We start from the raw sequence: 1,085,639 nt of genomic DNA, 5'->3' as shown, positions 1-1,085,639 counted from the left end.
CAACACGTTCTACTTAATTAAATATACTTTTTAATGTTTTCTCCTACAACATCATAGTGCAGCGCCACATTAAATACGCACTACAATGACAATAGTTTAAAGCGATTTGAAGCATGTTTTTTTTGGGGGGGGGCAGAGCTTTGTGACGTCATATTTGAGGGGGGGGGCGGGTCTGACTTTTTGTGACGCCGTGTGACGAGGGGGGGGCGGTAAAAAAGTCGTCCAAAATCGCGTGACGTCATTTATGGACGGCCCCTAAGTGGCAAGCACCACGCCCGGCCGCAATTGTTTCCCGAGTGGCGATGTTTTTACACACCTTACCAGATGCTCATTTGAGGCTGAGTCGACCTAGGGGAGGCTCAGGACCGGTTCAGATAATCGTCACCGGTGTTGGTGGCCGTGAGCGGGAATCGAACTCGGGTAGCCGGGTGCATTGCGCAGCGCGCTCGCCACGACCGCTCCACACACCATCGATCACTTTTCTGTTGTGAAGCGTTGATGGTTCTATTGTACCGTGTACAGGGTGGCCCAAAATTCAGGACCCAAAGGGGTTATTTAATTTATTTTAACACTGGCATTAAAATAGTTGAATAGTTGATTATACAAGTTCATATTTTATCTGTTATCTTTATTATTTTACTATATTTTTATTCTCCTTCCTGTGGGGTCAACTCATATCCATCATTTATAAAACTCGACCAAGAACCCTGATCAAATTTACACAAAACGTAATTGATTAATGTTCGAAGGTTACACAGCTGTAACACTCTCTTTTTTAATGTCCTGAATTAATTGCAAAAGATCATCCATGCACGCGTTAATGTTAACGGAAGCCAGTTTGAACATTTGTTAAAATAAATAAAAATTACCCTTTGAATTTCGATTTAAAGCTTTCGTGACTGCAGGGATTCATCTTCTTGGTTCTTTCGGTAAAGTCACCAAGTAGAAGGGAAATACGTGACTTTACCGAAAAAACCAAGAAGAAAAATTACCCTTTGTGATGAGTTAAAATAAATACAATAGCCCATTGTGTCCTGACGTTTGGACCACCCTGTATTCAACGAAGTTCTCAGTTTTGACTTAAAGCTTTTGTGCCTGCAGGAATTTATATTCTTTGCGTCTTTCGGTAAAGTCACGTAGAACAAAAAAAATATTTTGTTCTTCGTGACTTTACCGAAATACCCAAAGAATATAAAAGCTCTCAGTTCGCCTCTCTTCTATAAAGACTGCAAATCGTCAACATATATACAGCAGGTGGCGACACACAGTTAACAGTTCCATCATTATCATTGGCGTAGCGGTGTGAGAATATAATACTATATTGGGAGTATAAGCAGACGACATTTTTGAATTCACGCAATGTTCGTGAGTTATTTTGAGTTGAGTATCGCGAAATAATTTGACGTCGAACAGGGACCCCCATACAACTCAAGTGTCGGCTGTTCGCCAGCATTGATGCAAGGAAGCCTGGCACTGCTGATGAGACACTGCGTGTCGAAACCACTAGGTCCAGAGTTTTCCCTGTCCTTAAACGATTGCTGCTGAAATTATACACTGTCAGAAGGCCATGCGACTGATGGGTTGTGGAGGAAAGGGTTTTTATTTCTTTCTATGTGGAGAGACGGGTATGTGGAGGCTTATTGTCGCATTGTTTTGTTAACAAGAAAATGCTTGTCGTTTTCCAGTGCCAAGCCAATAGCAGTTGCACGCATTGATATGACTTGTACCCACAGACGTTTCTATCCCAATTCTAGATCAGGGGTTCGTCCAATCATAGACCTTCCTTGGATTTCCATTGATAAAACGTCAAGCGAAGCCACTCTTTTTCAGCGTTTGTGTCGAGTTAAAGTGTTACGGGTTATGATTTAGAATTAGGGGGTAGGGAGCGCGGTGCTTTACTGATATGGTTTGTGATTTCAGGTGAGGGTTCAGGGATCGAGTTAGCGCCTAGCACACGTGTCTGCATGTTCAACACAAGTACTGTGTGTGCTTCATGCGAACTTGATCCTTTGCAAAATGTTTATATTTGGTGTTTGGACATCTTGACACCTCATGATTTATTGCCAGAAAGTCTTAACAACCCATTCTTGTTTTTTCATACTTTGATACTAGCAAAAAAAAGTTCCCATTTCGTACCTCGCACACTCTTCATCACGATGTCCCAAATACCCACACTGCTTTGCGCCGCTGTGACGTCCCTTCACACTGGAAGGGGCCAGATATCGCAACGAATGCTCCACAAACTTTCAGCAGCGAGCTGTGACTCTGTTGCAATAAATTCAGGACAAAAAGTGCACTTTAATCTTGAGCCACTTACTTGGTTTATTTAAACTGCTCATTACGAAGACGTCCACACAAACGCTCACGCCTTTTGGCGTCCTCTGGTCTAACACCGTTTGAGACGAGGCTCAAAAGAAAGCTGTCTCTGGTGTGGCGCAATCAGTTTCAAAGACAATGCATATATTATCAGTGTACTTTTGTTTAGATTCTGACCACAAGTATTGTGGTTAATGCAGATATTAATCCTTGTAAAATGTGTTTTTGGTTTCCAGAAAAAAGAGGAACAAGCATATCCTTATAAGCTATTATTTTACCAGTTAAGACCCACTGAGCTAAGAAGCTATTTTCAGAAGCAACCTGGCCACAAATCAAATCTCAACGAAATGGCTTATCACGTGGTAATTATCAGAGTGTGTTTTTTCTTTGCATTTTGACCACAAGTATTGTGGTTAATGCAGATATTAATCCTTGTAAAAGGTGTTTTTTTGTTGCTGGAAAAAAGGGGAACAAACATATTCTTATAAGCTATTATTTTACCAGTTAATACCCACTGAGCTATACAGCTATTTTCAGAAGCAACCTGGCCACAAATCAAATCTCAACGAAATGGCTTATTACGTGGTAATGTATAGCAATAGCCAAATACTTTAAACGCGTGTTTCTGAATGTGGAGGGAAAATATCCGGAGGATCCGGAGAAAAATCACACGAGCAAGGGGAGAGAGACGCGCAAACTACAAATATACAGCAGCAGCAGGCGTCACGGTGTGGATCGAACCCGCGACCTCCTGCATACCAGGCGAGGTAGTTGACATCTTGCCACCAAAGCACCTATATCTGTGGGGGGGGGGGGGGAAGTTGAACAAAAGCTTACAAGAGCACAATGAAGCGTGGAGAGACACACGATGTATGTCTCTCAGTGCAAGGTCTTACATTGAGAGACAGAAATAAAGAAAACTTGGATGAGAGAACACACGCGGGTTAATGACATCAAACTGTTACGAAAAGTAAGTGGGCTTGGACAGGACACATCATGGCCATAAAAGGAACGATGACCGATTGGCAACAATAATTCACTGAGTGGTAGCCCAAGGAATGGAACACTTCCAAGGGGGTTTTTCCTCCGTCGGGGAGAAGGAGCGGCGAAATCCACGGAGCGGTGACACGCCGAGTTGAGCAAGATCGTGGGAGGTCGTGGCGGCGTGGGGAGGCATTCATCAGGCAGGTGGCTTAATCCTTGCTGCTGCTGATGATCTGCAAGTTAATTATTCCGTAGCGGTGGAGAGGCGTCCGTAATAACTCGGTAAATACGCCAACGTTGGCCAAATATTGACCCAATGCTCCATGTATGGGAAGATGTACAGGAGGGCCCAGGTGGGATTTTCGTATTAAGCCGTGGGAGTGTCACTGTAAGATTTAAATAACCGCAAAGTTGGCCAAATACCGGAGGATCAGAAGACAGTCCGGTTTGGCCAGGCTCGTGGGCTGTCAGAATGACGATGGCATGAAGCAGAAGCAACATTAATGCTCTTTGTGTGAATACGAGCAATGGCAGGGACTTGTATGGGCCTCGTATATTGCAGTTGAATGGGTTTGTATTCTCGCAGCTGTTATTAAAGTCATCTTATTTCTCACCACACATAGCCACAGTGCCGCAATATACTCGGAGCAAAAGTAGCATATGCCCCCGCCCCCCTTCGACGCAGCGAAGGGGTGGGGAGGGGAGTCGGTGAGCAGTAACCCTCCCCAGGACACGGAAGAGGGGAGCAGTGGATCTCACGTGAGCGAGGGGACGGGGGTCAGCCTCCCCGACAAGGGCATCTCGCACCGCCAGGGGGTGAGCGCACACCCCAGGTTAAGAGGAAGAATAACCAGGGGCATGATTTAAAGGGCTGGCGCCTAGCCACCAAAATTCGACGCGGCTACCTGCCCGGCGCCGCGCACCAATCGCACGCGCGGGAGCCGGGGTCGGGGGTCAGAGGGCAGGGGGCGTCACTCGTACGCGCGCAGCCGATTGGAGGAGGTGCCCCGGAGCAGGTTTAAAGGGCTGTGTGAACAACCTCGCGTGCACGCCGCCCGTGCACCTCTGGCACACGCTAACCACGAGCTACTACGAGTAAATCTCGCGTACACGCTAACCACGAGCTACACAGTTAATCTCGCGTACACGTTAACCACGAGCTACTACGAGTTAATCTCGCGTACACGCTAACCACGAGCTACACAGTTAATCTCGCGTACACGTTAACTACGAGCTACACAGCTAATCTCGCGTGCACGTTAACCACGAGCTACACAGTTAATCTCGCGTACACGTTAACCACGAGCTACTACACAGTTAATCTCGCGTGCACGCCGCCCGTCTATCTCGCGCACACGTTAAGCAGAGGCGGCACGGGTGACCTCGCGTGCACGATGCCCGTCTACCTCGTGCGCATGTTAACTACGAGCTACTACGAGTTAATCTCACGTGCACGCCGCCCGTCTATCTCGCGCACACGTTAACTACGAGCTACACGCAGCGGCGAGCGCACACACGCGGGTACAATACACGCTCGTGCGCGAACACAGGATACCACGACGAGAAGGCTCACAGCACCATGCACACTCTTCCCCGTACTCGCAGGGACGACACGACACGGTTGATTGACTACTAGCGATTTATTCTCCGCGAATAACGTAGCTAAACTAACCCGTGTCAGTGTGGGCCAGCAGGGCAGGTCTAACCTATCTCCCGGTGGTCCAGGACTAAATCTGTCCCGGCTCTCCCTAATCATGCTCCCCAAGGATATCCCCCTTAATCTCACCTCTCTCCTGCGTGCTCACGGTTCGACTCCGAGGTGTAGGAGGCCGTGGAAAGGCGAGGCTGCACGTAGTCCTGGCTGTGCTGCGACTCGTCTCAAGGACGATCCAGTGGCAGGCACGATGACTTCTCCGATCCTTGACCCCAGCAGAACACGACTGACTTGCCCCTACCTTCCCTGCCCTTTTTATGGTCCCTACATCAAAGATAACGTGCCGCTAATCCGCTGGCCTCTCGTCCAATCAGGAGCCTCGGATTTACCGCTGCTCGCTACTTGTGTTGTGGCCGAAACGTCGTGAGAATTTTATTTTGTTATGTTTTATTTTTATCATTTTATTTCCATTCTACGTGACTTTACCGAAAGCACCAAGAAGATGAATCCCTGCAGTCACGAAAGCTTTAAATCGAAAAATACAACTACACTTTTTGTCATCTCACGAGGTAAGGCCCACTGAGCTACGAGCTTCTTTCTCAGAATTGACCTGGCCACAAATGAAAGTTCAACGAAGCGGCTCATCCTGTGGACATTTATCGCAGCAACATACTCTAAATCATACTCTAAGTCATATAGGCGGAGGGTGGGGAGGTTAATGGCCAGTTTGCAGAGGTGAGTTTTCAAGACAGACTCAAATACATCGAACGATGCCAATTGTCTAATTAGCACAGGCAGAGCGTTGTTCCAAAGCTCAAGAGCTCCACTGGCAAAAGCCCCATCACCCCAGGAAAAGGCAAGTGCGCAGCCCTGTAATCGCCTGCTCGTGACACCGCTGGCGGAAGGGTCTCTTTGCTAGTGGGAACTCTGGACAGCCTTCCTTGAGGGTGCTTTGGTCGACTCTTCCACGCTTGGTATGTGGGAGGAAACCAGGGAGGCCTATAGAGTCTCAAGACCATTTTATTTTATAGGAGGGTGCTGCTACATTGGAATGTTTGGGCAATAATGTCTTACTGAGAGTCTGGCTTCGTACGAGAGGAAACCAGAGAGCCCGGAGAAACCCCAGCAGGCATATGAGATGAAAATAATCACTGGAGGTCCACACATGGGTTTACGAAGCCACTCGCTGTGCTCCTGACCAACTCCCATGCCCCCACGCGGTTCAGAGGTTCACCCATCTGTGCGTGATCCACCAACCCTGGAGCACGTGCAGGCAAATCACCACCACACCCAGCTATGTTCTATTCTAGTTCTGCACCACACCCTGCCGCGCCTCGCAATCATTTTTAAATGTTCAATATTTCAAGATGCGGTTTTTGTCTGTCACCCACACAGCTGCACTGTGGTTCCAGAAGACACGAAACTGGTCGCGGTTAGAGTTGCAGGGAATTTATATAATTAAAGATGGGAAACAAATACGTAGGAAAGTTTGAGCAAATTTCTTTTTTCAAATATTTCCACGTGGTATTTACTACGCGCGGTGCCGTATGTCACAGAACGGTGCCTATAGAAGGTGTGCTTATATCCGAAGTAGTTTGCCTGCATCAGAAGTTATCCTTTCCTTCCCATCCACCAGGGAAATGTACCACCACCGTGGGAATCGAATCCGAGCCACCAGGTTCATCGCGCAGCGCGCTAACCGCTACACTACCGCTCCCCACATACACACACACACGTACACACTTGGTGTAGTACAATCACACACACACATGCGCGCACACACCCTCGCTGATGTGAACACATGTACGACACATGTAAGACATGTACAGTGAGGGAAAAAAAGTATTTGATCCCCTGCTGATTTTGTACGTTTGCCCACTGACAAAGAAATGATCAGTCTATAATTTTAATGGTAGGTTTATTTGAACAGTGAGAGACAGAATAACAACAACAAATCCAGAAAAAACGCATGTAAAAAATGTTATACATTGATTTGCATTTTAATGAGAGAAATAAGTATTTGACCCCCTCTCCATCAGAAAGATTTCTGGCTCCCAGGTGTATTTTATACAGGTTATGGTCGACCAAAGCAAATCAACTTATAACATTTTTGACGTGCGTTTTTCTGGATTTTTTTGTTGTTATTCTGTCTCTCACTGTTCAAATAAACCTACCATTAAAATTATAGACTGATCATTTCTTTGTCAGTGGGCAAACGTACAAAATCAGCAGGGGATCAAATACTTTTTTTCCCTCACTGTAAGACACAAGTGCCAACATGCACACACGTGTACATACAAGGCACAAAGACAAAGATCCTTGCTCCGAATAGCCGTTAACAAGACTGTTAGGGCAAGAGCTGTTCGCGAGCACCTTTCAGGACCGCGTGAGTTTTTAACAACCACGCCCGGCCGCCTTTGTCTCATCAGGGGCGATGTTCACTGCACACTGCACCAGGTACTCATGTGAGGCTTGAGTCGACCTCAACAGACACGCGCATTCGCCAACAAGTGGCGGTGCCGTCACCACGGCGCTCGTGCCAGGCCCGGTGCACTTTGAGGCCACGTGAAGTTGTTCAAGGCTCGCTTGGCAGGAGGAGGTCACGGGACAGACGCAGCAGGTGCCTTGGGTCGGACTGGCAGATGCATCATACGCACCGCTCTCACACACAGAGACAACCTCCATTCATTCCATGCTCACCCACGAGAGTGGGGAAACACCCACATCACCTGACATCAGAACTGGGACTCGTTCCAAAAAACACTCAACTCCCCTCCGATGAATTAGCACCGCTGGCTACGTACGGTGCGAAAGAAGTTCAACATGCAGTACGTACATTCGTCAGTAACACTGCCTGGTCGGGAAAGAAAACACATGGCGTGCAATGAAAGTAGGGGCCGTGTCCCGAAACGTCGGCCCGTGTATACTTTTCCCCCCTTTTAAGGCCTCGGTGTTATTGGCGAGTGTGTCGAATTTTCGTTCGTCATGGGCTGTGCATGCAGCACTCCCCAACGCAGCAGCAGCGGCAGCAATCACCAACTAACGAGGTGTACTTATATTAGGTGTGCTTGTATGCGGCTCGCTTCTGTGCCAATGCAACCAACGCTGGCCGGACGTGGGCAGCAGGAACCTGAAATCCATACCGGGCCTTCTGTCCCCTGCTGGGAAAGAGCGCGATCATTCCTCGTCTCCTTTGAATTTCCTCGTCGAATAATGCAAGGCCGTAGCCATGGAGTGAACATTGGGGGGAGCAAATTTTCCAGGGGGTCTGGGGGTCCCCCCCCCCCAGAAAAAAATCTCAATATGAAAATGAATTTCCTGCCATTTCCTGCCTAAATGGTTTTTAAAAAATTCACTAACACATAGGATGGACTTTTTATTTATGTTTTACAATAATGTCTAATAGTGTATTGTATTACATTACTCTGTTTTTTATGTTTTACCTTTCCTTGTTTCATTGTATGTAATGGCAGAGATTAGGGATTAATAAAGTACAACCATAACCACAATCATATAAACAGAAATCTATTTTATAGCAATATATTGGTGGGGGGTGGGACATTATGAGCAATATATATTATAATTACGGCCTTGGAATAATGTAACAAAAGGCGACAGTGACAGTGGTCGACACACAGAGGGCCCCTTCTGTGTTCGAGTTCGCGCACGCACGCGCGTGTCTGTTGAAGTCGACTCAAGCCTCACGTGAGTACCTGGTGCAGTGTGGGTAAACATCGTCACTGGGGAGACAAAGGCGGCCGGGCGTGGTGCTGTCCCACCCCCACCGCCTTTGTGTGCCGTGCCGGTCTTTGAAGGGTTTGCTCCTCGCTAACAGCGCTTACCCCAAAAGCCTGTTAAGGCTACACGGGGAAACATTTGTTAAACATTTGTTATGTTACCATCACTGTGTGGAGCTGCGTGTGCGCGCGCGCGAGCACGTGTCTGTGTGTGTACTACACAAAGTGTGTACGTGTGTGTACTTCACAAAGTGTGTACGTGTGTGTGTGTACTACACAAAGTGTGTGTGTACCACACAAAGTGTGTACGTGTGTGTCTGTGTGTGTACTACACAAAGTGTGCACGTGTGTGTGTGTGTACTACACAAAGTGTGTACGTGTGTGTACTACACAAAGTGTGTGTGTGTACTACACAAAGTGTGTACGTGTGTGTACTACACAAAGTGTGTGTGTACTACACAAAGTGTGTACGTGTGTGTGTACTACACAAAGTGTGTACGTGTGTGTACTACACAAAGTGTGTGTGTGTACTACACAAAGTGTGTACGTGTGTGTGTGTGTACTACACAAAGTGTGTGTGTGTACTACACAAAGTGTGCACGTGTGTGTGTGTACTACACAAAGTGTGTGTGTGTGTGTACTACACAAAGTGTGTGTGTGTGTGTACTACACAAAGTGTGTGTGTGTACTACACAAAGTGTGTACGTGTGTGTACTACACAAAGTGTGTACGTGTGTGTACTACACAAAGTGTGCACGTGTGTGTGTGTACTACACAAAGTGTGTGTGTGTGTGTACTACACAAAGTGTGTGTGTGTACTACACAAAGTGTGTACGTGTGTGTGTGTACTACACAAAGTGTGTGTGTGTGTGTGTACTACACAAAGTGTGTGTGTGTACTACACAAAGTGTGTACGTGTGTGTACTACACAAAGTGTGCACGTGTGTGTGTGTACTACACAAAGTGTGTGTGTGTGTGTACTACACAAAGTGTGTGTGTGTACTACACAAAGTGTGTACGTGTGTGTGTGTACTACACAAAGTGTGTGTGTGTGTGTGTACTACACAAAGTGTGTGTGTGTACTACACAAAGTGTGTACGTGTGTGTACTACACAAAGTGTGTACGTGTGTGTGTACTACACAAAGTGTGTACGTGTGTGTACTACACAAAGTGTGTGTGTGTGTACTACACAAAGTGTGTACGTGTGTGTGTGTGTACTACACAAAGTGTGTACGTGTGTGTGTGTGTTGACCCTCGGGTTTCGTTTTTTTTCTCTCCATGTTTTTCGTGGAGGTTGGGGGCTGGTTGGGGGTAGAAGCTGACCGAGTGGGATGAGGAAGAAGGCGGTGGGAGGGGAGATGGAGGAGAGGGGTCGTGGTGGGGTTTTTTTTTGGGGGGGGGGCGGTCTATCTTTAGCCGAGGAACGGCAGACGAGAAGTGGGAGGGGAGGGGGGCACAGCGTTTGCAACACGGCGCATTACCTCACCCCCTTCCCGAAGCTGCCCAGACGGCACTAAATGCTTACAGATGTTGGGGGCTGGCTCGGCTGGCCTGGGGGGAGGGGAGGAGGGGGGGTTGGAAAAAAAAGTTCCACTTTTCTTACGGAGCATGGGACAGGGAGGGTGCTGATTGTGACGGGTGGGTTTAGGTAGAGGGGGCCACCCGCCTCTCTACCTGGGGTGCTTACACAAAAGACAAAGATCCCCCGTATAGCTCTCATAGACTGTTGGGGCAAGTGCTGTCAGCGAACACCTATCAAGGCCCGCACGGCACACGAGGGGGTGGGTGAGTGGGTGGCCAACACCACGCCCGGCCGCCTTTATCACCCCACTGCTGATGTTCATGTGGCACATTAGGAATGGACCACTCTTTTAATTATTTCCTCGTGCAGCAAGGGAGTAAAGTGTGGTTTCGTGAAAGTCCTTACGTGCTGTGCAGTACATCAATGCACGTGTGTGTACACCAGCATGCGATAACGGAGTTGGGCCTGTGGGTGGCTGGCAGGGTTATTGATTAACCGGACTTGTACACCAGGCACGTGGTTAATGGCGACTCGGTTGAGGATTGCTGCGTGTGACACCACGTGCTGTTGCATTTTACAGATTGACCACAATCAATGTGTTTGCCCTCGATTTGGAGCACCTTCCCACGTCCTTCATTTCGAGTGTGCAACATTTACACGCGGCACCAGATACTCGTTTGAGGCCGAGTCGAACAGGGAAGGCAGTCAACGGGACCGGGAATCGAACGCCGGGGAGGGAGGGGGGGAGGTATGGCGAGTACCGTTGAGCTACTATCGAGACCCCGGCAACGGTCCGATCGGGTGACGCTCAACTCTTGAGAGTGCGTCTTTGGATTTGTACCGCGTGTTGCATGCAGGCCCATCGCCCCTGGTATGTTGTGGGTCCTCCATTCCGTGTTGGAGGATAGTGCAGGCATCGGCAATTGCTCATTTGGCTTAGAATAACGCTGTGGCAGCGTTCACGACCTTGCCACAATTATGCTTTAAGAAATTAGTGTAATGTAGCGATTTATATTTGACCATTCTACCTTGACTCGAATACATTTCTACATTTGTAAATATTGAAATATGCCTGATGACTTCGTATTTTTTGCAATATGTAATGATATTGTAACGTTGACCTTTACCCCTGCATCGATAGTTCTACTTTATTGTGTGTGTTATCTTATTCTAGATTTGAAGCTTTCGTGACTGCAAGGATCCATACTCTTTGGTTCTATTCGGTAAAGTCACGTAGGTAAAAAATAAAACAACAAAAATCACGACGTTTCGGCCACAACACAAGTGGCCTTCATCAGGTGAAGGGACCGTGCTGTCACGAAGACAGCGTAGGAATTAAGAAAGTCAAGCCAGGTTGCGTCCTTTAAGCTGTGTGGGAGGAAACCAAACGCTTTGACAAAGGAATTAGCATAAAGTGCTGATAGAGCACCTAACACGGGGGGGAGGGGGAGGGGAGTTTACAAACGTTGTTTTGAAGGGAAATAAGCTGCTGTGAAAGTTTGATATATCACTACTTGGATAAATATACTGTACCATTGAAAATTACTTTAATGTTTGGTATGATTTAGAACATCTTTCCAATGATTGCTTAATTTGAAACCATCTTCTCAGTTGAAATTGTGTCTGTTTGTAAATCTGAATTGCCTCGTGGACAAATCTTTGATGATAACCTATAGGTTTGCAAAGGACCTTGGTATCAGAGAACACTATATCGTGATCACCCACAGCGTTGTAACAGTGGTCAGCCACAGCAGAATAATTCGTTCTGCCGTGTTTCAAATCTGATTTGTGCTCGCGAATTCGGTCAATTGTGGTGATTGCTATATCGGGGAGACGAAGCGACATGTCTCTGACCGAATTCGCGAGCATAAATCAGATTTGAAACACGGCAGAACGAATTCTTCTGACCACTGTTACAACGCTGTGGGTGATCACGATATAGTGTTCTCCGATACCAAGGTTCTTTACAAACCTATAGGTTATCATCAGAGATTTGTCCACGAGGCAATTCAGATTTACAAACACAGACACAATTTCAACCGAGGAGATGGTTTCAAATTAAGCAATCATTGGAAAGATGTTCTAAATCATACCAAACATTAAACTAATTTTCAATGGTACAGTATATTTATCCAAGTAGCGATATACCAAACTTTCACAGCAGCTTATTTCCCTTCAAAACAACGTTTGTAAACTCCCCTCCCCCCCCGTGTTAGGTGCTCTATCAGCACTTTATGCTAATTCCTTTGTCAAAGCGTTTGGTTTCCTCCCACACAGCTTAAAGGACGCAACCTGGCTTGACTTTCTTAATTCCTACGCTGTCTTCGTGACAGCACGGTCCCTTCACATGATGAAGGCCACTTGTGTTGTGGCCGAAACGTCGTGATTTTTGTTGTTTTATTTTTTTACCTAAGTGACTTTACCGAATAGAGCCAAAGAGTACGTGTCATCTTAGTGTGGTTTGGGACTGTTATTTGCTCTTGTTTTGCTGCCTTGCCCAAGATAACAAATCGATGTACTTGTGCAATTTGAACGTACATACTTTATTGTTATGTAAAGTGATCTGCATAACTTACCTCTACTTTGCAATACGTACTATAATTTTTTGTGTACTGTCGTTGTAACTTTCTCACCTGCCCCCTAACTGGACATCCGTGATGAAGAAAAAAAACAAGTTTCACGGCTCATTGTATTTCTACAGCAGAAATTAAGATTCTGAAAATCGTGCACGCTTCGGCCCTTTCCTCCCGTCAGCCTCAGGCCTCCATCATAAACCTTCATCCGGGGCCCCAGATTGAACGCTTCCGTTGCACGCAAGACACTCGCAGAGTCTCCGCGCAAAACCCATCCGACGAAGTAGTCCCGGCGCGTGTAAGACGAAACGTCGGGCCTCAATGCCGCACGAACGCACGCGGCGCAGCCCGAGCACAACGCCCGAGAGATGATCGATACTTTACGGTGACATCATCAACCCACAGATGAACGTAAAATGAACGCAGCAATGCACCTGCGCCGTCTGCTTAAAGCCACCGACACTGACCAGAACTCTGGATCGCCTAAGCCACGGTGGGATATCAACCGCATGGTCTTTAAGCTTAGACACCCACTTTTACAGATTATATAAAGTTTTCCGGCTGCTGCTGATAACCGAGGGAGAACGTGCGGCTAGTTCCGCTGAAATCCCCGCAAAAGGTCCCGGAACGTGTGGCGCGAAACATCGGACACCATGGCCAACAACGGCGAGCTGTGAAGGCGCGCCCAAAAAACACCCCACCATGCTTTGCTGAATTGGTTCCCAGCAGTGTGGGAAGAAGAGGGCTGCTCTCTACAAGTTCATGGCTATACAGTACTGATGATTCCTAATAAAGTTGAAGCCGGCATATATTTGCCACGGTGGCGAGATTTTAACTGGTATACAGGAGGTCGTGGGTTCGATCCCGACCCTGATGCCCGCTGTTTATTTGGAGTTTGCGTGTCTCTCTCTCCCCGTGGTCGCGTGGATTATTCTCCCAGTCCTCCGGTTTTCCCCCTCCACGTTTACAATCAACATCGTACATTTAGAGTATTTGGCTGATATACATTTCTACGCGATAACACACTTTGCTGAGCTATTATTTGTGGTCAAGTCGCTTCTGATAAAGAACTATATAGCTCAGTGGGCCTTACCTGGTAAAAAAAAAGTAAAGTTTTAGTTTAGCCCTGTTTGCTGCTTACATTGTTTTTAAAGCCACGATAAATCGGCTATTTTAAGCCGTTGGCCATCACAAAGCTGCATGCAGAATGTGCAGAGGAATGGTGATCTCATCTCGACATGCACAGCATGTTGTGATTCCTGCAAAGGGTTGCTGATTAAGACACTTTTAAAATATATACGCATCATTATTTGTGCGTGGGCTGCGCAGATTTTTTTTTCCATGGCTGGTGAATCTCCATCTGGAACCGGATAAAGCGCTTCAATTTGTTTATTTGTTCGGATGTAAAAGCCCCCCCCCCCCGCACCGCCCCCGCGCGCCTGTATTCCAGCGGTGTATTGACAAATGGACCGCACCGTATAAGCGCACCATATTTGAACGGTTTCGATAATTGTACAACGCACCCGTTTCAACATTTTCAACAACTCGTAACACCCCGGCAGCGGCACACAGCGGCACACAGCGCCACTTCGCTCGCCCTCCTTGAGAGAGGCGCCAGGAGGCGCAGCCGACAGGCCAGCGGGGAAGGCGGCAGCACCAGCAGCAGCCAAACGGCGGGCCCGTGGCCGTGCTCTGTGGGTTCTCTAAACATTACTAAGATGTAAAGATCATGTAGATAGAAATATAATAATAATAAAAATGAAGTGAATACAAAATTATATTATTTTTTGTTCACTTTCTTTTCATTATTTTTTTTAATCTACGCAACTTTACCGAAATAACCAAATAATATGAATTCCTGCAGTCATGAAAGTTTTAAGTAAAAAAAATAACTAAGATGCTTTCAGGCAATCGACGAGTGTTTCACGTGGTGGGATTGGGGGGGAGGGGAACCGGGTCACCTGTAGAATAACCACACGTGTGAGGTTACCAACGTTGTGCCTTCGGTTTGTCGTCCTTCCCCCGCACCTCCTCCGATCACCACGGTTGGCTACGCACGGTGCGAAAGAAGTTCGACGGACGTACGTATCCCACGCAGGTGGAACAAGTGGCGTCGACATTGTTTTGCTGTACCGCATTCTCGTGGCGAGTCATGGGTACGTCCCCTCCTCGACGCCCACGGGATGGGAGTTTGGCACCAACACGTGTGTGTCTGTGCGTGTGTGTCTGCGTGTGTGTGTGTCCGGCAAAACAACCCCCTACCTCCTAGTTGGTGCCAGACGGCAACGCTTTGGTGGGCAGTGCCGTGGGGGGAGGACCAATTTAGATTGGCCATTCCCCTCGTGGCGTTTGTAACCACCACAGCGGCTAAATGGGGGTTCTGGACGGGTGCGAGGGGCTGGTAACCACTCCACCTTCAATTGATTACCATTAAACCATTCATAAGCTTGTGCCGGAGGCCACGGGGAGACAGGCGTCTATGACGTCTCCTGGCCAAACCCCATTTGGTGGAGCCAGGAAACTGAATCCTTATCCTCAGGGCTTCTCTAGAAACAACAACAAAAAACACTACGGGTGGCCACGTGGAATGTTCGAACGCTCACTGCAGAGGAGAGGTTGCCACTCCTCTGTGGGAAGCTGGACCGGTACCAACCGGATCTATGTGGTTTTCAGGAGGTCCGGTGGACTGGTTCTGGCTCCTGCCACCATGAGGGGTGGACAGTCCTCTACTCGGGGCAGGAGACTGCCAAACAACAGGGAGTGGCTCTTCTTCTGAACAAAATAATGAAGGGGGCGTGGGAGCATGGCGGTGAGGTGTGGGAAGCTGTAAGTCCCGGGCTACTTTGGGTTCGCCTTCCTAACAACCGGAGGCGAGGATTGGTGGTCGTGGTTACTTATGCCCCCACCGAAGACGAACATCCATGAAGGGATGCAGGAAAGACCGATGAGTCAGATGCCTTCTATGACCTCCTGTCACAGGTGCTAGCTAAAGTGGCCCCTCGGGATAGAGTCATCTTGTTGGGTGACTTCAATGCCTGAGTTGGCCATGATGCTGGCACCTGGTCTGGAGTGATTGGAAGGCATGGGCCAGATCAGCTCAATAACAATGGCAGGAGGCTGCTAGATTTTTGTGCAGCCCATGGCTTGTAATCACCAACATGCTGTTCCAGCATCGGCACATCCACACAACATCATGGATGCATGCCGGGTACATCTGCTGGACTACATAGTGATGGAACAGTGGATGTGGGCCGATGTCCTTGACACCAGGACCTACCGTGGAGCTGATCTGCCCACTGACCATCGACTTGTCATCTGTAAGATGCGCCTGCCATTCTTCCACTCCGGTGGTGGGTGTACACCCAGAACCCGATTCAAATCCATAGTGGCATGGTCTCAGCTCGCTGATGAAAGTTGCAAGCGAAAATTTCATCATCGCTTGCGGCTGGGGTTGGTATCATCCCTCACTCCTCCTGATGTCGAGGGGAAATGGGCGAGGTTTTGGACTGTGGCTAATGAAGCTGCAATGGCTGCTTTGGGTACACGGTTCAAACCTCCCCAGAGACCCTGGCTGACAGAGGAGGTGTTCAGGCTGGCTGAGAAAAAGCGACAGACCCACTCTCATCGGCTACAGCATACCACATCGGATAATGAGGATGCTTACCACAGCCTTCACTCGGAGGTTCGGAGAGCCGTGAGGTGCTGCAAGGATGGGTGGTTGTCACGGTTTGCTGAGGAGATGGAGTCTGCCTCAATGGCCCGTGATAACAAATCGCTCTTTAACTCCATCAAAAAAGTAACCTGCAGCACCACACATATTACCATCATTAGGGGAAAGAACGGTGATCCAATCTCCATCTCCCAGAAACAGGTTTACAGATTTCTGAGCATTTCTGTGAGGTCCTGGGGGAGGCGAAATCCCTCAGACCGGAAAACAACGTGGGACAAAGTGGGGATGACCCTGCTGAGGCTGCGGTGCCTCAAATATTGGAAGAAGAAGTCACCCCCTGTGAGTGACTGGCTGAGGTGCCATCTGTTGAGGAAGTACTTAAGGCGATCTGGAGTCTGAGACCAGGAAAGGCACCGGGCAGAGATGATCTCCCAAGTGAAATGCTGAGGGAGGGTGGCGTGTGTGCACAGACTGCCCTACATGACATCATAACAACAATATGGACTACTTGACGGGTTCTGCATGATTGGAAGGATGCCCTGGTGGTCCCCCTCTTTAAGAAGGGGGACCACACAGACTGTAACAACTACAGGGGCATCTCACTCCTCAGTGTGCCGGGAAAGGTCCTGGCAAGGATTATTCAACATTGCCTTGCTAGGCACGCTGAGGAGAGGCTTGCGGAGCTCACGATCATTAAGGACCTCCATGATGGTGAGCAGGCCCAGGTAAAACTACGTGGCCGGGAGTCGGAGCCATTCCCTGTTCACCTTGGGGTGTGACAGGAATGTCCTCTGACTCCCACATTATTTAACATCTATTTCGCCCACGTAGTTTGAGAAGCCTTCAATAGCTGTATCGGAGGAATTTCCATCTGGTACTGATACAATGGTCAAGGGATGGCTCCCTATTGCTCAACCATATTATGTATGCCGATGATCTGGTAATTGCTGCTCACTCAGAGGAGGAGTTGGAGGCGCTGCTGCTGAACCTGGAGCTTGTCACTAAGAGGTGGGGCCTTACCATCAGCCCCACCAAAACTAAGCACCTGCCTGGGTATTTTGTACCATCGGACACTACACCCCCACAACTCTCAATTGGTGATAAGGCAGTTGTGGAGAGAGTGGAGAGTTTCCCATACCTGGGCAGTGTGCCCATGACCGGCTCTGGTTTAACAGCAGAGGTCTCACTCCGAATCAGTCGAGTGGCATTTTCTTTTCATCGATTGTGTAATGCTGTGTGGAAGCTACCTAGTCTGTCGCTCCGCACGAAGCTTCAGCCATGGCCATTTCCTCCCTTCTTTACGCTTGCGAAACGTGGACCCCCCTAATGGAACATCTTCGCCGGTTAAAAGCATTTAGGCTAGCCTGCCTACGATCAATCATGGGTTTAACCAGGCTGGATTGTGTGAGGAGCTCACAAACCCTTGAAAGATCTAGACAAAGTCCCATCGGTGAGCTCCTCCGGCAGGCAAGGCTGCGTTGGCTGGGTCACGTAGCCCGCATGCCCAGCCACCGCATGCCGAAACAGCTTTTGTTTGGCCGGACCGAGTGGGATAAAAGGCGCGGCACGGGTTAGAGAAGGGATGGAGTGATGTGGTACAGGAGAATTTGGAGCTGAGTGGACTTGCCGATGACTGGTGCCAGCGGTGTCACGATCAGCCTCTGTGGAGGAGGCTCGTGAAGGACGCTACTGGGCAGTTTAAGGCAGTCGCCCTCCAACAACAATGGTGGGTGGAGGAGCGACGCTCACAATGAAGATAGCGCTGAGTGGCTAAAGCACAGCAAGTTGGCACAGTAGGGGGCACAGGTGGTGCATCAGCCAGTCATCTCAGTTAGTCGGCCCGTGACACCTGGGTCTCCCCCGTGACCTCCTGCCAGCGGGCGTTCGACACTTCACGTGGCCTCAGGGTGCACATAGCCTGGCAAAAGCGTCGTGGTGACGTCACCGCCACTTAGTGACGAATGGCAGTTGTTGCTGTGTGTGTGTGAGTGTGTGTATGTGTGAGTGTGTTGTTGTTGTTGTGTGCGGTGATCCACCAACCCCCGCTGCTGCCTCCACACTGCTGGGTTACAGGCAGCCACGTGCCGCATTCACAAACACGAGCACATTACGATTCTAATATCTAATATAATAATAGTGCGATTCTAATATCTAATATAATCACAGCGTGATTCTAATTATCTCATATAATCACTAATTATAATTATCTAATATAATCGCAGTGTGATTCCAATTAGCTAAAATAACCACAGTGTTATTCTAATTATCTAATATAATCACAGTATGTCTAATTATCTAATATAATCACAGTGTTATTCTAATTATCTAATATGATCACAGTTTGGGTCTAATTATCTAATATAATCACAGTGTTATTCTAATTATCTAATATAACCATAGTATGAGTCGAATTATCTAAAATAATCACAGTGTTTTTCTAATTATCTAATATAATCACAGTATGAGTCTAATTATCTAATATAATCACAGTGTTATTCTAATCCCGCATCTCCGATTGGCGCGGTCGGCTACGTACGGTGCGAAAGAAGTTCAACATCCGTACGAAGGCACCTTGATGGATCGCTATCATCTCATTAGTTGCGTTTGCCTGAGTGTGTGCCATGCATGTATGCATACAGTACAAATCATAAAACTAAGTTTTATCAGTCGTAAATACTCGGCGACATATAAATGTGCAGCTCATCCTGCCTTGCTCGTTACAACATCACCGCATCCAACCTGCACCCCTCCCCCTCTCCCCCTCCAAAGAGAGTAACATCTAAACAAAGCGGGCGTAGTTGCATCACTGTGTTGGATCAGCACGGTTGGCTACGTATGGTGCGAATGAAGTTCAACGTACAAAGTTTGTACGTGATGCACTCCTCTGCCCATGCAGCCGAATGAACACAATATTTGTATTATGAGACCTCCTTTGCCAGTAACAAGATATAGGAATAGGTTTTACCCTTTTAACTGGCACCAAAACTGACACCTTTATTCAAGGCATCATGTTTGCAATCACCACAACACAAGCAGTCACTACTTGTGTTGTGGTTATTGCAAACATGATGCCTTGAAACAAGGTGTCAGTTTTTGTGCCAGTTAAAAGGGTAAAGCCTATTCCTACAATATTTGTATTCAAGTGAGCGAGCGCACGCAATCCGTTGCTCTTCCCACGATCATTATGTACTCCAAAGGTGATTGGCTGTTTTATGTAATGGTACAATGCCAATATAGTTTGTATCGTGAGGCTTTTTTAACATTATCTAGGATTTAAACACGATTCTGGAGAAATAGTGACGTGAATAGCAGCACAAAAGGTAAAGTTGGAACTATTTTGAATGGATCGCAGTCCATTTTGATGCCACGGTAGCTCGGGGATGTTAACTGTGTCGCCTGGTATACAGGAGGTCGTGGGTTCGATCCCGACCCTGACGATGCCTGTAGCCACTGTAGCTCGTGAGATGTTGACTACCTCGCCGGGTATGCAGGAGGTTCGTGGGTTCGATCCCGACCCTGACGCCCGCATATTTGGAGTTTGCGCGTCTCTCTCTCTCCCAGTGGTCGCGTTGGATTTTTCCCATCTGCATTTAGAAACACGCGTTCAGAGTATTTGGCTGCTATAAATTTCCACGCGACAAAGCCACTTGGTTGAGCTTTCATTTGCGGCCAGATCGCTGCTGAAAAAGAGCTACATAGCTCAGTGGGCCTTAACTGGTAAAAGACAAAGTTTCGTTTTATAGTTTCACTCTTCTGTAGTCGTCGCTTCCACGTCTTCGATGTCGCTGTCTATTAAATGCCTTCCGAACTTCGTCCTGTACCTTCTTCTTCTTCTTCTTCCTTGTTCCACGAGAAAAGTCCGCGAGCAGCCAGTTACCCAGCTAGTTTCGGTGGCAACGGCTCCACAGCCACTAACAGTAGAAGTCACTGTTGGGGTGCAGAGTAGCCCAGTCAGCAGCCAGCCAGGAAACTCGAGCCATCGATTATTATAACTGGTAGTGTGATAGAATATGGGGAAGAAAACTACATCTGCTTCTAAGAATCTGCTGTCCCAGTATTGAGAATCATCGTCCCAGTATTGAGAATCATCGTCCCAGTATTGAGAATCATTGTCCCAGTGTTGAGAATCATCGTCCCAGTATTGAGAATCATCGTCCCAGTGTTGATAATCGTTCCAGTATTGATAATCATTGTCCCAGTGTTTAGAATCATTGTCCCAGTGTTGAGAATCATTGTCCCAGTATTGATAATCATCGTTCCAGTATTGAGAATCATTGTACCAGTGTTGAGAATCATTGTCCCAGTATTGAGAATCATTGTCCCAGTGTTGAGAATCATTGTCCCAGTATTGAGAATCATTGTCCCAGTTTTGAGAATCATTGTCCCAGTGTTGAGAATCATCGCCCCAGTGTTGAGAATCATTGTTCCAGTGTTGAGAATCATCGTTCCAGTATTGAGATTAATTGTCCCAGTGTTGAGAATCATTGTCCCAGTATTTCACGGATTCGACTGCCCTCTGATTTTCGGTCTCCATTTGCTTCGATTCTGTGCCCTTTTCGCGAGTCAGAATCAGAATGTTTATTGAGACTGCACGAGGAATCCGATGAGCTATGAAGCTCTTTTTCCACAGATGTCCTTTAGGGGCACGGGGTCAGCGTGACACACCCGCACTCTCCTCGAATAGACAAATAAAGAGCTTGCATACAGATCCGTACACTTGAATGGGCTCGCAAGATCCATCGAAAAAGAGCCGTAGGTTTATAAAAAGAGAAATGATTTAGTGACTACTGCTGCTGTTGCTGTCCTGCGCCAGCGCAATTACCAATCTCAAGGCGACATATGAATTGAAAGAGGACAAGGTAAGATCTCCGTCGACGTTACAAATAAAATAAACTCAGATTTAACAACAACAACGAGAAAAAAGAAAGGAAATTGTGAGCACTTAATAGGCAACATCTGGCAGAGGCCCTCCTCCTGCTCCTGCTCCCTACCCCCACTGGGATCCCCTCGCCGTGAAAGCGGCCTCGGCGGTGGGGAGGAGGGGGGTTAGGGGTGTTGGGGGGGGTTAGGGGAGTTGTGGGGGGGTTAGGGGAGTTGTAGGGGGTTAGGGGGAGTTGTGGGGGGGTTAGGAGCGTTGTGGGGGAGGGGGGGTTAGGGGGAGTTGTGGGGGGGTTAGGAGTGTTGTGGGGGGGGGGTTAGGGGAGTTGTGGGGGGGTTAGGGGAGTTGTGGGGGGGGAGTTAGGGGGAGTTGTGGGGGGGTTAGGGGAGTTATGTGGGGGGGTGAGGGGAGTTGTGGGGGGGTTAGGGGAGTTGTGGGGGGGTTAGGGGAGTTGTGGGGGGGGAGTTAGGGGGAGTTGTGGGGGGGTTAGGGGAGTTGTGGGGGGGTTAGGGGAGTTGTGGGGGGGTTAGGAGCGTTGTGGGGGAGGGGGGGTTATGGGGAGTTGTGGGGGGGTTAGGGGTGTTGTGGGGGGTTAGGGGAGTTGTGGGGGGGGGAGTTAGGGGGAGTTGTGGGGGGGTTAGGGGGAGTTGTGGGGGGGGGGGTTAGGGGAGTTGTGGGGGGGGGTGGTTAGGGGAGTTGTGGGGGGGTTAGGGGAGTTGTGGGGGGGTTAGGAGCGTTGTGGGGGAGGGGGGGTTAGGGGGAGTTGTGGGGGGGTTAGGGGTGTTGTGGGGGGTTAGGGGAGTTGTGGGGGGGGGAGTTAGGGGGAGTTGTGGGGGGGTAAGGGGAAGTTGTGGGGGGGGGTTAGGGGAGTTGTGGGGGGGTTAGGAGAGTTGTGGCGGGATTAGGGGAGTTGTGGGGGGGGGAGTTAGGGGAAGTTGTGGGGGGGTTAGGGGGAGTTGTGGGGGGGGTTAGGGGGAGTTGTGGGGGGGGTTAGGGGAGTTGTGGGGGGGTTAGGGGGAGTTGTGGGGGGGGGGGTTAGGGGAGTTGTGGGGGGGGTTAGGGGAGTTGTGGTGGGGGGGTTAGGGGGAGTTGTGGGGGGGCGGGGTTAGGGGGAGTTGTGAGGGGGGGTTAGGGGGAGTTGTGGGGGGGTTAGGAGCGTTGTGGGGGAGGGGGGGTTAGGGGGAGTTGTGGGGGGGTTAGGGGGAGTTGTGGGGGGGTTAGGGGGAGTTGTGGGGGGGTTAGGGGGAGTTGTGGGGGGGTTAGGGTGAGTTTGTGGGGGGGGTGAGGCGAGTTGTGGGGGGGGGGGGGTGAGGGGAGTTGTGGGGGGGGTGAGGGGAGTTGTGGGGGGAGGGTGAGAGGAGTTGTGGGGGGGTTAGAGGGAGTTGTGTGGAGGTTAGGGGAGTTGTGGGGGGCTTTGGTGGGAGTTGTGGGGGGGGTTGAGGGGAGTTGCGGGGGGGTGCAGGGCGCGTGGGGTAGTCGTGGTGGGGAGGGTGGCGGGGTGGGGGCAGATAGAGGGAGAGAGAGGGGGGGGGGTCGTTTATAAGGGCTGCGTCGAGGTCACTGAGACTCAGTGCAGGCGAGCTGCGTGCGTGCTGAACTTCTTCTGCACCGTACGTAGCTCAACCGCGTGCCGAACTTCTTTCGCACCCGCACGCGGCCAGCGTCGTGCGGGGGCGCTGGATCATCGCGAGTCTTGAGTCGGATCACGCCGAGCGCCTCCCGTGATCTCGACGATTCCTCCTCGGGGAGTTTTGGGCCGCTCAATTTCGCTTCGATGGACCTCCGGATCGGCTGAACGGGCGCGTGGCCCTGTCACAAGCTCACCGCTGTTTGGTGACCACGGGAACAACCTTTGTATCGTCATCACCATCATCAGCAGCAGCAGCAGCATCGTCGTGGTCATCGCTTTCGTTCGACTTCCCCGGCTGTTTCATTTCTGTCTCTCTGTTGTGTTTTTTTTTACTTCTGCGGCCAAAGTGCAAAGAAGACGGCGAAAGAAACACAGAAACGCCGGAGCGTGGATCCGCCCCGTGGGATTGGAACGAGTGGACGGGGATCCACGGCGCCTCGAGGCAGCCGCGCGTTGAAAGCAGCAGCAGAAGCAGAAGCAGCGGCGGCGTCGGTGGTCGTTCTATAGGAAAATACATTTTTTGGTGGCTTTCATTTTTTATGAATGAACCAAGCAAAAAGGATGCCCGCCAATTGCGTTTGAAGTTATTCTCCTCCTGCTCTCTCTCTGTCGCTGCTCAGCTCTGGGGCGATGGTAAGTCTCGATTTCTCCGTTGTCGTTGTTGTTGTTGTTGGTGGAGCTAAGTCGTATCTGCGTCGTTGCGATTAATGATCAAAATTCGGAATCTTTATTTATCCTGGGCGGAATCCGATGAGCTACGGAGCTATTTGTTTCGAGTAGGGGGACGGGCGGGGGTGGGTCAGCGAGCTAAGACGACAAACACGACAACAAATAACGATCGGGATGCAAAGGCAGAGAGAGAAAGCAAAGGGAGGCAAGTCGTTAGACATAAATGAAGGATATCAGTACACATCGCATCCGTACGGTACATTCTTGATTGGTGCCAGATAGACGCGGCGCTACTGAGCACATTGACCGAGGAGCGGCGAGCGCAGTGGACGCCTACTGGGCTGTCTGCCCATGGGTCGTGGCGACGACGATGATATTTTATATTTGTTGCCGATGTCTCAACTAATCGCCGGTCAAGGCTGCGAGAAGCGTTTGTTGTGCGTGCGGGTCTCGCTCGCCACGCCGAGGAGAGGACGTATCTTCGGGACGGTCGTCGCTCGCAGCACGTCCCTGTGGAACAGCCAAGCGGGACGATCCTGCTAGCGCCACCACCCAAAGTTCAGCTTTAAGCGCGAATTTTGTTGATGATCTCCCGGCAGCGGCAGTTGAAACAACGACGAAAATTTATTCGATCAACAAGAAACCCCTTCTCACACCTCCCTCTGTCCCTTCACCGTCTCTGTCCACCCCCCAGCAGTTGCTCGTGGATTTGCCACGGTTGACGGATCAGCGTGTCGCGCGTGTGATGGCGTGAATACGAATAATAATAATTATTATTATAAGTGTGTCTCGGTATTCCCGTTGTGTTTTTCCCCTCTCAAATACGTCTTTGGCCAGCTTTGGAAGAGTTAGGCGAATACACCCTCCGGAGAGATTCGAATAATTCTAATAATTTGCACTTATTTTGTAGAGTTCAATCGAGTGGCAAGAGGCCCTTCGGCCCAGCGGCGTCGTGGACGCGGTGTTGTACGGACCCTGGTGGCCTTTAGTGTCGTCCCTGGCTTGCGGCCCCCCTACAATTCACAAATGTTGAGAACACCCCCCCCCCCATCATCATCGTGCTGCTGTAAACGCCCCCCCCCAATGGTTTCAAATAGTGTGGGGGCCCTCTCACCTGATGATGTCTTATCGGCCAAAGTGCCCCCGCCGCCTCTGAAAATGAGTGAAGAACGCTGGGGTAGAGCAAAGCAGATTCAGGGCTGCACCGCAATCTTTTTTTGTTTACATTTCACGTAGCAAATGCCAACGCGGAGCGCCCCGCGCTAGCTGTGTGATTGTGTCGGGCGGACGGGCGCGATTGATGAGAGCCGGAGCCGTGAACTCGGCTGGAGGCGAGGAGCGGGAGAAATCGTCGCGACTCTTCGGCCGCTCTCCAATGTTCTATAATGATTGTTGCCCCGCCAATGTGTGCGGTGGCTAGGAGATGTTAACTCCCTCGCCCGGTACGCAGGAGGTCGTGGTGGGTTCGATCTAGACTCTGACGCGTGCTGCTGAATATTTGGAGTTTGCGTGTCTCTCTCTCATCATCATCATCATCACGGTGGCGAGGATATATTAACTACCTCGCCTGGTATGAAGGAGATCGTGGTGGGTTCGATCTAGACTCTGACGCCTGCTGCTGCTGTATATTTGGAGTTTGCGGTGTCTCTCTCCCCGTGGTCGAGTAGATCTTTCTCCGGGCTCTCCGGATTTTGCCTCCACGTTTAGACTCAACATCACTCGTCCAGAGCATTCGGTTACTGCTATGAATGTCCACATGATGATAAGCTACTTCGTTAAGCTATAATTTGTAGCCAGGTCGCTTGTGAAAAAGAGCTATGTAGCTCAGTGGGCCTTACCTGGTAAAATACAAAATAGTTAATAGTTTAGTTGAGTCCATAATAGAGCTTTTTGGGTTAGATCGCGTAAATATAAATGTGTCGTTAAACCTGCTACCACCCGACACAGCCAATTAGTAAGATTTGTCACGTAAACAAAACATGGCAATTCGTTACTGTACTAGTAGAGCACACCGGTTGTGTGTTGGAGAGTAAACCCACGACAACATTTACAATGATAGTGTCGTGTACAGTGTAGTGTATAGTGTAGTATACAAGTTCATCACTCACCGGTTGTGTGTTGGAGAGTAAACCCACGACAACATTTACAATGATAGTGTCGTGTATAGTGTAGTGTATAGTGTAGTATACAAGTTCATCACTCACCGGTTGTGTGTTGGAGAGTAAACCCACGACAACATTTACAATGATAGTGTCGTGTATAGTGTAGTGTATAGTGTAGTATACAAGTTCATCACTCACCGGTTGTGTGTTGGAGAGTAAACCCACGACAACATTTACAATGATAGTGTCGTGTATAGTGTAGTGTATAGTGTAGTTCACAAGTTCATCACTCACCGGTTGTGTGTTGGAGAGTAAACCCACTACAACATTTACAATTTGAGTACCGTGATGTTTCGCCAGTAATTACAAATAGCATCAACAGGCGGAGAGCCACAGTTGTGAATAAATGCTCCTCTTTCAGTCTTAAATAGAGTTCAGTATTTGTGCATCTTGTGTTCTCGTTTCAAAGAGAGCTGGGGGTATTTTCTCTCTCTCTCTCTTTCTTTCTCTCTTGGGCCCAGATATTTTTTGTTGTTTTGTTTCAAACAAAAAAAAAAGGTCTCTGTGGCTGCCAGGAAATGTGCCAGCCAGGGTGTCCTGACCTTTGCCCTTCCTGCACGTGTTTGTGGACGGCTGGCGGCGGAGGCGAAGGGGATCCGGCTCGGTGCTTTGTGACCGTGCAGTTGCAATTTGCAATGCGTTGGACTTTCGCGATGGGCTCGTTAGCCACTTCGTGCGACGCCGCCAGAAGGTCGCGATGCGTCAAGTGGGGTGTTGCATCGTATCCTCGTTACGCTCGTTAATGTCACTGTTGCAGGACAAAGCGGGGCTCGAAGGAACAAAGTGCCAGGTGGCCCATAACACCGAGCGCGGTCAGAGTTGCGATAGAGTGGATGTTCGCGTGTTTCTTGAATTTAGCAAGGTTATTGTTGTTCGACGATCCTGGGAAAATAAACGATGGTAGGAGGGAATTCCGAAGCGGAGCAGTGCATGGGAATAAGCAGAGAGAGAGAGAGAGTGTTGTTTTGACCTGCAGTGTGGAGAGTGAGTGGGTGGGGAGTGGGTGGGTGGGTTTGTTGTGACCTGCAGTGTGATGGTTGCACGCAGCGTGGTGGATGAGACGAAACAGCCTGGTAGGCCGAGACCCCAACGTGGGTGGACGAATCAACGAGTGAAGTTTCACGGGGAGAGTGACCACGCTCGTAGCATTAGCCAGAGACGAGTGATAGTGGAGGTGACGGACTTTCCCTTGTGCGAGTGACGGGAGGTGCATCGGTGAGTGCTGGAATCATCAATCTCAGTCTGACTGAGGTCGGCACTAGGTGGCTCTACTTAAGGTGCTCCACCTCAGCACAACTTAACGTGTGACCCAGAGGTCGCCGGTTCGATTTTGATCTTCCAGCGCGGCAGTGGAAACAATGGGGCGAGTTTTGAAACCGCTACACTGTGTCCGTCCTCCCAGCAGCGTTAATGGGGGAACTGCAGTTAGCCAATTGGCAGGTCACGTGTGGTGGGATAAAGTGTGGGTACTTCCACTTCTTCCAAGACGTCTGGCCAGTTTGTAAGGAAGGGCGCCAAAGTGGCCAGGAGATGTTAACTCCCTCGCCTGGTATACAGGAGGTCGTGGGTTCAATCCCGACCCTGACGCCTGCTGCTGTATATTTGGATATTCTCTCTCTCTCAGTGGTTGCGTGGATTTTTCTCGGGGTACTCCGTTTTTCCCTCCACATTTAGAATCAATATGAGTTTAGAGTATTTGGCTGCTATACATTTGCACATGACAAGCCACTTTGTTGAGCTGTCATCTGTGGCCACGTCGCTTCTGAAAAGGGGCTATATACCTCAGTGGGCCTTACCTGGGTTAAAATTAAAAATATAAGAAGAGTAGGCCAAAAACACCTTCGAGCCAAGGGCTCTCTAGAGCTCCCTCTAGCGGAGGCCCTTTGACCAGCAATGGCGTGAGCAAGCAATTGCAGGGCTGCGCCTTTAACCTTTCCACTTTGTTTCCAGGTATTAGGGAGTGTAACTAGGGGTATACAGCAGGTGATGTGGAGGCGAGGGGTGGGTGGATCACCGCAGAGGCTTTGCGAAGTTCCGTTCCCCGTGGGCATCGAGGAGGCGCCTTCTCTTGGGGGCGGCAGTGATGGAAATGGACCTATCGCCTCAAAAATTGGTTGAAAATATATTGAAATAAAAATCCAGTTGCAGAGCCCTCCTGTCAAAGTTCTGAGATTCAGCGTGACTTTCCTGGATGCATGCGTAAATTATTATCATCATCACCATACGGCATACGGAGAGGCCAGATTAGCACGGTTGGCTACTTATGGTGCGAAAGAAGCTCAGCATACATACCGAGGCTGGCTGGCCTTCGTCAATCAATCAATTGATGGATATACATGAAGCTTCACACACATGCATGGAATCACGTGCGTAACGATCCATTAACGATCCATTCGGGCGTGTGTTGTGTGTAACGGGTTCCCGTGACCCAGGCGGCCATGAGCGGCCACCGCATTCACACCAATGACGTACAAATAGTACAGCTTCAATTGTTGGCCACGAATCATTGGAAATTCATCAAATCGCCAGGGCACTTGTGACCCTTCCACACCCGCTTACTCGGCGTGTCACCGACTTGCCACGCCAGCGACTCAATATATTCTCGTGAGTCAGATTAATAATTAAAATCAATTATTCTTTTTGTGGACTGTGTGTCCCTGTCGGTGCATTGTCTACGCATCGCCAGGATTCGATTGCGTTGTGAGTACATTGCAACTTTTTAAATGTAATTAACAAACCTGCCTTTTCTCGATTTTCTCAGTTGCGTGGGGTTTAATTTTCTTGTTTGTAACTTCTTTTCCTCACGAGCGTCAATGAAACACCATTTGCATATTAATGTAATAAAATCAATCAGCTTTAACACGCATCACTTGATCCATTTATCATGAGCGTACAAATCAAAGTTCATTAATGCATCGTTACGTACCTAGGCAATACTGTACTTGTGAAACAATGTCGTATATTTACACTGAGCCGTCTCCATTATATATATACCCAGGAAATCCTCACCGAGTCCCCAAAACTATTCTCGGGATGTTTGGACACGTCCACGAATGAGTGTTTGCCTTCATACGGGAGGAAACGAGAGAAGCACGGAGAAAACACAAGCAGGCATTAAGGAAACCAAGTGAGAAGAACACGAATAGGTCCGCACAGACTAGTGTAAAATCAATCTTGTGTATTATATTCTTGGGTCTTTCGGTAAAGTCACGTAGATAGGTTCAAAGGAAATAACAAAAATAACAATATTCTGATTTGTGTGTGCGTGTGTGTGAGAAGTCATTGATAGTGACCGCTCTGAGACTATCTACTCGCTGCGTTTGAGAGCCCTGATGTAACCACGGGGGAATCTGCCGGGTTCGCACCCTGGTTTTCAGCAGTGTCGGTTCACCTCTGCGACCTCTGAGCCAACCGGCCTCCTGCAGCTACATTCTTCAGGTCGTCTTTTCCTGTAGACAGGGGCCGTCTATGGAGGGGGGGGGGGGACACATCCCAAGACGTGGGCCCCCCAAAAAACTAAACCAGCTTCATAAACATTAAGCAATTTTAAGTTTAAGCTAAAAAATTACTTTTTTAAACTTGCTTTTACTTAAGATGCTTTTATAGTGTTTTTTTTTATATGCCTTCGCTAGCAATTTATTATAATGCAATTTTGTCGCTTATGGAAATTGCTTTTTATTGTTCTTGCGAATTAGTCTTTAAACAATGTTTTTTTCACCTGTACAGCACTTTGAATTGCATCTTTTGCACGTAATAGTGCTATAGAAATAAATACTTGATTGATTGATCATCTGACACCGTGATGTCGAAGTTTGGGGGGAGGGGGCAGCCCCCCAAACCACAGGACCCGGGGCAGTTGCCCCGAATCGCCGTATCTGTACCTCTAGGGACGGCATTGCCTGTAGATGGCACAACAACAACAACAACAAAAAGTGCTGCTGTTGATTTTTAATCGCCCTGCGGGGTTCAGTTGCGTGCAGAATCGCTGAAGCCGGCAAACAAAAACAAATGCGATGTTTCTGCCTCATTCATATTTTTTTGCGTGCGTCGTCAGGTAAAGCATCTGCACGCGTAAACAGAGAATTACGGAGCGCGTACCGTGCCGTGGCGAGCGCGATGACCCTCCAAACTCGAGGGCACCCCGGTTCAATTCCATCTCCCGGTGTGCGAGGTGGGAAAGAATGGGGGGAAAGTTACTTAAATCCACCCCGTCTCTGGCCCGTCGGGATTTTTTTACGTCGAGTGCACCACGAGTTCGCTGTCGTGATTTGTGTGCAGGTCGCGTGTGGTGGGGTAAAGTGTGGGTGCTGTGTGCGCTCTAGATTTGAAGTTTTCGTGACTGCAGGGATCCATACTCTTTGGTTCTTTTTCGGTAAAGTCACGTAGGTAGAAAATTGAATAAATCACGACGTTTCGGGCGCAATACTAGCGTCCGTCATCAGGTGGGACAACCACAGCAAGAAACAATTCAGCAATTCAGCAATTGCTTCTTGCTGTGATTGTCCCACCTGATGACTGACACTTGTGTTGCGCCCGAAACGTCGTGATTTAATTTATTTTATTTCATACCTACGTGAACCAAAGAGTATGCTGTGTGCACGTTGGACTTCTTTTGCACCGTACAGAGCCAATCGTGCTCATCGGAGGTGGGGGGGGGGACAACAAACTAAAACACAAAAGCAGTTTTATAGACATAAGTTTTCAGTCTAGATTTAAAAGTACTCCCACTCCTTCAATTAGTTCCAAAGACAATGCGTATACTGTCAGAAGCGTGTTTGTTTGCATGTACGTGTGGTTAATGCAGACTTGATTCCCTGCAAGAGGTATCTATTTTGTGTTTGAACATCTTAACGCCTTTGATTTAAAGCTTTCGTGACTGCAGGGATTCATATTCTTGGTTCTTTCGGTAAAGTCATGTAGAAGGGAAACAATAAAATAATAAAAATAATATTCTTTTATTGTTTCCCTTCTACGTGACTTTACTAAAAGAACAAATACTATCTTAACACCTATTTTATTGCCAGAAATGAAAAATAAGAATAGGTTTTACCCTTCTTATTCCAAGACGTCTGACTGATGTGGAAGAGCAGACCAACATGGCACATGTAGGTGCCCTCCCAAGCTCCCTCTTGCAGGGTAGTGGTGTGTGAGCAAATAATTTGAGTTTAAATTTCGTTTGAAAGCTTTCGTGACTGCAGGGATTCATATTCTTGGTTCTTTCGGTAAAGTCACGTAGAAAAGGAAATCATAAAATCATAAAATTTAAACAATAAAATTCTCACGACGTTTCGATTGCAACACAAGCAATCATCATCAGGTGTGAAAACCACAGCAAGAAATTTTTCTTTTATTGTTTTATTTTTATTATTTTATTACCTCCCTTCTACGTGACTTTACCGAAAGAACCAAGAATAATATTTGAGTTTAGTTTACGAGTGAAAAGTGAGAATGGTTTTTACCCTTTTTTGGCAATAAAACACGAGGTTTTAAGATTTTCAAACACCCAGTAGATTCCTCTTGCAAGGAACCAAGTACTGCATTAACCACACGCAAAACATGCAAACAAGCACGTGGCTCTGATAATGAATGGCATTGTCTTTGAAACTGATTGGCCTACACTAGAGAGATCCCTCTCCATGGCATCGTCTCACCACGAGTGTCAGACCAGAGAACGACGCCACAAGGCGGACAGCACAAAGACAATGCCACACGTGCCAGAGCACTTATAGCTCGGGGTGAGCAGCTACGTCATGGGGCCTTTTGTTTGCCACGATCAAAGTATGAAAAATAACAATGAGTTGTGACCCTTTCTGGTGTTAAAACAGGTGTCAAAACAGGTGTCAAAACAGGTGTTAAAACAGGTGTCAAAACAGGTGTTAAAACAGGTGTTAAAACAGGTGTCAAAACAGGTGTCAAAACAGGTGTTAAAACAGATGTCGAGTTGGCGCTTGAACATCTTAACACCTGCTTTATTGCCTGAGAGGGTAAAACCTATTCTTCTTTTTCATACTTTGATACTGGCAAAAGACGTCTCCATGATATAGTTAACGAAGTTTGTTTGAGCCACCGGTGCCCCCGGATTGGGCAAAAACTTCGCAACTTTTCACCTCGGCGACTGGAGAGTTGCACAGACGAAATGCATCGCTGCACCTTTGCAGTTTCCCTTCATGTGCAACGCAACTATTTAAAACCACTGCCGTGTGTGTGCCCACGCACGTGGTGTGGTCACAACAATGCCCTGAAATGTCTTGTTCATCTCGGCATCGACTTCAGAGTTTTTGTGCCACGCGCACGCGTGACGCGATCGGCATGGAATTGATCCGTCAGCAGGTTGCCGATTAAAAAATTAATTGAGAAGAAATCATGCAGTGATAGCCGTTCCTAATCAGAACCACCCGATAAGCTTTCTGAGATTCCTAATGACAAATATTGGATAATTTTACATCGACCATCAGCTGAATGAAGCCCTGTACAGTGTGTTCCCCTATGACGTCGCGTGTTTTCCTGACGCGAATTGGATATAACGTGATAAATGTATTATGAGCGTATACTTTTTTTTCTTTATAACCCCGATGCGGATTGGATATAACGCGATCAAGCGAACGGAACAACGTCGCGCGAGTAGGAATAGGCCGTTGGTGTAACGCCGCACAAGGCGGCTGGGATGCTGCTGGATGCTTCTAGACGCTACCCACGTGCCTCGGTCTTTGTTTAGCCTGCGTACGCATCTCACCGTTTTTATCGCGGACTGCAAATTGCCCCGCTATGTTATTTATTATAACGCGATTTTTGCATAACGAACGCGACGGACACCATATAGGAGAGCTGACATATTTCAGGCGTTCAAAAACAATCTCCAATTAGCATGGTTGGCTACGTCCGGTGCGAAAGAAGTTCAGCACGCATGCATGCGTACGACAAAACCAAGCGAGGCTGCCTCTGATCCTGGATATTTCTACGAGATGCTTCTGGCACGCGCACACACACACACACAAACAGTGGGTGGTCCAGCGATATAGAACTTGCGTTGTTCCAGCAGAGACATCTTGTGTCAATTGACTCTCACAAGATGTATGTAAAAGAAGCTTGACCGTCTGTCCCTTTCACTTTGTTTTCATTCGACACGAAACGGGTGAGCGTCACGCTGCGGTGGAATAAGACGTGCGTCTGTAACAGACAGACAGATCAGCCTCCTCGGCCGTATCATCTTCAAAAACTAATTAAAACTGGGATTCCGGTAAAGTCACGTAGGTATAAAATAAGATAAATTAAATCACGACGTTTCGGTTACAACACAAGCAATCGTCATCAGGTGGGAAACCCACAGCAAAACATTTTCTTGCTGGTATAAAATTAAACATTTTCTTGCCGTGGTTTCCCCACCTGATGATGAATGCTTGTGTTGCAATCGAAACGTCGTGATTTAATTTCTTTTATTTTCTACCTACGTGACTTTACCGAAAGAACCAAAGAGTATGGATCCCTGCAGTCACGAAAACTTCAAATCTAGATCGGTCAGTGTGTGTTTGTGTTACAGTAAGCGGTCTCTGCATCTCTATTTTTTCACTTTTTTTGTCGTGCGCAATCGGCAACACACACGTCACCATTACTCACGGTAAGAATTCTAAAAACCTTACGTTTAGGGGACCCAAACAAAAAAGGCAAGAGACTGGAAATAAAAATTGCGGTCACATTCCAGCCGTGGTGTTTAGCCTCATCGCGGGGAAACGGCGCCCTCGTTAGCAAAGCGAACAAACGGACGGATGGACGATCTTATGAATTGATGGACTGAAAAACGAACCAGCTGATGAACGGACTGACTAATGAATGGATGAACTGATGAACGGTCCAGCTGATGAACTGATGAGCGGACAGACTGACGAATTGATGAACTGATGAACGGACGGACTGATGAACGGTCCAGCTGATCACCGGACGAACTGATGAACGGACAGACTGATCAATGGACGGACTGAGTGAAGGGCGGACTGAGTGAAGGGCGGACTGAATCACGAACGATAGTCGGACTGCCAGGCGAGACGGGCGTACAAACCCGTCATGACGAGAGACGACATCGCGCCTCGAGGCGCACACGTGCACGAGGCGAGAGACGACGGGACGAGGAGGAGGAGGTGGGACATTCCGAGGTCGAGCCGTGCGAGGGAAGGAGCAGAGAGAGGGAAGCTGGCAGTATTTGGTGGTAGTCGAACGCGGTGCGTGTGACGCCGAGGAGCCATTCTGGTGAAGCGAGTCCTCAACACGGGTGAAGGACTGTGCGAGTGAAGTTCACGCGAACGGTTGCCGCGGTAGTAGCAGCAGCAGTAGCAGCAGCAGTAGTAGCAGCAGTAGTAGTAGCAGCAGCAGCAGTAGTAGCAGCAGCAGCAGTAGTAGCAGCAGTAGCAGCAGTAGTAGCAGCAGTAGCAGCAGCAACAGCAGTAGTAGCGGCAGTAGCAGCAGTAGCAGCAGCAGTAGTAGCAGCAGTAGCAGCAGTAGTAGCAGCAGTAGCAGCAGCAACAGCAGTAGGAGCGGCAGTAGCAGCAGTAGCAGCAGCAGTAGTAGCAGCAGTAGCAGCAGCAACAGCAGTAGTAGCGGCAGTAGTAGTAGCAGCAGCAGTAGTAGCAACAGCAACAGCAGTAGTAGCAGCAGCAGTAGTAGCAGCAGTAGCAGCAGTAGTAGCAGCAGGAGCAGCAGCAACAGCAGTAGTAGCGGCAGTAGTAGTAGCAGCAGCAGTAGTAGCAACAGCAACAGCAGTAGTAGCAGCAGCAGTAGTAGCAGCAGTAGCAGCAGTAGTAGCAGCAGTAGCAGCAGTAGCAGCAGCAACAGCAGTAGTAGCGGCAGTAGCAGCAGCAACAGCAGTAGTAGCGGCAGTAGTAGTAGCAGCAGCAGTAGTAGCAACAGCAACAGCAGTAGTAGCAGCAGCAGTAGTAGCAGCAGTAGCAGCAGTAGTAGCAGCAGTAGCAGCAGCAACAGCAGTAGTAGCGGCAGTAGTAGCAGTAGCAGCAGCAGTAGTAGCAGTAGCAGCAGTAGTAGTAGCAGCAGCAACAGCAGTAGTAGCGGCAGTAGTATCAGTAGCAGCAGTAGCAGCAGCGATGTAAGAATGACGGAGAGGCGACTGACCGCCGGTGAGTGAGCGAGCGACCGGAGCGAATCCGCGAGTGCCCCCGGGTCATCGATCATCATCCTGACTGCGGCTCTGTTCTTGAGTTCGATCGAGTCCAGTGAGGCGCACGATGCAATGTGGCCTCCCCGCCGCACCACAAACCCAGCGAGCCGAGTTCGATTCCCGCTCACGGTCAGCCAACAGCAGTGTGACGATGATCTGAACCGGTCCTGGGTCTCCCCTAGGATCGACTCAGCCTCAAACGAGTACCGGGTGCGGTGCGTGGTGAACATCGCCGCTGGGGAGAACAAAGTCGGCCGGGCGTGGTGGTGCTGACCACCCACTCCCTCGTGGAGCTGTGCCGGCGTTCGAGGATTCTGCTGCTCGCGAACAGCACATGGCCCACACAGGGCCCGATTTAGGTCGTGGGGGCTTTAGGGGCTGCAGCGCAATGGCCCTCCGTCAGCTGAAGGGCCTCCAGAGATTAGAGTGAAAAGTTATTTCATTTGTGAATTGCTGAATTTTATTTGTTGTTAGCATTGTAAAAAAAAAATACATTGGATTTTCCTTGAACTTTGTTTTGCTTTTGATTTAAAGCTTTCGTGACTGCAGTAATTCATATTCTTAGCTCTTTCGGTAAAGTCACGTTGAAGGGAAACAAAGAGCTAAGAATATTTGTTTTCCTTTTGAAAACATTACTGGGGGGTGGGCTCACAGTACCTGTAGCCCATCGTCTGCGAAAGCTATAATACGGGGGGGAGGGAGCGGGTGGCGGGGGGCTCTTCGTCGGATCACATCTGTAACGTAACCAATGATCGCCGGGGAACACTCCCCACAGAGTGGGTTAGAGAACACCACCCTCACCAACTTTCATCGCCCCCCCCCACCCGCCGTGTGCTTGTGGGGGGGGGGGGGCGAAGAGGAGGAGTTGGGTTGGGTTGATCCCAGGGCCTCTCCCCCCCTCTCTCTCTCGCTGTCTGTGACGCAAGCAAGCCGCTCTCTCTCTCTCCTCTCTCTCCCCCCTACGGCGGTTGTCATTGAAGGCAAACGCCTTCGATCTGACAGCTCCCCTCTCGCTCAAGTGGCAACAGCGCGAACCGCGACGCGAGTGAAGGTGGAGTACGTACTTCTATACACGTACTTCTGTACTTATAAGTAAGTACTTCTGTACTTACAGAAGTACGTGCGTATCCCTCTATGTAAGACCGAGACAGGAGGGGTTTCTCGCCAACTCTGGCTGTCCGCCCGGCGATGATGATGATGATGGTTGTTGTAATTACTGGCGGAATGTCACGGTAGTCAAACTATAAATGTTGTAGTGGGTTTACTCTGCAACACACGACCGGTGAGTGATGAACTAGTATACTACACTATACACTACACTATACACTACACTATCATTGTCAATGTTGTAGTGGGTTTACTCTCCAACACACACCCGGTGAGTAATGAACTAGTACACTACTCTATATACTACACTACACACTACACTATACACTACACTATCATTGTAAATGTTGTAGTGGGTTTACTCTGCAACACGCAACCAGTGAGTGCTGTAGGAGTAACGAATTGGGCACGTTTTGTTGAGGTGACAACCCTCACTGATTGGCTGTGTCGGGGTGGCGGGCTGCTGTGGTGGTGGCGGGTTGCTGACTAACCACCCCCTCGTGTGCCGTGCCGGCCTTCACAGGTGCTCGCTAACCGCACTTGCCCCAACAGCCCGTGTAGGCTATACGGGGGATCTTTGCCTTTGCTTGCAATTGGCGTGGTTGCTGACCATCCAAACCCCCCTTTTCTCGTGCCGTGCCGGCCTTCATAGGCGCTTACTACTCGCGAACATCACTTTCCCCCCAGCAGTCAGTTAAGGGCTATACGGGGGACCTTTGTCTTTAGCAAGGCGTGTTTGTTTGTTTTGCCGGGTGAAAGAAAGAGCGAAGCGGCGACTTTGATCGCAGGCGATGCCAGATGCCCGGTGTTTTGCGAGGTGTGATGCTCTCGCTGAATTTGCTGCTCTTCTCAACGTCGTCAGCTTTCACGCGAGCGGCGTTCACACGGTGCCACGCGGTTTCAGCGGCACGGCAATCCACGGAAACGTTTGCGGTCTAGGGAGATTTGCTGCATTTCACTACGGACGATTTTTTTTTTTGGGGGGGGGGGCACGCGGCGCTTTGGCTACCGGTGTTGATGGAGATTGGCAAACGACGTTTCGGGCGGCGCATCGCTCTGTGGGTGAAATTCGGGGTCGTTACACCCTCCTCCTGGAATAATAACAACGTGGCACGGTTGTTCACGTGGCTTTTATCAATTGGGTGTTCCGTGTAGCGGAGGGCTTTAACGACACACATTGTACTTACGCGATCATACCGAAAACAATCTATTGTGGACCACTGTATTATCCGTGTTATATATTGTGGGGAGCGGCAGCGTAGCGGTTAGCGCTCACGGCCAACACCGGTGACGGCTATGTGAACAGGTCCTGGGCCTCCCCCTAGGTCGATTCAGCCTCAAATCGAGTGCCTGGTGCGATGCGTTAAACATCGCGACTCGGGAGACAAAGGCGGCCAGTCGTGGTGTTGGCCACCCACCCATTCGTGTGTGCCGTGCCAGCCTTCATCGGTGCACTCGCAAACAGCACTTGTCCCAAAAGTCTGTCTCTGTCTATATTCTCACAACGGGGGGGGGGGGGGGGGGGGAGCGGTGGTGCATTGGTTAGCGCACTCCGCTGTAAGTTCCAGAAACCTGAATTCAAACATCCAAACCACGGCTAACTTGGGTTGGATATCTGAACCGGCCCTGGGCCTCCGCCTTCACCAACCAGCACTGACCATCGTGGTGAAGTATGGCCAAAACAACCCCTGTGACTGGCACGGCCCTGGGCAAGCCCTCATCCAGCAGTGGATTGAGAAATGGCTGTAGGTGCGTATTAAACATTTGGCAGTACTGTATCTTCTCACAATGGCTCGCCCTGCAGTAACATGCTTCAGCATGCCTGTATAGGACTGTGTAGTGGGCGAGCAGTATGCTGCAATCAACAACAAAACACTTCACAGCCATTGTTCAGTCCGCCGCTGAATGAAGGCTACTGTATCCATGAACGAGCAAATGCAGAGCTGCGCCTTTGTCGTTTTACCTTTGGTTATTGGCGCCCATGCAATGTGGGACTACAGCACTGAACTATCTTTTAGATCTCAAATGTCTATTGTGTGTTAGGGTCCGAACTGCTCAATAGTTAACCACATTGTCGCCCTTGCAAAAGAGTCTTGAAAGTCGAAGTGGGTGGCTAGGAGATGTTAATGACCTCGCCTGGTATGCAGGAGGTCGTGGGTTCGATGCTCGACTCTGACTCCTGTTGTATATTTGTAGTTTGCGTGTCTCTGCCGTGGGTCGCGTGGATTTTTCTCCGGATCCTCTGGGTTTTACCTTTCACATTTAGAAACATGCGTTTATAGTGATTTGGCTGCTATAATATTCCACGTGATAAGCCACTTCGTTGAGCTATCGTTTGTGGTCAAGTCGCTTCTGAATAAGAGCTACATAGCTCAGTGGGCCCTTACCTGGTAAAATTAAACAACAAGTTTAAATAGTTTAGAAATCGAGTCGATCAAATCAATCTCATCAAGCGTCACTTTTCCCAATTCGAAAATGCATCGCTCTACACTACGGAGACTATTTCAGTGTATGCTTTCGAGACAATGGCAAGCAGCAGCAGCAGCTCTTTGTGGAGATATGCTTGCCTCGACGAGAGAGGGCTTCAGAGGAGAGAGTTGTGTGTGTGTCTAGTTGTTGCTCCTCCTCCGTTGAAGGAGCCATGTTTACTCTGATACAGTCACATTCGCGTTGCATAGCCACAAATCGCACTCCGACTGCGGCTCGTGTGGTTGATGTTTACATTCGTGAAGGAGGTGCGATCTGTTGATGTTCTGATACGGTTGATGGTTCCACCCACAAGTGACTTCGAGGATGAACGTCAGAGCTGAGAGGTGCGACTTATAGGTATGTATGTTGAACTTCTTTCGCACCGTACGTAGCCAACCGTGCTAATCAGAGGTGCGGGGGGGGGGGGTTGGAGGTGTTTATACCGTACGTACGTGATTGTGTTCCACTTTGTTCGTTAGAGTTTTGCTGGATGGAGAGACTGACCTCTGTCATAGGAATGTGGAATTTCCCCACCGGCCAGCGGATAGTAGCTCCGGCCAATGCCATTTAATCGTTGGGGCCCTGACTCGTAGATTTGAGGGTACGGCTTGGAGCAAGCGCCACGCAGCATGCTGCGGGGCAAGATCGACTCACAAAGTGTCGCGCACCGGACACATGAACCGAATGCGTAATGCACATTCTGCACATTCGTACGTTTGTGCAGTATTGGGAGTAACAAGAAATTCGGAGAGATGAAGGAAGAGAGACGGAAACAACAGACGGAGCCGCACTGACATGGGGGAACAACAAACTCAACATGTTAGAAGAAAACAAACAGGCACGTCAACATAACGAAGTGTTTCAGTCGACAGGCTCTAACAACCATCGTACTGTAAGGTTATATGGACAGACAAACACAGATTTTTAGATTATTTTACAACCCATAATGCTCCATTTTGGGTAAACACATTCCTGCGGAGGGAGCTGGTAGGAACGTTGGGTTGCTCGGTCAGTGGCCAGGGTCAACGGCGGCACCACGTGGTGTATTCCGCAAATATGCCCGACTGTGAGGGCGGGCACAAGCCGGCGTGAGTAGGTTAAACGTTGAGTTTTATAAGGGCACCACGGGGTGACCAGCCCCTCCCCACCCAGCCCCACCCCTCCCACCCCCCACCCAGCCCCACCATCCCCACCCAGCCCCACCATCCCCACCATCCCCACCCAGCCCTTCCCCACCCTCCCCTCTCCACCCAGCCCCACCCCTCCCATTTTTGGATGGACGACGAACGGACACAATAATCCCCTGTGGGCTGGTGTAATCAGGAGGTTCCTATCAGTTTAAGTGTAAAGTTGTCAAGGTAGGTAGCGCACCCCGCTACAAACCCTTCGACCCGAGTTAGAATCCCGACCACGGCTAACACCAGTGGCGAGTAACACCCGAATTGGTCTTAGATAATCCGCCTCCACCACCACTCTGCACTGACCAGCACGGTGCACGGTGCTTTTTCAGGAATATTTAGCTGTTTTTTCCTGGATTTTCTGTTTGCACAGTCACATAGTCACTTTAAGATGTTTTCTTGTTCATGTTTTTGTTTTTTTTGTTTGTTGCGGTTGCACCCGATTCAAGAGCCGAATGGCTCACAGGGCTATACCAAATAAATGCAACTGAAAAACTGAAACTGAAAACGGTGAAGTATGGCTAAACAACCTCCCAAAACAGACATAGCTTGGCGGAGGCTTGCGTACAGTAACGGATATACAGACGGCCGTAAGTGATCACAGTTGTTAATGATGCTCCGTAGCAACGCATTGGGAAGCTACTGACCTTTAAAGCTTCCTTTCTTACGCCAGCGAAATCAACGCGGTCGGCTGAAAGTTTTGAAACTCGTCAGATCATCTCTGCATAGCTCCGCGTAGCACGAAGCACCCTCGGTCAACAAAAAAAGCTGCGATCCCGTGGGATGGGGCGCCACGGTGGCCAGGAGATGTTAACTACCTCGCGTGGTACACAGGAGGTCGTGGGTTCGATCCCGACCCTGACGCCTGCTGCTGTATATTTGGAGCTTGCGTGTCTCTCTCTCATCATCATCATCATCAAAGTGGCTAGGAGATGTTAACTACCTCGCCTGGTATGCAGGAGGTCGTGGGTTCGATCCCGACCCTGACGCCTGCTGCTGTATATTTGGAGCTTGCGTGTCTCTCTCTCATCATCATCATCATCATAGTGGCTAGGAGATGTTAACTACCTCGCCTGGTATGCAGGAGGTCGTGGGTTCGATCCCGACCCTGACGCCTGCTGCTGTATATTTGGAGCTTGCGTGTCTCTCTCTCATCATCATCATCAAAGTGGCTAGGAGATGTTAACTACCTCGCCTGGTATGCAGGAGGTCGTGGGTTCGATCCCGACCCTGACGCCTGCTGCTGTATATTTGGAGCTTGCGTGTCTCTCTCTCATCATCATCATCATCAAAGTGGCTATGAGATGTTAACTACCTCGCCTGGTGTGCAGGAGGTCGTGGGTTCGATCCCGACCCTGACGCCTGCTGCTGTATATTTGGAGCTTGCGTGTCTCTCTCTCATCATCATCATCACAGTGACTAGTAGATGTTAACTACCTCGCCTGGTATACAGGGGGTAGTGGGTTCGATCCCGACCCTGACGCCTGCTGCTGTATATTTGGAACTTGCGTGTCTCTCTCTCATCATCATCATCACAGTGGCTAGGAGATGTTAACTACCTCGCCTGGTATGCAGGAGGTCGTGGGTTCGATCCCGACCCTGACGCCTGCTGCTGGATATTTGGAGCTTGCGTGTCTCTCTCTCATCATCATCATCATCAAAGTGGCTATGAGATGTTAACTACCTCGCCTGGTGTGCAGGAGGTCGTGGGTTCGATCCCGACCCTGACGCCTGCTGCTGTATATTTGGAGCTTGCGTGTCTCTCTCTCTCATCATCACGGTGGCTATGAGATGTTAACTACCTCGCCTGGTATACAGGAGGCCGTGGGTTCGATCCCGACCCTGACGCCTGCTGCTGTATATTTGGAGCTTGCGTGTCTCTCTCTCATCATCATCACGGTGGCTAGGAGATGTTAACTACCTCGCCTGGTATGCAGGAGATCGTGGGTTCGATCCCGACCCTGATGCCTGCTGCTGCTGTATATTTGGAGCTTGCGTGTCTCTCTCTCATCATCATCACGGTGGCTAGGAGTTGTTAACTACCTCGCCTGGTATGCAGGAGATCGTGGGTTCGATCCCGACCCTGATGTCTGCTGCTGCTGTATATTTGGAGCTTGCGTGTCTCTCTCTCGCTCTCACCGCGGTCGCGTGGATTTTTCTCTTGGTCCTCCGGTTTTTCCCCCTCCACATTGTAGAATCAGCATCACGCGTCTAGAATATTTGGCTGCTTTACATTTCCACGTGATGAAGATAAGCCACTGCGTTGGGCTACAATTTGTGATAGCCAGGTCGCTTCCGAAAAGGAGCTGTATAAGCTCAGTGGGCCTTATCTGTTAAATGAACACAATGGAAAAAGTTTAAGTACTATAGCTAAGTTTTCACTGCCGCTTCCCACCACCTCATCAGCAGCAGCAGCAGCAGCGAGGAAGAGGCCCCGCCCCCGCCCCCCCGCCCCCCTTGCCCCCCCTGCCCCCCTTGCCCCCCCCTGCCCCCCTCTTTCCTTGACGCCGGTGGGGCGACACAGGAAGAAGGGGGGGGGGGGGGCGATGCAGTGCGCGTACAGTGCGCGCGTTCAACGCAAAAGGTCAAAGAGCGAAGGTCACGCGCGCGATTTCTGGGTGGGCAAGGAAAGGGGGGGGGGCAAGGGGGGGTTGTGGGGGGGGGGCAGCGGCCCCCCGTGGAGTTTTGGGGGGGAGGAAGTGGTGGTTAGATGTGCACGTAGATAATGGGAGTTGTGTGTCCGTGTGTGTATGTGTGTGTGTGTTATCTGGATCTGGAAACGGATTAAACGCGCACGAGGACGCCGTTTCCTTCCGATGTTAGGAAGCCACTGTGAGCCGTGCACTTTTAAAATCGAGATTTGAAAACTCGTTGCTTGAGAGTCGCGCGGTTGGCAACGTACGGCGCGAAAGAAGCTCGGCGTACATGCATAGAACGCAGTTTGCAAGAGGTGGTGCCGTAGTGCTTGCTGTCAAAGCGATGGTCACATGTACGAGTAGATACAGGATTTTGTATTTTTTTTGTATGGATCTGGAAACGGATTAAAGGCGCTTGGCCACCTTTAAAGCGAAGTAATTAACTCACCATGTCCGAAAGAAGACATTGTGATAGTGCGACGGGGTGTCATGGCCAAACAGGGATGCCCTGGGCATGTGCTGACCCATATAATGAGTGGTGGAGCAAGAGCTGAGGCTAACGAGAGTGATCCTGTGCACAGAAGCGATTCCAGTGGAACCTGAGGTCGAACCCATGACCCCGAGATGGAGCGATGGAATCAGCTGGTGGGCAGGAACTCGACGGATAATCATTGCATCCTGAGACAGTGAGAGGCGGCGTCGGCCCGGTGGGAGGGTTTTCATCATCCAGCAGTGGATAGGTCAAGGTCGCTACTGCTGACGATGATCTCGCACTGTTGTCTAATGATTTAATTCTAAAAATGTGGACGATAGCTTTATGGACATTAATAATAATAATCATGCAATTTCTAACGCGCGCAATGTTGCGGACCAAGGACGCAATTCAGAGGCACAGAGTTGCCCCAGTGAGACTTGGTCAAATGTCGAGCTGAAAAGAAGCACCTTTAGTAAGGCGTCAGCGGAGAACTTGGGTACGGTGTGGTGGCCGGATTGAGGACGCGGTAGCAGGCGCAAGCGGCGATCTTGTAGGTAATTCTGGTAATTTTTGCTGTTTTTTTTCCTGGATTTTCTGCTTGCACGGTCACATAGTCACTTTAAGATGTTTTCTTGGTCGTGTTTTTGTTTTTTTGTTTGTTGCGGTTGCACCCGATTCAAGAGTCGAATGGCTCACAGGGGCTACACCAAATAAATGAAACTGAAACTGGTCGAAATGTGCAGCCAATGAAAGGGCACGAAAGATGGACAGGGAGTCAGGGTGAGGGTTGCAGGGGCAGCAGACATCTCGAACGGGTTTTGTTGTTGTTGTAATTTCCTTATTTGGGCCAGGAGCTGCGGCTGAAACGCAATGTAAATAATTTTACAATCTCGGAGGAGTCGCTGGCCAGTGTAGTGCACTCTGCCGTCGGTGTCACGTGTCTCGTGGGACGGGGCTGAGATTCGCGATCGTCTCCGAACAGAGTACGGTACACGAGGGAGTGAGAGATATATAGAGAACCTGGTTTAGAATCAGAATTTGCATTTATACTGCAGGAGGAATCCGATGAGCTATAAAGATCTTTTTCACACATGTCCAGTCGGGGCAGGTCAGAACGTTACAACAACAAACTACACACGATAGGAGTGCAAAGTTTAGGAAAGGAAAACAAATCACTTAACAACTTACAGTGAGGGAAAAAAGTATTTGATCCCCTGATGATTTTGTACGTATGCCCACTGACAAAGAAATGATCAGTCTATAATTTAAATGGTAGGTTTATTTGAACAGTGAGAGACAGAATAACAACAAAAAAATCCAGAAAAACGCATGTCAAAAATGTTATAAATTGATTTGCATTTTAATGAGGGAAATAAGTATTTGACCCCCTCTCAATCTGAAAGATTTCTGGCTCCCAGGTGTCTTTCATACAGGTAACGAGTTGAGATTAGGAGCACACTCTTAAAGGGAGTGCTCCTAATCCCAGCTTGTTACCTGTATAAAAGACACCTGTCCACAGAAGCAATCAATCAATCAGATTCCAAACTCTTCACCATGGCCAAGACCAAAGAGCTCTCCAAGGATGTCAGTGACAAGATTGTAGACCTGCCTTTGGAGTTTAACTTGCATGTCCTACCCGTGATCGCGTGGATTTTTCCACGGGTCCTCTGGGTTTTCCCTCCGCATTTAGAATCAACGTCGCACGTTTAGAGTGTTTGGCTGCTATACATTTCCACGTGATGATTAGCCACTTCGTTGAGCTATCATTTGTGGCCAGGTAGCTTTTGAAAAATAGATATATAGCTTAGTGAGCCTTACCCTGGTAAAATAGAGAATACTTTATTTTTGTATATATAAACATTGGGCAGTTCACCAGAGTGACTGCAAGCAAGCCGGCTGTCGATACCGCTCCAGAGTTATCCCACTTTATTTAGCCATTTCTGCTGATAATAATGTGCCCTCTCTCTCTCTCTCTCCGTGTTTCTCTCCGCAGAGAGGCCGTGCAGCCGATGGGCTGCGTAACAACAACTTTTTTGTCCGTTTGATGTGGAGCGGACTAATATGGGAAGGAGGCGTAATTTTACTTTCGGGGTTTTTGCTTCGCGAGCTTCTTTGGGAACGCTTTCAGGTCATAGCCCTCCGTCGCAGACTGCGAGCGCGGCTAAGTTTTGTTTTTCATGGAATCTGCGATGGTTTCCTAAGCAGGAGAAACTTTTTTTTCGGCGACATATTTGTCTCTTTCACTCCCCGAGTGCGGGTTGCTTGTCTGCGTCCAATGAGCGATCCGACTCGTTCGGCGCGATGTCCCAGACGTTTCGCTCCACAGCTCTCTGACAACGTCATCCCGAACGACCTCGCAGCAACAACAACAGCAACAAACACCGGGAAGAGATGTGGTCTTGTTGTTGTTGTTGCTGCTGCTGCAGCTGCAGCTAATGAGCTCCCTTGCAATGAAAATGCCTCTGCCGGGCTGTGTGCACTGTCGTAAAAGGTGGCGATGCAACGTGATGGATTTTTAGGTTGTTTTTGAAATCCAAACTTCTTAGAGGCCCGCGTGGATTTGTGACTCTAGTTCTGTTGTCGCAACTTCAAAGGTGCCACCCCCCCCCCCTCCCCAAACGGCTGTCGTCCCATCTGCTCGCCTGCTCCTCGTTTTTTGTTATCGCCTGCCCGGGCCAAGTCGTGCAACTCGAGGACCAAAAATAGTGCGAGCGTGAGAAGTACTAAAACGAAAAAAAAAATCCCACGTTTTCTTTTTACCTTCAAATGTTGTCTCAATTGGAGACGCGTGTCAACTCGGTTGTCTATTTACACATTCCTCAGTGTGCTGTCTGTTGCTTTGTCGCTCAGAGTTTTGGGCCCTGTGCGTAACAACCTTCATTGTTGTTCAAATTATTAGTCTATCGGGCCACCATCATCCCTTCTGTAGCCATGGCGAGTCCCGTCCAAGCCATTGCGCATGGCACCTTTGCGTTGCATATATTTAAAAAAAAACTAGGAACAATTTTTATTTTAGCAGGGACGGCCCACTGAGAGATATATATCTGTTTTTCAGAAGCGACCTGGCTATCACAAATGATAACTCAACGAAGTGACTTATATTTTGATTTAAAGCTTTCGTGACTGCAGTAATTCATATTCTTAGTTTTTTCGGTAAAGTCACGTTGAAGAGAAACAACAAAATAATAAAATATATATATAACAATAAAAAATTCTCACGACGTTTCGACCATAACTCAAACGGTCACACACCTGAAGATGACCGTTTGAGTTATGGTCGAAACGTCGTGTCGTGAGAATTTTTTTGTTTTATATATATTTTATTATTTTGTTGTTTCTCTTCAACGTGACTTTACCGAAAAAACTAAGAATATGAAGTGACTTATATTCATGTGGACATTTAAAGCAGCCAAATACTCTAAACGCACGTTTCTAAATGTGGAAGGAAATACCTGAGGACCCGGATAAAAATATACACAACCACGGGGAGATTGAACACGCAAACTCCAAATATACAGCAGCCGTCAGGGCTGGGATCGAACCCACGACCACCTGTATACCAGGCGAGGTAGTTAATATCTCATAGAAGTTAACATCTCCTGGGAGTTAACATCTCATAGGAGTTAACATCTCATAGGAGTTAACATGTCATAGGAGTTAACATCTCATAGAATTTAACATCTCCTGGGAGTTAACATGTCATAGGAGTTAACATCTCATAGGAGTAACATCTCCTAGCAGTTAACATCTCCTAGGAGTTAACATCTCATAGGAGTTTACATCTCATAGGCGTTAACATCTCATAGGAGTTAACATCTCATAGGAGTTAACATCTCATAGGAGTTAACATCTCATAGGAGTTAACATCTCAAAGGAGTTAACATCTCATAGGAATTAACATCTCATAGGAGTTAACATCTCATAGGAGTTAACATCTCATAGGAGTTAACATGTCATAGGAGTTAACATCTCATAGGAGTTAACATCTCATAGGAGTGAACATTTCATAGGAGTTAACATCTCATAGGAGTTAACATCTCATAGGAGTTAACATCTCATAGGAGTTAACATCTCATAGGAGTTAACATCTCATAGGAGTTAACATCTCATAGGAGTTAACATGTCATAGGAGTTAACATCTCATAGGAGTTAACATCTCATAGGAGTTAACATGTCATAGGAGTTAACATGTCATAGGAGTTAACATGTCATAGGAGTTAACATCTCATAGGAGTTAACATCTCATAGGAGTTAACATCTCATAGGAGTTAACATCTCATAGGAGTTAACATCTCATAGGAGTTGACATGTCATAGGAGTTAACATGTCATAGGAGTTAACATCTCATCGGAGTTAACATCTCATAGGAGTTAACATCTCATAGGAGTTAACATGTCATAGGAGTTAACATCTCATAGGAGTTAACATCTCATAGGAGCTAACATCTCATAGGAGTTAACATCTCATAGGAGTTAACATCTCATAGGAATTAACATCTAATAGGAGTTAACATCTCATAGGAGTTAACATCTCATAGGAGTTGACATGTCATAGGAGTTAACATGTCATAGGAGTTAACATCTCATAGGAGTTAACATCTCATAGGAGTTAACATGTCATAGGAGTTAACATCTCATAGGAGTTAACATGTCATAGGAGTTAACATGTCATAGGAGTTAACATCTCATAGGAGTTAACATCTCATAGGCGTTAACATCTCATAGGAGTTAACATGTCATAGGAGTTAACATCTCATAGGAGTTAACATGTCATAGGAGTTAACATCTCATAGGAGTTAACATGTCATAGGAGTTAACATGTCATAGGAGTTAACATCTCATAGGAGTTAACATCTCATAGGAGTTAACATCTCATAGGAGTTAACATCTCATAGGAGTTAACATCTCATAGGAGTTAACATCTCATAGGAGTTAACATGTCATAGGAGTTAACATGTCATAGGAGTTAACATCTCCTAGGAGTTAACATCTCATAGGAGTTAACATCTCATAGGAGTTAACATGTCATAGGAGTTAACATCTCATAGGAGTTAACATCTCATATGAGTTAACATCTCATAGGAGTTAACATCTCATAGGAGTTAACATCTCATAGGAGTTAACATCTCATATGAGTTAACATGTCATAGGAGTTAACATCTCATAGGAGTTAACATCTCATAGGAGTTAACATCTCATATGAGTTAACATGTCATAGGAGTTAACATCTCATAGCCACCGTGGCGCCCACGTGCCGATGCCCTCGTCCCAAAGCTCTCCGCGCGTTCCTTTCGGGGAATCTTCCACGCGGCTGTCGGTGACGACGACGATGAGGGGTGGGTGGGTGCGTGGGTGGGTGGGTGGGGGGTGGGTGCGTGGGTGGGTGGGTGGGGGGTGGGTGCGTGGGTGGGTGGGTGGGCGGTTACAGGTCGCACATGCGCGCACCAGCTGCCCTCTCCTTTTGGCTTGTTTGCTCAGCGCCGCCCGTCCGTCCACCCGCCGGGCAAGTCCTGAGCAGCACCCACGCCTCTTGTGTGCGCAGTTGGCCCGCGCGTTCCCTTCCCGCTGAGTTCCCCACCGCGCGCTGGCCCAGGGAACGCGGCACACGCTGAGCGGCGTTCTCACTCAGGAGCTAGGGTGGTGTTTGCGTAAATAACGCGCGCAATTGGGACGACGACGCACCAAAGGACAACAGTGCAGAGGAGGTATTTGCCGCCGTAGCCGCACGTCGTTTGGGGTCACGAGAAGGAATTGTTAGACTTGAACAACTTTTCTGTTTGTCTTTTCACATTTTCCTCCGCGGCCAACGCCGGATTATCCGAGTAGCAAAAGTAGCTCCATGTGTAGTGGGCTACGGGCCCCGCACTTTCAAGGGCCCCGCGCTAAATGCTTTCAAGCTATCAATTCCGGTTCAGTGAATCTGCACTTGCTCTATTACCATAGTACTATACCGCCTTAAATTTTGTATGAACGACTGCGTGTTTAAGGTTAGCGATTTGTCGTATTTTCTGGCTGTATAGCAAAATGAAAACATACAATTACTTTACGATGCAAGTAAAAAAATGGTGTTTTCATATTTACGGTTTTTAAAAAAATTTAGGACCCCTTTATAACATATGCTAGTGGCCCCGCACTAGCTTAATCCGCCACTGTTCCCGGCGCCACGTGAAAGCCGAATCGCTCGCCCGTTCGTTCGCTCATTTGTTCATCAGCGCCGCGAGGATGTTTGACCGCTCGTTTTGTTGATTGTTCCAATGCGCCCCCCCCCGTTTTCGTGACGTTAAAGTTGACCCACACCCCCAGCTGGGAGCCAGGCTGAGGGTGCTCTGTTACTCCGGCCGGTGCAAAAATGCTTAAGGGCACAGCCGTGCATTTTGTTTTGCTCACGTCACTGCTTCTTAGCGCACTATTCAGTCTTCGTTCGACATTTGAACCACGGATTGACAGCGGGCGGCACTCCGCACCGATTTAGCGTCTTCTCCGTGAGGCCCGATTGCTGCGGTACAGCGAAGGGTCGTGCGTTTGTCTCCCTGTCTGCACGCTCATTTAGCCCCGTCGATTCAAGACCGAAAACAAGGAGGGGGATTTCTCCACAATTCTGGCTGTCGCCTGATGAGGCCGCTTGTAATTACCGGCGAAACGTCGTACTCTAAAACACACCGGTGTGCTGAAGTAGTAACTAATTGGCATGTTTTGTTTTTCGTGACAAACCTTACTCATATTGGCTGCGTCACGTGGTGGTCGGGTTTGACGAACACATTTTTTTACGCGAGCTAACCCAAATACCTCTGCTGTGGATAATATTGGTCTCGATAGGCGTGCGTGTTAAACTGACGCTTGTTTTCATTAATTTTTATATTTTTTTACGCTTTCCTGCCGCTCACAATGCAATTGCAACAAACACTGCCGCCGCTTTTTGTGCAGGCGTCACAATGGTTTGGCGTTGGGCAGAGTTGGCATTAAAACGATTTCAGCAAATGTTGCTAGACAAAGACAAGGACAAAGATCCCCCGTATAGCCTTAACAGACTGTAGGGGCAAGTGCTGTACCGATGAAGGCCGGCACGGAACACGAGGGAGTGGCTGGCCAACACCACGCCCGGCCGCCTTTGACTCCCCCAGTTGCGATGTTTACACATCGCACCGGGTACTCATTTGAGGCTGAGTCGACCTAGGGGAGGCCCACGACCGGTTCAGATAATCGTCACTGGGTGTTAACCGTGAGCGGAATTCGAACCCGGGTTGCTTGGTTCCTGCTAGAGCATCCCCTCCCACCCTCCCCCACCCTCACCCACCCCCCACCCACCCTCCCCACCACTTGTCCGCCCCAGCAGTTGTGTGGATTTTTAAAAATATCTTTGCAGCCGAACTCGATCGTGAGAAACCCAGCATTCCATGTCACGCGGCGCGGATTGCCAACCGGGTTGCACGGGATCAGAAGCGTGGACACTGAAACTGAGCTGGCGCTGAAACTCAGAACATGCAACAAAAGTTTAAAAGCGTGCAAGGAAGCCTGCATCGGTTGTTTCCTAGAGTTACGCTGTGAGAGCCAGCAAGAGGCACACACGGATTGGAACAGGATACCAATCAGACGCGTGTGAGTTGTACTCTTAATGTAAGCCAGCGAGATCGGGTAGGGCAAATCGTGACTGGCAGATGATGACGGTGGCAGATGGAAGAGGAATGGCAGCCAAAGGAGGGAATGCACCCAGGAAGTGGTCGACCATCGTGGTGGAGATGGAACAGCGAGGATCGGTTCGAGTGCGGGAAGGAGCGAGGTGGATCATAGCATCGCGGAATGGGGATGGAATGGCAAGAGCGTGACGAGGCCTTCATCCAGCAGTGGATAGACAATGGCCGATGATGGCTATAATGAAGAACTATCGGAACATTATAAACCACATTTTGCTAAAGGTCCGGCCAGCGTCGAAGCTTAGGTAGTCCAGTGTGGGTGTGTAGGTGGCCCAGCGTAGGTGGCCCAGTGTGGGTGTGTAGGTGGCCCAGCGTAGGTGGCCCAGTGTGGGTGTGTAGGTGGCCCAGCGTAGGTGGTCCAGTGTGGGTGTGTAGGTGGCCTAGCGTAGGTGGCCCAGTGTGGGCGTGTAGGTGGCCCAGCGTAGGTGGCCCAGTGTGGGTGTGTAGGTGGCCTAGCGTAGGTGGCCCAGTGTGGGTGTGTAGGTGGCCTAGCGTGAGTGTTCCAGTGTGGTTGTGTAGGTGGCCCAGCGTAGGTGGCCCAGTGTGGGTGTGTAGGTGGCCTAGCGTGGGTGTTCCAGTGTGGGTGTGTAGGTGGCCTAGCGTAGATAGCACAGCGTGGGTGCGTCGGTGGCACAGCGTGGGTGGCCCAGTGTGGGTGCGTAGGTGGCCCAGCGTGGGTGCGTCGGTGGCCCAGCGTGGATGTGCAGGTAGCCCAGCGTAGGTGGCCCAGTGTAGGTGCGTAGGTGGCACAGCGTGGGTGTGTAGGTGGCCCAGCGTGGGTACGTAGGTGGCCTAGCGTGGATGCGTAGGTGGCACAGTGAGCGTGCGTATGAGGAGTTGTTCAGGATGGTTGAGAAAAAGCGACAGGCCCACTGTCATCGGCTACAGAATCCCACGTCAGAGAATGAGGAGGCTTACCGCTGCCTTCGCTCGGAGGTTCGGAGAGCCGTGAGGCGCTGCAAGGATGGGTGGTGGTCGCGGGTTGCTGAGGAGATGGAGTCTGCCTCAGTGGCCCGTGATCACAAATCTCTATTTAACTCCATCAAAAAAGTAACCTGCAGCGCCACACCTATTACCATCATTAGGGGAAAAAACGGTGATCCAATTTCCGACCCCCAGGAACAGGTTCGCAGATTTGCTGAGCATTTCTGTGAGGTCCTGGGGGAGGGAAAATCCCTCAGCCAGGAAAACATCGTGGCACAAAGTGAGGATGACCCTGCTGAGGCTGCGGTGCCTCAAATATTGGATGAAGTCACCCCCTGTGAGTGGCTGGCTGAGGTGCCAGCTGCTGATGAAGTATTGAAGGCGATCCGGAGTCTGAGACCAGGAAAGGCAGCGGGCAGAGATGATCTCCCAAGCGAAATGCTGAGGGAGGGTGGCGTTTGTGCACAGACTGCCCTATATGACATCATAACAACAGTCTGGACCACTGGACGGGTTCCGCAGGATTGGAAGGATGCCCTGGTGGTCCCCCTTTTTAAGAAGGGGGACCGCACAGACTGTAACAACTACAGGGGCATCTCACTCCTCAGTGTGCCGGGAAAGGTCCTGGCAAGGATTATTCAGCATCGCCTTGCCAGGCACGCTGAGGAGAGGCTTGCGGAGCCCCAATGCGGTTTCAGGAAAGGGCGGTCCTGCACAGATGCCATATTTTCTGTCCGTCTGCTACAGCAGAGGTGTAGGGAATTCCAACAAGACCTACATCTCTGCTTTATTGACCTGGTCAAGGCCTATGATACCATCAGTAGGCCTGGGCTCTGGGTCGTTCTTCGTGCTTTTGGAGTACCTGACCCTCTGCTCACGATCATTAAGGACCTTCATGATGGTGAGCGGGCCCGGGTAAAACTACGTGGCCGGGAGTCAGAGCCATTCCCTGTACACCTTGGGGTGCGACAGGGATGTCCTCTGGCTCCCACATTATTTAACATCTATTTTGACCACGTAGTTCGTGATGCCTTCAATAGCTGTACCGGGGGAATCTCCATATGGTACAGATATAATGGGAGGCTAATCGACGCCCGGGTGCGGTCAAGGGATGGCTCCCTATTGCTCAACCACGTTATGTATGCTGATGACTTGGTAATAGCTGCTCAGTCAGAGGAGGAGTTGGAGACGCTGCTGCTGAGACTGGAGCGTGCCACTAAGAGGTGGGGCCTTACCATCAGCCCCACCAAAACTAAGCACCTGCCTGGGTATTTTGTACCATCGGACACTCCACCCCCACAACTCCCAATCGGTGATGGGGCAGTTGTGGAGAGAGTGGAGAGTTTTCCATACCTGGGCAGTGTGCTTATGACTGGCTCCAGTTTAACAGCAGAGGTCTCACTCCGAATCAGTCGAGCGGCAATATCTTTTCATCGGTTGCGTAACGCTGTGTGGAAGCTACCTGGTCTGTCGCTCCGCACTAAGCTTCAGGTCTTCTCGGCCACGGTCATTCCCTCCCTTCTCTACGCTTGCGAAACGTGGACCCCCCTAATGGAACATCTTCGCCGGTTAGAAACATTTAGGCTGGCCTGCCTACGATCCATCCTGGGTTTAACCAGACTGGATTGTGTGAGGAGCTCACAAATCCTTGAAAGATCTGGGCAGGGTCCCATCGGTGAGCTCCTCCGGCAGGCAAGGCTGCGATGGCTGGGTCATGTAGCCCGCATGCCCAGCCACCGCATGCCGAAACAGCTTTTGTTTGGCCGGATTGAGGGGGCTAAGCGGGCGCGGCACGGGCTAGAGAAGAGATGGAGTGATGTGGTACAGGAGGACGTGGAGCTGAGTGGACTTGCCGATGACTGGTACCAGCGGTGTCAAGATCGGCCTCTGTGGAGGAGGCTCGTGAAGGATGCTACTGGGCAGTTGGAGGCAGTCGCCCTCCAACAACAACGGAGGGCGGAGGAGCGACGCTCACAACAGCGAGCGGAGCGCCGGGTGGCTAAAGCACAGCAGGTTGGCACAGTAGGGGGCACAGGTGGTGCATCAGCCAGTCATCTCAGTCAGTCGACCAGTGGCACCTGGGTCTGCCCCGTGACCTCCTGCCAGCGGGCGTTCGACACTTCACGTGGCCTCAGGGTGCACATAGCCTGGCACAAGCGTCGTGGTGACGTCACCGCCACTTAGTGGCGAATGGCGGTTGTTGTTGTTGTTGTTGTGCGTATGTGGGCCAGCGTGCGTGTGTAGGTGGCTGAGCGTGCGTGTGTAGGTGGCTGAGCGTGCGTGCTTGCGTGCGCTATGGTGTAACAGGAGCTTAGGGGTCGATTCCAAGTTGCCGAAACACCACAATTGCGCGCTGTAACACGAGAGCGCTCTTGTTATGAATTTCTATTCAGGGCTTAGTAATTGCGTCCGGGGTAAAAAAAAAAGTAAAAAAACGGATGGCACGTTTAATTTGGGTGCGGGTAATTGACAGTGACAGACGTCATTAAAGTGGCCGCAGATATAATTATACGTAAATGATTAATGGGGCTTGCGTTTTCTTGGCAGAGTTGCCGGAGTTGCGGTGCAGGGAAATGTTCCGAGTTACACGGACGAACGAAGGTGGTCAGGAGTCGGCAAGTACACTAAATGTATCCTTGAATCCATCCGCGTGAAGCTCTGAACGTTCACCCCCTCACGCTGGCGCGTTTTGTCCAGGTACAGGTTTCCCTCGCTCTGTGCTGCTTCGCTTTGTGCGGTTTCGCGCTGTATGTGCGGCTGACCGGTTTCTGTGTGTACCGCGTGTGTGTATTTCATGTCCTTATTTGATATTATAATCAGCTATGATCGATCCACTGCTCGATAAAGGCCTCCCCCAGCCGTTGCCATCATCTCTCACGGTCTCGCAATGAATCAGTCGATCTAACTGCCGCACACGAGCTGACCCACGGTGCCTCGCTGATCTCGTCAAGGAGCATAAACCATCATCACGCAAACTCCAAACATCCTCGCAGCAGCAGCAGCTTTTGGCTCAGCCATCAAACAAAGACGGTCACCGCATCGCGCGCTTTCAGATGCGCTCCTGCGGCCGTCTGGAACGCTCTTCCTTCCAATATTAGGGTGCCGCTGGAGCTATGCACTTTTAAATCGTCATCTAGATTGATTCGCACGGTTGGCTGCATACGGTGCGAAAGAAGTTCAACGTAGAACACACATCCACACAAGAGCTGATTTCATTGATCCCCGTCCGCGGTGGATAACCTCTCTAGCCTTGCTGTCCAACTTCGCCTGCCGTGCCACGACAGTGCATCATTCCCGCCAGCTACGCACGCCGTCCAAGCGCCCTCTCGCCTTTCTTCACTGACAATGTGGCGTCTCAGTTAGACAATCCCTGGCGGACCACGGATTTCAGAAGAGTGTTAAATTTCGTGTTCAACTTCTGGATTGCACTTATCAGCATAGAGTGAACAAATACGAGGTACAAAGTCAGCAGAAATTCATATACAGGCCCACTAAGAGGCAAGGAGGGAGGGCAGTGTCTGTCTTTTCCTCCCTCCTTTGCCTCTTAGTGGGCCTGTATATGTATTTCTGCTGACTTTGTGCCTCGTATTTGTTCACTCTATGCTGGTATGTGCAATCCAGAAGTTGAACATGAAATTTAACACTCTTCTGAAATTCGTGGTCCGCCAGGAAGTGTCTAACTGTGTTGTTGGCTTGACTGGATGTGCTTCACATAATGTTTTTTCAGGTTTGTTGAATTCTCGTCTCTCATCTTTTTGTTGTATTTACCTCCATGATTTGTTCTTGACACCTGATGAAGATCGCTTGTGTTGTGATCGAAACGTCGTGATTGTTTCGTTTTGTTTCAACATAATTGTATTGTATTTCTACGTACGTGACCTTACCGAAAAAGCCAACGAGTAATTTTATGCAGTCACGAAAGCTTTAATTCTTTATTAATGTGGCGTCTGTTCGAGAGAGAGAGATGCCGTACAGCCCCTGGCCCAACGGCAGAGTCCCCGCGTAGACACCGCGAGGAGCGCGACCCCCGCTGCCTTGGGCAATGCCAAACAAGGACCGAGTCCACCAACGACGATGCCAGCCCGCTCGTGGTGACGGACTGACGCGCGAGTGAACGCCACGGCCGTGCTCGAGGCTGCCCTCGCGTGCGGTGGCAGCGACGCGGTGTCGGGAGCTCGATGGCAATGTCGAGGTCCGCCGCCGCTGCCACCGCCGCTGCTGCTGTGGCCACGTGCGAGAGAGGGCATCGGCACACAGAGAGAGAGAGAGGAGAGATGAGAGAGTTCGCGTCGTTTTGCTCTTGCTCCGGGCGGGAGACGATTGCCTTCTCGAGGTGTCTTCTTCGTGGCACGGCTAAACCCGAGCCATGAATGATTTGTGGGGGTTTTTTTTCCATATATATTTGCACTGCCCTCTGTTGCTGTGTCGCTGTTTGGCGGTGTTCTTTGGGTCCGACACCGGTGGTGGGACAAGGCCGTAAGGGAGGCTGTCTCTCGTGGAGGCCAATCCCTCTCAAAGACAATGCGTGCATTATTGTCAAAGCACGTGCGTTTCGCGTGTTCACCACAATGCCGTGTGTGGTTAATGCAGACTCGATGCCCTGCACTTGTATTGCCAGAAAGGGTGAAACCTATGCTTATTTTTTCACACAAAAGCACGTTTGTTTGCATGTTTTGCACACAAGCACGTGTGGTTAATGCAATCTTGATGCCTTGCAATAGACGTGTCTACTTGAACATCTTAACGTTTCCTGTGTTATTGTCGGAATGGGTAAAGCCACCTTAAACACGACGAATGTCGTCGTCGTCGTCGTCTACGGCGACACGGACGTCACTGAAGTGTTCCCTCGATATTCGCGGCGAGGGATACATTCCGGAGATGCTCACGAATGGCAAATTTCGCGGATAATGATATTGGCCGACACGTCGTACACGCAACGTGTGCAGAAGCTTCGAGAAGTTCTCACTCTCGTCACTTTATCTCTCATCACTTTATTTCTCTACTCTCTCTCGATGCAGTGGTCGTGTAGAGTTCCAGATGCCATTCGCAGATGGTCAAAATCGCGGATAGCAAGTTCGTGAACAACGAGGCGAGTGGTTGTAAGTCGAGTCAACGTGATGCTCGGTTAGGGATCAGCAACCGAAATAAGAATAAGAGTACGTAATTTTATCTTCCGAATTCTGTTTAAAAAAAAAACCCAACGCGATATTCCAAGAGCCGCAGTGGGTTGGTGGTGGTGGAGTTGGTGGTGGGTTGATGGTGTTGGTGGTGGTGGTGGTGGTGGTAGAGGTGTGGTGGTGAAGGTGATGGTGGGTTGGTGGTGGTGGTGGTGGAGGTGGTGGTAGGTTGGTGGTGGTGGAGGTGGTAGAGGTGGTGGTGGTAGAGGTGGTGGTGGGTTGGTGGTTGTGGTGGTGGTGGTGGTAGAGGTGGTGGTGGCAGAGGTGGTGGTGGGTTGGTGGTTGTGATGGTGGTGGAGGTGGTGATTGGGTTAGTGTTGGTGGTGGAGGTGGTGGTGGGTTGGTGGTGGTGGTGGTAGTGGTGGTGGGTTGGTGGTGGTGGAGGTCGTGGTGGGTTGGTGGTGGTGGAGGTGGTGGTCGGTTGGTGGTAGAGGTGGTGGTGGTAGCGGTGGTGGTCGGTTGGCGGTGGTGGTGGCAGAGGTGGTGGTGGGTTGGTGGTTGTGGTGATGGTGATCGGCAACTGAAATAACAATAAGAGTACGTAATTTTATATTCCCAATTTTGTTTTTAAAATACCCCAACGCGATATTCCAAGAGCCGCAGTGGGTTGGTGGTGGTGGAGTTGGTGGTGGGTTGATGGTGTTGGTGGTGGTAGAGGTGGTGGTGGTTTGGTGGTGGTGGGTTGGTGGTGGAGGTCGTGGTGGGTTGGTGGTGGTGGAGGTGGTGGTCGGTTGGTGGTGGTGGTGGTGGTGGAGGTGGTGGTTTAGGTGGTAGAGATGGTGGTGGTAGAGGTGGTGGTGGGTTGGTGGTGGTGGTGGAGGTGGTGGTGGGTTGGTGGTGGTGGTGGTGGTAGAGGTGGTGGTGGGTTGGTGGTGGTGGGTTGGTGGTTGTGGCGATGGTGGAGGTGGTAGAGGTGGTGGTGGGTTGGTGGTGGTGGTGGTGGAGGTGGTGGTGGGTTGGTGGTAGAGGTGGTGGTGGTAGCGGTGGTGGTCGGTTGGTGGTGGTGGCAGAGGTGGTGGTGGGTTGGTGGTTGTGGTGATGGTGATCGGCAACTGAAATAACAATAAGAGTACGTAATTTTATATTCCCAATTTTGTTTTTAAAATACCCCAACGCGATATTCCAAGAGCCGCAGTGGGTTGGTGGAGTTGGTGGTGGGTTGATGGTGTTGGTGGTGGTGGAGGTGGTAGAGGTGGTGGTGGTTTGGTGGTGGTGGGTTGGTGGTGGTGGAGGTCGTGGTGGGTTGGTGGTGGTGGAGGTGGTGGTCGGTTGGTGGTGGTGGTGGTGGAGGTGGTGGTGGAGGTGGTAGAGATGGTGGTGGTAGAGGTGGTGGTGGGTTGGTGGTGGTGGTGGAGGTGGTGGTGGGTTGGTGGTGGTGGTGGTGGTAGAGGTGGTGGTGGGTTGGTGGTGGTGGGTTGGTGGTTGTGGCGATGGTGGAGGTGGTAGAGGTGGTGGTGGGTTGGTGGTGGTGGTGCCGGGTAGGGGAATTCTGCCGCTCGTTTCCTGTCCACTCATTAAAAACAAAACACACAGCACACAAAAAAACGTCAAGGAAATTGCTGATGGGTCGGATTTTTGTTCCTATGCCTCCTCGGTCGTCGCGGCTAAAACAGAGCGAGCAGTTGACGCGCGTGACCTCCTGAACCCCACCATTAAGTGTGCGCGTTGGGGGTTGTGGGGGGAGCGGTGGCGCTGTGGTTAGCGGCCTGAGCTACGAATCCCAGGCCGTTTCTCCCGCTCACGGCCACCAACACCGGTGACGATTGTCTGAAGCGGTCCTGGGCCTCCCCTAGGTCGACTCAGCCTCAAATTAGTACCTACACCGGTGACGATTTTCTGAACCGGTCCTGGGCCTCCCCTAGGTCGACTCAGCCTCAAATTAGTACCTGATGCAGTACATAAACACTGCCACTGGGGATACAAAGGCGGCCGGGCGTGGTTCTGGCGACCCAACCCTCATCCAGTCCCGTGCTGGTCTTCATAGGCGCTCGCCAACAGCAGTTGCCCCTAGAGCCTGTTAGAGGCAATATGGGGGGGGATCTTTGTGCACCGATGGTTCGATTCATAGGGTGAACATCCACATGTCCAGCTCATGATGCATTTAACATGCATCAGACCACCACAGGCAACCCGCTGGAGGCATCTCGGAGGTAGCTCCGTGACATCCGCTTCTCGTCGTGCGCCGCTCTCCAACGCGGGGGGCGGCGGGGGGGGTTGTCGCGCTGCGCTGGCGAGAGATTCCGAACGGATGCTTCGTCTCGTCGACGCTGATGATAACCGCGTCCCAAGAACAAAACATATATTTTCAAAGCCCACCCATTGCCATTTTTGTATACTTATTAACTTTTTTTTTTGGGGGGGGGGGGGGGAGGACGACAAAAAAAGGGAGAGAGAAAAAAATGCAAAGGCAGTGAAGCGAGCGAGCCGAGCGAGCGCGAGGGCCCTGGCGTTTGTGGCTTCGGGGGATTGTGCGTGCACAGCTTGGGTGGGGATGGATTTCCTGTCTCTCTCTTCGCGTTCTCCCACCGCTCCCCCCCCCACCACCACCAACAACGAGCGTGCGCACCCTCGGCTCTCGCTTCGTGAGAACCGCGGGGTGAGTTCCCCGCGTCGCTGATGGGCTCGCCACGTTCCTGCGTTGGCGGGCTCCGGTGGAAGGTGACGATCGAAAGCAGTTCCAGGGGGGTGGTTTTTTTTGTGTGTGCTAAATTGCTCTTAATTGCGACGATTGCCACCGTAATGGCTTCCTGTTGGGGTTTCTGCCCTTGCCAACCAGCATGCAGGGGGCCTGCACTTTACACAAACAAGTTGACGTGAAAACACAAATCGTTCCGCTGTAGTTGTATGGGAAACAAACTGCATGTTTGTATATGGTGGATGTAAACTATAACAAAAAAAAACAACCTAGAAACTATTTTTATTTTACCAGGTAGGCCCCACTTAGCTACTACGTATCTCTTTTTCAGAAACAACCTGGCCGCAAATGATAGCTCAACCAAGTGGCAGCCAGACACTATGAACGCGTGATGTTGATTCTAAATGTGGAGGGGAAAACCCGGAGGACTCAGAGAAAAATCCACGTGACCACGGGGAGAGACACGCAAACTTTAAATATACTAGGCATCGTCAGGGTCGGGATCCAACCCATGACCCCTGCATACCAGTCGAGGTAGTTAACAGCTCACCACCGTGACTTCTCAAGCGTAATTACCAAAATCAATGTCATTGCTTCTTCTGTTAAATTTCCTCCTCCAAGCGTCAAGATGAACGTGCTTAACTGTTTCCCGTTCCGATGACGTACCGGAATAAAAAAATAAAAAAAACGTTATCAGTACCGAGGCTCCCACAAGGCTACGTGGAAGGGCGTGTGGCACAGTTTGGCGCCAGCTATTGTAGAGTGGCAGTCATGTCGCTACGGTTCTCTGCAGTGAGTACAGCGTCTTGAAAAACCAAGGTGCTGCTATGCCTCTCTAAATAAAATTAACGTTGATCTGCCCGCGTGTTCCGGGATTTAGCGCTGAACGGGACACCCACCCTGCAACTTGCAGACATCTTGGAATGGGAACGGGTTAATTTAATACGTAGGCTTCCACGACTAACATTACGAATTTATATTTGTATTCATTTTGGTGAGATCATCGTGCAGTTACGAGATAAACATAACATTTTACTGTAACCCTCAACCACCACCCAATAACGAGAGAGCCAATCAAATCCAGTTGTCGCGTCACTGGCAAATATGCCGATTGATTTGATATTTTCCAGCAATTATTAAATGTATCGCTCCACCTCGTGTTGTCGTTTCAGGATCGTCACTGCAAGATTCACCTGCCCGGCATATCGGGGCTCGTTCACACAAGGTGCGTCGTGTTTCTCGTATGCATGAGAGAATAATTGACGGTTTGAAAACGTAAAAACATTTCCTCGCTTAGCGCGCGGCGGCGCTCACACTACAACTCGTTTTGGCTGTCACGCAGTTCTCCCATTCGGGAACGCTTTTCGCACAACGCGGAACGCGCGCCCCCGTTATAACGCGGAACGCGCACCCCCGTTATAACGCGGTTTCTGAGTGGTCGATGACGAACCACTTTCTTGAGCTGCCCGGCTGAGCGGAGTGATGCGGTCCGCGGAATGATACGGTCACGTGGCGGCGTAACCTCGGTTTATTGTCCCGCCATCTCACTGCGTGTGCGTAGCAGTACATCGTGCCTCGACAAACTTTATTATTTATGGGGGAAAATCTTTTCACTTCACGCGTTTAGCGGTTACCGCAGCACTTTTCAGGATCGCCTCTACCGCGTTAAACAAGGGCTTGCTCTCCTTCAATTGCTATGAATAATAACGATGAAGAAACAATCACGAAGCACTGCTTGTGGTACGTTACAAATCATTTAATCCGATCATTCTTTTACATGAATCAAATAACAATGTATAATTTAATCCTTTCCCGTCCCGATGACGTAAATGTACGTACGTGTACATTATTAAAACAAACCAGAAGAATTACTAAAATAAAATAACTTCATTGGTACCGAGGCTCCCACAAGGCCATGTGGGAGGGCGTGCGGCAAAGTTTGGCGCCGGCTATCGTAGAGTGCGGTGGTGAGTGCAGCGTCTTTTGCAAACAACGGCGCTACTATGCCTCCTTAAACAAAATTAACGCTGAGCCGTTGGCGCGTCCCGAAATTCAGCGGCGAACGGGACACCCACAGCCTGAACCTTTTAGACGTTTCGGAACGGGAAAGGGGTTAAACGCGGTCACGTGCTGTATTGGCAGTGGTGCACGGACGCGGTTGAGGCGGCATTAACGGCGAAGCATGGTGGGCACAGGCCACCGGGGCAAAATGTTTTAGAGCAGGGCCCTTCCCGTGACCACCCGCAGGCCGCAACCGGGCCCACGAGGCCGCTCGGAGTGGCCCGCGTCGCGTCGCTCTGGCCCGCCGAGAGAGGGTGAAAGCGCTCACCGAGATGTGGAGAGATACGATCGGGGAGGTGACCGCGAGATTAGCTAAAGAGGGAGAGGTGAGAGAGAGAAAGAGAGAGAGAGAGCTGTAGGCAAGAGATAACAGATGGGTGAGATGATGGTATGGTGACCAAACAGTCCAACCCTGATAATATACCCAATTGGAATCGTACATAGCCACGTCGTCGCGAAAAACCTGGCAGGACCCTCCTGAAAAAGAGTCTTGAGACTCTGGGTAAACAAATGTAATGATGAGAGAGATAAAGATAAGCAGGAGGGAGAGATAAGAGGCCTGGAGAGAAGAGTAGTAGTGGTCACGTGTAAAGATGTTACACGTCCTTCCAGCACACACGAGGTTTCTTTGTATCCTCCCACGTGTAAACACTCCCTAAATGGTCGATAAAACTTTAATATACATCGAGGACCGCAGAGCTTGGGTGAAGGGGAATTTAGTGGCGGTTCACCGCCTGGACGCTGCTGCTGCTGCCGCCTTTCCCAGTCGTCTGCGGATCCTCCTCCTGGCGCCACTGAGCTATCCTCTCTGTCTCTCTCCCTCCGCGAGAGCGCCGGCGTCACGGTCCGAACGGTGAATTTCCACGACGCCATCAGACTCACCGGCGTGAGCGACTAACGCTCCCGCGACTCGCTCGCCCGCAGGCGTCACCCACGGCAGGAGGGATGTGCCGCCCGCTGCGCCGCGGTGCGCCGCGCACCCCTGCGCTGACGGCGAGCGTCCCTGCAGTCTCGTCGTCGTCGCCACGCGCCCCCACCCCGACCCCGAGCCATGGCGGAACCTCGTCGCGCTCGCTCCTCGTCGTACCTCTTCGTGCAGCTCGCGTCGCCGCTCCGGAGTCCCCGCAGCGGAACCGCCCGTAGCCCGAGCGCCCTCCCCGACGTCTCCGGAGCCGCGGGTGGGAGGATGGCGGAGGTCGGCGCATCTCCGCGGTCCGCCGGGGACGCCGGACTTCTCCTCCGCTATGGCCCGCCCATTGTCGGGCCGGGCGTCCGGTGGCGCGACTTTGGCGCGGCGGACGCGCGGGACTCCGGCGCGGCCGCCGACGCCGATCGGGGAGCTCTGCCGCCCTTCGCTCGCTCGTCCGTCGGCTCCGCGCCGTGCGCCGCGCCCACGGGCTCGCCGCCGGGACCCGCCGGAGCGACGAGGGCGGGGGTCGCCGAACGCGCCCCCGGGGAGCCGTCGGAAGCCCGCGGCGGGCTCGTGGCCTACGCCGTCGTGGGCTCATTCGTGAAGGCGCCGCGGCCTCCCGCGTCGCCCGGAGCGCCCGGGGCCGCCGACGCCGCTGAGCGGAGCGGACCGTCGCCCCGTCGCTCGCTCAGCTCCCGTTGCTTCTACGGGCCCGGCAACTCGCACGACCCCATCCCGTGCCGGAGCCCGCGGGGCCAACCGGCCCCCGGAGACGCCGATGTGCGGCAGACCCCGTGGACCTCGCCGGAGGCGGCCGCGAGTCGAGGGTCCTCCGCCGCACCCCTGACCGGCGCTCAACGTCCCCGGGCCTCCCGCGCCGCCGAGGCGGCGTCGGAGGGCGAGAGGCGCGACGTCGCTGCCGGGCCGTCGACGCCGAGCGCCGCGGCCTCCCGGGGCCCCCCCACGGTCCCCGTGCCGCCGTGTGAAGCCAGGAGCCCCGCGCCGGCATGGACGCCGCCGCCGGGCCCGCGTTGGAAGGTGGAGGTCAGCCGGCCCGGCTACTCGCCGCGCGCCTTCGCGACGCCGCGGCCGACGCCGCCGCCGCAGCTGCTGCCGCTGGATGAGCAGGTGGGCCGGCGTGCGCGATGGGAGCGCCGGGTGGCTAAGTTACAGCAAGTTGGTACAATAGGCGATACAGGTGTGCATCTGCCAGTCATCTCGGTCAACCCATGGCACCTGGGTTTGTCACGTGACTTCCTGCCAGCAGGCGTTCTACACTTCACGTGGCCTTAAAGTGCACATAGCCTGGCACAATCGACGTGGTAATGTCACCGGCACGTAGCGCCGAATATCGGCGCCGTAGTTAGCGCCCTGCACTCCGATCCCGGTGATCCGATTTGGATCGCCGCTCACGGCCAACATCGGCGACGAAATCTGAACCGATCCGTTGACTCAGCGTTCAATGAGTACCTGGTGCGACACGTAAACAGCAGCACTGGGGAGACAGAGACGGCCAGGCATGTGCTGGCCACACTATCCTCTTGTATAGGTGCTCATGAACTTGCCACAGTAACCTGTTAGGGCTGTATGGGGACGCTGTGAATAAAAAGACGAGTTAAAATATTGGCAGCCATACTGTACATTCAGGTTTAATGTGTAGGAGTTGTGTCAGTCATTGACAGTAGGTGGAATGGAGGCTCTGCAATCTGCACGTGTAACAAAGTGGCACCGTGATGTTCACCATCTTGGCGGTTTGAGTAGAACTTTTGGCGGGAAAGTGATGCAGATGCAATCTTTGAGAGGGGGGGGGGGGGAGCGGATTGTGATGGGTGGGACGCGCGTGTACAGGGAAGAGGAGGCAGGTGTTGGCATGGCCACCGAGGGGAAGAGAAGACCAAAAGCCAGATGGAGGTGGTGGTGGTAATGAGACTGTAAGATTGGTCAATGCAGACCAGGTGGACCGGGTTACAAGGTGGTGACCTCAAGTCAAGTTGGCCGATTTAAACAAGTTGAACGTCAACTTTTCCAGAACTCCTGGATCTAGCAGAAGGAAGTGATGAGTTGGTGGCATCCACGGCAATGACTACGATGGCTGATGGAATATTTACCATAACTTTCGGAGTGCTCTCGTGTCATTGTCGATGTGCGTGTGTTGAACTTCTTTTGCACCATACGTAGCCTAACCTAATCGGAGGTGCGGGGGAAGGACAACAAACTAAACACCAAAAGCAGTTCTAAAGGAACGAGTTTTCAATCGAGATGATCTAAAAGTGCATAGCTCCAGTGGCGTCCTAATATCGGAAGGAAGAGCGTTCCACACGGCCGCAGGAGCGCATCTGAACGCGCGCGATGCAGTGTCAGTCTTTGTTTGATGGCCAGCCTTAAGCCGCCGCTGCTAGGACAACGACCGGAGTTTGCGTGATGGACGAGTGAGCGCCGTGCCATCGCGAGTCGCCCCCCCCCCCGCCCTCTCTCTCGGCTGGTGCCAGGAACCCGGCGGAGGAGGAGGATTCGGCCGTGCGGCGGAAGCGACGCAGGCCACCGTGGTGACTCGGACGCCGCGAGTCAACTCCGTCAACGTCGAGGTCATCGGGGACCACATTACGCGCTCCCCCAGCCACCCCTACGACGCGGTCAAGGTCAAGAAGGTCAGCGAGAAAGTTCTGTGTCCTACCTACCTATCTCTCTCTCTCTCTGTGCGCGGTGGGAAAGGGCCATTGCCCCGGAACGTCAGCGTTTGTTGTTGCTTTGAGTTTATTTAAGTTCCGCGTCCGTGTTGCCGCGCGCGTAGCGGTGCCGTGCGTCGGTTTCATCGACCGAGGTCGTTTTTCCGCACTCGGGGAAGGCACCTCCGGTCGCGCGTGTGTGTGACCTGCAGGCCCAGGGCAGGAGGCTCGGGGCTGAATGCCATGTCGGGGCAAACTTTTATATTTTTTGTGAGGTCTCCGGGGCAAATGGCACCTCACCCCCCCCCAACCACCTCCTTCCCTTCCACCCCCCCCCCCCGCCCCCACCACCATCTGGGTGGCGCTTCGTGTGACGGGGGCAGAGTGGTGCAGCAGTGGTTAAAATCCTGGCCAGTTGCGGGAGTGAGCGATATTTTTTTCTCTCGCGTGGAGCAATACACTCACCCTGGGTATTCACCAACCAAGCCAACCCAGGAGTCTTCTGAACACTTCACAAGTCTGAGTGAGACCTTCCTAGACAAATAATTGACGTTGGTCGTCATTGTGTGGCCACGACAGGAACGTTCATGTGAAGGATACGATCTCGTGGTGTGTGCAGTCATGCTCCAATAATTTATTCTAAATCCATTGTACTCTAAGGTGCATACAGTCAAAATAAATCGGTAAACATTCGTCCGGGTTTTTTGTTTTCAGAAGCGCCCTGAATTTTAGTTACGGCGCCTCGCCAATACAGTATGTGTGTGTTTAAGTTGTGTTCTTTTGAGTGTAATAAAAAGGTAAATTCCACGAAGCGTGTATATTTAGATATAGACTGATGGACAGGCAGTACTGGATTATCCCAGTAGCAAAAATATCTAAATATGCTGCGGGCCCCACACTTTCAAGGGCCCCGCGCTAAATGCTTTCAAGCTATCAATTCCGGTTCAGTGATTCTGCACTTGCTCTATTACTATAGTTCTATACCGCCTTCAACTTTTATGAACGACTGGGTGTTTAAGGTTAGCGATTTGTCGTATTATCTAGCTGTATAGCAAATGAAAAAATACAATTACTTTACTGTGCAAGTAAAACATCTGTTTACATATTTACAGGCCCCACACTAACTTTATCCGGCACTGCGGACAGGCAGATGTTTTGAGTACTGTGTTGTACTGTGATCTCACGAACAACCATCACCCCATTCGTCACCATCAAATGCCTTAACAGTAGAAAACTCCCCATGCAGAGTTGGCTGCGGCACTGTTTCCGCATGCGGAGAAGAGATGGAGCGATGAAATCAGCTCCGTGATTAAAAAAAAACTCTTCCATGGCAGGATTGTGAAGTGGCGGAGACTTGGGGAGGCCATCATCTAGCATTTGACTGACCAAGGCTGATTGATGATGATAATTGATTACGATGAGGAGCCGATATGCTCAACCGGACCATGCAAAAGAAATGTGCCACGTTCATCGCCAGCGCCGCATTGTAAAAATGAAAACCAGAATTCGACGGACGTCTTTGTTCAATCAACGATGCATCGTTTCTGTTACCAGGCAAGCGTTCACCGTCCTGTTTTAAATATATTCTTGAGCACCACTGTGCGCAGTGTCTTGGCTTTCTTTAATTTCCATACGTTCAACCCTTGGCTGCTTAATCATTACTCATCGCATTAATCTAACAGTGCCCCGAAGCAACGGCACCTCTCATCACAGTTGTGCCGAGACGCGGCTGTTGCATCCAGCACGCGTGTGTACAGGGTACGTAAAGTGTTTGCACGTGTACACAAATGCTGTGTAATCTACGTCAACTCAGCCTTAAATGAGTACCTGCTACGGGTGTGTAAGCATCAGCGCTGGGGAGACAAAGGCGGCCAGGCGTGGAATTGGCCACCCACACCCTCGTGTGCCGTGCCAGCAGTCTGTTGAGGCTACACAGGGGACCCTTGTCTTCGTACGTTGGAAATGGGAGCGCAAGTGGTTTGAGTGCCGCATTACAAACTCGGTGGCCTCGGTTCGAATCCTGGCCGCGGCGAAACATCAGTGGCGGTTGCACCGTGCAGCGTTCAAGCGGCTTCCGTGTCGTACAACGCGTGTGTCACCGCACGATGTCCGACGTTTCACTCCACTATGCTGGGAGCTTCCACCAACATATTTTTTTTTATTGCAGCAAATAAAAAAAGACACATGGGACGAGGTTACTTACCAGTGGCGATACGAACAAGCGAGGGAACAAATACACTGGGCAGACAAACTCACCGAGCCGACGTGCCTTCATAGGTGCTCGCTAAGCCAGCACTTGCCCCAACAAAGTGTACCGTGGCGACCTGTCTTCGTAGGTGCTCGCTAAGCCAGCACTTGCCCCAGCAAAGTGTGTGCATGCCCTTCTGATTCAGCGGTCTCTTTTTTCAAAAATACATGGGTTTTTTTTGGGTTAGATCGCGTAAATATAAACGTGCCGTTAACCCCGCCGCCGCCCGACACAGCCCAATCGCTAACGCTTGTTTGTCACGTGAACAAAACGCGCCAATTCGTTGCTAGTTGAGCGCACGGGTTGTTTGTTGGAGAGTAAAACCCCACAACAACATTTACAATTCGAGTACAGTGAGGTTTCGCCGGTAACTGCAACAACCGGCATCATCAGGCGATAGCCAAAGTTGGTCGCGGAAGCCCTCGTCCGTGGTTAAACCCGTCTCTCTCTCTCTGTCTCCCTTCATTTGTATGGACGAGTGTCGCCCTCTGCTGACCGCACGTCACTACTCGCTGCGAGCCAAAGCACTCGACCGTGGGCCCCGCGTATCCGAAGCCGCATGTGCGGTGGCTCTTTTAAAAGGACTGCAATGTGCGGTTCTTGAAGTGCGTAAACAATGGCTGTTCTTACTTTATTTATTCTGGTTGACGACCCTTGACCATGGAAGCACAGTTCACCATGGAAATCCATTTTACCATGGAAGGCCACTTCACCATGGAAGGCCACTTCACCATGGTAGGCCAGTTCACCATGGAAGGCCAATTCACAATTGAAGGCCAGTTCACCATGCAAGGTCAGTTCACCATGGAAGGCCAGTTCACCATGGAAGGCCAGGTCACCATGGAAGGCCAGTTCACCGTGGAAGGCCAGTTTACCATAGGTCAGTTCACCATGGAAGGCCAGTTCACCATAGGTCAGTTCACCATGGAAGGTCAGTTCACCATGGAAGGCCAGTTAACCATGGAAGGCCAGTTCACCATGGGCAGAGGTCGGCAACCTGCGGCTCGGGAGAGGCAAGCGGCTCATTGAGGACTGTTTCGTGGCGTTCTTTATCAAGGACCGCCGTCTCGTAATCACCACCACGCAGTGCATTGCGGCTCTTGAAATATTGAGCTTTTTTGCCGAATTCGAAAAACAAATGGCTCCTCTTGTTAGTTTCATTGTTGACCCCTGCCCTGGTGCAGGAAATTAAATGGGGGGGAGGGGGGCTGGGGGGATGGGGGGGGGCCTCCCTGTCCAATTCCCCCCCCCCTCTTCCTCCTCTTCCTAGCCCTTGGGCACCTCCAGCTCGTGGGCCCCCTGTGCCGTGACACCGATGGGGGTTGCCACCTTGTCCCGCTTTTCCCTGGATCGTCCTCTCCTTAAGGCAGTTGTCGTTCCTGGGAATTTTGTGAGTCTTCCCAGGGACATTAAAAGTCTGGGTTATTGTCAGCTGCGTAATCGCAAGGGTGATTAATCACAATAATTCACCACTCACGGCGATGATGCATGCGCATGCAGTGATGCCCTCTTTGGAGTGGTGGCGCAGTGGTTAGCACCGCTGCGCTACGAACGATTCGCGATCCGAGTTCGAATCCCGCTCACGGCCACCAACACCGATTCTGGGCCTCTCCTAGGTGGACTCAGCCTGAAATAAGGAAAGTACCTGGTGCGGCGCGTAAACAGCGCCACTCTGGAGACAAAGGCGGCCGTGCGTGGTGCTCGCTATAACAGCACTTGCACCGAAAAGTATGTTAAGGCTATACGAGGGATCTTTGTCTTGTCTTTGGAACTCCATTTAGAAACGTGCGTCTATATTATTTACATTATTTTTGCCGCTATTAATTTACACGTGATAAGCCACTTCGTTGAGCTATCACTTGTGGTCAGGTCGCTTCTGAAAAAGAAGCTAATGTCTCAGTGAGCTTTACCTGGTAAGATAAAAAAAATAGTTTAGTTTTATTTGTGTACAGTATATTATTTACGTGACTTTGTTTACCTGCCTAATGCTTTGCACTCCTATCGTATTTTTGTATTGTTTGTTGATGTAACGTTCTGACCCCGTAGCCCCAGCTGGACATCTGTTGAACAGAGCTTTATAGCTCATCGGATTCCCTCCAGTAGTCATAAAGATTCTCTCCCCCGGTACGTCATGCCGCGCCGTCAGTATCTGTCTCGTATCGGTTACACGTGATTGGCGCACGCCGCCCGGCTTGATCCACCGCCCGGCTTGATCCACCGCCCGGCTTGATCCACCGCCCGGCTTGATCCACCGCCCGGCTTGATTCACCGCCCGGCTTGATCCACCGCCCGGCTTGATCCACCGCCCGGCTTGATCCACCGCCCCGCTTGATCCACCGCCCACATTACACCAGACACTGACGCTCCAACTGAGCCATCCCTCTCTCGATTCGTCTTGGGGCAATACAAACACTCTGACGCTCGCTCGCTCGCTCGCTGCGTGCCTCGATCCGTGGTGCCAATGTGAGCCGCAGACGTCAACAACAACAACAACCGCCGTACGACACGCTCAGTGTGTGGCGTCTAAGGTGTGGCGTTCACCTCCAAAGGGTCCTTAGATCGCCACCGAGCACGGAAGAGTTCAGGAAACTCAGCTGGGCCTCATCGCTTTCCTCTGAGCTTTTCCTCGAGCACGCCCTCTCTAATTTTTATTTTATTTTTCTAGTCGTGTCTTGATTTTATGGGTAGGGATACCGTCGTTTAATTCACGCTGTAAAGTGTTTAACAAAAAAACAAACTAATTGAATGAAGGTGTAATTCGAAGTCAAGTCGAAGTTGTGGAAGGCTCGAAGGTTCAGGAGGTGGCGGGCATGGGTAGGACAGTGACCCCGTGACCTCCTACCGAGACAGGCGACGGTGGTATGGGCTCACTGACGCACGCCCGCGTGTTAACATCTACACGGACACGGCCTTCGTGCATTCCGTCTCGATCCAGAAGCTCGCGAGAGGCGCGTGCGTTTAAACATAAACAAGATACCCCACCCCCCACTCCACCCCCCACTCTACCCCTACTGCACCCCCCCACTCCACCCCCCCACTCCACATCCCCCCCCACCCACGCCCCTTAAATAAACAGCGTGTAATAATCACAAATAATAATAATAATTGATGTGCCTGCCCGTTCTGCGGCGTTAATTGATGCGTTTTGATTGTATTCACACCCAGCGAGCTGTGAAGGGCATCCCGAGATCAATTCAATGCCGATTGATGACTTTGGTTTCTCAATTTTTTTTTTAATGTCCCATTATAATTCTCCCTCGCCCACCCCCCGCATTGAATTGGCCGTCGTTTCCCCAACAATTTGGCTGACTTAGACAATAAAAGTTATCCCTCTCCTTTGTTGTGGCGCTGGCGCTTTGTGGCACTAGACGCGTTGTGGTTGTGGCTCTGACGCGTTGTGGTTGTGGCACTAGACGCGTTGTGGTTGTGGCACTAGACGCGTTGTGGTTGTGGCTCTGACGCGTTGTGGTTGTTGTGCTGACGGGTTGTGGCGCTGGCGCGTTGTGACGCTGACGCTTTTCAACTACGGTTGAGAGTGCGAATGCAGTTCTTGCCCAATGTGTCCCAGAGTACTGGGCGCTCTTTTCAAAAAAAGTAATCATTCTCATTCTTAAATCATTAGTATAACCGTGTTTCCAAACTAACGTGTACTCTCTCTGTATTGACATGTCCTATGCACGAATATCAGTCTGTGTATCTCGATGTATTTCTATGAGTCTCTATATATATGAGTTTCTATGTATCAAGAAGTTTGCTATATGGGCCACCGTTTGGCTTGCATGGCCGCAATCACACCTCTGTGGCTCGTGGCTCTAATTTTCCATTCACGAAGCAGATCAATTCGAGGCTTGTATAGCCTCAATGGGCTCTCAGCTGGTTGATAATGAAACGTTCGGCCTCTTTACATATTTAGAAATCCGAATTGGATTTATTTTTTGTTTTTAACGGTTGAGCTTTTGCAAGATCCAGCGAGCGGAATCGGTAAATCGTAGTGCCTTCTTGTGTGCCGATTCTACTAAACCCAAGACATCTGGCTTTGGGTTTTTTTTTCTCTCTCTTCTGGCCAGTCTGTGCTGCTGGCAGTGCAAAATAAAACGAAAAGTATCACGATGCGTTGAGGAGGGCAAAGACAAAGATCCCCCGTCTAGCCTTGCCAGACTCTTGGGGCAAGTGCTGTTAGCGAGCAGCACCTATGAAGGCCGGCACGGCACACGAGGGGGTGGGTGGCCAGCACCACGCCCGGCCACCCTTGTCTCCCCAGTGGCGATGTTTACACATCGAAAGAGGTACTCATTTGAAACCGAGTCGACCTAGGGGAGGCCCGGGAGCAGTTCAGACAATTGTCACCGGTGATGGCAGTGAGTGGGAATCAAACCTGGGTCGCTGGATCCGTAGCGCAGCGCGCTAACCGCTACACCGCCGCTCCCCCACTCAGTTCCAAATAACACGCATACAGACGTGTACAATAATTGCTGTCGAGTTTCACTCTGAAAGACGCACGCTTAGGGAACACGAATCGCCGTAACGATGCGGTGAGCGTCACCGTTAGAATGCGTTGTAAATGCGTCACAACGCGGTTATGGCGGACCTCTGGAGTGGGTTTTTGGCCTACTCCTCCACGTTGACCAGGCGTTTTCTGGAAGAGATTTGGGCGTGCGTGCCCACCACAATCTACTCCACCACACGCGACCTGCCCCATCATAGACTAACCGTGGTCCACCCATTCCTACCGACGGGTGGACGTAGCCGGCAGGGGGAGGCAGTGGGGGAGGCAAGAGGGAAGGAATTGAATACCTGGCACCATTGATCCAACTGCCGTCGGTGACCTCTGGATTGCAAATCCGAGGGGGGGGGACGGGGACGGAAAGGAATTCAGGTTCAAAAGGTCAAGGTGCAGCCCTGAAATTGCTTGGTCATGCACTCTCCTACCTCTTCCCTCTCATCCCACTCTACTCCCTTCCACGCACTCTCCTACCTCTCCCCTCTCATCCCACTCTACTCCCCCTCCACGCACTCTCCTGCCTCTCCCCTCTCATCTCACTCTACTCCCCTCCACGCACTCCTCTCTCATCTCACTCTACTCCCCTCCACACACTCACCTACCTCTCCCCTCTCACCCCACTCTACTCCCCTCCACGCACTCTCCTACCTCTCCCCTCTCATCTCACTCTATTCCCCTCCACCCACTCTCCTACCTCTCTCCGTCTCACCATACCCCCTCCACGTGCTCTCCTACCTCTCCCCGTCTCACCCTAAACCCCTTCACGCCCCACGTACTCTCCGCCCTAGCAACGGAGGGATTCCAGTGGAAGTCCTCGGTCGACCCGCGCCCGGTGGGAGGTCCGCTCCTTCTCACGCTCCCGCCTCTGCCGCCTCCGAGATCCGGGATTCCTTTCTTCCAGCCACCCGTCTCCCTGCCTCCTGTCAACGTAGTCCTCCTCCACAGTAGAGGCGTTTTGGGGGGTTAGATCATGTAAATGTATAAATGTGTCGTCCAACCTGCCACCACCCGACGCAGCCAATTAGTAAGGTTTGTCACCTAAACAGAGCATGCCAATTCGTTACGAGTAGAGCACACCGGTGTGTTGGAGAGTAAACCCACAACATTTACCAATCTCTTCATATACTCTCCAACAACACAGTAACGAATTGGCCACGTTCTGTTTACGTGACAACCCTTACTAGCTGGCTGCGTCGGGTGGTGGTAGCTTTAACGACACATTTATATATTTACGCGATCTAACCCCAAAAAAATAAAAACCTCTTACGGATATTCGTTGCGAAAGCCTCCTACGTGTTGAACTGTAGCCCTCCTCCACCTCCTACGACTCGCTGTCTCCCACAGTCGTTGAACAGCGACTTCCTCGCCCCCCCCCCCCCCCGTGTAGTGCACGTGCCACCGGTCTCGCCCAGCATCTCGAGGTGGGGTGTCGCCCTATCGTGGTGTCTCTTCATTGCGAGGGCCCGCGGGCCACTGGCGGCCTCTGAGTGGCCTTCATGTGCGGGCCTCTGACGTGCACCCCACCACCCACTCCCCACCGACAATACACAAACGGTGAAAACTCCCCCCACCACCACCACCACCATCGTCATCACCGTGCTGCTGCTGTCAAACCCAACCATGGTTTTAAATGTGTGGCGGCCCTCGCACTGATGATGTCTTGTCGGCGAAAGTGCCCGTCCCCCCCCCCCCTCCTCTGATAATGAGCGAAGATCGCTGCTCTCGAATGCCCGCGTCACACTCTAAGGTGACGTGGGCAATGCAAGGTCACGCTGTAAGGTCACACTGTAAGGTCACGCTGTGAGGTCACGCGCGTGCCAAAACGTCGGTGTCTTCCGCGCGTTTTCTCAGTTCACTCGACACAAATGGCCCACGGAGAGGGCTGTCACATCGCGGCAGGCTGCTGCTGCTGCTGCTGGTGGTGCTGGTGTTGTTGTTTTTCGAGATACGAATGCGGTGCCACGGCATTCCATCGTGCGCCGACTGACCGCCACGACGCTTCCTGGTCTGGCTGGCTCGGCAGTCGGGCGGAGGTGACACAGTCGCCTCGCGTGCACCCCCGAGGGAACGGGGATTGTGAAAATGAAGTTGAAATAGCTCCTCTGACATTGTCATGAGAATAGTTGCACGAGCGTAACGGAGGACTGTACGCGCCTTTGTCAATCCGCTGCCCTATGAAGGTGCTCCTCTGCGGTGTAGGGGTTCGGGTGACCATACTTCACCACGCCGGGTTTGGCGCTGGTTTGGTGAAGCGGGGCGATGTCCAGAATCGGTGAAGGCAGGTGGCACGAGTTCTCGCCGTAGCGGGTTTCAGAGCGAAGTGCGCTAACCACGCCGCCGCCGCTCCCCCGCTGCTCTGAATGTGCTTCAGGAACCATAGCGTGGTGTGACGGGAGGTTCTTATTGGGACCACTGCGTGGTGTGACGGGAAGTTCCTTTTGGAACCAGAGCGTGGTGTGACGGGACATTCTGCGGAAGTTCATAAGTTATTTTTTTTGCGCGTGTCACCCTCTCAAGGGTGCGGAGACAGGGACTACTTTATCCCTGGATACAGGGACTACTTTATACCTGGAGACAGGGACTACTTTATCCCTGGAGACAAGGACTACTTTATCCCTGGAGACAGGGACAACTTTATCCCTGGAACCAGAGCGTGGTGTGACGGGACGTTCTGCGGAAGTTCATAAGTTATTTTTTTTGCGCTTGTCACCCTCTCAAGGGTGCGGAGACAGGGACTACTTTATCCCTGGAGACAGGGACTACTTTATACCTGGAGACAGGGACTACTTTATCCCTGGAGACAAGGACTACTTTATCCCTGGAGACAGGGACTACTTTATCCCTGGAGACAGGGACTACTTTATACCTGGAGACAGGGACTACTTTATCCCTGGAGACAGGGACTATTTTATCCCTGGAGACAGAGACTACTTCATACCTGGAGACAGGGACTACTTTATACCTGGAGACAGGGACTACTTTATACCTGGAGACAGGGACTACTTTATCCCTGGAGAGAGGAACTACTTTATGCCTGGAGACAGGGACTACTTTATCCCTGGACACAGGGACTACTTTATCCCTGGACACAGGGACTACTTTATCCCTGGACACAGGGACTACTTTATACCTGGAGACAGGGACTACTTTATCCCTGGAGACAAGGACTACATTATCCCTGGAGACAGGGACTACTTTATCCCTGGAACCAGAGCGTGGTGTGACGGGACGTTCTGCGGAAGTTCATAAGTTATTTTTTTTGCGCGTGTCACCCTCTCAAGGGTGCGGAGACAGGGACTACTTTATCCCTGGATACAGGGACTACTTTATACCTGGAGACAGGGACTACTTTATCCCTGGAGACAAGGACTACTTTATCCCTGGAGACAGGGACAACTTTATCCCTGGAACCAGAGCGTGGTGTGACGGGACGTTCTGCGGAAGTTCATAAGTTATTTTTTTTGCGCTTGTCACCCTCTCAAGGGTGCGGAGACAGGGACTACTTTATCCCTGGAGACAGGGACTACTTTATACCTGGAGACAGGGACTACTTTATCCCTGGAGACAAGGACTACTTTATCCCTGGAGACAGGGACTACTTTATCCCTGGAGACAGAGACTACTTTATACCTGGAGACAGGGACTACTTTATCCCTGGAGACAGGGACTATTTTATCCCTGGAGACAGAGACTACTTCATACCTGGAGACAGGGACTACTTTATACCTGGAGACAGGGACTACTTTATATCTGGAGACAGGGACTACTTTATCCCTGGAGAGAGGAACTACTTTATGCCTGGAGACAGGGACTACTTTATCCCTGGACACAGGGACTACTTTATCCCTGGACACAGGGACTACTTTATCCCTGGACACAGGGACTACTTTATACCTGGAGACAGGGACTACTTTATACCTGGAGACACGGACTACTTTATCCCTGGACACAGGGACTACTTTATCCCTGGAGACAGGAACTACTTCCGCTGGCGTGGCTTTGCAACCCAATACAAGCGGGTCCTTGGGTACCTCTTGAATAATTCAGTGAAATCAGTTGCTACCGTTTTCGCTGACTCTACTTTCGGTTTAATGAAGAGGCGGTAACTAAATAAATATTCATTTGCTTTAAATACCTTTGTTGTTTAACGGCCTTTTTTGTTCGTCGAAGGTATGCCGAGTCACGATGTTGGTGGAATCTCTCGAAGTTCATTCATTCGATTCATTCACAGTGTCCAGGCACGTGACTTTCTCAGTGGCAGAGCGAGCGGGTCGCGCGATCTGAAGCACGCGAGTTCACATCCTGGTCCTGGGGGGTCCGGGTGCGGGGTGGGTTGACTCAACCCATCATCCCTCCAGGGTTGGTAAAAAAAATGTACCTAATGTATGCTGAACTTCTTTCGTACCGTACGTAGCCAAGTACAGTGCCACTTTGCGGGGACGCCAACAGTGGTTGCCGTATGGATGGACTCGCTCCCGCCATGGGAATGTGGAATATTCCGGCACTGTTTCATGGCTGTAAACTGGAGATTTGGGCATAATTTCCTCAATGCTAATTTTGAGCAGGCCATCGACGTTGACCCGACTTTTTATTTACGAACCGATATTAAACATTTATTCAACAAACCTAATCCCCTGGCAAAAATCCCATCTCGGAAGAGCTTCAGACAACATCGAGAGAGAGGAGAGAGAGGAGAGAGAGGAGAGAGCGCATAATGGACGAGATACTTGAGAATTGTCTGTGGCCAAAGCCACGGGAAAAATATATTTTCTTACAGGCGTATCAATTTCACGGGCTTGATAAGGAAAACATCAGATAACGCAAACAACATGACTCCAGTGGGAGAGAAGAGGGGGAAAAAAAGGTGCCATCCATGATGCGCACCGCGACTGATGGATTCATCGGGTTGAGGGGTGCGTGAAGCGTTGAACGCATTGAATGATTTTTGTTGCTGTTGCGTTGAATGCAGAGACGCACGCATTCACACCGTGGGGGAAAGTGAGTTGGTGGGGCTTGGGTGGAAAGGAACGAACGATGCCCGATAGTCAAGAACAATACCGGAGCGGCAGCCAAGGAATGGAACGTGTCAACCCCCTGGGGGAGAGATGGAGCGATGAAATCAGTTCATGCGCAGGTGCCGGGTGGATTATTACATCGCAGGTGGCGCCGGTGGCAGCTTGGGAAGGCCTTCATCCAGCGGTGGATTGACCACGGCTGATGATGATGATGAGACACCAAAAGGTTGACTGACAAAGATTTGACCCGTGTAGCTTTAAACGACTTTTGGGGCAAGTGCTGTTAGCGAGTAGCACTGATGAGGGCTGGCTCGGTACACGAGGGGGTGGGTGGCCAGCACCACGCCCGACCGCCTTTGTATCCCCAGTGGCGATGTTTACACACCGTACCAGGTATTTATTTGAGGCCGAGTCGTCCTCGGGAAGACCCATGACCGGCTCAGATAATCGTCACCGGTTTTGTTGGTGGCCGTGAGCGGGAATCGAACTTGGGTCGCCGGGTTCGTAGCGCAGCGCGCTAACCACTACACTACAATGCGTTACGCTTCCACATGCGAGGGTCACGTGACAGATTTGATGTCACAGCTCACTTGCCGTGCATAAAATATATACATTATTGAGCTCCTCCCCCCCAAAAAAAACATACACAAGAAAAGTGTATTTGAATAATTTTTGCATGGTGTACAGTCTGGAAAGTACCCACATGGCAAATTTGAAGTTTGTTGCATGTCGGGAAGTACGCTAAACATTTTGAACAGACACACATTCACAACTTTTGCCTTATATATGTAGATATATACATTGTGTTTGAAACTGATTGGCCTACACCAGAGGCAGACAGCCTTCTTAATAGCTTTGTCCGAACATCATTCCACCAGTTTTATTGCCAGAAAGGTTCAAACACTTTTTGTTTGTCTTGACTTGAAGCTTTCGTGACTGCAGGAATCCAACACTCTCTGGTTCTTTCGGTAAAGTCACGTAGGTAGAAAAAAAAAATTAACAAAAGGAAACACGACGTTTCGGTCGAAACACAAGCGTCCGTCTTCAGGTTGCATGCCACGAGTGTGGTATCGTACCGTGCAGTACATTTCTGTACACCCGACGCAAAGATGCTTCGCGTAAAACGGGGTTGGGTGGAAGCGAAGGCTTGGAAGAAGCGACGGACGACGAGACGATGCCATCAGCGACGTGAGTGCGCGGGCGAGGCGACGCGAACCGGCTGACGGTGTTCCGCAAGGCGACGGCGACTTCGCGAGGAGACGCATCGGCGTTGCCACCCGCTTTAGATTTGACTCGCGCAGTCCGGGAATCTGTGAGCGGGTGGCAGGCATTGATAGGGCGCCGTGGTGGCGCCCTATCAATGCCTGTCACCCGCTCACAGATTACCTCGCCGGGTATTCGGGAGGTCGTGGGCTCGATCCCGACCCTGATGCCTGTTGTATATTAGGAGTTTGCTGTGTGTGTCTCTCTCTCATCATCACGGTGGCGAGGAGATGTTAACTACCTCGCCGGGTATTCAGGAGGTCGTGGGCTCGATCCCGACCCTGATGCCTGTTGTATATTAGGAGTTTGCTGTGTGTCTCTCTCTCTCATCATCACGGTGGCGAGGAGATGTTAACTACCTCGCCGGGTATTCAGGAGGTCGTGGGTTCCATCCAGACCCTGATGTCTGTTGTCTATTAGGAGTTTGCTGTGTCTCTCTCTCATCATCATCACGGTGGCGAGGAGATGTTAACTACCTCGCCGGGTATTCAGGAGGTCGTGGGTTCGATCTCGACCCTGATGCCTGTTGTCTATTAGGAGTTTGCTGTGTGTCTCTCTCTCATCATCACGGTGGCTAAGAGATGTGAACTACCTCGCCGGGTATTCAGGAGGTCGTGGGTTCGATCCCGACCCCTGAACCCCTGCTGTGGTATATTTGGAGTTTGCTGTGTCTCTCTCTACGTGGTCGCGTGGACTTTTCTGCGTGTCCTCCGGTTTTTCCCCCTCCACGTTAAGAATCAACATCACGCATTGTGGAGTATTTGACTGCCACTTCGAATGAGCTATCAGTTGCGGCATCGTCGCTTCTTAAAAAGAGTAATGTTGCTCAGTGGGCCTTGCCTGGTAACATTAAATAAAGTTTCGCTTAAATAGTTTATCGCCATTGCAGGGGTAACGATGAAGCACACGTGAACAAGTTATGTGCGTCGCATTCCTACCCAGCACGTGTCTACAAACCCAATGACTTTGTCAGGTAACGAGGCCGCTTAACGCACGCCAGACACAGGCGCCTCTATGGGGGTCCGCTCGTGAGCCGTGAGGCGTGAGTCGGGACTCACCCCTCCCACCCACTCGACTCGCCCCTCCCACCCACTCGAATCGCCCCTCCCACCCACTCGACTCGCTCCTCCCACCCACTCGACTCGCCCCTCCCACCCACTCGACTCGCCCCTCCCACCCACTCGACTCGCCCCTCCACCCACTCGACTCACCCCTCCACCCACTCGACTCACCCCTCCACCCACTCGACTCACCCCTCCACCCACTCGACTCACCCCTCCACCCACTCGACTCGCCCTTCCCACCCCACCCTTCCACCCACTCGACTCACCCCTCCACCCACTCGACTCGCCCCTCCACCCATTCGACTCACCCCTCCACCCCCACTCGACTCGCCTCTTCCACCCACTCGACTCACCCCTCCCACCCACTCGACTCACCCCTCCCACCCACTCGACTCGCCCCTCCCACCCACTCGACTCGCCCCTCCCACCCACTCGACTCGCCCCTCCCACCCACTCGACTCGCCCCTCCCACCCACTCGACTCGCCCCTCCCACCCACTCGACTCGCCCCTCCCACCCACTCGAATCGCCCCTCCCACCCACTCGACTCGCCCCTCCCACCCACTCGACTCGCCCCTCCCACCCACTCGACTCGCCCCTCCCACCCACTCGACTCGCCCCTCCACCCACTCGACTCACCCCTTCACCCACTCGACTCACCCCTCCACCCACTCGACTCACCCCTCCACCCACTCGACTCGCCCTTCCCACCCCACCCTTCCACCCACTCGACTCACCCCTCCACCCACTCGACTCGCCCCTCCACCCATTCGACTCACCCCTCCACCCCCACTCGACTCGCCTCTTCCACCCACTCGACTCACCCCTCCCACCCACTCGACTCACCCCTCCCACCCACTCGACTCGCCCCTCCCACCCACTCGACTCGCCCCTCCCACCCACTCGACTCGCCCCTCCCACCCACTCGACTCGCCCCTCCCACCCACTCGACTCGCCCCTCCCACCCGCTCGACTCGCCCCTCCCACCCACTCGACTCGCCCCTCCCACCCACTCGACTCGCCCCTCCCACCCCCACCCCTCCACCCACTCGACTCGCCCCTCCCACCCACTCAACTCGCCCCTCCCACCCACTCGACTCGCCCCTCCCACCCACTCGACTCGCCCCTCCCACCCACTCGACTCGCCCCTCCCACCCCCACCCCTCCACCCACTCGACTCGCCCCTCCCACCTCACCCCTCCACCCACTCGACTCACCCCTCCACCCACTCGACTCGCCCCTCCCACCCCACCCCTCCACCCACTCGACTCACCCCTCCACCCACTCGACTCGCCCCTCCACCCACTCGACTCACCCCTCCACCCACTCGACTCGCCCCTCCCACCCCACCCCTCCACCCACTCGACTCGCCCCTCCCACCCACTCGACTCACCCCTCCACCCACTCGACTCACCCCTGCCACCCACTCGACTCACCCCTCCACCCACTTGACGCCCCCCTCCCACCCCACCCCTCCACCCACTCGACTCACCCCTCCACCCACTCGACTCGCCCCACCCACTCGACTCGCCCCACCCACTCGACTCGCCCCGCCCACCCACTCGACTCGCCCCTCCCACCCACTCGACTCGCCCCTCCACCCACTCGACTCACCCCTCCACCCACTCGACTCACCCCTCCACCCACTCGACTCGCCCCTCCACCCACTCGACTCGCCCCTCCCACCCACTCGACTCGCCCCTCCCACCCACTCGACTCGCCCCTCCACCCACTCGACTCGCCCCTCCCACCCACTCGACTCACCCCTCCACCCACTCGACTCACCCCTCCCACCCACTCGACTCACCCCTCCCACCCACTCGACTCACCCCTACCACACGAACCGGGCATCAGCATGATTCATGCCGACTCCCTCCCGCGAGCACGTGCCGGGCCAAACCAAGTGGCCCCGCACTGGCAGGGGTGTTCACGTTGGATGCGGTGGTGGTGTCGTGGCCAGTTCGCCGGGCTACGAACCCGGCGGCCCGAGTTGGGGGCCGTCCATAAATGACGTCACGCACCTGGGGGGGGGGGGGACAGACATTTGTGACGATGTGTGACGAGGTGGGGGGGGGGGTTTGAGAAATGTGACGTCACATCAAAATGCGCAACTTTAAATAAATATAGACAACACGTTCTACTTCATTATATATACTTTTTAATAAATGTTTTCTCCTACAACATCAGAGTGCAGCGCCACATTAAATACGCACTACAATGACAATAGTTTAAAGCGAAAAGAAGCACGTTTTATTTTTTTAGGGGGGTGGGGGGCAGAGCTTTGTGACGTCATATTTGAGGGGGGGGGCTAACTTTTTGTGACGTCGTGTGACGACGGGGGGGGGGGGTCAAAAATCCTCCAAAATCGCGTGACGTCATTTATGGACGGCTCCTTGGATTCCCGCCCACCGGTCACTGGCGCCAATGACGATCATCCGAAACCGGTGCCTCTAAGGTCGACTAACAGGCTCGCGACACGAGCACCTGGTGCGGCGTGCGGTAAACATCGCCACCGGGGAGACAAAGGCGGCCGGGCGCGCGTGGTGCTGGCCACCCACCCCACCGGTCTGCCACAGTGCCGGGCCCTTCATCGGCGCGACTCGCTCGCACAGCACGTGCCCCCCCCCCCCAAACAGACTTGTCCAGGGGCTTCCATGCGCGGAGGGGATCCTCCCTTGGTGGTTGAGGGGGTGGCGGGGGTTGTGTGGGTGGCGGTGGTTGAGGGGGTGGCGGGGGTTTAGGGGGTGGTGGGGGTTGTGGGGTGGTGGGGGTGGTGGGGGTTGAGGGGGTTGTGGGGGTGCAGCAGCCGTGGCGGGGGTGGGAGGCGGCGCTGAGCCACGGCGGGTCACAGAGCGTGCGGCTTGCGCTGCAAGACGGAGAGACGGAGAGAGACACAGAGAGAGAGAGACACACAGAGAGACACAGAGATAGAGAGAGAGACACAGAGAGAGAGACACAGAGAGAGAGACACACAGAGAGAGACACAGAGAGAGAGACACAGAGATATAGACAGAGAGAGACACAGAGATAGAGACAGAGAGAGACACAGAGATAGAGAGACACAGAGATAGAGAGAGAGAGACACAGAGAGAGAGAGAGACACAGAGATAGAGACAGAGAGAGACAGAGAGAGACACACAGAGACAGAGAGATAGAGAGAGACAGAGAGACATACAGAGAGAGACACACAAAGAGAGACGCACAGAGATAGAGACAGAGAGAGACAGAGAGATAGAGAGAGACAGAGACACACAGAGAGACAGACAGAGACGGAGAGACCCAACCACACCGGGCGTTGTTGCAACCAGGAACGGCGGATCGTTCCCTCTTCCTCGTGGGCCAAGCGATTTATTTATTTATTTATTCCCTCGTCATTTCGCTCTCCTGCCGATATTTTTTGTTGTTGCTGCAGGAGGAGCAAACCGCCAATCGCACTCCTCAAATCCGCTCCTCCTCCTCCCCATTCCCATCCCACCCATCCACCTACTCTCCTCCCACCACCCCCCCACCACCACTACCCCCCCACCACCACCACCAACCCACCCCCACCACCAACCCACCCCCCACCATCCGCTCTCCCGGTCCGTTCGCTCGCTCGCCGCGATGAATTTCATTGCACGCTCAGCGCAGCGAAGCGCCGAGTGAGTGAGAGACTCGGGATCGGACGTGAAATCTCGGCCAAGTGGATTCCCTCCGCCCTGGCCGCGCGGGGCAGCCCCGAAATGAGCTATGTAGGTTGAGCGTCTTGAGCTGTCGCCCCCGCTGCTACTGCCACTGCTGCTGCTGCAGCCACTGCTGCTACTGCTGCTGCTACTGCTGCTACTGCTGCCACTGCTACTGCTGCCAGCTGTCTTTGCCTTCTCGGCAAAAGTGGCTCGACACTACTGACAGTGTTTGCTGCCGACGTCGCTGCTCCATCCAGCCTCTGCTGCCACTTTTTGGCAGAGGCGCAATTCTCTCGCCGAACGTCGTGAAGACGGCGGCGGCGGCGGCGGTGGCGTCGCCCGCTCGCCATGAACTGGATTCCGGGAGACGCGGCCGAATGGGCTTCATCTGCACCGCGTCAGGTACCGCGATGCGCGCTCTCTCTCTCTCTCTGTCTCGCGCGCGCGCGCACCACCACCACACGCTATCACCACCACCTTACGCCACCACCACCACACACCACCACACGCCACCACCACACACCACCACCACCACGACACGCCACCACCACCACACGCCACCACCACTCACCACCACCACGACTACCACCACCACCACACGCCACCACCACACGCTATCACCACTCACCACCACCACCACACGCCACCACCACTCACCACCACCACCACCACGACTACCACCACCACCACACGCCACCACCACACGCTATCACCACTCACCACCACCACCACACGCCACCACCACTCACCACCACCACCACGACTACCACCACCACACGCCACCACGGCACGGTGATTGTCGTTGCATCTTCTCGCTCTCGTCGCGTGCAAGACGAAAAGCCACAATTCCGTGCCGGCTGACGCTGAGTTTGATCGCAGTGCAGAACCAGTTGGTGCTGAGAGCCCTGATATGTTCGGGGGGGGGAACGAACAAACCAACAACAACAACCCCGGACTGCAGCGCGTGTCGATCCGTGAGTGTTTCGTTATCTAAAACGCACGTGCGCGTGGGACCATAGGAGTGCAGTGCAGCGAACGGATTCGGCTGCTCCGCTCCGGCTCTCTCAGCGGGCAAGCGTTCGCCTCGCGTGCCCGACGATCAGCCCGGCGTCCCAAAGCTGTGCGCTGGCTTAGCCCCGCTTAGCCCTCTGAGATCTGACGACAGAGGGCGGACTGCAACGATAAGACGACAACAGCAGCAGCAGCAGCACAACATTTCGAATGAGATTTACGCGGCATTCGTCCGTCGCGGCCGCCTTCGTCACGATCCACGGGGCGGGGGGGGGGTGGGAGATCGCCCGTTTAAAGGTGTCCGTCGCACGTTCGGTCATTTTGTTTTCCACGATCCTCTGCCTTGTGCCGGTGTGGCTCAAGTCGTTGGCCGCGTCTTGTCTGGCACCGATCTCTTCTCACGTCGTCGTCGTCGTCGTCAAGCGATTTCTCCGCGAGGTCTTCCTCTCTTTCCGGCTCCTTGCGGGAGGAATGAGGACACTAAGTGTTTGCGAACGACGACGAGCTTTTAATCTTCCTGTTTTGTGCCCATCATACATACACACGTGTCCAAAGAGTGCCAGTTTCTTTCTCGTCACCGCCTCCATCATCATCAGCTGGTTGTCATCTTCTTCTACGTAAAACCTTTTCCTTACTTATGCTTTGGTCACTCTTTGGGTCCAGCTTAGATGCAGCAGTATCCTTCCGTAGCGATGGATTCCGAGTGCCCATATCGTATCTCTTGGCAGTATTTGTTGATGTCTCAAAGCTCGCAGGCATACAAAGCTCTGCTGAACACGCATGTTCTTAAGAAGTGCAGTTTGGTCTTGTAGCTCTGGGTCACACGCGAACCGTTCGTGCACTCCTCTGCTTACGAACTTTCAGAGATACGAACAAACCTGTCCGTATGTCCAGTCTCCTGTTCGGACCGAGAGTCGTAAGTTCAACCACCGCACAACATATGAAGAACCAGTGGCATCTACATCTGCAGAACATGAAGAACCAGTGGCATCTACATCTGCAGAACATGAAGAACCAGTGGCACCTACATCTGCAGAACATGAAGAACCAGTGGCATCTACATCTGCAGAACATGAAGAACCAGTGGCACCTACATCTGCAGAAGGAGAAGAACCAGTGGCATCTACATCTGCAGAACGTGAAGAACCAGTGGCATCTACATCTGCAGAACATGAAGGACCAGTGGCATCTACATCTGCAGAACATGAAGGACCAGTGGCATTGACATCTGCAGAACATGAAGGACCAGTGGCATCTACATCTGCAGAACATGAAGGACCAGCGACCTCTCGATCTCCCGCACGACAAGTCAGAATCAGAATATTTATTTCTGCTGGAGGAATCCGATGAGCTATAATGCTCTTTTTCACAGATGTCCAGTTGTATGTATGTTGAACTTATTTCACACCGTACGTAACCAACCGCGCAAATCGGAGGTGCGTGGAAGGACAACAAACTAAACACAAAAAGCAGTTCTAAAAACAATGAGTTTTCAATCCTAGATTTAATGAATTATTTCCCCCCCCATGTATCAAATCCCCCCCCTCCCCCAGTTGAAACAAGGGGGGGGGGAGAGTTTGTAAATCCCCCAACTTTACCTCTCTCCATCCAGAAGTATAAATGGGTCCACCACAGTTAGTCGGTTTGCTCCACCCTCTTAGAGGGACTCTCCAGGTGATCTCAGATCGAGAGATCTGCCAGCAGCGGTGCGAGCCAAGAATTGCAGGGCTGCGCTTTTACCCTTCCCTCTAAGGTGGCCGGCCAGCACAATTGTTGGTCATCTGTGTCCCTGGAAGTTGCCAGCGCTGGGTGCAATCCCCAATGCGGCACGAAGCGTACGAGCGGAGGAATTTACGTTGCTGTGTGTGCAGTTGTTTGTTTTGGGAGTAACAGGTAACATTTATGTTTTTCATTGTCAGATGACGCGTGGTGGCTAGGCTTTTAAATGAGCGTTTTTACAAATGCATACAGGGACGTCATTGTTTTACTATGAAATGCGCATTTTGTTTGCCAAGTTATTTTTTTCAAACTTTTTTTTGTAAACGTTCTCAAATATCCCAGGTGTGCTCTAATCGAAAGGCATGAGGCGGAGATTCCATGCGGATCTCCCACGGAGAATGGCCTACGGAAGTGGGTCACACAGAGCTACCGCTGAGATCCCTTCCAGTACCCTCTGGTGCACACAACAGGAGAAGGGGGTGTGTGGTATTTTTCCACCTCCCTGTACCACTCAGAGTGCAGTCGAACCGATATTTAAATTCTCAGAGATGGACATTTTTTTTCCACGTGAAGTGGGGAACCGACATTTATGTGGTGGGCGTTTGTTGTTTTTGCTGAAGTATAGTCAGTGGTGATTTCTCCAGGATAAATAAAGATTCTGATGCTGAGACGACAAACTCGCTCCACTTGAGACGCTAATTTAATCACGGGTGACTCCACGAATTCGAACCCAGGATCTCAGCGGTGCACCGTTACCAAGTCAATGTGAGTAGGTACCGATTTAACAGATGTGTTTGAAAACAATTGCTGCACGGTTTGCTATTTCTAATATTCACTTAAATCCCTTTTATCCGCCACCCACACAGGCTCGTCGGAGTCTTGACATTCCGTGCGGATATCGCGATTCATTCTACCGCGCACGAGCCTTCAACGATTTCCTGGGAATGCCTGCTGCACCACCATCATCATTATTTTCGCTTTTCAAAGCCTCGTCACCGGGCTTCAAACGCGCGTCCGGGGGGGGTGGGGGGGGGTGGGGTGGGGGGGGTCCCCTGGTGCACACGTGGCAGGGACGATCCCCCCCCGGGGTAACCGGCTCGGCTCCACGCGCCCCAGGGCGCATTCATCGATTGGGGGGACGCGCTGGGGAGGGGGGGGGGTGGTTGGGACGGGGGGGGGGGATAGATGGGAAGGGGGGGGGGGCAGGAGACGTCCAGTGTCGTCCGCGAATGCCTCATCAGCCGCGGTACGCCGCGCGTTGCGGGGAAAATGTGTGCCGAGCGAACTGGCGGATTTTTTTTGTTTAAATCTTTTTTTCTCTCCCCCCCCCACCACCACCCACCACCACCCCCCCCCCCTACCAAATAACCACCCCCTCTCCGCGCAAAGTATTTATAGCCCCGGGTTTGGAGGAAACTGTGAGCGAGGTCGCTACGGCCGTGTATATTTTCTCACGTCGGCCGGGTGTAACGTACAGTGCGCCGTCGCGTCTGCCGTCGGTACAAAGGGGGGTGGGGGGGGGGTGCCTCTTGAGGCCTCTCTGGCCAGACGGCGATGGCACCTGGAATGGCACCGGGCTGGGTGAGCGTCTGGGGTTAACCCTTGATCTGCCGAGGCCTCGTTCACGCGCGCGGGGGAGCTCTCTGTGCTGACGTGCGAATCCCGTCGCGTGAGGTCTGCGATCGCGTCACGGCGTGTGTAGGATACGCGCTGAAAATGTTACGTTTTTATAGTTTTTCGTATTTTTCCCACAATTTCATCCGGATGTTGTTGGTGGTGGGGTTTGAGTGACAGGACAGTGGTTAGTGCGCTGCGCTATGAACCTGGTGACCTCTGTAGGATTCCCAGGGCACTGCTAACATCAGTGCCTAGTGCTATCAGACCTGGTTCTGTCTCCCCCCCTCCTGCCATCATCAACCCAGGCTGAGCAGCAAGGTGAAGGCCTTAATCCATACGTTGTTTGAGAATGGGTGGAATTTGTTTATTGAATGTGTTGCTATTGTGTCATGCCGTGAGACTGAGAATTCACAAGAACTTAACGCAGAGCAATGCAAGAAAAGGGCCAATGGAAGTGGATATCACAGAGCTTGTGGCTGAGATCCTTTTACCTGTTATTCTCTCTTCTATCTACCCGCTGTACCATGAAGGGTATGTTTTGTCCCATGGCAGACAAACCGATATTTTTCGTTTATTCTTGAGCTGCAATTTGTGAAAATGAAGTGCACGACCAAATTTAATGTTGACCGATTTTTGTGCAGTCGTGGTGAGACCATCATCTTGCTACGCTTGAGAACCCCGTTTAACCCATTCATGCATCATGCCCGCTATGGTGAACCGCTAAGATTTACATCACTGCTATAACATTACATGAAAGGTTTTCAAGATAATTGGGTGGGCTCCAGTGACTAACGTTGTTTTGCTTTAAATAATTCATGCATGAGAGACTTTTAACTATTTAAACACTTTTTTTTATTATACCAGGTAAGAGCCCACGGAGCTACATAGAGATTTTTCATAAGCGATCTGGCCACAAATGATAGCTCATATGAAGTGGCCTATCATGTGGCAACCAAATACCGGAGAACCCAGAGAAAAATGCACGCGACCATGGGGGAAACACACAAACTCCAAATATACATCAGGTGTCAGGATCGGGATTGAACCCACGACCTCCTGTAGACCAGGCGAGGCAGTTAACATCTCCTTAATCGCAGACGAGTGCCTGGATTTGAACCCAGGATCTCAGCGGTGCCAGCTCTGACCTCTGACCTCTTCGTCACCGATTCCACCTTCACAACACCAAGTCACTAAAACGACGAGATCCCTGGCATCGTCGTCTGTGGTGTGCCGTGCCCTGATCGTGGCGTAGCTGAGATTCTGGGTTCACATCGAAATCTTCCCATCCGAGAGAGCGCACAGCATTCTCAATTTGTACGCTAGCCAGGGAATCAGAATCTGTATTTATCCTGAAGGTGGAGGAGGCTGATGAGGCTCCCAAGCTCCTACGTCAGAGATGGTCAATTGGGACCGCAGGGTTAGCGAGTTACATGAACAAACAATACGATTAAAGGATGCAAGCGTAAGGTAGAGAAAAGTTGAGCAAGACGCTGATTAATAAATATAAGTAAAGTATAGAAGTACATATTGCACAAGTGCATACATTCCTGCAGATTTGTCCGCACAAACTGCAAGCTTTTGGAGCAAGGCAGCAGGAACAACAACAACAACAACCCAAGATCGTGCTCAGAACATTGCACAACAACAAAAATGAGGAAAACGTTATTTGCACGCGTGCGTGCGTGTGTGTATGTGCATGTGTGTGTATGTGCCTGTGTGTGTATGTATGTGCGTGCTTGCGCTTATTTCAGCGGAGTACAATTGTGAGAACTAACTCGTCACGTAGCTTCGCAGCGAACACGTCACGCCGTCACCCCGCTGAGAGACACAAATATCGGGTTTGTCAAGCGTGAGGTGAGCCGGACTGTGATTTTGGTCACAGCCCTGGTGGAAGCGTCAATTGTAGGTGTGAGCAGAAGGTTTCGTTGAACCCATGAACCTGTACTACAGCATACTTCATCAATCCACTGCTGGATGAAGGCCTCCCCCGACACCTTTTCGGTCACGGGGGCTTGCTTGGCTTTACTTCACCATGCTGGTCAATGCGGGTTTTTTGCATGGGATGCTCAGGAGCAGTTCAGTCTGTTCACGTGCATGGGATGCTCAGGAGCAGTTCAGTCTGCTCAGGCTACGCGGGGGATCTGTGTCGTTCTTTTTGTAGACAGCTTATGCGGGGAGCGGCTGTGGTGTGGTTAGCACACTGTGCTACTAACCCAGCGTCTAGAGCTCCATTCCCGCTCATGTTCAGATAATTATCTGAACCGGTCCTGGGCCTCCCCTAGGTCGAGTCAGTCTCAAATGAGTACCTGGTGCGGTGTGTCAACATCGCCACTCGGGAGACAAAGGTGGCCGGGCGTGGCGCTGGCCACCCACCCCCTCGTCTGCCGTACTTGCCTTCATAGGTGCTCGCTAACAGCACTTGCCCCAACAGCCTGTTAAGGCTATACGGGTGATCTTAGTCTTTGTGGGCATATATGTGCGTGTGTGCACGCGTGGTTCGCCCGTGCGTATGCGCATGCCCACACTTGCACCTGCGCGTGCAGCACAAACCAGCGTCTGTGCGTCACCCCCCTCTCTCGGGGGGGGGGGGGGGGGTCAAGGAAGTGCTTGGTTGGTGAAGGCGTAGCAGCATAGTAGAGTACAACAATGGGTATAGCTGCAGTGCCCTCTGCTGCCAGCAACAGAGTTCCTCAGCAGAAGCCTCTTCACGCCTCGTCTACGCATTGTCGTCACCTATCCGAGCAGCGTCCAGGGCTCAATCCAGCTCAGTTTGTCGGAGATCGATTGCTGCAACAGCGTACGAATCGAAAACGATCGATTGTTTCGGATCCACGAGCTATATCCATCCGTGCGTGTATCGTGCCACGCAAGAGCTGATTTGAATGGAAGAATCAATGCGTAGTCACGTGCCCCGCAGCGACAAGGAAGTCACGTGGAGTTTCCAACCTTTGTCACTCAGGACTTCCACTGGAGTTTCATCACCATCAGTGGGTCGACTGAGCACAGGGCCATTAAGCTATGTTGTGTTCGTCTACATTCACCAGCCCACACTGAGCGGCGTGGTGAAGGATCGTCAAACAGCCTAAGTGACGTACACAGCATAGGGAGAACTTCGTCCAGCGATGGATTGGCAAAGCGCTGTGAATGAAATATATATGTTTTTAAATGTTTTACGATTTATAAATGGGTTATTTAGCACATTTTCCCTGCATGAATGACCACTCGGATCATGAGCAGTGGCCATAATCTCTCGAGATGTAACAATTTTCGTCTCCCATTAATTATTGAAACCCAAGTGTCAGATATGTTTTTGCTTTACCCAGAAGCCCTTTGCTCTGACGCCCAGTCTGTGAGAGTTCCGGGCGGCACGCAGGCGGCTAGAGGCCGGGTTCCCCGGAGACTCTGCCGCCGGTGTCTGCGTCGAGGGCACTTCGCTTCGTGGCGAGTCCTATGGCAGCTGCTCATTTAGGGCCCACCGAGGCCAGGGTCGACCAGTGGGAGGCACTTTGTTGTAAAAAAAATATATATGTATATATAAAACAAAACTATTTAAAATGAGAAGTAGAAATATTGTTGAAAATCTTTGAAAAGAAGAAATAAACACGTGTTTTTTTAAACGTGTTAATTTATTTTTTTAATGTTTAAAAAATAGATGAAATATAAAAAAAATATGTGAAAAAAATATCCCAAAATTTGCCAACCAATGGGGGAAAAGAAAAACATGATATCTATATATACATTTTATGAACAGCACTCATCTGCACATTGCAAATTTAAGAAGCTGGACGTAACAATAATAATAATAATCGTCGGTAATATTTCAACTTGTAACAACAATGGTGGTGTCCAGAGTGGGGGTGGGGTGGGAGGGCATTTAACCCTTTCCCGATGTATGCGACGTGTATGTAATCGGAACGGAACCGGAATTAAATCTGAAATAAAATAACTTTATCGGTGCCGAGGCTCCCGCGAGGGCACGCAGGAGGATGTCTGGTACAGTTTGGCGCCAGCTATCGTGGAGTGCGGTCGTGTTTTTTTAAAAACAACGGCGCAGACTGCGCCTCTAAATAAAAATGTACGCTGAACACGTTTCGAGGTTCAGCGGTGAACCGGACACCCACCCTGCAACCTGCAGACGTCTCGGAACGGGAATGGGTGAAGGCACTTGCCCCATTGTTTCAGCTGCCGCACCGGGAGATTTCTCCCGCCGGCGACCTCTGGATTGCAAGTCCAGCATGCTGAGCATGACACAACGCCCCAGTAACAGAGAGTATCGTGGATTTAACCAATACGTCAGCCGACTCCTGTATTTGTTTTCTATTATAAGGCGGCGATAGCGACGAATGTTGCGTGTTTTGGTTGGTTTTTATCTAACACTATCAGTCATTTATCCCGTGTTAATTTTCATCATTAAAACAATAAGGAAAAATATATATATATAAAGATACAGTCCGGCGCGCTAATTATCGCACCGTTACATCCCGTCTGCGTAAAACGCCTCTCTTGCCAACAACTTCTTAATTTCGGTACCGCGCCACCCGCCGTCACGTGACGCACTCCGCTCCCCTTCATTAATGCAGTGCAAATTGGCGCGGAGCTCTGCCCCTTCGGAGCGGCACCTGCATCGCGCCGTACAATTATCCCCCCCCGCCGCCGCCCACATCCCGCTCGCTTGCTCGGTGCGATTTCCGAAAATACCCGCGGCTCGTTCTCCCCCAAAGTCTTTGACGGGTTCTCCAAATTTATCGACACGGGAGGGGATAAACATTTAAATTCAGCGATTCTCAGCAGAGCGTCCCGGCCTCTGTGCCAAAGGGGAATCGGTAAATAAATCTTGTTAATTATGGCGATAGCTTTCATTTCGGCGTGCCCGCTGACGGATCGCGCCTCCGCCGCAGTTGAGCCCGGCATTGGCGAAGACGTGCCAAGCGCGAGCGGCATGGAGATCGAGAGAGAGCGAGGGAGAAATACTCCGGCCTCTCGTTAACCCTTTCCCCGTCTGAGACGTCTGCAAGTTGCAGAGGGCGCGTGTCCCGTTCACCGCTGAATCTCGGAATGCGCGCAGGCGGTTCGGCATTACTTTTATTTAGGGAGGCGTAGTGGCGGCATTATTTTTAAAGACGTTGTGCTCGCCGCAGAGAACTGCAGCGACACGACCACCACTGTATGATTGCTGGTGCCAAACTGTGCCGCACGCCCTCCCGCATGGCCTTGTGGGAGCCTCGATACCAATCAGGTTATTTTATTTTTTTCTTCCGGTTCCTGCTCCAAAGACGTACACCTGTGTGTGTACGTCATCGGAATTCCGTTCCGAAGACGTACAGTACACACAGGTGTCATAATCCACAGTCAATACACGTACGTCATCGGAACAGGAAAGGGTTATAAGTCTTCGTAATCAGGATTGTCATCATCCACGGTAAAACCACTGCTGGATGATGGCCCTCTTCCCGATGTCATTGCTCCATCTCCACGGCAGACGTGCCCTTGGGTGTGTGCCCTCTGTTGGATAGATATATAGAAAATGAGATTTATTTATAACCAGATGGAGCGATGAAATCGGATTACGCGCGGGAGTGGGATGGGTTGTGGCATCACAGGACCATGACGGATGATGATGGTGTTGATGGTGAGGTGGGGGTGACTCCATCCAGCAGTAGATTGACAATGACTGATTATGATGGCGTTAATGGTGAGGTGGGGGTGACTTCATCCAGCAGTGGATTGACCATGACTGATGATGATTATGATGATGGATGTTTAATTTTGCTCATGCTCAAGCCAGCCATGGCTAATGCCGGTAATTAAATTGCAGAAATTGTGGCCGTGCAACCAAAACTGTGGACCATTTCGTAAACCCGTTGTGGTCTGCGCCCCTTCAACGGAGCAGGAGGAGAAGCAGCGAAGTGACACAAATTCCTCTCTCTCTCTCGCCATGGCCAGCAGCAACAGCGGCCGCAGCAGACCTTGACGTTGGCATCGAGCTCCAGAGCTACATTGAGATTCAAAAAGTATTTGATCCCCTGCTGATTTTGTACGTTTGCCCACTGACAAAGAAATGATCAGTTTATAATTTTAATGGTAGGTTTATTTGAACAGTGAGAGACAGAATAACAACAGCAAAATCCAGAAAAACGCATGTCAAAATTTTTATAAATTGATTTGCATTTTAACGAGGGAAATAAGTATTTGACCCCTCTGCAAAACATGACTTAGTACTTGGTAGCAAAACCCTTGTTGGCAATCACAGAAGTCAGACGTTTCTTGTAGTTGGCCACCAGGTTTGCACACATCTCAGGAGGGATTTTGTCCCCCTCCTCTTTGCAGATCTTCTCCAAGTAATTAAGGTTTCGAGGCTGATGTTTGGCAACTCGAACCTTCAGCTCCCTCCACAGATTTTCTTTGGGATTAAGGTCTGGAGACTTGCTAGGCCACTCCAGGACCTTAATGTGCTTCTTCTTGAGCCACTCCTTTGTTGCCTTGGCCGTGTGTTTTGGGTCATTGTCATGCTGGAATACCCATCCACGATCCATTTTCAATGCCCTGGCTGAGGGAAGGAGGTTCTCACCCAAGATTTGACGGTACATGGCCCCGTCCATCGTCCCTTTGATGCGGTGAAGTTGTCCTGTCCCCTTAGCAGAAAAACACCCCTAAAGCATAATGTTTCCACCTCAATGTTTGACGGTGGGGATGGTGTTCTTGGGGTCATAGGCAGCATTCCTCCTCCTCCAAACACGGCGAGTTGAGTTGATGCCAAAGAGCTCCATTTTGGTCTCATCTAACCACAACACTTTCACCCAGTTGTCCTCTGAATCATTCAGATGTTCATTGGCAAACTTCAGACAGGCATGTATATGTGCTTTCTTGAGCAGGGGGACCTTGCGGGCGCTGCAGGATTTCAGTCCTTCACGGCGTAGTGTGTTACCAATTGTTTTATTGGTGACTATGGTCCCAGCTGCCTTGAGATCATTGACAAGATCCTCCCGTGTAGTTCTGGGCTGATTCCTCACCGTTTTCATGATCATTGCAACTCCACGAGGTGAGATCTTGCATGGAGCCCCAGGCCAAGGGAGATTGACAGTTATTTTGTGTTTATTCTGTTTGCGAATAATCGCACCAACTGTTGTCACCTTCTCACCAAGCTGCTTGGCAATGGTCTTGTAGCCCATTCCAGCCTTGTGTAGATCTACAATCTTGTCCCTGACATCCTTGGAGAGCTCTTTGATCTTGGCCATGGTGGAGAGTTTGGAATCTGATTGATTGATTGCTTCTGTGGACAGGTGTCTTTTATACAGGTAACAAGCTGAGATTAGGAGCACTCCCTTTAAGAGTGTGCTCCTAATCTCAGCTCGTTACCTGTATAAAAGACACCTGGGAGCCAAAAATCTTTCTAATTGAGAGGGGGTCAAATACTTATTTCCCTCATTAAAATGCAAACCAATTTATAACATTTTTGACATGCGTTTTTCTGGATTTTGTTGTTATTATTCTGTCTCTCACTGTTCAAATAAACCTACCATTAAAATTATAGACTGATCATTTCTTTGTCAGTGGGCAAACGTACAAAACCAGCAGGGGATCAAATACTTTTTTCCCTCACTGTACATCGCAGCCACCGTACACATGGATAGACCAAATAACACACGGGAAGTCAGCACTGGTTGTCCGTGTCTTAGGGCTGTAACGGGAGGTGAGAGAACCATCTAATTCATCACCCATTCGAGCAAACAATCGATTTGGCTTGTGTCATTTAGCAGTGGTCTGACAGCGAGGCCGGCATAAAAAGGAGTTGGGGGGGGGGGGGGTTAAGATGCCTGATTGTGTAATTGGACGCCCCGTATTGGATATTGTTGTTAATTTGCAGGCCCCTGCGGTTGGAGAGCTAAGGGTCAGAAAAGCCCTTGAGAGGCGGGGAGCAATAGGTTTGGGCACAACCATGCACATGGCATCCGATCCCAGCTGTAACGCCACGGTCGGATTTTCATGCCTTTTTTTTCCCTTTTCACTCGGAAAACATAAATTTTCGTTAATCCTGTGTAATTCCAGGGAGTTAGTTTAGCAGTCATAAAAGATCTATAATTGAGGATGTTTTACAGTTATGCTTCATAATGTGAACAGGGTGGTTAGGCGAGTCAATTTGATCGTTTCACCCCTCCTCATCCCTCATCCCACTCCACCCGTTGGGGCATTCCATTACTGAAGGGGCGGGCAAGGGGAGTGATGCTCAGAGCTCATATCCTTGCAAAGGTCGCACTCATTACACACAAAGTGGTTGCCACAAATAAACCACAATACCTTGCCGATCTCGTCTCGGCAACATTAACCATCACGTAAACTCCGGTCATCCTCGCAGCGGCTTTCGGCTGACTATCGAACAAAGACGGTAGTCACCGTATGGCACGCTTTCAGATGCGCTTCTGTGGTCCGTCTGGAACGCTCTTCCTTCCGATGTTAGGAAGCCACTGGAGCTGTGCACTTTTAAATAATGTAGATTGAAAACTAATTTCTTTAGAACTGCTTTTTTTCTGTTTAGTTTGTTGTCCTTCCCCCGCGCCTCCGATTAGCACGTTTGGCTACCTACGTTGCGAAAGAAGTTCAGCATGCATAAACAATTTGATTTCACTCTTTCTGAAAGCAATTTTCACCGAATAATATAAAATAACTTTTGGAAGGGCAAAATGGGAAAAAGAACAGATGTCGAGGGCAGGTTTTGAAGGTATATTAGTATAAATGATGATGAAATATAGAAGCAATCATAAGCAGGATGGATTGCTTCTGTGGAATAATGTTTGAAGTTCACCGCAAATACAAAGCTACTGCAGAGACGAGGTCTGCCTTGGAGACACCAACTGAGCTGGCACCGCTGAGATCCTGGATTTGAGTTTCAGGCAGCCCTGATGATTTTAAGATACTGCTATTAACCTATAAGGCTTTGAAGGGGCTCACCCCACATTACTTGCAAGAAATAATGCATTTATATATTCCATCAAGATCCATATTCTTGGTTCTTTCGGTAAAGTCACGTAGAAGGGAAGTAATGAAATAATCAAAATAAAACATAATAAAATAAAATTCTCACGACGTTTCGGCCACAACGCAAGCAGCCGTCCTCAGGTGAAGAAACAGAGCTGTCGGAAAGGCAGCGTCCTAATGAACACTGCTAAGCTTGGCAGCGTATTTTAAGCTGGGTGGGAGGAGGAGAGCGCCTTGACAAATGCGTTTACATATCAACAGAGGAATTTAGCATATTGATGACAAATGCAGATATGAGATTAGTCACTCCTTGTGGAATGTGTTTTCTTTGAACCGATTTCAAAGTAAAATTTACTCCATCAAGAGCCTTCAGATCTTCTGATCCGCAACTGCTCAGCACTCCCAGGTCTATCGGTTGCACTGTTTTGGCGACCGGACTTTTGTGAGCGTGGCACCCACGCTACGGAACGCCTTGCCACTTGAAATCAGGGCAGTTGGAGTCGGTAGATAGATTCAAGTCTGCTGTGAAAACCCTATCTCTTTAAAGTGGCCTTGCCTCTGAAAGTTTGGTCGATTGTCCCCTGGTTCTGTTTTTGTTTCCTGCTTTTTGCATATTGGGATCCTAGGTTGGAATCCGCACTATACATTTTAATTATTATTCTTTGGGTCTTTCTGTAAAGTCACGTAGATAGTTTCAAAGAAAATAACAAAATATAAATTATTTTTTTGTTAACAATTTTTTTGGGTTAATTTCTTGTTATTTTCTTTGAACCTATCTAACATTAATTAACAATGTTTTGTTATAATCTTAGTTTTTTTGGTAAAGTCACGTTGAAGAGAAACAACAAAATAATAAAATATATATAAAACAATAAAAAATTCTCACGACGTTTCGACCATAACTCAAACGGTCATCTTCAGGTGTGTTGGTTTGCATAAATGTATTTTTAAACGGCGCATTTATTTATTTATAAAAAAACGTTAGCGCCACGCGCAGCGATTTCGCAGTTTACCCAGGACTAGTCCATCTATATTCTGAAAAGAGGAGGGGGGAGACGAAATGTTTTATAATGTATGCTGTCTGAAAGCCACTGTAAGCGTGAACAATCAATTAAGAACTGAAATGGTTTATCAAATCTTTCCAATGATTGCTAAGATAGAATCCATCTTCTCGGTTGAAATTGTCTCTGTGCTTGTATATGTGGATAGCCTCATGAACGAATCTCTCATGGAAGCCAGATGGCTTACAAAGAACCTCTGTCTTGGAAAAGTCAATGGCATGTGAGCCTACTGAATTAGAACAATGATCTGCTACGGCCGAGGTGTTGGTCCTACCGTGTTTAAGGTCTGCTTTGTGTTCACGAATGCGGTCCGAGACATGGCGTTTGGTTTCTCCAATGTAACTACTACCACAGAGGCAACTTAGTTTGTAGACACCAGGGTATTGTATGTCCGGAATCACATCTTTTACAGACGGAACCAGATCACGGATTTTATGTAATGTGTTGAAACGGACCTGGATCTTGTGTTTATTCAAGATTTTGGAGATCTTTTTTGTGATCCCAGTAATGGTTACTCCGACTATACAATCCGCAAAGCTATCACTCAAACCATGAAGAAGAACCCTCTTGAGGAGCCTTTCAAAACCATCACTTTACCCTACATTTTATATATATTTTATTATTTTGTTGTTTCTCTTCAACGTGACTTTACCGAAAAAACTAAGAATATGAATTACTGCAGTCACGAAAGCTTTAAATCAAAATTTAATGTTTTGTTATTTTCTACGTGACTTTTGTTAATTAACACATTTTTACGTTATTTAACAAAATAATAGTAAATAAAAAATATATTTTAACCTATCTACGTGACTTTACCGAAAGACCCAAATAATATGAATTCCTGCAGTGACGAAAGCTTTAAGTCAAGATTTACATTATTATGATGATGAAGAAGCCGACTCCTCAAGAGTACCCGGTTGGTTGATGGCCTTCTCACTCATAATTGAACACAGAAACAACAGCAGCAGCAGCAACACCACCACCACCATCGCCTATTGTTTTTATTTCTTCTCAACGTTTCAGAATGACACATTTGAGCTGTGATTGACAGTGGTACTGAAACAAGTAATCAACAAGGAGGCCTATTTAAGTATCTTCAGAACTAGCTCTGCCATGGCATCGCGCACGGGGCAGTTCTCTGGCACGTCTCAAGAGCGCACTCCTTGCTGCTCGGATTTCCGAATGGAAATTTCCGTCCCTAATGTCGGCATAATTTTATGACCGCACGGTGATAGCACAGTGATTGTAATATCCATTTGGAGAGGCGGTGGTGGTGGGGGCGGGGGGCAAATTTTGAAAAATATTAAATACAAAAGGACCGTCCGTCGGCAAATGAGGGTCTTGAGGATGAACCGATTGCAGTGATTTAATTGCCCACATAAATCAGAACACAAGAGCCATCCCTTGGCTAATTGCGTAAGCAAAGTGTGAACATCACGGCGGATATTGCCGATGCTAATGTTTTGCCGGCGTCTGCCGCGTTGCTCTACTGCTGCTGTTGCCTTTCGCTCGTAAAAACGCGCGTCCGCACGGTGACCGATTATTTTGTTTGACCGTGGGGAAGCTTCGCCGACCGGACTCCGGTTGAATATTGCGTGAACAAAAAAAATTCCGCGGGTTCATTTCCTGCACATTTTTTTTTTAAATCGGACAAACGAAGCTTCCAAAACCGTTCACACGGACCCGGCGATTCCCGTTCAGTTTTTTGCCAAAAATCTAAAAGGGCGAGGGTGGATTCTTTATTTATTTATCTACTTGAATACATTCACGAACAGATGGTGGGTTTTGAGTGTTGAGTACACGGCGGCATTAAAGCATCACGAAGTGCTGCTGCTGCTGCCTGTGTGTGTGCGCGAGCGTCTGGCTGTCTGGCTTGCGAGCTGACCCTGTTTTCTGATTGCTTCGCTTGACTGCTGCCCTTAGGCTGCATTAATTTTCTTATTTCCCAATCTCGGATGCAATCGCTCCCCCCCCCCACCACCACCACCCACCTCCCGTGCTCCCTCCCTCCCCCTTCGCCCTCCTCTCGCTCCCCCCTCTCCGATCGCGACGCTGTTTGTGCCCCAGTGAAAGCGCGCGACGCAAATTCTCAATGTCGGCCTGTCGCGCAATCTTTGCCGTGGATGAAGCTCACTGCATTCATTGAGTCTGACGCACGCGGCCAGCAGTGCCCCAGCTCCCCCCGTGAGTTCATATTCCAGGGCGAGACTGAGTAAAGTCTCTCTTTCCCCATATAAATTACGGGGGGGGGATGGGGGGGGTAAGGAGGGAAGGGGGCGCTTAATTTCTTGCGGGAATTATCTTGGCAACGAGCCACATCCATCTCGCCTTTCTTTGTCTCCTCCGGGGGGGGGGGGGGGGGGGGGTTCTGCGGCGGTGCCGCGGTGACGTTCCGAGAAGACGCGCGTGGACGGCGCTTTAGGGTGTTCCAGATGTCCTTAAGGAAAGTGACGAGGAACACGAGGAGCAACAATACGGAGAAGAGCAGGGGTGCAGGGGTCAGCAACCTGCAGCTCCGGAGCCACACGCGGCTCTTGCACAGGACTGCGTCGTGACCGTTAATGATGACTAAGGGCCACCGTCTGGTATTCGCGTGCAATTGCGGCTCTTGAAACGTTTTGTTGTTTTGCCGAATTCGAAAACAGAAATGGCTCTCCTCTGGTTATTTTGGTTACCGACCCCTGGTATGGACTTATTGTGGTGAGCCTTTGGCTCCAGTGGTAGGTGCCTTGCGCCGATAATCCCTTTACCCCCCAAGGCAGCCTTGGCAGCATTCCGGAAAATAAAATAAATGGAGGCCCGCTTGCGGGTCGAGTTCACGTCTCTTGCGGGCGCTCCGTCTGTCGTCGCTATTTTCGGCGAAACGTGGCGATGTCATCGCCGTTGTCGACATTGGGGCAAAGCTGCCGACGCCGTACGTTTCTGGTGATGCTTTGGTGTGAATGTGCACCGGCCCTGGATCTCAATGCGATTTCATATGAGGGGTGGCTAGGCCGACTGTGAAAAGTAAAACAAAAAAAGGGGACGGTGTTGGGGTATGGTGGTTAGGGCCACTACGGCCAATGTACTTTTGGCTATCCTCGCAGCGGCAGCGGCTTTTGGCTCAGCCATCGAACAAAGGCGGCCGCCGCATCGCGCGGCGCTTTCAGACGCGCTTCCGCGGCCGTCTGGAACGCTCTTCCTTCCGATATTAGGAAGCCACTGGAGGCATGCACTTTTAAATTGTCATCTAGATTGACAAACTAATTTCTTTAGAGCTGCTTTTTGTGTTTAGTTTGTCGTCCTTCCCGCCGCACATCTGATTATCGCGGTTGGCTACGTACGGTGCAAAAGAAGTTCAACATACATACAGTACATACCAGCCTGCTTGGGTTTATTTCCTGGTCATGGCTAACATCAGTGGCAAGTGATATTTGAACCAGTCCCGGGCCCCCTCCTCTCTCATTTATGAATCTCCTTTTTGGCATTCTTAAGCCGGTGATGGAAATTTCACATTTACACGGAAGGTGAAAGTCTTTTCAGAGAGCGAGTAAAAACGCACCAATTTTGACTTCCACGAAGCGGTGCTAATTTTATTGACCCTTGAGAAGGAGGGTGTGGGTGATGGGGCCAGGAAAATCGGATGAATGGAATTTAATTTCACGGGCCTTCTGTACCTGCGGGCGCTGTGACGGCGTATCAGCCGCTCTCCTGCGCATCGTCCGTCTGGGACCTCCGACACATCCGTAGTCTGTCGCGGTTTTTCGTTCGCGAAAATTTTTTTGGCGGAGGCCCGATCTTTTTTTTAATTGCCAGTCTCGTGGAGGGAATACTTTGCAAATGAAAGTGCATGGAAAAATATATTTTGTATGTTTTTTTTCTATTCTTTCTCGCAATGCAGGTATCCCTGGTGTGCCACCACGCATCGCCCACCCAGTATTATTGCTCATAACTAGTGAATGTGAGCCAAGAATATTTAATCACTTTACTACCCAGCCATTAGTCAAATACCGCGTTAGTCAATATATAATACAGTAAAACCTTGGATTGCGAGTAACTTGGTCTGCGAGTGTTTTGCAAGACGAGCAAATTTTTTTAATACATTTTAATTTGATAAACGAGCGAGGTCTTGCAATACGAGTAGCACGTATACGCTTTGTCTGCCGAGCGTCATGTGATCACAACTGATATACGGGTGCTTTGATATACGAGTGCTTTGGAGTACAAACACTTTTCCGGAACGAATTATGCTCGCAATCCAAGGTTTTACTGTATGTTATATAATATATCCATGATGACCTTTTATATGATATATATATCTAAATACCTCATTAGTCAATATATAATACCTTAAAATATCTAAATACCTCGTTATGGTGCAGAGTAGAGGATCTCCACTGCAGCGCAAAGACAAAGCTCCCCCCCTCCCTGTGTAGCCTTCACAGGCTGTTGAGGCAAGTGCTGTTAGCGAGCACCTATAAAGGCTGGAACAGCGCATGAGGGGGTCATTGGCCAGCACCACGCCCGGCCGCCTTTATCTCCCCAGTGGTGATGTTTAGGGGAGGCCTAGAACCAGTTCAAGGTCCTTAAGGTCTTCTGATCTCCAACTGCTCAGCACTCCCAGGTCTATAGGTTGCGCTTATTTTGGCGATGGGGCTTTTGTGAGCGTGGCACCCACGCTACGGAACGCCTTGCCACTTCAAATTAGGGCAATCGGAGTCGGTAGATAGAGTCAAGTCTACTTTGAAAACCCCATCTCTTTAAAGTGGCCTTGCCTCTTTAGTTCCGTCGGTTGGCCCTGGTTCTGTTTTTGTTTCCTGTTTTTCATGCATTGCGCATTGGGATCCTAGGATGGAATGCGCAATTATTCATTTGAACTATTGTCATTATTATTATTGATAATCGTCACCGGCGTTGGCCGTGAGCGGGAATAGAACTCGGGTCGCCGGGTTTGTAGCTCAGCGCGCTAACCGCTAAGCCACCGCTCCCCACTGTGCTGGGACGCACACACATGCACGCACGCACACGCATGCAAACAACAAAGATAAAGATCCCCCATTTAGCCTTAACAGACTGTAGGGGCAAGTGCTGTTAGCGAGCACCTATGAAGGCCGGCACGGCACGGCACATGAGGGGGTGGGTGGCCAGCACCACGCCCGGCAGCCTTTGTCTCCCTAGTGACGATGTTTACACATCGCACCAGGTACTCATGTGAGGCTGAGTCGACCTAGGGGAGGCCCGGGACCGGTTCAGATAATCCCTCACTGGTGTTGGCCGTGAGTGGGGATCGAACCCGGGTGGCCAGGTTCATAGCGCAGCGCGCTAACCGCTATACTGTCGCTCCCCCACTACGCCGCTCAGAAACGGATTCTTGCTCCTGTGACGGAGGTGCGGAAAACGTGCCAAAATAATGCCGGGATATGAGAACTGGCTTGTTTTTTTGTTTTTAAACAAGAGCTCAACGTATTTGTCCATAGCACCGCACTAAACAGGACGCGTTATATAACAGGCTACGCTTGTGGCCATAGCTTTACTTCAAAGATCTTCAAAGAACCCCCCCGTTACGGCCTTTCACAGACTGTTGGGGCAAGTGCTGTTAGCGAGCACCTATTAAGGCTATCACGACGCACCAGGGGTTGGTGTGGACAGCAGCACATGCCTGGCCGCCTTTCTCTCCCCCAGTGCCGTTGTTTAAAAGTCGTGCCAGGTACTCATTTAATGCTGAGTCGACGTAGAGGGAGGCCCAGGACAGGGTAAGATATTCGACCACTGATGTTTCCTGCGAGAGCGGGAATCGAACTCGGGTCGTCGGCTTTGTAGGGCATTGCACCACTGCCACCCCACAGAGCAGAGAGAACACACGAAGCTCCTGATTTGTCTTTGGGTCAAGCCACGTGGAGGCACGGTAGTTTTATGCCAAAAAAATCTCGTGGTAAACACAACCACCGCCCAACAAGATTGTCACTTCTACAAAGAGGCTATTTATTATGCGTGGCCGTTGCGATCGATCGCATTCCGACAAGTGAATCTCCCCGTCTGGTTGAGGCTTTCGCGCCCCGACGATGTTTCGCTAGCGCACAACGACGACGACGATGATGACGACGGCGACGCTTGGCTCAAACTTCTGCGAGCTTCCTCGCGTAGCGGCCTCGGACATCGGACGGCGCGCCCCGCACACACGACAGCGTCAGAGCATCGCAACACGGCTGCAAAAAACAAACAACTCGTTCAGAACATTAATTTGCGCGATAAGACCGGGTGATGTCATATTCTTAGTTCTTTCGGTAAAGTCACGTTGAAGGGAAACAACAAAGGAAGGAAAACAACAAAATAATATTTTGTTGTTTCCCTTCAACGTGACTTTACCGAAAGAACTAAGAATATGAATTACTGCAGTCACGAAAGCTTTAAATCAAAATTTAACCGGGTGATGTCGTTCGTGAACAAATTTATGTGTATTCTTGGTTCTTTCGGTAAAGTCACGTTGAAGGGAAACAATAAAATAATAATAAAATAATATATATAAAACAATATATTTTATTATTTTATTGTTTCCCTTCAACGTGACTTTACCGAAAGAACCAAGAATATGAATCACTGCAGTCACGAAAGCTTTAAATAAAAAAAAAATGTATGTGTGTTGAACTTCTTTCGCACCGTATGTAGCCAACTGCACTCATGGTGGCGAGATGTTAACTGCCTTGCCTGATGTACAGGAGGTCGTACTCCGGTTTTCTCCTTCAATATTTAGAATCAACATCACGCGTTGAGAGTATTTGGCTGGTATAAATTTCCACACAATGATAAGCCACTTATCATCGGCACGTGGGCGCCATGCTGGTGAGATGTTAACTATCTCGCCTGGCGTACAGGAGGTCGTGGGTTCGATCCTGACCCTGACGCCTGCTGCTGTATATTTTGATTATTTTGCTGCTCTAAATGTCCACGTGATTTGCCACTTCGTTAAGCTCTCATTTGTGGCCAGGTCACTTCTGAAAAAGAGCTACGTAGCTCAGTGCGCCTTACCTGGTAAAATAAAAAAAATAGATTTCACTTAGTTTCTAATCGAAGGTGCGGATAATCGGAGGTGAATACGTGCACGCTAGAGCGCCGGCCCTGGCAGCCGGGGGCCGCTTAGCGGATATCGAGACGGACTCCTCCGGGGTTGGCGACAACTCGAGCCGGCAAATCACAACGCCCCCAAGGAGTCCGAGCCGCTGCTGCTCGGACGCGATGCAGAGAGGAAGCGCGATGTAACGAGCACAGCGGCGGCCGCCGTCAACACCGTCAACACCGCCATCACCGCCGTCAACACCGCGATCACCGCCATCACCGCCATCACCGTCAACACCGCCATCACCGTCAATACCGCCATCACCGCCGTCAACACCGTCACCACCGTCAACACCGCCGTCACCGCCGTCAACACCGTCACCACCGTCAACACCGTCAACACCGCGATCACCGCCATCACCGCCGTCCACACCGCCATCACCGTCAACACCGCCGCCATCACCGTCAACACCGCCACCGCCGTCAACACCGCCGCCACCGCCGTCAACACCGCCACCGCCGCTGCTACCGCCGAGCGATTGGGCGCCGAGCCAGAGGAGCCGCCGTGGCGCGAGAACATCAAACGCGAGAAGAGGCTTGAAGGTCCCGACGCGTTTCTTTCACAAAGGACGTTGATCTCTCCCTCGGCACTGAAATGTCGACGCGTGAAAATTGGGGGGCCACCGCTTTGCCATTTTCCGCGCAGCGCCTGCAAGCTTCTCGGCGCTCGCGCCAATTAATTTAATTTATTTTCGCTCGGTTTCACTTGCTCGGTAATGAGGGTTCCTCGATTTTGTGCGCGTGTGCGTTGAACTTCTTTCGCACCGCACGTAGCCAACCGTGCTACTCGGAGGTGCGCTTTCACGCCTGCCCCTTTTAAGTCGTTTCGCAAATACGTCGTCGCTTTGTGAACACCGCCACCAGATTGGCGTCGCCTCGACCCCCACACTCACGTCGCCGACGGCATCGTCCACCACGTCTCGTTGTCCGTCGCCTCTCAGCCATCGTCTCCACCAGCCACCACGACTACTAACCCTATAAGTCGCCTCTCAGCCATCGTCTCCACCAGCCACCACGACTACTAACCCTGTAAGTCACCTCTTTGATCGACGTCGTTTCGACGTTCAGCGTCGCACCTCTCAGTAACGCATCCCCCGACGTAAAATGGGGGGGGGGGGGCATCAGTGTACTTGGTTTATCTTGCGTTACAATTTCTACGATTGATCTTTGCCTGTTTGTTTTTCGATGCTGTCCGGTTGAACAACGTTGAGGTCCCGTGATTCGTCGGTTTATTCCTGCAGAGAGGAGGAGGAGGAGGAGCAGTGCTGGTGCAGTGGTTAGCGGATAAGTGGTCACTTGAAGGAAACTCTCAGAAGTAGCTCTGTCATAGCTCCTTCCACGGCCCGTCGCAGCGTCTGTACATCCCTGCAGTCGTTTATACAGAGGGCTCGAGAGCCGCAGGAGAATGCACGATAGACAACGGCAGAACGCACCGTTACTCATTCTGTTTAACATTTGACATTTGTTTCAAGTTTGCTCGACACTGACTGTGTGGTGCCCCTCGAGTTTTTTTTGTAGGTCCCCCCCCACCCCACACACCCCCACCCTCCCCCACCCCCATGAAAGCGAGGTCAACGGTCCGGGCTGTCCCGGTGCCGAAGGCACGTTCGGAATAAGAATTTGGCATAAAAACGAAGTCAATCGTTTTGGCGCTTGTGAGCGTTGCAAAGCATTCGGAGTTACGTCTCTGTGCATCTGACGGCCATTTACGTCGGCACCCGCGAGCGGCCACGTTTGCCGCGCTTGCTGACGGCCGATTTGCGGATCTGCCGAGCCGCTCTCTGGCCTAACGGACGTTGTGAGTAAAGAGCCACCGGACGTGGTTTATCCAAGCAGCGCGTGGGGCGGTGTCACCTGACTGAAAAGTTGCGTTCGTCTCGTAGTGCGAGCGAACTTTTGATTCCCTCTCGTGCGTTCACCGTTGCAAAGATTTATCTGCGAGGGTTTTCTTTGTGTTTGTGCGTGCACCGATGATGGGTTTGAACACAGTTAGGTCCCATTTACTCGGTGGCTATTCTTGCAGAATCTCTTTTTTTGCATCCTCACGTTACTCTCACCGAAGGAAGTGTGGGCCCACCCTGTTTGTGGATTGTGCTCGACGCTCATTCCTCATTCCACACAACTCTCTCCACGCCGGCCAGATGACGTCCGGGAAGATGCAGGAACGACCCACACTTGACCCCACACTTGACCTCACACGTGACCTCACACTTGACCCCACACTTGACCTCACACTTGACCTCACACTTGACCCCACACTTGACCCACACCTGACCCCACACTTGACCCACACTTGACCCCACACTTGACCCACACTTGACCCCACACTTGACCTCACACTTGACCCCACACTTGACCCCACACTTGACCCACACTTGACTCCGCACTTGACCCACACTTGACCCCACACTTGACCTCACACTTGACCCCACACCTGACCTCACACTTGACCCACACTTGACCCCACATGTGACCCCACACGTGACCCCACACTTGACCCCATACCTGACCCCACATTTGACCCACACTTGACCCCAAATTTAACCCCACACCTGACCCAACACTTGACCCACACTTGACCACACACCTGACCCCACACTTGACCTTACACTTGACCTCACACGTTGCCCCACACTTGACCTCACATCTGACCCCACACTTCACCTCACACCTGACCCCACACTTGACCCCACACTTGACCCACACTTGACCCCGCACTTGACCCACACTTGACCCCACACTTGACCTCACACTTGACCCCACACCTGACCTCACACTTGACCCACACTTGACCCACACTTGACCCTACACGTGACCCCACACGTGACCCCACACTTGACCCCATACCTGACCCCACATTTGACCCACACTTGACCCAAAATTTAACCCCACACCTGACCCAACACTTGACCCACACTTGACCACACACCTGACCCCACACTTGACCTTACACTTGACCTCACACGTTGCCCCACACTTGACCTCACATCTGACCCCACACTTCACCTCACACCTGACCCCACACTTGGCCTCACACTTGACCCCACACTTGACCTCACATCTGACCCCACACTTCACCTCACACTTGACCTCACACTTGACCCCACACTTGACCCCACACTTGACCTCACACATGACCTCACACTTGACCCCACACTTGACCCCGTCACGCTGCGACCACTCCTCCGATCCACCGACTTTCGCCGATTTACTCCTGCTGGGTGGACAGAGGCGGCGAAGGGGGGGGGGGGGGGTTTAAAGAAAGTCGCCCGTTGTTTCGGCCGCCACTCCGGGGAGATGAAACCGCCGACGTCCAGCATGCTGACCACTACATCGCCGTGACAGCACCACGCATGATTATTTTTAGAAAATATTAAAAAAATAGGATTTCAATGAGAGCCCGATAACAGAGCGCAAACCGCGACGTTGTGAGGAGGGACGGCGGGGGGGGGGGGGAGTTGGGGGACCGTGAGCAGGAACAGAGAAGGGGTGAGTAGGGAGGAATAAGTTAAGAAAGGGGGGCGGCCGGTGGGGGGGGGGTATAGAGAACGAGGAGAAGGAGGGGAGGGAGGGCGTCCAACATTATTAACGTGGTGTCGACAAGACCAGAAAAGCAGAATGCTGGAAATGAGCGACAGTTGCTGGGGGACATTTGGGGAAAATGCATTGATCTGCCACCTCTGGGAAGCCCTACCACCACCACCAAAATAAGACAAAATAAGACATACAGTCGTCAGAGACTCTTGGGGCAAGTGCTGTTAGCGAGCACCTACGAAGGCCGGCACGGCACACGACGAGGTGGGTGACCAGCATCTTGCCCGGCCGCCTTTGTCTTCCTCGTGGCGATGTTTAGGCACCGCACCAGGTACTCATTTGAGGCTGGAGCCGACCTAGGCGGAGGCCCAGGGGCTGTTCAGATAATCGTCACCGGAGTTGGCCGTCAGCGGGAATTGAACTCGGGTCGCCGGGTTCGTAGAGCAGCGCGCTAACCGCCACCACCACCGCTCTCCACCGCCACCACCACCACTCTCCACCGCCACCACCACTCTCCACCGCCACCACCACTCTCCACCGCCACCGCTACGCGCTCAGGCAGCCTCCACTGCTCCACGTGGCCACGGTTTCCTGGCCCAGCCAATCCCACTGTGAGCCCTCCCACTCGCTGCTGCTGCTGCTGCACGCACCGCCCGTTCCACTTGGGCTTGCTCACAAATCTAAACCACATTGTTGGTGCCGCGCGTATTTCGATGAACCTGGGTGACTTAGTGCAAAGCTGGCGACGGTTTTAGTACGACGGATCGCCTCGGCCCCGTCGCAAGAATGTGGAATTTCCAAAGGAATGGATTTTGTTTTGGTTCCGGTGATCGTAGAGACCCCTAGAGTTGCAAGTGGAGGGTTGCGTGGACTAATTAACGTGCGGCACGTGTGAATGAAACAGCGTCGGTTGTTGTACGTACGTACGTGCGATTTGACAATGTGCCGTGAGCTTCAGAATGGTTATCGTTTGAATGCATCATCAATGGTTTAGTGCATCGTTACACCTCTAATGTCTGTACACAGGATACGACCACTGCCACCACCACCACCACATGCTCCTTTGATGAGGGAAAGCACTTTGATGTTGACTTTTGTAGCTGCCTGTCCTCGACAGGGCGAGCTGTTTGCTCGGGATCTGAATTATTTTTTGAGGTGGCCAGGTGACACAGAGGTCAGAGCGCTGAGCCTGCACCGCTGAGATGCTGGGTTTCAATTTCGGCAGCCACCTGTGATTAAACAGGGTCCTCACGTGTGTTCGTGTGTACATTGAACTTCTTCCACCACCGTACATAGCCAAACGTGCGGGTAAAGGACAACCAACGTGACTTCATGTGTCGTGAGGTCATGGTCTCAGCCCGGGCGAACGATGACTGCGGAAATAATCCGTGAGGTTACATTTGATTCGACGGCAAGTCCTCGTTTAGTAAGTGACGCGTTAAGTGAGAAACGCGGAAAGTGTAAAAAAACCGTTCGCCCGTAAAAAAAAGTGCAACGGTAAAGATTGGCGAGATAAGATGCACGCACGCCACGCAGTGAGTCTGCCGCTATAACACCGTATCATTGCGTGTACTGTATCACTCCGCTCAGCCGCGCAGCTCAAGAAAGTAGTTCGTCGTCGACCGTTCAGAAAGCGTGTTGTGACGGTGCGCATTGCGTGTTGTAACGGTGCGCCTTCTGCGTTATAATGGATCGAGAACTACGTTAACAACGTTGCGCGTTCCACGTTACAACGTTACGCACTGCACATTGCGTGAAACATTTTCCCGAATGGAAGAACCGTGTTATAGCGAAGATGTGTTGTTTGAACACGCGTTAAGCGAGGACTTAGCCTATTATTGATTTGCCTAAATATTCCAGCCCCGACAATTCAATGTACCGAATTGGACCGTTACGTGAAGAACATTTACTGTCTGTGGTGGAAAAGTGCTGCCTCCTACCATGTTCACCAGAGGTCACGTGAAGAGATATCAAATTTAACTCTGCAGTATCCGCTTCCACGGTTCGCTGTCTAACACGATGGGTTGTATTGCTCTGCGCGAGATTGTTTGTCTCAATGCATGATGCTGACGGCACAATCAGGATACTAATTTGGGATATAGACGAAACAATTTCATAAATGACAACAAAGAAACGTAATATTCCAGCTTAACAATGTCCACCGTTTGTAAAATTGTCCCCTGGCAGCATAGTAAGATAACGGCGTGGGTGCAACTGAAATCGGTGCCACGCTAAGCCTGCAATCTGTTTTTTATAACGTTAATAAATTGAGTTTCCAGGTGGAGACCCGATCCTATTTTAGTCTTTACACACAATGCGTTGTGTTGCCCTTTTTATAATCAAGCGACGCTTGATTTTTTTGCAACTCGCTCCCGATTTCGATTGAAAGCTTTCGTGACTGCAAGGATTCATCTTCTTTGGTTCTTTCGGTAAAGTCACGTAGAATGAGAATTTTATTGTCTTATTTTATTTTATTATTTTATTCTCATTCTACGTGACTTTACCGAAAGAGCCAAAGAAGATCGCTCCCGATTATTTGGCGAGTCGGAGAAGAGCAGCAAAGAGCGTGCGCCGGGAACGGAATTTATTTCATGTGGCATGGATTATTGAGCATTTACGGCGATTTGGGAACCTTTTTTTCTCCCTGTAGTTACGTTTTTTCGTTTGTTCAAATGTAGCCCAGAAGGATGAAATTGTAGCCAATGAAATTGACGTACAGTTGAAGATCTCTCCTCCAATTTTCGTTACCTCTTTTGTTCAACGCTCGTGAGGAAGTGTGAAGGTTTAGCCCGCTGGTCATGATGATGGTAAACAAATAATGGTTAGAGCCAGTATAACGCCTAGTAGTTGGCTTTCGCCACCAATATCATCCATAATAAGTTTTTTTGGGGGTTAGATCACGTAAATATAAATGTGTCGTTAGAACCCGCCACCACCCGACACAACCCAATTAGGAAGTTTTGTCACGTAAACAAAACGTGCAAATTAGTGGCTACTTCAGCACACCGGTGCGTTGGAGAGTAAACCCATAATTTTTGCTCATGGCCTGATGAAGCTGGTTGTTGTAATCGCCAGCGAAACGTCGTACTCGAATTGCAAATGTTGTGGGGTTACTCTGCATCGCACCGGTGTGCTGAAGTAGTAATATACACAAGAAAGCATCGAACACAGATGGTCACTGCATCGCGCTCTTTCAGATGCACTTCTGCGGCCGCCTGGAACGCTCTTGCTTGCGATATTCGGAAGCCACTGGAGCTACGCACTTTCAAATCATCTAGATTGAAAACTAATTTCTTTGGAACTGCTTTTTGCGTTTAGTTGGTTGTCCTTCGCACGCGCGCCTCCTATTAGCACGGTTGGCTACGTACGGTGCCGAAACAAATTCAACATACACACATTTGTAAGGTAAAGGTGCAACCCTGCAATTGCTCACTCATGCCGCTGCTGGCGGATGCACCTGCACTAGAGGTCGGCTCTAGAAAGCTCACAACAAATTTAACAATGTTGATTTAGCTTTTAAAAAAAAAATAATTTTAAAGATAGATGTGCGGCCGGCACTGAAATGTCTTGCTCAAGCCACTGCTCCTGAAAGGGACCCCACACTAGGAAGCTGGTGAGAGGCCTGTCGAGTAGGTACTTTGGTCTACTCTTCCACACTGGCCCAGACATCTCAGAAGAGGTGGTAGTACCCACACTTTACCCCCCACCACATGCAACCTGACCATCAACTTGCTGCACCTATTTGTGTTACTTGCGTTGACGGAGGCGGCCGTGGGGGGATTTTAGAATCTCGCTTCGTTGGGCCTGGAGATCGGATCGAACCGGCAACATCTGGGTAGCGAGTCCACTTGTGATAACCATTTCACCATGCTTACATCACTATAATCAGAATGGTTATTTATACTGGAGATGTCCGATGAGCTATAAAGCTCTTGTTCATAAATGCCCAGTTCGAGGCTGGTCAGAACGTTACAACAACAAACGGTACAAAGTGCAAAGTATAGAAAAGGTAAGTAAACCTGAAAACAATACGAGACAAAAATCGTGCATATTAAATGCACTCGAACAGCTTACGTAATGTATAATGCGTATCAATGTGCAGGGGGACATGCTGCGTGGTTGTTTCGTGTTCAATATTGAACGCCAATGCCATTCCGTACTGCGGGCCGTCTCTGCCGCACGTGGTGGTGGCGGCGGCTACAAGTGAGCAGCTCTGGGCGCATCGTCGCGCGGCCGCTGAAGCCCCCGAAGCCGCCCTGTGACCCCTGTGAACCCCGGAGCCGCCCTGTGACCCCTGTGACCCCCAAAGCCGCCCTGTGACCCCCAGAGCCGCCCTGTGACCCACAGAGCCGCCCTGTGACCCCCAGAGCCGCCCTGTGACCCCCGGAGCTGTCCTGTGACCCCCAGAGCCACCCTGTGACCCCCAGAGCCGCCCTGTGACCCCCGGAGCCGCCCTGTGACCCCCAGAGCCGCCCTGTGACCTCCAGAACTGCCCTGTGACCCCCGGAGCTGCCCTGTGACCCCCGGAGCCGCCCTGTGACCCCCCCCACCCCCACCGGACTTCAATGAATAAGCAAATAAATAAATAACACCACACACCCACGCGGTGGGCAGCCGACTCCTTATTGGGGGTCATGGTTCATTTGTTCATTTTTTTTTTCCGGGCAAACGTTTTACAAGGACACGAAGCTGCCCAGTGGCACGCGTCCCCCTCCCTCCCCTCCCCTCTCCCAGGCACGCGTCCCGGTTTCAAGTCCGTCCTTCGTAGGAAGTTCGCCGCCCTTTTAGCTCTCCCTCCTCTCTCTCTGTCTCTGTCTGCCCTCGTTACCCACCGCTCTCTCCCTCTCCCCCCCCGCTCTCCCCCCCCCCGCTCTCTCCCCCCCCCCCGCTCTGTCTCTCTCCTCCCCGCTGTTTCTCCACCCCCCGCTCTCCCTCCCGCTCTCTCTCTCCACCCGTCTCTCCTCCCCCCCCCCTCTGTCTCTCTCCTCCCCGCTGTCTCCTCCCCCGCTCTCTCCCTCCCCCCCCCCCAGCTCTCTCCCCCCCCGCTCTCTCCCCCCCGCTCTCTCTGTCTCTCTCCTCCCCGCTTCTCTCCCCCCCCCACGCTCTCTCCACCACCCCCCCCCGCTCTGTCTCTCTCCTCCCCGCTGTCTCTCCACCCCCCGCTCTCTCTCTTCCCCCGCTCTCTGTCTCTCCCCCCCCCCCCCCCCGCCTCTCCCCCCACTCTCTCTGTCTCTCTCCTCCCCGCTGTCTCCTCCCCCGTCTCTCCCTCCCCCCCCCAGCTCTCTCCCCCCCCCCGCTCTCTCCCCCCGCTCTCTCCCCCCCCCGCTCTCTCCTCCCCGCTCTCCCCCCCCTCCCGCTCTCTCCACCACCGCCCCCCCGCTCTGTCTCGCGCGCGCACCGCGGCGCTCGTTCCCGAACCGGGTCTCGCTCCACCTCTCCGTCCCTTTCCGCCGCGCGTTTCCGCAAGCGGCAGCTGCCAGGGTGATCACGTCGCGCGTTACCGGCGTGGCCTCAACCATCCGGGGGCGCTCCACTCTGCGCGGCTGCCGGGGAAGAGAGAGGAAACCGGCCTCAGCGTGAGCGTGAGCCACACACTCTTCGCGTTCTTGTTAATTTTCGTTTTTTTTTTAGTCGTACGGAATGTTTGTCGTTGTTGTTGTTGTAAAACCGCGTGTTTGGGCACTGTTCTAGCTCCCTGCGCGTCATTGCAGAGAGACTTGATTGCGCGTACGCGTGTCTCAAACGTCTTTCGCACCCTGCGTAGCTAAGCGCGCTATAGTTGGGGGGGGGGGGGGGGGTGGGGGGTCGCGGATAAAGTCTGCAGGGTATTCATTCTCGCGCTGGAGGAGCTGGCGACCTTAGAAATGATCCACGCGACCAGGGAACACGCGGGCAGAGGAATTGAAGCGTGCATCCCGGAACGTGTGTTTTAGTCTTCGCGGGTTGTGTTTGAATGCCAAAGGTTTCCCACAGAAATGTTCCGCGACTGTGATGAAAAACAGTTGGAGTGGATTAATATAGACCCTGCAACGCGTCTTGGATTGCACCTAGTCGCGTGTTGTTCGGCACGATGTCCGACGTTTCGCTACCACCGTTCGAAAGCTTCTGCGCGGACTGAACTTAAGTTCCTGGAGCGGCTCCCAGCACGCGTAGCGAAACGTCGAACATCGTGCCCCAACAACACACGCGCGGCACGACCTGAAAAACACACACAAACGTCTGAGCGACGTACGGCTACAACTTCAGGAGCCGAGACGGTGTGGTTGTATAATCACTGCCGTTTCCTCCAACGCGCAAATGGTGGCGGGTGTCCTCAAAGCTCCGCTCCGCCTCTGTCGCTCTCTCGACTTTCGCGGGGGGCGGCGGGGGGTGGGGGGGGGTCCTTGAGGGGGCCCCTCGTGTGCTCGCTCGTGCGGGACGCATTGGCCGGCGACTTGGACGCCGCGTGGCACAACGACGGACTTTTGTAAAAAAAAAATATTTCACCACCGCGCGCGGGGTTCAAACTCTGCGACACTGGACACGCTATCGTGCCGGAATCTCTCCATCGCGGACTGTGACCCAGCCCCCCGGGATTCACGCACACGCGCGCGGATGTGCGCGTGTGCGCGTGTGTGTGCGTGTACGTTCGTTCGTCCGGTAATTACTGTACCTGTCGCAGCGCTTTTGTCAGTCCGCTGCTGGATGGAGGTCACAGCACGCCGTACTTCGCCACGCAGGTCACTGCGGGATGGTCGCCGAAGAGGACGGTCGCGTGACCCGGGTTCAGATGTCACTCGCCGACCGATGTTAGCCATGGCCAGGAATTTAACTCGGGTTGCTCGGTTTGCAGCGAGGGTCACTAACCACTACGCCACCGCTCCTCCCCATGAACATCGCACGTACGTATCTTCATATCCTTCACTTGGATACAGCTCGGTTGACGGTTTTCCACGCTATCAGCCATAGTGCGTTTATTATTCCAGCTGTCCATAAAATGGTCATAAATCGTTGAGGTTGCAGTATACATCATTCTACGAGATGCCAACGGTTCTTGTCCTGCGGGTAGCCTGGTCCCTGCCACAGGAATACGGAATTTCCACGAGAGATGGGGACGACCCATCATCCTGCATTGACTCTACCCCGCCGAATTCTCTCCTGTCGTATCACTCCACTCCCCTTTCTCGCTTGCTCTCTGCACCCATGACCAAGATTTGCTCTGGGCAAAATCCTAAATCAAAATCTGCTCATAGGGCAGTCCACCTCCCACGGTGTGGAAGTAGCCCTCCCCCTTGGTCGTCCATGCGAACGACTTACTGACCCCCTGCTCCAATCTAGGTAACATCTGGACTCCATACTCTTTGGTTCTTCTGGACTGTTGACTGCCTCGCCCGGTATACGGGAGGTCGTGGGTTCAATCCCGACGAGTTTGCGGTGTCTCTCTCCCCGTGGTCGCGTGGATTTTTCTCCGGGTCCTGCGGGTTTTCCCCTCCACATTTAAAATCAACATCGCGCGCTTAGGTTACTTTAACGCGAGAAAATGTCCACGTGGCGAGCCACTTCGCCGAGCCATCACTTGCGGCCAGGCCGCCCCTGAAAGTGAAGCCACGTAGCCGAGTGGGTCCTTACCCTGGGTAACATTAAAAAAAAAACAGCCTCGAGATTTTCCTCTTCTCCGCTGACCGTCTCACGTTGAAGTGAATGTCTCCATCCTGCGCGTGCTATCTAATCCACGCCGCTCCTCTCTCTCCGTCTTTGAAATGTCAACGTGAAGCGCACGTTTTTGCGGCGCGTCCATTTATCAGCGTCGACACTTTGGCCCTCAACGTTGTTGGTGTACCTTTCCCTTTGTTAATCGTCTTGCTCACACCCCTGCTGGCAGCTCGGTCCCCACTAGGGGATCTCGAAGAGGGGTCGCTCCGAGCGTGCCGTTGGCCAGCTGCGTCAAGCGCGTTGAACGTAGCACAAGCACAAAAAAAACCCTCCCCCGCATTTGGCCTGTTCGTCTATGCTGGCCCAGACCGTTTGGAAGGGGATGGGAGTGCCCACACTTTACCCCGCCGGATCGAGTGACGTCTGGATACAATTGCCATTGTGCTGACCGTTACACCACGGCCGTATGTATAACAACAATAACAATAATAACAACAACAATAACAGCAATAATAACGCGTACGGTATATAACGTGGCGTACTGCACGTCCTTCTGATTGCGACCGCTGCGGCCACAAATCGTTATCCGCTCCCACAGAACGTTTACCGAGGCCCACAAGTCCCAGGGAGACCGCTTGCCGTATGGATCTAAGACCGTGGCTGTGTTGGCGAGTGGCGGCGGCGGCGGGGGCGGCGATGGCGATGGGGGAGAGCGCTCGATCGTGTGTCTGCCCTCAGTGCGCCACTCGCCATCCGCCCGGCATTCGCAGGGATGCGCACACGGCCGGCGCGGTAAAAACCGCCCGCTGGGCTACGCATCAAATCTGCGGGCTCACCGTCTGCCCTCGCGCGGTGCGATTTGGATTTAGATCGTGAATGTGACAACAATAATAATACAGAGTAACGTATGGATGTTGAGATTGTTTCGCACCGTACGTCGCCAACCGTGCTGATCGGAGGTGCCGGGGAGAAAGAACAACAAACTAAACGCAAGAAATCACTGTCGCGTTTGGGCCGGGGAGGACAGCGAGTGATTGTAAGGCAGAATAAATACCACCATCGCGACGACGACGACGACGACAAAAGGAGAGCATTGAAATCCGACCGAGTTTCGCGACGCTCCCACATTTATTATGGCAGGGAGTCCTGCAAGATATGCACGCGTGTATGTTGAACATCTTTCGCACCGTACGTAGCCAACCACGCGAATCGGAGGTGCCGGTGGAGGGATAACAAATGAAACACATGAAGCTGTTCTAAAAGAAATTAGTTTTCGATCTATATTTAAAAGTGCATAGCTCCAGTGGCTACCTAATATCAGAAGGATATTAGGGACGCTACCGTGGCCGGTTTGAGTCGATTCCACTCGATCTCCCGGCCCGCCAGCTGAAACTATTAACTATTTTTTTTATTTTACCAGGTAAGGCCGACTGAGCTATAGAGCTCTTTTTGAGAAGCGACCTGGCCACCAATGATAGCCCAACGAAGCGGCTTATCAAGTCGAAATTTATTGCAGCCAAATACTCTGCACGCATGCTGATTTTAAATGCGGAGGCAAAAAACGGACGACTTAGAGAAAAAAAAACATCCATGCGAACATGGGGAGACCATGTGAACTCCAAATGTACGACCGTCGGGGTCGAACCCACGACCTCCTGCATACCAGGCGAGGTAGTCAACATTTCGCCATCGCAGGGCCCCTTGAACGGGCACCGCTTGCTCACTGCGGGGTTGACTGAGCCAGGAAACCGTGGGGCAATGGGGCGGTGGAGGCTGTGTGAGCATGTCGTGGTGACGGTGGTGTTGGTGGGGAGCGGTGGCGGAGCGGTTAGCGCTGCTTCGCTATGAACCCGGTGACCCGAGTTCAATTTCCGCTCACGGCCAACACCAGTGACGATTATCTTATCAGGTCTTGGGTCGACTCGGTCTCAAATGAGTACCTGGTGTGGTGTGTGAACATCGCCTCTGGGGAGACAAAGGCGGCTGGGCGTGATGCTGGCCACCCACCCCCCAGTGTGCTATGCCGGCCTTCGTAGATGCTCGCTAATAGCACTTGCCCCAACAGTATCTTACGGCTATACGGGGGATCTTCGTCTTTGTCTTTTTTGGTGGTGGTGGTGGTGGTGGGAGGGCTTCCCAGAGGCGGCAGATCAATGGGTTTTTCGCAAATGTCCCCGAGCAATACAGTCTCTTACCTTGCTTTCATGGTCTTGTTGACACCACGTTCGTAATGCGGGAGGCTGCCGCGGTGGCGCCATGGTTAGCCTGCCGGACTTGTTGGATTCGGTTCCAATCGCACGGCGAAATCGTCGATCTGAGGTTGCGAGTTTTCCCAAACGCCCCCCCCCCACCGCCCAGCAGCCTCGATGGGCGCCCAGCGGTTCGTCGGTCGGCATGTCGCGTGCCGTGCTAATGAATTGTGGGTGCCACTACGGGGACCCCCCTTTCAAGACGTCAAGACGGCGTGAAAGAGTAAGGCAAAGAGGGGCTCTGGAGGGTGTTTTTACCAAGGGAATATTCCATTCCGCCAGCAGTGGCGTGAGCGAGCAATTGCAGGGCCTGCACCTTTAGCTCTTGAAATAAATAACACATCACCGCTTGGCATTCCCAGGACATGCGGTTCCTTCACACAGACACACACAAGAAGAACAACCTCACTTATAACTCACTTTGACGGAGGGTTTCATTCTTGGCGATTGAGCGCACCTTGGCATGCCGTATTCCGCACGATCTCGCGGTGACACTGCACGCAGTCTTGAGGACCCCCGTGGAGCTGCGGTCCTCTGTGCCGGCTTCGCGATCGCACCGCTCCGTTATATCGCCGCCGCTGTGCCGCGCGTAATGATGTCGCGCTGCGCCCGTCTGTGCCGCGGCACTGCTAGGGCCGTTGCTTTCAAGACCGATGTTACGATTCGTGGTTGATTTTGTTTTGTGATCGGATTGCTTTGGCGAAATGCGTTCCGTACTTTCCTCCTCTCCACCCGACGCAGCCGGAATTGGCGGACTTGGCAAGTGCCTGACGATGCTGGTTGTAACTACCAGCGAACCGCCGTACTCAACAGTTGAATGCTGCGGATCGCTCTCCTGCCACGCTGGCGGTGCTGCTGCAGCAGCAGCAGCAGCAATAAACTGGCCACGTTTTGTTCACCGCGTGACAACTTTTGTTCATCGGCCGCATCGGACGGAGGCGAGTGCACTCCACACATTTACGCGGCCCGACCCAACAATCAAATACTGTATGAGCCCTTGTAAATGTTGAGCCGTAACATTTCGGCCATTTCATTGACGCGGATAAAATGCGGTCGCACTTTTGATCGGGCACGAATGCCTTTCACTCGGGTGTGTTAACGACGTAACGGATCATTCCCCTGGCCTGCGGACACACCCGTCGAGTTGCGCGCATGACGTCGACTCTGTTTTGTTTCACGCAAATAGCACTATGTAAGACAATTTTTGTTCCTGGGTAGTGAGCGTTATTTCGTAATTGCTCATGCCTAAAAAGAATATAAAATTTGATTTAAAGCTTTCGTGACTGCAGGGATTCATATTCTTGGTTCTTTCGGTAAAGTCACGTAGAAGGGAAACAATAAACATAATAAAAATATAAAACAATAAAATTCTCACGACGTTTCGACTGCAACACAAGTAATCATCATCAGGTGTATGAGAGATTCGTTCATGAGGCTATCCACATATACAAACACAGAGACAATTTCAACCGAGAAGATGGATTCTGGCTAAGCAATCATTGGAAGGATTTGATAAACTATTTTGGGTCTTAATTGATTGATCACGCTTAAGGTGGCTTTCAGACCGCATCCAATCTTTTTCGTCTCCCCCCTCCTCTTTTCCGAACATAGATGGACTCGTCCATCTGAACAAACTCTCAAATCGCTCTCCGTGGTGCTAACGTTAAAACACCGCCACTTTTTTTCAAATTTTCTTGTTGCGGTTTTCACACCTGATGATGATTACTTGTGTTGCAGTCGAAACATCGTGATAATTTTATTGTTTTACATTTTTATTATTTTATTGTTTCCCTTCTACATGACTTTACCGAAAGAACCAAGAATAAGAATATAAAATGGCTATTATTCCCCACAAACTTTGCTTTTGTGACCAGGACAGTGATATTTTGAAATGTACCTATTTTCAATGAGAAAACGGGCGAATCTGTGTCTTTTCGTTCACATAAAGTCAGAAAAAAACAAACATGAATCAAAATTAACATGGAATTGCTACATCATCCGTTCTCGTCGCCGACAGCAGTTACGCTTTTGTCAGGCAACGGGGCCTCTGTCCGTGTGCTCGAATGCGCGAGACGTGACTTCGTAGAAACTACGAAACCCGTCGACGGCTCACCGGCCGAAGGGCTCACGCCCAATATGCGCGTGATAGTTTACGTAAAAATCCCGACACTTTAAACTTTAAAAAAAAAAAACTTCCACTTTTTTCATTTAAAATGTCACGTTACATTGCGTACCGGTGCGATCGGCACATGCGTGTTAGACACACACACACACGTAGGCGTCGGTGTTGGCACGTGCGCGTTAGAACGCGAGCACATCCGCGCGTTTGTCCGCTTGCGAGAAACAAATAAAAAATAGTGCGCCACGTCCAAGCGCACCGACGACAGGAAAGGGGCTTCCTTGACGGGCTGGCTTGCGAGCTTGCGAGCGTTTTTTTGCTTTTTTTCTTCTCCAAAAAATTCATCTCTTATATTTGTTTTAATGCTAAAGCGTGAGGAGGGGGGGGGGGAGCGGTGGGGGCCCCAGTTGATGGATGGGAAGCTGGGTAGGGGCACCGTGGATGCATTTCTTTTTGTCTTGGTTTCAGCGTAGTGTAGTGCAAGCCGTCTCCCCCGCCATCCCCCCGGTGGGAATATCACGAGGAGGCAACAACCGCCACAGCGCCGTAGCATTCGCCGCCATCTGCAGGGCACTTGGCCCTGAATCTGCGGCTCGAATGGCGCCGCCGCCGCCTCGGTAGCTCGGCAACGTCGGCGAGGAATTACCAAAGCGTGCCACCTGCCGCAAATTAGACTGTAAAGACAGCCGCCACCAGGGCCGTCCATAGCGGGGGGGGGGGGTGTGGGGGCCTGGGAAAATCCCACCGTATGTGGGTCCCTCGCCATCTCCTCTGACGTCTGCAAACGCGGAGGGGGGGGGTCCCCCAAAGCGCGGGGCCCGGGGCGTCCCCCCCCCCCGAATTGCCGGCACCCCAAGGGGACGGCTCTGCCCCCCACCATCGTAGGCCATGGCCAGGGAACCCAAATACCATACAATAAAATCCGGATGTATAAAGGTGCAGCCCTGCAAATTGCCACCTCACGCCACTGCTGGCGGAAGGCACCTCCGCTACAAGCAGCTGCTCAAAACCGCCCCCAAATTCTGGGGTGTCTGGCCTACTATTCCAAACCGTTATTTTACCAGGGAAGGCCCAATGAGCCATAAAGCTCTGTTTCAGAAGCAACCTGGCCACAAATGATCGCTCAATGAAGTTTCTTATCGCGTGGAAATGCATGGCAGCTAAATGCTCTAAATTCATGTTGATTCTAAATATGGGGGGAAAAACCGGAGGACCTGGAGACAAAAAAATCCACATCGATCACGGGCAGAGAAACACGCAAACTCCAAATTTACCGGCTTCAAGGGTCGGGATCAACCCCACAACCTCCCGTATACCCGGCAAGCTAGTTAACATCTCGCCACCACGCCGGGAGATGGAATCGAACCCGCGACCTCTGGATTGAAAACTAATTTCCTTTGTAATAGTTTTTTTCGTGTGTTTAGTTTGTTGTCCTCCCCTTATATAAGCACAGTTCGCATGTAAGCAACACATGCTTGCACTGGGGTGGGGGATAGGTTGGGGGTTCAAGATGGCAAAGGGTAACTTCTGTTATAAGCACACCAATATTTTGGATATAAGCACAGCTGGTCTTGTCCCCACGGGTGTGCTTATACATCACGCGTCTACTGTGCCACGTTTGAGGCGACCTACCGCTGCTACATTGAAAGAAGAAGAAAAATAATATATAGCCTGCTGCCTACGTAACCATAGTTACACAGGCCTCTACCGCAGAAGGGGGATAATGAATGTTGATGGGTAATCTCCCGCTTAATTAAGGCCCATCAGGCGGCTTCGGCCTCTGTTGGTGTAGAAGCGGGGCGAATGCTGACGACCCTGACGCAGAGCAACGGCTGTGGTCTTTGCACCGAGGTGGTTAACGAGCCACACGATGAACGTCGTCGTGGCAGCGATGACGCGTCGAGCCGTTGGGGGTCACCGCGGTTCGGCTCCCGGTGACCCTTGGCCTCTTCGCGCACGGAGAGGCTTAGGGCGCGAGTTTAAGAGGGCATCGGTCCCGCCCAAAGTGGCCATGCCACCTTTTTTTTTACACGCTTTCATTTAACTCACTGTCTGTTGTTGTCGTTGTTGTATCCTCAAATCTTGTAACTCAATTTTAACCCACTTTCCAATGTGGTATCGACTGCAAACTTGGTATACTTATGTCATACTGATGACAAAACTATATTCTATCATAAAAAATATATATTTTTAAATATTCTTTTTTATATGTTATGTTTCGGCTTGGGTCTAATTGTTCACGGTCAACTGACGTTGGCTGTAATTGCCCACAGTCCCTTACGTTGTGGCCAAGCTTCGGGGCCACTTCCTGGAGTCGTGGAGTTCTTCCATTACTAGTACGGTACATTTAATTAAAGCGTGTTTAAAAAAAAGTTTTTTTAAAATATTACTTATTTTTGCTGACCTGCCTGTCACGGATGATAGCCCAACGAAGTGGGCTCATCGTGTGGAAATTGTATGGCAGCCAAACACTACAAATGGATGCTTCCAAATGTAGAGGGGAAACACCGGAGGGCCAGGAGAAAAATCCACGCGACCACGGGGAGAACACGCAAACTCCATATCTACAGCAGGCGTCAGGGTCGGGATCGAATCCACGACCTCCTGTTTACCAGGCGAGGTGGTTGACATATCTTGGCCACCTTGCTCTTGACCGTGCCATCGAACAAGGACGGCGGTCACCGCCTCGTGCGCTCTCGGGTGCGCTTCCTCGGCCCGTCTGGAACGCTCTTCCTTCCGATGTTAGGAAGCCACTGGAGCTGCGCGCTTTTAAAACTCGATGGAAAATTAATTTCTTTAGAACTGCTTTTCGCGTCCAGTTTGCTGTCTTTCCACCCGGCGCCTCCGATTAGCGCGGTTGGCTGCGTACGGTGCGAAAGACGTTCAACACGCGCACCTTGCAGGACTCCCTGCCGTCACAACTGTGGCAGCGTCTCGCCCAATTCGGCGGCGCTTTTAACGCCCTCCGTTTGTTGCCGTTGCCGGGATGGCCGTATTTATTCTGCATTACAATCACTCGCTGTCCTCTCCGGGGCCAAACGCTACAACGCTCGCCTCTGTCTGCGGTCTGACTTGTCAGCTTTGTGCCAAACCTCGGTTTGCGTTTCAACAAAATGCAGCGTCTTCCTTTTTTCCATTTCTTGAGCCCTCCTCGTCCGCGAGAGAGAGGGGGGGGGGGGAACGATGCTATCAGCTCGTGTGATTTTTATCCCAGTACTGTACTTCGCCGGGCTGTGAGATTTCTACATTTGAAATTTGAATGTTTTATCTGTACAATTCCTTGAGATGGGAACGTCTCGTTTGAAAGGGTAACGTAACGACGTGGCAAAGGCTTGGGGAGGCCTTCATCCAGCAGTGGATTGATCATTGCTGATGATGATGGTTTGAGTCTTAGTGCAACAGCTGGTTCTGTCACACTGCATCATACGCAGACGCGTGTTCCCTTCTCGTTCCCTTCCCGTTCCCTTCCCGTTCCCTTCCCGTTCCCTTCCCACTCCGAGACAACTGCAAGTTGCAGGGCGGGTGTCCCGTTCACCGCTGAATCTCGGAACACGCGAGTGGCTCGGAGTTAATTTGATTTAGAGAGGCGTAGCAGCGCCGTTGATTTTAAAGCCGCCCTACTCGCCACAGAGAACCGTAACGACACGACCGCCACTCTACGATAGCCGGCGCCAAACCGTGCCGCACGCCCTCCCGCGTGGACTTTTACTTCCCGAATCCGTTCCGATGACGTGCAGTACGTGTACGGCACGAGGGTATTAACCCATTCCATGTTGTGCACGTCATCAGTTTTCCGATGACAAACTGATGACGTACGTCATCGGAGTGGGAAAGGGTTAATGCCCGTATGTATCGGCGGCAATCGTCGGGCACGGTGTGGTTTGTGCAGATTGCATTCGGGGTGCCGTGATGCACCGAGTCACCGATTCGCGTCGATTTCCCGTCGATTTCCCAAAGTCACGCGATACGTGCGCATCGAGTCGCGTGCGCGTGTGGATCGATCTCAATTTATGCAAAATAAATGTGTGTAGGCTACGATAGTAAAACAGACCTCACCAAAACAGGCGAGACAACAACATTAGCTGGTAAAAATGTGACAGAAAGGAATGGATTTTTTTCAAATTCAACCAAGGCCCTTTGAATTGCAAAAGTTAATTGAAGTGCCAAGTAGAAGGGGTGGGGGAAGGGGGTGAAAGTTTTGCCCATAACTTACATCGTGAAATGTTTCACATTATAATGAATGAAGAATCAACAGAGACCCTTTAGACTTACACAGGGACATGTCGACTTACATAGAGACCCATACACTTACACAGGGACACAAAGTCTTACACAGAGTTCCATAGACTTACACAGGGACATGTAGACTTACATCGAGACCCATAGACTGACACAGGGACACAAAGTCTTACACAGAGTTCCATAGACTTACACAGGGACATGTAGACTTACATAGAGACCCATAGACTGACACAGGGACACAACGTCTTAAACAGAGTTCCATAGACTTACACAGGGACATGTAGACTTACATAGAGACCCATAGACTTACACAGGGACATGTCGGCTTACATAGAGACCCATAGACTGACACAGGGACACAAAATCTTACACAGAGTTCCATAGACTTACACAGGGACATGTAGACTTACATAGAGACCCATAGACTTATACAGGGACATGTCGGCTTACATAGAGACCCATAGACTGACACAGGGACACAAAGTCTTACACAGAGTTCCATAGACTTACACAGGGACATGTAGACTTACATAGAGACCCATAGACTTACACAGGGACACAAAGTCTTACACAGAGTTCCATAGACTTACACGGACATGTATACTTACATAGAGACCCATAGACTTACACAGGGACATGTCGACTTACATAGAGACCCATAGACTGACACAGGGACACAAAGTCTTACACAGAGTCCCATAGACTGACACAGGGACATGTAGACTTACATAGAGTCCCATAGACTTACGAAGGGACATGTCGACTTACATAGAGACCCATAGACTTACACAGGGACATGTATACTACATAGTCCCAACAACACACATGTTAACATGAGCAACTAATAGACCTCAAATAAAAAAAAATCGTTAATCACGATTACCATTATTTTGTGCAAAGTTTGAGAGAGTCCTCAAACGCAATAATAGTATTAATAATAACATTTTACGTCGCGTAATTCATACAATTGCATCTTAAGTCGCCGACAATGATGACCACGTTTACATCAAAGAAAGGGCGACATGATCCCTATCAAAGGAAATCATGAACAAGTTTAAAAAGTGCAAAACATGAACAAAACGAAGAACTCGTGTGGTATGAATTTAAATGTGGTGTGACTTTGAAACACTTACATTTTGTCTATATTTGGGGGGGGGGGGGGGTGTTGTTTGTTGTTGTAACCTTCTGACCCCGTGCCCCTCCTGGACATCTGTGAAAAAGAGCTTCAAAGCTCATCGGATTTTTTCACGATGAATAAACATCCAGATTCCGTGTAAGCATTGAGTCGACCGAGGCAGTGGCTGGAAGGGAGTGGTGTTTCAAATCGTGAGATGTCGTATTTCTCCGTATGGATGATGGGGGTATAAAGAGACATTTCCGAAAGTGGTCTTTACTCACGGGGACATCGGCGTTGGAATTTGAGCCATGCCTTGAAGCGAAATGGCTTAAAATTGTAGATTTGAGCAATTGGTCGTTTTGCACGTTTGTCTACTCACCCTGAGCCATGCTCTATTAACTGCTGGATGAAGGCTTGTCTGTGCTGGCATAGTCACGCGTCTGGTGCCGTTCAGTCCTGAACACATCTCAATGAAATTATGCGGTAGACTGTTTACATTCACCGAGATGCCAAGTTCAGTGTTATGGAATTTGCAAGCGTGGCTTTACAGTGCATTCTTTGGTCCAGTTATATACGTATGTACGTGTGTTGAACTTCTTTCGCACCGTACATAGCCAACCATGCGTTAATGGCAGGTGCGAGGGGAAGGACGACTACCTAAATACAAAAAGCAGTTCTCAAGAAATCAGTTTGCAATATAGATGATGATTTCAAAGTGCACAGCTCCAGTGGCTTCCTAATATCGGAAGGAAGAGCGTTCCAGACGGCCTCAGAAGTGCATCGGAAAAGCGCGGCGATGCGGTGACCGTCTTTGTTCGACGGTTCAGCCAAAAGCTGCTGCTGTTGCTGCTGCTGCTGCTGCGAGGAATGACCGGATTTTGTGAAAGGGAAATTAAAATTAATATTACTCGACGCATTTTTTTCCAACAAAATACTGACTTGGAGGAAACGCAGCCTGGCTTGGGGCGTTAGCCAGCCACGCACGGCCCACGCACGTTCACTGCGGTGCGCTCGCAGCTTGTCGCAAGCGGTGCGATTCGCACCTCCGATTAGCACGGTCGGCTACGTACGGCGCGAAAGAAGTTCCGCATGCGTGCGATATGCAACGGTCGGCCCCTGTGCTGAACTGTTCAACGACCCTGTGACGCTATTCGAAAGAGAGTAGGCCAATGTGTGGCCAGAGTCACGGACGAAAATTTGATTTACAAAAATAATGCCTCGCAAATTACTGAAGTGGGTAAAGGCAAAGTCACGGAGAAAGAAAATCAAGTATAACTAGGTGACATGCTAACCTCTCACATTAACATAGCCACTTCCGTGCCCTTGTCGAGGAGGCCGCTCTTCTCCTATCTTACAGTAACATGATAATTTCTCACATTAACATCACTAGCCCCGGCCACTTTCTTATAACCCTTGAGCTACACCCATTTCAAACCTTTTTAAACAGTCTGCCTCAGCAGCAGACCATGCTTTCCCACCTGATGATGGACGCTTGTGTTGCGCCCGAAACGTGATTTATTTTATTTTATATCTACGTGACTTTACCGAAAGAACCACAGAGTATGGATTCCTGCAGTCACGAAAGCTTCAAATCAAGTTTGGGTAAAGGCAGACAGCACCCGGTGGACGAGCAGACTCCAGTTGCGTGCGGGGGGAAAAAAACCGGCGCCTTCGCGGGGTGGGGGGGGGAATAGCCTTGCGCTCTAACAACAGCACGAATGCCGAAATGTACTCCGTAATTGTTATTGAAAATGGAATGCAAGAGCGCAGAGGGCGTCGAGCGCTTGGGATTTAAAAAAACATCAAAAAAAATTCACCGCACGATGGCCGCCCCGGTTTCACGGTGGCTACTCCTCACTGTGGGTTCATGGTGGCCACTCCTGGCTTTGTGGCCACTCTTCGTTGTGGGTCGTTGTGGGTTCACGGTGGCCACTCCTGGCTTTGTGGCCAATCCTCGCTGTGGGTTCACGGTGGCTACTCCTGGCTGTGGGTTCATGGTGGCCACTCATCGCTGTGGGTTCACGGTGGCCACTCTTGGCTGTGGGTTCACGGTGGCTACTCCTGGCTTTGTGGCCACTCCTCGCTGTGGGTTCATGGTGACCACTCCACGCATTGGGCTCACGGTGGCTACTCCTGGCTGTGGGTTCACGGTGGCCACTCATCGCTGTGGGTTCACGGTGGCCACTCCTGGCTGTGGGCTCACGATGGCCACTCCTCGACTTGGGCTCACGGTGGCCACTCCTCGCTTTGTGGCCACTCCACGCTTTGGGTTCACGGTGGCCACTCCACGCTTTGTGGCCACTCCTGGCTGTGGGTTCACGGTGGCCACTCCTGGCTGTGGGTTCACGGTGGCCACTCCTGGCTGTGGGTTCACGGTGGGCACTCATCGCTGTGGGTTCACGGTGGCCACTCCACGCATTGGGCTCACGGTGGCCGCTCCTCGCTTTGGGTTCACGGTGGCCACTCCTCGCTTTGACGGACGCCCCTCCGTGCATTTCGCCATCACGCACTCCGCTGACCTTTCCTGTTCTCCGCCCTAAAAAAACCGGTCTCACCCCCCCCACGCGCCCCAATAAAAATACACGACACAAGCGGTCTACACACAGACACACAAAGACAAAGATCACCCGTATGGCCTGACCAGACTGTGGGGGCAAGTGCTGTTAGCGAGCACCTATAAAGGCCGGCGCGGAACACGAGGGGGTGGGTGGCCAACACCACGCACGGCACACACACAGACACACACAGAAAGACACACAGACACACAGACACACGCACGCAGAAAGACACACACACACAGACACACACAGAAAGACACACAGACACACACACACAGACACATATAGAAAGACAGACACAGAACGACACGTAAATACACATACACAGACACACACAGTCAGACACACACACAGACACGCAGAAAGACACACACACACAGACACACACAGAAAGACAGACACAGAACAACACACACAGAAATACACACACAGTCAGACACACACAGACAAGCACAGTCAGACACACAGACAGACACACACAGAAAGACACACACAGTCAGACACACACACAGACACACGCACAGACACACACACACAGAAAGACACACACAGTCAGGCACACACAGACACACACACAGAAAGACACACACAGAAAGATACACACAGTCAGACACACACGCACAGAAAGACACAGATACACACAAAGACAGACACACGCACAGACACACGCACACACACAGACACACACACACAGAAAGACACACACACAGGCAGACACACACGCACAGAAAGACACAGATACACACAAAGACAGACACACGCACAGACACACGCACACACACAGACACACACACACAGAAAGACACACACACAGTCAGACACACACGCACAGAAAGACAGATACACACAAAGACAGACACACGCACAGACACACACGCACAGACACAGACACACACACACACAGAAAGACACACACACAGTCAGACACACACGCACAGAAAGACACAGATACACACAAAGACAGACACACACACAGACACACGCACAGACACACACACACACAGAAAGACACACACAGTCAGGCACACACAGACACACACACAGAAAGACACACACAGTCAGGCACACACAGACACACACACAGACACACACACACACAGAAAGACACACACACAGGCAGACACACACGCACAGAAAGACACAGATACACACACAGACAGACACACACACAGACACACACCTACGCGAAGTGGGACACCCTTCCAGAAGCCACGCGAAGTGGTCACGCCATTACCATTACCCCCCCCCCTGCGCGCAAGTTACGCTCCCGTGTCCGGGTGCGTGTTGACACCCCTCCCGTTTCCTCGCCGTGATTTCGCGTGCGTCTCAGCGGGTCCGTTCACGTAACGCCGGATTCGAAATCGTTCGCCGAGCATTCGGTGAGTCCGTGGGTGAGCGCCCGCGACTCCTCGGCACTTTGCCGTCACCGCGGCGGTGAGAGTCGTCTTTGCACGAAACGAGCTCGGCCCTCGTTTCGGGCGCCGGACGACGGAATGGGGGGGGGGCATTCGTCCTCCGGAATGTGTCGTCGGGGAATTGACGCGTGGAGATTTAAAGGCACGTGCGAGCGGGTGGGTGGGTGTGTGCTCTCTATGTATCCGCATGTATGGGGGGGGGGAAAAAACTCGATTGAACGACTCTTGTGGTCTGACAAGGAAATATGTACTGTGTATAGAAGAGGCGACGTGTCGTCTTCATAGCAGCAGGTACATTCAGAGGAAGGGCCAGTGACCAAAATGTCACCGATTTTAGGTGTCTGTAGTTGTTGTTTTTTTCTTCTCCCCTTTAAAGCCATTGACGAATGTGTGGTTGTGGTTGTTAATTGTGCGTATGCACCACTGCCAATGTAACAGCACCAAACGATTTGTTGTTTTTTATGAGAGGAGCGGTTTGAAAAGTTTCGAGAAGCTGCTTAAAAATATAACAGAGTTGCACTAAATTAATAATCGGCTGAATTGAGTTTTCTTTACAATGTTGTCTTAATGTCTTTTATGAACGAATTAAGTTAAACATTTTGTTAACCGTGGTGGTAATAATGGTGGTGGTGGTGATGATAGCAATGATCATATTGAGAGTAATGATGACAATGGTAATGACAACAGTGTTGATGGTAATGACAATTGTACTAGTGTGCCTATAACGATGATCGTGACGATGTGATGGAAAATAATGATCACGATGACGACTATGCCGACGATGACGACGAAGCTGACATGACGATGACAACGACAATGCCGTGACGACATGGATGAAGGTTACGACGATGACGGTGATGATGTCCAAGACGATAACAATTACGGCTACTCGTGGTTATGGCGACGCTGTGCAGGTGGAGACCTTCCTGTGGGTGGGAGAGGCGACGTCCCCTCGGGCGCGCAAGATCGCCCAGGCCAAGTACCAGTTCCTCTTCGGCTCCTCCGAGCAGGAGGCCTCAGCGCACGAAGGTGCCGGTAAGTGGCACGTGGAATTACCTCCCCACCCACCCCACCCACCCCACCCCACCAACTCTTCGCTCCGCCACAGGGGGAGATGCGGATTTGGGTTCTCCAAAATCTCTGGTGCCTTTTTTTCTTCAAGCGCCAGTCACTGAACGAAGGGGGGGGGGGTGGTTTGTGAAGGGATCCTCCGGTGCCCTTGACGGTGCCTCGGCACCACGGCCTCGTGTGTGGCTGGAGGCGACCGCGTCCACTCTGGTGCTCGAGTTGGAAGCGGGAGGACGGACGGTGGACAAATATTCGAGGAAGATTGTCATTTAGCCACCCGTCAATGTGCGTCGCTAACCAGCAATCACTGCATGGCGATCACTCAACGAATCACCCCCATTCATTTGTTTTTGCCCGCTAGCCAGGTCAGGTCGTGTCCTCCCATCAAACAACCTTGCATTTTTGGAACACGGAATTATTTATTGCTGATGTTTTGTTGTTGTTGTTGTTGTTTTTTACCTGTTGCTTAGCCAACTCATTCAAAATGTTCTCTTACAGTTAAAAGCATAATTTGCACACCTATTTCGGCGAACGACGGTATCTACTCTGCGGTGATGTATTTATCTGGCTGAGATTGATTCCATGGCAACCAAGCTCACCGTTAGGGGATCTGCATGCAACGCAGACACTGCAGGCAAAACCCTTGTAGGCGAAGTACACGGTGCCTCAAGGAGAGTTCCTGAGAGTTTCTGGATGATACGTACCTGCAAGGAAATCGTCTTTGAAAGCTCCCCGAAGCGCCCTTGCTGACAATGGTCGAGGCTTCACAGTTCTGTGGGGGTTTTTAAAATTATTCTCGCCGTTTGATCATATTCATTTGGGTGTTCTTTTTCAAAGGGGGCGACCCGAGTGAGGGCTGTCAATCGGTCGCATTTTCGATCGAATCTTTCGTGATGGCGGTTTAACGGTTGGCGTACACGGACTGGCAATCCAGAGGTCGCCGGTCCGATCTCCCGGCATGGCAGCTGGAACAGCTTTCTGACGCGACCCCGGCCGGACGTATGTGAAAAAGAGCTTCAAGGCTCATTGGATCTCCCCAGGGTAAATACGGATTCTGATTCCGATGAGGTCTCCCCGCCGCCTCTGTCCACTTGGCAGCGTGGATGAGCGCGCCGCGGCGATTCGATCGGCAACTTGCAGATGTCTCGGAAGGGGAGAGGGTGAATATGTTCAATCGCCAAACAGACACCAAGTCTGCATTAACCAGACATACTTGTGGCACAAAACATGCAAACATAAAACACGCTTTGATGATATACGCATTGTTTTAAAAAAAAAACTGATTGGCCTACATCAGAGAACAGCCTTCTGTATACGACCTTGTCTCACCACCGGTGTTAGACCAGAGAATGCCAAAAGGTGAGCAGGGCAAACGCGATGCAAGTATCAAAGCGTTACTAGCTCGGCTTGAGCAGTTAAAGCCACGTCTACTCTTTTACCATCATGTGTTTGATATTGGCAAAAAAAAGGGTCCCATCGATATAACGTTCCCCCCCTGTGGAAGGATTAAATCTCGTGCTCCCGTTAAAGCCTCCCCGCTCGTCCACCGCGGGTTTGGACCCCCGTTCTCGGTCCAAATCGAGTTTTCCTGGAAGGTGGAAGAGAGCGGAATGTGATGTAGGGTTTCCTCCAGAAGCAATGCGCGCCCTCTTGGGGTGTGGAGGAGGAGGGAGGGGGGGAGGGGGATTGGGGTGGCGGGCCAGTGCCATAATGTTGTGATCTCATTATCTTGAGTCGGGAGGGGGGGGAGCAACGGGTTAGCGCTTCTTATTGAACGATCTTTTTTTTTGGTTTAACACGTAGGCTTCCGCGACCAATATTATTCATAATAAAGGTTTTTTTGGGTTAGATCGCGTTATTTATAAATGTGTCGAAACCCTCCGCGCGGCGTTTGCTCAAGATGCGCCGCCGGTCGCTGCAGCAGTCAACACTGGGGTTAAAATTCGTCAAATGCCCGAGACGTTTTGCGATGTTTCGATGTGAGCGTGCCGCGGTCCGAGATCCCACCGCAACGAGGCCAGCAGCGGCGGAGCGCACAAGCCCCCCCCCGCGTCGTGCACAATGGTGACCCCCCCCCCCGAGTGTAACGCGTAGTAGTCGTTGTCATCGGCTTTCGCGACCAATATTGTCCACAATAGAGGTTTTTTTTGGCTCAGATCTCGTAAATATATAAATGTGTCGTTAATCAGCGCCACAACCCGCATTAGTATGGTTTGTCACGTAGACAGCCTGATGAGGGTGGTTGTAATTGCCGGTGAAATGTTGTACACGAATTGTAAATATTGTGGGTTTACCCTCCAACACACCGGTGTGCTGAACTCGTAACTAATTGGCATGTTCTGTTTACGTGACAAACCTTACTAATTGTCAGTGTCGGGTGTTGGTGGGTCAACGACACATTTATATTTTCACGCGATCTCACCCAAAATACCTCTAACAAGCTGACCCTCTAGTTCAATTCCGGGCCACGGCTAGCATCAGCGGCACCTCCGATTAGCAAGGTTGGCTACGTACGGTGCGAAAGAAGTTCAACATACATACATCAGAACCGTGTCTGGGTACCCCTTCACCAATCTGCACCATTACCAATACCTGCCATTCGCCACTCAGTGACCGTGGCATCACCACGGTGCTTGTGCCAGGCCAGGTGCACTTTGAGGCCACGTGCAGTGCCGAAGGCTCATCGACAGGAGGCCAAGGGACAGTCCCCAAGGTGCCATCTGCAACTGCCCACAATCAGACATCGTCCCGTGACGGGCGCGGAGTGGGGGAGCCCTTCGTCCGGCAATGTGTGGACTGACAAAGAGGGCTGTAATTTATTTTTAAATGTCATCTTTAGTCACCCATCTGTCGGCAGCTTGTCGCTGGTCTCCGGACAACAACAACAACACAAACAACACTCCGCTGGCTGCTTGCCTGAAACGTCGCGTTGATGAATGTTGCTTTGCTTGATTACATTGCACCACCTGGAGTTTAGCTCTGTGGAATGGTTTTTAATTACATTTCTCTGTCATTGTTTGTACGGTATGTACAGTATATGGGGGGGGGGGGGGGGGTATGTACGTGTGTGTGAAATAGCGATGATGCAGTGCACAGACAGGATATTATTTTGGTGCCAAAGATGCAGTGGCAGGAGACTGAGACGACTTTTTTTATAATTCAGCATTCACCAAAAATTCACATTGCCTGGGAGTACGTCCACTGCTGAGATGGAATGATGAAATAAAGTTGCATGCAGGTCCTGGGTCCATTGTTGCATCGTGGGATTGTGAGGAATGGGGAGAATTGTGGGTTCCGGTTAGTAGTGGATTGATCGCAGATGACGATTATCACTAACATATATTTGACCTATGTTAAGCAACTGTGTTAACAGACCTGCCGATATGCACACAGACAACAACATCCGACATTCGCCATGAAGTGACGGCGTTGTCACCGCAGCGCTTGTGCCAGGCTATGTGCACGTTGAGGTCACGAGAAGTGTCGAGGTCTCTCTGGCAAGAGGTCATGACACAATGCGGTCGACCGACTGAGATGATTGGCCGATGCACAAACTGTGACCCCCACTGTCACCCCCATTGTGCCAACTTGCTGTGTTTTAGCCGCCCGGCGCTCCTCTCGTTTTTTGTGAGCATCGTTCCTCTGCCCTCCGTTGTTGCTGGAGGGCGACTGCCTCCAACTGCCCAGTAGCAGCGTCCTTCACGAGCCTCCTCCACAGAGGCCGATCTTGACACCGCTGGTGTCAGTCATTGGCAAGTCCACTCAGCTCCGTGTCCTCTTGTACGTCATCATTCAATCTCTTCTCGAGCCCGTGCCGTGTCAAAAACCACAACAACAACCGCCATTCGCCACTAAGTGGCGGTGACGTCACCACGACGCTTGTGCCAGGCCACGTGCACCTTGAGGGCACGCGAAGTGTCGAACGCCCGCTGGCTGGAGGTCACGGGGCAGACCCAGGTGCCACGGATCGACTGACTGAGATGACCGAGACGACTGGCTGATGCACCACCTGTGCCCCCTACTGTGCCCCCTACTGTGCCCCCTACTGTGCCCCCTACTGTGCCCCCTACTGTGCCCCCTACTGTGCCCCCTACTGTGCCCCCTACTGTGCCCCCTACTGTGCCCCCTACTGTGCCCCCTACTGTGCCCCCTACTGTGCCCCCTACTGTGCCCCCTACTGTGCCCCCTACTGTGCCCCCTACTGTGCCCCCTACTGTGCCCCCTACTGTGCCCCCTACTGTGCCCCCTACTGTGCCCCCTACTGTGCCCCCTACTGTGCCAACTTGCTGTGTTTTCGCCACCACAAAGACAAAGATCCCCCATATAACCTTAACAGACTGTAGGGGCAAGTGCTGTTAGCGAGCACCTATGAAGGCCAGAACGGTAGACGAGGGGGTGGGTGGCCAGCACCACGCCCGACCGCCTTATTCTCCCCAGTGACAATGTTTTTATCCAACGCACCAGGTACTCATTTGAGGCTGAGTCGACCTAGGGGAGGCCCAGGACCGGTTCAGATAATCGTCGGTGGTGTTGGCCGTGAGCGGGAATCGAACCCGGGTCGCCAGGTTCATAGCGCAGCACGCTAGCCGCTACACTACCGCTCCCCACGCACACATAAACACCCACACATGGACCAATGCACACACGGACATTAGTGGCAGAGTTGTGGCATCGCTTACAGGATAATCAATGTGAGCGTAGGCCCACGTGCTAAATCTGGAACAGCTCATGTGGGACTGAGACTGCGGTGAATTTGTATGTGTGTTTAGTAAAATGAGCCTCATTTAGGTTAATGAATAATAAATATTGAATTGACCTATTCTACGGCATTATATTAATTCGTTGACTGCTATCGCTACCATAAAAGCTTGTTGTGCAATTAACCAAAATCTATTTGAGGGGCATTGTTTACTCTGCGATGGAAACATCATCTGGAATGCACCCAATCCTGTCAAACCCTGGAAGCTAGGCAGGCTTAAGCCTGGATAGTGCTTGGATGGGCGACCACCAACACACAAAGTCGGGTGTTGTAGGCGCTGTTGGCAATAGAGGGCAGTACTGCCCTGCTTAACGAACCGACGATGAACAGCATGGTTAAGTTCGGCTAAAACAACCCTCACGAATGGTTTGGGGAGGCCCTCATCCAGCAGTGGATTGATGAAGGGCTGTAAGTTATTACGTCTGTTATGACAAACCGGCTGTACATGTGCTCTCCATGGTATCCGTCAAAGGGAATGGTTGAATATGTCCAGCAGTGTAAATACACGGTTGGCTCTGTACGGTTCAGAAAGAAGTTCAAAGCACACACGTACGTACATGCAAGAAAAGTAAATGTCAAATAAGCTTTGCTCTTCCACCTTTTTCATGCAAGCGCCACGATGGGATGTGAACGGGCACAGGTGCAGCCCTGCAATCAGCTTGCTCACGTCACTGCTGGCCAAAGGGCCTCCACTGGAAATGGCCCGGGAGAGAGTCTCCCACCATTGCTGGCCTTTTACTCTCTCACACTCACCAGACGTCTTGATAGAGCTCGGAGTCCCCACATTTTACCCCCCGCTTGCAAGCGACTGCTGCTGTGTGTGTGGACACAATGGGGTGGGGGGTTTAAGAAACTCATTGCTTTTAAAGTGCCACGTCAGGAAGCTGAATCTGCGACCTCTGGATTGCGAGTACGGTCGCGCTAACCATTACACCACAGCAGCCTCCAGTGTGCGGGCAAAACAAGCCAGCTCCTCGATGAATGGCATGGCTTATTATTTATCTTGATGGCAGTTTTATTGAAGCAGAATTATCATCCTGGGACATGAGTGTGCCAACAGCAGCTTTTGTCAGCCATTGGATCAGTGCTGGGTCTATCGCCGCACAGTCCTGATTAGGTGCCGATGGTTGCTCAATATTTTGAGAATTGCATCAGCAAGGTCACGGCAAATGTCACTGCCAGTTTATGCCTGCGATTCAATCAATATTACTTTTCTCGTGCTTCAGGTGTTAAGGCTTGAGCCTGGCTGGTGCTTTATTGGATGACTCTGTCGGAATACCGAGCATTGTAAGCTTGGGCTGCGACGGGGCGAGGGGATGCCGGTACAGCAGGGCATTTTTTCATCTATTTATGCGGAGGTTTCGAATGTTTCACATCATATGCGTAGGCTTTCTCTGTGTACTCTGGCTGCTTCCAATAATACAGCCACTCATTAATGGAGTCGGGAAAACGAACCTCATTTACTAAACCCAAGGCGCCACCGTGGCGAGATGTTAACTATCTCGCCTGGTATACAGCAGGTTGTGGATTCGATCCCAACCCTGATGCCTGTATAATTGGAGCTTGAATGTTTCTGTCCTCCGTTTTTTTCCCTACGCATTTAGAAACATGCATTTGAGAGTATTCTGCCGCTATAAATCTTCACGTTATAATGAGCTATCATTTGTGGCCAGGTCGCCTCTGAAAGAGAGCTATAAAGCTCAGTGGGCCATACCTGGTAAAATAAATAAAATAGTTTACAGTTTATATTCTTAGTTTTTTCGGTAAAGTCACGTTGAAGAGAAACAACAAAATAACAAAATATATATAAAACAATAAAAAATTCTCACGACGTTTCGACCATAACTCAAACGGTCATCATCAGGTGTGTCGATGACCGTTTGAGTTATGGTCGAAACGTCGTGAGAATTTTTTATTGTTTTATATATATTTTGTTATTTTGTTGTTTCTCTTCAACGTGACTTTACCGAAAAAACTAAGAATATGAATTACTGCAGTCACGAAAGCTTTAAATCAAAAGTTTACAGTTTAGTTTTATAGTTTAACTTTTTTTGAGTAATCACAGTTCACCACACATCGTGCCTGTTGTTATGAATCCCATTCGAGATGCCATCCGCCACACAGATGGAGCGATGAAAACAGGTCGTGTGAAGGTACGCGGCAGATTATTACATCGCAGGATCGCTAGGGATGGCGGCGTTTTGGCGGCGTTTTGGCGGCATGCTCTAATTCAGCAGTGGATTGACCGTTGTTGATGATGGTGATGTTGACGACAGTAGGAATTGGCCAAGCAGCCCAAGTAGCAACCATTTGAACAAAAAATAAAATGATTCACGAGTCTCGGTGATGCTTTCATGGGTAAGTAAATATTTTAATACCTTGAGGTAATTTGACTGACTGGTACTACTGATTGCAAATAAAACGCGCTGTGGCTACGGAGAATCGTGAACGCCGCTGACCCCAAAACAACCAAGGCTTTTTTTCGCATCGGCACAGACCGGTGCAGCTTTTTTATTCAAGTGTCAGGCGGGCATTAGCATCGGTGCCCGTGCATAATTTTAACTCAGAGCTCTCTGTGCTGTGGCAGGTCTGTAGAAGCAGCAGCAGCGGCCCTCGGCCAGAGTTAACGAAGCAAAGTAGCTCATTAGTGCCTGGACTCACGAAAACAATGGGAGATGAACAAAATGTGTGCTTGCATCCATAATCAAATTAACATGACGAGTTAATTCACATTAAATCGCTTATTATTCTTACGTATCTATCTTGTATCATATACCCCCATACTGTATATGTTCTGTGTTAATAGCTACCTTACGATATCTCCATATCATCTGTATCCACGGTGGCGAGATGTTAACTACCTCGCCTGGTATCCGGGATGTCGTGGTTCGATCCCGACCTTGACACCTGCTGCTGTATATTTGGAGTTTGCGGTGTCTCTCTCTCTCTCCCCGTGGTCACGTGGATTTTTCTCCGGGTCCTCCGGTCTTTCCCTCCACATTTAGAATCAACATCGCGCGTTTAGAGTATTTGGCCGCTAAACATTTCCACGTGATAAGCCGCCACTTCGTTGGGCTGTCATTTGTGGCCATGTCGCTTCTGAAAAAGAGATATGGTAGCTCAGTGGGCCTTCCCAGATAAAATAAAAATGTTTATAGTTTCAATAGTATTTCTCTTCTCTCATCTACCTCCAGGGCCGGCGTGAGGATGGTACAGGGGTGGTGCCTAGGCCACCAAATGTCACCGTTGCTTCATCTCTGCCTCTTGTCTACAGCTCGCTCTCTCTCTCTCTCTCATTTCATTCGAGCTCTGCCTCGTCTGTAACAAAAACAAAATGTGATGGCGAAACGGGGCTCGTTTGCTATTGAGACGCACCTGTAACGCAGCACTTGTGAGCAGGGCTGTAAATGGGAATAAATGACAGGGGGAACTCACAAATGATTCCCACTCTCCCGCTAGATCTGAGGTGGGGGAGGCGCTTCGCTCCGTGTGTGGCTCTCTATGCGTGTCTGTGAGTCTCTATGAGTCTCTGTGGGTCTCTATGCGTCTCTGTGGGTCTCAATGCGTGTCTATCGGTCTTTGTGCGTGTCTGTGGGTTTCTGCACTTGTCTGTGGGTCTCTATGGGTGTCTATGGGTCTATGTGTGTGTCTGTGGGTCTCTATGGGTATTTATGTGTCTGTGGGTTTCTGCGCTTGCCTGTGGGTCTCTTTGTGTGTCTGTGGGTCTCTATGGGTGTCTATGGGTCTATGTGTGTGTCTGTGGGTCTCTATGGGTATTTGTGTGTTTGTGGGTTTCTGAGCTTGTCTGTGGGTGTCTCTGTTAGTCGAGTTGGTCTATATGTACGTGAGTCAATTAAAAAAAAGATGAATTATTTATTCTATCCGGAACGCAGTCGGGTTCACATTTTCACTCCCACCACGGCGTGCCGGCCCATTCCCACCACTGCTTTTCGAGGCAACGGCTGGTGGATGGCACGTCGTCGTCGTCATCATCATCATTCGTGAGCCTGCCGACCCGTGGGCATCGAGGTTTTCCATTGCCCGGTTCGCCAGGGTATGGCAGTACAGCGGAGTGGATGAACGTCCATCTGGAGTTGGCCGAACATTCCAAGAAAGGTTTCTCCTTTGCTCTGTGCGGCGGCAGTCAGAGTAGTAGTGGATGCGTTCAAAGAACGGGGCGCGCAAAGCGAAATTGCACGAGGAGGCAGTTGCCTGCCTCGTAGCGCACAGAGTACCCACACACACATAGTACAAACACAGTACATAGACCGTACACACAGTACATATACAGCACACACACACATTACACACACACACTACACACAGAACAGTACACACAAACAGTACACAAACAGAACACACACACAGTACACACACAGTACATACACACACACAATGTGGCCGCACGTGGAGTGAATTCAAACGGCATACAGTAGTAGAGGACTTCGGGTAGAAATAAGTTAGCCACATGCATATGCGAAAGGGGCCGTCCATAAATTACGTCACGCGATTTTTGACCCCCCCCCCTAGTCACACGGCGTCACAAAAAGTCAGACCCCTCCCTCAAATATGACGTCACAAAGCTCTACCCCCCCCCCCCCAATATAAACATGCTTCAAATCGCTTTAAACTATTGTCATTGTAGTGCGTATTTAATGTGGCGCTGCACCCTGATGTTATAGGAGAAAACATTTATATAAAAAGTATATTTAATTAAGTAGAACGTGTTGTCTATATTTATTTACAGTTGCGCATTTTGATGTGACGTCACATTTCTCAAACCCCCCCCCCCCTCGTCACACATCGTCACAAATGTCTGACCCCCCCAGGTGCGTGACGTCATTTATGCACGGCCCCTTATTAGTGCCAGTCCGACTGATGGATATGAAGCATCGCTCGATGTATGTTATTCTCCTGGCCCCTGTTGCCCTCCCGAGAGGGATGTGGCCTCAACGGAATGCTGCCCGCACTCTTGCCGCCCGTACGAGCAATGGAATTTGCCCGGGAGCACGTGGCATTGATCCGAGTGGCGATATTGACCATTGACAACAGAATTCCCAATGCCACCCCTGTGTGACGCTTCGTAGCACTTTGCTCGTTGCAGCGGTAACCGGGGTGTGGGAGCGGTCGCGTAGCGGTCTAGCGCGCTGCCCTACGGACCACAGCGAGCCGAGTTCGATTCTCGCTCGTTGGCCCAACACCCAGTGAGGATTGTCTGAACCGGTCCTGGGCCTCCCCTAGGTCGACTCGGCCTCAAATGAGTACCTGGTGCGGTGGATGTAAATATCGACACTTGGGGAGACAAAGGCGGCCGGGCGTGGTGCTGGCCACCCACCCACCTCGTGTGCCGGGCCGGCCTTCATAGGTGCTCGCTAACAGCACTTGCCCCAACAGTCTGTGAAGGCTGCACGGTAGGGGGTCTTTGTTATAATTGATGTGGTTCATTCCGGAATATTCGGCCTTCCGCACATGCATTAGGGGCCGTCCATAAATGACGTCACGCGCCTGGGGGGGGGGGGGTGGTCAGACATTTGTGACGATGTGTGACGAGGGGGGAGGGGGTTTGAGAAATGTGACGTCACATCAAAATGCGCAACTTTAATTAAATATAGAATTGTTATAACAACACTAATTGTTTTAATAACACTCCTACAACATCAGAGTGCAGCGCCACATCAAATACGCACTACAATGTTAATAGTTTAAAGCGATTTGAAGCATGTTTTATTTTCAAAATGGAAATTTGGTTTTGGGGGGGGGGGAGGAGACCAGAACTTTGTGACGTCATATTTGAGGTGGGGGTCTGACTTTTTGTGACGCCTTGTGACGAGGGGGGTGGGGGGTAAAAAAAATCGTCCAAAATCGCGTGACGTCATTTATGGACGGCCCCTTAGCACCGTGCACTCACGGTGGAAATCACCGATCCACTCGTGACCGTCCGTGGGACCATTTTTGCAAGTATACAAAATTACTTGCTCATGTTTTGCCACAGGTGCTGTGTGTGTGCGGTCAATGCAGACTTGATGCTTCGCAAAAGGGTATATATTTGGTGTTTGAACATCTTAACACCTGTTTTATGAGGCTATCCACATATACAAGCACAGAGACAATTTCAACCGAGAAGATGGATTCTGGCTTAGCAATCATTGGGAGGATTTGATAAACCATTTCGGGTCTTAATTGATTGTTCACGCTTACGGTGGCTTTCAGACAGCATACATTATTTTTTCGTCTCCCCCCTCCTCTTTTCAGAACATAGATGGACTAGTCCTTCTAAATAAACTGCCAAATCGCTGCGCGTGGCGCTGACGTTTTTTAAATAAATAAATAAGAACACCGTAAAAAAATAAAATAATTTATGCGAACCGACACACCTGATGACGACCGTTTGTGTTATGGTCGAAACGTCGTGAGAATTTTTATTGTTTTATATATTTTATAATTTTATTGTTTCCCTTCAACGTGACTTTACCGAAAGAGCTAAGAATATCTTCTTTGGTTCTTTCGGTAAAGTCACGTAGAATGAGAACCAGACAGTCCCGCCCCTTCACCTGATGAAGGCCGCTTGTGTTGTGGCCGAAACGTCGTGAGAATATTATTGTGTTATTTTATTTTATCAATTTATTATTTTATTCTCATTCTACGTGACTTTACCGAAAGAGCCAAAGAAGATGAATCATTGCAGTCACGAAAGCTTTAAATCGAAAGCTAAGAATATACCTGTTTTATTGACAGAAATGGTGAAGCATATTCTTATATTTCACCACTCGTGACTGTTTCTCAATTTGAGGGTCGTTAAAGAACAACACGACACAATGTGACTATTATTGGCCAAACATCCCAAATGCTGAAAGATTTACCTGCAAATTAACCGATTTGTATTACAATTAACAACATCGCCGCCGACTGCAAAACCACTTGGTAGGACGTTCCTGACCTCCTGTATGCTAGGCGAGGTAGTCAACATCACGCCACCGTGATGGTGATAAGAGAGAGATGGAAACTCCAAATATACAGCAGCCAGGCAGCGTTAGGGTCGGGATCGAACCCGCGTCCTCTTGTGAGAGGGGCTGGGGGTGGAGGGGAGGGGCCGTGGTGGAGGGGAGGGGCCGTGGGTGGAGGGGAGGGGCCGTGGGTGGAGGGGAGGGGCCGTGGTGGAGGGGAGGGGCCGTGGGTGGAGGGGAGAGGGGCCGTGGTGGAGGGGAGGGGCCGTGGGTGGATGGGAGGGGCCGTGGTGGAGGGGCGTGGCCGTGGGTGGAGGAGAGGGGCTGTGGGTGGAGGGGAGTGGCTGGGGTTGGAGGGGAGGGGCCGTGGTGGAGGGGAGGGGCGGTGGTGGAGGGGAGGGGCTGTGGGTGGTGGTTGAGGGGCGGGGCTGTGGGTAGGAGTGTAGGGGTGGAGGGGCGGGGCTCCAGGTGGAGTCGTCTTCCAGGCGATGGTGCAGGAGTCTGTCCGTCTTGTTGGTACAGTAGGGGCTACAGCTGGGTACAGTAGGGGCTACAGCTGGGTGCATCACCGAGTGATCTCAGTCAGCCACCCCATGGCACCTGCTGGCTCTGTCCCGAGACCTCCTGCCGTCAGCGAGCAGCCTTCGACACCTCACGCGGCCTCAAAGTTTGGGCATGTTTGTTTTTGTTGCAGTACAGAGTTAGACTGATGGCCTTAATATAAGTTTTCTTGTGGTTGTTGTTGTTTGACTTGCATCCCACTGGAATTTTTTGCACACAGCGTTGGTGTACGATGCTTTTTTCAGGAATATTTTGCTGTGTTTTTTTCCCATGGATTTTCTGTTTGCACAGTCACACATAGTCACTTTAAGATGTTTTTCTTGTTCGTGTTCGTGTTTTTTTTTGTTTGTTGTGGTTGCACCCTATTCAAGGGCCGAATGGCTCACAGGGCTATACCAAAATAAGGAAACTGAAACGTGGCCTGGCACGGGCGGCCGTGGTGACGGCACCGTCAGTCACTTGGTGGCGAATGTCGGGTGTTGGTGTCCCTTGTGGTCGTCATCCGGGCGAGCCTTCCAACGCTCCCCGTGGCTTCAAAGTGCCACCTAGCCTGGCACCAATGCGCACTGGTGATGTAACCGCGGCGAAGGTCGGCTGGTGCCGCGCGTGTTTCAATGTTTCGTGTACAGTGGAGCGCACCTGTGTGGGTGTTTTGTTTTAAACTTGGTGTGTTTTGCGTAGACACGTTAGAGGGGTTTTTCAGTTGCAGGGGGAGTGGTGCTGCAACTGGTTTCACATCGATCAATCCCGGCAATCGGAGTTCGATTCCGGACCACGGCTATCCTCGGTGCCAAGGTGATATCAGAACGGGGGTTCTCGGCCTTCCCCCTGAGGTCGGCTCGGCCGTAAATGAGAACCCGGGGCGTTGTGTTAACTTCAGCACTGGGGGAGATAAAGGCGGCCGGGAGTGGTGCTGACCGCCCCCCTCGCGTGCCGTGCTGGCCTCCAACGTGAGCTCGCTAACAACGCTTGCCCCAGCAGCTTATTAAAGTCCGCATAACACCCCTCCCCCCCCGTGTGCAGAACGCCCGTGTATACAGTACGTACATTTACGTGTGTGGAATGTGTAATTGTGTTGTCGAGTCAACTTTTTTTAACAGACAAAACAATATCGCTTTGATTCAGATGGCAGAGCTGCGAGTAGTACTGCATGTCCCAGTATCCAACCGACTGGCTCTCAACCCATGTCACAGATTCATTGCCCATGAGCCTCGGCGCGGTGTTCTTCATTGCAAGGCCCCCCCCCATCATCCATATATACGTTTTTTTGGTGGGGTTAGAGCGCGTAAATGTATAATGTGTCGTTAAAACCCGACACCACCGACACGGCCAACTAGTATTGCCAATGCGACACTAGTACAGCACACTGGTGTGTTGGAGAGCCAAGCCACAACATTTACAATCTACGTGTTAAACTGACTCCCCCATCTTCTTGGTTCTTTCGGTAAAGTCACGTAGAAGGGAAACAATGAAATAATAAAAATATAAAACAATACAATTCTCACGACGTTTCGACTGCAACACAAGCAATCATCATCAGGTGTGATCATCAGGTGTGATTGCTTGTGTTGCAGTCGAAACGTCGTGAGAATGTTATTGTTCTATATTTTGATTGTTTCCCTTCTACGTGACTTTACCGAAAGAACCAAGAATATGAATCCCTGCAGTCACGAAAGCTTTAAATCAAAATTTGACCCCCCCCATCATTATCATCATCGTGCTGCTGTCAAACCCAACAATGGTTCGACATGTTGTGGCGGCCCTCGCACCGATGATGTCTTATCGGCGAAAGCGGCCCCTCTCTGAAAATAAGTGAAGGACGCTGGCCCTAGACCACTGGTATTTGACCTTGTCGGTAACCGCCTGATGGGGCATAAATGTAATTTTGCGGTTCCAATATCGTGATGTAGCCAATAACGGTGAATGATGTGACAACCAAATTGAATTAGTTGGTTATCGGCTAATTCATTCATTGGCCATATAAATACACCAGTGCAAGTAAGGATTTGCTACCTTCGGTGGACCCAGTTTCTACCATGGACTGTCTCAGGTTGCTGGTGTCATAGCGCATCTTTGTCCTGGGATATACCGCATCTGTATATTACTATTTTCACACCTGTTTACCGAGGGGACCATCACGGAGTCCCATGACTCCTTCGACAGGCGGACCCTGTTGCAGCCGCGGCAATGATTGCTATTATGCGCGCGTGCGTGTAAAATCCCAAATTCGTAATTTGTCGTGTCATTTAGAAAATTTGGGCCATGACATCGGCACACGATGGCACTCGTTTTTGTGACTGACGGCATAGGATCTTTGACCATAATACAGATTTTTTTTTGGGGTTAGATCGCATTAATATATAAATGTGTCGTTAAACCCGCCACCACCCAACACAGCCAATTAGTAAGGTTAGTCATGTAATCTAACCCCCCCCAAAAAAACCTGTATTATGGATGATATTGGTCACGAAAGTCTACGTGTTAAAGGGGCTTTGACGTCCACAGTGAAGCACATGGCTCGTATTTTTTTTTGTTAATTCGGTATGACCCAGGGCGGCAGCTCAATCTGAACAAGCGGTGAACGCGCTACCGCCAGGCCTTGTCCACCGCCCATATATATTTTTTTGTGAGACTCCTAAAAATAGGAAAAACAAATTAATCTAACTCACAGGAAGCTCGGCGTGGAATGAAATAATGGTTGTTAAAATGGTTTTTTTTAGGGTTACCGTTGTTAACTGCATGGACTCAAACCGGTAAAATAGGGTTACAGTCCTGATTTGCGACATAAAAGAGGTGTTTCAAAGGAAACGTCACGGTCTCTTTTTGACTGAGACACGAAAGGGAGCTGCCACACTGGTGTGGCAGCTCTCTTTCGTGTCGGTGGTTGAAACTGGCTTACGGTTCTTAAGCCAGTTCATTGCTAAGATTCCACTGGAAACGGGTTCCCGTCCTATTATTATTTAACAACCCAGAAAGCGATGCTCACGTTTGTTATTAGCTGTCTCCATGCTGCGCAGAAAATGTCACGGGCCAGGTAATCCCAGTTCTCGACTGTACTCCCGTACCTCCAGACGGAGACAGTTCGTGTCCAGTAACATTTTTACGCTTGTTAGATCTCTTTATACCGGCTTGAGCAGCAGAGGTTTAATTTCCCATGGAATATTGTCAAGGTCTCTGGTAGAGTGGAGCAGGCATGTGACTGCTAACCACGGCCATAGCGAGAGGTATTCTTGATGTCATGTGCCTCATGCGGAAATATTTTTCTTGGCTACTAACCCAGACAGATATGCCCAGAAATCAAGGATAAGGTCCCGCTTTTATAGGCCGCTTAATTTCCTCACAAACTCAAAGCAGCCATTATTCATCTCAACCATTTAAAAGCCCTGCTGCAGTCTATCTAAGGGGACCCCCTAGTGGCAGCTGTCCCTGTACGGCAACACGGGTGCATGACGCAGCACCGGGCCTGCAACTGAGGCTGCGATGATGCCCGGTACTTGTGTCACGTCCTTAGGAAGGAAGTGTAATTGTACCCCGGACTCGAGTGGATGTTCTTCCACGAACCGTCAGCGGGATGATTTCCTGTTTGAAGGTGACTTGTTTCACATGAAGGTGTCGGTCACGTCAATACGGGCGAGCATGCATAATGCATGAGCTTTCATCAGCACTGCACGGCGTTCCCATCAAGGTCTTGTAACAGTGGCTTAGAAAAAAACAGAACGAGAAAAAAAATAGGAAAGAATATCAACGTTACTTTTATACGTGAGTTGTGCCCTAATGGTGGCAAATTACTTTCATTCGTTGGATATGGTGAGAATACGGCAGTGATGCAATAAATGTGATGAGCGTGAAATTATAATAAATGTGGTTGATGTGACTAAATTACTGTGATTGTATAACTTTCATAGTGACGCTTCTGCTACTTGCTGCTTTTGATAATGATAAGACAATGCTACGTTTACATATTGGTGCTGCTACTGCGGCCGAGGATGAAGGTAATATTGCTGATATTGTTGCTGCTGATGATGAGGAATGCTGTACTGCTGCTGATATGCTACTGGTGCTGTTGATGGTGCCGATGACAGTGATGAAGGCAATGCTGCTTCCGGTGATTATTTTTACTCATTATTATTATTGCTATGACGCTGGCATGAACGTCGATTGATCACATGACATCGTCACATTGTCCGTGTCGAGCAGCAGGCCAGCGGGAGTCAAACCTCAATGCGGAATCTCAGGATGCGCACGTGAGCCAAAGGGACGGCGGCAGCGAGGACACGAACACAGACGGCGGGGCCGAAGCGGCAGCGGAGGGCATGGACACGGCCGGCGCCGTTCAGCCCGATGACAAATCCCTGATCACGGCCCAGGCCGACGGTGGCCCCACTCACTTGGCGCCAAGCGTCCGCAGACATGAAGACGGCGACTCGGAGCAATTGCAGGCGACCGACGGGGACCGTGGAAGGGCAACCGGAAGCGCTCCTTCGAAGGACAGGAAAGTATCGCACTCGGACGACTTCAACGGCTGCCTGGAACTAGACTCCCTCGTCATTTCAGAAGAAGACGATCCCCCGTGCGAGGGCAGCTCCGAGCAGCCAAGGGGGGACATCGATGGAGGACACGCTGAGGTCAGACGTGTTTCGGACACCCAGGGAGTTGGCGTGCAGTCTGTCTTAGGTGCGACGGGACCCCGGCCGACGGAGCTGACGGGACTGAGCATAGTGATGCCACTCGCCGCCAGAGAGGAGGCCGCAGGGGAAGAAGCGAGCGGACAGAGGAGGGTTGAGGACGAGTGCAGCGCTGCGGCAGAGGAGGATGGAGAGGTGCCCCTGGAGGACGAGGTGTTTGTGGAGCCTGGGCGTGTCTGCCCGGAGAGCCCCAACAAGGGTCCCACGGCAGAGGGGGGATTGGCCAGGTACGAGAGGCATCCGCGCCGGCGTATGGCATTTACTTATTTAGTTACGTACATATCCTTACTTCATCATTATCGCAGGACACGATCGATCGACTGCTGAATGAAGGCATCCCCCTGCCTTGTGGGTCGTCGGAGTTACTTGACGTTTGTTGTGTTGAACGTCTTTCGCACCGTACGTAGCCAACCGTGCTAATTGGAGGTGCGGGGAAGGACAGCAACACTGATCAGTGCGGCCGCCCGATACCAGTTCGAATATTACTGGTTGTCGAGGAATTAAACTCTGGTTGCCAGGCTCTTAGTGAAGTGCGCTAACCATTGTGCCACCACTCTGTTATGACCGCTATGCATATTGAAACGTTTGCCCGTTCTTGCAAATACATGTTATCACGTATTGTCACCTGGAGTGTTGGGGGAGGGGGGGGGTGGAATTTCAGAGAGCAATGTTTAAAAAAGATGACATCAGATAATAAATCCACCTCCCTGAGGTGGTAATCACAATCCACTGTGATGCGCTTTTCAGACGAGATAAGACAATGTAATTGTACTCTTTTGTTATTTCGGTAAAGTCACGTAGGTATATTTTATATTTTATACCTACGTGACTTTACCGAAAGAACCAAAGAGTATGGATTCCTGCAGTCACGAAAGCTTCAAATCAAAAATGTAATTGTACATCCGTTTGCCAGTCGCCTCCCCTCGCCGAGTAATTTGTGGGGTTGTTTGACCATACTTCACCACGCTGGTTAGTGTGGATTGATAAACGGAGGTGTCCAGGACTGGGAATCGCTAGCCACTGACTGATGATAGCCGTTGCCAGGAATGTAACTTGGGTCGTTGGGTTCGTCGAGCAGTGCGCGAACCACTGCACCACTGCTCCATCCCAGGGGGCCACGGTACAGGCAAGGAACAGATCTATACATCGATTCAATTGATTAAAATTGATACTTACGCTCGTGATACATTCATCTAATTGCATGCGTAACAATTAATTATTTACGGTTTATTTGTCGGTCGGTGGGTCTCATGTGGCAAGGTAAATGGAGGGTACTCTCACCTCTTCCAAGACATCTGACCAGCATGGAAGAGTACCACAAATTTTGTCGCTGAATTTGCAGCACTGCAATTGCAGATTAACTCGAAGCTAATGGATTGAACATAACTCTCCAAAAAAGAGAAGTTTACACTACAAATAAAACAAAAATTATCTCGAATAAAATCGCGACCCGGAAGTCACAGTTCATGGATCTCTAGGGACGTGGGCTTGATCATTGAATGCTAACTGTACACCACTTAACACCGCAACCTTCCCCTGCAGCCTCATGATGCGTGAGATCCGGCGCAGCGTGGAGTTGGTGCCAGGAGAGGGCGGCGGTGGCATTGGCGGCGGCGCCGGCATTGCCGGCGGCGGCAGCGGTGTCATTTGTGCCGAAGATCCCAGCACCGACACCTTCAGCCGCGACGCTGAGAGCATCCTAGAGGCTCACCACGAGCGCGGCATGTCCTACTCGAGCATGGACTCGCTCGACGTTCTCAGCTCGGCCGCCCCTCCATCCGGTGAGCTGGAAAGCGCCGCCGCCGCCGACGACGACGAGCCCTGCTTCGATTTCTCCGAGGCGACGCTCACGCCGGGGGTTCGCGAGTGGATGATGGACGCTTCGGACACTTCGCCAGTTCCTTCTCTGAACTTCGCCGGCAGCCCGAGCATCTCTTCTCCGTTGCGGGAGTTGTCCCCCCCGTCGGCGCCGCACGACGCGGGCCACTCGCCCCAGCCGCGGAGTCGGAGCGACGAGCGGACGTCGCCGCTGGGTCCGCCTCGCGACGCCCGGCGAAGGACGGAGGGCGATAGCTCTGCGGACTCGGCGGTCTGGGAGCAGAAGGCCGCAGAGAGCCCGCCCGACGCGAGGAGCGGCGACTCCGATGTGACGCAGGCCGAAGAGGGTCTGACGGTCCCTGCAGTTCGTGATGCAGATCGTGACTCGGGCCAAAGAGACGCGGAAGGACAACGCTCATTGACCGCCGCCGACGGGAATTCCTCTTGCGAGCAGAGACGATCGAAATCTTCGTCGCCGGCTTGCGTGAGCCTTGCGAGCGTTCCCGACCGTGCCTTTGCCGGGCAGAAAGGGGCCTTAGAAGGAGGCCTGACCAGTGTTTTGAGCGCCGAGGTTATCTCCCAGCATCAATCGGCGGTTTCAAACAGCCGCTCGGAAAACGTGCTGAGCAGTCGCGCGACAGCGGACTTGGAGCGGGGAGAGATTTCGCCAGGATTACCGTTATCCGTGAGGTGAGCTCATTCTCAATTAACATGATTGTTTGATTTTTCTGGACCTGTGAATTGTTGGTTTTGAATTCGTTAGATCTGATACAAGTTTTAATGATTAATTTTACTTTGGTTTTAATCTGAGTTAGCTGGTGATGTTAAGGCAAACTATGTATTAAATACATTTTAGAATGCCTTTTTACATAAATCAAGTCTTCATTGATTTGACCATTGAGGTCCCATGATTCACAAATGAAACATTAATGATTCATCTATAACCAGACAAGGCTCTATGAAGATGTAATATCACTTGCGAGGGTGTGAAAAAAGAGCCAATAATAGTCACAATGGCATTTTAAAATTAGCATTTGTAAAAAATTTCGACAATGGCCGGAACAATAACCATATTTCAAAGGTGGGTTCGTTTGAAGCTTATTGCTGGCGTGGGAGTGTGTGAATTGATGTGCAATTGAAAACGAACAATATATATATGTGGCATATTTGACATAGGCGTATGTTGGGCATACAACGTCCTGTTTTTTCTCATCTTATATTTTAACCTCATCATTGCCAGCTACCTTAACCCACAACGATCGTGCGGGTCTCACCGATGCCTTGGCTGTTAACTCTCTCCACTTTTTCCTGTCCTGAGTTGTCTTTGTCAGGTGTTGTATACCAGGCTTTCCGAGTCCATGAAATCACATTTTCTTAAGTTATGTTGCGTCCAAAAAAATATCTGCACAAAAAGGAAACCCGACGCTATTTAAATTACAGCGCAGCTTTTAGTCTGCCACCTTTCATCCTAGCCATGTCAACTTATTAAATGGACCATGTGTATGGCATTGTGAAGGTCAAACAAAACAGTGTGGCCCTCTGAAAGCTTAATCTATCTGGTGGATCGCGTGGCATGCCTCACCGGCCAGGGCGGCCAGGGCAGCCGCGGAGTGCGAGCAGCAAAAAGGGTGGGTGCGTGGCTGCGGGGGGAGGATTACAGCGTCTGGTGCAAACATGATGGGCCGGCTTAAGGGGGGCACAGCCGTTGAGGGGGGCACAGCCATTGTAGGTGTCGTGGGGTGTCCAAACAAACCACCCAACTTTTTTTAGATGTGTTTTTATTGTTCAGTCAGCATTTTTATCCCTTCAACAAGAGAAATGCTGATTCTGCCGATGGACCGGAACGTTTAAATTGACAGTAGCGCACGGACAGTTGGTTCAGTGCTGAGTCAGTGGCGAGTGGTTGCCTTGGGTTTAATGTGATTATGGTGCTGTAGAACGTCTCTTTTCTGTTTAACACGTAGACTTTCGCGACCAATATTCATAATAAAGATTTTTGGGTTAGATCACGTTATTTATAAATGTGTCGTAACCCTCCACCACCCGACACGGCCAAACAGTAAAAAATGTGTCACATTTACAAAGGCCAAATAGTTCACTACTTTAGCCCACCGGTGTGTTGAAGAGTGAATCAACATCACTTAAAGTTTGAGTACGTCGTTTCGCTGGTAATTACATCCAGCATCATCGGGCAATTCGCCAGAATGGTAAAGCCCTCACTTGCTCCCGGTCTTAAATAGAGCAGCAGGGTGACGTCATCATTTAACTCATTCAGGTGCAGTGATTTGAGGGGGGGGGTATTGTAATTATATAATCGATTGGTAATCAGTCAATGGTTATGATTAGTAATGAGTTGTAATTAGTAATTAGTTGTAATGTGTGTTATTGTGATTATATGCTACGTTAGTAATCCGTTAATCAGTATGTGTTTCCCCTATAAGGAATTGTATGTATTATTTAAAAATACGACACATTTATAAATAACGCGATCTAACCCAAAAACCTTTATTACGTCTCTTTTCTGTTGCCGAATGAGGTGACGAACTTTTTCAGATCTCGTGTGGAATCTGACCAATAAACAACGGGAACCGTTCACTGCTAGGAAACCCTCAACTTCCACAGTACACCTGGGAAGCAAGCAATGGGTGCCATGGGGCTTTGTGATAAACGCCTGCCCCCAATGAAGCGATCGCTGATTCGAGTATTTTGAAATAATATGAGCGTGCATATTGCGGAGGATTACTGTTGGTCTCCCTGATTAACACCGCGGGCGTAACAACCATGTTAATACCCGCCGTCTGCTTCACATTGGATGTTAAAAGATCCCCTGGCGTCATTCGCAAGAGTAAGCCGTCGTGTGCCGGCGTCGGGGTCCAAATTTGCCAAATTTGAAAATGACACCGCTAATGACAGGGACTTCTCTACCTATGAATATTCGACTTACGAACTTTCAGAGATAAGGAACAAACTCGTCCATATGTCTGGTTGCCTGTTTGGACCGAGAGTCGTAAGTTCAACCGCCGCGCAATCGATGGCGGTGGTGGCATCTGCATCTGCAGAACATGAAGAACCAGTGACATCTACATCTACGGGACATTATACAACTTTTAAACCATTCCCCGTGTTTAGTGTACATGCCGTAACAGCACGTTTGGAATCGACAGACGTAAAGTTGGACTTACGAACAAATCGATTTGCGAACAGACCTCTGGAATCTAACTCGTTCGCAAGTAGAGGAGTCCCTGTATTCAATTGGGGTTATACATAGCAATGATTGCCCCTCCACCCGCCTCCTGGCAGAGTCATTTCCTTGGCCACTCTTGCGAATGAGATTGTCCTTGGTCTCTTTAGTGTTCTTCACCTGCTTAAATAAAATACACTTGGTGGGTGTCGCCCGGTCCACACTTCGCTTCTGTTGAACCAATGTCGGTGAGCAAACATCCACTCACAGAAATGCCACGTGGCTGATGGGATGTGTAGAGATTTTTTCTAATATATAATTATATGTATAATTATATAGTATATATACATTTTAAAAATAAGCACTTTATATATTTTACAGGTATGGAAGGCGAATTGTGCCCGCTTATATATTTTTAGGACGTTAAATCGTCGTTCCACACGTGACCTTTGACGCTACTCGCTGCTGATCTCCGCTAGATGGCCCTGTACTCCCCTCTTGCTGCTTTCGCCAGCAGTGTGGTTTTCCGTCAAACAATTTTTTTTTAAACTACATACCCCGAATACAGAGCAGCGTGTGACCCATTTACAGAGCAGACTGCCTCTTAAAAATGTAAAGAATGAACCAGCCCAGCTGTTATAATTACCACATTAAATGTCCCCTAATGGTTCTTCGTGAGAAAATGTAAAGCCAGAATTAATTTGATGAATTACTCGAGCGATGTCGAGGTGAACATCATACCTCTCCACAAAGGCGATGTCTGCACACGCAGTTGAAGCAGCGGCCCCCCTTCCGTCCTTTTGATTTGCTCATAAATTTTACATGGGAGCAAAAACCTATTTTTAAACACGCCCAATCTCCATCGCTCTGCAGTATTTATGAACGTGCCCGATGCTTTGCTCGTCATAGAAAGTTTATAAGCTGCTTTCCGTTTGTTTAGATGCACGTTAAAGATTTATTATAAACACGTGCGCACACAGACGCCTTGTATTGCGTACTCTACTTTCTAGAATGTATCTCTTTTTGTCCCGTGCTTTAATGGCCCTTGTTTGTGCGTGTGCTACAAAGAAGGGGGCATTACCCGAAATGTCACCTATATTATATATATTTTGTCATTTTCAAGCTATGCATTGTTATTGATGAATGTGTTGAGTTTCTTTTGCTAATCGTGCTTGCGCATCAGTGGCGATGCATCACCACCAAATAACTTGTTTGGAAAAAATAATCTTTACCACCGAGAATTGTCTTGACCTTTCTCCTTGTTGCTATCAGCGATGACATTGCTAAATATATATTCAGGACAAGAGCTGGGCTTGCAGATCTTGGCACTGTAACTTAAAATGTTTTCTAAATCAGCATTTTAGTTTAAAAAAGGGGGCAAACGGTGTAATTAGTTCTGACAGCAGGTTGATAAAATGCAAAAGCGATTGGAGGTGCTATTTTTTTAAATTAAATGTAGGTATCCTCAATTACAACCAAGTGATAACCCTTGGGAGCCTCCGACCATATGTTTCAATTGCACAGCATGAAAAGTACACGTAGAATATTGTAATTAAGAGAGGGGGGGGGGAGGGAAGGATGGGTTGACAGGGGTTTGAATTGACGCATTGGTTAGCACATGCTGCGTTATGAACTCGGCGACCTCAATTCAATTCCCAGCCATGGCTTCTGACATCGGTGGCGAGTGATGATAATTGAACTGACCAGTGTGGTGAACCTCCCATCGAGCATCTCGGTCAAACAATCCCACTGACCAACAACGCCATCACTCAGCAGCAGAATTGACAAAAAGGGGGCAGTGATCATTTAGTCACCGTAATTGGGCACAAATTAAAGCCAACCAACCTTTTGACCACGGAGTTAACGTACTTCTACGTACGATAAACTGATTGTGTGATGTGGAACAGCGGTTTATAAGAAAACAATGTTTGCACGCAATAAATTATTGCAAGCAGAATTTGAACAACGGCAATAATATTGTTGTTTCTTTCAAGAAACAATACAATTGTTTTATATTTTTATTATTTTATTGTTTCCCTTCTACGTGACTTTACCGAAAAGAACCAAGAATATGAATTCCTGCAGTCACGAAAGCTTTAAATCAAAACAGCAATAATGTTACCGCCACGTGTCACACGCCGCAAAAATCTGCCAAAACTCAACCCCTACCCCCCTCTCTGTACGCACGCGAACTTCCTACACCCCCCCCCACCTACGTATGTACGCTTGACCCCCCCCTCCCTCACAGATATTTAGTCCACGCAGAAACGATCAAGAATGAATAATATTAACGTGTTTAAGCAAACAGATAGTCCACCGCCAGACTAACTCATTTGAAGGCCAATGTACTATCTAACTCATTTGAAGGCCAATGTAGACAAATTATTATCGAAGCTTCACCCCCCCCCCCCCCCCGTTTCCTATGCGTACATTGTCAGTATACCCCCCCCCCCATTCGCAAGCGAACGCACTTGGGTTAACCCCCCCCCCTCACCCCCTCCCTCCATGCGTACGTACTAAATGGATGGCCCCTAACCCCGCGGCGAGGAGACTTTGCACCCTCCGTAGTTTGTGGGAGGGAAGTGCACACGTGGCACGGGGGGGGGGGACATGTGAACGGCACCGGCGGCACGCAACTGCCGAAGAGACGCGACCGTGCGGCGTGCTCGCCGGGGCGGGGCGGGGGGGCTGCTGCTACTGCCGCCGCCGCCACCGCCGCTTCGTCCGGGGCATGACATCACCCCGTGCGCGCGACCGGCAAAGACACTTAACGCGCACGCCATTGGCCTGCCGCCCGGCGACGTCACTACGGGGGGGGGGCTTTTTTTTTGCTTTGACAAATCGCGGCTTGGGATTGGCCGTTGCCGTGGCGACGAGGGCCGCCCGCCCAGCCCTTGGCTCGTGGCGTCGGGAGGAGGTTTTGAGACCAGGAAATGATCGCTGGGACTCCTCCGTGTCGTCGGTCGGTGAGGGGACGCTGCTTCTGTGCCGCTTGGGCTCGTGTTGGGCATGTCGGGAGGGAGAGGTGGTTGTGGGGGGGGGGGGAGGGAAACAAAACAATAAAAAGACCTCATCACGCCTCGACTGAAGTCGTCGCTTGATTAAAGTGTTACACGACGACGAAAAAAAGGGGCCAAAGCGTGCGTTTATAAGCCTCCGCGTGAGATTACAACCGCCGTTGATTTTAAATGAACTGAAGGACCCGGCGTTCGTTCCGTGCCGTTCGAAAAAAAATAGCGGTTAATTACTGCGAGCTTTGCGCAAAGTTTACTTTTTTGAGTAGCGGCCTCGTGAGTTGGGTGGGGGGGGGGAATTTGGGTGGGTGGGTGGGGGGGTGAGAGAGGCGATTAGGTAAAAAAAAGGGGGGCTCATTAACGTGGCCGAAGCCGCTGCCGTTGCAGGGGGTGGTGGTTGGGGTAAGGGGGTGGAGGGGGGGGTTTGGTTATCGCTGGGCGACGATTTGATAAGTACAGAGAGAGAGAGAGAGACTTGCTTGGAGCGAGTCGAGTTGTTCTTTCAGTCCGGCGGCAAGCCGGGCCGGCTCTCCTCTCCGTCGAGCAGCATCGTCCCGCCGGTTTTCCACACTTTGCTGGCGTGAATGACGGGTGCTGGCGCGGGTGTGCTGCTGACAACGGCCCTACCCCGCCTCAGGTTCGTGATGGAAATGTGTTTTTGTTTTCCCACTATATGTGGGGTTGTTGTTGTTTTGGTCTTCTTCTTCACGTCAGCCAATGGGGGTGCTTCGTGGGACCCAGAGCGGCGTTTGTTAAAGAGAAAGGCGAGATGCGCAGGCATTTTACACGGGTGCGCATGTCGGTTGTGAAATGTTTTTTTATGGTTTTGAATTTTCCGTTTGCTCATTTGGTTTCGGTGGAGTTTTTATTTTTGATGAGCGTGGAACAATTTTGGCATGCGCAGTGGAGGGGTGCAAGCGACTCGCAAACAGTGCACGTTGCCGCAATATCTTGTTGATTTCGTAGCACGGTTAACAACAACAACAGCAACACAAAAACTGCCACGAAAGACGTTCCGGTGGCCTGAAATGTCACCTTATAACATTTCCTCTTTCAGAGAGCGTTGTTGGAAAAATGTGTCACGTTGTTTTTTGCGCGTGTATGAATCTTACAGCCAGCGAGTGAGTCCAGTTCGAGTTCTGCATTCGTAACCACATCCCTTTTGGTAAATCCCCAATATTGTTGCGAAGTGGCATGAATCCCATTTGGTTGGCTTCCTGTCTTGACAGAGCGCTCCATGTTGCTTCGGCCGAACCCAGCGGGCCCCCCCCCCCCACCACCACTACTACTTACGTGCACCTTTTGTAACGTGTTTAAACAGTAGCCGGTGCAGCACAAAGGTCGCATAGAATAGCCTCAGCTGGGGTGGATGCAGTGGTATTAAGCAACATTGTGTTTTTTTTTTAAGCACATGCGACAAGAAGGAAAAAGTTATTTTGAAACGGTACCGTTGCGCAAACTACAACACAACGCGTAGGTAATGAAGTAGCGCCTCTCTTACAAAAAAAAAACCCCACGGAAATTCTAAACTTTACATAACTTGCTGTACTCAATTGTAGTTGACAAGGCCGAATGATATTTTAATGTCGGTTGTTAAAAAAAGATTCTGGTTGAATGTGCACGGTTTAACACTGTTGGGACAGACTCTTTGATAAGCATCACGTAGACATTCTTTAGAAAGGCTGCTCGGTAGAAGGGACAGTGGCCATTCATATTGTTCTATTGTAACGGCAGCGTTCATGAATAATGTGGTGTTGCTTGTGTGGTACAGTCAACTTAGTTTGCCTGCTCTCTAGTTGTTTCTCCAGAGATGCTTAGGTCTAAATTAAATATAATTTTATTCATTCCAACGTCAAGGGCCAATTTTGTCGAGCGTTTTCATGTCCAGTGAGAAGCTTCGGTATTTCAAAGAGATGAACACCCCCGGCCACATCCTGCCATGTAATGTACGGCCCATGTAATGTACCTGACCACGCTGGTCAGTGTGGGTCGGTTGAAAGGGGAGGCCCAAGAACCTGTTCAGATATTGCTCATCGCAGATGACCGGGAATAAGATGTTTTCTTGTTCATGTTTTTGTTTTTTGTATGTTGCAGTTGCACCCGATTCAAGAGCCGAATAGCTCACAGGGCTATGCTAATAAATTAAACTGAAAACTGAAATTGAGTTCGTCGCCACCGTTCCACACCATCTCTTCTGTCGGGGAAAAACAAGTTGACGTAAATATTATGGTAATTACTCCCCGCACAGACGCCGTAAACGGTCTTTACTTTATTTACGCACCGTTTACAAAGTTAAGGTCACGTGTATTCAGGAAGGGTGGAGTGGTAACAAAGCGGCGAACAAACAGCGCTGTGAACCCAGTGGCCTGGGTTTGATTCTCAGCCATGGCTAACGTAGATGGCTCGCGATAGCCGAATCAGATTTGGGTTCCACCTTTACCAACCTGCACTGAGCAGCGTGGCGACGGATGGTCGGACAACCCTGCCATCCGACATGGTGTGGAGGAGGCCTTCATTCAGCAGTGTGATAAAGAGCTGAAAAGTAAAGGCTGCCGTAATTTACACATAACAGGTCTCGGCAGCGCGTATTGAGTTTGTGTACGGCATTGTTTTTTTACTTTGAACGGGTTCCCATGGTTTTTATGGAGTGCTTTTGTCAATGACACCTGGTAATCCAGCTGCATTTTGTTTTCCAAGCCAGACTGCTGACGAGATCCAGGAAGTTCAAATCCGGTCCATAGTTTTGCTCGCTTAAAACAAAATGCTTCTTGATAATATTGGTCCGGGAGAGGCAGTAGGCCGACGAAGTGAAACATTTTTATTCACTTTTATAGACAAAACACTGAGTTTCAACTACTTTATTTGCGCCCGGAGTACTTGAGGTGTACGGAACATTGAGCCCGGGGTGCATTCCTGTTTGGTCAGCTCTGGCAGGGCAGCTTTGTTATTAACTCGGCTCTCGTGACCGCAGTCACGACTCCATAACCACAGACTACTTCCCGACCGCGCATGGCTTTATAGAGTTTCTCTGAACTTTGTGAAATCACGTGGAGGCTAACTAGAGCCCGCTGTTTGAAAGGAAGTGCGGATGGTGTGGCCAGCTCCTATGTTACTATTCCTTATTCGTAGCAGCCGTCCTTACAAAAAGGAAAAGCACTACGCTAATTGAAAGTTGAGGGCTTTCTAATGACGTGCAGTTCTCAACTTACACTTTTTGTGGACATGTAATTATTATAAGCATATGAGTTGACTTAAGGGCAAGTTCAGTTAAGGCATTGCTACTATGGCTTGTGCTATACCCATGTGCACATCATACATTCTTCCACAGAAATGTTTAAGGCGCTGTATTTTCTGTTACATACTGGAACACATGAATTTGACAGAACTGCATTGTATATTATGATGTAAATTTTGAGATTCCATAGATAAGCAGACAAACAACATCTCCTTGATACAGTGAGGGAAAAAAGTATTTGATCCCTTGCTGATTTTGTACGTTTGCCCACTGACAAAGAAATGATCAGTCTATAATTTTAATGGTAGGTTTATTTGAACAGTGAAAGACAGAATAACAACAAAAAAATCCAGAAAAACGCATGTCAAAAATGTTTGAAATTGATTTGCATTTTAATGAGGGATATAAGTATTTGACCCCCTCTCAATCAGAAAGATTTCTGGCTCCCAGGTGTCTTTTATACAGGTAACGAGCTGAGATTAGGAGCACACTCTTAAAGGGAGTGCTCCTAATCTCAGCTTGTTACCTGTATAAAAGACACCTGTCCACAGAAGCAAATCAATCAATCAGATTCCAAACTCTCCACCATGGCCAAGACCAAAGAGCTCTCCAAGGATGTCAGGGACAAGATTGTAGACCTTTCCCCTAGGCTGGAATGGGCTACAAGACCATTGCCAAGCAGCTTGGTGAGACGGTGACAACAGTTGGTGCGATTATTCGCAAATGGAAGAAACACAAAAGAACTGTCAATCTCCCTCAGCCTGGGGCTCCGTGCAAGATCTCACCTCGTGGAGTTGCAATGATCATGAGAATGGTGAGGAATCAGCCCAGAACTACACGGGAGGACCTTGTCAATGATCTCAAGGCAGCTGGGACCATAGTCGCCAAGAAAACATTTGGTAACACACTACGCCGTGACGGACTGAAATCCTGCAGCGCCCGCAAGGTCCCCCTGCTTAAGAAAGCACATATACATGCCCGTCTGAAGTTTGCCAATGAACATCTGAATGATTCAGAGGACAACTGGGTGAAAGTGTTGTGGTCAGATGAGACCAAAATGGAGCTCTTTGGCATCAACTCAACTCGCCGTGTTTGGAGGAGGAATGCTGCCTATGACCCCAAGAACACCATCCCCACCGTCAAACATGGAGGTGGAAACATTATGCTTTGGGGGTGTTTTTCTGCTAAGGGGACAGGACAACTTCACTGCATCAAAGGGACGATGGACGGGGCCATGTACCGTCAAATCTTGGGTGAGAACCTCCTTCCCTCAGCCAGGGCATTGAAAATGGGTCGTGGATGGGTATTCCAGCATGACAATGACCCAAAACACACGGCCAAGGCAACAAAGGAGTGGCTCAAGAAGAAGCACGTTAAGGTCCTGGAGTGGCCTAACCAGTCTCCAGACCTTAATCCCATAGAAAATCTGTGGAGGGAGCTGAAGGTTCGAGTTGCTAAACGTCAGCCTCGAAACCTTAATGACTTGGAGAAGATCTATAAAGAGGAGTGGGACAAAATCCCTCCTGAGATGTGTGCAAACCTGGTGGCCAACTACAAGAAATGTCTGACCTCTGTGATTGCCAACAAGGGTTTTGCCACCAAGTACTAAGTCATGTTTTGCAGAGGGGTCAAATACTTATTTCCCTCATTAAAATGCAAATCAATTTCTAACATTTTTGACATGCGTTTTTCTGGATTTTGTTGTTATTCTGTCTCTCACTGTTCAAATAAACCTACCGTTATAATTATAGACTGATAATTTCTTTGTCAGTGGGCAAACGTACAAAATCAGCAGGGGATCAAATACTTTTTTCCCTCACTGTATATTTGTCTTGCAAAAAAAAAGGCGTGTTTTTTTACACAATCAGCTCCACGGGACTTCTGGGAGTGGATAATGTCAGCAGCATTGATTCAGCACAAGCAAACTGTGGACTGGTTTCGACACACAGTGCCTCATCAGCAGTCAGGCTTGTTTGAATCAATACTGGTGAACTGCCAGATGTGATAGGCAAGGACTCTCTTGAAGATGCGGTGTCTTATGAGTCTCATTCGGCATTTGTATAGAATGTAGGGCGGTGGAGGAAAATGTAATATTTTCTATGTTCAAAACGGTGATGGGACCGTTTTTTGTTACATTCTTCGCCATTAGAATAATTTACCACCCTCAGTAGCGGTTGCCAGTTCAATGTCCATCTTAAAATCATGCCCGGAGACATATTTGTCCCAAACAACGTATAATAGCAGTTAATGAGGCTGCAATGAGCTATGTTTAATTTAGCAGATTTTAATCTCTTAATTGTTGTTCTTTATGCTAACTGTAGATGACTGGGTTGGATTGTTAAGCGCTTTGTGAGGTCCCGATCCTGTTGTTGTCCGGCGTAGCCTTCTCGTATGCCAGTCCCTCGTGTCAAACCTTATTGGAATCATTTACAGAAGTCCTCTTTATCTGCAGTGAGTGTATGGACGAACGTCGCAGATCCTAATATCCGCTGAGTTATCCATGAGTTTACTCCACTTTCCTGTGGGAGAAGATTCTTGCAGAGGAATGCGGATAATAGGAAGAATAGGGTCATGGGTAACAGGAGCGTCCGTGGACCCTATAGCTCCTGCACATAATAGGAGTCGCAAGTTATCGACTTGCGGATAAGAGGAATTCTTCTGAACCTCGACGCATGAGCATTTTATATCCACAGGCTTGATATAGCCGCAGTAGGATGGCACAGTGGTAACAATTATGCGTCACGGCAACAAGGGCCCGAGTTAGATCCCCAACTCGAGTGCCTTCCTGTGTGGAGTTTCTATGTTCTACCCCAGTTCTGCATGGGTTTTCCTCTGGATCTGTCTGTTTCTTCCTCATAGCTAAAAGAAAAAAATCCATACCATGTAACAGGTGTTGGCCACAAGCATCCCAATGCTTAAAATGTACACGTGAAAATCTGTCAATTCGGGATTTACATGCAGCAACAGCACCCCCCTCCCCTGTCAAAACTTTTTGTTCGCATTGTCCCATTTCCACGGGGTCAGCCGCTCTGCTGCTCGTTCTACGCGTTGCCCTGCATCCTCCTTGCCTTAGGCCAGTGGCTGACCATGACCTTTTTGATCTCCTCTCTCTCCGTCCCATCTTTGGTCCGCGAATTTGATAACCAATGTTTGTCGGTGCGTTGATGCAGCATGACATCTCTATCGCGAGCCAATGCTGCTAACCGCACTGCCACACAATGTACGCCACAATTTCAATACCCGTGGGACCAGAGCTGTATCTTTGTGCCAAAACCTCGTACGCCCTTCCAAAGTACAGCAAATAAATCCCAATTATGGTAAAAGTAAACCATCCTTGCATGTTTACGTTCAAATATCGTAGTAAGCGTTTTAAAGAACAAATGTCCCTCTGTGGCGGTAGTAGTCTGGCATTCAGGAAACGTGATTGTGCATGTATAGCCATTTTTGTTAATCCCCTGCTGGATGAGGGCTTCCTCATGCCATGCCGTGATGATTATTTTTACAGAGTACGGCTTGATGTCTCTCCGTGTTTATCTACCTTCTGGATTTTCCTTTGATCTGGCACGGCTCACGGGCGATCACCATCTCTCTTGCTACCCACATTGTGGCCGTGTTTCTGTTGAAATATCCTCAGCGAAATTGGCCACCGCAGTGTGCCACCGAAAAATCGTGGCAGCAAGAAACATGCCACGCCGAGACGACCCAATGAATTCTTGTGCCCCGGCAATGTCTGCTTCTCTTGCACTTTCAAGCTTGTTAAACGCACGTGTTTTGCAGCCACGCCTAAAACATTTTTCGAACATTATGAAATGGCTGGCTCTTTCGTTACGTGCCGAAACTTGTTTCCGTCAAATACGCGTGCGTCTATACTAACTGATTTCCATTTGGTAGCAAATGACCTGTTGGAAAAGACACGGTGGTCTGGTGTATTTCGGAGCTTCCCACAACAGCAAGATTTGGAGCATGCCCTGTTTCCCTTTGTTATAGTTCATCTGATTTTCAATTACAATAATAGTTATCGAACAAATACTTGTACAGCCAATATGAACCCTTTCTTAAGTGCCCTTAATTCTCACTTTTACACTTTAAATGCCAAAATACACTTTGGGTATATGTAGCATCCAATGCATGAGGGTCTCTAAGACTGAATGGCAATCTGTGTTGAATTACAATTTAACTGCTTGCCCTTACGAGGGGTGGTGATAGGGAAAGTTAGCAGTTAGGAGTAATCGTGAAAATTGCACAGCTCAAAGTAGAAACGTGCATTTATATTATTTCTAATATTTTGCTGCTGGAAATTTCCACGTGATAAGCCAATTTGTTGAGCTATCATTTGTGGCCAGCTCGCTTCTGAAAAGGAAGCAAATAGCTCAGTGCGCTTTACCTGGTAAGATAAAAAAAATAGTTTAGTTTTGTATTTTGAGTGATTTCTTTACCTTTTTCATTACTTTGCACTTCTATTGTGTTTTTATATCGTTGGTTGTAACGTTCATCTGTGAAAAATAGCTTTATAGCTCATTGGATTTCTCCAGTATTAATAAATATTCTCATTATGATTTTAGCAGTTAGGAATAATCGTGGAAATTGCAGACGGCACAATAGGAGAGTGCATGAAGGCAAACGGGCACGATTATGACCAGAGGCTGGATCCTCCCATGTCACTTGTGCATAATGTCAGGTGTGCATAATGTCATCTGTGCATAATGTCACGTTTGCATAATCCATGCTATCTTGTTTTAGACTGGCAAGGTTCAATATTGTGGCTGTGTAAAGTTTAGGCAGCGATAGGACAATGCGACAACTGTTTGTCGATTTCATCCTTGTTAGGAGTCATCTGTACAATATAGCCACCATTGCCTGCTGCCACCTTCTGCCTTTATGTGGACAAGCCCTCGCTGTTCACTGCAGGGGCCAGTTTGGCCCTGCCTAAGGTGCAATAAACCAGTTCTTATATGCTTCAGGCCTGCTGGAACTTTCCTGTACAATACGTCTTTCATCACTTGCAGACAGTTTTGTAGTTTGTTCAAGGTATCTTTGCTGCTGCGTGGATTTTTCGTGGTTGCGCTTTATGTGGCTCTCCGATGCACTTTCGGGGTTGTGCCGCGTGTTGTTCGATACGCTGGCCGACATTTCGCTCTCTCCCACGTGCTTGGAGCTTCGGCAACTTTGTAAGGAACTGATTAGTCCCTGAAGAAGCTCCCGGCAACGCGGAGCGAAACACCAAACATGCCGAAAAACACATCGCCGAGCGATGAGGTTTATAGCTTTGTCCAGCTCCCGTGACCACAAAGGCATCAGGAACTGTGTGGCGTGGAGGCTTCATCTGATCGGTGGGATGTTCCCGTGCGCTCATCCATCTCTTACGCGGCAACATTCCTGCGTGCGAATGTGCTTTGTGCATCAGAAACCCCCTCCACACTTCGACCGCCGTCCCCCACCCCCACCCACCTTAGCAGCGCCCACCCTCACGTCGTTAGGTGGGAGACGATGTGTTGTATAGCCAGGTGCCGGGGTTAGCCAGTTCCTGTGAAGAAATTCCAACAATGCTTAAACAGGATTCTGAGCACAATATAAAAGGAATTAAAACAAAGAGCTTTGCGTATCCATGCGAATGCCCAGGATATTGCTTTTTTCACGCATATTTTTTTTTATTTAACCCTAACTTTGTCGTCGCATGGTGTGTGTGTGTGTCACGGCGTAGCGTCACCGTTGAGTACGGTGAAATTCCTTTTTTCCGCTGCCCTATCAACCGTGACGACCATTTACACGCAGACACAATTGATGCGCAAAAATATATATATGTGGACGCACATGTATGTACATGTACGATACAGTCCTTTTATCAATCCACTGCTGGATGATGGCCTCCCCACACCGTGTGGGTCATGGCGGCTCATTGACGATACCACACCATGCAGGTGTGGCTTGATGAAGCAAGCGTGGAGTACAGACATTGGAGTATGGTACAGTACAGCGATGGATTTTTCTTCCGTCTGCTCCTCACATTGTAGTCCCCACAGTACCGGACAATTATTTTGATGCGTTGCGGCCATCGAATTCCTGACTAGGTTCAGCCGTGCATTGCTTCTAAGGTGTTTATGAGATCGGGAACATTCTGGGTGGTTTATAGACTACTGCGCATATCTATCAATGTATCTCCATAATAAGCACGAATTAATGCAAGGTCCATAATAAACACTGGGCATGTTTTACATGTCAACAATGAGCGCAGCTTGTGGCCACGTTGCTCAAGAGGAAGGCCATCTGTCACAGGAACACGTGCCATATGGGACCCATAGCACATGGCCCATAACAGCCATCACATAATGGGCTATTCATCACAGAGCGCGCTATACCGTTGGCTTCATTGTCGTGGAAGTTTATAAAAAGCAGATTAACGTACTGCTGTACGAGCGGTTTTTTTTTGGCCCTTTGTCAATCCTTTGCTGGATTCAAGGCTTTCCCATGCCACGTCAGTCATGGGTTTGTTTGGCCATACTTTGCCACACTGCTCACTGCAGCTTGCTGAAGTGGTGGAGCCCATGGTCATTGAGGAATATTGGCCAGGTACAGGAATCAAACTCAGGTTGCAGTGTTCAGAGTGCAGTGTGCTAACCACTGCACCGCCGTTTCCCCCCCGAACTATGCTATATGGATTTACATGTGACGAATGTTTGGCTTAGCTGTGTGGAACAATTGGCTTATACCATTGTGACACTTAATGGGTATGTTTTCATGCCGAATTGACCTTGTTATTTCCTGTCAAGGAAATGACTTGCAAACTGTAATCTGAACACACAGAGATGGACATCGTATGATAATGCACATATACCTTTTTGTTTTCCAAAAGCATTTTTTTATTTTAGAACCGAGATGGCAAAGAGATATTTTCGATCGTGTAGAAAAAAAGTTCCGCAGCCCGAGACGGCACTGTTAACAAATTTAAAAATACGTACGTGCCAAACGTAATGCAGGCCACACATGCCATGCCACAGCCCGCTGTCGCTAGCTGGCATTCTTTGGCAGAGTGTTGCCAGCAGGGAAAATATTCTGGCTGAGTCATTCGTGTGCGTCCGGGTGAAAGGCTGCACTGCACGCAGCCTGGGTGGGGTCTACGAGAGTCGAGAGAGCTCGCGGTTGCTCAGCGGTTGTGTGGTGGAGGCTGTGGGGCAGTGGTAACGGGCGGCAGAGTTACTGGCAGTGAGCGTTGCTGGCCTCAGTCAGCTGCTCCGCCGGCTGGCCGGCCGGCTGTCTCGCTGACTGACCGACCGACGAGCAGCCGCGTGCGGATAAAAAAAACGCACGCTCGGTTGCTGGCATGTGCCCCGTTGCCCGGCCTTGCGTGCCCACACCTCCCAGAGGGAAGAAGACGGCGGGAGCTCAGCAGCAGTGGCAGCGGCGGACATGGTGGCCTACATGCTGTCGTGGTGCGGTGCTGGCCCCTGCCTAAATGAATGCGGGGCTCTGCCGATAGCGGAGCCCACGGAGCGCGGCCGCCTCTTTAGTCTGTAAGTGTGCTTTGCGCGCCGCTACTCAGGCCACTGACGGCGTCGGGCTTTTAACTTTCTGCTGGGCCTAGCGCTGCCTCTGCTCGTGGATTGATTTTTTATCCACCGGACCGGTGCGCTCGCGTCGCCGTCGCGCACCGTGTTGCCGTGATCAAAGGTTGTAAATTAACCGCCCTGTGTTAATTTGTTAATTTGTTTCGTGTTGCCGCTTGTTTGATTGTAATTTATTTTTGTTGGAGCACAAAGTAGGGGTAACGTGAACCGCGAATGAAATGTTTTGGGGTGCGCTCTGCACCACAGGACTGTGGGGGTGTTTGTAATGGTCAGCTGACTTGAGTTATGTGATGATATTGGGCGGCCGGGTGGCGCGACGTTTACAGTCGTGCCGCACAACGAGAGGGCCTTGGCTTCGATTCCTCCTCTGTCCCACTTCTCTGTGGGGTTCCTCCGGCGTCTCAGATTTCCTCCCATAGCTAAAAGTCAAATACAATGTTACTGGTATTGGCCAAACATGACAATGCAAATTAATTACCTGCACGTTACTCAATTGAGAACTTGGCGGGATCCTCCAGCAAACGACTCTCGACACCCATTGAGACTTTCCTGGGTAAACAAGCATAACGATAATGTATACGAATACATTTATTGTAATGAAGGGCTTGCGCCTAATTATTTTCACTCGGGGATAATAAGCTTGTATACAACTACTCGAGAGAATTGTGGGGTGGGTTTAGCGCATTCATTTTTGGGCTAGAGGTAAAATCGTTGGTGAAGTGATATTTGAACAAGTCCTGGGACCCCACCGCCCTCCGTTCGCAACCCGCACTGACAGTTGTGTTGAAGGTATGGTCAATAAACCCACAGTGACTAATGTGGCATTGGGGAAGCCTTCATCCAGCAGCACTTTCACAACGGGCTGCAAATCGTTATAAGTACTTGAGCCTAACGCACACTTGAGTACTATTGTGTTGACATTCCTAGCGTGCAGTGAATAGCAGAAATACAGTTCAGTAATAAATAATGAGTTTCTTTAAGCTGGCACTATTCTTTACAGGGGGCTTGCAAATCGATTAATTGTTTAAAGTGTATATTAAGAGACTAGTTTTTTTGTATGCAGGGGTTCACATTTTAAGGAGCGCACGTTGAGCGATTTGCTATTGTTGGCAATGCCTCGTGCACAACGGTTTAAAACGATGCATCGCAACGGATGATTTGTCGCTGCTGACGTTCGACTCGGGAATAGCATATGGGGCAATCCCTCGTATATTTTTTTACAAATGGCAGCACAAGACGCACCAATTTGGCGCTGTTTAAGAATCAACATTCAATGCATGATGTGATGAATAGTTACAGTAAAAAAATAAAGGTGCAGGTCTGAAATTGCTCATCTGTGCCACGGCTGGCGGAAGGACCTCCACCAGAGAGAGTGCGAGAGAACCTCTCTCGGATATGAGGCCGACTATTTTCCGCTGGCCAGACGTCTTGGTAGAGGTGGAAGTTGCCACAATCTACCACACCACACGTGTTTGTTGCCCCTTCCGTCTCACCTCAAATTAGCACGGTTGCTACGTACGGTGCGAAAGAAGCTCAACATATGTCCGTGATCTGTCGATCGACCGTTTGTACCACTGGGTGGGAAGAATCGGGAGCGATTTAAGAAACTTGCACCGTTGTTTCAGTTGCCACGATGGTAGGACAAAACTGGCATACTTTTGCAAATGAGGTCACTCTTGCCGGTGATTATTACCAATTGAGACTTTTCTGGTCCATAGAGTTCTCACCCGATAAAAAAAAAACTTCACTAACAGCATAAAACTTTATGATGGGTTACAATTAATGATCGGTTGAAGTCACTAGAGGGTGTCTTCTAGGACTAAACTTAAATTAGCGCCCAAATGTCACTGCTGGTAACGCTCACAAGCGGTGTTTTGGAGCTTGTGAGCGTTATTACCAAGGCGTTGTTTTGGGCCCTTTGTGCTACCTTCGCATAGCCGATGGAGAGCGAATTTGGACAGGTGGTTCTCGGTGCATCATCTCACAGCAAGCCTTTACCAGGGCCGTGCTGGGTCGGTTTCCCAGGGTCGGCGTGCTCGGTTTCGTAAGCGAGCTGAACACGTTCACACCGGCACACCGCTCTCGGGAAAAAAAATAAAGTTGTGGCGTCTTCGTCGGGTTAGCACGGGAGGAGAGATGGCGCTGATCAGTGGCGGTCCCACGCTTGAGTCAACTTCAGTGTCGCGTTCTATTTGTCCCGAATATTATTTGACAGTACGAATAGATATGAGCTTAGGGTGACCTAATGTAACCTCAGCTGCTTTAAGTGCCATTAGTTGATGGATTGATGTATTATTGCTATTTAATGTACAAGGTGGTCCAAATGTATTGTGACCACCCCCCCCCCCCCCCCCCCCAATTAATTAACCCCTAAAATAGTTTTCCTTTGCATATTCATTTATGTTTTAAAGAAACCATGCTAAAACAAATATAACGTTTTGGAGAATTAAATGCGGGTCACAAGACATCTGGACCACCCTTACATCTGGCTACGGAAGGTAGATGGGGGAGGGAGCGAACGAGGGAGACGTGGCAGCAGGCCCCATCCCATGGAACCCGCGTGCCTCGCGAAATTTTTGGGACAAAATCCAAGCAAGCCGTGCTGGAGTGGCCCAGGAGGACTATTCTTGAGCTGTCAAGCGCTCTCACCAGCAGTGGTAGGAACTTGGCATAAATTCCAGCAGAAGAGTGTGCCGAGGTCTTCTTGGCATGCCCTCTGAATGGCAGTTGATTACGGGGTACGAGGTGTACTCGGCTTCACCCCAGCTTTGATTATAGTGGCAGGGAATCTCTTTTTCATCACAAAGTCTTAAAAAAAAGACCCCTCCCCCAAACCACAGCAGGCAATTAGAAAGGCAATCCGCTGTGCACTGTAGCTCGGCCTCTTTCAGAGACCCCCGGCGTGCAGCGGGTTTAATCGCGGTGGGATTGAGAGATTGATTGCCCAAGTCAAAGTTACGGTGAAGTGGAGTGGTGGGGGCCGCTACAGTCGCTAATCGGCTTTTTTTTTTGGCCGCTGACAAATGAAACGAATAATGGGTTGTGAAAGTGCCAGATTAGCGGTGGTGGTGTATGTGTGTGGAATCTGGTGCACGGGAGTTCACGTGGAATTGCTGGTGCCGAGCACGCGCCAGTGTGGGAGGGGAGGGGTGGGCTTGTGGGCTTACATGGATGAGGAAGGTGCCAGATTGGCAGCTGTGGGTGAGGGGCGGGGCGGGGCAGGCAGCTTGCAGGAGCTGATTTTTCTATTGTTGAGCCACTTTTGTGTTCCTCCAAATAGCATTGTTTGACACCAGGTGTGGCGACGTTGCGATTTAATGGGCTCGAGGATGGGCGTCATTGCGCTCACGCAAGGCGTACTGAGAGAAGGCGTCACCTTACTCGAGAGAGCGTGGCCGCGACGCACGGGTGTGGACGATTTGTTCAATGAGCACATCCACATGCTTGTTGAACAGGTTTGGACACATGAGCGTTTGCATGCAACAGGTCGGACGTTTGAACTGCAGCAGGGAGAATTGCGCTCATCATCATCTTTGTAATCGGTCTTGCATTTCCCCACGCTTGCGATAGGGCATTGAAATTGAGCTGGGAACATACTTCCATTCAGTAAATGATGAGAGTACCCCCATCACAACAGAATAATAGTGCAGGCTCAAAAACCCCACGTTCAAAGCGAGACACAAAATTGTGTAGGAAGCATGCAGTCTTTACTCTTAGGTTCTTTTGGTAAATACTCTTTGTTTTTTTTTCCGGTAAAGTCACGCAGGTAAAATAAATTAAAAGAAAAAAACTAAATTAAATCACGACGTTTCGGAGGCAACACAAGCTTCCGTCTTCAGGTGGAACAGTCACAGCAGAATATCTGTGTCAATTGGACAGCTCTGGGATTATATACAGGTTAAGGGGGGGGGGGGGGCGGAGCCAAGAAGGGACGTGGGTGGAGGGGAGGGCTGAGTTAAGCCGCCTTTTGTTATGCTGCTGGGGTTTCGGGGGTAGTGGTGGTGCACTGCACGAAAACGGGTAAAACACCCTTTTGTTATGCTGCAGGGGGTTCGGGGAGGAGAGATGCATGAGTACACGCAACCCACTGAAAGCAATGGCAATGGCTGTACAATTATAAGGCAGACAAACTTTGACTTGGTTTATAACATCTTTTCACTGGTTGATGCTGTAGGGGGTTCGGGGGGAGAGATGCACGAGTACATAAAACCTACTGAGAGCAATGGCAATGGCTGTACAATTATAAGGCAGCTAACGTTTGACTTGATTTATAACATCTTTCCAATGGTTGCTCAATTTGAAACCATCCTCTCAGTTGAAGTTGTATCTGTGTTTGTATATCTTGATGGCTTCATGGACAAATCTATGGTAATAACCGGGAGGTTTGCAGAGAACTTTGGTATCAGAGAAGACAATGTCATGAGAATCCGCTGTGTTGAAACAATGATCAGCTACGGCCGAAGAATTCGTTCTGTCGTGTTTCAAATCTGATTTGTGCTCGCGGATTCGGTCAGAAATATGTCGTTTCGTCTCCCTGATATAGCAGTCGCCGCAGGTACAACTCAATTTGTAAACACCGGGGTACTGTAAGTCAGGAATGGCATTCTTTACGGATGGGATCAGATCACGGATTTTGTGTACTGTATTGAACCGGACCTGGATCTTGTGTTTGTTTAAAATTTTGGAAATCTTTTTAGTAACGCCTGCTATGTATGGTAACGTGATGATTTTGATCGGAGTATCAGGTGGTTGTTTCTGTATGGTGGGAGAAACAGCTTGGCGGATGGTACGGTCAGAGTATCCGTTCATCTTGAGGGCCAGATGTACATGTTTTAATTCACTGGCCAGGTGGTGTTGGCCAGAAATGCAATGAGCCCTATGGTATAATGTTTTGATGAGAGAGTTCTTTTGAGTCGGGTGGTGGTGGGAATCAGGCTTCAAGTAGGAGTCTATGTGGGTGGACTTCCTGTAAACAGAATGTCCCAAAGAGCCATCAGTCCTCTCAAACAGAACATCCAAGAATGGCAGCTTGCCGTCTTTCTCCACTTCCATGGTGAATTTGATGGATGGGTGTCTGGAATTAATGTGGTCTAGGAAATGGTTCAATGCTGGGAGGCCATGTGGCCAAATGACGAAAGTGTCATCCACATATCTCTTCCATAGGGAAGGGCAAAGGGTGGATGTCTGGATGGCATCTGATTCAAATTTCTCCATGAAAACATTGGCTATCACTGGTGACAAGGGGGAGCCCATCTTTTGGTAAAGTCACGTAGAAAAATAATAATAGATCACGACGTTTTTTTTTTCTACGTGACTTTACCAAAAGAACCAAAGAGTGGATTCCTGCAGTCACGAAAGCTTTAAATCAAAATCATGCAGTATTTGTGCATTATACAACAAAAAACCGTCAGCATTTCCTTATGAAGTTCACTGTGATCCCTCTTGTGTTACATTACCATCCAAATAAAAAAAAACTTTGAGCGAATGGGACCTCAAATGTGACCAATGCACTTCATCAGTCGATGCTAATGGTTTTAGTATTTTGCATATGCACAACAGCTGTATGCTTTTCACACTCTTTTTGTGTCTTGTTAAAAAAAAAAACGTTCCCACCTGCCAAGGCTGTGTGCCAAGCCAGCTCGGCACGGTTCAGAAGGCCCCAGGTTCGTTTTTTTTCCACTGCGGAAGCCGAGCCGTACCACTGACGTCACACGCATCGAACAATTCGAAACAGAGCATAGACGGTGTGTTTGGGCAAGGCTGGTGTAGCGCCGCTTAGTTTTGGCTCAGCATGGCAAATGGCCAGTGGAAAATCGGCCAGATTGTGAGGCCTCTGCTTTGGCTCTGCTGGAATGTTCCAGTGGAAAAGATGTGGAAATGTTTGCCCGTGTTCAACCTACTATGCCTCCCAATGATGCCTTTCATGAAGTGGAGTAAATTTCACATTCTAAATCGGAACTGCTTGCTGTACCCCAAACTTTCGACGTGTTAAACACAATTCTGCTTGACCTAAATTTGTTTTTACACGCATCAATTGCTGCATGTATTATACCAAACCCACATGTGAGTGGACATATGTGTGTGTGGCAACGATAGTCTAGTGGTTTAGTGCACTTGGCTACGAAACTTGTGACCTGGTTAAATCCCTGGCAATGGCTAATATATCATTGCTGAGTAAGATCTGAAATTATCCTGGGCTTCCCCCTAGGTCGACATAGCTTTAATTGAGGACCTTAGTGCAGTGTACAAACACAGCGCTGGGGAAACAAAGGTGGTCGGGTGTGGTGCGGAACCACACCCACCCCCTAGTGTGCCGTGCCAGTCTTCATAGGTGCTCACTAACGGTACTTTTACCCAACAGTCTATTTACGTTATACAGAGGGGGTTTTAGTCTGTGTGTGGGAAACATCCCCTTGTTAGTTGTCCTCCCTTTCACGTAACATTATCATCACTAATTGTAACTATTTGGTCTGTGACTCTGGCACACATTTGTAAGCGGCAGTAAACAGGTTTATTTTTTCTACATACCATGGGAGTATTCATGACGATGAATTAATGGATCGTTTGTGAAAATTCGTTGGCAACAATTATTCATAGCGTATCTGATCATACGTTTATCAAAGGCTGAAGGCCTGACGGTGAAAGCGCATGCATGGGGTAGGAGGAGGCACAATGCATTTGGCCTTGGGTTTTGGTGTATTGTGAATTGTGTTTTTTTCATATTTATTATTTTATGTTAGCTTCCTGACTGCTGGGACCCTTCCCTTAATTATTCTTGGTGTCACAGTGGTTTCCTTCCCATTACTTTCAATAAATGTATTCTCGTATAGCCACAAAAAGCACCATAACTCGTGCCAAGTAAAGTATCAAACGTCAAAAACTTGGGCTGTACGGTGTGCCGAGTGAAACTTCATATTATTCGGGCTGTAATGTATTCCGTTTGCTGTGCTTGGTAAAGCCTTACTTGAGCGCAGTGCGTTTCTAACGCACTGCTGGATGGGGGACCTCCTTCCCGCATCGTGTGGGTCGCAGGGTTTATTTGACCACAATTCACGCACACGCTGGCCAGTTTCTTCCCCGAGTATAAAGTCTTCATAAAAAAAGCGTAACCGTCTTTGCCATTTTCTTTTTGTAATTGGTTTTCAAATGTTTCAATGCACAGTCCCTTTCTTGCATTTGGCATTATGTTCAGGAGTTGAATGCCAATGTCGAGATCTGCTAGGCATGATGAGAGGGCTTTCAGGAGAGTGTTTTTTTCTCATCAATTGAAGGAGCACAGATTACAGTGGTCTCGGTGTGTCTCTGGGTTTACTACATGGTCCAAAGTTTCGGATGCATGGCCACAGCCACACAGTTGCTTGTTTTTAATGTTTCTCTGTGGGTCTCGATGTGTCTCTATGGGTTTATTACATGGTCCAAAGTTTGGGTTGCATGGCCACAGTCACAGTTATCCTTAATTTTCCATTTATGCAGGAGCTGTGCGCTGCGGCCTGTTGATGTTCACGCACACAGTAACGCATATATGCAGCCCCGTGATATGTTTTTTTTATTAAGTTGACTTCCTAGCAGTTACCATATTTTTACAGGTTGTAGGACGCTCCAGAAAATAAGACGCATCCCCTAAACTTGTGGCCCGCTGTCAAAAAAGGTTACGCAGATCTGTGTCACACAAAGACAGAGATCCCCTGTATAACCTTACCAGACTGTTTGGCAAGTGCTGTTAGCGATCACCTATGAAGGCCAGCACGGCACACGAGGGGGTGGGTGGGCCAACACCATGTCCGGCCGCCTTTGTCTCCCTATAATACAGGTTTTTTTGGGTTAGATCGCGTATATATATAGATGTGTCATTAAACCCGCCACCGCCCGACAGCCAATTAGTTTAGTAAAATATTTACACACTGCACCAGCTACTCAGAGGCTGAGTCGACCTAGAGGAGGCCCAGGACCAGTTCAGATAATCATCACCGGTGTTGGCCGTGAGCAGGAACCGAATTCGGGTCGCCTGGTTTATAGCGCGGAGCGCTAACCGCTACACCACCGCTCCCCACGCACGGCCGATTTTAAGAATGCCCCCCCCCCCCGGCCCGACCTTCGCTTTAAATACAGGAAACAAAAAGTGCGTCACGGTCCAGCAGCCGCGTTGTGGAATCCCCTTGTGTCCTCTCTCAAAGTCGGTGAATTCGCCGTCAGGAAAAGCTCTTGAATTCACGCTTGAAGTCAACTGCAGACACATTTTGCCACTGTGAGTTGCAACTGTGATATGACGGGGGGTTGGTAGGTAGGTAAGTAAACAGATGGTTTGCTCGGCAAACAGGCAAGTATGTTGGTAGTTGGTGAGCAAATAACGTTGGGTTAGTGGGTGGTTATGTAGTCAAGAAGGTAGGTAGGCAGGCAAATTCTGAAATTATCAGTGTGATATAGCCTTCCTTTGTATAGTTTTACATAATGATAACACAATTTTTGTTATACAGAGTGCTTAAAAAAATGTTAACACTTCGGATAATTTGCAACAATACCAGAAGAAATGTGCCTCCTGGCTCTGGAGACCACCTTAGAGAAGATTCCAGGTACATGATGACAATGATGGCGAACAAGTGGAGAATCTTTGACATTTAAAAGGGTTTTATTTAACCCTTATGTTTGTCGTGGTCATACCTTGTAATCAAAATTTTGTCTGCTTCCTGTTGTCCAATTAATTCCAAATTGTGCACACGTACTCAGATCCGGTGACAATGCATGCCTGTATCAAAATCGGCATCAATTAATTGGCTCTTTTAAAGCAATTCACATTTTGTATGGACGACTTATTTAATATTTAGTTGGGTAGGTCAAAAACGCCGCGGTCCCTAAACTCTGCAATCGCCTCGCCCAAGAAGCAGGTGCCACGTGTCTCAAGCGTTGCCTGCTCTGTGTTTTAACGAGTTACGGACACCCCCATTCCACACAAACAAAAGTTGTACATTGAAGATTAATTTATAAAATAACCAATCAATTCAAGTAAGCGTTGATGTGGGAGCAAGGCGCCGCATCATTGACGTACTTCTCGACGGTGAGTTAAAACGGAGTTGTGAAAAAAGTTATTCAACTTCATTCCTCTATGTCGTGGTCAAATCTTGTAATCAAGATGTCGTCCTCTTCCCGTTGTCCAATCGAGTTATTTACTTTTTGGTGCACTTTAAAATAAAAGCGGTTAAATTTTTTTAAAGGAGTTTATTTAAGCTATTAACATACATTGTCATCACATAAGTGTATTATCCGTTATGTTTCCATTAAAAACAATTGGCCCGTGTAAGTGTTAACATATTTTTGAAGCAACATGTATATTTTGTTTATTCTTTGGTTTAATTTATCCACATGCGTACCTTCCTCTCTTAATCTTCCACCAGTGCCTGTCTCCCAGCTTTGGTTGGGTTGGTGTGACTGGACACCTGTGAGAAGGAGCTTCACAGCTCAGAGGGAGGAGGGTGGGAGGTTCTTCCACTTAAAAATCAGATGTCTACGTTGATCCATCCACGTCTAGTAACAAGTTTACCACTTCTTCTTTGCCGCTCGTTCTGTTACTTGTGAGCAACTTGCCCGTCCGTTCACGCCGCTGCACTCCAGGTCATCAGACGCGGTCAATTGGAAAATTCTAGATTGTCCGGTGGTTCGAAATATCACGCGAAGAAAAATATATATATACACGCTGAATCGGGTTGCACTCAGTGAGCAAGCCCGGGCTTGTAACGCAAGACGGCAAGCAGAACAGGGGACATTCAGGGTTTTTTTTTCAGCCTTATCGTTAGTCGGCTTCTGGGTTCAAGTCCTGCAGAAAAATAAATTGGCTTAAGTTACTCGCGAGGTTTTGTGTTTTGTCGTCCGTCCACTTGATTATTTTCTCAAAGGGGTGGTGGTGGGGGGGGGGGGCAAAAGCCCCACTTGATGTGAATTTATTCTTAACAATTGTTTTCTTTCGCTGAATACGGCAAATGCCACGATTAAAGCGGCGCATATTTTCTCACAATGTTCTGTCTGTGCGTTTGTCAATGATTTGCTTAACTTTTTTTTAAACTTCATCATTTACCCTAGAGTACGAATAATAGCTTTCTTGGACTGCTCATTCTTGGCAGCGGGGATTAGAACTGTGAGCACAGGGGCGGGATTGTTCACTTGTTCACTCCAATGCTGGAAACGTTACCCTCTGCGGCCATGGAACGCACAGTGAGGGTCTCGCATTAACTACAAGATTCATGGGTACTCCTCGGCTGTGTGTCTGGTAATGGGAACAAACACGACAACATGTTTTGGCCAGTTATTTATTAAACGTGCGCAAAACATATGCGTGGTTGTTGTGTTCTTTTTGGTTGCATCGATCGCGTTGATCGGCCACGATAGTTTGGTGGTTTGCTGTACGTGCTGAGAGCTCTTTCAAGAACTCTAGGCGTGTGGAATGAATTGTAGGGCGGACATCGTGCCAAACAATCAGAATCAGAATCTTTCTTTATCCTGGAGAAATCCTATGAGCAATGAAGCTTTTTTTTACCTATACAGTAAAACCTTGGATTGCGAGTAACTTGGTCTGCGAGTGTTTTGCTAGACGAGCAAATTTTTTTATTATAAATATTAATTTGATAAACAAGCGAGGTCTTGCAATACGAGTAGTACATGTACGCTTTGTCTGCCGAGCGTCATGTGATCACAACTGATATACGAGTGCTTTGATATATGAGTGCTTTGGATTACAAACACGTTTCCGTAACGAATTATGCTCGCAATCCAAGGTTTTACTGTATCCAGTAAACAACATCGGAGAGCAAACATATATACTCCACATTCGTCATTCACACCGCATTCATTACCATTATCTACATCAGTTATTAATCAATACGCTGCTGGATAAGGGCTTCCTAAAGCACTTGCCAGTTATCGCGATTGTGTGACGTAACAATCCACATAGTGCCGGCACAGGAGCCGATTTCGTCGTTCCATCTCCACAGTGGGTGGCCTCTCGTGCACGTTCCCGTGACCTTTAGAATCGATATTAATAAACGATTAATCGATCCATCATTACATCTCTCCGTTAACCAAAACGTCAGCTTATTACTTGATGTAATATTCTGTTACGTAGAAGCGTTTATGATGAATGTGGTGAGTATATATTTTTTTATTGTGCTCGTACACCATGGCTAATGCAGTCACTCAGTTTTAACATTCTGTGCCCGCTTTAGGCTATTGCGACTGTGGAGATATTTCAAACTTGCTGCAGCTGAAACTTTAAATTAAAGGCTGTCCCAGCATCGTATTGTCATAAATGTCAAGATTTTGTAGTTCCTTAGCACGTTGAGACTCGGTGATAGATGTGTGTCTGTGAATAAAACTGAGGTTGCAAGCCATCGGTCTAGGAAAAGTTCCGTAGGCGGGTTCAACTGCCAATTGCTGATGGATAGAGAATTACCAGTGCATTGGCGATGAAGCATATAATTACATCTGTGAAGGTGTCCCTTGCTTACAATTATGAGCACAATCACTGCCCCCGAAAATCGCGCGCAGCACCATCTCTCTGTTTCTCTGTGTCCATTCCGCAACCTGCCGTTCGCTTTATTAACCCTTTCCCGTTCCGAGACATCTGCAAGTTGCAGGGTGGGTGTCCCGTCCACCTCTGAATCTCAGAATGTGCAAGCGGTTCTGCATTAATTTTATTTAGAGAGGTGTAGTAGCGCCATTATTTTTAAAGACATTGTACTCACCACAGAACTGAAGCGACACGACCGCACTCCATGATAGCTGGCGCCAAACTGTGCCCACGCGTCTTCCCGCATGGCGTTGTGGGAGCCTCGGTACTGATAACATTTAATGTCATTTTTGTTCTTACGGCTCCGTTCCGATGACACACGTGGCGCCCCCTTAATGAGTAGTGTCTCCATTTACTGGTGCACGTAAGCGGAATGGAATCGGAAGAAAAAATAACATTAAACAATGTTATCGGTACCGAAGGAAAGGGTAAATCTCAACAATTAGCCATTCCCGTTCGAGTCACAGAACGTGATGCAGGGAGGATTCTCGAGCGGGCACTGTGTGTGCTCCGTTTTCTTACCGTTTTCGTGTTCCCTCGCCGTGTCTTTGTCTGCCAATCTGCATGCCTCTTGTCAGTAACGAGGTGACTCTTACCCACCCTGTACTCTGCCCCCCCCCTTCTTTCATGCTGTCATGTTGTGCCCCCCAAAATTATTTCATTCCACCGCCTTTGTATCAAGACAACAAGGCACAGTGCCAGCGGTGCGGTCGAGATGCAAGACCGTATGTAGTTGTTCATGGGCATTGGTCACTTTGTGGCAATTTCATTTCCCAAATTCCACATTTAAAATTAACTTTCAATTTGCAAACATTTGAACGAAATGTTTTGGCGTATTAAATACGTGTGTTTTTTTCTCAGTAGTGGGTGACACGTTGTAAGAGAGGTACTATCATTTTTTGTGGTTTATTATCTGGCAGAGTAAATTCCGTTGATAAATTAACACATGAGGTGACTGCTGAAGAAATATAATGCAATAATAATATTTACAAAGACTCAACTCAATTTCAGCAGGGTCCTGCTTTGAGATATTTGGCAGTATCATTAATTATTATATATGTGCCGTGTGTTATGAAGCTTGATTTCCCAGAGATGACATCGCTATTGCATTTGATTTGTTTAATCTTAAGTAACGCTGTTGGTGGTAAAAGTTTTTTTCTCTCCCTGGGTTTCGTATCTTCTGTATTTCTAAGTTTTTTTTCACTGTCTCGCACACTATTTCATGCTTATTCCACTCGGAAACCACTCAAGTCTGTATCACAGACCCCAAACTCATGCCTATGGAAACACCAACGGTGTTATTACAAAATAGAATGGGTTCCAGAAATGTGGAAATGCAACATCAGCCTCATGCCTCCCGTTGGTGATGCCAATGATTCAGAACGTAACAGGTGAAACGGGACGTGTGGTCATTTGAATTTAAATTGAGGACCATGTCTTTTTTTTCATTGCTTTATTTTACAAATAAGCCATAAAATTACAAAATGATATACTTCATGCCTAGTAGGGTTTTTTTGGTTTAGATCGCGTAAATATGTGTAGTTTAACTCGCCACAACCCGACAAGGCTGATTAGTAAGGTTTGTCACGATAACAAAACATGCCACTTCATTAATAGTTACAGCACACCGGTGCATTGGAGAGTAAACTCACAACATTTGCAATTCGGTTATGACATTTAGCCAGTAATTACAACTATCATCATCAGGATAATATTGTTTGGCGAAATCCTACATGGTAAACTAATACACTTTAGCTTGTATTGGTTTAACCGTGCTCAACTTGTCACAAACACTGTTTAACATTCTACATCTGTAATGGACGGGACACTACAACTTGGAGTCTAAAACCAGAACTAAAAGCACTTATTTGCAAATATGCCAATTAATGTTGCCCTGACAACTCCTCTCCCGCTACCATACTGCTAAGTAAATGCTCCTGAACGTTTTTTGAAAAAAAGAGTTTCACGAGTCATGTGTTTACATGATATTTCCTAACATGTTTAATTCTCATCTGGCATGGATGGTTAGGGAGAGGGTGGAGAAAAGAGTGGAGCGGACAGAATGAGGGTGGCCGAGCTCTTGGAGCCTCATGGCTCTTGAGGGGCACCACGGTGGCTAGGGAAGATGTTAACTCCCTCACTTGGTATACAGGAGGTCGTGTGCTTGATCCCAACCCTGACGCCTGCTGTATATATGAAGTCTGCGTGGATTTTTCTCCGGACCCTCCGGTTCTTACCTCCACATTTAGAATCGACGTGCGTTGAGAGCATTTATCTCTTCGAAATGTCCACGTGACAAGCCACTTTGTTCAGCTATCATTTGTGGCCACGTCGTTTCTGAAAAAAGAGCTATATATCTCAGTGGGCTTTACATGGTGTAACAAAAAAATAGTTTCGTTTTTAGTTTAGGTGTGGGCACACTGATCGGCATCGTACCTTTTGATCCTAGAACGCCAGTGGGGCCCGTTCGTGGGCCGTTTCTGGGCCACCTAACCCAGTTGTCAACGGTCCTGAAACACGTGGCATTAGACATTGCCAAAGTTCCCCACGCAAATTGGCCCATTATTCTAAACACGCCTGTCCTATGTCAAATGCCAATGAAGCTCAAGCAGTGAGTTGCAGTTTCGCTTTCTCCGCGGCTCTCTTTACCAAGAAATGTTTGGCAGTAATTTCTTCCGCACCGCTGGTCAAGCCGGCGGCAATTGTGCAACTACGGCACTTGCGTGCACACGGTCCCAGTTCGTCGGGGTTTGTTTACAGCGAAGGGGTTGCGAGGGGTGGACAGGGAGTCTTGGGAGCTGACGCTGGAGGTGGGTAATCTAGACTGGATGGATTTGTGAAATGACGGGCGAAAGTGATTCGTTTTGAAATTATTAGTGCCATCGAAATAACATGCCTTGACACGACGCCCCGGCTATTGGACATTAATATTACACTGGACAAAGTTGGGCCCATTTGGCGAAGCTTACAGTTTATGCGCTAAAGGAGATGTTTTGCAAATAGCACAATTGAATTTCTGGTCCAAAACATGCGATTTCATTTTTCGCTCATATAGAGCAGTGCAAATTACTCGTACATTCAGCAATATGGAAACTTGATTTGCTGCCATACGATTGAATCATCATGAAAAAATACTTTATTTTTTTAAGACCGGCTGTTGCTGTGTTGAGCAGAAGAGGGGGAAGTACACAACGCAGTACGGGTTAATACGTTCAATTCGATGACAAAAATACCAACGTAGGAATTTTCCAAGGGGGGGGGGGTGGGGGGGGCACAGCTCCGTGTGTGTCAATGCGAATGCCTGTGAGAGAAAAAAAATCTAATTCTACCGTTGTTAATTAAATCAAGTGAATTAGTGTCGCACAATTGCTGCATTGTAACGCGTTCCCATGCCAACATTTCGAATGGGTGAGATTGATTAACACTGGAAGAAATATACGTTCGTAATTTAACACGTAATAAAAAATCGTTGTTTTGGTGATAGTTTATGATAAAAGATGTTTTGATGCCAAAGTGAAAATTAGTTATATTTTCCATATCATTTCGAGTTGGTCGTATATATTTTTGTTCCTTTGTGGCATATTGTTTTTTTCCTTTTGAATTCACAAGCAGAAATACAGTGTTGATTGTATGTGTATTCAGTACAAAGAGAAATAGAAATATTGTCCAGTCTTGCAAAGAATGGTGAAGTATGGTCAAGCAACACCTATGACTGACTTGGTTTGTGGAGACCTTTATCCATCAGTGGTTTGACAATAGATGAACTTTATTATATATTGCATAAGTGATGCATATATTATCTTTTAATGTCCCACAGACATTTCGTATATTAAAAAACAAACATTATTATGCTCTACTGCTGCAGAGCATTCTGGGAAATAACCAAACATGTAAAGTCAATTCACGTAAAACAATATTGTTGTGTTATGAATCTGTTTTACAGCTTTCAATTTGACTTAAAGGCCTGACTGCTGATGTATGTTTCTTTATAACGAAGACAGTACAACTATAGTAGAGTAGAAGCTGCAGGTAATGCTGTGGGTATAATAACGGTATTAATACGTTCCATCTGTTTCACAGTGGATATTAAAGGTCTCGTGACGTCGTTCCAAGGTGTAGAAAAGTGGAGCTTCTGATATGCCTTCTTATTCAAGGACACTTCAGATATAAACACACCTGACCTTGCTTCAAAAGGATGTGCTTATATTTACCATCTGCTACATATTTTTGTATTTCAAATGCATACAGCACCATAGTAGCAGTTTATCAATGCATGGCACTACATTCTCAGTGCTTGCATACATAAACGGCAGCATTCATCTGTGTAACAGCGCCAGAACCGGCAGTGAGCTATGCAGATCTTACCCAATGTTTGTGTTTATTTTTACCTGACATCAAGGCTGCCCCGGACTGTCATGCCTGCGGTGTTTGCAGTTTTATTCTTACCCAAGGAACTTTTGAGACGCGGTGTTTTTTTTTGTAATTATCAAGTCGGGTCGCCCTGCAGTGGTTGACGAACGATTGGAAATCACCGAGATGAATACGAGTACAGTAATGTTATAAACAATGCTCTTCATTTCCTCAAGAACTGCTCTCTAATGTCGAGAATGCTCTTTCACAAGGGTTCCTGTAGTCGCATGTTTGGCAATTCCATTCGTGAGTGCGTAGCCAATTCTATTTCACGTGCGTTTGGCTCATGGGAGGGAACCGGAGTGCCTGAAGACATCCCATGGGTACGAGGGGGTAACACGCATAATTCTGCACAGATGGATTCAATATTATAAGCAATTGTTATACTGTACTGCTGTCTCCTGCACACCGTGCCCCTAATTGCCAGGCAATCTTCCGTCATAGCACCGGTAAAATTGGATCCCTTTCGAGGGTCAATTGACCCTATGGTTCCGCCGCTCCTGATAAAGTGAGTATTACTTTGGGGGCAAATCAAGTGCCCATTCTCTTGAGAGGCTATCCCTCGCCGCAAGAATGTGGAATTTCCACCAATGTCAGCAAATGTGAGCGCCACCTGGCGCTCTCATTTGTGGCACTTCCACGCGCCGTGACAATCGTCTCTCGGGCAAGGGTTGGCAATATGCGGCTCTGAAGCCACATCCGGCTCTTCAAGGACCGCTTCGTGACGTTATTTATTACGAACCACCATCTCGTATTCACGTGCATTGAGGCTCTTGAAATATTGCCGACCCCTGCTGTAGGGGGTGTGAATCCTTCATGGCACGCCTGCGATAATTTGTGTCTGGCTCCTGGCTCCGTCTGTCAGGGGTGAGTGCCCCATGCCATTCCGCTTCCACAGACGTATCCTGTCATCAGCTGCGTCGCTATGGATACCCAGCATTTCCACGATATTAAGAATAACAAACACGTGAATACAGATAATAAAATAAAGTAAACCCGCTGTGATTATTTGTGCTTTTTCACTTATCTTCTTTTCACTTTGGTTTATTATTTTTGTTCTTCTCTTGCTTCCATTCATTCGAGTCACAGTTGGCCACCCCTGCTCTAAACATTGGTAACTCAAATATTATCCGTGTTCTTTTCTTCTTGTGTATGATGGCGCTGCATTCAGGTGCTAAATGCCAATATCGCGGTCTGCTAGTCACAATGAGAGGGCTTCAGGAGAGAGTTCGTGTAGATTTGCAATTTCTCCGTTGAAGAAGCGCAGACTCCAGTGGTTTTACGATATGGTCCATAGATTGGGTTAAATTGGGTTCACAAGGTGTAGTGATTTGACGGTCTCAGCCCGTCGACAGCAACTGTGCAAAAGAGCGCGATCGAAATTACCTTGCAATTGTTTTTGTTGTCCCGACGGCAAATCAGCAGTGATGCCAGGCTTCCCGAGGCATCGCGGGAAAACGCGTGGCAGGCGGACGGGCGCGTCCCCGGCCAGGGCAGCATGGAAATGCGGCAACCGCGGGGCGTCTTCTCCGAGCCGCCGCCTTTCATAACCAACGGAAGCCGAGCGGACGTGGACGCCGCGCACCGCCTGGCGCGACGCCTCTTCTACCTCGACGGCTTCCGACGCTCCGACGTGGCGCGCCACCTCGGCAAGAAGTACGTGCCGCCCGTCGCACCTTCCGCCGCCGGCTGCTCGAGCGTTAGCTCTGTACCTGCCCCATCCGCCTTGCGGTTGGAAAACGACGGACGAGCGGTGCCGGGGTCTTCTTCACGCTCGCCTGGACCGTCGTTTCTTAATTTGCTGTATCGTCACGCCCGCGCGACTTGCGAGCCGACCGCCCTGATTTCCACGTATTGCCCCGCGCATGGGCGCCAGGGTAACGAGATGTTCACTTCCTCGCCTGGTATGACAGGAGTTCGTGGGTTCGATACCGACCCTGATGCCTGTGTATTTGGACTTTGCATGTCTATCTCCCTGTGGTGGCGTGGATTTTTCTTCCGGCCCTCTGGTTTTTTCCCTCCACATTTTGAAATGGGCGTTTGGAGTATTTGGCTGCTATCAATTTCCACGTTATAAGCCACTTCATTGAGCTCTCATTTGTGGCCAGGTCGCTTCTGAAAAAGAGCCGTATAGCTCCGTGGACCATACCTAGTAAAATAAAGATAGTTTCAAATTGATAGTTTATTCAAACCAGATCCTACGTAGAAACGCAAACGTTGTGGTTTCCGTCTCCCGGCGGAGCCACTGGGCTAGTTTCTAATTTTAATTCTCCCGGCCCTCTGTCCACCCAGCAGACTAGAACGTCCCAAAGTCATTTCGCCCCTGCCACTTGTAAAATAGTGTTGCCATGGCAGGATGGACAGGTGGTGGTAAACCTTAGCTTGCACAGAGGTGGAGACATGACCAGAGGAATAACTAGGTGGCAGCAAGACTACGCAAACTTATTTAGAATTTACCATTGACAACACAGGTAAGTAATTAATACATCTGATAATGCCCTTAATTTGCTCAAGAAAGCATTACTGAGCCTCATGAAAGGAATCCCACGTACCCGTGGAAAACCACACGCACACAAAGCAGCGATAACACACAAAGCTCCTCACAGTTAAGATTCAATCATCCATTTCCATTCTGCGATCTGGCTGATTCACAGCCCAATTCTACAGCAACTGATATTTGCAGGACGTCTCCAATCAAAGTACTAACTAGGCTGAACTCTACTTAGCATGTGAGGTCTACACAATTTGGTGTATTAAGGTTGATTTGGCCAACGGTGATGATGTATTATTCGTATTCGTGGTATTAAAATGATTTGTCGTTCTCTCCCTGATGCCCTCCTTGTGCTGCCCGCACGAACCACAGCAATGAGTTCAGTCGGATGGTGGCCGAGGAATACCTACGCTTCTTCGACTTCTCCGGGAAGACGCTGGACCACGCACTCAGGTGAGGGCAGCCTGGTGGGTGGAGGTGGGGGGGATCCCCGGGGGGGGACCCCATGAGGGACCCCATGAGGGACCCCATGAGGGACCCCATGAGGTCCCCGGAGACGCCAGGCATTCTGCGATTGCGACGCATAGCTCTCTGACGTGTTCTTCGGGTCGTTGCTTTGTTGGCCGGCATGGTGTCCGACTTTTCGCTCCACGTGCCGGAAGCTTCTTGAAGGAACTGAGTTTGGAACCACGCGAGAGAGATGTACTTTGGACACGTTATGAGGACCTCTGGACTTGAGGAATGGGTTTTGCTTGGGAATGAAGAAGGTAGCAGGGGCAGAGGTCTACCTCTGAGGAGGTGGATGGACGACATCAAGAACAACGTTGGCCTTGCGCTAACCCAGCTACGAGGCAGTGAGAGACAGGTGTGGATGGCGGAGTCTGGTCTTGGATGTCACCAGAGGTCGTACTGACGGCACAAGGTGACAAGGTGAGAGGGATATATGGCACAACCCACGGAAATCCAGGCAAGTCGTAGAACGAGGCATGTCCGCGATCGAATGGCAGTGACTGAATAATTTACAGAATCAGAATCTTTATTTATCCTGAAGGAATCTGATGACCTATAAAGCTTTTTTTCATAGATATCCAGTAGGCATCTGTCCAGTAGACATTTACTACTTTGGTTGGTGGTTTATTGGACAATATGGATTTAACAAGCACTCCTTCTTAACATAGTAAACAATAATTATTAATAATTATTTACAACCTTTTGCCAATGAACTGTTGGATGAAGGCCTCCTCACATCTGTGTTGGTCATGGGGGTAGTTTCACCGTACTCGGCCACGCTGCTCATCGTAAGCTGGTAAAGGGTGGCCCAGGACTGGATTGGATATCGCTCACCACTGATGTTAGCCGTGGCAGGTAATGGAATGTGTACGAGCGGTGCAAATCATGCCTCGGTTCATGATTTTACATCAAAATTCTTGAGTCCATGTTGCGTGTGCATCGAATTGCATGTGTTAATAATTAATGTGTTTCTCCGACTAGAACGGTTGGCTACGTACGGTGCGAAAGAAGTTCAACGTACATACATATATGTTGTATATAATGGGTTTACGTCACCCGTGCAGCCACTAGTAACCGCTGCCATTCCCCATAATGTTCGAAATTAAACGATTATTGAATTGAATTGCGACCCTGGACCGTGGCAATTAATCCAATCGCCAAGGGGTATAATCATTAAACCACAGTGTGTGAGCTTTTGTCACACATTGTACTACATTGCTGTTATTACCCCAGCTCTCCCTTTACAATTCGACTTTTACTTTCAACTGGCCATTGCATTGTTTTTAAAAAGAGAGATTGATTGACGAATTGGTTACGCAACGCTGAGTTCACCAACAGCGAACAGCCGATGGCACAAAGGGCAGTCGACTTTCTTGTTCCCAGGATCTCGTGTCTGCGCAAGGGTCCCAGAAAGCTATTGAGCGGAGATGGCCTTCAGTCGATGCCACCAAGTGGCCAATTGGGTATGCATAACGATTGCACCGTTCGCACACCGGCTAATCGGTTGTAACTATTGCAATCCAGTCGCGGTTTTGTTTAGCAAGTCGGATTATTTTTCCCCACGCGCCATTGCACGTGGATGTTGACACGGGCACAGCGATGGCACGTCCGCCGCTCGTTGCAGAGGTTTGCGGTTTGAATTGAGCGACCGCCCTGGTTAATACTTCGGGTGTGTTAACTATAGCTTGGAGAGCTGAATGCAGCTTGGAGAGCTAAATGGAGTTGAGTAGAACTCACCAACAAACACCTTGTGAAATATCCAACGCAGAAGATCCCTGGATTTGATCTTCCACGAAGCCCATGGTCCACCCTAAACCGCATCCCCTTTTCACACCATGGCGGATGCGGATACCTGATGGACAAATGGAAAATAAATAAAGAAAACTCTCCAGTCGTGAGCGACTGTGGTCATCCAGAACAGACACCGTACAACGAATAACAACGCAAGGCCCGACCCACAAATACGAAGGAGACATCACGGAGATGATGATGCAACTACTCCACTGCTCCTGACGCGGTTATCTGCGCTTGACCACCTGAATGTGAAATTGTAGTCGTTGCTCTGCAACTACATCAGCAGCCGTACAACAAGAAGAATAATAAATTAAACCGTAGTTATACGCGTGGTCTGCTTCACAGCGGACATTGACAAACTCATGACGGAATTATTCTCGGCAAGCATCTCCCCTCCTGCGAAAACTTTGCAGGGGCCTCATGAATAAGTTAGGAGGCGTTATTGATGATTTTCTGGGTAAACAAGCATAATAAGGAAGTGAAAAATTTGATGAAAAGTTACTGCTATATATAATCACGAATAAACACTTGTACCTATTTGGACAAAATTTCAATCAGTACTAACAATGTGCTGGTGATTTGATGAACTGTAGTGCTCCAAGGTCACAATTTAATCAAACAAATTCTTGATTATAGATGTTAAATATTTGTACACTTGTCAAAATTTACATCCTTCATAATTAGATTTTATTTCACCTCACAGCATTTGTTAGGTGAAATATTTGAATTGCTCAAAATATATTTTATTTTTTCTGGTTGGTTCAGGAGTTATGTGAAGCTTTTACATGCAACAACAGACCTCATGAAAATCTTGACTTAAAGCTTTCGTGACTGCAGGAATTCATATTCTTTGCATCTTTCGGTAAAGTCACGTAGATAGAACATTTTTTTTATTGAAAAGAGACCAGATGGCTCAATGGGACACTGTCTACAGGAAAGCCACCCATATGGATGCCTACCTAAAACCTGACTCCCACCACCATCCATCCCAGAAGAATTCCCTCATCAAAACTCTACACCATAGAGCTCGTTGCATTTACGACCATCACCACCTAGCCAGTGAACTGGAACACGTACACCATCCCTCAAGATGAATGGATATTCAGACTACACAATCCGTAAAGCTATCACCCCAACCGTTGGGAAAGAACCATCTGAGGGCCCAATCAAAACCATCACCTTGCCATACATAGCAGGGGTCACCAAAAGGATTTCAAAAATCACGAGCAAACACAAGATCTAGGTTCGATTTAACACAGTACATAAAATGTGTGATCTGATCCCATCTGTGAAGGATGTGATCCCTGACATGCAATACCCCGGCGTCTACAAACTAAGCTGTGTCTGCGGCAGTAGTTACATTGGGGAAACTAAGCGAAATGTCTCGGACCGTGTTCGTGAACATAAGGCAGATCTGAAACACGGTAGGACCAATGCCTCAGCCGTGGCTGATAATTGCTTTAACGCGGTGGGCTCGCACGAAATTGATTTGTCCAAGACGAAGGTACTTTGCAAATCCACTGGCTATCAACGAAGATTTGTTGATGAAGCCGTCCAGATATATAGACACAGACACAATTTCAACCGAGAAGATGTGTACAAACTGAGCAATCATTGGAAGGACGTTATTAACCAGTTTAGGTCATAAGTGGCTGTGATGTTTCCATCCTACCTTCCAATGTTAGCAGTTATTTTCGACTCTCTGATTTTACATTAACAGGTTCACACTAACACAGCCGCCGTTTACATTGGCAATGCTAATCTATTACATTGACATGCTAATCTCTCTCACTTTAACATCACTAGCCCTGCCCACTTCGTTTATGACCCTTGGGCTACACCCTCCCGGCCTCAGCAGCTTTCCCCCTCTTTTTTCTCCTGATGACGATTGCTTCTATTGCGATCGAAACGTCGTGATATATATTTATTATTTATTCACTTTATTTAGATTTATACTTGATTTTTATTCTTTTATTGTTCTTTCTACATGACTTTACCAAAAGACCCAAAGAATATAGACCTCATGTACACTGGATTCTATGCATCTATCATGAGATTAATAATCCGATATGAGTCGATTCTACTCTTTGCGTATTGCAATACGTTCAGGACTGCTAGCCATGACGAGAGGATAGTATGCAAATATATATTTGTCCTCATTGTTTAGAATTTTTTAATATTCATTAGCGTGATGATGGTGCTTTGAGTGAGAGCTTTGTGCCATAATTGCGCCACGTATGTGTATGTGTAAACAAAAATAAAATTGACTTGGCCCCAGTGGTTTACAGGTATAGATGTCAGCCGACGAATCGACGCATTGCTGCAGCGCTGACGGTTGTTGTGACAAACAGTGCTAGCCAATGGAAAAACAAAAAGTTTATACCCCGCAATGTAAGCGCGCTCAACTGCGGGGAGGCTGTCAACTCGTTGATGAACTTTCATTCATTTTATCGTTCCCTCAGTGTGTGCGTGGGAACAAGGTGTGCAAATTGGCTCTATCTTATCAGTGGGAGCAATGGGTGGTTGGGGTTGGGGGTATAAGTTTCACCTGAGCTTAGTTCAGCTGCATTGACAGTGCAGCCTGTAATCTGCGTGAAATTTGCAAATCTATAATATTAATATATACACATATATTATGCATTTTAATATTTATAAAGAAATAGAAAATGTCGCTTATCGGATATTAATAGAAGAGTAAGACTTTTAAGTGGCGAACAGGAAAACCGCCTATTGTGATATGGGATGGCTGGGAAACTGATAGGAAACCGCATGAGTAATCTACAAAGGTGCCAGGTTTAGTGTAATATTTTATTTTAAAAGCTACATCAGAGAAATTCTCAATATGCTACTCGAACAGTCACAGTAATAGTCGGTGAGGGCACAGCCCTGCATCCAATAGAGGGAGCTTGAGAGAGGCCTTCTGTGGCAGACTTGGCCTATGCTTCCACGTTGACCAACCTGTTGAAAGAGATGGGAGTACCCACGCTTTACCTCGCCACACGCCATCTGCCAATCGACTAACTGTGGTGTAGCCGTTTACACCGTTGCGTGAACAGCGGCGGGGAAGTGGGGAGGAGGGATATTTAACAAACTTAGGCGATTGTTTAAACTGCCAAGCCGGGAGATGGCATCGCACCGACCTCAAGTTTGCAGGTCCATTGCGCTGAATAGTACAGCAACCCATAATAATCTACTGGACATGTGTGAAAAGAAGCTTCATGCCTCATCAGATTTCTCCGTTTATAAATATGTTCTTAAGTAGAGCATTGCCACGAATTTGAACGGAGCCATTTTATATTTTTGCGCGTCCTACAGCCTATAGTTACATTTTTTTAAAGCACTGATTCGGGAGGTGGTGGCGTGGATCGGAGATCAGAGTACTGAGCCAGGAACCATTGACATCCTGCGATCAAACATTAATCCCCGAGGCCACTTCAGATAGAAAGCAGTGGTGCACTGGAATATATTGTGCACCAGGTCTTAACGCTCCACTGTGCCCATCGTGTTTACATTTTGTTCCATTGCGCATGCCAAGGTCACGCACTCGCACCTACAGAGTTAGAGGTGAAAAAAATACCCCGACATTGAAAAGAATAATTTAACTAGAGGTGGCCCGTTGTGATCAAAGACACTGAGCCAGTACAGCTGAGATATCCTGGGTTCAAATCCACCCATGATGAAACTGGATCTCAAGTGTAGCAGTTGATGTTCTCCCCACCCAGTCGTCATTTATTGCACAAAAGCCATCATGGTAATTTATATATATTATTTTAATACTTATTTTGCCTTAATTCCATCTCTGAGAATGATAATGAAAATTGAGTTGCACAATGAGATGCATATTTCCGTGTAGCTGGGCTACGTGGGAAAGTGTACCTCCTGAGTTTGTGGCTAAGCATTTAGTGTGTGGATAAATAAGGTCATTCATGACAATCTTATCAGCATAAACGCGGTTGTCTGGGTTGGGCTGCATGCTGAAGATTTCTTCCCAAGCCTTCACCACGCGCTACTGTGGACTTCTTCAGAAGTTCAACATTATGAACTTGTACTTGGTCATAATATTACAAGCAGGTCAGTAATACATCCTACTGCGTGGCGTTTGTTTAACATGCGGTGCAAGAGCTCCGAATCGATGCTTCATCTCACGACACGCAGCCAATTGCACCATTGGAATAAAAATGTGGATTTTGTAATCGTTGTGTAAGACATGCCGATTCGCTGCTGATCGGGCGGACAACCGGCGAGCGTTGGCAGTGTTCGTGCCACATATTTAGATGTTGCATTCCACACAAAACCTTGCCGCTCATGCCGCTAGTGGGACTTTGACTTTGGTCCCAGGAGCCGAGAGCGTTCGGTCTTTTAACCTCCCACATGCTGGGTCAGAGGCACTGTGGCTGCCGGGAGCAATGTGTACCTGACCACGGTAAAACGCCGATCACTTTGGCTTTGAAGAGCGGCAAAGTGAACTTTTGACTGTTGGTCCTGACTTTGAACTTCAGCCAGCAGATGACACAGTGGGGTGTAAGGGCTCCTGCCAAGGACGCCACACTGTGACCTGGAAAGTTGTGTATAGGCTTGCCAAACTATTTGTCATTGGCTTTGGAATTATACAATTTTTGTGTGTATCGCGCCTCTCCCGTATGGTTAAAGTTTCATGTTATAAATGTAACTAATTAGGTTCGACAAAACTGTTAATTGAAAGAATTGCTAATTGATTGTTAAGGAAAGTAACTGGACTTGGTTTAGATGGGTCGTCAGTGAGAGGGACGATTGCTGGTGGACGAGACTTGTGATGGACTGTTGACCATCCTGGAGATAGATTGATGAGATTAGCTCATGTACAGGTGTAAGATGAATCATGGCATCACAGAGCTGTGAATGATGAAGGTGCGGGAAGCATTCATTCAGCAGTGGATAGATGATAGCGAATTTATTTTTGGCTACTTCGTTGACTAAAACATATTTGAGCCGCGTATTCTTCCTTATTGGCGTTTGTATAGCAATGTACGAGGAGTCATCTGGGGCCACCAGATTGGATTCCATTTGCACTTCCTGCACAAGCATGCGCAGGGCAGCAATCGGTGACGTGAGTGGTGGATTGCACTTCACACAGTCACAATTAGGCGACTATTGAAATCGTCACTTACGCGGGGGAGGTATCTGCTCGTTATCGCCTTGATGACTGGGTAGGTCAGTTAAGGATGTTCGTTTTTATTTCTTCTGCCACACCGTCGGGGGGGGGGGGGGGTGATCACTAGGAATGATGTGCCCACCACACCATATAATTTGCGTGAGTCTCAAGGAAATCGATTCTTTTCATCTTGTATTTATATTATCATCCACATATGAATTTAGATTTAAAGCTTTCGTGACTGCAGGGATTCATATTCTTGGTTCTTTCGCTAAAGTCACGTAGAAGGGAAACAATACAATAATAAAAATATAAAACAATAAAATTATCACGACGTTTCGACTGCAACACAAGCAATCATCATCAGGTGTGAAAACCACAGCAAGAAAATTTGAAAAAAAGTGGCGGGTTTTTTTAACGTTAGCACCACGGAGAGCGATTTGGCAATTCTTCAGATGGACGAGTCCATCTACGTTCGGAAAAGAGGAGGGGGGAGACGAAAATAATGGATGCGGTCTGAAAGCCACATCAATTCCATACACCCAGCCATTAGATTTACCATGGAAGTCGAAAAAGATGGCAAGCTACCTTTTTTGGATGTCCTAATAAAAAAGAGACCTGATGGTTCAATGAGCCACTCTGTCTACAGGAAAGCTACCCCATACGGATGCTTACCTGAAATCGGATTACCACCACCATCCATCCCAGAAGAATTCCCTCATCAAGACTCTGCACCATAGAGCCCAATGCATATCCGACCAGGAACACATAGCCAGTGAACTCAAGCACGTACACCAAGCACTTAAGGCTAATGGTTACTCCGACTACACAATCCGCAAAGCTATCACTCCAACCATGAAGAAGGACCCTCTTGAGGAGCCTTTCAAAACCATCACTTTACCCTACATTGCGGGGATCACAAAAAGATCTCCAAAATCTTGAATAAACACAAGATCCAGGTCCGATTCAACACCTTACATAGAATCCGTGATCTGGTTCTGTCTGTAAAAGATGTGATTCCGGACATACAGTACCCTGGCGTCTACAAACTAAGTTGCCTCTGTGGTAGTAGTTACATTGGAGAAACCAAACGACATGTCTCGGACCGCATTCCTGAACACAAAGCAGACCTAAAACACGGTAGGACCAACACCTCGGCCGTGGCAGATCACTTATAATTTAGTAGGCTCACATGACATTGACTTCTCCAAGACAGAGGTTCTTTGCAAGCCATCTGGCTACCATGAGAGATTCGTTCATGAGGCTATCCACATATACAAACAGACAATTTCAACCGAGAAGATGGATTCTGGCTTAGCAATCATTGGAAGGATTTGATAAACCATCTCGGGTCTTAATTGATTGTTCACGCTTAAGGTGGCTTTCAGACCACGGCCATTATTTTCGTCTCCCCCCTCCTCTTTTCCGAACATAGATGGACTCTTCCATCTGAACAAACTGTCAAATCGCTCTCCATGGTGCTAACGTTAAAAATAACCGCCACTTTTTTTCAAATTTTCTTGCTGTGGTTTTCACACCTGATGATGATTGCCTGTGTTGCAGTCGAAACGTCGTGATAATTGTATTGTTTTATATTTTTATTATTTTATTGTTTCCCTTCTACGTGACTTTACCGAAAGAACCAAGAATAACAACAATAAAGATGGAAAAGCACAGTGCCAGGGTACACGATACGAGGTGAATTGCCCAAGCAAGCACAGCGCTCGTAGTTCCCGAGTCGTGGTGTAGGGAACGACAGAAAAACGAGGTGAAGAAGAGAGTGCAGAACAGGAAGAGACAGATATACTTGGGTCTTTCTGTAAAGTCGCGTAGATAGGTTCAAAGAAAATAACAAAAAATTACAAAAAAAACGATGACGTTTCGATCGCAACACAAGCAATCGTCATCGGGAGAAAAAATTGCCGGAAAGCTGCTGAGGCAGGATGTTTTAAAGGATTGAAATGGGTGAAGCCCAAGGGTCATAAGCGAAGTGGGCGGGGCTAGTGATGTTATGGTGATAAATTTGCATGTCCAGTGGTACCCCAGAGATCGAACTTAATTCGTTCCAGAAGGCCATTTGAACACCGATTTGTTCGAACACCGAATTAATTTCCCCCATAATAATTAATGTAAGTTACATTATTTATTGGTTCCAGACACAAGAAATATCTCATTATAAAGCATTGTACACGAAGTTTACAGTAATTACATGCATACAATCATTAAAAAAACAAGAAACACAATAAATATTTGGAATAAATGAATAAATAAATGGAATAAATAAAATAAATGAACATTGAACGTCACTTTACCTGTAGTAAGGAGAGTTGATGGCTTGAGTGGAAGGTGGTGAGGAGGAGGAGGAGGTGGTAAAACCTTTGTCTGGGCAAGCGTCATGCACGCTGGCTCATACGCGTCTCAGCCGTGTACAGGTTCTTTCAAGTCGTGATTGCCCGTTCAACCTCCGAATTTCGTTCGGTTTCCGGGGCAAAAAATGTTCTTAAATATCGTTCGAACACCGATTTGTTCGAGTTCTGGTGCGTTCGATCTCCGAGGTTCTACTGTAAATGTAAGATCGTAGAGCTACCTCCACGACGACGAATCTGTGGAGGTGGCCATTGTGAGAGATTAGCATGTCAATGTAAGATCGCAGAGCCACCGCCACATCGAGGAAAACGAGCAACGGTGGCTGTGTTAGTGTGACATTTAACCTCACTAACACAGCCACCCGTTGCTCGTTTTCTCGATGTGGCAGTGGCTCTGCGATCTTACATTGACATGCTAATCTCTCACAATACCATGGCCACCTCTGCAGCTTTGTCATCTCCTGATGACGATTGCTTGTGTTGCGATCCAAACGTCATAGTTTTTTCTCATTTTTTGTTATTTTCTTTGAACCTATCTATGTGACTTTACCGAAAGACCCACGAATATTAATTCCTGCAGTCACGAAAGCTTTAATTCAGGAAGAGACAGAACATGGACGGGAAAATCCGAATCGTCATCTTTATTTAGCCTGGAGGAATTCGATGAACTGTGAAGTTCTTTTTCACAGTAATAGGGGTGGGTGGTCGGCAAGTTACAACAACAAATGAAACAAAAATACCTTAGTGTGCAAAATTGAGAAAAGGTAAGCAAGTCGCTAAAATTAAATGAAGTTGAAGAATACAACTACAAATTGCACGCAAGTACATACATTCCTGCCGATTTGGCAAGGCAAATAAATGTGAGCTTGGGGGCAAGCCAGTAAAACAACAGCAACAGCAGTCCCAGACCACAGTCCCTCAATTAAATTGCACATTAAAATGTAACTATCGATACACGGGTACGGTTCTGTGTGGCTGTGTCTGGCATCAATATTCTGCTTCCGGATATGTTTTTCAAGGAAGATTTACGGTGGCAAGGGAGTTAACAAGGGTGTTCCAAAACGTTGGTGCTGCAGCGGCAAAAGGAAGGAAGTGACTGGCAGAAAGTACTAAATAATTGATTCTTACACGCATGACATGATGCACGTGTCCTGAGCGTATGGATCGATTTCAGCATTGAATCAACGCGGCGTGAAATGCCGAGTGCTAACATTGCGTTCACCAGCTGGGGATTGCTTAGGTCGTAGATTTTTTTTCTTGCCGTGCAAATCGGGGGGCCGGGTGCAGTACTAATAGGGCCGAGGTTTGTGGTTTGTTCATATTTTCCATGCAAAGCGTGATTACGAAATCCCATTGGCTGAAATGGACTCGGGGGTGACTTGACCTGGCTTATGTGTGGTGGCTGACACGCACACGGGCTGCACAAGTAATTCGAACCAGGGCCGGATTTATGAGAGGGAGCCAAATGGCACATTTGATAATGGCCCAAAATTCCAGAAGGGCCCGTGCAACAACAAAACATTCTTAAGATACAAGTAGGACTGTTTATTAATGCTATCGCTTAAATGTGAACTAAATTAACAATACTACTACCTTTACCTCTTGTTGTTTTAGGAAGTTGATTTCAGTTAATCTTACAATCTTCCCCAAACTTAGAATTGGTTTCATTATTTCTGTTATTACAGAGTTGTTTTTTATTCATTTGCGTGCATTATACGTTGGTGTGTACCGGGCCATTGTGCAGCATCCCATTTTAACATTTTAACAAAAGTAGACTTTGTTGCCTGTAACACAAAGTGCTGAGTAACACAAACCACTCGGTTTGGGCTCTATGCCGTGCATAGCAGTCATCGCCTCTTACTACCGGCAAACTAATTCCCAAGGTCAGTGATTAATATACCTAAATCCGACACTGATCCCGCCACAGCGACAACAATGAGCTCTCTCAAAAGCCACCTTCTGATCACGTTGCAGTCCAGTTTTCACTCGCTGCAAATGCGATGCCATTGGGGTTGCCATTACCTGAGAGTGTGGTGTCCTCTGGTGGCCACATTGTGTTCGTGCACGTGACTGCATTGCTTTTATCACGACAGAAATCGCTCCCCTGCAATTACCCGCAGCTTTTTGCAGTTCTTGTGTGTGCTGAACGGTGCTCCCGATTCGTAAATTCATGCCTTTTAAAAAATATTCTTATGCTGCTGGCAGTCGTCAATTGCATACGTTATGGGCTTACGTGTCCCCTATAGCCATTTTAGTCGCTACATTCACCACTATGTTACACATTGATTACTGAAACAAATATCGTGCATAGTTATGAGGTATGATTAATTCATTAATAATTATGTTAATATGCTCACAATACATTCATTAAATATTGTGTGGAAGTAATTGATTTAAAAAATCCTATATGCTGTATTTAATGGGTTTATGTGGCCCCTGTAACATATAATAGGTGTATTTAACCAAATTGAGACATTGTATCACTTATGTTTGCCAAATTTCTGGCACACTTAATAGTGCTGATTATAATTCTGTACATTGTTTGAAGTTATTTATTAAGTTGGTTATTGTAACAGTGACATTTTCATTATTCAGCATCAATGTAAATGTTTTCGGCCGGTATAATTATGGCAGGGTGGCTCCATTGGCGCATTGTAAGATGTGTCTGTGTTCGATTCCTGACCCAGGTGCTTTTCTGCGTGGAGTTTCTATATTCTCCCCCAGTTCTGCATGGGTTTTAAACTATTATAAATTTGTATATTACTAGATAAGGCCCACTGACCTATATAGATCTTCATCAGAAGCGACGTGCCCACAAATGATAGCTTTACAAAGTGGCTTATCATGTGGATGGATTGCAGTCAAATACTAGAAACGTGTGTTTCCAAATTAGGAGGGAAAAACCTGAGGACCCGGATAAAAATCCATGCAACCAGGAGGAGAGAGAGACATGCAACCTCAAATATGCAGGCATCAGGGTCGGGATCGAACCCACGACCTCCTGTATACCAGGCGAGGTAGTTAACATCTCGGTGCCGTGGGTTTCCTCCTAAAGCTTCAGTTTATCAGTCTCCGGCACAGTCAATGGCCCCCACAGTGTAACTGGTATTGGCACAAAACAACCCAATTCGTAAACATTACCGTGCAACTTACTCAATTGGAACCACACACACGTAACCAGCAACATCACCCCCGACTGCAAACAAAAAAAACTTGGCAGGACCCTCTTGTCTTGAGACCGAGTGATGCTCTCCTGGGTAAAAAAAAAGAAAATAGCATAAATAAAAGTAAACAACGTGCCGCGGGAAGACACAACGTGAGCTGTGGTTGTGGCTGACGTTCTCTTGCCTTGTGTGTGTCGGTGCTTGCGCCCCCTCCGCAGGATGTTTCTGAAGGCGTTCGCCCTCATGGGGGAGACACAGGAGCGCGAGCGGGTGGTCGTGCACTTCTCCCGACGCTACCACACGTGCAACCCCGACGGTGTCTCCTCAGAGGGTGAGAACGCTGTTTCTCTACGCGTGTGCGCGCGTGTGTGCGCTTGACGCAGGTATTGGAGCGGCGGTGCAGCGGTTAGCGCGCTGCCCTTCGAACCCGGCGGTCAACACCAGTGACGATTGCTTGAAATGGTGCTCAGCCTCCCCTAGGTCCACTCGGCCTCAAATGAGTACTAAGTCCGGTTTGTAAACATTGCCCTTTCAAAGACAAAGGCGACTGGGCGTGGTGCTGGCCACCCACCCTCTCGTGTGCTATGCCGGCCTTCATAGGTGTTTGCAAACGGCACTTTCCCCAACAGTCTGTTCAGGTTATACGGGGGATCTTTCTCTTTGGTGTAATTATTTACGTGCCTTGTGCTACCATTCTCATGTACAATGTCCAAGGCTTATCCTAGACCCCCACAGTAGGTAAACTCAAATGAGTGATTTGTGTGGTGCATAAACATCAGCACTGTGGAGTCAAAGGCTGTTGGGCTGGTGCTGGCCTCACCACCCCTTGTGTTCTATAGTTCATGTATTAACAGTTGCTCAATAGCACTATTTAACCCTCTTTCTTGAGGCTGGAAGGGAGGGGGATGTTTGACTTAGTCTTTTTGTTTTGTTTGGTGAGGAGTGGTCACAATCCCTGTGATCCACAGTATATGATGACTGGCCATGCATGGTAGCAATTGGACTTTCCCTGTAGCTCCATCAATTCAACTAAGCCTGCTTTGAGCACCTGGTTTCTTTCTTGTATAAGAATATATAAAGATGGCTGGATATGTATGGTGCTACATCACTGACCACTTCAATATAATCAAATCCTATTGTCGTGCTTAGTTTCCCAAAATAATATGAATTCCTTTCATATACCCGGGAAAAGCCTGAGTCTCAATACTGTTTTTTAGAAGAGGCGTTTGACTTATATAATTTTAATGTGAATAATAAGCAGTTGCATTTGGAGGCCCAGCCCTCTTTTCTCTCCACCTGATGAAGATCGCTTGTGTTGCGATCGAAACGTCGTGGGTTTTTTGCTTTTTATTTTTAATTTTATTTTTAATTTATTTCATTTTTATTTTCTATCTACGTGACTTTACCGAAAGAACCAAGAATATGAATTCCTGCAGTCATGAAAGTTTTAAGTCAAAAATAAAACCACGTTTTTGATACTTTATATAATGGATTGGCCAGACCAATAAATCGAAATCGGTTTAAACCATGCTTTAATAAAATGAGTGAAACTTACTTAAACACTTCTGCAAATTATGCAGTATAGGATGGCAAATTTTTTAATTGCTATGCAGTCACGCATCTGAATTTTCAGTAAAAATCCAAGGCCCGTCCGATTGGCAGCTCAGATTTAAGAGCCCTGCGTAGGTTTAGGTAAATTCTCACCCTCCGTGCAACGCGGCACATTAAATTGCCACGCACGCAACAGACTCCCACGTCATTGTACAGTACGCGGTTGATGTTTTTTCATTGCCATGTATAGTACGTCGTGGTTTCGTTTATGTCCACATGCTGTGCGTGGTGTGTGTGGGGTGTGAGTGTGTGTTAGGTGTGTGTGTGTGGGGTGTGCATGGGTATGTGTGCATGCGTGTAGGGAGCGGTAGTGGAGCGGTTAGCGCCCTGCGCTACGAACCCGGCGGCCCGAGTTCGATTCCTGCTCATGGCCAACACCTGTGACGATTATGTGAACCGGTCCCGGCTCTCCCCTAGGTCGACTCAGCCTCAAATGAGTACCTGGTGCAGTGTGCAAACATCGCCATTAGGGAGACAAAGGCGGCCTGGGCGTGACGTTGGCCACCCACCCCCTCGTGTGCCGTGCCGGCCTTCATAGGTGCTCGCTAACAGCACTTGCCCCAACAGTCTGCTCAGGCTATACGGGGGATCTTTTTGTGTGTGTGCGCGTGAGCGGGTTTGATTTATTTCGTGGCTGTTGCTCGTAACACCCCCCCGCAAGAGCCCTGTTCAGAGGCCCTTTCGTTTTATTTTACTTCCGCCAGCGATTGTTTTGCCATACACCCTGCGGTAATGAGCTGGGAGCTGCAGTCCTTTGCGGAATGTACTTTTCTGTGAGCACTGCCACTCACAAACAAAATACTCTGATGTGTCATCCGCGGTGGTTGTTTTTTTTTGTTGTTCGCATTAGTTTAAAATCCCTGCCACATTTTTCACGTGCGGAAGCGGCCCGCGAATGTATTTCCGAGCGGCGGGAAGTCACATGCGCGTGACGGATAGTGGCAGGCTCGTAACATGAACCGCCTTCGTTTATTTAAAAAATACATACACCAAAGGTCACGTGTCAGTGGGGGGGGGGGGGGGGGGGGCGGTTTGCACCCTGGGGTTTACCGCTTGCCCGGGCGCCGTTTGCCGACGCCCGCGCCTGCGATCCGGCTCTCCGCTAAAGAGCAGCCGTTACTAAAGATTCGGTGAGCGTTGCTTGTGTCCTCATTTGTGGCAGTGGTTTGCACTTTTTTTGGCTACTACTGTAACATCCCCCCCCCCCAACCCCCCCCCTGCCTGACCCAACGTCGTTCTGAGAAATAAATGTACGAATAATGAACATCATTATTTTAACCAACTGTCCATTTAGTGAGGTACCCTAACTAGCTAAGTAACCTGCAAGCGAATAAGAAAAAATACAACGCACCCTCTGCACACGTCACGTAATTTGTTCGCGCTCGCTGGTTACTCTGGGAAACAACGTTGTTTACTATCGATTAATGTAGAAAGGTCTTTTATATTGTTCTAGCTTAACATGTGGATTAAAATGTTATCGTAGTTATTATTTTGGCAGATTCATCCATGATTATTCACCAATGATTCTCACCTATGATATAATTTTACACGTTTATAAACCGCCTCGCGGAACCCCCTGCGAAATTGCCACGTACCCCCAGGGGTCCGCGTACCCCCGATTGCGAACCACTGGGTTAGGGGCTCGGGCTGCGCCCCACCAGTGAGTCATGACTCTCTTTCGGGAGAACTCCCCCCAACACGTTCATAACAGAGGGGTTTTTTTTGTTAGATTGCGTAAATATAGATGTGTCGTTAAAACCGCCACCGTGGGACACGGCCGATTAGTAAGGTTTGTCACGTATTGAAAACATGACAATTAATTACCTGTACAACACCACCAGTGTGTGGTGGAGAGTAATCCCACAACATTTGCAATGAGAGTACGACGTTTCGCTGGTAATCACAACCAGCTTCAACAGGTGATAGCCAGAAAAACCCCTGTATTATGGAGAATATTGTTCGCGAAAGCCTACGTGTTAATCCAACACATTCATCGCTAGTGATTGGGTTTCTTCTTGATCATTGTTGTAATTTTCATCCGGTTTTATTTAGATTGTGCTATCGGTGTCATGTCACGTGATGAACAAAAATAAAATCTTCTTTGGTTCTTTCGGTAAAGTCACGTAGAATGAGAATAAAATAATAAATTGATAAAATAAAATAACACAATAAAATTCTCACGACGTTTCGGCCACAACACAAGCGGCCTTCATCAGGTGAAGGGACGAGACTGTCTGGAGGACAGCTCGCTCCAGCGCTGTGAGAATTTTATTGTGTTATTTTCTTTTATCAATTTATTAATTTATTCTCATTCTACGTGACTTTACCGAAAGAACCAAAGAAGAGTAATCCTTGCAGTCACGAAATCTGAGTGTTCGAGAATTTTTCCAATGAAGCAGACCTTGCCGAGCGGCCTCCGCGATGCAATCATTTGGTCCTCACTGTGGGGCTTAGCACCTCCTACACCACACCGCCACTGCTGTTGCGTGACAATCAAAGCAGTGTTCTTCTCAGAACCACAATGCAACCGAATTAGGCATTTAACAAACTTATTTACGTGAAAATATAAAACAAAAAATGTTCATCAGAAAACATCTTTAACATTTCAATTTTGCCAGGCCCCATGGTTTCAAGTGCAGTCTCCAACTCCTATCCACTCTTTTTCTCTGGCCTCTCTATTTACAGACCATTAAGAAGGTTCGTTGGCTGAAACGTCACCTATTGTATATATATATTTTCCTTTTAAGACCACAATAACGTTATTGATGAACGTGTCCAGTTTTTGTTGTTGATTGTGCACCACTGCCAATGCAGCAGCATCACCACATAATTAATAAAAACAATTTAGACCATCGACTATGTCCACTTGAGGAACCAGTTTCATCACGGGTGTCTACCTGGATCGGCACCCAGAATCTTAAGCCTCAGACGCCAGCTCATTACTTTGACCTCCGAACCACCCCGCCCGCCTCAACGCTGCGAATATTTTATTTAATCTCCGATGATTGTAAAATTGACACCTTTCGTAAGTGGCGCCAATTTTATACTCGCCCTGTCAGCCTCCGTGTCTTCACAGTCAAAAGGGCTATTCACCGAAAAATTGCCATGGCAAAGGCCGGTGCTTGCTTCTTCCTTCATTTGTCCTCTGGAGCCAAACTCAATTTACATTCAGATACATAATGCATAGCTTATTCTGTTTCTCGCTTGAGCTATGTGTTTGCTGTGTAAATTTACTGTGCTTTGTGTATTTGGCCGCCATAAGTGGCATGAGCTTCCAGTTTTGAATGAAAAAATGGATACATCAGTCGGGCTTAAATTTTCCAGCTTGTACGCTGTCTATTTTTTTTTTAAAGGGAATTCCGCCTGTGTCGTTTGTTCTCATCCCTGATTATTCCGTCTCTGTGAAATTATTCAACAGACGGAGTTCACACACTCACTTGTGCCCTGATGTTGCTGAATACGGATTTGCATGGACCCGTGAGTATATTTCACAATGGTATTAATATTACTTTTTCTTAAGCATAATGGATCAAATTACGTATACGGCTGCGTATTTCATTTTTAGCACTGTGTTGTGCTTCTGTTCATCGCCTGCATAAAGCCTTGATGTCTAACTTTAGATCAGCGATAACACGTGCGTTTGGCGAGTCTGCGAGCGGAATGTGTGCTTGGTGTTACGCCACTCACGTAGACTGGACGAGCAAAATGCAACCCATGGTTTAAATCAAGGAAAATGCTAGGGAAGTATTAACACTTGCCGTAGTTCTCTTTGACGTGTCCAAGTAAAGTACACTGCATGGTATTTAGTGATGCAAAGCAACGGGTTATACGTGCAGGGTTTCAGCAGTGCTGCCGAGTCCACTCACCACTGAGAGTCGCCCGACCAGCGATTGTCACCTATGAAATAAAAACTCTCCTGAATCGTCTGTCACGTGGGGGCTGCTCGGCTTCCAGATTGAATGGCGTCGTCGCGGGCTTGAGTGTTCCTGGTGCGCCGTCGAATTACGTCGGCTTAGTGCGACCGGCTCGCACGATGCCTTGTATGTACGTTGAACTTCTTTCGCGCCGTATATAGACAGCCGTGCTAATCGGTGCGGGGGAACGACAACAAACTGAACACAAAAAGCAGTTTAAAAAAAAAATGAGTTTTCAATTTTGATTATTTAAAAGGGCATAGCTCCAGTGGCTTCCTAATCTCGGAAGGAAGAGCGTCCCAGACGGCCGTAGGAGCGCATCCGAAAGCGTGCGATGCATTGACCGTCTTCGTTCAATGGCTGGCCAAACGCTGCTGCGAGGATGACTGGATTTTGCATGATGCTTTACGTCCCTTGTCGAGATCAGTTACGATGTGACATAGCTGTTAATGAAAGTACTGCGATCAGACCTCAAGTGATGTAGCCAGAGCATGCCTGAAAGTGACCGATGGCTGAGATTTTGCCATCACGTTCTTTATGGTTTTAAGATTAATTAGGCAAGATTCCACCTCGGAGAATTGTTTGCATTATTTGAACTGCCATGTAATGATACGTCTATGGATAAGGGGTCACTTGAAGGAATATCTGAAGTAGTTGTGTCATATCACCTTCTGTGAACCATCTTCTAACACAAGGTAATTAACTTCTTTCTAATAGTTTCACACGGACATTTCTCCATCTTACGACATGATGTTGATTGTGCATATGAAGTAATATTTGAAGAAAATTAGGAAAAGAAAATGTGAAATGGGTTGATGTTCATTAAGGAAGTCTCAACCTGTCGTCAGACATCCCAGAACACAGCCTGAGTATGCCGCAGCTGCACATTACGAGCGGCTCGTTCTCCGGGTTGCGCCTTGCCGATCGTTGGGTCCATTGCTTAGACCTCATCGCTGCTTTCCACACGAAAGTGGAGCCATTTCTTTGGCGTGACGTCTTCTCATCTCACAATTCGTCTCCACGCTCCTCTGATTCGCACTTCACCCGCTGCACTTGACACCCCCTCCCACGCACAACTAACAAGAATCCCCCCTAATTAGAACGCTCTTGATTTATTTCATGCTCATGCATCCAAATCGTAAGTGCAATGCTGAATTGTATCTCTCGCTTCAACCGTTGTTCTCTCCGTGCCTCTGCCCTCCTCCGTGGGGAGCGGGGAGGGGTAGCGGGTTAGTGTGCCGCGCTACGAACCCTGGCCACCCTCCCCTAGGTCCGACTCGGCCTCGGACGAGTGCATGGTGCGAGACTAATAATACGCACCATCTGGTTCGTTGTGGACGTTCAAAGTTCCCATGGCATCATTCGCAAGAGTGGGCCGTTGTGTGCCGGCGGCGCTGTCCAACCTTGCCACGTTTAAAAGATTACCCGCACGGTACTCAGATTGCGATTGCACTTGGCAACCGTCGTCCCCCGACCGCAAAATCTTGGCAGGGCCCTCCTGGTGCAAAGAGTCACGAGACTCGGTGAGGCTTTCCTGCTGGATAAACAAGAGTGATAATAATTAATTAGCGTGAATTTGTCACACAGCAGTTGTAAGACACGGATACTTCTCAATCGCTCCGTATCTCTGTGCTGCTGCCCTCCATCGCTGGATCTTTGCATCTTTCTTACACTTGTTACTTCTTCTTTCAGTCTATCCATCTTTTTCGACATACAGTATAACTGTTTATCGGCGTACGCCTATCTCTGCCACCACTCGCTGATGCGCTGTCTCTCCTCCCCTCCGAACCCAAAGAACATTGGCAAGAAGATGAACTGCCAGGAGTTTATCGACAACCTCGTTGGACTCAATGACGGCCGCGACTTCCCCCGCGATCTTCTCAAGGTACACCAGCACCGTACATTACTCGAGTGGCCTAGAGCTGTGCAGAGGTGCGGACGAGGAAGGTAGACCGGGTTCGGGGCCATTTAAGGTCAACCTCCGCAGGCAGCCCTGACCGGCAATGGTGTTGGCATTTGCCGCAACCTTTTCCATGGAAGAAAAAAAAAAGTGCTTTCCAAATTTCGGAACATCTCAAGAGCTACTAAGCTCGCCGATGGTTTTGTCGTGTTGCACGTTGTTCGGCGTGGTGTCCGACGTTTCACTCCACCTGCTGGGAGCTTTCAGGAACTAAATTGAGCAGCTCGCCTGCCCAATCAGAGTAGAGATTGGGGCAACAGCCGCAGGAGCCGGCGATCCTTTGCAACTGAGGAAGAACGCGATCTTGCTGAATTCAGTTTCTGAAGAAGCTCTCGGTGCGTGGACCGAAACGTTGAACATTGTGCCGGGCCATACGCGTACGGCCAGTAAACACGTCTGAGAGCTACACAGCGCAACCGCGAATACAAACGCAGCCCTCACGTCGTCGATCATAGAGGTCACATGATGACCCAAGGTTACGTGCTCTGTCGACCAATCATTGTTCATCAAACACACTTTTCAACAAGCTCATTTTTCATTGTCAAGACAGAATTCTATCACTCTACACCACAGCAATACCAAGTTACCACCGTTGCTCATCGTAAATGCATTGCCGGTAACATTTTCCCAAAAAATTGCCCTGTTGATCTTTAGAAAACAAATACACCCCCATATGTGAGTGGACCATGCCAGTCTATCCTCTCAACCTAGCACAGTTTCAATCCAAACACCCTACAATGGAATGGAATATTCCGGTCCACCATGTTGATGAAAACCCTCAACAGTCCTTGATAACAAGAACAACGACAACACCTCAAAAGGTTTCCTGCAGTAGTAATGGGGGACGCTTATCAGCGCTAACTCGGGAATGATTAATTCACCCCGCCGCGTGAAATCTCTCAACAGCAATCTGTGCCCGGTTACGAATGGGGTCGGGCTAACCTTGCAGTGGGGCTAACCTCCACCCATCTTCTTTGCCACATGCTCAATCACCAATGAGACACGGCGGGCCTACTGGTCAGCCCGGCCTCTTTGGAACATTCCTGCACACGGTCGCTGTGGACCGTGTGGCTCTTTGAATCGGTGTGGAATCAACGACTTCCTGCGTGGCCAGCAGAGGGCGTGCTTGTTTGCGTTCCAACCCCTCGGCTTTGTCGTTCCGCACGCCGGGTGAATTTTGCCGGCGATGAGCCGGCCCGTTATTGCGTTTGCGTCGTCGCCGCTCCGACCTCGCGAGTGGGAGAGCGAGTGCGCCTCGCGAGGCGAAATCCGTTTACGCTTAATCGCTCCTCCGGAAACGTTAGCGCGGTGGACGCAACCTGAGTCGTGTTCTTTGGGCTTTGCCCACTTTTAATATTTCAAGCACGCCCCGCGCACGCGTTCGGTAAAGTTAACCTCGGCGAGTCGAACGGCGATAGAACAGGTGGCGTGCCACTGGCCACGCGAGGGCCGAGCCGAGCCACGCGAGAGCCGAGCCGAGCCACGCGAGAGCCGAGCAGAGCCGAGCCATGCGAGAGCCGAGCCACACCACACCACGCCACGCGTGAGCCGAGCCGAGCTGAGCTACGCGTGAGCCGAGCCGAGCGTGAGCCGAGCGAGAGCCATGGACACAGCCTTCTGGAGCCACGTAGGTGGGGAGGGCAGCGGCGGTGGTGGCGGCGAAGTTGCTGCTGTGAAGACGAGCGACGAGGCACAAATCGTGCACGGACTCCGCAGGCTGGCGTCCGCAAGCGGCGCACAGCGGCACAGCCTGGCGCCGATCCGAACACGAGTTGCGCTCGCTCGCAAATCTCCCGCCAGTCACACTTTTTTCTGGCCGATGACGCGTTGTCGTATTCGCGTCCTTCCTCGTAAGGGTCGATGTGACCCTGGTATATAGTTCGAGGTACGCTGCCCTCTGTGGTGTACCGTATTTTCCCGCATATAACCCGCGGGGTATACCACTTTTTACAAACAAAACAAGACCCTGCGGGGTATGTGGAGGTGCGGGCTATCCCAAAAATATTTTACACGTGTGACATGTCATAACTCATATTCTTAGCTCTTTCGGTAAAGTCACGTTGAAGGGAAACAATAAAATATATATAAAACAATAAAATTCTCACGACGTTTCGACCATAACACAAACGGTCAGGTGTGAAAACCAATGGCAAGAAACATTTGAAAGAAGTGGTTTTCACACCTGATGATGACCGTTTGTGTTATGGTCGAAACGTCGTGAGAATTTTATTGTTTTATATATATTTTATTATTTTATTGTTTCCCTTCAACGTGACTTTACCGAAAGAACCAAGAATATGAATTACTGCAGTCACGAAAGCTTTAAATCAAAATGTCATAACTCGTTTAATTTTTTAGTGGTAGGACGATTCACTATGCAACACTTACTTTTGACTAAAGCACTGCTGAATAAACCACTCGCACTAAAATCGCACATGTTATCACGTTTTAAATTATTCGAATTGTTTGTACAATGAAACGAACAATATTTGAAGTGGGCGCACTTTGTTTACCATAATACTTTCAGTGGCTGTAGGGGGGGGGGGGGTGTGAAAGTTTCAGCTGAGGCTATGGATTGCACAATGGGAAGGGCCTTAACAAGCGTCTACCAGACGTGGAATCATAATTGCGGGGAGTCCCTTAGGCCGCTGCTATTGGCTGAGCACTATACAGTTGCGACCATGAGCTTTGTTTCAAACTTCCAATGGCTTTGTTGCCAGGAGGCAAACGGCGTTACCGTAGTGCCGCTATTGTCTGCGCAGTGCGCAGTCTGCCAGTGCTAAAACTGTACAGGGGTAACTACCGGTCCAGTAGCTGTAATATGATGTGGACGAGTGCTGGTAAGCCTAACAGTACGCTTACTTACTTATCTACCAGTTATGTGTCACTTAGTTATTGGATATTTACTTTTGTTACTTATTTACTGTTTTAAGTTCACGCGTTCCGGTTAGTTTGTTTTCTTTGTGCACGTTATGGTTTTAATGTTAACAATTGATGGTGTAATGTATTACAAATGTAAACTTTGTATTAATATGATGGAATTAAACTGCAGGAACGACGTTAAATATATGAATGCATGCGGGGCATATGGCGATACGGACTATCTGAAATTTGTTTTACACAAAACGCTATTTTTGCGGGGTATATGCGTCTGCGGGTTATATGCGTATGGGGGCTATATGCGTATGGGGGCTATATGCGGGAAAATACGGTAATGGTCGGCAGCACACTGAACATGCAATACCAGAGGTCACCGGTTCAATTCGATCTCCCGGCACGGCAGTTGAAACAATGGGGGCAGCTTTATTTAATCCACCTCTGTCCACCCAACCGTATAAATGGGAAATGGGCACACCGCAGTTAATTGGCAGGCCGTGTACGGTGGGGTAAAGTGTGGGTATTCCCACCAAGACATCTGGCCAGCCGAGAAGGGGGCCAAAATAACCACGGGGTCGCGGGTTATCTTGATCTCACTTTTGTGGAGGTCATTCCTTCGGTCGTGGCGTGAGCAAGCGTAATATGGGGAGATGGAAAAGTCCATCCTGTGTCCTGTCACACCGCGGACCTTTTATTACTGCCACAGGCACTGGCACGGCGTGTGAATGCAAGTGCTGTCGTTATTGTCAATTGTTCTATCTCGAACATCAATTGCCAGAGTGAGTGCACCTCTTGCTCATTAATTACACTCAGTCGTGGGTGATGGAATTTAAACAAATCAGGTTTGTAGACAAATTTACTGCAACGTCTCCTCTGCCACTGATAGGTATGGCTAAGGTGACATTTTAGTTTGAATGAATGGTGTCACGGGTTTATTTCATTTTTTATTAGCTTACAACCTCTGGCATGCTTTTGTGCTGCGTGTGAGATGGGTGCACAAAATCTCCCACTGGCTATGACCCAATAGAGAGCACGGACACATTGCCCTGGTCGTTAGAGGAGAGGTTGTGTTAATATCTTTGGTCCCCGCCTACATTTTATACAGCCATAGTTTAGTTACACATCCATGCTTTCGGAAATATCATAAAGGGCCTTTGGAGTTTGGGGGTGGGGGGTATGGCGGATAGCGTTGTGCTGCCCAGACCTCTCCAGCGAAGTGGAGAATTGGGAAGGAAAAAAATGTTGCAATCATCTTGGCCTGCCTGTAGATATACGACTCGCAGAGTCGCACGCACTTGTTAATGCTGGACGCATTAACAAGTGCGTGCGAATATTAAACCCTGACCTGATTAGAGCACGGCTCGCTGGCTTTAGAAGGGCTACGAGGCTTGCAGACGCAGTTTAATGGCACAGGGGGTGAAGCGAGTAGGCAGTGTGAGCGCACTGTACCCGTGTCCTCAATGGCAGGGTGGCCGCTAATGGAAATATTTACACATCACCTGCACCGGCGGACCTTTCAGAGTAACGATGTAATTTTCCCCGGGGAGTATAACCGTTCCCGGCGCGCGCGTGCGGGTGCGGCGTCTGATAAGGGTCAGCGTGCGGAGCCGGTGTCGATTGGGTCGGCGAAATTTCCTGGCTGAACCTGGCCGCACTAAGTGATGTGCGGCGAGGGAGCGAGCGAGCGGGACGAAGCGAACAGCACGTAGGGCCGGGGAAGGACTGAAAATTAGGTTCGTGGGATTTAAGTGCTTTGGCGTTCGTTTCCACTTTCAGCGATTCGTTTAGCTGTGGACAGCCGCCGTTGAATAATAAGACTGACATTCCACATTCGTGACGCATTATGAGGCCGAATTGAGCGAGGAAACGCGTTTGTGCGCGACGGATGATTTACGTGAATGTGTGCACGTTGGACCTAATCGGGTGAGGCCGTGCCACAGCGATTGACAAAACGTGCTGCGAACCTGGCGACTTCGGTTCGATTCCTTGCCATGGCGAAGGCGAGTGGCAAACGGTAACCGGTCCTGGTGCTCCCTTCACCAGCCAGCGTGTTGAAGTATGGTCAAACAACCCACGTTATCTACAGAGCCTTGGGAAGCCTTTATCTAGCAAGCACAATGGCCTGGCAACGACCGATGGTTATTATTGGTTGTAAAATTAAAGGCTTTAAGGGATCTTTGTTTGATACTATGCTTCTACTGTGCATATACCGTGCTGTGTTTGTCGAGGGGGTTGTAATCAATCTTGGAGGGACAAAATCATAGAGCAATCATTATTCAAGTCGGTTGAGGAAGAAAATGATAAAGTAAATGAGGCAAGCAAGCACAGGGCGGCGTACTTTTGGAAAATTGAACATTGGGAATGAAGAGCGACATATCAATGCACGTAGTGAATTATGTTTTCTCTTTCATTGCATTTGAGCTGCCGTGACTCGTAGACTCAAAAAACATAGAACAAAAGCTGAAAGTGCCCAAAAAATGCAATAGACTGTTACTAATGACATGGACAAGGCAACATCATCACCCTATCTCGCTTCTCTTATTTATTACTACGTCCCGTCGAGGCCCCAGTGTTCATAATCCCTGTGTTCAGCCACGTTTCCGCTCCTTTTCCCTCCTGGCTCCCCTCCATTGAAATAAACTCCCTCTCCACATCACGCAGGCAACTTCACTAAACCATTTTTCGTACCTCCCTTAAGACTCATCTTATTTCAACAGCTAATCGCTCTATTACTTCCTATCGCATCCTTAAAGCTTAACCATCCTCCCCCTCCCTTCTTCTGAACCTCGCCAGCCCCTCCTTTCCCTATCATCACCCTTCCTTGCCATCCCCAACACTCAAACGCTATCCCTTTTCCCCATCTGCCAATGACTAATGTACCATTTTTAATTATTGTGAAGCACTTTGACAAACGCCTTATTCTTTTTTCGTATGGCATTGTGAAAAGCAACAGGTTTTTTTTAAATGATCGTCATAAATTAATGCAAAGGTTTCTCATCCAGTCCAATTATGTGGTTGACGCAGTGTGGATTTCAGCGATACCGCCAGGATGTGCATAGATGCATGCCTTATTTAAAATCCTGGATAAGATAATATCACGCAGATCCTGCACCGTCTTTGGTAGGAATTTTTGTTAGTCCGTAAAATGAATTAAATTGAGGATCGTTCTGCCGTTCAGAATGTGAGCAACCACATGCACATTTGAGTTGTATAGTGTTTGAATTTAATTTTAAGTTATCGGTTGGCATCACACCCAGAGATGCAGGAATTTTCTTTCAGACTTCTGTGGAGCGGATTATCACCCCGAGTTAGAGAATGGCATGTGGAAGATGATATGACGGAACTTTTTTTTCCCCGAGATCTCTTTCAGTGATGTCTTACTCACAATTTGGAGCACTACACTTTCCCACATCCACCATTGTAGAGTGTTTTTTTTTTTTTTTAACACGGCAGTCAAACCAAATTCTTTTAAATCCCCAGAGCGGTAACATTTGGCCAAATTGCATGGTCGTCGGTAACCTTAACCGCCCGCGGAAAAACGATATCGCGGGTCTACCTCTGAGATCCATTTAACCCATTCTGATGATGTACGTGTACATCATCAAAACGAAACCAGAATAAAAACTGAAATCAACTAACATTATTGGTAACCAGGCTCCCACAAGGCTACGCGGCAGGGCGTGTGGCACAGTTTGGCGCCAGCTGTCATAGACTGCGGTAAGTACAGTGCCTTTAAAAACAACGGCACTCATCCTCTCAAAATGAAATTAACACTGAGACGCAACTTGCATGCATGTTGAATTTCTTTTGCACCGTACGTAGCCAACCGTGCTAATTTCGCAACGGAATAGGGTTAAATTATCGGATTGTCCTATTTGAACCAAGAAAGAGCCCGTTGAGAGCAGAAATATAATTTTCAAGGGAGACCTGTGACCTCGTATCCAAAATAGAGGAAGTGGCACAATTTCACACACACCCTGCTTATTGAGACGTCCGTCGCATGGTGATTCAACCAGCTTCATATCTTTCAATTCTCGGACCACTTTTAAGTGAAGAGCCAAATGTAATTTGTTTGTTTTTATTAACCGCCCGTTGGTGAGAAAGCCGAGACCATCGCCTTACTACAATGCATAACTCTTTAGTCACAGCCGACTGAAAGTCAGATTCGAGCCTAGGATCTCTGCAGTGATGGCGCAGCGCTCTGACTTATTGCACCTCACACACCCAATGTTTAATATTGGATCAGGGAGATGATCACCCACAATCTTAACATCATCTCACTGTTTTATATATATTTCATTATTTTATTGTTTCCCTTCAACGTGACTTTACCGAAAGAGCTAAGAATATCATCTCACTCGCTGGCTTTTTTGTTTTGTTTTTGCACCATCAATGTTATTCAGGCCAACTGGCACCTCTCACTGATCTCACGGTTTGTAGGTTTCTAATTTTCTGGTTCAGTGGCCGGTCTATTTTTTTCTCTCTCTCTCTCTCGCCATCCACGTTGTCAAAAACTCGTTTTTTTATTTTTACGATAACTCAAAACAAAAAAATAAGCGTAGAGAAGCGGAAACAGTCAATAAATATGTGCGTCCGTGTGTTATGTTGGCACGCTCGTGCAAATGCGTGTTTAACCCTCGTTGCGATTGCGAGTGCGGGCGGCGGTGTGTTGCGCACACCAGTCTGCGTTTACAGCACCGTTGCCGACGCAGCATCGTTGCTGAAATTCCAATTTTTTGTGAGGAATTAAATGTCTGCAATGCAACGTCACACATCTACCCTGGCTGATGCTCAGCGCGGTGTTTGTTGATGGTGGTGTGGCTGTCATTTTCTGTTCGTTGTCTACATCTGAACTTTTCACACGTCCGCCTATCCATCAGTCCCAAGTGAGTCGGATATGCGACATTGGACTCTGCCTTCACTTTTTTTCGTGTCTGCCCTCGAAGGCCTGTTTATCCTCTCTGCCACGTGCATTTTATTTTATTATCCAAAGTCGGTTAAACGCGTCGCCATTCATTGATTAAACACGTGAGAACCGATGGAGATAAGTTATCTGTTTTTTTCCAAAGGCACCTGGCTAACCAGAGTTATTTAATAAGATTATGAACGTTTAAAATAAAGTTGTCGGCAATGGGAACAATATGGGCGGAGCAGTCGTGCAGTGCAGTTTTGAGCACACCACATTGTGATGTCGGCGACCTGAGTTCCCCATCCCGGCACTGGCTAACATTGGATGGAATTTTGAACCAGACCTGGGGTGTACCCCCTTTACCCCAACCCCTACTGACCAACATTTGTTTCATGCGTGGTCAAACAACCCCTGTAAACAACACAGCGTCGGCTCGCCTTCATCCCGGCAAGTGGATTGACAGAGGGCTGAAAATATGGAAACAATCATTACACTTTGGATTCGGGATAATTTTACCGGCAGCTCATGCAAACGATGTAAGGGGACGGGGGTGGCAGGGGGGATCTAATGTCTACGTCACGAGGCACTTTGGTAATTCCCAGAAGAAATTTCTGGACGGTTGTGAAGATTGAGTCCTCATTTGCGTACTACAGGCTCGGTGTGGTGAGCGAGCCGACCGCCGGGCTGAGCCGGCCGTACAAAGGCTTTCTTGTTTAGCTCTGCAAATCAATGTTCTTCTACATGAACCCTGCTGTTTGGTACACAAAGGCGCTTTTGGAATCATGAGGTTGCGTGACGTGACCTCGTGAGCTGCCGGGTAACGACATCTCAGCTGGGCCTTGCCGCACGCCTTCTCCTTTCACGCCACGCTCGCACCGTCTTCTCCTTGGGGGCGCCGGCGGGCTCGGCACGGGCGTGCGATGCCGGCCTGGCAGGAAGGTAGACTTGTTGTGGAGAATAATCAGAGCTTTGGGGCGTCGAGGATTTAGATTCAAATTTTAAGGTGGGGGAATGCCAAGTGCGTTTGATGCCAACCGTGCTAAAATAGTTCTTGTCGCGTCTTGTGACATCCGTGCGACCGCGTGTGTGAAAGGTGAACTGAGTTTACCTGAAGCATTTTTGGATCTCGCAAATTTAAAATTCACCGGTACATTAGGAATGCGCGCGCCTTTCACTACCGAAAGAGCTTTGGAACGTTAATGAACGCCCAGAGGCAAGGCAACAAAGCCATAGCACTGGGCCTGGGACAATCCAGAGGAAGTGGCTTTGAACCTCTTCTCTCTCCTCCTTTCTCTCTCAGGCGTTTTTCTTTTACCCAGTATCTGTCCGAGGAAAACATTTGCAATATCGATTCCCAGCAGGGATGCTGTAATGGTTAGTAATGGATAGTGCACTTTACTTGCAATCCAGGGGGCACCGGGTTCGCTTTGACCTCCCGATCCAGCAGTTGAAACAGTAGGGCAAGTATCGTAAATCTCCCCCCCACCACCGCTGTCCGCCCAGCAGTGTTAACGGGTACGACCACAGTGAGTCGATCTGCAGCTCGTGCATGATGGGAAAAAGTTGTGGGCTCTCCAACTTCTTGAAAGACGTCTGGCCGGCATGGAAAAGTAGACCAAATACCCTTGAGGAAGGCCCTCTGGAGGCCCCCTCTTCTGCCAACAGTAACGTGGGCAAGGAATTTCAAGGCTGCACCTTTAGCTTTTACCCTCCGTATTCTATTGTATGTTGATGTAACTTTCTGACCAGCCCCCTACCGGACATCTCTGAAGAAGAGCTTCATAGCTCATCGGATTCCTCCAGGGTACATACAAATATTTTGATTCTGTTCGTATGTATGGACAATCCCGTACGAAGCCATGGAATGGCATGGGATGTTGCCTCAAGACATTTAGCAGCAGACGCAGGGCGTTGGGAGCACACAGGCGCATAACTGACCGGCTGTACCGCTGGCTACGGCTACGCACTTTGAAATCTAGATTGACAAACTCATTTCTTTAGAACTGCTTTTTGTGTTTATTTTTGTCGTCCTTCCCGCGCACCTCCGATTAGCATGGTTGGCTACGTAGAGTGCGAAAGAAGTTAAACGTAACATACCTACAAATGGCCACGGGTGCAGACCGCTGAAGATCGTGCCACAGCCGCGCTGGCACACGGGCGCGGAACGTCGCTGTCCATCGGCGCAATAGCGGCCGCTTGCTCTTGTGTCACCTCTCAACAGCCACTTGTGAGAATCGCCGAGCCCTCCACTGCATTTGTATTCACTCCCCGTTGTTCCACCTTGGATGTTTGTGAAGGATTTGCGTTTTGTTTCACTTGAGAAGTTTTTTTGTTTTGTTTTAAGTTGGTCGGAGTTCAAAGTCATCATTCTTTCTTTTTTAGTTTCCTCTCTCCACTTTTCTTCGGTGTCGCGTCACGAGATGAGGCAAGCCCTCTCGCAGAGCGAGGCGTCGCTCGTTCGTAGAGAAATGGCCCCGCAGAAAGTGACTTCACAGAACCACTTCTGAGATCCCTTAAACCGATTAAGTTGATTGACTTAATTTAAACCTGGGAGAAGATTCTGGTTTGGAGAGCAATGGGGCGTGAGGGGGGCATCGGGGTGAGGGGCACGTGACATCGGCGGCGTTGAGCCGGAACTCGGGTGCCAGCCAGCCAGGAATCAGGTGGGGAAGCCAGCCGGCAAAACTTTTCTCACATGTAGTATGATCGCATGTGAATGCCTTGCTTATATTTCCTTGTCTGACTACGCAGGTGCGACCGCTTGACCTTGGTGTGCGCAATAAAACCAAAAATGCACAAACGATTGACGGAGTGAAGTGTTAACGAGATATAGTGCACGATAAATTGCAGCGCTCGCCGTTTGCTTCACAGCCGGAGTGACATTAAGGGACTAAAACCTTCGTTCGTGCATCCGCTTTGACATTGGCTCTCCGTCTCGGAGCGAGGAAACGCCCCCGCAGCTTGACACATAATTTACAATGGCATCGCTTGGAGGAGTCCACTGACGCGACATCCCTGATGTATTATAGTCATTTACAGCGGTTTCACCAAAAACGGCCGCAGCCACAAGTATCGCCGGATTTCACAGATTCAAAACGAACACTGCGGGGGGGGGGGGGGGGGGGGGGTCCGGTGGACGTGTACCCTCAGATTTTCCAAATCGAACTTCTGCATTTGTGGGGAAATAAAAAATAAACACTCCACTTGTCTCGCTCTTTTTCGAAACGAAAAAAAATGACGCGCGGAAATTTTTCGCTCGTGGGGGTTTTTTTTTCTTCCGATTCCAAAGTGTTCGCTGCAGAGGCGAAGCGACCGCCTGGGTGGTGTGCAGGTTGTACGTACGCACATTAAACTTCCTTCGCACCGTACGTAGCCAACCGCGCTTATAGGAGGCGCGAGCAAAAAAGGCTCCCGATGCTTGCAGCGGCCGTGTGCTGCGTGACCGAGCGAGGCGCTTCGACTGCGGTCTTGCGGCGATGCGGCGATGCGGATGCCGCGGTCGTGCAGCGGTTGCCTCGCTCAGCGTGTAGTCCAGGTGCAGTCCAGACGTTCGCAGTTCGAGTCGATCACGTGGTGCGGCACTTAAAGAACGGTGCAAATTTTCTTCAATCCCCGCCCCCCCCCCCCCGCTCCCCACTTCTCCTCTGTCCACCCGGCAGTATAAATGAGCACACCACAGTTAGTTGAATATCAGGTCGCGTTTGGTGGGGTAGAGTGTGGGTGCTCCCTTCTCTTGCAAGACGTTTGTATAGCGTCAAAGTGTAGGCCAAAATACCCTCAATGGGAGCTCTCCTCTAGTGCAGTCCCTTCTATCGGCAGTGGCACGAGCAAGCAATTGCTTGGCTTCACCTTTACCCTTCTGGCCTCGGTAATAAAATAGATGAATGTTCATCTCTTTAAGATTGCTCTCTGCAAATTGTCATCGAATACAAAAGAGCACCTCTTAGAGACGACTGATCTGAGAACGCTGCTATGTCCTGCACTGACCCGGAGCTGGACCACGAGCACAATCTGGCTTGACAGAGCCGTGCAGGAATCCAAAAACTGCAATAATCCACACGTTGTTTCGTATATTCCAGCCTTGGTATTAATCCACGAGGAATGTGTGTCAGATTCCATTGTTCATTGATCTTGTTAGTTCAAGCATGAGCAGTTTTCATTAACCCAGGAGATACATATTTGCACCCAATTTGCCTTCGTCAAGAACAGTGAATCCCAGAGGAATTGCAAATTGAATATTTGAAATTGTACGCAAACAAAGGGCAGCAGGATAGTGCAGTTGTAACCCTTGTCCCTCGCAGCAAGAAGTACCTGTGTTCGATTCCCAACTGCGGGCACAATTTCTCTGTAGAGCGATGTTCTTACCCCTGCTCTGCCATGGGACTTCTCTGGATTCTCGGGTTTGCTCCCAGAGCTAAATAAAACCCATATAATGCAACCGGTATTTGGGCCAAGCGTCCCAATACTGAAACGTGTTCTACGCATGACTCAATTGGGATTACACAGAGCATCATCAGCTACTGCGAAAACATGGCAGCCCTCCACCCCCGCACAACCCTTCCCCCCCCCCCCCCCCCTCATGGAAGAAGATATTGAGACTCGGCGATGCTTTCCTCGGGAAACACGGCGTTCATTTTCAATAAATGTTGTCTCTGTAGAGCCTTGAACACATTTGTGTTGCTATGCCATGCACAATGGGTAACACGCAATGTAGGACAAACTTGCAGAGGCTGGCATCTACCACTTGTCACCTGCGTGGCGCAGATAGTACGAATCGCTGTATTTTATCGAAAGATCAATCTCGGTGGTTCCGGGGGGACTCGTGTCGAGATTACGATAATTAGAGCACGGTAATTAGCACACGGTAATTAGAAACGTTTATGGTGATTACCAGTGACCTATTGCAGAGGTAGATAATATGAAACGGGCATTTAATGATTCATTGGTTCATCGACTATGATCGGTTTTGCCATTCGCGACGCGCGTGCCAAATTGTGCCTGCCGAGCGATTGTGCATAATCCAGGTAAGTTATATGCGAGGAGATACAGTGAGGGGAAAAAAGTATTTGATCCCCTGCTGATTTTGTACGTTTGCCCAATGACAAAGAAATGATCAGTCTATAATTTTAATGGTAGGTTTATTTGAACAGTGAAAGACAGAATAACAACAACAAAATCCAGAAAAACGCATGTCAAAAATGTTATAAATTGATTTGTATTTTAATGAGGGAAATAAGTATTTGACCCCCTCTCAATCAGAAAGATTTCTGGCTCCCAGGTGTCTTTTATACAGGTAACGAGCTGAGATTAAGAGCACACTCTTAAAGGGAGTGCTCCTAATCTCAGCTTGTTACCTGTATAAAAGACACCTGTCCACAGAAGCAATCAATCAATCAGATTCCAAACTCTCCACCATGGCCAAGACCAAAGAGCTCTCCAAGGATGTCAGGGACAAGATTGTAGACCTACACAAGGCTGGAATGGGCTACAAGACCATTGCCAAGCAGCTTGGTGAGAAGGTGACAACAGTTGGTGCGATTATTCGCAAATGGAAGAAACACAAAATAACTGTCAATCTCCCTCGGCCTGGGGCTCCATGCAAGATCTCACCTCGTGGCGTTGCAATGATCATGAGAACGGTGAGGAATCAGCCCAGAACTACACGGGAGGATCTTGCAAATGATCTCAAGGCAGCTGGGACCATAGTCACCAAGAAAACAATTGGTAACACACTACGCTGTGAAGGACTGAAATCCTACAGCGCCCGCAAGGTCCCCCCTGCTCAAGAAAGCACATATACATGCCCGTCTGAAGTTTGCCAATGAACATCTGAATGATTCAGAGGACAACAATCTTGTCCCTGACATCCTTGGAGAGCTCTTTGGTCTTGGCCATGGTGGAGAGTTTGGAATCTGATTGATTGATTGCTTCTGTGGACAGGTGTCTTTTATACAGGTAACAAGCTGAGATTAGGAGCACTCCCTTTAAGAGTGCTCCTAATCTCAGCTCGTTACCTGTATAAAAGACACCTGGGAGCCAGAAATCTTTCTGATTGAGAGGGGGTCAAATACTTATTTCCCTCATTAAAATGCAAATCAATTTATAACATTTTTGACATGCGTTTTTCTGGATTTTGTTGTTATTCTGTCTCTCACTGTTCAAATAAACCTACCATTAAAGTTATAGACTGATCTTTTTTTTTTCAGTGGGCAAACGCACAAAATCAGCAGGGGATCAAATACTTTTTTTCCTCACTACTTGGGCGGAAGGAGTGGCTGGCATGGTACTTGCCACCCACTCCAGTGGAGGAACGAGACAGCGTATGGCAGAGACGGTACACATCAAATGGAGCAGAGGAGATAATACACCCACTTCTAAGTGAATCGTCACTTTCAATTGTGACAATTCACAGAAACCGTGTGGTGGGTGAATTGCTACTTGCGTAACGTGCTCTGTACATGCGCGCACGTCTTGCCATGCCGTACGTTTGCTGCATTTGGCAGGCCAATATATTGAAACGCATTAGCGAAATTTATCGCTGCAGATGGCACTTGAGAGGCACAGCTTAAACCGCTCAGCGATTGGTGTAATCACTGTGTGGATTTTATTTCAGGCTGTGCCGCCCCCCCACCCACTTCCCGCTTCCAATTAATGTCTTAGATGTGAAATGAAATAAAAAAATGTTTCTCATATGACTTTAGGCACCATTATGCAAAAAGCCACAGGCGAATATATTTCAAGCGTGACGGTGTCCTTGCGTGTCGTAGCTTCAATTGACATAGCTAGCTCATCCATGCGAGGATGAGTGGCGGTAAACTGGGTCGGCATGCGATGGGGAGCGACAGTTGCTGAACGACGTGTTCAGAGGTGGAGACGCTGAGCTGTGATAGCGGTTGGCGGAGAGTTGGCAGTGATATCGAGTTGTGACAGTGAATGCTTTGGCGGGGGGGGGCGGGGGTGGCTGGCAGAGATTCTACCTTTGCACTCAAATAGAATTCCCGGGCGCCGGCTTTTCGGCAATGGATTCCTGGATCTATCAGTGCGGCGCTTTCATGTGCATGGGTGGGATTTATTTTTACGTGCGTGGGTGGGATTTCTCCAGGTGCTTCGGTACCCATTATGCATGCCAAACGCCCGCTACGTTAATTAAACATCCCCGGTGCGGGACTCGTCTGGAAAAGAAGAGGTTTGTGCTCGGTGAGGCTTTGCTGGGTAAGTGTGGGGCATTATCGTTGTTATAATTAAACCAGCCATCGTTGGTTTTAGCATTTATTTAATTAAGTCCGAGGGATCACCCGGCTGTGTAAGCATGCCAGCAGGGCAGAGAGCTGGAAGCATACCCGCCTTGCGGTCTTTTGTGTTGTTGCACGAAGAACTGGTGCAACCTTTTGAGCACTTGTTTATCGGGTAATGCTGATGCAAGCGCGCTGCCTGAGCAAAGGTCGGCAGGTTTGGAAGGGGTGAGGAATGGAAGAGGGTGACGGTGGGATGTTGGCAGTTGGGGTGAGGAGGTTCCTTGGCTAAGGGTGGGGTAAACACGATACGTCAACAGAACGAATTGATCTGTCCCTTTGTATTTAAATCTTTGCCTGCAGTTCAATATAGACTCACCGCATCACATGTGTTATGCATGGAGAATGCTGTTTTGCTTATACGTCCTCTGTGATGCCGGGCCTTTGCGTCTGCAAGTTCACCCGCTTGAGCGTTCACCGTCGCCTCGAGGTTACGAACGCGGCACGGTTGCTCCTTCTCTTAAAATTATTTTTTTCCTTTCCTCCCCGATCCTGCACAAACGTCGACCCCTTTAAGTGTCTCACTCTTGTGTCCCCCTAGCAGATGGTTGCATACAACGGATGGCTGCGTTTGGAGCCCCTCGTTTACGATTACATTTGGGCCCCCCCCCCCACCATCGTGATACGTGTGACACTGCAGCTGCTGCTGGGAGTTCCGTAATCACTGCGACGTGATCTGTTGCCAGGCGGCTGGACGGCGCTCCGGCACATCTCCCCGGCGTGCGCGCGTGCACGCCCCAAAACCCTCCGGCCTGGTCGTGACATCGTCAACGCCCTTGCGAGTGTCACCCTACGGCCGAGACGAATTTGTAAAATGCAGTTGAGAGGACCCGAAAAATTGTCGGCTAAAGCGAGACTGATATGTTGGCAGGATAGTTTTTAAAATATATTTGTAATCGTTTAGCTGGCAATTTGCCAATATACACATGCATAACATTAATAGAGTGCTCCAGCAATATTAATTACGTACACTGGCATAAATGCCACAAAATTTACATTGACTGTCATATTGCATTGGTGTGCTAGTTAGTATAATGGTTTATTTATTTACACAGGAAAACCTCACTTAATCTCACCTTTGTTTTCTAGGGGGCGTCTTTCTTTGGATATTTAGCTGCTTTGATTTTAAATCTATTTCCTTAAGGGAGAACACTTGAATGGCTGTATCAAACATTAATTTACAAGGGAATAACGCTTTAAAAAAAATAATAGATGCAAGAGGTCCACAACCTACTTTGTGTACCGCCTACTACAGGCACAATTTCCCTGCAGGTGTGTATGTGTGTGTGTTATGCGGTAGTGTATAAGCGGTAGTATGTGGTGAGCGGTAGTGTAGCGATTAGCACGCCACGCAACAAACCCACAGACTGGAGTTCAGTTTCTGCTCACAGCCAGCACCAGTGACAATTATCTTAACCGGTCCTGGGCCTCCCTTAGGTCGACTCAGCCTCCAATGATTACCTGGTGCGGTGTGTAAACATCGCCACTGGAGAGACAAAGGCAGTCGGGCGTGGTGCTGGCCACCCACCCCCTTCGTGTGCCATTTCGGGCCTAACAGCACTTGCTCCAACAGTCCGTTACGGCTATATGGGGGATCTTTGTTATATGCACATGTTAGCTCCATGTTTGTGTGGTCCACCAACCCCCATATCTAAGTTGTTGCATTTTAGACAAATAGCACCACACCTTGCCTTGTATTATATTTAACGTGGGCAATGCCATATGGCAGAACATTTATGTCAGGAATAGAATTCAGCTCAGCATAGCCTAAGTTAACCCAAACCCGCATTCATCTTCATCTAAAAAAAAACCTCTGAAATCCTCCCACCTGTCCACTGGCAGTGTAACTGGGTACTAAATGGATACAGCATTTTTACATTTGATCGGCACGTTGCACGTGGAGGGGTAAAGTGTGGGCACTCCCACCTCTTCCAAGACTTCTGGCCAGCCTAGAAGAGGAGAAAAAACTACCCTCTTGGGGGGGCTTTCTCGGACCCATCTCTAGTGGGGTGCCATGGTGGCGAGATGTTAACAACCTCGCCTGGTATGCAGGAGGTTTTGACGCCTGTATATTTGGAGTTTGCGTGTGTCTCTCGCCGTGGTCTTGTGGATTTTTCTCCGTTTTTTCCTTTGACATTTAGAATCAATATGCATGGAGAGTATTTGGCTGCTATGCATTTCCCCGTGATAAGCCATTTAGTTGAGCTATCAGTTGTGCCCAAATGATAGCTCAACTAAATGAAAGAGAGCTAAATAGCTTCCTTGGTCAAATATAAAATTTTAGTTTAGGTCGTGGAAATATCGGGGCATAAAAATGCCCCGTCCCATTCTGGGCATCTGTGAAAAGAGCTTCATAGCTTATCGGATTCCTCCTGCAGTTTAAATTATGATTGTGATTCTTACTCATTCTACTATGAATGTCTGATGCCTCCTTGGCCGGCACTGGGCAAGGGAGAGTAAAAACTGCTGGTGCATGGAGCCAGATGCCCTTCGTGTAGTGGAAGTTGATCACTGCACCCAGTAAACCTTGACATTTTTATAGAATATCTCAAAGATCTGTATTCTGTGCATCAGGGAAGAAAATAAAACGGTACTTTGCACAGTCCCCTGTTAAAGCTTGGGGAATAATTTCCTGCTATTTGACGCGACGTCTGATATCTGGATATTCTTGGGGCATTATTAGTTTTATTTTTTGGTTAATCGTATTTGTTCATTGAACATTCCAGAAAGCTTCCCCTTGGTTGGATGCGGGAGCTTGAGTTTTAGACTTCCCTGTCGTATATTTCGCTTTTTGTAAAGTATAATTGGTGCGTGTAAGCGTGCAAATAACAACACCCCCGTCCGAAATGCCTCTCTTTCGCGTTTTCACCCACCTCTCAAAATTTAAACCACGCAGTTTATGTCGGCACGCCAAACGCGTAAGCAGATCCGTCCTGGGAACCCACCATCTTCCCTCCGGCTTTAATGCACCAACCGCACAGTAAAAGGCTAACGCCCAAAATATCCTTAATTCAAAATTCGCTTGCCGGTGCAGAGCCTGTGGTCGTTGGAGGCTCACGTGTGTGGCAGACTAATGATATTCAGCCCTCCTGTCGCGCAGACAGCTCCTCCTTCCCACCCCCGCTGCTCCGGCGCAGGGGTGGGGGGGGGGGGGGGGACTCGCTCTTTACCGTGCGGCCGCCGTCACCGCTTCTGCCGGCCACACTCCTCACGGCGTTTGGCGCGTGTAGCGGCAGCGGCAGCAGCAGCGGCAGCGCCCGGCCACCGGTGTCATCGCCCGCCATAATTCTGAAGCGCGGCACGTCCCCCGTACCGCCTTTCCGTTATCGACGGCCGCCGTGCGATCTTTAGCGTTTATCCCCCAGCCGCGTGCTGTCTCTCTCTCGCGTGCGCTTCTCGGTCCTCCTATCGCGCTCGCTCGTTCTACCTTACATCATAACGAAAAAATAGGTGTTCTCGACATTCCTCGTATCGTTTTTATTTTGGGTTCTTGCATTGCGCTCAACATATCTGGTATGTAAAGCTTTTCATTGTCTTTGGCGTGCAAGCCTCTTGCACAGGTGGTGGCATTCGCACGTTTCCGAAAAAATAATATCCAATTTTGTCCCGTGCTGCGCGTAGCCTTTCCCCGACGGTTGCTTTCGCCGTTGTGGTGTGGAATTAATGTGAAGAGGCATTTTATTGCACACGCCGCTGTGCGCGTATTTTGTTTAGGCGAACGTTTGGGAGGACATACACGCGGCTAGGCGAGCAGAATTTTGAGAAGCTGATCGTGGTGGTCGGTGTTGTGCATGTTTGCGTCGTCGAGAAAGCCTCCGTGTGTTTGGCTGCAGCCTATTTACAGCACGTTGATATAAATTCAGTGGCTTTCAGATTTAATTTGACCCCGAGGCTTAGAATTTTTGAATTACCTCTTCATTTATTAATTTACTTATTTCTGTTTACATTGGTTACCTGTTGCTGTAATCCTTGTTGTCATTCCCGCCTGGAGCATTTGCTCACGTTTTACAAAACTAGCCTTTGCTATATATTACATATTCATAGGTAGACCTATGAAATATTCATCCCTACAGTAGGTAGACGGTTGGAAATAAATACAATAATTGGCCAAATTTTAAGCGCGCGTACATCCTGATGCTAACGAAGGCAGGAGGGCGGTTGGAAAAATCGCATGCGGTGGCTTTTTCGACGTCTGCCTTTCATTGTCCAATGAGTCGTCAATAATAGCAACGTTTGTTGGGCCACGGAGAGGAGCCGCCAGGATAAGGGAAAGAGCAGAAAAAGCTGACGCAAGTGTGAAAGTGGAAGCGGCTAAGGGGGTGGGGGGCGGGCTGCATCTGCATCGCCACCTGTGCATTGAGCTGTGTTTGTCCTACGCAGCTGTAGCAGCAGTCTGAGCTCGTTCTGCTACAGGCGACGGTATCGGGCTGGTTGTCTTTTTTTTCTGCAGCATATTTTGCTCTTCCCAAGTTATTATAGCGAATATCGGTGACCACAACAGCTACAGTTTTCTGGAAGAAAATAATTGCCAGTTGGTCTTGATACGCGAAGGTGTGCTTTGCATGTAAGTTGGCTTAATCCTTTAATACACACAAATAGCACGTTTTTGCCAAACGTTATTTTAAAGGCGTAAGAGTTGAAACGAATTAATTGAAGGTGTCACGGATCGACGCAAGATCACCAAGCCGCGTCTCCAACAGCCTCTGAGAATCCCAAGATTCTGCGACTCATTACAGGGGCTCCTCCCAAACCAAAAAAAAAAAAAATCGACAGCGTTTAGCTCGGGCGCTCGGGGCCTGTTCTCACGACCGCCGGGGCGCATCTGAACTCGCGTCGACGCTTTTTAGACCGCCCGGGGGTTGCCCAGGCCCGGTCGGTTGGCCCGCTCGCTCGCTCGCCGCCACGATGATCGGGGTGAACAGCATGCAGAGCTCGGCACGGCCGCGCATGCGGTCGGTGGGCTCGGTGCACTACCCCCACGGCGGCGGGGACTCGGCCAAGCACCGGCAGTGGTCGTCCCAGCGCTCAAAGTCGCTGCGCTCCGGCCCGCCTCCCATCCCCGCGATCGCTTCGGCGACCGCTTCCGAAGCCGCCAAGTTGCCCTCTGTGGTCAACGGCAAGGCCAAGGTACCCGGGCACCGGGGGGTGGGGGAGGCGGCGGCGCGCCGTCTGCGACGGGAGATTGTCTCGCGGTGGCGTGCGCCGTTTTGGGGTGTTTGCGGTTTTGTTTGTTTTTGACGTTTTTCGTCGTTTTGTTTCTTTTGGTTTCCAAGCGTTGAATGCGGAGGTGTGGCAGTCGCGTGCGCGTGTGGGTTCTGACATCTGTCGCGCGCCAAGATATCCGAGCGAGGTGTTTTCAGTCATAATATAAGGAGGTGGATGCTTCAGTGGTGCCGTAGTGGATGGCACATTACTTTGCACGTCCAGAGGTCGCCGGTTCGATCTCCCAGCTCGGCATGTTTCTTGATTCTCTCCGCCCCTGTTCACCCAGCAGTATAAATGGGTCCACCGCAGTCGATCGGCAGGTCTCATGTGGTGGGGTAAAGTGTGCACTCCCACCTCTTCCAACATGTCTGGCGAGCGTGGAAGAGTCGACCGAATCCCGTACTGAGGGGCTCTTTAGGGCTCCCTTTAGTGGAGGCCTTTTTGGGATCAGTGACCTGAGCAGGAAATTTCAGGGCTGCACCTTTACCCGTACAACCATGCATCGATTTAAAAGTATGTTCTGCTCACGACATATGCGTTGAATTTTTTATTTGCGTTTTTTGAAAATCAAAACAAATCAATAGTGAAGCGAACAAGACTGAACCAATGAGCAACGTGACAATTGAGTTGGTGAAAATGGAGTTTCAGCAAATGTGAACGCCCACCTGTTCCATCTCTGTGGGTTTCCCCCGGGTGCTCCGCTTTCCTTCCACATGTAAGCGCTCAATAAGTGACCGGTGGCACCTTTATATTTAGAGGGCAGCAGAGCTTGGGCGACGTGGCTGCGGCTGCTGCCATTCTACTTGTCTGTGGTTCCTCCTCCTGGCGCCTCTTGAGGTCGTGCTCTCTTTTAGAGGGAGCGTGAATATTGTGCAGCAGTGTTGGCGCGTCACAATTTGACATCATTATTTTTCCTCATTAAGGCAGTGTTATTGTTGGCTTTGTGTGCGTATGTATTTTATTGAACTTATTTTGCACTGTATGTAGCCAACCGTGCTAATTGGAGGTGCAGAGGAAGAACAAGAAACTAAACACAAAAAAACAGTTCTAAAGAAATTAGTTTGCCAATCTAGATGATTTAAAAGTGCATAGCTCCAGTGGCTTCGTGATATCGGTAGGAAGAGCAATTCAGACGGCCGCAGAAGCGCATCAGAAAGTGCCGCACGATGCAGTGACCGTCTTTGTTCGATGGTTAGCCATCGATGAGAAGCCTCGTATTTGGATCTGTCGCCGGGAAGGCAGCGGCGCAATCCTCTTTCTCTGCCCACCTGCTGGACACGGGAATCTAACTCCACCTGGGTGCAGGTGTCCAAATGTTTGCGTTGCCAGTCCGAGGTGCCTCGCTTAAGCCGTCGCGTTTGACAAACGGTGTGCGAACGGTGCGTCCATTGGAACACGTACATATGCGGCGTTTTGAACGTGGCATTGTGTGTTTTGTTGTCTTGAGAAAGCTGTGGCCCTGGAAAGCCAGAATAGCCGAAATCTTCTAATGCACACGGTGTTAACGTTTGCTAACTGGCTTTGTTGGTGTCCTATTTTATTGAGGTATCATAAGCCTTTGTGTGGGTGTTTGGTGTGTGTATAACAGTGGCTATTGTTTTAACCGTTCCTGAGCCTCCCCTTGGTCGACTCAGCCATAAATAAGTGCCTGGTGCAGTGTGTAAATTAAGCACTGGGGACGCAAACAAAGACTGCCTGAGAATGATGCTGGCGACCCAACAAAAGAACATTAAACAATTGTGTGTTCATTATCATGATGAGCTATTATCGATCCTCTGCTGGATGAGAGGTCTCCCCAAGCCGTTGCCATCTCTCATAGTCCTGCGATGCAAGGATCCATCTCGCAACCTGCACACCAGCTGACGTCATCGCTCCGTCTCTGCGATGGGCGTCCTCTGCAGCACTTTTCCTGTTTTGGGTCCCGCTCAACGCTCTGACAGAGCGAGCTCCATCCTTCCTGAGGATATAAGATAATTGCCTATAATAGCTACGAGTTATAATTAGCTGTATATATATATACCCATGCTTGAACGTTGGCTTTTTTTGAAGAAATTTTAATTACCCATCATGCTCCACAACAGCACATAATGATTTATTACGCTTGTAATATATATTTTTAAATTACTTATCCAGTGGCATATTTGTTGATTTTTTTTGCGTATCTTTTGATTCACACTTGCATTTCTTAACTGCATGGTTTCTTAATTTCTGCTCAGAAAAGATCATCTTCATTCATATGGCTGGTGTAGATGTAGAGCAACAACTGCAATTTCATATTCAGGTGGTCAAGTCCAGACAAACCACGTCAGGAGCACCGGAGTAGTGTATCATCATCGCTGTCATGTCTCCTTCGTATTTGCAGATCGGGGGATTGCGTCGTTATACGTTATACGGTCTGTTTTGGCTGACCACAGTCGCCCACTGGAGAGTTTTGAATTTTCCATTTGTGCATCAGGTATCCGCATCTGCCATGGTTTGAGCAGTGGATGCGGTTTAGGGTGGACAATGAGCAGCTTCGCGGAAGATCAAAACCAGGGATCGTCTGCGTTCGGTCTCAGTGGGCTCACAGCTAATGATAAATACATCTTTTTCTATTATCTGTCTTTCTTGCAAATTATAAAATAATATATTGTGCTTTGGAGAAATTGACATTCACTACACAAAACTGCTACAAGGCATTCCTTATGGGTAATGATGATAATGAAGGTCATCACATTTGTCAGTATATCACGGACAACAACAACCGTCATTTTACACGAAGTGGCAGTGACGTCACCATGGCGCTTTGTGCCAGCCTTTGTGCACTTTGAGGCCACGTGAAGTGTCAAAGGTTAGCTGACAGGAGGTCACGGGACAGACCCAGGTGCTATTGCATGACTGGCAGATGTACCAACTGCTATCCCCACTGTGCCAGAGTATACACACACACACACACAGGGTGCTGCCATGGTGTCATGGCTCGCACTTTAGATTTGCTTATCCAGAGGTCGCCAGTTCAATTTGCCGGCACAGAGGTAGAAACAATGTTGCAAGTTTTTTTAAATCCCCCTGTCTCTGTCCACCCAGCAGGATTAATGGGTATACCGCAATTAGTCCATCGGCAGGTCCGCGTGCGGTGGGGTGTAGTGTGGGTAATTCCACCTTTTCCAAAACGTCTGGCCAGTGTAAGAAGAGTATATACCTGCTCGAGGGGTTCTTGAAAGCACCCCTCTAGTGGAGGCCCGCCCTACCACCAAGGCCAGCAGTAGTGTGAGCAAGCGGTTGCAGGGCTGCACCTTTACAAAAGCAAATATCCCCCCATATAGCCTTAACAGACTGTTGGGGGAGGTGCTGTTAGCGAGCACCTACAAAGGCCTGAACGGCACGTGACGGGGTGGGTGGCCAGCACCACGCCAGGCCACCTTTGTCTCCCGAGTGCCGATGTTTACACGTCGCACCAGATAGTCATTTGACACTGAGTCAACCTAGGAGAGGCCCAGGACCAGTTCAGATAATCGTCAGTGGTATTGGCCATGAGCAGGAATCGAACTCGGGTTGCCGGGTTCGCTAACCACTACACTACTACTTTACACACACACACACACAGCAAGAGACAATGCGGAAAGGTGAGAGGTTACGTGAGGATGACTCCCCTTGAGTGTGCCCACTTTACCGCCCGCAATTAAATTAATTTTTCCCCCGAGTAAGTTACGGCTCCCGCGGATTTCTGTTGCCGCGTGGTCTTAGCTGCGCTTGAACAGAACACATCTACGCACTTTTGTTCCATTGGTGGGGGGGGGGGGGGCTGGCAGCAGCGTCCAATTAACGTTCCTTTAGATTTATTATTTCTTTGCCTCGTAGTTGCTGGCATTTCTTTGAATTAATGGACTCTTGACTTTTTTTATCCATTCCACACCCCCCACCGCTCCCCCTATTTCATGGCATTGGATTAATGTTGATGTTTAAGGTCATGGTATTTCACGCGCTGCGTTAGAACCACGTAATAAATGGCCACAGTGGAGCTCGAAGACTCGCGCTGAACCTTAGCGCTCGGGCTTGGGAGATTAGCTCTTGGTTTTAATCCCATTTTAGGGCATGTGATGGTGATGATGATGATTTTGTTTTGTTTTGATTGCGTTTTTTCTTCTCCTCGTGTTGTTCACAGGCTCTTTACAATTCCATTAAGAATGAAAAACTGGAATGGGCGATGTAAGTACCGCGTGCTTCTTTTGCGAAATGCTTAAAAAAACACCCGAAAGCGTAAAATTGATTTCCATTTACTGACGATGGAAGGTCGAGTGGGGATGCATTCCTTCTCCCCAGAGCCTCTTATCAGCCAACAGCCTTTGACTGCCAACAGACACTTATGTATTCGCGTTCTAAACTGTTTAAACATTCATGTGACTTTGAAAGGACTCCTATTTTGAGAAGTATTATGGGTCACACTGTCAGCCCGAGAATTTCCACTTCTAAGTTTAAACAAAGCAAAAACACCCATGCAGTGAGCGTTTGATGTCGAGGTTAGCGATCCATTCAAACGGCTTCAGGCGAGGCAGAGTGAGCGGTCACGATGCCACCCAGTACGGATCTCTCGGGGGCCTGGAGTTCGGTGACACGTGGGGCGATCGTCTGACTTGCGTGGTGGCAAGTCAGACGATCGCGATTTGGGCTGCCCCTCACGTTCCACCTGTGGAGCAAGGTGGGCCGCATCTTGAGTGGTGTCGTATTATGCAACTGGCTGACAGAAATCAGGACTTAATTTCTCAGGAAGATTAACAGATTTCCCAGCTTCATATGATGAGGCAGTCCCGAGGAAAGCATGGCAGGTGTGTATGTTGACCTTTTAAGTTTCAGTTTCATTTATTTGGTATAGGGCTGTGAGCCCATTCGGCTCTTGAATTGGGTGCAACCGCAACAAACAAAAAACTAAAACATGAACAAGAAAACATCTTAAAGTGACTATGTGACGTTGCAAACATAAAATCCAAGAAAAGACAGAAAAATATTGCAGAAAAAGCACCGTACACCAACGCTGTGTGCAAAAATCCCAGTGGGATGCAAGTCAAACAACAACAACCACAAGAAAACTTAGATTAAGGCCATCAGTCTAACTCCGTACTACAACAAACAAACGTGGCCAAACCAAAAAAACTTTTCGAAATCCCCAAAATAAAGCTATAAAAGCAATGTAACAGTGATCATATGAACTTTGACCGAATTTTCACAATAAACGACATAAACAACATGTTCCACCAAACCCTGCAGCCATAGCTGGCTGCATGAGTCACTCCACAACAGCAGGAGCATCAGCCGGAGTATCTTCCGTACCATACATAGCCTAACCGTACTATTCGGATGTGCGAAATCCCGTCCCACACGCGTTTGACGCGTGCATTTGAATCCACAATGCACCCTTGGCGTGAGGACACCACCTGCCGTAAAGGTGTGTGCTCGCCGAGGTTACGTCCAGTGCTTGACGTCCGTGTGCGAAGATCCTACAAGCAGGGGCGCGTCGCCCAATGGTCAAACCTGCAGCCGCCCTTTGTCTTCGGGGGACCGTGGTTGCTTAAAGGATCCCGATACACTTCACTGTTAGTAGGCCTTGGGCATTTCAATGCGTGAAATCATTCAAGCAGCCGCAGTAGATTAAGTGTAGCGGATGGAACGATTAATATTTTACAGCAAATGTCCCAACGCCATCTTCTTTCCAAAACAAGATAAAACTACGATCCCGAAAAACAATCGCTTAAAAAAATGAACGTCAGTAATTTAAAAATGGCAGCGAATAAAAAATAGTTTTAAGATGAGGTTCAAAAATTCCAAGGGTGTCCTGAGTATCTGATGGCCTGGGACAAAGAATTCCACAGTCGTGGAGCGGAGGAACTAAATGCTTGATCACCCGTGGAGAGAAGTCTCGTGTCAGGGAATCGGCAAGGGTCCAGAGTCTTGACGACTTAGACGCCTCCATACACTTAAATGTTACATCCTTTCATAGACCTCAATGTTAGACGCTCCCATACACTTCAATGTTAAATGTTCCCATACACTTCAATATTAAATGTTCCCATACACTTCAATGTTAAACGCTCCCATAGTCTGAAATGTTAAATGTTCCCATACACTTCAATGTTAAACGCTCCCATAGTCTGAAATGTTAAATGTTCCCATACACTTCAATGTTAAATGTTCCCATACACTTCAATGTTAAACGCTGCTATACACTTCAGTGTTACACGCTCCAATAGACTTCAATGTTAAACGCTCCCATAGACTTCAATGTTAAACTCTCCCATACACTTCAATGTGAAACGCTCCTATACACTTCAATGTTACACGCTGCCATAGTCTTCAATGTTAAATGTTCCCATACACTTCAATGTTAAACGCTGCCATAGACTTCAATGTCAAATGTTCCCATACACTTCAATGTTAAACGCTCCAATAGACTTCAATGTTAAACGCTCCCATAGACTTCAATGTTAAACGCTCCCATAGACGTCAACGTTAAACGCTCCCATACACTTCAATGTTACACGCTCCCATAGACTTCAATGTTAAACGCTCCCATACACTTCAATGTTAAACGCTCCTATACTCTTCAATGTTGAACGGTGCTATACACTTCAATGTTAAACGCTGCCATAGACTTCAATGTCAAATGTTCCCATACACTTCAATGTTAAACGCTCCTATACACTTCAATGTTAAACGCGCCCATACACTTCAATGTTAAACGCTGCTATACACTTCAATGTTAAACGCTCCCATACACTTCAATGTTAAACGCTGCTATACACTTCAATGTTACACGCTCCAATAGACTTCAATGTTAAACGCTCCCATAGACTTCAATGTTAAACGCTCCCATAGACGCCAACGTTAAACGCTCCCATACACTTCAGTGTTACACGCTCCCATAGACTCCAGTGTTAAACGTTTCCATAGACTTCAACGTTAAACGCTGCCATAGACATTAATGTTTAGTGCGGGTGCAGAACAGAAAAGCCGATCCTTCGGCCAGACCATTCGTGTGGAATCGGGGCTACCTCCTACAGCTTTGAGATACCCCCACAACACACGGGGCAACATTGCGCAGCCTCGAGACGCACACACAACGTGAACAACATGAACGTTGATAGCCTTGCGTAGCAAAAGCTTTGAGATAGACACACATACGCACCACACACACACACAATCGGCACCTCGGGACACTCGTAACAAGATACGTGATCAAATTACACAACGAACTTTGAGACATACAAAACGTGAACCTTGGAATGCCAACACAACCACTGATAAACTTACATATGAAACCTTAAGAAATGCATCACTGATTTTCATGCTTGTATACAACATAAACCTCGAGAGACTACCACAAAAATCAACATTAAGACTTTCGCATAGCACGATGAGAGATGCTCACATACACACAACACAGACCTTGAGGTGCACAACATAAGCCTTCATCTATTCACATTACACAAACCTCGAGACCTTGACACAACAGTAACCCAACCCTGGGTCTCAAGCAACGAGACCAGCGCATGCAACACAACATTCCTCATCTCCAAAGAGTTCCAGAGCACATCACGGTGTCCAATAACCTCTGACCCTATCCTGTAACCGCGTATTCCCATTTGTGCTTTCCACGTCCTCTCTCTGGGTAAGCTGTGTTGAGGTGCACAACATAAGCCTTCATCTATTCACATTACACAAACCTCGAGACCCTGACACAACAGTAACCCAACCCTGGGTCTCAAGCAACGAGACCAGCGCATGCAACACAACATTCCTCATCTCCAAAGAGTTCCAGAGCACATCACGGTGTCCAATAACCTCTGACCCTATCCTGTAACCGCGTATTCCCATTTGTGCTTTCCACGTCCTCTCTCTGGGTAAGCTGTGTTGAGGTGCACAACATAAGCCTTCATCTATTCACATTACACAAACCTCGAGACCCTGACACAACAGTAACCCAACCCTGGGTCTCAAGCAACGAGACCAGCGCATGCAACACAACATTCCTCATCTCCAAAGAGTTCCAGAGCACATCACGGTGTCCAATAACCTCTGACCCTATTCTGTAACCGCGTATTCCCATTTGTGCTTTCCACGTCCTCTCTCTGGGTAAGCTGTGACGCTCCCGTGGTTTCTGTTAGGGGCAATTTTCCCGGTGAGGCATTGCCGATGGGGAGAGGTGGCAGGTGTCCTATGGCCTTTGATGTAGCCATCCCATTCACCGTGACCTTGGCCAAAGATTGCCTGCCATTACTCAGCACTCACATCCACCAAGCTGAACATTATTGGCAAGCTGCTTTCCCAACCTTACGTTATTCCCCCCCCCCCGCCGCCCTCTCCCCCGACTATTGCCGCCCGATTTATTTTTTATATATATACGTGCTCTGGTGCGGAATCAAAGAGAGGTTATATGGAAAGCAGCTTTTTTTGTGCGCCAAAGCAATTTTCTCACTCCGAAATTACTTCTTGTACCTGAGATTGAGGGGAGATGTTTGTGGAGGGGAGATTGTTGTTGTTATTCTGTTTATTTTCAACCAAAAACCCCGGTGCATCTGAACGTACGGACGGTTCTAAAAGCAGTTGTCTTTCGCTCTCGACTTTTCTGGGCCGCGGTGGAAAATGCTCGCAGTAGACTCGCGGTTCATTTATCGCGGCTTTGCAATAAATCTTTGTGGCAAGCAGAGCAGCGTCCTTGACATCTGCATCTTGGGACGGGGATCCGATCGAAGATCCGGCATTTTTCGTCGAACCGCGGCAATGTGTGTGGGGGGGGGGGGGGGCTCGTCGTTGTCCAAATTATTCTCTCTCATCCTCTCCAATATTGTACATTCATTGAAATGTAATTGTATACATCAGGACTGACACGTCGATTGCATCCATCAGCGTAGTTGTGCACAGAGCCCGTCACGTTTATTTCGGATGCTGATGTGCGTGACACGGCGCGAGACATTTTTTGCCCCGAGCGAGCTCTCGGCACCGTCAGGCTGGATCTGCCGCTTGCAATGAGAGGGCAGTCTGGAGACTACCTGTTGTGTGCTCTCATTCGATAGGGGCTTCACATTCCTTTGCGGTGTCCCCCGGGCTAATTTTTTTTTTAAGTGATGGCCTCTGTGCCGTAAGCCTATATCCTACCTTAAATTTATTAAGTTTTGATGACCCCATTTAACATGTGTGGATAATTGTGACTTGAGTGGTTGATGCAGATTACAATGATATTATTAAAGCTGAACATTTTTCAAAAAAGTGGACAATTCAAGTTTTCTTAACGACACAACTGGGAATAAAATTATTTGAATTCTGGCTGACGAAAAAAGATTGTGCGCAAAGGTTGGTCAGTATTCAGTCATGTGGCAGGCTCATCCTGAAGTCATAAATTCTCGTGCTAACCACTTAATGTACATTATCATCAGTGAAGCAATAAGGTTGCCTCCCATGTAGTGGTGATGCTCACGCAAATGGAAGCGTGGCAAGGCCTGCGACCGCTTACTCAAACATGTCAGCGGTTTCCATCTCAAACGATCATGGAGGCTGTGCTCATCTCCTGTTTGCAGCCCTGAGCAAGTGGTGAAAATTCGACATTCCAATGGCGGTGGTGAGTCTGTCCCAACGACAACCGCTGTTGATCTTCCCCCCACAAAGCGGTGCTCGCTTCGTCGATCCCGGAGCGACCATGGGCTGTTCAATTTACAATCAGGATTTGAACTCACGACCTACCAATTGCGAGCCGTTCGCTCTCTGCTCGCTGCTGAGTCACCTTGCCAGAATGTCCCAGGGGTACACAGCGGTCGAAGCAAATGTTTTCCTCGCAATAGCACGACGTTCTTCTGCGTAACATCCGTTTAATGTGAGCGAAAAAAATGTGAATGTGTGCGAGTTAACATTCGTTTTGAGTTGTCATCTTATTGAGTTCAAAGTGTTTGTTTGATATCCCTGTGCAATGGGACTAATATTAATCTGGTGAAAAATTCCATAGGCCAGCTCACGGTCCAAAGAGGCGTTGACGCGCCCCAGCGGCAGCGCTTTCACCTTGTTGCAGATTTTGTGTATTACACATAGCAGCATGACGGACTACTGTCAAACTACTACAGACTGTGTCTGTGAAACATAGCACCTTCGTGATAGCATTGAGCAAAAAAAAAAACGGCGTGAATTACAAATTTGTTACATTTCAGTGGCCCACCAAGCCACAGTAGCTATATTTTAAGCAATTGCCAACAAAAATTTGGTAACTGTACAGTATTTTAATGGTTTGTCCTGTCCATATCCTCTACCTTTCTTTATCAACCTACGACCACTCATGACATCTCCCATTGTCGCCACAACCGTCCACAACACCACACACCATCCCCCCCCCCCCATGTGATCTCAACTTTACCGTCACCCACCATAATCATCGCCATCATCATGACCTCAACTCTCACCACCACCACCATCACCACCACCGTCACTTCCCGCTGTCGCCTCTCAATGTCATCACAACCATCGCCGCCTGCACCATTATCACCACCACCATTATGACTGAAACGTCCATCTCCACCACCACCATCATCACCACCACCACCATCTCCCCTACCACACCACCGACCACCACGCCCCACAGAGACCAAGATGAGCTGCGGAAGTCTGTCCCGGAGCTTCCGGACAGCAAGAACCTTCCGAGCAAGGCGATCACGGGAAGCAACCCCTTCCTGCCGATCATCCACGACCCCAACGCGGCGACGTACAAGCAGGGCGTCCTCGTGCGCAAGATCCACGCTGACGCGGACGGCCGCAGGAGTGAGCGCCTCGCACGATAGCAATAAAAAAAAGACACGGATCCCCCGACGCGTAGCCCGTAAGAGATCGTCGGGGCGAGTGCCGTTCACGAGCGGCACCGATGAAAGCCGGCAGGGCGCACGTGGGGGTGGGCTGGCCATGTTTACACACTGCACCAGGCACTCGCTTAAGGCTGAGTCGACCTAGGGGAGGCCCAGGACCGGTTCAGATAATCGTCACTGGTGTTGACCGTGAGCGGGAATCGAACGCGGGTCGCCGGGTTCGTGGCACAAACCGCTAACCGCTACACTACCACCCCTCACCATTTACGATCATGTTTACATATGTAACACACACACACGCGCACACACATGCGCACACACGCGCACACAGATACACGCACGAGGATTGCCGCAGTAGCGTGATACCGCCAGTTAATATAAACGTGACCAACTGATTGCCTGCTCATATGGGCATCGCAGTGACGTATTCATCTCCTGTTTACAGCACTGAGGCAGTGGTGAAAACTCCGCATTCCTATGAACAATCATTCTTGTCTTCCTCACACATTGGTAATTATTTTATCGACCCCGGAGGAATGATGGGCTGAGTGAACCCACAACTTTGATTTAAACTTGCTACCTTCCAACAACGAGCCATGCCGATATGTGGTACCATGTCAAAACCACAATCATCGTACGGGCCATTTTGCAGTTGTGATTATCATCGCCAGTTACAATTCTTCAATATATTTAATTTGCAGATGTGACCGTGAAACACGCTTGGCGAGATTACCCATGAGCCGCTTCCGTGCCGCCCTGGAAGTTTGTCGCGAAGTGCGATGTTTTTCCGTCAACATTTTGTGCCAGTGCCACTTTTCCTCTCCCACGCTCCCCCCACCGAGTAAGCTGCGAAGAGCGAAGAGGTGATCGTAGCGGGAGCGATGGAGATCGTAGCGGGAGCGATGGCGATCGTAGCGGAGAGACGGCGATCGTAGCGGAGAGACGGCGATCGTAGCGGAGCGACGGCGATCGTAGCGGAGAGAACGGCGATCGTAGCGGAGCGACGGCGATCGTAGCGGAGAGACGGCGATCGTAGCGGAGCGACGGCGATCGTAGCGGAGAGACGGCGATTGTAGCGGAGAGACGGCAATCGTAGCGGAGCGACGGTGATCGTAGCGGAGAGATGTCGATCGTAGCGGAGAGATGGCGATCGTAGTGGAGAGATGTCGATCGTAGCGGAGAGACGGCGATCGTAGCGGAGCGACGGCGATCGTAGAGGAGAGATGTCGATCGTAGAGGAGAGATGTCGATCGTAGCGGGAGCGATGGCGATCGTAGTGGAGAGATGGCGATCGTAGCGGAGAGACGGCGATCGTAGCGGAGCGACGGCGATCGTAGCGGAGCGACGGCGATCGTGGGAGGAGATTGCTTCTAAATGTTACACCTCGAGAAGTTGGCGGCAATTGCTACAGAGGGGGGGAGGGAGGCTCGAGGGGAGTCCAAACAATACAAAGCCCCTAATGAGACAAAATGACGGGACCGTGCATGCGCACTGGGAGGTAGAGCCGTGAAAACAGAACCTCTGAAAGCTGCGAGTCACAAACACTTCTGCTTTCCGTTGCGCGGCAGCTCGGCGAGCAATCACGGCTGCCGTTCGCTCGCGTCCGCGTAGCTGCAGGGCGTGGGTTTTTTTCCAGTGTTTTTCTATATTTCGTAGCATTAAATCCCCACGAGATTTCAGAAGAGTACGCGGTTGAGATAATGATGCCGTGATACGAGAGAAATGTAAATAAAAACCTCGGCGAGACGAGAGGATAAGAGATGCAGGCCAGATGGAGATGAGTGAGATGATTTTGGCTTGTTAATTCACTTGTTGCGTTTTATTAAGATTGAGATTTGATCTGACATTTGACATGTCCCACAGTATTTTTTTCTCACGAATTTGGCAGGGTTTGGGGCCTTAAGCTGCTTGGTGCGCTTTTGCCTCTCGCTGCCTCCCACTGCTGGGGAGGGGAGGGGCAATGCTCCATTGGAAATATATCACCGGGAAGCAATGAGCGCACTTCACGATGCATCTCTTCTCCAATTTACAGTTACCCCCAACCACGTTAAGCCTCGGTGCCTGTGCTATTTAGCCAGGTGAAGCAGCAGCAGCAGCAGCGGGACTTGACGTAGTTTCAGCAGCCATTCTGTATCGCGGCAAAGCACTTTGAAGCAAATTGGATTGCTTCTGTTGTTAAGATTTTAACTACGAAAAGCTTTCAACAAATTATCATGCGTGCACACGACCGCTTGGAGAGTCTGTTTGTTTTTTCGATTTCCGTGCCTAATGACCCTCGGCAATGGCCCTGATTATGCGGTGGAGTTGATGCCCATGCCAATTTCACCGTCAGGAAATGGTAGCTATCATTTACATACGTATATTATACGTTTGTTGAGCTTCTTTCGCACCATACGCAGCCAACCGGATTTTTCCAGTTATTATTATTATTGGCTTTCAATGTTTATCAATCTCTTTTAAGCTCCATCAGCGGTTTTATTGAGCGTGGAGAGATGGAAAAATAATATATGCGTCTGGGAGCAGATGCGGCTGATTAATTATCGTAACTGTCTCTAAAGTTGAGGGTAATAGAGTACCCTATCTACAAATTAGCTAACGTTGATCAATATTAGCCAGAATTGCCCCATTTACACTCAGCTAGCCAGGATGAATTATGACCATACGCTCTCCCCACTGTTATTTATGACACACGCAACGTGGGCTGCCCCAAGTCAGGGTGGCTCTGCCATAGGCCATTCCATCTTGCTGCCAATGCTGTAACTGACCTTGTTTTCTGTAGTCTAGTTGCTTTTTACTGGCTTTGCGCAGCAATGGCATTTCCGCCGAACTTAAAATATTGTCGGCTCGAGCCCTTCCCCCCCCCCCCCCCGCTTCCCCCCTAGTTGTCAGCGTAATATGTACAGCTATTCCAATAATGTTTCCTTAGGCCGGTGTTCCTAAGTGACAAGAAACACCGTGAGCATTTTCGACAGTCGTATCGCTTACGGTTGAAATTTCCGAGTACAAGTGGACTCCATGTTGGTCGTCTCTGTATCGTCCTGCCATCGGCCGCACCGTCAGAGTATAACCCACTCTTGTAAGATCTCAGAAGTCAAAGCAGGTTGGAGCCTGGTTAGTACTTGGATGGGATACAGCCTAGGAATATTTCGGCTTTGCGTAGGCTTTGCCTCCTAAGTGTCTAAGCAGAAGGGAGTGCACTGATGGCTTTTTGAATCTATTCGTGTGGAGCCTTGAGTGCTACTTCAAATTCATGGGGTTTCTCCCGTTATTCCTCCCGCATGCGGAACATCGTGAATGTTATTCTTCTTTCAGTATATAATAGTCAAGTTATTTACCCCAGAGACTCAGATTATATTTCAAGAGGGCCCTTCTGAGGTTGGGTATATTTGCCCAAATTCTGTTCATTATTGGCTCAATGTGGGAGGAAATCGGATTGCCCGGAAAAAATCCCCATACATATGAGGGGATGTCGTTTAACTCCTCCATCTCCTTGCCTCCTTGTAGTCCCATGCCTTACAACGCCTGGCAAGCCCGGATGATCATTCATCTGCCGATCAGGTTCAAACTTGCTTCGCCTTCGAGTTCGGATGATAACGAGCACATTCAAAGGCAATTAGCCAAGCATCCCAAATGTAGGAACCTGCTCAAAAAGTCCTGTTACTCGCTGAGATTTTACTGGAGAAATGACGGACACTTTAATTATTGCTCTTTGGTTCTTCCGGTAAAGTCACGTAGGTATAAATCACGACGTTTCTATTGCAACAAGAAATCATCATCAGGTGGGAAATCCACAGCAAGAAAAAAATGTTTTGCTGATTATTATTGTTGTTGCTGCAGTACAATGTCGCATATCCGACTGAGATATAGGCAGACATGTGAAAAGGTTGGATGTGAATATATATATAACATATGGGTGTGTTACTGCACTGGATGTGGGTGGTTAATTCGTCAGGGCGGATAGTCGACGCTGTGTGTTGCCAGATTCTGCTGGGGCATCACCCAATGGAGGAGATACAGGGGAGAACGTTTTTCTTCGGGGCTTCTCTACCGGCGAAGGCCGTGCCTCTCTCCTGACGTTTGTGTTGCGTGTGTGTGCCGTTCCAGCGCCGCTTGGCAAGCGAGGGTGGAAATCTTTCCACGCAGTGCTCAAGGGGATGATCCTCTATTTGCAGAAGGTTCGTGACATCGCTCGCACAGTCACCACCATCGCCACCTAATTCCACACGTAGGCTTTTCGCGACCAGCATAACGATTCGCAGTTCATTTCTCTTGAGGTATATCACGTAGGTATTATGTCATTCGGAGCCATAATCCTCTCCCAGCACCCGCCAAAGCCCAACAGATCTTGTGGGAAACCGTGCCGATTGATTTTTGTTTTTCAGCAAACCGTTCACTTTGAAAAGCGAGCAACGTATTGTACGACGTTTTTTCTGGAAATGAAATCCATCATCATCAGGTATTGTTAGTAAAAGCTCACATCTCTTATGAAATGTGCTTCTCGACATAGATGCTTAACCCTTACCCAGTTGGAATAAAAACTAAAGTAAAATCACTTTGTCGGGACGTCTTCAGTTCAGAAGACTTACCGAGGCTCCCACAAGGCCATGCGGGAGGGCGTGTGGCACAGTTTGGCGCCAGCTATCATAGAGTGGCGGTCGTGTCGCTACGGTTCTCTGCAGTGAGTACAATGTCTTTTTAAAAACAGCTGCGCTACGCCTCTCTAAATAAAATGTACGCAAACCACTCACGCGTTCCGGGATTCAGCGGTGAACGGGACCCCCATTCTGCTACTTGGAGACGTCTCAGAAACGAGAAAGGGTTAATTAGGTGCTACAACATCATCGGAACAGCCATGCAGCCGATTACAAATCATAATCGCGACCGTGGCAGTCACTTCCTGCCACCACGTCCACCATCGTCGTCGCTAAGGCTCGGCTTCTATCGGGCGATGTGATTAATTATCACGATCGAGGGAATCAATTCTTATTTTCTAAACCACGGCGAACGTTGCGGCGTCTAGAGGCTGGACAGTTCACAGATGAGACAAATGTGGATTCTCACGCGCGCAATTCTCGATCCACGCATCTTGCACTTAAGAATCAATGTCAATCAATGCATCATCATTACGCTCCTGGTTATCACGATCATCATCAATACGAGGTGGCTAATAGCAGTGCAGGAAGTACGTTGCTGGCTCCTTTAATCCGTGGGTTCGTCTATCATTGTCTCTCTCACACACGCAAACATTCATCCGAAATTGAGCAAACTTCCCATAGTTCAACCCGCCTGAAAATAGTTGTGGTGCTCGACCCTGTGGATACCCTTCATGGGTAGCTCAAACACATAACTCCAGTTGTTAGGGGTGTGATGATATACCCTGCAATTCCATGAATCGTCAAGATTTAGGGTTTATGATTCTTTTTTTTTACATCGTGGTGGATGTAGCGGCCTCTAGTGGCTGGAGTGGTTACATGAACCTCGTCACGTAAATTGTACGCGAGTTAAAAACCATCGATTCGACGCATGCGTCGTGAGTTTAAGAATTGATGCATCGTTTCTCCGTTAAATTATCATCATCGCCACCATTGTGTTTTATTTTACAACATGAAGACGTCTGTCCATACTGTGACCAGCATCAACAGCAACTCTGCGTCATAAATAATGTATGACCAACTACGGTAATCCGCTTATCAACGTCATTGTTATTATGGCCACATCAGCCGTGACAGGTCACATGATTGGTGTGCTTGGCAGCATTCCAACAAGGCTCATGCCCGAAGCTATAATTTGGTTGATTGTCGCCTGAGTGTGTATTAACCCTGTGGTTGTGCTCATACAAACAAACAAAAACACAGCATGAATCCAAGTGCCGCTGCTAAACCATCGCCTTCAAACAAAAAGGGAAAAAATGGGGTCATACGTTTTCTGTAATTGCGCGAACAAAGCACGGTAATAACAAAGCACGGTCCTGCATTGGGATGTTTGGCTGGTTCTCGTTTTAAACGAGTGCCTTGCATGTGAGAGGAAACTGGAGAACACTCAACCATTCGAGGAGATAACACCGAACAGGTCAGCACAGATGGGTTCGTGAACTAAATTGCTGTCGAACAGCCTTCGTGTAGCACCATGGAGTTCCACAGATCTCTGCGTGACCCACCAACTCTTACCGCCAAAGTCCCGGGTCGCAGCTGCTACCTGGTGTTAGAGCGTGTAACGTGATACAGCGGAGAGTTCTCCCGTCGAGCACAGTGAACGCGTGACATCTACACAATGCGCTAAAATAAATAAACTGCTTTAAACCATCTATTTACTGATTCTAAACAACTACTTAAACAAGCTGTAATAATAAGGTAGGATAACGTTTCAGTGACTCACCAGTAAATGATGAGGCTGGTAAAAAAATATATTTAAAACTATTTTTAATATTGGCTGCCTTTGTTCGTTGCCTGTGTGCCAGTTAGTGCAACACAGATATTACAACGAACAAGCAGTCGGTCTGTCCCACTCAAATACCCCCAGCCGCATAGAAGTCCGTGGTACATTGTTACGGCTGTGGAAAATTATCTGGCGTGTCTCGCACAGATCCAGGTGTAGGCCATCCTCCCCACACTAAAAACCATCGGAGCGTATCACTCGAAAGATGAAGATGTTGAAGTGCCACAGTTGACAGCTATCCGTATATAGACAGTACCCATATATATAATGCCCTTTCTACCAGGCATGGTGGTACGTGCCTGTTAATATCAACCGCTTTGATGGTGGGTTGTTTGTTGGATGAAGCAAAGATGGAGTCACGGTATGCATAGGAATACCCGCTCGCTGGACAATCAATAACATGAGGACAAAAGTCCATCTCTTTGTATGTAAAAAAATCTTTTAGTCTCATCAGCCTGCATGCCTTCCGATGGAATTAAAAAAGTGTATGCAAAGAGATGGATCATGGGACCTTCCTTGCCACGTATCAGAATATAAGAATAGGTTTCACCCTTTCTGCCAATAAAATAGTTGTTTGGATGTTAAAACACCAAACAGAAACCTTTTTCAAGGAATCAGACGTAACATCGTAACACCTGTTTTTTTATTGCCAGAAATTGTAAAACGTATTCTCATATACAAAGCGAAGGCATGTGTTCTGTTTTATATGTTACCCATGATTCCCTGCAAGGACGTAATACGTATTTACATTTTTTTCTGTGCAGGAAGTAGGTTTCTTTATCAGGAACATCAGGACATTTTACTCACCAGTGGGGGGACCATTCCATCGATCTACTCATTTGGGGAGGAAACCACATAAATTGGCATCGACAATTTCCCTCAGTCTGTGGTCTGTCAGTAGGTGGAGGGGGCGTGTGTGTGGGCGGGGGGGGGGGGGATACTCGCAATGTATAATCCCATTTGAGTCATTTGTGACCATGACGTCAGCACGTAATGGCCTACTCATGGGAAAAAAGGTCACGTGACGCTTAACGTCCGCTGTGAAGCAGACGGCGCCCAGCGTTATCTCTTTCTTAAACCGTTTTTACACCGGCGGTCTTACCCGGGGTGGCCGCCGGATTTGAACCACGAACTTCTGCAACAAGCGGCGAGAGCGCTACCGCGTGGCCACGTCTTGGTGGCGAGCCGAGCGTCGCAGTTAAAGCGTTGTCCACCTCGACCCCTCGGATGTGTTCCTGATATCCCTCGTTCCTGCGACGCCAAACAACACACCGCCCGATTAACTATTTCAACTTTTTATTTCATTTACCAGATAAGGCTCAAAAAGGCAACTTGGAAATGGCATAAAATAACACCGTGTGAAGCTCTCCCAGCTGGGCAATATAGGTTTAGTAATGCATTGATTAATAATTTCATTTTGACTATTAAGCTCAGTTTGATGAAAAATAAGAATAGGTTTTGCCCTTTCTGGCAATAAAACAAGTGGTAAGATACTGATTTAAAGCTTTCGTGACTGCAGTGCTTCATATTCTTGGTTCTTTCGGTAAAGTCACATAAAAGAACCAAGAATATGGTAAGATACTCTTTGGTTATTTCTGTAAAGTCACGTAGGTATGTGACTTTACCGAAAGAACCATAGAGTATGGATCATTGCAGTCACGAAAACTTCAAATCTAGAAGTGGTAAGATGTTCAAACACTAAACATACACCTTTTTCAAGGCATCAAGTCTGCATTAACCACACGAACCTGTGGTGAACATGCAAACAAACACGTTCTGATCATCTTTTACGAGAGTTATCGTGGCCCCTTCTGTTGCGGGGAGACGGCACAGACGGACGTAGCTAACACATTAACGCTTGCAACTTTAATTGTAAAGTGCGAATTAAAATCATCACCTTCTACATCGTGACTCTGAATCGTGGTGGTGGTGGTGGTGTTTGGGGAATGGCAGTGTTCGAAGTTTCAAGTTGATTTTGCTTATCCAGGTGAGAGAACTCACGAGACCACGGTGAGTGACCAGGGGCATCAGTTGACCGGTGAAGGTGGTGGGTGGTGGCGCGTCGATGATTGCTGCGGATCGCTAACCCTCCTCCCCCCCAACTGAAATGCAATGGGCGATTTGTCGTTGGCCAAGGACGAGCACAAGGCGGACACGCCGGTGTCCGACGACGACGCGAAGCAGGCGGTGAGCGTGCACCACGCCCTGGCCACGCGCGCCACCGACTACACCAAGCGGCCGCACGTGCTCAAGCTGAAGACGGCCGACTGGCGCGTCTTCCTCCTGCAGGCCCCGTGAGTGATCCCTCGCACGTGGCGGCCTCGTCGCCGTGCCGAGGCGGCCGGGCCGCCAGGCCGCCGGTGTGCCCTTGCTGTCTTGAGATTCGAGGGCATGCCCGTGTGATGTATGCTGAGCTTCTTTCGCGCCGTACGTAACCAACCGTGCTAATCGGATGTGCGGGTTTTGCAGCTCGGGTTCCCTCCATCCTGTCCGATCTTACGGCTGCCCCCTTAATTTTTCACCATTGCACCCCTTCCGAGTCGTAAAGTCCGGTGCCTTTAGTTTTCAGCTTTTTCCCAGAATCCTTCCAGTATGCTTTGGCGAGCCATCCCCCGTGACGCTGTGCCCCATCCAGATTTTTTCCACCCCCGAATTTTTACAAGTCATTTGTTTCTCCACTTGCCGCTGGTGAGTTACCATTTATGTCCTTTCAAAGCTAACCCGTATCTCAAGCCTCTCCAGTCTTCTAATGTATTACTTTCTCAGCTTCTGTCTCTGCTCATCATAACACCACATTCCCAACTAGAGTCTTTACAAGGCTGCTATTCAATTCCCGGCTTAGCCAACATATCAACAGCACTGTTTTTGCTAACATACCACTTTCCCACAGCAATCCTAGCTCTCATCTCCTTCAGACATCTATTATTAAGGTTTAGCTCTGCTTAATAAAACTGAGTCATCGCAGCAAATGCTGTTGATACCACTACACCTTGCTTTCACTTCCATCTGCAATTCTGTTTGGTAGCACAGTGTGAGATTAAGTTTATTCTGCGAGGAAGAACCCTAGTGATATTTATAATAAGTATGTAGAACAGAGGCGCAGAATATGAAATTAAACAAAAATACAAATTATGCCAAGTAACAACAAAATCTAGCAATAAAATAACTGCAAGTAATAAATAATTATTGCTTTAGGATTAACACGATGTTTCAGTTCTGTATAATGGAGGTAATTAATCTCTGTGGATTAAATTAAGAACTATGGATAAAACAAAGTATAACCTACTCTCCCCTCCAGAAGCCAAGTAATCTATCACCGACAACATATTGGCATCTAAGGACAGTCTCGGACTGTTTGGTTGCTTGATCGTGGTGGTTCATGGGAGGTGGAAAACATGAATCAAGTCAAGTTTGATTGGTGTGCAGAGATTCAAGATACGTGTGGAGGGCTCATGGGAGATAGTGGCCAACAGTCTCCACTGCAAGAGACACAAACTGAGGTTCAGTAACCCGTACATCTCAGAGGCTCGTGCCATTGTGGTACATGCACAGTCCTTTTGTTCACCCACTGCCGAACGAGGGCCTCCCCACACCGTGCGGGTCGTGGGAGTCATTTGACCATATCTAAACCGGAGGACCAGGCGCGAAATCCACGCGACCACGGGGAGAGAGACACGCAAACTCCAAATATGCAGGGGTCAGAGTTGGGATCGAACCCAGGATTTCCTGTATACCAGGCGAGGTAGTTAACACCACCGTGAAGCAAGTGTGTCTACAGTGGTACCGGTGGCATGTGTGTAACCTACCATAAAAAAAACTGGGTGGAAAGCAAATACGAGTGGTACCGTGATGTTGCCGTTGTGTGCATGCGTGTGCCCATGCGATCCGTTTCCTTGCGCTCGCAGGAACACCCAAGAGATGGAGTCGTGGATCACGCGCATAAATCTGGTGGCCACCCTCTTCTCGGCTCCGCCATTCCCGGCGGCCATCGGATCCCAGAAGCGCTTCAGCCGACCGCTGCTGCCGGCGTCTGCCACCAAGCTGCCGCAGGTGAACTCACCCGGCCAATCGGCCTGGCCGCGCTTGAAACGCTTGCGCAGCGATGCTTGGGCTTGGTCCATCGGACTTTCTCCGTTACATTATTTTGTTAAGTCATTTGGTTGCAGAGCACGGACCCAAATGCCTTGCTGAGCTCGTCGAGAAGCATGAACCGTCACGCGAACTCCGGTGAGCCTTGCTGCTGCAGCGGCTTTTGGCTTAACCATCCAACGAAGACGGTGGTCACCGCATCGCGCGCTTTCAGATGCGCCTTCTGCGGCCGTCTGGAACGCTCTTCCGATAATTAGGAAGCCACCGGAGCTGTGCACTTTAAAATCTAGATTGAAATGTAATTTTTATACAACTGCTTGTTGTGGTTAGTTTGTTGTCCATTCCGCGTGTCTCTGATTAGCGCGGTTGGCTACGTACGGTGAGAAAGAAGTTCATCATGCATGCATGATGCAAGGCTGTGCGTGGCAACCATAATATTCCAATAATATTTAGACACTATATCAATTAAAATTATAATTCTTTCTCATTTAATTTTTTTATTGATTCTTGGGTTTTTGGCCTAACCGAAAAAAAATCTATAATTAATCATGATATTGGCTACGCAAATCCTACCGTGTTAAATGCGTTAAGCATGATTAAATCTAGATTGAAAACTAATTTATTTAGAACTGCTTTTTCTGTTTCGTTTGATCTTCCTCTCTCACCTCCGATTAGCACGATGCGCTACGTACGCTGTGAAATAAGTTCAACATACAGTGCATACAACCATTTGATCAGATTCATGGAGGGTCATCGAGCAGTACCGCAGGAACGCTTTTAAGCAACATTCCCTTGGCGTGCCCCCCTCCTCATTACGGTTTCCTGTCCCGGCAGGAGCCACCCAGCACGTTGACTAACCTCGTTAACGCACGTCACCTCCAGGTGCGACGTTACTTCCGTTAGGGACACTGAATATCGACCGGCTCCGGGAACTGCGGAGCTCCTGTCAGTGCAGTTAATTTCCCTTAACACATGCCACTGGTTGGCTTTGGTGGCTGCTGCTCGCTCTAATAATGGTTTATCCGATGCGGTGCCGCCTGCCACCGCCGCAAATCTGCCCGGTTGACATTGCGGTCCTTCTGCTACCTTAATCAAGTCCCCAAGCCACATCCACTCTGCGCGGTCCCCACATGTGGTCAATAGCTTAACCCGAGACCCGCCCCTTGGTGCGTCAGCCTCCCTTTATTCGCCACTGCCCACCAAACCGTCAAACGTCTGTTGAATACACACGAACACACACGCACACGCTCACTCTCAAGTCCTGTCTGCAACCTTGACCTCCTAGTCCTGCCTTCCTAACAGTGATGAATGTGCCTCTCTGGAAAAGCGTGCGCACTTGGGGTGAATCGGGGTGATGGGGAATGAAGGGGAAGGAAGCGGTTAATTGGGCGGTCCAACTAATCTTTTCTCACACATGTATGTCACGCGCGCTATTGCCAAAGCGTTCGACGGTGCGTTGTTTTATGGAGTGAGCCTTGGTGGAACTCTATGCGTGCGTGGCTCTTTAAATCTCACTCTCTTCCTCTCTCTCGGGCATGCATGCGCGCACACGGGATGCCAGGAGGAGCAGCTTCGCTCACATGAGGACAAGCTTAAGGGCGTGACCTCTGACCTGGACCAGCATCGCTCCTACCCACCTGACCCGCGTCGCGTGCGTGCCAAGGAGGCCGATGACTACCGTCTCAAGCAGCACTACCTCGAGTTCGAGGTGACTCAGCCGATCACATTTGCATTTCACAGTAGCGGCAGCTTATGGCTCATCCATCGAATGAAGATGGTCAGCGCATCGCGCTTTCAGATACTGTTTCACGGTCATCTGGAATGCTCTTCCTTCCAATATTAGGAAGCCACTGGAGTTGTGCACTTTTAAATCATCTAGATTGACAAACTAATTTCTTCAGAACTGCTTTTTGTGTTTAGCTTGTTGTCCTTTCCCCGCACCTCAGATTAGCACGGTTGGCTACGTACGGTGCGAAAGAAGTTCCACATACGTCTCCATTGCTCTTCCCTCTTCCTTTCCGCTCTCCCATCGCTACTTCCAATGCCACAGCATTGTTGCCTGTAGGAGTGGGGGATCTGTTTCCTTAATGAGGAAAGAATAGGACTCTCAAATACCTTTGGCTAGGGCCACTCATTAACATGAACCTTAGCCTTATACAAAATAATTAGGGGTCGCCTTTACTGAGCGTGCTAAAATTAGAGAACGGTGCTACAATAGTCATCATATTTCACTCCAGTACCCAATTAGTGCAGCTGAGGTGCTTGTTGCAGTGATGGATAAATATTGTATTGCAGGCTGTTTTTATGAAGTGGTCTGCATCGTGTAGCCGCAGGTCGTATGAAATAATGTAATGGGCCACATAGGGCCCAGAGCCCTGGCGTTTCCGACCCCTGATTTACCAGGATTCCAATTAACTCATTTTTGACGATTATAAGTGCCAATATTCAAAAGTTAGTCGGATGGAAGATTGATAGAATGGATAAAAACGTGTGTAGGCAGTTGTAATTGGGGGACAACTGTAAAAACAGTGCATCAATTAGAGTACACAAAGCCAGTCACCATCACCACTCTCTGCCATAGTTAATCCACTGCCGGATGAAGTCCTCCCCAAGCTGCCACAATCTCTGGCTGCCCCACAATGTACAACAAAGCCAGGAGTGGCCTCCGAAGGAGGACAATTCCATTGTGATCAAGCAGCAAGTTACTCAGCTCATTCAAATGCCGTTGAGTTATTTCTCCTCCTCCTCGATGGGAACCCAGTGATTGCACATTCCTGCACAATTTACAGGATTGACCCGGGCTGACTTTGCTGTTATCTTTATTCTGCCTCCCGCACGTTTCAGAACGACCAAAGGACATTGCAGAAGAGTAAACGCTTTGCTTGCATGTTTCCGCGAGACAAATGCTCTTGCTGTTGCACGCGCGCATTTCGCTCGGGGTGGATTGCAGGGGCTCAGAATTGAATCCTTCACAATCCGTAGCTGTGTCTGTCGCTCTGCGCGAGCGTTGATGGGGTTAGGCTGCGGGGCAATTGATTTTTTTTTTTGGAAGGCGGTGGCTTCCGTGTTGCAATCTTCGTTCAATCCATCCTCGGATTTATTTTTAACGTCGTGGGTTGGTTTTGCTGGCGATAGACAAAATAATTAATAAACTCTTTGGAGATTTAAATACATCTTGAGTGCACGGTAATTAAACACATACTAAATCGGCAATTGTATTATTTCTTGAGATTTATTCTCTCGCAAATGGCATTGGAATAGACGAGTACATTTACTTTCGGTAAATTACATTATTGTGCTAAATGTAAAATAGCGTTGGCTTTGACGTTTCACTGCCGAGTATATGTTTCTGCTGGACCAGTCATTTTTGGAGTAAATTAACCATCAGTTGATTTGCGCTGAAAAGGGGGACACGAGAAAACGTGACGTCGTTATCTAGAATTGGCTGTTGTGTTGGAAACGCCGTCGCTCACTATTCGTTATGAATTTAATTCAAATAAATTGCGGTGAAAGCACTCGCTACTATTCAGCTGTGTTCACACCAAGCTTTACAGTCGATGTTATTTTTATTAATCCCTTGACTGGTTAAACACTTCCATTGGTTCCAAACCAGAGCAGTCCTCTCTCACTACAGCCTGAACCTAGTGGTGGGAATCCACTATTTTGGCTAGTCGATGTTTAGGACAACCGCTGTTAACTTGACACAAACTGGTGCCTGTTATGTCAATCTCGAAGAGATGATGGGCTGAGTTGACCCCTGACCCGAGATTTAAACTCGCCAACTTCTAACTGTGAGACTCACACTCTGACCATATCGCCACCCAGCCAGATAAACCAGATAAACAAGAACAATTAATATTATTGGTTCTTTCGGTAAAGTCACGTAGAAGGGAAATAATAAAATAATACTACTAAAACAAAACAATTCTCATGACGTTTCGATTGCAACACAAGCAATCATCATCAGGTGTGAAAACCACAGCAAGAATTTTTTTTTAAAAGTGGCGGTTTAGAAAAAAAAGCCACTTTTTAGATAAAACCGCCACTTTTTAAAAATGTTCTTGCTGTGGTTTTTACACCTGATGATGATTGCTGGTGTTGCAATCGAAACGCCGTGAGAATTTAATTGTTTTATTTTTATTTTATTATTTCCCTTCTACGTGACTTTACCGAAAGAACCAAGAATATGAATCCCTGCAGTCACGAAAGCTTTAAATCGAAAAAGAACAATTAAACTTAATAGATGAACACGTTAAATGTTCAGTGAAAAAGCGGCAGTGAGTAAACTATACACACGCGTGCGTGGTGCCTCTGTCCACCCAGAAATATATTTTGGTAAATCACAGTTAGCCCATCGGCCGGTCGCGTGCGGTGGGGTAGAGTGTGGGTGCTCCCGCCTCTTCCTCGTACCTTTGACCTTCCTCGAGCGGAGTCCCCTTTAGCGAGCAGCGGCACGAGCAAGACATTTCAGGGCTGCACCTTTACCTCTAAATTTATTTCAAATAAGCACAGCATGAGATCGTTCAGTGAAAAATGGCAGCAGTGAGATAAATATGTTTTTGTATTTCGCATCGGGTATTTGTGCGTAAGAATCGGAATTGTATTTCCACAGTAAAGCCCGTAGAGCTAATAAGCTCTTTTTCGAAGGCCGACTCGGCCGGCAGACAACATCAAAGCATTGCGCAATTACAGATGAAAAAACAAGCAAACTTAATAATATAAATTGTGTTGTCAAATTACATTCACACTTAAACTTTGGTGATTTTAATAGGCGGATTAAACGAGGACAGAGATGACAGAATGGCAATTGGAAGAGACGACACTGAGTGTTTCCAATACTTTTGGGGCAGCAGCTACATTCAATGCTTTTGATGCAAATTGTGTGCGATATCCATAGCTGTCAGCCCATACGGTTTACCCGTATTCTTGTGCAGGGAAATTGAGTTTTCAGGTCCATACGGCATACAGCCGTTTCAATACGGGCAAAAAAAATAAGGTTGGTCTATTTGTTTGTGTTTCTCCCTTGTGATGGGATTTTGTAGGATGAACGTTGAGATTTATAAGGGCACGGGGTGACCAATAAGGTCTGAATTGGTCTGTAATAGGGTAGGCACTGATAAGGGGTTGACAGGTATGGACAGTTGGCCAACTGTTAATAGACAATCAGATGCACGTCGCAGATTGTTATGCAGTAATGCCCCACGGTTTATGTCGGGGATGCATTCCTGGGAGGTGCGACGACGAACATCGAACATCGAAACGACGTCAATCAAAGAAGCGACGCACAGGGTAGTGGTCGTGGGTGGTGGAGGCGAAGGCTGAGAGACGACGGATGATGAGAAAATGGCGGACGATGCTGTCAACGACGTCAGGATCAGAATTCTCTATTTATACTGCGGGAGGAATCCCAATGGGCTATGAAGCTCTTTTAATCACGGATGTCCAGTATGGGCAGGTGGTCAGCAAGTTACAACAGCAAACAACACAACGAAACGATAGAAGTGCAAAATAGTCAAGTGACGAAATGTAAACAAATGATTACATAAGTCCGGGTTATCGCCAGGGCAGTAACAAAGTGACGACGTGTTTGCGACAAACGCGTAAAAGGGGGAGACGTAAATATTACCGTGCGACACACAAACTCGTGACTGTACCCGCGACTGCTCCCTGCCGCAGAAAACGCGCTACGGCACCTACGTGACTCTGCTGCGCGCGAAGATGAAGCTGGGCTCGGACGACCTCTACTTGCTGGAGGCGGCCGTGGGGTCGCCCTCGTGCCCCGCTGTCGCCCCGGACGGCGAGGGCACTGCCATGCGGAAGGCGCGATCCAGCCCGACGCTGGCGCACGCCGCCGCGGGCGCCAGTGCCGAGCCGGAGCTGACGGGGGCTCGCGTCCGTCGCAACGTGTCCGACTTGCAGGAGCAGAATCGGCCGTAGGGCCCCCATCCCCCACACCCCCCCCCCCGCCCCACCGGGGTTGCACCTGCATCCCCTGCTGCAGGTGCAGGAGATGATGAGATGACGTGGCGGTGTGTTTTTGCGTCAAGTAGGGTGCCCATCTTGCTGACGGGCGCGAGTATCGCTCTCTCCCGGTGGTAGCCTTGCAGGCGGGAAGGTGTGATCGCGGTTCCACGTTTGGGTGGGCTCACCGCGGATCACTTAACGCAACGCTTAAGCCTCGCTTACGTGACGTGGCGGGGCACGTTAAGTTAACCCCGCTGCCGCGTACCTCCGAGGTTTAACTCGGGGACGTTAAGTGAACGTTACGCGAGCCGGCGGCCAGTCGGCGGAGCAAAGGGGGGGGGGGGGGGGCAGAGCCCCGAGTTGCTGCGACAATTTTTATTGTTCCAGTCGCGAACGCGCGACGTGCCGCACCGCGTCGCCCCAACGTTGGCGCGTGCCGGCACGTTGGGACCACGCGGCCCCGGCGTGAACCCCGCCGTTCCTGGTTTATTATCTTAGTCAGGGTTGCCCTGCACAAAAACCGGGGGCAGTCGGTCTCGCCGTGCCCTGACCAGGTTAATATCGGCGATCGAATCGATCGACGGCGTTGTTAGTGCCTGCAGTGTTTTAAAGGACCTCCAGTCAGCAAGATGGCATCTAAATTCGCACGCGGAAGCCACGCGTCGTCCCGTCTACTTCTGCAATGGTGGCCCCTACGTTTCTCCTTCCTCACGTCCACAGCATCCAGCACAGTCCATCCTTCCCTTTCGCCCTGCCCAAGCCCATCCACTCAAAAGCATCCGTGGCTGCCGTCACCATGTCGTTTGAGGTCTAGTCCGTAGCGCTCTATTACACGCGTATTAAGCCCCCGAGTAAAAAAGATTCGCGTGGGGCTCGTGTGCGCCGTGCTGTGCCGTAAACTGTGCCGTACGTTGGGTGACAGTGCCAATAACATCCTTAACATTGCAGCCTATAGGGTACATCGTGTAATGTGTTTGGCCGTAGGCTCGCACGAGTGTGCAGGTAAAACCCGCTGTGTTGGCTTCGCGTGTGTGTGTACGTGCGTACACGTGTGTGCGATTCGCATTTCTAATCGTGAAAGCGGTGGGTCGTAGGAGATGCCATCGCTCCCAATTGCTCACCCCGTGTTGGCTTTTCTGTTTAGAATACAAATAGGTTGTGGGATTCTGATGAGTATCGTGCACAGCCGTCACCACCATCCTCGTGCACGCGTGCACGCGTGCACACACACGCGTGTGTGTTCACGTGGGTGTACGCCGTGAGGGTGCGTAGGTTAGCGAGTGGGAAGGGCGGCGTAGTTTGTGCGGCGCTGTCGGGCGCGGTTGTGAAACGGGTATACTTTGTGTGTCTTTTCTCCACTGAAAACCATGTTTACTCAAAGTACATTTAGTGAATGCGCATCATTTAAAGAACAAAACTTTTAAGTTGCTATGAATCTGCACAAATGTCGCCAGTCTGAGCGGTGACCAATCGTAAGATGTTCCAAAGCGCTCCTGACAAATACGTCGTAACGTTGTGTCCTTGCGGATGTAGGCTACCCTCGATAGATGTAATGACATACGAATACGGGTTTGTGCTGTGCGTTTGCTTGCGTTGTGTTTACGCATGGGTTGGAACTAAGCACGTGCTCCATCTGTCAGTTGGGGAAATCTCAAACACCGACCTTTGCTTTCCGCGCTCTTCCAGGCCCCTCACCAAATCCACTGCACTCGTACGGTACGCGTACAAAGTGTGCATAGCACAGATTGAACAACGTGGGAAAGGAAGCAACACCACTGCGGTGTTCGTACATTCTGCGCTGAGAGATGCGCGGGTCACGCGGGGTTTTTCAACTCGGTTCCTCCTACGCCGGTTGAGTCCGATCCTCATGAAACACGCTCATCGCGCAGAACCGAGGCCACGCGAGGGAGCCACGACATGCCCGTGTGCGAGTTTGCGCGCGAATAGACGTGACCGGAGGACCCGGACGAGGTGAATTGGATTCACGCGGGCACACCACGCGAGTTCAGAAAACCGCCCTGCGTTGTTCTGTGGACCGGAGGCGCGGCGGCAGCAGCAGCAGCGGCAGCAGAGGCAGCAGAGGCAGCAGCAGCTACGCGTCGCGAATGAACGATGATCGGACGCGGAGCATTGCCGGATGGTAGAAAGCGTCTGCGGGCAAGTACGCGTGCGCATGCCGCGTGCTCTGTTACGGGCCGATGCCTATTGACTCAGACGCTACTAAGCCCCCCCCTCTCTGCTTCCTCTACCCTGCCACTAGCCCCCCCCCCAAGCCCAAAGATACCTACTATTTACAGGTTATCTTACCCCGGCATGATACGGTTCCATTCGATGAAACAAGGATGTGTTGGTAAACAGAAAGGAAGATGGCTATGGGGACCCTTTTTGGCAGTATATGCCGAATAGGCTTTTCCCCTTCTGGCAATAAAACAGGATGTGTTAAGATGTCCAGACACCAAAAAGGCACACCTATTGCAAGGCATCGTGTCTGCATTAACTACACGTACTTGTGGCAAAACATGCAAACAAAACATCCTTGGATTGCCTTTGAAACTGATTGGTCTACACCAGAGACAGCAAAGTGCTCTTTGACTGGAACTGCAGTCGTAAACCACAGAGCGGCAACATCGATCACTTGACTCAGACCACCACACACAAAGTGTACAAAGACCTTGTTTTCTACACTTAACAATTTGTCCCGTCGCACACTGCCACGTCGATTTCATGCCTTTCCCTTTCGTTTGCGTTCATGGTTCCACATACCATTTTTTGTTTCCGTTTCTTTATTAAATGCTCAAATTTTATATTTGTTATGGGTACCTCAGCCTTTGCTTATCTGAGCCAAAGCTACTGCCATACCTGACGTTTTTTTTTCTCACCATACATCACCCGGCTGGTCAGTTGCGGTTTAGCGAAGGTAGGAGAGAGGGTTTGCAATGTCGCTGCGTTGATGGTGCCGCTCTGCTTCCGCCTTCAACTTTAGCCTCGCCTCTTGTCACGGTGCACGTTGGTCGCCCATGCTGTAAGCACTGTCCGGGCCGAACTCCTGCTCTCTTAGATTCAGAGATCTGACATCGGGCGCGTTCCGCGTGATTTCGTTACGCAATCGAAACACACACACACACGAGCCCAAGTCGCTGAGCATTTCGGATCAGCACGGTTGGCTACGTACGGTGTGAAAGAAGTTCAACATACATCGGTTTAAGGCCTTGCTTAAAATCGCAAGGTCCGAAATTCGTTTAAGGAAGCCTACGGTATAATTAGAAGGCAGTGGTTTTAACGTTGAATGCTTCAGCTGTGGCGACGTTAGAACCGAATGTCTTGTACCTGTTGCAGTCAATCCGCCAACCTCGCACCCTATTTGAGATGACGTCGGAAATGACATTTCATCACAATCTTTGGGGTTTCCACTTGTCTCTGTACTGCTTGAGGAGTTGTTTATTTGAGCAGCGGTAAGTTTGGAAAAATCAATCATCATTGCCCCCCTTGAAGAATGCATCCCACTTTCGACCAGGATATATATACAGTAAAACCTTGGATTGCAAGTAACTTGGTCTGCGAGTGTTTTGCAAGACGAACAAACATTTCAAGTAAATTTTAATTTGATAAACGAGCGAGGTCTTGCAATACGAGTAGTACGTATACGCTTTGTCTGCCGAGCATCACGTGATCACAACTGATATATGAGTGCTTTGATATGCGAGTGCTTTAGATTACAAACACGTTTCCGGAACGAATTATGCTCGCAATCCAAGGTTTTACTGTACTGTACTTGCACTAGAGGTGAATTGACTCGCTCGCCGCGCCATGCAAAGAATTTAGAGCAGGTCTATCCGATCAATTAAGGAATCGGTTATGCTACCGATTGTCGAGGCGATCACTCGGCCAGTCAGAAAGCACGAAACACAATTGGCGATGTCTTCACGTCGCAATTGTGCTGGGTATGATTTGTCGTACATGACGGTTAATGAACTTCGACAAAAATTATTTGCCCACGGCGCTTAATAAATGCATCTATTTAATCATCCCAGCTACGGAAGACTTGTTGCAATTCAATTCACGAATCCATTTCATGTTGTGAATGGTATGACATGAACCCGTTATATACAGCACATATGAATGGAAAACCGATTTCTACGATTACGCATATATCTTTTGTTTAATAATTGTGATGAGTTGATGAACCACCACATCGTTCAACCCCTAATTTATACATCTTTTTTTGATACGTATGAATACACTTGGAACAGTCATGAGAAATAGATGATTTGGTTTCTCTATTTGAATAGAGTGGAGTCATTCCTCCTGCTGAACTGGAAACCCATTGCACGATTTCTACCATTCCACGTCCGAGATCATTAATCGGCCCGCTTGCATGCGGGGTCAACCCTCCTAACGGGGTCGAGGGTGGTGGGCACAGCAGTATTGGTGAAAGCTGCAACGCTTCGCTTGAACCCGACCACTGGGCGATGCGAACGCGACGTCGCAGGCACGCTGCGGGGACGTGCGACGGTTCGCATTGAAGGCGGTCGCTTTCGCTGCTGCTGCTGTGGTGCATTACTACCACCACCCCCCCCCCCCCCTCCGAGTCTGGCGCGCAATGTACACTTGTTCAGCCGCAGCTTCGAGCCGTGAAGCGCGCGAGCACGCATCTCACGATGCGGCTGTCGAGTCTCCTGCGAAATGCTCGCAAACAAACAAAAAACTGAGCGGCGGGGGCTCCGATGCCTCGTGCGGGACTCGTGAATTGTTGTTCTTGATTTGTTTTGTAATCATTGAACGTTTATTTATTGTTTACGTTTCCAGCCCCCCCCCCCCCCTCCCTCTTAATATCTATATCCCCTATCCTGTCAGGCAAATATATTCGTCATAGAATTCATAGGATTACCTGTCCACGTTGTGAGTTGTCAGTCCTGAGTTGTTAGCGCCGTTAAGTTATACTTTTGTTTTTTATTGAGTTTCAAATTAAAAAAAAAAAATCTGCTTTGGATTGACCCGTATCTTTTGGCTGTGACATTTTTAGTGGTGCATTGAATTCGTGCGTGAAAGCGGTAGATTATTTATGTGCGGTTCGCGGTTATAAATGCAACACAATCTTACAGGGGATGGATCTTATATTATTATTTCTTCTCCCCCCCCCCCCATTTTTTGTTGAGCACATGTCATGACTAACCAGTTAAACACATTTCTTACAGCTGTGGTATAAATTGACATGTCGACACCTCTCCAGGTCCCTATGTTGTGTTTTTGTTAATTAATCATGCTGCGGTACCACACCATTTGATGTTGATAACAAATATACTGGATGTTATTTGTAGGCCTTTGTGAACACCCGCACTATATATCAGCCGTCGCGCTATATTTTAGCAATTTTATCCGCGACTGCAGTTTAATTGCATTTGCTCATTTAACGCTGTGGTTCAGAATGCGTCGGCAAGAGTGTGAAATGCGATACGGCGCGTGTAAGATACAAAAACAAAGAAAACCGGAAGCTGTAGATCCAAAAGCAATAGTATATTTTAAAATACATACGCTAAATTGCTCGCGGTCGAACGATCGGAAAGGTCGCAAAACCTCAGTTCCCGGTTCAGTGAGTGTCTTCACTAGAGCCGTCCCTTGGGTAATGGCGAATCGGGGCGACTGCCCCGGGCCCCGCTCTTTGGGGGGGGGGGGTGGGGCGTGCTTCGACGTCATGGCGTCAGATGATGTAATACTTCCGATTTAGTTTGCAGGCGTCAGGGGGCCCACAGTGGGATTTGCCCTGGGTCCCCCCCCACCCCCTATGGACGGCCCTGGCCTTAATAATTAGCACATTTTGGAAAGCTGTATCTGCTTTTGGTGTATTATTTGCGTACGTACGGTGCATATACATGTGCTACTTATATATGTCCGACTATAAAATCCCATCGCGCACACCGTGAGATGTCTTTTACTGTGCCATTGCTTTCGACTGTTTCAGTGGCGTGCGTGCGTGCGTGCCCGTGTAATGTATTCCGTGGTGGTTGGTGTTTTAACTCCTGCCGCTTTGGTGGGGTGTGTGTGTGGGTGGCACGGCGGCGTGGGGTTGGTCATATTGTGTGTGTACAATCGCATCTCCCCAGAGCCGCGGTGGTCTTGGCAGTGCAGTCGATTCGCGTGGAGGTGTCGGTTGCGGATGAACGTTTGTATAGATGTGTGGTTGGCCACAGGGCACTGCATGTTAATGCCTAAAAGCTTAATATATATTACACTGTACTTGTACAAATCAATTGCGTCGCGTGTAAAATGTCACTGCTGCCATGCATCACAAGGGGAGTAATAAATTTGGCTCTTCCATCAATTAAGCGTGAGTGCGTGCGCGCGTGTGTGTGAGCGTATGGCTCGCGAACATCACCTATCCCCAACAGTCTGTTCAGGATATACGGGGAATCTTTGTATGGATGGGTCATGTAGCCCGCATGGCCAGCCATTGCATGCCCAGTCCAAGCAGCTTCTGTTTGACTGGATAGAGGGGGGGCTAAACGGGCACGACACGAGCTGGAGAAAAGATGGAGCTAATACGTTACGGGATGATGTAGAGCTGAGTGGACTTGCCGAAGGCCACTATCAGCGGTGTCAAGATGGCATCTGGAGGAGGCTTGCGAAGAATGCTGCTGGGCAGTTGTAGGCAATGGTCCTCCAACAACAATGGAGGGCGGAGGAGCGACGCTTACAACAACGAGCGCAGCGCCGGGCGGATAGAATATAGCAAGTTGGCGCAGTAGGGGGCACATCTGGTGCCTCTACCAGTCAGTCATCTCAGTCAACCCATGGCACCTGAGTCTGTCCCGTAACCTGTCAGCGAGCCTTCGATACTTCACGTGGTCTCGGAGTGCACTTGGCCTGGCACGGGCGCCGTGTGTGTCTTTGTGCACTTGCCCCAACAGTCGGTTAAGGCTACACGGGGGACCTTTGTGTTGGGGAGCCGTGCCGTAGTTGTTTGCGCACCGCACTACGAACCCAGTTATCTTTACTTTAATTCCCAACCTTGCCAAACATTACCTAGTGTTTTCTTCACAGGTCCTGAGTTGACCCAGCCGTCATTGAATAGCGTGGTGTGTAAATCATAACCGATGGTGGAACAAAGGTGGCTTGGGCGTGGGACAAGCTACATGCCCCGTGTCAGACTTAATCGGTGCTGGCTACAATAACAGCAATGTTGGGCTGTATGGGGAATCATGGTAGCTAGCAGTAATGCACCGGTTCACTGTGAGCCATGATAAACAAATCCAGATACCTGGATTTTATTCCCTGGCCATTGCTATAATTCAACTAATCAGATATTTGGGCTGGAGTAATCCGATGAGCTCCGGAGCTCTTTTAGTCCACAGATGCTCAGCAGTAAACAACCAGGCCAGGGCAAAGCGCGTGGTGCCACGTTACCTGGTTGCAACTCGCTCGGCCCCGTGAGAGAGTCTCCCGTGGGAATCCCGGTCCGTGAAGCTGGGCAAGAAGGCCTGACACCAGCTCCTCTCGCATGATGCGGTGGGGGGGGGAGGTCATTATCATAGCGATTCACCACCACCAAGTGGAGTACGTGCAGGGCCCACCGCATGTCGCACCCCGCTCGCAGGTCGTGTCACGGTGCACCTGCCGGATTTACCTGGCTGAGTCCGTCTCTGTGTGCCGTGGCACTGACACCCAGAACCCCCTATGCTGCATCACTCAAAGTCGTGTAGAAACAACATCCATTGTGTGTGCCGACGTATACAAAGCCCTCGAACGGTCGTTTTTTTTAATCACCCGCCCAGGTAAGACGATGCCCTGTAACCGGGGGGGCAACGGGAGCCGTCACCTGTGTAGTGTGCAGGCAACGCGGGTATTTGTTTTTCTTTTCCCCACATCTCTTTCAACACTGTGCGTAAGGTGTTGTGTAACAGCAGGAGGCCGGCGCGCCGCGTCTCCTTCATGGTGTGGAACATTCAAGACGAGCCACACGGCTCACGTGCAGAGCGCGACTGGCCATGCAACCCAAGCTGCACCATGTCGTAACCCCACTCCTTCAACGGTGTAATAGCAAAACCACACAAACTCTCTCCGGTGCGGAAGCCCTCTCCTCGTGGCGAGCATGCCTCGGACATTGACATTTAGCGCCTGCGATGGCGCGGAGGAGGCCGCGATGGCGGGGAGGAGGCCGCGATGACGGGGAGGAGGCCGCGATGGCGGGGAGGAGGCCACGATGGTCGGGAGGAGGCCGCGATGGCTGGGAGGAGGCCGCGATGGCGGGGAGGAGGCCGCGATGGCGTAGAGGAGGCCACGATGGTCGGGAGGAGGCCGCGATGGCGGGGAGGAGGCCGCGATGGCGGGGAGGAGGCCGCGATGGTCGGGAGGAGGCCACGATGGCGGGGAGGAGGCCGCGATGGCGGGGAGGAGGCCGCGATGGCGTAGAGGAGGCCACGATGGCTGGGAGGAGGCCGCGATGGCGGGGAGGAGGCCGCGATGGCGTGGAGGAGGCCGCGATGGCGTGGAGGAGGCCGTGATACACTCACTCATCATACGCTGACTCACTCACACATCATACACTGACTCACTCACACATCATACACTGACTCACTCATATCATACACTGACTCACTCATCATACGCTGACTCACACATCATACACTGACTCATCATATGCTGACTCACACATCATACACTCACACAACCACTGACCCATTCAATCATCATACAATGATTCACTCATCATACACTCATAATACGCTGACTCACTCGCACATCATACACTCACTCACACTACCACTGACTCACATCATACACTGACTCACTTATCATACGCTGACTCACACATCATACACTCACTACCATTGACTCACACATCATACACGGGGAGTGTCATGCTGACAGATATGGCTGCAAGTTTGTTCGTACATGTTATGTACATCGTTTATTGTTAAATTTGAATCACAGTTCCTATGATTACTGTTGTTACATTGTATTTTACAGCTTCATTTTGGTGATTTCTAAAACATGGTTAAGCCATGTTTCTTGCGGAAGTGCGGAGTTGGCCTGATAACTTGAATCTAAATTGTATTATGGTTGTTATTGTTTCTCTTGCATCACACTGGGATTTTTGCACACAGCGTTGTAATACGGTGTTTTTTTTTCTGGAAGATTTGCTTGCTTATCAAGGATGTTTCTGTTGCGCGTCGTCGCTTTAAGATGTTTCTCTGTTCATATTTTGTTTGTTGCGGTTGCACCCGACTCAAGAGCCACATGGCTCACAGGGCTATACCTAATAAATGAAAATTGAACTTGAAGCTCCTGAATATATTGATTGCTGCTGCTGCCGGCATTCGCGAGAATGGAATACAGGAGGTGTGCGCGTGTCGAGAAGTGTCCACTATCCTAGTTCAAAACCAGCACAGCCGGTTTGTTCATTCTTAATTGCTGACAGAATGTTTCCTCCCGGCAACAATTTTACAGGGACTCCTTTATTTACGAACATTCGACTTACGAACTTTCAGATATACGAACAAACCTGTCCCTATGTCCAGTTGCCTGTTCGGACCGCAAGTTCAACCGCCGAGCAATAGATAGATCTGCAGCACGTGAAGAACCAGTGGCATCTAAATCTGCAGCACATTAAATAACCAGTGGCATCTACATCTACGGGAGATTATACACCTTTTAAAGCCATCCCCCGTGTTTGCTGTACATGCCGTACATGTTTAGAATCAACAGGAATAAAGTTGGACTTACGAATGAATCGACTTACGAACATACCTCTGGAACCTAACTCGTTCGTAAGTAGAGGAGTCCCTGTATACCACAAGCCCTGTTTGGTAATGTAGTAGAGTATAATTCTTGCGGTGAAAATTACGGCGCAGTTGTGGCTAGGGCACTTAACTATGAACCCTACAACCCTTGAAAATGTGTTTTGGCCGCAGATGCCACCAGTGGCGAGTGGTATCTGAACCAAGTTGAGTGATATCAGAGCCAGGAGGCCATCCACTAATGACTTAACCCTTTTGCGTCGGTGATCTCAGCGACAAAGTGGCCACACTTTCAATTATTTTGAACTGGTGGTCTGGAAAAGGCTGATGGTCCCGGTGTCTTTTGACCACCATTTAATTATCTAAAACTTAATATTTTTAAAGTGAGGTTTATTTAAAACAAGTGAATATGCAAAGAAAACATACATATATTCGGGGTCAATTAATTGGGGGTCACGAGACATCTGGAGTGCCCGGTACATGCAGTGCACAACTTTGCACTGTACGCTGTTAACCATTTTCATGAGTTCGGCAGAACCACTTTTAGCGGAATTTCGGGCACACGGCAAGTCTTGAAAAGGCGTGAAATCGTGCTTGGCATGAATTGTTTACAAATGAGAGCTCCGAGGGACCTCTCCCGTGCCATTCGTGGTAGTAGTAAACTACTTCCTTGTCGTCGACCCCGCTCCATTCGTCTTCCTGGCTTCGAGGTGCCGCGCCAGTCAAGGGCCCTGCTGCTGCTGCTGCTCAACAGCTTCCGTGCCCGGCCAGGACCGTGAGTCGCCACCCTCCTCTCCCTCTACACCCGGGGGGCCAACGTGACCACCGCAGCCCGCTCTGTGGACGTGCTCATCGACACACCGCGTGCGTCATTGTTGAATTAATTTTATTTGACCAGGTAAGGCCCGCTGAGGTCGGCGAGCGGCCCCTCAACGGACTCGACGGTGGACTCAGCTGGACTCAGCTGGACTCAGGTGGACTCAGATGGACTCAGGTGGACTCAGATGGTCTCAGGTGGGCTCAGGTGGACTCAGGTGGACTCAGCTGGTCTCAGGTGGACTCAGGTGGACTTAGCTGGTCTCAGGTGGACTCAGGTGGACTCAGGTGGAGGTAGGTGAACTCTGATGATCCCAGATACCTCCCTTCCACGCTGCTGATGAAGCTCAGTGGGCCTTCCCCGGCTTGGAAAGACGAGCGCACGATGAGAGTCGACAGGAGTGGAGTGTGTGTCCTTGGGATTGTCGTTGCGTTCACGTTTTACTCGACGGTCATTTTTAGTGATGGCAATAAAAAATCGTCCATAATATAGGCGTTTTTGGGTTAGATCGCATGAATATAAATGTGTAATTAAACCCGCCACCACCCGACAGCCAATTAGTAAGGTTTGTCACGTAAACAGAATGTGCCAATTCGTTTCTAGTACAGTACACCGGTGTGTTGGAGAGCAAATCCACAACATTTATAATCTGAGTACGACGTTTCGCCAGCAATTACAACTAGCTTAATTGGGCGGACAGCCAGATTTGTGCCTACGTGTTAAACAAAAATCGTGATTACATTTCCATCAAAGCTTGAATTCCACCCTACCATTCACGTAACTGCAGAATGTAATTTTACTTTTGGTGGGACGGTTGGAATGTCTATCACGTGCAACACCGCGTTCAATGCCATGTTTCTGCCATTAATGAATGAGACGAGGTGTAAGCAAGGCTCACACACGGAGAACGTGTCCGCCCTCGCGAATGCGTTTGCCTTCGTGAGTATTCTATTGTGATAACGGACACGTTTGCCAGCACGTCCGTCGGTCAATGGTAAAGCCACGACGGATGGTATGCGGTGCACGGGGTAAGAATCACGAGGCAGTCAGCCTTCGACGGGGAAAAAGCTCGTGTCTTAAAGAATGCTACCACAATCCATTCATCCCAGCTCCCCCCCCGCCCCTCATTGCCCCAACTACAACCCCCACATCACCACCCAGGCAATAAGATTGTCACCGTTCTGAATCCAATAATTGCTTCAGGATTGAATAATTTTTTCGATAATTATCGTTTTGCCACGATGTCTGTTGCCCACGATGGAGAGGCAATCAAATGAAGTCTTTACAACAACAAAAACAACCCACTCCCATCGGTTCTCACTCGCCTCCAGTATTTTATGTCCTCAATTCAATCCCATTACACCCAAATGCAATAGCTTCACGAGACATGCATACTCTCTGATGTATGTATATGCGTTGAACTTCTTTCGTGCCGTACGTAGCTAACCGCGCTAATCGGAGGTGGGGGGGGGGGGGAAGGACAACAATCTAAACACAACATCCATAATAGAGGGGTTTTTTTTGGTGGTTAGATCGCGTAAATATATAAGTGTGTCGTTAAACTCGCCACCACCCGGCACAGACAACTTAGTAAAGGGGTTGTCACGTAAACAGAATTTGGCCAATTCGTCACTCGTGTGTTGGAGAGCCAAGCCACATCAAGCAATGAATTGCGAAAGGGGTTCTAAATGATTAACTCGTGTGTACTATAGCAGCCGACACGAGTGTACAACAGTTTGTCGAGAACACCCTTGAACCGTCTCAATCTCGTGCACAAACCCCCACACTTTGTGTTTTTAGTCTGGACAGGGCAAACACGACGAGGGAGAGTTAAACACTTTTAACGAGTGATGCACAAAGTCCATACAATCTTTAATTCACTTAGGAAAGTGGTTAATTTATAATGATGATGGTGGAGGTGTAATGTTATATAGAGGTGTAATGTTACCTACACACACACACCATGTAATACGCCTTTCTGGGGCGAGTGTCAGCGCAGCGGTTTGTGCACTTTGGCTTGAACCCCCTTCGCCTGAGTTCAAATCGTGGCCACGGCTCGGCTTACCACGAGGATTCTTTTCGAACCGTTTCACCGACCCCCCCCCCCCCAAGATGACCAACGCGGTGTTTCGTATGGGGGAGTGGTGGTGTTGGGTGGGCGATGTGGGGTTTAATACAGCAGTTGGAGTGAGAAAGGGCAGTGAGCGATCGCTCTTAAACATACGCCTAGACGTGTGGCATTGCAATGCCGCGTGCATGAATGTTAATTGTGGTGTGAAAATATCCACAGAGTAAATGATAGCGCGTGTCCTACCGTTGTCGTAGGAATGGCAAAGCACAAGGCCGAGATGAATGGTGAAATAAGTTTATAGGATGGTTATGGATTGGTCCATAAAACGAATACATTATTGCCTCGCCGATTGTAAATACAACATTTTGGAGGTGAACCCAAGTCCGCAAGGCCATTAGGCTTATGGACTGAAATATATATTTTTTATAGAAAATGACGGAAATGCAGAACAGCGGGCGATTTCATTTATTGTTAACAGAGCTTTATTCACCGGCTCACCGAAACACGAAGGGAATTGTACCCACATTTCACGCACGATCGCCGTTGAAGAGTCCATAAATCCTTTAACTTGGCTATCGTCACCATTCCCCAGATGGCATCCCCCCAATTCATTTCAAATTTGAATTTTTCAAGCGTGTCAGCCGAGTGCCTGCGGTGGTAAGATAATCAACGTCATCGATATTCCGGAATGAAGCCCTAACCACTGCCGACTGTCTCAACGTGAGGCCAGGGACGAGACATCCCACCGTAGGAAATGCCAGACTGTTGGTGCCACCTCAGTTGTACGTACGCATGCATGTTCAACTTCTTTCGCACCGTACTGCGGTTAGCGAGCACCTGTTAAAACGGCTGAGTGGCACGGCCATTGTCATCGTCCTTGTCTGCCGCGGTTACTGATGTGAACACAGTGGCACCTGCTCGCAAGACCACGTCGATTAACACAAGTGCCAGTGTAGTAGCAGGAGTAGGAGCCACTGATGTATTTTTTTGTCTTTTGGGAAAGGGGCCGTCCATAAATGACGTCACGCGATTTTGGACGATTTTTGACCCCCCACCCCCCTCGTCACACGGCGTCACAAAAAGTCAGACCCCCCTCAAATATGACGTCACAAACCTCTGCTCCCCCCCCCCCCCCAAAACCATATTTCCATATTAAGAATAAAACGTGCTTTAAATCGCTTTAAACTATTGTCATTGTAGTGCGTATTTAATGTGGCGCTGCACTCTGATGTTGTAGGAGAAAACATTTATTAAAAAGTCTCTTTAATTAAGTAGAACGTCTTATTTGGTTCTTTCGGTAAAGTCACGTAGAATGAAAATAAAATAATAAATTGATAAAATAAAATAACACAATCATATTTTCACGACGTTTCGGCCACAACACAAGCGGCCTTCATCAGGTGAAGGGACGAGACTGTCTGGTGGGACTCCACTCCAGCGCTCTCCCACCAGACAGTCTCGTCCCTTCACCTGATGAAGGCCGCTTGTGTTGTGGCCGCAACGTCGTGAGAATATTATTGTGTTATTTTATTTTATCAATTTATTATTTTATTCTCATTCTACGTGACTTTACCGAAAGAACCAAAGAAGATGAATCATTGCAGTCACGAAAGCTTTAAATCGAAATTTAAGTAGAACGTGTTGTCTATATTTATTTAAAGTTACGCATTTTGATGTGACGTCACATTTCTCAAACCCCCCCTCGTCACACATCGTCACAAATGTCTGACCCCCCCCCCCAGGTGCGTGACGTCATTTATGGACGGCCCCAAAGTAATTCATTTGTATGACGATGACGACAATGGTGAGTGGAGCAGTAGGTATTGCTGTGTTATCCGCACACAATGCATGTACGTACGTATGTTAAACTTCGTTCGCACCGTACGTAGCCAACCCTTTTGCCGATCCACCGCTTGTCATTTCATTTAGTTTTCTTCGTCAGCTGGCCCAAAAAAACACGCGAGACGCCCTTCTGGCTGGAGTACCAAGATCCGCCCTTAACATGAACTACATTTGATTTATTTGGGAGTTTGGCAAAACCGCCTCGGTACCATTGGTCGACAGAGTCACTCGCATATTTAACCTGGCCTTCTTGTAAACATGAACAATACAAAATCATGACGCTGTCACTGTGGACAATATCAGTAACAACATAACGAGGCAGACGTTTACACACCGCTCCCATGTTTGTTTGATTTTCTGCGTGAAGAATAAAAGTACGTTAACCTCCTAAACGGAAAGCTGTATAAAGCACTGCTTTAGATTATTTCGTGGAGATATATTTATTTGGCGTGGATAGTAACATCCACACTGGATCGTCATCGTCTGGCCTGACAGACGAAACGCTATTTGGAACTAAAGTATGTTTTAAAACTGCCTCGCTGCTCACAAATGGGAGCAGCAATGTGCAAACCCCACCCTCTACGTGATTCAGCATTTTTTTTATTTGGCAACTACGTACACCAAGGGGAATCTTTAAATACTTTTAAACATGCGTACAGGTCGAGCTAAAAATGCATACTCAACTATTGTAAACGCGGGATATTGAGTGTTAACTTAAGTCTGGTCGATCATTAGGCTGATGGACGCAATGTGCTTCCTGAATGTAATCACATAAGTATTGGCGCAATTTATATCTTAAAGAGCAATGAACCAGAATAATTTGCACACTGAGTGCATTGATTGATGTTTCACGATGATGATGCATTTCATGGACAGGCATCATGCACGGGATTTCAAACATCGTGTCACACTGCACGCATTCATATAATCCCGGTAAAAAATATATATAATTGACAAAATGCACATTAGCGTGGGTGGCTTATAATTCAAACTGATTTCCTCTGCCCCGGTATTGTAACATACACATGTAAAGGCCCTTGATTATAGGGCTGCCTGTGTGCGAGAAACCGCGAGCTCATGTCATTGAGCAAGAACCCAGCCTTCGCGTGACTCGGCAACTTTTCTTCTTCATGTCGTTGGCCTGAGAACGCCGAAAGAGCCAAGATTGATGAGAACAGCACAAAGAAGTGAACCTTTCTCCTGAAACGTGCACACACCCCAGGCCCAACCCTGACCACCGCAGCCACAGCACCGGATTACCCAATGCTGCACAATTACTGAGCACAATAACCATTGCGGCCATTACCACCTTGTGCAGGTGAGCCTATTTGTAGGGTGAGAGATGTAAGGTGGGGGAGTGTGTGGTGAGTGTGTGTTCGAATCTTCATTTCCTGCCCCATTTTTAAACAAAGTTCCGCCAGCAGACAATGAATACAGCCTGGGTCACAATTATTTTGAAATCCATCCATGTATATACACGGTGTCCGTAACACTATTTATTCATGAAAGCACGTGTTGTAATTCGACCGAAGTTTGAGCTAGAGTCGGTACAAAACAAAGACAAAGATCCCCCGTGTAGCCTGCAACAGACTGTTGGGGCAAGTGCCGTCAGCGTGCAGTATCTATGAAGGCCGGCACGGCACACGAGGGGGTGGGTGGCCAACACCGCGCCCGGTCGCCTTTGTCTCCCCAGTGGCGATGTTTACACATCGCACCAGGTACTCATTTGAGGCTGAGTCGACATAGGGGAGGCCCAGGACCGATTCAAGATAATCGTCACCGGCGTTGGCCGTGAGCAGCACGCTAACCGCTACACGACCGCTTCCCACGTTGTCTAGGTCGGCACGCACGCAAACGCGCATTTGTTCGAGTTACGATTTTATCTGACGAGTCTCACCCCCCCCCCCCCCCGAACTTGCGTGCTGTCGAACATCGCCTCGAAGCTTTTGGGTTTATACAAAACAAACACGTGTCAGTTCAATCCGTAATTTATATCCGTGTAATTTGTATCTGTCTCTGTACGTACAAAATAAAGCGGGTTTCGTACGCGATACATTGGCTCAACACCCTCCTGCGAGTGCATAACTTCAGCAGCATTGATTTATTGATTCGGCACAAGCGAACTCTGGACCGGCAGGGCTTCTTTGAATCAATGTTGGTGAACTGCCACAAATGTTATAAGCAAATCACCCTCTCGTCAAGATGCACATGGGGGTTAGTGCCGGATTATCCGAGTAGCAAAAGTAGCTACACATGTAGTAGCTACGGGCCCCGCACTTTCAAGGGCCCCGCGTTAAATGCTTTCAAGCTATCAATTCCGGTTCAGTGATTCTGCACTTGCTCTATTACTATAGTACTATACTGCCCTTCAACTTTTATGAACGACTGGGTGTTTAAGGTTAGCTATTTGTCGTATTATCTGGCTGTATAGCAAGTGAAAACATACAATTAATTTACTTTGCAAGTAAAGAAAGTGCGTGTTTTAATATTTGTTTTAGGGCCCCTTAATAATATATGCTACAGGCCCCGCACTAGCTTAATCCGGCACTGCATGGGGGGGGGGGGCTCCTAGTTTTTGCGCAAAATGAGGTGTCAAACTATAACGCCAGTGGGACGCGAAATTTAGAATGCGTGAAAAGATTACCTCCGGACCACATTTAGCGCAGTGCAATCTCAGGTCCAGAAGCATCCATGGATTGCAAAAAGTGGTCTTCGATTGCAGCCACAATGACTCGGCACATTACGAAGGTCTCCTGACATCGTCAGAGATATCTATCAACGTGAACATTACGCAACACAGAATGTGGGTCGGTTGACACGGGGTTGCGTGCCGTTTTACCCAAAGTGCAAAGTCCTGCGGCGTTTTGGATAAAGGCCACGAGACAGCAATCAAACCCATGCCATTAATTGTTTTTGCCACGACTACCTGTAAGTATTATTGTCACGGCACATGCACTTGGAGTTTAGTAACTCTGCCTAGCGGAGTAACAAAGCCCAGTCAATAACAACCCAAGTGCCAAAAAGGAAAGCGAGACGAGAGAAAACCCTAGGATCACGCTCTTTGGTGAAACTCCTACCAGGGGTGGGGAACCTTTATTTTCTGCCAAGGGCCATTTGGATATTTAAAACATCATTCGCGGGCCATACAAAATGATCAACTTAAAAATTAGCCTGTTATATTTGGTCAAACATTTAATTAACTCACCCCCTAATGCGATGGCTGGAACTGCTTCTCTTTGGTGAGGCGCGTGTGATGATGTTAGCTGGTATTGATGATGTTGCTGCTGCTACTCGCAACTGCTTTTCCAGGTTTGCTCCTAGATTTATTGAATTTCGAATCCCGCCTGCGGTTGCCTTGGCAGGGCCACACCAAATGATTTCGCGGGCCCCATACGGCCCGCGGGCCGGACGTTCCCCACCCCTGTGACCGAAACGAATCTGCTGGGCTTGCGAAGTGGCCGGTAGGTGGCAGTACAGCAAGGATCATTGCATCCATCCGCGTGGGGGTTTTGAGCGTTTATCGAAGTGTATCAGTTGCGTTTGTTGTTGTTGTACGGGGTGCTCATTGCCGACGGTGGCCAAACATCTCAATTGCAGGGCCCTCTTGAAAAGAGGTCTTGGTACTCAGTCGGGACTTTCATGGTCAAATAAATAAATAAATTGCAGTTTAACGATCGTCGAGTCAATGTTAATGGGGCAATTGACAGCAACTCTTGCAAAGTCAGGATTGCATACACGCGGTCACTAGAGGAATATAATGCACAGTAACATTGTACAACATTGGTGCAAATCCACTGCTGCATGACGCCATGCGGGGCGTGGAGGGTGTTTGGCCATACTTCACCACACCGGTTAGCGCGGGTTGGTGAAAGCGGAGAGCATAGACGTTGGAGCTTAGCACAGTACAATGAATGTTGCTGGACTGCCCCCTGCTAGCAAGGTACTTGCAATACAGTAAAAAAATGCAACAATCCCCCGTATAGCCTTAACATACTGTAGGGGCAAGTGCTGTTAGCAAGAAGCACCAATGAAGGCCGGCACTGTGGCACATGAGGGGGTGGGTGGCCAGCACCACCACGCCCGGCCACCTTTGTCTCCCCAGTGGCGATGTTTACTACACATCGCACCAGGTACTCATTGGAGGCTGAGTCAACCTAGCGGAGGCCCAGAGCCGGTTCAGAGAATCGTCACTGGTGTTGGCCGCGTGCGGGAATCGATCCCAGGTGGCGAGGTTCGTGGTGCTAACCACTACACTACCGCTCCCCACAGTACACAACGCAGGACACATGCAATTACTGCACTGCGCCATTATACACTACACATAATGATACTGCATTGCGTACATCTCACTCTACTGAATATTTCCATTTGCTGTGCACTTTGGGGAATAAAAAATAACCCCTGCACGTTGTGCACGTTTAAAGAAAATAATGTTTAAGAATGTTAAATGAAACATCTGCAAAAGTTTGCTTGCTGCTTGGTTAATCATTGCACAGAGCCAAGGGCCAAACGAGTGATTCTTTCTGTCTGAAGATAATGCAGTTGGCATGACAGAATTATCTCACACACGCACAGGAATTCGCTCTCCTATTGGTGTTAAGTGTAGAATGTTCGAGCAAAGCACCGAGTCTCAATCTCGTGTCAACAAAAAAATGTCCCCGGCAACGACTTCCACGCAAGAGGGTTACAAAATTCCGGATATTGAGGTGCGCAAATGTGGAGAGTGAGATGGCTGATTTTATGGTTGTGGGTAAATTGGAGAGAGAGGGAGGGAGGGAGAGGGCTTTCGAGAATGTGGAAAGTTTGGGGCGGAGAGGGTGGTGATAGCTGGGGAGGGGTTTGGTCTGGGGGTGGTGTGGAGGATATGGGGGGAGGGTGAACATGGAAAGTGGGCGAGGTTGTGCAATGTCAGACAGCCGAGTATAAATACCGCAGCCGCCTCCGCTTGGTAACACTCTCCACTCTCTCCCTGGGGCTCTGCAAGTTTCTGGTTAAGGCCATTTACACATCTCAGCCAAGACTCCCAAGGTAAGAACTTTCTCTTTTTTTCACAATTCCGATCGGTGCGCATTGTGAATGTTGCGCTACGTTGTGAGCTAAATCGCGCAATGACACTGCACCCGCAAGGACATGGCTATTTTTAGTTTATTTTTAGTTTATTTTTAGTTCATATTTAGTTGATTTTTAGTGCGTTGCATTCAACGTGGCCAGATCTTGCTGACTAAAAAGCACACACGAGATAAGACGTTGTAAGTTAGTTCTACCAGTTTAAATGGCCACTAATTGATCATTGAAAGGTAACGTTTTGGCACTAGTGCGATACAAAAGTCATTTACGTTTATCGCTCGTATATTAAGGGGTGGTTGAAAGGGGGAAAAAAAAACTTCCCAATTCCTCGATGGCAGCGACGATGAACGGCTTTGACTTCGATATCAGACTGCAGTCGTGATGCTCTTGCAATAAAATTCGAGCCACGTGCGTTTCGGGGTGTTTGTGAATTGTTGGCTTTCTAATTAATTACGACAGGACTGATGACGGGAATGTGTACACGCGGCACATTTTAATGAAGGGAAAAAAAATATTACAATATTTCGCTGTAAACCGGCTTTCTGCGAGGCGAGGTTTCCAATGCATTGTTGCAATCCGAGCTACCCAGCGCTAACGCCCAATTTCCAGATTTACCAGTTCTGTCTTGTTCATAATAGTTAATAATGTAAAGTCGTTGCACGCTACACGCACCTGATGATTGGCAGAGAAAGAATGCACCCACCCCCCATTGTGGCACTATAGTCCAAGGACAGAGTCTTTTTTTTTTACAGTGTCACTTTTTTTTTACCGAATTCCGCCACATTCAAGAGCGTCCCAGTAAAACGGCAAGCAACGTTTGACTAGCATTGGTCCAACATGTTTACTGGGTGAATGTGTGTGTGTACTGTGTTAAACTTCTTTCGCACCGTACGTAGCCAACCGTGCTAATGGGAAGACGACAACGCTACCACAGAGCGGTTCTAAAGAAAGTTTTCAATCGAGATTTTTTTTAAAAGTGAAACGTTCCTAGGGGCCTCCCGATATCGGACAGCACTTGCCCCAACTATCTGTTGTATTTGCGTGGAGCTGATTGATTTGGTAACCGTAGTAAGAAGGTAAAGCACCCGTGGTAGTGTGAGGTGCTACGAACTGGCGTCTAGAAAACTAAAAGTTTCGTGGTTTTTTTTGCGGCCTTTATCGGCTGCTTGTGTTCGATTGCAGCAGGGTGTGTGAGTTCAGCTCGTTCGTTCTAGGGGTTCGCTTATCGTCCGGGTGGCTGAGGACACAAAGCAGACGACGCACCCTGTAATGTCATCTCGCCACGGTGGTGAGATGTTAACGCCCTCGCCTGGTATACAGGAGGTCGTGGGTTCTATCTCGGCCCTGACGCCTGCTGTGCATTTGGAGTTTGCGGTGTCTCTCTCTCCCCGTGGTCGCGTGGATTTTTGTCCGGGTCGTCTGGTTTGTTCCCTCCACATTTAAAATCAACATCACGCGTTTCGAGTATTTGGCTTTAAAAAAAATGTCCACATGATAAGCCACTTGGTTGAGCGATCGTTTGTGTCCAGGTCACTTATGAAAAACAGCTACATAGCTCAGTGGGCCTTACATGGTAAAAAACAAAAAGTTAGTTTTAGCTTATACTAGTAGGAACCTCCTGGTTACACCAGCTCACAGGGAAGTTGTGTGTCCGTCCGTCGTGCTTCCAAAAATGGGGGTGGGTGGGGGTGGGGTGGGGAGGGTGGGGCTGGGTGGGGGAGGTTGGGGAGGATAGGGCGGGGTGGGGAGGGTGGAGAGGGTGGGGCTGGTGGGGGAGGTTGGGGCTGAGTGGGGGAGGTAGGGGCTGGGTGGGGGAGGTAGGGGCTGGGTGGGGGAGGTAGGGGCTGGGTGGGGGAGGTAGGGGCTGGGTGGGGGAGGTAGGGGCTGGGTGGGGGGAGGTTGGGGCTGAATGGGGGAGGTTGGGGCTGTATGGGGAGGTTGGGGCCGAGTGGGGTGGGTGGGGCTGGGTGAGGAGGGTGGGGTGGGGCTAGGTGGGGTGGGGAGGGGCTAGGTGGGGTGGGGAGGGGCTGGGTAGGGAGGGGCCCTTATAAAACTCAACGTTTAACCTACTCACGCCGGCTTGTGCCCGCCCTCACAGTCGGGCATATTTGCGGAATACACCACGTGGTGCCGCCGTTGACCCTGGCCATTGACCGAGCAACCCAACGTTCCTACCAGCTCCCTCCGCAGTAATGTGTTTTCTTTGCTAATTCTGTTGAAAAAAAGTCACTGTTTAAAGAAAAAAAAACACGTTCGCAGTCTCCTCTAGAATTCCGGAACCCTCTCCCAGGAGGCATCGTCAATGAATGCCACACGCAGCACGACAGTCCATGGCAGCTGTTGATTTCTTGTTTGTAGTTGGAGCGAGGGAGAGCGGAGGCGAAGTTAAATGGCCCAGTTGAGTTGTTGCTTCCAAGTTCTATATTTTTTTGTCATTGTGTGTGCAATGGCCATAGCAGGCCAACTAACAAAAGAGACAACTGATCCAACGCTGTACATTTGTATATAGATTTATTTTTTTAAAGACAAGCTAAAACGCAATAGAACCATCTACTACTTACCAACAGTTTTTAAAGACCAGTTTTTCAACTTCTGCACGTGCAAAACTAGCTTACGCATTCCTCGGTGTGTGTGTGTGAAAGGTCGGATTAGGCTGCGTCCGACACTGGTTGTGGAATAAGGGAGTATACATTTGCTGGGTTGTTTTTGATGTGTGTGGTTGTGATCCCAGCGTGGTAGTGATCCCAGTGGTGAGCGGTATCGTGCATTTAGAGCTAAGTCGACCTAGGGGAGGTCACAGGATAGACTTGCCACAGTATTCCATTGATACAATGCGTTGCCGACAATTGGTTACCATGAGTATTTGGTGCGGTATCCTTCATATGTGTAAGAAGAGCCCTTGTGTTGATCCACTGCTGGATGAAGGCCTCCCCCACACTGTGCGGATCTTGGGGGTTATTTGACTTTCGCAAAACGCGGGTGTGTAAACACTCGCAATGAGGGAGCTCCTTTGTTTCCTTGAGATACACGTGAATCCCTTTTTTTATTGTGTGTGTGTGTTTTACGAGTAGCAATACCCTCGCCGGCTTGAAACGTTCGAAGAACTGGATTGCTTGTGCGAGGTGCTCGCAGAGGTCCCTTTTTTGAGAGATCTGGACACGGGTTTCATCGGCGAGCTCCTCCTCCGGCAGGCGAGGCTGCGTTTTGGGCGCGAGGTCATATGGCCCGCATGAGCCCAGCCACCGCTTGCCTCGAAGCTCTCCTACTGCTTTTTCTTTAGGTCTTTCGGTAAAGTGACGTGGATAGGTTTTAAAAAATTATAACACGAAACTACGACGTTTCGATCGCAACACAAGCGTTCGTCATCCAGCGCTTGTGTTGCGATCGAAACGTCGTAGTTTTTTTTTAATTAAATTTTTTTGTTATTTTCTTTTGAACCTATCTACGTGGCTTTACCGAAAGGCCCAAGGAATATGAATTCCTGCAGTCACGAAAGCTTTAAGTCAAAATTTCTGCTGCTGCTTCTATTGACCGGACAGGCGAGAGCCCAAGCGGCCGCGAAGACTTCTGGAATTAATGTGTTTTTATTTATTTTAGGGGCCGTCCATAAATGACGTCACGCACCTGGGGGGGGGGGGTCAGACATTTGTGACGAGGGGGGGGAGGTGGTTTGAGAAATGTGACGTCACATCAACATGCGCAACTTTAAATAAATATAGACAACACGTTCCACTTAATTAAATAGACTTTTTTTTTATAAATGTTTTCTCCTACAACATCGGTGCAGCGCCACATTAACTACGCACTACAATGACAATAGTTTAACGCGATTTGAAGCATGTTTTTTTGGGGGGGGGGGGGGCAGAGCTTTGTGACGTCATATTTGAGGGGGGGGTCTGACTTTTTGTGACGCCGTGTGACTGGGGTGGGGGGGTAAAAAATCCTCCAAAATCGCGTGACGTCATTTATGGACGGCCCCGTACGCGGCGGATCTGGAAGCGAGGCTAACTTTGCCTTTTTGTCCATGTGGTGATTGCCCGCAGCTACCGGAGCCGACCCAAAAATGCCGACATACAAGCTGACGTACTTCAACTTGAAGGGACGTGCTGAGCTGTCCCGCTACATCTTCGCGTACGGGGACATCAAGTACGAGGACCAGCGCGTGGACCAAGCCGAGTGGGCCAAAATCAAGCCCAGTAAGCGTCCCCCCCCCCCCCCACCCCTCCCCAACATGCCCATTGACAGTCTAACACGTAGTTGTAGTGGTGGTGTAGTAGTAGTAATGGTTATAGTAATAATAGTAGTAGGTTTTCGCAACCAATATTATCCATGGCAAGGGTTTTTTTTTATTCTGAGCTTGATTCGCGTAAATAATAAACGTGTCATAATCTTGACCTTGAATCTTTCGTGACTGCAGGAATATCCATACTCTGTGGTCCTTTCGGTAAAGACGTGACTTTACCGAAAGAACCAAAGAGTATATAAACGTGCCATTATCTGGCTCTCTCCGCCTGATGTGGCCGTTGTTTGTCCAATCGCCGTGCTCGAATTGCAAATGGGTTCACTCTCCAACACGCAACCGGCGCGCTGAAGCAGTCGCCACGTGGCCCGTCTTGTGTACGCGACACCCACGCTTGCGCGTGTGTGCGTGCGCGCAAAAGCCCTTTAGCCCGCGAATGTGAAGTTTTCTCTGCAAAGACCGTTGGGGCAAGCGCGGTTAGCGAGGTAGCACCTATGAAGGCCGGCACGGCGCACGAGAGGGTGTGGGTGGACAGCACGACGCCCGACCGCCTTTGTCTCCCCAGTGGCGATGTTTTACACGCGGCAACCAGGTAGTCATTTGAGACCTGAGTTGACCCTTACGGGAGCCCCAGGACCACACACACACACACGGTATTATATTCTGGTGTGCATGCTATGGTAATATCCACCCAGCAGTTTTGAGTGTACACATCACGGCTGTAAACAATGGGCAGGTCACGTGTGGTGAGCTCAAGGGTGGGGTGCGCTCACACCTGCCTTGCATGGACAGAACAGATGACAAAGCCCAATAGAGGAGCAGCCCTCGACCTCCCTAGTGGAGTCTCCCTTCCCGGCAGTAGAGTGGCCACGATCAGGACGTTGCAGGGCTGCTCCTTTGTCACCTTTTCTGACGGCGAACTCCGGTCATCCTCGTAGCGGATTTTGGCTGACCATCGAACAAAGACGGTCACCGCATTGCGTGGCGCTTTCAGATGCGCCTCTGCTGCCATATTGGAACGCTCTTCCTGCTGATGTTAGGCAGCCACTGGAGGCTACGCACCTTTTTTAAAATCGTCATCTAGATTGAAATCTCATTTTCTTTACAACTGTTTTTTGTGTTTAGCTCGCTGTCCTTCCCTGCACCTCCTATTAGCGTGGTTGGCGATGTATGCTGCGAAAGGAGTTCATAATGCGTGCATACGCTGCCCTTTGTTAGTTAATCCACTGCTGGATCAAGCACCCTCCCACCCCTCTCGCTCCCACGCTGTGTTGGTCATTGAGGGATCGGGCTGGTTGTTTATCCATATTTTACTACACTGGTGATTGCCGGTGGCTGGCAGGTCTGGTTCGGGTATCGCTCACCACTTGGCCTTGCATCGACCCGAAGTGAAAAGTGTAAAAATTGCACCACCTCCTGGCGGACCCGGCTCCGTGTCGCCTCCTTTTGGCCTCCGTGTGGTTTCTGGCACTCGCACTAATTCTTGGAAATATAAATGATGCACTTAATTAATCAGAATTGAATGATTGTTCTTATTAGTCGTGGCTTTGCCACTGCTGGATGAAGACAATCCACACACCCCCCCCCAACCCGTGTCATCGCCATCCCTACTGGTCCTGCGATGCCACCACCCGTCACGCATTTGAGCTGACCGCACCACTCCGTCTCTCTCCGTAGTCGTTATGCTCTTGGGGGCGTTCTCTCCTCTAGCTGCCGTTTTGTCCATCGGCTTATCCTCTTCCCTTCTAACGGCAGTCTTATTTTTCACCTCCCCCCCCCCCCCCCCCAAGAACTAATACATTTCACAAATCCTTCACGGCTTCCTTATCCTGAACCAAACTCTCTGCCAATGAGCAGATCTGCCGTGCAGAAAAAAGCAAGAGACTTTTGTTCCAAACGGGGGCCCCCCTTTATTCTTGCTGTAGATAAGATTAGTTTTCATAGTATCGTGATTTAACATATGGTTACATTATGCAAGATGGCCTCCATCACTGCGCTTGTATTAACAAGCCGGAGACATCGCTCATTGCAAATAAAATTGCCCACTGTTTTTTTTTATATGCATGCACTGAGTAAAGTACCGATGTTTGCGTCAACGTAAGCAGCCACCCGTGGGATTAAACGGGCCTCTCAACTGCAATGGGTTCGTGACCTCTGCCCAGTCGCCGATCAATGACCGCACAGAATAAGAATTAAATAAACCCATCTTATGAAATATTTGGTTCTGCACTTAATTTGGCTAAATACCATCACTGATAGTGATTAACTCTCAGTTCGACCGGCAGTGCTGTCTTGGTAGCTGTTTGAGGTATGGAAGTGCTGCACCCTCGTGGTGGATGAGCGGCTGCGGGAGCGGTTCTGCAGCATCTCTCTTTAAACTCCGCGCCCTCCTCGTGCGCTTAGGGGTTGATGGACCGCTCCGTGAGGGGTCCGGATGGATTCTTTGTCTCGTCACGTGATGCCGACAGCACAACCAGGATAACAATTTGGGCACGAAGACGACGAGTTAAAACGAGACGGTTATCTATGGGGCCCTTTTTTGCCGCTATCGAGATGGTGAAAACAAGGACAGGCACTGACCCTTTCCGGCAGTACCACCTACGGGAGGTGTTAAAAGATGTTCAAACCACCAAATGGACACCTACTTGCAAGTCATCAAGTCTGCATTAACCACACGTGTTTGTGGCAAAACATTAAAACAAACATGCTATGATGATGATGCTGATGAGCAATGCATTGTCCTCGGAACCGATGGCCTTCACCAGAGATGGCCTCCGTTACGGACTTGTCTCGCCACCAGTGTTAGACCCAGAGACCAACGCCAAAAGGTGATGGGCAAAAATGGCAATGCAAATATCAAAGCATTCGTAGGTCGGGTCGAGCCATTGTAACTGTGCAGAACATGTGGGTGGGGGGGGGGGGCCTTTTGGCGCCCTCTGGTCTAGCACTGTTTTGAGACTAGGCATAAAAGAAAGCTGTCTCTGGTGTGCACCAATCAGTTTCTAAGACAATGCCACATATATTATCAGAGTGTTAAATGTTGCATTCTGACCACAAGTGTTGTGGTTAATGCAGACATGATTCCTTGTAAAAGGTTTCAGCTTGGTGTTTTAACATCTTAACACGGCTGTTTTGTTGCCAGAAAAAAATAGGAAAAATCTATTCCCATGGGTGCGGGTGGGGGGGGGGGGTCCGTGAATGAGCTTTTCTCTGTAAGTATGCGTGCAGAACGTTGCACTAAGAAGGCTCGGACAATCGTCCACATTCATGAGAAGAGCGGAACCCGATCCAGACCAATTCACTGATCCGAATGAACTCGGCGACCCATGGGTCATATGAGTGACATATGACCCATGACCTTTGACTTGAGTCGACTGACGCGCAACAACATGTGACCTTGCTAATCACGTGCAGGTTTGAAGCCAAGCAATGTCTTGAGAGTTCGTTGATGCAAACCAGTTTTACAGAACGGGCGGCACCCACGCCACCTGCTTGTACGTTTTTTTATAACCATGCATCGTTACGTTTTAATAACCGGTGCATCTCTCTGCTTCCCTCCACCTCCTTGCTATTCTCTCCACAGCCCTGCCCTTCAAGCAGGTGCCTGTGCTGGAGGTGGACGGCAAGATCATCAGCCAGAGTTTTGCCATCGCTCGTTTCCTGGCCCGGGAGGCAGGTGAGGTGTTGCAACTGGGCACGGGGGGGTGGGGGGGGGAGACACGGGCGTGTAGCGGCCACACGGGCGTTGCGGTGTGCACGCCGGGCAGCCGAGAGCTGGGCTTCCCCGGTCATACTTCAACATTCCACACTGTTGAGGGCTGTCCTCGCGAATTCGTCCATCAGCATTATCGTCATCGGTCGGTCGTGACCACTCCACCGTCGGATGAAGGCCTCCCAAAGCCGCCGCCACAATCCGCACGGCCGATTTTAGCGCGGTTTAACATACACACTCACATCTTTCGGTCCCGTAATTCAACAATCCACCCAGCGCATGTACACCAGATGATCTCCCCTGGTGGCCGACCTCTTGCACTTCTTTGCTCTCCAGCTGCCGCTCCAACTTATCCTCGCCTACCGGCCATCATCCCTGCCCAGGCCCAATTGTTTTAACAATCAAAACCGTGTGTACTGAATAGGCCCTTTGTTCTCTGATTGGCGCTCAAGTGCAGTAATGCCGTATGGTATTTGCAAGGCATGAAATATAAACGGATGATACATTTTGCTCTGACTGAGCAGAACATGCTCTGGCCACTAGGAGGCAGTCATGGAGTATTGTGGCGCTTGCTGAAACTGCAACCTTTTCCCGTGGTGGATTCTGAATAATGAAAACAACATTTGAGCAGACAAGGGTTCGATTTGTTTATTTAAGCAGGAGAAAACTCCAGATCGGTTTCGGCTTTCTGAGTCTCATCGGCAGGGTGTGTGGCCTTGTTTCACAAAATGCTAACGGGTTGTCTGCCAACAGAGGTGTTGCAGACAGAGCTGCCGCCCAGGACCTCGCGAACCCGCCGCGTGAGCGATTCTTTTGAGGAAATTCTGGATTTGGGTCTTCCCCTAGGTTTGCTCGGCCTAAACTTCGCGATGGAGGGGGGGTCCCTCCTTTCTGCCTCCCAGGCTGACCTGAGCGCGAATCTGTGAGGGGGCGTCTGAGATTCTACGAGCGCAGAGGACAGGATAGTTTTTTTTTTGTATCAAAGTTTCACCGATGTGTTTTTATAAAGATAGCCGGAGAGCTGGGCTATCCGATTAGTTAAATAATTACCCTGTCTGTTATCGATTGGATTACTAAACTAATCGGATAACGCTGAAAATGTTGTCAAGGTTTTAGCCTCTGTTATTGCTCGTGTGATGGGCGATGCTTGGTTAAGTCGTCAGCATTCTTGGTAAACTAAAATTTTTTTTAACATTTAGAAAATTACTTGATTACTAAAGCATAATAAGCTGTGTCACGCTTGAAGTCGGGGGGGGCGCGGGGGGGGGTGGTCCTGCCTTTTGGGAGGCCGGCAGTGCGGTGGCCACATCCTCGTGGTTCAATAAAGCAGAGTGCTGGTCTGTAAACTACAAATTATTACTCGATTTCAAGATCACGATGCCACCACCGTGGCCAAAGCCGTTGAAGCCGCCCACCGCGGCCCCCTCGCCCAACGCCGCTCGAACCCTCCTCCGCCAGGTCCCGCAGCTGCTGCTGCTGCGCCGTTGAGATGCGCAGCGACCTCTGTGGTCTCTCCCCCCCCCCCCCCCCCCCCCCCCCCCCCCCGGCAGTGTCTCCTCTTCCCATTCATCGCCGGACTCGTTTAACTCTTTTTTTTTTTTAAATCTTGATTTGAAGTTTCGTGACTGCAGGAATCCATACTCTTTGGTTCTTTTCGGTTAAAGTCACGTAGGTAGAAAATATAATGGATCACGACGTTTTGATCGCCGCACAAGCAGTCGTCCTCAGGTGGGATGGGGAAACAGGCTGCTGAAACGTGACCTTGCATATTTCCGTCCCTGTTTGTACAGCCAACGCACGCACATTGTGATAAGCTCGGGCCTGCTTCCTGGTCCTTAATAGCTCATCGCTAATGACGGAAGAGAGGAAAAAAAAAAACCCTTCAATCGACAACATTCATTCTGATTTAGAAATAAATGCTTTCTTTAATTAGACTGCGGAATAAAGGCACACACCGCCGATGTAGCGGGTCAATGCTGGGCTTTTTCGTTTTGAAAACTTTAATAACGAAAGTGGCTGTGGTTTTTTTCCTTTCTCCTCCTCCTCTGGTTTGCTTGGCAAAATAAACTTGTTGACATTGCACACCCGGGAAGTGCATTTCGGTATTGCTTGACGCTCGTTGGAATACAAATAATGACGGAGCAACGAATGGGAGCAATTACGTGGAATGCTGCTAGCCACAACGTTTTTCAACTTCTTTCATAAAACATCCACCAATCAAGAATAATTTCAATTCGTAGTCGCATCTAAATGCAACCAGCATCTTGACATCCAGGAACGGTGTCAGGTGGCAGTCATCATCCTTACTTTATTTATTTTTGCCAGGAGGATTTGGACACTACTCGGTGCACACTGTACCCAGTAAACGTGCAAGGTTGGCCAATCGTTGAACCCACGTTGACCCAATCTTCCACGTTTACTGGGATTTTTTGTACAGTCAATCTTACCCATTGAATGTTTCCCGACGTTGCTGCTGATGTTCATGTGGCAGCGGTGTTCATCGGCAAAAGCTGCACCCTAAAACGCAACAAAATATGGGCATGAGACATTATTTATTTCGATAGGTCATGGCTTGACATTCGCAGCCCGACCCCATAAAAAAAACACGCGCATTACGGAATTCACCTTCCCCGACCGCTGCGAGTACCGGCGGTGAATGCTCGGCGCGCATCGTTGGCGAACCTCTGCCTTGCGACGGATGGGTGCAGGGGTCGCCGGCAAGACGAGTCTGGAGCAGGCCCAGGCTGACATGTTGGTGGACACCATCTTCGAACCCGTCGTGCTCATCCCCTGGCGTGAACAGGACGAGGCTGTCAAGGTGATTGCCCCTGTGTGTGTGTGTGTGTGTTCACGTGTGTGTGTGGGGGGGGAGTGGTAGTGTTGCGGTTAGCACCGCTGCGCTACGAACCCGGCAACCCGAGTTCGATTCCCGCTCGCGGCCAACACCAGTGACGATTATCCGAACCGAATCCTGGGCTTCCCCTGGGTAGACTCCTGCCGGCGAGCCTTCGACACTTCACATGGCCTCAAAGTGCACCTAGCCTGGCACCAAGTGCGCCTAGCTCATGTTGACATCACCGCCACTTAGTGGTAAATTGTTGTTGTGGTTGTGTGTGTTTGTGTGGAATGTGGTTGTGTAGTGGTTAGCATGCTGCGCTACGCACCTGGTGATTCGGGTTCGATTCCCGCTCACGTCCACCAACACCACTGACAATTATCTGAACAAGTCCTCGGCCTCCTCTCGATCGAGCTGGGCATGGTGCTGGCCACCCACCCCCTCGTGTGCCGTGCCAGCCTTCATAAGTGTTTGAAAAGTCTGAGGCTATAGGGGGGGATCTTTACATATGTGTGCTGGACTACCGTGTGGTTTTGTAACGTTACCCTGGTGGTGGTGGTGTTGATGCCATTGTTGCTTTTACAAAAATGTAAGCGTCCCTCTCACCGATGGTTTCGTCCACTTTAGTAATAACAATTCCCCCTACTCGGCAACACAATTGCGGCAACGATTGTGAAAGTCTCCATTGAGTTTTAAGACTTTTTTTCAGGATGCTTGAGCAATTCCATTAATGGGGGTGTGTTTGGCTGTATGATGGATTAACCCACCAGGCATACGAGTGGAGGGGAGCAGTGAGTGATACTCTTCACTTCCATATCTGAAGTAAACGCTGCGTTTTTGCTTTTCCCCATCGTCATTGTCTGCAGAAGGAGAAAATTGCGAAACTGTTCAAAGACACCGTGCCTGGGTGGCTGGCCAACCTCGAAGCGTACCTGGGCGACAGCACCTGGTTTGTTGGAGATTCGGTGAGTCCCCGCCATCGTTGGCTTTTCTGAGACCACTTGTCATTCTAATCGGACTAAATTTTTAATATTCCCACCGAAGCTCGGTGGTGCTATAAAGCAACGTGTAAACAACTAGCAAGAATAATGTAATTTATTATTCGGGACATTCTTGATGAGTTTCAGGAGTGTCTTGCATCGCGGGGGTTTGGCCAATTCATTACCGAGTTTTTTTTTTTTGCGTCTGGGAAGACTCTAGAATACTGAGAGAAGCCACACTCATTACGAGGAGATGAGCACCAAAAGGTACGCACAGATGGGTTCACCAACCCACTTGCTGTCGAGCAATACCTTGGCCACCTTGCAGCGAAATATCAGGTTTTGGGGAGTTTTCACGTCGACTTTATCACGTCAGCTGCTCGCTTGAAAGGTCTGGATTGGAGGAATGTGCCAACTTGCGAGTCCGTGAATACCTTCCGGAAGCTGGAATACAAAGCAAGGCTTAATGGACGGTGGATTGATGCCACACGCTGTTACCCCTCTTCTGCTGGCATGTCCGAGGCAAGCCAGGGTGGTGGCCTTCTGGTACAGGTGGCTTACCGCTGGCTATTACCCAAAAGCAGAGTTGGAAACCGAACAGTGATGCGGTGGCCTCGCAAGACATTCAAATCTGGCTCTGATCCAATCTGGGCCTGGGGCACGGTTTGTCATTTTTCCATATTTTTTTAAGTTTTGGTTAGATTGGTGGGAAAACATGATGACATTAACCCCCCCCCCCCCCCCAACTGGTCTTGCACCTGATAGGCCCACAGGGATGACATCACCTTTACGCCCTCTATTTAAGACCGACACAGGAGGACTTCTGGCTATCGCCTGATGAGGCTGGTTGTAATCGGCAGTGAAACGCTGTACTCTGATTGTAAATGTTGTGCGTTTACTCTCCAACACGCCGGTGTGCTGAAGTAGTCACTAATTGGCACGTTTCGTTTACGTGACAAACCTTACTCATTGGTTGTGGTGTGTGGTGGCGGGTTCAACGACACATTTATATTGACGTGATCTCGCCCAAAAAAACCTTGATGGACAATATTGGCCGCAAAAGCCTACGTGTTTAACTTGGTAATTTATGTTGTGCTGACGTCAACAAGTCCATCGCGTGTTCCGACCAACAAACAAAACAACAACAATAACAACAAACAAAACAACAACAACCTGGCAACGTCTTGACCCACCCCAGGGCTGGCTCGACACGGTTCCCACGCGCGACGCAGTTGTACAGCGGGGGGGGGGGGGGGGAAATGTTGTTTCATGGGAAGGCGCCTGATATACGATTGAGCCATGCAAAGACAAACTGTCGTCTGAGGAAGGGGGTCCCAGAAATGCATGCTTGGGGCTACCAATGCTGCCACCCCGGGAGGAAAGCGCCGTGTTGACGCGTGCCAGAAGCGATGCGGAGACGACGATGATGAGGAGGAGGAGGAGTTATTGACGTGATCAATGGATGAATGTCGGGATGGGGTAGGGGTTTAGTTGGTGGCCCATTTCGTTGAGAGACCCCTGTTCACAGAAGCCCCGTCCGTCGTCAACGGGGGTTTATTTTTATTTTTAACGCGCACACAAAGCACACGGTGCTGGAGGGGGCGGGGGAAGAAGGGTGGTCGTGCGTGCTCGTTCTCTAAAAGCGACGTGTAACGATGACGCAGTGACGCGGTATTTCTACGGCGCTTTACAGCTTCCCAGTGGTAATGCGGAAGTAGAGTAAACGAATTTGGCCGACCCCGCTACCCCCTTTGTGGGTGTACGTTAACATAACGATGTGGATTCTTGTTCTCTATCTCTCTCGTGGACATCCAATTTGGTAGCTCTCGATTTTGGCTGTAAAACACGAGGCTCGCTCTGTTATTCGCTTGCACTTCACGTGCATGATTTTATTATGAGCTCTGCAGAACTCATTGTGTCCTCGGCGGTTAATTTCAACGGAGCGGTTTTGTGTCCCGTGCTGTTTGTTTGTATGCCAGGAGCGGCATTACGCGTGTGCTTATTAGCAGCTGCCGCTTTCTCTGCCGACTGATACGTGGCATTGACATTGATTTTATTCGTACTCATTTAATCCTCGTCATAGCCCAGGCAAAAATGTTATAACTTGCAGGTATCTCGTATAGCAAAAGTTACCGTGTCTTCATCATCATCATCATCTTTAGTCACGATCGATCCACTGCTGGATGAATGCCTGCCCAAGCCGTCGCCATCTCTCGCGATCCTTCGATGCAACAATCCACCTCGCAACGCTATTCATTTTTTTAATATTAAACATTTTCATTCCACATCCTCCCACACATCCTGACGTTCCGGACAGTGTTACCAGGGGCATCGACGGTGTCGGGCCCAACCGGTCTCATTGGAGCAGGCGGAGTTCGGGGGGACTTTATTTGGGGGAGGTTGACCAGGTCATTGCCGTTCGGGGCTCGGGTATTTAAGACTGGTCTAAGATTCAGGAATGGTGTAATTTTTGTTTCATTGTCGTACGCTGTTGCGATTTTTTTTTTTTACTTGACGGTGGCGTTTCTCGCGTTTCCGCCGTGCGCACAGGTGACCTGGGCCGACTTCCAGTGGCACATCGCCAGCGTGGTGCTGGACACGCTGATGCCCGGCTTCCTGAAGGGGTACAGCAAGCTCGAAGCCCTGCGAGACCGCGTGGGCGCCCTGCCCAAAATCGCGGCCTACCTGAAGGCTCGTCCCGTAACCCCCATGTGAGAGTGCTCCTTTTCAAAAACAAACAAACAAACAAGAATAAAAAAACGCCACTACAACAAAACTCTCGCGGATTTCCGTCGTAAAATTTACCTCATTTCGTCCTGACCCCTACTCAGTGCAGCAGGTCCACCTGATACGTTTTTTTTACGGATATATTTGTTCTCCTACTCTGCATCATGAGGCAGGCCACACGCGCACACAAATGAAAATTGTTGGATGCACCGTATTCCGATCTGTGTCTCCCCAGGAAGGGAAGGTGCGGCCCTCAATTTGTAGCCAGTGTCAATTTGCAAATCTGGTCACACCACAGACACATCACCTCCCAGATTACAATACGAAGCCTCAACTTTTTGCTTGTACAGGGAAGGGGGTGGGGGATGAAGTGAAAATCTGGTTTACTGGAAATAAAATGTGCATTACATAACAAAGCGAGATGCTCAATAGTTGGCCATAAAATGTTTTGAAAAACATGCTTTTACAAATTTGCAGGGTTACTTCGTATGTTTAGTGATCTTTTTTGAGCAATTCACATTTGCCACCACTTTGGACAAGCCAACTGAAATGCAGTGTCGGATTGTGCGCGCGTGGGGTTTGCAACCTGAAAGGCCGTGTGTTTAAGGGAGAAGGCTCTCAAAAAATTCATGCTATGGGTATGGTTTGTGATGGGTGTGGTTGTAAAATGACCAATTGGTGAAGCTGGTGTTTTGGCATCTGTTTAAACTTATGCTGTAATTTCTGTTTAGTGACTTTAATAAAATTATTTGAATACATTTGTAAGGATCTGGCATTGTTTTGTGCTTTTCATTATTTTAGCGTATGGCGGGAATGTTTTTCAGTTTCATTTATTTGGTAAAGCCCTGTGAGCCATTCGTTTCTTGAATCGGGTGCAACCGCAACAAACAAATGAGAGAACCTCTTAAAGTCACTTTGTACAAACATAAAATCCAAGAAGAGATGGCAAAACATTGCAGAAACAGCACCGTACACCGACGCTGTGTGCAAAAATCCCAGTGGGATGCAAGACGAGCAGCAGTGTTGAAACGTCTTAAAAAAAAAAACCGCTACGTTTATTTTTCCCAACCGATTCATGGGGGGGGGGGGGGGTGGTGGTGTGGGGGGGGCGGTAGACCGTGTCAATCCCAGAAACCACCGCTAGCATATTGTAGGGATGGCGCATTCGTCCATGATGCATTCCGATGGCTTGGCATTCACCACAATCGCAGTTCGCCGATTCTATTGACCGTCCATTTGTGGGATGTGCACGTGCGTCTCCCACGTTGGAGCGAGGTCTTGCGAGGGTCTACGGCGGTCACGAGAGAGAGGAAGCCCCATCGGGTCCTCGATGAGGAATGGGGTGTTGCCACGTTCGTAGCCGGCCCACGATTTTTTTGGGCCACCACGGCGCCCATGTATTTATTTTCGACTGCTAGAGACTCGAGCTAAAGTACGTACTTCTAAACGGCTCTTGTCAAGTTTAACTTGTATCAAACTGTCAAAATATTCTGGTCAACACAAGTTGCTATATCTGTGTGTAATTATCTTCTTTGCATGTGTTGAACTAATTTCACACCGTGCGTAGCCAAGCGTGCTGATCGGTGGTTTAGTACGGGCAGTAACCCATGAGCACATTTTCATGAATGTAAATGAAACAGCCCTTTTTAATCCACCGCTTGACGAGGGCGTCTTACTACAAACCGTGCAGGTGCCGGGGTTTTTGGATCGCACCTCATCGCGTTGGTCCCCGGTGGGTTGGTAATGGTGGGAAGCGGAGACACGTGGCGCGCGTGACTGGCAGTCGTCGTTACCCGGTTCGGCGTATGAGCATGGATTCGAGTCGACAGCATGGGTGGCTGGGGGGAGTTGGGAGAGTTCCATATTGCGTGGGGGGCAGCTCGGACGAGGAGCGGCCTCGCGCAGTCTCCACAGAGGGGAGGTGTTTGTGTTCACTCATTTTCAGAGGGCGGGGGGCACATAAGACATCGTCAGTGTGAGGGCGGCTACACCTGTCCTGTTCTTGCGTTTTTGTATAGCCACTTCCGTGCCCTCGTCTAGGAGGCCGCTGTCCTCCTATCTTACAGTAACATGCTGATTTATCACATTAACATCACTAGCCCCGGCCACTTCTTTATGACCCTTGAGCTACGACATTCATTTCAAACCTTTTTAAACAGTCTGCCTCAGCAGCAGACCATGCTTTCCCACCTGATGATGGACGCTTGTGTTGTGCCCGAAACGTCGTGATTTATTTTATACCTACGTGATGACTTTACCGAAAGAACCACAGAGTGTGGATTCCTGCAGTCACGAAAGCTTAAAATCAAAATGTGTATAAATGTTTATTTATTCAAGGAGATATATCCAGGGTTACATTTTTGTTTGTCATACCAAAAAAAAGACACGGTTACTTTTTTTTCTTGCGTAGTCCCTGGGGCAACAGTGGCTCGTGGTTGTTGCCGATCAGATCATCGGGCCCTGGATTGATGGTCACACCAGCGGTGTCTCCGTGGAGGAATGCCAAAGTCACGGGGAGTACGTTCTCTCCTGCGGATGGTGGGGTGCGTGGGGGGGGGGGTTATTCAGGACGTGTAACCAGGCGTCTTGTCAACCCCCGCCGCTTGTGCGGACTGTGAGGGCGCCTGTGGACGCATCGTGAGCGTGGTTCATGGAGAATTGGGTGAAGACGGGGCAATCGTGGACGTTGGGAGCATAACATTGCTGTATTGTACAACGTGGTCCAGATGTCCTGTGACCGTCAATTAATTGGGCCCCGAAACATTCTTTTCCTATTTGCATATTATTATTTTTTTTTATTTTAATAAAGGTTTAAAACTAAATAACGTTTTCGAGCATTAAGTGGTGGTGGGGGGTCACAAAACATCTGGACCACAATATACAATACCAGCAATGGATTTTGCTGCGTTGCAAACCGCCTGCTGTGACGGCAGTCAAACAACCATCGTGTAGAGTACAACTTAGGTTGTAAGAGCTCGACGCCAATGATGAGGTGACCGAGTGGGATGAGGGTCAGGTGCATGGCTCTAGTTACACAGAACGTGGGTCCGGATCCATCATTTTCTTGCAACAATATTTTTGTAACTTTTTTTTATTCGGGTAAAAATGATAATACACATAAAGCAGCAATAAAACAGTACGTACTTTATTTTATAATATAAATGTTCATGTTTGGCATCAGCTACTTAATACACTAGAAGACCAGTGCCCAACGTCAAAGTTACTTGGTGTAGTGGGAAAATTCGTTACTTTTTACTCAGGCGGAGCTGGGTTCAAACCCACCTCTTTTAATGTTTATTATTTTTTTTATTTGACAACTCACGTGATGACGTCATCACGCACAGTATCACAGAGCCACGTGCGTGCAGAGTGCATTCACTTACAGCACCCGAAGCCCTTCATTATACGTGGGAGCGGCAGTGGCTCAGGCTGCTGAGTCACGAGACTGGGAGACTGGCAACGTGGATCAACGTGGAAGTTGCCGGGTTCGAATCCCACCAACGGCTACACGTGGAACAACACAAGCCGACGCTCCAAAGCAGGTGCGTGAAATAATATAACCTACGTGGATATACTAACATACATGTGGTGTCTCTGTTACAGATAAATGAGTCTGCTGTGTCTGTGCAAATGGGCAGATAGGGGTGTCCAAGAGGAGACTGTGGCAGAGCAGGAGGTACCTGGAGGGAGGGGTGGATGGAGGAAGAAGAGGAGGAGATGGGACAAAGCAAAATTATTTTTTTTGCAATAAGCAAAACGTGTGGCCACTAGGGGACGCTCTTCTACCACTAGGGGGCGCTGTCTACCACCAGGGGGCGCTGTCTACCACCAGGGGGCGCTGTTTCAATGCGTTTTGCCCTTCAAAACGTTCATTTTTAAACAAACTTACAAATTTACACGGATTTAAGCCGTAAAGGCCACGGCTTTACGCAAAATCGTCGTGAAAACTGTAAATTGTGGCAATTTGAATAGTAAAATTGCATTAAATTTACTATTACTATACCAAAAAATATTTGTTGCAAATTATTAAAACATAATTCATTAAGAACAAAAAGTATCCGTGCTTATTTTCACAGCGATTTTGCACCCAATAATGTGCGTTAAAGGCTAATATTAGTTGATAAATAGATATTTTTGCTTCAAAATGCGCGTTTCGAAACTAACATGTAAGAAAACAGAGTAGCCCTCGAGTTATTATTTATTACGACCATAACATCTACGTCCTGAGAGCTTTAAAGCTAGAACAAAATGCAAATCTAAAATAAATAACAAAAATTACATTGCGATTTTAACACGATTTCTAAACAAGGCCCCATTTCCAGGAAGCCCACCGCAAATAAACGACTTGTGAAAGAAACACAGCTCTCACGAAACACTAACTGACGTGACGCACACATTGTGGCATCAAAGTGCTGTGGGATACAAAGGCGTCTCAAACTCAGCTTCATGTCGCTGGGTCCCTGGATTCCAGGCGCCGAGTCCACAGCGGCTACGAACTGCCGCTCTGACACATGGAGTTGAAGTCAATCGCTAACTCGATCCCCAACACCTCCCCCCTCCCTCCCCCACCCACCATATCCCCGTCCATAACCCAAGGCCACCTATCAACATTCTTGGTGGGGGTCGCTTCCTCTCGTTGCTGACCCCTTCGTTCGGAGTTGCCCCTCCCCTCGGCTGTTCGCACTGCGTAGACGTATCGCCGTTTAAGGATCAGCGTCCAACTCGCTCCTATCGACCCAATTGCCACCCATCCCCCCTCCTCCCCTCATCTCTGTGCGTGTGAAGTTTTCGTATTTCCCTCTAAGATGTCCACCTGACAATCTTCCCCGTCTAACACTGGAGTTACTGGACACAGACCCATGAATAACCAGCCCTTCCTCCTCGCTCCACCTTACTCCCAAGACGCAAAACGCACTTGTGTCGCCCTCTCGTGGCTCACGGGACGCAAAGCCCTCGATTGAATAGAGAGCGAAGGGAGAGTTTAACCACCACAGACACAGTGCCACTTACGCTCTTCACTCAAGTCGTGACTGGCCGGCCTGCCTGCCTTGCTTGCCCAGTGCTGTAATTGGCTCTCGCCTGGCCGCGCATTAGCAGAAGTCGAACTCCCGCGTGACTGTCACGGAGACGGTAAAAGACCCCACGGGGAGATCGGCATTGCAAAAAAAATCAACCAGACCACGATCCAAACGTAGGCAACAGCCGTGGTTTGATACAAAAAACCCCCCAACTGGAAGAACATCAATCACACAGATACACAGCTACCATTAAACTCCCACTCTCCACATCACGCAGGCAACTTCACTCGGCAATTTTTCGTTTCTCAAGACTCATATTTTTTTCAAGAGCAAATCCCTTTACAATTTCCTATCCGCATCTTTAAAACCTTAACCATCCTTCCCCTTCCGAACCTCGCCAGCAACCCCCCCCCCCTTTCCCTATCATCGCTTTAAGATGTTTTCTTGTTCATGTTTTGTTTTTTTGTTTGTTGCGGTTGCACCCGATTCAAGAGCCGAATGGCTCACAGGGCTATACCAACAAATTAAACTATTAAACTATCACTCTTCCTTGCCATCTCTTCCCCTCCCCAACACTCGAACTCCATCCCTTTTCCCCATCAGCCAATGACCAATAATCTACCATTCACCATTCTTATAAAGCGCTTTTATATATATTATATATATATATATTATATATATATAAAAGCGCTATATGATATTCAGGATAAGATTAGTCGTGACTGGGTCGTGGCAATCAATCGCAATTGGCTTTGAGCGTCACACGCATATGGTGAAAGTAAATCGTTCGCTTCGCTGAAGACCCGTGGGGTGTACTGGGCAAGCTCTTTCCCACGAGACTCGAGATTCCACATCGGACGAGCGCCTCTTTCGCTCACCTCGGGGCTCCTGGCTCCAGCCTCTCCCTCCGGGTCAAAGGGTCAGAGGTTGCAGGGTCTCCACCGCGCTCTGCCATCCATCCCTGCGGCCTCCAAACTCCACAGAGTCGCCTCTCCAGGGACCACGGAGCGGCCCACGTGGGCGACTGAGCTACTCGCTCGGGACGCTGACACCCGGGTTCGAACCGGGTGCGCGGATCCCCCTCTGTGGTCCGGGGAATGAACTCCCAGATCCCCGAGGAAAGCGCCACCGGGTGGGGGTGGGGGGGATGCTGGAGTCCTCAATGCGTTCACGTTGGCTCCGTCCGTGTGGCGATACTCACCTGTGTTGAGCGCCCTCACCTGGGTGCTCTGTGCAGGATCCCAATAGCCGTGTGTGTGGTGTAGGAGGATGTGTGTGTTGTGGGGATGTGTGTGGAGTGGGGATGTGTGTATGTGTGTGTGGTGTAGGGGGATGTGTGTGTGAAGTTAGGATGTGTGTGTGTGTGTGGTGGGGATGTGTGTGTGTGTGGTGGGGATGTGTGTATGTGTGTGTGGTGTAGGGGGATGTGTGTGTGTGTGTGAAGTTGGGATGTGTGTGTAAAGTGGGGTAGGGATGTGTGTGGGGAGCGGCATTGCAACGCTTAGCGCACTGCGCTTCGAAAACCGTGACCTGAGTTCGATTCCCGTTCACGGCCACCAAAAACCAGTGACGATTATCTGAACCCATCCTGGGAATACCCTAGGTAGACTTGGCCTCAAATTAGTACCTCATGCGGTGTGTAAACATCGCCACTGGGGAGACAAAGGCGGCCCATGTGTGGGGTTGCGGTCCTGTGCCACCCACCTCCCTCGTGTGCAGTGCCGGCCTTCACAGGTGCTCTCGCTAACAGCACTTGCCCCAACAATCTGTTACAGGCTATACGGGGGATCTTTGTCTTCTTCTTTGTCTCCTTCACATCGATGCTTTGGTTATGGTCCATCGATGTTGATGCCTCCGATAACGTCAGCATCTTCGTGTGTTCTGATGTGGTAGGAAACCAGATTACACAGATTTCATTTAAAGCTTTCGTACCTGCAGGGATTCATATTCTTGGTTCTTTCGGTAAAGTCACGTGCCTTCACCGAAAGAACCAAGACACCAGATGACTCAGGACAACTCACCGGAACCATGCAGGTAACCCCCCCCCCACCTCCACCCCATCTTGTCAGGACATTTGAACCTCATAAGCCCACCGGTTACCGCATAAATTGCGTTGCCACGTCATTTTAGGGGCCGTCCATAAACGACGTCACGCGATTTTGGACGATTTTTGACACCCCCTCAAATATGACGTCACAAAGCTCTGCCCCCCCCCCCCCCAAATAAATAAATAAAACATGCTTCAAATCGCTTTAAACTATTGTCACTGTAGTGCATATTTAATGTGGCGCTGCACTGTGATGTTGTAGGCGAAAACATTTATTAAAAAGTCTATTTAATTAAGTAGAACGTGTTGTCTATATCTATTTAAAGTTGCGCCTTTTGATGTGACGTCACATTTCTCAACCCTCCCCCCCCCTCTTCGTCACACATCGTCACAAATGTCTGACCCCCCCCCCCACCCCAGGTGCGTGACGTCATTTATGGACGGCCCCTTATGTCTGTCGAAGGCGAACGACACGGCCAATTTCTCTCGACGAGCTCTGCACGATTCGCTAATCAAAGTTTCAAAGTTTTGTTTCTTCGGCGCATTCGTCCTCGCCGCTACGCTTGGACACGACCTAACAGAACCATCCGCGCCAGGCGGGTTCGTGGCGTCTATGTGCGCGGTGGGACGGAGTCGCCAAAAAATTTAGTCATTAATTGCGATTTTGACATTCCGTTTATTCGGGACATCCGGGGTCCCGCCATACAGTTCATTTGCCTGCATTTAAAAATAAGCTGGGCCAACAGCGCAACGTACAGGATGGTCCGGATGTCTCGTGACATCCCCCCCCACCCCTCCATTTAATTCAATGTTTTAAGCAATGTTTATTTAAAACAGACATTAATACGCAAAGGGGGGTGGGTGGGGGAAAACATGTTAGCGGTCAACTAATTGGAGGTCACAAGGCACCTGTACCGCCCTGTACAACCTCGTTGCCCACACAAACGGTCCCCAGCGCTCCGTCAATAACCAGGAGCAGGCACCGTGGAGTCATATTCAGTGTTGGTTTTCCCATTAAGGTACATTTTTGGCGAAATCAACAAAAAAAACCCCATAAATTGTTTTAAAAGACTGTACTTGGGTTGAGTCAATTAAATACCGGATGCCATGGTAGCACATTTCGTGACATGAAAGATAAACTGTTGTTGTTGTTGTTTTGGAAAGTGCAAATAGTATAAAAATTATCCGACTAATTCCACTTACCGTTGGGGGAAAAAAAGGCCTAATTTATTAAGCGCACACATCTGGGACGGCTGGGGTGACTCGGAGGTCAGAGAGATGAGCTACTCAATGCTTATGTACACCGAGTTTGAGTTTGGCTTTTAAACTGCGTTCTCCTTTTTCAAAATCCTGGCCCAGCCGCAAATGCAACAGACACCTACCAACGTCCAAATGTGGGCTTTTCACTCAATTGGGCTACACTCCACCTCTTAAGAGTTGTTCTCACACTCATGGGGCTTCACGGTCTCATGTGACAATCACACAGCCTGTCCGGGAGACTTGAGTCACGTGTCTTCGGCGGTCATTCTCTGACCACCGGCCCCTGAACTGCTCGGAGAAGACGCCTGATGATGCAGCAGACAAAAACCAGAGGTTTAGTTTTCCGAGTCAAGCCCACTCAGCTAAGAAGTTCTTTCACAAGGGCGACTCGGGCCGTCCAAGCGTCTACGCCGACGTTTGGACAATTGTTGGAATAAACCACACAGTTACATGGTTTTTAAAAATGCTTTTTCCAAGTCTGTTTTTAATATATATATTTTCCCCCCTTTTAACATAAAAGTTCAAGGATCTTTTATTTCATGTGACGGGAGCTCCAAATGAGTTGAGAGAGCTTGTGTGTTTTTTTTTTAATGAAATGATTTCTGTACACGTCGTCTTGACAACATCGTATTGTTTTTTCCCCCTTCTCCATTAAACACATCTGATGGTAAACACAACTGGTCGTTCAAAATACAAGGAGACTCACACCGCACAAGGAAAATAGCTAGTTACACTAATCACGTCGGAATCTGAGCACGTCGTTTTTTTTATACATAAATTATTAACCGTTCTCATTTGCCGCAGACGCTGTGCTGTCCTTAGTAAACCTCGCGGTGAAGGATGCGTATGAAAGCCGTATGAAATTCAGTTGAAACACTGTCATCGTTTTATAATATGTACATACATTTTACGCTTGTGTGTTTTTTTTTTCTCTGTCTCTTTCTTTCTTACGCTTGCTTGGAGGATTGACTCCTGCGTCGGGTAGTCCCTCCATACATTCCAGCTTGGGAACAGCTTGCTTGGCGGTGGAGCTCGTCGCGGACAGAGTTATCGGTAAACGGAATAATTCATCCTTACGTTGCCGGCCATCGAAAGACGAGCGAGAATCCTCGTGGACGCATCCACATCCCACGCCCCCCCCCCTCACCGATCCACCCCTGGCCCCCTGCACCCACCCCCGCCGCTCCCACGGGGCTCAATCCACACGGGGCTCGTGGCGCGAGGCCTCGTCGACGACTCTTCATCTTCGGCACGGTGACAAATCGCAAAGCGGCCGGCGCTTCTCGCGAGGTCTGCCACGGGAGATCGAGTGGGTGGAAGGGGGGGGGGGATGTGGGGGCGGGTGGGTGGGTGTCGGTGGGTCCCTCGGTCACTACGAGAAGCAGGCACGCACGCACGCGCCGCTACCCGGGCCCGGCCGCGGCTCCGCGTCAAATCGAGGTGCCCCTCATCGTCTCGCACGACGGCTCGGGGATGTATCCGCTCGGAGCCTGGAAGGTGACGCGACCGGAGCCGAGCGACTTGAGCGGACTCTGCTGTTGCCTCTGCAGACCCCCGTTGGGCGCGCGGTGCTTCAGAACGAGCGGCGGCGGCTGCTGCTGCTGCTGCTGCTGCTGCACGTGGTGTTGGTGCTGGTGGTGCTGGTGGTGCTGGTGATGGGACGACTCGGGCCCGGCCATTGCCATGCCGGGCGGCATGCGCTGAGGCTCGGGCAGGAAGGAGTTGACGGGCATGGCGAGGGAGCGGTAGTCCCGCGGCGCGCCGACCTCGCACGCGAGCATCTCGATGGAGGGCAGCGAGAAGGGCTTGTGCATCCCGCCTCCACCAACCACGCCCTCGTCCAGCATGCCGCGCTCTCCAACGCCGCCGCCGCCCGACGTGGACGACGACGACATCTGGGGGTGAACCTGCTCCATCTCCAGCTCCTTGTCCTCCTTGCGTGGCGAGGACATAGCGCGAGAGAGGCAGCGGACACGTGCTGTCACCGCGAGCCCCCGTGCCAAGAGCAATCGCGGTTATTATCATCGCGCCTTCCGATTCGTGCGGTTGGCTACGAACGGGGACGAAAGGAGCTTGACATGCTTTTACCGTACATCAGGATCATCCTCTCACGATTAGAAAAAAAACCCCACTCCCCTAAGTCGTCACCAGCTCTCATGCGATGTAGCAATCCGCATAGCCCCCCTGCGTATCATAGCACCCACTCACGAGGATAGCGCAAACCATCTTGAGCCAAACATGAAAGTAAATACCAGGAATTGTGGATGTTGCAGCCTCTTAGGCTGCGTATACTCAAGCAGCCAGGGCACTATTCCAGATTGCTTTGTTACCTACTCTTCAGCGATTGAATTTCACCGCAAGAGAACACTTATCATTGTGATTGCACTTGTTTATTCAGGAAACCCTCACTGAGTCTCAACACTATTTTTCAGGAGTGTCCTGCCAAGTTTTCGCAGCAGTGGACAATGTTATTGTGCAATCCCAAGTGAGTAAATTTGCAGGAGATTTTCCAGCAGTAGTATATTTGGTCAATACCAGTTGCATAACATGGGATTTTGTTGTTGTTGTTGTTTTGGCAATGGGATGAAACCGGCGAATCTGGAGGCAACCCACGTCGACCACGGGGGGTGAGCATACAAACTCCGCACAGAAAGCCTTCCCAGTCTGGAATCGAACCCGGGATTTTCTTGCTACGAGGCACTGGTGCTACCAGCCTTTATAGGTGCTCACTAACAACACTTGGTCCAACAGTTTCTGTGCATCTGGCAGTCATCTCGATCAGCCAACCCATGGCACCTAGCTTTGACCATGTGACTCCTGCCAGCAGCGAGCCTTCGCCACTTCACGTGGCCTCAGAGTGCACCGAGCCTGGCGAGATGTTAACTACCTTGCCTGGTATACAGGAGGTCGTGTTTTGGATGCGGACCCTGACATCTGCTGCATATTTGGAGTTTGCATGTTTTTCACGTGGTCGCGTGGCTTTGTCTGAGTCCTCCGGTTTAACCCCTCCACGTTGGAAATCAACATTACGCGTTTAGAGAAATTGGCTACTACTCTAAATTTCCACGTGATAATCCACATCGTCGGTGATCATTTGTGGCCAGGTCGCTTCTGAAAAAAGAGTTACGTAGCTCAGTGGGGCCTTACCTGGGTACAAAATAAAAAAAGTTTTTTTTTACTTAGTGGCAAATGGTGGCTGCTGCTTCTGCTGCTGCTGGCGTTGTTGATGTTGTTGTTGTCGTCGTTCGACTCACGTTGGGCGGGCACAGGTTCCCGGAGCGCCGGTGCCAGCACGCCTCGCAGGCGCCCAGCAGGCACGCCAGCAGCAGGCCCGCGGCCAGCACGGCGAAGGCCCCGGCCAGGCTGCTCAGCTCCAGGCCCGGGGGCCGCTGCTGGGGGAGGCCCGGGCCGTAGGGGTCGCACTTCCCGCGCCGAGGCCACCACTTCTGGCGCAGCGCCTCCAGCTCGCCGCTCTCTTGCAGCTCCAGCAGCCTGGGAGGGGGGGGGGCAGAGGGGGAGGGCGGGGGGGGGGGCACCGTCCCTCGCGTCAAAACGGCCACGCGCACCTACAGCACCACTAACACAGCGTCACACTCACACCTACAGCACCACTAACACAGCGTCACACTCACACCTACAGCACCACTAACACAGCGTCACACCTACAGCACCACTAACACAGCGTCACACTCACACCTACAGCACCACTAACACAGCGTCACACCTACAGCACCACTAACACAGCGTCACACTCACACCTACAGCTCCACTAACACAGCGTCACACTCACACCTACAGCACCACTAACACAGCGTCACACTCACACCTACAGCACCACTAACACAGCGTCACACTCACACCTACAGCACCACTAACACAGCGTCACACTCATACCTACAGCACCACTAACGCAGCGTCACACTCACACCTACAGCACCACTAACACAGCGTCACACTCACACCTACAGCACCACAAACACAGCGTCACACTCACACCTACAGCACCACTAACACAGCGTCACACTCACACGAACACAGAGTCACACTCACACCTACAGCACCACTAACACAGCGTCACACTCACACCTACACCACCACTAACACAGCGTCACACTCACACCTACAGCACCACTAACACAGCGTCACACTCACACCTACAGCACCACTAACACAGCGTCACACCTACAGCACCACTAACACAGCGTCACACTCACACCTACAGCTCCACTAACACAGCGTCACACTCACACCTACAGCACCACTAACACAGCGTCACACTCACACCTACAGCACCACTAACACAGCGTCACACTCACACCTACAGCACCACTAACACAGCGTCACACTCATACCTACAGCACCACTAACGCAGCGTCACACTCACACCTACAGCACCACTAACACAGCGTCACACTCACACCTACAGCACCACTAACACAGCGTCACACTCACACCTACAGCACCACTAACACAGCGTCACACTCACACTAACACAGAGTCACACTCACACCTACAGCACCACTAACACAGCGTCACACTCACACCTACACCACCACTAACACAGCGTCACACTCACACCTACAGCACCACTAACACAGCGTCACACTCACACCTACAGCACCACTAACACAGCGTCACACCTACAGCACCACTAACACAGCGTCACACTCACACCTACAGCACCACTAACACAGCGTCACACCTACAGCACCACTAACACAGCGTCACACTCACACCTACAGCTCCACTAACACAGCGTCACACTCACACCTACAGCACCACTAACACAGCGTCACACTCACACCTACAGCACCACTAACACAGCGTCACACTCACACCTACAGCACCACTAACACAGCGTCACACTCATACCTACAGCACCACTAACGCAGCGTCACACTCACACCTACAGCACCACTAACACAGCGTCACACTCACACCTACAGCACCACAAACACAGCGTCACACTCACACCTACAGCACCACTAACACAGCGTCACACTCACACGAACACAGAGTCACACTCACACCTACAGCACCACTAACACAGCGTCACACTCACACCTACACCACCACTAACACAGCGTCACACTCACACCTACAGCACCACTAACACAGCGTCACACTCACACCTACAGCACCACTAACACAGCGTCACACCTACAGCACCACTAACACAGCGTCACACCTACAGCACCACTAACACAGCGTCACACTCACACCTACAGCTCCACTAACACAGCGTCACACACACACCTACAGCACCACTAACACAGCGTCACACTCACACCTACAGCACCACTACCACAGCGTCACACTCACACCTACAGCACCACTAACACAGCGTCACACTCATACCTACAGCACCACTAACGCAGCGTCACACTCACACCTACAGCACCACTAACACAGCGTCACACTCACACCTACAGCACCACTAACACAGCGTCACACTCACACCTACAGCACCACTAACACAGCGTCACACTCACACCTACACCACCACTAACACAGCGTCACACTCACACCTACAGCACCACTAACACAGCGTCACACTCACACCTACAGCACCACTAACACAGCGTCACACCTACAGCACCACTAACACAGCGTCACACTCACACCTACAGCTCCACTAACACAGCGTCACACTCACACCTACAGCACCACTAACACAGCGTCACACCCACACCTACAGCACCACTAACACAGCGTCACACTCACACCTACAGCACCACTAACACAGCGTCACACTCACACCTACAGCACCACTAACACAGCGTCACACTCACACCTACAGCACCACTAACACAGCGTCACACTCGCACCTACAGCACCACTAACACAGCGTCACACTCACACCTACAGCACCACTAACACAGCGTCACACTCACACCTACAGTACCACTAACACAGCGTCACACTCACACCTACAGCACCACTAACACAGCGTCACACTCACACCTACAGCACCACTAACACAGCATCACACTCACACCTACAGCACCACTAACACAGCGTCACACTCACACCTACAGCACCACTAACACAGCGTCACACTCACACCTACAGTACCACTAACACAGCGTCACACTCACACCTACAGCACCACTAACACAGCGTCACACTCACACCTACAGCACCACTAACACAGCGTCACACTCACACCTACAGCACCACTAACACAGCGTCACACTCACACCTACAGCACCACTAACACAGCGTCACACTCACACCTACAGCAACACTAACACAGCGTCACACCCACACCTACAGCACCACTAACACAGCGTCACACTCACACCTACAGCACCACTAACACAGCGCCACACCCACACCTACAGCACCACTAACACAGCGTCACACTCACACCTACAGCACCACTAACACAGCGTCACACTCACACCTACAGCACCACTAACACAGCGTCACACTCACACCTACAGCACCACTAACACAGCGTCACACTCACACCTACAGCACCACTAACACAGCGTCACACTCGCACCTACAGCACCACTAACACAGCGTCACACTCGCACCTACAGCACCACTAACACAGCGTCACACTCACACCTACAGCACCACTAACACAGCGTCACACTCACACCTACAGCACCACTAACACAGCGTCACACTCACACCTACAGCACCACTAACACAGCGTCACACTCACACTTACAGCACCACTAACACAGCGTCACACTCACACCTACAGCACCACTAACACAGTGTCACACTCACACCTACAGCACAACTAACACAGCGTCACACTCACACTAACACAGAGTCACACTCACACCTACAGCACCACTAACACAGCGTCACACTCACACCTACAGCACCACTAACACAGCGTCACACTCACACCTACAGCACCACTAACACAGCGTCACACTCACACCTACAGCACCACTAACACAGCGTCACACTCACACCTACAGCACCACTAACACAGCGTCACACCCACACCTACAGCACCACTAACACAGCGTCACACTCACACCTACAGCACCACTAACACAGCGTCACACTCACACCTACAGCACCACTAACACAGCGTCACACTCACACCTACAGCACCACTAACACAGCGTCACACTCACACCTACAGCACCACTAACACAGCGTCACACTCACACTTACAGCACCACTAACACAGCGTCACACTCACACCTACAGCACCACTAACACAGTGTCACACTCACACCTACAGCACCACTAACACAGCGTCACACTCACACTAACACAGAGTCACACTCACACCTACAGCACCACTAACACAGCGTCACACCCACACCTACAGCACCACTAACACAGCGCCACACCCACACCTACAGCACCACTAACACAGCGTCACACTCGCACCTACAGCACCACTAACAGCGCCACACTCACACCTACAGTACCACTAACACAGCGTCACACTCACACGAACACAGAGTCACACTCACACCTACAGCACCACTAACACAGCGTCACACCCACACCTACAGCACCACTAACACAGCGTCACACTCACACCTACAGCAACACTAACACAGCGTCACACCCACACCTACAGCACCACTAACACAGCGTCACACTCACACCTACAGCACCACTAACACAGCGCCACACCCACACCTACAGCACCACTAACACAGCGTCACACTCACACCTACAGCACCACTAACACAGCGTCACACTCACACCTACAGCACCACTAACACAGCGTCACACTCACACCTACAGCACCACTAACACAGCGTCACACTCACACCTACAGCACCACTAACACAGCGTCACACTCGCACCTACAGCACCACTAACACAGCGTCACACTCGCACCTACAGCACCACTAACACAGCGTCACACTCACACCTACAGCACCACTAACACAGCGTCACACTCACACCTACAGCACCACTAACACAGCGTCACACTCACACCTACAGCACCACTAACACAGCGTCACACTCACACTTACAGCACCACTAACACAGCGTCACACTCACACCTACAGCACCACTAACACAGTGTCACACTCACACCTACAGCACAACTAACACAGCGTCACACTCACACTAACACAGAGTCACACTCACACCTACAGCACCACTAACACAGCGTCACACTCACACCTACAGCACCACTAACACAGCGTCACACTCACACCTACAGCACCACTAACACAGCGTCACACTCACACCTACAGCACCACTAACACAGCGTCACACTCACACCTACAGCACCACTAACACAGCGTCACACCCACACCTACAGCACCACTAACACAGCGTCACACTCACACCTACAGCACCACTAACACAGCGTCACACTCACACCTACAGCACCACTAACACAGCGTCACACTCACACCTACAGCACCACTAACACAGCGTCACACTCACACCTACAGCACCACTAACACAGCGTCACACTCACACTTACAGCACCACTAACACAGCGTCACACTCACACCTACAGCACCACTAACACAGTGTCACACTCACACCTACAGCACCACTAACACAGCGTCACACTCACACTAACACAGAGTCACACTCACACCTACAGCACCACTAACACAGCGTCACACCCACACCTACAGCACCACTAACACAGCGCCACACCCACACCTACAGCACCACTAACACAGCGTCACACTCGCACCTACAGCACCACTAACAGCGCCACACTCACACCTACAGTACCACTAACACAGCGTCACACTCACACCTACAGCACCACTAACACAGCGTCACACTCACACCTACAGCACCACTAACACAGCGTCACACTCACACTAACACAGAGTCACACTCACACCTACAGCACCACTAACACAGCGTCACACTCACACCTACAGCACCACTAACACAGCATCACACTCACACCTACAGCACCACTAACACAGCGCCACACCCACACCTACAGCACCACCAACACAGCGCCACACTCACACCTACAGCACCACTAACACAGTGTCACACCCACACCACCACTAACACAGCGTCACACTCACACCTACAGCACCACTAACACAGCGTCACACTCACACCTACAGCACCACTAACACAGCGTCACACTCACACCTACAGCACCACTAATACAGCGTCACACTCACACCTACAGCACCACTAACACAGCGTCACACTCACACCTACAGCACCACTAACACAGCGTCACACTCATACCTACAGCACCACTAACGCAGCGTCACACTCACACCTACAGCACCACTAACACAGCGTCACACTCACACCTACAGCACCACAAACACAGCGTCACACTCACACCTACAGCACCACTAACACAGCGTCACACTCACACGAACACAGAGTCACACTCACACCTACAGCACCACTAACACAGCGTCACACTCACACCTACACCACCACTAACACAGCGTCACACTCACACCTACAGCACCACTAACACAGCGTCACACTCACACCTACAGCACCACTAACACAGCGTCACACCTACAGCACCACTAACACAGCGTCACACTCACACCTACAGCTCCACTAACACAGCGTCACACTCACACCTACAGCACCACTAACACAGCGTCACACTCACACCTACAGCACCACTAACACAGCGTCACACTCACACCTACAGCACCACTAACACAGCGTCACACTCATACCTACAGCACCACTAACGCAGCGTCACACTCACACCTACAGCACCACTAACACAGCGTCACACTCACACCTACAGCACCACTAACACAGCGTCACACTCACACCTACAGCACCACTAACACAGCGTCACACTCACACTAACACAGAGTCACACTCACACCTACAGCACCACTAACACAGCGTCACACTCACACCTACACCACCACTAACACAGCGTCACACTCACACCTACAGCACCACTAACACAGCGTCACACTCACACCTACAGCACCACTAACACAGCGTCACACCTACAGCACCACTAACACAGCGTCACACTCACACCTACAGCACCACTAACACAGCGTCACACCTACAGCACCACTAACACAGCGTCACACTCACACCTACAGCTCCACTAACACAGCGTCACACTCACACCTACAGCACCACTAACACAGCGTCACACTCACACCTACAGCACCACTAACACAGCGTCACACTCACACCTACAGCACCACTAACACAGCGTCACACTCATACCTACAGCACCACTAACGCAGCGTCACACTCACACCTACAGCACCACTAACACAGCGTCACACTCACACCTACAGCACCACAAACACAGCGTCACACTCACACCTACAGCACCACTAACACAGCGTCACACTCACACGAACACAGAGTCACACTCACACCTACAGCACCACTAACACAGCGTCACACTCACACCTACACCACCACTAACACAGCGTCACACTCACACCTACAGCACCACTAACACAGCGTCACACTCACACCTACAGCACCACTAACACAGCGTCACACCTACAGCACCACTAACACAGCGTCACACCTACAGCACCACTAACACAGCGTCACACTCACACCTACAGCTCCACTAACACAGCGTCACACACACACCTACAGCACCACTAACACAGCGTCACACTCACACCTACAGCACCACTACCACAGCGTCACACTCACACCTACAGCACCACTAACACAGCGTCACACTCATACCTACAGCACCACTAACGCAGCGTCACACTCACACCTACAGCACCACTAACACAGCGTCACACTCACACCTACAGCACCACTAACACAGCGTCACACTCACACCTACAGCACCACTAACACAGCGTCACACTCACACCTACACCACCACTAACACAGCGTCACACTCACACCTACAGCACCACTAACACAGCGTCACACTCACACCTACAGCACCACTAACACAGCGTCACACCTACAGCACCACTAACACAGCGTCACACTCACACCTACAGCTCCACTAACACAGCGTCACACTCACACCTACAGCACCACTAACACAGCGTCACACCCACACCTACAGCACCACTAACACAGCGTCACACTCACACCTACAGCACCACTAACACAGCGTCACACTCACACCTACAGCACCACTAACACAGCGTCACACTCACACCTACAGCACCACTAACACAGCGTCACACTCGCACCTACAGCACCACTAACACAGCGTCACACTCACACCTACAGCACCACTAACACAGCGTCACACTCACACCTACAGTACCACTAACACAGCGTCACACTCACACCTACAGCACCACTAACACAGCGTCACACTCACACCTACAGCACCACTAACACAGCATCACACTCACACCTACAGCACCACTAACACAGCGTCACACTCACACCTACAGCACCACTAACACAGCGTCACACTCACACCTACAGTACCACTAACACAGCGTCACACTCACACCTACAGCACCACTAACACAGCGTCACACTCACACCTACAGCACCACTAACACAGCGTCACACTCACACCTACAGCACCACTAACACAGCGTCACACTCACACCTACAGCACCACTAACACAGCGTCACACTCACACCTACAGCAACACTAACACAGCGTCACACCCACACCTACAGCACCACTAACACAGCGTCACACTCACACCTACAGCACCACTAACACAGCGCCACACCCACACCTACAGCACCACTAACACAGCGTCACACTCACACCTACAGCACCACTAACACAGCGTCACACTCACACCTACAGCACCACTAACACAGCGTCACACTCACACCTACAGCACCACTAACACAGCGTCACACTCACACCTACAGCACCACTAACACAGCGTCACACTCGCACCTACAGCACCACTAACACAGCGTCACACTCGCACCTACAGCACCACTAACACAGCGTCACACTCACACCTACAGCACCACTAACACAGCGTCACACTCACACCTACAGCACCACTAACACAGCGTCACACTCACACCTACAGCACCACTAACACAGCGTCACACTCACACTTACAGCACCACTAACACAGCGTCACACTCACACCTACAGCACCACTAACACAGTGTCACACTCACACCTACAGCACAACTAACACAGCGTCACACTCACACTAACACAGAGTCACACTCACACCTACAGCACCACTAACACAGCGTCACACTCACACCTACAGCACCACTAACACAGCGTCACACTCACACCTACAGCACCACTAACACAGCGTCACACTCACACCTACAGCACCACTAACACAGCGTCACACTCACACCTACAGCACCACTAACACAGCGTCACACCCACACCTACAGCACCACTAACACAGCGTCACACTCACACCTACAGCACCACTAACACAGCGTCACACTCACACCTACAGCACCACTAACACAGCGTCACACTCACACCTACAGCACCACTAACACAGCGTCACACTCACACCTACAGCACCACTAACACAGCGTCACACTCACACTTACAGCACCACTAACACAGCGTCACACTCACACCTACAGCACCACTAACACAGTGTCACACTCACACCTACAGCACCACTAACACAGCGTCACACTCACACTAACACAGAGTCACACTCACACCTACAGCACCACTAACACAGCGTCACACCCACACCTACAGCACCACTAACACAGCGCCACACCCACACCTACAGCACCACTAACACAGCGTCACACTCGCACCTACAGCACCACTAACAGCGCCACACTCACACCTACAGTACCACTAACACAGCGTCACACTCACACGAACACAGAGTCACACTCACACCTACAGCACCACTAACACAGCGTCACACCCACACCTACAGCACCACTAACACAGCGTCACACTCACACCTACAGCAACACTAACACAGCGTCACACCCACACCTACAGCACCACTAACACAGCGTCACACTCACACCTACAGCACCACTAACACAGCGCCACACCCACACCTACAGCACCACTAACACAGCGTCACACTCACACCTACAGCACCACTAACACAGCGTCACACTCACACCTACAGCACCACTAACACAGCGTCACACTCACACCTACAGCACCACTAACACAGCGTCACACTCACACCTACAGCACCACTAACACAGCGTCACACTCGCACCTACAGCACCACTAACACAGCGTCACACTCGCACCTACAGCACCACTAACACAGCGTCACACTCACACCTACAGCACCACTAACACAGCGTCACACTCACACCTACAGCACCACTAACACAGCGTCACACTCACACCTACAGCACCACTAACACAGCGTCACACTCACACTTACAGCACCACTAACACAGCGTCACACTCACACCTACAGCACCACTAACACAGTGTCACACTCACACCTACAGCACAACTAACACAGCGTCACACTCACACTAACACAGAGTCACACTCACACCTACAGCACCACTAACACAGCGTCACACTCACACCTACAGCACCACTAACACAGCGTCACACTCACACCTACAGCACCACTAACACAGCGTCACACTCACACCTACAGCACCACTAACACAGCGTCACACTCACACCTACAGCACCACTAACACAGCGTCACACCCACACCTACAGCACCACTAACACAGCGTCACACTCACACCTACAGCACCACTAACACAGCGTCACACTCACACCTACAGCACCACTAACACAGCGTCACACTCACACCTACAGCACCACTAACACAGCGTCACACTCACACCTACAGCACCACTAACACAGCGTCACACTCACACTTACAGCACCACTAACACAGCGTCACACTCACACCTACAGCACCACTAACACAGTGTCACACTCACACCTACAGCACCACTAACACAGCGTCACACTCACACTAACACAGAGTCACACTCACACCTACAGCACCACTAACACAGCGTCACACCCACACCTACAGCACCACTAACACAGCGCCACACCCACACCTACAGCACCACTAACACAGCGTCACACTCGCACCTACAGCACCACTAACAGCGCCACACTCACACCTACAGTACCACTAACACAGCGTCACACTCACACCTACAGCACCACTAACACAGCGTCACACTCACACCTACAGCACCACTAACACAGCGTCACACTCACACTAACACAGAGTCACACTCACACCTACAGCACCACTAACACAGCGTCACACTCACACCTACAGCACCACTAACACAGCATCACACTCACACCTACAGCACCACTAACACAGCGCCACACCCACACCTACAGCACCACCAACACAGCGCCACACTCACACCTACAGCACCACTAACACAGTGTCACACCCACACCACCACTAACACAGCGTCACACTCACACCTACAGCACCACTAACACAGCGTCACACTCACACCTACAGCACCACTAACACAGCGTCACACTCACACCTACAGCACCACTAATACAGCGTCACACTCACACCTACAGCACCACTAACACAGCGTCACACTCACACCTACAGCACCACTAACACAGCGTCACACTCACACCTACAGCACCACTAACACAGCGTCACACTCACACTTACAGCACCACTAACACAGCGTCACACTCACACCTACAGCACCACTAACACAGTGTCACACTCACACCTACAGCACCACTAACACAGCGTCACACTCACACTAACACAGAGTCACACTCACACCTACAGCACCACTAACACAGCGTCACACTCACACCTACAGCACCACTAACACAGCGTCACACCCACACCTACAGCACCACTAACACAGCGCCACACCCACACCTACAGCACCACTAACACAGCGTCACACTCGCACCTACAGCACCACTAACAGCGCCACACTCACACCTACAGTACCACTAACACAGCGTCACACTCACACCTACAGCACCACTAACACAGCGTCACACTCACACCTACAGCACCACTAACACAGCGTCACACTCACACTAACACAGAGTCACACTCACACCTACAGCACCACTAACACAGCGTCACACTCACACCTACAGCACCACTAACACAGTATCACACTCACACCTACAGCACCACTAACACAGCGCCACACCCACACCTACAGCACCACCAACACAGCGCCACACTCACACCTACAGCACCACTAACACAGTGTCACACCCACACCACCACTAACAAAGCGTCACACTCACACCTACAGCACCACTAACACAGCGTCACACTCACACCTACAGCACCACTAACACAGCGTCACACTCACACCTACAGCACCACTAATACAGCGTCACACTCACACCTACAGCACCACTAACACAGCGTCACACTCACACCTACAGCACCACTAACACAGCGTCACACTCACACCTACAGCCCAACAGTCACAACAACCACAACAACCATCAACAAAGTTCAACACTCACACAGCCACCATCTACACGTCACCAACACCCTCGCCCACACCGCCACACAGAATGCATCGCGTCACAGCCCATACCGTAACTTTTCACAAGGCAACGTGTCAGCACCTACATCCTAACACTCGCAGGGATGACGCCGCAACAACCACTGCTTGATTAGCGACCACTGCAACAAACCTCAGCATCCACAATCGAGGCTTTCGGGTTAGATCGTGTAAATACAAATGTGTCGTTAAACCCGCCAGCACCCGACACAGCAAATTAGTGGGGTGTGTCATGTAAACAAAGCGTGCCAAGTCGTTACTAGTACAGAACATCAGTGTGTTGGGGAGTAAACCCACAACATTTACCATTGGAGTACGACGTTTCGCCAATAATTACAACTGGCATCCTCAGGCGACAGCCAGATTTGTGCAGAAATCCTCCTGTTCGGTCTTATTGACGCGATCTAACCCCAAAGAACTCTAGTATGGATAATATTGGTCGCGAAAGCCTACGTGTTAAACACACCTCAAGATGTGACTCTGCCAAAGAACAATTATACCCATTGGCAATTTGTCCAGACACTTAGGCCAGCGTTTCTTAAAATCGCCCTGCCACTGTTCACTAAGCAGTGTTCATGGGGTACAGCACTGTAATACTGTAGTTGATTGGGTTAAAGTGTGGGTGCTCCCAACTATTCCCAGACGTCTGGCCAGTGTGGAGGCCAAAAAAGCCGCCAGCATTGGCGTGAACAGGTCATTGCGGGGCTGCACCTGTATCTTAACTTGGAACAGTATTGTTGAATGTCACGCTTCCTCCTAAAGAAAGTTTTAGTTTGCGGAGAATTTAGGATAAATATCACCATGGCTGCAGGGGAAAAATATAAACTAACTTTGAGCTTACCGTTAATGTTTTGTTCTTTATAAATTAAAATGAAATGTAATTAATATCAAGGTGCCATTGTGTTTTCATGCGCTGCCAGGCGTTTGTTCCATGCGAGGCAAATTTGTCAATTTAAAGGGAATAATTCTAGTAAAAATACCAAAAATGTTTTATTGATTGCTTCAGTGAGCCCATTAAACGAGTGTAAAGATGGTCGTAATTTTTTTTTATCAAAACTTGTTGTGCAGCTGGGACTGAACAATAAAGGAAAGTTTTTTTATGAGGTACAGGAACAGAACTAATGCAGGGAACTTATTTTAATCGAAATTTTAACGCGAACTGCCTACGCTCATTAAATATTGTCGCTATCACGGCGCACACAACAGCCAAAGTATGCGGCTCAATAATGGCTCACAAGCAATTTGTGTTACACACATGGCACATTCATACACACATGGCACATTAATACAACATATCTCTACCGTAATTAAAATATCTAATTTCTGTGCTACATTTAACCCCATTAAGCCCTCCCACCAACCCTTACCAAAAGAACCCCAAACCATGATACAATTAACTTTCTTCACACCCCCACCCCCCCCTTTTTGCCAAACGTGACTCAAATTTTTCTCAAACTCATTACTGGCCAAAAGACCTTTGGAATTAGGCAAATCATCCGTGTAATGTTGCAATGAAACCCACGAGTGGCAGACTATTAAGCAGTGGCAGCATTTCTCTCTTTTCCAGCACACGGGGCCAGTGGTGGTTGTTTTACTGTGCCGCGTAAGATGGTCCCTCTCCTGTCTCTGCTTTTGAACGCAGAGCCCTTCGGATTGAACGACTCCTAAAAACCCGTGTCACCGTGCGCGTGAAAAATCATGGCACAAGCGTGTGTAGGAGACACAAGAAAATGCACACACACAACCACCCCAAATGCCTTTTTACAAAATGGGCAATTGTGGCAATAGCCCGGTCAATTTAGTGCTTGCAGTAAAAGTAATTGTCCTTATTAGGCTATCGTATGCCAAACAAGCATTGTACGAGGTGGCGAGGAGGAGGGGGTGGTAATTAACCCTGAAAGGTGGCAGGGAGTGGGCACAATGCGGGAGCGGAGATAATCGCTCCCACGTGGCCCCCTGCGCAGCGGCGAATGGGAACCCGTGCTGTGAGAATTGGCAGAAGCCATGCCCTTTGCAAGTTTGCTGAACATTACAGCCACCAGCAGCATCACCACCAGCACTAAAATATTATTTTATTTCACCAGGTAAGGCCCACTTAACTATATGGCTTTTTTTCAGAAGCGACCTGGCCACAAGTGATAACTCAACGAAGTGGCTTATCACGTGGGAATTTATAGCAGCCAAATACTCTGGTACGCGTGTTTCTAAATGGCGAGGGAAAAACCGGAGGACCTGGATAAAAATCCACGTGACCACGGGGTGAACACTAAAACTCCAAATATACAACAGGCGTCAGAGTCAGGAACTCACGACCTCCTGTATACTAGGCGAGGCAGTTAACATCTCACCACTACCAACACCACCATCGTATTATATTTCCAAGTCACAACTAACTTTAACAATAATATCCTTTATTCTTCCAGAAAAGGCACGTGGAATTTCAAGATTTGTTCAGCAGGGTCCTGCGTTGGAACGCTTCCATCAATGTGTAGTTTCCATGTGGGAGGAAATAAAAACTACCAGGAAAGACCCAACCACACAGATGGGTGGGGAACAAGGTTCTGCACAAATAGATTCAATAACCAAATGCAGCACTGATATCTGGTCACCTCGTGACCATAGCCTATAATGCCTCGTGTCTGTTGCCAGTCTGCCATCCAAATACACACCATGGTTCATCATCTCTGCTTAGCTTCCAAAATTGGCTCTAGGTAATTAAGGCCCTTGCATGCAAATGCCACTGCCCAGTGTCCCATGGCAGATGTGGTTTTGATAGTGTGCACTACTGAGGTATGCATATGTTATGGCGTTTTGCGTGTGTGTGTGTATGTTATTGATTGGGGAGTGGTAGTGTAGCGGTTAGCACGCTGAACCTGGCGACACGAGTTCGATTCCTGCTCACGGCCAATACCAGTGACGATTATCTGAACCGGTCCTGGGCCTCCCCTAGGTCGACTCAGCCTCGAATGAGTACCTGGTGCGATGTGTAAACATTGCCAATAGGGAGACAAAGGCGGCCGGGCATGGTGTTGGCCACCCACCCCCTCGTTTGCTGTGCCGGCCTTTATAGGTGCTCACTGACAGCACTAGCCCCTACAGTCTGTTAAGACTTTACGGGGGATCTTTGTCTTTTTTTGTTGTCAAAGTGTGCGTGTGGCATGGTCGCAGGCTCTCACCGCCGGGAGAAGGCGTCCCGGCAGGGCCTGACATGTGAACGTGTGCGTGTGAACGTGTGTGCGCGCGTGTGTACGCGTGTGTACGCGTGCGTGCGTGCGTGGTGTGCGTGTCGTGTGCGTGTCAAAGTGTGCGTGTGTGGGAGAAGGCGTCCTGGCAGGGCCTGACATGTGAACATGCGTGTGAACGTGCGTGCGTGCGTGTGTATGCGTGCGTGTGGTGCGTGTGGTGGTCGCAGCGCCCACCGCTGTGAGAAGGCTTCCCGGTAGGGGCTGCCGTGTGAACGTGTGCGTGTGTCTATGTGAACGTTTGTGCGTGCGTGCGTGTGGTGCGTGTGTGGTGCGTCGTGGTGGTCGAGGCGCCCACCGCTGTGAGAAGGCGTCCCGGTAGGGGCTGCCGTGCTGCAGGGCGATGCCGTAGCCCTTGTCGTAGCCGACGTTCCGCACGCTCAGCGAGCAGTCGCCGTCCGACAGCGCGGCGAACTCCAGCACCGCCGTGTCCCACACGAACGCGTAGTTCCCACGCTTCACCTGCACGCACGCGGTTACCACGCGGTTACCACGCGGTTACTGGGAGCGTGGCAAACTCCAGCTCCGCCGTGTCCCATGCAAGCGCGTAGTTACCATGCAGTTACCCACGCGGCTAACCCGCTGTTCACCTGTGACACACGAGGTTTTTTTATTCCGAAGTACATACACAAGTGCTGCACACAAATGCGCATTTGTCTACTTTTAACGCAAGAAACCAAGGCCATGGTGGTGAGACAGCATCGGAGGCAATGCCAAGGTCACGTGAAACAATGACATCAGCCGTCTGTGAATAAACTATATTTTTTCAAGTGTAGCAGAGTTGATCGTCTGAACCCAGCCACCGCTGTAAAAATTCGATCTTTCACTTCATTTGGCAAAAGTGCAACTCTCAGACTTGAAATACAAGTAGCGGTTGGCCATTCGACAAACGCCAATGTCATAGCAAGAGTGTGTGGGCAAATTGCGCCCCCTAACTGTGCGACGGCAAAGCATCAAGAGATGAGCGTATGTTCACGAACAGAAAAAAAAGTTCCGTGGCAATCAACAAACACTCGCAAAGTACTCATTTTCGTACCCCAGGTCCCCCTTGCAAAATAAAGGCTTTCGTCCGAATGGCCTGTCACCCGTTCATAAAGCTTGTTGCGCGATATGCGTATAATATTTTACATTTTACCAGGTAAGGCCCCACTGAGCTACGTAGCTCTTATTCAGAAGCGACCTGGCTATCACAAATGATAGCTCAAACGAAGTGGCTTCTCACGTGGAAATTTATAGCAGAAAAAATACTCCCAACGCGTGATTCTAAATGTGGAGGGAAAAAATCCGGAGGACCCGGAGAAAAATCACGTGACCACAGGGAGACAGAAATGCAAAGTCCAAATATACAGGTGTTGTCAGGGTCGGGATCGAACCCATGACCTCCTGCATCCCAGGCAAGGGAGATAACATCTCGCCACCGCGGTGCCCCCAAAGCTAACCCTGGTCGCCCTTGCAAAATTAAAACGTAGAATGAAGAAATACTGCTTGGTACACGATGCGCCCTAACAGTCGAAAGATACAGGAACCGCAATGTGGCGGCAGATGCCACCCCCTCAAAATACCATTAACATCCCCAGCAAGCACCGCCGACTCCATTACTCTGCACAGGGACTCCTGCCAGCAGGCAAAATTAATCAAGATGAAGTAAAATAATAATATACAGTGAGGGAAAAAAAAGTATTTGATCCCCTGCTGATTTTGTACGTTTGCCCACTGACAAAGAAATTATCAGTCTATAATTTTAATGGTAGGTTTATTTGAACAGTGAGAGACAGAATAACAACAAAAAAATCCATAAAAACGCATGTCAAAATGTTATAAATTAATTTGCATTTTAATGAGGGAAATAAGTATTTGACCCCTCTGTAAAACATGACGTAGTACTTGGTGGCAAAACCCTTGTTGGCAATCACAGAGGTCAGACGTTTCTTGTAGTTGGCCACCAGGTTTTCAAACATCTCAGGAGGGATTTTGTCCCACTCCTCTTTGCAGATCTTCTCCAAGTCATTAAGGTTTCGAGGCTGATGTTTGGCAACTCGAACCTTCAGCTCCCTCCACAGATTTTCTATGGGATTAAGGTCTAGGCCACTCCAGGACCTTAATGTGCTTCTTCTTGAGCCACTCCTTTGTTGCCTTGGCCGTGTGATTTGGGTCATTGTCATGCTGGAATACCCATCCACGACCCATTTTCAATGCCCTGGCTGAGGGAAGGAGGTTCTCACCCAAGATTTGACGGTACATGGCCCCGTCCATCGTCCCTTTGATGCGGTGAAGTTGTCCTGTTCCTTTAACAGAAAACACCCCCAAAGCATAATGTTTCCACCTCCAGTTTGACGGTGGAGATGGTGTTCTTGGGGTCATAGGCAGCATTACTCCTACTCCAAACACGGCGAGTTGAGTTGATGCCAAAGAGCTCCATTTTGGTCTCATCTGACCACAACACTTTCACCCAGTTGTCTTCTGAATCATTCAGATGTTCATTGGCAAAATTCAGACGGGCATGTATATGTGCTTTCTTGAGCAGGGGGACCTTGCGGGCGCTGCAGGATTTCAGTCCTTCATGGCGTAGTGTGTTACCAATTGTCTTCTTGGTGACTATGGTCCCAGCTGCCTTGAGATCATTGACAAGATCCTCCCGTGTAGTTCTGGGCTGATTCCTCACCTTTCTCATGATCATTGCAACTCCACGAGGTGAGATCATGTATGGAGCCCCAGGTCGAGGGAGATTGACAGTTCTTTTGTGTTTCTTCCATTTGCGAATAATCGCACCAACTGTTGCCACCTTCTCACCAAGCTGCTTGGCAATGGTCTTGTAGCCCATTCCAGCCTTGTGTAGGTCTACAATCTTGTCCCTGACATCCTTGGAGAGCTCCTTGGTCTTGGCCATGGTGGAGAGTTTGGAATCTGATTGATTGATTGCTTCTGTGGACAGGTGTCTTTTATACAGGTAACAAGCTGAGATTAGGAGCACTTCCTTTAAGAATGTGCTCCTAACCTCAGCTCGTTACCTGTATAAAAGACACCTGGGAGCCAGAAATCTTTCTGATTGAGAGGGGGTCAAATACTTATTTCCCTCATTAAAATGCAAATCAATTTCTAACATTTTTGACATGCGTTTATCTGGATTTTTGTTGTTGTTATTCTGTCTCTCACTGTTCAAATAAACCTACCATTAAAATTATAGACTGATCATTTCTTTGTCAGTGGGCAAACGTACAAAATCAGCAGGGGATCAAATACTTTTTTCCCTCACTGTATAAGGACAAGATAAGGGGAGCTGTGTTTTGATGAGGCTTGCTGCTATATTATTTCTTTATTCAGGCAGTATATGAAGAACAAGCTAACCAGCTGACAAGCAGATTTGCTAAGTTGACTCTCGTCACCGGCTCCAAACAGTTGTTTGATGAGTTCCGCAAGATTCACCTCGATTTCATTGCCGCCCAAAATAGTAATGTGTCTCGCAGGGAGAGACGAGCAAAGAGAAATGCAATGAAGGAAGGTGCAATAAATCCTTGGCGCAGGAGCGCAATTAAACAACGCCGACTGTTAATTCCCCCATTCTTTTTTCTTCTTCAGATAACCCACCTTACCAAGTGGGCTTCAAGCTCACTAAACACATATGCGCTGACGTTAACACAAAGCTACCGCAAGGGTTTGCGTTTAGAGTGCGTGTTTATTTATCGGACAGGTGCAGAGCATTCGTACTTTCTTATCCCTAATGATCATACAATACCTTGCTTGCTCTACACTCCGTTAATTTGAAGGTGCGGGTGCCAGCGGCGGTGGCGGGGGGGATAAACAAGTCTGGAGTTTCCAAACGTAACGGTGGCCCGGTTGAGCACTGAACATTTAGAGGCTGGCTTTCAATATTTGAGCATTAAATATTGAACGAACGCTTCAGTGGGAGATTAAAGGAACGGGAGTAGGAACGTATCAACAGAGTGCACTCTTCGCGAGCGTGTGTCGCTGAATTCTTAAGCGGACGGGATGAGGCAGGTTCGGTGGCGGACACATGGCGGCGTGCGACGGAGACCTGGGAACATTAAATTGCCACTCGGCCACATCACCGAGACGAAAAGGTCAGCGGGAAAACGGTGCGACGCGAGAAATTGACCGTTAATAACATTTGCATTTGCCTCCCCAAGTCACCTTCGCACACGCACGGGGGTCCACCGTGGCGCCGCCGCACTTACCCGCATTCGCTCGCTCACGCCACTGTGGCCGTCTGGAACGCCCTTCCTTTAAATATGACGAAGCCACTGGAGCTATGCACTTTTAAATCTACATTGAAAGCTAATTTCTACGAAACTGATTTTTGTGTTTAGTTTGTTGTCCTTCCCCACGCACCTCCGATTAGCACGGTTGGCTAAGTACTGTGCAAAAGAAGTTCAACATACATACACTAGAGGGAGATCTACTTCAGGTTATTTTGGCCTACTCTTCCCTGCTGCAGAGACATCTTAAAAGATGTGAAAGTGCTGTACGCCACATTTATACCGCCGGGGTGGACAGAGGCGGGGAGGGCATTTAAGAAACTTGCACCGTTGTTTAGACTGCCGCGCCTGGAGGCTAAAGTGAATCGGCGACCCGTATGTATGCTGAACTTCTTTCGCACCGTACTTAGCCAACCGTGCTAATCGGTGGTGCGGGGAAAGGACAACAATCTAAACATAAAAAAGCGGTTCTAAATTTTTTTTTTCAATCTGGATGACTTAAAAGTGCATAGCTCCAGTTGCTTCCTGATATCGGAAGAGCGTTCCAGACGGCCGCAGGAGGGCATCTGAAAGCGTGCGATGCGGTGACCACCGTCTTTGTTCGATGGCTCTCGCCAAACGCCGCTGTGAGGGCGACCGGATTGCAAATCCGGTGTGCTGCTACCCACGACACCACAGCAGCATCATATGAATGCCAAATCAATATTCACATCCTACGTGCAATTAAAGCAACGAGCACGAACACAACACGGATTAAGCGAGTGGCACACTTATTCCAACTGCAGCATCCACGCCGCCACGGATGCGTACGGAGGGTTTTGCGGTAGGGGGCACTGCGCGATCGCGGCCACTGCCGAAGTCACGGCTCACGACGCTCGCAACAAGCGGCCGCAACTCACTCGAAAAAAAGCAATAAGGTGTCGTGTCATTTTTCATCCTGGATAAAACAACATTCATCTAAAAACAATTTCCCTCTCTTTTGCGCTCGCCCCCCCCCCCCTGCATCACCCACCCACCCACCCACCACCACCACCACCCCCGAACCGCACGCCTCCAACTCCACACCGCTCACCCCCGGCGCAGACTCAAAGCCCCCTGCCTCCGTTCACTGCCGGCGAGCAATTCCGTGGGGTCATCTGGCAACGGGAGATCTGGAAGTGGCAACGTAAATAATGCCCAGCGCGACTCCCCCCCCGACCACCACTACCACCGGCCCCACCACCGCCACCCTTCACGCCCGCCCCTGGCCGTGCCAAGCCGACTCTCATTGCTCACGTTAATAGGGCAGCAGCTCATCACGTCTGCTCGCTAACAGTGAAGGGCACACACACGCACGCACGGCAAGCTGCCCAACAGGGTCAGTCATTAGCGCAGTGGCTACTGTAAATACAGTAAAGTGACCCTCTCCAGAGGAAAATGTGGAGGACGTTGCCACTTTGTGGGTGGCAATGAGTGGCCAGTGTCCATACAAATTAGATGCAATAATGTGAAACGGTGAACATTTAGTTTGGAACTGTGTGCTTAAATATCCATCACCGTAATCGCTGCCCAATACTTTATTTAAAATCAGACAACAGTCCACCGCGACTATTTGCAAAGGCAGACCTGGGATTGATCAACATCCTTTGACCAATTAGACATACGTTATTTAAAAAGGGTTTACGCTGTTAACGATCTGGCGTTGGGTGAAGGTGGCACAATTGAGGGCAGACGCAAATCGACATCGCAAATTAGGGCACCGCTGGAATTCCTCATTTAGCTGCGCGACAGTGTTTGATAAAGTACAAACGTGAGTCGGCCTTGCTGTCCGATACATGGGTATTGACGGCACTCATACTGTGCTTGTCTCAGAGCAGATTTGGAGTTTGTGTGTCTCTCTCCCGTGGTCGCGTGGATTTTTCTCCGGCTTTTTCCTCCACATTTAGAATCAACATCACGCGTTTAGAGTTTTTGGCTGCTATACATTTCCACATGATAAGCCACTTCATTGAGCTATCATTTGTGGCCAGGTCGCTTCTGAAAAAAGAGTTATAGTTTAGTTTAGGATTTTACACCTACGCTGACTCGTGTAAAGAAATAAGGCCATCCGCATTTTACACCACCCCAAGCGAGCCAGTCGCAGAAGTGAAAATCAAAATGAGACGGTTAATTGCCAGGTTCCCAGCAGGCGTAACACAATTCCTCCGCTGGGTGATTGGACGAATTGTTGTGACAATTGCCCTCCGAGCTGTCGACATGGCTCCGTGTACCGCGTTCGCCGTTTTCTGCAGAGGCTTACGGTTGGAATCCAGCGGCCACCCTGGTTACTGTTGCGGCTGTATTAACCGAAAAAAAGATACGCGCCGTCTGCTTGAGAGTGGTCACTGAAGATTCCGTGACGTCAGAGTGGACACTAAAGATCCCGTGACGTCATTTGCAAGAGTAGGACATTGCGTGCCGGTTGTCAGGGTCCATACTCCCTCTGTATAATCCTAATTACTCAATTGCGATTATACAGAGCAATCATTTTAATGATTATTATTCTTAGTTGTGATTAGACTGAAGAATCGACCGTGGTTTTTTTATCATTAAGAGGAATTGTAGCACCTCTGCTGGCTGCAGTGGTGGCATGAACCCATTACGTACAACTTTTACAGCTCAAAAGTCAGCGATAGTGAATGTATCACCCCCACCCCTAATGCAGAGGCAATGTGAGACAAACACAAACAACAGCCATTCACAAGTCACCCCTTTGGCAATGCTATAGAGTTTTGATGATCGTGAGTCTGGCTCCACAATTCGAATCAAGAATCAGCTGTGTTCCAGTCTTTACACCACCATCGACCATTTACGCAAACCGTTTGCGTAATGGTTTTGCGTAAATGGTTTCCCACGAATCACAATTCGACAACATCACCGCGCAGAAACACGTAGTCGCATCGCCACCGCGCACTTGCGAGCGTGGCACCCAGACAGGCAGGAATCCTACTTTTTTTTTCGGTAAAGTTACGTAGGTAAAATCAAATAAAAATCACGACGTTTCGGAGGCAACACAAGCTTCCGTCTTCAGGTGGAACAGTCACAGCAGAATATCTGTGTCAAGCTTGTGTTGCCTCCGAAACGTCGTTTTTTTATTTTATTTTTTATTTTATTTTACCTACGTGACTTCACCGAAAAAAACAAAAAGTATGAATCCTTGCAGTCACGAAAGCTTCAAATCTAGAATAGGCAGGAATCCACCCAGGCTCTTTATTTTGCAAAGCGCTTTGGGATATTTGTTTTTGTGTGTGAGGCGATACACAAACAGTGATTATTATTATCATCTCGAGAATATTAGTCACTCCCTGACGAGACTCCAACCTATTTCCGTCTTCAATCCCATCGCCAGCCACCCGGTAGCACTCTGGGCACTAAATTAAGTTGTGAGGTGACCCCGGGAAGACCCCTCAAACTGCGTGAGGGAGGCTGGAATCCAACCCAGGTTAGGCAAGTTGAGGAGAGAGAGGTCAAATGTCCAGGGAGAGCAGTGACGCTCTGCAAGCAGCGCACTTTGTTAACCTTTAACAGCCGCAATGGTGGTAAGCGCAAGCAGTGTTTGAACAGAGCCATACCTAATGCCTCGTTAGCGCACTGCGCTAGCAACCCGGTGACCCGAGCCCAATTAGCGGCCACGGTGACGAATAACTGAACCCGGCCTGGGCCTCGCCTAGGTCGATTCGGTCTAAAATGGTGACCTGGTGTGGTGTATAAACATCAACACTGGGGTTACACCAAGCGGCGTGGTGCTGACTCACATCACCATAGACGCGCTTGTTGTCAGATGCACCGAATATTGCCCATCGCACTTCAATCAAAGCAAAAGTGATCAATCCCAATCAAACGTCTTTTTTGTAGTCATTTATATGTATGTATGATAATAGGGTTTTTCCCCTTTTATCTGGTAACAAAACTGAAACCTTTTTACAAGGATTCATGTCTGCATTGACCACAATACCTGCAGTCAAAATGCAAACAAAAAAATACTATGATAATATATGCCTTGTCCTTGAGACTGATTGGTCCACACCAAGGGATGGCTTTCTTTTGAGCCTCGACCCAATTGGTGCTCGACCAGAGGACGCCAAAAGGCATCTAATCTCAGCTTGTTACCTGTATAAAAGACACCTGTCCACAGAAGCAATCAATCAATCAATCAGATTCCAAACTCTCCACCATGGCCAAGACCAAAGGGTTCTCCAAGGATGTCAGGGACAAGATTGCAGAGCTACACAAGGCTGGAATGGGCTACAAGACCACTGCCAAGCAGCCTGGTGAGAAGGTGACAACAGTTGGTGCGATTATTCGCAAATGGAAGAAACACAAAAGAACTGTCAATCTCACTCGGCCTGGGGCTCCATGCAAGATCTCACCTCGTGGAGTTGCAATGATCATGAGAACGGTGAGGAATCAGCCCAGAACTACACGGGAGGATCTTGTCAATGATCTCAAGGCAGCTGGGACCATAGTCACCAAGAAAACAATTGGTAACACACTACGCCGTGAAGGACTGAAATCCTGCTGCGCCCGCAAGGTCCCCCTGCTCAAGAAAGCACATATACATACCCGTCTGAAGTTTGCCAATGAACATCTGAATGATTCAGAGGACAACTGGGTGAAAGTGTTCTGATCAGATGAGACCAAAATGGAGCTCTTTGGCATCAACTCAACTCGCCGTGTTTGGAGGAGGAGTAATGCTGCCTATGACCCCAAGAACACCATCCCCACCGTCAAAAATGGAGGTGGAAACATTATGCTTTGGGGGTGTTTTTCTGCTAAGGGGACAGGACAACTTCACCGCATGAAAGGGACGATGGACGGGGCCATGTACCGTCAAATCTTGGGTGAGAACCTCCTTCCCTCAGCCAGGGCATTGAAATGGGTCGTGGATGGGTATTCCAGCATGACAATGACCCAAAACACACAGCCAAGGCAACAAAGGAGTGGCTCAAGAAGAAGCACATTAAGGTCCTGGAGTGGCCTAGTCAGTCTCCAGACCTTAATCCCATAGAAAATCTGTGGAGGGAGCTGAAGGTTCGAGTTGCCAAACGTCAGCCTCGAAACCTTAATGACTTGGAGAAGATCTGCAAAGAGGAGTGGGACAAAATCCCTCCTGAAATGTGTGCAAACCTGGTGGCCAACTACAAGAAACGTCTGACCTCTGTGATTGCCAACAAGGGTTTTGCCACCAAGTACTAAGTCATGTTTTGCAGAGGGGTCAACTACTTATTTCCCTCATTAAAATGCAAATCAACTTATAACATTTTTGACATGCGTTTTTTCTGCATTTTTGTTGTTATTCTGTCTCTCACTGTTCAAATAAACCTACCATTAAAATTATAGACTGATCATTTCTTTGTCAGTGGGCAAATGTACAAAATCAGCAGGGGATCAGGTATATTTCCCCTCACTGTACGTGTTCGGTGTACGGTGTTCACGTATAACGGGCGGAAGGTGACGGAGGGGTGGATGCAATGTGCTCTGAACCCAGTTCGATTCCAGGCCATGGGCTAACATGGTTTGGCGAGCGATATCTGAACAGGTCCTGGCCCGCATCACTTTGATCAGGACCAGCATGGTGAAGTATGGTCAGACGAACCTCATGACATAGGCCATGCGAGTAGATGTCCTTCATCCAGCAGTGGATTGACAAGGGTCATGTATATATATTTTTTTTACTGCTGTAACGCAAGAATCAGAGCTGGCCATTTTCGCATGGAATAGCTAAAGAGACAGCGAGCACATATCAACCAAGCGTTAAAGGGCGAGCTTTAATGCTGCACTTGGATTTACAATAGGTTCATTATGCGGGCTTGCGTGTGATGTGATGTAAAAGTATTAGGGCACCCACGTGGCTTCCATACAAATTAGATGAAATGAGTTGCGCACATGCACACCGCCATCAATAGACAGACCCCCTGCATTCACTGTAATGTATACGCAACGCAATATTTTTCATTGACCAGCACTGCTTACACGTTTTGGCATTACAATGCACGTATGTGTATGCAGCCATTCGTCAAGAAGTGTTTTCTGAATGCATTTCTTTGAATGTTCGTTACCATTAACGTTGCTTTCCTTCCTCCCCACCCACCCCACCCACCCCCAAATTGTTACGGTTTAAAGTCATGGTTCAATTTAAGCATCGATCATTTTACTTTGCCTCATTTAAACCATCTCGATCGTATTGCTTGCTCAATTATTCCGTCCTGTTGGCACGGTTTTCTTTTGGTCCGCTATCCCAAACAATCGATTATAATCGATTATAATCGATTGTTAATAATTATTAATTATTAAACACGACAAAAAAAACCCCGAGAGCATGTACCTGTGTACGTCAAAAATGTATTACATTGGAACAATAATCTCATTTCGATTTAAAGCTTTCGTGACTGCAATGATTCATCTTCTTTGGTTCTTTCGGTAAAGTCACGTAGAATGAGAATAAAATAATAAATTGATTATTGTGTTATTTTATTTTATCAATTTATTATTTTATTCTCATTCTATGTGACTTTACCGAAAGAACCAAAGAAGATGAATAATCTCATTATATTCAGTGTGATCGCCGGTCGGTGAGGAGCTGCTACGGTGTGGTTATAACGTTCATGGCGTGACACGGCCACAACCTGCTGAGCTCGTGTGTGTGTGTTTTAATGTTTGCTCTCTTCTCACTTTGTTGCATTTCATTTGGCTCTAAGTTTGCCTTGACCACTTTATCCGGCGCTTGCTGTATCGCGCGTTCTATTTTTGATGTGTCACTGTATTTAGATGCTTTGTGAATTTTCATTATTCGTCCTCAATACTTTGTTTCATTTTTATTATTATTTTTTTCCAGCCGGGAAGGCTCCATTGAGCTAAGCAGCTGGGTGGGGCTGGGTGGGGAGGGTGGGGAGGGGCTGGGTGGGGAGTGTGGGGAGGGGCTGGGTGGGGAGGGGCTGGGTGGGGAGTGTGGGGAGGGGCTGGGTGGGGAGGGTGGGGAGGGGCTGGGTGGGGAGGGTGGGGCGGGTGGGGCTAAGTGGGGGGTGGGAGGGGTGGGGCTGGGTGGGGAGGGGCTGGTCACCCCGTGGTGCCCTTATAAAACTCAACGTTTAACCTACTCACGCCGACTTGTGCCCGCCCTCACAGTCGGGCATATTTGCGGAATACACCACGTGGTGCCGCCGTTGACCCTGGGAATTGACCGAGCAACCCAACGTTCCTACCAGCTCCCTCCGCAGGAGAATGTGTTACAGGGACCGCCACGGTCCAGAACCGTCAGCAGGGGTGGCAGTTTAAGTGGTGACATTCACAGGATGGGAATGTGCAAACTAAGAGCAAAACATATTAACACAAATTATATACACACGCAGATAAACCACATATACACGACGAACATAACGGTGCTTAGTTATCGCTGTTATTTCTAATAATTGTATTTTATCAAAGTGTAAATAGGAAGTATGCATGCACGTTGAACTTCTTTCGCACCGTACGTAGCCAACCGTGCTAATCGGAGGTGCGGACTTCACGTGGCTCTGTGTACCGCGTTCGCTGCTTTACGGTTGCAATCCAGCGGCCACCCTGGCGACTACTGCGGCTGCCTTAACCGCAAAAAAAACACGCCGTCTGCTTCAGAGTGGACACGAAATATCCCGTGACGTCATTCATAAGAGTAGGCCATTGTGTGACGTCATCAGGGTCAATACTTGCTCTGTATAATCCCAATTTTCTCAATTGCAATTATATAGTGCAATCATTTCCTCCTACTGCGGAAACTTGACAGCAACGATCATGAAAAAGTCATGTGACGCAGTGAGGCTCACCTGGGTGAACAAGAGTGAAAAATAAAATGCGTGACATAGTCACACGTTGTTCCAGGTGATACATTACTGAATATATTTGCACGGCGCTGGTTGGTTGGGGTATCCACGTGACTAAAAGTAGCCACAGCTACGAATGAGAGGTATAATGGATGCGGTGTGCCGGATGAGGAAATCTTTTCTGATTCGCTCACTTGGACAGACCCGGATGAACAGCACTTGGATGCATGGACGCACCGAATGTGTGTTGCAATGTACGTGACGGCACATGTGGTGTAAGCATGGGTAAAGACAGTTGCATAGTAGATACACATGGAGCCAACTTAATATATGAGGCTTATAAGCCATATAAAACGGTATATGTATGATGTCTATAGGGCTAGAGTCCATCGAAATATGTCTCTGAGTGCATTGCAGCTGTTGTTCAGCAGATATTGTGATTATTCTCGTGGTATATTACATTATCGTTTCAGATTAATAGTATATCCACTCACACATGTGTGGACCTGGATAGTCACTCAACAGGGCATGTGCTATAACCAACACCAATACGTGCCATTCGCCACCCAGTGACGGTGACGTCACCGTAGCGCCTGTGCCAGGCCAGGTGCGCTTTGTGGTGCTATATGTGTTCTATACAGACACATATAGGCACCAAATTGTGGAACAGTACACTTGAGTGCCAGACTAAGGCACCTTTAAAGTTCTAAATGTGTTCGGCTGAGGCTCACGGAGTCAGACTAAGACACTCTAGGTCTCTCAGGGGCTCAACATATTCTTGCCTAAGACTCACAGATTGAAAAGGGGGCTTTAGAATTATTCGAATTCAGTGGAATCGCCGAAGCTCGAGTCAGATTAAGGCAACTTTACAAGTCTCGGGGTCAAATGTTAATTCCCAAAAATTATAAAGCCAGTATCAAGGGGAGTATAAACTTTCACTCCCTTTATGCGGTTTATAGAGCGATGACATCAGCTAGTGCTTAGTGGGTCATGAAGTTGATCATAGGCTCATAAGTGATTGCGACACCTAATAAGTATATGGCACGTGACGTGTTAATTCACATTTCAAATAAATAAATTAGGTCTATAGAGGCAAAGTATATATATGTCGACAGAACCACTATTGCATGAATCCTATACAAGGCCCACTGCTTATATCTATAGAGATACACAGTATTAGCGTGTCTGTAATGCTACATGTAGAGTATATGACGTCTCTTAAACCACATTGTATATGGCACATATGGGAGCTACATAGAGCCACCGTATATGTATAATGGTAAATACATATATATGTATAATGATAAAGACATATATATGAAGTCCGTAGGGCCATGTTGTAATGGACTCCTCAGTTATATAGAGGAAGAGTATACGAGCTTACAGACAGTTCTGCAGAGCCACAGGATACACACGCACACAGCTCAAAGAGGCACAGGGTGCGGGCATCAATTGGCAGCTACAGAGTGGACAGCGCTGCTCCGTGTAACCCCGCGTGACCCCGGCATGGCCCCGGCGTGACCCCGCGTGACCCTGCGCGACCCCGTGTAACCCCGCGTGACCCTATTTAACCCCGCATATGACTCCGCGTGACCCCGCATGGCCCAGCCTGACCCCACGTGACCCTGTGTAACCCCATGTGTGACCCCAGCGTAACCCCGCGTGTGACCCCGCATGACACAGCGTGACCCCACGTGACCCCGCGTGACCGCGCGCGTGACCCCGCGCCGCAAGTGCGGTCGCTACCCGGTGGACGGCCTCGTCCAGGTCGTGCACGCAGTTGTCGGAGCCGTTGTTGCGGCTCACGGCCTCCCACAGCTTGGCGTAGGTGCCGTGCTCGGGCCCCACGGGATTGGCGGCGCGCGCTCGCAGCTGCTCGTAGAGGCTCGAGTGCAGCACCGTGCCGTACGACATCTCCGTCTGCCTCGCGAGCTCCTGCAGCGAACTGGGGGGCGCGGAGAGGGGGGGGGGTGCAGGTGAACACTCGGAAACACGAGGGGATCTCCGTCTGCCTGCAGTGAACAGGTGAAGAACGGGAAACACGACTGTGCACACAGGGTCAGTCAGCATCACAGAGAGTTGGCGGTGGCAAAGCTGGACGGAGGGTAGGCCGGCCGGAGCGCCCGGCTGGGGTGGCGCACCTGATGGGGCTGGTGAGGCGCGACAGGGTGAGGTAGGCGGCCAGGCTGGCCGTGTAGGACGAGACGACGATGAGCGTGAAGAACCACCAGACGGCCACCATGACCCGCGCCGACACCGACATCAGCACCAGCTCCCCTCCTAGGCGCAGCGCGGAGGGGGTGAGAGGCGGGGGGTAAGGGAGGGGGGGGGATTGCAGTGGGGGGGGGGGGGGCACACAATGACGGGAAAGTAATTGTGGGAGGGAAAGACACAGGCCCCCCAGGGGAGGGTTAAACTGGGATAGAGAAGGAACCCGTGGGTGATCAGGCGTGGAGCAACCGGGGGCAGCTCCACAGGGGGAGAAGGGGGCACAGAGAAAGCAGAATCTACCCGAGGTTGGTTAAACACATCAACGAGGCAACCTGTGACCACCCTTCTAAATTTGTCGAAACGCAAGCGCGGCGAAAGCGTGAGCAGGGTGAGTGGTGATATTTTTTTTCGCACCGTGCCGAATAAAACGCGGTACGGCCAAACAAAAAAAAACAAACCGAAGAACTTCAGGGCAACAGCCGCGAGAACCTACGCCGTAGAAATGCTCACCCTGCTGCATCAGCGAGCCGTACACGAGCCACAGCGAGCCAGGCCACGTCCTCCCTCTGGCGTCCGCTGCCATGGTGCTCCCGGCCGGTCGTCCCTGAATTCCGCCGCCGCCGACGGCGCCGGCGCCGACGCCGCCGCCCTCTCGCTGGCACGCGGGGCCGGCGCCCGGCACGCCGGCGACGGCCGTTCCCCCGGGGCCTCCCCGCCGCGCGCCGATCGAGTTGAGCCTGTGCACGACGAGGGCGACGATGGGAACGCAGGCGGCCAGGCCGGCCCACACGGTGGGCGCGAAGGGGGCGAGGCACGAGAAGAGGTCGGCGTGCCGCTGGTGGTGGTGTTGCTCGCGGAGCATGATGGCCACGCCGCGGTCCATGAAGCGCTTGGTGAAGTCCACTACGCTCTCGCGCTCCGGCGTGATGGTGACGGCGCCGATGCCCACGTCCGCGCGCTGCCGGGGCACAGAGCGGCGCACGCTCGGGATGACACTCAGGAAAGGGGACGGGCTTATCGCGCCCGTGCCCGGTGGGGGGGGGGGGGGGGGGGGAAGACGCGGTGAAAATCGGAAGGAAAGAATGTATGTGTGTTGAACTTCTTTCGCACCGTACGTAGCCAACCGTGCCGAGTTGGCTTGGGCCGGCACATGCGGTTCGATCGCGAGCCGCCGCTCATTGCTCGTCGCGGTTCAATGACCCATTGCCCACCTGACCTGGCCACCCGACGGCGGACGTGATCGGTAAATAAATCAAGATGCAATAAAATAAGAAAAGCATTGTTGTTGTCTTCGTCGCATTCTACATTTCTCGGCAATCCGTGATTGGAATTGCCGAAGTTGCTTATGTATTGCATTATCGACGTTTATTGTGAGCATTTAGGTTTTAGTGGTTAAATATTGGTCTGCAGAGCCAATATTCCAGATCAACGAAGACGTTTTTTTTTAAATGTTTGCGTAAAGACACAATTCCAACGAGACGGAAGAAGACCAGATCCAAAATGTATCTTCGGCTCGCATCGCGATTCCAAATCGTGGATATTCATGGGGTTACGTGAATTCACTGCCTCGCCTGGCACACAGGAAGTTGTGGGTTACATCCCGACTCCGACGCCTGTATATTTGGAGTTTGTGTGTCTCTCCTACCGTGGTCGCGTGGATTTTTCTCTTAGTCCTACGGTTTTTCACTCCACATTTAGAATCAACATCACGCGTTTAGAATGTTTGCCTGCTATCAATTTTCACGTTATAAGCCACTTCGTTAAGCTATTATTTGTGGCCAGGTCGCTTCTTAAAAAGAGCTGTATAGCTCAGCGGGCCTTACCTAGAAAATACAAAAAAGATAGCTTAGTTTATAGTTAAGCGCCTAATTCACACCAAAACATGTGTTCCGGTTTGTGCTTGGACACACCCCCGCGTATTAACAGAACTGTTGTGTGGGCCTGACTAATGAGCAGATTCTCACAATCACGAATTACATGACCATCAGACATGTTGTTTTTCACACGGGATTTGTTAAAGTGAAATTTGGTTTTGTTTCTCTTCTCTATCACTTAAACATTAACAGGCACTGCCAGCAGAGAGTGTGGGGTGTGTGTGTGTGGTGTGTGCATCAGATTTGTTGCATCCGGTTTATCGGTGGTGATCATTTTGATTCCCAGGATCCATGCTAGAGGCCCTCGCTTTGTAATCGCGGCGCTCATGACTGCCAAATGATTGCGCGTGGCTGCCCCTGATTCATTTCCTCTCCGCACCGCATCGAGAGCACTGAGCGAGATTAAAGTTGCAGTTCACGAGCGAGGGTTATAAGCGCTGTACAGGTCATTGCACGAGTGTGTGTGAGTGAGACTCTGCACGTCTGAATGAGCCGGTAAGCAAGCGTACGCGTGTGGCTGTGCACGTGACTGGGTGTCAGTAAGCGAGTGTAAGTGTGCGTGCATAAGTGTCAGAGTGGGGAGCCGTAGCGTAGCGGTTAGCGCGCTGCGCTATGACCCGAGTTCGATTCCTGCTCATGGCTAACACCGGTGACGATTATCTGAACCTCGACTCAGCCTCAAATAAATACCTGGTGCGGTGTGTAAACATCGCCACTGGGGAGACACAGGCAGTCAGGCGTGGTGCTGGCCACCCACCCACTCGTGTACCGTGCCGGGCTTCATAGGTGCTCACTAATAGCACTTTCCCCAACAGCCTGTTGAAGGCCAAACCGTGGGATCTTTGTGCGTGCGTGCGTGCCTTGTGCAGGATCTCCCCGAGCAGGCCGCTCCAGGAGCCGCCGGGCCCCGGGCGGCCGTAGCTGTTGTCGGGCGCCTGGTAGAGGTCGTAGGTGAATCCCAGGTGGCGCGACAGCTCCTCCAGCACGTCGACGGCGAAGCCCACGAAGCGCTTGGGCTGACCCAGGACGTTGTCCGACATCATCACGAACGGCGGGTCCTGCGGGCCGGATGTCAGAGGGGGTAACGGCACTCTGGTCTTTCTGTTGGCTCTCGGTACTTTTGGCCCTTGGTCTGTTACAGGGTTGGCCACCACTGATATAGAGAGAACGACAGTTTAATTCGTGCACAAATACTGTGCAGGGTGCAGTATTAGATGCATTATGAATATATATGAATAATGAGATAATATATTAACTGAAATAACTTAAAGAATCAACTATTAAAATGTTTTAATGCCGGCATAGAAACAAACTTTATGGGCCACATTCTTTGGTTCTTTTGGACAAAGTCACGTAGATAGCAAAATAAAAATAAAGTGAATAAAAAAATGAAATAAAAATAATAAAACACTAATGTAGACTGTAGCCTGGTTATTAAGTTTGATGAGTGTACTGGCAGTCTGTAATGTAGACTGTAGCCTGGTTATTAAGGTTGGTGAGTGTACTGGCAGTCTATAATGTAGACTGTAGCCTGGTTCTTAACCTCAGTGAGTGTACTGGCAGTCTGTAATGTAGACTTATTCTTTGGTTCTTTCGGTAATAAAATAAAAAAAATGTATAATCGGTGACAATTTTGAGAGATTTCACCGCTATGTGTTATTGACGAAGTGTTACGGTAATTGACGAAGTGTTATTGCCACGAGTGCAATTTGTACGTGCATGCTATATCTATATATCTATTTTATTATTTTATATTAACTTGATGAACTTATCTCTCTTACTCTTGCATCCTGTCTTGTATTTCTTGTTGATGTAACTTGCTGACACACAGCCCCTACTGGACCTCTGCAAAAAAAAACTTCATAGCTTATCAGATTCCATCTCGAGTATAACTAAAGATCCGGATTCTGAGATGTAATCTCCCTCGCCTGGTATGAAGGAGGTCGTGGGTTCGATCCCGACTCTGACGCCTGTATATTTCCACGTGATAAGCCACTTTGTTGAGCTATCATATGTGGCCAGGTCACTTCTGGAAATAGAGCTACATAGCTCAGTGCGGCCTAACCTGGTAAAAAAAAAAAAAATTCGTTTATGGTTTACGTTTAGTCTACCGCATGCATTTGTTCTCTTAGCTCACCAGTACTGTAACCACTCTGAGGGTGACTCCCTTGAGGTTGTTCTCCAGGAGCCGGTCTCTCAAGGTTCCGTTGAGTCCGTTCTTTGGGTCCCAAAGCGCGAGCTGTTCACGGCAGACGACCGGACACAACCGACGAAACGGCCGCTGTCACGTCGTGCTAGTGCAGGTCGCCCAGGATCCACAGCGTGATTTATGGCGTCGGCAGGGTGGGGATAAAAAAAATCGAGACGGTGATTTCACCGTAAGGTCTTACAGTTAAACAACACAAAAGTTTTGGCTTATCGTTGGCGGAATGTAATCGGGTTCGTTGTAAGGCACGTGGAGCTTTTTTTTATTTCATTTTATAATAAAAAAAATATATAGTTTTCTCGAAATAAGAAAAACGGGGACAATAAAAGCCATTTATGAAAAGAGCTGCCGTGCACATAAACTGGTTGGCTGAGCCGCGCTCGGACCCGCGACCACCATAATACGTTCTGTACGTGCTACAGGCCGGGAATAAGAATCTTATCTACGTGGGTATGTTGAACTTCTTTCGCACCGTACGTAGCCAAAGGTGGGGGAGAAGGACAACAAACTAAACAATCTAGACCTCAAATTGTAAATACGTATCAAATCGTAGGTACAGTGACTCATTACATCTAAATAAGGCGTTTTTTGTTAACAATTACGACAAAAAACCCTTTTTATTCAGCAGTGAAATTGACCCTTTTGTGCAAACCGAGGATAACATCACATGATCGACCGCCTTTCGATACAATGTGAATTCACGTAGCGTCTACATTCGGCCGTATTTCAACCACACCGCAGAAACGGTGTGTAGGAGGGAGTAAGCAGCGCCGTGGTTCGTGGCCTCAACTGTGCACCCGGTGACCTCCGAGTTAGAATTCCGGTCACGGCCAGCATCTGTGACGAGCGATAAATGAGCCGGTTCCTGGCTCTCTCCCATTTCTGCTTCACCAACCCACAATGACCAATGTGGTGAAGTATGGTCGAAACCCCCCATGGCTGACGGTGGCATTCAGATGCCTTCATCTAGCGATGGACTGAGGACTGTTAAGTTATGCCCGTACTCTAAATGTATTGTGTACACACGTGAAAGGCTATACATGATCAAAAATTAAGTGAGTTTTAAATTGAAAAAAAAAATCTAATTTCATAACAATCGCAATGCAATTGAATTATTTAATGCATGTTAGATTTGATGACTCACGGTGAGGGAGAAACAAGGGCGTTTTAGTGTGATGGTGCACAATAAACGTTGGACTGGCCTACATTTCATTAACATAAGAATAATAATAACAATGCCAATGATTTACCTAAGAAAGCCTCATGGAGTGGTGAGACTGTTCCTCAAGGGTCTTGCATTTGGATTGTTTGCAGATGATTGTGATTCAGCGAATGATGCAAGTTTTAAGGAAGTTCCTCCTATTCCCGCACCACCGATTAGCTCGGTTGGCCAAGTACGGTGCGAAAGAAGTTCAGCATACATACGGGTCGCCGATTCACTTCAGCTTCCAGGCCTGGCAGTCGAAACATCGGTGCAAGTTTCTTAAATGCCCTCCCCGCCTCTGTCCACTCCGGTGGTATAAATGTGGCGTACAGCACTTTCACATCCTTTAAGATGTCTCTGCAGCAGGGAAGAGTAGGCCAAAACAACCTCAAGTGGATCTCCCTCTAGTGTATGTGTGTTGAACTTCTTTCGCACCGTACATAGCCGACCATGCTAATCTAAGGTGCGGGGGGGGGGGGGGGGGAAGGGCAACAAACTAAACACAAAAATCAGTTTCGTAGAAATGAGCTTTCAATCTAGATTCAAAAGTGCATAGCTCCAGTGGCTTCCGAATATTAAAAGGAAGAGCGTTCCAGACGGCCGCAGTTGTGTGTAAGTGCGGCAGTACCACGGTGGACCCCCGTGCGTGTGCGATGGTAACTTGGGTAGGCAAATGCAAATGGCCACGTACGGTGGCGAAAGAAGTTCAACATACATACAGAAGAGTTATATGGCTGAAATGTGCCATATACACAGGCCTGCCTACGCTTACGACTAGATCGATCCAAAAGCAAAACTTTTATGGAAGTGGGCCAGTGGAAATTATTGCATGGAGCATGATTCGTTTTGCTCATGAGGCCCGCCTCAGCCCGAATTCTGAATTCTTTAAATGAGAATAACGAACAATCAACTTGTAACGCGCACGGCATCGATTGACTCGGAGGCACGAGAAAGCAAGGACAAAAGTGGGAAGACAGCCGGAGCGATGAGCCGGCGCCAACAATTGCCCAGGGTCTACAGACCCCTACAAAGATGCGTTTTCGGCCAATTAATGAGTGAAGAGGAGATCTGGAGAACACAGAGAAAACCCACGCATAATCCAGCACTGTGGAGGCAAGGGTTGGTGGATCACACATATGAACAACCCAACCGGCAATAGATACCCATTGTAATGAATATTCATTCATTAATCCCCCCCCCCCCCCCCCCCCACGTGAAGGGCTCACAAGCGACGTCATCACATCTATCCCTCTACGGAACGAAACAGGAGGATTTCTCCACAAATCTGGCTGTCGCCAGGTAATGTTGTGGCTTTGCCCTCCAACACACCGGTGTGCTGTACTAGTAACGAATTGGCCACGTTCTGTTTACGTGACAAACCTTACTAATTGGCTGTGTCGGGTCGTGGCGGGGTTGAACGACACATTTATATTTACGCGATCTAACCCAAAAAAACCTTTGTTATGGGTGATATTGGTCGCGAAAGCCTACTAGGTGTTAAAATCTCGTCAAACTCCCTCCCCGTCAGCGTCGAGCTGTCATAACCCTGGGCTTGTCACAAGGCGGCAGTGCGGCAAGATGCGGACTACACCTGTGCCATCTGCATGGGACAGACCGGTGGTGGGTCGGCCAAACCAAAATAACAAAGTTGGAGCCATTTTTTTTTAAGAATTCAGTGAAGAAAACCCCTCGATACAGGGTGCATCAGAAAAAAAAGTTTTCAACACTTCTGAGAATTTGCAACAACACCACGAGAAATGTGCCTCCGGGCTCTGGTTGCCGACCCTTGGGATAGAGCGTTGCTGCCTCACATGTGTGGGGTTTGCCTCCGGGTGCTCTGTTGTCCTCCCACATGTAAACACTCCTTCATTGGCCAATAACGCCTTAACATATGGACAGGACTCCAGAGCTTCGGGTGGGAGGGGGGAGGGGAGATTTGGCGGTGGCACACCGCGTGGCAAATCGTTTTTACCGCTTGCGACGGGTGAACGCCAGAACCGACGGGAAGTGGGTGAACTTGCCCGAATAGAACTTGCCCGAATAGAACCAAAGAGTAATGTCCAAGTAAGAGTACCCCTAGCACTCGCTTCGTTACGTCTGTCGCCCCCGCCCCCCACACACTCTGACCATGAGCGTGCGTGTTCATCGCGGCGATTGCGAGTGCTCATTACCCGGCGCACGGTTTTCTCCTGGCCGCCGTCGGCGTAGCTCGTGCCCAGGACCTCGAACTGCACGTTGGGGTTCACGCCGAGCTCATTAAACTGGAGCTCTCCCGTCAGCCCCCACACGCGCCCCTGCCAAACCCCCGCGGACACAAAGAAAAAGGATCCCCCGTGGAGCCTTAACAGACTGTCGGGGGCAAGTGTTGTTAGCGAGCACATATGCAGGGGACACACGCACGCACAGACACTGGTAGATGCGCGTGCAGCAAATGCACACGCAGGTGAATGCAGATACAGCCAAGGATACACAGATAAAGACATAGATCCTCCGTTGAGCCTCAACAGACTGTCGGGGGCAAGTGTTGTTAGCGAGCACCTGTGAAGAGGCACACTCATCCACGCACAGACGCACGCAGATACGAACGCAGGTGAATGCAAATAGAGCCAATGATGCACGTAGATACAAAGAGAAAGACAAAGATCCCCCGTGGAGCCTTAACAGACTGTCAGGGGCAAGTGCTGTTAGCAAGCACCTATGAAGGGACACACGCACGCAAAGACGCACGCAGATTAATGCAGATACAGCCAAGGATGCACGTAGATGCACAGAGAAAAACACAAATCCCCCCATATACCCTTAACATTCTGTTGGGTGAAGTGCTGTTAGCGAGCACCTATGAAGGCCGACACGGCACACGGAGAGGGGTGGGGTTGGCCTGTCTGTGCTTGTGCCATCACCTTACAGAGAATGATAGCGCAGTGGCTAGCGCATTGCGCTACGAACCCGGCGACCTGAGTTCAATTCCCGCTCAGTTGTGAATATCTGAACTGGGCCTGGGGCATCCCGAAGATCGACTCAGCCTTAAATCAGTCCCCGGCCGTGGTGCTGGCCACCCATCCCCTCGTGTGGCATACCGGCCTTCATAGGTGCTACTCGCTATAACAGCACTTGCCCCAACAGTCTGTTCAAGGCTATATGGGGGATCTTTGCCTCTGTTTTGCCATCACCTTGCACCCAGCCAACAGCAGCAGCTACATTGGCAGCTCTGCGGACGGCTCGCCGCCGCGGTCGGCTCGCCGCCGCGGTTGGCGTGACACCACAGTCAGCGTGCCACCGTAGTCAGCGTGCCACCGTAGTCAGCGTGCCACCGCGGTTGGCTTGCCACCACAGATGGCGTGCCACCGCGATTGACGTGCCACCGAAGTCAGTGTGCCACCGATGTCATCACGCCACCGATGTCAGCGTGCCACCGATGTCAGCGCGCCACCGCGAGCGCCCCACCTGGCGGATGACGTCCAGCATGGAGTGGCCGCCGTTCCAGGGCTTGGTCCAGCGCTTGAGGCAGCTCAGGCTCGCCATGCTGTGCCACTTGCGGTCCTCCAGCTTCTGGTGGAAGGCGGTGGTGAGCAGCACCACGCTGTCGTAGATGTACAGGCTGCTCACCTGCACGCACGTACGTACGCATCCGCGCACGCACACACATGCACGTACGGACAGACACTACCGTAAATACAAGGTGGAACAACATGCGAGGACAAAGAATCACGTACAATAACAAAGGCTACACATATCCCTATAGAACACACATAACCACGTGCTAACAGAAATAGAAACCTTACGACCACACAGAAATCACACGTAAACTTAGACAGACTGATATATATGCACAGACACATTCATGTATGCTCATCCAACTAAGTAGAACTCGTACATAAACAACACGTATACATATTGTCGTGTTCTTTGTGGTTGCATGCATTCCATACAATTGAGATATCTAATTGCAGAAGTGTTACGTGTGGCTGTATGCGGATCTATGTGCTTTGTGTAATATGAATTATCATCTCACCACCAGGTGGTGAGATGTTATCTGCCTCGTCTGGTATGCAGAGGAAGTCGTGGGTTCGATCCCGACCCTGACGCCTGCTGTATATTTGTAGTTTGCCTGCTTTCTCTCCACATTTACAATCAACATCATGCTTTTGGAGTATTTGGCTAATGCTATTAATCATCACGTGATGATGAGCCACTTCGTTGAGCTATTATTTGTGGTCGCCCGGTTGCTTCTGATAAAGAGCTACATAGCTCAGTGGGCCTTACCTGGTAAGGTAAAAATAAAAGAATAGTTAAGTAAAATTTTGATTTAAAGCTTTCGTGACTGCAGGGATTCATATTCTTGGTTCTTTCGGTAAAGTCACGTAGAAGGGAAACAATAAAATAATAAAAATACAAAACATTAATATTCTCACGACGGCAATTTTTCTTGCTGTGGTTTTCACACCTGATGATGATTGCTTGTGTTGCAGTCGAAACGTCGTGAGAATTTAAATGTTTTATATTTTTATTATTTTATTGTTTCCCTTCTATGTGACTTTGCCAAAAGAACCAAGAATATGAATCCCTGCAGTCACGAAAGCTTTAAATCAAAATTTAACCGCCTCTACAGGAAGGGTTTCCACATAACTTTGAGATCCTTCAACAAACTCCAGGATAAGAACGCTCAGCTGATCGAGTCTCTCACCTTTCTGAAGAGATGCCGCGACTCTGGGGTAATACCAATCGCATTTACACTGACCTCTGTTGCTGTAACTTCTTCTAATGCGAAACGAATTATTTCCTGAACTAGCTTAGCTCTTATCTCAGAGAAAATCAGACTTGTATATGCGCCGAACTAGATCAGTTAGACAAGACACTCTACAAATCACACTTATCATTGACGGCAACAATGTCCACATCGGATTGGGAACATGTAGACAATATGACTGCCTCTTCAGCTGCCACTGTCGACCAAATGTAAGGACAACTTGATTTCCAAATTTAACCTCCTCTCCAACAAAAGACCGGACCCACACACCAAAAAGCTAGACGTTAACAAAGTCGTAATTAATCGCAGTAACAGTTATATTTCCGATGGTCTGAAATCCGTTTTAGCTAAATGTCTAAACTTTGCAGTCACACCTAAACACATACCAGTTAATGATATCATTGCCCAAGTAGACGTGGCTCTCAAGGGCCTGAATCACATCGCTGCAGACGTAGCAAGATCTGAAATCGCTGCAACCCTCAAAAACGCTAAGATGCCAGCTAGCAACCTCAGCAAAGATGAGCGGTTTGAATTATATAAATTAAAAAAGAGGGATGACATTGTCATCCTCTCAGCCGATAAGGGCAATGCCACTGTGATCATGGATAAAATAGAATATAACAACAAAATCAAGAATTACTCAACGATGGCAGATATCCAAAAATAAAAAGATATCCCACCAACAGCCTCGTCATACAAACCAACAAAATCATTTCTGATTCAACCACATTAATTGATCAAACCAAACAGTTCTCGTTGAAATCTTCTGCTGCCAGGCCACCAAGATTATACGGCTTACCAAAAATACATAAAGTAGATACACCCCTTCGTCCCATCGTCTCTACTATCAACTCCCCCACCTACAAACTGGCTCATTTTCTGTCTGAAATCCTGCGGCTTTTCACTGGAAAAACCACCTCTGCGGTACAAAATTCTACTCTACTGGCATCGACAATCACAGGTATTTCCTGTCCCCAGACGACCCGCTTGTCAGTTTTGATGTAGTTTCCTTATTCACCAAAGTTCCTGTACCTGACACCATCGCAATCATTGAAGACTTGGGTCATCAAGGACTAAACACTGAGGTACCCCCTCCTGGTGAGACACTGCTTAACCAATACATACTTCACTTGGAATGGAACTTTCTACAAACAAACTGAGGGCACCCCAATGGGCTCCCCCCTATCTCCGGTTGTTACCAACATTTTCATGGAGAAATTTGAGACTGACACCATCCAGACTGCCACTCTGCGCCCAACTTTATGGAAGAGGTACGTGGATGACACTTTTGTCATCTGGCCACATGGCTGGCCTGCTCTAGACCAATTCCTCGACCACATCAATTCCATACACCCAGCCATCAGATTTACCATGGAAGTCGAAAAAGATGGCAAGCTACCTTTTTTGGATGTTCTAATAAAAAAGAGACCTGATGGTTCAATGAGCCACTCTGTCTACAGGAAAGCTACCCATAAGGATGCTTACCTGAAACCGGATTACCACCACCATCCATCCCAGAAGAATTCCCTCATCAAGACTCTGCACCATAGAGCCCAATGCATATCCGACCAGGAACACATAGCCAGTGAACTCAAGCACGTACACCAAGCTCTTAAGGCTAATGGTTACTCCGACTACACAATCCACAAAGCTATCACTCCAACCATGAAGAAGGACCCTCTTGAGGAGCCTTTCAAAACCATCACTTTACCCTACATTGAGGGGATCACAAAAAAGATCTCCACAATCTTGAATAAACACAAGATCCAGGTCTGCTTCAACACATTACATAAAATCCATGATCTGGTTCCGTCTGTAAAAGATGTGATTCCGGACATGCAGTACCCTGGCGTTTACAAACTAAGTTGTCTCTGTGGTCGTAGTTACATTGGAGAAACCAAACGACATGTCTCGGACCGCATCATTGAACAGAAAGCAGACCTAAAACACAGTAGGACCAACAGCTCGGCCGTGGCAGATCACTGTTATAATTCAGTAGGCTCACATGATATTGACTTCTCCAAGACAGATGTTCTCTGCAAGCCATCTGGCTACCATGAGAGATTCGTTCATGAGGATAGCCACATATACAAACACAGAGACAATTTCAACCGAGAAGATGGATTCTGGCTTAGCAATCATTGGAAGGATTTAATAAACCATTTCGGGTCTTAATTGATTGTTCACGCTTACGGTGGCTTTCAGACCGCATCCATTATTTTCGTCTCCCCCCTCCTCTTTTCCGAACATAGATGGACTCGTCCATCTGAATAACTGCCAAATCGCTCTCCGTGGTGCTAACGTAAAAAAAAAAACGCCACTTTTTTCAAATTTTCTTGCTGTGGTTTTTACACTTGATGATGGTTGCTTGTGTTGTGTTGCAGTCGAAACGTCGTGAGAATTTTATTGTTTTATATTTTTATTATTTTATTGTTTCCCTTCTACGTGACTTTACCGAAAGAACCAAGAATATAATAGTTAAGTAGTTTAAATAGTAGTTTAAATAATGCCCTTTAGCCAGGGGAAACTCGTTGAGTCTCAAAACTTTGTTTTCTCTCACGAGAGGCCTTTCACCGGCATGTTTGGTAAATTTAATCAACGAGTTTGTGGCATGTGGGAGGGAACTGGAGTACGTAGAAAAAAAGAAAGAAAAAAACACGCCAATTGATGAGAGGAAATCATGTTGTCCACACTTGAAATTCAAAAAGCTACCGCTGTCCCGCCATCGCCTAGTCACCTTGCAACCCGTGCCTACTCAAGCAGTCTGGCCATCCACTGCTTGTGAAATGACACGAACGACGAACTACTAGAAAACAGTTTTTATTAGCACACAGTAACAATACTAGTTCCGGGCTTCCTGCTTGATCTCGAAGCTCGTCCCTTCTCTCAAACGTCACCTCAACCTTGTGCTCTGCCCTTTTATATCATTCGACCCCCCCCTCACCTAATGTTTTTCCCCTGGCCAATCCCTGTCCTTCCCTTCTAACGGATCCCAAGCGTCGCCTCTGGATTCCACTTTGTTTCCCGCCTATTCTCGTTAAAAAAACCTTTTCCTCCAATCACAGCAAAAGACTGCCCTACGACTAATCACCGTGAAGGTCTCTTTACGCAAATCGGAGACCTTAGGCCTAATTTTGAATAACCGTTAGGCTGCACATTGGCTTGGGGTGAGTGTTTGTTAATTTCGGTAAAATCACTTGTACTCCACCACGTTTGCATGGAGCCAAGGAAACTCAAGCTCCACAGTCGCGTCGCTCTCCCTGGCACCGCGGACGTCTCCATGTATTTTAGTCAATTCAATTTGGATGCCTCTTTGGGCCGGAGCCCAGATTGCTTGGGCCAAATTTAACTTCTCTGAATTCCTAATGCAATAATTGCTGCAGGATTGAGGAAATAAATCATCGCACGTGTTGGATCTGAAAATACGGTCAGTTGGTGAGAAGACATTTAATTAAAAGATGTATTTATCGTACAACGATAAAGATTTAACGTTGTTTTTAATTTGTCAGCAATGTGGGTTTTCATCTTCTGCTCACGAGTAATTCTGGGACAGTCTTACTTGGAAGGAGTGTTTTTGGGAGAGTATTGCCCAAAACTCAAGTGACGACTTTAGTAACTTGAAAGATTAAGGAAATGCCACGATTTTTAAAATAAACTCCTATATTTTTTTTGTTTACCAAAGCCGCTCTTACAATTTGACACTTTGCTAGTATCTATAGTTCTCGCCTGGCTAAATAGACTCGAATTGACTTGAACCCCGTTTGTCTTTCAATTGGAATTATAGACAGGAACAGTGCCCTCCAGATCATTCGAGTTGATGTGGTGCAATTGAGACCAGCTTTTGAACTCCTCAATCCTGATGTGACAGGCCACATTCAGGGTGATTTTTAGTTGCCAGCATTAAACAAATACAAGGTGGGCCATAAGTAACGACCTGATTTGAAATAGCGGTATTTTGTGTTAAAATGTTTTGTTGACTTTTTTTGCAGAAATAAAGAAGCATGAAAGTTTACGATGAACCAGAAGACACCTCAGCAGCGTGCAAGAATAGTTTAAATTGATTTCAGAAACAATTGTTCAATTTTGATTTAAAGCTTTCGTGACTGCAGTGATTCATATTCTTAAAGTCACGTTGAAGGGAAACAATATATTTTATTGTTTCCCTTCAACGTGACTTTACCGAAAGAACCAAGAATATAACTGTTCAATTATTTTTACTTTTAAGACCCGAATTGCTCCAACTCCGCACCGTATTCGGGCGTTGATTTACCGACTTCAAGGAATCAGGAACAACGGGCGATGAAAAGCGTCGTGTTGGCAGACCTCGAACCGGTCGATCTCCAACTTCTATCGAGCAAGGGAGGGAGAGCGTCAATAAGAAAAAAACCCCGAAGCATCGACGAGGAGATGTTGCGCCGCTCAATTGGGGATCGCACGATGGTCGCTGCGGCGAATCTTGGCACAGGACTCAGCTGGTGCAAGAATTGCAGCCCAGAGATCATCAAAGCCGCCCAGAGTACTCGTCTGCTTTCATTGAACTTGCAGACCAAGACGATTGCTTTCATTGCTAATTTAATGACGTCAGATGAAGCACATTTTCACCTTAGCGGCTTTGTCAACAAATCAAATTGCAGGTTATGGGGTTCGTACGTAATTATACTGGATCTCCATGAATGAAATAATTTTCTATCATTTAGAGTTTGTGTTTTTATGTAATTTTTGTAAAAGTTTTTGGCAGAACAAATCAAGTGGTTACTTATGGCCCACCCTGTATGATCACACAGGTTACCTGTGTGATAAGCTACAACCACACATCACGAGCAGCACACACAACCATACACAAAGAAGGTAGGTGGCCAGGCCCATGCCCGGCCACCTTTGTCTTTCCAGTGCTAATGTTTACACATTGCACCAGGTACTCATTTGAGGTTGAGTCGATTTATGGGAGGCCCAGGATTGGCTCCAAATATTCATCAGTGGTGTTGGCCGTGAGCGGGCCAGGCCCATGTCCGGCCACCTTTGTCTTCCCAGTGCTAATGTTTACACATTGCACCAGGTACCCATTTGAGGTTGAGTCGATTTATGGGAGGCCCAGGATTGGCTCCAAATATTCATCAGTGGTGTTGGCCGTGAGCGGGAATTGAACTTGGGTGGCTGGGTTCGTAGCGCAGCGAGCTAACCGCCGCACTCCCACTCTCCACAACCATATATATAAAAAGATCCCCCGTGTAGCCTTAACAGACTGTATGTGCAAATGCTATGAGCGAGCACCTATAAAGACCGGCACGGCACACGAGGGGGTGGGTGGCAAACGCCACGCCCGGCCGCCTTTACCTCCTTAGTGGCGATGTTTACACATCGCACCAGGTACTCATTTGAGGCTGAGTCGACCTAGGGAAGCCCAGGACCGGTTCAGATAATTCTCACCGGTGTTGGCCGTGAGCGGGAATAGAACCCGGGTCGCCAGGATCGTAGCGCAGTGCGCTAGCCGCTACACTACCACTCCCCAATCACACAGACACACACAGACACACCGCAGACTCCATGACTTGACGACGCAGACACATACACAACCACATTCACAAATTCAAGTGGGATGTTGAGAGATGGGCAAAGCGCTATAAATTTTACTTCGCGTGGCACGGATTTGATGCAGTCCTTACAGTAAATAATATAAATAATTGGCATCACCCTATTTATATTTATATCGTGGAAGAGTGTTTCAATGAAAAATAACCTTTGGTTGGATTGAAATGGGGGGGAGGGGGGAAACACACTTTACATAATGGATTTCTAGAACATTTGCAAATGGGATTGTATTTGAAGATGCGGGGAAACTGACACAATGCGACAAAGAAAACACAAACTTGGGCTGTGCGTTTGCAAGGAGATGCAGACGAGGTTGCATACTGATGTACTTGGAAATTAGCCATCTCTGCACTTCCATAGCACAAAGAAAGATTTCACCTTCATGCGTGCGTGTGTGCGTGGGTGGGTGGGTGTGTACGTGTTGACAAAGATCCCCCGTATAGCCTCAACAGATTTTCTCGGGAAAGTGCCGTTCGACTTGACAATTCAAGTTCTAGACAAGCAGAGTGCACTCCAGATGATTGGAGTTGACCCATCCATTGACACCAGTTATTTAATGGATTGTGTTCAATCTGTGTGTGGGAGCGGCGGTGCAGTGGTTAGCACACTGCGCTACGAACCCGGCGACCCGAGGTTTAGCCAGTGTTCATATTAACTTGAATGTGTCTATGTTGTGTTGGTGGCAGACGCGTGCTTTACCTGGGAGGACATGTGGCTCAACTGGGGGGGAGGGGGTAATACGTGACTCGCCTGGGGGGGAGGGGGGGTAACTTGTGGCCTATCTAGGGGGTGGGTAGGTAACACGTGGCTCACCTGGAGGGGGGGTAACACGTGGCTCACCTGGGCGGGGGGGGTTAACACGTGGTTCACCTGGGGGGAGTAACACGTGGCTTACCTGGGGGGGGGGGGTGTAACACGTGGCTTACCTGGGGGGGGGTAACACGTGGCTTACCTGGGGGGAAGGGTAACACGTGGCTCAGCTGGGGGCGAGGGGTAACACGTGGCTTACCTGGGGGGGAGGGTAACACGTGGCTTACCTGGGAGGAGGTAACACGTGGCTCAGCTGGGGGGGAGGGGTAACACGTGGCCTACCTGGGGGGGGGGGGTAATACGTGGCTCACCTGGGGGGGTAACACGTGGCTCACCTGGGGGGGTAACACGTGGCTTCTCTGGGGGGGGGGTAACACGTGGCTCACCTGGGGGGGGTAACACGTGGCTTACTTGGGGGGGGGGGGGGGGTAACACGTGGCTCAGCTGGGGGGGATAACACGTGGCTGACCTGTGGGGGTAACTCATGGCTTACCTGGGGGGGTAACACGTGGCTCACCTGGAGGGGGGGGGTGGGTAACACGTGGCTCACCTGGGACAGGGCGGTAACACGTGGCTCACCTCGGGGGTCATGTAGGCGGGATCCTGGGGGTCGCAGAGCGCCGGCGAGACGTGGTGCCCATCGCGCTCGCACCTGTGCGCAGGGTCGCGCGGTGCGGGGAACACCTGGCGCAGCACGGTGAGGCGGCCGACGGAGACGCGCGCCAGCTCCTGCACCTCCACCAGGCTCACCTCCTGCGCGGAGCGTCAAGCGCACTCCGGTTACCCTCGTGGCAGCGGCGGCTCATGGCTGGCGGCCCAACAAAGACGGCGGTCGCCGCATCGCGCACTTTCGGATGCGCTTCCGCGGCCGTCTGGAACGCTCTTCCTTCTGATATTGGTAAGCCACTGGAGCTGCGCACTTTGAAATCGTCTAAATTGAAAACTTATTTCTTTACAACTGCTTTTTGTGTTGCGTTTGTCGTCCTTCCCTTGCACCGCAGATTTAGCAAGGTTGGCTACGTATGGTGCGAAAGAGGTTCAATGTATATACATGCATACAAATTCGGGGACATAACGCAGGTAAGATAAATGATACTGACTGTTAATAAAAGTAAGTGCGCCTCGGTGCGACGCATCATGGCTAGAAGGGACGATGGACATTGGTCAAGAACAGTGATGGAGTTGGAGCCTAGGGATGACACCTGATAGGGATGACACCTGATAGGATCTTCCACCTAGGAGATGGAGCAACGAAATCGACACGCCTACAGATGCTAAGCAGAACTATGAGATGGCTTCGGGAAGCCTGCATCCAGCAGTGGATTGATCATGGCCGATGTCGATGTCATAAATAGTAACATAGCCATAATTAATGCACCCAGACCAGGAATTAAATTAAAGGATATCGATATGGTGGATATCATTTCACAAGCAGAAAATAATTAAAACACAATGTGTACTTCTCGTTCAATAACCACAAATTAAAGATTTGGCCCTTCCAATTAAACAGCAACATTCCGCACAGCGGAAAGCTCGCAGAGCACAATTAAATTCCCCTCGGCAAAGTGTGGACGTTTATTGGACGCCTTCGTCGACTCAACATTTCTCCTCCCTTTGCCTCTTTTTCATCTCTGCACTCGCGCGCGTCAGGGCTCGCTCGCTCGTAAACGACAGGACGGCGGCGGCGGACATCGACGACGCGCCAGCAACACGTGGTCATCCGACCGAGCGAGCCGCGTCATAATGGACCCCCCCTCGATAATAATGATCGCAACTCCCGGCCGACAGTTGCGTAATTGTCACCGAGACGGTGTCCGGGCTGACGACACAGGCGGCGGCGGCGGCGGCGCCGGCCAGCGGTGACGCGGGCGGACAAGGGAACGGCAGTGCGGATTATCGACGGGTTTATTCGAGTGGCTCATCGACCCCCGCTGTTAGGAGCAATGATTTCTAGCCCCCCCCCCCTTCCTCCCTGGTCGTCAAAACCAGCGTGGGGGGGGCACAATGCACAAACGCGAGGGGCTCTCAGTCGCAAGATGTTTTTTGCCCGTCGTGACCCCCCCCCCTAACTCGCTCCCAAAGATCTTCGCAAACTCGCGCAACGCGGGCACGGGCGTTGAGGGATTTGCGCCGTGAAAAAGAATAATAATAATAAAATAATTACTGTTGGCCGAAAACACGCCAAAGGCAGAAATTAGTTTTTGATTGATTTCGAGTTGCTGGGCTTTCTGATTATTTTGCGCGCCATCTGGCCCATCGTGCGATACTGTGATTGAGGGGCCCTCCGAGTGCCGCTTGCTACTTGGCCTGGCCATGCCTGTGTGCCTGCGTGCGTGCCCGCACGTTTGCATGCACTTCCCGATGTACTTCTCTTTAATAACTCAAAGGCCAGCCGAGCGAGAATGGACGCGGATTTCAAGACGGAAAACTCCGTGTAGCCGACAACAGTTAGTTCTGCGAGCACTTTCAAATAACCTAGGGCTGGCATTGTGACGGGCCCCGGGGAACAATAAAAGCGGAGATCCATTTGTCTTCAAACCGAACACGCGGTGGGAATGGACACGGTGGCAACGGTGTTGGCACAGTCACGCTCGCGGATGGAGCGCTTCAGAGGGCAGCAATACAAGAGGATCCGAGTGATTTTCCTCCTGAAGGATGTATCTCTGCAAGACACGACTTGAAACAGGCCTTCCCCCCCCCCCACCCCCCTCCCCCCCCATGGTTTTCCTGTCCCGGTCAGAGGAAGCAACTGTCTGCTAAGTAACTAGCACAGGCCGATCCCTGCAAGAACAACAAACAATAAACAAGCGACTACCACCCTTTGCCCAGAGAGAGAGAGAGGGGGGTGGGAGGTCAAAAAGTTTTTGACGGGTAGGGTAAGACAAAAAAAAACGAAAAATGCACGTGGGCGTACACTCGCCGAGTTCCGGTACTGGTGCCAGTGAGTTCAAGAACGGGAGCCAGTAAGGTCAAACCGCTGTCGTGCTCTGCTATTTTAACAAATGTAGAAGGGATTAATAATCGTCTTCGTAATAGGCTCGGTTGTTATAATAAAAGAGAATGAGGTGGGGTTGGTGAAGCAGTCATTATCGCGCTGTGCTATGAACTCGGCCACCTGCGTTCGATTCTCGGCCCGGGCTAACATCAGTTGGTGCGTGATGCCAAGTATGAATAAAAAAAACACATTTCCATTGTCTCGCCTGCAAACAAGTGCATAAGCGTGCACGCACAGGTCGGTGAAATTGTTTGACAGATATGAAACACTCACAAGTGAGATCATAAAACACAACAATAGCAATCACTGAATATGTTGTGCACAGATGCTGCGTGAGATCTGCAATTAGGGGGCACCGTTGCGCTCACGGAATGGAACACTGTCTTCGAGATGGAGCAAAGAAAGCAGTTCGATTCAGGTGCCAGGTGAATCGTTCCAGCGCAGACTCGTGAGAGGTGTCGGCGGCTAGGGTGGGAGGTCTTCAGCCAGCAGTGGACTGACCATGGCTCATGACGATGCTAACGACGTGAATTGTCGGGAGTGTGATCGGAGAGAGACGCCTTCATCTGTTCACCGCACCTCGTTGTTTAGGGGCATCAATGCGGAGAGACGGATATGGACGCGGGGCTTGGACCTGTCCCACTGGAACCTCTTATCAGTGGACGAGGCGTTATCTTCCAAGCGCACATCGCTATCTGGGTGTCCGAGCGGAAATCGGCAGAAAAAAAAAACTGCAGACGAACACGCACGCGGGCGGCTTTAATCACCTTCTGCCGCTCGTATAATTAAAGCAACGTCACATGTAGAAAAAAAAGTTGTTTTTGTATTCGTCTATTTACTCTTAAACGTGTTTATTAACGCCCATCTGTATCCGCCGCCGAGCATCTCCGTGGTGCAATTAGTGTCTGGGAGTTTGACTCGTGGGTTCAAGCGTACAATAATGACAAAAAAAACATGGATAGTTTTTTTTTGTTTAACCAAATTCTTACAATATCTAATTCCCTTTTGGCTCCGGTGCAAACATTTGTTGTGTTGGCGTGTCAACATTACGTTAACAGATTCGTGGGAGGCACGGTGGGGGAAGAGCAAATAATGAAATAAAAGCATTGTAACCTGTCAGAAAAAAAGTCCCGGGAGGAGATGGCATTCGATGTTGTCACGTGAGATGTCGCGCTCCTCAACTCAAATAAGTCCCCCACCAAATCGTCCGCCGCCAAATAGTCCACCACCAAAGTCCGCTACAAAATCGTCCACCACCAAATAGTCCACCACCAAATATTCCACCACCAAATCGTCCACCACCAAAGAATCCACCACCAAATAGTGCGCCACCAAATAATCCACCACCAAATAGTGTGCTGCCAAATAATCCGCCACCAAATAATGCACCATCCAAATAATCCACCACAAAATAATCCACCACCAAATAATCCACCACAAAATAGTCTGCCACCAAATAATCCACCACCCAATAATCCACCACCAAATAATCTGTCGCCAAATAACCTGCCACCATTTTACACGGGAAAGAACCGGACACCAGCACGTCCTATGGAAGGGGTTAATCTTTTTTTAAATTAATATATACTTTAATTTGACCCTTCTGGTACCTCGGCTGTAACGGCTCATGTTAGGAATTCTGGATTTAACGACGCACCAATTCGTCGATTCATTAATTTCTGTTCCTAAGTATTCCGTGGTACGTGCCTTAAACGGCGCCTGTGTGCAAATCGATGTTTATCGATTGACCAAAAATGGTATGCAAACTCCAGGCTATTTTTCAAAATTTGCGGAAAAATGGAGCGAACACGACCGAACTCACAATATATTTAACAAACAAATAAAGACGAATAATACAAATGAGACGGTTAAAATTAGACAACCAAAAAAACGATTGTTGAATTAAAACGCGGCTCTGAAATCTCGACACACTGGCCACAGCGTCCCGTGCACAAAAATGAGGTGGACATTCCCACACTTGACCACACCACGAGACCCCAGCTGATGAACCAACCGCGGTGCACCCCTGTTGCTCCGCTGGTTGCACGGAGGTGGTGGCGGTAGAGAGGGATTGAAGAAACGAGCCGCATTGTTTCAACCGTCTGCGCCAGGAGATAAGAGTCGAACCGACGACCTCTGGGATTGCGGGTTCAGTGTCCTCAACCACTGCAGGATCCCAAGGAATAAATAAGATTTAAAATTTCATGCTGCACGTAATTTCAAAGCGGGACATTTGGAATGGCTTGAATGCGTACTCTGGAAAGAACCAAGGCAGTAAGGTCATTGCCACATGGTATTTATTTACTGGGCAAAAGTTATTTAATATTTTATTTGCCTTCCCAAATCATTTATCATTCTGACCTGGGGTCTAAAAATATAGTAGTTGGAGAAATAATAAGCTTCTTCTCCCCCCCCCCATAGCAAGGATACGGCATTGAATGCAAATTGATATGCCTGATATATATTAACTGATATATATTAACTGGCCTCTGAAGAGTGAATTACGAGCGCATGCTCCTACAAGAAGTGTGTGCATTTGCTGCAGAGATGTGCGCACTTTACGCGTACATTTGAATAATTTATTTAATATCACACCAGCGCCTAACACAAGATGCATGCTCACAGTCCCCTATTTACATCTGCACGCTCTCCAAAATAAGCCGCTCGTGAGCGGGTGCGTGAATTAATTGATTGACAGTGAAATTCCAACAATTATTAAAAAAAAAATAGGTGAGCAGACAATACGCCCGCTTTCCACATCTGTCCCTTCACACACACAAATAAAAGCACATTTTACACATCCCAAACTGGTTTCAGCGTGTGTTTGCGCTGAACAAACGCTGCTGATATGATGCACTCCCAGAAGCCTGCGTGGCTGTTGGATGTGTAATAGATTCTCTTGTAATTTGTTTGTGTGGAGGGACAGATATGGGAATGAGCATTGCCTGCTTATTTACTTTTCTCACTTAAATTATTCAATAACGACAACTCCGCCGAATGTTTTGGTACCAATTATTTCAGATTTGCTGGATGGATGCAAATAATATAATCAAGGCTCGGGTAACTTTTCCAAACTGTCCGGACAAAACTAATGGCCAGCAGCAAGTTTTCAGCGAAACACGGGAGAACACACGACAGCAAGGGACTGTTTGTGAAACAACACCGCACTCACTTATTTATGAGTTTGCTCATCCGTTGGTTTGTTGGCTTATCTTTTCGGGAAAAAGTTTCAGACTCTCAAAAGTGCAATGTGCGCCACCCGCCCACCCACCCCCCCAGCCCCCTCCCCACCCCCCAATTTCTTTAAAATAAAATTGGGAAGGCCGATAAGAATAAACCCTGACAATCTGTGACCCACGTTTCTGAGCCGGCAACACCTTACACACGGCGTTCTTCTTCTTCCCAGCGTAGTATTTGCTCAGCGATCACTCCCTTGCTCAGCACGTCTCCTGCTATCATCTCAAATACCCGTGGCGTTCTGGCGCGTCGAAATGTCCTGCACGGGAGGTGCGGTATAAATAATAAACGATGATGGTGATGAAGGGGGACAGGCAGAGACGAGGGGACATGGGAGGGGACACGAGGGGACATGGGAGAGGACACGAGGAGCCAGGAAGACACGGGAGGACATGGCAGACACAGGGAGGACGCGTCGAAAATATCCACCGAGATGGAGACACAGGGAAGGACACACGGAGACACACGGGGTGACAGGGACACGTGAAGGTGCGCGTGGTATTTGGTCTGCAATCACTTTCGTACCGAATGATTATCTTTTGACTTATTGGGTGCAATTGTGAACAACAGCAAGATCAGACATGAACACATCTGATTGGCAGAATTATTGGTTCACTGCAGCTCAGAAGACTCACTCCTACAATGCGTGCGGTGAAGTTAGGAGATGTTCTATGTGCTCGGAAATTTGAAGGCCTGGAGACCAGAATCGGTGATTTCACCGACAATGTGTTCATCAGGCGAGGCAGTTCCATATCCGGACTGCAGAGTTAAGTGGAACTTCTGTCCAGGGAGCAATGTTCTGGCAACTGGTGGGGGGCAAGGGGGTGGGATGCCAGGGATTGTGCTTCATCAGGTGCCACGGCGTCTTTCATATGGGGGTGGAAGCATGGCCTGAAGATCTGTGGGGCAGTGGTTGGTGTGCATTTTGTACGGGACTGCGACAGCAGCAACTTGCCGACGGTTATTAACATCATCATTATCACGTCAAGCGCTCCTTTGTTCTGACGCCTCGAGATGTACCGCGTGGGAGGCACACGGCGTAAATAATGACGAGAATAAACGATGACGGTGGGCGCGCTCCAGCCGCGAGGCCGATCCCTCGCCCCAACAGCGCCGGACGACGGCCCGACGGCTCCCAAGCTCCTTTGCTCCCGCCGCGTCAACCCGGCAGCCCCCCGCCCCCCCATTGATTGCGCTTAACTCCCACCGACGGTGCAGCGCAGGGACACCAAAACCCTCGGCGGTGGCCAATTAGCCTGGGACCACAGTCGGTTCCCCGACAGCGCCGCGCGTTTTCACGGCGCGGATTGTATATGGCGCGATTGATGTGCGAGGGAACACGCGTTCTGTAGAGCACGGATGGGAATTGGATGGAACGCGATCGAGCGAACGGAACTACGCCGCGCGAGTAGGAATAAGCGGTCGTGCGGCTGACTCGGCGTAGCGTCGCACAAGGCGACGGGATGCTGCTGGATGCTTCTAGACACTACCCACGCGCCTCGGTCTTTGTTCAGCCTGCGTACGCATCCCACCGTGTTATCGCGGACTGTGCTTTACCCCGCGTAATATATTATTTATTATATAGCGAGGTGTTCTTCAGGAATGCAACTACTATTTCAATATGATTTTCTGCTTTTTTTATTTTATTTATCGGTTTGTTGTACACAGGCCCCAAAGCCCTAAACGCTAAGCGGCTAGCAACCACCAACGCTATTATTCAAGTTGTCAAATATACGAGTCCATGCGTGTTTTCTCTGTATCGAGCGAGGTTATACGAACTGAGGGGAAAGAAATTTGTGCAATCGGTAGGAAAGAAGTATAAATCCATTACTGGTAAAGAAGTAAAACTGAGAGCTCGTAATTTCTAACAAAACCCCAAAGACATATATTGACGCACAGTTGAGAGAAGAAATCACGCACGCACGCACTTGATTATAGAAAAGTGTGGAATGAGAAATTCCGAAAATACAACAGCTGCTTCCCAAACATTGGTTATCTTTGACTTCACTTTTGTATTATTGCAGCCAAGTCGGCCTTTGATAAGAGCACAATTATCTAGATTTGAAGTTTTCGTGACTGCAGGGATCCATACTCTTTGGTTCTTTCGGTAAAGTCACGTAAACAATTGCTGAAGTGTTTATTGCTGTGGTTGTTTCCACCTGATGACGGGCACTTGTGCTGCGCCCGAAACGTTGTGATTTTAATCTATTTTGTTTTATACCAACGTGACTTTACCGAAAGAACCAAAGAGGATAAGCACAATTATCTCTTTATTTGCGGTGAAAAAAAATGGAATTTGGGTTCGGTCACTTTCACGTGAAAGTTTCAACCAGTGCCCGTTTATTTTCACGTATACTGCACAGCAGTCACAAATAACAAAGAAAAAAACCTTAATAAATTCATCAATAACACTGCCTTAAAAAGAAAGAAAATATCTATATATGATCATACAGCAATCAGAAAGATTGATGATCAGTTACTCATTTTGGTCATTCACTGGCAATCAGTTGCCGGCTCATACAGTGAGGGAAAAAAGTATTTGATCCCCTGCTGATTTTGTACGTTTGCCCACTGACAAAGAAATGATCAGTCTATAATTTTAATGGTAGGTTTATTTTAACAGTAAGAGACAGAATAACAACAACAACATCCAGAAAAACGCATGTCAAAAATGTTATAATTTGATTTGCATTTTAATGAGGGAATAAGTATTTGACCCCTCTGGAAAACATGACTTAGTACTTGGTGGCAAAACCCTTGTTGGCAATCACAGAGGTCAGACGTTTCCTGTAGTTGGCCACCAGGTTTGCACAAATCTCAGGAGGGATTTTGTCCCACTCCTCTTTGCAGATCTTCTCCAAGTCATTAAGGTTTCGAGGCTGACGTTTGGCAACTCGATCCTTCAGCTCCCTCCACAGATTTTCTATGAGATTAAGGTCTGGAGACTGGCTAGGCCACTCCAGGACCTTAATGTGCTTCTTCTTGAGCCACTCCTTTGTTGCCTTGGCCGTGTGTTTTGGGTCATTGTCATGCTGGAAAACCCATCCACGACCCATTTTCAATGCCCTGGCTGAGGGAAGGAGGTTCTCACCCAAGATTTGACGGTACATGGCCCCGTCCATCGTCCCTTTGATGCGGTGAAGTTGTCCTGTCCCCTTAGCAGAAAAAACACCCCCAAAGCATAATGTTTCCACCTCCATGTTTGACGGTGGGGATGGTGTTTTTGGGGTCATAGGCAGCATTCCTCCTCCTCCAAACATGGCGAGTTGAGTTGATGCCAAAGAGCTCCATTTTGGTCTAATCTGACCACAACACTTTCACCCAGTTGTCCTCCGAATCATTCAGATGTTCATTGGCAAACTTCAGACGGGCATGTATATGTGCTTTCTTGAGCAGGGGGACCTTGCGGGCATTGCAGGATTTCAGTTCTTCATGGTGTAGTGTGTTACCAATTGTTTTCTTCGTGACTATGGTCCCAGCTGCCTTTAGATCATTGACAAGATCCTCCCGTGTAGTTCTGGGCTGATTCCTCACCGTTCTCATAATCATTGCAACTCCACGAGGTGAGATCTTGCATGGAGCCCCGGGCCGAGGGAGATTGACAGTTCTTTTGTGTTTCTTCCATTTTCGAATAATCGCACCAACTGTTGTTACCTTCTCACCAAGCTGCTTGGCAATGGTCTTGTAGCCCATTCCAACCTTGTGTAGGTCTACAATCTTGTCCCTGACATCCTTGGAGAGCTCTTTGATCTTGGCCATGGTGGAGAGTTTGGAATCTGATTGATTGATTGCTTCTGTGGACAGGTGTCTTTTATACAGGTAACACGCTAAGATTAGGAGCACTCCTTTTAAGAGTGTGCTCCTAATCTCAGCTCGTTACCTGTATAAAAGATACCTGGGAGCCAGAAATGTTTCTGATTGAGAGGGGGTCAAATACTTATTTCCCTCATTAAATGCAAATCAATTTATACAATTTTTGACATGCGTTTTTCTGAAATTGTTTGTTGTCATTCTGTCTCTCACTGTTCAAATAAACCTACCATTAAAATTATAGACTGATCATTTCTTTGTCAGTGGGCAAACGTACAAAATCAGCAGGGGATCAAATTTTGTTTTCCCTCACTGTATATACCCTGTCACTGCCACTATGCCTTAGAATTGCATTGCCACCATTTTTTCTCAATTTGATACATTTGAAGTCACCTAAAAATATCATATATGTATCGCTACTGCTGTGGGGGTTACTGTTCCAAGCAACTTCACTCCATAATTTCTCTGCCCATGTTAGCACGGTTGACTATGTACGTTGCGAAAGAAGTTCAACATAACAAATGTACACGTTGATGACTCGCTCTACCTGTTTCGTCTCACGCATACTGAGCCAATCATCGGTAAAGGAATCACTTAAGCCAATGGAGCTTGCCCAAAATGTATGATGTATATACATTGAACTTATTTCGCATGGTACGCAGCCAACCGTAGTTGTGTGGCCACCTCTCAGAGTAAAATTTTTACGTAAAAAATGACTAGCGTCACGGCGCCGTCAGCAAAGGGAGCGGGGATTCCCAAGGAGAGAGTGAACAAAAAAAAATCAAAAATAATTTTAACAAAAAAATGACTACAGCAAAGAGTTAGGAAACTCAGAGGCCCCGTGGCACCAGCTCACGTGAGTGAGCTGTGGAATGGACTCGTGCGATGGTTGTGTGGGAGGATAATCAACACAAGCCACACTTTCCTGCATTTGTATTCGCCAGTCATCGCCAGTGTTCTCTCGATATCCTCTTGGTGTGGGGTACGTGTCAGTAACAATAATGACTAATTTTCTCTGGAAAGACACACAGCCCTAGCTGCATTTGTTTTTGTTTAAGATGTTTTCAGCCAATGAATTGACGAGTGCTCATTATCCATGTGGGAAGAAACCGGAGCGCTCAGAACCCCCCCATCCACCCATCCACCACGTGTACGAGGGGACAACATTCAAACCCTGTACGAGTTGGAAACAGATGGGAAATTCGTCCACTTGCGACACTACCCTCTTCTGTGCGAGCCAGGGTTCGGAAACCACCTGGACGCCCATGGTAAAGAGAGCGTCCGCAACATTTGCGTGGCGATCCAGCGACCCACGCTTGCCTCCGCGGCGCTGGATTAGAGGCCCACGTGCAGCGGCACAGCCCCACCGCAAACCTGAAACAAGGCAGCCATGCGGAGAGAGGCCGGAGGAGTTTATCCCACTGCTAGTTTGGTTCCCGCATTGTCCGCTCTTGACGTCTGATCGACCCAGTGACCTCCAATCCGTAATTGATGTTAATTAATCCAAAATGTGTACACGTACACAACGTATACTAACATTTTCTTTGGTTCTTTCGGTAAAGTCACGTAGAATGAGAATAAAATAATAAATTAATAAAATAAAATAACACAATAAAATTCTCACAACGCATGCGAACATTGTCGAGTTCTAAAAAGAAACGCACGGCGGTAACTATCGCGCCGTTGAATATGCTCCATATACATAAAACATTGAGGGCCTGGGCGGGGGGGGGGGGGAATAAATCATCTCCACTGGTATTTACTCACCTGTGTCGCACTGTAATGACGGCTTAAGGCGCGAGGATCCCAGAAACAAGATTTAAAGACACGACGGGTCCGCCGCTCACGCTCGCGTGGAGGAACGCCCGTGCCCAACTTTGACGCTCCCACCCACATCGATCCGCGCCGGCACCGGAATGCGCACGCAGGGGGGGGTGGCGGGGAAAAGAACCCGTGGCTCCGACGGGGCAGTGAAAACTCGTTAAATAAATATACGGCGGCGGCCGGTGGATTAATAAAGCCGTTGCGCATGTACGGCCATCGATCGTCGCGGTGCGTCGGAGCAAAGGCGCCGGCTGGGGATGACCGCGCGCGCCTTTTGTTCCGCTTCTTTTTAAATTAATGAAACGCCTTTTGCGGTCAGGGCCGAGAGATCGTATCTCAACCGTGCCCCCCCCCCCACCACCTCGCCCCGGTTAAGTAAAGAAAAAAAATAATCGATCGGCTTACCTCTAACTGCATCAACTAATATTGTAGAGATTAATATGGACATTGATTCTTATGCTCATGAGACACCGCGTAAACTCGCGCATGTGAGAATTGCCGCCGTACGTGATGGGTCCCGCGTCAATCCTGCAGCCGCTAGAGGCGTTACATTCCGTGCGAAACGCCAATTACCTCTGCGCCACCAACGGCACGAAGCAGTCGGTTTAATATTGCTCGAGTGACAAAAACAAAAGCCAACCCATCTAAATCTCTACCCACTCGTGATTTCGCAGCGCTCAGAATTCCCCCACGAGTGACCCGGGAATGGATTTGCGGCATGCGGCAGGTAAACTTTGCGCTGGACGTCAGATCGCAAGTCTGTAGGTCCCGTGGCCTCTCTGGGATTAGAGGAATTAAAGAAAAAAAATATCCACATTGGATTTTAAATCGAGCACAATTTGGCTTTGAACAGAAAATTGTGAGGGCAATCTCGTGTCCAAGTGCAGCTTCAAGACATATTCAACAAAAATTACATATCCCATTTTTATCATCTTTGTTTCGGAAGTTGGCCCAACTTCCCGAAACAAAGAGCGGCAATCTGTACTCGGAATGCGTCTAAATGATGGCATTTAGGGACATTTATATAGCGCATCTACACTCGAGCATCGCCACAGGCCTCAGCCACATGACACTGTCTCTGAAATGTGGCGCTGGACGAATAAACATGCAGAAATTATAATGATTAAATAACATTTTTCATTCTAATTTTTCTTCTATCTACGCGGCTTTACCAAAAGACCCAAAGAATGTGAATTCCTGCAGTCACGAAAGCTTTAAGTCAAGCCTTATACTTATTGTTATTATTCATCTGGAGTTATTACGAGACACGCTAATGGCTTGCGGTCTTTAAAAATCACCTCCCCCCCCACCACCACCTAATGGCTTCTGCTACATTGCCCAAACTTCCTGTGACTAGTAATTTTCGCAATTTTTGTCTGTCATTATCATCATTGGCCATGGTCAAAGTACATATGTTGCGCTTTTTCCGTACCGTGCGTAGCCAACCGTGCTAATTGGGAGGTGCGGCGGATGAAGACCTCCCTAATTTGCTACAATCTCCCATGATCCTGCGATGTAATAATCCACATCGCATCTTCCCGCAGATGTGGCTTCATCGCTCCATCCCTTCCGCTGACGACCCTTCGGACGCCTTCAATTCATCGGCCGACACTCCGTCGTCGTTCTTGACCATCGGCCCGTCGTTCCTTCTCGCAGCAAGTCCGCCCCAAGCACCCGCTTAACCTTTCCGAAACGATGTGAACGATGTCGTTGAAATTGCGTACGCTCTCTCATCCGCGCGTTGCTCTTTCTCAAGGCAACTTGCACGCGTCTCTCCACGCTTCTATGCCCGCACCCTTCAGCTCTGGGTCTTTGTTTGTCAACATCCGCGTTTCAGAACCATCTGCCGATTTAAAAACTCTTCTTCCTCAGGCCACTTTGGTAACGTTCCTTTTCATTATTAACAGGTTCAACGTTCCAAAAAGCACTCCCTCAGAATAAAACGTTCCCTTGCCGGCGTTATAAGTAGAGTCCGCTGTTAGATTGTGTTGTTGTTGTCGTCGTTGTTGTTGTTGATGAAGCAGCGGTGGTGAGACAACAAGAGTAAACAGCCAGGCATCTGTGTGTCATCGATTTGGGTTCCGTAAAAAAATATAGACGATGCCCACAAAAAATAAAAATTGCAAAAATACTTTTTGTTACCGCGATATCTGATGGAGAGCGATAAACACGGGGTTTTTTTAAAAATAAAATTAATCTATAAAGTGTAGAGAACAAAATGTATGCGGGAGATTTCTCGGTAAGGGGCCGTCCATAAATGACGTCACGCAAGTTTGTAGATTTTTGACCTCCCCCCCCCCCTCGTCACACTGTCGTCACAAAAAGTCAGACCCCCCTCAAAAATGACGTCACAAAGCTCTGCCCCCCCCTTCAAAACCATATTTCCATTTTGAAAATAAAATATGCTTCAAATCGCTTTAAACTATCGTCGTTGTAGTGCGTATTTAATGTGGCCCTGCACTCTGCTGTTGTAGGCGAAAACATGTATTAAAAATGAGCCGTTGGAAAGCTGAAATTTAGCATAAAATTCACTTCAAAATATTCATCGTCTTACTAAAACTGCTGATGTTCAGAATATTATATTGAAATTCTCTTATAATTATCATGTATTAAAAGTAATTATAACTATAAAAAAATACTTGAAACTTTGTAGTAGAATGAAGCAAAATGGAGAGTACAATTATAGCAATCACATATCCATTCCACAGAATGAAAAGCCCTGGTACAATCATTAAAATAAAAATGTTGAATAACTAAATTTATGCTTCTCCATTCTCCTATGGAGAAGCAAAATGCTCCTTCATGGAATAAATAAAAGGTGACCTTAGTAAATTTAAATAATCAAATAGTTAAGAATGAAAATTTATTTTTAAAAATGAGTGTTGTTATAACAATTCTATTTAATTAAGTAGAACGTGTTGTTTATATTTCAAGTTGCGCACTTTTTTTATCGCACTCGTCACACATCGTCACAAACGTCTGACCCCCCCCCCCGCCCCCCCCAGGTGCGTGACGTCATTTATGGACGGCCTCTAACAGAATTACAAGGACATAGGTTGGCTCCATTGCGTGTCTCTGTGACCTTCTGCGTGAGGCGAATGAGAAGGTGTAAAGGTCCGAGCGAGGCTTGCGACGATCCCGCATCACCCACCAAAAGTCGTAGGGACTCCGTTGCCCTACGGCATCATCAACCATGGCCAATCTACTGCTGGATGATGGTCCCATCTCCCACAGTCCTTGCTTATGTAATAACACGACTATATGCGAAGATAAAATAACAGGTTACTAACAAACAAACAAACACACAAGTTATATAACAGGGAAGACGTGATTGTGGTCATGATCAGTAAAAGTTCAGCTGCTTCTTCGTGGAACTAAGATTGAGAGTAGGCCTTCAACAACAAAAAAAATACCATACGAACATAAATATGTAGATACACAATAGAACACTGTACGTGCAATAATACTTTCAGTTACGAAGAACGATCGTCAAACAAACACAACTTTGCAATCGATCTTCGGCTAACGATAAACCAGAGTGCCCGTGCATCTATGTCGGTGTTCTTCATTGCCAGGTCCGCGGCCCACTGGCACGGGCCCTGGTGGCCTTTGGTGCGGCCCCTAAACGTGCGCTCTCCCCAACAATAAGCACCACCCCCCCCCCATCATCATCATCATGCTGCTGTCAACCCCCCAATGGTTTCAAATAGTGTGGCTGCCCCCCACACTGATGATGTCTTAACGGCCAAAGTGACCCCCCCCCCCACCCCCTCCTCCTCCTCTCCCCTCTTCTGAAAAATGAGTGACGAACGCTGATCTATGGCAGGCGTCGGTAGGACACATGCTGTCCCGTCTTAACGGGGGTTCCTTGTCCAATCCGCGGCACGTTTCTCCCCATCACGAATGCCACCTGCCCACGGGCACGTGCCTGGCCGTGTGCCGCAAGGGATTCCCGTGCGACGCTGAGCCAGGGAGCGCTCGCAAGAGGTCCGCGTGTCTCACGCCTCCGCTTCGCCGCCCACAAACGGCACTCACGCGAGATCAGAGCTGGCAGCCAATCGCTACGACGCAATGATACAGGCAAAGGTACTCCCCCCCCCCACCACCCTGTATAGCCTTTACGGACTGTTGGGGCAAGTGCTGTTTGTGAGTAGCGAGCACCTATGAAAGCGGGCACGGCACACGAGGGCGTTGAGAGGGCAACACCACGCCCGGCCGCCTTTGTCTCCCCAGGGGCGATGTTTACGCACCCCACGAGGTACTAATTTAAGGCTGAGTCGACCTAGGGGAGGCCCAGGACCGGTTCAGATAATCGTCAACGGTGATGGATGTGAACGGGAATCAAACTCGGGTCGGCGGGTTCGTAGCGCTCACCGCTACACCACCGCTCGCCAACCTAAAAGCGACACTCACGCCAAAGTTGAGCTGACAGCCAATCGCTACAACACAGGCACACACACACAGATTCCTCCCTACAGCTTTATAGACCGTCAGGCAAGTGCTGCGGTGCATATACAGGCTGCTCATGCCTCAAGGGGCCGTGAGCGATGTTTGACCATACTTCACCATGCTGGTCAGTGTGGGTTTGTGGGGGGTGGGAGTGCAGGTTTTTGCTGCACTGCCCTGGACATCTGTGAAAAGGAGCTTCATGGCTCATCGGATTCCTCCGGTATAAATATTCTGATTCTGACTACCCACAACACCTACTGCACCTGTTTTTTTTTTAAATCAGAATATTAACTTACACCGGAGGAATCCGATGAGCTATAAAGCTCTTTTTATGCACGATAGTCACCCATCCAATCTCTATCCAGGCTCAGGCCCCTCTTGACTTTTGAGATATCGCAGGACCGGATGCATTCTCCATGATCTGGTCATAGGCTGGTTCCGTTAGTGAGCACCTATCAAGGCTGGCACTGCACACGAGGGTTTAGCAGTGTGGCAGGCAAACCACTCCTGGCATCGCGTTTGTCTCCCCCAGCTCCGACCTGATGTCTACGACATCCGCACCCAGTGAGCGGACGTGCAGGAGGCCTCGGGTTCGCGCGGACATCGCACGGAAGGTAATGCGAGCCGTGATGGCTTGGGAATTGAACGCGGTCCATCGACTTTGTAGGGAAATGTGCTCGCTAAGCAGACACGCACACACACACAAACGCAACAATACGTCAATTTACAAAAATGCACTGATAGTTACACGCCAAGTGTGTGTCACTAATGATCAATTTTGCAATTAGGCAAATTAATTACAATCAAGAAGGAAACAAATGCACCTCATTACTCCATTGCCAATGTAAACAACCCGTTGTTTTGTGCTCTCCGCATCTTCCCAGAAATATCACGTGCATCGGCTTAGGGCTTGTTTGATAAACTGCAATGAAATGATCAGGCCAATTAAAGAGTCAGAATGAATGATAAAAACAAGTACTCACAAAAATCTGTCACGTGTGGGGATGAAATTAAAACACCATCGTAAATTATTTAACGGTGTGTAACTAATTAACAAAGCGACAGACTTAGAACTAAATAATTTTTTAAAATATCGATACTATAACATGTAACTTATTCGTATTACATTGTTTTCTACAAAAATAACTAAAACCCCACACAAAGACAATTACAAAGCTCCCCCGTACAGCGTGTAACAGACTGTTGGGGCAAGTGCTGTTAGCGAGCACCGATAAAGGCCGGTATAGCACCACGCCCAGCCGCCTTTGTCTTCCCAGTGGCGATGTTTTTACAAACCCCACCAGGTCGACCGAGGGGAGGCCCAGGACTGGTTCAGATAATCGTCACTGCTGTTGGCCATGAGTGAGAATCGATCTCGGGTGGCCGGGTTCGTAGTGCAGTGCGCTAACCACTACACTACCCCCTCCCCACACACAACAAAGCAAAGATCCCCCAGTATAGCCTTAACAGACTGTTGGGGAAAGTGCTGTTAGCGAGCACCTAAGGAAGGCTGGCAGGCAGCTCGAGGGGGTGGCATCAGCCAGGACCACGCCCGGCCGCCTTTGTCTCCCCAGTGGTAATGTTTACATACCACACCAGGTACTCATTTGAGGCTGATACGACCTACGAGAGGCCCAACACCGGTTCAGATAATGGTCACTGCTGTTGACCGTGAGCGGGAATCGAACTCGGATGGCCGGTTTCGTAGCGCAGCGCGCGTTAACCGCTGCACCACCGCTCTCCCCACACAAAGATCCCCCGTATAGCCTTGACAGACTGTAGGGGCAAGTGCTGTTAGCGAGCACCTATGAAGGCCGGAACGGTACACGAGGGGGTGGGTGGCCAGCACCACGCCCGACCGCCTTTGTCTCCCTAGTGGCGATGTTTACACACCGCACCAGGTACTCATTTGAGGCTGAGTCGACCACAGACACACACGCATGCACTGCTCAGTAGAGCTGCAGAGCAGTGCACGCCTGGAAGCGATGCATGCCCGTGTGCATGCCCGTGTGTGTGCCTGTGTGTACCTGTGTGTGTGTATGTGTGCATGCCTGTGTGTGTACCTGTGTGTGTGCCTGTGTGCGTGCCTGTGTGTGTGCCCGTGTGTGTACCTGTGTGCATGCCTGTGTGTGTGCCCGTGTGTGTACCTGTGTGTGTGCCTGTGTGTGTGCCTGTGTGTGTACCTGTGTGTGTGTATGTGGGGAGCGGTAGTGTAGCGGTTAGCGCGATGGGCTATAAACCTGGCGACCCGGGTTCGATTCCCGCTCACGGCCAACACCGGTTTTGATTATCTGAACCGGTCCTAGGCCTTTCCTAGGTCGACTCAGCCTCAACTGAGCACCTGGTGCGGTGTGTAAACATCGCCACCGTGGAGACAAAGGCGGTCGGGCGTGGTGCTGGCACACCCACCCCCTCGTGTGCCGTGCCGGCCTTCACAGGTGCCCGCTAACAGCACGTGCCCCAACAGTCTGTTAAGGCTACACGGGGGAATCTTAGTCGTGCGCGGTGCGTAAATCGCGTTTACGGCGAGCAGTGCCGAGCGAGAACTTCTGGCAAATCAGCAGCCCACCCGCGACGAGGAGAGGGGATTTACAGCTGCTCTGCCGCTGGGGGGTCAGCTGGCGCGTTACGGTGCTGGCTGTCAGCGAGGGCCGTTTTGTCCGAGCGTGAACGAGTGGCCACCGTCACGGGCGGTGGAACGGAGAGGGTTTTTTGGTTTTTTTGCTCGCCACGTCGATGCACGGTTTTGGTGCGGGCGATGCACGGGTGCACGGGTGCACGGGATTATGGTTGATGCGTCGATTGAAACATCGATCGCTCTTTACATTCGTCGAGGTAAAGGTGCAGCCCTGCAATTCCTTGGTCGTGCCACTGCTGACGGAATGATTTTCACGAGCTCTAATGAGCACCACCACCACCCCCCCGTCCCCCCGGGTGTATTTTGGTCTCGTCTTCCATGCCAGCCAGACGTGTTCAAAAGATCAGTTTAACGCACAGTCGGCTCTTACGACCAATATTATCCGTAACAGGTTTTTAGGTAAGATTGCGTGAATATAAGTTTGTCGTTAAACCCGCCACCATCCGACACAGCCAATTAGTAAGGTTTGTCACGTAAACAGATTGTAAATGTTGTGGATTTACTTTCCCAACACACCGGTGTGCTGAACTAGTAACGAATTGGCAGGTTTTGTTTACGTGACAAACCTTACTCTTTCTACGTGACTTTAATATGTAGGATTAGCCACACTTTACCCCACTGCACGCAACCTTCCGCTCAACTGGCCGTGATGTTACCCGTTTCTAATACTGGGCGGCCTGAGATCGGGGGAATTTAAGAATCTTGCCCAACGGAGGCTGAATTGAACCGGTGACCTCTGGATTGTAAATCCAGTGTGATAACCGTTATTGGAACTTCATAAGCCTATATGCATTTGATTTCACGAACTGCGAAAATTATGCACGAACGTCACCTTTAAGCTAATTGAACACACAAGACAGAACGCATGAGACAGTATGTACAAAGGAAGCGGTAAGGCGACCTTGAAATCATCACCGTTCATGGAATCGTTGGGGGGAGTAGCGACCGTGAATGATAACAATGACAGCATCACACGTGGTGTCACAATGCGGGTGAACAATGCCAGTGTGGGCGGGTGGAGTGGGCGAGTTGCCTCGAGAATCGTCACGGGGTGCTCGGAAGCACCGCTCCTTCCGTTGCAAGTCTTGCATTGTGTTCGAACAACGGTGAAACGAACAAGTGACATTTATAATTCTATGGGCACTACCTTCCAAAATAAATAAATCAAAACACGGAATTGTATTGCAGGGGGCAAAGGTGCTGTCCAGCAATAAGGGGACACATTTTGGTAGTTTTAACTGCCACATGCTAGTCCGGTGTGTGGGCCTGAATGCGACGAGCATTGTGTGATGGCGCGTGAGCGCGCCGCGACCGTGCGGTGCACAGCGCCATCCTTGCACGTCGTCCTTCGCGGGACAGGCCAGACGCGCGCGCGCGCACACGTACAGAAGAGCATACAACGCGATGCTGATAGGATTCCGCGAGATAAGCCACGTGCGTGCGTCGGCATTGGCGTGTTGTGCGTGAGCGCGATCGTGTGTGAGCCTGCGTGCGAGAGTATGTGCGTGTGAGCGTGCGTGCGTGTGTGTGCGCGCGTGCGTGTGAGCGTGCGAGCGAGAGCAAAGCCGTGGAGTCACTGCCCACCCCTCCCTCCCTACCTCGTTCACATAAATCCAGTGGCTGTCCGCCGCGACCAGATTCGAGTCGGCCGCCTGTGAACACAGCGGACACAAACACACGAAGGGAAATCATCACCGAGGCGGGCGCTGCAAAGAGGAGCGCAACGAGGAGGACGAGCGGATAGGAAGTGGGTTAACGGTATCATCACGGCAAGTTCATTCACAATGCACCGAGGTCAACCGAATAATAACGAGCCGTCCGTTTGTTAAGCCGCTGCTGGATGATGAAGGCCTCCCAGTGTCCCGTGGTCAGTCGTGGGCGTTGTTTGACCATATTTCACCACGCTCGCAAGTACGGGTGGGTGAAAGAATTCAGGGGGGTTGAGGGTGGTGGGGTAGGCGGGGTCCTAGCACCTGTTCAGATATCACTTACCACTGATGTTAGCCTTGGCCGGGAATTGAACTCAGGTCATATACGTCATGTATTTATCCAGGAAAACCTCACCGAGTTTCAAGACTCTCTGTCGGAGGGTCTTGCATTTGGATGTATGTCCAATTCCTTGATTGAAAATAAAACTCATAAGCCGTTGTCATGGAGTGCGGTATTGGCAATAAAATACATATTTTCTTGTTCGTCTCTCCGCGCATGCATCGAGTACGTTTAGTCCATCAGCCTATGCATTCTGCGGCTATTATATGCCCTGAAAACCCGTCGGCTGATGCACTGGAGGATTTTATTTTTTTACATGGAGCGACGAATGGGAGTCTATTTATTGTCTTATCAATTCATGAGTAATTTTCTCCGTATGCGGGAGAAATATTAATTACCTGGAAGAAAAAAAAACACTGACGTGGGGATAACAATCAATGTTCCAAACAGGTCAACAGGTCATCATAGCCAATGCCGGTAATGCCACAACACCCCACCCACGTAGGTCAACAGGTCATCATAGCTAATGCCGATAATACCACAACACATCATGTCTTCCTTCCTTATTGCGGATTCAGAATTTGTTGCACAGTTGACACCTAACCTCCAAGGTCTGCTGGCAGGGTCTCGTCATCAACAGGATCTGGCTTTAGGCCTTCCCCTTTGCTACATAGTAGACACGTACTACGATCTTACAGTGTCATCATCACCACTACCACCACCACTTTCTAACTCTAGGTCTTCAACTTGTCACTCGGTGGACATATCCTAGAATGACCACTCTTGTTTACTCATCACCACTACATTTTAACTTGAGGCCTTCCCCTCGGATGCCAGTTTCTGGGAGCCACTCCAATGCCTGGCTCAGTAACTTGCCCACATCCATCCTTTGCACTTGTCCCACAGACTCCTCTTGATCATCACAACAACAGGACTTTATAGAAAATGTGGTTACTATCTCGTCTGCTAAATCAGCTATTGTGCAGGTGCTACGTAGGCCATTAAAACGCAGGATAGTGAGAGCTGCCTATGTCAAGGTGCTCTGCTCCTCCCACCCAGCTTAAAATACGCTGCCTAGCTTAGCAGTGTTCATTGGAGCGCTGTCTTTCCGACAGTTATGTTTCTTCACATGAGGACGGCTGCTCGTGTTGTGGCCGAAACGTCGTGAGAATTTTATTTTAGAATGTTTTATTTTTATTACTTCATTATTTCCCTTCTACGTGACTTTACCGAAAGAACCAAGGAGATGAACTTGACTTAATACCAGTCTTGAGCAAGATGTTCGTGATTAAGCACGAAAGCAAAGTGGCACACATTATACACATTTGTATTCATTACTTTGTCGCTTAAGCACTATTTGAACAAGGCATGGAGGCGAGCTTCACGGTGATGGTTGTGTAGCCACGGTATAATCAGCGTCCATTGTCACACGCCGTCGATACCATTCGAATCGCATGACGTTAACAGCCACCCACATCTCACACTCGAGACTGTTAAAGTAGGACAACACCAACGACGATGGGGCGATAATAGACGACACTTTTACCGTGTAACGATTAGCAGACAAAAAAAATGATCTCCCTCCCCCCCCCCCAAAGAAACCTGCTCCATTTTTTTGTTCGTTTAACGTGGCGTTTAACAAAATAAAATCATTGCGCGTTCGAGGTGCTCCATCTAATTCGCGTCCCGGCGGGAAGAGCTAAAAACACAGACGCGGTGCATTTAATCAATACGGACGCAGTACAAACATGAACGGCAAACCACGCGGGAGTAGAAACGTACCGTTGGCTTAATGCTTAATTTGCGAATGGATACGCGCTCGCATCACAAACGACCGATCTGTTCCGGCGAAATGCAAATCGGGATTTGGGTTTTGCTAATGTGCAACACGTCTGACGATTAAGTAGAGATGAAATAAAAACAATAGAAGATCGACGTCAGGATGGGAGTGGGGAAAAAACAAACACGAGCCACAGGAAGGTCTCTCTCTCTCTCCGCAGCACGTGCTTGGGTTGTGCCCCACGTGGCTCGGCGTTGCAGCTGTGATGTATGTTGAACTTCTTTTGCACCGTACGTAGCCAACTGCACTAATCGGAGGTGCGGGGGGAAGTAAACAGACTAAACGCAAAAAACGGTTTTAAAGAAACGAGTTTGTCAATCTAGATGATTTAAAAGTGCATAGCTCCAGTGGCTTCCTCATATCGGAAGAGCGTTCCAGACGACCGCAGAAGCGCATCTGAAAGCTCGCGATGCGGTGACCGTCTTTGTTCGATGGTTAACCAAAAGCCTCTGTTGCGAGGATGATCGGATTGGCGCATTATAGGGAGATGGCCTTCATCCAGCTGTGGATATGCCTTGGTAATAATTAATGATGATGAAGATAAGGTGCACAGGTGATAAATGTGTACAAATTCTACACACAATCATTTAAAACTTGTTTTTGCTTAATTCCACACACACACACACATACAAAAACTTTGTGAAATATATTGCCTCGTATATGCCAGGCATGGCCAGTGATCTCATTTAGTGAATAACTTCTCTCCCACAGTTACACAAAACACAAATCATCGTACAACTTTCAACTATTTCAGGTCCAAGTAAATTCCCAGGTTGCCCACTGCTCTTTAATAATCCACTGGCAGAAAGAGAACGACATCATCCACGCGATGGCGGAGGAGGAGGGGGGGGGAGTAAAAAAAACAGGAGCCAAATTGGTTACCAACATCCCAGCTCTCCATAAATCAACAAGAACATGCGACACTGGCAAGCACGCATTTACATAAACGCGCATTCGTGAAGAGTACCGCTGCCGCATAGCAAGCACCCCGTTAAGTCTTTGCGCAGCCGTGCGGCCGAGACCATTCAGTCATTTTGTGGCATCTCACGGCCACAATCACAGCAAAAAATAAATCTCAACACCCACGCTTCGCAACCCAAAACGCAGGAAATTGAGAGATTGGCGAGCGGGGAGTAATCACCACCATGAGTGAAGTATTTGTCATTGCTCAATGCCACTCGGCGAGCTTCAGCAATGCCTCTCGAAGGTATTCTGGACACAAAAGGCCCAGCGATTGAAGCAATTCCTTCTGGGCTAAACGATAACTCGAATTGCTCCATCACCAAAGTTTTCCTGGCATGCTGAAAAACACCAGACAACTCCAAACCCAATTATGCCACAGAAGCGTGCAGAAAGAACAACCCTAGAGAAAACTGTAGTAATACAGACGATGGCACTCTAAACCCTCAGTGACCCAGGGGTAACAGTTCTATGTGAAACCACTTGCCAGCAAAAAATCCCTCCTGCCCCTTTACCCATTGCTGTTTGATGAGCCAACGACACTGCAAGGAAACTTGGTGCGCGGGAACGTGGGCTGGGGGGGGAGGGGGGGGTCCCCCACTCCGATCCCACGCGGTAGCCCTGTCGCCGGAGGTGCAAAATCCAGCGCCGTGGAGGCGAGCGTTGGTGGATTGCGCAAACTTGTGGAGAGCCAGAAACCGCCGAGCTGCCACGTCACGACCTCTTGGATTATGGTGAGGGGGTATGACGATGATGGCCCAGGTGGGATCTTTTCCATGGGTACGGGGATTGAGTGTTACCTCGCCTATCGCGTGCGCTGGCTTTCTCTACGTACTCCAGTATCCCCCCCACCCGAAATAATCACTTGTTAATGGAGTTCGGCCACAACATCCCAATGTAGGACTGCAGAGCTTGAACAATTGTTGGCACTGGTTCTGGGCTGCCTTTCCGTTTATCCGTAGTTTCCCGCTCCTTAAAATCAAATGGAAACTATGCACACTACAAATGTGTAGTTATTCATGTGTTTATTTATTTTCACACACACACAAATATATAATTTCTTTCCCAGATCAGTTCCAGAATTTATTCTGGTGGATGGAAACGTCACCATCATCATCACCATCACCACCATCAGCCGTGACCTTTCCACTGATGAATGAAGGCCTCCCAAAGTTGTTACCATTCCTCACCGTCTCGTGATGCCACAATCTATTTCACTCTGGCACCACGCTCAATTTATTTCATCGCTCCACCTTCGAGGTGGAGGTCCTCTTGGACGCATTCCATTCCTTCAATGCCATTCCGTTATCATTCCTGACCACCGTCCATCGTCACTTCTAGCGACGTGTCCTGCCCACATTCATTGACAGCCGTAACCATGCCTCTAATGTATTTTTTAATCTTACCAATGCGTCAATTTACCTGTCTCTTAAGTGTAATTCCTCGCATGCACCTCTCTGCACGTCTTTACATATCTTTCAAGTTTTGTTCCATTTCTTTTTTGCCATTATTCATGCTTGTGATCCATATGTCCATGGCGGGTAATATGCACCGATTGAAAACACATCTTCGTTGAGCAAATCGGTACGGTGCATTTCATTATCCAGTGAGATAATACAACAAAACCAATGCAATCTGCTCCCACTCCCCACTTCATTTTATCATTTTTATCCCACAACACTTCAATATGACCGGAGCATTTGACGCGTGAAAATTTGTACATTACTTTCCCATCTGGTGGCGAGGTCTATGGAAAGACACGTCTCTTGATATCCAGCATTTGAAAGATCCATGGATTGCCCTATCCTGCTCCCAATGTAGGGTGAGGTTTGGCGTATATTCCTCCATGAAGTATGCATGCAGGCGACGTGACTTGCCGTTCAATCCCTTTGCTGTTGTTTCATCAACACGTGCCAAGGTGTCGTTGGGATAAGCTCCAGTCTTTCTGATCGATTGGATCACGAGCAAAAAATTCAGGATTTGAATTTCAAAGGCAAACTCCCCAACCCCCACCCCCCCCCCCCGCCCCTCTTTGGCTTGATAGAAAATCCGCGCATTGTGTTGCTAGCGCACACAAATCTACCCAAAAATCCCAGAATTCTGGAGACTCGGGCGGTCTTAGATGAGTTCTACAACCTCGTAACAAACGTCCGTGCTAGTGTGTTCAAGTAAAGGCAGAGTTTTTCTGAGGCGTTTCACAGCACTGAGATGGCGGCGCACTTCCATGAGACCGAGAGTGTCAACAATTTCATTTCGGAGGGAAACAAAACAATAAATAAATGGAACATAACTCGTGGAGATGAGAATCAGCCATCAACGCTTTGTGGAAAAAAATAAATCAGACAGAGCTCTCGGTTTATTTTTAAAGCCATCAACTTGTCCGACTTGCATTGCTCGCTGTGATGTGCCACATTACTGATTGGGCAATGCAATGTCCTGAGGGATGGAACACTGAACATTGGTTATCAGATTTGGGACGGTAAACACACTCGCGCGAAGTGTCAAATTCTTTTAATAAAAAAAACTCACATAAAACATACCTTCCGAGAGACTCTATGGATTCAACGGGTATGAAAATGTGCCAGGGAATTTATGCCACCTCCGATTAGCACGGTTGGTTAAGTACGGTGCGAAATAAGTTCAACATACATTTTCCAAATAAATTAATAAAAAAATGGCGCTTCCTCTGACAAACGTTCATGTCTCAGAAATCAACTGCGGATATTAGAGCTAAAGGGACCAAGCTGAGGCCAAGAGCAGGAATCTTTTATGTCGAGGCCAGTGTCAAGGACAGCTAAGGCCGGATCCTCTAGGCTGAGGTCAGTGTCAAGGGCAGCTAGGGCGGGATCCTCTAGGCTGAGGTCAGTGTCAAGGACAGCTAAGGCCGGATCCTCTAGGCTGAGACCAGTGTCAAGGCCAGCTAAGGCCAAATCCTCTAGGCTGAGGTCATTGTCAAGGCCAGCTAAGGCCGGATCCTCTAGGCTGAGGTCAGTGTCAAGGCCAGCTAAGGCCGGATCCTCTAGGCTGAGGTCAGTGTCAAGGGCAGCTAGGGCGGGATCCTCTAGGCTGAGGTCAGCGTCAAGGGCAGCTAGGGCGGGATCCTCTAGGCTGAGGTCAGTGTCAAGGGCAGCTAGGGCGGGATCCTCTAGGCTGAGGTCAGCGTCAAGGGCAGCTAGGGCGGGATCCTCTAGGCTGAGGTCAGTGTCAAGGGCAGCTAGGGCGGGATCCTCTAGGCTGAGGTCAGTGTCAAGGGCAGCTAGGGCGGGATCCTCTAGGCTGAGGTCAGTGTCAAGGGCAGCTAGGGCGGGATCCTCTAGGCTGAGGTCAGTGTCAAGGGCAGCTAGGGCGGGATCCTCTAGGCTGAGGTCAGTGTCAAGGGCAGCTAGGGCGGGATCCTCTAGGCTGAGACCAGTGTCAAGGGGAGCTAGGGCGGGATCCTCTAGGCTGAGGTCAGCGTCAAGGGCAGCTAGGGCGGGATCCTCTAGGCTGAGGTCAGTGTCAAGTTCAGTGCCTCTACGTTAAGTTCTCAGATCGAGGTCAAACCCCTAATTCAAGGCCAAATACACAGAGGTGAGAAAATGGCTTAGAGCAAGCTCCGAGGCTGAGGAATGTTCATGGAGACCCGAGACTGGCAGATTATTGATGGAAAGTGCCATAGTTAGAATGTTCCCCTGTGTTCAGCATGGCACTGAGTAAGCATCACCTATTGATTTAAATATCAAAAGAAAGTGTGTTACGATACTGAAAGGCTAATAAATACCTCTGCCACCCTGTATGTAGGCAGTGGGGGTGTCGCGATGCCCGAAGACTTTGTCAGACCAACAGAATGCAGTGCAAACTGCAACGTCTAATTTGGTCAAGTCACACTGAATTTCTATTGCACCGTACATATCCAACCGTGCTAGTCAGAAGTGCGGGGGAAGGACAACAAACTAAACACAAAACTCAGTAAAAAAAAAGAGATTTCAATCTAGATGATGTAAAAGTGCATAGCTCCAGTGGCTTTCTAATATCGGAAGGAAGAGCGTTCCAGACGGCCGCAGCAGCGAAATCTGAAAGCACGCGATGCAGTGACCGTCTTTGTTTGATGGCTAGCCAAAAGCCACATTGGGGTAAAGATTAGCAATGGTTAGCAACTTGGTCTTGTAATCCAGAGGTTGCTACCCAGCAGAGTAAATAGGTTCAACTACAATTGATTTACTGGCAACTCTAGTGTAGTGCGGTAAATGGTGGTAAATGGTGGCGTCTCTTCTTATTCAACTATTAACTATTGTTTTCTATTCGACAAGGTAAGGCCCGTTGAGCTGTAAAGCTCTTTTTCAGAAGCGCACTGGCCACAAATGATAGCTCAACGAAGTGGCTTATCAAGTGGAAATTTACAGCAGTCAAATACTTTCACGCATGTTGATTTGAAATGTGGAGGAGAAAACCGGAGGACCCGGCGATTTTGAAAACATCCAAACTCCAAATATACAGCAGGCGTCACGGTCGGGGATAGAACCCACGACCTCCTGTACACCAAACAAAGTAGTTAACACCTCGCCACCGTGGCACCACTGGACATCTGGTAAACGTGAAAGGGTCGGAGAAAATATCCTTTGGAGGGATTCTCGAGGGCTCGCTATAATGGAGGCTCACCTGTCAGCGGTGACGTGGGCAAGCACATGTTGTGCTGCGCCTTTACCTTTGTTGCCTTTTAATGACGCGAACAGAAAAAAAAAACACGTAAGAGCAGAAAATCGAACATGGCACTGCCTTGACAACCTTACCTACGAAGCTCCAGTTTACTCTCGTGTGATACGCGTTATGATCTAATACATATGTTAATGGCGTATTAACATGTGTTGCTTGATAAGCTCCTTACGTGGATCTAGGTGTGAATAAATCAGCGGAGGGAATAAATACATTAAAGAATTAAAATACCAATGGATGCAAACACACGCCGTCGTTTGTGAAAATTACACTCGTTAACATTTCTTGCTCGATAACGCCACAACGTCGCCGCATTACTTTGTCACGGATTTCACGAAACATAATCTGCATGTATATTGGAATTACGACGCAGCGAATGGCTTTGCCAATAAGGAAATATTGGGGGAGGGGGCTGCTCATTTACATGTACAGGCATCGACACACGGGCGCTGCGGTTCCAGCAGGTACACAGAGTGTTTCAAGTTTGGTGCATTTTATTTCACCAGGGTGAGAACTCTAGAGACCAGAAGTGCAGTCACATTTGCAAGCGTTACCTTGGGGCATTAGTCTTGCCATTCCAGCAGAATAATAATAATAATCCCGAGTGAGAAATTTTCGTGAAATGTTAGAATTTTGGTGACATAACGATGCGTCAATTCGTAAATTAACAATGCCGTGCTTATAATCGAATGCCCGTGCTCACAAAACTGTGCTTATAAACAAATGCCATGCTCACAATACCGTGCTTATAAACGAATGCCCGTGCGCTATTCAACCGTGTCCTATTCGAAACGTCGTGGTTTTTTATTTTAATTATTTATATTCACTTATATTTTATTAAAAAATTTCTATCTACGTGACTTTACCGAAAGAACCAAAGAATACGTGTCCTATTCGTTTACGATGCTCTCGTGTTTTTGTATCATTTGTTGTTTTTGTAACGTTCTGACCTGCCCCCTACTGGAACATGTGGAAAAGAGCTTCAGAGCTCATCGGATTCCTCCAATACTTCCATACTATAGTATTTTTTTTGGGTCGCGTGAACATAAGTGTGTCGTTTGTTAAACGTCGTACTCAGATTGTAAATGTTGTGGCTTTGCTCTCCAACACACCGGTGTGCTGTACTAGTGACAAATTGGCACGTTCTGTTTAGGCGACAAACCTTACTAGTTGGCTGTGTCGGGTGGTGGCGGGTTTGACGACACATTTATATATTTATGCGATCTAACCCAAAAAAAATTCCAATACCGTTTAAATTAAAATTCTGATTCTGATGTGACCCCTTGCAGCCACTAGAGTCGCAGCAATGCGCCACAAATTTGTTTAACCAGTGAATCGATTCTCTAAATGAACCATTCACGTTCAAGTTGAGCTCTCTGAACGTTTTGTCCTTGTTTAATAATTCAATCTAAATCATCCTAAGACAATTTAAATATTGCCACAGGTAAACATCTCCCCAGCCTATATTTTGACATTTTTACAGGCCCCCTGTTGGCATTATAACCTCACAGCCTATTTCCTCAATGGATCGTTAGAATACAGTAATTTAATAAACACGCACACACATAAAGTATTACCATACAGCTAATGGTACAAACATAATGAAATGCCTGTCAGCGAACATGTTAGCCAAAAGAACAAATCTTACTAACGGAATTGTGTGTGCGCAGCCACACACAATTCCCCCGGAGACTGGAAATAGATGGCAGTGCCCACACTTACCCCACCACGCACTACCTGCAAATCCGACCAATTGTGGTGCATCTATTTCTACCCTAGACAGCCCCTCTAAGAGGGCAGTTGGCCTACTCTTCCAGGATGGCCAGACGCCTTGGAAGGGGAGGGAGTACCCCATACTTTTCCACACCTCATGTGATCTGCCGACCAACCAACCTTGGTATAGACATTCATACAGAGACGGTGGGGGAATTCAATATATTTGCATGCCTCGTTTCAACTTCGGACGACTGCTGACGAGCTGAGACCAAACAACGCAGAATGATGCAGCACCTCAGGGGTCTTACCTGGGAAGAGCTTCGGGTGGTGGCACAAGGCCCCTGGGGCAGTGGTGGCATCGCTTTGCCCGATGAGTCATTGGCACAGGGCGTTATGAGTGCCGTATTAAAGTACCGTAGGGGACACGAGTAGCCATGGGGCTGCAGAGTCGCCCGGTCGCCTCTGGGGAGACTTCACGCCGCCAACTGATGGAGCCTCTGTGTGGCCGCGTAAATAATTTTTTTTTAACTATATCTATTTTTTATTTTACCCAGGTAAGGCCCACTGAGCTATGCAGCGCTTTCTTTTTCAGAGACGATTCTGGCCACAAATGATAGCTCAACGAAACGGCTCATCACGTGGAAAATTATAGCAGCCGAGTCCTCTAAAAGCGTGTTGATTCTAAACGTCGAGGGGGAAAAAACCCGGAGGACCCGAAGAAATATCCACGCGGCCACGGGGAGAACATGCAAACTCCAAATATACAGGCGTCAGGGTCGGGATCAAACCCACGACTTCATGCATACAAGGTGAGGTAGTTAACATTTTGCCACTGCGGCGTTTTCCCCCTTTCACATCGATCTACTTGGCGAGGCCGCTGCCGCCCGACCAAGGAATGAGCTGTACAGGATTGAGAGCAAGAATTGCCAATAAGGGAAAGTGGTGTGATCGTCTTTCCCACTGCAAGACTTTGACTAAAAAAAGGGACGCATATTAAAAACTGCAGGTAAAAAAGACTCGTAAATCTGAAATCAAAGAACTTAATGAATGCACTTAAAATTAAAATAGCCGGCAGTTAAAATTTACGCAGCGTATTATAGTACTGCGTTTAGGTATCGCTCTGCTTAGTCGAGTGGTTGAATTGTTGTGCAGCTGTTTGCTCACTGTGTTGTGAACCTAGCGACCCGGGTTTGATTCCTGTTAATGGTTAACGCCAGTGGGGAGTAACTCTCTTGGCAAATCCAATCCCCAACCAGTTCTGGACACTCCGATCACCAACCCGCACCAAACAGTGTGGTGAGCTCTGGTCACAAGGTTGAAAGCAATGCTGTAGATAGACGTTAAATAGGGATAAAACCATTGTCTACTGCATACACTAAACTATTTTACCGGGTAAGGCCCATTGAGCTATATAGATCTTTTTCAAAAGCGACCTCGCTACAAATGATAGCTCAATGAAGTGGCTTATCACGTGGAACTTTACAGCACGTCGATTCTAAATGTGGAGGGGAAAACCCGGAGGACCTGGAGAAAAACCCACGTGACCACGGGGAGCACATGCAAAATCGAAGCATACGGCAGGCGTCAGGGTTTTTTCTTCCGCACCATGCATTGTTGTTCGTGCCGAGACCATCGCCTGACCACACCTGATAACCTAGTCTCATCACGGGCGGTAGGCTGACACACACATTCTCAGCGGTGCTGGCTCAATGCCCTGATGATCCCCTCAGCCAACAGAGACAACCTCTGTGTGGTGGAGAGCCTGTATGATGATCTGGCAGCTCTAATCTTGGATTCTGATTTGCAGCTCCGCAGGACAGAGGGCAAAGCTTCTGGGACACATGAAGTTCCCTCTCTCAGGAATTAATTGAGCAATGTGCATTTCAAACACTGAGGCGTGCTCATGAGTAAAGAGGTTTTTTTGGGGGCTCGACGCAAACTCTCCCCTTGCAATTTGCTTTAAGGAATATATATACTTTTTATATATATACAAAGTAAATAAACAAGTTGCAATATATACTCGTGTGACATTTGCACTGACAAAAGCATATTCTGCAAACATAATTGAGTTCAATAATACATTGCACAATGTTGGCACAAAGTAAATAAACTAGTTGCGGAAATGTAATGCTAAATAACTAAAAATGTTTTTCAAGTAAAAATGTAAGTTACATCATGATCTAGACCTACCCAATATCCTCTTCCTGTGATTTAGGGGAATGGTGTTAATGTGGTCCGCATACTCTGTTGCGAACCCAGTGACCTGAATTCAAATCCGGGCAAGGTTAACACCATTGGCTAGCGATAACTAAATCGCTAAATGTAACAGAGACATGATAGTGTTCCAGCAGCATTTTCCTAAATGCATGGTTTACTCACGGCACATTGCGACTCGACATTCGACGTTGGAATATGCCGCGAATTTGCTGTCGTAAAGTCACTTGAAAGGTAATTAAATTTAGATATTCCTCCGTAAAATAAAATTTTATTGCGTTCATTATTTTTACGACATATTGTCCACGTTGAGCAATGTTTGGAAATCATCTATTTCAATAACAACATATTTCTATCAATTGAAACAGTAGGGTAAGCTACATGAGCATTACATACAACAAGCACATTGGCTGATAAAAAAATATTTTATGTAACAGAAACCTATCCCAAATTTATGATATTTTTAGGTGACTTCAAATGTATCAAATTGAGAGGAAATGGTGGCAATGCAATTCTAAGGCATAGTGGTAGTGACAGGGTATATACAGTGAGGGAAAAAAAGTATTTGATCCCCTGCTGATGTTGTGCGTTTGCCCACTGACAAAGAAGGTATCAGTCTATAATTTTAATGGTAGGTTTCTTTGAACAGTGAGAGACAGAATAACAACAACAAAATCCAGAAAAACGCATGTCAAACATGTTATAAATTGATTTGCATTTTAATGAGGGAAATACGTATTTGACCCCTCTGCAAAACATGACTTAGTACTTGGTAGCAAAACCCTTGTTGGCAATCACAGAGGTCAGACGTTTCTTGTAGTTGGCCACCAGGTTTGCACACATCTCAGGAGGGATTTTGTCCCACTCCTCTTTGCAGATCTTCTCCAAGTCATTAAGGCTTCGAGGCTGATATTTGGCAACTCGAACCTTCAGCTCCCTCCACAGATTTTCTATGGGATTAAGGTCTGGAGACTGGCTAGGCCACTCCAGGACGTTAATGTGCTTCTTCTTGAGCCACTCCTTTGTTGCCTTGGCCGTGTGTTTTGGGTCATTGTCATGCTGGAATACCCATCCACGACCCATTTTCAATGCCCTGGCTGAGGGAAGGAGGTTCTCAACCAAAATTTGACGGTACATGGCCCCGTCCATCGTCCCTTGGGTGCGGTGAAGTTGTCCTGTCCTCTTAGCAGAAAAACACCCCCAAAGCATAATGTTTCCACCTCCATGTTTGACGGTGGGGATGGTGTTCTTGGGGCCATAGGCAGCATTCCATCTCCTCCAAACACGGCGAGTTGAGCTGATGCCAAAGAGCTCCATTTTGGTCTTATCTGACCACAACACTTTCACCCAGTTGTCCTCTGAATCATTCAGATGTTCATTGGCAGACTTCAGACGGGCATGTATATGTGCTTTCTTGAGCAGGGGGACCTTGCGGGCGCTGCAGGATTTCAGTCCTTCACGGCGTAGTGTGTTACCAATTGTTTTCTTGGTGACTATGGTCCCAGCTGCCTTGAGATCATTGACAAGATCCTCCGGTGTAGTTCTGGGCTGATTCCTCACCGTTCTCATGATCATTGCAACTCCACGAGGTGAGATCTTGTATGGAGCCCCAGGCCGAGGGAGATTGACAGTTATTTTGTGTTTCTTCCATTTGCGAATAATCGCACCAACTGTTGTCACCTTCTCACCAAGCTGCTTGGCAATGGTCTTGTAGCCCATTCCAGCCTTGTCCCTGACATTCTTGGAGAGCTCTTTGGTCTTGGCCATGGTGGAGAGTTTGGAATCTGATTGATTGATTGCTTCTGGGGACAGGTGTCTTTTATACAGGTAACAAGCTGAGATTAGGAGCACTCCCTTTAAGAGTGTGCTCGTAATCTCGGCTCGTTACCTGTATAAAAAAACACCTGGGAGCCAGAAATCTTTCTGATTGAGAGGGGGTCAAATACTCATTTCCGTCATTAAAATACAAATCAATTTATAACATTTTTGACATGCTTTTTTCTGGATTTTTTGTTGTTATTCTGTCTCTCACTGTTCAAAGAAACCTACCATTAAAATTATAGACTGATCATTTCTTTGTCAGTGGGCAAACGTACAAAATCAGCAGGGGATCAAATACTTTTTTCCCCTCACTGTATATATGTATTTATTTAAAACAAACGTGGTCAAGAAATGAGAAAAGGCGAGGCAGCGTGGAGGCGCCCTAAATAGTCGACATTAAAATGCCGCATTGTATGCGGAAAGGCAGGAATTATTTTGAGAGCTGCAATGGGTGGTTAATGATGCGCAGTTGTTATCCATCCAATACAGCCAGGCCTTCCGATAGCACTGGGTCCAAAACAATTAGCTTTCATCGAACTGACAATTGTTACTGCTAGCGTGAAATTAAAGATCGTCTGTTTGTACCTCTCATTTGCTTTCTGTGTAAATAACTAAACAGATACACAAGCATCTTTTTAAACTCTATTACAGGCCGAGTGTGGAGCTATCACAATTGAAGTTGTTTATGAATCTAGTGAGATTCTGTGCATAATTAAATGCCCCACAGACATGCCCGGCATTAAAATAAAGCAAATTCAATTCAACCCATCACGTAACCTCTGCTCACATAATGTGAATTTCCATATTCCTTTCAATATGATTAAGACATGAGATTCATGAAATATTTCTCAAGTGCCCCAAGAAGGTTCTCATAGCTCACTGCTCAGCACTTTCCCTGATGCCCAAATCCCAGGAAACCCAAGGCAATCATAATTATATTGCTTTTCCCTCCACGATATAAATTTAATTTTAATTTAGTACAACAACAGCATATTCATCAATGGGTTAATATCATAACAAGACTTGTGAAAAGTTGTGATTTTATATATATCTTTTTCACAACGGCTACATAAAACATTCACTAATTTCAAGAAAAGGTAATGGTGCAGCCCTGCCATTGCTTGCTCACTTCACTGCTGACTGAAGGGGCCTCCAGTGGAGGGAGCTCTCGAGATGGTATTTAGCCTACTCTTCCATGTTGGCCAGACGCCTGGAAAGAGGAGAGAGCACCCACGCTTTGCCAAACCCCACGTGGCCTGACGATCAACGAACCGCGGCGTACCCATTTATACCGCGGCGTGGACAGAGGCAGGGACGGAGGGATTTAAGAAACCTGCCGCATTGTTTCAACTGCCGTGCCAGGAGATTGACCCGTTGACCTCTGGATCACAAGTCCAGTTTGCTGACCGTTTCACCACGGCAGCATCCAAGGGAAACCATACGAAGGATTCCTTTCTTTCAATATATCTAAGTAGTTTTTGTTGTTGTTGTAAACAGCACTATGTTCAATCTGTCAAGTCGATTTATTTTTGCTTCAACATGTTACGCCTTTCTGGCACAGATATGCCACCCAAAGTTCCTTCACAGCAATAGCCATACACGTAAAAAACAGATAACGCTATACAGCAGTATGAGAGAAAATACAATATAGACTATTTATAGCTGATTTGAAGCTTTCGTGACTGCAGGAATCCATACTCTAGGTATATACCTGCGTGACTTTACCGATAGCTGTTTATCATATAAAAATAAAAGCAAGTAATGGCTGTGTAACAAGCGAAAAAAACACAGTCGTAGTTTTCAACATTGTCGTTTCCAGCTACGACTGCGGCCACGTGCACACACGTCAGGCGGGGTTGTAACATTAACAAACGAGCAGTGCGACATATCTTCCAGTGGGCCCTTGGTCCACCGCCTCTTATCCTGACCCTTCCGTGCGCACCCCGAATTAATCAAGCGGCGATTCCTACGAGCGTATCGCGCAGAGCGAGTGTAGTTAGAAATTAGTTACAAATACACCACCAACCTTCTTCATCGTTTCGTTCTGCGAACACTGCACCGGTGGCTGCGATGAATTCATCAAGCTGGCCTCACACGAGGAGCCCCTTTTTTTTTGGTTAGGAATGGGGGCGAAATGACATCCATTCCCGCTTCCTTGCCTCGGGTGCTTGAACCGTGAGACTTCAGAGGAGGTTTCTGGGCCCGGTTCCCAGACGTGGGAATTAGCTGAGCAGAGACAACCCAGCGTCTCACATTCAAATGATTCCATGCTTCGTCTCAAGCCGGTGAAAGAAGAGGTTTCGTTGGTAATGAATACGTTCTAAAAAAAAAAGCCTGAAGAATGTCTTAGCCTTTGAAATGTACAACTTTCTATTAAAATTCTACGCCACCCTTAACTTTCCTAACTGGATCAACATATATAAATAAAAACCAATGTCTGGATAGCAATTTTCATAACACTCACCATATGTCAGATCATCTACGGATTAGTTTGAGCTTGAAGTGATAAAAAAAGAGGCCCTAACTTTAATTACCGAGGCAAACAGACACAGTGTGAAAGAATATGGCGCAAGTTCCTCCGCTCTAACCTTGCCTTGTCACCAAACCCTGGTAAGAAGAATATTAATAACGATCATCATTTAAAATTGTAAAGCACCATTCACACGGAGGTTGCGCAGCGCTGTCTAGAGAGCTACAAACTAAAACTAAACGTATAAAAAGCACGTGGGCTAGTGATTAGAACACGAACTTGCTTAATGCGAGGCAGGAGCGGGGGGAGGGGAGTGATGACAAAAGCTCGGTGGCAGGTGGCATGACACGTTCTGCACTCGGCCGTCTGGAACGCTCTCTTCCTTCCGATATTTAGCAAGCCCACTGGAGCCATGCCCTTTTAAAATCACCGAGGTTGAAAACTAATTTCTTCAGCACTGCTTTTTGTGTCTAGTTTGTCGTCCTTCCCACCGCACCTCCGATTAGCACGGTTGGCTATGTACGGCGCGAAAGAAGTTCAACATGCATTTCTCTCAGGTTCATCACAAGTGCGCGTGATGTTATTATTTCCCGTTTCTATCTACATTTCTTACGCACGTAACTCGATCATTCGATAGAGGTGGCTGGGTGGCAGAGGTCTTGCAGAGCAAACGGGCCGGCACTGTTGAAATCCTGTGTTTTAAAATCTGGGTTTCAACGAGTTGTGTAATTAGCCCGTGTTCTCAAGTGTAGTGAGTTCTTGTCAGACTGATTATAATATCAATGACTCCATAAAAATAAGCCATCACGTTAAATTATTTTTTTTCTCTCTCTTAATTTGGCTTATTCCATCTTTGACATTTAAAAATATCCGAATGAACATTTCTCGTTAGCAGGGAGAGTGTGTCATTTAGTGTCTCGATAAATAGGTAATTTGAAGGGGTCTCAGAAGCAGTTCTGTGCTATACCATATGCGGTTGAACTGCTGTGTGATATCTGAATGACATCACGGTGATGAGCACATGGTGAAAGAGCACAGGTTTTAACTCCCACTACTGCGACTGTTTTTGAATTGTTTGAGTTCCGTCTCGTACCCAACGCTTGTTCCTCGCCCGATGGCATGCCACCAAAATTGAGTTTCTCACGGCTGTCGAGCAACTAGCCCTGTGCTGGGCGCGTGCTGAAACGTCTTTCGTGGCAGCCTTTTGGTTCATTCATTGACGTGAAATTACTGTGGGAGGAGGAGGGGGGGGGGGAGCTGCAACCGGGCAGGTCTGGGACTTACGCCTCACCTGGCCGTAATTTCACTTTAACCACGGCTTCATTTCTCACTCGATGCTTTGCGGGGGAGAGCAATGAGCGGTGCAAATCAAGCGGTGGGTGTTGTCAAGTAGCCTCCCTCTTCCTCACACGCACAGCGGGGCTGTGTGCGCGTATGCATTTGTAGACAAACTTTACATCTGTCGTGTTCAGAGGGTTCGGGAGCCGTTTCCCTCCCCGACGTTTTTGGACAGTGAGGGCGCAGACGCGGCGTGAGTCGGAGTGAGGCCCGTGGCTTTGTGGTTGTTCGCGTTTTCTTGGTGCGATTATTAAAGCGCTTTATTGTTAAAAAAAGACCCGCCCCTTTAGTGCGATCGTCTTTGACTGCACTAGTTAATTGGGTGCCGGGTTAGGATACAGACTGGAGTGTGTTGGACTTCTATCGCACCGTACATAGCCGGAGGTGCGTGCGGGGGGGGGGTAAACCAGGGCCCGTGTAAACAACTCGTTTTGTAAACAACTAGTGTTGTAAACAACTCGTTTTTTAAACAACTCGTTTTTTAAACAACTCGTTTTTTAAACAACTCGTTTTGAGGCAGCAATTGTTTTAAAAAACTCTTCCGTATAGCGTTCTGTGAAATCGTTAATGAATCACAGGTATTCTCTTTAATACCGCAACTATGTGACCGTATGTAACATTTCCGTGGCAAATCAGACCGGATTACTTCTGTGTTATCCCACGATGGGTGCTTAGAGATTGCCTGGCAATCTTCATTAATCCATATTCTCATTCAAACTGCCCTCCCGGTACTTATCAGTGTTAGTCCACTTGCCTAAAGTCTAAGATCATTGCCACACGATACGACGTTATTCGCACGCCTCAGTGATCATGGATACGATTGTTCAAGTGGTGGAGATGGGCAAATCCCAATGTAAGAGCCTCCCGAAATAGTCTCGGTGGTCTGTGTGGCTTTCCTGAACGAAGGGCGTTATTATAAATCTGATGCAAAGATAGGGCTCGTGGTGACCTACTCGCCTGCAATGTGCCCGATCCCATCAGATGTCAGAAGCTGAGCAAGGGTGAGCCTGGACATGCGCTTGGATGGATGGCTACCACTCACTAAGAGGGTAGATGGCTACCACACACTAAGAGAGTGGATGGCTACCACTCACTAAGAGGGTGGATGGCTACCACACACTAAGAGGGTGGATGGCTACCACTCACTAAGAGGGTGGATGGCTACCACACACTAAGAGAGTGGATGGCTACCACACACTAAGAGAGTGGATGGCTACCACACACTAAGAGAGTGGATGGCTACCACACACTAAGAGGGTGGATGGCTACCACTCACTAAGAGAGTGGATGGCTACCACTCACTAAGAGAGTGGATGGCTACCACACACTAAGAGGGTGGATGGCTACCACTCACTAAGAGGGTGGATGGCCACCACACACTAAGAGGGTGGATGGCTACCACTCACTAAGAGAGTGGATGGCTACCACACACTAAGAGAGTGGATGGCTACCACTCACTAAGAGGGTGGATGGCTACCACTCACTAAGAGGGTGGATGGCTACCACTCACTAAGAGGGTGGATGGCTACCACACACTAAGAGGGTGGATGGCTACCACTCACTAAGAGGGTGGATGGCTACCACACACTAAGAGAGTGGATGGCTACCACACACTAAGAGAGTGGATGGCTACCACACACTAAGAGAGTGGATGGCTACCACACACTAAGAGGGTGGATGGCTACCACTCACTAAGAGAGTGGATGGCTACCACTCACTAAGAGAGTGGATGGCTACCACACACTAAGAGGGTGGATGGCTACCACTCACTAAGAGAGTGGATGGCTACCACACACTAAGAGAGTGGATGGCTACCACTCACTAAGAGGGTGGATGGCTACCACTCACTAAGAGGGTGGATGGCTACCACTCACTAAGAGGATGGATGGCTACCACTCACTAAGAGGGTGGATGGCTACCACACACTAAGAGGGTGGATGGCTACCACTCACTAAGAGAGTGGATGGCTACCACACACTAAGAGAGTGGATGGCTACCACTCACTAAGAGGGTGGATGGCTACCACTCACTAAGAGGGTGGATGGCTACCACTCACTAAGAGGATGGATGGCTACCACTCACTAAGAGGGTGGATGGCTACCACACACTAAGAGGGTGGATGGCTACCACTCACTAAGAGAGTGGATGGCTACCACACACTAAGAGAGTGGATGGCTACCACTCACTAAGAGGGTGGATGGCTACCACTCACTAAGAGGGTGGATGGCTACCACTCACTAAGAGGATGGATGGCTACCACACACTAAGAGGGTGTCCTAGGCGGTGGCGTTGTGTGGAGGAGGGTACCCGAGGGTGCAGCAAAATCAACAGCTGCCCTCAAGGTCATAATAATAATACTTTCATTTTATAGATCGTCATTCATGCCCAGCAGCACCCCACAACGTCGCAGATTAGTCATACATGAGGAAGGACCCAGTCCCATATCCGTGCGGCGCAAAAGAAGCCAAAGCCAATGGAAAACCCGGCCACCACGCTGGCCAGCATGGTGAGGCATGGTCCAACGACCACGCATCGTTGACGATCAGGCCCTCACCCAGCAGTGGACTCACAAAGGCGCTGCACGCGCATACCCTGTGACCTGTTCACGCTCTCGCACGCCGAGAACAGCAGCAGCAGCAGCACATCGTCAGTGTGTCGGGGTGCTGGGGGTAATCTCGTGCGTTTTTACAGATCGGTACAGAGACTGACGGTGTTTAAATCTAACACGTGTGTATGTTTGTAAGCTGAACTTCTTTCGCACCATACACAGCCAAGGTTGTGGTGGTAATGGTGATGTGAGGAGCGGTGGTGTAGCGGTTAGCGCACAGCGCTACGAACCCGGCTACCCGAGTTACATTCCCGCTCACGGCCAACACCGGTGATGATAATCTGAACCGGTCATGGGCCTCCCCTAGGTCGACTCAGCCGCAAACGAGTACCTAGTGCGGTGTGTAAACATCGCCACTAGGGAGACAAAGGCGGCCGGGCGTGGTGCTGGCCACCCACCCCCTCATGCGCCGTACCGGCCTTCATAGGTGCTCGCTAACAGCACTTGCCCCTACAGTCTGTTAAGGCTGTACGGGGGATCTTTGGTAATGGCGATGGTGTTGGTAGTGCTGGCGGTGGTGGCGCTGGTGTTGGTGGTGCTGGCGATGGTGGTAATGGTGGTGGTAATGGTGGCGTTGGTGGTAATGCTAATAATAGTGGTAATAATGGTAATGGTGGTGGTAATGGTGGTGACACGGCGTTCTCTCCTGGACGGAGCTGCAGGCCTCGTTCCAAGATGTGACCTTCACTCAGAATTGCGGTGTGCATTACAGGTCAAATTGCCTCCCACCTGCTGCAACGAAGAAACGCCGATGTAATTTGGCATATTTCGCATGAGCGCACACACATGTACGCGCTCACAAATGCACGCAGGCACGCGCAAAGCTCAGAAAGTGCATGGCACATATTGCCACTTCACGTGAAGACACATAACCGTTGCAGGCATGATCTTAAAATGTGTAATCCAGAAAACATGCTCCTAGGAAACCGACAATGGCCCTAATCTTCAATGGACGATTTTACAAAGCATGCCATGTACCGTTACGCAATTTGCCCCTGACAATTTTAAGCCATTGTTCATCAGAATGCAACCCCGTGGTTGCACTTATAAATCGTTTAATAGCTGCGGAACAAGAGTAAAAATAATATTTTGTGCAATGAAATTTGCACTTAATTATATAAATGAATTTGAATAAAGAACAAACTTGCAGTTGTTGACCAATATCTTACCTTTGTTTTGGCCGCTGACAATTCGGCCGGCAGGCATCGCAAACGAGGCTCGGTTCGTCCACTTGGAGCGTTGGGGCGTCGCCCAACCAAGCAGCCAGAGATGGGAAATTATTTTTCTAATAATAATAATAATTAAAAAAACTTTCCCATAAATTATTTTGTTGCGTTTAAACAAAAATTCAAATACAATGATTCTTTCAACGTGAATTTCCTAATGAAGATAACATTTTAAGATGTCCCTATTCGAAACCCCTGCAACACCGCAGTCTGACTTGTGCCTCGGGGAGGTCTCGGGGCGGCTGTGAAGGCATCCGAGTGAGACATTTCCCTTCACTCATTTACAGCGGCTTCGCATTGTAGCCACGCCGTTTGAGACCCATTCAGAGCGGTGAAAACGGCGCCCGTGGCTGTAATGAGAGACGATGTCACGACACGAGGTTGTACCGTGCAAATGTAGCAGGTCACAGCTTTTGGCAGTGTCAAAGTGGTTGTCTAGTGTGGACTTGAGGGTCATGGGGGACATAATTGGAGTGCTTTGTTGTTTTGATTCGTATTGCTTATGAATGCCTATCCGTTGGTAGATAAGACAGTTCTATCACTTTCACGGGAAGGCCAATAACATGACGAGGTTTTTCTTAACTAGAACACCGTACAGTATTTTCAGAAGTCACTCACAACAGCCCCACCTCGTGGAAATGTCACGAGCCGCCACTTTCACAAACTCTGACAACGTGCGACTTTGCTAGGGTGGTTGGTGGGGCATTGCAGAGATGGGAGGCGCATTTCATGCACGAGCACCAACGCTGGCCTCTTCCCAACCCACGCTCTGACGAGTGGAGGCCACCGCGTGTTTAGCCGACGAGCCAATTGGTGACCATCGGTGCCATCTCACACGCTCGGCCTACGTGTCTGCCTACGCTCGCCGATCTCGCCAAGGGGCGGAAACCATCACGCCAACTCCCGGTCATCCCCGCAGCAGCAGCGGCTTTTTTCTGGCCATCGAACAAAGACGGTCACCGCAATGCGAAGTGCATTCAGATGCGCTTCTGTGGCCGTCTAGAACGCTCTTCCTTCCGATATCAGGAAACCACTGGGTAACTATGCACTTTTAAATCACCTATATTGAAAACAAATTTTTAAGTACTGTTTTTTTTTCGTGTTTAATTTGTCGCTCTCTGATTAGCACGGTTGGCTACGTATGGTGCGAAATAAGTTCAACATTCATACATGCGCACGCATGCACGGGCACGGTTCCTGGCACGCGCCGCTCGCCAGCGAGCCGAGGCGTCGCTGCAGCTGGTGGACGGGAGACGTTGGGCCGCACGATCGCTTCGCTCTTCTGCTACGCTCACGTATGGGGGAGCTGAACCGCTACCGCGTCTCGCTCTGGAGAGCCGTGCTGCCGCTCATCGCTCAACACTCCGCCTAAGCCTGGCACGCGCATCAGGACCCTGAGCGGTCATCCGCCGCCATGCTGTTCAGACAGCGTGTGATGGCTGGTGGGTAAACTTATTTACGCGGCACGGAAGAGGACGGATGGGAGAAGAGGAGAGGGGATGGAGGTGGTCTATGCAGTTAATAATCCCTTGAATGAGCCGGGAAGTTTTTTTTGGGGGGTTATTTTCTTTATTTTTCACAAGTGTGGCGCCACTCAACATTCTAAGGCACGACGGCGGGGAGGCAAAATTCTGCGATTAAATCAATTGTGTTCAAATTTCAATTAGGTAAACGGGTTTGTTGAATGAAATTTTTTTGTGCAGTTTTAATTGACCTGTTATTTTTTACATATCTTTAGCTTGCATTCATGTTATTTCGATTAATTACTTTATTATTTCCATTACAATATTTTTTGCTGAACCTCTTGTAAAACATCTTGAGATATAGTTCAATATGAACTCAGCTATTTTTATTTTACCAGGTAAGACCCCCTTAGATATGTAGCTCTTTTATAGAAGTGACCTGGCCACAAATGACAGCTCAATGAAGTGGCTTATCACGTGGAAATTTCTAGCAGCAAAAAAATCTAAACGTGCTGATCCTAAAATGTGGAGGGAAAAACCGGAGGACCCGGAGGAAAAGCCACGGGACCATGGGCAGAGAGAGAGAGAGACATCCAAACTCCAAATATACAAGCAACAAGGGTCAGGATATAACCAACAACGTCCTGTATACCAGGTGAGGGAGTTCACATCTAGCCACCAGTGTGCATCACAACAACACAATGCATTTCCATTTGTACAATTTGTAGTTTTAACAGCTGGCTCACTATATTTTGGAAGATATAAAAAAAAATTGTCGTGGTAAAATGTGGTAGATTTATACCCAGGCAAGTAAAACACTGAAAACACTATAGTCTACTGCAATTATATTGTTCAATTCCCCACCGTGCCCATTGCGAAATGAAAGACAACGAGAGGGAGAGTGAATTTGAGAAGAAAAGGGCAAAACCAAATGAATCAAAACGCTTTCTGGACAATAACCTTGAAACAGCAAGTCGCCACGGGGTTAGGGCACATCACTGACGGATAGTAATGGCTGCAGCAGCGGCGCCTTCCCTTCCCGCGCCGCTCCCTCCCTTCTTGTATTTGACACATCGATGTGATGGAGAAAGACCGGAGAGAGATGATGAGAGCAATTTGATGCTTGTCGTTGCGGCGGTGGAGGAGGTGCGTGTGCGCGTGTGCGCGCGTTCCATGTGGGATGCACGCGGGGCCAAGATTCGATTTGGCGAACCGTGCGTGCGCGCGAGCGACGGCCGCGAGCGTGCCGGGAACGTCACAAGAGTAACCCGATCTCCCGAGTTAGCGTCGTGAAACCGTGCCCGGCCCCCCTTCCCCCGCCGCCCCAGCGCGTATCCCGCGGAGCGACGCACGGAGGAAGCGCCGCTGCGGACCTCCGAGCGCTTCGGCGCACGCTCGCTGCCGGCTTAACGGCCCGTGGGGGCCGTTCCTAAGTGCCGCCGGTCGTGATGGGATTTCATGGCGCAGCGATTGGTGGGGCGGGCGGGCGGGCGGGCGGGCGGGCAAGCGGGCGGGCACACTGCCGTGCATGCGTTAATTCCCCGAGCATTCTAGTGTGTGGAGGGGGGGGGGGGTTGTGGAGAGGGGGGTTCATGCCCTCTCGCACAGCCCCTCAGCTTAGCTCGCTGCCATAATTCACGGTGCGCATTAGGGCGCTTGAATGCTTGCTGCATGCAAACGCCATTATTCAAATAAGTGGCTACTCTTGGGCTGGAATATCCGCGCTCTTACCCGGCCCGGTGCATTACCGACTGAACACCTTGCGCTGTTTTAATACCGCGGTGGTGAAAATGGACCGCACATTCGGCACTTAAAACCGACCATGGATCCATTTAAGTGGCAACTCTGCGAGGGAGTCACGGTTGCACGTGAGACGTGTGAGAAGCCAAGAAGCCATCCTTGTTGTTTATTTACTCTTATTTACCCGGTGCTTTTCCCAAAGTGTCAAATTTATTACGTTGACGCGCCACAGTATTATTGAGGAATGGCTTTCAAAAGTTTGTGCCTGCCATCTGCATCGGCGATAAATTCAAGGCCCGGAAATAATTAACGTGGCTTAATGGCCCACCGTGTGCAGTTAGCGCTGTGCGATAATGCGTGCGATCAGATTTAACACTCTACGTCAGAGCAAGCTATCATACATATGGATAGCCTTCAAAAAAAGTATATTACGTGGCACTGCAGGAGGAGTAGCATCTATTTCTACATCTGCATGCATTTGGCATTGGCGAGGTGCAGTATGGTCAAATAAGCCTCATGACCTGCACGGTATGGGGAGGCCCTCATCCAGCAGTGGATTGGCAAAAGGGCTGTACTATACACATGTACACGTATCACACATTAGCACGTGAAATTATAAACATTCTCGGCTGTTCGATTTAGGTGTGGACGCAGAGCATGCCGTGTTAGTCATAGCGGTGGTGAGATGTTAACTACCTCGCCTGCTCTACAGGGGGTCGTGGGTTCGATCTTGGCCCTGCCGCCTGCTACATATTTGGAGTTTGCGTGTTCTTTCCGTGGTCGCGTGGATTTGTCTTTGCGTCCTCCGTTTTTTCCTTCTGCATTTAAAAACATTCTTTTCGAAAATATGGCTGCTACAATTTTCCACATGATAAGCCACTTCGTTGAGCTATCGTTTGTGGCCAGGTCGCTTCTGAAAAAGGGCTATAGAGGCTCAGTGGGCCTTACCTGGTAAAATAAAATTAGTTTAGTTAAATACTTTACTATGCTCGCAACTCTCGGTTTTCTGAAAAATGTCTTGCTTAGTTCTGGTTTAGCTATCACTCGCCACTGATGATAGTCACGGTCAGGGATCGAACTGAGATCGGCAGGTTTATTGGCCAAACTTTGTGAACCACTGTGCCGTGCCACTTATATTTGTCAGCTGTACAAACAGCAATTGGTTGAATTCATCTGAATGTTAGAGGCCTTCTGACTCCTGGCACGCATCACGTGCAGATGGCCAATCTCAAAATTTTGAGAACGAGGCAATATTGGTTCTGAGTTGGTACATTATGTGAAACAAAATAGGTGTACTGATTTTAGTGATGATGAATGCGATTATATTGGAAGGTAAATTATTCAATGCACCTCCATTAATATTTTAACATCTCTCTAGAAAGTTTTAAACGCTCCTTATATAACCTGCTAGCCTGTTAATAACCCCCAATCGCAGTTTCGGATAAATCACTCGATTCTTACAATCCCCCCCCCCCTTGCCCCCCCCCCCACCCCCCACATTGATGAAGCGTGTACTGCAAGGCACGTGGCCGTCAAGCTAAAAAGCCAGAGGTGCAGCCCTGAAATTGCTCGCTCATATGCCGCTGCTGGCGGAAGGAACCCACAGTAGACGGTTACCCGTCAAGCTTCCATATTGCTCATTGAATACTTCCAAAGACAGACGCGCATTTTTTTATCCCGAACTAATTTTTTTAAGTCGTGGCGGCAGTGTATATTTGTGTGTATGTATTCACGTAGAACTTCTTTCGCACCATACGTAGCAAACCATGCTAATCGTGGGCGAGCGCGCTGGGCGAGCACGGTGGGCGAGCGCCACGTACCTCCGCGATGACGGTTCGCGCCAGGCACCCAGCCAGCCAGCAAAACTTAAAAAAAATATATATATAGAAATATATATAAAAAAAGCACATTTTACATCCAGGAAACCCTCAGATTGAGGCGGCCAAGTGCACGGGGTTCCCCAAATTCCACGCATCGGATAAACATACATCTTTAGAATTGCTCGTGAAATACGCGACAACACGGAGCAGCACCGTTAGTAACCATACCCCAGGAGTACGATACACACAACGAACGATGACAACGCGGGCGAGCGGGATCGATGAGCGAGCGGGAGCGATGAGCGAGCGGGATCGATGAGCGAGCGGGAGCGATGAGCGAGCAAGCGCAACGGTCGAGCGAGCGCGATGGGCGAGCGCCGCGTACCTCGGCGATGAAGGTGCGCGCCAGGCGCGGGTTGAGCAGCAGCACGGCCCTGCGGAGCGAGTCGCGGTAGCGGTTCAGCTCCTCGTACTTGAGCGAGCGGAAGAGCGAGGCGATCATGCGGCCCACGTTCCCGTCCACCTGCTGCAGCGACACCTCGGCTCCCTGGCGGGCGGCGCGCGCCAGGAACCCGCGCACCCCGCGGATGTCTGCAAGCGCACGCAGGGGCACGTGTGTGAGCACTACGTACGCACGTACGCACGTAGGTGGGCGCGTGGGGCGGGCGAGAGGGCGCGGGGTCGTGACGCGCGGGACGGAGATGCACGGGCACAGGTACACGCAGAGCAGAGATGAAGCTATAAGGGTACAGAACGGTGACACATAGTTTTAAACAAACAAAAAACCCACCCGCGACACTCACTAGTCCACACACTGCACGAAGGGCTGCGTGCATGTGTACAGCCACACATGGAGAACGGTGGCGCGCAGTGATGAGCGCACTGCGCTACCAACCTGGCGACCTCACTACAATTCCCGCCCACGGCCAACATCAGTGACGATTATCTGAACCGTTCCTGGGCTGCCCCTAGATCGCCTAAACCTCAAATGAGTACCTGGTGCGGTGGGTATAACAGCGCTGGGGTGATAAAGGCGGTCGGGCGTGGTGTTAGCCACCCATCCCATCCATCGTGCGCCGTGTCGACCTTCATAGGTGCTCGCTAACTGCACTTGCCCCAACATTCTGTGCAAGGCTACATGGGGGATGTTTGTCTTTGCAGCCACACAAACCGTGGATATTCAAACAGGGGCATCCTGAATTACGCGAAGGGCAAAACCATTGCTCAAGAGACACCTTGCAGGTTAGGGTCAGTCATGGCAATCTCTTTGATGTTATTTTCTTTTCATAGCAAACAGTATTGCCACAGCCATACGAAGCAACAGGTAGCATAAGGACAGGACATATGCACGCACGCTCGCTCGCTCGCTTGCTCGCTCGTCCGCACACACAATATGGGCGGATGCTCGCACGGGATTTCAATTTCAGATTTTTTTTTCCCGTCGAGGTCAGTTCGGAGCACTTGAATTTCATTCCCCGAGCCAGACCCTCGCGTAGTGTTAAAGTGCAACAGCGGGCGGCCCTCGGCTAGATGGCCTCAAATTCAAGATTAAATATATGACACGTGAATGTGAAAATGAACACTAATGGCCATTACTGGCACCCCATTGAGTACTTCAAAGGCAAGTATCCCTGGAATAGCCTTCAACAGATTATTGGGCCAAGTGTTCTTCGCGAGCACCTATGAAGGTCGGACACGGCGCACGAGGGGTGGGTGGCCATCGTGACAATGTTTACACACTGCACCAGGTACTCATTTGAGGCCGAGAAGCCCTAAGTGAGGCCCAGGACCGGTTCAGATATTCGTCACCGGTGATGGCCACGAACGGGCATTGAACGGGTCCGTCGTGCAGCGCGGTAACCGTGGAGTGCATCATGGACAAAGATCTGCCAATATAGCCTTGGACAGACTGTTGGGGCAAGCGCTCTTAGCAAGCACCTCGCACGCGTGATGCGGTCAATCCGTAGGGGACATGCAATTTGCGCCTGGTTCACCACGCTTAGCGTGCGTAGCATACCACAGGTGGACATCACGAGCGTGCAACGCCAGGCAAGCGCTGGCATCGTAAGGATCTGATCCCAAGTTAAAATTTCCTTGAGACGGCTGCGTGCGCCATCCGTTTTAATCAAGGCCAGCCTCCAGGCTTGCGTCGAGGCATAATTTTTCAGCGACTACTCCCGGGGGAGCTGTTAACTACAAAGATAGTGAGCAGCTTCAAATGGGGAGAAGTAATACAATTTAATTTTGTTAGAGTCCATTGTCAATCCGCTGCTGGAAGGAGGCTTCCGCCAAAAGTTTCCCCAAGGCCTTTGCCAGGTCACGTGGGTTGACTGACCACACCTGGGCACGCCAGGCAGGTGTGTAGGTTTGTGAAGGTGGCAGTGGCCCGGGATAGGGACGTTGCACGGACATCACCTTTGCCGCTGATTGTTATCCCAGGTCAGGGAGCGAACTCGTGTCGCCCTGGGTTCACAGCGTCGTGGCTCTGACCTCTGTGCCACTGCTCCGTAAGAGGAAAGTGCGACGCTAAAATCAACTCACTCGGCCGCTCACTTGCTCACTCGCGCAATGCATTTACGCGAGCACTCACTCGTGCGTGCAAGCACACCCAATTCACTCAAAACACACGCACTCATTTTATTAACTCACGTACCCTCTCTCTCACTCGCTCCCACACTAATTCCCAAGCTCAGCAAAGAGCCACACACGCACGCGCGCACACACACACACACACACGACTGCATAGACCACATTAAAATAATTGACATTTCCATTCCAATAATAGTTTCTCATCATTATTTACTGCACCGTCCTTTGTTAGGCCCATTGACTGGGTAAAATGCCTGCTGTAAAATATGGCCCAGGAGCAGCTGTGCATTGGGATAATGGTTATTCTTTATTCACCGGGATTCTTTCACGTTCCGTTGATTAGCAATAAAATGCCGATTATCAAATGCACACACGGAGGCGCGGTGGGGGGGGGGGGGGGTCTCGCAACATCATCTCACTTTCTGTTCAAAAGGAATAAATATATACAGCGTGAGATGATATTTGCGTGACAATTGATTTTGTTTCCATGTTCGTACATCTGCCTCGCCTTCTTGGTGATGGAATTGGCACTGGAACATGAAATGTTGACGTACACATAAGGTGCATGTGTTGTGATGGTTCTCCCACGGGACTTGCTTATGAGGGAGGTGCAGACTCTCTACACCTCCCCTGCACCTCACTCATAACTTGCACTCCAGAGGTTCGACGGTTCGATCACCTGACATGGCAGTTGAAACGATGGGGGCAGGTTTATTAAATCACCTCCGACTCTGTCCACCCAGCGATGTAAACGGAGACGCGGCAGGTAGCACGTGGTGGAGTAAAGTGTGGGCACTTCCAGCTCTTCCACGATTGCGAAAGTTCGCACCCCGGAGTAGCACGGTTCGGCTACGTACGGTGCGAAATAAGTTCAACGTACATACATACATTGTGGCGAGCATGGGAGAGTCTGCCAAAATACCCTCTGGAGGGGTCCTCTATAACTCCCCCGAGTGGGAAGCCCTTTCGCCAGCAGCGCCTTGAGCGAGCTGTTGCGGGGCCGCACCTTTGCCTTTCATCCAGCGGAGCAAAAACTAAATTGTTTCCTTTCCTTATTTGTGATTCAATAATGCAAAGGATAATTTTCTCCAAGGGTGACTAAGCAGCCATGGGGAAGGGGATTGCTCTTCCTATTATTGTTTAATCTTTGAGAAAACAAAACGTGTCCCACAGCAGGCAAGGAGGAAGCCGAACAATAGCTTTCTCGGCGGGCCCCGCGGAAGAAAAAAAAAATGTAACACCCCGTGACCCGTTAAGACTCGGTAAAATGTATTCTCACAGCAAACCCGGAACCGTAAGTGGCAAAGACAAACGTGGGGGAGGCTCGGAGAAAAGGGAGTGCTCAACCTTCTTCCCTTCACCTTCACCCTGGTTTAACCACGTGGCCCCCAAATGAAGAATGGGCGGTGCTCAATTTCGCACGGGCAGTCTCAAGCCCGTCGTGAAAATAATCGCACGCGTTCCTACGATGGACTGGGGGGGGGGGGATTACAATTTTGTTCACCGGACAACCGCTATTGCCTTTCCACAAAGTGGTACTTGTTTTTTTCACCAACACAGGAGGAGGGATGATGGACTGGGTCGGAGGCGGAGAGGCGAGGAGGGAAGACACGGAGGGGGTGTTGCAGATGTCGACTCGGTTGGCGTGGACAAGAGAGGAAAAAACCCAGGCGCAGGAGAGAGGAGAGGGGGTGAAACATGTGGTGGCACTAGGGTGGATGTGTGTGAAAAATAACTTCATTGCTAATCGGATTTCTCCAGGATAAATATATGCACTCGAGATTGAACTTCTTTCGCACTGAGCGTAGCCAACCATGAGGATTCTCATTCTGACTGGGAAGGCAGGCCGAGCAAGAGGAGGTTCAAAGTGGTGAGTGAGAATGTGGAGTTTCCTGGCGTGGATGTTGAGATAAAAGCCCAGGATCGGAATGAGTGGAGATAGAGGAGCAGGAAGTTGACATTTGTTCACACTCAATCAGAGACTTTTCCTTTATAAGGCGAATTGTCGCCGTAAAAAAACGACTGCACATGTTTGTGCAACAACAACCTCACCACCGCCACCAGAACAACACGAACATCTAAATTTTGATTTAAAGCTTTCGTGACTGCAGTAATTCATATTCTTAGTTTTTTCGGTAAAGTCACGTTGAAGAGAAACAACAAAATAATAAAATATATATAACACAATAAAAAATTCTCACGACGTTTCGACCATAACTCAAACGGTCATCTTCAGGTGTGTTGGTTTGCATAAATTTATTTTTAAACGGCGCATTTATTTATTTATAAAAAACGTTAGCGCCACGCGCAGCGATTTGGCAGTTTACCCAGGACTAGTCCATCTATATTCTGAAAAGAGGAGGGGGGAGATGAAATTTTTTATAATGTATGCTGTCTGAAAGCCACTGTAAGCGTGAACAATCAATTAAGAACTGAAATGGTTTATCAAATCTTTCCAATGATTGCTTAAATAGAATCCATCTTCTCGGTTGAAATTGTCTCTGTGCTTGTATATGTGGATAGCCTCATGAACGAATCTCTCATGGAAGCCAGATGGCTTACAAAGAACCTCTGTCTTGGAAAAGTCAATGGCATGTGAGCCTACTGAATTAGAACAATGATCTGCTACGGCCGAGGTGTTGGTCCTACCGTGTTTAAGGTCTGCTTTGTGTTCACGAATGCGGTCCGAGACATGGCGTTTGGTTTCTCCAATGTAACTACTACCACAGAGGCAACTTAGTTTGTAGACACCAGGGTATTGTATGTCCGGAATCACATCTTTTACAGACAGAACCAGATCACGGATTTTATGTAATGTGTTGAAACGGACCTGGATCTTGTGTTTATTCAAGATTTTGGAGATCTTTTTTGTGATCCCAGCAATGTAGGGTAAAGTGATGGTTTTGAAAGGCTCCTCAAGAGGGTTCTTCTTCATGGTTTGAGTGATAGCTTTGCGGATTGTATAGTCGGAGTAACCATTAGCCCTAAGAGCTTGGTGTACGTGCTTGAGTTCACTGCTTATGTGTTCCTGGTCGGATATGCATTGGGCTCTATGATACAGAGTCTTGATGAGAGAATTCTTCTGTGATGGATGGTGGTGGGAATCCGGTTTCAGATAAGCATCCGTATGGGTAGCTTTCCTGTAGACAGAGTGGCTCATTGAACCATCAGGTCTCTTTTTAATTAGGACATCCAAAAAAGGTATCTTGCCATCTATTTCGACTTCCATGGTAAATCTGATGGCTGGGTGTATGGAATTGATGTGGTCGAAGAATTGGTCTAGAGCAGGCCGGCCATGTGGCCAGATGACAAAAGTGTCATCCACGTACCTCTTCCATAAGGTTGGGCGCAGAGTGGCAGTCTGGATGGCGTCAGTCTCAAATTTCTCCATGAAAATGTTAGCTATAACTGGAGAAAGGGGGGAGCCCATTGGGGTGCCCTCAGTTTGTTTGTAGAAAGTTCCATTCCAAGTGAAGTATGTATTGGTTAAACAGTGTCTCACCAGGGGGGGTACCTCAGTGTTTAGTCCTTGATGAACCAAGTCTTCAATGATTGCAATGGTGTCAGGTATTGACAATGGTGTCAGGCTCACATGCCATTGACTTTTCCAAGACAGAGGTTCTTTGTAAGCCATCTGGCTTCCATGAGAGATTCGTTCATGAGGCTATCCACATATAGAAGCACAGAGACAATTTCAACCGAGAAGATGGATTCTATCTTAGCAATCATTGGAAAGATTTGATAAACCATTTCAGTTCTTAATTGATTGTTCACGCTTACAGTGGCTTTCAGACAGCATACATTATAAAAAATTTCGTCTCCCCCCTCCTCTTTTCAGAATATAGATGGACTAGTCCTGGGTAAACTGCCAAATCGCTGCGCGTGGCGCTAACGTTTTTTTATAAATAAATAAATGCGCCGTTTAAAAATAAATTTATGCAAACCAACACACCTGAAGATGACCGTTTGAGTTATGGTCGAAACGTCGTGAGAATTTTTTATTTTTTATATATATATTTTATTATTTTGTTGTTTCTCTTCAACGTGACTTTACCGAAAAAACTAAGAATATAACACGAACATCGTTAAACATTCATGACATTATGTAACGCAATTTTTGTTCCTGGGTAGTAATTGTTATTTCGTAATTGCTTATGCCGAAAATGTATAGAAAATGGCTATTATTCTCCACAAACTTTGCTTTTGTGACCAGGACAGTGATATTTAGAAATTTACCTATTTTCAACGAGAAAACAGGCGTATTTGTGTATTTTCGTTCACATAAAGTCATACAAAAACAACATATGAATAAAAATTAACATGTATTTATACTAAACTAGTTTTACTAACCGGGCTTCGCCCGGGACTTGGATTCACCATGCCCGGTCGTCTTTGTCTCCCCAGTGGCGATTTTCACACACCACACCAGTTACTCGTTTGAGGCTGAGTCGACCTAGGGGAGACCCAGGACCGGTTCAAATAATCGTCACCGGTGGTGGCCGTGAGCGGGAATCGAACTCGGGTCGCCGGGTTCGTAGCTCAGCGCACTAACCACTACACAACCGCTCCCCCAACACACACAAACACACACAGCGCACTAACCACTACACTACCGCTCCCCCCACACGCACACACACAGACACAAACACACACAGCGCACTAACCACTACACTACCGCTCCCCCCACACACGCACACGCGTCCATAGGTACACATACGCCCGCTTGCTGCAGACACACTCAACTTTCAGGGTACGTACGGCAGTAAACGACTGAAATAATAAAGCAATGCTGCGCGAAGAACGCCTTAGACCTGCAACACATTTGTATGGCACTTTACTCGCGGAGGGTTGGGGGGGGGTGACGTCAGCAGGCACACTGCGTTACGCTTCTGCATGTGCGGGTGACATGACAGATGTGACGTCACAGCTCACGTGCCATGCAAAATATATCCATTATTGCGCCCCCCCTCCCAAAAAAATATACAAAAGTCGATTTTAATAATTGTTGCATGGCGTAGTACAGTCTGGAAAGTACCCACATGGCAAATTTCAAGTTTGTTGCATGTCGGGAAGTATGCTAAACATTTTGAACAGACACACATATTCACAAATTTCCCTTTTATATATATTGATAATGAAAAAAAATGACTACAAAAGATTTTGAAGTTAGTAGTTTTTCAAGATTTACGATTATACTGCAAATCACTTTCACGAATCAGCCCCCAAATGTAGTCTCCCATCATATTTTCGTTATACTGTCCTTGGTAGCGGCGTTCAAAGTCCAGTATATCCTGGTGGAAGCGCTCGCCTTGCTCCTCCGAGTACGCTCTCATGTTCTCCTTGAATTTATCAAGATGAGCATCAAGAATATGGACTTTGAGGGACATCCTACAGCACATTGTGCCGTAGTTCTTCACCAGTCTCAACCAGCTCCACATAGTTTTCGACCTTGTGATTACCCAGAAAGTCAGGAACCACTGCGACAAAGCTGTTCCAAGCCGCTTTCTCCTTACTAGTGAGCTTCTTGGGGAATTCATTGCACTCCAGGATTTTCTTCATCTGTGGTCTGACAAAGACACCGGTTTTGATCTTTGCCTCAGACAGCTTAGGGAAGAAGCCTTGATGGTACTTGAAGGCTGCCGACTCCTTATCTACAGCTCTGACAAATTGTTTCATAAGGCCCAATTTGATGTGCAGTGGTGGCATCAGCACCTTCCGGGGGTCCACCAGTGGCTGCCACTTGACGTTGTTCCTCCACACAGAGAACTCGGTCCGCTGTGGCCAGTCCCACCTGTGGTAGTGGGCCTTGGTGTCCCTGCTGTCCCAAAGGCAAAGGTAGCAGGGAAACTTGGTAAAACCGCCTTGGAGACCCATCAGGAATGCCACCGTTTTAAGGAGACCCATCAGGAATGCCACCATTTTAAAGTCTCTGATGACCTCCCAGCCGTACTCATCATACTTCAAGGCGTCCAGCAAGGTCTTGATGCTGTTGTAATCCTCTTTGAGGTGCACTGAGTGAGCCAGGGGAAGAGATGGGTACTTGTTACTATTATGGAACAGCACGGCTTTGAGGCTCCTGGATGAGCTGTCAATGAAGAGGCGCCACTCATTCTGGTTACAGGCGATTCCGATTGCCTCGAGCAGTCTGGTCACATTGTGGCAGTTTCAGAGCCCATCTTGACGGGTGAAGAAGCTGCAAAAATGTTTTTGACGCTTCCTCGGATCTGCGACTTGCACACTTTCATCCAACAAGTTCCACTGCTTGAGCCTAGACGTCAAAAGCTCGGCATTGGACTTGGTGAGACCAAGATCTCTGATCAAGTCGTTGAGGTCTTTTTGGTTGGGGTAGTATGGGTTTCTATCCTCAACTCCACCTCTGAAATTGTCATCTGGATCTACGTCTTCCTTGCTCTCTGACTTGCTGCTCTCTTCAAAATACGGCTCCACTCTCTCCGGAGGAGTGGGTACGAGGAGCTCATGGGCAGTGTGACACCGGGGCGATGGATGAAGGGAGGTCCAGATACGTGATAGCAGGTGCATTCTTGCCAGTCCGACGTTTGGAAGGGTCCACCATGCAGAAGTAGCAGTTGCTTGAGTGGTCAGTGGGTTCTCGCCAAATTCTTGAGATAGCAAACTTCATGGCTCTCTTTTCCTCTCTGTACCATCCTACAAAAATACATTTATTTCACCCATGACTAATGTGTAAGAGATTCTCGCAACATTTTTTATATATGATATATTTTTTCAATAAGATTTAAAATTGTAAAACATTTTAAAGTTAAAAAACTTTAACAATTTCTTTTTTTTTGTACTAATTTTATGACGTCATAATCCGAGCAACAATTGTCAATTTTACCTTCCAGAGTTTGTTTGCATTGCTCGCAGGTGAAATGAGGTGCCCAGGGTTTGTCTTGATCCCCGACAGGCATGCCTAAATGTCTTGTAGGCGTCACACATCTTAGCAGATGCTTCCACAGAGTACTTTTTCACTCTTGTCTTGATAAATTGGCCGCAGACATAGCAAAATGCGTCTGCCAGATGCTTGCAGCCTCCTGATGCCATCTCGAGAAAATGCAGATATGTATCCACTTAGGCAGCTGGAACTAAACTGAACTGGTGGGCTTAAGGCCCCTGTATTTATACTACTATTTATATTCCTGGAAAGTTCTAGAATGTTCTAGAAGTTACTCCAAGTTTACTCAGCACTGAATCTCTCTGGAATGTTCTGGAAAATAGGTAAATTAAAAAAATATCAATGTCCTGGTCAGAAAAGCAAAGTTTGTGGGGAATAATAGCCACTTTCTGTCCTTTTGAGGCATAAGCAATTAGGAAATAACACTTACTACCTAGGAACAAAAAATATTAATTGTTATACAGTGAATTATGTGACAATATTGGCGTAAATAACACGCACACACAGTAAGGAAAGTAAATCTCTTTACGGTGCTGGATAAAAAATAAACACGTGCTGTCGCAGTGAGCTAATCTATTGCCGTGATTTTGCAAATCAAAAGCGCACGCGCGCAGGCGCATGCAACTGTGAGCAGGGGCAAGCTAACAGCTCCACGCACGACCGCCTTTGTCTCCATCGTGGCAATGTTTACACAGCATACCAGGTACTCATTTGAGGCTGAGTCGACCTAGGGGGGGGGGGCCAGGACCGCTTCAAAAAATCGTCACCGGTGTTGCCCGTGAGCACGAATTGAACTCGGGTCGCCGGGTTCGCAGCGCAGCGCTGACCGCTACATTGCCGCTCCCCGGAGTGAGCTAATCTATTGCCGTGGGGGGAGGGGGGGGAGGGTCCCGCGTGATTTTTCAAACCAAAAAGCCACCGGCGCATATTCACGCAACTGTGGGCATGCGCACACACACACGTGCGCACACCGGTGGCCGGCAAACTCAATCTACTCCGCAGGTTAATAGAGGCAGTCACTCAGGTTGCGGCGACAAGTGCGCCGTAACGCCATGTAGCGGACACGGCCTGTACCTTGACGAGCCAGAGAGCGCCAGACCCAAGCCCCGAAAGAGCCAAGGCGTAGCGCGTTTCAGCAAGAGCGCAGTTGTCGTTGCGTGCGTGCGCGTGTGTGTGTGTCTGTGCGTGTCTGCCCGCGCGCGCCCGAATGTGGCGTTTTAGTTCAGATTGGTTAGCCGTAGTTTTTTTTTTTGCTACTTCAAAGTGTCCTCGAAATGCGCGTCCGTGTGAACAAACTCAATGTATCGCTGCTAGTTGCCACGACTGCAAACACCCCAGAAACAAGCTGTCGTATTGAATATCCATCGCCTCCACGACACGGAATGTGCCGCGGGTCTGGTTAGCTCTCCGAGGCTAAGCGGGGTTGAGCCCGGATAGCTCCTGGATGTGCGACCGCCGTGTGCGGAAGAGACACGCGTGTAATCGGCATTGCCAAGGGATAATAACAAGGAACGGAGCGGGGTGGCCAGGGAATGGGGCGCACTCTAAGAGGAACATCATTGGAGGAGATAGAGCGATGAAATCGGTTCACGTGCAGGTGCGAGTGCACCTGGTAAGATAAACGTAGTTTAGTTTCATTTGCATATTTTTTTAAGTGATTTGTTTACCTTTCCAATACTTTGCATATATCGTGTTTGTTGTCTTGTTTGTTGTTGTAACGTTCTGACACGCCCCTACTGGACGTTTGTGACAAAGAGCTTTATAGCTCATCGGATTCCTCCTCCAGTACAAATAAATATGATTCTGGATGGATTGCTGCACCGCAGGATCGTCAGAAGTGGCGATGGCTTGGGGAGGCCTTCATCCAACAGTGGAATGACCATGGCTGATCATAATGATCAATGTCGGTTGCAAGCACACTCAGCCGATATTTAACACCTTTTCAGTCGTCTCATTAAGTGCAAACAGCAGTCATGAAATACCTAGAAATGTCGAAGTAGATGGTGGATACCGAGTCATATATTTTTTTACTTAACTTTCAAGAAGTGTCATTTTTTTTAATACCCCTGTGATACACAAAAATGTTTGTGTATATTTGCAATCAAATGTACTATGGAAAACTGGATTGGTCCCAAGTACCTACTAATGCTGTTCTGCCACTGTGGCGAGACGTGAACTCCTTGACACGCCCCTACTGGACGTTTGTGACATCAATCCTGATCCTGGCGCCTGCTGTATATTTGGAGTTTGCATGCTCTCCCCGTGGTCACGTGAATTTTCATCCGGGTTCTCCGGTTTCCCCCTCCACATTTAGAATCAACTCTCACGCGTTTAGGGTATTTGGATTGCTTTAAATGTCCACGTGATGAGCCACTTTGTTGAGCTATCATTTGTGATCAGGTCGCTTCTGAAAACGAGCTACGTAGCTCAGTGGGCCTTACCTGGTAAAATAAAACCAATAGTAAATAGTTTCATTACAGGCTTGATAGGAAGGGTGTTTATTGCTGGGTTAATTTGCATAAAGTAAACTTCCCCCTCTCCGATGTATTTTTGGGTGGTGCCACATGTTGCTCGGTAAGACGTTTGACGATTCGGTCCACGTTCTGGAAGCTTCTTCACGAATCGAATTGCCATCCTCTCATATGCGTGGTGGTTGTTGTTGTTGTGAAGAGGTAGCCTAGGGGTTAGAGCACTGTACTTCGAACCCGGCGACCCGAGTTCGATTCCCGTTCACGGCCAACACCGGTGACGATATCTTAACTGGTCCTGGGCCTCTTCTTAGGTCGACTCAGCCTCAAATGAGTACCTGGTGCAGTGTGGGTAAAAATCGCCACTGGGGAGACAAAGGCGGTCGGGCGTAGCGCTGGCCACCCACCCCCGTCGTGTACCGTGCCGGCCTTCATAGGTGCTCGCTAACAGCACTTGCCCCAGCAGTTTGTTAAGCAAAAGGGGGGGACCATTGTCTTTGTTGTTTTTCTTCAGAATTCAGTTCCTTAAGAAACTTTCACCACGTCGAGTGACATTTTGGATTGAATCAGTCCTATACTCTCCCCACCCACCCCTCCCTGCTCCTCCCCCCCTTATCAATCTGCATGGTGAAGTACAGTCAAACTACCCCCATGACTGATACAGTGTGCGAAGGCCTAGATCCAACAGTGGATTGATGAAAGGCTTTAAGTTTACGATGATTATGATAATAGATATTTCAAATTTTATTCTGGCAACAAAACAGGTGTTAAGATGTTAAAACACCAAACTGAAACCTTTCACAAGAAATAATGTCTGCAATAACCACAATGCTTGTGGTCAGAATGCAAACAAAAAACAGACCAGAGATAGGTTATTTTCTTTTAACCTATCCACATAATCTACATCATGGGACCTCCTTTGCCAGTATAAAACTATGAATAGGTTTTCCCCTTTTTTCAGAGGACGCCTTTTGGCGTCTTCTGGTCTAGCACGGTTTGAGACGAGGCTCAAAAGAAAGCTGTCTCTGATGTGGACCAATCAGTTTCAAAGACAATGCATATATTATCATAGTATGTTTTTTGTTTGCATTTTGACTGTAGGTATTGTGGATAATGCAAAACATGAATCCTTGTAAAAAGGTTTCAGTTTTGTTGCCAGAAAAAAGGGGAAAAAACCCTATTATTACATTTTGGTACTGGCAAAGGAGGTCTCATGATGTAGATGCTCACCCCGAGCCCTCATTACTTTGATAGTGCATTGTCTTTGAGCTGTACGCCTTTTGGCGTCCTCTGGGCGAGCACCAATTGGGTCGAGGCTCAAAAGAAAGCCGTCCCTTGGTGTGGACCAATAAGTTTCAAGGACAATGCATATATTATCATAGTATGTTTTTTGTTTGCATTTTGACTGCAGGTATTGTGGTTAATGCAAACATGAATCCTCGTAAAAAAGTTTCAGTTTTGTTGCCAGAAAAAAGGGGGAACACCCTATTATGACATTGGATATTAGGCGTTCTCTGTATATATTACATGCATATAATATATATCTATATGTATCTTCTCAGAACTTCTGAATTGCGAGCGTGTTTAAATGTAAATGAACTCGGCGTGGTTGGGGATTGCCTTCGTCAATTGCTCGTTGGCCCGTCTACAGAGTGGTCCAATTCTGTCAGCTGGCTTGCTTGAATACCCGATAATACAGGGTGCTTTAATAAAATGGTTTTAACACTTCTGAAAATTTGCAACGACACCACGAAAAATGTGCTGCCAACGTGCTCTGGAGACCACCTGGATGAAGATTCCAGGCACGCGTTGACAATGTTGGCGAACAAGCGGAGACTCTTTGACTTTTTGAAGCGATTAACATTACAGTGGTACCTCGGAGATCGAACGCCCCAGTACTCGAACAATTCGGCGATGGAACAAAATTTTCGACCATTTTTTGCCCCGGACATCGAACAAAAATTCGGAAGTCGTACAACTGGAAAGAACCTGTTTGGGCCGAGACGCGTAGCCAGGGCGACCGAGACAAAGGCGAATGACCCAGTTCACGCGTAGCTCTCTTGTCCTTTATCACTGTAAAGTTCCTGCCCCCCAATACGACTCCTCACATCCAGCCCATGGACCAACAGGTAATTTCCAACTTAAAAAAAAAAACTCTACACGAAAGGCCTTTTTCAAAGGTGGCAAAATGGGCTGAGTTACACAATTTTGTAGAGAAATATCATCCAGATAAGGCAGTAGCCAGCAGAGCAGGCGATTTATATAATGCTAATGCATTGAGTAATTTCAGAAACATCTTAAAACGGAGGCAAAAACAATCCTCTCGATCAGTTTTTAGTAAAAAGGCCCTCAAGTGAATCGCAGTTAGTGCTCGACAAAAGGCAAATAAAAGAAATAACCCCAGAAGGGCAGTTACCCAACGGGTTTATGGAGGGGGACTCCCCTTCCAAGCAACACTGACACCTCCTCCTCCTCACCACCTTCCACTCAAGCCATCCACTCTCCTTACTACAGGTAAAGTGAAGTTCAATGTTCATTTATTCTATTAATTATAACTGTGTTTCTCGTTTCTTGTATGATTTTATGTACTGCACTGTATTTTAAATTTGTAAACTTTGTGTAAAAATGGCCCATAATAGGAGCATCCTTGGGTGGGGAATCAATTAATGCTATTTCCATTCATTCTTATGTGGAAAATTGATTCGGTGTTCGAAAAATTCGGTGTTCGAACACGGTTTTGGAACGAATTAAGTTCGATCTCCGAGGTACCACTGTACATTTGTTATCATGTTACAGTGTAAATTTTGATTTAAAGCTTTCGTGACTGCAGGGATTCATATTCTTGGCTCTTTCGGTAAAGTCACGTGCCTTTACCGAAAGAACCAAGAATATGTTCCGTTATTTTCCATTGTACTTTTTTTGCACATTACCACCTGACAGGCAGCGTTGCAGCTACTTCACATCTCACATATACAACCCGAATAGATCTTCTGACAAGACCGCAACATGACCTCGAATAAAACACCCATCATGAGCTCCATCAGACTGATAGACCTCCCGACAGACCTTAAAGACCCTTTCATGGACAGCAACAAACTCCTTCATGGGCCTCCCAATAGATCGCCTTCATGGACCCGCCAAGTTCCCCATAATGAACCCCTCCAATGGATCTCCTGACAGTCCTCTTCGTGGACAAGTGATAAACAAATGACAAGAGACTGAATGTAACGTCTCGACTGGGAAACAACGATAGGTGCAAGAAGCCGGGGAAGACGACAAATGAAAGTACGTAAGCAGTTTGAACAAATTTTGGAGCGTCGAACGGAACACTCCCGATTAATATCGTGGAAAGGACACACTGTGAGATCTGTTGACAGGGTCCCTGTCAACAGATCTCTCAGGGTCCCTGTCAACAGATCTCTCAGGGTCCCTGTCGACAGATCTCTCAGGGTCCCTGTCAAGAGACCTGTGAAAAGAACTTTGCAGCTCATCGGATTCCTCCAGCGTAAACAAATATTCTGATTCTGACTTCCCCGCGATTGACTCGACAGGGTTCCCTCTTGGACTTTGCGCCCGCCCAGCCAAGCCGGTCAGGCCACCCGTGCCCATCCGCCCAGCCCGCCCGCGGCCCCGCGGCCACGTACCGTATCCAGCCTGGTAGAAGAGGATGAACTTGCGCCAGGCGAAGTCGGCGAGCACGCGCGTCAGCACGTGGCCAAGCACAGCGGGCGGTCGCGCGGTCAGCGTGTAGCCCTGCGGCTCCTCCACGCCCGGCGCCCCGGGGTCGCTCGTCGTCTGCGGCGGCAGCGGCGGGGGGTGCGGGGGCAGCTCGCAGCCGCTGCGGGGAGAGCCCCCCGTGCCGGCCGCCCCCCCTGCCGACGAGGGGGAGGCCGCGGGGCCCCCCCGCTCCACGAAGAGGTGCGGGATGTGCATGGCGTCGCTCAGCGACTGCAGCGAGGAGGCCGTGGCGCAGCCCGTGGAGCTCACGAGCGCCAGGATGCCCTGCTCCATCAGCTCGCACGCTGGGGGGGGGGGGGGGGGGGGGGCGGGGAGGGGGGAGGCACGTGGGGTGTGAGGGGGCGCCACGTGGGGGGTGAGAGGGGGAGGTACGAGAGGAGGAGGGGAGAGGTTCGACTGCGAGCAACTTCAAGCGACAATGCATCATCGTATCTCATCTCAATCGTCTCAGTGAAGCGCTCCAGCCCAGCCAAGGGGACCCCCCCCCCCCCCGTGGCAGCTGTCGCTGTGTGGCACGACATGTCCGCAACCTGCTCAGTGGGCCTTCGTCTGCCACCAGGGAGAGACGTTGCCATGTTTTTTTGTTTTATTTGCAATTAACTTAATAAAATTTGTCAAATCTGGACCATGACACTGTCACGCATGGCATCCTTATTTTCGAATAACGGGACTGGGTCTTTAACATCTACTGTGAAGCGGATCGTGCATATTTGTGGTTCATACACCCGCAGTGACATCAGAAGATGCTTATTAAGAAAAATAAATTCAAGATATGAAGGCATAGTGGTGGATAGATTATTAACCATCTCGGATTTTATGGTAAACTAAGTAAATTGTAAACAACCGATGACAATGAACCTGCAGGAAATAATAGAATAACGTAATAAATGAAGGCTGCTAAGCCGACAGTCGTAATTGGGCTTTAGCGATGCTTTCATACATCGATTAAAATGGATTCTTAGCTAATGACGCGTCTGTTGAATCGTGCACGTAGGTCCAAATGAACCACAATTCACGCTAAATGTGCACAAAACGATGTCCTGGCGTTACATTAACGCTAAGTGGGGTGAATAAAGTTCTGCAAGGTAGGAGAGGAAAAAATGGGAGAAAAACATGAGATTGTAAAAATGAGAACAAAATATATACATTTGTCAATCGTATTGTGATCCCTGAATTGTGCGAACATCGATTTGCTGGAGGGGGAAGTTGGGGGGTGGTGTGTGGGTGGGTGTGTGGGTGTGTGGGTGGGTGGGTGGGTATGTGGTTGGGTGTGTGGATGGGTGTGTGGGTGGGTGTGTGGGCCGTGGTTTAGTGGTAATGTATTGAAGGTGGAGGGGTTACCAGCCCCTTGCACCCGTCCAGAGCCCCAATTTAGCCACTGTGGTGGTCACAGACGCCATGAGGGGAGAAGCCAATCGGAATTGGCCCTCCCCGCCACAGCACTGTCCACCACAACGTTGCCCCTCTGGCACCGCGAGGAGGTAGGGGGTTGTTTTGCCAGTCGTCTCAGTCAGTCAACCTGTGGAACCTGGGTCTGCCCCGTGACCTCCTGCCAGCGGGCGTTCGACACTTCACGTGGCCTCAAGGTGCACATGGGCTGGCACAAGCGTCGTGGTGACATCACCGCCACTTGGTGGCGAATGGCGGTTGTTGTTGTTGTTGTGCGTGTGGGTGGGTGTGGATGTGTGGTATGGGGAGCGGTAGTGTAGCGGTAAGCGCGCTGCGCTACGAACCTGGCGACCTGGCTTCGATTCCCCCTCACGGCCAACAACACCAGTGACGATTATCTAAACTGGCCCTGGGCCTCCCCAAGTCGACTCAGCCTCAAATGAGTACCTGGTGCGATGTGTAAACATCGCCGCTGGAAAGACAAAGGCAGCCGGGCGTGGTGTTGGCCACCCACCCCCTTGTGTGCCGTGCCGGCCTTAATAGGTGCTCGCTAACAGCACTTGCCCCTACAGTATGTTAAGGCTATACGGGGGATGTTGGGTGTGTGGGTGGGTGTGTGGGTGTGTGTGTGGGTGTGTGGGGGAATATTTTTAATTCCTGGTGGACAAACAGACAAACAGGCCAACGAAGGCGTGCGAAGATGGTTGGGACCGAGGCTTTAGTTTCTTGCAAAATTATTTTCCAGGTCGCTGGTAGACTGTAATAGGTGGCATCTGCCTCAGTTTCAGTTTATTTTGATGTGCCCTGTGAGCTCAGGAGCTCTTAAGTCGGGTTTCATAAACAAAACAACACGCCGTGTCCGTGACAGACATAACACAGAGAAAAATAAATGAACGATGCAAATGAGTAAATAAAATACACGTAAGAAATATTATAAGGTTAAATGTAAAATTTATCTTTTAAACGTTTTAGCCAATTAAGGAAGAAGAAAAAAAGTTAAAGATTAGGCATAAAAAGTGCCAGTGGAAAAGCACACCGTTTCCAAAGAAACACTACATTTAAATCTCCAAAAATAAAATACAAGTGCGCCATCAATCAACAACAACGACATTGCACCGAACACGGATGTATGTATAGAGGCAGAGTTTACAGTGGATGCGGTGTGACGGGTGCAAAAATATCTCGGAGGTTTGCGAATACAGACAAATCCCAGCTGAAATCAAACTCCGGTCACGTGCAGATTAAAGAGGAGTAAGAGCGGGGTGGCGTGTGGTGAACCGAGGCATTAAGTTGATGGGATGGGTTTGGGAGAGGAAGAGAGTTTGAAAAAAGAAGTCGGTGATATGAACTCATCCGCTGGAGCAAATTAATAATTCTGGCGATATCTCACGTCACGGTAGTCAAAAAATATTTGAATATTTTTCAAAATAATCTACCGCGGATTAAGGGCATCCATTAAACCATGGAGAAAATTAATGGGGGGAGAGCACCTCTGTTAAAAAAAAAATTAGCGTCAGTGCTCACGGGACAAGGGATTACGTTTTCATTTGGACTTTAAAATAAATAAATGGCCAACAGGGAAGAGGCGGAGAAGAAACGGTGCTCACACATATGGACGGTTCAAATACTCCCCGCGCAAGCTGCTCAAAAGTGTGAAGAGTGCATGCGTGCATTTTTAATGAGTTCCAGCCAGCGAAATGTCATTTGAGCTTCTTTATGCTCATTGAAATATATATGTTCGTATATATATAGGGTGGCCCAAAAGTCAGGACACATCAGCTTTATGTTTACACTTTGCATTCAAACATTCTAATTGTTTATTTTATTTTAAGTTGGTATGGTGTCTATTATAATGACTAATAATGTCTATTTGTATTCTTTTTCAGATGAGATTGACAAAACTCGACCAATAACTGATGAATGTTCAAAGATGTTACATCTGTAATCTCTAAAAAAAAAGTCCTACATTAATTTCAAAATAAAATTAATGCGTGCATTAATGTTAATGGTAGTCAGTTTGAACATTCGTTTAAATAAATAAAACAACCCTATTGGATGTGTTGAGATGAATAGAATAACCCTATGCCTCCCGACTTTTGGGCTACTCCGTGTGACATGCATGCATTTTAATAGCCCCTCAAATACTGAACTCGCTCGAATCTTCCCGTGGGAAAATCAAAGCGCTGCGGCGTTTAATAAAATAAACTCACGAAAGCCGGCAGCCCTGACGGCACCCTAATGAACCAGAGGGCTCAGCGGCCAATTAAATCCCTTGTCCGAGGGGGGGGGGGGCTCTCCACGACTCGGTGAAACTCGCGGGAAATCAGTCGACGCGTGAAAGACCGGCGCTCATCATCATTATAAAAAAGCTCGACCGAAGGATATTAAACGGAAAATCAAAGACGACGATGACAGGCAAATGAAAAGGGGGGGGGGGGGGAGGATGATGAGCGAAGTGGCGTTTCTTTTCCGGTGGGCCTGCGGTGCAAAACAGCCTGGGTTGTGTGTGCGTGGGTGCGTCCGTGCGTGCGTGCGCGCGTGCGGTGCCTTCTGCTGGTGGAATTTGTATGGGCAAGGCATTGTTCGCCGCACTAAGCCTCTGCGTACAGCCCGAAGCGTTGCTACGTCGAGGTTCTGATCCAGCAGTGGATTGAGAAAAGGGCTGCACGTGAACGTGTGTAAATTCCTCATCTTAATATGCAAACAAGTGCTGAAATATTAGTCTATTTAATTATTTCTATTTCGTTGCCATATATATTTTGTAGATTTCTTTCGTTGTCTTTTCATGTTTTCAGATGTTGTGCTATTTTTATTACATTTCATGCTGATTTTTAGTCAGTTAATTTATCATGTTTTTTTACATTGCTTGTACTCTGCAAACGGATTGTTTTGACAATGTTCATTATTTTTAACGAGGACTTAGTAAACAGATTTCTGGCAACTACCAACTGTCAGATGGTTATAAAGGCAATCCACCCAATCATCTCTCTCACCATCATCAGCCATGATCAATCCACTGCCACATGAGGGCCTTCCCAAACTGCCAATGCCACCTCTTCCGAGGACCCTGCGATGTAATAATCCACCCAAGCAACCTGCACAAGGTGGAGAGCTTCTTCGGGGACATTCAATTCTTTAGCTGTCCCTCCTCCCTCGTTATTCATGACCGTTGACCATCATGCATTGCGTTGACGTGTGCTGCCCAAGCCCACTTAACCTTTCTCAAAAGTTTGAGTGACAATTCAAATGGAAAAAAAAACATATATAAACTGGGAACTTTCATTCTGCCGTGTGATGCTGTGGCACCCAGCACTTGACTTGTAACTTGATAAATCAATAAAACTCCCCACGTTTGTTATTAACACCGCCTTACAACATCAACAAAATTATATAGTAGGCTGACATTTGCGGTGATGTCCCATCTTCAGAGAAGATCAAAGCGACGGCAGAGAGATCCACTTTTAAACCGTGGGGCCTGATAAAAGTAGAAACTTTTAAGAAAGTCAACAAATGAACAATTTTGAACTGACATTTGATCAAACAACACCTTTAAAAAAGTCAAACAATCCTTTGAAAGGTTAAGTGGCCAATTTCTCACGGTTGAATATTTGCCGATTCAAATCCTAATCGGTGGGAACTCAAAGCGTCCCTGCGGAGAGACTGGGGTCCCCGCCAGAAAAATGTGGAATTTCTCTCACTCGTTCCGAGACACGGAAGGAGATGATCGTTGTCACGCTGCTCACGTGAGCACGCAGAGACACTTTCACCTTTGACTCTCATATCATGTAAACGTTATAAACAACACGCCCTTTGTTAATCCACTGCTGTACGGCTAATAATTATAATAACAGCTTGGTTCAAACTTGATTTGAAGCTTTCGTGACTGCAGGAATTACTCTTGGGTTATTTCGGTAAAGTCACGTCATTTGCCATTTGTGCATTCTGATAGCGCAGGGCTATCACGAAAGAGCTGCTTCACAGACAGCCTGCAGTCGTTTCACCGAAGGGGTCGATTTTGTCTTGTATATTAAGACTTATCACATCATACCATGGGGATGATGCGGGTTGTTTGACCACGCCGCTTCAGGACTGGTCCAGATATCACTCGTCTGCTATTGGCTGTGGCCAGGAATTGAACTTAGGTCGTAGTGTGCAAACCAATGTGCCACCTTGGTCCGCTTTCTGTTAGACACAAATATGTTATGACTGATTTGGTATTTAACACACAGTAGGCTTTCGCGACCAATATTATCCATCAGAGATTCTTGGGTTCGATCACCTAAATTTTAACGTGTCGTTAAAACCGCCACCACGCGACACAGCCAGTTAGTAAGGTTCGTCATGTAAACAAATCGTGATAATTCGTTACTAGTACAGCACACCGGTGTATTGGAGAGTAAAATTGTAAATGTTGTAGGTTTACTCTCCAACACATCGGTGTACTGAACTAGTAAAGAATTGGCATGTTTTGTTTACGTGACAAACCTCATTTAATTGGCCGTCTCAAGTGGTGGCGGGCTCATCGACACGTTTATATTTACACGATCTAACCCAAAACCTCTATTGTGGAGGATTTGGTATTGATTACATTTGTGTTTGTGTATAACTGCCAAAGAGGCACTAGCTTTTATTATATATATATTTACATGGAGCTCTGCGTTCTTGCCTGCATTTGAATCTCATACCCTGTGATACTTGGGTGGCATTTCGTTGCTCAAGCCATTGTTTCAGACGACTCGTCCATGCTTTTTCGGATGTCCTGGGAAAGACGGGAGTACCCACACTTTCCCCCACCACACATGAACCGCCGATCGACTAACTGCAGTTATTCACACTGCTGGGATGGACAGAGGTGGTGGGGGAAGAATTAAAAAACTTGCCCCGCTGTCTTCAGCTGCCACGCCAGCCAGGATATGGACTCGAACCGGTGCAACCTTTCGGAAGTCCAATTGTGCTCACCACTACAGACGCGGGAGACCGCGGTTTTATATTTGCGGCCAGGAGTGGCCATGGGTACGACACCTGACGTGGACTGTGACTGCCATGAGCAGCACAAATCATAGGATGCAAAGGACAAGTCTGGCAGCGTGACCTTGTTTGAAGAGTGCGAGAGGGGTGGCGGGGGGGGACATCCATCTGATGTTGAGTTCAGTCATGAAGAGTCTTAAGCCACCGATGGGGAATAGGTCTATAGGTCAAAATTTGATCCCACGTGTAAATTTTGTCTTTGTAAACGTGACAATCTCATCTGTAGGAGGTGAATGAGAGGGATCTCGACAGAACACCACCACCACCACCACCACAACCACCCAGCATCACGTGCCCGAACCCGAAAACAAACCCGGACAGCTGTATCGGCACACCCCACGCGTTTAACGTTCTACGTTTAACGTTAAACGTAGAACGTTAAACGTAGAACGCTCAACAGAACGAGTCACGGGACGCGACCTGCGTTGCTCACGTCGTGCATTTCTACTCTGGCGCTCACCCGCGGTGTGGAGAAGTAAAGACGGAAAAATCGCACGAACATTTCTTGATTTGACTTTCAGAACTTAGAGTTAACACACACAAGAAGTGGGAGGTAATGGGGGGGTGGGGGGGAGGTGTATGGGGGTCAGCGCCCTCCAGCCCCCACCCCCCCCACGCAACATTAGCGGGGCTAGCGGGGGGAGAGGACGGATACGGCGCTAAACCTGCCACGCATTTTCCCGTCCAGTGATTTATCTCTCGGCTCAGTCCCGATGACGCGGCAACGACTCGCAAATGACGGCCGGACCACTCTCAAGGATCGCACGAGCAAACTCCGGGGTGGGGCTGGGGGGGGGGTAGGGAATAAATCAGCCCCCGGTGTCCGTGGGCGGGTTACGTACGCCGGCAGAAAGACTAAAGTAGGGGGTGGTTGCCTTTGTGGTGGCGGGAGGGAGTGGCGAATTGGGGGGTGGCTCTGGAAAAAATATACTTCACCCATTATTCACCCGCGTCCACCCCGGGTCCACTGCCTGGTTGAGGTTTCGCCTCCTGCCGTGTGGCCGGGCGCGCTTGGGAGGGGGTGAGGGGGAGAGGGCTTGGTTGTGGATCTCGCAGAGATTTGCGAGAGACTCTTTGGGAGGCGCATACGGCCGCCGCGAGGTGACCGGGAGATGGCAGCGCAGCAAGTGTGTGTTGTGTGTGTTGGTGCATTTGGGGGGCGGCAGTGTAGCGGGTTAGCGCGATGCCCTACGAACCCGGCGAACCGGGTTCGATTCCCGCCCACGGCCAACACCAGTGATGATTATCTGAACTGGTTCCGGGCCTCCACTAGGTCGACTCAGCCTCCAATGAGTACCTGGTGCGGTGTGTAAACATCGCCACTGGGGAGACAAAGGCGGTCGGGGGTGGTGCTGGCCACCCAACCCCCTCGTGCGCCGTGCCGGCCTTCATAGGTGCTCGCTAACAGCACTTGCCCCTACAGTCTGTTAAGGCTACACGGGGGGTATTTGTCTTGGTGCATTTTGGAAGTCTGCGTGGCCTTGCCTGTGTGTGTTGCTCCTCCCGTTATGTGTGGTGGATTTCCTTCTGGTAACCCACAGTCTCCAACCTGACGCAAAAAAACAACACTGAGAAATGGAATTGGCCAAATATGGCAAATACAGGACAAGTCCCCCTGATGAAGAGGTGTGCGACTCCACGAAGCTTTTATGGACAACAATGAATGGCGTTCATCTTCTCATTCTTGCTGGGGCGAATTAGTGGCGGCTTCGGGCCGGTCCCCTGTGCATGCCGGCCACAGTCCGCTCCCTCCGTCGCGACTCCTCATTCTGTCACCAGCTCGCTCTGCCTCGCCGCTCCCGCGCAAATCCACACGGGGCATAAACACCGTGGCCCAGACCTGCCCCCACACCTCGGCAATCCTTCACAATCCCCGATTACTACGAGGAAATAAATTAAGCGGCGTTTGTTTCACAATTTGTCGTCTTCCCCCCTCCTCCCCCAGGGTTCAAGGACGCGCCCCAGTGTGTGGAGAGAATTCATGGCTCCCTCGCTGTAACCTCATTCCATTCGTTGTACTCAGGGGAGCGGAGGTAGAAAAGGTTAAGGGAGGCATCTGTGTCGGCCCGATTGGACGGCCAAAGCTGTCCATCTCCGGATCTCCCCCCCCCTCCCCCTCCCGCTGTAATCGGCGGCTGAATTATTCGCGGGTCGCCCGGCGAGCGGCGGGTGAGCGGTGACGCCCGGATAGAACCTCCCTCCACCACCGGAGCGAGGAGGCTGCGCCCGCCGCGGCGTTCGTAAGCTCACGCCGCCGCCTTTCTTGTCGTGCATGCGTGGAGTAGTTCCGGGTTACAACGGCGTCGTTCGTCGCGGTGTACACGGCGAGCCCTCGTTTAACGCGAGGAGATGCGTTCCTGAAAAAGTGCCGCGTTCAGCGGAAACAATTCCCCCCGTTAATAATTGTGACGGTGAAGTCTGGCGAGATGCGATGGACTACTACGCACACGCGGTGGGATGGCCGGACAAATTACTGTATTATTCCTACGTGATGTATCACTCCGCTCAGGCACGCCTGCTCGAGAAAGTAGTTCATCGTCGACCGCTCAAAAACCGCGTTATAACGGTGCGCGTTCCGCTTTGTGCAAAAAGTGTTTTCCCGAATGGAAGAACCACCTTATGGCTAAAACGCGTCGTGTGAACACCACGCGTTTAGCGAGGCCTTACCGTGCACTCATGAAAAGTAGTTAGGGGTGTCCATGAAGGTACCATCTGTTGTCGAACAAAATTATTACGGCGATACTGCGGTGGCCAGCGGTGCACAAGCACGAACGCCAAAATAGCTCGACACATTCGTCAATCACACCGTGGTCTCATCATACATTCTTCAATAATGAATTACAAAAAAAATTACACATTCGTACATTTTTTTTTACTAATTAAGGCCCACTGAGCCGCATAGCTCTTTCTCAGAAACGACCAGGCTATGACAAATGATAGCTCAAAGAGGCTTATCATCGTGTGGAAATGTATAGCAGCCAAACACTCTAATACCGACTCATGAAATAAAAATTGTAAGTATACAGCAGGTGATGTTTTCGGGCAATGTTTCTCCAGGCCATGGCAGCAGCAGCATCACCAGCAGCAGCAGGTTCATGGTCACCGCCAGGGGCTGGGGACAGGGGGAAGGAGCCGACCCTCACGCTCGCGGCCAAGCGCTGTGTAGGCGCTCGCCCCCGTGTCTCATCCGATCTGTTTTCGGGCATCTTCGCAGCGCCTAGAAAAAGGCCAGAGAGATGCCACTATCCTCTCGCTCTCTCTCAGCCGATTGCCCGTGCATGCCGCCAATCATTGATTTTTTTTCCTTCGAAGGCCACAGTTGTTGTTGACGAATGTGTTGAGGTTTTTTTTTTAATTCACTGCCGAAGAATTATGATGACCCGTTTGAGCTGGGTTCATTAAAAAAACGATACAAACAGGCCACGTGAAGTGTCGAAGGCTCGCTGGCAGGAGGTCACGGGTCAGTCCCAGGTGCCATGGGTTGACTGTACATACACACACGGTTGATACTCTGGTACAAAGATTTGAAAACGTAATCTTCAATCCCTCTAAACTTCTCAGCCGTGATTGTGTCCAATTCTTACGCTACGCTCCGTTGACGACCACTCGAGTCTTGTCGATTTTACAAATGTACGCAAATACACACATTAATATGTTGTCAACGTTTCAAACCGCTGTCAAGTAAAAAAAAATCTATATTTTACATAAAATAGCAATCATATATTTTAGCAACCGTCAATCCACTCGTGGATGAAAGCATTTCCATGCTATGCCGGTCATGGTTTTTTGTTTTACCCCATACATCACCACGCTGATCAGTGCGAATTGGTGAAGTGGGGCACAGTAGGACCGGCTCCGGTACTTATCACTCTCTCGCTCGCCACTGATGTGAGCCGTGGCCAGGAATCGAACTTGGATCGGTGGGATAGATAATCTCAGCACGCTTACCGCAAAACCACCCCTCGACGATACACGATAGTATACGATACATGTAAGGGAATTTGCCCTTTAGCAATGTGTAACTTGTTTAGTAATAGGTTTTTACCCTTTTATCTGGCACAAAAACTGACACCTTTATACAAGGGATCATGTTTGCAATAACCACAACACAAGTAGTCAAAATGCAAACAAAAAAGACAACTCTGATAATAATATGCACTGTCCTTGAAATTGATTGGTCCACACCCGAGACGGCTTTTCTTAGAGCCCAGTCTCCACTGGTGTTGGACCAGAAGACGCCAAAATGTGCATATTATCAGAGTTGTCTTTTTTGTTTGCATTTTGACTACTTGTGTTGTGGTTATTGCAAGCATGATCCCTTGTATAAAGGTGTCAGTTTTTGTGCCAGATAAAAGGGTAAAAACCTATTACTATATCTTGTTACTGGCAAATGAGGTCTCATAATGTAACTTGTTTATTTCATTCATATGCGCACGCCCACCCATGCTGTGTCAAAATTGTGCTGCCTCGGGCATTGGAATAATTTTCTTTTCGGTATGGGTTTAAGCGAGCAGATTATGACTTCATCACACTTAAAGGTGGCAACCGTTGTTTTGCAGATCATACATCCTTGAGTACGTCTAACAAAAAATATGCTTTTAACAAGTGGCAGACTTTGCCATCATCAATTCAAATCTAACTACTTTGGACAATTCAGTGTGAATTGGCTGAGTCTCACGTAAGCTGCCAACCAAATAGGCAATTGAAGGCACGTTAAAAAGGGCTAACCAATTTTTCACTTAATCTGATTCCAAGCGGTTAGAGAAAAAGTTGACGGATGAGCCGAATCGAAGGAGATAGCGCTCGGTAATTGAACAATGAGGTGAATTTACTTCAGTGCGGTCAACTAATCCCCACAACCAACACGGCGTGGGGGGAGCTTTCATCCAGCAGTGGATCGACAGACAAAATATGTTGTGTTATTATGATGATAATTAATACAGCAGTTCGTCGATGTTACAGGCCCCTTGTGAGTAGTTTTGGAGTTTGGCATTGTGAGCTTGGATGCTTCCGTGGCGCAATAGTTCGCACGTTCGATTTGCAAATCCAAATTCTGACTCCAGGCACGGCAGATGAAATAATGTCTGGGTTTCTTCCATCCGCGTGTAGTGGCATTTGTGTAGAGTGTGCGTGGGTAAGTGGTGGCGCAGTGGTTAGCGCACTGTGCTACGGAGTTCTATTCCCGCTCACGGCCAACACCGGTCATGGTAATCTGAATTGGTCCCGGGCCTTCCCTAGGTCGTCTCAGCCTCAAATGAGTACCTGGTGCAGTGTGTAAACATTGCCCCAGGAGAGACAAAGGCGGCCAGGCGTGGTGCTGGCCACCCACCCCCCTCGCATGCTGTGCCGGCCTTCATCAGTTGCTCGCTAACAGCACTTGCCCCAAAAAGTCTGTGGCGGCTACATGGGAGATCTTTATCTTGTAAAGTGTGGGTCCTCCGGCATTTTCAAGACGTCTTGCTAGTGTGGAAGAGTAGGCCAAAACACCGTCTGAAGGGGCTCTTTAGAGCTCCCTCGAGTGGAGGCTCTCCGCCAGCAGTGCCATGAGCAGGCATTTGCAGGGCTGCACTTTTACCGTACGTCTATTTTTATTACTTCAGTAAGTTATCGGCCTAAATACCACACTTTGTTGTCTTACGTTTCTCGATGCGAAACATTCGCAAAGTGACATTCAATCATCATTATCGTTTGCGCGTCTGTGTTCCCCAATATAAAAAACAAACCTTTCAGCAATTTCAACATCCATCAGAGTCACGATCCATGACACACGAAGCTTTTAATTGTTCGTAATAAGCCGTGGACATTTTTTAGTCGTTTTTTTTTTTCAATTACGTGGCCACTGCCATTCCCGTCGTCTATCCAAGGAAATGATTTCAATTTCAGCTCCCAAAAAATTAATTATCGAGCAGATTTTGGCTTAAATATTATTATTTTACTTTCATTGAAGCCTCATTGGCCCAGGAAGGCACGCACGCATCTCGTAAAGAGAAGTTTTAGTCGTCCACCGCGAGGCAGGTCTCTTCTTTTTCTACTTGCTTGGCCTTTCGAACCATGTGGGGAAAAAAATTATTTGAATTATGCTCACTCAAGAAAGCCTTAATTATTCTCAAGACTGATTCAATATTGTTTTAAAGGAAGGTTCCAACCTGGTCAGGAGTCTTATCCACCGCTCTGGGGACTATGATCGGTTGATGAGTTCACCAAAGCGCATCGTCTAAATTATTTCTTCCTAACTGTTCAGCCATTTCCTTTGACCATTCTCCCCTTCTTCTCCACCCCTGCTCCCTCCACTATATTTTTAAAGTTACCCTCTCCCCCCCCTTCCCCTCTCCCCTGTCTGTCAACTCAGGTGCACAGCGTTCGGGGCCTGCGGCTCACGGAGTGTCTGTTGCCCCATCCCTGCGTTGCGGGTTATTCCTCTGTACTGGGCTCCTATTCAAATATACATTTTTTTTTTTTAAGAAAGGTCCGAACACATTTTCGCAGTAGGGGGGGAGAGGGGGGGAGAGGGGGTGAGGGCGATGCTGCTATGCGTAAACCCAGTTTCGTTATTTGCAGGTATATTTTGTTTTAGCATCGGGATGTTAGGCCAATACCAGGTACGTTGTAAGTGTGTACTTTTTTTTCCAGCTATGGGACGAAAGCGAAAAAACACCACAAGGAAACCCGTGCAGAACAGGGCGAGCACATAGCAACTCCACACAGAAGGGATGCCCGATGTTGGCAAATCGAACCCAGGACATTCGCACTGTGAGGCGCGAGCGTTCCCGCTGGGCCACGCTGCCGCCCTATACACGGGCATGGCAGTCTCCCTCCACTGCCCTCTACACTTCTCTCAGTCCACTTGTTGCCGATCAAAACTGACAGCTTTCCATCCCATCCGACGTTAGTGTTATTAAACTCCTTGCCTTCGCCGTTCTACCAACGCAGCAATGCACGACGGCAAGACCTCACCGATGGTTACTTAACTCGCAGGTGGGGGGTTTTTTTTGTGTTTGTTCGTTAATGTTGCGGACACGTTATAACGCCGAATCGAAGCTCAAACTCGCGAAACTATTTACCCGCCACTCACGTTATAGCCGTGACCGAGAATACAAAAACTCGGGTGGGCAGACTCAGAGCGCACCACCAAAGCGCGGCTCCGCCGTTCCTCTCACGCGAAGGCACTGTCGCACGGGTCGAATTGCCGCGGTGGCACCGATGCGCACGGCACAAGACGATGCTGCAAAAATTGTGGGCGGTTAGTTTTTTTTTGAAACCGCTGTTCGCAGGTGCAACGCATTTATTGTCGACACAAATGAGGATCGAGGAATGGCAAATGTGATTCTCGCAACCCCCTATTCTCGAGCACTTCATAAGGCCACGTAATATGGGCAGCGGAAATATTGAAGTGCGTGCAGTTTTCCTAATTCGCATATCAGGCTTTAACGAAGTAGACCGCGAGTCACTTGCAATTAGTTTTATTGCAATTATTCGTGGGGGCGCACGAGTCAAGATTCCAAATCACCGAACATAAATAGCAATGTTTCGAGCTTAGGGCAGCCTCTGTTTCGAATTATACAAATCAGACAGCGCCGGATCGCATGCGATCGTCAGCCATCGCCAATCCGCTGCTGGATTAAGGCCTCTACCCAAGACTTGGCCGTCGCCGATGATGTTGCGACGCAACAATCCATCCAGCGCCGGCACACGTGCCGATATCAAGCTCTACACCTCTCTGTCGCGGGCAGCGCATCTCTTAATCATCGTCCGCCGTTGCCTATCTGCTGCTGGATGAAGGCTTCCCCCCCGTGGCGCTGCCTTCCTTTGTCAAATGTGGCACTGCCCAGACGTGGAAGAGAAGCTTCGCAGCATGTTTAGGCCCGAGTTAGCAACATTGCACGGGGGAGCAGCCACTTCACCTGCCTGCACCTTCCACCGCGGTGAAGTATGGTCAAAAATCTCTCATGAACGATATGCCTAAACTTGTGTTCTGAATGTACGCATGTGGAACTTCTTTCGCACCGTACGTTGCCAACCGCGTTAATCGGAGGTGCGGGGGGAGGACAACAAACTAAACACAAAACGCAGTTTTAAAATTTAATGAGTATTCAATTTCGATTATTTGAAAGTGCATTGCTCCAGTGGCCTTGCTAACATCGGAAGGAAGAGCGTTCCAGACAGTCGCAGCAGCGTATCCGAAAGCGTGCCATGCGGTGACCGTCTTTGTTTGATAGCCGGCCAAAAGCTTCTGCCAAGATAACTGGAGTTCGCGTGATGGTTTAAAATCATCACCATCATCAGCAGCCATAATCAATCCACTGCTAAGGGCCTCCCCTATGCGATCAGTTATCTCTCGCAATCCTGCAATGTAGCAATCCACCTAACAGAGGCAGCCATCGGGTGGGTGTGCATTCCCTTTATTGACAGCGGAGATATCTGAATAGACACCACGATGCCCTCTGGGGCACGCGTGAACATGGCCTCGGCAAGATTAGGCAGAACGACAACATTGCACTCGCTACCGTCTCGCCGGACAAAGCTCACCTCCGGGAAGACATTCCAGATGCAGTGTGAATTTACATGCAGCGTTTGTGGCGGTTAATCCTCAGCAAATTTGGTTTAAAAATGAATTACATTAGCACGTTAATTAGCAAAGACGAGCAACATCAACAAATGACTCAGCTGCGTGTCTGATATGCTTCTAAGATTGGGAATTGTAGTTTTCGTAGGAGAAAGTTTACCTCGATTCTGTGCCTTTTTATCCGAGTCGGCGTCGTTGCGGAGAGATTTGAAGATGCCAACTGTGGAGTTTCTGTAATCCCAACACCCGGGTACACCGAGAGTGTGAGTGCAGGCATTGCTGCACCGGTTATTGAGGTGCAACGCTTTCAATGCGCTCGATTGCCTAGAGGTGCCGTCGGGGAATGTTTTTTTGTTTTACTTCCCGCAGCCTCCGCCCCGATGCCTTGGGCAAGAGGTGGGCCCCACACGGGCCGAGCCCCGATGCCTTGGGCAAGAGGTGGGCCTCACGGGCAGAGCCCCGATGCCTCTGCTCGTCGGGCCCTGACAAGGGGCCGGGAACTAGACGGGCAACAAATGTCGCAGCATTTCCTTTCCCGACAGCAGCGGCGTGGGGTGAGAGAGCAAGGAGACTGTGAGAAATGAGAGAGATGAGAGAGAGAGAGAGAGCGAGATATGTTGACATTAAAATGTGATATTCTTTGGGTCTTTCGTTAAAGTCACGTAGATGGGTTCAAAGAAAATAACAAAACTACGACTTTTCGATTGGTAAATTACGTAGGTAGATATTTTCTTTGAACCTATCTACGTGACTTTACCGAAAGACCCAAATAATATGAATTCCTGCAGTCACGAAAGCTTTAAGTCAAGATTAAAATGTGGCTTAAAGAGAAAATGTTAAAATTGGCTGTCTGTACAGGTAACGTAGTGGAAGTTAACGGAGTGGTGGCTAAATGAAAAGGAAAGTTTACAATTTGCCGAGTCTACTTTGGGGGCTAATGAGCAATGGGTTTTGTTTTTGTGACAACGAGTCGAGCTTCTTGCTGCCACGTGTAGTTGTGGATAAATCGTGATCTGCACGCGAGCTCACGCTGTAAGAAGTGCAATTCGGGGGGGGGGGGGGGGGAGTCGTTTAGCTGAAATAATTAAAGAAAATCAAGTCGGGCTATTTGGCTCATTAAAATCAGAATAGGAAGGAAAACGTCGAAGGATAAAAAAGAGGTGAAATTTAATGACATTTCTTGGACTGTGCAAAGGAGAAGAGACAGAGGGGGTGGGAGGTGGGGATATAAATGAATCTCTCCTCTCCCTGCTCATCTCAAGGACCCTGCGCCCTTCTCCATCAATCCTAGAAGTATTAGCGACAGAACACCAATTTTCCCGGCTAATAATGTATGAATTCTGAGCGATGTAAATAAATAAGGACGTCCAATGGCGGGATCCGACCGTAAACACGGATTTGCAGTTTCTTGAGGGCAACGCGTATAATGTCGATTTAAATATTATTTGAGTCTTTCGGTAAAGTCAAGATGCAATCAAAACGTCGTAGTTTTTTGTTATTTTCTTTGAACCTATCTACGTGACTTTACCGAAAGACGCAAAGAATATGAATTCCTGCAGTCACGAAAGCTTTAAGTCGATTTAAATGTTATTTTTTTATGTGCGCGCATGTTTAAAAGCACGCACACGTGAATGAAAATTAACGAGTCAATATGTATGATTTTACATTATTGTAATTATATTATTTTCTGGTGTGATTTAATAGTGGCAATTCTGATAAAAGCAATGGCTCAAAATAATAATGTATATATTTTGTATAAATAGACATTCTCCATAATCAAATAATGAATGCAATGTTCAATATATTCGGTCATTTATTTTTGTTCACTAACAGAACATTTAGCTGCACCTCTTTCGAGTAAGTTTAACAATTTTTCAATCTCAAATTTAGCCCAGGATTTAGCGGAAGACAATTAATTAATTTCTGTCGCATTCCAGATATCCCTAATCGGGTAAACAAAAAAAAGAAACCACAGTCCAGACACCGTGACTCACTTTTGTGCACCTCGCAAGCCGCCTTTTTGTTGCCTCGGGCATTAAGCACGGAGCTTGCAAGGAGCCACAATTCGTCACTGATCTCGACAAGGAGCATAAACCATCACACCTCCGGTCATCCTCGCAGCGGCGGTTTCTGGCTAACCACCCAGCAAAGACGGCCACTGCATCACGCGCTTTCGGATATGCTTCTGCGGCCGTCTGGAACGCTCTTCCGACATTAGAAAGCCACTGGAGCTATGCACTTTGAAACAAAAATTTTAAACTAATTTAGTTAGAACCGCTTTTTGTATTTGGTTTGTCGTCATTCCCCCGCACCTCCGATTAGCACGTTTGGCTACGCATGGTGCGAAAGAAGTTAAACGTACATACGAGGACAATATCCGTGTGAATACAGTGCCACACAGCCTGTCAAATTTCAAACCCCGTGTCTCAGCAACGAAATGAGCACAGCTCTCAGAACCGTATGTAAACAAACTAGGACGGTCACATCCCAAGCCACATGGCAAATGCGTACACGATAAATGAACGTAACCCATGAGCTTAATGGTGGAAACTTCTTATTTATGCCCGGGGCGTATAGTTTTTGTTTTTAATTCCATTCAGAGTGAAAAATCCTTTGAGTGTCCCTGTACTTAAATGTGCACGTGTGAACACAGTAGAGTAACTATTTAGAGAGAACTTGAATAGAAATCTTATTTGTAAATTTTGGAAAATTAACGACCCTACCAGAAGAGAGAGAGACATGGCAATAATTCTAAGTGCATCTCTCGTTATGGAACTTTTCCCGTAATTCCTTTGACCTTCCACACGTTTTATTTACACTTTTGCCTTGATCAAACGTAAACCAGAAAAAAATACTTAATGCATTCTCATTGGTCGCTGAGCATCAGTTTTGCAGTGGGCTAATTAAGCCTCCAAACAACTGCACCCTTAAGCCGTAGACTGGTTTGTGAAGTTATTGCAATTATATTTCAGCACGGCATGGAATTTAACATCGGTAGCAGCAGCAGCCGCTATTGTCAATCCACTGCTCGATAAAGGCCTCTCAAAGCTGCTGACATCTCTCACGACCCTGCAAAATAAAAAATTCAGCCAGCACCTGCACACGGGCTGATTCATTGCTCTGTCTCCTCTCGAGACATCCTCGAGGGTACATCCCTTACCTTGCCTGCAACTCCATCCTTAAATCGTGACCACTGTACAGTATTCCCCGTCACGATGGGTCCTGCCCAAGCCCACTAGCGTCTCTTCACAGTGTGAGTGATGTCATTAACCTGCGTGTGGTTTTTGAATTCCGTATGCTCCACTTTCCAACCACGTATTGGTGTGTTAAACACGTGGGACTAATACGTTACTGCGTTCCCACACAGAGCGGTATCAGAAACGTGTCAATGCGCGCGTGTGCCCATTGACGGCAGATATTTTCAATCGGAAAGAAACGGGGAATTGGCACACAGAGGAGCTACACACGCCAACGACTGCAGCAGGTTTTTTTTTTAAACAGGGAATTCTCCAAATGCTTAAAGGATCGGTGCAAATCCACATTTACATTTCTTTTGACGGCCAGACCATTGGCATGCAATGATTAAAGCCCAACGGTCAGAACTGTACAGACCGGGATTTGAAAAGCGGGCAGCGATCGGGGGAGCACGTGGCAGAGTTGTGTGGTGGGAGGCCACGGTGAGTGTGTGAAGGGAGCCGGGGGTTGGCGCGTCCGGGGATATGTGCTCACAATCCACGAGAGTTGAGAGTTATTGAAAGTCGCGGCAAGTCCCTGTGGTCATCGCGGGCCGAGACGGCCGAGCTCCGGGTCGCATGCCGACGCCCCGTGCCACCGTCTAGGCGTGCAAATCAAGCGGCGGGTTCAGGCGATACTGCCCCGTCGGATGAATCGGCGAAAACGCGGCGTTTCAGGAAATGAGCCTGACTTGCGCAGGCGGGCTTCATTTGAACGCATTTCCACTTTCCATTTCTCAGAATATCGGGAAATAAATTCGCCACGCCACGATCCGCTTCCCCCATCAACTGGCGCGCACAGCGGTAACGCCACATTCACGGCAGTAAAGGTCAACGGTCTTGCCGGTGACAGTGGGAATGGAAAAAAGAGGATAGTTGTCGGTTGTGTTTGGTCCTGCTGGTGGTGGTGGTGGTGACTATGATGGTGGTGATGTCTACATTGATGATACCATTGACAACAATGATGCTTGGACAAGGGTTACGATGCCAGTTAAGAAATGACAATAGTCACGATGATGATTTGGCGAGGGCTATGTCGCCGATTGGATTAATAATAATCGTGAAAATTTTACGTTGACATCAGAACAAACACAACGAAACAAAGCACCGCTACACTAAATTGTATAAATGGTTACAAACGGAGCGGGTGAAAGTGCACCTGACAGAATACAAGGTAACATTGAGAAAAACACACAAACCCACATGTACCAATTGCTTGTCAGCACACACGCTGATTAGGGGGAGTAGTGGCGCAGTGATTTAGCACAATGTACTGAGCCCAACCCCCTGAGTTTGATTCCTGGCCAGCAGCCAAGATTAGTGGCCAACGACATGTGAACCGGCCCTGGGTCTCTATCCTTCAACTAAAATAATACGGTCGCTAACCAATTAATCATAACACGGTGGATAACCAACTAAAATTACGCGGTGGAAATTACACAGAAATAACATTTACTAACGTATCCAAGACCTGGGCAACATCTCTCCACCGATCTCTCTGCGCTTACTCTTTGGTTCTTTCGGTAAAGTCACGTAGGTAGAAAAATAAATAATAAATCACGACGTTTCGATCGCAACACAAGCAGTCGTCATCAGGTGGAAAGATACAGCCGTAGAACTGCTGAACAAGAAAATGGCTGCTGCGACACGAGGTTATATGGACAGGTTTGAGGTGGGCGTCACCCAAGTGTAAGTAGGCGGGGTCAGGGATGGAAATGAGTCCCGTCGCCGCACGCACGCACAGCAGGTGCGCTTGTTAAATCTGTAAAAAAAAACCCGCTGCAAGTTACGGAGCCATCGCTTTCACAATATTCACTCGCCTGTTGAGAAGAAACTTAAGAGGGCAACATGATAACTAAATGGGGTATCTATAAAAGGATCGCCCGGTACAATCGCACATTTGGACGTAACTTGCCACCACTACGGATTTAAGTTGTAGGCTAAGAATTTCTAAACTCTTCTACCACGTACCGGATGAAGATGGACAAAATTACGCAAATGTGTTTTTGTTTCCATAAAAAAAACATAATTTTTGTACAAGTGGCCATGATTATCGTTATATTTCTTAAGGGGTTAAATAGTGTCAGCTTACCAATCACATTGCGAGGGTCAAAAAAATAGTGATGATATACTGTTAAACATAATACATATAATTTAGTTTTTTAGTGGCAAGAGAATCAAGGGCCATGCCCCTAAAACTCCCGTGTGCAATTGACAAGAAAAATAAGAATACAATCGGCCCAATTATACAATCTATAAAGTTACGTCAAACGGAATACACCGCGTGTATACGGCAGATAAGGGATGGACACATGCGAGAGGACGTGCGACGAGGAGATGGAGCAGAGAAAGCAGCTCCTGCTTTCTCTGCTTGGTGTATTATTGTGTGGTGGTGGTGGTGGTGGTTTGGGGAGGCTTTCTTCCAGGTGTGGATCAACCACTGCAACTGATGGTGACCACGGCAACTGATGATGATCACGGCTACTGATGGTGACCACGGCTACAGATGATGATCACGGCTACAGATGATGATCACGGCTACTGATGGTGACCACGGCAACTGATGGTGACCACGGCAACTGATGGTGACCACGGCTACTGATGGTGACCACGGCTACTGATGGTGATCACGGCTACTGATGGTGACCACGGCTACTGATGGTGACCACGGCTACTGATGGTGACCACGGCTACTGATGATGACCACGGCTACTGATGGTGACCACGGCTACAGATGATGATCACGGCTACAGATGATGATCACGGCTACTGATGGTGACCACGGCAACTGATGGTGACCACGGCAACTGATGGTGACCACGGCTACTGATGGTGACCACGGCTACTGATGGTGACCACGGCTACAGATGATGATCACGGCTACAGATGATGATCACGGCTACTGATGGTGACCACGGCAACTGATGGTGACCACGGCAACTGATGGTGACCACGGCTACTGATGGTGACCACGGCTACAGATGATGATCACGGCTACTGATGGTGACCACGGCAACTGATGGTGACCACGGCAACTGATGGTGACCACGGCTACTGATGGTGACCACGGCAACTGATGATGATCACGGCTACTGATGGTGACCACGGCTACAGATGATGATCACGGCTACAGATGATGATCACGGCTACTGATGGTGACCACGGCAACTGATGGTGACCACGGCAACTGATGGTGACCACGGCTACTGATGGTGACCACGGCTACTGATGGTGACCACGGCTACTGATGGTGATCACGGCTACTGATGGTGACCACGGCTACTGATGGTGACCACGGCTACTGATGATGACCACGGCTACTGATGGTGACCACGGCTACTGATTATGACCACGGCTACTGATGGTGACCACGGCTACTGATGATGACCACGGCAACTGATGGTGACCACGGCAACTGATAGTGACCACGGCAACTGATGGTGACCACGGCAACTGATGGTGACCACGGCAACTGATAGTGACCACGGCAACTGATGGTGACCACGGCAACTGATGGTGACCACGGCTACTGATGGTGACCACGGCTACTGATGATGACCACGGCAACTGATGGTGACCACGGCAACTGATGGTGACCACGGCTACTGATGGTGACCACGGCAACTGATGGTGACCACGGCAACTGATGGTGACCACGGCAACTGATAGTGACCACGGCAACTGATGGTGACCACGGCAACTGATGGTGACCACGGCTACTGATGGTTACCACGACTACTGATGGTGACCACCGCTACTGATGATGATGATGATGACCTTCACCGGTGGGCCTTATTTAATTGCGTCCAACGCAAGTCGTGTTTCTCAAACTTTTTTTTGGCCCGTGGACCACGAGCCAATGCAAACATTTCTGCGGACAACCCAGGACCCCATCACCCCTAGTGGCAAAACGCATCGTCTTCTCTCTCTCAATACCACTCGTACTAAATTATTAATATTACCAGAACATGAAAACAAGTCTTTTTTTAAAGGTTTTTTTAGGGGGGGCATTTATTAGCTATAAGGGTAGTTTAATCAGGGTAATTGACCTACATTTCTTTTCAAATAAAATACAATTTAAATATTAATCAATGTCCGAAACAAAAGGTATAAACACCGTCATTATTTTTCGATTTAAAGCTTTCGTGACTGCAAGGATGAATCTTCTTTGGTTCTTTCGGTAAAGTCACGTAGAATGAGAATAAAATAATAAAATAACACAAGAAAATTCTCACGACGTTTCGGCCGCTTGCGTTGTGGCCGAAACGTCGTGAGAATTTTCTTGTGTTATTTTATTATTTTATTCTCATTCTACGTGACTTTACCGAAAGAACCAAAGAAGAACCGTCATTATTTCCGGATCAACCTGCGTTTGCATCACAGCCCCACGGAACCACCTGGAGGTGAGTCACGGAGCACCCAGTGGTACCGGGGATCGCACTTTGAGAACCACTGCGCTAGAGAAAGAGAAAAGGAGTCGAGAGCGGCGCTCCACACAGCTCGCCTGGGTTGGGCGCGTATCAGGAGGCCTGGATCCGCCAGCCAATGAGAGCGAGTTGGGCTTGTTTTGTGTGGTCCCTGAGACTGCGTAGATTTGTACCGTATGAACTCATTTGAACTCCAGAGAAAACTGATCTAATCCCAATTCCATCACAACGCGACTCCCCGGCAACCGGCGCAGCCATTCCGCGCTGGTTACCCCTGTGGAAAGCGCGCAAATATAGTGGTGATGCGCAAGCGGGGCAAACAGAGCGAATCTGCGTGCCGTTGATTTAAATACATAACCGAGCCAAGCCAGCAACGGAGGTAAATGCTTTTTCTTTTACTATTCTTTGAGGCCAGAAATCTGTCAGTTGTCATCACCGTGTCGTATGAAACAAAACAGACAAAATTACGCTTGTCAGCGTGCAGGGTAGGCAACCAGGCATGTAGTAATAATAATAGCTTTCTGGTGCATTTTTGGGTCATAACCGCGTCTTGTTTGGCACGATATCTGACATTACGCTGTACGTGCCGGTGGAGCTTCTTCAGGAACTGGATTTTCGGCGCGCGAGCAAAAAAAAAAGTGCCATCAGGAGCAGCTACGGGGCTTGTGGTTAGAGTCAATTGGCAGGCGGCGGGTGATTTGGGTTAAGCGCGGGGATACTCCCAAACCGTGCGGCCAGCGTGAATGCGTAAGGGCCAAATTGCCCTCCCCACCCCTCTCTCTCTCTCTCGTGAAGCTGGCCCCTTCTGCCAGCAGTGACGCCAGAAATTGCGGGGCTGCGCCTTTACCTCTTTGTTAGAGAACTCGCCGGAGCTGACACCGCCGTCTATAATCGTCACAGCGGCTGCTTCCTCGCTCACCTTGGAGACGCGGCGAGGGAAAGGCGCGCGGTAATGTTTTTGGACGCCCGACTTCTCGCGTCAAGATGAGAGCCTAAACGTGGAAGGGACAGGCGTTTAGTGCCACTGACGATATCAATAGAGCTGTCGGCTCGCAGAGGAGCCGCGGGAAAAGTGGCTGCCCCCTTGTACATGAATCTGCCTCCTCACTCACTCTGATCTGGACACAATGGTGCTGGCACAATGCATCCGTCCAACGGGAGATAATGGACCCAATTTATGTAGAATGAACGGAAAACAACAACAAAAAATTCATATTCGTCAATATCAATTCCTGGAAAGGAAAACAAAACAACGTGACGTTTTAGGCAATGGTCCTTCTTCAGGGGACAATTGATGTGCGCGATTTTTGCGGGGGAAATGGAAAGCTGCAGGACATGCGATTGCTTGCTCATGCCGCTGCTTGGCAGAAGGGTCTCCCCCCGCTCGAGGGAGCTCTAGTGGGGCCCTCTGGAAGGTGTTTTGGCCTTGCCTTTGTCGACGAGCAAGACACCTTGCGACAGGTGAGAGTACCCACACTTTACCCCACCAAGCGCAAACCTGCCCACCGACCCACCGTGGTGCACCCATCCACGCCGCTGGGCGGAAAGACGTTGGGCGATTTGAAGAAACTTTGGCCCGCGCTCCATCTGCCACGCTGTGAGGCCGAGCTGACCGACCCCTGGATTGCAAAGTTTTGCCAACGACCATTACACAGGACAATTGATGTGCACGATTTTTTTTGTGGTTAAAGGTAAATCTGCAGCCCTGCAATTGCCCAGTGGGTTCGATGCCCATTTGGATGTTTTTGTAAAATTATATTTTTTGCGAGAAGGGCGTTATTATTTTAATTTGTCTTCCTCAATGGGCGCAGTTGATTTGTTTCCGATGTTTCGGCCGTCGGCAATTTGATCCGCGCACGTTCTGCTGCTTCCCACTGCCGCTGCTAATCACGGGAACGGTGGTCCGCGAGGTCCGTGCCTTCGCGGTGCAAAAGCGGTTCGCACATTTGTCAAATTAATTTAATTTGCTTGACGTGAAAGGCGGCCTTGACGGGACGACAAGTCGGATTATAATCCCGGTAAAATGTAGCTGTGCAACAAAGGGGGGGGGGGGGGGTGGTGGTGGGGGGGGGGTGGGGGGGTGCTCGAGCGGAGAATCGCTCGCGCCCAAGCTCCATCCGCAGCGGAAGCATCTGCCACTCACACCCACGACACCACCGTCTAACAGATTGAAGCTCGCATTAACTGTTGCATCGAGCTCTACAATACACCGAGGACAGACTTGAAACGTTACTTCATTTAAAAGACTCGTCAAAGACGAAGATCCCACCTTCCGTGTAGCCTGAAACAGACTGTTGGGGCAAAGTGCTGTTAGGGACGACCTGTGAAGGCCGGCACGGAACGCGAGGGGTTGAGTGGCCAGCACCACGCCCGGCCGCCTTTGTCTCCCCCAGTGGCGATGTTTACACGCCACACCGGGTACTCATTTGAGGCCGAGTCAACCTAGAGTAGGCCCAGATCCGGTTCAAATAATCGTCGCAGGTGTTGGCCGTGAGCGGGAATAGAAATCGCGTCGCGCCAAGCGCTGCGCCAACGCTCGCCACTCGTGCCTCACCATCATCATCATCACCCACTTCACCAGCCTGCGCTGACCGGCGCAGTGACAAAACATAAAGACAAAGATCCCCCGTGTAGCCTGTAACAGACTGCAGGGGCAAGTGCTGTTAGCGAGCACCTATAAAGGCCGGCACGGCAACACGAGGAGGTGGCTGGCCAACACCACGCCCGGCCGCCTTTGTCTCCCCCAGTGGCGATGTTTACGCACCGCACCAGGTACTCACTTCAGGCTGAGTCGACCTAGGTGAGGCCCAGGACCGGTTCAGATAATCGTCGCAGGTGTTGGCCGTGAGCGGGAATCGAACCCGGGTCGGCAGGTTTGTAGCGCTGCGTGCTGACCGCTACACTACCACGTGGTGAACAGCCGCCAAGGGAGGCACAGCATGGGCAGGCGGGGAGGGGGGGTGGCAATAGCGGCCTGCCCCCAGGTGTGGTTTTCCAAAGGGCTGCAAATTGTTCATTATTATTTGTTCAGTAGTTATCTGACAGGTTAAGTTCGTCGTTCTTGGTATTGCTATGGTCAATCCACTGCTGGATGAACGTCCCCCAAGTCCTCCACCACCAGCTCACACTAGCCTGCGATGCAACGGTCCACCTAATTTAGAAGACATGACTGTCACTCCGATTGTATCATCATCGTCAACAACAGCCATGAGCAATCCACTGCTGGATGAAGACCTCCCTGCGTCAACATGCCGTATCTTAAAGCCCAACTTTTCCAGCCTTCTTTGTCGAGTTGTTCAACCATGAGCTACAGTTAATTTCAAATCGATTGCTCCGATTGTGCCGTTCAGCATATCCGAGATGGTTAATACCTTCCGTCATGTCACGTTGCCGCCTTTGTTTCTCCATTCGAAGTTTGTCAAACTAAACGTACGATACGGGGATATAAATCTTTAAAAACCATTTGGAGAAGACTGACAAAATAACATCGAGAACAACAGCAATGAAAGTGAAATTGATTAGTGAATCACAAACAGTGGCCCCCGTGGTGTACAAGCAGCAACCATAAATGCATGAAAAAGGACGGAATATAAAAAGTGGTCCAAAACAATCATAAACCACAGGAAACACATATATTTTTGGATAATGGGGAAGATGCTCTAAATGTCACACTTGCCACAGAAAAGCATGGTTCTTCACTTCGTGAAAAGATGGAAAGCTCCCGAACCAGTTGCTTTGCTGTAGACACACCAGCTGTCGCATCGAAGATATTGAAAAACCTGTTCGTGAAACGTTAACGCAGAGATGAAATGCATCTCGAAACCGCACAAGTGAAACTACCTAAAGCTTGCAAAGAGACACAACGTAAAAGCCGGAGTATGAATGGTGCTTTTTCGTGACTGTCTTCACAAGTTCAACAATTAGGAGTTTGCCTACGCCCAGTGTTCTTCATTGCGAGGGCCGAGAGCCACTGGCGGGCCTTTAGTGAGGCCACCCACATCATCATCGTGCTGTTGTCAAACCCAACAATGGTTTCAAATGTGTGGCGGACCTCACACTGACGATGTCTTGTCGGCGAAATCCACCCCCCCCCCCCTCTTGACCTGCGTGATCGCCGCCAAGTGTGTTTCGCGTCTTGCAAATTTGACCTTGGACGAGAGCCCAGAAATATCTCGGCGGCAACCGCAGCGCAATTTGCACGCGGCATGCAAACCGAATTAGCGATTGCACTCGGAGTGCAACCCATGGCTTTCTTAAAGCAAGCGCTTGCAGGAGGTGGGGGGAGGGGGACTCCTCGTTGCGTCTGCACGCGGCGAATTAAAACAATGATTTAAATCAATTAAACCAACGATGTAAATTAATTTAACGTCCCGGATTTTTGTGTGTTTTCGAGCGCTCAAAACGTCTGTTTTTTTTCCCCCCCTCTCTTCTTCTACTTTCGTACAGCAGGGGGAGTCGATCGGCAACGTTTATGTTGTTCGTGTGGCGGGTTGGTGGTCCACGGTTTCAGACGTAGGCTCTCGGGCGGATTCTTAGGCTTACACAGAGGCCGACAGACCCCCCCCCCCCCCCCCCCCACCGCCGTGCACGGCAGTGGACTCCGCGTGGAAACCCACGGACTGACCGTGGAGACCCGCAGATGCAAAACGCACACGCGACTCATTCCACGCGGCTGGGAGTTGACCGGCAACGTTCCCGCGCGCTCGCATCGAGGTTGGCGGGTTGAGCGAGCGGGCGGTCTCGGACTAACATCCCCCCCCCCCACCGCCGCCTCCTCCTACCGCCCGGCGAACGTCCGAAACGCCGCCGTCACCGGGGGGCGGTGGCGTCGATTTAGAGCGGAGCCCACGGCCCTCCACTCTCCGTCGGTGTGGAGGGACACGGCTTGCGTCTGCGGCGCGATGTTTCTGACCGCGATCCGGTTAAGGGCCACCGTTCGATGTGTGAATTGAATTGGGAGAATCTTTATGCTGGGGCAGGGGGGGGGGGGCGGCGGCGGTCGAACTATGCCACCTCCCCCCTCCCTGTGGAGAGCACCACAGGCAAGAAAGCCGCGTGTAAATCTCGAGAGAGTATTTAAAAAAAAAACATTCTCTCAAGCTGAACAGGAGACTGCGTTTCTTTTCTTTCCCAACAAACAATTTAATTCGCAAATGCGGGCGTGCATGCAAAATACATGCGATGAGTAACGGCACGCCACACAAAAGGGAAATGTTAAATTTGGATTTAAAGCTTTCGTGACTGCAGGGATTCATATTCTTGGTTCTTTCGGTAAAGTCATGTAGAAGGGAAACAATAAAATAATAAAAATATAAAACAATAAATATATATAAAACAATAAATATATGGGAAATGTTGTTTTAAATATACATGTATATAAAATGAAACGCTTCACATTAACGTGCACACCGCTGTGAGATTAAATGATTTTAAAAGGGGCGAGGTGAACGCTTGGCCAATAGCAAGGTCATTCGTCGGAATGCGCAGGGTCATAATCGTGATGACGGTCAACGTATTACGTTGAGCTCAATTCGCGTCGCTGCGTTCATTATCGTTCTGCCATTTTTCCAGCAGAACGACGGCCAAATCTACACACACTTGCAAAATAAATCTGCAATTTGCAATTCACGTGGGTATTAATTCCGTACCCAAAAAAATTAAACCAACGCAAAAATGCCGACTGCTCAATGGCACGATGGCAGAACAAACGAAAGTGGATGGGGGGGGGGGGGGGTGATCACGCTAACACAACATTGTGAGTTACACGGAATTGCACCTATCGCAATGCGGGGATGTGGATTCTGAACCGATCCTGGGTACTCCTCACCCCCCCCCCCCGCCCGCCCCACTTCATCAATGCGCACCGACCGGCGTGGTGAAGTATGGTCAACCAACTCCTGCGAACGACGCAGCGACGGGTAGACCCTTCATCTTGGCCGAAGCATCGATTAACAGCTGACAAATTATTATTGTCAATTCGCGCAGAGCCCTACATTTTTTTTTCAACAAAAAATACTTAACCGCAACAGTGCAGGCTGAACCGCATTCTAAATATAAACGTGGAAGAGATGCGGGATGCCTTCCATTAATAATGCGGGTAAGTATTCGGCGAGGCACTGTGGACTTATGTGTTTGCCGCATGAATTATTAAGTTGCAAACCCTTCCCCCCCCCCCCGCTCCTCGCCAGAGGACGTATGAAATAATGGACAGCACGCATTTAATTACGACGGCGTGACTCTGCAGCACTCCCTTGTCGCAACAGGACGGGCTGACGCTCTCCGTTTTCGCACGTGACGACGGCGAATTCAGCCCAATGCTAAAAATGAATGACGCTTCTTCATTGTTGCCACGAGCGCGCAGGACAGTGCAGTATATCATTTAGACTGGAGGAATCCGATGAGCTCTGAAGCTCTTTTTTGACAGACGTCCAGGATACAAAAGTGACACTTGGCTGCCCCACTCCCTTGGCCTCGTCTAACCCAAGGCCGTAATTATAATATATATTGGGGGAGGGGGGGACACATCCCCCCCCCCCACCCCGAATATATTGCTATAAAAAAATTGCTATGCTATGTAAATAAAAACAACAATTTTCTAAACCTTGGCCACAATATCTGGACTTGTCTTCATATAAATCAATGCATAGATTTCTGTTTATATGATTGTGGTAATGTTTGTACTTTATTAATCCCTAATCTCTGCCATTACATACAATGAAACAAGAAATGGTAAAAAAGTAAAAACAGAGCAATGAGTTTTCAAATGTAGATATTTTTCTGGGTTGGGACCCCCAGCCACCCTGGAAGATTTGGTCCCCCCCAATGTTGACTCCATGGCTACGGCCTTGGTCTAACCCCTCCCCTAAAAAACGACGTTCCCGACCGCTGCCCTCTACGTGGGTAGGAGGACAGCGAGCCCAACCACCGTGACCTTCCCGTTCTCCTGCCCCCTGGGCACCTGGCCTCGGGATCGTCGTCCGCGGAATATCTGTAACCACCCCCCCCCCCCAATCCCCCACCGTCTCCCCATCGCTCGCGCTTTGTAGCAGTGTAAATAAAAAAAAATAACGATTGTTAAAATTAAAATGTTGAGCCCGATTGTTGCTATTGGCAATGCGATGCGAGACGAATAATCCATTCGGCTGTCTCGCGGTGCAATGCGACCCTTCGTGTTGGAGAACGGTCCACTGAAGCGGATATCACAGAGCTACCCCTGAGATCCCTTCAAAGCGGCCTCTGGTCCACGCAGAGCACTTCGAGGGAAAGCACTTCTCACATGATTTGCTTGTGAGAGTGAGGTTTGTCGCATGCCGATGAAAGGGATGTTTTTAATTTTAAAATGTGGAATTTAGCCAAATGTAATGATGTGGAGATTATTTTGTGTGTGCGTGTGCCACCAATACCAGTGACGAATGTCTGTACCGGTCTTGGGCCTCACCTAAGTCGACTCGGCCTCAAATGAGTACCCAGTGAGATGTGTATAAACATTGCCAATGGGGAGACACAGGAGGTCGGGCGTGGTGCTGGCCACCCACCCCCTCGTGTGCCGTCACGGCCTTCATAGGTGGTACTCGCTAACAGCACTTGCCCCAACAGCCTGTTAATGAGGCTATACGGGGTATCTTTGTCCACCGAAGCTATTTCCTAGTCCGATTTGTCCCTCACTAAGGAAAACATTCCCCACTCCTGCTTTTAAGTGTGACTTCCAATTGTAAAGTCAGTCTATCCCTGATCACATCTCGCAGTGGCGAAATGTTAACTCCTTCGCCCGGTGTGCAGGAGGTCGTGGGTTGGATCCCGACCCTGATGCCTGTATATTTGAAGTTTGCACGTTCTTCCCGTGGTCGTGTAGGTTTTTCTCCAGGTCCTCCGGTTTTTCTCTACAAATTTAGAAACATGAGTATTTGGCCGATATAGATTTCCACACAATAAAGCCACTTCGTTGAGCTATCATTTGTGGCCAGGTCGCTTCTGAAAGAGAGCTATACAGCTCAGTGGGCCTTACCTGGTAAAATACAAAAAAATAGTTTAGTTGAGTTTGGAGGAAGGCCCATTTCCCGAAACTTCGGCATATTTTATTTCTGCTTTCCAACAGGCGGATTAATGGTCAGTACAGATCTCACAGCATGGCATTGGAAACAACGCGATGAGTGTCTTGAACCTTCCCCGCCTCCGTTCACAGAGCCGTATGACACCACCGGTGAATCGATCGATAGGCTGCAGGTGGTGGGGTAAATAAAGGGGGTAACTCCCCGCTTCTTCGAACACGTCTGGCCAGCGTGAAAGATTTGGCCAAAATAAAATGTGGAGGGGGCTTTCTTGAACTCAGTGCCAGTGGACCGCCCTTTCAGCAGCGGTGGCGCGTAAGAGCAAAGCAATTGCAGGGCTGCATCTTTACCTTTTATTGTTGTTGTTGTAAATTATCAATCAAACTGTGTTAATGAGTGTGGTCATTTTTCATGTGCTCGTAGATCACTGCCAATGTAGTCTCCTTCATGGTGTCGTTGTTCTGTTTAACGTTGACAAGTCGTCATGACCGCGAAACGCCCAATTTGTAGTCACCACGGGCCAAATCCTTTTGCCCCACCCCCTCCCCCCCCCAAGTGTGTTTATTTCTTGGCGTTGGTTTTAATTCGCCTGCACTGCTGCCAGAAATTATAGCGCGGCGAGCGAAACTACCGTAGATGCCATGGTGCCGTCAAAAAATGTCTGAGATTTTATTGGAAAGAAGTGGGAAAATATTGAAATCCCCGAACTTTGTGCGGGAAATGTACATGTTTTGCTTAAAAAGCGTGTAGTGTTCCATTTATGTACATCGTTTTCTTATAGTTTTGACTGTACATATTTTGGCCTTGTACGTTTTTCATTATTTTGCCCATTTTCGAGAGGACTTGAGGAAGAATTGTACGTCTGTGTGTGTGTGTATACGGACGCAAACATGCATGGACGGAATAAAGTTTGCGCTTACATTTTGTAAGCGCAAACTTTAGATGTATTCATATTTAATGCGAATTCCATTTACTCGTGAGAGACAGCTGGATTAAAATGGACTTGTGCATCAGTGCCTCCGCACGGAATACCGTCCTCGAAATTGTTTTTTGTTAATTATATTTTATTAAACCAAAGCCTCATGCTTGTACAACGATATCACGCGGACATATTTTTGTCTCCCAAAGTACTCTCCTTCTCGCTGAATGCAAAAAAAAACACAACGCATATCCGCCGCTGAGATTAAACGCTTCATGCTCGCTCCATTAGCCCAAGCGCACATTCCGCGTATGTTCACAGTTACAACAAAGTAAAAAGCAAAAAAATCTGGCAATTAATCTCGCTCACAACAACAACTATAATTAACAATCTAATAAATTATTAATGAGAGCTTGCAAAATAATTGAGCCAATGCCTTGGTTTAGATTTGCACGTTTTTGTTCGGGTATACCTACCAACCGTAAGCGGCCCGTTTGTACCGTTCATTACTAAACATTAAACTGTGATTACAAATGTATCCACTGCTGCTGAGATGAATTGAGCAAGTTGCTCTGCATGCCTTGTGGATGCCTCCACAGTGGTGTGACGGTCTGCAGACGGGACTTACAATCCAGAGGTCAGCGGTTCAATTTGATTTGATTTCTCGGCGCGGCAGTTGGAAACAAAAGCGGCGAGTTTCTTAAATCTCCCCAACCCGCCCGTCAATCCAGCAGGATTAAATAAATGGGTACCCCCCCCCCTCGGATTTTGTTGACTGGTGGGTCACGTGTGGCGGGGAAAAGTGTGGGTACTCACGCTCCTTCCAAGATATCTCATCTCCTTTAGAACTGCTTTTGTGTGTGTTTAAGTTTGTTGCCCTATGCCCGCACCTCCGATTAGCACGGTTGGCTACGGACTGTGCGAAATACTTTGAACGTATGCACACACACACACAAACACACCGCTGGCTAACGTGAAAGCGTAGGTCAAAGTAACCTCTAGAGGCGCTCTCTAAAGTTCGCTCCAGTGGAGGCCCATTCAGCCAGCAGCACCGTGAGCAAGCATCTGCAGGGCTGCCCCTTCGCCTCTTCACATTCGTTGACGCCAGGGTGGACTGGAATTGATGGCACCGGAACAACAACAACAACAACGGTGCAATTGCACATCCGTGATTCATTGTACCGTCTAACCTTGATCGGAGCCGACGGAATATTTCCAGGGCATGGGGGCGTTGGGGAGGGCACGTCTCGTGGAATCCGGGTACGTCCAGGTGTCGCGGCGGGGGTCGGAACAATTTAAGCGAAGGAGCGCGTTTCAAACCGCGACAGATAACACTCGCCCCAGCGGAAACTCGCGCGCGCCTAGAGCTCCGCCAACGCTCATTTTCTACAAACATTTGATATGACACGCGCACAAACACAACCCCCCCTCCTCCCCCCCCCCCAAAAAAAAAACGGCCCCTTTATATTGCTTTTTCATTCCATTTCCCCCAAGGTCTTCCTTCCCCACACAATGAGGAAATTGGAATACAACGTGGAGGCGCGGCGCTAATGTTTACAGATAAGGCTCCTACTTTGGGCGAGCGTTGAGGCAATTTGGCCACTCGAAATATGTGAAGGGGCTCCTCGTGCCGACGGAATCATTTTGGTTTTTTTCTTGCAACTTTCTCTGCCGCTCGCAAAGGTAATTGTCGCGTACCTTTGGGACCTCTCCTCGCCACAGGGTTAGCAAGGCAGCATCTTTTCCATCTCTTATGCACGGTGCGTCTATAATGGGGGAGAGCTTATAAATGGGAGAGGCGTTAAGAGTGAAAGAGGACAAAAACAATGGTCCCCCGTATAGCCCCAAAAGACTGTTGGGGCAAGCACTGTTAGCGAGAACACAGGGGGGTGGGTAGGTCGCTGGGTGGGTGGCCAGCACCACGTCGGGGCTAACTTTGTTTGCCGAGTGGTGACGTTTACAGGGTGCTTAAAAAAATGTAAACACTTCTAAGAATTTGCAGCAAAACCACGAGAAACGTGCCGCCTCCGGGCTCTGGAGATCACCTGGAGAAGATTTCAGGCACGCGTTGACAATGACGGCGAACAATTGGAGACTCTGACTTTTTGCAGCTAATAACATAAGTTTGTTATCATGGTACAGTGTAATATCCGTTCTTTTTCCATTAAAAACGATAGTCCCATGTAAGTGTTAACATTTTTTTAAGCACCCTGTACACAACGTGCCAGGTACTCATTTGAGGCTGAGTAGACCTAGGGGAGGCCCAGCGCCGTTTCAGATAATCGTCACTGCTGTTGGCCGTGAGCTGGACTCGAACTCGAGAGAAGCTTTGTTTCGTGATAAATCGATGCATTGGCTCACACGTGTTAAAGTAAAACTTAGCAAAGGTTGCAGTTTTGAATGGATGTATCCCATATGGCCGTGTGAGCCCCTCGCAGATTTCACTGCCTCTATTCTATTCTTCATTTTCCATTGAAACATTCAGATGTTGCTGCTATGCCTTCCCCCGCGCCTTCGATTAGCAGGGTTGCCTAGGCACGGAGCGGAAGAAGTCCAACATACATCCACGCACGCACGCACGCGTACATGTCCAAAGACACAGTTGCTATTATTGCCGTTACTGTTGCTGCTGGCCTCTGAACTTCCCCTACAGCTGGGCAAAGGCCTTCCCTATTTTATTCAATTCCTTCGTTCCCCCCGCCTCCCCCCCCCAGTTGCTCCTGTCCAGCCGTGACCTCCGAACTCTAGCGATGTCGTCACGGCCGCCGCAGCTGCCACCGCCATCTCTCCCTCCGCTCCCCCTTCCCTTCCCTCGGTCCTCACCCCCGGAGTTGATTCGGCCTCTCTCATCTCCCTCCAGTTTGTTCTCGCGACGCGCCCGGCAAACATTTCCCGTTGTTTTCCTTCGCTTTAACGGCAGCCACGGCGGTGACCTCCCGCCCCCCTCCCTCCCTGATATCTTTACGCCTTAACCTACTTCCGCTGACCTTCTCCTAAAGGACTCCGTTTCGTATATCGTTGGCATTAATTTGTAGCTTTGATTACACTTGTCTCCCAATCCACATGGGGTTACCGTGGGACAGAAGGTTCCACCCCCCCCTCCTCCTCCTAAAAAAAAACCAACCATGGCAACAATATAACACAAACATCAATTAATCACCAATGCCAGCCATGCTCCATCGATTGCTGGATGAAGACACCCCCCCCCCAACCTCCTCCCCCAACTCATGGCCATTCCTCACGGTGCTGTGATGCAATATTCCATTTATTTCCCAAGCTTGAGCTGATCTCCCCACTCCATCTGGATGATGGTCGGACACTCGGGCGGGCTCCCTCCTTCAGCATTTAAATAAATCAATAGCACTTCGTTTTAGTAATGGAATCGACGATTGTCAGGGCGAGCCGAGAAGGAGTGGCAACCAAATGTGTAGAGTGAGTCGTGTTCCCTGCGTACGTTTGTGTACGTGCATCTACGCACGTAGTGGGGAACGAGATACACATATAGTTGTCACATAGCGGTCAGCGCGCTGCGCTACGAACCCGCCGGAGCCAAGTTCCCTTCCCGCTCACGGCCGACGCCAGCGACGATTATCTAAACCGGTCCTGGGCCTCCCCTAGGTCGACTCAGCCTGAAACGAGTACCTGGTGCGGTGTGTAAGCATCGCCACTGGGTAGACAAAGGCGGCCGGGCGTGGTGCTGGCCACCCACCCCTTCGTGCTCCGCGCCGATCTTCATCGGTGCTCGCTAGCAGCACTTGCCCCAACAGTCTGTTAAGGCTTCCGTGGGGGATCTTTGTCTTTTGTAATGAACGTGCCCGTCGTGAACTCATGGATACATTCAACGTCAAAATCGTTCCACACACGCGGAAAACACGTCCGGCAGTTACCGCAAACAATGCACACATTTTTAATGGGCGGTCGATGGCTTCTGAGCACAGGACTTGATATGCATGTGCAATTGACGTTATTTATTGGCGAGGCCGGATTATTCCACCGAGGGATCCTGAGACCTGGCAGCAGCTTAAGGAGGCCTTCATCCAGCAGTGGACTGACCATAGCAATGCCAACAATAATGTACTTAACCTTATCATATAACTACTGAACATTATAATAATTTGCAGCCCATTGGCAATCCACTTCAATAATAAGGCCTCTTACCGATGCAATGTTGGTCATGGAGGGATGTTTAAATATTCTTCACCACTCTGCTCAGTGCAAGCTGGTGAAGTGGGGGTGCTCAGCACATAGTTCGGATATCGTTCAACACCGATGCTAGCCGCGGAAAGGGAATCAAACTCAGGCTGCTTGGAGCACAGTGCGGTGCACTAACCACTGCGCTTCCACTCCATCCCATGAGCATTGCAGTGTCTCATTATATTTAAAATAAATACGCCGTATATTTTTCTCAAACATCTTCAATCAGTCAGCGCACGCATTCGTGCACGCGCATTTTACACACGAATTAATACTCCCATAAATATGACCGTAAACTGGCAGATATATACGTTTATTTATTTTTGGTTCCCATAAAATGACACCGAAAATGTTTTTGCCGATGTAAATTTATAAACTCTGTGATTCTCCGACACGGGGCCCCACCCGGCGCAATCGGGGCCCTAAAGCACCAGGATGAATTTGTCAACCGTTTAACGAGTTTCTATAAATTGTGCTCCGGTCACGACGTCGCGTTTAAGTTGCGCGGCGAGGGGGGTGGCCGCCGATGATGAAGATTTCCCCCCCCCCCCTCCTCTGGACGACGATGGTTTGGGCTTTTGGTTTTTGTCATGGACGTCATGGTGGGTCACGGGGAAATCTCGAATTGAAATAAAGTCCGTGAAAGTCTCGGAAATGACCACCGTCGAGGTGAGGCACTTCCTTCATTTCCTTTCAGAAATGCCGTACGTCGCGCACTCAATACAAATCTGTAGTTTTTGTGAGGGGGGGGGGGGTGTTGGGTGGGGAGGGAGGGCATAGGGCAGTCCCCATGAAAACAGGGCACCCGGGTTTTTGATTGTTTTTGGCAACGTTTCTTGTCGAATCAATTCAAAACATCAAAACAAATTCAGAAATAAACTACTTGAACGAGCCACTTGCTTTCGAGTCTTTACTCTGACACCGTTATGTCAAGATATTTGATTTTAAATATGGATATGTTTTGTATTATTCACAAAAGCAAATTAGAGGTTTCCACTCAACCAACCGAGGGCCTTCTCTAAATCCCCCCCCCCCCCCCCCCCCAAACGTCTGCTCGGTGGGAGGACGCTCCTTCTCAGCTGCTGCTGCTACCCTTGTGTTCTAGAATTCCTTCCCCAGCCATCCGTGCTGCCAAGGCCCCGCTTCTATTTAAGTGGAGGATCAAGACATTATTCCCACTGTTCTCTTCCAATTGCTGCCTCTTCTCCACGAAGCCTCTTCAGTTGGACCATTTTTTTGTTGGTATTTTGTTTCCATTAATTCTGAGATGCAGTTGCATTTAGAAGCTATAGAAATCCATTTTGTACGGCAGTTTACACTTGTATGATATAAACGGAACGTGCCATTTCGTTACTAGTACAGCATACCGGTGTGTTGGAGAGCAAATCCACATTTACAATCGGAGTACTTGTTGTGGTGTGTTATACTAGTAACGAATTGGCATGTTCTGTTTGCGTGACAAACCTTACTAATTGGTGGTGTCGGGTGATGGCGGGTTTAACGACACATTTATATTAACGCGATATAACGCAAAAAATATATTATGGATGATATTAGTCGTGAAAGCCTCCTACGTGTTAAAGCACACACTTGGGTACACCACGGTCGATCAATTGGCAAGTGGCGTATCGTTGGGTAAATTGTGGGTACTCCAACCTTGTCTATAAGCTCCTTCTAGTAGAGGTTCTGCCAGCAGTGGCGTGATCAAGCAATTGCAAAGCTGCACCTGTACCTCATGACTACGGAGAGGGCTTTATATCCATGGAGATGTAAATTCACAGGTTTCACAGCTTCACGCCATATGGAATACGAATTTTTAAATGTCACAGATCAAGTCCCCAATATGAAAATTATTAAAAACTAAATTATGAAAACATTCAAAATGGTCAATATGTCGTTACGTGGAATACACTTTCAAAACAGATGGCGTCTACCAAATGGGCTTACGCCTAATTTTGAATAAAGGACATTTGGATGATTGATGGCTCATGCTGCCAAAGGAAAGCTATGATTTCCAATTGATAGTGACCATTTTTCAGCATAAAATATTTCGCGAGTCGAAATCAGGGAAACAAAATAAGAGCTTTGACCACATTGAATGTCCATGGCATTATCCATGTGCCAAATATGTGAAAGCAATAGCTCTGTCTAAGAGGACTCGACATTCAGATGATGACAATGCAAAGAAATACATCTTGGTATCTCCTCACCTAGTTGAGTGAGTGATTCATTCATTAAATATCAGCGCCTGTCTCACCGTACCAACCAAAAAAGTTGGTCAATAAATCCCGAAAACCGAATGCTTGTTTTCTTTCGTGATAATTTTTGAAGGTCCCATTAGGAGAAAATGTTTAGTCAGGGAGGAAGGGGAAAAAAACAACATCATCATCATCTTTGAGGTGGATGAGAGCACAAATTCGAAATGAGGTCTACCGTGAGAGCGCGTCATGTCGTCAACGGCGCCGGGGATGATTTTTCATCAGCCTGTTGCAATCGTAAATGTCAAAATATGTCATAGTTACCGGCTGCCATTTAGGAACGCAACGGTCCGTTAACCAAAACAAAAAAATAAATTGCATTCCTTGACGCTTTCACCGGCGATGCCGGGGCATTTTGCAGAACAAGCATCTCGGCGAAAATGACACCCTGTCATCTCGTCCTGCATGGCTTCGTACTTAACGCTAAACAGGCGGTTTTCAGAGCGGCACAGTGCAAGTCAATCATCCGTCATTCTGACCAAGGCTTTAGGTGAGAGCAAAGGGACGCAGCTGGCTAATGAGACCGACATTCACGCGTGGGTTACCCATCATCTCCCCGCGGCAGCTAAAAACCTTTGTCGACCCAACACGCCACCGCGGTATAAACCGGCGGTAATCGCAAACACCCTTGGGTGTCGTTATCCCAAAGCTAAAACAAACAAAATATTGTCTGCCTACAACGTTATGCAGATTCAAATGTTCTGCAAGTACGGTATATTACAAGCATCATCATTACGAAAATGTACGCTTTCAACAGTTCTTACAATGTGGTGTCTTAAGCTGGGCATGACTGAAATAATCACAAAATAATCCGCCGAAGCATGTCATGGTGTGTTGACATGCTTCGGCCACGCTGGTCAGTGCGGGTTTGTGAAGAGGGCACTCGTAGTCCAGATATCACTCGCGACTGTCATTGGCCATGGCCAGGAATCGACATCATTCTGAAAATCACCTGGAACTCACCTGGAAATCACCTGGAAATCACCTGCAAAGCTGCCAGGATACCTGCCTCAAGGGAATGTGCCTTCTTTGGGCTTGGCTGTTTTCACTCCAACGCTGTCCTCATGACAGCACGGTCCCTTCACCTGATGAAGGCCACTTGTGTTGTGGCCGAAACGTCGTGATTTTTGTTATTTAATCTTTTTACCTACATGACTTTACCGAATAGAACCAAAGAGTATGGATCCTTGCAGTCACGAAAGCTTCAAATCTACAATTCTTTGGAGTTGCCAACGAACAACGTCAGAGTGCCGCTGTTAACTTTGATCGGCGAAGATTTTCAAGGCCTGCGACACGTGCTGAGCCCTCCTCTTGCCCGGAGACAAACGAGAACGACCTTGTCTACCTATACCTCATGCGCCACCTTGTTAAACACCTCCCCGCACGACCATCCTGTGCGGTGTTCCTCAACATCTCCCCTATTCCAGACACACGTCAAGGCCGACCCTCACACATTCACCCCATCATACGGCAAGTCCTCTCTGAACACGCGGTGTCGCGCAGTTTCGCTGCAACGCGGTTCTGCCATTCTGGAACGCTTTCGCATGACGCGGAATGAGCGCCGTTATAACGCGTTACGTGCACCGTTATAACACGAAACACATTATAAACGCAGAACGAGCGCCCCCATTATAACATGGAACAAGCACCCCCCTCCCCCCACGTTATAACATGGAAAGCACACTATTATAACGCGGAACATGCACCGTTATAACGCGGTACACCCCCCTCCCTCCGGCCCCGTCATAACGCGGAACGTGCACCGCTATAACGTGGTTTCTGAGCGGTCGACAACAAACTACTTTCTTGAGCTGCCCGGCTGTGCAGTACGATGCAGTACGTGGAACAATACAGCATGTGTACGTGGTGACGTACCCTCACCTCAGTTCTTTGTCACGCCATGGGATGATTGTAGGCCGATTGTTATCGTGCAAAATAATTAACCTTATGGCGGGACCCCGGGGTCCCATAAGCCCCCCGGGCTCTCGCATAAACTGCGTTGCGACGTCATTGTGTGTCTGTTGAAGGCGAACGATGCGGCGATCTGTTCCTCTCGACGAGCTCTGCACGATTCGCTAATCAAAGTTTCAAAGTTTTGTTTCTTCTGCGCATTCGTCTTCGCCGGAGCGCTTGGACGACACGACGTGACACAACAGAACGATCCACGCCAGGGCGGGTCGCAGCGTTTATGTGCGCGGTCGGACAGAGTCGCGAAAAATAAAATCTTTAATTACGATTTTGACTTCCGTTTATTCGGGACCCCAGGGTCCCGCCATACGGCTCATTATTAATGTAATTCAGTCACAGTAATCCCTCGCTTCACGCCGTTTTCGCTTAACGCGCAACTTTTCAGGAACGCATCTTGCCCGTTAAACGAGGAATTGCTGGTTCTGTATTCCCCCCACCCCCTCCAATATGAGTTGCTGCATGACATTGGTTCTGATGGACTGCTGCAATAGCAGTGGATTGAGATAGGGCTGTAAATGATAAAGTGATGTACCAATTAAAGCTATGTTTGACCAGTTGTATCACTTAGCCTTTCATGTTTTAGCCTGTTCAGTAATTGTCTTTCCTCTGTTTTTGATGCACACTGCTAATCTGTTACTCCCAATCTTTGCACGAGTTGATGTGTTTGGAGAAAAATGTTTGACCGTGCTGAGAATTGTTAACTACCGTTTATTGATTTCGTGCTGGAAGGCATTTGCATTTGGAACGCTGTTGCTGCGTACAAATTTTACTTTCATTCACCATGAACAGTGATCCCGCAACGTCCACAACGTCGTACATCTTCCAAGGGACATCTTGCAAAAAAAAACACACCGTGAATCTCGCTCACTGATATTAAACATAGTGACACATTCCTTACACACACATATTATTGCGAAGGGGAAAAAAAAACATAATGTCCTCGAAAATTATATATTTTCCATTCCACTCCTCTGTCTTCAAGACATTGAAAGGCATTACCAGAAAAGTAATGCGTGTTCTGATGGGTAGGCATGTCTGTTTGTGGTGCTAATGCACTGGCCATACAGCAAATACGCTCCCTGCTCACGCCGCAGCGAAAACGAGAAAATAAAGTCACCCAACACGACCATTTCCCCAGACTGCCGCGGCGGACGGGTTTGATACCAACAGCTGGTGCCATGAGCGTTTTCGCTGAAAATACGGACGATTGGTGGCGCAGTCGTTCGCACTGCTGCGCAATGAATCTGTAACACCGTGATTTCAACTCCCAGCCGCACCCGTGGCGCGTGGCACAGGCATCCACGAAGGTCGACTCGATCGTAAATGGTGCGGCTCTGGGGATACAAAGATGTGTTGTTTGTGGTGCTGGCGACAAGACCGAACTCAACTCCCTCTTCCCCAGCTATTCATGTGTACTATGTCAGCTGTAATCATGCTTACTAATAGCACTTGCCCCAAAAGTCTTAATAATGACATCTTTGTCTTTTGTATGTTTGCGCGCGTTCGTGCTCATGTTGACACCAAAATTAGGTCATGCTGTATCATCAGTCCCCACTAAAGCAAAATACCTGCCTGGTTGCCGTCTTTTAAACCATTCAAACGTCGGATTTGTAGCAGAGGTCTCACTGCAAATCAGTCGAGCGGTGTTCGATATCCATCGACAACATAACACTGTCCGTAAGCTGCTTGGCATGCCACTCCACACGAAGCTCCGGGGCTTTCCGGCCACAATCATGCCTTCTTTTGTCTATGCTTGCAAACACAGACCTCTTCACAGGAACACCTGTGCCAGATTAATGCATTCTGGCCCGGCCTGTCTGTGATCCATCTTGGGTTTAACCAGACTGAATTGTGTGAGAAGCTCACTGATCTCTTTAAAGCACTGGACACAATCCCAATATTGAACTCCTCTGGCAGCAATTGGCTGGGTCATGTTGCCAATATGCCCAACCACCTCATGCCCAAGCAGTTAATGGGGCTAAAAAGAGGCATGGAGAAGGTTAAAGGAGAGGTGGGCTTATGTGGCAGAGGAAGACTTGGAATTGGGTGGACTTGCTGACGACTGGTGCAAGATCTGCTTGGATGGAGGCTCGTGGCGCTACCTGGCAGCTGAAGGCATTCGCCCTCCAGCAACATTGAGAGATAAGAAGTGACCGTGACAACAAAGAGAGTCTGCCGGGCAGCTAAAACGTACTAAGTTGGCACAGTGGGCGGTGTAGGTGGCACTTCTGCCAGTCATTTCTGTCAGTTAATCCATCACATCTGTGTCCGTCCCTGCGACGTCCGACCAGCAAAACTTTTCTCCACTTTACGTGGCCTAAGATGCACCCTGGCCTGGCATAAGTGCTGTGCCCCGAGTAGCATCATGCGCAGCCAGGCAAACCTCAGCGACGACAGCCGACAGCCGAGTCTGCACAGCACCAGTCGGGCGCATTGAGCGGCCAATTAAAAAAACGAGTCCGTGATGTCACATGCCATCCAGAGATCGCCAGCAGTCGTAGGCAGTGGTAGCGTAGCTAATGAGTACGCAGGTGGTTGCAACTGCACAGGGGCCCAAGGGTCAGAGAGGTCCATATGCCGGGCCACAAGGAAAGTTGTGAAGGCTGAGACAGGGGGCCCAAGTTTATTCCCTCCAGTGTCCATTCCGACCACGCTATGCCACTGATATGGAGCAAACTAAACTATTTTATTTTATTTTACCAGGATAGGCCCACTAAGCAATATATTTTTAGGAGTGACGTGGCCACAAATGATAGTTCAACGAAGTGGCTCATCATGTGGAAATGTATAGGAGCCAAATACTCTAAACGCACGTTTCTAAATGTAGAGGGAAAACCCAGGGGACCTGTAGAAAAATCCACGCGATCATGGGGAGAGGGGCATGCAAACTCCAAATATACAGCAGGTGCCAGGGTCGGGATCAAACCAACGACCTCCTGCATAACAGGTGAGGAAGTTAACATCTCATAGCTACCATGGCAATCATTCGCTTCCAAATAGTCAATTATCTCAATTCAGCGGTGCAAATCAATTCAAGAATGTGATATTTTATTTGCCAATGTGGAGCAGAATCCATACGGGCTTGCAAGAATTCCATGCCTAAAATGACATAGAATAAATGTGACTCGTAAATCACATGCTCTACTTTTATCCATGCATGTGTGTAAATATATATAGTAAGCATAAAAAATAACACTTTGAAACGATGAATTGTTGAACACGTAATGTAGAACCAGTGACATCATGAGGTCAATACTCCCTCGATGCCTTACGTTTGCCTAAAGTAGGGTGAATTCACCACAGCAATACGCGTCCATAAAAGCGCATTCTGTACAATCCCGAGTTCTCGGTTTTTTAACCTGAATACAAAACCAAATGTATGTGAACACGCTTGAAATAAATAAATAGATGGCGCTCGATTTGAGGTTTTCCCACCGATGTCTAAGAGCGGCACGGTTGCGCGTTCGAAATGGACTTTGCAAGCGTACTTTTTGTTTGTAAAAAAAAAGCGTGCAGGATTACACGCCCTGAATATAGGCTTTTTGGGTTAGATCGCCAATTAGTAAGGTTTGTCACGTAAACAAAACTTGTCGATTCGTTACTAGTAAACCCACAACATTTACAATTCGAGTGCGACATTTTGCCAGTAATTACAACTAGCATCATCAGGCGGACATCCAACTCTGGCTATTTTATTTACGTGACAAACCTTAATTGGCTATGTCAGGTGGTGGCGGGTTTAACAACACACTCATTCATACGATCTACCCCAAAAACCTCTACTATAGACAATATTGGTCTCGAAAGCCTTCTTACTGCGTGTTAAACTGAGAAGGGTCTCTGTTCGAAGAAGTTCAAAAAAGCCTCCTACCCCCCTCCCTCTAGAGCAGCAGTGGCCAACGGCGTCTCCCGAGCCACGTGCAGCTCTTTAATCCACCACGTGCGGCTCTTTAATCCACCACGTGCGGCTCTTTAATCCACCACGTGCGGCTCTTTAATCCACCACGTGCGGCTCTTTAGTCCACCACGTGCAGCTCTTTAGTCCACCACGTGCGGCTCTTTAGTCCACCACGTGCCGCTCTTTAATCCACCACGTGCAGCTTCTTAATCCACCACGTGCGGCTCTTTAATCCACCACGTGCGGCTCTTTAATCCACCACGTGCGGCTCTATCGAAGGGGCACAACGTAGAACGCACTCTCACAGTAGTAGCAAATAATAATTAATGTCTCCCGTGCTGTGCCGAAAACTTTCAGCATATATATACACACACGCACACACACTTATATATACACTTGGCTCTTTGCAGAACTCATGGCAACTTTTCGGCTCTTGGTCTGTTACAAAGTTGGCCACCCCTGCTCGAGAGGGTTATTTGGTCTCCTCATCCATGGTAAACCAGAGATATCTCGGAAGTGGTGGGAGTGCCCACACTTCACCCCATAAAAAACGAACAGCCAATCGACTCACTGTGCTGGACCCGTTACACTGCTGGGCTCACGGATGTAGGGTGGTAGGGGGGGCATTTAAGAATCTTGTCCCGAGTGTTTCAATGACCGCGCCGGAAGATCGAATTAAGCTGGTGACCTCGGGGTCGTAAGGTCAGCGTGCCAGCAAATCCACCGCCGTGGGCAGGCAGCCTCCCCCCGTCTAGACAACGGCGCAGCGCTACCAATCATCTCATAAGCGGTGGTTCTTAAGTAAATCAAACAGGCAAACGTGCAAATAGATAGAACAGCTTCTTCAAAGTCTGGCGGTGGAACAGCGAGGTACCCGAGTCTTTCTGCTGCGATCTCGCAGGAAGGATGGCAGCTCCCCGGCCCGTGGATCATTCGCCTCAACTCGCTCGCACGCGCACAAATCACGATTGGGCCAAGTGCCTCCGAAAGCCACCCTTAATTACCAACTCTGATTCCAATTAAACCGTTGTTGTTGTTGTTCATTGACTTTTGCCACTGCGAGCAACGATGGGGGCACAGAGCGCGTGCACACAGTGCAATCCACCCCTTGGTTCGACGAGACAACTTAAATTGCTTTGGCTTCATTCATCGCACAACCCCCCCCCCCCCCCAATTCGCATCTTCCGCAAGGGCGATGTCAGAACTAAATTAGATTTCAGTCGAGTCGCTGTTAAAAAGAATGCGAACGTTAGTGTGATCTCCAATTCTTCGACGTGACCCCAGCAAACACGTGTTGATTTTCTTCGATGTGGAGGAGCTCTTTTTACCAAAGGGATGGCCTCCAATACCGTCAGCATCTCATTCAGTCCAACGACTTCGTCTCACTACTCGGCGTGTAACAATTTGCCCAGCAATTTTATGTACGTCGAACTTCTTTGACACACCGCACGTAGCCAACCGCGCTAATCGGAGGTGCGGAGGAAGGACAAAAAACCGAACACAAAAAGCGGTTCTAACGAAATTAGTTGATAATCTAGATGATTTAAAAGTGGCTTCCTAATATCGGAAGCAAGAGCGTTCCAGATTTCATGTGAATTGTCTCACGTGTAGTTTTTTTTTCTCTCCCGTCATCCCGTTTGCAGCCTCGTTGGCTCCACCGCATATGGTTCACAACCGAATTTACACAAACAGTTGATTCTTGCACGCCAGATTCGACGGATGCATCGTGAGTTCAAGAGTTGATTATTCCATCGATGACATCGATGTATCGTTGTGCGGACATTCACAGCAGAAGCGCTCCACCGCAATTTTCGTTGTCTGCCGAGATCACTTCCCCTCTGGTAATCCTGGCGGACATCATAATTCATAGCAGTCTCAATGCTGCTTACCACTGTAAAGTAAATTGCTATGATAATATTTGGGAAATACACGTTAAAAATAAAATGTAAATGCAATGCATAATAAATGGTTGAGACTGGCAAGGCTAATATGATTATTGTGAGAAAAGTTTAAGCTTTTCCCCAATCTGCCCAGATGCTATGAGCCCATTACAGAAAGCATTACCATGATTTGCTAATTAACATACTGTAATACCAATATTATCATACTTTCATTATGTTCATATACTGCTGGATTAATTGCCCCGCCAAGCTGTGTTGGGGGTCATGGTATTTGTAAAGAACCATACTTCACCACGCAGGTTGGTGACTCCGAAGGGAACCAGCACCGGTCCGGATGTCACTCGCCGTGAATGTTTTAGCCCGAGGCTGGGAATTTTTACTCAGATCTTCGGAGGTCATAGCACAGCGAGCTCGCATTTTTGGCATAAAACCAGCGTCGGACACAATCATTTAACGTCCATTCTTCTTTGCTTTTGCAGACAAATTCCGAACGGTGGGCTTCTGTGCAAGCCGAACGGAAGCACGAGGCTGGGGGCGGGAGAGTGGGGGGGGGGGGTGTGTGGGTAAAGATTCGTAATTCATTGAGAAGACACAGGAGCTGCTGCGCCCAGCAACTTGAGAATCAGCTCAAAGCAACCAAACCTCCCGACACCAAGCTGATGCCGCATGCATACAAAATTGCGTTCGCTGCTTCACCACCGTCTATCCCATAAATAGATTGCTATGTAAGACAGCGTTGAACAAAAATAAAACAGATCACAGATGGATTTTTTTTTTACCAATATCCCACATCAAATTGTTCCCATTTTCTGCGAGGTATATCATGTGCGGAATCGAAAGAGGTACGTGCGTGGCCGCCTTCTCCCGGAGCTGGACAATTGCACTTCAGTACGAGAGGCGGCAGTGACCCACAGCGCACGGAGCGAGACGGTGAGCTGAGAAACCTCGGAGGCAAAGGTCACGGACACCTCCCGGTCATCATCGTCATCGAACGTCGCAAGTGATTTCCCGCTCAAAGCGAGCGATGAAGAGGGTTGCATATCTCTCTGTAGACAACCGTAAGGCGATGGTGTGAATTCCACGATCCCGTGGCAGCGAGCGGAGTCTATCCAGTGGACCTCCGCTGTTGACGTGCCCACAAAAACGACGCTCCAATTTATCGACCCCTAAGGGATGACAGGCTGCGTGATCTCCCAACCAGGATTTGAGCTTCTTCGCCTTCGAATTGCAAAGCGTCTTGCTCTACCGCTGAGCCACCTGTCAGTCATTGTCTACCCACTGCTGAATGAACGCTTCCCCCGTGCTGCGATCATCCCTCACGGTGTGAGGGTCTCACAATTCACGTCGCTCGTGTGCGCACGAGCTGAACACATCTCATTCACATTCGTCGCTTCGGTCATTCTCTCTGGGAGCATTCTCTCCTTTGGCTGCCATTCCATCATCAGTCTCACCCTTTGACCCCCGTGCTGTCTTAGCGATACGGTGTCAGTGAATGGCGTTTGTTCCCCAATCCACATGCTCCTCTTTCTCCCTCAGGAATTCAAAACATTGCAAATGGACTAAAATTCCAAACTCTTTATATATATATTTTTTATTGTTGCACATTTTTGCTGATTTTGTTCCATGCCCTTAGCCCGAAGTCCATGTTTCTGATCTATATTCAACCACTGGAGAGAAAAAAAAACATTTTCAAGCAAATTTGTGAACGCGTTTGTTTGAATCGTTTCTCAGCGCACAAGTCCTGTGGCAAGGGCTCGCGTTGGCAGCAGCACGTTGAGCAGTGGCGGCCCACACCTCCCTTGCCCTGGCAATTTGTAAAACGTCGATTTGCGTTTATTTGCATTGACCAAATTCACTTTTCCAGAAGGCACCGCCCCCCCCCCCCCACTCATCCGGCGCGTATCATCGTTCGCCTGTTTCAATGCATAATTTTGATCCCCCATCCACCTTAAATAATTGCTTTCCGTGTCTACGGTGAATAAATTATTGTGTTTACTAATTATTCTTCCTGCCCCACAAATTACACGTTATGAAAGTTTAATAAAGCCGGAGGGGACAGAGAAAGAAAAAACAAACGCCAAAGCTATTTTCCTCTGCTAGCCCTGAACCCCATTAAATCTTGGGGGGTCTACACAGATAACGCAATGACCGCGCTATACGATGGTACATACGTGTAGGTACGTCCGGACATGCCCGGTAATTAAATCGTTTGCCGTGCGATAGATCAAGTGTGAGTTTATTAAACGCAAATAATAAAAACAGGATTTACTCTCCTCATTGAGAATGGGAGACATATATATTTTTTGCTTGGCTTTGCCTTTGGGGGGGAAAATGCGTACAGTAAATTTGACCATACCCATACGTGCATTTTTAAAATTAGATGTCCCCCTAAAACTATTAGCGCCAACTTAATTTTATGGAATTGAATGCCAGGACGAAAATTCAAATGAGCGACTCATCACATGAATAAGGTAAGCAGTGAGTGCGCGTATATACAAATATATTAAATACATACGTATTAAAAAAAAAACATTAAGCCATTTTTTTTTTCAATCCATCCACTATAAGATTTAAGCCGCGCCAAGTTATGGCCATACTTCAGTGTGCTGGTCAGGGTGGGTTGGTGAAGGTGAGTGAAGCATGTGTGGGGACACAGCGGCACAGCACAAGACTGCCTCCTCTCGTGCCCACCTCGTAGCCACCGCAAGCCCAATCACAGCCCTCAGTTCAACACGCGGTAGACTTTCGTGACCAATATTATCCATAATACAGGGGTTTTTTTCGGGGGGTTATATTGCGTAAATATAAATGCGTCGTTAAACTTGCCACCTCCCGGCACAGCCAATTAGTAAGGTTTGTCACGTAAGCAGAACATGCCAATTCGTTGCTAGTACAGCACACCGGTGTGTTGGAGAGTAAATCCACAACATTTCCAATCTGAGTCCGACGTTTCGTCAGCAATTACAACTAGCAGCATCAGGCGACAGCCAGATTTGGCTGTGTCAGGTGTTGGCAGGTTTAACGACACATTTATATTTAAGAGATATAACCCAAAAAACACCGCATTATGGCTCATTACAACCTGTTTGTTGACAGTTGTCACCCATCCAAGCACTATCCAGGCTCACTCCCGCTTAACACTCCAAAATGCTGATATTAGGGGTGGCAAGAGGTCAGGACAAGTTCAGATATGTGGAGCCACCGGCTATTGAAACATCTGTGAAAACTACTGAACATTTGTGAAAAAGAGCTTCATAAGCTCATCGGATTCCTCCTCCAGTCAAATAAAAAAAATCTGATTCTGATGCAAGCCATCACAAGGAGTTAAAAGCCAAGGTTGCTAACCACTGCGCCACCTCGCCTGCCACTCGACGACGCAACATTCCACGTGAAATGGGGAGAGAGAGAGAGAGAGAAAACAATATAACTGAACTTTCCCACCACCTAGGATTACGTAACAGTTCTATTACATCTTACATTGACATCGCAGCCACCTCACGAGCTAATTGAACAACTTATGCAGTGCCACGCACGTGTAGCTGCGCTTACCCTGTACAAGCCCATTCGCATTAATACATCTTTCACATTCGGTTTCTTTCTCCCCCCAAGTTTCATTTACGAACATTTGCTTACTTTTTTAACGTGTGGTGCTGGGTGCCAGTTGCCGAAACGGATGCACGATGACGAGATCGCACTCGTTACACACAAAGTGTTTGCCACGAATGGACCACAGTACCTCGCTGATCTAGTCAGGCAGCATAAACCATCACGCGACGTCCGGTTTAATCTCGCAGCGGCTTTTGGCTATTGCCATCGAACAAAGACATTAGTCACCGCGTCGTGCGGCGCTTTCAGATGCGCTTCTGCGGCCGTCTGGAACGCTCTTCCTTCCGATATTAGGAAGCCACTGGCGCTATGTACTACTAAATCATCATCCAGATTGCAAACTAATTTCTTTAGAACTGCTTGTTGTGTTGAGTTTGTAGTCCTTCTTCCGCACCTTCGATGAGCATGGTTGGAAGTTCAACATACATACATGCTACATACATGTACAGTGAGGGAAAAACGTGTTTGATCCCCTGCTGATTTTGTACGTTTGCCCACTGAAAAAGAAATGATCAGTCTATAATTTTAATGGTAGGGAAATAAGTATTTGGCCCCCTCTCAATCAGAAAGATTTCTGGCTCCCAGGTGTCTTCTATACAGGTAACAAGCTGAGATTAGGAGCACACTCTTAAAGGGAGTGCTCCTAATCTCAGCTTGTTACCTATATAAAAGACACCTGTCCCCAGAAGCAATCAATCAGATTGCAAACTCTCCACCATGGCCAAGGCCAAAGAGCTCTCCAAGGATATCAGGGACAAGATTGTAGACCTACACAAGGGTGGAATGGGCTACAAGACCATTTCCAAGCAGCTTGGTGAGAAGGTGACAACAGTTGGTGCGATTATTCGCAAATGGAAGAAACACAAAAGAACTGTCAATCTCCCTCGGCCTGGGGCTCCATGCAAGATCTCACCTCGTGGAGTTGCAATGATCATTATAACGGTGAGGAATCAGCCCAGAACTACACGGGAGGATCTTGTCAATAATCTCAAGGCAGCTGGGACCATAGTCACTAAGAAAACAATTGGTAACACACTACGCCATGAAGGACTGAAATCCTGCAGCGCCCGCAAGGTCCCCCTGCTCAAGAAAGCACATATACATGCCCGTCTGAAGTTTGCCAATGAACATCTGAATGATTCAGAGGACAACTGGGTGAAAGTGTTGTGGTCAGATGAGACCAAAATGGAGCTCTTTGGCATCAACTCAACTCGCCGTGTTTGGAGGAGGAGGAATGCTGCCTAAGACCCCAAGAACACCATCCCTACCATAAAACATAGAGGTGGAAACATTATGCTTTAGGGGTGTTTTTCTGCCAAGGGGACAGGACAACTTCACCGCATCAAAGGGACGATGGACGGGGCCATGTACCATCAAATCTTGGGTGATAACCTCCTTCCCTCAGCCAAGGCATTGAAAATGGGTCGTAGATGGGTATGCCAGCATGACAGTGACCCAAAACACACGGCCAAGGCAACAAAGGAGTGGCTCAAGAAGAAGCACATTAAGGTCCTGGAGTGGCCTAGCCAGTCTCCAGACCTTAATCCCATGGAAAATCTGTGGAGGGAGCTGAAGGTTCGAGTTGCCAAACGTCAGCCTCGAAACTTTAATGACTTGGAGAAGATCTGCAAAGACGAGTGGGACAAAATCCCTCCTGAGATGTGTGCAAACCTGGTGGTCAACTACAAGAAACGTCTGACCTCTGTGATTGCCAACAGGGGTTTTGCCGCCAAGTACTAAGTCATGTTTTGCAGAGGGGCCAAATACTTATTTCCCTCATTAAAATGCAAATCAATTTATAGCATTTTTGACATGCGTTTTTCTGGATTTTGTTGTTGTTAATCTGTCTCTCACTATTCAAATAGACCTACCATTAAAATTATAGACTGATCATTTCTTTGTCAGTGGGCAAACGTACAAAACCAGCAGGGGATCAAATACTTTTTGCCCTCACTGTATGTCAGGAACAATCTCGTTGGATCATCCTCTGGACGAGGTGAGGGGGAGGAGGCTACGTTATAGAAGTGCTAACACACCCGAGGAGAAGAAACAAAAAAAAAGGAATGTATGCCTTGTGCTCTTGGCTATCGAGCTGTTGTGTATTGATCGCAATGACACACGGGGCTATCAAAACGCATTTCTCACCCAAGAAAATGTGCCGAAGGTTGAGCTGCTTTGTTGGGGAAAGGGGCCTCTAAGGCTGCGGGTTTCACGGCTCAGTGATTTTTTTTTCCATGGCAAGGACACTCATTCGCCCCCCCCCCCCCCCCCACTAAAACCGCCACTTTCGCATCATTGGAGGGGGGATGGGACCCGACAATGATGCGTCTAGTTATTTATTTATGTACCTATTCTTTCCCCACCCTCTATCCAACGCGAACAATCAAATGCAAAGAGCAGCAGCAGCAACAATTCGTGGCGTCCCCGTAAGGGAGCGCCGATAATGTTGCTGGTGAGAGGGAGATCCAACTGTAATATCCGTAATTCGACAACTTGACGATGTACTCCGATAATAATAATGACGAGAGCCCAGGGTGGCTCTAGGGGGAGCTCAAATGCACCGCGATGAAGATACGGTTTTTGTTGTTGTTATATTTCAACTTGGAATTGTGGTTAAAAAAAAAAATCCGCGGGAGAATCCCACGGCGCTCTCTTTCTTGTCAGCGGAGAAAGGACACGAGTACTCACGGGACGCTCCCGCTGATTTCTAAACTCGATAAAAAAAAAACATTCTAATCCGTAGTTATTGGTTGGCTACGTAGGGTGAGAAAGAAGTTCAACATACCGTACATACATATTTGCATTTAAATCGAAGGTGGGGGTGGGGGTGGGGGGAGAAGTCTGCGGAGGCGGTAGTTTCCTGAGGTCAGTCACCCCTGCTGCCAGCGGTGTCAGACTGAGTACTTGTCGGGGCGCTTCCGCAGATTTCTAAATTCAGAACTCCCACGGCCATGGTGAGCGGAGTGGTAATGCGGACCCACGACAGCGAAGTCGCCCACACATTTATCACCCATACGTTTACCACCTCAGTGTTGGCGCTAGAGAAGTCCACGTGTAAAAGCCCTGTCGTGTGTCTCGTGGCCACATGAAGAGGCGCCACCGTGGCGAGATGTTATCTCCCTCGCCTGGTATGCAGGAGGTAGGGGGTTTCGCATCCGACCCTGACGCCTGCTGTATATTTTGAGTTTGCATGTCTCTCTCTCTCTCTCTCCCCGTGGTCGCGTGGATTTTTTTCTCCAGCTCCTCCGGTTTTTCCCTCCATATTTAGAAACATGCATTCAGATTATTTAGATTATTTTGCTGCTATAAATGTCCACATGATAAGCCACTTCGTTGAGCTATCATTTGTGGCCAGGTCGCTTTTGAAAAATAAGCTAATAGCTGGGCTTGAGATTAAAAAAATGTGTTTAGTTTTATTTGTATATTGTTTTAAGTTATTTGCCTACCTTTCCTATACTGTGCACTCCTGTCGTACTTTTTGTATTGTTGGTTGGATAAATAAACATTCTGATTCTGAAGAGTTGGGCATGTAGAAGTGTGACCTCCCCTGTGATAATGCTTAGTGTACGAAATGAGTAGAACGATCCATCAAACACATGGATTAGATATTGATTCGTAATCAACCATTCAAAGAAATGAACCACCCCAAGCGTACAAACAGCACCATACATCATTTAAAGCTATCGTACAAATTGTGGGGTCCATTACAACATTCATACCAGCTTTCCAGGATATTATGTAGCTTTGATCTGCAGCTGTGATTTCACAACTGTGAATTTTTAGAGTTGTAATTTTACCTTTCGTTAAAAATTCTTTACTTAAAAAATATATTATTCTCTTGTTTGTTTAATTTGTCTACCTGTGTAACTTGGGCTGTGCTATCATTGTGCAACCTGTGACAAAGAGCTTCAAATTGGCATTTGAATACAGTGCATTGTGGAGTTCCGACTGAAGAAAATTTCGACTCACGAACGGGAGGACTGCCCATACTTAAATTTGGCTTATTCCAGCAACCTATTGCAGAGTGAAGCATTTTTTGTTTGACACATGACAAACGACGTCGTTAAAAGGTTCCACAGGTCTTGAAGTGACTTCAGAAACAGTTCTCTCATTTTCTGGGGCTATTCTCTGGCGCAGGGGTGAAGCACTACTCGCTTGCAGGATGGAAATGTGTCCAATTCACAACGACGACGTAACACTGATACGCCACCTCAAATAGAATTGCAACAAAAAAAGATGTAGTTCAGGGACGGCCCAATTGCTCTATCGACACATCCCAGGGCAATTCGCATTTATCAGCACAATTCACTCCACCTACAGGGGCCTCTGTGGAAACCAAAGAGGCCAATTCAAACTCTGTGCTGCGTGGAGAGGTCGTTTTTGCTATTTTCAAAGAGAAATGAACCCACGACTTCAACATTACGCTCGAGGATGTTTAAGGTTCCCAATCCGACCGGTTAGTTTGTCTGGCTCGCTGGAACGCTGTTGACAAAGTTTTTTGTCTGCGTTGTCTAAAGTACAGGATAGTGCTATAAAGATCGCCATTAATGAAACAAAACACCCGGGGATAGATACTCTGATTGATGAATGTTCTCTTTCATCAGACGTTTTAAGTTGGGACAATTAATCGATTCAGTTGATGAATCAACACCAACAAAATATAATTGTTTTTTTTGTCGTCAATTACTTGGGTTCCTCTAAAAAAATGATATCATGGTGGTGATAGTGATGGGTTGGGGGAGGACTTCATCCAGCAGTGGATTTATCACGGCTGTTGATGATTAAGATGCTGTGCACCAACTGCTTGATATCTACCCCCACCCCTTGGCAAAATGCAAGCGCTGTCGAACTGTAGAGGGAAGAATGCCCAGACAATTCCCTCTTGACTTTGCCACGAAGCAAGTGCAGGTCACGGGGAAGACTTTCAACATTTTTTTCCCCACCCTGAGTATCTCTGGGGTGCCGAGCCCAGAACTTCACGGAGGTCACCGAGTCCTGTAGACAACAAAGGGGCTTTCCAACAAGATGAACCAACACGATCAGGGATAGCGGCAAATTATTTATGAAACACCGTCTCGTGTCCGCTTTGTTGCTGTTTTTGTTGAGTTTAATTGGGTTTCCTACAGTACCAATCGGTCTCTTCGTGTGACAGCCACACATTGCCTTTCCCTGCACTAAGTTGTGCACAGCCACCTCAGTCAGTTCTCGCATGATCATCTCAAGTGGCCCTTTCCTCCGCAAACTCCGATTAGCGCGTTCGGCTACGTACGGTGGGAAAGAAGTTCAACGTATACATGCATACAAGTGGGTGATGATAGGCAAGAGTCGACTGGGCTTGGTAATTTTCCCTCTAATCTGGTCCTGGATTTAGGCCACCACACCCTTGACCAAAATTAAATCACTGGCTGGCTGATTGAAATTTGAGTTGGGCCAAATGTGCAATGGCCTAACTCCAAGGCTGGCTTACCAGGCAAAATCATTGTTGGGCATTGGGCCAGAAAAACTCTGACAATGAGGCTGTAACTGATATTGACCAGGATTTGAACTCAAATTTACATGGTTAGGAGTTTTTGTTCCACTAACTGATCTGTATTACTGGACAAATTATGATATGTGTTCAGATAGAATGAGTCCAGTTTCCTCCTACGTGAAGCCAAACACTCGCAAATGGAATTGGCCAAACACCCCCAAAGTTAAGGAGAATCCCGTGATATCGAGTCACGAAAATCAGTGAGACTTTCTCCTGGGTAAATAAAGAGCTCGCAATATAGGGCAATAACATGAAACAAGCGGGGCCATTCAACCACAGTGATGGAGCCACCACTGCAGAGTTGAGGAAACTTCCAATTTCCTCCCGCATATATATCAAATATACATTGCACAATTATTATTGAGCATGAATGTGGAGAACACAAGGTGCCATAACAAAATAAATCAGCAGACAATGCCTCCTTCCCATATTCTGTTACTCCGCATAAGAAAATGTATGTTTTTGCAACAAACAATCAGTGTCTCATCAGCAGTCAGGCTTGCTTAAACCAGGAATTAACCAATAATCTCAATGCGACAGGACCCTGCACGGTGAGCCTTTCCTGTGTAATATAAGAGCATTGTTATTACTACCACTACAATTTAAACATTATTATTATATTACCAATAAAAGCCGGGTCTTCTTTCCCTCAGGGAGTCACTCAAAAGACAGCGGTGCTTCCTCATTCCTTGACCCAATCTCCACCCAGCGATTGCACCTCGGTGCACAACCCACATCAGGGAGACCTCCGGATGATGAAGCCCCCCACTGCTGCCAGGGCATCAGCTGCACTGATTGCATTTGGCAACACAGCGGGGGGGGGGGGGGGGGGAGTGCCCACGTCAAGCACCGCAGAAAATAACAACACACAAAAGGTGCGCGTTTCTCACAAACAGCATGAAGGCACGATTCCCATCATGCTTTGCGTGTCACGTTATGTGACAACCGCGCTGCATGCACTGTGCAACGCCCTCAGCCTTGCCTAGACCACCAGCTCACAGAAGAGCCGAGACGCGTGGCCCGTGCTGAGTCGACAATGTGGCCGTCACTTCGTCGGATCTGCTGGCTCAGGCAAGGCTGAGGGCGGGCGTCCACACGACATGCACACACGCCATTATAGGACTCATGGCCTTCGCACACTTTGCGAGGAGCAGCAGCAGCGGCGGCGGCAGCGCCGCACGTTGTCATCGCTACTGGCGTCCCAGCTCTCGCGCTCAAGTCGCCTGGGTCTGATCGGATCGGCTCTTCTCACCATCGACAGGCAGGGTTGGGTTTGAGTTGGTAGAACGCAGTGTGGAGGGAGAACTCAGTAAGGAGACTCGTAACCGGGAGTCGTTTCAAATCCAGCAATTAGTTTTGACACGAACTCATTATGTGTTGTGATTGAGCCCCATAGGAAAAAGCATGTATAAGCAGTTACACTTTATATACACGCAGTGCACCCAATTGCACTTGCACAGACTTAATGTGCAACCCGTGTGTGATTACAGTGTATAGAGAAAGAGTAACACACTTGTTATACCTTTTAAATAATGAACACTTTTTTTTTATTCGTCCAGGAGTGGAAATTGCCTCATGGTTCACAGATTATTTTGTTATTATGAATGTGGGTGGTAATCTTTGTTGTGCGTTTGTATGTTGTAGTCCACCAGCCAGATTGGCTTTCGCGACCAAAATTGTCAAGCAGCAGTTTTCTTAGAGCAAACAAAAATGTGTGGACCCGTTTTGACGGTCTGGCGTCTCATCAGCAGTCAGCATTGCTAAACAAAATGCTGCCGGTCTTACCAAATGTTACACATTGTGCGTTTGTGCAGGGTACAGTATTTTGCATTGAACGTGGTCCCCATAGTCTACGTGGAGTGTTGTGGCTTGGCTCTCCAATACACCGGTGTGCTGTACTAGTGACGAATTGTCCACGTTCTGTTTACGTGACAATCATTACTAGTTGGCTGTGTCGGGTGGTGGCGGGTTTTAATGACACATTCATATATTTACGTGATCTAACCCCAAAAAAAACTTATATTATGGATATTGGTCGCAAAAGCCTGTTAAACTACGTGGAGTGTTCTTGTCAATAACACTTGGAAATCCATTAGAAGTTTTTTTTGGGGTTAGATTGGTTTGATCCCGACCCTGACGCCTGTCGTATATTTGGAGTTTGCACGTTCTCCCCGTGGTCGCGTGGATTTTTCTCCGGGTCCTCCGGTTTTTCCCTCCACATTAAGAGACGTGCGTTGGGAGTATTTTTGGCTGCTTTAAATGTCCACATGGTGAGCCACTTCGTTGAGCTATCATTTGTGGCCGGATCGCTTCTGAGAAAGAGCGATGTAGCTCAGTAAATGTTACCTGGTAAAATAAAATAATAATAATAAAAAATAGTTTAGTTTAACACATCGGCTTTCGCAACCAATATCAGCCATAATATAGATATTTTTTGGGTTAGATCTCATAAATACAAATGTGTCGTTAAACCCGCCATCACCCGGTGCATCCAACTGGTAAGGTTTGTCACGTAAACAGAACATGCCAATACGTTACTGATGTAGAGGTGTTAACTACGCGCTGTTGCGTAACCTGCGTTGCCACCAGGGCAGTGCAGCATTACCCCTGGGTACAACGGTTGGGGTCAGTCGAGGTGAAACGGATCGTGGCCAGGGTTTGGTGCGAACCAATCAGACGGTTCCACGTGGGAATGTATGATTGGTTCTACCTGGCCACGAAGGGGTATAAGACGGGTGACCCAACGGACCTCGGGGAGTTCTCTCCCTGCACGAAGACAGAAGACTGGGCTGAAGCCTAGCTAGGACCCTGGACCAGCCTCCCAGCCCTTCTAAGGGCTAAGGCTCGGCATACCCAGTGGTCAGGACCCACCGGGCCAGCGGTGGGTCAGATAGCCTCCCCTAGGTCCTAGCCGGAGGACTAGGATAGCGGTAGACGTGTGAGTCCCGCCAAGTCCGGAGGTTGTACCTCCTTAGGTATCAAGGAGGTTACTGGTAGACGTGTGAGTCCCGCCAGGTCCGGAGGCTGTACCTCCCTAGGGTATCGGGTGAGGGGACCGAATATTTCTCTGTGTGTGTTAAGCATTGTATAAGGAAATAATACAATAAACAGAGTGTGCCTCCTAAAGAAGTCTGCTCGTCCTTACAACACTACACTAGTACAGCCCACCCGTCGTTTCGCCAGTAATTACAACCAACATCATTAGGCGACAGCCAGAAAAAAAAAACCTCTATTATGGATAATATTGGTCGCGAAAGCCTACGTGTTAAACTAACATATGGTAATCTAGCAGCATTTGTTTAAGCTGACGCTACTGATGAAATGAACAAGGCCGAACCGGGTCCAGAGATTTCCTACTTAAACACGAGGTGTTGGATAGTATCCACCTGGTAAGCCATTAGGCTTGAGTTCTTGCTCAATTGATGGATCACAACCAACATAACCGCTGGCTTTTTTTTTTAACCACAAAATTATCCATTAGCGAGTTCCACTCTGGGGGACTATGAACATGCACGTACACAGATTTAAAAAAGTGTGGAATCTCCACGTGCAGGAGTTGTGTTCTTCTCTCCATGTGAACCGTAGTTTTAGTGACGGGGGTTGCTGATTAAGTCACGGGAGGGAGGGAATTTAGTCCAATTCGTCACAAGACGCACACTATTTGAACGAAATCGCGCAGCCAAGCGTGGCGGGTGTATGTATGTACGTGCTTATATTGAACATCTTTCCCACCGTACGTAGCCAACCGCGCGAATCAGAGCTTGCGGGGAAGGAAAACAAAAAGCAGTTTCTAAAGAAAATGAGTTGTCAGGGTGCGCTCGGTCGATTTCGACTCCGATGCTGTGGGATGAGATGCATGCAAGGATGAGATGCATGCAAGGAAAATCGCGCCGAGGTCGACGGAGGAACACATGGACGTGGGAACATCGCGAATATTTATTCGGAACTCATATTTGTTTCTTGTCCTTTCCCCGCACCTCCCATCGGCATGATTGGCATACATACACATGTACATGAATACAAATCAGACGCTTACTATTGCTGACAAAAGTGGGGGGGGGGGGGGGGAGGGAGAGTGGGCGGGGGGAGGGGGGAGCCTAGGTGGCAGGACACATCATAAAATGTTGGTCTAAGGATGAGACCGGTGAAGGAATGGCAGCCAAAGGAGAGGACACACCCAAGAGGGCGATCACCGGCGATGGGATCGGGAGCGAGATGGATCATGGCATTGCAGAACTGTAGGTGGGGGGGGGGGGGGCATGGCGAGACCTTTATCCAGCAGTGAATAAACCATGGATCATGACGATGCTAAGCGTGGTGTGGGTTGTCCGTCATCTATGACGTGAGGGTGGTAGTTTGCCTGTAAATGGCAGAATAGGCCCAGCAGGGGGTTTTGCTGCGCTCGCAGGCCGAGAACATCGCCCCCCCCCATCCCCCCACCCACGCAAGCCCTTCTTCCCAATGTCACAATTCAGCACAACGTGCAGCACAACTGACACCAGCAGCAATGATGCCCTTTCCCGCACGACTGGCTCCATGGATCCGACACCTCCAATGGCACCAACGGAAATTCAACCCCCGCACCCCTCCCCTGTTTAGAGTGTCGGGATGAGTGCCTCCAGAAAGAACGTTGCAGGGCCAACTCGACATGCCAAGAGGTGGCAGGCGAGGCCAGAATTCAAACATGTTCAGCCAATGTAATCTCACGAGCAACGATGGCCATCACGATCAGCAACTCAAATATGCATGCCAGGTGATTATTTTTTAGGCTTAACTGACGAACGCGGGTGGTGAATTTGGCCGGGAATTAAACCTGGGTCAAAAGGAAATGGTAGAGTGGCCAAGTGATGAGTGAGCTTGAGCCAGAGTATCTGTGATCCTGAGTTCAAATCTGGGTTCCAACCACACGTGAATAAACTCTGTTCTTAAGTGTGGAGAGTTGATGGTCTCAGCACACAGTCACTAATGGCTGCTGCAACAACAACAACAGCAGCGAAAACACCCTGTTACTATAACTTTATTTTTCATAGAATTTGGTGAAATTTCAGCTCTGAGAATTAAAAATGAATTGCTTTGGCCGCCATGCAATGCACATTTCTGTACCAGGGCGTGTGGGAGAGAGTTCAGCGTCCCTCGAGGTCACAGGAAAGTAATAAATAAATAGCCCTGTGATCTTTATTATCACGGCCCATTTTCCAACGCCTCCAATTAGCGCATTTTGATACGTATCGGTCCGGAAGAAGTTCAATATACACACAACATACATACAACACATGGGGTGGTGTACACGGCTCAACCAGAGTTGCAAATCGACATTTAACCTCATAACATGACAACGAAATCACAATCGTAATAAAATTGGGAGGATTTTTGTTGTTGGTGTTGTTATTGCCATCAATAAATACTTCTGCAGAGACATCGGCGACAGCAGTGGCAGCAGCACAAGCAAGCACATCTTTACCCTGTATCTGGACAGCAGGTTCTCCCACCTGGCCACCGTAAGAATGCAGATGATATCGTGAGCGGGTAGGAATTAAGTGGCTTCCAGCGTGTGGTCAGCAGATGCCCTGTGGGTCTCCTCGCCTCTTTAGCGCATCGCCGTGCCTTTCACGGGCACCTTCACGCACAAACGCACCGCGACATTGCCGGGAGAAGGGCCGCCCACCAATAATTGCTCTGATGCTCAACAAAATAAACACAAGTTATTTTTCTTCTGCGTCACAACCAAACGGTCAACAAAGTGATGCATCCGCCTCCACGTGATTGGCTCATGGAGAATTGAGCCCCTGCCATTGGAATTTCGGGTTTAATTAGATGTGATCATCATCATCAGCCTCCACTGCTGGTTGAAGGCCCCCCCCCCCCCAAGCTTCCGCTATCACTCACGACCCTGCAATGTCATGTACACGTGGCACCTACACAAATGAGCTGATTTAATTTCTCCGTCTCCTCTCCAGACGTCTCTCAGACACGTGCTGATCCTTCGTTATCATTCCGTCATTATTCTTGACCACGTGCCGTCATCCCCGCTTGTCACGTGACCTTCTGCTGCTCATTCGAGGCCGAGTCGACCTCGTGAAGGTCTAGGGCCGATTCAAATAATAAATAATCGTCCCTGGCGGTGGTCGTGGCCGGGAATCGAACTCGGGTAGCCGGACTCGTGGCGCTGCGTAGCGTTATCCGCTACACGATAGCTGCCCATACGCGCACTCACACGTACGTGCAAGCGTTTCACGAGCAGGGCATTCGTTAGGAACTTGCTCAAGTGTTAAGCCTCGTGGGTTTACATAAATGCAGTGTGTGTGTAAGTGTGACCTGTGAATAGTCTTTAAACCGCACAATAGACGGACAAGCCTGCAAATCCCAGTTGATGCCTTTTCAAAGAAAAAAAATGTATTGGCGCCCAGTCCACATTTGACGCCCAGATGTTTTTCCTCTTGCCGAATGTATCATGTCCACTTCCAACAACACATCAGTTAGTTTTGTGTGTACGTTGAACATCTTTCACGCCACACGTAGCCAACCGTGCTAATTGGAGGTGTGGGGGAAGGACAACAAACTAAACACAAAAAGCAGTTTTCAATCCAGATGATTTAAAAGTGCATAGCTCCAGTGGCTTCCTAATATCGGAAGCAAGAGCGTTCCAGCGCACTGAAAGCGCACGATGCAGTTATTCGTCTTCGTTCAATAGTTAGCGAAAAGCGGCTGCTGCTGCGAGGATGACCAGAGATCACGTGATGATGTGTGCTTCTTGACAAGATCAGCAAGGTATTGTGGTTAATTTGTGACAAGAACTCTTCCTTGCCCACCAGCCACAGAGAGCCTCGTCGACAATAATGCCTCGCCTGAGGACTAATGCGGTCCAAATTATGAAATAAAATATGACAGGAAAAAAAAAACGCTGTCATGAATCACGCAGTGGCATAACGTAATGTTTGTCGAGGACCGTGCGTTAATATTTTCTGCATTTGCATCAGATATTCAGGATATATGTCGAAAGCCACGGTCGTTCATCTTCTTTGCCAATGGCAGGGAAATTAAGATACGAGTTGGTTCGGTGATATGTGCAACTTTTTATCAATGCCAGCTCGGAGGAGTTAAAGCCACCGGTGAAAATTGAGAATTTACCAAAGTCACGTTATAAACTTTGATTTATTATCAAACGCAAGGTAAAACTCAAGGACAAAGACAGTTATCTCGGTAGCTGCTACTGCTGCTGGAAGTGCAATCTCACCAGCTTTACACACAGTCGACTTAATCTTGATGTTTCTGCATAGCTCCTATCCATCAGGGTTTGAGTAAAGGCCCTTTGAAACACGCGCACGTCATGAGAGCCGGAGAAAATGATAAGCACTGTAATGTGACTTGAGGTGACCACGTTTAGCGCACTTATCCACGTTCGTGCTGACAACTTGCGGCAACTTTGTTCGAGTGGTTTACCTTGCGGCTCACACACACGCGCGCGACAAAAAAACCGGCGTTGCTTTTTTGTTATTCGGTTTCTGCTTTTTGTAAAATATGCGGAGGACGAAAAGAAATGTCTACACTCTGCAGTATCTAAATCAGCACATTAATGCACACATATTTATTTTAATGCTATAAATGTCACCAAAGTAACGCGATTTTGTACCCGAAATGCCACATATGTGCTGACGTATTACAAAATAAAAAATAACGGCGTGGCGCCGACCAAAAAAAAAAACCACACACACAATGATTGAAAAAAATCATTGCTCCATCCCATTTTTTTTTGCAGAGGTTTATTTCTTCCGCCTCCCCGATATTATTGCCAGGGCTCAGGCTCTCCACTGTCACTACGCATTTGCAAGTTGATGCAAAGAGCCACGGATTGCGGCGGGAGTGTGGCGGGGTGGGGTGTGGGGGGGGGGACACACACGGCTGGACGGAGGCGTTCGCTGGGATAAGCAAGAGAGGGGTGTGGATAGGGGAGGGAAGGAAGGTGGCGACTTTGAAGGCAAGGTGGGAAGGCGACGGAGATTGGAATTCTGCATCGAAAATAAAAAAAAATATAAAATCAGCCCAAAATACGCAACGCGAATCACTCTCTGTCCGCAGACGCACCATTTCCAAAAGCAGATTAGCGGGTTGTGTGTGCCTGCAGACACCTATGGTGCCAGAGAAACCTGTAATGCAGCTGTCAGCTGGTATCACTACACAAGTAACCTCTTGTCCCCCACGCATCCTCCCACCCTCCCCACCGTGCCTGACATTCCGCCCCCAGCTTTAAGCTTCCAAGGCGATAATCAAAATCATGAGAACGGGCGGCTTTCACCAGGCGCCATTTGCGAGTTTGATATAAATGTGAGAATGGCGCAGAAGAACGGAGCGCAATGGGGGTGGTAAGGATGAGGGGGGGGGGGCAACTGGGGTGTGTGGGGCAGTGGAAGACGAAAGCAGAATGGACAAATTACATTTTGCACAGCACATTTAAGCTGCCGACGTGACGTGCGTGCTAAAGCACATGCCACCACATCGGAGTCTTCACTGGTAGCAAGAAGTACAATAGCAAGAGGATGAAAAGGGGTCTCAAATTGTGACACAAAAGCTAAGAAACATGTTGTTCCATTTGCTTTCCCCGATGTGAACCAGGCGACAGCCCATCGAGTCGTCTTACTCCGATGTCAACGGAGATCTGCAAAACCATAATTTTGAGAACAACAAAAAACATTTTTTTTTGTAAATTAACAAATAATTTTCACATTTGCCAGTTTGGGCCATGGCAGTAGCTCAAGATGGTTACGCACTCGACTGGTGAGTGCCTTCACATTGTCTTTCGTGATCACATTCCATAGTGCGGTTGGGCCCACGGGTCCGACTACTAAGGCCGGCACCACTGAGACGCTAGAGGTTCGAGTCTGAATTGGAGGACCCCCTCGTTAAAAACTAGGAGCCCTAGCGTAAGCGAGTTGATGGCCTCGGTCGAGTCACCTGATGACAGCTAAGAAATGTACCAATCGTGTTACATTGGGTGTAAAATAATATACATCAACGATAGTTTCAACTTGCAGTCAGCCGCAAAGTATTCTCGAAGGCAGAAAACAACTCAGAGGGGCGGGGAGGAACCACAGAGAAAGTCGGCGACGAATAATTACCCAAGCTCTGTGCTACTCTATGTGTTGCTAGTAAAGTGTCATCGGGCAATTCATGTGTGGCTACATGTGGGAGAAAACCTGAGCACCCGGGAGAGAAAACCATGGATGCGAGGGGGCAACGCTATCCCATATGGATGGAACAGGTGGAGTCCACATTTTTTTTGCTATTCCGCTTTCTGGGGTTTGGTGCCTCGACCCCCACGGGAAGGGAGTTTCACAAAATCTCTGCGATCCACCCAACCCTCGCCTCCGCAGCACTGATTTTCAGCGCTTTATTCCAGCCCTGAGACTGAAGCCATTTGGGTGAGATTGATATGCGGCGAGTACTCTCTTGTCCACTATACTTTGCACTCCTATCGTGTTTTTGTATTGTTGTTGTTACATTCTGGACATCTGTGGAAAAGTTGCTTCATAGCTCATGGGATTCCTCCAGTATGAATAAAGATGTCCATATAAAAGGCATGTCCCCTCTTGTAGATGAACAAATCTATTGAAGTGACTTTCGGAGTAGTCCTCTGACAGCCTCTTTCGGGACCCTTCTCTGATGCGGGGTTGTGCGCTGCCAGCTGCCGAGTTGTGAACGGACACGTGTTTGTCTCGTGACGTAGACATGCTGACGATGGCAAATGCGCACACGGAAACAAATGAAACTAACTAATCACATTGCCGTGGGTACGGTTCAATGATAATCCCACAAACATCCGCAGGAATACAGCAGACGACTCCTGTGCAAGCTTACCTCGTGGTTACGTCATATCAACGGTCTGGCAAACTAGTCACCGCAAGGACTCAACAGGAAAATAAAACGTGCAGCTTGCCCACATACCACTTGTTGTGTGGATTCGCACACGATCGTCATCCTGATGATCATCATCATCCCGATGATCGCCATGAACATGATCTATCCACTGGTGGATGAAGGCCTGCGCGAGCCGTCGCTGTCCTTCGCGGACGCAACGATTGACCCTCGCGATGCAACGATCCTATCGCGCTGCTGCACGCGGCCTGGTCTCACCGCTGCGTCTCGGTGGTGGCGTGTCTCGCTCGTTTGGCTGCCGCTCCATCGCTAGCCTCGACCGTCGGCCACCGTCCTGCGCGAAGCCCGCGAGGTTTCCTGAACGGTCACCGCGATGCGTGACTCGCGTTTGCTCACCGACCCGCGTATTTGGTGTCATTTCAAGAGAAAAACGGCACCTTATTGAAAAATGGCAACATTTTCGATCACGAAAAGGTCGACAGTAATTATGGAGGTGTGGGATTCTTAGTGTCTCGTAGAATTGTAGAATGTAAGAGGATATCGGATAGTTTAGCAGTTGGCTTTAAGGGGCTCTTGAAATGCTTCCCGAGGAAAATAATAAACATATGTGCTCCGATGAGCCAGGACTAAAAGTACGAATGAATATGAACCCAACTTTTAAACGAGGTCAAACCATAAATAGAACATCCTGACGGGTGACTAATACCAAAGTAAAGAAAAAGGAACAGAGATGGGAGGACGATTGATATTTTTTGGAATGAGGGTGAAGAATTAGAATTCTCAGACGACAAGGACATGGAAATAATCAACACCCTTTCCTCAAAAATAATTAATCTTGGGAAATGGATGCAAAGGAGCCGAAACGGAGAAATTTACAGACGACGTCCGACGGTAAATCAAATAAGAGTTTAATTAAAAGTAGTAATGCGTTGGGTTTTTTTTTCCCCTCCAAACCATCACTCTCGAGTGCTGCTCTTCTTAAAATTATTTACGCACAAGTTCACTGGAAGCGGCAAATTTGATAACTTACACCTCACTAAATCGTCACCCCGTGAGTTGGTTGAGAAGCGGGGCGATATCATTTTGCACAGTGCGCGTGTGTGCGTAGGATGGTCTGCTGTGAAAAATGAATGACCTGCGGATTTTAAGGTTATGCAGTGAAAATCGCAGGCTGGGTCATATGGGGGCGGATGTATTTGTATTATTATTGCATTACGACCTCAGCGGATTGAATCATGCGTTGCGCACCCATTCGCTTGCCCTTGTGCCGCACGGCGACGCTCAACCAGAAACCCCGGGGTCACCGCAGCCCTTTGGCCGTTACGCAAGCGGCGCAAGGCCGTTCGGATTTACGAAGTGTCCGAACGAGACAGCGTCTCAAGACGTGGGTCCGTCTCGACGTGCGAACGCGAACGAGGAGGGGACATGCGACAAGCGGGAGAGTCATGCCGACTTCGAGAAATTATTTAGCGATGCCACCGCCGCTGCGTTGGCAGTGATGCTAAAATACAAAAAGCAAAAAAACAACTCAATGCGTTCGTCAATGACTAGACTACGGCCGTAAACGCTTATAGCGCTGTGCAGAAGGGCAACGGCCCTTCTGCACAGCACACGAATCGGAGTGCCAATAGAGGCAGGGCCATTATGTGAAACGTCATCTCTGATATACTTTTCCACTTTCGGCCAAAGAGTTATGGGACAACAAGGTGTTGAGTTTATTTTTTTTATTCGATTAGTTTTATTGCCGATTGTTTTGAGACCAGAGTGCATTTGGAGCAGAATCACTTGAAGGTAGAAATGTGGAGGAACTACATCGGGAGGGGCAGAAGTAGGCAGGGAAGGAAGGGGAAGAAGGCATTGAACCTGAAGAGCGGGGGGGGGGGGGGGGGGGGGGGCTCAGCGGAAGAAGAGGAGCAACCCCAGAAGGCCGTGGTTGCCCGAGCAGAGAGCATGCCATGTTTAGCTTCGTTTTATAATGCGTCGTTTGTGCAAACTGTATCTGGCATTTGCTGGGCAACCACAGACAACCACAGACACTGGTGAGCCAGTAACTGCCTACGCTCTGCATTCCCCTATGCATCAAGATGTTTTCAACTAACTAAATGTTTATACACTTGGGAGGAAACCGGAGCACCTGGTGGGGTGGGGGGGGGGGCAACACTTTATCCCGAAGAGAAGGGAAATGTGAAGTTAGTCCACGTTGTGCTGTGCCTCCTTCCCCCGGCAATCCAGGGTTACGGCACCTTGACACCCACGGGAAGAGAGTTTCTCAAAATTCGTTTGATCCACCAAACCTTGGGCTCCGGCACTGCATTAGAGGCGTGCGCCATGACCGCCCGGCGAAAGAGAAGGGGAGCAGAGGGAGGCGAGGGGTGGGGGGGGGGAGATGTGGGCAGAGTGTAAGTGCGTGGAGGATACTCTTTGGTTCTATTGGGTAAAGTCACGTAGGTGAAAATAAAATAACAAAAAAATCACGACGTTTCGGCCACAACACAAGCGGCCTTCATCAGGTGAAGGGACGAGACTGTCTGGAGGACAGCGCTGACTTTACCCAATAGAACCAAAGAGTATGGATCCTAGCAGTCACGAAAGCTTTAAATCTAGAATTGCGTGGAGGATCTCGAAGATTGTGGGGGGGGGGGGGGGGGGGCAATTTTGTAGTCGTGGCAGTGACTGGGTTGGCAGCCAGCGGAGCGAACCGAGGACTGTGGTGACTTGGATTCATTGACAAGGTGGCGTGGGTGAGAAGTCTCGCGGCAATCTTCTGGAGCAAATTCCAAACATGTCGTGCTTGGGCTGCTGGGTCATGCACACCATTTGTGAACGCCCATTATAGTCCCCAGTCAATATATGAGGAGGTGACGAGACTGCCTCTCTGCTAGTATGGCCACCTTTTTTTTACTTTATTAAATTTAGTTTGAATTTGGTTTTTCCCAACTATGATAACCATAAATACTGCTTTAATTAACGTCACAGAATGTTGCTTTTAAAGACGGTCACCACATCGCGCGCTTTCAGATGCACTTCAGCAGCCATCTGGAACGCTCCTCCTTTCGATATTAGGAAGCCACTGAAGCTATGCACTTTGAAATAATCGAGATTGAAAACTAATTTCTCTAGGACTGTTTTTTTGTGTTTAGTTTTTTGTCCTTCCCCCACAACCTCTGATTCGCGCGGTTGGCTACGTACAATGCGAAAGAAGTTCAACGTGCGTGCACTCATTTACTAGTTTTTGGCTGAACCAATCGACATCCTAGGACGAGGTGAATACGCCAATGGGCACCAGAATTCATGGCCAAAATGTAACCTTCGTTGAACGGAACTTAAGGGAAGTGCACCATGTAAGCATGCATTACAAACCGAGACACATGTGCCTCGGTTCCACGAGCACTGCTGGTTATTGAATGGCCCAGGAACCACAGGGCCCAGTTGTGGGTCCTTGTCCTCGTAACCCACGAGGCTCTGTGTGTGCTCCATCCTCTCTGTCCTTCCCCACAGCTCCTTCCCTCCTCCCGAATCTACACGCCCAGGGGAAATGGGGGGGGGGGGGGGGTCAAGAGGCCGGGTGGCTCAGAGAGCGCATAGTAATGTGGCTGCTTGTTTAACCTACGGACACCTGAGTCTCAAGACTCATTTTCAGGAGCGTCCTGCATTGGGTTGCTTGGCCTAATCCACGTGCGAGCGTGTGACAGTATGCGAGGGAAAACTGGCGTAAACTGGAGGAATGTTCTATGTGAGGATAATAACGTTTTTATTCAATGATTCAAGAGGGAAGGATACGAGGAATAGTGGATATTTGTGGACCAGATAATTGGCGTTTCGCTATAATCATAATGCAGTTCGTAATGCATGCAATATTTAACAGAAATAAATGACCATGACTCTGGAGCTTGGAACTAACAATATGATGAAGACATTTCACTCATATCCAGGATAGCCTCACTTAATGAGGAGGGTCCTGCATTGGGATGTTTGGTCAATTATATTAATATATTTATGTGTGTGTGTCACATGTGGCAGGAAACTGGAGTACCTGGAGAAAACCCATGAATATGAAAGGGGGATGACGATGCGAAGATTTGCCCGGTTGGGATGCCGCGTGAAACCAGTTTTTGAGGCCCAGTCTGGCGCGAGAGCCCAGTGGCAATTGCAATGAGTAATAAACAAACAAACAAAATCACCTGGGCCTGCCATGATTTTACCTTTGACCTATTCTCTCGTGAGAATAATTCCCCACCCCACCTAAATCCTTGCCATGACCCAAAACCCCAACCCCACCGCCTCCTCCCCCCCCCCCCAACCGCCACACCACCCCCTGTCAATGTCACTCTGCATTCTGATCCCAATCACTCAATGGAATCAATCCACATCCTGTACACTTTGGATGAACACCCAGATGTACTTTACACACAGGATTTGATCGACCCCCCCACCCCCAGACACGGTGAAGGATGCCTGCTGAATTATACAAACCCCGCATCGCCGTGTGTGCGTGTGTGTGTGTGTGTTCTTTACACAGGGGAATTTAATTTTGTGCCTTGCCAAATTCCAATATTTAACATAAACCATTGGACAATACACTTAGTGCTGCTCAATTTTATACGTTTTATTTTTTTTACAATAATGATAAACCAGAGCAGGCTTTGCCAATTTTTATTATGTGATTAAATTTATATGGTGCAGGCAAAGAGCTGTAGAATTCAAAAGCATGTTTTTTTAGTATTGCAGATAACCTCGTACGCTTCCACAAATTTATTATAAATACTTTCGGATTGTTTCCAAGTTGAGCAGACTTACAAACGTGTGTAACAACCTCCCCCCCCCCCCCCCCCAACATTTGCTGTTAAATTATTATAAATATAATTTCCATCACTGTCAGTGGTAGCTTGGCCTGTAACCGATTGATGTGTCACATGCCATCACAGTAAGCGATGCACATAAGCGAGAGTGGTATAGCTTTCTAGGTTTTTAAGGTTTTTACGGGGAATTGTTCTATATATTGTGGGGATGACACAGCCCTGTAAACTGGAATCTTTTCTCTCCATCCCTAAAGTGCACACAAATACAGCCCCATCACCGACACAAAATCTATATTGGGGAAATATAACGGCCACGTGCACCTCTGCTGAAAAATATGGCAGCCCGTAAAAGTGTGGTTCCTCCAGGCCGAGGGTTGTACCCGATAGCTCCATCTGTCACGCGGTCTGATCGGCTCGATCCCCAGACAATAAAAACTTTATGGTGGGGAGCAGAGGTCACTCCAGGCACAGCCCACGGAGGCGAGGCACCGGCGCGAGGTGGGAGGGCGGTGGTGGGGCAGGCGAGGGAGACGGCCGAGGCGGCGACGAGATGGGGAGCGATCCTGAGAGTGGCCGAGAGCGAGCGGGCGAACGTCTTCGTACAAGGGAACAACAAGGATGAAGTGCGATTAATTTGAGCCAACACCGAATATTTAAACGCCCGATACCGCGTATAACGCAGGGGGACAATAAACCCAAGGAAGAAAAATCTATATTGAGGAAATACAACGGCCGTGTGTCCGGGCAAAAATAAATAATCGCACATATTGCATGGATTATGTAACGCTTTCTCCAAACACGCGTTTGTTTGTCGTTGGATGTAGTTATTCTCAGAAACGGTAACTCTGAGGACCAAAGCGTTCACATATTTGTTATTTTATGGCGCGCGCCTGCAATCCTGCCAGATTTTGGGCAAATTAAATGCATTCTATTTAACCTTCCGATGTGAAAGTCAACTTCAGATATCCGCTGTTGCTTTGCCTGCCCTCCAAATTCATAATGTCTTAGAATGGAAATGAGATGTGGAACCGTGAACTGACATAGAGATGCATAGACTCGCACAGCCATCTATACGAAGGAGGCATCATCACAGTGATACACCGCTCCACAAACTCATGATGCAAATATCCGGCTCAACCACTTCAATGTCAAATAACTATCGATGTTTCTCCAAATCAACATCGGCAAAGAAGAAGAATAAGAAGAAGCGGTGTTCAAGTAGTCGGAGAGTGAAAAGCGGACAGTGCGAACGGTAACAAAATTATTGTCTGCAGCGAACTGGAGGCATTCGGATGGATATTTATCAATGTCAGCGGTGTGCGTCGCATCGTTGTTAAAGCATTTCTTCACACTCTGGGATGGGTGTGGATGGGATGTCGCGTCGGCTGGGCTGTCTCGCTGAAAAGTTGAAAAGTCACACACACACACAATCGCACCTCCTTGTCTAGACGGCACGTGGGTGGGGAAGCAAGCGGGACCTTTCCATTTGATTTGCTTCGGATTGCAATTCGAGCGATGGGTTGTTGAACAAAGAGAAAACAAAGTTTTTTTTAACCCACATTTCTTGGCGGGCCCATGCACGCTCTTGATGAGCACGGTCGCAGGCACTTTTAAACGTCATTCCTCTTCAATTCAGCAAAGTTCGAATCGATTGTTCTAAACTCGGGCTTTGTGTTTCGGTGTGTGATGTAGATTTCTTGGTTGGAGTACCAGCGTGTGTTGCTGTATGCATGTCTCGATTTTCCGGGCTGGGTTGTACCGCTCGCTGGCATTGCTCTGGCAAGACAAAGATCCCTTTGTATAGCCTTAACAGAAAATTTGGGGCAAGTGCTGTGAGCGAGCAGCACCTATGAAGGCCGGCATAGCACATGAGAGGGTGGGTGGCCAGCATCATGCCCAGCCACCTTTGTCTCCCAAGTGGCGACGTTTAAACAACGCACAAGGCATTCATTTGAGGCTGAGTCGACCTAGGGGAGGCCCAGGACCGGTTCAAATAATCGTAACTGGTGTCGACCATAAGCGGAAATCGAACCCGGGTTGCCGGGTTCGCAGCGCAGCGCGCTAACCTTCATGCGTGCGCGTTAGCAGCATTTGCCCCTACACATACAACGCATAACCATTTGAGGCTATTGGCACAAGGAGTTAGCGAAAACAAAAATCCTCCTGTATAACCTTTAAACATATTGCCGAGGCAAATGCTGTTAGCGAGCACCGATGAAGGCTGGCACGGCACACGAGCTGGCGGTGTGTCCCCCCAGGAGTGATGTCCCCCCGGGAGTGATGTCCACACACTGCAACGAGCCGGCGCAGGGGTGGCCCACGACTCATTTGGATATCACTCGCCGCCGATGTTCGCCGTGGCCGGGAATTGAACTTGCGTTGCCCGGTTTGTAGAACAGTGCGCTAGCCACTACATCACCGGCTCCACCCCGCACACGCATCAGCTACTCATTTAAGACTGCGTCAACTGGAAAAGATCTGAAATCCCCTTCTCCTGGTGATATTCGCAGCCAGGAATTGATATCTGTTACTCATGCATATACTGTGGTAAGCAAACCCCTTACACAACAACCAACCACACACAAAGACAAAGATCCCCCCTGTAGCCTATACAGGCTGTTAGGGCAAGTGCTGTTCGCGAGCACCCGTGAAGGGTGTTGCAGAGCACGAGGGGGTGGAGGTAGGAACGGGGGGGTGGTGGCGGTGTGACCAGGCCGTATACACATTGATTGCCAATATCTGGACATCAACACCTTTTCATCAAGGCCACTATTAATTACCACCTCGAAAGCAAAAACAGCGAAGTATAACGGTTCGCCAAATTAATTGAACCCGCAGGGGCGATTTAATGAATGAGCATTGAAAAATTAATACGAAGGTGATATGAGGGAATATTTGACCTAACCCCAATTGTTAATGCCTTGTATTAATACAATCTGCTCAATGAAATCTCGACGTGAGAAGGCTTTGGGCTGCAGCGGAGACTGTTCCGTGAGCTCTTCGACCAAAGCTTGAATTTTTAAGCTTGAGAATAGCAGTCGGTTCAATATTTCCCTGTTCACAGACGTTACCTCAGCACACTCTAATGCAAAGAGTGTTTGCGTTCGACAGCAATTACACAGCGCTTAATGGTGTGGGTCTGCTGCGTTGCATTACATCACCAACGTGTTCGTTTATTACCGCAGATACATTATTTTCTCGCCAATTATCCGCAGGTTTTTCTCCGCTCACCGGCTAATTTAAGTGGGGGTTTTCTTTCTTTTTTGGCACAAACTTTTTTGCGGTATTATGCCATTATTTCCGAGACATTCAGTCAGACCTTTGTTTGAAAACAGTCTGCCAAACACACAGACTGAAGAAAAATAAAACTAACCCCGACCATTCCGTAGCCAAAAAAAAGTACGAAATGGCATTGAAAAAAAAAGCAGTGAAAACCGACGCAGAATTGAAGCTCCCGCAAACCAAGATGTGAATGCGAAATACGCGTAGAGATTATTAAAAAAAAAAATCATTAACCAAGACCGAACAACTGCACTGGGATTGCACAACCTCAAGAGGAGTCAGACGTGGAAACGGCGCTTTTGGCAAGGTTGCTCACGGCGACTTGAGAGTACGTGTGCCTGAAACAATTGGTCTGGAGATGTGTGTATGTGTGTTTTTTAATGGTTTAATGCAACAAACAAATTCCACATTCTCACGACGGGGGCGGGTCTCTCCAGAGGGTGACCGCTGTCGACCTCACGCACACGAGAGGCCCCCACCCCCCACAACCACCCCCTCCCAGAGACGCGAAAGGCCGAGTCGACCCCCCCCCCCCCAACCAGGGTCTGAACTTCCAATTGCGAGCTGCTCGCTCTGCCGCTGAGTCACCTCGGCGTGCACGGAGCTGCATTAAGCGCCGTCGCAACACCGCAGCCATGGGACGAATAATTGTGCAGCAAATGACACGGAACACCAGACAGGAGTTGCTGTGAACACGTGACAAATTGCAAGATGCCAAAAGGTTAGGTTCGTAAGACCGTGCAAGGTTTGCTGAGCAGGTAACATATCAGCTTTGCATGAGCTTACTATGCATGAGCTGCTGCCCACTCTCCCCATGGGACTGGGTGTGAAAGCAGCTACACACACACGCAGAGAACAGGGATTTTTTTTTTTAACCAAACTCCACTCTGGGTCAACTTGTGCTTTTAAGGATTAAGAACCTGGCTGCTGGATTGCAATAAATTATTTGAAACCCGACCATGACACAAGAGGAATCTTGGGATGACCGTGTAAATCATATCTTCCTTTCGGTAAACTATAAACAGTGAGCACAAAAGCCCATTGATTTTGGTTCTTTCTTTTTCCAAAGAAATTTCATCACCTTTCCAGAATTGGCAATTACCTTTTTTTTTCAGTGGAGGACTATATACTTTTTTTTATTGTTCATCGACACGGCAGTAACCTCGGGCAGTAATGCAACCTGGGCTTAGGCCTCAGGGAGCTTCACTCAACGATGGGGACCATCAACCATGAGGGTTTTCAGCCATCGCTGCATTGCCCTTTTCCCATAATTTTATCCCGAGCTCTGCGGCGGTGGCCCCATCACGATGGTTAGAGGGCTCTCCTTTGTTTCGCAGGATATTTGTTTGCCCTTCATTGCACGCTCTTTATTATTTACCATCGGGGGAAGCCTCACCTCATCTCAAGACTCAGAGTCTGGAGCATCCTGCCTCGGGATATTTGGCCATTGCCACTAACGAGCGGCTCTCCGATGTGTTTGCGTAATTGCACCGCGTGTCATTTGGCGTGGTGGTGGTGGTGCGCGATGCGTGATGTTTTGCCCTCCGTGCGCTGGGAAGTCTCGCGCCACGGTGCTGGGAGAAAAATGTCAGAACGATGCGAGGTACAACCCGCAAAAAACATCACGCCGGAAAGCCAGCCAACGCGATGGCAAAAACCCCACGCAGTAGTTCCACTAGTTGGTGCGAGGCACGTGGGAGTAAAATGGAGGACTTTCATACAAAGCAAGTCCTCCATTCGCCTATCTAAGTATTTCCCGACCCCAACTCTGCTTCGACATACATCAAGATCGGGCGCATTCGGAATGATTTGGCGTCGGCTAATGTAATGCAATTCTTTTACATTTTATCCTTAAGAGCTGCAAGTTTTAGGGGCTACCCACACTTGATTCCACCACATGCGAGCCACGAATAGAATAGCTGAAAATGTGCACATTTTACGACTGGCTGAACAGATGCAATGATGTCTGAAACCCTACAACATTTTAGCCACCTCCTACTTCGACAGGAGCCACCTAATATAAATCTTGACCTCAAAAGGTACTTGTTATGCTCCAGCACTTCTCCACGGGACCTTTTAAGTCCACGCAATTTGGCAAAAAACTGCCGTACCATTTGAAAGATGTTCCTGCCACGACTCAATTTGAAGGATACTCTAACGACTCGCAGCATTGGGGCACGAATCCATAAGTCAAAATCTGAAGCTGCCTGTCGCTCATCTGTCCTCCAGTCTGTCTGTCCATCACCTTGGATGTGACACAGGTTATGGCTATGCATTAACAGAAAAAAAAACAATGGCAGTGAGATTCATAAATTCTTGGCAAGGATTAAATAATGAGATCTGTTTTTTTATCAAGGTTGAGCATACTCTATAAATATGGATCCATTTTGCTCACATGGTGAATGTAACAATGGATAAATTAATCGATAACAATCAATTGTTATGATCATGATACGTACATAATTTTTGCGTACGAGAAAGTATCTTACAGCTTATTATATGTGTAAGTTGGACTTCTTTTGCACCGTATGTAGCAACCGTGCAAATCAGAGGTGCGGGGGAAGGACAATAAACTAAACAAACAAAAAATCTAATTTTGATTTAAAGCTTTCGTGACTGCAGGGATTCATATTCTTGGTTCTTTCGGTAAAGTCACGTAGAAGGGGAACGATAAAATAATAAATATACAAAACAATAAAATGTATTTTTATTTTTTTATTGTTTCCCTTCTACGTGACTTTACCGAAAGAACCAAGAATACAAAAAACTCAGTTCTAAAGAAATGAGTTTTCAAAAGTATATTATAACGTTGTGCTAATTGTTAAATGTATTTTTGTATTATTTTATTGTGTCCCTTCTACGTGACTTTACCGAAAGATCCAAGAATACAAAAAACTCAGTTCTAAGAAATGAGTTTTCAAAAGTATATTATAACGATGTGCTAATTGCTAAAATGAAGCCAACAGAGAAGACCCCCCCCCCCCCACCCCGTAAAATTGGTAATTAAAAATATTAAAAATAAAATACAAGAGTAGAAACAAACCATTACATCTTGCCACCCTTAAATCGGTTCACTCTCCAAGGTCAAAACAAACGTTGCACGAAAATGTGAATTAGTACATGCTTAGCTTGTTTCCAGTGAATGTTAATTTGTAAGCATTTAAACGAAGATGTTTCACCAAAATTAACACCGTGCTATGTTTAGTAAGAGAATGCAAGTTTGATGGATACACAGAGCCATGCGCAGTTATCTTCATATTATCACAGAATAACGCATGTATTTGAATTAAAACATTTATCGAGAGGAGTTAATTGAGATAAAGTATGTTTAACCGGAACCCCTTCATACGTAAATGTTATACCACGTAAAAATATGAAATACCACATCTTTAATTGCGCGTGTATTTATAAACAAGTTTGAGTAAGACACCCGATTACTACCTGAGAGGTGTACAAACCAAGTGGTACCGTGGCAGACCATCCAAATAATAATGATGAGGAAATGCCAAGACGTCCAAAACATAAACTGTACATATATCAGCTGTATTAGGCTGGAGCGGCGAGTGAACTTTGCTGTAAACCCAGGAATCTGAGTTGAAACGAAACTATTTGTTTTTGCTCTACAACACACAACCGGTGTGCTGTACTCGTAATGAATTGGCATGTTCTGTTTACGTCACAAACCTTACTAATTGGCTATTGCCGGGTGGTGGCTGGTTTAACAACAGATTTGTATTCTTAGCTCTTTCGGTAAAGTCACGTTGAAGGGAAACAATAAAATAATAAAATATATAAAACAATAAAAAAATTCTCACGACGTTTCGACCATAACACAAACGGTCGTCATCAGGTGTGTCGGTTTGCATTAATTTATTTATTTTTGAACGGTGTATTTATTAAACTGACGGCACCCCAATGGGCTCCCCCCCATCTCCGGTTATAGCTAACATTTTCATGGATAAATTTGAGACTGACGCCATCCAGACTGCCACTCTGTGCCCAACCTTATGGAAGAGATACGTGGATGACACTTTTGTCATCTGGCCACATGGCCGGCCTGCTCTAGACCAATTCTTCGACCACATCAATTCCATACACCCAGCCATCAGATTTACCATGGAAGTCGAAAAAGATGGCAAGCTACCTTTTTTGGATGTCCTAATTAAAAAGAGACCTGATGGTTCAATGAGCCACTCTCTACAGGAAAGCTACCCATACGGATGTTTATCTGAAACCGGATTCCCACCACCATCCATCACAGCAGAATTCTCTCATCAAGACTCTGTATCATAGAGCCCAATGCATATCCGACCAGGAACACATAGGCAGTGAACTCAAGCACGTACACCAAGCTCTTAAGGCTAATGGTTACTCCGACTATACAATCCGCAAAGCTATCACTCAAACCATGAAGAAGGACCCTCTTGAGGAGCCTTTCAAAACCATCACTTTACCCTACATTGCGGGGATCACAAAAATATCTCCAAAATCTTGAATAAACACAAGATCCAGGTCCGTTTCAACACATTACATAAAATCCGTGATCTGGTTCCTTCTGTAAAAGATGTGATTCCGGACATACAGTACCTTGGTGTCTACAAACTAAGTTGCCTCTGGGGTAGTAGTTACATTGGAGAAACCAAACGCCATGTCTCGGACCGCATTCGTGAACACAAAACAGACCTTAAACATGGTAGGACCAACACCTCGGCCGTGGCAGATCATTGGTATAATTTCAGTAGGCTCACATGACATTGACTTCTCCAAGACAGAGGTTATCTGCAAGACATCTGGCTACCATGAGAGATTCGTTGATGAGGCTATCCACATATACAAACACAGAGACAATTTCAACCGAGAAGATGGATGCTGGCTTAGCAATCATTGGAAAGATTTGATAAACCATTTCAGGTCTTAATTGATTGTTCATGCTTACAGTGGCTTTCAGACAGCATACATTAATTTTTCGTCTCCCCCCTCCTCTTTTCAGAACATAGATGGACTCGTCCTTCTAAATAAACTGCCAAATCGCTGCACGTGGCGCTAACGTTTTTTATAAATAAATACACCGTTTTAAAATAAATAAATTAATGCAAACCGACACGCCTGATGACGATCGTTTGTGTTATGGTCGAAACGTCGTGAGAATTTTTTTATTTTTTATATATATTATTTTATTATTTTATTGTTTCCCTTCAACGTGACTTTACCGAAAGAGCTAAGAATATGAATTACTGCAGTCACGAAAGCTTTAAATCAAAATTTAACAGATTTGTATTTACATGATCTAACCCAAATAGGATATTGGTTGCAAAACAGACGTGTTAAATTAAACTATTTTTTCTTATTTTACCAGGTAACACCTACTGAGCTACATAGCTCTTTTTCAGAAGCGACCTGGCCACAAATGAAAGTCCAATCAAGTGGCTAATCATGTGACCATTTATAGCAGCCAAGAATACTCCCAACGCACGTCTCTTAATTTGGAGGGAAAAACCGGAGGACCCGGAGAAAAATCCACGTGATCACGGGGAGATCGTGCAGACTCCAAATATACAACAGGCATCAGGGTTGGGATCAAACCGACGACCTCCTGTATACCAGGTGAGGTAGTTAACATTTCGTCACCGGAGCAACCTTTGATTCTGTATTCTCGACCACGGCAAACATCAGTGGCGAGTGATAACTGAACTGGTCTTGGACCTCCTACTCGGGCAACTCAGCTGTAAACGGCAAAGCTATAGCGGTGTGTAAAAATCAACGCTGGGGAGAAGAGAGGAGGGCGGGCGTGATGCAGGCCACACCAGCGCCTCTTGCACTGTGTGGTCCTTAATAGGTGCTCGCTTACAGCCCTTGTCCCAAGAGTCCTAGCCAGCCCACTTCCAAGCTGGCTTTACCAACCGGCATTGACCAATGTGGTGGGTTCCGATCAAACAATGCTCAATTGGGCTGACAAAGGACGGTAAACATGATCAGCAATACAGCTGAAGAATTAATCGACAGCTAATGACAGCAATTGGCCAATAATCTCACATCCGTGTGGGTCTCAAAGCAGGCTACGTTGAAGCTGTACCGGAATTCTTCATCTTATTTAGACAACAGTGCGGCAGAATAACAAACAGGGGATAATTAACTCCAATTTAAATTGATTGCGTGAATTTGTTTTCTCCAACCGCAATGGTACTTGTTATTCACCGTAACAAACCAATGTTAAATAAAATATAACTCAGTGATGTATTGTGGCTAATGGTCATCTCATTTGAATGAGAAAACCGGGCTAATCAACACCAATGGCGATAGTTCATAGCGCCCAGAAAATTGCATTCAAATGTGGACTTAAACATCAATTATTTTACCTTGCCTTTGTCAGTACCTTTGCCCGAGTGACATTAACAGATGGTCAAGTGGCCATACATTTGACGTCAATGCACATTAACGATGGATGGACACGCGCGCAAAACAAAGATCCCCCGTAGAGCCTTTCAGACTGTTGGGGCAAGTGCTGTTAGTGAACACCTATTAAGACCGACATGGCAAAAAGAGGGGGTGGGTGGGCCAACGCCACGCCCCGACCGCCTTTGTCTCCCCAGGGCTGATGTTTAGGCAGCAGACCAGGTGCATGTTCAAAGCTGAGCCGACCTAGGGGAGGCCCTGCACCGGTTCAAACATTCACCACTGTAATTCGCTGTGAACGGGACTCAAACTAGGGTTACTGGATTAGCGGAGCAGTGCCCGAACCGCTCCACTCCCGCTCCAGCCAAATGCACTGCAAGCACCCCGAGGTTTCCACCTGTTCTGGTTTTCCAAGGATGCACCCTCGTTCTGTTATTAATCAAATTGCGCGAAACATACGAATGCAGGACCTGCCTGAAATGCAGTTTTAAGACCGACAGCATAGCTCTCCTGGGTAAAAATATATGGCATCATTATTCCACACTAACTATTATTGTATTACCATTTCTAAAAACAAAACATTGTTCAGGCTTGCGGTGATTGCTGCGTATACAATAAGGCATTGATGCGGAAGGAGGAGAGATGGGTGGGATAAAATGTTCCCGAGTGAGCTCACACGTTTGAACCCCTGCCGTAAAACTCAACCCCCTCCCCCTCCCGACTGTGCACCCCACATCCGCCAAGCAGACACTCTGGCAGTCGGCAGGCCTTAAAATATCTCTCCATTGTGCCAAGCCAATATGTGGGCACAGGTTTGCAATCTAATTGGCATCAAGCAAGGCTTGGCTTGCAGATACAGTGAGGGAAAAACATTATTTGATCCCCTGCTTATTTTGTACGTTTGCCCACTGACAAAGAAATGATCAGTCTATAATTATAATGGTAGGTTTATTTGAACTGTGAAAGACAGATTAACAACAACAAAATCCAGAAAAACGCATGTCAAAAATGTTTGTAAATTGATTTGCATTTTAATGAGGGAAATAAGTATTTGACCCCTCTACAAAACATGACCTAGTACTTGGTGGCAAAACCCTTGTTGGCAATCACAGAGGTCAGACGTTTTTTGTAGTTGACCACCAGGTTTGCACGCATCTCAGGAGGGATTTTGTCCCACTCCTCTTTGCAGATCTTCTCCAAGTCATTAAGGTTTCGAGGCTGACGTTTGGCAACTCGAACCTTCAGCTCCCTCCACAGATTTTCTATGGGATTAAGGTCTGAAGACTGGCTAGGCCACTCCAGGACCTTAATTGCTTCTTCTAGAGCCACTCCTTTGTTGCCTTGGCCGTGTGTTTTGGGTCATTGTCATGCTGGAATAGCCATCCACGACCCATTTTCCATGCCCTGGCTGAGGGAAGGAGGTTCTCACCCAAGATTTGACGGTACATGGTCCTGTCCATCGGCCCTTTGATGCGGTGAAGTTGTCCTGTCCCCTTGGCAGAAAAACACCCCCAAAGCATAATGTTTCCACCTCCATGTTTGACGGTGGGGATGGTGTTCTTGGGGTCATAGGCAGCATTCCTCCTCCAAACACGGCGAGTTGAGTTGATGCCAAAGAGCTCCATTTTGGTTTCATCTGACCACAACACTTTCACCCAGTTGTCCTCTGAATCATTCAGATGTTCATTGGCAAACTTCAGACGGGCATGTATATGTGCTTTCTTGAGCAGGAGGACCTTGCGGGCACTGCAGGATTTCAGTCCTTCACGGCGTAGTGTTACCAATTGTTTTCTTGGTGACTATGGTCCCAGCTGCCTTGAGATCATTGACAAGATCCTCTCGTGTAGTTCTGGGCTGATTCCTCACCGTTCTCATGGTCATTGCAACTCCACGAGGTGAGATCTTGCATGGAGCCCCAGGCCGAGGGAGATTGACAGTTATTTTGTGTTTCTTCCATTTGCGAATAATCGCACCAACTGTTGTCACCTTCTCACCAAGCTGCTTGGCAATGGTCTTGTAGCCCATTCCAGCCTTGTGTAGGTCTACAATATTGTCCCTGACATCCTTGGAGTACTCTTTGGTCTTGGCCGTGGTGGAGAGTTTGTAATCTGATTGATTGATTGCTTCTGTGGACAGGTGTATTTTATACAGGTAACAAGCTGAGATTAAAAGTGTGCTCCTAATCTCAGCTCGTTACCTGTATAAAACACACCTGGGAGCCAGAAATCTTTCGGATTGAGAGGAGGTCAAATACTTATTTCCCTCATTAAAATGCAAATCAATTTATAACATTTTTGACATGCGTTTTTCTGGATTTTTTTGTTGTTATTCTGTCTCTCACTGTTCAAATAAACCTATCATTAAAATTATAGACTGATCATTTCTTTGTCAGTGGGCAAACGTACAAAATCAGCAGGGGATCAAATACTTTTTTCCCTCACTGTATTGTTCAAACACTTTCCTCTCCAATGTGGCACGCGCCTATGGGGATTTCTTTGTTTGTTATATTCTGATAGTTGCTCCCATAAGAATCTCTCAACATTCCAACAAATGAATGGATTAATGAATGAACGATACAAAATTTGGGTAACAATACAGCCGTTTTTTTTTTTTTACAAAATGAGAACAACTGCGTACAAAGGCAAATGTTCCATTCTGCTATGAGCCACTTTGGGTGCAGACTGAAAAGAGCTGTGCGATGACGTAAGATGATGGCATGTGGGGCACTGTGAAGGGGGCGGTGATCAAAGACGGATTTAAATCGTGGGCCTCATTAGTACGAAGACAGCTCTTTCACCTTGAGGGCTAAGAATGTTTTACATTCTTTCAACCTCTCATCACCACCTACACCGAGCCAAGAGCTCAACACCGTTGGAGAGGTGGCGAGTTACCGAACGTAATGCGTGCGCGAGGGCGCGCGCCCAAGAGATGGAGCGATGGAATCTGTTCGTGTGCGCGTTCCAGGTTTTATTGTTGCATTGCGGGATCATGAGAGATGGCGATGGCTTGGACAGGCCTTCATCCAGCATGGCTGAGCATGGCTGATGATGATGATGATGATAATAATGATATTAATAATGATATTAGTCGTACCGCCTTGTCCGCTATTTGGTAATTTTGGTGATATATACACAATATTTTAATTTATTTATTCACATTATATTCCAATAGATGACGAAGTGTCCATTTGAAATTCTCGGAGAGCAGCGGTGCATTACCCCGTGTTAGAAACCGGCCCGCATAAACAGGCGACTTCTGATACCGGCCCGCATAAACAGGCGACTTCTGATACCGGCCCGCATAAACAGGCGACTTCTGATACCGGCCCGCATAAACAGGCGACTTCTGATACCGGCCCGTATAAACAGGCGACTTCTGATACCCCTTCAATGAACCGAATTAATCCGCACACACAAGGGGGTATATTCTTTCCCACATGCCCTGCCGCAGAGAAAAAAAAGTGTTCATCACATGGAAATCAATGCAGCAATTTATTCTCACATTTTCAGAGCTAGAATTCTATATTTTTTTTGACAAACTAAGTTAAAAAAAAAAGTTGTAATAAATTGCAATGGTTTTTTGGGTTATTTGCACTTTGGTGACCCGATTTGGGTGGGGGGGGGGTGAGACAAACTGAAAGGTGTTGCAATGAGCCAAATTAATAAAACAACTTTAACGTGATTTTGTTTGTTGCGTGATCATCGGTGGCCAGCCAGAGAAGTGTCGACTCGCCGCACACGAGATGCCGCTTTGAAGCACGGGTAGCTGGAAACCCCCGTGTCGAACCCAAACACGTCAGTCGTGCCGGCTCACTATCTCTGACCCCCGGTTCACCCGGCCACTTTATTCACTCTCGAATACTTTTTGTTTTTGTTGTTGTTTGTTGCTGCCCATAAAATATTCTATTCCATTCACCGGCACAGGGAAACGCATGGCACCACTGTGTACCAAATTAACTGCGCAGGCATTATTCCAATTATTCCAAAGCAATCAGGTAATCTCACCCTCTCTCTATATATATAAAAGCAGCACACAACAGCTCAATAGATCAGACACAAGTGTAAAGATATTCAATTAAAACGCACATGTCCGGCCTTGTAAAAACAAGATGTACGTATCGCGGTGAAACCGGCAAGTTAAATATTTTAAATCAATCGCGTTAATTCACGTGGTACGTTTTAACAGTTTCAAAGTTCGTAAAACAGATGGCCCATCCACCCCTGCAACCTTCCACTCAAATCACCTCCCACTGTGCAACTCAGCGTTTCAAGCAGAGGTTGTCTGCCTTTTTACTGCAAAGTGGTTGTTGTAGACACTGTGATAATTACACTTTCATTATAAATGCATGCGGTGGTTCTCCCCTTTTGTATTTTCATTTGCTGGGTCGTAACATCGACGGTTTATTTCACGTTGTGTTTTAGCCCGTGTAATCGATTATTACGCGGGCAATGTGCATAATTCAAGCAAGTACCCATACACGCTGTCACCCACCGCACACAAAATCTGCTGAAAAACTAGCTGTGGTGTATTCCTTCATTAATGATGAACAATAATATCAACAAATTGCTTATATCCAGAGACGGTGCCATTCGAGTCTCTTCTCGAAGGTTCCTGCATTGGGATGTTTATCTGGATATACCAATTGGCAGCAAGTGTTTGGAATGCGGGGAGAAACCGGAGTGCCGAGGAAAACCCAACGCGTACGAAGGGAGAGCAATCAATGCTCCACGCAGATGGCTTCCCAACCCATTCGCTGTCCTGCCACCTCTGGGCCACCTCACTGCCCAGAGGGCTGGGAAGTTCACTCGTCTGAATGATCCGCCAGTCTTTGCCTGCAAAGTTACATGATCGCGGGCGTACATAGCCACCACATCCACCTCATTAAGGGAGACTAGACGATTAGATAATATGTAACGTTCATTAGGGGAGGCGTTGTTATCGTTATACGCTGCGTAAATTGTTGCAGCTGTGCCCGTGAAGCGTTTCCGATGTGCTTTGTGGGTACATTGAAAAAACAATTTCTTTAGAACTGCTTTTCGTGTATCGTGCGTTGTCCTTCCCCCGCACCTCTGGTGAGCACGGTTGGATACGTACGGTGCGAAAGAAGTTCAACACGAACATCACGTGGTAATGTACAACCAGAAATCGCACCGGAGGGCTTACAATCGAATCTAGCGCACACTTATATCAGACGTTCCCCCTCCCCCCCCACCCTTTAATAATCGTATGTGTTCCCTTTAAAGGAATATTCATCTCTCCAATTCAAGAGACGAAAGTCAAGGCCAGGGAACGGAACCCAGATTACAAAGGCAACATGGAGATGCTCATGCCCAGGAAGAGTTCACTCGAGACCAAGCCTCGGGCTGTCGGGACTTAGCCAGACAACTTCGACTTCATGCCAACTTCTTAAAAACGCCTCAGTTGAAAGCAAATTGAGCCCCAAATCCAGAGAGACTGAGCCAGCCTGCCGTGCTCATCGCACCTTTGATTAAGCACGGTTGGCCACGTGCCGTGGCGAAAGAAGTCCAACACACGTACATACGCACACTACCCATATCTACACGGCTCAAAGAGGAACATTCGCTTTGCGTTACGGCAATAGCGCTGCGTAGAATTTTTTTAATTTAAAGCTTTCGTGACTGCAGTGATTCATATTCTTGGTTCTTTCGGTAAAGTCACGTTGAAGGGAAACAATAAAATATATATATAAAACAATACAATTCTCACGACGTTGACTGCAACACAAGCAGTCATCATCAGGTGTGAAAACCAACGGCAAGGACATTTGAAAGAAGTGGCGGTTTGCACTTATTTATTTATTTATTTTTAAACGTTAGCACCACGGATAGCGATTTGACAGTTTGTTTAGATGATTGTTCACGCTTACGGTGGCTTTCAGACAGCATACATGAATTTTTCGTCTCCCCCCTCCTCTTTTCCGAACATAGATGGACTCGTCCTTCTAAACAAACTGTCAAATCGCTATCCGTGGTGCTAACGTTTAAAAATAAATTTAAATACAAACCGCCACTTCTTTCAAATGTTCTTGCCGTTGGTTTTCACACCTGATGATGACTGCTTGTGTTGCAGTCGAAACGTAGTGATAATTGTATTGTTTTATATATATTTTATTATTGTTTCCCTTCAACGTGACTTTACCGAAAGAACCAAGAATATGAAGCGCTGCGTAGGTTTGAATTTTTTACGGTTGTGCGGCACGGCCTCTCAGATGTTTGTCTCCACGTGCTGGGAGCTTCCTTCAATAAATGAAATGAGGCAGCCTGTGCATATTCCCTCGATCACGCAGCGTTGCCCGAAACAGCAGCAGCAGCAGCAGCCGGCAGAGCAAAAATTAGTCGCGGGAACTGCAGTGAGCTGCTCACTGCAGTTCCTGAAGAAGCTTCTCCCTCCACCCCCCAGCACGCGGCGCAGAACGTCGGACATTGTGCCGAACAACGGGCCGTACAACCAGACAAGACATTGGAGAGGTTTATGCTAATGTGCGTATAAAAGTACGGCAACGTTATCCCGATAATAATGGCAATTATTTTTCTGGGAGGGTTTTGATTAATTATTCAGACTTTTGATCAGGAGGGTCCTGGTACATTAGGATGTCTGGCCATATCTGTTCGTGAGATTTTTTTTTGCTTCACTTGGAAGAAAATCTGAGAAATTCCGGAAGAAGACCTCGCCGGTGCATACGACGCGGGGCTTGGCAACTCAGCACTGCCATCGGCTGGGCACATGGCGGACCCACGCCTGCAACCACCACCATCGCCACCACATGGCAGAAAGCCCTGCTGGTGCGGTCTCCCGCCCAAGTGATACCCAGTGTCAACTCCTCGCTGAGCGTCAGAGGTCCGAGAAAAATAAGGCACCCTCCCCGCCCGGGGTTGATTTGGTCTCAGGCAACAGAACGCGTGTCGGAACATCGTTGGCCATGCATGCTACGTCGATTGGAGGGGATTTATATTTGTGTTACTTTGTATTTTTACATATCCCCCGTCGAAGTGCACTTTCGGAAGGCGGAGTGTGCATACAGCAAGGGAATTCCCTAAGACAGACACAGAGATGGTTCAGATAAAGAGTATCGATTGAATTATTTACCACATTATGGAATTATTCATAAAGTGAAATAATGTATTTGATAACGGTCGCACATATGCAGGTCACGGGGCTCTGTGAGCCATGGAATTTAGAGCCACGGTGACTATAACGGATAATTACACACACAGGGGCATGCTGCCCCAGTGAGTGGTGTGACGGTCAGTACATTGCACCTCCGATTAGTACGGTTGGCTACGTACGGTGCGAAATAAGTTCAACGTACGTACAGAGGCTTCTGTATGATTTAAACTCCCCCCCCGCCCACCGATTCATTTCATCCAGACGGTTTTCAGTGACCACGCTGCAGTTCACAACAACTCACTCACCCACTCACTCACCTACTCACTAAACCACTAAGCACTCACTCGATCAACCACTGAGCTCACTCACCCCCTCACTTGCTCACTCACTCATCCGTTCACCACACTGCAGGTCACACCAACTCACTCACCCACTCACTAAGCCACTAAACTCATACACTCATCCATTCACTCAGTCACTCACCCACTCACTCATCTATTCAACACACTGCAGGTCACAACAACACACTCACCCACTCACTTAACCAAGAAACTCACTCGCCTATTCATTCACATTACCTCTAATTTATTACAACTTTGACGATAGTGCTGTTTGTTGCTGGCCACAATAAAATAAAATCTTCAACTGAATTATGCTATAAAAAATAAGAATAAGCTTTACCCTGATGATGCTCAATTTTCTGGAATTGTAGTCCTACTGCTTGCCAATCCTGGAAACTTTTTGAAATAAAAAAAAATTCTGCATGGGTCATCGGTACACGCCGACTCATTGTATGTGTGTTTGTGTATTGCGCTGTAACTTCGGAAGGTTTTAAAAAAATCAGCAGAGCGTCAACAGACACTACAGAGTACACGCAGCATGAGCACACTGCTACTGCTGCTGCAGGTGACAGAGTCTGCGCGTTTGTATCTGTTAAATTGATCTTTGCAAAGCAGTTGAATTCTTAAAAACGCACAGCCCCGCTGATAAATCCGAAACGGAATGACTCTTATTTTTTTCCCCTTCTCTCCCAGCGGGGAATACTGCTTAGGATTTAATGGAGATTAGTACGATATGGCTCGCATTATCATAACAATATTAAACCCTCAAATTAATTGGAGGTGATATGAACAATTCATTCCTCATTGGGTTGCGCACACGGAATGCTCGGTAGCTTATTGAAAGCATTCCTTCCCTGTCAGCTCGCGCGAGCCCACACGCACGCAGACACGCCACCGTTATTAATACGTGTTACATTGCGAGGCAGTGGCTCTTAAGAACCAGGCACTCCAGTCTGGGATTGCAGTAATAGCTGCAATTATGCTCATTAATTTGCGGCGCCGTGGGATTTGACCAACAAAAGAAAACCAAGGTGCTCCCTTACGAGACAATCCCTCGGCACAAAGCTGGGTAGCGGTCCATCGGTGATAGTCGTATTGTACGACATGAATGGCGAGAAGAGCCCTCTTCCCACATTATTGTTAATCACACTTGTGCCTGCCAATGACAACTGTAATTGTGAACGTTGCCTCTAATCCACAAACGGCCGTCCTTGAATTTTTACATCGAAGCTTAAACATTCCCCCCCCGCCCGCCCGCCGCCGGCGGGATAAGGGGTGGTGAGATTTGGCCACGAATCGGCAACAGTGACTGCGTGTTTCACTGTTTGCGTGCAGCGCGCTTTTCTCTGCGGTTCAAGTTAAGTTATCGTGATACTTGCGACAGCGCCACTGATCGTGATATGCGTGGCAGAAAATAAGATTTTATTTTATCCGCCCGAGCGCGTGCATATTTTATGTATATTTTTGCTTTATGTCGAAAGGGGCAGGTAGTGGAGAGAGAGCACGTTTGAGATTTCCGTTGATTAAAAATTGGCAGAATTACATGTATTTCTTCATGTAAAATTATAATTAGTTACTTACAAATGTATGTAATTTTGAATTATGATTCTACGTAAATAACTAAATCGCTCAATTTAAATATGCAAATGCATGATGTGCGGTGGGCCCTTTTGAGGCTTTCCAATCATGTTTTAAAGCATGAATACATGAGCTCATCATCATCATCATGATCCAATTTTACCCTAAATTTGGTGGAAAAAAGTTGATTTGTAATTCTGGACTTAAGCCATGAGGGCGCCACAGTAGTGAGGAGATGTTACCTACCTCGCCTTGTACTCCGTAGGGCCTGGGTTCGATCCCAGAGCCTTATGATGCCTGTTATATAATTGGAATTTGCATGTTCTCTCTCCCCGTTGTGGTCGCGTGGATGTTTATTTAGGTCCTCCCGGTTTTCTCTCCACATTTAGAAACGTATATTTGGATTATTTGGCTGCGACTATAAAGTCCCACATTATTATCATCTTCGATGAGCTGCCATGTGTGGTTAGGTCACCTCTGAAAGAGCTCATAGCCAAGTGGGCTTGACCTGGTAAACAAAATAAGTTCATGGTATTGGAAACCAATCACATTGATCACAATTAAATATATTGTTTCGTGATACTTCCATTGGCTGTGGTGCACAAACGCAATTAACCACACACACACACAAACACACATTCGTCAACAATGCCTTAAATGGAAAAAAAAGAAATAGGTGACATTTTGGGCAATGGTTCTTCTTCATAGCTGTGACAAAGGGTCATTGTCCAAAAGCATTGATCACTCGGTTGTCTGCCCCCTCCCTCCGGCAGAGGTGCCCATAGAAGCCCCGTTTCTCAACGTGGTCTGCAGAAGCGAACTGTTATCACGAATTGAATGCTAACTGAAGATAACCCGCATGTTGGAGAGCTTTAACGGAATCCATGTGTAGGTATACATTTTTCTTCCTTGTGCATTCTACGTATACAGTATAGTACTCGACACACATACATGGTACTGTATATATTACATAGACATATGCATATTTGTGATAATAGCTTTTTCCCCTTTGTTTCTGGCAACAAAACAGCTGTGTTAAGATGTTAAAACACCAAACTAAAATCTTTTACAAGGAATCATGTCTGAATTAACCACAATACTTGTGGTCAGATTGCAAACAAAAAACACTGGTAATATATGCATTGTCCTTGAAACTGATTGGTCCACACCAGAGACAGCTTTCTTTTGAGCCTCGTCTCAAACGGTGTTAGACCAGCGGAGGCCAAAAGGCATACAAGCCCATTTTGGAACTGGCAAAGGAGGTCCCATAATGTAGATGCTCGAGCCGAACTCTCATTACTCTGATAGTGGCATCGTCTTTGGGCTGTACGACTTTTGAGACGAGGCTCAAAAGAATGCTGTCTCTGGTGTGGACCAATCAGTTTCAAGGACAATGCATCATATATTATCAGTCTGTTTTTTGTTTGCATTCTGACCAATAGCATTGTGGTTAATGCAGACATGATTCCTTGTAAAAGGTTTCAGTTTGGTGTTCTAACATGTTGACACCTGTTTTGTTGCCAGAAAAAGGGGAAAACCCTAATATCATATTTTGGTACTGGCCAAGGAGGTCCAATGATATGCATATTTATTTATACTTCGGGTCTTTAATGTAGGTAAAAAAGCAAGAATTGGCTGCAACACAAGTATTTAATTATTCACCTTCAAGATATACATTATATCTGTTACACATTATCCTTTTCAGTGTAAACACCCCTAACAACACGTTGAAAGAAGTACAATGATGATTATAAAAAAAACATTTTTACGAGTAACAATTATTACTCCTTCAAATGTATATTTTTTTTGCAATTGAGCATTTATTTCGTACAGATTTCAAGACAGCGTGTGTGGTGAATTAATGCAATCGTCGGTAAACAATCAGCCCAACACAATAACAACAATAAAATAAACACGTCTGAGATTATACCTGTTCATGATGTGTACTCTCCTTTTTTGTTAAGTTACGAAACTCAACGCGTAACTACTGCTCCGAAATATTCTAATCAGGTTTCAAGGGACTCAACGAGTGATCGTAGTCAACAGGGGCGGAGCCAGGATTTTCAGCCCGGGGTGACATTCAACAAATGTTAATATCAAGAATGATTGAATGAGAAATCGGCTATACCCCACGCCATCGGTTGGCGACACACTCTGACAATGCAGTTGCACGGAGTCCGCCAGACCGAGTGTCGTACACTTATACGCAGAATGTTTCAGATTTTCGATTTTTTTTAAAAAAATTCGGGGGTGACAATTGTCTACCCTGTCACCCCCCTGGCTCCGCCCCTGGTAGTCGAGCAAATCTCAATGAAACTGCGCAAATGTTTTAATGAATTATCATCATATTTATTATTATTAACAGCATACAAATTGGCAAAACCGCAGCGCCGTGAATGCGCGCGCGTGCGGTCCCCGGTTTCTGCCGCCATGTCTGCATTAAGAACGTTGCGGGATTTAAATGTTCAGGAGTCATGGGGCCCATATCTGCATTATCACAGAGCGGTGTTATTGGTCTAGATGTGGCCATCAGAGCGACATAATGGCAAACACGCCGGGCCGTGACGATACTGATTTATCGTCTGTCTTGCTTTTTTTTTGGTTCCAGTAATTTTCTCCCTTAATACCCGGCCGCTTTCACACCCCGGGGATGCTGCCACGACCGTGTACGGGTATAGCACCCTGGACAGGCGATCCGGAGGTCGCCGGTTCGATCTCCAGGCGTGACAGTTGGAAACAACAACGGTGCACGTTCCTCAATCCATCCTCCCCCTACACCCCCCTCGCCTCCTCAGTATAAACGAGTAGGCCACAGTGGGTTGGCACGTCTCGTGTGGTGGGGTAAAGTGTGGGTATCAAAGACACCTGGCCTTTGTAGAAGAGTATGCCATGATCATGGTGCTTTTTATTTGATCAAACTGCTCCCTGTCCACCCAGCAACATAATGAGGGCACCACAGTTAGTCGACCGGCAGAGTAGGCCAAAACACCCTCAAATAAGGGGGCTCTTTAGCACTCCCTCTGGTGGAGGCCCCTTCTGTACGTGAGGAATCAACTGCAGTACTGCCCCTATACGTTTTGCCTGTCCACCCATCCCCAAGTTGTGCAGGTTAAGCAGCCCACATTGTGCTCTACAATTATCATTAAAGATCATAGGCGCTAAAAGAAAAGAAAAAAAGAGGTCGTAAATTGCTCATTAATCCATAAAAAGGGACAGAGATGACGAATATTTGAAATTCACGAAAAAAATCTCTGCACAATTACATATTTGCATGTTATTGATATCTGTAAAGCACGTATAATTGAATATAAAAAAAACACTTTCACTGGTTACTTAAGTTTCACCATTTACAATAAAAGCAACACTTCAAAGGCATATTGGCACAATGGTGATCCCAGTCCCGTGCGCTTCCACTCCTAATAAATGCTCTGTTGTGGTGGTAGCAAGAGGCCTTTCTTTGAAACAGCGCAATGTAACAACACGACAAATGGGTACAAAACTGGGTACATCATCAAAGGGGACGTCCATAAATGACGTCACGCGATTTTGGACGATTTTTGACCCCCCCCCCCTTCGTCACACGACGTCACAAAAAGTCAGACCCCCACTCAAATATGACGTCACAAAGCTCTGCCCCCACCCCCCCAAAAAAGAGAAAACACGCTTCAAATCGCTTTAAACTATTGTCATTGTAGTGCGTATTTGTTATAACAACTAGTGTTGTTATAACAATTTTATATTTACTTAAAGTTGCGCATTTTGATGTGACGTCACATTTCTCAACCCTCCCCCCACCCCCCCCATCGTCACACATCGTCACAAATGTCTGACCCCCCCTAGGTGCGTGACGTCATATATGGACGGCCCCAAACCAATCACCACAGCTCCGCATGATACAAACCACTCTTCCCCTCTCACCCCTGGGTATTAAAAGTTGGGGGTGGATGCGTTACAGTGTTATGACCAGGGGGCGTGTGTGGGTGGTACGTGAACAGATTTGTATTGCTTTGTTGACACCGCACACGAGTTCGGGGTGCGTCTTACTTTCTGAAACATCTCGTAATCCAGAGAATAGGGTAACATTTTGTTGTTTTTAATTGGCATGATTTGCCCAAGGCGCACGTGCGTCCACACTTTGTCGAGCAACATGGATTGCTTAACGACAACGGCGAGGTTATGTTTTCCCACCGCTACCCGAGCAAACCCAACCACCTGTACAGAGGGAAGGGCGGGGCATATGTAAAAGGGGCGGGGCATATGTAAAAGGGGCGGGGAATGTGTAGAAAAGGGCGGGTCCAATAAGATACGGCCATTAGCCAATGAGTGCAGAATTTATTCAATAGGCAGAGATTACAGCAAGCTTTTACAACAAGTGGGGCGAAGGGGGGGGGCAGAATGTAGGGAACTTGAACCAAGAACCTACTGCGTTCAACTCTTTTCACCTCGTATTATAGTGGACACGCGTGTTCGCGCGGTCTGCACATGCCCCCCCCCCTACACCGTTCATCATGCTAAGTCCGCCAATTAAATGCTAATTTTTACGCTGATTTCTTTGTCAAGGCGCTCTGCTTCCTCTCACACAGCTTAAAGGTCGCGGTCTGAGCTTGGCTGTGTTCACTCCAGCGCTGTCCTCTAGACAGTCTGGTCCCTTCACCTGATGAAGGCCACTTGTGTTGTGGCCGAAACGTCGTGAATTTTTTATTTTGTTGTTTTTTACGTGACTTTACCGAATAGAACCAAAGACTATGGATCCTTGCAGTCACGAAAGCTTTAAATCTAGAACTTGTTTTTGTTATTTACCGACACGAGCCACATCCTCGTATCCCGCGGACGCTTCGGCATCACTGGGACTCGCAACCGCTCAGATAAAACGACGCTGCGGGGGAAAATATCACAAGAGCCGACTGAGCAATCTGGTCTTCAGTTTTTCATCGCCCGCCTGCAATGCCTGCCCGCCCGCCCGAACGGCGCAGGCGACTGTAGCTCAACGAATTAAGGCAGCCGCTCTCTCCGGCGTTTCACGCGACCAGAGCATCCGCGCAGTGTGGCTCATTTCCACAAAGGGCACAGCAATTAATGTCCCGTAAGCTCATGGGCAGGCTTAGGGTAGTAATTCATAGGCAGCACACACGAGCACGTGCCCAAACATGTATACATACGCAAAAGTATTTAATGCAGCCTGCTGCCCCCAAAGATTTGGGACCATCTCATTTCGTCTCTTGCCATCTCCATTCTGCCATCTCTGCCCTCACCTTAATTATTTTCTGTTAAAATCAGTACTTTAAGTGTGAATGTAATTTGCCAACATGAATCGCGATTATTAAGTTGTTTTTTTAAAATCTGAAATTGTGGAATGCTTTTATGCCTGCCAGCTGAAAAAGCAGCAGCAGCACAGCACAATGGACCTCCTTACTCGGGAAGTAAACGTCTGATTCTGATATAGCTTGCCATGGTTAGCCACTGTAAGGAATAAGGGTCAGAATGCCGGCATTTGTAGCAGAGTGCACTAACCACGACTCCAGCACTCGCCAACAAATACTGGGAGAGACATCCCACTTTTCGACTTCTAGACTGCCGGGAAATTGCTGTTAGAAGTCATCTATTAAAGCAAGCGTCATGGCTGCCCGCCAATGCCTCCACACTGTTGCTGATGTTTACACACCACAACAGGTACTTTTTTAAAGGCTGAGTCAACCTAGGAGGCCCAGGAACAGTTCAGATATCGCTTGCCCAATGATATTATTCATGAACAGCAATCAAAATTCTCACGTCAGTGGGTTTCCAAACACACTGCACTAAGCGCTGCGACATAGCTCCCCACACAGACTAGATCCCCCATATAGCTTTTTACCACACTGGCTTGACACCATTGCAATCATTGAAAATTTGGTCCAACAAGGACTGAAGGTTGGATGTACCAGCCCTGGTTAGACACAGTGTCACCAATACTTACTTCACCTGGAATGGAACGTTCCACAAACAAGTTGAAGGTACCCCAATGGGTTCTCCCTTATCTCCAGTTGTAGCCAATGTTTTCATGGAAAATTTTGAGACAGATGCCATCCAGACATCCATCCACCCTACGTCCTTCCTTGTGGAAGAGGTACGTAGATGACAGGTTCGTCATCTGGCCACATGGCCTACCAGCTCTCGGCCAATTCTTCAACCACATCAATTCCATACACCCAGCCATCAAATTCACCATGGAGGTGGAAAAGGATGGCACGTTACCATTCTTGGATGTTTTAATCGAAAAGAGACCAGATGGCTCAATGGGACACTGTCTACAGGAAAGCCACCCATACAGATGCCTACCTAAAACCTGACTCCCACCACCATCCATCCCAGAAGAATTATCTCATCAAAACTCTACACCATAGAGCTTGTTGTACTTCCAACCATCACCACCTAGCCAGTGAACTGGAACACGTACACCAAGCCCTCAAGATTAATGGATATTCTTACTACACACTCTCTCAAACTATCACCCCAACTGTTGGGAAAGAACCATCTGAGGACCCAATCAAAACCATCACCTTGCCATACATAGCAGGGGTCACTAAAAATATTTCCAAAAGCATGAACAAACACAAGATCCAGGTTCGACTCAACACAGTACATACAATTCGTGATCTGATCCCATCTGTGAAGGATGTGATCCCTGACATGAAATACCCCGTCGAATACAAACTAAGCTGTGGCTGCGGCAGTAGTTACATTGGGGAAACTAAGCGACATGTCTCGTACCGTGTTCGTGAACATAAGGCAAATCTGAAACACGTTAGGACCAATACCTCAGCCGTGGCTGATCATTGCTTTAATGCTGTGGGCACACACGAAATTGATCTTTCCAAGACGAATGTACTCTGCAAACCCACTGGCTATCTGGATGGCATGAAGCCATCCAGATATATAAACACAGACACAATTTCCACCGAGATGGGTACAAACTGAGCAATCATTGGAATGACGTTATTAACCAGTTTAAGTCATACCTGGCTGTGATTTTTCCATCCTACCTGCCGATGTTAGTAGTTATTTTCGACTCTCTGGTGTTACATTAACAGGTTAAATGTCTTTACATTAACAGGTTAAATGTCTCACTAACACAACCACTGTGCTCGTTTTCCTTGATGTGGCGGTGGCTCTACGATCTTACATTGACATGCTAATCTCCCACAATACAATTTCCACCTCCGCAGCTTCGTTGTCGTGGAGGTAGCTCTCCGATTTACCCGATCATACATTTACTTAAATGTATTCACTAGCCCCGCCCACTTCGCTTATGACCCTTGGGCTACACCCATCTCAAACCTTTATAACATCCTGCCTCAGCAGCTCTCCTGCTATCTTTTCACCTGATGACGATTGCTTGTGTTGCGATCGAAACGTCGTGATATTTTTTATGTTTTATATCTACGTGGCTTTACCGACAGACCCGATGAATATTTTACCATGCTGTTGTGAAGAATGCTGTTAGCGAGCACCTATCTAGGATGGACAGGACCCAAACACAAGGGGATGGTGGGGCCAGCACCATGCCCGACCACCTTTGTCTCACGAGGGCTGATGTTTTTACACTGCACCAAGTACTCATTGGAGGCTGAGTCGACCTAGGGGAAAGGCTTTAGATGTTCTTCACCAATGTTGTTTGTGCGCGGGAATCGAACTCGGGAGGTGTGGGTCCGTTGTGCCGTGAGCTAAACACTACGGAGAGGCTCCCCGCACAGCTACAAAACAACGCACGTGTACACACAGGCACGCACACTGGCATGCGCGTGTACAAACACAACCATGCTTGGTTGAGCTTGCCAATACTGCAGACTCCGGCCTTCCCTATTGCCCCCACCACCCACTCCTTGACAAAAGGTCCTCTTGGCTAAGTAAATCGTTTATTAGTCTGCCGAAACACAGCAGCCGAATTGTAATGCGATCGGCTTGCTCGCAAAAAAAAGATAGAATCAGCATTACCCATCGGACTACCGAAAACGCTCGTCAATTACGGGCAAAAAAATGTAAGTTTCACACACTTATGATGAACCAGAACGGGTGAGATGTATAATGGGCTTCTTGGAATCTGAAACACTGGGTTTGAATCCAGGTCACAGCTGCACGAGATAAAACCGTGTTTTTCAAGTGTAGCTAATGATGGGACGGTTTCGGACTGCTTCAGAATGATCGCACCAAGGGAAAAAAAACCCTGCCACATTAACAATTGCTTTTACTTTTCTCGGCTAAATGTGGTTTTGATTTGGTGTATGCTTTCGCAATTTTTGTTGTATTTTTTCGAGAGTATAGATTGACATTTTTATATTAAACAGGGGGCTCAGATTTTGACCCCGACGTAACATCTCTGTGTACCCTACATTTCGTATTTATCATAGCAATTGGATTGATTCCTATGGTACCGAATTCATTCATATGTTGGCATTTTATTAATCGTATAATAATGATGGATTGGGTGGCCACCACCATGCCCTGCTGCTTGTTTCCCCAGTGCTGATGCTTACACACTGCAGCAGGTGCTCGACTTAGAGACAGGTTTAAATATTCTTCACTGTCATTGGTCGTGAATCGGAATGGAACTTGGGTCGCCGGGTTCTTTGCTTAGCGCACTGTGCTACCGCTACCCACGCACGATGCACACAAAGACAATGATCCCCCGTTGTTGTTAGCGAGCACTCATGAAAGCCGGCCCAGCACACGAAGGGGTGGGTGACCAGCACCACGCTCAGCCGCCTTTGTCTCCCCAGTTGCGATGTTTCTACCTCGCACCAGGTACTCATTTGAGGCTGAGACGACCTACGGGAGGCCCAGGACCGGTTCAGATAATCGTCACTGGTGTCAACCATGAGCGGGAATCGAACTCGGGTCGCAGGGTTCGCAGCATAGTGCGCTAACTGCTGCACTACCTCTCCCCCCGCACACACGCTTGTGCAAAATTGTTAATTTCCTGCGTGATAATTTTGGTTAAAAAAAAAACCGCAAGAGCTAATTTAACGTGCTTGTGTGGTGTGACGCCTCAAAATCAAAACCAATGTGCCGGTACGGAAATCAATGCGGCGACTCCCGCCCCCTCCTCCCCGCCACCCACAATTCAATGTGAGCCTTAGAAAACCGACATCCCCTTTCAGCCATTGTCGAGATGTAACCCTCCCTAGACGGTGTAACCCTCCCTAGACGATGTAACCCTCCCTAGATGGTGTTATCCTCCCTAGATGGTGTAACCCTCCCTAGACGGTGTAACCCTGCCTAGACGGTGTAACCCTCCCTAGACGGTGTAACCCTCCCTAGACGATGTAACCCTCCCTAGACGGTGTAACCCTCCCTAGACGGTGTAACCCTGCCTAGACGGTGTAACCCTCCCTAGACGGTGTAACCCTGCCTAGACGGTGTAACCCTCCCTAGACGGTGTAACCCTCCCTAGACGGTGTAACCCTCCCTAGACGGTGTAACCCTCCCTAGACGGTGTAACCCTCCCTAGATGGTGTAACCCTCCCTAGATGGTGTAACCCTCCCTAGACGGTGTAACCCTGCCTAGACGGTGTAACCCTCCCTAGATGGTGTAACCCTCTCTAGACGGCGTAACCCTCCCTAGACGGTGTAACCCTGCCTAGACGGTGTAACCCTCCCTAGATGGTGTAACCCTCCCTAGACGGTGTAACCCTGCCTAGACGGTGTAACCCTCTCTAGACGATGTAACCCTCCCTAGACGGTGTAACCCTCACTAGACGGTGTAACCTTCCCTAGACGGTGTAACCCTCCCTAGACTGTGTAACCCTCCCTAGACGATGTAACCCTCCCTAGACGGCGTAACCCTCCCTAGACGGCGTAACCCTCTCTAGACGGTGTAACCCTCCCTAGATGGCGTAACCCTCCCTAGATGGCGTAACCCTCCCTAGACGGTGTAACCCTCCCTAGACGGTGTAACCCTCCCTAGACGGTGTAACCCTCCCTAGACGGTGTAACCCTCCCTAGATGGTGTAACCCTCCCTAGACGGTGTAACCCTCCCTAGATGGTGTAACCCTCCCTAGATGGTGTAACCCTCCCTAGACGGTGTAACCCTGCCTAGACGGTGTAACCCTCCCTAGACGGTGTAACCCTGCCTAGACGGTGTAACCCTCCCTAGACGGTGTAACCCTGCCTAGACGGTGTAACCCTCCCTAGACGGTGTAACCCTCCCTAGACGGTGTAACCCTGCCTAGACGGTGTAACCCTCCCTAGACGGTGTAACCCTCCCTAGACGGCGTAACCCTCCCTAGACGATGTAACCCTCCCCAAAACGGTGTAACCCTCTCTAGACGATGTAACCCTCCCTAGACGGTGTAATCCTCACTAGACGGTGTAACCTTCCCTAGACGGTGTAACCCTCCCTAGACGGGGTAACCCTCCCTAGACGATGTAACCCTCCCTAGACGGCGTAACCCTCCCTAGACGGCGTAACCCTCTCTAGACGGTGTAACCCTCTCTAGACGGCGTAACCCTCCCTAGACAGCGTAACCCTCCCTAGACGGCGTAACCATCCCTAGACGGTGTAACCCTCCCTAGACGGCGTAACCCTCCCTAGACGATGTAACCCTCTCTAGACGGCGTAACCCTCCCTAGACGGCGTAACCCTCCCTAGACGGTGTAACCCTCCCTAGATGGTGTAACCCTCCCTATACGGTGTAACCCTATCTACACAGCGCGAAGCCGCACTGGCTGTTTGTCAGACTAATGGTCCTCTGTTCTTGAGATTGCTTGCTCACTTTACTGCCTGTTTATATTGGATTATTTTAGAAACCCTACGGCACCTTGGAAAAGAAGTGCTAATTTTCTGTAACGATCTTAGCTGCTTAACCTGCACATCACCGTGGGCGCCATGGTGGTACAATCTCGACTGATGCCTGCTGTATATTTGGAGTTTGCACGTCTCTTTCCCCGTGGTCGCATGGTTTTTCTCCGGGTCCTCTGGTTTGCGTGTAAATTTTCCCCCGGGGCCTCCGCTTTTTTCCCCTCCACATTTAGAATCAACATCATGCGTTTCGAGTATTTAGCTGCGAGAAACTACCACATGATAAGCCACTTGGTTGAGGTATCATTTGTGGCCAGGTCGCTTTTGAAAAATAGCTATATAGCCCAGTGGGCCTTACCTGGTAAAACAAATATAGTTTTAATTTTGATTTAAAGCTTTCGTGACTGCAGTAATTCATATTCTTAGTTTTTTCGGTAAAGTCACGTTGAAGAGAAACAACAAAATAACAAAATATATATAAAACAATAAAACATTCTCACGACGTTTCGACCATCAACCGACACACCTGATGATGACCGTTTGAGTTATGGTCGAAACGTCGTGAGAATTTTTTTATTGTTTTATATATATTTTGTTATTTTGTTGTTTCTCTTCAACGTGACTTTACCGAAAAAACTAAGAATATAAATATAGTTTTGTTTTTAGATTTTATTAAAGAGCCTGCAATTGCTTCCTCACGCCACTGCTCGTGGCAGAAGGGCCTCCACTCGAGGGCCTAGCTCTAGAATCCCCTCTCTGGAGGATATTTGGCCTACTCTTCCACGCTGACCACGGAGTGACTTGGACGAGGTGAGAGTCACCCACGCTTTACCCCACCGCACGTGGCCACCAGATGGAGTTCTAGAGCGTATGTTGGTTTCCTCTTCCACACTATCCAGATGCTGATTGGCTCACTGTGGCTTGCACCATTTATGCTGCTGGGTGGACAGAGGCTCGGACAAGAATGTGTCTATTGTTTCAACCGCCGTGCAGGAAGATCGGACAATAACAATAATTTACATTTTGCAAAGTAGCGCATTTCATCTGTAGATCCCACCAATATGCCACCACCGTGTATGAAAGGCCAAAAAATAAACAGAACCCGCAGGGTACATGGCCAGAACTAGGCGGATTGGGGTGAAGGTCGGTTTAGAGAGGTGAGTTTTCAAGACAGGACTTAAATATAGCGAACGATTCTGACTGTCTTATTAGCGAAGGAGAAAGTGTTGTTCCAAAGCTTCGGAGCTGCGCTGACAAAAGCCCAATCCCTTTATTGCAAATCCCGTGTGCTGACCATTACACCACTTGTGACAGCATCCCGTTGGTCAGGCGCTCTTTCTAAATGCAAAAAGCGCAACTGACTTATGATCAAATACGGTTGCATTATTATTTAATTCCCCATTAGCGACGTTGCACGTGTGTGTGCGTGTGTTTGGTCGTTCAATCGCTGCACGCTGCTTAGCTCAGCAACTGTACGAATGAGATGCTAACGAAAGCATAATGCTCAATCCTGCTTTGTTTACCCTTAATTTAGACAATCGTACAATCACGAATATCAACACTCCAGGAAGTCATTTACCTTGGCTTTCATATGTACACTGCTCCGGCGCCAGACTAATACCCTTGCGTCTCAGTATAATCGCGTAGCCCACCTTGCACGTACCTAACAAGAATCACGCTTTTGCTCATTAAAGAGATGTTTGTTGTTTTTTTCCATCCATCAAATGCAAATGTTTACATTTATAAACATGTCTCTTTACTTTTATGGGGCCATTTTTTGCCAGTACTGTAATTGAACATCTTAATATCTATATTTATAAATGCCAAAAAGTTCTGATTTAAAGCTTTCATGACTGCAAGGATTCATCTTCTTTGGTTCTTTCGGTAAAGTCACGTAGAATGAGAATAAAATAATAAATTGATCAAATAAACGTCGTGAGAATATTATTGTGTTATTTTATTTTATCAATTTATTATTTTATTCTCATTCTACGTGACTTTACCGAAAGAACCAAAGCAAATGCCAAAAAGGTTTTATTTTTTTAGAATAATATTGATTGCAATTTACTACTGCGTATGTGTGTTGACGGCTGTGCTGAACGGCTCTCGTACGTGTTTTCGGATTGCCCCACGTGTTGTTCGGCGCAATGTCCGACGTTTCGTTCCATTTGCAGGGAGCTTCATCAGCTCTCCGATGTGTTTTATGAACATTAAAAGGACCCCACGGCTTGGGACAGAACCGTCAGACATCATATCGAACAACACGCGGTAGAAACGCATTGGAGAGACGGACATTCTATTTGTTTACAATAAGCGTGGTTCGTGGTCAACCTGCCTTTTTTGTCTTTGCTCAAATCATAAAGGAATAGTCGGACCACAGACTTTCAACTATCGGTTATCCTTTCGGTGGAGTAGCACAGCCAACAACTAGCAACTCCCGAGTGAAGTGGCATCACAGGATGACAGCAGACATCGAGTCACGTGCTGCGAGACTTTGTTGCCCGTTGAAGTATCCGGTGAAGGAAAATGCCCCAACTGGCTGACATTCATAGGGTACAGGTTGGCGATACGTGTCTCTGACAGGGAAGTGATTTCAGTGAAGGGAATATACGATTTGAAACAAATGGGCGCTGGTTGGTAACACGTGGTGAGGATGCGGGAGCAGATGTGCTTCTTATTCCGCTTGTTATTTTTCTTAATAATTGTCATTTACGAATGCAAAGGTTCCCCATCCAGTCCAACGAGGCGGTTGACGCAGTGCGGATTTCGGCGATACCGCCAGGATGCGCGTGGATGGAGCGTTCATCGGCGATGTGCTCGATGGTTTGGACTTCTCCACAGTCGCAGTTGGGCGATTCTTTGATCTTCCATTTGATGGAACGTGCAGAGGCGCATCTGCCGTGTCGTGTTCGAGCGCGGTTCAGCGTGGTCCACGGTCGTCGTGGGAGAGAAAATCCCGGGACTTCCACCGTCGGGTCGCGAACGATGTTTTTTGTTTTGCCACGTCCATGGCCGCCCACGATTCAGACCACCGAGGGGCGGTCTTTATTTTTGGCTGCTCGAGTGGAGGCGCGTATCCAGAACGGTTTCCTGGATTTTTAGCCTTGGGCGTGGGGGATGCGCTGAAAATTCCTGTGTACGCGTTTCGAAAAAAATGAACGCTTGTTGCACTGGAGGCAAATGTGTGCATATCACTGGGGAACACCTTTACACTCGGGGTGAGTTGCATTCACTTGTCTCTTACATTCTGTAGACTCGAGAGTGAAGTTTCATCTCGAAATAGCCTCCTTTTTAGTTACGTATTATGGTTTTTTTTTCTTTCATCTCATAAATACCAATACTTAATTACGTCTAAGTTTTGGTTATGCATTCATTTACTTTTTAGTTTGGCACTAATTACAACAAACCAGCTTAAGTAGATTTATTTTGACACTCACCTCCCCCCCCAAAAAGCTATTAAATTTTATATTGTGAAAAAAATAATAGTTTCAGTCAAGACATTAAATGCATTCTCAGTTCATTAATATTGATTTAGGATAATTACAACGCAAATGTCAGAATGTTTTTTTTTACAAGTAAACTGGATAAATTACTAATTGCTGGTGCATATAGAATGCACTTTACAAACACTAAATTTTGCTTTGGCAAAAAAAAATAGGAAATAATAACGACAGACCCAAAGGAAACTTTCACAAGGGGCCTTTGTGCAATTATTTACATTTATTTCTGCCATTTTCACAACTTTGACAGCGCAAAAAAACCATAAACCAGTGAACCAATTTCAACTAAAGAAATTCCGCGAAGGACCAATTTTTTTCCGTTTCATAAAAATCTGCTGATGTTTTAATATCGTCTCTCACATTCTACTCATTCACATTACCCCCCAGCCCCCCCCCCCTCCCACTTTTGTCCAATTTTGATGAGAGTCTCATCTCTAGGTTTTTTATTATTCAAACTTAAAGACATACTTTTTCATCCTCTATATTATTAGCGATCTTCGATGCTAATGGACGTTAGAAAGGTCTTGTTAAAAGGGGGGGGGGACAAGTATCGTCTCTTTCTACGAGATTATTAAGCATAAAAATTACATTTGAAATACTCTCCTGATTGAAACCCGAACAAATTTACAACACAAAGACAAAGATCCCCAGTATAGCCTGCAACAGACTGGGGGCAAATGCTGATAACGAGCACCCATGAAGGCCTGCACAGCACACGAGGGGGGTGGTGTGCCCAGCATCACGCCCGGCCACCACTGACTCCCCAGTGCTGATGGTTACACACACCGCACCAGGTGACCGAGTGGAGGCCCAGCGCCGCAGTTCCAATATTCACCATCGTTATTGGCCGTCAGTGGGAATCAAACTCGGGTCGCCGGGTTCAGTAGCTCAGTGCAATGCTAACCCACTGCACTACTTCTCCGCCCGCCAACAACTACAGTATCAACAACGCTCAAATCAATGTCACTTCAACGTCCATCACTTTGGGAAAGCTGTGGGAATCGCGATTATTGAGAAGATTTGAGAGCCATGGAAGAATGTCAAGGAAGGGTTTCCTTTTGCTGCTGCTTAGGGTTTTCATCCTCTGCACAGCTCTCCCACATGTTTGACGTTTCGTTCCACGTAACGAAAGATAACTTATTAGATTCAGAACGGGACAAACTGCATGGATATTTATTTTGATGTAACTGCCGAAAGTATGCAAGTAGCTGCGGTGCGCTCCCATGTGCACTGCTCCGTAAACTTGCCCGTTGTTTCAACTGGCATGACGGGAGATCAAATCGAACCTCGATTACAAGCCCACTGTTATAGCCATTACACCGCAGCACCATGCACAGCCGAGTGTGCTCTATGGTGAATATATATTGTGATTTAAAAATCATTATCATCAACAACAGCACCACCAAATATCACTACCTCAAAATCAGTATTTGTATTAATCTGCCGTTCCCTGCTTGAGGAATGTCCCCCAAGGTCACTCAATGACATGACCCAATTTATTTATTCTCCTTTTTGTTAATCCACCTGGACAAGCCCTTATCACTGCGACTCGGTGGACTGCCCTTTGTCACGCTCCTCCCTCCGGCCCAGCCGTCTCACGTGACCTTAACAGCCCCTCGCTTGGCATTCCGGTGACACGATCTTCCCAGCAAAGTCCCTGCTTCTGAATTGTCACCGCGAGTGGCGTCTACTCTGATCTCTTATAAATCTCACCATTTAATGTGTGATCCCACCAATTCGGCACTTTGCAAAGGTAAAGGCAACAGGTGCAGCCCTGCAATTGCTTGCTCATGCTACTGCTGGCGGAAGGGCCTTTTTGCCAAGAGGGATAACTCAAGAGAGTGAGTTCCTCTCGGGAGGATTTTGGCCTAATTTTCCATGCTGGCCAGACGTCTTGGAAGAAGTAGGAGTTACCCACACTTTTTTTCCCCACTGCCCACGATCTACCGACTAACTGCAGTGAACCGATTTATCCTGCCGTACGCGGAAGATCGAACCAGTGAGCTAATAACAATTACTCCACGGCAGCATCCCATTTGGAATTCACGAATCCTATATGAGCGATTGTTTTTTTTTTTTAAGTCATCCTTTTTTGTCGAATACTACACAAACCATATTCAACATATAGGATGACATTTATTTTCTTGCACGTGATGAATACAAAAAATAATAAACAATATGTTGGTAATTATGGAGATGATGCTGATGATTATCCAAAGTAATCCTCTACTTATTTGTCATGATCACCCCTTGCAAGAGCGCTAATTTGACAAATAGAATAACATAACCTTGGCCCTCTAAACACACTAACCTTTTCGCGGTCTGGCTGTGGGCGATAACAACTTTTTTTAACCGCCACCAGCAGTGCCCTCCCGTGCGACCTTTAAATTCACGACCCGAAAATTGAGTCTCCGGCGGAATTATTCACCCAATAATGCGCTTAAGCCCACGCACTGGTGTTATATTATTCAAAGCTATTTAAATTCATGAAACATTTAATTAACGGCCTAATTCCTAGGGCTCAGTGATAAATGGAAGGCTTCCGCAGATTCCGCTCGCCGGTTTGACTGCTGTCAGCGGCGGCAAATAACGAGGGCAGAGCCCCGCAAGTCTGCGTGGAGCCCGGCAGGAAAGGGCGATCAGAGTCAGGGTCTTTCCTAGACGAACATTATTACACGATTACATTTTGAAACAGCCCTTTGTGTTACGTGTGTATTGTATGCGTGTGTCGTTGGTTTTCGACAGCTACACATGCTGATGGGGAAATAAATCACTGTAGCTCACGAACTTTGTTTTAAACACCTCACCAAGTACTGTACTCATTTAAGGCTTGATTAAACCTTGATGGGGAGGAGGGGTGGGGGGAGAGTAGGGAGGCCCTGGGACCAGGTTTAGATATTTTGTCTCGGATGTTGGCTGCGAGGGAGAATGAACTTGGGTTTCTCCCGTCCGCAGTAGAGTGCAGTAACCACTACGCTTGGGCTCCCCATAGCTTTACAAAGACAAAGATACCCTGCATAGCCTTGAACAGACTGTTGGGGCAAGTGCTTTTAACGAGCACCCATGAAGGCCGGTATGACACACGAGGTATAAGTGAAGTTAAATTGCTTTGAAAATGGTCCATTGCGAACAACGCCAGTGAATTTTACATATTTTACATTGTGTGGACCAATCAGTTTCAAGGACAATGCATATATTATCAGAGTATGTTTTTTACTTGCATTCTGACCACAAGTATTGTGGTTAATACAGACATCATTCCCTGTAAAAAAAATAAGGTTTCAGTTTTGTTGCCAGAAAAAAAATAGGGGGAAAACCTATTCTTACATTGTTTCTTTTTCTGTTTTTTTTATATACATATATATTTTGTTTCTGTTATTGAAGGCAAGGCTATTGATGAAAATGGTGAGTTTTTGTTTTGCTTATTGATGTGCGATCCGACCGGTCTGTCATGGGTGATGATGTGCTTCGGTATATTTGGGGAGTCGACAATTGAGGGGCATGGATGTCACAGCGCTGCTGTCATGGTCAGCAACACTCCAGAGGTCGCTGGCTCCGTTAGATCTCCCCGGCGTGGGGGTTGAAACAATAGGACAGGTGTCTTAAATCCCCCACCACCACCACCAACCACTGCCTCTGTCTACCCAGCCATGACAAACTGGACACGTGTGCAAAAGAGCTTCAAAGCTCATCGGATTCCTCCAGTCTAAAAATTCTGATTCCGATAAAATAGCTCATCGCAGTTAGTCGATGGGTGGGCTAAAGTGCAGGTTCCTCTCACCTTTTCCAGGACATCTGCGGCCAACGTGGAAGAGTAGGCCAAATACCGTCTCGGGTGTTCTCTGCAGATCTCACTTTAGTGGAGGCTCGTCTGCTGGCAGTGGTACAAGGAAGCGATTGTACGCCTGCGTCTTTACCTTTGAGAAGTGTGAGAATATCTATGGTCACACAAAGAAAGTAATTCCAAAGGAAATTGTCCTATTTAGTATTTTCATTTAAATTGCTCTTGCGAAACTGCTCAATGTGAACTCTGGAGCAAAGCCAGCTGCGTGAACACCTTCAATGGAGACGCTCTTGGTTTTCCAGCCTCCCGTGGGAAGCACCGAGCAAGAGAAAGGAGCTCTTGATTTTAAATTAACATGAAATATTACATTTGTATGGTGCTGGAAGACTCTGCAAACATATTTGCCATCCTGTTGGGAAAACTTATAAGTTATTGGGTTTATTTTTAAAGTCCTCCAGTGAATACACTCATGTAACCTATTTCAACATTAACTTAAATGCACATAATGAATTGTCAGAAGTCTGTATTTACACAAATGACAATTTTAAAAACAAGAGAATATTTTATGGATTTATATATTATTATTTTTTAAGCCATGCAGGATTATCGTCCACTCATTGTTCCGTGTAGTTTCCAATTTCTCTGTGTAGCAAAACCCATCACGCATAAAAATCAACTGCGAGACCAATTTCCTTTCCCTACCTTCATCTGCAATCATTTCTCAGGTGCAAGGCCACAGATATCAAATTTACAATGGAAACATAAATAAAAGCAAACAAACTACAATTTAGAAAGGATAAATAAACATCTCTCACCCCACAGTTCGCTTGTTCTGCTTTGTAATTGCTTCAAAACAAGAACAAATGTTACATTTCATGGAATTAAATAGTTATGTTTGCACGTTTATTTTATTATTCATTTCACAATTTCCACAGCACTGGCATCAACATTTTTTTTTCCCTGCCACACGGCCTTTCTGAAAAGGTAATACCCGGAGCTTGAGATGAAAAGTTTGTGCATTAATCAAGCGTGGTGTTTTGGTTATACCTCGACACCGGCGCACATCATCATCATCGTTCACGCGCACACGGCCCTCCGCGTGAACTCGGCAGCGACATCGCATTGATCAAACCTGGTGATTACCAGTGGATTAAATAATTCAATGTCAACACAGTCAATTTTTTTTTAAAGTAAAAAAAAACAATCTTCCAGTTAATTACCGCGGTTTAAAAGCCGCAATGGCACACTCTGTATCGCTCTGTTTTGCAACGTGGCATCATCATATTTTTTTTATCTATTGCTGGATGACGGCCACCCCCATGACATTGCTATTCCCTAATGCTTCCGTAAAGCCACACTTCGTCCTCGCTACTGCACGTGAAATATAATAAAGTTAAGAAGGGGGGGGAGGGGAGGGAACGAGCAGAATAACACAATCTTGATTTGAAGCTTTCGTGACTGCAGGAATCCATATTCTTTGGTTCTTTTGGTAAAGTCACGGAGATATGTTATTTTATACCTACATGACTTCACCGAAAGTACCAAAAGAATATAGAATAACACACGAGTAAACGGTAAAGGCACAGCCCCGCAATTGCTTCCTCACGCCACTGCTGGTGGAAAATGGCCACCACGAGAAGCAGCTAAAGAGCCCTTCCGGAGGGTACCTTGGCCTAGCCTTCCACGCTGACCGGTGGTCCAAATCGGCGACCTCTGCATTACAAGTCCACCCATTGCCCCACTGCAGCATTCTGCTGGCATAGGGCACAACACATCCACGTGCGAGTATTCTCTCGGCATCGCGATGCTTTACTGTTTACGTACGGGGTTGTAAAAAAAATGCCCTCAACTTTTACGACCGTTCCTTTATTATCACGAGCGAAGTAAATTAAATCATAATGCACCTTCACAATTGTAAAAAAAAAAAACTTTCGTTAACACGGGAGCTACTTGACTAAGCGGAACGCTATTCCGCACAATTCATAATGCCGCGTAATTTGGTCGCTTAGCATTAAACTCCGTACGGGAGAATTTTACTAGTGCAGCGATCATATAAATCACAAACGTTCAATGGCAGTATTCTAATCGGTACAAACACATGAGAACACTGTGCGTGTGTATATATATATTAACCTGCTTTGTAGCCAACCGTGCTAATCGTAAATGTGTCTGTGTATATGTAATGATAATTTTCAGACATTCCCCATCGACTGCTAGATGAAGTCTTCCCCACACCATGTCCGTTACGTTGTTTGACCATACTTCACCACACTGGTCAGTGCAGGTTGGTGAAGCGAAGGGGTCAGGACTGTTTCTGGATATCACTCGCAACTGATGCTAGCTGTGACGGGAAATCAAACTCGGGTCGCCAGGTTCACAACACAGCATCGCCGCTTACCCCTGCCCTGAACCCGATGCGCATACCGCATAGGAAGTTCTCCGTATAGTTAATGAAATCTCCTGTAATGTTCGTAATCTATGTTTCATTCGCAGCGATGCACAGTGGAATGTGAATACATCCTGGACTTCCCTTAGGCCGACTGAACTTTAATATGGATGCTCAATATCTCAATGTAAATCAGCGCAAGCCTCCGGTAAGCCCACGTGTCCTCCGCGTGGCCAACAGCCACTCTCGATCCCTCTCACCTCCCCCCCGCCGCCCGCTGTGAAAACATACACGGCTCCGTGGACCTTACATTCTGGCCTTGCGCAACCGTCCTCTGCAGTATGCATGTGTGTATGTAACAACGAGTTTTACCCTTTCTGGCAATACAACGGGTGTTAAGATGTTAAAGCACCAAACAGAAACGTTTTGTTCAAGGAATCCTGTCTGCGTTAACCGCACGCGTACTTGTGGTGAACATGCAAAAAAAAAACGTGCTCTGATAGTATACGCACCAGAGACAGCTTTCTTTAGAGCCGAGTCTCAAAGAGTGTTAGACCAGAGAACGCCAAAAGGCGACCAGCACAAGGACAATGCCACTATCAGGGGCATTTATAGCTCGGGGTAGCCAACTGTGCTCATCGGAGGTGCGGGGGACGACGACAAACTGAACGCAAAAAAGTGACAGCCAACATTATCATCATCATCATGTCTGTTGACCCTTTAGTCCCGTTACTCCACTCCTTTTCCCCTTATTTCCCCATTATTGCGCTTCTCTCTTTACCCCTCCAATTCCTTCGGCTATTGCCATAAATTGTCTACTTGACTCCACTCCCCCCCCTGCCGTGGTTGTGCCACGGCAAAAAAAGGTTTTTTTATTTGTGTATAAACATCAGCGCTGGGAAAATTTTATCTCGATTCGAAGCTTTTGTGACTGCAGGAATCCATACTCTTTGGTTCTTTCGGTAAAGTCACGTAGTTAGAGCATAAAATAAAACGAATCACATTTCATTTTATTTCTACCTACGTGACTTTACCGAAAGAACCAAAGAGAGTATGGGAAAATATATCCATGGTGGAGACCACACCACCCTCTCATGTGCTGCGTCGGCCTTTTTAGTTCACTTATAGCACTTGCCCTTACAATCTACACAGCTAAATGGGGCTGTGTCTTTGTTATACAGATAGCGCTGTGTATGAGTAATGGCCAAAATTTTGACAAGCTTTTATAACACTGCACCAACATAATTGCAGAATTCGTAAAAAAGTATTCCATCACGGCGGAACTTTTTTTTTTAAAGAACGAGTATGAAAATAATGCACCATAATTTTGGGCTTACACAAAAAGGTACATAGTAGAGTCACAAAAATACCAAGCCACATGTGAATATGGAAAATAATGAGTTGCACAGTCACAGATAAGCAAGAAAATGTTATTCCGTAAAAAAAAAAAGTGCATCGTCCTGAAAAAGAATAGTGCTGGAATGTAATATTTCAATTTATTTTGAAAAATGTTTTCATTCCTCTGAGGTAACGAGCAAAGCGTTGTGTTTCAGGCGATATGGATCGTCGCTAAGATGAATTCATTCTGTGAATATGGATAAAAAGTATAGAACGGATGAGGTTTGAATTTCATATTTTTCGATTTAAATTTTCTTCTAAGGCCTAATTTAGCGTTCAAATTTTCGAAATTAAATTACTAAATTTTGATGACTTTAATTATAATCTAAGCCCTAAACAGAGTAATTTATAATAATAAATCTAAATGGACATTATATAAATTAAATATTTAACATAGCGTTCCATCACTTTTTACTTTAATTTAAAATATTTAATTTATATTAGATTTTTTTTACAAAGAAAAAGTTTACGTATACTATCATAAAACAAACTTTTCCGTCACACGACGGCAATTTTGGAATGGAAAACTCCACGTGACGCCATTGGAGTGACGTCACCCTTATGATGTCACATTTTCTGATCGATATTAGACTAAAACAATTCGGATCACTTGCCATTTTATGTCTTGGCCTAATTTTTCTTTTTCAGATTAATCCGAAAACCAGGGACACATGCCTCAAGCATACCAACGCTGGGAGATCTTAATTATTATTTTTAAAATCTAATATTAACAAAGGCACAAAATGAAATATCCAGCTCGTTTGATGGTCCCATTGCCTCGTACGCCACACAATCAGTTCAGGGTTGTCACTAACGGTGAAATTAGGACGTGTAATATTATTTACCGTCCCTAATGTCTTGTCCAAGAATGTATTAATAGCCGACTGCTGGCAGAGAGAATATATTTAGTTATGACAGCTAATAGTCCATACACCTCGAGCGATAATAATTTCAAGGGACCTTTTTCATTTATGCAAATTGTGATTGAGCATCTAAACCGTGGAATTATTTTTTCAGCCTTACCATCGTGCGCGGCTTCTCTCTGTCGAGCGAGCATGGGCCCAGTACAGTGACCATATCCCATTGTTACAATACTGGACCATTATCGGCAAATCCACGTTCCTGTGACACAAGGTATTTTACACCGCAGCTGACTTCCCACAAAATGGTAGCAATTTGATGAAACCCAGAAGGACAAAATGCTTAAGTCAATATACATACAGGGGACTGAATTATCTTCTTTACCTCGGCCTGTTAGGGCCACTGCAGCCAGAGCGTGAATGGTTCCATCACCGATGTCTCCATGCAGTGGTGCCTCTCTCAACTTCTCTCAGTCCGTCGCTGCGTTTCTTGATCTTTTGACATCCAGGGAGTTCGTGGTCTTAGCACCTATGCCATCTTGCACCTGGTCTATCTTGCGCATGAAAATAAGGCCAAGAGCTAAATGCCAATTGCAAGCGAGTCCTCCTCGCCACGACGAGAGGGTTTCGGGTGATAGATCGTGGAGCTTTGCTATGCCTGTTGTCCATAGTTTGATTTTCATGGTCGCAATCGCACAACCGTGGGTCGCGTCTTTAAATTCCCATTTACGAAAGAGATGCGCGCATCGGCCTGCCGATGAGGCTCTCATGCGGACGATGGTCTTCGAGGAGGAATGTCAAAGCCTGGATTTGGTACCTATTCGTTCCATTAGGAGCAGCTATTGTGAAAATGAACACGCGCGTGCAAATGTTTTATTATAGTTGTCGCAACTTTTTTTTTTACCACGCTTATTAAACTTAATACACGTAAAACAGTATGCAAATGTTTTTGTGACTGGTCCCATCAGACTCAATATGAACCACATTTATTCTCATTATCGCGAAGCGCAAATGGCCAATATATATTTTTGTTACATTCATACGGAGACGTGCATTATTGCTTAATGGCGGTGAAAATTCCACCCACATCCGCAAAACCTTCATCATAATAACTCGACTGTTAGAGCAATTCCTTTTTTAATCCAGAAATTCTATCTCGAATGGCAATGATTTTCTACACCGAGCTGGGCACATACGACGCCAATGGTTATGCCGACGCAGGGCTGCTGACATCACCTCATATTTCGCCCGTATTTGCACGGCTTACAATTAAAAAAAAAGATGTACATTCCCTCGGCCATTCCCTTTGCACGGCTCGATAAATAAAAAACCAATTGAGTTTTCCCCCACTCTCGTCTCCCCCAACTCTGGATCGCCGCTGACACAGAGGCGACGTCAGCCCTCCGAGACTAACCCCAGGGGTCGTTCGTGAACGGGCTCCGGGAATGAAGAAACCAAACCCGGTCACACGCCTTTTGCCAAAAAGTCCATCTCGCAGGAACGGAAAGAGGCGGCGGTTAAAGCGGAGCACAGAGTCTGCCAGAATGGATCCTGACGCACGCGACATTGCCGGGCCGCCCGCACACAGCACAAATTAATTCCCTCAAGGAAACAAGCGTGGGGTGGGGGGGGGTGGTGGTGGTGGGGAGTGAGCGAGCGATAAAGATTTGAACTACGGGGGGCTTATAGGGCGCCTTGGCATTGCTGCAAAGAAAACACCAGCGTCTCTTTTGCCACGCATTACAATAATAATAAAAATACACATGTTTGCGAACAATCCATCTAATAATGAAGGTCTCCCCATGTTTGACGTGTCGGTAATGAGGATTGTTTGGCCATACTTCACCCAAGCTCGTCAGTGCGGGTTGGGGAAGGGGGTACGGCGCCCAGGACTGGTTCGGATGTCACTCGCCACTGATGTTAGCCGGGAGCCCGAATCGAATCCAGGTCACTACGTTCATTGCACAGTGTGCTCACGATTGCACCACCGCTCTACAAATAATAATAATAAATAATGCCCTCTATTTGCTGATGATGATGGTGGTTTGCTGAGGAAAACCTTGATAGGTTTCACCGTAACTCCAGACTTTTGCAGTCTTGTCTTGGAATGCTTGACCAATTGCACGAGCGTTTGGCACGTGGGAAGACACCGGAGTGAAGCCATGAATAGTAAGTTGGTAAAAAAAAAACCTAAAGTATAGGTTTTTTTTAAATCCATAGCTCTTACTGTCATCTCCTGGCCACCTCAGAGCCCAAGCCTACACCACCTGATACTCCAAAGGGAGTCTCCCATAGAAGCAGTGACCAGGCTCAATCCTGCTTGGTGCCATCATCGCCATCACTTAATATCTGTACTGCATGGGAAGTGCAGCATACCTCGAGGCGCCTGTGGCAGGGTGGCCCCCAATGGCAGCTATCCCCGCGTTGCACGAGGAGAGCACAAGAGAGGCCTGCACGTTGGGCACTCGTTTGCCAGTAGGGGGCGATGTCGCCGTGTAACCTTTCCCCAATCAAGTTTTGCAGGTAATCGATCAAATTTGGCAAGTTTTGACCCTGGCAGCGTCATACACGGCCTGCCCGTTGTCACGTGACGGCCACGGGATCCTGGACGCGCACACTGTGACGTCACCGGCGTGCGTCCATGGGTAACGCCCCCGCCCCCCCTCCAGCATTAACCAGGGCGGCCACTGCGGTCCAATCGGAGAACCTCTACAAGGAGGGGCAAGCGCGCTACCACCACCCACCCGGGTCACGTGCGGTGAGATCGGGCACATTCAGGGTGATTTTGTGGCAGGCGTGAGGGATTGATGGGGCTATATTCCGGGATGAGAAGGTCCCAGGGAAGCTCATAATGACCCCGTGGGTGCCCATCCCAGCCCGTGGGTACACATACCTCCCCGTGGCTTACCACACTGACACGGAGCATAAATACAAGCCAACACATTCTGCATGATTATGGTGATGCAGCTGCTATGATGTTTAGGACGATGCTAGGAGTGACGGCAATTACAATCGTGATGATGATGATGATGGCAATGGTGGGGATGATTGCGAGGATGCTGATGATGATTATCATGATGCTGGTAATTATGATTAAGGCGAGAGTCGTGGTGGCGGCAGTGACACCAAGGAAGATGATGATGATGATAACAATGATGATGACGCTGGCGATGATGACCTGGCAATTAAACCTCCACCAAGGCACGACACGACCCCCACGTCACCCTTCACCGCTCTCCATTGCTTCATTCAACCTCAAATTAATTGCGCCATTCCAGCGTTCAAGATGGCGCAATAACACTTCGTGTTACTTACAGGCGTAATGAAATTGCGTGCATTGTTTTTCGATGACCGACCACGGAGGGGTCCCTGTGGCTGCCGCACGAACCTGGGCCGACACAGGTGCACGATTTGATTTCCCAGCGGAGGGCGGCCGGTCGCCTCGGCACTTAGAATAATTGCGTAGCAAAAGAGTCCGCAGGCAGGGCAGGGCAGGCAGGAAAGCAGAGAGAGAGCGAGCGAGCAGCCGTTGCTGCTTGCTCGCACCCAGATTGGAAACCCTCGAACCGTGCGGTGGGAGATATCTAGACAGGGCCCAGTGCATCGTCACAAGAATGCATTTCACGATACCCTTAATATCCTAAATACTCAATCTAAATTCATCATATCCTACATTTGCAATCGGGAGTGCCACTTAGCACGAGGTATGTTGGTTATCGCGGCGGAATGGCAATCCAAGAGGTTGCAAGTTCGATTCGATCGTCTCTTAAATCTCTCCGCCTCTGTCCACCCAGAAGTTTGAACAAGTAGAGCACGGTTAGTCCATCGGCAGGTCACGTATGGTGGGGCAAAGTGTGGACACTTCCACCTCTTCCAAGATGGCTTGATTAGACTCACGAATCGATGCTTACTTTCACAATTTATGGAAATTACATCAACAGAAGATACTTATGTTACATTTAGGATAACGTAGCAAATAAAGGATGGTACAAAATGACACGGGGAAAAAAATGCAAATTAGTCGGTATAAATAAAACACTAACAATCGATATTTGATACCGAATTCTCCGGATTATGAGATTCTCCGGAAAGCACGACGGGGGGGTGGGGGGGGGGGGAACAGCACATGTTATAATCTGGAGAATATAATCTTGAAATAGTGACAATTGATTTTCTGGGGAGGGGAAGGGTTAATGTCCTTAAAATATGCTAATCGTCACGTGTAACCATCACCGACTCTCATGGAACTACCTCCATTACAACTCCTCAATTCTCACGCCGACCGATCCAGGCTCTCCCCTTTCATTCATTCCCCGTGTAAGCCCCATCTTTCACCATCACTCCGGCTGATTCTCGTATGAATATGTCTCACGCATGCTACCGTCCTTTTCTTCCTCCAAATTTTATTTTCGAGAAGCGATGCGTCACGAGGCAAAGGTATTCCACTCCTGGCTCTTACAGACAGCAGTCCATCACCCCGTGTCAGGCGATAGCCCCTGGAAGATGGCGTGACATAACTACTTCTGAGCTCCCTTCAATGGGCCTCTTTATCTAGACGCAGAGCGCAATTGTTTTTGTCTGCGTGCCCTGCAAAGGTATTTTCGCGGCATTGCCAATCAACTCTGAAATTTGAATTGTCCAAAGATTTGAATTCAATGTCACGATAGGTGTTTACGTGTGAGCGCATTGAGTTACCAGGCTCAGCAGATCAACTCGTTAACACCCGAGCATCACCTCTAGGTCACAACTCTAAATAACAATGAGCGTCGTTGTGAGGAATGTAAGTTTATAAAAAAAGGATTTCTGATTCAACCCATCCGTTGCACAGCCTTTTGGGAGTGCATTGTTTCAGCAGAATTGTTTAAAGACAAGCAAGCTTTGGTGGCTGAAATCGGAATCCAAGCCAGGATTGTCAGCAGTGAATTCCCTTATCGGTAACGCCTGAGGTGGCATCATTTGTCACCATTTCGACTCCTCCGTGTGATCAATAATTGTGAATCATGTGATAACCACTTGATAGGGAGTAGGGCTATATCAAGTAATTCACTCTTATTTGCCATATAAATGGATCGGTGAAACTAAAGACCTTGGGTGGTCCCACTTTCTGCTTGCTCATGGACTACAGAGCCACTGGGCTACAGCTGCCGTCTCCCTTTGTGACGAGACTTCCAGGAATTTCCGATTCTCTCTCCGAACACTCCCCACCTCGCATCCCTCCTTAAGCACCAGCTCATTCTATCCAGCCTCCTGTGACGGTCGCGTCTCAAACTCATTCGCTCCACAGCGCAAGCTAAAACGTCAAAACGCAAGCCCTTCGTTCGCTCGCTCGCTCATTGTTCGTGGAAGGGCTCCCACACGCGCAAGTCCCATCCGCAGGGTACTTGGCCTCTTCTTCCACGTTGGCCAGGTGTCTCGGAAGAGACGGGAGTTAGCCACGCTTTACCCCGCCGCCCGTGAAACTGACAATTGATGCATCTTGTGGTTGCGCCCGCTCATGCTGCCCGGGTGGACACAGACGGTGGAATGATTTAAGACTTTTGCGTCATTGTTTCAGCTGTCGAACCAGCGATCTCTGGATTCCAAGTGCAGCGTGCCGACTACAACACCACGGTTGCACCGCCCCGTCCCACCCCCCCCCTCTCTCTCTCTCTGCAGTGTGCTAAACGATCTTCTTCTCTCTTAATTTGAAGCTTTCGTGACTGCAGAAATCCATACTCTTTGGTTCTTTCGGGAAAGTCACGTAGAGTAGAAAAATAATGGATCACGACGTTTCGATCGCAACACAAGCAATCGTCATCAGGTGGGACAACCACAGCAAAAAAAAAAACTGCTCAAGTAGGCCTACTTCTATTATTTTACTACCTACGTGACTTTACCGAAAGAACCAAAGAGTATGGATCTTCTTCTTGTCGTACGGCTGCCGAGTAGATGCAGAGAAACAGCTACCATTTCACATCCAGGTGGTTAAGCCCAGATAACCGCGTCAGAGGCAGCGGGGTTGTATCTCCGCGATGTCTCCTTCGTATTTGTGGATCGGGGAATTGCATCATCATGTGTTGTACGGTCTCTGATCTGGATAACCACAGTCACACACTGGAGATATTTTAATCTACCATTTGTGCATCAGGTATCCACATCTGCCATGGTTTGTGCAGTGGATGCTGTTTAGGGTGGACCATGAACTTTGTGGAAGATCAAAACCCTGTGTTGGGTCTTTCACAAGCAGTTTGTTGACTCTCGCAAGGACCATTCCCTGCCAAGCGATAACTTTACATGTTAATTAATTGGCAAACAAAACTTTGGTGTGTTAATCGGCACATAACACTTCGTAACACACTTGTTGTTCCTGGGCAGTGTTATTTCCTAATTGCTTATACCTAAAAAGTATAGAAAATGGCTATTATCTCCACAAACTTTGCTTTTGTGACCAAAACAGTGATATTTTGAAATTTACCTATTCTCAATGAGATGGGCGAATGTGCCTTTTCGTTCACATAAAGTAAAAAAAAATATGAATCAAAATAAACATGTATTTATACTAAAGTAATACAAAAATTACTAGAAAAGATTTAGAAGCGAGTCATTTTTCGATATTTACGATTATACTGTAAATCACTTTCACGAATTAGCCCCCAAATGTAGTCTCCCATCATGTCCTCGTTATATTGTCCTTGATAGCGCGTTCAAAGTCCAGTATATCCTGGTGGAAGTGCTCGCCTGCTGCTCCGAGTACGCTCCCATGTTCTCCTTGAATTTATCAAGATGAGCATCAAGGATATGGACTTTGAGGGACATCCTACAGCCCATTGTGTCGTAGTTCTTGACAAGAGTCTCAACCAGCTCCAAAAAGTTTTCGACCTTGCAATTGCCCAGGAAGCCATGAATCACTGCGACAAAGCTGTCCCAAGCCGCTTTCTCCTTACTAGCGAGCATCTTGGGGAATTCATTGCACTCTAACTTATCCATTATAATGGATAAGTTGGTTGAACGTACCTGATATCCAGTTCCTGTTTCTCGTCTCCCAGGCAACAGAGAAACATGTTGTCTCAATTAGCCGGGTTATTAATTACGAATGCCCACCAAGTTGTAATTAAAGGACGGCTATTACATGAAGAGGGTGGAGGTGTGGCGCGGTGGTTTAGCACGATGCGTGGCGAACGCGGCTACTCAAGTTTGATTTCCGATCACGCCTGGCCATGGGCCCTCCTCCCCTTCCGCCCCAAAGTCCGTCCCGTCACCAACACACATGGGCCAGCGTGGTGAGGTGCGGCCAAACTTCTGCCACGACAGATGCAACGTGGGGAAGCCTTTTGCACAGCAGCGGACAGATGTACAGGCGGCTGTAACTTATTACATGATATTTATTAAAATGAACTCGTCTCTGGCAGAAGTAACATACCATGCAAGACCTGCATAATGGCCGGGGGGGGGGGGAGGACACGGATTCTCGATCTGTCTGTGTCGAACCTCGAGTGTTACCTCGGGTTGTCACCTCTGCGATTTCAAAAATAACAGTGTGCCGCCAAAAGAAGAATAACTCGTGCTATCAGACGGGGGAAAGACGACTGCATGTGAATGCATCGCCTTTAGCGGTGCATTCTCATTATTATTATTCAGTAACTGACACAAAAAAACGGGACTTGAAGTGTCCCAGGAAGAGGGATTTTCCCAGGAGAGCTACCACGGAGCCTGGAAAAACCAGGACAGGTGACAACCTGAGCACCGCCTCCTTGCATACCTGTACATGGGTTTTGTTCTCTCACATACCCAAACCACTCGTTAATCACACTCGCTAAACATGCAGCACCCTCCTGAAAAAGGCGTCTTGAGACCCGGATGACGCTCGTCTCAATAAATAATGCCAGTTATGCTATTCGCAGTAAAACAAGCTCAAGATTGCTTCTTGTTTGCGATGGGAGATATGTAGTCAGGCCGCAGTGCATCCGTAGAAGACACATTGGCAGGCATGAATCAATTCTATCCGAAGCAAATTTTAGAAAAATAATGGCTAGTAATTCTGCGTGCGGGAAGAGAATTGCTCGCCGGAGAGTATTCCACATTCTCCCAGCAGCTGCAATCATCAATAATGGCAGCAGCTGGGGTGTGGTGAAGGAGCCGGCGCCGATGGCAATCGTTTGTATCGAAAGGGACGCCCGCTGAGTTAGGGGGCCAGTGCCGCGCGCAACTCGTGTTTACGCGGTCGTACTTGCCGGGAGTCCTCCGTATTCGTGACCTTTGACCCAGACACCCCGCTGGAGCTCCAGCCTCCCCGAATTTCACAATTTCTCCCGGCAGGTAACAGCCGGCAGTCCCCGGCGAGGCTTTCAACTTAAACTGGGTGGTTTGTGGGTATTTGTTTTTTTTGGCGCCGCTGCGTTTGTTAGAATTAGGGAAGCCGTGCTACCTCCCCAGTGGCGTGGCGGTGCTTGCCATAGGACCCAGTGTGAGGAATTACACGGAGCCCACCCCACCCCCCCCCCCGGTTCGCTCTTTGTAGCCGTGTGGCTCCTGGAGCCCTCTGGTTTGTAGGCCCCGGTGCAGTTGCGGTGCCTGCACACTCAACAGCTATGCCCCACTGTGCCATCGGTATTTTCTGCATCATTTCCCTTGAAGGGTATTTGCCCAATGTTAATTTCCACGTGAAAGGCCACCTCGTTTGTGATAGCCAGGTCGCTTTTGGAAAAGAGCTGTATAGCTCAGTGGGCCTTACCCTGGGTAAAAAAAATAGTTTATTTTATTGATAAGGCGTGTAACCCCACAGGCACAGCTGCCATCAGAGGGCATCCCCAAACCTAAAATAACCTATGCTCTGAGATGTCTGTCGCGTTGTGGAACCAACATAAATGCATGTTGCTGTTTTTGAAATTGTCGTGTTTGCTGGATGCAATGTATACATCAAGCAGCATGTAACCGCTTGCCCATTAACTAAGACAGTTGGAAGATCGCAAGCGAGCCTTTGCTACGTCCGCCGTGGTACGGGACTCTCTGGCGGCCTTTGTGAAATCCGTGAACATTTTCAGAGGCGGTTGAATTTTGCTGAAGTCCTGGAATACCCCGGGGGGCCCTTTACGCTCCGTTTTTATAGACCTCCTTTGCATAGTTGCGCAACGAGAAGAAAATAAAAATGTATTACCCTCGTATTATTGGTTCTTTCGGTAAAGTCACCACGTAGAAGGAAAACAATAAAATAATAAAAATAGAAAAAATAAAATAATAAAATTCTCACGGCGTTTCGACCACAGCAAGCAAGAAAATGTTCTTGCTGTGGTTTTCACACCTGATGATGATTGCTCGTGTTGCAGTCGAAACGTCGTGAGAATTGTATTGTTTCATATTTTGATTGTTTCATTGTTTCCCTTCTATGTGACTTTACCGAAAGAATCAAGAATATGAATCCCTGCAGTCACGAAATGTTTTAATCAAAATGTATTACCCTCGCTTTTAGCGAGCGGGGCGTTATTTAAATGTTTTGTATACGTAGAGCAGATGGATGCCACGGTGTCGGCAATGCAGCGTAGTTGTGCATATGCGTAAATAAGATTTTTTAAAAAAAATAAGCGTTTAACTTCGCAGCCCTTTATCACACGAGGAGAACTATGCAGCTGTTGACAATTGTTTAGATCTGGGAGGTACATTTTTAGCCGGATACGTCTTCGTCGTTATAAAACACGTAAACTAAAGTCACAGGGGAAACAGAAACGTGGGCTACAAACACCACAATGCATACAGTTGGCAAACAAAGCCCTGAATTGTATTTTTTTCCACTCTTCTGATCGAGTTTAATGAGTGGCCGAAATGGTCGTTTTTAATACGTTAATTGCATGGCGCTAACACGTTTGGAACAAGCATCATCATTTTAGACCCACAACCTCGGAAACTATCTGCCGCCCCCTCCACACACCCCGTTATTTATGCTGCGTTTAAGGGCACCCCACCCTACCCGTCGGCAGCGAATTAAATCCTCGGAGTCAAAGTCGCCAAGTGCACCTTCCCATGCCAAATGAGAACACCCCCCACCCCCCTCCAATTAACCAAACAAGAAGAATAACAAGGCAGCGCATTAGTGGGGGCGCGCAGCAGTGGCGTGCTGCCCTGCGAGCCAGGAACACCCGGGTTTGATTCTTTGCCACGAGTAACATCGGTGGCGAGCGGCGTCGGAATTGGTCGTGAAGCAAATCACCGAGCCGCAACTGACAAAGCGTGGTGACGAGTTGTGGTCATTAAACACCAATGACTGAAACCGCATGGATCGGGCTTTTATGCCGCAGCAGCAGCAGACTGACAAAGGACAGTTAATTTTATATATCTATTTCGCAAAGATTTAGCAAATATCAAATATTCACAAGCGAACCACTGGATATTCTTTGGGTCTTTCGGTAAAGTAACGTAGATGGATCGAAAATGAACCTATCCACGTGACTTTCCCTAAAGACCCCAAAGAATATGAATTCCTGCAGTCACGAAAGCTTTAAGTCAAGAACCAACAGAGTTTTTTTTTTACCTGGATATGAACTCTTTATCCAAAAAAGCTTCATTGTCATTCTTCTGGGAATTCGACGACTCACCCACGTGCCACCACCAGCGGATTCAACGAATTGTCACAATTTGGGTTCACAATTAAATTCGTTCATCGTCAATGTTCGTCTAATTTTATCTCTCTAGGTTTGTACTTTTGTTTTTCCTTCTTTCAACGTTGTATGCTCCTTGAAACTATATTTAACGTTTTCTAAAAACAAAAGTAAGAATAATACACTCCTTGTTTTTACAGTTTTGTTCATTCCATTATGCTGAATATATCACCACATTGTGCATCCAAAAAAAATCCATACCTTTTCAAAAATATCATTGATCACGCACAATGCAATGCGTGCATCATGAGTGGAGTAATCCATGTCGCTTACCTGCTTTGGCAATGTAAAAAAAGAAATTTAAACGAGCAAAAATGCCAATTCTTAAACAATATCGCCACGTTCGTGACAGCACTCAACTCTGCAAATATGAAAAAAAACGACTCGGTGCACTGCTTCATACAGGCAAGCACCTCATTGCCGAGCAAGTGGAAGAAATTCGTGCTCCCATCCTTGCACAATCCACCAACCCTGCATCCAAGTCATTCGATTGCAAGTGTGCAATTGCCACGAGATCGCGAGCGTTGGACTCATTGCTTCGCTCATCCATTCACACCTGCCACATTTTAATGGAGATGTATTAATAACATTCAACGTCATAAGCGCTGGCGGTAACTCCCTTTGCCAGTCATTTATATTTAATGCTAAAGAAATCAACAATGCCAAGCAATAAAGGTCTTGCTCTCTATCAACTGAAATAATTTAGGTGGTTTCCCATGGCTACAACACTCTTTATAATGGAATCTCGGGCATTAACACTGGGCAAGTAGAATCCTAATGAGGCATTAGTCTGGCTCTCTGAGTCTCGGGCATTCACAATGGACCCAAATATTCCGAACGGTGGTGACAGTGTATCTGTGATCCTCAGGCATCAATAATGAACCATACGGAACCTAAAGAGGTCTTAAACCAGGTTCGATTCCTGCTCACGGCCAACACTAGTGAGGATCATCTGGATTATGTTGACCTCCCTTAAGTCGACTCGGTCTCAAATGAGTACCTGGTGCGATGTGTAAACATTGTCACTAGGGAGACAAAGGCGACCGGGAGTGGTGTTGGCCACCCACCCTCCTCGTGCGCCTTACCGGCCTTTAGACGTGCTCACTAAAAGCACTTGCCCCAAACATCTGTTAAGGCTATGCGGGGGACCTTTAACTTTGTTTGTGTATAGACTCAAAATATTAACAGGAAAAATATCACGCTATTGATATCCGCTGGGCGAGAGCTGCGATGTCACAACGCCTCGCGTTCCATTGACTTTCTGGTGACAGATGCAACTTATTAATATAGATTAATGTATTAATCTGTACTCCTATAGATTGAAGATGGATGGCACACATCAACAGCTCTTCTGATGATGATGGATGCCAGCCGCAACAAGGTCACATCAGAAACTGTAGGGAATTTAATTCTTCTTTTATGAAAGTCTGGGCTTTATCCACTCTGGTTGAGTGCAGCTTGGTGATAGATAGGGCCCAGCCACCATCCCCTAGTGAGACAGCATGGACAGGCCTTCATACACGGATTCATTTCAACAGGATCTGCCTGGGTTAACGACCCTGAAACGATGTCTGTACCCAGCACACCGCATCCAGTATACCTCAATTTAAGGCTACTACAAGTGATGTGTCTACTACGGTCTACAAGCAACCCAGAATATATTCAGCTCGAGATTAATCTCCGATTATATTAAAGTGAGGTCCTGCCATGGTGCAATGGCTAGCAATCCAGCGGTCACTCGCCGATTTAAATCACCTGGTGCGGAAGCTGAAACAGAGGGAACATTTCTTTAAACCCTCTGCCACCCCCCACCTCTCTACATCCAGCATGTGGTGGGGTCAAATATGGGTACTCCCACCTCGTCCAAGACGTTTACCCAGTGTGAGAGGGCATTCCAAGGCACCCTTTAGCAGGCGGAGTGGTCGGGGGCAGGGGGCCCTCTCTCAACAGATGCCTCGAGTGGACGCGCTGCCACCAGCAGTGTCGAGAGCAAGCAATTGCAGGGTTGCACCTTTACCGTATCTGTGAAACAATAAAAACTATAAACTAAACAAAAACATGTTTCTCTTACCAGTTAAGGTCCACCGAGCTACGTAGCTTTTTATCAGACGCGACCTGGCCACAAATGACAGCTCAACTAAGTGGCTTATCACGTGGGAATGTTAAATACTCCAAGCGCATGTGGATTCTACATTTGAAAAGGAAAAAACCAGAGGACGCGGAAAAAATCCACACGAATGCAGGGAGAGAGAGAACATAAACTCAAATTATACAAGCGTCAGGGTCAGAATCGAACCCACCGCCTCGTTCACACCAGGCGAGGTAGTTAAACATCTCGCCACCGCGGCGACCCCATATCTCCGTGCGTGCACATGCTCGCATCTGCGTCCATCGATTCGCGCAACACGGGGCCTCTCGCGCCACGTGGGAAAGACAGCCGGTGGCGGGCAAAGGGCTCGGTGGAGGGGGTGCGGACATCGAGCCGAGAGGAGCGCGGTGACGACCGACCACGGGCAGATGGCTGTGGCAGGGCGATTGCGTGCGTGGGGTCATTTTTGTTTTGTCCTGGGCCCTCGACGGGGCACGCGGTGCTCAAGGCACAACAGTCGCGTCCACGCTGTGCGAGGCACGCCCGCGGTTAATGGATCGGCTCCCCCGCTGATACATTGGCTACTGCCCAGCGCAGGAATAACTCAGGAATAACTGTTTGTTTGGCTTCTTTCTTGCCGAGCCCACCGTGGCCTGCAGAGCTTCCACGTGGCCTGCAGAGCTCCCACGTGGCCTGCAGAGCTCCCACGTGGCCTGCAGAGCTCCCACGTGGCCTGCAGAGCTCCCACGTGGCCTGCAGAGCTCCCACGTGGCCTGCAGAGCTCCCACGTGGCCTGCAGAGCTCCCACGTGGCCTGCAGAGCTCCCACGTGGCCTGCAGAGCTCCCACGTGGCCTGCAGAGCTCCCACGTTGCCTGCAGAGCTCCCACGTGACCTGCAGAACTCCCACGTGGCCTTGTCCCCACGGTGGTGAATGACACCAAATGTTTTATATATATATAAAAGCACGGTATGCTTTCCACCACGTCCGGCAGGTGTCACTTATACCACTTAGTTTCCCTTCCACGGCGCGTCTCAGAGCAACCAGGGTCTATTGGCGAGGGGTATACGTGGGGAAAACACACCCGAACGCGGTCATTAAGTCGCTACGCAGTCGCACTGATATTCAATAAACGGCGGCTTTCATCTCTTGCTCAGATCATTTATCCTCATCGCCGGATAAAAGCACCTGCACTCATTAATGGAAACAAAGCGCTCCCCCTTTTTCAAACGCACAAAGAACTCTGGGACAAGTGCTGCGAGCGGAGAGCCACTGCAGCACGGGGATACGTGCATCGCGGAATGAGCACCGTGCTTAGAGACGTAAAAAAAAAGGTTTCATACGAACACATTAAAAGCATTAAAAGCCATCCCTGGGGTGGACGGGTTGGCTTTGAGGTTAGAGCGCCGATTCCGTCACCAAATGAGATACTTTGGTTCGAATCTCGAGTTGAGCCACAGCCTCCGCTTTAAGCCGAGGGGGAGATGACGGTGTCGGCGTGGTTACCGATGAAATATGCAAAGATTCGCTCTTCAACCAGTTTGGCCGTTTTGAGGTTCTGAGAATGAAACGCGTCGATTCGACTGCCACGCCATGAACATTTCTGTCTGTGTGCGGGCCGGCTAGGAATTTGTGCTGCCCCCCCAAATGCCGAATCGACTCTAATTTGGGGCGATACAGCCCACTTTGGCCACCCCTATGGAAATGAGTAAAGGACGCTGGAGTAGAGGGAGTGGGGGGGGGAGAAGGGGGGGAGGGGGCGGCTGGCCTTTTAAAATACAGTTAAATTGATTCTTTGATACGATGCTGCTAGGGGACAATAAGGATACAACTGGGGGGAGAAGATGACAACAAAATAACCTCCCTCGCAATTCCAAACCACGTCCTTGTGAAGCCGCTACGTGGTCATATGACCACATCATCCTGAATGTGTCCGATCTTGTGAGATCTCAGCAGCGAAGCAGCGTGGAGTCTGGTTAGTACTCTGAGAATATCAGGTGCCATAGGCTTGTGCTGAGAGGTGACCATGTGAAATGGCTCTGGAGTATTCCAGGTTCTTCCCAGAAGCGGCAAAACACGACTCGTGGAATTGATCAAACATCCCACTGCAGGATCCTGGGTATAAACAAAAACCTCACCTACACAGGGTGCAAGTACGACTTTTGGAGTCCTCTGGTCTGACACCGCTTGAGACGAGGCTCAAAAGAATGCTGTCTCTGGTGTGGACCAATCAGTTGAGGACAATGCATATATTATCAGAGTATGTTTTTTGTTTGCATTTTGACCACAAGCATTGTGGTTAATGCAGACATGATTCCTTGTAAAAGGTTGCAGTTTGGTGTTTTAACAACTTAACACCTGTTTTGTTGCCAGATAAAAAAGGGAAAAACAATTATCATATTTTGGTACTGGCAAAGGAGGTCCCATGATAAGCGGGGAGAAATCAAGTTCATGCGACCGTACAGATAGCTATAGGAGTGCCTACAACTGGCGCGAGAACAGGTAAAATAAAGTCTAAGCAGGTGACTTGTTACAAAGTGTCGGTGTGAGTAATTTAACAAGACACTACACCTGAGCAGATAAGGTCCATTGTTATTGCCATTTTTTATTAAATTATTTTCATGAAGGAATGAACGCTAGATTACAACAACGTTGCGCCATCTGCTCTAGAATCTACAGCAATATCCAGCACTGCAATCCAGAGTCTACCTGGCGCATTAATTGAGAGCGACCGGCAAACAACTCTGCGCTCTAATTAACATCTTGATTACTCAGGAGCACGGCTAATTACAAGAAATGCCGATGGCTTGTTAGCCGAGCAGAAAGAAGCACACCAAGGTGTCTGACACTAGCAATTTCGGTTTTTATTTATTATATATATTGCAACATGCAAGCATTTTACAAGAAGGCGTCCCGAACTTAATCTGCACAGAAAAAAACTGAATTTGCCACGCGTCTGTTTTTTCCGCAACTTGAATATCCACAGTCGAGATCTCTTCCCTAACTTACGGAGCTTAGAAAACCCTGAATGTTGTGTTTGGTGAAGTGTTGAGTACAGGGCTATGCACCCGCCGCCCCCACTCATCACCCCCTGTTCAATCGCACAGGCTGTCGAGGCAGCTGCTGTTAGCGAGCACCTATTAAGGCCGCCACCGGTAACCCCGACTCACACGGTGGGCGGTACCGCCGCCGCCGCCCCCCCCCCGTCCGTCCGGGTTCACACACTGCCCCAAGTACTCGTCTCAGGCCGAGTCGACCTAGAGGATGCCACCCACCACAGGTTCGGATAGCACTCACGTAATCTCTGGGACCGTCGCGTTGAGCGCCGACTGTGAGAAGCCATGCGTGCAGACAGCACGCTTAAAATTACGAAGATAAAATATAGTCGTGGTGGCGAAGGGGGGAGGGGTGGAGGGTGGAAATATTTTCTGGAGCTCAGCCCCAGAAGCACTGGCTGCAATTAATCTTTTGTTGTTTACACCTCTGTCCTATGTTTCGTATTTGTCTGTGTGTGGGGGGGTCTCCCTTGAGAGAGAGTCGTCTCTCTCAGTGAGATCCTCAACTGGTCATACATAAAACTTCCTCTCTGTCCGTCGGCCTAATGCCTGGGCCGTACGTGTAGATTTCTTTGCATTTTTCTTCCGCGAATGAACCTAGTTCACGACGGAACAACGATCGTGTCACTGCAGTGGCATCAACAAGGTTTTTTTTTATCCGTCCGTCCACAGTTAGTCGACCAACTAGTCACATGTGGCGGTGTAAACTACAAACATTTTCTTTTCTTTTACCAGATAAGGCCCACCGAGCTATGAAGCTCTTTTTCTGAAGCCACCTGGCCACAAACGATAGCTCAACGAAGTGGCCTATCGTGAGGACATTTGTTGTTTTTCATCTTCTAACGCGTTTGTCCCACTGATGTGGGGTCCGCTGTCCTTGCCAACCTTCTCCAAGCTGCCTTGTCCTGCGCCAGCTCTCTTTCCGCTTATCACGTGGACATTTATCACAGCCAAATACTCTAAACGCATGTTTATAATGGGGGGGGGGGGGGGGGGGGTGGGGGAAGCCGGAGGACCCGGATAAATATCCACGCGATCACGGCAAAAACATACAAGCTTCAAATATACAGCAGGCGTCAGTTGTCGGGATCGAACCCACGGCCTCCTCTATATTGGGCGAGGGAGTTAACATCTCCCGCCTCTTCAATGACATTTGGCCAGTGTGACAGAGTAGACTAACGTCTCTAGGAATCTCTTTAGATCTCCCTCTCGTGAAGGCCCTTACGTCAGCAGTGGCGTGAGCGAGCAGTTGCAAGGGCTGCTCCTTGACCTTTACTTTTTCGACCTCCCACCTGGGCCATGACAGACAAAAAAACATTGCCGCACCGCAAGGAGGCACTCGACTCGCGTAGGGGCGACAAAGATCAGCCGAACAACGGTGGGTTCAATTGCTAATGGCCAATTTTCACCTTCAACTTTACTCGCACGAGCAGAGGTACTTGACACGCTCATACATTTTCTGCTCTCCCTCCGGTCTGGATATGAAGACCGCGGAGGGTGAACACGAGGGGTGAAGTGCTAACTTTGGTACCGCTCTTCCGTGAGAGCGGGCAAAGCTGTCAATCAGGACACTTATTATCGTCAGGATATCGAGGCCCGCCCCGAGGAGACTGGGAAATCTCATTAAGCCAAACTATGGCATCGAAGCGTGATGAGCCAAATGAGGGTGCACCTAATCCACCGCCGCATATCGCAGCCTCGCTGATTTATATTTGGTACAGCGGTAGCGGAAGGAAACATTGAGTGGGGAAGATATTGTTGGAACATCCATTCCCTCCCGTTTGCCACGATACTCGGGGAGAGCGCTGTGCGTGGGGCTGTAATTTAGGATTGTGCTGCTGAGTGCATGTCTGCGGGCAGAATACTGAGCAATAATGGGCAAATAAATCTGTCGGGGAGCGGCGCGTGGTGCAGCGGTTAGCGCGCCGCTCTGTGAAGCGAGCGAACGGAGTTTGATTCTTGCTCACAGCCGACGTCAGTGATGGCTATCTGAAACGGTCCTGGGCCTTACCTAGGTCGACGCCACCTAAAATCAGTACCGGATACCCGTAGGCATGCGATGGTGACACCCACGTGTGCAGTGTTGGCCTTCACAAGCGTCTGTTAAAAGGCAGTATGGGCAGATTTTTGTCCGTTTTGTGCATTATTTTTTCTGAACCTGGGCATGCGGTACATCTTGCCAGTCGTCTCAGTCAGCTGCGGGCATGAGGAACACCCCGCTCGCTGACCTCCTGCCTCGAGCCTTCGACACGTCACATGGCCTCACTCAAGGTGCACGTAGCCTGTCACGGGCGTGAGGTAGACGTCGCTGTCGCTTCCCTGCTAGCGGCGGATGTTGTTCTTGTAGTTGTGAGAGGGAGGGTGAGGTGGGAAGTGAGATTGGGGTTAGAGTATTTTATGCTGTGCTGTCCCAAGGGGTAATCATACCCCTTGAGACTTTCTGCCCCCCCTGGTGTAGGGGCAGAAAGACAAAGATCCCCGTGTAGCCTTAACAGACTGTAGGGGCAAGTGCTGTTGGCAAGCATCGATGAAGGCCAGCACGGCACACGAGGGCGTGGATGGGCAGCACCACACTCAGCTGCCGTTGTCTTCATAGTGGCGATGTTTACACACAGCACCAGGTACTCATTTGAGGCGGAGTCGACCTAGGGGAGGCCCACGACCAGTTCAAATAATCGTCACTGGCGTTGGCCGTGGGCGGGAATCAAATCTCGGGGTCGCTGGGTTTGTAGCGCTGTGCGTTAACCACTGCGCCACCCATTCCCCACTAGGACGGGCAGTGCACACACACACATATATAAATAAAGCTTCAGAGGGTGCAATAGCCGAGTTGTATTTAAGTTTGAGCGTGCCAATGAGACGCATTGTTCACGGGTCCAGGGTTAATTTAAACCACACAATCTGGAAAGAAATTCACCGGCGTAGCTCCTCCACAAGTTGCAAAGCAACGGAGCACCTCCGACAGATTTCATTTAAGGTCATTAGCTCCCCACACTAATGTGCATGGAAATTGAAAATCCATTGATGTGCCTGACACAACCCCCACCCCCAATTCCCCCCCCCAACTCCACACCTCCTCCCCAAACAAGAGATAGCTCCACCCCTCGTACGTTACCTTGCACAGTGTTGCATTGATGTGCCTGACACCGCCCATATCACCCCTACCCCCCCACCCACTCCCAAACGAGAGAGCTCCATCTCTCATACGTCACCCCTGCACAGCGTTGCATTAAATCGCCTACCCCGAGCTCAGTGCAGGTAAACTGCAGCAACTAAAAATTGCGGATTTGTTATTTTTTTTACACCCGCGGTTTCCAGCGCTTTAAAATATGGCCAAAGATAGTTTCATGTTGACATTGTGGCGGTGACAACTGTTGATGATAATAAAGACTACGTAGATGGTGTTTGGGTGATGATGATGATCATGATCGCGATCATGTTGAAGATTGTGATTGGCAATGGCGATGACAGTGATGATGATGATAGATTAATCACCTGATGATAATGATGATTATGCAGATGGAGATCAAGACTGTCTTATTGTTTGGGGCCCAGGAAAGTTTCACAGCATCAAGACCTTTTCAAGAATAAGAAGGTTGTTCATTGAACAGTTCCCTCTTGCAGAACATTCACACGTGACAGGAATGAGTAGTGCCTGGAGAGAAAACCCACACAGGCCGAAAGAGAACACGCTGTACCAACCTCACACGCATAAACCTTGTCACCCAGCTGGTAAAATGTCACGCGCACTCACTGCAGCGCTGAGCTGCATCTCTTGCGGCTGGTTATGTTTCTATATTTTACAAAAATTGTATTCCGATTGTACGGGCCACGTCGTGACAGGGGGAAGGAGTGTCCGTTCAGAGCACTCACATGGCAGCGCTAACAACGTGTTTTTCGAGAACGGCCTGTGGAAGGAGATATCGCAGAACTACTGCTGAGATCCCTTCACATTCCCACATGCCCTCAAGAAGAGGTTCATCACATTGCAGTTAAATCTTTTTTTTATCTCCGAGCTGGATATTTTTTTCGCCAAGTTAATAAAATACTAATTTGATAGCATGGAATGATCTTGTGATGTCATTGGTGACCGGCCCGAGACCATCGACTCCCTACACTTAACATTTGGAAATGGGCCGCTCAAACCCCACATTTGACCCCAGGAATTTGAGCCTGGGCCACTCAACGCTCAGATCTGTGACCTCCCCGAACACCTCCACGCGCGGTCATTCATCTCTCACAGTGCTGATGCCAGTCCATGGGGGGGGGGGGGGGGGGGGGGGGGCTTGAGCATGCATTATTTGGGCCACCTCCCTTTCTGTCTACAAAGTCCTAATGAGATGACTGCTGAGATCCAGGCTAGAGATATCGATGAACTGAGATCGCAGAGAGAGAGATGTAGACAAATTTTACATGAACAGAATGCATAAATAAGAGCGATCAATTCATTTTTCGCGTCAATTTTTGCATTTTGTTACCATACCCGTCAACCCCTTATCAGTGCCTACTTTATTACAAACCAATTCAGACCTTATTGGTCACCTTGTGACCCTTATAAATCTCAACGTTCATCCTACAAAAACCATCGCAAGGGAGACACACACAAATAGACAAAAAAGGCCTGTATTGAAACGGCTGTACGCCGTGTGGAGCTGGAAACTCAATTTCCCTGTACAAGGGTTTGACAGCTATGTGTTACGTTTATGTGGTGGATTCGTATCTCAGCTGATATTTAAACCCCCCCTCCCCCCCGCCGCACCCCACCTATTATTTTTGCGTGCGAATCCGTGAGCCCCTTTGAGCTACTTGCGGCGGCGAGGCTGTCGCCTGTCGTTTTTTCTTTCGCCTGGCGCCTCCGTCGACCATCGCCGATGCAAAGGGCGAGGGACTGCCGGGGCCTTGCCGCGACGTGTCGAGAAACGCAATTAAGAAAAAGCACAGCACCATCTGTTGACCGCAGCGGGGAATCCCATTGCTGTACGCAACGCCCCGGACGCGCCGAAATCCCACGTGATATTCAGCACAAGGTTCTCATCGTTTTTAAATGTAATCATTACCGTTGCGTTCGACTGATGATTACCAAACGGTGAGGCAGTGGTCAGTCGGGAGGGCGGATGGCATTCGCCGATTAGCTAGTTATGAGTAAGAGATAGTTACCCAGGTGCCAGTCGGCTTGCTTACTAGTGGGCATGTTTGAGCATACTTCGCCATGCTGGTCAGTAGAAGATAGCGAAGCAGAGTTCGAGGACTGGTTCAGATATCGCTCGCCACCGATTTGCAAGATGTCAGGCTCACGTCGATTTCTGCGGCCCAGGAATCCAACTCAGGTCGTTTAAAACATCCCTCTATCTGTGGGCTGGAGCAGCATAATATGTAGAGAGCCACAGAGCTTGGGAAATTATTGGTGCAGGCCCGCCACGTGGCTGCCTGCCTTCCTACACGTCTGTGGTTTCTAATTGCGCCTTTGAACCCAACAACCCGAGTTCAATTCCTGGTCAGTGGTAAGCAATACGAATCAGACCAGGCACCCCTCCCGCCCCGAACAACTCTTCACCGACCCGCACTGACTAACGTGGTGAAGTATGGTCAAACTACATGACTGATACGATGTGGTGAGGCCTTCATCCAGCAGTGGACAGAGCTGTACCATTTTTTTTATTCATGATTATACTACTTGGCAACTGGATTATTTGTTGTATAGGCTAAGCGACTTCATTATAAAATAAACGATAACACACGTATATTTAACGACATGCTCACGAGATCTAACCCAAACACCTCTTATGGATAATACTGATCGTGAGAGCCTGTGTGTTAACGAAAATACAATTAACGCACGATGAATATTCGACATCCAGAGAAAGTCATAAAAACACCTCTAGTCAACTCGAGATGCGATGAACATACGGGGGCAAGCACACAATTATTAACACGTTTTGAATCTCAGCGGAAAAGCAGTGCTGACATGCTCCAAGCCCTCTTTGTAAAGAGGGAATTTATAGCAAAAATTTGCAATTACAAATTCTTCCTGGTGTGCCACTTTTCTCGGCACGCCGATTTAAAAAAAAAAAACACCCACTGATGCTGTGAACATTTGTTGAACAAAGACGGGAAGTCATGGCGAAAACTGGAATGGAGACAAAAGGACAATGTGATGACAGTCACATTCATTAGCGCCCTAGATCTGCAAACATCACATCAAAGCAAAATGTGGATGCAAGGTTTTAATTTTATTTTAGTTTCGCAAAAAAGGTGAGACACTCCAATTGAAATATATGACGCAAAAAAAATGTTTTTTGCCGAATAGTAGTTGATAATTGTTCATTAACCAAAAATACTATGGTAGAAAATACGTAAGCATTTCATGTAACAGACAAACACATATGTATATATTATATGCCCGTACTCTGTTGTGCTAAAAAAAATATTTCAGAAACAGAGGCACACAGATTATTCTATTATCGAATTATTATGGAAACCATTCTGTATAAAATGGAAGATAATTACCACGCGTTAGTGAAGTTAATTACGCTAAAGGTTGAGAAAATAGATGGGGGGTTTTTTATCAGATTTGCCGCAAATTATAAATGTGTCAGCCCCCTCCAGCGGTGTAAGATGACACGCCTCTTATTCGTGCAGGAAAAACCGGGACACACAAAAAACCCAGTGGGGCACCCACAGGGACTCAAATCCTACCTACAGTGACCTAATTTCCTGACCACCAAACAGTATCAACTTGTAGACCCCGTGAGGAGGGGTCTGGGGGGTGAAAATAAAAACAGTACAAGGTTGAATTAATTCAACCTCTGTTATACCTAACAAGCGAAAACCGAAGAGCAAGTGAAGTGTCGATACTTTTTGGAATGACGAAGATGAGATGCCGAATATAAGGCTCACCCTTGCGGGAGCAAGCCCAGCTTTGCTTATATCCCAAGCAGTGTGCTTGTATCAGATTTTGGTACTTGGCCTCCCCCCCCGCCCCCCCGCCCCCCCGCCCAGTGTAATGAAAGCACCGCGTTGCTTTATGTCGGGGCTGTGCACGTGTAAACGTGCGATTACATTCGTTGGAACAAAACTCGACCAGCTCTCTCGTGCGAGCAGGACGCAACGTCGTGCGCGTCATTTGAACAGGACGAAGCGCACGCCGTATTATCAGCGCGTGGTTTTACTGGTAAAAAAAAAAAATGCAACGGGCGTTGCACGTCGCGTGCGTAACACATCGTGGGGGCAGTAAAGCACAGAGCGTCGCGCGGTGCGGAGACGCGTCGCCCAGGGGGTCGGGGTACAATAAAAAACCCCGCCAAGCGATCGGGGGAAGTCATTAAGTACATTTATGAACGCGCAACTCCCATCGCCTCGGTTATTGCGAGTGCGAGACGTGGGGGGTTTCGGACACACCGCCTTTCACGTGTTAAACCCAACTGCACCTCCCATTAGCCCGGTTGGCTGCGTACGGTGCGAAAAAAGTTCGACGCACGTACACACGGCACGCTTCGCGACCTATCCCCTCGGCTACAGCTGATACCACGCGAGTTAAACCAAGCCGTCTCATGTCCCATCCCGTCGACACAGAAGCTGATAATTATTTTCCTACTCAACATCTGAATACCCCCCCCCCCTCTTAATTTCCCCGCCACCGCCCACCACCGCGTCACTCAGCCCCCCACATCCCGTAGGCCCCGACTGGAAGGCCGCGTGCTTACCTTCCTGCAGGGCCTGGAAGGGGTTGTCTCCCTCCACGGTGCGGATCGAGTAGGTGATCTGCTCGCTCTGCAGGATCTCCTCGTTGGCGTTGATGTCGGCCACGGCCAGGCTGAACGCCTCCTGGTCCTTGAGCGCCGACTCCTCGAAGATCGCCCCTGGGTCGACGGCGCCGGGAAGGGAGCAAGGGGGGAGGAGGGGGAGGAAGGTGAGGGAGAGAGAACACAGGTTGAGCGAGTAACTCGGTTTTGTCCTTTTTGACATTTTGATGCCGATTGTCGCGACCAGTCGTCACGAGGATGAAGTTTGCATTTGGAATCCCTCGCGGTGCGGTGCGTCATCCCATCCTGTGACGGCACAACCTGTGCAAGAAGATATCACAGAACTACTTGCGAGATTCCTCCGAGTGACCTCGCACACGCGTGGAGTCGTTTGTTTCACCGCAATCCAAAATGTATATTTCCCCCCCCCCAGAGCTATCCAAATTAATGCGATGGGTTTTTTTTCCCTTTCTGAGCAGTCGTTGCTGGCCGGACTGAGACCGCCATCAACTCACTTGACTTAAAAAAAAAATCCACTTTATTCACAGCGGGGCACTGAGATTTAAGATCCCAGCGGCGGTGCTGGCTCGGAGCTCTGACCCCGTGATCCACTTATAACCCTCACTGGTTATTCCACGAGGTTTATTTTGTTTAAGAGCAAGGCACGAGCGTAGATGTGAGATTGCTTGACAGGAATCTCGGGAGGTAGGTTTGTGACGTCTCCTTCTGCGAGCCATCCTCCTCGAACACGAGATGGACTGCCCTGCAGGACACTCGCGAGTGGACACTTCGTCTTAGAACCTGACATCGACAGTGCGCTTGGAATAAAATTGTGTGTGGGACGTGGGGGGGGGAACAAAATACAAAAAACGAAAGAACAATTCCCATCGCACGGCATACCGGGCATGCGTGTGTATTCCTTCACCCTGGCCACCCACGTGACGATTCCTGGCCACGATGCACACCGGTGGGCACGTGGATGTCTGAACCTGGACAGGGCCCCTTTTCTAGAAAAGACTCGGCCAAAAATAAATGCCGAGCCAATTTCAGGAAAATGCAGTCGGGCGGATGTTTTGTAGATTACACTGCTCCCCTGCGTGTGATCCTGCCTGTCACTGGTGCTCAATGACAGCAATTGTCCCAGTAGTCTATGAGGTTAGACCAAGGATCTCCGTGTTTTTCTTGCCTATATTATACGCGCGAGCCTGCCGGTGTATTCATTTCCAGCGTGCGTTGGTGTGTAGGATGATGGCAGTCCTTGTCGCACGCTGGTGGGTGGACGCGTTTGTATAAATATCTGGAGAGGGTGACATCCTCCTTGATAACAATGTCACGATAACTGTTATCAGCTCCAACTCGCAGAATTACCCTTCCGTGCTTGTACCCAATGCCGCAACACGCCCTGTCACCCCAACACCTTCACTGTGACCAACTGCCATTAATCCTCCCTTCAGCCATTTCAGGCTGTTTGGGGCAAGTGCTGTTAGCGAGTCCCTAGGAAAGCCTGGCAGGGCACACGAGGCACTTGGTGCGACCAGCACCATGCCTGGCCGCCTTTGTCTCCCCGGTGCTGATGTCCACGAACCGCACGCCAAGTACTCATTGAAGGACGAGTTGACCTCAGGGAGGCCCGCTACCGGCCCAGATATCCGTCGCTGATGTTGACCACGAGCGGGAATCGAACTCGGGTGGCCGAGTTGTCATCGCAGCGCACCAACCGCTACACTATCGCTCTCCACTAAACACACACACACACACGTGCACACGCGCGTAAAAATTCAGGCCTCTCTGCCACCCACCTAACAAAAAGTTCCCACCCTCTTGCACCCAACAATGCCGAATGCGAACATAGCTGCCGTCACCATAGCAGCCACTCAAACCCAGCTTGCATCGTGATATGCCCAGTAAAAAAAAAAACACCCAATAAAAGACCGAAATTGTAAAATACATTAAGATGTGTTGTCACGGTTTGACGACACACATCTAAGCAGAATCCCACACATCCGAACAGCAACGCACTGTCTAGTTCCCTGGCATTTGTCGGCGATCGTCATGGAAATGATGTGCTTCTTCAATATCAGATCTGTTCAACACGTAGGCTTTTGCGACCAATATTATCCAATATAAAGGTGGTTTCTAATGGGTTAGACAGTGTAAATATAAGATGTGTCATTAAAAGCCGCCACCACGCATCCGTTGTAAAGTTCTGCACACAGAAGCCCCTCAGTGCAAGTTGCCATCGCCGAATATCACCTGGCACGGCACAGCCTCAGGATTGTCAGCGATGTAGCCGAGAAGAAAGGTAAAACAGATTCTGCGGCACCGTTTTCATAAAGAAAAAAAAATAAACTACTCTCCCGTTGATCAATGAATTTCTTACACGTGGCGCTTTGCTGTTTATTTAAGTCGCTTAAAATTGTCAATGCAATTGTTGGGAATGCAAGTTCTGTACACTTGCCTCTCGAGGTGTTAAGAGGTGTTAAGACCAAATCTTTACGTGCAGGGGGGGGGGGGGGGGTGGCGGCTGTTGGTTTCATTGACGTTTACAAAAGCGATGGGCTTATCATTACAGCAGTTGTCGTGGCTTTTGTGCGCTCAGGAGTGGGATCGCTCAATGAACGTGATCTATTTAGAATTGGCTCGGAAGGTGGGCGTGTGTTGTTACTCGCATGCGCGCACCTGTGGTCGGAATTATGAGAGGAGGAAAATCACCGGCCGGTCTTTATTCCGTTCGTTAATTGTCTCACTCTTCATGCATAAAACGTGTTTCAGGGGCTGAGAATCTTTTTGGGGCAAGAATGCAAGGTTGTTTTTCATTCTGACCACCTTTCCCATCTTCTGGCATAAATATTCGTGCCGTTGCGATAGTCTGTGTGCTATAAAGCGTGGGGGCGAATACCAAAAGTTCAAACGGTGCAGGTAATTTGCTTCCTTGCGTAAATGCTTGAGACAGCACTTAAATTTGATTTCAAATTAAGCTCAGCATTGTTCGGGTGACACTGGGGGGGGTTTCAGCTTACCCGTGCAACTTATTTTCATTACTGCCCCCCCCCCCCCGCCCGCCCCGTATTAGTTCAAGGTGCGTCCATTAAGTTTCATATCGTCAAAGCGCTTTCACACGAGAAACTTTACATATTTTATTTTTTTCGGAGGGGGGCCTCGGAATTATTTTTAATGGCAGAGCCATTTATTTAACCGTGAGCCGCGTGACATCTCGAAGCCGGGAAACGGGCATCAGCAGCAGCCTTAAAATAAATCTAGATTTTTTTTTGTTCCCTTTCCAAGTCAATTGGTAAATGAGACAAATTTTGGCTCCAGCTGGGTTAACGTGCATGGCCTGCCTGTCTAGCTTGCCTGGCCTGTCTGGGTGTGCCTTCGTGCGGCAGGAATGAAGTTGAATCCACACGCAATTGACGGGGATCACGGGAATTCGAAACCAGATGGGAGATACAAAAGACCGGGGGGGGGGGGCGGTCGTGAGTGGGGGGCATTACATTATGCTTCATGTTTTTAATGAGCGTTTTGGCCCAATGCTCATAATTAATCCGCGGGCCATCATTAACACGAACACACACTGGCCTAATAGTTATCTTAATAAGGTTGGTTATTATGTTCGTTTCGTGTTAATGGCGCGAGTGTTGTGACATTTCGCGCGTAATCAAGCGTGCATAATAAGCGTTTTCATCTCGATACACACCTGCACGCCAGTGGGCAGACCATTGTTATTCATGGCTTTGCTTACAAAGCCGTGCGGTTTGTTTCAGTCTCCTCCTCCTTTCTTCTTCTCGGCCACAAGCCCCGCGATTGAACCGGGGGATCGGTGCGCTCGGATTTAATATCCGAGCGAGACGCATTTCGGCCACCAAGGGGGGAGGTCCTTCATCCAGCAGTGGATAAAGGCTCCTTCCAAGCACCAATGGGAAACTTATGACACCGGAGGCGCAAGATATGAATTTTCTTATCAGCGGTAACACACGTAGCATGAAGGGCGAGGTGGTGATATTGCACAAAGACAAATATCCCCCATGTAGCCTTAACAGACTGTAGGGGCAAGTGCTGTTAGCGAGCACCTATGAAGGCCGGTAACGGTACACGAGGGGGTGGGTGGCCAGCACCACGTCCGACCGCCTTTGTCTCCCTAGTGGCAATGTTTACACACCGCACCAGGTACTCATTTGAGGCTGAGTCGACCTAGGGGAGGCCCGGGACCGGTTCAGATAATCGTCACTGGTGTTGGCCGTGAGCGGGAATCAAACTCGGATCTTAAGGTTCGTACCTCGGTAACCGCTATACTAACGCTCCCCAGACACACAGCACACACACGGCCACACAAACACACAGGGCCACACACATACACTTGTTTGAAATTTTACTTTGCATTGCTTTGTCCTTTCCCGTCTCGGACAAGCATTGCCAGGGTGCACGCTCGATGTGTGTTTGACGACCCGAAAACCTACTGGACGTCTGTGGAAAAAAGAGCTTCATAGCTCATCGGATTCCCCCTGCAGTCGAAATAAACAATCTCGTTCTGTGCTACCGCTTAACGTCATTGCACAGCGCAGCACTCCCAGTGTCTGGATTTCATGTGCAAGGAGCGTCCAAGAGTCACCTAAATCAGAGCAAGCGTGTCTAGACTCCTGCATGCGTGTTTACAGGACAGACTCTGTGCTCAGTTTAGCAAATTTAGAATAGACGAGTGCGAATTCAGGTGGGGATTTACTTAGCCCCATCACTGATGTCACCTTCCTCATCAATTATAAAAATCGTTATCATATCATCGTCACCGACATCATCTTTTTGGTGCTGTGTTTTTAACGGCAGCTCGTTGGTCGTCATCTTTACCATCCTACTCCATCCTCTGCCCTCATCTTCATACCCACACAGATCATTGTTCCTTCACCCACCTCCAACATCCTGATCCTCAGCCTTGCTTTCAATCTCCTCCCCCCCCATTCATGCTTCTGCCTACGGTGTCCTACAGGAAGCCATCTCCCTGTGGAATGCGCCACATCCGGTTCGTCTTTCTCTTTCCACTGCCATTCACGAAGACGATCATTTATTTCATCATCGTAAATTGTGAAAACATGAATTATCAAATGATGAAAATAACGATTGATTAAATAATAAAAATATCATCACCAACAACATCACAAATTACATAATCAATAATTATTGTTACATCATTAATGATCAAATCTACAGCAAGTTTCAAATAACAAATAAAATAATAACATTAAATTGTATTATTAAATCACCATCATAATTAGTCATGATATATTAATGGTCAAACCAGTTACACTATAAAAGCATTCATTGTAGAATCATCTCAACCACGCATCAAATCATGAACTTCCAGAATCATAATACTTATCAAATAACTCATTTATAGAATCATTGGCCAATTATCAAGCGATTCATTATCCAATGACAATGTTGGTCAATCATACCGAACGTTAGGGTATGCGGTTGTTGGCAAGTTCAGGTATCCGTTGCTCTCTTACAGATTACAGCTGCCAACCACGAGGCACGGGGGGGGGGGTGTAATCTCGAGAGCTGTTTCAAGACCGCCAAGAAGAAGATGGGTCATTGAAAACGGCAACACCTTGAATTTGTGTCTGGTCCAGAGCGACTCCTTCCACGCATTGCACACGAAACAGCCCGAAGCAGTTGACAGATACGTGGACTTTGGTGAAGCCACCGTCTGTGAGGCACGAGGAGCGATGGGGCCCTATCTGGGCTGCTGCCTCTGCTTATCTCAGCTCAGGGGCAAGCAGAAGCTCATTGTGGGGGCACCCATTCAAATGTGGAGGAGGAGACCCATGGTGTAAACTGAACTAAAACGCAACTACTTTTTTTATTTTACCAGGTAAGGCCCACTGAGCTATGAAGCACTTTTTTTAAGAAGCAACCTGGCCACGGACGATAGCTCAACGAAGTGGCTTAGCGTGTGGAAATCTATAGCAGCCAAATACTCGAAACGCATGTTTCAAAATACGGAGGGATGACCCAGGAGAAAAAATCCATGCGACCAAGGTGAGAACATGCAAACTCCAAATATGCATGCATCATGGTCGGGATGAAACCCACGACTTCCTGCATGGCAGGCAAGGGAGGCAACATGAGCAAGTCAAGGGTATTAGTAGAAGGGGCAGCGGGGAAGGAGAAACTATGGGAGTCACGGATGAGTAGAGTGAACACTGAATATAACCAGATATACACCCATTTCAAACCTTTTAAAACAGTCTGCCTCAGCAGCAGACCATGCTTTCCCACCTGATGATGGACGCTTGTGTTGCGCCCGAAACGTCGTGATTTATGTTATACCTACGTGACTTTACCGAAAGAACCAAAGAGTATGGATTCCTGCAGTCATTAAAGCTTCAAATCAAAATGGAATACTGCAGTTGATGTTATCGTTGTTGAATGGGAAATGTCCCATGGAATAATAAACACAAACACTTGCGTATCCAGGTAAGCCTCATCGCGCCTCTATTTTTTTGAGGAGGGTGCTGCTGCTCGATTTGGACGTTTAAGCAATTCCACGAATGAGCGTTCACTTTGACGTGGCATACAACGGGAGGAACCTGAGAAGACCCACCCATTAATATATGATGCGGAGAAGAATCTCACTCATAGCTTCAGGCAAATTCAAGAAATCCATTGCTGTGCTGCCAGCAACTGATCACCTCGCAACCCCAAACCTATAAACAAACGCCCGATATTCTCAGACAGCCTCCTACGTGAGTATGAACCAGGCTGGACCTGCTTAGCTTCTGAGATTAGGCGCTTACATGCATTGTGATTCTCCGTGTAGACATGCGGCACACACACGCAGACACCCTGGCTTAGTATACCATATGCTATACAAATACAGAGTAATCAGTTTAGAGATACCCCACTGATTTCTAATCAACTTCATATTTTTAATAATCTCGGCCTATGCATCGGTGAATGTTGGAAGCACATCACACTGGCCAGAGTGGGCAAATGCATCAGGAGTGTTACAATTAAGTTTTAACTTATGTTTTTACCTTTACAATTTCTAACGTTAGAATATTATGCGCCTTCAAATTCTGCAGAACCTATTTTTTTTTACAAATCACCAATTTAATCGATACATAATAATAACAAATACCAAAAATAGAACAATGATTACACTATGTAAACACCATTTTTGTCCCTGTGTAGCACGTGTTATTTTTTAATTACTTATGCCTAAAAAGTAAATAAAATGGCTATCATTCCCAATAAACTTTGCTTTTGTGACCAGGACTTTACGTGAAGGAATGACACAAATGCACACCACGTTTTCTCACGGAAAATAAGTAAATTTCAAAATATCACTGTCCTGGTCACAAAAGCAAAGTTTGTGGGGAATAATAGCCATCATCTGTACTTTTGAGGCATTAGCAATTAGTAAACACTACCCAGGAACAACAAAAAAAACAAATTTTGATTTAAAGCTTTCGTGACTGCAGTAATTCATATTCTTAGCTCTTTCGGTAAAGTCACGTTGAAGGGAAACAATAATATATATTTTATTATTTAATTGTTTCCCTTCAACGTGACTTTACCGAAAGAGCTAAGAAAAAAAAAAATTGTTACAGTGTAATTATTATTGTTACAGTATTTCAGAAAGAAAACCATTTCGTCGGGACATTCTGCATTTTCTACAAGCACTTTTTTTTTTCGTTAAACCACTAGCAACGATAATCGCGATACGACGATACTGCTCGCAACGGATTCGATACGATCATCGCGGCCAGAATCTCGAGTTATCGGTCCACATCGTGACAGGGCCCCACCCCAACGCGTTTCGCATTCGCGCAACGCGCCCCCTACCGGGGCGGTTTGAGAATGCCGTGGACGCGCACAGCCCCAGCGTGGCGGCGGTGGTGGGGGAGGAGGAGTAGGAGGGTGAATGCATGGTGATGAATTGAATTAATTGGGGAGTTTTGTTTTATTTAATAATTTACACATCATCCTCTCGCACGTGGCGCCTCATCACTCTCGACAAACAAAACCCGGCGCCACGCGCTCTTCTCCGAATGGGATTTAGCCCCGTGGGTAGGGGTTGTGGGGACCTTTTTTTGTTGTTGTTTTGTTTAGACGATGGCGCCGTTATTACAGCCGAGCCGCATTGAGAAGGCAACGTTGATCACGGGCACGGAATGGAATTATGACAGAGGGTGGGCAGGGGGGGGGGGGGGGTCGGGACGCGTCATAGCTGGGCAGCGAGAGGGGTCGATGGGCCGGTGATGGACGAGGCTGGTGACGGAATCGCAGTCAAAGGAGGGAGCGCGCAACAACCAGGGGGGGGGCGAGCACCGTGAAGAAGGTGCGCGTGAGATGGGTGGGTGGTAGCTGCGCTCAGGGGGAGTGTGGAGGCCTTCATTGGCACGCATTCGTGCACTCGGACAAAGATCTCATTTACCGCCGTTTACGTATCTCTGGAGACAAGTGCCGTTAGCGAGCACGGGGTGTGACGTAACCACCACCACCACCATGCCCGGCCGCCTTTGTCTCCCTACCCTTTGCTACCATCGCCACAACGCATGCAGGTACTGCACTCATTGAAGGCCGAGTGAACCGACGGTAGCTATCGCTCACCGCCGATGTTTCGCCATTGCCGAGATTCGAACTCAGAAAGCGCCTAACCACACACGCAACCTACCACTGTGATTGTATATAGCCTTGCCCTGTGACGAATGTTTATAAAAATGTCCATACTTGAGTGAATGGCTGAGGACCTGAGTATGAGGATTTCAAAGACCTCAGCCATGGTCCGAAATTAGCGTTTGTATTATTGGCCAATGTATTGCTACCTCATCATCATCCTCAGTCATGATCAATCCACTGCTGGATGAAGACCTCTCCAAGCCGTCACAGTTCATCAACGTAAAAAAAAACTGCCTCGCACTTTCCTGCCCACCAGCTGATGTCATTGCGACATCACGATTCTTTGGCCATCTGCCACCATCATCATCATCATCATCCTCCCTTCGAGCGACGTGTCCTACCTAAGCCCACGTATTTCTATTCAGAGTTTGAATGGAGCTTTTAACCTTTAACTCGTCCTAATCCAAGTACGTCCTCTAATTAACGTGCCCATCTTTCTGTCTGTCGATGGAGTTAGCCCAGCATGCGTCTCTCCCACGCTTCTCTGTACACATTTCCATGTCACATTTTATAAATGTGTCTGAACCATACGCCATACATAGCAGATCATTATGTGATGCTGCCGCTGCTGCTGCTACGTTGGTAGTGGTGCACAAGCACAGTTAATGACGAACATTCACATTCGGTACTAAAACGAAACACCTAAAAGGTGACGTTCTTTGGCAATAGCACTTCCACACAGCACGTCATGCATGGCAGGTAGCACCCATCGATGAAGAACACCGTTCTTCTTCTGGCGCATTGATCAACGCGAACACGTGTGCATCTTTCGTAACATGTACATGTCAGAATCAGGATATTTATGTTTAGTCGAGGAGGAATCCGATGATCTCTAAAGCTCTTGTTCAAAAATGTCCAGTAGGGTCGGGTCAGAAGGTCACAACAACAAACAGCACAAACACTGTGGCAGTGCAACCTATAGGACAGGTAAACAAATAACTGATACAATTAAAATTAAACTTTCTTTTTTTAATCTTATCAGGTAAAGCTCACCGGCATTAGTTTAATTTTAGAAGCGACGTGGCGAATAATGATAGCTCAACAAAGTGGCTCATCGTGTGGAAATTTATAGAAGCAAAATAATCTAACTCATCTAAACATGGGGGTATAATATCCAGCATGAGCATATTGATTATACCCCAAGCCCCCTCCTCCTCCGTGTGTCTATGCGGGACACACGGGGGGGGGGGGGAGTGACTCACGCAAGCTCACACACCAGTGCACGTTTGGGCCGAGACACTGAAACGAGACCCCGACTTGCATAGTAATGGGGGCATGGAAACGCCGTAAGGCTCGCCCATAGAGACGCCCAAAGAAAGGGAAGCATTTCCTCCATTGTAGCGCACCGAAGTGGCGTGGGCGAGCAAGTTGCACGCCGCCGCCACCACCACCACCAACAACAACCGCCGTCTCGCCATTAGCTGTGGGTGAGTGAAGGGGGGTGGGGGGCAGTAGCTGCAGCAGAAACAGCGAATAAAGAGCACCGATTGCGCGAGATTCGCGTAGAACGGACGACGACGACGATGATCTCAATTGAATACAAGGAAACAGAAAAATAATTGCGCTGGCTTGGACTGCTTTTTCCTAATTGAGTTTGTCACAGAAGCTGTGCCGCTGCTTGGTGGAAATGAGCATGGGATGCGCGCGCGCACAAAACAAGTCAAAGATCACCCGTATAGCCCACATAGGTTGTAAAGGCAAGTGCTGTTCGCGAGCACCGGTGGAAGGTGCACAAGGGGGTGGTGGTGTGGCTCGCGCCACGCCCGCTCGCCTTTGGCTCCCCCAGAGTTCTGATGTTTCCACACCGTCGTAACGTGAACCCATTTGTGGTCGAGTCGACCTCGAGGAGGCCCAGGAACGGTTCAGATGACACTGATGTATGCTAGCCGTGGCCGGGAATCAAATCCGTAAGGACACACGCGCACACGTAGTATACACGCACACGTAGTATACACGCACACGTGCCCTCTCGCGCGCGCACACACACGAGCAGGATAAATTGGATTTTCTCTGCACGTGGTCATCAGCTTTGGAATTCCCTTTTGGCCTCGCCGCAAATATTGCTTGGACCTCAGTGAAGGCTCACGACCGGTGCGTGTCCTTGAATGAGTCACCTGACAAAAGCTGGTCATGGTGTGAGTCACTCACCTTGGGTCATGAATTTACGCGAGACCACGCTATATTACACTTTGTAAATGGTAATTATCAACCAGTCTAATCCACTGCTGTGTCATTGGTATATTTGGGAAACGGGAGAGAGAGAGACCGGCTTCACTGATATATTTGCTGCAAACTCCGATTGCCGGGTTCATAGCACAGTGCGCTAACCACTGTGCCACCACTCACCCTCCCCCCCATTCTTACACACATCTCAGATAAATAGCAAAACTTTTGATTTTCCTTCCTAGAAAATATCTCCAACAAACGCCAATCACTGAATATCGGATTCATCAGGATTTGAGAAACGTTGTGCTATCGATGATATTTAAGGGCCCTCGAAAATATAATGTTCCAATGTCTGAATTTGTTTTCATATATAGAGAGTAAACATATCGGCCGTCAAGTCTTCTTGTCGAGTTGCGGCGTAGTGCATTCCATGAATACTGAACAAGCCGCACAAAAACGCTAATTTGCAACGCTTTTCAGAAGACAAAACAAACCTTGGCAGAGTTTAAGGTTGGTAAAAGAGTGCTTTTGGTTCGCCAACCCAAACCAGCAATATACAGTAGTTTACCATTAATACATACCCAGCCCCTTCCCATGAAGAGCGTAAACCCAGAACACGTTCATTAAAACGTATTTCTTTTTCATTGCCATTAGCCATTTGCATGTTTCCCGTAGGCCATTCAGAAATTGCACGGTCTTGCACGCAAACTCAAAGTGGACGCCGAATTGAAAATGATCCAATTTACCACACTCGTGACTGATACGTGTGTACGTAAAGTGTGCACCACGTTAGTGTTTGTGGAAGGCAACCGCGTGGACGTGTGTGTGTGTCTGTGTGTGTGCGTCTGTGTGTGGTGTGTAAACATTGCCACTAGGGAGACAAAGGCGGTCGGGCGTGGTGTTGGCCACCCACCCCCTCGTGTACCGTTCCGGCCTTCATAGGTGCTCGCTAACAGCGCTTGCCCCTACAGTCTGTTAAGGCTATATGGGGGATCTTTGTTTGTCTGTGTGTGTGGGGAGCGATAGTGTAGCGGTTAGCGCGCTGCGCTACAAACCTGGCGACCCGGGTTCGATTTTCGCTCACGGCCAACATCAGTTACGATTATCTGAACCGGTCCTGGGCCTCCCCTAGGTCGACTCGGCCTCAAATGAGTACCTGGTGCGGTGTGTAAACATAGGTGCTCGCTAACAGCACTTGCCCCTACAGTCTGTTAAGGCTATACGGGGGATCTTTGTCTTTGTGGGTGTGTGTGTGTGTGTGTCTGCGTGTGTGTGGGGAGCGGTAGTGTAGCGGTTTGCGCGCTGCGAACCGAGTCCGACTCCCGCTCACGGCCGACACCAGCGACGATTATCTGAACCGGTCCTGAGCTTCCTCCCCTAGGCCGTCTCAGCCTTAAACGAGGACTACACGGTACGGTGTGTAAACATCAGACAATGGGGAGATAAAGACGGCCGGGGCGCGGGGTTGGTCACCCACCCCCCTCCGTGTGCCGTGTGGGGCTTAATAGGTGTTCGCTAACGGCACTTTCCCCAGCAGCCTGTTGAGGCTGTACGGGGGCGTCTTTCCTTTTGTGTGCGCGCGCGCGCGCTCCATGCCAATTACAGATATCTCCCGGACTGCGCCTGCTACCGTCAGGCAAAAGCAGGTTTCTTTTTTTATTTGCCTGGTTAGTTACAAGTGCACCTGGCAGGGCTTGCCAGGTGCGGTAGTTTAGGCGTCGCTCAGTGCCGAGTGATTGCTCCCCCGTCACGTGGTGGGATTGCTACGCGTTTCCCACGAGGGTTTTTCTTTCATCCTCTCCCTCGCTCTCCCCGCGTGCAGAGGGCCACTCGTCGATGGGATCGTCGAAAGATCCCAATGTCTACGGGGGGGACTCTCCGACATTTGCAGGGACTCGCCGATTAATTTTCGTGGTTAAATGGTTGGCACTCTCGAAACCCCCATAGGCATCATTTTGACGTCGCTCCAGTCTTTTTTGTCCAATTAAATTCTCTCTTCTTTTTCTTGTTAATAAAACAAAGTGTAAACCGTCACACCTTCTGCGGTACGTAAACCCACACGCACTGGCACAAGCGTGCCGCCATGCCGATGCATGCGGGATTATCGCAAGATTTAGAGCTGTAGATTTTTAGTGTGCACACCAACGGGGAAGACGAGACCGCATCTCGTTTCACCTCCACGCAATGCGGTCAATTCCCGGTTCCCATACGAGTTAGTAGGTAGCGGGGCCATTACGTGGGGGTTTGCTGTACAGGTGTGTGGGAGTTTAGGTCGGTCATTGGGGGTTGATTCACCATACTTCACCGGGCTGCCGACTGCGTGGATAGGATCTATTTCGCATGCGGGTTATGGCGAAGGGGCGGGTATGGCTATGTGTGGGTATGTGCACAATTCTATAAAGACAACGGTTCCCACGATAGTCTTAACAGGCTGTAGGGGGCAAGTGCTGTTAGCGAGTCGCATCAATGAAGGCTGGCACGGCGCACGAGGGGGTGGGTGGCCAACACCACGGCCGGCCGCCTTTGTCTCCCCAAGTGGCGATGTTTACGCACCGCAACAGGTACTCATTTGAGGCCGAGTCAACCTAGGGGAGGCCCAGTACTTGGGTTGCCGGGTTCGTAGCGCGCTAACCGCTACACTACCGCTCCCTACAAGGATCCATAACCGCGCGTTCACCGCTAAGTGGCGGTGATGTCACAACGGCGCCTGGTGCCATGCTAGGTGCACTTTTAAGCCATATAGACACACACACACACACGAGTGCACTGCACTATGAACCCGGGCAACCGAGTTCGACTCCCTACCACGTCTAAACGTCGTAGTCGAACGACATCTAGACCGTTTCCCGGAGCGGACCAGCGTGGTGAAGTATGGCCAAACAATCCCCGCGACCGACGCGCCGTTTTGGGAAGGCGTTCCATCCAGCAGTGGATTCGCAGAAAGGCTGTTCACACTCGAAAGTCTCGGTGCTTGCAAATTCTCCCCATCACGCCCACTGCTCGCCCCGTGTAATCGCGCAGCCTGTAGAGGCGACTGCTGTTAACGAGCTCCAGGTGCGTGAACAGTACTCGGCAATATCTCAACTCACGCGCCTTCATGTTTACACACCGACTGCATCAGGAACTCGTTTAAGGCTGAGCCTACCTAGGGGGATGACGGGTACAGGTTGGGATAGTAGTTTATGGAATTGCTGGGTACGGTGGCATGATTGTGATAACTATACCAAGCCGTGCACAAACACACAAAGACACGGACACATAATTAGACAAAGACAAACGCGTAGACATTCTACAAAGACAAAAAGGCAAAGATCCCCCGTACAGCCTCAACAGACTGTTGGGGCAAGGACACCAGAACGGCACACGAGGAGGTGGGGGTGGCCAGCCCCACGCCCGGCCGCGTTTGTCTCCCCCTGGTGCGATGTTTTTACGCATGGCACCAGGTTACTCATTTAAGTCAACCCAATGCAGGCCGCGGACCGGTTCAGATTATCGTCGCCGGTGTTGGCGATGAGCGGACATCGAAATGTGGTCGCCGAGCACGAAGCGCAGCGCGCAGGCAATTCCACCACCACTCCCCCAATACATTCCACAAAGACAAAGATTCCCCGTTGAGCCTCGACATAATTTCGAGGCAAGTGGTGTCGGCGAGTAGCGCCTACGAAGGCCGGCACGGCATGTAACATAACATACGCACAGGCGTACACAGGTACACACACACGTAGCGCCGCAGATACACGAAGACAAACCACGCGTCCACACGCCGATAGATTCACACAGAAGCGCACATGTACAAAGACAAAGATCACCCGTATAACCTTTAACGGACTGTTGGGGCAAGTGCTGTTCGCGAACGCCTATGCAGGCAGGCAAGGCGCATTTTCTCCCCAGCGCCTGATGTTTACACAATTAAGGCCAAGTCGACCTAGGGGAACCCCAGAACCGGTCATATATATTCGTCACGGATGCCGTAAGCGGGAATCGGTGGTGGTCTCCCGCGTTAGTCGCGCGGCGCGCTAACAACTGCACGACCGCTCCGCACGTATACAAGACACGCAAGGACAAAGATGTGCCCCGTGTAGCCTTAACAGACTGTTGGGGCAAGTGCCGTTCGCGAGTAACACCTACGAAGGCCGGCACGGCACACTAGGGGGTGGGTGGCCTGCACAACACCCGGCCGCCTTCGCCTCCCCAGCGGTGATGTTTTACGCATCGCACCAGACGGTCAGTTAACCGTCACTGGGTGTTGGCCGTGAGCGCGATTCGAACTCGGGTGGCCGGGTTCGTAGCGGAGCGCGCTAACCGCCGCACCACCGCTCCGCACACAAGACACGCACACATAGACACACCGGCCCACGAGGAGAAGACGCACAGACACACATTTACCGATGTGGATGATGGAGTCCCCGCGGCATCCCATCCACGCGCAGCCAAAGGCGAAGACGGCTGCCAGAGTCCCCATCGCTCTGGCGAGACGCATGGCGACAGTGGCGTCTCCCGTCCTCCTTCAGTTACAGTTCCTCCCTCCTCCTCGTCTCACTTTTTTTTGTTTTCTTCTTCTTCTTACGGAGACATCCGACTCTTCCTCGCCGGGTATAACCGAGAGCAGCAATAACCCATGGCTGTCCGCCCTCAACCCTACCCCCTCCTCCTCCAGCCACTCGGAGGCTCGAATCCAAGGCGCGTTGCAGCCACTCAGGGAGGAGCGACCGGTCACATACACACCACACGTCTTGCACAGCTTACGCTGAGAAAAAAAGTAAAAAAAAATACATTCACCAAAATAAAATGTTAAATTGTTAAAGACCTCTTCGATGTTCGGCCACCGAGCGTCAGCCGTGCGCACTGTGCAGAGTGACACGGGGGAGCGCGGCGTGCAGTGAGCGCGGGGTGCAGAGGGGAGGAGGAGGAGGAGGGGATGCGGTGAGCCGATTTGCAGGGGGGGCGAGGGGACGGAGCAGCAAGCAGTGAATGCTGCCCCGTGTCCTGTGGCTGCTGAGCGCGTTGACACACGACGCGCACACGCACAGAAGGAAAATAATAATATTATTAAATAAGGCAGCGCAGGACGCACGCACACACGCGCGTGCGCGCGCACGCAATCACTACCCCTGATAACTGTTCTCACGTTTCCAGTTGCGCATCATTACACAGGCGAATCCAATGAGCCTACAACCAACCACTACCACCACCAACCACTCCGTCCCCTCGCCCGCTATTATCCCTCCATCCCCCCGCCACCGCCAACCTTACCCCCCCCCCACCCACCAAATCCCCTCTCCACCACTCACATCACCCACTAGACGTTACGCACAAAGCCAACGATCCCCCGTATAGCCTTAACAGACTAGTTGTTAGCCAGCACCTGTGAATCTCGAGAACGGGACACGAGTGGGTGGGCGGCCAGCACCACGCCCAGCCGCCTTTGTCTCCCGAGTGGCAATGTCGCACTACGTTCTCAATTGAGGCTGAGTCGAACTAGGGGAGGCCCAGGACCGGTTTGTCACTGGTGTTGGCGGTGACTGGGAATCGAACTCGGGTCGCCGGGTTCGTAGCGCAGCGTGCTAACCGCCACACCACCGCTCCACGTGTTACGCAGACCTCCACCACTGCATTACGCAGACATCACTGCAGACACCACTGCATCCACCACTGCGTTACGCAGACATCCACCACTGCATTACGCAGACCTCCACCACTGCATTACGCAGACATCCACCACTGCATTACGCAGACATCCACCACTGCATTACGCAGACATCCACCACTGCATTACGCAGACATCCACCACTGCATTACGCAGACATCCACCACTGTATTACGCAGACATCCACCACTGCATTACGCAGACATCCACCACTGCATTACGCAGACATCCACCACTGCATTACGCAGACATCACTGCAGACACCACCGCGTTACGCAGACATCCACTACTGCGTTACGCAGACATCCGCGCACGCACGCGCGCGCGCGCACAGATGCCCTCTCAAGTTCCACCCTCCACAATGCAGCAACCGGTTCCGTGAACCCAATAACATTGTCGCGCGCAACAACTGACATCACGAGCCAGGCAACCACCTCCACCATCATCCACCGCTCACTCACTCACCTACCAAGGCAGCCATCACACATCCACCCTGCCATGCACTGCCTCGCCTTGATGCCCCTACGCCACAATCCTCCCTATTCTTCGCTGCCCGTTTTGCTTCGTCTCAAGAGGAGGCACGGAGCAATTACGCGCAGCGTCCATGCAACACAGGAGGAGGAACGAAGGCAGACTTAGGCTTGAGTTAAACACAACACGTGTGTGTGTATGAATGTGTATGTGTGTATCTGTGTGTGTGAATGTGTGGGGAGGGGTAGTGTAGCGGTTAGCGCGCCTACGCTACGAAGCTGGCGACCCGAGTTCGATTCCCGGTCATGGCCAAGACCAGTGACGATTATCTGAACCGGTCTTGGGCCTCCTCTAGGTAGACTCACTCTCAAATGAGCACCCGGTGCGGTGTGTAAACATTGCCACTAGGGAGACAAAGGCGGCCGGGCGTGGTGCTGGCCACCCACCCCCTCGTGTGCTGTTGCAGGCCTTCATAGGTGCTCGCTATAAGCACTTGCCTCAACAGTCTGTTCAGGCTATACGGGGGATCTTTGTCTTGTATATACATGAATGGTGTCTGTTCACAACAGATCGTGAGGCTGTATTGTTGCGTGGGGGGGGCTTTGTGCTGAGCGAGCCCTGATCGTGTAGACGGAGTCCTCTCATCAACAACGTTTGGTTAAACCAAGCGGGCGATTTTATTTTATAAACTGAAACAAATAAAGAAGCCTGGCTGCTTCACGAGAGCGAAACCAGCGTTGAGGTAACTTGCACAATGTTTGCTGGTTAACGTCAGAAGGCTATAAAGAGCCAATAAGAGGCCGACGGCATTTGAAATTAATTTAACAATTTTATGTGGAGATACAGAACGGAAGTTAGTTCGTGTGCATCATTCTTACCACTAGCATGCGATGTTGCGCGTGCGCGGTGAGCAATTGACACGTATTTACGTTCTATCAAAGCAACCAAAAAAACCATAAGAGAATATTGACATTCGTCCGGCAAATACATAGGAAGGGGAGCGGTGGCATAATGGTTAGCGCACTGCGCCGCAAAGCTTGATTCACCAGAGTTAAATTCAATGGCAACGGCTACGTTCATTTGCCAGTGGTACGGGGGCCCTGCCGGAACACCCTTCAGCCTTGCTGGATTGAGTCTGGTTCGTCCTTGGAGGGGCTATCACCGGGGCTTGCCTTGTGTTGTAGGCACAATGCACCGATTCGTATGCCTGGGGCTTTCTCGCGGGTTCTCCAATTACTCCCAACAAACACTCAACAATATAATGAACCAAACATCGTCCCAATGTAGCAGAAACATTGAGTGTTGCGAACGAGGCTGTTTTAGAATTGGTAGTATCTTCTAAGACGTCTGGCCTACATCGAAGTGTAGGTCAAAATTCCCTCTAGAAGTGCTCTCGAAAGCTGCCTCTACTGGAGTCTTCTGCCAACAGGGGCAAGAAAAAGTAATTGCAGGGTTGAACTTTTGCCTATAATTATTCTCGCAGCAGCTTTTGGCTTTCAAATGCGCTTCGGCGGCCGTCTGGAACGCTCTTCCGATATTAGGACGCCACTGGAACGATGTACTTTTAAATGTCGATTGAAAACGAATTTGTTTAGAACTGCTTTTTGGGTTTAGTTTGTTGTCCTTACCTGCGAAGAGCACGGTTGGCTACGTACAGTGCGAAAGAAGTTCAACGTACATTCATAACTTCAGTTACACGCTCCTAAATCCAGTTTCATCTCAGGTTTACAAACACATCTCCACGGTGTGCCAGGTGTGTGTTGTTTGGGAGTTGAATGCAGCACCTCGGGTGAATTGACATGACTGGCGTAGATAGTGTGTGAAGGATGAGCGTCACTCTACGGTACACCTTGGAGTGGTTGGTTTCCAAATGATAGACCCGTTGTGTAAATGTGATGGAAGATTGTTACCTTGAAAATATCCGTGAAATTTCACGATTAAAGTCTCCCACTCCCCATCGCCAAAAATAAACTCAATTTCTTCCCCACGGGATAATGACGCACGTGTACCCACATCTATGTCTGATATATAGCCGGTTGGGAGTTGAGTATACCTGATGGAAATTCGAATGATGTGCTAGAAGTTCTTGATAGATCATATTGAGCACAGATGTAGCTGTTGAGTATGTTCATAACAACAACAAAACATATCCGACTTTTTTTTTCATTTAGGACCCCCAAAATTGTGATTAAAATTTGTTTTACTTTTGTTTTCAATCTTGTCCTTCCGAAAGGTTGTATCTAGAGATTAAGTGTGTGGAACGGAAATACCACCAGATAGCTTTACTCTAAAAAAATAATTTTACGTCCACATTTGGCCGTTGCTGAATCGAAATATGGTGTCATATATATAAAAAGCCAAAAATAGAGAAAAATAATTCAAGCTAATTTGAAACTTTACTTTAAACGAGGAAAGAGAAAAAAAACATCTTGCAGAAGCGAGAAAGGGTAGTCGCCTGCGCTCGCCACACATGCGTACTGCCGGGGGGGGAGGGAAAACTTCCACGAATTTCCGATTTATAAACCCCACAGCCAACGAGCACAAGCCAACCCCGCAAGGTGACCGCACCAAGTGACCGCACCAAGTGACCACACCATGTGACCACACCAAGTGACCACACCATGTGACCACGCCACGTGACCACACCACTTGACCATCCAACGCGATCCGCTCGCTCTTTGTGCGTCTCTCACCCCGCGAAGATGATGGTTGGTGGCTCCTAGGCTCACGTGGTTTGAAAACCCCGGGGTTTATGCATAAGCTGGGCCCTTGCCATAGGAATGTGGAATATACACCGCCGGATAGGAGTTAGCCAAGTACTTGAAAAATTGCGGGATTGATGTAATCAAACGGAAGCTGATGGGATAAGCATTAATATTCACAGTTCATATCATGCCCGTCTGTCCATCCGTCCATGCATCTGTAGACCCGACACGTGTTGTGAAAAGTTTCTGTTTTGTTTACAAAACCGCCAAACCAATCGCTACGAAACTTACAATGCAGCTCGCGAAAAACGAATGCCAAGATAATGCGCTGTTTTTTGGGCAACGTTGGGCAATGGCATTGTTTTAAAAGAAAAAGTGGTTTAATCAAAAACAAACCCTGAACAATGTACCCTCACACGACTATCATTGTCAAAACGCACGTGCGTGGATCCCAGCACGCACGCGTACAAACACTTTAACGCGTGAAAACATATTGCATGTAAATTGACAACAGTTGCAGCGTGCAACGCACGGATAACCAAGGCCAGGGGCGGAGCCAGGATTTCAGGCCGCGGTGACATTCAACAAATGTTTATTTCAAGAATGATTAGAGAGTCGGGCTGTTGAACTAGACGCCATCGGTTGGCGACACACTCTGACAGTGCAGTTGCACGGAGTCCGCCAGACCGAGTGTCGTACACTTTCACGCAGAATGTCACCCCCCCTGTCACCCCCCCTGGCTCCGCCCCTGGCTCCGCCCCTGACCAAGGCGACGCCTCGATGTGCACGTGTTGTTTTAAAGTGCATGCGTACGCGCCTACAAAACCAAATCATCCTGAACCTCGTTAGATCTTGTGGTGCTTGGATCCAAAGGTAGACAGGAAGAGATTGGCAGTACAGCAGCAATGCTTTTATATATTTTATATATCGGTCTGGACGTATTCGTGGTATCCCATCGTATGTTTGTCTTTTCTCCGGGTACTCCGGATGGATCTGTCCAAATAAGCCACCGCCAGGATCCTCTTGAAAAGGAGTCTGAAAGAATCGGTGAGACTTTCCCGGTAGGAATAAAACATTAGCATATCGTTATGTGCATCCACTTGTATACATTTCCACGTCTTTTTTTTCCAATCAACTCCACTTGAAATGAAATTGTCCGCAATGGTGTAATGGTTACCATAATGAACTTGCAATTCCGTGGTCACTACTTACAAACTAATTTATTTTTACAAGGCAAGGCCCACTGAGCTGTTTAGCTCTTTTTCAGAAGCGACCTGGCCACAAATGATATCTCAACGAAGTAGTTTATCAGCATATGGAAATATATAGGAGCCAAATACTCTCTAAACACATTTCTAAATATTGAGGGAAAAACTTGAGGACCCAGAGAAAAATCCACGGGACCACCGGAAGAAATACATGCACACTCTAAATATGCAGGCATCAGGGTCAGGGTCGAACCCACGACCTCCTGTATACCGTGCGAGGTAGTTAACATCTCCTAGCCACCATGACGCCAAACCGATAACCTGGCACCAGTCGGGCAGTGTGGAGGCAGCGAGGGTTTGTGGATCACCGCACACATGTTGTGCAACTCCCCTTCCCGTGGACGTCAAGGAAGTGCCGTACCCCGGCTCGCCAGGAGATGGCAGTACATCACGTGGACTAATTGGCATCAGTTTTCTTTACAGGGACCGAGTGGTTTTCCCTTTGCTTGCGTGGGGTTTGTTCCGGTTGTCCCAGGTGTACTCCCACTTGCATAGACCTTCACGAAATGGTTGAAAACATCTTAAAATAAAAAAAAAATCTTATTTAGGACCTGCCGAAAGAAGAGTCATACAACTTTTTTTTTCATCAATCCACTGCCAGATCAGAATCTAATTATGCATGTATAAATAGAGGAATCCGATGAGCTATGAAGCTCTTTTCGCAGATGACCAGTAGGTGTCGCTTGCGCGGATGAATAAATAAGTAAAATCATTTGAAACGATTCACGTTTCTTCAATCACACGCACTGCCAATGGTTTCACCCCAAGCCAAGCGATAGAGTCGCGTGTGGTGGGGTAAAGTGTGGGTACTCCGACCTCTAGCAAAGATGTCTGGCGAGCGTGGAGGAGTAGGCCAACATCGATTTGGAGGCCCTTCCTGCCCAGCCGTGGTGTGCGCGAGTAATGTCACGGTTGCACATTTTCCATTTATTAAAAATATATATCTTATTCTATAAATTCAGCATTCATTAGACATGAAGATGTTCTTTAGGAATACCATTACATAGTTTGAAGCCCTCCAAGTGGATTGGCTTTGCATCACATTGGCGATACATTCAAGTGGAATAAGTCGGACGCATTTGGCAAAGTGTCGCCTTATTTCACGTCGATGCACTTCTGCGGCCGTCTGGAACGCTCTCCCTTCCGATATTAGGAAATCACTAGGAGCTATGCACTTTTAAAATCATCTAGATCGACAAACTAATTTCTTTGGAACTGCTTTTTGTGTTTAGTTTGTTGTCCTTCCTCGCACCTGCGATTGGCGTGGTTGGCTACGTACGATGATAAATACGTTCAACGAACATACCTACTTTGCGTTTGATACTGGTAGGAACCTCCTGGTTACACCAGCCCACGTCGTGTATCCAAAAATGGGAGGGGTGGGGCTGGGTGGAGAGGGGAGGGTGGGGAGGGGCTGGGTGGGGAGGGGAGGGTGGAAAGGGTGGGGAGGGTGGGGAGGGGCTGGGTGGTGAGGGTGGGGAGGGTGGGGAGGGGCTGGGTGGTGAGGGGAGGGTGGGGAGGGTGGGGAGGGGCTGGGTGGGGAGGGTGGGGCTGGGTGACTTGTGCCCGCCCTCACAGTCGGGCATATTTGCGGAATACACCACGTGGTGCCGCCGTTGACCCTGGTCATTGACCGAGCAACCCAACGTTCCTACCAGCTTCCTTTCGCAGGAATGTGTTAATGTGCATTTAAACAAAAGCGTTTTAGCGGTCGGCATAAATTAAACAAAATGCGACATGTTTTGCCAGTATCAAAGTATGAAAAAATAAGAATAGGGTTTACCCTTTCTGACAATAAAACAGGTGTTACGATGTTCAAACACAAAAAAACAACCGTTTGCAAGGAATCGTGTCCTGCATTAACCACACACGGTACTTGTGGTGAACATGCAAACAAACATGCTCTGAATATATAATTATGAATAAACGGCATTGTCTTTTAAACTGATTGGCCTACACCAGAGACAGCCTTCTTTAGGGCCTTGTCGCACCAGTGTCAGGCCAGACAACGCCAAAGTATAGCGTCTAATAATGTCGCAGGTAAAAGGAAGAGAGGCTTAATCAATTAACGGGTGTTTCCCCCCCCCCCTCCCACCACTCGCGAGAAACTTTAAAGTCGGTCAAATCGAGTATCGGTTGAACGCAGCACGGGTGCTCAGGTGGCGCTCACGCATACGGCGGATGAATGAACGCACGCTTCGGCAGGTCCGTTTAACGCGAACGCTTAATTACTGCCACATCTGAGGGCGCCTAAAGACCACGATTTACTACCGGCGGAGTGGCTTGGTTTTTTGTTGCTTCCTATTTATTTATTGAAACGGGCAATCGTTGCTGGGCAAAGTGGCGGCGGTCAGTTACAAAGATCGTTTTTTGATGAACCGCGCGGAGGTGTGAACTCCTGAGACCAGGATGAGTCTCGTTTGCTGCGAGTCACCTGGGGACATCGGCGTGGCAGCAGGGGGCACTGGTTGCTCATGCATAATCCAGGGCGGCGACGCCGCCGAGGTGGCCACATGTTAACAACCTCGCCCGGTATATATAGAAGGTCGTGGGTACGATCCCGACACCTGACGCCCGCTGTATATTTGAAGTTTGCGTGTTCATCCATCACTCATCGCGTGGATTTCCCCCCCCCCCCCCCGGGGCCGCCGGTTTTTCCCCTCCACATTCAGAATCGACATCACGCGTTTAGAATATTTGTTTGGCTGCTATTAAATGTCCACGTGCTAAGCCACTGCGTTGAGCTATCATTTGTGGCTGGGTCGCTTCCGACAAAGAGTTATATAGCTCAGCGGCCCTTACCTTGTAAAATAACAATATATTCGTTTTAATGAGAAAATAATCCCGATTGAATGTTTACGCAGAACGACTTTGGCAACTCGGCATTGCAATGTTTTTGTTTATTGTAGTACGGAGTTAGACTGATGGCCTTAATCTTAGTTGTCTTGTGGTTGTTGTTGTTTGACTTGCATCCCACTGGGATTTTTGCACACAGCGTTGGTGTACGGTGCTATTTCAGGAATATTTTGATATTTTTTTCCTGTATTTGCTGTTTGCACAGTCACATAATCACTTTAAGATGTTTTCTTGTTCATGTTTTTTGTTTGTTGCGGTTGCACCTGATTCAAGAGCCGAATGGCTCACAGGGCTATACCAAATAAATGAACTATGAAATTAACTAAGCAATCGCATCGGGCGACCGTTCTCTTTAGCCATTGAATTCAGTTTGTTAACGACTGTCTTTGATCGACGATGATCGGTTGACAGAATACAACCCCAAGTGGTCATGGAACTTCTGCCCGTGATCTGATTGGACGTTGTCGTGCCGGTTGCTCACGAGGGGGGGGGGGGGTGTCGAGCACCTTGTTCAGATTTCGGAAATTCACATTTTCTACGATGGGTAATGGAAGTGGCAGCTGTTGTCTGCAATGATTTCTGCCAACATGATTATCATCGGCCATGATCAATCCATTGCTGTATGAAGGCCTCCCGAAAGCAATGCCATTGCTCACCATAACAGCAGCCGACACCTGCACACAAGCTGATGTCATCGCTCCATTGGTTGACAAACCTCTCCGACGAGTTCCAGCCTCTGGATGTCACTCCATCATCAAACTTTACCATCATTCCTTCAAGCCTTGTGACTCTCCCAATCCCAGTTGGGTGCGCCACGATGGTGCGATGTTAACTCCTTCGCCTGGTATACAGGAGGTCGTGAGTGCGATCCCGACCCTGACGCCTGCTGCTGTATATTTAGAGTTTGCGGTGTCTTTCTCCCCGTGGTCGCGTGGATTTTTCGCCGGGTCCTCTGGTTTTTCCCATCCACATTTAGAATCAATTAAGAGTATTTGGCTGCTATAAATGCCCACATGATGATAAGCCACTTCGTTGTGGCCAGGTGGCTTCTGAAAAAAAGCTGTATAGCTCAGTGCGCCGTACTTCAGATGAAATAAAATATATGGTTTAGTTTCCTTTTATTAACACTTATAATTGTACCGTACATCGTTAACATATGCACATCTTCTCGAATACACGCTGTAACTCCTGGTGCCTCTCGATGTAATTCAAAGCGTTGCACCCTTCTCTATATTGGCAGATGACAACCCCTTCAAACCCACCCACCGCTCATTAAGTCCACACTTCACGCGCGCACACCGCGGTTCCGCTCACGATTCGTCGCAGCGGTAACCGGGAGCGGCGCATTTCGAGGGCAGGGAAACCCCGGGACTGCGAAACGTGGCGCGCCGAAGTTAATAGGTTCGTTTTAAATTATAAACTCGAAGCCGCTCGTTAATCAATTCCCACTGTTTACGACAACCAGGAGTGCACAACAAAAGGTGACTCTACGTGGCTAGGGCGCACGCGCGCGTGTGAAATTTGTGATTGCATAATTGATAGCTATAATCCCAACAATTGCACGCACTGGACAGAGTGGTGAGGGGGGGATGTGATTCTAATTACGCTTTGAACGAATGTTTGCCCGGCTAATGTGGGTCTACATTCTTTGGGGAGTGACAAGCACTCATTAACTTGCACTGTCTGTGCGCGTAGGAGGGTTGTTGGGTGGGGGGTAGGGGGTGGGGGGTAGGGGGTGGGGGGTGGGCAAAAAAAAGAGTAATAGAGAATTTTGTGAAGAAAAAAATCAATTGCCCGGATGACTCTCATACAAAGCGGTGCCACAACGGCACAGCGGATAACATAAGTCTCAGTAACACTTAGGGAAACGCATGAAAATAACGTGTCGTTCACTACGCTGCTCAGATGTAATTTTTGACAAAAATCTAAGGCATTATTCCTCCCTGTTGTGAGCAGTCGAGCGCGATACCATCACGGGTTACGTGTCTCATTCGACTGATATTACACCCATCGTGACGTTAAAGACATTCGTGGAAACTGTGGTGTTCCGTTGTAAGTTCATTTGCAAGAGTATCTGTGACTGTGCAACGCGAACGTAAACAACAAGAGTAATAAATTTTGATTTAAAGCTTTCGTGACTGCAGTAATTCATATTCTTAGTTTTTTCGGTAAAGTCACGTTGAAGGGAAACAACAAAATAATAAAATATATATAAAACAATAAAAAAATTCTCACGACGTTTCGACCATAACTCAAACGGTCGTCTTCAGGTGTGTTGGTTTGCATAAATTTATTATGGTCGAAACGTCGTGAGAATTTTTTATTGTTTTATATATATTTTATTATTTTGTTGTTTCCCTTCAACGTGACTTTACCGAAAAAACTAAGAATATAAACAAGAGTAATATTTTCGTTTATTTTTTTCTCCATCATTCAATATTCTGCTGTTCGGTTGGAGAAATAACTTACCTTTTCCCAGTCTCGTGGCAGTAATGTTCAATAATGTCATACTATTTAGTGGATGTTAATGTTTCGTTGCAAGCTCACATACTGACCTGGCACGGCCGAGATCCTGGTTGGAACCTGACGAAAACCGGTTTCTCAAGCGCAACAAGTCGATGGGGTATCAGCCTGGCCATCGGTGACTCACTGCAACAACAACAACAACAAAAACCGAAACGCCATTCAAAGGGTAATTTAATTGTTCTCAATTCCAGGTCTGATAATTGAAAGATCAGTTTCGCCCGTCAAGGCCACATCACCCACACAACGCAGACGCGGCTTTGATTCGAATTAAGATCGCGATCATTTCAGTGTGCTCGCGTGCGCTTCTACTCCAATTGCCAGTGGGATGTTGTTTACAACGAGCGAGGAAACGTAACCATATCATTTTTGGAGTTCATATTCTTGGTTCTTTCGGCAAAGTCACGTAGAAGGGAAACAATAAAATAATAAAAATATAAAACAATAAAATTCTCACGACGTTTCGACTGCAACACAAGCAATCGTCATCAGGTGTGAAAACCACAGCAAGAAAATTTGAAAAAGGTGGCGGGTTTTTTTTAACGTTAGGACCTCGGAGAGCGATTTGACAGGTTGTTCAGATTGACGAGTCCATCCATGTTCGGAAAAGAGGAAGGGGGAGACGAAAAATAATGGATGCGGTCTGAAAGCCACCTTAAGCGTGATCAATCAATTAAGACCCGAAATGGTTTATCAAATCCTTCCAATGATTGCTAATCCATCTTATCGGTTGAAATTGTCTCTGTGTTCGTATATGTGTATTTGTATATTTTTGGAGTTATCGAACGGATGAGATTTGGTCACTGGAACGCGGCCTCGAGGCTCGGAGTTCGACTGCTTTCGTCGGTCACGTGTTTCCACCTGCCTTCCTCCAAGTTTATTTTTTGCCTCACCGGGTGAGAAGGCAAGCGACCCGGGGACAGTCTCGTATGCTACGGAGGAGACCCGATGTCACCAGAAGGGATGGTCTTATTGCACGGACGTGGACTGCACGATGGAGGCGAGCGGCTCATTTAGGGGAACGTGCGGCACGTCTATGGTGGAGATGGAGCATTATCAGACGTGTCAATTACGCCCGGACACGTTCACTTTTAAATAAACGCGTGTTAAAAAGTATATAACAAAGGTGCAAGCCCTGCAATTGCTTGCTCGAGACACTGCCGGCAGAAGGGGGCCTTCCACCAGAGGGCGCTCTTGAAAGCAATCTTCTTGATGTTGCCATGGCCCGCGTATTCCACGTCTTGTGGGAGTTGGGGAGTACCCACATTTTACCCCAGCGGCATGCCCTATTGGGTTGTCGTCACCTTTTTTGGCCAGGACGTCTGAAATGTACAACCCGGAGTTGTAGCTTCTTCGTTTGGTGGAACCAAGGCTCCAATATGTAAGAGGCAACGTGCTTCGAGTCGACATTTATCAGGATTATTGCTTCATGTTCACCTCTTTCCCCTCTCTGTGCCATCTTCCAATTATTACCCTTGAGGGCAATGATGTCTCGACAGCAACATGATTATTTCCTGCAGGGAGCCCGTGAAAAGGGAGCAGCCGAGATCGAAAGGAGAGTGAGCGAGAGGGAGAGAGAATTGGGAAAGAGACAGATGCGATACTGTATTAATAATCTGTGCCACTCAGAGCCACAGCCAGTCCCGATTTTCGAGTACACGGTATGGCCTGTGTTTGAAAGCCCACCTGAAATGACCTCTATGACCTGCGTGCCAACCTCTTAACATCGATCAAAGGCGTTTTCATCGGCTCATCCATGCCTCCGTGACGGGTCCGATTGCGATCCAGAAACTCGGGGGCAAGGTTGGCGGTTCACAAAAAGATGTAGCCATAGCTCTAAATAGGGTGTGTGTGAGTGGCACAAAACCATGAGTACTTACATATGTATACAGTATATGAAGGTGGAATATTCACCAAATATACATGTTTCTACGTACGTATGTATAACTTCTTTCGCACCGTATGTAGCCAACCGTACTAATCGGAGGTTCGGCACGTAGCCAACCGTGCTAATTTAAGGGGTAGGCTGCTTTCTTTTTTTAAAAGCCCTCATTTGATCACATGCCGATATTCAAAGTAAACTTGGGTGGGGAAAAAAAATGTCTTAAAAAAAGTAAGAAGCGTTAGTATTAGCTTTGAAAATCAGTACGTGCTAACAAAGTTTAACATTGGCAGCCAACCGCGAATATCGGTAGGCTGGGCAACTATATGGCGGTTCGAGGGGTAAGTTTAATCGACAGTGATAGCAATTGGCCAATTACCCCGCGTTAAGTGACATCTCAGGAGCGCGAAGCTCTCTGGGTATTCCCAGATATGGCGACGATCAATCGTACCGCCCTCTGCGTGGAAGAGGCAGCGTCGCTCGTCGAGCGGTGTCGTGGTGGGTTTAGTTTTGTTTTTGGTGAAGGGAAAAAAAAATCCCCAAACGCGTGGAACTTTACAGGGCGGTTCGCTTGCTTTCCCGTGCGGCTGGCGAAAATGCGGCCATCCGTTCAGAAGGCGGTGCCGCAGGTGTACACAACAACAACAACAACGACGACGACAACATCATCACAAACAAATGCGACGTCAGTAAAAGTGACGAGGATATGAAAGCATGTCTCTATGCGGCCGTGTTTGTGCCCTTAAGACTGCTAGGCTCCGGCCCTTTATAGGACAGATGTGCACTCACATTTAAAGTCCGTCAACATGTTTTTTGGAGTTCCTACACACGCGCTAGTGTACAATATGCATATAAATAGGACTGAACGATTACTCTATTTCAAATGTAAATTGCAATTTGAAACAAGGCGATTATTAAATCGCAAAGGCTGCGATTTTTAGCGATTTGAAGAGTCCTATTACTTTCTTATTGGAATTGTTTTATTTTTTTATTATTGTAACTTTATTTATTTAACTTAACAATTGTTCTATGTTTGATTGTTCTATTTCAATTAAAGTATTTTAATAAATACATGTTGGAAGCAATTCATATCTTTTAAGTTCTCATCCTTGCATTACAATATATGGAGCAGTTCATATGTTGATGGTATCACGTGGTAATGCTCCATCACATGCTTTAAATCTATTACACAGTGAATATTGAACTGAAGCTTGACTTCAAATCATTTAATCGCAAATAAAATCGCAATATCTGTCTGAAAAATCTCAATGAGATATTTTCCCCAAATCGTTCAGCCCAAGTATATAATACCCGTACACTTTTAAATCCACAGCTATTTATTGCGTTACACACACCACCACCACCACCACCACAACAACAGCTACACATAAAACACCCAACAAACGAATGCACAACTCTGTGGCCCTAAAATTAAAAAAAACAATAGATACGAGGCGACGTTTCAGGCAAGGGTCCTCCCTCGTAGCAGGCGGCTCAAAATCGTTGGCGTGCGCGCACGTAAGGGGGACGTTCAGTTGATAGAGCGCGGCCTCCGTGGAGGCGCGTTAAATCGGATCGAGGGCTCATTAGCGAAGAACAGAAACGCGTTGTAAGTGGAGGACGGTTCAGCCTTTTTTAAAATTGCGTTTGATATATACCGCAGTGCACCTCATTACCGTTATGGGATTGTGCGCGGTGCATACCAAGTGAGATGACATTGCGGGCAACCATCAGCGCGCCTCCGCGCTTGCACCGACCACGTGGCTATGCTTAATGCGCATCGCCACGCAGAAATCTCTAATTTATAATGAACGCGGCACAGCCAATGTGCAATTAAGGGGCATGCCCGATTTACCAGAAACAATGGAAATGGCCTTGGCCGGACATCGCGCTGAAAAGGACGGGATGAGCAACTTGGCGAGTTCCGTGTGTGTGCTGAACTTCTTTAGCACCGTACGTGTCCAACCGCGTTCAAAACAGACGACAAGAACGTGTTTGTTGTAGATGCCATCCAGAAGAGGGGAGGGTCACGTTGGGTCCGGGACACGTGTGCGGGATGTCGGGCTGCAGGTTGCGGAGACAGGTCGCTGAATTGACACCCGGATATTGGCGATTCAAGGTTGAAGACTTTCAATCCGACGGTGGTTGTGGTGGTGGTGGTGGTGAGACTACGAGTGGCACGTTAAGGACAGGCAGACTGAGTACCAAGAAGGGCGGCGGGGACCTCAAGCCAAATGGTAGTGGCGATGAAACTGTAGACGACCCGAGGACGTGACGTTTCGAACTTGCAACAACTGGAGGATCTAGCAGAAGGAAGGAAGCGAGACATCATTTGCATTGGCGTCGAGTTGCATCAGAGGGCTTGACGATTCCCTGCAAAATCATGGACGGGTCTTGAGATTAGCAATAGGTCCGCGAAGGCATTGACAGCACGTGCACGCGCGCAGGTGTGCAAAGCAGAGACACTTAATTCACACAAGAGTCTGATGTGGTGTAATATACCCCTGTGGACAAACCTGCTATTTCGCGTCTAGCATCACACACCCAATTTATCCTGCAACTGTCATTGTTCAAGGTAAAAAAAAAACAAGCTGACAAATACACACAAGACAGACATTCAACAACTTTACATGTTCATTGCGTGCGATTGTGCCGGCATTAGACGTGAATTGCAAATCACAGCAATGGAGCAAGCAGCGTTTTGTTTTTGCGAGAACATGTGACATTGCGCTTTGAAAAGTGTAAGAATTGGCACCTCGATATCGAGCCGTGAACCCACAGGGAGGTGGAGGAGGGGGGAGGGGTAGAATGAGGTGGAAGAGCCTGGCAGGTGTTGGTGAGATGGGTCTTGAATGTAGAATGAGAATGTGGCACAATAACAAAAAAACTCAACACATTCGTCAACATACATTGGGCTAAAAGGAGTACACATTATATTCTATACTGGATTGTAAGACGCTCTTGAAGGTGAGATGCAACCCAAACGTGGGCCCGGTATGAATACAATGACACAAACCCGGTCACGCACGCACATACTGCCAGGTAACATGACGCTTTAAAACACAGGGAGGGGAGGGTGTCTCTAATAATGCAGAGAATACGATGACAAACAGCGTTTCGGGAAACGTCGTCGCGTGGAATGACACCTATTATACATTTATTTGTTTTGTCCTGTTATCGACATACGCGAGTGTGTTCATCGCAATTTCATTTTATTTCTTTAATTTTGCAATACAGTGATCGGCCGTTACGGCAGGCAAAGTGTTCTTATGTCTGGCTGCTTGGCAGCGCACATGAACATCTGTCCACGGCAACATTGGGACTGTGGTGTGCCCTATTAAAACACGGCGTTATATTAACAAAGACAAAGATCCGCCGTATAGCCTTAAACACACTTGTTGGGGCAAGGGCGCTGTTCGTAGCGAGCAGCACCTACGAAGGCCGGCACGGCACACGAGGTGGGTGGGCGGCCAGCGCTAGACCCGGCCGCTTTTGTCTCCCGAGTGGTGATGCTTAAACAACGCAACCAGGTATACGCACTCATTTGAGGCTGAGTCGAGGCTCAGCACCGGTTCAAATAATCGTCACTGGTATCGGTGGTCGTTAGCGGGAACTGAACTCGGGTCGCCGGGATCGAAAGCGCAGCGCGCTAACCGCTACACTACCGCTCCCCCACATTACAAAGACAAAGGTCCCCCGTAGAGCCTGAAGCAGACTGTTGGGGCAAGTGCTGTTAGCGAGCATGAACACGCGCCCACATTGCATTTTAAAGCATTTCCACATTGAAAAATTGCAGATTACAAAGTGCGTCTCAGTTTATATCGCCGTTCATGGCCCATTAGCTTTCAGCAAAGAATCTCACACACCGTTCTTCAGACCCAGAATAACAACAATCGTCACAGGAGGCCTGGAGCAAGAGCAGCGAGCACCCGTCAAGACATCGGTGGCTCACGCCGAGCGACGTGCACGGTGACCTCAGACATTTCTGCGTTAAGGGGGGGGGGGGGAGGCACGTGGTGTCTAGAGAGGTATTGAGGTCTGTTTCAAAGAGCACAGGTTTCGCGAGTGAAGCATTCCTCATCCTTCGCCCCATTCCCCTCTTCTCTCTCAAAGTTTCACCTCTTCTCTCTCAAAGTTTCACCTCTTCTCTCTCAAAGTTTCCCCTCAACTCAATCGCACCCCCCCCCCCCCCATCCTCCATCCCTCCCCTGTCCTGACCTGACCCATAACCCCAAGGCTCTCCCCTATCGTGGCCACCCATTCCTTGTACCTTTGCACGGCCCTGCCATCTAAACAATGTCTTCGTTTATACCGCTGTTCTTTTTTCAAATTATGTTAAGCGCACTTAATAAAGGCGCTCCATAAATATAAAATAATAAGATTAGTTGAAGATTAGTTGAAGATTTGTCGTCAATGTTTCTCGTTTGTAGTCCTTCCCCCACCACCACCACCACCAGCACCGCCGCACCTCCGATGAGCACGGTTGGCTAAGTACGGTGCGAAAGATGTCCAACAGACATACGTAACTTCAGTCACACGGTACTAGATCCAGTTTCATGTCAGGTTAACAAACACATCTCCGCGGTGTGCCAGGTGTGCGTTGTCTGGGAGTTGGATGCAGCGTGAAGGATGAGCGGTCACCTCTGCGGGCACCTCGGCGTGGTGTCAAATGTCATCCACGTGTTCAACTGTACCGCACCTCCGATTAGCACCGTTGGATACTTAGGGTGCGAAAGAAGTTCAACGAAGACTAACCATTACAAGGATCCCCCCCCGTGTAGCCTTAACAGACTGTTGGGGCAAGTGCTGTTAGCGAGCACCTATGAAGGCCGGCACGGCACACGAGGGGGTGGGTTGCCAGCACCACGCCCGGCCGCCTTCGTCTCCCGAGTGGCGATGTTTTACACACCGCACTAGGTACTCATTTGAGGCTGAGTCGACGTAGGAGATGCCCACAGCACCCGCTTCAGATAATCGTCATCGGTGTTGGCCGTGAGCAGGAATCGAACTCGGTCCGCACGGGTTCGTAGCGCAGCAGCGTAGCGCTAACCGCTACACCACCACTCCCCCGAAAGAAGTTCAACGTACGTACACACACACACAACCACACGTACGGCGATCGCTTTGTATTCCCGTTCATAGCTCAGGAACGTTGTTATTGGCTTGCTTCCCAGCGCCTTCCAAAATGTAGCTCAAATGCGACGCACGCTGCAGCGTTGCTCTAAACCAGGGGTCACCAAACTACGGCCCGCGGGCCGCATCCGGCCCGCGACGTCAGTCCATCAGGCCCGCCGACGGTACTTGAATTTGGTTCCAGCTGTCAGCACAGGTCCGACGCTCCAGAAACACGTATTTATCATGCGGCCCGCGCTCGTCATTCTTTCAGTTATCCGGACAACTGTGAAAACAAGTTTGGTGACCCCTGCTCTAAACGAATCTGCGTCGTTTGAGACGACGCTCCCCCAGACTCCGCCCCCCCCACCACGCCCCACACTTTTTTTTAATTGCCACCAAAAAACACAACCGGCGAGGCATCGAACGACGACTCTTTGCGCGTGCACGTGAGGCTTTCTTGATTTGCTTTTGTTTGGACCGGAATCGCGTTCACGAGAAGCCGACCGTTCTCGCACTCCCCGCTGATCGCTCTGCGCGCCAAGCCCGGCGGATCATCCCGGCGACGCCGTCAATCACCGCCGCGCAAATCACGAAAGGGGGCAACGCCGTCTTTTTTTTACTGCACCCGAAGAACAAACGGCACCCTGGGAATGAGCGATTGGAAATTGAAACCGACACGACGCTGACTCTCCGCGCGGACAAATTCCCACGTGGAAGTCAAGGTGGGGGTTATTTATTTTTAAATCCATTACTTCTTCGCAAGATCATTTTTTTTTTTAAAACAAGAATGATCTGTGCCAGGTGTGGCTAATAGAGTCATTAGAAGCACATTTGCATACACTTTCTCGACAATTACACGCCTCATTTTGATACACCTGGCATGTCGAATTCTAGGTAAATGCGGACGTCCGTTATTAAAGTTGGAAAAAGATCCCGTGGAGATTCACGACCTGTTGTTTTATATTCTACACCGGAGACTCAGTAAACCGTAGCCGTGCGTGCACAGTTATTTGGACTCAGAATTCCAGCGTCTGGAGACTCAAGCGAACATTGGACGGTACGAATCTCCATTGGCAGAACTGAACAAGACAGAGGTGGAAGATTCCCACGCTCCTGGAGTAGAAGGCCCTCCCATATGACGGCCAACTGTGGACTGCTGTTACGGGCATTGTACTCGCGTGAGGATGTTTTGAATGACACGGGAATGCAACAGCCCACTGTTGATATTCGTGCATGTCGCGGGGCCTCTTGTCGTGTCGATGTTACGCGAGTTCACGTCACTCCAGTCTCTCACTCGTTGGCGTCGGTCACTTTAGCATCGCTCCACTAACATTGTAGAGCGATGGGAATAGTCACCACGGCTACTGCGGTCACCGTTCCATACGTTTGCAACTCAGAGAATCAATTCACATCTCTTCTCTTATTGCTTCTTCCCTTCCACTGCTCAAATTTGAAATTCCCTTCCCACCGCCTCTCTTCCCAAGACCCTATGACCTTGCTCAATTCAAGACGTATGCGGGGTTCCCTCGCTTTATGCGATAGTAGATGCGTTACAAAAGAAAGGGAGCACGAAGCGAAATCGAAGGGACTCACAGTGCACCGCACGAGGAGACAGCTGTCTAGCGAGTAGCGCACAGAATGCACACACACAGTACACACATTAACACAGTACACACAGTATAAACACAGTACACACATCTTCTTTGGTTCTTTCGGTAAAGTCACGTAGAATGATAATAAAATAATAAATTGATAAAATAAAATAACACAATAATATTCTCACGACGTTTCGGCCACAACACAAGCGGCCTTCATCAGGTGAAGGGGGGCGAGACTGTCTGGTAGGACAGCGCTGGAGTGAAAGAGCCACGTTCAGATACGGCCTTTAAGCTGTGTGAGAGGAACAAAGCGCCTTGACAAAGGAATTAGCATAGAATTTAGCATTGAAATGGCTGAATGATTAGCTTGTGACTGGTCACAGAAATAGCTATGTTAAAAGTTAAAGCATACACACCCGCAGAGGCACCCATTGTTAAAGGGATTAGCATAGAATTTAGCATTGAAATAGCTAAGTTAAGGCATACACATCTTGACAATGGAATTAGCATAGAATTTAGCATTGAGATAGCTGAGTGGTTAGCTTGTACCTGCTGCAGAAATAGCTACGTTAAAGTCAGAGCATACACATTCACCGAGGCCCTTAGTACAAATCAAACAGGATAATTTAGCATTGAAATAACTAGGCGAATCCAGCATTGAAACAACTGAGTGATTAGCTAGTGACTGGTCACAGAAATGACTACACATCTGAGCTATTCACAGTACTATATAGTGAACCAATAAAAACTAAAATATAAATTACCTTCATGTTATCAATAAACTCTATATTCTCCAATCAGCTAAGCTACCAACAATAAGTCGTTATATATCACAATGCTATATGGCGAAAAAATGGGTGGATTCTTACCCTCAAATTTCAGCCCCACGGATAGCTACGGGTCCCGTTCAGACGGACGAGTTCGTCCATGGTCGGAACAGAGGAGGGGGAGAGAGACAGCTGCGAGGCCCTAGTATGCTCCATATTGTAAAACTATACCATTAACCGTGGTGTGAGAGGTATTAAGAGGCAATGCTGGCGAAAGAGCTGCGGTCTGAAGGTCATCGTAAAAATACAATTAATTAAGAACAGAAATGATTTAAAACATCTTTCCAGTGGTTACTAAGCCTGAATCCATCGTCTCGGTTGAAATTGTCTCTGTGCTTGTATATGTGAATGGCCTCATGAACGAATCTCTCATGGTAGCCGGTTGGTTTGCAAAGAACCTCCGTCTTGGAGAAGTCAATGTCATGTGAGCCCACTGAATTATAACAGTGATCTGCCATGGCAGAGGAGTTCGTCCTACCGTGTTTCAAGTCTGCTTTGTGTTCGCGGATGCGGTCCGAGATATGTCTTTTGGTTTCTCCAATGTAGCTACTACCACAGAGGCACTTTAGTTTGTAAACGCCCGGGTACTGTATGTCTGGAACAGCATCTTTTACAGATGGAACTAAATCACGGATTTTATGTACTGTGTTGAATCGGACCTGGATCTTGCGTTTGTTCAGGATTTTGGAGATCTTTTTAGTGACCCCTGCAATGTAGGGTAAGGTGATGGTTTTGAGTGGCTCCACAAGAGGATCCTTCTTCATGACTGGAGTGATGGCTTTGCGGATTGTGTATTCGGAGTAGCCATTAGCCCTGAGAGCCTGGTGTACGCGCTTGAGTTCACTGGTAATGTGTTCCTGGTCGGAAATGCATTGGGCTCTATGGTATAGAGTCTTGATGAGGGAGTTCTTCTGGGATGGATGGTGGTGGGAATCCGGTTTCAAGTAAGCATCTGTATGGGTAGCTTTCCTGTAGACAGAGTGGCTCATTGAACCATCATGTCTTCTTTTAATTAAGACATCCAAAAAGGGTAGTTTGCCATCTTTTTCGACCTCCATGGTAAATCTGATGGCTGGGTGTATGGAATTGATGTGGTCGCGGAATTGGTCTAGAGCAGGCTGGCCATGTGGCCAGATGACAAAGGTGTCGTCAACGTACCTCTTCCATAAGGTTGGGCGTAGAGTGGCAGTCTGGATGGCGTCAGTTTCAAATTTTTCCATGAATACGTTGGCTACAACCGGAGATAGGGGGGAGCCCATTGGGGTGCCCTCAGTTTGTTTGTAGAAAGTTCCATTCCAGGTGAAGTAAGTGTTGGTTAAGCAATGTCTCACCAGGGGGGGTACATCAGTATGCAGTCCTTGATGAACCAGGTCTTCAATGATAGCGATGGTGTCAGGTACCGGGACTTTGGTGAACAAGGACACCACATCAAAACTGACAAGCAGGTCGTTTGGGGACAGGGAAATGCCTTTGATTGTCGATACCAGGTGAGTAGAATTTAGTACCGCAGAGGTGGTTTTTCCAGTGAAAGGTCGCAGTATATCAGCAAGAAAACGTGCCAGTTTGTAGGTGGGGGAGCTGATAGTAGAGACGATGGGACGAAGGGGTGTATCTTCTTTGTGAATCTTTGGAAGGCCATATAATCTTGGTGGTCTGGCAGCAGAGGGCTTCAACGAGAACTGTTTGTTCTCATCAATTAATGCTGTTGAATCAGAGATAATTTTGTTCGTTTTGGTGACCAGGCTGTTGGTGGGATCTCTTTTTATTTTTGTGTAGCTGCCATCGTTGAGTAGTTCTTGAATTTTGTTGTTATATTCTGTTTTGTCCATGATGACAGTGGCATTGCCTTTGTCGGCTGAGAGGACGACAATATCACATTAACACAGTACACACAGTACACACATTAACACAGTACACACAGTATACACACAGTACACACACAGTACACACAGTACACACACAGTACACACATCAACACAGTACACACAGTATACATACAGTACACACAGTACACACATCAACACAGTACACACAGTATACACACAGTACACACACAGTACACACAGTACACACAGTATGAACAGTACACACAGTATACACAGTACACACATCAAGACAGTACACACATCAACACAGTACACACACAGTACACACACAGTACACACATTAACACAGTACACACACACAGTACACACACAGTACACACATTAACACAGTACACACACACAGTACACACACAGTACACACATTAACACAGTACACACATTAACACATTAACACAGTACACACAGTATACACACAGTACAAACATTAACAGTACACACAGTACACACACAGTACACACATTAACACAGTACACACAGTATACACACAGTACACAAATTAACACAGTACACACAGTATACACACAGTACACACATTAACACAGTACACACAGTATAAACACAGTACACACAGTATAAACACAGTACACACAGTATAAACACAGTACACACATCAACACAGTACACACATTAACACAGTACACATAGTATACACACAGTACACACACACACCAACACAGTACACACATTAACACAGTACACACAGTATACACACAGTACACACACACAGTACACAAATTAACACAGTACACACAGTACACACACAGTACACACATTAACACAGTACACACAGTATAAACACAGTACACACAGTATAAACACAGTACACACATTAACACAGTACACACAGTATACACACAGTACACACACAGTACACACATTAACACAGTATGAACAGTACACACATTAACACAGTACAAACATTAACACAGTACACACACAGTACACACTGGGAAGCCTGTATGGATGCTCGTACCTTCAATGGCGATGTTTGTTGCTGAAAGTTTGACTATTTAGAAATTTGTGTTTGTGGTCAGCCATCGTGATAATAAAAAAACCCGCGTGTGTGATTTTAACACAGTACACACATCAAGACAGTACACACATCAACACAGTACACACAGTATACACACAGTACATACATCAACACAGTACACACATCAACACAGTACACACAGTATACACACAGTACATACATCAACACAGTACACACATCAACACAGTACACACAGTATACACACATTAACACATTAACACAGTGCACACATTAACACAGTACACACATAGTATACACACAGTACACACATAGTATACACACAGTACACACATAGTATACACACAGTACACACATTAACACAGTACACACACAGTACACACACACAGTACACACATCAACACAGTACACACATTAACACAGTACACAGTATACACACAGTACACACATTAACACAGTACACACACAGCACACACATTAACACAGTACACACAGTATAAACAGTACACACAGTAAACACATTAACACAGTACACACATTAACACAGTACACACTGGGAAGCCTGTATGGATGCTCGTACCTTCAATGGCGATGTTTGTTGCTGAAAGTTTGACTATTTAGAAATGTTTGTGTGTATGTGGTCAGCCATCGTGATGATAAAAAAACCCCGCGTGTGTGATTGTGTGTGGGCTTTGGTAATGTCCCACAGAAGTCGATGATCAATCATAGCCATCGTCATCATCATGCGTGCTGTGGCAACACGCCATTCAAGTTGCTTCACGGAATAAATACAATGCCGTGCAGATAATAACTGAAGACTGACGACGATGAAGACGACGAATGACAATACAGCTTCGACAAGAGGCTGCGCATGAAACCCACGTACAGCAGTAACATCGCAGTGCAGTTGGGCGGCTACAGGGGGTGATTTTACGCAATGTCAGAAACGTGTCTACGATGGACGTTCTCTCGGACGTGTTCCCCCTCCTTGGGCTGCTATTCTGTTCTTGGTCTTGACAGCCGGGGGGTCGGCAACCTGCGTCTTCGGAGCCGCATGCGGTGGCTCTTCAAGGAAACAAAAACAAAAAGAGGGCTCTTCTTATTCTTAGTTTTTTCGGTAAAGTCACGTTGAAGAGAAACAACAAAATAACAAAATATATATAAAACAATAAAAAATTCTCACGACGTTTCGACCATAACTCAAACGGTCATCATCAGGTGTGTCGGTTTGCATAAATTTATTTTAAAAAACGGCATATTTATTTATTTATTAAAAAAAAAACATTTGCGTCACGCGCAGCGATTGGCAGTTTGCCCAGGACTAGTCCATCGCAGCGATTGGCAGTTTGCCCAGGACTAGTCCATCTATTTTTTTTAGATGGACTAGTCCTAGGCAAACTGCCAATCGCTGCGCGTGACGCAAATGGTTTTTTTTATAAATAAATAAATATGCCGTTTTTTTAAATAAATTTATGCAAACCGACACACCTGATGATGACCGTTTGAGTTATGGTCGAAACGTCGTGAGAATTTTTTATTGTTTTATATATATTTTGTTATTTTGTTGTTTCTCTTCAATGTGACTTTACCGAAACAACTAAGAATATGAATTACTGCAGTCACGAAAGCTTTAAATCAAAATTTAGGACTCTTCTTGTTATTTTGGTTGCCGGCCCCTGACCATGGAAGGCCAGTTCACCGTGGAAGGCCAGTTCACCGTGGAAGGCCAGTTCACCGTGGAAGGCCAGTTCACCATGGGAAGCCAGTTCACCGTGGAAGGCCAGTTCACCATGGAAGGCCAATTCACCATGGAAGGCCAGTTCACCGTGGAAGGCCAGTTCACCGTGGAAGGCCAGTTCACCATGGAAGGCCAGTTCACCGTGGAAGGCCAGTTCACCGTGGAAGGCCAGTTCACCATGGAAGGCCAATTCACCATGGAAGGTCAGTTCACCATGGAAGGCCAGTTCACCGTGGAAGGCCAGTTCACCATAGAAGGCCAGTTCACCGTGGAAGGCCAGTTCACCGTGGAAGGCCAGTTCACCATGGGAAGCCAGTTCACCATGGAAGGCCAGTTCACCATGGAAGGCTAATTCACCATGGAAGGTCAGTTCACCATAGAAGGCCAGTTCACCATGGAAGGCCAGTTCAACATGGAAAGCCAGTTCACCATGGAAGGCCAATTTACCATGGAAAGCCAGTTCACCATGGAAGGCCAGTTCACCGTGGAAGGCCAGTTCACCATGGAAGGCCAATTTACCATGGAAAGCCAGTTCACCATGGAAGGCCAGTTCACCATGGAAGGCCAATTCACCATGGAAGGCCAGTTCACCATGGACAGCCAGTTCACCATGGAAGGCCAGTTCACCATGGAAGGCCAATTCACCATGGAAGGCCAGTTCACCATGGAAGGCCAGTTCACCATTGAAGTTCAGTTCACCATGGAAGGCCAGTTAACCATGGAATGCCAGTTCACCATGGAAGGTCAGTTCACCATGGAAGGTCAGTTCACCATGGAAGGCCAGTTCACTATGGAGGGTCAGTTCACCATGGAAGGCCAGTTCACCATTGAAGTTCAGTTCACCATGGAAGGCCAGTTAACCATGGAAGGCCAGTTCACCATGGAAGGTCAGTTCACCATGGAAGGTCAGTTCACCATGGAAGGCCAGTTCACTATGGAGGGTCAGTTCACCATGGAAGGCCAGTTCACCATGGAAGGCCAGTTCACCATAGGTCAGTTCACCGTGGAAGGCCAGTTCACCATGGAAGGCCAATTTACCATGGAAAGCCAGTTCACCATGGAAGGCCAGTTCACCATGGAAGGCCAATTCACCATGGAAGGCCAGTTCACCATGGAAGGCCAATTCACCATGGACAGCCAGTTCACCATGGAAGGCCAGTTCACCATGGAAGGCCAATTCACCATGGAAGGCCAGTTCACCATGGAAGGCCAATTCACCATGGACGGTCAGTTCACCATGGTAGGCCAGTTCACCATGTAAGGCCAGTTCACCATGGGCAGAGGTCGGCAACCTGCGGCTCGGGAGAGGCAAGCGGCTCATTGAGGACTGTTTCGTGGCGTTCTTTATCAAGGACCGCCGTCTCGTAATCACCACCACGCAGTGCATTGCGGATCTTGAAATATTGAGCTTTTTTATACCGAATTCGAGAACAAAAATGTTTTTTCTTGTTGTTTTGGTTTCCGACCACCCTGTCTTGGCCAACAGCCATCATCCGTTTTGGCAACGCGTCCTGCTCAAAACACACTCATCGTTGCTCTTAGACACGTCTCTCAACTCCCCCGTGCGTTCGCTCTCTCAATGCGTCTCTGCCTCTCGGTGTGATTCCAACTCGTGCGTCTCTCTCTGCTTTGTGTCCCGCCATTCATCTTTCGTTCCATTATCTTCCTCAACGTCCCTATTGCTGATCCACGTCGAAGCGGTTCTCTTTTCAATTCATCAAGTTCGGGTTTTGACAAAAGTGCTGACGCCCACTCTCCTCGTCCGCCTCTTATTTAACTACTGGACATCTGTGAAACAAAGAGCTTCATAGCTCATAGGATTCCTCCAGTATATAAATACATATTCTGATATTGAACCGTTTAGATCCTGGCCTGCCGTCAGTATTTGCCACGTTTGTACTATTTACAACACCTAATTCACCGTCCAACTGGCATTTTAGTTTCTTTGCACTCCATCGTTATGGCACGTGAGAGTATGCAAAGTCTGTTCTCCTAGAACGCGGTGGTAGTCGCCTCCCGGAAGAACACCAGCGTCAGACAATATAGGCTAAAGCACAGTCCGCGATAACACGGCGAGATGCGTACGCAGGCTGAACAAAGACCGAGGCGCCTGGGTAGCGTCTAGAAGTATCCAGCAGTATCCCAATTGCCTACGCCGAGGCAGCCGTACAACGGCTTATTCCTATCTAGATTTGAAGCTCGGAAAGAACCAAGGGGTACGCTTATTCCTACTCGCGCGACGTAGTTCCGTTCGCTCGATCGCGTTACATCCAATTCGCTTCCGCGCTATGAAAAATGTGCTCACGAATACATTTATTGCGCTATATTCAATTCGCGTGATGACAACATGCAGCGTTATGGAGACGACTGTACGTTGAACTTCTTTCGCACCGTGCTCAACGCCTTTTAATAACATACTTGAAACTGTTCAGAAAAGTAGGTGGGTTTGGGCAGGACACGTCATGGTTCTGTATGTTTGTATGTATGTATGTTGTATGCATGTTGCATGTATGTTTGTATGTATGTTGTATGTGTGTTTGTATGTATGTTGTATGTATGTTGTATGCATGTTGTATGTATGTTGTATGCATGTTGTATGCATGTTGTATGTATGTTTGTATATATGTTGTATGCATGTTGTATGTTGTATGCATGTTGTATGTATGTTTGTATGTTGTATGTACAGTGAGGGAAAAAAGTATTTGATCCACTGCTGATGTTGTACGTTTGCCCAATGACGAAGAAATGATCAGTCTATAATTTTAATGGTAAGTTTATTTGAACAGTGAGAGACCGAATAACAACAAAATCCAGAAAAACGCATGTCAAAAATGTTATAAATTGATTTGCATTTTAATGAGGGAAATAAGTATTTGATCCCCTCTCAATCAGAAAGATTTCTGGCTCCCAGGTGTTTTTTATACAGGTAACGAGCTGAGATTAGGACCACACTTTTAAAGGGAGTACTCCTAATCTCAGCTTGTTACCTGTATGAAAGACACCTGTCCACAGAAGCAATCAATCAATCAGATTCCAAACTCTCCACCATGGCCAAGACCAAAGAGCTCTCCAAGGATGTCAGGGACAAGATTGTAGACCTACACAAGGCTGGAATGGGCTACAAGACCATTGCCAAGCAGCTTGGTGAGAAGGTGACAACAGTTGGTGCGATTATTCGCAAATGGAAGAAACACAAAAGAACTGTTAATCTCCCTCGGCCTGGGGCTCCATGCAAGATCTCACCTCGTGGAGTTGCAATGATCATGGGAACGGTGAGGAATCAGCCCAGAACTACACGGGAGGATCTTGTCAATGATCTCAAGGCAGCTGGGACCATAGTCACCAAGAAAACAATTAGTAACACACTACGCAGTGCAGGACTGAAATCCTGCAGCGCCCGCAAGGTCCCCCTGCTCAAGAAAGCACATATACTAGCCCGTCTGAAGTTTGCCAAAAAACATCTGAATGATTCAGAGGACAACTGGGTGAAAGTGTTGTGGTCAGAAGAAACCAAAATGGAGCTCTTTGGCGTCAACTCAACTGCCATGTTTGGAGGAAGAGGAATGCTGCTTATGACCCCAAGAACACCATCCCCACCGTCAAACATGGAGGTGGAAACATTATGCTTTGGGGGTGTTTTTCTGCTAAGGGAACAGGACAACTTCACCGCATCAAAGGGACGATGGACGGGGCTATGTAGCGTCAAATTTGGGTAAGAACCTCCTTCCCTCAGCCAGGGCATTGAAAATGGGTCGTGGATGGGTATTCCAGCATGACAATGACCCAAAACACACGGCTAAGGCAACAAAGGAGTGGCTCAAGAAGAAGCACATTAAGGTCCTTTAGTGGCCTCGCCAGTCTCCAGACCTTAATCCCATAGAAAATCTGTGGAGGGAGCTGAAGGTTCGAGTTGCCAAACGTCAGCCTCGAAACCTTAATGACTTGGAGAAGATCTGCAAAGAGGAGTGGGACAAAATCCCTCCTGAGATGTGTGCAGACCTGGTGGCCAACTACAAGACACGTCTGACCTCTGTGATTGCCAACAAGGGTTTTGCCACCAAGTACTAAGTCATGTTTTGCAGAGGGGTCAAATACTTATTTCCCTCATTAAAATGCAAATCAATTCATAACATTTTTGACATGCGTTTTTCTGGATTGTTGTTATTCTGTCTCTCACTGTTCAAATAACCTACCGTTATAATTATAGACTGATAATTTATTTGTCAGTGGGCAAACGTACAAAATCAGCAGGGGATCAAATACTTTTTTTCCCTCACTGTATGTTGTCACGCTCGTTTTTACTTTCATCACAACCTCGCGGCCTTTTTAATTGGGCTCCCAAATAATTTCTTGCAAGTTCATTTTTAATTGGAAGTTATAATTACTGCGGAGGTATTTGCCATTATCCAATCATATTTTTTTGGTAAAATGTATTATTAAGTAGCTATCGTCATTCCATTTGTATGTATGTTGAACTTCTTTCGTGCCGCACGTAGCCAATCGTGCTAATCGGATGTGCGATATAATCTGTCTTGTCATACTTAACAAAATACATAATCCCAGTATAGTTGGCTAATTTTAATGAGGACTAGTTATTGTTTATAAGCATGGATTTATTGTTTCTAAATGTGGATTTATTTAGGCATCGGTTTGCCAGTGCTTAGATGAAACGCATTGAATGCTACTCAAGTCAAATGCCCTTTGCACAGTCTACAGAGGGCAGGCAAAATGGTGATTGATAAATATATATTCATCTGCATTATCCAGAAACGGAGTGATCGTAATGTCCCGTGGTCAGAGTTATGAACTGAAGAGGAACAGCTTCGGCACCTCAGGGTTTGACGCCGTGGACACCATCAAATGAGTTACGAGCAGTTTTTGGACGACTCACTCACTCGACAGTTGACGCAGCACCACGAAACTACCTCCGCATTGGCCTAATTCCTCGGTGCATTGTGGGTATTCGACAAGGGGAATGCGACCGACTTGAGAAACTTGAAGAACCCCACTCGCCTCTCCTCCACGCGTGTAACAGATTTGAAGTTTTTCGTGACTGCAATGATCCATACTCTTTGGTTCTTTCGGTAAAGTCACGTAGGTATAAAATGAAATAAATTAAATCACGACGTTTCAGGCTCAACACAAGCGTCCGTCATCACGTGGGGACAACCACAGCAAGCCACAATTGCTGAAGTAGGCAACAGAGTTGCTAGTAACAAGGGGATTATATATCTTCTTTGATTCTTTCGGTAAAGTCACGTAGAATGAGAATAAAGTAAGAAAATAAAATTACAATAAAATTCTCACGACGTTTCGGCCACAACACAAGTAGCCTTCTTCAGAAGAAGGCTACAGTCACGAAAGCTTTAAATCGAAAAGGGATTATATAGAAGAGTGAGGGGGAGGAGCCAGGGATAGTTTGCCTTCATATCCGCAATTCCAGTCTCTTATGCACAGCCCTGCTCATTGCAGTCTCTTGGAAATTGACAGTGCTTCAGTATTCCACCCCCCTCTGACCCACGCCCCCCACCCCCACTCCCTAAATTTACCGTACCTTAGGAGTACCACCCCCTCTGACCCACACCATCTCTATCCCTACCCCCCCCCCCCTCTTCGATATAATCCCATGTTACTATCAGCTCTTTTGCCTACTTCAGAAAGTGTGTCTTGCTGTGGTTGTTCCCACCTGATGACGGACGCTTGTGTTGCGCCCGAAACGTCGTGATTTAATTTATTTTATATTTTATTTTATACCTACGTGACTTTACCGAAAGAACCAAAGAGTGTGGAACAGATTGTCACGGAGATCACTGTGGCCGCGGAATGCCGGGAATTTTCCCTCCGACCATGAGTCTGCGCTCGTTTTTTCAAAAAAATAGTGGCGCCAAACATAATAACAATGATAATTATCATTGTTATGAACGTGCGGCGATTATAATTACCGCACGTTTATTTTTACCCAATAGAAATTGCTTCAGCGTGTGGTGTGAAAGATGCTGAGTTCGCAGTGGTGCAAAAAAACACAACTAATCCACAACAAGCGACGTTCCGGGCAATGGCCCTTCCTCACAGCACTAAGCTGCACAATGAAGAGGTGTTTAGCGTGCTATGGAGAAGGCCTGTTGAGCCGAAACGCTGCATGTTGTTCATGTTTCATTTTAACGCCGCAGTGTTATTGACAAATGCGTTGAGAGTTGTTGTAGTTTTATGCTTCGCATTGATAAAGCCGTCTTTTGAAAGATCCCGCCGAAACCTCCTCTCTCCTTCTTAAGAAACATAAAAAAATGGGTCAAGCAGATAACACAATGGGGCTCCTCCTGCAGGTCACCCGAGGTGTCCCCCTCACCACACAGCCGCCCCCCCCCCCAACGTAATCCCACAGTCTCCCTCTTGACCCTGACCCCCCATCTCCACGTGCCGTGTCCCCCCCTCCCCATAATCCTCTCGAGACACGTGAATGCTCTTTGGCTCTTTCGGCAAAGTCACGTAGAAATAAATAAATAAATAAAACAATAGCATACGACGTTTAGATTGCAACACAAGCAATCATCATCAGGTACAAATGAAAGAGAAAACAAGCCTAGTGAACTTAGCAACATAATGCAGTACAACACAGAGAGCCGGCTAACACAACAGTCAACACCCTACCTGGTTGATTGACGTTCTTCCAAAGATTGCTAAATTTGAGAGAGAGAGACAAAACACAGACAACGGAGACACACAAACAGACACACAAGCAGAGAGAGAGACACACATATGGGCACACAGAGAAACAACGCCTCTGTGTCGAGGCCTTAAATAGAGAGAGGGGGGGGGGGGGGCAGAGCAACAAAAATAAGACCGCACCCGCCTTGCCTGCCTGCACAATCGGCTGCACGGACTCTAAACGCGTACCTCGCCATCGCATTTGGTTGTTGTTGTTTGTTTACAAAATCTGAAACCAGCACGCAGCAGGCATCATCGTGAAAATAAATACCGAGGACTCCATCCGCGTGTACATTTCCCGTGTCCGCGAGTAGCAAGCAAGCAAGCAGCAGCGGCAGGCAAGCAGCAGCAGCAGCAGGAACAGCAGCCACCGCCTCCTCTAGCTTGGCTGCACGCTGCACCCCACTTCTGCGATAGATCACGCGACCTGCCGGGACCTCCCCCGTGACTGCTGCTCGTTCATGCACCGCACGATTACAGCCGAACGCGTCGCGCGATGGATCCAGCTCGGCTCGACACGTGAGCCGAGCCGAGCCCGCGCCTCCGCCAGCTGGGATTCCAAAGGAGCGGCGCGGATGAATCATTCCCGTCGACCCGCAGAACGGTGCTTGGGTGGGCTTAGCCTCGCCGCAGCCGGTGATCACGTGCGCTGCAACCGGTTTACAGGGAGCGCTCCAACTGGTTTACATCGCGCGCAAAACAAAAAAAAACGCAAACAAAATTTGAGACAATGAACCAACGATTCAGCTCATACGCCCTAGGCGATGTTCAATTGGGTTTTTTTGCGTGGGATGGTTGTGCCCGCCCCGTGTCGCTCGGCACGGTTGTCTGACGTTTCTGCTCCACGTGGCCGAACGGGAAGCGATACAACGTGGATAGCCATAGCCGCACCCCCCCCCCCTCTATAGGAGCTAGAGCAACAGCGGAGCGGGGAGAGGGAATAACCTCCTAACCACGTTCTTGGGTGACAAGTTGCTGCGGTCACTATAAATTGCCCCTGGGCCGAAGCAACTCCACGGCGAGGTGAGCGCCGGATAAACTCGCCGTGATTATTTGCCGAGCGCCCGCAGAATTTGGGGGCTCACCTTAAACCTGCTGCCAAGGAAAGGTTTACTTACACGAGCGACGTTGGCGTCTATGAGTTCGCCATTTCAAGCCGCGAAAACGTCGCGTAAACTTGCCAGAATAAATATAATCAATATGCACGTAAGCATTTGGTGAGACCCGCGATTTCATGATCATTATCTTTGCACACTAGTTTTTTTTGGAAACTGGCAACCCACCAAAGACGTCACGTTTGTTTTAATTCTATTTTAACTCGTGATTAAAGCATGGAAACTGGGTACACAATGAACGTGCAGTCAACTCCCGATTGTCTGGGTTAATCGCGGAGGTGGGCTGGGGAGGCCCGGATAATTAAAAATGTAGGTGAATTATGGGGATATAAAACGCTATTTTCTGTGTTCCTGTGTATGCCGGGTGTGGCATTTTTCAAAATAAATCTATTTTTAGTGTCTTTTTTTTTAGTCCAGTAACTGGTTTGCTGGCCAACTGTAGCCACGTGGGTCAGCCGCAGACACCGCGATGAGCGAGGAGCGGCAGTCGGCAACTCGAACCGGTAGCGCACGTGGCGAGCGGCGAACGTCTTCACTCGCACGGTTCATCTCAAACGCGGATTATCCGCCCACGCGAAATCCAGCCTTAGCCGCCAACACATCGTAAATACAAAGGTGGCGACGTTGATATCGGAACAAAAAACAACATCTTGCACGTGCTCTTCGAATTTAAATGACAAACAGGAGTGTTTGTCTCGCCGACAAACTGGACGTGTAGCGAGCAGTGTCGCATTATCGTGAGACGGGACCGGCACTTTCAAGGGCCACGCGCTAAATGCTTCAAATCTATCAATTTCGGTTCAGTGATTCTGCACTTGCTCTACTACTATAGTACAATACTGACTTAATTTTTTTTAACGAACGACTGGATGTTTAAGGTTCGCTATTTGTCGTATTATCTGGCCGTATAGCAAATGAAAAATACACTTACTTTACTTTGCAAGTAAAAAAATGCGTTTTAATATTTATGTTTTTTTCTTAATTTAGGGCCACTTTATAACATATGCTACAGGCCCCACACTAGCTTAATCCGGCACTGGTAACGACGGATCATTTATAGTAATTTCTTATCCTATTTCGATGATGCATGCATCGGATCACACGTGTACATATCAACATTTTTTGATTTGTAAAGTTACCAAACGACCCACGTGCGAGGATTACCGCTGCCGAAAAATTTAGAAATGGGGGGGGGGGGCATCGCTTGGGAAAGCCTTCATCCAGCAGTGGATTGACCATGGCTGATGATAATGACGACGATACAAGGTCATCTTGAAAATTAGCCTTGAGACGTTTTATTTTCCCATTTCTGAGGCCTGAACACATGGACAACAAAAGCATACTGGTTGGAGCAAGCTTCGGCAGGGCTGCGAATGTTGTACTTGTGACAATATGGGTCTCTAAGTGTGAACTCTACACCACCAATGGATCTGTGTTTGCCCCCCCCGCCCCCCCAGTGAATCCAGCAAAATCACGCTGGCCATGCTGCGATAGCTCTTTCGTAGCCTTGTCGGCTATACATCATCGAGATGACATCTCCAACAAGCCCGCTTTTGAAGAGCTCGCACACTTTACACAGCGTTTGTTAATTTTCCACATTTTATAAAATAGCTCCATCACGGCTCAAATGACAGGCTGCCAGAGAGCGAGAGAGAGCGTAGGCCATAAATGGCTTCGTGATTTCTTATCATCAGGCAAAGTGATGGATACGGCAGTCGGTGAAACGAATGCTTCCATATCTGTGATTGATCAATTAGGGTACTCGCGCTGATTAATTCGCTATCTCTGTTCCAGCGGCGCTAGTTAAAGGTTGGTTTTAGTTCCTATTGATTAGCGTCAGGAGGAGCGTCCAAAAAGTGCAATTGAAATAAATGGCAAATTGTTTTCGTGTATTGTTCAAAAAAATAATCACGCGTCAACATGCGCATGAAAAGCTCCGAACCTGACTTTTGCCGAACAATTTTTACACGGGCGATCACGTGGCCTGAAAATAAAAAATAAATACCAGCCGGAAGCCGATAGAAACATTCGCACAGCAGAAGCCAAATTAATTTTAATTAGACACTCGCACTCTCCGTGGCTCTTAATTGCGCCATGGTTGGCGAAATAAAAAAAAAAAGATAAAACGTTGCAAAGACAATTTGCTACGTTGCAAAAAAATTTAACAGTTCTGGCCCGAAATGTCATTATGACACATCAGAAGATTTGAAAATTAATTTCATAGAATGTAACGATGGGCTTGGCAAACAACACAAAAAAACCCAGGGACCGTGAGCCAAATGTGGGTAGAATAAAAAAAAAGGCGATGGCATAGGACCCATCGGGAATGTAAACTATAATTTTCTTATGCTGCGCCTTTGCGAATGTCTGTCAGCGAGGGGGAGTCGTTTAGTGATTGAAATGCAAAGCGCTGAGTTTGACTTATTGGGTCCCGTGAGCAGCCAGTGATCAACTCCGTGGCATTTTGTCGCTACATTTAACATTTCTCCTTTGCGAGCCCAGCACAGGTAGGTTGCTTGCATCAAGGGTCCTGATTCCACGGGGGCAAGAGGCAGTGACATACACGCGCCACGCAGTGCCGTGATGTTAACTATCTCGCCTGGTATACAGGATGTCATGTATGTACGTTGAACTTCTTTCGCACCGTACGTAACCAACCGTGCTAAGCATGGGTTCAACCCCGACCCTGATGCCTGTTAATTTGGAATTTGCATGTCTCTCCCTCTCCCCGTGGTCGCGTGGATTTTTCTCCGAGCCCTCTGTTGTTTTTACCCCCTTCACAATTAGAATCAACATCACGCGTTTAGAGCATTCGGCTGCTGTTCATTTCTACGTAATAAGCCACGTCGTTGAGCTATCATTTATGATGGCCAGGTCGCTTCTGACATAGAGCTACATAGCTCAATGGGCCTTCCTTGGTCACATTACAATTGTTTAGAATAAACAATTCAATAATAGGGGTTTTCCCCTTTTTTCTGGCAACAAAACTGAAACCTTTTAACAAGGATTCATGTCTGCATTAACCACAATACCTGCAGTCAAAATGCAAACAACAAAAAACATACTACGATAATATATGTGGCATTGTCCTTGAAACTGATTGGTTCACACCAAGGGACGGCTTTCTTTTGAGCCTCGACCCAATTGGTGCTCGACGAGATGACGCCAAAAGGCGTCACACAGCTCAAAGTACTGGCAAAGGAGATCTAATGATGAAAATAAACAATTCGTTTTAGAGTTAAACCCCAACCGATTCTCGACACACTCTCGCCCCTTTCACCAACCCCACACTGACCAATGTGGTGAAGTATGGTCAAACAACCTCTGGGGGCGAGGGGGGGAGCTTCGTTCAACAATGAATTGACAAAGGGTGGTAAACAACTTTTTATTTTATTGTTACCCAAGTGTGACGAGACAATGGTTTGGCATAAAAACACAAGTGGAGGAAGCTGAAATTAAATGTGGATCGTAGAGTAAAAGTCACAATTGTACAAAATAGAATATCAGACGTGAGAGTTCATGCTTTTGAGACCAAATGAGTAATGCTAATGGGGTTGGAAGGACATTATACCGAACACCTGTTTCATCTGACAGCTGGAAATCACTTTTCTCAACAGAAAAAAATATCAACGGATAATAACAATGAATATAGGCAGGGATTCATTTTCTCTGGGTCGGCGTTCCGGAAAATATCCCTGCATCCGGCGCAACCACATCCAGTATATCCACCTCGCTATGGCTGTGGGTCCAAATCACGTGTCATCATCCACTGCGGTCTATCTCAGCGAGCCGGAACATATTCGGCGAGAATCGCAGGAGTCCCGGGTGGAAGTTTGCATTGCACTCAGTTTCATAGAAGAGCGTAAACAAATAACAATAACGACAACAACAAAGACCCAAACGCATTTCCTTCCCGTCTCTCTCGGTCTCTCGGTCGCTCAGCGTGCCAACCTGTGCCTGCACACGAGCACGGCGAGGCATCGTCGATCGCCGCCGTTTCAGTTTCCGACGAACATCGACCGCGTAGCCCCGCACGCACGCGGCCACCGCGACCACTCCACGCCGTCACGGCGACGGGAAGGCATCGTCCACAATGTCGCACCGCCGTGGTGTTTCTCTCTCTCTCTTTCTCTCTCTCTTTCTCTTGATCTATCCGTGTCAAAAAAGTACACGGCTGGATGTTTACCCCCCCCACCCCGCTCTATTCTTTTGAGGCGCATTCTCCCCTTGTGAACAAAGTGTGGGACTCCCCCCCCCCCATCTTCCAGCCACGCGCTCCGCCCTTGCACCCCGACTTGATATTGTATCCATCCGCTCACCGCCCTCCCGTTTTACTCCTATTTATTACCAAGAAAAGTTGTAAAAAACAAACCAACAAACATGAATTGTGGAAGCTGGATATATAGTGCACCCCTTGGGAACAAGGCCAGCAGTGTGCTTATATCCGAAGTAGCGTGCTTGTATCAGAAGTTACCCTTCACCATCATCAGTATAATGTTAAGCACGTGTTGCCCATATCGATTTATTTGGCGATACTGCATTGGCAGTGGTGCATTAGCACAAACAGCAAATAGTTATCTCTTGAAAAAGAACAAGTATATAACAGGCGACGTTTAAGGTAATTACCCTTCTTCACGGTGCATAGAGAGGCCACTTAGGCCTCTCACAGTGAGGGAAAAAAGTATTTGATCCCCTGCTGATTTTGTACGTTTGCCCACTGACAAAGAAATGATCAGTCTATAATTTTAATGGTAGGATAATTTGAACAGTGAGAGACACAATAACAACAAAATCCAGAAAAACGCATGTCAAAAATGTTATAAATTTGTTTGCATTTCAATGAGGGAAATAAGTATTTGACCCCCTCTCAATCAGAAAGATTTCTGGCTTCCAGGTGTCTTTTATACAGGTAACGAGCTGAGATTAGGAGCACACTCTTAAAGGGACTGCTCTAATCTCAGCTTGTTACCTCTATAAGTCACCTGTCCACAGAAGCAATCAATCAATCAGATACCAAACTCTCCACCATGGCCAAGACCAAAGAGCTCTCCAAGGATGTCAGGGACAAGATTGTAGACCTACACAAGGCTGGAATGGGCTACAAGACCATTGCCAAGCAGCTTGGTGAGGTGACAGCAGTTGGTGCGATTCTTCGCAAAAGGAAGAAACACAAAATAACTGTAAATCTCCCTCGGCCTGGGGCTCCATGCAAGATCTCACCTCGTGGAGTTGCAATGATCACGAGAACGGTGAGGAATCAGCCCAGAACTACACGGGAGGATCTTGTCAATGATCTCAAGGCAGCTGGGACCATAGTCACCAAGAAAACAATTGGTAACACACTAAGCCGTGAAGGACTGAAATCCTGCAGCGCCCGCAAGGTCCCCCTGCTCAAAAAAGCACATATATACATGCCCATCTGAAGTTTGCCAATGAACATCTGAATGATTCAGAGGACAACTGGGTGAAAGTGTTGTGGTCAGATGAGACCAAAATGGAGCTCTTTGGCATCAACTCAACTCGCCGTGTTTGGAGGAGGAGGAATGCTGCCTATGACCCCAAGAACGCCATCCCCACCGTCAAACATCGAGGTGGAAACATTATGCTTTGGGGGTGTTTTTCTGCTAAGGGGACAGGACAACTTCATCGCATCAAAGGGACGATGGACGGGGCCATGTACCGTCAAATCTTGGGTGAGAACCTCCTTCCCTCAGCCAGGGCATTGAAAATGGGTCGTGGATGGGTATTCCAGCATGACATTGACCCAAAACACACGGCCAATGCAACAAAGGAGTGGCTCAAGAAGAAGCACATTAAGGTCCTGGAGTGGCCTAGCCAGTCTCCAGACCTTAATCTCATAGAAAATCTGTGGAGGGAGGTGAAGGTTCGAGTTGCCAAACGTCATCCTCGAAACCTTGACTTGGAGAAGATCTGCAAAGAGGAGTGGGACAAAATCCCTCCTGAGATGTGTGAAAACCTGGTGGCCAACTACAAGAAACGTCTGACCTCTGTGATTGCCAACAAGGGTTTTGCCACCAAGTACTAAGTCATGTTTTGCAGAGGGGTCAAATACTCATTTCCCTCATTAAAACATGCGTTTTTCTGGATTTTTTGTTGTTATTCCGTCTCTCACTGTTCAAATAAACCTACCATTAAAATTATAGACAGATAATTTCTTTGTCAGTGGGCAAACGTACAACATCAGCAGAGGATCAAATACTTTTTTCCCTCACTGTACATCAGAGCTGTGCTTAGACACGGTGTGCTTATATGCGGATTCTTATGTATTCGTCCACTTAAACACTATCACCACATCATATCAGGATTACAGTTCGTAATACAGTGTTACGGTTAAAAAAAGAACGTGGCAACGAAAGGGCTGGAGCTGTAAACAAGACGAGGTTGTGATGGGTGGGACACGTGTGCAGGGTGGTGGAGGGCAAGCAACCCCTTATGGACATTGGAGTGGCACGCAGAGGGAACACCGAACGTCAGATGCTGGTGATGGTGAGATCGTTAGAGTTAGGGAAGGTCAGTAGGTCATTGCGGTCAATGACGCTGCCGTCACAACACCTCGCCATCGCTTCATTGCTTTGATGTCTGCCGGCTGAGTCGCCCTCGAAAGAGAGCGTCTAGGCTCAAAGCGCTTTACTTGCCGGAAACAAAACCTCTGATTCTCATTTATTCTCGTAGAAGCCACGGAGTGGAAACGTCACCACCCGCCTTCCAAGACGTACCCTCTCAGCATCAACACCGTGGTTCGCCTTCAGGTCGTTTCCCCTTTGTCAGTGAGGTTGACAACCGGGCTGATGATCTGCAGGCAAGTTGGTGGCGGTGCCGGTGGTGGTAATGAGACTGCATGAGGGGCCCTTGAAGGCCGTGTTGGCCGCGTGACACCTCGAGGCCTCAAATGTCAAGTGTCCACTCTGAAATAACGAAGTGACGTGAGAGCTGTGGTGCCATCAATGGCAACGGTGACCTCTTGACCTGAACTTTGTTTTTTTGTACGCGCACATTATAACGTGTTAATAATGATTAGCGCCGTACGTCCGGGTAACAATTGGGGATGAAATAGTGGAGCGCTATTCGCGTTCCGAATGGCTGGCAGGTACGTTGGCAATGGGGAATCACAACAACCAAAAAAAAACTTGGGACGATCGTGAACATTGGTGGCACGGCAACGTCTGTCTGTCCAATATAGCCATCTGTCCGTCTGCCGGTCCGTCTGTCCAACCGTCAGTGCATAATTTTACAATTCCATCCGTCCAAGTGACACATTGCTATGAATTGCTTGGCACGGGCTGGTTCACTATCGCAGAGTTGAGTGGCGACTGTTGGCAAAAAGCACAGCTCCATCACTTCAGCGATACGAGCTAAACAAACGGAGACAAGCTGCACTTTCAGCATATCAGCTGTGTGGGCCATACACACAACGGTGCGACCATCCCCGTACGGCAAAATAGATCGCTGGGGGCAAGTGTTGTTAGCGAGCACTTACTGAGACCGGTGCAGCATACCAAGGGGGCGGTGTTGCAGGCACCATGCCCAGCCACCTTAAACTCCCCAGTGCTGAAGCTTACACACCGCACCAGGTACTCATTTGAAGCCGAGACCATCCCGAGAAGAGACCCAAGGTCTGGTTCAGATGTCTCTTCTACACTGATCTTAGCCGTGGCCCGGAATCAAACGTGAGTATTTTCGGATTCGTCGCACACACGCTTGCAACTACACACACACCCACGCAACAAAGACAACGACCCCCCGTATAGCCTTAACAAACTGTAGGAGCAAGTGCCGTTAGCGAGTAGCTATGAAGGGCGGCACGGCACACGAGGGGGTGGGTTGCCAGCACCACGCCCGGCCGCCTTTGTCTCCCCAGTGGTGATGTTTTCACAACGCACCAGGTACTCATTTGAGGGTTGAGTCGACCTAGGGGAGGCCCAGGACCGGATCAGATAATCAGCACTGGTGTCAGCCGTGAGCGGGAATCTAACTCAGGCCGCCGGATTCGTAGCACAGCGTACTAACCACTACACCCACCGCTCCCCACGCACACACACACACACGCACAGACACACACGACAAATCGTGGAGTGCCCAATTCCATCTTTTCTCCGTCAGCTCCCTCTCTGAGCACACACTGCAGACGGACAACAGGGGAGGCGCCCAGTAAAACACCCACCCACGGAACCTTACCAGCGACATTGCATTCATTTCCTCTGTTGATTGCACACGCTTCCCGAACTCGTTTCTCTGCCCTCCCCACCTCTCTGCCAATGCTTGCCGGGCCTTAATTGTTGGCAATACATTCTTATCCAGTGTCCAAGAGGTAATGCTGCTGCGAGTATACAATGAACAGCACCGCATGCACGTGTTAAATTATTACGTAATTAAATACATCAAATTTTTTTTATTCTAAAGCGCAGCCATAACTCGTAAGTATTTTCATTTAATTAACTTACAGCAATAAGAATGTATATTATATCTCGAAGCAAACAGTTTGTAAGATACGAATGAAATTAACCGCACTAAACATTTTCAAGTGTTCCGTTACATCTATTTTCAGTCCTCCTTGTGAAATTGGTCGACTCCATATTTTGGCCAATTATCACCACATCCACTCAGATCACTTAATTGGGAAAAACCAAAGAGGCGTCATTAAAAAGCAGGCTCCCGCCTGCAGCGTCTAGCTAATTGTGCGGGTTAGAGTGGGGTTAAATTACGCAGAGCCCGCTAATGTAAAATCTCCCATTCATTTGTATCCGCTCAACCCAAACGCATTTTACATTAAGCCATGCGTGCTGCGCTAATATGAGCGGATTACAAAGCAAAGGGGGGACGAAGTGGGGCGGGGGGCAGGGAACGCGGCGCCATCTGACGATTGGTGGGGGGGGGGGGCACTGTTCCGGCTCTATCCCCCTCTCGTTTACGAATTCAAACGGTCGCCCCGCTCACGACCGCGGCTTCGGCAGCCGCGACTGGGGCCCGGTGGCTCTCCGCCCGTGCCGGGGCACGGGCCCCGGCACGGGCCCCGGTCGCGCGCTGCCCTCCGCCCCCCGGTGCGTCTCCGCGTCGCCGCGGCCGGCGCCCGCCGACGGCACCGCGTGCTGGCCCCACGCGCCGCCCGGCGCCCCGGGGGCGGCCGGGAAAGCCCCGGCATCCTCCCGCGTGCCGGGCGGCCCCGGGGGCGGCCCGCGCTCGCCCGCGAGCGCCGCCGGGCGGTGCGTCTGCCGACCGGGGATCGCGGCGACCGGCGCGGCGGGGTGACCGGGGAGGGCCCCCGCCACCCCGGGCGGGACCCCGGGCGCGTCCCACGCGAGCGGCCTCGGCCGCACGGCCACGGACGGCGCGGCGGCGTCGGGGGGGTCCCCGCGTCGGGGCCGCTCGTCCCCGGAGACGAACGGCGCCCGGGGTTCGTCGACGGGCGGCGGTCCGGGGGGAGCCCGCGCGTGCCCGTGGCCCCGGTGGCCGTGCTGCGGCCAGGGCGGCCGGCACGCGCGGTGCTGCGCGACCGTGAAGCGGCCCGAGGGGCGGCCGGCGACGGGGGGCGCGTCGCCAACGCCGTCGCCCCCGTCGATGCGCAGCTTGGCGCTGAGGAGGGCGCTCGGCTCGTCCTCGCGGCAAGCGGCCTCCCGGGCGCCCTCGGCGGCGCGGGGCGGGGCGGCACCGTTGGCGTCACTGGGGTCCCCGGTGAGCGCCGGCCTTTGCGGATTTCCAGTCGCGCTGCTGCCCTGAGCACTGGGAGGAGGCGATGGTTTGAGCTGCGGGGCGTCCATGCGCGTGCGTGCAGGGAAGTTTGTGAGAAGTCACAAAGCGAAAAGAGAGAAAACAGAACACATGAGTTGGACACGCACCAGACAAGATCATCTTTTATCACGGAATGTGGCTGTGCGAATGGTGTCACGGGATCTTCAAAGTCGACTGTAAAGCAGACGGCGCGAATTTGCACGGTTAATACGCCCGCAGTGTTAATCAGCGCGGCCGCTGGATTCGAACCACGAACCTGTGCAACAACAATCGGTGGACGTGCTACCACTGGGCCGTGTCGCAGCCCGCGCCGTCACGTTGACCTGTCACGATTCGATTTCAACATTGACCCTTTCCCGTAACAAGTTCGCGTGCCTGTTTTATTAAACGTAATCAGAATCAGACTCTTTTAATAATCCTGGAGGAATCCGGTGAGCATTAAAACTCTTCTTCACAGATGTCCAGCTGGGGCAGGTCAGAAAGTTACAACAACAAACAGTACAAAAACATGATTGGAGTACAAAGTATTGGAAAGTTAAGCACATCGTAAAAAAAAATAACAACGTAACTCTCGTACTGGTAGACCCAGACCACACCTTTGACTTGCACTTTCCCACAACGAGAGTGGAGAAAGAGCGAAACAAAACAGCGGACGATAAACACGCCGAAACGGAACATCGTGAGTTACCGCCGAAACAAAAAAAAAGATGCAGACGTGCGGACACACCGGTCTCAATTCGGGACGATGAACACTGCACGCAATCCCGGCTCCTGCTTATCTGATAAAAGCGCAACGGAGGGAAAACAAACCGGGCCCTAAGAGAAAGCAAGCGCGTAAATCTGACAATGCCGACGCAGCGAACGAACGGCACCGGAGTAAAAAAAAACAAACTAATTATCTTTATCCCCTTTTATCAGCATCCGCAAATCATATTTACAAAGTGAGGACGAAAAAGGCGCGCAGCAGGTCCCCCGCTTTGCGTGTAAGCAACGTCCTCGGGCGCTGGCCAAGATGGCAGCGGTGGCGCCCTTCCACGTTCCTCCGCACTCGAATAACTATCTCGAGTTTGTACGCCGTGAAAATAATCTGTCGTTTTTTCGCTTTCGTTACCTTTTCGTCACGTGGACCTCCAAACCTGCCGACGGGTCCTGGGCTGCCGTCGTTGCGGCAGCGCTGCTGGGCTCAACAGTGGCCTTACCGGCCGAAATAATGAAGTCCGAGTCGATGAGTCTATGCGTAACTCTATCAGTCTCCGTGTACTTTTACGGGTCTCCACGGGTCTCCGTGTAACTCTTTCTAAACGCGATGTCCGGTAACTCCCTCCCTACTGCCGCCAAAAACCGGGCTGCGGTCGCCGCCCTTGTAAAAGAGCTGTTTAGCTCAATGGGGCCTTACCAGCTGCAATAAAAAAAGCCTAAGTCGGGGGATAAAATTGGCCGGGAAGGCACAAAGCGTATCGATAGCCCATCCCAAACACCGTGATCCGAGGTGCAGTCGCACCAGCCCCCGAGATTACTGCGCCGGCCGCGTGCGCTGGCGCATCGATTCCGCCACGGGGAGATAACTCCCACGGGTTTTAATCCCGCAGAGCGGCTGGAAGTAAGAAAAAGGTTGCACACGGAAGAAGACAAACTGATGGTGACGGCGACGATGACAATGCGGGCAGTGACGAGAAGGAAACTGTGCACTACTTGGACACGTGTGTATGATGGACAACGGCAGGGTGATTAAAAGTGTCTTGTGTACGGGGAAAAACGTAAGGGGCCGAAAAAAGAGGAGGACCTAACAGAGAATGGCTTGACTACGACACAAGAAGAGATCGTTGCCAACACTTGAGCCATACCCGGCGCAAGACAGAGGAACGTGGAAACAAATAACGAGATGTGCAGTGGACACTTCCTACGGGCTATCTGCCCGGGCCACGGATGTGCCATCTTAGCCGTGTACATCCACTGCTGGATGAGGGCCCCTACATGTCAGTCCGCGTCGCAGGGGAGGGGGCTGTTTGAGCGTACTTCACCACGCTGGTTTGGTGAGGGTTGGTGCACGGGGGAAGGGGCCCAGAACTGGCGAACTTGGTGACAGTGGGAATTGTGGATGTGAAGGCATAGAAAGCAAAGCAGAGTACAGTACAACGATGGGTTTTTCTGCACTGCCCTCTGAGAGACATGTTGTGAGGAGGTCTTCATCCAGCAGTGGATTGACAAAAGGCCTTTTTATTTATTTGTTTTATCCATTTATAGTAGTGCAATAAAAACAACATGTTTGAGAATTTCATATTCTTAACAACAATAAACATGCTTGACTCAGGACCATCCAAAGTAAGTAAATATTCACTTTTCTCAAGCGCTTTTGGTCATTCTGGGTTGAAGGGAGGTCCCAGGACCAGTTCCGATATCAGTCGGTAGTGTGACGTTTGCCATGGATGCGAATCAAACCAAGTTCACTGGGTTCACAGTGCAGTACGCGAACCACTTGCATCAATACACCCTCTCACTTAAATAGCATTGGTGAGAGCAATCTGTTTAAATCAAAAGCATAATGTAATTTATGTTTATACTTGGATCATCATGATGGTCATTACCTTTCACGATTTACTCGAGTCGATCTAAAGCATCATTAGGTGGTAAGTTAATTTGCAGATGTTAGGGTATATCCCACATTGCATCATTTGTATATATCCATAAGGCTGCAATCAAAAATCAAATGTTGTGAGTATGAATTCTAGCTTTGAAGCTTTCGTGACTGCAAGGATTCATACTCTTTGGTTTTTTCGGTAAAGTCACGTAGGTAAAATAAAATAAATCACGACGTTTCGGAGGCAACACCAAGATTCAGTCTTCAGGTGGAAACCGTCACAGCAAAAATTGCTGTATCAAGTGAAGAGAGCTCTAAGATACCCGAGATTATATACATGGTAGATTATATTTATGGGTTTGTCCGGAAACCATGACAAGTTAATCATTTACAGGCATTATTACCATTCCATCAGCTACATGCATGAAAGCATCATGAAAGAGAGAGAGAGAGAGCAAACCGCCCTTTGAACAAAAAAAATCTGAAAAATTACATCGCATACTCATCGCTGGTGCAGGTACAAATAAATAAATTGCCATCACCATAATTTCCATAGCTGCTTTAAAAAAAAAAAACATTAAGAGAGTGAGTAAAATTTATCCTTTAAAATGTTCCCCTGGGGGAGATGTTTTAAACGAAGGCTTAAAATACGTAAAAAAAAAAAGCTAAACGAGACCAACATTCGGCCGCTCGCACACTGCCCCGTCTGCTCGATCGCCGTCTGCGACACCCCCGTTACTGACAAGCGCCAGGCTCGTGAAGATCCCGGAGGCAGGGGGTCTTATGGAGATTCCGCGGCATAAATATGAAACGGCGAAGAGAAAGATGGGATGGGCGAGCTTAGCGGTCGAGCCTTTCGGATGCGCTTCTGCGGGCGTCTGGAACGTTCCTTCCTTCTGATATGAGGACGCCACTGAGAGCCACGCACTTTGAAATCTACACTGAAAAACTCATTTCAGTAGAACTGCTTTTTGTGTTTGGTTTGCTGTCCTTCCACCGCAACTCCGGTTGACTACGTACGGTGCGAAAGAAGTTCAACACACATACATAACTTCAGTCACACGCTCATGAATCCAGTTTGATCTTAGGTTTTTAAACACATCTCCACGGCGTACCACGTGTGTGTGTGTGTGTTTTGTTTAGGAGTTGAATGTGGGAATCCCGAGTGAAATTACGCGATTGTCGTAGATAGCGTGTGAAGGATGAGTGTCACTCTGCGGTACACATCAGAGTGGTTGGTTTCGCAACGGTATACCACGTGGCGTAAATGTGACACAAAAATTATTTGGAACTGCTTTTTGTGTTTAGTTTGTTGTCCTTTCCCCGCACCTTCGATTAGCACAGTTGGCTACATACGGCGCGAAAGAAGTTCAACGTACAGTAAAACCTTGGATTGCGAGCATAATTCGTTCCGGAAACGTGTTGTAATCCAAAGCACTCGTATATCAAAGCACTCGTATATCAGTTGTTGATCACGTGACGCTCGGCAGACAAAGCGTATACGTGCTACTCGTATTGCAAGACCTCGCTCGTTTATCAAATTAATACTTATTTAAATTTTTTGCTCGTCTTGCAAAACACTCGCAGACCAAGTTACTCGCAATCCAAGGTTTTACTGTACATACATGTGTAGGGGTCTGAAAGCGACTGAACGCTGTGCGACTGTGACGATGAAGTCCGATGTAAAGAGTGCTTTGTGCGGGGAAGTTTCTCCGGTTGGCTCCGATGGGTAGGTGGGGGGGTGCTGTAGAGCGGTGTCAGAGATGCGTAGCCGCCACCGCTAACATGAGGAGGAGGTTTGATGAATCTGGGATTTGGGCCACCCGTGATTAAGCGAAGCCCTTCAAGTGTAGCGAGAGCTGATGGGCGCAGCCCGGTCTCGAGTGACCGCGTTTAAGAAATTACACATTAAATTTTGACGCAACTCAGTTGACGTGAAAATGGATGTACGGCGTCGTACATTGTGCTCTCTAATAGCAGTTACAATGTACGCGATGTGACATTTGGTTGTTCACCTTGGAAGATGCCAGCTCTTGAGATATTAACATTTTGGTTTGATTAGCATGACGAACACTCTTTGCTGGGCATATAAAAAGTGTGGTCCGATTGTGGATTGAAGAAAGTAGTTCTGTAATATCATATTTTGGTAGCAATCTCTGTAACGGGTTGGTAACAGGGTGGGTGCACTGCTAGCTGCAAGAGTTCCAAAATGAAAAATATTTTTTCCCATGACATGATGTTGGATTAAAATTATGAGGAAAATTCCAGCAATTAGAGTCTTCTGCATGCCCTAACCTTTCAATCTCTACGTTGCTTCTCTGTTTTATGTCGTCACTTTCTCCGTCTGACGATGAAATTAATTCCAATCGTTCACATCCTTCCCTCGACATGGTCATAATTTACCACAAAATTGCAGCAGGGCATGTGAGAATACCTGCTCACGGAGAAGAGATGTAACTCAATAATAACAATAATTACCCATATAGCCCTCAACCGGATGATCTTTAAAGGCCCATTCAAAACACAAGGGTAACTCGCCGAAAAATAAAAGCGGCTAATCTAAAACGTACGCATGTAAAGTGACCGACGGCATTTGACAACCCACGGGGGTGTTTGCTGCTGCTCAGAGACAGCAGGAAGGCACGGCTCCCATCATGCCTTGCGTACCACCTGTCATGTGACCACCGCATTGCATGTACGATGGCCCTCAGCCTCGTCGAAGCCGCCAGCCTTGCCAAAAAGAGCTGAACACGTGGCCGAGTTGTCGTTTGGCCGGGTGGCTTAAAGACAATCGCATGGCGGGAGGCACTCGACTTTCCTGCTGTGTGCAAGCAGCACACCCGGTGGGCACTGTTCCAATCTCATCTTCTCCGATGCATTGAGGTTATTTAAAATTATTTTTGTGCTATAAGTATCCAAATGATGGGCCAACTTAGTTGAGCTATTATCGGTGGCCAGGTTGCTTCTGAAAAATAAGTTGGTAACTCAGTGGGCTTTTCCTGGTAGGATGGGGATGGTTTTATTTGTTTGTGTTTGGGTGATTTGTTGACCTTTCTTGTACTTTGCACGACTATCATGTTTTATTTTTTGCGACGTTCTTACCTGCCCCTACTGGACATCTGTGAAAAAGAGCTTGATAGCCCATAGGATTCCTCCTGTACAAATACATATTCTGATTCTCAATGACTGGGTGGAAGTTTAATCACTAACAAATGAAATGTGCGTTCCCACGTCTCCTGGTGCCGATGGGGGACAGAAGAATCCATGAGAAGGGAGCCAGATGCCAGCGGGTGGACGGGTCCACTGAACGGAATGCTCCGTCGAGTGGACAGGAGTTGTGAAAGAAGTCAGGATGTATGTTGAACGTCATTCGCACCGTGCGTAGCCAACCGTGCTAATCAAAGGTGCGGGGGAAGGACAACGAACTAAACACAAGAAGCAATTTTAAGGAAATGAGTTTTAAATCTAGATGATTTAAAAGTGCATAGCTCCAGTGGCTTCCCAATATCGGAAGAGCGTTCCAGACGGCCGCAGAAGCACATCCGAAAGCATGCGATGCAGCGACTGTCTTTGTTCGACGGCTAGCCAAAAGCCGCTGCAAGTCAGAATCAATTTTTATTTATACTGCGCTTACGGGGGGGTGGGGGAGCGGGGGGCAGATTCCGGCCTTCGTGGCTTCGTGGCTCTCACACGGGAGTTCGTATCTCCACGCAAATCAGTGGCACTGAAACAGCGCGGCCCAAAGGAGGGCATTTGATAGGTTCCATCAAACGGCACAACAATCACACGCATCACAGCGATTCGGCGCAGCGTGCTCTCGATACTGATACGGCACTTCAAACTGTCCATCCTTTTCCCTCTGTCCAGAGAAACCTTGGGTTTATGTGACACAAAAGCTCACTGACCCCCCCACCCAATCCCCTCCCCCCACCGTCTCCCCCCCCCCCAACCCCACCCGATTTTCTCGAGGCGCTCTATGCGATGGCGCTGCTGCGGGGCGATGGTCCGCGCCGTGGAATTGCAAACCAGGGGTCGAAGGTTCAATCCCAACCCCTGGCGCAAGAGCCAGCTGCAACAATCTGCTTTTGCAAAGTTTTTCCATTCCCCACGTCCCCCCACCCCTCACCTCCACCCCCACCACCTCGGTTCACCCGGCAGCGTCAACGGGTGGCAACCACCGTGACGTCGATCGGGGTGCAGGGCGTGGGTGGGGCAAAGCGTGGGTACGCTCCCACCTGTCCCACGTTGTCTGGCCAGTAATGAAAGAGGAGGCACGAAAAACGCCCCACCTCGGGAAAGGCTCTCTTTGACCTTTGACCTTGCTCAAGCCAAGCCCCACTTTTGCCCGCTGGCATTTGCGGGGCTGCACCTTTACCCCCCCCCCCCACCCCGTGCAGAGGACGGAGGGGGGGGACACCCCCAGCCGGCAGATATACCCCGGCAAAGGGTTAATTAAAGATGTACGGCTTGTCACAAAATCTCTAAGCCCTACTCACAGCGACGTAAATCACTGAATGTTATCACTACCACCGTGCGAAATTGCTTTCGCCCCCCCTTTTCCTTTTCTTTCCTCATTTTTATGCCAAGATTGTCTGAATCAAGCGAGTGAAAGTGGCCCGAGGCAAAAAGGTTTCTTTTCTTTTTTTTTCAAACAAAATTTGACCTTCAAAACCACTTTAGTGGTGCTCCTGGGGTGAATGGGTTTAGCAAACACGCACGGATTTCTCGCTCACCCAGTCCCGCGCTAAAATAATGATTTCTGAGCAGAATTCTCAAGCCCGTGAACTCCCATGCAAAGCCGAAAAAAGTGGCTGGCAGTGTTTCTTAAACAAAATAAGGAATTGTAATTCAATGCCGTAATGTACACGAGTCATTACGATTTACAAATTAAAATCAGAACAAGTCTGAAGTTGTAACTTGCGGATTAGCGAGGGGGAAAGCATGTCCTGTACTTTCCCCTACCAAAAATGGCCATATGTAGAGCCGTTTAAATCAGTGATGCGAATGTGTAAAAATGAACGGCTTAACTTTCAATTCACACTAAATATTTGAGGGTGGAATTGAGAAGAATGAATCATTCACACACCATTCTCTGAACATGGAGACAAAATTACATTTCACCCGTGAATTATTTCGTAACATTTTTTTTTTATATTTGCCAGCTGTATGCATCGTGCAGCAAGAAACGATGAAGGCATAACGGCCAACATGTTGTCCATTTCGAATTTTGATTCCCAGCGTGCGCATGCGCGTGTGACATTTTTGTGTGTTGTTCTATTCCATTAGCCTACTCCAAAGAGATTAAACCGGTGGGGGGAGGGGGGGGGGTGGAATTTGTTGAGGCACTCGCTCCCAAAATTTTGACGTCAAAATGCAGCTTTCAGTGCCCTCATGTTAACCAAACGAGCAACCTAAACGTGCGATTTAAAAAAAAACATTAAATACACTCGTTGCGATGTGCTCTTGTTTTGTTGTTCATGGACGATCATTTGGAACTGTGAAAAAAACACAAATGTGTTGATCAGTCAGCACAGGAAGAAACTGCTATCGGTGTTCAATTTAAATGAGGTATATTTTAGAACGTTTCTCTAGTTTTCAGGTCTACTGCTTACAGCAATTCATTTGTTGTCACTAATTTACCATGCTTCTTAAAACATTTTTTTTATCACCAAGTCAGCCTTTGAAAATAATCATGTGAAAAAAACAATGCCCTTGAGGTCATCCAGAATCCAAGAGGCCCTTTGTCCAGCAGTGGTGTCAGCAGTAAATTGCAGGGCTGCACCACGTGACCTTGTATTTGGCAAATAAAATCCTGAGTCTCACGACTACTTATATTTTCAGGAAGGTCCTAAATTGAAATGTTTTGGTCAATTTCAGTTATCAGGAAGAAAAAAAAATCGATGCATACGAGGGGGTAATGTTCAAAGCTCAACACGGATTGATTCAACGATCCATCGAGGTTACAGTGAGGGGGAAAAAAGTATTTGAACCCCTGCTAATTTTGTACGTTTGCCCACTGACAAAGAAATGATGAGTGTATAATTTTAATGGTAGGTTTATTTGAACAGTGAGAGACAGAATAACAACAAAAAATAAAAAAAAACGCATGTCAAAAATGTTATGAATTGATTAGCATTTTAATGAGGAAAATAAGTATTTGACTCCTCTGCAAAACATGACTTATACTTGGTGGCAAAACCCTTGTTGGCAATCACAGAGGTCAGACGTTTCTTGTAGTTGGCCACCAGGTTTGCACACATCTCAGGAAGGATTTTGTCCCACTCCTCTTTGCAGATCTTCTCCAAGTCATTAAGGTTTCGAGGCTGACGTTTGGCAACTCGAACCTTCAGCTCCCTCCACATATTTTCTATGGGATTAAGGTCTGGAGACTGGCTAGGCCACTCCAGGACCATAATGTGCTTCTTCTTGAGCCACTCCTTTGTTGCCTTGGCCGTGTATTTTGGGTCATTGTTATGCTGGAATACCCATCCACGACCCATTTTCAATGCCCTGGCTGAGGGAAGGAGGTTCTCACCCAAGATTTGACGGTACATGGCCCCGTCCATCGTCCCTTTGATGCGGTGAAATTGTCCTGTCCCTTTAGCAGAAAAACACCCCCAAAGCATAATGTTTCCACCTCCATGTTTGACGATGGGGATGGTGTTCTTGGGGTCATAGGCAGCATTCCTCCTCCAAACACGGCGAGTTGAGTTGATGCCAAAGAGCTCCATTTCGGTCTCATCTGACCACAACACTTTCATCCAGTTGTCCTCTGAATCATTCAGATGTTCATTGGCAAACTTCAGACGGGCATGTATATGTTCTTTCTTGAGCAGGGGGACCTTGCGGGCGCTGCAGGATTTCAGTCCTTCACGGCTTAGTGTGTTACCAATTGTTTTCTTGGAGACTATGGTCCCAGCTGCCTTGAGATCATTGACAAGATCCTCTCCCGTGTAGTTCTGGGCTGATTCCTCACCGTTCTCGTGATCATTGCAACTCCACTAGGTGAGATCTTGCATGGAGCCCCAGGCCGAGGGAGATTTACAGTTATTTTGTGTTTCTTCCATTTGCGAAGAATCGCACCAACTGCTGTCACCTCACCAAGCTGCTTGGCAATGGTCTTGTAGCCCATTCCAGCCTTGTGTAGGTCTACAATCTTGTCCCTGACATCCTTGGAGAGCTCTTTGGTCTTGGCCATGGTGGAGAGTTTGGAATCTGATTGATTGATTGCTTCTGTGGCCAGGTGCCTTTTATACAGGTAACAAGCTGAGATTAGGAGCACTCCCTTTAAGAGTGTGCTCCTAATCTCAGCTCGTTACCTGTATAAAAGACACCTGGTAGCCAGAAAACTTTCTGATTGAGAGGGGGTCAAATACTTATTTCCCTCATTAAAATGCAAATCAATTCATAACATTTTTGACATGCGTTTTTCTGGATGTTTTTGTTGTTATTCTGTCTCTCACTGTTAAAATAAACCTACCATTAACATTATAGACTGATCATTTCTTTGTCAGTGGGCAAACGTACAAAATAAGCAGGGGATCAAATACTTTTTTCCCTCACTGTATGCGCCATCTTTCTAGCCACCTCGCAGCCAAACGCGTACATTTGCCATCTCAAGGCGAACGTCAGTGGTAGGTGATATCTGAACCAACTTCTCTGATCTGGACAGACAGACATGGTGACGTACGGTCAAACAACCTACATGACCAACACGGCATGGAGATGACACTCATCCAGCAGTGGATTGACAAAGGGCTGTATATTATCGGTTAATATTTTATAATTGTACTCTTTGCAATGATCGGTTTGTGTTTACAGGGGAAGAGAAAAAGAATGAATGCAATAAATTCGATTAAAAAGAATATCCATTTTACAATATTTAATCTGCATTACAGGTCTATCTATGAATACAATGGCACATCACGGTACTAACAGTGTTAATATTCGAGGACGAAATAATTTAGCAAACTAAAATTAGCATTCACGATCCTGTGAATTAATCTGTTTGATATAAAAGTAATATATTACCAGAAGCCGAAACGGTAAGATATTGAATGTAATTCTAGACATTTACAAATGTAAATATCCACACACTTTTTAAACTCTCTTTACTGTGCGTAAAGACAAAGATCCTCCGTATAATCGTAACAGACTGTAGGGGCAAGTGCTGTTAGCGAGCACCTCTTGAAGACCGGCACGGCACACGAGGGTGTGGATGGCCAGCACCACGCCCGGCCACCTTTGTCTCCCGAGTAGCGATGTTTACACACCGCACCAGGTACTTATTTGAGACTGAGTCGATCGAGGGGAGGGCCAAGACCAGTTCAGGTAATCGTCACCGGTGTTGGCCGCGAGCGGGAATCGTCCTCGGGTTGCCAGGTTCGAGGCACGGGGTGCTCACCGCTACACTACCGCTCCCTAACCGCTACGTCACTATGCACTCACACATATGCACACTATGAATTCGGAGTTGTAATTCCACGGCCAGCCGAGGAGATATTGTCCTAACCAAGAGGATCTCAGTGCTGTGTGGATATCAAGGTATCGGGCTCAGGACAAATGTAAAGCGATAACTCTGCAAGCTTCGGTGGTTCCTTTGGCCCCCGCGCAGGGTCACTGAAATACGACGATACATCGTACGATGCAACAGCCGCGATAATCGCACCGTCCGTTGAGCAAAATATCGTCCCATCGAGAATATAATTGGTCACTTTGTCTCTTCGCTACTGTATCGCCTTCACATAATATTTATAAAATTATAAATATGCCTATGCGAGTTGCACGTGAAAAGCAAAAAGCTTATTAAATTAATGCTCTGTTAATGATTTTTCTCGTGTAATTGACGGATGGCGTGGTGGTGATAGCGTCATTTGTGTTGGCGAGGCACTGATGACGACTTCACCAATACAGACACACGTGCTCTGGTGGAACAAGCCAGACTGCTGCACCCCGCCACCACCCTGGATGCCGTGGAACGGCTGACAAAATGGTAGATTGTGGATTTTCTCAAACGCCATACGAGAGAACATGAAGCGTGTTTTGTGGCAGTCCGTTTGATGAGTAACTATTTGTTGTATGAATATTATTAAGCACTGCGAATTGCAAAGTCGCAATGATGAGAAAGTCTCTGGGCGGCCAGCTTATGTTGAGTAAACTCCAGTTATTTGACCTTTGAGTAATCATATGAATAAAAGACCTCAGTGCGATTACAAAGTCATGGCCAACTGATATCCTGATAATTGTCCTAACGCGATTTCAACTATATCGTATTGTGAATAAAATATACCGTGGCCAATCGTACCACGTGGCAAGGTGAACGTTTGGTGCCCTTAATGACCCCGAGTGGCAAGCAAAGGTAAACCTCGTGCTTTGGCATTCGTCACTGCCAATGTGAGACAGGGATTTAATAATACATCTGCATATATGGGGATGGGTGACTGACATTTGTTCAGAGTTTTGGTTTATTGCTCATCTTGAACTCGAGTTATAGGTGGAGCAATAAGCATATTTAAATTACATGAAACCGATAAGGGGTGGATAGGAGTCACTGCGCCGTGAACCCAGGTTATGGCCAGGTCGCTTCTGAAAAAGAGCGATATAGCTTAGTGGGGCTTACCTGCAAAAATAACAAAATACTTTAATTTTTCTAGTTTAATAGTTTAGTTATGTCCAAGTCCAGAAGCAGGATGACCGTTAAAAGTAAGTAGCCGTGGTCAGGGCATGTCACACAAAGTGATGATGGCCAATAGTCAAGAAGAATGAAAGTGGCAGTCTGAGTGTACGCCCAACAATGAGATGGAGCAATAAGATCAGCTGGCGGTCTGCGCAGGTCCTCGGTGAATCGTTGCAACGCAGGATCGCGATAGATGGCGGTGGCTTGGGAAGGAAGGCCTTCATCCAGCAGCGGATTTACTGTGGCTGCTGATGAATCCCGCAACACGTGGGATTACTGGTATCGTTATTCACGAACTTGCATCTCCGCGATTTCCCGAATTGCATCTGGAACTCTACACGACTGCATCGAGACGGAGAGAGAGAGAGAGAGATAAAGTGATGAGGTAAAGGGATGAGCGAGAAAGTGATGATGATGCTACAGCACAGCATCATAATGTAATGCAAGCCCATTTTAAAATTATTATTTATTACTTTAATTAGTATTTGTCTTTACTCTGTTTATTATAACCATTTTTTCGTGTTATGATAATTTGCATGTATTAAATAGCTTATTTATGCACGTCTTCAGGGTAATTCACAACAACAACAAAAACTCCACGAAATTTTCTGTTAACGAGCGTCTCCGGAACGTATCCCTCGCGAGCAACGAGGGGAATGCCGTCAGTCACGTTCACAGCGCAGTCCCCCCAGCGGGCCAGAGATGAACGCAGCCGCGGGCCCGGTTCGTTTGGGCCCCAAGCCTCCCTTGGCCCTGAGCTCCCTCACACTCGACGCACACACTCCCTTCAATCCGGCAAAGGGGCGAGAGCTGGGATTGCACTCGGCTATCGCCGGCAAACGGAGTGGCACCATCACAAAAATTACCGGGTTTTTTTGGCCCGGGCACAGAAGCCTCCGTTCATCATCCACCCCCCCCCGCTGACTTGGCCGTATCCTCCACTTAGCTGCAACCGTACTTGGCGACGGCGCGCTAACGAGCGCGACGCACGCAACAATTGGATCGCACGAACGCATTTACCGCAAAAGGTTACGCAAGCGCTCGCAGATGGCGGCGTCGGCGGCCCTCCGAGACACGAACGCGCCTCGGAGGCACGCTCGCTCACGCGGCAGGCAGGCAGGCACGCACGCACGCCGCTCACCCGACCGTGCGATCGTTACTCATCAAGTCGCGACGATTCGTTTGTTCGCTCATCGGCTGTCCAAACCGGGGGGGGGGGGGTGCGGGGGGGGGGGTGGGGGGCACCGCGGTCCAAAATGTGACCCCCGCAAACCCCGTTTAATCCGTGTCCCGTGGCGTCGCTCGAAGCCTGCCATGGGAGAGCAGGACAAAATGACACACCGTGAACTTTTGAATTGAAATAATAAAGTCATTAATTATTTCACACACGGGAGAAACGTGTGAGCTAATTAAGTGAACCGTCTCGGCGAGAATGGAGGATCTCTGCGCTTACGCGACGTGGAGGGGGCAAAGGTCAGCGCCAGGGAGGGAGGGAAGATTGCATAATTTGTAAGTATTGCAGAGACATGCCTTCGTTCTAGCTTCTTGGGGCGCCGCGGTGGCAAGATGTTAACTACCTCACCCGGTATACAGGAGGTCGTGGGTTCGATCCTGACCCTGACGTCTGGATATTTGGAGTTTGCTTGTCTTTCTCCCCGTGGTCGCGTGGATTTTTTTTACGGGTTCTATGAATGTGCGTTTCGAGCATTTGGCTGCTATAAATTTCATCATGATACGCCGCTTTGTTGAGCCATCATTTGTGGCCAGGTCGCTTCTGAAAAAGAGCTGCGTAGCTCAGTGGACCTTGCCTGTTAAAATAAAACGTAGTGAACAGTAAATAGCATCTACTGCACCTCTTCTAAATTACATTTGTGTCAAATATGTCTCCAATTATGTCTCTCGCTGAAGAATGTATATCCTGTCTCCCATATATATTTGATCTCCGCCCTGTCTTTTATATCTCCCTTCAGCGTAAACATGATCTCGTCTGCTTAACACATCTCCTGTCTCATAACCGTATTCTGAAAACAGTACATCGGTCTCCTAAGCGCTCTCATATCTATATCACAACAACAACAATCTCTGTGCTTTTTGCGTCTCGTTTGTTGTCCTTCCCCCCCCCCCCCCGCACCTCCGATTAGCACGCTTGGCCAACGTGCGGTGAGAAAGAAGTTCAACGTACATACATGCGCACAATTGGGCCCCTCAATTCAAAACATTTAGACATCCCCCAGTGGCACTCAAGCAGCATCATGACCATGCTCGATTCCCCGGGAAAGCCTCACCGAGTCTCAAGACTCTTTCTCAGGAGGGTCCTGCTGCATTTTCGCAGAAGGTGGGTGGAGGGGGTGACGTTGCTGCTGCTGTGTAACGCCGATTGAGTAATTTGCAGGTATTTTTTCAGTATTAGGATGTTTAACCAATACCCGTTCTCGTTGTGTGTCTGCACGCGTGTTTTATTCTGGCTGTTTGAGGAAAGCGGATAACCCCGGAGGAAACCCACGTGCACCACGGGGAGGAGGTACAAACTCCGCACAGAAAGGCGCCCAAGGTCGGGAATCAAACCCAGGCCCTTCTTTGCTGCGAGGCATGAGTGTGAGCACTGCGCTGCCTCCTGTGCTTCCGCTGCTGTTGGTATAGCCGTTTAACTATCCAGAACAAATTCACATTTAAGTGAAGTCAGCGTTAATTCAAAAGGTTGTTAATTTTCAAACCCCCCCCCCCACCCCCCCTATCTATTCCCCCGTGGGCGGGCTTGCGCCAGCGTTGTTGTTATTTTCGGAGTCTTTATCGAAGCAACAAGAAAATATCCGCAGTCCGAGGACTTAACCAAGCCGTCACACGGCTCGTGCACCCACAACAAACTCCCCACTCAGACCCCCTGTAGCCGCCGTACAGATGTTTGAGGAAGAAAAGTGCTGTTAGCGAGCACCTATTAAGGGCCGCACATGACGGAGGAGGTATCCTCGGCTGACTGGCGGAAATTAATCCTTGCGACGCGATTCGACCCCCCACCCCCCCCACCCCCCACCCACCCGACCGTAAGAAGAACGAACAAAGATCGCTCTAAAGAGCGTACGTTCATGCCTAAATAATCATACGTGCGCCTGGTCCCGTGTGGGAGGATGCGAGAGCGAGATTGAGCGACGCTCCCAATTCCTGACGTGCCGAGCGAGGGGGGGGCGAGAGCCGGAGTGGCGAAATTCTCAAAACAGTCACGTGCACAAGCGAGCGGCCGCGACCCGCTCATGCTGCGCACGTGCTGTGCAGCAGTCTCGCGCACTCTCTTCCCTCCCCACCCCCCCCCCCCTAATTAAATTAATCAGCCTCGTTCTAGATATTGTCTTCTGATCTGAGACCTCATTTCAATTGAACAGAAGGGCCCAAGATTTCCACCCCCCCACCCCCCCCGAGGCGAATAGAGAGATATTTGAGATATCTTTCGATAGCCGTTGTTTACCTTTTCAGTTCTTAAACCGCAAATTTGAACATCTGTGCTTTCAAAACAAAGAAATTAAACCTGTACCCCTACTCGCTAATTAATTCCGCGCAATTTTTTCTTCCCCGCGTTATAGGTCACGGCAGTAGTGCACAGGCACACGGCAGATGCCAATTAAATACATATATTTCCCCCATTTTCCGGGCACCGTTATTGAACGAACGGTGTGGAATTCTTAATTAATCACAGCGTGCTGGTTCGAATGAAGTGCAATGCGATGCTGCGGTCTGATTGGATGCCCCCCGCCCCGTCCCCCGCTTCACCCCCCACCCGCTCCGCCCTCGAGTGTCCGCTTATCTTGTCAGCGGCTCCGGCTATTTTATTTTGACACAATCTTTAGCGTCGTCTGCGGGGAACCGGGCCGCGTTGTTTGGCGAGCCCAAATGAACACGGCGGCAACAAAAAAAAATACAGTGCCAGACACTTGGAGGTCTGTTGGGAGGTCAGATGCCGATAAAACAAAAATCCTATTTACCCAACCAAATGAAAATGTATCGGAGGACTGTGCAGTGTGGTTCCACACCTCCCCCCCCGCCAACCCCGTAATGTTGTTGTGCTTCAGAATCTGTAATCGTTTCAGCTCTCTCCGACGTGGCCTTCCGGTTTGCTTGGGTATGACGCCCGACGTTTCGCGGTCCCACCCCACCAGCATGTGGGAGCCCCTGAAGAAGCTCCCAGCACGCGGATTTGAAACGTCGGACAACGCGCGGCACGGACGATGGAAACGCGTCGGAGAGCCGTGCGGTGCAACCGTGAAAACGTACGCAGTGGCGGCGCTGCCTGAATTCGTGACGAGGGCAAATTTGTTCCCGATCCGTGTTCATATGGGTTCGTTCGTTCAGCAAAAATGTGTGTGGTTTTTTTCTCTCTCGTTGTACTCTAATTACAAGTACCTTTTATTGTCCGTATGCACGTTGAACTTTGTTCTCGCCGTACGTAGCCAACCGCGCTAATCGGATAATGCGGGGGAAGGACAACAAACTACGGAGTATAAATGTTTGTTATTCAAACACAGCCGCGGAATGCAGACAGAATGATAGAAATCCAGCCTCTTTCTACCTCCGTCTTTCTGCCCCTCCTCCCGCCCGACAATTAATCGGTCGCCACCGCAGCCTCGGCGTCGCGCAGAGCGACGGAAGGAGTTCCCGTTCGGAACCTCGCAAGCGACGCGTCCGGCCGTCGGAATGGCCGCGGACGATAACGCCACGTGACATCCTACTCCGCAAGTCTCTGCAAGGGGCCTCTTCATCGGCACACCTTCTCCGTGCGCCGTGCAAAGAGCCCGCCGCCAGCGCGTGGCATTAAAAGCAAAGTTTCAGCCCTCAGTGTCGTAATACGTCCAAACGCAAGTCAAGAAGCCGATTTAACATCTCTCTGGTGCGCATGTATGTATGTATGCTGAACTTCTTTCGCACCGCACACGGCCAACCTTGCAAATCGGAGGTGCCGTGAAGAAGGGCAATTGCCGGAAACGTCACCCATCGCGTATTTTTGTCCTCTCGTGGCGACAAAAATGTTTGCGATGTGAAAACTATATTTTATTTGAGGCCATCAACGTGGGGGACGTAAGAATCGAGTTTAATCACAGGTGGTTGCCTGGATGTATCAACTCAGGATCTCCGCGGCGATGGATCAGTGCTCGTACACGGTGCTAACAGCCCCTTGAGTTACATAGCCACTTCCTCAGATGCAAAATGTGTAGCTGTACATGCTATGGATAGATATATGATTACAACATTCATCATCATTGTCATCATCAGCCAATGGCAATCAATTTTGGAACGTACAGCCGCTTTGGCCAATCCACCGCAGGTTGGGGGTCAGGGATCGTTGTGGATCGGTGGTCAGTGTGGTGCGGTGGTCAGTGTGGGTCGCTGGTCAGTGTGGGTCACTTGTCAGTGCGGGTCGCTGGTCTGTGCGGGTCGCTGGTCAGTGCGGGTCACTTGTCAGTGCGGGTCGCTGGTCTGTGCGGGTCAGTGTGGGTCGCTGGTCAGTGTGGGTCACTTGTCAGTGTGGGTCGCTGGTCTGTGTGGGTCAGTGTGGGTCGCTGGTCAGTGTGGGTCAGTGTGGGTCGCTGGTCAGTGCGGGTCACTTGTCAGTGCGGGTCGCTGGTCTGTGTGGGTCAGTGTGGGTCGCTGGTCTGTGCGGGTCAGTGTGGGTCGCTGGTCAGTGCGGGTCGCTGGTCAGTGTGGGTCGCTGGTCTGTGCGGGTCGCTGATCTGTGCAGGTCGCTGGTCTGTGTGGGTCGCTGATCTGTGCGGGTCGCTGGTCAGTGTGGGTCAGTGTGGGTCACTTGTCAGTGTGGGTCGCTGGTCTGTGCAGGTCGCTGGTCTGTGTGGGTCGCTGATCTGTGCGGGTCGCTGGTCAGTGTGGGTCAGTGTGGGTCACTTGTCAGTGTGGGTCGCTGGTCAGTGCGGGTCGCTGGTCAGTGTGGGTCGCTGGTCTGTGCGGGTCGCTGATCTGTGCAGGTCGCTGGTCTGTGTGGGTCGCTGATCTGTGCGGGTCGCTGGTCAGTGTGGGTCAGTGTGGGTCACTTGTCAGTGTGGGTCGCTGGTCTGTGCAGGTCGCTGGTCTGTGTGGGTCGCTGATCTGTGCGGGTCGCTGGTCAGTGTGGGTCAGTGTGGGTCACTTGTCAGTGTGGGTCGCTGGTCAGTGTGGGCCGCTTGTCAGTGTGGGCCGCTGGTCAGTGTGGGTCACTTGTCAGTGTGGGTCGCTGGTCTGTGCGGGTCGCTGGTCTGTGTGGGTCGCTGGTCAGTGTGGGTCACTTGTCAGTGCGGGTCGCTGGTCTGTGCGGGTCGCTGGTCAGTGTGGGTCGCTGGTCAGTGTGGGTCAGTGTGGGTCACTTGTCAGTGTGGGTCGCTGGTCAGTGTGGGCCGCTTGTCAGTGTGGGCCGCTGGTCAGTGTGGGTCAGTGTGGGTCGGTGGAGGCGAGAAGGATAGACGCAGGAGCATAGTGGTACAGCACAACTGCTTTTTTTTCTGCACTATCTGCACCCACCGCAGCACTTTCATGGATTAAATTATATTGTTTTGATAAGTTTAACTTAAAGTTACCCTTTTGCAAACAACAACAACAACAGAAGACGAAGGGGAGATGTGGGGGGATCAGTTGGGAGTTAGGGGGTGACGGGGAGGGGGTTAATTGACCGCACAACGAATCTAGCCACATGGATCTGACCTCTCCCGTTTTTGCCGTGGCCTTTTTCACTGAAGAGAGGGGCAATTAGGCCCAATGAGTAACACCAGCAACACAGACAAACTACTGAGTATTAATGCCTTCTAAGACCTCGGTAATAATGCCAACGCTTGTGGAAGTTTCTCTGCCCCGGTGTCTGTTGTCTTTTTCCTTTGGCCACGCTAATGGTGGAAGCGTGGCAGATCGCACGCTGGCAAAAAGGCGCTCGCCGCACTAAGTTTGAGCGCAGATGCACCCACGCACACACAAGCAACTAACAAATAGAGACAAAGATCCCCCGTATGGTTACGCAGACTGCCGTCAGCGAACACCTATCATGACCGGCACGGCAACGCAAGAGAGGGTGCCGTTGCCAGCGCGTACCATGCCCGGCCACCATGGTCTGCCCAGCGTTAATATTTACTCGCCGCTCTTAGGAACTCGCCTGCAGGCGAGTCAACCCTTGCGGAGGCTCAGGACCGATCCTGGTAGCATTCGGCTGCTGACGTCAGCCACGTGGCCGAGAATTGAATTCAAGTTGCTGGCTTCGTTTGTGGCACAGTGCGCAAACTCACCGTAACGACCGTTCGTCAAGGAAACTGATCCCCCGTGTAGCCTTAAAAGACTGTTGGGGCAAGTGCTGTTCGTAGCGGGTAGTACCTATGAAGGCTGGCACGGCATACGAGGTGGTGGTTGGCCAGCACCACGCCCGGTCGCCTTCGTCTCCCCAGCGGCGATGTTTACACATCTCAGCACACGCGCATAAACACATGTACGCACACTCACATACAGAAAGACAGACAGCACTTCGCACGCACTCACACATACACAATCGCACGCACACTCAACGAGGTGCAACCCATGGTGCACCAAACTTGAAAATGTACATCAAAGGCTTACACGGATTGTTTCACGAATGTAATCTTCTCAATAATGTAATGACCTGAACCGCTCGAGTTGAAAATACGGCTTGAAAACATTCTGCTGGAGGAAACTGCCTGAGACCCAATCGATTGCACCTTTTTACCATTTACCGCTTTCCAACTAAGACTGAGAGCAGCGGTGCCGTGTGTTGGCTCTGTTCGTCCATCCGCCCCGTGAATGCTCGCGAATGATGACGCAATGACCACCAAAGTGCAGTGTGAAGTCCGTGTTGCTGTGAGAAGATTGCTCGATGGAAAATCGGGCGAAGTTTACCCCAAGCATTGTCCAATAATTGGAGATGCAATCCGGAGCAAAAATGGAGAAGGTGCAAATACGCAAATGACTGTGCCAATTTAAAAGGGAGATTGAGCGGTGTAAACTAAATTTAGAAGCTAAACTATTTTTTCTTTCACGAGGTAAGGCCCACTTAGCTATATTAGCTCTTTTATAGAAGTGACCTGGCCACAAATGATAGCTCAACGAAGTGGCTCACCATGTGGAAATGGACAGCCAGCCAATACTCTACATGCGTGCTTTAAAAGTGGGGGAAAAAACCAGAGGAACCCGGAGAAAAATCCACGCGACGAGAGAGACACCGCAAACTCCAAATATACAGCAGCAGTCGTCAGGGTCGGGATCGAACCCACAACCTCCTGCATACCAGGCGAGGTAGTTAACATCTCATAGCCACCGTGATGATGATGAGAGAGAGACACAGCAAACCCCAAATATACAGCAGCAGTCGTCAGGGTCGGGATCGAACCCACGACCTCCTGTATACCAGGCGAGGTAGTTAACATCTCATAGCCACCGTGATGATGATGAGAGAGAGACACAGCAAACTCCAAATATACAGCAGCAGTCGTCAGGGTCGGGATCGAACCCACGACCTCCTGTATACCAGGCGAGGGAGTTAACATCTCATAGCCACCGTGGCGCCCCTCCTATCGGTGTGGAGGTTCACCCCTCTGCAGCCCCCCCACCCCACGATGCCGCGGTGTTTTGGGGGAGGGGGGGGGGCGTGGTGCTGAGTGTCCACCATCCCGTCCGGCCACGGACGCCGACACTGGTCAGCCACCGGCCGAGTCCTCTCCGCGGCGATGATTTTACGCGTGCACAATGCACCGTCACGCCACTTAAAACCCTTTTCCGGAAAACAACTGGAAGAAACAACTGAAATAAAATAACTGTATCGGCACCGAGGCTCCCGCGTGGCCGCGCGGGAGGGCGCGTGGCACGGTTTGGCGCCGGCCATCGCACAGTGGCGGTCGTGTCGCTACGGTTCTCTGCGGCGAGCGCGACGTCTTTAAAAAGAAGCGGCGCCGCTACGCCTCTCTAAATAGAATTAACTCCGAGCCGCTTGCCCGCGTTCCGAGGTTCAGCGGTGAACGGGACACCCGCCCTGCGACTTGCAGACGCCTCGCAACGGGAGCGGGTTAGTTAATCCGCGGGCGGTCATGGGCGCTCGCTGTCTGCGATGTGGCTATTGATGGTTTTGCCCCGTGGAAAAAAAATCGCAGCCGTTTCCCCCGTCCAAGACGAATCGCCGCTTTGCTGGGAAGCTCGGGCAGACGTTTTGTGGCTTTCCGTATATCTTTTGCATATCACAAGTATGGTAGTAGTAATAATAAATTATATAACAAAATATATCTTCATTCTATTTCTCATGAAAAAAGAAAAACTCGTGCAGCAGTGTAAAGCCAAGTAAAATGTTAGAGCGGGCAATTTCTCCCGAGCAGGATGAGGCAGAGAGAGATTACGGTGTTTAAGGGGTGGCTAGATGAGATTGGGCAGTGGTGGTGTGGGGTGGGGAGGCATAGGATAGGGGAGAGGGGGGCAGTGGGGGTTGGGGGGTGTCGAATGTTCTAAAGGGAGCACAAATTTGCCTCGGGCTAAAAAGGAGACGAACACAAAAAAACCAAATGTGCCTTTCTAGCAGGATGCAAGAACGGTGTGGTGGTGCGGTGTGGTTTGAAGTTCTTCCAAGGCTAAAAGAGCGACTCACATACGCTTTGCTTTTTAAAAGGAAAGGCCAAAAGATACGTGGAAAAAAAACCCACATGGCGGCCGAGAGGGCCTCAGAGGCTCCGGCGGCAGTGGAGAGTTGGCTTACAGCGCAACGTCACGACTCGCGGAATTTGGAGATGAAAGAACAGGTATAAAGCTGAAACAGTTGCTCAGCCAGATGGAATAAACCGCCTTTTTTCTGGACTCCGGAGAGCATCAGATTGCATCCTTGCCATGAAAGGTGCGACGTGGCGATAACATCCTCAATGCCAAACAGAACAACATTGGCGCAAAACAAAAATAAAAATTGCGCGTACGTATGTTGAGCTTCTTTCGCACCATACGTAGCCAACCGTGCTAATTGGAGGCGTGGGGGAAGGACAATAAACTCAACAACAAAACGCGTCCGTTAAAAGAATCCACTAAAATACCACCCTGACAAAGAGTCGTTCTTCACATCCATTGACCCACAAAGCACTGGGAACCCTCAATAGAATACCACGGACCACTGTGCACCAATAACATTTTTTTCAAACTTAAAAACGACCCTCAATCGCGATGTCTGCAAGACTTCCTCAGACCACTTCTCACAGCAGTTGGGGCAACGTGGTGGCAAGATGTTAACTACGTCGCCTGTTATACAGGAGCAAACATTTGCTGGTTTGGAACCACCACTCAAAGACATTTTGTCAAAACTTTTGTTACTCACGGACCAGATATGATGCGTCGATTCATTGATGAAACTAAGTTATCACACTGAACGGTGCACGCGTGAATGTATCCATCTAGTAGAATGTTTGTTACATGTACTCATAAAATAAAAACTGTTTTAAAACGGCGCGTGAAACTCATGCAGGCATCCTCAATTAGCGCTGAAAGGTTACTGATGATGGCAGCCATCACGGCAAAGTGACAAGAGGCACATTTTCAAATACGCGCACACATTGTTGATATTCCACCGCTTATTGTAAAAAAAACAATAACAGTTGTTTTCACTGTCAAAACATCACGCTCAGAGACTTAGTGCTCGCAAATGACTCCGTAATGCATTCCATGAAAGGGTGAGGCGGCAGGTGGAATAGCAACAGAAAGAAAAACATGCACAGAGGCAATGCCTCATCATGGGACCTCCCTTGCCAGTATCAAAATATAAGAATTGGTTTCACCCTTTCTGTCAATAACACAGGTGTTAAATATGTTAAAACACCAAACAAGGAATCACGTCTGCATTAGCCACATATACTTGTGGTGAACCTGCAAACAAACAAAAACATGCTCTGGTAGTATACGCACGAGACAGCTTTCTTTAGAGCCCCGTCTCAGACAGCGTTAGACCAGGGGACGCCAAAAGGCGAACAGCACAAAGAGGCAATGCCGGCCACAATCACTACAAGGCAACCGGTAGGCGTGACGCGCTCTGGCGCGTTTGTTTCGTGTCCAGCGGTGCCCCAGTGAGGCCCGTGCAACGCGGAGGATCGTGGGCAGATCAAGGGCTCGTCCTACGACTGTCGTTCGCGATCCGATTTCCAGAATCAATTCTCGTATTACTTTATATTTTGGTCAATGGAATGGCCTTGGGAATCAATAGGGGTCACGTGCAAAAAAAATTGCATACGAGGAATAAAATGAATTCATTATGTACGGCACTCTGTCAATCCACTGCTGGATGAAATAGGACTCTCAATGCCACGTTGGTCATGGCGACTGTTTGACCATACAGTACTTCACCTTGATGGCCAGTGTAGGCTGGTGAAGGGGGGAGGGCAGGGGAGGTTGTTGGGAGCAGGGCCAGTTTAGATATCACTCGTTACTAATGTTAGCCATGGGCAGAAATCGAATTCAGGTGCTCTGGTTTATAGTGCAGTGCGCAAAGCACTTTGCCACCACTCCCTCTCTTTCTTTTCAGTATCTCGTATCTTTCTGATCAAAATCCCAGTGCAAGACCCTCATGAAAAATATATTTATTCAGCGAAGCATTCCTGGATAAATTAAATGAGTATTATTCTGATTATTTTACAAAGGCGACGAAACATAGAGTTATTCTGTGGTAGGAGAGGAACAGACTGAACAATAGCAAGCATACATTCAACTAAGACCTACAACAATTTGTCGCTATCTAAGGGCCACTGAGTTGGAGTGGCAATCAAAGAAGACTCTAAATCCTGACGATGGATATCTCAGTAATAGTAGGAACAGCTCCTTGGGCGATAAACATTTTCATTGAATAAATGCATACGGACACTACCAAAGAATGACATATGCATAAAAAAGAAAGCGCTGGTCAATGTGGTCTCTAGTTGAAGGACGGGGAGCATGCAGACTGCTTGGCGGAGCTCAACAAACAAACAATGCTGAGAGAAGCGGCCCTTGTCGCCCGCCCGTGAATGTCAGCCACTGAGCACACACGTCTGTTCCGACTTCCACAGGAATCCACCGCACCCTCCTCCTCCAGCCCCACCGTGCCCACGTCTGTGAACCCGAGGGTAATTCGCAACGTCAAGTTGTTCCGCCGTCCGTACGCGTGTCTTTCCCTTCGATAAATGCCGACACTGAGCTGGGCAACGAGAGCCACCGGATTGATGCGGCGAGTTCCGTCCACACCGACCGCGAGCCGGGCTGGGAATGCGTCCGGGCCTGGGGAAGGCTAAAGCTGCTCTCGCCAAAGAGGGCACGCGCACACAGCGCAACGCACCTTACCCCTGCCTCGTTAAACCGGGGGTCTTGGAGTCCATTTCCAAATGGCGCAAAACGTCTTAAAGGAGTAAGTGATACACGCCAAGGGTGATTTCTAAATGGCAAACGGTGCAATTGTGAGCACAGGCTCAGTGCTTGCATCATGCCCCGCTCGTCACATGACACCGCAGATTAAAAGCGTCAACTTATTCACGCGTAAAAAATAAAGATACATTTTCAAAAGAACAATAAATAAAAAAAAACTATCGGTGATTTATAAAGAGAAAGGGACGAAAAAGACCACCCCTCTTGATTAAATATGAGCGTAGGATGACCTTGCGTGAACATAGGCTTGACCTATGTCTGCCCAGCAACAACACTGTATGGAATGAATCAGTTCACAGCAGTCCAGGCACGTAACTAACATCTCGTCGGTCACGTAAATTAAAGTTATGCTTCACAAACATGGCTTGGCGATTAGGTAAATGTAACTCCAATGGTGATTTATTTTTTATTCTACAGAGCAATTTTCACCGGAACATCAAAACGACAATCGACTAGAATTTTTTGCAAAACACGCCTTCTCGTACTAAAGTTTGTTTCCCATGATGACAGCAAGAATGAACGTGCAACGGCACCGCTTCCATCCACGATCAATTGAACGTGCGTTATAATTCGATTCTTGTTGCGTAACAGCGGAACAAAAATTATCGAGAGGCATCTTTTTCCCCACCACCGCCCCCCCCCCCCCCTAAATTATTAGGAATTCCTGCACCGTGAAATGTCAAGAGAAATAATAACAATAATGTATCGAATGCACACGGACTCACGGCCACGAGATAAAGAGTTTCCTCTAAAGGCCATACAAACTGTCGAGGCCGGAGTGATGTTCGCGAGCGCTTATTAAGGCCGTGGCGATGCAAAAAGGTGGCAGTTTAGCCATAACCGCGTCAGGCTGCCTTTGCCTCCCGAGTGCCGAAGTTAAGACGTGGCAATAGGCACTCATTTGAGACCTTGTTGACTAAAGGGGGCGGGGGGGGGGGTGTTGGTGGTGGTGGTAAAGACAATGTCTGATACCGCTCGCAAATGTCAGCCCTGGCTCTAAATCTAACTGTGATCAGTTTAACACGTAGGCTTTCGCGACCAATATCATCCATAATAGGTTTTTCTTGGGTTAGATCGCGATCTAACCCAAAAAAAAAGCTATATTATGGACGAACTGAGATCGTTGGGTCCATGCTGCGAAAACACTAAAATCCCTCCCACCCTCAAACACAAAGCTAAAGATGCCTCTACAGACATACACGCTGTTGGGGGGCAAGTGCTGTCCGTGATAAATGGCCGACATGGGGCAGTGTGATCGGCAACGCGCCCTGCTGCATTCATATCCCCAAGAGCAGGCACTGGGCACTCGATCTCGCCTCTGGCGATGGCCATGAGCGGGGACTCGAACTCAGGTCTGTCGAGTTCGTATCACGGTAGTGCGTTGACCGGTAACAACTACAACGCTCGACACACTTAACAACCACTCCCTCCAACACACACGCAGAGACACGCGCGCACACACGGGTGGGCGTTGAAATTGAAGATGGAGCATCGTGTCCAGTGCCACTGCCCTTACGGATTCACCCAATATATCTGTGGCAGCACACGTGGCTAGCGGTGCGACGAGTGATTTGCATTTCATTTGGGCGAACAAGGCAGGCTGGACAGGACACCAGCTGTCCAACTCAAAGGCTGTACGTTCTGTTCAAATGCAGTCACTTACACGCGCACACACACGTAGATCACACGCACACATATAGAAAGATACCCCTCCCCTCCCGTAGCCTTTAATATACGTGTGGGACAAGTACTGTTAGCGAGCATCCATTAAGGCTGATATGGTGTACGAAGAGCAGGTGCGCTCAGCACTGCGCCAGGACACCTTTGTCTTCCCAGTGCTGCTTACGCAAATACACACAGCAGAGTTATTCAAGGTTCGGTCGACCTAGTTAGCGTAGGCCGATCATAACCATCACGTGAACTCTGGTCAATCTCAGTGGCTTTTGTCTGGCCATAGAACAAAGATGGTCACTGCATCACGTGCTTTCAGATGTGTTTCTGCGGCCGTCTGAAATCATGTTTAAATCATCGAGATTGAAAACTCAATTCTTAAGTTCTGCTTTGTGTGCTTAGTTTGGTGTCTTTCCCCCGCACCTCCGATTAGCGCGGTTGGCTACCTACGGCGTGAAAGAAGTTCAAAATAAATACAGCATACATCGGCGATATTGCAAGCTTCTTTTCAGCGTGCCTGGCAAGGAAATGTTGAATGATCAGTGGCAGGAGCTTTTTGCCTGCACACCGAGGAGCGAGATGCCCCATCAGTCGTGGCAATCAGTGCCAGCTCCCCCATTCCAAAGAGGAGCACCACCAGGGGGTAGCCTTCCAATCATGTGACACCTGTTGCTGTTGTCCAGGCAGTTGAAATGATGCCATGCAAGGCAGCCTACCCCGATAATCACCACGAAAGGCAAAGATGCCTCGTATAGCCCTCGCCGACTTTTGGATGCAAGCGCTGTTAGCGAGCACCTTTGAAGGCCTGAACGGTACACGAGGGGGTGAGCGGCGAGCAGGAATCGAACGCGGGTCGCCGGGTCCGTAGCGCCACGCGTGCACGCGAAGGCCCTTACACGCAGACGCACGCACGCACGCTCGCTCACACACTCGCCACGTAGGCGTACATTTCAAATAAAGTGACGAGCGCCTAACAACAAGTTTAAATGAGGGGGGTCAAGGAGGACAACGCTCACTCGCCGCGTCACCCCGCGGAGTCGCTAATTGCGTTCTGTCACCATTCATCGGGGGCCCCGTAATTAAGCAGCGGCAGTGAACGTGGGCAGTGAACTGACGAGGTGTTTAGTGATGGTCTGTGGGGCGCGAGGGTAAAGGGGATGGGCATTGAGTGGGGGAGGGGGGGGGGGCAACGTCCCCCCCCCCCCCAACCCTCCTCTCCGCACCGCCGTACCCACGCGCGAGTCTCGCCCGAAAGAGCTCCGTTTGGAGAGACGAGGGGCGGGCTCACGACCGCTGGAGGTGGACATCACAAGGCGAGCGCCAGGCGGAAGGTGACGTGCCAGGTGAGAGTCACAAGCGGTAAAACCGACCCCATGCCAACACCCCCCCCCCCCGCCGACTAAAATGTTCAGCCGGAGCGCAAGCCAGAATTTCTTCGCGATGTCACAGCCGCGTGCCCTCTGCTGCCTCACGCAAGACCTGAAGCTGAGATTGTTGCAGGCCCAACTGGGAAAGGTTGAAATCGACAGACTTCCGCTTGTGTCTCCCACATAGAAATCAAATATTATTATTTTTTAGTCCGTCAGCACACGGATGGGCCTCCCAGACAGGTAATCTCATCCAAGAGCATTTTATTTTCAGGGAAGCAAACTCTGGACCAATGTTGTCGCACCATACGATCATGAATGCCCATGTGCTGACGGACAACTTTTTGTATTCATATAGACAGAAGTCAAGTGTACTTATTTGATTAACTACAATGCTCCACAATAGAGTATAATGAGCTAGGGTGGTGTGGCGAGTAAGGTTGCCACCTATGATGTACAAAAACCTTGGACATATCACAATACTGGAATATGTAAGAACGACGTTAAACATTTTTTTTTATATCTTGTGTGGTGTAGTACTGTATCATCGTTATAATTATTACGCGACTGATAAAAACAAAATTTAAACGGGGACACCTTCTCCAATGTCCCGGGAAGACTTGTACATTTGCCCGGCGACAGCGATCTCAAAAGCGGGACGACGATCCCTGGGAATAAGGAGGACGGGTGGCAAAGCGAGTTTGGTCACACGGAGCGAGCAGCTGGAGCCGTCTCGGCTCGGTGCACCCACCCCACCCCCCACCCCCCCCGCTCGGGGCGTCGCGCTCCAGGAGCCGAGCAGTGGGGGCCCGGCCCCCGGCTGGCTCTTGAGTGCACCGGTGGGAGTCCTTCACAACACCAGGGGTGTTTCTTTTAATTGATTCGTAACCGTCATCATTCCCACCACCCCCCCCCCCCCCCCCACTCCAAATTTTATCGCGAACGCGCCATCGGCCTCCACGTCACGGTGACGGCGCGTCCCCTTTGGATAACCTCGCACAGCAGTGCAACCCCAATGTGTTAGAGAATGGCCCATGGAAGCGGATATCACGGAGCTACCCCTGAAATCCCCTCAAAGGGCAGCACTTTCCCACTCCCGCTTTGTTTACGAGAGAGCGATGTTTCATCGCAGGGGATATTTTTTATTCTCAGAGCCGGAATTTCGTCAAATTCAGCGCAGAACCACTGCACTTGAAAACCCAGTTCATGGGTGGCTGACTGGATTTGAACACTGGGTCCTCAGCAGGATCAGCTTGGCCCTCTGACCTCTCGGCCATCTCATCAAAACTCGAGGTCTGAACACAAGCACAGCAGCCCCCGTTTGTCAACCCACCGCTGGACGAGGCTTTCCCCACGCCAGTTGTTTGACCAAACTCCATCGTGCTGGTCAGCGTGGATCGGTGAAGCCAGGGAGCGTAGAAGACCAGTGCAACACTGGATTTTTATGCACTGCCCTTTGCTGCCCAACACGTAGCCTCCGCAGCAAGCCGGAACAAACTGTTTGCGAGTGGCGGTCGCCCATCCTAGCGCTATCGAGGCTCAACTCCTGCCTAGTGTCCGAGATCTGAGGAAATTGGGCGCATTCCGAGTGATTTAGGGCACCGCGGTGGCTAGGAGATGTTAACTCCCTCACCTGGTATACAGGAGGTCGTGGGTTCGTTCCTGACCCAGACGCCCGTGTATCTGGAGTTTGTGTGTCTCCCCGCGGTCGTGTGGATTTCTCTTTTTTGCCTCCACAATTTAGAATCAAACGTGCGTTCAAATAGTATTTGGCCGCTATACATTTCCACATGATAAGCCACTTCTCGCTGAGCTATCATTTGTGATGCCACAGGTTGCTTCTGAAACCAACAAAAAAGCTATATAGCCTAGTGGGCCCTTACCTGGTAAAATAAAATAAAAAATAGTTCAGCTTTAGATGTTATGGCCATCGGCCTCGGTACTTGTGAACGATCCCCACCGGCGTCGAGCATGGAGGGGCTCAGCATTGACTGCGAGGCTTTGCGGCCTCCTCTCGCGAGCATAGCAGGGGGTAGTAGGGTGCAGCAGAAGGACAGAAAGAAAGAAAAAGTCGCGCTGTAAACTTGTTCCAGAAAGAAGAAAATTGCCTCGTCTTCGTGTTGCGGAGGTATTTTGAACAGCAAGGGTGGGGGAAAAAAATTATAATAAGAAAAATAAAAATAATCGGCAAGGCGCGCGGACATTACTCTGTATCTCGGAAAGTACAAAATGTCACGGATGATATTGGCTGTGTCGAGTCTATTACCATTTCTTCCTCCTTTTTCTCTTTAGTCCAATAACATTTCAATTTCTCGTTTGAAGTGGGAGAGCCCGGGTTTACCGTGCCTCACCTTCTAAAAGCACGAGGCCACGGGGTCTCTAAGATCTATCGTTGCACGCCCAGTTTTAGAAGCCTTGTGTGTGGATTTTTTTTCCCTTTATTCCCCCAGAATAAAAGGTGGCAGAGGAAAGCCTTAGGATCGCAGGGCTTGCCTCTTTAAAAAGGCGAAGGCATTACGCTCAAGAAGTCGCCACAGGCAACGACTTTGGAGAAAGGTGACTTCCTTTGGCATGAGTGTCAACATTGGGAGGGCTAGGCATGAAGTGAACGAAGCAAAAGCTTAGCAGCAAAGTAGCTCAAATAGCCTCCCCTAAGATTCGTGAAGGAAAAAAAATGGGACACACCAAACATCAAATCCTTATGAACGTACAAAAGCTCAACATTCAAAGCGCACTATTAAAAACTGTATTTGTAAATGAGTGCATTACCTTCATTATAACAAAAATATGTATCATTGCAACTTGTAACATGCCGCACAGTATTCGCTCGCAGCCACTCGCTGAGCCGGTGCCAAATCCCAATCCCCATCCCCCAATTAATGACCGTCATACAACGGGTGACGTAATTGGGTTACGTGGTTTGTCCAGCGCAAAATGCCTGCCTGCACAGTGGTCACGTGATGCGATCCAAAATAATTTCTGCCCAGAGCCACCGAAGTGCTGGCAGCATCAGCGAACGACGATCGCGCCGCACTTTCGACACTCCGCTGTTCCCCACTTCATCAACATTTTCCACCGCACGAGGAGGACACGTGAATGGCCCGTAGCCCACGACTGGCGCATGTGGAGTGCGGGACACGTGGAGAGGTGGGGGGGGGGGGGGCAGGACTGGGCTGAGATCACTCTCGCCTCCACACTCACTCCAAACTCGACTTCACGACACCAACACGGAAATCCCACGCACTCATCCGTCAGTAAGACCACGTCTCCCCACCGCTCCGATCCCTCCGCTGGCTCCCAACACCGTCGCGCATCAACTGCAAGACTGTCCCCCACAATGCAATTAATCCAATAAATAAATGTAATTTCAAGGTCACACTTAACATTTTCCAAGATCCTCCACGGAGTCACCTCTCTGCCTGCCATGTGCTCTCCGCTCAAGTCAGAATCAGAAAATTTATCTCTTCAGGAGGAATCCGATGAGCTATACATTTCTTTTTCACAGATGTCCAGTAGCGGCAGGTCAGAATGTTACAACAACAAACGATAAGGTAAACAAATCACTTTAAAAATTACACAAAAAAACTACACAATTTGTATCATTCCAGGTAAAGCCTACTGAGTTATTAACTTATTTTTCAGAAGCGACCTGGCCACAAATTATAGATCGACAAAGTGGCTTATCATTTGGAAATTTATCGCAAGCAAAATAATCTAAATAATCTTGAGTAACCAAGGCATCCTTGTCAAAGCTTCCGCTCCACTTCTCCACTGCTGGAGTGTTTGTGTGTTCTCCCCCTGTGCGGCATGCGTTTCCTTCGGGGTTACCTGGCTTCCTCGCAAAGCTGAACCCCAAAATAAACCCCCTAAACTGTAACTGGTCTTGGCCAAACTTTCCAATGCCGAAGAATTCCCTGCTCAATTACTCAATTGGGATCACACAAAGCTCAGCAGCAGCAACATTGCCCCCCCACTGTGAAATCTTATTTTACCACAGAAAGCCCACTTAAGCTATATAGCTCTTTTTCAGAGACGATCTCGTCACAAATTACAGCTGAAAAAAAGAGGCTCATCATCACGAGGGAAATTTATAGCAGTAGCCAAATACTCAAAACGCATGTTTCTAAATGTGGAGGGAAAACCCGGAGGACCTGGAGAAAAATCCATGCAACCATGGGGAGAACGTGCAAACTCCAAACATACAGGCGTCACGATTGGGATCAAACCCACGACCTCCCGTCTACCAGGCGAGGTAGTTAACATCTCACCACCGTGACCCTCCTGAAAAAAAGTCATGAGGTTCAGTCAAGATTTCCTGGGTCATCAAGCGAAGTAATAATAATTAGCTATGCTATGCAATCGCGCTATTCCTACGCACACAATTCAATGCGGGATAAATACAAAAATGCAGGTGCAGCCCTGCGATTGCTTGCTCACACCACAGCTGGCGGAAGGGCCTCCAATTGCGGGAACTGTATGGAAATTCGGCCGACTCTTCAACACGATCGAACTGCGGTCCACCGAACTGTGGACATATGCAGGAGGGATTCGAGAAACCTGCCCCGTTTGGTTCAACTGCTGCGACGGTTGATCGAACCGGCGACCTCTGGATTGCAATTCCGAGGGGTGACGACCGTCACGGCAGCGTGCTCGACGCGTGGGTTGTGAGCGATGGAAATTTTCTGAATTGACGGGTCGATGTCTTGTCCCAGGCCGAGCACTCTCACGCTCGCTCGCTCCCCCCAATCACTGAACGACAACAACAAGTGTGCCCGCATCCTGAGCTGTGCCAGCATCACAATGGCTAAGGCCACCCCACCTCCCCGTGCCGCCCCCTCCCCCCTTACAAAATTGTAATTACTCCAAACCTCAACGCAAGCGAGAGTGAGCGTGTGGATCGTGGCAGAATGATCACCCCGGAACTCGGATAACTGCAGGCTTCACTGCGTTGTGCGGCGTACTTTAAATAAGGTGAGATTACCGCTTTAATTTGGCACAATCTTTTCCTGCGTTCGTCACAAGTGCCTTGCCCCCCCTATCCCCCCCCGTCTCCCAAACAGAATGTTCCTGGGCATCGCTTTGAAGGGCTCTGCCTCCACATTCACACCGTGTTCCGGTCTCAAAAGTTACGTGCGTTAATCGGTCCGAGCCAGAGTCAGTTGAAAGTAAAGCCCCAGGGTTGAACGGGGTGGCTCAGAGGTAACGGCGTCGAGCGGCGATCGTGGGGGTTTGAATCTGAGCCGACGGTAATCAAGCCGGGTTCTTAAGTGTGGCGAGCCGATGGCCAGCGGGCTCCGAATTGGAATATTTTTTGTGTGTGTCCTGGAGGAACCGATGAGCTATGAAGCTCTTTTTTTAAACAGCTGTCCATGTTGAGGTGGGTCGGGAGAGTTACAACAACAAACAATACAGAGGAAAAAATTATAGGAGTGCAAAATAATAAAAAATGTAAGCAAGCAATAACAAAGAAGAAAAAACATCTAATACAAAATATAGAAATCACTACTGTTTGGTTCTTTCGGTAAAGTCACGTAGGTAGAAAAAATAATAGATCACAATAGATCAAAAGAGGGGGAATCTGCTGAGGCCGGCTGCTGATAAAGGTTTAGAGATGGGCGGGGCAGCTAATGTTAAGGTAGGAGCGAGTAGGAGAGAGAAATTTGCCTGTAAACGTAAGCTCGGCGAGGGCCGAGCTCGGCCAGGGCCCGGAAACCTGCTTGTAAAAATCACTGAGAAGGTGGTAGAGAAAAGGCTCTGGGAGTGGTTCGGTCATGTTGAGAGACGACAGGAAAATTACGTGGGTCAGAAGGTGGCAAGTGATGCAAGCGGTAAGGAAACAGATCACGAGGATGAAGGCGGAAGAAGCGGTGTGGGGGGGGGGGGCGATGAGGTGCGATGGGAACGTGTTGGCCTGAAGAGCAGAAAGATAGATGGCGCAGGACTGGGCAGCATGGAGAAGGTTGGCAAGGGCAGCGGGAAAACACCCACACAGGAGTGGGACAAACGAGTGGACGAAGAAGGAGATATAATACTTAAATGTATAAGCACATACATTCCTGCCGATGTTTCAACACTGAATGCAAGCTTCGGCGAGGCAGCAAAACTAAAAAAAAAAAAACAGTCGCAGACCACACCAAGACAACACACAGACCCGCAATAAAATTGCGCTTTAACATTGAACCATCGACTGGGTCATGGATTGGCAGCCACGGTGGAGAACGCACCCAAGAGACGGACCGAGAAGATACGAGTGGGATGGACCGTGCCACAGCAGCACCGTGAGGGATGCCGACAGCGTGGTGGGTGTCCTCATCCAGCAGTGGACAGACGACGACTCACAACGATGGCGACGGGGGAGGCGGGGAGGCAGGGGTTGGGTCTCCATCACGAAGGGTGACTGCACCGAGACGGCCACTGGCGAGTGTAACTCTCCCGCACACCATTCGCTTCTTCACAAAAGCCACGCACACATACAAAGATCCCCCGCATAGCCTTAACAGACTGTCGGGGCAAGCGCTCTTTAGCAAGCACCCCACAAAGTCCGACACGGCGCACGATCGGCTGGGTGGCCAACATACACACGCACGGCCGCCTTTGTCTCCCGACTGGCGAAGTTTACAAACCGCACCGGGTGCTGATTTGAGGCCGAGTCGACCTAGGCTGAGGCCCAAGACCGGTCCAGACAATCGTCAACGGCCTTGTGCCGTGAGCGGGAATCGAACTCGGGTCGCCGGGGTTCGGGGCGCCAGCGCGCTGACCCTGCTACACTACCGCTCCCCGCGCGCGCGCGATGCGTCCCGCCGCTCGCTCGGCTGCTCGTTTGACTTGAGCGTTCACAAGCTCCCGCTTCCTCACGGTCTGCCAGTTCGATTGGCGTGCGTGCCACGCTGCCAGGCACAGCCACCCCGATGGCAAAGCAAGGCTCGCGCACAACGCTGGCGCCACGAACCCGGCGACCCGAGTTGGATTCCCGCTCACGGCACAACGCCGTTGACGATTGTCTGTGTAGGAATAGGTTTTAACCCTTTTAACTGGCACAAAAAAACTGACACCTTTATTCAAGGCATCATGTTTGCAATAACCACAACACAAGCAGTCAAAATGCAAACAAAAGAGACAACTCTGATAATAATATGCACTGTCCTTGAATTTGATTGGTGCCAGTTAAAAGGGTAAAACCTATTACTATATCTTGTTACTGGCAAAGGAGGTTTCATAATGTAAATGCTCACCCCGAGCCCTCAATACTCTGATAGTGCGCTGTTTTTAAGTTGTACGCCTTTTGGCGTCTTCTGGTCCAACACCAGTGGAGACTAGGCTCTAAGAAAAGCCGTCTCGGGTGTGGACCAATCAAATTCAAGGACAGTGCATATTATTATCAGAGTGTCTCTTTTGTTTGCATTTTGACTGCTTGTGTTGTGGTTATTGCAAACATGATGCCTTGAATAAAGGTGTCAGTTTTTGTGCCAGTTAAAAGGGTAAAACCTATTACTATATCTTGTTACTGGCAAATGAGGTCTCATAATGATTATCTGTGTGTTTCCAAACGTCGAGGGCCGTGGCACGTTCACCGAACGCGTTCGCCGAGCGGCGTAGGCAGCCGATCCCAGCGACTGACGATGGGCGGATTTGTCCCAGAGGGTTGTGAATGAAGCCATGTGCTTCGGAGCTGCCCGCCAAAGGGTCTCACTCTCCTCTCCTCCCTCTCTCCTCTCACTTGCCTCTCTCTCCTCTCTCTCACTTTCCTCTCTCTCTCTCACTCTCTCTGTCCTCTCACTCTCCTCTCTCTCTCTCTAACTCTCCTCTCTCTCACTCTCCTCTCTCGGGTTAATAAGCCGAGGATTTTCGGGGCGACTCGGAGCTGAGAGGGGGATGTCGAAGCCATCATCTCAATTCCCGCTCACCCGCCGCAGTTGCCATTTCCGATTAGCGTGAGATTTAGCGCACACTCGAGCGGGAGCCAATTGCGCGATCACACCTCATTTTCTCTGGCGTGCATATGCGGCAAATACCGCACATCACATTTTTCATTTCATGCTAACAAACACGGGGGGCGCAAATTACCGCCGCCAGACTGCGATGGCGGCGGTACATCACGGCTACTTTGGGAGGACCGTAAGTCAAAGGTGAGACCTTTAGCTCCGATTCCATTCGTGGCCATTGATTTTCGTGTTGGACAATGGGACTCAGAGGAGCGTAGTTTAAGGACCATTACAAACAGATTTACCATTCATGGATTGCCACTGCACAGGCACAGTGGTTGTGATTTTTTTTCTTCCTTTGAAGGCAAGCGAGGTAATGACAGTGGGACAATGAGAACGCGCAATGTCAAGGTTCCTCCCTGTACGGACGAGCATCCGGCGGCCTTCCTGTCCGCCCATTTGTCACCCGTATTAAGCCATCATCAGCCGTGGTCGATCCACTGCTGGATTGAAGGTCTCGCCCAGGGTGGACGTCCTCTCAAGACGCATCCCTTGGCTGCCGCTCTCCGTTATCTACCCGTGGCCATCATCAGCCACCCGTCTTGGCGACGTGTCCTGTCCGAGCTCCGCGAACTGTCGTTTAAGGGTTGGAACGCCTCTGTCCACCGTCGACCTGTCTACCTTCTCCACCCCACGAGCTCCTCTTTCTGTCACTCAATGCACTTCCAGGCACGCACCGATCGATTGTTATTTGTCCACTATTCAAGTTTGTGTTCTGTTCGTTGCATTACTGGGCAGGTTTACGAAGCCAAACGTTTAGCTACTGGTGGTAATTCCACATTCCAATGGCAAGGGGGCCATTTACCCCGCGGTATCGCTAACTGTTGATTTTTCACAAAGTGGCACAGGCTGAGTTGATCATCACTCAACCGGCACTGGAAAACATAACCTTCTGATTACAGGTCAAGTACTCCAGCTATAGCGGTGGTCTTCATTGCAAGGCCCGTGGGCCACCCGCGGCCCCTGGTGGCCTTTAGTGCGGCCCCTGACGTGCGGCCCCCGTCAATTCACAAATGTTGAGAACACCCTCCCATCATCATCATCATCGTGCTGCTGTAAAACCCAACAATGGTTTCCAATGCGTGGCGGCTCTCATACACTGATGATGTCTTATCGGCCAAAGTGGGCCCCCCCACCTCTGAAAATGAGTGAATAACACTGAGCTGCAGTGACACCGGACCTTCTTTGACGACACGAAGGGGCTTGCAGGGACGTCGCGATCGCGTCCGCAATATCGGAGGGCCTCCGGGGGACGTGACAACTGGGAATTGTCCACGACAGAAGACACGAGGAGTGAAGATCGCGTGACCTCTTCTCGATTCGGTCCACATCAGCAATTCCCCGAGTCGTGTCCACATCTCCATATAAACTGTCGCCAAATATTTGTAAAAAAAAAAATTACCCCACCCTCATTCAAATAATTCAGTTATGTCCAAACACTATTTTATTTATTCATTTCACCCCTGGAGGTTAGGGGTTGAGCCCAATGTTACACAATGAACTACATCAAGAAATCGCGAAGCATCAATCAGCTTGTGAATATAAGGAGGCCTGAGGTCTTACGGCCAAAGTATGCGCCGTCACTTTGTATCATATTGGCTTTCTGCAGCAGCCTACATTACCTTTCAGTTGAGACTCGAAATGCTAACGGCTGTTGTGTTTTTTGGTTTGTTGTCGCAGCCTCTCTCTCGCTCTCTCTCTTTTCCCCTCCACCCACCATCTTCCTCCTCCCGCCGCCCCAACCGGAGCTCTTACCGGATCAATTAGGGCTTCCTTGGGAGCACGACAATGATTCGCTGTTGAACGATTGTTGAGCGCACACAGGTCGATTCGGAATGAAGAGGAGGGGGAAAAAAAGCGTCGCGGAACGAGAAGGTCGAGATGAGGTCGTAGGGCGCTCGGTAATTGAAGCGTGGACATGCACGCCCGCTGCTCACTCGGCAACGCGCCGCTCCCAGGTAGAACGCCCATCCGAGGACTGGAGTGCAGAGGAGGAGGAGTCGCTCCCACCCACCTCAACCTACCCCTCCTCCCATAACGGTTAATTAACCATTTCCCGTTCCGAGTTTTCTGCAAGTTGCAGGGTGGGTGTCCCGTTCACCGCTGAATCTCGGAAACGCGCAAACGGCTTTAGCGTCAATTTTATCTAGAGAGGCGTAGCAGCGCCGCTGTTTTTAAAAGACGCGACACACTCACCGCAGACAACCGTAGCGACACGATCGCCACACTCTATTAAAGCTGCCGCCAAACTGTGCCGCACGCCACTCCCGTGTGGCCTCGTGGGAGCCTCGCAACCGATACACTTAATTTTATTAACACTCTTCTACACGTACGTCGTCCAAAAGGAGTCGGGAAGAAAAAAACTGAGGACGTACGAGTACGTCATGGGAACGGTAGTGTGTTAAATGAAACAAAAACCATAACAAATCGTCGTCGTCATCGTCGTAATGGCTTGCCCACGGCGGACGCGTTCAGGCAAAGTACGGCTACGCTCGGTTCAACCTCTTGACCCCCACGCGAAACGCCATGGATGCTGGGAGAGATTACAACCCCCCGCACGGGTTGGAAATGAGGGAGTGAAACAATGCGGTCAATGTGTGGCGGTAAAGCCCAATGCGGATAAACGAAGCAATCAGTAACGGAGGTGTAATTATTCGTTCGTGCGACGTGAAGAAAGGCGAAATACTTTCATCGTGATCACGGTCATCATCGTCGTTGTCAGCTATGGTATATCCGCTGCTACATTAAGGCCTCTTAATCAAGATCACAGTCAGCTATGGTCTTATCTGCTGCTAGATTGAGGCCTCTTAATCAAGATCACAGTCAGCTATGGTCTTATCCGCTGCTAGATTAAGGCCTCTTAATCAAGATCACAGTCAGCTATGGTCTTATCCGCTGCTAGATGAAGGCCTCTTAATCAAGATCACAGTCAGCTATGTTCTTATCCGCTGCTAGATTAAGGCCTCTTAATCAAGATCACAATCAACTATGGTCTTATCCGCTGCTAGATTAAGACCTCTTAATCAAAATCACAGTGAGCTATGGACTTATCTGCTACTAGATTAAGGCCTCTTAATCAAGATCACAGTCAGCTATGTTCTTATCCGCTGCTAGATTAAGGCCTCTTAATCAAGATCACAATCAGCTATGATCTTATCCGCTGCTAGATTAAGGCCTCTTAATCAAGATCACAGTCAGCTATGGACTTATTCGCTGCTAGATCACAATCAGCTATGATCTTATCCACTGCTAGATTAAGGCCTCCTAATCAAGATCACAGTCAGCTATGGACTTATCTGCTGCTAGATTAAGGCCTCTTAATCAAGATCACAGTCAGCTATGTTCTTATCCGCTGCTAGATTAAGGCCTCTTAATCAAGATCACAATCAGCTATGATCTTATCCGCTGCTAGATTAAGGCCTCTTAATCAAGATCACAGTCAGCTATAGTCTTATCCACTTCTAGATTAAGGCCTCTAAATCAAGATCAGTCAGCTATGGACTTATTCGCTGCTAGATCACAATCAGCTATGATCTTATCCACTGCTAGATTAAGGCCTCAATCAAGATCACAGTCAGCTATGGACTTATCTGCTGCTAGATTAAGGCCTCTTAATCAAGATCACAGTCAGCTATGTTCTTATCCGCTGCTAGATTAAGGCCTCTTAATCAAGATCACAGTCAGCTATGGTCTTATCCGCTGCTAGATGAAGGCCTCAATCAAGATCACAATCAGCTATGGTCTTATCTACTGCTAGATTAAGGCCTCTTAATCAAGATCACAGTCAGCTATGGACTTATCCGCTGCTAGATTAAATCCTCTTAATGAAGGTCACAATCAGCTATGTTCTTATCCACTGCTAGATTAAGGCCTCTTAATCAAGATCACAGTCAGCTATGGCCTATCCACTGCTGGATGCAGGGCTCACCACGCCGTCGCCATTCCTCAAGGTGCTGCGAGGTCACGATTCGTCGCACGCCTGCACATGGACCGGTTCTCATCGCTCCGGCGATCGTCCTCTCCGGCTGTGTTCTATGCCACCGTTATCAGTCTCACACATCGTCTATTCTCGGCCCTTCGAGTGATGTGTCCTACCCAGGCTTAATTATTTTCCTTAACGGTCAGTAAAGGTTTCTGAATTAGCATTTTGTTCTCCGACACGCGTGCTCCTCTCTCTGTTTCTCAGTGCAATTCCATCACGAATGTTACATCTTAGGTCACTTTAACAAGTCGCCTTTCGCGACCAATATTATCCATAATGGAGTTGTTTTCTTATCTTCCTATTATGGATCTTACATGAAGTAAAAACAAAACCGTTATTACAGAAATACTTATGGTGCGTGCCTCCCCGAGGTTGACTTAGCCTTTAAATAATCATTTATGTGACTTTAAATACATGTTTGGGCGTTACATAATTTATTTACATGGTGAGAAGTTACAGCATCCAATGCCCTTGTGTAAAGGGACACAATTTCACACATTCACAATCAAGGCAAATGGCCCCCATGTAGACTCACACAGCGAGCACCTCTGAAGGCTGGCACGGCGCAGCTCGGGGTGGTGTGGTCGGCCCAGTGCGGATACTCATTTAAGGCTGAGTTAACCTAGGGCAGGCCCAAAACCGGTCCAGAAAAATCACCACTGCTGTTTCCCATGGCCGGGAATCAAACTCTGAATGCGATGTTTGAAGCACAGGGCACTAACCACTGCACGACCGCTTCAAAGACAAATTTCCAAGGTATAGCCTTAACAGACTGTTGGGGAAAGTGCTGTTAGTAAGCACCCATGAAGACCGGCATGGCACACAAAGGGGTGGGTTGCCAGCACCTACGCCCGTGGCGATGTTTACACACCGGGTACTCATTTCAGGCTGAGCAGGCCTAGAGGAGGCCCCGGACCGGTTCAGATAACTGTCACCACTGCTGACCCCGAGCGGGAATTGAACTCGGCAAGCCAGGTTTGAAGCGCAGTCCGCTAACCGCTGCCCCGCCGCTCCACCCACGCACTCCAAATCCGACCGCAAACCCGGCGTGCGCATGGCAGCAACAGATGTGAGAGACAGAGCGTGGAGCGGGCATTGCAGAAGGGTGGCGGCTCCGAGGGAACGGCGGAGCGACGGGAGGAGGCCTGCAGTCGGAGTAGGGGAGGAGTGATTGGCGCGACAGCGAGCGCCAGCTCTGGGCCAATGTCCTTCTACTCATTTATTTATTCAGCAGGCGCAGTTTCAATCCGATTTACGGGGGCCGCGTTCGGCGCGGGGCGCTGCCAACCTGCGCGTGACGGATTCGAGGCGACGTTATATCGCGTCGCGGAAGGATGGCTGCGACTAGTTTTGCGCGGGACGCCGAGCCGGGCGTGGCTCGGCTCGGCGTCCCGCGCAACTTACTTATTTATTAACGTCGTTGTCCTTTGACACCGTGGCGCTCGTAAGGGCGGCTGGGACGACGCCCGACGGGCTCCTCGCCGCTCCCGTCAACACAGGGCGGCCGTGCAGAGGCGCCCGCCGCGAACGCATTGCGTTTTGAGCCGTAATTGGACTGGAAGGCTGACGAGCACCCGCCCGCCCGCCCGCTCAACCGCGCGTCTACGAATGTGAGCGAGTGACACGTACACACAAAGATAACGTCCCCCCCCCTCCCACCGCCATAACCTTAGCAGACTGGATACCCATTGAAATGTATATGAATTAATTAACCCCCCCCCCCGCCCCCCATTTCGCACGTGAAGGGCTCACAAGTGTCTTCTTTGGTTCTTTCGGTAAAGTCACGTAGAATGAGAATAAAATAATAAATTGATAAAATAAAATAACACAATAATATTCTCACGACGTTTCGGCCACAACACAAGCGGCCCTCATCAGGTGAAGGGACGAGACTGTGTTGTGGCTGAAACGTCGTGAGAATATTATTGTGTTATTTTATTTTATCAATTTATTATTTTATTCTCATTCTACGTGACTTTACAGAAAGGACCAAAGAAGATGAATCATTCCAGTCACGAAAGCTTTAAATAGAAAAGGCTCACAAGTGATTCCATAACATCTACGGATCAATTTAAGGAACGAAACGGGAGGATTTCTCCACAAATCTGGCTGTCGCCTGATGAAGCTAGTTATAATTACTGGCGAAACGTCGTACTCAGATTGTAAATGTTGTGGATTTGCTCTCCAACACACCGGTGTGCTGTACGAGTAACGAATTGGCCACGTTCTGTTTACGTGACAAACCTTACTAGTTGGCTGTGTCAGATGATGGCGGGTTTAACGACACATTTATATATTTACGCGCTCTAACCCAAAAGAACCATTATATTATGGTCTCAGCAGACTGTTGGGGCAATGGCTGTTAGCGGCCAGCACCACGTCCGGCCGCCTTTGTCTCCCCAGTGCCGATGTTTAGACTTCGCACCAGGTAGTCATTTGAGACTCAGTCAATTTAGTGGAGGCCCGCGGACCAGTCGCTGATAATTCTAACAATCAGATAAATTGTCACTGTTATTGGCCATGAGCGGAAATCGAACTCGGCTCGCTGGGTTCGGAGCGCAGCATGCTAACCACTATGCCACCGCTCAAACAAAGACAAAGATCCCCTGCATAGCCTTAACAGGTTGTTGGGGCAAGTGCTGCTAGCGAGCACTTATGAAGGCCGGCACGCCACACGAGGGGGTGGGTGGCCAGCACCACGCCCGACTGCCTTTGTCTACCCCAGTGGCGATATTTACACACCGCACCAGGTACTCATTTGAGGCTGAGTCGACCTAGCGGAGGCCCAGGACCGGTTCAGATAATCGTCACCAGTGTCGACCGTGAGCAGGAATCAAACCCAGGTCGACAGGTTCGCGACGCAGCGCGCTAACTGCTCCGCCACCACTCCCCCAACATGCACGCGCACATGAAGTCGAGCACCGAGAGAGACATATTCTTGTCGGGTTGGGAATTAATGAAATAAAATATAGAACCGGAATGGCCCAATTCATTTCAGGTGCATTAAGCCCTCTCCATATCTCCGTGATACAGCACGGAGTGCAAGGCGACCGACACGCCACATTTTCACGGCTGTGTATAATGCTTACCCCCCTTTTCACCTGCATCCCTCCCGAGTGTACGGTGCGCGTGAGTCACGACGAGGCGGCATCTCCACGGCTGCCATTCCGCCGCAACACGACGCCGGCTCTCCTTGGCCGAGCTCGCTTCTTGGTGGCTGAGCGCAAGCCCAGGGGATTTCCCCAGAGGCCTCCCTCCTCCAAAACACAGGTAGCATGCGGCGGCGAGGACAACATCAAAATAATGAAACGGTTTCCCCAACCCGTAGGCACCTTTCCCGATTTTTTTGCCGATGTGCGCCGGCGCAAGTTTCCACCCCGCCCTCCGCAGCGTTTTGGTTTTGTTTGACTTCAAAAGGTCAAGGTGCAGCCACCGCACTTGACCTGCTCACTCCATTGCTGGGTGAAAAGGCCTCCATTAAAGGGGGGTGAAGGAATAGAATCTAACCGGTGAGCTCTCAATTGTAAGTCTCAGTGGACTTTACTTGGTTGGATAAAACTAGTTTAGTATTATTTGAACACATTTCATTTGAAAGTGATTTGCTTACCTTTCCTATCATTTGCACTCCTGTCGTGTTTTCGTACTGTTCGTTGTTGTAACGTTCTGACCCGTCCCTACTGGACATGTGAAAAATAGCTTTATAGCTCATCGGATTCCTCCAGCATGAATACACATTCTGATTCTGAAGTCGAGTGTGCTGACCCCGAAACCACTGTGGCAGCATCCCTTTGTTTATATACTTATGCTTCAATTCGCACAACAGGCCACATGAAACCCTCTTTAAATCAAGTTGTGTAATCAATTTGCGAGTAATTGCAAAAGCGGCCTTTTTTTTAAATAGTAAACACGAGAAATATTTACAAAGGCTGTGAGAGCCTCAAACAAAGCACCTTTGATCATGTTTGTGCGCGGTTCCGACAAAATCCCTTTGAAGACCGGGCGACGGCTCGATTGAGTTCCATGGCTGGCATGGCTATTGATCAGGATGGAATCGTTCGCAGCGTAATTGTGGTACAAATTTATTTTGACGGAATCCAAAGTAAAACAAAGTTAGGCAGTTGAGCTGACAATGTCATTTTTATGGACGTTGGTGTGAATTATAGAGAGTTGATTGGGTGCGACTATCCAGTGCCAGCATGGTTAGGGGAGGGGGTCCCGACTGCTCCTTTGTCGGTCTCCAGGGGTAAATAGAGCATTTAGATGACCGTTCATAAATCTGACCCTCCCGCGCTGTTCAATTGTAAATTAAGGAATCATCACTTCTTCAATCCATAAAATTTGCTTGCATTGAACCTTGCATTGGTCCGTTTTACACGTTTTGTTCATGATTTGTGTCCAGAGTAAAAATTATAGATTTTATTTTACCATTCCCAACGGAGCCCTGAGTGGCGCGCATTCCTGGCCATCCCGATCCCAGCGCAGGAGACTCAGCCGCCGCAGACCCCCCCCCTCCACACCCCAAGAAAAATAATCGGGCACCCTCGCCCACCTCCGCGTGATCTCTGGTGGCCAGGGGTTTAGGGACATGGAGCTTGGGGACACGGGATGGAGAAGCTCTGCCGGCTTTTTGGTTCAATCCAAGGGGAGTGGTGGTGTTGGCACATTGTGGTGTGTGGGGGGGGGGGGAGTTTATCCAAAGCAGACAATATTTTTAGTTTTTATTTGTAAAAATATTTTAAGTGATTTGTTTACCTTTCCTATACTTTGCCTTTGAATCGTTTGTTGTTGGAATGTTCTGACCCGACCCTACGGGACATTTGTGAAAAAGGGCTTTAGCTCTCAAATGAATATATTCAGTATAAATAAATATTGTGATTCTTTTACATTTTTAGGGCCCCCCTCTCCCACCCCACCCCCCCCACTTTCAATTTTAAAACTCCCAGTGAGATGACATCAGAGGTGTCGGCAAGATGAGACGACAGAGATGCACTTGATGGGAGAAATGTAGAGAATAGAGGTCACTGAAGAGAGATGTAAGTGAGATGAGAGAGCTTTATTTTCTATTTGTAATATTAATTCGCTTGTTATGTTTTTATTAGGAATTGATTTGAGATAATATTTGTTCACTCATCGTTTTTTTTTCATGAAACCAAGGGACGGGGGGGGGGCACCGAGCTACTTAAGGGCCCCGAAGCGTTTTCTTTGTTTACTGACGCCCATCTTCACTGCCTCACTCCAGAGGGGAGAGAATTTTCCCACTTTGAAATCGTGCACGTTTGATATGGTGGCATTAATCTAATGTTCGTATCATCAAGAGCGTCCGGTGTACTTCGTAATACGGAGTGCAGAGATTCACGTACAAATTGACCCTAATTTACTTCTAGATTTGAAGCTTTCGTGACTGCAAGGATTCATACTCTTTGGTTTTATTCGGTAAAGTCAATAAGGTAAAATAAAATAAACAATTAAATCACGATGTTTCGGAGGCAACACAAGCAAATAATTTACTATTTGTTTTTTCTGTATTGGACAACACATGTCATATCTATATAGTTTATACATAGCATAACATTAGCGTTATTTAAATACATTGTGCCTATGACGTTTATAGCTTCAAGAAAAATACGCTTGCATTGGTTTTTTATTACTTTTCATTTTCGCTGTCCCCTAATAAACCGCTCCACCGTTTTGGAATTGGGAACACATTATCGACATAACTGTAAGCGTATTAATGCCAATATCATAACAAAAACGGGAAGTTTTCGAGAAAGTAATTGCATTTGGCCCGTACTCTTTCGTCCTCTTACTTCGCATTCTTTGCACATTTGCCCCCAGCCTCCCACCCCCCCCCCGCCCCCAGCGGTGTACGTGCCCAATGACATATTGTCCTATCGTCAAGTGTGCGCGCCCCACCGTGCCTCGCAGATACCTTTGTGCGCCGAACCTACGGGAAGGAACGGCAACATTGTGCCGCGTTTAATTGTACTGCGCGGGGAACAATGCGACCTCGACGACCTCGACGGCCTCGACGACGACGGGAAAAGTCAGACGACCCCCATCGCGTGCAGATAACTCGTCCAGGCTGCCAGCGACGGGGGGGGGGGGGGGGGGTACGAGTAATAATAATGATAAAGAATAAAGAACGAGCCGCGGTAGATGTTCCGTTCAAATCGCGGTGGGCGAGTGGGTGGAATAAGTGGCCATTTTTGGACGCATATATACGGTGCGGTTGGCAGCACGTGCCCAATCGATTAAACCATCAAGCGGAGCCGTTCGTGTGCGATATGTATGGCAAAAACTCTCCTTTGATGGGGTGGGATGAGGGTGTTGGTGGGGGGGGGTGTTGGTGGAGGGGGGGGGTGTTGGTGGGGGGGGGATGGGGGTGTTGGTGGGGGGGGGTGGGGGTGTTGGTGGGGGGAGGGGTGGGGGTGTTGGTGGGGGGGGAGGTGTTGGTGGGGGGGGGGGATGGGGGTGGTAGGGGGGGGTGTTGGTGGGGGGGGATGGGGGTGTTGGTTGGGGGGAGGGGTGAGGGTGTTGGTGGGGGGGGGGAATGTTGGTGGTGGGGGGGGTGTGTTCGGCATATCCTGTTCATCAGTGATTATCCACAAACGCGACTCCTTTTCATTCATGTGTGTGGGCAAAGACAAATGAGATGATTTGCCGACACTCCTGCGAATACAAAAGGGGGAAACAGGACGACTGTCAGCGTTTGCTTGCAGGAAAATTCGGGTGGGCACGGTGGACTCAACGTGTGACTCCTTTCTATCCGCAAAGAAAATGCCGAACGCAGGATGGGTTCAATCCCTTGCCCACGGATACATCAGTAATGAAATACAAATAGTAGGAATATTCAGTCGTGACCTCCTCTTGTTTGTGAAACTCGCAGGTAACAGGCATGTTTTGTGAATCGATTCGGGGGATGCATTTAAAATTAAACTTGCGGATGTGAGGATATCCGCTGTAAACGGTGTCGAGCAAAGCGAGATAGAAGCGACGTTGTTATTATTATTATTATTTTGTTGCGTCAGTCAAGCTCGTCGGCTGATGAGTGAACGAATGGCGAAGACTGTCGTTGGCGATAAGCCGTGGGAGAGGAGAGGAGGCGAGGGTAGGGGGCGGCGAGGATGATGTGTGATGCGGTGGGCTGGCTGGGTGGGGGAGGGAAGGAGGGGGGGGAGAACAGGCATTGAAGAGCTTGAGAAGACTACTGACCGACGAGAGAAGTGTAGTCTAAAGTGACAGAGGAGGTCACCTTGGGATACGACTGTGAGATGAAAGATGAAAAAGGAGATCGGTTGACACATGCACGCACGCACACATACATGCAAAGACTCACAGACACTCGCACCCACACGGACGGACTCGTGTATGCAAAAGTGAATGCATGTGTGCAGACGCACACACATGCACATTAATACAAAGACAAAGATCCCCCCTATAGCCTCAACATGATTCTAGGGCCAGTGCTGTTCGCGAGCACCAATGAAGGCCGGGACAGCATACGAGCGGGTCGTTGGCCAACAGCACGCCCGCCCGGCTGCCTCTATCTCCTGGTGGCGATGTTTACACATTGCACCAGGTACTCAATTGAGGCTGAGTCGACCTAGGGGGCGGGGCCTAGGACCGGTTCAGATAAGCGTCACCGGTGTTGGCCGTGAGCGGCAATCGAACCCGGGTCGCCGGCTTCGTAGCGCAGAGCGCTGACCGCTACACTAGCGCTCTCCACAAACGCACAGGCAGTCCAAAACAAGACAGAGAGAGACGTGAGGGATGGAGGGGGAGATACAGGAGGGGGAGATACAGGAGAGAGACGTGAGGGATGGAGGGGGACGCTTCGAGAGAGCCCAATGAAGATTGTAATCTCACTCAGTCAAAAAAAAGATTTCAGTGAACCGCACTTTGTTGTTTCAAAATGTAAACGGCTACTAATTGTGTTTTTTAAAGTCGATAAATTATACATTTGACAACTCTTCATCTGTATGAACCACGCATACATTGCCTTTGGGAGCATTCTAACAAATGCACACTTTCATTCAAATTAAAGCGGCTCCAACCTAACTTTGTTCCCAATCATTGCTTATTTTTTAATTGATAAAGCACAAAGTCCCTTTATAGAGTTTACATTACCAAGATGGCATCATCCACTATTTTCTTCCATTTGTCGAGTGTGTGCGGGGAAAAAAAAAAGCATCCTTAAAGGTGCCGGTAAACCAAAATGGCTTTCTTCGTTAAGTATGGGTTACAGGCGAGCAGCTCTGAAATGCACTGGGTAAGGTCCGTGATTTTCTGTTGATGTAAGAACTAAAAAGCGGCGTCCGCAAAGGGAGGAGCGAGCGATGATGTCGGCGAGGTGTGGCAGGGCTCCTATGGAGACGTGAACATCGAGGCAGCGTAGCAAACGCACCGCTTCAATGATATTGATCCCGGGAGAATCGCAGAGCGTAAGAATCGGTTACGTAAGGATTCGTCAAAATGTAAGCGTTGGGGGATATGCGAATGTTACAATGTGGGTTAACGGAGCAGACACATCCAAAACAGAGTTTTTTTTGGGGGGGGTTAGATCGTGTAAATATCAATGTGTCGTCCAACCCGCCACCAACCGGCACAGTCGATTAGTAAAGTTTGTCGCGTAAACAACAATTCGTTAACTAGTTCAGCACACCGGTGTGTTGGAGATTTACCGTGAACGTTTTCGTACGACTATTCGAGCACGACGGGTTTCACGGCACATTCATGTTCACGTGGTCGAACCCAGAAACATCTCTTATGGATAATATTGGTCGCGAAAGCGTACGCGTTCAACTGGAGCGGACACAACTGTGACAAATGAAACGGAACAAAAAAAAAAATAACCCCCAATGCAATGAGAGGTAAAATCAAGAGAGGAAAGAGACGACTCTTAAAGCACGACTCCACAATCGTGACGATTCATCGGACAGCTAAGAACGAATCATCGTCGGCGTTATCATCAGACATGATGGATCTACTGCTGGATGAAGGCCTCCCCCAAGCCTTCGCCACATCTCACGATCCTACGACATAAATAATCATCTCTCTACCTGGAACCTGCACAAGGGCCGATGATTTTATCGCCACGCAGTGTACGTACTCTCCACTCCTCCTCCAGTGCGCGTACCCCAGCGTGCGTACCCCAGTGTAGTACTCTCGGACGCGTTCCGTACTTTGACCGACACTCCTTCACTAACTAGCCTTAGCTCTTGGCGATCATTCCTTCATGCGGTGACATATCCTACCCAAGCCCACTTTTCTAAACTACTTGAATTATGCATTTAACTTATGCGTTTTTATTATTACTTAGTGTGCGTGTGCAGCTACGTGCGCGTCTGCCGATATGTACAAGGGCGTGTGCGAGCGTGTGCATATCACACGTGTTTGTGCACGCACGCGTCCACACGTGTGAGCACGCATATATGGGTAGGTTTATATACGTACGTTCTGAGCAATATTTCAAGGTGAGCCTCGGACAAACCCATCATTGCGCACTAAGGCTTGAGTTAGATCAACTGGGGGATGGCCTTTGGCAGATCTCAGACCTAATTTCCGCGGGGGAAACATGCACACCGCGTGCACAAAAGCCACTCCCGTGCCGTTAGCATGAAGCCCTGGGCCGTTCCAAGACCGATCTGGCAACCTCTGATTTGTTATTAAACCACAACAATGGATGGCGAAGGGTCGGAGGAGACACAAAAAGGCCGGCACGTTCGAGTTAAGACTCCGAGGTGACAACGGGGCGGACGGCGGGAATGTCACAAAATGACATGTGCGGCGCTCCGAAATCTTGAAATGTAAAAAAAAAAGGCTCGGCGAGTTGAAGAAAGGAAAATATATTCCATTGAGAACAGGGGCGAAGAGCTTTGACGGACATCCAGAGACTGGGGCAGTGTTTACATATAAAGTATATATTAATATATACACACACATACATAAGAAATGGGGAGAAAGAACTCGCGCCATTGCAAAAAAAGGCGCAGAGACAAAGGGGGCAGCAAGGCAGAGGAGCGGGCGGGCGAGCGAGCGGGCGGTGTAGCAGCGCGTGCGGAGGCAAAGTCTGAGACGCCCCGGTGGATAGACGCGTCTCAAACTCAACCCGCGGCTCAGCGAGTGCAGGAAACTGGTAGGGCATGCCAGGGCACGTGGGCACGTGGGCACGCGCGTCCCGGAGGGCGGTTTGTAATATTCCACTCGCTGTGGATCCTCATGTAAACTTGATATTTCTCGCACACCTCCCACCCCAAGACACCGCTGTCCACCACTGCCGGCACCACTAGCAACGCAGCCACAGCACAGCAGCAGTGCACACCACCTCTCTCACATGTGCGCACATGCACACAAAAGGCAAAGATCCCACGAATAGCCCGAACAGACTTTTGGGGCAAGTGCTGTTATCGCGAAGGCCAGTACAGCATGCGCGGGGAAGTGGGTGGCCAGCACCACGCCCGGCCGCCTTTGTCTCCCCAGCGGTGATGTTTACACACCGCGCCGGGTACTCATTTGTCGCTGAGTTGATGTAGGGGAGGTCCAGAACCGGTTCAGATCATTGTCACCGGTGTTGGCTATGAGCGGGAATCGAACTCGGGTCGCGGGGTTCGTAGCACAGCGGGTGAAACGCTGCTCCTACACACCGCACTGGGTACTAATTTGTTGCCGAGTCAACCTAGGGGAGGCCCAGGAGCCGGTCGCATATAATTATCGGCACTGGTGTTGGCCGTCGTGAGCGGGAATCGAACTCGGGACCCCGGGTTCGTAGCGCAGCTGGCCCGAGTCGACCGAGCGGTAGTGTAACCGCTACACTGCCCACTCACCACTTACACACGAGCTCACCCCGAGCAACCCAATCCAAGCGCGGTCCCACTGGGCTCGTTCCCAGTCGTACTCCCCCCCCCCTTCCACCCCACCTCCCCCCCACCCCCCGTCTGGATCTCCACGCCGCTAAACCCCACAGACTCCGCCACCGCCAGGGGAAGAATCCGACTGCTGGATTAAAGTCCGAGAGATTTATGCCACTTAACGAGCTGTGGGGGGGCTTTTTCTTAGCCCAAGTGGAATCTCACCGCGCAGGTGGTGCGGCAGAGCTCTCGTCGGCTCGAACACTCCCGAGGCATAACTTGGGCGCGGGCTAGGATTTTATTAATTCGTCATCATATTGCAATTATTGTTTTTCTTTCACGATCACACGGTCATTATTTGGAATGAGGTCAATTTTCCGCTTGTCGATTTGACTCGTTGCGGCAATTTAGGGTCGAGATTCGGTACAATGATTGCTTTTGGTTTTCTTCTACATTTCAGTGACTGTAAACGCCTCTAGTGGCTGCACGGGTTAACGTAAATCCATTACTATAAACTAAAACTACTTTTTATTTTACCAGGCAAGGCCCCACTGAATAATACGGCTCTTTTTCATATGCGACCTGGCCACAAATGATAGCTCAACGAAGTGGTTTATCACGCAGAAATGTATAGCAGCCAAATACTCTAAAAGCATGTTTTCTAAATATGGAGAAAAAAACCGGAGGACTCGGAGAAAAATCCACAAGACCATGGGAAGAGAGACATGCAAACTCCAAATATACAGAAGGCGTCAGGGTAGGGATCGAACCCACAACCTCCCGTAAACCAGGCAAGGTAGTGAACATCTCGCCAATGTGGCACCCCTTCAGTTAGAAAGGTGGTGCTATAATAGCTGACGAGAGAAGAAGTTTCTTGAAACGGGCAGAGGGATTTGTACGCAGATCTTGCGCGCAAAAGAATATCGTATATAGCCCAGGAATGCAGCCACTTATCAGAAGAAGAGGAAGCTCCAGATGTCACACTCGAAGAAGTGAATCCATACCATCCGCAGTGCAAATTAGAGTACAAAATACAAACCAAAAAACATTACTTCTTAGACAGGCTTGCACTGTGAATTGATGCGAGGTTTCACGTGGTTTTATTATCAGCAGCAAGTCTGCAGAGAATGTAAATGGATTATGCAAATGCTGAGAAACTCCCTTCCTGTGGATGGCAAGGTGCCATATCCTGGCTTGCCCATGAACACGCGGCACAGCACAGCATGGACTAATCTCCATCTTTCCCTTCTGCACAGGATTGAGTGTGTCCCCCTCTCACATGTAGGTTTTCTCTGGATGCTCCGGTATCCGCAGACATGTATCAGCACTCTTTGATTGGTTGAAAACACTTAAATGTGTAGAGGACTGCAGAGCTTGGGCAATTGTTGGGAGTGCTGCCCACACGGCCTGGCTACTGCCTTCCCCACTTGTCTGTGGTTCCTCAGTGATTGCAAGACATGCAATTTGCACTCATGACAACGCTGTATAAAACTAACCATGATTCTAATTTTGATCTAAAGCTTTCGTGACTACAGGGATTCATATTCTTGGTTCTTTCGGTAAAGTCACCACCAAGAAGGGAAACAATAAAATAATAAAAATATAAAACAATAAAATTCTCACGACGTTTCGACTGCAACACAAGCAATCATCATCAGGTGTGAAAACCACAGCAAAATTTTTTTCAAATTTTTTCAAATTTTCTTGCTGTGGTTTTCACACCTGATGATGATTGCTTGTGTTGCAGTCGAAACGTCGTGATAATTTTATTGTTTTATACTTTTATTATTTTATTGTTTCCCTTCTACGTGACTTTACCGAAAGAACCAAGAATATGATTCTAATTATTATAATAAGATCACTTCGCCGATATTCCAGCCTTTACAGATAATTATTATAAGATCGCTCCACCGATATGCGAGCCTTTACAGATTAAAACAATACAATGTCTACGTGATGAACAAGATGGCAAGTTACCTTTTTTGGATGTCCTAATAAAAAAGAGACCTGATGGTTCAATGAGCCACTCTGTCTACAGGAAAGCTACCCATACGGATGCTTATCTGAAACCGGATTCCCACCACCATCCATCACAGAAGAATTCTCTCATCAAGACTCTGTACCATAGAGCCCAATGCATATCCGACCAGGAACACATAGGCAGTAAACTCAAGCACGTACACCAAGCTCTTAAGGCTAATGGTTACTCTGACTATACAATCTGCAAAGCTATCACTCAAACCATGAAGAAGGATCCTCTTGAGGAGCCTTTCAAAACCATCACTTTACCCTACATTGCAGGGATCACAAAAAAAGATCTCCAAAATCTTGAATAAACACAAGATCCAGGTCCGTTTCAATACATTATATAAAATCCGTGATCTGGTTCCGTCTGTAAAAGATGTGATTCCGGACATAGAGTACCCTGGTGTCTACAAACTAAGTTGCCTCTATGGTAGTAGTTACATTGGAGAAACCAAACGCCATGTCTCGGACCGCATTCGTGAACACAAAGCAGACCTTAAACACAGAAGGACCAACACCTCGGCCGTGGCAGATCATTGTTATAATTCAGTAGGCTCACATGACATTGACTTCTCCAAGACAGAGGTTCTTTGTAAGCCATCTGGCTACCATGAGAGATTTGTTCATGAGGCTATCCACATATACAAGCACAGAGGCAATTTCAACCGAGAAGATGGATTCTGGCTTAGCAATCATTGGAAGGATTTGATAAACCATTTCAGGTCTGAATTGATTGTTCACGCTTACGGTGGCTTTCAGACAGCATACATTAATTTTTCGTCTCCCCCCCTCCTCTTTTCAGAACATAGATGGACTCGTCCTTCTAAATAAACTGCCAAATCGCTCCGCGTGGCGCTAACGTTTTTTTATAAATAAATACACCGCTTTAAAAATAAATAAATTAATGCAAACCGACACTTCTTTCAAATGTTTCTTGCCGTTGTTTTTTTTCACACCTGATGACAACCGTTTGTGTTATGGTCGAAACGTCTTGAGAATTTTTAATGTTTTATATATTTTATTGTTTCCCTTCAACGTGACTTTACCGAAAGAGCTAAGAATATGAATTACTGCAGTCACGAAAGTTTTACATCAAGATGTACCAATATCGCGACACTGGTCGTGAAAATTTATAGAGCACACCGCGAAAAATATTTTCCTACCATTTTATTTGCGAACATTTCGTCTCCGATCGATAGCATTTTCTTCTTGGCAACTTGCCGCAAGTGAATATGTTCCCATTAGAACAAATCTGGGAGAGGAGAGTGAGAGAGAGAGACAGAGCGAGAGGAGCAAGAGGAGAGTGAGAGAGCGAGAGACATAACGAGAGACAGAGCGAGAGGAGAGATACGGGGAGGGCCCGCGAGAGCCGGCGGAGAAAATGTGCCCCGACTCCCGACGCAGAAAAAAAAACGATAAATAATTCGGTGGGCCAGAGTGGACCCGTTAGGCCGCGTGAACCGGCGGCCAAACGAGATTCTCATTTTCAGGCAGGGTGAACAAAAAAAAAGAGCTGGAAGGAGAAGATGACACTTCCGGTTCACCGGTTTAGCGTCGTTAGCAGGAGGTCACCGTTGCTTGCTGGATTATTGTCGACGGATACACGGCGCAGGTGAACGCAATCTCGGAGAGCCGCATACGCATCACATGTTTTTTTCATTTTACTGGCCTGGGGAGTATGAAAGGCATGACCGACCCCCGCCCCCCCCCCGCACTCCCACCACCCCCTTATGAAAGAGTTCATCATCTCTCGCAAAAAAGTCATTACCTTGTAGACTAAGCACACGGTGGGTAGATCGGCTGCAGGCATCAGCTCGCTGTAACATTATTGGATGAGCTGCATTTCATAGGTCTGCCTCTGCCAGTGCCCATTGTAAGTTTGGCGCGCGTATAAATACATGCGGGGAGCGCGGCTAAAATGTTATGTGACATAGAGGTCGTAATGCATCTAAAACTCAACCGCAATTTCCACACCGCCGTGCGTGTGTGGACATTTTATGGAATAATTTTGGAATTGTATTTTTTGTTACGTAAAAAAATGTTTCGTGTGCGTGTTCAGTTTTTGTTGTCCTTCCCCAGCACCTCCGATAAGCATGGTTGGCTACGTACGGTCCAAAGAAAGTTCAACATAGTACCATATACATACTCCCCAAATGTTATAGTAAGTAGAGGCACAAGGCAGGGCTGCCCCCTTGCCCCACCACTACTTACCCCGGCCATGGAGCCCATCGCTGAGGGCATCCGGAGCAGCCAACAGATTCTAATCAGGGGTAAGTTGTGGAGCAGTGGGAAAGAAAATTAACCCATATGCCGACGCTATCCTCAACGACTTCACTGACCCGGAAAACCTCAATCCCTGCCATTTTGGTCAGAGTCGGGGGTATGCGGAGGGGGGGGGGCGTCAGGGTTACGAGCTAAATGTAACTACATTGCAACTCGTGCCCCTGTCGCCTACCTCTCCCAGATGCCCGCCACCCCCCACCCAGAGGGCTTCTTAGCCCTTCGAGTGGTGCCCAACTCTTACGTACGCGTTGTTTGACAAGTACTCTACCAGGCTGGTCAGGTTGATGTACTAATGCAATTTGAATGTACACATTCATCATATTTATTGAAGGGGCACGACGATGTTACCTTCCTCGCCTGGTTTTCAGGATGTTGGGGATCGATCCCGACCCTGGAGCCTTTACATTTCGACTTTGCACGCTCTCCCCGTGATCGCGTGGATTTTTCTCCGGGTCCGACCGGTTTTTCCCTCCACATTTAGAAACACGCCTTCGGAATTATTGAGATGTATTTTGCTGCTATATTTTGTGGCGAGGTCACTTCTGATAAATAAGGTAATAGCTCAGTGGGCTTTACCTGGTAAGATAAACAAATATACTCTTTGGTTCTTTTGGTAAAGTCACGTAGAAATAAAATACATTAAATAATAGAATACCGACGTTTTGATTGCAACACAAGCAATCATCATCATAAAAAAAATGGTTTGGTTTTAATTGTATATTTTAAAGTGATGTGTCTACCTTTCCTATACTCTGCACTCCTATCGTGTTTTTGGTTTGTTTATTGTTGTAACGCTCTGAGCCCATAGGCCCCACTGGACATCTGTGAAAAAGAGCTTTATAGCTCATCGGATTCCTCCTGCAGTATAAATAAACATCCATGATTCTGAGGTTGATGAAGGTTGGGGGTGGCAGAGGCAGGGGCTGGTCCAGATATCACTCGCCATCGATGTTGGCTATTGCCTGGAATAAACCCCGTGTAAATCACTCGTGGTGGGGCAAAGTGTGGGTACAGCACGTGTCGCTTGCCGTGGGGGTCTTAAAGCCCCTCCACCCAAGTAGGTGGACTCTGTCTGCAGTGGGATGGGCAGTTTTGTCAAGGTGTCAACCTTCCGCGCACAAATGCATGCATGCTGAGCTTGCGCCGTACGAAGCCAACCGTGATAATTTTCCGTCCTGTAACTCATCCGTCCTGCCTTCGACATAACAAGCGCATGCAACGAGATGAATAATTCGCTTCGTTTGTCCAGGAAACCTTCGGCGAGTGTGTGACATTTTCATTTGTAATTTTTTTCCACGAGGATCTTCTGCCATTGGGATGTTTGGCCAATTCCACGAACGGGGTCACCGCATTTGCCTAACTTCTCGTCCAAGGTTGACAGCACGGAGGCGTGGGATTGATTTGTTGTGTGTTACCGTGAGTTAACGTGGCATCTCCATCCCTGTGACTCATGTTGGGCTGTGGTGATGCAGCAGCAGCAGCAGCAGCATGCCTCGTGCATGAAAATGAACAGACTTCAACTCTTCATTCCCTCCGAGCGTAGGCGTGTTCGCCACTTTGTTGTGCAGGTCCCAAGCTCAAGTCGTGTGGCCACCCCGGTTAATACCGTGGGTGTATTAACCATAAGTAATGTGTCATGTGCTTCTCTACAGACCGATGCAGACATCTCCTTCATCAATGGAAGCATGGACAATCCACAGTCGTACCATTGTGGCCATGCAACCCGAACTAAGGACCATATAGTAAACTCACAAAGACACGTAGAGATGCATAGAGATACACAGAGACCGATAGTGACCCACAGAGACACAAAGAGACCCAGAGAGATACAAAGAGACAAGCCATGCAACTAACACTCTGGAGCGTGTATTAAACCACTCTAGTCTGGCACTCCTTCAAGAACTGTCTCTCTCTCTGCTGCTGAAGGCCTCTTGTCGTGACCAGCGGAGCTCGACATTGCCATTTAGCTCCTGAGAAACACCCTGCCGCTGCCATCACTCGCAAGAATATAATGTTCCACGTCGACCGGTGGTTAGCGCTTTCGCGTTGACAGAGGGGGCACCTGGGAATGAACAATCGGGGAGTGCCGTGGGGAAAGGGGGCGGGGGCGTGGGGGGGTGGGCGTGGGGGGGGGGCGTGGGGGGGGGCGTGGGGGGGGGGCGGCGGGGAGGAGGAGGAGGGAGGTGGGGGGGGGGAGTGTGCACGTTTGCTCATTGGGAATGGCGCGTTAATCCGTGAGCTCAGCTCCAGGTCCAGGGTCCGTCAGCGCCGCACTGGGGGCGGCCAGCGCAACACCCACGGCATGCTCTGCCGCCGTGAAGAAACGTCAGACTTGAGACGCACGTGGTCGCGCGACGGTGCTCGCTGTCCAAGAGTTTAAAACTATTAACGCCTAATCACGTACGGGGAAAAAATATGTCATTACTCGCGAGCCGAGTGGGTGCGTGTGCCCGGGTAGGGTTGTTGTCAAGTTGTAAGACTGGTACAATTCGTGAAAGGTAGTGCTCGCAGGACCGTTAATATTTTTGTGATAATAGTCGTGGAGACTCAGTGAGGCTTTCTTGGGTAGAACAAGTCCAAATAAATAACGAAGTTTGATCAGAGGGATGAGCTACTTGAACAAATGATTGTCTACTGGTATGAGCACTAGCTTCATTCAGTCAGCCATTCACTCAGCCAATCGCTACGGGTTAACCACAACCCAAAGTGGGCTTGCCACGTGCACATGCTGTGTGCACACCCGTCGACTCAGCCTCAAATGAGTACGTGGCGCGGTGTGCAGTAAACATCGCCACTGGGGAGACAAAGGCGGCCGGGCGTGGTGCTGGCCGCCCACCCCCCTTGTGTCCCGTGCTGCTCTTCATAGGTGCTCGACTACAGCACTTGCCCCAATAGTCTGTTCAGGCTACGCGTGGGGGCTCTTTGTTTTTGCAGACTCGGGAATACCATCAGTGCGCCATCGCCACTTTGGCGGATTATAATAATTTCGTTATAAAAATATTATTAAATTATTGAAATGCGGCGTTCCGGAGCAGCGACGACGCTAATCGCGGAGCACCACGACTGGGGCTGCAGCTGCGGACGATTTAACGGGGGGCTCGTTAACCCCCCCCCCCCCCCCCCCTTTGTCGCCTGTCATTTTTATTTTACGGACATATACAAATATATAAAAGATTACATTTATTTTGCAAGAGCCTGCTAGAAAGAGCGAGCGACGGGGAGACGGTGGGGGATTGGGGGGGTGGTTACAGATATTCCGCGGACGACGATCCCGAGGCCAGGTGCCCAGGGGGCAGGAGAACGGGAAGGTCACGGTGGTTGGGCTCGCTGCCCTCCTCCTACCCACGTAGAGGGCAGCGGTCGGGAACGTCGTTTTTTTTCACGGGAGGGGAATACGATGGGAAGAGAGCGGAGGTGGGAAGAGAGAATATTCTGAAACCAAACCGGAAATTAAAGTAACGTGCAAGCGCCGCTTGTAATTTGTAACCGGCTACATAATTAGCGCACCGCCATTCTGCACAAATTGTGCCTCTCCCTTTGTGTGTTTTTGTCCGTGTTCATTTTCTCTGTTGTCAGTGCCACCCCAGCCCAGGGGTGCGTGGAGGCTCAGGCCTGGAGGCCCCAGGGCGGAATTCTGCCACTTGGGGGTGCCCCATTAGATGGTCACCTTTGTCCAAAATAAACTGACAATTCAGGCACTGATCCTCCTCTCGACAAAGACCAACAGCCACTGCCTCTTGGTCTCATCATAGGAGCATAAACCGTCACGCGAACTCCACTCATCTTCGCAACGGCTTTTGACTTGCCATCAAACAAAGACGGTCACTGCATAACGCGCTTTCAGGTGCGCTTCTGCGGCCGTCTGGACACGCTCTTCCTTCTGATATTAGGAAGCCACTAGAGCTACGAACTTTTAAATAAAATAAAGGGTGTTTCAAAAAGATGGACCCGATTTAAAATCGCTATATCTCTGCAACCACGAACCGTCTAGATCGACAAACTGATTTCTTTAAAAATGCTTTTTGTGTTTAGTTTGTTGTCCATCCCCCACACCTCCGATTAACGCGGTTGACGATGTACGGTGCGAAACAAATTCAACATACATACAATTGTTGTTTACCGAGTTCCCGGGACATTAAAATATGTGATTTGTCAGTTGTGCAATACACCATTTAAGATAATGCATTTACCCGCAACTTTCCCCTCTTCCGGTCTTGTGAGATATATTTCTTCGTTCCGATTTTTTTCGAGTCCCACTTTTTTTTTCCGCACAGATGGCGGCAACTCGTGACGTGACATCAACTTGGCAAGATGCAAGCAGCGTCCACCGGCGGGAGACTCGTAATTCTCAATAAGTACCGTCTCGCCTCCTCACAACCCCCCCTCTCACTTCCCTCATCTTCCCCTCCTCTATCCACGCTCCCGACCACTGCCCCCTACGCGAGTTGGGTGGTGAGCCCAGCCACCTTTCCCCAGTTTCCTCCCCGGGGGCGCGTGGCCTCGGGGGGTTTGTCGCTCGCGAGGTGTCCGTAACCCCCCTCTCCTCCACGTCGCTCGCACTTTGTTTAATAAAAAAAAAACCGAGCGTAACAAAAAAAAACATAATCAAGCACCGTCTCATCTCCTTCCTCGATAGAAGCGCACGTTTGCGCAGAGACATTCCTGTTCAACAAAACGCACCTCCGATTCCCGCACCTCCGATTAGCACGGTTATGCGACGTACGGTGTGAAGGAAGTTCAACGTGCGTACACGCGTACGGACGTGCGGCCGCAAAAAAAAAAAAACGGCACGACAATTGAACACGTCGCCCATTGGGCACCAGTGCTGTTTTTTTGCAAACGAACCCCGAGAGTTCTGGTCATCTAAATCTGCCTCGACGTTGTTCCGTCGCGGTCCGGCGATGGAACAACGTCGAGGTGGTGACTTAATAGACGGTGCGGCCCACCGTCTAATCTCGGCTGCTGGTTTCAGCGTCGCCATAACCGCGTTCAGTCAAAAAAAAAAGGCTATCCGTCAGCCGAACACTACAGTCCACGTGAGAAGTGGCCGACGATTTTTACTTCCGTTCAGCAGGTGGTTCTTAACCTGGGGTGCACGCACCCCCAGGGGGTGCGAGACACGGCCAGATGTTGTTTAGAAGGTAAATCATAGAAATTAGGCATGTAAGTGCAACTACTTCGTTTCATCAAACCTATGTATTTATTAAAATTAAAAATGTTTGTAATGATTGAGAACCAAAGGGGTGCAAGGCCACAGTAAAGGTCAAGAACCACTGCGTTGAGCCTACCAATTCATCTATCAATCGCGAAATTAACTATAAACCTCGTTATGCTTTATCGTGGCACACTATGGATAAAAGTACACGATTAGAATTCCGATATGCGTATCTCCACACACGGATTAAAAAAAAAATACGCGGGTTTCAGTCCATCAGCTGATTGGCTCTGCATGGCAGCATTGTGCAACGACATTTTTGTTTCAGCAAGAGAGAAAAGCAACTTTGGTCTGCTATCGAGGACCTTCTTGGCCTCGGCAGCGGAGTCGTTCTCGATTAACAAATGCTGCCGGGATTGCCAAGATGTTAATGGAAGGAGCGCTCCATCGCAGCGATGGATCCAGGAGGTCAAACAAAGGTCCTGAGTCTGCGCGCTTAAACAAATGCTGCTGGATGATATTGATATGGAAAGCCATATAAATAGCGCATTTTTGCTTATATGTGTAGTGCCATGGAACGGGTCACTATGGCGCATAGCTCTGGTTGCAGGCAGAGAAGGGGATCTGCAGTTGTGGCAGCCCTGTCTGCCAACAGGTCACGTGATAAGCCGGAGAAAGGGATGTGGGGCAAAGGTGACAGAGGGGGCACGTGGGGTAAAGCCCGGGAACCTTCTGGAAGGTTCTAGAAGGGCGGCGTGGCCGAAGGCGGAGCGAGGCCACGCTGGGTGGATAAAAAAGGGGACCCCGAGCGAAGGTTCGGGGCTGTTGTTTTGAGTGGAACCGTCGTGCTGCTTGAGTCTTCGTCGCCGTCTTCACCTCCTCGGCGTTGTTGGCCAGGCAGCCTGTTCACTGTCCTGACCATAGTGTAGTTACTCCCTGTACCTGTGAAGGCTATAATAAATAGAGTGCCTCTGACAACTAGTGTCTCTGAGTGTATCACTACATACGTGTGGAGATACAAAATGGAGTGTCTGTCCATATATATACTATATCCCATAATGCTCAATGGCAAAGCATAAATTACGGACAGCGTATCGCCAGTATAAGTTAATCGCACGACTGATAGACTTTAACCGAGAAGCCCCATTATTGCCCACAGGAGAGCCACACTTACTCATGGCATATACCGGCTCATTTGCCGACGCGACGAAGCTGGAGTTTGCCTCCACGGCGGAATCGTTTGTCCGGCATCAGCGACGGTCTCGAACAGTTTATTTTATTTTATCACGCCGTTTGCACCGACGGTCCCTGCCGTAGCAAGCAGCGTTCGGCAAGCGGAAAGCGTCGGCGACAAAATGCCAACGATACAAACAGGCGATAGGGACACAACGTAGGGCAGCAGGTACATGATGTGCAAGGCAAACACTGATGATTAATGCGGAGCAGGATACCGCTGTGCGGGGCTTGTGGGTCCCACCGATGGCAAACAGCTAAAAATTTGGGTGCGCCGGTGGCGTCGCCGGTTCCGCAACGGAACTCGGCCGACATTCAGCTTCGCTACGCTTGGCAATGCGATAAGAGCGTCCCCACGAAGAGAGTGGTCACGTGGCAGTTATTATTTGTTGTTGTTGTTAAGATCGCCTTATTCTCCTCTTCAGGTTTCAAGTTGTGTTGCCGAATTCCAAGTTTGCGTTCGTAACCTCTTGCGGCGAGCACTGTAACGTCGCCGCGTGCCAAAGATCGACCCCCTGGGTAAATTGACATAGCAAAGCTATTTTTATGAGGTCCCGCCAATTGCATCCTTCCCCACCTTGCTTGGTGGTGGCACGTTCGCGTACACACTGCCCCCACTTTCGAGGCCGGTGGAGTCTTTGAGCAATCTAGGCGAAGAGCGTAAAATCCTGGAATATGCTGCGTAGTTTTGGCACGAAAAAATCTAATTTAACACGATGGATTTTTTTGCTGATGACATAACCTCGCTACACTTGAGAACCCAGGTTTTAATAATGGATGGCTGAAAGCCAGATTTATACCCCAGAACCCCAGCGGTGCCTTCTCCCCGCTTTGACATCCGTGTTAGCTCCCTGAGCAACCCAACTTCCTCCACTTTCACAGTTCCCAATTTCTAAAACTGACTGGTCGACAATAACCCGATGTTTGCTGTCATCTCGCGAGACCCGGCAAGCAAATAAATCTGCCCGCAATTGCACGTGATCACTCTTAATGTTTTGCGACACTTGTTAAGATATGTTCTTTGTTCATTTAAATCATTTTGTTTATGTTGTTGTCATGCATCGAATCAGCTTTCACTGCACATGCATTAACGTCGATGTGATTGGTTGCAGGCTTTAGTCAAGCGGGGAACCGATGGGATCATGAACTTCATTTAACAACCTTTTGCTCACTTTGCTAATGATGTGACACAATCCCTAGTGTGTGTGTGTGTGATTGTGTAATGAATATTGCGTATGACAGTGTGTATGCAACCCCCCCTTGCGTGTATATACCCTCGATCTCACCCCCCCCCCCCCCAACAATTTTCATTTATTGCGCAGCGGTCTTGAGATGCAGTCACATTTAGACGCTCCGCAGACCGCGATTGTAATTTTCTATTGTAACGTTATCTACATTAATAAGCGGCGCCCGTCGCCAGAGACTCCGATGCTCGTGGGACAATGAGGACATCCCAATGCATAGCGGACGTTATTAGTGTTATTATTAATGCTGCATTAGAGAGGCTCTGAGAAACCGGACTAAGGCTCACTGAACAATCTCAAGGTTCAGTGTTATTGTCCGAGACTCACTGGGGTAAAATTAATCTTTTACCATTCTTAGTGTTCATTTTTGACGCCTGAAACTCAGTGAGTCACGCTCAGGCAGATTGAGAATGCTTAGAGCTTGGTGTTCATTGGGGGTCCAAGACCCAGACAAAGGCACATTTGGGATTCTCATGGCTCAATGTTAATACCTGAGGCTCACAGAGTAAAACAATCTAGTTGTTCAGTGTTAATGCCCTAGGTTCAGAGATGAAGTGCACCTAGCCTGGCACACGTGCTGTGGTGACGTCACCGCCACTTAGTGGCGAGCGGCAGCTGTTGTGGCCGTTGTTGTATATGCCCCCAACAGAGGTAAAGGTGCAGACCCTGCAATTGCTCGCTCACGCCACTGCTGGCGGATGGGTCTCCACCAGAAGGAGCATTGGAGGATCCCTCTGGAGTGTATTTGGCCCACTCTTCCACATTATTAGACGTACAATAACACCCCCCCCCTCCCCCCACACACACCCAGACTTCCTCCAGAGAACCGTAAAATGAGCAAAAGCGTTGTTAAATGAAGTATTTGCCGAGCTCCGTTTTCACGGAGGCACGGCGCGGGCAAGCGGAAGCGATCGAGAGCAGAGAGCATCAACGTGGACAGAGCAGGGGATGGAGGTGAGTATTGGATTGGGGGGGGGGGGGAATCCGGTGAGTACACTCACTCTGTCTCCTCTGTGCGTGTGACAGGGAGCTCCCAGCATTAAGGGCCGACTGAGTGTGTGCCGAAGAGCCGTGACTGGGGCTCGACTGTTAACAGACACAAACACACAGACAGAGTGACGCGCACACGCACAGCTGCCGTTAACAGACATCAACACATACAGACACGGTGACGTCCTGTTATCAGACGCAAGCACACACAGACACGGTGACGTCCCGTTAACAGACGCAAACACACACAGATACGGTGACGTCCTGTTAACAGACACAAACACAAAGGCGCACAGACACAGTGACGTCCTGTTAACAGACACAAACACACACAGACACGGTGACGCGCACACCAACTGCTACCGCAAGCGACAGTGCAGGAGGGGTTAGACAGGCGGACAAAAGCAGACGGGGTTAAAGGTTAAAGCACAGCGGCAAAGTATTCCCATCACAAGGTATGTTAATCACATATTCTTCTCGATATATGGTTAGTACAACACACAAGTTTGCAGTGATTATGAAAGATTTTTGTCTCATTTTAATTTTACGTTTAAAAAATATATATGTTTTCGTCCGAAACGCATTTTGACTGTGCTGTCAGCGTCATTTCACGAGACGTCATCCACTCGGATCTTTCGCAGAGCACTGAAACCCACGGAAGTGGATATCACAGAGCTACCTCTAGGAACCCTTCAAATGATGCCTCGTCGTCCACGCACAGCGGAGGGCAGCACTTTTCCACCCGCTCTGCATGTGAAAAGTGATGCTCGCCATGTAGTCACGGTGATAATTACATCCTCACAGCTGGAATTCATCCATTATATACAAGAGCAAAATCAAATTGAATTTGATGCTTCTCTTTTGTGCAGTCCTCAGTGACGGGGGCTGAGTCTATCAGCTCGTTACACTTTGAGAAGCCGGTTTAATCACAGCCAGCAGCTCGGATTATACCCGAGGATCTGAGCGCTACCGGCCCAGTGCTCTGATCTCCGAGCCACCCGGCCACCTCACGAGAGGTAGGTGATTTTTAAAGGGGGTCCCGGCCATTCCGCGACTTAAAAGTCTCCTCACAGCGCCGTGGCAGGAGCGAACCCTCAAGAGTTCCACACCCGGGCGCGCGAGCGATGAGGGTAGAGCTGCAGCTGGGTGCCGCGACGAGGGGGAAAGTAAAGCGGCTACAAAAAAGCGCTCAAGGGGGTGACGAAGGTCGGCGAAATTTGGCGGAAGCCTCCGGATCGGATCGCAACTAGGGTCGACGTTTGCCGAGCGTCGGCAGCGGCTGCTGCGATGGATTGCCGAGCGGGAGCGTGGCGGCGTTTTGGGTGCAAAGTTCACGACGGGTCACCTGCACCGGAGCTCCATTTTTTGTTGTTGTTGTTGTTGCCATTTTGTCATTTTTCTTTTCTCTTTCTCTATCATGATTATATTCCGATCGTGCCCGCAGGCGTCATGTCGTCAGGAGGTGAAATGAATTTCCATTCGGTAACTCTTTGACAGTTACCAGTTCATCAATCACTCTGTGTCAGAGAAAGGCCCCTAAAAGATGACACCACAAAACTACTTCTGATGTCACTTCAATTGCCCTTTTATTCACGAGAGGCGGTATACCTTCACAGGTGCACCCACTGCAGTCCTTTAAAATTAATTAAGCGCCAGCGTGGATGATCTGATAAGGTCATGCACAGCCCGCTTGTCAATCCACTGCTGGATGAAGGCCTCCCAATTCCACATAGGCATTTATGGTTATTTGAGCATACTTCACCGCAATGGTCAGTTAGGGCTTGTGAAGGTGGGGGAGCGGGGGGAGTAGAGTACAACAATGGATTTTGCTGCACTTTACCTCTACTGGTCATCAACACCTATTGCAACATGCGCTAAGCAATGGTTGTCGCCCATTCAAAGACTATCCAGGAACAAAACCTGCTTAGCTTTCGAGGCCTTGTGGGACCGGCATTCCTGGTCATAAGCTGAGGGAGACTATGCATTAACACATCAAATACGGAGACAAAAATCGTCATCTCTACGGGCAAGGCAATCGTTTCTTGGTGTCTATCGGCTTATGCGGGCATTCTGGACCAGTGCTTTCCAGCAACGTTCGCAGCAGGCAATATCTTGGCCAGTTTCAACTTTCTTAGTCTCATCAGCAGAACGAGGCTTGCCGAACAAACTGCCGTTGGGTTGCGTGGATGCGTATTGTCTTCAACGCACTGCAACTCAATCTAACTTTTTTTTATTATGTGGCTTCAAATAAGCCGGATTAATGAACCGAACTAAATTTAAAACTGGGTTATTATTGCATATTCCTTGTGTTACCGTGGTGACACCAATAAACTCGCCACCACTTGAGGTCCCAGTTTAATCACGGGTGGCTACACAGTATCTCAGCGGTGCCTGCTCAGCGTCTGAGTGTGCCATTAGCCCCCATGAGCCATCTGGCCACCTCTTCTTGTAAGGGTCCTGCAGGGTTAAATGGAGTCGCCCTGTATTTACACACGCGTGGAGAGAGAGAGAGAGGGGGGAAATGCGACAGGATTTCCAGTTCACTATTTTTCGTTGAGTAATTGTTGTTCGCCTTCATAAAAGTTATTTTTATCCAACCTTACATTATTATTTTTTATTAATGGAGGCAGAATGGAAGATACAAAGCATGGATTGAACAATTCTGATATTCTGTACAAATGTAACAAAATTAAAATGAAATAATAACCTATCTCAAAAGAGGATAACACCATTATACCCTCCTTATGTTTCATGGAATGAATGTAATCAGGATGCAGTGATGATTTACACTTATGACAGATCCAATCCAATCAGAGGAAGTTATAATTGGAGCCTGTACAAAAAGTGCAATTCATGAATCACATCACAAGACACCAGCAGTAGTTGGTGTTACCGAGAAACAAATGTATTTTGGAAATACATTTGTTAATATTGGTTCACATCATTAGGTGTTGTCTATCCACTGCTGGACGAATGCCTACATAACACACCATCCTCTATCATGGTCCTAGAATGGAATAATCTCTCCATCTACATAATGCCTCTGTTACTTGTGTTTCTTCTCCGATGTGAGTTTTCCTCTCTGGGGGTAAGACAGAAATTAGTTTCGCGTAAGGAAGGGAACACATCAAGAGAGAACGTCCATCGCAGAGATGGAGCGATTAATTCAGCGGGTGCGTAGATGCTAGACGAGTTGTTGCATCACAAAACCATGACATTATCATTACGTTGGCTTGTGGAGGCCCTCACCCAGCAGTGGACAGATCATGGCCGATGACGATGTCTGCAGCCAAGTTATTTCTGTTTTCGCGGTTGCGCTGTCTGGCTCTCCAAAGCGTCTACGGTTCGCTGTCGTACCGTGCGTGCTGCTCGTTGAGATAGCCAACATTCGGCGCACCCCCCCCGCCCACCATCTCTCACTTTTGTCGTTGTTGTTGTTGTTGTTGCTGCTCCGAAACGTCGAGACATCATGCCGAACAGCAGCGCGCGGCACAACCCGAAGGCGCATCGCGAAAGGCGCTTCTCCTCAGCGCCTCGGGGAAGCCTGGCGAGCGACGGGCCCGCGCCGTCCGCATTCCGCCCGGGCACGGCGTCTCCCGCAGGTCTCCGCCGACGTGCCCGCGCCGCCGCGTCCGCACCGATAACCTCACAACGCCTGTCGAGCAGCAGGCCACCGTGGCCCAATCTCACCCAAACATTCCTAAAATCCGGCCGCGGTAAAGTACGAGTTTATTTTTTTTTTCCCGCCCGCTTGATTGATGGTCCTTATTCGAGCAGGTGAGAGCCGCACGGTGATTTATTATTTATTTTGTGCGCCTGCGACCGCTGTTCATGGCGCGGTGCTTCCCGGGTTCCGTGCCTCCGCGCTTCGCAATATTCCCGAACCTTGGCCGGGTGTCCCGAGGTTGCAATGCAATCTTCTGTAGGGCCAAGATTAGGTTCGTTGCCCGAATTAAGCAAGTCAGCTCCCCCCCCCCCTCTTCCCCACCGCGATAACGTCCTGTATCCACGTTACTAGGGATGCCGCGATATCATTTTTTCATGACATCGAATTTCACGATATGACACTTATAGTGATATCGGTTTCCCTTAATCTTGCAATAGTATTTCCAGGGCTTCATTTCTCACTCGAAATTTTCGTGAACGCCGACAGGCTTGTTTAGAGTTAGGTATATATCGGCATAAGGCACTGCACCAATAATACAAGGGATCCGTCTATCCATAATGATGCGATCTTGTTGTACCCTATATTACAAAAATCTCTGCATATATATTGTACCCCAAATGCTGATGATCCCGAGATGGATTTTGCTTGCTGGAACAGCACGAATAAAGGCCTCTTAAAGTCGGTCAGCTGCAGTCCACTCATGCACGTAAGCCTGCCACGTGTCTCTTCATATCACTTCGACTTTTCAGACGAGAATGCTCAACAGTGTAAATGGTTTTCAGGGGAAAAAAAAGATGACACCGTCCCCATAACTTTATCCATACAACTATATCACAAAGTACGTTATGTTAATGAGAAACCAGCCATTGTTTTGGTATGAATGTAATCACTGTTGTGAATTCTAGATTTAAAGCTTTCGTGACTGCTAGGATCCATACTCTTTGGTTCTATTGGGTAAAATCACGTAGGTGAAAATAAAATAACAAAAAATCACGACGTTTCGGCCACAACACAAGCGGCCTTCATCAGGTGAAGGGACGAGACTGTCTGGAGGACAGCGCTGGAGTGGAAGAAGCCACGCTTAGATCACGACCTTTAAAGCTGTGTGAGAAGAAAAAGACCTGTTGTGAGCTTGAGTAATTGTTATTTTGTGAAAAATGTTTTCGTAGGAAACGCAAAATGTAAAATCACATTGCAACAATAATCGCGATATAATGTTGCAAAATGGGTGACTCGACTGCCGTGGGATCTTATGTTGTGAAGTCGTAGCATCGCAGAATCGCAGCATTGCCATGCATCGCAGTATCACCACAACACAGAAACCCTGGGCCATCCGTTAAGCGTAATTCGCAAATAGCAAAAGCCATTCTGTTCCACCGTCACAGTGACAAAGAGGACTTAAACAAAAATTGGACACGGGCCCAAAGTACAGAGTGCAGGGATAGCATTCAAAGGAGAGCTGATGCCTGCATATTGGATCACCCTTTGTACCAGTAAATGATGTCATCTTTTAATTAGAATTTTTTTTAAATTAACTGGGATTCATGTCTAATTGAAGGATACATGAATGTTTTACATTCACATTAAAACAGCGGCGTCGAGCCATGAGATTGTTGAGAAGAGAAAATCACACCTTGTTGTGTGCTATAACCACACGTGCTAACAACAATTATAACCCATAATAGAGGGGTTTTTTGGGGTTAGATCGCGTAAATATATAAATGCGTCGTTAAAACCCGCCACCACCCGACCTAATCAACTAGTAAGGGTTGTCACGTAAACAGAACATGGCCAATTCGTCACTAGTACAGCACACCGGTAGTGTTGGAGAGCCAAGCCACAATATTTACAATCTGAGTACGACGTTTCACCGGTAATTACAGCTAGCTTCATCAGGCGACAGCCAGATTTGTGAATTCCACTTGTTTCGTTTGATTTTGTCCTTCCTGTCCATTTGTGTATTAAAATAGCCATACCAACGGTAATCCCTACTGAAGTATGGTGCCCTTCATAGGCATGCATTTAAACAATATATTACTTGATTATTCGCTTCCATGCAGCACTAAGGCGGTAGCTATCCGAACGGTTAAAATTATTTTTCTTAAAATTTCGATAGATTCTCTAATTAGTCTTAACCCAAAAAACCTCTATGATGGATACCTACTATAATCACCCAGGAATGTCTGTCCTTAATACTCGTGACGTCACTCCACATCGACCAGACTCCCTCATTAATATTCATTAAAAGGTGACGTCCTCGAAATTGACACCCCCCCCCACCCCTCCTCATTAATAATCATGAGCAGGTGACGTCCCTCAATATGGAGTACTCCCCCCCCCTCACTAATAATTATGCGCAAGTGACGTCATTCCACATCGAACAGCCCCCCTCATTAATAATCATGAGCAGTTGACGTCCTCCAAATGGACCCCCCCCCCCCATTATTATTACCTACTATAATGAGCCAAGAATGTCTGTGTGCAACGCTCGTGACGTCACTCCACATCGAACAGGTGACGTCCTCCACATGGACCCCCCCCTCATTAATAATCATGAGCAGATGACGTCACTCCACATGGGGGGGGGGGGGGGCCCGAGGCGCCTCCTCCCCCCTCCTCGGCGTCAACTGACAACCCTCACTACAAAGGCAGAACCTTCATCACGTCACGTGATCTCCGTGACGCTGTTGTTGAGACATCAAAGCAAAAAGGACGTCGTGATGAACAAGGGATTATAACCTTTAAATGAAATAAGTCTGTGTCACCGCACCATTATATATTGCACACGAATTGATGCAATGAATATCAATGTCGCGGTCTGCTTTTCGCTTGCAAGTTTCAGATTCACTGCAATACACCCGTCCTTGGACGGGCAAAAGGCTGGTGGGTGATATTGGTCGCGAAAGCCTACGTGTTAAACTAGCAAATATAACACATGGACTCGAAAACGTACACAGGTTAAATACATCCGTCAAACTGTTAAGAAAAAAGTAAGTGGGCCTGGGTAGGACGAATCACGAGGAAGGACAGCTGGTGGTCAAACATAATGAAAAAGTGACAGCCCAGGGAGAGAAGGCAGCTGCCAGGATTGCAACCTCTGAGAGCGCCAGATGAAATCAGCTATCGTGTTTTTTGTTGTTATATTGTTTGTTTGTTGTAACTTTCTGACCTGTACCCTGCCGGACATCTATGAAAAAAATAGCTTCATAGCGAATTGTATTCCTCCAGTACGTAAAAAAATATTCAGATGATTATGTAACCATTTTGATCCTTGGCCTGCCGTCAGTACTTGCCATGTTTGTACTATTTACACTGACTAGTACACCGCCACACTGGCATTTTAGTTCATTCGCACTCTCTCGTCATTGCACGTGAATGTATGTACAGTCTGTTGAACTTCTTTCGCACCGTACGTAGCCAACCGTGCTCATCGGAGGTACCGCAGAGGAGCGAGTTCACCTAAGCACAAACTCTGATCCGGGATAACACCACAGAGCTAATAACCCCCCCCCCCGCCTCCAAGGTGCGTCTATTCTCTCTTGCTTTCAGTTCTAAAAAGTCTTCCTATTCTCACGCATGGCAGCAGCAGCAGCAATACGTTCAGGAACTAGATGCCAATGTCGTGGTCTGCTGCTGGCCACGATGAGAGGGCTTAGGCAGAGAGACAGTTCGTGTTGTTTAGCTGTTCCTTCTCCTCTGTGGAAGGAGCGCAGACCATAGTGGGTTTACTGTGCGGTCCATAGTTTGGGTTGCATGGATTGTAGTTGCCTACATTAACCTCTCTTTGTCTTCTTAACTTCTGCCTCCCCATGGCCTATGATATTTTTGTGTGTGTGTGATGTACAGTGCCGTGAGTACCTCGCGAAAAAAATGTAATTTAGTGTCATTTAGTAGCAGTAGCACTGGAGTTGTTAGTAGCAGCAGTTGATATTTCAGAGTCCTACGGACGCACTGAAAGAGCCCGACAGCTTGCAATGGAACGGTGGGCACTGCACAAACCTCCGCCCCGCCACCACCCCAGAATAGTCGCACGCAGCCAGCCACCACCAGCCGTGCGCGAGGGCCGAGCCGAAGACGCCGTCACACTCACAAAACCGCCCGCTTTCTAAGCCCCGTTACAGTGGAGGCGAACGCTAACCCCACCGGCAGGATTCACATGTTTTTGCAGCGGAATCAAATTGCAATGATAGCCCCATTGACAGCTTCATTGGCGCTATCATTCGTGGCCAGGTTGCTTTTGAAAAAGAGCTATATTGCTCGGTGGACCTTACCTGGTAAAATAAAAAATAAAAAAATAGTTTTAGTTCATATTCTTGGTTCTTTCGGTAAAAGTCACGTAGAAGGGACTTTACCGAAAGAACCAAGACTTTACATTATGAGACCTCCTTTGCCAGCAACAAGATATAGGAATAGGTTTTACCCTTTTAACTCGCACAAAAACTGACACCTTTATTCAACAGTGCATATTATTATCAGAGTTGTCTTTTTTGTTTGCATTTTTACTGCTTGTGTTGTGGTTATTGCAAACATGATGCCTTGAATAAAGGTTTCGATTTAAAGCTTTCGTGACTGCAATGATTCATCTTCTTTTATTCTCATTCTACGTGACTTTACCGAAAGAACCAAAGAAGTTGAATAAAGGTGTCACACAGATAATCATTATGAGACCTCCTTTGCCAGTAACAAGATATAGTAATAGGTTTTACCCTTTTAACTGGCACAAAAAAACTGACACCTTTATTCAAGGCATCATGTTTGCAATAACCAGAACACAAGCAGTCAAAATGCAAACAAAAGAGACAACTCTGATAATAATATGCACTATCCTTGAATTTGATTGGTCCACACCCGAGACGGCTTTTCTTAGAGCCTAGTCTCCACTGGTGTTGGACCAGAAGACGCCAAAAGGCGTACAACTTAAAAACAGCGCACTATCAGAGTATTGAGGGCTCGGGGTGAGCATTTACATTATGAAACCTCCTTTGCCAGTAACAAGATATAGTAATAGGTTTTACCCTTTTAACTGGCACCAATCAAATTCAAGGACAGTGCATATTATTATCAGAGTTGTCTCTTTTGTTTGCATTTTGACTGCTTGTGTTGTGGTTATTGCAAACATGATGCCTTGAATAAAGGTGTCAGTTTTTGTGCCAGTTAAAAGGGTAAAACCTATTCCTAAACCAAGACTTTACCGAAAGAACCAAGACTTTACCGAAAGAACCAAGAATATGAATCCCTGCAGTCACGAAAGCTTTAAATCAAAAGTTTTAGTTCAGTTGAGATGATCGTCCAAGAGCGGAGGACTGCTGTTTCTGCCGCTGCTGCTGCTGCTGCCAGACGTTCATGGATCCAGCGGCCTCTGTAAAGGGGTTGGACGATGGTGCCAGAGTGACTGCTGGGTCACAGCACGCTGGGCGCATTCGCAGCACGCACGTGGCCTAGTGCAACACGCTGGGTGATTGGGTGTGTGGAATATTTGAATACCGTGTCATTAGAATCATAAAAGCATCGACCTTGGCAGTGTCTCGTCACTTCAGAGTTGGCACTATGATGTAACAATGAGAAGGAAATCAAACCGATTGGCACTTGAGACAGGGTTATTGAGAAAGGAATGCATGTAGGGTACTTTATAAATTGAAATTGCATTGTGTTCTAATGACAAAAGCTAAAATAGTCTTCCAAAGAAAACGTTTCTGACTTAAATTTTGATTTAAAGCTTTCGTGACTGCAGGGATTCATATTCTTGGTTCTTTCGGTAAAGTCACATAGAAGGAAAACAATAAAATAATAAAAATATAAAACAATAAAATTCTCACGACGTTTCGACTGCAACACAAGCAACCATCATCAGGTGTGAAAACCACAGCAATGAAATTGTAATTTTTTTCAAATTTGAATTGTCTACCAAAACCCAAAAATAATAAGCAATGAAAGTGTGCATCAAAGCTAACATCATTGGCAAATTGGAACAGTGGCACAGTGGTTAGCGCAAAGTGCTATCAACCTGATATTTTATATTTTACTAGGTTAGGCCCACTGAGCTATGTAGCTCTTTTTCAGAAGCGACCTGGCCACAAATGATAGCTCAACAAAGTAGCTTATCGTGTGGCTATTTATAGCAGCCAAGCGTGTGATGTTGATTCTAAATGCCGAGGAAACAACCAGGGGCCCCAGAGAAAAATCCACATGACCAAGGGGAGAGAGAGACACGCAAACTCCTCCAAATATACAACTGGCGGCAGGGTCTGGATCGAACCCACGACCTCCTGTATACCAGGCAAGGAAGTTAACATCTCACTACTGAGGCTAGATGTTTGTTTGATTCTCGGCCACGGCTAACGACAGTCGCGTGTGATGTCTAAACCAAGCCTGGGTTCCCCCGCAGCCCCACCCCAAGCCACGCTGACCAACGTGCTGAAGCAAGACATGACAAACTCTCGGCTTTCATCCAGTCGTAGATCGACAAAGCGTTAAAGATTATTCCGATTCGTATTTTAATTATTAAAACAAAATACCCCAATGGAAGCGCAGCTGTGGCCCATGTAGCTGCTGTGGGCCACAAAAAAGAGAAAGTGTCTTGCATCCGGCTTCACAATGCTTTTCACTCATATAGGGAATAACGCTAAGTATTATACACTAATTAAAATAAAGTATTCAATCAATTAAACAACAGCCCGCTTAACCAAATCCATAAGCCGGAAAAACAGTTGCAGAGAGACGGAGAGAGACAGCCGGCAAGACATTTGCGAGGAGACGGAGAGCCAACAGACTTGCAAACACCGCCCATCGAGTAGCCAATAATTTCTCAACCCCAGTTGCGTTTAAGCGCTCCATTATTTGTTTGTTTGCCACATACCGGGTTTAGCAATTTTGACAAAGAGAGATTCGGATGAGGCAGTCGCTGTTGCCGCTGAAGTCAACGGCGGCAATTCCCCTGCAATTGAGGAGGAAACTTTGACAGGGCAACGTGTGAATTGTTCCGTCAATAATCGAGAAGGGGTAAATCCCCGCAAGATGCTTCGCTCTCGCCGCTGCTGGTAGAAAGGGGCCACACAGTGGAGTGAGCTCCAGAGGGCCTCCCCTAGGAGGGGTTTTTTTTTGGTTAATTCTTCCACGCTGGCGAGGAAGTGCTCACACTTCACCCCACCAGTCGCGACCTGTCGATCGACTTCTCGCTGCGGTGTGCTCAGTTATACTAGACGTGAGATAAGGGGGGAGGGCAGGGGAGGTGGGTGGGTGGGTGGAGGGGTTAAGGAACTCGCACCGTTGTTTGAACTGCCGTGACGGGGCATCAAGCAGCACCTGCGGCCCTCTTGTCCGCAAGCGTCATGTTGTCAGCCGTGTGGCAGCACTGGCAAGGAGAGTGTAACAACACGAGTTTTGAGAATCTCTCAATTCCATGGTCCGTGCAAGACACACCTGTTCAGACTTGCCTTCCCATAAAATAAAAAAAAAACGTGAATAAAAAAATGTCTCTTCACTTTTCATTTAATTTCTAAGAATTTTCTTTACTGCTTTACTTTCTTTTGCGGATTCGTCGCGCACGGTTGCACTTTATTTTGCGCGCTATTGCAATTAACTTTGCTCAGTCGGTGTTTGCCGCTGAGGGCGTGACGGCTTTCTTTTTTCATTCCTGCTTGCTCCGTGGCCCCTGCACCGTTCCCGTTCTGTTGTAATCTTCACCGCTTTATTGAAGGTGATATCGGCACGTAAAATAAAGATTGATTGATTTATTACAAGTCGACCGACAAAGGTTTGTCCCCCGTGCGTTTTGGGGGGTTGCGATTCGATTCCATGAATGTCTTTATTTTATAAAAAAAAAATACTAAAAATTACTTGTTTATCCAGGAGTGCCATGCTGAGTCGTAGCACTGCTTTTCATGAGGTTTCTTGCATTGGGTTTAAAAATATTTGTTTTTCGCCAATTAATGATGAGCGATCATTATACAAGTGGGAGGAAACTGGAGGGCCCGGATAAAACCCCTACGTGCTTGAGGGGGAGCAACACTCAATCCCCGTACAGATGGAAACAGATAGCGATGAGTCCACTCACTGTACTCCCTTCTCCCTGTCAAGCCAGGGCATGGCGCCTCCTCGATGTCCACGGTAAGATTCAGAACCTTTGTGCGGCAATCCACCAACCCTCGCAGCCTCCACAGCGCTGCATTGTTGGTGAATGGCAGCGCCTCTATTGGCTGTAGGGGTGATATGAACCCATTGCATTTGACACAGAGAATACTCTCGATCATATATCCGCGCTCACAATGGGGAGGGATGGCCACGGATAATTCAAAATCGCGGATAATCCAAAGATAGAAACTTTCCGATGCGCGCGCTCAGTGATGGCGCTTTGCTGCTCCCTCGCGGAAGACTCGGCCCACTAAGTGGACAGCAGAGCCTCGCCAATCATAATCAATAAAACTCCACCCACTGTTGTAAAGATATGCAACTACTGTACTGTAGAGGCAATCACGTGGATTTCGGATTAACCAGGGTACATATTTGTTCGGTTTAAGAACGTGGCTTGTAATAAACATGTCCAACAACAACAACAATGTACAACTATTTTCAGATGATTAATTTTGGGCTTAAGGGAAAATCCACGAGTTACTGATTCACGTCAAAATCTCAGGTGTGCGATTAATCTGCAAATCGGATAAACCGCGCGGCGGATGATCACGAGTCGACTGTATGTACGAACCCAATGACGACACGTCACTTTTCAACGTGTGGCCGTTCGGCATGCAGTGTGCCTCTCAGCCTTGGGATTCACCCATCAGCCCTCATTAAATCAACGCCGACAGCCCAGCCCCTCAATGAAAGACGGAAACGTATCAAACATTGCAAACACTAATTTTAGATTCGCAAAGCGTTTGAATGCAACTGCCTCTCAAGATGCTGTCCACGGCTAAAGGTGGGCATCATGAGACCTCCTTGGCCAGCATTAAATTATGATAATAGGGTTTTCCCCTTTCTGGCAATAAAACAGGTATTAAGATGTTAAAATACCAAACTGAAACCTTTGCAAGGAATCATGTCTGCATTAACCAGATATACTTGTGGTGAACATGAAAAAAAATGCTCTGCCTTTCACGCAGCAGGGACAAGCACAAGCGGGAGGAATATTTAGACGACGAACTATTTTTTATTTCACCAGGTAAGGCCCACTGAGCTATGTAAAGTGAAGGAAAAAAGTTTTTGATCCCCTGGTGATTTTGTACGTTTGCCCACTGACAAAGAAATGATCAGTCTATAATTTTAATGGTAGGTTTATTTGAACAGTGAGATACAGAATAACAACAAAAAATCCAGAAAAACACGTCAAAAATGTTATAAATTAATTTGGATTTTAATGAGGGAAATAAGTATTGGACCCCTCTGCAAAACATGACTTAGTTCTTGGTGGCAAAACCCTTGTTGGCAATCACAGAGATCAGACGTTTCTTGTAGTTGGCCACCAGGTTTGCACACATCTCAGGAGGGATTTTGTCCCACTCCTCTTTGCAGATCTTCTCCAAGTCATTAAGGTTTCAAGGCTGACGTTTAGCAACTCGAACCTTCAGCTCCCTCCACAGATTTTCTATGGGATTAAGGTCTGGAGACTGGCTAGGCCACTCCAGGACCTTAATGTGCTTCTTCTGAGCCACTCCTTTGTTGCCTTGGCCGTGTGTTTTGGGTCATTGTCATGCTGGAATACCCATCCACGACCCATTTCCAATGCCCTAGCTGAGGGAAGGAGGTTCTCACCCAAGATTTGACGGTACATGGCCCCGTCCATCGTCCCTTTGATGCGGTGAAGTTGTCCTGTCCCCTTAGCAGAAAAACACCCCCAAAGCATAATGTTTCTACCTCCATGTTTGACGGTGGGGATGGTGTTCTTGGGGTCATAGGCAGCATTCCTCCTCCTCCAAACATGGCGAGTTGAGTTGATGCCAAAGAGCTCCATTTTGGTCTCATCTGACCACAACACTTTCACCCAGTTGTCCTCTGAATAATTCAGATGTTCATTGGCAAACTTCAGACGGGCATGTATATGTGCTTTCTTGAGCAGGGGGACCTTGCGGGCGCTGCAGGATTTCAGTCCTTCACGGCGTAGTGTGTTACCAATTGTTTTCTTGGTGACTATGGTCCCAGCTGCCTTGAGATCATTGGCAAGATCCTCCCGTGTAGTTCTGGGCTGATTCCTCACCGTTCTCATGATCATTACAACTCCACAAGGTGAGATTTTGCATGGAACCCCAGGCCGAGGGAGATTTACAGTTCTTTTGTGTTTCTTCCATTTGTGAATAATCGCACCAACTGTTGTCACCTTCTCACCAAGCTGCTTGGCAATGGTCTTGTAGCCTATTCCAGCCTTGTGTAGGTCTACAATCTTGTCCCTGACATCCTTGGAGAGCTCTTTGGTCTTGGCCATGGTGGAGAGTTTGTAATCTGATTTATTGATTCTGTGGACAGGTGTCTTTTATACAGGTAACGAGCTGAGATTAGCAGCACACTCTTAAAGGGAGTGCTCCTAATCTCAGCTTGTTACCTGTATAAAAGACACCTCGGAGCCAGAACTCTTTCTGATTGAGACGGGGTCAAATACTTATTTCTCTCATTAAAATGCCAATCAATTTATAACATTTTTGACATGCCTTTTTCCGGATTTTTTTGTTGTTATTCTGTCTCTCACTGTTTAAATAAACCTACCATTAAAATTATAGACTGATCATTTCTTTGTCAGTGGGCAAACGTACAAAATCAGCAGGGGATCAAATACTTTTTTTCCTCACTGTAGCTCTTTTTTAGAAGAGACCTGGCCACAAATGATAGCTCAACGAAGTGGCTCATTGTGTGGAAATGCACTACATCCAAATTCTCTAAACAAGTCACGTTGATTATAAATGCGGAGGGAGAAACCGGATGACCCGGAGAAAAATCCACACAACCACGGGGAGAGAGAGAACACGCAATCTCCAAATATACAGCAGGCGTCAGGGTCGGGATTGAACCCACGACCTCCTGCATACCGAGCGAGGTAGTTAACATCAGTGAACATTATTTTTGTTATTTTTTTCTGCGCCTCTGATTTTTTTTCTCGCTTCTCCGTGCCCGCGCACACAGACACACACACACAAGTGTGTGCACAAACGTCGCGCACACCAAGAGAAAACCTATGTGCCACAAACTCGGTGCGGGCTTAATTGAAGTGGCAGGCCTTTAATTTTTGTAGACAGAGCGTGGAGATTAGCCTGACGGGGACAATACATCATTGAATGGGCCTCGCTCGCACAGAGCACCGGGTGATGTCAGCTTTACCCCGGGGACACTTGGGACAAACGGTAAGAGGGAAAAAAATTAAACACTCTTCTTTCGGCAGAGCAGAGACAAAGCTGCGTGCATGAGTCCGTGTGTCTGTGTGATTGAGAGTGTGAGGTTCTGTGTGTCGCTCTCTGTGAGTGTGTGCGAGTCCGTGTGTCTTGATGTGTGAGTGTGTGTGAGTGTACGTGAGTCCGTGTGTCTGAGCGTGTGTGAGTGTACGTGAGTCTGTGTCTCTCTGCGTGAATGTATGCGAGTCCATGTTTCTGTGTGTGTGAGTGTGTGTGAGTGACTCCGTGTGTCTCTGTGTGTAAGTGTGCGTGATTCTGTGTGTTGCTCTGTGTGAGTATATGTGAGTCTGTGTGTCTGTGTGTGTGTGCTCGCTAACAGCACTTGCCCCAACAGTCTGTTAAAGCTATACTGCGGGATCTTTATCTTTGTGAGTGTGTGCGAGTCCGGTGTCTGTGTGAGTCTGTGACTCCGTGTGACCGTGAGTGTGTGCGAGTCCTGGCACATGTGCCGCTGCGTGCGTGGCTTGCTAAGCGGGGGCCCTTGTGAAAAAGCAAAAAAAAACACAGCCGTAGCATTCACGGTGACTGAATCATCACGGCTGTGAAAGAGCTATGCTCATATTAAGCGTACCAATTTCCTTTGCTCCTTTCCAAGGCTTTATCCTGTCTCTCCGCATCCTCATGCTTCTTTCTTACCGCCTCGCTCCCTGTCCCTCTGTCGCTCTCGTTATCTCCCACCCCCCCAAACCCAACCACCTTCCAATGTCCGAATCTTTATTTATACTGGAGGAATCTGATGAGCTACAAAGCTCTTTTTTACAAAGATGTCTGGGAGGGGCACGGGGTCTGAAAGTGACAACAACAAACAATGCAGACACGACAGGAGTGCAAAGTATCGGACAGCTAAGCAAAATTCACGAAAAAATAAAATACTAAACAATTTTTACATTTCACCAGGTAAACCCCCACTGAGCTACGAGCTTTTTTTTACCAAAGCGGAAATAACACCGCCTCCCTTAAGACTGAGAAAATCAACGGAAACTCCCCACACGCCACACCAAAGTGAGAACGACAAACAACCCAAGACGTGGCTCAAGACTGGGCTAACGTTCAACTTAAGCTGTCAAAAGCCGCGCACGGGTGGCAATTTATCCCTCTTTGTAACGCTTTTACAACTCGAGGCTTCCCCGCGCCGTCTGCTGGGACCGACGTCCCTCGTACGGAAGATCCGACGTGAATTCAACTTTCGTGCGCAAAGTCGTGTCCCGGCTAGGAAGTCGCGGCCCGGCTAGGAAGTCGCGTCCCGGCTAGGAAGTCGTGTCCCGGCTAGGAAGTCGTGTCCCGGCTAGGAAGTCGTGTCCCGGCTAGGAAGTCGTGTCCCGGCTAGGAAGTCGTGTCCCGGCTAGGAAGTCGTGTCCCGGCTAGGAAGTCGTGTCCCGGCTAGGAAGTCGTGTCCCGGCTAGGAAGTCGTGTCCCGGCTAGGAAGTCGTGTCCCGGCTAGGAAGTCGTGTCCCGGCTAGGAAGTCGTGTCCCGGCTAGGAAGTCGTGTCCCGGCTAGGAAGTCGTGTCCCGGCTAGGAAGTCGTGTCCCGGCTAGGAAGTCGTGTCCCGGCTAGGAAGTCGTGTCCCGGCTAGGAAGTCGTGTCCCGGCTAGGAAGTCGTGTCCCGGCTAGGAAGTCGTGTCCCGGCTAGGAAGTCGTGTCCCGGCTAGGAAGTCGTGTCCCGGCTAGGAAGTCGTGTCCCGGCTAGGAAGTCGTGTCCCGGCTAGGAAGTCGTGTCCCGGCTAGGAAGTCGTGTCCCGGCTAGGAAGTCGTGTCCCGGCTAGGAAGTCGTGTCCCGGCTAGGAAGTCGTGTCCCGGCTAGGAAGTCGTGTCCCGGCTAGGAAGTCGTGTCCCGGCTAGGAAGTCGTGTCCCGGCTAGGAAGTCGTGTCCCGGCTAGGAAGTCGTGTCCCGGCTAGGAAGTCGTGTCCCGGCTAGGAAGTCGTGTCCCGGCTAGGAAGTCGTGTCCCGGCTAGGAAGTCGTGTCCCGGCTAGGAAGTCGTGTCCCGGCTAGGAAGTCGTGTCCCGGCTAGGAAGTCGTGTCCCGGCTAGGAAGTCGTGTCCCGGCTAGGAAGTCGTGTCCCGGCTAGGAAGTCGTGTCCCGGCTAGGAAGTCGTCGTGTCCCGGCTAGGAAGTCGTGTCCCGGCTAGGAAGTCGTGTCCCGGCTAGGAAGTCGTGTCCCGGCTAGGAAGTCGTGTCCTGGCTAGGAAGTCGTGTCCCGGCTAGGAAGTCGTCGTGTCCCGGCTAGGAAGTCGTGTCCCGGCTAGGAAGTCGTGTCCCGGCTAGGAAGTCGTGTCCCGGCTAGGAAGTCGCGGCCCTCGTGCGGTGAAAGAAGAAACGGGGGGAAAAAACAAACCGTGGGGGGCCATATTGAGCCGAGGGCCGGCCCGCAATTTGGCGACTCGAGGCAGTAGATCGAGGGACCATTTAGGAGTGTGCAAACGGGTATGCAAATGAGCTTTGGCCTGGCAGCTACCAGTCGGCTTTGTCACCGCCAATCAAAGGACAAACGCGCGCACGTGGGAATTGATTACGGAAGTCATGCATATGCATGCGTTATTTTTGTGTCCTTGTGTTATTTTGGTTGTTACTCACAGATCAAAGGCAGAAACCGCTTGACAATCCCAACCACCACCGCCTCCCGCCCCCCACCCCGGCGTAAATGCACCGCGTGGGAGAGGATCGTCACGTGCGGACACACGGGCACCACACCTTTGCTATATGCGGCGCATCTGTTGCTCAGACGGGGGGCACTGGGCGTTGCGGTTGCTCGCGATTATGTTGTGGGTCAATAAACTAAAAACCAACCCCGTCTGCAATTAAAGGCATGGCGACGGCCAGCAGTCATCATATGTGCAATAATTCGGTGATGCGGATTAAGAGCCACGTACTATTATGACTGTTATTATTATGCTTATTTACCCAGGAAAGCTTCATGGAGTACCATGACTCGTGTTCAGGGGCTGGTCCTGCCAAGTTTTCACAGGAAGAGGACGATTCATTGCTACGCTAATCCCAAATTTAATTCCCAATTAGCGGGTAACGTTTCGCAATTTGCCAATTTGGCCCGCAGCACCGGCACGCAACGGCCCTGCTCTTTCGAATGACGTCACGGGGATCTGTTAGCGTCCACTGTTAAACAGACGGCGCACGGTGTTGCTACGGTGAATGCACCCGCAGCAATAACCAGGGCGGCCGCTGGGTTAGAACCATGAACCTTGGCATAAATCGGTGTACGCCCCGACCGTTTGGCAACGTAACAGCCCCATACTAAATGAAAATACTGAATTTCACCTAAATTTGCGTCATTTGATTTGCCTACAGTTATATTTTTTGACGTTTTTTTTACAATTTTACTCCAAATGTGCTCTCCATGTTATGTTGGGCAGTCTGGCAGAGCATGTGTGTGTTGAACTTATTTTTGCACTTCACGTAGCCCACCGCGCTAATCAGAGAGCAGCGCATCCTTCTGCGTTAGAGGGCATCCCTTGAGAGGAGATACCTCGGAACAGCTTGCGAGATGGCGTAGAGTGACCTCCTGGCCCCACTGGAGGTGCGATGCACTCTTCTACTGATGTCTCAACCGGTCCTGGGGCCGCTCCCTACCCTCACCAACCCACAAATACCGGCGCGGTGAAGTATGGCGGCAATCAACCACCACGACTGACTGACACGGCATGGGAAGGCCTTCATCCCCAGCAGTGGACTGCCCTGCACACTGTTGTAGTGAGTCACTCAGAGACACTAGTTGTAGGAGGCACTCTATCTATTATCGCCTTCACAGGTACAAGGAATAACTACACTATGGTCAGGACAACTAACAGGCTGCCTGGACAACAATGGCGAGGAGGTGAAGACGGTGACGAAGACTCCAGCAGCACGACGGTTCCACTCCAAACAACAGCCCCGATCCTTGCTCGGGCACCACTTTTATTCGCCCAGCGTGGTCTCGTTCTGCCCTCGGCCACGCCCCCTTCTAGAACCTACTGGAAGGGGGCGTGGCCGGGCTTTACCTCAAGTGCCCCCTCTGTCACCTTTGCCAGACTACCCTCTCTTCGGCTTATCACGTGACCTGCTGGCAGACAGGGCTGCTACAACTGCAGATCCCCTTCTCTGTCGGCAACCGTTCTGGGTCACTACACTGTTCTTGGCAGTGACGAAGGAATCCCCAACCCATCACCCAACAAAAGTGCCAAAGTGAGTGGAAGAAAACGCACAACACGTAGGGCTGCCCAGAGGGGGAGGCTTGAGGGGAAATTTGCCTCAGGCCTCACCTAAATGAGGGCCGCATAACGGGCCTGTTCTTTTTTGTTGTTGCGAATAAATAACGTACTTATGTTACATTTCTTTGTACGTGTGTTGAATTTCTTCTGCACCGTACGTAGTCAACAATCATATTCGGGGGTGTGGGGGAAGGACAACAAACAAAACACAAAAAGGCAGTTCCAAAGAAATGAGTTTTCAATCTAGATTTCCAAGTGCATAGCCCAAGTGGATTCCTCATATTGGAAGGAAGAGCGTTCCAGACGGCCGCAGAAGCGCATCGTGAAGCGCCGCGCGATGCGGTGACCGTCGTTGTTTGATGGCCAGCCAAAAGCCGTTGCGAGAACGGCCAGAGTTCGTGTGACGGTTTACGGTCCTTGACGAGACCAAGAGGCAGTGGCTGTTGGACTTTATCGAGAGGAGGATCAGTGCCTGAATTGTCAGTTTATTTTGGACAAAGGTGACCATCTAATGGGGCACCCCCAAGTGGCAGAATTCCGCCCTGGGGCCTCCAGGCCTGAGCCTCCACGCACCCCTGGGCTGGGGTGGCACTGGCAACAGAGAAAATGAACACGGACAAAAAACACACAAAGGGGAAGGCACAATTTGTGCAGAATGGCGGTGCGCTAATTATGTAGCCGGTTACAAATTACAAGCGGCGCTTGCACGTTACTTTAATTTCCGGTTTGGTTTCAGAATATTCTCTATTCCCCCCCTCCGCTCTCTTCCCATCGTATTCCCCTCCCGTGAAAAAAACGACGTTCCCGACCGCTGCCCTCTACGTGAGTAGGAGGAGGGCAGCGAGCCCAACCACCGTGACCTTCCCGTTCTCCTGCCCCCTGGGCACCTGGCCTCGGGATCGTCGTCCGCGTAATATCTGTAACCACCCCCCCCCCCCAATCCCCCACCGTCTCCCCATCGCTCGCTCTTTCTAGCAGGCTCTTGCAAAATAAATGTAATATTTTATATATTTGTATATGTCAGTAAAATAAAAATGACAGGCGACAAAGGGGGGGGGGGGGTTAACGAGCCCCCCGTTAAATCGTCCGCAGCTGCAGCCCCAGTCGTGGTGCTCCGCGATTAGCGTCGTCGCTGCTCCGGAACGCCGCATTTCAATAATTTAATAATATTTTATAACGAAATTATTATAATCCGCCAAAGTGGCGATGGCGCACTGATGGTATTCCCGAGTCTGCAAAAACAAAGAGCACCCCCCCCCCCCCGCGTAGCCTGAACAGACTATTGGGGCAAATGCTGTAGTCGAGCACCTATGAAGAGCAGCACGGGACACAAGGGGGGTGGGCGGCCAGCACCACGCCCGACCGCCTTTGTCTCCCCAGTGGCGATGTTTACTGCATACCGCGCCACGTACTCATTTGAGGCTGAGTCGACGGGTGTGCACACAGCATGTGCACGTGGCAAGCCCACTTTGGGTTGTGGTTAACCCGTAGCGATTGGCTGAGTGAATGGCTGACTGAATTAAGCTAGTGCTCATACCAGTAGACAATCATTTGTTCAAGTAGCTCATCCCTGTGATCACAGTCATTGATTTGGACTTGCCTACCCAAGAAAGCCTCACTGAGTATCATGACTCATTTGTAAGGAGGGCCCTGAGAGTGTTCGTAGGAGGGAGCGATGCTTGCTGTACGTAGAAATATATTCCAATTAATCAATTTGAGGGTAATGTTTATTTTTTCTCGTCAAATTTAGACAGTGACGCCAGCACTCAATGGCCTACTCCTGCGAACGAGGTCACGTGATCTTTAACGTCCACCGTGTAAAGCAGACGGCGGCGCGTTATCGGCGGTTGACCCACACCGCGGAATTAATCAGGGGAGCCGCTGGATTCAAACCGCGAGCCTCCGCGGCAAGCGACGGGCACGCGACTCGCTGCAAGGCCACGTCACCGTCCAATATATCGGCGTGACAATTAGGGATGAAAACTCTGAAGAATTATCACGGAGGAATTTGAATACTTTGCAGTTAACAGTGCCGGTGTTCTATTAAACCTCTCTCCTTCAACTCGTTGAACCGTGTGTCACTGTTTTGTCTCGGAGGGAAACGTATGGCTGTCTGCAAGAACAGATGCCGTGGCTGCTGCTGCTGCTGCTGCTGTCGCGTTTCTGCGTTGCAGCTGCATTGCTGCTGCTGCATTGCTGCTGCATTGCTGCTGCTGTACTGTTTGCTGCTGCTGCTTGTACACGATCAAGCACCAGCAGAGCCTCGATACAGCTGCTTTCCGTCCCAGGCAACCAATCGATTCCTTTGAAACCAACCTCCTGGAAATGTCAGGCTGGTGGCGTTTTGGGCTGAGACACCTCACACTCACGGTCTCTCTGGTGCATAGGTGTACGCTGCGTGTTCTCTCTCTTGAGAGAGGGAGAACACGCAGCGTACACCTATGCGGGTTGCAGCAAAATAAATAAATAAAGATCAACAATTGCGTCTCGTCAAGTGAGCCCACCGGAAATACGAATATGCGCGCAAAGCTGCAAGTAATAGGGGGGAGTGACACAAGATGGACGGGGGAAATCAGAATATGGCTCTCACTCAAACGCGGCGCACGGCGGGGCTTTGAGGCGGTAACTCTTCAGCGGCGCGGTGTTTCCGTGTGCACAAATGTCAAACGGGCGAGGATACGGACGCGATAGGTTTGAGACATGGTGCGAATCACCAAGCATGCCCCTTGAAATAAATACAAGCTATCAAGCCACTCCGTCGAGGGATGGTCTGTGTGTTTTTTGTCTATTCAATTAAAATAAACCATATATAGAGATATATTTGGTGATACTGCGATGGCAGTGGTGCATAAATAATAAAACAAACTCGAAAGGCCACGTGTTTGGCAACAGGCCGTTCTTCATTGCACATGGATCATGCTTCGTGCTTTATCTACGTGCTGTAAGGCAGGTCTATTGCCGGAAACATCACCCATTATATATTCATTTGCTCTTAAGGCCGCTAGTGTTATTGACGAATGTGTTGAGTATTTTTTTAAGGTGATTTGAACACGCGGAGAAAAATTGGGCGCGGAGACACACAGATGCAAGCACAAATGTGCGTGCGATTCAGGAGCGTCAGGTTACTCGCACAAGGCCGTGCGCTTATGGTGCCGGGATGCAGTGAAACGTAATGCAATCTAAAAAATGCAATACGCTTATTTGATAGTATTTTAATGGACAAGCTTTTTCCCGAAAAAAACATACGGATGTGGGCATTTGCGGTTGCAAAAGCTGTGCCGTACGTTTTGTAGCAACCGGTTTGGGGAACTTTGCTAATTTCGTGAAAATTTGAGCATCGTCCTATCACGGCATGGATACATATGTCATGGTTAGAGCAATGTATATCCGATTGGCTCCCTTCAGCGGTTCAAATTATTATTTTCAGTCGCTAACCGTCATCAATAAACAAAACAATTAGTCCATTGCATTACCGGACATCCACCTGTTTTAAGCACACAAACACTGGACTGACCATAACCACTTGGGTATCATCAGCAGGATCAGGATTCCCAATAAAATACTGCTGGTCTACCAGCTGTTACTCATTTGTGTGTAAATAGAGAACGGAGGGTTTACATGTTTCACTATTACCCACGGTACTCCACTCTAAAGCTCAGTTTTGTCAACAATAGACTTCAACTCAGAGGTTTTATCTTCACGCACCGTGAACCTTTCTCTCCTTACAAAATTAACCTCCACCATCCATCCTTAGTTGTTGCAAAGACAACCCAGGTGCCAAGAATTACTTCCCGTCCACGCCGTCATCCGGTGGAACAGGAGCAAGAGGTAGAGGGATGTGATTCACCGGTCAGCACGCTTGCGCGGTGAACTTGGCAAACCCAGTTAGATGCCCAGCCACTGGTAACGTCAAGAGATGTCAGAACCAATCCTGACCACCCCCCTCCACCACCACCCCACCGACCAACCCACACTGACGGTCGTCGTGAAGTGTGGTGGTAAAAAACAAACTAGCGACAGAGCACGTGGTGTAGGCCCTTCCTTCAGCACTGGATTCGCAACGGGTGGACTTATTTTTCTCTCACACATATATAAATATAAAACAGGCGGCGTCAACACGGCAATTGTTCTTAGAGCCTAACAAGGCTGACTTGACCTGCTTCTGTGTCACTCCAGTGAGCATCCTCTAATTCTGTCAAGTCACTCACTTTTTATATTCTTGGTTCTTTCGGTAAAGTCACGTAGAAGGGAAACAATAAAATAATAAAAATATAAAACAATGAAATTCTCATTTTATTTTTTAAAACAATAAAATTCTCAATTTATTGTTTTATATTTTTATAATTTTATCGTTTCCCTTCTACGTGACTTTACCGAAAGAACCAACAATATGAATCCCTGCAGTCACGAAAGCTTTAAATAAAAATTCACCCACTTTTATCCACGGGCGACGGCAAACCGTCTCTCTCTTCGGTCGTTGGCTGCTGCGCATTTGTTGAAGCAATCTGCCTGAGCTCGCTCCTTCCCAAAGACCCGCGGAAGACAGAGAGTCCTCGCCGCCCGTATGCCCATCCTCCGCATGACGACGCGAGGGCGACAGGGGAGAGAGCTGTGCCCCCCATTGGGAGCGGTGTAAAAATAATCCCTCAGAGGTTTGTTTTTTTGGGTAAGGTAGCGTAAATATATAAAAAAAAGTGTCGTCAAACCCGCCACCGCCCGACGCAGCCAATTCGTAAGGTTTGTCACGTGAACAAAACATGTCGATTCGTCACTCGTACAGCACGCCGGTGTGTTGGAGAGTAAACCCACAACATTTACAATTCGAGTACGACGTTTCGCCGGTAATTACAACCAGCCTCATCAGGCGACAGCCGCTCCGGATAATATTGGCCGCGATACCCTAGGTGTAAAAATAAGGGGTTAAAGGCGCAGCCCCGCAATTTTCTTGCTCGGATCACTGCTGGCGGAAAGCCCTCCCGCACAGGGGAGCACAGCAGAGCTCCTCTGGAGAGAACTTTAGTCTAAACTCATCCACTCTGGCCAGAAATCTCCTAAGAGGTGGGAGTTACTCCACCGTACGTAACCTACCGATCGAATAACTCTGCTGTGCCCACATACAACTGCTTGATTGACAGAGATGGAGGGGTGGGGGGTAGGATTTAACCAAAAACTTGCCCCATTGTTTATTTTCCTGGGCCGAGAGGTTGGAATGGAACCGGTGAGCTCTGGATCGCAAGTCCCAGTTGCTGACCGTTTGTATCACATTGCAGCATCCCAAGGGCGGCATGCTGCCTTGAATAAAATATGAATATGCGCACACACATCCACACATTTACATAAACGTATTTATATCCACGTAAATATATTGACACCAACGTATATAGACGTTGTAGTGGTGTGGAGAATGATACACTGGCTTAATCAAACAAGACAATAATAAACATCCCCTGCACAGCTTCATTAGAGTGTTGAGGTTAATGCTGTTGGTGAAGACCTATTCAGAATGGGGGGGGGGGGGGGTGAAGCTAGAATCACCCCAAGCCACCTTTGTTGATGCTTACACAGTGCATCAGGCACCAATGAATGACTAAGTCAACTTACAGTCGAGGATAGCATCTGATACCGCCATCCACTGGTGTTACCCATGGCCAGGAATTTCATTCTGGTCTTCAAACATACGTGACAGCAAGCGAACCACGACACGACAACGGAACGTGCACACGCCAGACAAACACAAACGTCGCCGGTGTCGCCTTGAGCAGATTGTTGGGGAAAGCGCCGTTATAGCGAGCAGCTGCGAACACCGGCACGGGACCCGAGGCCAACGCCACAACACACCTAGGTATTCATTTAAGGCTGAGTCGACCTAGGGGAGCCCCAGGACCGGTTTAAATAAATTCGCCGCTGTAATTGGTCGCGAGCGGGAATTGAACTCGGGTCGCCGGGTTGGTAGCGTGGCGTGCTAACCACTATGCTGCTGCTACTGACATGCGCACATGCACGGACGCGCGCACATAAACACGCGCACACACACACAAACACGTACAGGTAACGGATGATACTGCTAGAAATAAACACGTGACCTTGGATTCCTGCATGTAACAATGGACATAAGACAAAGCCGCACGCAGGGATACAAATACGGGGAGCTATTACTGTTCCCCATTTGCCGTAAGCCCTGACCAAGACCCTCAACTTCTGCCATCCAATTATAGCATCAAATGGCCAAAGAATACCCGGTGTATAATTTACATGCAGATTAGGGGCCGCATTATCGCAGGACATGTTTTATTTCGGCGCAATACTTTCATGAACCTGATGAACAATTATCCCTATATTCACCCCGCAGTTTTTTGATGCATCGCAATGCATTACCGCATACTTACGATAAACACACATTCGTATTCGGACTTTCGGCGTTTTAATGATTTGCCGCCCAATAAAGGGATGTTAACACACGGGGGGGGGGGGGGGTCCTTGCCTCTCGCTCATTATAACCTCGCTAACAGCCCTGTCCCACAGCGAGTTCACGGCACCTCCGCGAGCTGGCGCCGACACCAACGTCCGCGGGCCGTTGCAGAACGCAAACTCTGCGAGCGGTCGAGCTGCCGTCCACACCGCCAAACTCTTCCACCTCCTAACGACCGTGGCGACTGATCCACGTTTGTTTTTCGGGTTGGGCCACGCGGCGACTTGAGACAAATAATTTTTGCAATTAGTTAACCCTCCACCACCCGGACGGGATTGTCACGTTTGCAAAGATATAATTATTATTTACACGTGGCCAAATGTAATTAATCAAATTCTAACCGATAATGCTTAAGACTCTTCAGTGAATCCAACAGATGACATTTCACTCAAACTGCTTTGAGCTGCGTCAAGGTGGTAAACCCAGAAGTTCAGCACGTTGCCTCGGGTGACTTTTAAGTACATTTGAAGTTACCATGGTTACTCTTCCCACGCACTTCACTCGTTGATTCCTCCACCCACGTTCAGATCCCTCGGTCTGCCTCGCTCATGGGCGCCAAGGTGGCGAGATGTTAACTACCTCGCCTGGTATGCAGGAAGTCATGGGTTCGATCCCGACCCTGACGCCTGCTGTATATTTGGAGTTTGCGTGTTCTCCCCGTGGGCGTGTGTTTTTTTTCCCTCCACGTTTAGAATCAACATCACGCGTTCAGAGTATTTGGCTACAATAAATGTCCACGTGATAAGCCACTTGTGGTCAGGTCGCTTCTCAAAAAATAGCTACACAGCTCAGTGGGCCTTACCTGGTAAAACAAAAGTAGATTAGTTTATAGTTTTAGCACTATTTCATCTCATCCACCATGACCAACCACCACGCTGGAGGTCACAACACTGCTCTCTCTGGTTCTTCCCTCCCGTCGTCTCTCTTCTCGAGTTCTGAGAACATTGCTCAAGTTAAGACACTTATCGACTCTTTTCTACCAAGAAAAGTCCAAGTGACTTCCTGTTAAAATGAGAATTGAGCCATTGGCGTTCATCTCCCGTTTACAGCAGCCCCTGCGCCAGTGGTGGAAATTCTACAGTCCTATGGCAGGGGCGAGTCTATCAATAGAGCAACCAATGTTGACTTCACCGCAAAGTGAAGTCAACATTGGTTGCCACGGGACCAGACCTGCGACACCTTCAACGGGCGCTGTCTGTCGCCGGCCTCCCGGCGTTACGGGCCTCCGGGCCCTGTGCTTAACAACCGACGCCTGGGGACATGGCGGCGGTGCGAGCAATCCTCCCCCGCGATCCAGAGCACCCGCGGGCCACGCACATTACGCTGCTGCTGCTGCTCGCGAGCGGTCCCCCTTGCGAAACAAAACAAAAAAAATCACTTCCCCTTCCCGGAGGCAATTAAAAACCCATCTGCACGGCACACGGGGGAGGAGAGCTCAGCATTTCAGGGGGTGCCCAAGGCCCCACCCCCACCCCGGGCTGTCCCATCGTCCCCGCTCCACACAAAAACACGGTCGCGCATCTGCCGGCAAACGGCTCGTTTCTGTCGCTCTTCTAGAGACGCAGCTGGGTGGCGGCACGGCGGTCAGCAGCACGAACCGTTCTCCCTTGGAGGAATGCAAGTCCTGATTCTGGTCAAAAGGTCAACTCAGCCCTGTCGTCAACTTCTCTCCGGGGGTCAACGAAACGACTACCCCACTCTGCGGGTAGTCGACAGCGGTTGCTTTATAAGAGACTCACCTCCGCCATGGGACAGTGGTATCGCCATCACTGGCTCACGGTGGTAAGGTCGAGAATGGTTATTGCCCAATACGCCAGCCAGATACTTATTTTGCTGATATTACGAGAGATATGAAACAATTCTACCCAATCCCGCTCCTGCTCCACACCCCAAAACGAATCGATGAATTGTCACAACTCGATTCAAGAACAAATTATTTTTTTGTTAAAATTTTCCCCATCAAGGTGTTCTCATTTGCGGCCCACTGGCATCTCATTGGGGCTTCGTCCGTTTTGTCGAAGTTTAGTTTGCTCCGTGAGCCAAAGGTAATGTAAGCACGCCATTTTGCCGAAAATCATCAACAATCGATTCCCACACACGTGAATTCGACGCGGGTATCACAAGCGCAAGTATAAACATTAATTGCCGACTCGGTGCATCATCACAAGCCTACTATAGGCCCGTGTTATAATGACGAATCTGGTCATTTTTGCACGTCGTTGTATATCACTGCCGGCGCAGTCAGTTACTTTGAATTGTATTTCTTTTTTACACACACGTGTCCTGGTGAGTAACTGTTGAATGTCGAGGTGTGGGGGTTTTGACTCGGGCACATCGTGTGGCCTCTCTGCTCGAGACAAATGACGTTTTAAAAAAAAAAAGTAAAAAAGTCTTTTTTTTAAAACGGCTTCTTGGAGTGTGACGACGCACTTTGCCAATTCCCCAAACGGGAGGTTATCAAGAAAAATGTAAGTAGCGAACTGGCGGAGATGACATCGTCGCCAGTCAACAGCGCAGGCGGCCACAAATACCCCGTGCGTGCCAAGCGTGCACGGACGTTTAGATCTACTTGCGCGCAGGACCGCGCGTTCGCTGTGCCAGTGAACTCCGCCGAGCCCTCCCGGTGTTTCGTAAAGCAAACAATTATCCTAAAACCACCGCACACGAATCGCACGTGGCACGTCTCCTCGTGACAAAAACAGCACATTTCTGACTTCCTCGCCCGCGGTGTTTCACAACGGCTGAGCGCAGCCGCGTCACGGCACACACGGTCCCAGCGGCGGCGGCGGCGGCCGCACAAAAAAAACCAGGAGCGGGACGCGGTCACCGAGCCTCGGCTCAAGTCGATCAGCGGGCGTCACGCGCGGGGAAACGTAGAGTTAATAACCGCCGGTTGCGTACATCTCTCTCGTGTTCGGCCAAACAATTAGTCGGAGAACCGTCTGCTGGCGCGAATGCTGCCACAGTGCCGCCGTAGCGGTCGCCACGCTTCAATTTTCCATCAAGAAGTTGGGTCGCCCGGTACGATTTTGCTTCCCGTCGCTGCAGTTTAGACGATGGCGCAAATATTTTAATATCCCCCACCCCCCTCTCCCAACGCCCCTGTCCACCCAGCAGTGCAAACGGGTTCACCGCGGTTCGTTGGTCGGCAGGTCACGTGTGCGCAGGGTAATGTGTGGGCACTTACACCTCTTCAAGGTATCCGGAAGAGTAGGCCAAATGGCCTTTCTTAGTAATTTATACAAAAGGGCGCTGAAATTGCTGCTCACGCGACTGTTGGCGGAAGGGCCTCCAGTCGAGGGAGCTGCAGACAGTCCCTTGGAAGGATATTTTTGGCCTACTCTTCCATGCCGGGAGGACATCTTGGAAGAGGTGGGAGTACCCACACTTGACCCTACCACCCTCGACCTGCCGAACGACTAACTGTGGTTGTACCCATTGACACTTCTGAATTGCAATTCCAGCATGATGATAACTATCACACTGTTGCGGCAGCATCCATTTATTTACGTCTTGCCCACACTTCTCTACGACAGTGCACAATACAGTGAGGGAAAAAAAGTATTTGATCCCCTGCTGATTTTGTACGATTTCCCACAGACAAAGAAATGATCTGTCTATAATTTTAATGTTAGGTTTATTTGAACAGTGAGAGACAGAATAACAACAAAAAAAATCCGGAAAAACGCATGTCAAAAATGTTATAAATTGATTTGTATTTTAATGAGGGAAATAAGTATTTGACCCCTCTACAAAACATGACTTAGTACTTGGTGGCAAAACCCTTGTTGGCAATCACAGAGGTCAGACGTTTCTTGTAGTTGGCCACCAGGTTTGCACACATTTCAGGAGGGATTTTGCCCCACTCCTCTTTGCAGATCTTCTCCAAGTCATTAAGGTTTCGAGGCCGACGTTTGGCAACTCGAACCTTCAGCTCCCTCCACAGATTTCCTATGGGATTAAGGTCTGGAGACTGGCTAGGCAACTCCAAGACCTTAATGTGCTTCTTCTTGAGCCACTCCTTTGTTGCCTTGGCCGTGTGTTTTGGGTCATTGTCATGCTGGAATACCCATCCATGACCCATTTTCAATGCCCTGGCTGAGGGAAGGAAGTCCTCACCCAAGATTTGACGGTACATGGCCCCGTCCATCGTCCCTTTGATGCGGTGAAGTTGTCCTGTCCCATTAGCAGAAAAACACCCCCAAAGCATAATGTTTCCACCTCCATGTTTGACGGTGGGGATGGTGTTCTTGGGGTCATGGGCAGCATTCTTCCTCCTCCAAACACGGCGAATTGAGTTGATGCCAAAGAGCTCCATTTTGGTCTCATCTGACCACAACACTTTCACCCAGTTGTCCTCTGAATCATTCAGATGTTCATTGACAAACTTCAGACAGGGGGACCTTGCGGACGCTGCAGGATTTTAGTCCTTCATGGCGTAGTGTGTTACCAATTGTTTTCTTGGTGACTATGGTCCCAGCTGCATTGAGATCATTGACAAGATCCTCCCGTGTAGTTCTGGGCTGATTCCTCACCGTTCTCATGATCATTGCAACTCCACGAGGTGAGATCTTGCATGGAGCCCCAGGCCGAGGGAGATTGACAGTTCTTTGTGTTTCTTCCATTTGCAAATAATCGCACCAACTGTTGTCACCTTCTCACCAAGCTGCTTGGCAATGGTCTTGTAGCCTATTCCAGCCTTGTGGAGGTCTACAATCTTGTCCCTGACATCCTTGGAGAGCTCTTTGGTCTTGGCCATGGTGGAGAGTTTGGAATCTGATTGATTGATTGCTTCTGTGGACAGGTGTCTTTTATACAGGTAACAAGCTGAGATTAGGACCACTCCCTTTAAGAGTGTGCTCCTAATCTCAGCTCGTTATCTGTATAAAAGACACCTGGGAGCCAGAAATATTTCTGATTGAGAGGGGGTCAAATACTTATTTCCTCATTAAAATGCAAATCAATTTATAACACTTTTGACATGCGTTTTTCTGGATTTTTTTGTTGTTATTCTGTCTCTCACTGTTCAAATAAACCTACCATTAAAATTATCGACTGATCATTTCTTTGTCAGTGGGCAAATGTACAAAATCAGCAGGGGATCAAATATTTTATTCCCTCACTGAATATATATACGTTTATTTGGTATACTCCCTTAAAAAATTAATCGGTCGAACATTCAATTGCAGGACCCTCGGCAAAAAGGAGTCTTTGAATTTCAGTGGCCTTTTTTTTCTGGATACTTAAACACTAAATGCCACTACTGGTGTTACAATTATTTATTTAGTGAACATATTCCAGTAACTTAAACATTCATGTTTTTTTTTGTATAAATCTTCCACCAACACCAAAGACAAAGGTCCCTTGTATAGCCTTAACAAACTGTTGGGGCAAGTGCAGTTAGCGAGCACCTATGAAGGGTGGGTAGCCAGCACCTCTGAATATAGCACGGTTGGCAACGTACGGTGTGAAAGAAGTTCAACGTATGTACATAGATACCACGCCCAGCCGTTTTTATCTCCCCAGTGGCGATGTTTACACATCGCACGAGGTACTCTTTGCAAGCTGAATCGACTTAAGGGAGGCCCAGGACGGGTTCGGATAATCGTCACTGGTGTTGGCCGTGATTGTTAATCTAACTCGGGTCTCCGGGTTCGTAGCGCAGTGTGCTAGCCGCTGCGCCACCGTTCCCCAACACCACCACCACCACCACATATAGATAAGCGTATGTGTTTCAGAACCCCAGGCTATCCAAGGTCAGCACCATAGCCTTGTTATAACACATTGGGAGCTGCACTTGAAATTCTTAGAACATTCTCAACAGTATTCCACACTGTTTAGCATTGCTTTAGCGAACCTGTCAATGATACCGTGTTTTTTGTTATGAAACATGAAGGTATGTAATCGAGCAGCTATTACTTCCAAAGCTACACCAAAAAAATGCAGTGATTATTTTTTCTATCACAAAATGAACGGTCCCGTGATAACCGCACTTTTGGGCTCATTTTTTTTGTGGCAATCAATGAACATCCTTCCGCAAGATACTTGAATACCAAAGGCAGAGTGCAATATTGCGCTCAAGAATGGAGCGGAATTTATCACACAAATGTATGCGCATTATTTATAGAAGGGGAATTTGAATTCCTCCGCAACTGGAAATCAGATTCGCTACACCGTAGCATCCTTGGGACTTTTGGAAAATGACGTGTCAAGTAATGACAAATGAACTCTTTAAGGATTTGATTAGAAGCGGCAGGAAGATAACTTACGGCTGTTTCTCAAAACTGCCTCGTGCCCTTCAAAAGGCAGAGACGACGCTGGCAAAAAAAGCCGCCAAAATAATACACGGCGCTTTCAGCCCGGGGGGCATTGTTCGTTAGACAAAGCGGGGGGCTCACGTGCTCGTGTCGCGACGATGTGGCGAGCGGGAAGGGGGGGGGCGGCGCAGCTTTAACAATGACAGTGGCGCCCTCGCCGTGGCTCGTGGCAGGAAAGAAATAAAAGGGCGGAAAATAGGAACGCTTCAACGAAGTTCATTTGAACAAAAAAAAAATTATCCGCGTCAGGGAAGCGGGGAGAAACGCGGGCGCCGATGAAGAGGCGCCTCCGTGTTCTCAATTGCGAGGCAAGAAAGCTTCCTTCGTGAGCTACGTCATAATCATTCCTTTCCATTGCCTAAAATCAGCGTCGCCGACTCTCGCCAACGCACATTCAGGGGGGTGCCCCTGATACGAGAGGATGTTCGGCCGTCTATCTTTGCGGGGGGCACTTTTTGTTGTTTGTTTACGACGCATGGCTACCTGAACGCTGCGAATTCAAGCGAACAGATATCTCGCAATTAATAGGAAGAGTAAAACAAAAAGAAAGGAAGGCGTTGCACTGACTCACCTTCCTTTGAATTTTCATAAAAAATGTGCCGTGGAATATCGAGATATGTAATTTTAATGCGTAGGGCTTTCGCGACAAATATTATTATCCATCAGAGGTTTTGTTTTGGGTTAGATTGTGTAAAAATCTGGCTGTAGCCTTATGAAGCTAGTTGTGATTACTAGCGAAACGTCGTACTCAGATTGTAAATGCTGTGGATTTGCTCTCCAACATACTGGTGTGCTGTACTAGTAACGAATTGGCACGTTCTGCTTACATGACAAACCTTACTTATTAGCAGTGTCGGGTGGTGGCGGGTTTAACGACACATTTATATACTTACGTGATCTCACCCCAAAAAAAAACCTGCATTATGGATATGTAATGTTGTATAAGTGACTGGCCACCACATGCATTTAGAATGACAATCGGTGCATTGGTTTAGGGCCATGAGGAACCCCTTGATGAAGACTGCAGAATCTGTGTTGCACACCACCCAGCAGTGACATTTTCTGGGGAAAAAATAAAAAAAATAATTGTCGGAGGTGGAGCCTTCTGCTTCCGTTCGCACTCAGTCGGAGCTTCTTATTGCGATTTTCAAGCCGTGTCTGGAACCAGGTTCAGATGCAGGGCTGTGCGTTTCAAGTGTGCGCGCGTGTGTGTGTGTGTGTCTGTGTGCACGTGCAGTAGCGCAGCGGTCACCGCACTGCGCTACCAATTTGGAAACCGCAGTTTGACTTCCAGGTCGAGGATAAAATCAAGAGGCGAGCAATATCTGAAAGCAGTTTTGGGACGGGACGTGAACAACGATGAGCACGGTTGGCTACGCAAGGTGCGAAAGAAGTTCATCGTAAATGCATACGTACACGTCAGAGCTGAAAAGGCAAAGGTGGCCAGGCTTGACGACCCCGATGGCTGCCTCTTAGGCTGCACGGAGCGTGATTTACTCCGAAAATGCCAGCACATTATCCACTCTTCTCTCCTTTTGTGATTTTCGGAGCCAGTTTTTTTTTTTTCGAGCCGTCAAACAGCGTGGCATGTTTGACCGGGGAACCAAGGATTGGCTGTGCCGACAGTCCGACTCTCCTGCCTCTGCGGGACAGCCGGATAATTCAACCGTAGGCCCTATTTTAAAACGATAAGGCAGCAAAGGACGGATACTGTTGTTTGCGATGAAAATATGAAATCTGTACTTCCTAAGAAAAAGTGCTGCGTTGCCAAAACTGACGTATTTTCACTATATTGTGTATTGTGTCCCTATTCATTTATTGCCTGATATCTATATGCTGTGGTATGGACAGAGACGCGGCAATATATTATATTTCTTGGCCAGCTTTTGCCAATTTTCCCCCGAAGGGTAGCAGACAAAAAAAGGAAAAAGTATACCCAAGGCAGTGTTTGAGCTATTTCAGACAATAATCTATTTTGAAAAAAATATATATACGACCAAAAAAATAAGATAGATAGACAGATAGATAGCTAACAATAATAACATTGAAAAAAAATCCCATAGCTCATCCGTACAAATGATGGGTGTTGCAGGATTGCTCGGGGAGCACCTACAAAGCTAAGCGTATGTTCCGCTGGAAATATCATCTCTTGAAAACTGGCATGACAATAGCAATAAATCCTGGCCATCTGAGCGACTATTAATCTGACAAATGCTAAACCAAACCTTTATTTTTCATTTGGTTTATTACTTTAGTTTTATATGTTTATATATTTATTTATTTGCTTTTGTTATGGCTATTATGTTGCTTGAGGAATGGTGGAAATTGTGGGATGCGCGATGCAGGGGATGGGGATGGTTGGGCTCACTGAGGGGGGGTTAGGTGCAGGGGTGTGACAACAAAGGTTGGCTGGGTCAGAGTGTGGAGGATTGAGCGGGGAGACAAATTCCCTTGGAAATTAAAAGGATGAATTGAAAATGGGATAAATTTAATATTTATCTTGATCCCTTATTTATAACCTGGTGAGAGCATATTGAGATGGCATGTGTCTTTTTCCTTTTTTAATATGGATCAAGCAAACTAAATGTAAAATACTCGTCCGTAGGTGCATGAAAATACTTAAAAAAAAACAATAACTGGGGTGATATTTTTCACACCCGACCAAGCATTTTGAGATCAAATAAGACGAGTTCAACAATGTGTCGTGGGTACACAATTCTACGAAAATACAATTATGAGAAAGCAGTTGTTCAATACGTAACATATTATTGATCGCGAAAACAATCACAGACCAATGAAAAAAATAAACAAAATAAAAAAAAAATATATGGTATAGAGCTTAATTCTAGAATTGTGTTAAGAGGAGTGCTAAATTCCTCTTTAATAAATTAATCCAAAATCATAATACAAGAGATAATCAAAACGTACATAGCCAGCATTTTGCATTGCAAGTAATGCACGATGATGCATTTTTGGAAACATATACTGGACAGGGATCGTGGAAAAACCACAAATCAAATTTTGTTCCTTGCTCACGAGAGAAATGGCCAGGAATCATATCCATCAATGACCCTGTGCCATTCATGTAAATTCCACGTTATCATGGGAAGGGCCCAATCCTATAATGAGTAGCCCCTGATGATTTCCCACAAAGTAGTTCACGTATTACTGACAACATATATAGTATCACCTGAATCGCCTCCCATGACATTGACTGGTGCCAGCAACGTTCGATCTGTGCGTCAAGCAATACTAAGGGCCTAAACTTTGCACCGATGTCCTCATTTGTTTTGTGTCGTTTTGCCAACCTCAAGTCTTCATAACCAAACCACGGGTGAAGCTTTCCACACTTTGCATTCATACGCATGTCAAGCTGCGACACACTGCGTGCACCTGATAGTTGGTAATCACAGAAAGCCGCACCACGGTCGAGGAGGAAGGCAGCTTCTGGAGCTTGAGAAACAGAGGCTGACTAGAGCAGCGGTCATCCTTTGGAGAGACTGACCTCTGCCAAGAGAACCATAAAACTTCCACCATTGGGTGAGGATGGGGGGCATCATTTGAAATGAACTCTCGATGTGTCTTCAGTTCGTTCCTGAAGCCAGCCAGCACGTGCAGCGAAACGTCGGACGTCACGACAACAAACGACCCGCAAAATAACGTCGGAGCAGCTGTACAGCGCGACATGTGAAAAAAAAAGACGTGCACAGCGACGTTCAAAACGAGCAATAGGCCCCGTCGCTCATTCGCGCGTCGCCTCGCGTCCTGTCGCGGCCTGTGACCGCACAACCTCGTGACCGCACAACCTCGTGACCGCACAACCTCGTGACCGCACAACCTCGTGACCGCACACGCTCGCGACGCCGTCTCTCGCTCAGAGGTCCGTGGGGCGTGCGTCCGAACCTGCTGGCTACGGCTGACCGGCGACGCTCCCTCCAAGCGAGCGGCGCCAAAAAAGAAAAATGAACGGAGGGCAGCTCTCGGGACTCACCGAGGACCGGCGCCGTCGTTCCGTCTGCGTGGACTTTTCCTCCGTCGCCGCAGCTCCCGGCCCCGCCACGCCGTCTGGCCCCGCCACGCCGTCCGGCCTCAGACGAGCCTGGGGGTTGGGAGACAGCGGCGGCAGAGATAAGGCGCGCGCACGCGCGCGTGCTCGCGCTGGGGTCGCGGCGCGAGGAGAGCCGTCTCCCCCTTAATAGGATCGAGCTGTCGTAATGATATTATTCGGATGAATGCTGCCGCGGTGGTGGGATGGCTCGCACAACGAACTTCCCCTCCAGGGGGTCGCCGGTTCGATTCGATCGCCGAGCGCTGGGGTTGAAACGACGGTGCGAGTTTCTCGAAACCACCTCCCGCCGCCTCTGTCCACCCAGAAGTATGAACGGGGTTTGCCGATCGGCAGGTTGCAACGGGCGCCGGGGAAAAGTGCCAAACCCTTCAAAAAACATCTTGCCAGTGTGGAAGAGTAGGAAAACATACCCTCGAGAAGGGCTCTGTAGAGCGCCATCTCGTGAGTATCCATTGCCAGCAGTGGCGTATGAAGAAGGAATTACAGAGGGGGAGTGGTGGGGCAGTGGTCCGTGCACTCGCATACGATCCTTGGTGACCTGAGCTCGATTCCCGGACATGGCTGGCATCAGTAGCGAGCGATATCTGACCTGGTCCAGGGCCTCCTTACCATTCATTATTTGGCGACCGTGCGTTAGACGTGGTACACAAGCACAATGGACAACAACAACAACAAAACAACTCGACCAAATTAACAACAACACTGTGAACGTAAAGGGAAAACATATATACAATAGGCAACGTTTCTGGCAACTGCCCTTCATCATAGCACACAACTAGGGAAGCCAGGAGGTTAGAGCGTATATGAGCTGCAGACTGCACACTTGACACGATGGGCTCTGATAAGATTTGAATTTTTATTTTTATTGGCATATGAATAGCTACACGAATAGTAGCTACTGAGCTTCCCACCGAAACTGATCTTGTGCGAAGCACAATCCGACATCCACACATGACGGGACGCACAGAATGGGGGGGGGGGGGGCCTTTGTCCAGCAGTAGGTTTACAAAGGGGCTGGAAAGAGTTTGGGTTAATTTTATTTTGTTACACGTACGATCGCCTTTAGCCAGTTCTCTGGCTATCTTACAAGAGAGATCCACGGGTGCTGTGTGAACACAGGAGCAGCAGCAGCAGTAGCAGCAAAAAAAGAAAGGTTAAAAAAATCGACATTGCAGGAGGGTACTGAAGAAAATATTGCACAACTCGCAAAGCTATAGGGAATGTAACGGTCATAAAACCGGCACATGGGGAACAAAAGACGGTGCAACATAGTGCGACAGCGAAATGGTGGCGGAGAAAAGTTAGGTACAGGTGCATGTAAGCTCTGTGTTTTGGTTTAACGGAGACGTAAAGTTACACAGGCATTAAATGTTAAGCTACATTCAAGAATATATGTTTCAGCCATCCTTAAACAGCTATATAGTGATAATTAATCGTGGGGATATATCTTTTTTTGGTTTATACCACTCACAAGAGATTTGATGAATTGTCACGATTTAGGATTGAGGAAAATGTGCGACAGAATTTGGCGTGAATGTGCAGGCACTCTCATGAAATTTAACACATTTTTTACAACAAAAATCCCTCAACACATTTGTCCTGACTTATAAAGGAGATCCACTGCCCAAAATGTCAACGATTATATTTCATTATATTTCAAGGCCACAGTGTTCTTGACGAATGTGTTGAGTTTGTGTTGTTAATCACCAGATAATTAGTTTAATTATGAACCGTAATGAAGCTTCGATACGTCCAACACAGACACAAGCACAGATACACAAAACGCATTGCCTTCAGTTATCAATACGTCATGACATTCACTCTTTTAATGAGGTCACTATATTTTAAGATATATATACATGACTGCAAATGTTTAAATCCTAGATTCTCTTCACAACGTTTTAGACCAATGCTCCTATAAATACATTGCACAGTTTGCTGAATCTTTGTTCGATGTGCGTGTGCAGTGAAGTACGCTCACACCAACTATAAAATCAGCTATTGTGAACAACCTGGATAGGTAGGAAAAAATAAACATTGAGAGTGTGAGATATTGTATTTTTTTTCATATTAAAAACAAATAACAATGTATGTTATAGGGTAAGGCAATGATATTCGGTAGGCATGTGTATGACTTTATTTCACGGTGATTTTTTGCCAACCTTTTCCCCTTTGGGGCCTGGCGGGAAGGCTGTTGTATAATCAGATTCTCCAAGGTCTCTTGCTGCAAATATTGCCAGTTTTCTACCACGTGCGCGTTTGTCGGCACGCACTTCATATAGAGAATATCATCCACGTTAATACGATCCCAGACACTATGCTCGCTATGAAAGTGACCCAGTCTATGAGCGTTGGGAAATATTGATGAGCCCTAGGAATCGTAAAGGTATATGTCTGGCCTTCTCTGCCCCTTTGGGTTCAAACATCATCAACTTCAACAACCATGATCAATCCACTGCTGAATGAGGACCTCCTCCCCCCCGCCCTCTCTCTCATCTTTCATTGACTCGTGATGCAAAAATCCATCTACCACCTGCGCATCGTGAGTTGATTTCGTAACTCCATCTCCGTTGTGGACGTGCATCCTTGGGCATCTTCCCTTCTTCGGAGGGGAAAAGATGCTAGCCGCTTGTTTTGTGTGTGTTTGATTAACTTCTTTCGCAACATTACGTAGCCAACCGCACTAATCGGAGGTGCTGGGTTCAATTGGTGCGTTTATCTACAAACGCGCAATAATTGCTCACGTCTATAGATTCACTCGTGGTGGGATTGCGATAGAATACATGAAGCGATACAAATGAAAGTTGAATAATAATTATATCATCCGGCAGAAGGTTGCTGATGTCATGTGAGGTGTGACGTCACAACTCCCCTGTGCGGTTCTGGTAACATACAGAACTTATTAAAATAGATACTTCACATTATCTCAGCCATTATTCAAATGCATTCAAGAGGGCAGCTTCAGAGCATAAGTCATCGACAAAAAAACCCCGCTGAAAACAATAACATAGCGAGTTCCGTCCACTGCAAAGAAATAAACAAACGCATAAATGACCAGTCAGAGAAATGCATTGGAGAAAAAGTGACGTTGCTAGCGCAAAATGCCACCTGCATTTTTTTCCCTGTGCTCTTACGCTCAAAGGGGCACGTGGATGTCTTTATGGTATTCTGTCGTGAAGCATTCAACTCTGGCTTTGGTTTTCATCAAAATGTTTTCCCCAGATGCACAGAGCAAATCCAGGTGGTCTTATTCCTCTCCTTCTTATTCTGTGCGGTCTCTGTTTGTGTCAGGTCAAAACAAAAAATGACCCCTGTGCCACGGATTTGTTTTTTCCCCTTCCTAAAAAATAACGCGTGCTCTTTTTTTTACAAACTTTCTTCACGAAGCGCTGTCGGTGGGCACGTGATCGGACAAAACAATCATTCGGAAATCTCCCCGTGGGCGGGTCCAACGATGGCTGCGCAAGAGAATTTGAGAGAAGTTCTTCCGAAAAACAGATCCTTCAAGTGACCTGTCAATGCTTACCAAAGGCAGGGGGATGTGCACTTTTGTTACGAGATTTCCGTCTGCCCCCATTAGAGTAAGACTATTCCCTTCTCAGAGTTGGAATTTAGCCAAATTAATCCATAACGTTTTTTAAAATTAAATTTTCATATGGTGATTTTTGTTGGGGCGTCATTGATGACCGGGCTGCGACCTATAACTCGCTATGTCGCGGAATCCAGTTTAATCACAGGCCTGGATTCAAACCAGGATACCTCAGCAGCGCTGGCTCAGTGCCCCAACCTCTGAGACATCTGGCCACCTCCGTGCTTTGCAATCAGAATTTTTTTTTTTATTTCATCCCGGAGAAATCCGATGAGCAACGAAGATCTTCTTTATTTTTCCCACAGACATCCGCGTAATGGAACAGTCGACGTTCATCTACATTAATGCCGGGGGGCGGCAGACGTTCGAAGCCGCGGAGCCGGGAAGCCGGGAAGCCATTCCGCACGGTTCCAAACATGGACGGCGTAAATGCCCGAGAGGTCATTCCAGCGCCTCGGAGTGAAGTGGAGAGCATAATGGTGCCTACGTTCCATGCCGCGGCAGGTCACGACGGTGCAAATGGCGCCAGGCTCATCGGCGCGCAAAACACCGCGAAAAACGAACCAACGGCCTCCAAACGGGGGGGGGGGGGGGGGAGAAATAATGAAACGATCCCGTAACGTGTAACTGCATTAGCTTCAACAAGGTCCTCACCGCAACTTCAGAGTGCCCCCCCCCCTCCCACAAGCACCCCACACACAACAGCGATGGACTTTTAAACTCGGGACGATGATTGCCGGGGCCGGGTTTCCACGGGGGGAGGGTTGCTGCTGCGATATGGCGACACTACGATATATTGCAACCTGTGTGGGCACCCCCTGCCCCCACTAGGGTGAGGCATACACTACGGCATGGATACTGTGCAGGAGACTAGAGCAATGCACGTGTGATCTCTCTGGTGGCACCGTGGTCTTGATTGTGGGAGGGGGGGGGGCACCACCGCATCAAAAGTGTTTCGAGCCACCGATGTAGAATAATCGACCACTGTAAAATAATCGGATAATCGGAAATATCCCACCTCAGCTCTCCTACGTTGCTTCGTTCGACCGAGGTGTCTCTTCCAGTTCGCCCCAGCGCGGCTCTCGTCAGATTGGCCAACGAACGAACGGACGGACGGACGAGTATTCGGACGCATAGCGCCGACATCGGCGATGCACGTCCTCCGTCGCGCTGCACGCCGCGAGAGCCCGCCCCATCGCCACGCCAGCGCCGGCATCATTAAATTTGATTCTCGATAACAAACGGGGGCTCAAGCGATAGGCGCCGAGCATTTATCAATTTATTGACAACCGGGACACTACACGTGGGAGGAGATACCACAATACGGACGCGATGCGGGCTTTGGACGATTTTCCTTCGCTTCTGTTTGCCGATGGAAACCAGCTGATAAGGCGTTGTTCACGGGAGCGGGCGACTCGCTCCCCCGCAGCATGTAAGGCGTCCCACTAAACTTTGGAATGAATGCGAGCCGCGAACTCAAAGCATGCTCAAGACTTCAACCGGGCCATCTGATCATTTACGGGAGCAAATTACTCTTGCCTATTAATTATATATTTTTGCTCATCGCATGACCACTGCCCCGAGAGTATGCTCGGCTGGAGTCAAGGATGCGTGTCGACGCAGCTGCTTCGTGTAAACGCGACAATGAAGTCATGGCGATATGTACACGGAGCTGCCCCATGGACTAGCATATCCATGGGGCAGCTTTTTGTGTTTAGTTTGTTGTCCTTCCCAGCACCTACGATTAGCACGGTTGGCTACGCATGCTGCGAAAGAAGCTCAACAAACATACAGCCAATGCTACATGTACGCATACGTAGCTGCCTTATGTATATGCTAGAATGCAATCATGGCTATATGTACACCCAGCTGCCCAAGGTATATGCTAGGCTACAGTCAAGCATACATGTCCACATACGTAGGTTCCCTGTGTATATTCTTGGAGCGCCGCCGTTGTGAGAAGTGAACTGCCTCGCCTGGTATACAGGAGTTCGTGGGTTCGATCCCGACCCTGACGCCTTCTGTATATTTGGAGTTTATGTCTCTCTCTCATCATCATCACGGTGGCTATGAGATGTTAACTACCTCGCCTGGTATGCAGGAGGTTCGTGGGTTCGATCCCGACCCTGACGCCTGCTGTTGTATATTTGGAGTTTGCGTGTCTCTCTCTGAGGTCGCGTGGATTTTTCTCCGGGTCCTCCGGTGTTTCCCTCCCCATTCAGAATAGACATGCGTTTAGAGTATTTGTCTGCTATAAATTTCCACGTGATAAGCCACTTTGTTGAGCTATCAATTGTGGCCAGGTCGCTTCTGAAAAAGAGCCATGAAAGCTCAGTGGGCCTCACCTGGTAAAATAACAAAAAATAGTTGAAGTTTAGTTTATAGTTTTAGGATGTAGTCACGGCTACACGTACGTCTACATAGCTGCAGTTACTTGTAGCACCACGATTATACGATCCTTCCAGTGCCACAATTCTGTAAGAGATCGTCTTCTCAATTGCAAAGGACGGAATCGCAGTTGCAGGCCCGGGGAATGTTGAGCCTCACTCGAGCTATTTATAAGTGGAAATAAGATCCGTCGGTGCGCGCTTTATAATTAGCTTATTTGGTATTGCATCGCTGTCAAATTAGCGTAATACATTTTCAGCCCCGAATAGTGAGGTCATTGTGACGTCGCCTGGTACCAAACAAAACAACAGCAGGGGGAGGGGATGGCGATAATTCACGTGCCCGCCATTCGATACATTTTCAGCAATTTTGGAATTGGGAACATGCTCGACATTTCTTTCGTGATTTTTGTACGAAATGCTGTTCATTTCCAGTTCGCTTTGTTTACCTCCTGTTCCGACCCATTTGTGAAGATTTGTTTTGCTCCGCCAGCCTACATTTGACGTTAGATTACAATGAAATGTGGAGTGGATCGGCGGTGCAGCGGTTAGAAACTCGCAGATGTCTCGGAACGGGAAAGGGTTGAGTGCAGAACCAAATGGATCACTTTTGCGGCAGTCATCAACTCGCCGCACTTGAGAAGCCCAATTAGTGACGGCCAACTGCCCAGATTCGAACTAAGGATGTGAGCGGAGCTAGCCCTGTCGCCCTGACCTCCGAGCTACCCGTCCACCTCAAGTGACGGAGTCATATTTAATTCAACGTTTCCTTTTGTGCAGCTATTGGGCACTGGGCTGAGACAATCAATAAGCTACACTTGATCGTGGGTGGCCTGTAGGACTGGAACCCAGAATCTACAGCGGTGACAATCCAAGCTCTGACACGACTGCTTAGGCCGCCCAGCACCTAAACCGCTGTTCGATAAAACTCACATATCTGTGATTTTTCTTTTTAATTTTTACCTCTGCCTCTCTGTGTGTATGGCACGGTTTACTTCACGACACAAAGACAAAGATCCACCGTATAATCTCAACACACTGTAGGGGCAAGTGTCGTTAGCGAACACCTATGAAGGCCGGCACAGCACACGAGGGGGTGGGTGGCCAGCACTACGCGTGGCCGCCTTTGCATCCTGAGTGGCGATGGTTGCACACCACATCACCTACTCATATGAGGCCGAGTCGACCTAGGGGAGGCCCAGCACTGGTTTAGATGATCGTCACCGATGTTGGCCGTGCGCGGGAATCAAACTCGGGCCGCTAAACCGTGGCACCGCCGCTTCACGGCACACCGCACGCACAGAACATTCATTGCCTTTCCATTTGATTTCGGCCTCAATTTTCGAGGCTCACGGCCCTGGAACCCAAATATTCCACTGTTGCGTCGGTGTAATAACAGAGAGGGAGAGAGAGCCCTTATCTGGGTGGTGCGAGTTGCTAAACAATGCGCCGCCCCATTTAATTCGTTCATTTCAAAATGAAATGGCTACGGGACGCGCGGCGATGAGAACGGGATTGAGATTTTGTCTTACCGCTCGCAGCGATTTCCAGTTCACGATTACGAACGTTGTCGTTCTCTCTCCACGCGCAGCATTCAAGAAACGTTCGATCGACACCGAGGTGTAAGCGGCACGTCAGGAGTGGGATGCCACAGTAGTCCATCACTCAAATGGTGGATACAATCGAGTTCATTCATTTGGTTTCACTTTGCAGAATTTGAGTTTAAGACTGTGTTCCACTCACCCACATCAATTTACAAAAAAACACACACAAATATCCCCTTATATAGATATTAACAGACTGTTTGGGCAAGTGAAGTGCTGTTAGCGAACACCTATTAGGGCTGGCATGGGGCCTTGGTGGGGGTGGTGTTGCCAGCGCAACACACAGCTGCCATCATTTCTCACTGCTGCACCAAGTATTTGCTTGTGCATGGGTCGACCACCGGTGTTAGCCGAGGCCAGGAACAGAACTCGGATCACCGTGTTTGTAGCGCAGTACCGCTAATCACTAGCAAATACCACTAGCCACAATCCACTACCACAAGCCACTACCACGAGCCACTATCACTAGCCACTACCACAAGCCACTATCCACTGGCCACTACCACGAGCCACTATCACGAGCCACTAGCCACTACCACTAGCCACGACCACTAGCCACGACCACTAGCCACTACCACAAGCCACTAGCCACTACGAAGCACTACGCTGCCGGTCTACCATCCCTCCTCACCCCCATCAGCCCCCCAACACGCCGGGCGCGCAGACAAATGCACGCCACTAATCACGTTATTCCATTCCAGATGAGACAGCCGAGCTTTAAAAAGCAAGATAAGAGATCTCTACGTTGGAGTTAAGGGATGGCGCTGGGCTGCGATGGGGGAATCAAAGCCCCGCGCTTGCGATTGCGACGCTAATCTCCAGTCGCACGCCGCGGCAGATGCGAACAGCCACGCGACGAAGCGCCGCCCGCCGACGGCTCACTCCGAAGCACCCGCGTCCTCATATTTGATTTCCCACCCTCGCCATCAGAGCGGCATCCGAGCGGCGCGGTGCCTCTCGCGGCGCGCTCGATATAAACAAGGCGGAGGAAAATGGGGGGGGGTGGGGGGGGGGTGGCCGTGGAGGTGGCTGGGCCATTTTAATTCTCGCCGCCTGACATTTCGGGGCGGTGGCTGACGCGCGCTCGAAATGTGGCCACCGTGAAGCTAGGAACGGCAAAGATGGGTTTTGGTTTCCTGTTTGCCGTAACAGAGAGGCCCCCCCCTCGCCCCAGTCAAGAAAGCTGAAGCGCAGCAAGAAATACGTGGCAAATGGTAATAAACAAACCCCACCCCCCCTCCTAAAATCATCAAATTAGTACCCTTCCAATTAACAGGCGAATTAGGAAATTCCTGTTGCCAGGTTGTACAAACTCAGTTGTTAAAAGTACGAACGTGCGGAGGCAGCAGCTTATAAAAAAATTAAAAAATGTTCGTCTTGGCAGATCACAGGTCAAGCAGGGACAGTTCTTTTTAAATTCACGTAGGGGGGGGGGGTAGTGAATAGCGATGGAGGCTAAGATAAAGGTCAATTACAAAGAAGCATCATCCTATTAATTTGCTAACGATTGCACCGCATTAATTACCGTGGCTACACTAACGGAAAAAAATTGGAAGGCAGCGCGAATGCAATCTTCAATCGTAGCCGAGTCATTTATCGCGGGCGCAAAAACTAAATTGCTCGGCTGACACCCGATACGATCATCCACCTGCGATTATTCCCCCCCCCCCCCCTTATAGTTTCATGCAGAGCAGCTTAACCCCGCTGCGAAGTTCCAGGCTGACCGTGCATCTTGACGCCCGATTGCAATTTTCTTCCGGAAAAAAGATCGGTGCCATGAGCCCAATCTATAAATGACTTTGATAACGACGACCCAAATTACTGTCTCCTCGAGGATCCACGTTTAAAAGGCTCCTGCATCATTTCACATTGAGCCATAAGGTACTGGCAAAGCAGCGCAAACTCCCGTGGAGACAAACGCTCCCGAATTTGCATCAACGGCAAGGCGCAGACGCCGAACAGAACACCGTTTGAATTCATCAGCGTGATTACTAATGCTCCCAGCGGTGGAACCTGTCGGGTTTAGATAACATTATTTCCTCTGGATCATAAACCCTGTCCCGTTCAGAGAAAACTGCAAGTTGCAGGGCGGGTGTCCCGTTCACTGCTGGATTTTCAGAACGCGCGAGCAGTTAAGCGTTCATTTTTATTTGGAGATGCGTAGTAGCGCCGCTTTTTTTTTAAAGACGTCGCGCTCGCCGCAGAGAACCGTAGCGACACGACCGCCACTCTGCGATAGCCGGCGTCAAACCGTGCCACACGGACTCCCGCGTGGCCCTGTGAGAGCCTCGGTGCCGATAAAGTTATTTTATTTTTGTTTGCCTTGCGGTTCCGTTCCGATGACGTACACGTCACGTACGCCATCAGTTGTACACGTACGTAATCGGAATGGGTTAAGTGGCGCTTCTGCTGTTACTACTATTACTACGGCCACTACAGCCGAACACTGTCAGGATTTCTCTGTTCCGCCGCCGTCCCCGGGCAGAGGGAATTCGTTATAGCACTGACTATCCTAGGAGCAAAAGTAGCCACATATGCTCGGGAGCCCCGCACTTTCAAGGGCCCCGCGCTCAATTATTTCAAGCTATCAATTCCGGCTCAGTGATTCTGCACTTGCTCTATTGCTATAGTACTATACCGCCTTCAACTCTCACGAACGACTGGGTGATTAAGGTTAGCGATTTGTCGTGTTATATGGCTATATAGCAAATGAAAAAATACAATTACACTACATAATAGACAGGAAGGACAAGATCAAAGGGCTGGCAGAATGCACATGCATGATGTACGTTGACTCAGTAATCCCGCCCGCCCCCCCGCCCCGCACTTTGCGCAAGAGCACAGAAGCGTGGTCACCACATCCACGCCTCTACATAAGGAACGATACAGGTGGACATCTCCACAACTCTGGCTGTCGCCTGATGAAGCTGGTTGTAATTACTGGCGAAACGTCGTACTCAGATTTTAAATGTTGTGGCTTGGCTCTCCAACACACCGGTTAGTGCTGTACTAGTGACGAATTGGCATGGTCCATTTACGTGACAACCCTTACTAGTTGGCAAGCCCATTGTGCTGACCGCTATCCTGCAGTAGCTTACCACCCCCACCCACCCCCAGACATGTGTGCCCACGTGATTTTACTGAGTGGGATAAACAAAAAATAAACTGGAGGGGTCTAGGCGGGTGGGGGCCAGGTGGGTGTGTGGGGGCTCGGCGGGTGGGGGCCAGGCGGGTAGGTGGGGGCCAGGTGGGTGGGTGAGGGCTAGGCGGGTGGGGGCCAGGCGAGTGTGTGGGGGCTAGGCGGGTGGGGGCCAGGTGGGTGGGTGGGGGCTAGGCGGGTGGGAGCAGGCGGGCGGGTGGGGGCCAGGCGGGCAGGTGGGGGCCAGGTGGGTGGGTGAGGGCTAGGCGGGTGGGGGTCAGGCAGGTGTGTGGGGGCTAGGCGGGTGGGGGCCAGGCAGGTGGGTGGGGGCTAGGCAGGTGGGGGCCAGATAGGTGTGTGGGGGCTCGGCGGGTGGGGGTCAGGTGGGTGGGTGGGGGCTAGGCGGGTGGGGGCCAGGTGGGTGGGTGGGGGCTAGGCGGGTGGGAGCAGGCGGGCGGGTGGGGGCTAGGTGGGTGGGGGCCAGGCGGGCGGTTGGGGGCGATGAGGAGAGGACGTGCCCCGGCGTATCTGGTGTGGCGTGGCAGAGACGGAACGGGCCAGGGTGCCCCGATTGTTTAACTCCTCTGCACACACGCGCCACTGTGGGCACAACGCAAATGATGAGTCATCAGTTGGCACGGGTTTCCGAGCAACAGCGGACGGGCATCAAGTCGGTAATGGGAGGCAGTCTTTCGCTTGGAGCCGACATGAGACAGACTCTCCATCCATCATGGTTAAGTGGGGGGCGTGTTGGCTCTGCCAACGACTGCAATGCTGCTCAAAAAATAAAAATAAACCTCAAGGTGAATAACAGTCAGCAAACATAACAATAACAATAATACGAAGGCCGCTGACGAGTCTTTCAGGATTTGGACGTCTCAATTTGAAATGCCATCCAGCGAAGGCGATCATCTTACGATAAAGCAGCAACAGTTCCGAGCATGGATTTTTCAATTTGGGTTTGCGTCGCCTTGTTTTTGGTGCGGCGGCGCTTGACGGAATTGCAGTTCATATCCACCGCTTACAAACATTCGTCCTGACGCACACAAAGCCACAGCCGCATGCAAACTTTGTCTGTCTGTCAGGCGCATTGCTTGGTTGAACAGTTTTAATGGCACAGAGTGATTGTGAGGGCCCATCAGCGTGGTCTGGGACTGGTTGCCTTGTTGGTTTTTTTTTGCTGCCTTGGCCCAATCTTGATAAATCCGACTTTTGTGATTCAGTAATTCGTGAGTTATATTTAGTGGCTCGCTTGCCATTTCCTCTGTTTTTCACTCCTATCTGTTACTTTTTCGTGCTGTCGTAGCTTGCTGACCAACCGCTCGTACTGGACATCTGTGAAAAAAAAAGCTTCGTAGCTCATCGGATTCCTTGAGCCTAAATAAAGATTCGGATTTGGATTGTAATCAGAAGCAACCACGGGCCCTATGGTATTGATAATGGCGTACACATGCCCTATGAGCTTTCACCCAGATCAGGAACCTTTGATATTTGTGTTGGGGCGGGTGCGGGGAACGAGGGGGTGACTGATGAGGGAGCGGGCGGAGCTAATGGAGAATATTCACCCTTGTCTGTATTTTACACCGATAGTTAATAGAATCCACGTGGGGCACCCCACACCTTTAATTTCGTCACACTCATCATACATGTCCCCCCCCCCCCAAATATTAGCTCATACGATTAGAATGTAGTGTTTTTTCAAAACTCTCTATACGCACAAATTCATCAATTACTCATTGAAGTGGAATACACAAGTTTGAGCAACTGCACGAGGAAACCAGTGCTAGCAGCCAGAGGCAAACCCCAACGATGCCTCCATCACCAAGCGCCAGTTGCCAGCCTCGGCAACCGAGTTGTACGCATGCACGTTGCTGGACTTCTCGTACGTACGTACGTATGTTGAACTTCTCTCGTGCCGTACGTAGCCGACCGTGCTAATCATTTCAGAATCAGAATGCTTATTTAGACTGGAGGAATCCGATGAGCTATGAAGCTCTTTTTCACAAATGTCCAATGAACGTCCACGTCGACGTTACCGCCGCTGCCGTGGACGCATCGGCGGCATGGGCCGAGACCGCCAAACACCCCGTTTCACATCGAGCTCCGGCTGGACGCGGGCACACAGGCAGAAAGCGTTACGGCCTCCCTGAGCCACCGAGCCTCCTGACACCGGGGAGGCTCAGGTCCGTTGGGGAGTCCTCGTTACAAGTTACACGAGCGGGGATGGTGGGCGGGGACGGTGGGCGGTGATGACGGGAGGGGTTTCGCGGAAACGTATTTGGCCCGCCAACGAAGCCACCGGCGGCAGCGTGAGCTCCCCATGCGTCTCCTCTCGCGCGAATCGCATGCCCCGTTGGGTCCGCACCGCCCCTCCCTGGCAAGCGGCGGCCTTCGCGGCGAGCGCGTCTGCGTTGCGCGTAGGCAACGCAGTGAGTTTGTTGCCTTGCCGCCCGGGAACACAGTGGCTGCATGCGAACGCCACGCATGGAGGAGAGGGGGGAAGGGGAGCAGGGAAGGAATAGGAAACAAAACGCGTAACCCGTTGCAGATCGGCATGGAAATTAATTAATAGATACAATTATTTTTAAAGTATATATATTTTCACAATTTTCCTTTTCTCCAGGGCTGCCATTCAATTGCTAATTACTTTAATTGCCGCTACTTTGTACGCCATTACTTTTCCCCAGGCAACCCGTGCCACTCCGTGCCCCCTGCCACTCATTGCCTCCCCCGGGGGAAACGGCGAGGAACTGTCCCCGTTATAGAAATATTTAGCCATTTATTTAAATATTTAGCCGCATAAAATCTTTCACGGGGAAGTGCTGCTGCCGAGCCAATACTCGGGGCCCTCCGTTATAAGAAGAAACATCCACCCTGGGTAGAGAGGTGGAGGGACACGCAGAGGTGTCCATAATAGAGGGTTTTTTGGGTTAGATCGTGTAAATGTATAAATGTGTCGTTAAAACCCACCACCACCCGACACAGCCAACTAATAAGGGTTGTCACGTAAAGAGAAAATGCCAATTCGTTACTAGTACAGCACACCGGTGTGTTGGAGAGCCAAGCCACAACATTTACAATATGAGTACGACGTTTCGCCAGTAATTACAACTAGCTTCATCAGGTGTGCCAGCATTGGCCTATCCACACCACCAACTCATCAGAATTGAATGTGTGTGGCCATTTTGTCGTTCAGACCACGGGCTGGCTCAAAGAGCTGAGGAATGGAACCATCCCAACAAGCGGCAGCGACACAAAGGCAAAACATCGGACAAGTTTCATCCTCATTAGGACTCATCAGTACAGGACATCATCAACGTTTGGTACTGACATTTCGGTCCTGTCACTTAAATTTGTAGCAAATCCCAGCTCTGATAATTAAACACAAATTGGTTTCTAATGCGACGAACGGAAGACGCTTTTGCACAGCAAATAAAGAATGCGTTTGAAGGATCTGGGTTAATAACGCAAATGTGACCATCCGGGGTCATTCTGTTCCACTGCTCCTCAGGAAGCGAACTCAGGTTGCCGGGTTCATAGGGGCAGTGAGTTCTACCACTGCACCACCATTCCATCGCTCAAGAGGCTCATACGCAGTGATAGATAGGAACAGTGAAGGTGGTGCCATCTCTAAAGTGCTAAATTGTCACCACAACCAAACCATCATGCGTGTCATGTGTGTTATCATTCCGGGAGAAAACCCAGTGTGTCTGGGACAGACACAGTAATCCCAGCGTGGCAAGGAAAAGTGGACAAATATTTATACGTGAGAAATATATATTGCGACGAGCACATGAGATCAGGTCGCGAGTGAATGAGTTGGAGGAATAATGAGTGAACGGTTTTCATGAAGAGGCTGCCACAGCAGCAGTGCACAAATCACAGCACGCAAGGTGCCAGTAGCACCCACTACAGGGAGAAAATAATTCCAATTTTGGAGAACAAACTTTGTCAACTTACATGATTTTTTTTTATATTCCAATAAGCCCATTTATTTCGCTTCTTCATGGGCACCCAATGAATAATGTTAACTGAGATTCAGCTGACAAACTATTTCCGCCGTCTTCATTGGCACTGCCATAATCAGTGATTTTTAAAACTAGGGGGGCATTGACTACTCTTCAAAGTATATCGGATGGAGGGCAGAACATTGGGATTTAGTTGCCATTTTGCAAAGTTGCGCCTTTAGAAAAGACTGGGAAATTTAGAGAAACGGTTCACATTTGCACAACGGTAACCTAAAACGTTTCGATTTAAAGCTTTCGTGACTGCAGGGATTCATATTATTGGTTTACACGGTAAAGTCACATAGAAGGGAAATAATAAAATAATAAAAATAAAACAATAAAATTCTCAATACGTTTCGTTTGCAACACAAGCAATCATCATCAGGTGTGAAAACCACAGCAAGAAAATTTTGAAAAAAGTGGCGGTACTAAAACTCTGCCTGACCGAGACTTTGAATGTCGAAAGCCAGTCCACAGTTCTCCCGGTTGAACACATTCCGCGGGAAAACATTGGTGAAGAAGAAAGAGCCGCGGCCAGTGGACAAAGCGGTATAGTGGTAGAAGGGATGAGACTGGCTGTGAACTGGCAGCCAAAAAAGAAAAGATGCCCTAGAGGATGACAATCGTGGAGATGGAGAGGCGGAACTGTGCCATTCTGAGGGGTGGCGATAGCGTGTGGAGTCCTTCATCTAACGGTGTACAGACCATGATTAACGATGATGATACGTTTCCAAGATTTATTTTAGTCTGTCAGAACAACAACACCACGACAAATCCTTCACTAATCACGCATCATGGACATATATACTCGCACGTAATGTAATTCAATTAACAAATAATTTGCATAATTGTATTCGTCCATTAATTTAGACACAGGGAATCGTCCTTAGCCAAGGGGCATTTTGTTTCCGAAATGAAACCAACAGATAAAGAGGTCATCATCATCATCATCGTTGTGGCAGTTGCAGCGTTGCATTGTTGGTCGTGTGTTTTGTGATGAGGGTCGCCGTGACGACGCGAGGGTCGCCGTGACGACCCTCGCGTCGCCGTGACGACGCGAGGGTCGCTGTGACGATGAGAGATTGCGCCGCACGGTAACGGATCCACGGTAATCGCATAGTCCGTGTTTTTGGCAAAAAATATCTTCGCGCCGTCGTGATTTATTGCCGCGCACGTTAATTTTTTATTTAAATTCTTTTAATTCCAGACGCGAAAAAAAAAATACTTGTTAAATAACCAGCCCGGTAATTAGAGATGTAAATAAATGACCGTTGCCCATTCCGTTAGAGCTTCGCCAAACGTTATTTGCCCCGATTGATGGTGTGCAGATTACATGGGGGCATCATGTTATTACCGCAGTTCATTTAATTATAAAAATATATTTCAGGGAAACTAACAGCACACGTGCGTTAAAAAAAACGTTATCGAGTTTAACAATGAAGAGAATTGTGGCAGGCTCGTTTTAAAAGACTTGCAGTTAAAGAACTTTCAAGTAGCCTGTAATTGGCACTCCAAGTATTGCAAAACACAACAATAATACAGTACTGTAACAAATACAAAGTTAATGGTAAAATCACATTCCGATAACTGCCATAGTGTCAACATGAATATCGTATCGTTTAGTGTCGCGAAATAACCCGAATTGTGATGTCGACTCGTAGCACCGCGCCGCCGGAGAGCATTCACTCTCTCTCTCACAGAGCGAGAGAGAGGACGACTCAGAGGCGCCAGGGGGGGGGGAACTACAGATAAGCGGCAGCCACGCGGGCGAGCCACCGCCAACCATCGCCCAAGCTCTGCGGCCCTCCGTATATTGAGGTGTCATTGGGGCAATTTTCACGAGTGCTCACGCGTGGATGAAAACCGGGGCGTCCGCGGGAAAGACCCACGTGCGTGCGAGGGGGAAACACTCGATCCCATACAGGCGTAGCAAGGTGGAGTCCACAATTTTTTGCTCTACCGCCTCCACAGCTCGTCCTCGAGGACCATGGGAAGGGAGAGTCACAGGATCTGCGCGATCCACCAACCTTCGCTGCCTCCGCAGTGCCGGGGGTTACAGGCCACGTGCGTATCCCTCCACCAATAAACATCTGCGCCCGCTTGTGTTTATTTATTGTGGCATCTAATTTATTTATTTTCATTCTATCTTCGCGTGCACTATTTTTATGGCTGGTCCAGCAACATGACACAGCTCAAAATGAATCCAAATCATTAGCCGTTATAATTGATCAAAAATGAAAACGCAATAGCATTCAGAAGTGTAGAGCCAACTTTTTTCTTTCTGTCCATCTGCCTGCAAGGGCTGGCAAAAGGGATCTAATTTAGTGCTCTGCCCAATGGTAGGGCTTTGGCTCAAACTCCCGCTTCCCTTTGATTTAAAGCTTTCGTGACTGCGGGGATTCATATTCTTGGTTCTTTCGGTAACGTCACGTAGAAGGGAACAATGAAATAATTGTATTGTTTTATATTTTTATTATTGTATTGTTTACCTTCTATGTGACTTTACCAAAAGAACCAAGAATATGAATCCCGCTTCCCTGTTCCTTCTTGAGCTTTCTTTTTCTCTTCGCTGTCCACCACCACCTCCCACCCACCTTGTTTTCTGGCCTAATTTCCAACATCCTTCTACAACTTCCTTCATCAAGCTCTTACATCTGGGAATGTGCCCAAATCCAATGACCCTTTTTTTTCATTGTTCCAAATAAACCTCCCCCCCCTTCCTCCCCCCCCCTCCTCCCCCTCCTCCCCCCTCCTCCTCAACATGCTCCACGGTGCTTCCTCGGCTCTCAATCGACGCTCGGTGACGCGAAAGAATACCGCACAACCGAACCTGGCGATGCCCAAACGCTGCGAGGCAATCGACTCCAATCCGTGCGCGCTACCCAAAGTTAACCTCGGTTTTCGGACGCGTGGGTGAAGAGGGTGATTGCGCATGCGTGCGCGCGCTCAAGGCGGAGCCATCGCGACGCTCACCAGCTCTGCCTTCAACCGAGCGTTCTCCTCCTCCCTCGCTCTCAGCTGCCCCCGGAGCCGGGTCACCTCGTCCGTCGCCGCGTCCTGTTGAGCGGAGCGGGCACGCGGTCAGAGTGGGCGAGGGTGAAATGCTCAAAAGGGGGAACGGAAAAGGAAACAAACGCCGTCCATTTGCGGCGCACACGCTCCCAGGGGCATTGGCGACTGCAGCCCTCACGATTATTCGCTTTCTCCGGTGGCATTATTCGGGGGAGAGCAACTGTTCGTCGATGAGCGCACAGGCACGCAGAGAACGACGGGGCGGGCACGGAGGATTATGTGAGTGTACGTAAGCTGAACTTCTTTTTGCACCGCGCGTTGCAAGCAGTGCGCTAATCCGAGGTGCGGCGGGGGGGGGGGTCAAAAGGAAAACAAATTAAACACAAAAAGCAGTTCTAAAGAAATTAGTTTTCCATCTAGATTTAAAAGATTAAACTCCCAGGGCCGGATGATAATTACAATAACGTTCCCGCTCATCGGAGGTGACCTTTTAAGGGTTTAGGGGACCCCCGCCAGGAAAATCAGCCGCTTTGGCTGCGCCGTGGGTGCCACCTCTAGACCGGGGGAAGGCAAAGGGGATGGGCGTGAGGTTCGCCGTGTCCCCCCTTAACGTGATTGAAAAGGTGGCACTGGGCGTAAAAAGAACAAGCCGCTGGTAAATAACAATAGAATCGCTCGCCACTTGAGTCCAAACTCTTTTCTTGTGCAGCCTCCAGACGATGGATTGCTCCTTCATGAGATACCAGGATCTCTGAGTGGGAGGTGATGAAAAAAAATTGCCTGCAATATACGTATGTCGAACTTCTTTCGCACTGTACGTGGCCAACCGTGCTAAACGGAGGACCGGTTCAAATAATCATCACTGGTGTTGATGGCCATGGACGGGGACGGGAATCGAACTCAGGTCACCGGGTTCGTAGTGCAGCTCGCTGAATCACTACACTACCACTCCCAACATTAGAGGACACGCACAGACAGGTCAACAACATAATCTGAACTATTTTCATGAGAAGGGATGGTGACTAACAATCAAGATTAATCACAGGATGGCAGAAGGACATTGTATATTACATTAATTACTTGCTTCCTTTAAGAAATGCCGGTTTGTGGGGGGGGAGGTGGTGAGAGTGGCAATGGGCTGTCACTTTTTATTGAAAGTATTTTTGTTTACATTCAAAATAAACATACCTATGTCGTATTTTCATGGGGAATACAAATTGCGTGATGTTCCATGAATTTCCATCGTCCTCTGCGCGCCGTGGCCATGAAATTTAAATGAAATTGAGCGAGACAAAAAATTAATTGCCTCTTGTCACGCCTGACGATGGCGACGTCGACGTCGACGACGACGATGAATCAAAGAGGGCTTCCCTGACTGCAGATGCGTTCGTTCCCAAAAAATTCCCATCTGCCGGTTTCGAACCCTCGGTGGGCGCCATTTAAACTTGGCCATGCTGCCCCGGCTGTAACAAGCGGCACATCCGTCCATCGAGGACGCAGTTGGCTCCACGAAGGGAGGTAAAACACCAGACGGTGTCACTGTCGGAGGGCATTTGCCAAACAACAAATCTTTTCGGGCTGGAAGCCGGGGACAAAGTATTTAGAGAATTAGGTCCCATCTGCACGGCATACGCTCTTTTTTTTTTCCTCCCAAGGAAGGATTCTCCGGCAGGGGTGAAAACATGAGAGGAGTACGCTCGCTTTGATCCTCAATTCCGGCGACAGTAATTCTGACAAAGTCATACGTTAATCCGCGTTGAGTAATAGTACAAAAGCAGTGGCCAATCGTTTCCGCACTGGCTTTGACCCAAATTTCACGCTGGGTTTATGCAACGCAATCGCTCACTGCCAACGCAAGGGTTTCATTTAACCTCCACGGTGTGTGTGGTTCGGTGGGGGGGCAGCAGGATGGCCCAACATCTTCAGCCTCGGCCCACGTCAGGAATGTCCAATACACGTAATTGAATGATTGATGCTTTCCCCAGTGGGTCACTTTAAATCTGCACTCTGCAAAAGCTCGGGGTGACTCGCCCTGTTACACGTATCGGAGTTTAAATCTGACCCTGCAACAAAAAAACACCTGGTAACGCGAGCGCACGGACACGGGCATATTCAATTACGGCACCGCGTCCGTGCGTGTGCATGTGCGTGCGTGCGTGCGTGCCGTATGTTCCGCGCGTGTGCGCACGTGCGCAAACTTGCAGGGTACCTTGTCGTGCGTCTTCTCCTGCCCTTCTGACTGACAGTTCAAAGACGTTTGCGTTCTGCTCCCAGAAACAAGCTCCTCGTCCTGGCGGGGAATAAATAACAAACGTGGCCGCAAATTACCGCGCGCGCGCACGCCAACGAAACCCACGGCGCCCTGTACCCGGCGCTCCGGAGTGCACGAGAACGTGTGAATAACTCGTTAAGTTTAACCACTGTTTTTTTTTTTTTTACATACGAATGTTTCCAAACCTGTGGACGTACAATAAAATGCATCGTCTTTGCAACCCAATCTTAAAATTTGCTATCTCGAATAAAATGACCAAACAAGAATGGGTAAAAAAAATATGTTGCTCTGGATGATATTTTCTTCATCGTCACCATTTCATGTCTTCATAACTAACTTCTGATTGTTTAGCGTAAGTCATATGCAGCAGTGGTGGGGGAATCTGTAATGCATTGGTAAGTACGCTGCGCTACAAACCCAGCAACCTAAGTGTGATCCCGGGCCACGGGCTGACGTCAATGGCGAGCGGTATCTGAACTGGTCCGCCCCGTCACCAGCTCGCGCTGACCAGAATTGGCTAAGTGTGGTCAAACAACTCCCACGACAAAGCAAGCCACGGGAGAGACCTCATCCGGGAATGGCCCAAAAAAGCAATGTGCGCAAGTGCAACATCACCAACACCATACGTCGCTGAACCAAACAACAATCGTCGTACAAACAAGGAATTACGCATTTGCCTTGTATACTATAAAACACGTGAGAAAGACCACCGTCTGGAATGGCATTCTATTGTTGCGAGCACTCTCATTGTTGGCGAGGCAGTGCACGTGAATTATGTAGGCGGTCAGGTTCATTTCAGTCCACAAGCCGATGTTTGTTCTCATTGTTAGTGTCTTGTGTTCACCCTGATCTGTCCGTATTGATGGAACCCGGTCTAGCATTCGCTGCACGTGCCAGGCAGAGCACTGTCAAAATAACCCCTATTGTCATTATTCCCAGATTGCATTCCTCTTAGCATTTTTACAAATTGCCGCAATTGCTACGTTCATGTTTTTTTGGTCCGCTGCAATAATTTTGTTCTCATGATGCAGGCAATCTTTGAACCTCTGTCAATGATAAAAAAATAAAAAAAACATTAAACTCACGACGCGTGCCCGATTTTTCCGATCGCATGGAAAAATCCGAAAAGTCGAGGCTCGGCGCAAAACTCCGGACGATCGGAATTAGCGGTGCATTTCAGGCTCATCCGCAAACGTGGCTTCACAGGCAATTGCGTAGCTTTCATCGCATCAATCCCCGCACCTCTTACGGCCAAAGCATGGCATTTGGCCGATTGTTGCTCTTGCTTGCACTAGGAAACTTTAAACCATTACATCCCGAAAATAAAGTAACACAGGACACATCTGACCTGTCTGGCCGGATATTGGGAAGAGAGGGGGGGGGGAGATCGACACAACCCGTGATACGTGCCGCACAAACATATGCAGAAACGCACGTAAATAATTAAGAACACACATTACTCCTCATTAGCTACTAATTTACTGTAAAACGCATTCCTTCCCAAATATGAATTCCCGTGTCAAGGAGGCATGAAACGCGCAAGAGCGATGCGATACGCTCCATTAATGAAGTTAAAAACAGAAATAAATTGCATCAAAAGAGACGCTTCCGTGCCAAATTGAAGCGAGGCAGCGAGCGTCCGACATTCCGGCGCGGACGCTTTCTCGCTCCGAGCCCTTCGGTGAAATGCGCCCACGATGAGAGGCGCAGTCTGAACCGCTCACAAACAAACGACGAATTGAAGCAGCCTTTTTTTGTTCTACCAGGTTAAGGCCTACCGAGTCATATAGCGTTATTTTTTTCAGAAGCGACCAGGCCACATTTGGCAGCTCAACGAAGTGGCTTATCACGTGGAAATTAATAGCAGCCAAATACTCTGAACGCGCGATGTTGATTCTAAACGTGGAGGGAAACACCGGAGGACCCGGAGAAAAATCCCCGCAACCACGGGGAGAGAGAGAGAGACGCCGCAAACTCCGAATAAACAGGAGGCGTCAGGGTCGGGATCAAACCAACAACCTCCCGTATACCAGTCGAGGTAGTTAACATCTCGCCACCCCCATACATTTGTAAATACATATTGCATCTATATTACTGCGCTGCATCTCTCGGCACGCTCGGCACGCGGAATGATATTACATCGTCGGTATGTTTTGTTAACCCGAGGCTCAGACGGCCGGACTGTGGCTCCGTGATCATTCTCAAGGTTCTTCGCAAAATAACCCCATCGCTCAGCGGCAGGAGGTAGGCGGCATAGTTATTTTACTTAGGCTTCAGGCGTTAATGTCTGGGGCTCAGACAGCCAGACTGAGGGCACCTTTCAGCATGCTCAAGAGTTCAGGGTTTACTACCTCCCCCCCCCCCCCGCGAGTCTCGAGAGGGTCACACTGAAGCGCCCCTTCTAAGGTTAAGGGCTAGGTGGTCGAGACTAGACGCTCACATGACCAGACGAGGGCACCTTTAGATTTATTAGGGTTCGGTGTTAATGCGCGAGGGCTAAAGGAGACGGCTTTGAGAGAGAGAGACGTAGTCAAAGGGGAATGCCCCGAGCAGATAATAAATTCAAAAACGGAACTGCGCCGTTGTGCTCACATTGGATGGCATATATATATACCGGGGGCTTTAGCGGCGTACGGCAAAGCCCCCGCCGGTAACACGCGGTTCTCCTTGCCGCGCGTCACTTATCACGCCGGCCGTGGCACTGCGCTGCACCGCCGCTCTGCGCATCTAAAGGCTTTTGTGTGTTTAGCCCTATCTGAATGGGGCCAGTTGACCTGATCCCCAACACGCTGCTGGACGGCGAGGATAACCTTGTCAACCAGACGCAACGTTCACGGCACGTCCACGGTGTTCTTGTTTTTGTTTTTTTTATCGTCGTACGTACCGCTCGTGCGTTGCGCGACGACAGCTGAGCGACGACACGCAGGAGCAACATTTGCCGGTGGCTCAAACACCCGAAAAGGAAAGTCGGAATTTCCCCGTCGCATTTCACGTCGTACGCGGCGCAAAGTGTTAGGCAGCGCACCGGACTTGCGATCCGGAGGGTGCGAGTTCGATTGAAACAACGGCACGAGTTACTTGAATCTCCATCTGCACCAGCAGCGACCGTTCCTCTAAGCAGTATAAATGGGTAGAGCACAATTAGTTGAACGGTAGGCGAGCGGTATGATGGGGTGCAGTGTGGGTACACCCACCTCTTAACCGAAAAGATATTTGGCCAGCATGGAAGAGTAGGCCCGATTCCACGGGACTATCTCTCTCTCTCTTCAGTTGGAGGCCCCAGCACCAGCAAAGGCGTGTGAGAGGAGCCCGTTGCGGGGGCTGCGCCTTCATCTTCACCGTGTATTTTATACAAAAGTTACAATGCACAAGTTTTCAAACTATATATTTAAAAAGGGACCTCTTTCTTCCGCCTGATGACGATTGCTCGCGCTGCGATCGAAACGTCGCGATCGATAATTCTTTCGGCCCACGTGGACTTTACCGAAAGAACCAAAGAGCATGGATTCCTGCAGTCACGAAAGCTTCAAATCAAGATTGGACTTCTTGAACTCATGACGCGAGTTCAATATCGCGAATGTAAAGAAATTGTTGATGAAAGGAAACAAGACAAATAAACAGACAAAACAAAAACAAGGATGCGAAGACAGAGCTGCCGCAGAGATTAGGCGCTTGCCCACTGGCCAGATGGAGTCACAGGCTGCAGGGCCTACCCTATAGGCATCAATACCAAGCAAAAAATATGATTTGCCTTCAAAAAAAGAAGGCGCAAGCAGTCGGTTTAGCATTTATACGGCAATTCCCCTTGGTACGCATCGGCGAATTGTCTTATCTCGGACGCCGGCATCCAGCGCTGTGGAGGTAGCGGCGAGGGTTGGTGGATCACCGCGTACGAACACTGACGACGTTAGTTTAACACGTAGGCGTTGGCGACCAATATTATTCATAGTAATGGTTTTTGGGTTAGATCGCGTCATTTATAAATGTGTCGTCGTAACCCTCCACCATCCGACACGGCCAATTAGCAAAAAAAAGTGTCACGTTGACAAAAGACAAACAGTTCACTACCGGTGGGCTAAAGTAATGAACTATTTCGCCTTTTGTCAACGTGACACTTTTTTGCCGATTGGCCGTGTCGGGTGGTGGAGGGTTACGACACATTTATAAATAACGCCATCTAACCCAAAAACCTTTGTTATGACTGACGATGTTGCGAAATTCCCTTCCAGTGGGCGTCGAAGAGGCGCCGTACTCTGACTATGCCAGGAGTAGCCGGAGCACGGCCAAGAGCGGTTGAATGCAATCTGTCCCTTCTGCACGCGATAGAGTGGTTGCTCCCTCACGGGCGTGGGTTCTCCCCCGGGCGCTCCGATTTCCCCGTACGTGTATAAACACTCAGTAGTCGGCTGAAAAACAACTTAAAATATAGAGGGCTACAGATCTCGGGCAACTGTTGGTTTCGACTCTTCGCCTGGCTGCTGACTTCCAGCTTGCCTGCGGTTCCACAGCGATTGTGGGATGCAATGTAGAGGAACGACGATGCTACGTATAAAACGAAATATTATTACGACGATGATTCTCGCATTTGGCGACAGTGAAAACGACGCAAAAAATCAACGACTCTGCAGGCATGATACCTAACGGCCGCGTGGATGGGTTAATAATCATCACAGGCATTATATTATAACGCAGGCCGCATCCATACCTCCGGTCACGTGACTGGGGGGAAAACCCACCCCCACCAAAACAAAAAAAAACCAAACGGGTTTGTCAGATGTTCATGGATGGGCTTTCATCCCACAGCGGATTAAGAATGCTCAGCAACGATTATTACGACGGGGAGCCCGCACTGCTCGTCTTTCCCAAGGGTAGGCTGCCGGCAACAGCCATCATGATAGCACCTTAATAAACAATATTGTCATCGCGCTCTCCCAATCTTCACAATTGATTTTTGTTCTTCTCCTCCTCCTCCTCCTCCTCCTCCAAATCATCCTCCGCCTTTCATTAGTTTCGCCAAACGCCAATATCCTTCAAATTGTCGGGGAAATCCGTTTTAATCCGGAGCAAAAATTAACATGCGCCGCTCCCCGCGCGCACACGCGCATGCACGCAACGTAACGCCACGCCACCACCACCACCACCACCGCGACGGCGGTGCCTCTTCGGCGATCGTGCTCAACGGGCGCTTTTCCTCGGCCGCCCCCTTTAATTTGCCCTTCCCCCTGCCCGGTTTAGCCTCGGAGCGCTATCGCGTTAATTTTTTGTAATGTTTATATATATATACACACACACACACACTCCACGTAACCTCGCGTGCACATCAATTTCGCCCCCGCCCGCCCACCTGCCCCCCGCCGCAGAGCTCCCTGCAATCCGTCAAACGGGAAGCTGCCGCCACCCCCACCCCCGGGGGCCTAACCCGCCGACGGGGGTTTGACTGGAATGGAAGATGAGACTCGCGAGTGCGGCCGTGGAGGTATTTTGAGGACGGATCGCCGAGAAAACATCTGCATTTCGTCAAAGTACTGCACCGCCGATGCTTACCCCTCTAAGCAACACGGGGTGGGGGGGGTGGGAGCGGCAGCCGGGGGGGGGGGCGGGGGTTTGGACGTCGCCGCAGACCCCCCCCCGGGTGCGCAATCTGAACAAGCGCTGCGCACGCGGTGATTTGCGCATCTCTGTGATCGAGAGATCAAGGCGACGTCGTCCTCGTCGGCGTCGTGGCCAGGGCTGCTGAAACCACCACCGCCACCACCGCCACCACCACCACCACGCCTTCCCTTCCCCGATGGTCGCCGGACTCGTGCAGACCACCTCCAAAGCCGTTCGCGGGTAGCGGGGGCACAGGTCCAGCCAAATGCAACCGTTTTGGACAAATCCGAGCCCTTTATGTACATACGAACGCGGGATCATATTTAAATTTCGTGAACGAGGATGCCGTTAAATTTTGATTTAAAGCTTTCGTGACTGCAGTAATTCATATTCTTAGTTTTTTCGGTAAAGTCACGTTGAAGAGAAACAACAAAATAACAAAATATATATAAAACAATAAAAAATTCTCACGACGTTTCGACCATAACTCACGACGTTTCGACCATAACTCAAACGTTTGAGTTATGGTCGAAACGTCGTGAGAATTTTTTATTGTTTTATATATATTTTGTTATTTTGTTGTTTCTCTTCAACGTGACTTTACCGAAAAAACTAAGAATATGAGGATGCCGTTCTTAGCACAATCTTGTGAGCGGCGTAAAATTCACCAGGGTAAAGTTCTTGAAAATGTTACATCCATGTGGGTACGTCGGTGAATTTCTGAAAGTGTCCTCAAAGCATTTCTAATTAATTTAAGGCTCTGCATTGTGCTTGGCACAGCTTAGATTTGGATCACTGAGCAAAAGAGACTCCCACGGAGTCCAAAACGTCGTTCAACACTGAATTGGAATGAGGAAAATAATAATAGATTATTATAATTTAAAACTTGTTATGGTCCTCAGTGCTGTTCAGGTTGTCGAGCAGCTAATTTTCGTCATGTCTCCTCGGGTTTCCAGTTTCGTTTAAACAGACAGGAGGAGGTGCCGTTGCAGAATGACTGAACTTGTTGAGACGCAGTGGTCTGCTCATTCGCCCTTCGTGCAACAAATACGCTCCTTGATACCACACGGGAAGACATTCACGGACCACCTTGCCTGCCCTGGCAGATATCACCGCAGTCTGACTTCATAATTACACGATTGAGTGACAATAAGGCCAAGAATCTTTCCTCAAGCGTTCATTTAATTCCGTACTCTGTTACAACTTCGGAAAGAGGCCAATGCTACGTTTGGGCATGAACGCTGACGGCTTGCACATTTGCAGGCGACAGGAGATGACCTCATTTACCAAAAGTGGGGGCTTCACACGATGGCTGAGGCGCGTGGAAAGTCACGGCAGAGAGTGGCGTCGCTATTAAATGGGGTTAAGGCGACAGGACTCTACTTGCCGAAATGTCACGTTTTTTTTTGTGTGTGTGTGTGGCAATAACGGAAGGAGTGATAAACCACAGATATTACTCAGGCTCTGCCGTACAACTGGGAATGACATGCGTGACATTTTCACGCGCGCAACATTTGATAAAAAAAATTTTTTTACAGATATTAAAACTACGAATTTAGTCGCGTATATTTATTACAAAATAATACATGCACGTGCGCGTTTGCACGCTCGCACCTGCGTACGCGCTCACGTGCGACGTGCGTGTGTTTATTATGAATTATATTAACACAGACTCAAACTCCAACACGGTGGGAGTTCGTTCAATTTGAATCGTGGGGACTCACGGCCCGGCGACTGATAATGACCGCAGGACTGCGCGTCGGCAATATCCACCGACGAACACGAGCTCCAACTTAACTAAACAAAGCCACGACCCCAATTTTGTACGGTTCAACCGGTGAAGAAAATAGACATGCCAGTCACGGTGAAACAAAAAAAAAATCTAATCATTGACAGGATGCTACTACCTCGAGTGGCAGCGGGAAATGATCAGCCGTTCATGCTGGAGGGATTGCGGTGTAGCGACGGATTAGAGCGAGAAGGGGACAGCCCTCGGGCCATGCAGTGAGCTGTGAGGCCAGACACAGCGGGCTGGATTTATGGTGGTTACTGGTACGGCAAATGGCGCCTTGATCATTGAGGGCCCCAGGCGGTGCCGGGCGGCATTATAAGCTGACAAAGTTGTCCCCATCAGGTTTAACGAGAGGCACTTAATTCGAGCGAGCTCAGGGCGGCCCCGCGCGAGGTGGAGAAGGGGGCTCGTGTTATGGGAACCCTTGAGTCGAGATGGGTGGCCGTCGAGGGGTGTCACAGATGTCGTGCGTCGTGGGGCCTTCCTCGGGCTCACACAGATGATCTCATCTGCCCAGGAAGGAAGGGAAGTGTGTTGAGCGGATGAGCTTAATAATTCATCCACTTGATCGGCCTTACTATAAACAAAACCCCATAAATTATGGAAAATTCAGTTTTCAGTTACTGAGGGTTTTTTTCTTTGTTCAAACACATCAAGTTAACGTTAATTTGCTTGATAACCACGTGAGAACTAGATCAGGATGTGTGCGTGTAGTGTACACGGACATCAAGGGAGACTCTCACAGCACCCGAATGCTTCTCCTACCATCATCTCTCCTCTCTCAACTCTCCTTACCTTCCTTTAATCTCATCTTCCCTCCAAGCCCCCACCTCTTCTCCACCCCCCCCCCCCCACTTGTAATACGCCCCCCCACCCTGGCTAGAAGGAACCATCTGTTTCTATCCTCAATTCAATTCCCCCTCCTCTCTCCCCTCCTTAATTCATCCCTCCCCTGTCACTGCCCCTTCAGCCCTCTCGATTCCTCCTTCATCACCCCATCATCACCCCCTCATTTTTTTTGGGACTTTATTCATTACAACAAAATTCTTAAAAACCATGATTTTAATTAGTTGCGTTTTATCGCGAAGCATTCTTAGAAGCCCTGGCGCGAACCGAGGCCGCTGTTTGAGAAATAAACTAATTGTACGATTATTGTTATCGTCAGCGGTGGTCATGACGATCTCCGAAGAGGAATATTAAGCGACACGCAGACGCCCAATGAGACATTTTCCCCTTTGCAAGACTGCGTTACCTTTATCGAACAATGCGACTTATTTACCCGCGAAAGCCTCAACGCCGAGGCTCGGGGATCTCACTCAGGAGGGGCCCTCTCCTCGTTGAGACGTCTGCTCAATGCCACTGACCGGTTGTGTTTGCCTTCATCTGGTAAGACGATGGAGCATCGAAGAGAAGCGCCACGTGCATGAGCGGTGATCCGAAGTGACTGTCGCAGGCCTCTGGTCAAGTTCTATCAGGGGTTAACCTCCCACCCCCCCCTGCACACACACCACCTGGCATATTCTCGGGTCGAAATGCGTGCGGTTTGGCCTCATGCCCAACGTTTTGCTGCACGCGCCGAGAGCTTCTACAGGCAGTGAATGGGGCGGCTCACTTTCTGACTCGCGTGGCGTGGCGTCGCCGGTGACTCAAATGTGCCGACGAGTCCTAATGAGTTGTCTGTCCCTGCATCGCTGCCGCTGCCAGTCGGTCGCATTCGCTCACAATTATCTTGACAGTGACCCCAAGACAATAAGTGGACCGCATTGCACTTCGTCGGGGAATGCTCATGATTTGTTTGCGTTTGCACAAACAGCTGGGTGCCTTTAACACGTTTTTCCGTGTCGTTTGCAAAATTCTGCCTCCGCTGTTGCTGCTGGCTCCGACACCGATCGGCTCAGCCCTCTACAATCGGCCGGCCAAAGGTGTTGATTTTTCTTATTGCACCTGCTTAGCTCGCGAGAAATGGCTGAGAATCGGCGTATGCAGGGTGAACGTTTCATAGGCTACGCACTTATTGTAAAAAAAAACAGGAGTTGATATAAGGTACAATAGACCGTAGCTGTTCAGCTACACTGAACTTGCATAATTATAAATGAGCAGAAGTGTGAGTCTCAGAATATGTACACCCACCTTAGGCCTCGGGGACCATGACTATGAAGTTGAAAAGTCACTCTTGGAGCACATCTGCTCATTGTCTCGCAGACTGCAAGTAAACATTTAACTCTGCAGAAATGGCAAACGTCCACGGATCGGCGATGTCTGCAGGCATGTGGACATACTTTTAATCAGCAGTAGCATTTGTCTCGCCAATCATAAAAGGAGCGAATAACGCTTTCAGTTCCGTGTTGAATCGCCCTTCATTAAATAAGGAGAGCGTTACTTTGTCAGAAATAAGGATGATTTTTTTACACTGCTAGGGCCAATTTATGCCAATAAATTAAACTCTTCACATGTCCAAAGGGTGGCGGGTTTTAACCCTGCATAATGCAGCGTTTAAAATTGCTAAACACGACGACAGAATGACTTCACCGGAGTGAAATAAATTGCACTCTTTGAACAATATAATTCCTAAAAAGCGCAACTTGTTTTCTCGTGACGAAATCCAGAGCGAATGTGTTTTTTTTATATATATAAAATTACAAGTTGCAAACGAGTCCATTTTCCCCTGACGGTTACACCCGTCGGTTTCCACAGCGCTAATTAAACGCTTCGAGCAATAGTGGAAGGCGTTATGCGAGTACGTGCACGTGCGCTTTACGGGCGCATCCCCCCTCCCCCCCCCACCGGCTTTATCTTAATGTTAAATAAACGAATATTGTAATGGGAAGAGGATGAAGAAACCCACCCAGAATTGAATGCCTACATGGGCACAGAAGGTCAATGCAGTTGTTTTCTTTACAAGGCATTCTGCGCATTGTACATTTTGTGCTGCAGGAGACAAGATCTCAACATTCCCGACTTTATCTATATATAAAAGCCTCGATAAAACCTTTGGTTACAAAAGGAGGATCCAGATTTGAACGGAGAAAACAAAGCGAACCATTAATTGTCCGAGTGAGTAACGCAACACGAATTAAGTCCACTGAGACTTGCTGACAGGTGCACTCAAACAGATCAGCAAACTACTTGGGAAATATCAGTTCTGAAAATGAACGCGGCATCTCAAATATTACACGGTAGGCAATTCCCATGGGCGGATGCGGTAGAATGAACCTCGCTTTTGCAATTCAAAAACTCAGCATTATGGTCGTTGTGGAGAATATAAGTAATAATGTTCATAAGCAGACAATATGGCTCCTTCACATGTACGTCTCTCCACATTAAGAAAATAAAAGTATTTCTAAAACAGTCCATCATCACAGCCGAATGGCCTTCTGGGAGTGCATCATTTCAGCAGCATTGTTTCAAGACAAGAAAACTGGACTGGTTTCGACACGCAGCAGTGTCTCATCAGCAGAGTCAGGCTTGCTCGAATCAATGCTAGTGAACTGATCTTGCAGGCAAGGACCTTGTGCTTACGATATTTGGGTCAGAGTTGAACGCAAACACTGAAGACTACATTAATCAAAATAATCATTAATTCCGTGAATATTTTGTACTTTAGTGGTTCTGATTGCATGCCTGTGCATTTGCCATTGGTGCTGTTTGAAGGGAGTGAGTGGTGGAGCAGTGGATTGTACACTCGTGCTATGAAGCATCTGACCTGAATTCAATTCCCGACCGGGGCTACCATCGGTGTTGAACGACAGGCAAACCGGTGCTGAGCCTCCCTCAAGGTCAATTCGAACTTCAAATGAGGAGCTGGTGCGGGGTGTAAATAAAGGCAGCGGGAACACAAAGGCGGGGGGGGAGAGGGGCAGGCGTGGTGTAGACAACGACACCAACCTCGCGCGCCAGGCCCGCTTTAATAGGTGCTCACTAACCGCATTTGCCTCAACAGTCGGTAAGGCAACAAAGGGACGGCTGTCTTTTGTCTTATTTTTAAGGTCCTGTTTCCAATTGTAAAATATAACCTTCTAGAATACACCGACAACATCAGATTTTGTACTGTGATCCCACCGCAATGAATGTTGAGGTTTTGCGGTGCATAATAATTATGAAGGCATGGCAGTGGAGCTACTTTTGAGGATGATAATGACAGATTTAGATTTCTTTAGAAAGGTTCCATCGGACCTAATAACAAAAATCAACACTTACCTTTGTCGGAGGAGTAATTTCTGCCAAAATAAATCGTCACAATATTCCGCATCGCGTTTTGATGTTAAAATGTAAGTCTTCAGGATATATATATTTAAATTATCGTAACTCATTACAGCTCAACAGAACTCTTGCTTTAGAGGCAACCACAGTAATGAATAGGCCGCTTGCATCTCGGAATTCGGCGCATTGAAAGCCATGTTTCCTAAGAGATTCTTTTGGTGTTCAAAGGTTTTCCGTGTCAATGCGAAATTGAATTGACCTGACCAGCATGGTAATGCCATCGCACTCATTAAAACTCGGACAATGGTTTATTTGTTGGCGAATGAATACGCATCCAGTGGCAATTTAGGAGCGGGCGGTACATTTGTAATGAGAAATAAACAAAAATAATAATTAACAGCCCCTTGTCAATCTACTGCTGGATGAATCCCTCCTCCCCCCCTCTCTGTTGGCCACAGGGGTTGTTGCGCCGCGCACTTCACGGACGATCGGTGACGGTTGGAGGCCCCGGACTGGTTCACATGTCACTGTCGCCACGGACGGTAGCTGTGGCCTGGAATCAAATTGAGTTATGTTGCGTTCATAACGCGGTTACGGTACTTGCATTTCTGTGCACGAACCGCTGCTCCTGCCGTGCCTCAATATATCGCGAGTGCTATTTAAGCATTTATTGTTTCATATTTTAAAGGTAATAAAGGTAAGATCCGCGGCCACCTGTCTTCCCCGCATTGCGTTGATCTGTGCAATCGAAACAACAACTTTAGGAAAACTAATTAACTTCAACAGCTGACTTCAGATTTAGTTTGAAAGCTCAGACTTTAATTAAACAGCAGTATTATTGCGTGTGAGGCACCATTATAATTTTGACATTTCCCACAGAGTGGGGAAAAGCAGCATCGCAGAATAAACAAATATTGATATGCAGGCACGCGCGCGTGCACACGCAGACGGAACGGCACGGATGAGCGTGGCCTAGAGAGCACTCGCAAAACAGCCTCGCTGAAAACTGCTCCGAGCAAAGAGTGTTCCGAGCAAAAAAAAACGGCTCCGAGTGATTTTTTTACGTGATTCACCCGTGCACCAACTCTTCAGTTGCTTTCAGTTGATTCATGTTACATTTTCTGCTTTTTATTGCAATTTGACTGAAAAGGTAAAAAAAAAATGTACGTTGGTTGTGTAATCGCACGCACAGAAAATATACATTTCGGTAAACAACGTCGGAACGCATTCCGATCGTACATATCCATGGAGGAGATGGAGCGATCGAATTAGTTTGCTTATTTGCACGGGCGGCATAGATTCTGTTTGTGTACACGTCGAAGCATCGTGTCGAGAGGCGGCCGCCCGCCCGATTGCGGCAAGCCTTGGTCCTGCAGTGAATTGATGATGGCTGGACCCACTGACCATCGTGAAGATGAACAGCGGTAGAGAACGATTTATTTTTTTTCTTTCGCGACTCAACGCGAGCCCCGTACAAAGCGCCGGTCACAGTACAAGGGAAGAGGGCTGCGGAAATTCGGGTTCTCTGCTCCACCGAGATGGGGACGACGAGCGAGAAGATGAAAGCTCGTACGGGGAGGGAAGGATGAGGGGAAGGATAACTCGCATAATGAGCATAATGGAGGCGGAAAGGGGACAGGGAAGGTGTGGAGAGGTGGGGGGATATGGGGGGTGGGGGAGAACACATTTGTGAACACTTTTTGCCATGGCCTGCGATGGAAAAACAAGGTTTTGTTAAACTTCCTTAGTCCGGTACTCTTGATAACGTGATGTCGGGAACAATATGAAACAAGAGCGCCACGTGTTCCGGAACAAAACCTCTCCTCCTCCATCCCCTCTGCCACCCAACTGCCAGCTCGTTGACGTGAGAGATCCCGGGGCAATGTTTGCGAGTAAAGGGACATTGCGTGCTGGTGCGCTGGCACAAATTCGCACGGAGAACTTTAACGGCGATCACCTCGCGATACCGACCCAAGGGAAACGACGCTGCAGAGCGCCAGCAAAAAAAGTGAGCAGTCGTGTGGCGCCGCAAACTGGCCCGTGCCGCGAGAGAACGGACGGGGCGGCCGCGGAGATGACGGTGTGCGAAACGGTGTTTTATTTTGGGAACGAGTGTTCTGCACGTCGGCGGAAGCAGGCTCGCCTCGCCTCGCCATGGGGGGGGCGAGTGCGAAATGATAAAGGCTTCGTCGATTCGTCACGCCTCTGCCAGAGTCTTGTTTAATTATTATTATTATTATTATTTTGAAGGAAGGAAAAAAAATAATTTGAACGTTTCATGGCAGGATGCCCATGGCAAAATCTGAAAAGTAAAAAAAAAAATTGAACCAGTCACTGTTAATTATAGCCGAGAGGCAAAATGTAAATTTGTGTCCAAAAAAATTATCCGGCTTTTTTTTTTTAAATATTGTTTTACTGGGCAGCGCCGAATATCTTGTGCAACAGAACAGTCTTGGAAGTTATTGTCACAGAACCACTACCTTCTGAAGTTACTTTGGTGTAGATTTCTATTATTGAGTTCTCTCGCTGCCATTCCTGTCTGATCTCAAACGTTCCTCTTCATTTCGTTTCTTGGCCCCCTTGCTTCAAATCGTGAGGCGCCTTCACGTGCATGTCTCTTGGCCTCTATCCCAACATCAATTCCTTCCAGCACTTCCGTCATTCAGCTTCCAGAATGTTCCGAATCCACGTTTTGTCCTTTTCTAGAAATCGTTCTAATTAGATTTCTCCCGTGTCTTAACCTGTTCGAGAAGTTCCTCGTTTTTCTATTTCGATCCATACTCGAAAAGACAATGAGGTCCCCCTCTGCTGAAATGATTCTGGGATGGTACTCATCGTTTATTTAAAGAAATGGATATTCCCCGTTCCTATGGCAGAGGCAAGTCTTTGTTCAGTAAAATCACCGTTTTACTTGCCCACATAGTGGCACTCATTTCTATCGACCCGGAGGGAGATGAAGTGCTTCGTAAACCCCCAACTGGGATTTGAACTCGTAAGCAATGGACTCTACTGGTGTGCCACCCTCCTGGCTTTACTTAGAGAAGTACCATTAATATGGGCTCCAAAGCAGAAATGCTTAATCCACAGAGCTGGAATAAGTCAAATGAAGCGAAAACACTAAACAAAGCAAATTTAGCGTGCCGTTCTTTTTATCATTGCCTTGGGATGAAATATTTAAAATATATATAATTAAAACAACTCCAACGGCTCCCCGCCCCATACTTCCCCACGCCGGTCAGTGGTTAGAACTGATTTTTGTGTTCTGTTTGTTGTCCTTCCCCCGCACCTCCGAATAGCACGATCGACTACGCACGGTGCGTAATAAGTTAAACTCACATACATTCACGAGGCATAGTTGCCACGGTATTTTTTGTTTTTGTTTTAAACATTGCCCGAGACTCTTTTTTGGTTTGCGCTTCCAGACGTCAATGTTGAACGATTCAAATGAAAAAATGTTTTCCTTTAAAAGCGAAATGTGGTATCAAAAAAAAAACCCATATATATCTCCTGACGAGAAGTTGCTAATTCCTACTCTTGAAAAAAATATGGGGGACTTCCATGAGGTGGCACGCACAATGGCTCAGTTGTCACGGCACTGAGCCGGCAAACTCTGAAATCCTCGTTTGGTAATCATCCGGGTGTCATCAGCCGCCTGTGATTATTAAACCCGGGCTTCCCAACCGGAGGAAAAGTTGCCAGTGTTAGACAACAACAACAACAAAAGACTGGCAGCCGTATGAGAAAACCAATCGTATAAAGCATCACTCGCGCGCGATCTGCATTCAAGCCACGTGGTAGTTTTAAGCCAAGATTGTTGTTGTTAACCCGCTCCACCACCCAACAGGGTTGTCAAGTTTACACAGCTATTTTATTATCATTTATACGTGCCAATGTAGGTGCGTTCTTGGCAAATACATCCGCGACTGATAGACAAATACATAAGTAAACGTTTCGGTTCGATTGCCACGAGAAGGCGCGTGACGCAGCGCCGTGCCACTTGTGTTGGGTAAAACGTGACTTGAAGGAGCCTCGGAAATAGTTATTAGGTCTGTGCTGTCGTACGACTTATTGGTATTTTGTGCCTCTGATCCCTCTCTAGCCTCTCTTCTCTTCCCCCGGTGACGTGTTGTCGGTTCGCTTGTGTAAGGCGCTTTGCGATGTTATGGCATTTAAGCGGCAAATGTATGTAAATCCCCACCTTATCCTCCCTTGTGATATCTCCTTCTGCAGGCCGTGGTCTACAATGGGGTGATGTGTGAACGGACACTTTGTCTCATGGCATGGAGCCAATAGCAAAATTGGCTGAGAAAATAAGTCGCAACTTTTTTTTGTTTACGTGTGTGTGTAAAAATATATATATAAAAATAAACATTGACTCGAGCTTTCATTGTTAGCCGCCCCCTCGTATATGTTGTGGTAAAATACTCACGAATGGCATTGGTCAAACAAACAAAAAAAGATCCCAAAGCGGGAATTTCGTGACAGAGACGGTGAGGTTTTTTTTCTGTGGGGTAAACAAAATGGCATTAACTTTATTATACTATTTGGGTCTTCGGTAAAGTCACGCAGATAGGTTCAAAGAAAATAACAAAAAACGACGACGTTTCGATCGCAACACAAGCGGCCGCCCCTTTTCCTGATGACGACCGCTCGCTCGTGTTGCGATCGAAACGTCGTCCTTTTTTTGTTACTTTCTTTGAACCTACCTACGTGACTTTAACCGAAAGACCCAAAGAATATGAATTCCTGCAGTCACTAAAGCTTTAAGTCAAGATTTAACTTTATTATCTCAATAATAAAAAAAACACCGCCTCGCTTTGGGGTATTTAACGGCTCAGCCGGGGAAAACATCTTTAAATCCCCCTCATCACGTAAAGTGGATTTGAAATTCGTGAGCAACACAGCGGTGACGGACAGGACGGTTTTCGCGTTCCAGCGCGAATGGAAACCGCAAACGCGCTTCTTATCCAACGGCGCGAACGCCATTCTCGCCGACGCGTGCCGCGCCCACGAGGCAGGCCTTGGGTGAGGGGAAGGGGAAGGGCGGTTGCCTCGCCACACTTTCAAGCGAAGGGGTAAGCAGCGCGAGCCGAGGTCTCGACATCTCTCGCGGGCGGCGTCGCATCGTGCCGGTGTGGGAAAGACGGCGGAAAAAAAACGCGTGCGGCAGAGAGGCGGCAGGCGGGGAGACGCCGGCTCACGAATCCTGATGGGCGGGAGAGCGCCGCGCTGTCAAACGGAAGCGACTCGACAGCGGCGGATTTTTGTTGCGTTTTGGGGGCCGGGGTTTTTTGTTTTTTGTCTCGTCTCTTTTTTTTTGTTTTGGTGTTGTTGCAAAGAGAGAAAATAACAAACAAACAAAAAAAATGCACCGGTCACGAGCTGGGATCGGGCAGATAGACAAGGATCGTGAGAATGAAAGAAATAGTGTGGGGGGGTGGGGGTGGGGGGGGAGGGCTGTGTGGGAATACCCTATAGAAAATGGAGAAATATGGATCTGCATTGATGGAACGGTAAGGCTAAGTGATGTGCACTTGTTGAGAGACGGCGGGCCGAGGGGGAGATTCTGTCAGTGCCAAAGTGCAGCTATCTCGTCTCCCCACAATCCCCCTGGGCCCTGTGCTTCAACCGGAGTTTAAGCCCCCTTGGCAGTACATGGAGGACGAGGGGGGGTGGGGGGGGAAGAACCCTGAGGAATACATCCCTCCGATGCCACAGCTGGTGCTCGTGGTGCATTTGCGATGCGGTCACCCCAATCGGTCCCTGCCAACTCAAATCCCCCACGCAAGGAGCTGGCCCACCTCGCTGCCGACGACGGTTTGCGTTTTGGTTTCGCGTGCGCGCGTTGTGTACGCTTGTGCGCACATGGTCAAGGAGGTTAACACTTTAGACGACAGGTGCTCGATTAGAAGGATGTCAGTTGTTTGTTGTTTTAAGGCGTGTGTAAGGTCTGCCTGGATCTAATTTTTGTTTTTTTATAATTTACACCGGGGGGGGGGAGGGGGGGGGTGTGAGTGCCAGATAATTATATACGTGTACACATATGATGACATAGTACCACGTGGTTATTTTCCGCGCGCGGAATGGTTAAGACGAGGGTCTCTTGGGTACATAGTGAGGTTTGAGCTTGCAGCTTCCAGGGTTCGGGGGTAGGTTTCAGAGGATCAAGAATTCCATGGATTCCAAATTAAAGGTGACTCAAATCCCTGGAAAAAGAGCGATATGATGGAAAGGCTGTCAGTCAGCGTGAGCCACCCAATACACCCAATTGAGCTAATAAAATCACTGGCAGCGTAAATTGAGGCACATCTTAACTCCGTCTCCCTTCAGGGCATGAAGGTGAACAATTGCAATCTATCCTTTTCGAATATAATTCCGTAAATATCCATAATACCTCAATTTATTCTGATGGGGATGGATTCGAGCCACAGTGGCGAGATGTTATCTTTCTCGACTGGTATGCAGGAGTTCGGGGGTTCGATCCCCACCTTGACACCTGCAGTATATTTGGAGTTGGCATGTTTTCCCCGTTGTTGCGTGCATTTATCCGGGTCCTCCTGTGTTTCCCTCCACATTTAGAAACGCACGTTTAGTCTATCTCGATTATTTGGCTGCTATAAATGTCTACATGATAAGCCACTTCGCCGAGTTATCATTTGTGGCCCGCTCGCTTCTGATAAAGAAGCTGATAGCTCAGTGGGCTTTACCTGATAAAATGTACCTAGTTTTTTTTTTCCGTGATTTGCTTACCACGGACATGTGACAAAGAGCTTCAAAGCTCATTGGACTCCTCCGGTATAAATACAGATTCTGATATGGAAATATAGTCGGCTACGTGTGTTATCAATTGGCTGCTTCGATGAACATATAACTGACAGCCTATTTTCAATCCACTGCTGGATGAAGGCCTCCCCAACACTGTGACAGGGCGTGGGCGGTCAGCACTACGCCCGGCCAGTGGTGATGTTTACACACCGCACCAGGTGCTACATCGAGGCTGAGTCGACCTAGGGGAGGGCTCAGGAGCGGTTCAGATAATTGTCACTGGTGGCCGTGAGCGAGAATCGAAGTCGGGTCCGCCGGGTTCATAGCGCAGCGTCGCGCTAACCGCTACACCACCGCTCCCCCCACTATGAAATACAAAAAAACCAACTCCACGCACGCTTACGAGCATCCGAGCGTGGCATATGTTTGAAGTACACGTGCATCCTATGTAAGTCTCAACTTGATCGATTTGGTCGCCGGGTAAAGATTGAGTTTGACTGCATGGACCGGCCACCCTGTCGCAAACGCATCTCGGACGTCAGAGCCAATAAGCGATGTGATGGGAGGGTTGGGTTCCCATCGGCCAGCCGTGTGGAAACCCAGGCTGAAGGTTACGCTACCACCATTGTCATCAGCACACAGCGCAGTCTCATGATGAACACAACAACAAAAAAAACCTCGGAATATTCTCTGACGTGATGGGCCACTGCCTAAATAATGAACAAACGTGTATACAAGGGTGTCCACAAATGTAATTAACCATTGTTAAACAAGTGTGATTATACAGATGGAGTGGTGGCACATTGGTTAACGTAGCGCGGCATGAACCCGGTGACCCGAAGTCGATTCCCGGCCACGGCTAACAGCAATGCTCAGTCAGTCAGTTTCACGCAGTTCAATTCGGGTGAGGCCCATAGCTAAGACGCTCTTTTTCGGTGGCGACCTGGCCTAAAACGCCTGATACAACAGCGGGCACGGCATCAGTACTGGTCCTGCCATCCCCCCTTTCACAAACCTGCAGTGACCAGTGCGGTGAAGTATGGTAATAGATGAAACCTATGACTGAGATGGCATGTGCAAATCTTCATCCTCCTCCCTGGCTCCTCCCCCCTTCTCTTACCTATATGGCCTCTTGTTACAAGCAGCCCTTTTGCCCACTTCAGCAATTGTTTCTTGCTGTGGTTGTCCCACCCGGTGACGGACGCTTGTGTTGCGCCCGAAACGTCGTGCTTTAATTGATTTTATTTTACTTTTATTTTATACCTACGTGACTTTACCGAAAGAACCAAAGAGTATGGATCCGTGCAGTCACGAAAAACTTCAAATCTAGATTGGATTGAGAAAGGCTGGCATAAAAAAAAAAATATGATGAGAAAACAGTTTGAGAAGCTATATTGATGAAGTTCATGAAGTTAGAATCCATTGTTAAAGAAGTATACCTAAACATATGCTCAGATCCTTGAGCTGGGTCAACAAAACTTTCCAAACAAAGACAAAGATCCCCATATAGCCTCAACAGACTGTTTGGGCAAGTGTCGTTAGCGAGTAGCACCTATGAAGGCCGGGACGTACGGTACATGAGGGGGTGGGTGACCAGCATCACGTCCGATCGCATTTGTCTCCGAAGTGGCGATGTTTATACATCGCACCAGATATTCATTTGAGGCTGAGTCGACCTAAAGGAGGCTCGGGAGTGGTTTATATAATCGTCATCGGTGTTGGCTCATTAGCGGGAATCGTGCCTGGGTGGCCAGGTTCATAGCACAGCGCGCTAACCGATGCGGCACCGCTCCCCGCATCCACACACAGAGACTTTGTACCATCAACATTTTCTCCCGCGCGTCTCATCCCTCCTCCGCACCTCCATCAGGGTTGTTGGTGGCGCAACATCGCACTCGGACTTTACATAGTCCCATGGGCTCGCAAACTTCCCGACCGTGTGTTCGATTCGAACGGCCTCCTTTATGAGAAGCTGACAGCCACTGAAGACTGTCAGCTTTCCGACACCCTGAGTATGCAAAGAACACTTTTGCCGATATTTCATCCACGCCAATGAAACGTACGTCAAATTGTAACCCATTTATTATTCATATTTTCAGCAGTAATAATAATTGCTACGACTTATAACACACGCATACTTGAAGAATAGCATTCAATCCTCGATTGAGAATTCGGTGGTGCAGTGCCATGTTTGTTACATACAGATATTGAAACTCATTAAAAATATATATATTTTAGTCCATCAGCCAGCCTTTGAGCCTTTGCACTCAAATGTTATTTTATTTTACATCTGGAGAGACAGACTCTTGTTTACTTGTTACAGTTATGAATTACCTCCTACCCACCATGACACGTTAAGCTGAGTCGTCTTAAGAGGACTAATCGGGGACGTGGCGTCACGCTCGCTGGCAGGGGCGGTGACGTCACAGGAGGTGGCGTCATGCGCGCCGGCCAGCGGAATGACGTCACGTCTCGGAGGGGTACTGAAGGTAGAGCCCCTGACGTAAGCGGGGTCGTTGCGGAGAGTGGGGAACGAGAAGGGTGGGAGTTAGGACCAGCAGTAGGGGACAGGGGTCTGGAGAGAGGCCAGCGTAGGAGCCAGGAGTGGCTGCGTTCCTCGGTCGGCCGAAGTTGGATTAGCCCTCGGTCGGCGCATAGGAGGCAGCCCGGACAGCCAGCTGTGCTAGAGAACAGACAGGGAAGAAGGTCCGGGTGGAGGACCAAGCCTGGGACACCCCTACTCCTGGGAACATGATGCACCCTTATAGTTAACTGGCGCAAGCCCTTAATAAAGCACTGACGCAAGCCCTTACATTGGAAACTGTCTCCGAGTCGTCAATATGTGATTATCTGAAATTCGTCAAAGAAACACCCAAGAGACCATGACGCCTTCTGTAACGATGCACGGTGAGCGTCATGCAAAAATGAATTCGTACAGAATTGGAAATACAGTAAAACCTTGGATTGCGAGCATAATTCGTTCCGGAAACGTGTTTGTAATCCAAAGCACTCGTATATCAAAGCACTCGTATATCAGTTGTGATCACGTGATGCTCGGCAGACAAAGCGTATACGTACTACTGGTATTGCAAGACCCCGCTCGTTTATCAAATTAATTTAAAAATTTTGCTCGTCTTGCAAAACACTGGCAGACAAAGTTACTCGCAATCCAAGGTTTTACTGTACAAAAAACAAACAAGCGGGCCTATGATCGCCATAGGTTTCGCGCCTAACTAAATTTTTGCAACGGCTTTAAGTTCCGTTCTGGCCAATAGTTTGAACCCTTACCACGGCACTTAGCAGCCGCTTAGTACACCCCTAGCTGCCACTGCTATTCAGTGACCCAAAATATGGCTCTAGCGTTTGGTGTTACATGTTATTTATATAGTTTATTGTAAAAAAATTCGGTCACAGTCCCTATGATCACTGTTACATTGCATTTATGGCTTTTATTTTGGTGATTTCGAAAAGTTTTTTTGGTTTAGCCATGTTTTTGTTTATTGATGTACGGAGTTAGACTGATGGCCTTAATCTTAGTTGTCTTGCGGTTGTTGTTGTTGTTTGACTTGCATCCCACTGGGATTTTTGCACACAGCGTTGGTGTATACGGTGCTATTTCAGGAATATTTTGATGTTTTTTTTCCTGGATTTTCTGTTTGCACAGTCACATAGTCACTTTAAGATGTTTTCTTGTTCATGTTTTTTGTTTGTTGCGGTTGCACCCGATTCAAGAGCCAAATGGCTCACAGGGCTATACCAAATAAATGGAACTATGAACTATGACTGCGACCACAACAAGGACGCGCGCGGCGGTGCATACACAAACCCGCGGACTTGCTGGCGGACAGGATTAGGCCTAAGCGGCAGAATGCACCATGCGCAAAAAAAATATATTTCACCGCACAGCTCACGATGGTATCAATTCTGAGCACAACAAGACCGCGCTGCGAGGGTATGCTAAATAAATAAGTGTCACCATGGAAGTTTGCTGAAGCACATCAGCTCAGGTACGTCATGCTCGGATTTCTGTTTCTCCTTAACGCCGGCAAACAATGACACAGGGGGATTTCGTACACACAAATGTGGTGCGCGTTGTGTGCGCGCGCGTGTTGCGTGTGTGTGTGTTGAGTGTGTGTGTGTGTTGCGTGTGTGTGTTGAGTGTGTGTGTGTTGCGTGTGTGTGGGGAGTGGCAGTGCAACGGTTAGCACGCTGCGGTATGAATCCCGCGACCTGAGCTCAATTCCCGCTCATGGCCAACACCAGTGACGATTATCTGAATCGGTCCAGGGCCTCCCCTAGGTCGACTCGGCGTCACATGACTATATGGTGCGGTGTGTAAACATCGCCAGTGGGAAGACAAAGGTGGCTGGGCGTGGTGCTGTCCACCCACCCCCTCGTGTGCTGTGCTGGCCTTCATAGGTGCTGCTCGCTAACAGCACTTGCCCCAACAGTTTGTTAAGACTAGACGATTGTGGGTGTGGATGTGTGAGCATGTCTGGGCTATTGTGAGAGCAGTGTGTGTGTGCCCGTGTGTGTTTCTGTATTTCCTACGAGAAGAATAACGGTCCACGTACGTTTACGCTTTTATTTTTCCCGATCCAGTTATATGAAAAGAGCCTCAAGCATCGCCTTGGTGAGAGCGTAGCGCCTTGCCCGACTTATCTTCTGATTAGAAATGATGACACTTTCTTCATGTTATCTGAGTATAAATTTGTTATTCGTCATGGGTGAAAATTATTCTGATAGTTTTCATACATTAATTATCATTATTTTTATTATTATCAGTAGCTTGGTTTATCGAGAGCTTGACTGACCCCCAGGAGAGAGACACATCGCGGCAACGTAAGACTGAGGAGCGGTGTCGATTCGGGGAAGCCTTCATCCAGCAGTGGATATATCGCGGCTGATGACACGCCGATGATGAAATGCATCCGGCTGAGAAGTACACATTGGCACATCAAACGAAGAACGACGCTGAAGGAAAGAATTAATCAAATGAAGGAGTCAATGATCGCATTAACAATGCCGCGCGAAGAGAGGTTGTTCTCATTACGATCGTGTAATCAAAGGGGGCCTCTTGCTGCTCTAACAAGCGGTGGTGTGGAAGTTATCTCCATCAGCAGCCCTTAGCCCAGCGGTAGGTATCCTACAAGGGGTGACTTAAAGGGGGTTATTATGAATAATTCTGTGACATCTGCTTCCACGGGGTCATTGTCTACCACGCAGTTCTGATGGGGCTCCTTGTCTCGTGAACACGCTCCGATGACACAACTGGAATAAAATACGGATGACAAAAAAAATAATAAGAATAAAGGAATGTCAGAAAGAATGCACGACCAAAAGCCACGTGACTATAAATTAAGCAGCATCGTCGAGACTGATGTACAAACAAAGGCAAAGATCTCCCTGTAAAGCCTCCACAGCCTGTTTGGGCTAAGTGCTGTTTATGAACACCGATGAAGGCTGGTACCGCACAGACGGGGGTGGCATGAGATTGACCACTCCTGACCACCTTTGTCTCCTCCGATACTGATGTTGATACATTACTCCTGCTTGTCATTTGAGGGTTGGGTGGACCGAGACAAGGCCCAGGGCCTGTTCAGATACTCAGCAATGATGTTGGCCAAGGCCGAGAGTCGAATTTGGGCCGCCATGTTCCTAGAGCAGCGCAATAACCACCACGCTAGCATTTCCCCCCAAACAAAGACAATGATCCCCCATATAACCTTAACAGGCCGTCGGGGCAAGTGCAGTTAGCGAGCACCTATGAAGGCCGGAACGGCACACGATGGGGTTGGTGGCCAGCACCACGACCAGCTGCCATTGTCCTCCCGATCGCCTTGGGGAGGCCCAGGAACGTTTCAGATAATTAATCGTCACCGGTGTTGGCTGTGAGCAGGAATCAAACTTGGGGGATGAGGGTCACAGCGCAACGCGCTCACCGCTACACTCCCTCTCCCCCCCCTTTACGCACACACACTCTGCGCAACATTATTGTACCCATCAGCACTTGCACCGCACAACAGTGGAAGTTCACAGTTTGTAGCACAATCTTGGTTTCACACACTCACAGCAGCAAGCGCTCTATTTCGGAAGACACATCTGCATCGCCGGCAGAGATCGAGAGAAACAAATCTGCCCGTATTATAATTAAAATTTCAGCGGACTTATTCATTCCACTGAAGCGGGTGTCACATCGGGGCAATTTGGCTCTGTTTACCCGTCGGCGCTGCTAAATATTTCGTGTGATTTTTGGTTCAATTGCTCACGGCCAGAAGGCATGCGCCGCGCATATCAGCGGAATGGATCGCCGTGCGGCTTTATTGTAAATGAGACTTGCTATTCAGGCCCTGCACGACACGACAGCAAATCGAGACAAACGGCAGAACAAAAAAAAATGTTTTTTTTGCCAAAAGGTGTTAAAGCTGGCAATTATAAAAAAAAAAATAGCGGGAACTTTCCTGGGCATGAAACCAATTAAACACAAACACACGTGAATAATTTATCGACGTAACCATTACACGCAGTTTCAGATCGACAGCGTGGACTGATCACACGGCAATAATGGGTGGCAGACAACGCGGACAGAGAAACGCACGCATGCCAACCTTGCACCATAACCGCGCCGTGCAGAGATCGGAAGAGGTGATCAATGCACCTATTGAAATGATTCCCTTGCAGGGAGGGCGGCTCCGTGAACGCAATGCACACGCATTCCCAATCGCATTTCAAGCGCCGTCTTTCCCTCCCCCTGGTGGGCAAATTGAACGACGCAGGCGATTCGATTTTTGTTGTTGTTGGCTGGACCGGCTGGCAACCTGAGGTCCACCTGCCCCCCTCCCTAGCTCGTCACGAAAGGGGGCGTAGGCTGCGGCATGGGCACCGTGCAGGAGACGTTTAGACCGCTCGGGTGCGCCGGGTGGTGGTGCGGAAGGGGGGGGGGGTAGCAACAAACCGCACGGATGCACAACGTGAAATGAACGTCTCTGACCAACATCGCGCCAAAGAGAGGCGTTGCGATCGCCCTGGATTGTGGGTCTCGGGGCCGGCGGGGGGGCACGCCAGCGGTCGCCACCTTTTACACGATGGACCAAAGCCGGACTTTGCTTCACGACAAGCCCTTGGTGGGTCTATCGAAACTGTTCAGTTGACCGTAACGAGGCTCAGCGCAATGCCACCACATCTGGTTACAAATCAATTACTGCTGTCGCCCGAGCACAGATGCAAACTGTCGAACTGTCTTCCATAAATATGTGTCGTTAAACCCGCCACCACCCGACACAGCCAATTTGCAAGGTTTGTCACGTAAACAGAACATGCCAATTCGTTACTAGTGCTGGCGCGTAAATGATGACTCGGAGGCAGATCTTCATGTAGAGGCTTGCACCAGTTGTTTTATTAAAGACCTTTCTTCCCACACGACTCCGTGTACTGCACACCCACTGCCTACACTCCACACCCCAGGGGAAAAGTACTGGCGATTGCCTAGCACACCCGCAGGCTACCCTAGCCTGGTGCTAATTTCCCCCTACCCCGGGGTCCCATCGCTCCCCCGGGGGAAGGGTACTGGGGAGGTCCCTAGCACACCCGCAGGCTACCCTAGCCTGGTGCCAATTTCCCCCTACCCTGGGTCCCGACTTCCACCCTTCACGTTCCCGGACTCTCCAGACGAACCTGAACACGTGAAGTGTTCCAGCTTAAATCCCCCAGGGGAACATGACGTCACCGTCCCGCGCCCTGTGCATGACGTCACCATCTGTGACGTCATCGTACCAGAGGGTGAGTGTGACATGACGTCACTAACTACTACTCTACACTGAGTACAATCTGTGGATTTTTCTCTCCAAACACACCGGTGTGCTGTAAATTCGCGTGTAAGAAGGCTTCAAAGACAAAATGTGCAGTCACATGATATCATTAGTCGAACTATTCTGAGGTTAGTAAATAATTAGCCTCCGCGACGATAGTGTCGAGGACGTTGTAGCCACTGCAAGATCCGTGGGGGGGATGGCAACACAACGGAACCTAGCAATGCCTTTCCTGAGAAGAATGATGTGGTCCGACAGTTGCGCACACATTTTGCAACGCGTGTGCAGTATGGTCAACTGATCTTCTTCCTCCTCTTCCGTACGGCCTTTTTTGGGGATCGCAACAAGATTCCAAATTGATTTTGAGATTTGACATCCATTCGACTGCTTCGGGCGTAGCGGCGTGGATTTGTTTTAGATCATCATTGGACGATTTCTCAGCCATCCGCGGTAAACAGCAGGGCAAGGGTGACCCAGATGAAACCAGAGCACGGATAATACTTGTGAAAGTTAGACCAAAGGTGTAACACCCCAGCCTGCAGCTGCGTGACATCACCCGTGGAGCACTTATTAATTGGCCGATAGCATCGTAATATGTAGAGGAATGCAGAGCTTGGGCAATTGCTGGTGCCAGCTCACCGCGTGGCTGCTGCTGCTGCTGCTGCCCGCAGCCTGTGGTTCGTCCTCACGCCCCAGAGTCGTCCTCTCTCTTGGAGGGCGAGTGGGTGCCGTGCGGCGCATTACACGTGTAAATTATAATTATTATTAGTTTACTTATTATAATAATGATGATTATTACAAGTTTATAATGTAATATTAATTAATCTTCCGGAGCGTAATTATTATCATTATTACGAGGTTACAAGCAAGGCGGTATTCAGGCTGACCGTGCGTGATGACACTCAACTTCCAGGTTGTAATATTTGGAGGACTCAAAAAATGTTGGCTGATTTTTTTTTTATGGTGATAAGCATAGACTCAACTTAATTTGTGAAAAAAATCAGCGCTCTCTCTCTAGTTCTTCTAGAACATGATTAAACATTACATCGATCGTCTGCGGCCTCACGATATTCACGCAATCGTAATACGATCGTCTCGTGATACAATGCCGACGTTTGGGATGTAAAAAAAATATCAAATACATAAAATGGTGAGTGTATGTATACGAATATTATTGTTCATCCTGTTTCATGGGGATAGTGCGGATTAACAATACGATGCGTGAAATAGGAAACAAATGACAATAAGAGATATCGCAGCAGCTTTTGACTCGCCATCGAACAAAGATGGTCACCGCGTCGCGCGCCTTCGGATACGCTCCTGCGACCGTCTGGAACCGTCTTCCTTCCGATATTAGGAAGCCACTGGAGCTATGCACTTTTAAATCGTCATCTAGATTGAAAACTCATTTGTTTACCACTGCTTGTTGCGTTTGGTTCGTTGTCCTCCGTCGATTAGCGCGGTGGACTACGCACGGTGTGAAAGAAGTTCAACGTACACACACTCCCACGCACAGCATTCCAAAATGCATGGGCTCGCGCGTTCTCGTGATAACCTAGGTTACAAGAGTGGCGCGTTTATCGGTGTACTTACTTTATACCAAAATATAATCTCCAAGAGAGGGGAGCTTCCCTAGGGCCCGCTGAGGGAAGTAAGTGGTGCTCGAGAAGGTCACATCACCGCTTAGCAGGGATGACAGCTGACGGAAGAGACGAGCGGTGGTAATGGCATCCGAAGGACAGAACGTGCGGGGCAACCGCCACGGAGATGGAGCTACGAGTTCGGTTGACGTGCCGGACGTAGACGGATTACGGCATCGCGGGACCGCGAGGAATGGCGAACGGCTCGAGGGAGACAATCTTTCCAACAGCAGTGGATTGGCAATGGCTGATTGAGATTTTGTTGTTGTTGTTGATAATGATTACTATCATATATATCACATTAAAAACAAATCCTCTGTTGACGTGTCTCTCACTGAAGCTGATGGAGGTGCGCGGCACTCTGCTAACGTACCATCGTTCGCTTTCAGAGCCCCCCCCCCCCCCCCCGTGAAAAACGCGAGCGACCTTTTCCGATCGCGGTTCCGATATCGGTGGTCGCCTCCGCTCTGGGAAAGAAAAAAAACCTCGGGCCGAGTAAACGAGACAAGCAAGCGCGTTTTACACTATTCCGCGGTGAAACGCGCGGGCGCGAGGCTGCAGCACCGTGTCGACAGAGCGGTTGCTGGTGAACTGCACGGGTGAACAGCCGATTATATCAGCCGCCTTAAAGCATCCCTCCGATCCCTCCCACGCTCGGCCCCCCCAGCAAACCCACACCCAGTTGGGCCCACCGCCCCTTCGAAAAAGGCGCCGGACATCTATTTACAATTGCGTGTTTGCTGACCTTCTCAGAGACATTACCCTTTGACAGGAAGGGAACCAGATTGCAGGCCGCTTGATACCGGATTTGATTTCGCGCATTTGTGGCGCGTCGGGCGCGCATGTTCCACGCCACATTAAACGCAGCGTCATAATAATGCCATTGCCACGAGCGCGGTAACCAATTAAGGCGTATCAACATTTTGTTGATAAGGAATATTGGGATATTGCAACGGGCACGAGAGGTAATGCTAATTGATATGTTTGTTTATTGGACATTTTGTACCAACGCTCGGAAAAATAAAAAAAAACTGAAATAAAAAAGCATTAAAAAGAATATATGGTTATTCCATTGGCTTACTCTATTTGCCCAATGTATCAAAGCGGTATTTGTATTCAAAGCAAGAGTGTGATGTTGTATGCTCATTAAGCACTGTTGTGGAGCATTAAGGGGTGAGAAAGGAGGCTCCTGTTCACTTCCCCACACATTACGTGGGCAATTTCCGGATTAAAATTAAATGTCATATACAAACCCCGAGTTTGAATTCACGGCAGACGGCAAAGTATCAGTTCCGTTTTTTGGTTGGAGCGACGGGTCGATTTGTCAACTCCTCTCAACTCTCAGGCTCAGAGTCGGCCCGTGGAGGAATGGACGTTAATCGATGCAAACAATTTGCATCGACGAGTTCGAGTGATCCCCCCCCTACCACCTGCAGCCGCTCGAGGTGCTGCCATTCACGGTAAAAGATCAAGAAAAAAATCGACCCTCAATCGATGAAATTTTTTCGAATCGCCCGGCAAGGTGGTGGGGCGGGGGAGGGGGCATGCGAATCGCATCACCGCGAATGTACGGGTGGAGGTGCGAGTGCGTAGGGATACGTGCACAAGACGGAATACACACGTGGATCATTCGAGATTTGTCTCACTGAAACATTCAATCTAAAGGCTTTAGGCCACGTGACGATCATAACGATGGGAAAATGTCGTCACGTTTGACCATTCTCACGGAAATTTCACCCAGATCAGCGGTATCAGGTTCTCGGGCTCACCCGGGACCGGACTTTCGCCTCCAAGCCACAAGCAAAGAAGACCAAATCCAGGGTGAACATCCAAAAGCTGGCACGGACTTCCTCGGGATGTGATGCTGCCGGTACCCTTCGAACATCACCGCAGGCCCTGCTCCATTCTACCGCAGAACACTGCGCTCCTACGTCTGTCCGCTGCCATGGCTCTCACGCCGGGGTCGTTGACGCTCGGGTCGACGCTGTGCTGCCTGGAGTGAGCAGTTCACTACAATCTATGTCTCTGGACTCGCGAGCATTCCGCCGCCATGGAACACCTGACGGGATTCAGGGAGAGTGGGCGCCATGATGGCAAGATGTTAACTATCTCGCCTGGTATACAGGAGGTGGTGGGATCGATACCGACCCTGACACCTGCTATATATTTGGAGTCTGCGTCTCTCTTTGCCTCCGTGGTGGCGTGGATTTTTCTCCGGGTCCTGCGATTTTTCCCTCCACGTTTGGAAACATGCGTTTCCGGTATTTGGCTGACGTAAATTTCCATTTGATAAGCCACTTCGTTGAGCTATCAATCGTGGTCAGGTCGCTTCTGAAAAAGAGCTGTATAGCTCAGTTGGCCTTACTTGGTAAAGTAAAAAAAAATAGGTTCAATCGTACAAGAAGATCATGGATAGTCCAAATCCCCTCCTCCGTTCTGCTGCATATCGACATCAAATCCCCACCACCACAACCACCCTCTCGTCACAAATCGAGACATCCCATTTTGGAGGCACGCCTCGACTCAGCTCCGTCGATTCGGGGACCGGGGAGGTAGATAAAAAATAAATAGAAAAAGCGGAGATACATTTGAAAACAGTACCCGCACCGTGCCCTTTGCGACTGCCTACAAATGATTATCCTCCAATGTAGAGAGGCGCCAATCACACCATCGACTTCATGCCAAAGCTTTGTTTTGAGAAATAAATAAATAACGTAAATAAACAATGGACGGATTGCAGGATTGATGGGGCCCGATCGACAGATAAACAGACGGATGGCCGTGTGTGTGTGTGTGTGTAGACGGACGTGCAGACACTGGTCGAAGGGAACTCTATCCTGGATAGAGAGAGACAAAGACAAAGATCTCCTGTATAAACTGTACAGTGTTGGGGCGAGTGCTGTTAGCGAGCACCAATGAAGGCCGGCACGGCACGGGATGGCGTGGGTGGTCAGCATCACGCCCTGCCGCCTTTGTCTCCCCAGTGGCGATGTTCACACACCACACCAGCTACTTATTTGAGACCGAGTCGATATAGGGGAGGCCTTGAACCGGTTACAATAATCGTCACCGAGTGTTGGCCATGAGCGGGCATTGAACTCTGGTTGCCGGGTTCGTAGTGCAGCGCGCGAACCGCTACACTAGAGAGAGACACACGCGCACGCACGAGCAAGAAAAGCTGGACAAAATCTCAATGAAAAAATCCCACCGCCAACTACAATGCATATCCACATGAGGTGCAGCACAAACCATCCTGGCATGCTGCATAATAAATAAATAAATGCCAGCCACATTCACAATTTATATTTTACACACCAAAACATAAATAAACGAAACCTCGATGCTACGCAGGGTTGTCCATAAAGATATCATCCATTATTAAATATTTACAATTAGACTGGTTTGAAGTGTGTGGTTGAACGAGATGGGGCTATGCGAGAGATAAAGTGCATGTCAAGTAAACCCTGCCGCAGCATCTTGAGTGATCTTCAACAGCAAGTAACAGGAGCATCCAAGTCAATCACAGCCGAGGTATTGATGAACACCCGAGACTCTTAAATCTCGATGTGTTGTGTGTCACCAACACCGGGGCGCTCTAGAGGGATGAGGCTCGTATGATCAAATCTTCACACCGCCAAGTGCGGACACAAGTGCGTGCGTGCGTGCGTGCGCGCATGAGCGACATTAAACCCGGCGTACCCGAGTTCGATTCCCGCTCGCAGCGACCATCGGTGACGCACATCTGAATAGTTCTCAACGGGCCTCCCTTGGGTCAACTCAGCCTCAAACGAGTACCGAGTACGGTGTGCAAACACACCAGCACTGGGGAGACAAAGGCGGCCGGGCGTTGTGCTAGCCAAGCCACACCCTCGTGTCGCCGTGCCTCCTTCGTGGGTCCCCGTTAATAGCACTTGCCCCAAATGCCTGTGAGTTGAGCTAACTCAGACTGCTGTCCAATCATACATCTTGAATAGAGAACTACAGATGCCATCATGGCCACCATGCATGTCAGCGACGGGACAAACCGAGATCTCGGAAGCGCCAGGAGTAATTTATGCAAGTCCCACACACACACACTCTGTTTTTATTAAATCAGCCCCATTGTCCGCACTCCATTTCAGAGAATGCACCATCCCCGGTTTTGGCCAGCACGAAGGTGGAAAAGCGGATTCTAGTTTGTGTCACCTTGCCTTCGGCCCTGAATAAAAACCATTAACCAATTGCTGACGCTGCTGCAGCTGCCAATGTGGCTGCCGCAGCTTGTGCGGCAGGGCAGGTTCCATGCCAGTTGGCATTCGCCAAGTTCGTACGCAACGATAAGCAGCTTGCCCTACTAAACACAGATGCATTCGAGCTTCGGGTTTCACACGCGCATTTCTGTTTAACCGGGTGTAAATTCGACAGGAGACCAGGAGGAGTCTCATTTGTCAGAGTAACTTAGCTCGAGCAAAGTACAGCAGCAAGAAGGAAAAAAATTGTTAAAAAATTACTGCCGCGTGAAAGGGATCAAAACATTGTGCAACGTTAGACAATGAATTCGCCGTAGCTTAAGTTGGCTCGGGCAGATTATTTTGAGACAGACCATAAGTACAATCGCAATATTAAGTTGCAGAAACATTCAACTGATATCGGGTGACTATTGTACTCATATGTTAAGAGACACGTGTATACAGTATGCCCAATGCAATTGCAGGTGAAGATAAGGGATAATTGTATTTGGTTGTATGTAGAACTTCTTCCTCATCGTCCATCGCCAACCGTGTTAATCGGGTGTGCGGGAAAACGACGAGAAACTAAACACAAAAAGCAGTTCTAAAGAAGTGAGCTTTCAATCTGCATTTAAAAGTGCATTGCTCCAGTGGCTTCCCAATATTGGAAGGAAGAACGTTCCAGACATCTGAAAGGGCGAGATGCAGGGTTCGTAAGGCATGCATGCACTTATGAACTTATGCCCTAAGGGCCATGCGGGTGTAACCATAAAATACTCGCCGTCTGCTCTGCAGTGGACGTGAGAAATCCCATAGCGCGACGACCTCGCGCTAAAACAGTGGCGGCAATGGCAAAAGAACGAATCATTGAAACTGAATCCCGTCGTTCATTTTAACCAAAACTCTCTCACTTGCATGCGTGGCGGGCGCGTTGCACGGCTTCCGCGTTGCCAGCCGGCGTGCGTGCATCTGCACATACGTGCCCCCCCTCCCGGTCCTCCCCCACCCCCCCACCCCCCCCCTGCGCCCCCCCCCGCAGCGTGCGTACAAGCGGCTCGCTGTCGGCACGGCGACCGATTTAATTTCGGTGACACAACAACAAATTATCGGCGAGTCTCTGTTGGACACCAGCGGGAACCTGGGTTTCCGGCACGAGGTTGCTTCACCGTCATCATCACGATGATGAGTAGGTTGCGTGTTTTCCGAATAGCGGAATGTCGCGCGGACAAACTGGTTCCAGTGTGGTCTCTTTGTTGTGTAAAAATATTAACTGGCGGTTATTATTGACATGTCTTTGACAACAAATAAAACAACAAATAAAAAAAAATGAAGCAATGTCTCCTTCGCATATCCGTCTCTCCATATAAACAATAAAATAAATATTTCCTACACAACCCATCAGGCGCACGGGCCTTCTGGGAAGTGCATTATTTCAGCAGCGTTGATTCAAGACGGGCAGAGTTAGGCTCGCTTGAATACACTCTTGTGAAATTGAATGAATGCTGGGCGCCACGGTTGCAAGATATTAACTACCTCGCCTGATATGCAGGAGGTCGTGGGTTCGATCCCAACCCTTGACGCCTGCATGTTTGGAGTTTGCATGTTCTCCCCGTCGTGATCACGTGGATTTTTTTCCAAGTCCTCTGGTTTTTCCTTCCACATTTAGACACGTGTTTTGAGTATTTGGCTGCGATAAATTTCCACATGATAAGCCACTTCTCGTCGAGCTTTCATTTGTGGCCAGCTCGCTTCTGAAAAAGAGCTATATAAAGCTCAGTGGGCCTTACCTGGTAAATAAATACAAATATTTGTTTAGTTTTAACTACCAATGTTACAGGCAAGAAGCCTCGCTTTGTCTTATGGTGTCCTCCCTAGTTCGACGCAACATTATACAACACATGTCGAACATAATGAAAAGAAGCATGCCAATGTGGACTCCAGAAGAAATGTGTAATCAGTGCGTACTACCTGCTATGATGCATGGCTCAAAAAACATGTTCACTAACGAACAAACGGAACGAAACATTAGCCCCAATTGAGCCAACGATATGTACAATCGCATTAAACGTGACATTCCACCTCGTGATTTTTTTGGACATTCATCGGTGGCTGGGCTCTGACTATTGACTCATGACACTGGACCCCAGGTTTAATCACGGGCGGCTGAAACTCTGGTTCGACCCCAGCCCCTCAGCGCCGTCAACTCGAGTGCTTGGGAGCCTTCAGTCGGCACGCACAACGCGGTAAACCTTTCTGTCAATCCCCTCCTGGATGAAGACTGTGTGCGCGGGTGGGGGGGGGGGGTATAGTACAGTACAACAATTGATTTTGCGGCAGTCTCCCCCCGCTGACTATGCACCTAGCTCCGAAGCCACCTACAACAACCTGGAGTGCATGGCGGTCACCCACGCATGCCACCAGGTAATGTCAAGGCCCCAACCCCTGCATAGCTGCCAGGTTCTTGACGGGTCACGGGTGGCGTTCTCCACCGATTGCACCACGAGCGGAGGTCAGCGCGAGATGGAACGCGACAAAAGTGTTTCCGTCCCGAGCTTCGCAGCACCAGGTGCGGATGTGAATTCCACTCCGGTCGCCTTCGACAGAGCGGGGGGCGGGGAACGTTTTTCATCATCGGAAATGGCCCCAAAGGCTACGGCGTTTGCATTTGCGGCCGCTTTTATGTCGCTCGGATTAAAGCAAGGGCCACAGCTGGAGACTACGGAGTGTATGGAGTGTCGCGTGCTCTTGAATTGCACGATCTCACCTGAGATGCACAACTGAACCGCAGCACGCCTCGCTCGTATTCTGATTCCCCCCCGCAAATATCTCCTCGCCTTCATTGCCAATTATTCCCTCTTAACACCTGGTTTATTAATTCTATGAATGCTGATGCAGTCAAACGGTCAGTATGCTGAACTTACAACCGAGAGGGTGTCGGTTCCATTGGAACGCCTGGCGTGGCAATCAAAACTATGGGGGACAAGTTGCTTTTATCCACCGCCACCCCCCCCTCCCCGTCAACGTCTTGCCCAGGCGTAGAGGTGGGTAACACCACAGCGAGTTTGCTAAGCACGCCGCGTGTGGTGGGGTAATGTATGGCTACTCAAACCCTCCTTCAAAGACGTGCGTCCAGCGAAAGAGTAGGCCAAGTTCCCTCTAGTGGAGGCCCTTCCAGAAGGAGTGGAAAAAGGGCCCAGGACCCGTTCGGATAATCATCACCGGTGTTGGCCATAAGCGGGAATCGAACTCGGGCTGCCGGGTTTCGTAGCACAGCGCGCCAACTGCCGTGCCGCTACTCCCCACCGTGACGACCACTGCAACATCCCCTCCTCTCTCGACACGAAACGCGAAAGAAACACATTACCGCCCGCTCGCTGCTCATCCACTCACCAACTCACCGCTTGCCCAACTCAACCACACTCGCACGCTTCCCCCTACTCCCCCACCCTCGACTCCGACCTCACCTCCTGCAGCGCTCGCTTCAGCTTGAGCAGCAGCGTCTTCATGCCGGTGCAGTCCTGCACGAGGTGCCGCAGGAACGCGGGGTCCAGTCCGGCGCCGGCGGTGCCGGCGGCGTTGGCGTTGGAGGGGAAGAAGCGGCCTCCGTCGCCGCGCTCGCTCCTCCACGTGGCGCCCGCCGAGCCGTCGCGAGCGGCCGTCTCTCCCGGGGGCGCCGGCGATCGCGCGTGGGGGCCGCCCGTGGCACGCGGGGGAATCCCGGCTCCCGGTGACGCCACCGCCGCGGACGTTCCGCCATCCACGGACCTTCCGCCGTGGGACCTGCGGGGCAGGGATGGCGGGAGACGATGTCCGGCGGATTCGTTGGAACGATCGCACTGCACACACGCGCGCAACGCGCGAGGGATGCTCGATTGAAAACTCATTCTGGATTGAACGATCGTTTCTTCAGAACCGCTCTTTGTGTTCGGTTTATTGGCCTTCCCCCGTACCTCCGGTTCACACGGCTGGCTTCAGTACGGTGCGAAATAAGTTCACCGCGGGTACACGTACATACGCGCTGCTGCCACACTAAACGTGGAACGGTCTCCCAGCACGGAAATTTAAAACAACGGGGGCAAGTTTCTTTCCACCCCCCTCCGACGCCTCTGCCCACCCAGCAGTGTGATTGGGTTCACCGCAGGTAGTCGATTAACTGTGCACCCTTGAGGGGCTTCGGGGCACGTCGACCTTGCGATGAATTCCTGGCGACGTGGGTAACGGCAGCAGCGGGGAGCCGTGTCCGAACGGGGGCCTAGCCTCCCCCCCCCCCACTTCCGTTCACCAACCCGCGCCGGCCAGCGTGGATGAAGTATGAGCCGGCAAAAGGAGGAATTCATCCAGCAGTAGATTTGCAAAAGGATTCATTCCTTTTCTCCTCCTCGATTGTCATGACTACATATGTAGCTGCTCGTTTGTATCGATTTTGGTTTTATTTACGTCTCATTTGCAGCGTCCTGGTTTGCACCATTAGCCTCAATTAAACATTTAAAACAGATAATTTATCTCAATGGGCCACCACCTGGTAAGGTAAAGCATGGGCAGTACAAACAACACGGCAGTTTTCATTACGCGCGGCGTAACGCGTAGCTCCTTCGTTTATAATGAAAGCATTTATTTATTAGTCACAAAAAAAACCCGTTAAATAAGTAATTATAAGAAATAAGACAATTATAATGTCACCGTAGAAGAGTCAACTTGATTGAGGATCTACAGCATTCACTAAATTCAGTTGAGTCACTCTGGATAACTCTTCTATCGCTACTGCTGCCGTCGTTTCTGCTCCTGTGAGAGGTTCGATCATGGATTCCTCCACTCCTGCTGAGGAGTCGGACTACCAGACACTGACCGATTCATCTCACGCACACCACTACACCGTAGGTCACACCGCAGACTCACCACACCGTAGGTCACACCGCAGACTCACCACACCGCAGGTCACACCACAGACTCACCACGCAGCAGGTCACACCACAGACTCACCACACCGCAGGTCACACCACAGACTCACCACACCGTAGATCACACCACAGACTCACCACACCGTAGGGCACACCGCAGACTCACCACACCGTAGATCACACCACAGACTCACCACACCGTAGGGCACACCGCAGACTCACCACACCGTAGGTCACACCACATACTCACCACACCGTAGGTCACACCACATACTCACCATACCGTAGGTCACACCACATACTCACCACACTATAGGTTACACCACAGACTCACCACACCGTAGGTCACACCACAGACTCACCACACCATAGGTCACACCACAGACTCACCACACCATAGGTTAACATCTCACCACCCATCGGTGGTGAGATGTTAACTACCTCGCCTAGTATACAGGAGGTCTTGGGTTCGATCCCGACCCTGACGCCTGCTGTGTGTCTCTCCCCGTGGTCGTGTGGATTTTTCTCCGGGTCCTCCAATTTGTCCCTCCACACTAGGCTGCTATAAATATCCACCTGACACGGTACTTCTCGTTGAGCTGTCATTTGTTGACAGGCCGCTTTTGAAAAAGAGCTATATAGCTCAATGGGCCTTACCTGGTAAAAATAAAAAAAATTGTTTAGTTTACTACTGCACCAGGTACATATTTGAGGCTGAGTCGACCAAGGGGAGGCCCAGAACCGGTTAATATAATCGTCAGTGGTGTTGGCCGTGTGCGGGAATTTAACTCGGGTGACCGGGCTCATAGCGCAGTGCGCGAACCACTGCGCCACCATTTCTCACACTCACCTACCCACCCACACACACGCTCACTCATCCACCTACCCACTCATTCACTCACCTACCTACCTACCCACGCACCCACTCACACACTCACTCGGGATCGCGGATCTAAAGTTCGCCGGCGCAAACGTGAAGCGGTGAGGTGTGCTCATGGCACAGGCGGAACCCAAAAGAAAAACAGCCGGCAAAGTGATTCTCCACTCTGAAGGCACGCCACTGTGCATCGCTCGCTGACGACACCACACAATACAGACAGGGAGAGAGGAGTAACAACACCAACGAGAGTAAACAACGATGATGAAAACGGTGAAGCACTAAAATAAATGGAAAAATGCACGGGCGAAAAAGTTGTGCGTGAGACGTGTTCTCTGTGCATTTCGGTTGGGTTGGGTTCCCTCCCCCCCCCACCATCACCCCCCACCTCCCCCCACCACCCCCCACCTCACCCTACCAGCCCCCTCCCGCTGTCTCCTCATCAACCTCCTAAGCCACGCTGGGCCCCCCTGCCCCCCCACAACGTTGGACCGACGTCGTTACGGCGCCTTCACAACGGACAAGCTGCCACTTTCACGTCCTCTCAGCAGGAAGCCCCTCGAGAAGCGAGGGGGGGGGGGGGGGACGGGTGGGGGGGGGAAGAAATCCATCTCAAATGTCTTCCTCCTCCTCCTCCTCCTCGTTACGACAATCTCACGGCGAAACAATAACACGCAAAATGTCACGCGGAAGAGCGTGCAGCGAGCGAGCGGGCGCCTGTGAGTGGCGCAGCTGCCGTGGGGGCCTGGCGGCGCGGGACGCGGGGAGCAACAACACGGAGTGTCCGCCGCCGCCTTCGTCGTCGTGAGCTCCGGCTAAACCACCAAGCGCAACACTCGCTCCGGCGAGGTCACGCAAGGCCGTGTGAACGTTCACAACAGCAACAATAATCTTAATTCCAAGCCTGTCACGGCGTCGCGCGGCGGGTTGATTCGCTCGCCCTGGACGACTCGCGAGGCGCGGAGGAGCGACCGCAGGCAAGCGGCGAAGGCAGCCACGCGATGAGCCGGCGCTACGCACCCAATTGCCCAAGCTCTGCGGTCCTCTATATATGTGTCGGTCAATTAGTGAGTGTTTACACGTGTGCGAGGGGGAAACATTCTATCCCACAAGGATGGAACCGTGGAGTCCACATTTTGCCGCACCGCCTTCTAACAACAGCTGGTTCACGTGCCTGCGCCATCAAACCGGAGTACCTAACATTAAAGCGCCACACAGATGGATTCGATAATCCATTTGCTGTAACGCTATCGCTTGTGCACGTCAAAGTCCAAGAATACAACGCTTGGGATTGCAACCTAAGGTGGAGGGGAGTGACCTTTGAGTCTCCGAGGTACTGATCGGATGGAAAGGGCGCGTTCAGGGTTATTCAGCACTCAGTAATGTGGCGCACGAAACAGAAAGGAAAAAAAACATTCGAAGGACAAATGTATACCTCCGCACACGATGATGAATGCCAGCGTGGCAAATTAAGATCTTCGACTGAACCTCTCCCTCGTCCGTTTTTGGGCCATCGCGGATCTTTCTGAGAAAGCAATCGAGCACCAACTATGTCAACGGCGGCGGCATCCCGCTGCAGGAAATGAAAAAAAAAAGACCAACGCTGGCAGCCAATGATTGTGGGGCTAAGACACCGTACGTAGGAGGGTTTGTCTCGTGATCACAGGCTAAAACGTCGTGTCAGAAATCAGAACACGCGACGGCTTACTCTTGTAAAACAGAAGGCAAAACCCGTCGTCGCAGACAGTTATGGTAACCGGCGGTCGAGCTACGCCCGTGAGAATACCGCTCCGCCGCGGAGATGGAGCGATGAAATCGGTTCGTGTGCCGGTGGACTGCTACATCGCGGGGCCGCGAGAGATGGCGGCGCCTTTGGGAGGCCTCCATCCAGCAGTGGATTCGCCAGTGACCGATAACGACGAAGGGGACGGGTTGCACGGAGTTAAGATTTTTTAGAATTCGCATCGTCGCCAGTTCAAGGGACCGAGGCTTCCATCTGGGAGGGGGGGGGGGAAGGGGGGCTGGACCACAGTTATTGGGCATCTGTGAAAAAAACAGAGCTTCATAGCCCATCGGATTCCTCCAGTGAAAACAAATATTTTGATTCTTGATTCATCAACTGAGACTCGACGTTCGTCAACAAATACCGTCCCGCAGTTGCTGATCTCTCTGCTTTGGGGAAGGGCCATTGCCTGAAACGTCACTTATTTGTTTATATATACAATTTATATGTAGCCATGCTTTCCTTAGAGGGCCACAGTCTTATTGACGAATGGCATGGAGTTCTTGTTATTTGAGCTTATGCACCGCTGCCGACGCAGAATCGCTAAGATACTTAATCGACAAAGATGCATGTGCATGGAACAACTCACCTGCTGACATCCGCAACAAAGCAAAGCTGAAAAACATTTTACTGTCAGCCCATATGAGCATCTTTGGACAATTTGTCAGTATATTTTACTACGTCAGGAAGCTGACAATTTTGATCCCATTTTTGTGTGCATGTCTTATTCTGCGAGTATTGAAATTGCTGATTTTTATTTTTCCGTATCCGTCAATTGCTCCGGGCAACCTTGTAAAGTAAAACAAAATCGAGGGGTTTCAACTCGCAGGCTTTCCTCGTTAAGCATTTCCAATAAATGAAACAATTCCATCCGACTGTCGTTGTCAACCGATCAGCAGGTCGTGCGCGGTTGGGCAAAGCGTGGGTAACTCCCACCTCTTCCGAGACGTGCGGCTAGCGTGGAAGAGTAGGCCAATATACCGCCTAGCAGAGAGGGCATCCCATAGAGCTCCTTTTAGTGGACGCCCTTCCACCAGCACGCAGTTGCAGGACTGCACCTTTAGCAAGAGCTGCCGTCTTCCTCACGATCTCATCGGTCAGTGGTATCACGTTGAAATCTTGCCATTTCTTTTTTTTACAAGTCACAGATATCCACGAGGCGTGCGTGCCGCGCGGCGGCGCAGCGTGGGGGGGCGGGTGGCGGTCGACATTTCTCCCGCGAGGGGGAATCCATTTTTTCTCTCTCAACGAGCCGTGACTTTGGCGGCGGCGGCGGCGGCGGCGGCGGCGGCGGCGGGCAAACATTCTCGAGCGCTGCCTCGGCCCGAAGAAAAAGAAATCGTGGCGACGCGGAATCGTTCCCTTCGCGTCGATCGCGCGCCGCCCGCGTCCGAGACCTTTCCCGCGCCACCACACGGCGACGCCGCTGACGCAGATATCTCCCGAGACGATGGAGCCCCGCGAGGGGGGGGCGGGGGGGGCGGGGGGTGAATTCCTCGCGCACCTCCCCCTAAATCAAACGAGGCAGCGGTCCCTCCGTGTTTTGCCGCTCGCCGACCCTGCATCCATCACACGCCTCCTCCTCCTCTACCATTTAGCAATCCCACGATACATCAAGGGCGCTTCTCAAATGAAGGGGGTTCCACTTGCGTCCCCGTGCCCCCCCCCCCACCGCCCCGCTGTTTATTAAAGCGTGGACACAGCGCCCAGAAATGTGAAATGAAGAATATAATTCAGTTTCGCATTGTTTTTATCGACCATTCCGCCGTGCCCTTATACACTCCGTCTTTTCCGTGATGCGCGTGTCACGGCTCACGCAATCTCGCGTGGAAAATAAAAAAAAACCGCGGGAAAAAATAAATATATAAAAACAATAATGCGATTTGTAAAAAAAAAACAAGAGCCTCCACGCGTACGCGAGACGCTCGCGCAGACACCTCCTGCGCGCGCAAAACGCACGGACGGCCGCGTGATTGCGTGCGAGCCGCAGAACTCCTCCAGCCTGATGAAGGCTGTGGTCGTAATGACCGGGCCAAAACGTCGAAGTGCTCAACTTTTGCAAACGTCGCCGCGCGTTTGCTCTCCAGCGAAGCGCACCGGGGCGGTGCTGAAGCAGTAACGAATTATATTCTTAGCTCTTTCGGTAAAATCACGTTGAAGGGAAACAATAAACTAATAAATATATATTTTCTGAATATGAATTACTGCAGTCACGAAAGCTTTAAATCAAAACAGTAACGAATTGCCACGTTCTGTTCACGTGACAAACCCTTACTGATTGGCCGTGTCGGGCGGGGGTGTCTTTACAGACACATTTACGTTCACGCGATCTAACCCAATAAACGTTAATTATGAATCCTCCAGTCGCGTTTGGGACCTACGGTGCGGGGCTAGCTCACCGTGCCGCGACATTGCGGATGCACACCGTACGGACATAGACCGATGTCCGCCTTACTCCACGATACCTCGCTGATCTCAAGCAGCATAAAGCATCATCATGCAAAACGCCGTTCATCCTCGCAGCAGCGACGGCGGCGGCTTTTGGCTAACCGTCGAACAATGACGGTCACCGCATAGCGCGCTTCCAGACGCGCTTCTGCGGCCGTCTGGAATGCTCTTCCTTAAGATATTAGGAAGCCACTGGAACGATATGCACTTTTAAGTCTAGATTTGAAACCTAATTTCTTTAGATCTGCACCTCCGATTGGCACGGTTGGCTACGTACGGCAGCGCAAAACAAGTTCAACATACGTGCACATAACCCAACTGTTGCTTAAGCGGTAATAAAGTGGCACGTTTGAGTCACGTGACAACTTTTATACATCGCCTGTGTCGGGTAGAGGAGGGGTCTACGGCACACACACACACATTTTATTACCGCGACATCTTGCGTTGAATCTCGCGATCGCAATCACACTTCGTATTCGGCTTTCACTTGTGAATTTCTGCAAATCCCTTCCTTTGCGTATCACCCTCCGACGGTGTCGCTTTAAATCGGAGGGTGGAGTGACTTCTTGGTGGACTGGTCGAATGGGAAGCTTCGTTCGAGACAGTGAAGCGGTCGCTATCAGGCAGCTGGGCGATGACGCCCGGCACGCATTTGAGGGCATCCAGCTATTGGAGAGACCTTCCTATCCAGGGCGTTCATACCTGGAGCAGTGTTTTTGTTGCTGCTGCTGGTAGAATTAAAAAAAACCCTACAGCTGAAAGTCCTGGTGTTCATTACCACTGCCCGAGGTGTCCGCGGTTGTGCTTAAATCACTCAAATGTGCTAACCATGGCTGTTGCCGCGTGTCATCTGGCACGATGCCCCCGACGCTTTCGAAACATCCAAGTGCCGGGGAGCTGCTTTCAAGGGGACCTGAATTCCACGTGGCGGGAGATTTTTAAATTCTTTCCAGGAAGTGTGCGAAACGTCGGACGTCGTGCCGAACAACGCGCGGAGCAGCTACGAGCAAAAGCGTCCGTCGTCAGCTGATAAGGACGAAGATGACGACTCGCAGCCACGACCTGTGACAATAAAAACCGGGCGCCGCGTCGCCAGAAACATTACGAATTCTATTAGCGTCGCGCGCATTTAGAGTCACGGAGCTCGCAATTCCACCCGTGCCTGTAAGTCAACGCGGCGAGAGAAAAAGGGTCAATGCATATATGTGGTAATATTCAGAACGTGCGTCTACGCAGATGTGTGTGTGTGTCACATGTTTGCTGTTGATCCTCGCGGGTTTTTTTTCACGACAAATCAACCAGAAAGAGAAAAAAAAACACCCACTGCGTTTCTATCAGCCAAGAGGCACGGCATCACAATTTCCTGCCGTTAGAAGCCACCAATCCCAGATTTTTTCTGCTCTATTAAATGAACCCTGTTCTTGACCCCCCCCCACCTCCCCCCCACTCCACCACCACCACCACCACCCCCGTCACCCCCTCCCACCCCCCAAAACCTTGGCCCCTTCCCGGAAAAATTGCGGAGGTGCTCGCAGCGCTCGTTCACAGGGAAGCGCGCTGCGGTCAGCGAGATTCCTCTCGGCGCCAAGAGCGCGTGGGTTTTGGGGCTGCTTAAAGGACTTTTATATATGTCTTGAAATAACCGGTAATGAGAGGGCGATAGGGAATTGGAATGAAGAAGGGGGAGGGGAAAAAAAAGAAAAACGCGAACAAACATTCACCCGGGAGAGCGGAGCTTCGCGGAGTCCACGTGGGAAAGGATAAGAGGGTTGCGCAACTGTGATAATTCCTCAGTAGATGAGAGCCTTAATTTGCTCACGTGAACATTCCTTAACGAAAAAGAGCACGCACCTCATTGCAGCAAGGGGTGAAAATTCAAGGCGCGGCCCCCTGCAATTTCCGTGCCCACGCCACTTCTGACAGAAGGGGCCTCTCCACAAGAGAGGAGCTCGAGAGAGCCCTGTCTAAGTCGATATTTGGCCTACTCTGCCACGCCAGCCAGACGCCGTGGAAGAGGGTTTGAGTAGCAAGGAATGTGCAAAGTGCATTGTTACATCACAAGACCGGTGAATTTGGCAGATATTCAACCAGCAGTGGATTGACCGTGGCTGCTGATGATGAATCACGGGCGTGTTAACCACCCTCGTCAGTGCATCCCAACCAAAGTGGTACCACAAGCCCTAATCCACGCTTACCGCTACGGGCCGAAGATGATGGATTTCCAACGGGAGTCAAAAGTTCAGAGGTCATCCATTACCACCAACAGTCTCTTTAATAAAACGAAACAAGACCCACGACCACCGCCACCGCCGCCGACACCACAACCGCGACACCGTGTGCATTACCGAAAGCAGCGGGGGTTCGTTCACGAGGGCCTGATCGGGAATCACAATCCTCGCAGTCATCTCTGAAAACGTCTGAATTTACACTGAGAGGGCCACGCGAACAATTCCTCCGCGGTGTCTCCCGCCGCCAACCACTGCCGGCAAAAAGCTACCGCGCGCTGCACGGAACTATGCCCATCAGACAGCCCACTAAGCCGCGTAATATTAACATGTTAACATCGCAATTAGCGCCCTGCCGAGATGCAAATCTCTCTCGTGGGGCCGCGGAGGCTGGCGATAATTGACCGATAGTCCCGTGAAAATCTGGGCATGTGCGACGGAATTACCGTGAATCTTCACGACGATTGGCATCTTTTTTTTTTACGAGCAGCACACGCCCCAAGTGCCAAGCGCCCGCGCACACCCGCTCTCGCATTTATAAACACAGGTCACCCCGGCGGACCGACAGAATGGCAAGAAATTAAATAAGTGTCTGTTTGTGCGTGTGTTTTTTTCCCCCTATTCTGTGAGTTGTATCTTTAATGCGAGAACGTAACGCGGCCGGGCGGCTCGGAGCTCAGAGTGCTGAGGTCACACCGCTGAGATCTTGACTTTGAATGCGGGCCAGCTACCTATCAATAATATTCATAATAAAAGTTTTATGGGTTAGATCACGGAAATATGAATGTGTCGTTAAACCACCACTACCCGACAGCCAATTGGGAAGGGTTATCACGTAAACAAAACGTGCCAATTAGTTACTACTTCAGCACACCGCTGTGTTGGAGTAGTAATCACCAGCGAAACATAGCACTCAAATTGTAAATGTTGTGGGTTTACTCTCCAACACAACAGCATGCTGAAACTCGCACATTTTGTTTACGTAACCAACCTTACTAATTGGCTGTGTCGGGTGGTGGTGTGGTAATGACACATTTATATTTACGTGATCTAACCAAAAAAACCTTTATTATGAAGTCACCTGAAACTATACCGTGAATGGGTTTGAGGGTACTCAACTTGGCCACCAATGACTGCACACAATAAAAAAAACCCATAATATTACCCTTCACGTCATATATGAGTGTGCACCTCTTTGGCTAAATTACAGTTCTGAGAATTTAAAAAAATCAGCTTTATTGTCATATGACACACAAATGTCGTGCCAGAGTACAACGGAAAGTATGACAACCATCAGCCTTCTGGCGTTTTCTGGTCCAACACCAATAGAGACTAGGCTCTAAGAAAAGCCGTCTCGGGTGTGGACCAATCAAATTCAAGGACAGTGCATATTATCAGAGTTGTCTTTTTTGTTTGCATTTTGACTGCTTGTGTTGTGGTTATTGCAAACATGATGCCTTGAATAAAGGTGTCAGTTTTTGTGCCAGTTAAAAGGGTAAAACCTATTCCTACAACCATCAGAGTGCAAATGACCGCTTGGAGGACTGGGCTTGCAAAGTTATCACACTATTTATAAGTTGTCATTATTATCATTCTGATTTTCATTTCAAGCCCTGTGAAAAAAGTTGCTTCCACAGCCATTCTTCCACACGGGATGAACCACTCCGGGAGATTTCCGAATGGATTGCTTTGTCGAGTGGCGTGTTACGCCACGCGACACCGACAGCACAACCGCAATACATTGGCAGGTGATAATAATGTTAAAAAGACCCAATATATTTTTTTATATATACTGTACGTCTGTCTAAATGTGAAAATATTAATTTATTTTTCGTAACTTCAGTTGACGGAGAAGTACAATTGTCTGTGTATGCAGAGGATGGATGTCTCGTAACATAATCTGCCCCGGTCCATTAATTTCCGGAGGGAAACTGTCTTCAAGATTACGGTTCATCTGTCCGAGGCGTCGCTGTCATCCCGTCTCTCAGTCTGACTGCAGATTAATGAAAGCCCCACGGTAAAATATCAACAAGGTCGCGCAATCCCCCGATCGCAGTGCTTCGCCGACACCCACAAGTGTTGACGAACCTTCGCCATAGACAAACGCAACCTTGCAAACCGGAACAGAACATAAATAATTCCAGCCATCCTCAGACCATCAACGGACGAAGGCCTGCCCACGGCAATGTCGGTCATCGGGGGATCTTCATTACCATACTTCACCACGCAGGTCAGTGCTGGTTTGTGAAGGGGGAGGAAGAGGGACAGGATCCCGTTCTGATATCACTCGCAATCGACATTATCCGCGGACGGGAATCGAACTCGGCTCGCCAAGTTGCACAGCGCAGCTCCACCTTGTTACAAAACGCACAAGTAATCGATTTATAAGAAATAAAACACAGTTGTTTGCTCTTAGCTTGAGACGGCTTATATATTTATTTCAGGTGAATTCAGGCGATGGCTTTTTTGGGGTGACTTAGGAAGCCAAGAGTTAAACTCCGCCCATGACCCAAGGCACCGCCGCTTCCGCGGGCTCATTACTCGGCCAGTGTCTGAAACCAATCGCGTTAATCTTCCCGCCAGCCCCACCAGTTGTGCCGTCGTCGCCACACACACACACAGAGAGCGGGACAGAAAGCGGCTAAATTATCGGCACTGTCTGTTTTTATTGAATAAAAAACTGAAACAGTTACGATCGTAAATATGCCGAGCGAAGAGCTGTAAGTTACATTTTTACGACTTTTTTTTTTAGGAAAGTGCCGTGTTTACTAGTGAGGGCACTTTTTTTTCCTTTTTTGGTGGGAATTTTTTCTCACTGCTTTTATACCTTTACCGATGTCTAAGCCCATCGTGACCTCCGGAGGGGATCGCGTTTTTCTCTTTTCTTGCTACGGCGGATCGCACCGCTTCTAAATAAAATAACGGGTTGAAGGGCAATGAATTCCAGGTGCCTAACGCGAACTGCTATGATACCGGGGGATCAATGAATGAATAGGGCCTCCTAGTGCCTCGGCACTCGGGGCAGAAATCACGGCGGCTTCTCAACGCGCTTGGCCGGCCTCTCAACCCGTAATCGAATCTCATTACTGCAGGAATGTTTTATTCCGCCCGATTCAGTTTCGAAGAAGAATACACACACGCGCACGCGCTCCCGGAAAAAGATAATGATCCCCCATGTAGCCTTGAACAGACTGTTGGGGGCAAACAGTCTTAGCGATCATCTCTTAAGTTCGGCAGGGCGCACAAAAGGGGTGGGTGGCCAGCATCACGTGCTGACGTTTTACACACCGCACCCATGTTGTAATTGAAGATCGAGTCGACCGATTGGAGGCCCAGTACCGGTTTGCATATTCGTCACTTATGATGGCAGTGAGTGGGAATCAAACTCGGATCACCGGGTTTCGCAGCACACACCACTACACGACCGCACCTCAAACGCGCGCACCCCTACACGCACACAATTGCCCAACAAACGAAATGCGTAAACGCTTTCTAATAATGCGGCCGTGCGGCCACTACCAACCACCATCACCACCACAGCCGCCACCACAGCCACCGCGGTGATGTGGGATAAACGAGTTTTAAAAGGGGCCCGACGTTTAGCTTCTCAGTCCACGTATTCCGTCTACTCCCTGGTACTTCCCGCTCGCGGCGCGGGCCCCCCGCTATTAATCTGCTCGCTCGCAGACAATAATGGATGAGTGTCATTTCCAGCCACTAAGTAAGGGGCTGACGGGTGAGAGAAAAGAAATTACCTGCTGGAAATGAGGTGAAATACTTGGAGGGGGCCCGTAACCTCCGCGCACACCACACACACGCGCACACACACACCGTGTGGTTCAAACAATTCACAGCGGCAATGCCACATTGTTTGCAAGGGCCGGGATGCATGGACCCCGCTGAGGTGTGTGGCAATTTCTGCTTCCCCAAGGAAAGAAAGCCACCGCTACACGTTTGGCCGTTTGGCTCCACGCGTGGCTTTATCACACGTATTTTTATTTATTTAAACTGCCACATCTCAATGGCCCAATTAAAGCACAATTTCATTGCCAGATTATTATTTGTGTGACTATCACGGTGCCAACACGTAAAAGTCTGGCTACTGCACGTGTGAATGTTGTTAACTCGATTTTTTAAATAGCTTCATGTAAGATTCTACGAATATATTCAAATTTCAAGCAAGTGTCGTTCATTCCAAAAATAGTTATACGGAAAATTGGAAGGAAATGTATAAACCTATTTCGTACTTCTGAGAGCACAAAATATTTTCCCACCCACGAACAAGATAAACATGCATAGGTCCTTTAATTTATTTTCTTAATATAATGCATTTAAGACCCGGTGAAAATGCTAATTTATAATAAGCCACGCACGACAGATTATACACAATTACAGACAGTTAAAATCAAGAATCAACTGTAAGCCAAGAAGTTATTCATAGTTACAGGGAACCAAGTCCACTTTGGAAAATGGTTACTATGCTTACACAGACACACCCTTCATCTCACAAAAATGAAAACAGAATTGCTGCATACAAAACTAGAACATATAGAAATAATGCCAATTATTGGGTGATGGTGCATTGACAGTGGAACACAAGCAAATTGCAAAAATAAGTCAACATGTTGCGTGTCAATAACAACCCTCTGGTCTTAAAAGAAAACCAATATATGACGGACAACATTTCAGGAAATAATCCCACCCAAGATGAAATGCATTATATGCTCTACGAAGATGAAGGGATAATGCCTGAGACGTTGCCTTTATAAATCTTTTCCTTTTCATGCCACCGTGTTGTTAGTTACACGTTACGCACATTGAGCTTTGAGTAATAATGCTCTCTAGTCGCCAAGGAAAGCTTTGCCAAGTCTCAAAGTTCTCTGAAACGAGGGGCGACGTTTGACTAACTGTGAGGTTTGTAAGCAGCTTGGGGAGGGGACTTCATCCAGCAGTGGATTGACCAAGACTGATGATGATGATGACAACGACGATGATGAAATATGTTGGGATAATTCCTCCAAACGAGTGCTTGGCATGTGAAAGAAAAAAAACAGGAGTTACCCAGATATAAAAAACCCACAGATAGATTCAATAATGCATTGTTGCACTGCGAGATGAGTCATTGAATCACCATGGCGAGAGGCGAACGTCACCTGCAAGTGTAAGGTCAAATGCCTCTACTCCACTCTAGCAGTGCAGAATTAATTCATGAAGCCAGATAGCCACGTGCGCGTAAGCATTCGCCACAAAGTAGACGATTAACGGTGCTCCGCAAGGAATGTTCACGGACGAGCGAATCTGATGGACATGGAGATTTTGTACGTGAAATGTTTTTATATTTATAAACAAAAATGTATAATGGAAATATATATATATATACGCACGGGATACTGCCAACAGTGGTGTGATTTTTTTTCCGGCACATTCGAATTGCGATCCAATGACCGCCGGTTCGATTTGACCACGCAGGTGCGATAGTTGAAACAATGGGCCAAGCTTCTTGAATCCTCCACCCGTCGCCTCCGTCCACGGCAGCGGCGTGCGTAGGCTCACCGCAGCCAGTCAATCGGCAGGTCGCATACGGCGGGGGTAAAGTTGTCGGTACTTCCACCTCTTTTCCAGGCGCCTGGCCAACGTGGAAGAGTGGAGGCCAAATGCCTCCAGTCGAGGCCTTTCCGACGGCCGTTTGGCGCGAGCAATTTCAGGGCAGCACCTTGACCTTACGCAATGCGGCGCAGTCCCTCCGCTTTGCAACCGAAAGCTTTCATCGCCGCGCCCGCGATTTTAATTCGTCAGACAGGCGCACGCGCGAGAGAGCACCGCAAATCCGGCGGGTTTCAGCACGAGATCCACTTCGTGGGGGGGGCGGTGAGGAAGGGAGAGCGGGGGGAGGGGGGTGTGTAGGGGGGGGGGGGTGCAGGGGTAAAACTCATCTCATTCAAGGCACAAATCTCAAACATATACATATATATATTTTGCATCGGGCAATGAAACTTCCTTTCATTTTGAACGTCGTTCGCAGTAAACATTTTCCGGAAAAAAAAACTATGGTGTGAATCCAGTCCAAGGTGGATTAGCTGTGCCCGTATCCTTTGTTAAAAAACGCACGTAACGTATGTAAGGGTAACCAAAGCTCGCAGCCAGTACTTGTCCTTAACCTCAAAGTATTCACAGGGTCAACCACTCAATCAACTGCTGGACGAAGGCCTCCCACACAAAGAGGGGGGCGGGTTGCTGTGAAGCGGGGGGCCGACCCAGGACTGTTTTTACCCATCACTCACCACCGATGTGAGCCGTAGTCAGGAAGCAAAGTGCCAGATATTCACAGCGGGGGTTTCGCTCTTGGGGGCCGCCCACTTGGCTCGACTGCCGACCTCGATGTGACGCTGTTAAAACTGCCCATGAAACCATCAACTAAACCGAACTGTTGTGCTTTAATTTCACCAGGTGAGGCCCACTGAGCCATACGCCCAACCAATGCGCCACAAACTCACGCCCCGGCAACAGTGTACCGATCTGCAAATGTAAGCGTCGTCAATTTGTGACGACCACATGCAGGTCGCGAGACAGACGTAATAATTTTTTATTATTATAATAATTTTTTTTGTAATTCACGCAGCTAAAATCCCTAACGTCGTGACGGAATGAATCTGCAAAATAAGAGCCGCGTGCCTCTCAGATTGCAACGCCCCGCCGACAAAACGAGATGCCGCCAAAGCACGTGCCGTGGACTTGCTGTCCGCAGATCGCCGGGTTCGACTTGATCTCCCGCAAGCCGCGGTGGAGAGAGCGGCGCGCGTCTATCCCCCAATGGAAGTATTGATGGGCTCACCGCAGTCAATCGATCGGCAGTTCGCGGTGTGGTGGGGTAAAGCGTGGGTACTGCGACCTCTTCGAAGAAGCCTGGCGAGTGTGGATTCGGAGACCAAATCTAAACTTAACTGGACTATTTTTTATTTTACCAGGTAAGGCCGACCGAGCTATGTAGCTCGTCTTCCAAAGCGACCTGGCCACAAATGATAAGTTAACGAAGTGGCTCATCACGCGGACATCACTAGCAGCCAAATACTCTGAACGCGTGATGTTGATTCTAAATGTGGAGGGAAAAACCGGAGGTCCCGGATAAAAATACACGCGACCACGGGCAGAGGACACCGCAGGGTCGGGATCGAACCAACGACCTCCTGCACACCAGGCGAGGTAGTTAACATCTCGCCAAATCCCTCTTTAACGAGGCTCTACACAGAGCCCCCTCCAGCGGAGGCCTCTCTAGGAGCAGTGGCGTGAGCAAAGCGATTGCGGGGCCGCACCTTCGCCTCTTCCTTCGAGCAAAAGGAGATCAAATGGGATTGATTATTGAATCGGCGCGTCGCACGTCTTGATGCGGCGTGCGCTTGTGTTCGAGCCGGGTTAGGGGTGGCGGGTGTGGTGGGGGAGGGAGGGACGGAGGACGCGGGCGGTCAACCGGCTCAGCATCCAATCGCCAAGCAACCGCGAAAGACACCCGTCCTTCAAAGAAGGGACATTAAGCCCGACCGCCCCCCCACAGCCCCCCCCCCCCATCCACTTTAGGATATTAAACACGGCACGACGCGGCGCCCTCGGCGATGGGAGCAGCGGCCCCCGGGAGTCATACGCAGGAGGAGCGGCCGCTTTCCCCAAAAAGTAACCAAAAAAATCCGCATGCGTCTGAACGGGCGCCGATTTGCACCACAATGGAACATTTGCAAAGGATAAATGAATGCAGACAACAAATTGGCGGCTTACGGATGGGCAACAAGTGGCAGTTGTTGGCAGCGGCTCACACGCTCGCGAGTGTACGTGCGTGTGCGTGCGGGCATTTGCGTGTGCGCGCGTGCGCCTTTGTGCGAGCTTGTTTTATGCGCGCGCCTGTGAAACTACGTGCCGAGTCCAAACACTCTTTTGGCAATACTCTTTGGTTCTTTCGGTAAAGCCACGTAGATGGAAAAATAACGAATAGATCACGACGTTTCGATAGCAACACAAGCCATCGTCTGTCTTCAGGTGAAACAATACAGCAGGCGGACTGATGAGGCGGGAGGAAATGTAGCGAGAGAGCTACCGCAACTAGAGGTTATATACGTTTGCGGTGGGTACAACCCAAGGGTGAGTGGGCGGGGCTAGGGATGGAATTTGCAAGCAAATGTAAGATCGCCGAGCTAGGGGGAGGTGCTGCCGTAACGGGCGAGAGGGAACAAGGTGATAGAGAGTAAAAAATATAGCAAACTTACCCTTGGGTTGTACCCAATACAAACGTATATAACCTCTAGTTGCGGTAGCTCTCTCGCTACATTTCCTCCTGCCTCAGCAGTCCGCCTGCTGTATTGTTTCACCTGAAGACGATTGCTTGTGTTGCTATTGAAACGTCGTGTTCTATTCGTTATTTTTCCATCTACGTGGCTTTACCGAAAGAACCAAAGAGTGTGAATTCCTGCAGTCACGAAATCTTCAAATCAAGATTGTTCTGACAATATCATGTCTTAGGCAGCATCATCGCGGCCTGTGTTAGAAGGACTTATAGCCTTGCACGTGGAAATGTGGAATTACCACCAGAGGCTCAGGGCTGTACAAAGGAGATGAGTGGCTTGCCAATGCTTGCTTGAGCGGAAATCCACTCTCGAGTTTTGATTAAAAAAAAAGTTTCTTCTTAAACAACAGATTCAGTGTACATGCCATAAGATTAATAATCCATATTAATTACTACTATAATAGCCCAGAAATGTGTGTAACGCACGTGACGTCACTCCACATGCCGCACCCCCTGTCATCAAAAATAAAATAATCATGAGCGGGTGGATTTTTACACTCACGCGGACGAAGGTCGAGCGGAAAGATATTTTTTTCGCAAAGTCGCTCCAAATATGATGACGTTTCTTTACAGAAAGTGACGGTAAAAAATAAATTTATGCAGCACAGTGCTACATCGGTACGTGACGTCAATGAAAGAGAGCCCCCATGAATAATCATGAGCGGGTGGATTTTTACACTCCCCCAGGTCGAGCGGAGAAACATTTTTTACGCGAATTGGCTTTAAATTTGACGTCTTTATTGAAAGGTAATCAAATAAATAATTATACGCAGCAACAAAGTGTAGTTGGTGTCTTTATTTATTTATTCAGCACTTGAAACAAAAGGTAAGTCTAATTTTTTCTTCTACATTATTATAAAATATGTACATTTCTCCGTGATTTTCCAGACATTGTATCGAATTCAAATTGATTACAACCCCAGCGAGCGAACGCAGAAGAAAATAAAGTATCAGAGCAGTGATTTTGAACTAATTGACGGTGAGTTAAATACAGTGCTACAGTGACATGAAGTCAGGTGTTTTATGACATCGTTTTGTGCCAGATTCACTGCCATTAATACAGTGCTACAGTGAAATGCAGTGTAATGTTTGATGACATTATTTCGTGCAAGATTCACTGCCATTAAATTTACACAAGATACAATTATACGCCGCTAAATTTTTTCGTAAATATTACAGCTGCCGCCCTAGGACGGGCAAAAGGCTAGTGCATAAATATATGCATAGTTTCATCATAAACACGTATACCGTAAATGTATTTGTGTAGCCACTATAATACACACGCATTTTACGTAATCATTTGCGCTGCAAGGATCCACAATCTGACAAGCATAAAATATACGGGAAATGGTAAAATTTGCCTGTTTGTCAAAATGTTGTAAAAAAAAATGGGCAATGTTCCCCGTCGCCAACGCTGGAGTAAATGTTCGTGCCAACGCGATGTCCCGCCGTGTCGATGCTATGCAGGCCCCTGCTCTCATTTCAAAAGGATCCCGTCGCGGTGCGAACAACTGCTTCGAGATGAATGCGTGGACGCCCTGGCGCAAGTGAAACATGCCAGCACCTTCAGTAAAATTCCTACGAGCAATGTCAGAAGGACAATGCTCTGGCGTGCATGCAGCAGCCCACGTCGTAGAGGGAGGAGGTCCCCGAGCTCAGGACTCGTTCTTTGCCACTCGCTGCAATGCACTGGTTGTGTGAATTGGGGCGCCGTGGTATACAGGAAGGCGTGGTAATAATACGGGGACGTTACCGTTGTAATTATGTGTAAGATGTGCCCTTTTTTGAGCTGCCGTTTTGTATTTACAAGAGGTGGTAATTTTTTGAGCTGCCGTTTTGTATTTACAAGAGGTGGTCCTTTTTTGAGCTGCCGTTTTGTATGTGTAAGATGTGCGTGTTTGAGCTGCCGCTCTCGCTCTGGCCCCTCCCCCCCTCCAACCGTATTTCCTATTTAAGCTTCTGTTCATCCCCCCCCTCTCTCTCTGCCTCCCTGTCCGTCTTTCCTCCCTCCTTACCTCTTGGTGGACTTGTATATGTATTTCTACTGACCGTGTACCTCGTATTTTTCATTCTATCTATGCTGGTATGTGCAATCCAAAGGTTGAACACGAAATTTAACACTTCTGAAATTCGTGGTCCGCCAGGAAGTGTCTAACTGTGTTGTTTGCCTGACTGGATGTGCTTCACATAATGTTTTTTCAGGTTTGTTGAATTCTCGTCTCTCATCTTATTGTTGTATTTACCTCCGTGATTTGTTCTTGACACCTGATGAAGATCGCTTGCGTTGTGATCGAGACGTCGTGATTGTTTTTTGTTTTAATATAATTTTATTGTATTTCTACATACGTGACTTTACCGAAAAAAACAATGCGTGAGTAGGAAGGCGTGGGTTCGACCAAGACTCTGACGCCTGTATATTTGGAATTTGTATGCTCTCCCCATGATCGCGTGGATTTCTCTCCGCGTCTTCCGGTTTTTCCCTCCACATTTAGAATCAACATGCATTTAGAGTATTTGATAAGCCACTTCGTTGAGCTATCATTTGTGATAGCCAAGTGACTTCGGAAAAAAGAGGTATATAGCTCAGTGGGCCTTATCTGGTCAAATAAAAAGTTTAGTTTCAGTTTTTATTGTGTGCAGGGAACGTGTGGGGAGTGAAGGAGCAGTGTTTCACACGCTGTGCTACGAACACGGGGACCCGCTCATGGCCAACACCGGTGGCAATGATCTGAACCGGTTCTGGACCTCCCCTACATTAACTCAGCCACAAAGGAGTATCTGGTACGGTGTGTACACATCGCCACTCGAAAGACAAAAGGCAGCCGGGCGTACTGCTGGCCACCCACCCAAACATCCCCCGTATAGACTCAACAGAACGTTGAGTCTATACGGGGGATGTTTGTCTTTGTTTGAAGGTGCCCGTTGGGTGATCTGGTGAGAGTTGGGACGTACAGTAAACGCAGCGACCGGCACGTTTCACCTTTGCTGCTTTAATAACAGAGACCGCTGCCCTTACCAAAGAGACAAGGAAGAGGACATTCAGTTCGGCGTATGGCGTACGAGTTCAAACAGCGAAAACTTCACGGCCGCCATCTGGCCCTGCTGATGAGATGCTAAAGATCAAAACCGATGGACAGTTTGCTCGCTTGACGGAGTTGGTCTCGAAAGAAGAGAAAAAGGGCTGACAGACTAAATCCCCTTCATATTTGTATGTGTACGTGGAGACGTAAAATGTAGTTCTGATTATATTTAAATAAACCGCATATTGGCGTTCAATCTGAAGCAGTATCGGGCTGCAAGATGTGCGACTCATTGTAATTAAAAGAACAAAGAGCAATGCCTGTGGTTAATTAGCAGGTTAACACCGCAACTAAATATTAACACCGGTAACCCACGAAAGCCTATTCATCCAATTAGACGTAGTCAAGTACTGTAAACCCGAAGGATACTTGGTTCAACGGGACGGATGGGAATGAAATGCCTTTCAAAGGTCCCGCATTCGGACGATTCCTGAAGTCAAATGGCAGAGCCATACATCACGCAATGAGCTATATAATAGATCACAGCGGATACCACTTAACGTAATAATTCACGACGAGCGACTCCTTTGGGCGGGACGCGTTACTCCAGGCTCTGCCCGAGAGGCGCCGCTCCCCGCCAAGGTCACCGCGAGGAGAACCCGCATCTTGGCTCGGCTTTGGTGAGCGCGAGAGGCGGAGGAAGAGGAGGAGGGCTTTGACCGATACGGAAAAATGAGTTGTGACCTTGAGGCACGAACTCTCAAATAGGGAACAGCTGGCAGACATTGATTGGGCCCTTCGCGTCTGCCTCAGGAGGTCCATACGCTGCAATAAACTCGCGACAATGCCTTTGCTGCTGATGATGATGATATGGCGGCGATGATGATGATGATGATGGTGTTGTTGGCCAGGTTGCTTCTGAAAAGTCAGTTAACACCTCAGTGGGGTTTACCTGGAAAGAAAAAAAATGCTAAAGTTTAATTTGAATATTTTTTAAGTGATTTGTTTGACCTTATCTATACTTTGCACTCCTATCGTGCTTTTGTGTTACCTGCTATTGTAACGTTCTGACGTGGGGGACGGTCTACCGCTCGGCCATGTTGCTGCCCCTATAAATGAAATTTTAAAAACCTCCGAGGTGAGATTGACCGTTAATCTACTTGCCGCACCGCCTACTGCCTTGTAAGCCCCGTCGCAAGTTCTAACCTTTCCCTTCGTTACCCTTGCCAACGCCAGACGCAGCAACCAAATTTAGCCCGCGGGCAGAATGTTTGATTGGCTTATCAATAAAAGATGCTTAAAAGATACACTGCATGGCCTGCAGGAGGGGATGGGGTGGGGGAAGCCACCATGCAGCGCATATTTGGCAGAGAGCAACAACTCTTCGTGACGGAGCCGAGTACACGTCGTTTGGAAACACGCCACAAGCAAGGGCCGCTGCACAATACATGGGGTTTTGTTTCCCCAGAAGACTAATACGACTTGTTTTATTCCCCCCCCCACCCACCCCGCGCCCACCCACCCACCCACCATTCGCCAACCCCCACCACCTGCTTGGGGTCTCGTCTGCAATGAGGCGCCGCTCTCAGAAGCACGGCCACGACTCATCGCGGCGGTGGCTCCGCTGACGCTTTATGGGTCGAGATTGGGTCCCCCCCTCATTTCTGCCGCCTTGTCTCCCGATCTGTTGACCCCCTTTCACCCCCGCCGTGTGGGCTTACCGCCCTGTCGCTGCTCACTCTCCGTTTTCCTTTTCGCTTTACTATCTCTTCCCTATCACTCCTGTATTTATTTTATCTTTCCTTTACATTGTCTTGTCACTGCTTCCTAAATCACAGCTACAGGGGGCACCGACCGTTACGCACGTTTATGCCAGTCGTACTGACGGTGTGCACCCCCTTTCTGCACTTTCCTGCATTCGCTTTGAAAATGTGAATAATAATGTATGTATGTTGAACGTCGTTCGCACCGTGCCTAGCCAACCGTGTTAATTGGAGGTGCGGAGGAAGGACAACAAACTAAACACAAAAAGCAGTTCTAAAGAAATGAGTTTTCAATCTAGATGAATTAAAAGTGCGGAGCTCCAGTGGCTTCCTAATATCGGAAGGAAGAGCGTTCCAGACGGCCGCAAAAGTGCATCTGAAAGCGCGCGATGCAGTGACCGTCTTTGTTCGATGGCCAGCCAAAAGCCGCTGCCGCGAGGATGACCGGAGTTCGAGTGATGGCTGTTGCTCCTTGACGAGATCAGCGAAGTATAACATGAATTGAATTAAAATATATATTTTTTCACGTAGGCTTTCATGACCAACATTATGATACAAAACATTTGTACATGGCGTGATCTGAGATTATGTTAAACACCCGATGATGCTGGTTTGTAAAATCTCTAGCGAGACACCGTATATAACAAACAAAAAAATATCTAAATATTGCGTGGGCTTTTCAACACTGCTCCTCTTCCTCATCCAGTTTTGCCGATAAACCAAATCAATCGGCACGATGGCCCGCGTGACAACTTCTGGCTCTATAGCTTGGTGGTGGTGGAGGGCTAACGTGACAAATTGACATCATGCCCACACAAAGCACGTCGAAGCATTTCCCCCACGTGTAAAGAAGTTTGCACAATTTATTTTGCGTTGCGATGACCTATATCGGTCCGTAGCGCGGCTGTCGCCTTCTCGATACATTCACAGATCTGACCTTTTAGCTTTTACCCGCCCTCATCGCCTCAATTCCGCGGCGAGTTGCAAGCGCGACGTTACACCGCATTCTCTGTCGCCATCATCGTTGACCTCGTCGTCTCTCTCATCATCGCCGTCAGCATTATCGGAATCAGAATATTAATTTACACTGGAGGAATCGGATGAGCCGTAAAGCTCTTTTTCACAGATGTGCAGTAGTGGCGGGTCAGAACGTTACAACAATAAACTATACAAAACCACGATAGTAGTGGATCTGACTCACAGGGCACTCATTGTGAATTACAATGAAACTGTCCCTAAATTTGGACACGTGATCTTGGGGGGGGGGGGGGTGGGGGGGGCTGCTGAAACAACGGACATCATCGCATCCATGAATAGTCTGTCGTGCCGGAGAAATTACCCAAGGATCTATGACACAGGTGCTGTAATGGGCAATTCTGCAACACAACAATGATCATGCTCGCAACGATTACATCTCAGCTTCGGCAATAATTACAACAACAATTACGGTATATGGCATTTATCAACGCGAAATTACATTGGTTATTTGCAGAAATGTTACACTTGCTGGATGAACGGTCCAACAAATGGGTCATTTGACTCTGCTTCACCACGCTGGCCAGCGTGGGGTGGGGGTGTGACCAGGGAACCGCATGCCACGGATGTCAGCCGTGGACGGGATATCGAACTCAGGTTACTGGGTTCATCGCGCAATGTTCAAAACACTATGCCACAGCTCTCCTTACCGCCCCCCCCCCGAATAGTTTTAAAGTACAATTTCATTGAGGGGCTGTGTTGATAGATAATTGATCTATTTTACGTATTTATTGTCAGTGATTTGCTTTCTTTTCCGATACTTTGTGCTCTGATTATATTTTTGTTTTGGTAACTGTTTGTTGTTGTAACCTTCTGACCCCCCCCCCCCCCCTTACTGGACATCTGTGAGTATAAAGAGCTCCATAGCTCATCGGATTACTCCTGCAGTCTAAATAAATCTGCTGATTGTGAGAATATTCTGCCCTTTGCCATTCCACTGCTGTATGGAGGTCCTCCTCATGCTGTTCAATCGAGGAAGTAGTTTGACCGTACTTAGCCGCACTGGTCGGGGCGAGGTAGTGAACAAAGGAGGGGGAAGGGGGGTGTGGGGTGGGGGGTGTAAGGTGGGGGGTGTGGGGTGGGGGTGTGGGTGGGGGTGTGGGGTAGGGGGTGTGGGGTGTGGGGTGGGGGGTGTGCGGTAGGGAGTGTGGAGTGGGGGGTGTGTGGTAGGGGGTGTGAAGTAACGGGTGGGTTGCGAGTGCCCCCGGGGCCGGTTCAGACATCACTCACCACCCACAGATAGCCGATGCACAAATGGAAGATTAAAAACTCTCCGGTAGCGTGCGACTGTGGTCAAGCAGAACGGACCGACCGTAGTACAACGTATAACTACGCAACGCCCCGATCCACAAATACAAAGGCGACATCAGGGCGGCGACGATGACGATGATGATACAACTACTCCGCTGCTCCCGCTGCGGGTTGTCAGCTGGCTCGACCCACCTGCATGTGAAATCGTTATTTGTTGCTCTCCATCTACATCAGCAGCCATACGAAATAAGAAGACCCATGGTGGGAGCCATGGCTGGGATTCAAACTCGGGTTCCCCGCGTTCAATGCGCGGGCGCGCTAACCACTGCCCCACCGCTCGGCCAGAGTTTATCACGATAATTTAATTACCGATACACTTATTCGGTTTGAGAATCAATACCGGCTCCGCTCACCGCATATGCCTGTAATTCTACACTTGTGTGTCCTCAAAGATAACTAGAGCCATTATTTATCCAGGATAAATACAAATTCTGATTCTGAACTACAGACATTATTATTTAAGAAATTCTCATTTAGCGTCAATGCCCTGTAGCCCATATAACCTTTTGCCAATGACCGAGCTATTTTGCTCACTGGTTACTATGGATGCTTTTTATTGATTCTTTTGTTAGTTCCTCTCCCTTTCCAGAGAGAGGAGACGAAATTACAATGATCTGTCCAGCACGAGATAGAAAACGTGTTTATGTGCGCGACACATATTTGCACGCGTGTGTGTGTGTGGGGTGATTGAGTGTAACGTGGGAGCAGTCGTAGTTTGCCCACTGCACTACCATCTCATTTAATTCCCAGCGACAGCGAGCGATATCTGGAAGCGGTCACTGTGCCTACGTGAGGGCCAACTCAGCCCTAAATGAGTGGTACCTGGTGCGGTGCAGAAACATCGGCACTTGGGAAGAGAGATGTGGCTGGGCATGGCGATGAGTGGTACCTGGTGCGGTGCAGAAACATCGGCCCTTGGGGAGAAAGATGTGGCTGGGCATGGCGATGAGTGGTACCTGGTGCGGTACAGAAACATCGGCCCTTGGGGAGAGAGATGTGGCTGGGCATGGCGATGAGTGGTACCTGGTGCGGTGCAGAAACATCGGCCCTTGGGGAGAGAGATGTGGCTGGACGTGACGATGACCACATACCCCCCCCCCCCGCCCATATACCACGCCAGCCTTAAAAACAAGTCCTCGCCAACAGAAATCTCGAGCAAACAGTCTCTAAGGCGACATGGGGGGTGGGGGGGGAGAGGGCTTTGTCAGTGTGGGGAGAGGTATAGTAGGACCACTTTGCTACAATTCCGGTGTGTGAACGTCAGAGGTGGGGATACAAAGGCGGCCAGGTGTGGTGCTGGCCAAGCCACTCCCTTATCATGCGCCATGACGGCCGCAGCAGCCGCTGTCGGAATTTGCCCCAGCAGTCCCTCGGTTTACGATGCCATTGATTAACGGTATTTCGATTAACGATCCGCCTCCCATAGGGTCCCATCGTTTCTATTAACGATACATTTTCGCTTAACGATATGTTTATGATATCACGCGGCCGCGAATTTCGGACAATCGGAGCGCTCCCAAGTGGACGCAAAACCCCTTAAGCCGTCCATCTTCTTAGCCTGTGGTAAGAATTTATTTTTTTATGCTCTATTTATGCACCTTTTTATTCTCCGTTTATTTATTATTTATCCACGTTCCTGTGAATATTAATGCTTTAATAGGTTCTTATAAACGTTTATTTATTAAAATTGCATGTTTAAATATTATGAACCATGTTTTTATGGTGAAACAGGTCAACTTGCCGATCGTCTTGGAACAAATCAAGCCTTTAACGTGAAATTTCCTCATTATTACATCAACGATAACTTCGCAGTGGTTTTCATGGAAACCGATGAAACGCCATCAACCCGAGGAACCACCGCGCGCACGTTTGCGCGGTGCTAGGGCCACTCCACCACCTTTCACCGAGTCACTCGGGGCCTTCCGAAGGGCTTGGAGCCACCAGTACCTTGCCACTCTTGTCCACGAGGTTACACAGAGTGGGAGGTGGGGGGGGGGGGTCTCTGTATTTTGTATCGGCAGTGACATCCGACACGGCAGCAAACCTGCCAACTCCTTATCAGCGCCCTCGCCGTTTTACAGACCAATTCAGACCTCATTGGTCACCCCGCACCCCGAATTAATCTCAACGTTCATCCTACACAGTCCCCCCACAAGGGGAGAAACACAAACAAATAGACAAAATAAAACGTTGTGCCCGTATTGAAACGGCTGTACCCCGTATGGACCTCAAAACTCAATTTTCCTGGACAAGAATACGTGGAAAACCGTGTGGGTTGTCATTGTGTGCAGAAGTCTTCAACAGTAGGAGTCACGGTGATGACGTCCTCTTGCTCCATTTACGACCGGGAGCAGGTAGATCTCTTCACAATTCTGGCAAGATCGCCTGATGATTACCAACGAAACGTCGTCGTCAAATTGTAAATGTTGTGGGTGTACTCTCCAACACACCCGTGCGCTGAAGTAGTATCTCACTGGCACGTTTTGTCTACGTGACAAACCTTACTGGTCGTCCGTGTCGGGTGGTGGCGGGCTAACGACACATTTATACTCACGCGATCTAACCCAAAAAAAAACCTTCTTTATGAATAGGAGTCTTTATTTCTTCCAGCACGAGACACGGTCTTCAGATATTCCATTTTTCTCCAAGTGTCCCGAACTCCCTCGCTCCCCCTTTATATAAACCCACAATCCCCTTTCCCGAAAGTTCCTTGACCTTCCGCTTTCCCTCCTGCCAATCGCCTTCCACTTCTCCTCACGGATCCCAACCGTCTTCCCTGTCAATCATCCTCCATTTCCCGCCCTTTCCACGTGGTATTTATACCTCCAATCCCTTTCAATGTCCCTGCCTCTAACTGATCCCCTCTCAGGCCCCGCTGAGTTACCAATTAAGGGGGCTTGTTTTTCACTTCCTGATTGTTCGTGTCCACCACGTCAGGCGAGTATCATCGGTGGTGATACAATCTGTGCATAAGTGTGTGTGTGAGAGCGCAGGAATACATGTTCGACAAAGGTCAAATTTAATTTTGTATTCATGACGGAAAACCACCCGTGTACATTTGCTTGCAATTACTGATTGATTCGCGCATGAAAAATGGTCAGTAAAAATAAGGCTGAATTTTTTTTCTTAATTTTAGGCATCACCGCTGTACAATCCGCATACATTGCTTACTTTCATACTAAAGTAATTGCTAAACTGTATAATTATATGAGACCAGAGTAGAACTAATGTCATCACCGTCACCGCAATCATCATGGTCGTCACTTATCCAAGTTGCTGGGAATTATCATGCAGGAATATTTGCAGTTCCAAAGGGTCATTAAAACGCGGGCAGAGGAATGGACTTATTGTAAATGGTAAGTTACAAGCAACCCCCACCAGCAGGGTAATTTAACACTATTCATCAAATTTGCCTCCCATAAAAGTAACACTCGAACAATAAAGAGCTTTTAAGAAACTGAACCGCCATACGTAAAAACATGTTCGACAAAGGTCAAAGGGCGTTTGGCAGTAGTACGAGCGAGAACGGCACGCCACCGCAGCCACTACCGCTGCCACCACCATCGCTGCCGCCGCTGCCGCCACCACCACCGTCGCCACCACCACCGTCGCCACCACCACCGCCACTATCGCCGCCACCACCACTACTGTGGCCGCCGCCACCGCCGCCACCAACATTACCACCGTCGCTCGCCATCTGCTTGCGGTGCGACAGGAAGTGCTGACGGGGCGAGTCGATGAGGGCAGCGGAGGGAAGCGAGAGAGCGCGGGAGGGCAGACTCGCACCTCTCTTGGCAGTAATCACTCACGCGTCGTGGAATGAAACGCATTCGTGCAGCGGCGGCGACGACACGAAAAACTGTAACCGATGGGTAACTCCCGACCGTTTGTGTTTTTACATCCGACATAACGTCATTATCATCATCATCGTCGTGGTCACCATCAGCCACTTGTCTGTCCACCGCTTGATCAATGCCTCCCCACGTGGTTGCATCCCATGAATAGCGTACACGGCGAATAAAGCAAAAGATAAATTCATTGGAAATGCATTCGGGTAGAATACATTCCATATGCGATGATGGGGGGACGTGATTCCAATGACACTGTCTGCGATTCACCAACTCTCAGACGAAGCAAGCTCATGGCGAAATCACTTAGGAGTGAGTCTCTCGCGGTTACCTCTGCACTCGCGATACCGATGAAGAATTAAATTCACCGTTGTTAGTGTCGCGGTTGTGGTGGTGCAGGCAGTTTTGCTCAATCAACTCAACTCGTGTTTTTTTTTGCTTTATTGGTTCATGACTTTGCATTCAAATCATTTGGGTTGTTGAACTTCTTTCGCACCGTACGTAGCCAACCATGCAAATCGGAGGTGCGCGGGGGGGGGGGAGGACAATCAGATAAAAAACGAAAAAAATGTTTATGTAATTTTTTGCTGATAATGTTTACATACGGATGCCTAGCAGAGCATCTTGAGATTCTCGGGTTTACATGCTTGATAGATTGAAATTATTATAATCAGAATTAAATCAAGTAAGTAAGATGCATCCAAATTGTAGACTATACTTGAAAAAGTTTAACACGCAGGCTTTCGCGACAAATATTATCCGTAAGAATTTTTTTTTTTTAGGTTAGATCGTGTAAATATAATTGTGTCATTAAACTAGTCACTACCAGACACTCCAACACACTGGTGTGCTGAACTAGTAACAAATTGGCATGTTTTGTTTACGTGACAAACGTTATTAATTGTCTGTGTCGGTTGGCGGTGGCTTTAATGACACGTTCATATTTACGTGGTCTAACCTAAAAAAGAAATCCCTCGATTGTGGATCTATTTGAAAAAACAAAAAACAAGAATTTTGTTTTCCTAATCTCGCAAAAAAAGGATGAACAATAAATATTAACTATATCTCACAAAAGGGAACAAAGTGCACCTCATCATCTAAACAATGCGGTAATGGTGGAAGCGTCTGTGCAGTGGTAATAAAGTTATTGAATGTACCCAGTGCCAAAAAAGTCATTCCAATCTATTCACACATTTACGAGTACGAGTGTTGCCACGGTGGCAATGAAAGGTCACATGCCAGCTATCATTGAGTGTGGTGGTGTCACTACGCAGTTCATTGAGTGAGTCCAATGTCTTTAAAAGCAATGGCGCGATACGCCTCTCGAAAAAAACTACCGCTGAACTGCTTGCACGCGTTCCGAGATTCAGCGGCGAACCGAATACCCACCCTGCAACTTGCAGACATCTCGGAACGGGAAAAGGGTTAACAGGGCCCGGTCGGAGATTTGTGCCGGAAGAGCGGCACGGCGCTACCGATATATTCTCTAATCCTTGTGGTGCGGCGGTGGCCAGGGTCCCTCCAGAGTCTCGGGGTCGGCCGGTGGCCCCGGGAGAGGGAGGGGGAAGAAACAGAAGTGAGCTCGTGTCGACGAGGCGGCCGTGGCGATGCTACGTGCCGCGACTCCAACAAGATCGGCCCAAGGCGTTCACGGCCATTGCCGAGCGTCTGCTTTGCACGGAGAGGCGGGAGGCCGCAGGCTCGCTGCTGCACGGCAGCGACTATCAACGCCTCTTTCCACTCAGTCGACGTGGTTATTTGCGATGTTTTTGAGGGGGGGGGGGGGGGAGGTTTGGGTTGGGAGGGAGGTTTGTGTGTACGTATGTTGAACTTATTCCGCATCTTACGTAGCCAACCGTGCTCATCGGAGGTGTGGGGGAAGGACGACAAATTAAACACCAAAAGCAGTTTTAAATAAATTAGTTTTCAATATAGATGACGATTTAAAAAGTGCATAGCTCCAGTGGCTTCCTAATATCGGAAGGAAGAGCGTTCCAGACGGCCGCAGAAGCGCATTTGAAAGCGCGCAATGCACTGACCCGTCTTTGTTCAATGGCTAGCCACGCGAGAATGACTGGAGTTCGCACGATGGTTTATGTTTCTTGACGAGATCATGGAAAAGCGATCGAGCAAATGAGGCAAAAACAAAAACGACAATAACTTTTCACTCGGATTACGGTCTACATAAAAGAAAGGGGTGATGAGATAAACTTTTCCCATGTGATATTTCATCGGTGGCGTTGACAAGCCTTAATTTGTGAATGTGAACATTCGTAACCAAAAAGGGGGCATGCTTCCTTACAGACTGCAATTGCTTGCTCATGCCAGTGCTGGCGGGAGGACCTCCACGGGAGATCGCTTGAGAGAGGCTCCTCTGCAGGGTAACCCTTTGTCCTCCTCTCCCATGCTTTGCCAGGGAGATTTAGAAAAAACTTGCACCAAATGCTAGACAACTCCTGTGCCAGGATTGTGCCATTGATCCGGTGACCTCTCAATTGCAAGTCCAGTGTTTCCAACCATTGTGCCGACCACACTAAAACTTTTATTTATTTTACCAGGTATAGCCCACTGAGCTCGATAGCTCTTTTTCAGAAGCGACCTGGCCACAAATGATAGCTCACCAAAAGCGGCTTATCACGTGGAAATTCATCACGGGCAAATACTCTAAATGCATGTTAATACATTTTGGAGAGAAAAACCTGAGGCCCTGGAGAAAAATCCACGCGACCACATGCACACTCTAAATATACAGCAGGCGTTAGGGTCGGGATCGAATCCACGACCTCCTGTATACCAGGCGAGATAGTTAACATCTCCTAGCCACCGCACGGTAGAAGCATCCCTGGCGGGGCAGGACAGGCGGGGGGGGGGGGGGGATTTTTTGTTGGGATATTTTGGCGATCATCAATTTTAAGGCCACCAATCAAAGGGTATTCATTAGAATTTGCGTCAGCTGCCTTGACTAAAATTTGGGGGTGAAAACTTTATCTAGACTTTAATGTATAAAGATAACACCAAACCATAATAACCACGGGCTGAAAATATTGATAGGTGGACTTTATTTATAACCTCGTGAAATTCGACCCAGACCAAGAGTCTCATTTTCAATAGAGATCTCGGCTAGCGATACATTTTAATAATGTTACAATTATGGATAAGTCCAATATATTACCTCCTCTGACCTAACCAAATACTGCTCTATAATTGTAAAATGTTTACAAATCAATTTTATAGAATATATTTTTATGATGTAATATAAATCCAATATATGGTGATGTTTATAGTGTCTAGATCAACAACATAAACATCATGATGCAGACGACACACCTGAAATGTTGGCATTTTCTTTCAGGGTGAAATATAACATCACAATAATGGACAAAATCCAAATGTATTCATCAATTTCTTGCAAGTGATATTCAACAGCATCAGCCCAAATATCAATACATTTAATCTCATATACAATTAATGCTCCATTTTCTTCAGGCATTACATCGGTGTTCGCCATATTTGGAAAAAAACAATGAAAGCAAACGTGTTTACGCCTACGCTAATGGATTCCCAGCATCGCACGTGGGAGCAAAACGTCGGACATCGTGCCGAACAACAGGAGGTACCGCGAACGCGTCGGGGATCCATCCCATCATCGTTGCTCTTGATCGGTCATGCGACTAATGCACAAAGATGAGACTCGGAGAGAGAGAATCTCTTTCCTTACATTCTAGTGTCGATGCGGGTTTTGAGCAGCAGCGGCGGCGGCAGCAGCAATCGAGCAGTGGCAGCAGCACAGCAGCTGCAGTAAGCAGCAGCAGCAATCAGCAACAATCAGCAGCAGCAGCAATCAGCAACAAGCAGCAGTGAGCAGTGAGCAGTGGCAAGCAACAGCAAGTAGCAGCGGCGACAAAGCGGCAGCAAGCGGCAGCGGCAGGCGAGCGGAGCGCACAGCGAAGGCACTCCCGCGGGAAAGAGGGCTCAGCAACCTGAGGCACCAAACTTTGCCAATTAGTCACCGCCGTCACAGATTTCATTTTACACCTCGGCACTTTATCGGGGTGCTTTGTGCCAAGGGATTGCGCGGGTATCTTTTTGCAAGTCCGGGGGAGTGGTGGAATGGCGGTGGTTTTGCGGTGGCGAATGATTCCGCGAGCAACCGGCGCACAATGTAAAAAAACATCCGCGTGGCGATAATAAAAAAAAAGCCGTTGGCATGACAACCGCAATAATGAAAGATGGTAAAAGCGCAACCCTGCACTTGCTTGCTCGTGCCACTGCTGCCGGAAGAGCCTCCTCTAAGGGGGCCTCTCGAGAGAGGGTACTTTGGGCTACTCTTCCACGCCGGACATATGGAAAGAGGCTTAAGCGCCCAAACAATGGCCCGCACAATAAGCGAACTGCCCATCGACTGACCGTGGTGAACCCATTCATTCATTCTGCTTGGTGGACAGGGGCCGGTGGTGGGGGTGATGGGCGATTGAGAAGGAGCGGGAGCGGGGGGGATTTAAGAAAGTGGCTCCATTGTTTAAAATGCCGTCGCCGCCGCCTCCTCGAGATTGAATTGAACCGAAGACCTCTCAAATGCAAGTCCGCAGTGCGCGCCGACCGTTGTGCCACAGCGGCAGCCCCGATAGCGGTGGTGGCATCGACAATCTGAACGTGGAATGGTGGGTAATTATTGCGGGCGGACGAAAAAGGTTCGGGAAACAGAACGACAAGCGAATGTTCTCTCGCCGCAGCTGCAACAGCTGGAGGGGCGAGAGATGAGGGAGAAGAGGAGGGGGGCTCTGATAGCAAGGGTGACGATGGGGGCATAAAATAACGTGATATTTCAGCGTGACATTTAAAGCTTCCAATCAGACACGCCATTTAAAAAGTGTCGACGCACGGGAGCCCGCGGCGTGGGTTAACCCCGCGGGCTCGTGGGCTCGCGGGCAGGATGGACGAGGATGCGGCTTTTAAAATACGACAGACACGGTCAGCGGTGTTAACTCGAGCTGCGCCGCAGAACGTCCTCGTTCAGATAGACGGCCGCCTCGGCTTCAAGCCACAGGACCTCCTCGAATCGATAGACCGATCCTTAGACGGAGATAGAGAGAGGAGGAGTAGTAAAAAAGTAAATAACTTTCTAAAGACGATCTAAAGAGGTGAGCGTGAAATTTTGATTTAAAGCTTTCGTGACTGCAGGGATTCATAGTCTTGGTTCTTTCAAGAAAATTTTCTTGCTGTGGTTTTCACACCTGATGATGATTGCTTGTGTTGCAGTCGAAACGTAGTGAGAATTTTATTGTTTTATATTTTTATTATTTTATTGTTTCCCTTCTACGTGACTTTACCGAAAGAACCAACCATATAGGTGAGCGCGAGTTCAAACAATGAGGGTTACCGCATCGCGTGCACTTCTGCGGCCGTCTGGAACGCTCTTCCGATATTAGGCCACCGGAGCTATGCACTTTTAAATCTAGATTGAAAACTAATTTCTTCAGAACTGCTTTTAGCTTATTACCCCCCCCCCCCGCCCACTTCCAATTAGCACGGTTGGCTACGTACGGCGCAAAAGAAGTTCAAAATACATACGGAGGTGTAGGCCAAAAATTCCCTCCAGAGGACATTCCGCCAGCAGTGGCGTGAGCAAGCAATTGCGGGGCTGCACCGTTCCCTTTGCCTCACGTTGCCTCTAGGCAGTGCATTGAGCCGCGCATTAAGAGGTATAATTCACGTCGGTCTGCACAATTAAATGATCGTTGAAGGCCTCATGTCACCAACGTCGCCTTCACGGTGCGCTCTTAATTCCGTCTTTATCCTCCGCAAGCATCAGCTGAGCTTCCAGCGGCAAAATATTGCCAAATCAATACATTTGCCACCAAAATTTAGGCTGAAAATTAAACTCTTCAGAACTGCTTTTAGTCGTTAAGTTTGCTGTCCTATCCCAAAACCTCCGTTTAGAGCACGGTTGCCTACGCAGGGTGCAAAAGAAGTTCAACGTGCATACGCACAAACGGGGCGACTGAAAACTCGCAGGTAACGCGCGCAGGCGCGACGCTCAGACGTTACGCAGAGCGGCCTAAACGCGTGAAGGAGTGTGACGGTGGCCCCGTTCGACGTGCACGTGTGTACGTGTGTGTACGTGTGTGCGCGTGTGTACGTGTGTGCGTGTGTGTACGTGTGTACGTGTGTGTACGTGTGTGCGTGTGTGTACGTGTGTACGTGTGTGTACGTGTATGTACGTGTGTGTACGTGTGTGCGTGTGCACGTCGAACACCTTTCGCGCCGTACGTAGCCAACCGTGCCAATCGGAGGTGGCTGTTGGGGGGGGGGGGTTGGACAACAAACTGTCCAAAGAGAAATGCAGCTCGAAAGAAAAGAGTTTTTCAATACGTGCGTCGCTCCGGTTGGCTTCCCAATAGCGGTTGAAGGGGCATCTTCAAACGCCACGCCTCGGAACCCCCCCCAGTCGCGCGCCACGACAATTTACCGCTCGCACCGACAGCGCAACGGACGCGGGATGGGCGCACAACTCCTCCCCGGCAGCCCCACGGCGTAGCGGGATGTAAGCAAGAAAAAAATAGAATCTGACCTCGCTGGCCGCGATGCAAAGACCAACTCTCGCGGGGCGCCTCTTGACCGCCCCCCCCACCCCTCACCACCACGCTGATCAATAAATTATCAAGCGGCCTCTCTCGCTGGGCCCACGCTTCCCCAACCCCCCCCCCCCTTCGTCAATTTGTCGACGAGAACGGCGACGGCCGTGCGCGGCGATTTGCGTCGACAGAAGGCATCGGCCCGGCGGAGTTTCTTAAAGAGTATCACACGAGGCCGATGTCAAGAGTGAAAAGTGTAAGCGATGGCGGGGGTGTGTGGCGATGGCGTCGAGGATGGGAAAGTGGGGGGGGGGGGGGTCAGCTTTTATTATTTTAAATTGCCGCCATAAAACATCGCTCGTGATGTTTATTGCCGATGTAATTCCGCAACCTAATAAGGAGGCTTGACGTCGTCCGCCGCGGTTTGGCCACGCGGCCGGCGGTGGCCTCCCCCTGCCTCCCTCCCTCCCTCCCGGACGTTGCTCACGGACCTGGCGGTGCCGAGATTCGCACGCGGCGGAACCCACGGCGTGGCCAGGTGCGTGCGTGCACGTGGAACTCTCCTTCGCACCGTACGTAGCCAAACGTGCTAATCGGAGGTGCGGAGGAAGGGGGCGACGAACTAAAACAAGCCGCCCGTCACTCTTCCCTTTTTCGTTTGCCTTTTTCGTTTTACTATCGCTTTCTCATCGCTCCTTTATTTTCTCTTTCCTTTCGCTTGTCTTGTTTCTGCTTGCTAGATCACAGCTACGGGGGGGGGGGGCACCGACCGTTACGCACGTTGATGCCGGTCGTACGGACAGCGTGCACACCCATTCTGCACTTTCCTGTCGTCGTTTTGAAAACGTGAATAATATCAATAATGCGGTGGAAGGACAACAAACTAAAGACAAAAAAACTGTTCTAACAAAATGAGTTTTCAATCTGGATTTATAATGGCATATCTCCAGTGGCTTCCGAAGATTGGAAGGAAGAGCATTACAGACGGCCGTATAAGTGCATCTGAAAGCGCGCGATTCGGTGACCGTATTCGTATTTGTTCGGTGGCCAGCCAAAATTCACTGCGAGGGTGACCGGAGTTCGCGTGATGATGCTTTGTGCTCCTTGACGAGATCAGCGAGGTATTGTGGTTCATCTGTGGCAAGTTGTTTGTGTGTAATGAGTGCGACCTTCTGATGTATTCGTTCGGGAACCGGAAGCCAATGCAGCTCCGCGAGCAGTGGGGCCCCCCTCCTCAGATGTCGATGTGAGGAGGAGGGCCCCACCAGCAAGACTGTAAAGTGTCAACTAGCACCCCATTTGTTTCCACTGGGGCATCTGAGCTGGTGCGTACGTTGAACTTCTTTCGCACCTTACGTAGCCAACCGTGCCAATCGGAGGCGCGGGTACAGGTGCTTTTTACACCGGCTATTTTCCACGTTGAGCCAGAACCAAACCGGGGTAAGCTGGCACACGCGAGACATCTGGATCTTGCTCGGAGCCAAGCAGGGCCAGGGGCGGAGCTGATGACATCATTTGGGGTGCACTGCGAGGACACGGCGTTACCGTGTCATCTACACGCGGCCCCGACTTGTTCACACTTGCGCCGTGACAACGGCACGGCTCAGCTCGGCTTCCGCAGTGGAAAAAAACAAGCTGGTGCTTCTTGAGCCGTGCCAGGCTGGCTAATTGACTTATACGTGATGTATAAAATAATTTTCACCCCTATGTCATTCATGATACTCACCCAGATTGCGATCAACACAAAATTTGACATTTCAGAATGTTCTAGTGTTGCAGAGGCAATTGAAAAGCCATCGAGAAACGTGTGCGGACTGGATACAGGTGAGAACGCGTTTGTAAAATAAGTGTCTTCGACAGCAAAACCCTTCCGGGAATCTCAGCATGCCTTGCATGTGGAGATGCCAAGACAGATTATTTTGTGCACATTTCACCCAAAAAGCATCTGGAAGACCACAAGCTCAGAAGCGCTGACACTGGATTGTATTCTAAAATTTATGTTTCAGAAGGTCGTTAGTGAAATCGAGCGCGCGTTTCAAGGTGTGCCTTACATGCGCTTCGGAGTGTGCATAACATTAAATCAGCGCGAGTGTTTATTTCGTCACAACACAGAAACGCTTACACCGAACAAGCATGCATAATTCACCTCGTCACGTAAACGTTACGGGCTCCATTAACGCTTGCCAGAAACTACATCGGCAAGCATCAAGCATGCGGCGGCGTATTTCAAGTAACTTCTTAAAATGTGTTCAAACGCACACATATGAACGCCCACGTTCATAATTTGCACTACATTTCAGGTTGTTTATATACACAACAATGCGACAAACCGCCTGCTAACAAACTCGGATACTTTAGCTAACTGATATTTGAATGTGTCGAGTGGGAGTGAGGGAGTGTTTTGGCAGGCGGAGGAAGCGAAGGGGAACAAAACAAAACACACACTGTTCCTTTGCAAACTTCAAAGTTGCACCCAGCGTGAATATCCGTGGAATTGGGGGCCGGGAGAGAAGGGATGGGGGAGGCGAGGATGGACCTCCGGACACTACGCCACCCTCCCCTTGACACAGCGATCGTTGCTCCCGACAGAAAACAAAAATTTCGATTTAAAGCTTTCGTGACTGCAATGATTCATCTTCTTTGGTTCTTTCGGTAAAGTCACGTAGAATGAGAATAAAATAATAAATTGATAAAATAAAATAACACAATAATATTCTCACTATGAGAATATTATTGTGTTATTTATTATGTAATAAAAAATAAAATAACACAATAATATTCTCACTATGAGAATATTATTGTGTTATTTATTATGTAATAAAATAACACAATAATATTCTCACTATGAGAATATTATTGTGTTATTTTATTTTATCAATTTATTATTTTATTCTCATTCTACGTGACTTTACCGAAAGAACCAAAGAAGAAAACAAAAAACTGAGAAACCTAGACATCGCGTTTGTTATTTTATTTTGGGTCTTGTTTGGTTTAATTGTTCACCCCCCCCCCCCCATATACTCACCTGCCCTTTTTTCCATTTATTTCCTTCTCCCCCCCCCTGAAATACTTTGTTACCAATCCGTTAACCCTGCCACAGTGGGGTGGCGAGCCCAGCTGCACTCATCCGTTCCCCAAGTACGAGGGTGCAAGTGACTCCACACAACATGCCGTCTCGCCCTGCCTCCTTTTCATTATTCCCACTTGTATCCTTGGCTCTTGGGAAGAAAAAAAAAAACTATTAAACAAAAAATAGTTCATAGATCAAAAATAAACTTCAAAACTCGTTGCAGCTCTGTAACGGAAGCGAAGTTCTGCAGTAACAAAGTCAGCACCTCCAGCCGAAGAAAGAATGAAAGGAAAAAAAAAAGACTTCCTGGACGTCGTCGCGTAAAATTTGCTGCCGCTGCCGTCGAGGGTCCGGCGATGAACTGCGTCCGCGATGCGCGGGGTCGTCAATTTGTTCGCCGGGCGAGGCTGGGGACGTTTTTTTTCAATTCGCTCCAAATCATCCGGCGCCGTTACATTTTCGAGCGAAGCGGCAGACAAAAGCTCGCGCCGAGAACCGTGGGCAACGCGCACGACGCCAAGCGTCATACATTATCGAACAGCGACGATTCGCTGAGTCACTCGGGATGGGAGGGAGGGCAAGTCGGTGGCTCAGGGTTCAGCCGTTGTCTCCTACTCTCACGGCTTTTAGATTTTTTTGTTCAACTTTTCCAAGGCACATTCGCTTGGTAAATTTCAACAAGGGCCATTGATTTCGGTTTTCGACCGAGCAACTTTCAGCGCCGACGTCTGCTCATGGCACAAACAGAAGAAAAACAATATTGCTTTGCAAATGTTACTTTTACTCTTGAGCCACACACATCGTAGCACTGACTCTCAATCGTGACAGGTCACGGAATCGCTGTGGGCTGAGAGCAGTGAAAATTTTGCAAGCCTGGCATTTGGAATACTTTGGAAGGGAAGGCGACACGCAGCCACTGTGTGCATTCCTAGTTTCCAAGAAAAGTGTGCGAGTGAGAAATCAACAATAAGCGCAAATCGAGTTCAAAGCAAAACTGCATGCCATTAAAAAACAAACAACTACACCTCGCACAGTTGGTAAAATGGACGACATTGTGCAGCTCATATCGTTATGCTTTCAGATCTGTGAACCATCTCTGCTTTTAATACAACTGCATGCCTCATTAATGCACGCCTCTCAGACGAACAACGCACCGTGATGCAAGACACAACGGACCTTGCGAGAGGGCCCACAGCAACGCTTATGAACTCTTCTCGGAAAACAATGGAATATGTCCCACATAGGCACCCTTCATACTACCACCACTATTTTATTTACCAGGTAGAACCCACTGAGCCACTAACTCTTTTGTTCCCAGGGGTGACCTGGCCACACATGAAAGCTCATCCAAGTGTCCGATTTCATCGTCACACGTGAGGATTTATAGTAACGGGCAAATCGCCTAAACGCGCGTCGTTTCTGAATGTGGAGGGCAAAGCCAAGGGAACCTGGAGTAATATACACGTGACCGTCACGGCGAGAGAGAACTCGCGTGCTCCAAATAGGCAAAAGGCATCGTCAGGGTCCGGGATTGAACTTAGACCTCCTGCGTACCTGGCGAGTTAGAGAACCTCATGCCTTCTGTGATGCCCCATAACAATCCTAGCAATCACAAGCGGCGCTTGCTCGTCAAGGAATGGTCAGATGTTATGGCTGTGGGGGCATCCAAAGATGGTCACGCTTTCAGATGCGCTTCTGCGGCCGTCTGGAACGCTCTTCCTTTCGATATGAGGAAGCCACCATAGCCATGCACTTTTAAATCATCTAGATTGAAAACTCAATTCTTTAGAACTGCTTTTGTATTTAGTTTGTTGTCCTTCCCCCCCCGCATGTCCGAGTGGCACGGTCGTTTCGTACGGTGCGAAAGAAGTTCAACATTGCGAGTAACTTGGTCTGCGAGTGTTTTGCAAGACGAGCACATTTTTTAAATAAATATTAATTTGATAAACGAGCGAGGTCTTGCAATACGAGTAGTACGTGTACGCTTTGTCTGCCGAGCGTCACGTGATCACAACTGACATACGAGTGCTTTGATATACGAGTGCTTTGGATTATGAATTATGCTCGCTTACCAAGGTTTTACTGTACATACATATACTGTACGCTCGACAGGTTTGCGATGACCAAACCCCCGTCTGGTTTTTCATGCCCCTTCCCGTTGGCCCCTTTTCTTGTTCACTGATAACACCGACACAATTCGAGATTTCCAGGCGGCTCAGAGGTCAGAGCGCTAGGCTCCCGCACAGCTGAGATCCTGGGAGTGAATATCATCGATCAATCAATCCCCCCTGATTAAAAGTGGCTTGTCAGACTCAACGCGGTCGCCTATAACACTGCGGCCTTAAGAGGAAGCGAATATATAACAGGCAACGTTTCAGGAAACGGCCCTTCTTCATAGCCATTCATGTGCTCTGTAGAATGGCCATCTTATATTCTCACAAAAGTTTCACTGGTCAAATGTTTTCAGTATGTATACTTCATGCAATACAAACCAAGAATGCAACCCATCACGCTTAACGTGGCTGCGCGCGTAATTTGTCTAAATTCCATCTCCAGTGTGTTAACATAACAGTTTGACCATCACGCGATGGACATTCACTCTCACACGGCAGCAGAGCCGGTTGGGGGGTCAGTGCTGCCCTCTAACCCTGCGGTTCAGAGGTCACCCGAACGCGGACTGCCGTGCGCTTCCGCGGACCGCTCGCCGACACGGAGGGCCGTGCCCGCCGCGTCCCATCGCGGCTTGCGGAGTCGGCGAGACCCAGACAGCTCGCGACGCTCGCAACCGTCGCGCGCTGCGCCGACCCTGCCTGCGGAACGCGAGGTCATCCGCGCGCGTCAGTTTGCGCGCGCGACCGTGTCTAACGCGATGTTTATGAGCAGCCATCTTAGCGTACGTGCGCAGCCGCGCGTGAAAGCCGCGCATTCCTCCAAGTACAATTTGCTTTTCAATGGGGCCCAAATTGATCGCCCGGTGACAAAACCGCACCGCCGCACGCAGCAGCAGCAGCAGCAGCTTAAAGACCTCGCCCATAAAACAAATGATAAAGAACAGCAGAGTGCGGTAATGCAAATGGTCTGCAGAGTTTAGGGCGGTCCTCTGCACCACCCTATAAAACCTCAAATGTTGTGTTTATTAACTTAAGGTGCATTCGTGCTACGGAACGCACGTATCATTGCGCTGTCGCAAAAGTGTTCCCGATGAGTCGGCGAGACCGAGACAAATGTTTTCACTAAATAAGTAAATAAACTCTCACACGTTCGCCAAATAACACCGTGGCCTTAAAATAAAATAAATATATCGAACAGACGACGTTTCGGGCAATGGCCCTTCTTCACCGTCAATGTTAGGAGTGGCCAATGTGTTGAGGTTTTTTTTTACCTCTTAATTTTGCTTTTGCACCACTGCCAATGCAGCAGGTTCAGCAGCAGTGTCACCAAATAATGTTGGATTTTTAATTCTGGCTTATCTCGTTACTAATGAGGGCAGAAAGTGGTGGCATGCGCCTGTGATCCACCAATCTGGAGGCAAGTGGTTGGGGATTCACGAGGCTTTGTGAAAATTACAATGCTGCAGCACTGCGGTTGCCAGGCTTATTAAAGCTTGAGTGTTATTCTCTAGAACGCCTGGGTTTTCCCAGAGTACTTCTGGTTTCTTAGAATGCAATTGGCCAAACGTTGCATTGCAAGGCCATCCTATTAACGAGCCTTGAGACCCAGTGAGGCTTTCCTGAATAAGTAAACATTCATTTACTATTAACAACAATTGAAGATGTAACCTCAAAGCGGAAAGTTGCTAATTTTTATCTAAACACGAGTTACAATGTATAACTCGCCGCCCTGATGAAACTCAAATTCATTGTCTGTGCACGTACAAAGTCAAAGATCTACCAAGTAATAATAGGGTTTTTTCCCCTTTTTTCTGGCAACAAAACTGAAACCTTTTTACAAGGATTCATGTCTGCATTAACCACAATACCTGCAGTCAAAATGCAAACAAAAAACAATGCATATATTATCATAGTATGTTTTTTGTTTGCATTTTGACTGCAGGTATTGTGGTTAATGCAGACATGAATCCTTGTAAAACGGTTTCAGTTTTGTTGCCAGAAAAAAGGGGAAAAACCCTATTATTACATTTTGGTACTGGCAAAGGAGGTCTAATGATTTACCAAGTAGTATTTTCAAGCTGTTGGGGCAAGTGCTGTTAGCAAGCACCTATTAAGGTCAGCACGGCTCACGAGCGAGTTGTGTGGCCAGCACTACAACCCGGCCTCCTTCGTCTCCCCAGTTCCAATGTCAACACACCGCGCCAGGTACCCCCGATTTCAGGCTCAGTGGACCAAGGGGAGGCCCCGGGACCAATGCAGACACTTGTCACCGATGTTGGCATTGAGCGGGAATCGAACTCGAGTCGGCCGGGTTCGTAGCACAGAGCGCTGACTGAGACGCGTAAACATTCCCACTGTGTGTATAGGGAAAGAATAACACTGAACGTGCCGAGAGGTAATTTGGCGACCAAAAACCGCGTCCGGCAGTGAGTTAGCGGTTCGTTCGCTTCTCAGTCCGCCCGTCCTGGCGAGGGTCGCGGCGGAAGCAGCAGCTTGTGGAGTCGGGCCCCTCATGAACGGTTGAAAAACACAAAAATCACAGAAGCTCGCCGTCGGCGGACAAGGGTGACCGGGACACACCCCTGGAGCCAGGCCTGGGGGTGGCGTTCGCCGGCAAGCGCCCGGTGGCCGGGTGACCCCACGTAACCCGGTCGGGCTCAGCCCGAAATGGCTACGTGGCTTCGTCCTGTGGGCCCACCATCCGCAGGATGAAGGCCGAGGGGCGGGTGCGATGCCAGTCTGGCAGGGGGAGGGTTAGCGGTACGGTTGTTTCACATTCAAGTGAGACACCCTCCCCTCAATGGGCTCTCCCCTCGCTAAACATTACGTAATGCGCTAATTCATTAATTAATTATTACATAACACCGAGCAATACCGTATGACCAGCCCAGCAGGCTCTCCTTACTAATATTTATAGCAAACCCCCACGCGTGAAAATTACCCCACAGCTACCTGCTGGCAAAGCAACACGAAAAAACACACAAAGACAAAGATCCCCCGTGTAGCCTTCAACACACTATTAGGGCCGTCTTAGTCTCCTTGGTGCTCATGTTTACATAGTGCTGCCGCCAGTGCTCATTTAAGGCAGGTTCAACTAAAACTAAACGAAAACTCAACACGCATACTCTTTGGTTCTTTCGGTAAAGTCACGTAGGTAAAGAAAATAAAAATAAATCAAATCGTGACGTTGCTGAAGTAGGCAACTGTTTTTTTGCTGTGGTTGTCCCACCTGATGATCGATGGACGCGCTTGTGTTGTGTCCGAAACGTCGTGATTTAATTTATTTTTTATTTTCTTTACCTACGTGACTTTACCGAAAGAACCAAAGAGTATGAATCCTTGCAGTCACGAAAACTTCAAATCTCAAATGAAAACTCAACACATTTCTTTTTTCACCAGGTAGGGCCCACTGAGCAATTTAGCTCTTTTTCAGAAGTAACCTGGCCACAAATGATAGCTGAACGAAGCGGTTTATCACGTGGACATTTATAGCGGCCAAATTGCTCTAAAACCGGAGGTCCCGGAGAAAAATCCACACAACCAAACTCCAAATATACAGGTGTCAGGGCTGGTCTCGAACACGTGACATCCTGTATACCAGGCGAGGTCGTTAACACCTCGTCACAGCAGCATAATCAGCTCTAGGACTGATTCAGACATCGCTGATGTTCTCCGCGGCTGGGAATCGAAATCAGGTCGCTGGGATCGATGCACCAGCGAGTGTGCCACTGTGCTACCACAAGGGTTGCCACCTGTCCGTGTTTTCCCAGGATCGTCCATCCTGTTGAGGCAGCTGTGGTGGGAAATGTGTACCGCTCAAGACCTCTGCTGAGCACGGTTGGCTATGTACGGTGTGAAAGAAGTTCCAACATAGGTACATACGAAACAATGAATGTAAATATAGTTCCCCCCTCCAGTGTAATATTGTGAGATATTCTTCTTCTTCCCATGATACGTGCTGATTCTTTGTACCTACCCATCGCACCCCGTGGGGGGTGGTCCAGACCGCACTACTCCTCGTGCTCCGTGCTGCTCTCGAAGTTAATTTATATCCAAACAATTGTGGGCAAGGAACTATCTCGCCGTGAAGACACTCCAAAGTTAACGAACGCTAATGAACGTTCTTAAAGTGAAGTCCCATGTCACTTCCTGCTGGGCAATCCCATGACTCACCAACGCGGCGCTGCGCACATGTACGCGTTGTCACTCGCAAAACTCCCACATGCTCACGCAAGTGGCCAAATTCGAGATACAAAGACAAACACACACGCACACACACACACATCGCCGTACACATATCTTTAGACACAATGCTCCAACGTGCATGCATGCGACAACAACCGCTGTTCGCTACTGAAGTGGCGGTGATGTCGCCAAGGCGCGTGTGCCAGGCTAGGTGCGCCTTGAGGCCACGTGAAGTGTCAAAGGCTCGCTGGCAGGAGGTTATGGGACAGACCCAGGTGTCATGAGTTAACCGAGACGACAGGTAGATGCATCACCTTTTCTCCCTACCGTGCCAACTTTCATGCGCACACACACACGCGCACACGTGTATGTGTGCTGGCATGTTGCACTTGTCACACGTGATTTCGAACAAAAGTTAAACTGGACGTACACAAACAATATACCTCGAGCTCAATGATATTCTGAAAGTTTTGATCTTTTTTGTTGTTGCTGCATACAATGCAAGAGAACGACTGTATTAAGCACGCCTTGTGCAGAGCTCTCGGAATCACAGGTGTGCAGGGGGCGAAGTGTTGTTTGTTGTTATTTGCTGTGCTCATGCCAAGTTTGTGTTTTCGCACAATTCGTCGCCATATGCCACCACCTCGGCTCCCGCTAAGACCATGCCGCCCGCCCGCCCGCCCACCCGACGTGGCTGACGTGGCTGACGCGTGCTCTCTTGCACCGTGGGCGAATTCAGCAGGTGCTTGATGCGCCCTCGAGCTTAAGATTCAAATAACACACTCGCAAAAAAGTGGTGCGCGGCTCACGAATGTGCCCGCTTATGTTGTTCGTGTTGTTCTTTTCTGTTCCTGAAGCACTATTTGTGCATGCCCCTTTGACACGCTCTGTTCCCAACCCACGTCTTGCACGCTTGCCGTGTGACAAGCGTCCCTGGTATGCAAGGTTCAATCTCGACCCCGATGCCTGCTGTATATTCGGAGTTTGCAATGTCTCTCTCCCCGTGGTCGTGTGGATTTTTCTCCGTGTCCTCCGGTTTTTCCCCTCCACATTTAGAATCAACATCACGCGTTTAGAGTGTCTGGTTGCTTTAAATGTGCCACGTGATGAGCCACTTCGTTGAGCTATCATTTGTGGCCAGGTCGCCGCCCACATGCAAAAACAACTCTCCGCAGTAGAAGATGATCTTTGGACTTCGTGTGACTTTCCTCGATAAGTCAGTCATCATCATCATCCTTATTATAACGTGCATGCACCCATCCCTTTATATATTCTTTGCTCCGGCCACATGAAGGAGTTTGTATCGCGTGTGGGCTGAAGGGAAGCGGTGGGGCAGAATCGCTGATGGGGTTTGCCAAAGCGGCGGGACGGCTGGGGGCCGGTGTGGCTCTACAAAAATCAAACGTAGGCATTAATGAGCGAGAGAGAGAGAGAGAGAAAGAAAGCATACAGCCAGTCGACCTACGGGAGGCCCAGGACCGGTTCAGGTAATGGTCACCGGTGTTGGTGGCTGTGAGCCGTAATCGAACTCGGGCTGCCGGGTAAGAAGCGCAGCGCGGCGCTTACCCACTGCACTACCACTAGCCACGACACCACGTGCAGACCGCACACAACACACACACACGACACACGCGTGATGTTGTTGCGCTCCCGCCTTGGAACGACGATGGCTGAGACAGAGCCCTTCGCTAAGCGTGCGGCCTCGAGCGTAGTTCCTCTGACCCGCGCACTGAAGACGCACCCTGCCGTAACGTAAACGGTAAAGGTGCAGCTCTGCAATTTTTTTTGCTCTCGCAAATCTACTGGACATCTGTGAAAAAGAGCGCCATGAGTCATTCCTCCGGTATAAATAAATATTAAATCTAGATTTGTTTGTTTTTAAAATATTATCATTCTGATTCTGTACTTCTGGCGGAAGGGCCTCCGCTAGAGGGAGCTCGAAGAAAGTAATTTGGCCTACTCTTTCACACGAGCTGCGCTTCTGGGAAAGACGTGGCAGCACCTCACACTCGACCCCACCGAACGCGACCTGCCGATCGACTAACTCCGCACCGCCCACGCGCACGGCCGGGCCACGTACGGTGCGGGAGGAGTTCAGCATGCACGCGCACGACTCTGATGTGCCAATTTGCACTGCCTGCAACTGCCACGTCAGGGATTCGAATTGGCGTCCTGCGGTGGGTCGCAGGTCCGGTGAGCGAACCCCTGCGCCGCGGCAGAGGCTCCCTTGTTTCGGACGTGATCTCGGCGGGCCGGTGTTGTTAGCCTCGCAACCGTAAGTTGGCCAAGAAAATATAATTAATTCATCCCGTGACGTCCTCCTTTATTTATACGGACATGAATGAATGATACCAAGGTGGAATAAATATCCCGGCCGACGACAACGAGGAATGAAGAAGCGCCACCCGATCCAAGATAGAGACGCTGAATTCCGATGTCAGCCCACGCCCTCAATTGCCCTCGGACCTCGTGCAGCCTCACCGTGAAAAAAATGATGTCACGAATCAAGCGATGAGCGAGTGCGACTCATTTATTTGAGCAACTTTGGAACGTTAAACAAGGGGGGGTGAATTACACAAACGGGACTATGACCATAATATATACGCACCTACATGGTTCCTGTATTAAACGGTAAATTATAGGACTTTCAGACTTTTTACTTCGGAAAATGGTTTCAAAACGGCCGAGTTCAGCAAACAAAGATATGCAAGACATTCGTCAATAACACTTCCCAAAATAAATATATGTTAGAAGACGTTCCGTGCAAGGATCCTTCATAGCCGACACATTGGTGTCTGCTATAGAGAAGCGCATGTGTGCACACACACGGCTGAAGTAAATTAATAAACGCGAGCAGGCTGCATAGTTTGACGGTGGCTAGAGAGATGACATTTATCGATTTGGCTTGCTGATTACGAGCGCTGCGCGTAATTGCCGGGTGCTTTTTTGAATTTACACTTGCAGCTGTTGTTTGTATCTTGGTTTTTAATGAAGCATCTGCTCTCACCGCGCAGCGAGGTGTGCGCGGTCAGATATTGGAGGCTCTACCCCTGACATACGACTCACCCAAAATTGCACTGGCCAAGCTGCACTCTGTTGTAAACGAAAAATCAACAACGTCATGATCATTATTATTATTTTATCATTACGCTTCTTTACCCAGGAAGGCTCGCCAGGTCTCATGGTACTATTTTTAAGGAGGGTCCTACGAAGTTTTAGCAACGTCGCTGCGTGGACTCCCAATCGATACATTTTCAGTGTAATGTTTCAGCATTTGGCTGTTTGGGCAATGCCGGTTATCATTTGTAATTTTTACATGTATATAATTTACATATGCTTTGTCAGCTAGGGAGACAAATAGGAGAACTCATAGGAAACCCATGCAGAACAGGGGGAGAAACCTAAAAACTCCACGCAAAACGAGACACCCGATTCAGAAACTGAATCCGGGAATTGTTTTCTTGCTGTGAGGCAAGAGTGTTTAACACAGTGCCTAACCGTGCCACCCGAATGGTCAACAACACTCGCCAAAATCGTGAGAGAAAAAATACATAATAGCCAACGGTCTTTCTTCATCGTGGACAGATCATCCCCTCTGCCGTGAAGGAGGGCCATTTGCCGAAAACGTCTCCCATTCCGCGCGCGTGCGTTTCCCCTCACGGCAGCGTGTGTGACGAGCTCTGTGGAGTCCGCTATTTGCGCTCGTGTACCACCGCTACGCGCAGAATCACAAATGGAGTTTATCGCAGCGGAAGAGGAGAAATGATAATAAAAAAAGAGACAACCTTAAAACAAGTCCTGAAGGATGCTGCTGGATTTTTTAAAAATCTTGATCGATTTTTCTTTCAGTTTCCCTGGGATTTCTTTCAATTTCTGCTTCCAAATGGACGTCCTGAAGGAATTTGCTCGACACGGTATCGCTGGGGATCTTTCTTTGGAGAGAGAGAGCGAGAGAGTCGGAGTGAAAGTTAATTTTATCGCATGGTACAGATTGTGCACCGATTTGCCCTGTAAGAATACATTTATACCTTCATACTTTTATTGCCGTGTTGAGAAAATTATGTTTGTCTCTAAATATGCATGTGGCCTTGAACACAGTATTATGCTTACATCATACGTTAAATTTCACATTTCGAACACTGCATTTCCATAGCCTGCAGGGTTATCAACTCAATGCCCGATTTACAAATGCGAATAAACCATCACAGCGATACGCTCCGCTACGCCTGATGCGATTATCTGGCTCAACCAGCTCAATGTAAAATAACCGTTCTTGCTTTATATATCAACATCGGTCACACGTAGAAAAAGAGATCTAAAGATTAACACTGAGACCCATAAACTCAAACAGAGGTATATAGACTCACAGAGACCCACAGACTCCAATACAGACCCACAGACTCACACAGAGGTTTATAGACCCACACTGAGACCCAGAGACTCACACTTAGACCCATAGACTCACACAGAGGTATATAGATTCACACTGAGGCCCACAAATTCACATATATCCACAATAAACCATGCGGTTATCCAATTATGACCAACACGGATAAGATTTTTTTTTAACCATACATCGCAACTCTCTATTTTAACAATAACAAAAATGGCTCTTAATCTAACGTAACCTGCGATTTTTTTTTCTCCCCCAGAATGAATTAAAACGTTTCACTGCCGCCCATATCACACTCACTGTGTGCTCGCGTGCGCGATGGCCACATAACGGACCCAACCCAAGGCTTTTTTTGCGTGTACATTTAATCTGGTACCTGCTTCCATCTCAGGCTGCACTCGTCCTAATAGGATTTGTCCTGGTTAGGGAAAAGAGAACTAGATGAGGGAGGGAGCTGAGGGAGGTGAGGGAGGGAGCAGACAGCTGGCGGAGGGAAGGAGCTGGGAGAGGAAGCTGGGTGAGGAACGGAGAGGTGAGGGAGGGGAGGTGAGGGAGGGAGGGATGGGGAGAGGGAGCGATGGGGTTAGGGAGGGGAGGTGTGGGGGAGGGGAGGGAGGGAGGGGAGGTGTGGGGGAGGGGAGGGAGGGAGGGGAGGTGTGGGGGAGGGGAGGGAGGGATGGGGAGAGGGAGAGAAGGAAGGGTAGAGGGAGGGGTGGGGAGGGGAGGGAGAGATGGATGGGGAGAAGGATGGATGGGGAGAAGGAGGGATGCGGTGAGAGAGGGGAGGAGAGGGTGGGAGGGAGAGAGTGATGGAGTGGGGAGGGAGCGACGGGGAGAGGGAGGGAGGGGAGGGTGGGAGGGAGGAGAGGGTGGGAGGGATGGGGAGAGGGAAGGAGGGGATACACATGGCAGCTGGGGAGTTGGGGTTGGCTGGAGCAGTGAAAACCACTCCCACAAACCCCTCAAAATGAATCGTCTGAGTCAACTCTACAGAGATCTCAACCGCAAGCTGCTGCTGCTGCGGTGGCAATCCCACAGAGGGCACGAGGAGCCCTCCCCTTAACCCGTTCATCCGTGGCCGCCGCCACGCTCTCTCCGACGAGTGCCAGAGTCCGGCACAACAACACGGGCCTTGCCTTGGCCACTCCAGCGAAACACACATGAGCTGGCGTCTGCCAGAAGAAGACAACGGCCCTCGGTATCGACGTCGGGGGATATACATCGCTCAACTAGCACACTCATTGCGGCAGCAGCAGCAGCAGAAGCTTACATAATAACTGCGCTGGGAGAACAAAGCAAGCAGGAAGCCCACGGTACCTTGCATGGTATCCTTGCTGGAACTCGAGATTAAGTCACCGTGAATGTGCCCGGACGGTTCTAGCAAGCCAAGCGGTGTTGAGCCTGGCTAGAGCTTGGATGGGTGAAGCACCACCGGCTTGTTACAGGCGGTGTCGGCGTGTGACTGCGAGGAGTAAATCAGATGGTAGTTGCTCCGTTTCGATCACTTGTATCGGTGGAGGGTTTTCTCCCAATTCCCAATGAATGACCATTCTGACAAAGTGGACTGAGGCTCAGTGAGGCTTCCCTGGGTAAACGATGGACAATAATAATTATTATAATAATTATTATTTTTTATTTGGGGGAAATACATCACTGAGCTAATAATAATTATGATAATTATTGTATAATTACACGTGTTCATATGCACTTCATTTAAATTAAGAAGCATTAAAATAATTTAACTTTTTTAGATTTCAATTGTCATACGTTTAATTTTTAAACGCTGAATAACTTCTCCAGCTAAGCTACCTGGCCACTATAAATATACGTATTTATATTCTTTGGGTCTTTCGGTAAAGCCACGTAGATAGAAAAATATTAAAATGGTCACGACGTTCCGATCGAAACACAAGCAATCGTCATCAGGTGAAAAAAATCACCTGATGACGAACATTTTTCAAAAAAAAAATTCACCTGATGACGATTGCTTGTGTTGCGATCGAAACGTCGTGATCATTTTTTAAAAAAAAATTCTATCTACGTGGCTTTACCGAAAGACCCAAAGAATATGAATTCCTGCGGTCACGAAAGCTTTAAGTCAAGTATTATGCTTTATTTAACAGACAAAATACTCCAGTGCGCTGGCTCGGCGTCTGAGCCAAGCAGGCAGCTTTTGTCGATGGCCATTTGCCAAAGTCTTGCCACTGGAAGCTCAGCTGATGCACGTGGAGGGCAAGGATACATACAGGGCGCACTGTGTGAAAGCGGCGTTGGTGAAATGGGGCCTTCAAAGTTCACGTTCATTTATGCGCGCGGCGCAGCTTGCAAAAACGTCTTAGAGCCGCGCAGCACAACCGCCAAAACCCTGCGCAGTTGAATAACTTTCTATTTTGCGAATTGGAACGTGTTCTTTAACAGCGCACTCACGTGAGTGTACTGCAATGTAATGCGTGATTTGTTGGTAGTGTCGTGATTTAGAGATGTCTGCGATTGAATGGGATTCATCAGACCACTTTCTCATTTGCTGCGTCCTAGATTAGCTTGCTATAAAAATATTAATTAAGTTATACATATTCTTGTCTCTTTCGGTAAAAGTCACGTAGAAGGGAAACAATAAAATAATATAAATATAAAACAATAAAATTCTCACGATGTTTCGACTGCAACACAAGCAATCATCATCAGGTGTGAAAACCACAACAAGAAAATTGAAAAAAGTGGCGGTTATTATTTTATTGTTTCCCTTCTATGTGACTTTACCGAAAGAACCAAGAATATGAATCCCTGCAGTCACGAAAGCTTTAAATCAAGAAATTTGACAGTTTGTTTAGATGGACGAGCCCATCTATGTTCGGAAAAGAGGAGGGGGGAGACGAAAAATAATGGATGCGGTCTGAAAGCCACCTTAAGCGTGATCAATCAATTAAGACCCGAAATGGTTTATCAAATCCTTCCAATGATTGCTAAGCCAGAATCCATCTTCTCGGTTGAAATTGTCTCTGTGTTTGTATATGTGGATAGCCTCATGAACGAATCTCTCATGGTAGCCAGATGGCTTGCAAAGAACCTCTGTCTTGGAGTAGTCAATGTCATGTGAACCTACTGAATTATAACACTGATCTTCCACGGCCGAGGTGTTGGTCCTACCGTGTTTCAGGTCTGCTTTGTGTTCACGAATGCGGTCCGAGACATGTCGTTTGGTTTCTCCAATGTAACTACTACCACAGAGGCAACTTAGTTTGTAGACGCCAGGGTATTGTATGTCCGGAATCACATCTTTTACAGACGGAACCAGATCACGGATTTTATGTAATGTGTTGAATCGGACCTGGATCTTGTTTATTCAAGATTTTTGAGATCTTTTTTGTGATCCCTGCAATGTAGGGTAAAGTGATCGTTTTGAAAGGCTCCTCAAGAGGGTCCTTCTTCATGGTTGGAGTGATAGCTTTGCGGATTGTGTAGTCGGAATAACCATTAGCCTTAATTGATTGATCACGCTTAAGGTGGCTTTCAGACCGCATCCATTATTTTTCGTCTCCTCCCTCCTCTTTTCCGAACATAGATGGACTCGTCCATCTGAACAAACTGTTAAATCTCTCTCCGTGGTGCTAACGTTAAAAATAACCGCCACTTTTTCAAATTTTCTTGTTGTGGTTTTCACACCTGATGATGATTGCTTGTGTTGCAGTTGAAACGTCGTGAGAATTGTATTGTTTTATATTTTTATGATTTTATTGTTTCCCTTCTACGTGTCTTTACCTAAAGAACCAAGAATATGAATCCCTGCAGTCACGAAAGCTTTAAATCAAAATTTAAGTTATACATCATTTCCTCTTGGTTGGGGGTATGCATGCATTTATTTGTGGAAAAAAATATATTACCCATCCTGATTTGAATCTGCAAGTTACGAGATACACACCATAACAGGACAGTGAATACAGGTTGGGAACACAAAGATTAAACACAAGGCGCCAAGCTGTGCTGCACTGCATGTACACGAGCCGTCAGCCTTATCCAGTAACACAAGCTCAAAGTCGCTGGATGTGCGGCCGTTTAATCGCCTCTCAAAACTCGTTGAAGTTGGAGGTCACAAATGACAAAATGGCCACGGTGTTCAGTTCTTTGAAGCTGGTGGTCTGGATAAGGCTGACAGCTCTTCTTGTACATGCAATGAAGCATACCCCTCTGTGTGTGTTGATAAATCTATGACCCATCCCTTTTTATCAAGTAACCAACACGAATGTGAATAACAAAAATTGAACCGTCATCCTGCCAAAATGTCAATGAATCGTGCAGTGAAACATCAGGCGCGTGCCCACGTCTGATAACAGTTAATTATGAAATGGAGGCAATTTATTACTTGCTTTAATGCCTCAGCCCCGCTGCACAATGCAACACTTAAATTAATTTGATTAACGCCACGAGGCAAGGCTTCAGTGTTCAGGCAATTCCAAAACAACACGTGAGCATGTTGGAAAGTAAAAAAGGAGCGCACAGCCGCGGCGGATATATGCAAAAAGCCACACGCATTTCCTAAAAACTTGCATGACAAGCACTCTTATCTTTGGTCACCATCAAAGTAAATTTGAGCAAATGTGACCCAACGGACAGGCAGGAGTGACAAGACAACTGTGGACCGGTTTCATTAATGATTAGGACTCATCAGCAGAGTAAAGTTGCCAGCGCTCGCCACTTCGCCGCTCAATGCCGCAAAGTCTGGCTCTGGAAGTTACCGAATGTGGAGTCCCTCACCTCGAGGTTATGGGGCCCCATTGGCTTGGCTCGTGCCGATGATGAGCAAATCTCTGTAAACGATGAGGAAAAACCCATCACGGGAAAAACTTTGTGGCGCTCCGGCATGCACTTGCGTCGTTCTGCTATGCTGGATTTTTGCTAAATTTGATTATTGTTCAGGCAGTTGGGAGGCAATAGTTGATCGGCACACGCCCCTGAAAACAAGTTACTAATACTGATAATCATGACAAAAGTAGATTAACTCGAGCGCGGATGGACGGTGGGACACCACCGTAAAGGGGGGGCCCTGAAGGATGGGTTGTCAAGGAATCAATCCTTATTTATACGGCGCACTTCACGTCAATAAAGGCGTCTCGGAACAAAGCACTTAATGCGAACGTAACGTTGCCGAATGCTCAACACTTGGATTATAAAACATGCAAAGGCACTTAGTCTCCCCTCTGCAAGAATTACAGGACCTGGCAGAAGGAGAGCGGAAGCGACGACGGCACGTTGAGACGGCACCAAGGGCCAGCGGCCACGACGACCTCTTTGACCTCGACGATAACTTTCAGTAATCTCATTGGTTCTGCAAACGGTATGCATGCATGTATGTTGAAGTTCTTTCGCACCGTGCGTAGCCAGCCATACTGATCGGATGTGTGGGTCGGGTCGGGGGGGGGGGGGTGCGGGGGAAGGACAACAAATCAAACACAAGAAGCAGTCCGAAAGAAATGGGTTTTCAATCTCGATTTTAAAGTGCACAACTCCAGCGGCTTCCTGATATCGGAAGGAAGAGCGTTCCAGAGGGTCCTGCATTGGGATGCTTGCTCAATTGCTCTACCAAGGAGCGTTGGGAACGATGAGAGAAGCAAATTAAGCACCAGGAGAACACGCAACACGTACTGAGCAATTGCACTCACAGCGCTCGGGACTTAATCGTTAAAAAAAAACCCCAACACATTTGTCAACGGGGCAAATCTACAATAGGCAACGTTTTAGGTGACAGCCCTTCTTGATGCGCTAACGGTGTGCTATGAAGAAGGGCCATTGCCCGAAACGTCGTCTAGATATTTTATTATTTTAAAGGGCACAGTGTTATTGACGAATGCGCAGAGTGTGTGACAATTGTGCTTGTGTGCGCCACTGTCAACGCAACAACAGCAGCATCGTCAAATACGTTGCTTGACGTGTATATATATACCGGCACATCTTCTCTCGTGTGAGCAGGATCGTATTGTGGAGGTTCAGGCTGTTTGTAACTTGCTGACCTACCTCGACTGGACATCCGTGAAAAAGAACTTCATAGCTCATCGGATTCCTCCTGCAGTCTTAGATCAACTTTTAAAACCATAAAACTTTTTTAAAACATTTTTTTTTACCAGATAAGGCCCGCCGAGCTATGAAGCTCTTTTTCAGAAGCGACCTGGCCACAAACGATAGCTCAATGAAGTGGCTTATCACGTGGACATCTGTAGCAGCCAAATACTCTAAATGAATGTTCAAATAAATGTGAAGGGAAAAAACCGGAGGATCCGGAGAGAAATCCCACGCAACGACAGTGAGATAGACACACAAACTCCAAATACACAGCAGGGATCAGGGTCGGACAAAGCCCACGACCTCCTGTATACCGGGCGAGGTAGTTAACGTCTCGCCACCGTAGTGACTCCGATTCGGAAACATTGGGCAACAACAACAGCAGTAGCAGTAGCCGTGTCGGCTCAACGGGGACGCAGTCTCTACGCCTGGCAGGACTGTGGCCACGGTGGCACTCTCCAGGACCGGCCTCAGCAGCCACTCCAGGCCACTCACTGCCGAGCCCACGAACGGCGTGACACGGACTGGGTCACCGTCACTCTACGGCGGACTACCGAGGGAAAATAATTCCTCTTGCTCATCCGGGGGAGTCACGCCGAGTCAGAGGGATCTTTTGTCCAGGAGGGCCCTGCTGCTGCCACATTGCGATTTTATTCGTAAGGCGTTTTCAGGAATTTGATGATGAGTCGCGTTGACTATTCGCGTGGGAGGAAATACGCGAGCGCCGGGAGAAAAACCCCACGCCTTGCGCGAGGGGAGGGCAACGCTCTATCCCCGTACAGATGGAAACAGATGGCGATCTATTCCACTCGCCGTACCCGCCAACTCCCGGCCAGCCACGCTATGGCACCTCCGGGACGAGTTGCGCAACATTGGCGCGAGGTAAATCCGCCAAGCCCTCGCCGCTGCCTCCACAGCGCCGGACTGCAGGCGGCAGCGGCGTGCGGCACAGCCAGGCCGCACGCCGCCGCCCGGTTAATTATGCACGGGTGTCACGTCCCGCCAGAGCCGAACTCGTACAGCTGCGTTATCAGGCAAAGCGCGCCTTACGCGGGGAGGCATCTGTGCCTGACACGCAAGCCGCACCCCCCCCGATACGCGCCGCGCGAAAAATGTGCTCCCGCAACAAAAAAAAATATTTCGCTGACAACGAAATGGGCACGGGAAGGCTAAGTACGGGCAGAGAGAGCGGTGGAACAAATTCGAATTGACTTACGCAAGCTAGTTGGCAAGGCAGATGTACGGTAAATGTTTTTTTTTCTTTTCCCATATTGATTAATGTAAAGAATTGCATATCGCAGCGACAAGCATTAGTCATGTCGACGAGACAGGGGAGGGATGCCGCCACGGTCGAGACGTAGTTTTAAAAAAAAAAAAAAGATTAAGGAGGGTGTCAGCTAACAGCTCCATGAATACGTCCAACCGCCGCGACGTAAATGTTAACAGGGCGAGTAAAACCAATCACCGCTGGCTCTGACTCCCGACGAACAGAGATCAAAGCGTGTGCTGCCGGGGGAGACGCTGCCACAGCGATGCGACGGCCAACGGTGCCGCCCACGCCATGCGGAGGTCGCGCCGGTTTCCATTCGATCTCCCGGCGCGGCAGTCGACAAAAAAATAAACTGGGCGGGGTTTCTTAAATTCCCGCTCCCCTCGACCTCCTCCCTTCCCCTCCGCGCAGCTTCTCCGCGCCGGGCCGTGCAAATGGGCGCGCGGCACACAGTCGGACGGTTCATATTCTTAGTTTTTTCGGTAAAGTCACGTTGAAGAGAAACAACAAAATAACAAAATATATATAAAACATTAAAAAATTCTCACGACGTTTCGACCATAACTCAAACGGTCATCATCAGGTTTGAGTTATGGTCGAAACGTCGTGAGAATTTTTTATTGTTTTATATATATTTTGTTATTTTGTTGTTTCTCTTCAACGTGACTTTACCGAAAAAACTAAGAATATGAATTACTGCAGTCACGAAAGCTTTAAATCAAAATTTAGTCGGACGGTTGTTCGCACGCGGTGGGGGGAAAGTGTGGGGGTACTCCCCGCCTCTTGCAAGATGGCCGTCCGGCATGGAAGGTCGCACTCATCGCACACAAAGTGCGGGTAAACAAATGAACCACAACATCTCGCTGATCTCGTCAAGAAGCATGAACCATCATCGCGCGAGCTCTGGTCATCCCCGCTGCGGATTTTGGCTGCTAGCCATTGAACAAAGACGGTGGTCACCGCATCGCGCGCTTTCGGATGCGCTTCCGAGGCCGTCTGGAACGCTTTTCCTCACGATATTAGTAAGCCACTGGAGCTATGCACTTTTAAATAATCTAGATTGAGAACTCATTTCTTTCGAAGCGATTTTTGCGTTTGGTTCGTTGTCCCCCCCCCCTCCCCCCGCACTTCCGATTCGCACGGTTGGCTACGTACGGCGCAAAAGAAGTTCAAAATACATACGGAGGTAGTCGGCCAAAAATTCCCTCCAGAGGACATTCCGCCAGCAGTGGCGTGAGCAAGCAATTGCGGGGCTGCACCGTTCCCTTTGCCTCACGTTGCCTCTAGGCAGTGCATTGAGCCGCGCATTAAGAGGTATAATTCACGTCCGTCTGCACAATTAAATGATCGTTGAAGGCCTCATGTCACCAACGTCGCCTTCACGGTGCGCTCTTAATTCCTCCTTTATCCTCCGCATGCATCAGCTGAGCTTCCGGTGGCAGAACATTGCTAAAATGTGGGGGTACATCAATAAAGCTGCCACCCAAATTTAGCCGAGCGGTCCAAAGGGGGCTGACACCGTGTCTCAGACACTGAGCCCTCGCAGATTAATATTTATCCATTATAGAGCCGTATTTTTTCGAGGAAGCCAGGTTGCTCAGGGGTCAGAGCGTTAAAGCCAGCATAGCTGACAGGGAGAGTTCAACCCCAGGTTAAGGCCACCCGTGATTAACCGAGTCGGGTTTTCTAGTGTAGCAAATTGATTGGCATTACAAAATAAAATCGTATATTGCGGTTTTTCACGAAACGTAGTTCATTTCTGCTCTGAGAATAAGAATATCAACATTTTGATTGACTTAATAAAGAATTAAAGCTTTCGTGACTGCATAAATTACTCATTGTTTTTTTTTTCGGTAAAGTCACGTATGTAGAAATACCATAAAATCACATTAAAACAAATCAATCACGACGATTCGACAGCAACACAAGCGATCTTCATCAGGTGTAAAAAACAAATAGCACATAGGGTAATGTGATTTTATGGTATTTCTACATACGTGACTTTACCGAAAAAAACAATGAGTAATTTTGATTGACTTGCGGATAAACACCGTCCGGATTTCGGGGTGTGCAAAGGGCGTGCCCCTTTGTGTGGATGAAGAGATCTAAGCAACATCAGCACTCTCGGGCAGCGTGCGACGCGTGTGGTCACCCACCCAGGAGAGAACCACGGAACGTGGGACACGGACTCCGTGCCCGAGTCACAGACAGCGACACTCTCGCTCCGCTGCTCCTCCTGACGCGATCATCCGGCTCAAACACCTCGATATGAAGAATCACAGCTGCTGCTCTGCGTCAACGTGAGAGCCATGCGGAGAAGACTTCAGAAGCAGCTCCGTGCCCTCTCCTTTCACTGCAGTTCTCTATGTCACAAGGCAGTGCACTGTTAGCCTGGTAAAGTTCCGAAATGGAATGTTCTTCGTTTGATAAAATTAGGCCTTTCTGATCATTTTAGACGGGGGGGGGGGGGGACATCTGCCACTTTCCCATTTACGTGGGTGCATTTTTTTTTTACCTATGAAACGACACTGATACACATAGACTCGGAGCCTCTTTGTGAAACGGCACAAGCTCTAGGCCCGGTTTCTTCCCGAGGCTTGACTCTCGCACTCTCCCCGGGACGTCCCCTCCTCCCCCTTGTGCTCTCCCCCCTTTGATCCCTCTCGAGCCCTCTCTCTCTCTCTCGAACCTCCCGTCACCGTCTTTCCTCCGGCCATTCCGTCCTTCTCTCCCTTAGCGGTTCTCAACCGTCGCCTCCAGGTTCGACTTCCGCTTCCCGTTTGAACCTTTCCTCAAATCCCTTCAAGCCTTGCCTCCGGGTCCCATCATCCCGGAGGCCTCCTTACACCAACGGGAGGCCATCACGTACTTCCTGGAAGTCCGTTCAGCTGCGTATTTGCTTGGGGGCGAGTGCTCCCTAATTTCGGTCATTACACATACAGAATGGTCGACAGACTTTCGATTGGGCCAAAGTTCAATTTAAAACAGGGCGTATAATTGTAACACAAGGCGTATAGTTTTATATGCGCCATATTTTAGGCGAGGTGGGTGGGGGGTGGGTGCCTTCATCCAGCAGTGCAAGTGATCAGATGCTAAATTAAATTAGCTCTTGCTAAACACTACCAATAGAACTGAGGACCTAAAAAAATAACAACAATATTACTTGCTGTAAACTGACAAGGGCGTTGTGCCAGGAAGGCAATGTCAAAACAAGTAAATAAATAGAGCGCGCGGATAACTAAATAATTCAATATACAACCCAAACTTTCTCTTTCCCCCCCTTCTCTCCTTCCTCCCCAATTCTCAGCTGTTTGCAAAGGGGGTGCCCAGTGTGTGACTGACGGAGTGGCCTGCTTGGGATATTGACTTTTATGATGCGTGTCACGAGAAGGCTGATAGCGCAAATGTGGACTGACAGCCTCCTTTAGGCTGCTGTCTGTTGCATTGGCGGCTAAATTAGGTTTGGATTATGGCGATTTGCGACAGTTTAAGCCACCAGGATTTTCCCCCTCCTTCGCACGAGGAGCGGCGAGCAGCGCACCATCTTAAGTCTTCACACAACCAGTTATATTTTTGGGATGAGCGTCTTAATAATAGTAAGATTATCTATAAATATATATTTTATAGCACTTCATAAACCTTTGCTGTAAACATGTAAAAAACAACATGAGGTTGTGGGTTCGATCCCAACCCTAACGCCTGTATATTTGGAGCTTGCATGTTCTCCTCGTGGTCGAGTGGATTTTTCCCCGGGTCCTCTGGTTTTGCCCCCACATTTAGAAACATGAGCTTAGATTATTTGGCTGCGATAAATTTCTGCATGATAAGCCACTTCATTGAGCAATCATTTGTGGCCAGGTCACTTCTGAAAAAGAGCTACATAGCTCAATGGGTCTTACCTGGTAAAACATTTTAAGTAGTTTTTTTTTTTGTTTAAAATGAAAAGCAATGGACGCTGTGGCTAAACACTTCCAAAACTATCGCGAAAAGTTCCAGGTGAAACCGCCGCGAGATACGATGAATCGGCATGGCTTCAAGGTTCAGGAATAAAATCTTTATTTTTTTTTACTGCAGCGAATGCATTTCTTCTAGTGGCTGGTGGGGTTAAGTCCATCCAAAACAGGAGATACAAATTAACCCATTCATTTCACAGATTTAACACACAAGTATAATTTCAGGTTTCTGGGAAAAGGACAGTATTCTAGAGTTTTAGTCGGCAGTACAGCACCCAAAACGTGCCATAATGTAACACACACGCTGGGATAATCAGGCATCCCAGCACTTGGGACGCATGTTCCAAACAAATGTCAGTGAACACGTGCCGTCACGCAACGGCCACGTCTTCAGGGTGCGGGCTAGCGCCTGCCTCTCGTTGTTGTCGGACGCAGCCAAAATAAATCTACAACAGTAACCCCCCACCCCACCCCACCCCACCCAAAACGTGCCAAGTAAAGTTCCATCGACAAAACACGTACCTGGGGGACATTGTCGGTGTCGGTCGTGAAAAACCACGACACATTCACAATGGAATATCAAGTAAGGAATCAAGCACAGCTGTAATTACTCCCTAACAGGGGGCTGCTGGCAATGCCTGATGCCGACAGCACCACTCAGGCCCTAAATCGATTCCTAAGTGGCTGTCTTATTTCTTTTTTTACCCTCCCCTATTAGCGATAGCTGCAGGCTACCGGCTTGAGTGGCTAATTCATACCTGCCGTAAAGTGTCAGCGCTGTGTGGACCGTTAGGCACACGCAAAGCCTGTTTAGCATTCAAAACAAAAAATCACTTATGGACACGCGCTTAACTAAAGCCCCCCCCCCGCTCCCGCGGCTCGCGGGGTATAATTAGAAATCGATCTAACACTTGTCAAACCAATCATATAAAACACCCTTCAAAATATGAGTCCCACTTAAATGACAGGCCCGAGCTGAGCTAGGCAAGCCTTTCGGGGTGCGATTTGGCTTTTATTACGGCCAGATGGCTCAGCGGTAGAGCGGAAGGTTGCAAGTTTTGAATCCTAGTTGGAGGATGACTCAGCCCATTATTCCTCCGGAGTCGATAAATGAGAACCACGTTGTGGGGGAGAGAAGCCAACGGTCGTTGTCAGACATTCGCCACCCGCCATGGCTATGGTGGAAGCGCCACCACGCGATTTCTGGCTGTAAAGTGGAGGTGAGTGCACCATCCAATGCTGAATCGACTTAGCAGGAAACCATGCTGACCTTTTCTCAGCACGGACAGAGAAGCGAGGAATATCTCCTCGAGCAATCTGGAATTGCTGCCACTGGCTTACGGCTGGCAAAAGACAAGGGAATCTGAACACAACTGCCTCAGAATGCTCGTTGGAGCAGGGAAACCACTTTGGCTCGTTGTAGAAACACTTCGCTGATCTCGTCAGAGGGCATAAACCACCAAACGAACTCCGGTCATCCTCGCAGCAGCGGTTTTAGGCTCTCCGTTGAACAAAGACGGCGGTCACCGCATCGCGCGTTTTCGGATCTGCTTCTGCGGCCGTCTGGAACGCTCTTCCTTCCGAAATTAGAAAAGCACTGGAGCTGCGCACTTTTAAAATCTATATTGAAAACGAATTTCTTGATAACTGCTTTTTGTGTTTCGTTTGTTGTCCTTCCCCATGCACCTCCAATTAGCTGCGGTTGGCTACGCACGGTGCGAAAGAAGTTCAACTTACACGCGTACATTACGGCCGAACAAATCGAGTCGTGGTGCCAGTCCAGAGCAGTGCGCTAAATCGCCGCCAGTTGGCACGCAGGGACCGCGCGTCACGCCGCGCGGCGCTAAACATCCTCGCTGAGTCTGACACGAGCGGGACCGGGAGTAAAATTGCACACCGGAACTTTTCTGCGTGGCCCGTCGCAGTCTGGTGGAAAAACTTTCCATCCTCGCCACAAATTTCTGGCGAGTCCCGCGTCACGCGAGCAAACGGAACACGGCGGACGTGCGAGGAGGGGACACGCGATGCCAGCGGCGGCCAACCTGTAAACATAACCAAGAGCCGAAAAGTAGCCGTGAGTTCTGCGAAGAGCCAAGTGTTTATATATAAGTGTGTCTATATGTGTGTGTATACTACACTAGTGGGGAGCGGTAGTGCAGCGGTTAGCGAGCGCTGCGCCACAAACCTGGCGACCTGGGTTCAATTTCTGCTCACGGCCAACATCAGTGACGATTATCTGAACCGGCCCTGGGCCTCCCCTAGGTCGACTCAGCCTCAAATGAGTACTTGGTGCGATGTGTAAACATCGCCACTAGGGAGACAAAGGCGGCCGGGCGTGGTGTTGGCCACCCACCCCCTCGTGTGCCGTGCCGGCCTTTATAGGCGCTCACTAACAGCATTTGCCCCTACAGTCTGTTAAGGCTATATGGGGGATCTTTGTCTTTTGTGTGTATATATATAGACAGTTTTCGGTACAGCATGAGAGACATTCATTATTCTTTGCTACTTCTGTGATAGGACGCCATGGTGGCGAGATGTTAACTACCTCTCCCGGTATACAGGAGGTCATGGGTTCGATTCCAACCCTAACACCTGCTGTATATTTGGAGCCCGCATGTTATCGCCATGGTCATGTGGATTTTTCTCTGGGTCCTCCGGTTTTTCCCTCCACATTCAGAAACACGCGTTTAGACTGTTCGGCTGCCACACGTTTCCACGTGATAAGCCAATTTGTTGGGCGATCATTCATGGCCAGGTCTCTTCTGAAAAAGAGATACATAGCTCAGTGGGCCTTACCTGGAAAAAAAATGTGTTAAAATAGTTAAATATGTGTGCTACGTTATTTCCCTTCGATAAGAGCCGCATGCGGTGGATGAAAGAGCCGCACGAGGCTTGGGACACGCCGGTTGGCGACCGCTGCTCTACGCCCTACCGCCTTCTCCTGGCGAGCCAGCGTGCGGTACAGTGGCTTTTATTAATGAACAATTTTGAGAGCGCACATTGTGAAGTGTAAAGAAAACCCACAAGAGCACGAAGTAACAGATAATAATGATGGAAAAAAATTAAATTACACTGACGGCGTAGACCATGAGCATGCTGGGGACAATGTTACATTTTTGCTTCAATCTATCCCCTGTAATTACTCGCACATTTAAAAAAAAATTTAAGCTAATTTTAAAGGTCCTGGTCTCAATGAGCTCCACTGTGCATGTCCTACACTGCTTTGGAATGACTTTGATGTAAAGATGAAATGAAAAAAAAAGCCATACCATTTATTCAAATACTATTGCCCAACATTCCCAACGTCTCACCATGTCAGCGCCCAATGGAATATTGTAGACTATTGCTCTACCTCACACGGAACAGATTCCCGTGGTATTTGTGGAGATCCACGTGCCTCGAACGTCAGGCAAGCCTGCACCTTCGCGACGCATTATCGGTGTGTACCGTCGTTGCTCAGCGTTGCCGTTCGACATTTCCCTCCGCACATCGTTGCTGGCAGCTTCTTCAGGAGCCGATATGACGGAGGTCGCGCGGTTCCAACCCGGCAAAACCCATCGGAGAGCTATACAGCACCGCCAAAAAAAAAACGTCCCAAGGAGGATTGTTTAACAGACCCCAACCCTGCCGATTAGGCTTTAAAAAAGTCAACTGTTTTTCATTTTTGATTTAAAGCTTTCGCGACTGCAGGGATTCATATTATTGCTTCTTTCGGTAAAGTCACGTAGAAGGGAAACAATAAAATAATAAAAATATAAAACAATAAAATTCTCACGACGTTTCGACTGCAACACAAGCATTCATCATCAGGTGTGAAAACCACAGCAAGAAAATTTGAAAATAAGTGGCGTTTTTTTTAACGTTAGCACTACGGAGAGCGATTTGGCAGTTATTCAGATGGACGAGTCCATCTATGTTCGGAAAAGAGGAGGGGGGAGAGGAAAATAATGGATGCGGTCTGAAAGCCACCGTAAGTGTGAACAATCAATTAAGACCCGAAATGCAGTCGAAACGTCGTGAGAATTTTATTGTTTTATATTTTTATAATTTTATTGTTTCCCTTCTACGTGACTTTACCGAAAGAACCAATAATATGTTTTCATTTACCATTTAAAGGCCCCACTGCTCTATACAGCTCTTTTTCAGAAGCGACCTGGCTATCGCAAATGATAGCTCAACGAGGTTGAGCAGCAGCAAAATACTCTGAACGCATGTCGATTCGAAATATACAGCAGGTGTCAGAGTCAGGATCGAACCCACGCCCTCCTGCATACCAGGCGAAGTAGTTAACATATCTCCACCGCAGTGCTCGCTTACATAAAAGGCTCATGTTAATCCCATACTCTGCCTGCTTAATCTCATGTTGCTGCCAAACATTTGTACATTAACATTTAAATATTTACGCGATGATACAGACCCTTATCCATTTATTATTTAATGACCCAAAATGCACCGTGACAGCGAGCACATACTAAATTTTGTCAGGCATGAACGTTCTTATTGTTTTGCACTCGGACCGCGCTCGCCAGTCGACCGGCCTCCCTTTAAAACGGTTAATATTCAGGTCATGCGCGGCTGTCTATATAAATGACCACAGCATTTATACACAATGAACGGGAATCAATGGACGGATGGATGATCTATGCGTGGATGCTGGACTAGATGGATGGATCTATGGATTAATGGATAAATTAATAGACGTGCAATGGCCGGGTGGATTGGTGATTTCACAAACAGAGGCGCTGCTTTCCATACCAGAAATGGTCTCATTGGTTGCCACACTCCAATACATCAGTAAAAGAATATACTTACTCTCCCGCAGCCAGTGAAATGGATTACAGTGCCACTGCAGGCAGGTGTTCATGCGAGCGAAAACCAATCTGTTGGTTTTTGTACCGTCATTTCTGACCAGGCTGAGACCATTAACTCGCTACACTTGAAGACCCAGACTAAATTGGGAGCGGCTAAAACCTGATTTCAAACCCAGGACCTCACGGGTGCCAGCCCAGTGTGTCTTGCCAAGCCCCAAGATATCAGCTGCCCACATCATCCAGCCACCTCCTCCTTAACCCTTTCCCATTCCGATGACGTACGAGACAGACGCGTACGTCATCGGTTTATCTTTATCGGTACGTCTTCAGGTGGGAAAATGTACCGAGGCTCCCACAAGGCCATGCGGGAGGGTGTGTGGCACAGTTTTGCAGGGTGGTGTCGCTACGGCTCTCTGCGGTCAGTACAGCGCCTTCAAAAACAACGGCGCTACACCTCTCTAAATAAAATATATGCTGAACCGCTCGCATGTTCCGATATTCAGTGGTGAACGGGACACCCACCCTCCGACTTGCAGACGTCTCAGAAAGGGAAAGGGTTAATTTGTTGCGAACCGCCGGAGAGTACTCAAGGTCTTTTCAGTGCAATGCGGCAAATCAACCTGCCACGTTTAGGGGACAAAGCTATCACTGGCAACAGGTGCTCTGCGTTCAGAGTCGTTGTTTTATGGTTTCTGAGCACAGGGCCCAAAGGCCCAACGCTTTAAGCGGCCAGCAACAAACAGCGTAATCAAGGTTTTGCTGGGTAAGGGTTAATGTGTTAACTCTTGATTTGTGCAATGTTATGAGAGCTTGGGGAATGAGAGGATGGGAGGGGTTTTCAAAGGTCGGGCAATACGAGGGAGGAGGCAGAAAGAGAAGCGTTCAGGCCCGTGTGTACGTATGTACGTTTAATTTATTCCCACCGTACGTAGCCGACCGTGCCAACTGTAGACCTGCAGCATGGTGTGGTGCTTGTTGAACATGGTGTGGATAAGACGGAAGAGTCAGTCTGGCAGACCGACTCCTCAACTTCGGTTGCGGGAATGGGCGAGTGGACATTCACGGGAGCATCGGCCGCAGCTGTGAGAAGTCGGGGCTCGTGGGGGTCACGTTATGAGGGGGCCGAGGGAACGGGCGGTTGGTAGCAGCGGCGGAGAGATTTCACGGCATTGGGGAGGGTGGGGGCGAGCGTCGTACGAGAGCTCCGTCCGTGGAGACGCACAGCGTGCGGGGGGTCTCCCGGCGCGTGCTTTATAAACTCGAAGAATGTAAAGCAAACGTCCCCGCGGGAAGGAAGGGGGTGATGGGGTGGCAGCGATCGACTGATTAGCACCCACCGCCGAGTTACATCCTCGAGCCCATTGTCCTGCGGTTGTTTACACCGAGTGGCTCAATTGTATGACATCCGAGCAAGCGATGGGGAAGCAACTCTCGCGCCTCGTAATTTTTTTTTTTTACGGACCTGGAAAATATAATGTATCGCTATTAATCAGAGACAACCACAGCGCCCCCCCCCCCCCCCCACCCACCGCGCTTTCCTTTGCACATCCCAATCGGAATACCCACCGCCTGCCCTCGCTCCGCAGTTACAGGGGGGGCGCGGGTGTCTTCAAAGGATGCCATTAACGGCGAGGCCGAGTGGCTCAGGGGTACTGATGGATGAGAGCCGGCGCTGCCGAGACTCTGGATGACAATCCGGGATTCAGCCGCCTCCCGTGATGAATGAATGGATGGGGGGTGGGGGGGGGGGGAACGCCTGGTCGAGTGAGCTCCCCTGGCGCACGAGGTTCATTCTGACCATGGTGAGCGCCGGTGAGGTGAGTGAGCAACCTCACGTAGCAAGGGAGTGCCGCTTCAGAGCACCTGACCCCGGGACTGCCGAGATTATTGGTTCAAACCTAAAAGAGTTCTTCAAAACTTAATAATGTAAACACTACGAACTGTTTTTTTTTATTGCAACAGGTAAGGCCCCCCAATGAGCCATACAGCTCTTGTTCAGAAGCAACCTGGCCACAAATGATAGCTCAGCAAAGTGGCTTATCAAGTGGAAAGTTATAGCAGCTAAAAACTGGAGGTCCCGGAAACAAAGCCTCACAACCACGGTGAGAGAGACACCGCAAACTCCCAAAAATACAGGCGTCAGGGTCGGGATCGAACCCACGACGTCCTGTATACCAGGCGAGGTAGTTAACATCTCCTAGCCACCGTGGCACCCTTGTGTGATACGAATGTGATATGAAGAAGGACCATTGCCAGAAACGTTGCCCATTACATGTGTTCCCTTTTAAGGCTGCGGTGTGTTTTTGGTTTATCAAGTTTGGCGAGGTGGATGGGGGTCTCAACCCGATTGAGACTGCTGCTGCTGCTGCTGATGATTTAGCCGAGCGGGGCCGTTAACGCCCCAGACCGCGGCGGGGCTGCAGTGCAACCATCTCTCCGAAGAGGGACCATGGAGAGAAAAAACGATGACGATGAGGAGCAAGGAGGCACCTCGTCATAAATTCATTTCACGCCCGCGTCCTGGGAAATGCAGGTGATGTGGATGAATTAGGACAAAAAAACTGCATTTTAAATCCCCAGCCTACAGACCCTATCAGACGAGCGCACAGCGCCTCCACTTGCGCTCCGCCGCCAAGGTACTTTATTGCAGGTGAAGGGGTTATTTACGTCACGCAGAGTTGGGACCGGTGTCTCCCTGGTGGGCAAGATACCGCTGAGCGGCATTCCGCCACCACGCATCCTCCATGGTTGGGGGTGGGTGGGAGTGGAGGGAGGGAGGCAGTGGAGGGAGGGAGAAGGAAAAGGAGAGGGAGGGAGGGAGGGGAAGCTACAAAAAAAAATCCAGTTTAAAAAAAACATTTTTTGGAGCTTTCTCGACAGATTTTAATTTTCTCAAATGTGTGTAATTGCTTGTTGTTTCATTTCCCCAGCGACGCCATAAATTAGCAAAATTGCGTTAAATGAAGTTCGCATTTCTCTCTTTGGCCACGAGACAGACGGTCGGACGGCCAGTGGCGGTTGGGCCAGGCAAGGAGAGAAAGCCAGAATCCTAATGAGAAAGAGTCTTCTACAGACTGGTGAAGTGGGAGAGAGGCCCAGGACTGGTTTGGATATCACTCACCAGTGGGATTTAACCACAGCCGGGAATTTAACTCGGGTCTCTGGGTTCAGAGTACATTCCGCAAACCACTGCACCACACATAACGTCTACTCCGTACAAATTAAAACATCGATCCTTACGCATGCGATTTGATGCATGCGTCGTGAGCCAAAGACTCTTTATCAACCTAAGAATCGATGCATCATTAGACCCCTACCTATGTACGTACATATACCACGACCCTCCCGTGCACGACCAGGGCGGCAGAGATTATTACGAAGATTAAATAATTTTTGGGATATGTAATTCATCTTCGCGTGAGACTCTATAATAGCGTTCGGCCATATTACCTTTTCGGCAACATTATATATGGCAATAAAACATGACACTTGTGCTTCTAGCGCTCAGCAGGGTTATGTATCGCCGCTATTTTAATAAATCAACTTGCAGGGGATTTCAAGTGAAAATATCGTAAGGACGTGCACTAACCTCACCGCAATTTATTTCGGTAACATATAAATAAGGCAAAATAAAATAAAACGCTGCGCGATGCACTTGCGAGCGCAGGAGAGGGGAATCAAATTCAATTTGTCCCAGGAAACCCAGCAAAAAGGTCGCACGGGGTTAATTAGATCTGTCAAAACACTGGGTAGAAATATCGACAGCGTAACCCCAGCGGTCCTTAATTACTGCAGCTGCGCTCGCAAGATTCTGGGAGACATCGGCTGTCCGTGCGTGCCCTCCGAACGTAGTAAAGAGCCACGCGGCGGGCATCTAGCTTCCAAGGCCCTCGGCTCCCAAGGAGATTTAGACATAGGCCGGCGCAGTGATGCTGCCACCACGGGCCTACCGGACAGTTACTCTCAACTCGCAACGCGGAGGGCCGCCGGTTCCGGTCGTTCTCCCGGCGCGCGGCACTCGAGACGACATTGTGCGTTCGTTTTCGTAATGTACAAAGCAACAATTTCCCCTCCCCCCCTCCCCCCCGCTGAAAATGAGTCACGAGGCTCAGTGAGGCTCTCCTGAGTAAAACATGAGTAATAATTACAACGTAACAACAATTATGAAAGGTTACACCACAGTTAGTCGGTCGGCAGGTTAAGTGCGGTCGGGTTAGGTGTGGTGTGCGCCTGTAGCTCCAAAGACGTCTGGCTGGTGTGGAGGAGTAGGCCAAAGCACCCCCTTACAGGGCACTCTCTAGAGCGGTGTGTTTGGCGGAGGCCCTTCCGCCAGCAATGACGTGAGAGTGAAGTTGCAGGGCTGCGCCTTTATCCCCTTTTCTGCTGTCACGGTTGCTCAAGAGGGAGCGCTCAAAACCGTGAGCGATGGGTGGCGCATCGAATGATCGCATGAACTTCGGCGGGGGGCACGGCGGTACATTCGAGGGACGGTTTCAAACGACCAGTCGCCTTAAATCAGCAGCAGAATATTTAAATGTCCTTTGAATTGCAATCGACCGACAATACGTGTGGATCGTTCTAATGAGTTTCCCAAAATGGGAGAGATTAAAAGCGGGGCTTGCTTCAGCGGAATGAAATGCATCAACAATGCCGATAACAAAAGAAAGAAAAACGTGTTTTAATAACGTTGATTATTTACCCGGGAAAGGCTTAATCGAGTCTCGAGGATCGTTTTATTCACGAGGGCCCTGCTGCATTTGGGATATTTGTCCATTTCCATTGAACGAGCGTTTGGCTTCACGTGGGGCGGGAAAAGCAGAGGAGGCAAATACACACAGTGCCCCTGTTAACCACGTGCCTCCATAGAGCCCAATATACAGTGTATAGTGTAGTGTATAGTGTAGTGTATAGTAGTGTAGTGTATAGCAGTGTATAGTAGTGTAGTGTATAGTAGTGTAGTGTATAGTAGTGTAGTGAATAGTAGTGTAATGTATAGTAGTGTAGTGTATAGTAGTGTAGTGTATAGTAGTGTATAGTAGTGTAGTGTATAGTAGTGTAGTGAATAGTAGTGTAGTGTATAGTAGTGTAGTGTATAGTAGTGTATAGTAATGTAAAGTCGTGTAGTGTAGAGTAGTGTATAGTAGTGTAGTGTATAGTAGTATAGTGTATAGTAGTGTATAGTAATGTATAGTCGTGTAGTGTAGTGTATAGTAGTGTAGTGTATAGTAGTGTAGTGTATAGTAGTGTAATGTATAGTAGTGTAATGTATAGTAGTGTAGTGAATAGTAGTGTAGTGTATAGTAATGTATAGTCGTGTAGTGTATAGTTGTGGTGTATAGTAGTGTATAGTAATGTATAGTCGTGTAGTGTATAGTGAAGTGTATATTAGTGTAGTATATAGTAGTGGTGTTTAGTAGTGTATAGTAATGTGTAGTCGTGTAGTGTATAGTAGTGGAGTGAATAGTAGTGTAGTGTATAGTAGTGTAGTGTATCGTGGAGCGTATAGTAGTGTAGTTTGTAGTAGTGAAGTGTATAGTAGAGTAGTGGATAGTAGTGTAGTGTATGGTCATGTAAAGTCGTGTATTGTATAGCGTAGTGTATAGTAATGTAGTGAATAGTAGTGTAGTGTATAGTAGTGTAGTGTATAGTCGTGTAGCGTAGAGTGTAGTGTATAGTAGTGTAGTGTATAGTAGTGTAGTTTATAGTAGTGTAGTTTATAGTAGTGTAGTTTATAGTAGTGTAGTTTATAGTAGTGTAGTGTATAGTAGTGTAGTGTGATTTTTCACACGTGATAATGATTGCTTGTGTTCCAATCGAAACGTCGTGAGAATGTGACTTTACCGAAAGAACCAAGAATATAATAGCGTATAGTAGTGTAGTGTATAGTAGTGTAGTGTATAGTAGTGTAGTGTATAGTAGTGTACTGTATAGTAGTGTAGTGTATAGTAGTGTAGTGTATAGTGTATAGTAGTGTAATGTATAGTAGTGTATAGTAGTGTAGTGTATAGTAGTGTAGTGTATAGTAGCGTAATGTATAGTAGTGTATAGTAGTGTAGTGTATTGTAGTGTAGTGTATAGTAGTGTAGTGTATAGTAGTGTAGTGTATAGTGTAGTTTATAGTAGTGTAGTGTATATTAGTGTAGTGTATAGTAGTGTAGTGTATAGTGTAGTTTCTAGTAGTGTAGTGTTTAGTAGTGTAGTTTATAGTAGTGTGGTGTATAGTAGTGTAGTGTATAGTAGTGTAGTGTATAGTGTAGTTTATAGTAGTGTAGTTATAGTGTAGTTTATAGTAGTGTATAGTGTAGTTTATAGTAGTGTAGTGTATGATAGTGTAGTTTGTAGTAGTGTAGTGTATAGTGTAGTTTATAGTAGTGTAGTGTATATTAGTGTAGTGTATAGTAGTGTAGTGTATAGTGTAGTTTATAGTAGTGTAGTGTTTAGTAGTGTAGTTTATAGTAGTGTAGTTTATAGTAGTGTAGTGTATAGTAGTGTAGTGTATAGTAGTGTAGTGTATAGTGTAGTTTATAGTAGTGTAGTTATAGTGTAGTTTATAGTAGTGTAGTGTATAGTGTAGTTTATAGTAGTGTAGTGTATGATAGTGTAGTTTGTAGTAGTGTAGTGTATAGTGTAGTTTATAGTAGTGTAGTGTATAGTGTCGTTTATAGTAGTGTAGTGTATAATAGTGTAGTTTATAGTAGTATAGTGTATAGTGTAGTTTATAGTAGTGTAGGATATCTTAGTGTAGTGTATAGTGCAGTTTACTGTAGTGTAGTGTATAGTAGTGTAGTGTATAGTGTAGTTCATAGTAGTGTAGTGTATATTAGTGTAGTGTATAGTAGTGTAGTGTATAGTAGTGTAATGTATAGTAGTGTAATGTATAGTAGTGTAGTGAATAGTAGTGTAGTGTATAGTAATGTATAGTCGTGTAGTGTATAGTTGTGGTGTATAGTAGTGTATAGTAATGTATAGTCGTGTAGTGTATAGTGTAGTGTATATTAGTGTAGTATATAGTAGTGGTGTTTAGTAGTGTATAGTAATGTGTAGTCGTGTAGTGTATAGTAGTGGAGTGAATAGTAGTGTAGTGTATAGTAGTGTAGTGTATCGTGGAGCGTATAGTAGTGTAGTTTGTAGTAGTGAAGTGTATAGTAGAGTAGTGGATAGTAGTGTAGTGTATGGTCATGCAAAGTCGTGTATTGTATAGCGTAGTGTATAGTAATGTAGTGAATAGTAGTGTAGTGTATAGTAGTGTAGTGTATAGTCGTGTAGCGTAGAGTGTAGTGTATAGTAGTGTAGTGTATAGTAGTGTAGTTTATAGTAGTGTAGTTTATAGTAGTGTAGTGTATAGTAGTGTAGTGTATAGTAGTGTAGTGTGATTTTTCACACGTGATAATGATTGCTTGTGTTCCAATCGAAACGTCGTGAGAATGTGACTTTACTGAAAGAACCAAGACTATAATAGCGTATAGTAGTGTAGTGTATAGTAGTGTAGTGTATAGTAGTGTAGTGTATAGTAGTGTACTGTATAGTAGTGTAGTGTATAGTAGTGTAGTGTATAGTGTATAGTAGTGTAATGTATAGTAGTGTATAGTAGTGTAGTGTATAGTAGTGTAGTGTATAGTAGTGTAGTGTATAGTAGCGTAATGTATAGTAGTGTATAGTAGTGTAGTGTATTGTAGTGTAGTGTACAGTAGTGTAGTGTATAGTAGTGTAGTGTATAGTGTAGTTTATAGTAGTGTAGTGTATATTAGTGTAGTGTATAGTAGTGTAGTGTATAGTGTAGTTTCTAGTAGTGTAGTGTTTAGTAGTGTAGTTTATAGTAGTGTGGTGTATAGTAGTGTAGTGTATAGTAGTGTAGTGTATAGTGTAGTTTATAGTAGTGTAGTTATAGTGTAGTTTATAGTAGTGTATAGTGTAGTTTATAGTAGTGTAGTGTATGATAGTGTAGTTTGTAGTAGTGTAGTGTATAGTGTAGTTTATAGTAGTGTAGTGTATATTAGTGTAGTGTATAGTAGTGTAGTGTATAGTGTAGTTTATAGTAGTGTAGTGTTTAGTAGTGTAGTTTATAGTAGTGTAGTTTATAGTAGTGTAGTGTATAGTAGTGTAGTGTATAGTAGTGTAGTGTATAGTGTAGTTTATAGTAGTGTAGTTATAGTGTAGTTTATAGTAGTGTAGTGTATAGTGTAGTTTATAGTAGTGTAGTGTATGATAGTGTAGTTTGTAGTAGTGTAGTGTATAGTGTAGTTTATAGTAGTGTAGTGTATAGTGTCGTTTATAGTAGTGTAGTGTATAATAGTGTAGTTTATAGTAGTATAGTGTATAGTGTAGTTTATAGTAGTGTAGGATATCTTAGTGTAGTGTATAGTGCAGTTTACTGTAGTGTAGTGTATAGTAGTGTAGTGTATAGTGTAGTTCATAGTAGTGTAGTGTATATTAGTGTAGTGTATAGTAGTGTAGTTTATAGTAGTGTAGTGTATAGTAGTGTAGTGTATAGTGTAGTTTATAGTAGTTTAGTGTATATTAGTGTAGTGTATAGTAGTGTAGTGTATAGTAGTGTAGTCTATAGTAGTGTAGTTTATAGTAGTGTAGTGTATAGTAGTGTAGTTTATAGTAGTGTAGTGTATAGTAGTGTAGTGTATAGTAGTGTAGTTATAGTGTAGTTTATAGTAGTGTATAGTAGTGTAGTGTATAGTGTAGTTTATAGTAGTGTAGTGTATGATAGTGTAGTTTCTAGTAGTGTAGTGTATAGTGTAGTTTATACTGGTAGGAACGAAGTTGTAAACTGAGTGTACCAGCCTGCAATAGATTAATGTGTCCGTCCGTCCTTCCGTCCGTTCGTCCCCTTTCAATACTTTAACGAAGTGAAATCTCGTGCTGTTTTGTGTATAATTTGTCCGAAGAACCCTCAACGATTTTGAGGGCAAAAAGGTGGGAAGACGCTCTCAATTTGCACAATTTCACGTAACAATGTCATAAAATTGCACAAAATTCCAATGTTCCTACCAGCCCACCCTGCAGGGACCTGTTAGTAGTGTAGTGTATAGTGTAGTTTATAGTAGTGTAGTGTATAATAGTGTAGTTTATAGTAGTATAGTGTAGTTTATAGTAGTGTAGGATATCGTAGTGTAGTGGATAGTGCAGTTTACAGTAGTGTAGTGTATAGTAGTGTAGTGTATAGTGTAGTTTATAGTAGTGTAGTGTATAGTAGTGTATATTCGTGTAGTGTATAGTGTAGTGTATAGTAATGTAGTGAATAGTAGTGTAGTGTTAAGTAGTGTAGTGTATAATATAGTGTATAGTGCAGTGTATAGCAGTGTTTTGTTTACGTGACAAACCTTACTAATTGGCTGTGTCGGGTGGTGGTGGGTTAACGACACATTTGTATATTTATGCAATTGAACCGGAAAAAAAAAAACTTTTATCATCAATGGAAAACATTTGCTTTCGTGGCTGAAAAAGCAATCTTTCAGCACATCTAAGCAAAGCGACGAAGCAGTCAATCGCAATTGTTGAGGGGGGCGGGGGGGGGGGAGATTCAACGTTTAAATTGTCAATAAACTCGCTTGACCTTCACCTGCCGGAGCAAATAAGAGGAATGAAGGGTGCTGGGCTGGTGCCACCGGCGACACGGAGGACTTGGGGCGCTTACCAGGGGCCCATCGAACGCCACGGGGACGCGGAAACCTTTATGAAACTCTTCCGTTATTTTCTGGGCACAAAAGCCCGCGGTGGTGAGACGAGAGGAAAACCTTTGAAACTGCTGTCAAATGTTCTGCTTGCGGGAAACCCCCCCCCCCCCCCCCGATAATTTCTCCTCCGCTGCTGGATGAAGGCCTCCCCAAATGCCGTGTCATTCCCGAAGGGGATGTTTAATCAACACGTCGCCACGCTGCTCAGTGTGGTGGGGGTTGGTTCGTTGACGTGGGGAAGTGGGACCCTCTCATCGCCCTGGCTCACGGCGCAGTGTGCTCCGGCAGTGCGCCTCCGCTCCCCCGTCCGTCGCAAACAGGTCTCCCCCCTCGCTTTACGCGGTGGAAGTTGGGGGACTTTCGCCTCTCGCGGTAGCCGCGGCCAGGAATCAAGCACAGGCCGTCGGGTTCGTCTCGTGCGTGTAGCGCGCCAACCACTACAACCACTACAACCACTAGTCCCCGCTGCGCCTGCTACATGAGAGTGTGTGGATAGAGTGCAGGGTGTCCGCCGAGCTATCCGTTATTATAAAAATCACGATTTTGCAAAAAAGCAGTTTCAACTGCTCGGGCGAAGCGTCGACTGAAAGTGTCCAACAAATCTGACTGACCGCCCGAGCGACCTTCAACGGCGAAGAACAGAAGCGTTGGAGGTGATCGCAGCTCGAGAAGTTGGAGAAACACCTGGGGGCTCTGTCAAATATCGATGCCAAGTTCCTCCCCCCTTCCCCCCCCCTCCCCCCCCGAACGGCGAACGCGTGGAGGGTTTCAGCGATGAGATTCGTACGATAAAATCTTTATACCGGGCCTGTGTGTACATGTGTGTGCTGTTTTATCGACCGAGTTGAAACTGCTCTCTAATTATAGCTCCGTAATTATAATGGATGATGGGGCTGGAGCGGAGGCGCAATGGTTGGTCGCGCACCGCGCTATGAAATTGAATGAACCTCGGCGACCTGAGTTCGCTTCCCCGGCCAGGGATAACTTCGGTTTGCCGTCCGATACCCCATCAATCATTGCCCCCCCCCCCACAGCCACGCCCCCACCCTCCCCCCCTCCCGCCCCCCATTCACCAACCCGCATTGACCAGCTTGGTGAAGTAAGGTCAAACAAGTCCCATGACCAACACAGCATGCGACGAGGCCTTCATCCAGCAGTGTATTGCAATGACAAAGAGCTGTATAATGAAGGGCTTCATTACCACTGCCAATGATAACCACGACAATAATAACAATAACGATGGACGGATGACACCTTCACGGACGGGCGGCGTGCGCGATGGTTGCGCGGAAAACACGTGCTCGCTCGCTCGCTCGGCGACACGCGTCTGTCGCATACAAACGCGCGCGCGTGCGCGCGACAGGGTAGGGCAGCTCTCTCTCCGGCGGGACACAAGCACGGCTCCTTGCCGGGCAACACCGCGAGCCTCCCCGCTCTAACCCAGCCTCCCGCGAGTCTGGGCTTCAACGTGCACACCGAGGTCACGGCGATTTAATGCGGCCAACGACGACGGCGTGAGGGGGCTTGTGCCGGGCCCTCCCTTAGGGTGCTGCGCTCGACCCAAGATGAGTGTCGCCAGCCCTGACCTCCATTTCTCCCCCCCCACCGTCTTCCCCACATCGGTTTGACGCACAGCGAGCGACCGGGCGCCGAGAATGCCGGGGGATGAGGAGGCACCGATGGCTACTGCGACGGTTTTCGCGGTTGCGCCGAGCAGGGCCTTTTATTTTTTTTCCCCCACCCCCATCATCGGGTTGTGACACGACTGTCCGACGCTTTAGCGACACGCGGTGGGAGCAATCTTTAGGAACCGACTTCGCTTCCCGACGGAGCTCGCAGCACGCGGAGGGGAAACGTCGGACCTACGATGGGGGGGGGGGACGAACTCTCAGGGTTTGAGTCCCGCCCCCCTCTCCCCCCCCAGGGGTCCCCCACTTCCCCCTCTGCTCCTTCCCACCACCGTCCCCCGTTGTCGGCGAGGGGGTCCTGGGAATCGCGATTGGGCACAGGGAGGAGAGGGGACAGAGAGAGAGAGAAGAGAGGGAGCCGGCATGGAATAGTGAACGGAGAGAGTGAGCGAGAAGGAGCCTGGGCCACGAGAGGTACTTTCACGTCACGACATGCTTCCCATTGGAATACTGCAACTATTGGAAGAAAAACAAAGAATGTGTTTGCAAAAAGTGATTGGCAAAACATCCCAATGCAGGACCCCTCCTCCTGAAGAAGGGTGACTCTCTATCTGCACGATAAATGAGGGCCATTGTTGTTGCTATGCTGGTCATCCACCCGCGCATTGGCAATTTAGCGTGTCACACATCAGCAGGAACATCGATATCTGATGCTCGCAATAATGATGTCCAGAAATATGATCTATAAAGTGCTTCATCCAGTGCAGAAGAGTCAGATCTTTAAAAAGAATATCAGTGTGTGTAATTACCGACACAGCTAAATATGCAATTTTAGAAACATCAATTTCAGGCAACATCTCAAAATGTGTCCATAATTTGAAAAAATCATTCATTATTTAGACCTTCATAAAGTAAACAGAAATAGTAACCCTAACCCGAATTGACAGCATAGTAGAGGGTGTTTGGCTGCTATACATTTCCACTTGATAAGCCACTTCGTTGAGCTATCATTGGTGACCAGGTCGCTTCTGAAAAACAAGTTAATACCTCAGTGGGCTTTGCCTGGTAGGATGAGGATGGTTTAGTTGTATTTGCATCTGTTTGGGTGGTTTTGTTTACCTCTCTTGTAATTTCCACTACGATCACGTTTTTGTACTGTTTGTTGTTGTAACGTTCTTACCCGCCCTAACTGGACATCTTGTGATAAAGGGCTCTCTGTAAGCTCATCGGATCCCTCCAGTAAAAATACAATATTATGATTCACTTCCTTGAGCTATCATTTGGGGCCAGTTCGCTTCTGAGCCATACCTGGTAAAACTTGAATAAATTGTTCGTAGTTCAGTTTACAGTTTATATACACTTGCCCACATGACAAGGTAATTTGATTGACTCTGTTGGGTGGTGGAGGGTTATTAGGAAAAAAAAATACATTACATTCACACAATCTAACCCAAACGGAATTCAGTACAGCGATACTGTGAATTCGTCCACTTGACTTTTCTCGCTTCGCTCTTTCGGCCGTTCTCAACTATAACTACATTTCCTATTTCGTCCACGCGGTTTTCCTCTTTCGCCCGATTTCATCCGCAAACCTTCCACAACGTTCAGTCTTTGAATAGAAGTCATTCAGTGAGCATCTCTTATATTTGTGTTTATTCATATATTATTAATACTGTACTTATTTCTGTGATTATATTGTCAACAATTAATAGTTAATTTTGTGATAACAGCATAATACTACAGTTTACTTATGCAAGAATAAAAAAAAATATTTCAAGGTATAATTTAGTTTATTTATTTAGTTTTGCTAATTTATTCTTACGTTGGAATTTTCTTTCATATCTGTTTATTTAGGCTTCGCACGCATGTGTTATATAGTTACTGTAGTTATTTGCACGTATGTTTTTTGCCGGCCAAAATAAATGTACAAGCTAAACAAAGGCTCTGCTTTGACATTCGTCAATTTTTGACATTCGTCCACGCTCTGGTCCCTAACCGAACAAAAGTGCAAGGTATTCCTGTATGATTAAATCTAGCGCGGTTGGCTACGTGCGGTGCGAAAGAAGTTCAACATACATGAATACCTTCTGTTATTTATTTGATTTTGAAATACAGTAGTAGTTTTTTTTTGTTAAGTAGCCATGTGGTTCAGAGATCAGAACACTGAGCTGGCACCACTGCATGTCTTAGCTTCTAATGTGGAGTTCGATCAGCCGCCTATTGATTGAGCTGATATCCGACGTGCAGCTACTTGAAGTACTCAACCAGGCTCACCTTATGAGTGCACCAAAGGAGCCGAATGCATTCAATTTGGTTTTCATATTAACTCGAACACGGTGGAACTTCCCCTACGTCAAGGCGCACAGCAAAGCGCGGCACCCATCGTGCTTCTTAACAGGTCACAAGGAGGTTTGTCAGAAGCAGTTCATTGATCAACTTCCACAGATCATCTGATTGTGATTGGGCCCAGGAACGCTAAACTAAGCTATTTTTATTTTACCAAGCAAGACTCAATGAGCTATGTAGCTCTTTTTTCAGAAGCGGCCTGGCCACAAACGATAGCTCGACAAAGAGGCTTGTCGTACGCACATTTATAGCAGCCAAATACTCTAAACACTTCTTTCTGAATGTGGAGGGGAAAAAAATCAGAGAACCCAGAGGAAAAATCCACATGACCATGGGGAGAACACGCAAACTCCAAATATACACGCGTCAGGGTCATGATCGAACCCACGACCTCCTGCGTAGCAGGGCGAGGTAGTCAATTTAATTATCATCAGGCCCCGTTGTGTAAAATGCAGCTTGCAACTCTCATGATCTCTCTTGCCTCTCTTTTTTAATATGCGATGAACAAAGGCAATATTTTATTTTTAAGGCCACGCAGCATTATCGATCACTGTGTTTGTTCTGTTTATGTTATTTGTGCTGATGCACCACTGCCAACGCAGCTGCGTCGCCCAAATAACGTTTACCCCTCCTCTAAGACAGCGCGAGGGACGGAACCGTTCTCAATCTCACCAGATGATGCCGACGGCACATTCTGAACACAATTTGGAGAAAGACATGCGTCGAGAGAAATGTACATATATATTTATTTTAAAAGTCACATTAAATCACGAGCGCCTGATGAACGCGATTATGGATGCACGACTGCAATCCCTAGGGAGCGGAGTTGGTTGCTTTGCGACTCCAACATAATCACCGTGGTGTGCAAGCAATCAAACCAACTACGCCCCACTAACGCAGTAAACAGCAGCGCATCCATGTCATGTCATATTCACTCATCTCCGATCCCGTTCTCTGTTTCCTTCGCGATGTTTTAAATGTGCCACCGTGGCACGGAACTGACGCCTATCATTTAATATGTGAACCGCCAACGCCACATCGTTTCCTTGCCGTTGATCGCTCCAAAAAATTGAAATAAAAGTTTCGCAACTCAACTGAGTTTGCGAATAACACTGGTGGATATCCGTTAAGGGCCTCGACTGTTGCCTTTGTTGTTTCGTAAATATTTTACTCGGAGAGGAAACTTGAACGGAGAATAAACGATGACAATCACCGCATGATGACAGTTTAACAAAACGGACAACGTGATTATCACGGATCTTACATCGTGCCACAAGCCAGAGTATCGCCATGTCGCGGCATCCTGAGTGATTTGTCACATACGGCAAAGACCAAGGGGGGGGTCGATCGGTACCACTTTGGGTGGCAAACGCTAACAGTATCCGCCGTGGGTCAGAAAGCATAGTTCATACAGTGTCTGTGTGTGTGTTGAACTTCTTTCGCGCGGTACGTAGCCATCCGTGCTAATCGGACGTGTGTCACAGGCCGTCAATATTTATATTCATTATATCAATAATCTCACATTCTTTTTTCCCCACTCCAAAATCAACTTCTCTGTCAAAACACATTAAGATGCGCCTTCTTTAATGACCATCTCCCCCTTGAAAAATAAAATAATAAGGCTACCACGCTCAACCTCGCTAACAAACACACCGACGACCTAGCCACTAAATGCTTTGAGAAAAATTAACCCCTTTAGCATTTGCCACCCCCGCGCGGTACCGGGAACCATCTCAAGGGCAGATAGGGAATACCTGTTGGCCCCGCAGTATGCCTGTAGCCTTGCACCACTGTAGTACACACGCAGACATTGTCCTCTCCAGTACAATCGCTCCATGATGCCGTGGTGCACGAACCACCGTGCATCACCGCCCCGCGTGAACTGCTGCCGCCGCGACGGCGGCATTAAAAAGGCCACTCAGGTCTGGGCGAAAGGTATACATTTTGGGTAGAATACCGAGATAGATTTCCATATATATTGTCTATGCACGTACACACTCGGGCGGAGCGCAGAGAAATTCGGGCGTAATGAAATGTATCAAAAGTGCTCAGCCGCTGAGTGTGTAGAGTTGCAGGGGAAGTATTGGGAGTGAAAGGGTGGGTGGTTGCTTATGTGGCATATCCTGCTCTCTATCACCGGCTGGGTCGGGCTTGCACTGCCCCTACAACACACCCCATTCACGTTCTCCAGCAGTCCTCTTCATCCACGCTACCGCCCCCTTTTTGTTTTTAACCACTTCCCCACCATCTACCTCCCCAATCCACTCGCAACACACTCCCCCCCCCCCCACTCGAGCGTCGCATCATGGCCAGGAGGATGGTGCAGCACGAACACTCTCAATTGGGGGTGTAGCGACGGTGCAGTGGTCCACACGGCGCTTTGTGAACCCAGAAAAAACGAGTTCGATTCCCGGCCACGGTTAACGCCTATGGCAGGTGATATCTGCACTATGAAAGCGGTGACCTGACCTGAGTTTGATTCCCAGTCAATTTTCTTATTGGGCTGGCCCCTTTAAAAAAAAAAAAAACATGGGCGGTCACCCCCACTTCCTGCTTTGCGAAGGTTGGAACCCCCCCCCCCCATAGGCAACGTTGCGATACATAGGGTGTGAAATAAGTTTAACACACATACAAAAAGCCATCACCTCCCGTTCAGCAGCACAAAGTGAATCCGAGATTAGAATTAGTTTCACCTCCCTGCACCGATTTCGATCGGAAAGCCGAGCACGAGTTGAGACGCACCGCGTTGGAGCGTCTCCGAATATTCATCGAGACGTCACTCCGGATCACGACAAGACATTTCATGATTTACGTTTGACCCCGATATTTTGTAGCATGTTTAATAAACGTCACTGCGACGGCACGCAGGGCGGCCGCCCGTGAAATCACACAACGGAAGGGAAGCGCGATAATAGAAGTTTCAAAGTATAAATATCAACCGCTCGTGATGTCAAGTAGGCAATCCAGACGAGACAATGGGGGAGCCGCCGCATAGTACAACACGAGTTGCAAAACCAGGCTGTGCACAGCCCCCGTGCACAGCTGACGACTTGTCTCGAGACCAAAAAGGTCAAAGGTTACAACAAAAAAAGAAACGGCGACGCAATTGGCTTGCTCGCACCGCTGCTGGCAGAAGGATTTCCCACGAAACGCCGCTCTGGAGAGGCCCTCTAGGAGGGTATGTCTTGGCCTACTCTTCCATGCTGGCCGGGCGTCTTTTGAAGGGGTGCGAGTGCCCGCACTTTACCCCACGACGCGCGATCGGCGCTTCACCGTGACGTACACATTTACTCCGCTGGGTAGAGGGACGATGGGGTCGTGGGGGTATTTTTTCGAATCGGCGACGAGGACCGCCGGCTTGCGAGTGCAGCGCGCCGACCGTTACGTCACTGTGGCAGTATCCGTCACCGGGAAGTGCTCGTCGGCAAAGCGCATTCATCGCGGAATCAAAAACCTCGCGACGATGTAACAGGTTTTGATTTAAAGCTTTCGTGACTGCAGTAATTCATATTCTTAGTTTTTTCGGTAAAGTCACGTTGAAGAGAAACAACAAAATAATAAAATATATATATTTTATTCACCTGAAGATGACCGTTTGAGTTATGGTCGAAACGTCGTGAGAATTTTTTTATTGTTTTATATATATTTTGTTGTTTTGTTGTTTCTCTTCAACGTGACTTTACCGAAAAAACTAAGAAGATGTAACAGGTCTAACGATTTCCTTTTTTTTACTTACTACCGCTGTTAATAATCTTAACGCAGTACGTCTATCGGAATCAGAATATGTATTCATAGTGGAGGAATCCGACGAGCTATAAAGCTCTTTTTCACACAGATGCTCAATATGAGCAGGTCAACAATAAATATTAAACAAAACACGATAGGAGTGCAAAGTATAGGAAAGGTAAGCAAATCAGTCAATCCTAGGAGAGGCCGAAGGCAACTTCCACTGGTATTGTACTTGAGTAGGAATTGAATGAATGCTTGCCGAGATGGTAAAAGACCTGCCACCAAGTGGAGGTGTAAAGAATCATCACCTCCCCGTGGTGACCCCCCCCCGTCCACCCTCCCCGCACCCCTCCACCGGTGATCTGATGAATTGTTGCTATTCAGGGCCGCGATTTGATTCAGGAGCAGATCTTTTTTTTTTCAAATTGTGCTGAATGTAGGTCACGTGAACCCATAACATACAGCATGCATGATTAGGAAATCGAAGGGTACTTACACGGACGATTCGATGCATGTATTGTGAGCTTAGAGAATCTATGTTAACCGATGCATAATTGAAACGCTCTGATACCGACGCTCAAACATGCCGACCACTCAATAAGCCTCAATGAACCAAAAGCTCGTCAGATCTTGGAAGACAGGCCGTGTTGAGCCTGGTTAGTGCTTGGATGGGAGCCCACTAGGGCTGGCCAGTAGTTAGGCGCTGTAGTGGCAAAATGTTAACTCCCTCGCCCAGTACGCAGGAAGTTCGTGGGTTTGATCCCGACCTTGGCACCTGTATATTTGGAGTTTGCGTGTGTCTCTCTCTCTCTCCGTGGTCGCGTGGATTTTCACCTCCACATTTAGCATCAACGTGCGTTTAAAGTATGTCTGCCATAAATTTCCGCGTGATAAGCCATGTTGTTGAGCTTTCATTTGCACCAAAAGACAAAGATCAGCACCACGGCCTTTGTCTCCCGAGGGGCGAGGTTTACACCTCGCACCAGGTACTCATTTGAGGCCGAGTCGACTTGGGGAGGCCCAAGACCGGTTCAGATAATCGTCATAGATGTTGGCCGCGAGCGTGACTCGAACTCGGGTCGCGGAGTTCGTAGCGCGGCGCGCTAACCATTGCACCACCGCACACGCGCACACACCCAGGTGAGTTGTGGTCTCCGGCATGCAACAAACGGTACGGCGGAACATGAACAGATCGAAGATGCCCGCTCACAGGCGGCGGCGGAGAATGAGGAGAGGCGGGCGGCGCGGGAGACGGCTAAACGCGAACGGGACGACAGACCACGGTCCCACCCGGCCAGCGAACAATGCCCCATTATGCCGAGCGCCTGCCTTCAAGGTGCACCTCATTAACAATTAACACGGAGCCTCGCCGATTGTTGAGCACTGCCAAGCATGTACATTCACTTGAATTATTCATTCTCTCTCTCTCCACATTATAATGAATGCCACGGTTCCTCCCCCCCCCACCCCTCCCATATACCATGAGATATGTCCCGTACGATCAAACCCGGAGGCTTGGGAAGGAGGGCGGGGGAAGCGAGAGTGTGGGTGGAACTTCTTTTTTTTGGTGGTTCGCTGTTGGCACGGCGGCGGCGGCAGTGGCGGCGAGAGAGAGCAGAGACAGCGACGGAGGTTGCCGGCACCCCTGCGGTGGCATTGCGGGCCCCTGGCACGGGAGAGGTGAAATTCGGGAGCGGCGTCACGTGGCCGCTCGGTCTTTGCGGGGCTGCCCCGTTAATGAGCGCGTGTGCATGCCATGTCTGGTTTAAGCAGCAACAGCTAATGTATTGACAATCTGCTCGCATCAATCAGAGCGCTGTATCTGGGGATTATTAAACAGAGGGGGCACACGAGGGAGTGCGGTTCCATTACAGGGTAGCGATTAATTCTGGGATGGAGTAGGCTCACGAGTGGCTGGGTCACGATTGAGTGGGGGGGCAACCCATGGGGGAGGGGGGGGGAGGGACAGTGGGGGGGGGGGGGCATGGTGACCCCAACCAACCTTTTCCTGTGCAATACCAGGAGGAGTGACACAGTGGTTGGCGCGCTGCGCTCGGGACCTAGCTATCCGAGTTCGATTCCCAGCCACGTGCTAGCAATGGGTTGGGCTATTTCTTCCCTACAACAAGCCTCATCCATATTTCCCAGCATTCCTCTTGGAACTTTTCTGACCCGCCCCTGACTGGACACCTGTGAAAAAGAGCTTTATAGCTCATCGGATTACCTCCGGGATAAATAGAGATTCTAATTCTGAATAAAGATTCGCTTCATCCACCAACTACCTCCCCCCCCCCTATTCACAAGCAACACTCTCCACCCGAGTGGCGCACTACTATTCTTGGTTCTTTCGGTAAAGTCACCACGTAGAAGGGAAACAATAAAATAATAAAAATATAAAACAATTAAATTCTCACGACGTTTCGACTGCAACACAAGCAATCATCATCAGGTGTGAAAACCACATCAAGAAAATGTGAAAAAAGTGGCGTTTTTTTAACGTTAGCACCACGGAGAGCGATTTTACAGTTTGTTCAGATGGACGAGTCCATGTATGTTCGAAAAAGAGGAGAGGGGAGACGAAAATAATGGATGCGGTCTGAAATCCACCGTAAGCGTGAACAATCAATTAAGACCCGAGAAACGGTTTATCAAATCCTTCCAATGATTGCTAAGTCAGAATCCATCTTCTCGGTTGAAATTGTCTCTGTGTTTGTAATGCACCTTCGTTTAGCGCGGTTGGCTACGTGCGCTTGCGAAAGACGCTCCACATACGTACATACTAGAGGGGGTGGAGAGCGGCAAGGCGGTCCAACAATCGGTACGATGTACTATGAACCCAGTCACCTGAGTTCGATTCCCAGCCAAGACTAAAATTGGCTGGCAGGATTTTCCCGAAACCGGTTCTGACCTCCTCCCCTTTTAGCAACCCGCACTGACCAGCGTGATGAAGTACGGACAAAAAATACCCATGACTGACCCGGCTGGGAGATATACGACTTAATTAATATGCTCGACAGCCGGGGCAAGTGGAGGCGAGCTGGACGCTTGAAGTGGAAACTGCGGGGAGACTTGAGCGACGCTGGCCAAGAACTCAATCAGTAAGCGTGTGTGCGTGCGTGTGTGATTGGTGTGTGTGTGCGTGTGTGCGCGTGTGACATGGCATTGGAGAAGGGCTCGGAATTTAATGGTAATTGTTGTGTCTCCCCGAGAGATATTGGAGCCGACTGCACTTGTTTTGCTTCAGCAGATTTTGAATTATTCCCATAAATGTCAGCAGCCAGTGGTAATAATATGAGGCAGCGGACGATGATGACTTCATAATGCCACCGTCAATAATACTGAACAAGTATGTATCGGCAAATCAATATGCTTTAAAAATAAGATCCCAAGCTGTGGGGGTGGGGCGAGGAGATGGGGGGGGAAGAGGGGGTTAAATTACCCTGATCAAATGAAAGCATGATTCATCATCTAAAATATACGCTGGAGACAAACGGCAACGCTCGTTTATTATGGGTACCTTCGATGTCAATGTGGGATAATTATAATGGCTGTCGCTGACAGGCGAAAGAGTGGGGTCTTTCTCTCCCCGGTGAGATTTAAAAAGGCACCGTGATGCAGACCACACACGCACACACGCACACACGCGCGCGTGCGCGTGCACGGCAAACCGTGGCGGAAAATATTTCAGGAATATGGCACGCAAAAAAAATTGACGCGACGATCAGGTTCCGATTGAAGTCACTGCTTTGACGACGGTTATCTCGATGGAGGGTGTGAATGACCAGCGTGGTGAAGTGTGGTGAAGCGACTTCCATGAGAGAGGTGGCGTTGGGGAGATCTGTGTGCGAGTGCTGCCAATCGTTACATCTCACGATCTGGAAGGCGAGTGGTGACAGACGAACGCTTTGGGTTTTATCGCCAAACTTTTTTTTAATTCGGGAGTAACAAAAAAAAATGTCTGAAGCTGACAGAGAAAAAAACCAAGAGTGTCACTTTTGAGCTGTATTTAAAATAATTATAATCCAAAGCCTCTCTCGGCATCTAGGGGCAAAGCGAAACATATTTCTCATGTACCCCAAAACGAACCATAAGGCAACACATCACGTGGGAAAACAAACCTAGAATTGACGACTGAGTGTCAATAGCCTGAATATTCTGCACCGTGTCTCAGCATGGCTGGTCGCGCACATGAGTGAAACATTTACTCCGCACCATCTGCTGAACATCACCGAAAAGCTGCACTGGAGCAAATTAACACACAAAAGTAAATCCATGCAAGTGACGGGTTGTTTTTCGGTCATTGGTGACACGTGCATTTAAATGTAGTTTATCTAATTTCACATTTTATTACTTTATTTTTTTATATTCGTCATAATCGCGGGTTGCTCTCTCCATGGCTTAAGAGTGTAGCACTATAACTGCAATTTCACGCGCCCTTCTGTTGTGTCCACAGTCTAATCTGGATCGCTGTTGGATGAAGTGGTGGCGAAGCGATTGACGCAACCGCCATCCCGAGTTCGATTACCGGCCGGTGGGTTAGCGTCAGCGGCGAGTCAATTCCGCACTGGTCCCTTCTCTTCAACAGCCCACGCTGTCCGGCGAGGTGAAGTATACATAAACAACCCACTGTGACCAACACAGCATGGCGAGGTTTTCATTCAGCAGTGGATCGGCCAAGGGCTGCAAATGATTGCCTATTGTCAGCTTTGGTAATGATAGAGGAACAAAAACGTTGTCACATTTTGTTTACTTTTGCGAATTACCAAAAAAAAGACTTGGAGCATAATTATTTTTTTATACTATTCTAAGCCAGTCGTGCTGTCATATCTTAAGTCATTCATTCAACATCAGGTTAATAGGCAGCTGGAAACTATGATTATGATGTAGGTTTCTGTCACTATTTATAACGCAAAAATGATCTCATATGCCGTTTGAATTGACTCTACATGCGGCTATGCAGTCGGACGTGGGCAACATTGTGAGTACTGTGTGTGTGTGTACTGTGTGTGTGTACTGTGTGTTGTACCGTGTGTGTACTGTGTGTGTGTACTGTGTGTGTGTACTGTGTGTTGTACCGTGTGTGTACTGTGTGTGTACTGTGTGTGTGTACTGTGTGTGTACTGTGTGTTGTACCGTGTGTGTACCGCGTGTGTACTGTGTGTGTACTGTGTGTTGTACCGTGTGTGTACTGTGTGTTGTACCGTGTGTTGTACCGTGTGTGTACTGTGGGTTGTACCGTGCAGTGTACTGTGTGTGTACTGTGTGTGTACTGTGTGTACTGTGTGTGTACTGTGTGGTGTACTGTGTAGTGTACTGTGTGTGTACTGTGTGTACCGTGCGGTGTACTGTGTGTGTACTGTGTGTTGTACTGTGTGTTGTACCGTGTGTTGTACCGTGTGGTGTACTGTGTGTACTGTGTGTTGTACCGTGCAGTGTACTGTGTGTGTACTGTGTGTACCGTGTGGTGTACTGTGTGTGTACTGTGTGTGTGTACTGTGTGTGTACTGTGTGTTGTACCGTGTGTGTACCGCGTGTGTACTGTGTGTGTACTGTGTGTTGTACCGTGTGTGTACTGTGTGTTGTACCGTGTGTTGTACCGTGTGTGTACTGTGGGTTGTACCGTGCAGTGTACTGTGTGTGTACTGTGTGTGTACTGTGTGTACTGTGTGTGTACTGTGTGGTGTACTGTGTAGTGTACTGTGTGTGTACTGTGTGTACCGTGCGGTGTACTGTGTGTGTACTGTGTGTGTACTGTGTGGTGTACTGTGTGTTGTACCGTGTGTTGTACCGTGTGGTGTACTGTGTGTACTGTGTGTTGTACCGTGCAGTGTACTGTGTGTGTACTGTGTGTGTACCGTGTGTGTACCGTGTGGTGTACTGTGTGTGTACTGTGTGTGTACTGTGTGTGTACTGTGTGTGTACCGTGTGGTGTACTGTGTGTGTACTGTGTGTGTACTGTGTGTGTACTGTGTGTGTACCGTGCAGTGTACTGTGTGTGTACCGTGTGGTGTACTGTGTGTGTACTGTGTGTGTACTGTGTGTGTACCGTGCAGTGTACTGTGTGTGTACCGTGCAGTGTACTGTGTGTGTACCGTGCAGTGTACCGTGCGGTGTACTGTGTGTGTACTGCGTGTGTACCGTGTGTGTACTGTGTGTGTACTGTGTGTACTGTGTGTGTACTGTGTGTGTACCGTGCGGTGTACTGTGTGTGTACTGTGTGGTGTACTGTGTGTGTACCGTGTGTACCGTGTGGTGTACTGTGTGTGTACTGTGTGGTGTACTGTGTGTGTACTGTGTGTGTACCGTGTGGTGTACTGTGTGTGTACTGTGTGGTGTACTATGTGTGTGTACCGTGTGGTGTACTGTGTGTGTACCGTGTGTTGTACTATGTGTGTGCACTGTGTAGTGTACTGTGTGTGTACCGTGTGTACTGTGTGTGTACAATGTGGTGTATTGTGTGTGTACTGTGTGTACTGTGTGGAGTACTGTGTGTGTACTGTGCACTGTGTGTGTACCGTGTGTGTACCGTGTGTGTACCGTGTCGTGTACTGTGTGTGTACTGTGTGTGTACCGTGTGTACTGTGTGTGTACCGTACGGTGTACTGTGTGTACTGTGTGTGTACTGTGTGTGTACCGTGTGTACCGTGTGGTGTACTGTGTGTGTACTGTATGGTGTACTGTGTGTGTACTGTGTGTGTACCGTGTGATGTACTGTGTGTGTACTGTGTGTACCATGCGGTGTACTGTGTATGTACTGTGTGTGTACCGTGTGGTGTACTATGTGTGTGTACCGTGTGGTGTACTGTGTGTGTACCGTGTGTTGTACTATGTGTTTGCACTGTGTAGTGTACTGTGTGTGTACCGTGTGTGTACCATGTGGTGTATTGTGTGTGTACTGTGTGTGTACTGTGTACTGTGTGGTGTACTGTGTGTGTACTGTGCACTGTGTGTGTACTGTGTGGTGTACTGTGTGTGTACTGTGTGTGTACCGTGTGGTGTACTGTGTGTGTACTGTGTGGTGTACTGTGTGTACCGAGCGGTGTACTGTGTGTACTGTGTGTGTACCGTGTTGTGTACTGTGTGTGTACTGTGTGTGTACTGTGTGTGTACTGTGTGGTGTACTGTGTGTACCGTGTGTTGTACTATGTGTGTGTACTGTGTGGTGTACTGTGTGTGTACCGTGTGGGTACCGTGTGGTGTACTGTGTGTGTGCTGTGTGTACTGTGTGTGTACTGTGTGTTGTACCGTGTGTGTACTGTGTGTTGTACCGTGTGTTGTACCGTGTGTGTACTGTGGGTTGTACCGTGCAGTGTACTGTGTGTGTACTGTGTGTGTACTGTGTGTACTGTGTGTGTACTGTGTGGTGTACTGTGTGGTGTACTGTGTGTGTACTGTGTGTGTACTGTGTGGTGTACTGTGTGTACCGTGCGGTGTACTGTGTGTACTGTGTGTGTACCGTGTTGTGTACTGTGTGTGTACTGTGTGTGTACTGTGTGGTGTACTGTGTGTACCGTGTGTTGTACTATGTGTGTGTACTGTGTGGTGTACTGTGTGTGTACCGTGTGGGTACCGTGTGGTGTACTGTGTGTGTGCTGTGTGTACTGTGTGTGTACTGTGTGGTGTACTGCGTGTGTACTGTGTGTACCGTGCGGTGTACCGTGCGGTGTACTGTGTGTGTACTGTGTGTTGTACTATGTGTGTGTACCGTGTGGTGTACTGTGTGTGTACTGTGTGTGTACCATGTGGTGTACTGTGTGTGTACCGTGTTGTACTATGTGTGTGTACTGAGTGGTGTACTGTGTGTGTACCGTGTGTTGTACTATGTGTGTGTACTGAGTGGTGTACTGTGTGTGTACTGTGTGGTGTACTGTGTGTGTACCGTGTGTACTGTGTGTGTACCGTGTGTACTGTGTGTACCGTGTGGTGTACTGTGTGTGCACTGTGTGTGTACTGTGTGTGTACCATGTGGTGTACTGTGTGTGTACTGTGGTGTACTGTGTGTACTGTGTGTGTACCGTGTGTGCTACCCGGTAGGTAGCTCTCTCATGCGGTTTCACTTTGTGCGCCTTTTTGTCGGAACACATCTACGACTACTGCGACCGTCACATCGATTGAGAGAGAAACCTGTATTGCCGTTTTCATAACGTTACTCCGCCACTCACAATGTAACTTCCTAACGGAGCTCTCTTTGATGATTTTCCGCCACTGCCGACCCTAGCTTTGGGGCGAAGTGGCGGTCGAGACACCTCTGACGAAGAGCTCCGTAGCTCGACGGGTTCTCTCGGCTCCGTCTTCCCCGGCCGGTTCGCGAAACGTTAAACCTCCGTTGGGTTTCGTCGATTTAGCAGGCGCTTGGGAATCGAACGTCGGATTTCAACAACGTTGCTGGCCCAGTGCTCTGGCACAGCACCACCCTGGCACCGCGCAGATAATAAAGACATCGTGACGTACAGGTGTGCTCCATCTGTTGGGGGAGCAGCAGGTAAGCTACGAAAAAGAAGGCTCATCTCATCGAGACTGACGGGTGACCGAAACGAGCGAGAAACTCTCTCGCTCGCTTCGAGCGTCTCTGCGCACGTACACGCACCACGTGGGCATCAGCGCGCCGCCAACTCGCAAAAACGCGCAAGCAAAAATAAACCTTGACTTAAAGCTTTCGTCACTGCAGGAATTCATATTCTTGGGTCTTTGGGTGAAGTCACGTAGATAGGTAAAAACATTTTTTCTTACAAAAAAGTACGACGTTTCGATCGCCTGCGTGCCCCCCCCCCACCAACCAGTCACCCCCCACCATCATCTCCCGAGTCGCCCACTCTGGCGCTGGCGATGCACGCGCAGGTGCTGGCGCGCCTTGGCACGTCGCCGCGTAAGCACCCACGCGCGCTCATTTACATTCATTTGGTTTTGGACGGATGCACAAATAGGATCCAACACCTATTTCAATTGCTATTTTTCTATATATATGCTGCCAAAAGGGCAACACCATCTACACAACGACAAAGAAACCCCCCCGTATATCCTTGACAAACCGCTGGGGCATGCGTTGTTGGCGAGCACCGATGAAGGTCGGCCGGCACGGCACACGAGGGGGTGGGTGGCCAGCACCATGGCCAGCCGCCTTCATCTCCCTAGTGTACACTCACTCGCAGACACTCATACAAATGCCAAGCTTTCCGACTGAGTTGCAGAGACTGCTGGGACAAATGCGGTTTCAAACAGCTTCCTGTTTATATACTTGTGATGTGGGGGCCAGCTTCACGCGTGGCTGGCAACCTGTTTCCCAGGGACCTGATGTTGATGGCAAAGGCGTAATAATAGATCGATCCATCAAACAGCATCAGACGAAGCTCACGGACACTCCCTAAAGGGCAGACCAGATTCAAGCACCAATGGGTTGGACGACGTGAGAGTGCTCGGGAAGCAAACGCAGGTTTGCCGGGATCACAAAGTGCAGCGAGCGAATCGCCATGCCACCCCACGCCACCCATACCCCTGTAACAAACACAGTCGCTGCGTACGTACTCACTCGTGGACACATCTCTCTTTCTTCATTTCATTAAATGTGAGCGACAGTGGCCTGCTTGTGCGTATGTACACCTAAGATTAGCGCCGTTGGCTACGAAGGGTGGGAAATAAGTTCAACGTACACGCAAGGCTCAACTATTTTTGTGCCAAATGCAATACCCACCTGTCAACCGAGACCGCAGCCAGCGACTATCATTGGGCGAGAAATTCTCGAGGCGGAGGGTGGTGGTGATTGTAATAAATTGGCAATGTGGGCCAAAATGAACCCTTTTTGCACCACATACCATATCCGATAACCGTTCTTTCCCCCCCCCCCCCCCCAACAAAAGGATAAAGATTACACAGAAAGTTCTCGCAGTGACACTGAATATAGGGTTGGAAAGTTTTCACTCGTGAATTACCATCCAGATTCAACACCGAGGGTTCTCTATCTCTCTCCGCGAGAAGGAAACGGTAGCTGACATGCCAGGCCATTTACCATAAATTCCTAAGTCCCCTTTCATGGGTCTAAAGCATTTGGTTAACAGCTTCAAAGTCAAGATCACGACTTCCGAATCCACCAAGAAGGAAAATTATTCAAGCTCCGTAACACCGTCTCCACTTGTGTGTTTTAATTCCCAATTACAGTGCGGTCCTCTTTCGCACGCATGTATGTTGAACTTCTTTTAGCACCCCGTACGTAGCCAACCGTGCTAATTGCCAACCGTGCTAATTGCCAACCGCATTTGAACTGTGGCTGAATTGCAACCTTCAATGGATGCGGCTGTGCGAATAACGGGTTCGTGTTTCGCGTTGCTTTGCTTGCCTGCTACATTTCAGCAATCCCTCGCGCTTATTGGCAATGTTTGATCCCACCGACGATGAGTGATTCGCTCTTACTCGCACGTTTGAATTGGATTACCAACGGTGCAAAATGGACCCCCGCAAATACAAATGGGCACGTAGAGGCATTAGCCGAGCGGGGCGCAAACAGCAGTCAACAATCGCACAACGGAATGCGAAAAACGTCCTCGAATTTACTTAACAGAGGTGCAGCAACAGGCTCTCTCTGCCGCGGTCTCTCTATATATAGAATGCTAATTTGGCAAGGGCGACAAACGGCAGCGGTAAACAACAAAGGCAAAGATCCCCCGCATAGCCTCAACGGACTGTTGGGGCAAGTGCTGTTCGCAAGGAACCTATGAAGTCCGGCACAGCCACACACGTGCGCGTACGAGAATATAAATAACCCACGCACCTGTTGCCCACGTATGATCACTTGCCCCAACAATCAGTTCAGGCTATACGGGGGGGGGGGGGGTGGAGATCTTTGCCTTTGTAGCTTTGGCGCAAGTGGTGAGGGCGCTGCGCTTGAAATCCCTGCCACGGCCGACTACCAGCGGCAATTCATACGAACTGATCCTGGGGCTCCCCTAGGCCGACTTAGCCTTAAACGAGCGAGCACCTGCTTGCGGTGCGTAACACATCAGCACAAGGCGGGAGAGAGGGCCCTCGCCGGCGCTGGCTATACCGTAGCAGCCTTAACAGGCGCTCGCTAACAACACTTCGCCCACAGCAGTCTGGTCCGCCTATGGCAGGCGAGGGTAGGGGGAGTGAGAGGATGGGGGGGGGAGGGGTGGTCTTTGTCTCTCTGTACATTCGGCAACGTTCTAGCACGTGTTGGGCGCACGCACGCACGCATGCATGCGGGCGCACGCACACATGCGGGGGCGCGCGTCTGCATACCAATGCACTTTAGCGGCAGTCGCCTGGGGCCGTCTTTGATTCGACGGTAAAAGCGCGAGAGGTGAGCTGTCTTAAGGGCACGGAAACGGTTAATTTGCATTAAGCATGCAGCGTGCCGCGCCCGCACAAACGGAGAGAACCGCTGGCAAGGGGGATGGGTGGCAAAAATGAATCGGAGCGTTCCGCGATCATCACACCCGAGGTGCCATCGTTGTTAATAAGGAGGTGTTTTTGCGCGTGTCGTTGTTTTGTCACTCCCACACCACCCTCCAACCCACTCCCCCGACTGCCACCCCCTCTCCCTCCCCCATCTTCTTGTGGATTAGTTTATAGTCGATAGTTCTGCCCGGATGAGTTTCCTCATTAAAGAGACAAAGCTTGGCCGAGAGCTGTAACAGAGAATAAGTCGGTGTGGTGGAGTGTCAGGGGGAGGGAGACGAGGTTAAATATGGTGCACGTTCATCATCAGCAGCACTTCTCATCGGCACGATATGTGGGACCGACCAATATTTTTGTTATTAAAAAAAATGTTGACCAGGTAAGGGCCCACTGAGCTATGTAGCTCTTTTTCAGAAGCGACCTGGCTATCACAAATGACAGCTCAAAGAAGTGGCTTATCATGTGGACGTTTATAGCAGCCAAAAGCTCTCCAAAAATCCACGCGACCACGGGTGAGAGCGAGAGAGAACACGCAAACTCCAAGTATACAGGAGGCGTCAGGGTCGGGATCGAATTCTCGACCTCCTCGTGCACCAAGCGAGGGCGTGAACATCTCCGAGCCGCCTGCGACCAGATGCGAGGAACGTCAAAGGAAGGCCTCGACGCAGGGAGAACTCCTCTCAATGCTTTGCCGGATGCCGAATCCGTCAGACTGGAACAAGCGTCGGCTCACAGGGGAAACACGATCACGTGGCTCGTTTGGGAACCCAAGAGCTGCCAACACCTCACTTCAGTGGGGGGGGGGGGGGGGGGTGAGATAGAGAGCCCTGCAGACAATGAACGCTTCAAAAGCCAACCTTTGCTTTACAAAAATATTCCGGTTTTTTGTTGTTGTTCTCGTTATCTCGTCTGCTCGTAAATGAATGAGGGGTGCTTTTTCGAGGATTCGTATGTTTGTTTGTGCGAGGAAGAGCGTTTTGTTGTGAGGATTGAAAGGTGAGACAGCCCGTGGACCTATTAATTACCGTTAAAAAAAGGAGTCAATTAGCTTAATTGTTACGAAGTACTTCGCGGTGGAGAGCACACGCAGTGAACACGCATTCGCACAGAAACAAGCCGTAAATAACAGCTTTGGTTGATGGAATGTGATTTGACATATGAACAGTGAGGCTTTTTTCGCACGCTCGCAGGCCTGTCAACAACTTGTACGGCTGTTTCCGGCGACTGTTTATATTTTCATGGGAACGCAGTGATTCGGCAGGAGAGAGAGCGGGCTCACAATGGGAATAGGTCGCGAGTTTAAATCCCGTTTGGGGATTTTCACCTGGCACCACCATCATCCCCGCGTGGTCGATAAAAGGAGTACCACTTTGCGGGGACATCAACAGCGGTTGTACGATGTTGATAATATAGTTTGTTGTCCACCCCATTTAGCCTGTGCCGAATGAGCATATCGCTTGCCTATCAATTGGTTATTTCGCAGTCAATTCTTACGTGGACAATCTGGACACGTGCGTCGTGAGCGCGACAATCACAGCGCGCCTCCGATCGTCTTTTATAGGTTCAATTTGTGCGCCTTAGAAATTGAATGATGAATTAATTAAGGAATCAATTTTAATTAATGAGTCGTTAAATCGTTACATGCCGAATGATTTGTCTTTTTTGCATGTGCGTACGGTTCACGTACCAACACTGCAAACACAGGCCAGGGTTTGACACCTGGCCTTCAATAAAACAGGTGAACACTTGCATCTGAACCTGACCTATGTCTCCACAAGGTTGCCACAGCCTAAACTGAATACACTGTGTTACTGTGAGAGAGACAGAACTGAGAAGCCAAAGATGGTTTAGGTGCAGTTGTGACCGTGCCAACGTGGGAGCCTCAATACGTGCTCAGTAAAAAAAGAAATGCTCTCTAACACGGAGGTTAAACGGGCAATACTTTTCTTTTAATGAATTGCTGCATCATTACATGCCTAATGACTTGCATATAGTGTCTGTGTGGGTGGTTTGCGTGAATGCAGTGGGAGTAACCGAAGTAAGTAGAAATCAAGTGCACACTTTGAGAGAGGCACATCATTAACAAAAAGTTGCAACTATTCACAGGGGGTGGGAACACGCTGGTGTCAAGCGAGCAAAAACCGTGCTCACGATAGGACGGGACCGTTTGGCAAGCGGACGACACGATCGCCGTTGACCTTGGATTGCGCGGGCGCATCGTGGGGATCGCCACATCGCGGAAACGCTGGCGACAGAACGCAACGGGAGGGCATCTCGGTGAAACGCCGAGTTTCGAGTGTCTTGTTGTTGTTGTTCGCAATTACGTTTTACGCAGGCGGCCACCAGCGTGCGCCGACTCGGAGGGGCAATGCGGAGTGTGTCGGCAAACCACCGCGCGAGCAAATAAGACCGCGCGGGACTCGAGCGCGACGGGGCGACAGCTCCAAAGCGAACGCGTGGCACGCTCGGAAAGGCGTCGTCGTTGACGTCTCCGCCGCGTGAATAAGATCTCACTGGATTTCGTGGCAGTACAGCAGCAGCAGCAGCAACAGCAACAACAAAAAATTAAGCAAACAGGGCTCACGCAGACCGGGAAAATAAACAAAAATTAACACGCATGTCAGCGAACGGTAGAGCCTAGGACACTCAGATTAGACATTAAACACAGGCGGAAATATAACAGATCGCAAAGCGCTGCTGCAGAAAACAGATAATGGGCACGTTCCCTTCAAGTAGCAATTAGTCAACAAAAGCACGCGGACCTCAAGAATTTTGCTCGTCATTTCATTCTTTCGATGTAAATATACGTTGGGATCTATCTATTTAGTTATTTATTTTACACAGCGGTGCACATAACGAGAGTGGCTCTTTCGTCACCGACACAAAAGGCGAAATCGCGGCGGCGGATGCGGGAATTTTGTCCTCGTGGAGACGCCGCGCCAATAATAAAAATAAAGATCGTACCGCGTCTTTCCAAGGAATCCACTCAGGGCACTGAAAGCCCTCGGTTACATTTGCGCGCTTTCATTAGAGCCATTTGATTCTCCAAAACAAATATGAACATTCACCGAATGAGGGAGTGGTGTCGTGACGATTAACACGCTGCGCTATGAAACCGCTAAACCTGATTTCGAACCTGGCGACCCGATTTTTTTTTATCGAAATCAGGTCACTGGGTTCACACTCTAGTGTTGTCAGAGCCAACACTGCTACCTGGTTCTTATATTAAGGTCATCCATCTATCAACGTATTTCTTCAACCGCTGAAATTAAATATTGGCCAAAAGTTGAGTGCCCTTCGCATCGGTTGTCTTTTGTTGCCTCACGACAGACCCGTGTGAAACATTATTCCAGGTCCGTGGAAAATAAGATATTAAGCCAACAGTGACACATCCTGTTAAAGGCACGCCGCTGGAGGAACACAAATTGCAAACCCCTATGAATGATTGCATGAATGAATGAATCAATCAATCGATAACATGATTCACAGCCCAAATGTAATCTTCAAACAACAAAAAAATCTCCACATCACGTGTTGAGCTCCTGCCAAAATAAACGCACGGAGGCCCTCCGCAAGGATTTTGATGAGCCCTCTGGTCAAAGCCCGCCGGGTGTTTTCCAAAAAGAATAACGGCTGCTCGCCAATTTTTTTTGTTTCTTTGCTGCCTTCAGGTCCGGTGAGAAGACATCGTCTCTCTTCACGTGCGGTTGCTTCACCGCCACGCTGAACTCGGGGTGGCGCGTGCGGGCGAATAGGAAACCGCCAACTGACCCTCGGTGTCTGCCCACGGCTCGCATCGGTGGCGGGTGACGTCCAAAAACCTCCGATTGGTGCGGTTTGGCCACGTACGGTACGAAAAAAGCTCAACGTACAAACAGTCTTGGGCACTCCACCACCATTCACCCTTCACCAACCCGCACTGACCAGCGTGGTGAGGCCTTCATCCAGCAGTGAATTGATAAAGGTCTGCCTGCGCGTTATTGTCATTGTGCATTGTAAACAGCACAATACTCGTAATTAATCGAGTCAGTGTTCCACAACACGTGAATTCGCACATTTTAGAGATGGGAAAACTTCGAAATGCAAACGCCGGTCTTTCACCATCATCATGCGTGATCTATCCACTGCCGGATGAAGGTCGACACTGAGCTGCCACCATCTCTCGTACTCCCGCCACTCATCTCCTGGCCACCTCGCAGCCGCACATCCATAGCGTCTGGCAAGCACCGCTGGCTGTTTACCCATCCAAGTTAATAAGCAGCTTAACCCTGCTCAGATCCGAGGAGATTGGGTGCATTTGGGGTGATTTGGTCAGAGGCGAAAATATATAGCGGGCTAACGCTCGAGAACCGGCCCTTCCTCCGAGCAGAAAGAGAAGGGGCGACCGCACGTGACGTTACCCAACCGCGTAACCTTTCCGCTTTCAGGCGGCGTCAACGACGAGGGCGGGCGGCGTGCCTCTGCCAGCCTGTGCCGAGGGCCACCGATGCCCACGCAGGAGCATTCTGTTTACAATTGGCCTTGGCAGCTCGGGGGGAAGGTGGCGTTGATGTCGGTTTGAACGACTGCCCTGGCACCTGTGGTTCCGCCAGGAGCACGGCGAGGATGCGCGTTAAGCGATGTACGTGTGTACGCTGAGCTTCTTTCGCACCGTGCGTAGCCAACAGTGCCAATCGGAGGTGCGGTATCTATCGCCTTATCGCAGCGTACCCTGATTACACGCAGCCAGTGGGGAATGTAATAATTACGAATGCCTTTGTGTGCAAAGTGGTATTCTAGCAAATGGGAAAAATCCCAAGATTGTTGCAGATGTTTCTGTCCTGGGTGAATTCAGCCCAAGAAGCACAGTCTCCAGTGGAAACGATGCAAACAAATTGCACGTTGGCATAGGCAGAGAGAGGGAAAAGCTAACTGCAGGTCAAACAAAGATAATTTTAGATAAAAAGTGTACGCCAAATGTGTGTATTTGTGTTGAACTTCATTCGTACCATACGTAGCTGAGCTTTCAAGGGCACAGATTCAAAAGGATACAAAACACCCAAAACTGATGAAACACATGCCACCATATTAATCAATGCAACAATAAACTACATAGCTAAGAGTAACGAGCAGCAGCATTTAGAGTGGGGGTGGCGTGGCAGGGGCGGCGAGGGGTACACGCAAGTCAGGAAACAGAACAAGTCAACTGAAACCACGACGCTGTATAATCGAGGGGAGGGGGGGAGGGAGCGTGAACCGTTCGACCCGGTTGCCGAAGAAGCTCCCGGCAACAAGGAGTTGAACGTCGGACAACCGTGCCCCGAGCGACGCAACCTGAAGCGGGCAACGGACACAAGCTGCTGCTGCTGCGACGGTAGCAGCGCAGCGGGGGGGGGGGGGGGGGTAACCCCCCTGGACCTACTGGCACCCTACCGGGGCGAGCATTCAAGGTGGCAGAGCCACGCTTGCCTGCCCTCAGCTGGCCCGGCTCGGGCGAAATTCAAATACAACTTAGAACACGGCGTTGGCGGTGGTTGCGGGCTGGAAAAAGATCGGCGCCCCCATCGCTCACGCTGCCTTGAAGCGCTAACCGTGAAAGCCTGCGCAGGGGGTAGCGGGGCGAGGCGTCCGTGGAATTGAGAGCTGCTGCTGCTGCTGCTACCCAGCCTGGCTGCTCAGAGAAGATAAAACTCCCCCCCCCAACCCCCGCAATCTATACGGGAAACGTGTTGAGTGGCATCGGCAACCTTTAACCAAACCACCTGCCATTCACGGGCGGTATGGCAAAACGTTTTACGAGAGAAAAAAAAATGCATATATAAAAAAAAGAGACGACCCGCTTGCTACGGCCGGCGCGACACGCCGCTTGAAACAACCGTTGTTTCTCCCAGAAAATAAGAAATGTATTCAGAGGAGCGCAAATGAAATAAAGCCAAAATGTGGTATGAACCGAGCGAGCGAGCGAAAACGCTCGCTCCAGGTTATGCAGCCCACGTCAGGCAAAGCCTACATCTGAGGCCGAGCGTCGGGTATATAAATTATTCATTCCCCCGATGCTCGTCAGTTTCCGAGCAGTACAAGGAGGTGGGGGGGAAGAGTCTCAGACGGACGGACGGACGGGGAGCCCCTCCTTAGCGTGGCATTTAAGAGCCGCGTGACACATTGGCATGCCACAGCCAGAATAGAATTAGCCTCTGACCTGTTGAATTTACATAAAACGGCAGCAGGGGCGTAATTAGGCAATGGGGTGTCCGGCGGGAGATGTGGTTTCTCGCATTTGCAGGTTTACAGACATGCATGCGGCGAATGAAATGTTTATATAGACGGCGCACGCCTGTTGCCTCCTGCACCGTGACACATAACCCTGTTGGCCTCTGGGCAGACTCCTAACCTGTGCGCAAGGATGGATGTGCCGTGAGCCGCCTGGTCACAGTGTAAGTTGTTATTAACGCTCATAGTGAACGCCACTTGAGAAGATTGTTTCAACAAACGGGTCCGTTCTGGACACCCCTTCGCTTTGCAATAGGTTAGCTCCCGACAGCAACGCACGTTTCACGCTGGAGTTCCATTCGAATCGGATCACCTTGATGAGAGCTAGAACTAAGGACGGCAACAACAACAGAGGCCATTCGCCACTTCGTGGCGGTGACGTCGCCACGGACCTTGTGCCAGGCCAGGTGCACTTTGTTTGAAATTACGGACACACACACACACGCACAGACAGACACGAGAAGCGAACGCATAAACGCTCTCAAACTTACCTGGAAAGCATTAAACGGACATCTTATCTCAGCAGGCTCTGAATAACAATTTGCAAGCCTTTGACAACTCACGGCGACGTCAAATAGCAACATGTCAGTCATAATGAGTTTTTTTTCTCACCATACTTCACCACAGCGGTCCGTGCATACCAAAACACCCAATCGCACGAGAGCGAAGACAGGCACTCTCTGCGCACCTACCACGTAAAACATACCGAATGAGAGAATGGTGGGGCCAGAACCACTTGTTACCGATTGCCATTAACGGTTACGCCACACAAATACGTGCAAACATGTGCACGCATGGTTAACCTATGCGTAAACGGCTGTGAAGATGTAGAACGTGTTCACTGTTTTCTGGTTTCCTCGACGACGGCGTTTGTGGTCACGCGAGTGGCCGAGCCCTCGACGGGTGAGGAGCAGCCGACGACTGAAGCGTGAAACGCTCCGTCTCGTTTCGCACCCGCAAAGTTTGATCCACAGCCCGAGTGATGCGCCCACCGGATAGCCACCACGGGTTAATCGCGCAAACAGCAAACCGCCGGGAACTCTCGCCCGCCTCCACGCGGGGAGTCGAAGCCCGCTGCTGACTGAAACCTCGTTGGTTATGACGCCACCATTAGAACCTACCATTACGTTAGCAATTCACACGGTCGCCTTTTTCACTGCAAACGGTGTTAAAAATGCGCACGCTACTTACAAAGTTGTTTGTGCGCTCTAGTCGAGTGTGTTTTTTATTCATAAAAAGACACCAAGACCTGCGCCTAGATCATTGCGGCGATTTCAACGCACGCTCGCGAGGTCCGTTCGACCGACGCCTTGCGCTGGGCTCTGCGTAACGAGCGCGGAGGGTGACCGCGACGATGGCCACGACCGCGACACGCAGCTGGACAGCGCACGGCCAATTGGGAGAGCAACGGATGTCGCCGAAGGGAGGGAGCGTGATGTCTCGTGGTTCGTAGCTTCATTCCGCGGGATGCCTCCCGGCGAGAGAGCGGGCGGTAGAGCCAGACACACACCCCCCCCACACACACACACACTCTACTCCCCCGAAGCTACCGAGCGCCGTTGAAATCTGTCCCCTGGGAGCTCTGCGGGGTCGGCAGCAGCGGCCTATTTGCGCAACGCATTGTCATTCATGGTTCTGGCTCATTCACTAATGGCGCCGTTAGACAATGCTGTAACGAGCCCCTTCCCCACCCCTGCTGCCCGCCCACACCACCCCCCCCGCCCCCCCCTCCCTCGTCCCCCCCCCCTCACCCCCCCCAATTCTCGGAAGGCACCGACCCCCCCGCTCTTAATTTATTAACGTGCTCAGGTGAAGGCACGAGGTGCAGCCCTGCTCCCCCTCGGGATGGCAAGTCCAGCGTGCCGACCGTCACACCACCATGCCGGTGGCCCCAGGTGGCCCCAGGTGGCCCCAGGTGACCCCAGGTGGCCCCAGGTGACCCCAGGTGACCCCAGGTGGCCCCAGTTGGCCCCAGGTGGCCCCAGGTGGCCCCAGGTGACCCCAGGTGGCCCCAGGTGGCCCCAGGTGACCCCAGGTGGCCCCAGGTGACCCCAGGTGGCCCCAGGTGACCCCAGGTGACCCCAGGTGGCCCCAGGTGACCCCAGGTGGCCCCAGGTGGCCCCAGGTGGCCCCAGGTGACCCCAGGTGGCCCCAGGTGACCCCAGGTGGCCCCAGGTGGCCCCAGGTGACCCCAGGTGGCCCCAGGTGGCCCCAGGTGACCCCAGGTGGCCCCAGGTGACCCCAGGTGGCACGGCTGAATCTCGGAGTGGCATCGCGTGGCTGCAATCCGCTGCCTCGTAACGAGCGCAAGGGTTGGTGGTGGAGCGCAAATGTGTTTTCTGTTTGTTTGCCACGCGGAAGAAAGCGCGAGCCTCTCGACCTGCAGCACCGAGACGTGGCTAGCAGGATACAGGATGCCAAAGTAGGTGGCTGGGAAATGTTTATAGGGATATGCGAGTGTCACCTCATTGTATTGCGAGTACGTTGCCTCTGGACACTCCATTCCCGATACACTTTGCACGCAGTGTCGTCTTCAGATTCACTAACGCATTCCTGGATAAATGGCAATATTATTACCACTATCAAGATTATTTGAACGAATAAAGGACGACTATCATTGACGCAATGTGGGGAAGAGATGGAATGCACAGGGCTGACCGTAAGGTGAACAAATGCCGTGGAGAAGATCATGATTCAAACAAAAAGATGGTAAGCAGCATCTTTACGAATTCAATTTTGCTGGAGCGTTCGGAGGAAAAAGGTGACGTGACATCACTTACGGTCGCACGGATTCATAAATAGTAATAACCAAAATATTCACATGGACACCCACGCACACAAGCACATATCCATATATGCGGGTGCATTAACGGAGGTACGTGCTTTGTGTGCATCTGCAAGTCAACCCGTGGAACTTGATTGATTAACAAGACTTTACATGTCATCGGGTAGAGAATCCATTGAGACTTTTGCACCGAGTGACTGGGGGTCAAACGATGCCTATTTCTTCCAACGGACAACCGAGCCGTGCCGGGCGAAGCTCCGAGCCAGCCTGGTGCGGCTTAAGGAGGTGCGCCAAGTTGCTTTCCCACCGAACAAGCCGTGCCGCGCCGACGACATCACGCACGGGGTCAATGACGAGCGATGAGTGTGCGTCGTTAGCTCCGCCCCCCCCTTGGCCCTGCTTGGCCCCCCCCACCCACCCACCATGCGGGTGATGCCGATGTGCATCGCGGTTTTGATTCTGGCCGGGCACGCGAAGTTGCCAGCGGGGAAAATAACCGCGGCACCAACACCGCAAGCACCCCTGTGCCGTTAGCTTGGCTCGGATGTGAAGAGTGGGAAATTGGGGGGGGGGGGAAGCGTAGAGGTGACAACACGGTGCGGCGTGACACGTGGATCACACGGAGCTAGGAGCCGCGCGCAAGAGAAATGGTCACAGGTTGCCGTGGTAAGGGAACAAAAAATAAGCGAGCCGTGCCAACACAAGCAAAGAATGCAATGTATCACAGGACGCTGACATATAGGGGACAGGCATTAACTGGAAACTGGAATGCAGGATGTTCCAGGTACATCGAGCACCGCGGACGGAGGAAAATACCGTGCGTTCAATTTCGCGTCTTTTACTTTGCAAGCCTTTCGTGATTAATTGCTGGCATCTCTTGTTGCAGAGACCCAGGTAACCCAGCCACAGCGCACGCAGCGAATTATAATTTGAGCTGCAAACACCACCGCAAGCGGGGTGTTGCGTACAATGACCCACCCTCGTTAATGATGCGTGTACGTGCCGCCCTGTTGTCGATCCACTGCTGGATGAGGGGACTCTCCGTACCGTGCGGGCCGTTGGGAGTTATTTGACCATACTTCACCGGCTAGAAACAGGAGGAAATCTACGCAACTCTGGCTGCTCGTCTGATGATGCTGGTTGTGATTACCGGCAAAAACGTCACGGTATTCCAATTGTAAATGCTGTAGTGGGTTTACTCTCCAACATATAACCGGTGTGCTGTACTAGTAACGAATTGGCACGTCCTGTTCGCGTGATAAACCTCACTAATCGGCTGTGTCGGGTGGTGGCGGGTTTAATAACACATTCATATTCACGCGATCGAAACCAAAAAAAAAAAAACCCTCTATTATGAATACTTCACCACGTTTCTGAGCGCGCGTCGGTGAAAGCGGTCAGCGGAGAAGTGGAGTGCGGCGAGTCCTCGTGCAACGTGGCCGCGTAAAGCTGCAAACGTGCGAAGCGAAAGAAGAATGTCGAACGGTAACGTGACAACAAAGTCTTGCGAGACGTGGTTGTTACTACTCCTACTGCTGCGTCCACGCGGTGAGGTTGCGCGACAAATAACTTGAGGGCACGCCGCCGCTTTACCGTACCGTTCCGCGCACAGTATCACTCTGCTGAGCCACGCAGCTCAACATAATTCGTCGTCTGCTCGGGGACCACATTGTGTAAGGGCGAGTTCCGCGTTACAGCTGTGCGCGCATTCCGCGTCATAACGATGGAAGAGCCGCGTTGTAGTGCGAACACGTGTTGGTTGCAGTGCGAACGCCGCCACGCGTTAAGCGAGGACTCGCCATGCATTGACGGGCATTTGCTGCAACGCGCCCCCCGCTATCGACCACGTAGCCCCGCAGCAGCATTAGCAGCAACAGCAGTCAATCGTGCGTGACGTTCGCCAATTCGAGAAGATGCAGGCTCAAGCCGGCTTGACTTCTGAGATCTGGTGAGACGGAGCGCATTCCGGGTGAATTGGTGAAAAGGCGCGGTTCATCGCAATGGGAACAAAAGCATTCTATGAATTGTGGGAATTCTTCGAATGAGGAGGCTGGCGGATCATTCGTGCGCACACGCGTGTATATGCATGTGTGTAGAAAAAATGCACAAACAAATGTACAAAACACAATTTCCTCCGCTGATATGATTTCAGAAAATATTGATTACCCATTTGCTTGGATTGGGTTCTGAATTTGCATATATATACATACATACCGTATTATGCACGCGCATGATAAAGATCCCCCCGCATTGCCTTTAATAGGCTGTTGGGGAAAGTGCTGTTAGCGAGCACCTATGAAGGTCGGAACGGCACACGAGGGGGTGGGTGGCCAACACCACGCCTGGCCGCCTTTGTCTCCCTAGTGACAATGTTTACACACCGCACAGGGTACTCATTTGAGGCTGAGTCTACTTAGGGGAGGCCCATACATACACACACACATACACACGTATGTATTATGTATACATATGTAGCTACTATACATACAAATGTACAAAACAAAATACAATTTCCTTAGCTAATGTAAATTCAGAAAATATTGATTACCCATTTACTTTGATTGGGCCTTGAACCTGCATATATATACACACACCATATTGCACACAAACATGCAGCAAATACAAACATCCCCCCGCGTATAGCCTTTAGGCGGTTGGGACATGTGCTGTTAGCGAGCACCTATGAAAGCTGGCACGGCACACGAGGGGATGGGTGGCCAGCACCATGCCCAGTCGCCTTTGTCTCCCGAGTGGAAATGTTTACGCACCGCACCAGATGCTCATTTGAGGCTGAGTCGACCTCGGGAAGGCCCAGGACCGGTACTGACATCGCTCGCAATTCATATTGGCTGCAGCCAGGAATCAAACTCGGGTTTCCGGGTTAGTAGCACAGTGCACGAACCACTCACATACATATATACACACAAAATACATGCGAGTTACACACGCACGTGAACGCACACGCACGTGAACGCACACGCACGCACGCAACGAGGGATCCGCATCAATACCCAAAACACGTAGTGGCTACGTGCAAGACATTTAAGAACGGCCGATCAATACAGAATACATAAGGTAAGCTGCAACAAGAGCATTAAGGTGCGTGCGATGAACGTTAACAGCGAACTGAGAAAGCGTCGCAATATCAATCAGTAGGCAGCCGAGACTCTTTGCATTCTGTAATTTCACCGACCGAACTTATCTGTGACCTCGGGCCAATTAACCCAACGCGCGGTAATGCGTTGTCGACAGGCACCGAAACGCCGCCTGCGATATTTAACACACGGACCCCGGGGGCACACGGTGCGTATTGAGGCGAGTTTCGCAAGTTGAAATTCCCGGAGAGCAGAATTAAAATGTAACATCCAAGCAAATCATCCGCGTTACATATAAGCGGGGTTTTATTTGTATTTTTTTCTACACGCAACAACAGAGCACCTTCAGTAGGCAGCAAACGCGACCAACATCACAAAATATATGAAAGTAATTCTTTTTTTATTACAGAAGGTATGCGGAAGCGTTCGGGGGGGGGGAAGTCACCTAATTATAAAAAAATTAAATGTAACGTCCGTCTTTTTTAATTGTATTCCTACTTGTTTTGGCGAAGATCGCTTCGTTAACAGGCAAACCTGCGCACGTGAGATTGAATTGGCGCAGAGGTTGATGTTATTAAACGGAATATGGGGGCTGTGACCTCAGGCTGCCAATATTTTCCGAAAGCAGACGTGCCGGGCGACTCGCGCTATCGTAGGCGAGTGCGTGCGTGCGCGAGCGTGCATCGTCAGCGTCTAAAATGCACAGGGAATGAATATAGCAGCCCACGGAAATGTTATCCGCGGCAAAGCTGAAATAAAGAACGCATCAAAAAACGCGGAATACAACGCGGAAATTCAGGAATTATTTAGTTGGGTGGACCTTGGTAGCTATTGCGCTTCAAGTAAATGATAACATGTACATTCATTCTTTATTTCATTTCCTTTTCTTCGCACGTAGCGATACGCATTTTCCAAGGATGCAACAGCAGCAGCATGCTGTTGCATCCTTCAAGGAATCAAATAGCAACGTATATAAATGCACGGCAACGCCTACGCACACAGACCACTTACGCGCCACATGTTGGAGGCGCTGGGCTCGCGGGGGCTTCGGGGGTTGAAAGGGTAGCCTAATGCTGCAGAGGACGCAGCAAACGCAGAACGTTCCGGCCGGCCAAGGTCGAACGCACGGCCTGAAAGGCCACTGGCCAAAGCGGCTCGCTTCCCGAGTCGTCGCACCAACGCCTGGTTTTTTCCACTGGCACAACCGTGCCGCGGCTGAGCCAGCCCGACGCGGCTCAGGAGACGCCGCCAGCAGTTGCTTTTCCACCGCAGAAGCCGAGCCTCGGCCGCCGATGTCACACGCGCAAGCCAACGAGTCGACGTGCATTCATGTGCGCGGCGGTGATGTCGTGCCCCCCACGGTCGCGTGCGACGAACGCGTCGTTCGCCCCCCCATTCCAGGTCCTGTTTGGCCCCGAGCAAGATTATGGATGCCTTGCAAGGCCAGTGTATCGTGGTTCAGTTCCGGCTCAGCTCAGTAACTGGCCAGTGGAAAACCACCCATTGCCGTGACGGCCCCTGTGATGGGCCACGCATGATAATTTCATCATGCTCACACTAGCGATGAAGTCGACCGATCAGGCTCCTTGCGCTTCAAACATACACACGCACGCACGCGCGCGCTAATGTGCCCGTGACAGTTGCTGTGCCCTCTGCCAGTCATCTCGGTCACGGTCAGTCAACCCCACGGCACCTGGGTCTATCCCGTGACCTCTTGTCAGCAGAGAGCCTTCGACACTTGATGTGGTCCCCAAAATGCACCTAGCATGGCACAAGCGCCGTGGTGACGTCACTGCCACTCAGTGGCGAATGGCGGGTGTTGTTGTTGTTGTTGCCCTCTGCTGGCGTGCGGGTTACAGCGCCAACCTCAACGACGGCTCGACACTGCTTAAAAACGATGACGATGCACACGACGATGACAAGTAAAATTACGCGCTTATGATGACGACGACGGAGAAAGACGACGTCAGATCGAATGATGATGCTAGATGTTACGGGCGAATGATGTTGACGATATATCATGATGAAGATGGCGGTGTTGACGACGATGATGCTGTTCATGATACAGCAACCCATCCCAATTCCCGAATCCATATCCCGTGGCGATCCCCCAAACCTCACCTCGAAAGCTCACACACCACCGCACGTGGAACCCATTTAAGGCTGAGTCACACGAGGGATGACTCAGAATCGGCACCATTGATGTCTGCCGTGGTCCTTCTTCAGAGAAGAGAAAGCGAGGGGAGATGCGGTGCACAGAGATAGACGACCGTTAGAGGTGGACATTGCACTTCATAGTTTTCCTCTCTCTGCACTAAAATAAACTTCAGTGGTGATTTTAAAAAATATATATATATGTTTTTGTCTGTTGGCCAACAAAATCGCAGCAATGAAACTGGTTCTGCTTATCGGAAGCGAGCCGATTCAAAGGGACGGAGGGGGGGGGGTGGTGGTGGTGGGGTTTGGCGGAGCTGCGATGCCATCAGGGGACGTAAACCGATCGATGCGGAAGGTGGCACCGGTGCGTGTGCCCCCCCTATCGGGCACACGTCCACTCTGATCGAGCGGGGAGTGGGCCATGCCCCCCTCCACGCAGGATGCTGCTCGCAATACGCAGCCGACGCGTGGATGCGCGCACGGGTGCACGCACGCACGCGCGCCCCACAAAAAGAATAATCCGACGATGCTTTTCTCAGGTCCGTGGGGAACGAGGTCCATACGAAGCGAGGCCCTTTTTCAAAGATGCGTTGATGAGATTAACGTAACGCTCTAAACCCTAAGCCCATAAGTCAACTTCTCGACCACAAGGCATCGATAGAGTGCACCGCGCAGATGTGTAAACCCATAGATGAACTGAATCGGGTTCAATCTCAGACCTCGCACAAAACCACTGGAAATTTGAAACCTGAACTTGTATTGGGCCACAACGTTGGGTCGATAGCCCTTCATTATCATCGGTCACGATTGATTCGCTGCTAGATGAAGGCCTTCCCCAAAGCCGTCACCACCTCGCATGATCCTGTGATGTTTACGATCCACCCAGCACCTGCACAGGTGCTGATTTCATCGCTCCACTTCCACGATGGACGTCATCTCTGACGGGTTCCCTCTCTTGGCCGCCACACCGTTGTGATTCTTGACCACCGGCCGTCATTCCTTGTGGAAAAGTGTCCTGCACAAGCCCACTTACTTTTACAAATTAAACAATTCTGCTACGAGAGACCTGGGGCAGCCAAATATTTGGCCGCACCAGCAGCTCGTGCGACATATCAGATCTAATAGGCACTCTCACCAACAATAAGGTTACATGAGTAATCATTTTCTTGTGTGCCTTTTTACGTGGGGGAGTAACTGGGCTTAAAGCAAGTCAACTCAAGAGTTACGGGTGGAACTATTCACCATACGTGCGATCTGACGAGTCGCGGCAAATCAGGGTCACGATTCGATCCAAAGGTCGATTCTTTTTGTAAAGTTGTAGCGAATGTTGCACCCCCAGTGGCGGCGTGGATTGCATAAGCCAATGAGAGTGCGTGCACAGGAGCGTGGGATCTGGAACGCAGTGGCGACAAGGATCCAAAGGCCCTCCTCCCCCTTCTTGCTTAAATGCCATGCAGCCTCCGTACACATGATTCAGCCAAATCCCACGATCTGCTTAGGGACCCAGATTCAATTCTGACAATCGACATGGAATATGTAAAAGGAGGCAGCCTCGAAAATTGCTTGCTCACGTCATCTCTGACGAGAGGAGCCTCTCCACTAGAGGGAGTTTCGGAGAGGCCCTCTGCAGGGTAGGATATTTGGCCTACTTATGCCATGCTGGCCAGACGTCTTGGAAGGGGTTGGAGTACCCACATTTTATTTCCCCACCACATAAAAGCCTGCTTATATGTAAAGCGGCGTGGCCCCATCAATTGCACCTGCTGGGTGGACGGAGGTGGCGATGGTGGTGATGGCGATTTCATAAGCTGGCCGAGGCTCCGGTAGCCGAGCTTATTTCCCCCATCTGTACCACCGATGATTATTTTGAAAAACACTGGGCGGTGACCAACGTAAAAGACGACACGCGAAAACGACGGACGCTAAAAGGAACCGAAAAAATGAAAAATAACGCACGCCCAACCGCCAAGGCACTCGGATGTTGAACAACACCTTGAAGAAGAAAAAAAGATAACCCAAATTACCGGCACCCGTTTTTTTTGGTCGTGCCGTTTGAAAACCGCCACCTATTTTGTTGTCCGCTAATAGGCACCGAGCGATGCCTTGGAACTCCTGCGCAGTGGCAGGCAGATTAGAGCCGGTACGAATCATTTCCCCCCCCCCCACTCCGCCACCGAGGCGAGCCGAGCGGCGCGCATCGCCGGCCACATCCTCATCGGCGTTCGTTCGCACGACCGACGACGAGCGTGCGCGTCTTGGCCTTGTGCCGCCCCACCTCATCCCACCGGCTCCTTCCACCCCCACCACGCCCGCCCATCCTGGGTGATTCACGCCGCGCACTTCCAGCCGGTTTTCGCCGGGAGCCGCATTTTATTTATTTAACCGACACGTGCATGGTAATGTCTTGGCACGGCGATAGCTGCAGGTGAGAGGAGTGCTTGTGCACACCGGGAGGAGAACAAAAAAATCATCATCATTTCCATTTTTATGTTCCAGAAATGACTACCGCCGATGTGGAAGGCGTGCAAAGGCTCCGATTTTTTTTTATTTGGCACAGATGATTTGCAATCAAGCTTTTACCTCGGCTGATCACCTCACACCTACAGTGAGGGAAAAAAGTATTCGATCCCCTGCTGATTTTGTACGTTTGCCCACTGACAAAGAAATAATCAGTCTATAATTTTAATGGTAGGTTTATTTGAACAGTGAGAGACAGAATAACAACAACAAAATCCAGAAAAACGCATGCCAAAAATGTTATAAATTGATTTGTATTTAATGAGGGAAATAAGTATTTGACCCCTCTGCAAAACATGACTTAGTACTTGGTGGCAAAACCCTTGTTGACAATCACAGAGGTCAGACGTTTCTTGTAGTTGGCCACCAGGTTTGCACACATCTCAGGAGGGATTTTGTCGCACTCCTCTTTGCAGATCTTCTCCAAGTCATTAAAGTTTCGAGGCTGACGAACCTTCAGCTCCCTCCACAGATTTTCTATGGGATTAAGGTCTGGAGACTGGCTTGGCCACTCCAGGACCTTAATGTGCTTCTTCTTGAACCACTACTTTGTTGCCTTGGCTGTGTGTTTTGGGTCATTGTCATGCTGGAATACCCATCCACAACCCATTTTTAATGCCCTGGCTGAGGGAAGGAGGTTCTCACCCAAGATTTGACGGTACATGGCCCCGTCCATTGTCCCTTTGATGCGGTGAAGTTGTCCTGTTCCCTTAGCAGAAAAACACCCCCAAAGCATAATGTTTCCACCTCCATGTTTGACGGTGGGGATGGTGTTCTTGGGGTCATAGGCAGCATTCCTCCTCCTCCAAACACGGCGAGTTGAGTTGATGCCAAAGAGCTCCATTTTGGTCTCATCTGACCACAACACTTTCGCCCAGTTGTCCTCTGAATCATTCAAATGTTCATTGGCAAACTTCAGACGGGCATGTATATGTGCTTTCTTGAGCAGGGGGACCTTGCGGGCGCTGCAGGATTTCAGTCCTTCACGGCGTAGTGTGTTACCAATTGTTTTCTTGGTGACTATGGTCCCAGCTGCCTTGAAATCATTGACAAGATCCTCCCGTGTAGTTCTGGTCTGATTCCTCACCGTTTTTATGATCATTGCAACTCCACGAGGTGAGATCTTGCATGGAGCCCCAGGCCGAGGGAGATTGACAGTTCTTTTGTGTTTCTTCCATTTGCGAATAATCGCACCAACTTTTGTCACCTTCTCACCAAGCTGCTTGGCAATGGTCTTGTAGTCCATTCCAGCCTTGTGTAGGTCTACAATCTTGTCCCTGACATCCTTGGAGAGCTCTTTGGTCTTGGCCATGGTGGAGAGTTTGGAATCTGATTGATTGATTGCTTCTGTGGACAGGTGTCTTTTATACAGGTAACAAGCTGAGATTATGAGCACTCCCTTTAAGAGTGTGCTCCTAATCTCAGCTCGTTACCTGTATAAAAGACACCTGGGAGCCAGAAATCTTTCTGATTGAGAGGGGGTCAAATATTTATTTCCCTCATTAAAATGCAAATTAATTTATAACATTTTTGACATGCGTTATTCTGGATTTTTATGTTATTATTCTGTCTCTCACTGTTCAAATAAACCTACCATTAAAATCATAGACTGATCATTTCTTTGTCAGTGGGCACACGTATAAAATCAGCAGGGGATCTAATACTTTTTTCCCTCACTGTACTTATTTTCATTTTCTAAAGCAATCTCTCTTGTTCTAATAATAATGCCGTTTATTTACCCGCTAAATCATAAAGCGAGTCCTGCATTGGGGGATGATTGGCTAATGCCTCGGGAAGCGGGCGGAAACCTCAGCACTGGGGAATCAAACTCTTAAGTTCTGGGTTCATCGCGCAGTGTGCTCACCACAGCACCACCGCTCCCTCTGCCCCCCATCACTATTACAGACACAGCTTATCTGCTGACACTGCAGAGGTCCCAAACAAACAAGACAACAGAGCCCAACCCAACTCCCCCCGTCCTTCACCACCTTACGCGCAGTGATTCTACATTCGAAGTGACAAACCCCGCGGTTGACGGAATCTCACGTATCGCACGGTGGAATAATGAAGCCTCGACCGGCGCGTGGCGAGTCGCGGCGTCTGCGCGCGACTGCCGGCACCTGCGTGCTCGCTGTGTCTGCGTCACCCTGGCAGCGGTGGATCGGGCGAGGTGCAGAGCGCCGCCTGTGTGGAGGTTCCCCGATCCAGTGAGTGCTCGTGACGCGTGACGGGTGACGCCCGCCCGTCCCGAGCGTTGGTGTGAAGCTGTTCGCCTGGGAGTTGACGGTTGCGCAGCTGCATTTGTTAAACTATTAAAAAACAAACTATTTTATTTTACCAGGTAAGGCCCACTAAGCTATATCGCTCTTTTTGAGAATGACCTGGCGATAAATGCTAGCTCAACGAAGTGGCTTATCACGTGAAAATTTAGAGCAGCCAAATACTCTCAAGGCATGTTTCTAAATGTGGAAAGAAAACCAGAGGACCTGTTGAAAAATCCACGTGGTCAAGGGGAGAACATTAAAATTCCAAATATACAGGCATCGTCAGGGTCAGGATCGAACCCACGACCTCCTGTATACCGGGCGAGGTAGTTAATATATCCTAGCCACCGTGATGATGATGAGAGAAAGACACCGCAAACTCCAAATATACAGGAGCAGGCGTCAGGGTCGGGATCGAACTCACAACCTCCTGTATACCTAGCGAGGTAGTTGACATCTCCTAGCCACCGTGGTACCCTTTGGGAGGAGGAGAAGAACTGTGTGTGTCCATTGTGGCCAGATCACGTGTGGTACAGTTAGGGGTGATTTACTGAGATGGTCTCTTGGATAAAAATAAAAACATTTTTCAAACAGTTTTTTTTCTAAAATATATATAAAACAATAAAAATTCTCACGACGTTTCGACCATAACACAAACGGTCGTCATCAGGTGTGTTGGTTTGCATTAATTTGATAAACCATTTCAGGTCTTAATTGATTGTTCACGCTTACAGTGGCTTTCAGACAGCATACATAAATTTTTTCGTCTCCCCCCTCCTCTTTTCAGAACATAGATGGACTAGTCCTTCTAAATAAACTGCCAAATCGCCGCGCGTGGCGCTGACGGTTTTTATTATAAATAAATAAATACACCGTTTAAAAATAAATAAGTTAATGCAAACCGACACAACTGATGACGACCGTTTGTGTTATGGTCGAAACGTCGTGAGATTTTTTATTGTTTTATATATATTTTATTATTTTATTGTTTCCCTTCAACGTGACTTTACCGAAAGAGCTAAGAATATGAATTACTGCAGTCACGAAAGCTTTAAATCAAAAGTTTTTTTCTAAATCGGGGGAAAAACGGGAAAGGTGCAGCCCTGATGTCCTGCTCTCTAGGCAGAACCTTCCAAGCCGCTTGTTGCAGGGGTTCACGGTTCGTATTCCTGAGTCCGCCCTGGTTAATACCGCGGAGTCCATTAACCATGAAAATACTACACGCCGTCTTCCTCACAGTGGATGTTTTAACATCATGTGACATCATTCGCAAGAGTAGGTTTGTCAAATTTTTAAGTTATCCACAAAATACTCAATTAGTAAAGAGTATATAATACATATATATCTCAAACAAAGAGCTCTACTGTAAAACATTGGCAGAACTCTTGAAAAAGGCATGAGACCCAGCGAGGCTTTGTTGGGAAATGATAACATGACATTTTTGGGCCATCCTTCTTCCCTGGGTCAGGATACCCATATTTTACCCCACCACATGCAAACTGCCCATTTGTGGTGAACTCATGTATCTGGGAGAGGTAGTGGCAGGGGGGCTCGGGAGGGGGCAATTTAAGAAACTTGCCCCAATCTTTCAACTGCCACACCAGGAGATAAAATCAAAAACAGTAACCTGTGTGCAAGTCCAGCATTCCAGCCATTAGACCGCTGTGGCAGCGTCCTGGAATCATGAAATGCAACGGCAAATGGGATATGGTTAAGGGAGACTTACTGAGATCATCTTTACGATGGCCAAAAGATTACCGCTTTCTATTAAGCTGTTCATACCAAAGTGCGTGCAAAAAAGAAGGTAGGTCAATAAATTTGCATTAGGAAGGGAATCGGTGACCTAATATAACCCTGGCTGAGCCTCTGGTGACACAAAAAATATCGGGGGCCTTTCTCCAACTCTCTGGCTCTCTCTGGCTCTCAATTTGCATCTCTCCCGCAATCGCCTCTTTTTTTTTTCTCTTTCTCCCATTTCCACCCTGTCTCCCACCGTGTTTCCCTCTCTCGGTACGCCGCTCCTCTCCCCTGCTCTCTCCCGTTAGGGGTTTCAATCGTGGCGTGTACTTTGCCAAGAAGGACAATTTTCTCTCACTTGCAAATTAGCCCGTGCTCCCTAAGCACACATTTGCTGCGTGAGCACCGCGCCTATTTAATCAGAGCTATCCTGCGTGCACCCGCGACGCTTGCCTGCATGCATACATGCATACGTTAGTGTGTGCGTGGGTGGATGAGTGGGTGTGTGGGCGCATGTGTTATGGGGAGCGGTCGTGCAGTGGTTAGGACGTTGTGCAGTGGTTCGGGCGTGACCAACCCGGCGACCCGAGTTCAGTTCCCGCTCGCGGCCAACACCGGTGACGATTATCTGACCCGGTCCTGGGCCTCCTCTGGGTCGACTCGGCCTCAAACGAGTATCTGGTGCGGTGTGTAAACATCGCCACGCACCCCCTCGTATGCCGTGACAGCCTTTCATAGGTGCTCGCTAACAGCACTTGCCCCAAGTGTCTGTTTAAGGCAACACGGGGTAGCGGGAGCGTAGTGGTTGGAGCACTGCGCTATGAACTCGTCGACCATAAATCGATTCTCTACCAGGGCAATCATCAGTGACGTTCATCTAAATGAGCACTGGGCCTCCCCCAGGTGGCCTCAGCCTTAAATTAGTACCTCACGTGGTATGTAAACATCAGCAGTGGGAAGACAAAGGCGACCAGGTGTGGTTTCTGGACCACACGATGACCTCGTGCGCCGTGCCGGTTTTCGTAGGTTGCTCTCTACCATAGCTGGCCCCAACAGTCTATGCAAGTTACGCAGCAGATCTTCATCTCGACTGCATGTGCGCGTGTCTGTCTGCGGCACATGTGACCGCGCACTGCAAGCGAATCATTTTCACTGCCCAGGTGCTTCCTCGTTAAAACCCCGGCTCCCCTCTGTTGGCACAAATTAGGGAGGACACATTTGCTGAAATATTCATGAGGCCGAGCCAGGAAGACGTCAAAACCGCACGGCGGCGACACGCAGCAGACGAGCCCCAATCAGGACCGAACTCCGCGCAATTCGGCAATAAAACGCGCAGGCATCACGCATCCAGCTGCGGTGACAACTTGTGCCGTTTAAAGCGACGTCCACGTACGTATGCACGTGCGCGCCTGACTGTCCATTCCCTTCCATTTGTTTTTTTTTTGGGACGGCGCCATTAAATGCATACCAACGCGATGAAAGGCGCGCGCATCTGGTAAAGCCACGTGGAATTTAGAAACGAGGACACGTTGGGAAAGAAAAAATTGGCTAATGATGCCAAATTCCCCTTTTGCTAATATTTGGATTGTTTTTTTTTTTCGAGAAACGAATTCTGGCGTCGTGACTCTCGCGGACTTTAAAACGCTTTTGTTGTTGTTGTTGTTGTAAGAGGTGAAAATAATGGTCTCACCTGAACAGAATGGTGTCACCTGATGATATACGGTAAAAGGTAAAAGCGCAGCCCTGCAATATCTTGCGTGCGTTGCCGTCTGTTGGAAAGGGCCTCCACCAGAGGTAGCACTAGAGGGTGTTTTTAGAAGGTACGCTGGTCAAATGTCTTGGAACGAAGCGATGGGACTACCCACATTATACCTCACCACACGCTAACTGTGGTGAACCCATTTACACTGCTGGGTGAACAAGAAGGGGGGGTGGGGGGGGGGGAAGAAGATTTAAGAAATTGGCGCCGCCGTTTCAACTGTCGTGCAGGGAGATCAAACCCGAGAGACCTCGGGTTTTGCGAGTCCACAATGCTAACCATCATCACATCACGGCAGCATCCCTGGGGAGCATAGCACAGCAACAACAACGGGATATTACCGCGTTGTCCTTTCGGCACAAACAAGTGGGCGCGTTTTGCCGGCAGATTGAAACCAGCCCCCGTCTGGCGGGCACTTCCGTCTCGCCGCCACCACCCGCCGGGCACGAGGAACGCCGCTCGGACCCTTCGCCGTGCCAGCCGGGTGGCAGGGCCACAGTCGCAGCGGGCTCGTACCCTTCCAATGTGACCTTTGACCTCGGGGCGCGGGCGTGCCTCCACACGGGCCTCGTAGGTGCGTGGTTAAGACGCCGAACGCCGACGACGCCGAGGCGAGCGAAGCTCCCCACCGAGGGCCGCTCCAAAGGAGGCCGCGCTCGTTAAGAGCTGCCATGCGCACAGGCATCTTGCGCGCATTAGCAGGTCAATTACCCGGCCGAGACTAATTAAGTTTAATCCGGCGAAGACGCATGCTGATGGGCTGATTACATTCGGGGACCTCACCCCCCCCCGGCCCCTACCCTCGCGCCCCGCCCTCCCCCCCCACACATCCCCCGCCATCCCCCAACTAATCCCCCCAAACCAACGCCGCTCCCCCCCCCCCAAAAAAAAATCAAGTCCCGGACTTGCGTGAATTTCCTCGATTCGATTCCCAAGCGATTCTTAACGCTCCCCACGGCCGGCGGCACGCGTCGGATCGCGCACGCCACGTTCGGCAGAGTTGCACTTCACGGACATGATGATGCGGTGACGTTAGGGTCAAGTTCGTGGTGGCGGGGACGCAACTTTGCAAACGAGACAACGCATTAAGTAGAAAAACAATGGGTGAACGGACGAGCGGGGTGGAGAGGTGGCGCAGTTGGTCGCTCGCCGAGCAATGAACCGGGTGACCCGATCTCAACTCCTGGCTGCGGCCAACGTCAGTGTTGAGTTCCACCTGAACCAGTTCGAGGCCCGTTCCTCCGCCAACCCGCACGAACACAACGTGGCGATGTACGGTCAAACGACCCACAAGACTGCTGCTGTGGTGTTGGCAGTGGTACGACAACAACAACAACAAAACACCCCACACGTCCCAGCAGCCCGGAAAGCGCACGAGAAATTTTGCACATGATCGGTAACACGCAATCAGGGACATTGTAAAAATGGCAACAGTGGGAGAAACATGCAAACTCGACGTGGAAAGGGGCTCGAATCGGTAATCTAACCCAGGTGCTTCTTGTTGCGAGGCACGGAGTGGTTACCACCGCTGCCGCCCTAAAACACTATAATAAATCGGATATTTTTTTTTTTAAAAGGACAGCTGGCAACCCCTACCTCTAGTAACTCGTATGGCTGCTTGGTGCTTAACCCTGCCCGCCCGCCCGCCCGCCGCTCACTGAGTTAAGTGCTGCGTAGCGAGCCGCAGATGCTGAGCGAGTGCTGGCGTCACACTGGGTATTGGCCCATCAAATACGCTGGCCGCAGCCGGGGGGGACCCACTCAAGCGCAACACTTCCACGCAAGTAGGCCACACGCTCGCGCCCATCGCGCGCGCAAGGCCGCAATGAGAGCGGGGAGCGGCGGCGTTGCGGTCAGCCGCGCTTGCGTCACGACCCCGGCGACCCGAGTTCCGTTCCCCCCGCTCGCCGTGGCGATGTTTTGTTTGTTATTCATCCCGAAACCTACGCTGGGTCGACTCGGCTTCAAGTGAGACGCTGCTGCGGCGCGTAAACGTCACCACCCACGTGTGCCGTGCCGCCCTTCGTAGTTGCTCCCTAGCGGCACTTGCCCCCGCAGTCTGTTACCGTTACACGGGGGGGCCTTTGTATTTGCCTTTGCGTGAGTAAGGAGCGGTTGCGTAGTGCTTGGCGACAGGCACTATGAACACGACCGCTCGAGTTCGATTCCCTGGCCATGGCTTACATCGGTGATTATTACCTGGAATGGGTCCTGGGCCTCCCCCGGGTGAACTCGGTCTTAAACTAGTAGCCGGTGCGGTGTGTCAACATCAGCTTGGAGAAGCGACGGGGCAGCGCGGTGTGATACTTGCCACACCAACGCCTCGTGCGGCGTGCCGGCTTCTGATAGGTGCTCACCACCACAGCGCCTGCTCCAACAGCCCGAATATCGTATGGAAGGTGTCGGTAGTTTGTTGTGCCCCAGTACACGTTGTGCCGCAGGGGTTTACACAGTTGTGCTGCGCAGCTCTCTTTGGACACGAACGTAGCCACCCTCGAAGCTTCCAGGACCACGGAGCGAGGCTGTCGGGACACCACGATGAACAGCAGCACGTTGCGGCACAACGCAAAAAAAACACCTTAATTTTCACTTCGAAAAACCGGCAGGTTTCCGAACCCTGCCAAGTTGGCGAGCTCGTTTCGTATGGCTCGTGTCCTAGGTGTGAACTTAAAAAATAATAGATCACGACGTTTCGATCGCAACACAAGCAATCGTCATCAGGTGGGACAACCACAGTAGGAAAAAAAACTGCAGTTTTATCTATTATTTTTCTACCTATGTGACTTTACCAAAAGAAATCATCCTTCGGTTACTTTTATCGCCTGCGTAAAAAAAACTTGCTTGCCCGAGCCACCTCTACATCAAAAACCCATCTCACAATACCCCACCGGAGGACTTGCGGACACACGGACGAGGTTAACTCCGGCCAGTTGGCAAAAGTGCGCAGAGGAGAGCAGTGGGGGTAATGAAAACTAAAAGGGAACCCGCCACCTACCTGCCCTTCACTGGTCCGGAGTCGTCGCCGGGTTTCGTAATTAACAGTAATCAATTTGCAATGTTTCCCACAACACTGATAATAACCACCAACCGAGCTCCGAGTGAGAGTGCCTTAATTAATAATTAAGAACTACAGGAGGAGGAGGAGGGGGGGTTGGCGGTTGAGGGGGCAGCTGCGCCCGCCTTGAATGGCCTCTGCCGCTTTTAAATTATTCAGCACAGGGTGCGTGAGAATCCCTCCCCGCTCCCCGCATCTGAAACGCTATTTCGTCCCCAACCACCCCCCCACCCGTACCTGATTGAGGTGTTCAACAACACATCCTTTCATCGCCTTCTGTGCCCATGGTCCACCGTGCCCTCTCCATTGAACCGGTCCCATTAAAAAGGCACGCCTCCCCTCGCCCCTTGCTCTCAAGACTCGGGAGGCATTTTGGAGTCGCACGGCGAGTCCTTTCCGACGTGACGCCGCGCGGTGTTCTATCAAGCCGCCCGAAAAAAAGAAATGAAAATGAAAGCGGCGACATTCAATTATTTTTGTTCCACCGATAAACCTTGCAGGACTTAATAAGGCCGGAGCTCACCTGGGAGGTGAAAGGCTCCACAATTAATGGCGCCACGCGAAAGCGCCTCCGTTGAGGTGGCTGCCTCGGTACCAATAGGTGAGCGCGCCGCGTGACAACGCGAGAGCCACCTCTTAACAGAGGGGTGCCCCCCTTAATTTGGTCCCAGACGGCTCGGTCGCCCACCCAGCCATTGATGAATTCACCCAAATCCGCTCAGTCAGCCGAGTGAGGGTGCACGGAGGGTCGGGTCCTCGACCCTGACGCTGACGCCTGCGTGTCTCTCTCCCCGTTTGTAACGCGTGGATTTTACTCCGGGTCCCCTCCGGTTTTTTGCCTCCACATGGAGAATTAACATCACACGTTAAGGGTATTCGGTGTTGCTGTAAATGTCCACACGATTTAGGACTTTGTTGAGCTATCATTTGCAGTAGCCAGGTCGCTTCTGAAAAATTGCTACATTAGCTCAGTGTGCCTTACCTGGTCATTTTTTTTTAAATAGCTTCAATAGTTTTAAACGTGGTGGAAAAGGACAAAAAAGGACAAAAAAGGGGCATTCCTCATGGAAGTGAACGCATGGATACTCAGTTTAACATGTAGGCTTTCGCAACCAATATCATCCATAATACAGGGTTTCTTTTTAGATCACGTAAATATATATGAATGTATATTCTTAGTTTTTTCGATAAAGTCACGTTGAAGAGAAACAACAAAATAACAAAATATATATAAAACAATAAAAAATTCTCACGACGTTTCGACCATAACTCAAACGGTCATCATCAGGTGTGTCGGTTTGCATAAATTTATTTTTAAAACGGCACATTTATTTATTTATAAAAAAAAACGTTGGCGTCACGCGCATCGATTGGCAGTTTGTCCAGGACTAGTCCATCTATATAGATATAAATAAATGTGCCGTTTTAAAAATAAATTTATGCAAACCGACACACCTGATGATGACCGTTTGAGTTATGGTCGAAACGTCGTGAGAATTTTTTATTGTTTTATATATATATTTTGTTATTTTGTTGTTTCTCTTCAACGTGACTTTACCGAAAAAACTAAGAATATGAATTACTGCAGTCACGAAAACTTTAAATCAAAATATATGAATGTGTTGTTAAACCCGCCACCACCCGACACAGCCAACTAGCAAGAGAGACTGTCGGTGATGGGCAGGAGAAAAAAAAATGATGGTCTTGACATTGGACTTGAACAGGAGCAGGTAGTCGACAGCACGGATTTCTTGGGGGGGGGGGGGGGAAAGTGAAATGCCAGACTATGGAGAAGCACAGGAGAATGAATGATCTCGTCCTGAGCGAAGGTCGGCTGCAAGGCAGGCTTCGACAGAAAAACAAACGTACTTTTAACGACTTCATGGATTGTTGGTCTGACTTCCTGGCTCTTGTCCCGACGACGCTCGAGGGAGTGCCCAAGAAATCGTCGCGTCTGACCGAGCTATATTTAGTCCTTCAATTTAGCCTGAACAATCGGAATCGGCTCGTCCTTAAACGCTCGCACACTCGGCCGTTCATTTGTTTCGGCGTGCCGGGGTGGTGGAGGGTACCGACGACACCATGCTTGGTCAGACCATTACGTGGCCTATCCCGGAAAAATCACGCATCGCATGATGACAGTTAACGCGATGCGGGCTATGCAAGGGCGCGTATTCGCAGCAACTGCTCAGATACCGGGCAGATGGGGAAAAGCCATCTGGCCAAGAATACAATGAAAAAGTCACTTTTGGAGCAAAAAAAAAGCCAACAATGGAGTGAGATGTCAAACAATGGGCTCACTGCCTGGGGATGCATTACTCCATTAGCGATGCATATGTATACATATATTCAGGCCATCCGCAAAGGTACCATCCATTATTAAGGAAATATTGACAACAGTTTGCTGAGGTTATATGAAAGATTAATGCCGCGGGGGTATTAACCGTAGACGTACCGCCTGCTTCCCCGTGGACGTTAACGATCTCAGTGACGTCATTCGCAAGAAGAGGCCCAGGTGTGCCGAAGTCGCTACCCCACGAACCACTCACTCGGAACGTTACACGGCGATCGATGATCAAGTTTCAAGTTTATTCATTAGGTATAACCCTGCGAAACATGTGGCTCTTGACTCGGGTGCAACCGCAACAAACAAAAACATGAACACAGAACAACTTAAAATAACGTACACGCAACAGAAACATCCATGACAAACCAGCAAAATCTTTCAACAGAAAAAAACCCCACCGTATAACAAGGCTGTTTGCAAAAATCCCAATGGGATTTAAGTAAAAAAAATAACAACTAAAAGACACAACAACCAATCACCTCCCACCCGGCCAAAACTCTCACAGGAACCTCCCTGAAGAGAAACCAGTGACTACTCAGTGAGGCTCTGCCGCATGGGCAAGGAAGCAGAACCAAGCGTTTGGCCCCAAAACAAAACAAAAAATAACTAAATAAAATCCAAAACGCTTCTTTGTGTGATCTACCATTGCAGGTGGCAAAGAGGTCGGCCGAAATAATCGCAGCCGCGACGCTGGAGAACGCCTGGCGCTCCCTCGCATCTCTAGAGGCCCTCAGCGCCGCGGTGGAGACACGTGGACGTTTAGAGGTACGGGGGTCAACTTCCGTGCCACCCGCTAGAGGGATGCCACCCTAGTAGCATAACGGTCAGCAGGTCACTGGACTTGTAATCCGGGGGTCCGCCGGTTCGATCTCCCGGAGTGGCAGTTAAAACGACGGTGGACCTATCTTGCTGAATCCCCTTGCTGCTACCTCTTTCCACCCGCAGGTAGTCGATCGGCAGCCTTACCGCATGGTGGGGTAAAGTGTGGGTACTCCCACCTCTTTCCCGAGGCGTCTGGCGAGCGTGGACAAGCAGCCCAAACACGCCTAAAGAACGGTCGTCAAAAGCAGCCTCTTAGCGCAGGCCTCACAGTCAGCAGTGGCGTGAGCAAGAAATTGTAGGGATGCACCTTTATTTTTTGTTTTGTTTTAACAACAAGTGTGGGTTCATGTAAGTGCATCATCGACTGCTTTTAAAATGATAATTCTTTAAATAATGAATGGAATATATAAATATGAATATATATGGACACCCTATTCAAATTCCGCCACGTTAAGACACCACGGAAGGGTGTCGGTGTTATTGCAACGATTGATAATTGATGCATATCGTCCGTTATTACCGCCGTCATCGCGATTTCATTATCTTTGATGTTGAGTGCAAGCGGGACGATGCAGAGCGCAATTCGCAGCGCACCCCCCCCCCCACCCACCCCCCTGCCGGCAGGGCTCTCGTGACGCGGCCGTGCCTGTGACCTCTCCCTCGCCTGGCCGCCCCAACGGCCGGCGGGCCGGTCAGGTTGCACCCCCGAGGTCACGTGAAGTGTCCAACGCTCGCTGCTGCCAAGAAATCACGGGACAGAGAGCCAGGAGGTGCCGTGGATCGACTGGACTGACCGAGGTGTACTTTTGGGACCTTTTTTTTTTTGCCAGTATCAAAACGACGATGAAACAAATGCAGGCTTTACCCCCTTTCTGCCAATTAAAAACAGGAGTTTGTGTTAAGATGTTCGAACACCAAATATAAACCTTTTGCAAGGCATCATGTCTACATTAACCACACAAACATGCAAACAAATATGCTCCGATAATATACGCACTGTCTTTGAAACTGATTGGCCTACACCGGTGACTGAAATGGCTAACAGATGCACCACTGGTGAGTCCCACTGCGCCAACCGCCCAGTGCTCCGCTCGTTGTTGTGAGCATTGCTCCTCTGCCCTCCGTTGTTGCTGGAAGGCGACTGCCTCCAATTGTCCAGTAGCGTATTTCACGAGACTCCTCCACAGAGGCCAATCTTGACACTGCCGTTACCAGTCATCGGCAAGTCCACTCAGCTCCACGTCCTCTTGTACCACATCACTCCATCTCTCCTCCAGCCCGTGGCGCGCCCGTTTAGCCCCCTCTATCTGGCCGAACAGAAGCTGCTGGGGCATGCGGTGGATGGGCATGCACACGGACACACTTGCACGCGCATGGTACATACGCATCGCTGCACGCCACCACGTTTGGTTACCGCACCCCAGACTGATGCGCCAAATTAAACCTCTCCCGAGGCACCCCACAGCATTGGCACCTGATGTGGAATTTGCCTAATGAATAATAATAATAATAAGATTTAATAGAGAGTCTAAATACAGGACTGTGGAATGATGGGTACAGCAGGTTAGAGCACTGCTCTGTGAAAAGCACGTCAGTTTGCTTTCCGACCGTGGCTAATGTCAGTGGTGAGCGATATCTGAATCGGTCACGAGCACCACCCTGTCCATCCCATCCTTCACCACCAACCCGCACTGATCAGTGTGGTGAGGTACGATCAACGAAGCGAAGTGCGTGATCGACAAGGAGCGAGGAAGCATTCATTCAGCAAAGGGCTGTAAATCATTATTAGTTGTCTGCAGCAATGCCTGAAGATGCTGCACACGACGGGACAAAGATCCCCCCCCAATAGCTTTCAGACTGTTGGGGCAAGTGCTGTTTAAGGGCACCTACGAAGGCCGGCACAGCACACGATGGGATGGTATCCAGCACCACACCCGGCCACCTTTGTCTCCCTAGTGGCAATGTTTACACACCAACGCTAACGATGACTCCGTGACTCCATAACCCCAACACCAACGCTAACGATGATTCCGCCACTCCGTAACCCCCAACACCAACGCTAACGATGACTCCGTGACTCCGTCACCCCCCAACACCAACGCTAACGATGACCCCGTGACTCCGTAACCCCCAACACCAACGCTAACGATGACTCCGTGACTCCGTCACCCCCCAACACCAACGCTAACGATGACTCCGTAACCCCCAACACCAACGCTAACGATGACCCCGTGACTCCATAACCCCCAACACCAACGCTAACGATGATTCCGCCACTCCGTAACCCCCAACACCAACGCTAACGATGACTCCGTGACTCCGTCACCCCCCAACACCAACGCTAACGATGACTCCGTGACTCCGTCACCCCCCAACACCAACGCTAACGATGATTCCGCCACTCCGTAACCCCCAACACCAACGCTAACGATGATTCCGCCACTCCCTCACCCCCCAACACCAACGCTAACGATGACTCCGTGACTCCATAACCCCCAACACCAACGCTAACGATGACTCCGTGACTTCGTCACCCCCCAACACCAACGCTAACGATGACTCCGTGACTTCGTCACCCCCCAACACCAACGCTAACGATGATTCCACCACTCCCTCACCCCCCAACACCAACGCTAACGATGACTCCGTGACTCCATAACCCCCAACACCAACGCTAACGATGACTCTGCCACTCCGTAACCCCCAACACCAACGCTAACGATGACCCCGTGACTTCGTCACCCCCAACACCAACGCTAACGATGATTCCGCCACTCCGTAACCCCCAACACCAACGCTAACGATGACTCCGTGACTCCATAACCCCCAACACCAACGCTAACGATGACTCCGTGACTCCGTCACCCCCCAACACCAACGCTAACGATGACTCCGTGACTCCGTCACCCCCCAACACCAACGCTAACGATGACTCCGTGACTCCGTCACCCCCCAACACCAACGCTAGCGATGATTCCGCCACTCCGTAACCCCCAACACCAACGCTAACGATGACTCCGCCACTCCGTAACCCCCAACACCAACGCTAACGATGACTCCGTGACTCCGTCACCCCCCAACACCAACGCTAACGATGACTCCGTGACTCCGTCACCCCCCAACACCAACGCTAACGATGACTCCGTGACTCCGTCACCCCCCAACACCAACGCTAGCGATGATTCCGCCACTCCGTAACCCCCAACACCAACGCTAACGATGACTCCGCCACTCCGTAACCCCCAACACCAACGCTAACGATGACTCCGTGACTCCGTAACCCCCAACACCAACGCTAACGATGACTCCGTGACTCCGTAACCCCCAACACCAACGCTAACGATGACTCCGTGACTCCGTAACCCCCAACACCAACGCTAACGACGTCTCTGCCACTCCCGTCACCCCCCAACAACAACGCCACCAATCAATTTTGATTGGCTGCGACCGCGTGCTTTAGAGGCTTTTTTTCATCACCCGCTGGAAATCCATTCTCGCCTCCCCCTAACCATCACCAATAACAACGTCCGCCAACCCTCAATCGCTGCTGCCCGGCCTGGTCCGCCCCCCCCCCCCCCCCCCCACTGACCAAATGCCGCGAATCCACCTGCAGTGCGGGGAGAGCGTGGCGAGGGTGCAGGGTGAGCGAGCGGGGCGAGCGTGCGGGGTGAGGGTGTGGGGCGAGCGAGTGGGGTGAGCGGGGCTAGGGTGCGGGGAGAGCGAGCGGGGTGAGGGTGCGGGGCGAGCGAGCGGGGCGAGCAGAGCGTCGCGACAGATGGACAACGAGTAGTCCCCCACCAGGGGCGGAGAGAGGCAGACCCCCCACAAATCCTCATAAACGGTCCCAAACGCCTCACAAATCGCACGTAACGAGCGGGCGGCCCCCGCTTGTGACGGTGGGGGAGGGCGGAGGCGGGTGGGCGGTGGGGGGGGGGCAAAGCCCGATGCACGTGGCCTAAACGTGCGACGACGTTCGGAGGTAATAAAAAGGCGGAGATGGAATTTTGACACGTCAAAGTGTCGGCTCCATGGGCAATAAAAACGTAAAACAATGCGCGGGGCGAACCATCGTCGCTGCCGTTGTTGTTGTTTCCAGCGTTGTGCGCATCACGGCAATAAGGCATCGGGCGTTTAAACCCCACCCCAAGGGGGACGTCGCTCACCATAATTCATTTTTTTAACAACGGCAAGAAAATGCAAGAACGTTCGTCAATAACGCCCTGTCGTTGACTCCCATCGCGAGGGGGGGGGGGGGAAGTTATACGTGAGAGGAGACGTTCCGGGCAACAGGCCTGTCTTGCTCTAGGCACATTCTATGTCCTGATTTCATAGCACGGTAAGGGGCCAGTGCCTGAAACGTCTTCTCTTTGAAAAATGTTTTTAGCTTCACACACGCTGTTGTCGTTCATGCAAATTGCATCTCACGGTCACTGAGGAACCACAGGCAAATAGGGACCGTGTGTATATATAAAATGAAGATTTGCATTTAAATCGGCAAATAAATGCAAGTATATCTCTAGGTGCTGCACAAGGCAACCGTTTAAACATAACGGAACAAAAACAGAGGTACCAAAATTATAACTATATTACAACCACAACTGGGGCAGATTCAGAAGCATATCATCAGCAGCAGCAGCAGCAGCCTTGATCAATCCACTGCTGGATGACGGCCTCCCCCCAAGCCGCCACCACCCATCATGGCCCAACGGGTGTAGTCACCTACACGCCGATCTCAAATCACTCCGTCTCCTCGCTCCGTTCCGTTGGCAACGCGAGAAGGCGTCCCATCGGGCAGATAGTCCATTCTGACACGCGAGAATTCGATGGCGCATGTATCGTGACCCTGAGAATCGATTTAATCGATGAATCCATCAATAGTTAGAAACAGTCCTTGGGGGGAACTCTTGTCATCAGATTTTACCAGCAGCAGCAGACCCCCAACAATGTTGCAACACACAACAGAAATAATCTATTGAGGCTACGGGCTGTAATTCCCGTAATATTACAGTTCTTCAGAAGATGGGAAATCAAGAGGTTGCGGCGTTATAGCCTCGTCCAAACGGGATAAAGTTTGGGAAGAGCTCGCGATGCCGCAACATGGAGTGTTTGGCCTGTGCGCTTGCAGGCAGGCCCATTATTTTGGACAGAGTGAGGTGAAGCGAAGCTTGTGTTTGCGTGCCGCCTAGGGAGGGGGAGCCATGGCGCAGCGCCACAAACCCGGCGACCCGAGTTTGAATCCCGCTCACGGCCACCAACACCAGCAGCGACGACTACCTGAGGCGGTACTGGGCGTCCCCGAGCTCAGCCTCAAGCGAGCGGCCGTCGCAGTGTGCGAACGTCAGGCTCTGGAGAAGCGACGGGCAGCCGTTTGCGATGCTGGGCCGCACCAACAGACGGCGGCGCGGGGGGGGAAGAGAGGGGGCTCAGAGGGCGCCGTGACGATGCTTTCACGCGGGCCACAGGGAGGCGGGCGAGTTCCTGTCCCCTTCTCCACTGGTGCCATTTCTTCATTATCTTCCATTCTACACATACTGCATATACATATTGAAGATACCCCTCTCGGATAAGACGGATGATTAACCTGCTTTTCGCGTGGAAAAGTTCCCGCGGGTCGTGCCAACGGCGCACGTTGACTCATTCCTGCTCTGCAATGGCAGATGCGCAAATCACGGGTGGAGCAGTCGTACCGTGGCCGGTGCACTGAGCTATGAACCCGGTGACCCGGGGGGGAACGTGTTCAAATAATTATAATAATAACGATGATGATGATGATGATGAGTATAATTAATACAGTCTAGCTGCAGGAGTGTGGAGAAGTGGCGAATAAGTGGTTGGCGCACTGCGCTGCAGAACCTGGAGAACCCGAGTTTGATTCCGGGCCACGGCTAAGATCAGCGGCGAGTGTTACCCGAGCAAGTCCTTTATGACAGCCATCGCGGCTCTGCCATTCACCCAAACCGGCGCTGGGCCGGCACGGTTAAGTGCGGTCAACCAAACACCATGACCAACGTAGCATGAGAGGGCCTTCATCCAGCAGGTATAGCGCTAAAGGGCTGCACGTTATTATGATTATATTACTTTATAATAATCTGTAAATGGGCCTCGGAATGGCAAAATAAAATATTACCCGGGGGACAGGGTGAAACACGAGAGAGGGGTGACAAAGACGAGAGCTGGAAAAAATTAAATAAAACAGCACAATGAATGCAACGTACAGAAGTGATGGCATTCATAGGGAAGAGCTGTGAGTCGTGATGCCACAAGGCCCTGGGGTTTTCCCGGTGTTTTTTCCTGGATTTTTCTGTTGCGCGGAGTCACATTATGATGTTCTTTGTTCCTGTTTTTGTTTTGTTGCAGTTGCACCCGAGTCAAGAGCCGCATGGCTCACCGGGCTATACCTAATGAATGAAACTGACACGGGACCGGCTAAGCAGTCCCCCCTTCTCCAGATAAAAAAATTCACTCACCCCACCCCCCATGTAATTTAAGGCAAAAGCTGTGTGGGTGCATCTCATAACCTGGTAGGTGCGCGTGTCCGAGATGCGACCTCTATAACTTTGTTTACACAGGAGGGGGTCTGATAATCCGGTGCAATACGGAAGAGGAGTAACTGCATGCCGCCGAATTCGAACGCGCGTGCGGATGTTACGATCGGAGCGACGTCGTTTTTCGTTGTTGTCTGCATGAAGAGTCGATCAAAAGCGACGCGCGAACGAGACAACAGCCGTGAAAAAACGTCCACAATTTCTATCAACTCAGCTGGGTGCGACGAGTGCACTGGCCAGGGCGCGCGATGGCTTTCGTCCGCATCATCCACAAGCGTAGCAGCAACCTCGAAGTGCACGGCCCTCCAAAACAGAGCAGCCAGGAAAGGCTGCCCTCTACGAGCCCCCGGTATCCATTCCAGCCCCACGCCTTCCAGATCATCGGCTTGCCTTGCCCACTAAATCTGGCGGAGCATCGAGCGCTGTCCGCCGGCCACTTTGGCGAGACAAAAAGAGTCCCGGGCAAGCCGCTGGACGGGGGGTGGGGGGGGGATTAGCCGGCCAGGGTTTTTTTACGTGTTGTTCTTTTTACCCAGATTCATAAACGAGGCTCTCCCCCGTATTCCCGTGGACATTTGTGTCACCGGGCGTGGAAATGTGGAAATGGAGGCACAGGTGAGCACGGGGGCGTGTGCTCTGTGCTCCCCCCCAGAGGTCACGGTCTCCACTCTTGATTTGCCACGCTCACAATAAGCGTTCGTTTGGTGCGCAATCATCAATTGTGAGAAGCAGCGGGGTGGGCAGCCACTGTGGGCGTTCATGACGGTCTGGACACCCTGAAAAAAATGTGCAGATGTGGCACCCACGAGATTTTGCAAAGCGTGGTCAGCGTGCACACACACACACAGGGTCAACATCCACACTAACAAAGTCAGCGCGCACACAACAACAACATCCGCCATTCACCACTAAGTGGCAGTGACATTACCACAGATCATGTGCCAGGCTGTGTGCACGTTGAAGCCGCGTGAAGTGTTGAAGGCTCAATGGCAGGAGGTCATGGGACAGACCCATATGCCATGGGTTGACTGACTAAGAGGACTGGCAGATGCATCACACATTTAAACACAAAAAAACACATTCAGACAGCTGCAATGAACACACATTCACAGTGAGATAGCATTAGCAATACCGGGTCACTGAAGATCTGTATCCTCAACAAAAACCACCAGGGACCAATCACAGGCGGGGTGTCCCGTCATATACGTAGCATGTCATCTATGCGTGTAAATTGCGCAGAAACTAGAGGCTCAAAATGCACCACAAAGGCAAACATGGAAATAGATTAGATTTTTGTTAATATTTTAAACAAATCGTGATAGTGGATCGTGACAATTTGTCGAATCTCAACAAGGGGGTAGCGAAGCATTCACAATCTAATTTTTTAATGTACGAGACGTTGAAATGCTGCCTTCCCGCACCAGAAGGGACTCGCTGGCACGGCGGTGACTCGCCGCGCCGGCGGTGACTCGCCGCGCCGGCGGTGACTCGCCGCGCCGGCGGTGACTCGCCGCGCCGGCGGTGACTCGCCGCGCCGGCGGTGACTCGCCGCGCCGGCGGTGACTCGCCGCGCCGGCGGTGACTCGCCGCGCCGGCGGTGACTCGCCGCGCCGGCAGTGACTCGCCGCGCCTCAGTCCCGACAACGTCCCAAAGGCAGCGGCGAGCAGCGCGTCTCCGCGTGCCGCGTGGCGGAGGATGGTGGCTCCAGTTTGCGCCAAGTGTACGCGAGGACACGAACGCGCGCAGGAGAAAGAAGGGAAAAAAAGGCTGCTCCGTCGCCGCAAGGAGCCATAAAATATTAACAGTCGGCGGCTGTCTGTTTTGACGTGCCCTTGCGCGAGCATTCTCCGGGAGCTTCCAGTTAAACTATCCATTATTTAACACCCCCACGCCGTTTTCCTTTTCGTATTTTTGCACGCGTGACCCGCCGAGCACCATGTAAGCTGTTTATCAAAATTTCGTTCTTTTTGGGGTTTTTTCCTTGCCCAAAACCCACTCCGACGCAGAACAAAAATGATACGTGATTTAAACTTCGCCTTCAACCCTCATTCTCTTCAAGATTCCTTCGTAGGCTCGACCTCTGCCTACCTAAATCCCTCTCATCTCCCTCCACCGCCCCCCTCCACCGCCCCCCTCCACCTCTGCCTTTGACACTCCATCAACCAAGGCGTCCTGTCTAAGACTCCACTCAACCTCTCGGTGGGAGTCCACTCCATCCCTCCGACTACCCCAGGTAGAATGACCCTCCCACTAGGCCATCTGCTCCGTCAACTCCTTGTCCCTTGCCAAGTCCAAGGTCAAAATCGTCTCCCTATCCTCCGCCCATTCGCTCCCTATTTGGCTTTTGTTTAGTTTTCACCCCGCAGTGTGAACCGGGTTCGATTGGCGAACCCCCCGCATTTGGTGCGGTGTACGTGGAACGGTGTGTAACCCGAGTTCGATTCCTGCCCACGGCCAATATCGGCGGCGAATATGTGAACCAGGGTCTCGGCATTCCCTTGGTCGACTCAGCCTCAAATGAGTACTTGGTGCAGTGTGTAAACATCTGCACTGGGGAGACAAAGGTGGCCGGGCGTGGTGTAGGCCAACTGACTCCCCTCGTGTGCTGTCCCAGCCATCACAGGTGCTCGCAAACAGCACTTGCCCCAAGAGCTTGTTAAAGGCCACACGTGGGATCTTTGTCTTTATAGGCACTCCTGCCTCTTCAAAATATACACCGATCCACACCTCCATTTCGCCCAGACGATCAACACACCCCGCTGTTTCGTGCGGCGCCTTGATGGCATCCAGACACGCCGGGACGCCAGTTCAAGTTTTGTCGCCGAAGACGCAGCCTCTCTTTGCGAACGTGCGATTCTAACGCCGCCTAGCGCACATTTCCATTCGGCCCGTCGAATCGCTCCAGAGCACCGCTGCGAGCGAGACGAAAGCCCTCGAATTTGCTTCTCGATGGCGACAGAAAAAGCGTTCAATTCCGCCGCGTTTTATGGCGGCCGTCGGCGACCGGTGCATGCGGTATTATTGTCCATCTGCAAGCGGCAACGAGAACAAACGCACGGCGGCCGAAAAGGTGGGGAGAGGATGGGGGAGAAAGGAAAAAAAAACACAACACATCGCTAATGTCTGGATTCAGTTTCTCTGTGGCAAGGGATCGATTTCAGACATGCCGAGTAGCGTTTCTGCGTCACGCGCATGGCGAAAAGCGGTCAGTCTCGGGGTTCACGCTGTTGATTGAATCACGGGGTTGGGAATTCCGAGTATTTGGGACAAAATATTTCCAATGTGTCACACGCTTCACAATGTCTTCATTCTTAGCCGAAGCCTGATGTTCTCGGTGAATGGGAATCGAAGTCAGGGGGCAGTGATCGTAGTGCAGTGCACAAACCCACTGCACAATCGCTTACCCGGACACACACACACACACAACAGTCCACGTACTGTGTAGTATTTAACAGATTGCTGGGGCGGGTGCGGTTAGCGAGTGCCTTTGAAGGCCGGCACGGCAAACGGTGGGGTGGTGTCACCAAACATGACGCCCGGCCACAATTTGTCTCCCCCTGTGGCGATGTTTACGCACCGCACCAGAAATTCAACCTAGGGGAGGCCCAGGACGAGTATAAATAGTCACCACTATTGTTGGTCGTGAGCGGGAATTGAACTCGGGACCGCGGGGAGCGCAGGGAACGCTGAACGGTGCGCTAACCGTGGCGCCGCCATGAAGGTGAAGTTCCCCCGCGTAGCCTTAACAGGCCGTTGGGGCAAGTGCGGTTAGCGAGCAGCACCGATGACGGCCAGCACAGTGGCACACGAGGGGGGGTGGTGGTTGGCCACGCGCAATGCAAATAAACCAACGCAACGGTTCTAGCCAAGAGCTTCCCCCCTCCCCCCCCCCCCCTAAGAAAATGTTAAAACAACAACAACAACAAAACACTGACCGTCGGTGTGAACCTACTCATTTTCAACGAGCCATGCCATTTCCTTTCATTTCCCTTTGACCCCCAGAACGTGGCCAGGTGTTGAGCACCACCGCAGGTGCTGCTGCAGGCTCCGCCGCTAATGAACGGCGGCGTGCACTCAAGCGCATCCCCCTTACGGTGCCCGCGAGCGAGCGAGTGCCCTTTTCCCGCGCCATTAATCCGGTTTGAAATACACACTCCGTTTATTTGTTTTGCGCCCGTTACGAGATGAATTACACCTGCGTGTCTACGGCGAATTAAATGTATATATTTGTTGTTGTTGTTGTTGTTAAAGTAAAGGTGCGGGCCCTGCAATTGCTTGCTCGCGACACTGCCGGGCAGAAGTGGCATCCGCTGGAGGGAGCTCTAGAGAGCCCTCTTGTAAGACGGCACAATTATTCTGGCCCACTCTTCAAGGCTAGCCAGACCGTCTTGGCAAAGGTGGGAGTACCCCACACTTTAACTCACCATAGGAAACCCACCGATTGACGAGCTGTGTGTGGTGTTTTCACGATTGAGTTTGGGGGGGGGGGGGGGGGGTGTGAGGTCACATTAATGATCAAGCCAAATATTTGGCGTTTCACGCAAACGGGAGCAATATACCTGGGTGACTGGAAATCTGTGAAAAAGGCCTTCCTATCTCATCGGATTCACTCCAGTATAAATACATCCCCATTGGGGGGTCCCTCAGCCCTTGGTGAAGCATCCACGTTTCCTTGGCAGGTTACGGGCGTCCCCAGACAACACCCACGGGGGATACTTTTTGACAAGGGCAATGATAACCGCATCGATCCAGACCGGCGGTCAAGCTGCAACCCCGAGTTGAGTCTTCTGATTGTCGGTCACAAGCTCCGACCGCTCGGTCGGACTGACAGCCGAATTGATTGATCGGCTGCTTGAAATGATGAGCCATTCTCGAGCACGAAAAAGCGCACACAGGGAGAGAGCCAGGGCTTTCCTTTCTGTGCCTGTCGCCGCGTTTTGAATCATATATATTTTGCTTGATCAAGTTTTGTAAAATTGAGCACAGCTTGCAAAATCAAGAGGACACGTGAAATATATATATTTATACAAGTCAATTTATAAATCATCATTATTACGTCAAACACATCCATTCATTCAAATGCAATAACAATGCCGTTGCAAAAGTGGGAGACCAGATTTGACCGTCAACCGGACCCAATTTCAATGCAGTATATTTCTCGATGGCAACATGTTACAATTACACAAAAAGTTACAAACGGTTTAATGAGTTATGAAGTTTCACTAACCATTTTATAAATGCTCTATGTGCCCTCCACCTGCTGTATGGGCGACCTATCCAATGTTGAGGCAGTGTTGTTTTGAGAATGACTGAGGCTAGGGGCTGTTTGTGCGCTGGGAGAGGCATCTAGCAGTAATCATTTGTAACTCTATGCCCCACCCTTCCAAGTGGTAAGAGTTTCATTCATGAGTGGTTCGTGGTTGCAGAGATATAGCGATTTCAAATCGGGTCCATCTTTTTGAAACACCCTATATTGTTCGGTCAGTGAAAGGTCTAGCAAAACTGAGCGGTGGTACACCGTGGATAAATTTCGGCATGCCACCAGAACTGGAACAAATCAGTTGCTGCCACTCGAACACGAACGCCAAAAATCCTCCGCCCCATTTCAGCGCCCCCCCCCCCGTTGGTGTCGCAGTCAAAGCCAGACAAAAAGTGGCAGCCAATCAGCAGCGGCCTGACCCGGTGAGCGCGGGGCTCGGGAGGGCTCGGAGTCACTCACCTCCAGTGCGAGCGCGCCTCCCTCCGTGCTTCTCCTCGACCGTGGCCCCTCATCTCAGCCGCCCTCACTCCATCCGTGCCCTCTGTCGACGAGAGAGAGAGAGAGAGAGGGGTCTCCGTATACGATCGCACACACGAACCCACCCGGGGGGGGGGGGGAGGTGGACAGGGCCGAGGTGACAATTCCCCGATTGTGCCAGCCAATAGCCGCTGCGAGGACGACCGGAGTTCGCGTGGCAGTCTTTGCTACTTGATGAGATCAGCAAGGTATTGTGGTTCATTTGCGGCAAGCACTTCGCGTGTGATGAGTGCGACCTTGTAACGTATTCGTTCGGCAACCGAATGTCCAGTGCACTGGCTTAAGAATGCTTAGGCAACTCAAGACAGCTTACATCACACCAGATCTCAACTATTCCGATTCCCTGCCATTGGCAGCCTTCCCTGTGCGATGTATAGATTTACATGGACACCTATAGACTCTCAGAGTTTACAGCATTTTGCTGCTATAAATTGCCACGCAATAAGCCACTATCGTTGAGCTATCATTTGTGGCCAGGTCGCTTCTGAAAAAAAAGCTATGTAGCTCAGTGGGTATTTCCTCGTAAAATAAAAAAAAATAGTTTATAGTTTAATAGTTTATAGAGTGACTCGCACAGAGACCCATAAACTCGCACAGAGACCCACAAGACTGATGCAGAGACGCAGAGAGGGAGAGGATCAAATTTTTCAATCAAGTTTTTTGGGCACTTCGATCAAAGGAAACTTCACATCACATCTCATGTCAACCATGCCGTAGTCTAGCCAAGAGGGGCCACCCCCAGTGGAAGCTGTCTCTGTGGTGGCACACATTGCTTCGTACATTCAATATTTCACGACGCCTTCGATAACCACGTTCGCCACCTCGGCAAGTTGCCTCAGCCATAAAAATGTCCCTGACAGTAGCCGCTCAAAATAAGCACACCTTATGTAAGCATGGTTCTCATATAAGCAACACGTGCTTGCATTACAATGGTGGGGGGGGAAGGCGAAGGGCAGCTTCTGATAGAAGCACACTAGTTTGTATGTCAGCACGGCTGGGCCTTGCTCTCAAGGGGGTCTGTGCTTATATCCAGCGTTGACTTTTATTCCAGGAGGATCTTGCATTGCTTGTAGGGGGGTGGGGGACAGGAGTATTGGAAGAAAACCCACGCACATAGAGGCATAACACTCAAAGCTCCACACAGATGGATTCAAGAATCCTCTGGCCACCTCGCGGTTCACGGTTTATGATACGTGGTGTCCCCGCAGGTGGTGCATGCTCCAAGCCCCGGCCAGGCTGAAAATCTGCTTAGCTTCCGTGATCTGATGAGATTGAGGGCATCCTGGGTGCACAGGTCATCGGCAGGCTCAGTTTATTTATACACATTAAATATTAACGAAGGCAGATGTTTATTTATCCAGGGGAAAGGAAAAAAAACCTCACTGGATGCCAAGGCTCAGTGCAGCACTCCCTGCTAGTGCTTCAGATTGGTTTTCCAATTCCTTAATGATTGTGTGCGGTGTGTGTGGGGAGCGGTTGTGTAGTGGTTAGCGCGCTGCGCTACGAACCCGGAGACCCAGTTTCGATTCACGCTCACGGCCAACACCAGTTACGATTATCTGAACTGGTCCTGGGCGTCCCCTAATTCTACTCAGCCTTAATTGAGTACCTGTTGCGGTGTGTAAACATCGCCACTGGGGAGACAAAGGTGGTCGAGTGTGGTGCTGGCCACCCACCCCCTGGTGTACCGTACAGGCCTTCATAGGTGCTCGCTAACAGCACTTGCCCCTACAGTCTGTTAAGGCTATATGGGGGATCTTTTTACTTTGGACAGCGGAAAGCGTAGTGGTTAGCGCGCTGCACTATGCACCCAGGGACCCGAGTTTGATTCCCACTCACGGCCAACAACCAGTGACGATTATCTGAATTTGCCCTGGGCCTACCCTAGGTCGACTCAGCCTCAAATGAATACCTGGCGCTATGTGTGTAAAAAAAAAAACATTGCCACTGGGGAGACAAAGGCGGCCGGGCGCGGCGCTGGCCACCCATCCCCCTCGTGCGTTGCGCCACCAACGCTAGGCGCTCCTCGCTACTGACAGCACGTGCACCCAACAGTCTGTCCGCGATATACGGGGGATCGTTGCGGGGGCGCGTGGGGGCGTGTCTTCGTCTCCTTTGTCCAGAGAGGACTCCACAGGTGGAGGCGTATGACGCGCTCATAACGAGGCCTTTTCACAGCACAAGTGTGTACTTCAGCCTAGCACAACAATATTATGTTAAAGTCACTGTATCGCGTGGACTATCGAGATGATTGCAACGCATTTCACACGAGTGGAGCATTTTGCACCAGGTGCCTTCATTTGGGATTGATGCGATTTAAATTGCTTGCACAGGTGAAGGGTACGTCGCAACTTTCCGCTGCAAGGGTTTTTTTTTTTACTGAAAAATTAAGAGATGATAACTAAAATTTCAAAGAGATTGCATGTGAATGTTGTTTGAATAGATTCTTCTGTGATAAATGTTCTCAATTTTATCCACGTTGTGATGTCAATTACCGTGCCACGGGACATTCAGATCTCTCACACAGCAGAGCAAAAGCCCTTGTGTGTCATAGAGAACAGCCCACGGAAAGTGGATATCACAGAGCTACCTCCGAGACCCCTTCAACTGACCTGGTGCACACTGACATTTGTTTCGTGTGATCATTGGTGACCGGGCTAAAATAATCAACTCGACGCTCTGTCCTCTAAGCCTCCTTGGCTACCTCTAGCAGTATTTTACACGCTTTAATTTAACTCTGTCTGTTGTTGTTGTTGTCATTGTTGTCGTTGTTGTTGTTGTATCCTCAAATCTTGTAACTCAATTTTTACCCACTTCCCAATGTGGTATCGACTGTAAACTTGGTATACTTATGTCATACTGATGTCAATACTATATTCTATCATAAAAAATATATATTTTTAAACATTATTTTTTATATGTTATGTTTCGGCTTGGGTCTAATTGTCCACGCTCAACTCACGTTGGCTGTAATTGCCCACAGTCCCTTACGTTGTGGCCAAGCTTCGGGGCCACTTCCTGGAGTCGTGGAGTTCATCCATTACTCGTAGATTTCATAAATGCATGTTTTTTTTTTAAGTTTTTTCAATATTACTTATTTCTTCAATGGAGACCTCGGATACAGAGTAAGATACCCTGCATGGTGATTAACAGCCTGAAGGGGCAAGTGCAGTTAGCGAGCACCTATGAAGGTCAGCACGGCACGTTAGGTGGGTGGCGAAACCCACATCTAGCCACCTTTGTCTTCCCAGTGCTGATGTTTACACACTGCACCTCATTTAAAGCTGGGTTGACCTAGGGGAGGGCCAGGACCACTGTTATTGGTCGTGAGCGGGAATCGAACTCGGGTCAGCGGGTTCGTAACGCAGCGCGCGCTAACCTGCAATGCTTGGAAGAAAAATTAAACCTTCAACAGTTAACAACAGTGTAAGCATCTTAATCATAACTGACATGAATGAGACGCACGGTATATGCTAAGGTGTGGTATACAGTTCGAAAGCACTTCACATTCATCATGACCAAGCAAATGAGACCAGTTGCCCCAGTAACGGCTCATCAGGAAGGAATAGATTCTCAACACAAGGGAGATGCAATGTTACAAGATTATTCCAATCAAGCTTACAAATCACACACATAGCGCCTTCGCGACCGGCTCTACGAACGGCGCAAACGGCAAATGTACTTCATTTGGTCGGGGTGTCACGGAAAAATAAAATAAGATCAACTTACAAAAAAAAGCAACGTTAAGGAATTAATTTCGTTGCGTTATGACGTATTGGAGTTATTGAGGGAACGTCACAATTTTTTTTTTATATATCGTAAATCATTTCACATATTTCTGCCACTGCAGTTCAACCTACTACGCCTAACAGCATCTGCACAGGATGGCAACATGAGAAGCAGGGTGGCTCCGTTGACAGTTTGCCTCGGCAGACATCGACAAACAGCAGCATCATCCGAAACAAATCACAAGACAAAAGATCCCCCAGGCAGCCTTCAACAGACTGTTGGGGCGAGTGCTGTTAGCGAGCACCTATTAAGGCCGACGCGGCACACGAGGGTGCGGCTGGCCAGCACCACGCCCAGCCACCTTTTTCTCCCCACTGCTGTTGTTTGACGCAACGTACCAGGGACTCATTTAAGGCTGAGTCGACCTAGGCAAGGTCAATGAACACGACCGCTCCCCACAACACAACAACAACAACCGCCGTCGCCAATAAGTGGCGTTGACGTCACCGCGGCGTTTGTGCCATGCTAGGTGCACTTTGAAAGCCGTGTGGCAGGTCACGGCATAGACCCAGGCGCCGTGGGTTGACCGACCGAGGCGACACAAAGCACACAAGGGGCACCCACGGGCACAGGGCCGTGACGCGAGTCATTTCCCCCCCGTAGACGCCACGTCAGCCCACAGATCTCGTTTCATCCTTCAGATATTTGCCTGGCTGCGTGGCCATTTGCAAGCGGACACTTTCGCAAGGACCGACCGTCGTAAACCGCGGTGCCGGTAAACTAAAAGGGATGCAAACGCATCCGGCCCCGCCATCCTCTCACTTCTCGATTCGTATCCCTGTCGGAGTGCTCCTTGTGTTCTCGAGCCCGCCGGCCACCTGTGTGACGGGAGTTACAGGCCATCCTGGTGCTTTCACAGGCGTCCCACAGCCACTCGGAGGCTGTCATCCTTCCCCCCCCTCCCCTTACCCCCCCTCCTCCAAAGCACGCGATGACGGTACATTGCCCTAAACGTCGCCTAGTATCTACATTCGTTGCATGTGAGGTCACGCAGTGTCACTAACGCGACGTGTCGAGTTTGCTTGTTTGCACCACTGCCAACGCAGCAGCAGCAGCAGCACCACCAACATGCAACGTTGCATATTCTTGGTTCTTTCGGTAAAGTCACGTAGAAGGGAAACAATAAAATAATTTAAAAATAATAATTTGCATCGTTTTATATTTTTATTATTTTATTGTTTCCCTTCTACGTGACTTTACCGAGAGAACCAAGAATATGAATCCCTGCAGTCACGAAAGCTTTAAATCTAAAATTAAATGCAACGTTCCGTTCTCGATAGCGTTGACTTTGGCGAATGCGACGCGACGCGGCTTAGCCACGCCGTTAGCGAACCGTTGCTCACGACGAGTGCCGTTTATGACGAGAGGGAGCTTTCAGGAACGCGTTTCACCTGTGACGATTTTAAACCTCCACGCAGCGGTCGCTTTACGTCAGCGACCCCCGCGAGTAATGACGACACACGCGCGCGCTGACAAATATCCCATCGTCGTTCATTTGTCCTTCCCGTGAATACCGTACACGCGTAGCTGCGTGCGGACCACATTCTAATTTCGCCTTCGACCAGGTGACCCCCCCCCCCGCCCCCCGTACACAAGTTCAAACGTGCACGTAGTTTTTTTTTGTCATAAAAATTTGGTATTGTCGTAAAAACCTGATCTCGTGAACACAGCGAACTTGACCCCCCCCCCCCCCCAGCAGGGGTCCGCAGGTGGTGCCTTTTAAGGAGCTAACGCCTGTATTTTTATAAATCCATTCAAAGCGATCCAATTAACATAGAAAGAATGAGCTTCTGTAATGATTTTATAGGTACGTAAAAAGAAATCGTTAAGAAAAAATTCTCACCATTTGCCAACAACATCTCAGTCAGCTCAACTTGTTAGCAGGTAAAAATTAGCCGTGAACATTTTTGCAGAGAGTAAGCGTAATAACAAAACTGTATTTTGTATTTTGTAGGTGAAGGGTCCTATTTTTTTGGCCAATTATTTTATTTTTTAGCACAGGCACCTACAAATATTTGGTCCCGTCCACAGAGAAGGACCGACAAAGGTCTCTCGCGACAACCGCACGGGGAAACATTTTTTTTACAGGCGTAAAATTGCGTCTTCGCCCACACTACGTCAAATCCCTTTGATGGCTTTACATCACCGTCATCGACGACGTGTTTATCCGGGCGATGGTTAAAACATAACCTGTAAGCGCTTGCGGAAATGATCGTTCGAGAGAAGCAACGCTCAAGAGGGGGGGGTGCGCGATTTTGAGACGGGAATTCATGCAACAAAAAGGGATCCTTGCACATCCTACACAATAATCAAAAGCACGAGTGCACATGCATTATCCATAAAAATATATTTATACCGGTTGACATATTTCCCCAAAGGCTCCAGGATTAAAACAAAATCCCAAGGTTCCATTCCGAAGCACTGCCTGTACATACGTTTGTTGACATTCTTTCGCACCGTACGTGGCCAACCGTGCCGATCGGAGGTGATGGAGGGGGAAGGACAAAGCGTCTCATAGGTAAAGGTGCAGCCCTGCAATTGCTTATTCCAATTACTTGCTCACGCCTATCCTGACGGAAGGGCCTCTTGACTAGAGGTAGCTCTAAAGAGCAGCTATAGATGTGTGTTTTGGCCTACTCTTCCATGCTGGTCATGACGTCTTTGGAAGGGGTGAGAGTACCTCAACATTAGAGGGGTTTGGCTTTGGGTGTAAAAAAAAAAAAATTAGGGAACCCGGAGGAAACGGAAGAAGTGGCGCTCAGCACCACCACCTTTCAGCGCCAGACCTAGCACACCTGGCAAGCCCCGGCGTGGTCTCCCATCCGAGGAATAACCAGGCTCAAACGCAGTTGCCTTCCAAGATCTGACGAGTTCGGGGCACATTAAGGGCGAATGGGTTGTCGTCGGCAAGAACCGGCCCGTGTGCAATGAACACATCCGGTGAGGTTCAGTGAGGGGTAAACATTTCTTGTAATCATTTAGGATATGGCCAGCAGGCAGCAGATGCTAAAGAAGCCTAACTCTCATTAATGACGAGGAAAATAAATACACACGCATACAAAGATTCCCCCATATAGCCTTAACAGACTGTTGAGTCAAGTACTGTCAGCGAGCACCTATGAAGGCCGGCACGGCACACGAGGGGGTGGGTGGCCAGCATCCCGCCCGGCCGCCTTTGTCTCCCCAGTGGCGATGTTTACACACCGTACCAAGTACTCATTCGAGGCTGAATCGACCCAGGGGAGGCCCAGGACGGGTTCAGATAATCGTCGCTGGTGTTGGCCGTGAGCGGGAATCGAACCCGGGTCGCCAGGTTCATAGCGCAGCGCGCTAACCGCTACACTACCGCTCCCCACACATACAAACGCACACACGCGCACGCATTACGCACACACGCGCATGCACGCAGCCCACTGAACACCACCGCGGCATAACAACAGCGGCTTTTTTTTTAAACAAATGTTTCTCCGTTGTTCGCTCCCTTTTATTGTTGTTGTTCACGTTTCAGGCCCCGAAAGGGAGCTGGACCTCGTTAGAGAAGGAGCCGCTAAAACAAATCAATGTCGGCACGTTTTTTTTTCCTTCTTTCGCTCTCCCCTTGACGTCAACCGACGGCTGGAGAGCAAAGAGGAAACCCAACCGGGCAAGATGAGAAAACTCAAAAGGCTAACGCCGCGGACAGACGAACACAGACGCCTCGAGAGAGACCGTACCTCACCGGAAAGCCGAGCGACGAACTTTCCCGAACTTCAGAAATTGTTTTTTTTTGTTTTCCCCTTTCGAAGCGCTTAACGGTACCCGCCGCGGCGCTCGCAAAAGAAAATTCGCCGTGGCGTGACCGTGCGGAAGGCCCCCGGGACGCGGCAGCTGCCCTGGCCAAAAAAGCCCAGCCCACACGACGACCAAGCGGAATGTGTTACGTGAAACGCTTCCTTTTTTAAACGCGGCTTGGAAAGAGGCGAGAGGAGCGGCGGCGGGGGGGGGGTAGGGGAAATAAAAAAAAATTAAACGGGGCAGTGCCACGAGTTACGTTGCCACTAAAAATATTTGTGTAGCTTACGTACCGCCCCGTGGTATGACCGACTCGCCACGTGGAAAGCAAAAAACTCGACGAGTAAAATATAAATGTTACTGGACATTTAAAAAGAAAAAAAATTGGGCACGGACAAGCCGGCTGCCATTCAACAAGCGTCACACTTGGCAATGGCAATTTGGATTCGCTCGGATTTATTGGGAACGGCGTCTAAACGCAACCGGATCTCAACACGCGGCAAAACACATTTGGGGCGTGCGCTGTGTGGAAACAGGAGGCGTGTGTATAGGCAAACAAAGACAAAGATCCCCCGTATAGCCTTAACAGACTGTTGGGGCAAGTGCTGTTAGAAAGCATCTATGAAGGCCGGAACGGTACACGAGGGGGCCAGCATCATGCCCTACCGCCTTTATCTCCCTAGTAGCAATGTTTATACAACTCACCAGGTACTCATTTGAGGCTGAGTAGACCTAGGGGAGGCCCGGGACCGGTTCAGATAATCGTCACTGGTGTTGCCCATTAGCGGGTCGCCGGGTTCGTAGCGCAGCGCGCTAACCAGTACACTACAGCTCCACACAAACATTATGCGCACACGCACGCATACATACAATTGACATGCATTTATATAATACAGACAGTCATAGGCAAGTGGAGAAGAGGAAGGTCTTTGGGCCTGGACTCGAAACAGAGGCAGGAAGTCCATGACACAGATGGCCGGATGGAGGGAGCTCCAGACCCACAGAGGGAGCAGAGGAAAAACAATGAACTCGTTGCACACAGCAAATTGCTCGCCACAAACGCACCACAATAACCTCGCCATATCTCGCCAACGAGCATCGACCATTATCACGCAAACTCCGCTCCATCCTCGCAGCAGAAGCGGCTTTTGGCTCAGCCGTCGAACAAAGACGGTCGCCGCATCGCGCGTTTTCTGATGCGCTTCTGCGGCCGTCTGGAACGCTCTTCCTTCAGATATTAAGGAAGCCACTGGAGCTATGCACTTATAAATAATCTAGATTGAAAATTCATTTATTTAGAACTGATTTTTGTGTTTAGTTTGTTGTCCTTCCTCTGCACCTCCGAGTAGCGCGGTTGGCTACGTACGGTGCGAAATAAGTTCAACGTACGCACGCACATAGGTTTACTCCGGCCTTCAAAAGAAGTCCTTGGTTGCTGGAGTATGGAGTCCACGAAGGAGAGGTCGAGTGTAAAAGTGAGATTAGAAGGGAGAGGAGGTAGGCAGGTCTTCACGGTAGGTAGAGGAGATAGGTCGGTAGGTCTTCATCTTCGCTGAAGAACAGCGGGGGTGAATCTTGTCGATGATCCATGATGGAACTGTGCAAAGAGGATCGGAGTATCGTGGTGGTGGTACAGTCGCATTTACAGGTGTGACCGAGAGGTCTAGCAGCAGCATTTTGGATCAGGGAAGTTGCCGAATCGAATTTTTTTTACCAATCCACTTGTTCACCCAGGAAAGCATCAGGACGCCATGGTGGTGAGATGTTAACTCCCTCGCCTGGTATGCAGGAGGTCTCGGTTTCGATCCCTATCCTGACGACACCTGTATATTTGAAGTTTGCATGTTCTCCCCGTGGTCGCGTGGATTTTTCTCCACGTCCTTCGGTTTTTCCCTCCACATTTAGAATTATGCGTTTAGAGCATTCGGCTGCTATAAATGTCCACGTGATAAGACACTTTGTTGAGCTATCGTTCATGGCCCGGTCGCTGCGCAAAAATGGCTACGTAGATCAGTGGGCCTTACCTTGTAAAATAAAAATAAGTGTTTCGTTGAGTTTTTCACTGGGTCTCTTGACGCTCTTTCAGGAGGGTCCTGCCAAATCTCGCAGTACGGGGAGGGGGCGGTTGCGGTGTATAATCCCAAACGATACATTTGCGGTGCAATTCTTCAAAATTTGGCTCATTTGGACCATGACGCCGCTCCGCCTGACTGCATGCACGTACGTACGCATGTTGAACTTCTTGTCCGCGCCGAGCCAAGCCAACCGCGCTAACCGAGGCTGGAGACGAGAGAACGAGAGACTCTGCATCGGCGACAGTCCCAAGCCTCTGGGCTCATCGGCCGTCGCGACGCGCGCATTTATTTGAGCGACGAATCGAAAGGGGAGGCCCACGGGCAGTTGACGGCACGCGAGCATGCGCGGCCGTCGGCACGAATGGAGACGCGATGCTAGCGCCGGTGCCGCAGTTCAAGCCGCGGTCAGTTATTGCCGGAAGCAGCCCCGACGACTTGCGTCGAATACGGGAGCTGGCTTCCCCCCCCCCCCCCCGCTCGCTGACGAGGCGGACGCGAAGCCGCAGGGAGCGAGAGAGCGTCAGTCGGAACACCCTAAACGCGCGGTGCGTCGTGGGAATTAGACATCCAATCGAGCTTGAAAGTAACCCCGCAAACACGAAACCGCCGCTGAATTACGCGACGATAATATTTTTTTGCGAGCTTCTGTTTGCATTTTGTTTTTCAGAGGTAGTTGGAGGGATGGGAGGGCTTCTTTTTTTCTCTCATTTTAATCACACTGCCCTGACCGCCGCCCCCCCCCCTCCCCATTTATTTCCATCCACCCATCATTTCGTTGCTTGCACAATGTTAGGACACATTTCACCCCGGCTCCCATCCTGCTCAATCGGGGGAAGGAAACGAGATTCTCCATTGATGTCAGCCACGGGCACAAGCGGACAAAGGTGCACTGGAGCGTGGTTGTATTGGGATAGCTGAGTGGAGTAGTCCGCTTGCTCCACCAGAGTACACGTGGTTGTATCGGGGTAGCTGAGTGGAGTAGTCCGCTTGCTCCACCAGAGTACACGTGGTTGTATCGGGGTAGCTTAGTGGAGTAGTCCGCTTGCTTCACCAGTGTACACGTGGTTGTATCGGGGTAGCTGAGTGGAGTAGTCCGCTTGCTCCACCAGAGTACACGTGGTTGTATTGGGGCAGTCATCAGTGATAGGTGATGGGTTCCGCATTCGCAGTCTGGCAAGTTATAAATGAGTCCACCACGATTTGTTCATCGGCTGATCGTGCGCGGTGGGGAAAACTGTGGGCACTCCCACTTCATCCACGACGTCCCGTCAGTGTGAAAGACGATGCCAGACACCAACACCCCACCCTCTGAAGCTCTCCCCTCTCGTGGTTCTGCCAGCAGTGAAGTGAATATGAAATTGCAGGACTGCACCTTTACCGTTCGCAGCTATACGCTCAGAATAATTTACAGGTTCCCGCCGTACACAAACGATCGCTCGCACAGACAAATACACACAAAGCCACACGCAGAATTGAAACGCACAATTTGATAGACAGCACTGCCCGTCCTATTTTTATCCAAATAAAAAAAATAATCGCAGCCTCGGCACTGTAACCGAGGTCAGCGCCGGCGGCGGTGCCGGCGTTATCGCTTCCGCGGCGAATATCGGCGGGGAAGGGGTGGGGGGGGAACGCTTCACTGGTGCCAGCCGGCCTTTCACCAACGACTCACGCCAGGTCCCCCCCTCCCACCTCCCTCCCTGGCCGTCGGGTTCCGCTTACCCCCTCCCCCCCCCCGCGCCGCGGATGAAGTTGGAACGCCGCCGTCATTGCCCCGTCTGTACGTGGAACTTCTTTCGCGCCGTACGTAGCCAACCGCGCCAATCGGAGGTGCGGGGAACTCGGAGGTGCGGCGCGGGGAGGCGAGTTCCCGACCTCGCCGCGCCCCGATGGGAATCGACGTAAGGCAGTCATCGGGTTGATCGATGATGCGGGGGGACTCACTCCGGTCACTCCGCTCGCTGGCGGTCAGTCGTCTCCGCGTCACTCTTCTATCACCACTGCCGCGGTTATCATTTCTACGCGTTCGCATTCTTCGAGTTTATAAAGCCGCGCCAGGAGACCCCCGCACGCTTTGCGTCTCCGCAGACAGAGCTCTCGTACGACGCTCGCTCCCCTGCACCCCCCCCCCCCCCCCCAATGCCGTGAAATCTCTCCGTCACTGCTACCAACCGCCCGTTCCTTGACCCCCCCCCCCCTCATAACGTGACCCCCACGAGCCCCAACTTCTCGCACCCGTGGCCGCTGCTCCCGTGAACGTCCACTCGTCCATTCCCCGCTGCCCATGCCGAGTACTCCGTCGACCAGAATGACTCTTTCATCTCGTCTGCAGGGTGTTCAACCAACCACCACACCTGCGGGTCGCATCACCTTCTGGCCAGTATGGAAGAGTAGGCCAAGCACTCCGGAGCAGTGCTCCCAAGCGGAGGCCCTTCTGCCAGCAGTGGTGCGAGCAAGCAATTGAAGGGCTGCGCCGTCACCCTTCCACGAGCAACCAAAACGTCTTTGCGATATAAACGCTCCGTGGCATCTGTTGCCAGTGTCAGTGATAACCCTTGAATGTTACTCAAGTGTATCATTATCTTTAGAGAGGGAGCGGCAATCTGCAAACACAACGAGCAATCTGCCCGTTCCACGTCAAAGCACCGATCCAGGACCACCGAGATCCTGCGCTTGAATCCAGGGCTCGGCTGCCCGAGATGAACGGTGCGTGCAAGTGTGCACGGTAGTGCCTGGTGCAGCGATGTGTAAACATCGCAACTCGGGAGACATAGGTGGGCCCGGGTGTGGCGCTGGCCGCCCACCCCCTCGTGTGCCGTGTCAGTCTTCATAGGTGCTCGCTTAGAGCACTTGCTCCTACGGTCTCTTAAGGCTATATGGGTGAATTTTGTCCTTGTAGTGGTTTCGCGCACTGCGCTATGAAGCCAACCACTTGGGTTCAATTCCTGGCCATGGCGAACATCAGTGGTAAGTGATATCCTAATGTGGTTCTGAGCCTTTCCGTGGTGCTGGCCACCCACCCCCTCGTGTAGCTTTCCAGCCTTTCATTGGTGCTCGCTAACAGCTCTTATTATTAGTTCGTTAATGGCTTGCATGACTAGTAGAGCTCAGCGGTGGGGTGCAGGAGATCCCATGCCGCACCACAAACCTTGCGATCCGAGTTCAATTTCCAGGCATGGCTAACACCAGTAAGCCTCAAATGAGTACCTGGTGTGATGTGTAACCATCGCCAATGGGGAGGCAAAGGCGGCCGGGCATGGTGATGGGCCCTCCACTTGTGTGCCGTGCCGGCCTTCATAGAGATGCTCGCTAACAGCACTTGTCACAAAAGTATGTTACAGCTATACAGGGGATCTTTGTCTTCCCAGCGTAAGGGCCCAGAACATTACTGCACAGGTTCACATTACACAAACACAGCTGTTTGCGTGGGTAGCGGAGGTCCTTGTCGCAATTTAATTTGTCCAGTGTTGTTCAGAAGGTCAAAGGGTTAAATCTAAAGAATGGCAATTACTTTTACCCTGACTATCAGTGAGGGAAGCCACACGCACATACAAAGATCCTCCATATAGCCTTAACAGACTGTAGGGGCAAGTGCTGCTAGCGGACACCTATGAAGGCCGGTAACGGTACACGAGGGGGTGGGTGGCCAGCACCACGCCCGACCGCCTTTGTATCCCTAGTGGCAATGTTTACACACCGCACCTAGTACTCATTTGAGGCTGAGTCGACCTAGGGGAGGCCCGGGACCGGTTAAGATAATCGCCACTGGTGTTGGCCGTGAGCGGGAATCGAACCCGTGTCGCCGGGTTCATAGCGCAGCGCGCTAACCGCTACACTACCGCTCCCCACACACGCACATACCCACACATACTCACACGCGCGCGCACACGTGCACCCGCCCGCACACACGCGCACACACACACACAACTCCGGAGCACAGTAACTGAACGAGCCTCAATTAAGGAGGCCAAGCGCATCTCATTTTCAATCAATCTCTGGCAAAGCACTTGCTCACACCGCATTTTTTTTTTTTATATTTGCCTACGTCGATAAGCTGTGAAATATTAATGTGGAATTCTTAAGTAATGACATTGTGCAGGGGAATTAATACGGGGGCCCCGCTTATGTATTTATGCCGCACGGCAAAAAGCGAAGAAATGTATAATAATATTATTGCCAAAGCGAGGGGAGAACGAATGAAAGGAAAGCTAACGGCAATCAGTGGGTGACACGATGCGGCAGCTCCCTCATTAATCTTGAGCGCGTGCGTTTTTGACCTCATAACGCACACTTCACACGACAAAGGTCACCGTCGGCGCTCGCGTGGGGGCTGGTGGCAGGGGCGGGCATTTTCGGATGGAAAGTCGAGCAGACGTCGCCACGCGCGGGCAGAGAATCCACCATTCCCCGCCTCCACCATCACCCCCCCCGAACCCTCTTCATCAGCCTCGCCAATTCCTCCACGAATATCAAATCTCAACACCTCCGGCAAAACCGACTTTCTGTGCCAAAAAATTAACTGAGAAATACAAACAAAATGCGTATATATTTATAGAAAAATCACCGACCGTGCACCGATTGCGCTAAAATGAATCGCGGCCACGCAATGTAACTTGAAAACGATTCATTAAAAAAATGAAAGCCCTGGATAACGATAGTGCAGCGTGCTAACCACTATGCCACCATCACCCTCCCTCCCATGGCCTTGTGTAATTTTCACCGTATTGGCATTAGATATTTCCTTTTGTTGGAATCCGTCACTTCAATAACACAGCCTTATTGAATACGGAAAATATATAACCTCTACAATATACTTCTGAGAGTAGAGTACTTCCTAAAAGCTTTATCTTCAAGCCACACACAGGTGTGTAGACATAATATATAAGCGTTCCTTTTAAATCATCCAGCAGGCCAGAAAAACAACGCGCATCGATTGATCAATCAGCTGCAGAGACAAAGACTTGGTTTCCATAATTCCTTTATTTATTCAGGAAAGCTTCGGGAAGTCCCAACACAATTTTCAGGAGGGTCCTGTTTACCGTGTTTAGCCAATTTCTAATTTTGGTCAACTACACTCTTGAGAAAAATAGAAAGAAGAAACCCCCCCCCCCCCCAAGAATGATAACTTGCTCGTGAAAAAAAACACTCTTGTTGTACCACGCGTCGTTTCGCATCACGTGCGACGTCTGGCTTCAAGTAGCGCGGTGGTAACTCGGAGGGCCTGGCTTCGATTCCTTGACTCTGGCGCCTCTTTTGTGCGGAGTTTGTACGTTCTCCCCCTGTTCTGCATGGGTTTCCCCTGGGTTCTCCAGTTTCCTCGCTTAGCTAAAAAGCACAACCCCCCCCAGCGTAATTGGCCCAATATCCCAATGCTTGAAAGCCAAAGCGCAACTGCAAAAAACTTGCATTACCCTCCTAAAAAAGGGATCTTGAGTGAGTCTTTCCTGGCAGTACCAGCAAAATGATAAAGAGCGCTGGGAGCTTTTGTCAGAAAGCGGAATCAACCCACGTGGGGCACAATCGTTGACACATCGTGCCAGACAGCACGGGGTCCGCCCTGAAAACCGCGTCGGGAGAGCATGCGTGGCACAACCGCGAAAAACCGGTGGCCACGTGTGTTACTTGCTGTACTGCCTCCCAAAGGTTTACTTTCTTTGACCCCCTCAACCCAACTCACCGGCTTCCGCGGCTGCCGCCAGCAGAGAGGCTTCATCCGGAAAATCGAGTTCAAGCATGAGGTCATCATCATCGAGCTCGCAGGACGGCTGACGCCTCGAGGCATCCTGCAAATATCCACCCACAAAACACACGCGTGCGCACACACACAAAACAAACAGCACGGAAATTAGACTCCCAGAGTTTATGCAATCCCAGGCCGCAGGCTCACGAAGGACGGCAGATAACCGTGTCGATGAGCGAGCAAAGCAGTGGACGTTTTCGCCACTCCAGGCAGGTGCGCAAACTCACGAGCACCGCCGATTAGCGCAGGCCGGCTAAGTACAGTGCGAAAGAAGTTCAACACGAGCATGCACGTATGTTGAACTGCGATCGTGCCGTACGTAGCCGACCGCGTTAATCGGAAGGTGGCGATCGCCACGGTCGGCCGTTTGTCGGAGCACAGGGACCGTACCGCTGAGATCCTGCGTATATGAGTCGCGCTTTATTTTAGCCGCCCGTGATTAAAACGGCTTTTTGTTTCTTTTCCAAAATAATTTCATAGGTGCTCGCTAACAGCACTTGCCCCTCCAGTCTGTTAAGGCTATAGGGGGATCTTTGTCTTTGTATGTGGACCCCCCTAAAGAAACATCTTCGCCGGTTAGAAACATTTAGGCTGGCCTGCCTACGATCCATCCTGGGTTTAACCAGGCTGGATTGTGTGAGCTCACAAATCCTTGAAAGATCTGGGCAAAGTCCCATCGGTGAGCTCCTCTGGCAGGCAAGGCTGCGTTGGCTGGGTCATGTAGCCCACATGCCCAGCCACCGCATGCCGAAACAGCTTTTGTTCGGCCGGATAGGGGGCTAAACGGGCGCGGCACAGTTCAGTTCATTTCAGTTCAGTTCATTTATTTGGTATAGCCCTGTGAGCCATTCGGCTCTTGAATCGGGTGCAACCGCAACAAACAAAAACATTAACAAGAAAAAAACATCTTAAAGTGACTATGTGACTGTGCAAACAGAAAATCCAGGAAAAAACATCAAAATATTCCTGAAAAAGCACCGTACACGAACGCTGTGTGCAAAAATCCCAGTGGGATGCAAGTCAAACAACAACAACCACAAGACAACTTAGATTAAGGCCATCAGTCTAACTCTGTACTACAACAAACAAAAACATGCCCAAACCAAAAAACTTTTCGAAATCACCAAAATAAAGCCATAAATGCAATGTAACAGTGATCATAGGGACTGTGACCGAATTTTTAACAATAAACTACATAAATAACATGTAACACCAAACCCTAGAGCCATAGCTGGCTGCATGAGTCACTCCACAACAACAGGAGCATCAGTCGGAGTATCACATTTTTAAATGCACCTTTATGATCAGCACACTAAATCAAAATACAGATAATACTTTGCAGCGGTCATCTGGAGTGAAACATTAATTTTATTTTAGGCCACTGAATAGCAGTGGCAGCTAGGGGTGTACAACTCCTCTAGAGCAGTTTTGAGTGAAGATCTCATAGGTAGTGATTCAAGTTGCAGTTTATTGGCAATAGCATTCCAGACCCTGGGGGCTAGATAAGAGATGGAGTGATGTGGTACAAGAGCATGTGGAGCTGAGTGGATTTGCCTATGACTAGTACAGCAGTGTCAAGATTGGCCTCTGTGGAGGAGGCTCGTGAAGGACGCTACTGGGCAGTTGGAGGCAGTCGCCCTCCAACAACAACGGAGGGCGGAGGAGCGACGCTCACAACAACGAGCGGAGCGCCGGAAAGCTAATACACAGCAAGTTGGCACAGTAGGAGGCATAGGTGGTGCATCAGTCAGTCATCTCGGTCATCTTAGTCAGTCGACCCGTGGCACCCGGGTCTGCCCCGTGATCTCCTGCCAGCGGGCGTTCGACACTTCATGTGGCCTGGCACAAGCGTCGTGGTGACGTCACCGCCACTTAGTGGCGAATGGCGGTTGTTGTTGTTGTCTTTGTGTACGTGTTCACGTGCGTTGCGGCTCTTGAAATATTGAGTTTTGTACCGAATTCGAAAAAAATGGCCTTTCTTATTTTGGGTGCCCATCCTTGCACTCGGGGGAAGGTTGGGGGAGGGGAAGGCAAAAATAAAAGGGGGGCCGGGGGGGGTGAAGGGAAGGGGTGGAGGTACCTTAATACCTGAATAAATCATCTTAAAAATCAATGCCCACTGGAGGAGACGCCCTGAAGGGGGTTGAAACCGAGTTTTTAAAGGTAGCGGAGGTGATGGTCTCAGCTCGATCGATAATGACCGCACAACAACAACAACAAACCCCCCGCCCATCACACTGAAGTTGATTATTCGCTTCATGTGGCCATATTCCAGCTGACACAAGGATGAATATGGGATTGACCGTCACGCAACAAACGACGCCGTAGCCTAGAGTGCCAAGACACCCCCCCCCCACCACCACCGCCCCCCCCCCCCCCCCCAAGCTGTGTGTGGGATAGTCGGGCCGGGTTCTTCAGGAAATAAATCTCACGGGGGAAAAAAAAAATCTGCCGCAGCCATTCGCGGGTCCGCGTGGCAACGCTACCACACCACTCCGTGAGGTTTCCTCGTGGATTATCTCCGTCCCGTGACAATGCCAATAGCGCAACTGCGACAAATCGAAATTTTAAAAAAATCATTAGAAAATTGGAAGGAAAACGTTTTTTTTTTTTACACGCTCTATGCTGAAAAAGCATAATTTCTCGACCGGGTGTTTGGTAAAAGCTCGGGAGTTCCGTTGGGACTGCCGCTGCAGCGATGGGTGGCAAATCAAACGATAATGGGGCCTTAAAAGCTGGCTCAGCGCAATCTCACGGACAATAAACGCGACGGGGACACCTGAGAGGCGTGGCGTGACGTTGAGCGACCGCAGACGCGGCAGCGTTAGGACGCTGTATAAGTTCAAAATCGTAATTACATCATCGCCGACGCTCGCTCGCTCACTCGTTAAGCTTTGGAAAGACACACAACACCAGTCGCAGCTCCCGCCAGCATCGAGGCATTGGTGCTCATCTCCACTTTTCAGCCCTGAGCCAGCGGTGGGAATTCCTATGGCGAGTCTATTCCATAGAGCTACCACTGCTGACGTCCCCGCAAAGTGGCGACTCATTTTATCGACCGCGTAGGGATGATGGGGCTGGGTAAACCCCCTACCCCCCCCCCCCGCCCCACCCACCAACCAGACTTTAAAATTGCAAACCTTCAATCTGTGAGTCGCTGGGCTCAACTCGCTGGAGCCGGCCGGCCAGATTGTGCGGACATTTGCGCACCTTAAAACTCTGCCTCTCGTATTTGGGAGGAAGAATCCAATTTCTGAACGGTTTTATTTGTTTCTCCCCCCCACATACCCCCCCCCCCCCACCATTTTTTGTAAAATATAACAAAATGTTCAAAAAATATTTTGGCACCAGAGGTTTCATAAAGCTGTGGGGGGAGGGGGGGACAATTGTCGGTGTCGGTAAAGCGTTGTCAGTCGAATTTATGAAACTGTGCAGCGATGAAACCTCCTGTGTGCATGTGAGCCTCCAAGGGTAGAACAGGGATGCGTGTACAATTGCGTGCCGTGTTTGTGTGTGTGTATGTGTGTGTATGTATGTGCCTGCGTTCGTGTGCGTGTGGGGGCAGCTACGAAGCTGGCAACCCGAGTGAGATTCCCGCCCACGGCCAACACCAGTGACGATTATCTAAACTGGTCCTGGGTTTCCCCTAGGTTGACTCAGCCTCAAATGAGAACCTGGTGTGGTGTGTAAATAGCACCACTGGGGAGACAAAGGCGGCCGGGCGAGGTGTTGGCCACCCACTCCCTCGTGCGCCGTTCCGGCCTTCATAGGTGCTCGCAAACAGCACTTGCCCCAACAGTCTGCTTAGGCTATACAGGAGGTCTTTGTTTTGTGTGTGTGTGTATTCCTGGTTCTTTCGGTAAAGTCACGTAGAAGGGAAACAATCTGAACAAACATCTGAACAAACTGTCAAATCTCTCTCCGTGGTGCTAACGTTAAAAATAACCGCCACTTTTTTCAAATTTTCTTGTTGTGGTTTTCACACCTGATGATGATTGCTTGTGTTGCAGTCGAAACGTCGTGAGAATGTTATTGTTTTATATTTGTGTTATTTTATTGTTTCCCTTCTACGTGACTTTACCGAAAGAACCAAGAATATGAATCCCTGCAGTCACGAAAGCTTTAAATCAAAATTGTGTGCGCGTGTTCAAATTATGGGGACAGCAGTGGCCTAGTTAGTGCGCCGCTTCAAAAATCCGTCAACCGGAGTTCAATTCCCATCCACTGCAACATCAGCAGCGAGCGATGTCAGAACCAGTCCTGGTTCTCCCACATCTTTACTCAACCATAAACAAGTGTGCTGGATGCAGTTGGTAAACATTAGCAACTGGGGAGACAAAGGCAGCCGGGCGTGGTGCTCGACACATCACCCTCTCGTGCGTCCGCTCCAGCGTTATAACAGGTCCCAAAAGCCTGTACAGGCTACGCGGTAGATGTTTGGCCTTTGTGCGTTCCGAGTGCGTTACAAGTGTGCATCTTGTGAGCCAAACTTTGCTGGTGTGACATCAGGCTCACTATCAAACCACGCAAAGACAGTCACGCACGGAGCGGCGCGCACACACAAGCATCACGTGAAGCGTTTTGTTTGAGAAACATGGGCTGCTGCTTGCACGGCTGCCACTGCTGCCACTGCTGGCACGGTTGCCCGCGCAACTGTGTGTCTTGCCAGCTGCCACCAATGCATCCCACGCCTCCGATGAACGCGGTTGGCTTTGTAAAGTTGTCGAAATAAGTTTAAAAAAAAAACACACACACGCGCTCATCAGTACGGAACCATATTGCAGTTCCACTCATCACGGAATGGTTTGGCAGCCGGTTAAGTTGCACAAGAGGTAGATACGTATTGTTATTATTAGTTTGGGTGCCAAGTTATGGGTGTCTCTGTTATTTGGTATGCCTTCCAGTCCGCAAATGAAATGAAGACTACAGTCTACAGTGAGGGAAAAAAGTATTTGATCCCCTGCTGATTTTGTACGTTTGCCCACTGACAAAGAAATGATCAGTCTATGATTTTAATGGTAGGTTTATTTGAAAAGTGAGAGACAGAATAAAAAAAAGAACATCCAGAAAAACGCATGTCAAAAATGTTATAAATTGATTTGCATTTTAATGAGGGAAATAAGTATTTGATCCCCTCTCAATCAGAAAGATTTCTGGCTCCCAGGTGTCTTTTATACAGGTAACGAGCTGAGATTAGGAGCACACTCTTAAAGGAAATGATCCTAATCTCAGCTTGTTACCTGTATAAAAGACACCTGTCCACAGAAGCAATCAATCAATCAGATTCCAAACTCTCCACCATGGCCAAGACCAAAGAGCTCTCCAAGGATGTCAGGGACAAGATTGTAGACCTACACAAGGCTGGAATGGGCTACAAGACATTGTCAAGGAGCTTGGTGAGAAGGTGACAACAGTTGGTGCGATTATTCGCAAATGGAAGAAACACAAAATAACTGTAAATCTCCTTCGGCCTGGGGCTCCATGCAAGATCTCACCTCGTGGAGTTGCAATGATCATGAGAACGGTGAGGAATCAGCTCAGAACTACACGGGAGGATCTTGTCAATGATCTCAAGGCAGCTGGGTCCATAGCCACCAAGAAAACAATTGGTAACACACTACGCCGTGAAGGACTGAAATCCTGCAGCGCCAGCAAGGTCCCCCTGCTCAAGAAAGCACATATACATGCCCGTCTGAAGTTTGCCAATGAACATCTGAATGATTCAGAGGACAACTGGGTGAAAGTGTTGTGGTCAGATGAGACCAAAATGGAGCTCTTTGGCATCAACTCAACTCGCCGTGTTTGGAGGAGGAGGAATGCTACCTATGACCCAAAGAACACTATCCCCACCGTCAAACATGGAGGTGGAAACATTATGCTTTGGGGGTGTTTTTCTGCTAAGGGGACAGGACAGCTTCACCGCATCAAAGGGACGATGGACGGGGCCATGTACCGTCAAATCTTGGGTGAGAACCTCCTTCCCTCAGCCAGGGCATTGAAAATGGGTCGTGAATGGGTATTCCAGCATGACAATGACCCAAAACACACGGCCAGGGCAACAAAGGAGTGGCTCAAGAAGAAGCACATTAAGGTCCTGGAGTGGCCTAGTCAGTCTCCAGACCTTAATCCTATGGAAAATCTGTGGAGGGAGCTGAAGGTTCGAGTTGCCAAACGTCAGTCTTGGAGAAGATCTGCTAAGAGGATTGGGACAAAATCCCTCCTGAGATGTGTGCAAACCTGGTGGCCAACTACAAGAAACGTCTGACCTCTGTGATTGCCAACAAGGGTTTTTCCACCAAGGACTAAGTCATGTTTTGCAGAGGGGTCATATACTTATTTCCCTCATTAAAATGCAAATCAATTTATAACATTTTTGACGTGGGTTTTTCTGGATTTTGTTGTTGTTATTCTGTCTCTCATTGTTCAAGTAAACCTACCATTAAAATTATAGACTGATCATTTCTTTGTCAGTGGGTAAACGAACAAAATCAGCAGTGGATAAAATACTTTTTTCCCTCATTGTATAACCAAGTGGTGGCGGTGCTGGCCCATTGAGGGCTGTTAAGCAGAAGTAATTTTTGATCCACACACAAACCCCACCCCCCCCACTACTCCAGAGAGATATATATAGACAAGATACAGAGGTGCATCATGGTTGAGAGACGCGTGGCCAAGATATGGAGAGAGAGAGAGAGACGAAACGGAAAGCTAGTGAAACGAGAGACGGGAGATGTGGCCAAGATAGAGATGACAGCAATTACTAAAAACAACATTCAATTAGCTCGTTACGTTTATTTGGATCTGAATTTGAGCTGACATTTGGTCCATCCGTATTATTATTAGTTTAACATTAATCTGGGGCCACTTGATCTGCTTGGGGCCGTAAACCTTTGCCCGGTATTCCTATGCCTGGTGCTGCCACCGTCAGAGGCTCCGGGGAGGGTCACATGATGATGGGCAAACAGCCAATCCCTACCACCGGTCTGGTTACACGCCGCTTACAAGGCTTGGTGTCATTTTCTTATGAAAGCCATGATTCATTTTCCTGAGACACAGGGGAAAAGCTACACGGGGTGATCTTTTTTGTTTGCTCTGAAGCCGTACATATAACAATTACAAAAGCACTATCTGAGAATTTTGCCAACGGTGATTAAAATTGGGACTGGTGGGTGGTTAGAGACTTACCACTATGCCCCTTGTCAGAGTAATAAACCTGCTACCCAAGTTTAAATCCCTGACTCCCACCGATGGGAACCCAGGTTCAATCGTGCATTATTGTGTGTTCGCTGATGATGATGATGTACGCTCCAGCCTAGTCACTTTTACCTTTTTTTTTTGCTCTCGCAGCGGCTCTTAGCTGGCCACCGAACAAAGACGGTGGTCACCGCATCGCGCGCTTTCAGATGCGCTTCTGCGGCCGTCTGGAACGCTCTTCCTTCCGATATTATGAAGCCACTTGAGCTATGCACTTTTACATCCATATTGAAAACTCAAATCTTTAGAACTCCTTTTTGTGTTTAGTGTTGTTGTACTTTCCTCGCACCTCCGATTTTGCACGGTTGGCTGCGTATGATGCGAAAGAAATTCAACGTACATATTGCCCACTGTACAACTCAAGCAGGACGTCACTTGGGTTCCTATAACAGACGAGACGGGGAGCATGGCGGCGGTGATGTGTTTGCCGCCTGTTGCAGAAAGGTTCGCGGTTCGAGCCCAACGGCCGCCCTGGTTAATCCTGCAAATGTATAAATAGTAGCTGCTACGCACTGTCTGCTTTGAACTGAAACAAAAAAACTAAACTGTTTTTATGTTACTAGGTAAGGCCCACAGAGCTACTGTACAGCTCTTTTCAAGAAGCGACCTGGCAACAGACAATTGCTCAACAAAGTGGCTCATCACGTGAAACTTTATAGCAGCCAACCACTGCAAACGCGACCACGGGGAGAGAGACACGTCAGGCTCGGGATCGAACCGACGACCTCCTGCATAACAGGCGAGGTAGTCAACATCTCGCCACCATGCTAGTGTTATAGCGGACATTTAAGAGAACCCGTGACGTGATGCTCAGCACGTTAGGCCGCACGCGCTGGCATCGTGGTCCAAATTTGGCAAACTTGAGAAATTGTTCGTAAATTGATTGATTGGGACAGCCAAGATCAAAATGATCTGGCTTGCACGCAGCTTAAAGCTGCTGTTTGCAGAGATCCCCCAGGCCAAACAACTGCACTGTGAGAGGTTTTGTTATGTTTTGGGTGCAATATATACATGCAAGTATCCTTTACTATGATTTGGTATTCCCGGTGATTTTCAAAATATTGAAAAGAAAAATCGTAAACCACCACAACCGGATACAAAGATCCCACGTATAGCCTTAACAGACTGTTGGGACAGGTGTTATTAGTTTAACAGAGAAGCTTTTTAGACCAATATTATCCATAATAGGTTTTTTTTTGGGTTAGAATGCATAAATATGAATGTTGTTAAACCCACCACCACCCGAAACAGCCAATTAGTAAGGTTTGTCACGTAAACAAAACACGCCAATTCGTTATTAGTTCAGCACATCGCTGTGTTGGAGAGTAAACCCACAATATTTACAATGCCAGTACGACGTTTTGCCGATAATTACAACCAGCCTCATTAGGCGACAGCCAGAGGTGCTGTTAGTAAGCACCTATGAAGGCCGGCACGGCACACGATGGGATGGGCGGCCGGCCAGCACTGCGCGTCCTTGTCTCCCCAGTGGCGATGTTAAGACACCGTAACCAGGTGCTCATTTGAAGTTGAGTCTACCTGCGGCGACGCTCAGCACCGGTCCAGATAATTGTCACTTAGTTTGGTGGCCGTGAGCGGGAATCGAACTCGGGAGGTCCGGTTTGTGGCCCGGTTTGTGGCCCGGTTTGTGGCCCGGTTTGTGGCCCGGTTTGTGGCCCGGTTTGTGGCCCGGTTTGTGGCCCGGTTTGTGGCCCGGTTTGTGGCCCGGTTTGTGGCCCGGTTTGTGGCCCGGTTTGTGGCCCGGTTTGTGGCCCGGTTTGTGGCCCGGTTTGTGGCCCGGTTTGTGGCCCGGTTTGTGGCCCGGTTTGTGGCCCGGTTTGTGGCCCGGTTTGTGGCCCGGTTTGTGGCCCGGTTTGTGGCCCGGTTTGTGGCCCGGTTTGTGGCCCGGTTTGTGGCCCGGTTTGTGGCCCGGTTTGTGGCCCGGTTTGTGGCCCGGTTTGTGGCCCGGTTTGTGGCCCGGTTTGTGGCCCGGTTTGTGGCCCGGTTTGTGGCGCGGCACGCGCGAACCGCTGCACTAACCGCTGCCGTACCACGGCGCGCGGCCACACACCACTCGTGGTTCATCTTTTTTTTTTTTTACTCCGGCCCACTCAATGGAAGGCGCAGACACTCGACAACGTTTGTCAACTAAATCCCATGGACCTCGCAGCGTCTGGGAGGATCTACGATCGGATTGGGAGTTAAGGAGATGGCTTTGACGAGCCCCGCGGACAACACGACAGGACAGAACGCGACATCATCATCGCATCGCACCACCCGCCGAGGAGATCTTGGGGAGCTTCCCGCGGTGGGTCCGGTCCGTTCGCACCAACCCATTTCAGCGCAGAGTATGGGATTTCGATTGGGCAAGCAAAGGAAAAGCAAAAGAAAAAAGGCAAAATGCACCTTGCCATACAGCGAGAGGAGTAAGAGGTCGAGGTGTGGTCCCCTGCGATTTGCTTTGCTCACGCTACTGCTGGAATAAGGGCCTCCACTTGAGGAGGGGTGAGTGGTGGGGGGGGGGGAGCGGTGGTGGGAGCCGACCTCTCCATTGCGAGTTCAGCGTGTTTACCATTACAACACGGCAGCAAACCCAGCCTGCGGTGGCACAACACGTGGAACGTCTAAAATCAGCAAGCGGATTCACAAGCGGGCTGTGCGCGTGGCGTATGTCTCCGTGAAGTGGTGAACCCGGGGGGGTGGGGGGGGGTGGGCACAGCCGTTGCACGCACGGTGCGGCCACAGCACAACCGAATGTGGTGCCCGGTCTCGGTCAGATCTCAGCTAAGCCATGCAAGGGTTTGGCCTGGTCGCCAGGCTTAGCCTGCGAGGTGAACGAGAGGAGGAGGTCGTGCGGCAAAGCAGGCCGAGCAGAGCTTTGAGCGTTGACCCCCTCGTACGCACGAGTCGTCTCCGGGAACTTTGACGCCAACTGAACGCAGATGGGAGGACCCTCCTGAAAAGGGTCTTGAGACTCCGGGTGGGATTTTCAGAGTAAATAAAGGGCATTATTATCATGACATTATTGCAATTATAATTAATGTAAAATGAAGTCATTCGTATAATTATTTATTTTTGTTGAATACCAATCTCTATGTGCCAAACGGCCCCTCCCCCTCTCCCAGGCGCCGCCCACTGTGAGAACAGACTCCGCTTCACCATGCAGAAGCAGCAGCGTCAAGGCCTCTTCCTCCTCATCCTCCACATCCTCCTCATCCTCCTCATCGCTCCTGGCCCCTTGCTCCTGTTTCTCCATTCCTTTACCATCCGCTTCCTCGTGTTTCCCAATCGTGTCTCTTGCCACTGCCATATTTTTTCTCTATGTATCACATACTTTACATGCTCAAACTCTACTCCGCCTTCCCGCGGTGTAGCCACGGCTACAACGTTGCGAGTTATTATAACGACGGTAAGGCAGAGAGAAGAGGCGTTCGCCCGAGTAGATTTTTTGTTTGTTTGTTGAGTCTACGGAGGGCGGCCGGAGCACGCGACGAGTTTTTTTTTATTCCCCTCCCCTCGCCCAACCTCGTGCGCCCAAGCTTTGTTCTCCAGCCGGCGGAGAGGCCTCTGAAGAGATGAGAACAAAAACAAAAAGCGAGGAAATTAAACGCCGTGATCGCAGCTATTGTGTAGCATTAGCGCTCCAGTGATCCCACAAATAAGACGCGCGCGAATCCCTCTCATCTATTTAAAAGAGGAGCCGGGCTCTTCGCGCGGCTGCAAACGCCGCGCGCCACAACCGAGCGGCCCCAACTGACGCTCTGCATGCCCCTTGCAATCGGAAGGTCGAGAGTTCCCATCCTGGTTGGGTAGTTGTGGGGGGGGTGGGGTTGACTCGTCCCACCGTCTCCACGGGGTCATTAAAACGTCGTGCCACTTCGTGGAGAACAGCGCTTGTCCTCGGAATAGGCTCGCCCCCGCCATAGGAATGTGGAATTTCTACCACTGGCTCTGTAAGGGCTGTCAACAGATGAGCGCCAATGCCTCAATGCTCATTTCATCAGAAAACCACTAAGAATTAATTTAATCACAATTTAAAAACGGAAGATATATCGTGATTGTCGTTGCTCATTTTACTTTTCTTAAATGTTACATCTAGATAGAATTTGTATGAAGAAAAAATCCAAATAATTAAAGTTGTAAATATATATCAAGTAAAAAATGCCATCGGTGCTTGGCCAAAAAAAAGTTTTCTGAAGTAATTAGCAGAATGACAATTGCTCGTCATCATTTTTCAGCGATTGGAATTGTTAATTGCTCCTTGCTTAACGGACAGCAACGCGCGCTTCCCAAAGCATTCGCAGATTTGTAATGCGGCTTACGCCGAGGGCGAACTGAAAGTGAAGAACTCTCAATTTCCCTTCGTTGACGCGAGAAGAACAGCGAGGGGAACAGCGAGGGCGAAGAAAGAAAGTGACGGGGTCAAAAAAAAAAACGCAAAACGCGATCAACGCCGACATAGCAATAATCCTCGTCACCGCATCACGCCGTCGAGAGCACGGACACCGCGCCAGCGCTCGTCGCGATGCTTTAGGCAATGAGCCGTGGCAACCCAACTTCCAAACTCGTTGCACACAACAAAGCGCTTGCCGAAAATGAACCACGATTATCTCGCTGATCTCGTCAAGGAGCACAAAGCATCATCACGCAAACTCCTCTCGTCGTCCCTCGCAGCAGCAGCAGCGGCTTTCGTCTGGCCGTTGAACGAAGACGGTCGCCGCATCGCGCGTCGCTTTCAGATGCGCTTCTGTGGCCGTCCGGAACACGCTCTTCCTTCCGATATTAGGAAGCCACTGGAGCAGTGCATGTTTAAATCTCGATTGACAACTCATTTCTTTTTAAAAGCTGCTTCGTGCGTTTAATGTGTCGTCCTTTCCCTGCACCTCCAATTAGCTTTACAGCTCACGTGCAGACAGCCGACCCACCGACCAACCCCCTTGGGGGCCTCTGTCGCAGGCTTCACCATTGGGTCCACGGCAGGGGTCGCCAACCCGCCACTCCCGAGCCGCGTGCGGCTCTTTGAGGACCGCTTTGTGATGTCGTTTATTGAAGGATCATTTCGTGTGTTCACATGCTTTGCGCGGCTCTCGAAATAGAGGTTTTTTTGTACAAATTATTATTTTGGTTGCCAACCCGCTGGCGTAGGGGAAGATCTGGTCTCCTTTTGTCCAGCTTCCCTTCCCCGTGCATCCGCCAGTCATCTCGGGGATGTATTTACCTTGCCTCTATTTTGCACTCCTATCGTTGCTTTTGTATCGTTTTGCTGCGGTAACTTTGTGACCCGCCCCTTACTGGACATCTGTTACAAAGAACTTTCATGAGCTCATCCTAGTCCTCCGGTCGAAATAAATATTGTGACATCTTCATGTTCTTCCCGTTCCCTCCCCCTGCGCGTTGTTGTTGTTTTGACTCCCCGCTGTTTCCCAGACCACAGCAGTGCTGGGAACTCTGGGCCTCATGCTTGTTTTGTGCCGATTGCCTAAACGTCACGCGGACCCCGGTTCCGCGCCTTTCTGCATTTGCTGTCGGTAAATATGAATGAAATAAATAAACAGAGGGAAAAAAAACCGCATAAGCCGAGACACTTTCTCCCAGAGTGCAGACGGCTCTCGGATTCCTAAGGGCATCAAGCGCTGCCCCTCACTCCCGCTAAAGGATTATCGATTTTATGCGGACCCTCTCTGACCGCCCACTCCATCTGCTGCCACCTTTGCACGGCTACGATCTCACCGCACTGCGCCGTGGTGGCGAAATGTCAACTCCCTCGCCTGGCATGCAGGAGGTCGCGGGTTCGATCCCGACCCTGAAGCCTGCTGCTGTATATTTGGTGTTTGCGGTGTCTCTCTCCCCCGTGGTCGGTGGATTGTTTCTCCGGGTCCTCCGGTTTTTCCCCTTCACATTTAAATCAACCCGATGATGCACATTGGCAGCGTTAAATGTACGTCTACTTTGCGGGGATAATTAAAGGAATAACGTTTTTTTGGGGGGGTTAGATCACCTGATGAAGCTGGTTGTAATCACCGGTGAAACGTCATAGTTAAATTGTAAACGTTGTGAGTTTACTCTCCAACACACCTGTATGCTGAAGTAGTAATAATTGGCAAGTTTTGTTTACAGGGCGAAATGTTAACTACCTTGCCCGGTAGGCAGGAGGTCGTGGGTTTGATCCCAAACTTGGCACCTGTGTATTTGGTGTTTGCATATTCTCCCCGTGGTCACATTGATTTTTCTACGGGTACTCTGCTTTTTACCTCCACATTTAGAATCAACACCCGTTTAGAGTATTTGCCTGCTGTACATTTCCACGTGATAAGCCACTTTTCGTTGAGCAATCATTTGTGGCCAGGTCGCTTCTGAATAAGAGCTACGTAGCTCAGTGGGGGCCTTACCTGGTAAATATTTTAAAACATACTTTACATACTCTTTGGTTTTTTCGGTAAAGTCACGTAGATAAAACAAAATCAAAATAAAAGAAAACGAAACCAAATCACGACGTTTCGGAGGCAACACAAGCTTCCGTCTTCAGGTGGAATAGTCACAGCAGCTATCTTGCTATCTTGCTGTGACTATTCCACCTGAAGACGGAAGCTTTGTGTTGCCTCCGAAACGTCGTGATTTGATTTAGTTGTTTTCTTTTATTTTTATTTTGTTTTATCTACGTGACTTTACCGAAAACACCAAAGAGTATGAATCCTTGCAGTCGCGAAAGCTTCAAGTCTAGAAAAAAATACTTTACAGTTTAGACTACGATCCAGGCCAGACGCAAGGCACGCGCAATCCCCCAGCGCCAGCAACCGCACACACACACACACGCACGCACACCTCCTCTTTGGCGATCTCAACCCCGTAGAGTGCGTCCATCATAGCCGTGCGGCCGCGGGTGTGGGTGAGCGACTTGTGTTTCGCGCGTCGCATTTCCAGCGGCGCGGACACATTCCCTCCATCACGCGCGAGCGCAAAAGTAAAAACCCACACCGGAACGTCGACGGACGGGGTCCACGTGGTAAATTAGGAGTTGGGGGGGGGGGAAGCTGGTGGGGGGGTGGAGGGGAGGGGCGAAATCCAAGTGTTTAATTATACCTTTTCGCGATAGATTACTAAATGATTAATTGGTAATCATGCAGCCCGTTCATTAATACTGGGAGAAAAGGCTTTGTTGCAGGCCCGACTCTCTGCTATTGCTTGTTGCCTTCCCATTAATAACAATTAGCCCTCCGCAAGCAGCCTTGGCGGAATTGCGGGCGCGCGTTAGCATTCTGCACGGACAGGAACGGCTCGAAGGCGATCCACACCGCCCCCACCCCCCCCCCCCCCGCAAGGTCCCAATGGCAGCTGAATAGGTCAGCACCTAACCGGCGGCACAGCTCTCCCGCAACCGCAACGTGTTTGCGGGGTCCGTGCCGCGTGCTCTTCGGCACGATGTCCGACGTTTCGCTCCACGTGCTGGGAGCTTCTTCGGGAGCTGAATCGAGCAGCTGGCATTCTCCCGCTGCATTGTACAGCGTTGCCGGATGCTGCTGCTGCTGCTGCTGTTGTTCATGCTGGTGCTTTGCCGGTTCTTGGCGCCGATTGGCTCGGCTATGTGGCGTAGCCTGGTCGACGCCTATACACCGGTGAGCGGCGGAGTTCAATCGCGAAGACTCCACGCCACAGGATGGACGGTTCGCCTGCCGGATTACCGCGACCTCCGCCGATCCGATGTCTGACCACCGGAAATTACGCAATTGGCAAAACAAAAAAAAACTTCCCGCCGCGGGGAAACCCGATAGAGCAGGAATCGCCAGCGACCAAATCACCTGGAGGGCGCCCCATCCTGTCAGACCTCAGAAGCTAAGCAGGGGTCAGCCTGGATAGCGCTTGCATGGGACGCGCAACAAGCGTATAACAAACCGGTGTTATTGGGCATTGTGGACAGCAGAGGGCAGTGCGGGCAATGCGGTGTTTGTTGTGTACTCCCCTCCCCCCCGACCACCGCCAGCGTGCGCTGACCAGTGCGGTGAAGTATGGTCACGTAACCCACCGTGACCCGTGGGCGTGGCCCAGCAGTGGATTCACAAACGGGCTCGGGGTGTTCGTCCGCACGCAGGCATGAAACGAGACGGCCGCCGAAAATATAACACAGCCACCAGCGGACGCCGCGGTGGCCAGGAGATGTTAACTACCTCGCCTGGTATACGGGAGATCGTGGGTTCGAACCGACCCTGACGCCTGCTGCTGTATATTTGGAGTTTGCGTGTCTCTCCCCACGCGTTTAGAGTGATTGGCTGCGATACATTTCCACGTGATGAGCCGCCAAGTTGAGCTGTTATTTGTGGCCAGGCCGCTTCTCAGAAAGAGCTGAATAGCTTCAGTGGGCCTTACCTGGTAAAATAAAAAAAAGTTTAGTTAAGTTTGAAACAGGTATTGTGGGCGTATGGCTTCCGTGGAAGTGAAGTATCACAAGATGTCAGTATAGCAATGGGTGTGGTCCCACAGATTTATTTGGTCCATTCACTGCATTGAGATTGTGCAGTTTTGAGTCTTATACCCTAACATCGGTGGCGAGTGATCCTATGAAAGCTGGCACGGCACACGAGGGGGTGTGTGGGTGGCCAGCACCACTCCCGGTCACCTTTGTCTCCCAAGTGTAGATGTTTAAACATCGCACCGGATACTCATTTGAGGCTGAGTCGACCTAGGCAAAGCACAGGGCCGGTGCAGATATTCGTCACTGGTGTTGGCTGTGAGCGGGAATTGAACTCGGGTGGTTGAGTTCGTAGCTCAGTGTGCTATGCCCCCCCCCACACTACCGCTCCCGACACAAACACGTGCATGACACAGGTTGTCTCCAGGAACACTGGTCTCATTTATAAAGGCACTGGCCTAACATCATCATGCAGGACCCCCTCCTGGAACGATTGTTGAGACCCAGGGAAGGTTCCCCTGGGTATACGAATGCCAATTATGCCGAGGATAAAAGTGGCACTTGGCACGGAGTTGTGACACGATTGGGTAGGCCAAACGGAGAGAGGACTGGCCGTGATTGCGGCCAAAGCAGACAGTCGCTAACAAATCTCGCCCGGGCAGTGCAATAAAATATTATTTAAGAAGCAGGACCGTTGGGTGCTGGCACATTTCAGTAGGTGAATAATTAAACTTTCTAATTTTGGAATTCACTGCCAATTTTTCCGAACAATGGGCACGGAGCAGCGGAAGATGCCCCCGATGGCTCTCGGGTCGCACTGGCAACTAACGCTCCTTAGCAGATGCGTGTACCAACCTGTGTACCGGCGTGCGTGCCGACGAGTGTACCGACGAGCGTACCGACGAGCGTACCGACGAGTGTACCGGCGTGCGTACCGCTGCGCCCTCAGCGGCGGGCGTACTAACCGCGCCACAAATAACACATCTGCCAAGTCTCTCCGACGGCCACTCTTAGTATTCCACACCATGGCTTCCCACGACGGAGCATCAACGGCATATTGTGCACATGCGGCATGCGAGCGTGCGAGAGTTTGTGTAGAGAGTGTGTGTAGAGAGTGTGCGTGTGTGTAGAGAGTGTGTGTGTAGAGAGTGTGTGTGTAGAGTGAGTGCGTGTGTAGAGTGCGTGTGTGTGTAGAGAGTGTGTGTGTAGAGAGTGCGTGTGTATAGAGAGTGTGTGTGTAGAGAGTGTGTGTGTGTGTAGAGAGTGTGTGTGTGTGTAGAGAGTGTGTGTGTGTAGAGAGTGCGTGTGTGTAGAGAGTGCGTGTGTGTAGAGAGTGCGTGTGTGTAGAGAGTGCGTGTGTGTAGAGTGTGTGTGTGTAGAGAGTGTGTGTGTGTAGAGAGAGTGTGTGTGTAGAGAGTGCGTGTGTGTAGAGAGAGCGTGTGTGTAGAGAGAGCGTGTGTGTGTGTGTGTAGAGAGAGTGTGTGTGTGTGTGTAGAGAGTGTATGTGTGTGTAGAGTGTGTGTGTGTAGAGAGTGTGTGTGTGTAGAGAGTGTGTGTGTGTAGAGAGTGTGTGTGTAGAGAGTGTGTGTAGAGAGTGCGTGTGTGTGTACAGCAGTAGTGTCAATGGTTAACGCGCCTCGCTATGAACCCGGCCTCCCGAGTTCGATTCCGTCTCACGACCAACAATCGAATATCGGAGCCGGGCCTGAGCCTTCCCGAGGTCGACTCGGCCTCAAATTAGTACTTGGTGCAGTGGGTAAACATCGCCACTGGGGAGACAAAGGGGGCCGGGCGTGGTGCTGGCCACCCACCCCCACCTCGCGTGTCGTTCCGGCCTTCATAGGTGCTCACTAACAGCACTTGCCCCAACAGTCTGTTCCAGGGTGATAACAGGAATTGTGCAGCAGAGCAGTGGTGCGGGCGTTTACCACGGAAATCCGCACCCCGACTTTAATTCCCAGCCACAGCAAGCACCAGGAGTAAGCGCAGCCTAAATACGACACGGGTCTTAAGTCGGTCCAACCTGAAATGAAAAACTGACATGGTGTGAAAACATCAGCACTGGTGGGCCAGGCCGCGTGCAGCATTTTTGCCTGCCACAACAATCCGCATGGCTTCGCAGGGGACGGTTACCTTTGTCATGGGGGGTGGCGAGCTGCGGTGCCGCATTACCCTCGTAGCAACAGTAGCTACACGTCTCGCTAAATATGTAGTAGTAGCTACACGTGTAGCTACTACTACATATCGAGCTAGTAGCTACACGTGTAGCTACTACTACATATCGAGCTACTACTACATATCGAGCTACTACTACATATGTAGCTACTATATATAGTAGTAGCTACACGTGTAGCTACTACTACTACATATGTAGCTACTACTACATATCGAGCTACTACTAAATATGTAGCTACTACATATGTAGTAGTAGCTACACGTGTAGCTACTACTACATATGTAGCTACTAGGGAAATTCCACGAAGCGTGTATATTTAGATATCGAGTGTGACGGACAGGCAGTACTGGATTATCCCAGTAGCAAAAGTAGCTCCATATGTAGTAGCTACGGGCCCCGCATTTTCAAGGGCCCCGCGCTAAACGCTTTCAAGCTATCAATTCTGGTTCAGCGATTCCGCACTCTCTCTCTTACTATAGTACTATACTGTCTTCAACCTTTACGGACGACCGGGTGTTTAAGGCTACGGATTTTGTCGTATTAACTGGCTGTGTAGCAAATGAAAAAAGTACAATTACTTTACTGTGCAAGTTAAACATTTGTGTTTTAATATTTACGTGTTTTTTTTTTTCCTTTAGGGCCCCGTTGTAAGATACGCAACAGATCCCCGCACTAGCTTAATCCGGCAGTGGCGAGCTCGTCATCTTTGCACTCGAAACACAACCCCCGACAAACATCGGTTCGATTTCCCAGGCCATGAAGACGTCGGTGTTGGTTTTTTTTCCCCTTGGGTCAAGCGAGCCGACACTTAGCACCTGATGCAGTGGCCTCCGGCACCGAGCAACGGTTGCCGCTCTCCACCCATTCGCGTGGCACGCTGGTCTCAATTGGTGCTCGCTAACAGCACTTGCCCCAAAAAGTCTGCGAAGGCTTCTGGGGGGGGGGGGGGGGTGAGGGGGAATCTTCGTCTTTTACCACCAACGGCACTCTCCCCGACAGCCCGCGCGACAGGGGGTGGGTGGACCCAAACTTCTTGGACGCTCAGACCCACGTACCAAGATGCTCGCGGGGCACGAAAGGACCACAACAAGAGCCACGTGAAGTCGGTCAATAACGGGGGGGGTGGGGGGGGGGGAGTCACACGGCCCAGGTCGCTAGCGCCGATTGGCCGTGAAGTTTTCGAATTAAGAAATCCGCGGGAGCGCCAAACACCAGCCCCCCCCCCCCCCACCACCTACTGCCAGAGGCGAGTGGCCGTCGCTCTTCCCTCGCCGCTCCCGCCGATTTCTCCGGTATCAATTTCGATTTGAAGCTTTCGCGACTGCAAGGATCCATCTCCTTGGTTCTTTCGGTAAAGTCGCGTGGAATGAGAATAAAACAATAGAACAAAATAAGACAATTAAATTCTCACGACGTTTCGGCCACAACACAGGTGGCCTTCTTCGGGTGAGGGAACAGAACCGTCGGGACGACAGCGCTTCAATGAACGCTGCTAAGATTCGCCGCGTATCAATCGAAGTCACGCGGAGGAGTGAAACATCGGCGGGGGGCCCTCTTATCGAGCCGCACTTGAGCTGCCCCGGGCACGTTGGCCGCGAGTCGTGGCTCGGGCCAGCCCTGGGCGATGCTAAACGGGGAGGGGATTTTCATCTTGATGGTTGTGCTGAGCACACTGAACCCCCCGCCCCCCCCCACACAATGGACCGAAGAAGCCTATGGGCACATCTTTGATGTCAAGTCGCCGTCGTTGTTGTTGTTATTTAATAATGCATTTGTGCACGGTGGATAATTATCAGTACGGTGCTTGGTGTTTTTTTTTTAAAGTGATGCCAGCTAACGGCGTAGATCTCTGAATGAATATATATAACAGCTGTAACTGTTTAATGAAACAAACAAAAGTGAACCGAGCAATGGAAGGAGACGAGCAAAACTTTGTGACACTGCTCGCATTACAGCTGTTGCTGCATTAGCAGCGCAGCCAGGCGGAACAGTGTGTGCGGAAGAAAAAAAACCATTAGCCGTTTAAACCTTTCCAAGATCACGGTGTCAAACGATAAATTAACGAGCGCCAAATGTTAATTTGAGAAACCGTGGAGGGGGGGGGGGTGAAGGCTCCGATGGTTATCAGGCTGCTGCCAGAACGCGGTCGCTTTTACTGTCCGGTGCATGCACTTAGCCTGCCATCTGCTGGTGCAGAACCGCATCACAATCTTTATTTACAATTGACTCCTCTACTTACGAACATTCGACTTACGAACTTAGAGATATACGAACGAACCTGCCCCTATGTTCAGTCGCCTGTTCAGACCGAACTTCGTAGGTTCAACCGCCGCGCAATAGATGGTGGTGGTAGCATCTGTAGAACGTGAACAACCAGTGGCATAAATCTAGATTTAAAGCTTTCGTGACTGCAGTAATTCATATTCTTAGCTCTTTCGGTAAAGTCACGTTGAAGGGAAACAATAAAATAATAAAATATATATAAAACAATAAAAATTCTCACGACCGTTTGTGTTATGGTCGAAACGTCGTGAGAATTTTTATTGTTTTATATATATTTTATTATTTTATTGTTTCCCTTCAACGTGACTTTACCGAAAGAGCTAAGAATATGAACCAGTGGCATCTACATCTGCAGAAAGTGAACAACCAGTGGCATCTACATCTGTAGAACGTGAAGAACCAGTGGCATCTACATCTGTAGAACGTGAACAACCAGTGGCATCTACATCTGTAGAACGTGAACAACCAGTGGCATCTACATCTGTAGAACGTGAACAACCAGTAGCATCTACATCTGTAGAACGTGAACAACCAGTGGCATCTACATCTGCAGAACGTGAAGAACGAGTAGCATCTACATCTGCAGAACGTGAAAACCCAGTGGCATCAGCAGAACGTGAAGAAGCAGAGGCATCTACATCTGCAGAACGAGAAGAACCAGTGACATCTACATCTGCAGAACGTGAAGAACCAGTGGCATCTACATCTGCAGAACGTGAACAACCATCGGCATCTACATCTGTAGAACGTGAACAACCAGTGGCATCTACATCTGCAGAACGTGAAGAATCAGTGGCATCTACATCTGCAGAACGTGAAAAACCAGTGGCATCTACATCTGCAGAACGAGAAGAACCAGTGGCATCTACATCTGCAGAACGTGAAGAACCAGTGGCATCTACATCTGCAGAACGTGAAGAACCAGTGGCATCCACATCTGCAGAACAAGAAGAACCAGTGGTATCTACATCTGCAGAACGTGAAGAACCAGTGGCATCTACATCTGCAGAACGTGAAGAACCAGTGGCATCTACATCTGCAGAACATTAAGAACCAGTGGCATCTACATCTGCAGAACGTGAAGAACCAGTGGCATCTACATCTGCAGAACGTGAAGAACCAGGTGGCGTCTACATCTGCAGAACGCGAAGAACCAGTGGCATCTACATCTGCAGAACATGAAGAACCAGTGGCATCTACATCTACGGGAGACTATACAATTGTAAAGCCATTGCCCCGTGTTGAGTGTACATGCCATACAACGTGTTTGTAATCCACTTACGAACAGACCTCTGGAACCTAACTCGTTCGTAAGTAGAGGAGTCACTGTATTCCTGGAGGAATCTGATGAGCTATGAAAGTTATTTTTTCACAGATGTCCGGTCGGAGGTGGGTCAGCAAGTTGCTTGGGCTCACGATTGACTGGCCGATTGATTGAAGGCACGAATAAAATAACGGTGCGGTCAGGTAATCTGAATTGAGTATTGCAGCAAATCCCCTGCGTGCTGGAACCGAAAAAAAAAACGTTCGGTACATTTGATAGCCGCGCTTTTCTTACGGCACAAGGCAATCACGAAGGCCGAAACGTTTCATAGACGAATGCGGTCTGCCAGCAAGGGGGCAACGTTGCCAAAAGTGGTTTGACCAAAGTAGCTAATGCCGTACGGTATTCCCTCGTAATTCACGAACTTGCCATCTGCGAATCGCTTCTGGAACTCTGCACGACTGCATAAAGAGAGAGATAAAGTGACGAGATAAAGTGACGAGATAAAGGTGAGTTAATATATAATATTTTAATACTTAATTTTATTATTTTTGTGTTATGATAATCTGCCATGTATTTAACAGCTTGTTTATATTTTTAGTTGAGGTAATTAATTCAAAATATCATATTTCATTGGCCAATATTATCCGCGGAATGAATGTTGTATTGACGAGCAACTCCCGGAACGTATCCCTCGCGAATAACGAGCAAATACTCTACGCAGATACGGTACCGTCATTTAAAAAAAAAAAATTTGGTAAAATTTGCACGACGACTCCGCAACTCACGTGGCCGGCTCTTTTTTTTTAAACGATGTCGTTGGATCTTTAACGTCCCCGCGGTGAGGCAGACACGGCGCGGATCTTACGGCTATAATACACCCCGGAGCGTCAACCAGGGCGACAACTGGGGCCCTCACTGCTCAGCTCTGAAACAAGCGTTGGCAAATGCGCAAATCCCGACACGGAGAACGACTGCTAAGGGCACTTTATACATTTGAATAAGTATTACTTAAAATATATATTACGGATAATTATTATAAAAGGAACAATATGAAATTGCACAGTATTTCCACCAGGGGGCGATAGTGCATTGGTTAAAGAATTTGTTTTAAGAAATTGCCAGCTACGGTGTTAACACTTCGCGCATAACAATTGTACGGCAAGTCCTCGTTAAACGCGTGTTCACACAATGCGTTTTCGCTAAAACGTGCTCTTATATGCACACTAAGCGGCACACCTTTTTATAAAGGGTCATTATTTTTTCCCAGAATTGCATTCCCGGTACACTATCTGTGATGTGTCTATAGACAAAAAAATGCATTGGGAAAAATCTGCACAAGACACATTCACAGACTTGAAAAGCCCTTCAAGTAGCCATGGCAGTAAAACTGAGATGTCTTAATTCTCACAGCTGGGATTTGGCCCAATTAAGTGCAAATACATATTTATTTGCCGCAGTTATTCATGACTCTGGCTGAAACCATAAACCTGGTTTAAACACGGAAGGCTGAAATCCGGTCTCCAATAGAGAATCTCAGCGCTGTGACCTCAAAGCTGCCCAGCCACCTCAATCCAACAGAACCGTGCAGACCTATTCATACAAGCCATTGAACCCTATCAGTTAAAAAAAAACATCACTCAATCCTAAAAACTGTGATCAGCAATCGCTGAACTCTGACTCACCACAAAACCAATCCATCCATAGTTCTACAGCCTTCTCTGGCCAAAGAACAGAGGGGGCCCAACGGAGAGAAGGGGGCCCAAAAGGCAGAAGGAGCCCAAACTACAGAGGGGGCCCCAAAAGGCAGAAGGAGCCCAAAATACAGAGGGGGCCCAAAAGGCAGAAGGAGCCCAACGGACAGAGGGGGCCCAGGCGCTGGGCCAAAAAGGCAGAGAAATCGGACAGAAGGACCCCCATTTCATTCCTTGCACCAGGACAACACTAAACTAAAACGCAACTTTTTTTTTATTATGCCGGGTAAGGCCCACTGAGCTATACAGCTCTTTTTCAGAAGCGACCTGGCCACAAACAATAGCTCAACGAAGTGGCTTATCACGTGGAAATGTTATAGCAGCCAAACCCTCTAAACGCACGTTTATAAATGTGGTGGGAATAAAGGAGGACTCAAAAGGAAACTCCACGCGACCACGGGGCGAGAGACACCGCAAACTCCAAATATACAGCAGCAGGCGTCAGGGTTGGGATCAAACCCACGAGCTCCCGTACACCAGGCGAGGTAGTTAACATCTCCTAGCCACTGTGATGATGATGAGAGAGAGAGACACGCACACTCCAAATAGACAGCAGGAGTCAGGGTCGGGATCAAACCCACGACCTCCCGTATACCAGACGAGGTAGTTAACATCTCCTAGCCACTGTGATGATGATGAGAGAGAGAGAGACACGCAAACTCCAAATATACAGCAGGCGTCAGGGTCGGGATCAAACCCACGACCTCCCGTATACCAGGCGAGGTAGTTAACATCTCCTAGCCACTGTGAGGATGATGAGAGAGAGAGAGACACGCAAACTCCAAATAGACAGCAGGCGTCAGGGTCGGGATCAAACCCACGACCTCCCGTATACCAGACGAGGTAGTTAACATCTCCTAGCCACTGTGATGATGATGAGAGAGAGAGAGACACACGCAAACTCCAAATATACAGCAGGCGTCAGGGTCGGGATCAAACCCACGACCTCCCGTATACCTGGCGAGGTAGTTAACATCTCCTAGCCACCACGGCAAGAAGAAAGCGGGCGTCACTTGGGTTTCGTGCGCCACGCCCGTAACTTCGCTGCATTGGCAGTCGCCGGCCGTGCGTTCGCTCCCCGGCGTTGATGGTTTAAGCCGCGGGAGCTCACTCGAGCGTCCAGATTCCCTGCCGGCCGTACGCAGCTCCGGCAGGCCACGGTCAATACATCCACCGCCGGCTAAGTGCTCAGAGTGAAACACGCAGGGCCGGTTATGAATAATAAATTCACCGCAATTTTTTGTTCTTTTCTTCTTGGGAGGCTCACCCGGGCATATTTTTTTTTTATGGACAGCACCGCGAAGTTTCTCCGGACGTATGTATGAATGTTGAAATTCTTTCGCACCGAGGTGCAAAAACCAGGCGGCCGTCAGTGGTGAGTGTGCCACCAATATTTCCACTGGCACATCCAAGCCGCGCCACCGCGGGGGTGTGTGAGCAGGTGAGTGACTGGGGATCTCACAATATATACCGAAGCAATCTGACCCAAAAGAAACTTATCATGAATCAAAAACACTTCTCGGCAAACGTCGTGAAATTAAAACTAAAGTTACTCTGCATTGCCTATCCGCTGCTGGATGAAGGCGCTCCCCCAGCCCCACGTTGCTTGATGCAGGTCAGTGCGGACGGGTTCAGGGGGGAGCCCAGGACCAGTCCAAGGAGCTGATGTTAACCGTGGCTGGGAATAGAACCCCCGCTGCCAGATTCACAGCGCAGCGTGGACTATCCCCCGGTTCACCATCCCCCTGTTCACCACCGCAAGTGGTCCGTTAATCCAGATTGGCCTCGCTAAAAATCTCAAGTTTCCCATTTGCCAAGAATTCTGCATGATTATGAAGTTTTAGCAAAAAAATCCTTTGCACGTGTGTTTTTGCATTTGGGAATAAACTGGAGGGGGGGGGCATTTGGGCTGAAAAACTCCCAGACGCTCGTTAGGGGTACAAGACTCACAGACTCCGCACAGATGGGTCCCAGAAACCCACCATGCGTGCGAGCGGTACAAGACTCGCAGACTCCGCACGGATGGTTTCCAGAAACCCACTTGCCATACTGCCATCTCCCGGCCACCTCGCACGTCAGTTGCTTTGGGAGTTTCATAAACGGAGCGTTACCTCCGAACCACTGGGCTACCTGCATCACCCACACTGAGTGTAATTTCCAAGAACGCCGGGCTTTAAGATCACTGCTGGCTCTTCTCGCACATCATTAATCTTGTTTGGAGAGGTCGCCGGTTAATCCTGAATTCTTATGCCACAGGCTCTCTGTGAGAACGATGGCTCTGCTTGCAATTTTAGAAACCTGGCATCATCATGGTATATTTTGACAAAGGCAAAATCCCACGTACAGCCTTAACAGACTATTGCGGCAAGTGCTGTTAGTAAGCACCTATGAAGGCCGGAACGCCATATACGAGGGGGTGGGTGGCTTGCACCACGCCTGGCCGCCTTTGTCTCCCCAGTGGCGATGTTTACACACCGCACGAGGTACTCATTTGAGGCTGGGTCGACATAGGGGAGGCCCGGGACTCATTTAGATAATCGTCACTGCTGTTGGCCGTGAGCGGGAATCGAACCCGAGCAGCCAGATTCGTAGTGCAACGCTAACTGCTACCACCACCACTCCCCACGTATACACAAGCACTCACTCGACTCGCTCTCCTGCAGTGACGCTCACGGTCCACTCTAAACCGCATCCACTGCAGAAACGGTGGCAGATGCGGATACCTGATGCACAAATTGAAAATTTAAAACTCTCCAGTAAGAATGGTGCGACTGTGGTAATGCAGAACAGAGACCGTACAACGTGTAACGGACTCAATGCCCCGATCCGCAAATACGAAGAGACATCACGGCGATGATGATACACAACTCCGCTGACTCCTGACGCGGTTATCCGACTTGACCATCTGAATGCGAAATTGTAGCTGCTGCTCCGGCATCTACATCAGCAGGAGGCGAGGACAATGTGACGAGCCCTCGTGCTAAAGGCGTGGGGGCTCCCGTGACCCCGATGACTCCCAAAAAGCACGCGGTCCAATGTAGGTGGAGCCCTTATTATTACCTGAACTTGTCCACCCCAAGAGCAGCCCCCACCCCCCCCCCCGCGCACCACCCACGGGAAGACTTCACAGACGCACCCCCAAAACACCCGGGAGGCCAGGCCCTGCACCTCATCTGCTGAACATCAAACCCCTCCTTGCTCCCTGAAGGGTGAGGAATTGAGGTCATTGCGAATAGCATGGATGGAGGGCAATGAATTACAAGGGAAGGTGGAATGTGATGGTGGTGGTGGTTGAGGTTGATGGGGGGGCGGTGGTGGTGTATGGGGGGGAGGAGTGGTAGTGTAGTTGGGGAGCGGTAGTGTAGCGATCAGCGCGCTGCGCTATAAACCCGGCGACCCGGGTTCGATTCCCGCTCATGGCCAACACCAGTGACGATTATCTGAACTGGTCCCGGTCCTCCCCTAGGTCGACTCAGCCTCAAATGAGTACTGGGTGCTGTGTGTAAACATTGCCACTGGGAAGACAAAGGCGGTCGGGCATGGTGCTGGCCCACCCACCCCCTCGTGTACCATTCTGGCCTTCATAGGTGCTCGCTAACAGCACTTGCCCCTAGAGTCTGTTAAGGCTGTAAAGGGAGGGGGGCGGGTGGGGGGTGGGTGGGGGGCAGGCGGGGGGCGGGTAGTGGGGCGGGCGGGGGAGGGGAGGGAGGGATCGTCTTCTTAGTTTTTATGAAGGGGAAGGCATAGGGGGTAGACAATAGGAAAGAGAAACGAAATGAAAATGTAATGCAGGAGACGGTGGAACTGGGATTGGGGAAGGCTGTGGGGCAAGCGATTGATAGTATCGAGCAGTGGCACTTAGCGGGGCCTTGAGTGGGGCCACGTGTAAGTTAATTCGTCGTGACACCCAGCGTTTAATTACTCTGCATGCGGCGACAAATGGCGAGCTCAGCGGTTTGTCTTCGCCGGGGCACTTTGCAAACAAAAATGTAGTCAAGACAAAGAAATTCCCCAAGGTCGTTACTCCGTTACACCGTTTCCCGTGCGCCTTCCCAGCCCCCGGGCAACATGTGCTCAATAAATGATTGAAACAAATGCGTTTGGTAAGCACTGCCTAGTCCACCTCCGAAAAAATATATAAATCTGCTACGCTTGCTTATTATTCAATTTACTCTCGTGTAATGTTTCCTTAAATGCAGCAAGATTAATTAAACAGAACAACGGTGGCCATGGAATGCATTGCCATAAAATATTAGGTACACCGGTATTATGCTAACTTTCAAATTGCATTCATTAACAATTTACATTTGAACCGTAAGTTATTCACTGCAGAGTACAGACCGTAGCAGTGGGGAATGGGAGATCGTGGTGGTTAGGGATATGCGCTACGATTCCCGCTCACGATCAATAAGTGACAAGCGAATAATTTAACACCGGTCCTGAACCTCCTCGCCCGAGGTCGATTCCACCTTACCCGAGCGGAATCGACCTGTCACGAGCAATTACTGTCACGTGCCGAGCGGGTGAGAAAGTGCTGCCCTCCACCGTGTGGACCCAGAGGTAGCTCTGTGACATCCACTTCCGTGGCACATTCTCCAGCACGAATGTCCGCGCGCACTTTCTGTCCGGCGGGTTGGCAGCGCATCCGTAACACACTCGTGCCTCTCGAGTAAAGTAGAAGAAGCAAACAACGCAAAGAATGACAACTCGCTCGCATAAAAACCACACAGGCAGGCAGGCAGGCGGGCGGGCCAGCGACCAAACGGCCACACTCTCCCGACGCGTTTGCTTGCTGTACCACGCGTTGTTTGGCGTCACTCTCGACGTTTGGCTGCAAGCAGCTCGGTGTTAACGCCCGAGCCTCGCAGTCAGGAGGGCCTGGCTTCGATTCGTTCTGTGCGCAGTTTGTACGCCCTCAGCCTGTCCTGCATGGGTTTCCTCCGCCTTCTCCGTTTTATCGGTCCCACGGCGAAAAGAAAAAGCGTGGCCAACACATCTCAATGCCGACAAACCACCTGCCAATTGCTTCAATCGGTATTACGCGCAGCAAAGATCGCCCCCTGCTGGGAGGGGGAGGGCAATCATTGAATCCAGCCGGACAGCAGCCTTACCGGACTGTTCCTGTCCACGGAACCGCCACTCCCGTCCGTCTCCCCCCTCCCTATCGGCTCTTCCCCGTCTCCTGCCGGATCGGCGTCGCTCCGATCCACCGGGTCGTCCGCGTCACCGCCATCGCCGTCGTCACCGCCGCCGTCGCCGCCGTCCGAGCCGGTGACCTCGGCGGGGTCGAGAACCGTGTCGTGGCAAACGGCGCCGTGGGCCCCGTGGAGCGGAGCGATGGTCTCGCCTGCAGCCGGGCACGCAGGAGAAGGCGCGGTGAGCCTCGCGGTTAACTAAAGGCACGCGCGCGGTGCGAGGTCGGGCCGCGTGTGTACGTGCGTACGTTTGTGTGCACGTCAAACTTCTTTCGCACACCATACGCAGCCAACTGCGCTAGTCGGAGGTGCGGGGTCGGGCGCAACGTAGCGCGGGATTCCTGCGCGGTGCGGCGCTCATTTCACACGGGTCATTTGTGACGATTTAGAATTCTGCCTGAAAACCGTCAATGCATTAGCTCTGTCCGTCTGTCCATCCATCAATGTCCGTAATATGGGGTCACATTAACTATCGTAAAGATGCGCTTTCGGATGCGCTTGCCGCGGCCGTCTGGAAGACTCATCCTTTCAATATTAGAAAGTCACTGGGAGTAATGCACTTTTAATGTTTTTAAGAACTCCTTTTTGTGTTTCGTTGTTTGTCCTTCCCCCGCGCCTCCGATTAGCAGGGTTGGCTACGTACGGTGCAGAAGAAGTTCAACATACAATACACACAACTTAAAGCAGTACAGTAAAACCTTGGATTGCGAGCATAATTCGTTCCGGAAACGTGTTTGTAATCCAAAGCACTCGTATATCAAAGCACTCGTATATCAGTTGTGATCACGTGACGCTCGGCAGACAAAGCGTATACGTACACTACTCGTATTGCAAGACCCTCGCTCGTTTATCAAATTAATATTTATTAAAAAATTCAGCTCGTCTTGCAAAACACTCGCAGACAAAGTTACCCCGCAATCCAAGGTTTTACTGTACATGCATATTTACATATATGCACGTTATACGCGGGCACTCACTCGACTCGCTGTCCCGCAGCGACGCAGTTTCGCTCCTGTCGGCCTCCTCGGGGGGGCTCTCCGAGTCCACCTGCACTTCCGCACCTCCCCCATCGGCAGCAGTGACGTCGTTCGGACCCCCGCCTCGACCTCCCGCGTGCGGCTCCGCGCGAGCGCCGATCCCGGCTCCCGGAGCCCCGCTGGGTTTCGGGCTCGCCGGCTTCGCGGCAAGTGGGCCTCCTCGCCCGGCCGCGGCCCTGCCGTTGGCGCCGGGCGCGGCGAACCCGGGCAACCTCGGCTTCCTCAGCGCCGACGATGGGATGAAGCTCGCGACGGCCGACGCCTCGTCCGCATCCGCCGGCGAGCTCCTCGCGGGGCCCCTGAGCGGGCCGGGGGGTCGCGCGGCGACGGCGCCCCTGGGCCTCGTCCGGCCGGCCTGCGCGAGGTTCGGCTGCGAAGCGTTGTTCGGCCGGCCGAAGCGGTGGCGCGAGGCCGCGCCGCCGTGCCCCGGCTGCGCCTGCAGCGCCTTCGACATGGACTTGGACCGCTGGAGCCGACCGGCGAGGGGCTGGAGCTGCCCCGAGGCGGTCGACGCGGGCGCCGCGGGCGACGCGAGCGCGTGCGAGAAGCTCTGCGCCCGCGTGAGCGCCGTCTCGGGCGGGAAGCCGTCGTCACCCAGGCTGCTCGAGCTGCCGGCCTCCGACTTGATGCTCTCGGTTCGACTGCGGCACTCGCCGGGGTCGCCCGCGCCGCGCCGCTCGCAGTCGCTGCTGGAGCGCGCTCGGTGCCGGTCCTCCGACGCCTCCCGCAGCTCTTCCGCGACCGACCTCACCGGGGCCCTCGTCGTCCGCGCCGGCCCGGCGAAGCCGAACGCCTGCCGGGCGACCCGCGGCTTTGGCGGGGAGCGGACGGGCGGCGGCCGGGCGGCGCCGCGATCGTCCGAGCCGGGGCCTCCGTTGGCGGCGTCCGCGTCGGGAGCCGCCCGCGGCGCCGGCTCGGCCTCTCTCCGCTCCGCTTCGCCGGCAGCGGCAATGCCGGCCGTCGGCCTCCTCGCGACGTCGTTCTTCTTGCCGCGGAAGCCAAAGGCGGAGGCGAGCGAGGGCCTCGACCTCTTCTCGTCTCCGTCATCGCTGGCGGCGGCGGCGTCGTCAGGTCCTCGGGACTTGGCGGCGCCTCCGTAGCCGAACTTGGGGAGCCTCGACACGAGCGAGGGTTTGTCGCGGCTCATGGTCCGAGCGGAATCAATTTAGGCGCCGCGTAAGCTCGGGGTCGACGGGCACGGGTCTGCCATCGCTGCGTCGCGTCTTCCGCAGCAGGAGCCTGCGCGACAGTGGGCAAAGAGGCGTAACCGTGGAACGTTCGCCGTTTAATAGACACAGATTAAGTTTAACGAGCGGGTTTTAAGATTTTAGCAACGTGAAATTCGCTAATGGAGTGATGATTTATTAAGAGCTGAACATTTGTAGTACACAACAGCGACGCACACACACACACACATCAAATGTACCGTACCGCAGGTGCACCCAAGCGCTAACGCAGCAAGCGCCGGTGACGTTTGGTAAATTAACCTGGCCTGAGCCACGCCTAGGTTGACTCAGCCTGAAATGAGTGCAACGCAAGCACTGAGAGATCAAAGAGGTCACGGCGTGACGCTGGCAACGCCACCCACCTTGTGTGGCACGCCAACCTTAATAGCCACTTAAAGCACTTACTTTAAAAGTCTGTAACACTCGGATAAAATATATATTTTTTTTTTTAACTACATAGGAAGCCAGAGAACATGAAATCCTAGGCTGTCAGCCAGGGTCGTATGTTTCCGGGTCAGAGACTTTGGAGAGAGAAAAAAACAAAAATCGGAGGGAAAAGCCCCATTATTTTCGCACAATGAACGGTGTCATCCAACGAATCCTCTGGGCACAGCGGCTCGACAATCCGGAATTCCTGCGGTGGCGACGGCGCACGAGCACAGCGTGACATTTTTTATTTCGCTTCCCTTTCTAAACCGACTCGCTCGTCAACAGCGGCGGCGGCCCGACAGGAAAACAACACGACGTAGGCGACGTTTCGATTGCCCGTTTTTCGCTCTCAAAGCGATTCCCCGCTCAAATGAGCGCCGAGGCGGTGGCCGCCCTCCCGAGCTGCCGCCCACGAGTGGTGGAAATTCCACATTCCCCGAATAACAACAACAACAAAAAAGACGAAATTGGGGAAACCCCCCCCCCTCCCCCCCCCAACAACGACGATGTTTGCTTCGATAATCACAATCAATAATGCTCGGATCACTGCGCAGTCCCCAAAAGCACCGCGAGGCAGCTGAAAGAAGAATGACTTTGCTGGCTGGAGAAAGTGCGCACGGGGCGTGACAACCGCAATCAACGACGTCGTAATTACATTTTTAGGCAAAGTGTGGCGTTAGCATGCAGGCCCGCGGGAGAAGAGTCGGAATGGCTAAGTTCCACCGCACGCCTCAAATCAGCGTCGGCCCGGGCGCCCCCCCCCCCGCCCCCCACCGTTAGGGCGAGCTCCCTCATCATTTGTCGCACAAAAAGTCCATGGCTTTTAAAAAAGCGTCGCAATCCACGCTCACCGGGGAGATTGTCAGCTGTGAGAAGAGACGGGTCATCTTTCCAAGACGGAACGTAATAAACCTGATGAAAATAAATACACGCGCCCGCACGCACGCACGCGCGCAGAGATCCCCCGTGTAGCCTGCACAGGCATTTGGGGCAAGTTCTGTTAGCGAGCACCTATGACGGCTGACACGGTGCACCAATGAGGGGGGGGTCATGTGGTCAGGACCGAGCCCGGCCACCCTCATCTCCCCAGTTCCTACGATTACGCACCACTCCAGGCACTTACTTAAGGCTGAGTCGACCTAGGCGATGGCCAGGTCCAGTTACCTCGGGTCGCTAGGTTAATAGCACAACGTGCCAACCCACTACGCTTTCAATAGTAATCTTCGGGGAAAAGTGCTGTTAGCGAGCACCTATGAAGGCCGATATGGCACGCGAGTGGCTGGGTGGCCAGCACCACGCCCGGCCACCTTTGTCTCTCGAGTGGCGATGTTCACGCATCGCACCAGGCACTCGTTTAAGGCTGAGTCGACCTAGAGGAGACCCAGGACCGGTTCAGATAATCGTCACTGGTCTTGGTGGCCGTGAGCCGGAATTGGAACTTGGGTCGCCGGGTTCGTAGCTAACCACTGCGCCACCGCTCCCCGCTGATAATGCACGCAGACACACACGTACACCTCGACCAAAAAAACACCCGCGATTTCTGTTCTGTTTCAATTGACTTCGTGTTGTTTCACGCTGCTTTGATGCTTGCGGGGTGGTGGCCAGGTTGAATGATGTGTGTCCCATGCCCCTTCGAACCCCAACACCACGCCGGGTAAAAAGCAAGCACGCATGCTTGCGAGCGTGCGCGCGCACACACACACGCACACTTAATTGCCTGTTGTCGTGCGAGGGGCGGGGGATGAAACGAGGTGGCGTGGGTTGGCGGGGCAAGTCACGCGGGATTATATCGCGGCCGGGTATCCTGCTGAAAATCGGCCGCAGCTTTAAAGTCTGAACGCTTCGTCACGGCGCACCCTCGCGAGTCCGAGCTCGCCGGAATGACGGCACTGCTTTCAGTCCGTTTCAACGCCGGCTCGGACTCGAGGGTGGATCCCGAACATCTGCCACCGGCAACTGGGTCCAGGTCTTCGGGTCGGAGAGCCTGGTACTGGAACGTCTCTGGAATCTTTCATTTCGACTGGAGGAATCCGATGAGCTGTAAAGCTCTTTTTCACAGGTGTCCAGTCGGGGCAGGTGAGAATGTTACAAATCCGTCGCGACGTTGCATCTGTGAAATACTGGACGTGTGTGACAAAGCGCCTCATAGCCTCATTGGGGGATTCCTCCACTATAAATATTCCGATACCGATTCTGGCGAAACCGACGCCGGCTAGCGCGCTACCACGGGCAGCGGCAGTAGGAGCACCGTGGACCCGCAGGGACCCATCGGCCGGCTTCAAACGGGGGTCCCACACTCCTCGGCGAGACAGGACGGTCGCGGATCGGGGCAGGCGCGCTTCCCGACTGATCCGACCTCGATATGGCGCGCCGCTAGCGGAGCGCTCCGCTAGCGGAGCGCGCCGGGCACGGGAGAGAGAACCAAGGCGCGTGGCCGTCGGCCTTTTGGCCACGGGAGACTGGCGGGGCGACAACCTGCGGGGAGCAGCCGAGCGGGCAAAACGGAGTCGGGCGCGGCCGTCTGTCAGCCGCCGCCGGCGCGCAGCGTCCACGGCGCGGCAGCTTCCAATTAGCGATATCTCGCCGTGCGTTCAGTCCGCCGCCGCCGCCGCCGCCGCCGCTTCCAATTTGTGGCGCGCCGGTCCGGGATTGCTATTCCGTAGCCATGCGACAATCGGTCCTGTACTGTCTGCAACGGGGGGCGCGGGAAGCGGGGGCATGGGGGGGGGGGGCAGGGGGGTAGGCACCCCCCACCGCCCCCAACCCCCCCCTCATAGTCAGTCATAAAAATCTCGGTGCAATATTTCACACGAGTGTCGTCTTTTCTTCTTCCGCTTCACCCTTTCCAGAATGCACGAAAGGCAAAGGCAGGTCCGCACCGTGCCATTCGTTCCGTTGACGTATTACATTTGTTTGGCGTTTGTTTAACATTGACTGCCGTGTGATCCACCAACGCTTGCCCCCACAGTGCTGCACTACAGGCGTCCGCAGCCACCACTGCCCAAAGCTGGACACGCGGTCCTCCTGAAATTATATCGCAGCGAAATGTACGTTGGTATCCCGAGAACCCGACTATTAATTTCGGTTCACCCTCAAACGGCTTGCCGGGCATTTGTGCGCGACTTCCTTTCGTGCTCCTGGACAAAATCTCCTCCGTCAATGACGCCAGCGCCGCGAGTGGAGAAATGACGCTCGGCGTGCGATTAAACTTGCAGTGGAACGACGCAGTACACGTGTGCGGATTAAGTGCAGTGACTCAACGGTACAGTCGTCAATTTGGGATTATCCTACACCGCACTTGTGCGCGTAATTGTGTACGCGACGGCGAGGGTCGGGTATGCTCGTACTAGAAAATGCCCCGTGACAAACACTCCATGTGACTCACGTGGATCCCCAACGCATGCGAGTCGATTTTACATGCAGGCTTGATTTGATGGCCTTCGTCCGGTGGTGGAGGGTTAGGGCAAAGAAAAAAACCTACGCGGTCTAACCCAAAAGGAAACTGATTACGAAGCGTGTCAGTCGGCGAGTCAGTTTATTTCGGGTAAGGCCAATTCCATAGCGACCCGGCCAAAGGGGCGAGCAGGTAACATGGGAAGGGAGGGTTTTTACAGGGGCTGCATAGAGCAGCTGGTACGATGGTAGCCGGCACGTGACATGGGAAGGGAGGGTTTACAGGGACATTTCGTGAACATGACTAATAACCAACCAGAGCCATGTACAATGTGAATCTAGTGAGCAATCCAAAATAAAGATGAAAGAATGAGACGGGTGAGAGGAACTCGCGTACGGCATGTAAAATGGAATTAATAACTGCTTTTTTTTCTTCACATGACAGTGACATACAAACGGCGTAATTGTCGCAGAGGACTGAAATCTAAAGTCTCATATTGAAACATAGGGAAGCGCGTTGGAACGTTTTACAGAGCACGTAAATGTACATCATGTTTCGAATCCGAGCTGGGCAGGCGTGTTGAATCACCCGGCGCTATCAGTCCCCGTGACAATAGATTTATCACGCGACACAATTGCTTTTGCGCAGATTTCTATTCGCTTCATTGCCGCATTGTAAAAAAAAAAATTCCGAATTATGTACAATGTTACTCCCCCGTGCCGCCTTCCCAAATACATTTTTTTCAACGGTTTTACTTGATTCCTGTGTCGTGGTCAAATGTTGTAATCAAAATTTAGCCTACTTCCTATTGTCCAATCAATTCCAAATTGTGCACACGTACTCAGATCCGGTGACGATGCATGCCTGTACCAAAATCGGCATCAATTATTCAATTCATTCGCTACTTTAAAGCAATTCACATTTTGTATGAACGCCTTATTATTTATATATTTGTGTAGGTAAAAAACGCCGCGGTTCCTAAACTCTCGAATCGCCTGCTCCGTGCGAACAAGTTACGGAAGTAATCAATTAATTCAAGTAAGCGTTGATGTGGCAGCAGTCGCCGCATCATTGACGTACTTCTCGACCGCGAGTTAAACGAAGTTGTTAATAAAAAGCGTTGCCTTTCAAATATAAAAAAAAAACTTTTTTCAAGGAGTTTCTTTTCTTCCAAATTTGCTTTCCAAACTCTTCACGCGCCGTACGCATTGACAAACCTTCATCAATTCTATCCAAAACTTTGGATTTCACGTAGGTGTGTAGACGACATGTCTGAGAGGGTCAGCTTTACACGGCGTGAACAAACGACGTCAAGTCCGAAGCGACGGGGTCTGCACAACAGCTGACCAGGCGCGCCCCCACCAAACCGAGTCGTTGTTTTGGTCGTGGCGCGCAGAGCCGATCCACGCTTATGCCAAAAATGGACCATTCCGTACGGCAATTCGGCTCGTGGCGTATTACTAATACACCGTATGTTTGCTGAAAGCGCAGCCGCGCCGAATAATCCCCAAGCACGAATGGTCAAATACCGAAATAACGAGCTTTTACTGTACATTCAAAAGTTAGGGGGGGGGGGGGGGGGAAAAATCATCATATGGACCTTACGGTGGGACGCCGGGGTCCCGAATAAACGGAAATCAAAATGGTAATCAATTCATTTATTTTTGGCGACACCGTCCCACCACACAAATAAACGCCGCAACCCACCTGGAGCGGATCGTTCTGTTATGTCACGTCGTGCCCAAGCGCAGCAGCAGCAGCGAGGACTAATGCGCACAAGAGCTGAACAAGCGAATGCACTCCACTGCTCGGGTATGGGCAGGATCATAAGTCTCATCCATAGCTGCTCAAACTGCCTACACACGACGACTTAAGTCCTTCATTTGGCATAGCGGTATGCATAATACAGTGAAACTGCTGTCATCAAATTGGAGACCTACCAATAATGTCTGCAGCCAGGATCAATCGATGACAATCCCATTACCTGCAGATATTTAACAGATGAGATGCGTCGCACCGTTTATTCCTCGCGTTTGATAATATTTCTCTTGTCCGTATGCATCTGTGCAGATAGGTTTATCTTTGCGGTTAAGCCACAGTCCCCACATACCGCCCGTATCAATGCGGATAAGAGGAGCGGCGACACACTACTCTGTAGAGTAACATTGGTATAAACGCTTGTTACAATATGAACAGCGCATTGAAAACACGCACAATTTTATGTACTGTTTACAAAGTGTGTTCACAAATCCCCACTGAGTAACACGATGATTGACAGAGGGGTGTACATTTTTCAGTTTTAAAGGCATACTTGCCACCATCCTTCAAACCCATTGGTGAATAAGATCAAAGTATTTGTTTACATTATAATATAATAAGGTTTTCCCCTTTTTTCTGGCAACAAAACTGAAACCTTTTTACAAGGATTCATGTCTGCATTAACCACAATACCTGCAGTGAAAGTGCAAACAAAAAACATACTATGATAATATATGCATTGTCCTTGAAAATGATTGGTCCACACCAAGGGACGGCTTTCTTTTGAGCCTCGACCCATATATTATCATAGTATGTTTTTTGTTTGCATTTTCACTGCAGGTATTGTGGTTAATGCAGACATAAATCCTTGTAAAAAGGTTTCAGTTTTGTTGCCAGGAAAAAGGGGAAAACCCTATTATATTTTGGTACTGACAAAGGAGGTCTAATGATGTACATTATAATGTTTATGCGAGAGCCGGGGGGGCTTATGGGACCCCGGGGTCCCGCCATAAGATTCATATATCCGTGGCCAAAACAACAATCTGTAGGCACTGTGAACAAACCTTCACCCCAGACTGTTGCTGGTTTGCTGCCTGCTCCAGCTTGCATTTTAATGTTGCAACATCGGCAGGAATTTATGTACTCGAGCAAATTGTACTCGTATCTTTTCTTTAAACGTACATATATATTTTACTGACTTGCTTACCTTTTCTCTATATTCTTGCTTCTTTCGGTAAAGTTACGTAGAAGGGAAACAATAAAATAATAAAAAAAATATTTTGCACACCTGTGGTGGGTTTCTTTTGTATTTTTATTGTTGTAACTTGCTGGCCTCGGCCCCTACTGGAAATCTGTGAAAAAGAGCTTCATAGCTCATCAGATTCCTCCTACAGACTAAATAAAGATTCTGACCGGTGTGGTGAAAGAAACGCTTTCCCCCGTATACGCGTACGGTATACGCAACTATGTAAACCATATAGGCGCGAATTAGCAACTGCCATTTTGCATGAAGATTTTTTTTTTGCCGTTGCAATTTTCCTCCAGTTAGTTTTCGCACCGGAGCTGCTGCTGCTCCTGCTGCTGCTGCCCTCTTATTTTTCGTCGCGGAAACAAATTCGGAAAAAGACGCGAGCGGCACGACAGCCGCGCTTGGACGCGACGGGGGGTGGAGGCGGAGGCGGGGGGGGGGTCACGCCGATCGATCGCGAAGCGCCGCCGTTTGGAGCGATGAGCTGGGGAACGCCAGAACCCGGCCCCTGTGGACAACCGCAGCCCCAATAGACCGGGGCTGTCTGAATATACAGGCGGTTGTATTTATAGCGTAACAATGAAGCCGATATGAAGATGTAAAAGCGCGCCGACAGTTGCTCGGATTTTTACAGCCTCTGACATGGGAATGTGGAATTTACGCCACTGATTCGGGGCCAGTAATAGAAATTAGCATTGCCAAGTGGTGAGATGTTAACTACCTCGCCTAGTATACAGGAGGTTGTGGGTTCGATCCTGACCCTGACGCTTGCTCTATATATGGAGTTTGCGTGTCTTTCACCAAGGTGGAGTGGATTTTTCTCCGGGTCCTCCGATTTTTCCCTCCACATTTAGAAACTTGCGTTTAGAATATTTGGCTGCTATAAATTCCCACACGATAAGCCACTTCGTTGAGCTATAATTTATCGCTTCTCTTGGCATATGTATATACCATGTGTATTTGTCGCCTCTGAAAAAGAGAGCCATATAGCTCAGTGGACTTTGCCTGGTAAAATAAAAAAAAACAGTTTATAGTTTTCGGTAGGGGCTACTTTGCCTTTGTAGATTTACATTTAAAATAAAGGATTGGACCATGACAGATGGCATTGGTTTGGGGAGGCCTTCACCCAGCAGTAGACTGATAATGCACAATGATGATGACGACAATAAAACCCCCAACATCGATGCCCATAAGAGGAGTTGTACTACACCACAAGGCTTTCACTGTGCCACATTCACTGGACACTCAACCACCCGCTCTCGCGCACAGCTGTACATACACACACATGGTATATACATATGCCAAGCTACCATAAAACCCTCTTACCCCTGCAGCGAACACAAAACCTAATAAAACCAGTTTTTGACACCGACATATCTCCAGGGCATTGGTGCTGGTCAGTTCCTCTATCTGGTCTTGTGTTACGAGCAATAGATCTTGCACCTGTGTATACACAGAGACAAAGACCCCCGTATAACCTCAACAGACTGTTGGGGCAAGTGCTGTAAAGCAATACGTTAATAAGATGGGGGCGGTGTGTCCGGCAACATGCCCCGGCCGCCTTTGTCTCTGCAGTGCTGATGTTTACACGTGGAACCAGGCACTCATTTAAGGCTAAGTTGACCCAGAGGGAGGCCAGGGACCAGTTTAAGGTATACTCCACCGACGTTAGCCATGGCCAGGTATCCAACTCGGGTGGCCGGGTTTGTGGCGCAGCACACTGCCCACCACACGACCACTCACCCAGTGCATCTGCCGTGTTATATCGAGTAAATAGGTCTTGCACCTGTGTACACATGCACGCACACGCACACGCGCAAGCACACACGCACTCACACACGCGCAAGCACACACGCACTCACACAGAGGCCATAGTCACCAGCTGCTCCTTGCTTGGCAGTTAATCTCTCCGGCTGTACAGATGGGGTCGTGAACTCTAACAACTGCCTCCACCGCGGGATGAGACCACAACCCCAAATCCATCCCCCTCTGCGCAACTGCGCAATACCTCCCACTGACCCTACATGCCTCGGCCATCGAATAATAAATAATAAGAGGAGCACAAGTTATTTGTTTAAATCGGGAGAGTAACAGACGATTAATAGTAATAATAATTTACGTATTTATCCAGGAGCTCCTGATGTTATCTGTGTTTACAGACGTGGAAGGAAACCAGAGCCACCCAAGAACACCCACGTGTGCGATGGGGCAACACCTATTCTCTGTACAGATGGAAACGGATGGCGATTAGTCCACTTGCTGTACCACCGTCTCTTGGCGAGCCAGGGTACAGCACCTCCTCGACCGCCCACGGGGGAGTGGAATTTCACAACAGTTGTGCGGCGATCCACCAACCCACGCTGCTGCCTCGACAGCGCTGGATTAAAGGCAACGAGCAGTAGCTACGAACGCCCGGCAGTCTCAAGGCTGCAGTTTATTAGTTCTCAGGAGGGCGCTGGCTGAGCGGATGTTTGGTCAACTCCTTATTGAGTACGGTACAACGCCTCCGTATTTTGCATGCGCACGCACTCGCGAGGCCTACAAGGTCGGCATTTAAATTCCACGAGCACTGCTATTAAACACCGGCGCTACCGAACACACGACCAACGACAACAACTAAAGTAATTTTGTTCCAAAAAAATACGTAACAAAAAGCTTCAAGTAAAAAGGCACTCAACCGCTCAAATTGGAAACCAAAATATTCCGAAATCATCAATTAATTTCACGCACAGTTAGCGACGTTGTCACCGTGGCTATTATCTGTGCGTGCGGTGTTCCGCACTAATCGGTGAGGTTCCATTCAATCGCATGATCACATTTGCATATCGCCCCCGCCGCAGTATGAAGGTATAACGGTTACCCACATGACCCTCCTGGCTCTCTTGAAGCCACTCCAAACGGTTACCCACATGACCCTCCTGGCTCTCTTGAAGCCACTCCAATATGTTCTCCATTTTTTTTTTACTTTCCCCAATTCCAATATAATCACCATCATGCAAACGAGATGAAAATAATTCAAACTCTGCGAGCAGCGTATCGCCACATGTTGGTGAATGGACCGCGGAAGACGATAACAAAGAACTACTTCTGAGATTCCTTAGCGTGGCTTTTTTTATCCAGGCGAGGGGAACTGCACTCTGCCACATGCGCTGCCACACACAGCCAGTCAAACCAACCATTTCATATTCTAATTCTCAGAGCTGTAATTTTGCTAATTTTCGTGAAAACAATCCAATTTACAATGCCAGTTTCTTTGGTGTGCTGTAATTTGTGACGAAACTAAGACCGTCAACTTCACGACACTTTCAATTAAAAAAAAACGCGTTCACTCACGGGCAGCCGAAACTTGGATTCGAATCCAGGATCTCAGCCGCACCGTCTCAATGTCTTCCACGTCTCTGACCACTAATTCCACGCAAACACGGCCACGTTGGAATCACCCAATGCAACACTTCGGTCCCACAAGATTAGACAACGCTGACGTCATTGATACAGGACAGTTCCAAGATCAAATGGGTTGGGGGGGGGTGGTGATTCGTAAGTGTTTTCCCTGTCTCCCACAAGACCTCAGATTCACCATCTCTTAACCACTGCTTCTCATTCGCCAACTCCCACCATTCCACCGTGTACTAAGCTCCGAAGGGAAACGGCAGACACAATGAGGTCGCAGGGAGGACAGTTGTTACTTCTCATTTATTTTTCACCGTCAGGTTATCTCTCCACGACCTTCATGTTTTAGCGTTCTTGTTAACCTCCTGCGGGGCCCGTCGAGATGGGAAAGCTTTTAGGGGCCGTCCGCAGAGCTTAACGCATCTCCGCCGTTCTGCGTTCGAGAGCGTTCACAGGTTAGTGACATCGCACCGGCTGTTAAGACGAGTAAGTGGGGCTTAGGCAGGACACGTCGTGGCTGGAAGGGACGATGGCCGGCAGCCGAGTCCAATGATGGGGCGGTGGCCCGGGCGGGTGGGGGTGGATGGTGGAAAATGCCCAAGAGTTACGTCCGTAATGGATATTGGGGCAAAGAAATCGTCTTGCGTGCAGGTGCTTGGTTGATTGTTGCATCTGCTGGCCGTCTCAGTCAGTTACCGCGGGATAGACACTCCGGTCTATCCCGTGCTCTGCTGCGAGCGAGCCTTCTGCACTCCACGTGACCTCAGAGTGCACCCGAGCGTGGCGCAAACGCCGCGGCGGCGTCAACGTCAATTCGCGGCGAGACGGTCGCCTGCTGTTGCCGTTGGGTCGCGCGGCCGTGTGCGACGGTGGGGAAGGCTTGGGGGGAGAGCCTTCAACCAGCAGAGGATTGAACATGGCTGCGGCTGTTCTGCTCAGTGCCTCGCCTCCGGAATCTCCGATTGGCGCGGTTGGCCACGTACGGCGCGAAAGAAGTTCAACGTACGTACATACGTACGTTGCGTGCATCGCCTCCGCGATTCACATGCTGAAAATTCTCCATCTGCCTGGCCCCGCTCCAAGAACGGAATTTCCAAGCGATGGCGTCAACGGGAACGGCGGCGGTTTCACCGTGCGCCTGGTTCACGCCGCATTAATCTGCCCGCGGCAAGAATTGCCATCTCTCGCTCTCTCTCCCTCCTCTCTCTCCCAAACTCCTCGCAAATCCCCAAAACACAACCAGACGTCGGGGGAAAAATAAACCGGTTATTGATCCCCGCTCCCAACCCATCGCGATAGACGATAACTCCCTCATTGGCAGCAGGAAGGATGGAGTAGTTTGTTTTTTCTTTCCGTCTCGCCGTTTTCCAAATGGCCCAAAATGCTCGGCTAGGTAGCAACAAACGGCGCCACCGCACCTCCGATTGGCCCGGTTGGCTTCGTACGGAGCGACAGAAGTTAAAGAAACGTACGTACATGCTGAAGGAGTAATGTAAAAGAGTTAATGGGCCCTTCAAGTAAAAAATCTTGGGAAAAGAGATGATGCAAAGAGAATTGCCAAGTGGAGCGGTGCGCGGGAAGAAGTGGATAGAGAAGTGAGGTGGGCGGTGGCGATCGTGGTATGGACGAGACAGTCAGCGTCTGGTAGAGCGAGCCCTCAAACATTGGGTGGAGGCATTAACGGGTGAAGGTAAGAGTAACCATGGTAGCGATAGGAGGAGGCGACGGACCGTCGGTGTGCGAGCGAGGGACCGGAGTGAATCAGCGGGTGCCCGGATCATCAATCACCCCGACTGCTTTACGGTGAATTCTTGGTGCTCTGGTCTCAATCAAACTCGGCTCAGCTGCTGCCGATGCCTCGGATATGGAGCGGAGCGTGGCTTACATTTCATGAAAGTGACGTCGCGGTTAAGCTGCATTTGAAGCATTTTTTTTCATTGTGTCTTTCCGGTATGGGCAGCATTTCTGCGGGGATCGCTATCGCGGCTGCGATTTGAATGTGTGACATTTTTTTCGTGCCTGCGTCTTTCCGCATCCGTTCCCGAAACGATAAAACAATATTGCCGCCACAGAGGCAACTTTTCGATCAACCTTGTTGTTGGCGGTGCCCACGGTGAACAGCGAACCGGTCGGCAAAGAGGCGCTCGCCAAATTAATGGAGTCGACTAAAAGGCGGTATCATATTTGCGCTGAACAGGGCCTCGGCATGCAGCGTTTCTCTCTTCCATTCCCGGTTTCTTTCTATGTGCGCTCTGGTTTCACCAGAATTTGTTCCCATCGCGCGAATTGTGCCACGTCAGATGAAATGTCCACCGGGAACTCTCAGAGACAGCAGAGCGACGCGCCGTGTCAGAGAGAAACCTCCGGAAGATGACGTCATAGAAGAAGTTCTGAAATCACCTCAACAGTCTCTTTAATCCAGACAAAGGAGGGGCACGCGTTTTTTTTTTACACATCCCGAAGACGGTGTTTGCATCCTGTCGATTAAAACTAAAAATGTCAACGTGATGGAAATGGAACAAGAGGTATGAAATTTAATTAAAATGTATATAAATGATGTGTATGTTTTCGCGTGTTCATTCATCGGTGACCAGACAAAGACCATCAACTCACGACACTGCAGAGAGCCCGGTTTATTAACGGGTTGCTGAAACTCAGATTATTATTACCGAAAGACCCAAAGAATATCATTCAACGTCACATGTCCGAATCGCTGGGGACTAAAGTACAGGAGAGGCGGATATATACGTGTGAAAAGATTGCATGTGTGAATATCCACGGGGAATGACAGTTACAGCGCCATGCACAAATACTGCGCAGGGTGTGGGCCGTGTAATTATCGGTCAGGGTGGATATGCCAAGGTCGGATACGCGAAACTTTACAGTAATTTAAAATATGTCGTAAATATCCATTTTTATACTGCATCGAGGGCCCCGAGTTCTCTGGGTCGCCATTCTTCTTAGTACTTCAAGGTCAAGGCTCTGTTCCTGGGGTGATCATGCTTTTGCCAGAGTAGCTCCCAATCTTTGGAACGTTATGCCCTCTGCTAATCAACAAATAGTTGAGTCATGCCTTGAAAACTCACCTCTCTAAACTGGCCTTTACCCCATCCACCTAGTTCGGGGCGTGCACCCTGCGGGCTCTGTTTATTTCCTAGCTTTCCATGCGCGGTGCGCGCATTGGTGGTCTCTACGGATAAAAATTGCGGCACTTCACACGTGAATTATCATTCATACAATGACGCTCATGCACGCAAGTTACAGCGAGCGTACGATCCATCAGGACCAATGAGACCGATGCGTCGTCACAAGCCTGAGCAATCGGTGCGCACTCGCCGTGGAATCTGAGTGAGGCAAGGTCGAGGAAATAATAACCAGGCTAATTAAACAAGCGAGCACACAAACGACGATGAGTTGCAACGCGCTCTGACAGTCAATCTCCCCTTTAGGAAAAAGAAAGTGCTACAGTTACAAAGACAAAGATTCCCCGTATAGCTTTAACAGACTGTTGGGGCAAGAGCTGTTAGCGAGCACCTATGAAGGCCGGCAGTGTTTGAGGCTGAGTCGACCTAGGGGAGGCCCAGGACCGGTTCAGATTATAATCGTAGCTGGTGTTGGCCGTGAGCGGGAATCGAACTTGGGTCGCCGGGTTCGTAGCGCGGCGCGCTAACCACTACACTACCGCTCGCCACAGTACAGCCACACACACACCCCCTGCACACCACTTTACCTACATGTAACAATTTACATCATGTTTGACAATCTGTTGCCGTCTGTACGGCGGTGTTACTCTAAAAGAAAATTGCTTTTTGGCAGCACAATTATATACAAATTTTTTTGCAATTATTTAAATTGTTGTCGGCAGGCGAGAACACGAGCCGTTGCGCTAAGGCAACTTGGCAACTAACATCAACGAGTGTAATGGAAAGACGACGCACTTCTAAGTGACCATTATAGGTTTTTTTTTTAAAAAACATCGTCAAGGCTCACAGCGGCAACGAGGGCGGTAAGGGGCCGTCCATAAATGACGTCACGCGATTTTGGGCGATTTTTGACCCCTCCCCCCTAGTCACACGGCGTCACAAAAAGTCAGACCCCCCTCAAATATGACGTCACAAAGCTCTGCCCCCCCCCCCCCCCAAAATAAAACATGCTTCAAATCGCTTTAAACTATTGTCATTGTAGTGCGTATTTAATGTGCCGCTGCACTCTGATGTTGTAGGAGAAAACATTTTTTTTATCTCTATAATTAAGTAGAATGTCTTCTTTGGTTCTTTCGGTAAGGTCACGTAGAATGAGAATAAAATAATAAATTAACACATTGTGTTATTTGAGAATAAAAAAATAAAACAACACATTGTGTTATTTTATAATTTTATTCTCTTATTCTCATTCTACGTGACCTTACCGAAAGAACCAAAGAAGATGAATACTTGCAGTCACAGAAGCTTTAAATCGAAATTTAATTAGAACGTGTTGTCTATATTTATTTAAAATTGCGCATTTTTACGTGACGTCACATTTCTCACACCCCCCCCCACCCGTCACACATCGTCACAAATGTCTGACCCCTCCACCCACCCCTAGGTGCGTGACGTCATTTATGGACGGCCCCCTAACTGCGAAGCCACCTGAGAGGCATCGGTAATCCGCGAGCCGGGCGAGCACGGGGGAATTCACAACCCTCGGATTCAGCCCACAACTCCCGGCGGACCAAGGTGACTGTGTGTGCGTCTGTGTGCGTGTGTGTGCGTGTTGGCACAGTTGAGGGGCACAGGTGGCGCATCGGCCAGTCATCTCAGTCAGTAGACTCATGGCACCCGAGTCTATTCCGTGACCTCCTGCCAGCGGGCGTTCAACACTTCACGGGACTTTAGCGTGCACATAAGCCTGGCACAAGCGCTGTGGTGACGTCGCCGCCAATTAGTGGCGATTGGCGGTGGTTGTTGTTGTTGTTGTGCGCGCGTGTGTGCGGGGTGCGCAAATGTAGCAGTTCACGTGCTGCGCAACAAACCCGGCCACCCGAGTTCGATTCCCGCACACGGCCAACACCAGTGACGGTTATCTAAACCGGTCCTGGGCCTCGCCTAGCTCGACTCAGCCTCAAATTAGTAACTCGTGCGGTGTGTAAACATCGCCACTAGGGAGACAAAGGCGGCTTGGGCGTGGTGTTGGTCACCCACCCCCTCGTGTGCCGTGCCGGCCTTCATAGGTGCTCGCTAACAGCACTTGCCCCAAAAGTCGATTCAGGCGATACGGGGGGGGGGGGGGGATCTTTATATTTTTGTGTGCGGGGATAACAACACAATTACAAGCAAACACGGGGATGCTGCCCCTTGTGCAACGGTCACAGCCACAAATGGCTTTGCACTCCACAGATCGCACGGCTGGATCTCTCCCGTAGAGAGAGTTGAAACAATGCAAGTGTCTTAGATCCCACCCCACCCCCCACCAGCCAGCCCCCCCCCTCCACCACTACCACCGACACCGCCTCTGTCCACCCAGCATCGCAGTCAGTCGATCGGCAGGTCACCTGTGGTGAGGTTTGGCTGGCTTGCAGAGAATAAGCCACCAATGCCCTCTCTCGGGGGTGCTTTCTAGCGGAGGCTTTTCCGCTGGCAGTGGTGTCGGCGGGTAATTTCGGGACTGCGTCTTTTCAGCTTTTAGCTCCTGCGTTGAATGGTAAGTGTCCTAGAGCTGAAGACACTTGCCCGTTATTGTTCCATTTACTTTGTTAACGGCCACGTCTGTGAAGGGCTGCCGTGCGTCGGCTCTTAGCACACGCTGTTTAAAATCCATAAGCACACGGGTGCATTGCTTTTCACCGTCAAGTTCACCTCTACAGAAGTACTCCAAACGCTCTATCTTGCGGTCCACCTCTTTATTTCATCGTTTCAATCGGGTCAGTTTTCAATAGCTGTTCGAGGCGCACGCAAGTCTTCCCGTTGTCTCCCAATTGTTTAGGGAATCTGTTGTATGTTGAACTTCTCTCGCACCGTACGTAGCCAACGGTGCAAATCGGAGGTGCGGGGCGAAGGACAACAAACTAAACACAAACAGCAGTTCTCGAGAATTTAGTTTTAAATCTAGATTTTTTTAAAGTGCATAGCTCCAGTGTCTTCCCAATATCTGAAGGAAGAGCATTCCAGACGCCCGCATAATCGCATCTGAAAGTACGCCGTGCGCCGACCGTCTTTGTTCGATGGCAATGACCTACGGGCGTGCGACTTTATCTTTCTCTGCCTGCATAAACAAAGGCTGTTGTTAAGCATTATTCCAGAAGGCTCATCGGTGTATGACCTTAAGCGTATTTATTTATTTCTATGCGGACAGCCGGTTCTCTTTGGCTGTGGGGTTTGCTTATTTGCCTCTCGCAATGTTCTATGACAGAGAATAATTTGATTCGTATATTGCATAAATATCACCATTGCGTGTCGTTGTGGATAATTATTGAGTGTAATGAAAACGAGCATGGGCGCTTTTGCCTTTCAGCTCTCCGGTTGTAGCGCGTGGGCTGGACTCCGTGGGTTGCAGCGCGTGGGTTGTACTGCGTGTTGTTCGGCAGTATGCCCGACGCTTCACCCCGTGTGCTGGGAGCTTCTTCAGGGTCTGAACTCTATTGAAGAAGCATCCCAGCGATTTAACGCAAGTAAACTCTCGACCTGTTTCAATATTCAGCGTCAACATCAGCAGAGTCAGGCTTGCCGAAACCAAATGCTTGCAAAAACTGCCCAATGTCTCTTGGGCAGCTAGGCACGAGTCCCACGACGTGTTGGGGGTGCATGTCACGTTTGCGGTGGCCTCGGGGGGACAACCCGAGCTGGCACGTCGTCGGAGAGCTACGCAGCAACACGGCCGTGAGAAAGCGTTCGTAGCAGAGCCACGACAAAACCTTCGCAAGCAGCGGTATCGCCGCGAGAAATAGCCACGCGATGATGAGCCACTTTGCTGAGCTTTATCATCTGCGGCCAGTTGGAATACCCGGTAAGACGCAACATTTGTGCGTATTTTTTCAAGTGATTTGTTTACCTTTCCTATACTTTGCACTCCTCATAGCAGGTTTGTATTATTATTTGTTGTTGTAACGTTCTGCTCCGCCCCTACCGGACATCTGTGGGAAAAAAAAGAGCTTCATAGCTCATCGGATTCCTCCTACAGTCTGAATAAAGATTCAGATTCTGATACTCTGACATTTTGTTGTCTTTCGTCCTAGTGACATTCCTCTTGCTGACATATATCAGTGTTTTCACCAGAAACATTCTTTTTTTGGGGGGGTACAATCTGTTCCTTTGATACCCTTGATAAAGAGATAGCTCTTCTCGAAAGCTCTCAATGCATTCTAAATTATTTATTATTCCGAAGTTCACGCAAGTCATCCATGCATTTCATTGTTATCTGATTTTTCATGAAACATTTTTATTTTGCTGCGCTGTGCAATCACAGCATCAACGTCTGTTATCGAAACGACTACCTTGCTTATTATACAAACGCTCGAACGGACGTTGGGGGCGCACGCCTGCGATCCGGCACTTTGGAGGCAAGGGGCTTGGCGGATCACGCGGAGATTTGTGAAACTCGCAAACCTCGCCGGGCTGCGATTTGGCCAGGCAACAGCAGCAAGGCAAGGGGGGGGGGGGAGGGGGGTTCATGAACCCGCCTGTGTGGACCTGTGACCGTTATCTACTCCTGTGCAAGGGTTGTATCCTCTTACACCGATTTCTCCTCACAAAGAGCAATTGGCCAAATATCCCAATGCAGGAAGGACATGTCCCAGTCAGGTTTTCCTTGACAAACAAAGACAGATAAAGAGAAAGTCAGTTCAGAAGAAGGGCACCACAGTGTCGAGATGTTAACTACTTCGCCTGGTATGCAGGATGCCGTGGGTTCGATCCCGACCCTGACGCCTGGATATTTGGAGTTTGCATGTCCGTGGTCATGTGGATTTTTGTCCTGGTCCTCCGGTTTTTCCCTCCACATTTAGAAACGTGCATTTTAGAGTATTTCGCTGCGATAAATTGCCACATGATATGCCACTTCATTGGGCCATCATTTGTGGCCAGGTCACTTCTGAAAAAAGCTATATAGCTCAATGGGCCTTACCTGGTAAAATAAAAAAATATACAGTAAAACCTTGGATTGCGAGTAACTTGGCCTGCGAGTGTTTTGCAAGACGAGCAAAATTTTTAAATACATTTGTATTTGACAAACGAGCGAGGTCTTGAATACGAGTAGTACGTATACGCTTTGTCTGCCGAGCATCACGTGAACACAACTGATATACAAGTGCTTTGATATACGAGTTCTTTGGACTACAAACACGTTTCCAGAACGAATTATGCTCACAATCCAAGGTTTTACTGTATATCTAAGTACAGGATACAAACACAGTTCCATTAACATTAATTGCAAGCAATGTACAAAAGAATTTTAAGTAGTGTTAAAAAATAAATAGTATGGTAATCAAGGTTGTGGTTGAGTAACCTGTACGGCATCCGAATTTAAACTGGTCTACAGCCGTCATTACTCTGATTCACTGATGCCTGTCAGCCGGTCACATGCTCAAATTCCTTTTTGACGTCGACCCCAAGACAAGAAGACCACAATGCACCTCTTCGGGCGGGAACTGCCGATGGGTTTTAGTGTACAGCACAAAGGCCAGGTGCTTTTTTTACACATTCTTGTTGTTTTGTTGGGGGAAAAACACAAATCTGAACTGAGATGTGCACCTGGTTGAATTGTGAAAAATGGAGTTGAACTTCAGACTGCGACGGTGGAATCGTGCCCTCTCGGGAGTCTTCACCATCTGGCAAGCAAACAAGTCTGCGTCCGTCCTTAATTAAACGACACAGCGCCGACCGCATCCACGCTCCGCAGGGCTGGCATTTCACCGGATTAACACTTAATTTACTCCGGCGGGATTTATTTTACATTATTTATTAAAGCGCGGGTTTGTCACGGTCGCGCTGCACGGCTCTCCGGTGAGCTGTTGCCGCGCGTTGTTCCGCACCACGGCTGGACGTCTCGCTCCAAGCGATGGAGACGGGAATCTGTTCAGTTCGCGAATTTAAAAAGAAAACGAGGAAAAGCTCCAAAGAGGCTCCAAAGCAAGCAGAGCGAAAGATCTGACATCGCGCTGAAGCCACGCGTGGTACTCGCCCCGTACCCACTCTCCGATGTGCTTTCGAGTTGAACTCTACGAGACGAACAAATCGCGGTGCTTTGAGTTTCTTTTCTTTTATTTATTTATTCACTAGTCCTAACGCTCCCCCCATCCTTTCTTTCCATTCATTCAGGGCTACGTTTTTGTTCGTCCATTAATTGACACAAGCTTCCCCCGGTCAGGAAAGAACACCGGTACATGCAATATTTAGCTAAGTGTAGTATTCAAAGTGCTAGTCCACCGCTGCACATGAAGGACTCGCGGCGTTTTTATATGTGTGTATATATATAGTTTCACACGGAAACTTCTGGAAAGCCCGTTTTGCTGTCACAAGGTGGCACCATCACGGTGCGCGTTCAAACGAGCCCACGAATCCAAATGAGTGTGTTTGTCACGGCCAACACCAGTGACGATTATTTGAACCGGTCCTGGGTCTCACCTAGGTCAACTTAGTCTCAAATGAGTACCTGGGGCATGGTGCTGGCCACGCACCCCCTTCGTGTGCCGTGCCAACCTTCATAGGTGCAACTCAATTTCAATACCAATCACGCACACACACACAAGTGCGTGTATTGGGTCAGCGTGCCTGGCCAGTGGATAAGGCAGACGGTGTCCGGTACGCGCAGATATAAGGTACGCAATCCTAAAAAATTTAAAACACCTGTGGTTTAACACGCAAATAACTTCATCTCTGTAAAATAACTTCACACAACACGCAAGAAATTGTGTGAAAAGCACTCCGCCTTTATGCATTATGCAAAGGACATCAGCGGCTCCTGAAGAACTGCTTCGTTGTCTTCTCGCCTTAAGTCACCGTCAAAAAGGAATCTGAGCAAATGTGACCGACCGATGAGCAGCGGCGAGACAGGAGATCAGTTTTGTCTTCATTAGGACTCATCAGCACGGTGTTGGCACCAATCCTCAGTAGGGCATAGACACCGATGCGTATATAAAATGATTGGCGAGGGCCGGAGTGCACCTGCCGACTTGAGCAGTCGGGAATTGCGAAGTGTGCAAAATTCTTTTGTGCCGGCAAGAAATTGTTCATTTTTTCACGGGCTATTTAGCAGTGGTATTTTAAAAATGAAACCCGTTCACGCGTAACGTTTTATTTTGCCACATCAATGACGGCCACGCATTTTTCAAAAACTAAGCCCTTTTCACTACAAAACCAGCACCCACGGTTAATAATGCATTTTTGCACAAAGCCGTTTGACTGCCAAGTTAGTCTAAAATTAAAACGCACATTACCTTTTATTGTGAATGGAATTCTATTGATAGACAGAAATAGGATAACGCGCGGATTAGAGAACATATATGGAGGTTAAAGACATCGCTCAAAACCGTTAAGAAAAGTAAGTTGGGGCTTAGCTGCAGGACACAACGGCTAGAAGGGGTGGCGGACGATCTTTAAGAATGATGGAGGGGCGGCCACAGTAGCAACACACCACAAGGACTTCCGCCACAGAGGGACGGAGCTGTGAATTCAGCACGTACGCAGACGCCAAGCGGATTGTTACATCGCGGGAGATCGTCGCGGCTTGTGGGCGGGCCTTCATCCAGCAGCGGATTGACTGACCATCGATTGACGATATTGGTGCGAGTAATAAATAAGTGGCATGGCTACACAAAACATAACGCAATGCAGCCACTGTGTGTGCACCGCTCAAGCCAAAGTTTATCCAGTGACATCACTTCCCGTCGGCTCAAACCCACCAAGGAGCCATTAGGAAAGTGTGTTTTCACATAAACAACAATAGCCATGGGGCATGTAATGACTCACTGCCTCAAATACGGCAATTACATGAACCGCCATGAGTCAGGGTCACAATTCCATTGAACAATTGATTCGTTTTTTTGTCTGGCTTGTACGTGTATTGATGGTCTCATTTGTTATGACACATTTGTTCCACCTCATTTGCTCCCTCAAGGTAAATTAGCAAACAATTTGCTTATACTGTACGATCATCATTATCCTCAGCAGCCATGGTCAATCCACTGCTGGACAAAGGCCTCCCTAAAGCCACCGGCCATCTCTCGTCGCACTCCTGTGATGTCACAATCCACCCAGCACCTGCGCGCAAGAACGGATTTCATCGCTCCATCTCCTCGTGCACCCGGACGAGTTCCATTCCTTGGCTGCCACTCCGTAATTACTCTTGACCGTCGGTCATCACCCCTTCTGGCCACCTGTCCTGCCGAAGCCCGCTCACTTTCATGAACAGCTTGAATTAGCGCCAGAGATGGGCCACACTTACCTCCAGTGGTCGACAGGGCCCATCAAGGGCGGTACCTCGTACCGTCAGGGGAGTTGCTGCATTGCCCAGCCCAAAAGGCAGGAGGGGCTGCGGGGTGTTCCAAGATCCCACGCCGCCCCGCCCCTCGGTGGGGAAGGTGTATATGAGGCGGACCTCTCCAGAGGTTCGGGGCCAGTCCAAGACAGCAGCCAGAAGACCAGCCAGCTTAGGACCCTGGACCCCCTAGCCCCGCTGTCTTTGTAAGGGCCGGGGCTCTGTGCGGACCAGTGGCGAGACCCTGGGACTCCCGGCCTGACGTCCTGGTAAGGGCCAGGTCCGAGGAAGCCAGTGGTCTAGACCCGGTCCTTGGCTGGGTCGGGTCAGATAGCCTCCCCTAGGTAATGCGTAGCCGGAGGACCTGAGAGCGTAGCCGGTGTCAGGCACGCTAGACGTAGGCAGAGTCCCTAGTCTGTATATGAAGGTCTGTGGCTGTTGTGCATTATAATAAACGCGTCGCCTCTGCAAGTGTCTCCGGAACTCACTACACATGTTCTCTAATCCACGTGCTTCTCGTTGTGTCTCTCAAGCCATCGATTCTTCGAAGCAAATCGTGTTGCGTGTGTGTCTCAATAGCGTTGCAATCCATTTCAGTCGATTAATCCAAACATGCCTAATAACCAAACTAATCGGGAACAAATTGTTTATTTATACTCTATAAAAGCACACACTCGCCGCAGGCAAGGGTGGGTGTGATGTGAGATTGGTGCAATTATAAACAGTCTGAAATATACAATAATTTGTGGACAAAATAGTTGGTCACACGACTATATTGGTTTGATTTACCCACGATTGTTTACACGACAAAAAATAAACTCAGCTTTTAAAGGAGCAAACAATAAAGTCAGTGTATGCATCTATGTGGACCACTATGTCTAAAAGCCTATGTAAGCAAAAACCCCAATCTGTGTAACTCCACAAATACATACAAATATTGTTTAGTCCATCAGCCTCAAGCCTACAGCCATCCAGCGTTTGCCTGCTTAAACAAAATACCACTGGGTAATCATCATCAAGATCATGATCATAATAGTGCAATTTGTAACAAGCACAATATTTCACGGACGTAAATAAGCGTGACTCTGAAGCGCGGAGTCAAGTTCAGTGCTGCTCAAAAGCGAGGAGAGGTGGTCTGTGGGCCTTTAAGCGTAACACATAGCAGGAGGCTTTCGCGACCAAAATTACCAATCATAAATGGGTTTATTTTGGGTTAGATCGCGTAAATAGAAATGTATCATTAAACCCGCCACCATCCGACACAGCCAATTAAACTGAACTAAAATTAAAAACATTATTTTACCAGGAAAGGCGCACTGAGCTATATAGTTATTTTTCCGAAGCGACCCCAGCCACAAATGATAGCTTAACGAAGTGGCTTATTACATGGAAATTATAGCAACCAAATACTCTAAATGCACCTTGATTCTAAATGTGGAGGTAAAAACCAGAGGACCCGGAGAAAAATCCATGCGACCACGGGGAGAATATGCAAACTCCAAATGCACAAGTGCCAGGGTGGGAATCAAACCCATGACCTCCTGCATACCAGGCGAGGTATTTAACATCTCACCATGTAAAAAACCGTGCCAATTATTACTACTTCAGCACACCGGTGTGTTGGAGAGTAAACTGACGTTGACAATTTGAGTACAACGTTTTGCTGGTGACTACAACCAGCTTCATCAGGCGATCTAACCCAAAAAAAACGTCATTATGCCTTTAAATGTCTCGGCAAAGTAGATGTACATTGAATGCTGCCAATGTGCATCATCACATGGTCGATCCACTGCTGAATTAAAATCTACCCAAGCCACCGCCACCACTCGCTGCTGGACAATATAGCTGGTTGGAGTGAAAATATAAACTGTTTTTTTTATCCATGGAGATAGAGAATAGAATTATGCTTGCATATACCACTATTCACGTGCATGCATTACCCAGAGTCCTCAATACAGTACAACCAGGTGGTGGCTGGATGATTTGTCTCCGAACTTTATCCATTAACCAGATCATGTGATTGTTTCCATGCATCTGTAACTGATGGAGACTGTTGTACTGGTTAATGTTTTAATGAAGAGAGTGATTTTTTTTTCCAGAGGTGGCAGGAAAAACCTGGGCACATTGTCAGATGTTGTTTAACTAACAACCAGTGATTGTTTCTTGTTTGTTTGTGAATTATTACTCATTAACAGCTCAAATCAACCCTATCTCAAGCTGACTGCAAGAGCAAATATAAGCACAACTCTGTTTTCTACCTCCAGATATAAATAAAAATACGTTTCTAGTACACAGGCCTATTTGATATCCAGACCAATATTATCAGGCAGCATTTGTTCAAGCAAGCAACTCTGGACGGGATTTAGCCTTCTTGGGTCTCATCAGCAGTCACACTTGTTAAACAAATGCTGCTGGATTAGCGTATGTTACTGGTATCAGAACTTCAATAAACGATGAGACCCCATTGAGGTGTATACCTCCCCGATGTAAGGTAATAATAATGATGATGATGTACAGACGGTAGTCAGTTTTGGCACCGTCTAGTCGTCAGATGTGTCGTGACACCGGCCTGACCTTGCAGGAAGCCTGCTACAATGCGGTGAAACGTGGACACTTGGCGCAACAGGGCCTTTTGTCACCGATGAGTTTCTCAAGATGATGATGATGAGTCAATCCACTTCTGGATGAAAGCATTCCCACGCTTTGTCGGTCGTGGAGGTTGCATGACTTACTTCATCGCGCTGGTCAGTGCAGACCGGTGGTACAGGCGATGCCTGCACCACCGATAGCTCTCGCCACCGCCGATAGCCGTGGCCAGGAAGCGAACTCAGGTTGCCAGGTTCATAACGCAATGCGTGAACCACTGCGCCACCACTCCCATCCGCATGGATCATACATAGGTTTAACTAAACTAGTTTATTCATCAGGTAAAGCCCACTGGGCTATTAGTTATTTTTCAGGGGCGGCCTGGCCACATGATATAGCTAATCGAAATGGCTTATATCATTCTCAGACATGGGAATTTTTAGTGGCAGCCAAATAATCTAAACGAGTGTTTCTCAATGTGGAGTGCAAAACCGGAGGACCCGGGAAAAAAAATCCATGTGAACCACCACGGGGGAAAGAACATTGAAAGATACAGCAGGCATCAGGGTCGGAATCGAACCCATGCACACCTGCATTGCAGGTGTGGGACACAGCATCCCCTCGCCATCACGTCGCCCTGCTTTTATTTAAAACCAGGTGAAAGCCCTTTCATAGAGCAGGTGTCTATAGCAACTTATGAGACTATTTTTTAAAAAGACATGTCTGCTGCCAAGGGGCTTTTATCTGGTAATGCCTAAAAGGGTATTTATCTATGTATAGCTCTCATTGTAATTCTAAGCACGCACCTCTCCGCTTTTCAGCTTTTGTTTCAATTCCTTTGCCATTGTACATGAATCCCACCAATGTGTCAGCAGATAATATGCACTGATTTAAATCGTTCTTCTTTAGGTCACTTCTGAAAAAGAGCTATACAGCCCAGTGTGCCTTACCTGGTAAAATAAAAATAGATAGTATTTTAAGTTGAAATAAGCCACATTTGACGAATTCCATCCAATCACAGGTTGGAGCCAATGATGTGTTTCAGATTGAAATATTAAGTCTTTAAAGAGTTTTAAAGAGCAAATTCCGTACCTTTAACTGGCTTTTTGACTTGAGGCGTTATTTCCATTATGTTCGAGACTTTTGTGCCAACAATGGCGACGTCACCCGATGCCACGTGCCACCACTTTTGGCGGGAAAAGCGCGGAAGCAACATCATGTTTGACGTCACAGCGAGCTTTCGGATCAATCCAAAACAAACAAACATAAGATCGGATTTCCATGAATTTCATATCTAGGCCTGATTTTCATTTTTTTGGTTTTTACTCTGAAAATAAATAAACATCCCCATTATGGGCAGTGACATGGCCTAACGGTCGAGTGTTTGGCACTTGTTGTAGAGGTTCGAATCCAGTGGCCAACCTGATTAATACCGCGGTTGTGTAGTTACGATAAAAATACGTGTCATTTGCTTCGCGGTGTCCGTTAAGGATTCCATGACATCATTCTCAAGAGTGGGACCTTTTTGTGTGTCAGCGTCATGGTCCAAATATGCAAAAAAATACATATTCGCAAATTACTCGCGTTGAATGACACATCGCAAGAAACAGCATCCACTGTGAAGAATTGTCAGGACCCTCCTGAAAAAAAGGGTCATGAGACTCAATGAGGCTTTCCTAGGTAAACTTAAGAGGGTGGTAAGGCCCACTGAGCCACGCAGTTCTTTCACAACGACGATCACAGCCTAAGACATCGGCAGTGGCAGCAAGTGCAGGACATTGTAGGGTGGGAATGTGAAAACTAATAAAAGCAAAAAAAGGCCAAACAAATGCGAAGTAATAATAATAAGGGAACTACAAGATACGAGATATTTGTTGTTTGGATGGAGTTTTCATTTCATTGGTGATTTTAAAAATACACAAGTGCCTACACCAATAACTCATCATGCAAGGAAGTGCATTGATGAAAGAAGTGTAGGTGGCTGGCTCGGAGGTAAGTGCGACTCGATCCACGCCTGTGCATAAATTAGGTTCTCAAGTGCAGTGAGTTGATGGTCTCAGCTCAGTTGCCAATGACTCACACAGACAAAAAAAAACGATCACGTTAAATTTGTTTCTGCACTAAAGTTGGCTAAATTCCAGCTCTGAGAATTAAAGGTATCTGGTTTGATTGTCACGTGATGAGCATTATTCTACAGCTAGGCAGACGGCAAAGTGCTGCCCCCTACTTGAGTGGATCAGGGGTCTTTTAAAGAGAGTTCAGGGGTAGCTCTGTGATATCAGCTTCTATTGGCCAGAAGATGCCTGGGTTTGGATCTTTCATGAAGCACATGGTCCACCCTAAACCGTATCCGCACAAATCACGGCAGATGCGGATACCTGATGCACAAATTTAAAATTAAAAACTCTCCAGTGTGCGACCATGGTCATCCAGAACAGACCGTACAACCACTTTACCGAAAGAACAAAGAAGATTAATCCCTGCAGTCACAAAAGCTTTAAATCGAAATTTAACATACAGGGCGTTTTAAAAAAATGGACCCAATTTGAAATCGCTATATCTCTGCAACCACGAACCGACCATGAATGAAACTCTTACCACTTGAAAGCGTGGGGCATATAGTTTCAAATTATTACCGCTTGATGCCTCTCCCAGCGCACAAACAGCCCCTAGCCTCAGTCATTCGCAGGACAACACTGCCTCAACGTTGGATAGGTCGCACGGGACCCCAAAACTTGGCGCTACACTCTTGGCGCCCAAGATCCCCCAGACATCACACCCTGCGACTTTTTCTTGTGGGGATACGTCAAAGACCATGGTGTTTTTGTGCCACCATTAGCGACTAATCTGGATGACCTCAAAAAACAGAATCACGGCAGCGGTGACTTCAGTGGAAGAGAAGACACTTTGAGAGGCGTTTGGGACGAATTCAACGATCATCTCGATGTTGTCCGTACAGCAGGTGGAGGGCACACATAGAGCATTAATAAAATGGTTAGTAAAACTTGATAACTCATTAAACCGTCTGTAACTTTTCGTGTAATTGTAACATGTTGCCATTGTGAAATATACTGCTTCGAAATTGGGTCCATTTTTTTAAACACCCTGTATAACTACGCAGTGCCCGATCCACAAATACAAAGGAGACATCACGGCGATACACTCCCGCTGCTCCTGATGTGGTTATCTGGGCTTAACCACCTGCATGTAAAATTCTAGTTGTTGCTCTGCATCTACATCAGCCATACAAAAGAAGAATGCAAAATTTTCAGCAGGAGTTTAGTATGGATTTTTTTTCGTAAAACATGGCACCAAAAGCACAATGGGATTTAAATTAATGGTAAAAATAAATAACTGAGGAACAATCTCTTATCAGTAGCAAAGGATGAAACAATGGGTCAATCCCATTACAGGGATGACAGTTGCAAACAACTCACGTTACACGACAACTTATCCCACTTCTTACTGAAAACGCAGGGGAGTGTGCACGGCTGACATTACATTCATTCAACACTTATTGTGGGTTTGTGGGATTTAGTGAAAAATCCTGAGTGCTCTTACTCACTCTATTTTTTCTCTTGTAAGGTAGAGAGGGTGGATTTAACAAAAAGCATAGAAAACAATATAAATAGCAACAAAGGTACCCTCGACTTTGTCAGTAAGACTATGGACAATGGGCCCTTGCTTTGCGATGAATACAACAACACACTCCCATTCATACTCTTTGGTTCTTTCGGTAAAGTCACGTAGGTAAAAATAAAAATAAAGTTAATCAAATCACGACGTTTCGGAGGCAACACAAGCTTCCAAAATGTCGTGATTTGATTCACTTTCTTTTTATTTGTACCTACGTGACTTTACCGACAGAACCAAAGAGTATGGATCATTGCAGTCACGAAAACTTCAAATCTAGAACACTCCCATTCCTGGATATTTTGCTTGGACGCGGTCAAAATGGCAAAATAACACGCAGCGTCTACAGAAAGGGAACACATACAGATGCCTATCTGAATGCAGATTCGCATCATCACCCAGCGCAGAAATCCTCTCTCAAGACACTCAAACATCGGGCAAAGACCGTGTCAGATGGTGAAAGTTTAGGGAAAGAGATTAAACATGTTAAAGGAGCACCAAGACTGAATGGCTACGATAATGCTCAAATTAACAGAGCATTGAATGCCAAATCAAGATCCAACAACAATACTACTGAAAGTGATCTGATTATCAAAACAATTAAAATACCATACATCTCTGGAGTTACTGACAAATTAGCCCGTGTTTTGCAAAAGCAAAACATTAAAGTGAGATTTGGCACGGTACACAAAATTTAAAAAAACTAGTGTCTTGAACTCAAGATGAATTACCCAAGTTATCAACAGGTGTATATCAGATTAATTGCTTACGCGGCAAATGTTATATTGCACAGATTAGCGTACGACTAAAAGAACACAAAAGGAACATTAAATTATCCCAAACACAGCTGTCAGCAGTGGCAGAGCATGCTTGCCAACAAAGCGCCAACAAAGACATTCAATTGATTTTGATAAAGTTGAAGTTGTATGCAGAACTAATTATTACTTGCCAAGATTAGTTAGGAGAATCCACTGAAATTGAGAAGAATTCAAATAATTTTAATCGCTGCGATAGCTATTGACTCAGCGCAGCCTGGAAGCGTATTATTAAGTAATACACAACACACATTGCAACTCCTTACAGGTGAGTCACATGCTAAGTGGCTGATTACTGATCTAATACATAATTGCAAACACCCCCACCCCCAATCTCGAATCCTGATGGGGTTCAACAATGACGACGTCATCCCGCACTATTTAACACCGGAAGCACGTGGGTGACCTCACTAGTCTGGCAAATCGCCCCGAAGACGCTGGATGTAATTTTCAGCGAAACGGCGTACTCAAAATTGTAAATGATCCACTCTAAAGTAGTGAAATTGTCAACGTGCCACATCTTGTACCAATTGGCCGTGTCAAGCGGTGCAGGGTCGCGACATATTTATAAATAACGCGATCTAACCCGAAGACCTTTATCTTAAACATAAAACTCTGCACATCAGGCACGGGTGCAAGCCAATTCTGTTTGAATCGAGTCCATTAACTGGGCAACCACAAATCTGGGGCTGATCCAGTACCTTCAAGGATGGGTGAACAAACACACTTGGATCATCATCTTGCAGAGAAATGTTTAGGTCATGGCCTTGGCTGGGCCAACACGATCATGTATTAAGTATGTTTTGAAAGCAAAGATACAATTGGGCAAAACAACAACCTCAACATATGATTTTGTTTGTTGTCACGGTTTCTGAGCACAGGCCCAAATGTTCGACATGTCAAAAGGCCAGCAACAAACGGCACTCTTTAAGGTGATGTCTATGAGATAAGTGTGAATGTGTGTCCTCGATTGAAAAAGGAGTGAATTCCGAAGTGCAGCGGTGCGAGGAAAGAATCAATAAGAGAAGTGTTTTGATTTCCAGTGTGGTTGTAATTGAACACGGTATGGATGAGTCACAACAGTGTCTTCGAGGCACGGTCCTCAACACGGGTGGAGGAATCAAGGTGTGAAGTTCACAGACAACAGTAACCACACCATGGCAGTGGCAATAAGAGGAGACGGCTGACCGGCCGGTGACCGAGTGGACGGAGATCATCCTGTCTGACGATGACAGACTGGAAAACTTGGCTGTCAAATTTCTCCTGCAGGTAATGGTGCACGTTGCAGAGTATGAAAAGGAACAAAATATGAAGTTAACTTTGAGTTGGGTGGAGCGTACAAATGGCATCAAAAGCTTTTTTAATATTTCGGGCAATGCTTAAACAATAGAATGCCCCCACTGTAATTTTTCAAAATTTCGACAGCTTATCAATTGTGAAAAGAGAAAGTGAAGCAGTACGTAACGTAAATGTAACTTAGTTTTCTTGATTAAACTGGGCAAAAGGCTGCGACTGAACTCAACAATTTAAGTGACTAAAGCACTGTACTGCATTGCGACGGGTGATTCTACCGCCCTGGTTAGAGATTAACGCTGGCTGGGAACATGTGATTTTCTGCACAGCTTAACAAAGCCACACATCGGCCCCGATAATAGAAAAAAAATACACACGCACGGCTGTTTCTTACTTTCAAAGTCGCTCGTCGAAACGTAAATTTCCGTGAAAAAGAGCTTCAGAGCTCATCGGATTCCTCCAGCACGAATGAAGATTCTGATGCTGACATTGAGTACTGTAACTGATCGCGGCATACCAATAATGGATCATCGTGGCGTGAAAGAGACACCGACCCCAAAATTGTTTCCCGTCAATGTAGGCAGGAAAGTGCTCATCTCCTCTTTACAGCCAAACCTGGAAGTGAGGGAAATTCCACATTCCTCTGGCAGTTATACAATACAATTTGTATTTACATTGCATATAAATGAGGCATGTCTAGACGCTGTATGAAAGGAGGCATGTTTGGCTATTTAATTATTGAATACACAGCCTTAAAGGAGGAGAGTGAGAGGCCTAGAGACCGAACACGGTAAATGCACAGAACCACAATTTAACAAAAACAATGGGATTTGATTCACACACGTTGCAATACTTTCAAGCCCCTGAAGCCAATATTGGCCACTAAATTTTATGAATAATGGCACGAATAAACTGGCTGAATGGCTACAGAGGGGCTAATGTTTTGCATTGAAGTGTGGTTTATTAGCTCTTCGATGACCACTGCAACCGAGTGAAACTCTTAAATGTAAAATATAATTTTTCCAGGAGATTAATTTTAACCCAACGTTAGCAACTGCAGTACACACGCGGGACCTTCAAATGTCAAAAGTTCCACTGTTAAAAGGAGAAATATCACAAAGACATTGTCGGCAGAAGGCATTGCATCAACATACGTTGGTGTACTGTATTATGCCCCAATATCTAGTTCCCCACCTGCAATGACCAGCACGGTGAGGTATGGTCAAGCAACCCCAACAACCCGTACGGTATGTGGAGGCCCTCATCCAGCAGTGAATTTACAAAAAAAATGGCTGCACATCTCAATGAACTTTGGCCATGCAATAGTGTGGTCGATGCATTTAAACTCGGCTGACGTTCAAATCAATGTGTAAGCAGTACTCTAAATGATCAGCACGAATAATCTGGCACCATTTACATGGTTCGTGGTATACAGCACTCAAGTGCTAAGTCAGAACAGCAGTTGGCTTCCCAGTGTAAAGTTGTGAGTATATTTGACTTACTGCCAAACAATTGAAATTAGTGTCACTCAATGCTCGAGAGAGCATATCAACATTTACGTATCTTTTTTCAGTGGCCAGGGCATAAGCATGTAAGCAAAAATAATTAATGATATTTACGTGTAATATTGACGGTGAACTATATATAATTTGGGTTAAAAAAACGAAGGTGAAAAGAATAATAAAGCCATTAACTCTTACAATTTGTATTTGGACATCTGCTGCCTCCTAAAAAAAATATTGGTAGTGTTCATTATTTGGGAATACAATCAATTCTATGAGGTCAAGAGTGGCGGTGTGGCCAACATTAACAGACTTTTGGGGCAAGTGCTGTTAGCGAGCACCTATGAAAGCCGGCACGGCACACGAGGGGGTGGGTGGCCAACACTACGCTCGGCCACCTTTGTCTCTGCAGTGGCGATGTTTTTTACACACAGCACCAGGTCCTTAATTGAGGCCGAGTCGACCTAGGGGAGGCCCAGGACTGCTTCAGAAAATTGTCACGGGTGTTGGCCGTGAGCGGGAATCGAACTTGGGTCGCCTAGTTCATAGCGCAGCGCGCTGAACCGCTACACTACCACTCCCCACACACACGTGCACCTTCTTTCAATTGACCCTCAAAAACAAAAGGTTATTATCACCGTGAACGTCACGTACACCACCATTCCTTCCTTCATATTTCAGAAGTTGTAAAGTTGACACTCAACCTGCAAATCCGCTCTTACAGTCAAACCATCACCAACATCACCATCTGGCTTTAGGTCTTCTAATTGGAAACTGACCTCTGGGTGCCACTCCAATGCCCGTCTCGGTCACCCTTCTTCCTGCACGTCCCGTTTCACCGTGATGTCATCTTCCTGATTACATCTACAACATGTTTTTTTAAATTTCCGAAGATTACATTTTTTTGTACTCAATCCTTCCGTGACATTTATAGCATCTTGCGTATTGTAACCCTAATCGAATTGGCTCTCACGTGGTTTCAATAAAAGTTACACACTTGTTATCGAGTACTAAAGACTATAAACCTATTAGCTGTGCTTGCTGGCAATGTGCTATAGTCAAACACACATTAAGGCTAGCAAGACTAAAGACCACCAATACCTAAGTGTTATAGATTAAGGATGCAAGTGTTATGTACAAGCACCTATTAAGGCGAGCACACAGAGGCACATCAGTGCTGTTAAGAGCTGGATAATGTGTACCTTGTCAGCTGACATTTAAATGCCCCCACGTGTTGCAGTCAACTGATGCCAGTATACTGATTTTACAGAGTTCGTAAAACGCACATAGATTACACATTACAAGTCCATGGACAATGTGCACCATCATTGTCGGACACGGTCAAATCCACTGCTGGATTAAGGCCTTCCCAATCGGACCCCATCTCTCGCGATCGTACGATGTAACAATCCACCTAGCACCACCCATCACCTGCACACAAACATCCACGGTTGGCTACGTACGGCGCGAAAGAAGTTCAACATACATTCATACAGATCACTCTTTGATTCTTTCGGTAAAGTTACGTGACTTTACCGAAAGACCCAAAGAGTAATTCCTGCAGTCACGAAAGCTCCAAATCAAATTCATACAGATCATTGGTGATGGCGATGATGACAAAAACAAAGCACGTGGCAATGCAGTATTGTTAACGATAGTTGTGGAACAACACATCTTCAATTACAATACAAAACATGCCAATAAGTCCTGTTTCTTATTTTCAATTCTTATAACTTGTAAGAGTCGCCAATAACTTTTGAACATACTGTATGTATCATCCGTGTTCTGTTTGTTTAAGAGCGACAAGTCACCACCTACCTGTCTTAGAGGGGACACAGACTCTATCTGGCCAAACTCAAAACTAAACTTTCAAACTTGGCAGGACCCTCCTGCAAAAAGTGTCATGAGACTCGGCGAGTCCCTCTCTCCTGGTTAAGCAAGCTGTACATTAAAAAAAACCCCTCTCCTTTCCAACGCACCACAGCAGGGGAAAGAGCGTGTGGGGTCTTTGCCAAGCGACTGAAATTCAACATTAGCATGACGGCGACCAGTAAGAAACTCACCACCAGGCCACGATCAATTCACTCCTGGGTTAAGGGCTTCCCCTCCACCAAGTTATCGTCATCCTATCGACTTTGTTCTCCCATGTAACAATCCACCAAGTACCCGCACCGGAGCTGATTTCATCGCTCCGTCTCCTGTACGGATGTCCACTCCCGTCTATCGCGCGCGCGAATTCGCACCTTGCAATTCCAACGATGCAGTCACCGCACTGTACGGCAAAAGCCGGCTCACCGATGCGGCCCTTTATCCCGCCGTTCGACACATTTTAACAGCACACACCACATTGTTCACTGGCGTCATTCACGCAACCAACGCCTACACCACACATACCACGCGCAAGCCAATGCACACACAGAGAGGCAAACTCCACTCAACTCTTACCAGCAGTACGCCTTCCTACTCCACGTAACCCCTTCGCTATGCGCGGGACGAAACCCGGGCTCCCTTAGCCGGCCAGTGTCTCGGTCGTCTCGGTGGCGGTGTGCGACTGAGAGACGCTTGGGAGGAAGAAAACAATGCTACGTTGCACCGGCCACTTCGCACTCCGCGCTGCTTACTTACTGTCCCATTCTCTACGCTGTGAAGCGTGGATGGTTGTGTGTGGGGGGGGTGGGTGGTGATGGGTTTAATAAAACGCGTTACCAACCCGGCGATCGGCGCGCGTCGGCCACCGTAGCCGGCCGACGTGGGCGCTTCCTACACGTGGGAATGTTGTGATTATATTTCGCAGCGCGCATAGGCGCCCGTTAAATGACTCCGTTTGTAAATGTTACCGCGGGTAAGGCGGCGCTCGGATGCCGCGTCGACATTTGATGCTGCGCATGGAGAGGGTTGGGTGCTCGTTTGACGGGATCTAAATTATATTTGACAGTGCACATTGGAGTTATTCAATTGCATTTGCTGCCGTGCATGAGAGACAACTCCTGTACGATGTAGTTTTACATTTGCGATCAGTACTCCGGTGATGTGCCCGGGCCTATCGGATGGCTTTAAATCAGTTATTATATATTTAAAAAAAAATTGTGGTTGGGATTCCTCCCTTTCAATACATAAAATCCAAGTAAAGATCAAAATCTTTCTTTCATACTGGAGGAACCCGATGAGCTATAAAGTTATTTATTTTTTCTTCACAAATGGCAGAGATGCAGTGATATGAAAAGCCGTGTATGCAAGCGTAAAGATGAATAAAGAGCGACGCAGATTGAGTTCAATGAGAGGAGACTGAGATTGCTGGAGACAATTAGATGGGAGTTAGATGTCAGAGAGAGGCGTAAGAATGAGAGACGAACTCGCGACCTGACATTAGGCTAGTCACAATAATTGCGCGGGGCCATGAATGTTCACTTTGTTTTGCTAATGCCGAAAGCCACCGGCAATTATGCCCCAAATCCTTAATTGGGGTTCGCTGTAGGATGCAATGGCATTTAATGGGGGTGTTGAACTTGCTCATCTCTCATTGCCTTTAACATGATATTCTCATTGGCTTCGCTCATGTACTTTTACATGCTTTTCTCATTAACTTTAACATGCAACTCTTTCCTACACATAAACTCATTAACTTGTTTTGATTTAAAGCTTTCGTGACTGCAGGGATTCATATTATTGGTTCTTTCGGTAAAGTCACGTAGAAGGGAAACAAATAATAAAAATATAAAACAATACAATTCTCACGACGTTTCGACTGCAACACAAGAATATGATATTAACTTGCTAATTTTTTCATTAACTTTTACATGCTTCTCTCAAAATACATATGCTAATCCTACATGCTAATCTGAGCTCTTATGCGCTATGGAAGCTCATTAACTTTGCACTATAATCCAACATGATAATCTAAGTTCATTTCCTTCAACATGCCACGCTATTTATTACCTTTGCACTATAATACCCCATTAACACTACTTCGGCTACCTTTGTTCTCAAAAACTTATATAAACTCTTTACAAGGCAGCAGATATCGTGCTGCTCGCAGCAGACATCGCGGATATCGCGATTATCACCTGAAGACGATGGCTTGTGTTGCTATCGAAACGTCGTGATTTATTTTGTTTTATTTCTACATACGTGACTTTACCGAAAGAATCAAATAGTATACATAGGAAGTAGCGCAGTGATGTGCCGGGTGGTTCCAGATGTCTTGTGATCCACCCCCCTCCCCCCCCACGAATTAATTGACCCTTAAAATTTTTATCCCCTTTGCATATTCATTCACGTGGCAAATAAACCTTGCTTTTAAAATATGACGCTTTGGAGAATGAAATACGGGTCACAATATATCTGGACCACTCCGTATATGTAATTACATGACTGCTGTACACGTAAGTACAATACTGTACTTTATTGCATTTTAAAACACTACAGGTAAAATATCCCAAGAATGGAATGTTATACTACATTCAAGGTATCGAAAATGTTACATTAGATGTTTCGTTATAAGGGTTCGCTCACAGGTGCTATGCTTCTCACCGGGACTAAAGCAGGAAGTTATTTTTCCCCAAATACATTCCTTAAATAATTATCAAATAGAGCAAGTCAAGATCTATAAGTATCTTGGGGTCATCCTGGATTCAAAACTGAATTTTGAAGATCGCATTGATTATATTGGTAAAAAGGCAAAAATAAAAATTGGTTTTCTGTATCGACACAAGCACTGCTTCCCCCCTATGTTCCGTTTGGAATTTATAAAAGCTACCATACTGCCTCTACTTGATTACTGTGATATCGTGTATAAATCAGCCCCAAGTACTGTACTGAAAAAGCTTGATTCCATCTATCACTCGACCTTAAGATTTGCATTGAACTGCCCATATAGGACTCACCACTGTGATCTCTACATTGGGACAAACTTAACATCTCTTAATGTTCTACGGCTTGTGCACCAAATCTTATTTATTCACGATGTACTTACAAAAAATCCGCAGACTACCTGCTGGATCTTCTCTCTGTTTCAAAGAACAAATTTGACCTCAGGTCTTCGCTCATTTACCAGCTTCACATTCCTATTGCCATACAAAAACCGGAGGAAGGGCCTTTGCTATTGATGCCCCCAGGGTCTGGAATGCTATTGCCAATAAACTGCAACTTGAATCACTACCTATGAGATCTTCACTCAAAACTGCTCTAGAGGAGTTGTACAACCCTAGCTGCCACTGCTATTCAGTGGCCTAAAATAAAATAAAATGTTTCGCTCCGGGTGACCGCTGCAAAGTATTATCTGTGTTTTGATTGTGTGCTGATCTTAAAGGTGCATTGAAAAATGTGATACTCCGACTGATGCTCCTGTTGTTTGTGGAGTGACTCATGCAGCCAGCTGTGGCTCTAGGGTTTGGTGTTACATGTTATTTATGTAGTTTCTTGTTAAAAATTCGGTCACAGTTCCTATGATCACTATTACATTGCATTTATGGCTTTATTTTAGTGATTTCTAAAAGTTTTTTGGTTTGGCCATGTTTTTGTTTATTGTAGTACGAAGTTAGACTGATGGCCTTAATCTTAGTTGTCTTGTGGTTGTTGTTGTTTGACTTACATCCCACTGGGATTTTTGCACACAGCGTTGGTGTACGGTGCTATTTCAGGAATATTTTGATGTTTTTTTTCCTGGATTTGCTGTTTGCACAGTCACATAGTCACTTTAAGATGTTTTCTTGTTCATGTTTTTTTTTTGTTGCGGTTGCACCCGATTCAAGAGCCGAATTGCTCACAGGGCTATACCAAATAAATGGAACCATGAACTATGAAAATGTATCACGACATTTAAGTTTTGTTAAACACGTGTTATTCTCGTTCATAGATAATGCACGCTCTCGATGGGAGAGAATGCAATCTTTTTCCCTCCAATGTGGATTTGTTTGTTTTTTTACGCAGCATTCTAAACGTGACCGCATCCTTTCAAGACTCTGGTCAGACACAGTGACCGTAGTCTGTACATATTTTACAGGGATATGAAAACGGAGAGAGTTGAAAAAAAAGTAATGAGCCTCGAGTTGAACGGGGTCGGGAGTCGACAGCACGGATGGCTGGGGGAAGAAGGGATTCCGGGCCAAAGAAGACAGCAAAGGGGCCGTCTATAAATGACGTCACGCGATTTTGGACGATTTTTGACCCCCCCCCCCCCTTCGTCACGGCGTTACGAAAAGTCAGACCCCCCCCCCTCGAATATGACGTCACAAAGCTCTGCCCCCCCCCCCAAAAAAAAACATGCTTAAAATCGACATCATTGGAGCTCCTTTGCCAGTACCAAAATATAATAATATGGTGTTTCCCTTTTTTTCTGGCAACAAAACGGAAACCTTTTTTTTACAATGATTCATATCTGCATTAATCACTGCAAGTATTGTGGTTAATGCAGATATGAATCCTCGTAAAAAAGGTTTCAGTATTGTTGCCAGAAAAAAGGTGACAAACCCTATTATTATATTTTGGTACTGGAAAAGGAGGCCCAATGATGTCGATGCTTACCCCGAGCCCTCATTACTTTGATAGTGCATTGTCTTTGAGCTGTACGCATTTTGGCATCATCTGGTCTAGCACCAATTGAGACGAGGCTCTAAAGAAAGCCGTCTCTGGTGTGGACCAATCAGTTTCAAGGACAATGGCAGTTATATTATCAGTGTTTTTTGTTTGCATTTTGACTGCAAGTATCGTGGTTAATGCAGACATGAATCCTTGTAAAAAAAAGTTTAAGTTTTGTTGCCAGAAAAAGGGGAAAAACCCTATCATTATGCTTCAAATCGCTTTAAACTATTGTCATTGTAGTGTGTATTTAATGTGGTGCTGCACTCTGATGTTGGAGAAAACGTTTATTAAAACCTCTACTTAATTAAGTAGAACGTGTTGTCTATATTTATTTAAAGTTGCACATTTCTCAAACCACCCCCCTCGTCACACATCGTCACAAATGTCTGACCCCCCCCCCCCCCCCCCGAGGTGCGTGACATAATTTATGGACGGCCCCAAAGGAGAATTAATTGAGGGCCCTGCCAATGAGCGAGGCTACAGCAGCACAAACCTATAGAACATTATACGACGTCAAACTTGATTTTAAGCTTTTGTGACTGCGGGAATAACTCTTTGGTTCTTTCGGTAAAGTCACGTAGAAAGAAAATAATTAAATATGGCACGCCGTTTCGATTGCAACACAAGCAATCGTCATCAGGTAGAACTAAATTTGAGAGAGAGACAAAACACAGACACGGAAACACACAAGCAGAGAGAGACACAACATAGACACACAGAGACCCAATGCCTCTGTGTCGTGGCCTTAAATAGAGAGGGGGGGGGGGGCAGAGAGAGAGAGGTGGGTCTGCTGGAGCAGAGAAATTAGCATGTCAATGAAAGACCCAGCAAGACTGGTACATTTTAGAGAGAGTTGTGTGGAAATCCACCCCGAAGCGGCCGGGGGAGAGAAAGAGTGAATGGACCTATGAGCATTGCATTACATTTCCACATTTTTTTTCAAAGTTTGTTTTCTCAAACTGCCTATTTCTCTCTCTAAAAATGGACCAGGCTCTCATAGGTCCATTCGCTCTTTCTCTTCCCCGGCCGCTTCGGGGTGGATTTCCACACAACTCTCTCTAAAATGTACCAGTCTTGCTGGGTCTTTCCTTGACATGCTAATTTCTCTGCTCCAGCAGACTCGCCTCTCTCTGCCCCACCCCCCTGTCTCTCTATTTAAGGCCACGACACAGGCATTGTGTCTCTATGCGTTTATGTTGTGTCTTTGTGTTGTGTTTTGTCTCTCTCTCAAATTTAGTTCTACCTATTGACGATTGCTTGTGTTGCAATCGAAACGTCGTCTTGTATTATTGAATATATTTTCTTTCTACGTAGCTTTACCGAAAGAACCAAAGAGTAATTATAAAGCGTGTTTGTTTCGTTTGGGAAGATTACCTCCAGTCTGAGAAGACATTACGAGCATTACGTTAGATGCAAGCTTGGAATTACATTGCCAGACGGACAGAAGGCAATTTTTGCATTCTCTAGTCTCTCTCTCAGGTTTGGCAATCTTTGTAAGAACGTAGTCGGGCCGGGTGGGGTGTTGACTGTTGTGTTGGCCGACTCTGTGTGGTATTGCATCCTTTCCGGGTTTGCTATGTTTGTTTTCTCATTCATTTATACCTGATGGTGGTTGCTTGTGTTGCAATCGAGACGTCGTATTCTATTGTTTTTTTATTTTATTTTCCGCGTGACTTTACCGAAAGAACCAAAGGGTAAATGGCTGTTACCGGAGGCGATTGCAGTGAAGTGGACGCGGAGGCTATAGCATCTCTGAAAGAAAACTGGTTTCAAGACTGTCCGCCTCGCTTACAGAGCTGCCTGTAGATCTGTCAGCTGACTCGTTATTGAGTCTGTGCATCAGTGGGGGTCGGCTCACGATCCCTGTGCTCTGTGGCGCGTCGTGAAGGGTCTGCTGCACTCCAATGACCCATCAACTTCTTCTTGGTTCTTTCGGTGAAGTCACGTAGAATGGAAATAAAATAATAAAAATAAAACATAATAAAATAAAATTCTCACGAGGTTTCGGCCACAACACAAGTAGCCTTCGTCAGGTTTTTTTTTCACCTGAGGAAGGCTACTTGTGTTGTGGCCGAAACGTCGTGAGAATTTTATTTTATTATGTTTCATTTTTATTATTTTATTTCCATTCTACGTGGTGACTTTACCGAAAGAACCAAAAAGATGAATCCCTGCAGTCACGAAAGCTTTAAATCGAAATTTGACCCATCGACTTGTCAACCCGGTCTGTAAACAGTACTTGTGACGTTCTTCGCCAATAAAATAGTTTCGAGCTTGAAGGCAACGCATTCTCCCGATTTTCCATCTGAGTTTGATCAACCTGGAACCAATGAAAAACTCGAGACCCTGGCACCAACCTCGGTGGCAGAGGTGTCGATGTTCAATGGACAGCTGCCAAATTAACATCGCTACTCGGATACATCTATACATCGATTTTCAAATCATGCACGGACGTGCTTGAACCGCTCATTGTCCACCTGGCAAAATCCTTCATTCAGTGAAGGCTGTTTTTCAGGCCGGTTCAAAATGGCGCAGGTGACACCACTCCTGAAAAAAAGCTGGCTTGAGTCAGAGTGACTCGGCAAACTATCACCTGATCTCAAACCCGAGTACGATTTAAAAGGTCATAGGGAACCATTGAGGCGGTTACTTCCCTACATCACTGAAATGGGCAGATTCCACCTGTTGCAGTCTGCATACTGGAAGCTCCACAGCACTGAGATGGCTCTACTAAAGATCACTGATGACCTCTACAAGATCACGGATGACTGGTGCACCAGAGCATTGGTTGGCTTCGATCTCTCTGTTGTTGTGGAGTAACTCATGCAGCCAGCTATGGCTCTAGGATTTGGTGTTACATGTTATTTATGTAGTTAATTGTAAAAATTCGGTCATAGTCCCTGTGATCACTGTTACGTTGCAATTATGGCTTTATTTTTTGGTGATTTCGAAAAGTTTTTTGGTTTGGACATGTTTGTTTTGTTGTAGTACGGAGTTAGACTTATGGCCTTAATCTAAGTTTTCTTGTGGTTGTTGTTGTTGTTTGACTTGCATCCCACTAGGATTTTTTGCACACAGCGTTGGTGTACGGTGCTTTTTTCAGGAATATTTTGCTGTTTTTTCATGGATTTTCTGTTTGCACAGTCACATAGTCACTTTAAGATGTTTTTCTTGTTCGTGTTTTTTTTGTTGTTGTGGTTGCACCCGATTTAAGAGCCGAATGGCTCACAGGGCTATACCAAAATAAAGAAACTGAAACTGGTGAGACAAATCCATGTAGAAGGCTGCTGTCTCTGATGTTGGCCAATCAATTTCAAAGTCAATGCGTAGCTAACACTGTGTAACAAATTATTTTTTGTCCTTGGGTAGTAAGTGTTATTTTCTAATTGCTTATGCCGAAAAAGTACAGAAAATGGCTATTATTCCCCACGAATCTTTCTTTTGTGACCAGTACACAAACACAAAGTTAATCATTAATCTACTCCATTAATAACAGTGTAACAAATTTTGATTTAAAGCTTTCGTGACTGCAGTAATTCATATTCTTAGTTTTTTCGGTAAAGTCACGTTGAAGAGAAACAACAAAATAATAAAATAGATATTTTATTGTTTTATATATATTTTTTATTATTTTGTTGTTTCTCTTCAACGTGACTTTACCGAAAAAACTAAGAATATAACAGTGTAACAAATTTTTTTGTTCCTGGGTAGTGTTAGTTCTTAATTGCTTATGCTTTAAAAGTACAGAAGATGGCTTATTACCCACAAACCTTGTTTTTATGACCAGGACAGTGATATTTATAAATGTATATGTTTTCAATTAGAAAACGTGGTGTTCATTTGTGTCATTCCTTCACGTTAAGTCCTGGTCACAAAAGCAAAGTTTGTGGGAAATAATGGCCATTTTCTATACTTTTTAGGCATAATCAATTAAAAAATAACTCTTAGTACCCAGGGACAAAAATCGTGTTACATAGTGTTATCAGAGCATTGGTTTAACACGTAGGCTTTCTCGACCAAAATTATCCATAATATAGGTTTTTAGGGTTAGATCACCTATCAGAGCATGTTTGTTTGCATGTTCACCACAAGTATTTGTGGTTAACGCAGGCTTGGGATCTTGCAAAATGTACCTATTTGGTGTTTGGCATCATAACACCTCGTGTTTATTGCCAGAAAGGGTAAAATATAATCTTATTACTGTTAAAACGTCGGTTTGAGTGTCATGCTAGGAACAGTGCTGTCATAAACAGGGCAGATGGGAAGGTGCTGCCCTCTACCGCGCTGAGTTGAGGTCACGCAACCGAAAGGTTCTCAGAACTAGCTCTGTGGTATCCTATTTAACTATTTTTTATTTTACCAGATAAGGCCTACGTAACTGTTTTTCAGAAGCGACCTGGCCACAAATGATAGCTCAACGAAGTGGCTTATCACGTGGACATTTATAGCAGCCAAATAATCGAAACCCGTGTTTCAAAATGTGGAGGAAAAACCCGGAGGACCCGGAGAAAAATCCACGTGACCATGATGGAGAGAGAGAGACACGCAAACTCCAAATATACAGCAGGCGTCAGGGCCGGATTCGCACCCACGACCTCCTGTATACCAGGCAAAGGAGTTAACATCTCCTAGCCACTATGTTACCCCGTTGGCCTTTCTCTTTGTAACACATAGCGTCGCAATGGGGATACAAATGGGGTGAGAAATTACTTAACAAAACTACATACAGTATTACGAGCGTTGTTGATCGAGGTTAATGATATTGGGAGCTTTTATACTGCTAATGACTCTGGTAACCTACACGTTGACTTTAATAACGTATCAATGTTGAATACGGTTCAAAAATACGAACGATAGCCCATACATCACTTGAACTTAAAAAAAAAGATTAGTATCCTGTCTGACGTTACATAATAAACTGGACTTCCATGGTAAACCTGACTCCCATGGAAACTGGTCTTCCACGGTAAACTGGATTCCCATGGTAAACTGGACTTCCATGGTAAACTTGACTCCCATGGAAACTGGACTTCCATGGTAAACTGGACTCCCATGGAAACTGGACTCCCATGGAAACTGGACTCCCATGGTAAACTGGATTCCCATGGAAAACTGGATTCCCATGGAAACTGGACTTCCATGGAAAACTGGACTTGCATAGAAACTGGACTCCCATGGAAACTGGACTCCCATGGAAAACTGGACTCCCATGGAAACTGGACTCCCATGGAAACTGAACTCCTATGGTAAACTGAATTCCCATGGTAAACTGGACTCCAATGGTAAACTGGATTCCCATGGAAACTGGACTTCCATGGAAAACTGGGCTCCATGGAAAACTGGACTCGCATGGAAACTGGACTCCCATGGAAACTGGATTCCCATGGAAAACTGGACTCCCATGGAAACTGGACTCCATGGTAAACGGAATTCCCATGGTAAACTGGATTCCCATGGAAACTGGACTTCCATGGTAAACTGAATTCCCATGGAAACTGGACTCCCATGGAAACTGGACTTCCATGGAAAACTGGGCTCCATGGAAAACTGGATTCGCATGGAAACTGGACTCCCATGGTAAACTGGATTCCCATGGAAAACTGGACTTCGATGGTAGAGATGACAATTGGCTAGTGATGACAAATCATTAAAGCCGCGTATTGTAATTGTATTTGGTAGAACTCACAAGAGAATCAGTTTCTTAAACTTCATTGAATGTCATAGTCCACACAAGCAATGGGTGTACACGTAGTGATTTTACTGCCCCCTGTATATGGAAACTATTAGAATACATTACACTTGGTAGACCACGCAGGCAATCGGTTATAATCCAGCCATGCTCAATCCACTGCTGGACGAAGGCCTCCTCAAAGTCGCCACTGGGTTTGCGATGACATATCGCAGACCCCATAAGCAATAGTATCGACAAGATTGTATTCCCCATTCGATCTATGAAATGCAATCGGGGTCACTTGTATTTCATAGACCGTATGGAACACGGCTGTTATATTTCATAGAGCGTACTAACGGTATGAACGTGTGATTATATTTCATAGACCGTATGGAACACGGCTGTTATATTTCATAGAGCTTACTAACATAGGGCACGAAGGTTCGATTGCATTTCATAGAACGGGCACGCATGCTCACAAAAGGCGAGGGGGGGGGGGTACCGAAAGCGAAACCTATCGAGTAAGCAGCATCAGCAGCATCATCATCAGCATCATCAGCAGATCCTTCTGAACGGCAAGGAAGAGGAAGTGTGGTGGTGTTGATGATGTGAGCGCACGTCCACCGTCTCGCTCCCGTGTTAAGACTTGCGTGTTCTAACGCGAACGCGGTAAAACAAAAAAAAGTTTATACAATTGCGACAATTGTGTTCTCGCGTTCATGTAATGGTGCGGTCTTTCGGTCATTCTTTGCTTCGCCGGTGCCTCCTCTGTCGGGGTTGTTTTTTTGCGAGGGAAAAAGCCGCGCCTCACAAGGTAAAAGAACAACGTCTATGCCTTGCCTTGTGTTTCGCATTGCGGTATTTAAACCACGGCCTTTCGTCCAGCAGTGGATCGACCACGGCTGCTTATGCTACTGCTGCGAATGATTATTCAACTACAGTTATACTATATTGTGTTATATCATTAGAGTGCGTAAGTTGCGGTGTGTTTGTGTGTGTGGCGTGCGATGTGTTGGCCTAGTTATGATCTACCCACCGCGATGATTTATCCACTGCTACATGGTTTACTTTTAACGCTCTTAACACACCGGTGTGATGTTGGACTAGTAACGAATTGTAATGTTTTGTTTACGCGACGAACCTTAGTAATTGGCTAATTGGTCGCGGGGATTGACGACACATTTCCGCGATCTAACCCAATACATACCTATTACACTATAACAGTAGTTTAACAGTACTTAAAGCTGTGATGTTTCTACATTGAGTACAATATACGCACAACGTATAGTGAAATAACGCTGCCTTTAAACACAACATATGTAATCGACGTTTCGGGCAGTACCCCCTTAATAGCAGTTGATTGACCGAGTACACGTGCTGTAACACACTATTTGTGATCTTACTGTTTATGTAGCGTACAATATGCTGCGTACGTAAATGCAAGTATAGAGTTGTTAATATTAACTTGCAAACATAAACACACGTTTGTTATTAACAGAGTACACGACAGCATATAGAGAAGCTGTATAAAAGCACACTCCTTTGGGAGTAAGTGCGTGCTTGCATGCGAAATGAGCTGGAATCACACATTTCGATTTAAAGCTTTCGTGACTGCAATGATTCATCTTCTTTGGTTCTTTCGGTAAAGTCACGTAGAATGATAATAATATTATTGTGTTATTTTATTTTATCAATTTATTATTTTATTATCATTCTACGTGACTTTACCGAACGAACCAAAGAAGATGGAATCACACAATCTGGTGCCTTCGACATTTAGTAAAATAAAACACAACTTGCACGTGTTAAGCTGTTCATACTAAATCATTAGCGTCAGTCATGATCAATCCACTGCTTGATGAAGACCTCCCCTTCGTCGCCGCCGTCGTCTTCCACTATTTTACAATGCGCGAATCTCGTCGCTGCAAAAAAACGAAAAATCCAAATCTTGTACGATACACATTACCGCTGAATGACGGGAAACGTTACCGCTATCATTTAGTACTTGAACAAACTTTCTTTGCCTCTAGGCTCGAGAATACACTTGGAGCAAGTGCTGCTGTTAGCCTATTAAAGCCGGAAAAGAAAACCACGGGACGGACAGCAAATCCAGCACGCCCGGCCACCTTTGTCTCCCTCCCGCTGCTCTCGCCCGCACTCTACTCAAGGTACTCATTTGTAGACACATTTTTATTTTTCACGAGTTCCTCTTTTATTTGTTTTACCTCCACCCCCCCCATTCTCAAAACATTTTGACCACAACTCGTCTGCGAACTGTACAGCATGTCCCCCCGCATTTCAGCATTGGTTTTCGTGCGAGGTGGTCGTACAGCGTAACAACAACAAGGCTCTAACATCCACGACTACAAGGCTCTAACATCCACGAAAGCTATATTCTTGGTTTCTTTCGGTAAAGTCACGTAAAAGGGAAACAAAATAATAAAGAAAATGTTCTTGTGGTTTTCACACCTGATGATGATTGCTTGTGTTGCAGTCGAAACGTCGTGAGAATTTTTCTTGTTGTGGTTTTCACACATGATGATTGATTGTGTTGCAGTCGAAACGTCGTGATAATTGTATTGTTTTATATTTTTATTATTTTATTGTTTCCCATCTACGTGACTTTACCGAAAGAACCAAGAATATGAATCCCTGCAGTCACGAAAGCTTTAAATCAAAATTTAAATGCACGAAAGCCTCAACCGTAAAAGGGAAACAATAAAATAATAAAAATATAAAACAATAAAATTCTCACGACGTTTCGACTGCTTGTGTTGCAGTCGAAACGTCGTGAGAATTTTTCTTGTTGTGGTTTTCACACCTGATGATGATGATTGCTTGTGTTGCAGTCGAAACGTCTTGATAATTTTATTGTTTTATATTTTTATTATTTTATTGTTTCCCTTCTACGTGACTTTACCGAAAGAACCAAGAATATGAATCCCTGCGGTCACGAAAGCTTTAAATCAACATTTAAATCCACGAAAGCCTCAACCGGGTCTCAAGGCTCTTTTGACGAAGGATGTTTGTGGACAGTGCCATTTAACGAGTGTGTGGCGTGTTGATCGTAAGTCAGAGAGTACTTGGAGAAACCCCACGGATACGAATGGGTACTCTGATTGTAAATGTTGTCGTTTGGCTCTCCAACACACCGGTGTGATGTACTGGTGACGAATTGGCCACGTTCTGTTTACGTGACAACCCTTACTAGTTGGCTGTGTCGGGTGGTGGCGGGTTTTAACGACACATATATTTAAAAACCTCTGCATGAATGCATTCGATCCACTTGCTTTGCTGGCATCTCCGGGCCACCCTTGCGCGTTAGCGGAGGGTTTTTTTGGAGATTCAGAACTGCGAGGTGGTGAATCAACTCGTGCATCCTTAAAAGTGCTGGATGGCAGGCATTGCGTTGCTAATTTGTGACGTGGCCATGAAAGTGAGTCGTCATGTCTCATTTAAATGACTCCTTTTTGAATAACAACAAATCGATTTTATCATTTGACCTCCTTTGCCAGTACCAAAATATGAGAATAGGGGTTTTTTTTCTGGCAACAAATCAATTATATTCTTGGTTCTTTCGGTAAAGTCGCGTAGAAGGGAAACAATAAAATAATAAAAATATTATTTAGAAAGGTAACAATAAATAAAAATATTATTTTATTGTTTCCCTTCTACGTGACTTTACCGAAAGAACCAAGAATGTGAATCCCTGCAGTCACGAAAGCTTTAAATAAAAACAAATCTATTATTAATGTATTCTGTTGGCAGTGGCGTTCAAGTACAACTGATAAAAAAAAACCTCACCGTGTTCATCATTTATGCTGCCTTATAACAAACATATGGACTGGCCTACCATGTGTGATAAGGCTGATATTAATATTTCCATCGAAGTGTGGTGGTGAGGCAGAATCAGAATCTTTATTTATCCTGGAGAATCCGATGAGCTATGAAGCTCTCTTTCATGTATGACCTGTAAGGGCAGGTTCGAAAAGTGACGACGCATCTGTCCTTAACCCTAACCTCTGAACTACTCTCCATAACCCTTAAGCAATATAAAATAACAAGTTAATGACGAAAAAATTACATCGGTTTTTTCACTATCACTAAAAGTAAAGGAGGTTTCAAATGACCGACCATCTATGTGAAATGCTGAGTTTTACAGACATGGAGACATACAAGAAATGGTGGATGGGATTTGGTGGTCAGTAATGGCCATGTTCGGTGATGAATGTTAATCCTTTTGGATTGCAGCTCAGTAGATTGTGAATAGCTGAATGTGAATAAGCCTTTGCAAAGATGTGTAATACACGTGTATGTGGGTGTATTGAGTCCTGCATCAGTGGTAGTGAATGGGTCTTTATGCGAAGGCAACCGTTTCAATATAACACATACCTTGTCTCTTTTGTACACAGCCGCTACGCAAAACACCAGACTCGTGACCGACATGGACGAGCGTCATCAAGGAAGAGGAAGAAGCGGTGAAGGCATCGTGAGGAGTTGTTTATCTCAGGACCTGTCGGACCCATACCACGCCACCTACCTGTCCTTCTACCTCCTGGGACTGGGCTCCCTGCTACCTTGGTACTTCTTCAGTACCGCCAAGGGCTACTGGGATTACAAGTTCAGTGGTGGCAACAGCTCCTCGGAACAATCGTCCAATTCAGATCTGCTCGTGAGTTTGGGGTTTTTTGGCATACGCGGTGCCCAGTCGGGGTTTTGCCCGACGCATCTCTTTAATTATTTTAAGCGGCTAAACATTCGCATTTTACAAATGAGTGGCTAAACTTGGCTGGTGCTAAGCGCGTACACGCAAAAACGAAACGGAACTCCTACGTCATGCAATGTTTTAAACCCCTTTTAAGCTTATAATTTCACAGCTGCTCGCGTGGAATAGTGCATTAACTGTTGGTGTCGTGTTTAGACATGCACCCTTTCAATAGAAGAATATCTATACAGTAGGATACCGTTTGAGACAAAGGCTCTCATTCCTAGCAAAAGCAGGGCAGAAAGATCAGATAACGCTCGAGTTGGGGCCGATTCTTGCATCAGAATCTTACCCAAATATGCCTTTTTCATTTATGCACCCCCCCCAGTAATGCCGCGTAGCTATTGCAAATGAATCCCTTGGAAGACTCTCAAACATGCAGGCAATGAGGTGGTCATGAGAACGAAATGGCCAGTACAGCACCATAGGTTCATGGTCCCATCTATGCAAATCTCTGAATGTAATCTTTTTGAGTGTGTTGGGATTCCTCTTGGTACTCCAGTTTCCTCCCACAAGCATTAACACTCATTTGACATAATTGAGCAGACATTCCAATGCAGATGTACGTCCTTTTGTCGATCAACCGCTGTATGCAGGCCTCACAATGCCATGTCAGACTTTGGTTCTATTGGGTAAAGTCACGTAGGTGAACATAAAATAACAAAATCACGACGTTTCGGCCACAACACAAGCGGCCTTCATCAGGTGAAGGGACTAGACTGTCTGGAGGACAGCGCTGGAGTGAGAAAAGCCACGCTTGGATCACGACCTTTTTTTTCTTCTCACACAGCTTAAAGGTCGTGATCTGAGCGTGGCTTTTCTCACTCCAGCGCTGTCCTCCAGACAGTCTCGTCCCTTCACCTGATGAAGGCCGCTTGTGTTGTGGCCGAAACGTCGTGATTTTTTGTTATTTTATTTTCACCTACGTGACTTTACCCAATAGAACCAAAGAGTATGGATCCTAGCAGTCACGAAAGCTTTAAATCTAGAAACCATGTCAGTCCTTTAAAGTTCGTTTGCCCACACTTTCAACATGTTGGTCAGTGCGTGTTCGTGCATGGGGAAGACCAGGTCTGAATCATGTATCACTTGCCACTGATGTTAACCATGGCCGGAATTCGGATTAAGGTTGCCAGGTTCATAGTCCTGTACAGTGTGCGAACCACTGCACGACTACAGCTCCCATAAGTAGAGGGACTCCTCTACTTACGAACGAGTTCGGTTCCACAGGTCTGTTCGTAAGTCGATTTGTTCGTAAGTCCAACTTTACTCCTGTCGATTCAAAACACATTGTACGGCATATACACTAAACACGGGAAATGGCTTTAAAAGTTCTATAATCTCCTGTAGATGTAGATTGCACTGGTTATTCATGTTCTGCGGATGTAGATGCCACCACCGCCATATATTGCGTGGCGGTTGAGCTTGCGACTCTCGGTCCGAACAGGCAACTGGACATACGGACCAAGTTTGTTCGTATCTCTGACAGTTTTTAAGTTGAATGTTCGTAAGTCGAAGAGTCCCTGTAATGGCTGTGCATGGTTGACACAAAGATGTTACATACAACGTGATGCATTGTCAACGTTGTTCCCTGCACATGTGATTTGATTAAATGTATCATGAGCTGAAAAACTGATATGAATCGATGCATCGTTCCACCCTACTGCACATTGAGGATACATTTCTACTTCATTGCACATTAAACGATTGTTGTGCCATTCTTTTTTTGACGTTGTAATTAGACATATTTGGTCCTTTTTTGGTAAACAGAATTTCAACATGGGACAATGAACCTGAAAAAATAGTGTTCTACTTAAGCATCATTGGGGCTCTTGTAGACTTAACTTCCTTTCACAGCAGGTTACTATGATGCTTGGGATCCAATTTCATCGCTGTGTCTAATGCTTTTTATTACTCCGTTACTGTAGAATTGCCCATTTAAGCAGAAAGGCTGTGTCAATTACCACTCGCATAACATTACGTATAATCTCTCCTTAGGATGTGTAGACAGGGATGTTCATGCTTCTTACTGCACTTCATTATTCTTGGTGCCATTTCACCGAGAAGCTGTATATGTGGAACAAGGTGTAATAGTGAGCACACTTCAGAATCGGAATGAAAAATCTTTCTTTGTACAGGGGGATTCCGATGAGCTGTGAAGCTCTTTTTTTTCACAGATGTCCAGTCGGGGCAGGTCAGAAAGTTATGGCAACAAAACAATACAAAAACACGCTAGGAGTGCAAAGTGTAGGGAAGGTAAGCAAACCGCAAAAAAACTTTTATTTTACCAGGTAAAGTCCACTTGGCTATTAGCTGCGTTTTCAGTTGTCGCCATTTTAATCTCCCAGCAAGGAAGTTGAAACAACTGTGCAATTTTCTTAAATCCTACACCTTTGTTCACCCAGCAGTATGAACGGGTGTTCCACAGTCGAATGGCATGTCGCGTGTGGTGGGGTAAAGTGTGGGTGCTCCCACATCTTTCAAGATGTATGGCATGGAAGAGTAGGCCAAACACCCTCGGGAGGTGCTGTCCAGAGCTCTCTCTAGTGGGGACCCCCCCCCCCAGCACTACCGCGAGCAAGATATTTCATGGCTGCACCTTTACCTGCAGTGGAGCATTTTGGGCAATAAATTAAATCTCCATGTAAACACGACGTATATTTTGTAATTAATCGGTGGAGTAGCCTTGCAAACGTACTGTATGTTAGCCAGCAGCGGTTGTTTAAGCAAGCAAAATCGAAAGCAGTTTCGACCTCCTGGGTCTCATTAAGCAGTTTTATAAAAAAAAAAATGATTTGTAATAGCCCTCTCAATAAACCATTAGCACAAAAAGCATAATTCGGTGTGTCCTTAAAACTGTCCTCATTGAGGGGTGGGGGTCCCCAATACATTATATTTGGTTTCTCACCAAATAGATGAAAGGTAAAAACGAACATCGCTGAAACTATCAAAAATCGCAAGTCAAATCTGGTCTGCACAATCCAATGCCACAGTAGATTGTGCACAGCACAAGTACGAAACTGAGACTCCCCGGCACTTCGTGTTTTACGCAGTGTGGGAATGCAGCTAACAACTGGTATGCATCATTGTACGCGGTTTGTTTTTAGAGCTTCTAGTACTATTTTTGTTAAATTACTGCCCCCCCCCCCCCCAGAACACATTTTACGTGGGACATAAAATATATGCGCGCACGATTACATTTTGGTGGTAAAACAAATAGTGCTTGTTAAAGTAATTCTGGATGGCCATGATTTTGAACCGTACCTTATTTTTTACACAGAGATATGGAGCAAATGGTGATTGATTTTGTTTACATCTAGGGTTGCCCAAAACCCCAACCCACCAATCATCTCCATTCTGTTCACAGTAATGAACGGAGCAGTTCTCATTTGAGAATAAAGTGTCGGGTCACATTGAATGTTAGCATTTGTCACATCTAAACAAAAGAAAAATAATCGTAGTATTGTCATGGCGTAGGATACATATTACTCTTTGCCTCTTGCGAAGGGGATAATTAATCTCATTGGGCTCTCACATTGTTGAATAGGGAATATTAATTACAGAGTTACGTTCTTTGTTCATCCATTTAAAACGATCAATGTAAATGTTGATCTTTCACACCGTGTAATTTTTTGTTGCGTATATTTTGTTTGTCTTTCAGGTGTATTTTGAGAGCTACCTGTCCATAGCATCCACAGTTCCAAACGTCTTTGTCTCAGTGCTCAATGTTCTTCTTATTCACAAGTAAGGGTCTTCCTATATATCTGCACAAAGTTATTTGTCGGGCCATTGCATGAGCACACCTTTTAATCACCCCAGGTGACCAGGTTCAGTTTATTTTGAATTACCCTGAGCCAATAAGCTCTTAAATCGGGTTTCATCAACAATAAAACAGCACTGCTTCTCCGACATACACAACAAGTCACAGTAAAATAAATCAATAAACAATAACAGATAAGCGAAATAAAAATAGATTGCAAATCATAATCGCAAAATAAAAATCATCTTTTGTTTTTGAAAATAAAAATTTAGTTAAATTATTAAGAAACAACACGCTTGATCTGAAAAAAATATCAATTTAAATCTTCCATATTAATTGCAATGCTGATCGGCCTAAAACACGATGGCATTATTGTGAGGAATAAAAAAACAGCATCCATTAAAAACTTTGTGTAAACAATGTGCAAAAGTTGTCACTTACAGGCAATTAATATTTGCCTTTGGATCAGAGCCCTGAGCTGGCACCATTTGAGACTTTTAATTCGCATCCAAGCAGCCACATGTGAGTAAACTGGATTCTCAAATTTAGTGAGTTTATGGTTGCAGCTCATAAAACGTAATGCCTTCACAAAAAATGCCATCGTAATTTGTATGTACAGTAAAACCTTGGATTGTGAGTAACTTGGTCTGCGAGTGTTTTGCAAGACGAGCTAAATTTTTTAATAAATATTAATTTGATAAACGAGCGAGGTCTTGCAATACGAGTAGCACGTATACGCTTTGTCTGCCGAGCGTCACGTGATCACAACTGATATACGGGTGCTTTGATATACGAGTGCTTTGGATTACAAACACGTTTCCGGAACGAATTATGCTCGCAATCCAAGGTATTACCGTATGTATGTTGAACTTCTTTTTCAACGTACGTAGCCTACAGTGCTAATCGGTAAAAATTTATTCGGCCGCAGTAAGTTTATTGGCAGGCCGAAGATGACATTTCTGCACGAACAAATGTCTACAATTCTCTTGCAATATTCTTGCATAACATTGCACGGCTGCCCTTCGTGTGAAATGTCCCACTAGCCTTTACCCATGTCCTCTCATGGGTCCAACTTTCACGGTGATCCTGGATTTTTATTGTCACCGGCAAAAATGTTTGCGCTCATTCTTTTGTAATGGAAAAGCATTAGAATGTCACTCGGGAAGTCACATTTGCAAGTTCAGTCACGTTTTATAAATTTTATTGGTAGCTATTAGTAGCCGGACATATAGTGACGAGCCATTACACTGTGTTCCCATCGTCAATTTTAGCTCCCTTGCGCTTTCCACTAATGACAGGGAAGGGAAACACAGACGCAGCAACTACAAATTCTGCAATCGCAACGCCTTTCTGCAGTACAGCGTGAAGTGTAACCATACAAATGGTCGTACGTGGAGGCGTCACCAAAATAAAGTTGTCTGTGCAGCGTTGTCGCAAAATTTGCCGTTTAAGCGCGAATACTGGTTCAATCACACGCTGCCTGACTGATATGTTCATTACACGGACGTCAAGAACGGTTGACTGATAGCGGACTCCGGCTAGTTTACCTGACCTGACGCTGTCATAAATATTCCTTTGCGTAGCTCGTTATTAAATGTAATTTCGTCCAATGGTACGCATCACCATGCTGCAATATCTTTTAGCATGGGATGCAAACGAATGTATGTTACCCCCCCCACCCCCCCCGTTGTGCAATGAGACTGGTTATTATCCTGCATAAAAGTGCGACGATTGCAAATTCTTGATTTTCTGAAGGGGAAACCAAGCCACGTGATGTTGTGCCAAGTGGGCTGTTTCCGTTTGGTTGACTCGCGCTGTTTTGTGATTTGAAGGCTGTCAGCAAATGTCCGTGTGCTGTCTTCCCTGGCAACCATGCTGCTCATATTTGCCGTAACGGCCGCCTTGGTCAAGGTACAATCATTCTCAGTCTGCTTCTAAGCACATCCTCTTTTTGAGACGAAGTTCGTTCCTGTTAATTAGGCTTGTGTTCCAATAGGCAATTAATTGTGTCCCCCCCCCCCCTTGAAAAAAAAGATGAGTCTAAATGGGCTTTCCTCTGGTGATAGATAAAGGATTTAACAAATAGATTTATTCAATGTTTGATTTACCCACTCCCAAGCGGCATGATGAATTGTCAGAAATCAATAAAATATAATTTGTCTTTTTTTCACCCTTTAGTTTGCATTTCATCTCGCTCTCAGTCTCATTTGTAAAGTTTTGTTTGCTCCATTAGACCATATGTAATGCTCGGATACCATTTGCATGTCATTTGCATTAGTCATAAACAATTGCTTCTTCTTGCACTATTTGAAGCATCTATCATGAGATTAATAATTCATTTTAATCAATGAATGGATTATATATACAATTGTATTTTAACACTTCAGAAAAAAACCCTACATATAACATGAAGTGTCAGTATTCCTATGCAATTTATCTCACCTCATGTGAAACTTGTCATCAAATATTGCCAATGAAAGTCATATTGACAGGTGGAATTAAATATAAATGTATTTCGCCGTAGGAGTTCATACACTGCCTGTCTGTAGACACAACATATTGTTGAACGATATTATCTTGCCCCTGATGTCAAGCACGGTCAATCATCAGATTGGTGACTTCTAAAGAAAGACAAAAAATATAAATATAAATCTGGTTTCGGCAGGAAGTCATATCTAAATTTTCCCTTCTGTGTGAAAACTCAATCGGGAAATGAGCAAAACCAAAGTTCTGCTTGTACATTGGATTTTAAAGACCTCTGCAACTGTGGTTTATCCACTGCTGGCTGAAGGGCTCCTTGCACCATTGCCATCCCTCATTGTCTGGAGACGCCACAATCGGTCTCACTCCTGCACATTTAGCGATCTCTTTATTCCATCTCCACGGTGGTCATACTCTCTCGTTTCCCTTAGCTGCCAATCTACGAGCGATGGCAAGAAAATAAAGAAAATAAGGATACACGAGACAGTACAACCAAGGCAAAAATTATATTCTTAAATAGAATTGTCATGCCCCACCCCCATCCCCGAATAGTATCAATTATTAATAAAATCGCTCGGGTGGTGGTGCGTCGATCTATCCCTAATCCACGTGGACTTATATTAAGTTCACCTTCAATTTTACATGTACTAGGTTTCGGTTGCATTGTGTAAATGTAAATGTGTCGTTAAACCCGCCACCACCCGACAGGTCCAATTAGTAAGGTTTGTCACGTAAATAAAACGTGCCAATTAGTTACTACTACAGCACACCAGTGTGTTGGAGAGTAAACCCACAACATTTACTATTTATTTACGTGACAAAACTTAAGAATTGGCTGCGTCGGATGATGGTGGGTTAACGACACATTTATATTTATGCGATCTAACCCTAAAAATACCTCAATCATGATTAAGTTGATCTCGTTCTCAGACATTGACAAAGGGCCCGTGTATCACCCTTTAAGGTGGACACTTCAACATGGCTCTCTGGGTTCTTTGGAGTGACCATGACGTGTGTGGTGGTGGTGAACTCTGCAACGGCCGTGTTTCTGGGCAGCCTATATGGCCTGGCTGCCCTCTTCCCAGCAAAATACCCGCAGGCGTTCATCACAGGTGCGTGTGTGCGTGCGTGCGCGTGGCACGGTGGCGAGATGTTAAATACCTCGCGTGGTATACAGGAGGTCGTGGGCTCTATCTCGACCCTAACTCCTGTAGATTTGGAGTCTGCATGTCTCTCTCCCCGTGGTCGCATGGATTTTTCTCCGGGTCCTCCGGTTTTCTTCTCCACATTTAGAATCAATGTCACATGTTTAGAGTATTTGGCTGCTATAAATATCCACGTGATAAGCCACTTCGTTGGGCTATCATTTGTGGCCAGGTTGCTTCTGACAAGAGATCTATTGCTCAATGGGCCTTACCTGGTAAAATAAAATAGTACAGTGGAAAATAGATATTAGGCGCGTAAGGATGCATTGACACATTGATCAAAATCCTTGTTTTGTCTTCTCCCCAAATCTTATACCGTTTGTGCTGATGGTGTCATGGTTACCAGACAGAATCCGTTGAGATTGCTCCCAGAACAGTGCAACCCTACACATGAGAAAAACCTTAACAGGATGCTGTGGCTCTAAGAAGGGACGATGGCCGGTGGTAAAAGGTATAACGATGGCTCGACAGCCAAAGCAGAAAATTCCTCTGTACGTAAAAACCGAGGAGATGGAGCAATGAAGTCAACCCTTATGCGGGCACTGGGTGGATTGTTTCATCGTAAGATTGTGTGGGTTCATCTTCTTTGGTTCTTTCGGTAAAGTCACGTAGAATGAGAATAAAATAATAAATTGATGAAATAAAATAACACTAATATTCTCATGACGTTTCGGCCACAACACAAGCGGCCTTCATCAGGTGAAGGGACGAGACTGATGTGGCTTTTTCACTCCAGCGCTGTCCTCCAGACAGTCTCGTCCCTTCACCTGATGAAGGCCGCTTGTGTTGTGGCCGAAACGTCGTGAGAATATTATTGTGTTATTTTATTTTATCAATTTATTTTTTTATTCTCATTCTACGTGACTTTACCTAAAGAACCAAAGAAGATGAATCCTTGCAGTCACGAAAGCTTTAAATCGAAATTTATTGTGTGGGTTGGCGATGACTTGGGGAAGACCTTCGTACAGCGGTGGATTGAGCATGGCTGATGTGATTATGATAGAAGTTGATTTACTGTGCGTAGTGTATGGCACCTGTATTTGCATTCAAGCAATGAAGCTAATTTTAACACCCCTAAGCATTAGTGCTAATGAGAATGAATTCCAAATATATATGTTAATTTGCACATAATTAGCTCATCAATACAGCACTTTCAGCCCAGAGCACAGCTGGACGTTTGTCTCCCCAAGACCTATTTATCTATTTCAGCCGAATAGTCTCTGAATAATCTCATAGTGAGCACGACCAGCCATTGAACGAACCAGTTTGGTGAGAGGTAGGTAGTTTACATTTACACGGCCTCGCATCAATGTCGAAAAGGAATTTGCGAAAGTGCTGTCGGTGAATGCCGTCGCACAGCCAAGTGACGAGAGCTGTTCACTGGCTAACCAACCTCGACTTGGACGTATCAACTCTGCTGAGCAACTCCCCCCACCTTATGGGAAAAAGACAAAGGTAACATACTCTTTGGTTCTTTCGGTAAAGTCACGTCGGTGAAAAATAAAACTAAAAAATAAAACTTTTTTTTTTTGCCGTGATTGTTCCCACCTGATGACGGACACTTGTATTGCATCCGAGACGTCGTGATTTTATTTACTTTTTTCTTTCACCTACGTGACTTTACCGAAAGAACCAAAGAGTACGGATCCTTGCAGTCACGAAAACTTCAAATCTAGAAAGGTAACGTAGACAGTAAAGACCCCGAGAGATAATTTACATCACAAGTAGGGCCATTGTGCGCTAATGTCACGACCAAATTTAAATATTGAGCCATGATCCGATTGCTGTTTGGAAGCCTCCCTACCACACTATTCCTTATGGTCCTGCGATATTACGAACCATCTCGCTCCTGCACATGAGCTACACTCCATCTTCGCGGTGGTCGTGCTTTTGAGCGATTTTTTTTTTTTCCCCCTCCGGCTGTCGTTCCACCAAACCCGTCTTTCGTCCACTGTTAGTCAGCCCTCTGAACCATGTTAGTTTATGCCGACCAAACTTATGTTTGTTAACGGTCAATTTAAACATTACAGGCAAATAATTGAAACATATATTAATCGGAATATGATGATTATAATCGCTGAACAGTGATTCTTACGCTTCACGATCATCAAATCTGTAAACGACGCGAAAACCTGTTGTAACAAAATACGATAAGAATCGATCACGATGCATGCAAATTATTTGTGAGCTAGAAGCTACAAATGAGACGGAACAAACGAGAAACAATACAAAGGAGACGGTAAAAGGAAAAGAGGCACAAATAATTGAATTGTAACTAATGGGGGACGGGGTGTGAATTATTGAATGCATTAGAACAATTCTTCCCCATCTCCCTCCATCCCCCCCACCGCCCAGCCAGTCAATTTCCAGGATCATGATTCGATTTAATTAAATAATCGATTTTTTTTTTACATTTTTGTTTGACGGTAGCATCGGTAATGATCAATCCCTGCACGTGCGTTTCATGCATGTTTGGTGAACTTAAGAATCAATGTTATTTTGACGAGTCAAGATAATTATTCCACCCTTACCTAACATAACAGTAACTGCCCAATTTCGCTTGCAAAAGAAGGTAGGCTGGCGATGCTTCCTCGTGGTGTTAAAATGTAGAGCAATGATTTGAACAGAAGCCGACCCTGCTGCCCAGCCATAAATTACAAGGAAGCGTCTTGTGGTGATTAACGGAGGCTGAGAGCAAATGCTGCCTTCGCCAAGTCTTTGCAAACCTACCTTGGCAAGGTCGTTACGACATCCATGGGAGTGAGACCCCACGGTGAGAGAGTACAGGCATATCCATGCCTCATGCTCTGTGATTCTTTCGGTAAAGTCACGTAGGTAGAAAAAGAAAACAATACAAAATAATATATCACGACGTTTCGGTCGCAACACAAGCGGTCGTCCTCGGGTGGAAAAAATAATCCAGCAGTGGAACTGCTGAGCCAGCGAGAGAGCTGTTACAACACGAGGTTAATTCTAGATTTAAAGCTTTCGTGACTGCAAGGATCCATACTCTTTGGTTCTATTCGGTAAAGTCACGTGGGTAAAAAATAAAACAACAAAAATCACGACGTTTCGGCCACAACACAAGCGGCCTTCATCAGGTCCCTTCACCTGATGAAGGCCGCTTGTGTTGTGGCCGAAACGTCGTGATTTTTATTGTTTTATTTTTTACCTACGTGACTTTACCGAATAGAACCAAAGAGAACAAGAGGTTATATATGTGGTGATGAGAAAGCAAGCAGGGTCTGAGCTACGTGACTTTACCGAAAGAACCTGCAGTCACGAAAGCTTCAAATCAAGATATCCATGCCTCCTACTCCAGGGAAGTCCAGCACGGATGAAGTGGCACAGCTTTATTTTCCACCTGGAAGCTAGTTCAATCGATCCGGCCCGCTGCTTTCAAACCATGGGCACGTCGTGTGTTTTTTTTACTCGGCCCTTCCTGTTTAAGTGTTTTTCATCGGAGTTCCATGTAATGAATCGTCCACATGCTGATGAACGCTGGGTTTTTTTTCCTCTTTCGAAGATCGAATCTCTTTCTTGCACGTGTTTTGGCAGCTGTGGCCGTGTAACTCTCCGATGTTGTTTTCGGGTTGCATCGCGTGTTGTTCGCTATGATTTCGCGACATTTCATGCCAGATTGCTGGGAGCTTCTACAGGAACTTTTTTATTTGCCCCATACAACCTTACTTTAATATTTATTATGTTTCAGATGTAAAGCTGAGACTGGTACGGTCTGTATCGCCAAGTTTTAGCAGTGAGAAGTAGCGGTCTTTTATTTTTTTCTCCCCGCCATATGTGGTTAGCCTGGTCTGCTCCCACACACGGTGGTACTCGTTAAACAATTGATCGGCTAGACACCCCAATGCAAAACCCTCCACAAAAAAAGCCTTGAGACTCAGGTGTTTCCACACAAATTAATACTTTGTACATGTACAGCTGCTTTTGTCCGGCCACTACTGGATGCACCCCCCCCCCACCACCACACTGCATGGGGGTTGTATGTCCCAACTTTACCGTGCTAATAAGTGGGGCCTGGTAAAAGCTGGAACCACAGGATGAGAGAATACTGTGGAACAACAATTGAATTTGCCACACTGCCGTCTGCTGCCCGCAATGTTGCCTTGTAGCAGCCGATAGCAACCTGCGTTATGATGCATGCTGGTCGCACGGACTGTACAGATTCAACCTTGCTTCCACAGTTTTGCAATATTAGGCGAGTTGAAAGTGATTCAATAAAAAAAAACCCTGTTACTGCATTATGAGAAGTCAGCTCATGAATGTATTGTGTAATTCCCCATACCACAAGACAAGTTCCCAGTGGATTTGAGCATTACCCCATGCAAATTTGACTCGATAATGGCCCTATGGGAAAGCAAAGTACATTATTATTATTAAGAACATGATTACATGGCTGTATAAAGTGACCCCTGCCATATAGGAATGTGGAATTTCAATAACTGGCTGAGACCCGCCAATGTAGATGAGCGCTGGCCACACTATTTTGAGACGCGGGGAAGGCTTCCATAGAAAAGTAAAGGACACTGCTATTATGTTATTATAATAATAACAACGCTGCCCTGCAAAACGGGCGAAATGCTGATGCAATTAACTCGCACCACAGGACAGGCAATGGGAGGCACACTAAGCGTCCTGGCTTCCATAGTAGACATCGCGGCCGCGGGAGACGTGACAGACAGCGCCTTGGCCTACTTTCTCACGGCGGACCTTTACGTGCTGGTGTGCATCGTCATCTACCTGCGGCTGTGCAAGTTGCCGTTTGCCAGGTGCGTCCCTTCCGCACGCACAACAGACACAAAGATCCCCCCGTACAGCCTTAATGGACTGTTGGGGCAAGTGCTGTTCGCAAACGCCTAATTAAAGCCGGCACGACACACAAAGGGTGTGGGTAACCAGCACAATGCCCGGCTGCCTTTGTCTCCCCAGTGGTGATCTTTATACAACGCAGCAGGTACTCATTTTATGCCGAGTCGACCTAGGGGAGGCCCAAGACTAGTGCGGGGAATCGTGCCCGGGTCACCGGGTTGGTAACATAGCGCGCTAACCGCTACGCTACCACTCCCCGCACACTTTTTACAATACCACCACCATACACACACATGCGATTGTACCGGGATAATTGGCGGGATACACGTTCATAAACCAAGACCAATTGGCACTCGAATTTAAGCTATCGACACATTACAAGGATGTCAAACAGTCCGCCTCCTGTCTCTGGGCTGCGAAGTGGTCCATCGCCCTGATTTCTGCATGAGCTGCTTGCAAAATATTACAGCTTCAAGCGCGAAAACATGAAATCACTTTGAATGCGTACATTTTTTAAACTTGCAAATATGACCGTTGGCTGCAAGACGAACCTCTTTTAAGCCACATGACATCGAGCCCTTGATGAGTCCTGCAAGTTCGAACACCACGGTGGTGTGTGGATATCATGGGGCATGTCTCGAGTTGGATATCACCTAGCACAAAAAAAAGTCACTTCTTTACACACCAAAGAAAGTTAGGGGATGCTTTTTTGCATTAGTATTGATTGCCTCATGATCTCCCATGTTTTTGGAGGAATTTAATTTGCATTACGGAAACCCATGAGTATACGTGCCTGGGCAAGATGCCTCTTCGTATCTACAAAGTAATTTTTTGCTCTGGTTTTAACGTGCAAGTTATGGGCTACCCTTTCATCAGTTTGGTCGGTTTTCTGTTGCGCAAGGGCCCAATAGCAACAGAGCTTTGTAACTGAAGTTTTGTTCGTATTGGAATTATCATGGCCCTGTGTTGCAGACCAATAGACATATGGACATACAGAACTAATGCATCAACGCTTTGAATCTTCATTGCAACACGTAACAAAAAATCGTTTCCTCCATTTCTTCGGCAACCTGTTCCCCACCCATGTCCCCAATTAGGTACCACATCAGTTACGAAGCCCCTCCGTCAATTAATTACGACGCGCGGGACGCGGCAAGCGTGCAGTCCGACTCGGACGAGCCCTACCCGGCAGACACGGATGTCCTGATGGCACCCGCCTACACACACGCCCCAAGACAGCAAGAGCAGCACCAGCAGCAGCGATCCTTCCCGCCGGTGCGGGCGATTCTGCGCGAGACGCGCTGGCTGTGCCTCTGCGTGTTCTTCTGCTTCTACGTCTCCATGATCCTTTTCCCGCCCGTGCTGGCCAATATCGTGCCGACGTCCGTCTCGCCCGAGAGCGTGTGGGCCAAGAAATATTTCGTGCCCGTCGCCATCTTCCTGGTGTACAACTTGGGGGACCTGGTGGGCAGGGTGACGGCCGGGTGGCTGCGATGGCCGGCGCCCGAAAGCTGGCTCATGCCCGCGCTCGTCTTCCTCCGCACGGCGTTTCTGCCGCTCTTTGCCTTCTGCAACTACCAACCCCGCCGCCACACGTCCACCCTGCTGCTTGCCAACGACGCCGTCCCAGTGGTGCTCACCGCTCTGCTGGGGGTTACCAACGGGCACCTGGGCAGCACGGCGCTCACCTTCGCGCCAAGGGTGGTGCCGGCGGAAATGGCAGAGGCCACGGGGGCTGTCATGACGTTCTTCCTGTCCCTGGGCCTCGCCGCCGGGGCTCTGAGCTCCAACATTTTCATGAGGTTCATCTGAAGTGTAAGGCACGGACAGGTTCGGGGAGAGATGTCAGAGATGGGAACGGATGTCAGGGATGGGAGGGACGGGAGGGAGGGATGTGAGCTGCTTATGCGGCAATGGTGTAGTGTGTTTTTGTGCGTGGGTGGTTTTATGATGTTTTTAGATATGAACCTGAGTGCACTAGGTACGTTGATAAAGGCCTTTTCTTGTTTACTTCATCTAATATTTGAACCTGATTTTCCTTTTTCTTAAATTACAAAAATGCCTTAACTGAACGCTAAAATTCAATTTTGAATTCGTAACTTGCACTCCGACCTCAATCTAATAGGGCGAGAACACACTGTGTATAATTTTAAAATGTTAGCCGCATTTAAAATATTTGCTTGTAAAAAATATATATAAGTTGCTACAAAACTTATAATTCCATTTTAAAAGTCATCAATGTTAAATATCACTGCGCAAATGGTGTACTCTGCGTAATTAAGAACATGCCCTCTGTGATACTCATGGAGGGAGTGTTGGTGTAGTAGGTTAGCACATTGTGACTTGAGTTCTGTTCCTGGCCACAGCTAACGTCAGTGGCAAGTGATATCTGGAACCAGCCTTGGGCACCCCACTTTCACCAGCCTGCGCTGACCAGTGTGACGAAGTATGGTTAAACACAAAAAAAACCCCGTGACTGAAACAGCATGGGGAGTGGGCCTTCATCCAGCAATTCATGAACAAACAGCTCTTAAATGACTTTTGTATGTATGTATGTCGAACTTCTTTCGCACCATACATAGCCAACGGCACTATCGAAGGTGCGAGGGAACGACGGCAAACATCGTGTCCCCGTATAGTGACCAGCCGCCTGCGCTCCTTCAACGAGGGAGGGATGGCAAAACTATACCAACCCTCTCCCGAAGCCTTCTTCTCGTGGCCGGCAGACCTCGCCGACTGGCATTTAGCGCCCTGAAGATATTGCCATGCGCAAGAACGCATCTGTTGCGGTACGTTCCTTTCAAGTTAAGTGGCATGCGTCCCGAGTACGATGGATGCAAGCCATCGTTTCCGCGGAGTTGAAGCCAATACGCGGGCCCTGAGATTGAGGTCGGGAATGTGTAAAACAAAGGAGGCGTTGATAATTGGTTTTTTTTACCCTTTTCATCTGGCAACAAAACTGACAGCTTTTTTTTTTTTTACAAGGAGTCATGTTTGCATTGACCACAATACCTGCGGTTGGAATGCAAAGAAAAAAACATAACTTTGATAATGTATTGGCACTGTCCTGGAAATTGATTGGTCCACACCCCGAGACAGCTTTCCTTAGAGGCCTAGTCTCACATGGTGTTGGACCAGATGACGCATTCCGACCGCAGGGATTGTGGTCAATGCAAACATGACTCCTTGTAAAAAAAGGTGTCAGTTTTGTTGCCAGATTAAAAGGGTAAAAAAACATCATTTTGCTACTGGCAAAGGAGGTTCCAATCGTGTAAAGGAGGCGTTTTTATTACTTTTTTTATCGAATCGAGAGTCACATCCGAAGCTAGATTGCCTGCACAAGTGCGACGCTTTGAAAGGGAAGGGGCGCTCGCGCGTCGCTAATAAGGGACCTCGTCACAATCCATGGTCGAAAACGTTTGGGCACTCAATTTATGGGTTGAACAAAAAGGTCAGCGTTTCAGCTGAGAAGTTTATAACTGCCGGAGACATATGCATAAGGCCCCGAGAGATAGCCGGGCTTTTACCTCTACGAGGAGGTCTGCACTTTAATGACCCTCGTTCCATGTTCTGTGTCCCAACTGAAGTCTCGCCGACGTGCGTTTACCTTCTGCGGATGAGTTTGAGATTACGTTTTTTTTTCTTTCCCTATATCTGATTTCCGTGCAGTAAAACCTCTCGAAGCCAGACAAATTGGGGAGAGACTTTCTGGCTCCGTGGATGTATCCGTTGTAGTGCAATTATTCCGTGCATTCATGCGCAATCATTAATAACAGCTTCATGTTATTAATCAACTAACATGTAATTAATATGTTGTAAGGTAATAAACATTTTAAATTTAAGATTTACTGTTTAATCACACTTCAAATCATCGCAACGTGTACATGCGCCTGAGGCAGAAGGTTGATTCCCAAACCCAAGAAACAGATGGTTATTGCCTTGGGCTTGAAAAATCGTAGAATTTTTTTTGTCAAATGTGAAATGAATATTACCATGAGGAAAGAGAGAGTGAGGAAAAGCCCTCATAAAGCTTGCAGATAAGCACGGCGTTCATTAGCATGGGTTCCCCCAATTCCACACAACGTATAAATGCATGCATTATAAAGCTTGTGAATTGCATGGGTGTTATATGTATGCGCTGTGATGGTCAGTGATGGCATTTTTCACTTCCCAGTCTGAGGAACCACATCTAAAATGTCCTGCGCAGGATTAGCCTCACGTTTTGCTCATCATGCCGTGTGCGGCTTAATTAGTGCATGAACAGGTTGTAATTTTGTTGGTGACTATTTATGAGATCCATTTTCTTTCTGTAGCTTTCTCCGAATTCTGGCTTACCCAAATCCGGCTTTGTGAGGATGTATTGTGTTCTCAGATGACAGGTTTTTAAAATATTTAAATAACGATCACTGTATATGCGGAAATGTAGCCATTTCAGTAAATGCTAAAATACGGTTCTACAACGTAACTTTTTTTTTACAAGTTAATATTTAACCAGAACAACTCCCCTTCCTTCCCCAATTAGTTCAGCTTCGAGAGCTTTTACTGCGCGTTAAAACTGTCACTTCATTTCAGTATTTAAAAATGTGGAATTGTTAACCATCATTTTTACCTAAACATTTCCATAACGAAAGCAAGATAGAAGTCACAGGATCATCAAAATGACATTACATGACGGCATATAAGTTCTATAACACAAGTCGTGTCACTTGCTGGTGTTATGTCCCATTCAAGATGAGTTTTTCAGATGTTTGTTTTTATCTACGTCTGGTTTTACAGAATGTTTTAAAAAAATCAGAACACATCCACACCCATAATACATTACCTATAAGGGACCCATAGACTTGAAAAAGTAGGTACTTAAAAACAATGCCGTTGAAATAATTAGGAATGTAATGATTATTATTCATAGCTTAAATATAGATTCTTTAAGCACACGGTGTATGCATTCTATTTATTGTTTTCTGGTTTGTGTGTGTAATTGGGTCACGTTAATGCAGCCACTACAGGTGCTACACTCACCACTATTACTCCATTCGCAATGTATGGTCAGGCTGCACTCTTCTCAGATCAGAACCCGCAGACTTCCATCACAGCTCCATGCCTTTGTGTGGATTAGGTAATTGAGGGTGCCTCGATTCTTAAATAAAATCCATTATTTTTTTGGTTTCTCTCCCCCAATTTATATTTCCAATTGTCCTATCGGTGCTGTGGAACGAGACGAAGAACACGCTATGATATCTTGGAGCGTGTTGGAAAACGGTCCACGTAAGTGGACACCAGAGAGGTACCTCTGGGATCCCTTCAAGTGAACTTTGGTCTTTGCACGGCAGAAGGCAGCACTCTCACCCGCTCTACATGCGAGAGCAATGTCTGTCACATAACGGTCAAATCCAATGTTTTGATTCGCATCAGGAATTTAACAAGATTAAGTTAAAAGCTAAAAAAAACGGTAAAACTTGAAGGCTTAAAAAGAGTCAACTATTTTAATTTTAGCAGGGAAGGCCTGCTTTGCTATATAGCTTTTTTTCAGAAGCGACCTGACCGCAAATGATAGCTCAATGAAGTGGCCAAATACTCTTAAACGCGTGTTTCTAAACGTGGAGGGGGATAAACCGGAGGACCCACAACCACGGGGAGAACGCGCACACTTCAAATATACAAGCGCTCGGGGTCGGAATCAAATCCACGACCTCCAGCATACCTGGCGAGGTATTTAACATCTCGCCACCGTGGTGCCCAATGTAACATGTTTTGGGTGTGCAGTCATTGGTGACCGCGCTAAGACCATCAACCCTCTCCACTCGAGAACCCTGTTTAATTACAGGATTGAATCCCAGCTTCTCTGCGGTGCCAGCACAACGCTCTGACCTCAGAGCCAGCCGACCACCTTTGCATGCTTTTTTTAATTGCCTGATTATTAATTGCCAATCATCCGTGCTACCTTTGACTTTTATTTTTTTACAGCGGAGGAACTTGACGTACAGTGGAAAACCGTTAAAAGGGAAGGAGAAAAAAAATCGAATCGCTGCACAAAAAAATGGAAAGTTTCCAAATATTTTGTTTAGAAATACTTTGATTTTTTACAAATGTGTATTGGTGTGAATTGAAGGCGTAACGTTTTCAGGATAATGCAAAAAAAGAATCTAAATCGCACGCTACATGGGAGAATATTGAAGTCCCGATTTTGCCAAATACTACTCTAATGGTTGTATAAAAACTCATGTATATACGTTGTAAAGCATTTGTAATTAAACCTTTGTGTCTAATTTTAATGTGTGGAATGAACGGAAGGCTGTATCATTTCTGAATTAATCCAATGAAAGTATCCCATGTCGCAATATTAGCCGACTTCAGTGGTTTATCTCAGCAAGTGACGGAAACTCCACATTCCTATGATAATGCTCGGTCTTTGTTTAGCACCACCAAATATTTAGTTTCTGCCACATAGTGTCTAGCTGGTGGTGCTTTATCACGAAGGTGATAGTGCGTGCTGCTCGCCATATAGGGTCGAAGCTCAGGATGCCATCGACCAAATCGCCGTTGATCACACCACACCGAGCCAGCCGCTCGCAAACCTTTCGCCAGATCCCGCAGCTGCTGCACAGAAGAGACGCGACCTCTTCAATATTTGAATTTCACGGTCATCCCACCATCTGGAGAGTGTGACGCGTTATTACGGAGGCGTAGCTTTGTGCATTTGGTGTTCAGCCCGCTCGTCGCCACTTGTTTCGAGGCCATCTCGCGCCTGCACACGTGATCGTGTTGAGGTTAAAGAATTCCCAACCATCGTCCTTCGGTTCGTGGTTTTGTCCACGTGTTTGCATTGAACTTTGTTTTTTTGTTTCGCACGCGTTTGTCTCTTATTTTCTTTTTATATTTTGTACAAAGGAAATGTTCAGAATGTGTACTGTTTGCACGTTACTCTGAAAGGGTTTCCTTTTTTTTTTCCTTTAAAGACTAGTGGTGAGAATGCGTTTGACATGTCGCATTGCTCGGGATAGGGGTGCACAGAGCGATGTTCTATACCAAGCCACACGTGTCTTTCACTCTGCGCCTCGCAGGAACAAAGGGAAAACCACGATGCTATCATGTGAGGTCAGAACCCAAAGCTTTTACCCTGTGTGAAATGTCCTCTGCATTAAAGCACATTAAAGGGGGGGGGGGAGTGGCGGGTAGGGGGCTGGAGGGAGAGAGCAGTGTGGTGATGGTGTGGTGGTTCATTCTAGATTTGAAGTTTTCGTGACTGCAAGGATCCATGGTTATCACACCGCACTCGCTATCAACCCGGATACCTAAGTTAAAATCGGTAGTGTGCGATATCAAGCTCCTGTACTCACCCCGTACCCTTCACCAACTCACACTGATCAGTGTGTGGTGAAGTTAGGGGTATCAAGCACCCCCCCCCCCCCGCTCCGCGATCGACACTGGGTTGAGATCTCCATCCAGCAGTTAATTGAGAGAGTGCTGTACTGTACATTATTACGACTTTAAAAAACCATGCAATTCAATAAAGGACTTTTTTTTTCCAACAATACTTGCTTCATTATATTTCTTGTTATCTGCTGAAGATAATGTCTTGTTAATAAATGTTCTTTTGTAAACGTTATTTAAATTTAGCAAAACTTCGCTTGGTGACATTCATTACAGCCCGCGTATTTTCTGTGTTACTACTGCACTGCATTATTTTGCATTAACAAAAAATAATTACGGGTTTAACAATTCATCACCTACCAACATTTAGCAAATTATCGAGATTCAATTTGTTCAGGAATCTAGTGTGTGTTTTTGTGGTAATAATGTGAATGTGCCAGTTTTACCACTGGCTGGAGGCCTCACATCAACCCATTATAAAATGTAATCTTGCACACACAATTCGGTCCACGTACTTCGTAGTTTTCTTTTGTAGTTTGCATTTTTACACCGTGAATAATTCCTTTCACCCAGGAGAGCGTCGCAGAGTAACAGGTCACTTATTCAGTCTGGTTCTGCATCAGGGATGTTTGGCCGATTCTAATTGGATGCGGTGTAATGGCACGTGGGAGGAAAAAACCAAGATTTACCAGAGCAAACTCACTAACACGAGGAGGTAACGCTCAAAGATCCACGCAGATGGATTAAGTAATCCACCGCTCTGCTGCCCTCTACTAGTCACTTCGCAGCGCGTGAATTTCAACTCGTGCTGGTCGCTTCATTTATTTGCCGATCTGAAAACTCGTCCGCGAATTCTGTGGCAAACGTCTCGAGAAGAATTACGAGCTCGCCTTGTGTGCATTCGAATGCAACAGAAAATGAGCCATCGTACTAGCTCCAGATTTAGTGACCAGGTGCCTTGTGCAGGCCTTCAAAACTTAAGGTCACCTGCAAGCCACGGGTCAGAGTAAATGCCACGATCCAGCCTTCATAACCCAATATAAACCTGGCAACGAGAGGCTTCATATCAAACGCTGCGGCCGCCGGTGTAAGGCATAAAATCAATGCGGACTGGCACGCAGGCAATCGATCGGCAAGTCGCGTGCGGTGGGGGTAAAGTGTGGGCACTCACCTCTTCCAAAGAGCCTTCTGTTGGAGGCCCTTCCACCAGCAGTGGCGTGAGCAAGCAATTGCAAGGCTGCACTTTTACTTTTTAACACTTTAAAAACATACACATTGTATAATAAATGTTCCCGACCCATTTTAATCAAGCAAACCCATTGACTCGGGAATAGGGCCAGTCTTTTTTTGGGGAGGGGGGGTGGGTGGGGGAGAAAATCAATGGACGTGGATAACCAATTTATTTACCTTTTTCAGTTCCCGACACAAACCCACGGTGGTTGCAGTGCTGGAAAATGCCATTTCTTAGGATGGATGGATCGTGCTTTGGCGCTCCCTCGAGTGAGTGGGCTAGGCCCTTCTGCCTATATTTTTTTTTACTTTTAAACCACTTTTTATTGCTGCCAGCAGCAATAGCGCTGGAGCCGATTTCGATTCAAAACGCAGGGAAAAATGCAGCTTCGCGTGTGCACGGCGCAACTCTTCTGAAAGCAATGGCGTGAGCGAGCGTTTGAAAGGCCGCCTTGCACCTTTGCCATTTTTTTACACGGGATATTGTGTCGATGTGAACAAGAGACCCTCGGCATTTCCTTTTTTTTATATCTCGCAGGATCCTAACTTGTGGGTGCATTCGTTTGAGCGTGATGGATCGATGCCGCATCGATTAATATCGCGTTTTAATCTGACAGTACACGCATCGGTTCGCAATGGGTAAGTATCGATGTTCTCAATTAGACTTTTTCTTTATTTCTGCGTAATGGGGTTCACGTGAACTCTCTCGCAACTTAGAGTGTGATGCATTAATCACCATGGGGCGGCGGGGGGGGGGGGTGAATAAAATAATAATTGAATATTATTATGACACCAGAGTTGCGAAGAGTTTGGTGAATCTCCACGGAGGAAATGTGTGCATCCATTAGCATCGAGAGCCGGTAATGATGATGATGATGTCTCGCCGTTCTGTTCCATAACCTCCGCAGACAGCCGCACATCAAACGGGCAATCACAACAATTTTCCGAAGTTAAAATGTTTCGAGCCGTTTATTTTACGGAGCGAATGGTAATTATCGTTTCAACACAGCTGTCCACAAATAAAAATTTCATATTGACGTTTGCTGGAATAGATTCGCCTTAATTACGTGGAGACGTTTTTTTTCTTCTTTTGCCTCCTTTTCCAATTTATTACGTCAATTACTTTATCGATGATCCGCATCCAATTATAAATGCCCTTTGAGGGTGGGAGAAGAGGCCGGGTTAATGATGTGGTTGATTTCTTGTCTTGCAGCAACGTTTGGTGGCAGCGGTGGTGGTATATCTCCAAAAATATTGTGCCATCGCTCTTCAATGCGTTTTTCGGGTCGTGCCGCGTGTCGTTCGGCACGATGTCCGACGTTTCGCTCCGCATGCTGTGGGAGCTTCTTCAGGAAGCGAGTCGAGCAGCTCGCGTTTTCCCTCTGGATTATACGACGTTGCCGGCGGCTGCTGCTGGTGGTGGTTGGCGGTTCTTGACGCCGATAATTATAATCGATGGGATAAAGTCAGCCTTTCCAGTTCCATTCCTGAAGAAGCTCACGGCTTCCCGGCACGTGGCGCGAAACGTCGGACGTCATGCTGAACAACACGCGGTAACAATCTGAAACACACTACGTATGCATGTATAACACTCAGCCTTTCGCGACCAATATCCATAATACAGTTTTTTTTTTGGTTAGATCGCGTAAATATACATGCGTCGTTAAACCCGCCACCACCCGACGCTGCCAATCAGTAAGATTTGTCACGTAAACAGAACGTGCCAATTCGTTACTAGTACAGCACACCGGTGTGTTGGAGAGCCTATTCATGCCTATGTAGTTCACCATACGACAATGGGGATTACCTGTGAGCAGGCAATACGAGGCACTGCTATTTCAGTGCACACAAACGATAGGAGGTACAAGAGCAATGTGCATGCATCATGAACGTTGATTACCACATGAATAACCTAACCGGTAATGGATACCCATTGTCATTTAGATGCATTTATTAATCCGCCGTCCCCCCCCCCTCCCTCCTGCGCACGTAAAGGGCTCACAAGTGATGTCATCACAGCTACCCCTCAATTTAAGGAACGAAACGGGAGGATTTCTCCACAAATCTGGCTGTCGCCTGTTGATGCCGGTTGTAATTACTGGCGAAACGTCGCACTCAGATGATAAATGTTGTGGCTTTGCTCTCTAACACACCGGTGTGCTGTACTAGTGACGAATTGGCCACGTTCTGTTTACGTGACAAAGTTGGCTGTGTCGGGTGGTGGCGGGTTTAACGACGCATTTATCTATTTACGCCATCTAACCCAAAAAACCCTGTATTATGGAAGTATGTATGTGTGTTGAACTTCTTTCGTACCGTACGTAGCCAACCGTGCTCATCGGAGGTGCGGAGGAAGTCCAACAAACTAAATTTCAAAAAGCAGTTCTAAAGAAATTAGTTTTCGATCTAGATGATGATTTAAAAGTGCACAGCTCCAGTGGCTTCCTAATGTCGGACGGAAGAGCGTTCCAGACGGCCGCAGAAGCGCATCCGAAAGCGCCGTGCGATGAGGCGACCACCGCCTTTGTTCGATGGCCAATCAAAAGCCGCGGCGTCCTGAAGGTCTTCCTTGAGAACGTCATCCGCGACGCCGTCACCTACACGGAGCACGCCAAGCGCAGGACCGTCACCGCCATGGACGTGGTCTACGCCCTCAAGCGCCAGGGCCGCACTCTCTAAGGCTTCGGAGGCCGAGTGCCCATCTCTCGCGCACTAAACCAACCCAGAGGCTCTTTTCAGAGCCACCCACCTCTTCTAGACTGCTTGCGCGCCAGTGTTACCAAACCGTTCACGAAAGAAACACTTTTTAAATGGGGCACATGTCCTGGGTTGTTGCGCGCCAATTCCTCCTGAGCGTGGACCGTGGCTCTTCTCGCGGACGCGCGGCGGTGGCTCGGGGTGCCGTCTGCTGCCGCCGCTCTGTGCTCGGTTAAGATGTTTTTCTTGTTCATGTTTTTTGTTTGTTGCGGTTGCGCCCGATTGAAGAGCCGAATGGCTCACAGGGCTATACCAAATAAATGAAATAAAATGAAATAAAATGAAACTGCTGGAACGAGCGGAAAGAGCCACGCGGCAGGAAAGCACGTGTCGTTCACTCAACAGTTGCCAGCACGCGCGCGAGCGGCCTCCTCCTCCCCCTCTTTATGAGACCACAACGCAAGGCCGTAATTATAATATATGTTGGGGGGGGGAGGGGATGTGTCCTTCCCCCCCCCCCCCCACATTAAATATGCTCAAATTGTCCCCCCCCCAATATATTGCTATAAAATAGATTTCTGTTTATATGATTGTGGTTATGGTTGTACTTTATTAATCCCTAATCTCTGCCATTACATACAATGAAACAAGAAAAGGAAAAAAGAAAAAAACAGCAATGTAATACAATACACTATTAGACATTATTGTAAAAAAATAAGTCCATCCTATGTGTTAGTGAATTTTTAATATTTTAGGCAGGAAATTCGTTTTCAAATTTAGATTTTTTTCTGGGGGGGGGGACCCCCAGACCCCCTGAAAGATTTGGTCCCCCCCAATGTTGACTCCATGGCTACGGCCTTGCCACAACGCCACAACGGGGTGCACATCGTCACCCGCCCAACTTCACGGAGCCTTCCAAAATTGCCGTTGTTCTTGTGCAGACGGCGATGAGTGAGTGCACGGCCACACGCCGTCCGTGCCACCGCCTCCAAGCGCACCGTGACTCACCTGTGGGCTGGCAAGCTTCCCACCCTTTTAGTGCCACGTAAGGGATTTTTTTAATGCATTTGTCCAAGGGGTAATAACTGCGCCCGGAGTAGAATTTCACATTGACAATTGGGCACGACGAACGTGGCAGGGTTGGCATTGTGGAGTTCCAATCGATAACACTCTCCTTCGGAAAGCACATTTGGAGGAGAAGACGAAATATGTATTTCGTGTCATCGGCACAGCGGTGATTTTCTTCTTGTTATTTTGTTTGACAAACAAGCGAGCTCACTCCCCTGGGATATATATTTTTTTTATAATTGCTCCCCGTGATCGTTTATCAATTACAGAATCGTCTTGAATTGTGATTTACGCTTATATACTGTGAATAAATGCACGTGTTCGTTAAAATAATAAACAGACAAAAGTGGCATCTCACCACGAGAAACAAACACATTTTAGTCAATCACTCCATGGCCCTTACGCATGGTGGTGAGCATATGGCAGAACAGCTAATGGGACTGTGAACCCATCCTTTTGGACCTTTGAATGTTATGCCCCCGCTATGCACAGTGGGTTTAGTCCAGGCACACCAGTTTCTCTCACATTAAACTAAACTCTCGTTAACAACAGATACGGAAGAAAAATTACTTCTCCTTAAGATGTCTTGAGACCTGGTGAGACTTTCTCGCGTAAATAAATGTTCCTTCAATTAGTAACAGCTAAAGGTGCAGCCCTACAACCTGCCCAACGACTAACCGGTGGGGTTTCACGATTGATCTTTAAGTTGGGACGTGTAATGATTGAGCCAAATATGGCGTGATCGTTATCAGCCGCAATTTTGGCTGTGAAAGCCTCCGTTTTGAGTTATCTGTGGTGAGCCTATTTACCCTGCCGGATGGATAAGAGGCAGAGTTAATAAATTTGCCCTGCTATGCCATGGAAATCGAATTGAACTTTTATTTTGTAATTTTGTCTAATCGTAAACAAACAAAACATGTGTACGTATACAAACAATATATATTATTTTTAAAAAATGAAGAAACGATTCGGATTCAATGCCTACACCATAATCTCAGCAACATCCAAGGCATACATTTTCTCACAAACCGGTCATTGCTCTGGACAATGCGGTCAAAGCCACGACCGATATCGCTCGTTAAGTTACGGACGTGCCGCCCCCACTTTGATATATATATTTATACTGTGCATGCAGCAGGCAAACTGTACAATAGACGATAATGCTATTACCGCAACCGGTAGAGTTTATTCCATTAGCCTGAAGGGTTTTACTTCAATTCCAATTTGGTAACGCTGCTCCCTAGTGAACGCGGTGGCACCTGGAGGGTGGATTAGCCACCTAAACATCCCAGAGCAACCCACCAGGCACTCGGGCTTAATCCAATACTGGCCGCATTCCAGTGCATCTGTTCCGTTCGGCCACGTCTCGCTCCTTATGGCAGCGTTGGCCAAATGTGTCACCATCAGCCGGCGGCGCTGGTGATGTGCCGAGCAGACAGTGCGTACCACTTGCTGCTTTGGCGCGTGGATAAAGGCACCCGTGATTGTCACTAGAGTGGTCTCCACGAGTCCGGAAACCGAGGTGAAGACCTAAGGTGAAGATGATGGGGTCAGGTCAGACCCACGGAGGTCGCTGCGTGTCTACTCTGCGCAGTAGCTGGGAGGAGGCGCGAACGTCGTGGTGCTGCTGCTGCTGGTGGTGGTGGTGGCGATGGCTTCAATCGCTTTGGCCACGATGGTGGCATCGTGATGTTGAAAGCAAATGCATTTCACGTAACGTAAGTTGGTGGCGGGTTTAACGACGCATTTATATTCATGCGATCTAACCCAAAGGAAACCCTCTCTGTTGTGGATAATATTGGCCGCGAAAGCCTCCGTGTTTAAATAACGGAAGTTGTCTTGGATGTGACAAATAAACAATCTGTAAACCGTTCACAGTGCAATTAAGAGACAGAAACTCTGAACAAATTCAGGGTGATCATTGCCCGAATGTGTGGAGATGCAAAGTCATTTTCCCCAACCATCTCCTCGAACAGGATTTGCCCCAATGGGCCATTTTTCTAGAGGCTGCACCTCCCAATAATGAATCTAAACAGCGGGGCTGGGGTAGAAAAATCACAGCGGCTGTCCTTTGCCGGGGTGGGATGCATTCAATCGATCAACAAATGATGGAAATGCTTCAGCTGAGACTACTCTTTGGCCTATAGCACTTTGAAAATGGAACGATAGAAGAAGAAAACAAATCCTAAATAGCACGGCGTGCAAAGGGGTCAAGGGTTAGCTAAATTTCAAGGTCAAAAGGTTTTTAGTTTGGTGTTTTTCAAGTCATCTAGGTTTGTTTCTCCAAGGTCACCGGCCCCATTGTGCACTTGGTGTGAAAGCGCTCCAAAAAACGCGTAAATATGAGCCGCTCAATAAAAAGTGTCAGTTAAAGAAATACCGCCTCCGTACGTCGCTTCCCGCAAACGTATATTTATTTTACGAATATTTTCTGTTTGTATCGTTGCGGGGAGCGGTAGTCTAGTGGCGAGTGCACTGGATTACGAACCGGGCGACCCGAGTTCAATTCCCGTTCACGGCCAACAGCAGCGACGAATACCCGAACCGGTCCTGGGCCTCCCTTAGGTCGACTCAGCCTAAAGGCAGTGGTGCTGGCCACCTTGTGTGCCATGCCTGCCTTCATTAGGTGCTCGATAGCAGCACTTGCCCCAACAGTTTGTTCAAGGCTATACGGGGGATCTTTGTATTAAAGTGCAGGGTTTTTTCAAGACTAAAAATCATCATCGGTCATGATAAATCCACTGCTCGATGAAGGCCTCATCATGTCTCACGATTCTGCAATGTAGCTTACCACCCAGAACCTCCGCACAGGCCCGTATCCCGGCAGTATTTATCTGAACTACTCTGGACCGGTTTCAAAATTGAAGGCCTCATTAGCGGAGCCAGGCTTGTTTAATAAGTACGAACGTCGTCATTGCTGCCAGCTGTTATTGGCCAAAGCACTCCCGACACAATACATGGCAAGGGCCCATGTTCAATATAACAAAGCAATATACATGCAAATCCACTGCTGAATGAGGGCCTGTCCGTGCTTGGGGTATATTTTACCATACTTCGCCTTGCTGGTCAGCGTGGGTTGGTGAAGGTGAGGAGCATAGGACGTGGGAGCATAGTAGTGCAGTACAGTACAATTATTTTGCTACAATGTCCACTAACCCATGTAGTAATACTGTACTGTATGTATATCTATTTTGCGTCTTGTAGAGAATTATGGGTACATTTTTATTACCCACAAAAACAGCACGTTATTATAAAACCCATGAATGTAATTATATGCCCATGATTACCTCCGCAAGAGTGCAGAGCGATTTTGTCTTAATATGTAGAGGATGATCAATCTATGCTAGACGCCTCACTAAGGCCAAACAGGAGAAATGAGACAACACGATGGTGTTATGCTGTAATGAGGGCTGCTAATAAGCACAGCATCCCGGACCTGCAACGTATTCTCCTCCTCCTTTATGAATCCTACACCATCCGCTCTCGATTTGTCTTCACGTTTACCGATCGCGCCGCCGCTGACTTTGCGACGCCCATTCGTAAATTGTTTCTCCTACGACTGGACTGGACGCTGCAATCGTGCGCTGGCGTTGTGCGTTCATCTTAAACTAAAACCTTAAGCTAAACAAATTTTTTTTTTACCGGGAAAGGCCCTCTTGAGCCCTGTTGCTCTTTTTTTCAAGAAGCGACCCGGCCGATCACAATTGATAGAACCAACGCAGGTGGATTATCACGTGGAAATGCATCGCAGCCAAATGCTCTGAACGCGTGCCGATTCTAATCGCGAAGGGAAAAACCGGAGGAGCCGGAGGAAAAAAAAACCACGAGGAGAGAGAGAGACACACATACATTACAAAGATACAGCAGGCGTCAGTTTGAGGATCGAATCCACAACCTGCTTTACACCAGACGAGGTGGGTTAACGTCTCATAGCCACCAAGCACGGGCCCTGTACATCCTTGTCGCCTTGACGACACTTGCATCTCACGTCGTTGAAAATCGGTCGCGGGACTAGGGCGCAATTGCGTATGGGAGTTCACGGAGTTGGCGACGATAGCTTTGCGCTACGCCAATAGTGCCGACTGTGATGCGGCCGAGGAGCGTTTCATTTCAACATCGAGCGAGGGATGAAGATTTTTTTTGTTTTTTTTTTGCCCGATGAGAACCAGGGCCGTTGGACACCGGTGTGGTATCTGTAAATGGATCGCCCCGTGTTCGTACCCTTATGAATATTTAGCAAGATGCATTTGTGCTTGTGCGTGTGAAGGACGCAGGGCCGTCGTGATATTCTAAAACAGGTGCCTGGGTGATGATCTCACCACCCCCCCCAAAAAAAAGCAGAAACAAGCGCTAATTGAGAGCTAGGTAATGTATATTTACTTCAATTGTACTCTCAAACTAGGAAAAAAAATTGACAGTCGCCCGTTCAGCCCCTTCGTTGAACTCACTTTGCCCCACCCCCCGCTGTTAAAATGTCGTTACAGCATAACTATGCTAAGATTCCATTTCACACTTTTAAATGAATAACGTTTAAAAAAAACACTGGAAAATATTTTAATAGGATGGGAGAGAGTAGGTGGGCGTTTGCGAAACTATGATATGCGGAGGTTGAGTAAACTCGCTTGTTCAGTCGCCTCCTTATCACTCTTTTATCGCTACCGCCACGGTTTCTGTTCCCGTGAACTTCGCCTCCACCCATGTTGACGGTTCTCACTACCTTTGGCCGGCCATCGAACAAATACGGCGGTCACCGCAATGCGCGTTTTCAGGTACACTTCTGCGGCCGTCTGGAACGCTCTTCCTTCCGATATTAGGAAGACACTGGAGCTTACGCGCTTTTAAATCTAGATTGTAAGCACATTTCTTCTTGAACAGATGTCTGTGTTTAGTTTGTTGTCCTTATCCCCCACGCCTTCGATTAGCACGGTTTGCTACGTACGGTGCGAAAGAAGTTCAACGTACACATGCAGTACATACCAGACACTGACCGTTTCGTCTCATTCACAACGCCCGGCCACCTTTGTCTCCCAAATTCTGATGTCTATCCACCACCCCATGGACTCATTTAAGGCTAGGGGAGGCACAGGACCGGCTCAGATAACCGCCACTGAACAACAACAAAAAAAAGGGAGCAAATCTCCGAATGGATGGCCTTCCACGGACCTTCGGGGAAAGTTTTATTCGTGAGCGCCTACTAAGGCTGGCAAAGCGCACGACGATTTAACGTGTCCATCACCACACACGCCCGGCCACCTTTGTCTCTCCATTGCTGATTGTTTACGCACCGCACCAAGGTGATCCGTTCAGATGTTCGCTGTCGAATATTTGACCTCGGTTCGCCGGGTTCGTAGCACCGACCACTAACACTACCGCTCCCGTCTATATACAGCCCACACACACACACACGACAGCGAAAACACACGATGCACACAAAGATCCCCCGTATAGCCTGAACAGACTGTTGGGGCAAGCGCTTTTAGCGAGCACTTATGACGGCCGGCACGGCACACGAGGGGGTGGGGATCAGCACCACGCCCGGCCGCCTTTGTCTCCCCAATGGTCGATGTTTATACACCGTACCAGGTACTCATTTAAGGCTGAGTCCACCCAGGGGAGGGCCCAGTACCGTCAGATAATCGTCACCGGCGTTGGCCGTGAGCGGGATCGAACTCGGGTCGCCGGGTTCGTATCGCAGCGTGGCGCTAACCGCTACACTACCGCCCCCCACGCACTCACACACGCGCACTGACATCACCGCCAGACAATGCAACGACAATCAATATTGATAAACAACAGACACACAAAAAACATTATATACCTTTTATTTTTATTTTAAAGCCACTGTGTTCGAGCCTGCGATATCTGCGCGAGAGATATAAGGTCGCGAGACTCCGTTGCCGTCACTATCTTCCACAACACAACCTTTGGCATTCTCACCAAGACCCCGAGGCTCGCGGTTCGGACGGCTGGGGGAGCGGGGGGAGGAGGTGTTATTAAACACGGAGAGAGCAACTGAGGCTGAATGGACACGAATGGACGTTTGGAGACGTCGAGCCAAAGGTGGTGCGAGTTAGAGGTCAAATGGCCACTCGGAGGGGCCTTTCGCAACCTTCCGTCAGCACCACGAGGTCCCTGCTGCCAGCGTGCGGCAAGACGTTGCAGGGCCGCACCTTTACCCCCGTTTACAAAGGCCTCCCCCCGTGACGTCGTCGCAATGCACACAGGGCCCTGCTGTGGTGAGAGCTGATCTCATCGCTTCGCTTCGCCCCGTTCGCGTGATGCCTTTCACCTTCGTCTATTCCCCGAATCCAGTGCGTTCCTCCCTCTGCCTCCAGGTGCAATTCCGAACGTGCACCCGATGCGTGCTCCTTTGAACAATTTCCATTTCCTCCGTCGATGTCCGCATTTTCACATTCAAGGTTCACGGCATTATCGTGAATTTTTTTTGTAATAAAAAAAATAACGTACGAGGACAAACGCCGCTTTGTTTGGAAAGCCTTATGGAAGCCGCGCGTATGCGTGGTTTTTTGCCAACCTTGTTTTTATTGCAAGCATGAACGTTGAACTTTGACATAATCCTCATATGGCGCACCTGAGCCAAGCATTATGCGACAGCAACAAACGCTGTGGTTTTTTTTTGCAATCGGTTTCTTTAGAAAATGGATTTAAACGCGTTAGGATGTTTTGAGTACTCAGATTGTAAATGTTGTGGATTTGCTCTCCAACACACCGGTGTGCTGTATGAGTAACGAATTGGCGTGTTCTGTTCACGTGACAAACCTTGCTAATTGGCTGTGTCGGGTGGCGGCGGGTTTAACGACACACATCTATATATTTACGCGATCTAAGCTATATCATTGGATCTTTCGGTAAAGTCACGTAGAATGAGAGCGCTGTCCTCCAGACAGTCTCGTCCCTTCACCTGATGAAGGCCGCTTGTGTTGTGGCCGAAACGTCGTGAGAATATTATTGTGTTATTTTATTTTATCAATTTATTATTTTATTCTCATTCTACGTGACTTTACCGAAAGAACCAAAGAAGATAAATCCTTGCAGTCACGAAAGCTTTAAATCGAAATCTATATCATTAGACTTTAGGATTTTTACGGTAAAATCACGCGATTAAATGTGCGGCCTTCTTCTTGTTTTCGTTGCATAGCTGCCGATATCTAGACGCAGAGCCAACAGCTACGATTGAGCATTCAGGTGATCACGCAAGACAACACGTGCCCGGAGCAGTCGGGTATCGTCGCCACAACATGCGTGCACTTGGCCAGAAGCAGGCAGTCACGACTGCGAGTGGCTGGCCAAGACGGAGTTCCAGACCACGTGGTGAGAATACGAGCAGCCTCCCACAGGGATGTGGTTTGACTCGTAGCGTGAGCAGCAATCACACCGCCGCTCAAGTTCAGCTCAGGTCCAGCGATTTGAATTTTTTTACTCAGCAAAAACCCAAGGGACGATGGGTAGGGCATCGGATTTGAACCGAATGGGAGCTCTGGGTATCTTGTGCATGAAAAAAAATTCCAATTGACCCCTCATAGTATAAACGTGAGTTCTGTTTTTGTTACACGTTCAATTTAAATTCATTATTGAACGCGATTTTACGACGTTTGACCTTGCTATTTCAATGCAGCTCATCATTAACATACACGCCACACCTCAAGATCATGGCCTCACTTTGGTGACCGGTTAATTGCACACGCGGCGAAAGACACCGCGTTCAATTTGGCTCTGCATTGTATTATTTGGCTAAATTCCACCTCCCAGAATAAAAAAATATATATTCACGTTTTACTGTCATTCGACAGACGTTACTCGCCGCTGAGTGGAAAGGTCTATCGGCGGGATCTCAGACTCTGTTCTGTGATGTCCACTTCTGCAGGCCGCTTGCTAAAACAAGGTGATGACGATGCACTCACCGCTCTAAGATTTAAATAAAAACTATTATTTGCCTCGTGACAAAGACCCCGGTAGCACAATCAGGTGAATATTTGGGGGTAAAAGGCCGCAGTTTTCTCACAGAAAGGCTGTAAGAGCAGATGCAACTCTTGTACCTGACCCTTGTACGATTCAGTATGAGACCTGAACCATCATAAGCAGGAGTCGCCGGTGAAACAGTTTAATAAAGGGGACTGGGCGTCTTTTTTTACAACAGGCAAATAACAACAACAAGCAACGTAGGAACCCATTGCGCATCCGTGAGTCAGTCCAACATTGCGTAAAAACCGCGAGTCCCGAGGGTAATCCATAATAGAGGGTTAGATCGCGTAAATATGTGTTGTTAAACCCGCCACCACCCGACGCAGCCAATTAGTAAGGCGTGTCAGGTGTGTTGGAGAGTAAACGAATTTATATTTACGCCAACTAACCCAGAAAAAAAAAACTTTTATTATGGTTAATATTGGTCGCGATAGCCTACCACGTATTCAACTCCCAAGGGTAAGACTTGAGATTTCGCCACGTGCGCGTTAAGGATATTTATTAAGGGCCATTAAACCCCGCTACACGAGGACTATGGGGTGGGGGAGGGGGGTAAGGGTTGGTGAGGGGTGGGGGGGGGCGGCAGAGTTCGGGGGGGGGGAGAGATGCTGGTGGTGTTGGCGGGGGGGGGGGCGATGATTGGAAGGAGGAGGTCACCGTGTGGGGCTGAGCTGATGGAGTCAGGCGTGCTACCTCTTCACCCCCCCCACTTCGCCGAGCCAAACTGACCTCAATTACGCAGCGCCTATTAAACACGACGCGGTCGATTAGTCTCCGCGCAATGCACGGACGCCGCATATGCACGTGCGCCCTAATTGAGGCCACGGGCTAATGTTAAACCTTTCACTTTTATTGCCGTGTAGATATCAACGTCTAATCCGCGCGCGTGCGGTCGAGCGGTGGCGCTGGTGATGGTTTCCAGAGTTCGATTCACCGCTCACGGGCAACACCAGCGACGATTATCTGAATCGGTCCTGTGGCTTTCACCTAGGTCGACTCGGCCTCAAATTGATTTCTTGGTGCGGTGCGTGTGTAAACATCGCCACAGGGGAGACAAAGACGGCTGAGCGTGGCCACCCACCCCCTCGTGTGCCATTCCTGGCGTTCAAAGGTGCTCGGTAACAGCACTTGTCCCATCAGTCTGTTAAGGCTATACGGGGAATACGTAGGCTTTCGCGACCAATATTATTCATTATAAAGGTTTTTGGGTTAGATCGCGTTATTCATAAATGTGTCGTAACCCTCCACCACCCGACACGGCCAATCAGCAAAAAAAGTGTCACGTTGACAAAAGACAAATAATTCACTACTTTAGCCCACCGGTGTGTTGAAGAGTGAATCCACAACATTTACAGTTTGAGTACGACGTTTCGCTGGTAATTACATCCAGCATCATCGGACAATTTCGCTGTAATTACCAGCGAAACGTCGTACTCAAACTGTGAATGTTGTGGATTCACTCTTCAACACACCGGTGGGCTAAAGTAGTGAATTATTTGTCTTTTGTCAACGTGACACTTTTTTTGCTGATTAGCCGTGTCGGGTGGTGGAGGGTTACGACACATTTATAAATAACGCGATCTAACCCAAAAGCCTTTATTATGAATATACGGGGAATCTTTGTTATCGTGGGGAGCGGTAGTGTAGCGGTTCGTGCGCTGCGCTACGAACTTAGCGACCAACACCAGTGACGATTATATGAACCGGTCCCGTGATCTCCCCTAGGTCGACTCAGCCGAAAATGAGTACTTGGTATGGTGCGTGAACACCACCACTGCTGGCCACCCACTCCCTCGTGTGCCATTCCGGCCTTCATAGGTTGCTCGCTAACAGGGTTTGCCCCAAAAGTCTGCTCAGGCTATACGGGGGACCTTTGGCTTGGTCTTGTATGTGTGCCTACTAATCCGTGAATTCACGACCGGCACAATGCAGACTGATAAAACAAACCACAAAAATAGCTGCGCTGTTCAACTTTACCCTGTGCCTTGGAGCGGGTGGGTGGGGGGTACGGGGTGGGGGAGGGGAGGCTTTCTCTATTCACAAGACAGACAAACAATCTCTACAAGCAATATATTCGTACTACAGACTAAATTAATAAATAATGTTCACAATAACCATTACACAAACACGCGTAGCAACAAGAACAAAGAAACCCACCCCCATCCATCCATCCCATTGAATGGCGTTCCCCAGTGCCACACTGGCGGCTAATGCACTGAACACCAGCGTGGGTTTGTGTCGGGAACTGACAAAATTGGTTATTCACGTCCATTGACTTCTCTCCAGGAAGTAAGACCGGCCCCCTGCCCCTCTGCCCTCCCCCCGAGTCAATGGGTTTGCTTGATGCACACGGGTCCGGAACATTTTATCCAACAAGTAATTTGTGTTGTTCTTAATGTATTAAAAAGGTGAAGATGCGGCCCTGAAATTGCTTGCTCAAGTCACTGCTGCCGGAAGGGCCTCCACCCGAATGTCTTTTCGGCCGACTCTTCTACGCTGACGTGCAGTTGTTGCAAGAGGTGGGAAGCACTCACAACTTTATCCAACCGCAAGCGACCTGCTGGATGTCCTCGCGGGCGCCGCCTCTCCCTTAGCCCCCCTCCCTGTCACTCTGTCGCTAGTCTCAGCCGTCAATTTTAGTCACGAAGTGTCCTGCACCAAGGCCCAAATTCACAATTTCTGAAGCTACATTTTTCGGTCCACAGGATACCCCTTGATGTGCGTTTGTTCCGTGATCTTCCTCCCCTTGTTTCTGTCTCTCGGCGTCATTCCGAGCACGCAACTCGCCGTTCTTCTTTGCGCAATTCTCCAGATTTTTTGTTTAATTTAATTCGTCAGTTGGTCGTGTTTTCAGAATCATTTGTCATGGCTTGCAACATGTACTGATTGAAACTTGTGTTCACGAAATGAAGTTTTACAAATGGACTCCGAGCGATGGAACGCTTCAACTCGTTGTTTTTATTTAATGCTCTTTTGTGGAAATTAATGTCGCTGTGACCAGGCGGCGACTGTTTAAAACGTTGTGCAAAATAATAGGGCCTTTCCCTCAGGATTTGTTGGCTCGGCTTCGGACGTAAGCTTCATCAACGTTCGCCCACCCACGCACATACCCACATACACACACACCCACACACCCACCTAAGCATCCACCCGCCCGCCCGCCCACCCACGCACCCACACACCCACACACCCACACACCCATACACCCACCCACGCACCCACGCACCCACACACCCACCTAAGCACCCACCCGCCAGCCCACCAACTTACCCACACACGCACTCACACACCCGCCCGCCCACCCACTCACCCACACACGCACCCACACACCCACTCACCCACACACGCATCCATACACCCACCTAAGCACCCACCCGCCCGCCCACCCACCCACGCACCCACGCACCCACACACACACCCACACCCACCTAAGAACCCACCCACCCACGCACCCACCCATCGGCCCGCCCACCCACGCAATCCACCCACGCACACAAATACGTACCCATGTACTTACCCGCCCACCCACGCACCCACCCACCGTTGGTCAAGTAACCTCCACGACACCTTGCTCTCATTCAGCAGTGGATCGACACGAACGTGCTCGGCCTGTGTATCGCTCCGCAGCGCTCGCCACTTCTTGAGCAAGGTCACTTTTGCAATAAAGCCTTGAACTCGCCATAGGTTCTCACCTTCTAAAATTAAGGCGATCAATCAACTAAATGAGTAGGCCACGTCAGTTGTTATTTCCGAAATTAGCTTTTACGAAATGTTGCTTTTGTTCCAGCACTCGTGGTGCAGAAAGGTGAAATATCTGATCTGGGTTTATCGTGCAAAATGCCCCAGATAGAAAGTCAACGCTTGCTTCTAATTCGTTCGGGGTGTGTTTAAATCCCATTGACACTGCCTTCGGTATACTCCTGAATATTTTATTATAATTTAAACCCCAACGAGGTTACCCTGAGTGTTCTATCAGCGTCGTGTCACGAGACGAAGCATCCATTTGGAACTCTCACACAGCTGTGTGACCCTCCGTGCTCGGGAACAGGCCATGGACGTGGCTATCGTGGATCTACCTCTGACATTGCCAGATAAAAGGGTAAACACCTATTACTATATCTTGCTACTGGCAAAGGAGGTCTCATAATGTAAATGCTTACCCCGAGCTCTCAATACTCTGATAGTGCGCTGTTTTTGAGTTGTACGCCTTTTGGCGTCATCTAGTCCAACACCAGTGGAGACTAGGCTCTAAGAAAAGCCGTCTCGGGTGTGGACCAATCAATTTCAAGGACAGTGCCAATATCATTATCAGAGTTGTCTCTTTTTGTTTGCATTTTGACTGCTTGTGTTGTGGTTATTGCAAACATGGTCCCTTGTATAAAGGTGTCAGTTTTGGTACCAGATAAAAGGGTAAAAACCTATTACTATATCTTGCTACTGGCAAAGGAGGTCTCAATGTAAATTCCTTTTCAAGTGACCTCTACTCGATTCAGCACGGAACACCACTTTCCCACACACTCTGTCACTGACAGTTACGCGCATTGCATTGTTGGTGGTAGAGTGGCGCAGTAGCTTCAGAGCAAGAATCTTCTGGGTTTAATTCCCGACTCAGGTGCCGTTCTGTGTGGAGTTTATAGATTATCTCCCTGTTCTCTCCCTGTCGTCTCTGCGTTCTCTCCCTGTTCCCTATGGGTTTCTTCAAGGTGCTCTGTTTTTTGTGTGTTGCTGCCATAGCTAAAAAAAAACACATTCAAACGTACCTGGTCTTGGCCCAGACATCCAAGTGCAAAAAATATAGATACCTGCAAACTAATCAAATGGGATTACACGCAGCAACATCGCCCCCTACTGCCATTTGCTACTGAAAATCTGTGGAAAAAAGTTATATATCTCATCGGCTTTCTCCAGTAAAAATACATTATTCTGATTCTGAACTTAGCAGTTGGCGGTGGGGAGGGAGGGGGGTTAATAATAATGAAATCAATTCGCCCATGGATAAATCGACCATCAACTGTATTATCAGTCGTTGGTGACCGGGCTGAGATCGTCACCTGGCTACAGCTGGGAACCCAGATCCACAGCGGTGCCACACAACGGCGCTCTGAACTCTGGGCGACCTCAACGTGTGCGCCCCCATCGAACACAGTCACGCGTTCGCTCGCGTGTCTAACTAATCCGGCCGTGGCATCGCGACGCGCCCACACTCGGCTAATCAAACAGAGCCTGCGCAGTAAGTAGCCCGGCCCAACGGGTTGACTTCAGCCAGACGAGCTTAATGAGTCTCGATCTCGCGCGAGGCACGCCGAGAAGATGAAATGTTTGTCTCTGTTAACGCAGGTTTATGTAGCACAAAAGCAATTATGGACTCGAAGCGAACGAGCAAATTGGTGGCGGCGTTCGGAATTCAAAAATTGTTTCTGTTGTTGTAATATATAAATTGAAGGAGGTACGACGAGCGAGATGGGGGGGGGGTAGGGAAGGAGCAAACAACGTGGCAGATGAGCGATCTCGTTAACAGTCTCTTAATTAACACCGCCCCAATGTGAATAGCCTCCGATATTAATTAAAGGGCTGTTTGTGTGCAAGCTTACGGGACAACCGCCATGCATATATATGTGTGTAGCTCAAATTGAGGGAGGATTTATTGAGCGGAGGTAACAACAACAACAGAACACACTCGGGAATTTCAAGCAAAAAAAAGTTAATCCAGTATTCGTGAGTTCTCACTGAGCGCAGTTAATTTTTTTTCATGTTTGCCAAATTTAATTGGGTATTATTTAGGTCGACGAGAAGCTCATTGAGAAGCCCACTCGGACAAATCTGATCCAAATTGGCGATTTAAATGCGGTTATTTGTTTTCGGTTGTCACGATTTAGCGATTGGTGAACCCTGCACAGTTGGGAAATGTCCCACTCAGACGCCCGATGCACGTCGGCCGTAAATCATTTACGGTCACATCGCGCCGACACGTCGCCACAAGTGCCTCTTACAAAACGGAGAATAATAATAATTATTTAAACCTCACAGCATGCCCAGCCCGAAAATGTATCTCTAAATAGCGTGGGAAATCATAGTCGCCCACGGCCAACTGCATCTGAGCGAGTTATCCATAATATAGATGTGTGGGTTAGATCGCGTAAAATACAAAAGTGTCGTTAAACCCGCCCGACACAGCCAATTAGTAAGATTCGTCACGTTTAAAAACAAAAACAAAACTTCTCTACAAGTTGCTGTAAGCAGTTTAACACGGAGACGGCTGTCGCGACCAATATTATTCATAAGTATAAATGTGTCGTAACCCTCCACCACCCGACGCAGCACGTAAACAACCCGCGCCAATTAGTTACTACTTAAGTCCACCGGTGCGTTGCGCAACTCCCCGCGACCGGTTGCAGAGATGTCCGCGCATATGAGCGATTCAGTTGTGTGGAAACAAAGCTGAGCGACTTGATCGCTGAGGTGTGGACCGGGCTGAATAAAAACATATCCGAGATCTTGTAAAGGAATTAAGTGTGTCTCCCCCCTCCCCCAACTCCCAACAATATTAATCTATTACAATTGTGCTTTTGCCATTGTGTAGTCATGAGCAGAAGCGCCCACCGCTCTGCGTCAGCAAACAACGCTGGAGGATCATCGTCGACAGCGCGGTGGAAGAATTTTCGAACGAGCCGGCGAAGTGCCCACCACTCGCGCTCCACGTGGACACCGCGCTGCGAAGTGATTGCGTCCGCGTGATCGCGGCGCAGCTATTGCTGCTGTTTGTTGTTGTTGTTATTGTCGTCGTCGTTGTTTGTTGTTGATGATGCGAAAAGAAACCGCCGCCAAATAGCTTTTCCCATTGACCCATCAAATATTTACGTGCCCACGTTCTGTGATTCAGCCGCGATGCCGCAACGGCGAAGCGATCCGTTTCATAATGAGAATAGAGCAGCCGTCCCTTCGACCGCGCGGGTGAGTGCATTTGCGAGACGAGACAAGGACCCCCACCCCCACCCCCCCCACCGTTTAGCCTTAACACAGTCTGTATTTTCAAATACAGAGATGTATCGGAGCGCATTCAATGTTTCTCCCGATGTGATATTCTCTATAAATCATGCATTCTTAGATACCATTTCTCATAAGAGCTAACACCTGAACCTTGCTATTGTACAGAGATGTGATCGGAGCATTTCCATCCTCTTTGATACCCCAATTTTTAGGGCGAACGTCTCAAGAACAAATAGGCCGGGGAGTGGGGAGACCCTTTGTATTACCGAGGGCCAAATATGACTCTCAAATACATTTTGGTGGGCATCGAAACAAAGGCAAAGATCCCCCGTATAGTCTTAACAGACTGTTGGGGCAAGCGCTTTTAGCGAGCACTTCTGACGGCCGGCACGGCACACGAGGGGGTGGGGATCAGCACCACGCCCGGCCGCCTTTGTCTCCCCAATGGTCGATGTTTACACACCGCACCAGGTGCTCATTTTAAGGCTGAGTCGACCTAGGGGAGAACCAGGAGAGGTTCAGATATAATCGTCACTGGTGTTGGCCGTGAGCGGGAATCGAACTCGGGTCGCTGGGTTCGTAGCGCAGCGTAGCGCTAACCGCTACACTACCGTGCTCACACACACAGACACTTCAATTACAAGCCGGCGAGCCCATCAGTAAAGTGAGCCTCAACAATATTTTTGTTGTTTGATTGCTCGCCACAGCTATCGTGAGTGGCGAAGTGATGTCTGCACCAGTCCTGCCCCCTGTTCAACCCTCTCTGCCTTTCACCAACCCGCACTGATCAGACAAAGATCAAACCGTACAACCTTAACAGAATGTCGGCGCAAGGCACTGGCAGAGAGGCACTGTCTGACCCCCGGTTTCAGTTTTCAGTTTTCAGTTGATTTATTTCGGTATAGCCCTGTGAGCCATTCGGCTCTTGAATCGGGTGCAACCACAACAAACAAAAATAACAAAAACACGAACAAGAAAAACATCTTAAAGTGACTATGTGACTGTGCAAACAGAAAATCCATGAAAAAAACAGCAAAATATTTCTGAAAAAATCACCGTACACCACCAACGCTGTGTGCAAAAATCCCAGTGGGATACAAGTCAAACAACAACAACAACCACAATAAAACTTAGATTAAGGCCATCAGTCTAACTCCGTACTACAACAAAACAAACATGTCCAAACCAAAAAACGTTTTCGAAATCACCAAAAAAAATAAAGCCATAATTGCAACGTAACAGTGATCACAGGGACTGTGACCGAATTATTACAATAAACTACGTAAATAACATGTAACACCAAATCCTAGAGCCATAGCTGGCTGCATGAGTCACTCCACAAGAACACGGTTGCACCTCTCCATGTTGACGAATCTCCTTCGATCTTCTCGTGCCAGGCTTTTCTTCCTGCAGCGGGCAATAAACATCGTGACTGACATGTAAAAGGCGCACTTCATCCTAGGATCTAAGTGCGCCGCGCACGAGTCCCAGAGCCAACTGGTCATACGTGGGAAGTGTAGGCCAGGAGAAGCACGTGAGTCTCTCGAGAGGACGTAATCAAGGTGAGTGACCTCGCCTTGCGTGACCACCACGGGTGACAGCGGGCGTTCCATAGCCCTGGCGCAGCGCATGCAAAGGCTCGGTCATCCCAGGTGCGGATTCTAGTTCTCGGCGCACTGAGCAGATGCACGTGAGCGGTTCGTCGAGGTCGTGACGGTGCGTGCGAGTGAATCAGCTGCTGTGGCCCGCTTTCCGAGTGACCTCTGCCTCTCTCTCTCCACAGCCTTCGAACCATCGCCGTCACCACGTCCCACGCGGACGACTTCTCAACCACGCCGTCTTCGTCAGTCTCAACCTCCTTCCCCTTGCGTCGCCGTTTGTCGATACTATGAGCCCTTCTCTACATCGATGTAGGCTCCATTAATGCGTGGGGCAGGTGGTGCGTTTGCCATTCGTCTCAGTCAGTTAGCTCATAACACACCCGGGCATGTCTCGTGGCCCGCGAGCCTTTTCACACTTCACGTGGCCTCGAAGTGCACCTAGCCTGGCACAAGCAACCATGGTGACGTCACAGCCACTTAGTGGAGAATGGCAGCTGTTGCAGTCCAATGTGACTCAGCTTGAATTCACAGAGCGAGAGAGGGCTGTTGTGCCCTTGCGTGTGCGTGCGTGAGTCTCATGCGTAAGTAGAAAATGCTCTTAATTTACAGTTCACTTTTTGCGCCATCAACAAGTGTCATTGACCGTAACGTCACGTATTAAATATAAATTGTTACTCTGTCAAGGCCACGGTGTTAACGCTGAATGTCTTGAGTGGGTTTGTTGCTGTTGTTAAATGCGCTTTTGCACCGCTGGCAATGCAGCAGCAGTAGCAGCAGTAGCAATAATAAGAATAATTATTATTCAAATGTATAATTGCCCATTTCATCCTAGGATCCCGAATGCGCAACGCATGAAAATCAGGAAAAAAAAAAACAGAACCAGGGGGGTAACCGAGGGAACTAAAGAGGCAAGGCCACTTTAAAAAAAAATGGGGTTTTCAAAAGAGACTTGAATCTATCTACCGACTCCAACTGCACTGATTTCAAGTGGCAAAGTGTTCCGTAGCGTGGGTGCCACGCTAACAAAAGCCCGCTCGCCGAAAGAGCGCTCGGGTGAGTGATCTGACCGACTCATTCACTCAGGAGAGGGACAAATCTCGTATCTACGGCAGCAGCAGAGGCGTGTTACACGCCGCGGAGCTAACGTGGAGATGCGGCAGAATAGGAAAAGTTGATCACGGAGAAAGCGAGGAATTCATTTTGGGGCTGATGACTTTTTCTGTTGTTGTTTTAAGCCCAACTGAAGTGCGTAGCTCAAATCTCCTGCTGCAAGAATTAACAAACAAACAAAAAAAACAAATCCGAACAAGCCTCGCTGCATTATTCACGAGCAATGTGTGCACGCGCATACACACACACACAGTTTGAGAATAATTGGCGGGATTTGTTTAACGCGTGTAATAATAATAATATATAATACACGTGTAATAATCTCAGCTGTGGTATCCTTTCATTTTTAATGCGCTACGGAAGAAACCTCCACCCCCCCCCCCCTCACTTTTTTCTCCTTCGAAATATGTTCTAATGCAAAGGCTATTATTACATCGCTGGGCAAGTGATTAGTTATGCAGAATGCAGCGTGTAACCCGTAGCAGCTCGGGCACATTGCCCCCTTTTTTTGTTGCATGCGCTACGGGGACACGGCCAGCATTGAATGGACGGCGTCACGAGAGGGCCCACGGCCAGAGAAATAAATGAAGGCGCTGGGCACGAAAAAAAAAAAGACGCTAAAAACAGAGAGGGAGAGGATACAAATTTGGCGGGAAAAAGAGTCGAGATGACATATAGACAGCAAGTCCTCGCATCTACGGGTTAGATGCTTTCCCGAAAAGCGCCGCGTCAGGGCAAAAAACGCGTTCAAGCCGAGACATTTTCCTCAGAAACAATGCAGATGATCAAACTTGGGCGAGACACGATGTACCGCTACTACGCACGCGCAGCGAGATGGAGGGAACAAATAACTCAAGGTACTCCGCCTCGTTACTGCATCATTCCGCGTACCGTATTGTACCGCTCAGCCGCGCAGCTCAAGGAAAGTAGTTCGTCGTCGACTGCTCAGAAACCGCGTTATAACGGCGCACGGTCCACGCTATAACGGTGCACGGTCCACACTATAACGGAGCACGGTCCACGCTATAACGGAGACGGTCCACGCTATAACGGAGCACGGTCCACACTATAACGGCGCACGGTCCACACTATAACGGCGCACGGTCCACACTATAACGGTGCACGGTCCACACTATAACGGAGCACGGTCCACGCTATAACGGCGCACGGTCCACGCTATAACGGGGCACGGTCCACACTATAACGGGGCACGGTCCACACTATAACGGAGCACGGTCCACACTATAACGGCGCACGGTCCACGCTATAACGGCGCACGGTCCACACTATAACGGTGCACGGTCCACACTATAACGGTGCACGGTCCACGCTATAACGGCGCACGGTCCACACTATAACGGCGCACGGTCCACGCTATAACGGTGCACGGTCCACACTATAACGGTGCACGGTCCACGCTATAACGGCGCACGGTCCACACTATAACGGCGCACGGTCCACGCTATAACGGCGCACGGTCCACACTATAACGGCGCACGGTCCACGCTATAACGGTGCATGGTCCACGCTATAACGGCGCACGGTCCACACTATAACGGCGCACGGTCCACGCTATAACGGTGCACGGTCCACACTATAACGGAGCGGTCCACACTATAACGGTGCACGGTCCACACTATAACGGGGCACGGTCCACACTATAACGGCGCACGGTCCACACTATAAGAGCACACGGTCCACACTATAACGGTGCACGGTCCACGCTATAACGGCGCACGGTCCACACTATAACGGCGCACGGTTCACACTATAAGAGCACACGGTCCACACTATAACGGTGCACGGTCCACGCTATAACGGTGCACGGTCCACACTATAACTGTGCACGGTCCACGCTATAACGGCGCACGGTTCACACTATAAGAGCACACGGTCCACGCTATAACGGCGCACGGGCCACACTATAACGGCGCACGGTCCACGCTATAACGGCGCACGGTTCACACTATAAGAGCACACGGTCCACGCTATAACGGTGCACGGTCCACGCTATAACGGAGCACGGTCCACGCTATAACGGTGCATGGTCCACGCTATAACGGCGCACGGTTTACACTATAATGGAGCATGGTCCACGCTATAACGGCGCACGGTCCACGCTATAACGGAGCACGGTCCACGCTATAACGGTGCACGGTCCACGCTATAACGGCGCACGGTCCACGCTATAACAGAGCACGGTCCACGCTATAATGGTGCACGGTCCACGCTATAACGGCGCACGGTTCACACTATAAGAGCACACGGTCCACGCTATAACGGTGCACGGTCCACGCTATAATGGTGCACGGTCCACGCTATAACGGCGCACGGTCCACGCTATAACGGCGCACGGTCCACACTATAAGAGCACACGGTCCACGCTATAACGGCGCACGGTCCACACTATAACGGTGCACGGTCCACACTATAGCGGCGCACGATCCACGCTATAACGGAGCACGGTCCACACTATAATGGAGCACGGTCCACACTATAACGGCGCACGGTCCACACTATAATGGAGCACGGTCCACACTATAATGGCACACGGTCCACACTATAACGGCGCACACGGTCCACGCTATAACGGAGCACGGTCCACACTATAATGGAGCACGGTCCACACTATAATGGCACACGGTCCACACTATAACGGAGCACGGTCCACACTATAATGGCGCACGGTCCACACTATAATGGAGCACGGTCCACACTATAACGGTGCACGGTCCACGCTATAACGGAGCACGGTCCACACTATAATGGAGCACGGTCCACACTATAATGGCGCACGGTCCACGCTATAACGGCGCACGGTCCACGCTATAACGGAGCACGGTCCACACTATAACGGAGCACGGTCCACACTATAACGGTGCACGGTCCACACTATAACGGCGCACGGTCCGCGCTATAACGGCGCACGGTCCATGCTATAACGGAGCACGGTCCACGCTATAACGGCGCACGGTCCACATTATAACGGCGCACGGTTTACACTATAATGGAGCACGGTCCACGCTATAACGGTGCACGGTCCACGCTATAACGGCGCACGGTCCACGCTATAACGGAGCACGGTTTACACTATAATGGAGCACGGTCCACGCTGTAACGGAGCACGGTCCACGCTATAACGGTGCACGGTCCACGCTATAACGGCGCACGGTCCACGCTATAACGAAGCACGGTCCACGCTATAACGGCGCACGGTCCACACTATAACGGCGCACGGTCCACGCTATAACGGCTTACGTTCTGCATTATAACGGTGCGTGTCGTGCGTTATAATCGCGGGTATTGTGCATTAAAGGCGCGCTTTCCACATCATAAAAGTGCGCGTTCCGCGTTTTAATGGCACGTTGTGCATTATAACAGTTCCCCACTTTAACGGCGTGCATTCTGCGTTATAATGGTTCAGCGTTATAACAGCTCCCCTTTATAACATGATGTGCCTTCCACGTTACAACAGGGGGCGCGTTCCGCGTGGTGCTAAAAGCGTTCCCCTGTGGAACAACCGTGTTGCAGCGAAAGCGCGTTTTTAGTGTGGGGACTTGCCATCAGGGGGTGTTCGTAAGTCGGGTGTTCGTAAGTCGGGTGTTCGTAAGTACAGTCGTTCGTAAGTCAGGTTGTGACTGCCTGCACACGCACGTGCGCGTAAACGTGGACACACGTGCGCACGCACCGCCGCTCAGCGCCGTACGATCCAGACGGAACGTGCGAGGCAAGAGAGGGGCAGACTCACGCGGCTTTCGCACAGACACAGCAGCTGCAGGGACGTGCTCCTTGAGCGGCACGGAGAGACAATACCCGGGTGCATTAAATATTCAGAAGACATATGGCGGGTGTGTTCGTGGAACAGAGTGAGTGCCTCTGTGGGTTGTGAACACGTTTAAATTGTTGTTCAGTGGATGGGAATTATACGTATCTCTTTTTTGTTTTACGTCCTTAACTGTGAATGCGTTTTTGCTTCAGTGATGGTATATATATTTTAAATTATTTCGAGGGACCGTCTCAAATGTGATGAATTGAGACTTTTTTATATTTATATGGTGCATTGTAATATATTTATGCATATTACTTAAGTAAGATGTAAAGATTCAGCTTCGTTGAGCTTTTTTAAAAGATCGTCGTGAAGACGAATTCACATATTTCAATCCAATATGCATATTTAATACATATACATGGTATATGTAATATCCATATTTAAATGCATCGGTGAGAAACGAGAATACGTTTTATTCCTACTGCGTAGATTTTGACGGTTGTGCCGTACGGCTTTCTCGGTCGTACTGTTCGGCACGATGTCCGACGTTCTGCTCCACGTGCCAGGATCCCTTCTTTAAATCAGTTCCTGAATAAGCTCCCAGCACGTGGATGAAAACCGTAGGGCATCATCCCAAGGCAAAACGCGGTCCAACCCGACAACGCACCTCCGACTAACGCGGTTGGCTACGTAAGGCACGAAAGAAGTTCAACATACATCCATAGGATGGCTGATGCCCTTCATTTATATAAGGACAACATACGGGATATCCAGACCTTGTTTTTTTCATCTCCAGAGGATCATTTAAATGTTTGACCGATACCGTACTGACTAAAACTCAACACTTCTGTCAACAACACGTATGCATATGTAGTGGTAGACTTCACTCGGACAACTTTGTTCTTTTCTCCAACACCACTTTATTTACAACTCTCCGCATTCCGTCGATGGCTCCACAGTTCCTCTGATTGCCACGGCTCGCTCGCCGCACTCTGCCCGTCTCGCTCGCTCCGCTTCCTCCCCTGTCTCTCGCTGTCTCCATCCGTCGCTCGCTGTCTCTGTCTCTCTCTCCGTCTCTCTCTCTCTCCATCACTCGCTGTCTCTGTCTCTCTCCGTCTATCGCTGTCGCTTTCTCTCTCTCACCGTCTCTCGCTGTCTCTGTCTCTCTCACCGTCTCTCGCTGTCTCTGTCCCTCTCTACGTCTCTCGCTGTCTCTATCTCTCTCTCTCCGTTTCTCGCTGTCTCTGTCCCTCTCTACGTCTCTCGCTGTCTCTGTGTGTCTCTCTCTCTCTTCGTCACTCGCTGTCTCTCTCTCCGTCTCTCGCTGTCTCTCAATCTCCGTTACTCACTGTCTCTGTCTCTCTCTGTCTCTCGCGGTCTCCGTCCCTCTCCGTCTCTCTACGTCTCACTCTGGTTATCTCTCCCTGTCTCTCTCTGTCTCACTCGCCGTCTCTGTCTCTCTCCGTCTCACTCTTGTCTATCTCCCCCCGTCTCTCTCTGTCTCCGCTTCCCTCTGTACTCTCTCTCCGTCTCTCTCTGTCTCACCCCGCTTATCTCCCTCTGCCACTCTCTGTCTCACTCGCCGTCCTTGTCTCTCTCTGTCTTGCTCCGTCTATCTCTCCCTGTCTCTCTCTCTGTGTCTCTGCTTCCCTCTGTATCTCTGTCGCTCTCTGCTAGTCTCTGCTCGTCTCCCTCCACTGCTAGCTGCTCCGTCTCCTATGTCTTCTCCCCGTTCTCTCCCACCTGCGTCGTTCCGGCCCTAATCACAACTCCCCTCTGTCTTCCCGTCTCCCCCTTATATCCCCGGTCTCTTTACTCACCAATTAATTAGCCACGTGCCCCCGATGCCCCGCGTCCTCCTGCACCTGTTGCCTGCCTCCTCTATTCCCAGACATTCCTGCGCCCGACATGACCCCACTGACAATCACTCACGCGTCTTTACCATTGTCCCCTGTATGCGCGTGTTACTCCACTACATCACCCCCCCCCCCCCGTGATGAAAGAATTAGTCATCCCGGCTACAACAACAATCCGACATCCGAACAGTGGTGAGCAACAATAACATCACACAACAATTAACAACAATGGCGTCGCTTAATGACATGTGTACAGCAGTCAAACGAGGCGTATTTTCAATGGAAAGTCCTTCCTCGGGAGCGGGTTCCAGCGGCCGGCCCATTACCCCTGAATGGGTCAACATTGGACAAGGGCGGGGAACGCTCCCTCGTTAACCCGGGGCTGCGTCCTGTCTTCGACGCGTGCCCTTCCTCGTTACAGCGATCATCCGCCGGCGTGATCGCACCCCGCTCCTGTGCGTCCCGGGCCGTCTCCTGAGGTCGCGGCTGGCCAGCCGGCTTCCGGCCAGAAAATCTGCCAGAACACTTCCTCCGAGTTAATAGGGGCGGTCCTGGGAACCTCGGAGCGGGGAAAATCCTTGGTTGTAGTTGCTCGGCGCCCTTGGAAGACCGCCTCTGCGCCGCCAGCAGTCGCGGGCGAGGTGTCCTCTCCGTCCGCACTCGTAGCACGCCCGCTGCGCGCCACCTCCGTACACCGTGGGGCGACGTGGCATGCCCGCAGGCGGCAATCCGGCCGCCGCTGCAGCCGGCGGCGGCACCTCCAGCTCCACCGCGCTCCCGGACACGGTGGCGCTCACCATCAGAGGCTGTGCCACCGTTGGTTCATCGCGGAGGTCCAGGTTGACTTGGATGTTCCTGGCGATCTGTAGAGATGACACGTCGTCGTCGTTGTTGCTGTCGGGCAACGAAAGGACGACGCATAGCTGCTTCGCCAACAGCAATAGCTTCTCCTGGAGGAGAGAGTCCAGGGCCTCCTGGTCCATCGCCGTGTAGGCTGCTTGCGCGAGGGCCAACAGCGCGCTGCGGAACGCGAGGGGAGATTCCGTGTCCTCCCGCTTCCTTTGCTGGAATCTACGTTTGGCGACCGAACGCGGCTCGTACACGACCCGCCAGTGTCGACCGGACGGCGGCCAGAATCCCGTTGAACGTCGCTAGCGAGTCGTCGTCGAGGGCAGTCGGCAGGGCCCGCAGCGCGTCACTCTCAGTCCATTCGAGTGATTGATACGCCGCTCGGAACCGTCGCGTGAATGCCGTCCAATCGCCAACCTTGGCCTTGAAGCGTTAGGCGTGAAGCCGCAGTTTCGAACCCGAGGCTGATGCCCCATCGGCGTCCGATTCCGCTGGCAGCGCCGCGGAGGGTGCGGCTCCGTCGTCGGCGCGTTCCGGCGGCGGGGGAACGGCTGCAGGACGGCTTGACACCGTCAGCAGCGCCCGATCCGTCGCCATAAAGCGGTCGAACGCCTCCGTCAGCGTTGCCAGCCTGGCCTCCCACTGGGCCATGAGGACGCTCCATTCACGCGCCGGCCCCGGGGTCTCGGCCCCGCTCGATCCGTCCTCCCGCCCCGCAGACACCTGGTCGACCAGGTGTCTGCGGGGGAGTAACACCTTCTTGTCCGGACGCGGGAATCACGTCCACGTCATTGCTGTCGTCAGACGAGTCCGTCGGCATGTTCTTTCTCTTGGCCCATTTCTTTGACATGTCGGCGTGGCTCCGTAGTCACATCTGACACCAAATGTAGTGGTAGACTTCATTCAGACAACTTTGTTCTTTTCTCCGACACCACTTTATTTACAACTCTCCGCATTTCGTCGATGACTCCACAGTTCCTCTGATTGCCACGGCTCGCTCGCCGCGCTCTGCCCATCTCGCTCGCTCCGCTTCCTCCACTGTCTTTCTCTGTCTCCCTCCGTCGCTCGTTGTCTCTGTCCCTCTCTCTCTCCGTCACTCACTGTCTCTGTCTCTCTCCGTCTCTCGCTGTCTCCGTCCCTCTCCGTCGCTCTACGTCTCACTCTGGTTATCTCTCCCTGTCTCTCTCCATCACTCGCTGTCTCTGGCTCTTTCTCCATCACTCGCTGTCTCTGTCTCTCTCTCCGTCACTCGCTATCTCTGTCTCTCTCCGTCTCTCGCTGTCTCCGTATCTCTCTCCATCTCTCGCTGTCTCCGTCTCTCTCCGTCTCGCTACGTCTCATTCTGGTTATCTCTCCCTGTCTCTCTCTGTCTCACTCGCCATCTCTGTCTCTCTCCGTCTCACTCCGTCTATCTCCCCCTGTCTCTCTCTGTCTCCGCTTCCCTCTGTACTCTCTCTGTCTCTCTCTGTCTCACCCCGTTTTTCTCCCTCTGTCTCACTCGCCATCCTTGTTTCTCTCTGTCTTGCTCCGTCTATCTCTCCCTGTCTCTCTCTGTGTCTCCGCTTCCCTCTGTATCTCTGTCGCTCTCTGCTAGTCTCTGCTCGTCTCTGCTTGTCTCCCTCCACTGCTAGCTGCTCCGTCTCCTATGTCTTCTCCCCGTTCTCTCCCACCTGCGTCGTTCCAGCCCTAATCACAACTCAACTCTGTCTTCCCGTCTACCCCTTATATCCCCGCTCTCATTACTCACCAATTAATTAGCCACGTGCCCCCGATGCCCCGCGTCCTCCTGCACCTGTTGCCTGCCTCCTCTATTCCCAGACATTCCTGCGCCACCTTGCCCTTGACAACAACCCCAGCCAATCACAGCTGTCCATCGCTCCCCAGCTTTATTGGCCCATCATTACCTCACCGTTCCCCGCCGCCGCACTTGGCCGGCCCGACATGACTCCACTGACCATCACTCGCACGTCTTTACCATTTCCCCCTGTATACGCGTGTTACTCCACTACATCTGTATTTTGAACTTACTTCGAACCGTGCGTAGCCAGCCGTGCAATTCGGGGGTGCTGGGGAAAAAGACAACAAACTGAACACAAAAATAAGTTCTCAAGAAATTAGTTTTCAATCTCCATTTTAAAGTCTCTCTGTGTCTGTCTCTTTGTGTCTCTCTGGGTGTTTCTGACCGGGCCCTTATCTCTTCATCGCTTTGTCTGTGCCCATGTGTTTATGTGTTTGTAATGATTTTTCCCCCCATACCTCTTGGTGTGTTTCTGCGTCAGCTGGCATGACTATCATTTCCATGCAGCTGTCTCTCTCCGTCTCACTCTCTGTCACTTTGACTCTCTCTGTGTCGGTTTTATTCTGTGCCTGTTTACGTGTCTGTAACTCTAGCTGTCTGCCTCGCTAAATATCGACGTGTAGTCTATGGTTAGCGCCATGCGCTTACGAAGCCGGCGACCCGAGTTCGATTCCCGCTCACGGCCAACACCGGTGACGATTATCTGAACCGGTCCCGGGCCTCCCCTAGGTCGACTCAGCATCAAATGGTGCAATGCGGAAACATCGCCATCAGGGAGACAAAGGTGGCCGGGCGTGGTGTTGGTCACCCGTCCGCTTGTGTCCCATTCCGGCCTTCAGATGTGCTTGCTAACGGCACTTGCCCCAACAGTCTGTTAAGGCTATACGGGGGGATCTTATCCTTTGTTTCTACATCTGTGTGTGCAACTCTCTCTCTCTCTGTGTCTTTGTGCACGTGCTTTGTCTCTCTTTGTCTATCTCTGTGTCTGTACATCTATGCGTTTGTCTATCCTAGTTACGCATGATCCCCTACTCTGGCCCCCAGTGCTAATGATTTCCCTTTCACATTTTTAAATAATAGAAATGTGCCTTTCCAGTCGCTTGCCCAGAAAAGCAGCGGGGTTGTGTCCCGTTGTAACGACAGTTTTTTTGACCCCCTCATCATACGTGTCACATATACCCACCTTCATGTGAAAGATACATGACACCTTACAAAACCTCCCCCTTCACGTGTTGATGTCTCTTTATGGCACTATTCACACACGAGGTCACCTCGCAAAAACCTTAAAATAGGGCCCCCGAATTATATAATTTTGACTGCATCCGCATCCATTAAAGCCATGTGCGATCCATCGTCTCATGGTCCACCAACCACAGTGCACCCAAGCCACCGGGCTATAGACATGCAAAGACAAAGGTCCCGCGTGTAGCCTCTAAATAGGCTGCTGGGGCAAGTGCTGTGCACGAATGATGGCACCGATGAAGGCCAGCACAGCACACGAAAGGGGTCGGTGGGACAGCACAAAGTGTGGCTCTGCCTCTCTCTCTCTCTTTCTCGCTCTGTCTCTTGCTCTTCATTGCATCTCTCTCAACGTCACCCTCGATGTATGTCTGCCACTGCGTCTGTCTCTCTCCGTCTCTCTCTCCCTAAATATCTGTCTCTCTCTTTCTCTCTCTAAATATCTGTGTCTCTCTCTCTCTCTAAATATCTGTGTCTCTCTCTCTCTAAATATCTGTGTCTCTCTCTCTCTCTAAATATCTGTCTCTCTCTCCCTAAATAACTGTGTCTCTCTCTCTCTAAATATCTGTCTCTCTCTCTAAATATCTGTCTCTCTCTCTCTCTAAATATATGTCTCTCTCTCTCTAAATATCTGTCTCTCTCTAAATATCTCTCTCTCTCTAAATATCCGTGTTTCTCTCTCTCTCTAAATATCTGTGTCTCTCTATCTCTCTAAATATCTGTCTCTCTCTCCCTAAATAACTGTCTCTCTCTCTCTAAATATCTGTCTCTCTCTCTAAATATCTGTCTCTCTCTCTCTCTCTAAATATATGTCTCTCTCTCTAAATATCTGTCTCTCTCTAAATATCTCTCTCTCTCTAAATATCCGTGTCTCTCTCTCTCTCTAAATATCTGTGTGTCTCTCTCTTTAAATATCTGTGTCTCTGTCTGGCAGTCTTTGTCGTAGTCTCAACTCCAAATATCTCGGGCACTTTTTCTGCAGCCTGCACCCCTTTGGTTTGCAATCGTAATTTTAAAAAAAAATAATGTTAATACATACATAGGTTTGATGAAACGATATAGTTGTACTTACTTGCACGTGCTTAATTGGTGTTTTCGATTATTTACCTTCTAAAAAAAAATCTGGCCGTGTCTCGCACCCCCAAAAGATAAAGACGAACCACTCATCTAGGGTCTCCCACTTCCCCACCAGAATGGTGCCCCACTGAGCATTTACTAACAGACCCAACACATGTGATAATAGCGCTGTGGCATTAAAATGAACATTTTTACATGTATACAATAGGCGATGTTTCGGGTAATGCCCCTTATTCATAGTCAATAAATAGAGAAGCCAGAGAGCATCGCCAAATAATTAGTTTGGGGGTTAACAGCTCTCCAGCAGGTGTGACGTTTGGTTCCTGAATAAGCGCCTCATTCACGACTAACCGTTGCATCACCCTCGTACATTTTGTGCATTTGGCGTGCGTTTGTAAAGATCCATCTGTTAAGTATCCTCCAGCGTACGCTTTGTGATTGTCAACATTTATCATCGGCCTGCCGGCAATAGGTGAAGCGTACATAAGGAACAAACAAAAAAAAGCCACGTTAAATATTGCTCCCTGGCTGTGTGCGTAGACTCACCATTCATCCATGAGCCAGAGCAGAAATCAGTTCCACCGAAGTCGCCGATGGCTTCAGGGCTGCCGAGGTATTCATACGGCGCCAATACGAGTATATTATTCAATGACCCCCCCACCCCCAACTCATTCTTGGCCACGTCAAGAAATGTGTGGCCAGTAAAGTGGTGCCACCACCTCCAGTACGCGAAATCCGGTCATCCTCGCAGCAGCAGCAGCTGCATCAGCAGAAGCAGCGGCGGCGTTTGTCTGGCCATCGGACAAAGACGGGGGTCACCGCATCATCGCGCGGCGCTTTCAGATGCGCGTCTGCGACCGTCTGGGACGCTCTTCCTTCCGATATTATGAAACCACTGGGAGCTACGCACTTTGACATCTAAATTGAAGACTAATTCCCTTAAAACTGCTTTGTGTGTTCAGTTTGTTGTCCTTCCCACGCACCCCCGAATAGCGCGGTTGGCTACGTACGGTGCGAAAGAAGTTCAAAATACATACTGTACATACTTCGGGCAGTACCTGTACGTGAAATATCCGGTGCAGGCTCAAGGGACTACACATGGGACTGACTGTGAGTGGCTGCAGCAGTGGCACTCCGTGGTATTCCCTGCTATATTTAGGGTGTTGGTATGTTGAGCCACTTCGTACGCACAGTGGGGTTTCTCCAGACACTCAATAGGAAGTGGCTGAGCATCCGAACGCAGGGCCCTCTTGATTCTCGACACACCATGAGGCCTTCGTGGACAATTAAAGGACGCTTTATTATTATGATTATATAAAATCGTTTCTTGAATGACCTTGTACGTGAAGTAACAGATTAAGTCTTAAACTACTTGCCCGTGGCGCACAGCGGGCGAGTTAGGGATGTTGTGATGCATGGGGAACATGGACAGGGACGGGAGAGGGAAAGGCGGCCAGGATAGACGTCCCCAAGACGGCCAAAGAGGAGGAGGAGGAGGCCACGGCTCAAGATGAGCAGCGGGAAGAATGGAGGCGGAGTGCCGCTGCAGGAAGGAGAAGAAGAGGAAGAGAGGGAGGAGGAATCACCGGGCCAAGATGTATGGGATGAAGAGAGTGCGGTGATACAACTATAAGCTAAAACATATTTGTTAAAATAACTTTACCAGGTAAAGCCCACTGAGCTCTTTTTCAGAAGCGACTTGGCTATCACAAAGGATAACTCCAACGAAACGGCTTATCACGTGGAAATGTGTAGCATCCAAATAATATGAATGCGTGATGTTGATTCTAAATGTGGAGAGAAAACCCCGGAATATCCAGATAAACATCCACGGGGAGAGACTTTTGACTTTTAAACAACTTTTATTGCCGCCAGCAGCAAAAGCACTGGAGGCGATTTCGATATGAAATACACAAAGTCACCAGCAACACAAATGAAAATAAACGTTACAAATCCACGCGCTGTGGCGCTAAAAAGCACCGCGCACAACGCGAAAGAAAAGTCACGTGGTGGTTGTGGTGGTGATGGTCATCGCGCACGCCACATTGACGAGCGAGCGCTTCAGAAGGTGAACATGAGGGTGCCGTCCACACTAGTACAGAGGACTTTTTCCGGCTCCCCAGCGTTCGAAGAAGACGCGCTGCACATCACCGACATGTGTGTGGTACATGGCGTGCTCCAGCCGGAGCCGCGCCTTGAGCAGGCCTCTGAACACTGGAAGCAGCACAGAGCAGCCGTCAGTGTCACCATACAGCATCTTTTTTGTCATTCTGTACCCCGCCATCTTCGCCTGAGCACATGCGAAGTTGGCGAGGTCATGGCGTTTGTTAGCCAGGTAAGGCACCACCCCATATACGAAGCTGCTGTTGTAGAAGGGTACCCCCAGTTTCCTGAAGATTTCCCCCAAAAGGCGGAACATTGGTTTGAGCCACTGGCAGTGTAAGTACTGGTGGGGCAGATCCTCCCACGGGGAGAGAGAGACACACAAACTCCAAATACTGTATACAGGTGTAGATGTCATCGATTCGGAGACAAGGGTTTCCAGGAGGCACCTTCTTGATTCAACGCCTTCACACATCACAGGTTCGCCCTCGCACTCTCCGTAACCGTCTAGCACCAGCGTAAACACAACCCTGACCGTGTAACACCGACGGCGCTGACCGAGACACCCAACAACTATCCGGCCGCGCAATATCCAGCGAAGTCGTCAGCGACGAAGGCGGCGAAGACGAGTCCACTCCCAGAACCCGGCAGCCGCGAGCTCCCGCTCTCAGCTCCTTTTACGCTACCCAGCGTGGCCTGGCTCTGTCCCGGCCGCGCCTCCCTTCTCGAACCCACCAGCAGCTTCCAGGGGATTCCTGATGGAGGCCTTCCGTGACCCTTGCCCCCAGTTCCTCCGCCCTGCCGACACACACACCGTGTATACGCTCACCGCAGTTGCCGCTGCTGGACAGCAGTCTGCGCTATTACACCAGAAAGGCGTCAGGGTCGGGATCGGAATCGCGACCTCATGATGATGGGCTGGGAGAAGGCAGGAGATGGAAGAGGAGCGGAAGGAAATCGCGAGCAGGGTCGAGCTGCACGCAGGAGGAGCAGCGTCTGTTTTCAGAGGGGGCGGGGAGAGGGGCGGGGTTCAGAGTGGGTGGGGGGGGGGAGCCAGAAGTCACGTGATCTGAGCCAATGTTAGAGCTCTGGATAACAAACCCGCTTTGCCTGGGGTTGTGTCGTGATGCAGCAATGGTAGAATGGTGTTGTGGATATAAGCATGCGACTGCTGCCCAGTTGCATGTGTTGTTACTTTTCACAACTCGCATTGCACGTGAAAGGCGGATATGTTTTGAACCTCCCGAACCCAATTATTTAACTCGGTCTGCAAATTGAAGTCATTGCCCTGGCACTACTACACAGGCAATCATATATAAGCACTGTGAACATCGCGAAGAATAAAAACTAAACTTGCCAATTGAAAAGCAACATCACGTCTGCCTTTGGGGCGCGGAGACAACGGGGAGACAAAGGTGGCGGTGTGGGGCTGGGTTTGGATCGTGCTGCCGCTGTTAGACGCAGGGTTGGCACGCGGCTGTGTCACACAAGGCGGTGTTTTAATCACTCTCCTTCCGGCTGCCGACCGAACGATTACCAATATAAGATCGCACTTGTTACACACACACACAGTGCTCGCCGTCACAAATGAACCACGCAATACATCGCTGACCTCGTCAAGTTGAGCGGACACCGTCGTCAAGTGAACTCCGGTCATCCTCGCATCAGCAGCGGCGGCTGCGGCGGCTTTTGACCGGCCATCGAACGAAGGAGGTCACTTGCATCGCGCGCTTCTGCGGCCGTCGGGAAAGCTCTTCCTTCTCAATATTCAGGAAGCCACTGGAGATATGGGGCTTTCAAGTCGAGATTGAAAAATGATTTCTTTAGAATAGTTGCTTTCTTGTGTCTATTTTGTCGTCCTTCTCTCGCAACTCCGATTAGCACGGTTGGCTATGAAACTGCGTAAAAGATGTTCAACATGCACAAATACATTTGCTGAATCTCGTTTGAAAAAAGGTTCTCCGTACCACTGCACAAGCAACAGCACTTCGGAAGGGGAATCCCGCTCTGTGTGGACGTCCAGCCATTCTGTCAGTCCACTGCTGTTTGGTGGATTTAGCTGACCATACTTCACCACGCTGGTCAGCCCGGACTGTTGAAGGTGGATGCGGCGTAGACGTGAGAGCATACAAGTGCAGTGGCTGATCAATGTGTGTTGATCATGGATGGTGGTTGTGGACCATTCTTCAGCACCACTGATCAGTGTGGGGTTGGTGAAAGGCAGAGAGGGTTGGACAAGGGACAGGACTGGTGCAGACATCACTCCGCCACTCACGATACGCCGTGGCGGGCAATCCAATAACACCAACAAGATAGTTGAGGCTCACTTTACTGATGGCCTCGTCGGCTTGTAATGGAAGTGTCTGTGTGTGTGAGAGCTCGGTAGTGTAGTGGTTAGCGCGCCGCGCTACGAACCTGGCGACCCCGGTTCGATTCCTGCTCACGGCCAACACCAGTGACAATTATCTGAACCGATCCTGGGCCTCCTCTAGGTCGACTCAGCCTCAAAATAAGTACCTGGTGCATTGTGTAAACATCGCCACTATGGAGACAAAGGCGGTCGGGCGTGGTGTTGGTCACCAACGCCCTCGTGCGCCGTGCCGGCCTTCATAGGCGCTCGCTAACAGCACTTGCCCCTACAGTCTGTTCAGGCTACACGGGGGATCTTTGTGTTTGCAGGGCGATGGAAGTTGAATGAGCGAACACAGGGCAGGGTCCCGTTGGGGTTGGAGGCTTTCAAGAGGGACGGGTTGGGTGGCCGGTGGATAGGTGGCCGAGCGGTTCTCTGATTGATGATTCTCATCTGGTTCACCCCCCCCCCCAGCCTCACACTGCCTGATAATTGCTCCGAGTCTACGCGCCGTGCTTCTGCCGCTCCTGTGCACGCGTCCACGGAGAGATAAGGGGGCCGTCCATAAATGACGTCACGCGATTTTGGACGATTTTTGACCCCCCTCCCCTTCGTCACACGGCGTCACAAAAAGTTAGCCCCCCCCACCTCAAATATGACGTCACAATGCTCTGCCCCCCCCCCAAAAAAGAATATAAAACATGCTTCAAATCGCTTTAAACTATTGTCACTGTAGTGCGTATTTAATGTGGCGCTGCACTCTGATGTTGTAGGAGAAAACATGTATTAAAAAGTCGACTTAATTAAGTAGAACGTGTCGTCTATATTTATTTAAAGTTGCGCATTTTGATGTGACGTCACATTTCTCAAACCCCCCCCCCCTCCCCCCATCGTCACGCATCGTCACAAATGTCTGACCCCCCCCCCCCCACCCCTAGGTGCGTGACGTCATTTATGGACGACCCTTAAGCCCAACAGCTCACGACACGTTAAATTCGTGCACACGCACTGCCTTCACAGACTGTTGGGGCAAGTGCTGTCAGCAAGCAGCAGCTGTGAAGGTTGGCAGGTTGTGTTGAGGCCCCGTGCCGGCTCAGATTATAATCGCCACTGGTGTTGGCCGCGAGAGGGGATCGAACTGAGGGTTTCCCACTTTTAGCGCGGCGCGCGAACCGCTACCCCCACCCACACGCATACACCGCAAGCGCTGTAAGCGACACTTCATACATACACACACCATACATACACAGACACTTCATACACACACACCACATACACTTATACTTTATACATACACACACCACACATACACAGACACTTCATACATACACACACCATACATACACAGACACTTCATACACACACACCACATACACTTATACTTTATACATACACACACCATACATACACAGACACTTCATACACACACACCACATACACTTATACTTTATACATACACACACCACACATACACAGACACTTCATACACACACACCACATACACTTATACTTTATACATACACACACCATACATACACAGACACTTCATACACACACACACACCACACATACACAGACACTTCATACAGACACCACACATACACTTCACACACACCACACATACACTTTATACATACACACACCACAGACACTTCATACATACACACACCACACATACACTTCATACACACACACACCACATACACTTACACTTTATACATACACACACCACACATACACTTCATACATACACACACCACACATACACTTAATACATGCACACACCACATATACACAGACACTTCACACACACACCGCATATACACAGACACTTCATACATACACACACCACACATACACTTCATACACACACCACACATACACTTTATACATACACACACCACACATACACTTCATACATACACACACCACACATACACTTAATACATACACACACCACATATACACAGACACTTCACACACACACACCACATATACACAGACACTTCACACACACACAACACATACACTTTATACATACACACATCACACACCACAGACACTTCATACATACACACACCACATATACACAGACACGTCACACACACACCACGTATACACAGACACTTCATACACACACCACACATACACATACACTTTATACATACACACATCACACAAACACAGACACTTCACACACACCACATACACTTCATACATACACACACCACATACACTTCATACATACACACACCACATATACACAGACACTTCATACATACACACACCACATATACACATACACTTCACACACACACAGACACTTCATACATACACACCACACATACACTTAATACATACACACACCACATATACACAGACACTTCACACACACATCACACATATACAAACACTTCATACATACACACCACACATACACTTAATACATACACACACCACATTCACTTCATACATACACACACCACATATACACAGACACTTCACACACACACCACATACACTTCATACATACACACACCACACATACACTTAATACATACACACACCACATATACACAGACACTTCACACACACACACACCACACATATACAGACACTTCATACATACACACACCACGCATACACTTCATACACACACCACATATACACAGACACTTCATACATACACACACCACATATACACAGACACTTCACACACACACCACATAGACACTTCACAGACACACCACACAGACACTTCATACATACACAGACACACTTCACCCACTGCCACTCTCCACCAGCAGTGATATCATTGAGGCTCCGCGCTGAATCAGTGGACGCGCATTAAGCGCGGATCGCCCACACCTGGCGCGGGGAATCTCAAAACCCGCAACGGATTGCTCCTGGGAGCCGGAATCTATGACATTTTAATCGAGACAGCCACTCTTGTCTGTGTGCTCGATCGTTTGTCTGTCTGTCTGATTATCTACGTGCCTAATACTGTGCCTGGCCACATGTCCAGTTGTTTGTCCAGGTGTCTAACACTTTGCTTGACCGGGTCAAAATCTGTCTGTGTTACGTTGCCCGGGTCCATGTCTGCCTATTCGTCTGATGATCCGTCTGTCTAATAAGTTGTCTTTTTGGATGCTTGTCTGTCTGATTGTCTGTAACATTATTTGTATTGCTGGGTCGTTGTCTGTCTGGCTGTTTAATTATTTCTCAGGGTTTGTATCCCTCTGCCTTTGTAACACTTTAGCTGTCTGCATAATGCATAAAGCCTAATGATATCCGTGTGGGCTCTCTGATACAAATGTAGTGGTGTTTATTCACGCGGACAACTTTTTCATTTCTCCTGTGTCACTTTATTCGAAGCATCCCCCCCCCCCCCCTCGGGGGCTCCTCACGTTCAACTCCACGTACTCCTCTCGCGAACTCTCCCTCTCTTGCTCCGCTAGCCTGTTTACTCCGCACTCCGCTAGCCTGTTACTCCACACTCCGCTAGCCTGTTACTCCGCACTCCGCTAGCCTGTTTACTCCACACTCCGCTAGCCTGTTACTCCACACTACGCTAGCCTGTTACTCCGCTAGCCTGTTACTCCACACTCCGCTAGCCTGTAACTCCGCTAGCCTGTTATTCCACACTTCGCTAGCCTGTTATTCCACACTCCGCTAGCCTGTTACTCCGCTAGCCTGTTACTCCACACTCCGCTAGCCTGTTTACTCCGCACTCCGCTAGCCTGTTTACTCCACACTCCGCTAGCCTGTTACTCCACACTCCGCTAGCCTGTTACTCCACACTCCGCTAGCCTGTTACTCCGTACTCCGCTAGCCTGTTACTCCGCACTCCGCTAGCCTGTTACTCCGTACTCCGCTAGCCTGTTACTCCACACTCCGCTAGTCTGTTTACTCCGCTAGCCTGTTACTCCGCACTCCGCTAGCCTGTTACTCCGCACTCCGCTAGCCGGTTACTCCGCTGGCCTGTTTACTCCACACTCCGCTAACCTGTTACTCCGCACTCCGCTAGCCTGTTACTCCACACTCCGCTAGCTTGTTACTCCGTACTCCGCTAGCCTGTTACTCTGCACTCCGCTAGCCTGTTACTCCACACTCCGCTAGCCTGTTTACTCCGCACTCCGCTAGCCTGTTACTCCGCACTCCGCTAGCCTGTTACTCCACACTCCGCTAGCCTGTTACTTCGCACTCCGCTAGCCTGTTACTCCCACTCCGCTAGCCTGTTACTCCGCACTCCGCCTGTTACTCCACACTCCGCTAGCCTGTTTACTCCACACTCCGCTAGCCTGTTACTCCGCACTCCGCTAGCCTGTTACTCCCACTCCGCTAGCCTGTTACTCCGCACTCCGCTAGCCTGTTACTCCACACTCCGCTAGCCTGTTTACTCCACACTCCGCTAGCCTGTTACTCCGTACTCCGCTAGCCTGTTACTCCGCACTCCGCTAGCCTGTTTACTCCACACTCCGCTAGCCTGTTACTCCGTACTCCGCTAGCCTGTTACTCCACACTCCGCTAGTCTGTTTACTCCGCACTCCGCTAGCCTGTGACTCCGCACTCCGCTAGCCTGTTACTCCGCACTCCTCTAGCCTGTTTACTCCGCACTCCGCTAGCCTGTTACTCCGCACTCCGCTAGCCTGTTACTCCACACTCCGCTAGCCTGTTACTCCACACTCCGCAAGCCTGTTTACTCCGCACTCCACTAGCCTATTACTCCACACTCCGCTAGCCTGTTTACTCCACACTCCGCTAGCCTGTTACTCCGCACTCCGCTAGCCTGTTACTCCACACTCCGCTAGCCTGTTACTCCACACTCCGCAAGCCTGTTTACTCCACACTCCGCTAGCCTGTTACTCCGCACTCTGCTAGCCTGTTACTCCGCACTCCGCTAGCCTGTTTACTCCGCACTCCGCTAGCCTGTTACTCCGCACTCCGCTAGCCTGTTACTCCGCACTCCGCTAGCTTGTTACTCCACACTCCGCTAGCCTGTTACTCCACACTCCGCTAGCCTGTTTACTCCGCACTCCGCTAGCCTGTTTACTCCACACTCCGCTAGCCTGTTACTCCACACTCCGCTAGCCTGTTACTCCACACTCCGCTAGCCTGTTACTCCGTACTCCGCTAGCCTGTTACTCCGCACTCCGCTAGCCTGTTACTCCGTACTCCGCTAGCCTGTTACTCCACACTCCGCTAGTCTGTTTACTCCGCTAGCCTGTTACTCCGCACTCCGCTAGCCTGTTACTCCGCACTCCGCTAGCCGGTTACTCCGCTGGCCTGTTTACTCCACACTCCGCTAACCTGTTACTCCGCACTCCGCTAGCCTGTTACTCCACACTCCGCTAGCTTGTTACTCCGTACTCCGCTAGCCTGTTACTCTGCACTCCGCTAGCCTGTTACTCCACACTCCGCTAGCCTGTTTACTCCGCACTCCGCTAGCCTGTTACTCCGCACTCCGCTAGCCTGTTACTCCACACTCCGCTAGCCTGTTACTTCGCACTCCGCTAGCCTGTTACTCCCACTCCGCTAGCCTGTTACTCCGCACTCCGCTAGCCTGTTACTCCACACTCCGCTAGCCTGTTTACTCCACACTCCGCTAGCCTGTTACTCCGCACTCCACTAGCCTGTTACTCCCACTCCGCTAGCCTGTTACTCCGCACTCCGCTAGCCTGTTACTCCACACTCCGCTAGCCTGTTTACTCCACACTCCGCTAGCCTGTTACTCCGTACTCCGCTAGCCTGTTACTCCGCACTCCGCTAGCCTGTTTACTCCACACTCCGCTAGCCTGTTACTCCGTACTCCGCTAGCCTGTTACTCCACACTCCGCTAGTCTGTTTACTCCGCACTCCGCTAGCCTGTGACTCCGCACTCCGCTAGCCTGTTACTCCGCACTCCTCTAGCCTGTTTACTCCGCACTCCGCTAGCCTGTTACTCCGCACTCCGCTAGCCTGTTACTCCACACTCCGCTAGCCTGTTACTCCACACTCCGCAAGCCTGTTTACTCCGCACTCCGCTAGCCTATTACTCCACACTCCGCTAGCCTGTTTACTCCGCACTCCGCTAGCCTGTTACTCCGCACTCCGCTAGCCTGTTACTCCACACTCCGCTAGCCTGTTACTCCACACTCCGCAAGCCTGTTTACTCCACACTCCGCTAGCCTGTTACTCCGCACTCTGCTAGCCTGTTACTCCGCACTCCGCTAGCCTGTTTACTCCGCACTCCGCTAGCCTGTTACTCCGCACTCCGCTAGCCTGTTACTCCGCACTCCGCTAGCTTGTTACTCCACACTCCGCTAGCCTGTTACTCCGTACTCCGCTAGCCTGTTACTCCGCACTCCGCTAGCCTGTTTACTCCACACTCCGCTAGCCTGTTACTCCGTACTCCGCTAGCCTGTTACTCCGCACTCCGCTAGCTTGTTACTCCACACTCCGCTAGCCTGTTACTCCACACTCTGCAAGCCTGTTTACTCCACACTCCGCTAGCCTGTTACTCCACACTCCGCTAGCCTGTTACTCCACACTCCGCTAGCCTGTAACTCCACACTCCGCAAGCCTGTTACTCCACACTCCGCTAGCCTGTTACTCCACACTCCGCTAGCCTGTTACTCCACACTCCGCAAGCCTGTTTACTCCACACTCCGCTAGCCTGTTACTCCACACTCCGCTAGCCTATTACTTCGCACTCCGCTAGCCTGTTACTCCGCACTCCGATAGCCTGTTACTCCGCACTCCGCTAGCCTGTTACTCCACACTCTGTTAGCCTGTTACTCCGCACTCCGCTAGCCTGTTTACTCCGCACTCCGCTAGCCTGTTACTCCGCACTCCGCTAGCCTGTTACTCCGCACTCCGCTAGCCTGTTACTCCACACTCCGCTAGCCTGTTACTCCACACTCCGCAAGCCTGTTTACTCCACACTCCGCTAGCCTGTTACTCCACACTCCGCTAGCCTGATACTCCGCACTCCGCTAGCCTGTTACTCCGCACTCCGATAGCCTGTTACTCCGCACTCCGCTAGCCTGTTACTCCACACTCTGTTAGCCTGTTACTCCGCACTCCGCTAGCCTGTTTACTCCACACTCCGCTAGCCTGTTACTCCGCACTCCGCTAGCCTGTTACTCCACACTCCGCTAGCCTGTTACTCCGCACTCCGCTAGCCTGTTTACTCCACACTCTGCTAGCCTGTTACTCCGCACTCCGCTAGCCTGTTACTCCACACTCCGCTAGCCTGTTACTCCGCACTCCGCTAGCCTGTTACTCCGCTTTCCGCTAGCCTGTCAATGACGCTCTCTCTGGCTCCGCTAGCCTGTTCTCCGTTAGCCTCTGAATGTATACAACACTAGCTTCTCACCCCGCTAGCCTTTCACTCCGCTAACCTCTAACTGAGTGTCTGGCTTTTATCCGCGAGCCTATCGCACTCACAACTATGGATTCCTCTAGCCTCTCCCCCCGCTCGCCTGTTACTACACCCACACGTCCAACGTCGCCCGTGCCCCCAGCGGGGGTTCAGCCAACACCGCTGGGGAGGACGAGGCGTGGAGGGGCGAGGTCCCGGACTTCTCTTGTATTGACTTCTTCATCTCCGACAAACTGAAACCCGTTGCTTCCCACATTGCCCTTATATCGCCCTCCTCATTAAGTGTCCTCAGGTGGCCCTCGTTAAGCCGGCGTCCTTCCGGCGTCTTCTGCACGCGCTCACCCCTCCTTATCGCCTCTATCTCTCGCCTTCTTGGCGCCTACTCCGTGTTTGCATTTGCAGCCAGCCAATCACTGGCTCTTTCCGTAATCGCTGGCGTCTCTCTGTCTGCTGTCTCCCAGGTCTCACGCTTGCACCTGCTCGTCCTGACCTGACCTCACTGTCTGCAACCCCGTACATGAATGCAACTGCCGTTTACACACCCTGCGCGCGTTACTCCACTACACAAAATACAACGCATGTATAGAACATCACCTCGGTAGGGCTCTTCCAAACACTCAATTTAATTGATTTAGAACTGCTTCTTTTGGTCTTTTTTTTCAATCGCACCTCCGATTAGCACGGGGTTGGATACGTACGGCGCGAAAGAAGTTCAACGTACGTACATGCATGCACTCACAGGACACAAGACGGACGCATCACGCGGAGGAACACCGTTAAAACTACTCAGATGTCCCAACGTCATCGGGTTCCGTTGATCCGCCGTTCGAGCTGTGGCCGATCGTGAATCGCGTTTCGTGTGACGCTCACAAACTTTGGCCTTTGTACTTTTCCTGCGCAATGGTAATGAATTATTGTTGTGACCTGTTAGTGTTGGTTATCTTTGCTTAGTTGGAAACTTTGTTGGAAACTGGAATTTCACTTTCAATTAAACCGCACTTCCACCGAATTAATTCAATGTCGGTTCATGTTTAATAATTTAATTGTATTTTCTGTTTAATCTTGCGTGTGATTTAACGGGTTTTTTTTCTAATTTGCTGCTTTTTTTAACAACGATCATCAGCCATGACCTATCCACTGCTGGACCATCTCCCCAAATGTCCCTTAACTCACGTATGCTCACTAACCCACGTGCTCTTTGTCCCCCCCCCCACCCCTCTCGGTTAATTACAAGCGTGCGTTCTCTCCACGCCTCTTTGCGCCCACTTTCCATCTTTTTGCGCCACGTGCTTTGTAAATATCCGCTCTCCGCTCGCGTGTCACCATCCCTCCTTGTCACGTGCGCCACAGGGAACCGGTGCTTGCGAGGTGGGGGCAAGGTTCTGGAGTGTGAGCCCTCAACCACGAAACGTCTCGTTGGCCCTCCACCGAAAATGCACTTTCCTGTGGCTACGTACGGTGCGAAAGAAGTTAAACGTACATACATAATGGTGCCCCCCCCCATACAAGATCTCTAAAGCCCTCCCCCCCCCTCTTCTCCCCTCCGAATCTAAGAAGTGTCGAATTCTCTTTCTGATTACAACCACGACACTTTCTTGCCACGATCATTCCCGAAATCCCAAGTTCCTTCCCAACCATCCATTAAATTACATCAAACCCATGTCAACCCATCCGCTGACACGCGCTTTGCTAGGGTGTGCAACTCCGATATCCGTTGACATGTTGAGGGGTTTCTAAACTAGACAATCTAAAATCAAATACCGCAAATATATATACAGCACCGTACCACACCCCGAGGAAATTAATGGCGTTGTCAGACGGGATGGGAGGTCGGGGGGATAGGGGGAGGGAGAGGAGAGGAGGCCTACAGCCAGAGACGACTACAATTATGAACAAGAAATAAAGTTAAGAACCAACACGCGTTTGCCCAATTAGATGTAAGTCAACCGAACTTGACATTAACGCGTCTCTAAGCAATGGAGAGCCCGCTCTGATAAATGTCAGCTTACGACGATAATATCAGTTCAGCAATTTCAGTGGACAGAAATAATCCTCTCTGGCTGCACAATCCTCGGTGGGGGTGGAGGAGGAGGAGGATGCGGAGGTTGTGGGGGCGGCGGGGGGTGGGGGCACGGCTGATGTATTGGGAGCTATCCGGATCGGTTGGAATCCCCCCGTTGCACCGAGGAACACAACGGTGTTCTCGTACAGCACGCGCGGAACGGTAGAGGATCGGTGCTCTTAGTGGGCGGAGTTCTTTGTTTCAGAGGGCTCAAGATGCATGTTTTATTTTAATTAACGATGTCTAGACTCTGCCCATGACCCATGTGTAAAGGTGAACACGCGCCGGTGTTCTCGATAGAGTGGTATGACCGAACCTCCCAGAATGTGCTCCACTCCCCCCTGCTACCTCTCCCCCCCCCCAACCACCCCCCTCCAAATCTCGTGAGATCTCAGAAGCTAAGCGGAGTTCGAGCCTTGAGGACTTCTCGGATGAGTGCCCGTAGCGCACGTTCTGTAGAATAAACCCCCTATGACCTGTAACGGCGTGGGTGGACCTTCATCCAGCAGTGGAATAGCCAAAGGATATAGAGTAGATCAATTACAGCAACAATAAAAAACAATCACGCATGCATTTAGGTGCTCGTGATTCCACTCCAGCTATTCGTGGCCGCTACATACTCCACATTAATAAAATATTTAAAAAAAAACTGTTTATATGAAAAAACAAATAGGTTCGTGATGCTGCTGCTGTGTTCGCCGTGGTGTACACGCACAGTTAACAAACCAAAGTTCAATACATTCGCAAATGACACTGTGTGGCCTTTAAAGGAAACATTGATAAAAGGCGACGTTTCGGGCAGTGGGCCGTCTTCACAGCACTTCGGAATGGAACATTTCACGCGCTGCAATAGATCGGCCACTGTAGATCTGTTTTCCATTTTAAAAGCCACGGCGTTATTGTCGAATGTGTTTATTTTTTTATTTAATCATTCTCAAATGTAATCGTGCCCAACCCATGCTGAGTGATTTGGCCACGGATTGCTACAGAAACTCAATAACAGCGGACGCAGTGCTTAATGTGTCGTTAAACCCGCCACCACCCGACACAGCCAACGAGTAAAGTTTGTCACGTAAACAACACACTGCAATTAGTTACTCGTTCAGCACACCGGTGTGTTGGAGAGTAAATCCACAACATTTTACAACAATCCGGTGTGCTGAGTTAGTAACTAATTTATCACGTTTTGTTTACCCGTGACAAACCTTACCAGTTAGCTTTGTAGGGTGGTGGCGGATTTAACGACACATTCATATTTACGCGATGTAACAAAACAAAAATACCTGCATAATATTGGTCGCGAAAGCCTGCCCATGGGTTAAACGGACATCATTTCCGCTTTCCCCTCCTGGTGAATTTCCCCATTTCGTCGGATAATATAATTATTCATGAACCCATTTCCAACCAACTGGTTGGCAAATTACGGCGCTGGTATCTCGATTGTGGCTCAGGCGAGTGCCTGCATGCGAGAGGACTCAGGGGTCTGCAGCCTACGGCTCCGGAGCCGCGTGCGACTCTTTCACAGACTCCTTTGTGACGTGTTGTACCCGTGCATGAAGTCACATTGCATTGCGGCTCTCGAAATATTGACTGTCGCACCGAATTCGATTTTTTTTCTTGTTATTTTCGGTTGCCGACCCCTGGTTCTGCAGGGGAAGTGGTTTGCGCACCCATTTGCACACCGCAACTGCCGAACCCGGCGACCTGAGTTTGATTCCAAGCCACGGGCTGGGAGCAGCGGTGAAATGCCCGAGGGACTGCTAAACCGAGCAATTGGCTCCACCTTTAGTGAGAAAACTGTAGATGGCTAATTATGAACGAGTCAATACCTCCGCTCGATCTGCTTCGAAGAAGGGCTATCGCCTAAAAATGTCAGCCTATTTCCGGATTCTCCGGATTCTACGGCGCTATCGGAGAGGAAGACGCACCCCGAAGTTTGTTGCCGGTGTCAATGAAGTTATGGAATCTGGTGTCTCTCACACACACGCACACCTACAGTGAGGGAAAAAAGTATTTGATCCCCTGCTGATTTTGTACGTTTGCCCACTGACAAAGAAATGATCAGTCTATAATTTTAATGGTAGGTTTATTTGAACAGTGAGAGACAGAATAACAACAACAAAAAACCCCCCCAGAAAAACGCATGTCAAAAATTGTATAAATTGATTTGCATTTAGATGAGGGAAATAAGTATTTGACCCCCTCTCAATCAGAAAGATTTCTGGCTCCCCGGTGTCTTTTATACAGGTAACGAGCTGACATTAGGAGCACACTCTTAAATGCAAATCAATTTACAACATTGTTGACATGCGTTTTTCTGGATTTTGTTGTTATTCTGTCTCTCACTGTTCAAATAAACCTACCATTAAAATTATAGACTGATAATTTCATTGTCAGTGGGCAAACGTACAAAAGCAGCAGGGCATCAAATATCTATTTCCCTCACTGTACCACATTATTAGACGCTCCTCTCCCCCTCCCCCCTCCCATCTTCAGATTTAAAATACACGGAGAAAAATGGTTCCAGAATCTAAAGAATACGGCAAACAAAATTATTCTAAGGCAGAGTTAATCAGAATATGTATTTATACTGAGAGGAACTCGATGAGCTTTAAAGCACTTCTTTACAGACGTCCAGTATTCACAGATGTTCAGTGTGATGAATACGTCGAGTTTTTCCCCTCTTCACATCTGCGCTCACGCAATTCCTTGAACACATTTTTTTGTTAAATTAGATTTTTTTTGCAATTCAGGGGTAGGTCACTGGTTGTATCCTCAGTCTCTGCCCAACTACCTGAGCCTCACCGTCTCGTTTCTCGCCAGAGAAACATAGTTCCTGGTGAAAACTATAAAAACAAGACCAACTAGAAACTTTACGTCGCTATTTTTTAGAAGCGGCCTGGCCACACAAATAATAGCTCAACGGAGTGCCTCATCACGTGGATTCTAAATCTGACGGAAAAACCGGAGGACCCGGAGGAAAAAAGAAATCCACGCGACTACGGGGAGAGAGACACGCAAACTCCAAATACACAGCAGCATGCATAATTAATCAGGGTCTGGATCGAACCCACGACCTCCTATATAACGGGAGAGGTAGTTAACATCTCGCCAGCTGGCACAGCTGGTGGCGTGTCACCCAAGCCCACTCCACTCCACCACCCCACTCCACCCAAAATTTCATAATGGCCCAGATATTACAAGTGACTTGGATAATTTTCCAATTAACCCAACCTTCCACGCATAACCCTTCCCGGCAAGTGGCCGTAATTGATCTGCAGCCAATTCTCGGGTTTCACGCGCACGAACCACTCCGCGGATTGCATCTCCCCGCCGTCTGACGAACACTGGGCACACGGAGCATCACGGTTCACAGCAGCAGCAGCAAGCGGTGCCGGCGGCGGCAGCAGCGGCGGAGCGCGCAGGCAAATATTTGTGGCAGGCCCGCTGCAAAGGCGCAGGTGCTGCGATGTCTTTCTCACGACTCTCTGCCGACGGAAGGACCTCCACCAGAGGGCACTTTGGCCTCCTCTTCCACACGCCCGAGCAGACGTCGTGGGAGAGGTGGGATTACCATGCACTCGACTCCGTCACCACACACAGAGCGCGCCGCCTGATCGACGGATGAACGTGGTGAACCCACGTGTGTGTGTGTGCGTGTGCGTGCGTGTGTACGGTGAACTTCTTTCCTACCGTACGTAGCCAACCGCGCTAATCGGAGGTGCGGGTGGACAAATTGAAGGGGAATGGGTTCAAGAAGCTTGTCCCGTTGTTTCAACTGCCGCGCCGGGCGATCGAGTGCAACCGGTGACCTCTGAGGTCACGGGGTGTGTCCAAAGCAATTTTGTTTTCGAGAGAACACGTGCTGGTGCTGCTGCTCTGTCTGTGGTAAATCCACCACCATTAAATTAACCCCATGATGCCACATCGGGGGTGATTGGGGGGGGGGCAGCTTAATGTCTTTGTTTTGTTACTTGTTGAGTGTTTGCCGCATCAGTCGGAACTGCCTCCCCACAGCCGTCTGTACCCTCGACTGCCCCTTCGTGTTCAGGTCAAGGAAGGTTGCAGTGCTCCTATTTGATTCCCTCTCAGCTTCATCACTTACTGCGCCTCGGCCCACGACAATAAATATGCCCACTATGTATGCACAGCGTCTCCAGACACTACACACAGTGTCTCTGTCTCCAGACACTACACACAGTGTCTCTGTCTCCAGACACTACACACAGTGTCTCTGTCTCCAGACACTACACACAGTGTCTCCAGACACTGTGTGTAGAGACGCTATGCACAGCGTCTGGAGACACTGTGTGTAGCGTCTCCAGACACTACACACAGTGTCTCTGTCTCCAGACACTACACACAGCGTCTCCAGACGCTACACACAGTGTCTCCAGACACTGTGTGTAGAGACGCTACGCACAGCGTCTGGAGACACTGTGTGTAGCGTCTCCAGACACTACACACAGTGTCTCTGTCTCCAGACACTACACACAGCGTCTCCAGACGCTACACACAGTGTCTCCAGACGCTGTGTGTAGCGTCTCCAGACTACACACAGCGTCTCCAGACGCTACACACAGCGTCTCCAGACTACACACAGTGTCTCCAGACACTGTGTGTAGTGTCTCCAGACTACACACAGTGTCTCCAGACGCTACACACAGTGTCTCCAGACGCTACACACAGTGTCTCCAGACACTACACACAGCGTCTCCAGACGCTACGCACAGCGTCTCCAGACGCTACACACAGCGTCTCCAGACTACACACAGCGTCTGCAGACTACACACAGTGTCTCCAGACTACACACAGCGTCTCCAGACGCTACACACAGCGTCTCCAGACATTACGCACAGTGTCTCCAGACTACACACAGTGTCTCCAGACTACACACAGCGTCTCCAGACGCTACACACAGCGTCTCCAGACACTACACACAGTGTCTCCAGACACTACACACAGCGTCTCCAGACGCTACACACAGCGTCTCCAGACACTACACACAGCGTCTCCAGATGCTACACACAGCGTCTCCAGACATTACGCACAGCGTCTCCAGACGATATGCTCTTCAGTCGACCGTACCCATCATCCTTTTTCGGGCAGATAAAATAGGTACCACTTTGTGGAAAGTCATCAGTGGTTGTCCTCGCAAGATAATGGGCGTCGCAATCGATACGTAGAGTGGTGGCACAGTGATTAGCGCACTGCGCTATTCATTGGACGCCCTGAGTTAGATTCTGGACAAGAGCTAAACATCAGTAGCGAGCAGTAATGCTGTCCCGCGCGCTGTCCTCCATGGGGGCTATTTGACCATACCTCATCACGCTGGCTATTAGTGTGTGGGTCGATGAAGTAGTGGGGGGGGGGGGGTCTGAGGGTGTTCCCAGGATCAGTTCAGATATCACTCGCCTCGCCTAAAACTGAAGTATCCTTTTGGTTATGAATCTTACTCGGGGTGCCAGGTTTTTCGTAACGGACAGTGGAAACCAACTGCGCCACCGCTCCCCCATCCCCCTTTGATGCATTTCTAAAGTTACACAGCACTGCATGCAAATCTAATAAGGACGTTATTGAGATCCCCCGTAAATTCCAGCGCCCATGTGCCGTGCGCGTGTAATGAAACGGTTACAGAACGTGTTATTAAGCGTGACCGGCACGCTACCATATTTCATTGTGGCGTTTAATTGAAAGCCTTTCATAGGGAGTGCCGGCAAATTGTCACAGGTGAGCGCAGTTAATTGGATTGACTAGTTTCTTTTAAATCCCTGGCTGCCTTGGCATTGAATCCTTTACTTGCACTGATACGGGTCCAAACCTGTGAGCCGCGCGTGTGTGTGCGCACCGTATATGTACAGGGATAGATACATATTAATTCCACCCCGAGGTTATGTCATTTATATAACCTGCATCCCGTCATGAGGTGAAGTGTCCGTTCGAATCTCTCGCAGGGCGATACAACCCTTTGTGCCAGTGATCCTCTGGTCCACACCACGGCAAAGGGCATCGCTCTCACCCACTAAGGCACATTACGGTTCATGAATTGTCACGTAACGGTCAACCCGATGTTTAATTTTTTAACTCTCGGAACTGGAAATGGAGGCAAATCAACTGCAGAGAAAAGTTTACCATGGTTGTTTTTTGTTTTCGTGCAGTAATCTGTAACCGTGCTTTTTAGGCCTTCAACTGTCGACAACTGAGAACTTGGGTTTTGTCCACAGGCCTGGGAATGGAAACGATACGATCTAAGCTCAGCGCAATGATCGCTGAGCCACCGGCCGCATCCTGTGAGCTGTGTTACATATGATGCGAGATAACGTCGCTGCCAAAAAAAACCTCACGAGTGGACATGCCAACGGGGGTGTGGGTGGCCGGGCGTGGTGCTGGCCACCCGCCCCTCTCGTGTACCGTGCTCGCCTTCATAAGAGCAATTCGCTAACAGCACTTGCCCCAACAGTCTGTTAAGGCTTTGTGGGGTGGGGGTCTTTGTCTTTTGTATTATGGCGAACGGTGGTGCAGTTCTGAGCACACTGCCACTCTGAACCTAGTGACTTTGATTCAATGCCAAGGCCGTGGTTAACGTCCGTCGGGCAAGTAATATCTGACTAGGTTCTGAGCTTCCCCTAAATTGAGTCCGCCTTAAATGGCTGCCCAGTGCTGTGTGTGAACATCAGGACGAGAGATAGACTTTTTGACTTTTAAACAACCTTTATTGCCGCCAGCAGCAAAAGCACTGGAGGTGATTTCGATATGAAATACACAAAGCTACCAGCAAACAAGTGAAAATAAACGTTACAAATCCACGCGCTGCGGCGCTAAAAAGCACCCCGCACAACGCGAAATAAAAGTCACGTGGTGGTGGTGGTCATCGCGCACGCCACATTGACGAGCGAGCGCTTCAGAACGTGAACATGAGGGTGCCGTCCACGCTAGTACAGAGAGGGGCTTTTCCGGCTCCCCAGCGTTCGAAGAAGACGCGCTGCACATCACCGACATGTGTGTGGTACATGGCGTGCTCCAGCCGGAGCCGCGCCTTAAGCAGGCCTCTGAACACTGGAAGCAGCACAGAGCAGCCGTCAGTGTCACCTTGCAGCATCTTTTTTCTCGTTCTGTACACCGCCATCTTCGCCTGAGCACAGGCGAAGGTTGGCGAGGTCATGGCGTTTGTTAGCCAGGTAAGACACTACCCCATATACGAAGCTGCTGTTGTAGAAGGGTACCCCCAGATTCCTGAAGATGTCCCTCAAAAGGCGGAATGTTGGTTTGAGCCGCTGGCTGGCAGTAAAATTACTGATGGGGGAGATCCTCCCTGGCACCGCAGGAAATGCACCAAGTCTGTTACCCCTGGCGAGATTCGGCTGAGCCACACGGCTGAAGGCAACGTGCAGTGTGCCAACCTCCACCGGAGGTCACCGCAGCGTTTGGCTACGGGAGAGACTTTGTACATTTGTTTCCACGGAGGGGCGGCCGCAATGAGGGGAGAGAAATGGTCTCTCCATTTTGTGTCCGGTAGGTCGGCCAGGTCCCGGTAATGCAGCGCCTTGACACAGCCACGTGTAGAGCGCTGTGTTCGGGGCACTCTTGAGGGGCACGTTCCTGCAGCCTCGGAGCTTCAGTAGCTTGCCGGAGTCGCTGTGGCCGGGGGGCTGTGCGCAGGAGAAGCACAACTCCGGGAAAGAGGAGGAGGAGGGGGGGAGAGGGCCGTGACGAGAGAGAGAGGGAGTCAAAGCCAGTTGGGGTGTGGTGATATCCACGTGGTCGTTCCACGATGCCTGCCTAAAATAGGCTTTTGCTAAGAGCACTTGCCCCACCAGTCCGTGTAGGTTATACGGGATGTCTTTGTCATTTGTGTGTGTGTATGGTGTACAGGATAGATCTGTAGGCAGATAAAGACGCTGGGACATCTTTCAATCTTCCCAGGACATTAAGAGTGCCCGTTTATGTCCGCTGCATAATGATGATGATGATAATACATCACTCGAGACAATGCATATATTACACGGCGTGTTCTCCCCTATTTCAATATTGTAAGATGGTGTTCTTTCTACGCGTGACATGTCCGGGTTTTAATTTCTCTGCATACGTTTATTTATGCTGCACCTCGGCGAGGTGGCCAACCCTGCACGCTACCGGTCTGCCCACAGGGGCTACCGGTCAGCCCACAGGGGCTACCAACCGCGGCAGGCGCTGTGGGTTCTATTTGTTCCACGCAGTGAGTTGGAGTGCACGGGCCCTCCAGGTATCGCTCATTATTATAATCGACAACAAATTCACCCCCATCACCTTGCACTGCCACGCCATCTGATGAATTGTCATGAATCACGGTGGCGATTTATTTAAAGATCGATATTTTACGTTCTTACTTTCAACCCCCCTCCCCCCACACACTCAAATACAACACCCGCCACATCCCATTTCTCAATTATATTCTAATTGTATTGCCCACGTGATGTCATGAGAGTAAAACCATTTTGTTTTTGTTTTTAACTCAACGCCAGCTCGGTACATAGCACCGTATTTATTTTTATCGAATGCTTTTAACACGGGACTGTCACACAGTTTAGAGCACCAGATACGCAAGAAAAATAAAAACTTCAATAAATACATGTGTATGTCAATGCAATATGTGAGTGGACGTCAGCCCCACGTAGCCACAGAGCTACGTGACGAGATGTTAACAACCTCGCCTGGTATACAGGAGGTCGTGGGTTCCACCCCGACCCTGATGTTTCTAGATTTTAAGTTTGCACGTCTCTCTTCCCGTGGTCGCATGGATTTTTCTCCGGGCCCTCCGGTTTTTCCCTCCCCACATTTAGGAACGTACATTTCAAGCATTTGGCTGCTATAAATGTCCGCATGATGATAAGCCACTTCGTTGAGCTATAATTTGTGTGGCCAGGTAGCTTCTGAAAAAAATAGTTATACAGCTCAGTGGGCCATACCTGGTAAAAAAAAATAGTTTATAGTTTAGTTTAGACATCATCATCATCCTCCTCGTCCACCACGATCAGGGCAACCGGTCCGCCCGGCACAGCCCTGACGGACTTCACATCCGGAGGCGATGGTCCGCCATGGTCTTCCGCTTCCCCGCGTTCACGTGTCCGAGGTCTCCCGCGGGGTCGTAGTCGAAGTCGCGCCCCCCATCGACTCTCGGAAGCGGCACACGCAGCCCACCCACGTGGTCACGACGGAAGCGGCTCAACTGAACCCCCACTGGTGCTTTCGGAGGTCGAAGCCAGGCACCTGAACAGACGGAGCACCGATCATAAGAAGTTTGGGGGGGGGGCGGTGGGGAGCAAAAATCCCACGAGCAAAAGCTTCGAGATCGACACGGCAGGGCTTTGGCGGAGAGGGAACGGGTTGGGCTTATCACTGCCCTATCCAGGTGGGGATCCTCTCGCGGAGAAGTGAACGTTCATATGGTGGGTGGGGAGCGGGAAGGTCAGGGAAAGTATAACGAACATGAAAGGGAAGTGGGGGGGGGGCAAGAGGGGGGGTAAGACCCTTTTTAAACAATACCAAGATTTGTCGGGGTTGTTGAGGGGTCAGACGCACATAGCCCAGACCAATGACCGTGTGGATTCACATTCAGCTTTTAGCCGGCCGTGGTTAAACCGGGTTGTACGAACTTAGTGTTGAACTTCTATTGCACCGCACATAGCCAACTGTACTTATTGGAGGGGCGGTGAAGTGTAGTGAGTTGACGGTCTCGGCCAAAATCAGAATATAGATTTGTTTTTTGTTGTTCACTTAATATTTTCCACTGGCGTGTGATTTTTGTTTAAAGAAAAAAAAAACGTTTTCACGGCATGTAAACATTTACATCATGGGACCTCCTTTGCCAGTACCAAAATATGAAAATAGGTTTTCCCCTTTTTTCTGGCAACAAAACAGCTGTGTTAAGATGTTAAAACACCAAACTGAAACCTTTTACAAGGAATCATGTCTGCATTAACCACAATACTTGTGGTCAGAATGCAAACAAAAAAAACATACTATGATAATATATGCATTGTCTTTGAAACTGATTGGTCCACACCAGAGACAGCTTTCTTTTGAGCCTCGTCTCAAACGGTGTTAGACCAGAGAACGCCAAAAGTTGTACAGCCCAAAGACAATGCCACTATCAGAGTAATGAGGGCTCGGTGTGAGTAACTACATCATGGGACCTCCTTTGCCAGTACCAAAATATGAGAAGAGGTTTTCCCCTCTTTACTCTGATAGTGGCGTTGCCTTTGTGCTGTGTGACGCCTTTTGGCGTCCTCTGGTCTAACACCGTTTGAGACGAGGCTCAAAAGAAAGCTGTCTCTGGTGTGGACCAATCAGTTTCAAGCACAATGCACATATATTATGAGAGTGTTTTTTGTTGTATTCTGACCACAAGCATTGTGGTTAATGCAGACATGATTCCTTGTAAAAAGTTTCAGTTTGGAGTTTTAATATCTTAACACAGCTGTTTTGTTGCAGAAAAAAAGGGGAAAAACCTATTCCCATGTAAACATTTGTAGTTGGTGCGGATGAAAACTCCAATTCACCCGACTTCAGAGAGTAGTCCTGTGAACTTCTGGGTCTATTCTCTGGCACAGGGTGATGCACTGCTCGCTGCGACAGTGCCACGCTGACAAAGTCGTCTTTATCTGCACATGGCGCCGACAGCAGCAGCACCGAAATAAAAGAAAAAAAAACATTATACTGTTTTGGAAGAAAGTTTTGCTGGCCGGATTCCTGCCTGGATTCCTGCCTGCCTGATGTGCGGCCAAGAGTGCGCGCGTGCGTGCGTGCTGATGAGCGTGAGTACTTCCCCTCCACTCTGGCCGTATAATATTAATGCAACTCAAGTTTGGCTGGCTGGCTGGAGGGAGGCTGTCACCTCTAAAGGACGTGCGAGCTACTAATCTCGATTAAATATTTCTGTTGCCAAATAACTCCATTGCAGGACCCTCCTGGGAAAAAAAGCGCATCCCCGAAGCACAACCTGGATTTATAAATATATATAAAAAGAAACAGACTATTATATATTTATTTACAACTGCCTGACATCTCACGCGAGCAAAAAAAAACGCATTTACTGCTCAGCGATCACGCGCGGCCTCCTTTCCCGCACGACCACGCGCGCCACGTCACCCAGACCTCTCTCGACGTCGTCTCCCCCCCCCCACCGTCACACCCCATCGTGCCAGAGGGAGTCTAATGTCTTTGAAGTTGCATTTACCGTCAAGAAGCACCCCCCCTCCACCCCCTCCCCTCCCACACTTTCATAGCGCGTCCACATTGCTTCGCCGCCGTTGAAAGACCTTGGCCGAAGAGCGGCTGCGGGGGGGGGATGTGGGCATTCATCAAAATGCTTACGAATGCGGCAGACGGGAGAATGCGCGCAGCGCGCAGCACGCCGAGGCTGTGCCGGCTGGGACCGCGTTTGTTCAGAAGTGCACGGAGCTGGAGAGCTTCCACGGCCTGTGGAATGGAACGGCTCGCCGGGTTCTCATGCAACGATCTTCCAGCGAGGCAGTTCCATCGGTGGTGCAAGTCTCTCTTAAACCATCGGGGGAGGCCCTCATCCAGCAGTGGATTTGAGCGTGGCCGGTTGCGTTAACGATGATAATTAATCCGACAAGACAGCACGCAATTATCTCGTGGTATTTATTGCGACTTTATTCGGTGCGGAGCGAAGGCATTTTGTTCGCTCTGAATTATTAAAAGCGCTCATTCTACCCTGATGAATAACAGATGGACCGAGGTTCGTATGAAATGTAACAGTGACGTGGGTCAATGTCAATCAATGGTACACAGCGATTCTGCACGGTCCCCTAAGCAATGCCCTAATAGCTCCCAGTTGACAGCGAAGACACGAGTATTTATGTTCCAAACCGTAACCATGAAATATATGCCTACCTTTATTTAAACAACGGACATGCAAGAAGCATCCAAGGTTAAATTGAACTTCTGTGTTCTAAATAACTCTCCAAGCAGGGCTTAGCTTCTCACCGAAATGGTTTCTCGGTCGGCACGTGACTGGTCGCCACAGCCATAGCGAGAGGGGTGGATGGTTGATGTGGTGCGCCGGCCAGATATCTGCTGACAGTTTGTGGAGCGGTCGGGGCAAGTCAACATGCCGACGTTGCGCCAACGTCAGCATGTAGTCGGAGGCCCTCTGGACCAACGTTAGCTCAATGTTGGACTAACGTTGGCTCGACATTTCACGTTCACGGGGGCGTTGCCACGTGCTGATGGGACAGCAGCGTTGTTGTTCGTAACGTTTTTTTGTAACAAAAACATGTGTATCAAGCCAACCTAAAATCACAGGAGGTTGTAAACTGCGCGGTTTTGTTGGCGGTGCGTATCTTATATCGCGCAGACGGGTTGTGTTTTTCGAGTGGTGCAGAATGTTTAGAAAGTGGACCGCACATAAGCGTGATGGTGAGGATGGGACAAATGCGTGGGCGACATTCGTCGGGGGGAACACGTTGCCAATCCGAAATATACCACCTCGCTGTGGCTACTCGTCACGTGGCCACTCAAGTCGATACCAGAGACCGGGAAATGATGTGTTCAGAAGTTAAACCCTGATAGTAAAAATATACTCATTACTGCGGCTAGGTTTATTGTAATTCAAAGTGGGTTTGCTGCTCAACTGAGCATTGCAGCTGTGCTCATCTCCTATTTTCTAGCCCGGTGCCGGAAATTCCTCATTCCTATGGCGGGGGCGAATATATCCATAGACCAACGGCTTTTGATTTCCCTTCATAGTGGCACTCGTTTTATCAACCCCAGAAGAAGGGGAGGTGGGGGTGATGATAAAGGGCTGAAGTCAGCCACCTTCCAATTGTGAGCCATAGAGCTACCAGGCCATACGGGGAGAGCTTATTGAAATTAAGTCTTTCATAGCCAAAGACAGCGTCCAAAAATCAGGGTGTTGGCTATAGTGGCTGTCTGCCACTAACGCTTCACTTCGACGCATCGAACGATAACAGCGACGGCTTATTTGCTGCTGCAATCAAAACGACACGGAGAGTTTTGCTTCGTGTGCGTCACACGTCATCTATAACGCGAAACCGAATGCCACGACGCGTGAGTGAATGTGTGTGTGTGTGGCGTAAGGAGTGGGGGTGAGCGGTGGCGCAGTGGTTAGCGCACTGTGCTACGGATCCCGAGTTCGATTCCCGGCTCACGACCAGTAACATTGGCGAATATCTGAACCAAAGTCCAGGACCTCGCCCATAGAGCGTCTCAGCCTTAAAAAAATATATGTATAAAATGAAGTGCCTCCTCTCCTGTCTCGCGGTGAGCCTGGAGCAACGTGGAAGGGCCTGTGTCATTCGTGCTCACTTCCATTACATCAGACGCCGTAAATCGCTGCCTGACAGCCAGCGCTGAAATCGCTTTTTAATCGGCCTTCCGCGTCTGCCACTAATTCGGTGCAAGTGACGTATCCCTCCTTGATTTTTTTTAAAGATGCGAAAATAATGATCCAACCGCTTTCCGCGCAACAGCAAAAACTGTTTATCTTATAATCTCACCAGCTCACGAAAGGCATTAAGTGTGACTTGGAGGGGGGGGGGGGGGGGGGTTAACATTAATGTGCGTTTTGTAAATAATCTGATGTTCTATAATAGATGGCGTTACATTTCCCTTACATTCCTTCGTGTTAATTGACTGCCGAATATAAGTCTTCACGCCCCCCCACCACCACCGCCCACACACGCTGTTTGCTCGCCGGGGGGGGGGGTCTCAACCATACTTCACCGCACTGATTGGCAAGGGGGAGATCGGAGGGGGAGCGGTTCAAATGTAATTCGCCACGGTTCAGCAATCAAACTGGTTCATAGTGCAGTGCCGCTGTAATCACTCCACCACTGCTCTAGCCCACGTACAGTGAGGGAAAAAAGTATTTGATCCCCTGCTGATTTTGTACGCTTGCCCACTGACAAAGAAATTATCAGTCTATAATTTTAATGGTAGGTTTATTTGAACAGTGAGAGACAGAATAACAACAAAAAAATCCAGAAAAACGCTTGTTTAAAATGTAATAAATTGATTTGTATTTTAATGAGGGAAATAAGTATTTGACCCCCTCTCAATCAGAAAGATTTCTGGCTCCCAGGTGTCTTTTATACAGGTAACGAGCTGAGATTAGGAGCACACTCTTAAAGGGAGTGCTCCTAATCTCAGCTTGTTACCTGTATAAAAGACACCTGTCCACAGAAGCAATCAATCAATCAGATTCCAAACTCTCCACCATGGCCAAGACCAAAGAGCTCTCCAAGGATGTCAGGGACAAGATTGTAGACCTAGACAAGGCTGGAATGGGCTACAAGACCATTGCCAAGCAGCTTGGTGAGAAGGTGACAACAGTTGGTGCGATTATTTGCCAATGGAAGAAACACAAAAGAACTGTCAATCTCCCTCGGCCTGGGGCTCCATGCAAGATCTCACCTCGTGGAGTTGCAATGATCATGAGAACGGTGAGGAATCAGCCCAGAACTACACGGGAGGATTTTGTCAATGATCTCAAGGCAGCTGGGATCATAGTCACCAAGAAAACAATTGGTAACACTACGCCGTGAAGAACTGAAATCCTGCAGCGCCCGCAAGGTCCCCCTGCTCAAGAAAGCGCATATACATGCCCGTCTGAAGTTTGCCAATGAACATCTGAATGATTGAGAGGACAACTGGGTGAAAGTGTTGTGGTCAGATGAGACCAAAATGGAGCTCTTTGGCATCAACTCAACTCGCCGTGTTTGGAGGAGGAGGAGGAATGCTGCCTATGACCCCAAGAACACCATCACCACCGTCAAACATGGAGGTGGAAACATTATGCTTTGGGTGTGTTTTTCTGCTAAGGGGACAGGACAACTTCACCGCATCAAAAGGACGATGGACGGGGCCATGTACCGTCAAATCTTGGGTGAGAACCTCCTTCCCTCAGCCAGGACATTGAAAATGGGTCGTGGATGGGTATTCCAGCATGACAATAACCCAAAACACACGGCCAAGGCAACAAATAAGTGGCTCAAGAAGAAGCACATTAAGGTCCTGGAGTGGCCTAGCCAGTCTCCAGACCTTAATCCCATAGAAAATCTGTGGAGGGAGCTGAAGGATCGAGTTGCCAAACGTCAGCCTCGAAACCTTAATGACTTGGAGAAGATCTGCAAAGAGGAGTGGGACAAAATCCCTCCTGAGATGTGTGCAAACCTGGTGGCCAACTACAAGAAACGTCTGACCTCTGTGATTGCCAACAAGGGTTTTGCCACCAAGTAATAAGTCATGTTTTGCAGAGGGGTCAAATACTTATTTCCCTCATTAAAATGCAAATCAATTCATAACATTTCTGACATGCGTTTTTCTGGATTTTTTTTGTTATTATTCTGTCTCTCACTATTCAAATAAACATACCATTAAAATTATAGACTGATCATTTCCTTGTCAGTGGGCAAACGTACAAAATCAGCAGGGGATCAAATACTTTTTTCCCTCACTGTATAGCATCAGCAGGTTATACATTTGTTTGTGTAGGTCTATGAGTGCGTGGGTGTGGATCACAACAAGATTGTGGCCTTTGACCATCAAGCCTCTGTAAAACACAGCACCTGCCCTGGGTATTTTATATCATCACACACACCACCCCCTCGCCTGTCTGTGAGCAATGATTGGGGGACAGTTAATGAGAGAGCGGAGGAGCTTCCGCCTTGGGGTGGTGAGCTCACGAACTCACGAACAGCTCCGGTTTGGCAGTGGAGGTCTCGCTTTGAATGCGCCGAGCCGCATTATCTTTTGAAATCGGCTGTGCTTAACGCTGCTTGTGAAGCGACCTGGCCTGTTGCTCGGTTAAAAGATCCGGGTCTTCTCGGCCATAGCGACGTCCTCCCCTTCTGTACCGGATTTCAACATTGAGGCTGACGATCCTGAATTTAACCAGGCTGCATCGTGCGAGCAGCTTACAGATCCTGAAAAGATCTGGGCACATTCCCATCATTGAGCTCCTCTGACAGGCAGGGCTAAGTTGGCCGAGTCACGTAGCCCACACGACCAACCACCGCATGCCCAAGCAGCTTCTATTCGGCCGGATAGAGGGGGATAAACGTCGTCGAAGGCTGATATTGTAAAGAAGGATTTGGAGTTGATCGGACTTGCCGATGACTGGTACCAGCGGTGTCAAGATCGGCCTCTGTGGAGGAGCATCTTGAAGGACGCGACTGGGCAGTGTCGCCCTCCAACAACAGCAGAGGGCGGATAAAGCGACGCTCACAACAACGATCGTCGCGCCGGGCGGCTAAAACGCAGCAAGCTAGCACAGTGGGGAGCACAGGTGGGTGCATTTGCCTGCCAGTCTCTGCAGTCGGTCAACCCATAACCAGCTGGATTATGTCCCGTGACTTGTCAGCGAGCCTTCAACGCGGTCTCAAAGTGCACCTCGTCTGGCACAAGCGCCTTGACGACGTCACCGCCACTTAGTGACGAAGGTTCTTGTTGTATGCGCGCACACCGCATGCATAGCAGGGGCCAGCGACGCAGACAACCCACTTACTGCAGTTATTTATTGCTTTGCTTTAAACATTCCCGAGCCGAGTGTAAGCAGTAGGTGTAATTGAAGAGCATCTGAATAAGGTTGCATCCAATTACAACCAATGCCCACACCTGCAGCGGGCATTTTAATGATTTGCAATCCATCACCTGCTCCATATAAATAGTGTGTGTGTGTGTGTGTAACCCTGGATAGGCTATATGCACAGGTTTAGGTAATTGGGAAGGATATATTGACGCGTCTTTCCCAAACACAAGCGGGCCCCAATTGCAGTGGCTTGCGTTACGCGTGTTTGTGAACAGCAGCATTGTAATGTGATAGGAATGGGAATTGAACTTAGGTTTCCGTGTTTCGTGGAGTTCAGCTGCTCTACGTTATCATCATCATCATCCATTGTCCATCCACTGCTGGATGAAGGCCTCCACCACGCTATCGCCATCCATCACAGACCAGTGGCTGCTCCCTCTGTACGGGGCGTAAATTTGATCTCACAGCGGAAATTAAATCTTTTAATGCACCGCTCCAAGTTGTGCTAATGGAACACCGTTAATTACTTTGAGTACAAATAACGTAATGATCCAGATTCGTTTACGTGTATACGATAAATTGTCGGATTAATAATACATTTACCGGAAGCCTTAATCATAATGTTGAAGATGTATGTATCTGGTTAAATGGAGCTGTGTTGACGGTTCGACTAAATGGGACGTGATATGTAACCCCGAATGCTGTTAAGGGAAATTATGTTAGCGAGCGCCTATTAAGGTCAATAGGGCGCACGAGGGAAGGTGTGAGCAGCACACGCCCGGCCGCCTTTGTCTCCCCAGTGCTGACGTTTACACGCCGTGCCAGTTACTCATTTTGAGGCTGAGTCGCATGTATTCGTCACCGATATTGGTCGTGGGCAGGAAATCTAACTCGGGTTCTAAGTGGTTGGGAGCGCAGTGCGTTAAACACTACACTGCCGTCAACGCGACGCTTGTGCCAGGCTAAGTGCACTTTAAGGCCACGCGAAGTGTCGAACGCCCGCTGGCATGAGGTCACGGGACAGACCGAGGTGCCACACACACACAAACACACACAGACGCACACAGCACTTTGACATCGCCAACCTGGGCTACGCGGTGGTCGCCCATCTCAGCGCGTATCCAGGTTCAACCACCCGGCTGAGCATCCCAAGCTCTCTTGAGATTGGGCGCATTAGCGGTGGGGGTTGGTCCTTGTGTCTCTTTAAACGGTCGCAGTGAAGCAAAAAGGAAACGCCGGTGTTGAATTCGACCGTGGTACGAACGTTCGTTCTTCCGACGTGGGGACATTGCCCCGGGGGCGCGCCGTTTCGTGCCACGTGTTGCCTTAGGGGCCGTACTTAAATGACGTCACGCGATTTTGGACGATTTTTGATCCCCCCCCCCCTCGTCACACGGCGTCATAAAAAGTCAGACCCCCCCTCAAATATGACGTCACAAAGCTCTGCCCCCCCCCCAAAAAAAATGCTTCAAATCGCTTTAAACTATTGTCATTCTAGTGCGTATTTAATGTGGCGCTGCACTCTGATGTTGTAGGAGAAAACATTTATTAAAACATCTATTTAATTAAGTAGAACGTGTTGTCTATGTTTATTCAAAGTTGACCCTGCCTGAGATGATTGTCAGACGCGCCACCTGTGCCCCCTACTGCGTCCACTCGCTGTTTTTTTTTTAATCCGCCCTCCGCTGTCGCTGATGGGCGACTGCCTCCAACTTTGCTCAGTAGCGTCCTTCACGAGCCCCCTCTCTCCGCTCGCTCGCACGCGCACACGCACGCTCTCCACACACAGCACATGCACTCAGAAGTCTCAAACGCGAGTAAATGCGCTGCTCCAATAAAATCCCTCGCGAGAGGAGACAGATTTAAAGTAAGCATTCCAGTTTTCTGAACTCCCCCGTTAGAGCCGAAACAGGCTTGTGGGGCCAAGTGCTGTTATCGAGCAGTACCTACGAAGGCCGAAACGGAAAAACCAGGGGGTGGGTGGCCAACACCACGCCCGGCCGCCTTTGTCTTCATTTGCACCAGATGATGTATTGAGGCCGAGTCGACCGGTTGGAGGCTCGGGGCCGGTTCAGATAATCGTCTCTGGTGTTGGTGGCCGTAAGCAGAGGGAATCGAACGCTATCTAAATCGCCCCCCACCCCACTCCCATCCCCCCCAATTCCTCCTGACCCACCCCCCCCCCCATTTCCCCATCGCACACCGCACACACTCCCATTCTCAGCTTGTTTGGCTCATCGACCGATTCGACTCTTTAATTTTTTTGTTTAAACAAAAAAAAAGGCAATTCCGCACCGCTGCCCTCCATCTCCATCGGCCGTGTTCAATAATTCACAGAGTGCATTTTGTAAAAGGCGGGGAAGGGAGGGAAGGGGGGGCTTGGGGATGGGGGTAAAACTCCCAACTTCTAAAAGCCAACGAGAAATGGCACAAGATGTAAAACGAAGTAACATTGAAAATGAAAAAAATAAAAGATAGTGGAAGAATAAAACGCGAAGATTCCATCTCGGAGAACTTGTTAGTGACTCTGGTTAGGTGGTAACCACGCCTTCAAAGGCTTGCCAGGTGTTGTAGGATAGGGGGGCTGCATTAAGCGTGGCCAGGATTTGTCAAAGTTGAGGTGTTTTCCCTCCATTCGCTTGGGTTTCCTCCGGGAAGTCTGGGTTTGGAGTTTCTTCCCCCCCACCCCCCCGCGACACAAAGCGAAACTCTCACGGAATGTTTCAAATATCTGAAAGTAGCAAACAACCCTGCCTGAGTCTCCACTCCGCGTGTACTCTCCTGGGGCAAACAATTGGAATTGCCACAAATATTAGCGTGACGTGGAGCACTATACTCGGCTTCACACTCGCCGGGGTGATCGTCGCCTTTGCAATTGCGTGCCACCTAAACTCTGCAACTCGTTGCCCGTCGAGGTCACGACTTTCGAGACATTTACAAATCTTCAAATCTCGACTAAAAAAACGTTAATGTTTAAAATGGCGTTCTCTCTCTATTTAGTTCTTTTCAAACCGTCTTTCTCGCTTCTTCGTTATTTGGTTGTTGACTATTTTCCCGCCTTGCCACGCATAGCGCCCTGAGAACGACTGTTTAAGAGCGCTTCATGAGTTTAAATTATTATTATTGTTGTACCGCAGTGTGTCTACAAACGTGTCATCCACGGGGAAAGTTGGAGCAAAGTAAAGCTAGCGTCAGCGACCTTCAGCATCTCATGGACAGAAAGCAAATTTGAAGCAACAACAGCGGATAAGTTGTGACACACCAACGGTAATAATGCACGTGTTTAAGACGTTCGGCAAAAAAAAAAGAAATTATTCCGTTCATATAACTGCTCAACTTGGAGATATTCATGCTTTGATATTTGCTTGCCTCTGTGCTGTGTGGCCCTATTGGCGTTGTTCTCTGATCTAACACCGGTGGTGGCACAAGGCCACGAAGGAGCCTCTCTCTGGTCAGTTTAAAAAAACAATTAACGCATTATTATTACTATCAAAGCACGTTCGTTTGCATTATTTACCACAAGCATGTGTGGTAAATGCCTTGCAATGGGTGCCTATTTGGTTCAGTTTCAGTTTTCATTTATTTGGTATAGCCCTGTGAGCCATTCGGCTCTTAAATCGGGTGCAACCGCAACAAACAAAAAAACATGAACAAGAAAACATCTTAAAGTGACTACGCGCAAGCAGAAAAATCCAGGAAAAAAACAGCAAAGTCTTCCATAAAAAGCACCGTACATCAACGCTGTGTGCAAAAATCCCAGTGGGATGCAAGTTAAACAACAACAACAACAACCACAAGACAACTTGGATTAAAGCCATCAGTCTAACGCCGTACTACAACAAACATGGCCAAACCAAAGTGAATTTTTGGAAGCGTTACAGAATTCCACGAGTGCATATATATGGATATATATTTCTTACGTGTCCGTGCGTGTGCGATACAGATCCGGGACAAGGCTGTGCTGGTGACGGGATGCGACTCCGGCTTTGGACTGTCACTCGCGCAGCACCTGCACTCGAAGGGCTTCAAAATCTTCGCCGGATGCCTCCTGAAGGTGCAAGTCACAGTGACGTTGTAGTGGGGGTTTTTTCGTGGTTGTTTTGAGCCCAGCCAGCCCAGAGTTGTACAAGGCAATGCAGTTTACCCGCTCCTCGGTTTCCTTTCTTACGAGATGAATACGCCTTTCCAAACTGGTTTTGGATCCTTTGGAATGAATTGAAAGCATGCCATGAGATAACTGTAGCTTTTTTTGGGAGGGGTTTGTTAGTTACGCCAACGTTGACTTTCATGACTATGTACCTGTACAGCCTTTTTAAAATATATATTTGGATATGTTATTGATTCACTCCACCCCCCCCCCCCCCACCCCACCATAATGAGATGAATTGTCACGTTTCAGGGTCGTGGTGCTGTTCTGAAATTCTATGCTGCCGAGACGGCGAGATGTTAACTACCTCGCCTGGTATACAGGAAGTCGTGGTTTCAATCCTGACCCTGACGCCTGTATATTTGGAGTTTGCGTGTTTTCCCCGTGGTCGCGTGGATTTTTTTCCAGGCCCTCCGGATTTCTGCATTCAATATCCGAGCAACTCCCTCTATTATTTCCGGTTAAAGGGGTACAACCTATTATTTTCTCACCTCGACACGTGCAGCTTTCGATGGATGAGACTCGTACGATGAAACTGTCACGATGCCAAGCGCGCGCATGTGCGTCGCTGCAGGGAGTATTTGGCTGTATATTCTTGGTTCTTTCGGTAAAGTCACGAAGATAAAAAAAATAATACAATCAAAATAAATTGAAAATAAAAAATATTTTCTTTTTATTGTATTTTCTATCTACGTGACTTTACCGATATAACCAAGAATTACGAATTCCTGCAGTAATGAAAGTTGTAAGTTAGTATTTGGCTGCTATAAATGTCGACGTGTCCTGTATCATTTCTCATGGCCAGGTCGCTCTTTAAAAAGAGCTATCTAGCTAAGTGGGCTTTGCCAGGTAAAAAAAAAAACGTAATAGTTTTATAGCTTTAAATAGTTGATAGTTTAAACTGATATCTTATTATAGTTATTTAATAAATAAGAGACTACACACTTTATACACACCCTGTGTGCCCACCAGACCCAGGCAAAAAAGGCAGCGGAAGGAGGCGGTGGTGGTGGGTGAATGGGTGGGTGGGGGGGGAGGGGTGACTGAGCGAGCTGGTTCGTGGCGTGTCTCTGAGCGGCCAACACGCGTGTTCTTATTGCAAGGCTTTTTCGTGTTCCAAGCCCTGCTAACTCTGCCGGCGACTTGAGAATGACACGCACCAGTCGTACGAGGGAAGCCATGCGAGAGGGGGAATCTCGCTTTGCGGTGCATTAGGGAACAGTTTAGAGTGCGCGAGTGAAAAATGCACTCCCGTTGATGACGATGCCTTTAGAGGATTCGTTCATGAATGTTTGATTATAGCCAGAGGCAAACAATGGGGAGTTACGTTTCTCTCCCGCAGAGGCGCACATGTCCGGTTTTGTGGTCTTTGTTTTATAAGAACAAGACGTGTGTGTGTGTATTTTCAGATGCTCATCATCTTTGGTGTGGTACGACTGAGAAGCGGGTTTGGAATCGCGATGTGACATGTGTGGAGGCGTCGGTTTGCACTGCTGTCAGTTTTGCAAGGAAGGCTGATGGAACCGCCTCGATTTCACGTCGACAACAACACAAACAAAGACAGATGTCCCCCGTATAGCCTACACAACATTTTTGGGCAAGTGCAGTTAGCGAGCACCTAATGAAGGCAGGCACTTTGGTACACGAGGGAGTGGGTGGCCAGCATCACGCCCGGCCGCCTTTGTCTCCCCAGTGGCGAAGATTAAACACCGCACCAGGTACTCATTTGAGGCCGAGTCAACCTAGGGGAGGCCCAGGACCGGTTCAGATAATCGCCACTGGTGTTTGCAGTGAGCGGGAATCGAGCTCGGGTCGCAGGGTTAGTGCAGCGAGCTAACCGCTGAGCCACCGCTTCCCAAACACACACACACGTCTAACACCCGCTGTATAGACTACTGTGAGTGAGTACACTTGGCTAAGAAGATCAAATTTTGCCGTAGATATAGTTAAGTAAATGCTCACGCTAACGGTGTTCTAGGCAGTCAAAAAGCTGACTTTTGGCAGAAATAATGAAGTATATGCCTCGAAATTGGCAAATCGAATTTGGACAGGTTGATCAGTTTCACTCGTAGAAAGTCAGTCTGTAGTTCTACATTGCCATTAGCATCGTGCTACACAGATTTATAGAGACACAGAGTATATACAAGGAGGGTCATCAGCGAATCAAATCTTTCCCCTTTATTCTTGGGGGTCTTTCGGTAAAGTTACGGAGATAGGAAAAATACTAACAATAAAAAAAATGAAAATAAAGTGAATGAAATTATTATTTTGTATTCACTTTATTTTAATTTCTTATTTTGTATTATTTTATTGTTATTATTAATAAAAATTAAAATGAAGTGAATTTTTCTCGCGCGTCCTTCGGTTTTTCCCTCCACATGTAGAAAACACGCGCTTAGAGCATTTGCCTGCTACACATTTCCACGTGACAAGCCGCTTCGCAGAGCTGTCACTTGTGCCAGCCAGGTCGCTTCTGAAAAATAAGAGAGCTACATGGCTCAGTGGGGCCTTACCTGGTCAAATAAAAACATAGTTGTTTTATCACTTCATCAAGCAGTCCCTCGAGACCCGCACGCGGCCTCCGAAGCTGAGTGTTGCCTACCGCTGTCCTAGCGCGTGGGATAAGAGGTAACGTAAAGGCGCCTCCGAAGTCGTTCTGTGATGTCACGTTCCGCGGGACTGTTCTCGAACACGGGTTCATGACAGTGCTCCGCGAGAGATCCGAACAGACGCATCGTGCGCTGGCACGGCGCCAGTAGCAGCACACTTGGAACGTACAAACAAAACGAGGGAAACCCCTTCTGGATAGATGCACGAGGTGTCTGTGGTGGTGCGTGAGAGTGATGTGTGTGTGTGTGTGTCACGTGTGTTGGAGTGTGAGCGTGGCTGGGTGTGTGTGTGTCACGCGTGTTGGAGTGTGAGCGTGGCTGGGTGTGTGTATATGTGTCACGTGTGTTGGAGTGTGAGCGTGCCTGGGTATTTTGTACCATCGGACACTCCACCCCCACAACTCCCAATCGGTGATGGGGCAGTTGTGGAGAGAGTGGAGAGTTTCCCATACCTGGGCAGTGTGCTTATGACTGGCTCCAGTTTAACAGCAGAGGTCTCACTCCGAATCAGTCGAGCGGCAATATCTTTTCATCGGTTGCGTAACGCTGTGTGGAAGCTATCTGGTCTGTCGCTCCGCACTAAGCTTCAGGTGTTCTCGGCCACGGTCATTCCCTCCCTTCTCTACGCTTGCGAAACGTGGACCCCACTAATGGAACATCTTCGCCGGTTAGAAACATTTAGGCTGGCCTGCCTACGATCCATCCTGGGTTTAACCAGACTGGTTTGTGTGAGCTCACAAATCCTTGAAAGATCTGGGCAGGGTCCCATCGGTGAGCTCCTCCGGCAGGCAAGGCTGCGATGGCTGGGTCATGTAGCCCGCATGCCCAGCCACCGCATGCCGAAACAGCTTTTGTTTGGCCGGATTGAGGGGGCTAAGCGGGCGCGGCACGGGCTAGAGAAGAGATGGAGTGATGTGGTACAGGAGGACGTGGAGCTGAGTGGACTTGCCGATGACTGGTACCAGCGGTGTCAAGATCGGCCTCTGTGGAGGAGGCTCGTGAAGGATGCTACTGGGCAGTTGGAGGCAGTCGCCCTCCAACAACAACGGAGGACGGAGGAGCGACGCTCAGAACAACGAGCGGATCGCCGGGTGGCTAAAGCACAGCAGGTTGGCACAGTAGGAGACACAGGTGGTGCATCAGCCAGTCATCTCAGTCAGTCGACCCGTGGCACCTGGGTCTGCCCCGTGACCTCCTGCCAGCGGGCGTTCGACACTTCACGTGGCCTCAGGGTGCACATATCCTGGCACAAGCGTCGTGGTGACGTCACCGCCACTTAGTGGCGAATGGTGGTTGTTGTTGTTGTTGTGTCACGTGTGCTGGAGTGTGAGCGTGGCTGGGTGTGTGTGTGTGGGAAGCGGTAGAGTAGTGGTTAGCGTTCCACGCTTCGATTCCCGCTTACGGGCAAGACCAGGTGAGCAGAGCCATCCCTGGGGTCGACTCAGCCTCAAATGGCGAATCGGGGCGACTGTCCGGGGCCCCGCGCATTGAGGGGCCCCACGCTTCGACGTCACGGTGTCAGATGTAATAGTCCGGGTTTAGTTTGAAGGTGTCGAGGCGGGGGGGGTCCACACAGTGCGAGTTGCCCCGAGCCCTGCACCACCACCACCACCCCTCCATAGGCGGCCTTGCCAGTGACGATTATTCGAACCCCTAGATCTGCTCGGCCTCAAATGAGTACAACATCTCCACTCGGGAGACAAAGGCGGGGCCCGGCGTGGTGCCGGCCACCCTCCCCCCGCCCCCCGTGCGTCGTGTCGGCCTTCACGCGTCGCTGCTCGTGAAACAGCGCGTGCCACCCTCCACCCTCCCCCCAGCAGCGGTCTGTTCTGGCTGCCGCGGCGGGCGGGCGTGCGGCGGGGTCGGTGACTCGAACCGGCCTTGGCGCGGGATGCCCACGACCGCGCTCCAAACCTCCCCACCGTCGGATTTGCCTCCCCACCCCCTGCCACCCCACCACCCTCGCACCCCCCCCCCCACCACGTACGCGTGTGCGTGCGTGTGTGCGTGCGTGTGTGTACGTGTGGGGAGCGGTGGTGTAGCGGTTAGCGCGCTGCGCTACGAACCTGGTGACCCGGGTCCGATTCCCGTTCACGGCCCACACCAGTGACGATTATCTGAACCGGTCCCGGGTCTCCCCGAGGTCGACTCAGCCTCAAATGAGTACCTTGGTGCGGTGTGTAAACATTGCCACTAGGGAGACAAAGGCGGTCGGGCGTGGTGCTGGCCACCCACCCCCTCGTGTACCGTTCCGGCCTTCATAGGTGCTCGCTAACAGCACTTGCCCCTACAGTCTGTTAAGGCTATACGGGGAATCTTTATCTTTCTGCGTGTCTTGAACTTCTCACGCACCGCACGTAGCCAACCATGCTAATCGGAGGTGCGGGGGGTGGGGGGGTAGGGCCCCTGGGCTACAGGTACTGTGAGCCCCACCCCCCCCGGTAATATTTTAAAAAGGAAAACAAAGTGAAATTTTATTTTTACAAGGCTAACAACGAATACAATTCAGCATTCGCAAGTGAAATAACTTTTCACTTCATCTCTGGAGGCCCTCCAGCTGGCGGAGGCCCCCTAAAGCCCCCACGCCTTGATGCGGCCCTGCAAGCAGCTCGCAGCTGTATAGAAATGAGGTCTCAATGTCGAGCAGGGAGGGGTCTGCAACCTCTGCGGCTGTTTCAGGACTGCTTCGTGACGTCGTCTATTCACGAGCCACCGTCTCGTATTTTACCAGGGTGCACTGCGGCTCTTGGCATATTGTATTGTGTTTTTCTTTATAGCGAATTCGAACCCCACCCCCCCCCCCCCACCGCCTGCCCGCCTCTTCTCGTTGTTTTGGTTGCCCACCTCTGATCGAGATGTAAAAGTGCGCAGTTACAGTGGCTTCCGAATATCGGAAGGGAGAGCGTTCCAGACGGCCCGCAGAAGCGCGTGTGAAAGCGCGCGTCGCCCCGACCGCCGTATGAGTTCGACGGCGATAGCCGAAAGCCGCTGCTGCTGCTGCGAGGACGATCGGAGTTCGCGCGATGGTTTATGCTCCTTGCCGAGATCAGCGAGGTACTGTGGTTCATCTGTGGCAAGCACGCGGTCGGCTGAGCCTCGAATGAGTGCCTGGTGCCGTGCGTAAACATCGCCGCTGGCCGCAGACAAAGGCGGCTCGTGTATACATGGGGCTTGCCTTTGGTGATGCACGTCAAGTGGTCCAGCAGAGATGTTGCAGCTCGCAAAGCGGACAACGCAGCACAGGAAGTGGGTTCATGAACCCATCTGTGCAGACCATAGCGTGTGATCCTCTCTTCTTGGGATGCTCCGGTCAGTCTCCTCCTGCACGGCAACTACTCTTAAACACTCAAGAAAGGGCCACTAGCCAAACAGCTCAATGCAGGACCCTCCTTAAAGGGGTACTTGAAACTCACAGTGAGGCTTTTTTTAAACGTATGAATACATTACAGGTGTAGCGACATAACTGGAGTCACTACGGCGGTTAGCGCCAGCTACCATCACAAGAGTGCAGCTGTGTGTCTTGGGCCTCTCTCGGGCACCAGAGTGGGTTTGCCATTGTAGCGGGCCCTAGGGGGCATAGTTCTGGTGACAGTGAGAGAGGGGTCGAGTGAGGACATGACAGTCTGGCTGACCCCGAGAGGGCACGTGATCGGACGAGGTGGCTAGGGGGGCCCAAAAGGAGGAGAGAGGGACACGTGATGCAGGGGCCAGAGTCTTCGGGAAGGATCTGGAAGGGGGCGTGGCCAAGGGCGGAGCCCGGCCACGCCGCGGCCAATAAAGGCCAAGTCCCGATCGGGGCTGTTCTCTGGAATCAACCCTCGGTGCAACGCCTCTCCGATTTTCGGTCTTCGCTCTGCATCGTGGGTCAGTCAGAATGTTACCGACTGACCCGGTTATGTAGTTGCCCCGTTGTGGCTTAGTTAATGCTTCAAGTGGCTATCACCCCGGTTGGGGTGTTGAAATAAACGTGTTGCCTCCAAGTCAAGTGTGTGCCTACTTGAAGAACGCCACACACATATATGAAGTAATAAGGACCTGGTGTTACACCCATGTGCTTGTGCATAGATTAACACCTTGAGCTAAGCCACGCCTTAATCAGTATCTCGCTCCTTGCAACGCTCTGTCGAGCCCAGTTCTCCCACCGCGGAGGGAGAATCCCGAAACTCCGAACTCGCCGTGCGTAAAATAACCGCACGCAGTCATTACAAAGACAAAGATCCCCAGTATAGCCTTATACAGACTGTTGGATTACGTGCTTGTGCGCTGAGCAGGCAGTTAAGCAGAACACACGCACCACATACAACAACTCGCGCACACATGCACCACGCACAGACAAAGACCCCCCGTATAGCCTTATACAGACTGTTAGGGCAAGTGCTGTTAGCGAGCACCTATGAAGGCCAGCACGGCACACGAGGGGGTGAGTGGCCGGCACCACGCCCGGCCGCCTTTGTCTCCCCAGCGGCGATGTTTACACACCGCACCACGTACTCATTTGAGGCTGAGTCGACCTAGGGGATGGCCAAGATTGCGCTATTCCGATGTGCGGGGAACGGGCAACAGACTAAACACAAAACGGAGTTCTACAGAAATACATTTTCAATCTGTTACTCGCTAAGCAGAACTTGCCCCAACAGTCTGTTAAGGGCACACGGGGGATCTTTGTCGTCGTCTTGAAGGACCAGTGCTGTTCATTTGGTGCACTGATGGGAGAACGGAGAGCAGTGTCTTTGAAAGGGCAGAGATGGAAAAAAGACGCCAAGACAGGGTGACGAGAACATCCCGGAAGGCCTCAGCAGGGGGTTGGCTGATCTCGAGAAGGTTAGCGGGAGGTGAGATGTGGGTAGATTGTGCGTCCGTTTAGAAGAGACAAAGAAGACGCGACTGGAAGGGCTGTGGGAGATTGGAAACCTACAGACCAACACAGGACCATCAATGCATGAGACCCCGTAGACTCATATCGAGACCCATAGACTTATACAGAGAGCCATGGACTCGCACAGAGACCCATGAACTTGCACTGCCCATAGACTTACACAGAACCCTATAGCCTCACACAGAGACCCTATGGCCTCACACAGAGACCCATACACGTGCACCACCCAAAGACTTACATAGGACCCTATAGCCTCACACAGAGACCCGATAGCCTCACACAGAGACCCTATAACCTCACAGAGAGACCCTATAGCCTCACACAGAGACCCATCGATGAAAGGGGCTGTGGAGATGTCACCGGTGCAGGGCGGAAGGAGAGGAGGTGAAACCGGTGTCGTGATGCTGCTCGAGCGAGGTACGAGGCCTCGATGTGGATGTGAACTCGAGAGGAGACGCGGGAGAGGAGCAGATGCAGAATTAAAATCCGAAACGGCCGAACGCGTTCATGTAGCGGGAGGCTTGCGCCTTGCAACAAGAATGCAGTGTGATCATCTTTTAACGATCCCGAAATCGCTCGCGTCGTTGATTTGGGTGCCGTAATGAAGGGGGTGAATAATTAAGATTGGGAACGAAGTTTGGGATTTTTTTTAAACATTCAGGCCATGCAATATGTATGAGTTTAACTTTTAAAAAGAATAGTTATTTATTTATTTGCTCCGCTGTCCACTCGCGATGTGATTTTCGTGGTAAAGACGCGCAGTCGAATGTGCCAAAAAAAAGAAGAGAACATCCATTAGTGCTGCAAAGGCAGCGAATAGCATTGCCCCTAGGGCAATACTTTAACGCGCTCACACACACACACACGAGTGAACACACACACAGGAGTGAACACGCGTGCACACACATAGGAGTGAACACACACACACACAGCAGTGAACATGCGTGCACACACACACACACAGGAGTGAACACGCGTGCACACACACACACGAGTGAACACGCGCACACACACACACACAGGAGTGAACACGCGCACACACACAGGACTGAACACACGCGCACACACACACAGGAGTGAACACGCACACACACACACAGGAGTGAACATGCGTGCACACACACACACACAGGAGTGAACACGCGTGCACACACATAGGAGTGAACACACACACAGCAGTGAACATGCGTGCACACACACACACAGGAGTGAACATGCGCGCGCACACACAGGAGTGAACACACGTGCACACACACACACACAGGAGTGAACATGCGTGTACACACACAGGAGTGAACACGCGCGCACACACACATATAGATATAGGCACACGCGCGAACAATGACACATGGACATAGACACGCGTGAACAAGACAAAGATCCCCCGTATAGCCTTACCAGATTGATGGGGCAAGTGGTGTTAGCCAGCGCCTGTGAAGACCAGCATGGCACGCGAAGGGGTGGGTGACCACCAACACGCCCGGCCGCCTTTGTCTCCCAGTGTCGATGCTTACACACCACACCAGGTACTCATTTGAGACTGAGTCAACTACTCTAGACACAGATATAATCATACACACGCATAGGAGTGAACACCAAAGACAAAGAACCCCTGTGTAACCTTAACAGATTGTTGGGGCAAGTGCTGTTAGCGAGTAGCGCCTATGAAGGCCGGCACGGCACACGAGGGGGTGGGTGGGCGACACCACGCCCGGCCGCCTTTGTCTCCCTAGTGGCGATGTTTACTGCACACCGCACCGGGTACTAATTTGAGGCTGAGTCGACCTAGGGGAGGCCCAGGACCGGTTCAGATAATCGTCACTGGTGTTGGCCGTGAGCGGGAATCGAACCCGGGTTGCTGGGTTTCGCTCCCCATACATACACAAACACACACGCAAAAAAGACAAAGATCCCCCATGTAGCCTTAACAGACTGTTGAGGCAAGTGCTGTCAGCGAGCACCTATGAAGGTCCTACATGCACACACACACACACACGCGCAGTAAACCGAGCAATATAACCCTTCTTCCCCTAAACCTTCACTGATGTTGGATAATCTTTACAACCGGTTGAGAGTTACCCCCCTCCCCACCACCCGCTCCCTCGCCTGTTACGGACGGACAGAGCTAAAGCACGACTGATTTTAGCCGCAGTTGGAATGATTTTCAAGAGGGTCGTTAAATCGGCGAGCAGCAGCAGCTTTTACTTTTGGGCTCAGCCATCGCACAAAGACGGCGGTCACTCACCGCATCATTATCGCGCGGCGCTTGCAGACAGCGCTCCTGCGGCCGTCTGGAACGCTCCTCCTTACCGATATTAGGAAGGCACTTGGAGATCTGCACTTTTAAATGCTCACCTAGATTAACAGACGAATTTGTTTAGGGCTGAGTGTTTGTGTTTAGTTTGTTGTCTCCCCCTCCCCCCGCGCCCGCAGCACCGATGAGCGCGGTTGGCTACGTACGGTGCGAAAGAAGTTCAACACGCATCCGTGTGTTTCGGGTTTGTTACCGCGTGACGTTCACCGCGCATCACAAGTTCAGCGAGCATCAGCATGAGCGAGCAACGACAAGGCCCCCCTTCGTCACTCTCACGAACTGCCTCTCAACTTCCCAGTCTAACCCCTCCCTTGGTTCTACTGATCCCCGTCGACTCCCCTTGCCATTGAACAATCCGTACCCTCGGGAGTGAACCGCACAGATCCACCTCCACCACCACCACCACCCCGTGTTAAACACGAGGGGCTTCCCCTGCGAAGAGCCGCCGACGACCCGGCTTGAGAGGACGAATTGAGGCTCATGTATTGGGGATGAGGGGCGGGGTGTGTGGTGGAGGGGGGCGGGGCGGGGGGATTGTGGGGGCTGGGTATGGGGGGGTGGGTGCCTTTTAGTGTTCGGAGACCCAACAAAACTATTCCCATAATTCTGTAAAAAATAAAAACATTGCGTGAGATAGCGTGAATATATAAATGTGTCGTTGAAGCCCGCCGCCACCCGACACGGCCAGTAAGTAAGGTTCGTCACGTACACGGAACGTGCCAGTTAGCTCCTCGTTCAGCGCACCCTGCGTGTGCCGGAGAGCGAACCCACAACAACAATCACACATCGGGTGACGCGAAGTTTCGCCGGCGATTACAAAAACAACAAGCTTCGTCGGGCGATTAGCCAGAATTCGATCTTAAATCGAGTGCGGGTGATGTTATCGGGTGTGGAAGTCGAGAGGAGCTGTTCACGTAGTCATACGAAAAGCAGAGGGAGGGTTAATGCAGTGATATAATGTAGTCATATAAGAAATCGACTCCACATCTTTAACCAACCACAACTCTGCCTGTAACATCTGCCGTTTCAGTAATCGTTGTTGATTCAAGCTATCCCGCATCTGCTGCTGCTCCTGCTGCTTTATGTTTGTGTGTTGACCTTTTGTCGCACCGTAGGTCGCCAACCGTGATCATGGGGGGGAAGGTACTGCTGATGAGACACCGCGTTGGGAGAGGGATTCGGAGGTTTTGTGTTGTTGCTTTGTGCTCAAGTCAATACCGCTGAAATTATGAGCACACCCAGCCTTGTCCCCCACCCACCTCGGCAGAAATCACGTGCCGCCTGCCGACGGGTTGTGCTAAGAATACTTGGGGAGAGGGATACGTGAGAGTTGTGGGATACGTGAAGAAGACGTATGGTCTGTTCGTCTCGGTTATTATTCACAACCCCGACTCGTTCACAAGGACGGTGATTCCTCAAGTACGCTCTGACAGCAGCCTGTGGGGCAAGTGCTGTTAGCGAGCACCGATAACAAACACGAAGACCCCCCGCATAGCCTTAACATAATTTTGGGGTAAAGGCTGTTAGCGAGCGCCTCTAACAAAGACACCACATCTCCTGTATGGACTACATCGACTACGCAACATCCCAGGTATTGGCCGGTTCATGTGAAAACCCTTGTGTACCTGTAACCCATCTCTACTCCATTCTTTGCTCTCTCTCTTCTCTCTCCCGTTCCTCTGCTTCTCTTCTCTGCCCTTTCATCACCAACGTACGCTCGGCACCCGAAAATCTAAACAAGTAATGCGATTTTTAAACCGCAAACAACGCGTTCACCCAGTGACATTCGTCTTCGGGGTCAAAGTTCAACCTTTCGAGTGCGATTTTGTTTAACCAGGCGCGGACTCAATGGGGCCAAGGTCGAGTCTCTCATTGTGGCAATAGGGACGTGGATTCGTTGTTTGAAATTACAAAGAGCAAAACTTCATACAGCAAAGTGAACGGAAGAGGGCACAGCAATGGAAGCAAAGAGAAATCTGTACAAAAACAACAGCCACCGCTCGAATGCGGGGCACGGTCCTCCGTGGGAGGGGCGTGGCGAGGCGGAGGGCGAGGAAGGTAGGATGAGGAGGAATCGCCGCAGGGGTTTATATATGCCCGTCGCCGTGGATATTCCCTCCTGCGGGAAAGCTGTGACTGATGAACCCCAACCACCAGACAGCGTTTGCGGACAAATCACCGGCGCGGAGGAGCGAGCTCTCGGGCAATCACTCCGCGAGCTCACCAGGTTCCCATTCACGCCTCCGCAGCTAGCGGTTGCACCACCGTGCAAAACCAAAAAAATAATAATAACAATAAACTATTACTTTCGCTCACTATTTTCTGTTTACAGACTCTGCCGCTGTGCTTTTAAAATCCCGTGCTCTGCGACTTTCCTCATTCTCTCTCTTTACACTCCCCCCCCCTCTCTTATTATTTGTGTGACATGATTGTGGAGGGAAAATCGACAAGGGGCGAAGAGAGATGGAGGGAAGGGGTTTTGTGGATTAAACTAAACTATTAAACTATTTTTTTTACTGAGCTATGTAGCCCACTGAGCTACATAGCTCTTTTTCGGAAGCTGCTTGGCCACAAATGAAAGCTCAACGAAGTTGATTTATCACGTAGACATTCATAGCAGCCAAATGCTCCGAAAGTGTGTTTTCTAAATGTGGAGGCAAAAATCCACGCGACCACGGGGAGAGAGTGACACGCAAACCTCCAAATATACAGCAGCAGGCGTCAGGGTCGGGATTGAACCCACGACCTCCTGTATACTAGGCGAAGTAGTTAACATCTCCTAGCCACTGTGGGTCGGAGAGAATGGTCCGGTGCCGATGTTCACATACCACCACCACCACCACCACACCAGACGACTCGTTTAAGGCCAAGTCGACCTAGATGGGGCACAGTTCTGGCATAATTGCAAATCTACACCACGTGGGGGTATGAAGTCACTTTAAATACATGTATTTATCAACAAATCATATATGCCCTGCCAAAGGTGTTCAATGCAGGTCAGTCAACCCGAATAAAAATAAAACTGAACACATTTATCAATAACCCTGCCCTAAAGGGAAAGCGTATATAAATAATAGGCAATGTTTAAGGCCATGGCCTTCCCCATAGCTAAGCTATGCTACAATGGTAAAAGTCTCAAAGCTGGAATCAGACGAATTAACTAAGATAGCCGAATTATATGTTTGTTTGTGTGGGCAGTCGTATGAGGGGCAGTGGTGTAGCAGTTATCGCTACACTGCGCTACGAACCTAGCGCCCCGAGTTCGATTCCCACTCACGGCCAACACCAGTGACGATTATCTGAACTGCTCATGGGCCTCCCCTAGGTCGACTCAGCCTCAAATAAGTTCCTGCTGCGGTGTGCAAGCATTGCCACTAGGGAGACAAAGGCGGCCGGGCGTGGTGCTGGCCACCCACCTGCTCGTGTGCCTTGCCAGCCTTCATAGGTGCTCACTAGCAGCAGAGTCTTGATGAGTCTTGATGAAGTCTTGATGAGTCTTGATGACTCTGCTCTATAGAGCCCAATGCATATCCGACCAGGAACACATAGCCAGTGAACTCAAGCACGTACACCAAGCTCTTAAGGCTAATGGTTACTCTGACTACACAATCCGCAAAGCTATCACTCAAACCATGAAGAAGGACCCTCTTGAGGAGCCTTCCAAAACCATCACTTTACCCTACATTGCGGGGATCACAAAAAATATCTCCAAAATCTTGAATAAACACAAGATCCAGGTCCGATTCAACACATTACATAAAATCCGTGATCTGGTTCCGTCTGTAAAAGATGTGATTCCGGACATACAGTACCCTGGCGTCTACAAACTAAGTTGCCTCTGTGGTAGTAGTTACATTGGAGAAACCAAAGACATGTCTCGGACCGCATTCGTGAACACAAAGCAGACCTAAAACACAGTAGGACCAACACCTCGGCCGTGGCAGATCACTGTTATAATTCAGTAGGCTCACATGACATTGACTTCTCCAAGACAGAGGTTCTTTGCAAGCCATCTGGCTACCATGAGAGATTCGTTCATGAGGCTATCCACATATACAAACACAGAGACAATTTCAACCGAGAAGATGGATTCTGGCTTGCCAATCATTGGAAATATTTGATATACCATTTCGGGTCTTAATTAATTGTTCACGCTTACAGTAGCTTTCAGACCGCATCCATTATTTTCGTCTCCCCCCTCCTCTTTTCCGAACATAGATGGACTCGTTCATCTGAATAACTGCCAAATCGCTATCCGTGGTGCTAACGTTAAAAAAACCGCCACTTTTTTCAAAATTTCTTGCTGTGGTTTTCACACCTGATGATGATTGCTTGTGTTGCAGTCGAAACGTAGTGAGAATTTTATTGTTTCATATTTGTATTATTTAATTGTTTCCCTTCTACGTGACTTTACCAAAAGAACCAAGAATATGAATCCCTGCAGTCATGAAAGCTTTAAATCAAAATGCTTTGAGGTTATTTAGATTTTCTTATGTTATTTGTGGCCAGGTCGCTTCTAAAAAGAAGTTGATACCCCAGTGGCCTTTACCCGGTAAGATACCAATTTTTTTATTTTGTTTCATTTCTATATTTTTGTAAGTAATATGTTTACTTTTCGATTTAAAGCTTTCGTGACTGCAAGGATTCATCTTCTTTGGTTCTTTTGGAAAGAACCAAAGAAGATAATGTTTACCTTTCCTGCACTTTGCACTCCGATCGCGTGTTTTTTATTGTTTGTTGTTGTAACGTTCTGACCCCGTGCCCCTACTGGACATCTGGTGAGAAAAAAGAGCTTTATAGCTCATCGGATTCCTCCAGTATAAATAATTCTGATGACGTTGGCACGTCGATCACGTGCCCGCGTGTTGGGTGTGCGGTGGGGAGTTTCTCATCGTTCACATTTCCCCAACGAGTAAACGTTTCGCATCCTTCCGGGGGGACTCGCTCATTGAAATTGTACGAAAACCTCTACCATCGATTGTTACATAATTACGAAATAGTGAAACTAATAAAAATGTCCATTTTCAACTCTTTGTCAATCCACTGATGGATGAGGGCCCATCGCCACCCTCCCCACCTCTACCCCTTCCTCCGCCCTCTCGTTCTCCTTCCACGCCATGTTACGGACCACGGGGGTTGTGGGTCACGTGGGTTGTGGACCACGTGGGTTGTTGGAACATGGGGGTTGTTGGACTACGTCGGTTGTGCACCACATGGGTTGTGGACCACGAGGGTTGTGGACCACGTGGGTTGTTGGAGCCACGGGGGTTGTTGGACCACGTGGGTTGTGGAGCACGTGGGTTGTGGACCACGTGGGTTGTTGGACCACGTCGGTTGTGGACCACATGGGTTGTTGGACCACGGCGGTTGTGCATCACGTGGATTGTTGGACCACGGGTGTTGTTGGAGCACATTGATTGTGGACCACGTCGGTTGTTGGAGCATGGGGGTTGTTGGACCACGTCGGTT

The 1,085,639-nt window shown here is 48.8% G+C and overlaps 5 protein-coding genes and 1 long non-coding RNA gene across 20 annotated transcripts; 4 read left to right on the top strand and 2 right to left on the bottom strand.

Moving 5' to 3' along the window:
* Positions 1-63,240: 63,240 nt before the first annotated feature.
* LOC116951063 (PH and SEC7 domain-containing protein 2-like) lies at positions 63,241-258,618 on the top strand. Of its 8 annotated transcripts, none has more exons than XM_076073282.1 (17): positions 63,241-63,350; positions 64,712-64,870; positions 129,897-130,017; positions 146,512-147,226; positions 148,542-149,507; positions 183,199-183,429; positions 184,637-184,717; positions 197,448-197,560; positions 202,259-202,317; positions 204,550-204,639; positions 229,142-229,185; positions 235,595-235,770; positions 239,916-239,986; positions 244,383-244,540; positions 246,152-246,296; positions 247,897-248,043; positions 252,012-258,618. In XM_076073282.1, exons 4-17 carry the CDS (start codon positions 146,628-146,630, stop codon positions 252,270-252,272), a joined length of 3,141 nt encoding a protein of 1,046 aa, XP_075929397.1. In that variant the 5' UTR covers positions 63,241-63,350; positions 64,712-64,870; positions 129,897-130,017; positions 146,512-146,627; the 3' UTR covers positions 252,273-258,618. The 8 variants fall into 8 exon arrangements, with proteins under 8 accessions (XP_075929397.1, XP_032825320.2, XP_032825317.2 ...); XM_032969429.2 differs by having other exon boundaries at positions 183,196-183,429; XM_032969426.2 differs by lacking the exons at positions 63,241-63,350; positions 64,712-64,870 and adding an exon at positions 82,550-83,045 and having other exon boundaries at positions 183,196-183,429.
* A 13,042-nt stretch (positions 258,619-271,660) lies between these two features.
* On the top strand, positions 271,661-287,083 carry HPGDS (hematopoietic prostaglandin D synthase). The gene is made up of 6 exons (XM_032969083.2): positions 271,661-271,791; positions 275,874-276,026; positions 279,654-279,746; positions 282,491-282,600; positions 283,485-283,583; positions 286,149-287,083. Exons 2-6 carry the CDS (start codon positions 275,894-275,896, stop codon positions 286,311-286,313), a joined length of 600 nt encoding a protein of 199 aa, XP_032824974.1. The 5' UTR covers positions 271,661-271,791; positions 275,874-275,893; the 3' UTR covers positions 286,314-287,083.
* An 8,895-nt stretch (positions 287,084-295,978) lies between these two features.
* Positions 295,979-588,725, bottom strand: LOC116951086 (glutamate receptor ionotropic, delta-1-like). 3 transcript variants are annotated; one of them, XM_076073276.1, is made up of 18 exons: positions 588,402-588,725; positions 571,476-571,573; positions 567,421-567,514; positions 541,035-541,190; positions 406,410-406,787; positions 391,181-391,386; positions 364,497-364,550; positions 344,525-344,698; positions 336,244-336,405; positions 334,971-335,093; positions 331,527-331,628; positions 330,250-330,447; positions 328,026-328,473; positions 327,446-327,584; positions 327,051-327,249; positions 313,572-313,735; positions 297,905-298,142; positions 295,979-296,584 (listed from the first exon to the last, which is right to left on the bottom strand). In XM_076073276.1, exons 5-18 carry the CDS (start codon positions 406,774-406,776, stop codon positions 296,081-296,083), a joined length of 3,078 nt encoding a protein of 1,025 aa, XP_075929391.1. In that variant the 5' UTR covers positions 406,777-406,787; positions 541,035-541,190; positions 567,421-567,514; positions 571,476-571,573; positions 588,402-588,725; the 3' UTR covers positions 295,979-296,080. The 3 variants fall into 3 exon arrangements, with proteins under 3 accessions (XP_075929391.1, XP_032825362.2, XP_075929392.1); XM_032969471.2 differs by lacking the exons at positions 567,421-567,514; positions 571,476-571,573; positions 588,402-588,725 and adding an exon at positions 556,305-557,133; XM_076073277.1 differs by lacking the exons at positions 364,497-364,550; positions 391,181-391,386; positions 406,410-406,787; ... (2 more) ...; positions 571,476-571,573; positions 588,402-588,725 and adding an exon at positions 355,755-356,184.
* A 3,891-nt stretch (positions 588,726-592,616) lies between these two features.
* LOC116951005 (uncharacterized) lies at positions 592,617-968,796 on the bottom strand. 5 transcript variants are annotated; one of them, XM_076073281.1, is made up of 12 exons: positions 968,317-968,791; positions 933,086-934,384; positions 932,025-932,260; positions 903,716-903,821; positions 888,326-888,407; positions 753,981-754,296; positions 718,449-718,529; positions 716,533-716,571; positions 716,201-716,284; positions 698,424-698,531; positions 662,418-662,502; positions 598,821-599,006 (listed from the first exon to the last, which is right to left on the bottom strand). In XM_076073281.1, the coding sequence occupies exons 2-12, from the start codon at positions 934,290-934,292 to the stop codon at positions 598,921-598,923; spliced, it is 2,430 nt and encodes an 809-aa protein (XP_075929396.1). In that variant the 5' UTR covers positions 934,293-934,384; positions 968,317-968,791; the 3' UTR covers positions 598,821-598,920. The 5 variants fall into 5 exon arrangements, with proteins under 5 accessions (XP_075929394.1, XP_075929393.1, XP_032825159.2 ...); XM_076073279.1 differs by lacking the exon at positions 662,418-662,502 and having other exon boundaries at positions 592,617-599,006; positions 968,497-968,796; XM_076073278.1 differs by lacking the exon at positions 662,418-662,502 and having other exon boundaries at positions 592,617-599,006; positions 968,317-968,795.
* A 9,730-nt stretch (positions 968,797-978,526) lies between these two features.
* Positions 978,527-1,002,691, top strand: SLC29A3 (solute carrier family 29 member 3). 2 transcript variants are annotated; one of them, XM_032969102.2, is made up of 8 exons: positions 978,527-978,729; positions 980,152-980,289; positions 982,534-982,793; positions 986,548-986,630; positions 988,479-988,557; positions 990,092-990,239; positions 994,957-995,119; positions 996,257-1,002,691. In XM_032969102.2, the coding sequence occupies exons 3-8, from the start codon at positions 982,566-982,568 to the stop codon at positions 996,969-996,971; spliced, it is 1,416 nt and encodes a 471-aa protein (XP_032824993.2). In that variant the 5' UTR covers positions 978,527-978,729; positions 980,152-980,289; positions 982,534-982,565; the 3' UTR covers positions 996,972-1,002,691. The 2 variants fall into 2 exon arrangements, with proteins under 2 accessions (XP_032824993.2, XP_032824991.2); XM_032969100.2 differs by having other exon boundaries at positions 978,527-978,935.
* Positions 1,002,692-1,024,973: 22,282 nt separating this feature from the next.
* Positions 1,024,974-1,072,715, top strand: LOC116950986 (uncharacterized). The gene is made up of 3 exons (XR_004404098.2): positions 1,024,974-1,026,063; positions 1,070,168-1,070,278; positions 1,071,781-1,072,715. It is a non-coding gene; the product is annotated as an uncharacterized LOC116950986 (long non-coding RNA).
* The last annotated feature ends 12,924 nt before the right edge of the window (positions 1,072,716-1,085,639 follow it).

Source organism: Petromyzon marinus, chromosome 41 (assembly GCF_048934315.1).
Source record: "Petromyzon marinus isolate PM22_M1 ecotype Great Lakes invasive population chromosome 41, UKy_Petmar_22M1.pri1.0, whole genome shotgun sequence".
Lineage (NCBI taxonomy): Eukaryota > Metazoa > Chordata > Hyperoartia > Petromyzontiformes > Petromyzontidae > Petromyzon > Petromyzon marinus.
Note: the sequence above shows the minus strand (reverse complement) of the source record. Positions and strands in the feature narration are given on the sequence as shown.

What these genes read in the sequence shown, in the direction of transcription:
- LOC116951063 (XM_032969426.2), top strand. Translation starts at nt 82,992, where the DNA reads ATGAACTGGATTCCGGGAGACGCGGCCGAATGGGCTTCATCTGCACCG. An exon ending in GCGCGCCACCTCGGCAAGAA is followed by an intron (nt 183,430 to 184,636) that starts GTACGTGCCGCC and finishes CACGAACCACAG; the next exon opens with CAATGAGTTCAGTCGGATGG. An exon ending in AGCACTACCTCGAGTTCGAG is followed by an intron (nt 248,044 to 252,011) that starts GTGACTCAGCCG and finishes TCCCTGCCGCAG; the next exon opens with AAAACGCGCTACGGCACCTA.
- HPGDS (XM_032969083.2), top strand. Translation starts at nt 275,894, where the DNA reads ATGCCGACATACAAGCTGACGTACTTCAACTTGAAGGGACGTGCTGAG. An exon ending in GTGGGCCAAAATCAAGCCCA is followed by an intron (nt 276,027 to 279,653) that starts GTAAGCGTCCCC and finishes TTCTCTCCACAG; the next exon opens with CCCTGCCCTTCAAGCAGGTG. An exon ending in CCTGGTTTGTTGGAGATTCG is followed by an intron (nt 283,584 to 286,148) that starts GTGAGTCCCCGC and finishes CCGTGCGCACAG; the next exon opens with GTGACCTGGGCCGACTTCCA.
- LOC116951086 (XM_032969471.2), bottom strand. Translation starts at nt 556,398, where the DNA reads ATGCGTCTCGCCAGAGCGATGGGGACTCTGGCAGCCGTCTTCGCCTTT. An exon ending in CTTCTACCAGGCTGGATACG is followed by an intron (nt 391,387 to 406,409) that starts GTACGTGGCCGC and finishes GTGCGCTTGCAG; the next exon opens with ACATCCGCGGGGTGCGCGGG. An exon ending in CGGGACGCCTTCTCACAGCG is followed by an intron (nt 298,143 to 313,571) that starts GTGGGCGCCTCG and finishes CCCCCCTCCCAG; the next exon opens with GCTGCTGGAGCTGCAAGAGA.
- LOC116951005 (XM_076073279.1), bottom strand. Translation starts at nt 934,292, where the DNA reads ATGAGCCGCGACAAACCCTCGCTCGTGTCGAGGCTCCCCAAGTTCGGC. An exon ending in GCTGCGGGACAGCGAGTCGA is followed by an intron (nt 932,261 to 933,085) that starts GTGAGTGCCCGC and finishes GCCCGGCTGCAG; the next exon opens with GCGAGACCATCGCTCCGCTC. An exon ending in TGAAGCGAGCGCTGCAGGAG is followed by an intron (nt 718,530 to 753,980) that starts GTGAGGTCGGAG and finishes ATTCCCCGCCAG; the next exon opens with GACGAGGAGCTTGTTTCTGG.
- SLC29A3 (XM_032969102.2), top strand. Translation starts at nt 982,566, where the DNA reads ATGGACGAGCGTCATCAAGGAAGAGGAAGAAGCGGTGAAGGCATCGTG. An exon ending in CGTCCAATTCAGATCTGCTC is followed by an intron (nt 982,794 to 986,547) that starts GTGAGTTTGGGG and finishes TTTGTCTTTCAG; the next exon opens with GTGTATTTTGAGAGCTACCT. An exon ending in AATGTTCTTCTTATTCACAA is followed by an intron (nt 986,631 to 988,478) that starts GTAAGGGTCTTC and finishes TGTGATTTGAAG; the next exon opens with GCTGTCAGCAAATGTCCGTG.